The sequence below is a fragment of the Amyelois transitella genome, chromosome 22 (assembly GCF_032362555.1).
Source record: "Amyelois transitella isolate CPQ chromosome 22, ilAmyTran1.1, whole genome shotgun sequence".
Lineage (NCBI taxonomy): Eukaryota > Metazoa > Arthropoda > Insecta > Lepidoptera > Pyralidae > Amyelois > Amyelois transitella.
Window position 1 is genome coordinate 5,505,848 of NC_083525.1, and position 1,153,433 is coordinate 6,659,280.

At 35.6% G+C, this 1,153,433-nt stretch overlaps 56 protein-coding genes, 1 long non-coding RNA gene and 1 other non-coding gene across 83 annotated transcripts in view; 26 read left to right on the forward strand and 32 right to left on the reverse strand.

Annotated features, from left to right (window-relative positions):
• Window positions 1-74,782: 74,782 nt before the first annotated feature.
• LOC106129889 (optomotor-blind protein) lies at window positions 74,783-165,463 on the forward strand. Of its 2 annotated transcripts, XM_013328584.2 has the most exons (8): window positions 74,783-75,243; window positions 104,798-104,911; window positions 107,071-107,224; window positions 134,911-135,006; window positions 153,703-153,849; window positions 154,821-154,897; window positions 162,045-162,178; window positions 163,069-165,463. In XM_013328584.2, exons 1-8 carry the CDS (start codon window positions 74,924-74,926, stop codon window positions 163,644-163,646), a joined length of 1,620 nt encoding a protein of 539 aa, XP_013184038.2. In that variant the 5' UTR covers window positions 74,783-74,923; the 3' UTR covers window positions 163,647-165,463. The 2 variants fall into 2 exon arrangements, with proteins under 2 accessions (XP_013184038.2, XP_060806730.1); XM_060950747.1 differs by lacking the exon at window positions 134,911-135,006 and having other exon boundaries at window positions 153,691-153,849.
• Window positions 165,464-172,755: 7,292 nt separating this feature from the next.
• Window positions 172,756-176,219, reverse strand: LOC132903177 (uncharacterized). Its single transcript, XM_060950706.1, has 2 exons — window positions 176,023-176,219; window positions 172,756-175,619 (listed from the first exon to the last, which is right to left on the reverse strand). The coding sequence occupies exon 2, from the start codon at window positions 175,617-175,619 to the stop codon at window positions 173,223-173,225; it is 2,397 nt and encodes a 798-aa protein (XP_060806689.1). The 5' UTR covers window positions 176,023-176,219; the 3' UTR covers window positions 172,756-173,222.
• A 25,632-nt stretch (window positions 176,220-201,851) lies between these two features.
• Window positions 201,852-261,704, forward strand: LOC106129932 (Fanconi anemia group J protein homolog). 2 transcript variants are annotated; one of them, XM_060950643.1, is made up of 19 exons: window positions 201,852-202,597; window positions 203,249-203,360; window positions 238,778-238,909; window positions 243,492-243,575; window positions 249,926-250,082; window positions 250,635-250,884; window positions 251,316-251,531; window positions 252,038-252,157; window positions 252,667-252,761; window positions 253,703-253,830; window positions 254,168-254,281; window positions 255,007-255,125; window positions 256,148-256,339; window positions 256,583-256,767; window positions 257,421-257,514; window positions 258,023-258,136; window positions 258,779-258,903; window positions 259,570-259,696; window positions 260,099-261,704. In XM_060950643.1, the coding sequence occupies exons 1-19, from the start codon at window positions 202,127-202,129 to the stop codon at window positions 260,198-260,200; spliced, it is 2,937 nt and encodes a 978-aa protein (XP_060806626.1). In that variant the 5' UTR covers window positions 201,852-202,126; the 3' UTR covers window positions 260,201-261,704. The 2 variants fall into 2 exon arrangements, with proteins under 2 accessions (XP_060806626.1, XP_060806627.1); XM_060950644.1 differs by having other exon boundaries at window positions 250,695-250,884.
• LOC106129933 (fatty acid-binding protein homolog 5) lies at window positions 244,027-247,616 on the reverse strand. Its single transcript, XM_013328643.2, has 4 exons — window positions 247,182-247,616; window positions 246,341-246,510; window positions 245,319-245,429; window positions 244,027-244,250 (listed from the first exon to the last, which is right to left on the reverse strand). Exons 1-4 carry the CDS (start codon window positions 247,252-247,254, stop codon window positions 244,185-244,187), a joined length of 420 nt encoding a protein of 139 aa, XP_013184097.2. The 5' UTR covers window positions 247,255-247,616; the 3' UTR covers window positions 244,027-244,184.
• A 31-nt stretch (window positions 261,705-261,735) lies between the features above and the next one.
• LOC106129928 (myoneurin) lies at window positions 261,736-268,684 on the reverse strand. The gene is made up of 11 exons (XM_060950645.1): window positions 268,392-268,684; window positions 268,032-268,305; window positions 267,479-267,641; window positions 266,869-266,945; window positions 265,921-266,051; window positions 265,419-265,564; window positions 264,312-265,285; window positions 263,804-263,967; window positions 262,957-263,066; window positions 262,377-262,481; window positions 261,736-261,848 (listed from the first exon to the last, which is right to left on the reverse strand). Exons 1-11 carry the CDS (start codon window positions 268,440-268,442, stop codon window positions 261,833-261,835), a joined length of 2,211 nt encoding a protein of 736 aa, XP_060806628.1. The 5' UTR covers window positions 268,443-268,684; the 3' UTR covers window positions 261,736-261,832.
• Window positions 268,685-268,914: 230 nt separating this feature from the next.
• LOC106129930 (transport and Golgi organization protein 2) lies at window positions 268,915-280,800 on the forward strand. 3 transcript variants are annotated; one of them, XM_013328631.2, is made up of 7 exons: window positions 268,915-269,172; window positions 276,887-277,035; window positions 277,477-277,581; window positions 278,014-278,134; window positions 278,975-279,196; window positions 279,608-279,703; window positions 280,365-280,800. In XM_013328631.2, the coding sequence occupies exons 2-7, from the start codon at window positions 276,894-276,896 to the stop codon at window positions 280,486-280,488; spliced, it is 810 nt and encodes a 269-aa protein (XP_013184085.2). In that variant the 5' UTR covers window positions 268,915-269,172; window positions 276,887-276,893; the 3' UTR covers window positions 280,489-280,800. The 3 variants fall into 3 exon arrangements, with proteins under 3 accessions (XP_013184085.2, XP_013184084.2, XP_013184083.2); XM_013328630.2 differs by having other exon boundaries at window positions 268,916-269,090; XM_013328629.2 differs by lacking the exon at window positions 268,915-269,172 and adding an exon at window positions 270,396-270,654.
• On the forward strand, window positions 271,726-275,854 carry LOC132903170 (uncharacterized). 2 transcript variants are annotated; one of them, XM_060950646.1, is made up of 2 exons: window positions 271,726-271,760; window positions 272,049-275,854. In XM_060950646.1, the coding sequence occupies exon 2, from the start codon at window positions 272,742-272,744 to the stop codon at window positions 274,701-274,703; it is 1,962 nt and encodes a 653-aa protein (XP_060806629.1). In that variant the 5' UTR covers window positions 271,726-271,760; window positions 272,049-272,741; the 3' UTR covers window positions 274,704-275,854. The 2 variants fall into 2 exon arrangements, 1 of the variants encoding a protein (XP_060806629.1); XR_009657327.1 differs by having other exon boundaries at window positions 271,732-275,415; window positions 275,464-275,854.
• Window positions 280,718-282,199, reverse strand: LOC106129929 (serine--tRNA synthetase-like protein Slimp). Its single transcript, XM_013328628.2, has one exon. It carries the CDS (start codon window positions 282,197-282,199, stop codon window positions 280,841-280,843), a length of 1,359 nt encoding a protein of 452 aa, XP_013184082.2. The 3' UTR covers window positions 280,718-280,840.
• Window positions 282,189-282,976, reverse strand: LOC106129931 (zinc finger protein 593 homolog). Its single transcript, XM_013328637.2, has 2 exons — window positions 282,769-282,976; window positions 282,189-282,532 (listed from the first exon to the last, which is right to left on the reverse strand). The coding sequence occupies exons 1-2, from the start codon at window positions 282,878-282,880 to the stop codon at window positions 282,189-282,191; spliced, it is 456 nt and encodes a 151-aa protein (XP_013184091.2). The 5' UTR covers window positions 282,881-282,976.
• Window positions 282,977-283,294: 318 nt separating this feature from the next.
• On the reverse strand, window positions 283,295-310,963 carry LOC106129970 (clathrin heavy chain). Its single transcript, XM_060950551.1, has 29 exons — window positions 310,810-310,963; window positions 310,555-310,663; window positions 309,126-309,351; window positions 303,496-303,750; window positions 301,896-302,084; window positions 301,227-301,481; window positions 300,580-300,776; window positions 299,971-300,151; window positions 299,174-299,367; window positions 298,234-298,460; window positions 297,698-297,869; window positions 296,663-296,941; window positions 296,108-296,326; window positions 295,355-295,497; window positions 294,942-295,076; window positions 294,400-294,622; window positions 292,241-292,415; window positions 291,712-291,866; window positions 291,140-291,364; window positions 290,556-290,796; window positions 290,113-290,270; window positions 289,648-289,815; window positions 289,196-289,345; window positions 288,616-288,858; window positions 287,913-288,027; window positions 287,173-287,339; window positions 286,894-286,980; window positions 286,459-286,585; window positions 283,295-285,794 (listed from the first exon to the last, which is right to left on the reverse strand). The coding sequence occupies exons 2-29, from the start codon at window positions 310,594-310,596 to the stop codon at window positions 285,694-285,696; spliced, it is 5,049 nt and encodes a 1,682-aa protein (XP_060806534.1). The 5' UTR covers window positions 310,597-310,663; window positions 310,810-310,963; the 3' UTR covers window positions 283,295-285,693.
• LOC106129944 (leucine-zipper-like transcriptional regulator 1) lies at window positions 305,079-346,960 on the reverse strand. Of its 2 annotated transcripts, XM_060950553.1 has the most exons (17): window positions 346,809-346,960; window positions 346,385-346,550; window positions 345,875-346,046; window positions 345,517-345,653; window positions 345,134-345,248; window positions 344,534-344,697; window positions 343,674-343,844; window positions 343,184-343,325; window positions 339,658-339,821; window positions 339,005-339,180; window positions 338,371-338,566; window positions 337,629-337,783; window positions 336,884-337,062; window positions 336,623-336,749; window positions 336,228-336,385; window positions 335,656-335,866; window positions 305,079-305,089 (listed from the first exon to the last, which is right to left on the reverse strand). In XM_060950553.1, the coding sequence occupies exons 2-16, from the start codon at window positions 346,525-346,527 to the stop codon at window positions 335,678-335,680; spliced, it is 2,388 nt and encodes a 795-aa protein (XP_060806536.1). In that variant the 5' UTR covers window positions 346,528-346,550; window positions 346,809-346,960; the 3' UTR covers window positions 305,079-305,089; window positions 335,656-335,677. The 2 variants fall into 2 exon arrangements, with proteins under 2 accessions (XP_060806536.1, XP_013184112.1); XM_013328658.2 differs by lacking the exon at window positions 305,079-305,089 and having other exon boundaries at window positions 334,192-335,866.
• LOC106130031 (ubiquitin fusion degradation protein 1 homolog) lies at window positions 311,084-314,755 on the forward strand. Of its 2 annotated transcripts, none has more exons than XM_013328786.2 (7): window positions 311,084-311,272; window positions 311,346-311,466; window positions 311,720-311,874; window positions 312,252-312,381; window positions 312,975-313,117; window positions 313,509-313,730; window positions 314,147-314,755. In XM_013328786.2, the coding sequence occupies exons 1-7, from the start codon at window positions 311,270-311,272 to the stop codon at window positions 314,306-314,308; spliced, it is 936 nt and encodes a 311-aa protein (XP_013184240.2). In that variant the 5' UTR covers window positions 311,084-311,269; the 3' UTR covers window positions 314,309-314,755. The 2 variants fall into 2 exon arrangements, with proteins under 2 accessions (XP_013184240.2, XP_013184241.2); XM_013328787.2 differs by having other exon boundaries at window positions 311,352-311,466.
• Window positions 315,238-317,079, reverse strand: LOC106130032 (actin-related protein 2/3 complex subunit 4). Its single transcript, XM_013328788.2, has one exon. The coding sequence runs from the start codon at window positions 316,978-316,980 to the stop codon at window positions 316,474-316,476; it is 507 nt and encodes a 168-aa protein (XP_013184242.1). The 5' UTR covers window positions 316,981-317,079; the 3' UTR covers window positions 315,238-316,473.
• Window positions 317,236-322,415, forward strand: LOC106129946 (ras-related protein Rab-35). The gene is made up of 4 exons (XM_013328661.2): window positions 317,236-317,487; window positions 317,567-317,866; window positions 318,170-318,318; window positions 319,910-322,415. The coding sequence occupies exons 1-4, from the start codon at window positions 317,436-317,438 to the stop codon at window positions 320,009-320,011; spliced, it is 603 nt and encodes a 200-aa protein (XP_013184115.1). The 5' UTR covers window positions 317,236-317,435; the 3' UTR covers window positions 320,012-322,415.
• On the reverse strand, window positions 321,677-330,957 carry LOC106129945 (beta-hexosaminidase subunit beta). Its single transcript, XM_013328659.2, has 10 exons — window positions 330,586-330,957; window positions 329,466-329,697; window positions 328,869-328,978; window positions 327,636-327,844; window positions 325,713-325,825; window positions 324,636-324,837; window positions 324,176-324,302; window positions 323,964-324,047; window positions 323,359-323,558; window positions 321,677-322,977 (listed from the first exon to the last, which is right to left on the reverse strand). The coding sequence occupies exons 1-10, from the start codon at window positions 330,790-330,792 to the stop codon at window positions 322,785-322,787; spliced, it is 1,677 nt and encodes a 558-aa protein (XP_013184113.2). The 5' UTR covers window positions 330,793-330,957; the 3' UTR covers window positions 321,677-322,784.
• LOC106140859 (histone-lysine N-methyltransferase SETMAR-like) lies at window positions 332,855-333,853 on the forward strand. The gene has a single exon (XM_013342503.2). The coding sequence runs from the start codon at window positions 332,855-332,857 to the stop codon at window positions 333,851-333,853; it is 999 nt and encodes a 332-aa protein (XP_013197957.2).
• Window positions 346,961-347,090: 130 nt separating the features above from the next.
• LOC106129943 (ran-specific GTPase-activating protein) lies at window positions 347,091-349,185 on the forward strand. The gene is made up of 4 exons (XM_013328657.2): window positions 347,091-347,235; window positions 347,352-347,543; window positions 347,904-348,138; window positions 348,530-349,185. The coding sequence occupies exons 1-4, from the start codon at window positions 347,224-347,226 to the stop codon at window positions 348,778-348,780; spliced, it is 690 nt and encodes a 229-aa protein (XP_013184111.1). The 5' UTR covers window positions 347,091-347,223; the 3' UTR covers window positions 348,781-349,185.
• An 89-nt stretch (window positions 349,186-349,274) lies between these two features.
• On the reverse strand, window positions 349,275-352,866 carry LOC106129942 (protein windbeutel-like). The gene is made up of 2 exons (XM_013328655.2): window positions 352,100-352,866; window positions 349,275-351,771 (listed from the first exon to the last, which is right to left on the reverse strand). Exons 1-2 carry the CDS (start codon window positions 352,649-352,651, stop codon window positions 351,565-351,567), a joined length of 759 nt encoding a protein of 252 aa, XP_013184109.1. The 5' UTR covers window positions 352,652-352,866; the 3' UTR covers window positions 349,275-351,564.
• A 9,999-nt stretch (window positions 352,867-362,865) lies between these two features.
• Window positions 362,866-366,064, reverse strand: LOC106141470 (uncharacterized). Of its 2 annotated transcripts, none has more exons than XM_060950783.1 (3): window positions 365,572-366,064; window positions 363,759-365,287; window positions 362,866-363,672 (listed from the first exon to the last, which is right to left on the reverse strand). In XM_060950783.1, the coding sequence occupies exons 1-3, from the start codon at window positions 365,657-365,659 to the stop codon at window positions 363,067-363,069; spliced, it is 2,223 nt and encodes a 740-aa protein (XP_060806766.1). In that variant the 5' UTR covers window positions 365,660-366,064; the 3' UTR covers window positions 362,866-363,066. The 2 variants fall into 2 exon arrangements, with proteins under 2 accessions (XP_060806766.1, XP_013198575.1); XM_013343121.2 differs by having other exon boundaries at window positions 365,542-366,064.
• A 9,340-nt stretch (window positions 366,065-375,404) lies between these two features.
• On the forward strand, window positions 375,405-379,083 carry LOC132903207 (seminal metalloprotease 1-like; the record flags this gene model as incomplete). The annotated part of the gene is made up of 5 exons (XM_060950849.1): window positions 375,405-375,540; window positions 376,084-376,271; window positions 376,985-377,123; window positions 377,941-378,074; window positions 378,847-379,083. Coding segments are annotated over 5 exons (834 nt in total), but the record flags the coding sequence as incomplete, so codon positions are not given.
• Window positions 379,084-379,906: 823 nt separating this feature from the next.
• Window positions 379,907-401,646, reverse strand: LOC106129860 (uncharacterized). Of its 2 annotated transcripts, XM_060950806.1 has the most exons (12): window positions 392,156-392,343; window positions 387,494-387,807; window positions 385,810-385,987; window positions 385,259-385,455; window positions 384,584-384,722; window positions 384,185-384,312; window positions 383,758-384,010; window positions 383,092-383,547; window positions 382,633-382,802; window positions 380,816-380,957; window positions 380,356-380,489; window positions 379,907-380,091 (listed from the first exon to the last, which is right to left on the reverse strand). In XM_060950806.1, coding segments are annotated over exons 1-12 (2,229 nt in total). In that variant the 5' UTR covers window positions 392,157-392,343; the 3' UTR covers window positions 379,907-379,974. The 2 variants fall into 2 exon arrangements, with proteins under 2 accessions (XP_060806789.1, XP_060806790.1); XM_060950807.1 differs by lacking the exons at window positions 387,494-387,807; window positions 392,156-392,343 and adding an exon at window positions 401,598-401,646.
• On the forward strand, window positions 389,853-405,572 carry LOC106129898 (clavesin-1). Its single transcript, XM_013328593.2, has 5 exons — window positions 389,853-389,961; window positions 397,397-397,515; window positions 401,618-401,809; window positions 403,306-403,558; window positions 404,435-405,572. Exons 2-5 carry the CDS (start codon window positions 397,424-397,426, stop codon window positions 404,792-404,794), a joined length of 897 nt encoding a protein of 298 aa, XP_013184047.2. The 5' UTR covers window positions 389,853-389,961; window positions 397,397-397,423; the 3' UTR covers window positions 404,795-405,572.
• A 1,004-nt stretch (window positions 405,573-406,576) lies between these two features.
• LOC106129891 (RIMS-binding protein 2) lies at window positions 406,577-442,257 on the forward strand. Its single transcript, XM_060950725.1, has 20 exons — window positions 406,577-406,725; window positions 425,552-425,764; window positions 426,093-426,291; window positions 426,449-427,360; window positions 427,437-427,557; window positions 427,639-427,816; window positions 428,063-428,195; window positions 428,784-428,974; window positions 429,171-429,374; window positions 429,459-429,656; window positions 430,250-430,444; window positions 430,651-430,908; window positions 432,879-432,968; window positions 433,797-434,012; window positions 434,187-434,420; window positions 434,620-434,847; window positions 435,485-435,647; window positions 436,018-436,200; window positions 437,532-437,605; window positions 438,962-442,257. The coding sequence occupies exons 1-20, from the start codon at window positions 406,654-406,656 to the stop codon at window positions 439,412-439,414; spliced, it is 4,515 nt and encodes a 1,504-aa protein (XP_060806708.1). The 5' UTR covers window positions 406,577-406,653; the 3' UTR covers window positions 439,415-442,257.
• Window positions 442,258-442,327: 70 nt separating this feature from the next.
• Window positions 442,328-446,768, reverse strand: LOC106129859 (phospholipase A2). The gene is made up of 5 exons (XM_060950695.1): window positions 446,695-446,768; window positions 445,026-445,154; window positions 443,561-443,720; window positions 442,978-443,130; window positions 442,328-442,640 (listed from the first exon to the last, which is right to left on the reverse strand). Exons 2-5 carry the CDS (start codon window positions 445,078-445,080, stop codon window positions 442,556-442,558), a joined length of 453 nt encoding a protein of 150 aa, XP_060806678.1. The 5' UTR covers window positions 445,081-445,154; window positions 446,695-446,768; the 3' UTR covers window positions 442,328-442,555.
• A 1,166-nt stretch (window positions 446,769-447,934) lies between these two features.
• Window positions 447,935-452,999, forward strand: LOC106129998 (beta-chimaerin). The gene is made up of 8 exons (XM_013328740.2): window positions 447,935-448,108; window positions 448,190-448,391; window positions 448,638-448,868; window positions 449,559-449,794; window positions 450,240-450,491; window positions 450,798-450,929; window positions 451,406-451,511; window positions 452,142-452,999. The coding sequence occupies exons 1-8, from the start codon at window positions 448,075-448,077 to the stop codon at window positions 452,308-452,310; spliced, it is 1,362 nt and encodes a 453-aa protein (XP_013184194.1). The 5' UTR covers window positions 447,935-448,074; the 3' UTR covers window positions 452,311-452,999.
• A 7-nt stretch (window positions 453,000-453,006) lies between these two features.
• LOC106129997 (N-glycosylase/DNA lyase) lies at window positions 453,007-456,904 on the reverse strand. The gene is made up of 6 exons (XM_060950616.1): window positions 456,740-456,904; window positions 455,004-455,348; window positions 454,687-454,798; window positions 454,045-454,215; window positions 453,583-453,777; window positions 453,007-453,159 (listed from the first exon to the last, which is right to left on the reverse strand). Exons 1-6 carry the CDS (start codon window positions 456,814-456,816, stop codon window positions 453,070-453,072), a joined length of 990 nt encoding a protein of 329 aa, XP_060806599.1. The 5' UTR covers window positions 456,817-456,904; the 3' UTR covers window positions 453,007-453,069.
• Window positions 456,905-457,485: 581 nt separating this feature from the next.
• On the reverse strand, window positions 457,486-478,245 carry LOC106129996 (serine protease gd). Of its 5 annotated transcripts, none has more exons than XM_060950612.1 (9): window positions 472,942-473,775; window positions 466,531-466,693; window positions 464,509-464,718; window positions 461,674-462,037; window positions 460,819-461,042; window positions 459,989-460,150; window positions 459,480-459,595; window positions 458,865-459,009; window positions 457,486-458,329 (listed from the first exon to the last, which is right to left on the reverse strand). In XM_060950612.1, the coding sequence occupies exons 1-9, from the start codon at window positions 473,593-473,595 to the stop codon at window positions 458,121-458,123; spliced, it is 2,247 nt and encodes a 748-aa protein (XP_060806595.1). In that variant the 5' UTR covers window positions 473,596-473,775; the 3' UTR covers window positions 457,486-458,120. The 5 variants fall into 5 exon arrangements, with proteins under 5 accessions (XP_060806595.1, XP_013184191.2, XP_060806598.1 ...); XM_013328737.2 differs by lacking the exon at window positions 472,942-473,775 and adding an exon at window positions 477,975-478,245 and having other exon boundaries at window positions 457,488-458,329; XM_060950615.1 differs by lacking the exon at window positions 472,942-473,775 and adding an exon at window positions 472,584-472,922 and having other exon boundaries at window positions 457,489-458,329.
• Window positions 478,246-481,875: 3,630 nt separating this feature from the next.
• LOC106129999 (PAX-interacting protein 1) lies at window positions 481,876-497,846 on the forward strand. Its single transcript, XM_013328741.2, has 16 exons — window positions 481,876-482,078; window positions 482,169-484,739; window positions 484,929-485,096; window positions 486,148-486,243; window positions 487,000-487,078; window positions 488,743-488,903; window positions 489,556-489,712; window positions 490,028-490,151; window positions 490,764-490,881; window positions 491,306-491,443; window positions 491,987-492,133; window positions 492,430-492,642; window positions 493,818-493,970; window positions 494,182-494,260; window positions 494,672-494,897; window positions 495,572-497,846. The coding sequence occupies exons 1-16, from the start codon at window positions 481,983-481,985 to the stop codon at window positions 496,134-496,136; spliced, it is 5,091 nt and encodes a 1,696-aa protein (XP_013184195.2). The 5' UTR covers window positions 481,876-481,982; the 3' UTR covers window positions 496,137-497,846.
• Window positions 497,847-498,052: 206 nt separating this feature from the next.
• Window positions 498,053-510,765, reverse strand: LOC106130027 (AP-1 complex subunit beta-1). Its single transcript, XM_013328779.2, has 18 exons — window positions 510,658-510,765; window positions 510,327-510,492; window positions 509,883-510,053; window positions 508,078-508,275; window positions 507,505-507,622; window positions 506,905-507,095; window positions 506,007-506,189; window positions 505,307-505,489; window positions 504,787-504,981; window positions 504,213-504,305; window positions 503,252-503,373; window positions 502,797-502,987; window positions 502,074-502,162; window positions 501,676-501,777; window positions 501,196-501,322; window positions 500,277-500,394; window positions 499,460-499,586; window positions 498,053-498,678 (listed from the first exon to the last, which is right to left on the reverse strand). The coding sequence occupies exons 2-18, from the start codon at window positions 510,432-510,434 to the stop codon at window positions 498,277-498,279; spliced, it is 2,718 nt and encodes a 905-aa protein (XP_013184233.1). The 5' UTR covers window positions 510,435-510,492; window positions 510,658-510,765; the 3' UTR covers window positions 498,053-498,276.
• A 1,170-nt stretch (window positions 510,766-511,935) lies between these two features.
• LOC106129934 (unconventional myosin-XVIIIa) lies at window positions 511,936-700,819 on the reverse strand. 2 transcript variants are annotated; one of them, XM_013328646.2, is made up of 37 exons: window positions 700,372-700,819; window positions 684,663-684,842; window positions 678,787-680,022; window positions 677,079-677,216; window positions 624,013-624,195; window positions 623,587-623,766; window positions 622,998-623,122; window positions 622,280-622,417; window positions 621,784-621,927; window positions 621,294-621,523; window positions 620,678-620,828; window positions 620,310-620,420; window positions 619,877-620,006; window positions 619,297-619,393; window positions 618,698-618,821; window positions 618,022-618,169; window positions 617,442-617,542; window positions 616,583-616,695; window positions 612,495-612,670; window positions 611,944-612,029; window positions 611,432-611,564; window positions 547,265-547,537; window positions 531,200-531,289; window positions 522,285-522,428; window positions 521,697-521,821; window positions 521,245-521,353; window positions 519,079-519,195; window positions 518,514-518,675; window positions 517,750-517,926; window positions 517,092-517,221; window positions 516,542-516,689; window positions 515,914-516,217; window positions 515,293-515,502; window positions 514,482-514,648; window positions 513,928-514,137; window positions 513,456-513,563; window positions 511,936-513,210 (listed from the first exon to the last, which is right to left on the reverse strand). In XM_013328646.2, exons 2-37 carry the CDS (start codon window positions 684,828-684,830, stop codon window positions 513,126-513,128), a joined length of 6,471 nt encoding a protein of 2,156 aa, XP_013184100.2. In that variant the 5' UTR covers window positions 684,831-684,842; window positions 700,372-700,819; the 3' UTR covers window positions 511,936-513,125. The 2 variants fall into 2 exon arrangements, with proteins under 2 accessions (XP_013184100.2, XP_013184101.2); XM_013328647.2 differs by lacking the exons at window positions 677,079-677,216; window positions 678,787-680,022; window positions 684,663-684,842; window positions 700,372-700,819 and adding exons at window positions 648,963-650,030; window positions 666,645-666,757.
• LOC106129935 (uncharacterized) lies at window positions 669,939-672,350 on the forward strand. Its single transcript, XM_013328648.2, has 3 exons — window positions 669,939-670,186; window positions 670,702-670,940; window positions 671,477-672,350. Exons 1-3 carry the CDS (start codon window positions 670,024-670,026, stop codon window positions 671,909-671,911), a joined length of 837 nt encoding a protein of 278 aa, XP_013184102.1. The 5' UTR covers window positions 669,939-670,023; the 3' UTR covers window positions 671,912-672,350.
• Window positions 700,820-702,794: 1,975 nt separating the features above from the next.
• LOC106129969 (sodium/calcium exchanger regulatory protein 1) lies at window positions 702,795-718,044 on the reverse strand. Its single transcript, XM_013328698.2, has 4 exons — window positions 717,877-718,044; window positions 704,961-705,127; window positions 703,669-703,779; window positions 702,795-703,114 (listed from the first exon to the last, which is right to left on the reverse strand). Exons 1-4 carry the CDS (start codon window positions 717,944-717,946, stop codon window positions 703,061-703,063), a joined length of 402 nt encoding a protein of 133 aa, XP_013184152.1. The 5' UTR covers window positions 717,947-718,044; the 3' UTR covers window positions 702,795-703,060.
• Window positions 718,045-720,911: 2,867 nt separating this feature from the next.
• On the forward strand, window positions 720,912-733,410 carry LOC106129857 (neo-calmodulin). Its single transcript, XM_060950521.1, has 8 exons — window positions 720,912-720,976; window positions 723,932-724,050; window positions 725,118-725,221; window positions 730,296-730,441; window positions 730,995-731,138; window positions 731,364-731,573; window positions 731,693-731,749; window positions 732,132-733,410. Exons 2-8 carry the CDS (start codon window positions 724,048-724,050, stop codon window positions 732,239-732,241), a joined length of 774 nt encoding a protein of 257 aa, XP_060806504.1. The 5' UTR covers window positions 720,912-720,976; window positions 723,932-724,047; the 3' UTR covers window positions 732,242-733,410.
• A 52-nt stretch (window positions 733,411-733,462) lies between these two features.
• Window positions 733,463-752,009, reverse strand: LOC106130014 (serine/threonine-protein phosphatase Pgam5, mitochondrial). 2 transcript variants are annotated; one of them, XM_013328760.2, is made up of 6 exons: window positions 751,559-751,998; window positions 750,369-750,547; window positions 749,143-749,360; window positions 739,884-740,017; window positions 738,827-738,988; window positions 733,463-736,614 (listed from the first exon to the last, which is right to left on the reverse strand). In XM_013328760.2, the coding sequence occupies exons 1-5, from the start codon at window positions 751,729-751,731 to the stop codon at window positions 738,838-738,840; spliced, it is 855 nt and encodes a 284-aa protein (XP_013184214.2). In that variant the 5' UTR covers window positions 751,732-751,998; the 3' UTR covers window positions 733,463-736,614; window positions 738,827-738,837. The 2 variants fall into 2 exon arrangements, with proteins under 2 accessions (XP_013184214.2, XP_013184215.2); XM_013328761.2 differs by having other exon boundaries at window positions 733,463-738,988; window positions 739,884-740,014; window positions 751,559-752,009.
• Window positions 752,010-755,128: 3,119 nt separating this feature from the next.
• Window positions 755,129-767,564, reverse strand: LOC106129877 (cytochrome P450 4C1). Of its 2 annotated transcripts, none has more exons than XM_013328569.2 (11): window positions 767,444-767,564; window positions 765,273-765,433; window positions 763,507-763,613; window positions 762,959-763,049; window positions 759,124-759,306; window positions 758,639-758,714; window positions 757,659-757,959; window positions 757,340-757,408; window positions 756,649-756,817; window positions 755,960-756,139; window positions 755,129-755,559 (listed from the first exon to the last, which is right to left on the reverse strand). In XM_013328569.2, the coding sequence occupies exons 2-11, from the start codon at window positions 765,430-765,432 to the stop codon at window positions 755,393-755,395; spliced, it is 1,503 nt and encodes a 500-aa protein (XP_013184023.2). In that variant the 5' UTR covers window position 765,433; window positions 767,444-767,564; the 3' UTR covers window positions 755,129-755,392. The 2 variants fall into 2 exon arrangements, with proteins under 2 accessions (XP_013184023.2, XP_013184022.2); XM_013328568.2 differs by lacking the exon at window positions 767,444-767,564 and adding an exon at window positions 766,418-766,564.
• Window positions 767,565-769,609: 2,045 nt separating this feature from the next.
• LOC106129856 (cytochrome P450 4C1) lies at window positions 769,610-778,561 on the reverse strand. The gene is made up of 12 exons (XM_013328547.2): window positions 778,456-778,561; window positions 777,839-778,024; window positions 774,747-774,853; window positions 773,928-774,015; window positions 773,468-773,574; window positions 772,991-773,069; window positions 772,440-772,515; window positions 771,776-772,040; window positions 771,411-771,479; window positions 771,006-771,180; window positions 770,462-770,641; window positions 769,610-770,070 (listed from the first exon to the last, which is right to left on the reverse strand). The coding sequence occupies exons 2-12, from the start codon at window positions 778,017-778,019 to the stop codon at window positions 769,883-769,885; spliced, it is 1,515 nt and encodes a 504-aa protein (XP_013184001.2). The 5' UTR covers window positions 778,020-778,024; window positions 778,456-778,561; the 3' UTR covers window positions 769,610-769,882.
• A 3,051-nt stretch (window positions 778,562-781,612) lies between these two features.
• LOC106129882 (luciferin 4-monooxygenase) lies at window positions 781,613-788,595 on the reverse strand. The gene is made up of 11 exons (XM_013328576.2): window positions 788,385-788,595; window positions 787,354-787,561; window positions 786,558-786,750; window positions 786,095-786,262; window positions 785,279-785,447; window positions 784,710-784,844; window positions 783,636-783,767; window positions 783,110-783,190; window positions 782,706-782,852; window positions 781,905-782,070; window positions 781,613-781,823 (listed from the first exon to the last, which is right to left on the reverse strand). The coding sequence occupies exons 1-11, from the start codon at window positions 788,484-788,486 to the stop codon at window positions 781,696-781,698; spliced, it is 1,629 nt and encodes a 542-aa protein (XP_013184030.2). The 5' UTR covers window positions 788,487-788,595; the 3' UTR covers window positions 781,613-781,695.
• A 6,925-nt stretch (window positions 788,596-795,520) lies between these two features.
• Window positions 795,521-802,290, forward strand: LOC106129886 (protein nessun dorma). The gene is made up of 10 exons (XM_060950810.1): window positions 795,521-795,659; window positions 795,739-795,919; window positions 796,224-796,437; window positions 796,708-796,937; window positions 797,277-797,437; window positions 797,823-798,033; window positions 798,381-798,553; window positions 799,109-799,216; window positions 799,715-799,869; window positions 800,902-802,290. The coding sequence occupies exons 2-10, from the start codon at window positions 795,739-795,741 to the stop codon at window positions 800,990-800,992; spliced, it is 1,524 nt and encodes a 507-aa protein (XP_060806793.1). The 5' UTR covers window positions 795,521-795,659; the 3' UTR covers window positions 800,993-802,290.
• A 1,419-nt stretch (window positions 802,291-803,709) lies between these two features.
• On the forward strand, window positions 803,710-810,369 carry LOC106129905 (luciferin 4-monooxygenase). Its single transcript, XM_013328602.2, has 11 exons — window positions 803,710-803,917; window positions 804,476-804,683; window positions 804,799-804,991; window positions 805,335-805,502; window positions 806,054-806,225; window positions 806,857-806,991; window positions 808,044-808,175; window positions 808,636-808,716; window positions 809,203-809,349; window positions 809,864-810,029; window positions 810,111-810,369. The coding sequence occupies exons 1-11, from the start codon at window positions 803,816-803,818 to the stop codon at window positions 810,236-810,238; spliced, it is 1,632 nt and encodes a 543-aa protein (XP_013184056.2). The 5' UTR covers window positions 803,710-803,815; the 3' UTR covers window positions 810,239-810,369.
• A 363-nt stretch (window positions 810,370-810,732) lies between these two features.
• On the reverse strand, window positions 810,733-813,438 carry LOC106129983 (uncharacterized). The gene is made up of 4 exons (XM_013328718.2): window positions 813,235-813,438; window positions 812,566-812,584; window positions 811,545-811,613; window positions 810,733-810,959 (listed from the first exon to the last, which is right to left on the reverse strand). Exons 1-4 carry the CDS (start codon window positions 813,283-813,285, stop codon window positions 810,865-810,867), a joined length of 234 nt encoding a protein of 77 aa, XP_013184172.1. The 5' UTR covers window positions 813,286-813,438; the 3' UTR covers window positions 810,733-810,864.
• Window positions 813,439-814,678: 1,240 nt separating this feature from the next.
• Window positions 814,679-843,535, forward strand: LOC106129982 (phosphatidylinositol 4-kinase alpha). The gene is made up of 37 exons (XM_013328717.2): window positions 814,679-814,879; window positions 816,059-816,269; window positions 816,610-817,334; window positions 817,419-817,532; window positions 817,779-817,956; window positions 818,969-819,069; window positions 819,499-819,649; window positions 820,096-820,291; window positions 820,586-820,696; window positions 820,880-821,053; window positions 821,967-822,177; window positions 822,837-822,948; window positions 824,785-825,058; window positions 825,373-825,474; window positions 825,861-826,062; window positions 826,397-826,534; window positions 826,813-826,917; window positions 827,332-827,523; window positions 827,830-828,046; window positions 828,968-829,168; window positions 829,430-829,562; window positions 829,760-829,834; window positions 829,975-830,204; window positions 830,833-830,957; window positions 832,220-832,366; window positions 833,527-833,708; window positions 833,989-834,118; window positions 834,703-834,882; window positions 835,835-835,955; window positions 836,373-836,563; window positions 837,484-837,550; window positions 838,350-838,471; window positions 839,111-839,299; window positions 840,004-840,126; window positions 840,403-840,526; window positions 841,243-841,402; window positions 842,144-843,535. The coding sequence occupies exons 1-37, from the start codon at window positions 814,796-814,798 to the stop codon at window positions 842,367-842,369; spliced, it is 6,324 nt and encodes a 2,107-aa protein (XP_013184171.1). The 5' UTR covers window positions 814,679-814,795; the 3' UTR covers window positions 842,370-843,535.
• Window positions 843,536-845,032: 1,497 nt separating this feature from the next.
• On the forward strand, window positions 845,033-847,737 carry LOC132903219 (uncharacterized). The gene is made up of 2 exons (XR_009657346.1): window positions 845,033-845,181; window positions 845,330-847,737. It is a non-coding gene; the product is annotated as an uncharacterized LOC132903219 (long non-coding RNA).
• A 110-nt stretch (window positions 847,738-847,847) lies between these two features.
• Window positions 847,848-850,655, reverse strand: LOC106129993 (zinc finger HIT domain-containing protein 2). The gene is made up of 4 exons (XM_013328734.2): window positions 850,438-850,655; window positions 849,282-849,819; window positions 848,500-848,703; window positions 847,848-848,190 (listed from the first exon to the last, which is right to left on the reverse strand). Exons 1-4 carry the CDS (start codon window positions 850,515-850,517, stop codon window positions 847,867-847,869), a joined length of 1,146 nt encoding a protein of 381 aa, XP_013184188.2. The 5' UTR covers window positions 850,518-850,655; the 3' UTR covers window positions 847,848-847,866.
• A 77-nt stretch (window positions 850,656-850,732) lies between these two features.
• On the forward strand, window positions 850,733-857,824 carry LOC106129995 (structure-specific endonuclease subunit SLX1 homolog). Of its 2 annotated transcripts, none has more exons than XM_060950743.1 (5): window positions 850,733-851,214; window positions 851,595-851,646; window positions 852,399-852,590; window positions 853,057-855,745; window positions 856,277-857,824. In XM_060950743.1, the coding sequence occupies exons 1-4, from the start codon at window positions 851,036-851,038 to the stop codon at window positions 853,498-853,500; spliced, it is 867 nt and encodes a 288-aa protein (XP_060806726.1). In that variant the 5' UTR covers window positions 850,733-851,035; the 3' UTR covers window positions 853,501-855,745; window positions 856,277-857,824. The 2 variants fall into 2 exon arrangements, with proteins under 2 accessions (XP_060806726.1, XP_060806725.1); XM_060950742.1 differs by having other exon boundaries at window positions 856,290-857,824.
• A 1,108-nt stretch (window positions 857,825-858,932) lies between these two features.
• LOC132903182 (uncharacterized) lies at window positions 858,933-859,697 on the reverse strand. Its single transcript, XM_060950744.1, has one exon. The coding sequence runs from the start codon at window positions 859,330-859,332 to the stop codon at window positions 859,042-859,044; it is 291 nt and encodes a 96-aa protein (XP_060806727.1). The 5' UTR covers window positions 859,333-859,697; the 3' UTR covers window positions 858,933-859,041.
• A 7,658-nt stretch (window positions 859,698-867,355) lies between these two features.
• Window positions 867,356-871,428, forward strand: LOC106129994 (aldo-keto reductase AKR2E4). The gene is made up of 7 exons (XM_013328735.2): window positions 867,356-867,441; window positions 867,805-867,900; window positions 868,328-868,495; window positions 869,751-869,867; window positions 869,943-870,110; window positions 870,498-870,704; window positions 871,201-871,428. Exons 1-7 carry the CDS (start codon window positions 867,409-867,411, stop codon window positions 871,342-871,344), a joined length of 933 nt encoding a protein of 310 aa, XP_013184189.2. The 5' UTR covers window positions 867,356-867,408; the 3' UTR covers window positions 871,345-871,428.
• Window positions 871,429-871,601: 173 nt separating this feature from the next.
• Window positions 871,602-879,869, forward strand: LOC132903188 (aldo-keto reductase AKR2E4-like). Its single transcript, XM_060950772.1, has 7 exons — window positions 871,602-871,758; window positions 875,470-875,553; window positions 876,516-876,686; window positions 876,792-876,908; window positions 877,276-877,443; window positions 878,218-878,418; window positions 879,090-879,869. Exons 1-7 carry the CDS (start codon window positions 871,711-871,713, stop codon window positions 879,276-879,278), a joined length of 978 nt encoding a protein of 325 aa, XP_060806755.1. The 5' UTR covers window positions 871,602-871,710; the 3' UTR covers window positions 879,279-879,869.
• On the reverse strand, window positions 879,814-903,881 carry LOC106129976 (alpha-tocopherol transfer protein). The gene is made up of 8 exons (XM_013328708.2): window positions 903,806-903,881; window positions 887,717-887,876; window positions 884,755-884,917; window positions 884,058-884,116; window positions 882,589-882,785; window positions 882,043-882,153; window positions 881,866-881,968; window positions 879,814-881,316 (listed from the first exon to the last, which is right to left on the reverse strand). Exons 2-8 carry the CDS (start codon window positions 887,868-887,870, stop codon window positions 881,165-881,167), a joined length of 939 nt encoding a protein of 312 aa, XP_013184162.1. The 5' UTR covers window positions 887,871-887,876; window positions 903,806-903,881; the 3' UTR covers window positions 879,814-881,164.
• Window positions 890,723-895,720, forward strand: LOC106134461 (uncharacterized). Its single transcript, XM_013334526.2, has 4 exons — window positions 890,723-891,112; window positions 892,009-894,431; window positions 894,526-894,666; window positions 894,750-895,720. Exons 2-4 carry the CDS (start codon window positions 892,011-892,013, stop codon window positions 895,596-895,598), a joined length of 3,411 nt encoding a protein of 1,136 aa, XP_013189980.1. The 5' UTR covers window positions 890,723-891,112; window positions 892,009-892,010; the 3' UTR covers window positions 895,599-895,720.
• A 4,497-nt stretch (window positions 903,882-908,378) lies between the features above and the next one.
• On the reverse strand, window positions 908,379-918,669 carry LOC106129975 (alpha-tocopherol transfer protein-like). Its single transcript, XM_013328707.2, has 8 exons — window positions 918,581-918,669; window positions 913,912-914,063; window positions 913,278-913,437; window positions 912,185-912,243; window positions 910,921-911,120; window positions 910,309-910,419; window positions 909,818-909,920; window positions 908,379-909,388 (listed from the first exon to the last, which is right to left on the reverse strand). The coding sequence occupies exons 2-8, from the start codon at window positions 914,057-914,059 to the stop codon at window positions 909,237-909,239; spliced, it is 933 nt and encodes a 310-aa protein (XP_013184161.2). The 5' UTR covers window positions 914,060-914,063; window positions 918,581-918,669; the 3' UTR covers window positions 908,379-909,236.
• A 1,751-nt stretch (window positions 918,670-920,420) lies between these two features.
• Window positions 920,421-929,198, reverse strand: LOC106129978 (alpha-tocopherol transfer protein-like). Of its 2 annotated transcripts, none has more exons than XM_013328710.2 (8): window positions 929,095-929,198; window positions 924,389-924,547; window positions 923,751-923,910; window positions 923,220-923,278; window positions 922,411-922,607; window positions 921,876-921,986; window positions 921,156-921,258; window positions 920,421-920,757 (listed from the first exon to the last, which is right to left on the reverse strand). In XM_013328710.2, the coding sequence occupies exons 2-8, from the start codon at window positions 924,525-924,527 to the stop codon at window positions 920,606-920,608; spliced, it is 921 nt and encodes a 306-aa protein (XP_013184164.1). In that variant the 5' UTR covers window positions 924,528-924,547; window positions 929,095-929,198; the 3' UTR covers window positions 920,421-920,605. The 2 variants fall into 2 exon arrangements, with proteins under 2 accessions (XP_013184164.1, XP_013184165.1); XM_013328711.2 differs by lacking the exon at window positions 929,095-929,198 and adding an exon at window positions 924,705-924,731.
• Window positions 929,199-935,664: 6,466 nt separating this feature from the next.
• LOC106129906 (uncharacterized) lies at window positions 935,665-950,972 on the reverse strand. 3 transcript variants are annotated; one of them, XM_060950771.1, is made up of 7 exons: window positions 950,957-950,972; window positions 943,577-943,733; window positions 942,746-942,838; window positions 941,906-942,043; window positions 937,425-937,548; window positions 936,963-937,191; window positions 935,665-936,583 (listed from the first exon to the last, which is right to left on the reverse strand). In XM_060950771.1, exons 2-7 carry the CDS (start codon window positions 943,717-943,719, stop codon window positions 936,318-936,320), a joined length of 993 nt encoding a protein of 330 aa, XP_060806754.1. In that variant the 5' UTR covers window positions 943,720-943,733; window positions 950,957-950,972; the 3' UTR covers window positions 935,665-936,317. The 3 variants fall into 3 exon arrangements, with proteins under 3 accessions (XP_060806754.1, XP_013184058.2, XP_013184059.2); XM_013328604.2 differs by lacking the exon at window positions 950,957-950,972 and adding an exon at window positions 950,793-950,858; XM_013328605.2 differs by lacking the exon at window positions 950,957-950,972 and adding an exon at window positions 950,793-950,900 and having other exon boundaries at window positions 935,666-936,583; window positions 943,577-943,726.
• Window positions 940,770-988,395, forward strand: LOC106129923 (ras-like protein family member 10B). Its single transcript, XM_060950773.1, has 4 exons — window positions 940,770-940,780; window positions 958,354-958,431; window positions 981,532-981,677; window positions 987,769-988,395. The coding sequence occupies exons 2-4, from the start codon at window positions 958,362-958,364 to the stop codon at window positions 988,393-988,395; spliced, it is 843 nt and encodes a 280-aa protein (XP_060806756.1). The 5' UTR covers window positions 940,770-940,780; window positions 958,354-958,361.
• A 24,277-nt stretch (window positions 988,396-1,012,672) lies between these two features.
• On the reverse strand, window positions 1,012,673-1,019,177 carry LOC106129871 (odorant receptor coreceptor). 2 transcript variants are annotated; one of them, NM_001312671.1, is given in 10 exon segments: window positions 1,012,673-1,012,723; window positions 1,013,204-1,013,359; window positions 1,013,539-1,013,643; window positions 1,014,137-1,014,236; window positions 1,015,605-1,015,818; window positions 1,016,185-1,016,371; window positions 1,017,088-1,017,248; window positions 1,018,071-1,018,207; window positions 1,018,678-1,018,888; window positions 1,019,075-1,019,177. In NM_001312671.1, coding segments are annotated over 10 exon segments (1,425 nt in total).
• A 13,923-nt stretch (window positions 1,019,178-1,033,100) lies between these two features.
• On the reverse strand, window positions 1,033,101-1,042,780 carry LOC106129874 (fructose-bisphosphate aldolase). The gene is made up of 9 exons (XM_013328563.2): window positions 1,042,627-1,042,780; window positions 1,042,254-1,042,369; window positions 1,041,896-1,041,987; window positions 1,038,096-1,038,270; window positions 1,037,015-1,037,218; window positions 1,035,693-1,035,808; window positions 1,034,928-1,035,027; window positions 1,033,748-1,033,947; window positions 1,033,101-1,033,266 (listed from the first exon to the last, which is right to left on the reverse strand). The coding sequence occupies exons 2-9, from the start codon at window positions 1,042,363-1,042,365 to the stop codon at window positions 1,033,171-1,033,173; spliced, it is 1,095 nt and encodes a 364-aa protein (XP_013184017.2). The 5' UTR covers window positions 1,042,366-1,042,369; window positions 1,042,627-1,042,780; the 3' UTR covers window positions 1,033,101-1,033,170.
• Window positions 1,042,781-1,044,118: 1,338 nt separating this feature from the next.
• Window positions 1,044,119-1,057,339, forward strand: LOC106129991 (fructose-bisphosphate aldolase). Of its 5 annotated transcripts, XM_060950628.1 has the most exons (10): window positions 1,044,183-1,044,223; window positions 1,047,824-1,047,940; window positions 1,048,341-1,048,432; window positions 1,049,508-1,049,682; window positions 1,052,308-1,052,511; window positions 1,052,620-1,052,735; window positions 1,053,099-1,053,198; window positions 1,053,397-1,053,596; window positions 1,054,711-1,054,785; window positions 1,056,524-1,057,339. In XM_060950628.1, the coding sequence occupies exons 2-10, from the start codon at window positions 1,047,829-1,047,831 to the stop codon at window positions 1,056,617-1,056,619; spliced, it is 1,170 nt and encodes a 389-aa protein (XP_060806611.1). In that variant the 5' UTR covers window positions 1,044,183-1,044,223; window positions 1,047,824-1,047,828; the 3' UTR covers window positions 1,056,620-1,057,339. The 5 variants fall into 5 exon arrangements, with proteins under 5 accessions (XP_013184183.1, XP_060806611.1, XP_013184182.1 ...); XM_013328729.2 differs by lacking the exon at window positions 1,054,711-1,054,785 and having other exon boundaries at window positions 1,044,119-1,044,223; XM_013328728.2 differs by lacking the exon at window positions 1,056,524-1,057,339 and having other exon boundaries at window positions 1,054,711-1,055,206.
• Window positions 1,057,340-1,120,639: 63,300 nt separating this feature from the next.
• Trnar-ucg (transfer RNA arginine (anticodon UCG)) lies at window positions 1,120,640-1,120,712 on the forward strand. Its single transcript has one exon. It is a non-coding gene; the product is annotated as a tRNA-Arg (tRNA).
• Window positions 1,120,713-1,132,368: 11,656 nt separating this feature from the next.
• The window catches only part of LOC106129912 (uncharacterized), a 22,951-nt gene continuing 1,886 nt past the window's right edge, over window positions 1,132,369-1,153,433 (reverse strand). Inside the window, exon 2 of the mRNA XM_013328612.2 lies at window positions 1,132,369-1,133,848. Within this exon, the coding sequence (XP_013184066.2) occupies window positions 1,132,555-1,133,848 (1,294 nt within the window). The 3' untranslated portion in view covers window positions 1,132,369-1,132,554. The remainder of the gene's footprint in view (window positions 1,133,849-1,153,433) is intronic.

Genomic DNA, 1,153,433 nt, shown 5'->3' on the forward strand with positions numbered 1-1,153,433 from the left:
ATAACATTGGGGATTAAGGTTGTTTCTAAGATAACGAGGACGTAGATAGCTATGTTAGGTTTATTAAATATAGGTACTGATTTGTCCAAACAGAATTACTTGGTAACTGATATGGACAAATTAGTCTCATTCGTTGCTCTCTGCGGGTTATAGGTTCAACAATTGTCGTAATCATACTAATGAGTAAGTATCAATTATATTTTTGCTTTCTTAGGCTACAACTAAAGTAATGAAAGTGAGTTCGGAATTTGCCTTGCCAAATAACATATTAGAAGTCTGAGCCAATAATCTCGTAAAGATCGAAGTAATCATTCAGCAGGACGAGTTAAGATAACGTTTTGAAGATTTTAGTTACGAGAATACTTACCTATATTTTTCTCAACAACTACTATAGTGAGCAAAATAAAATTTATTTTGAGCTTATATCATGTCTGTTTATTTCTTTTGTGAATAGCATCATTAACTTCAAAAAAATATATACATATCAACACAACAAATATATAGACATTATCAACACTTGACTTGCCACTCCTGAATCGCCGTCAGTGTCAGATCTTCACTAAACACAGCTGGAAGAAACGCCATGTCGAAGATGAGGACACGAGGGAGAAAGAAATAAATAGTAGTGCACGTCTAAAACTAAAAAAATAAGCTTTTTATACTTCTTCAAAAGACAATAATCGTGGGCAATTTCGATAAACAATCCTATAAAATAGTAAAAACCTGAAAACCTCGAAAGCAAACAAAATAACAAAAGCGATGGCCACTAAAATATTATTTGCCACTTAAGTATATCACATGTAGCTGCAAATCATACAAATTGTTATACCAACTGAGGACTCCCGCTAAATAAAAGTTGATAAATCGCAAGATAAAGATAATTCAGATGCGGTGGATGAAGATATAGTGCTGATAGATGTGTCCATTTTCTGTGGCCATTTTAAGAATTTATTTGCTAAATTCATACTTTTTTAATATAATCGTCATTCTTCTGAGGCTTTGATAAAGAATATGTTATAGAAGATAGATATATACATAAACTCAGTATTGCACCATAGGAGTAAAACATACAAAAAAGTCCAGTCCCCCAGTCAACCTTTGGGTCAGTTTGGGTTAAACAAAATATAAATAAAATATATAGGTGGTTAGAGGGAGAAAATATGTCCGCCTGCAATCACTATCCTGGATATTATTTGTGGTATTTAAAATGTTAATCCCATTCTATCTATTAAGTAGTTGATACCTTCAACATTATTACTAATTAATATTGGCATAATTTGGTATGTTTATTAGTAAAATTGTAAAGCCAGTAGTCAGAAGCATCTCATTTTAGCCATGGGTGCTAAAAAATTTGTTTAAGTTTAATTTTACTATCCTGTTATATAAGTATTCTTTTGTCCGAAATTAAAAACTCTATATCAAGACCTGCTTATTTTAGTAATTGAAATTTTCATTACGTAATAAAACTCAATTTTTTTGTAGTGTCACGCGTTATATAATTGATATGAATTTTTATGAGTTGAAGAATATATAATATATAGGTTGTAAAATGGTTAGCTTAACCAATTGGTAAAATAAGACGCTTCTAGCCGACAGTTAAATCCCTGTCACCCAGAGATAATAGTCCAAGCAAACAGCTCGGTTGCACAAACAAACGCGCCCGGGGTCGCTCGCAAACCCAATAAGAGCATTTCGTTACATTTGTTGATTGCAATCAGTTATACGTACTTAGATATCGATAGTACGTGACGCAAGTATGAAAGGGCCTTTATTTTGTTATTCTGTGTTATTGAATGCGTAATTTGGTATCGCTTGTGTTGACAATTTTTTTTTAGAATTATGGCTTGTTTCTATGACATTTATTTTTTATTTTTGATTCGATTCCCAATCTGGACATGCTTACAAGTAATATAACCTAGCTCTTCTCAGAAGCTTCTTCTCCCTCTTACAGATTGTAAAAGTTAATCAATGGAAAGGCCTTTCAACCTGAGATTTACCAAAATGTTATCTATGTGAATCTCATTTCTATCATTTACCTAATCATCAAAACTTGCCATTCGAGTCTTTTTAAGATTCGAATGCCACGTTCTGCTTAGTAGGCTCTGTCTCCCCGATAAGGGATAGAGACATGATATGTACCTATGGGGAACTCTTTTTGAATAACAAGCAAGTGAATTTAATTTGTTACGGCAAGCATCAAAACCTACAACAGAAACAAATGTAGTACTAAAATAAGAACTAAATTCCGGTGTGTAAATAGACCGTATTTCTCGGACATCTATCATCCCCTCCACATAGAGACCACATTTTCCCGCGACACGGAACCCAACAAAAACTGAAACAAACGTTCCTGGAAAGCAAAATGGGCGGGTCTACCACACCACTAAAAAAACCATGGTGTTATAAGTCACAGGAGTTTAAACTGTAAGTTTCAGGAATAAGGTAGGAGTTTCAGAAGCATGTTTGGTATATGGCAGCTCTATTATATGTTAATTGTAGTATATAAAGTAAATGTATGATTGAGTGTTAATATGGTACGTTTATTTCAAGTTCTCGGGTTAATTATTTTCCATTCTGACATGTGGATTATAACAAAGTCCATATTAAAATGTGAAGAGCAATGTTTTGTAGTTGGAGTTTTAAAGATAAACTCAAAAACTGCATCAATTTTGAAGAAAAAAATTGCGTTTAATTCTTAAGAAGTAACGGGCATTTATTTATTATTTAAAATTGCGAGCAAAAGCCGGGGAAAAAGTCTAGTTAGGTAGCAAACAATTGAATTATCTTTATTATTTGTGATTAAAGTTTTCAGTTTGTGGTTATTACTCCATTATTTCCATTTATTATTCGAATATCGTAAAAAATACTGACAGTGCATTAAAAATTTACGTACTGGATTTAGCGAACATTGAGGTTTAAAGCGAAGAATAGATACCTACGATTCGAGGAAAATAAGATAAAAGATCAAACATGAAAATGTGTCTTCAGTTGCTCCTATTGAATTGTGATATGGGACATTCATTATAAACATCATTATTAGTCGCAGTCGCATTTTACGACATCCATGGGAAAGATATGCAGTGATCCTATTCTAAAGTGCCGAGAACCGCAAGGGACAGTTTAAAAAATCTCTTTTTTATTATTTTTACTTATTCACTTTCTGTTTCCGAGAAAATATACCTAAGTATTTTTATTTACATGAATAAAAATGAATTCAAGGCGCTCGCAGCAATACATACGGACCTGTTAGTTATGGTCTGAGAACATACCAGTGTTGTTCTAATTCAATTAGCCTTATTAGGCACATATGAATCTATGGATTAGCAGTACTTATATGAAAATCTGAGAAACATAAATTTAGCACCAAATGTAATACTTACCTACTTAGTATATTTTAGTACAGAGGGGTTAGTGCCAGTTTTACTCGATTCAACGTCGTTTCGTCGAGCAAGTAATCACGAATTTGTATGGAATGAATTAGTGCCATCGCGTTACCACTAGGTGGCGCTGATCAAATCACATACAAATTCGCGTATACGCCCTACCCTCAGTTTTCGTAAAAGTTTCAAAGCCCTGGTTTCAGTTAGGTATATATGAAATAAATACTTTTCATAGGGGGTCTCAAAAGTAATTCCTTTTTAGTGCTTCAAGGAATATGCGAAATTTCAATTCTAGTTCACAGTACTTCCGTCTGGTTTCCTTCTAACCAAAGGTTGACTGGAAGAGCTTGCATTAGCGATAAATAAGTCCGCCTTTGTACCATATCTGTCTCTTTTGTGTTGTTATTGTATGTTCTACTCTTATGGTGCAGTAGTGTTTTATCTATCTATAAATGTTTCTCTGGCTTTACAATTTCCCAATTCGCTAATAAGCCCAAGAACTTACCTACCGGAATTAAGCTTTTGGAGAATTTATTGATGTAATTATTAGCTTAAAGTTATTTTCAGAAACCCTATTTGCAGTTATAAAACAATTTTATACCTACTACGGAATGATTAACTTGACCCCAGAGTGCTGTAGGAATTTAATCTGAGTAAGTGAATTAATAGTGTCATAAATAAAAACGAAGTTGCATGACAACAGCCGCTTTTCCTATATATATAAAGTATACGTGTTATTTTCTTTTGGAGTGGGTCATTCTATTTTGCACACTATTGTCACATATAGTTAGGTACTTACCTACTTAACATAGTAAGGGTGAGGTAAGCCAAAAAGTCATGATAGGATATATGCTTCGGTAACGATTAGGAATAAGTAGAAACACGTCAAACTCAAAATAATCTGTAAAGTTAATGCAAAACGAGGAAGATTTTCTCCCTCATCCTTAGTTGGTTTAAGCGAAAATGAAAAATTCCAAAAACAATACCCATAGAAAAGTTTGCAAAACACCCACAGACAAACAACACTTATCACCGTATTCTATCCACAAATTGCGCTATAGTTGCGGTCCCGATAAAAATCTCCATTGAAAGGGATGCTCTGTCATTCACGAGCTCCTTTCACATAGACAAACAGACAAACACTCCTGCTAGATGCAGATCAAAGAACGATACGATTCGCGGAGAACTTTAATTTGGCGCCAACAGAGCGACGCCATTTTGTATCACGGCGCTTAGTGATGGGAAATGTCAGTGGGAATGATGATGTGACAAGTACAGGATGTTCCTTTTTCTGATTTAAAAAAAATTGATTTTCTGATCTAAGGCGCAACATTCTAATAGACAAGGACGTATTTCAAAGGTTTCACAGAGGAGGCTAGACCATTTTTGGGAATTGAGGAGTGGGCACCATATTAATCTGTAAGTAGTTAGTGGCACGTCTTTTCTAAGTTCATAAAAATGGTAGGACTACAGGTACTTCACGACAGGTAACATACTGTGATCCACATAGTCCATGTTCGGAAATCCTGGTTCGGGTGAATAATACGTGGGGTAAGTAGGCACAATACAATACAACCCAATTATTTTCGCGTGCTTTCGGATATCAGACCTCGTTTGCTTAAAAGTCCATACAACTAATACTTACATACACGTACTTACCCCTTTACCTGCAGGTACAATTAAAAACGACAACATGCTGTACCAGAAGTTGCAAGTTCGTCCTTAAATGATCCCCAGGAGTGCAGACGAGTTGAGGTAGAGTGTTTATGAGTTTTGATTATTCATACGCACGGGTCGAGGTGACGGAACGCGGCATATCGCAGACCCACCCTTCAGTCGCCTGTAGAGAAACACGGCCTTCTGTTCATGGAATGTAAGACTATATGGGGTCAAGTTTGCCTGCAGGATAGTAGGTACACACAATAGTATATTAACAGAGTTATTTTGCAAGTTGGAATACCAAATAATAAATATATTACAGTGGGGCACTAAGAAAGTACCTATACCTTTTATACCTTTGAGATATGAAGGTGGTATTTTTTTATATGAGGCTACGTAGTAGCATAGGTAGTCGGCCTCTGTGGCGCAGCGGTAGTACGCTTGTCTGTGACACCGGAGGTCCCGGGTTCGAATCCCGGCCAGGGCATGATGAGAAAAGAACTTTTTCTGATTGCCCTGGGTCTTGGATGTTTATCTATATAAGTATTTATTATAAAATATAGTATCGTTGAGTTAGTATCTCGTAACACAAGTTTCGAACTTACTTCGAGGCTAACTCAATCAGTGTAATTTGTCCCGTATATATTTATTATTTATTTATTTATTTATAGGTACTTTAACAATATTTGCATTGACCTGACCACTAGGCTTTCTACTGGTAATGCAATGTTTTCACTTGCTTGTTGAGCAGCATCTCCCACACCACTTTTTAACAACGAGAATTTTGTAAATGCCATGACAAGTAAACATTATTTCAGTTATTATATTACCTAGTATGGAAGTTGAAGTATATAGGCACAGATGTTTTATTGTAATTTTCTTTAGCTGAATTAATATATCTGTAATAAACGGAAGTTAAACAATAATGTTGGCAGCATCGTCGGTCACTTCATACAAACCTCATTTCATATCGAATACATTAGTGTATCATTATGAAGATTGACGTCCGATTTCGGATAAGGGAAGCACGGAGATATGGCAAATGCTTGGTTTGTTCCACTGTGTCCATCTTTGGATATTATCTACGTGAAGAAAACTGACTGTAAGAGTATATAAGCATAAATAAAAATGCTTAACACACTTTATAATAATGTGAACCAGGTGTTTCCGTTAGGTGAAAAAAATTATATAACTGCAGAATTTGGTTTATCTTGGAATCAGTTTACATACCTACATATTTGCATATAAACCCTTACGGAGTAGATGGAGCCAACAGGCTTGAAAAGACTGAAAGGCCATACTAATAAGGGGTTTGCTCTTCATTTTGTATTATTGCGTTTACTATACACGTCTAGTTGTTTCATTCTTTTCTCTAAGCTATTCAGACATTAAAATAATAATTTATTGATTAAACCCTCCATCCTCTTGGAGTTTGTCCCGGTAACATCCTCACCTCTCTGGAGAACGGGGTGCGTCTTTAAAACCATGATCCTGAATAGGTAAGTCAGGTCACGAAATGACTCTCATCTGATCTTCGCAACCTTTTTTCCGGGATCCTTTCAGTTCAACTCACAACACTCTTAATACTTATCTCCTAGTTTCTTTTATCTACATATCCGATTCGACCACATGATCATCAATCAGATTATGCTGGTATATCTTATTACATACAAAATTGAATTTTTATGCGTAACTAGCAGCGCTGTGCGGCTTCGCTTGGGTGGTAAGATGAGATTAATGATACCCATCGCAGTGAAGAAATATCGGACCATTCTAGTTGCGTAAACTTACGAAATAGAGAAAAGATCTGTTGATCGTAATTTTGTATGGATAAAGGTATTTTTCATTAAGTAGTTACATACCTATAGGAAAAACATGACCGTCAAATCGGTGAAGTGCTCAGTTCTCTCCAGATTGGTGAGGATGTAATTAAAACGTAAACGGTAAACGCACGCCTGTGAATAAAATAAGGAAATAAGCATGATTCATTATAACGTTTTGATGTCTGACGTACCTAACAATTAATCTTCAGAAGGAAATTAACGCGATCAAAATGTTTCAGAAAAGTCGTACATAAAATAGCAATACTGTGTTGCGGTTCAGTTATCTTTTTGCTTTTCAGGGAATGTCAAAATGAGCGTAGACGTTGTTAAAATGATAACTAGAATTAGTAAGTACCCTCTCGTATGTTCGTGTCAGGTGAGCATAAGAACTTTCTGAAATGGAACAAACAACAGAAAATGAATATTTATAATTCCTAAATAGAAGGGGGAAAATATTGATGAAGCTCCAAAATACAAATTGGGAATGACGTATTTTATACAAACAAATAAGTGTTGCATGCTTATAATCATTTCAAAATTTGACAACTACACCAAACATCACTTAAATCTTCTATCATCGTATCCCTCTCGTGTTTAAAACCATAAATTATCGCCACTATCAACAACTAGACACGTTTTCCTTAAACTGACTAAAACTAAACATTTTCTATTTTCAAAATCGCGTACGTCACGGCGTCAAAGCGGATGTGACGACGGCGTTGCGCACGCGCCTAGCTTCCTGCCTCGTGCGACCAAAATGGCGGGAGACTGCTTCCGGTTGGAATAGGAAGCGACGTTGGGGTGGCAGACGTATAAATTATAGGGGATGCTGTATTGTCTGAGTTTGCACAATCATTCGAGGCTGGGAATAGTGGGAAGATGTTGCTAATTTTATCTCGGATAGCTTTATGCATTTGTTTTTTTAATGTAGAAATTGTCATCAGCTAAGATATCCCTAATGGTAATGTTAGAAAGTTAGTAGGCACTCGCCTCTCTTATTTTTTAACGGGCTTTCGGTGGCGTCCTTATCTATAAAATACCTTAGGTTCTCAGTTGAGTAAAAAAAATTCAGGTGACTTTATACAGGCAAAATGATCTTTATTGATTTATGTATTAACTGTTGTAACTACGCTTATAATAATCAATAAAGCTTTTTACTTTTGGAAAAAAGTATCTCTGCGCTATACTTACTCTTATTACTAATTTCAGTTCTTCTAAGTACTTATATTCCATGTACATCTTTTTGTGCAGAACGAACAACTTTTAGAACGTTAACTTCGAAGCAGAGGTTTGCTAGTTTAATAGCACTTTGACAACCATCAAAATAAAGATAACAAGTATTATGTAATCATAAGTATATACCTAGTATCCATCGATATGTTTCGTCATAGAAATACAAAAATCAATATTAAGGCGCAAGGCTTAATCTTGTCTGTTAACGAATAAAGAGATATAGAAAACTGACATCAAAAGAGTAACTGTAGTGAACGTTATGTTGATGCTAACATCATAATGCCATACCGCGCATATTAGTCTCGCCCCGAGGCACTTACACGGCGAATAATTTAACGCCACGCGTAAAAAAACATAAAATTACCCTTAATTGTGTTATAATACGGGTAATAGATAACGTTGGCACAAATTTCCTTGTTAATTGTGCCTATCAACTACCTCTATTGGATGTAATAACACATGTTGTTATTGCATTATAATAATTTTACATATTTACTTAGTTTCAATTGGACAAAAAATTAATTTAGTGTAACTAATGACTGTTACATGCATAAGAGAGATTGTTTTTATATTCGTTCTTTAAGAAGGCTTTCCTATTTGTACATGCTTGGAAATTGTATGTTTAAGGTATGTTTTAGCACTGGACTAGATACTGTGTGTACTTTTGAAAATCACTGTACGTTTTTAGTTATAATTAAAAAAAAAACAAAATAATACACAAACAACAATAATTAAGAAGTAGTAACAGCCCTACTTTATATATATAGCAAAGGCTTTAAAAAAGACAAAAAACCATCAGATGCAGACTTAAAATCAGGCGAGCATCAAATCATTTACATTATTAGGTAAGTACTTATCCAATAATGAATTAAAATTGATGAAAGAAAAATCATAACAGATATCATAAAAAACAAACACCAACCAGAGCTAATGAATTCAAACGAAGTTTAATCCAAAGAGCATCAATTGAACGAATTAGACCACAAAAGAACTATTAAACGTAAGAGAAAAGGACATCCTGATAACCGTAATTAAAATCCACTAAACTGATTTACAACCAGCGGCCCCCATAACTCAGTCTTTCTTTCATTTAATTGGAAGGATCTTCGCCATTTCCCTCTTTTTGTTCCCATTGAATGAGGACAGGATATACATCGTTGGCTCAAAAGAGTGTTTTTAGGTTCGCTTGCAAAGAGCCATGTGATATGACATATTTTATTGCATGCAAATTAGCAGGATATTTCAATCTCTTTTGGGAATTTTTTGTGAGATATCCTTTGCACGGAGCCGCTTCAATGAATACTAATGCAAGTTTTTTGGGTTCGGTAAGTACGGTATATTGGTTGTCAATAATAAAGGATGCCGCGGCCGCGGATTGACAGCTATAATTATACAGAATTTGTGGGACATTTGTAATGGCGCCGAAGATTTATGCGAAATGTTTTAAATATCGGACGACGTATGTTAATGACTATATGTTGTACAATGAAAAATATATATCATGTTGAAATGAAAAGTCAACAAATTAAAATCAATCAAATAATTTCCCGTCGAGGCATGGAAGATGTCCGAACAAACTGAACATAACAATTTTTTTTTATATGTAAAATTACATTCATACTATTTACCAGTAAAAATATTTGTTTATCAATGAACATAGATCATAAAAAACTATCGATTTTTTTGTAGAATGGATAAAAATAACAGTTAGTTAAAATAAGAGTACCTTTATTTTTTTTTAAAGATTTTGTTATGTTGCTAGTTAGGCCTTATTTCAAAAAGGGTCCACCTCAACGTCTTAAGTCTACGATACACAATGCAGATACAATGTTTGAGCCAAAATCATATTTGTCCATTCTTAGAACACAAACTCGTTCGCAAACAGGGCTGCCCCGGGCTGTTTGTCCACGAAATAGATCTGTTGGTTCAGTTGATTGCAGATCGAAACTTTCAACTGACCGTGTGGAATCGGATTACTAGTTCGTTACCCATTTTTGCTGTTTGCCTGACCGCTAACAAAGCAAACAGTAGCTGGGGTTAGGGTCGCTATCCATTGCAGCGCACACTAAGGGAAGCTCGTCATAGTAAAGCGTAGGGTCTTTATTTTGATCTTTACCACTCTGCATACTTACAAAAATGAAATAAATACAATATAGCAGAAAATTAAATTCAGTTGATGAAGGAACATGGTATATGTCGTCCATCGAATAGTCCGTGGGTTGGTCCACTATGTATAACTTTGTCTATTCATTCAATAATACAATAAAACTTGCATTACGTATAACAATCATACCTAACGCAATATTTATTGTATTTGTTTTAATATGTTCGTTATAGCTAGTTTAGATTAAATATATTCTACTTTTACTGAAGATATGTTCTAAAATGTTTAAAAATTTGTTAGGTGATAACTATTGAAATGGTTATTGTATGATAGTAGTCACTGTGCTGTAAAGCATATAGTGGGCTACGAGTACAGTGTGGCGTAGCTACACGCACATGCTACGTAGTAGCGGTTGTGTGACCTTATCCGATGTTTGACAGCCCTAACTTTAGTCTGTTTGTTCGTATTGATACTGACTAATTTTGCGGGGGTCTGATTGTTTTATGTCGCGATTGCGACCCACCAACCCCCGTAATTCGGTTTGGAGGTTTTAAATTTAAACATTTGTATGTACTTTCAACCTATATTCTGGTCTACCTCTACGTTAAACTGTCTTGGTAGTCGGTTTATTTGAGATTGTCGTCACCTGTTTTTTGACAGCACCGCAGATTTTAATGTCTGAAATACATAAACAGACATCATATCATAACTTTATCTGATATGGAATTGGGAGAGAAATCCATCATACATATCTATTCTCTCGGGAATCGGGTACAACTGACTATTTTTTCTACAACGCAAACCAAAAAAATTGTCTTTCAATTAATTTGTTACACCAGCAAAATTAACCTCCTCTGCCGACAAAGTCCATCGTCAACAGGTACGCTCTGAACCCAAATAAAGATGGTCTTCGGCAAGTTCTTTACCTCGAATTACAGCAGCATCTTCGGTCCTCATTACCACTGCTCGATTCAGAGATTCTTTGCCGTCGCTCAGCGCTGAGAATCAATCTGAGTCGACAATTGCGTTCGGACAAGGGTTCTCAATCTTTGGCGTTTAAAATTTATGTGAGTTATTAGAAAAATGAGCGCTTAACAATGTTTGCTATTGGGTAAAGCATAAGCTGCGAAGCCGTTCTAGTTATTCCTTTTTTCAGGTGAGGGTATGCTTTATATTAAAAAAATATTAGTAGCGCATTACAAACGCACAATTAAGATAAGCTCGGGGTGTGCTATTGATCATAATCCTGGATTGGGTAGGTCAAGTTTTTATACAAACTGTGTAAAACCCTGACTCCCGTCTGACAATATCCTCACAATGTTTTCTTTTACCGTAAGACAATCGTTTATGATTTAGACGAAAGTAATGAACACAAAAAATAATCAAATGGTTTTTTAATCGGGCTGTTAAACGATTCGACAACCGACGCTAATATTTTAATTTCATAATGTAGATTACAATTTATCTATTAAAATCTAAAATGAAAATTTTTCTTAAATAAATTAGTTTTTATTCGGCGGTTTTACGTAGATTCAATATTTGATTGGGTCACCTTTGAGCACCTCAAGTTTGAGAAGCGCTGTATTAGTGACCAATTATGCATTCCGGCACTACTTTATTTGCTTACAGCCTGAGTTAAATGCCTAGTCTGAAATCGTTGCAATTTTCAATGGGCGCCGGTAATAGCGGTTTATAGGGACTAGCGTGAGGGAATTTATTACAAGAAATAACTACCGTCTAAATATAGACTGAGAGAAAAACACTTTAAAAATATAGGTACTTTTTTAAGTAATTCATTATTTATATAGCATTTAATTATTGGTTAATATAATGTAAAATGATAAAAGTATAAATTGCACAAATGCGTAAGTATCGGAATATGTATTCTTCGGTAATTGTATAAAAATGTTTATTCTCTGCAATTTTTTTTTGTAATTACCTCAATTTTTAGAAAAGTTAATCGACACACTTTGTCATTTAAAATGTGTGAAGATTTAAGGTTAATTATTATATAACATTAAGTAGTTGTTAAATAATAATTCTTTATTTGTCCTCTATAAAAATCATAAGATACATACCTAAATTATAATTAGATTTTGAAGTATCTTAAGCCAGATGACTTAAATTAGATTTAGACAAAGTGACAGATTATTAAAAAATAGTATCTAGTGATTGATTTTTATGATCGGCGCGGGAAGTGAAACAGGTGCTACATATTGTGTTTCTTTTTGCTTTCGGACCAGTTTAAAAGTGGTCATATAAATGCAGGACATAATAAGTTTACTTTAACAAAACACCAATTCAATTTGCACAAAAATTAATATGATTTTGTCTCCCTAAAAATCATCGTTGCACCCCATCTTTATTCTCTAAAATCGCGACTCGTCATTACGGCCGCTCGGAAATGTGGCTGCTGCCGCGGCGCGTGCATTACAAATCACTACTTTACAACTTCCGAAACTCTCAGTAGATACTGCACTGTCTACTGTCCCTTCGAAGTATTGGGGTGCCATAGCAAATATGAGACGATAGAAAGCAATGTCTAGCTAGTAGCCTCTCGATGGACCTGGCTCATACATATTACACTTATATCATAATAACTATGCATAAAAAAATGTTAATAACTTCTGAAAATACTCCTTCACTACGAGCATAAACTTTATCTAAAAATAGTATAGTGGAGTCAGTATACCATAAAAAAGACTAGCCATAGACTAGATAGACACTTTTTAATTCCTTGAAATATCTAAAGAATAATTTAATATGCGCACTTACAACGAATCAAGTTAACCTTCTGTATTCGCTCACATGCCTCCAGACTCTCGCGCCGGACGGACTCGCAAAAAACTAACGTCTCATAATTTTTGGTCACGCACCACCGACTACCGGTAATGGTCGTGTGATATTGAAAATCATAATTTGTCGGCTCCCTACTTTAGGGATTAGGGTGATCCCTTTAGGGTTTTTTTTTTCGGTTTTTGGTATCGATTTTGTAATTATGTCCCTGCTGAGTAGCGGCGGTGAAGGCATTTGATTATCTTGTTTGTTTGAATAATGGAAAGGAAAATAGGGATTTTATATAGTACAAAACATGTATACTTCATTTATATAAAAATATCTAGTAAGAATTGGTATGATTGAGATATAAAATTCGATACGAATTACAAACTCATTGTTTAAAGCCATATAATAATTAATTAATTGTGGATGTGCATTTATTTTCAGATCTGGACCACAAGACTAACTGGTACTACACTTTAGTCACTTTAAGTTATATTTCTTAAAAGTGTCTTGAAATGAAAAACGAAAAGATTAGTTTAACAAATGAAATTATTACCTGAAATTTTATTCAAATTACTTATTTAATTAGAATAGGATCAAAATCTACTTAGTGGGACTTGAATCTTCTTTTGATGAGGACTATAATAGGTTTTTATCTGGTATTTGATAATATCAATCAAAGGTCACTTTTAAATGTGGATCATTCAATAACCACTTAGCAAGCACCATAAAGTTGAGGACACAATAAACTTAATGGTCACTATAAACACCAGTTCATGATACCCCCAACCCAGACTCAAACAACACTAGTGCAATAAATTTAAGCGAATTAAAATAAAATAAAATTTGTAAATCGACCGACATTGCTTGAGACTTGAAGTTGACGTAATGAGGACTGTATTGACTGGGTGGAGACTTTTTGCAAAAGACACAAATATTTTTTTAAAATAATTGACATGGTAATATTCATTTAGAATAAGTTTATTTAAAAATATACGAAAATGTAATTCACCTCTGTCTTAGAGAAAAAGTAGAGACCGCACTGTTCAAATTGATACAATTCTTGTGACTTTATCTGCTTCATTTAAATTCATGTATCTTTTCATGCAATGTTTACCTGCTGTGCACCTGACAATTCAGAATATCTCCGATTTGATCCAAGCAGGTACCTACTAAAAGTCTAAACGCCTTCAATGGTTCACTAAAACTATACTTATTAAAATCTAATTTAAAATTGCATGCAAAGTTTCAAGACAAATCGGTCGGCGTACCATTTCGACACGTGACTCGACCACCCTTTCTAAAATGTATAACCATTGTAATAAATATTTGGACGATTAGGGAACCCTCAGAAACTTGATTTGTATTGCATTTGTGTGTCGCTTTTATTTGCGAATTTATTTTGGCACAATTATTACGAATTAAGTTCATGAGACGCGTATATTTTAATTTTATATTATGCATGTATTACAATAAATTAATACTTATTTCCACTTGCCGCGACCCCTCCTTCTGCTTTATTCACATATACCAAAATTATAAGGCTTACTCGTCGTTTTATAGCGTTTTGTTCATCGTTTTAACGTAGATCTTAAATGCGCCTGCACAGTAAACATTTTGTAACAGAATAATAGAAAGGAAAGTTATTTTCTTTTTGATATTTATGCGAGTTAATAGTTACTTTTGCTAGGTAGTGTTTTTCTTGTTTCTTCTACGTTAACATTTTCAGGTAGGTACTTATTTTCATGAGAAATAGATCATGTTTATAAAGGACTCCAGTGCACATACGTAAGTGCATTATACGGTAAACATCAAAGCGGTGCACTGCAGACTATCTTTATAAAAAAAATCCAATCACCTAAGTGGAGGGGGGAGGAGGGTGACCCCTGACGGAGACATCACGCGAGCGCGCACATATTTCATTGATACCATCCTTCACTAAACTAATGTAAGTGAAAATAAGCGGTGATTGTTTTGTACCGTCAGCAGAATCATTTTGGAATCTATTTTTTTGTTTGTTTATTTCTTATCGTATTGACTTAAGTATCCTTTAACATTTTTGAATTTATTTTGATGAAATTGTGTTAATCCGTAAGATCATTATGTTGCTATCAAAGCACATAAACTTTACAATATCATATATGAACAATTACATATATCCAATAGAATCACACCTTTTCTATGGTGGAGACTTCTCATAACTAGGGAAATACTTAATCCCTGCATACTTATTTTGCTTCATCTACATTCAATCCAAGATTGACGATTTCTTTTTTGCTTATTAAAAGACAGAGCATTTAAAAAAATGCATACCTATAGTATAAAAATTATGCACCAATTTTATATGCGCTCTGTACATGTAATGGTCGTCACGGTGCGTGGCCGGCAAACAATGTTGGTCGCCCCTGCTTCACCACACAAACCAGACCAGATCCTGACCATATCTCTATCTCAAATATTGAAAATTTCAGTCCATAGTCTATTTCGGCCATTACGTTCTGAATTTCGGAATATTTCGGTAGAATGGCACATTTGGCTAAAGTCGAAATGGATTTAGTAATAAAGCGAGTTTGGAAAGTATCAACATTAGTAGTCTAGTAAAGAATGGTAATTTTTATAAAGATTACTTTTTGTTTTTGGCATTAAACTTGTTGTTTGTATGGACAGTCTATAAGTGCTAATCAAATATAGCTATTTAATCCTGAACACTGTTTGATGGGACCTGTTTTAGCCAAAAGTAGGTACGAGTGTACTTAGTACATATAAAACCCCAAGTATCATCGAGGTACCTAGAGTCCTATCCTACACTTGTCAGTGCACTAACATCAAAGGGTTGAAGACAGAAAGCCACCCTGTCTATTAAGTACATATGTACTAGATGTGCTTTGGGCACACCACACACGATGATTTTTCCACCCTCTTGTGGCGAATCATCTGAATTATTAGACTGTACCCCTCAAACAGATCTAGAGGTAGGTATTGTCTACATCATATAGGTATATGATTGATATAAGCACTAATTTTATTAACATGTTCCAATCCAAATTTGATGAGGTTCCCCTGTTAAAAGAGACAGCTGGGAGTCGCTTCGTCTAATTAATTGGCTCGCTAAACGATTTTGTGGTGAGCGAAGGCAACATGAGGAAATCTGTAGATTTTATTAATTTATTTAAACTTTACGCACGTAAAATTTACAACAGGTGGACTTAATGCCACAAGGCATTCTCTGCCAGTCGAAACTTTGGAAGTACGGGTGGTTCGATATCTGTAAAACATTATAATATAAACTCTAAATAATAATAATAAATAAATAATATATACGGTACAAATTACGCAGATTGAGTAAGCTTCGAAGTAAGTTCGAGACTTGGGTTACGAGATACTAACTTAACGATACTATATTTTATAATAAATACTTATAAATAAACATCCAAAACCCAGGCAAATCAGAATAAATTCTTTTCTCATCATGCCCTGGCCGGGATTGGATCCCGGGACCTCCGGTGTTACAGACAAGCGTACTACCGCTGCGCCACAGAGGCCGTCAATTAAATATGTATAATAGACTAGATTTTCAAGCAACTGTAGATTGGTTAGATTTCCATGCAAATTGTAGAGTTCAAATGGAAGTCGAGAAACCTAACGAAATAAATTTAGGAAAGCCTTAATAGTTAAACCCTAGGTCCCTCCCCAGAACATGAAGATGCAACCGGAAGTAACTACATTATGTGAGTGAGTCTTTTTTTTTTTTGGATAATTGTCCATGATGGACGATGGATTCTTCCATAGGAAAGAGGCAACCAATCAATCAGTGATATGATGATGATAACTCAACGATTTTATACATTGCCAGTGTCGTGTGTTCATTATAAAAATTTACTATCCAGAACAAAGACAAGACAAGACCTAATCCGATGGGAAAAATATGAAATAAACAGTTTCTTTCTCACCCTGGTAATCGAATCTGCGTAACTATCTAACTGTTATAATCACCGAGTCACGGCGGCCGTCAAATTATTTATATCATTACGTTGTACATATTCATGAAGTGGAAAAGTCCTGTTCTGATTCAAAGTGCACCTGATCTACATAAGCATTTTAATACGGAACTTTGCATAATAGTTTTAGGTATGAATTTTAAACAACTACGTGTCAATCCAGGTGATTCAATCGTGTTAATAAAATTGCCCTCAGAATAAATAGAGACCACTTGTGTAAAAATTGTGAGGGTCAAGCCTGAAGAAAAGAGTCTCAGTGAAATAGTTTTTGTAATTCGGTAGTGGCAACCATAGTAACTGAACACAAATATCGTAAAATTATAAAACCATATAGATTTGACCCCAAAAAAACACCCAAAACCCCAAAAAGATAAAAACGGTAGCGGATTTATTGACTTTAAAAAAATAAATTGACTCAATATTGTATTACTCGTATATGTATGGATAAGTATTATCTGTATGTGGCTTTTCAGTTTTATCGAGACTGTTGGCTCTGTCTACCCCGCAAGGGATATAGACGTGATTGTTTGTGGTGTGTAGGTATGTTTAGAATGCACATTCTTTTAAACAGTTTGCTAGTCAGCCATTGCCTATTTAGAAACATAGGAGGGGTTGTGATATGATTTGATCAGCGCCACCTAGTGGTAACGCGATGGCACTAATGCAACTCCATACCAATTCTGGCGGCCTCTGTGGCGCAGCAGTAGTGCGCTTGTCTGTGACACCGGAGGTCCCGGGTTTGAATCCCGGCCAGGGCATGATGAGAAAAGAACTTTTTCTGATTGGCCTGGGTCTTGGATGTTTATCTATATAAGTATTTGTTATAAAATATAGTATCGTTGAGTTAGTATCTCGTAACACAAGTTTCGAACTTACTTCAAGGCTAACTCAATCTGTGTAATTTGTCCCATATATATATTTGTCCCATATATACAAATTCGTAATTACTTGCTCGACGCGTTCGATCGAGCAAAACTCGCACTAACCCTAAGGTCTTTACATTTAAACTTTACATATTGCGTGAAAATAGGCCCTTCAACACTTTCTCAGAAGACGAAGGTCACCTCACCTGTTCACTCCTTATTTTACGTCGATGCTCAAACAAGTCTGTCGTCTCCTTAAATTATACCGTGCTGCCTGCCACCCATGGCGGGCACTCTCCTGTAATATCTATATTTATTTCTAATCACTATGACTATGATTATACGTCAATTTGCCGCGTCCCGCATATTATTTATATTTTTTAAACGGGTATGAAACTCGATAATGAGATGGGATTGGAGTCACGAATGCCTTGTTAGGGCGAGAGAGGCATGGAGATGACACTTTGGAAAAAATAAATTTTCAAATATAATTCCTAATATCTTTCAATTGATACATTTATCAATGCTCTTTCCCGGAGGTAAGCCTACTACGTCTTTCCACTTGAAACGTTAACACTTTCTTTTGCTTTATCAACACTGATCAATTTATCATGCTGTTTATTAAATAGTTGTGCGCAATTAACATTTGCAATAAAAGAATATCTACAATCATTAAATTTAATGCTTGCGCATTAGGAACATTTAGTTTGTTAAGGTTTAATGGCTCCATTCGGTCAGTTTCTTATCAAATATTTAATCTCATAAAACAATTAATTTTTATGTGATGATTTTGAGATTATGTAGATTGCAAAATTTAAATAGGCTTTTTTGGTAAAAGAAACTGATAGAATTTTCAGTTTTCAGCATTTTGAGTTGAAGTTAGAGTCCGTGATGTGAACAGCGGTAGTGACAACATACTGTAAGCGGGAGCGATGATTCGGCTCGACCGCCATCAAAGGGAAGATCTTCCGCCAGGCTAGTGTTATGCCTGGGGAACCGCGGCTCCAATGATGTTGTGTCGGAGGTTGTATATATAGCTCCAATCCGTGAAATCTTTGAAATCGTGATTTAGATTCTTCGCTGCTATTGGTTGAGCGCGTCAATTTCTTCGCGATGATTGACAGTTGTTGTGAGATTGGATGTTGTGACGAGTGGCGTAGAGATGTCGCCACAATGCCTATGTAGGTAACTAACTTCATTCGTTTAATTTTCAGCCATGGTTGTCTGGTTCATTTTGCTTAGTAATTTACCTCGGCTTTATTTGTCAGTCCATCAGTCAATAACGCAAAGGTTTTAAATAGGCAAATTGATTTAACCAACCAATATTATAAATCGAAATAAGGATGTGTGGAAATTTTTGTTACCCTTTCACGCAAAAACTACTAAACGGATTTTCATGAAAATCCTAAGTCCAATAGCTTAGACATTGAAAAAAACATAATAAGTTTTAACACAACATAATTAGTTTCTATTTATTTAAAGATTTATGACAGACAAAGACGCGGGCAACAGTTAATATTAATATAATAATAGTTCATGCTGCTCCATGCCATCTTTGTTCTCTATGCAGGTGATAATGTGGTGATCGGGAGAGCCACCGCTGGCGGGCTTGTCAGCGGAGTCGTTACACCCTGATTTATGCCCTAAATTGTTAGTTAAATTAAGGAGCCATGTCTAGGCTTTATAAAGGCGAACTTGTGTTTTTACTAGTGCATTGATGTACTTAGATTTTCTGATGGTAAGTTGTGTTCATTGCTGCGTTTAAATACCTACATACCTTTTTGTACGATGCCTTAGAGGCAGACAACCTCGAAAAGACTCGAAGTCCGCGTTCAGCTGGCTTTATGGCAAAATTTAGATTCGAATTGATGGGTGGCTATAGCACATCCTCCTAAAAAAATATATTTTATGTATAAACCTTTCTCAAGGGAATAGATCTAGCTGTGATTTGGAATTCCCTCCCCGCATCTCTCTTCGCCTCATACAACTAAGAGATTTTCAAGGCAAGAGTGAATAGGCATTATTTTAGTTCGTATGAAAAACCTTTAGGCTTCATCTCGTTTACTACCAGGCGGATTGAGGTCAAACGCATTCAAATTATTATAAAAGCTAGCACACACTTACCTCAAGAAAAATATTTAATTTTCATTCGCATTTTACAAGTAGATACGAGTATTTAATAATCGAAGTTAGTTTCTTTAGTATTATAGTACCTACAAAATATTATTTATAAGGGTCAAAGTACTTGAAACTAAAATACGAGTAGCATCGCCTTGGTCGGAGTGGAAACTGCCTAATTGGCCAATTCTCGGAAGGCAATCAATATCTCTATTGCTTAAGTAATATTTAATTGGGAACTATCTATTCATCTTATTTAATCTTTATATCTTAATATATAAAAGAGAACACTGATTGCCTCACAAATCAGCATAGCCAATATGTCTAGAAATTTTAAATTTGGAATTTCTTTATGTGATCTACGGCTGCACTAAGAAAGGATATCCGGAAATTCCTGAGGGAACGAGAATATTCTACACGCTTGCGAACTCAAATTATTACACATACAAGTATATAGAAGTATATAGCAGATTAAGGTAAGGAATGATTATATAAAATCACTGTAGTAATTTAAATACCTATATACAAAAAATCTCACAACTTTATCGTAGAGGTAGGCAGAGACTACATCTTTCCACTTACCACGATCCCCGCATAATTCTTTCACTTCAACCCCTTTCATAACTCTTTTCATGCGAGCTCGTAGATTTCGTATAAGTAATTATAGTAGTTTGGTTACATATAAATAACATTCCACCTAATAAATAACACATAGATGTCTCAATTGATCTGAATCTTGAGAAAAAATGGATCATAAATCTAATATGGCGCGCAATTACCAACACAGTTACGTGAAGAGAGACATTATTTGAAAGCCAAGTCACGACCAGGTAATTTGGAGTCAATCGCCTCGATAGTCTCATATTGGCGATTGAGCCCAGCTGTGTTCTCTCTGTCACTATTCTCTTGGGATTTTCTTGAAGTAAGAGTTTATAGAGTCGGTCTTCCTCTTATTAACTTCTGGCCTTGGCTCCGGCCGCGTGAAACCTTTAAACTTATTGCAGGGTGACCTAATTCAATTTGGGTTGTAAAAACATCCAATAGCCTGCACGTGCAAGTTTTCTCACGATATTTTCCTTAATCTTGAGTGCATCGGTTGTCACACAAAAAATGGGTACGTAACTAAGAAAATAGACAGAGCCATCAGTCCTAAAAAGACTGATAGGCCACAATCTGCTGTTTGGCTTGGTGATAGAATTGAGATTCAAATATTGACAGGTCGCTAGCCCATCGCCTAAAAGAGGAATCCCAAGTTTATAAGCCCATCCCTTAGTCGCCTTTTACGACATCAGTGGGAAAGAGATGGAGTGGTCCTATTCTTTTTTGTAATGGTGCCGGGAACCACACGGCACCGGTCAGTACGATTCGAATGTGAATTACGCATTTCGATGGGGCATTTTAACGGTTCGACCACCGACGTTCTGAACCAAATTTCAGGAACTATCGAACAGTTACAGGGGGACTATCCTCAAGCCACCCACGGCCTTTCCGTAGCCGTCCTCTAACTCGTAATTATCACCACTTGTAAGTTATGAGAAACGCCAAATTTGACCGCGCCTTCGGTAGGCTAGGGAGGATGCGAACGATCGAGAGTGACCCGACAGCGGATGGAGCAAATTAATGAATTAAATTGATTATTATAAATGGTACGAGGTCAAATTGTTCGAATAATTATTTTTTAATAAAGGGTAATTTAGTAATCTTTCTGTATATGTAGAAATTTACTGATATATATAATAACTGACACTGATGTTATTTGGGAATTGGGATACAAATAGTTTAACGTATATCTGCTTATAAAGGATTTCTGAAAATTCCTAGGGACTGACGCCTGGGAAAAGTTATTTTATTAAACATGTCTACTACAGCAATATACACATAATACTGGCAGCGCGGCTAAGATTTCTAAAACAATAAAATTCAGAAACTGATAATTTTCTAAATTCAAACTATTGTTTTAAAAAGTGTATAGGCAAAGATAAAAATTTTGAATCCATACAAAACTAACGCTGTCCACACCTCGTTGGAAATCGTCTGGCAATAAAAAACAAAGGTCGAAAAACCAACAAACTGAATATCACGGCACCTCAGCCTCGGGGAGCCAAAATTTAATCATACATATTATCCAGTTATGACAGCACGTCTATAGTATGTTCACAGATTATAACCGAAGTATTGTGACGAATAAGTAGGAATTGTGGTAAAAGAGATGAGATATTTTTTTATTGTTTTTGTAAATAATTATGTATAGTTCAGCTTGTCCCAGCTTCGCTCACGTCAAAATTTGAACATTCGGTATTAGCCCCTTCCCGTAAAAATTTTGGGAACTTTTTCTTACATTTTGTGATTTCAGCTTTCTATGTCCAGTAATTTTTGCTGTGATTTGTATAAGCGATATCCATCTACAATGTGAGCTAGAACAGCATACCTACATATATATGACAAGAAAAATTTCATGTCATAAAATAGCAATTAGATTTATGATTATCTTAAAAAGTAATTCTCTAGATAGTTGTTCACCAATTATGTATTCCGCAACAGAATACATAAACTAAAAGAGCGTATAAGAATCACCCTGAAAACTTGTAGCGTTCAACTCGTGATATATCGTAACCACTAGAAAACGTGTTTGATATTAGAGCAATCTGTATGTGCGCATAAAGCAATTTATAACATACGCATCGCCCTGTATAATTAGGACTGGTCTGGGCCAGGTTGATTGCTTATTATATTGATGTTTCAATTTTATACTCATTTTTATGGTCATCGACCATGGGGGGTGCCCACCCAGACTGCAGTCCCTCCCTTTCCAACCAACCTTCACTCCTATAACTTCATCTTCGTCTACTTTTACTTGACCGGATTCTGGTATTTTCGTCACTGTTCCACTTAGGTCATGATGTGTTCCTTTCTCTTTCTGGTGCGAGATTGTGATTACGGCAAGTGAAGAAAGTTGCTCCTCGGAGCCACTACGGGCATTTCGTGATGTGACCGATCAAATTTGTGTTGGCAGATGTTTCCTTATTGGTTTGGCGTCTTTATCAATTTCCTGTCAATATTTGCATCAATCTTAGTCATTTTACATTTTTTTTTATTCCTGTTAATATTTTCTCATGTTAATTTGACAAAAACCCAACGATTTCATATAGGTAATCTTCTTAAAAAAATGTTGAGTGGTTATCGTAACGTTTCTACTTCAGTTAGAAATAACCGTGCAGTCTAAGGGTCCGAATTCTAAATTGATCTAATTCATTATATTCTAATACCTCCTGGTGCTGATTCCGTTTTCATTCTCATCAATCCCGAGAGAAGCCAGTTGTGTGCCTTTTGACCATAATCCTAGATTGGGCAAGTGGGCTGACTGACCTCTGCAAACTTTGCAAGGGAATTTATACCACTCCTGGATCATGGTACAAGCTGCATGTGTTTATTTATTTATTCGCTTTTTACGACATTCATAGGAAAAAAATTAAGTGTCCATTCTAAAGTCTCGGGAACCGCAACGGTTATATTTTATTATTTTTGCAAAGAAACCTTAGCAGACTGCTCTACGTTTTTTACAATTTCCTTGCAATCATCAAAATATCAGTTCAGAAAGTATGCCGACAAGACTTTTGTGACAAATTCGGAGAGGGCGTTCCTAATGAAATTGTTAGACAGTTTGTAGAGTTGTAGGAATTCGTGTTCAGGTTTGTTTTTAATTTATTTTTGATCCTAAATCGTCTGCCCGAATTGATGTCGTTTATCTCGTTATCTTGTTTTAAATCTTTAAAGGCGTTTCAGTTTTTTTTTTCACTTGAATTGCATTTATATGGTTCTCCCAAGAATAAGGTATAGATAGATTAACTAATTTAAATAAATTCATATTGCTACTATACTTCGTTTACTTAATATAACTCAATATTTTAAGGTTTTAAAAGTCCAAGTCTAAGTACTTATAACTGCTTTTGTAAAAATCTAGTTTACTGTAAGCAAATAAATATATTATCGGAAAAAAGAGAAAAATAGACTACACTACACAACTATATAGTGTTACTAGATTCAAATTATAACAATAATAGCTTACAAGTAAAAACGGTGTTAGGCAATGGTTCAAATTTATCTATTTAACCAAGATCAATATTACTAGATAATTTTTTGTCTATTTTCTGTTGATGGCAACATTGTCGTATTCTCTCGGAACTTTAATTGGAAATGTTGAGTTGACGGTTTGACTGACATTTTCTATTTTGTTTTTTGCATCTATGTTACCTTTCTGTGTTAACGAAATATAATATGAGGGGCTTCTGTGATTTTGTTATGTTAATGATTCCCATAGGTGATATCAGGTATATCCATCAGGTAAGTTAAGTGATTTTTCAATAAAAGAATATATTACTTAATAGGCACATTCATCTAGTGAAAGCTTCAATGCTAGTCTGCTGGTAACAAAATAGTCCGTGCCAGCTTCATTTATTTCCGGTCAGGTTGTAAAAGTCAATCGAGGGAGAAACTAATAAACTTAGGGTTCTTCTTTTGGGCGATGGGCTACCAACCTCTCACTATTTGAATCTCAATTCAATTCAGCCGATCGTGGCCTATGCACTAAAGTACCTATATGAATGATTTATTGCTTGTATCAAGAGTGCCATTGAGATCCTTTTATCATGACTCGTTCCTGCACGTGAGAACAATGGCGTCTGTTTGGGTTTACCTATATCTGACCGAGACGTTTGGAACAGCTGAAGAAAAGCCGCACCTAACACCGACACATCTTGAATCTATTTGATGCGCTAGTTGATATTCTAATACGTAGGTACTTATATGGATGTTTGTCGCCTATATTATCAAGGGTGACATACAAATCCTTTTAACATGGAGGAGTCCTCTTGAGCTAATCTCGTCTTCTCAGCGCTTGAGAGCAATCGCGTCTGTATTGGGTTATATCGGACCGACTCGCTCCACTGCGCGTCTCCATGACACCTTGGGACGTCCGCCCGGGAGACTACTACTGGACAATTTCAAAAACCTTCTAGGACATAGATTAAGTTCCTGATTACAGAGAGTAAACTCAATCTGTTTTGACTCACCTGTTGTTGTTGGTTTCAAAACTAGGGCCATGATAAAAACATCATTGGTAAACCTATATGATGCTTAATATGCTTATTTTAATTTTTAGATTCTTCTTTTAGGCAATTAGTTAGTCTGTCTGAGTCTGTCTTCCCCATGAGTTATTCTAAGGTCGGTTTGACGCTAATCTGTCTCAGGCCTTGTCGCCTTCTCTTTTAATAGCTGCAACGTTCTTAGTTTTTAGAAATTCGCTCCTGCGTACTATGCTGGTTTTCTAATTTAGAATTGAAATAAATTTGAAGTTTATACCAAACGAAAACTCACTACACAAACTTGATTATTTGCAATTTATAACAACCCTAAACTCACATTTAACTCGATTACTATCTCACCCATATAGTAATGCCCCTAGAAAGGGTCAGTTGGGCGTAAGATGGGGGGGGGGGTCGAAGGGGAGGGTGGAGAGTGCTTCGGACACGGTGCTCGAGGGGTGATTTCAGCATTGGCTTTTGACAGGCATTGCTGTACTGGTATGTACGTTGCTCCATTTGGTATGCGGCGAGACATTCATGGATTCTGTTCTGGAATTGGGAAAAGGTATGTGTTGTATGTGACAATGATAAATGACATATAATTGTTTCGGTAACTGAGTTGAGAACTTCTATAGTACATGCTACGTGGGCGTGAAAAGATTTTTCAGCTCTCCAAAAAGAGTAGTGACAGGCAGTACCTACGCGTGACACATCTAGTACTGAGAGTGTATTTTGATATTATAGAGTGTTTTGTACCATACTATGAATTTCTGATTAAGTGAAAAGGCTTATCAGAAATTCTGCAAATACAGATAAGACAATTAAGAAACAGCACGTGGATACAATCAATAAAACAAGCGTAATAGTTGCGTTTTGGAAATGTTTGTAATATTTTTTTTTAGAAAATGCCATTTCATTTCTGTCACTTAAGAATAGAACAAGATGTAGTAAAAGGCGAATAAGGAATAGGCTTTTTAACTTGATATTCCTCTTGTAGACGATGGGCTAGCAACCTGTCACTATATGAATCTCAATTTCATCATAAAGCCATACAGCTGAACGTGACCTTTCCGTCAAAGACCTTTAAATCATCATAGGTATTACCCATGTTTTGTCCATTTCTAAATCACATTCGTGTCTCTTTCTTTTAATTGATTAGGTAATTTTTTATATTCACGTGTACGTTTTATAAAAAAATGTTCAATTCTTCATTCCAGCCTTCTAAATTAACCAAACAATTGTGTAAAATAGGTCCCTTTGCAGACAACGCCACATTTATGATCAATTCACACAGACTCTAGTTGACCCGTTGATTGGCCTGTCAACGAGTAATTGACCACATCGCTTCCTACTTAACAGGACCACCCAGGCGGTTTGCATCCTCTTTAACAAGAATTGCTAAGAAACGACAATTGCACAATGGTTTTTTGTATTTTGCATGTTTAATTTGATGCCATTTGCACGGAATGAGGGAGACATCATATATTTTGACTGTTCGTGTACAGCTTGGTAAGACATTTATTTAAAAAAAACCTAAAATATTGTAATAGTTGTACTTAGCAAAGGTACTTCCATAAGTACATGTTTCTCGCGTAATTAATTTTGCTATTATAATGATCACATATCATTTGTTCTTTCTGGACCGAGAGACGAATAGAACGTCTAGAATAAAGTAATTTGATTGCTACACCTATATCTGAATGTCAGGAATATAGGGTAATATCGTATTAGCTGCTTGTTTGCCCGAGGCTTTGCTCCCATGAGAATATCCAAGTTCAGCGGTTGAAAAAAAATGTGTAACCGTATGAATTTGAATGTTTCGTATTCCCCATCTTATTGCACAATTTCCAAACAGCACTTATCATGCAAAGTAAGTACAAACTGTCAGTACCTAATTGTAGTCAGATTACAAATTGACATTGTTTAAACCCCCAACGGAAAGCAACTTGTAGATAATTTAGAAAGCAGTTGGAACCAAAACTATGGACACACCAAACAATACGATTCGTAAAACAGTCAAATAACAGTTCTTGCATTCGATTCCTCGTTAAAAATTCAATAAACCTGCTTACCTGTAATTACAGGGTAATCATGAGTGGAATTCAAACTCCGGACACAAAACTTGACGTGTCTTTTAATAAAACAGGTATATCGATTCGCCTCGTATTAAGTTTTTGAGCCAATTAAAGTGTCATAAAACTCTTACACCCGTATTGCCCCCACTTCCCCACTATACCAACATGGCGGCGTCACGATTGTCACCTATGCTTCAACAATTTTTTTCTCACATGACGTTCCATTTTTAAATTAAAACCGACTTTACTGCTTCGAAATAAAAACCGTTGTTACTCGGTTCCAATTTTAAAACGACACCTGAAGTCTTTTCATAACGAGCGTGCGATATTTCCCTATCACACACATTCTTGCTGTTAATTAAAACTGGTCTTTATGTCAGTGGTTTAAAGTTGGTAATAAGGTTTTTTTGATTGTACTACTTATTGTTGTTTTAAGTAGGTAGTAGAGGCGTGACATTATCGCCCGCAAGGATTGAGGAATTATAGATGAAGGGTTGGTTGAGGCGGTAGGGTTAAATGGGGTTTTTTAAGAACGCTACTACGATTTATTATTGAATCAAAATGGCCGGAGGAAATCAGGCGACTTTTAGAAATTCTTACAATAAGCTACACGGTAGATAACTCGTCTAATATTTGTTTTGATAGTCATTTCTGTGGAATTCATTGTAGCTATAGCTCTTGAAATGCACGTGTTTTATTATTTCTGAATGGCAGTGAAATGTATATTATTTTCGCCTGTCACTGGGAGTATTTAAATAACAGGTATCCTATAGGTAGCCCCGCTCTGTGTAAAACCAGCTTAGTCAAATAGAAAAAGGTATTTTAATTGTCACTGGAGCAACACTGCGATGTACCCAAAAGTCCACTCGATGCATCGGTTGAATATTCCAATTTAATTAAACGCTTACAAGGTACCTGCAACGCCAGTACTAGTACTTAAATCAAAAACAAGTGCATAAAACAAAGTTGACTTTGAATTAACTATTAAGTAGGTATTTTAACATTTCTTTAGATATATTTAAAATTTAATTCGTTTCAAAAGGAAGGGTTCAAGGTTATTTTTCCTGCGTAAAGCTTGCTTATGTTCTGTTTTTCTATGTTATGTTGATCTATGGTAAAAGACTGCTCCATATAATTTTTTAACTGTAGGTAGAATAATCATGTCGCGTTTTCTACATAAGTATAATGTAAACTTTCCTACATTTATTAGCCTTAATCTGTCTAGTAGAAACTATTTACTACATTCAATGGCTTGCTTTCTGTTAAGCTATATGTTAGCTAGAAATTATACAAGGTTAATTATGTTTTATAAACTCGCGGAGTGATAATCAATACATTAGATAATTTGAAAAGACCTACTCGTGTTGGTAGACGCACAAAATATGCTTTAGCGGCAAACCAAAGCAGTTTCTACAACGCGTGCAGGAAAAAGTAGACCACCAAAATGATTAGAGTCGGCTTTATGAAGTTAAATTGAAGGTAAATAATATTGGGAATATCCGTCGTTAAATTAATGCAATTTTTGCTCTTCAACGATTGCTGAGGTCATACAGGAGCTTCGTTTAAAAATGTAGGATCATGATCAAAGGCTCACTCCAGGGCTCCCCTCAAGAAATGTGTGAATAGTATCCTGACTAACGTCAGGAGAAAGAAGAAGCAACAACTTCGCTGAGGAGATTTAGATTAGAAATAGAAAATGTTTATTTTCTAAATAGGAAACACGCTATCACCAAAATGATGTCAAGCACGACTTACAATTAAGGTAACAATAGTAGAGCACATTAGATTAGTTATTAGTTAGTTTGACTTATTATACTTTGATGTATAAGCACTTGTGCAACACAATAATTCTTATTACTCTCTCATTCACTGACCCATTAATCACGATCTTAAAAACTACAAAGCCAAAAAAGATGAACATTTGCCGGAAGGATTTTTTGAAATTCCCACGAGAACGGGAGATAAGTTAGAAATCCAAGAATGGTCGAAGACGTACCATAAGTAAGTCTTCGACCATTCTTGGATTTCTTAGATCTATGAACGTCGCAACGGGTGTTATTGTACGATTTATATTTATTGTAATAATAAAAGAGAGGCGCTGATATAACTCGCGATGGTACCACTTTCCTATATGGGTGGTATTTGTATGTAATACTATTAATAACTCTGTGGTATTAGTACGCATCGGGTATACATAGAGAGGGTAGGCAATAGAGCAATATATAGTCTATACTTTATGGTTAAGAGTGTTGAAGTGAATATATAGGTATATAGGTAAGGTCAAAATTTGATTTTCGAGAGTCAAAATTTAGTTTCGTTTACGAATAGACTACATTATCTAAACGAATTTAAGAGTAAGCAAGGCTGATTTTTGATACAGCCAAAGAACATCAAATATACTAGATCTTGCATCCGACTCTTAGGCATAAAGCAATAATAAAATGAGACAAACGAAAACAAATTCCTAAAAATTCCCACAGACGAAGAGATACCAAAGATTAGTTCCAACTTAGCAACAAGATGAACATTAAAAAGAAACATGTTGTCTGTGGTTTTGGCGAGTGCTGGACGAAAAAAAGGAGCAAAGCGAACACGACAGCGAACCACCTATAATAAGGCTATTGTTTTTATACAAATACAATATTGCGTTTATAAATCCGATAAGCCTAAATAACAGCGAGTGGGGTAGAGTCGACTGCTCATATTAACTTTATGTAGGTATTTGAATTTCAGTGAAATCATCAAACATTATTTGACCGATAAGTATATCGTTAAATATTTCTATAACACCCAATATAATTTAAATTTGGCCTTTGACTCTTGTTAAACAATTCAAATCGGCGGAAGGAAATTAATTTAAAATAAATTATTTTTGTCAAAAATCCCATCGTAATTTGTTTTAGCTGGAAATTACTTGTTCAGCTTTTCACGAATTAACAACTTTTCTGAAAAACATTCTCTACATCTTTCCCTGTCCACGCATGGCCGACAAGCCGCGCCCTAACGTGGCGCCATCAGTAGCATCCTTTATTTATTTATATCGGCTTTATTTATGTATTTATTCATTTCAGACATCGGCTTGCCTATTCTAAATCGCTGAGTTTTTATTACTGCAGGACTCGGAAGATCATTGTACAGTTGACCACCAAGTCCTCACGTCAACTAAACAGAGTTTATAGTCGTATGAAATTGTACAGAAAGTTTTGTTCTCAACTGTATTTATGATACGAATTTTAATCACTTATTAATGGTAAGTTATCATAGTTTATGTTGTTTAGGTGAACGCGAGTAAGACCAGGTGTCTGAAAAAAGGCCTGAAATATGGACACCTGCCGTGGTGGGTTATACACTCTTCTGTAAGGATTAAGTTCGATTCATAGATCACTCTTGATCTAGGCATTATATGTATATTGTCAATACTGGATCAGTGTATACTGTATTGTATAGTGAATGAAGCCAAAGTGATAGTTTTTGAGAATGTTGAATTTTATACTTTTATTTACATTCTCTCATTAAGCTAAACAGCTGAACGTGGCCTTCTATCCCGCAAGGCATATAGACGTGATGATACCTATGTATTTACATTCTGATCCTGTCTATTTGCGAACGCTGACAAGACATGTAGATATGTTATCTCCTCTTTCTTTCCGACTTTTTGGTGAATCTCATAGTTATAAAGAAAATTTGCCAGTAAGTGCTATAATAAAATTTCATAAAAATATCTTTAAAGTCGACAAGCGGACCGATAAGTGTAAAAGAAATAACTTGTGACTTTGTCTCTGTATTATGCTTCTGCGTTAGTGCACAGGTCAATTAGTGCGCCTGCGCACATGCGTATCGCGACACGATCTTTGTCAGTGACGGAGTCAGAATAAACATTCTGTGTGAAAGTTCATAACACATTTACAAAATCGAAAAGTTCATAAGCAAACAGACTTCAGCTAGACTTATTACTATAAGAAGCGCAAAGTGTCACACATCGTCTTTGGACATCTTTGGATGTCGTAAAGGCGACTAAGGGAAAGGCAAATCAGCCAAGCAATTTGTCTATTTGAATTTCAATTCCATCTTAAGCAATACAGTTGAACCTGGCATTTCATTTTTAATACTGTTGTCTCTCTACCTACCCTACTCTGTCTACCCCACAAGGGATATAAGACGTGATTATTTGTATGAAAACCAAAATAAATCTATCTTTAGATTCTCAATGCCGTGTGGTTACCCGGCACCAATACAAAAAAGAATAGGACCACTCCATCTCTTCTCATAGATGTTGTAAAAGGCGACTAAGGGATAGGCTTACAAACTTGGGATTCTTTTTTAGGTGATGTGCTAGCAACCTGTCACTATTTGAATCTCAATTCTATCATTAAGACAAATAGCTGAACGTGGCCATTCAGTCTTTTCAAGACGGTTGGCTCTGTCTACCCCGCAAGGGATATAGACATGACCATATGTAATGTATGTAATGTTAGATTCTCAATTATTATCATTAATTTCTTTCTTTCAGTAAATAATTTACTTAATTATATTTATTACACAAACACATGTACGCACTACGAAAATCACATTATCGACCATTACCCAGTTTGCTCATGCCGCTACAAATGACGGTGTATTAAATTATATTAGTTATAATTATGCCAATTGTAGTCCACCCCTGCTTTCCCGTCCCGAGCGTCCCGTGTTCCCGTCGGATCCACGATGCATGTAAATTCCCGGATCTCGGAATTCCGACAATTAGCCGTGGACGGTTGAAGAAATCAATTAATAGGACATTTGCATACTTACCCAGAAACTAATTAATACGAATCCCATTATTTGAAGTGGTTCGTCTTTTATTGGAAACTAGCTGTGCCCGCGACTTCGTCCGCGTGGAATAGTTATTTTGGGCATCATATTTATTTTTGCAAACATCCTCCACATCATTACCCGCGACCGTATAGTGAGATGAGAGGCCTTTGCCCAGTAGTGGGATCTTACAGGCTGATACTTTACTTTACTTTAAAATAGTAATATCTTCTAAGATGTTCATTGAAATTAAGTGATATCAAAGACAGGTTGTGTTTACAATTAAATACTCATAATCAACAACAATCTTAAAAGATAGACATAACCAGTTTAAAAGTAGGTAAGAGGTAAAAACAGACAAACATACAAAGAAAGTATTATAAGTAGAATGATACCTATCTATATGTAGGAAGTAGGATAGAGCAGGGCGATCGAAAGATGCGGGGTGAGGGGGCGGTCAGGCGGTCACGCGTATTAGAAAGAACGCTGGTTCGCCGTATTAAATGTTTCGCTGCAAGTTGCTTATAACGACTATATCTCAAAACCTATTCGTCTGATTTATATACTGTAAATGGCAATTTTAGTCTACATGAAAAGCCGAAAGTAATAAACATATTTATTTGGATAAGGATTAATACTGAATTAAAGAAAATTGGTTTCAAAATAACTTATGTTTATAGTGAAAAAATAATCTTAAAAAATGAACATAAAAGTGGTTATTGTAAGTAAACCTTAAGAGATAGATATATGCTCTCGCGGACTTTTTTGTGGCAAAAAATGAGTACTTCACATCTTTAGTACATTGTTTTAATATATCTTTGTTGGTTTGCGCAGCGTTCGCGTGGAAAGCTCGCAGATGGCCGACTCATTCAACTTTCACCTGCACTGTTGACGTTTCCCTTAGGAAATCCGGGATAAAATGTAGCCTATAGCCTTCCTCGATAAATAGACTATCTAACAGTGAAAGAATAATTCAAATCGGTTCAGTAGTTTCTGAGATTAGCGCGTTTAAACAAACAAACAAACAAAACAAACTCTTCAGCTTTATAATATTAGTATAGATAGAAAACAAATTAGGTATTGGAGTACTAACGCACACAACGAGAGGAAAAAAAATAGGTAAGGACATTATCACGTCATGAATGTGTCGTCATTTGTCACGTCAAAGTGTGTCTTCATAAATACATAAAATCACGCCTCTTTCCCGGAGGGGTAGGCAGAGACTATCTCTTTCCACTTGTCACGATCTCTGCATACCTACTTCCTTCGCTTCATGTGTGTCTTCAATGTGTTGTAATTTGCTAATTAGATAATAATTTCCCAAATATGCTAGGAAGGTGCCTCCCTTTATCGGTGCTACCGACCTAGTAATACTACATAGTAAGAAAAGTTACTCGGAAGTGATGAACGGTCACCGACATTCAAAAATTCAAATTAAAATCGGCTTCCGATTCGGAATTCGAAAATTTAAAATTAGATATTGATAATACATACGGCGCCCACACACTGGCTGGTTGGACGCCGCGTCAGTGGTCGGCGGCGGCGCGTGTCGTTTGATGCGCCGACAAAGCGCGCTCGCCGCCCGTGGGACCATGTGGTGAGGAGAACATAGGTACTGCAAGAGACGACTGAAATTGTATGAACAGATAAGTTCCTAATAAGTTCCTAATAAGTTCCTAATAAGTTCCTAATAAGTTCCTAATAAGTTCCTAATAAGTTCCTAATAAGTTCCTTATAATGTTCTAGGAAACCTAGTTTTTCTGACTTTTATGTCTGACTTACTTAGTTCTGGGAACACAAATGGTTAGGCTGATGATTGAAAATTTAGGTAGAATAAAGAAATATTTCTACAAGCCCAAGTATCTTCTGTCTCGATTAACTAGACTTATAGGTTATTGGTATGGTTACAGTTAGAAGTTTTTTTTCTTAAAAAAGAAAGAATACTTATTACAAAGTCTGATGTCGCTCCTTTTTAATTTGCATCTTGCACGACCCCTCATGCAGTGTTTTCAAGAAACGCTAACACTTGTCTCAATTTATTCTTGAGCATTCTCAAAACTCCCCGACGCCTTTCCCAGAACGGCCAGAACTACTGGGGCCGGGGAACGTTCCGACGCGTTCGATAATTAAAATTAAATCTCTACTTATTTATGAATATGTTTTAAAATTACCTTATCTGATCTATGGACGTAGATTTCGGCCAGTTATAAAATTCGAAATTCGAAAATACCTATCCGAAGGAGCAATGGGCGGGTGGTCTGCTTGTAAAAGGCCGCGGGGCGCCCTGCTGAGTTCACCTCACATACCGACCTGTCTCAATACGATAAAATATCTTGTAATACGCTTAATATCTACTTATTGAAATCGCTGTCATCAACTACCTTTGTATCGGGGTTCGGAAAAGAATAATGGCTTTTTAATGTGACGAAAGTCGTGGAACTTCCACTTTGGAAATTTCTGTACTCTTGAATCCATTTACTTACTTTATGGCTGTATCATAGTAATCCATTCAGAAATTATGAAAATACTTAATGGCATTTAAAATGATGAAACTTTAGGTCAGATACAGCATGGCTTTGCAGTATTTCGTAGATGCAGTTTCATCATTTAAACAAACTTTGCTTCAAAAAAAAAACAAAACTGATTTCACTGCCAAAAATTTCGATGGCCTATTCGGAAATGTAACTGGCCGAACTTTCGAACGTAGAACACGAAACATTTCAAACAAAACTTTAAAAAATAAAAGAACGCACAGACATTCAAAGAACAACGCGGGCGCGATGGCGCCAACGTTCCAGGCTGAGGCTGGTTTCGTTATTTTGTCCGCGGGTCCACGAATCAATTTGCTGTGGAGAGATCAGCCATGAGGTCACGATTGATGTTCGACTCCTTAGCTAATTGATATAATGTTTACCTATTATTGTTTTAACAGAAATCTAACTGAGCTTATTTATTACATCTAGTAGGTATCTTTGATTGACACGTTGAATACGGTTGCTTTAAATTGAATGTCATGTAGTTTATATATAAACAGATGAAGTGTAGGTAGTATAACTAACAAAACCTTCTCACGACAATCTTTAGTTCAGACACAAAAACCTTAATAGCCCTACAAACGCACAAATGACGTCACACACCAATGAACATCAGAAAAGCGCAAATTGGACGACGTAAATGTCATTGTATTTTTTGCTCGGCTTAGAGCAATCCAATCCTGGCAGAAGGTTTCTACAGGCGACTGAATTCTATAATTCAATCAACCATTTCTATAATGCAATGAGGCAGTTGTATGCAATTGAGCATTTAAACCTATTGAAACTAGCTACGGTAAGTGGCACCCGGATTAGAAATTGCGATGATAAAAGAGATGGCGGCTGTTTACGAATGTCGAAATGAGCATTTGAAAAAGGAATTAGCTGTGTTGTGCCAATTTGAAGATTGGCTTGATTGAAGCTTTAAAGGTAGAAAAAGCTAAGATTAAGTCATTGAAATATATACATAATTATGTTACATCTTTTCAGTAACAATTTTTTTTAATAATGATAAACGAAAATATTCTTTTACATTCTGGCATACAATTTTAATTGTACCTACCCTTGTAATATCTGACCTTGAATCAGATTTCTCATTAATCCATCTTTAGTCGGGCACCTTATAGGTTCGACCACTAACGCTCTCAAGATCTCATTTAAGTATTATTAACTAAAATACCTGTACCTAACTGAGTACAACTAAACTTATGTAATTCGGCAGTCTTAGTGGCGAATTTGAAGCTACAGTAGCTATGTAACGAGGGTTGCCATTCAGGCCTCCGAGGACACTCGGCGAGACCGAATTCTGTACAAATTGGACATAATTGCTGGAATTCTGTACCTTTATATAATGTTAAGGTGGTTACACATTGTCCAGTGGTTTATTTTTAGGGATATTGTTTTTTAAGCAATGTTTGACGTTGATATCCATTGATGTTTTTTCCATAAATCTACATAACGAGTAATAAATAACGTGTTCTATGTATTATCAAGTAACGTAAAGAAGAAAATAAATATTTCTGATTCTGCAGATAGACCGAGTCACTTGTCCGACTTACATGAATTTATGAAATAATTCGATAATAATAAACCAGGTAAGTACCTATACTGACAAAAATATTTATAAACAAATAAATAATAAAAACATACACCTATTTAATGATATTGCTTCTCTTTTACGGCATGGGCACTGGCCAGCCAAATTATTTCTTCGCATAAAACTTCGTGTACCACACGGCACATAACTATTTTACTTGCTCTGTGATGTGAACACACCTTTATCACTACCGAAACGTCAGCTCAATTCGCCGCGGCTCGTTGCCTTCAACCATTACCAAAAAAATACAACTTTCAAGAGATTAATTTGTCATTTGGAAACTAGTTTTGTGAATTCAATTCGAGATGAAAAAATCGGCGAGCAAACTTGCGGCCTCTATTTGTTAAAAAAAAATTATGAGCCTTAGTACGGAGCTTACCCTTAAAAGTAAAAATATTTTTTTTAAGTAACTACTTAAATATTTTTAATTTATAGAGATAAAGTCGCTTTCCTAAAAAATAAGTACCTAAGTAAACATTTACGATTCAAAGACAATAATTTTGTAATCTTTTATGTTAAATACAGGATTATCCAAAAACAAATTTCTTATATACAGAATGCTTTTATATTATTATTGTATAGATAATATAATCATTAGAAGTAATTTTATAATATTGTGTTTTTTTTAGCGGATTAAACATGCATGACTTTCTAAAGCATGAAGTAATATTATTATATAAGAGTAAAAAATTTAATAAATGATTAATTTTATTCTGGTTGTAATATATAATTTTCTAAATTTATACTCTTGACTTGAATCTTCGCCAGGTCCCTGACTTGGTCCAGCTTTTGTCTACGCCTTCAGCTCCACGGTTCCTATTCACACGCTGCTTGCACGAAGAGTGTTATTGATGTAATACGAAAGCGAAAGGACCGTGAGAGTGGAAAAATATAGTCTCTGCCTACACTTCCGGGAAAGAGGTGTGATTTAATGTATGTATAATAGGTATTTGGCAGCTATGTATTTCAAAGCTTGTTATGTTGAGTATAAATATAAATAAATATAATAAATATATACGGGACAAATTACACTGATTGAGTTAGCCTCGAAGTAAGTTCGAGACTTGTGTTACGAGATACTAACTCAACGATACTATATTTTATAATAAATACTTATATAGATAAACATCCAAGACCCAGGCCAATCAGAAAAAGTTCTTTTTCTCATCATGCCCTGGCCGGGATTCGAACCCGGGACCTCCGGTGTCACAGACAAGCGTACTACCGCTGAGCCACAGAGGCCGTCGTAATATATAGTATAGTAATATAGTGCAATGCAATCCACACTTATTTTTCCAAAAATCGTGCAAATTAAGAACGAGCGAGCCACCTCGAGTTGAGATAATAAAACGACCACGAAGATTGTCCCAAGAAGTTTGGAACTCCCGGCGAAGTTCCTTGGAACTCGGGAACGGGGCGGGAAACTGCTCACTCCAGGAAGTGGTAATTAACTGGAACATCTTACTGTTGCGGAGATTAGGCACTCGAATGCTAGATGAGATGTAGGTAGGTACTTATATTTTTTTACATTTTCGATACCTTTTCCAATCGTGGGTCAGATCAGTAAATTAGCTTTTTTTTTTAAATTTACACTCATCCCACTAAAACACACTTTCCTTTGCTCATAACTTTACGGTATAGGTAAGTATGTAGGTACATTTAATCATATGAAGTTCTTACAACTATAGTCACGTGTGTTCTTGTGGGATCAGTTTGCATCTTTTATTTGTCATCTAACTAGATAATGTGTTGTTGCTCCTTCCTTCCTCTTTAGCAAAGCTAAGGGTATTTTCTTAAATTCTTTCTTTTGATATTATTACAGGTATTACAAAAATAATTCAAGACAAGTTGAACTAAAGTAATATGCTAAAAAAGTAGAAAGATATTAGTTTCTGCCTATCTATATTAGAAAGAGGCGAAATTAATGTGTATAAGCTATATTAACAAAATGATCGTTTCTTTTAACCCCATAATCTAGATACCGCTTCACTCTTCACCACTATCAGTAGTAAAAACTTTCTGAAGCAGTCAAAAGCAAGTTCTTAACGATCCACTCTTACTTACCGTGTTTTCGCGTTATCCCTAACTACCCTCAGTTAAGCGAAATTACTTTATCTCCTCACCTTGCCAGTTCGCGGCTTCACCCCGATTCACCCCGCCCCACCCACCTACTGATAAATCTTGAGGGAGCTTAGAACTTCTTTAGACAATTACTGAGATTAAATACGTTTGGATTATAGTGAATAATTTTATAATAACTTGATTGATTTTATTAATAAATTTAAAATTCTAATAATTTTAACACTTCATAATTTGCTTTAGATAACTTTTTACCTTAAAGAATTTAATAGAGGATTTGAATCTTTGTCACTATTTGAATCTCAATTTCGTCATAATGCCATTTATAGCTGAACGTGGCCTTTCAGTGTTTTTTAATATTGTTGGCTCTGTCTACCCCGCAAGGGATAAAGACGTGACTATATATATTTATATAGTATAGGAAGATAGTATGTATGGAAACGAATAGATTACGATTAAAGGAAATTTGAAGGAAATGTAAAGTGAAGTGTTGTATTTCAGAAACTATAATTCTACTGATAAACCACGATTTTGCTTGGTATTTTGCAAAACACTCGCGCACTTACCAAGGCCGGGCAGAATTTCAGCTTTGTCGAACCAGTAGGACTGTGCGTTATCTATTTGCCATTAAATCTTATTAGCAATCAATCATTATACTTTTTTTGTAATAATTAACTACCTATGTGTCTATTTTTTAGGCGTGGGTGCAGAACCGATTTTATAAAATAAGAAATTTATCAATCACAATTTTATCAAGATATAAGTTTCATTTAACAGTAGAATATCATAGAACCACATGTATCTCTATCAAGCGGCTCACGTGACCGACTAAGCTCGCCTCTATTTGTGTTTTCCCAAAGAAAATACAGAAAAGCTAGCAGCGGGCGTAACGGCCGCGGCATTATTACACCTACTGTGAGCCCCGGGTCGGTTCCCATTGGCCCCAATAGTTTTATTATAAAAAACTGAAGATTTTTCAACTACTTTTTATTTTTGAAATTGCGGTGATATTTTTTAAAGGCACATAACTAGCTAAAAAATGTTCTCGTAGTCCCTATCTGAATTCTCTGCAAATATTATGATTATAAATAACCTTAGTAGGTACAGTACCATGATTGATCTATATAATTTGAAATCAATAGAAGAATAATTTAACCAACTTACTTTCGCATTCAAAATTCATATAGCGGACATAATGAGTAGGTAAACTGGTACAAACAATCATTAGTTAACGGCGTCAACCAGAAACTTCTTTTCGGAGCTGTTACAATTGAATGTTATGGAGCACCGGTACTACACCAGAGTAACATTTTTAGGCCCTGATTGAATTAGCACTAGGACTCTTTCATCACGATTATTATATCGTATCGTGTCACTGTAGGACGTCCATCGATAAACATAGGCCCTCTCCAATGACTTCCACCTCGCTCTGTTGAAGGCAGCCTGCATTCAACGTATCTCCGCGGAGTTCACTAGATCATTTGTCCATCACGTGGGCGGCGGTCTTAGGCTGCACTTCCGGTATGTAGTCCCCACTCGAGAACTTTTTGGCCCCATCGGCCATCAGCTCTGCCAGAAATGTAGCCTGCCCATGACTATGACTCTCTAACGCATTCAATTTTCCGTCAGAATCGTCGGGGTCAAACGGGACTCCATATGAGAGCTATTTTCCAAACGATTTACCTCAGACTCCGGCTCGGGTAAGCGTGCTAAAGACGTACGCCCTTTATGGCAGCGTTTCGCGTGACGTCACCGTTTAATGCGTCTGACCTATGTACGGCTTCAGGGATTTCAGTGGTAGGTTTCAGTGGTTTTGAACCATTTTTGGGTCATAAGGAAAAATACGACTAAATTTATCTCTTCCACTTTCTCTCTTTCCATAAAGTCTTCGCCATACAATATGTGAATAATTATTATATCGTATGCAATATAACGTTGTTATAGCGAAAGTTCAGGTCAAAATAACCTCGGATGACGAGCTTGCATGAAGAAAGAAATGAATGTGGATGAAGCGAAATAAATATTTAGGGATCGTGACAAGGGAAAAGTTTATCGAAGACGTATCAAGATTGTTCACCTCTTTTTCAGTACCTATAGAAATGAACTCTAATGAGTCTCTGCTGATGATTGGAAAGGAGATTTTGGAATTCCTGCGAGAATTCGCTGTCAGATATACAAAATACATATTGTCAATTTGAGTTAAGTAGATAAGTAACCAAAAATAAATTGATTATAATTCAGAATAAAAGGGTAATAAAGTACTCAAAGTTCCAATCTACCTTGGTAGCTACAGTTACCTAAGTGAACTGAAATATTTTCCTTTGTTTATAAGACATTGAACGGCAAAGAGCTCGGTATTGAAGCAAGGCGAGCAGCGTCACGTCACCCAGCTGACCACCCCCGTGCTAGCGATCAGCCGACGACGACAAAGCCTGCATGCTTCCATGCCACAGAGTACCTAAGTATACAGAGAGGACACTTCTACCTTCTACGCCTGTTACATCCTCACCTCTCTGGATGGGTGTGCCTTTTGAGTATAATTCTGGATTGGATTAGTCAGCTTTGTAATCAAAATGACTCCTGTTTGATCTTCGAAATCTTAGCGAACTTAATCCGCATTGGATCAGGGTAAAAGCTACATTAACCATCGCAAAATGCGACAAAAGGAATGTAGTCGCATTTTGAGACATCCAAAACGACAAAGGGACGCTGTGGTCTTATGACATCTAGGTCTTCTATTTTTTTAAATAGAAATGGCACTATTTGCAAATAAGAAATCGTCATGCTCAGAAATGGCAATGCATTCACAGCACTACTAAACATGCTCCCTTAAGGGATAGACATATCCAAGAGTTAAGAAGAAAGAAAGACCTCATAGCTGAATGGCTCAATAATCATGAAAGTGGAAAGACAGCTTGTCGCTTAAATCTGAAAGTTTAGTTATTTTATTAAGATTCTATCTGTATAAATATTCTTTGAGGATCACACACACTCGTGTATGTGTCGTGTGGGAGGTGGGGGGAAGGGAGACTCCGCTGACCCGTGGCGCCGCCTTCAGATTGTTACGGCCAAAGAAACACTCCGTGGGAACAGTAGCATCTGTTGAGTGGTGCTGGTTTATTTTTGAAAATAGTATCTGAAAATGACACCTTTGGATATCGATTTTGGACTGATGCGGTGACATTGGTCGTTGATTGTCTTAAAGTTTCTTCTAAATGATATCGAGATTATTGAACGATTTATTGTAAACACTGATAAACAAGAAGGCCTACCTTGGGCTCTTCTCGAGAGGTGAGGATGTAACCGGGTCTACGCCAGAAGAAATAAGAAACAAGTTCGCCTTCCAGAGTAAGGTTTCTCATCAAAAGCACTATAATAAGTATATATATCTTCATTTTGAAAACATTTATTATTTCAAGTTGAGACCTGAAAGATTATCATTTCTCAGTTTTATTAACACAATTCATCTCCACACATTTTCTGTCTCAACACGGAGCACATTCAAAAGAATCGCGAGTTCTTGCGTCCCGCGCCACTTTCATTTCATATTTTATTTTATATTTTTATTTGCCCACTGTATTTTTATAACGTCGGCAAGCGCCGGCTTTTTATGAAGGTTTCGATGTGGCATCAGCGTTTTGGGATGCGTATAATTTGAGATGTGTTGTCCACTTTGTGTACTTACTCACGTAAGGTTGAGTTTTCACTATGTAAATAATTTGAAAATCTGTATCTATATTTTAAACTCTTGCGATACTCAGTGACTGATTAGCAGACAACAAACAGCCGAAACGACTGGGCTCAGAAAACTGTTTCAGTTTTGTACAAATTTTCAATTTTTGAATTTTCAGTAGAGCACAATGAAGAAAGCGGAAAAACGAAAAACTACGCAAGCGGCATGATCAATCCAATGTTGTCACCTTTAAAAACTATATTTGAGCGAATTGACTTGTAACTTGAGGAGAGAAACATGGGAAGCGGATCGAGGACTTCGAAACTATAACTGAATCATGATAGCAGAAAATTTCTTACTCAGAAAAGAATCTTTGACACATCGCAATATAATTCGAACCCCCAATTTTTCGCTTTCACTTCGGATTAGTTAGTTACTTATAATTATGGCACCCGATTGGTGGTTGGCAATATAAAATTAAGCATAGGCTCTGATAACTTAATCTTGAAAATAAATAAAAACCTAAACACGTCTAAATTTGAAAGTCTGGGCTGGGATAAGCCCGTCTGAACAAACACAAACTCCACGTTGTAGTGGCATGGAACTTTATTAATTTACAATATACCAAGAGTAAGTACACAAGTTACTATTTCACTCATGTTCGTTATGTTGTATATGCTGTTATATTGTAAAATTATAAATAGTTATGAGTCATCACACATTTATGAACGAATAAATAAACTATATGTATCTTTAAAAATAATCGCATATATAGGTAAGCTTTGTAGGCTTTACGAATACACTTAATTACCTTCAGGCGGATTGAGACAAGTTTACATATATCTGATTTGCACAGAGCGTTTGCAGGAGACACTAACCCTTTGCATTGGTCGCCCGAATGACTAGGTTTAAGCAAGATGTTTTCCCTGACCGCAAGAGCTTGTAACTAGACTTAAAAGTATTCATCCAGCTAGTCCTATATTACTGTATGCAAACATAAATTAACGTGAAAAAAATACCCTTCTTTTCTGACGTTTCGACCGAGTTACATCTACCGTGGCCATAGGATGACAATGGAAAGTCAGGAATAAACGGTATATTTTAGCATTAATACTCATTTGCATGCATTAATATCAAGCAACGCCAAGGTATAAAAGCATAAGTCGATATATTATTCAAATTTCTATGACCCCGAGCATAAGTACTTACTTTTGAAGAGTGATAGCAGTTAAGATGTAAACATAGCCTTATTTTCATAAAAGCCACTCATTGGAAAGGCGATAGAGTGATCCGTTGTTTATACTCTGGGCACTATGGCCGGTCGTAAAATCAAGTACCCTAATACTGCGCATTTCGATCAGGGGGTGCTATTCCTAAAGATATCGTTTCAGTTGAAACTAGTAAGACGAATTGAAGCCAATGTTCAAGATATCTCAAAGTATAATTATAATAAACCATTACACAGTTTTACATATAATTTGTTCCAACAGAGACTTCATTTTGATAACAAAGTTACTAAAAAGGTTTAAGTTTGAATTACGATAAACCTCTTTCTATATCTGTGTGATAAGAGTAGGATCACTCCATCTCTTTCCCATGGATGTCGTAAAAGGCGACTGCTAGCAACCTGTCACTATTTGAATCTCAATTCTATCATTAAGCTAAACAGCTGATCATGGTCAATCAATCTTTTTAAAACTGTTGGGTCTGTCTACCCCGCAATCTACATACATATGTATGTTATTATTTATTTTGTTGATAATATTTCATTCATTAACTTTTCATGCTACGTGGACGATATTCGCACTACGTAACGCCTGATTTCATAATAGCACCCCTTATCTTGCTTGTGTCGCCGAGGTTAAAATAACTATTGAGATAAAATAAAACACAACTTTCTTTGTCTTCCATTTCGATATTAATTTCAGTAATGTTTTTGTATGTGTCCCTGATTCAACATATTGTTATATTAATTTGATTTATAATATAAATATTAAGATCGCGTATTTATAAAAGAATACACTAATTGATTAACTAACTGACTGACTTATTTACGCACAAACCAAACCGCTAGATTATTAAACTTGATATTATCATAGTTCGTTCTTTAGGTGGTTTAGGGGTGTATTTATGATTTCCCGAAATTCCCGCGAGAATAGAAATTAACTTTTCGTTTAACGCTAGCGGAGCTGCGAGCGAAAGCTAGTTTATCATAAAACAAATAATTTGTCGTATAAGTACCACACATATCACCACGCATTGCACCTGCGTGCAAAAAGAGCATGCGTGCAAATGCGCAGGCGCATCATGGCGGTCATATCGCACACGATCTTAAATAGCGCTGGTGTAGTAATTATTTTATTTGTAAAGTTCATTATAGCCATCCCGTTTTATTTTATGAGGAAGGATCCATTTTATTTTGTCATTTATATTCAAGTACAATTGTAAAGTTACTTAAAAAACTGATTAAAATGGTTTTTATCACCTGTAGACAATTCTCGAGATCAAATTGATGTCATGACTTTATACCTACAAAACTCTTAAGCCTAGGTTTATCTGGGTGGCTTTAAATGATGCAGTGAGTTTTAATGCCACTGCACGTTACTACCCCATCGCCTGATAGAAAGATCTCAATTTATAAGCCTTTCCACTGATTAATTTTTACAATCTGCGAATTAAAAGTAGCAATTGGTATATAGGTATACCTACTATGTTTTTTCTTCTACTTATTCTCTTACAAGCTTTCTACGTCATCTGTTCAATAATTATTTGCTAAATTATATGAGAGTTGTACCTTTTGACCGTTTTATTGGCGTTAAAAAATAAATAAATTTATGTGAAAGGGATGGAGTGGTCCTATTCTAAAGTGGTGAGAACCACAAGGCATATTCTCTTAACGTGTGACTAAATAACGTTAATTTAAAACGTTTGTTGTTTATCAATGTTTCTTTGCTGGTCTCTCATAAGGTTATAGCCACATTCACTGGATTTTACTGTGCAAGTCCATTAGATTAATGGCTACTTTGTCCATGTTTGGATGTGGCACTGAGGCGATAAATTAACTGCTTCTCAGTTGATAAAAAGGAGTAATTAGTAGCTTGTTAATTACTAGATAAAATAAAATGCAAGTTAGAATAATCGAGGTTTGATGTCACTAGTTACCATAAACAACTACACCAACATAAATGTGAATTTATTCAGATTTTAATAGCAGCTGCATCGCCCAAAACGATATGTTATACCTACTCCTAGAGTTTGTTCTGACTGCGTCTTCTCTTCTCTGAGGGTCCTAGGTAAGCCTTTGACCATGATTCATATTGGGGAAGCTATGGTATTACGGTAAAACAGAAGAATAGAACGCAAGCTAATTTGATTAGCCACCTCTTACGAAAGTTAGGGCGTAATTTAGTAAATAATCAATGTTAGAGACTAAATGGAACTTTGTATCTTCATTTTCTTGCTCCTGGCGCTAATTCCTGTTACATTTCCACGTCTCTGTAATCCTTTACAGAATCATGGCCAAAAGGCAGACACCGATGTCCTCATCGGTGTCTGCCTTTTGGCCATGATTCTCGATTATGGGTAACGCCTTCAGCGCACAGACGTAAAATATTGTCGACACAGCCAAACCCGTAGACTCGTTAATCACACCTAAAAATGATTCACATAAGACAGTCGCATTACAAGCCATGCCGCATATAAACACTGGGAAACATAAAAGCGACACTTGGCAGCCATCCTAGTACAGTCACACACAAACGCATTTCACTTAACTACCAGTAACAGGCAACTACAAGAGCCGGACTAGCCAAACGGCACCCCATTCATAAATAGAGGCTGCATTTGCTGTAATTTAAGGGTAACACGTTCATGTACAGTCGCGGAGTAAAGCCGCAAGCGTGCGGAGGAATGTTGGGGAGGTGGGTGCTCGCTCATACTAGAATTTCTTCGCCTCCCCCCTCCACCGTGCGACGTCCTGTCACTGACAAATGGCCCGGAGGAGAGCTCGACCCGAACACCCTCTCGACTAGGGCTGTGTAGTGTTTCTTAGGTTTTTGTTTGAAACTTGTAGATGTGTTTATTGGAAACAAAGTAATGTTATTTTACAGTTCAGTAGGTTGGAATAAAGAAGTTAGTTTGTGTTTTGTGATATTTTTGGGTCATATAGATATCGGAGGATTTGTTCAACAGATTTTAATACATATGTCATACCGTATAATTTAATAAATAGTAAAGGAGCGAAGAGATAAAATAATAAAGGAGAGAATATTAATAATTAGAAACAAATTCATAAACGAAATTCATCAAGCACCAAAACGTTCATACAGAAATCACACGATATATTGGTATAAAATCTTGTTCTCATTTTAAATGGTATCCTTACATGACTGCCAAATCAAAATAATTATTTATCTGAAACAACGAAAACGGTTTCCAATAAAATAATTTTTGCATGTCACCGTGCGGCACCCCTAGAAAGGAGGGTGCTATAATTTCACGACGGTCGCCGGGCGTCGCTTATCTCGGGCGCTGGCTGGAGGCGCCGATACTAGCGCCTCTGTGCCCCCACGTGTCATTTCCACCACCCGGAATACTATTGCCTTTTGATATTCCAATTTATTGTTGACTGGCTAGTTAGCGTTATTGATTTCTGGAGTTGTCTGTTGGTTAATTAGTGGATTTGTTATCGTAGCTATTTTGAGTTATAGCCTTTGTATAGAGAACCTACCTATATTTATATGAAAATTATGCCGTGTGGTTTGCGGCAATAATAGAAAGAAATAGGACCACTCCATTTCTTTTCCATGAATGTCGTAAAAGGCGGCTAAGGGGTTGGCTTATAAACTTGGGATTTTTCTTTGAGACGACGTGCTAGCAACTTGTCACTATTTGAATCTCAATTCTATACTTAATTAAGCCGAGCAGCTGAACGTGGCCTATCAATTTTTTCAAGGCTATTGGCTTTGTCTACCCCGAAAGGGATATAGACATAATTATATGTATGTATGACTTATATCTAACCATAAATAGGAAGCTCAAATGCTTGAAGTACGAAAATACTTGAGTTAATGTGAATTGGTGTTGGTAAAAATTCTCAGAACTATAGAAATATATTTTATTTAAGAGACTACAAATATTGTTATTTGTATAAAATTCAGCTGAAAATATAAATAAAAGTGATTAAATAATCTAAGTTATTAAAAAAAGATAAACTAAATTTTTAGAAGCATCTATTGAAAGCAATTTTGAGGACACTCAAATAAAACGATTTGTATGTGATTATCAATATCAAATTGTATCATCGCCATGAATAGTGAAACCATTACAAACACAAAAACATATTTACTCTTCAGATACCAATTGTAAAATATTTTGAGAGTAGTACCTACATGAAGATTTGTTCGTGACTGTACTCACGCTGTGGGAGACAGTGAGTAATGCGACGGACATTAGAACCCCAAGCTCGCCTGCGTGTGTGCTCTAATTTATCTAGACATCTAATCACGCATTTAGCAACTTATCATACTAATCCTTTGCACGAAATGAGATCTAAATAATTTAAATAATGTTCTAATAATCCGTCAAAATCTCTTTCTGTTGGAATAACTGACTTTATTGTGTATTATTATCAACACACCAAGAATAAGTCTTAAAATGTAAGTTACCTACTTACAAGACTTTGAGTACCCAATACATGTCCCTCTGATCTTTTTGTGTTCCCAATTGCACCCTCTGCCACTTGGATACTAATGCGCGGTCTGGGATTGGGTTTGCGACCTTTTCTTTTCATATTGACAGCTTTACAGCGTATTGACGTCAATCCAACTTGTCTTCTAACTACACCGGGCTAAGATGGATAGTACAAAGCTTCAGTTAATGTGACGCATACCTCCTATGCTCTTAAAACATAAGATCACCATCTATTCAACTGCAATACGTAAGACGTTTAAAACTTGCGAGGTAAGAGAAGCATTCGTTCTTTCGTAATAAGAAATATTTTTTCTTGCCCTGCGGAGTTTAGCTTGCGATTGTAAGTACCAGCTGAGCGAGACGTTGAGAAATGTGACGCACATTACAGCCCTGAAACACGGCCGAGTGTGTGTGTTCCAATTTATCACTTATCTATGAATCTCACAAGTTTTGTTTCATTTGTCATGTTTTAGAGAACTTTCTACTGAATCTGTGTAGGTATAGTCGCAGGCGACTTCAAAAACATTGACAAACAATTTCACAAAATTTTGTGTGTATTATGTTCTAATGTGTCACCTTATCCATAAATCTAGGTACTTGTTTTATTTATTACTAGCTGTGCCCGCGACTTCGTTCGCGTGGAATAGTGACTATGAGCAGCGTTTTTTTTTAAATATATACTTATTTTTATTTTGGATCATAATCACAGTCATTTTGGGTAGCTAAAAAACCTACTTTAATGGCGCGGCGCGGTTCTCGGCGCGCTTTATACTCGTATACCTACCCGCGCGCGCAGTCGTCGTATGCAACCGACAAACGTCCATCCTAAGCTGAACCGCGATTCCTAAACCGATAATTTTTATTTAACTTCTCTATAAAGATATTTATTATAAATAAAAATTATTATAAAGTTTCAGTAAATTCTACTAACAGAGAAAAAAAGTAGTTATTCGTAATAGAATTAACTCTTACTAATAATATAAACGCGAAACTTTGTATAGACGCATATTTGTTAGTCTTTCTCGCAAAAACTACTGAACAGATATGGATGAAATTTGGCAAACAGTTAGTTTAGGCTTGGAAATAACAACACTTATGTTACTTTTTACCGCGGGATAACATCTCAGACCCACGGGAAACTGGAAGGAATCTGTTCGACATTATTCTTAAAATTCAACAGCTTACAAACTACCTTCAGCCGTAAAAGAACAATGTTTTTTCATTCCCATGGGAGTACTATGATTTCCCTCGGTAAATTATTCTTATAGCCTAAACTAACTTAAGTAGAAAGAATTAAGATGAGCCCTTTTAATTTTTTTCCCATGGTAATCCAGTCAATTCCAAGGTAATAAGTAACTATAACATATTCTATTAATGATTGTAATTTACCTATCTAGTAACAATGATCGACGTCGTTCGTTGACCGGAACAGGCGTTAAAAAAACAATATACTACCGATTCCCATGGGAAACGGATGTTTTCCCGCGGTAAAAAGTAGTCTTTATGTTGCGCCAGGCTCTAAAATATGTCGGTACAAAATTTCAACCAAATCCGTCAAATAGTTGCGGAGATTAATGGTGCCTATGTATAAGCATAGAATAGTGTTCGACGTGATTCTTTAATTTGACATTACTTTTTTATTTATGAATCGATTGACATGAAACAAACACTAAAGCATAACTGAAGCATACCACAATATACTCGTGAAAACCGCATCCAACTCGGTTCAGCCGTTTCTGAGATTAGCGTGAACAGACAAACAGACAAACCGACAAACAGACAAACCGACAAACAGACAAAAAAAAAGTTAATTACGTTTTTGGGTTCGACATCGACATAACAATAACCCCTGCTATTTTTTTTATTTTTATTTTCAATGTACAGACAGCACTTTTCTACAATTTTATTATATGTATAGATATAGAAGATAGATTGTAATTTACCTATCTAGTAACAATGATCGACGTCGTTCGTTGACCGGAACAGGCGTTAAAAAAAACAATATACTACCGATTCCCATGGGAAACGGATGTTTTCCCGCGGTAAAAAGTAGTCTTTATGTTGCGCCAGGCTCTAAAATATGTCGGTACAAAATTTCAATCAAATCCGTCAAATAGTTGCGGAGATTAATGGTGCCTATGTATAAGCATAGAATAGTGTTCGACGTGATTCTTTAATTTGACATAACTTTTTTATTTATGAACCGATTGACATGAAACAAACACTAAAGCATAACTGAAGCATACCACAATATATTCGTGAAAACCGCATCCAACTCGGTTCAGCCGTTTCTGAGATTAGCGTGAACAGACAAACAGACAAACCGACAAACAGACAAACCGACAAACAGACAAAAAAAAGTTAATTACGTTTTTGGGTTCGACATCGACATAACAATAACCCCTGCTATTTTTTTTATTTTTATTTTCAATGTACAGACAGCACTTTTCTACAATTTTATTATATGTATAGATATTATTTTATTATAGTTAAATGGATATAAGTACCTATAGATAAAACTCTTTATTCCACCATATGAGTAAAACATGCAAAACAGCACAAAACAGACAGAGATGGTACAAAGGCGGTTTTATCGCTAATGCAATGGACTTAGTACTTCTGTAGCGTTTTTTTTATTAAGACCGATTTACGATGAATAATTTCTTTTTATTCATACGTACATTTAAACTAAGTATAAAGTAAATGGTACTTGAGGTAAGGACAAGTACCGAAATTTCTACAAAAACAAAATACCCGGCCCATGGTATAAAAATGATTTAAATCATTTTGTTATTATTTAATAAATAGTTATAATTACGAGTTATGTTAACCCTAGCATCAAATTCGAGTCTACCACACAAGAAAACTCACCCAAAGCCGTACCAAACTCGAGTAAACCACACGTACGGCTAATAATTCTCCCTACATTCGTGATCACATACAATCTCTAAAATTCCAAGTCCAAGATCCTTCCCGTAAGTCATGATGGTCCAGGATAAAGGGAAAGCACACAAAGGAGGGGGATGCCCCCCGGGGTGTTCCCCCTTTGGGATCAATTTCAGTAGGCGCGCCTTGCGAAGTAATCGCCTTACGGACCTTAGTGTCGTTATGTCCGTTTTCGTGGTTGATATAGGCTTATGATGCGGGCGACGTAGTAGGGTAAAGCTAGAAGGTCAATTCAGAACTTTGGTTAAAGAAAAATTATAGAAAAGCGCGCACGTTAATGCACTCAAGTCAAACTCTCTAACTCAAACTCTACTGCCGGCTATAACCAGTTTTCTTGTGATGAAATTATGGAAACTGATTCGAGTAAATCCATATTTAAGTAAACCTTAATATCTTATGTAAATCAATACGAGATGTACTTATTTTGATGAAATTAATTTTTCTCAACAAAAAACCAGCATCGAAATGAAATTATTTTATTTTGCAGTGAGCCTGGCAGCCTTCTGTGGCATTTCAAATCTTAGTTCTTTTTTGTAAAAATATATATAAAAATATATATCTGCCTTGTTTAAAATGCAACAAACCTACCAAATTGGTAAATGCTAAGCTTTAAATATGTTAGCCTTCTGACAGTTAATGTTTATTATGGTGTCACGTACCTACTAATCTCTTCGGCTTTGAAACTTTGAACTTAGCTGTGTTATCTCTCCGTTTCGCGCCAACTGTTCTCAGTTTGTTTGAAGGTAGATGTAAGTTGAAATAGATAGTTATAAATACTTTCGAAGTTAAACATTAGTTTACATTCTGACCGATGCTCTTATGGTGAGGGAAAACATCGTGAGGAAACCTGCACATAAAGGCAACTGGATGTTTGTAACCATGATCGATCCAATACGGGTTAGGTTTACCTGTAAAGTTTGTGGAGGTCAGATGGGAGTCGCTTCGTGTAAAAACCTGACTCACCATGGTCAAAGTAATACCTTGACAATGGATCCTGGATTTCTCCAGAGTGGTGAGGCCGGCCCGGGACTAAAGCCAGGAGGAAGAAGACTTACATAGTTTAACATGCTAAATATAGAATAACAGTTTTTGTTGGGGTTTCGTCCACCTAAGTAGTTATATCTTTCTCGATAAGTAGTTCTAACAATGTAAGTATGTGCAAAATTAGGTATCGCCAACTAGGTAGGTGAATTATGAAGGCATAAACTAAATTTCCTTTTAATTTAGTCTTGATGGATGTATTTAAGTTAGTATCGATTTTAAGATTTATAAGGTGTCGTTTTACCAAATGAAGCACTTTTTACCTCAATAGCCAGTGCCCTACGTATTAAAATTTTTAGAAAACGCATTTTCTGACGTCAATAGGTTCCTATCAGTTACAATCGCAACTAACGTCTACAGGTCATAGGACATTGTTCAATTGTGGATCTATAAATAACAACAATAATAATTGACCGTCTTATTGATTTGGTCTGATCACATTGACGTAAAGGTTATTTATATTACAAAATAATTGATGCAAAGTCTATGATAAGGTTCAAAGAGCGTCACTATTAGGTATAGCTTGCTTGGGTTCATTACCATGTTTTTGAAGTGTGTTCACATTTTGAAATTTTGCTCGCCTTGCTCTGTGAGACAGCAAAAGGTTTTCTATTATAGTTTCAGCCGTTCTATACACGCTCGATTTCTGGCCGCGCCGCAAGATGGCGTCCTTTGGCGCCTATTTTGAGTGTTCCGTGTAACGCCCTAAATAAAGAAGCTTAGAACCAAATGATAGTGGCAAATGAACACGATTCAAATCGTTATTTTAAAGACACAATAATTAAAAATAGTTTCTTTACTACTAGAGTACTTAAAAGAAACTAGATAGGTACTTAGCATTATTTAGTAAGTAGGTACTAAGTACTTACCTTAGGTTTAGTATTTTTGTACTTTACAACTTACTAAGCAGATAACAAAATAAAATAATTACCTAAGTATACTTAGCGAAAGCTTTTAAACAGAAATTTACAGTTACATCTCCTTTCTTTATTCCCCTAATAAGTACTTAGGTAATTTTACCCGGGGTTTGTTTAATCAAAAGCTTCTTTGTTAACAACAACGTTTTAACTTTGTGAATCTAACGATTGTGACCTCCCATAGCGTTGTTGTAACTCTAACGATAATATGTAGGTACCTAGTAAAATATCAATATTAACTATTAACATCAATGGTTAAAATTTATGTAGTACCTAACATACAAAGTTTTTATTTTATTCAAGTAAGTACCCTTTCTATTATGTTATAACCGCCCTGTAAAATACCCTGCGACAGGCGCATCGCGTGACGTGATAAACTCTCATCGAGATACCGTGGATACTGGCAGATTTATCGGCAGTGGATTCTAGGAAGCTCGCCTATTTCGAACACATCAAACCTACATGGATGATCATATTTTTTTTTTTTCTACATTTGAATATCGAACTGCGTTTTGTTTTTTATTTTAATTTTGAATAATTTTGTTTATTTCGGTTCATATAACAAACATTACTGATGGCTGACTTTGCCTCTTCTAGATTAGGTATATAGGTAACTATTTAATTACAAGTGAACCTCAATTATACTGGTTATTTTAAAAATGTTTTTCTTAGGTATTGATCATTCTTTTCATGAGAATGGTATTGGTACAGAAATTAAATTAGAACACTGTGTGACTTGTGTTCCCAGCATTCTCGTAATCTTCAGTAATCATCACCTAGTAAATGGAATGGTGGGGACCCAACCAATCAGAGTCTAGAACCCCGACCCTTCACACCCGAGGCGAGAAACCCAACACCTTTCACACAAATAACTCCATAATGACTTAACTACCATCGCAATATCAATTGAAAGTAGACTGTAGCTTTTAGCAATAGAGTTTTATATCATTTGATGGTTTAGGTGTGAAAATTGACGCCAATTCAGAAAGCTGACACAATTGTCTAGTGGACTTTATTGTTATACGTTAAAGTTCATTTTGCCTTGTTGATTACAATTCTCAACAACAATATAAGGACGAGCCATTTCAAATCGTGAACAGTTGGGTTAGAGTTTGTATTTGTATGTATAAGATAGGTGTTAAAATTAACACCTAGTGTACAATGTTTGTATAGATCGGTGACGTCGCTATTGGTCGAATGTGCTGGATATATTTATATAATGTTTATATTGATAGACAGATGAGACGAGTGGGCAGAAAAATAAAGTGAAGGTAGAGGCATAGCTGAAGTGAGAATATGTAGAGCTTTTATAGTGAAAGATTTTAATTTAACTGCTTTCGTTAATGCGTTCTAAGCTGATTTTTCACGAGTAAAAACTGCTAAACGTGTTGGTGTCCCCTTGGCTTACAAAGATAAAAATGTAGGTATAAAATACTGCAAAATGGTGCTCTTGAGGTAGCGCTATAGGGTTCGCTAGATTGCCTAGGTACTTGATTTTGTAATTTAAAGATGAGCGCCAAGCATAGACAAAGAGCCTCACAACAAAATAGCTTGTATTGAATAAAACCTAAAACCACAACAAACCAACGTTCGAATTTCAAATTCAATTAAGTTCCGCCTCTTTTGTCTCTGACCGCCACAAAGCTGTCACATTCACGCGCCGTTGGACAATTTATTTTTTAATTTTCACATCCATGTTCCGTGTCGGTATCTAATGTCTGTTTCCAGCCAGTTATCATATTACATTGCTGACGGTTACATGGATGTGACATGGGTACTATCACTATCATTTTCTTTTTTTTACCGCCCCCAGTATCTACCACTTCTCTATTACGAAATATCGAGAGTACAGAAATTAACATGTAAGCACCTACTGAATGTTCAATGTCAATTTCGACCCCGGGCACATCTCCAGAGAGGCGGGAGCTCAACCAGGACTAATTGCAAGGAAGTCAATAATAATTTTGTGAAAGTTTTATGTAGGTAAGTATGGAATTTTTGCCTATCATTGGCTTACCTATTGCAACTGAAAATGTTTTTTGGAGTACCTAAGTTTTAATCAGAAAGAGATATCTTATCCTATGTGTATTTAAACTAAGAAAAGTGTTCTTTCGCATCATAGCTTTCGGAAATTCCATTAAAAAAACAGTTTAAAATAAAAAACTAACTTTAAAAGTTATCTTTGCTGCTTTGGTTTCTTTGGATTTTCTGTTCCAACTTTATTTTGTCCTATTTTTTTATCTGTTATTGTCTATACAAGTTTTTTGTTACTTGATAAGCAGCTATCGATTACATTTACAAGTTCATATCTTGATCTGCTGGTTTTTATTACGGTTTTTGTGGAGTACCTACTTATACACCCTTTTAATACAGATTAAGGTTCATGGCGTTTTAATCTCAAAAACTTAGGAACCAGTGAAACTTGACCATGATAAGATATGCTTAAAAAAATATGTATCCGTAGGTAGATATATGTGTAAAAGGGTAAGTAAGTAGTACTTATATACCTAGTTTACAAGTGTTGTTTAAAACAAATTAATTAGGGAAGTAGGTACTATCTAGGTATACTTACTTAGGACCTTACCTGAAACTGAACTGATTATGAAAGAGCTATAATATTTTTTGCTGCCAATGCAGCAAAAATATTTTTAAGTACCTAGGTATTAAAAAATTAAATACTTTTTTACCGAATATCAACAGAAACTCTTAATTTTTCATTGTTTTTTTAAAGTTACAAACATTTCAGTCATAAATAGTAAAGATAGTCTTTGTAAAGATAGTTTTAGTAGTGCATGTGACTCGTACTTAAATATTAAGTATTTTTTATCAGGTTAGGTACTTGCATAATATTGTTACTGTCACCCAAACTGTCGGTAAAGATATTATTTTATTAGCTTTAAGTAATTCTAACTTATTCGATAGGTCTGTAAGTAGGTAGATACCTTGTATTTATATTAGAAAATAATTGTAAACTACAAAATATTTTGTCACGCTGACCACAACAAAAATATAATTTTTTTAACGTAATATCAACATTATACTTATATGTCTGTCGCCCAGAGCCTAAAGCAACGAAAATTTAAAAAAAAAGTCTTCATATTACTTATGTAAGTCAGTTGTTCACTTATCACTAAAAAGTTTGTCAAAGATAAAACGATTTATCAATTAGAAAAAAATATTGCTAAGTAGGTATTTGTAATATGCATGAATACAAAAGGTTCACATTTGATCGCTTCCTCGTCCCTTCCAATTAGTACGTCACTATGAACGAAATAATTGCTTGCCACTGCATTGTTCATCATACCGTTTCCATCCTTTGGAAACCAGCTGGCAATCGAGTTTAAAGGATTCTTAGAATCGTACTTACTAGAAAATATAAGTAACTAATTATTATAACTTTTCAATCTAGGAATAGGTCTAAACCCAAAAAAAAAAGCGATTCAGGGAATGGGTAATAAATTTGGGATTCTTCTTGAAGGTCTTCTCAAGTGTCTTCTTGAAGCGAGGCTATCAACTGTCAATAAGTAAGTACTTATTTGAATTTCAATTCCAATACTAAGCCATACACTGATAGTGCATTCATAGGTTTTCAGTCTTTGCAAGACGTTGACTCTGTCTACCCCGCAATGGATATAGACGTGATTTTATGTTTTACGTCTATAAGGGTAACACTTTCTTGACAAGAACTTAAGAGAGAGAACTTGCAAATCAGTGAGTAGGAAACGAATGATAAAATTTTACAGGAAGACTTTTATTTAGTAACATTTAATTAGTAAACTCTTCAAAGCTACATGTGGGGTCTATCTGTGGTCAGAATAGTTCCTCTAGACTCACCCACATGACCTGACTACGTCATATTGATTCACAAGGAATGTAAACAAAAAAGCGGCGTTAACATGGTGCTGTATGATGTAGCTGTAATATAAATAATGAACGGTTGGGGCTTGCTGCGACCTAGGCGCCTGAGGACAGAGGCGCAGTGGAGTCTACATTCTTGTATTTTTTTTGTTGGCATGTTTATACGAGTATACCTATCGTCATCCTTCTGGATCCTGGCGTCATTTTCGGTTACATCCTCAACTCTCTAAAACGGATCTCGGGGTGCGCCACTTAAACTATTTATTGCGCGTGAAAAATTCATAAAGTGACGATTTCCTTTAATGTAGGTATACCATTAAAAAACCGTCACAAATTAATTTTATGTTGTACTTATTGTGCGTCATCTTATAAAAATAATCATAAAGTAACTACTTTATCTTCACTAAGCTGAAAATCCATTGCCAAAACAAAAATGGTAATTTATTAATTAATCTTAAATTAATCTTATATAATCCTGGGATTAGAAGCTAAAAATGTTTTTTCATTTATTTATTGTTCGTTTTCGTATCTTAGTAGCAAGTTTTTTTTAACAATAGCAACTCTACCCATTTCTATGCGGCGTCCTGGGTGGCGCCCGCCGCTATAAAATTCGGACAGTGGCGTGGAATCCCACAGATTTCAACTTGATTCCACAGATTAATTGACGACCACCTCCCATCCCTATGCTAGACGCACCGTTTCATGAAATAACCAATACTTACTTATATAACCATCACAGAGCATAGTGTCCAGTTCCATTACTTACTATCACCATTACCTACTTGTAACAAGATATATTTATTACAGTAGGTAGAGTATATTTTTAAAAAAACTTAAAAAAAAAATATTATACTACAAGTGAATTACCTAACCACCAAAAGTACTGTAACATTCATAGGAAGTAAATATGCCTGATTTCAAATATAACAATTTATAAATCGGCTTTAACACAATAAAACATCAATAGTTTCCACATGATAAATGACGGCCACCGCCAAAGAGAAGACTGCGCATCCCAAAGGACCGGTCCGCAAAGCACGTCCGTACTTTCACCATAATTTATGACTTTTTAATTCGACACCAATTCAGGAAAACCGTTTTAGCAAGCTGCCAACAAAAGGACGTTAATATGTTTGATTTGAATTTCCCTATATTCCCGAAGGTGGTGATTTCGATTCCACAGGAGCAACGCTCGCCGCAAAATTATAGTAAAATCGTATAATTAGGGATGTGCCCCGGCAATTTGGACGTCTTGCGGTCTCCACTTCCTTCCCTATTGTGTCGTTATTTTTTTAATTTTTAAACACTGGCAATAACGTATGCGACAGGCCGGTACGCTAGTTATAATCGATTTTTATATTTTGACAGCTGCGGTTGGCGCGCTATTTTTGGTCGTTTTTTTTAATGCGTTGAGAATTTATTTTTTATTGTTTTCCCGTGGGGTGCAATCCTTTTTTTCCTGTTGTTTTTTTATTTCGTGGTTTTAGTAAATCTTCATACCTTGCTGACAATTAAAATTAATAAATTTCAGATATCGAGTTTAGATCGGTGTAAAAAGTGTAAGTACAAAAATCTGTTGTTTAGAGGCAGAAATACTAGACTACCGGGTGGTACCAAACACATACATACCTATAGGTAAGTAATCACGTCTTTATCCCTTACGGGGTGGTAGACAGAGACAACAGTTTCGATAAGACTCATAGGCCACGTATATCTGTATGGCTTAATTATGGAATTAAGATAAAAATAGTAGGGCAGAGCGGGGTCAGTTGAGACGCGGGGTCTACCGCGCCACCCTTAGTACCACCAACACGGTGCGTGATAAATACGAAACAGAATTATAAGGGGAAGCGGGGAGGTGAGGGAATGGAACCACCGTTTCTTTAGTCGCTGGCCGGTGTTTGGTATGGGTGAGAAAGCGCTCTGTTGCAGATTTTGCTCCAAAAGTAAAAAAACATCGCTCCACTGGATTTTGATTTAATGTCACAAATATTATTATCTGGCAATCAAGTAAGTGTATTTTGCAATATTAATAATTACTCTTAACGATTATGATTTCAAAGTTTCCCTATTTGCAACGGTTTTTTAGCATTTTAGCTTATTACAAATTATTCGGGGAAGGGGTCACTTGAGTCATAACAGACGGGGTCAAATGAACCATGGCCAGTGCTATCAAACATCGAAACAAAAGTGACCCCTAACTTTTGTTTCGATGTTTGATAGCACTGGTTTTTTTCTTTTGCTAGCCGTGTTTTAATGACAGTAAGTTATGCTACGCTTAAACATCAAATATTTTATTTATTTCAGGATGCGAACTTATAAAATAAAAACTGATCGCGCTAATAACAGTAAAGATTTGTTAAAACGAGCTGTAGATGAAGTTATCAATGGACAGAGTATAAGAAAGTCGGCTAAAGATAACAATATCGACAGAACAACGCTTTCCAGGTATTTCAGAGAGTATTCCTGAAGAAGAGTGGGTACAATGCACAGATTGCCAAGAATGGGCTCACATTAAGTGCACTTCTAATGCTAGTGCAATTTATGTTTGCATGAACTGCGACACTGACTAAGCTAGTAAGCTTTTTATTTGATTTAGATGATTATTTTAAATTGTTATAAGGGATCTCAGAAGTTTTGTTACGTTTATGTTTTCATGTGTCAAATGTTTAATTATGTTTAACGTGTTGTATATTCATCGGCTCAAGTGACCCCTTCGGGTGGTTCAATTAGCCCCACCTGTGGGGTCTATTGAGCCATACGCCTTTTTTTATTGTAAAATATTTTTAGTACAGTAAAATACGGATTTGCCAAAGTTTTTTGTTCCTATTATATGCTTAAATAAATAAATGACTGATTTAAGTATACCTAAATCTTTTTTTACTTATTCTTTGAATGGACCCTATCCTGATTTAAACAAAATCATGGTCAAGTGACCCCGCTCTGCCCTACCAGGTTAAACCCAGTTTGCAACACCAATGTCTTTAAAATTATTTTATGTCAATAGTTTGCAATCTAACGAGGTAATTCTGTTTATTTCATAGCGCATAATTGGCATTCTGTGTCTGTGGTCGACGGTTCCATGTCAATTATAAAGTTCTAAATAGCTATTAGTGTAATTATTCAACTGGTTAGCACGTAAGATTGGCATGAATTAAGAGTTCTTCATAATTCGTGATAGCCTGTTGAACACTTTTGCTGTAGGTAGATACAATTTTTCTATAGGTAACAATTATTTTGTAGGCATAAGTTCTTACTTAAGTACTTAACTATAAATTTTGATCGTGATTTGCTTTACAGACATCCTTATTAACAAACTTTAAAAATATAATCAAGAGTACTACTACATACCTACTTTATTAATTTTACTTTATCCAACTTTACAGATTCTTAGGTACCTGCTTATGTGTATATTGGTCTAATTGAAAAAAAAATGGTACCTATTTTATTTTGTTTCCATGCGCTGTTCTGATATCGAAGACAAAACAAAGAGTCGGCATGAGTCTTTTCGCGCAAATTGTAACAGCTTATCAAGGGAAAAGATTAGGTAAAGATTATTTTAGACGATAGGCTAGCAAATTAAGACTATTCATATCAATTTTATCATTAAAACAATCCATTACAACGTGGAGTCCAATCTTATGCTACTATTGGCCCTGTCCAACTCGTGAAAAATAAAGAAGTTTGTTCTTGTTGTTGTTGTTGTTGTAAGTGTTAAAAGATACAATAGCTCTTACACAGCCAGAACAGTATTTTTGTTTACACATCAACATTTTTTTGTAATTTTTCTACATTCATATCTAGTACTTACATGCATTTAATAATATATATTTAGCTAGAAATATAAAGCCCAGCCTTTAATTAAACAAGATGAAATGAAATGAAATTTAAAATATATCTAAGTAAGTATGTGTTATTTGAAATAAATTATTTTAAAATTTATATGGTAAGTGTGTTAAGTAGGTATATTTGAAGAGTAAGTACTGACTTATACCTACTGCCAATTCCTCTTGTAACAAGCAGTTATTTTTCCCAACTTTTATTTCCTGACACTGAACTTTTAAAAATTTAAGGAAAATAACAATATTTTTCTTTTCTTGTTAGTTGTTGTTCATCCCTACATTTTCGTGTAGGTAAGCAGCTAGTACTTTTTAGGATTCCGTACCTAAAAGGTAGGAACAAGACTCTATTAAGTACCAGGCTAGAAAGCTAAATTTTCACAAATTATGTAAGTAGGTATATTTTTATTGCCGCTATTTTAACAAAAAATACAAAAAAGAGGGGTCCTCATATCAACCTGTCTTTTTTCTTAATTTATTGCTCAATATTAATACATTTTTCACAGAATATATGCTTGTATATTAACTTTCAAAATAAATAATTAAATAAAGTACCTATTTATTAAAGTGGGGCTCCTATACCTACAACAATCATAATGTTTGAGCAATTTTTCGATCGATTTTAATAAACAGGTAGTAAGTCACATGCGTGATGATGGTACAGAACCCTTCATCCTTAGTCTGATTCGCACTTTGCCGGTTTTTTCGTATAGGTAGGTAAGGTAAGTTCTTGAACTCTTATGATCTTTTTATAACTAAGTACTTACCAGCCTTTTGTCGTGTACTTTCATTCAGCATATTCAATTCCTCCCTTTGTTAGTCGGCATTTCAATTAATACTGAGATAAATAATAAATGCCTATTTATGGAAGAAAGCAAGAATCTTTCAATATTTTCTTTATTAACATTCAAACAATTCCCACGAAATCACAAGCGTGACTGATAGCATGTGGGCATAGAAATGATATACCTAGGTAATAAGTAGTTACTGGCCGTAATAACAACGCATAGAGCATAGTTAAATTTAAAAAACAAAAAAACCTCTTTCGATCGACAGCTTCAGTCACTTGATACGTCCCGAAATCACCCGCCTATTACTGAACCTTCGAAATTCAACACTGGTTAACAAAATGCCGCCCCGAAACGAAGCCCTAAACATTTTTGTAATCCCACTACGACCCAAAATAATTTTATCCCTCACATTACAAAATAAATAAGGTTTAAATTTGTACAATTATTTTTAAATAAATATGCGTTTCCGAACGCACAATAGCATTCGAATGGATTTGAAAAAGAACGGTGACAATACACACCTATTGAGTGTCGACAGATGTTTAAATTTCGAAATCAGTGTTACCAGCAAAAAAATATGAATGAATAGGAGTTTTCGAGTGCAGTTGATACCTAAATTGTCGATGGTGACATGTGCTTGGAGGTAACAAAACGTGACAAACCACAATGTGACCACATAAGGTTGTTACCTAGTGTTTTTGAAGGTAAAGGAAACAGATGGCAAGAGGTTGTCAACATTTACTTTTGTAAATAAAGAAGGTAATTTTGTAAGTAGGTTTTATACTAAAATAAAAAAGGGAACGCCACATGGTATGTAGGTAGGTATACCAACTTAAGTAAATGGATAACATTTGTTAAAGCAATAGGTCAGTAGGCTGGCAACATTCTTTTTTAAGCTTTTCAACTTTTAGTTCTGGGTAAAAAAGAAGGGAAAGATAGGAACGTACCTATATAAGTATACTAGTAAGTACTTAAATACCTAATACTTAACTGGTGGTACTTAAGTACGCCATCCAACTAAGCATGGATTGTTATATATCAATGACTGGAACTTATACAAAATGTGGACTTATTTTAAGTATATTCGATGTGTTATTTTAAATTAAGATTTTTTAAGTATTATAAAGTGAGAAAAGTTACTTTTTCCCCACTTTTAATTTTTAAAACCTAATAGGTTCCGAATTCAAAGTGGAAATCCATAGTCTCTGCCTACCCCAATGGGCAACGGGGGTGATATAGAGGACAGGGTAATTAACTTGGCCAAATGTTTTAGGTAGGTATTTAAGTAGGTAATTTTTAGCTATATTCGTACTCCTTAGGTATGAAATAGACGGACTATAACCGCACAATGCTCTTAAAGAAAAATAATACGGACGTCTATAAATCCAAAAATAGAATATATTATGAAATTTGCACATAAAAATATATCAAAGATACAAAATAAATCCACGATTTTAATGATAACAATACAGTGCGGCGCGCATGGTGGATCTATAGATCATTTCACCTGGATCCTTATTAGTGTAGATCCGACTGGCCCCGCCTACCACAAAGCCCACTGAACATTAATTGGACGCAAAAATCGATGACGGTACGCCCATAATGTATTTATCTCTTTCTAAAGGACGGAGAAAGGGGTATTGCTGTCTTTCTCGTCGACTGCAAGAGTGAGTCGTATTCGTTTTGCGCTCGCGCAGAGCGTCACAATGCGCGCGCAAACCTCCAAGGAGAAATATATTTTTTATTTTTATTTTGTGCCAGTCTTCGTGTGCAATATTTGTATTGGATAGATGGTTTTTTGCCCGCGTTTCATATGTCTAATTTGAAAGTAAGTCTGTTCTTAAACGCGCTCAAGCGTTTTGTTTTCTTTTTGGACGCTGATGAAGTTGACAGTGTTGTGGAATTCTAAACGGATTTTTGGAATATGAAAAAGGTTTATTTCTTATGATAGAACATTTGGAGGTTACTTTGGAAGCTTTAGCTGACCACCCACCGCTGTCTGGATACTATTTTGCTATTATTTTTAAACTATTTAATAAATCCTCAATCAAACCATGCGTCAGATAAGTAATTATTAGGGTAATAATTATAGAGTGTAATATTAATAAAAAAAATGTTTACCTTGCCTATGCAGACTTCATTGTCGATAGAGAAACCCGAAATTATGAGAAAGTTGAAGAAAATTTTTACCTACATATTCGTACAAATAAAAGAAGAGTAGGGGAGACCGGGGTTGGAAGTCACATTTTTAAAAATATTCATTTTACTACAAAAGTTTACCATTTGCAAATGACGATTGTTGACCAATTAATAAAGTAACTATAGTAATGTATAAAAAAGTAAAGTCTCTTTGTATATTATTATCTGTTAAGCAAAAAAACAACATTTTTCTAAAAGAGAGAAGTGTGACTTTTAACCCCGAGTCTGGGATGGTTGTCACAGTATATGGGGTAAGAAGTCACAAATAAAATTACATAGAGTTTATGAGAAAAAAGACACTTATTTGAATCAAAAAAGTATTTATTTTAATAACAAATACAGGCAGTAGGTAATCTTTAACATACGTATAATTGCACTCAACAGGTTTTTTTCTTTGAAATTAAAAGCTTAACATAAAAACAATCATTATTGTAAGTTTTAACCTAGTCACTTTGGCCTCAGGTCATTATTATTTGTACGTTTTATTATCATAATCAATCATTTATCTCTTATGTAGCTACTAATCAGTCATTAGACCAAACTGTTATTCTGCATATTACTCTGAATAGGTATTCAGAGTCATAATTTACCAAACAAGAGGAACTTAAACTTGCTTTAAGCAAATATAATATTTTTAAATATACTTAACACTTATTGTTATTAGACCTCTCTAAGAAAACAAAAAATAACAAAATATAAAATAATAGTATAGTTACCTATTTATAAGCAAATATTTGGGACGTTTTTTTAATCAGTCAGTGACTTACAAAATATGTTTTTATCAAATATCCTTAACCTAATGAAGTTATGATCAGTGTTCATATCAGTCTGAATATTCAGAGTCACAATTTTGACAAATGTGATTTGGTAGTCCAGGCGTGCATTCTTCATGGGCCCAAAGCTTGCAATCCTGACATTGGACCCATACTTCTCTAGACCTGCTAGACACTAAACAGAAATATTCATTCTCAATTTCACTCTCTTGACTGTCAACAGATTTCCTCCTTTTCTTATTCCCTTTAGTAACTCTTTTCTTTTCATTTTTCTCACTCAAAACTCTTTTCGATACTTTTTTTTTCTTCGCATCTTGTTCCTTTTTTTTCTCTTCTTAATATGTCTTTTCCGGTGTATCTGTTAGGATTGCTGATTTACATTTTCTTTTATCAGCTCGTTGCAATTTGCGTGGAGGTGCTTTTGGTAGTGGTTTCAAAATTTGGGGTGATACAGTCAGAAAAGTTCTTACACCACTTGGACCAGGTATCGCCATGGACTCCTCTAAAACTTGACTCTGACGTGTTGCTTCTGGCGTCATTGCACGATCAACAAAGTCATTATTATCTTCTGGCAATGCAGGGTTATCAAGAATAGATGGACTTGCAACAGGTTCGTTAGGGCTAGTGTTGTTGTCTTCAGTAGGACAATTATGTGATGAATTGTCGATGACATTGGGAACAATCTCATTATCTTGAACCGTAATTAATGGTCTATCCGTGACAGAAGATGGCATATAATCATGCTCTTGAAATATGTCTCTATTGAATGGACAAATCCCGCAGGTTTTATATCCTGCGACAAAGTTAGTTAGTTGAATTATATAGCAATGTTCTAAAACACACAGCCAGCATGTATACTTTGGGGCAGGTTGTCACATGTGACAACCTGCCCGCAAGAACGTGAGACAACCTGCTCCAAAACACGGTTTAGAAAAATAACCAACAAAAAAAAGTCAAATGAAAGGATATCAAAAAACTACAGAGCCCTATCATTAAACAAATATTTACCATCATAAATGTATGGAAAGCTTGTTAGTATGTTAATTTTTCTTGTACTTACGAGGTTCGATGCAGTGGCACAAAAATTTACTTTCACTGTGCGAAAAAAACAAACGTACGTGTTGTCGTCACGGCATTTCGGAGGCCACTGACTTGAGGTGGGGAGCGAGGTATTGCTGTTGCGCTCTTGTGACGTCATTCAATAGACTCATTCGTTCGTTCGTTTTTGTGTTATGGCCGCTGTGACAACCAACCCGTGAGACAACCATACCCGGTCTCCCCTATGTTCATATTTATTTCAAAATTTAATGAATTACAAACTTACATTTTATAATCAATTTTTTTAACTTTCACTACCTATGTTACTGAATAATAAAGTTATCCAATTGAAGATCTGCACAATACCGCTCGCCGCTAGATGGCACTACTGAGCAGAGAGTTACTATTAAGAATATTGAAATTCAAAGTGTCATAATATAATTGTAATTCGAAAATAGCGAGCAGGTTGCTAGCCTAAAAGAAGAACACACAATTATAAAATTTTCCCTTGATTGCCTTTTAGAATCTGTATTTCATTGCTTCTAACTAGCGCGGAAGCTACAAACGCATTATACCTACTTAAATTTTATTCTTATTTATGTCAAGACTTGTACTTACTTATGTGGGCTGAACTCAAGCTTGAAGGAAGGGGTTCAAACCCTTTGTACCTACCCGCATCTTGAAGGGCGTGCGTGTTCTTTAGAAGCCCTAGGCTAGAACGAGCCCTAGGATTTTGAAGTCAAGAGTTCTACTTGTACCGGTGCGTAGATAGGTAAAAAGGTTGCATATTTTTATGTACTTACTCAGATTAATTAAAGAACTTCAACCGAGTTCATAAATATTTTATAAATAATTAAAGAAATTGATGATTTGCTCTGGGGAAATTGCTAAGACTTAGGTAAGTAAGACACCTAACCAGCTAATCAATGGGGTGACATGTACTATGACCTTAATATGTAAGTATCTACCTTTTTAGTATATGAAGGTATGAAAATATCAACAAATTTGAATAAAAAATAATGTGAAGAAACAGATAAGAACCTCAGTAAGTATAAGAGTAGGATGGTAGGTACTTATAATAAGGAGGTCCCGGGTCGTATCCCGGCCAGGGCATGACATAAAAAAAAACAAGTAATCAAAAGGTAAGTACCTAGGTAGTAGATACCGCTGAGTTAGTATCTCGTGACACATGTTTTGAACTTACTTCGAGGTTAACTCAATCTGTGTGATTTGTACATACATTCATATAATTACGTCTTTATCCCTTGCGGGTAGACATAGTCATGTCTATTTCCTTTGCGGGGTGGACAGAACCAGCAGTCTTGAAAATACTGACAGGCCACGTTCAGCTGTTTGGCTTAATGATGAAATTGAGATTCAAATAGTGTTAGTTGGTTAATAGGTTGCAAGTCCATCGCCTAAAAGAAGAATCCCAAGTTTATTAGCCTGTCCATTAAGTAGTCGCCTTTTATGACATCTATGGGAAACAGATGAAGTTCTAAATGTGTAAGGTTTCGTATTCAATTAAAAAATTTAGAATTCTCGTATTAACAATTTACTTACTGATGGCTCGTAGTAGTGGAAATTTAGATCAGAGGAACAAAAAATATTGATGCGTCCGTCCTGATGCACCAACGATGTGGTGCTGGACTGAGCCTGTTCCAGTTAGAAATTGCTTTCCTTAAAAGTTAATTTGCTAAACACATTACATACATATATGCAAAATCACGCCTCTTTCTCGGAGGGGTAGGCAGAGACCACATATTTCAACTTACCACGATCCCTGCATACTCAATTATGATATTTATGAGATAGAATGGAATCCTGATAACAAATGTGACCTCGTAATCATAAGAACCTGTTTACAGAAGATCATGGGTGGCCTAATCAGCAACTTTACCCTTTGCTGACATGATGAACCCTATAATCTGTTAACATAAGGATGTTTGTCTTATGATTTATTGTTATTTATCATTGTGATGCTCCTAACATTTATTGGCATTGTAAGGGTTTTATGAAGCGACAGATAAGAATAACAAAATTTTTAGATAAGTATTTGTAATTTTTAAAATTTGCTACATCAGTTATTCTATATCTTTACATAGGTATAGAAATAAAGGTAACTAAACAATCTTGATTTATATTTTTATTGAAAAATAGAATAATTCCACTTTGGTCACCTGGTGATATCTCCTGGGTGATCAATGTCTACATTTTTGTGTCCTGAAATCATCTTACAGCAACCATTTGATATGATAAATAAATCATCAATAAATAGTAAAATAATTACTTATGACATCTGTTATTTCATATTGTTTTCTTCTCATAGCAATAAATTAATTTTAAAATTTAATTTTCAATAAAAACACGTATCAATTAAGATTTCATTCATGTAGGTACCTTAAGAAATGGATTAAAAGTAAGCTGGACAGATAATAGTCTTATAACAAAGTTTAGCTGGAGGCTTAAAATGACAAATATCTGTATGAGTTACCTAACTCTCATAGCCTAAAATTTATAATCGTGATTTTAGCTTGTTCCTAGATTAATTTTTATTATATAGGTACCTGCGCATAAACAGAAGTAGAACACACTAAGTACTTAAGTACATTATTTCTTCCCAACAGACCAGACTGGAAGGTAATTGATATAAATCGGAAGAAAATCATTTAATTTAAAAGGATAGAACATTTTCAACAAAACGATGATCACTGAATTGAAATATTCACGTTTGAGATTAGGTACATAATCAATGAATTTATTTCATTAAAACGCCTCTCCGCCTCGCAAAGAGACCACGATTTTCATTTTCAAGTGTTGAGACACCTCACCCTCGAAGTAAAACGAAATTTCCTTAAGATTTTATTTATCCCATCATCCCCTACCGAAACCGTTGCAACCTTGTCACAATAAGCAATATTAATTTTTGTAACAAAATGTAGATCGGAAGTATCCGTTGTGAATTAGATAAGGTTGCGTTGGTAACTTTTTAAAGAGATTTTGTCGGATATCATGTGGCTTTGTAGATTTATTGAATGCAGCCCTCGATCGGGGTGGCGGATATTTGAAATTCATATTTGTGACTCAAATTATGGTTATTAAGTTTAAATTTATTGGATTCTGTGTTATTGGTGGTGTCGTAGCTATAGTATTTATAACTATACAGTCGAAAATAATGAAAACGCTAAAGATTAGTGCTTAATAATCAGATAAGGTAAGTAATAAGTTATTTATATATCTAGAAGCCAAATAGCTGAACGTGGCCTATCAGTCTTTTCAAGACTGTTGGCTCTGTCTACCCCACAAGGGATAAAGTAAAAACGTGACCATATGTATGTACGTACGTATGTAATCCGTACCTAAATAAGTACTTACTTATTTTGCATGCTGAAAACGCCAAAACAGAAACTAGCGACACTTTTAAGTTTAATAAATGGCTCGTTGCAGAATTTGAACTAGTTTTTCCTTCGTACCTATATCACACATAAATTTATACAGAGTGTCATCGAAAAATTGTGTGTACCAGCTGTTACACTCTCGTGCAGATTGTAAAAGTTAATAAAGGGAAAGACTTATAAAGTTGGGATTCCTCTTGTAGGGGACCAGCAACCGGGACTTGAGTCTCAAATCAAGTCAGACATCGCCTTTCAGACTTTTTGAGACTGTTGGCCTGTAGTATTGGATAAAGACGTGATGCTGTAATATGTAAGTATGTAGGTATGTATGGACGGCCTTTGTGGCGCCGCGGTAGTACGCTTGTCTGTGACACCGCAGGTCCCGGGTTCGAATCCCGGCCAGGGCATGATGAGAAAAGAAATTTTTCTGATTGGCCTGGGTCTTGGATCTTTATCTATATAAGTATTTTTTATAAAATATAGTATCGTTGAGTTGGTATCTCGTAACACAAGTTTTGAACTTACTTCGAGGCTAACTCAATCTGTGTAATTCGTCCTGTATATATTTATTTATTTATCTTAAATATAAGATATCTCTCTCTATTATCTAGTCCTTTCTCTCTTTTACTGCCTATCTATATTACCTTTCTTTTTTATTTATAAATACTTAGTTCCAGAGAAAAAATTGAGTCCATTTTCACATTTAACCATTGTATTGTCAGATCTTACACACCCTGTAGATATTACTTAAAGTAGCAGCATTTAAATGTCGTTAAACCACCTTACTTACCCAGGTAATGCTGCCAATTAAACCAGTTATAGTAATTAGCATAGCATTTGCGAGTCTGGTACAGGTGGAATCATAATTGAAGAATAAATCAACTAGCTTTTCCCGCGACTTTCTTCCCGTTGGAAAAAAAATGTTTTCTACGTAGTACCTAGGTATGTTGTTCATCAGTCTGTTAAATAAAAATTGCAATAAGTAAGTAACTAGCATCGATAGAGTCTGTGGAAGAGAGCACAGGTTCAAATCCTACCACGGTCGTGTAACCAATTACTCTTTTGTATCAACCTACATATACATGTATATAATCACGTCTATATTCCTTTCGGGGTAGACAGAGCCAACAGTCTTGAAACCACTGAATGGCCACGTTAAGGTGTATGACTAAATGATGGAATTGAAATTCAAATAGGTAGGTTGCCAGGCCATGCATCGCCTACTAGGAGTACCTCAAATTTATTAGACATTCCTTTAGTCGACGACTATGGGAAAGATTTCTATTCTATGGGAAAGAAAGAGTGGGTCTAGTCTAAAGTGCCTTTGATCTTGATGAGTCTGAAGATTTGCTCGCAAAATATAAAATACATCAATATAAGGGTACGTACAAAACGTAGTGAGGATTCCTGTACTACATTCAGGCGACTAAGTGCATTATCATGACATGATCATACCTAAGTATAATCTAATATATTGATCAGATTCCCTTTCTAAGATTGCGGTGTCAAACGGAGTCGCTTCGTATCTGACGAGGGCCAGACGGAGTCGCTTCGTATCTGACGGGGACCAGTCGGAGTCGCTTCGTATCTAACGGGGGCTAAACGGAGTCGCTTTGTATGAAAATCTACCCTACTACTGGAACTACTGGAACGTCGTCATAGGCACACCCGAGCTCTTCCTCAGAGAGGAGGTGAGCATATTACCCGGAAGAGTTGGAGATATTATATTTTTCAAATACTTTATTCCTATTTAGTTTACCAACCTGACTATACCAAAATAAACATAAAAACTATTATGCCGATAATTGCACCAAGAATTAGTATTTACTTGCCTACTAAAATTAACATTGAATACTTATTTTAAGTAAGTTTGAAATATTCAGATAGGTACCACTCCAACGTTGCTATATACATATAGTTGCTTCTATGCTAGTCTGGGTAGCGCAAAAAAAAACAGTGCTGCTGTAAAAGCCAATGAAGGGAAAAGCTTATGAAGGATTAAGTATTGTTCTGTTTTTTTGGCGATGAGCTGACAACTTCTGAATCTCAATTCCATCATGAATCCATCTAGTTTATCATTGCTTTCGAATCTTGTGACTCTGTCTAACAAGAAAAAGGTAAAGACGTGAATTCTTTGTGTACCAATGTTAAAAAAATTGCAATTGATAACTAGACTCCGCTCGTAGGGTAAGGTTGCTTAAATCGTACCACCGCCTAAGTCGTACCCCGGTAATTTCTCACTTGATACACAAAAAATGCAACATCTGATGACATTTATCTGAACTATTTAGTCAGGCAAACAAATTCAAACAAGTGGAACGCTGCTCGGCTTCGTGAAACGAAGATATTTAAAAAGTAAGTATTTTATACGTATTGCATTACAATTTTTGGCACATTTATAAGCTATTTATGGCAGGATAGCGATAGTTAATTTATTTCTTTGTCAATGTCTATTTAGAGTGCGTATCTAGCAATAGTTTAAGCATACTCAAACATGAGATATTTACAGGTTATGTTAGTTGTTTTAATTTGAAATTCAGAAGTCCCCTCTGCTTAAGTCGTACCTGTGCTAAATTCCTTAGTCGTACCGGTACGACTTAGGTATAAAGAAAATTATTTAACAATTAATTTATTTTTTTATCAGGTTATAAATACTACATAGCATGAAAAAGATAAAATACAATACTTGGAAGCAAGAGGATATGGACCAGGCTCTATAATAGAAGCCAAGGAAGAAGAAGAAGCCTGTACTAGATATGAAAAAAATCAAAATTGAAAAAGGAATTAATAAAAGTATTAAAAGAAGAAATAAAGAAAAACAAAAAAATAAAAGCTAAAGCATCATGGTTATGCCAACTATGTAAAGAAGATCGCGAAGAAAACATGATCCAGTGCATAAAATGTAAAGTCTGGATACATGACCTATGCGCTGGTGTAGAAAGTAGTACCTACCATTAAAAAATATATTTGTGATATCTGTGTTAGTAAGTAGATTCGATATTATAACTTCTTGATAACCAAAACATGTTTCAAGTGATCTCTTGTTATTCAGTATTATTTCTATATAGTTTATTATGACTTCATTGAAGTCTATTTTCTAAGTACGACTTAGGCTATAGGTGGTACGAGTTAGGAACTGAGGCGCCTTAGTCGTACCGAAAGCAGGTTTGTTAAAATTGTTAATTTAACTATTTTGATGAAAGATTTGTTAGTGTCTATAAACGTTGATGGAAAGGCAACTAAATAAAGATTCGACAGATGTAAGAAGTTGTGTTTAATTTCAATTGTAGTAATTATTAGAGTAACATTTCCTTAGGGGGTACGACTTAAGCAACCTTACCCTAATATTTTTCAAATTTAAGGTAGGTAATGACTAACTATTGCTGCCTATTTGACTCCATTTTTAATGCACGTCACTGATAAATAAGTATTCAATAAAAAGATATAATTTAGTTTTCTGAAATACTAGCTTTTGCGCAGGGCTTCGCTCCTGTGGGAAATTCCAGAAATAAGGCCTATGTAACTGCCGAAGGTCTATTCTATATCTGTGCTAAATTTTGGGAAAATCAGTCTAGGTAGTAAGTAGTTTTTGAGTTTATTCGTTATAAACACAAAAAGACAAATCTTTTTTCTTTATTAAACAAGTAGTGCGAATTAAAATATTTTTTCAAAATAAGGATAAAGTTGTTTTATTGTAGCATTTTTTGGAGAACTAACTTACTTACTTAAATTTATTTTTTTTAGGTACTTAAAATCAGGTCAGTAACTGAATAAAAACCTTAATATACCTACCTAAATAACAAGTAATTGCATTAGGTACTTAGTACTTTATATTTAATATAAATATATTTAATATAAAGAATTGGTTTTATTTACTTAAGTATAAAAGCAAAAATAAACTTTTAAGTGATTTATAAAACTGTTATTCTTTTAAGTTGAATAAGTAGGTACTTACTTACTTAACTGCTACTCATTCATAGATGGCGCTTAGTAAATGTACCAAATTATTAAATAATAATTTATTATTATTAAGGTAAAATTACCACATTGAAGGCTATTAGGTAAGTACCTAGGTACTACTCACCTACCTATACTTAGATGGTAATCTAGTAAGATCATGCCATTACTAGAAATAGCATGTTAGAGACTCTTTACATGCTCCATTCTGCAAGCATGAATGCATCTGCTTTCGTATGAATGCCGCTAATTAAGGGATTGAATTGAATTTATTTCATATCAAGGAAAGTAAGGACATAATACTTAAGGTAGACAAAATACTTAGGTTAGTACCTATATGAAGAAATTTTAGGTCTTGATTATTGTAATTATTTTGAATTAGTTTTGGGCAATATATTAAATAATAGGTATGTAGCTAAAAATTTTATTACAATAATAATGTTATAAAAATATATCTCCATAATAAATGAGAAAAAGGTAATATGCATAATTTTTATATTACGGGATGTAATTATCACAATAAGGAGCATCTTACAAACATAGAATTATTTTTATAGAAAAGACAGACAGTGATAGAGATTATAATAGGTATGAATACTTTAATACCTAATAAAACAAAACTATTATTTTCTTAAATTATGTGAACTGTTAAATTCTGGAATTCTCACTCCTGTAGGTATCTGTGTTCCAAATCTACAAATTATATAATACTTATATTTACAAATTAGGTTTTTAAGGTGAGAGTGAATAAGCATTACCTATTTGAACTTGCGTTATTAACGTCAAATGTACCTACTCAAATTCCTAATAAAAATATGTATGTATCAGACAATATGTTGCAATGCTTTTTAACGAATAAACAAGCTTCATTGTAAATATAGGTACTTACTTGCCTAATTAATCTCTGACTCTCTATTTAATAAATGATTTACCTAAGTACTTATCTCCTAGTTCTATTTAACTAGCTAATCAGGAATGTATAAATGCTCATCAAGGAATTAAGTAGGTATACTTATATTGTCATAATTTCCACATCACTACTTCACTTTCACTATAAAAACATTGAGTTTATATTTTTATAGAAACGACAGAGATTAAATGCGAAATAAATAAAAAATAAACAATAAAAAGGTCGTCATCCACCCAAGCAGTCCACAATATTGTGAATACAATGTTGCACAGATATAATTCCAGTAATAAGAGGATTGTTTTCCTCCCTTTTTAAATATTTAAACGCCTACTTTTGCTTGCCTCTTTTGAATTATAGTGAATTTGACTTAGGTAGGTACCTACAAGTTTCATTTAGTGCTGTAACAACTTTTTATGATTTTAAAACAAAAAGGAATACTTACTTAGGTACTTATTCATAAATGTGAAGTTGTCGTTTTTTATGTAAAATAAGTAAAAACAATTTAGAGGGACGGTAAGTAGGTACTTGGGTCTTCTTTTTCTTCCGTCCCTGGTCCCGTTATGTAGGGTCGGGTCTCTTCACCTTTCTGCGCTAATACGTTCGGTCTTGGGTTGTCGATTCTGGCAATTGGGCTTGCTTAAGATTCTTTTGGATATGTGGCGGCTTCTTCCTCTTTTTTGTTCTGGCAACCTTAGCGCAATTTTCACCACGTGGTCTTCTTCGTGTCCTTTTACATGGCCATACCATAGGTACAACGTAAGCGGTGTTCTGTCATTTTATTTGCAATTGGTGCAACTTTAACATTTTCCTCGAATGTATTCATTCCGAATTTTGTCCAGTTACCTTCACCTCCCGCCCACCTAAGCATCTTCATTTCTTTGGTAGGTAGGTATGTATTTGCTGCTTAGGTATTAGGCCAGTAGGAAGAAAGCAAATTAGTAAATAGAATCTACAATAACAATAATGTAGTTAAGTCATAATGAGTAAATATTGAATGAAATAACTGTATGTATTTATTTTAGGAAGAAGAGAGAAGAGAAAAATTTATGAAAAAAAAAGAATATTAAATACAAGTTTTCTCACACTAATGAAGGTACAGAAATGACTACCTCTACTCTATTAATTAACGTTTACTTTCCGAAAACCATTAGGATAAGAAATTAAATGAAGAGTTAATCTTGAAAGCGTCTCATCAAGTTCACCGAAGTTCCTGGAACTTTTAGGGAACTTTGTAATGTTGGCAAAAAGTTTGACATGGCGAGTTTGCGAATCTAAATCGGCGTCGGTGGGCAGCGGACGAGCGGGACAGAGGCTCCAAGAGATATAGCGAGTACGTAACGAGCTCAATTGACGAACGAGCGGAAACGTGTCCAATTAGAAGAGGCGGCGGCGCTCGGTCGCATTAACGAGATTAGCGTTGGCCGCGCCCGCGCCCGCGCCCGCCGCCGCTCGAGCGCGAGGTGTGGTGGCGGCGGACACCTCGCGCGACGAAAAAACAACGGCGTGTGGCGCCGCGGCGGGCGGGGCCGGCGGCGCGGGCGCGGGGTGCCGCTCGACGCGCCATTGGGCCGCGCGCCGCGGGAGGGGTGTCGCGCCCGGCGCCGCCGGCGGCCAGTCGTTTGACGCCTGCCGTGCGAGCGGGTGTCGCTTCAGCAAAGAGAGTGTCGCGATCGCGAACGAACCGCCGGCCGGTTATGGACGTTGCATGAGCGGGCGCGACCGCTGGAGCCGTCGGGCACGCCGGTCGTGGAGCGCGCGCCGTGGGCACCGGGCGGCGCGGGCATGCGCTTCGAGGGCGCCGAGCGGCGCGACGCCGTCGCCTTCCACGGGCTGCTGGCGCCGCGGCCGAGTGACTTCTCGGTGTCGGCGCTGCTGACGGCAGGCGCGCTGCCTCCGCCGCCGTACCTTCCTGCCGCGCTGGCTGCCGCCGCCGCACTGTCCGCGCCCTGTCCGCTGCTTAAGCCGCCACCGCCGCCGTACGCGCCGTTGCCGCCAGACGACGACGGGGTCGTAGATGACCCCAAGGTCACACTTGAGGGTAAAGACCTCTGGGAGAAGTTCCACAAGCTCGGCACCGAGATGGTGATCACCAAGAGTGGCAGGTCAGTACGGCGTCGGCGCCCGCGTTGCTCGTTTAGGCTGTGATCGTGTCACGTGACAGTGTTGTGTGTGATTAAGTCCCGTGGGCTATGTGACTGGGGTGAGTAATAGAGAAATAGGCTCTAAGATTGACAGAAAACTAATAGACGAAGACCATGTTACACGTTTGTTTACATTAACAAATTATGGCAATAGGTAGGCCTACATAGAGCCATAACAAGTAAACAAGATAGGAAAGTTTGTAACTATCTGACGAGAATAGGACGAAAACATAACACGTTAAAGTGCAATGTTAGTGTAACTAGTTACCTACAGTAAAGAAAAACAGTCGTTATGGGTTAACAACTTGACAAGTGAAGGGTGAATGGAAATGAGAAGTTAGTCACAGATAGAGATGATGAATTAATTTATGACAAACATACAGATTGTGTCCGTTTAAAAAACCAGCATAGATATAAAAAAATTAAGCAAATAAAAAATAATAATCACATCTTATGCGACACAATGTCACCACCTTAAAAGACCCTGCAGAATTAAAAGAAAAGTTAACAAAATCTGCAAATAAAATAATTAATAGGAAGATGGGAAGATAACAAAATTGGAAATACCTACATAGGTGGAAATTTTATTTATTTTTTTATTATTTATTGTAAAATTTACAATTTGTTACGTACACTAGGCGGACTTAATGCTTATAATTACCTACTTACCTACCTACTTATTCTCTAACAAATAATGGATCACTGGTAACTTAAATATTTTTGAACAAATGTAATTGAGAAAAAATAGTCAAAAAAATTATTTAAGTCTTAAAAAAATACTATCAATAACAAGGAATTATTTAATTTGTATCATAACTTACCTACATCAGGATTTTATACGTATTCGCAATAATAAATACCTACAATATTAAGGATACAGCACTATAAACTATGAATAAAAAAAATATACCTAATAAGTAGTTTTTATAATATTGACACGGGGCGTGTGGCGGTGTCACGCTAGGCGCATTTTTTCGCCAAAACATTGCATCCGACGGGTCGTGCCCCTGCATATTTACTGCTGTAATTAACAACGTAATTTTGAAATTGGTGTGTAGATTTTTCTGTAAAAAAATTGTACTCGAGATCTTTTTATTTTATTTACCTAGAACAAAACGGAACATTTGTGGGGTTAAATAAAAAATTGAACTTACACTGCCAATGTTAAAACAATTCTGGGTTATATTGTCATGTTAAAGAAAATTGGCGATGTAGGTAAATTAAAGCTTCGAAAATTTTGTTAAAGATAGGAATGAAAATAGACTAAGTGCACTAATATGTACCTACCTACCTATTTTGATAGCATATATCAGTTCTTAACAAATATATATTTTGTTTTACCAATAAATATTTGAAAAAAAATATTCTTAAACAAAATGTTAAAACCATATCTACAGGTCTTAAGTAAATCATCAAAAAAGTGAACAAAATAATATCTTTGTTTTAATAATGGAACCACCCATCTCTTTCCCATGGATGTCGTAAAAGGCGACTAACTGATAGGCTTATAAACTTGGGATTGTTTCAGGCGATGGGCTAGCAACCTTTCACCATTTAAAGAAGGCTCTGTCTGCCCCGTAAGGGATATAGACGTCATTATATGTAAGATATCTTTGTTATAATTTATTAAAACTAGAACATGTAGGTATTCGTAGGTAAGTATAACATCTGTAGGTACATAACACGACACATTATTATTAAATTAATTAATTTATTTGAAGTCTGTCACGTATTTGTCATTAAAGTTATGTCTGTCTGATTAAAACAGGAGACGCATCTACTATAAATAGATAAAACGATGTCCTTTTGTTTATACGAGTAAGAACCGCAGGTCGGATCCGATGCGGCTGACAGTCACTTCGTTGGCTTCTTCAAAAAAGTTAAGAGCCAATTTTTAGACAGCGAAACATAAACATACCTAGGTATATTGATTTACTTATAAAGAAAACACAATTTTGTATTCTCAAAAAAATAAATAATTTACCTATATATAGGTACCTAAGTATTTATTTTTTCGTAATTGTACATAGGTATATCATGCAATGTATAACCTTTTAAATTTTGTTCTTTTTTTCAATATCAATTGCAATTATTGTTAAACATACTTTCTAAATAAGTATTATTTTTTATCTTTTTTAGTAATATTAAATTTATTACTTTTGGAAAGGATTATTGCATACACAAATAGGTATACAAATTCATTAAAAAAAGTTTTATCTTCAAATGTATATAACTCATTAAAATGCAATCTCAAATAAGTAATATAAGTATTTTGATAAATAAACATTTAATTTAAAATAATGAAGTAGTACCTACAGTATAATTAACATAGGTATACCTTAAAGATAGGATTTAATTCATTTCATAAAATAACGTAGGTTCTTTATCGACAATAATACTCATAGGCATTATAATATGCAAAGCAATCAAATAGGTATATAATCTTTGATAGTCGAAGAGTTCAAAATATTATAGAAGAGACAAGGTATAATAGCGATTCTCGCTATAAAAATACTTTGAGCTTAAGAAAGAATTTTATTTTAGTTCGGAAACTTTAGAATTCGTATAAAAACTAAATCTATTTTTTTATTTAACTAGTTACTCTTAAGATACACTTACTTAGGTACCTAAAATACAAGAAACATTTAATGATTTAAAATAATATCAGAATAATTATTTTAAATATAATTGTTGAAAGTTAAAAAGATTACATAATGTTTTTATTATTTAAAAACAAAAACATGAAATATTATTTTGCCAGCTCCAGTAAATTATCTCTATGATAATTGAAAATATTTACACTGCAGCTCGGAAAGCCTAATAATTTAAAGCATTATTGTATAAATATCGCGGCAGCGTTAAATTCGCTACAGTGTTATAAATATGACATGTAATAGGTTTTTAATAGAAATATAGGGCCAATAAACATAAAATTTATTTTTAGTTTATAATAGCTGATAGGAATCTAATGCGTTGAACATTAAATTGTTTTTATGTCTAAGTTTGAATAATACTTATTGAGGGTATAATACATAGATTATCTGAAACCATAAGTAGGTACATTGCTAGACTTGGTATCCATACTCTACAAGTAAGTAATTGATAGTTTGTAGGTACTTTACGTTACGATTTACTGAAAGTACCCATCTAACATTTCTCTTCACTCTGACAAATGAATTAGTATAAATCAACATGGAGGTAAAATAACTAAGTAAGTAGTATATTTTTAAATGACACAAACTCAGCCCTAACACTCACATGTATATATATACTTTGAAGGGTATAGAAAAAAAACACCACATATTGATGGCATTAACCCATTAGAGGCCAAATAAAAACGCACATGTTAATTTTTAATTTTTCTTTATTTATTCATGAAAGAGGAGTACAAAAACAAATAAATCTGCTCGAAAATGAAAAAAAAACATTTTTTCAGGAAATTACAGGGGTGTACCCAAATTGGCACAGTGGCCACCTAAGAGTGAAAATCAGCGAAACACGATTTTTCTATACAGAGTGTTTTCTTGCATTTTTTGCACCCCCAACGGCTTCTATTATGACAAACAACACACCGTACACGTTTCACAAGTTTTTCAGGGACGTGGTTCTTACCATCTAATTGTAACCCATCAATATTTGATGACGAAGGACGAGTGTTTTGTTTCTGAATTGAATGCCTGAGGTAGTATCTGGCTATGTTTCGCCTAAACAACAATTGGTCCATGGGATCTTCTTTAGCAAGGACATGTAGACGCCATGCGTTTGCTATGGTCATGTCAATCATGTAGGTAAATAGAACCCACCACCATTTCTTGCCATGAATCCCAATCCTATAGAGTGATATCGACTGGTCTAATTCATCCACTCCACCCATGCCTTTATTGTAATTTTGAAAGAGATGTGGAATCGTCACCTCAGCCTTCTCCTTTTTTTCTGGACACCATCTCTTTACAAGTCCTAAAGGCTCATATGAGTCGTAATTGGTAGCCATTGTGCAAATACTGTTATCTTTCCAGCGGACCAAAAGAATTTCATTATTTTTATCAAACCTGTAGTCATATACTGCTCGTGATTTTTTCATCATTTCCTTTACAGACGATAATGGGCATTTTTTGGTACGATTTTCTCTCACAGTTCCAGTGGCCCGAAATCCTGACTGACGTAAGTCATAGAGTAGATCACAGCTGGTAAAAAAATTATCAAAAAATACTTTATGATTTGCAGCATTCGTCGTCAATTTATTGAGTAGCAATTTTACTACTCTTGTACCAAGTGGCTCAGTGGTCGGCGTGGTAGACTTTCCACAGTAAATATCAAAGCTATAACAATATCCTGAAGAACTTGCAGCAACCCAATTCTTGTAACCAAACCGAACAGGTTTGCCTCGAATAAATTGCTTGGCTGGATGATGGCCATAGTACCGAATCATTGATTCGTCGATTGAAATAAACTCGTGAAAAATACCCCACTGGTTATATTTTTTCATGAGTACTTCGGACAATTTTCGGACCTTGAACATTTTATCAGAAGTAGTCGAAGCATCATTATTGTCTACCAAATGCAAGTTTCGTTTGATTTCTCTAAATCTATTTCTTGACATCGCTTTTGACACGACTTCTACGCCAACATCTTCATCCAAAGACCAATACATGTGTTCTCGAGGTAACTTATGGTAACCTGAAAGAATGAGTATTCCAAAAAATATCCTTAGCTCTTCAGTTGTGACACAAAAGTTGTGTCTATTATTTTGGCTCGCATAAAGATTGCTAAAGTGTACAATCATCTCAAATACTTCATCATCAAAAAGCTTTTCAAAAATTTGAACAGGAGTCAAATCTTTTAGTTGCTCTTTCACATGGTTCTCACAGAGTAACCGTTCCTCAGTTTCTTCGTATTGAGTAGAATAGTTAGGAGCACACTTTCGCCAAATTGGAATATTCAAGGCTTGACGACGAGATGGTACAGTGTTTCTGGATTGCTCTGCATGTGATGTACTACCTGTGTCTTTACGTGCTTTTTTTGCAGCCAAAGGCTCATCATCACTACTGTCACCAGAGTCTGAAAGACTACCAATATTGTGAACAAATACTTCAATGTTACCAGGAACGTCATTTGGTAAGCTCGACGGCATCAAATCTTCGTCGAAACCCTCTTCTTCATCAGTAACAATACTTGGATCTGGAGGAATAATGGCTAGGTCATACTCCAAACCGTCATCACTATCCTCTATTATGTCATGAATGGCATCCTCAAGTCCTCTGTAGTTATTACTGGCGCTAAAAGTCTGTTTTCGACTCATCTTGAAGTCCTGAAATGAATATTCAATTATTGCACACTTGTAGCCACTGTACCAAAATTGGCACACCAATATTTACTTGACCGTATAATTGCATACATAAGATAAAAGTTACTAAATTTACATATAAACGTTTGTCCAATATCTTATTTTATAATAACTAAAACCACTATCACGATATCGTACATCGACCTGTCGTATAAGTAAATAATATGCACTTACCTCGATGCTTCTATAAATAGATATTTTTAATTTATGAAAACAATATCACTTTTGATGTTTTATGCTTTTATTTAATTTTTTACCATAAGCGCACTCTTTTGCCTTCACAACTACGCAACAGAACATACACTGGTGTCAACACTTTTTTTATCTACCCTCAAAAAATAAGTGTTCCCAAATTGGCACGGTGGTCAAGAATGGGTTAAGTAGATATGGCAGAAATGAAGTCAACGCATGACACGAGTGAAGTTTTGGCAAATCTAGTTAGCGGATAATGTAAGATATAGAGTGCTTTACAAGATAAGATAGAACCAACGAAAACTAGGCACACACAAATATATGTACAAGTTCCTATCTAATAAAATATTTTCCTTTTCACAGGAATATTTCGAAAACAAATTGATATTATTAGCCGTGTAAAGTCGAGCATACCCGTTGCCCCGAAATTCGGAGGGTAACTCTCGACATCAAAGTGGGAGTTTTTGGAAAAAAGAAAATTCTGGAAAAGTAAAAGTGGCCGTTTTGTGCGAGGCGCCAGGTGCTCTCGGGTCCTTTGAATGTTAATAAAAGTTTGCCCTTGAACTTATTTTTTTGGAAGAAACAAGATATTTTTGAATGATTAATTGTTTGCGCCGGTTGGTGTTTAAAACTTTTTATGTCGGGGAGATTGAATTATTACAACAATAAGATGTCTTTTTACGATTTGTGTGAAGGAAGATTGAAGTTCTTAATAAAAATAAATTATTAAAGATTACAATCAGGATGTTTATATGATTTAGTGAAACAGTTAAAATATTACCATTTTTGATTATTTTTTTTTATCTTGAATGCTTCCGAAGTTTTCTATCAAGTACCTAATTAAATGATTACAAAATAAATAAAATAAAGAAACTAAATAAATCTACATTCCTTTTTCGGGAAGGCATTTAATAATTGACTTACGTCCTCTTAAAGCTTTTCAAAATTCGTGGTTTTAAGGAGAAAAATTGTAAGTATTTTTTTACTTATCAAATATGTCCAGATTCTTGTAATATAGGGAGTTCAAGATAAACCTTTCACAATTCTCCCTAATACCAAGTTTGCGTGTTTAAATAGAATAAGTAAGAGCTCTTCCCTTTAGCAGGGAACACATGAACACATTTTCTTCTCTAATTTTATTTCAAAACTTACAAGAATAACACATAACATAAGTTAAATTTAATTTGTATATTATAAAGCTCACGATTGTTTATTGCAGACTCAAATATAAATAAAATTATAAATGTTTCCATAAAACAATTTAAATTGAAAATGCGACTCTCCCTCTAATCAAGTTTGATTATATTATAATTAAAACCAACAACTCGACATGTTTTGTTGAACTTAAAACTGATTTTTGCATTAAATCTCTTTGATATGGTTATGGAAATTATAGGCCGATGAAATAACATAGGTGAGCCAATAAAATTATGCGATTAAAATAATATGGCATGTCTGGTTTCATAAGGGAATCAATATGGCCTTTATCGTGTACAGTTAAACTACTAATATTAATGTGGTGAAGTATATCGATTACTGAATGTCGAAAATTTCATTAATAAAGATTTTTACAGTAAAGTACCTAAATAGCTGTCACTTTTGGAATCTCAATTGCATCATTTAAGTAGTCATACAGCGTGTCCATTGTGTCTTTTCAAGACTGTTGCCTCGGTCTACCCCGCAAGGGATATAGACGTGACTATATGTATTTATGAACCTAATTGTAACAAAGTTTTATAAGTGCTTAATTAATTGAAATAATTAAGTGTTTAAATTTTTCAAATATGTCTAATAATATCCTATACAAATATTATTATCTATATTTTGAAATTAAAAATTAAGAAAGACTTTTTGCTTATCAGTAGGTAATATTAGAAAAGAAACTGTTTTGGGAATCTCAAAACCTGGAATTCATTTTAAATTACATATGTATATTTAAAATTAATAATAACTGTAAAATTTATTTTCATTTAAAATATTTAATTCACTGTTCAATGTGTACCGTTCATATATATCCCGTACATTTAATATTTATTTGTCACCATTACGGTCGTTTCAAACCGTGCCTGTACAAGTTCTTGGAACAATTAATTAATAAGCAGGTGTGCGTATATTATTATATTTACTTACGTAGGTTGTCATAATGGCTTAATCAAATGTACTGGTTTATCTTGTACAAGATCAGACCATCAGACTCCCAACTAATGTAGAGCAGCTAGTTTATATTGATTAATTAACTAGAGAAGATTAAATCAACAAGAATGTCCTTTTATTTAATATGGCAGTGTAAAGAAAGAAAGAAAAATGGCGTTTCTGCTAAATATATAATATACACACAAAACATCACGTCTTAAGGAAATGCTTCTTTATATTCTATAACACAATAAAAATTTTGAACATAAAAAAAAATTATTGGTTATTTAATGAAATAAATCAAACAACAAGAGTAAACCTATCATTATTTGTTGAATGCGTAAGCGTGTACCATTGTAACAAATTATACAGAAAACAGATGTTACACTTCATACCAAACCTAATAAATGGATACAATTAAATAAAGGCACAATTAAGTATATCTAAATTCATTACAAATAAGTATAATCTAAACGTAATCTAAAAATAAATTCGAAGATTTTTTCCTTGAAATTCATTAAACCTACGTGTGACCACTACCGAAATAAAATAATTGAATACCACCATTATACTTTATTGCTTTTATACATCAAGCTATGAAAAATTTAAAGTTAGTCTATTGCAAATTTTGTACACTGGATATTTTACTTCTGCATAAGAAATTTATTGCGATCGTCTGTACGCGCATCACGTAAACTTATTGGCCTGATGATGTTCAAGTTTTTGCCCTCTTAAGTTTCAGAGGAACCTAATTTAATCGATTTCTATAAAACAATTTCTCACTTTCTTTCAAAATTATTTAATACGAGATGAAATAAAAAATAATCAAAAACGCTTTATAACGTACACTTACCTATGTATGTAAATACAATTTTAGTAAAGATCTTAAATATGACATTTTAACTTAGTAACTTATTTTTCGAGAATGCATGATATGCAAATGTGAATTATTCAATGTATCATTTTTAAATTGTTAAAAAATATGTCTATTATCTCTAATTTGCAACATTTCATTATAACAAAACATAAATAAAGTCGAGCATGCGCAATGTAATCTGAGCTGGTCAGTAATAGGTATTTTACTAGTGATGATACCTACAATATTACCAGCAAAAACATGAAAACTAGTATTTTCGCACTACAAGCCCAGTATAACTAATTATAATTGACGTAATTGTTGCACATAGACTAACGAAGAGTCTATGCAACGGTCGTTTCCGAGAAACATTTTCATTGCTAATACAGGAATTCTTGTGTTTTTATCAGCGATTTCTGTTGTTTAACATTATAACTTGGGCCTTACTTACATATTTATCATTTTACACCTCCGTTTATATATTTTTAAGACTACACTACGAATGCTCATTAAATATAAATTGCACATTTGTGCAGTCATTCACCTAAAATGTAGAAAATAATGACGTTTGAAAAACAGCAATTTTTTTTAATAATCACAATTGTGGCACATACCTATATATTGCCTAGTCGAGTTTACTCTATAGTAAAAGTTATTCTCTAACATGTTATTTTTTAAAGCCTCTGAAATTCAAATTTTAAGATGCCAACAGAACACTTTTGCAGTCAAACTTCTTTATCATTCGCCATTCACTTTTTAAATATTTGACAGCGTCGCCCGAAGGCGTCAGGAACTCACAAATGCGTTGCGGCTGCTTACCTATTCCCCTTGACATGTCGCCGACTTTGCGAGGCCGACTTCAGGCGGCCCACTACTATAAGATTTTTCGGCCTATTATATACTACATACTATTTTTTTATAGACTTCGATTGTAAATCTAATGCAAATGTTGAAGACGGGTCAAAGAGAGAAAAATTAATATAATTGGTTAGACGAGTATTTATTTGCTTAAGTTTTTAGAGTTTGAGGACTGATGCCGACTGCATGTATAATTTATAGGTAACCTATTAGTATCATCATGTATGTACATAAATATAATTAGTGGTTCTTAAATTATACTCTTACGTCGACAAGGTGTCACGTTAATTGATTTACGGCATTCGCGTGCGCAGTACTAGAATATAAAATGAACTATTTTGTAAAATAAAATATGACAGAAGAAGAACTCTCTGCAACGCTAAATGTGCACAGAAAAAGCGGACAGAAAAATAAATGCGACATTAAAAAAATAATCTATTTTGAAAAATTATTTGTAACGAATTGAAATAAAAATCGAATATTAAGGTTTCAGACGACATTTTAATGCACTCAAACACGACTTGTACCAAAGAGTTTTAATTTATTTGGTGTCACCTCTGGTCTTTCCTTATTGTTTTCAGAATATAAAATATATTTTGCAATCGGCAAATAGTTTTAGTAACTTTGACTAAATAATTAGTTTCTTTGAAATAACGTGATGAGTTTGGGTAGCGTGAGGTCTTTCATTAACCTCGTTAATTAAATATCAATTATGCGCTTCTAGAATAAGAACTATAATAGATAGCCACCGAGGGTTAAAAGTTTCCATCTCTTGCTGTTTTGTAACAAAAATACAAAATAAATAAGGTATAGAAATAAAGACTTCTGTCTATTTGTCAAGCTATAAAATTGTACAATACAAGTTAGATTTATAATAATATCCTTCTTTGTTGTTGGATTGTTACCCTATCCCATGTACCTATAGGTTACATGGGACCTATAGGTACGATGAATGTTATAAATTCGATTCGATATAAATTTTCTAGCAATCCTGCAGCTGCAAAATCTTGTGTCCCGACCTTAAAGTAGCATGATGGTGGCATGTTAACAAACAATTAATTGAATGTTACAGCTCAGACGGACGGACAAGCACAGATTTCACGCATGGACACGCGTTACGCGTTTCTCATATCGTTTACAGGCATCCCGTCGCCATTTTACATTTCTATCGCGTGTTCTACGAGATATGCGCATTCGTTTTTTGAAAAACGGCGGGAAAATGTGCGTGTTTGATTTTGAATATGGTTAGGAAAGCTAAATGATTTGAATAAAATTAATTATGTTACGATCATTATTGCAAGAATTTATAAATAGAACTTTGGTTAAAAAATAATTAAACTTTTTTAAAATTTACTGTGCAATTCGGTTCACAACTTCTGTTTGTCTATCTGAAGAATTATTTTTAAAGTTTGATGTGCTTAGATTGGTTTTACTTGGACTGCCATAGATAGATATTATTGGTTAAAATTTCCTGAAATTCAAAATCCAGTTCACTTGTTAACAAAACTGATAAATACCTAAATCCTAAAGGGCTAAAAAGGACTCTTATTCTTCTTATACCTGCCTTGCCTTTGCCTGCCTAATTTCATTTGGTATAATTTTTTTCATGTAATGATTGCGAAGTATTATGAGGGTGATACTTGAAACATGCAAAGATAGAGAGAGAGAAAGAACCACACTTAAACAAAAAATAAAGATTTCTTTTTTTATGGCCCACTGTACAAATTATATATAAAGAATTTACATACACTCATGACAACTGAAGCGTATCTAACCTAAGTATCGGCTGTTTTGGTATCGTGTTACATGCCGTGCCCACAAAATGGCCGTCGTTCGCGGACTAGGTCACAGGATCTAAGGATTCCTCGTTTCACACACAGAATATTTGATGAGTAGGAAATTATGAGTTTATGCAGGGATCGTGGCAAGTAGAAAGATGTGGTCTCTGCCTATCCTTACGGGAAGGAGAAGCGTACTAACGTATAAGATGTATGCAATGTTTGATTATATTAAAGTAGGCATAGTACTTAGAAAGGCATATCCCGGGCTTCTCTCCGAGTGAGGTGAGGATGCAACCAGGACTAAAGCCAGGAGGAAGAATACCTATTTACTTAGAAAATATAAAGTAAATTCTTAGCTTCTGTGACGGACTAGATAAAACTAAGCAATAATGCTATTTTCAAAAAATTCTAATTCATAAAAACACAGACAGATATATTCTCGTTGCTAAAAATAGTGTGATGTTGTGACAAAAGAATGAAAATAAATTATGACTAAGGTGTAACGTACAATGGTTGCGTGACAACCATTCATGTCGTGTGATAATGTACTCTAATTAACACGCTGATAGTACTAGGGCGATGTTCAGTTAGGAAAATAAAAGGTTAAAATTTTATAATGAAAACTTCTTATCTCTGTGCTTTCTTAGCTTTTGGCTTTGATAGCAGAGACATGCTAAGTCTCAATATGAGCACTTTAGTGATAATGATTAGTATTTACTATTTTTACAAAATTTTGCTTCAGGTACAGTACGATTGTGAGAGACCTCAGGTTATTTTGTCAGCCTGATGATTTCACAACATGTAAAGTATCATTTAAATGCTATTTTAAACCGCATTGAATCCAAAGTTTTAGAATGCAATCGGAATTACGCAATGATAAGATGAATTTTTAATAAATAACTCCCCTCCATCGTTTAACACTCAAATTGACAGTTCCGTAATACGAAAATTGAAATGTTCCCTATAATTTAGAGGCTATTCTCTCTGCCCTCGCGGTTTTGGAGGGACTTAAGTGTTTTACTTGTAATCTTATCTCAGAGACGAAATGAGATGCTTCACTGTAATTAAATGATTGGTGTCGGTTTCCCAACAAGAAACCGTCTATTTAAAAAATATGATGTTTTATTTACATTTATTTTTACTCTTTTTTTATTTACATTTGATGTTCAAATGATCAGTAATCTTACCAAAAACAACATGTTCAACAACACTACGTCTGTTTTTGAACATAAACGGTTACCTACATTTTGTCTGATTTTTAAATTTCGTCTGGATTCAGTCCACGTTTCGTCGGCAGTGCCTGTATTGATTGGGGGGCTTTGGTTGCGTGACGTTTTTACCAATACCTTCTTAGGTAGATTTTTTTAATTATCACACTTTGAGTTAGATTTGCTTTGTCCGTTTACGTACTAACAAACCTTGTCTGGTTTATTTATTTAATTGGTACACCAACAGTGGTTACATACTGCATCCAATGACAGGGACTTTACATATTGTTCTTATGAAAACACCAATTACAGGTATACACATCATTCTGGTTCAATAACCTATTAGATTATTAAAATTTTACAGAGAGCTTCCAGTGATTTCCAAATCAGTTAAGTATAACACAAACAAAATTGTCGTTTATAGACACGGACCGACACACAAACAAACTGAGACCACAGCTTGCATATGACAATTTGATTAACCTTCAACGGGTCAATGACACCAGCATGACAAATATTGCTGATTTTGATCAGATCACCAGTCCCACGCTTACGAATCTAAATAACAAGAGATATTTTGCTTTCTAGAGTTATTTACATGAGTGCAAACTGATGCTCTTATACAGTGAGGGAAAACATCGTAAGGAATTTTGCTTGACAGAGTTATGTACTTACATAAGTGCAAACCTGTTAGTTAAAAGTAGGAAACCTGCACATTTAGGAAAATGAATAACGTGTGGTTTAAACGAATGTGTAACTATGATCTCACACAGTTTACGTTCCCCTGCAAAGGTTGCAGAGATCAGATGGGAGACGCTTGACTCACCCAGGATCATGGTAAAAAAGCGCACACTGGGCTCCTCTCCAGAAAGGTGAGGATATAATCCGGACTAACCAAAGAAGATTTTGCTTTCTATAGTTGTAACTAGTTGCTCTATGTAAAAATCGAAATAAAAGGTGACGATCAATCCTTTACTGTAAGTAGGTACTGTAAAATTGTTGTCGTATTTATAATAATAAATTGACAAATCAACTAATTAAATTTAACATTTTAAAATTAATTTGTCTATAGTAGGTAGGTATATATATGTACATATCACAGTTTGAAGTTTTTAAATTTTTGTATCTGCTCTAAAGTAAACTCGATTCTAACTTGCATAAACCACGGTAGCACTAAAGCTTAGCAATACGCCCTAACCATAGCATATATTCATACTCGTAGTCCCACGCTTCAAATGGATGTACGAAATTTGGATGCGTCTTTCATTAAAAGTAAAGCGATACATACATATTGGTATACAATCACGTCTATATCCATTGCGGGATAAACGGAGCGAACAGTCTCGAAAAGACTGAAAAGCCACGTTCAGGTGGCTTCATGATGAAATTATGATTTAAATAGTGATAAGTTGCTACCCCATCACTTAAAATAAGAATCACAAGTTTTTAAGCCTTTCGTAGCTTTTTACGGCATCCATTAAAGATAAATGGAGTGGTCTTATTCTTATTTCTATTGGTGCCGAGAACCACACGACACTATAAAGACGTTTATATTCTTCTTTTCCTAACTAAGTTACTCACCTCCAGGAACTAAGTCAGGTGTGCGCCTTTTCGACCATGATCCACGATTGGGTGATTCAGGTTTTCACGAAGCGACTCCTATTTGACCTCCGCAACCAGTGCGGGGGACCCTAACCCGTATAGGATCTTGGTTACACATTCAGTTGCCTGCAAGTTCAGATTTCCTCTCGATCTTTTCCCTCACTGTAAGTACCGGTTAGCACACAAAATAATGTATATACTTAAGTCAGAAAAATAGTTATTTGTACACGGCCGAGATAAGATTTGAACCTGTGCCAGCATATGCCTATCAAGCAATCAATTCTTAAATCAGGCACTTTAACCATTTACCACCGTCGTTCCTGAATTGTATATTTAGTGTTACCCTCACAAAACTCCTCAGCATAACCTTCAGAATTCGAAATAATATATAAGTCTAATCGAAGTGTTAAGTGCTGGTAAATGTTTGGTCACAAACTGGGGGTATAATCACTTCCTTAAGGTTTAAATCTTATTTGTCACATTTTTAACTTCGAAGAAAACTGTTGCCAGGCGGTGACTATAATTTTAAGTACAATACGGAATTTCTATTATTCCTATTCTTAAGGCTAACTGGATAGGATAACTGGTAGGTCCGCTTATTGAATCATACAGCTACTTTTTTACTATAAGGTATTAATACTAATGACTACCTACTTACCTTATAAGAATGAAACTCAACCTAACGCAAATCAGTCTGATAATTTTAGACAGGGAAAGACATACTTTGTCGCTTTTTTTTTGGTCTAAATAAAAGAAAAAGGTGCCATTTAGGGATCTCATTCATCAATAAAATAATTTTGCCGAAATATTCAGGTAGATATGTAAAAATGTATTTTGTATATTTGTACTTTTGTTTGTAACGAATAAACTCAAAAAATATTCCACCGTTTTAGAAATTTCCACGGGATCGGAGTCTCGCGCAAAAGTTAGTTTATGTTTATACCGTAAAACAAACATAAATAAATTTTATCTGTTTATTTATCTATCCAATTCAAAATGAACAATTTTAGAAAAATTCTCCACTATTAAATCATATTAAATTGATGTTAGGATATTGTAAATGCAATGAAATATATTCTTGAGACTGCATTCTTTGTAAACACGTCTTCAATTCATTAAAACTGTCAGGAATAAACATGAAGTTCTTAAAAACGCAGGAGTCAATCAAAATTCTCGAAATTACTTCATGTAAGTACTTGTTCGCTAACAAGTGGCTGCGCTGGCGCCTTCAACTTCGTTATAAATAACTCCACATAATTAAAATTGTCAGGCATTCTTTGAATTCATTTTTAGAGTAAACCCACCAAAAAAGCACTATTAGTAGTCAATCAAAATTCTTTAGTTCTAAATTACCCGGGTAACTAATCGGAACTGCGCGCGCGCAGACGGATCTTTTGATCAATTTATTAATTATTTTAACCATTATTGGTTGATCTTCCTTTTTGTATCGGTGTTTGAAAATCCTAATTAAGTTGTCAAGTGAAAAACAGTTATTAAAAGAAAGCAATCAGCTATCGCTAAACCAGTCAGTGTCACCACCAAAGTTACAGAATTCTTAAGGCAACTTCCTATTTGAAAAAAATAATAATAATTAAGAATTACGTCTACGTAGACCATATTAAAGATCTAAATGTGCCTAAATTACCGTATCCACCAGTGAAGCTTCGCACTGCGCCATGTCAGTCCCGTTGACGCCGCCTATAACTCAGCATGCCCTTAAACATTGATTGACGAGGGACCCTCTTTTTACGAGAGGTTTAATTAGTGGCCGACTGTACCCGGACCCATAAAACGGATGAACTCTGATTACTAAGATTTCTTTATTCGCAAGATTTTGCGATAACTGTTAATAGACGATCTCTGTTACTGAAGTTATATTCATTTATGCGTTTGTAAATTGAGTGATCATTTATTTTTAAATAGAGATACAAAAATTTTTTTACAAAATAATAATGTCCTACCCACATATTTGGCATTTGACTCTGAAATAGACGATAACTTTGTAGATCTTTGGAACTTTTTGGCCAATTTTTGGAACCATTTTTACGTTTGCTTTGATCAGATACCTATAAGTTGCGTTTAATTTTATAAGTCATTTTGTACAATATTCACATGAAGCGTAGTTCAATTCTGGGAACTACATGCCTCAAACAGAACACCACTAATCTATCAAAAGTCTAGCACGTTTCAATGCTTACGGCCACAGGTTAAAATATAATGCAAACCAAGTCATAGACAAAGTAACAGCTATATAAAATGTTACCCCGAGTCCATAATTAAATTTTAAAATTATCTGCTATCACGAGTCTTACGTTATCTCACGACCTAAGGTCGTCCACAGACTCCTTTCATAAGATGCGACTAAGGATTCATTGTATCAGATAAAGTCCACTTAAAAAGCTGTAAACCTTTATGATTTATGATCCAGATAAGTTGTTTTTGAGTTATTGGCATTTATTCGTTTGACACACACGCTTATTGTATTTTTACGAGCAACGGCGCTTGCTTTATTAATATCTTGATATATTTATCTGTTACTTTATCGCGTGGACACCGACTGCTTGTGTCGGTGAGATTCGGAGGCAAGTTTTAAAAGGGTGTTGATGAACAACACCACAACGTCTCCCAAATATTGCCATATGTATTCAAACAAGTTTAGGTTCCTCTGGTATGAAGGAGATGAAAGTCAGATAAAAAGGAGAGCGGATGCTTCCTGTAATTACTTGACCCATAGAGTCGTACGAGTGGTCAGATCTTAGATGCCTCCTCAGGTAGAACAACCGAAACGATATAACATCAGAAGGAAGGGGCAAATAAACGTAACTAAAAGCTGCTACTCCACGATGGACAGATTTTAAAATGAGAGCATTTGCATTTGATTTTCCACGGTTGACGATAGCTAAGTGGTGACCGAATCAACGATTCCTTAGATTGTTTTACCCTGTCATATTCATTGTACCAAATTTTAATTGATTTGCCTTTATTTTTATGTCACTGACTTAGTAAATATGTTTGATATTATATCTAACGATGCACTCTTATTTGCTATTGAAAGCGTTCTTCCGATAAGAAATACATAAATCAAATTTTTGGAATCATACTTCTTTGGTAGGCTTAACCACATATTTCTATTGTCTAATATTTTTGTCTCTTAGGTTTCAGTTGAGATTTTTGACAAAACAGCTGATGTTTATACCATATTTGTAAGTAAAAAAGTTTGGAATAAAACTGCTAGGATCACCTGCTACAATTCGTCATTAAAGAACTGGTACAGCATCTAATTTACAGACGACCTTTTACTGTCGCAGTTATTCTCACAAAACCATGACCTGTTTGCGCCATCCATCACCAGACGCGCCGTCTCTCAGAACTAATCACAATTGCAAATCAAACGAGGAAGCGACAACAAATTCTGAATGCGTACATGACATTTGTTACCGATTAGACATTGTCCGAAATAGTGTGGATTTAGGAGGCGACGGAACATTGAACCGTGACCAGAATGAAGACAGAACAATCGTGCCGACAGATCCCGGACATAAATTTATAATTGCTAATAAGCTTAGTTTTAAGGAAGACTAACAAACTTTAAATCAACTATGACCACTTCAAAAACAAATATTAAGCAATGCGACTGAAACATTAAATACTCTTAACAATACATAACTTTTTCAATGAGTGTAAAAACTGCGAAACTTTTCGCTTTTTATTGTCCATCTTTCCTACTTGCGCAATAAGTTTGCTAAACTTCAAAAACTTTCGAGTTACCATTAGATCACGGTTTTTGAAAACAAAATACAAGTTACACAATAATACTTGAAACTGGATGGTAACAAAAAGTAATTGATACAAAAAAAACGAAACTTTGTTAATATTTTTTTTTAATGATAAGTTAAGATTACTGTACCTATAGAAATAATAATAATTTCAAAATTATAGAATCGGTGTAAAACAAATCAATTCGTTTGCGTGCAGCTAAGCGGCACAACTAAAATGATCGCCACCAATAAACTGCCAATTCAACTCAATACCAATTATAATGAACACTTGTTATTATCACTGGAACGATTTTACTATTGATGTTGTTTGAAATATTGTTCTATGTGTTTTAGTTTACAAAAAAACAAGTTCTAGTATATGTGATTAGCTACTGAAGGCAGGATTGAAACTTCCTATCTTATTTAATCAAGGACTGAGAAAATTTTGTGACATTGTAAACCCATTTAAGATTCTGCCACATGGTATTGAAAATCAATTAAATAAAATCTAATTCAAAATAACTAATCATGGGAATCAAACCTCGTGATGAACAATTTTAAATTAATATAAAAAGTTAACTAATAACAAGCATGATAGCGATATCATTTCAAGAAGATATAAATAACAATTGAACACAAACGATGAGAATTTGCACTAAATAAAAGAGCAGTATTTGCATCTTTAATAAGAACCAAATTAGAATAATAGCATAAAATTAGAAGGAAAAATAGTTCAATTAATGTAAGTAACTTAGCAAACAAAGGACTATAAAATAACAAGTTGTAAAACATCGATATCACTTGTCGATATATCGACACTTTTATTGGCAATTCGTTATTCTTAATAGTGTGTGTAGGTGCAATAATATTGCTAATTTTTACAATACTAATACCTCCTGCGGCGTCACTCAAGCATGACTTGAATGGCTTATCATGTTTTTCATGTAATTCTCACGGAGTCCGTGGTATATCAGTATTCATAGCACCGAAACATCTCGTACCATACGTGGAACTGTTTGGGACAAATTTCGAGAAACGGAACCGGGGTTTTTCGACCAAATTAGCCGTCTCAAGGACCCAATGCCTAAGGAAAAAAGAATGTTTTGCATATCGTGATGTCATTGTAGTTCTTGATCTCAAACTTGGAATTATCGCCTCAAATTGGCTAAGTACATTCTGTGACCGACATTCGATTTTGTTTGTCAAAAGTTTAAAGTTGCTAGAAAAAGTTCTGTTATTTTGTCAGCATGATCTAAAATACTAACTTAATACATAAGTATTGGAAACACTACTTATACCAGTGTTTCAGTCATAGAAACATTTAATAAGCTCGCTTGGTATGTTTAGGGTCAATTTTGTGGACTCGCCATTCCGGAGGGCCACAAAAACTGGCCTCCTGTAACTCATAAGTTTGTGTCGCGACGCATTCTTTGTCCTCTCCAATGTCTAAAGGATGATTCGAAACCTATATCCTTGGGATTATTTTTAATTCATTCTCTTTCAATTTGGGCGGATCCAAGATAAAACAATCTTTAAGAAGTTTTAAGTCTTTTTTCACCTTGAATATTCATTTGTGTTATTGAAATGAATTTTTCTTTGAATAAATTCTTTTTACTTTACTTTTTTACTTAAGAAAATGACACTATTGTTATTATCTATAATTCTCCATTTAATTCATCTGACAAGACATTAAAAAGTGGTCTTGAGTAATTCGATTTTTCATATAAATAATTTTATGTTCTATTCAGTTCTTCAAATCAAGAAAATAATTATGATACTTACGCATCAAATAAAAGTCGAAAGCAAAAGAAAGTCGCGAATAGAACTCAATAAATAACCTCCTTAATAAGAAAAGAATTCGAATCGGGACATCCTGTGCTCAGCTCTGTGGCGCCGTCCCGAAATTCCCTAGCGATGCCGCGATATGGTCCCTACATGTATTATGTATAACAAATGGGCAACATGAAAAATAAAAGAAGCCTGCTCCTCGAATACTGGGCTACTCCACGTGGATAAATTCTCGACATTTCGTCGTGCATACGCCGCCATTTTTATTTGTGGCGCGCGACGTTTCGTTTCGCGGACTAGGAATTTTGCGTTCCTGGTATGCTGTTTTCTAATGATCGGATAATTCAGATTCCTTTTTTTTCTACATATTGAATAGGTACAATGTATTAGACTTATAGTCGTAAAAAAAATGCAAGTGCTGCAACAAGGAGCGTGACAGTGGAGGAGAAATTACCCATTCTACCTTAGAACAGGAAACTTTCATCGCTTCTGATTATTGTAAAAGATGGCAATATAAAGACAAAAAGTCTATTATAGTTTATGCTAACATGTATTGGCAAAAACTTGTCTATGGTATGCAAAATATAACGAATATCATATTTTTAGTAGGTACGGAATTTACTTAGAACTAATAATGTACGAAAAATGAGACCAAATATGGTGCATTCTAAAAGAGAGTGTGTACGAAATTGCTATGACATAATTATTTAAATCTAAAATTATCATAACTTCCCATTAAAATCGGACATAATCAATCAGGTGTCTATCAGCTGCTTACCAAAAATGTTGTATAGCGGGTCACTCCCATACACCGCCCACGTTAACATTGCTTTAACTAGTTTATCAGTCTTACATGGAATGATCTTTTTATGAATTAACAGATTCTTTAAAAGTTATCGGCAGAAAGTTAAGGGGAATGTTCTTTTTATGAACTAAACAAAATTTCAATTATCTTTTAAATAGTAATCGGCAATTAGGAAACAGTAACTTACACAATCTAGCGAATTATATAGTTGTTTGAAAAAAGGTTGTAATTTTTTTTAATGCTTACATCTTTAATTTTTTTTACCTCTAATTAAAAAAAAACAAGAAGAACGTGCAATCTCAAAGTTTCATTGTAAGAATTATGTTACAAGCTTAAATAGGTACTATGAAAGGTTAACAAAAATTCTCATAAGTAGTTCATTCGGGAAAACGACAATTAATATGTAGCTGCATGTTCAGAGCATCCAAAAACAATTACCGTGCTTTGGCGATTGGGTAAAAAGAGGTTTCTTGGTTTCCCACGCTCTCCACACATCATCACATTCAAACCAGCTCCGCATTTGAATCGTCTTGATTTACTTTATTTGCTTCTGTAATTAATTACACTTGTCTAATTGGGCCAAATTGGTTCACTCGTAACATTCACTTATCAACGTGAGCAGAATTATCATCCAAATCTACGTAATCGACTTTCGCTAAGTATTTGTTAGAAGACGGATGTTTAAGACTCTTTAGTAGTCATGGTCTGTAGGTACTACAGAAGATTACGGTAAAACGTGGATCGTGAAATATGTGAATTGTTCTGTGAATTCTTAATTTATAGCTGTAGTATTTACTGCACTATTAGTTTGATTTGTCTGTTTATAAATGGGTTTTATACAGAAGACATCATCTCGTCAACCACCCATTGTTAAAATTCAAAGTTTGATAGTTATAAATATCGAATACTCATTGAAGTCATTATTTTTATAGTGGCAGGAATTAGATTTGAGACATGTGGAAGGTCCTTGCATTGCAGACAGGACATAGGTATGTTCAATATTAAAATATATAACCTTAACAATCATATCATTAATATAATAACTATTAATAAAGAAGAGAATATTCTTTACGTATAAACAAAAAAATAACTTTAAATTCCAAGCATTCAAGATGGCGTGGTTTGCGCGCCTGAGTTACATTTGAATAATTATTCATCCCTTATCACATGATCTATTTTCAAAAACCGTCCGGCGCAGACTCCGATGTTCGACATGACAGCGACAAGATGTTTCTGTCGACTTTTTGTCGCACGTTAATCGACACTCGCAGCGACAAACGATATCGACAGTGCCGTTGTGAGATGTACGAGTGAAGGATTTCTTTTTCTTTTTTATGTTTAATCTGTGTAACCAGCCATTATAAATTGCGCAGCCAACAGAAATTTATTTCCTTTTTAATTATTTTTATAAAGTCCTATTTTTAACTTAATTATTATGTGGAAGTCCTTACCTACATACATACTCAATGTTTTAGGCGATTAATCAGAGGATAGTCAATTTTCATGTAACTAAAACCAAAATCTATTACAAACTTAATCAACTATCGTCATTATTAAAAATTACCTGTTCCTGAACTTCATTCATTAGGTTTAATAGGACGAATAGCCGGTATCATGGTTGGTATGATACAAGCAAGCAGAGTATCAGACATACAATGGTATAGGCGGCCACCCCGAGGTGGCGCCGACCTAAGAGCGGTTACATCACGTCGCGCTTATCTCCATCTACTAGAGAAACGAATAGAGACGACTTTTTAATATTCATTTCTTTTTATTTCTTAACATTGCATGAGGTATCACTTATTGACGTCACAACTTTGTTGTTATGGAAGAAATGAACGCTTCTTAAATGCAGAGGAAGCGGTAGAAAAAAAGAATTATACTGAAAAACATAACTAAATGCAATCAATCTTGATTGCATTTAGTTATGTTTTTCAGTGTAATTTGTTGTTTGTAAAAGATTGTAAATGTTACAATGAGAAAAAGTCTCCCCACGCTCTTTCCTGACATCCAAAGTATTTTTCTTTATTTCTCAAATAACTCCCTCCGATGAGGCGACCGTCTTGTCCTCTTATCTCACTTTTCTTCTGTTCTGTTAAATAAATTAAACATTAAAAAATTAAAATAAAGTAAGTTACTCCACGCCTTTCTCTGGCGATTAGCCCGCGCTACCGTCGACAGGCCACGCTCTTCGATAAGGCAAACGAGATGACACCGCTTTTGTTGATCGTTATTTATAGCTTTTTTTATTCCAAACTCTTACCAAAAACAATGCCGACTTTGTCTAAATCACATTAGGCATAAACTGGCGGTGCTCTTTAATTTTTTATAATGATTGTCCGTTTTTGTCTTCGTAACTTTGAGTGCGTGGGACTATAGGAATATTGTTCTATTTATAAAAGTTTTTCAGGTGCAATACTGGCTGTTTTGAATGAAAACTTGCGCTAGTTTACTTTAAATTAAGAATACTTATATTTTTTATTCGCGTCCAAAAAAAGGTTATTATTTAGAAAGCCTTTTCTGCTAACCTAACGTTGAATAATTTAATATTAAAACTTTATGACATGCAAACGAATTTACAAGTAGTTGTAGTTATGAGCAATAAACTATTCGAGTGTTTATTTTTCTTAAAAAGTATGAATAGCAAAATCGCATGTCCCGCAAATTTCAATGCTCATAAAATGGAATAAGTATCTAATATCACAATAAAAGTGCTTGTTGCCAATTTACAAAGCTATTTGTTACGTGATAGTAGTAAAATATTTGCAAACACATAGTTGTTACATCGTTTGTCTATTAAATATTCTTTTACTATAGTTGAAGCACTGAAACAAACAATATTAGTTATTATACATAATTATTATACACGAAGAGAAATATGCTTTTAGACACGTTTGGATTGCACCAAAAAGCTAAATAACTAACTGCCTGTCCGTATAATACACACTTTACGTCTTTCTCCCTTACGTAGTAGACAGCTTATTTTATTAATAGTCACAAAGCCATGTTGAAAACGGCTTGGGAGGGAAAAGATTAAGATAGTGTCAGGAAAAGGTTGCTAGCCCACCGCCTAAAAGAAGAGTTCTAACATGTTAAGCCTTTCCCGTCATATAAACTGGGAATAAGAGTCAGGATAAAATACTGATACCAAAAACGGTCAGGTCATGATGAGAAATGATTTTTTATGCATGGGTGTTGGTTGGTTACTTATATTTAAAATTGTTTATTTATAAAGGACCGGGCGTCTTTTATAAATAAACAATTTTAAATAATTTATAACGATAAAATCCTGTTAATTCCCGTTCCCGTGGGAATTTCGGAATTTTGGACAATTTTCTCTTAGTGCACCCTAATATCGTTAGGTAGTTAGTATGCTAAAGACATATAGTCATGTCTATATCCCTTGCGGGGTGGACAGAACCTATAGTCTTGAAGAGATTTTGTCTTTATTATTTATTTACAGTTAACCTTGTCCTCGTCACCTCGACCGCACGCGACTTTAACGTTTTCCATGAATTCTTTTAATTATTATTATTAATTAGTCAGATGGTGTTCGGTAGCACACTGGGTTATCTTTATAGCTGATCGCCGTATTATTTTATTCGGGTGAAGCGTGGGTAGAGCCTTTCATGACGTAACGGCTAGTACAGCTATCTAGAAGTGACACAGCCTATTTTATTGTTACTGACGTGAAAATAGTATTTAGTTTGTCATCACAAATTTTGATTTGACTTTTATATAAAGAAAAAGTTAACGTACAAAGGTACCAGCAAATAAAAAAAAGAGTCGAAAGAAATTAATATAAGAAGGCAAAATCTTTAAAAAATAATAACATATATTTTTTAGTTTAATTACGGATGCGACAATTTGTTTTTTCTAACAATGCGTGTTTTATAATTGACTTTAAGATTAACCAAAAGTCAGTCAACTTTAAACCCTAAGTCAAAGACTTTACATATGAAATGCATTGTCGTCGACGTAGCAAGATATTCAGGGATAGTATAGCCAACTCTCCCATTTTAACTATACGAGTAGTATCTTTGCAGTTTTGAATTTACATACCGGGAAAAGCCTATATTATTCCTGAAGGTTTTGTCTATCTCTGTGCCAAATATCATTGAAATCTGTTCAGTTTTTGGGCTTATTCGTTACATGTACATATATTTTCATAATATTAGTACCTATGCATGATATGAATTGGGGTTGGCATCATACTGGCAGTAATTACAGTTGTAAACATGTGATTAACTCGGAGTGATCTCTAAACGATTGTTTATCCAACTAATCACGCGTTTAAGCAATCGATCATTGCAAAATGCACTCTATAATTAAAGGTATATGTGCTAATTGAAATTTTATTTCATTCTTATCTGCAGTGCATCTTAGTTCTTAATGAATCATCAATATTAATGTTGAAGTGTTATTTAATTAAAATTAGGTTGAACAATCAGAAAAAACATGCTTATTAGATAAGCGTGGTTAATTTAAAGTTCTTCTTCAATTAATATTTTTTTATATGTAAATATGTTTTCCTCTTGGCGTTAGTCTAGTCATTTCTTTAGAGAGGAGTCGGAGGTGCGCCTATGACTAAAATCCTGGATTGGGTAAAATTAGGTTATTACATGAAGGGACTTACGGAGGAACCCTTACTTTTTTTGGATCGTGGTTACACATCCACTTCTCTAAATTCCTCAGGATATTTTCTCTCACCGTAAGAGCATCGATAACCAATCAAAAACAATATCATACGAACAATATCACGTCTCGTCTCCTTACGGGATAGACGGAGTCTCTAAATCACAATTATAAAGCCACTTGTCATTAGTATTTTCGAGGTTTACAGTAATATGTAGTTGCAGTGAAATCTAGCTATAACTAGTTCTAAAGCAAGCCAACACCAGCGTGTCACACCTCGACTGATCCGCGAAAGTGACACTCTAAAGGCGAGTGACACAAACAATAATTTTAAACAGTCTGTTAAATATACCTGATTTAATAATTTATCTTACTGGTATTTGTACTAGTTTCTTACTTAATTCCGTTTAACCTAGAGAACAGCTTTTGGTAGGCAATATGGAAGTAAATAGTTAACATTTTTTAAATATGTGAGGAAAGTTTAAGTTAGAAAATCATTAACATTTTTTATTAATACTTTTCATGACATCCGCTTAGCTAGATTGAATGTCTTGTTTTCAGTTTTCACCATATCTACTTATTGCTAAACAACTACAACTTGTAGCTTCTTCATTGAGCGAGTTCAAAATGACGGCTTTGTTTATTCTAAGTTACAATTAAGATACTTACTGGTTTATCGCATTGGTTTTTAACTGTAAAGATATACCTACGAAGTTTTGGATAAATAAAAAATAAAACTACAAATCCCGTAATGCAAATTGCGCAATTCAGAAGTGACAACATTAACTACAAATAGGTATCACGAGGAAATATTGTTTGTTAATGATATGAAAAATATGAAAGAATATAAAACTAAAGTCCATTAATAGACCTAGCTAAGATGTGCAAGTAAAAATATTGGGTTAATGTTATTCCAATTTAAGTACCTAAATATTTATATTTTAAAAGTAGTAGGTAGTCTCTGCCTAACCCTTCGTGAAATAGGCGTGATTATTATGTAAGTATGAGCTAGTGATGAGGTATTTTTCATTAATTGATGCTTAAAAATAACGATAACGAATAGTTATCCAAAGTAGTGTTGCAACCTGTCCCCACTCGAAGGAAGCCACAAGAATGCATCAATGTGTGAGCAGATGCGCTCCCCGCGCGACCCTCGCCCCCTCCGCTCACATCCGCGAACCCCGGCTGCATAGACATAAATTACAAGAATAGACATATTTTTTCAAAGTTTTCGTAACGATTACAATTATTTTATTATTTCGAAGTTAATATCAGCACGCCCAGCAAGTGCACAGCTTGAGAATTTCAATTTATTAGCTTTGTTTAAGCTGCAAAATTTAATATGTTCAAGTGTGTGAAAATTTAGAAGCGAAAGAAGTATGCAGAGATCGTGGCAAGTGGAAAGAGGTAGTCTCTGCCTACCCCTCCGGGAAAGAGGCGTGATTTTATGTATGTATGTATGTGTGAAAATTTCAGCAACCTTAAAATAACTTGCAGCAAACATTTTTTATAGCATTTTCAATTTCAATAGTTACCTATGTTTAGCATTTATTGCATTCCTTCGTACCAAAGGTGGGACCACAATCTTGGAAGGGCAATCTTAACTACTCGTATATACATAACATCATGATTACATATCCAGTTTCCTAAATAGGCATACGATATTGTATACTCAATGTCGTCTCTACAGCGCTAACTCAATGGTCTTCACTTTTTGAAGCGAATTTCCGCGAACCCCCCACCCCTCGAATGTTCTTAATTGAGGAGGTAATTAACCTTTAATGAAATACTTTCAGAGTTTTCATTTTTGTCACCTGTCTGTAATTTTTCACCACGGGCACAGTTTCGATAGGGGAATCTGGTTTGTAGGGAAAAGATGTTTTGAAAGTAGTTCACACCCGTTAACATGAAGTCGGCACTTTATGTTAGTTTCATAAATACTCAATAACTTTCTAATGACTAAGTTATTTTTTATTTGATTGATTAAAATGTGATTCCTTACTATCAGAAGTCACTCTAAGCGCCGTTGAATCTCTTAGCCGGTTGCATCTTTTGGCGGTAACTTTAAATGAATTTTACTATCTGCTTTTTCCACAGACCAGCATATGGAAGAACAGCCTATAGCCACGATAACAATAAACCAATCCAAAAATCATCCGATAATTAATCGTATACGCTTCGTTAATCATTTCGCGCTTGTATTAAGTATCTTCTATAGCAGTTTATTCATACAATACATTCCTGAGCTATTATAACACTACTACTGATTGACAATCCTGAATAATAATATAGGTAATCAACCAAAATAACAATACCTCACTCTGTTTGATTCATCTAAGAAACGGGAGACCACGTTAATCTGGGCGGCTTTTAATTAACCAGTATAAATTGATCCGTTAAAAAAATAGAGTTGCTGAGAATTGCAAGGGCTGTCGTACGTGTTAGGTGTCAAATGATTCTGGTTTTAGTGTAAGGTTACGTACTGATGTGGTTTGCAAAGTGACAATGTTAGTAACCGCAGCTACTTTGTACGATGCAGGAAAAATAGTATCAGTGTTTGTATATTGAAATATAAGTATCACACTCTTATCAAATACAGCTTAGCCATTTCCCAGAAATCTAAGCAGTTTCTGTTATTTTTGAAGGTCGAATAATCTATTTCTCTATAAATTTATATAATAAATTTCATCATAAAATTTTTATATTTTTTTTTCGTTACTTGTAAAAAGTCTATTATTAAAATGGGCACAGTATCTAATAGACAAAATCTTGAAAATTTGCTCAGGGGGGAAACCTCGGGTTGTAGCTGCTTTAGTAGATATATGTACTCACGCATAATTAAAAATTTATTTAGCCTTTTTTAGTCTTAAATACTACAATACACACAGACTAGGTAACTACCAAAAAAATAAAAAACAATTAAACATAAACATGATTAATTAAGGACCAGTTCTGTGTGGTCGATGGCCCATCAAATTAGGACCATAAAAACGGCTTTTGAGGTGTCTCGTGTATAAATCTTAGTTTATTGCGACTATTTATTGTGGGCCCATAAAGGCTAAATGGTTTCATTTGAAAGCATAGTTGGGTGATGATATAATTATGCCACTACAATCGTTTATATTTAGGAAGGTTCTAACTAAATAGTCCATCCACAATCATGGTCGTAAAAGAGCATGCTATGCTGCTCTCAAGAAAGTTTAACCGATACTAACGCCAAGAGGAATAACAAGAAGGTTATAACTTAAAAACGAATATACAAGGCAATAGAGACGTTGGAATCATATATCTAGCGAAGACAAACGCATCTTGATGTATATAAATTTGCGCGATTTCAAAAGAAGTAATGAAAAGAACCACGATCAATACATATCCCTACTAATATAAATGCAAAAGTAAGATATTTTTTTTGTTTGATTGTTGTCTCTACGTGTTGTCTACTAAAACAATCTCCTTGAAATTGCATTAATTATTAAGTAATTAAGAATCAAGAGAAGCACTTAGTGTACTTACTGTTCATCCCGGTAAAAACTATTGTTCCCGTAGGATTTGTGAAAACCCTGTATTATTTTGTAGGTGATGCTAACTAAATACGCGCGGGCGAAGTTGCAGATAAAAGATAATTTTATATGTATGTATCGCACATTGCCCATTACTCTTATTATAATCCTTCGCACATACTACCTCTTGCAAAAGTATCAACATGATGATAAGATCTTTTGTTTTTGAAATAAACACTTGAACTGTGGAATTTTTACTTAGACTTATTTTATTCATAAAATTCAAAATTGATACAATTATTATAAGTTTTGTTGAATCCTGAAATGGAGCAGTAAGTATACACACAATAAAGTAAAAATGTGTTTATTAGATACGTAGTTGATTTATAATGGAATTGATAATTAGACAAAGCGCCAGATTGCTACTCCATCACCTAGAAGAAGAATACAAAATGTATTTACCTTATATTAGAGCATAGTGTTGTTTTAAATACCTACTTTGTCATAGGGTTTCTGTTTAAGAAGAATATTGGATGTTACTCTCGTCGCTGTTGTTAATCTGATATTATTTTAGCTTTTCCTGATAACTATAATAAAAAGATTGCCAATTAGTATGTGTTATTTCGTCAGAAAATAAAAATAATCACCTAATGAATGTCACGATCCAGCATTTTAACGAGCAACGTGAATTTTTAAATTATTTTTTATTTCGGCTTTTTATGTTAATAAATAATTACATACAAATAATGCTGTTCTGGTAAAATTTTACTATCATTAATACTTATTTATAAGGATTTTTTCAGAACAGAATTGTTTGTGGTATAACTTCTTTTTACAGGATTTCCGCTACAACTAACATCTGTGACCATTAGTTTTGTAATTATAAAGTGATGATACAGGCTATATAGATTATTTGATTGAGGCGTTCTATTAACATAGCGTAGCGGTTTCATATAAATTTTATTGTTACTGTAAGTCCAAAATACTTAATTGCTGGTCACCGATGCTTAAAATGCGTGTAGTTATTGGCCCTAAGGAAATGTTCCCATTTACAGACAAATGTTCCCACAAATGAAGTTCCGAGTGTCTGGCCTAGACGCAAAGGCCAAATACATCCTGCTACTGGATATCGTCGCCGCAGACGACTACCGATATAAGTTCCACAACAGGTAGATACATCACAGAATGGATCACCATCTATCATCCCTATCACCCATCTGAACGTCAGATTCCCAAGACATCCACGTCGATTGGAGATGCCATCGATTTCATTCCATTACACGCTTATGTATCGTTTAGCTTGTGATTCCACCCACGCACTGCACTAGTTCTCAGTATCTTAATTACCTCTAAACAATTTGTACGAAACGCTCAATTCGAGGTCGTCGACTTTACGGGCTCGAGTTAAATTAAGGATTCAACTGGCGTCCAATGGGCAATATCATTAAAATATCTTTGTCTCAATGCCGCTCGGACAAAAACGACAACAGCAGGTGAGAAATACTGACGAGCTCCACAGAATCCATCGAAATCAGAATCCCACGATCCATGTGGGCCTATCAATGTTGTACAAATCGTAGTTACGTCTGCATCCTCAGAGGCGCATTACAGATCGATAATCATCGTATTTGATCGCGTACATTGTTTAATTCCCGATGACAAGCGTCGATAAGATTCATTCCGTTTTATGTTCGCTTGATCGAGGGATATCAAAACCGCCGACGCGCAGGTTTGGCAACATCGAGATGCGGCGATAAACTTCGATTTAATAACCGTTAATTAATACGACCCGAACATTCCGGTCAAAAATGCGACTGTGACTCAGCAGTAAAACGATAAACGCCGACAAAGAGCCGGCCGGCTAGCGCCGTTAATATGGTAATTAATTATTACAAATCTCGCGTATAAAATTTACCAGACAATTTATTGCAGATCACCGTTTTTCCCCTGCAGTACTCGTGTTGATCTCGATGTTACATTTTGAGCTGCGCCGCATTTGATCACGTGCGGCACAATGTTGCGGGTCTGTGTGAAACCGCACAATGGCCAGCTCGCCATTTTTGGTCGCCCGTGACGGAAACTGTCTTTTTGTTCGTCGCGAATACTTTGCAACACCTCATTGGAGCCGCCGCGTCGCTGATTAGACCAGATTCACGAATAAACCAAATATAGTCCGAGAAGCAGGGCTTTGTGTGCCATTTTCCAGTGTCTGGCCTGGCTCTCAGCTCAATAAAGCACAAAAAGTTACTAATTAACGCGGTACAAGATCACAAGCTAAAAGGGTCGTTTCTCGGGAGCAAATGGATGTAAAAAGTGAAACTAGTTCAACAACATGTCTTACAATCGACGTGATGTCAAATCGTCGTCGCAAAGAACGAGTCCCAATCCATGTTTTTCTCTCGTATTGCTTGCAGACGTATGTTTCCTGCCTACAAAGTTCGCGTTTCTGGTCTTGATAAAAAAGCGAAGTACATTTTGCTAATGGACATCGTAGCTGCCGACGATTGCAGATACAAATTCCACAACAGGTATAAATAAGATGAAGGAATTAAATTAAAATAAGAATTTGCGTAGAGAAGGGTTAGAGACGAGCTGTATCGGCTCATCTTATTTTAATATAATTCGTGATATTGAAAAAGAAATGAGAGGCAAGAAGCATGCGTATTGTTTACATATGGTACCGACAGGGGATCTGCGTACTTAAACCAATTTTGGATGAAATCTGGGCCCGGGGCATTCGTGTTGTAGGGCCGCTCCCTGTATTCGGTTTTCCAAAATTTCTTTCCCTTGTTGTTCCGCTAACAAGTCGGCCTTCCTGCGAGGGTAGCCTTGGAAAAGATTGCTTATTTAAATTGGAACTTTATTCCTCGTACATTAGCCGGCCATTCGTCGCCACTCTGAATCACCAACGCATTTTCAAGTTAGCCGTGTCACTTTTTGTTCCGCCGAACGCAGATCTCTTTTCGTTATGTTGTTTTTGTGCACTTTTGATTGTAGCATTATTTGATAAATTGCTTGTGTAGCGCCTTTATTGACAGCATGGGCTTTTTCATTTACTTTCTGAAATAAGTTGGATTGTTGCATGCTTACTGTTCGTTTTATTTTTGGGTTCTTAACTCATCTTGTTTATCTATTAAACGGTGATATAAAGTAGAACTTTACCACTCTTTTTAAATTTATCTTTGTCGATTAGAGTCTATTATTATAATAAAGCGAAAGTTAAAGATTTTTGACTTAATTGGGATAGTTCATAATAGTGTAAGTACAATTTTTTTATTCGTAACTGCATTGATATGAAATACTATATCTTACAACTTTGTTTCCGGAGTCGATGGATGGTGGCCGGCAAAGCCGACCCTGAGATGCCGAAGAGGATGTATATCCACCCAGACTCTCCATCGACGGGCGAGCAGTGGATGCAGAAAGTGGTTTCCTTCCACAAGCTGAAGTTGACCAACAACATCAGCGACAAACACGGATTCGTGAGTACCGACTTTATTTATATATTTAGAGACTGTGAAGTTTTCTGATCTATATCATCCTTTAATTGATAGCTCATGATACCTCTTAGACAGCAACAAAATATTTGAATTCAGATACTGAACCAATAACAAACGACGATTACACGAAATTTGTATTTTTTCAACAAGCCAATATTTTCATGCCAATGTAAATGTAATGCCAAGGGCCAAAAAGTAGCAGCGGTCTAAACATCGTATACTTTTTTTGTCGTTTACAAAAAGTTTATAATGTGGGTGATATTATAATTAAAAAGAGGATCATGGGTAGGACCCCTGTCGCTGGCCAGCGGGGGTCTATTGTGCCCTCCACGGTTATTATGGCTATTTACTTTGGGCACCCATCATCATGTCATTTAGTAATTCTCAATAGATAATCGTAACATATGCTTTCAACACTTAGTAACCGTCTTCGGGTATGGATTATCCCCAGATGTGACCTCTATTTGAACAGTCTAAAGCAACGTAGGCTTTATTTCAACCATCACGATGTTGGTTGGTATTTTAGTATTTCAATTATGTCTATCAAGTCTTTAAATAATCTCTAAATCTCAGGATAGGATGAAGAATGATGATGAAAGATGATTAAGAACGCCTAAAAATATTATCATTAAATTAGTGTCACCGCCTTTCTGTAAAAAAATGCCGTAAATTATTTTCGGCCGCTGTCTAAATGGTTGCATCAGATTTGGCAAATTTAATGCTCATCATAAATTAAAAAGTTTTTCGCAATTTTAAGACCCTATTCACTACGAACCCCCACAGATTCCTTGCAAAAAATCGCTAATTCTAGTTTCGTTTTCAAAAAGACGCTACCGAAAAAGGTCGGTCCTTTGTGGCCTTTGAGGTAACACAATACACTTGAGTGCGTTTACACGACCGCGATCCAATCATAGATAAGACGATTGTTTTTTTTTTTAATTCATTCGATGAGTTTTTTCGTGTCAGGGTCTTTTGTCTTTGACGAGGGACTCGTAATTGAAATAACGACGTTCGAGGTATGCATAGAATTTTGACAACAGCTGACTTGATACAGCGATGAGGGTACAGTTAGATTGTTATTTCTTTCTGTTTTATAGGTACTTAGGATATATTTTATTATTATGATTAAGGAGTCTTATTCTTAGTTTATTGTTGAGACATTTTGCGCAAACGATCTCATTGTCATGATTTAGGTTGTCTACTTTTGATCACCTCTTAAATTCTAGTTATTATTACTATACAAGGTATTTTAATTATAATTCTTAAAATTTTTCTCAGCAATTATGTAAATAATTTTTTATTGATTTCACCTAAATTAGTTAAAATCTCTTCGAAATATATCTATAAACAAAAGACTCAAAATTATTTTGCTAACGGTAACATGTGACAAGTACAGGTAGACAGAAGAAACCGTCGAATCCTCGACAACTTTTATTTGTTTTATTTTTTGTGCCTGTTCCTGCCAGCATGCTGATTTTCTACCACTATTTTTCATACAGATATTATCTGTGGTTAGAATCTATCCGTGTACCATTCTAGAAATACTTTATCTGTTATTTTAGTGAAGGGGAAGTTGCGATTTTAAAAAATTATGGACATGATAATAATAATACTACACTAATAGCTTATCAACGTATTGGTGACGTATTTTAAGTAGAGCGTCTTCTAAAGCGTTTATTTGGAAGTCAATAAAATCAGTGAAATATATTTTTAGAGCTCTAAAGTTCAGAAAATAAATCTTTAAGGCACTTGAATTTTAGCAATGATGAACAGAAGCTATTTTTTTCTTTAAATTAGACAACAGCAAACAAATGACTACTACAACAGCCTCGACGTTGTAAACCTTAACAACGCTTGAATATTTCTTAGTTTTTGGTTAACTCAATACACAACACGGCTTGATTGATCCTAAGGAGCAGAAATAATTGGTCCATGATCAACATATTGTGTTCAGATCAGCATACGGCAAAACTTACTGCTTTGTGTTTCACGTCAGTAGTCATTATTAACCATTTAGTTAGAGGAGTAAGGTTGAAAATTGTACTAACCGTAGCCAAATTTGGTACAGCACCTGGATCCAATGATGCGATAAGAAGTGTTGGCAATCCTCAGAAAATCGACAGTACAGCGTTACTAATTGTATTCAGAAGAAATAACTAATATAGGACGCTTGTTTTTAAAAATTTATCACTGCTGAATGTCTGGGTTTTTTAAATAACGTGATTTAAAACATGTCACTTGGATGAGACACAAAACACGTCATCATCATAAGCCCTATTGTACATTATTTTAGGTGCAATAAAATTTAAATAAATATGCCTTCTTCAACTCCCTCCTCCATTATGAATCTGACTCGGTTCTAATTCCCTGCCTTGTTTTTGTTTAGTAGTGTATACCTATCTGAACCACTACCGTTTAGCAATCCATAACATATTAAATTGATAATTGAATCAGATTAATTAATCTCCCTACTATACCTTAAATTCTTGACCCTTTTACCAATAAATTTTGCAAGAAGACCGCGCCCAACCGGCAAGATTTTATCACCCCCTTAATAGACAATTTGTGTAGGGCTCACCGGTTTAAGGGACGGCTCAGTGCTTGTCAAAGGACATCTTTTGATCAATAGGTGTATATAAATTAAGCATATGGTTGCTTGAGCGCGCGGACGCTCCTTTGCGGGTGTATCGGGATGAGATGAAAGTCTTGTTCAGATGCAAAAAAGTATATATTGATCATAGTATTGTGTCATCTGAATACATACAGTAAAATGTAAATATATGACAGTTATGAGCTACATGTGAATTAAAATAGTATTTTAATTCAGTTTAAAGTACATTTTTCGTATGCTAACCTCTCAATATGGTTTCAATAACTAATTTAGTTTCTACTTATGAAAGCGCGTTAATGTCTTCTTTGTCAAAAATAAGATAATAAATTTTCGTTATCTTTTAAGAGGCAGAAGTAAATTTGAGAAGTAAAATCCTCTTAGAAATAAATAATTACCTACTAAAATTTACTTATATCCAAATAAGTACGAGCATAAAAATCTATTATTAATACGTTAAAACACATCGCGAACATTTATAGGTACATAGTTATACAAGTACCTAGATTTCGCTACTTCAATACAAATGGCGCCAAATATAATCAGGCATGCAAAAAAATTCTTATTTCGTAGTCAAGAGCGTAAAAAGGATTAAAATTTACACCTCAACTGAAACGATGAGCCTTTTTGTATTGTTCAGTTGTTGTAGAGACATACAGTAAGAACTGTATTATGGTGTATTAGTTTTTGTGGGAGTTTGCAAAGGGTTCAAATAAGTAGCTAAGGATTTATCCATTCATTTTTTATTAAAAAATCGCGAGCTGTATTAAACCTTACAAATGCATATGAACTGCACACTTTTAGAGACACGAAGTGCTTTTTATCAGTTATTGAGTAAAAAAAGAGAAGTCCAATAGATTCAGTCATTGAGCATTCATTTTAACACGTGAATTACATTTAATAAGTACTTTAAGTTGATAAGACGCATGTGAAATTTCAATAATAGTCATCATCATAACTTGCATATCTGCTAATCATCGTTATCATATCTCATCATTGTTAATTGGTAACAGTATTTCATTTACAAACTTTTTGCAGTATTTGTTTAAAAATTGTTTAATATACCTACTATAAAGTCTACATTTTATTGGCACGGGTTAAATGGCTGTATTTAACGGCTTCTGATAACCGTGTGTCATACGAGTCACACTTTTACATGTCATAGAGTAGGGATCAATCGTAATTAGTCTGATAATCTGAGCTCACATAGCCCTATGATAGCTAGGGGTGTTACATTGGAAAACTTAGTTCGTAATCTATACTTTCATAGGTACTCAATGTGATTTGTATTATGTATTCCAATTTAACCGGTAAATCTTTTCTCAGTTCCAAATATTTTACAACGTCACATAAAACCATCGACGCGGGCTAGTTTCGTACACATTTCTCCGAAACTAAAACACGATCATGTTTGATATGATATAAATGGACACTGTCGCACCTGCCGGCCGGCTGTTTGCTCACGGCTATTTCGAAACTATAATGAGTGGAAAATTTATATTAGTGTTTTCATAAACACATATTTAATTTTTGTTACTTAATTTTGTTGATTAGCTCTCTCTTAGTGATTTCCTCCTTCCGTTTTTTCCGTTATAATTCCGGCTTATAAACTTGAGATTCTTCTTGTTTATAGGCGATGGGCTAGCAATCTAGTCACTTTTTTAATTTCAATCCAACACTAAACCATTAAGTTAAACGTGGCATCTTCAAAACTGTTGGCTCTGTGTACCCCGCAAGGGATACAGACTTTTATTATATTTATATGTGTGTATAATTATTTTTTCGTAAAGGATAGAATAGAATAGTTTCAGTTTCATAATATATCACTTATTGACTTATCATTTTCTAATGATATTGATAAAAAATACTAGACATATGCATAATGTTTTTCTTTGGATTTAAGGTTGCGACTGCGCTAAAGCGGTTCCTTAGTGCTTTTGCCGGCTTTAATATTTAACACACAATTACAGCAATATGTTATTTCAACTTCATTGAAATTATACATTTTCACTCTGTTTGCATTGTAACAATGCCAAGTGAAATTAGAATATTTACTTATATGTGAAAGGATTTGGCAAACATTGCATTTCTCGGTAGTATGCCTGACACACCCATATTATAATAATTCAAGTAGGTATACAAAAATTTACAAAAATATAATAGAAATAGTATATTTTTATAAATGAAATAAATAAGCAATTCATGTTAATTAAATTAAAAGAAAATGCCACAACATTTTTCTTCAAAATTACAAATGATTGATTTTTAGAAAATAATACCTTAATAAATTACATATCTAGTCCATAAAAAAATTTCCACCAATATTTCTTCCAACTATAGTCAAAATTATGTTGGACAGCCCTACGCGATATAAATTTGATTCGTTGTGTAAATACATACCATTAGCGTGGGTTTGGCTTCCAGCTGAATTCGAGCTGGAACGGATTGTGTGCGGTGTGCGGTTGCAAAGTTACAATCACAATGTTCCATGTGTGTCACAATTTGTGACATGCCAAAACTATTTACAACTTACACATAACTAGTAGGTACATACATAGAATTTAATTATTTGTACAAATTACACATAACTAGTACATAGAATCTTTAAGCCATACAGCTGAACGTGGTCTTTAGTCTTTTCGACACTGTAGCCTTTGTCTACCCCGTAAGAGGTAAATAAGTTATTTTAAGTATGTCAGTACATACTATCAAAATTTTTCGGACAATAAATGAAGCGATTTTGATGATTCTTTTAATAAAATAAATACTCCTGAATGTGATATAATCAAGGTATTTAGAAGAATTTTAAATATAATTTCTAAAGCCATTTAAAAATTTGCGACAATCATCATCTCAAGTGAAAATTAAAATAAAATCTTTTAAACACACAAATTAATACAACTTGTTTAACATAGACTAACAGAGAGCCTAGAAGTATAGATACCTATAACTTATATTCTAAGCCAAAATAAATAAAAATAGAAACTACAGAAATAATTTTAATACGTACTTATCCAATATTAACGGAATTACACTTGTGTAAATCGGATGCATCCTATAGCGTTCCCACGGGAGAGTGCAAATATTGGTGGCGCATCAAGCCGGGATCAAATTCATTGTAATGCTTTGAGGACACTACTATTTGTCCGTTCGAATTTAGAGTTGAAAGGAAGTGAGAATTGTCGAGCTGAGAAAGAGTAAAAATTACTCACTTGTTCTACACTGCGTTTTATATGCAGTAGCATATGTACTTAGTTATTAATTCTGTTTTATTTAATATTTTTTATTTAGAAGGATACGTTTTTAATAAATAACAAATTGCAACAAAATATGCAATTTATTCTGTAGGTATTAGGTATGTTAAGCTTCATCTTAATCCGTTTATATGATTTTTGCGTGAAATAGTAACAAAAAGTATATATTCACAAACTTTCACATTTTAATACTAGGTAGGTATACTATGTTATATTTTTTGTTCTATGTAATTAAATAATTATTCGAGTAAATAATAGTCCATCATTCCAAAACTAAGGTTTATTTTCACACCGTAAAAGTAATGATACGTCTTATAATAGGTACGTTAAGTACTATTGTTTACTATCGAGAACCATTAGTAGTGATTCCCACTTCGCTAATCTATTTGAGGTCGACATTTGCCAGCCCTCACAGCATGTTACTCCGAAAGTGTCAAGTGATACTTTGTTTTGTCCAAACTGCCAATGTCAATATTTAAGATTCGCACTTGGCAATATTTGCTAGGGCACAATACTGCCATTTAAAATGTATGGAGTTATAGACATTTAGTTAAACATAGTACCTACTATTGTAGAAGATACTTTATTGGACAAATCAATTTGAATTTTAACTTAAGTTCTAACTTGCCTGACTATTTTTTTTCTTTTTTTTTACACATATTGAATTAGCCTCGAAGTAAGTTCGAGACTTGTGTTACGAGATACTAACTCAACGATACTATATTTTTTAATAAATACTTATATAAATAAACATCCAAGATCCAGGACAATCAGAAAAAGTTTTTTTCTCATCATGCCCAGGCCGGGATTCGAACCCGGGACCTCCGGTGACACAGTCAAGCGTATTACCGCTGCGCCACAGAGGCCGTCAAAGGCCGACTTTTAAGCGGGACATCTCTTGCATGGAAATTTTTGAAACGTAAGCAGTCCATGATACTCTTTTTAAGGTGTCTTGCATCAAAATGTTTTTATTTTTTCGTTACAAACAAAAATACATTAAATTCATTATTTAAAATCACTATAAGCGTAAAAATATGGATGTTATATAGGTATATTAACATTATGATATTCGCTCTGTTATTACTCTTTCATGTGTTATGTTCCGTTGAGTTTTACACCTGGCGCAAATAGTGTCGGAATTTAATGGCTGTATGTTGTAGTGAGACTTACCTTGGCGCCAAACGATCGCTAGGGGACGTATTTAGGATTTAATTAAATAATAGTCTAACCAGTTAATGAAGGTTCTGGTTTATGAGTATTTTGATCTAACTTCAATTTCACCTACTCCTAATATGCGCAATCTTTAGTATAAATTATAACTGTAAAAGTATGTTTGTTTATCTTTCATCTTGTTCCCAAGCAAATATACTTACGGTACCGTGTAGTTCCCGGCACCGGTATAAAAAATAATAGGACCACCATCCACCATCTTTCGCAAGGATGTCGTAAAAGGAGACTAATGGATGGGCTTATAAACCTGTAACTGTTTGAATCTCATTTTTATCATCAGATAAGCCTAACAGCTGAACACGTTCTATCAGTCTTTCAAAACTGTAGGCTCCGTCTACCTCGCAAGGGATATAGACGTGATTATATGAATGAATAAAGAAATGAATAAAATACTTAATACCGTTAAAAATACTATTATGAATAATAATTTCCCTTCGGCAGTCACCCAATAAAGACGTCAACGCGCGCTGACATTAGTGGTTAAAGTTTATCCATAGTCACACAATTGAACAGTAAAAGGGAAATATAAATTATAACATTAAAAACGCATAAAATACTTTTTATTGAAGAAAAACTGAAGTCCGCGCCCATCGCGTGCGGACCATGCGTGACGTGCGCGCGACCGCCATTTTGTAGCCCCCAAAATTGGCGGGAAAATTGAGAAAACGACACTTCCAAGCCGTACCACAAACCCACTCAATATTGACGTGTTTGTTTTTTTATTTTATGCAAACGACGCGAGCGAGCTGCGTTCCTGCGGAAGTATTAAAAAATAAAACAACCGAATCGTACGGAAATATTCTGAATAATTTTCAGCGGGGCCGCGTTCATTATGATCCGGATTTTATTGCCCCCGCCAAAGAAGTTTCCAGTTTGATGTGTCTATTAAATTCTTTGCGGTTCCAAAGTTAAATTAATTCGGTGTGATTCGAGTTTGCGCCGACTTTAAGTGCTCGAAGTTATTAAGGCGGTGTCGTAGTTTGTTATTAACTTTATTGTCAAGCTAAGGAATAGTACTCACTTCGGGTTTTTAAAGCAGCATAAACTTATTAAAAGAAAAGTTAGTCCCTGGCGTCAACGCAGAAATATCAATCCATCTTTAACTGCTGAACGGATTTTTTGTAATTTGTCATTAGTGACGTATGCATCTGTTAAATAGGGAATTAAATGACAGGACATGAGGAATTAGACATCTATCATCAAATTTAACTAACTACTGTCATGCTTTACTTACTAACATGTTTAATTGTTTTTATTAAATATACATATATTTTGATTTTAACTTGCTCTTTCTTAATAATTATTTTTACTATTTATTTTTAATTTAAAAATTAAAAATATTTATGTTAAGCTATATTTCATGGTGTAGAAGGTTGTACTAGCTCTCGTACAAAATGGCTGCAAAGCTCTAAATACTTATATATCTTTCAGTTTTCTTATGGACACGAAGTCTATAAGGTAGGTAGTTAAGTAGGTACCTTTTCCAATATTTGTTTGAGATGATACAAGATAATTTTGGAAAAGGTTCTTACCTGTGTAACACCAACTCATACCATTAACCTACTTCGAGTGGAACCTTCAAATGATTCCGATTATATATTCCGATTCGCCGAATTTTACCTTTTCGAACCTTAAACCGCAAAGTCAACAACTCTCAAGCCTTTTATTTCACCTTTAGTGGCAATAAAACCGTCACCAGCACATACTTCCTAAAACTCGAGCTTCACAACTCACGGAAAACTAGCAGCGTGTGACATAAAATGTCTTATACAAGTGGCATTAGAGAAACCTACGGGATGGTTCTGAAACACGCATTCTTATTCACCAATATATTTTGACCCGCCACTCCCTCCTAACTCCTTCATCTTTGGAGCGAGACAAGGCATTTTTACTATTCTCTACAGATCAACCTAAACTGGTCTTGATATGTGGGTGAGAGGGAGAAAATCACCTATTATTAAGGGGGGTGCCAAAGTAACGGTTGGACGTGTTATTCGTTTTTATGGTGTTCCGTTTGAAAGGCACGCCGATGGTGTAATTTAGGTGTTAGGAGCTCTGTTGGTTATTTACCCACTTTTATTTGGTACACTGTTTGTGTTCATATTAATTTTATATGTGGAGGTAACGCGCTCGTTAAGTAGCATTTTGATTCATGTGTAAACACGCCCTACATAATTTTTTGTTTACCCCAGTTTGTATTTAGAACATGGACGGAGGTCGCTTAATTATTATTGGTAGTTGCTGATTTAAAAATAGAAAGGTTTCTAAATCTATCATTTCCACAAATTCTAATTCAAAGTTTTGTTTCTTTCTATGGGACATCGCTAACATCATATTATTTGTCATAACTTTTGGTTTCACAACATTGCTTGAAGTCGAATAAATTACCAAAAACTTAGTTTTTCCGCTTCCAAAGCATCAGTGCAGAAGAAGCAGTAATAAACTGCTCTGCAGCATTTACTTGAATAACGTCAAGTTCACAAAAATCTTAACTTTGAAAATGAATGACAGAATAAATTGTTAATAAAAAATTAAATAAAAGTGTCATCAAGTTTAATGGAATATCAATATTAATTAAATTGACGTACAGAGTGTACCGAATAATTTTAATTTGTACCTACTATAATCTTCACGGGGTTTCCACGCCGAGAGGACAAAATTCGTGTTTTACTTTTCCCGGATATTTTTCAGGACATATGAATAAAGTAAAGGTCATAAGAGAATTATTATTAAAAATACTCTCAATTACTTACTTAATTTAGGTATCGTAAAAAGATTATAAATTATTAAATTCTTTATATATTAGGTTAATAAAAGTTGACTCTCATAGCGAGATAGAGTTAATGTGATAAAACATGGCGTTGTCTGATAGAAATAGATTTCGAGGAATGCGTATATTTCTGGTAGAGATTTTAATCTTAGTCTTTATCCTTTATTGTTCATAATTAATTAAATGTCTGTATTAAGGTAAAGTATTCTACCGACTAAAGTGTCTGCGGCTCCGCCCGCGTAAAATAAAAGATCCCGTCAAATACTTTATCGCAACTTCTCTCTTTAACCCCTAATCAGAAGGAACTCCACAATACATCCATCAGTTTGGGCTGTGCGTTAATACTCGTATGTCAGCCATAATCAGTCACTGTCAGCTTATTATATGTTTCCCTGTCTTAATCCAAGCAAAAAGTGAAGGTATAGTCAAATAAACAAATACTAGATTACATCACTCCTATACTAGGTTTCCGTCATAATAAATTTCACTAGACGAAACCTAAAACACGCTACGTCAGCGTATGAAATACGAGGCGCGCGTCGACTCATTCATCCATCCATATTTACATAGAATACCAATAACATTCACGCGTTCCCCGACACGATATCGATATTGAAGTTTTACGTTACTTTATTTATTGGCGTACGATTTTTGACGAAGTTCAGCGTAAATGTTTAGCTGGAATGTCGACTTTTGTTACTGGTAGAGCAAAGTAGAACTTGATCTTTAACTACGGATACTGTAGGAGACGAAATTAGATGTCATATGTTCATCTCTTATGGAGTAGTCAGAGTCTTTTCTTGTTGTTGTAAAAAGTTTTGCAAAGGCCACACGATAGTCACAAAGGTCAACTGTGAACACAAAAAAAATCAGAAATAGCGAGAAATATCCCATTGCTTACGAGATAAATAACAAGTTTCTTCATTTATTAATTCATAAGTCTATCCCTTGACTTTTACAATCTATCCGGGAAGGACGTTGAGCAGCCGGCACACACTTGGACATTTTTCTTCCTGATGTGTAAATATAATGGCGAACAAACCACTATGAGCTTTGATAATCATTACCACTGAGCCATAGATAAAGTTCAGCGAAGTTAGGGAACATAAAATATTGATATAATATAGAGAAATTTGATGCGATTGCTGCCAAACGTAAGCCACTTGTGAAATGCATATTTTATGATAGTTATACATGGCATGCCATCATGTTTACACGGCATGCCACTGCGCCTCAAATGGCCGTAATTTGTGATGAACAGACATCAATATTTGCAACTGTCGCATTATCTTCCAATTTTCTATGTTTACAGTTCTTTATTGTAGTGTCGTTCGGGTGTTAGGTTCAAATCGCGTTTCTTGACGTCAATTTGTTTTATACTATCGTGTGTAGATGTCTCAGATTTATGTTAGAATTTATTTGATTTAAAGTAAGTTCTTTCTAGTACTTATTGGTTTGATTTGCGATTCACTCGAAAAGGTATTATTTCGTAAATAAAACTTGTTTAATATTGATATTGCCTTTTTGCCGTTTCGTTCATATTTTTCTCTATCTTTGCGTTAGGTATATCATCTATTTCATATATACTTCTACTAGTTGTGCCCGCGACCTTGTCCGCGTGGAATTGTTATTTTGGGCATCATTGAAGCGCTCAAGGATGAATAATTTTCCCCGATTTTTTTCACATTCTCTATTATTTCTTCGCTCCTAATAGTTGCGTCGTGATGTTATATAGCCTAAAGCCTTCCTCGATAAATGGTCTATTCTTGTAGGAATCCTAACCCATCTTAGTTTTGGATAATAGTGAAGATTAGCTATGTGCAGTTTCACAAAGTTTTTCCGGTAAGCAATAAGTAATAAAGTCACTTTTTGCATAAAGACCCCTCGGAAGCAACTTAGTGAAGAAATTAATATTTGTCATGATTTAAAAGGAGAAAAGAAATTGAATTTCTAATATTCACGTCTTGGAGAAGCAGCTACAGAAAAAGAAAATAAATTCACGTTTGAATTTGGAAGGGATGTGCACACATTTTATTTGCGCGCTATTTTTTCTAAAACATTCAAAGGAAACATTCCGTTCTCCGTGTTATTAGACGGCGAACGTGTGAGGAATTCCGTTTCGTCTACATACAAAGATGTCGGGTGATACGTACGTCAAATAAATAAAAATAAAGCAGACATATATTTCATTTTATATCAACACGTACTGGTTTGACCTGAAAATGTAGTAAATAAGATTTTTTTTTAAAGTTCAGGTTAACAGAATTTTAGAGAAGTATATGGGTTAAAACGTTTGAGAGTACTTTACTTGAATATTATCTTGTCACCTGTATTTATGTTACACAAATTGAACACAATGCGTATTTTAGTAAGTAGGTATATTAAGTATAAAAAATTCATTCCTTGAATGATTTATCACGAACATTTTGTAAATAATAAGAAAGTCAGCAGAACCCCTGGATATTTCACTAGTTTAAACATTCCACCTCGCCCTCACACCTGAGTCGAGAAGAAGTCAATTTAGCATTTTCCGCATACAAGGCCTCTGTGTTTGTATTTTTGTTCTTTCTTTGTTTATCCGTGTTCAATACACAGCCACAATGTTTTCGATGCGCTTTATGTTTTTGTTATTGCGTGAACATAAAAAAAATAACGTCAAGATCATCAGATACTTTTGGGCGGGAAACCAAATGTAATGTTGTTGTTGTTTTCTAAATTTAATAATTGCTTCCGTGCCACCCTTTCAGGAAAGAAAAAAGCGCAGCTTGTTATATAATATTTTATTTCTTACCGCCTTTTGCTGCTATATTTTAAATACCTAAATGATTATGAATTTGCTGTAATTTGGTGGTAAATTAAAGAGTAATTGTATTATATTGTATTTCATCTCTGAATTAATTCCTTCAATATATACAGCCCTCTAACGAGTTTTGTTACTATTGGCTACAAGGGATGGTGTAGGTAATGGGTGTGTGTTATTTATATATATTTCTAAGGATCTAAGGGCTATTCCACCACGGCCCTTGTCTCAACCAATATTTCGGCTGCGATCGCGTTTATGTACTTATTTGTAAGGTAAAAAACGTTATAAAAATGGGTAGAGCCATCTATAACCCAGGCAAAGGTTATCAGTTTAGCAGCCTGACAAGCCCTGCCCAGCCCGCCCTACCATTTGTCACCCTGCCCCGCCCGCCCCCGCCCGAATGGAATAATGCTACAAATTGCCCCATCTTATATATGCTGTAGGCTTTTATGCTCAATTTTGTTTATTGCGTATTAATGCAATAATATTCTTATTGATAAAAACAATATGTTTTTATATACTTAAGGTGTAGGTGTCGTGTGGTTGCAGGAATATCTCTTATAGGTACCAATAGAACTAAGCATATTATAAGTAATAAGATTGGATGTAAAAGGTTAAGACGAGATTACCCAAAAATATCTTATATAAACAAATTGACGTATTAAGCAAAATTATGCAGGGGTCGTGAGAAACGGAAAGATGTAGTCTCTGCCTACCCCGCCTATTCTTGCTTTAACATTTATAGAGAGTATAAATTGCTGTAAGTAATATCTAAGGTTAGAATAAAGATTTGTATGCAGTTCTAGGCAGCTAAAATCTTTAATACTGGTATTATTCTGATTTCTAAGCTACGTAAACTATAAATATATAAAAACTTTGTGTGGCCATCATTACCAGCCATCAGTATCAGATTGTTAAATTTTATTATCTTCATCTTAACCTATCAGTGCATAACACATACTTGCGTGCGTTTACGATACTCTAAGCAATAGAGAAACTACCCATAAAAATAATACATAGCCATACAGCAAACGTGGCCTTTCAGTCTTTTCAAGCCTGTTCGCTCTGTCTACCCTGCAAGGGATAGACTTAACTATGTGCTTGCATGCAAAATAATATATAGGTACATACCCGTATCACATTTTTATCTCGTACAGGTAGACAGAGCGAATTGTCATAGGACACAAAATCAACGGAATGTTTTAAAAGGCACAATTAAGATATAGAAATAGTATTGCTATCCCGTTGCCTTAAAGAATACTTCTTTATGTCATTCTTTCATAAGCCTTACCCTTGATTGACTTTTACACTTTACAGGAAGAAAATACCTGGTTTACACTGTTTTACTTCGCAAGCTGACCAGCATGGATTCAATAAAAATAATCATATTAAAAAACACATCAACTCATTCAATTCCATTCTGTTATCTCTCTAAACCTTTATAGGCATTATTATACTTCAACTGTGGCTACTCAAGACCGGTGGCTCTTTTAAGATAAAACAGGCTCCAAGTTAATGTTTTTAACGGCTTCGTGATTAAAAAAAAGTGTATAAAAGGGAGTAACATTCCGTGTCGCCGCGCACGTTGTAAACTCGCCGAAATATGAGGCTAAATGACGTTTTGGAGACACGGTGGTCCAATTAGGGCAATGACTTCCAATGGAACAGCTTACTGGACTGATTAAAATTTGTACCTTAATCGGCCGAGATTGCGTGGAGAGAGTAGTTTTCAGGAATCGTAACAAGTACAGGTGTAGGAAATGTATGTCTAATTGAAGTCAACGTGGTTGCAGCCGGTCATAGAGGTCTGATGGCAGTAGCAACATCTCGAGTGCTTTTAATCACTACATATTGTAGAATCCCCTATTTTCTCTGTCTGTATGTATGCACTAATTTCGAAAAGTTGTGGACGGAAATTCTGTTTGAACTGTTGGAAAGAGGATTTTTCTGAACCAGATAAAAGCTATTCGTACGAAGCCGGGGCGGGCCGCTAGTGAAGTATAAAATAACTGTTATTTGATATCAGGCCAGCGTACTAAGTACTGAATTGAAGATAAATTTAATACTGCATGTATAATATAGATAAAATATTTGTGAGATGATAATTTAAGGTTAAAATTTAAGCACCCTTAAGTACCGGACATAAACAAAATTATGGGTTTTAAGATGTCAGGCTTTCGTTTCACACATCACAAACAATTATTGTAACCTTACGTCAGTTGATGTCATAGATTTCAAACTAAACACAAACTAGGAACAAGGAAGTTCTAAATCTGAAGCCGCACTTAAAATTTATTGTTACTTCTATCGATTTTAATACATTTTTATCTACATATGCATTGGCATATTATACCCAAGTGGAGCTAGGTTTTAAATCAACTTTAAGAAACACACAGTTTTAACGTTACGATAATATTAAGGAAAATGGGGCTTTCTATAAAGCATTTACCTACTATTTTCTTATGCATTGTATTTGTGTTAATACATTATTTTTTCAAATTGTCAATAAAGTTCATAATATAAAAACACTACCTATCTTAAATACGCCTTGACTTGGCATGTCCAAACCAGGATGATTTCGTTTTGTAGTCAATGTTACTCGCACATTTGAATACTTTGTTGAGTCATGTTATTTTGGATCATAATTTTACTTAGTCGTTAGCTAACTCTCAACTATTACTGTCTCCTAAAACTTTGTAGTTTGGTTTAGGTGTCGAGCTAAAATTACAGTAATAATATTTCGGAGAAATAAGATCTGCAACCTTAAATTATCTGAAAAAGAGGAGGAGAAGCTTTAGCTGCGATAAAAGACGTTTTTTATTGTAAACTAAACTTGCTAGTCTTTCCACCCTAAAACAAACTAAAAGAAACCTTCGAATTTAAGTTGAAAGGGAAAAGTCATAAGTAGGTCTTTCTGACAAGTAATACAAATCTTAATTTAAAATTATTTGTAGAGTAGTAACAGAACATTAATTTTGAGTGAATCACTATCTTTTTCTCCGTCGTCGGCTAATAAAACCGGCCTGTATGGGTGAATGAGCTTCACTTGATAAGGTTCAATAAAAACTTTAATTTAAACGTCTTATCTGCTATCGCGACTATTGGTGGTCGCCGGCTTTAGAACAGTAAAATCTGTTGAGGGTGAAAATCATTTTATTAATGAACAGCAACTTATTTTTATTGATAAAAAAAATTAAGAGTTGCTAGTTTTTTGTTTTCAATTTATCCGGGGCTTCGCTACCGTGTTTGTTTCCCATGTAAAATAGCCTCTGTTACTCAAGATCTTTTGCTAAATTCCATTTAAATACAAAAATAAAGAAATAAAAATCTTTCGTCTTCTAATACTATGGATGTATTTCATTTGTTTTATTTTTGTGGAGGGTAAAAATTAGCAAATTACCAATTTGAAATTTTAAGCAGGAATTCATACTAATTTATGTTATAAGTATGATTAACATAACTTTGCTTTGTTTCTTGTACAAAAAAGTTTTAATATACATATTTCATAGGAAAATGGGTGTATTCAGTAAAATTTGTAAAATACATAAATTTTATTAAATCAAATTAAGAACTTTTCTAACGTCGACTCCAATAATCCAAGACCACAAATTGATAATGTAAAGCCTCCAATACAATAAAACACAACGGCCCGCGGTATCTGCTACCGCGGCAAGATGAGAGGGTCGAGATAGCGCTAAAACACTCATTTGTTTTGTCACCCGGCTAAGCTAATGCCTGCGTAGGGCTACCAACCTTCAGAAACAAATTGAAATGCGTTTCAGTTCTGGGGGGCTAATTCACAGATGTTAACTAGGAATTATTCATATCGTCACTCATTTGTTTTGTCTGACTAGTTTTAGAACTTGCAACCTTCAAATAACAAATTTAAGTTTCTATTAGCTATTTAACTCTGAAAGCTCTTGTCACATTATTTGTGATAGAGTTAGACCACTCGTAATGTAAAAAAAACCCCAAAATGATGTAATCATTTTAATGTCATTATATTTCAGACGAAAGAAAGGGCTAAAGCCTTTGAGCCAAACTAAAATTCAACAGATTTTGAAATAGAATAGAGAATGATAAATCTTCCGTTTCTAAACTTGGAGGCGATGAGCTAGTAACCTGTCTGTCTGTGACCATCTTTTTCAACACAGCCGGCTCTGTCTACCCCGTAGAGATATAGACGTGACTATATGTTAGTTCCATATTTTCTACCGAAGCCGCCAACCCTGCCTCTCATCTACAAAAGCACAGAAACGCAGTTTATTTTTCAATTGTTTTCTCATGCGATAACCCATCCTACGCGGGCAAGGCATTTTACTAATCTTATTTGTAAGTAATTGCTTACAAATTACCGTGTAGCAATTCGCTTCTTATTCTCGATAGCTTGCAAGTAATGGTTATCAATTGTATCGTATTTTTTTCAGTAAAAAGCGGTATTGTTACGATAATCAGAGGCAACTAGTGTTAAACCTCAGTAAAGTACTATCAAATCTATCACATAAATTTAATGGTAACATCCAGTAAAGTATGATAAAGAGGCTAAATATTTAAGAAAAAATGGGACCTACCTAACAATTTCTTTTGTCAAACCGAATTCCATTGCTACTTATTGCATTTCAAATAAAGACTTTCATCTGCACAGATAATAAATAAATATGAATACGCGATTAGAACACATTATGTACACATTCAATTGCAAATTAACCTCTAGAAGTAGCCGCTTATAAGAAAAAGTTTAATTTTTATTGCGTAAAACAGGTCGGATATTTTATTTTCATACCTAATAGTTTTTTTAAGGTAACTTCATGTCATAGGTACTTTTAATTTCAAATACTCGATATAATAATAACACTACAGGTAATGGAACCACTTCAATTGACCGTGAAACCGTCTTTTAATTACGTTTTTATTATATTGTCCACTTTTATGTTAAAACACTCGCCATCTTGCTTATAATTGCGTAATAAGGCCTTGAAAAGGTCATAGAGGCGTCAGTTTTATTTATTTTGATCAATTTTATTTCGTAATTTAGACACATTATAAGACAAACGTTTACAAGGCACTAAAATGACAGCTTATTATTTTTATTCATTCATTCATACATATAATCACGTCTGTATCCCTTGCGGGGTAGACAGAGCCAGCAGTCTTGAAAGACTGATAGGCCATGTTCAGCTAATAGGCTTAATGATAGAATTGAATTTCAAGAAGTGAAGCCTATCACCTAAAAGAGGAATCTTATTATTTTTATCCTAAGTTATCGTTATTCTGGCCTCAATCTCCAGTCAAATGGTTTGTTTTTATTATGAGTCTGGAACACATCGTAAAGTAAGATCCATGGTTCAAAACACAGGTAAGTTATGACGCTGTGAACATATACGTATCAATCAAGTCTATACCCTCTAGACAAGACAGAAGCAATAGTCACTAAACTTCTAACGCTCAGCTGCAAAATCTTAATCTTTATGAACTCTTACGAGTAACTTTAATGTTGGAATTGAGATTCAAATATTAAGAATATCTAAAGAACCTAATAAATAATATCTTTGTTTAAATAAATCAGATTGTATAACTATTCCAACTTTACCGCAAAATTGTACTTTCATCTACGAACTTATTGTTAATTTTAAACGTATAGACAGCCAGTATCCCAAAAAATCCGTGGGATGAAGATATAACACTAAGTGAGTGTTTTTATAAGTAAAGGATTAACGGAACACCGGTGGCTTTGATGGCCGATCTGAGGCATAAAGAACGATTTTTATGATCGTGCACTCGGCCTTAAAGTGCAGTGCGGCGTATGAGGACAAAATAACGAGAGCTTAGAACGGTCTATCTGACATGAGTAGAAAACTTATGAGATAGCGATTGAAGAAAATTTTTATGATACTATGCCGACTCCAAGTATAAATTTGGGATAAGGTGGAGAAGAATAAATCTTCTTATATGAAGCTAATTTTGCGGTAGAGTAGAAGAGTGCATAGTCTCTTGGAAGTATTAGGAAAGAATAGTGTAACTTGAACTTACAACTAGTATCTGGAACACACCGTTCCACCTAAAAATACACACTAAACATTAACAAAAGAACCGCCGTATATAAGTGAAACCTCTGTAAAATTATAATTTAGTTACGTGAGAGTTTTTGCAAACATCCCACACCAATGTCGAACAATGGCCTACCGTTTGAAAATTTAGGTAAACTGATGGTTAGCAGCTGATTTAAAATAGGTGCAAGTCTTGCCTGCCACTATTAGTTCTGTGTATTTTGTAAGGAATATAAAGAGTGCGTAAGATACCTATGCTAGTTCAACATGTACTTTTGATATCGAATTATTCTAACTATGAAGAACATATGAGTTTTCATTTTGTTCTATAATACATGGGAATTTCGGGTTCGGTCAATTTAAAGGTGAGTCGTCTCTATGATAGGTTTTTTCTTTTTAAAAACCAAAGTAAGTAAGTACTATGAACACTCAAATCTTGAAATTTTGCGAAACTCATTGCATTTCAACTCAGCGATTACTGCGCGTAATTAAAAAAATAAAAATTTCACCAGATCCGTTCCGATTGCATATAAAAGCGGCGAAATCTGAGCATTGCTCCATTAATTGAATTGCAATAATAAATTCTCATAAGGCCGCAGACGGACCTCTAAGGAGCTCTTTATGCCAAACAAATCGGTCTCCTTTGAGTTTATTCAACATCAAAAAGGCCGCTCCAAATAATCGCGTTATTTTATTTGTCGTTATTTCGTTGATCGTGGTCAATGAGTACGTAATTTGCAGAAGGGTTCAATTTTGATTTTGCCTTAAAAATATGTTTATATTTAGATAGACATTTTTAGACTTGTATCACTCAAGGAGTATGCAAGAATTGTTGAAAGTTACAATACGTAGTCTCTACTATATCGTTTCTCTCTTTACCTGCTACGGGAAAGAGGCCTGTTCCATGTTAAAATGCCACCTAATTAGTAGATAAGAAAGATGACTCGAGGTACAACATTTCAGAAGGGGTTAAATCTTAGTCAACGAATACTGTCGACAACCACTCGTTTTTGTTTTGTTTGTTTAAGACATTTTCAGACTTGAAATGACCGGTAAAGATGATTACTTCGAAAGAGAAGTTAAACCAACCGTTGGTCATGAAGAAGACAAGATGAACAAATCTTTGAAAAAATATTTAATTTAAAATACTTATATGATAAAATTACCTATGTTTTAAATTTACGTAGGTACTTTATAGTTTAAAATGTATCGCATTAAATTTGTTAGTGTTACTCTAATCCATTCGATAGTCTAGGCATTCAATTAATTCAACATCTGTTTCTTCTTAATCTATGACATCGCGGTACATATTCTAATTTTAAAAGGAACGATGTTATTCGCGCGTCATCAAACAACGATATTTATGATCAGATACCTAACCAAAACCAGTGTCATAGAGTACTTATTTCAACTTTTTATTTTTTAACCCGCATATTAGGGCCCGCATCGTCTCTTGTTTATTGAGCCCTTCAGATTGCGTGGAAGAATCAAGTCTTGTTCAAGATAAAGTAATACGAAGGTCGATAATATTTCTCCAAGTTAATATTCATAGAAAAGTTGTGCAGACATCAGTTATAGAAGGATTCGAAGAAAGCTACCTTGAAAGATACGCTTTTGAATCGAATACCTTAACCACTCGACCACCGGCGCTCCTTTAACTAAACCTATTTTAATGTTAAAGACGACCTACCGGCGGTATCTACATCTGTCGTAAGTCGTAAATCTCGTATCGGGGAGCGCTAATCTGCCGCTGCCCGCTGCCTCAATTAACTTAAAACGTGTTCAAAGTCCAGCAATTAGATAGATAAGACTTCGCTTCTGGTGGTCCCGACACGGCTACTTTGTTTGATGAACGAAATTTAAAAAAAGAACGGCAGTAACGTAACCGTTAAACTGTAAACTACTTATTTGAAAATAGAAGTCTTTGGAAATGTGTATTCTACATTTTCTCTATGTACCTAATCTGAAAATGGATATTGATGTTAAAAAAAAATTGATGTTAAAATCCATTTCTTTTCATAACAAAGTGTTTTGATTACCATTATAAAAATACAAACATACCACTCTTATAAAGTCGATTAATTAAATAAATACTCGCAGCCTTTGTGTTTAATTTCTACGACTTTTAACAAAATTAATTGAGCAGTTTAATCGTAAAAGAACATACAGACAATTTATAATTTAGAACGAACAGCAGTTAAAGAACATATCGCTTAGAAAATGACGCCATACTCATGACTTCCCCTTACTTTACGTGTCATTAATTTCTCCAAACTTCAACACAACAGATTAAAAATGCCTTCAATTCGTTACTATAACAAAATATGATATCACTATTATTGTTATATTAATAATAATACGTCAGCGGCCATAGCAAGGCGTGACATAATAACTTAAACCCCTTACACCGACTAATCCTACGCTATTGTCATTAGTACCCTATTTCTACCACCCTTTTAAAACATCGATTCTTTCAAAACCCGTTTTTAGTATAACAATTTCATGTTTTCGAACTTATTTGTAATAGTTTTAAAGTTTAAATTCAATTATTGATGTCTTCAATATTATAACAGTGTCAATTTTGGGGTCATAGAAGAAAGAAAGTTGGGTAATAATACTATTTTAGTTGTAGTAACTGATTCGTTTTAAAAAATATTTCGATACTTAAATATATAACTTTATAATTACGTAAATCTGTCTGTTATGATTTTACGGCTAGGTATACCTACGGTTGAACTTATTTTTGATTAAACTTTAATTAAACTTAATACTGAAGAAAGCCCGCGTCTCTATCTAGATAAAATGAATAATGCTGTTAATTTCCGTTACCGCTGAAATTACGTGAAAAATCCTTTCTGTGCACCTTAAGACCACATAAGGATGCCAAATTCAAAATCCCCAGCTATCTGGATCTGTTTTTGGATATGCCAGCCAATTACAGTTTCCTCTTTTTCATAAAGATTCTATTATCATCATCAAAAATTTTTAGTATCTACAGGTATATGGAATTCAAAAGCCTGAAAGTAAGAAGTAATAATAATATTGAAAACTTGTACTGAACTGTTCGCTTTTCAAAGTATTTTTCATTTCCTTTTAAAGCCGTACACTCGTCCCTAGATCGGTATAGAAATCGAATCGTATCGGTGGCTATAGATCTATCTAGGGGTGACAATGAGATTAGCTAGCCGCCACGCGATTGGTGCTCCAAGTGACGTCACCACGGCGGGAACGCCCCGTCGCCTACACTCAAATTACCAAAGAGAATGTCCGTAGACTAACTTTGTCTATGATTCAGGAAAAAGTTTGTGTTGACTTTCAGTTTTGTATTGATAGTAGCGCCTGCTCGCGACTTTGTAAGCATGAAATATTTGTTTATAAATTCTTTCAGCAGTTTATGAGTGAAAAAATGTCGAGGTCATCGGGAACGGTAAAGAACGTAATTTTTTGTGTTTAAAATGGACGGAATTGCAGATAAAAGCTAGTTCATCTAGCATGCAGCGAGAATTATTTCTATGTAAGAATAAGTAAGAAAATATGTATGAAGTGGCTCAATTGCAAAAATAAGTCTTCGGCATATAAATAAGACCCCTGACAGGCTTTAGATAAATGCCAACTGACTATGTAAGACATTTAGTAATATCTCAATCGCCTGTAAGTGTGTTTGTTTTGAAAAATGTTGCTCAAAATGAACGATGGAGGGTAATAATTATTGGAAAACGAGTTTGAGACCCCACGTATGAAAAGTAGCGGAGTTCAGATCAGTGAGAACTAAAAATAATTCTTGTGTTTATCTTTCATTTTAGGGTTCCGTAATCAATTGGCAAAAACGGAGCCCTTAGGTATAGTTTCGTCACGGTTTTTTGGTGACTCCATCCATACTGTACATATGGTATAGAAATAAGGTTTTGTGTGTGATTTACATAGAAATTAATTGAAATTGGTACGAAGGGAATGAACTTAGCAAGAGTAGAAAATTTATAACAGTCCGTGGAGAACGGGAGGTAAAAGATATTTTTTATTAGAGACGTACTTATAATCCCATAAAAACGTTTCAAAAACCCATAGAAATATCAGCTTCGTTCCATCGAATTAAGTAAAATCTGTTTTATAACTAAAATACTTTAACACATATCAGTACACAATTTGAAAATGAAATTCCTGTTCAATCCTACCGTGATCTCTATGGCATAAAATATAGAGTGTACAAAACTATCGCTCTATAAAAGGTGCCAATTTGTTTTCTAATATGTGCCTTTTTTTGATTTTGTGTCCGATTATTCACTTTCTGTTACTACTTAGTTGCTAAAATCAATAGAATGATTGATATTATGGTTTTGTGTATTTTTGTTTCACCAATGATATTTGATTCATTCAGCCCACGTAAGTAAGTACTCACATTATTTTCCATACCTAGAATTTATGCGATATTAGCTGGTACTGTTAATTAAAAAAAATGTGAACATTTAAAGTAACACGTTTGCACCCTTTCGCTTTTATAACAATCGTGGGATTACCTTCCGTCCGTGAAAGATTTAGTACCGTAGTATATTAGTAGTATACTTAGTTTAGTATAGTAGAGAGTTAGAGCCCTCCCACACTTGGCGTTATTCGTGCGTTGTCTTCGACACGGTGTCGACGTAGCGGTAATGTGCCTCATACTCATACAGGCAAGTTACACGCCGCGTAGGCGCTAGCAAAACGGTGACGCTTGAAAGACGCCAAGTGTGAGTTTGTACTTAAGGGGAAATGTAAAATATATAAAATAATTAGGTATCATTCTGTAGTTTCAGTATTTTATCGCGCTATGGCCACTGTGGGCACGTAATTGGGCCCGGCGTCCGTCTGCCATTTTGTACCTTTTTTGGCAGGCAGTTGTTTTGCTCTGTTGTTGGTTTTGGGAATTAGCATGTCTTATTAGCATAACGGGCAGATAACACGTGATTGGTGTTTTAACAGATTTCGTAAGTAGGCTGATAGTACAACGTATGAAGGGCCGTCAATGACTAGTTATTTTCAGATTGACCATTAAAAATGATTGTCTTTTATAGTAAATATTGATTGTTGTACTATACTTAGTATGATTATTAAAAAATATCCAAATGATGTTGCACTAAATGAAAACGCATATATCTACCCCGCAAGGATATAGACGTGATGATATGAATGGTTGAATGAATAAAATAAGGTCAGATAGAAACAGGTCGTGGTCAAAGCCTTTTGAAAGACTTGGCTCTCTCTACTCCGTAAGGAATAAAGACGTGATTATATGTAGGCATGCACGAGATAGGTATGATATGTGACAGGAACAACATGGCACAATTTTTTTAAAATGTTACAATACAATAGGTTTAAAGTTAACACAGTAAAGGTTCAGTGGAGGTCTGAGAACCGGCAATCTCGGAAGCGAGCCGGGGATATGAATAAATCACGCGAATATTCATCGAATACAATGCTCGCTTTGTAAACGGACGGTGTTCCAGATAAAATATGCGTCTGTGATGCGGTCACCGAATTGGTAATATTGTTAACAGGGAGTGAAATAACTACACGGGAAACCAAAACGAGAATTATGCATCATCTCGGGAATTTCTCAATAAGACGTGTGTGGGGCCGACGCTGGCGCCGCCCCGCGGCGGACCGGTGGCGCCTCTATCGATTATGCTGGCGTCCCTCTCCCGCGCAGCGCGGCGTCCTCCTCTCGCACGCGCGGGTGGCTGTTGCCGCGTCATTACCGTCCGCGCGGCCACCTCGCGCGCACCGCGACTATTGCCTTTAAATACAGACCTCGCAGGCCATATCATTAATCTATTACGAACGAGGCTCGTGTATGCCCGCCGATTCCTCCTTTTTTCATCGCCGTCTCAGATAGAATTTGTTGGCGGCCGGTGAAAGGTAACGACGGTATGAGAACGATATTCGATTTTATGGCGCTTAATTAGCGTCGATCTTTCGCTCTGTCGGCGTCTCGTCGCGCACCCATATACGTCGGAGTTCGCCTTTATTGGCCAATATCTTCCGACGAGATCGTAGATACTTCAACTAGATGTCATGCTGCGGGCGTCTATAAAAAAGGTTTATCATTACAATGAGTTTCGAGTTTGGTTCATTCGCGTTTCAGTTGACGTCGCCGTATTTGGTGCGTCTGAATTGTCCGATTTTATGGGAGTAGTCGGCCGGGCTCCGGCGTCGCCGAGGCGTGGCGGGTTGCCTCATTCATATTTGTACAACTGGTCGATAATTACAGCCTTCGGGCGAGTCCGTCTTGCACCGATCGCCTGTTGATTAAGTCCTCGACGTGTTATTTCATCTCTGGTAATAACATGTTCCGCGAGAAGCGAGCCAAGGTTTGTCAAAGCGAATAATTTGAACAATGGCTGAGCTGGAGTCTGAAGAAAATTGCGGAATTTATCGAGCCTATGGTTTGCGGTGGCTGCAAGCAGGCATTAAGCCGGGAACGCGCGGATGGCGAGCAATTTCGCGTAAACACTAGTCAGCCAGTTGTAAATTAAATTCTGTGCAGCATTAACTTGTAAACAGGGATTAGCTGGGGGAAATCACCAACTAGGTACCTTCTGATTGATTTTATATCGCCTGTCATAAAATAGATATAAAATCCCACCGATGAAACAAAGACCACCTAAGATTTAAGACCATATTTTTAACAACTTAAGAAACAGACTTACTTATGCATGCATATCACGCCTTCATCTATTGACTTGACACATTTAACTTGATGGAAGTGAGATTCAAAGATAGTGACAAGTTCTTACGCCTAGAGAAATAAACCAAAACTTTAAAAACCTACTCAATAACATGTGTTAAGTAACAAGATTACACACAATTAGCTCACCAGTTGCACAGACTCCCGGAGGCGACGTGTTGACAGTCTGTCTGTTGATAAGGTAATTCTAGGTTGATAACCTCTTGCCTGATCGTTTACCTCAATTCATGTAATTGAGTTTTAGTAGATTGCAAATTTAAAATATTGACATAACTTATTTGCATAGTAAATTACTTGACATAGTTATGTGTTGCCAACTAACTCTACATAAGTAAGTTTGATGTAGTTGTCTTCGTCTTGATCCTCCTGTAAAAATAAATAAATAAAAACATCCATCTTTCCCGGGTGGATAGGCTTCATCTTTGCAATTGCCACGATTTCTGCCCAATTCATCCGCTTCATCCACATTAATATTACTCTTGTAATCAACATTTTAGCATTTGCCTCACATCATATTATTGAAGAAGCGCCTTGTCGTTTTATTTCCTTTTTTGGGAATTTTTTTGAAAATTTTGTTAGATTTTTGTACATGCAACAAAATCTTTATCAATATATATCAAAATTAAAATCTAAGACGGACACTCAAACCCCCAAAAGCAAGTTTGTAATTCAAAATGAAACGTACTTATACCTTTTGTCGAATTTTTAGAAATAATCTTCAGGATGGCTATGAATAATTATCTTGAAATTTAAACTGCCAACACCAAATCCACATTCTACCCAAATTTAAAAAGGAAAAAACAAACTATATGACAAGACTTAACCCAACATGACTCATATTAATTCGAATCAACTTTAACGTCTCAAATGATTTAGGTTTAATCGATATAAAACCTGTCTGAGAGTTCGACAGCTGTATTATGTAAGATTAATATCGATCATTGATATAATTTTACGCATAACATCGTAACTGCCCATTTCCCCTCCCACGGGGGCATAGATAAATCAAGAAATAGATCCGACAGTTCCAAGAAAAACGGTTTAACGAAATATAAGAGTTTACAGTGTCATTTAGAACTTGATTAAATATATTTTTTGATGCTTTGTAGCGTACAAAAATTTTGTGTTGAAATTTGAAATTGTCATTTCTAATACAGCATTTAAAGTTATCATTTATTTTTATACATTGCACCTATTTACATCAACTAGAAGTACAGTAGTAATCTGCCTATTTTTGAAAGCAATTCTTATTTTTTTATTTATATTACCTTTAGTTTTAATCGATTAAAATAAACTTAAAAAATACTAACTCTAAGTATAAAAAGTGCTTCTTAAATAATTTGATAATCCAAAGAATGTTATTAATTGCAATTTTTAGTTTTATTTAATATGCTGCTGTATTAAAACTACATTTTCACACTCTCTAGAATTTTGCCAATGACAATTAAATTCATTTACAAAATCACGGACTACAATGAGCATTATATTTATGTAGACACGTCATTCAGAATCTCGGCGACCGCGCTCGCGAGCAGCTTATTAAAGTAATTTAGCACTCTCTGAGAACTCGCTTGCCGTGTCTGCACTGTTTGTTTTGCAGGCGAGAAGTTTGCCCAACCTATTATTATGCTCTTGTTATACTTTTTATGTTCAGGAGTGGGCAACATTTCGTTTTGATATTCCATTTTAAAATGTTTTGCCATTCATATTTTTATTGTTTGTTTTTATGTAACGTTGCATGATCGTAATGTTTGATTTTCACGTGTGTGATGGTAGACTTGTATGTGTGCTTTTATTTTAGTACTCGTAGGCAATTTACTATGATCTCTTAGAGATAGACTTGCCTAAGGCTGGAGCGTTTACTTTGCTCTATTTACGTAATTTATTGCTGTTGACATTAGACTAGAACTGGTATTCCTTTGATCTTTGTTTTAGCTTTTTGCTCTTTTTTTTTCAATTAAGTTACTAAGAAATAACATTTTGGCACCAACAGTTGAGAGCCAATGTAACCAACATAAAGACGGCTCACGCCGGAGGCGCGGGCGCCGTGTTCGTAAAACGTGTTATTATTATTAATAATCTCACTCATTCAGAACTTCGATGCTCAATATCAGTTATTTTCTTATCAGCAAAAAAAACGACTGCCACACAGCCTAAACATCAGAAAGATTAGTTTTATCAGGCGTAACAAGCCATATTCTAGCATACTAAAGTTCATTTTTCTCTCCTTCGTAGGAGCTCATCTATAGCCAAAGTCAACGGATGTTGTCAAAGTTGCTGTGGCCCAACCCGGCCCCTAGTGCACCCAGAGACCCCCACTCAGATCATTTGGTTAGTAGACTTTTCATTTTATTTTTTTAACACATACAAATTTTAAATAAAAGCGTGCAAATGCAAACGATGTCTAATTTTACAGCCAATCCAGATATTTATAACGAAATTAACCCAATGAATATGAATTAACGACATTAAAATAAGTCTATTAAAAATAATAGAAATGGTGCAACCGTCACAACATAGTTTTCCGGCGACGCCCCTGTCAGACGTGGCCCCAAGTTTTGTACCGTCCGTACAACTATTTCAAGCCCAAAAAAATTGATGGTCGAAATCATAGCGGCAGATGTTAATGATTCTATTATTTATGATCGAGCCTCGTCTATTATACCTTTTTTGTCTACTGGATGTAAACGAAAGGTTACTCAGCCGTGTAATTTTCTGTTTTGTGGATAACGAAGTGGGTACATTGTTTGTTTGAGTTGTTGACGTATGAAAGAAAAGTTTTTGTCTAGCGTATCTATCATTTAATAACATCTATGGCTAAGCAGATATGGCGATGTGTGTAGGTATTAAATATGTTAATTTATTAATAAAAATTAATATCAAATGTGGTCAAATTTATGGTCTTTGTTTGGGTTATGTTAATTGATTCAATCTAATATTTTTAAGGGTGTAAACAATGAAATGTGGCGATTACATACGCTTTTCCTTACTTATTGTCCTTTTTTTACTTTTAATGTTAATTATAGGTTTAAGAAGATACTATTTGAAGGATAAATATTAGGGAATGATATTAAACAGGTACTTAAATAAGGAGCGCCACAAAAAAACTTATATACCATCTACGTACCTATCGAAGATTGTAATCTTTTCTATGTGGGCTACTGCAGTCACGTCTAGGCCTTCTCCTTCCAACGTTCTCATTTACGCCAAGACGATCATAAAGCTAAAATAACTTGGGATTCTTCTTAGGTGATGGGCCACCAAGCTGTCACTACTTTGATCTCAATAAGCCTTACAGCTGAACGTGGTCTGTCAATCTTTTCAAGACTGTTGGTCTGTCTGTCCCTTATGGGATAGAGATGTAATTATACGTATATATATATATATATATGTGTAGTGCAATCATAAAAAAAAAATAATACATCATACTTACTTTATGGTTAATTGAGAAATTTCGAAAGGCAATAAAGACAAATTCAAGTATCCATACTTTCTACGACCATATATCGTGTCAATTATTAATAATTCCCCGAAGGTGAACAAACATCGTAATTGGCCGGTTACCTGTAATTACGGCCCAGGGCCCACCCGGGCTCCTCCGCATTCTTGAGGTCGCTAGGGTTAAGTACTATATCACAGATTCTGACCAGATCATCGTGATGTAACAGTTGTTAAAAGGAATTACTCAGAATTTTTGTTTAGATATTTACTTTGACCTGCGTCAAGAAAATACAATCACTTGCTTCGTAATATTTTGCAGAAAAACTTGAACTCCTTTTTGTATATGAAGATTAGTACGAACACGGGTGTATGGGTTTATTTTCCTCTGCTTTTGGCTGTAATGTAAAATTCGTGTAAAACTAATAAAACAATAGCAAAAATAATTTTTTTCATTATTAAAATGGTTAGAGTAGCTTCACGTTATCACTTACCATATAGTGAATACTATAAGATATCAAAAGATTCTAGATTCTTTGTTCCTATTTAAAAGCAAGCCAGGCATTATTTGAGTTTGCATGCACCAAGTTAGACCAATCTTGCTTACTATCAGGCTGATTTAAATTTAAATATTTAAAAGAGGACACTGACTAACTAATTGACTGACTTCATCGCACAAGTGCAAACTTAACCGCTGAGTCTAGAGCGGTTAAATTCAAATTAAAAATTATTCATTATCATGGGATACTTAATATCACTAAATAATTGTCATATACCTATTTTGGTTTTACAACATTGGTTGTCGTCAAATAAATTACTTTACACTAAGTTTACTGCCGCTCCCAAAGCATCAGTGCAGAAGAAGCGGTAACAAACTGCACTGCAGCATTGCGGCATTGTGAGCAGCAATTGCCATGTAGGTTACTTTGTGGTCTAGGAATTCAATAGATAAAAAAAAAGGTTTTGATGAAATTAACAGGACTCGCGGGAATTGAAATTAACGGGACTTTTCCTTTTAAGCGGGTGGAGCCGAGGGCGTAAGTTCTCTATACTTAGTTCCCAATAAAAATAAACTTGCACAACTTTTTTAGGAGGATGTAACCAGGAAACAAGGTTAAGATGTCAAATTATCATGCCTAGAAGCGAAACTTAGAAACTATGTAAGTCGCAGAAAAAGAATTTAAACATTTAAAAACATTTCCAGCTCCTCCAAAAACCAATATCTAACAATCTGAGAACTTTTTCAATCCTGACAGCCTGTTATTCGTCTAATAAATGTTAACTACGTTATACCGACGTTATTAAATCTCGATTCTGTATCAGGAACGGTGCCCTCAGGCGCCAACGAACTAAGGTGTCTGAAGCCTAATTATATGGGAAGAAACACCTCTACAAACCAAATATTTATACATTACTGATTTACACGAAATTCCACTTTAAATTAAATAAAAATAAAGTTGAAATTCGTTTGATGGTGTCACACCTCGTTAAGATGATGAATCGAAAAAGGTTTTTGAGAATTGGCGTAAAAAAGGTCTTAATTGCGATATGATTAGGGGTTTGGTCATGACAAGCTAACAAGCGTTTGTTGTATAATAAGGCAATAAATAGTTTATTGTCGTTGGCAGCTGTCGTCTGTTTGTTTTGTCTGTCAGTTTGACAGATGTGTTGATATGACTGATTGGAAATGAGGTTACGAAAACGAATATAAGGCCTGACAGGCGTGCATACGAGTAACTAAATTAAATACGTTATTTCCTACTTTTCTCATACTTAAATACGATCGTCGATCATGTCCCTTTCCTGGCGGGAGGGAAATTCACGTGGCAAAATGTCTGCATAAGTACTTCTTTTACTTCTTGAAGATTCATCGGATTTTTAATCTAACATAAAGAAAAATTTAAAAATTAATTTAAGGTTCACAAACTAAACACTAGTAAACTTTAATTCATCCATTGGTACATCTTTACTAATGACATAAAGACATGTGTTTGTATCTGATTTAGGTTAAATTTCCTACTGAGTAGGTACTTTGCATAATATGGCAAGACCTTCAAGAGTATAGGTGCTTACATCGATTCACCAAATAGTACTTATCATTCAAAATTTTCAAAGCAAGGCAAAGGCAAATTTTTGTTTAAAAAAATCAGTACGATTTATATTTATTTATCTATTTTCGCAATGATACACTCTGTGATTCAGATTCAGAAGAAAAATCCAAGTTAAATTTTTTTATCAACCGTACATCCTAGTTAACCGTTCCCCATCAATCACATAGGCAATCAATTACCCCCCACCCCTCACCTCTAACCCCATATCGTGGATAACCCATGGGATTTAACGATATTCCCTTTTTCATGGGGATTTTAAATCGATACGAGATGTTGTCCTACTTAACATGTGGGGTATTTTGTTTTAGACTAGCTTTTATCGCGGCGTTCATCACGCGCATTGTCATTTATCGCTTATTCTACAGCAAAAAAAACAAAAGTTGGTCATCATTTAAAGTTTAGTTTAGAGCCAATAGTATAACAAATATTTATCTGCTACTGACATTTTAGTGATGTAATGTATAAAGGTTTTTTTAGAAATAATCAAAAAATAAAAACATATGAAATGATAATGTCTCGTATTACTGATTTTAACTAAGCCACAGTATTAAACAATATCAATTCTCATCTAAGTATACATCTCTAGTCACCATCAACCGCCGACAGGTGGCGCTACTAAGCTGTAATTTAATTTTACGGCATCTTTACAACGCAATAAATATTACCAAGAGACCTTTTGTTCTTTACACTTTGTTTTAACTCGGTCCTGAAGGTATAATATAATTTTAGGATGCATTTTATAATACTAATTAAATATATTTTACTGTGGTTTATTACCGACTAATTTATTGTAATATCGCTTTGGATTTGATGTTTTAAGTTTAACAAGTGTAGAAAATATACCTACCTACTTTGGTTTATAGTTGTATTCTAAAACGTACTTAGTTGACACATGATTATAAAGAATTCATCAGTTTCAAACTTATATTGGCCATAATAGCTGATAAAGATGCAATAAATGATATGTTCTTTTATAAAATAGGATATTTCAATTTTATCTTGTAAAAAAGGGGTTCGCGCGCTCCAATAAACTTAAACTAAAACCAGAGTAATTTTATATTGCGGTGTCCTTTTATTGACATTATAGCTAACGTGTATAAATAACGTTAATTGTCACATTGCAGGACCTCGGGAAAGACAATTAAATGGAGACCGTAAACATTAGTGTTCCTATATATGAACATTTTAACATAAATTATATATACATACATATGGTTACGTCTATATCCCTTGCGGGGTAGACAGAGCCAACAGTCTTGAAAAGACTGAATGGCCACGTTCAGCTATTTGGCTTAATGATAGAATTGGAACTACACGGCACATAAATTTTAATGTGTAGACAAATTGGCTTTATTTGTAAGGTAAGGTTTTGCTTTGAAGAGATAAATGTGAATGTAAGAAAAGAGTTACTCAGCTATGGTTGAAAGTGGAAAGATATAGGTAATACCTACCACTTCTGATAAGAGGTGTTTATACAAACACTATTGTCCTTTAAAATAATAATTGTATATAATAATAATGTAATATAAAAAAATATTTTCTTTAGTATCGACGAATGCATTTATTGTAAATAGCAAATTTTCTTATAGCGATGGTGGCGCCACTATAAGCAATTACGGTCGCATCAAAACTATTCTCCACCAATTAATTGTGAACTCCCATACTATAGAATAAAGTATTAGTGACGGATCATTTTATACCGGTCCTTAATAAAGCACAGTCGATTTAATACTTGAAATATATGAGGTTTAAGCACAGAGCGGCTGAGATAAAAGGTTTTTATAGTTTATACCTTTATTTATAACGCGACTAGTTTACGTATGCCTTTGTGACTGTGACACAAAATAGCGAGGATACAGAACGGTAACTCAAGTGACACATAGTTAAGTGACACTAAGAATATTCAATAAATTAGTAAATTATTAACAAATGAATTGATTTAACGAAGCGAAAAAATTGCAAAATCGTTGAATGTACACTATTTATAATGCATAATCTAATCTGATAATACTGACTGACATTTCAAATTTAACATGTAGATTTCTTATTAGATGTATGGTCTTAACTAAGACATGGCAATTATTAAGTGAAGATATGACAATTATAAAATGTCCCATAATAATGAATTAAATTTTTGCATTTTGAATTTTGACTTTTGAAGCAGAAATTCCTAAGGCCTCCTGGTAGGATATTTCTTTTGAGTGATCGTATATGATTACTGATAGAAGTGTTACTTCTGTACACACTTTCTTTTTAATTTGTCAGCTTTTTAATGAAGTCTGTAAGAGGGCTTCTGCGTTTAGTCGCTTTACGAAACGAGAAGCTTTTAAAAGCGATTGCGATGTTATGAAAGTTATTGAGATACGGTTTTTCATCTTAGTGATAATAATATTTGCTATAAGCTTAGAATGGGATTAAAACTTTAGTCTACTTGAAGTATACTTACATGTCTAATGGAAAATATCGTATTAATTTCACATCTTCATTTGTTACGGGGTAGACACGGACAATAGTCACAAGACTCATTTTACCTGGATGGATAGTGACAGGTTGTTTGCCCGTCGCTTTAGAAATGCGATTAAACGATATATAATTAGATTGACTCTAACAATATGCGCAAAAAGAGAAGCTTTAAGTTTATTTGACGTTAGGCTCTATCTACCCCGAGAAGATAAAGACATATGTTTGTGTGTACCAATGTAACGGAAATTATTTTTATTTTCCTCGTATTGATTTCTTCACATCCATTTTCTCTTATACAGATAGAAATTAAATAATTATTGTGATAACAACACTGAAACCTTCCACTTGCAAGTCTGCTAACCACTAATCCACCGACGCTGCTAAAGAAAGTAAAACAAAAAACAATAATAAATAAACACTAACAGTAATATCAATTTCATGTATGAGTTAAACCGTTTCGTTTGCACACCACTCCGGGGCGGCCACAGCAAATATTACACTTATGTCGGTATTCTTTGCTACCATAAATACTGGACGCGTATTTTTTACCTGTAACTTTTTTAGACTACAATTTTCTCATGGCTTTGCTTTTAAGGGAAGTTTTTAATAGTCCTGCATATAATCGAGTCTATATACCATGCGGGGTAGACAAAGTTAACATTCTTGAAAAGAGGCCACGTTCAGCTGTTAGGCTTAAGATGGAATTGAGATTTGAAGCCTAAGCCTACAAGAAGAATCCCAAGATTAACGCACAGTCCAAATCACTGAGTCTGGGTATTTGTTATTTGACGTATTCCTTATGTGGTGTAAGGGTGAACTGAGAGAAGACAATCATTAGGATATTTTTTTTAAAGAAATGAATTAATTGAAAGGCCACGTTCAAAAGTACGACTTAATGATGGAATAATAATTGATATTAAAATTGACAGTTATAAAAAAAAAACAATTTAAGCTAATGAGTACGGTGCAAAAAACGAAGCGAAACACGTAGGTATGCTACGAAACGTTCGCGTACTCGTAGTATATATGCTACGCCTCGTAGCCGCTACGGAAGCGTAGCGCGCTACGAAACCGTTCTTATTCAAACTTTTTTTTTTACTTTACCTATTATAGAGGATAAGGATAAGGATTGATATTTCGTTTTTTTTGACGATAAGCGTTTGTAAGGTTTCAAAATGACTAACCTATTTTACTCGAATATAGAACAGAGTTATAATCTTCAGGCGTAAAAAAGCATAATTTTATTAATAAGAATTCCCACTATAATATATTGATTTTTCATTTCTCCCTCTCTTTTTCTCATCTTGGCAAGTTCCCAGTTGCACCCCCTGCCAAGCTTGGGACCCTGGGGTCCGCCCTCCTACTTCTCCCTTTCCACTTCTGGTCTACGGCGTCTTCAGTTCTACGACCATATTGGCTCAAAGGCAAAGTCCACAAAAGCCTTAGAAATCGGAATATTATTTTTTCGATTTATATGACGAGAGAAAAGCGCCTGTTTAGAGTAATTGAATAAATATTTCCTGGTATTTTACTAAGCATAATGACGTGTGCAACAGAGAATTACTATATTGAATGACCATCGCTTGGCAAATACATATTGTCTCGGTAACCAATCCGAGATGTGTTTGACATGCTCTGTTTTACTTCTAGTGGCTTCCTGTTGTTTTAACTTTCCAAATTTAATGTCCACTCGACTAGGAAAGCGGTCAAAATATCTGTAAACGTCTGACCACCACTACTACTGTTAGTTGTAGGAAGTCTAAAAATTGGTATGTTAGTATGGATGTATGGATCAGTGATAATAATTTTACATTATACCATCACAAATACATACATATATAATAGTCATGTATAGCCCTTGCGGGGTAGACAGAGGCAAAAGTTTTGAAATGACTGAAAGGCTTTATGATGGAATTAAGATTCAAATAGTGACAGTTTGCTAGCCCATCGCCTAAAAGAGGAATCCCAATTAATAAGGCTATCCCTTAGTCGCTCTTTATGATATCCATGGGAATGATTTGGTGTGGTTCTATTCAAATGTGCCCGAATCCACACGGCTTCATATCCCATTAGTAAAATAAAATTATAATGGGTCTTATATAGATGCCTATAAGACTCTGCCCACCCGTCCGCTTTAGAAGCATGATCAGAAGTATCTACATATCTCAAGAAATATTCTAAACAGTATTTACAATGTTGCTTATCAACTACTCTGTTCATAATATTATTAATATCTTTGATTATCTAATAATCATTTCATAACTACTTGTAATCTTAATTCTTGTTCTATTAGTGCAAATTATAAAGCTCGCAATGTAAGTAGAAACGTAACGGCAATGGTTTGAATATCTGTAAGGTTCTGATAGAAATATAATTCATAAGGCCATGTCAGTCTACCTGTCCGTATGTCCATCATTTCTAGGAACGAAATTAGCATAAGCTACTCTGGAAAATCTAGTTATCTTATTTTTTATTGAATAATATAAATCATTTAAAATATTGTGTACACTATAAAATTATATATAGATTAAAAATACAAATATGGAGACAAATAAAATACATAATTGCTTTTTCTATAATAGATCTACGAAATATTGCGCAATCGCAAGAATTAAATGGTCAGTGGCTCTAGTATCAATGACAGTTGTCTAAAATAAAATAAATATAGAGATGAAACTCTGTTTATTGCATTTTTTTCTTCCTACTAGCTGTACATCCTCACCTTTCTGGAGCGGGTAAGTCAGGTTTTTACACGAAACGACTGTCGTCTGTTCTTCACAACCTTTGCAGGGAACCTTACCTAATTCGGAGCAAAGTTATACACAGTCGCATGAATGTGTATCCTACACGCTGTTTTCTCCGTTGACAATCAAACTAATAACGCGACTCAGAAAAGAGTAATTGGTAATTGAATACTTTTTCATAGCAACACTTCCTAAACCTTTGCATGGACCATACATCAAATATTATGCAATAAAAGCCCCGTATTTTTTCTGCGTCTATGTATGCGCTAATTTCAAAAAGTCGCGGACGGATTTCGTTCCCTTTTTGAAATGTTGGAAAGAGGGTTTATCTATAAATCCCAAACGGGTCGCTAGTGTCATAAATACTCTGTTTCTTTAGCAAGGATACGCTTACTAGTCGTTTACCACACCATACTCCTCTCAGATACACTTCTGTACATACATTGAATGCGGGTACGTCGGCACCTGTGTCGGCAAGATGAAAGCAGTCTTTGTGAGCGCGCGGCAAATATTTATTTTAATTTAGTGCCCGCTCGATCGCTCGTTAATCGCTAATGGATCGCTCCCGAGTCCAGTACGGATTGTTTTTAATTTTGTGCCAATGGTCTTGATGGCCACTGTAATTTTGAAATAATGTGACAGGTACACACAATGACGCCTCTTTCCCGGAGAGTTAGGCAGAGACTACATCTTTCCTCTTACCACGATCGCTTCTTTGGCGATATCACTTTAATCATAATGCATTTTTAAATAATAATTCGAGTTCTGCTAAAAGAAAATATAATATGATATATTATATGCTTAAACCATTGTAGTTTATGTTTTATTGTTGTCTATGTGGCAAAGTAGCTCGACTGCGACATCAACTGTTCTTTATTCCATTCTCGTTTGAGCAATATTTCCGCAAATATATATTTCCATAGAAATAGAAATAGAAATCGTAATAATTATTTTTTTAAGGTTGAAAACAGTCGTTACAGTCAATTTTTATTACTAGTTTAATACTGCAAATTTTTTTCTAAGATCAAGTAATAATGTTTATGACAATGTTCAATCAAGAGGTGACGGTAAAAAACTTCAACAACTTGGTGTTTTTGTTTCTGCTCGTAATTTAACGATGTTATTTTCAGAAGTGACTTAATTGGCGGTTCTTTTGATTGAAACGGCCTACGTAGATATTTAAGCCAGTATCATAAAATTGAACAACAAAAAAACATACAATAAAATTCCATTCTACGACCACCATTTGCGAATACTTTTTTATTACCATACTTTTCATTAATGGCCGTAACGAGTCAAATTCAATTTGCATTTCCATAATTAAAAATAAAAATAAAATAGTTCTGCTATCCGCCACTGCATAACAGCAGCGCTGTAGTCGCGTGTTAGTCCAATATTTGCTGTCGCTTTTTGTAGTAAAAAGGGCATTAGTGAACCCTTTTGTTGACACACAGTTAAGACGGTTTGCGAGTCAACAGTTAAAGTAAATATTGATCTATCGGCGGCTCCTCTGAACATAATCTGAGGCAGTTTTGTTCTTTTAACTTACACTTAACCCGCTAAGTGAAGTAGGCAGTTGGATCGACTTCCATGGGAAGCAGTTTAACGACGCATTTAATTTTATGTACTTATTTCTAGAATATGCAGCAATTCTGCCCGCGTGAAAGGAAATCTTGTGTTTGTTCCGTTCGGCGAATTTTTAGGACATCTTTTCTTTATGCTCCTCTATACTTTCCAAGGAAACGTTAAATTTCAGCTTCCTTAACCAAGTTTTGACAGTGAATCTTAGTTATATACGTATTCAATTAGTAACGCAAGATTCGATTGATGATTATTGTGCTCTTTACGAGTATTAATCTTGCACGATGACAGAATTCACCTATCAGGATTTTCTATTTTAATTTGTTGAAAGCTCTATATTGACAGGCCTCCGTTTTTCTCTTATTTAAAAACTAAGAGCATATTGTTACTATAATCATAATAATTTGAAAATATCACATATTAACACGAATTTATCCCTTATTGAGGAGACAGAGCCAAAAGTGAGGCTGAAGGCTACATTTTAGCTAGATGACTTAATGATGGGATTTAGATGAAATGACCAATTACTTAACTAACCTATCGACTTGAAGAAGAATACATACATACAATCACGTCTATATCCCTTGAGGGGTAGACAGAATCAACAATCTTGAAAAGACTAAAAGCAGAATCCCAAGTAAGAATGAATTATCTTAGAATTGGCATTCCTTAATAATGTCAAAACTATCACTGACATCAATCCATTACTTACATCCTTCGTCATATGTTTCATCCAACGTCTCTAAGTGTAGTCATACAATCGAATGACAATGATTGCCTTGAAAGCCCTCCACTTCCTGGTTCCTAGTTAGAATTGTCACAAGACATGCGATGTTGGTATATTTGTTCGTTCTTATTCGCTTCATACTGTTAACAAATATTTCTTCACTTTCACTTCCAAGATTCATGCAAATACGTCTGTATCTTCTGCGACGCTCTATACTTATTTCTTTTTTCCCTGATTTGCGTGTTCCCAGTTGCACCCTATGTCGCTGTGCTTCGGGGCACACGGTTCAAACTTTCATATCTTTCTCGTTATTTCAATTGCATTGTTTTTGACGTCTAAGAATATCTTATATAGGTAGACAGCAAAATTCATTTTGTTAATAAATATTTTGGTTTTGAGTAAGTTTTTGCTAGCGATGCCTTTCAATCTGGAAACTGGAAAAAATATCATCACATTTGTTACTACGTTTCCCACGTATCCGTGGCTAAATATCTAATACGATTCCTTCACAAATGAACGAGCTATGAAAACTCATTGGCTAGCTCTCCAATGTCGTATCGAGGCCAGTTAAATGGCTTGAAACAATTGAAATACCCAATAGTAACAGCTAAAAGATTCGGATGTAAACAAGAGATGGCAGAATCGATACTGCATAAGCATGCCAGATCCCATCCTTGCTTCATCGGATTCCGAGCGTTGCAATAAAAAAGTTGTATAGAATCGAATCACGTCCAACGCCGTTCTGCGAATTAAAATTACAAAAAGCGAGAGTGGAACAGTCGCGAAATCCCATACGAGCGAGCGAGTTGGACAAAATGCAACGTCGCATCCACGCCCCCTATAGGAATAAAATTCAAAATAAGATTTCAAAGGAAGTAAAAGGAAAAACAAATAGCCGGGTTGGGTTTCTCTAGTTCGTTAGAGCAGGACGGGTGTATGGCTGGGAGCTCCGTCGGCGGGTTAGTTGATATGAGTTATGGCGTGTATGTTTACGGCGCGAATTAGCCACTTGGCGGGAAAGGCTCGGTGACGCCCGTCGTTGGAATACGCAATCAAATGAACTCGACAAGTGTATTCCATTAGTTTTGTTTCGGTGAACTGAACTGCCAACTTGTATTTATATATGTACAAGTTAAACAAAAATAATTGTTAAAACATCACAATTTTCTGTCAACGAAACGTGAACTTGTTGCTTTTATTTTTGTTTTACATTTAAAACTTCATTCTTACACACTGCCATTTAATTTAAAATTTTGAAATGTGAAATATTTGTGAAAGATTGATAACTAAGAAACACATTGCTAATTGTTTAACCAGCGACCCGACTTAATCAAGTTAAAAGATAAAGTAACGCCATCTTCCGACGAATAGCTGAATTAATCCTTGAATGTTTAAAAGAAGTTTTAATATATTATGAGACATTAAAACATAAAGGGATTAGTTCAGCAAAAAAACATTATGTAAAATTCTTTGAATTCGTGTCCAATGTTATCTAGCTTATAATATTCTATAAATGACTACATGAGCTAAATTAGTAGGTATGACGTTTTAATCCCAAAATAGATTTGACCTAACCAGATCATCTAAAGTATATAAATGAGTAACATCATTGTTAATTAAGGAACTATAAAAGACTATAACAATTTCCTTTATCATCTGTGACGGTGGCGAAGCGATTGAAATGCCCGCCGCTTGTGGCGCCATCTCCACATTCTTATAGTAAACTTATTAGAGATTGGTCGTTCAAGTCTGAAATTATATCGATAAATTAAAACAACGTAGTCGCTACCTTTTTATTTTCAATTTTTTTTAGACGTAAAGTACTGTGCTATTTTATAATAAAAATTACCACATACTCCGTTAAATATTGCTTATTAAATTAGATATATATTGAAATTAGTTCACTTATCTTTTATATTAATAGAATAATCGTATAGAATTAGGTCCACCAATTCAGCTAAAAGCAAAATGTTATGTGGTGTATTTTGTGCAAAGAATAAATATAGGTAGGTAATCAGCCAAACATATGCACTAAACAATAATTATTAATCTAAGAGCTAAATTAATTCACCTAACAGCCACCTAGAAGGCAACCCTATGAAGGTACCTATATACTATGCCTTAATTAAAAACCAGTAGTCGACAAAATCATCTAACTCAATTCGCCACAGACTCGCAATCTTAACTATCCTTATTTCCCCATGACATCGAATCTATATTCATTATTTTAATCGATGTTTAATCGATATTCTCTTACATCCGAGTATCGACACTACTCGGACCACCGCGCGGGTCGATTTACATATTAATTTGTTGTCGAGCAGTAAAATAAAGAAATTGAATGTAGGTATAAAAGTTCCCTAATTAAGGCCGACGCACACTACACGACTATAATTTCGATTTAATGTTCCTCGGAATCGAATAGAGCTCGTTAGAACCTTACCATTGGGATGTTTGACTCACAAAAGGGATCGGTTTTGTTTTGATTTATTATTGGGAAAGATGTCTTGTTGGGACAAAAGATAATGTTTAAGTTAACACTGATTAAGTAAATTATTAATTGATATCTTCCTAGGTATTTTCGTTTCAAATTAGTGAATATTCCTCACTTATTCAAGTTATAAGGTAATTAAGTACTTAGGTACCTACCAACCTACTTAGCTAATTAATTTTTTTTTCTCTTTAGGAAGATAATTCTGTCATATCAATTCCGTCATTAATTTCCTTTCACGTGGTATTTTTCCAGTAAGTATTTGAATACATGGAAACAGTGCTTTTATATGTCTCATCATAGCCGGACCGCCTATAATGACATACATATTCAAATCTTAATGTAAAAAATATATTTATGTAAACTTTATTGCACCCGAAATTATATACAATAGGTGGACTTAATGCCTTATGATTCTCTAAAAGTCGAACCTTAAGACACAAACTCTTGTTAAGAATAAATACATGGATTTAAGTAAAAAATAAAGCATTCCAGAACCCGCAGAATACTTGATAAAAATAAACCCCACGACGACCAATAAAGAACGTCCATTCTCGAGCAGGATGTAATAATGAAATGATTTAATCAAATTTAACCAATCAGAGTAGCGGGGATATCAATTAGCCAATAAAAACACTTAATTTTAATGCGTCAGTTGCGGTCGTCTCTCGCCGCTAACTCGTAAAGATATATCGATTAGAATCGGGAATATTATTTTAGTGATATTGTTACTAGGAATATAATAATTCAGGTTATAGGAGAGTAGAAATTCTTGAAGCGTAATGGACAATATCTCAAAAAATACTTACCTTTTAAAAATGTATAAGTAGTAATAATTTTCATTAGACAAAAACAATATCTAACAGTAACGTTAAATGCGAACCAGTGTCTACGTAGGAAATATTTCTATGTTTCCTACCCGAGTCGGGTCGTTGGTAGGTAATCAGCTTATTCTAAAACCGGGAGCGAAGTCGTGTTCAACTGCTACTAAAAAATGCTTACCCGCTTAAGATAGGTCTTGCATATTGATAAAACGCGATGGTACAGTCACATAGAATAATAATGTTAGTTTTGCATACAAACGATTGCAAGGTATTGGTAGCAACAATGCAGATGATGGTTACCGATAGTGATGTTAATGTCCGTTAAAGATCCACTGTACTTATTTATATGAAATTCTTACATAAATTATAATAAACTCTTTCGCTAAGATATATACTTTGATGTTTAGGAAATTATTTTATTTTATCTATGTCATGGACACTATCACATAAGTACTATACAAGGCGAGTCTAAATAGAAAAGATCTGAAGGGTAAGCCTAGAATAACGATTTCTTACTCTTAGTATCTAAATGAATGTAAGTGCTTAACTTGATCAAATCGGGAAAATTTTGATGAAATGTAAAGAGACCCTAAACCGACGAACTAATATTGATGGATGTTAATAAAGCTGTAAGATTATAGCAGTACTTATATAGAGATTGACAAATGGAGAGATGTACGGTCGCGTTCATAATTGCAGTCATAGTTCGCAAAACTTTATAGCTTGCAGTCACCGCTGTCACTCACACATTCACACAAATAACACAATAAACAACAAGCGGTTAAGCGTTGGGTAACGCGCCATCAAGAAGAGGGTAGTGTAAAAAGTCGACCGCTCAGCGACCGTCGTCCGCTAATCAACACAGCGACACGCCACACAGCGGAGATCCATGGTGGAACAGTACGAAAATAATGGCTTCATACCGACCAGAACATTTGCGGAACAGTTCGACACATCAGTGGTTACTGTTCGTCGAGTTTGCACCGTGAGGGACTATTCCACAGACAGCCAGCAAGAAAGCCGTATTTATCCGAAATAAATAAGCAAAAACATTTAGAATTTGCTCGGCAGTATTTGGATTTTGACTGGAACACGGCGATATTTACGGACAAAAAGTTCGTTTACGTCATCGCAACACGGTAGGCTTCATTTATGGCGAAGAAATGCAACTCGGTATGAAGAAAAAAATATTGTGCCAAATATGGAGTCTGGACACATATCTGTAAATATGTGGGGCTGGATGAGTGCTGCTGGACCTGGGGAACAGGTGTGGATAGCAAGACGCGCTACAGCTGCTCATTATGTGCAAGTGCTGCAAGAAACCATGTTACCACCTGTGCGGTGTATTTATCCGATTGATGATATGCAATATCATTTGTGCAAGACAACTACCCTGTGTATCGAGTCTATATAGTGCGTGAAAGGTTCTGCCAGTTTATATTAAAACTACTACTTAGATAGTGTTTTAAGGACAGCTTCAATATCTTTTCTTTATGAAAACGAATAATTAAGCTGTAACCTTAATAACAGGAGATAGGTAAATTAGTGTAATATGCTGTATGTATACCTTTATATAATCATCAATATGTAAACAAAACTATAGGTAAACTGTTTCAATAAAATTTACTAATTTTAATTATTGAGTGTTTTATTTTGCTCCCTCTTGTTTAATATTTCTTGCTGATTTCCGTGTTTGAAGACACGGGTATCGTAATTCTTAGATATCAGTTAGTTAGTCAGTCAGTCAGTTACTCAGTTCAAATGGCACCTTGAAACATTAAAAATTGTCAGTAACAATATTATTATTTTTTTTAATAGACAGAAATTCCTTGAATAACTTCGGAATCCGCTAGTAACTAGAACAAGCGAGTAAGCGAGCAAGCAAGCGAGATTATCTAATATATCTTAGATCTCACTTGCACAAACGAAGTAATAAAATTGCTACCCAATAACTTTCAAAGAAACCACTACCTATGTTAGGGTCGTGTGCAGACAAAGTTTCAACTTTATTGAAATGACATAAGTCTGGCAGTCGCAGGCTTCCCTCTATAGGCAAATCTTATGCAAATAATGAGAGACGACGATATCTCGATCGACAATTATCGGGCCCAGTTCGGACATCGTTGATTACCCTCTCTTTCTGTTTTGTTATGTTATATGTCATAGAATAATAAACTGTTTTACTTAGTAATCATTGGTATTAAAGACCGTATTTATTTGAAGGAATATTTATTCTTTTTAAATATGCATGTGTGTGTGTATCTAGTGGAACCACAGTGCACGCTATTTTAACCCGTAAGAATTTTAAAACTATGACTGCAGATATGAACGCGATCGTACCTAAAGCTTGCCTACCCTTTCGGAAAAGAGCTTTGATTAGGTATATATAATGTATGTCATGGAGAGAAAAGTTGATCCATAGTCAGTCAGTTCCTCATGCGGTCACTCCACGATGCCATAAAAGCAGCATAATATTTTATGTGTGCCATGCCACCTAGCACTTATGCATTTTTCTTATTAAATCGGCAAAAGGTCAGGTCAAGTGTACCCGAAACCGTGGATGATGCGAAAGAAGTATGCAGAAAATGGCCAGTGGGAATACCTGCTTACCTACCCCTCTGGGAAAGTATTAAAGTATACTTATAATAAAAAATATAGGTAGTGTCACATACAAATCTAAATAAACCTTTCTTCGTCCGGAAATTGAATTATACTAACAATAGAATCAAAAATTACTCTTCCCATGAAACAAAAAATACAACTAGCCGTAACAGTCTATCAAGGGCACGAATTAAGTGTGTAATGCCCGTCATTTCGTAACCGAGGGGTCACCCTACCTTGTCATTACGGAAAACGCCTAAATTTGCCCACTTCAAGTAACGTTTTTTAGGTCGGGGTGAGTAACTTGTGGATGTGAAAACATATGATAGCTTTATGAATTGTTAACTTTTGTAGTTGGTGTAGATTTCGGTAGAATCAAACTATATAATCTGGGTCCTGTTATTAACAGGATCCAGGAATGAAAAACAATTCAGTGACTGCCATCTTAATTCTGTGACTCTGTTATTAGGAAAAACCTAGCCCATCTTGGGTCATGATTGTACTCACATTCAGTTGTTTGAATGTCAATTATTTTTTTTCACAATTAATGTCAGTTCACACGTAGACTTGACGCAACGCACAAACATTCAATAGTGGAACTCAAAATATAACCTTTATACCGTCTCTTAAGCGAAGCCAATCTTTCGCTTAAGAGACGACTCTCTAACCACTCGTCCCCTAACTTAGATATAACGCTCTTTAAAAACCTTACATTTTCTAGAACAAAATTCCAAAAGAAATACAACATAAAAATCTGTAATGCTTCTTACAAAGTTACAAGAATGAAAAAACTAGCGACAATTTCAGGCAATTATCCTTGCAATTTAGGTTTGATTTCCTTTAACCACCGCCTTGACGTAAGATCGCGATCACCTCATGTATCATTCAACAGCGAACGCAATAATGAACCTTAATGACAGTGGGGTGGCGAGCCCTCATAGCTACAATGTGGCTAGATTTTCATTATTAATAAGGTTAAAATGTCTTCAGTTTTATTTGACACGCCTTAATAGCTTAGCTTCGTGTCATATCATATAAGTTCAAATTGCACAACTACCTACGTATTATAAAGTCCCTTTATATTCTCTGTCTGTATGTATAAATCTCGGAAAGATGTAAGTGGATTTTGTTCCTGTTGGAAATGTTATATGAAAACTTAATCAACAACGCAATTAATAAAGCCAAAAGTTTAACATTTTTGAAAACATACTTATTTTGCATATAATCTTACCAGGAATAGAATCCTGGACCATAATGATTTAATATTATTTAAAGGCAAGTACATTATCACTACGGCCCAGAAGCTTATAAATCCTACAAATCAATTGTAATATGTCATAAAATACTCCGAACGAGTACCGTGTAATTTAGTTGTCTTTTTAATAATGACATAAGCTTCTTCAGACATGGACATAATGGAGAATTACATAAATGTTCAATTAACTCACTCATCATGTCCTTTCTAAAGATGGTCAGAAAACTTCATAACAATATTTTGGATAATCAATTTTTATGTATAATTTCGTCGAGGCAACAAATTTTTAGTCATGCTTTAACTGGTAGGAATTTTCTTGGGTTGTCAAATATTTAGTATATTTGATTTAATATTTTTTAAGCTAACTATTAGCCTCAAAATAAAAAAGGCGTGTATGTAGTCAAAAATTTTTTGTGCTATTTCATGAATAACAGTACAGTGTACGACTTATCCCTTGCGATTAAAAACAAAGCCAACAGTCCCGAAGATTGAAAAACCCAGGTTTAGCTACCAAGATTAATCACGAGAAAACACAATAAGAGATACTTACTCAGTATAAGACGCCACAAAGAATTAAAACCTTCATAAATTACTGAAGAAGGTATAACCTGATAAACTCAGATAACTTTTTACTATTTCATTAGGAATAGTCATAGAATACAGAAAGGTTACTTATATCCAATTGAGAGATCTGATTGAAAACCCAAGCAAAATCATTATTTTATACTATTTTAGTTGTAAGTGGTAAACTACCAGATCAAGTTCCTAAGCTGTTTGAAGTGTGTCACGCAGACGATCCTGAACTCGATGCACAAGTACCAGCCGAGGTTCCACCTGGTGAGGGCCAACGACATCCTGAAGCTGCCTTACTCGACCTTCAGGACCTACGTCTTTAAGGAGACGGAGTTCATCGCAGTGACTGCCTACCAGAATGAGAAGGTATGTTCTTTAAATCTAAGTATACTTAAAATATTAAAAGGAAAAATTTGGTTATTTAAAGTGAGTTTACAAAGTTGCAACAAAGAACTGAAACTTCTGATGAAATGTCTTTTATACAAAGTGGCCGTCTCACAGGGATTGCCATAAGAGAAGAGATACCTACCCTTCAACGTATGTCTCTCTTCGAGCTTAAAAAAAGATAGCTATATAATCAGGAATATATATTATACATTGATAATGGAATAGCCTGTTGCATCATAAACTTACAATACTTATAGGTTTAGCCAAATAATACATCAATGAGTAGAACTTACCGTTAGGAACAAAATGCCAACACATTCCAACTAGTTTTATGTCTTTACTGTGAAAATAAACCGACATAAAATTCTAAAGAAGCAATTTCTTCTCTGACCTGCCTAACCATAGCTCCCATTCCTGGCAGCAATGAACACATACCTGTCTTCTAGTTTTTGCTTCACTTTCGAGTTACTCTTCTAAGAAGTGTCGGTTCAAGTGACAGTCCACACGTGCCGAAGATAATTTACTTCGAACAAGCTTTCTATACTTGGATCTACGCGGTCTTTTTTCCTGAATGAAATTGAAGAAATTTTAGTTTTAGGTAGAATTATTCTTCATTATTTAAATCTCACAAAAAGGTTATAACACCTTGTTTATGAAAACAGCTGTAAAATTCATCGATTTTTTAAGCTATGTAACTCTTACTCCGTAATCATAACATCGAATTTTACTAAAAACCTTTTGTTATGACGCAGAACTTCAAGCACTTTCTAATTCGACCGATTGGCTTCTGTTCTGTACATAGAACCACTCTATCTCTTCTTGCAAATAACGTAAAAAGCGACTGAAAGGTCGAAAACGGTTTATAATCGAGCATACAGAGGGATGGTTACCTCATTTCCTATGATATTTTATTTTAAATTCAAAATAACAAAATTAAGTCTAATTTTCAGATCACTCAATTGAAAATCGACAACAACCCGTTCGCGAAAGGATTCCGAGACACGGGAGCGGGAAAACGGGAAAAGAAGTAAGTATCTAACCCTAGTCTTTTATACTTCTGCGTGTAAAATGAGAAAGGCTTATGTTCAATATTGAGAAGAAACAGAATTAAAATATGTACATACTTATAAATAGTAAATACGATGATGAATAGTTAGTGAAATGTGGTAAAGTAGGTAAATGCATTTTAACCAGCCACTGTTTAATAGAATGAATTTGTAAAATAATCATTTTTATATGAGTACACGCACACACATCAATATTATGGGCATACCTATCATAAACTCTTTTTAAATTTATGAATGTAATGAGCAACCCTGGCTCCATGCCCATAGGTAGTAAATAATAACATGCCTAAAAACATGTGTGTTGATTTATTCCGTATTGCTTTTAATAATTACAGCTCAGTAGGTGGCATCCTTACCCAAAAGGCGAGCTAATGATTGACGACTATAAAAACCACCGACTATTTAACTGAAGTTAAAAGTTAACTAAATTAGCCTCGTATCTGTGAATCTCCAAATTAATTAGGCCACGGCGCCGTTGACGCCCGCAGCCGCGACGCGGCGCCGTACAAATTCAAATTAAACCAATCCGGCGCCTCCTTATTCGTGTTCTGAGTTTAAACATGGCGGGTAACGGCTAAAATGGTGGAGTCATTCGGCTTGCCGCTTTTTTCCAACGTCTTTAGCGTGCAAGGGAGAAAATTGGATTTCCGCGATAAAATCAGCTTTAGTTGTTTTTCTTCACCGCATAATTTACCCAGGATAGGTTGGCGTTCCGCTAACTTAGTTGAAATTCGAAGGAGAACCAACTCAATTAGTTGGTATAGGTAAGTACATTTGAAATCTAACATGTTTATAGGAATCGAGGCTTTTTAAAACTTACTCTTCATTCGAAGTAATTTTTTGCGTGGAAACAAATTAACTCGTGCGTATGCAGCATCATTTACATAAACCGGGATAAAATTTGCTTAACCTTTTTGGGCTATCTCGTTTTGCATATTTTCGGCATCCGCAATTTATTGTCCGAAAGGTGAGTTTTCTAACACCCGGAAAAGCGGTCCGTGTTAAACATACGCACTTCCGTTTACGGGAAGGAATGTTTAATTCAGTTAAACAACATTTTGCACCGGATGGGCTGTAGCTTCCGAATTACAGAGCGACGGAAATGTTGGACGCTGAGTTCATCTTTACAAAATGGCCGCCACCGGGAGGAAGCGAGAAACGTGAGCGTTTTGACAAGCGCGGGAAAGCGGTTTGCAGCCAGGGTTCGTGGCAGATAATATAAAATTTAATGTTATCATTGCTGATATAGGTCCATAGTGGTCATAGGTCCATAATGACACATGGATACAGGTGGCTCTGGATAATAATAATAAACATGCTTGCTGCTCAGAATTTAACACTAGGCAATTGAGATTTGGCCCTACAACTCTCGAAAGGAATTCAAATGAATGGGCGTTACTTTAATTATATTATTTGTATCTTCATCAATCCGCATCTCACCCGCATTACATTCATCCACATTCGACAATATCTTCATAAAGATAAACATTGTCTCGTAACACAGTGAATGAATTCGTGTTTAGCCCGGATCTTGTCCATATCTCTTTTTATTTAAAGTTGAATTTTACTTTCTGCTACATATAACCAAAAATTTTTAAAATTTTAGCAAATTATAATTTTTTGTTTTACATTTTAGCTCCTTAAGTCACTACCTACAATCGCTAGCTGCCACCCCTACGAGTATTCACCTATATTCTGAGCGCATACACATAGTTCTTCTGTCATGTCAGCGATATCACGAATCGACATTTTATAACACTGGCAATACCTTTGTGAGATTTGATATTTAACATTAGTACATTTTATTATGGATTGAATAAAAACAGATGTAGTAAATTAGCCCATTTGCGCCCAAACCTAAACTTACTGAAAAAATATAAAATAAAAAGCAATTCTATGTAGAAAAAGCCCTCTTTAATGAAATGTAATAGAAAAAAAATCTAATTTGTTTTATTTTATATAAAAAAAAATGCCGTGCTTAAATGGGGACACTGGGCTCATTCAGTATGAAAAGTTTCAAAACAAAGTTTTTCGATACATAACGTTTTGATACATTTCTTACACTGCCAATGAGCTTTATTGTGACATACGGTGCATCGCAGTTGTTTATTCAACTTCTGTGGAAAGTGGCCAATCTCATCGAACTGTAGACTAGGAACTATGGAAGCCGTTGGACGTGAACGGCGATCTGTTTCTTGTCGCAAGTAGTGGCGAGCAATGCTTCGTCTAAACTGCAGCTGATCCATCTTTACATAATTACAAAGTGTGTGCAAACGCCAGCAATTGCTAACTGTCAAATCAAGCATGTAGGTAAACAGTACCCACCACCACTTTTTGCCTCGAATAGAAGTACGATATAAAGATATTGATTGATCGGCTTGGTCAACACCACCCATATCTTTATTATAGCTGACGAATACTTGGGGAATGTCTACATCGGTCTTTTTCTTCTCAGCTGAACTCCAACGTTTCACTTTGCCTAACGGTAGCACACTATCATAATTAGTTCCCATTGTGCAGACGCTATTGTCCAGCCAACGAACAAACAATATTTTATTCGTCGTGTCAAATCGGTAGTCATATTCAGCGCGGTTTTTTTTCTTCATTTTCTTGATAGGTATTAGAGGACATTTTCCAGTTCGTCCTTCTCGGACAGTCCCAGTTGCACGATAACCCGTTTCACGTAATTCGCGTAGCAATCCAAAACTTGTAAAAAAGTTATCAAAAAATACAATATGATCTTTAGGATCTGCACCCAGTTTGTTTAGCAAAGTTTTTACAACCCTGGATCCTAATGGTTCATTGTTGACAATATTAGTAGAGGGTGATTTGCCGCAATAAATATCAAAAGCATAACAGTATCCATCCGCGCTAGAAACCATCCAATTTTTATATCCGAAACGTACGGGCTTTCCGCGAATGAACTGTTTTGAAGGATGACGACCGAAGTATTTGATCATTGATTCGTCGATGGACAAGTTTGTGTGAAAGATTCCCCATTGCATATATTTTTTCATGAGTATATCACCAAGAGGTCGTATTTTGAACATTTTATCCGATGTCTCAGCAGCGACTTCATTGTCACAAAAGTGAAGGAACTTTTTTATCTCTAAGAAACGGTTTCTAGTCATTGCTTTAGATACAATGGGTACGTTACAATCCTCATCCAAAGACCAGTAAAGACGCTCCCTAGGTAAAGTGTGATAACCGGTTAAAAGAAGGATGCCTAAAAATGTTTTCAATTGTTCTTCTGTAATATCAAAATCATGCTTATTTTTTTGTGCCGAATACAATTTAGAATTTTGAATGATCATGGAAATTATCTCGTTATCAAACATTTTTTCAAAAATTGCAACAGGATTTAGGTCTTTTAGATCGCTAACCATCTTTTCGCGTCTTTCTTGGACATTATTTTCATCAAATATTATGGAATCATAGGTAGGGTGGCATTTACGCCAACGAGGACCTGGAAGGTTATCGGTTCGTCTTTTCTTTACTGCAGTCGTCGCTAAAGGTTCTTCATCACTACTATCCCATTCATCATCATTCCTGTTGATAAAAACTTCAACATTTCCCGGTATGTCCTTAGGAAAATCATTGGTCATGATTTTGTCATCGTCGCCTTCCTCTTCATCAGTGAGAACACTAGGTTCCGGAGGCAGAGCAACTAAATCTACCTCTACATCTGAACCATCTTCTCTCATAATAGCCTCGATAGCTTCTTGAAGCCCCTGATAGTTATCGCTCGATGAAAACTTTCCTTTAGACATGTTTGTTCAAAGTCGACTTCTGCAAAAAATAAAAGATTGTCTGATTCGTCTAGTGCCCGTCGTCCTCAATTGAGGACGCCTAAGTGTCAATCCACTTTATTCTCAATACAGCCTTATAGTTCACCAAATGTTGTCTTTATTACTTAGTTACAAATATTTTCAACAAATGGATGTGAAAAAATTACTACTGTCGAATGAATAGACCAAAATAATAGTACTTACAGTTATCGCGTAGTGAAGTTCAACAATTTTGTTTATTTGAGACACTATATTATCAAATTTAATCTAGTTTATGTCAAACAACTATTAATAATCCGTGTGCTCATCAATAACGTTTCAATTACTAAAATAAATGTCACATTCGTATAAATACAAAAAAAGTTGAGGGTAGATTTGTAAGCGTTCCCAATTGGGTACGGTGAGCGCATATGAGTTAGTTCAAACTTTCGCCAACCATATTGATTTTTCATAAATTTGTTTGCTCTCAACCTCTGATAATATAAGTAAAAATGTCTGATAATATAAATATAAATGAGATGTCTAGGTGATAAAGTGTTTGAAATTCGAATGTTCCTCCTCGAGCGTCGGTAGTCGAATCGGTAAGGTGTCCTTTTAAAATGCGTGAAGGGCACAGGTTCGAACCCCATCTGTACCAATGACTATTTTCGAAAGTTATATACATTATTTTGTATACTAACCGATGCTCTTACATTGAGGGAAAACATCGTGAGGAAAACTGGACACTCAGGAAGCAGGAAACCATGATCGATCCAATACGGGTTAAGTTTACCTGCAAAGGTTGCGGCCAGATGGGAGTCGCTTCGTGTAAAAACCTGACGCACCCAATCATGGTCCATAGTCAAGGGCATACCCAGGGCTCCTCTCCAAAGAGGTGAGGATGCAACCTACTAAGAGCCAGGAGGAAGATGACTTAATATAATTTTGAAAGAAAAAGTCAAATGCTCTTTTTTATAAAAAGATGATATTTACAACGATATTCATTTCAGTTCATAGTATTCATTTACACAAGTAACAGTATATCGGATTACGTCATCAAAATCTTATTCAATAGCATTATAAATACCGAAAATAACATAAACAATAAAAGAACCCCGCATTGTAATCGGAAAATCCACATAAAATAACTTCCCGGGACACCTACTTAATATACTACCCTTGTCTCGCAGTCGATAAAAAGCCAGGGCTAACCGTTGCGGATAAAAATTTGGCAAAATTACAAGGCGAGCCACCCCTGCGCGTTTACATTGTAACGGAACCCTAATGTGGACAGTTTAACTTAGGGTTGGCAATTTTGAAAATATAATTCTATTTTATTTAAAATACTGCCAAATAAGTATGTAGAAGTAAAGTTGCAAAATTAGATATTCCAACAGCCAGTAGGTATCTTGCAACAAACGCTTTTAACGTTTTTTTTTAACAAACACAAAAGTGGTTCGATTTGTTGTCCATCCACAACACAAACCGGTAGGTACAGAGATTGAAATTTGAAATATAAGTTATATAAAATAGAAACTAAAATAAGCGAGATTTTTCGTTTACCAGGGCGGAGTCGCGGCATACCTACCTTTATAAATATAAACGAAACATAGACATTATGATAAGCAATTTCTTAACCTACTCCATGCTTTTTTCAGTGGTGTGCAAACGAGTAGGTAACAAGAACGTACTCCCTTAATTATTTAATTGTAAGAATTTTTGATAAAATTGTCAGCCCTGGATTCAAGGGGTGCCACAAATTTAATTCTATCAGCTGGCGATGAGACGAGTTAATAAAATGAATTTAGAGCAAACCCCAATCAGGAGCCCTAGCGAAGACAGTTAGGGCTCCGTAAAACAATGTGGATGATTTACAGTTGTTTGTTCTATGGGGTGACAGAAGGCAAATAATTGCTCTCGCGTTTTGGCCTTTTTGGGGTGACCGTACAAAATGGTTTTAAATTTGTCTTGGCATTAAAATAAATTTTAAACTTCCATATATATATTTATTTAATCTTCATTAGGCATTAAAGCTATAAAAAGAATATAAGTGTCAGCCTCAAAATATACTTATGCCAACAGTCATCATAACTATTATCTTTTTTATCAAATAAAAGGATTTGCTGATTGCATTATCATAATAAAAAATATAATATGCAAACAAATATTTCTCAACAATTCCTGAACTTATATGAATGTGGCCAATACTGGTTTCAGATTTTTCAGGCCACTTAAGGGCATCTGACGAGACAATGTTTAACGCCTGTAGCGAATGTTAATTCTATGGTTCCAAATCCATAGTTCAAAGCATAAACTACCTAGTTTCAAATAAATCTCCAATATTATTTGTTTAGTAACCTTTTCTACATTTGTTACCTCTTTGGATATAGCTCATATTACGAAAGAGTTTGTTTGATTAAAAATAAATTGAAAAATAGTTCTTAATTCGAAACCGGCTGGAAAATAACTCCCTTTCAAAATAGGAACTCGGAAAGGGCGTCACGCGCGCCGCCGCGTCTCAAATTTCGGCAGTGTCATTATAGGATGATTAACCTTTCGCGGCCAACCGACCATTATAAAATGCCAACCGTTTGACACCCCTAGCGATTGATGTGTTAAAGTGCAAACTTTGTCATTTTAAACAGTGGCTGGTGTATTTCGGTAATAGAATGTCGTAAAACTTTCCTAACACTGAGTTATTGATAGGTATAACGTTTTCTGTAACTTTAATTTTTGACTTACTTGGACGATATTCTCATCGTATTTATTGCTCAATGTAACTTTTTCAATTGTTAAACCTGATGAAAAAAAATTAAAATATTCTGATTATACCTATAAATAGACCAAAACTGGGTTTAATCTCGCGGCCTCAGGTATAGGGACGAGACCAAGGATACATCCATATATACCAGGTCATTCTATTAAGCGACTACTGTCTACTTAACTTCTAACAGCAGACCCTCTAGACCACATAAGTAACCTAAATGCAAAATTTCGAATCTAAAGACCCAGTAGTTTGGGCTTGACTGACATGACAGTCTCTTTTTTTTTTGGAAATTCATTGTAGCGGGAGCTCGACCGCCACCAAAGGGAAGATCTTCCGCCAGGCTAGGTGTAATGCCTGGGGAACCGCGGCTCCGACGATGTTATGTCGGAGGTTGTACCTATATATAGCTCCAATCCGTGAAATCTTTGAAATCGCGTCTTAGATTCTTCGTTGCTATTGGTTGAGCGCGTCAATTTCTTCGCGATGATTGACAGTAGTTGTTTGATTTGATGTTGTGACGAGTGGCGTAGAGATGTCGCCACATTCACCTCAACCATATGATAACACGAGCAGTTTGTCGGTGTACCGCAGGCAGGCGATGCTGACCGCGCGCTCGGACGCCCGCGACGAGGACGACGAGCGGCCGCTCGACGTTGGGGGGCCCTCCAGCCCGCCCCCCACCACCAACACGCAGCACACGTCTAGCTGTAAGTATATTTCTACATACATACATATGGTCACGTCTATATCCCTTGCGGGGTAGACAGAGCCAACAGTCTTGAAAAGACTGAATGGTCACGTTTAGCTATTTGGCGTAGTGATAGATAGTGATCTCCATCTCTTTCCAATGGATGTCGTAAAAGGCGACTAAGGGATAGGCTTACAAACTTGGGATTCTTTTTTAGGCGCTGGGCTAGCAACCTGTCACTATTAAAATCTCAATTCTATCATTAAGCCAAAAAGCTAAACGTGGCCATTCAGTCAATATATTTCTCTTTCTTATAATTTAACATAACAGTCACGTCTATATCCCTTGCGGGTCTTGAAAAGTCAATCAACAACAATAGTCATAAAAAGACTGATAGGCCACGATTGGCTATTTGACTAGTTTATAGAATTGTTCCTACTTATAAGCGGTTCCTGTAATTCAACTGATGTATTTTATGATATGCAATAAACATTTTGAATTAAACTGAATTGAGATTCAAACAGGGACAGGTTGCTAGCCCATCGCGTTAAACGGGAATCCAAATTTTATTAGCCTATCCCTTAGTCGCCTTTTACGACATACGAGGTCTTCTTCTTCTTTTTTTGGGCCGGGAACCACACGGGATTATAAAACATTCTTTCCATTGGCGTTTATCCAATTTTTCTGACTATGAGAAGAATTGATAAAATAAATTTAGAGCCCTAACCCTAATGCGCCCTGCGCCTAATACCTAGTTGCACCTTAACCTTTCTGGACAGGCGACGAAACACGCGACTCCGGCCGTCATTTGTGTCCATGCATTGTAACCCAACCCATATTGAATTATAGTTCCACATCTTGTTTACTGGATGTTGATGACCGTGATTAATAATATTTTTTTGTTCACAGCATGGTTTAGCTCAAGCGGAGGCGGTGCTGACTCCGGCCCCGAGGAAGGCATAGAGGCCAACTCTGATTCCTCATGTTCAGGCGGTCCTCGAGCATCGTCTCCCCCCGCGGGCCCGTCCCGGCCGTCGCCAGCCCCGGACGTGTCACTAGGCCCGCCAGTACAGCCGCCGCTGCTGCCGTACCTTTATCCGCCGTCGCTGTATCCGCCTCCTTTCTTCCCCCCACATCAAATGCCGCCGGGTTTGCTGTTCAACCTGCATCCTCTACTCCAGCAGTACTCATTACCACCTCCGCCCGCCCCGCCAGCTCCTGCAGTGGCGCCGTCACTGAGCAAAACGCACAGGTTCGCGCCATACGCGCTGCCCGGACTGGGCTCCGCTTTCGAGCAAGTAGCGCCGCGCGCGCGCAGTCTCAGTTCGTCTCCGGCGCGACCGAGGAACGGATCTCCCCCCGCGCGAGCCGCGTCAGCCGATCCCCCTCCAGACGCGCCCACGTCCACCTCCTCAACCCCACCAGCCTCCGACCTCAAAAGCATCGAGAGAATGGTGAACGGACTCGACGTAGAAACGCAGGACTGACCGACCTAACATTGTAAATAGCGTGTATTTATATTATCTCCCGCCTTACCAAAAAGTCATCGGTAAAGTCGCGGCGGGGGCATCGTTTTGTATCGTTCCTATTTTGTTTTCCTTTCGAGTTCTATTCGGGTCGATATTCGTATTGTTTGTAAATAGTTAAGATGATAGGTCAGTGACGGCACACGGTGTCGACATCGGGCGCTCTAGGAGTGCACTTCAAACCTGAATGTTTCCACGGTAAAAAAAAGCTAATAAATTAACTAAATGTTTTCCTTGATAAAAAAATATTATCTATAGCAATCATTGATATTTACCAGTGAAAGTTAAAACAAAATAAACATTGGCTTCGCCACCTGATCATTAATTGCAATTTAAATTAAGTTGTTAGTACATAAATTGAGCGATGACAGAATTTATTAAGTCGTTCGCAATTGCAACCCTATCAGGAACTATCGGACAAATTATTCATTCCACAGTACTAAAACTCATCGTGGAAGCATCGATCCATTTACTTCGTCGTAGTATGAATATCTTTGATAAGTATTTTTTTATTTTTCTTCGCAGTTGAAACAAGTATTGAGAATAGTAAAAAAATATTTATTCTTACCAAAACAAACTTCAAAATTTTAGAAATCAATTAACCAGGAATTTTTAAGAGACAATGTGGTTTTCCCGGGAATTAAAGAAATGATGAAATACCTAAATATACAACCGATTACTTTCTTTCTAAAGCTAAAAATGATTTGGCTAAAATGTCTCTGGTAAAATACTCAAAACATGGGAAAAAACATAACAAAGTTTAAGATATTCTTCCTACTACGAGTCAGTTTTGACAATGTGACGCCACTATCGAAGGCCTATCCTCACGTAGTAACCTCCACGTTAGTAGCCACTCATAGATTCTCCACTGCATTAGAAATAGAGTTTATCAGAAAGACTGCTGTCAACCAAATTTTGATTAAGCGTTCTTAATTTAAATTTGGATTTTTATTTTATTTTTAAATAAAAGTTTTAGACTCTTTGCCTCAGTATTTAATGAAATATTTTTCAAATTTATAATTATTAAAAAAAAAACCAACAGTACTACATTGTTTAAAACCATTGACAATTATTATCATTTTCCTTTCCTTATGTGTTGTGTAGCTGCTAAATCAAAATTTAGTCGACAGCAGCTGAATATATTAATTTCTCACTTCGATAGTAATTAAAAACTATTACTTTATTTTGTAAATACAATTGTAAGGTATATTTACGTGTTTACTAATAGACATATTTGGAAAATATGTTTTGTCAATTGTGCTGTGAGTTGGCGAGCCTTTAATTGCTGCGTTCTAATTAAAAAAATAAATTTAAAAATATCTACAATTTAAGTGTTGATTAATCAATCAATCAATGAAATAAATTATTACCTCAAATAAATTTGGCTATACAATAACGAACGCAACAACTTAACGCACGCAAAACGATTGATAAAAATCTAACTGTAAGTTAAAAGTTTGTAATATATAGTTAATAAATTGTAGTTAAAATACAAAATATATAATTATAAATGAATATAATTTTCCATGGAAATTCTTTAAATTTAAGCGTTTAATTCGAAAATAGATACCTATATATACGTAACAGTTTAATTTTCTTTTGGTAACACACCAGTGATTTGATTGCAATAAGTAAGTACTGTTATTTTGCCATTTTTCTACAAAAATAACGCTTTGTAAGGTGACGAGAGACTGTAATGTGCAACATCTGTATTGAGAATTATTCATTAAAATATATAGATAACTCTATTGACAAAATAGATGATTGTTTTTCTTACTTCCTCGGGCAATTTTTGTATCATGGATTTTACAGATTTACAAGTTTTTAAAACCTTTATAATATAGTCCATTTATTTAGGTAGATAGGTACATACTTTCTAAAATAATAATAGTTCTTCTTAAATCAAATTATCTCGAAATCTATCTATACTGTTTATCTATATAAACTGGAAATGTCTGTTTAAATTAAAGATGTATGACAAAATACGTTTCTTAAATAAAGTTTTATTAAAGATTAATAGCAAAAGTAATTCATTATAACATCGGCCATTTCATTTTATTTATTTTGCCTATAAATTTATTTAAAAATGTACTTCAACAAAGGGATCTTCTTATATTTCAGTATCTACTTAAACATATGGACTATAGACAAAGGTTATCCACACTAACAAAAAGAAAAAGATTTGTATTTTTTATGCGTAACGAATAAACTAAAAAATTATTGAAACGATTTTGATGAAATTTGGTTCAAAAAGACCTTTAGGATTACCATAGGCTACTTCTGTATTTTTGTTTGTAAAAGTCAATGAAGGGCGAAGTAAGGCACCCACAGCCATTGCTCGACCATTATACAATAAATATTATTTTTCTTAAATTTAAGAGCTTACTCTTGTCGGTGGAGTTAAGTGGAGCTTCCTCCATTCATCTCTTTTCTCTGTTATAATTTTTTTTTACTTGCTGATATGTTGTAACGTTTACTTATCGGTTTATTTGATCAAAATGGTGATGAATATTCTATTCCATCAAAAACGTCTTGTTAATCAAGTCCAAGTCTCCCGTTTGTCCGCCGTCAAAAGTTGTGAGATCCATTTGATACCAACTTCCTCATGTCAATTTTGAAAATGTTTTACGTTTTAAATAAATAGAGTCTGAATTGCTTCGAGAATGATGGCATGTCGCTTTTTGGCTTCTACTTGGTGATAACAATGACCGACATAAACTCGACACTAGCAAATGTTGAAGAAGTTTGATGGATGAACGATAAAAGAAGAAGATAAATGTTTAGAAACTTGGGATTCATCTTTCAAACAGTGGAGCAACCTTCACTATATGCTTATATGAATCGTAATTCCAGCATCTCTGACTTTTAATGCATCCAAAAAAGCGTGGTCTTCAATTGGTCTTGTGACTATTGGCTCTGAGTACCTGTAAGGAACAAAGTTTAAGAATATTCACACAAAATTTTACAAAGTGTGTTAGCTTATTTTATACCCACAGAAAATCATATAACAGTACTAACATAACATTACATTAAACGTTTTCTTTCCACCAATTATTTTTAAAGTAAGATAATTAACTCTCTAATAAATGACTGTCGATCATTGTCACTTATTCGCGAGAAAATTGTTATTAACAGTTAATAGAACATTCCTTTACTGGGAATCCTATTGTTTTGCAACAATCTACAATGTGTAATAAGTATTTTAATTAATTCGATGATCTGATGCCATCGTACAATTATTTTTTTATCACTGTTAATCTAGCTGATTAGACACGCTATGGAAAATTTTTAAAGATTAATAGTCCAAGCCGTCGTGGGTATAGTGGCAGTGTAATTCCTCTGAACCAAAACTTCCGGATTCGATCCCCGGTCAGGCAAATGATTTAATTTTATCTGATTGGCCTGGATCTTGTATAACAAAAGGAAGTAAAAGAAAAAAGTGCCTTCTAAATTTTATTAGTAACAAGCCTTGAACTTTGGGGCTTTCTACTTATTATAATGCCTAAGCACTTAATTTTGATAAGTGATTGGTTAAATGATTAACTAGTTTTAGCTGCAATTTATGCAAAAACTACTCTTAAACTTTCATATTGCGCTATATATAAGTATATCACTATCTCAGAATCCCAAATCCATCGTTGATGTTAGGTATTTGTAAATTTATAATTGAGGACATAAAGAATGAGACTCAAACTTCAACTCTCAAATGAGAAACATCAGATAAAGTCACGCGCAGTCCTACTTCCTTAGCTCTAAGGGTTTCAAGATGCTCCCAAGACAGACGCAATGATCATAATCAAAAATCTAAGTTTTTTCGCATAACAAACTCAAATAATTGGCGACGCTCCAAAAAGTAAGGCAGAGCACACACTTATGTGATTTGTACATCATCTCCTGCTTTTTTAGTTAGGTATACACATAAGGGCGATTAGGATGATCAATATCTCTCCTATTGTCTTGATAAATCTGTCTAATACACAAACATACTAACATATCTTCTTCGTATGGTGCCGTTTTCTTGCGAAAGTTGGCGGTCATCAAGACTACCTGTACTCTCTCTCTCTCTCTCCTGATAGCTGCTTGGAACAACGATGTGGTACTGAACTTACGTCTTACTTTAATCACGTCTACATCCCTTGCGAGGTTGACAGAGTCAACGGTCTTGAAAAAAACTAAAAGGCCACGCTGTTAGCTGTACCTATAGCTTGATGAAATTAAGTCAAATAGTCACAGGTTGCTAGTTCATCACCTACAAGAAGAGTCCCAAGCTTATTAGCTTCTCCCTAAGTCGCCTTTTACGATATCAATAGGAAAGACATAGGAAAGGGATAGAAGCTCATTCAAAAGAGGATTTAAAAGAGGAAAAACTATTTTGCAATTGGGCAATGGTAAGTACTTAGTGAAAATTAGCCATTTGCGACTGATGAAAAGAAGTTGGTATCAAGAAGAATATGATTATATGAGAAGATCATGTAAATGCTGTACTTTCAAACGATTGGTCATTACAGGTGTAAAAGGCGTAAGGCTTACTGCATCAAAGTAGTTAATTACGAATGTCTACATATATCTATATATACTTATAATTAACGTAATAAGCCCAAAAAAATACTGTGGCCAACTCACTGATGGAATTACTTATCACAGATATGATTCTGGTTTACTTCATACATCATATCTAAGGCGTACAACACCAAAATTTATCAAAAATCAGTTTTTCGCATAACAACCTCGTATAATTGGCGTCGCTCCCAACACTAAGGCTGTGCACACACTGATGTAATCAACTAGCGAGGTGTCACGTACGTAATTGCTGGCCCTTATCAGATCGCTGTTATTCGCCCACTAGAGTATTTGTATGCTAAACTAGTTTTTTGATGACTGGCCATAAGATAACGCGTGTCACATTGGGCAAGTAAGGAATGCTTGTCAAGTCAAAGTCAGCCAGTCAATGGCTGAGGGTAATGATAAAAGATTATTCAACGAAAAGTTTTAATTTTAAATCCAACTGCGACCGTTTTTCTATTTCTCTTTTTTGAATCACGTATATAAATTTGAATGCTAACATATAAAAAAATTGATCAAGATATCAGTTCTGAGATATCTGCGGTTGTAAGACTGAAGTTAATATTCTCCTCATAAAATTGCCCTCAAATGTGGATCCCCTATATAAGGAAAAACTGACTTCGATGGAAGCAAGCGGGTCGAGTTCCTCAGTCAAATGTAACAAAGAGGAGGAGATAATAGTTTCTCCGCAAAATCATCGATTATGTCAAACTTACTTTGGAGCTAGTAACATCTGTGTGATTTTTCATATTTAAAAAAATATTTTATAACTTTAACCTCTCACTCCTTGATCGTGATCATACTTGGATCCTTAGTACTAGGAAGAAAGTAACTTATACCAAAGCTTATTACTCTTGCGCTATTCATTCGACTGGCTTATTAAATACATGCTTTTATATCGCACGAGTGAATTATTTTTCTTACCGACCAATGTGAACTCAACAAGCGATAACTTGCTTGAATGAGGTGCAACGCAAAAGATGTACTTACGATAAGGAGAAATAAGGACCTGTGTCACAAAGTCGTGGTGTTAGATTGATAAACGAGGTAGATAGTGATGTTGGATGTCCATTCATGCGACGAATTAATGTTATGTAACTCAGGCTTAGAAGGCCGAGAATGATGGTAAGTGGTTACCGAAACGTATTATTGATAATTTCAACATTGAAATTGATAATTAACAAAGAAAATTCACGCCTAATTGATTATTGGATCATGGTCATAGGCGGTTCCCATAACAAAATCAAAAGGGACAAAGAGTAACAATATTTTTATTCTAACTGGGGACATTTTTCCTAAATTCCTTGCACCTAACTCAGTTGTCAATTTAAAATTTGGCGCGAACGGGAATTTGGAGAACGCAAAATCCATCAAAAAAAAAACCAAGAGATTAACAACAGATAGAGGAGCCGCTCATTAAATTAATCGCGGTGACCAAATGGAATGCTGCTGCCTGCTCTAACTCATTCAGTTGGTATATTTACGTCTCGCTCTCGTGACGGAGAGTTGTCGACACAAATCACCTGAAGACAATGAGTAGACATGCTTGCGGATCACACCAAGGATATAGGAAAGTATCATCTTCATATCTTCTCTATAGTCATCAAAAAGGATATTTTTTCATACGATACGATCCAAATAGAAAAATATAAAACAGGAGAAAATGATTTATTTATGTATTTCTTTTAACTATTTATTTGAGGGGGATTCTGATGAACAGATTTTACGAACCAAATAATTCGGAAAAATAAACTAAAATTATGCCAATGGCTATGCTATTGCGACGATAGTAGACCACGTCTAAACGATCCTGGTAGGTAACATGGGATTCAAACACGCGACCATTATGCCAACACTGGAAACACTGCCAACACACCCGAGAGGTTGATCAGTGAGCAAAATGCCGCATCCGCTCGACGTCTCTATCTTAGCACGTCAAGCCTTCTTCAGCGGCTTCTGTTTGCAGTGCAATTAATCGCAGCGACTGACGCCCTAGGAGCTTATAGTCAAATGGAATTTTATACAAAATCATAGGTAACAGTTACAATAGAAAAGATTTATAATCAAAATTGGATACAAAGGTATCACTTATTGATGTCACATAAGATACAGGATAAGAATTGTTTAAAAAAATCATCTATATCAAACACCATAATAATAAAACTGAGTGATTCGTTAAACTGCTAATTCATAAGACGATGAGATTTGAAACTAAACAAGTGTGGGTATCAGTTGATCTAACGCCTACTTGAAGTTCCCACTTTTTATTGTCACCAAGTTTGGAGCTTTAGATAGCTAGGTGCTTGAACTAGGTAAAAGGACCCTTTTCAAGCAAACCGCTATTTTTAACACAATTTTTTATAAAATCTTATACATAACCTAAATGTAAAATACGCTTACTCCATGTTTACTTAATCTAACCTCACGGGCATGGCATCGCAGGCGAAAAATACCGCGTTATCAACACGTCTGTCTGAATGGAACTTATTGCTGGACCATTAAGTTATATGTCGATATCCAGACCCCTGATTACGCTGTTTACCTCAGAAGGCATGGCCGCTTCATTGACGAGTCAAAGTTACCTGAATTGCTTCAAGCTATTCGAGACACATTGGTCTGGGGTCATAGGATTCGTGTTCATGTAGCTGTAGGTTATCTAGGTATCAGTATTTATAGATCTACATAATAGATAGTAGGCTTATTTGGCAGTTTTGTTTTACTGGTATTTAATTTCAAAAATAATTGCCATATCTTTCGGTTTCACAACATTGGCTAACGTTGAATAAATTACTTAAAACTAAGTTTACTGCTGCTTCCAAAGCGTCAATGCTGAAGAGGTACCAAATTGCACTACAACATTAACTAAGTCTATTGGTATCAAAATTCCCAAAGAAATTGGCTACTTGGTAATACTACTGGGATCAGGGGATGTTTGATTCTCGGTAATTTTGCTGATTGACCTTGCTTAGTCATCATCTCAGCTTTATATCAATCTAACGCTGAACATATACGCTGGTCTCCACTACCACTACCAATACTTCTCGAGCAAATTTCATTTCTACTCTCTACATCACCCGCTCGGTCATGAGCTCAAAATTTGTCAGTAAGTAAGTACTTTAGAGTAACGAAAGTTCCTATAGTAATAAGAAGGTACTTACTTCAGTAACGAGGTCGTATCTTACATTTTTTCCGCCTCGTACCGCACAATTGGCCGGCAAAAAATGACAGTTATCTGAACGTTTTCGAGTGGAATCGAGCTTAGGGCAAAAACTTATGAATTTCGGCCCATTTCGGCCGGGCGCCGTTGACTGATGTTACTTAAAGGATATTGAAGACAGTATAGTGTGTAGGTGTCAAGTTTTTGTCATTTTCAAGATATTTATTGAGGAAGCCTCTTGTGTTGGCGTGTGTCGCGTCAGTTTACATATTTTCACGACATTATACCTTATAGTTCTAGGGCTTTCAACTCCAATAAAATTCTTCAAAAAGACCTACGTAAGTAAACCATGACAGATTTTACCTACGTGTTTACATAAGAAAATTCTAAGCCCTTACAGCTTGGTGTAAATAAAATTTTCTATCACTTAATGGAAACTTAGTACCTATCTTACTCCTCTCTCTTTTATCGTTATTGTTTGCGTATTCCATAATGCATTCACAGCTATCGGCTTTAGAACTGAGGGGTGCTAAAGACAGCATTAAATTTTGACCTCCTAGCACTTGTCACGATTGCGTCATCCCTAGGAAAGTGCTCGGGATCCATGTATTACACAATCCAGGAGAGTAACATAGGTTCTGGTCAGACCTCTTTTATGTGGGAAATTTAGTAGGTAGAAATATAATTGTAGGTTGGAATACGTGAAATGATTCATATTGTTCCTTCTTGTTCGTTATGTATTAAGGTACTTATTACTCGTACATAAAAATAAGATATTTTTTTCGGGCTAGCAACCTGTCATCTGAATCGCAATACCATCTTCAATCATCCAACTGATCAAGGCCTTCAATTCTTTTCAAGATTGACGGCTCTGTCTATCTCGTAGGGCATAAAGAGGTTACATATGTACGTCTTTTAAAAACACTTGCGAAGTCGGGTCAAATCGCTAGTGGAAACAGATCACGTTTGATCTCGTGATGCGGTCTCGCACGACAGATGCGCGTGAGTCGCCCTATCTGTAGGTGCTGGCATTACCTCGTATCACGAGCCTCGTAACGCTCGTACATAGCGAACGTGAGATATTATACAGATTACTGAGACCGTTGCGTTGTGGAGTGAAATTGTGAAAGAACAGAAGAGTAGTAACACTAAAATACATATATGATAGATGCACCAAAAATTTAAAAAAATTAAGTCGACTTCGAGGTGCTTACACTAAAACTAAAAATAATTTAAATTAAATTAATAATACGTTGTACATAGGCGATTAGTAGGTTAGGTTTCAAGACTGTTGGCTCTGTCTACTCCGCAAGGGAGACTTGATTATAAACAAAACAGAAGACTTAGGGTAATTCGAGGATAGATGGCCATGTTTTTTTTCGGACGTTATTTTGGAGATTTGTTCATGAAATAAAAAAATCTTGTTAGATTTTTAACAAGTATATTTATTAATCAGCTGAACAAACAATCGATCTTAAACTAATCTCTAATCAGTCTTCAAATAGACTTATTTTTTTTAAACTCTAGGTTGGCCATCTGCCCTAAACTAATCAATGTAAGATGGCCATGGTATTTTACCTAAGATGGCCATATGATAATTAGGCCGAGGACAGATGGCCATGTTTATTTTCGGAGCGTATTTGGACAATTTCTTAATACAAGATATAAGTCTTGTTGGTTTTTAAAAAAGTACTAATACGTATTAATTAGCTTAACAAATAATCAGAATGAAAATAATTTCTTATTTGCCTTTAATTAAACATATATTTTTTATAAATCAGAAGTGGCCATCTCTCCTTAAACAATCAATATGATAATTAGGCACGTCTTTTAGATTTTGCCTTCTCCTTTTCTATTTTGCCACACGGGTGACATTTGTCATCGAACTCCGTACAGTTTTCGTGAACCCACCTCTTGCAGATCATGCATTGGATCCAATCTTCAATTAATTCCGTTTGATAATAATTGTCACCACACCCTACACAGTCATCAATACAAGATTCTATTGGGGAAGAATCACCACTCTCCAGATATATTGGCTGAATTTCATTTTCCATGTCACTAGATTCCTCAAGGTTTTTCATCTTTTTTAGGTTTGCCGTAGCTCTATTTTTTTTCTTTAATTCTTTTTTTTCTTTCTTGATTTTCTTCTTGACTGGCTGATCTTCCTCATCTGTCATTGTTGAATCCTTTTGATCTTTAATCTTTTTCTTACGTAAATTATTTTTTTTATTCTCATTTTTAATATTAACAGTAGTTTTTTTTCCTTTTATGTTTTTTGCTTGTGCTTTACTTTGCTTGTCTTGCCTTTTATTTTTCTTTTCTTCACACTCTTTTCTGTACTTGATGTGTTTTTCTGAAGTTAGTATTGTAGCAACTTGCTTTGAATGTTTTTTTGCTGTGTAGACCTTAAGTGGTAATGGTGATAACTCATTTAAAATTTTTGAAGGAGTCTCGTTAATTTCAACTAATGGTGCTGACTTATCTGTGTCTTTTATTGGCGTTGTATGTTCCAAAAGTTCAATTACATTGCTTGTACTTTTATCTCCGTTATCTAATATTGTGTTTGCCTGGTCTTCAAAAAGTGATGCATGATCCAACAAAGAAGGACTGTTTTTTCCTGTGGTAGTAGAAGAGGTGCTTTTTTCTTGTTCTTGGGAGGTATGTTTTGTAGTTTGAATTCCAGAAAGTCCTGGCAGGCTTGGTTCTATGTCAGGCAGGGAAGGGGTGCTGCTTTTTCGAGAAGTTTGAATTCCAGAAGGTCCTGGTAGGCTTGGTTCTATGTCAAGCAGGGAAGGGGTGCTGCTTCTTCGAGAAGTTTGAATTCCAGAAGGTCCTGGCAGGCTTGGTTCTATGTCAGGCAGGGAAGGGGTGCTGCTTCTTCGAGAAGTTTGAATCCCAAAAGGCCGCGGCTGGTTTATTTCTATATCAGGCAGAGAAGGTCTTATTCTTGTATCATGGATTCTAGGAGTTTCAAGTTGATTTGTGTCCACATGGATATAATTATCTTGAGTAGACCCAATAAATGCATAGTCAGGAATAGCATTCCTATCAAATGGATAAACACCGGTAGCTTTGAAACCATTTACAGCGTTATCATAAGTTGCTGCTTTGCTCCAAGCTGTCGACAGCAATTCTCCGAACTGAAGGCGAGTGAGACGTCTCCATGGATTTCGTTTAAGCCAAATTCGACATGCTTCATAGTAAAAAGCTTTTAATGACTTAAACACAGACCTATCAAGGGTTTGAAGATAGTGAGTTGTGTGGCTGGGAAACGTGAATAAGCAAATGTCATTATCAGTAGCAAATTCTAACATTTCTACCGAATTACAGTGAGAAGTGTGGCCATCTAAAATTAGTAATACCTTTCCAGGAGGTTTCCGCGGTAAGAAATGTGTTTTCAGCCATTCAAAAAATATATTAGTATTAATATAAGCGGACTTTTGAGACATGTAAAGTACTGACCCAGGGGGCATTCCATCCTGCCACTCTTGTTTTTTATTTTTCCCTTTCATAATACATGCTGGTGGAAGGAATACCCCTTCAGCATTACAACAAGCGATTACTGTAATAGTTTCTCCTTTTTCTGTTGAGGTTTGGGAGCATACAGCTTTTGACCCTTTTTGAGCCAATACAATACCAGGTCGCGGATTTAACTGCAGACCAGATTCATCCATATTAAATATTTTTGATGGTTTATCAAATAAGTCATACTGTTCAAGTAAATCACTTAATGTATTAAAATATGCATTTACTTCCGTGCGGTTCAAACTTTGAGTTCGCGCAATAGATACACCTTCTGCCTTTCTTAATGTTATTTCAGGGTTTCTACTTAAAAAAGACTGCAGCCAAACATATCCGGCTTCTTGTTTATTTTTGTTAAAAGAATGCTTTAAACCCAATTGTTCAGCAAAATGAAACGCAATGCTTCTTAAATCTTTAGGTGTTAATGGGAAACAATGTTTCTGCATATTCAATATGTGTTTTACTAGTCTCTTTTCATGTTCGCTACCAAAACTAGATGATGGACCCATAGGACCTTTAATATAATTTTGAGATTTTAGACGTCTCTCTAAAGTTTTTCGCGGCACACCATACTCCAAAGCAGCTTGTCGAACGGATACATTTCTAGCACTTACTGCTTCGATTGCTTGCGTCAAATCTAGTTGACTCCAACTGCCACGGCCAGTTTTGCGAACGTATCGATTCGGCATCTGGATTAACAAAAACTTACTACATTAATTAAAACTGCTTCTGTTGACTTTATACACACCAAATCCATTTTAAATATAAAATCCAACTAACTTTAAGAAATAACTTAATAACTGTTAACATTAACCTAATTTTTGGTTAGTGGGGAAAATAAATAAATCTTCATATAAATGTTTGCTATACGTTTCAAACTTCAAGATTTTCTCATAAGGTAAGATGGCCATATGGCCATCTCACCTTCAAAAAAATTGGCCATCTATCCTAAAATGTAATAGAAACAAACATCACTCGTCGACTTTAAAATTTGCAATGAACACACTACTTCATTTTGAGGTTAGTTGTTAGTTAAGAACACGTTTTCGACAAAATCATTAAAAATATAGGTTATTATTGTTATCTACATACCTTATTTGACTGATCACAAACATCCACAAAAAAGTTTCACATCTGAAGTAAAAAAAAACTAAGAAATACACAGTTTTTTGTATTTTTTTCACCCAAAAAACGTATACAGTGTCACCGGTACGGGAGCGGTCGTTGAACTAAATGTAAAGTGCTGCCATCCCTGAGCTAGTTTTCGATTTATTTCGATTGGCCATCTATCCTCTATGGCCATCTGTCCTAGAATTACCCTAGACTAAACAGAACCTGAATCACCAAAGTTTTACTTCTGTACATTCATTAATTTATGATTGTTGCCGTAAGTGGTACTCGTCTGACATCACGAAAGGTTGCCATTGCCATTAGCTAAAGATAATTTAAGAACAACATCGACATATGAAGAAAATGGCCATCGAGATCATCTTTAGACGAAATTTGCTGATGACACTAAATAAATAATAAGAAAATTACCAATTTTTATCAACATTTTCTTTTTCCCATGGTTGTCGCAAAGGCGACCAAGTTTACTAGCCAATCCCTTAGGATTGGCTAGTAAACTTGGGATTCTTCTTTTAGGCGATGGACTAGCACCTTTCACTTGTAGGTATCTCAATTCCATCATTAAGCCATACAGCTGAACGTGTCCTTTCAGTCTTTGCGAAACTGTTGGCTTTGTCTAGCTCGTAAGGGATTGTATATATGTATGTATCAAAATACTTTTCAGAAATCTTTGGTGCATATGTGGCATCGACGCAGTTTGAGTATAAAACATGTTAATTTGTCGAAAAACACCGCAATGCATAATGCATACTATCAGTATTGTTTCCGAAACTGGCCGGATGTTTATCTAAATTGCCAGCCGATTAGTTTCTTTGGAAACGGTTTAGTATGCGCCACAGATTTGTGCAACAATGTGCAAAAAAATCGGATGTTGATTATTCAGTTTCTAGGTACTATGTGTGTGGCAGTCTGCAGATGCGTACATGTAAAATATTAACTTTTCAAAAAAAAAGTACCTAGTCCAACACAGTCTGCATTTTTGGTGCTTTATTTTTGGGACTAAAAAGAAGTTTGCTTTGATTGTTAAAAAAGTATATCTTATCCTCTAATATGGGCAATATTTTTCGAAAGGAATATGTAAAGTAACCATCACAAAAATACCTTATCACGGACCTTAGCTCTACCCGTAGTCTCGACTATATAAAAGCGTTAAAGGGAGATATGCCGCAATAAGTCCGATAAAGCTCAAACGGTATTCCGTCATTCCGTCGTAAAGTCCAAAAAGCAGAAAGTAATTCTTGCTCAAATCAATCAGCCGAAAAAACGGGCTTGCTTTTCTGGTAATTCGCTAGAATTCCACGGGAGATTTAGTGTCTGGGCGCGTGCTAACTCCGGCGATATAATGAGGCGGGTTCATTGTGGACCTAAAAAGAGGAGAATAAACAAATGGGAAAGGAAAAAGTGCAAAAATGGTGAAATAAAGGAAGCTCCGATACAAAGGCGCCGAACGGAGATAATTCGTCGTGGATATGCACCAATTGTCACTGTTTTGCTTGATTTTTTGCTGACAGCCTGGGAGCGAGGCCGAGTGGCACCCGCCGACGTGGCCACGCGTTTTATTGCCCACTTCATTTGGAATTAGCTGATGGATCATTCTTCATTGTGGTGGCTAAACTAATGTTAGAGTCGAGTGTCTCATGACAACTTATACAGTGTTTGCTAAAAGCAGGGTCATTACCCTGTGCTTTGCTCTGGCAACAAGGTGAACAAGATTGATTGATCTGACACTGGTGGCAATATTTTATCAATGCAATGACGAAGAGAACCAGAAGACTTATATCTCTTTTATCAGTTATGTGCAAAAGTTGCTGCCTATTAAAAATAGTGCAGCAACTTTTGCACAGAACTGTACATAAGACAAATTTATACTTTATTTTAGTAAACCAGTCTACCTAACAACAATAACCATAGAAGGTAATTTGAAAACCACTTTAAGTCCGTTAAATTTATTTCTAGGTCTACTGTTTTCCAGAGGTCGCCTCGCCCAAGTAATTTACGACTAATCCAACGATCAGGCGTATCCAATGGTCGCCACGAGATATCACATAAAACCTTTTAATATTCCGCACCAGTCACAGCAATAAATGTCCAAATATTTGTCGCAGCTCAAATAAAACCGTGACTAAAGGCCCTGAGCAAATCCCTAGAGATGGGTCAAGCATAGCCCATAACTATTTTCAACTTTATTTCTTTAATATCAAGACTCACTTTGACATGATTCCTGGAGTATTTGTCTAGGATTTTAGCGCCAATTTCGAATTTAGAATGTCTCCTATTCGCATAGAATATCATTTGCCATATCCAATAAATAAATCTATTACAATTCCGTGCTAGGAAATTGAACTCTATTTGTGAACGATGAAGTTTGAATTTGCTTTCATGGTTGTAGAAAGTATGAGTAAAGTGGACAGTCCTCAAGTTAAGATTCGCCACGGCTAATATCTGCGGTAATATTGGGATAGCTGATGCTGGATAAGATTTATTTGCAATTTCGTCATGGAGGTTTTACTATCAAAATTAAATATCTGAGGGAGGGTGGCGAAGAATTTGTGCAATTCGTATTGACACTACAATAACACAAGAGTTTTGGGATGAATCGTGTTTGAAGCCAGATTAATGGTAGGTATGTATGTGTAGTTTTCTTCATACATACATACATAAAATCACGCCTTTTCCCGGACAGAGACTACATCTTTCTACTTGCCACGATCTCTGCATACTTCCTTTGCTTGATCCACATACATAACTCTCTTCATACAAGCAAGCGGTTTCGGGTACTCTTGACCTGACCCTTTTCCAGGACGTCCAAAATTTGATCAAGATGCGTTCGTCTAGGCCTTCCCACTCCGACCTCTATCTAGTTTACCTTTAAATTTACTTGACGAGACATTTTTCTACTGATTCAACCTTAACACTGGACATTTATATCATCCCGCAGTTTGTAACGTTAACAAAAATGGACATAACATTAAGGTTAATGCCGTGGTCGTTTCATTAAATAGCTAAGGAGTTCTCTCATTTATTTCTACCGATACACAAAAGAAACAAATGATAAGATACTTAGCTATTATTTAGTCACCTCTTGAATACCTCTTCTTGTGACAACGCAAAGTCGCTTAGCAGCTCCGTTATAGCTCTCAGCATCTATAGAGGCCTCTAGTAAGCGTAACCTTGCTTCAAATTCAAAGCATAGGGCATAAAAGTAATCTGTTCACCGCTATCTTCCAATCTATCGAATCGAATGCTCGAATACAATGCACAATTGATTCAATCGTGCGCCGCCCACATTACCACTGAGGCCGCAAGGCGCGGCCGGCGACACGGTCCGCGGTAGCTTCACGCCTCACCGCGCGAAAATAGCCACCTTACCGCTAAATACAAAGTAATGCTACCGCATTGGTGACGTCCACAGAGCATCGATCGAGCAGAATTAGCCGTTCAGTGCTCTGTGATGACATTTCTTCGATTGGTGAAGCGTGCTTCGAACTGCACTCGATTGTTATATGCTACTCTGAGATTGAACTTTAGGTATCATAGTTTCGTACAAATTTATAAAGATTTAGATTGATTTTTGAATTTTATGAATTTTAACTCAAGATTTATGTTATTACAATGTCTAAGCTGTATTAACTACTGCAAATTTTCATGAAAATCCGTTCAGAACAAACACACACACATCCATACAAACTTTTAATTAAAGATTTATGGACTTTCAAGTCATACCATATCGTCTTGCATAAACCACGCGGGTTTCCGCTTAATTAGATTGAACTATTCAAAAAATATATCAATACGACATAAAATACCTAATTGCCACTATATGTATCTTTTTGCTCTAACTCAATAGTCTCGTAAGACACAGTGGCCACGTCCAGCCAAATTGCTCAATGATGGAATTGGGGTTCAGATTGAGACAGATTGCTACTCCAAAGCTAGTGTACCTACACCGTAGAGTTATAATGCCGCCGCATAAGAGCACAGGTTCAAATCCCACCTCGGCCGTACCAATTTTTATTTTCGAAGTACATCAGTTTGAATACTAACCAATGCTCTTACGGTGAGGTAAAACATCGTGAAGAAACCTGCACATTCAGTCAACTGGAAGTGCAACAATGATACGGCGGTACGCGTTTAGTTTCCCTGCAGACGGGAGTCTTTATATAAAAACCAGACTCACCCAGTCCAGGATCCATAATAAGGGGGATACCGCGGGTGTCTCTCCAGAGTGGTGAGCGTGTAACCGGAATGACAGCCAAGAGAAAGAAGACAGGTTGCCAGCCCATAACCTAAAAGTTAATAAGCCTTGCCGTATGTTGCAAAGGTGTTAACTCCATATTTTATTTGCCCGTATGATATTCGACACCAGAACGCCGGAAACGAATAGCTATGATATTTATAAGCGTTTGATTTATGCATCGGACGAAGTGGGTCTAAGGGCGCGGTCACATTGTTGTTGCGCATCGCCGGCTACGTAGATGTGTGGTGCACTGGAAACGACAAGCAATTCAAATAAGGATACCTTTAACCAGAGCTATGTAAGTTAAAAAAACGAAACCTTTCGATAAATAGTAGCTAATTAATAATAGTAGCGACAGAAGCTTGTGTAGAAAAAATAGGGACTGATATGGCCTGCATAGAAACATGAATCCACAGTTCATACAAACCAAAATCGTATCCTTTGATTTCAGTTTGTCATGTTTCTCTGCAGGTGACTGTACTTCCAACAATATTTACGTTTGTTCTCAATTACAATCTTACTTGATAGAAAACTGTTTTAACGCGGACCTCAAACTCCGTTGTTGAAAGATGCATTTGGGGTCGATCCTTTTTTATGAGAGCTCAACCTTTCGCTACAAGAACTTATTCCCAGCACCAAAACTGAAAATAGCCTTTATTTTCAATGCAAATGATCAAAATGATACCTCTTATTCCACCATGAGACAACTCAATGGGACTAGTAGGATAGACGGATTTGGAATAATCCGCTAAGATAAAGTTTCTCTAACGTGATTTTCCAATTATTGTACATGACTCTTTGACACTTCCAGGCAGCCTTTGCCCATGTACAAAACAGCGTCAGTTTTCACGCGTCGCTGCAACTATTAATATTCAAATTGGTGCGATCTGTCGCCGACGATCGCCGGTCGCCGGTCGCATGTGAACGCACCTCTATAATTTATTTGTGAACAAAAGCCGAGCTGGCCGCAACGTGGAAAATATTCTGTAATTGCCGTATGGGAGCGCTTCGGTTGCGTAAAAAACGATGCTACAATTTGTTAGTGAATTGATTGAATATTTTTGTTTGGGACTGAAGATCTTTATTTGTTGCCATCTTTAAAATAATCCATGTGATTCGGAATCTAAACAGGTATACAAAAAAGGACGCTATGACTGACTGAATGGCATAACTTCTTCAAATGCACAGAAAACTTTGAGTGAATTGCAAATTTCTTGCCCTTACTACCAATCTTACTAGGTACCAGTAGTTTTAACATAATTCTTTAAAGTTTCAAATAAAAATATTTCATTTCTATTATTCCGATTTCTATGGCTCAATCATACCTCGCGGTAGGTTAGGTCTATTTCAATTCAGGTGTCAACTTACAGATAACTGATTTTTTAAATTATGTGTTTGTATGTAAAACTTACATGACAGCAAAAACGCAGCAGGATGCACATTAATGCATCAATTTATATTCAGTTCAGATGGAAAAAAATACTTCAAAGTTAGAAGACATTTATTTTTAAAATTTTACATTTTACTCTTTTTATTAATTTTATACGTACTGGTAGGACTTGGGAGTCAGGATACTCTTAAACAAGCACATCTGAAAAAAAGGTGTTATTACAAAATATTCTCATAATATCTTCCTTACGTTAGTAAAGGCTGCAGCTTCATCGTTCTGGATAGGATTCCAAGATGCTCATATATACACGATACTAAGTATTTATTAGATATTAATTACTACATGAAGCGACTCTAAACCGACCTCCGCAGCCTCTATAGCCTGCCCCATATTTGGCAATGGTTACACATCCACTAAATGTGCAGGTTTCCTCGCGACATATCTCACACCGTAGAGGAGTCGGTTAGTATTCAGAGTAATGTAAAATGTAAATAAAGTTTTTAAAATCTTCCAAATTTTGAAACTAAGAGATTCGTTCTTTAAGAGCAATGAGGTACTTACGAAGAGTACTTTTAAGACAGTTCCATGATGGAGTGAAGACGGTTCAGAACAAGAAAACTACTGGGCCTGCACAGCACCTTGTGGTGCCATGAACATATAGGAGAGAAGGGAGAAAGCCACAGCCCAGCCTAACCAGCACATTTTTAATTTATTTGTTTTTTTTTTTTGTATGATTTTATTAAATAAAATGTACGTTTGTACTGGTTTAAGGTTTGCCTGAAAATGATGACAGATTATTCTTCTTTTAAAATATACACAAAAATCGTGCAAAATGCCAGTACGTCAATGATTTTGCAAGAAGGTGTTTTGAAATCAAACCTCTATAGAGAATAGGATAGCTTATCACCATAAGCATATAAAAGTAATGTTTTTAAATCTGTGCTTATCACAGCATGGCATGGTATCACAGATTAACTCATTTTAATTAGACTGTACTACTAAGATTAACATACCATTGATTTGGCATAAGAAAACACATAAAAACCCTCTTTGTAACATACTTAAAAAAATAAACTAAAATTAAATATTAAACCTAATCTTAAAGATAGTGAAATAATAAATACTTAATCTAAAAAATGTAGTGCTCTTGTGGCATGGTGTCAAGAACTGCATTTCCTCTCTCATTTTTCAATGAAATGCAGTTCTTGACACCTTGCACCACTTACCTATAGGTTATCCGAACACTCTTTTTTCTTTAAAATAAGACTTGATTTAACTATTAACCTAGGGTACCACGTACCAAAAAATATTGCAAAGAAAGTAATGTTATTCTAATGTTTTCACTTGTCTCGCCGCCACACGACTAATTTGTCACATCGCACAACAATATTTAGCTGTCGAGACGAGTAATAACATTACAAAAATGCATAAATGTATTTTATAGTTCACCCCCCATTAACGCTGACGGCATTAGTTTTGGCTGCATGGAGACTGTCGCCTTTGCTTTGCTTCTCGTTCCCGCCAAAACGCGCCATTTCACGAGTGACTTGTCAACGGAGGTTATGGCGCGTTATAATTTGGTTTATAACCTCGCTGATGTTTAGTCAACGCAATTAGCGAAACGCCTGCAGTGCTGCAGTTTACATCCGAGGGTAATGTTCAATCAGGATTGATTAATATTTTAGTTACCAAAATTTCTTGCATGAAACACACTTCCTTTGAGGCCAAGTGCTCGTGATGTTTTTTTTTATAATATACAGACTGCCCGACGCGAGTTCAAGATAGAAAGTATGGTGAAGGTCCAGACTATCCCTATGCATAAATTCATAACGTAAATCTTTTTTTGGAGTTGTTGAGTTTTAAGTTACAATCGCATCATCTCTCTGTAATATACGTAATATGTAAGTTGAAAGTATGCATACTCCGTAGACCTAGACATTCTAGATAGATGCGATAAATTATTTTATTAAAAAAAAAAAATTTCATTTTCATTTATTATCACTTCATTTTAATTACCGCTTCACGCTCGCCGTGCTATTAATTTATTAAATGAAACCCTATCAATTTTGTAAGAGCTGCCGTGTTAAATGCAGTGTGATAGCATCACTGTGACACTTGATAAGATTATCCTGCTCTAGAATTCAGACTTAGTAATGTGATGTCAGGATTGATAAGGCCAAGACGAACATAGTTACTCACTCTGATGAGTTGCTTGCATGAAAGATTGATGAATAGTTTCAGAACATGGTACACAAAAGGAATATATTTGACACATACGATATTTTACAAACGACAATATTAATCGCACGGAATCTAATTTAAAAGCTATAAAATATTCGTCGGATAATAAAAACCAAAGCAGAAGTTGCATAAACAGTATTAAACAAAATACTCATTCCTATTCAGGGTTGTCACCCCATTTTTCGGGCCATTCACCAGTTCGCGTCGGCCTTTTAATACGATGCCAACAAATTGGTGTTCGTCATAAATTATAGTGCGAAGACGCAGCCCTTACTCCCCTTCCGTCACGAAGAGTGTGTTCACAATACGCTACTTAATAGAGTTAGTTGACCTAACCGTCCCCACGAGAATTTTGGGAAATGCTCTCTTAGTACTCCACTACACCATAACCTACAAAACCAAATTTCAAATATCTTCCTGGCCAGCCAAAGTTTTGGCTGTGTGTTGATATGTCAGTCATTAAAAATTGCAATAGAACTAAGTACTATATTGCATTTTTAGCTTAGCTGAATAATTGAAGTTTTGATTGCAAGTCAAACTACGAATATGATTTAATGCCAAATGCCAATCGATCCTATTATATACCTACGGCGAGGATGAGGGAAAACAACATAAAGAAATGCACATTAAAATAACAAAATAACTAACCATGTCCAAAATTTAATAGGTCATCGATAAAAAAGACAAGGCTTAATAAAGGTTTTTCGAAATTGCAATCTGTAATTTCTAAAGTTTCATATATGACCAAAGTTGAAAGGAAAGGTATAGTAAAAAAATCTAAATAAATAGATATTGAAAGGCAACATGAAAATATCGAACACAATGTAATGTATATAGTTTACGTCTATTAAGTTAACATAAGCAATTTTTCTCATTTAATAGCACCAAAGTAGCAAATAGCACCACTGCCCGCCTTCGCTGACGCTAAACCATCAATTGTGATTATTTTAAGAACTCTCATACCGTTATCTGGCCTTCGTCGCAATTATTTTTGCCTGTTTTTGTCAGGCCAACCTGCAATTGTGTTTTTAATCAATTAACAAGGCCGTATAATGAGACCAGCAGTATAATAACCATCAGATAACAGATAACGCCGCTTGCGACTCTGCCTGCCCATAATTTCTGATCCATAATGACTGGAAGAAATAAATAATGATCATTTAATTTATTTCATTATTCATCACTGAAACAGGTGCGGGATATTTTTGTTAGAGAACTATCTGTAACCGTCATCAATTCTAAACTACTCATTAGGTATTTAACCATCATAGAAGACGCGTTTCGCATGTTTAAAAAAAATATTATCTATTATAATAGTATGAATAATAGTAATAGCTGAATGTGAACATTGCGTCTTCGCGTCCCTACCAATTATTGACATGGTTTATTGCGCTTCTATCTCGCCTTTATCAACGTATGTCGCCTCTACCGTCACTATTCATTCTGTTCCACAACTCTACGCATTTTAAACCTTATTCTGTTGGATTAAGTGTTAGTATCATGAGCAAAAATAGACGTTAAGATGAAGACTTCTGGAAAAACTTTTATTAAATTCCCGCTGTATATTGTGAAAGAAAAACCATTTTTTTTAATTTCAATCCAAATATATTTTTGTCTTCATAAATGAATTAACGATAAGTGCAAGCATAAAAATATTTTAAAGACAGCTCTTTTTTCTTAAACCTAACCTATCAAAATCATGAAGTGATTGATGATATCAAAACATGGTGAAGATGAAGCTAAAGAAGTACCTATAGGTACAACGATTTTGACATGTGTAAATATGTAGTCTCTGCCTACTCCTCCGGGACCGGGCTCGATTTTATGTTTTTAGAATAAAAGTAATTTTCTTTCGATTTTTTTTTTTTATTTCCATCTGTCCTCCCCTTAACACCAGCATTTCAAGTTAATTTGATGGCAAAAGTATCGGTATCAGGCTCATTTATACGTCGTAACGCTATCTGTAGGTTGACGCGACCTCTGATTTATACCCAGATAGACAGACACACAAGTGGGCTCACTTCTGAAGCCACTGTCATGGAATAATGAAATCTTTGAACCGATATCTAAATGATTTTATTTGTTTATGTCTTTGGACTTTGAGCACAAAGAAGACGTTCACTATGTAGCTTCTATTTTGAATATGTGTTATCAATTTAATAATCAGACTTTAATATGTAGCTAGTATTAGGGAATTAGAAACAATTATTTAACGCAAGTTTAATAAATCTTCTAAATTTGAGAGTAATTTTAGGCGATGGGCTAACAGCCTGTAACTATCTTAATCTCAATTTCATTATTAAAACAACCAAACAGTTTTTCTTGTAAAATCTCTCATTGTATAAAAAAACAGCTATCATCTCAATGAGGAAGAGAATAATGAGATACTTAATAGTTTTCAGGATTACTCATTTCAGTTTTACCTATTGAGTTATTCCAATATAAAATAGAAAAAGGTTTATAAATTTGCGACGTATTCAAAAGCGTCAACGCAACATCGACAGTAACATTAGTTTTATCCCTCGCCAAACTTCCCAATTCTTAATTATCCCTTATCAATAGGTTTATATGAGTTTCCCAATTGTCTCAGTTAATGGCCTACAATCCCTGGGGAGTGTAGCAGTTAAATTTTGTCTATTACACTGCAGTACACGCCTTATCATTCGCAAGTTACGATGACAAAGATAGCCTGAACTTTGCAAAAGTTTTTCGTTATTTTTGTTTACTGATCCTATAATAGCCTTTGAAGATTGAACTCCAATTACGAGCAGACATACTTAGTGAAAAATAAACGAGAGATATTTAATATACATGTTACAAGGAAAAATCATGCCTCTTTTCCGGAGGGATAAGCAACACTACATTTTTGAAACGATCTCGATTTGATCAAGGTAAGTTCATCTAGGCTGTCCTCTTCCAACGTTCCCATTTACAGTCACCTTCTTAAATTACCCAATATTCAGCTGAATGGCTTAAATTTCAACAATTTCCATCACTTCTGTGCGTCCTTAATTTCAGTCTAGACTGCAAAGATTTGATGAGGAATCTACTATTTTCTATCAACGCACCACCCTTTCTAGTGAATATGGGTACATCGGTTATGGCATACCGTCGCGCGACTATTAATTGCCAACACGCCTCGAAGCAGGCTAGCAAATTAACTAACAGTATTAGCTCTCACATATACAGAACAACATAAGTTTTATTAAATGAACCGTAAGAACCTCCGAATGTTTTAAAATGTATTCTTTCAATTAGCCCCGGCTAGGGTGCGGACAGACGCGACGCATCGACAATCACTCCATTGAGTTTGCGCGCCCGTGCGTTATAAACGCGCCTTTACTGTTTCAATCGATTTGCACGTCTAAAAGAAATTCTGATAAAAGTCTAAATTTGACTAGAGGCATTCCTTAGCTATCTATGTCTTAAGGCCGGAATAATGAATAATGAATTCTATATACGGGACAGATTACACAGATTGAGTTAGCCTTGAAATAAGTTTGAAACTTGTGTTACGAGATGCTTACTCATATACGATAATACTTATATAGATAAATGTCCAAGACCCAGGCCAATCAAAGAAAGTTCTCATCATGCCCTGGCCGGGATTCGAACCCGGGACCTTCGGTTTCACAGACAAGCGCACTGCCGCTGCGCTACTGAGGCCGGAATAACGTTTGCTTTGTTACGTAGTGATTATATTCTCTTTAGCTTTGTTTAGAAGCCAAGCTCATTCTATCCTTTTTTATTTTCTTAATCACATAAACTGCATTTAAGTAAGTCAAATCAGTTAAGTTGACCATCTGTTGTAGTTACTAGCAGTTTCAAATTCATTTAAGTATAACAAAGTAAACCTTTGATCAGAATCTACTCTTGTTAAAAATAGTAGCCGTAGATTTTAGTACTTGTGGATATTCTAAGTTTAAGAACGAAATGTGTTCCATGCTGTTTCTTTTTGTCTCTCATCATTCTTCTAGTATAAGTCTCATTTCAAATTCATTTCGCCTTTCCTGTTTTTTCGGAACCTGTATCGCACTTATAAATTACCACGATAAGGAAATATTTTAGGTACACGAAGCGACTTCGTCTGACCTCCATAACACTTGCACGGAAACATAATCCATAATTATGTATTATATTTAGACTACACATACAGTTGCCTGATTATTCAGGTTTTCTCATCATATTTCTCCCTCGTCGTTTTTCTTCCCTCCTTTCTCTAATCTTTAGGTACGTGTTTCTAGTTGTACGTATGCTTCTGTCTGGGTTACGATTTTCTTTACATTAAAAACACACTGAAAATATACTTATAAAGTGAAATAGGTACTTTCTGTATATTTGAAAGTAGGTAGATTATTTATACAAGAATAACCGTATCGACCCCTTACTAAACGTGCTTCTGCTCCCGACATGTGTCGCGCGCAACATCGTTTGACCAAACGTAAATAATTTGTTGCAAGAATTACAAATGAGCTTTGTGAACCACCACAGTTTTCTCAATATTATTATCGTTTTTAAATTTGTATTTTTTTTTAATTAGAACATACGTGCCCTTTGCCCACAGACTTTTACATCAATCTGACTGAGAGTAAGCACTGTGAGTGATTTTAAACTTTTGCTTTGCATTATTTCTATTTATAAATAGTACAGGTGCCTGCAATACCTGTAGTATTTATAAGTCCTAAGATGTTTAAACGTCTTATTTATTTAAACTTTATTGTACAAACAATATTGATACAATAGGTGGTATTAATGCTAAATGCATAATTAAAAGATCTTATGTACATCGTTAGATCTTAGATATAACGATGTTATAATGACGTCTTTATATTTGTAAGATTTTCATTTTTCTCTAATTTTTTTTCTTAGGAACTTCTCAATTGTTTTCACACGTGTAAACTTCGAAAATGTCCCTCTACGATACTTGTTTTCTATCCAAAACTCGTACATTTGGCGATTGGCAATTTTTAGATTTATTTTATTTCCCCCTACAACATCTACAACAAAACATGGAATGTTCCCATTGCACACCACCAATATAAACCATAGTTCTTACCTACCTAGTTTTTTTACATACTTCTTTTCATTTATAAGCTAAAGAGAACCTTCTTTTTGAAATTGGTTGAAAGTAAATGCAATGACATAACAATTGTAGAATATTTTTTTATACCCACTAATACTAGCTACTTCCCTATTCATTAACAGTTTAAATTCACCCTTTAGATAATTATAGGCCATTTGTCGCTTCAACAACCTCGTTTTTTTTTTATTTTAAATACATAATTTTGCAAAGCGCAATGTATTTACTAAACATACATTAGTTTTTACTCGTGAGTGGAGTGTTAGATAGATATCTAGATGATCATTAAATTAAAATGAAATTGTAATTGCATAACAAGAAGGCAATATTTATAATTTTAAAGCATAATGGATGAGGCTCAAACTGTGTTTTTGTGTTAGTAAATACCCACCTGTTGTACCTGTCTATTTTAACATTGCATTTAAATATTTAATACTCTTAGTATCCTAGTTAAATAATTATGGATAATGGACATAGGTACAATTCCAAATACCTATACTTAATTCACATACAAGAAGGCTAAATATGTATGCCAATATTGTTTCAATAGAATTTAAGTCAATAATTTTTGAACATTCGGGCGTCTACCCAATAATAGTAATCTTAATTGAATTCGAACTGTCAAAAACTATTTCACTAAAAATCTCAAGATACCACAGATTGATACCATAGCGTATACTATCAAAACAATCTGACCAACTTAATTTAAGACAATTGCTTAGAACCCATAGAACAAACCTATGAATTTCAATGACTTAAAGTATCTACCTTCGTAAAGTGCCTTCAATTTCACATAAAGAAAAAAAACAAGTAGAGTATAGAAAACACACAACATATCAATCTTTATCCAATAGCCGTAGTCGTAAGACCCGTAGACTACGGTTTAGCTGAATTGTATAATGATGGAAATGTTATAAAATATATTGGAATTTTGAATTTTGTTTGTATGTATCGGTACACAAGTAAAACCGTTACTTTTTCTGTGTTTCAGTCACAAAGCACTCTCTTTTTTTGTTTCTATCTAAAAATGGAAACATCTTTGGTCCCGATATAGTTGCGAGTGACAACCCTAATGAAAAGCTTACAAAGTTCGCGAATCCCGTTCCTTGATCGCAAATCGTAGATGTAAGTCACCATAAGACAGAGAAAAAAGCGATAAAATTTATGTTTTTCTTTTAATTATAATTTTGGACGTTATTAAAAAAAATCGTATGATAAAATGTCTGGTAAAGACATTCTTGAAAGATTCAAATGGAAATTACTTATCTTCAGATAAAAACCGCAAGTTAGATATAAAGTTACCCATCTCTACATTACTAGTGCTATTAAAGTACTATGAAAAAACAGAGAGTTAAGACCCATTGTCGCTGCACGCATTTAAATTAAAAGGCTTATTCTCCACTCGGCGGAACGTAAATCGCTTTTTTTAACCGCCCGTACGTGAGCGGCTTTTAATTTGGTCAATGCAAGAAAGGTCAACTGAGGCATGCTACAACTGCATACATTATAAGTTATGTGAGTATCGTGCATTTCTTTGCATAGTTCGCAATAGTATCTTTTTATGTGTAACAATTACTATGTTGGTATAATTGTAAAAAAGGAAAAATTTAATAAAGGCCAAAAACAAACAAGTTTTTAAAATATTGACGTTTTCCCAGCTCCCTGTATTTCAGAAAATCTTCGTGTTAAAGTTGAACTTTCGGCGACCCAAAATTTTGATTGTACTTATAATTATCTATATGATAATATTTATGTACAAAAATCGAAAAATATATTTCCCCGTTTTCTATGGCGTTTTATAACTGTTATTCATTCAGTTTAATTGAAGTATTACGGCCAGGTTCCACTTAAATGGGGTTCAATACAAAGCTTAAAAACATTTTGGTATATATTTTATTAAAAAAAAGTATTAAGTAGTTTAATTTTATTATTATTGTTCGCCACAGAAGACTATAAAAATAAAATTAAACTTGCTTACCAAAAATTATAACTTTTAGGAAGAATATCGCGTCGAAATGATATCCAAACTGCAAGATAAATAAAGATTACGTACGCCCCGCCGCTCAGGACGACGCGAACTTTAGCGGCGAAGAGTGTGAAAGGAGACGAAGGCCTATGCGGGCGCGGAAACTTACGTCCTATATTTACTTTTCTACTTGTCTTTGGCAAACTACTTCCGTGTGTTTTAGAATACTTCTCTTTTCTTAAATATAACGTATAATAAATATGTATTTGAACAATATTGGTTTATATGCATGATACAGACAAAATCATCCTTATCCCTTATATCGAATTTTCTTTTTGTTTAGCTAACTAACAATGATAAAATTTATATTCCCGTCGCCTAAAACAATTTTTTTTTTCTAGATTTGCTTTTACTATCTGCGAGGTTTTTCGAAATTGTAAAAAATTCAAAAATATGAACATAATGCCTCATATTTATAGTAGGGAAATCAATTAGTCTTGATTGACATGTGGATGTAGTAAAAGAAAGAAAAGATGTTAATATTATTGACAACTAATTGGATACATACTTTTTTATTTCTATTTTTAAGAGTCTTCTTCATCATTGCCGAGGACTATTATATATACTTATATCCTGTGACCATACGTCACGGTTTCGTGCGAGGCTAACGGATAAGCATTAGCGTAATAGCACAATGCGTTTGACGCACATTACAACAAACTTGGCGACACAGACAGACACGCTCGTTAGCTGCCTGTAGACTAGGGGATGTTACATCAGTAAGTCTTAGTCAGTCTTATGACATTTTTACCCCTTTCGATGGAAACAGAGTCAACAGTCTCAAAAATGTAAACTGAAATGAGATTCTCATAAGCAGACACTTTCTTTCTTCTTTAGGTATATTCTTTTTTGGACAATGTAGAAATCGGAATTAGCTATACTGTATTCAGACCTATAATATTCTTTTGTGTTTGAACGATTATCAAAATATTACCAACCAGTTCCGTTTCGTATTTTATTGAAAACCCAATTAGTTAACGAGCTGTGTTATTTATACGGTTAATGCTTGATATGTAATTTTATACTGACCACAAATTGTTTGATAAGATGGTCTTTCTAGTATAAATACTGTCGATTTTTAAAAATAATCACAGTTTTGTATCTACAGAGATCAACATTACTACCACATCAAGGTAACGTATAAAATAATGCCTTTTTTAATTTATTAAATATATATGTGTCATTAATCCGATTCCTATGTTTATATTTTATAATATTATTTAAAATAAATTACTACATTAATTTTTTTCGATTATCGAAAACGTTAAATAGCATTCTTATGGAATTATTAAAAGGTGTGTCTATATACCTACCTATACGAGTAGATGTAAATTAGTACAATAAATTGTAAAAAATAACAAGAATTAAAACAGCGGTTCACAAGTTATTATAATTGTAATCATTATTTATTATTTCACCAAAATTATAACATTATCCTACTACTATTATAAAGGCGAAAGTTTGTATGGATGTATGGATGTTTGTTACTCTTTCACGCAAAAACTACTGAACCGATTACCATGAAATTTGGTATGTAGGTAGCTGAAGACCCAGAATAACACATAGGCTACTTTTTATCCCAGAGTTCCCGCGGGATTGATAGGGTTTCCATGCGGACGAAGTCGCGGGCGGCCTCTAGTATAAATATAAAAGAAGGTTGTAGCCGTAAATATTTTGATATTTACACACTTATTCATTCGTACATGTATCCTATTTCAAAACTCTCATTGAATTCTCGATGAGAGTGATGAGATGCTTTAACTCGAGAAAAAAAAATAAAGTTAGACTATCTTAAAAAGGTACAAAAATTACTATTGTAAATTACATGCTTATTTATTTAATTCACATTTCAGATGAACAAGCTGATCATCGTATTCCTGTTCGCCATGGTCGTGGTTTGCCTGGCCGACCCCGAACCCGCACCTGTCCCGGAACCATCCGAGACTCACGACAAACGCTCACTGCTCATGTACCCATCTTACCCCGGCCTTTACCGCGGGTATTACCCATACCGCACTGGATTTTACCCGTACGCATATGGACATCGCTATTATGAACCAGCAGCAGCCCGGTATATCTCGTACTATTGATTTTATGGAGTAGAATCTATGATGGATAGTAAATTACTTGCTGCTTTGAATTACTTTCGTTTTTTGCATTGCTCCTTTAATGGTAAGCAGGGTAATGTTTGTTACCCGTGGAAATTTCAGGAATGGTTTTAGACCATCCTTGGACACAAATATAAAATCATTTGACCCAGCCGATGAGACTGGGCGTTATATGTCGGTCAGTCAGTTTCCTCTTAAAAATATAGATAAGATGGATAAATATAATACGAAAAGTACAAAACATTGAAACATTATAATATTATTCATACTTAATAGTTAAAAATACACAAAAAAATTGTCCTATCCCTTGTACTACGACACGTTTTCATCCGCATTTTTCACCAACTTTCCCCAACTTGAATGATAGCCGTCATTTTTTTCGGAAACTCAAATGAGCTACCATCACCACAGGGAAAAACAAAAAAAAACAATCAGAATCTCATTATAACTAAGCGTGTTGACACACGCAACTAAACTACCTTCCCAGCCCTAACATGATTGACGGGCAAAATTTATGAAACAAATTTAGTTCATTTTCAGTTCTTTGTTTTCAGCCGTTTAATGAGGACTCCTTTTTCTGTGACCATTTACCCAATTTCCAGATCCGCGTTATAACGCCTTAATAAGTGGCGAATTGAGATAGTAACCGGTTTCTAGCCTATTGCCTAAAGAATCCCATTTTTTTACAGAATCCTTTCTGGCATAGTGATGTTGACAAAATATTAATAAAAAATTCAGGTATCTTTTTAAAGTTAAGTTTACCTTTCCTTGATTTTCTTAGCGGTAGATTTACGTCACAGTAATGACACAAATGTGCGATGAGAGAGTGATAATTATTATACTGGAATTATAAATCTTCTAATCAATAACATTCAAAACTAAAGCCAAATACACATCTCGCCAAATACAAACCGAATACAAAAATACTTGTTTCCAATCGTCGTTGTCTAAATTCCAATCAATACTCAAAGTTTAGAGAAGCAACTGGCGCGCGACGAACATAAATTAACTTAATCGACTTATCCAAACAAAACTTTGGAATAAATGTGATGGGCACTTACTGGATGTATTGGCCACTGCCCATTACGGGCAGTCCCGTCACAATAGCCTATTATAATGGGCTTAATTGAGTTGAGTTTTGGTGGCAAACAATGACCGCTGTGCCACCAAGGCGTGCCGTAATTGTTACAAAAATCTGTCAGTTTAGAGACTTAATAAAACTGTTGCGTTCTTTATTGATTGACTGATTGTGTGATGAACAATAATCTAAAGCCGAAACTACTGGGCATTGGAAATTTTCCATATTTATGTTTATTTGGTATATGTTACAATCGAATCCCAACTTATATTAAGTATGCGAAAATATTTTTGTTACCATTTCACTGGTTAAACTACTGAAACTTGGTATAAATATAGTACTGCTTTGTAGTAATTCTTTTGATAACAAGTTTTTCATATACGATTTTCAGTTTAAAGCGGGGGTGCCGTATATATAATTAAGTTCGTAAAGTCATAAATTTTGTTGTAAGTTCTTAAATTTATCCTTATTTTCAGTCAAACTCTGATTTCAACTTTACAACATGATAAAAGTAGATAGGTAATAAAAAAATATGGTCTAGTAGAACATTTCTAGACCGAGTTAAGTAAAATTGGCAAATAACATGCACACTAATAGTAAGACTTCGCAATAGAAGTTTAATTGTTTTTCCGTAAGCCTGAAGGACTATTTGAAAAAAGCCATCCGCGCTACCGCAATAGAGTCAATAAGATGTCCGTGAAGTCCACATTTCTCTTTAACTGCCTCGTCTTGGGTGTCAAAGATCGCTATATCGGAGCATCAGGTGCCGATAAAGGCATTTAACACACTTTTACTGCAGTATTACAGTAATCGGTAGCTGTTGTGTTGATATGCTGGGGTCACATGACGTCTGGTAAAAAATACTTATCAAATACGAGCTGAATATAGAAATGGATTTTTCTTGATTTACTTATTGACTATGCTTATATTTAAAAGGAGAAATACAGATGAACTTATCTTCGATTTTAATTAATTGAATTTTCAGCGAAATCATCACTCTTTATTATACCACTCTACTTAGATTTCAGTAACGGGCATACCCTGGGCTCCTTCAAAGAGTTTCCTCTTCCTTGTCTCTTTAAGTCCACCTGTTGTAAATTTTACGTGCATAAAGTTTAAATTAATAAAGATTCGAGAACACAACTGCGAGTAACGCCAGTGGTATTATACTCAATCAAACTCCATGTGAACCCACCACATTCCGACACCCGAGCGACCAGGTGTTGTAATACCATTAATATCAATTGTGCACTGACCGTCTGGCTACTACCCTGCCAGTTTACGTAGACCTCTCCCCTCCTTCTCCCGCGTTAGTTCTCAATACATTTTAATTCCACTAGGGGATGCTTCTTATGTCTTTGGAGCTCAGGATAGTACTTCGCGAAATATTTTATGAGTCCATTTCCGTTCGAGAAGTAATGACGTTTTAACACTAATGCTTTGTATTGCTCTTTTAGTAAACTGTAATTTAAATGGTGAATGTTTAAAAATTTATAACACAGTCTTCCATGTTAGCTTATAAGGAATGAAAGAACTTAGAATACCTATGCCTGTTTTACATCTTCCCAATTTTAAATATAGATAGAAAAGTCAACTGATTTGGTTAAGGATACTATTCTTAAACTGCCTAACACAATATTTCTAAATTAGAAGACGCAATATCATGTTATTCTTTTCTACAAGGAAATTACGGCTATCCATCAGTTACTTCTATGTGCAAGTTTTCTCAAGATGTTTTCCTTCACCGTTAAAGTATCGGTAAGCTATTAAATATTAAAATATGGTTTTACCTTTGTTACGAACTATTATAAAAGCTAAAACAGTTCCACCCAAAATCTGCATGTTAAATTGGCTGATCCGTCTAGTTCTTCCTAAATCAAATTGTCAGCTGTACAAATCTCATTTGTGTGAAACTTGAAGGAAATGTTAGTTTCAATGATAACATCGGCGCGGCCACTGATCCTGGAATCAATATAGGGGATCAGAGGGAAACATCGTTGCAATACATAGAGCTGATGATACTTACGTCACTATCTGGGTGACCGAGCGGTGCTCGCTGGACTTCAGAAAAACCATACAGGTAAGTGGAAAAGGTGGAAATATGCGTAGTCTCTGCCTACCCCTCCGGGAAAAAGACGTGTTTTATGTATGTGTTTATACCTATGAAGGAATTATTAGAATTAATTTAATTTTGTACTGTTGATAAAATGAATAAATGTATTATCATCTCTGTATCCTCGCTCAACCGTCAACCCGTATAAGAAATCGTTCTGTCTAGAGATAAATATGTAATCTTAATATAATTGCATCTCGCAGGGACTCCGCAAACACTGGACCCTACCCATATTGACTCTTTCGGTCGAATGCCTCGTGGAGCCGTGAGGTTCAACCCTATTTGGCCGTTCTTATTATTGCAGGTCAATCACGTATATTAAAAGTTCAAAATGGAAAATACTATATTAAATCGCTTTAATTTTAATTATATTTACCATTATATTTACAAATCATTACCGCGTTGTAGTTTGGTTGTAAAAATTCAGCGTTGATTAATGTTCAGCTGTGATTCTTAAACGTAATCGAGCTGCTGTCGTCAACATAGAAAATATGTAATCCAAATCATACATTCGTACCACAAGTATCACGCCTGTTTCTCATGAGGTTTAGGCAGAATGGATTTTCACTTACATTTGTTAAGATTGTTTACAGATTTCTCTTACTTCTTTATGCTAATGACTCTACGTGCTTCGGAACCCGAGGTGCATTTTTATGGACAATCCATGGGTTGTCCATAAAAGTGCACCTCGCATAAAAGGCACACTAGGTACTAGTCACGACTTATCTAGTGTGCCTTCGGAAAAGAGGCGCGATGGTTTATTCCACTTTGGTAACCTGGATGATATCACCTGGGTGATCAAATTCCACATTTTTGTGTGATGTATTTGACAAGACTGCAGTCAGAGCTGTCTGCCCACTTTTAGTATATTTCTTGATAGACAGTAATAAATTATTGGCCCAATCAAATGCCAAATAGGTCACAGCCCTAGGGGTGGCGAACTAATGCCGTCCGTAACAGTCCAACATTGATGGACTGTAGGGATGTGCCTGACTGCTTGATGGAACGCTGTGGTACTGACAAGTCCTCACTAGTGTTAATTCATTCTAGCGTGAATGTAATTTATAGGAACACTAGCTCTTGCTCGTGACTTTGCTCGCATGAACATGAACAGTCCTTGTTTTTATTATTATTCCGGATAAAATACGTACCTCGTGTCATTCTTAAAATACATCCAACTAAGTATGCGTATGAGTACCTAGTTTTAGTTTGAATGTTAAGGACTTTTTTGCAGATATATAATTTTCTTTCTACTTAATTTTGGGGTTGTAATGTAATGTTTTTATGAAAAATGTTGGACCTACCATGGACCTTGGTAGCACTTATTTTCTTTACGGCTTCTTACTATTCAATTTTATTGCATACAAACTTTATAAGTACTGTTGACAAGACTTGATGCTAATATATTTTCTAATAAATCACCTTTGGGATAATAGCGAGCGTGTACCTAATTGGACGAGCGTACGTACACATTCTTTAGTTCACTTAGATATTAATTTCATTTGCTGATAAACGTATACATACCCTTACGATTTATAGTGAAATACTATATTTTTTTTTCTCAAATAATGATCTAACGTGTCGGGAAATACAAGGCATTTGAAAGTAGACATCTAATGTTATAGCTAGGTACAATTAAGTCCCTAACTAAACAGACGCCAACTATTGACAAATAAAATATATGGGCATTTAATCGTTTCCGGGTCACTTTAGCTTGATTTATATTCGGTTCCGAGCTGCTACACCGCCTGGCTCGCCCATCCCCCATTCGATACCACATGTCATGGGAATCGATTACCAATGCGACTCGATTTAAATCGACTAATGACTGTTGTTAAATATTTTTTTAGTTTCGCTGCTTGATCATTTTTATGAGTGTTTAAGTCTGTTGTTACATAGTAAAATATTTCAGCATTAAGGTTCATTGATTTTACGTCCATCACTAATAACGTGAAGACCGAACTAATATTCCACATGACTTGAAAGCTACGTTTAGCTGGATTAAGAAGTCTAGATAGAGAAGAACATTAGGGTACATTTCATCGCGGTAAAAATAGCTCCCGTGTGAATTGCGAAAAATTTGTATTATTTTGTAAAAGCTAGTTGCTTCATACATAAGCAATCTCTCTTACTTCCCCTGCTCTTCACTTTTTCTCTATAAAAAATCGAATTATCGCCTTTATTTAGTAAAAAAAATAATTTCGTAAAAATAATGATGGGTATTCACAGAAGGATATTATTAAAAAGATGCACCTCAAATTATATCATACACCAAGTACATTTAAGTGTTTGTAATAAGGTAACTTAAGAATCGTTTGCTTACATTGTTGCATGTAACAAGCTCTAATTATAAATAATTAATCATTCTTGGAGCCTGCAGGATATCAAAGAGAAATTACTAGAAAATTATTAGTTGTTTCGGCAAATGACTGTTTAGGCAGTCACTGTGACCGAGGTGTTTAGTCAAAAATGTTCATATTAGGCGAGTGAAATGAGTTAGTAGAGTGGATAATCGTTCTGAACAGTTATTTTGCTGAATTTTACATAAATCTTACTGTCGCTAAGTTAGTTAAAATCCAAGTCACTTCATTGCGAGTGTCTTACTTCGAATAAGCAGTAACACAAATATCGAACTTATTCAGGGCTGATGACGTATTACGGCCCTGCTACAGAGGCAGGTAAAGGTTTATTACAATTTTGAAGTTCAGAAATTTTTAGTCTGTCTCTTGAAAATGGAAAAGAAATACCTATTTGCCATTTCATATTCAAACGTGCCAAATGTGAGGTACACGTAATGAGTAGATGGGTCATGGTAGATAGGCAGTAACTACGTGATTTGGCGTTGGTAATTACCAGAGTTTAACGACGGAAGTCTTTTATACTCTGTCTTGTGTTAAAAAACGAGTGACACAAAACGTGCTACAAGATGTAGTGTTTTTTTTAATTTAATGAAACTATCAAAAAATAAAATAGGTTCAAACTTTGATGAAAATTGAAAACCTTGATGTTTCTAGGTTTCTCTAGTGGTTTAGAGGAGCACTAAGAGAAAATTGCTCCAACTTCCCATGGGGCAGAAATTAGTGAAACTTTTCATTTTAGGCGGTTAGAGCCACGGGCATACCTATGTATATTGTAATAAAATATGCTGCTTTTGTCTTTTAGTCGCCTTTGCTCCTACTATAACCACTGCAAAACGTAATTATTATAGTAAAAAAAATGCCATAAAAGTTTATAATATTGTTATCAGACAATAAAGGCAAGCTTCTCAACCCAGTTATTATCAAGCCGTATTATTGATTTCTTGGCAAAGTGATGGTGGTTTTTGTAGGTACTTAGTTACGCGACTAGGGACCACCTGTCACTACCATGTGTCAATTTACCCATAGGCATAGGTAATCTGTCACCTATTCCTTTATTGCTGCTATACTAGTCTAGTTGCGAAGGAAATACATACTTAGTTAATATGCCAATTGTTCTTTTCTAGCTGAGATTGTAAAGTTATTAGTAACAAATTTTGTAAAAAGAAAGAGAACTGCCTCTAATTGATATCTTCCTTTTTTGTCGTCGGTTAAATTTCTAAAACCTCCTGTACCTTAACCTTCCTTTTTTGAGGTCGGTAAAATTTCTTAAACACATTCCTGAATACCGCATCAAAATCAGTTCAGCCAAACGCGAGATAATCACATAGGAGTATATACGAATATCATACTTTCATACCAGGTCCAACAGAGAACCACCTTTTCTTGAAAGCGATTAAAAAATCGCGTTTCCATAAACTTTCATACACACATAACGTCTCGCACCACGTCACGCCTTCGTTCATTATAATACCTAAAACCCTAAGATAAAGCATCTTTTTCCAATGTAGGTATTTGTGAATTATTAGTACCTTACTCATTCACATTCATGATAGGTGATATTTCTTTTCATTTACTTTTCATATTGTGAATATAATAATTGAAAAATAATACTTAGGTATCAAAATTACTCCTATTCTTCACCCTAGAATTCCATCTCGGTTCCATGGTCGTCACATTTCAAGGCAAGAAACATTGCTGTAGATCCAAACAGCAAATACAAGATGACTGGGAACCGCATACAGTATGTACTTATATAGTTTTTAATCTTTTAATAATGTGTTAACTACCGACCCTATTGTTCTCTATTTGACATGACAAATTGCTCTTTGTACAGTGGGTTACATAGAAACTTATAGAAATTAGTCATAGGTACACAGTCGAGGTAGAATTTGAACCTGAGCCCTCTCGCATTACCTACTTGCGCATTTTTTCCGGGCACCTTAAGTGAGATGTGATTAATTTAATTAACTAAACAAAACCTTATCAACCTTCTCGGGTGAATTTTTATAATTGACCTTATTTAACATGAAAAGGGAACCCAGCCTTTGCCTTTCAATTTTATGTCTTATGACGTAAACAAGGGGTTCCGAAAACTGTAGAGTTGCGTAACATTATAAATACATATTGAATGAAATAAGTAAAAACATGAGATGAAATAAATACCTAGGTAGTTTCACTATTGGTGTGTAGGTATCAAAGAAAGATGAATTTTGTAGCTATTATTCCGATATCTGTGATTTTAGAACTTTAAGGATTTTCGATTTAGGTACTTGTGCTATAAAAGCTGTCATACTTTTTACAAATCACCATTATCTTATTGTGTCCGGTGTTGCAATTTAGCTATTTTTTGTTTAAGCTACGCGGCTATAAATTGAAACATACTGACATTCTTCTATATTTATCTTATAGATAATACATGTTTATCACTTAAATACGGGATAATCGGAGCAAACAGTTTCAAAATATTCTTAAAAAAAATATCGAACTACTCCATATATTTTCAAACGAAATGCAATAACAGTAATAAAATACAGTACAATTAGAGGTTATAAAACGTTCTTTTGTGTCTGTTAGCGTTAAATGGCGTTGCACAAAAACTTTTAACGGCGATACCGCGTATGCATACCCCCACATTACTCACTTTGGATTGGATGCTTGACAGCGTCTAATTGTCCTCAGTAGCTATATTTATTAAGCATATTTTTAATGTTCAGGAATAGGAGTGTGAATGGGGCCGTTGGAATAGAAAAGCCTAGACCAGAAGAACTTAGGTACCTGAAAACGGCTTAAGATGGTGAAAGGTCTGTTCAAGAGTACCTACCTACATAAATGTCGATTTAAGGTTGTCGAACCTTGTTATGATCTATGACGAGCTTCACGAGCTTACATGAAAAGAGTTACTGGGATAAAATCTCATGAACTCCATTAATAAAACTTAGTATATAAGTAGGTAATTAATTTTCTACCTTTTTGTATGTTCCAATATATTATTTTTTGTGCACTTGCACTTGAGACGACTTTAATTTCGTTTTATTTTTTACATTCGGGCGAAGCAATGACAGAAAAATGCAATTGAAATAAAATTGATATAAAAATTGAGATTGTATGCCATGCTAAATGCTAAAGGCGCGAGATGTCACTGTCAACGTCTCATGTCTACTTGTCAATAAGTGTGAGAATCATGAAAAATATTTCCATGATAAAAACAAACAAAAGCATTATACTTATTTTAAGTTTTTCAATGTTGTGCAAATAAATATCTGTTTACATGTTAAAGAAAACTAACTTAGGATTATGTAGTGCTATTTAAACATAAAGACTAGATGCACCAAAATATCAGCATGAAGACATGCCGGTTCTATTCCTCATAAGAGTGACTAGCAAATAGTTTTGTTAAAAAAAGGCGCATGAACTTTATATCATTAGTCTCTTACCATGTCTTCCATATACGAGATTTCAGATGATGACGATAGTTTCAGTGAACCTCAAAATCTTGGGAAAAAGGAATTATCAAGTGGTGAAACGACTGTCATACTTAGTGATGAAGAAAACGCCGAAATATCAATTTTAACAGAAGAAATCTTTTCTTCTGACGATGAGGTCTTACCTGTCGTTGAATTGAGAAACCGAAGAGCCGAAGTTGTAAAGAAATTATTTCCCACAAACAATTTAAGAGATAAGCCAAAACAAAATCAAAGTTCTCACCCTTTAAAGTTCAAGGATCTCACTCCCAAACCAAATTATTCATATGATTCAAACAAAAAAGTTGATTCTTTACCTGGACCATCTACATCATTTATGTCTCCGATGAAGCCTAAGAAGCCTGGATATGACAAAATGATTGGTGGTGTGACAGTCAATATGCCTGTTGAACCCTATGGGTGCCAAATAGCTCTTATGTCCAAGGTAACTAATCAAAACTGTTGAATGTTTTCATTTCTTTATTGTGGTCATTGTAGTACTATAAAGTTCACATAATACCAAAAATAGGTCACGTAATCATGTCTATCTGTCTACCCCATGGGGGAAAAAGATGATTGTAAAGTATGAATTATACTATTATGTGAAAAAAGATCATAAACCAGCCAAAGCCGGCCATCCTAGAGCCAAGAGGAAGAAGTGAAAATACATCATAGGCGGAAACCAGGGTCCTCACCAAAGGAACACTTCCCTCTTACGATGATGCCGCTCACCTTTAATACATATTTAAACATATAAATGTTCATTATGTTTTTACCAAAACCAAAAGTTTACGTTACCTAAGAAGATTTCCAAATAAAATAAATACATTTTAAATTTTATGGAGTAGGCAGTTTTTCAAATTTGCATCCTGTTTAAAACGGAGCCAGCAGTCCTCCAATAATCAGAATCCACAAGTGGATAAGTGTGTGAATCCTGTTGGGTCCTATTTATATTGATTCATGTTATTTATAGTACTTTCTAGTTAGGTGCCTCTTGGTACATCCACGGTTCAGAAATGGAGTGGTCCTATCTAAAAGTGTAAAGAAACCTTAAGGTTCAAAAGAATTGACAATAATATCTGTGTGTAATTTTAAGGTGATAACTGCAATAAAAACGAAACAAAACTGCTTACTGGAGAGCCCAACAGGGACCGGGAAAACTTTAGCTCTGCTGTGTAGCGCTTTAGCCTGGCAACACTCGGAAAGCAGTAAGTACAATTTTTTTGTGAGTTAATCCTGCAATCAGCCATTTTTTTGCTATAAGCAGATGTGATGGTAGTACAAATTTTATTTTTTTAAGCTTCTGTCATTATGGAATTAAAAACAAAACTGCTTAGGTACTACAGCCCCAAAAAGGAGTCATACATACATAAAATCACGCCTCTTTCCCGGAGGGGTAGGCAGAGACTATATACAGAGATATTTCCATAAAAAGGAGTCAAGTAATTATAAAATAAATGTGTAAGCTTAGGCAAAGCGTATACATATCTTTCTAATTACCACAATGTAGGAATATTTCTTTACCTTAATCCACATTCATCAATCTATTCAAACAAAGTCCTCAGTCGAATACGATAAAATGATAAACTTTAAATATTTGATTAAGTACAAAAATTGCTGGGATGTGTTTGCGTGAGTGTGGACCGAATAAATCATTAAATGTCGCGCGACAATACTAACACGAAAATTGCGCTTCGTCGATGGTAAATGCATTTGTCGCATGCAACTTAACGCCCGTGTCTAGTAAGAATGTAACTAAAATTTTCAATGTGTTCTGTGGCATCATCGTATCTTCTTAACTTTTTTAAAATATTCCGAGTTCTTTTTTTATTTTTATTGGTTTTTGAAACAAGATAATTTATAAATAATAAACCGACCGAAAATAAATATAATAAGCCGACTTTCTAAAGAGATCGATCCAAAATTATTTTTATGATATATTTTTTAAAGATCAAGGCGACGTATTTCTTAAGCCTGTATTTGTATCCCACTGCTGGGCAAAATCCTCCCCTTTTCTCCTTCCATGAAGCTCTCGGCGAAGTATAATTTTGCTGTCCACTGTGAAAGATGCCGTCCCTATGAGATCTTCCCCTATGTCTTTTGTGGGTTCTTTGGTTCACACCTTTGTGGGTTCTTTGGTTAACACCTTAAAGTTATATCTATCTGGCGGCATATAGCAGACACGTCCAGCACAATACTTTTTTCAGTTACTTACATATTTAACTGCCCCTTTTTCACTCGCAGCCAACAGTGTACACCGAAACTTGCACTACACACCGCTCTCGTAAAATATTTCGTCACGAACGAGTTCGCCAACTCGATAAATTACGTCATTACGATTCGGCGTACTACAGAATATTCAGAACGTTCCAAATTTGAATTCGTAACTTGGAAGTCTATGGCGTGGTAGGCGAAATAACGAAATTATTCCAAGTATGAGAAAGGTTTCACTCTGGTTTGAGAGCGAAGAAAAACTAAGGTTTTTTAATCTGAAAGTCAAGCGGGGGACGCGTCTATATTTAGGTTTTCTAAACTATGGTGATGCTAGCAAAAATCTACATGCGACTTCTAAGTTTACCTATCTGATGTTCTGTATCTGTTAACTGTTTTTAACATTTTATTTGATTGAATTATTGTCTTGAACGCAAGTCAGTGACACGAACTGACTGTAACATCAATTCTACCTGTGTTTCCGTAATAAAAAGATTTGTATTTCTTACACTGGCCACAATACCTGAATACTTTGACTTCATACACATTTATAACTTTCTTCTTTACACTTTTCGATTGATCAAGGTACGTTCCTCTATGACTTGCCCTTCCAACGTTCACATTCTCACTCTCCTTGTATCTGCTTAGTCAACAAAGAGATTAAATTGCACCAATTATAGATATCTCACGATGTGATCTGTCATCGTGGCATTAACACGATTTATAGCAGAAAACAGTTCATAATAACAGTTTCCACAATAAGAAGTACCACAATAGGTGCTTCATTTTTACGATAGACATCGATGCTAATGCTGATGTAATATAACAGAGCATGCCTTGTAATTATTTCGCACCCGTCTGTTTTTTTCTGCCGGGTAATTGTACAAAACAATTAAGTAAAGGTAGTTCCACACTACACTTAGAGTTGTTAGTATATTATAAATAACTACTTAAGAAAAATTATCAGCAAAGCACATTTTATTCATGGGTCTTTGAAATATTTCGAACCGGAAGCTTATAATTATTCCATGCACGTGCACTTACGGTAATAGAGTCAAACATCATAAAGAATCCTACACATACGAATCATGTATATATATATATGCGTGGTAGACAGAGGCTCAGCAGTTTGGCCTAATGATAGAATGGTAATGGGCTAGCAACCTGTCTCTGAATTGGAATTCAAATAGAGACAGGTTGCTAGCCCATCGCCTAAAAGAAGAATCTCAAGTTAAAAGCTTATCCCTTAATCTCCTTTTACCACATTCATGGGAAAGAGATCTAATAGTCCTACACATTCTAGTAACTTGGATTAGGTTACGAAAGTTGAAATGGTCAGATATGATTCGTTTCGGGTAAAAACCTGACCTATTAACGCGACTTTATGACAATTCCATATGTATGTTTGCTAGCATCCAAAATGTTAAGGTCTTTCCTTATAAGCTAGGACACTTAAGAAATTCCAACAACGTCGAGCAATGTGACGCGTTAATGCGACATGTCAAACTGCAACACAATAGTTACGCCGCATACTTTACGCCTATTATGATGGTGAGACGTGAGACCGAAACGCTAGATGGTTTTGTCGAAAGGGTTAAAATAACGGTTAAATGAATTCTACAATGTTGTTACGGACCTGATTAAAGCAACATGAAGAGGCATCAGGTAACCATGATCCAACCAATAAGAGGCGTGATTTCATATATGTGTCGCAGTAAGATTGATAAAGCCGTGATAATAGTTAGTTATATCTCTAGAAATATAATTTTATACCGTTACATAGTTATAAGAAAGAGATCAATTAATATCTATCTAGGCATATAAATATAAAACGTATCAAGTTTATTGATGTGAATATATAACTAGATTAAATTTAGTAGTTGATGCATTTTTAATGATAAGGCGTAATGTATTGCTTCTAAATAAAACAACGTAAAATCTACTCGTAGTCATATTAAAATAACAAAAGTTTTAGATCGCATTTTTATCGCGCAGACATTTGGTGAGAAACTGTAACCGCACAGCACGTGGTTTTGGCGTTGCAGCGCCGCATTTTGGGTCACGAAAATTTCGCGCCCAATTTTCTTCACGTCAGCAATTTTGACGTCTCAATCGCTGAACGAATTTGGAAACACAATGAAGATATAAAAAGAATAAACAGCTATCATGCGATAGTTTGAAAACTGCAAATTTTACCCCTATATAATTGTCAAATGAAAAAAGTGACTTGACTTGACTTCAAAACCCGTACTTTTTTCCATTTTCCATGTATTGTTTTCATTTATTCGGGGGTTTTATTTAATCTCGAAATCCCATCTAGCACTTGGAAAGTCTCCTTTCCTGTATGTCTTAATTCTTTAACCAATAAAGGCATCCGCTGGATAAAGCTTAAAAGAAAAGAAAGAGATTTCTAACCCCCAATTATTGTATTAATAATTAGACTATATAATTGTCAAATGAAAAAAGTGACTTGACTTGACTTCAAAACCCGTACTTTTTTCCATTTTCCATGTATTGTTTTCATTTATTCGGGGGTTTTATTTAATCTCGAAATCCCATCTAGCACTTGGAAAGTCTCCTTTCCTGTATGTCTTAATTCTTTAACCAATAAAGGCATCCGCTGGATAAAGCTTAAAAGAAAAGAAAGAGATTTCTAACCCCCAATTATTGTATTAATAATTAGACTTAAAAATTATGATCGCAGCAAATGCGCTAGTTCATTCGAATCAGCAAAATTTTAGTTGAAATACAATTAAATTCACCACAGTCTTCGACCAGTGTTTGTGGTCACGCTAGCAGTGTCAGAATGCGGATAGCTTTCAGGTGTTCCTGTTTCACGACTCTTTCATTTATTTATTTTTTGGTTGGAGTGTGGCGTTCTGGGTTCACTATCATACAGACATACAACCAGTCCTCTTTTCCGAAGGTGAAGGCAGAGGCTACATCTTTCCATTTGCCCACGATCTCTGCACTCTTCGATCGTTTTTTCAACAATCATTACTCTCCCACATGCTTGCGACTAAGCTCTTTCGGGTTCTCTTAATCTGACCTTTCGCCAGCTTCTCTATACTTACATATTTTTTGTAAAAAAATATGAATATTCAAAAAACAGCAAAAAAGTGGAGCGTAAAGTGATAGCTTTTGCCTAGAAACGGGGCATTAACAGCTAGTTAAATATACATCAAAGTTTCCATTTAATGCTAGTATACATGTATTATTAACACGTACTTGCGATGCGAACATTCCAATGTGCGGTCAAAGTAATGCAACTTTTTTCTAAAAATGCGAAGATGCACAGTTGAATGTCAATAGAATGCTTATATTTACATTTGATAAACAAAGTATGGGACGACAGCGTAAAGAAACTCGGAGCTCAAACTATATGTGACGGCAGTTGATATGATAGATGTGTCATGTGTGTGATCATAACTTTAAGAAACCTTATGTTTCGGTTTTATATGTTTCCTATTACTATTCTTAAATTAAGGATGAATTCAACAGATATACTCGTATAGTAGTTTCAACTAATCTCAGTCAGTACTTATCTTGGCCTCTATTTATTTTATTTATTTATTTATTTATTAATGGAAGTCTTACAGTCTAATTTATATGATATATAAGTAGTAATAATATATTGCAATTGCTAATTACAAGACTTCACAAGTAGAATTGCAACCATGGAAAGATTTACAAAAACTGCGTCATGACATATTTTCAAAGATAAATATATAAATGAACATAAAGTAAAGGAACAGATAAAAGCAACATTCTTATTAAATATCATTGAAAAAGGATCCACTCAGTAAACAACTAACTGTTTTTTTACTACTGTGGAACAGGTCAAGCCGATAGGAGTATTTATTGAAGTGCTTGGCAGCACGTACAGAGAAGGAGTTCTGTCTATATTTAGTCCTACTAAATGGAACGCGAAGTAGCGGTCGTTGTCTATAATGAAATAAATCAATTCTAAGTTGAATTTTGGAGAGGAGCTCCGGGCAGTCCACTGAGCCTTTGGCTATTCCAATCAAGAAACCGACATCATTGATTACACGTCTAATTTCAAGTGGAAGGAAGTGATAACGCCTACATCTTTGTTCTCTATACTGTTATGTTCATTTGATTCATCAAACCTAGATGTAGTTTGTTCCGCCGCTTCTTCTACACACTTTAGAAGCGGAAGTAGATATAATTAGATTTAAGTTATGTGACGTCAATAAGTGTTACCTTGTATCCAATTTGGAAAAAAAAACGTCCTGGACACTGATATTGTAACGAATTTATATATTCTGAAAAGGTTTCCTTTCTGGCATTGATGATTCAAACCCGTATTGTATTTACCGGGGACACTAACCCTTGAATTGAAAATTGATTGGAACTCTAGAAGAAGTGAAAATAGAGACACGAAGGTATAGGAATAACCCAAAAGTTTGAAACTGGGCATGACATTTTAGATGACTTTCATCATTGCCCTCCTGGCCCAGCACAGTCCGGTCCTCACTTTCCTGAGAGCGTCGATGGTCAAATCAGTAAAGTTCTCGATTAAAATACGTGACGCGCGTAAACGCACAGGTTCAAGTCCCACCTCAGCCGTGTATTAATGATTATTTTCGAAGTTATGAACATTAGTTTAAATAGTTACCAATGCTCATTTGGTAAGGGAAAACTTTGTGTGGAAACGTGTACATTCAGACAACTGAATGTGTAACCATGGATCCAATATGGGTTAGGTTCCCCAAAGAGGACAGTGAGACAGGTGCCGCTTCGGATAAAACCAGGCTGAACCAATCCAGGATCATAGTCAAGGACGTACTCCGGGCTTCTCTCCAAAGTGATAAGGATAAAACCGAGACTATAGCCAAGAGGAAGAATACATAATCAAGACACTTCCCGGAGGGGAAGGCAGACTTTTACTTGCCACGATCCCTGAATACATTTTTTGTCGTAAAAATGTCAAGGATCACAAAATTCTGCTTGCAATATAAAAGTATTACTTAAGTTAGAGTTTAAAACTTCAGTGGTAATACCCTCGCGGATCGTGCGATCGTCACCGGTAGATCATTAGTCTACGAGGAAAACAAGGATCACATTTATTTCGATTCTCGCGGAGACTTGACGCGTCGCCGCCCCTAGACACGTCTTTATTCCCTCCTTTTGTAGGGTTGACACTTTGCCAATGTTCATTGTAAAATTTTGTATCTAATCATTTTTTCTCGTTATCATTGCAGTAGCACTTGTTTTATGTCTGAATGTGAAATATGAAGCATTGCATGCAACCTCTACCGCAATGCTTCAGAGCCCGGAATCTACTTTCCGAAATTTCTCTCTCCACTTTGTCTGGTTTTCAGCATCCTCTGTTTTACAATTATCCTTCATATTATCTTTTTGCAATAATGGTTACGTAAATAATTTCAACTATTATCTTAAGGAACAGCAATTTTTTTTAATTCTTTTTAGTTTATAAAGCATCCTTATTTGGTTCCCATTAACGTCATTAACGTCCCATTAACGTTGTCAAATAATGTCTCCAGCAAGCACAAAATTTGTAACGTTTCATCCCTGTCGATACTGCTTTCTACCGCTATATGCATTGCTACAATCGCTCACAATCATATGAACTTTTTTCTTAAATTTTGGTGATTTTCTATATCATCCATCTTAACGCGTCTACATCTCGTAGCCCTACTATTCCCTCTCCCTGTGCCCTCCCTTTTTTCTTTCCGCGTAGCTGCCAACCCTTTGGCCAAATTGAATTAGGATGCGGTGGTTCCGTGTCGATGTCACTCGAATTAACTTTGGTATCGTTAATCGGAATTGCGGATTAACTGATTTCGCCCTTTGATACTCCTTTTTTGTCATAATTTGATCGTTTGTTATAGGAAGATTCTTTGAGACTGTTTAGCAGAACATTATTTTCAGATTTGTGAGGAGTGGCGAATTGGGATTTGTATAACTTAATATTATGTAGGTCTTTTGACATTTTCCATCCCTATTTTTGTTTTCGTTTATTTTCTTCATATTTTCTTATTTCTTATAACACGAACAACATTGTAAGAACATACCCCAGTTATTAAAATTTTACCTAAATACAAAATCGATTCAAATTTCACCCAAGATTTAGGCGTGCCTTTGCATTTTGCATGTCCAACCATTCCACCGCCGCGTATTTCGCAGTAGTAAATCGTATACACTCATACGCTCAATCTTAATGTCAATTAGCCTAATTTGCATCGTATGGTAAAACTGTTTATTTCCATCTTGAACGCTTTGACTTTATCTCCTTAAAAATAAGGGTTAGTATCGACAGAACGAGGTTCATCCTTCAATGCCATAGAAGTTTATATAAATAGATTTAAAAATAGAGATGAGTGTCAAATATAAATATAAATATATATAAATATAAATATATACGGGACAAATTACACTGATTGAGTTAGCCTCGAAGTAAGTTCGAAACTTGTGTTACGAGATACTAACTCAACGATACTATATTTTATAATAAATACTTATATAGATAAACATCCAAGACCCAGGACAATCAGAAAAAGTTCTTTTCTCATCATGCCTTGACCGGGATTCGAACCCGGGACCTCCGGTGTCACAGACAAGCGTACTACCGCTGAGCCACAGAGGCCGTCCCTGTGGTCAAATAACGTTGAAATTGATAACACTTGTGTCAAGGTCGCATATATCAAAGCACGCGTCACGTAGTCCAGTACTAGTCGTTTCGAGAATGATAACCGTTATCATATGATATCAGTTATCAATAGTCTTCTCTTGCGTTCCTGACACAACAGGTGAAGGTAAGTAAAAAATCCCACGCCAAAGATTTATGACAAAAGTTTTGATTTAATCGAGTTTCTTTAAAGTCGAAACTTGAATTGTTACCACATTAAATGACAGTTACTCACACATTATCATGTCTTAACGAAAACGTCCTGGTCATGGTCATCAACAACAAGTTCATGATAAAAATAAATAAATATTTTGAACGTTTGATCTATCTGCTCTTTATAATGAAACTAACAAATTCAAATAAACCTGGCCTCTAAATCTTTTGCCTCTTAGCTCTGTCCACCTCGTAAGGGATAAAGACGTAGTATTTGTATGTTAAATTACAAATACCATCTATTCAGATTTTTGATCTATGGGTTCCGCGTTAATGTCCCAGCTAGGGTTGTCGCCGATGTCGTAAGTATATTTACGAGGCTCGATTATTGCCGACGTTCGGCTGATTTGCATAGAAATTTATGCCGTGGTAGCGCCGATGATCATACCCTCCGTTTCCTTGCCCCGTCGTTGGGGAGATTCGAGTACAGTAGAATCGATTAAACGTAACACTGGGAATTAATCGGTTAAACCAACCGGGATTTCTGAACGCGGTCGGTCAGCATTGTAAAGATGGAAATGTACAGTGTGATTTTTTTAAAGTGTGACAAACCACTCTAACATTTTAGTTTCTCTTATTGCCTAGAACTGCTTATTTTAAAAAACATATAATTATTACCTTTTTCATATCGTGTATTCAATGTTGAGAAATAAGAAAACTGAAACTATACTAAAACATGGAATATATATTTCTCATTTTTATATATAGTATACTTAATAAACTTCTTTTTTTCGTCTTTAAACCTTTAATTGGATTCATTCAAAATAAAAGTATCGATTATCGTGTGAACACATCGGGTCGAGACTCGGTGGAAGTCGCTGCGACAATAAAGGGGTAAGCAAATTTTGAATATTTAACAGCTGAATATTTAATAGCAATTTGCTTGAATTGGAACTTACTTATATTTCATACATATGAAGATACTTTTTCTGTAACACATGCACTTAAACTAGGCTTAGAATAGTCAATTTTACTTTTTATGTTGCCCAAGCCCTTTTTTATACGTCAATCAAGAAGATTAGCTGTTACTCTACTGGAACACTATACCATTTTCCCGTAGATGATAAAAGCGTACACACATACATATCATCACATATTTATCCTATCTGGGGAAGTCGAAGACAACAGTCTCGCACAGACTGAAATACCACGTTCAGCTGTAGGTATGGCTTAATGATGGAATTGTGTATCAAATAGTGATAGGTTGCTAGGCTATCGCCTAAAATAATGTTATTAGCCTTTCCCTTAGTCGCCTTTTTACGACATCCATGGGAAAGAGATGGAGTGGTCCTATTCTAAAGAGGCTTTATTGAGGGGTTGTTTCTGTGTTTTCCCTATTTTGCAACCAGAGCATAAAAATGAAAGGCCGATTCGATCCGATCACTCGGTAGTATATCAGCTGGCTTCCGGTATAAATTCTCTTGCGATGCGAGTTAACGATATTTTATCGATAGTTAAGCGTAATCTTTGATTGCCATCTTGGAGATGCTGGCTTGTTGACATTCTGGATATAAAACAACATGATCTTAATTAAGTTTACGTGACCCTTATGTAATAGGTAGGTATATATGGTGATTGAAACTGCGATTTGGGCTGTTATATACCTAATAATACAACGAAGTCTTGAAAGATTTTTAAAATCAGTCCAAAGGATAAGTGTGCAAGTGCCCGGGTTAGTTTTCGTAGTAATTAAATACGAACTTTTACCTTCTCAGATTATATTTTCTTATAGAGTGTCCTCGGGTTATTGTAACATAACACAAGTTTATGGACTAGTACTTTCTTTGGAGCTGGTTCAATATTTAATAACTCCCAAGATTCATATCCCGATTTAAATTGCATCATTCTATCCATATTGCACTTAGTCTAATGTTTGATTTCAGTTCTCATAATTTGTGATATTTTCCGAAACTGAAAACTTTTAGTTTTGGTAAACATAACTTTTTAAATTCCCATTGACACTATCGTTCGCGTGCAAACTAACCGAATCTAACTGATGATTCGATAAGTTAAATTCGTTTTAAAACGTCGCCTGCCTTTGTGTACGGGCGGGTGTCGCGTGCGGACCAAACTTCTAAACATTATGCAAATTATAGTGAACATAGAACTGACAGTTCATACAAAGTATACTTTGATTTAGTACGATTAATATTTATTTGTTTTAACTTTAATGTATAGAATAGAATGCATGGCACAATAGATAAACTTAATGCTAGAAGCATTCGAAACTATCAGTGAACCAATGCTAAGGGGAAACTTAATTGTAAGATCAATTTAAAATAATGTATAATAATACAAACAATTCATACACTTAAAATAAAACTGTTCAGCCGATTTAAATTAAATTTTGTCAAAAATATAGTAAACTAGCTCTGTTGCCCGCGGCTGGTGTTAGTCGCTTTTTGTGTAACCCCCAATTTAGTATTTTAGGGGTAGGTAGATTTTTGAAAAATAAAAGTATCCTATTAGAACGCGGTTTTTTAACTACATATATGCGTACCCACAATTCGTATCGGTCTGTCTGTGGTTCAGTTGGGCAAAGAAAACAGACAGATAGACTTTAAAGTCTATAATATCAGTAAGGGTTTATTTAATTTTGTACGTCCATGTTATACCTACTTATAATAAACATAATACTTACATGCTTTAAACTTCTGTTCGATCATATTTTACAGCGCGGTTGTTTAATTTTTCAAGGTTTTATTTGAATGATGTGTTGCAACTTGCAAGCTCGCGGAATGCTTGATGCAATTTACTGGAGACAACAACTTTAAAGTAATTGCATGACTTAATTTATTCATATTCCGTGGCATTCGGCTTCTGCAGGCTTTTGTTTTCCTTATTTTCAGTGGGATTTCCACAACATTTACCGTAAAATTTTGACAAGACATTTTTGGAATTCTTCAAACTTCAGTGTTTTAAATTTGTCCCAGTTTTAAAGCTTTGAGCTTTCAGCGGAATAAAAAACCAAATTTTCGCTTGGTTGTGATATGATACATCTTAGTGTGGTCATCCAGTCTTTTCGAGTTTGTTGGTTCTGCCTATCCCGTAAGGGTACCTCTTACGTACGTACGTAAGTACCTACTGCAAGACGTTTTTTGGAAAAAAAAAATATTTCGCGCTATCTCCAATTAGGTAAGTAATAACTAGCCATTCTTATTGCAAAAAAATATTCACTGTTACATTTCATAAAAAGTTTAATAAGAAAAATGTTTAAACATATGTATTATTTTCTACTGAACTTAATAACAAGCATATGAACTCGCTATAGCATTTCAAGTACTGCATGACCGTCTTTCAAAGTAAATGTTTCTTCCATTCCAAGGAGTCTTTAATCGTTTTTGGGCAGAAAAACAAATATTTCACAAAAGTTTTGGATATCTTTCTTAACTTTTTCTGCCTCCGCGGCCTCGTCATACTAGTAGTACCAACCCCAGAGTAAAGTGGAACTATTAACTAGAGAGAAAAAACTAAGTCTCCTTTGAAAATTGAGGCGTTGCTGGGGACAAAAAAAAATTACGCTTTATCTAAGATTTCACATGTAGGTGCCTTGCGTGGTCTAGAGGGCACTAAGAGAGGAATTACTCTAGTAGAAAAGAAAAACTATAGATTTCGAAAAAAAGAAACTGACAATCTATTGTAAACTGCAGGATTGGCCACACTGCGTCAAGCAAACTAATGGTCTGACACGAACAAGTTCAGACTGGCAATGCAGACGATTATTCTTCGTTGTGGTTTTAAAATTGAATGAAACTTCGTGTCATTTGGTGAATTATCCGACTATTGTTTTCGACTGTACATATAAAACGTATTTTGGTAAATATATATGTTAGCCAATGCTGAAACGACGTAAAACTAAAAATGAATTTTAATTGATTGATTTAAATTTATGTCAATGTTTTTCCTTCAAACTCCGTTTGTAGAACTCATTAAAAACGTTTGTAGGCGCGTGTCGAGCGCACCCTATCACCAAACTATTTGTATCCTTTTTTAAAGGCCTTTTTTTCTCCAAATATATTCGAAATGGTAATTTTACAGTTTTGAGCACGTCAATCTATTAATATGATGGGTTTTGCCATTACTCGTTCCGTGACTCCACAAACGTAACGATCACGAATTAGTATTGTCTTTGCTTTTTAGGGTTTCTTAGTTGAATGGCAAAAAACGGTAATGTAAGTATATTGGGTCTACTCATAAAGTTCGACAAGGAAAATGTTTCTTATTAAATTTTCTTCCTCTTTCTGTCACTTCGGTTAAACTCAAAGTAAGAGAAGGTAAGGCATATCCTTTGACAGGATACGTGAGAAACCCCCTAGTCTAGATTGAATATTGTATATCTCCTACGGACTTCTGTTCGATAGTAGGTACCACAGATAAAAAATTGCCCATTAATTGACCAGTGGAACCCTGCGAGAGGGCCACGCAACAAATGGTATCCTGAAAGCTGAAGTGTTATTTATTTGACCACTTCAGGCTTCCGGTAAAATACTGATCCCGTAGATTCATGAGTGATTTTTATGATTTAATTTGAGATTCATGATGGGTTCGACAAAAGCAAACGCGGACGCGGTTTTGTTCAAACTGAATGAACCTCAGTGGGTAAAAATTAAATGCGCTTGGCGTCTTTAAATTTCGGCGGTCGTTACTTTTTATTGTTCTCCAGTAGGCGATTTATTTACATTACGATTTGTTTTGTGGCACATTTATGGGGTTATTAGTTACCGGATCCGTTTTTTAATATATTCTGTATTAACTACGTTGCTTCTTTTCGATAAAATTTTAAGTTTCGAAGTAATAGAATATACTTGACCCTCTTCCCTTACATACACTACTACAATATTCACGGGAACAGTAGCAGTTGGCACACACTACTTACTTATCTGTTTTCTTTGCTACTTAACCAACATGGAAGCTCTTCTTTTGGTCTTCATTTTTCTTTTAGGGGATGTCCTAGAAACCATTAGGATTAAAATATGCAATGTGTTTTCATTTTGAGTGGATCATGTAGGTACCTAAGCATAAGCACTAGTAAGTCGTCACCGATATAGTACACATACAGATGCTTCCTGGAGTTCAGGGTGTCAAATCTGTAAAAAAATAAATGTGTAAAATATTATAAAGATTTACAATAAAAATAGTTCATTGGATTATAAGTAGTAATTACTCAAGCACTTCTGAACTGACACAATATAATATTCCTGCTTAGTGTGTTGTCTTGGAAAGCCGCTTCTCTTCTTCTTTAGCGCTTTATTAGGACAACATATAAAAATTCCACACATTGCTATGGTTTTCACAGCATTATAATATCACTTACCCACATAACTTGTAAAATTAAATACTAATAAAATGATGGTTAAGAAATGCGAAATAAACATCGTCACTTTAAAATAGTCACCGTAACGCCATCTCGTGGCGAATAGCAAAATTAAACTTTTCAACTTTGCTAAGTTGGCCTATTGGTTCAGACCGCTCTTACTTATTCCGGTGATGAAAATGCGAATGACAGATAATATTTGTCAACTTAGACCTTTAACATATATATGACGGGTAATTTTTGCTCTCTGTAATAGGTTTTCATTCTTATCTCAACTTACTTCCACATCACCAAAGGAGTTTGAGCCTTAAGTTTCTGATAAACATGATGATCTTATGTGATAATCGATACCGTCCAAAGTTTAGAGAGTGACTGTATGTAACTTCTATATGCGTTTTTTGCCACAGTAATAATAAACATGGGATTATTTTTTATTTCAGTCAAAGTCATTTCAGTTCAACAGCCTTTACGAGTTGGCTATGTCTACCTCGTGAGGGAAAGAGACGTGATAATATGTATGTATGCCACAGTATTGTCTGATAAAGCGTCAAGTGGGAACCAACAAACGTATGTACAGAAAACGGAATTTGAGTGCGTTCCACTTCAAATTGTCCTGATAGTAAGCAATGTGAAGTCTAGGGGAACCGACTTAACTCTTTCCTGAAAACCACATATTAAAATTTCAGCGTAACGCGAGATAATCGCGGACAAACATATCTTCATGTCAAACTGAGAACCAACCTATTTTTTGGAGGCGGTTAACTACGGTCTGCTGCTAGAGTTGTAGGTCGCCATGCCTTGATGCGATAGATTCAGGCTTCAGTGCTGAACATTTTTAGAGTAACACTGAGCCGGAAAATATTCACAAATTTACCTTTTTTTGTGTATTTATACTGTTTTGGTACGCCATAATATCTACATTATTTTCTTTCTGTCTCATGTTTCTTGTGTCCCACACTACACAGTATTAGTCAAAACACTATTTGTCTGAATATCTCTATTACACAGAAATTTACACAATTTCAAAGAATAGTACATAGTTAGAAATAAATCACTTGCAATGGCGGACTTATGCCATGAAGGGATCTCTTCCAGTCAACCGGCAAACAATAAAGGAGCTAGATAATATACCTTTATGTGGAAGGCACGCTCAAGAGGACTCTAAACCGGCGATCTTGTCTGAAGATATTGTTGAATTTGGAAGAAACAAAGTAAGGTGCGAATTTAGGGACAGTTGAAACCTCTCCTCCCGCTTCTTCCTCAACCTTTGAAAAGCTTTTCAGGGAAAAAGAATGATTTTTATTCATACATAAACCACGTCTATATCCCTGACGAGGTAGACAAGAGCCTTGACTTGAAAAGACTGAAAGGCCACGTTCACCTGTATAGTGACAGGTGGCAAGCCCATGCTAGTCTACATGAAGAATCCCAAGTTTATTAGCCTTTCCCTTAATCGCCTTTTACGTCAGCTATGGGAAAGATATGGAGTAGTCCTATTCTGAAGTGCCGAGAACCGCACAGCACATACGGATATATATATAAAATAAAATAACGCCTTTTTCACTGAGCGGTTAGCAGAGACTTTGTCACGATTCCTGCACACTCCTTTCGCTTAGTAACATCTATAATATACTTAACTCTCTTTAAATTTTATGATAACTATCTTTGTTACCTCTTTCTCTACTTATACCTTCTTGTACCAATGCAACCAGACACACATTAAAAATTTATTGAGTCTTTTAGACCGCCAACATCTTACGTTGTCGCTGAACTTTAAATAACTGAGAATAAAATCGGACTTATATGAGAAAGAGAGAGAAAATCGACTTTCTCTCTTGTTATTGAAATCTCAGCATCAGATTTAAGTCTGCAATGAAGTCCATAAATATAAATATTTAGGTTACCTATTATTATTAAGTATTTACCAATAATCCATACTTCCATGCTTAATTAATAATATTATACAAAAAAAATATTTATATACCTCTTACTATGATCACATAATGGGATGTAAAAACGAAATCCACTGCAATTTTCTGGAAGCCACACTTCCAAATTTTTCTTCATATATTTTTTAACAGAAATGAAACGATCAAATTTAATACTCGTCATTCTCGAAACGATTTTGTTAGGAATACTCTCTATAATATGGTATAGCGCCATCTATGGTGTTTCGTGTGCATGAAGATGGGCCGCCCCTTCCGACGTTCCCTTTATGATTGCCCTCTGTCTGAAGTTTTATGAACTATTTAGCAAGCTTTTAGCGAGAAACAACAAGCATACTTTCTGCCTAATTCAGCCTTGCCAGGGGAAAGTCATGATTTTCAGCTTTACTGGTACCTATATGGAACCACTTTCATAAATTCAAAATTAGAGCATTTTATATTGTCGATATTAATTACTTGCATTCTGTGCTTAATCTCTACATTTTCTCTATGCTAAATTGTATTATTTTCTAGTGATGTCTTTGAAAATAATGCTTAATAAGTATTTATTATTTCAAGAACTGCTTTTTCGGCGAAAGCCTACAAACTGCTCCAACAACGGAGGATGCAGTGCTCCAGGACCTGGATCATAAAGTAAAGGTCGTAATGTTATAATATCTAAAAACTTATAAATTTTAATACCAACAAATATTTACAAGAAGAACTTGGTTTTATGAAAAACAAATAAATAAAACTTTGTATTAATCTCAGATTAATCTAAACATTTTTAAATTCAATCCCAGCATATTATCGTAGTTATAATCCTTACAATATTATTCTTAACTTTACCCAAGAGCATTGTAAGGCAGGAGCCGATTGATTCTAACCCCAAATTCATAATGCATTCGTCAATATCCCCAAGCACCCTACTTCAAAGAAAAAATAGCTTTGTTGGCTCGCAGTTGGCAATTTGGCATATCAATAGCGTCATGTTGTATTAATTACAACGCTAAGGCAACCCCGCGCTTAACACTGCTTTTAACTACGCACACCCCTTATAAAACACCTATGAATACACCAAAATATGCCCTAACGACACAACTGAAAGTTCATTTTGAAATGATGATAAATCACGAATTATCATATCAAAGAGACGTCCAAGTAAAACCTGTTCTATAATTGTGAACTTTATGAGCTTGAGTATAAAGTTTGGTTTTGAATGAGCTCTTTAAAGTACAGGGGTGTGAATTAAGATATCGCGGCGTGGAAGTTACACAAAGGGGATGTCACACTAAGCTTTTAGTGTCAACCTCATATGCCTTTGATGTTGTATGTAAAACGTGAAGTAAGTATTTATTTACGATGACAAATGGCGACCGTTTTCGATCCCGCCTGTCACGTACACTGCTTTAAGCTTTTAGAATATTAAAGCCCTCAGGGCTACGGTAGAATGAAATAATAATGGGAGTGTCTACATAACACAATTTTTGATTTTTATTTTCAGTAAGTAGATAGTGTTGTCGGATGTTTATTATTTCTTATATTATATAGTTATAAATGAATTACCAAACATTTTCACTGAGACTTGCATATTATTTGCGGAAGACGTATCTATTGTAAAACCATACCTACTCAAAAACGGATGATGTAAATCAAATACTTACACAAATTATTGACTGTGTGATATAATGGCTATCTGACCACAAACTTGAAATTAATTTTATTAAAACAAAAATAATGAAATTTCGACCCTATCAAAAGCCTCCTATAAATATAGACGTCACCTATAATGACATAAAACTAAAATGCGTTAGTAATTTCCAACTACTCGGGTTGTTGTTGGACACAAATATAAATTGGAAAGCCTATATTAACAAAATAGCAACAAAATTATCTAAATTCATTTACAACAAAATTATCGAAATTCATTTACGCACTACGAGAACTTAAAAAAATTAAAAAAAACTAAAAAACTACGCTTTATTGCTAATCAAACTAAAAAATAGAAAATAAAATTTAAAGACAAAGGAATTATAAAACAGTAGTAGCAAGTCGAACAATCAGTTATAGTCAATTACCTCCGATTAAAATTATAACAAAATTAAATTTATAAACAAAACAATTTAAATCAGAGTAAAAAGCGTGGGGTGCCTGATGTAGTAAATATTAAAATCATTCTATTAGCATATATTTATGACAAGAGAGTTATGAAAATGAAGTAAAATGCACCCCACGCTTTTTACTCTGATTTAAATTGTTTTGTTTATAAATTTAATTTTGTTATAATTTTAATCGGAGGTAATTGACTATAACTGATTGTTCGACTTGCTACTACTGTTTTATAATTCCTTTGTCTTTAAATTTTATTTTCTATTTTTTAGTTTGATTAGCAATAAAGCGTAGTTTTTTAGTTTTTTTTAAACTATTATTTATTTTCTATTTTTTAGTTTGATTAGCAATAAAACGCCTAGTTTTTTAGTTTTTTTATACAATTATTTTTTGGTAGAAGTGTTAACTTCCTACTACTTCTACTACGCTGTATAACTATCTTACTAGAAATGACTTTCGCAACCATGCGCCCATCGCCGGAGGTTTTCACAACTAACTTTCTTAAAGTTATATGTGGCCTGATTGGATTAAATCTCATAATATTCTCATCATCATGATTCTTTTTTAGGCGATGGGCTAGCAACCTGTCACTATTTGAATCTCAATTCTATCTTAAAGCCCAATAGCTGAAGGTGGCCTATCAGTCTTTACAAGACTGTTGGCTCTGTCTACCCCGCAAGGGATATAGACGTGATTATATGTATGCATGTATGTATGATGATTGTTAAACCCAGTTGAAAAGAATTTTATAGTGATAAATCACTGTTAATAATATTTTTGACTATCCAGCAAACATAACAATTTTCGATTGTGGCCTTGCCAGGAATCAAACCACAAGATTAAGAGGCAGATTGATACAGGAACAAAAATATTTCAAACATACCTCCACTGCCTTTACAACCAGGAACGCAACAATGTTTATCTGAAGACATCGTGGCACTTTTGTAGTAAAATCTGTCTTTCACAAAAACAAACACAAACTTGGGACTCCTATCTCAAATAATCAGGTACTTTTTACAGGAGTCCTATCTCAAAATATCTGCACAACACAGTGAACACAGTCAGAGTCCAATCTCAGATGATAAAATCACACGAATATCCGGAAGAACAAAGCTCGACTCAACGGAAGATTCCAAACTCCAAATAACGACAAGTTATCAGCACAAAACAAAGTGCAAATAGGTAAATACACAGGCACCGGTAAAAAAACAGAAAGAAAGTTTACAGGTGTTAGAATCGAATTCAAAACTTACTGCAAAACTTATTTTACATAAATAAACAAACTGTCACTCATTTTCCAAGCGAGTATTACAGTGTTGCTATTATAAATATGCAAAAGTTACATAATGTTAATTCAAGAATCGCATTAATATGTTAAATACGTATTAAATATCGCAAAGTTCTGTAGGTAGTAACTTTATTCTTGTATTGTTGTAAATTTAGTTGTTCAATTTTCATTTATTACTTTTGTTTTATTACTTATATATTTTTTATTGTTTTAAAATATTCTACTAATTCTACTATTGTTTCTAATGGTAATTCTAAATGGAGCGATGCGATGAAATAAAAAACCTCAGGTTAATAGTAACATTATATGGAAATATATTACATCTCTTTTTGGACTCCTTATACGTCAGAACTTCTTGGTTTCTTGTATGGAGATTACTGGCACTGGTGCTATCTCTGTCTCTCTTACTCTCATACGAAGGATCTAAAAATGAATTTATTAATCCTGGCAGTTTTAATAAGGATAATGAGAAACTCTTATCAAAATATTGCATTGTCATCGGTCCTTGATACGTGTGCAAAGTTTCAAGTTGATCAGACGTTTAGAAATCAGTGAAAATTAAGCTCAAAGATTCCGTTACATACATACATACATACATACATACATACATACATACAACCCAAGCTAATAAAAGCGTAGTAAAAACGACAAACAAAATCACTGCCCTAACAGCCTATTATGCAGATGCATTCTCGTGGTTAATATACGGAATTGTTCTCTGGGGAAATAGCACTGACGCAGATAAACTTTTTATCCTACAGAAAAAATGTATTCGGATACTAAATAATGTTAAAGGGACAGATACCTGCAAAACAAACTTTCATGGCCTAAAAATTTTGACTTTATCCTCAATATTTTGGAGGCAAAAGTAAAGTCGTAAGAAAAAGTCCAGAATTCTACAACAAATGTAGATAATATAAACCGCGGCGTTATCCCACAAGACAAAAAAAATAATTAATAAGACCTAGCTATAACTGGTAGGTAATCTAAAATTCTGGTCCATTAGCGATTAGCGATGACTACAAAAATCTTTAATGCCATACTAATCAAAATACTATTCATAAGAAAAGTAGAAAAAGTAAACTTATTTATTAAAAACTTAAAACTACTTTTCGCCGATAAATGCTACTACTATATACCTACTGGACGAGTTTTTTAACGATAGAAATATTGACATTAAAATTATTTTTTTATTGTTATATATCATTTTATCCATTAAATACATCTTATAAATAATATTAATTTTAAATTACTTATTAGGTCCAAATATAGTACAATTCTTTTTTATTTTTGTTATATTCAACATAATAGCCGACATAATCCTGCCCGCCGTTCCATATTATTTTAAAATTGCGATGCCCAACAGGGTTCATATTTTACCTACATATTTACTGTAGGAAAATTTATAAAAATTAAGGGAAGAAGAAAGATAAATTCTAGGTACAGATGAAATACGTACGGCTCCAAATAAAAAGGTTACCGTTAAAAAAAATTAAATTAGGGCAAAATGGAAAAGGCTTGATCAAACTAAAGCCATTTCTTGTTGCCTCCAAAATGTGCTAAATGAAAAACAAACATATTATAATTATAGAATAAAGTTAAAATCCTAAAGAAAAGTTCCCGCTTCTGACGCTATGTCTGTATTTATACCTACTTAGATCTTTAAAACTGCACAACGCAACGGAGTTTGGTGCAGTTTATTTAATAGATAGAATGATTCAAAAGAAAGGTTAATATAAATAATATAAATCCTACTAGTGAGGACCGGGGCAGGGTGCTAGTGTTTACTTATGTTACATTACATATTATAATATAAATAAGTAAAATCCATACTTGGATTTTTAGGTTCTTGTTTGCGTAAAAATTACAAAATAAAATCTTTTGAGTATGTTATCCGGGTAAGTATACATTTCTTCTGTTTATAAGTAAAACCTTAGGTACTTATTTAACTATAAATCCAAGGTACTTAAGTAAGTACATAGTGATGTCTCCCGTCCACTTACTAAGCCCTTCAGTCCTCAGACTGAGTGTGACTGACATCAAGGGTCGGCGACGAATCAATTTCCTGCTTTCAGAAGGGCCATAACTTATATCAATGCGAACAGAGACGCAATTAAATTAATTGGAAGGTAACAATAGGTAAAGAAAATATAAAAATTCGTTGTTGAAGATTTGGTGAAAGTAAACAAAGATTACGATGTAAGTGATTTTCAAATTTAAACAATAAAGGTGTTAAATCAAAAATATAAATAACATACATACATACATACATATAATCACGTCTATATCCCTTGCGGGTTAGACAGAGCCAACAGTCTTGTAAAGACTGATAGGCCACGTTCAGCTATTTGGCTTTAAGATAGAATTGAGATTCAAATAGTGACAGGTTGCTAGCCCATTGCCTAAAAAAGAATCTCAAGTATGTAAGCCTATCCCTTAGTCGCCTTTTACGACATCCATAGGAAAGAGATTGAGTGGTCCCATTCTTTTTTGTATTGGTGCCGGGAACCACACGGCACATATAAATAACCTATTAAAATAAAAACAACTAAGTACCGTATGCTTTGAAAAACAATTTGTTATAAAATTAAACAAAAAATTGTTTAAAGTATAACAATACTGATGAAAGGATTTTTCAATTGAAACTAGACAGACGCTAGCTACGAGTATCAAAAACTTGTAAATACACAGTTAATACTTACAAACCTATGAAAAGAAATACTTTTGTGTCTTTTTATAGAGCCTACGGCGTTAGCGTACAGTTCGATATAACTCCAATAGTTTCTATACTACTAAAAACATACTACACAGAAAGATTACCAATTCCATTAATACTTATATCAACAAGCCTTTTACACTCACAAGATTAAAATCAATCACTGACAAGATTAAAAACTCGGATGTTTGAAGGATTGCAAACATTGATTCCATTTCAACAAATACCTGTTTGTCACACAATGGTCGTCAATAGCCGACGCGACTACAATAGGTGCTCCAATAGTTTTCGAGACTTAATAGAGTTTAATCCAGAAATCCCCTTGGGGTAACAGAGGGCCAATTTATTTGCGGCCAAGACGCTTCTGCCGCCATTGTAGTCTCAAGCTATGGAGTGGCAAGATTTATTCAATTTATCGGGGTCGATAAGTGTCCAGTCCTTGTGACTGTTCGTAACTTTACTGTTTTTTTTATTATTATATTTTGATTAATGATTGTGAGTGAAGCAAAGAAAAAAGCCATTGATCGTGGCAACGGAAAGTCGTCGAAATCCACGAAGTTTCTGCCAACTCACCCGGGAAAGAGGTGTGCGTGTTGTAAGTATGTTATATTTTTCTCATTTTTAATTTCCATCATTGGCTGATTAGACCAGCGAAATTAAATGTGGTGAAAAATTAAAAGTCCCACTAGAATGTCAAAAGTTAGTTTAAATTACAGAAATAAATAAATAAATATTATATCTACCAACATATTATCTATACCTACTTCCAGCATTCTTCGCCCTAGCCTCTTTGAGGTCTCTTTTTCTTCGCTTAGTCCATAACACGGGTCAATATAGAAATTGTTCCTTAAAGTCATTCTTAAGTTTCTTCTAATTGTTGTCTTGGTGTAAAACACAGAAAATAGTACCTAAGGTACACAATGTTCGGTGTGCTTACTATAAGGATAAGGCGTTAACTTAAAATCATCATCAATTTAAAAATCAATACTCTTTACTTGAATGCAAAGATATTGTCAGATCCATAGATTCCGTATGCTTAAGAAATTGAGCAATTCCAAATACAATAAATGGCTTCCTGTTTTCTAATGTCACCATTGAATGCCTTACATTCATTGTTGAACAAACTGTGCGATTAAATTCTTTTTGCAACAAAAAATCGCAATATCGGCACAAGTTCTAGTGTTACATGACATAAGTCCTTTTGTGTCGCATCTACAATCACAAACATGGTTTTCATTTGCATCAAACCTTATTCCCCAGTCAGAATGGTCAATTTGGCATAGTTTATTTGTAGTTTTGGGTTTGCAATATTTAAGATTGTCGCCAGAGATTGTATTTTGACATTTCTATCCTATTTTCGCCATTGTATGCATTTGCCTGAGCCTAATCGCTTGGAAAAGATCCGACAATGATACTTGCCGATTGTGTTTCTGTCTATAATATGATACTATAAATGCCGCAATTGTTGTGTTTATCCTTTGTCACAAAATATTCCTAAAATTCACTTGAACAACATTAATATTTTGTGTTATTTTATTACTTCTAACATACCTAGTAAAACTGTGCCAAGGTTCAAGGATACATTTGAGAATATTATAATATACAGAAGTGCGTGATCCAATATCGAACAGGATTATAATTTCAATAGTGTAAAATTGGACGTCAGAATAATAATCGCAAAACTTTAACAAGCATGAAATTAATCCCGAAGTATATTTCAATGAAAAGGTGCTAAAGCAACCCAACAATTCACAACAATAGACACAATAATGTTCAAAATATCTTTACTCCCTCTCAAATGAGATTTAATAATGTTTTGTTAGAACCCATTGCTCTTTTTAACGAAACTCTTTGTCGATCTTACTCCTCGGCAACGCCATTTTAAATTGAGCTGTTTTAAATCTTTATAACTGAAAATTTCATTATACCCGTGTTTTGCTGGTAAAGTTATTAGAGATCATTAATTTCTGGTAAGAGCTCAACATTGCCATCCGTTTGTTAAGTTGGTTTTTGTTATCAAAAATTCATTCATTGGGGATTGAATGATTTCTGTTCAAGTTTTATTCACAACATTTTGAAGAGGTTTTTCTGGGTTCTGGAAATTCTCAACGAATATCGCCCTTCGCCTCTGTTTTTCTAAGCTTTCTTTTAAACTACGCAACGGGTTTTCATGCCGTTTTCACTAAGTATTGTTTTCAGGCATTTATTTACCGAACGTTTATACGTTACGTATAAAATTTTCTTCAAGGAACGATTTGAACTTTTATTCCCGGGTTCTGTCTAACAATCCTAACACACAATATGCAATATATAGTCTAGATTCTGCACTATGTATGGATGCCTTATAATTTGACATGCCGCCAAAGGCGCCAAAGCATTGCCATAATAATACTCGTAATTGAAACAGACGCACAACTATCAATCAATTGAATAAAGCAAATTATCGTTTTATTAAGCAACACAATATGTGGCTACTAGAAATAAAACTGCCAGCTACACTACATACACATATGTAGGTACAGTTAGCGTCGGACGGACGGAGAGACAAGAGACAATATTAGCGCCGAGGGCGATTACTCGACCGCACCCGGGGCCCGGCAGGGAGGCTGATAACAAAACTTAGTTCTGCTACGTATTGGACTTAGGTATATGTCAACCCGTTAGGTGTAGGTATCATTGATGTGCTTCTGTGTGCAAAATTAAAATTTCGTCCAGACTTCATTTCAGTTTATTTCTGGCATCATGGCCAATCCAATTTTTTTGTATTTACGAGTTGCTAGCAATCCGCCTCTGCTTGTCACGGATAGCATTTATAGATATAAATCTTCCTTAGAAAACCCTCTTTCCAACATTTCAAACAGGAACAAAATCCGTTTACAGCTATCCGGGATTAGCGCATACATACAGACAGAGAATAATAGGACTTTATGATAATGTAGTGATGATGTCATATTTAGCTCTATAGGTATGTTTCAAACTAGAGAAAAACTAACTTAACCATTGTACTTTACTTTTATCTGTTCTCGCTTAATATAATAATACCTGCCTCTTCAAGATACTCTTGTTTACTGAATTTTTGATCATTCCAATGGTATAATCCATCAGTGGCCGTTATTATCAACAGCACTAGTAGACCATTTCTCTTTCTTTTTGATAAATGATGGCATAAAAGTCAGTCTTGCTTTTTTCGGAATAAAAATATAACAGGTAGGTAGGCTAGGTATGGAGTATCTTACTTGACATAGATTATTACGATTTGCTCTTACTCGAATTTAAATGGAATACGAATTCCATGCTAACACAAACAGCGCAAATTGGCGCACTAAATAACTCTGTTACTTACTAAATTACCTTTCATCGCTCGCTCACATGAAAATCTAAATAAAGTAAAACACTCAACGCGAAGCGAAACGTCCAAATTAGGCGCGAAATCGCTCACGAGAGCCGCTCGCAAAAACCTCGTTAGCCGCCGCCATGTTTGTTCGGCGACAGCGAGGGGCGCGCCCTCTATGTATACACAATGGCAAAGAAAGCCTCGTATACGGCCAAAGCATTATCTCGATACAACACACACGTATGACCTCCTTGTAAAGTCGAGAATCGCAGCGTTCCTCTTTTGGCGGAGCGAACAGCTGTCGTAGCAAGGGTGTATGTAGCTGACATAGGGGTGTGGGTAACACCCTCCGGTGTCGCGATCGTGCGACGCAATAGCTCGTATATGAAATGGATATGCAATGCGATACGTGAAAGTGATATTTTTGTGACCATGCTGTTGATTACAGGTACGCTTCACCTGAATCGATTTCGAAAATCGATATATGTAAATGAGAAAGGTATAAAATAAATAAATTCATATTATATGTAAGTAAATAATAATGTCTTACGAATTACAATACTATTAATAAGTCTGAACTTCTAACATAGATATTTTCCCAAAAAAATTATACAGTTCTCAAAAATACCTTGTATTTTTTTTAATCCACTATACTTACGCTAAGTAAACTTAATTTTAATCAAAGTTTATATCACCAAACATTATCAAACTACCTATTCCAGAATCGATTTGATTTGAAATAAATTCCCTAATCTCCTTCTACTGACCCTTTGTTAAGATTGAATAACGTGAGAATTTATTTAAAATAAACTACCTTGGTAGGTATCATATATAAAATCCGCAAAGAAGATACTGTGAAACTAATTCAAAGGGACGAATTGATTCTGGTAATATATGCCGACTTTAATCAGTTTAAGAAAATATTGAAACTGCGACTTAAATATTAAGAAACTTTACAGGTAAATTGATTAGACTTCCAGAAGATACTTACATAACCCCCCAACAGTCCCATCTGAGCAAAGTTTACTCAGTTGGACTGTTGACCACAGAATAGAATACCAAACGATAAAGATGTTCCTCTTTAACTCTCTAGACCTTTGTTAAGAGTAACGTGAGTATTTATTGAAAATAAACAACCTTAGTATCACATATCCGCAAAGACGATACTGTGAAACCCTTAATTCAAGGGGACGAATTGATTCCGGCAATTAATGCCAGGCTTAGGGTCGGACATCCAGTCGCCCGGGCACCCTCCTCGGAATTCAATTATTGAAGACCTCGATACAGCCATGCTAGCTTACCGCCATCACTAGCGACATTGACAGAGACGTTATCTTCACTAGATATTCCTCCAGGTTAACAGTCACATTGTGTTCAAGAAAGTGTCAAGTAGGCATGATCATCAAATTAATTTTCTAAGAAAAGTACTATCATTTTTTATTAATAATAAGAAACATGTCTAAAAAAGGAAACATAAATGGGCATCCACCCAGCATTCATGAATCTAATTTGCTGCCGATTTTTGCACCCTTGTCACATTTCACATATATGAACAGAAGTTTAAACTCTGAACAAGCCTGAATTTGAATAACAAGGGAGGTAAGGTAGCGTTCAGAAACGCGAGTCGAGCGACGAAGCGCCGAGTGGCCGCTAATTGCCACTCGAGCGCCAATTACGACGACGACGGTAAAGCTCGAGATGCGGCCTATGAGTGAGTGTGCTGCCAGCTTTATTTTATGAATGTAACGCGCATATTGTTTACAATAATTTCTATTCATCAGATCTATTTGATATTTGCTTTGTTTTTGATTCATTGCCTGTCAGTGTCTTATAAATTGCAATTCACTGTTAATCCCTTAATTTACTTTCACTATTATGTCTCAGACAGGGCTTCTGGTGTAAATTTTTTTGGAAATTGAAAATTTTCTTTCAAAGATCTTGGAGTCAATAATTCCATCACTTTAAAAGGACACTAAGAAAATTTGTAGTAAAAAGCCAACGCAAAAGCAACACACCGCACTCATGATGCGTATAACCGATAGGTTGGTGCGTAGTAGCGAATCATGCGTAGAAGTGGAATTTGCCACTTTCTTGGCCATCCTTTACATTAAGATATTTAAAAAAATCTCAAACAAGCACCTTTTCTCCGCCGCTATAATAAGAAAACGCTTTCCGGCGTTGACTTGCTCCACACTAAACCAAGTTTAAAGTGACGCAGTTCCTGAGGCGAATGAAGAGAGGACGAATGTGAAACACTTGAGCGTGGATTACCGGCCAATTGGAACGTCAGCGTAATCTAGAAAAGGTGTAGTACTTGCGTAGTGTACGAACGAATTCAATACGTATTATTATTCCTTATTGCCGCCGTGTGGTTCCCGGCACCAATACAAAAAAGAATAGGACCGCTCCATCTCTTTCCCATGGATGTCGTAAAAGGCGACTAAGGGATAGGCTTACAAACTTAGGATTCTTTTTTAGGCGATCGGCTGGTAACCTGTCACTATTTGAATCTCAATTCTATCATTAAGCCAAATAGCTGAACGTGGCCATTCAGTCTTTTCAAGACTGTTGGCTCTGTCTGCCCCGCAAGGGATATAGACGTGACGATATGTATGTATGTATGTATGTATTCCTTATTAACAACTGAGCAGATATAAAACAAAGTTAAATTAATGCAATAAATGAATGGTACCTATGCGAGCGAATGTGAAACACTTGAGCGTAGATTAGCGTTCACATGGGACGCGAGCGAAACCGACAAAAGATGTAATTATATTAATACTTACGACTTCTACATTATTTAGAAAACATTATAGTAAAAAGTTGTAATTGAATGGCGAACAAGCGAAAACGAATATGATAGAATCGAGTGTGCATTGACAAGTACTTGCGAAGCGAGCGAAACTAACAAAAAAAAAAGGCCAAGCTACTAAATTAATAATAATTATTAACAACTGACTTAGGAGAGGTATTTTGATAACGTTTCATGCAAACATGTTTTTCGACAAGGTGCTTCTTACTTTTAAAATTAAGTCCCTACTTAACCTGAAACCTTTTCTCGAGGCTCCAATGAACTCTTAAAACTTAAGAAACACCATAATATAAATACAAATATATTGTAGGTACTTAAAACAAACCCCCTGAATGGGGGGTGAAATAAAATAATGTAAACAGCGCTACAAAAGTTAGCTAAGCACCTACGCTGCCTGCCTACGCCTGCGACGAGCGTGTGCCTAGCCTCTTTATATCCTCTCAAGGTTCTAATGTAGTTCATATTGTTACAGTTTCTTCAATTGTTTTAAAACTGTGCAGCTTCACGAATAAAGGAAATGCCAAGAAAGCCCATTATGATTTTGTTATTCTTTGATACTATCACTACCAACTACTTTATACTAACTCTTTATTATTTACGTATAACTTGAGCCTCATTTTAAGAATATTAGTGATGGAATCGAAATAGTCCTTTGAAAATCGAAGATACTAGGTACTGCACAAACTAATAACCAGTAAAGTGAACTCGCCATATGACTAGCCCAGTGTGCAACTAGTGTTTCAGTAAAGAAAGTGCGTGCGAGTGGAGGCTCTCGAGAACCTGTGACATGCAGAATGAGGTTTTACCCCTTTTTCCTGGCAGTTATTAGCTTCCATTTTTAGAAATATTCCAAGGGAAATGTACGAGTGGAAAGTAACGATGGTAATGAACAACTCGAGACTAGGGAAGGTTTGAAAAAATAAATTTTTATGTGTTTGAGATTTTATACTTTGTTTTTGGTAGATAGTAATACTCACGTCGTTTGACGAGCATGGCGCTTTATAGCATCATACTTTCAAGCATCCCTTTATAATGATGTGATGCCTTTATTTAATAATTTTTTTTAGTATGGAAAATTTCTTCACCCTCGTATTACCGACACTGTATTGTAGGTTACTACTTCTGCTATCAATTTGATATAACTAGAACATATAGAATATTGTAAGAACTAACGTAGGTAATATAAGTTTGAATATTTTTATTGAACAATCACACTTATTGTAAATATTATTTTGATCATTCGTTAAGATAGATAGATAGATTAAGAAAATACCAAAATACCGTTTTCAAAATCGTTAACTCTGAAACAAACATGCCTCCACTACAAGCAGAGCATTTCATAATAAATCCACGATTACTCACCTCGCTTAACTCCCAAATTATGTATGTAAATACCTCGGCAATGTTATCTATCATCACAAGAGCAAGCAAAACCGCTAATCCAGCAGAACAGGTGTGAGTTTCTCACAGCATCCGGCCTGTATATGTATAATTCAAAATCAAAATGGCAGCCGGCTGAATATGCGATACAAACTCAATCATGAATAGTCATAGAGTATATTAACTGCTTCGTAATAGAACGCGCGCCCAGATGGAGCGTTTACTTTAAAGGCTTTTTTTAAGAAATCACTGACTGATCGATTGACGTATCAACGCACAGCCTAAACCGAGGTGAAGTAGATTTGGAATTTGGCAACCAATTTACGGGATTTTTCGATTTACGTATGCGGGGGGACCCTAGTTGGGCGGGCATCAGCGGGCATACTCTAGTTGTTCAATAATATCTTACTGTACTCAAGAATTCGAGCTCTGAGGTTAGTCTTTAGCATTGATTTTCACTGAATTCACTTTTTTATACTAAACAAAATTATGAATGTGCAATTGTGCAGGTAACTAGACAAAAAACATCAGTTTTTAAATTAATTCCCTTGTATTTTATTTCTTTTTGTAGCTTTGCAAATCTTTTACAGTAGTTACTTGCATCACTGTACGAGTTCTATTACAAATAAAGCTTTGCATCATAACATCGTATGAATAATATATTACCGACAAACTAAGTCACGCGTCCCTATTTACAGAGGAGCGTAGATAGGTATCATTACTAGCCTCTTGTGCGTAATTAATCGGGGCTGTCCATGGCTCGGCTTTATTAAATTTTAGCGCTCTCGACCCACCCTCGCCTCCTATCCTACCTCCCAGTGAGGGGGAACGCTCGTGAAATGAATAGACCCATCACTTTTACTATTCACAGCGCCCGGTGGATTAGCGAGATGAATTTCCTGATCCTCCAGGGGGTTCGAATTGTGCGTGGGGTCCTATTGATACGGATTTGTTGCGAGATATGCAACTGGGGTGACGATGTGATGACGCGGCATGGGATTGTGAAGTGTTCCAGGAGGAAATGTCTCGTTTGCTTAGTTTACTTAAAATCTGCAGGCTTGTAGTAATATAATATACTTTGTTTCGGTAATATGAAAATAACAGCCTCAAAATCTCATACATATAAAGATATACGCGGGCAAATATAAATTCATATACATATGCAAAATCTACAACTACACATCTGTCTGTCAACCCTCTAAATAGCCAGTCTCATCGTTGTCAACTCTATACCTAAACTACATACGTCACACACATAGGCGTTACGCCCGGGGGTGTAATATTTTTCACCCCATCACAGACAACAAAACAAACCGCTGGCTCCGAGCGTTATTTTCGCCCTTTGTGCTACTACAATACATGTTCGTTATATTTTTTTCATAAACTCGACCCGGGAACCGTGCAATCGATGGCCGGAGGCGAGCTCCCGAATCACACAGTTAATTATTGACACATCCGCTTTTTACGAGGCCTCAAAGCGCTTTTGTCGACGGCTACAGGCTAATATTATTCCCTTTTGTGCTGAAACTGGCTATTTCCTTACCTTTATACGAAGGTGGCCTTTTGTTCTCGATCAATTGAGTTATGATTGTTCTAAAATTATTGGTTATCAATTTTCTAGTTGGCGCCTTTGTTCCGTTTTGAATGAGTTTGAGGCTTATGTTTATTTGTAAGAAAGCGAGCAAGAATCTTCGTTATTTATGATTAGGTCATTACATCGTTTTTCACGTCATACTATAATTGTAAATGCAAAAGTATGAATGTTTGAAATTATTTCACTCTTGCGTCGTGTAAACACTTGAATAATTTCTTCATTTCTAGGCATGAATCTACCTAAAATCTACATTTCTGAGGACCAAAAATCGTAACAGTCAAAGATAAGGTGTCACAGAAATTTTTACAAGCAAGAAGCTTACATACAAGAAGAAAGAGACAGGAATCTAGGATGCCTTCAAGAACTGTCAAATGTAATTTTAAAAAGGGAAGGTTTAATCATAAATCAGACGATACCTAGCTATGGTTCTACACAATATTAATAATATCGCCCTAACTTTGACTGACCAGCGGGGAATCATTTTGTCAGTTTTCGTTTACCTATTATTATGGTAGCAGTACCTACGTAGGTATTACCGCTACCGCAATGCCTATACTTATTTGCCGAAAACAGTCAAAAGCCCCAGAGCTAACTCGATCGCTCTACTTCAAAATCCTATATTTTTTACATGGAGCTTTTACTGTTATCCGAAACTGAGTATAGTGAAACAAATCTGTAGGTATATAGTGTTTCTGCTACGTTCACAAGATTTCACTAAAGTATCGACAACACAGTCGCCATAGAAACATTTTTAATCTGTCATCGGCAGTAACGACATCCGAACGATGAATAATTGAATAATTTTTGTGGTAATGAAATGCGGAGTGGCTCTGGCGACGTCACCCCCTCTCGCGATCTAGATAAAGGGTTGTCCGTATCACGACAATACAAAATAATGAACGTGTAGAATAACCTACTCTTCCCGAGGCTTTGGCATTGTGAAAACAATCCGCAAAATGATCATCTCAATGCAATATTAGGATGCTTAGATAGATAAATCCGGGTTCGGTTCGGAGTATGTTCGTAGCTTATTTCTGAAAAAAAAAACAAAATTTTCGTTTTTCACGTTTCCTGACATAATCGTTTGAATGTACATATATGAACACTATACACGTAGTGAGTTAAAGCTCACTACGTGTATAGTGTGTATACTCCTCCTAATTTTACTTATTTTTCTGCATTTACGCCATCGGTCAATTTAAAAAATTGTGTATTATATTGCTTTAGCTACAGCCACAGGCTTTATTCTATAGTATTTTAAAGACATTCAAACGATTATGTCAGGAAACTTGAAAAACACGAATGAAAACTAGAATAGGTTAGGTTTGGATAAATAAGAAACTCCTAAAGGTGTTCATTCTGTTCTCACACTATTCTGTATTAAAAACGAATATAGCTTTTCGATAACAGTCTGCTAACACGCCAATCGATATCAGATTTTTAAATTTCATTCGTCACGTCACTAATAGTCGTGTGGTTGGAAACACTTAAATTGTTAGATTATGATCCCATCAAATGCCTAGAAAAATGCCTTTTTTTAATCTTGATGTTGGAAATAGTAAAATGGAATTTATTATTGAATCTAATATTAAATTTTACTTTTCATTGAGTAAGTACTTAATCAAAAAGATAGAGACCGTACTACAAAAAGAGTTTTATAACAATAAGGGTACCTATACAACTGCATGATTTTAGAACGTGAACATGAGTTATAAGTTATAACAGACAAATACGGTACTTAATCGCATGCTCTGCCTGTCAACATTTTACAAAAAACATAATTACTGGAAAGCTACATTAAGGCTACCTAGACTGAGTAACAACAACAAATTACTTGCAATTTAACTTTATTTTTGGGAACTCTCTCATCTACGTATATCTCCCTTTTTCACTTATCAAGATCAAGCCACCGCAATTTGAATCTCTAATCTTGGCCATGAAGTTTAAGACATTTGAAAAAGAAACAAAACGCGTAAGGCACCACTAAAAACAAAACGCTAATAAGCGGTACTTGATCAAAGATAGTCTGAGGGCTAAGGTCTTTTCATCGTTTTGAAAAAGAGTGCGACTAAAAGCCGCGATGTAATGCGATGCTCATACGGCTAAATCTTTGGCGGTGCCCGGCCGCCAACCGTATCGGTTATAGCTAAAAAACCATAGCTTTGTGAGTGGCGGTAGAACCGAAGAGGAATATTGGTGGTGGAAGTAAGATTTTATTCGGTTGAAGATGCCAATTACAATGTATTTAATACTTTATTTTTTTGTTGTCAAGACTAGGGGTCTGCTAAAGAAAGTGTAAGTGACTCATGCCGTAAAAATATATGCCAAAGTTTTGACGATCGGATAAGTATTGAGAACCTTTATTATCAGAACTTCGATCTTGTGAAGCCTTTATGAGCATTACGTTTCGTTAATAACAACCATTTCGTTATAAATATAATGTCATAGTTCTTAATTTGTTCTTTACATAAATGTTATTTAAGTTTTATTAGAAATATGGTGAGAAAGGCTTAAAGGAAAAAAATAAAGATTAGAATAAGATTTTAATTTCGAAATTGAAATATTGTGGGACGCCCTATTCGGCAAGTTTTCATGGCCGGCTAAGCCCCGCCTAATGGAAACGACAAGACTAATGTAACAACTGAAAACATTCCGACGCTCGACGGATCTAACAAAGCATTCATTTTCTGATGGCGGTAATCTCGCCGAAGGGCGGCATTGTTCGTCATTTTCTCTACGGATTTTTTTCGTATTTCCTCCTCGAAAAGAATAAAAATACTGAACAGCATTGTCGACGCCGACGCTCGCGCCGTGATCGCGCAAAAAGGAGAGCCCCTGGATGACAACGAAATGACGGGAGCGTCCCGGGTGGCCCCCTCCGCCCCCTGGTAAAAATGTCGCCAGGGGTGGGGCGGCGTGCCTACGACAAGACGGCATTTTTACACACCGCCACCGAACCGAGAAATCCTATACACCTATTTGAGATCAACAGAAATTGAACCGTATGACTCGAGACGGGAAGGCCTGAAGCCTCTTCTCCGTGCAAACCGTGACTTTTTTAAAACACAGCCTCGTGTTTGCGATAAATCGATAAGTATATACGTAGACGCCAAGAGCCGAGGGTACAAATTGCACGGATTTCACAGTTCTTTGTGTTGGCAGGGCGAGGGGGCGTTTAGCGGTTTCCGATGGCTGTTTTTGGAAATATGAAATTTTCCGTAACGCATTCGATGTTTTCATATGACATTAGACAATAAATAAGGAAAATACATATATACCTACATAAAATCACGACTCCTTGATTGGTCTACGATTTGTAGAGATCATCTTCCCAATTGTTGCAATCCCTGCATACTTCTTTAGCTTGATCTACAATCATCATCATATTCTTGCAGTCGGGTAACAAACAAGAGCCCTTTGTATCCAAAATATTTTTCATGAAATATATATTTATACAGAACAGTTAAATTTAATAAGTTCACCAGAGTAAAGAAAGTTTCAGCCTCTATTTGTATGCCGAGTAACTATCACATATTAATACAATAAAGCAGCTGTATTTTACATTTTTTTACAGCAATTCTACACATCAAATGAACATTTAAATGGCTGAGAGGTCGTAACGAAATGTCAAACAAATTATTGGGAGCACGGCTTGCATTTTTATTGCAAATGTACTTTTTATTCCGTTATCAGGTCTAGTGATCTAGAACTGTTTTCTGCATTTGTAACTCAAACTCGCGTGCCTGTAGAAAAATCGTAATAAATGTCGTTGTTTTATTTTGTATTTTATCACCTGTAACTTTTGTGCCATGGCATAGTATTTTTTTAAATGCCTAGGCGTGTCTGGCTATAAATCTCGACTATAAAGATATAAAACGTTACATGAAAATTTCCATAAAAGTGAAACGTAAGGAGTACGCAGGGATCGTGGCCTGTGGAAGATGCATATAAGACTCTGCCTACCCGTCCGCTTTAAAAGCATGATCAGAAGTATTTTTACTACTAAATACATACGCATATAATTCAATTAATTCTATATCACAAGAGTAGACAGAGCCCAAATTCCTAAGAAGACTGAAAGACCACGTTCAGCTGTATGGCTTTATGATGGAATTGAAATTCAAATAGTGACGGGCCCATCGCTTTCATGAGGAATCCCAAATTTTTAAGCCTTAGTCGCCTTTTACGACTTCCAGAGATGAGAAAGATATGGAGTGGAGAATAGAAATACTATAGTGCCGGAAACCATACACACATTATAATTATTTAGCTAATAGTAAAATACACCACAGTACTAAAATATATTGCCTTTCATTCAAAGACTTCCCTTATTGCCTTCTCCTTTTCTTCTCCAAGTCGATTTATTTGCAAAATTTTATAAATAATATCTTGGCCATAGGTACTGGAAGCCACATGTGCGAAGACTGTATATGATACTCCATTCTTAAAAAAATTAAGCGTGTCCATTAAATTCCAATGAAATTAGTGCTTTTTTATTTGGCCACATCCACAACCATCAGTTCTTTATCTCCCATTTTTTGTATTTAATTCGATTTCTGTTTTCTATTCTACATCATCTGTGTGCTGTATGGAGAGAAAAGCCGAGGCGCGCCTATAACCATGATCCTGGATTGGGCGAGTCAGGTTCTTACACGAAGTTACTCTGGTCTGACCGCTCTAACCTTTGCAGAAGAATCTAACCCATATAAAATCATGGTTACACATCCAGTTTCCTCACGTTATTTTCTCTCACTGCAAGAGCCTCGCTTAATGGAAAATATAAATAAATAAATATATACGGGACAAATTACACAGATTGAGTTAGCCTCGAACTAAGTTCGAAACTTGTGTGACGAGATACTAACTCAACGAAACTATATTTTATAATAAATACTTATATAGATAAACATCCAAGACCCAAGCCAATCAGAAAAAGTTCTTTTCTCATCATGGCCTAGCCGGGATTCGAACCCGGGACCTCCGGTGTCACAGACAAGCGTACTACCGCTGCGCCACAAAGGCCGTCAAATATATGATGGTATAATGTCTTTTTCAGGTCGGCTAGCCGCGTTGACGGCGCAAGAGTACTTCTCTCGCCATCCCGAGCTGGGCTTGGTGGAAGGAGCCGCTACGGTAATCGGAAGCCCAGAAAAGGTGCCCTTCGAGAACTTCACCAGGACTGTGTTCGGTACTTAATTTGTGCAAATTCATTCTTTTAAAATCACTATGATCGTGGCCTATCATTCTTTTCAAGACTGTTGGCTATGTCTATCCTCCACGGTATATAGACGTGATTATATATGTATATATGTTCTATTTTAGAGGTTCACCTCTTGTTTAATTGATAGTTGTTCCAACAACTATCGTAAAAAAGTGTATCATGCTAAGTCAAAGGCGGACCTCAGGCTTCTCTTCAAAGAGACGAAGACGCAACTGGGTCTAACGCCAGGATGATGATGGTATTTAATTGACGCCATATATGTATGTTTTTAGTAATTACCGCGAGCAATATCATGTCGCAAGTTTCTAACTTTCACACATTGTAATTTTCATCTATTAATAACACTGGACACAATGTGACCGAAATTATATCATATACGTATAAGTACCTATATATATTATGATAAACAACACTAGTAACTTCTGAAGCCCAAAAGCGGACTAGTAATTTAAAAGCCGTCGTTTAACAACACAAATCTACGCAAACGTACACGGGCGATTACGCACCAATGCCTTTACATATTCAAATTATCAGATCTGTCGATCATTTGGGAACAAAACGGCTTTACAACCGTGACCATAGAACATTGATGGTGTAGAAGTGCGGCGCTGCCGTAGAAAGCCGAAGCAAAGATATTTATTTACTAATTCTCAATTGCTTATATCCATTATATATTTTCAGTCAAAAGGTCTTTCTACTGTTTGCTTAGTTGGCAGTTTGTAGAAATAATGATTGTGCTGTGCTATAAAGCCTCATAGCACAATTATGTAGGCAAATAGTAAGCTAGTAATGTTAAAGATTTTCATATTTCATACGATGTCACGATTGAGTTAAAGATTTTACGTTTAGATACATTATACTTAGCACTGTTTAATGGTTTGGTAAACGCAAACTCCGTACTTACCTATCTCTTTCTCTATTCGCATATTCTCTTTTACATCCACAGACATTTCGCTTCAGGACCTATAATATAGAACAGTACGCTATCTCTAGTATCACGTTATTTTGTATTTTTACCTTTCGTGTAAAATTAGTAGTACGAATGTTTTTGTTTGTCGCAAGTGTGCGCATCTGCCTCTTGTCGGAGTGTGATCAGTTTTTGTGAGAGAACCGGTGTTGGCCGGGTTGCATGGGTGAATCGTTCCGTATTGTGTGACCGCCTTTTTATTACGAGTATTACACATTTTTTTTAATCATACGTGTTTGAATTAAGAATGAGATTCCTTTTGTCGATATCGACTTTTATATTGCGTGTAGGGGTGCAGCTTATATTTCGAAGAAAACGCTTCTATGGAACTTACCTTACGTTGCTTGATTCTCTGCTTAATTATTCTATTGATACAATTAGGGATTTGTATGAATGTAAACTACTAAACCGATTTTGAAAAAATTTGGCCAAATTTCTTAAAAATATTAAGTACTTATCTGAGCCTGGGCGCCTTTCTAAACGATAAAACACTACTATCTCCATCTAAAACTCCGAAGGTTTCGCTTAGCTTGTGAATTGCTGTAATTTATTGTGGTGCAATAAAGAGTTATTGCATTGTAAGAATGTAATCGTTATACGTAGGACAGAGAAAATCACAAAATATTATCACTTTGGAATTTAAGGTAATAGGGACTTTGATGTCTTGTCTGATCGACAAACGAGGTAAAGACTAGCTGACTCGGTTGTATTAGAGAAACCTGAGAAATTTCATACCGAGAATCATGCAAAGCCTATAAAGAGATTAACATTTCAAGCTGTAGCGGTGTGCGTGTGTGTGCTCGACCAATCATCACCTTTGGCGCGAATAGTAGGCGGGGCCCGACACCCGGCGCGTCAACCACGCGATCGATGAAACTGGGAATTTTTGCACAAAGCGAGGTAGGCTGAAATTTTGGAAGGGCATAATATTGCAATGACAAAACTTACTTATAATTTAGTTTTAATGATATATTTTTATAATTCACTTATATCAACATTCAGCTGAATGTGGCCTCCGACTGTTTTTTAAAACTGTTAGCTCTGTATGGGGCAGTGCCAGGGTCTCGTGTTTTTTAAAGATTTTTTTATACTTTTTAGTTACTTCCGTAAACCTATGGGAATAAATTGTCTGGAAAAACATTAAAAACTGCATTAAAATTCGTTGAGTGGTTTGCGACTTTGTAATTTCGTGTTGCTAATTGTGACATGTTTATTCCATAAATTAATAAAAGGTATTTAGTTAAGCTGTACAGTACCTATGACTCAGTTAAATTAACTTCGCAATCGATAATCTATACTAATATTATAAAGCTGAAGAGTTTGTTTGTTTGTTTGAACGCGCTAATCTCAGGAACTAATGGTTTGAATTTCAAAAATTCTTTTTGCGTTGAATAGACCATTTATTGAGGAAGGTTTTAGGCTATGTAACATCGGGCTGTAACTATAAGGCGCAAAGAAACAATGGAAATAACTATTCCACGCGGAGGAAGTCGCGGGCACAGCTAGTTACGGATAAGATATACATATTTTGTAAAAGTTTAAATAAATGTAGTAAAAAAGAGTTTCCTTATCTACCTATTGTTAGTACTTAAGTAAGTACATACCAATAAGATAGTATTGATGATATGAATTGATCCATTAGATGAGGAAAATGACTAATTCAATTCATTTATTATTACTTAGTGAACACACTCACTCTTATTTTAAAGAAAACGAAAGTCGGTTCATAATAAAATTGGTAGAAATTGTTAGCTTAGGATATTTTTGCAGGTCGAATATTTCTTTACGTTGATCTTATTTCAGATGATAAGTATACCTACTAGAAAAAGTCTTAGGCTTTGAGTATATTAGTAGTAGTTGTATTTTAAAATAATATATTTCTTGTAAATTATCTGGAATATCTTCACGCTAAACCATTCCTTTTGAATTTCACGCTAAACTGATATCTATCTATCTAGAAAGCTTCTACATTACTACATGCTTTGAGGAAATGCAAAAAGTGAAAACGTGACATTTTCCTCTACATTTAGGCACCTAAACCGTTTGCAAACAGCATTGAGGGCGAGCCGTGAGTAAATGAAGGGGGCAGGGGGCCCTAAACAAAAGGTGCGAGCCCCCTCCCTAACGCCACATCGACCCGACTAGGGGGAGGCTAGGCGATGTCCATGATGATGATAAGTCGTGGAATTCTTTTTTTATGTTTTTGTGTTAGTTAGAGACGTAAAATCAAGGATTACGATTTCGTGTTGTATACAATTGGGTTTCTATACTACTTAATAATAAAATAAAAAAAATTAAATTCAGAAGTAGGTATAGTCGTTAAAAACGGTAACGGTTTTACAATCTGATATTTCTTTTTGTCAAAAAATACAAATGTAGGTACGTATAAAATTAATTTATATTCAGGGGAAGAAAAAATTAAAGTATGTAGTCATAAAGTAAAAGTTGAGTAGATGAATGTAGGTATGTTATTTTATGAACTTTTATTGATTAATTCACTTTGGCCGCTGCTGCATTATCTTTTTGCAACCTTAACAATACGGGTACTTGTTTTTCATATTCAAAGAAATTGGAATACTGTTCCGTCAAATATCTATTCTACGCGGTATGTGTCCTGCTGCAGAGAAATGCCAAATAATTCGCTGGGCTGTTCTTATGAGGCCTAACTACGATATAAGTACGAAAAACAAAGAAATTTCCCGAAATCCCTTTTTGAAAGGAAGACATGCTCGCCCTACAAGCTGGGTGGTTGTGCTTTTTCGCAGCGCGTGTCACTTGTGCGGCGGGGCGCGGGCGCGGCAACCGACACTGCGGGCGTCGGGATCCGGCGTCCGGGCGCCGCGTTGCCATGACGACGACACCGCGACACCGACCCCCCCCCTACCTACCACTCACACCCGACGGCCTAGCCAAACCCACCCTTCTGCACCGCGTCACACGACCCACGATGCTCACTTATATACACCCCAGGGGGGCGCCACATAAGGGGTCGACTACATAAGATGGTACGGTCAGGCGATGTAAATAACGCGAGATAACTTCGAGAGGGTCTAATGGAATAGGGAATCGTGTTTTGGAAAGTGCCCCAGAGAGAATGTTCTGGGTTGTTAGCCCTGCTCCATCCATGTTGAGTGAAAGTCGATATGGGATTAGGTTTGCGGAATTTGATTATTCAAACGTTCGTTTAATAGTGCCTAATTGCTGAGCCACGGGGAGGCGGCCTTTGCAATCAATTATTTGCTGTAATCATGTTAGGAACTCCCTTTTTGGTTAAATATTCAGCAGACTTAATTTTCGCTATGATCGGCTCTGGGCTGACCAACGGAATATTAAATCGGTACCAATTCATTATTGAATATATGTTAAGTCTATAATGTTACTTAAACTAGAGTACAGAACGGTTTCTCATAAACAGACTAAGATATGCCTAAAAAGCAACCAAACTTAATTTACCTACATGATGATTTCTTGTGTTTACGCCTTCAATCCAAACTTTGTAAGCTTATTATTAAGTTTATTTAAAATATATTTTATTATCATATTTGTATGTACCTTAAATGTATATGATGTTATGTATTTCAGGTGAAAAAAGCATTTACGACAAACCCAACGAGACGTATGGACGTGGCGGCGGTGACGGTGCGCAAACTCAATGGTTCCAAAAAGGTGCGTAGGTATTTTTCTTATGTAGGTATACTTATCTTTATCATATTTATAATTTATCAAACAGGAAAGTACTTTAATAAAGTGAATCAGAAAAGAGTATTTGAGGTTCTCTATCACATAGGCAACTCTTATTTTGCAATAAAGGTCTATCTCCTTATAACTAAAATATTAACTTCCATGCTGATTTGGCAACAAAGAATAAAATACTGCTGGTAAAGCAGCTTAAATACCCGCACAGATTCCAAAACCGAGTTATGGAACTGGCTTATAAACTTGGGGATTATTTTAGGCGATGGTCTAGGAACCTGTCTCTACGAGTATATTCCATCATTTTAAGCCATACAGCGTAGATCTTGCAAATATTGTTTCTGTCTACCCACTAAAGTATATATGTATTACTTAAAGGTATATGTGTTTGTATTTCATAAATAAATTGAAAAATAAACATTACTTATGTTTTTTAAATACGTTTATTTACAAAATTTTCAAGCCATACATTTTAATCCAACAGATTTAAAAACAGAATGTTAAACACAGAATGTTAAACAGAGTTCTCCTTCATCTGGGGCAAGATACGCTCGTTTTCTGGAATATTCCTTCACATCGAAATCAATCTTCTCTTACCAATTCGTAGTGTCTTATTACTGTTTTATTGAATCCCCGAGCAGTAGTTGTCTGTAAAAAGGATAAAACAAAATAGATATTATAGATATTATATTAAATAAAACAAGAATGTTCTTGGTAGGCATAACTTCATTCATCACCCACAAAGGCACAGAGTTAAATAAAAAAAAACACATTAAAAAAGGGTCATTTCTGTTTAAGAATATCGCGAACAACATACATAAACAAATTTATACATACATAGAAGTTAGTATAATATTTTTGACATTTGAGGTACAGTGTTCCTTTAAAAGTTTGGGCAAAAAGCAACACCGAGAGATCTTTCTTATATTTTTATCTCGATTTTCGACGAAGCATATTTTCTCTCATATTTACGTGTTCCTAAGTTGAATTGAACTGCTTCAAATCTGCAGTGTATTTAAAGGTAAGATATTGTTACACCGCGTATTACCGACCATGAACCTGGATTGGGTAAGTCAGGTTTTTATACGGAGCAAAAGACGGGAGTCTTACTGCCGCAAACTTGGTAGGCTAGAAAACTATCACCAGTTGAATTTTAAGCCTTACAGCTGAACGTGGCCTTTCAGTCTTTTCAAGACATACTTACAGTGGTCCTATTCTTTTTTGTATTGGTGCCGGGAAACACACGGTCTTTTCAAGACTGTTGGCTTTATCTATCCCGCAAGAGATTAAGTCTCGGTAATTGTATGTATGTAATTGGAGCCATGTGCCGTGTGGTTCCCGGCACTTTTAGGACCACTCCATCTCTTACCCGTAGATGTCGTATAAGGCGACTAAAGGAATGGCTAATAAACTTGGTATTCTTCTTGTAGGCGCTTGGCTTACAACCTGTCACTATTTGAATTTCAATTCCAGCACTAAGACAAAGCTAAACGTGGCCTGTGAATCTTTCAAAGCTGCTGGCTCTGTCTACCCCGCAAGGGCTTTAGATACATACATACATACATATGGTCACGTCTATATCCCTTGCGGGGTAGACAGAGCCAACAGGCTTGAAAAGACTGAACGGCCACGTTCAGCTATTTGGCTTAATGATAGAATTGAATTTTGGCTATAGATTATACGAATTAATGAATATATGAATTCAATTGAATTTACCACAACATTTCTGTCCGGATAAAACTCTATAACGTGTTTGGAATGTTTCCCCTCCGGATGGTTTTGAATGTGTATCATTATGTTGTCTTCTAACGTGATTGTGGCTCTCACCTGAAAAACTGTGCAGCTTTTAAACATACGGTTGAGCATACATACTTAAATATAATCACGTCTTTACCACTTACGGGGTAAACAGAGCCACCAGTCTCGAGAAATCTGAACGGATAAACAATTATAATATTAAAATGGGACATATTCCACGCTGGTTTGGTGGCGAAGAAAAACCATAAAATGTGCCAGCTCACCAGTTGCTTATCTTTTTCCATGCAAATTGAAAACGTCAATAAAGAGAAATGCTAATAAACGTGCCGTGTGGTTCCCGGCACCAATACAAAAAAGAATAGGACCACTCCATCTCTTTCCCATGGATGTCGTAAAAGGCGACTAAGGGATAGGCTTACAAACTTGGAATTCTTTTTTAGGCGATGGGCTAGCAACCTGTCATTATTTGAATCTCAATTCTATCGTTAAGCCAAACAGCTGAACGTGGCCTATCAGACTTTTCAAGACTGTTGGCTCTGTCTAACCCGCAAGGGATATAGACGTGACCATATGTATGTAAGTATGCTAATAAACTTGCGATTCTTCTTAAAAACGATGGGTTAGCAACCTGCCACTATTTGAATTTCAATTCTATAATTAAGCCAAACAGCCGTACGGGCATATCAATTTTTTTATAGACTCTTGGCTCTGTATCTCTATAGACGTCATTATATGAATGAATGAATGACAATACATTTTAATTTACCATGGATCCAATACGGGTTAGGTTTACCTGCAAAGGTTGCGAAGGTCTGATGGGAGTCGCTTCGTGTAAAAACCTGACTCATCCAATCCAGGAACCACGGTAAAAGGCATACTCCAGGCTCCTCTCCAGGCTCCTCTCCAGGGAGTTAAGGATGCAACCGGGACTAGAGCCGGGAAGAGTGAAAATACATTTGTTTAAAAAATTATTCTCTTACTATTTGGCCGTCGGGCCTCTTTTCATTGAATTCAATGTCAGGAGTAAACACGATATCCCAGTTATAAAGTGTCGTGTGTATGTTGTATAGATATGTTCCGTCTTCATTGCGCGTCAGACTGTGCACTGGTCGGAGGTTCAGTGCTATTTTGCGAGATATGAATCCTAGACCTGAAAATAGAGATCTTAACTGAAAGTGGCGAGGTTTTTAATAATTATATGTAGGTTTTTGGAGGTCTCTCAATATAGACTTTTATATCTTGCCAATTGACCGTGCTTCCATGGTGGTCTTGTAGCGAAAAAAAAAACAGCCAGCGTATACTCTTCTATTGCAACATGTTAAATTACATATGATGAGAAAAAGGTCGAGATTTTCCTTTAGGGGATAAGGCTAGCAATCTATCACTATTCTTGTGGTGTATTTACGTATCTTATCTATTTTAACTACAAGTGTGGACCCTCAAACAGTAACACGCTTTGTACAATATGACTTCATGTAGAAAGGGCATCTGGCTGAAACCTCTATTCTCATACAGCATTTTTTGTCTAAACACTTCCTCTGTCTACATTGTTTTGAATAAAGACATGATTCTGTAGGGATTTGCGTGTAAAAGAAAATATATTTACAAAAATAAACTCATGGTCCCATCCCAGTGCAAATGATAATATAACATACCTATACATAAGTAAGCAAAGCCGCGCGAAAATGTTAGTAATGAAGTAAATCCGAGATAAAAACTTTCTTAAGATTAAGATAATAAATAAACTTCCGAGATATGTTTACAAGATTGATGTAGTCAAATAACAGTGAAGCTAAATATATGTAGGTATCAATTACTCACCGATATAAATGAGATAATCTTCAAAATTCTCGTAATGTGTCATCACATACTTTCTGCCTAAAAACTGTTCCATTTTAACCGAATTTATAAAGAAGGACGTTCTCAATTCTACCGTATTTTTTCCTTTACAAAAATAACGTTTAACAACCTAGGCACCCACTGTTTTACTAAAATCTTAGGCCCTTTATCAGTCTCGACCGGCTGCTAGTGATAAATCAGTGTTATCACTGATAATACTTGTATATGCAAATGTCATGTATCACTTAGCACTTAGATGCTCAACGCAATAAAAACAAATTTTATACAAGCCTTTATAGGTTAGGTGTCAGGCGGAGTTGTAACATAGGTACTACAATACAAAAGAATACCGAAGTTAAGTTACAATATCCAGGTTTAAAGCAGTCTCCAACTGTGTTCTACAATCTTAAAAGAAACCTCACGACAGCGACCACGATAATAAATTTTGCTATACAAATATATACCTAAGGATATTACCAAATGTAAATATTAAAATCGCCGAACGTAGCAGAGAACCACTTGCTCACCATCATACTTCATATATTTTCCTTTGTGGGGTAGACAATCAAAATACTCAGTAATACTTAATACTCAATATAAGCAAGAAACTCGCCTCGATCGAAGGCCACATTCAACGAAAACGGATTTAGGATTGATATGTTGCTGGATCATCACCTTCAATAATAATCTTCTGCAAAATATTGGTATGATATTACGATGTAGGTATGGTAACACGCTCAAGCTAATGCGCAGGTGATATTAAGTCGATATAAAGATAAGTCCATAATTTAATTACTTACTTTCTTTGTTTCCAATTAAAGATAGCACATTATTGGTTATTGATCTTATTGACGACCTTTTGATAATTCAATGTGACTTGTAGGTACTTCCGTCTGCTTTTATCTGATGTCATTCAAGTCTTGACGTGGATTAAATATGGGAGTACCTACCGCGAATTTATACAAGGAATAGAACAGAAAATTAATTTAAGGATTGTTTCAAAACAAAACCAATAATTTCCTTTCGTATCGGAAGGGCAATCTAGAAAAAATTACCATGTGTTATAAGTTTATACATACATACATACATAAACTCACGCCTCTTTCCCGGAGGGGTAGGCAGAAAAATCGTTTTTAGATTTTAAGTTTATACATTTATTAATTTAAACTTTATTGTAAAAACCAGTTGTAAATTAGAAATAGTTTAGTTGAGTTTACGGGCTGTTTTGGCGGAAGGTTGATTGACTTAAAACTCGGCGCGGGAATACCCCACCCACACTTTTGTTTTCTTTTTCGCTACCAGAAAAGCATGGAATGGAAGGTCATTAAGTAGGTATACATGCACACCTTTTGCGGATAGCGGCTTTGAGGCAAAAGTGGAAAGCCTTTCCCTTAGGCGAAAACTGCCTGGAAATATCGTTTGAAAATCGGAAAAAAGAAATAACGCAGAAAATCGGAACAGAAAACTGAATGAGAACCGTAAAACTGGACGATATATAAACTGGTCGCAACGTTTCGCTTTTCGTTCACGCTTTACGCACTCGAATACGACACCGGGGGTTGATTTCAATACTTTCATTATGGCGACCGCGAACGGCAGGCAATCCCGGTAATGGCGTCATTGTCATCCACCATCTTGTTTACAAGAGAAATGTAAAATGGAGACTTCTTTTTGTCAAGTGAATATTGAGTGAATCGTTATGTTGGTATTGCTTTTAAAACTTGTAGGGTTGCTTGTTAGGTTTTTGTTTCTATTGATTTTTCATAATGATTATTTTTTTTATAAACTGTTGATTTCAATCAATCCCTTCCTAAATGAGATGTATGTATAAAAAGGCAGTATGATTTTTGTCGGTTTTCGAGATCAGAAAGTGGCTAACATATTCTTTCATATTACTCAATGAGTACTTAACATACGCTTTATTATTTTTCTTCTTGAAAATACACACGGAAGCAAAGCAAATAATATTAGACGCAGGGAGCTTACATCTAATATTATTTGCTTATTTATATTACAAATCAGAAAGTTTATCTGTCTGTCAGTTATGTTTTTACAGCGGAACCGCTGAACTAATTGTATAAAATCTTGTATGAATAAGGTTTATTATCCGAGGAAATTTTTTGGCACCCCTCCCGTGGGCTAATTCCTCGGTAAAAGCTTGTTAATAATAACAAGGCCCAAGTATTTCGGCGGCATGATTCGGACATCAGGTTTGCATGCCTCGGGCGGGCTATGTCCGACCTGTCGCATAGTTGTGATACTGTGACGCTGGACTGCTATTTCAATTGTATATAACTACCGTTATTATCGTAGGTAAACTATAAAGATAAACGAATATAAAGAACTATGTAGAAATCTTATTTAAGACGGTACTTATTTCTTTAAACTTTGACCCGAATAAGTACATCTTTAATAACCTTTGACACAAAGATAATTTTGTCCCAGCAAATATCCACGGAAGCGAATCTCCGGACAATATGTTCACAGGTTCAATGACAAATATAATTATTAAATCTTATTTATTTGACAGAGAGAAACACATAGATTTGATGCAGTAGAAAATAACCTAATGGTTGACTGGTAGATAATGAATCTAGAATGCTAGCATTAAGTCCGCCAATTGTACTATACATTTGTATTTTGTACAATAAAGTTTACAATAAATATCTATAAAAATTTAAATTTTGCCTGAATAACGGCTTATATTATATTATTATTTATTCCAGAGTCTCCAACGGACATGGTTAAAATACACCCGAAACGACAGAAGCTGAATCCTGAGGGCGAAGGATCAAGCACCCCGCTCAAATGCAAGTTCACTCCGCCGACCACGCCGACCAAAACTGTCGAACAACCGGCGCCGGAGACACCGCAACAAGTTAGGTTAGTATTTACTTGGATACTAACTGCAACGATGATGATTCCCATGATGTCTTAAATAGCGAGTAAGGAAATAGGCAAATTAATTTAGTGCACCGTGTGCCATGAAAAGGATGCAGAGGTCAAATGGGAGTCGCTTCGGGTATCTTTATGATACTTTGGTATTTTGTTTGAAATGATATACATGGCTACTTTATATATATTTTGTTTTGAATAATATGTCATTTATTTTTTAGTCTAAATCTAATAAGGAAAATCGTGGGAACTCACATAATTTTCGTTGAATAGCGTTTCATGTAATTTCTGAAGTTATTTTGATATTTGCATTTAGTAGCTATAGTTTGAAGAGGAACGAAAGGAAACTTACTTCTTCTTTACTATATGCATGAATGTATCAAGCATGTACCGTTTTTCTTCTGCATGTGTAAGTCGTTTTATATATATGTATTTACTCGAGTTATTTATTAACTTAGTTATTTTCGAAATAGTTTATTATTTAATTTTACAATGTATGTTGTGGTAAAAGGTGGTGGGTAATCCGGTGGTTGTTTTCAGACATCTGTACAGCCTGATTTCACGTCTGCAACTCTGGACAAGCACCCTTGTTTATTGCAGCACCCCCACCATCTACTACGGCGCGAGGACTCACAAACAGCTCCAACAAGTCATAAAGGAGTTTAAGAGGACCTCGTACTGTGGGGATGCGAAGATGAGTCTACTGTCTAGTAGAGAGTATAGCTGCATAAGAGAGTACGACCGCGCGCAGTGGACCTCTAAGAATGATATGTGCAGGGAATGTATCAAGGTACGTCATGTTTGAAAAAAGACTCTGAACCGAAAGTTTAGTAGAAATTGCATTAGCGATAAGTCTGTTGTGTTTGTATATGTAGTCGTTATGTTTTGTATGTTTTACTCTTATGATGCAATAAAGAGTTTTATCTATCTGAATAATACACCCAATAGATTACTGAAAATCTTTCACAATAGAAAATATAATATCACTAAAATTGCCCACAATTTACTAATTTTATGTAAAGGTTTAACAATATATATAATGCATAGATATAATCACGTCTTTATGCCTCACGGGGTAGACAGAGCCAGCAATCTCGAAAATACTGGCAGGCAACGCTCAGCTGTATGACTTAATGGAATGATAGAATTAAAATTCATAAGTTGTATCTAAAGGTTGTTATTGTTAAACAATGTACTATATAAAAATCGATTTTTTTCCAGACGTCTTCAAAAGGCGATAGCAACTGTAAGTACTACGACAACCGTGAAGCTCTTGACCACGAGAAACTCCCACCGGCCTTCGACCTGGAGGACCTGGTCAACGCTGGCCACGAGAAAGCGGCGTGTCCATACTTCGCAGCCAAGATTATGGCCAGATTCGCGCAAATCGTCTTCTGCCCGTACAATTATCTAATCGAGCCGAGTATTAGAAGTAGTGTGAGTAAATATATTTCAGCTATATATACCTACTTATACATGCTTTAGTTTGAATACTAACCGATGCTCTTACGGTGAGGGAAAACAGCGTGAGGAAACCTGCACATTTAGGCAACTGGATGTGTAACCATGATTTATATCCAATACGGGTTAGGTGCGCCTGCGAAGGTTGCGGAGGTCAGATGGGAGTCGTTTCGTGTATATACAACTGGGACTAAAGCTAGTAGGAAGAAGAACCTATTTATACTTGCGTACTTAAAGGGACGCCTCTTTTCCGGAGAGGTAGGCAGAGACTAGGACTACTTAAAGACGTTTTTTATGTATATACCTAATATTTTTGGTTATGTACAAATCCATAAAAGTTTTAAATTTTTAAATTGCTCAGACATCAGTTTTTTTTTAACTTATCAATCATCAACAATTGATAAGTAAAAAAAAACTGATGACTTTCTATACATACTTATTTATGCGTATAGTTAAGTGAAGTCATATTCTATCTCTTTCAGATGCAAATCGATTTGAGGAACAACATACTGATAATAGACGAGGCTCATAATATAGAGGACATCTGCCGCGACGCCGCCTCTCTAAGCTTCTCCAGGGACCACGTGCTAAACGCTTTGAAGGTTAGACCTTATGGTCTATTGTAAGGTGGTCATATGAACAATATATAAATCCAAACACAGACTAGATCGATAGGGTTGAAATAACATTTTTAGAACTAATCAATAGGTCGCTGTTTCAAATCCGGCTCGAAGGACCATGTTTAAAAATGATAAAACTTTTATCAATAGGTTACAAATTAAAATTTATTAAATTTCACTTAAAATCAATGGTACATTATGAATGCGAAAGTATATTTTCATTGTTACTGTAAAAGTTAAAAGTCCTTAATAAAAGTTTTTTGCTAATAGTAACACACATGCCATTCAAAAAACTGGACATGAAAACATGATCCAATACGGGCTAGGTTTCCCTGCAAAGGTCGCGGAGGTCAGAAGGAAGTCGCTTCGTGTAAAAACCTGACCAACATCGTGGTTATGAGCGGATCCCGGGCTTCTTTTCCAAGAGATAAGGACACAACTGGGCCTAAAGCCAATGTTAAGCTAAAAACAATATAACACTTTGTTTTCAGGAACTGGATAAAGTGTCCGAATATAGATACCAGAACAAAGAAAATCAGGATTATGTGGAGAAACTTGTGAAGACTCTCAGAAATTGGGATTACTGGTGCGTAGAATAGCCTGCTAAATATGTCTCAGTCAACAGTCAACTGGCCGTTGAATTACACATACATACATATAGTCACGTCTATAACCCTTGCGGAGTGGACAGAACCAGCAGTCTTGATAGACTGTTTGGCCACGTTCAGCTGTTAGGCTTAATGATAGAATTGACATTCAAATAGTGACAGTGTCAGCCCATCACCTAAAAGATGTTTAATTACACAGCGTATAGCATGAATGACAACGATATTGAACGACTAGTTTTGTAGGACGATAATAGGTTCAATTTAACGGCTAACTAAAAACTACTATCGCATTGAATTAGTATGTTTCTGAGCCATGGTGGCGCTGGATTCGTTTTATTTACAAAATGGCGTCAACAGCTGATATATTTTATTCGTTGCAAGTTAATATGTGGATGTGTTACTATGACCATAATGATCTAATAAGGGTTAGACTCCCCTGCAAAGCTTGCGAAGATCAGACTGGAGTCGCTTCGTGTAAAAACGTGACTTATCCAATCTAGCATCACAGTATAAAGGTGCCCCTGGGCTCCGCTCCAGAGATGTTAGGATGTTATCGGAACTATAGCCAGGAGGAAGAAGAAGATGTAATTTATTGTATCTTATATTAGACGGCCTCTGTGGCTCAGCGGTAGTACGCTTGTCTATGACACCGGAGGTCCCGGGTTCGAATCCCGATCAGGGCATGATGAGAAAAGAACTTTCTCTGATTGGCCTGGGTCTTGGATGTTTATGTATATAAGTATTTATTATGAAATATAGTAGATATCGTTGAGTTAGTATCTCGAAACACAAGTCTCGAACTTACTTCGAGGCTATCTCAATCCGTGTAATTTGTCCCGTATATACATATATCTATTTATTTAAATTTACTATAGCCAGGAGGAAGAAAAAGATGTAATTTATTTTATCTTTTATCCAGGTTTACGAACCAGTCTCAACTGCTGGCTGGCAAAGCCGTGAACAACAACGAGGTGGACCACATCTGGCAGCCGGAGCATTTCATCCAGACCCTGAACAACCACAACATCGGCCCCAAGCAGTATCCAGGTTAGAAATTATATTACTAGGTTTCGCACGGGATTTCTGATATGGTGGGAATATCCCCTTCTGTAGCGGGAGCGACAATTCGGCTCGACCGCCACCAAAGGGAAGATCTTCCGCCAGGCTAGGTGTTATGCCTGGGGAACCACGGCTCCGGCGATGTTGTGTCGGAGGTAGTATATAAAGCTCCAATCCGTGAAATCTTTGTTTGCGCGATTTAGGTTTTTCGCTGTTTTTTGTTTTTTTTTTTTTTTGTTATTTGTGGCCTATAGATTTCGCTACACTTCCCTTTAATCTTTGTTTGGATATTCAAGACTTATAAGATAATATTTTTTTTTTGCAGAATTTAAGCAGACCGCTTCATTATTCTGCCAGAAGCTTCGAGAAGATCCCAGAACACTACTCGGCGTGACACAAGCGACGGGGTCCCTTATAGAATCCATAGACACAGTGTTTGGTTAGTCTTTAATCGTACTTCTTCGGCTTAAACTTTTAGATTAACTCTATTTTTTTTAAATTATTTTTGCTCATGACAATTCGCATTGCTCTAGTAATATAGTCGGTTGATACAGATAAAATAGGATAGGGAATGAAATATGAGAGATGACTTTTTCAATCTGCACGGACAGAGAAGCGGTTGGCATGCACTATGTTCTTTCTTCGCTATCAGAACAGCATGGAAGCTTGCGCTAGATGAATGTGCACTTTATGCTTTAGTCGCCTTTAACGACATCAATGGGAAAGAGATGGAGTGATCCTATTCTTAAGTGTGTAAAAATTTCGAATAAAGTAATAAGGTCGTTTATTCCACCATTTTGTATATATCGGTATATTATATATATATATATACAAGTTTTATTGTACAACTAGCTGTGCCCGCGACTTCGTCCGCGTGTAATAGTTATTTTGGGCATCATTGCAGGGATGAATAATTACCCCAATTTTTTTTACATTTTCCATTATTGCTTCGCTTCTAATAGTTGCAGCGTGATGTTATAAAGCCTAAAGCCTTCCTCGATAAATGGTTTGTTCAACACAAAAACCAGTAGTTTCTGAGATTAGCGCGTTCAAACAAACAAACTCTTCAGCTTTATAATATTAGTATAGATTAATGATTACCTAAAATAACAGTGAATAAATTGAAACTTTCAAAATATTACTGTAACGTGTCCTGTTACCCAGGTTACCTGTTCCGCAGCGATGGTAAATATACCGCGGACTTTACTCCAGCGCTGGTGAAGACTGTCGTCATGGAGAATTCTTATGAGGCGGGGCTGTGGAGGCGGACCAACTATGCTCAGGTACATATTACTAAACTTCTTCTTCCTCCTATCTATAGTCCCGGTTGCATCCTCACCACTGTGGAGAGGAGCCTGTGGTATGCATTTGACCATGGTTCCTGGATTGGGCGAGTCAGGTTTTTACACGAAGCGACTCCCATCTGACCTCCGCAACCTTTGCAGAGGAACTTTACACGTACTAAATCGATCATGGTTACACATCCAGTTGCCTAATTGTGCAGGTTTCCTCACCGTAAAATTATCGGCAGTAGACCTCTGCAGAGGAACTTTACACGTACTAGATCGATCATGGTTAGATATCCAGTTGCCTGAATGTGCAGGTTTCCTCACAATGTTTTGCGTTGCCGTACAGACACTCTAATTAATTATTACGAGTAAATTTTATGAATATTTTGTATATTAAAATCTACTAAAATTATAACTTCAAAAGCAAGATTGATTGTTTGTGACCTCTTCACAACTTAACTTCTGAACTGATGTTCATAAAATTTTGCACATCTATAGTGTGGATAAGAGAAAAAGGACTTATTTCCCTTTGGCGGAGCCGCGGATGAAAGCTTAATAAATATAATTCTATCAAGGTCTCAAAATGTTCTCATTAAATATTTATTTCATCGCTGCTCAGGACGTAAAGGTACTTTTTATAGGGTAAGTATAAAAATTATCCTACATAATTCGCGCCTTTTTTCCGGATGGGTAGGCAGAGAGTACATCTTTCTACTTACCAAAATACCTGCATACTTTGTTGCTTCTTCTACAATCATCAATCTTTTCAGACCATTGCGTCGAATTAGGTTCCTCCTGACATTTCATTCACAAGAACTTGTTAACATTTGTATCTATCACATCATACATCTTTTTTCCCTTACGATGTAGAAAGAGTAAGAAGAATCCCAAGTTCAGTATCCTTTTCCTTGATCTACAATCTGCATGAGAAAGCTCCATGCCACATACTTCGCTTTTTCTTCGCTGTCAGACCAGTATGATCTCTCTATCACTTTCATTCATTCATTCATTCACAGAAGGTAGCCAAAGAGACGCTAGAGCTCCGTCTCATGTGCATGAACTCCGGCATCGTGTTCGAGGGCCTGAAGGCGGCTCGCTGCATCATCCTCGCGTCGGGGACCTTGACCCCGCTACTCAGCTTGTACTCCGAGTTAGCCACAGATTTCCCGCTCAAAGTCAGCCCCAACCATGTCATACCGAAGGAAAGGGTAAGCGTATTAATTTTACTTACTTGCCAGCTTTTATTTATTTAAAACGAAATGTACTAAAGGTGGACTTAATGTCGTACGCTATTCTCTACAAGTCTACCAGCGGACCAAACAGAAAACTTTTGGCCCGGGAACTACTCGTATGTACTGGTGGAATCTTGATTTTAATTTTTACAATTAATTTTTGGGTATTATCTAGTATCATTTTTCATCATCATTATCCGGCTTGAATTTACATAACAGGTGTGGGTGGGCACCCTAACCACCTGTCCAGATGGTCAGCCCCTCCAATGTAAGAGTACCGACACGTCTCAAGTGGCGGTGCAGGATGCACTGGGCGCGGCCGTCACATGGGTGTGCAGAGTGACCCCGCATGGCGTGCTGTGCTTCCTACCTTCGTACAGATTGATGGATCAGCTCGTTAAAAGGTCAGTGTTGCCAGCTGCGGGCTGGTAAGAGATGGAATTTTAAGAAGTTGTTAAATGTAGAGATATGTAGAGGTACAATGTCAAGGACGACTATGTGCAAACGGTCACCCCTTTGCATGTTGTTTTTGATACCTTCATATGAACCGAAGGATGAACGTGATTGTAAGGTCAGTGTTGCCAGTTTAAACTTAGTGTTGCCCATCAAAGGTCAATGTCTTACAAAGTTGTGTACCTCAAATTTAGATTCGATGGATGTCTCAAATCCGAAGCGAGGACAAAATGGAGAGAAGTATCGAAAAACCGATCCCGCTCCAAAATATTGTGGTCGAGGGTGAAACTGGAAACACGCAATGATGAAAAAGAGAGCGGTTGATGTATCAACATGTCAGAAGGTCAGTGCAGAGATGTATAGAAAAACATATACAGCAGACAACCTCTGATAAAGCCAATAATCTCTAGCAAAGACGTTGAACTATATATATATATATATAAGTGTTGTAGCTATGAGTAGAAAAGTTTTGTTTTGTCAGTCATAATTCACAATTTTCGCATTAGTTATGGTAAATGTTAGTTATATAAAATGGTAGCATTTTTAAGTAGTTATAACTTAATAATGAACGTTTAAAATTATTTTTACAATAACTTTATGACAGGTGGCGTGAGAACGGCACGTGGGACAAGCTACGCCAGTTGAAAAATGTTTTCATGGAGAGTAGGAACGTAAAGGACCACAACGAGGTTATGGAGGCAAGTATCGCACTAAATAAAAAAAAACAATTCTGGCACGCGATAACGTTATTTTTAAATAAAATCAAATAACGTTAAAGATTAGACGTACTTTCGCCTGCAAGGAACCCGTATCGTTTCGGTATGTAAGAAGAGGCACCCCTTCACCATAATTACATGCCAAATTTAAAATTTCTAGACTCAGCGATTTGGAGCTTTCGATGATATTATATAAACCTTCTCTATCCTCATTTTGATGCCGTGGTTCCCGGCACCAATAAAAAAAGGAATAGGACCACTCCATCTCGTTCCCATGGATGTCGTAAAAGGCGACTAAGGGATAGGCTTATAAACTTGTCATTCTTCTTTAAGGCGATGGGCTAGCAACCTGTCACTATTTTAATATCAATTCTATCATTAAGCCAAACAGCTGAACGTGGCCTATCTGTGTTTTCAAGACTATGGGCTCTGTCTACCCCGCAAGGGATATAGACGTGATATATGTATGTACATATGTTTTGATTTTCAGGATTATTACAATAGCGTGGAGACGGACAAGGGCGCCATTTTGTTCGCCGTGTTCCGCGGGAAGGTATCGGAGGGTATGGATTTCAAGGATCAGCAGGCCAGAGCTGTGATCACGGTATGTATTTATTTTAATTTCGTGATTACGCAAAAATTGTGTGATGTTCACATTTTATTTACTTATTTCCTTAGTCATCCTGCTTTCATTCTTCCTCTCGAACATGACCGAACCATCTAAGCATTCCTTTTTCTGTTCCTGTTACTATATTATATCTTCTTTCACGTCACAACATTCCCTTATCACGCTGTTCTTTTATTCTATTATTTATTATTCCTTATTAGGTATTGTCTGTTTATCTGTTTATATTTATAAGGAAATTAATAAAAATGTATAAGAGCGTCGATGGTCAAATCTGTAAGGTGTCTGGTTAAAATGCGTGATGCGCATAAAAGGCACAGGTTCGAATCCCACCTCGGGCATGTACCAATGACTATTTTCGTAGTTATGTACATTACTCTGAATTCTAACCGATGCTCTTACGGTGAGGAAACCTGCACATTCAGAGAACATTCAGGTTCCCCTGCAAAGGTTGTGGAGGTCAGACGGAAATCGCTTCGTGTAAAAACCTGACTCACCCAATCCAGGGTCCATGGTCAAAGGCATACCCCAGGCTCCTCTCTACAGTGGTGAGAATGTAGCTGAGACAGGCCAGTCAGGAGGAAGAAGATATTTATAAGTAAATTTTTCCTCTTGTTCCAGGTGGGCATCCCGTACCCGAACATGTACGACCGAGCAGTGCAGGCTAAAGTGAACTATAACGACAAGTTCTCGAAGACCAGGGACCTGTTGCCGAGGAGCGAGTGGCTTCTGGTGCAGGCTTATAGGTAATAGTTAACCTTATATCCCACGGGACATAGACAGAGCATTGGCTCCGTCTGTCCCTTGTCTAGTAAGATTAAACTCGGTCATCAGATTCGCAAGGTCGTTTCAGAAATATAGACAGGTTGCATCGAATGAAAAAAAGCATCCCAAGTTTATTTCCTTAATTTTCTTTCAATTGATAATATCTATTAACGTAAGTGCCGTGCGGTTCCCGGCACCAATACAAAAAAGAAAACCACTCCATTTCTTTCCCATGGGTGTCGTAAAAGGCGACTAAGGGATAGGCTTACAAACTTGGGATTCTTTTTTAGGCGATGGGCTAGCAACCTGTCACTATTTGAATCTCAATTCTATCATTCAGCCGAATAGTTGAACGTGGCCATTCAGTCTTTTCAAGACTGGTGGCTCTGTCTACCCCGCAAGGGACATAGACGTGACCATATGTATGTATGTACATATATCTATTAACAAAGAGTGTCCTCGTTACGCGATACATCCTTCATCCGTGACATGTAGAAAAAAATAAAGAGAGTCTACGTTAAGGCAGTCACTATTTTTTATTTTCATTTTTTTATTTAAATATTGGATTAGGCATTTGTCTTCCATCTTTTATAGTAGGTGCCAAATTTGTGTCTTGGGTTGCCATTATAGTGTCCCGTTGTTGGCAGAGCCCTGAACCAAGCAGTGGGGCGCTGCGTGCGGCACCGCGGCGACTGGGGCGCCGTGCTGCTGGTGGACGCGCGCTTCCGGGAGCCCCACTACACGCAGCACCTCTCGGGGTGGGTGCGCAACCTGGTGAGTGTCTATACCGACCACCTCTAGGTGGAGATATGAAAAATTCAGCTGGTGAATGTCACTTCTTTTCGCAGCATTTTTCTCAGGACAAGTCAGGAATTTGGTGAATGTCATGATCATGTGTATAATCCACCGATGTGGCTCTGTTGTAACTAAACTACCCTCCAGATCATACGACCGCGGTACGAAATTGGTGGGTGTTATACCCTGGCGGCAAGAGCGACGCCATTTTTATCGAGCGATAAGCTGTCGCTGTCCCTTTCCACGTAATAATAAAAAGCGAAACACCGATAGTTAATCGCGTGTCATGCTAGCTGGTCAACATCAAGTAGACGCGCGTCTAGTTACAGATAATTGTACGAATATTGTAGGAAAAATAAAATTCTCTATTATTTTCCACAGCTGGGCAACAACCACTTCACATTCAACGGTCTAGTCAACAGTGCCAACAGTCTGGAATCCTTCATGCAGAACATGACTCTAGGAGAAATCGAGGACATCTGATAGCATACCCATTTTTGTTCGCATCTTTCTATCGCTCTTATAAACGGAGAACAGTGGGCCATGTAGAATAGTATATAGACTTACATAAGTTAAGGTATTTTCTATGTGACCCACTGTACACCGAAAAGTATACCTACAACCATCTGCAACGAAAAGTACAACATCGGAATTGGCCCATAAAGGTCTGTTGCCTTAGGGACCAGATATATTCTTTTGACAGCACTATGCCTCGTATGAAGTATAACGTCCACGTTCACTTAACTGAAATTTTATTAACATAATTTAAAAACAAATAAGTAACTAATGTCATGTAATGGTTATTCCGAAATAGTCAATAAGAGGCAGTGTTATTTTAAAGAACAAATAAATATAAACTTGCGTCGCTGTGATGAAAAGCGTCTCAAGATTGATCGTATGTAGTACCAGCTTACCGACCAATGTCCAACCTAAGATTGCAAAGTTGATACGAAACGGAAGGAAGGTACGGACAAGAGAACATATCTGGACGCACCTTTAGGAGCTCTCTTCTAGTCAACCGACAAGCAATTAAATTACTAAATTGTATCGTTACAATCGGAATTTTATACTATCACAATTGATTTTTCCCGAAAGTCTCAATTTTTCGGTCAAATCTTTGTTGCCGCATAATATTAATTTGAAAAAATGCAATTGGACACATAACTTTTAAATTATGCCTGTTTTAATGTTTTTTATCGCCAATTTTACTTTGTTGCCGTGTCGTGTGACGTTATTCTAATACTAAGTTTTAATCTATTTTATGCGTGCTCAATTTATATTTAAGCGTTATTTTTTGTTGTATAATATAATCAATTATGATAAGTTAATGAGGATTATTTGCAATATGGCAAGAATCTGTTGTACGTTTGTACAGAACTACCACTACCGTACCTACCGTAAAATAAAAATGCAAAAACAAAATGTTTCAGCTATCTCGTTCACAATACCGGACAGTTCAGTTCGCGGCTTTAAATGGCGCGCTCTAATAGGCTAATGGGCTCAAATATTCCCCGCCACAAAAAAATTTACTTCTGCTTAGATGCAAGGGTGTAACTTGTAAAAGTGGTAATTCTGTAAAATGTAACAGCAAAATTAGGAAAAAATTACAATTTAATCTGTATTTAAATAGTTTGTATTGAAATTGTATGTCGAGGGGAGTGCTTATAGACGAGGCTTCTTAAATAATTGTTAATTCACTTTGTGTTTTTGTTTGTGATACGATGTCTTAAGGGCTGTGCCATTTGTATTGTATTTCATTCCGTAATACCACCCGGATCTTAAGTCACCTTAGTCTGAAGAAATTTATCCTGCAGGAGGTGTTTACCAAATAGTTTCGTTTTGTTGACTCAAATTTTGGTGGCTTTAAGTTGACTCAAGAACCTGTCAACTTATTTACTGCATTTTTTATATTAAGAATGTGTTTTTGAAGAATTTTGAAGAAAAAAATGTTACTAAAAGCAAGTTATAGGTATTATGAGATGATACTTTTTGTGCGATCGAAATGTTATACAAACAAATATAATTTTATAAGAAATGATTGATTTTATTTTCTTTAAACATTTAATTTCAGTTCATTATTGGGAGATTTCTTGAGAACAAAATATAAATCGCCTGTTACCCCTTTCGAGCTCTGAAATAAAAAGAAAATTATAATTGAGATACTAAGGAAATCAGTCAGTATCTAACAATAGTTAAGTTCAAAATCTAATAGAACCTTAAAAATATTGTTCCAAATTCCTTCTGTTACTTCGAAGTAACTGCTTCATTTTAAATAAGGGTAGACAGATTTAAAGATTGACGTGGCTCAGACTCTTGAGACTGTTGGCTCTGTCTACCCCGTAAGAGATAAATAGGTGATTCTACCGGTGCATATTCAAGATTGCGGTCATATTGGGAAATTCTGAAATAGTGGCAGATTTAATAAACACGTTTTAAACAAATCATACAGTAATCTGGCTTGATGCCAGTAATTTACTATACGTACCAGCCACAAATTTTTCAACTGTAGATTACCTTACATGAATCATGCATACATATTAATAACGTCCTTATCCAAGGTGAAGGAATATGTCGGTATGCGGACCCCGGGCTCTGAATCGTAACAGCTTAGAGTACAACTATAGAGAAGAAGAAAAATATAAAGAAATAATATAGTTACCTCTTTGTACAGTCCACTTCCCTCTCGTGTCGTTTGAAATGCGAGAGTTGCTGGAACGACACGTGACAGATGTCGCAGGAGTACGGCCGCTCGCCCGTGTGTAACCTGGCCATCATGAAAGGAGTTACTAACATTTATCTTTAAATTCAACTAGAATATAACACCATTTAAGAACAAATCAACTAAAATTGATCATCATTTAAAATAACATTTAGTTTAAACTTTAACTAAACGGTAATAAGTCATAAATATGGTCATTACTAATGACCACATTTATTTGCCAGGACCAGGATTTTTAAAAAATCCAAGTAAATAGTGCGTTAGAAAAAAGAAAAAAAAAACGGAATATAACGACTTTATTTAAAAATTACAGCCTAAGGTCAATCAAACCACGCTCGGTTCAACAAAGAAACAAACTGCGCTGTGATAGGTTTATAAAAAAAAATACGGCTCTAGCAGTTTGAAAATGTAGATTGAGACTTGTCACATGCTATGCTACCATATTGGTCAAAAAATTTAGGACTTATTGAAAGATAGATGCAAGTATCCAGACTACAAAAACAGCGTGGAACTTTCTTACCTCATGTGTACGACGAGATCCGATTTCTTGTAGAACTTCTTCCCGCACTCCTTCCTATCGCAGACATGTGGTGCGAGCCTCTCGTGGTCCCGCTCAATGTGGTCTTTTAGCTGAAAAACATACATATTATGAGTGTTGCCCGGCACCAATAGAAAAAGAATAGGACCACTCCAGCTCTTTCCCATAGATGTCTTAGACGACTAAGGGAGGGGCTTATAAACTTGGGATTCTTCCTTCCTTTAGGCGACGGACTTGCAACCTGTCACTATAATCTTAATTCTATCATTAAGCCAAACAGCTGAATGTGGCCTGTTAGTCTAGTAAGACTTGGCTCTGCCTACCCAGCAAGGGATATAGACATTATGTAAGTATAGTATGAGTGTTGCTTGCTGTAAAAAATATTATACCGCCCAATTCCAACTCGCCTTGAAAATTTTAGCCTCACATCCACAGAAGCGCAAGATACACCATGAACTGGTGGCTCGCGAAATATTCGGTTGAGGGCAGGAGTATCTCATACATTCCACTTAAGATATATTATTATACATTACTATATTACTTATACATCTACAGCGTCATCAGCTTTTAGACCATTATATGTTTTAGCAGTATTTCATCGGCCTGCCCCTTCTACTTGGTTCCGGTGGAGGAAGCAAGGCCAGACATTTTATTCCCTACATAACAACTTTGATTTACTTTATATAGACAGTAAAAAATTATATCAAGAGGACTACATAGATAGTATTCTATAGCTCTTATTTCATTATTTATTATATTATCTACGAGACCAACTAAAAACAAATAATTAAATGTTTGTGACAAATCTTGTTTAACTGTACGTTCTTACCATCCAAGCAGCTTTATAGTTCTTATTGCAGAGTGTACACGCATGCGCGGGATACACGACAGGTTTGTGGCTCGCCGCAAAGTGCTTGTTGAGGGTAGAACGGTAACTGAACCGCTCCTTGCAGACGGGGCACTTGTGGCGGCGGAGAGACGGGTTGTGGGTGGCTGGGGATTAAAATTTACATGTTACAATCTTATTTATTAACAGCATTACAGTGGGTCTTAAGCAGGGCTTGAAATATTCGTACACTAGTAACACTAGTACAATCTGATACTGGTTCCATATATGCCATTGATACTTATTTCAAAAATAAAAGGTTAGGTTTGTAAGGTTATTTTTTTTACGTTACAGAGACAATGTTTTTTAAAAACTATATTTGTCTTTGACAATATTGATACTAATGAAGACTCTTTGTACTTTTTTAGATAGAGACATGTGACAAAGGCGTAGCTTTTCTCCCTCTATTTTGAATACAAAGTGACAAGAGTAACAGAAGTAACAACTTTACCTATATGAGATCTGTAGTTATCCCTTTTGCTGAACTCCTTTTTACAAGTTCGACATACAAAAATTCTTTTTCTTTTCACTTTGGGCTCTTTCAATTTGTTTTCTTTTTCTTCATTATTAAATAATTCCTTATGTTCAGGTTCTTCTACATCGTCTTCAATTCTAGGTTCCTGTATTTCAACTACAATATCAGCATAACTCTCAGTACTTTGAGTGTTCTCCTCTTTTTTAATTTCCTTACCATTGTTTTTACTGTCAACGCGGCCTATATTTAGCATATCAGTCAATTGCTCTGCATCTATTTCACTATTCAAACTTATAATAAAAGTGTCATCGTCTTCTGTAGAGATATACTGCACCGAGTTTTCGCCAATAAGTTGGCTCAAATTCGCTGCTAGATGAGCACTCGATTCTAAATCTACATCACTTTCAAATATTGTAGCGCATTCGTTGACAGCAACTGTAGGGGGCACTGGTTCCGTCTTGGTTTCAGCATAATTCACAGTATCATTCACATTCAACAATTCATCAGGCAAATGTTCAGCTTTCACATGATACAGAGCATTCATTATATCCTGATCAACACTCTTGCCTGCGGCGTCGGTATAGTCAAAAAGAGTTTCCGCATTCTTTTCGTTATTATAATCTATATTTATATTATTTGTGGTATTGAATATTTGGTTGCTATGAAAGCTATCTAAATCTATATCATTGTAGAATAATTCATCATCAAGTATGTGTAATTGGTTCATTTCTTTTAGGAATTCTATTTGCATAAGGTTGTCTGTGTTAGTGTCTACTTCGGAGGGATTGTTGTATACATTCAGTATGTCATTTTGCGTGGACATGGTCATGTAGTCGTCCTCCGCTGAGAGGATGTCATCTACAATGTTATCCACTGTTCTGTTCACGTCCGCGTGCATTTGGTTTGATTTGTCTGTTTTGTCGGCCTCACTTGTATTATTATTATGTTGTCTGTGTAAAAAAAAATATATTTTTGAGACTTAAATTAAGACAAAACAATATTATGCAGATAATTTTGCCAAGCAATTTTAAGCAAGCATTAAATAATAGCCAGCCTTATTTTAATAGGAATTTCATCTCTTACCTCACACAATGCTCCAATAACGCACTCTTATACTGGAATGTCATGCCACAAACCCGACAGTAGTTCTTCCGCACGGTTTTGTCTTCTATTTCGTTAATATTCTTACTAAATGTGCAATTTCCTTTGTGCCGGTTCAATGAACTCAACTGAAATGTAAATATTACAGTTGATGTTCATTTGATGAAAACACTGTTATTCCTTGGAAGCAAATTATCATTAGAGAGAAAATGTAGCCAATCAAAAACAAGAAAGTTAAAACTAGATTCGGCAGTAGATTGCGCTATTTTGCGCCGTCGAATATAGCCAATGTGACATAAAAGTGGTAGTCTTACTTAGCGGAATATGAATTATGGTGATATTAGATACGGAAGAAAGAGAGATGTCCTATTCTAAAAAACTGAGAGTGAACATTTTAAATTAAACATTCGTTTTAATTCTACCCAATTTGTCATTACTGTGAGATGCAATATCATGTCAATAATTATTCCAAGCTATAACAGACCTGTTTGAACCGACACCCGCAGCCAGGGCACAAGAAAGGTTTCTCCCCAGTATGGAGCAACATGTGCCGCTTCAAATTAGACTTGTCGGTGAAGTGCACGCTGCAAGCTGAACAGGTGTGCTTTTTTACACCTGAAATGAATTTGGTAACAAACTTGAGATTCTTCATGGGCTTGCAACCTGTTACTATTTGAATTTGAATTCTATCATTAAGTCATACCGCGTGGTTCCCAGCACCAATACAAAAAAGAATAGGACCACTCCATCTCTTTTCATGTCGTAAAAGGCGACTATGGGATAGGATTCTAAACTTGGGATTCTTTTTTAGGCAAGACTTTTCACTCGGTCTACCCCTAATGGAATATAAACATGACAATATGTATGTACATATATTAGAATTTGGTAGAGTGAAAAAAACTGTATAAGATAAAAAAAAATATGTGTAGTAGAATTTGGAAAGTTTACTCTTTGGGGTTGAAATTTGTTTGTGTTTATTTTTCTTTATTATTTGTCTATGTCATACATAGACATCTACTAGCTTTTGCCTGAAAATTAACCTAAGTCCTTCTTCATACTACAAACTATATGTATGTATAACAAACTTCATGGAGATCAGTTCAAGTTGGTTTTGACGTAAAATTGGACAAACATACACATTTTTACAATTATATTTTAAAAATATTAATATTCGTCTTGACAGACCATTAGCCTGCTGGTCCGACAACATAAAAAACCATTCTGGGATTACCTGATTAATTATATTGCATATGCCAAGGAGTGGGCAAATATATGTTAAAGAAGAATACTCATGTGTTTTGTTCAACGTAAGTTGTACTATAACTGTCCCATTATTAATCAATAACATTGTGAAACAAGCATTCATAATAACATTACTGCCCTGAAGATATTGGTAATTGCTATACATAATCTTAAAACAGCTTTCACTTACGATTATGAACTTCTTTGTGTTTCATCAGATCACAATATTTGTTGAATGACTTCTCACATTTATCACATTTGTGGGGCCTGGAACAAAAAGAAACCATTACTTATACATACATACATACATACATATGGTCACGTCTATATCCCTTGTGGTGTAGACAGAGCCAACAGTCTTGAAAAGACTGATAGGCCACGCTCAGCTATTTGGCTTAATGATAGAATTGAGATTCAAATAAAGACAGGTTGCCAGCCCAGCGCCTAAAAAAAGAATCCCAAGTTTGTAAGCCTATCCATTTGTCGCCCCTTACGACATCCATAGGAAAGAGATGGAGTGGTCCTATTCTTTTTTGTACTGGTGCCGGGAACCACACCGCACACATTGTTACAATATAAATGAGAAAGAAGAAAATGAGATTATAAATGAAAAATAGTTTTTGGTTTACTATAAGTAATCTCATCTTTTATGCCTAAAATATATTTAGTAAAAAAATTTTCTATTTATTCTGAAGTTGTCAACAAGTAAATGTTTAAATCAAACAGATAGCTCAGGCTTAAGAGGAAGTCTTTATTTTTTTTTCTTGTAAATTTGACCTGACTGTGGAACTGTAACTCACCTGTACATGCGATGTTTAGCGAACAAGTGTTGTTGCAACCTCCACAAAGCCTCAAATGCCATGGTGCACTGTGGACAACGCCACATGCGCTCCAAGGGCTGGTGGCTTAGGCTGTGCTTCATCAGCTGCTGCTTCGTGGAGAACTTCTGGTTAGGACATTTCTCTGAAATTGAATTTTAATTATATTTATCTAAAAACTTCCTACGAATTGCCTTGCTCCATGCATAATATAAAATCATCCAGTGGTTTTGAAATTAAAATTCCAAAATAATATTCTTTTATTTGAATAGTTTTACATGAAAGTTTTCAGAAAAACATTTCAGAACAACAGCCTATGTTAACCTTGAAGGTCCATTCTATCTTTGTGCCAAGTTTTGTAAAAATCAGTCAAATACAAATCTCTAAAGGTATAGTATTAGTATGGTTATAAAGATAAAGTAAAGAACTACACAAGGTCTCATTGAACAAGAAAGTTAAATAAACATTTACTATACATAAGGTTATTGTGCCTTACAACAATCAAATACAGGTATTATTTCATAAATAAACTTACCACAAATCCAAAGATTGTCCTTGGAATGGACTCGCAAATGCCCATAATACTTTTTAGCATTGTCAAACTTTTTGCTACAAATTTCACAATGTAAAGTGGTGGGTCCGTTAAGGTCAGGTTCTTCAAATAATTCGTCCCCCGTAAGGAATTGCGATAGCACGTCATCGGGCTCCAGAAGCGACCCATGTGAAGGAAGAGTTGTTCCCAACTCATACATACCATCTTGGGATTTACACTTGGTAAGCAAGGAATCTGAAGATTCTGTTTCTGTAAACTGAAGTTTGAGTTGAAGAATATGATTATCATAACATAAACAAATAACGAAAAGTTCCAAAAAATAGAAATCAAACGGTTACTTACTAACAAACTATAATAACAAGGTACACTAAATTCCAATTTAATAGGCTCCATCTTGAATGATTGCTATATTGAATGCTTATTTAATCATGGATACCATAAATTGAGTAGAGAGAATTTCTATGCCTCCTGAATGTGTATGTATTCCTCATCATGTGTTTTTTTTTTCTAAAGAAATAAGAAACGCTTTCAAACTGAGGGTAAAGTAATCAATACTTTTCTTTCTATTTCTATTCTAGGAATCCTTGCTTGACATTTGAACTTTGAAGTTGCTTGCAAAAGTTGCTTGACAGAATCAAGAATAAAATAATAATTCACAACTGACAATGACAAATGATAGTGACTGATGTGATGTGCTAGAAATGCAAGAAACATTTATATATATGTATATATATTTAATTTCACGTAGTGACGTAGTGAATAGATTGGCAATTTAATCTTATATCTATGCCTTTTTTTAAGGAAAAAATATTTTGATTTGTCAAGTGCCAAGTGATCAGCTGTTTATTGTATTAACGTTGTTTACGTTTAGCTGTGTTGTAGTTGTAGTACAATTTCATTGTTTTTTATTTGTGTAGATATTTCAAATAAAAATAATTAGAATTTAAAAAACTAATTTGTACAGTTATTATTAGTATACCTCTAGGTTTGGATTAAAGACTACTTACTATACTAATTAAGCAGAGCTAAAACTCTAAAGAGGTTTGTCTCTTCAATAGTTATGAAGTAAATGTAGTAAAAGTACCTAAATGGTGTCTGCATTGCGTTGCGGAGTGAAACCAAAGTAAGAAGATACCTTCATTACAGTGCCCGGCACGTAAGTTGACCTATATTGGGCAACTAAATGACGCCTAGGCTCATAGCCAATCAGACAGCCACATTACCCAGTTTACCATAAAGCACGCTTGGCCCTCTGAAACACCTAATTTACTTTTTATGTTCCAATATCTGTTCAACCACCACCTATCTTTGACTTTAATTTTTATTTGCCCATAACCGTTCGACCTACACCAACTCAAGTCGCCAGACTGATAACATGATCAGCAAAAAAATAACCATTTTACCACTAAATATTTTTGCCACCAACGTTTTAATGTAAATGTAATCTAGACTAGATTGGTAGGTCCCTACTTAGGTATACGCCCGATCCGCAAAAGCGCCCTTTGAATTAGTCCCAATTTCATATTTTATTCAATAATTTTCTATGTAATGAACCATTTACCTTACTATTTCACCAATGATCAGGATCTGAGACTCAAAGATCAGATCAGAATAAAGAAAGAAAGATCAGACAAAAGAGCATTGGTGTTTGAATTGGTAAGGAACCTGGGCCTGGTGGTTAAAATGCGCAAGAAGGTACAGGTCCAAATCTCACCCTGGCCATGTACCAATGACTATTTTCAAAGTTGTGTCTATTAGTTCCAATACTAACCAATGCTCTTATGGTGAGGGAAAACATCATGAGAAAACTTTACTGGATGACTGTATGTGTAACCATGATCCAATACAGGTCAGATGGGAGTCTTTCATGTATAAACCTGACTCACCCAATTCCAGGATCCATGGTCAAAGGCATACACTGGGTTTCCCTCCAGTGTATGGATGCAATCGGGACTAAAGCCAGGAGGAAGAAGGCCTATGATCAGGATGAAAGGAGAGTTGAGTAGGCAACTAGTACAAACACCATGAAAATCCATATTGGATCATAGTTTCACATTTGCTGAATATGCAGATTCTCATACTAAGTTTTTACTTAGTGTAGAGCATCAGTTCTCAATTAAACTAATGTAGGTAGGTAGACAGATGTCATTGATAGGTTGGCTTCAGGTACTTAGTAAGTTAAGTAGTACTTGGTGCCTACACAAGCTATAATGTGGTAATAAAGGCCAATTTGAAGTGAAGTTGTATAGGTGGATGTGCTGTTGACTTTACTTTATATAAGTAGGTACTTTCATCGTGGTACCATAGATGTGTGTACTATCAACCATGGCACACAACAAAACTGTCTTGATCAAATGTCTGCCATTTCTCATTGTTTACGATGAAATAGGCATTCAGTAATTATTTGTCAGATAAGATAAGCAGTATTGAATACAGACACCTAATAGTACCTACCTACTTAAACCTCAATATATTGGGTACAACGTACAAACTCATTTGCTTATCAGCCTCCATGCATAGAGGTGTGTAGTAAGTAGTTACAGCAGTTGATTTGTTTTACTGGAAAACTTCTTAGGAAAATTTTATTACATCTTTTCTCTTACAAGTAAGTACTTGTATACCTACTTGTGATATATATTTAATCAGTGTGAATTTGCATGAAACCCTATTTATTTGGTTAATCTTACCTTGTTTATCTAAAGCTGAACTAGTACTTAGTTCAGCTTTGGATAAACAAGGTAAAGGTACCTAATTATTCTGTTTATAAATGTCATTTGTATCATCGATATTTACTTATGAAGGTACCTACTTAGCAAATATATTACTTATTAACATTCAACGTAATTAATCAAATACCCATGGTATTTGTTTTTCTCGTAACATTAATAAAAATAAACAATGATATAAGTTCACTTACTCGCAGTAAACTTTATTTTCGGAACTCCATAATAATATCAAATAAGCTATTATCGAAGTTGTACCATCGGTTCCGGCGCGATTTATTTTGTAAAACAAAATCTTAGTAATCGTATCCAAAGCCTACTCACGAACTTAACAAATCAATAAGGGGTGTAAGCAAGAGGTAAATCACTCTCACTATTTTATTAATTCATTCATACAGCCACGTCTATTCTTTGCGGGGTAAACATAGCCAGCAATCTGACGAACAGGCCACGTTCCCCATACCACAGGTTATTGTTTTAATTATAAATTAACTCAACTATACATACCACACAATACATTCCGAACCAATCCCAATCCCAACCAATAAAAAAATGCGAAAGTATGTTTATTTCTTCGTTTATTTCTTACTTCTTCACGGATTCTATACTGAATTAATTTCCTTTCAATATCACGTATATATAATTAAGAGTCTGAGACAGGACATAGAGTACCTTTCATCCCAGTAAAAACAATAGTTCCTGTGGGATTTACGATAAACCTGTATTCTTAAGTAGGTACTTAAGTGCGGCTAAATTATTCGCTTTTTGTAGGTAAGGTCAACTAGGCTAATTGCGTCTACGGGGCTATTGCGTCTTTTTTAAGTTATTCGAAAACAGTTCGGTTCAGACTAACTAGTGCTATCTAGTTACATTTGTATAAACTAAAACCTTTACATAAATTACGTCTAGATGGCGTTGTAGTGAACTGACTCAATAATTCGGCCATTTTGTATATCGAATGCGTGTGGACAACTTGTTGCTGGTAGAGGTGAGTGTCAAAATCCTTGTTAATCTTAAGTTTTTCTTAAATTACCGATTTTAATTTATTATGAGTGTGAGGACTAATCAATGGGCTGCTTACACAGGCAGTTATTTTTAATAAAATAGCTTTATTGTAGGAGGTATTGATGTCGCCATTTTTAGGTTAGGATTTATATCTTGGGGTAAATGCATCTCGCCGTTACGAGGTAATTGCGACTGTGGGACGCATTTTCCTCAAAACATAAATCGTCAACCTTTTTGTGCTAGCATTTAATATATAAAAATTGTATTTCAGATAAAGAGTTTATACTTACCATGGTGATTTTGAAATACATGGACATTGACAAATACTTAACTAAATACGATTTTCAAAACTTTATACAACAAAGACTTGTATGGCCATGGCAGAATACTCATTTTAATTTGTCAACCAAGTGTTTCGGATGTGGAGAGCCAACAAACGTTATATCCAGTATGCCCCATCATTTTATTATGAATGAGATAATAGTTCAACATGCACGAGTATTGCTAGCAAGCTCATTTTTCTGGTGTCCTTTTTGTTCCATTTTTACTATTTACGAACATTATCCCGAAGATGAATGCGGGTATTGCCATGCAAATAATTTGATTTGATAATAAGGTAATTTCACTGCATGACATAATCGCCTTTTACGTGTATACAAAATCCTTATTCACATCAATTTTATTTCATTCATTTCAGATTTAAGATATTTATCAAAATGGTACGTAACTACAGAAAAAAAACACAACCTACGTACACTTTAGATACTTTACTTTAAATATAGCCGTCAAAGAAGTAAGAGATGGAATTTTAAATTCATATCAAGCTTCAAAACAATATAATATACCGCGGACAACTATAGTAGACAGAGTTAAACTTAGAAGAGGTGTCGTTAAAGAAACTAGAGGCAGGCCAACAGCCATAAATGTCAAATTTGAGAAAAGAATAGCTACCTCGCTCCACATTATGGAAAAGAACGGGTTCGGTCTGTCCTCTGAGGAAGTTATAAAACTTGTAACGCAATACGTTGAAAAAAATAAACTAACGACACCCTTCAAGGAGGGAGCCCCGGGTTATGAGTGGTTTTCTGGCTTTCGGAAAAGAAATAACTTATCTCTAAAAAAACCACAAGCGGTAGAGATGTCACGAAAAGCCGCATGTGACCCGTTCATAATCAAGGACTACTTCGACACACTTGAAGAGTATATAAAAACAATGGATTTACAATATAGTCCAGATAGAATATGGAATCTCGACGAATCTAGTTTCAGCAAGGACCCAGAAAAGACCAAAATTGTTGGGGCAAAAGGCTATGCGAGTACCAGAACAATTGCTTCGGCGGGAAAAGATAATGTGACTGTATTGTTTACAGTTAACGCAGCAGGTGAAAAATTGCCACCATTAATCATATACCGTGGCAAAAATATATGGGACCAATGGATGTCTCAAAATGCTTATGAAGGTACTTGTTATGCGGCCACAAAGAATGGGTGGATAGACGCTAAAGTTTTTGAGAAATACATGTTGGGGACAGTCTTGCCTCATGTAAGTAAAGAGTCACCTTGTTTAATAATATACGACGGCCATTCCACGCATATTCAATTACATGTATTAGAGAAAGCAAAAGAATTGGGCGTTGAAATTATAAAACTGCCATCACACGCGAGCCATCTGTTACAACCTTTAGATTTAGCGGTATTTAAATCTATGAAAGTTAGGTGGGATGCTAAAATATTGGCATGGCAACGGTTAAACGTAGGAGCCAAGATGCAAAAACACAATTTCAGTGAAATCCTCGGGGAAGTCTGGAAAGAGTTAGATCCCAAAATAATACGAAATGGATTTAAAAAAGGCGGCATATTCCCCCTAAATAAAGACGTAATACCTGTTGAAAAATACGACGCACAGGCTTTTAAAAGATTCAATGAAGCCAAAATAAAACAAGTTCCAACGTTATACAGTTTATGTTCACGACAAATAATAAAGACCATTAATAAGAAATGTACCTCAACAATTGACAACCACAAAAATAATATTATTTTCCATCCCAATGAGATACAGTTACCTGGTACAAGTCAAGGAACACCAAAAATTGAGATTTTGGAAGACCGGTATCTGAATAATGAAGAACTAGTATCCTTTGAAAGTTTGTTACTTAACACGATAAAAAAAGCTGACCCGACATATAAAATTAAGAAAAGAAAGGTAGTTCAAGGAAGTGAAGTAATTACACACGATGATTTTTTGAATAGATTGCGGAAAAATGAGGCTGAAAAACAAAAAAAAGAAGAAGAAAAAAGAGAACGAAAATCTAAATCAGAGGCGAAGAAAAATATAAAATCTAAACAGAAATTACCTATGCCTACGACTATAAAAAAATGTCAGAAGAAAATACCGAAAAAGATACCGAAATATTCATCGGACGAAAGCAGTGAAAGTGATAATATAATACTTAGCAGCGACTCTGATACAAGCGAAAACTGGGGAACATATTGTCATAAGATAATCCAACAAGTTGAAGAAGAAAGTAATATAAGTGATCATACATCCACTGAACTAGGACTTACATCTATACAATGTCATAAAATACAGCCAGATAAGGACCATATCACTAATGATGAATATGAACCAGATTCCAGTCAAAGGCATCCACAAGTTGGTGACTGGATTATTGTAAAATTCGCAACAAAGAAAACCGTGAAACACTTTATCGGAAATGTAATCTCATTGAATCATGGCCATCCTCAGGTTAAGTATTTGAGAAAAATTAAAAATAGTAAGATTGTATCCTTTCATTACCCTGACGTTGAGGACGTATCTGAACTCATACATGACATTGACATTGTTAAGTTTCTTGAAAACCCCCTAATAACACGAAGAGGACACGTAGTTTTCAAAGAAAAATTTGAAGGATTCAATATTCAGTAGAGTATAGAAAATGTATTGTTGATTTTTCTGATCAGTAAGACTGAATTACATAGTATTATGTAATGACAATTGTATTTAAAAGTTAAAATACTCAGTATTAGATACCATATTTTTATGTGATTATTTGTTGAATACTGTGGTTGAATAATATGACACTACTTAAGTACGAAGATTTTTGTTCTGTTAATTTGTCTTAAGAAATTTTATGTCGATTAATCTTGTTATTTAATTGTTTAAGCATGAAAACTTGTATACGCTATCTAAGTATAAGTACATTTTCTAGAGTAGGTTAGCTTAAGTCATTAGTTACCGAATGATCTGATATTTCTGGTCAAATATACAAGACTGAACTTTGTTATAATATGTCACATAGTGACTGATTTTAAGTTGGAGTATGGAGAGATGTCGATTACTGTTAATTAGTATGATTAAGCTAATTATATAAAGTTTCAGTATATCCTTAAGTTTATTCTAATAATCTTATCTGATATTGCTGGTCAAATTTTGCAAGACTGAATTTCTTTATAATATGTCACATAGTGACTGACTGGAAGTTAGAATATAACGTTGGTGTGTGGACAGATGTTGATTACTGTTAATTAGTGTGATTAAGCTAATTATGTTAAATTTCATTATAACAAAAGTTTACTTTTCTAAAGAATATTTTTGCTGTAATAAGCATCTTTTCGACTAATATTTTACAATTATGAAGGTAACAACGCCTAAATCTAACTTGATAACACAATCAAGTTAGATTTAGGCGTTGTTAAGTCAAAACATGCCATTTTTTATTTACTGGATAATAAGTTCAGAATAGTTTTCCTTTGGCAGGATTTTTGTATAGATTTTTGTTCCCAGTACCGAAAATTTGATTTTGAAAATTAAGAACAACGCATTTATAAAAAGTTGGCTCTTATTTTAATTTTTTATAATAAAAATTGTATAATGTAATGCAGATTTTTTTATTTACAATTCTTACCACTATTAAAATCTCATAGGTTTCTACTACCTACAAGTAAGTACATGCAAATAGGTGGTCCGAGAGGGGGCAAGTTTTATGAGTAAAATGTTGACAACATCTGGATTTAGCACGAGGCAAATGCGTCTATAAAAAACTAGGCGCATTTCCCCCCGACCTTACCAAATCTTCTCTGAATGCATCAAGTATTCTCTTTGTCTTATTAAATTATCACCTATAGCATAGAAAATTGGTTTGTAAAAAGCTACCTTGTTTTCATCCCGATAAACCTACTAATTCAGTATTTACTTAATAAAGACGCATTTGACCCAAACGGGGTAAATGCGTAAGAAAAACCTCTTTCAAAAACACTCAATATGCCACCTTTTTAAAACTCTGGTGAAAAAAACATTGATATAAATTTATACATAAGAAGTCATTTAATAGGCTTGATGTTCAAAAACAACGATAATGCCATGAATTCGCCTACATTATGGCGTTAACTTCAAGTGATCGGGAAATATGACGCAATTACCCCGGTTGACCTTAGTTCCAATTACATCGTTTTTGTGTAGATGGCACTAAATTCACTTGGGCGAAGCTAAAGCTTAATATAAGCTATTGATTTCATGAATATGGAAAGATTTCATAGCCTCCTAGACGAGCCTTGCTAAAGAGTCGGCTGCTCTGTTACAGGCGTCCGTCGCCGCACTTTGCTGACATACAAATTGTAGCATACCTAAATTCAGTATAACTACTTAGTATATAAGTAACGGTGTGTTGAAGTTCCAAGCAGACTTATATAATTATTGACTGCCTACCCTTTGTTCTTATGTACAGATATGCCAAATGTTGATGGCCCGCTAGAAACTCAAAACAAGCTGAACAATACGATACTTAAGTTCAATGACCCAAGCGAATCTATAGCTGACAATAACAAGTGATAACTTAAAATAAGTAATGATAATAATTCTGTATTTCCTCCATATGACGATACTTTATTCATAAGTAGATACCTAATTGATATTTTATATCCAAAGTTAAAAATAATATGATTCTCAATAACAAACATACATACATATAATAACGTCTATACCTTACGGGGTGGAAAGTGTCAACAGTCTTGAAAAGACTGCAAGGCCACGGTCAGCTGTATGGCTTTTCAACGGAATTGAGATCTATAAAAATCTGTTACTAAAATATATATAATATTTGTCTTTTACAGTTGAAAAATGTGCATCCTATTCATATACAAATGTAGTGAGGACCCGGAGAGTGACTATAGCCTGATTATAGCTACAAATCGAGACGAGTTTTACGAAAGACCAGCTCAGAACATGGGCCCTTGGGAAGGGGAGGCTAATGTTTTTGCAGGTACACAAACCACGAAATTAAATATGCGCAACCTTTATTTCTTACTAATTTTTGCCCAAAGTTTCTCAATACTCTTTTCGTTATCCTCATGTCTGGAGTCGGTAAATATTGGATAGATCAGGAAACAATACGAAGCGACTCCCGACTAAACCCCGTGATCCTGTTAACTGCGATGGGTGCTGTCGAATAGAGCCCGTTATGGGCATAGGGAGCATCTTAAGGGTCACCGCTCACCACAGAATGTGGTGCAACGCGTCCAAGTAACGATGTTTCGTGCACTTTCGAAAGTTATCTTTTGACAACGGCCTCATGAGCGGCTGCCGCGCCGTATCATTTGCACTAAGTACCTACCTAATTAAATAAACTTGTTGAGAAATATTTTTTCTTCAGGTTGCCTTATAATATCTAACTTAGCTGATAAATTGTAGGTATTTCTTTCAGGGAAGGATGTGAGGGGAGGTGGCACATGGCTAGCAATATCCTCGGCTAACAAGAAAATTGGAGTGATGCTGAATCACCCTGTAGCTCCCGTGAAGAATGGTCAAAGTAAGATTTATTTTGTTTCAATTTCAGTTTCCATTAAGATGTTAAATAAATAGGTGATTTCAATTGAATTTTTTAATAGACCGAGCGAACGAAGTCAGGTTTACCAATCAACTTGAGGCAAAAATACTTTTTTTTTATTTTTGTATGTTTTACGCGATACTTACGGAGCTTGATTTTAATGAAATTTTAAATGTAAGTATGTAGGGTCTGTCAATACAAGTTGGGTAGGGTAATCGTAGGGTATCAAAATCGGTTAAGTAGGTAGTTTTTGAGATATTCACAATTTTGTAAAAATTTAAAGTGTTCGTGGGGTAAGTTAGAAGCGAAGGAGCACTTAGTTTTATATTTTTCGAGTGTTGCGATATTGTCACGTCGCTAGCATCAGCTGGGCTGGTACCTACTAAAAATAATAAAATGATATTAAATTTACAGGTCGAGGGAAAATTCCAATCGACTATGTTAAAAGCGAGCTGTCAGCTAGCAAATTTGTGGATTCAATGAAGGATTATTTTCAGGAGTGCAGTGGTTTCATTTTTGTCACACTGGATATTGGGTAATTTTTGCCTATCTCCCTTCATCTTTGTGTGTTCCCCATGTCACCCTCCGACACTGTACATCGGGGCCTGGGGTCTGCTTTCCGATGTCTAATTTTCCACCTACAAGCTTGCATGACGAGTTATGAATGTGGATGAAGCGAAGGAAGTATGCAGAGATCGTGGCAAGTGGAAAGAGGTAGTCTCTGCCTACCCCTTCGGGAAAGAGGCGTGATTTTATGATGATGAAGCGAAAGAAGTATGCTGGTATCGTGGCAAGTGGATGTTGCCGCTGCCTACCCCTCCGGGAAATAGTATAATCTTTCCACTTTCTTAGGTCCACCACCTAGGTCATTAGTGTCCTCAATTTTAAAACTGTAATTTTTGCCGTAGAATAGAATAATAATTTGTCAAACATGTCCCTGATATCAACATATTAATATATATCAGATAAACCTTATCAGGTATTTATGAACCGCGCCTGCTGTTTATTACATGACTTTGATACATAAATATACCTACATAAATACTTGTCTAGACGACTTCTTGTAAAATTGGATCCGCCACTGAACGCCTGCAGAATGTCTTACTTATGAATTAAAGTTCTCTTCCAGCTGACATAGTCTTGTAGGCGAAGAAAAAGAAAGTGTGTATGTACCACCTGCTTGTATTCCAGCGCAGATTGTATAAGTTAATCATAGAAAGTTAAGAATCTTTTTTATGGGCAGGCAACTTTGACTACCTGAATCCATCAATAAGCCAGCTGAACGTGTTTTATCAGTCTTTTCAAGACTGTTTGATCTGTCACCCATAAGAAGACTTTGTTTATCCCTATGTAATTCTACCTATCGTTTTGTTAGGAAAGAAGACACAACCGTACACTCATACACTAGTCACACCGAAGACCTAATTCAATACAACGAGAAATGTCTAGGATTCGGAAACAGCGCGCCGGCAACGCCCTTCACGAAGGTGGAAGCGGGTAGGAAGAGAATGCAAGACATATGTGGGAGATTGAACAAGGCGACAGAGAAGGAACAACTTGTCAATGAGCTCTTTGACTTTCTGAAGTGGGATGAGAAGTAAGAAGTTTGCCTTTTTATTTTATGACGTTCAGTTCATGCTGTGTGGTGAAACACCCAATCACAGAGGTATCTCTACTCCCATACCAAAGCACCGCAAGCGCGACGCCGTTTTTATCGCGCGAAAACCTTTCGCTGTCCCGTCATAAAAAAAAGCCAAACAGCGATAGCTTTTCGCGCGCTAAAAACTTTTATGTAAGAGCAACATTATTCTATGTAGGTACTTTTACATGACATTCATCATCCTCCTTGCACTTCTCACGCAACTTCTGTTTTAATAGACAATATTATCTACTATTTTTACGGACAGAACATCAACCTTGTAATGGTACCCGAGGATCAACGGGTGAAAGTTCTGGGAACTGTGTTAAAAGAAAAATATGAATGTTAATTTGCTTTATTTCAATTTAGGCACTTGCCAGACCCGGTGTTAGAAAGACAGCATCCTCAAAACTATGAAGATTTAAGCTCCGTGTATGTTAGCAAAGCAAATATATATGGTACAAGGTACGTATACTCGTATACTATAGCTAACTGACCAATATGTTATCATAGACTTCTGGAGTGTGTGGAAAATTAAAAATCTAAAAAAAAAAAACAAGGTTACCTACATGCCTCTCAGGTCTCTCTGGTAGAGAAGGAGGAACAGACAGCTGCTTCTCTTCCCATGCAGATTATCAGAGAGTCTTTTCGAGACTGCTGGCTTACGCCATACATCTAGGATAATGATATGATTGTATGTTATATACTCATACATACATTGCATACATTCATCACTGCCGGCTAAGTATTTCAGAGATGTCGTCTAAAAAGTACCTTTCGAATATGGGACGATAGCCCGATCTCTTTAAGTTCGGAAGAGAAGCAGCTGGCAGATTGTAAAAGACAAATATAGGAAAGGCTTTTAAAACTGGGATTCTTCTTTTGAGGTGATGATCCACTAGCAAAGCAGTTCACCTAAAGGTGTCCTCGGAGTTTTATGACTATTGACCCTGTCTACCTTGTGTGTGTTGGTTATATATATTCTAGAGATTACATAGATACATGCATAAAATCTACATCTTTCCGCTTGCCACAATCCCTGCATAATTCTTTCGCATAATACCACTTGTTAAAGATTTAGTTGTACCTTTTTAGAATGAATTAATTACAATATTTTTTGTTTCAGAACACACACTTTAGTTCTGCTAACTAAAGATGGCAAGATGGATATAATAGAGATGTCATTACAACCACCAATAGACATGGCAAACCCACAGTGGAAAGTTACAGAGTTGCAATGTAAATTATGATACAACCTATGTTAATTATGCTGTAAATTAATAGAAGTGGCATTTTCTATGTATTAAAAAATATAAAAGTATGAGATTACTAAGGGATCAAATATAAAAAACATGGTGTGGTAGGAATAAAAGTTCAGAAGCGAAACCAAATTGCACTTTTAAATATCTATAATAAATTAAAATATTTTTGTTTCTTAAACCCCTATAACTATGATGAACAAAATAAAAACAATAAGCCTATATCATACTTTGTTTATTGATTTTTACTGAACAAGTCTAGTCTGATTGATATCAAAATAAATGTTGTAACTATGGTGTTGATTTTTTCTTTTATTTAGTAGCCCAATTCTTAATTTAATCATTAATTAGTACTCCAATTCTCTACTCTGAACTGTTCAGGTAAAACAAAATCTGCATCCTGTTCCAGAACACATGCTAAAAACTTAGGTACATTCAACAATGTACCAGATATTATATGAGGGAAATTACTTTGTTTATTCTCTACATATGTTAACATCAATCTTTTACTTATAAAGTCTCCACTGACTGAAATATTAGCAACCTCAATATATGTGTTGAGTGATGTTGAAAACATCTCCACAGCCACTCTCAAAGATTCCCACAGAAACAACTTATCAGCTGATATAATACTTATCCTAAAATGATAGCCCAACTCTCCATACACTGACATCAAAAGATCTTTTAATTCTTGAAGCATTATATCAAGGTCTTCTGAATTTTTTGTTGCACCAAACAACTGTACCACTGAAGACTGACTGACATGAAACAGGCTATCCTCCTCAGTTGGAGATGGTACATATTGTCTTCCCATTGAAAAGAATCTCAAAGGTAAAGCTTTGCTGTATACCACATTTTTAGCATAATACGCAAAGAAAGAGGGCAAGGAACCACCCCCTGTTAGATGGAGTCGGCTATCAGGATTCACTTTAGAGTCTTCATTGTGGTGCAGAATAAATGTAGCATCAGGATTAGTGTGGTCCAGCCCGCATCCTTCTACAATAACACTTTTTACAAAGTCTGGATTGGAAAACTGATGAAATTTATATCTTCTCAACTCACTGTTGAAATAAAATTTTGCACCAAGCTCAAATATAGCACCATCTCCTTTCAGATAATAATTTTCATTTCTCTTAAAATCAATTATGCCAAGATCTGAACCAATTTTTAAATGATCTTTCTTGCATGTTGGTGGAGATAGATGGGTGTGTACAACTTGATTCACATCTGGGGTTTGAGGATGTAAGACATTAGGGAGCTTCAATACTTCTACAATGGCAGCCTCCTCTGCAGACCAAAGTGGATTTTTTAATTTTCTGATATTATCCTTGATCAGATCAATTTTTATTTTCAGTTCCTTTGCCTCCTGTCCTTCTGGGTCACTTTTTATCAACTTTCCTAATTTGCTAGATATTTCTACCTTTTTCTTATCATATTCTGATTTTCTTTGCTTCAAATCTTCATAAATAGTCCAAAGGTTTTCTATTTTATTTAAGTCAATGTTGACCCTTCTTTTAACTAACTGATCTTCAATCAATTGTTTACTTTTAATGTGTTCGGGAAAATCAATATGTGGTATTACATAAACAAAACTTTCAGATGCTTTTGCACCATTAATAAACAGAGCAGAATTTCTTACTGATAACACTTTATAGTCTTTAGATTTATTTACTAAAACATTATAAACAATCTTACGTAGCATTTTCGTCAACTTTAATTTTCTTATTTGGGCTTAGTTCATCTAAAACCACATCACCATCATTGTCAATGGTGTCAGTTTTACTGGTATTCTGTGAAACTATCTTCCTTTTTGAGGGCAGCTTGAAGTTCCCGTGACCTGCTGCTCTTTCAGACTCTTCTATACTGTAGGGCTCCAATTCCAGTGCTTTCAATCGTCGTTTGTGAACTTTTGTTTTAAAATGTTCATTTAGAGAGTGTTCGTCGATAAAATACCGAGCACAGTGAATACAATAATGTTGAGCAGCTCCAGGAAGGTCAAGGTCTACTTCTTGGTTCAATAACTTTTCTGCGTTTTCTGAAAGTAAATTTCTAACCTCAAATTATTTGTTTACAAATATGGAATGTTCATTAAGTGGTATGGATAAATTCAAATTCATTTTATGATATCAAGTTAAAAGAGTCTTCTCATAAATAAATACAACGAAACAAGATAAAACTAACCTGATAAATTTATCACCCTGAGTCTCTGACAGTCGCTAGTAATATATAACCTCAAAGATTGAAACATGTGACAACTGTGTGAAAACTTACCTTCTTTCAAATCTGAATCAATTTGGTCAAGGTCTTTTCTCCTATTTCGCACTCGCCATCTTTTCTTCAAGTGAGTATCTCCCTGATGATATTTTTTACGTTTATACGTCATATTTAGGAAATATTTACGAAATTTGCACAAGCACTAAGAAAGAATTAAAATGTTTACAAATTGCAATTTGTCATGCATGTCTGACTTTGACAAATTGGAATTGTTAGTTTCCATTTTTGGAATATTTCAGATATGACAGTGACAAACTGACACGACAATATTTTTCTATTAATCAGACTATGAAGAATGTGACGAAGGACGAATACAGCGAAAATGTATCAAAATATAAGTTCAGCGTGGACGTATACAGGTGAAAGTTTCACAGTATGTTTGGACCATGACACTGAGTGAGTTTCCATAAAAACATAGCAAGTGAAAAATATTAAGAAATTATTTCAAATTCTACAGTAGTTATGAAAAAAAAAACACTGTATATAGGAGGTAACTTTAGGGATAGATGGAAAAGAAAGACAATTATTTATTCATATAATATATTCTTACTATAATAAAATTCAGGGAAACAGTATCATACATGAATAAATACAATACTAATAATAAACAATGAACTCTTTCTGCTAAATTTGTTAAATTTATTATACCAAAGAAAGAAATGAACTATAACAATGTTATCGATCATAAATTTGTTAATATTAGGAATGATTTGAATGAATAATTTAACATCAATGACTCGAGTTGACTCTCAATAGCAATATTGCATTTTGCAACGCTGCTTGGAGTCTCAAGTTACTTGGGCGCAAGGCGTCAGTATTGTTGAAATTATTTATGTATTTTAACATAATAGTACAGTGACGTGTATAGGCATTTTAAACAGAATATGCATACTCTGTAATTTTCCAGGTCTGTCTACCATCTAGGTTTTTCCGCCTGCTCATCACTGTGCTACGATTGTCCCAGTAAGATTTGCGGGTACATACTCTCATATATTATATTCTAGTGAAGGCATCATTCAATGTGATAATACGATAAACAAAGAAAAGCATCACGCGTGGTTACAGTCGTGCACGCGATCATTACTCAAAAATAACATCGTACCGCTAACTATTCCACCTAAACTAAACCTAAATGTATCTAGAAAATATTTATCATTAAAAATAACCAAGAGTGTTCGGGTGTTCAATTTCAATTAATTCCGATTGCCCCCCACTATTGGGCGCGCATACCATTATATACATATAAATAACAAGTCAACTTCTAGATATGATTTCTACATAATTTATTTTCGGCAGGTACTTGAGAGACTTGGCGAATGATGGGAGATATAACAGAAACTAGCACTAAATGCTTTTAATAGATTGACCATATGAGGCAAAAAGCTATCTCCTGTCTTTCGCAGAGCCCTCAGGAACATGCTAACAGATGTGATCAGTGTTGCGTCGGCGCAAGCCTATTGCACGGTCAAATTGTCTCGGACCATAATATTACATAATAATTTGTATAAAAATAACCAATTCAAAAATCTATTTTACAAAAAATATGAGTAATTCCATAATAATAATATAAATCAAATCAAATACCTAATTGTAGTAAATGTGGACTGTATCGCGATGTACATTGAATTATCTACATTGACGAATGTATAATATGCATTTAGCACGAAAAGTTACTGCGTAACTTTATCGCTGATGTTTAGAAGATGATAGAACTAAGAACAGTGCAGTTTCTAAATATTCCAATAATTTATTATACATTTTTATCAATATAAATTTGTTTTATGGGATTCAAGAATATAGTATTTATTTGTTTCACAATAGCTGGTTGTATGTGCTTTTTGCAAACGAGTCAAACAGCACTATGGGAGCTGCATTATATATATGCGTATACCTCTTTAGGTACCATATAACAGGAGTAACCTGATCGCACCATAAAGTATAGTGGCTAGTTCCGCATACACCATTGGACGTAAAGTCGAACCCGTCGTAAAGCCAAACAATTCACTAATTAGCTCTCACTTCCTTTAAAAAATAAAGCACTTTAGTCATGAGAGCTACATAGCAATCAATATATTAATATAATTTGTACAGGCTAACAATCTTCCAACTCCACACAACAGCCCAACTAAAACTATATTACTCGGTGCACTTTCGACATCCTAATAATACTTGATAGTCGAATTTTGGTTAAGAATAAAAATTAAATGAAAAATTAGGCCTCTTCGGCGGGCGAGAGTGTAGAAAACTTAACTATCATAAGAGCAGTCCACTTATAAAACACAGTGAGTGATCCGGTCGCAAGTGCACTGAGTCTCACGTAGGACTGTGGAGTGTCATCATACCACTGAAATTTTGATTTACCATTCATCTAGAAACTCTAACATGAAAGCAGCTTTTTTAATTCACTATTTGTTTTTCTCTAATTTGCAAACATTATATATTAGTTATAAAATCATCTTCCAAATAAAGATATTCTAAATACTGTTAGCTAACTCTTTTCTTTATTATATTATACTTTGAATGTGAATTTTCTTAGTAGCATTACAATCAATCAAATGAATATTTGATTGTTACTTTTGAAAATTATTTTTCTAATTACAAGAATACATGAACTTCTAGTACATTATAATTCCAAAATGGGTCATCTTTACCCCATGACATACATGTGTACGTAGTTGTACATGTTAAGTGCACAAGAAATAGCTATCATTAAATTCTTAGTTGACCGACACAAAGTGACCAACCAGCCTTACAGATATTTCGCACAAAAATATTTATTTTCTTGCACAATTTTGAAGCACATCACCACTTCTACACAGCACTTCCGCAATGAAATGGTTCACAATCTAGATGAAGGTAAATCACTATAGTCGTGAGGGCTCAGCAGCCGAACGGGGCGCGCGGCCAGGGCGAGGCGCGGCCCTACATGCCGTAGCCGTGGTAGGGCGCCGGCGACGGGGCCTGCGCCGCGTACGCGTACGGGGACGCCTGCGCCGCTACGCCCGGGTACGCCATCGAGGGACCTGGGTTACGATACAATCGGTAAAATATACGTACATTTTATAAGTTAACAAAAAAATCTTCTGTAAAAGTTCGCAATCACATCTATCAAAAATACACAGAACTGTATTTACTGAAATATTTATCTTTTTATTCACCTTTTGTACTTAATGCTAATAACAATCTAACAGTCTACCATTAGGTTTAGCAGAGGGCCATATAATACTGTTAAGGGATAACCAAAAATTTGAGTGCTAAACGCAGATGAAATCTATTTTTAAGACTCTGTTATGATCTGCATGAAAAACTTCTTCCCAAGCAGGCCATGCAAGTTAATCAAATAAATAATCATTGTACAACTTACTGTCGAAACTTGTACATAGCAAAAAAAAGCTGAAGATTATGAAGTTGACGTTGTTGAAGAAAATACTGCAGTGCAGTTTGGTACTGCTTCTTCTGCACTGACGCTTTGGAAGCGAAAGTAAACTTAGTTTTAAGTAATTTATTTGACGTCAACCAATGTTGTGAAATAAAATAAAGAGGTATGACAATTATCAATTGATATTGAAATGTCCCATAATAAAGAATAAAAGTTTCTAATTTGGTTACTCTAGTACTAAGAGATAATTTGAGTCTGAGTAGAAATTCCCACTGACTCGTTAAAGATTTGGTTAAGTTATTAATCACCTGCTGTGAGCATAAGCTGCGGTTCCATGATCATGGCGGGCTTGGCTTCATGCTCGGCACTCTCCGTACTACGCTTGGCATCGGCTTCCTCTAATTTCTCCACTTTCGTCGTCAACTCCCGAACGGTCTGAAAGGAAATAATCCAAATTTTGAAAATATTAAATTATTAAAAAAAAATGTGTAAGGAAACATTCCGTTCTTAAAAATAGTCAATATAAAGAGAAAACATCGTGAGAAAATACAAGTCAGGAAAGTGATTTTGATAACCTTGACCTCTCTGAAGAACCTGACCAATTTGATGCTAGATTTGACATGCTCTACAGTACATAACACAAACCAGGTCACAAGGTACCCTCTTTGGCCTTCTTAGTGAGAAATCCGGTTTCTCAAACTAAGGGCTAAGCAGGGTGTCATTATATAAAAAAAAGTTTCTACCTGAATAAGGAATGGCATGGCGAAATCCATGATGTTGTGTCTCCACGCTAGTTCGATGACCACGTCAGGTTTCAACAGGTCGTAACACTGAAAAAAAAATTACTTGTATGAAAACCATATACATATACAAATAGATTACATTAATTTATGGTTAAATCTTTAGTTATCAGAAACATGTATCTTCAAACGTTATAGAATATAGTCAGCTTTATTTTACAAACACCATAAAAAAGATTTTTAAATCTCATTCCAGACGACATATGTTCGTTTTATCCTTACCTGGTACAGACAAGCGGAGAAGCACTCATAGTTGTCTCTTTCAAGGAACCAGTTCAAGAGTTCCTCCGCAACTTCGGGCTGGCGGGATTCCGCGGCGTACTCCATAGCGTCCGCGTACAGCGCATCCTTCTTGCATAACTCAACGCTCTGTTTCCATCTGTTGTTGCCTGCAATTTTATGATACTTTAGAGAAGAGTTTATGTGACACAGAGTACACCCAAGATTGACCTGAAATAAAGATGTCGACGGCGTCAGAGATGTATGCGTGCCAGTGGAGTCAAAACAAGGAAAAATGTTGAGAAAATTTCGAAAAGCTGAGCCCAGGTCCCTATTTGGGTAGCACTTGTTTGGTGACCAGGAACTTGTTTATACATACATAAAATCACGCCTCTTTTCCGGAGTGCTAGGCAGAGACTACATGTTTCTACTTGCCACGATCCTTGCATACTTCTTTTGCTTTATCCATGTTCAATTGAGTGTTCAACAGTTGTTAAAATTAATCTGCAATCATTATTGTGGCATTTTCCCCATTGTACTTTTCCTAAGACTGATGATGGACCCTATGATCACGATCTTTGACTGGTAAAATGATCCATTAATTTTACCAGTCATAGATTTAAAACAATAACACCAAGGGACTCCTACCACAATTATAGGAAATTTAACTAATGTTAAATACATTGTCACTGGTGGATTTAGTTCTTATAAAGTGTAAAAACAACATTGAACTAATTATTTACCTTTGTAAAGGTAGGCGGCGATCCTTCTGAACTCCGTGAGCTCGTGTTTCTCCAGCTGTTGCGCGAGCGCAATCGTGTCGAAGTTGTCGAACGCGTCTATAGACGTCCGTAGACCCTGCAATTAATTTTATATAATTACATCCTTATTTCTCACGAGGTATACAGAACCAACTGTCTTGAAAGGCTGAAAGGCCAGCTGTATGATTTAATGACAGAATTGAGATTCAAATAGTTACAGGTTGTTAGACCATCGCCTAAAAGACAAATCCCAAGTCTATTATGAATAATTTCAGGTTTACTTATTAATTACATTCTGATGGATTGATACAAAACAATATGAGAGGCACACATATACAAGAGAAGATTGGAGAGAAATGCAGTATCGCCTTTCCGAACTTCATTTTGCATAGAATAGATTTATTTTCAAAATTGGATACAAGGTATCACTTACTGACGTCACATCACTAAAATATAATTATAACTATGACCGCTTCCAAAGCGCATGTGTAGAATAAGCGGCGGAACAAACTACACTGCAGCATTTCCATCGGAGGTCAATTTATAAATATAGATCTCTTAAATCTAAATCGTGGACGAATGCACATTATCTAGATTAAAAGACCTAGTCGGAAGAACTGGTTTGAGCCTGATCTTCAGAAACATTTCATAACATTGAGAATGTGATTCTTCTCTATCAACTAACCTGGTAGTCTTCCTCATCAATAAGCAGCGAGTTGAGGGCTTCATTCACTGCCTTGTTGTTCAGGCTCTGCACAGATCTGAGGTAGGCCTTCACCAATTGAAGGTGGCCAGCCTTGGTGAAGAAGGTCACTGCCCTTGTGTGGTCCATGCGAGGAGCCAGGACAAGGAGTAAGTCGTTTAGGAGCAGAGGCTTGTAGTCCAGGTAAAATTGGATCGCTTTGTAGTACAGCTCCATGTTCGCCACCTGAAAATTGAAGCACAATTAAGTAAAGGAGAAGTGACATTGTAAATGACACCTAAATTCGTACCATTTTCAAGTGCTCGCTAACAGTCATGATAGAAGTTACCCAATGAGAGAAAATATTTCAAGTAAGTAATATCCAAACAGAATTTGATGGATCATACATGCTTTACTAGCTGGCCTTACATTTTTTGTTTTCTTTCTCCATGCGTAAGTAGCAATTGCAAAACATCACAATGTTTCGGTAGAGGATCCCCGGGACTCACGTCTGACCTCCACAACCATTGCAGCGGAACCTACCCTCATTTATATACCATTCAAACATTCTTTGTCTGCTAACCTTGGTGATGATGTCCTTGAAGTGACCCTCGCGCCACGCCTCGGTGGGGTGCTGCATCATGGTGAGCGCCGCGTTATCATACTCTTCATACTTGTCGTAGAGGAATACTAACTCTGACCAGAGATGGGCGTGTTCAGCTGCCCTCAGGACCTGAAACATGAACGTTTAAATTAACATGGTTATAAAAAAACTGTTATGGGCAAAAATAAAAAATATATAATTTATTCAGTTACATCAGAATATTGCCGTGCAAAACTGAAAATAATTTCTAAACGGGACTTTTGTCAAGAGCAGTGTTGTAATAAAATCATTCCGTAAGCGCTCTAGTTAATAGACCTTAGAACGCGTCATTGCTACAAATTCGTAGCGAGGACAAGGCATCAATGGACAAGAAATTTTAAATAACAAAGCCACATCTCTAGGAGGATCGAAACATCACAATATAAACTGACCTTAGGTATGTTGACCCTGGACCAGAAGAGTTCCAGGTGCTCTCGCATCTTGGCCGGCTTGTACTTGGAGTAGAGGATGGCAAGCTCCGTGAACATGCCCATATGGGCTCTCTCCAGACCCAAAGCTGCTTCCAAGAGGCTGATCAACTCGTCGAAGTGGCCACGGTCCTGTAAAAGACATACAGAATATTTAAATTGGATTGGAGTTTGAATCACAAATATTTAAAAAGAAAAATCCCCTTTTGACTCAGAATTTACCTTTAAAAAATGTACTAAAAATAAAGAATGGTAATTTCTATCTTTTCAACTTTGAACGGTAAATTAAATCTTGATGAGAGAATGAATATTTATTATCATCCGGCAACATAATCAAACCTCGATTTCTCCCCTCACAGTTTTATGGAATAAGCTTTACGAGTACTGTATATAGAGCCCTATATTCGTAATTGTGCCTAGATAACTCACCTGGTAGTAGTTGATGAGGTCCTCCAGCTCGTCGGCGTGCACAACAATGTGTAGGCCGCACATCTGCGCCAGCCGGAACTCTCCGGCGTCGACGCACGCGAAGCAAACCTCCTTCCACGTGCGAGTAGAGTTTGCTTTGCGAGCGCTGTCCACCGCTCCTGTTTGTATGGACATAGTTTCATATTAATAATTGAAAATTATTCTATCGCATGCTAAAAAGTTTTGTACTCCTGAGAAGACAAGATATGATACCAGATAAGCTTAATTTACATTCTCCACCATGAGACAATGAAGTTACAACTCAAAACTTCTCTTTCATATTCTGGTAATAGTATCTTTTTTGCATCAAACTAGACACTAATTCAGGTATGCTTATAGTGGCCAATTCAATTTTTTTACAATTTTCTTATTATCAAAACAAGATATGAAAAATTTCTACATACCCTGGAACTCCTTCAAATGCACCAACGTAATAGCAAGTCTGGCGAAGTTGCTGACATTATTGTACAGCAGTTTAGCGGCGTTGTACATTTTGTCATCGAAGCAGCGGTCTCCAATCTTTTGTATATCCGCATGGTTAGGCCCAGATATGAACTCTTCCAAGTCGGCTAAGCGGCCGGTGCGAGCGTAAGCGTATATGAGCTCGGATTCAATGTAAGATTCTCGCGCCTTCTTGCGGGCCATCTGTGGAAAAAAAAGCGTTAATTATTGTCGGCTATGTATTAATGACTCATTTCTGAGTTAAGTACATTAGTTTGATTACTAACTTATGCTCTTACGGTGAGGTAAAACATCATGAGCAATCCTGCACAATTAGACAACTGGATTTGTAACCATGATCCAATACAGTGAAGACTCCCCTGGAAAGGTTGTGGACGTCACGCTTCGTCTAAAAACTTGATTTACTCAATCGAGGATCTTGCCTCCTCAAAGACTTGAGGAGGTAACTGGGATACACAGCAGGATGATCATGTGTAGAAACAAGAACATTTACACAAATAAAAATTATAACATAAACAATAATTACCTGTAGATACCGCACAAGATCTTCCCAAGACTGCTCACGAGTGGCAGTCGCGACCACGTCCATGTAAGCCGAGGGGTCATCAGCCTTGATGTAAGAGTCTATGGCCTCCTTCACGAGACCCTGCTGTAACTGAGCCTTGGCCAGCTGGGACCAGACCCCGGGCTCGTTGCACCGCTCGGCGAACTCGTACGCGCGCTCTAGGTCTTTCACTTGCTCTATCAACACCTGAAAAAGATTTTATGGTTATTCCATCTGCACCTGCATATCGTAAAAAGTTTATTAATCTAATAAACGCTATATGCATCTAACAGCTGCAAGAAGAGCGCAAGCGAGATGATAATGAAGAACATTTCTTGCAAGCTTGAACACAGACAACTGAGCAATGTTTTGCTTCACACAAAACTTCTAAAATTTGATACACGCTTTGCTATTTGTTCACTACGAAACCTAATAAAAGACACTCCCCTCTTGAGTACTAATGACATTTATGCCCCTAAAAGTATTAAAAATGGATGTCCAATACAAAATTGAAAAGATAGTTATAGTAGAAAAGAACTATATTAAATCGTCACCTGAATGGCCGAGGTGTTGACGTCAAACTTCTTGAAGATGGCAAAGGCCTCTTCGTACAATTCATTGTTGATCGCGATGTTGGCTATGTCGGGGGCGTCGTAGTTGTCCAAGCGGTTGATGTACTCCATGACCCGGGTGCGGTCCGCCTTGATAGCTGTGGAAATGCGGTTATATTTAGGTTTTGGTAGGAGATTTTGTTTAAGAATCTTCTCATGTTACCGCCAGTATATTTTGGGGTCTGCGGTCGACTAACTATTAAATCGTTTTCAAAATATCAGTTACATACATCTAAAAATTTAATTCGGAAACAGCAGGATAAGGTAAAACGAGATTATGGCGGTCACTAAATGATTTGAATTTTTTGCAATAAACATATATAAACATTTGGGCATAATTTTAGGCTACAGATTTTTCTGTTTACTTGACAAGGTTCGTGATTATTTGTTGCAATAATAGTCTCTCTCTATGACAAACTTTTAAATCAACTATATTTTAATATCTTAACTACCATAGAAATAAATCTCTCACCAGTGAGAATAAGCAAGTTCTGCAAGTTCCTGTGGTCAGAGAACACAGAGTTATCCAGAACAATCTTCTCCAGCAACTCTATCAGTTCATTGGGGAGGTCTGCTGTCATGAACGCTTTTACCGTGGCAGAGATGTCTTCAGGGTCTTGGGTCTCGGATAGAGCAGTTTGTACCACCTAAAAAGAGTTTGAATTAAATGGTGGTTTGAATTAAATTTTAATTTAGTAAACTTTATCTTAATGTGAGCTAAAGGAAAAAGATAAAATAAGGTGATGAAATAAATAAGGCGATGTTCTACCAAATTGCTTTCTGTCTTTTAGACCATATAGGTAGGGTTTATTTAAGATTTGAATAGGAGTATTTATTTAACAAGTTAAAGTACAGATTGGTCTCTGAGAGCAGCCACAGATGCTGATCTCTGTATCTTGCGAGGTACGATCGCGTTCATATCTGCAGTCATAGTTTTAAAATTCTTACGGGTTAAAATAGCGTGCACTGTGGTTCCACTAGATACACACACACATGCATATTTAAAAAGAATAAATATTCCTTCAAATGAATACGATCTTTAATACCAATGATATTACTAAGTAAAACAGTTTATTATTCTATGACATATAACATAACAAAACAGAAAGAGACGGTAATCAACGATGGCCGAACTGGGCCCGATAATTGTCGATCGAGATATTGTCGTCTCTCATTATTTGCATAAGATTTGCCTATAGAGGGAAGCCTGCGACTGCCAGACTTATGTCATTTCAATAAGGTTGAAAGTTTGTCTGCACACGACCCAAACATAGTGGTTCCTTTGAAAGTTATTGGATAGCAATTTTATTACTTCGTGTGAGCAAGTGAGATCTAAGATATATTAGATAATCTCGCTTGCTCACACTCGCTTGTTCTAGTTACTAGCGTTACTTGGATTCCGAAATTATTCATGGATTTTTTTGTCAATTTAAAAAATAAAATTAGTTTTACTGACAATTTTTAATGTTTCAAGGTGTCATTTCAACTAAGTAACTGACTGACTAACTAACTAACTGATATCTAAGAATTACAATACCCGTGTCTTCAAACACGGAAATCAGCAAGAAATGTTAAACAAGAGGGAGCAAAATAAAACATTAAATAATTAAAATTAGTAAATTTTATTAAAACAGTTTATTTATAGTTTTGTTTACATATTGATGATTATATAAAGCTATACATACAGCATATTACACTAATTGTATCATCTACTTATCTCCTGTTATTAAGGTTACAGCTTAATTATTCGTTTTCATAAAGAAAAGATATTGAAGCCGTCCTTAAAATACTATCTAAGTAATTAGTAGTTTTAATATAAACTGGCAGAACCTTTCACGCACTATATGGACTCGATGCACAGGGCAGTTGTCTTGCACAAATGATATTGTTGGCATATCATCAATCGGATAAATACACGGCACAGTTGGTAACATGGTTTCTTCCAGCACTTGCACATAATGATCAGCTGTAGCGCGTCCTGCTATCCACACCTGTTCCCCAGGTCCAGCAGCACTCATCTAGCCCCACATATTTACAGATATGCGTCCAGACTCCATATTTGGCATAATATTTTTTTCTTCATACCGAGTTGCATTTCTTTCCCATAAATGAAGCCTACCGTGTTGCGATGACGTAAACGAATTTTCGTCCGTAAATATCGCTTTTTTCCAGTCAAAATCCAAATACTGCCTAGCAAATTCTAAATGTTTTTGCTTATTTATTTCGGATAAATACGGCTTTCTTGCTGGCTGTCTGTGGTGTAGTCCCTCACGGTGCAAACTCGACGAACAGTAACCACTGATGTGTCGAACTGTTTCGCAAATGTTCAGGTCGGTAATGAAGCCATTATTTTCGTACTGTTCCACCATGGATCTTCGCTGTGTGGCGTGTCGCTGTGTTGATTAGCGGACGACGGCCACTGCGCGGCGACTTTTTACACTACCCTCTTCTTGATGGCGCGTTACCCAACGCTTTACCGCTTGTTGTTTATAGTGTTATTTGTGTGAATGTGTGAGTGATACCGGTGACTGCAAGCTATAAAGTTTTGCGAACTATGACTGCAATTATGAACGCGACCGTACCTCGCTAGGGTCTTGAATAAGGACTTATATCAACATATACAATAGCTACCTGATCGATGAGCTGCCTCTTGTACGGATTGGACTCTGAGAGCACTTCGAGCCACAGATCCTGGTCTCTGCGCCTCACGAGGTACCTCGCCTGAGTCTTGAACAAGGAGTTGTCGTTGCAGACGGCGATCAGCTCGCGGTCGCATTGCCCTCGCTCGTAAGCGACGCACGCGAGGTGTGGATCGCGTTTCTCACAATAACGACCGACAACACGCGAGTCATACCTGTGGGGAAAATATTTCATAAAAATTATGTAATGAATATAAATATGTGTTTTATATTTGCATGTTTACGTATTTCTGAATTTTTTGAAAATTTGTGTATTTAAAGCTCAAAATCAAAGCCCGTGAAATTTCGTAATTTTTCATACTTCACTGAAAATTTCAAACCTTGTCATAAAATGTAGAATCAGCTGATTCTTAATTATAGGTCGGACAAATCATTTTCCATCTTAATTTTGCTGGGGTTCGAACCAGACACCTAATATCTTATAGGCATGCACATCACCGGTGCACCGCAAATGCAAAGAAAGAGTAATCTTACCACTGGTTCTCCTTGAGGAACCTCTCGGGGTTGTTGTTGGAGTCGATGTATATTTTCGCGAGGGCGTTGTGAGTAGCCGGCTCGTTGCAGCCTTCGTGCACGCGAGTCTCCAACCAAGGCAGGAGGAGTTTCAATCTGAAATTAAAATAAATATTCTAAGTCTTTACAGACAAATAAAAACTATCTTCACTGTTATTGTATCATCATCATGTTACTGGATGTATCATCATAATGAAGCATAACATGAAGAGACGACTAAGGAACTTACATCTAGTGCATCAAAACTGATTGCTTATCGTAAAATTACGTTGCTATTAAGCAAATCTCATCCTTTCAAACAGTATGATGAAAGTGCCAGAAAAATTAGTTTTTTTTATCTGTCCCTGAGTGTACGATTAATAACAAATACCAACCTATTCCTCTTCTCAACTTCAGCGACCAGCTCATCAGTGGAGAACTGACCACGGACTACGAGAATTAGGTTCTTTATGATGTCTTCAGCGCAGTCCACGTCTAAAAGTCCACCGACGACCACGGGCAGACGTGATGGGTTTACCTGCAGAAAACCAAATTTATGAATAATTGAATGCATATTTTAAAAATAAGCGATAAAAACAAGGAACAATTGGAGGCACCCGAATTTCCGTCTTGAATTTCGGTACCATTACCTTGATTTATGAGAATATTTATGAGAATTTTCCCATATGGTTTAGTTTTTTCATAAATTCAAAATTCAAAAAAATTCAAAATTCAAAATTTTTTATTCATTATTATAGGATATTATTGTATCGCTTAATAATTGTCGTATGGTTTAACAACTTGGTTGACGTCAAATAAATTACTTAAAAACTAAGTTTACTGCTGCTTCCAAGGCGTCAGTGCAGAAGAAGCGGTAACAAACTGCACATAAAGTTATAAAAACCCGAGTGATGACGATTTTGAATGTTAACACAAGATCCTAAAATGATGTCAAAACCGTGACATTATTCAAAGATCTAGAGTTAGTAAATAGGCGTCAATATATCGCCCTAAAATTTCCTGGAGTAAAATAGGTATCATACATATAATCACGTCTATATCCCTTGCGGGGTAGACACAGCCTACAGTTCTGAGAAGACTGTAAGGCTTCATTCAGTATAAAATAGGTATCAGACGTAAAATCTCACCTTCTGCACATAAATCTCGATATACTTCTGCAGGCTGTTTCTATACAGATACAACACCAAATCGTGGACGAAGTCGAACCGGTCGCAGACGATGATCAAGGGCAGCTGGTCGGGCAGCTTCGCCTCCTTCAGGAAGTTCTTCACGCGTTCAGCGTTGTAGCAGTTCGATTCCCGGCAGATGCGCTCCACTTCCTTGATTTGACCGGTTTTGCATGCCGCCTGGTAAATTTTTTATTTTGTATAAAATTCTCTATTTTTAATCTCTATTAACAACAAAAAAATTAAGTTCATGGTGGCTAAATAATTACAGCGGCGATACAATTAGAAGTCGTGATAACGTCATCTAGTTAATTCTGTTTTGAAAATAGGTCTATTTCTAATCAGAGTATATTTTTTACTATTCTAGATAAGTGTCCATTTAGATGGAATCATTAAACATATTATGGTAAGGCCGAAGACAAATTTATGTTCTTAGCCCCTCAACAGAAACAACAAATCTGAATTATCAACTAAGAAATTCAAAGCCTATTTAAGAGAGGAGAATAAGAAACTTACTTGAATATATTTAAAATGCACTTCAGGATCCTGGCTGAAGTTAACAATCGAGCCGAGGAAATAGAACAATCCCTCATACGTCTTGAAGCTCTCAAACAACTCGATTAAAGCCTTAGTGGTCAGCTGTTCATGATATTTGGTAGCGATTTGTACGCAGATCTGGAGGTTTTGACGAATGTTCGCTTGGAGCATGGCCTTCAGGCATTCCAATGAGTCTTCAACGGAGAGACTGCCGAAGTATGTCACCAACCAATCAGCGGATAGTAAGTGTGTGTGGACCTGAAAGGGAGAATATGTGGGTTACGTTATAGAAATAGCATGTAGTGCTGTGTGATCACCGGCATTTTAGAAAAGGACCACGTCGTCCTCTTCCCAATCATGTCATAAATAGGCGATGGGATTCTTCTTCGAGACTCGATTCACAGCAAGATGAAAGCCAAGCAGAGAGCAGTTTCAATGTCGTATAATTTTAGACATTACCGCCATGACTATAACACAGAGAATCGCTTGAATACGCCGGGGGCTTTGCGATCATTCCAGCGGCGTCCGCGCAGAGTCGGGGCACGACTGCTCTGACTGGGAGTATCCTACCAGTGGTAGCATACCAGGAGTAACGTGTATCGTCAGGGACTGTCGTATTTTGTATGTTACACCTCCCCTCGAATAGGGGGTGTGTAACACACAAACTACGACACTATAAAGATTTTGTCGGGAGTCAAGAAAGGGTGCGCTGTTAGAGAACAAACACGAGATCAGCGCACTCCTTTCATGATTCGGTTCGCTCGGAAGGTTGGTAGAGTCCTGGTTGGTGATCCACACACTGTGCCTTCTTTTCCTCGCACTGAACTTCCTTGACTTGAAGTCCGTTGAAAATGCTGCAGTGTAGTTTATTCCGCCGCTTCTTCTACACATGCGCTTTGGAAGCGGTAGTATTTATAATTAGATTTAAGTTATGTGACGTCAATAAGTGATACCTTGTATCCAATTTTGAAAATAAATCTATTCTGAGACATGAGCTTCGCGAGCAACACGTACCACAGCCCGCTTGATGTCGTAGAGGTCGGTGTAGTGCTCCAGCGCGCGCTGCAGCAGGCCCGCCTTCTCGCAGAGCTGCGCCACGTGCGCGCGGTCGTAGTGGGTGAACATCGCGTTGCCGAGGATTGCGTCCGCCACTTGCGGCGCGGACATCAGGTTCATCTCCAGCAGTCTGTCGACAAAACATTCGTTTAATGTTTTGAAATTTGACTGAGAATAATGACATAGCTGCAGGGATGATGGCAACTCGACTGATAATTTGAAATTGTGTATTTGGTGATGAATACCAAGGCAAGTTGGGTTTTATTGCAATATGGTACGACTCTGAAAATATTACAATATGTGTATACAGTTAGCAAATAAATAATAAAAAAGACATACATATAATCACATTTATATTCCCATTATATGTATATTGAAGAGATGATAAACATATTAGATAAACATTTGAGCATGACAAGAAATAGGCGGCTAAAAGATACTTTTACAGACAGGTCAAGAAAACTATAACATATGTAACGTTCATCTACACTTACCTAGTCTGCAAAGGTCCCTCCTCAGGCCTATTGTTCTTCAACGCGTCCAACAAGAACGCAGTACATTGCTGCACCATATTCTGTTCCATGAACACGTCGACAATCTGATTGATGTCGGCCAGCGGTGGATCTTCCGCCACGAGCATGCCGGCGAAGCCCGCGCCTTGCTCTGGGTTCGTTCGCATCACAGAGCGCAGTAGGAAGATGTAGTCAGGAGTGTAGCCCACCTTTAAATGAAATTTTAAAAAATCAATAAAATATACAGATGAATGTTGAAATACAGCCATAGAACTGAACGTGACCTTTCAGTCATTTTAAGGCTGTTGGCTCTGTGAACCCCGCATGAGATGTGGACGTGATTATATGTACGTACATTTATATATATGCTGACAGAAAAGTGGAAAAAAGATTATAAAAAAAGCAAGGCAGTTGTATCTTTTTTTTATATATTCAACTGTCCTACTTTGTATTCAACGGTCTTAAACTTTCTTACTTTGAGGGTAACTAATTCTGTGTAATATGTTTATATGTAATGTATGTATGTATATGTAATATAGAAAAAAGTCTAAAGTACGCGTCGAAAAACATGTTTGTTGGGATAAGTTACACTAAAAGACCATCTAACAAAACAAAAAACGAGAATGCGACCAAAAAAAGAATATAAATTCTTTTCTTGGTCGTATTTTCGTCTGATTGTTTAAATGTTTTGGCAAAGTAGAAAGATAGTATTTAACAATGGTCTACCTGCCTTGGACTAAATCTAAAGTTCTTTTATCATAAACTCACTTTACAGAGCAGAAGCAGCCTTATTCTACCGTTGTTGGAAACTATTCTTGCTTATAATTTATTTCCAAAATTCAAATTAAAATTCTTAGTGCATTTTTTAATAATATGTATTTAGGCATTTAAAAATAATCTGTTTGCTCAAGAAAACCCATACCTTCTTAGCATAGAGCACGATCTTTTGGAACTGGCCAGTCTCAGCGAAGCACTGTATGACCTTGCTGGCCACATTAGCCCTCAGATACACCGACAGGGCCAAAGTGGGGTCCACTTGCTTCACGAGATCGCCCAACTCTTCCGAACATTCCAGTTTCTCTTCTTTAAGCCACTTCTCTAGCAGTTGCTTGCGGCCTGTAACAATTTCATAAAATTATAAGCAGATGGACTGGCAATATTGCAATACAGAAAAGACATGTATAATGACATAGCAGATGCAGTGTTCCACTAGCTGGGAGCTGGATAGCGTGGCATACAACACATACCCTGCAGCATGACAGGCCGACACAGCTCCAGCGACTCGAACTTGTTGAGCTGCGCCTGGTCCAGCAGATGCTGTGTTCCACTAGCTGGGAGCTGGATAGCGTGGCATACAACACATACCCTGCAGCAAGACAGGCCGACACAGCTCCAGCGACTCGAACTTGTTGAGCTGCGCCTGGTCCAGCAGATGCAGTGTTCCACTAGCTGGGAGCTGGATAGCGTGGCATACAACACATACCCTGCAGCAAGACAGGCCGACACAGCTCCAGCGACTCGAACTTGTTGAGCTGCGCCTGGTCCAGCAGATGCTGTGTTCCACTAGCTGGGAGCTGGATAGCGGGGCATACAACACATACCCTGCAGCAAGACAGGCCGGCACAGCTCCAGCGACTCGAACTTGTTGAGCTGCGCCTGGTCCAGCAGATGCTGTGTTCCACTAGCTGGGAGCTGGATAGCGGGGCATACAACACATACCCTGCAGCAAGACAGGCCGGCACAGCTCCAGCGACTCGAACTTGTTGAGCTGCGCCTGGTCCAGCAGGATGCCGAAGTACTGCAGCAGCGGCGAGGTCTGCCCGGGCTGCGTCGGCACCTGCTGGAAGCGCTGGATGGTCTGCGGCGTGCGCAGGATGCCGCGGGGGGCCATCGCCGCTACCTGGGCGGTAAATACATAACAATAATAAACGATTTGTATAAACAATGAACTCAATTAATAATAGTGTAAAAAATCTAACGGAAATTAGTCATTAAGAAAGAAAAAGATCATTTTCATCCTCACAGTCTCGGTTGCATCTACGCCTCTCTGGAAAGGAGCTCAGATGCCTATGACCAGGAGTCAGGTAGTCAAAATTGGGTTAGGTCAGTCAAGTTTTATATCAAGTGACTCCCATCTGACCTATGCAACCTTCGCATGGGAATTTAACGCATATTTCACAATGGTTACACAGCCAGTTGCCTAAATATGCTGCACCACCACCAAATGGTCGCCCGAATCTTCTAACCTAAATATTTATTGAGTGTAAAATTCTTGTTATTTATATAATATATTTATTATAGTCAAACAATTTTTAATTTATTAAATACCTTAGCAGCTTCCCCATACTGGCCATTAGTGAACAGCATATTGAACTTCCGTACGAACAACTCCTCAGCGCCGGCCAAATTGTTCCTCACGGCGAGACGCAGAGCCAGCTCTGGGTTCTGAAGCACCGTGTTGATGTACGGAACTATTGAGTCCTCCTCCACAGTCACAGAGAGGACTTGGCCTTTGCGGTTTACACCTGTGGAAAAACATCAATCAAAACTTAGAAAGATAGACTGGAGCTCTAAGGTGTTGGTTAGTATGGGGTTTATTTTCCTTCCAAAGTGCGAGCTTACTTCATGTAAGTTTTGAGTTACCAATTCCAATTTCAAAAGAACCCCTAAATACTGGTACAATGTGACAAAGCGGTAACGTACTTCCGAGTTTCGAGTCTCAAGGTACCTGATAGAGAACTTATTTTTCTCTGGCATATCCTGCAGAACAAAAGTAACTGCGTTTGGAAGACGCACTCGCGGTCCTATCAAATATGGCTTGTCTCATATCTTTTCTACTAAAATCATAGATGTCGATGTCCATGGAATCTACACTGTCATAATATTCACTTACACAGTTACAGAAAAGGTAAAAAGTACCTTTGATTATTTCTGTGCAAATGAATGATGATCCGACAAAAAAAATACCAACTCACCAATAATCCCGCCCGTAGCTTCATGGGGCGCAGTCACAAAGATGGTATCAGAAGAGATCCTGTTCATATAAATGCAGGTGCCTGTCTCGATGTCGTACATGTGAATGTAGCCGTACTTCGTGATGAGGTAGATGACGTCATACTTCGGAGACACCTGCATGGCGACCGGGAAGTCATTCTGGGCCTCCGCCGGGAAGAATACGTCCACGGCCTTCTTGGGGAACGGCTGGTTGCCAGCGGGGGTCTGACCCACCTCTGTAACAAAAACAAAGGTCAAATGTTTAGACCCGAGTATAAAAGATTGACCAGGTTATTATGGATTTCCAGTACGAACCTTACTAGCTCAATGGAAGAATGTTATAGGCCAGTAGAAAAAATATAGATACAACAAAGCCATACATAAGAGATTTTGGAAAAGTCTTCACTAGGTAATGATCAAATAGCTTCTGGGAAGTAAAACCTGTGTCAAACCACTGCCTCTGAAGTCTGAAGTCGTGATATTCTAATGATGATGTCCCACTTGAAATGCTTAAGAGCCATATGTCCTGCAGGAAACCTGGTCTCGTGTGGCTGCTAACATACAGAGTATATGAAGAGAGCTAATGTCCTGCATTCCGATATAATATGCCATTATGTCCGCATGCAGCAGAATGTAGTATAGTCACTCACCAATGATGTGCAGTTTGCCGCCCTGTGCCGTCCTCACGGCGAAGCAGAAGAGAGTCGACGGCTCGGCGTTGCCTTCAGCCTTGAAGGTGGCGAACGAGGCGGCGTGGCCTTCGATCGGCTGCGAACACTTCCTCTCTACAGAGTACAATTGCATGGCTCCCACCACGCGGTTTTGCTGGGCGGAGATACCTGTGAAGAAATAACGCTCGTATTATATAAACAAATCTCGTTCTCATATTAACGTGTTGTCTATAACTGATCGTTTTGTGCCGTGTCGTTCTCGGCATTTATAATAGGAACACTCTTGTTTGACCACGATCATTCAGAACCATGCACAATGCTTAATAATAAAAGAAGTTTGTTAAAAACATAACAGTCAATTCATAGAGAAGCTATTTGACTTCTATCTTAAACTCCGATGAAAAAATTACTGAACGCGCTACAACTATTTCTGTTCGTTAATTATAATACAAAAAAAAAGATACAAAGTAATCAATGAATACATGCACATTTGCATGGCTGATAAACCGCCCACTCGGGTTTTCAACAAAGCCAGTCTTTATCTGTAATCATTAATCTGTTCCTGTTGTTGATATATTTCATTGAAATCCAAACTGTTAACAACGTATGACTTGTGATTCCCGGCAATTTAGAATAGGACCACTCCGTCCCTTCCGGCGATGGGCTAGCAACTTGCCACTATTTGAATCTCAATTCCATCTTTAAGCCATAGCTTTTCAGTCTGCGAGACTGTTTATATGTGATTTTTTGTATACATGTCTTTTAACAAAGTACTCATATGAAAAAGAAAACATCCGATTCACAAAGCTAGTTTATTTTTGTGTCCGGCAAACATTTTGTATTTTGTTATATTGAATGTTTTCAAGATAGCGCCGCGCCGCATTGAGTGGGCGTCTCTGGGCGTCGAAGCGTCCAAACACGTCATAATAATACCGATCTTTACTTTTTTACGTGTATATAGTGTAAAAAGAGGTCATTATGCCTTTATGCATTTATAGAAGACTGGATAAATGAGGTTTATTTCTTTAGAAATACAGATAGATGCATAACACTTCTTATTCTATCTCTCCTTTCAATCGGAGACAGTAAAATGTTATACCAAGTTGTTTTTTTATATTGTGTGTGATTGTTGGACGGTGTTTTACTTATTAACGCCCCTTTTTGCTTTAAGTGATAAGAGTGCAAGTGGTCATTGAATGAAATTGTAAAACATGTCCCTGACTTATCATAACGTTTTTCCGATTACTTTTATTTACTTAATTATTCATGAATTCATCAGCATAACAAAACAATATGTAAATACTTAATTTTATAAAAAAAACGAATTTAAAATACCAAAATATTAATTAAGTGTGAAGGTTTTCTGTTATTATCTATTATTAAATTTTTTACTGTTGTCTTTACTACGCCGGTACTGTACCTAGTCGACTCAACAATTCCATCCTTGAAACTTTCGATAATTTCACGCCTCGTACGAGAACCACGTGAGATTTCGTTCGTTCAATTTTTCGTTTCACGCAAACGCAGTCACGGGCATACTAAGTAATAATATTCAAGGTCTATTAACGTGGGCACATACCAACAAGCAACAACCACTGCTGCTTCGGATCGGTCCTGTAGTTGATAATTTGGCAGTCGGCGAGCGATGAATGACGGTCGAACATCTTGACAGGCGTGGAGTCGCCCTCCATGGACCAGTGGTACACGGACATCTTGGTGACCAGCGCCAGGGTGTTCAGGGAGATCCACTTCCAGAACACCACGTCCTCCGTCATAGTGTGCGCCTTCATCTTGGACTTCATCTCGATGTTAAAGATTTGGAGCGTTTTTTGGGCTGCGTGAAGAGAATTATGATTATTATTTTCTGCACACATACATCCATCATACCTACTTCCAAACATACTATAATAAAAATAAGATTCATATTTTTGTCGGTTTTGATGAATTTGGCATTGAAATAGGACTGTGCGTTCAGGAGACTAAATATTTCGTAGATTCCTACGGCAACGAAGTCATAGAATATAATCGAATATAGGTATGTATAAAGTAAGGTGTCATTCATGATATACCAGTTAATTTTGAGAACATACATACATAGAACTACTTCATAGAGTGGATACATGGCATTTAAACCATTTTAAAAAAAGGTATGAATAACTTAAATTGCGTTTAATAATTATCTTCGACAATACTTAAAATCTTGTTAATGGTATAAAAATATACATAGATACATCATAATTATGTTCCTGACCTTTACTGGTTAATGATAGAAGTGTATAAAAAAACGTTAAATAAACAACGCTGGTGTAAACATTTATTTATTTAGTGATAACCGGCTATGACTTCACATAGCGTCAAGCGGCGTGACTCATTTGTGTGTCAACTTGTCCCCGTACCACGATATGACTATCTTAGTTCCTTCTCGTCTGTCACCACGTCTCTATCGATTGCAGTCGCGGTTAGGGCGAGTATACATCCATAAATGTATGATCACGATTCTTTTCCGGAAGGGTAAGCAGAGACTACATATTTCTTACATTCATGCATACTCCTTTTGCATTATTCGACGAGGTAGGTATGTTAATTAAAATAATTAGGCTTATAAATTTGGGTTTCTTATTATAGACGGTGGGCTAGTAACCTGTCACTATTTGAATCTCAATTCTATCATTAAGTGGAACTGCTAAACGTGGCCTGTCAATATTTCAAGACTGCTGGCTCTGAATGAATGAATGAATTACGATAATGTGTATAAACCTAAGCCGTAGTATTACAAAGAGAACCAGAGAAGATAATTATACATTCAGTCAGAAAAGTATCGGGAATGGATTATTTATTTATGGTTCCAAATTCAAATTTTTGTTTTTTTTGTTGTTGTTAGATTGGCACAACTGTTTTCCATTTTGGCGCGGAGTTTGAGTTGCATCTGTTGTTTACATTAAATACAGTGCTATTTTTAGTTATATCATATCTAGTGTGTATTGCTAATTTCATAATGGATAAAAACATCGAACAAAGAGTTTGTCTTAAATTTTGCATTGCCAATGGAATATCGTGTTCGGAGTCACTGAAAATGTTACAGAAGGCTTACGGTGAATCGACTTTATCAAAAACTCGTGCTTATGAGTGGTACAAAGCGTTCAAAAGCGGTCGAGATGTGATGGAAGATTTGCCTCGCTCTGGTAGGCCATCAACGTCTGCAACTGAAGTTAACATCGCAAAAGTGAAGGAAATAGTGACTGAAAATCCTCATTCAACTTTGAGAGAGATAGCCACCGAACTTTGTGTATCTCACGAGTCGATCCGTACCATTTTAACTAATAATTTGGGTATGAAACATGTTGCCGCTTGGCTAGTCCCAAAAGACCTGAATTTTTTTCAAAAACTCAATCGCATGAGAGTCGCTGAGGACATGCTAGAACGAGTCAATTCCGACCCAACATTCATGAAACGCATTGTTACTGGTGACGAGACGTGGGTTTACGAGTTTGACATGCAAACTAGTCAACAAGCTTCGGAGTGGCGCCTTTCAACTGAACCGAAACCGAAAAAACCACGCCAAAGTCTTCAAAAGTCAAAGTCATGTTGACTGTTTTCTTTGACTATCGCGGTGTTGTGCACTCGGAATTCTTGCCGGAAGGTCAAACGGTAAATAAGGAATATTATTTGAGTGTTATGCGGCGTTTAAGAGAGCAAATCCGACGAAAAAGGCCAGATTTGTGGAAAGAAAATTCTTGGATTTTGCACCATGATAATGCACCTTCGCACAAGGCCATCATTGTGAACGAATTTTTAACCAAACACTCAACAAATACCATCGAGCAACCACCATATTCACCAGATATGGCTCCAGCCGACTTTTTTCTTTTTCCTAAACTCAAATTACCACTTCGTGGCACCCGTTTTCAATCGGTAGAAGACATAAAAGAGAATTCGCGGCGAGAACTGACCTCAATTCCGGAAACAGCGTTTAAAAAATGTTTTGATGATTGGATTATTCGTTGGCGTAAGTGTATCGTTTCTAAAGGAGCATATTTTGAAGGTGATAAAATAAATTTGGATGAATAACAAACAGTTTGTGTATTATTGATCTTTTCCTGCTACTTTCTTGACAGAGTAGTATATGTATATACTTTTAAAACGAAAAAGTATTATCTTTTCACAATCATGATACTCTCCGGATGGTTTATAAATATTCATTAGATATTTATATCCGACCCGAGTGAAGCGAAGCATGAAGTACCAAAAGAACTGTTATCTGGGCGACAGAAATTTAACAGGTCAAATGTCATCGAAATATGCAAACAAAACAACGAGTAAAGTAAGAAATATAGAAAAAAATAGTCAAGCCTATGGAGTAATTATATAATAAGCATTGGGGTGGGCCTTTTATAGTTAAGTGTCTAGTCTGACGAAGGTTTAAAACCGCCTTCATATAAGAAGTCGTTTAAAACAACTGCATACTAGATATATAATTAATATTTTGCCTAGAAACAGTTAACTCGTATAGACCTGGATCAATATAAATAGTTTAACGCATACCGGTAAGTCAATGTACAGCAGGCAGTGTACCAAAGATAACCAATTCGACTTTATTCGGTCTGTAATGCGACCCATTGTAAAGATTGACAATTATTCCATAGTTTTTCATTTAAGATAAACCGTAATAAAATTTTGTTTTACTGATCTACGCCCACAAAAGGAACTGCGGATTAATAAAGTTTCAGCCTAATTACGTCATGATAAACGTATCTTTTGTAGGTGACGTCAATAATTAAAAAGGCGAGGCGACGGCTAAACATAAAAAGCAAATTTAAATCTAGCTTTTTTCATAGAACAAGCGAAAAAACCATACATTACTTTTATATCTTCACAGGGTTTTCGCAAATTTCACGGGATTTTTTACTGGGAAGAAAGGTACCCTATGTCCTTCTCCATACTCGTACATACAATTCAAGATTAGTTTAGTAGAAAACGTGTGAAATGCAATAAACAAACTTACTTTCGTATTTATGATATAGTTAGGATAAAACCTTGACATACAGAAGTTCTTTTCATTATTCGTTTATTTTTCTCTACTTCCACATATAGTTTTTTTTTTATGAATTCTACTTTCTTCTCGATAAGTATTCCTAAAATCTATTTCATAAGCATACCGTCTAATATTTTATAAGCAGTACCGTATCCTATGTGCTTTAGCGATGACATAGTAGCTTAATATTTTGATTAAAAAAGGTCAAGCACTTATGGCATACTGTGGACTAAACAAGAGTCTTATTATTATTATTATCACAAGGGCACTAGGTTCAAAATCATTTGTAAATCATTACCCGATAAATTGATAAATCATATCATCACTTTCAATGTCATTTCGCATGTTGTGGTTTTGTTAAATCTAAAGTTTCTGTAAATTGTGAATGTGAGTTTCTGGAACTTGGAATTACTCCCAGAAAATTCTAATTGGAAATCACTGAAAATCCTTCCATTGAAAGATAACAACTCAGATAACTGCTGAGTTATCTATCGGTTGTCAAATTACAGTCTTCGGCTGCAGTAAGTGAAATGAGTATTATACTTTCTCTTTTAAATTTAAATTGTAAAATTTCGATAAAATTCATAGAATTATTGACGAAGAGAATAATAGAAACAAAATGGCCATCAATATGTTCAATCATAAATTTTTACGAGATAAAAAGTAGTACTGATAAAGTTTGCGGTGAAGGTCGATACATATAAGACAACCGAACAAAGCCCAGGGGACAATGACACAGATTCTAAACACATACGTTTTAATTGTCGGCTTTCGCGCGGCAGAAATAGTATAAGAGATAGATGCGCATTTGTTTACTGGAAGGTTGGTTCCGTAATAGTTTTAGAATCCCCTAATTATGTATATAGTGAGAGCTTCTCCAAACTAAAAAAAACAAATATCATAATAGAAATCTGATTAATATAAAAGTTGCAAAGTACTGGTTAATATTTTGTCGTAGCCGTAGATACCTAAGTGAATTTTGTGACTGCGAAAGCTTTACAACTGCGCGGAAAACCACATGCGATGCAAGACGAATAGAAGTGCATAATGCACTTCTATTGTCTTATTCAGATTTTATGATCATCACATACGACAAGCAAGACGGCATCGCAGACTCCATCTTGATAACGGAATAAGTTTCCCACCAGTAGTTACCAAAAGTGCAGCAGTCTCTTGTAATATACGGTTGGTGGGCTGGTGCCAACAACGTAAATCCCGACTGGCACTGACTCATCGATCGTATCAAAACAAAGCTCGAAAAACAGAATTCGCGAATTTCTTATAAAATGTGAGAAAATTTATTAAACATTGTTCTTTCTGTGCATTTTCCGCCTGCGTGTAATAATAATAAAAAACTCTTTATTGCACCAAGATAACATGATTTGCAGAAATATTATTATAAGAAACGACAACTCTCAAATTGAAGATGTGATATAAAATTTTTTTTTCTTTATTTTTTCACCATAACATAAATAGTTAGGACAATTCTTACGTACAAATAAAAATAAATTAAGGCAACTAAGAATTAATCCCACTAAGAATAGAACCAAATTGATTAATTCTGCGAAATAATAACGTTAGGTAAGTTACAAAGACATTATGGTAATGGTTTTCAATACTTGTGTATATAACAAAACCGAGCCCACCCACGCGATACTCGGAGCGACTATAAAATAATAGATTGGTCCCATGACGTCATCCGTTTCCAAACTTCCGAAGTTTAACTTCATGACCGCCAGATGGCGACTGTGATCAAAACTTTTTAAATTTGTAGGTTTTACCAGGATGAAAAGTACCCTATATCTATCTACAGACTCTTAATTATATGTACTATGTATGTATAATTCATAAACATTCTTATTTTTAAGAGCTATCTCTTGCTGGTGGTCATAAACCATGATCATGATCAACCATAATTTTTTAGTCAAAATGCATATTTACATTTTATTATACCAATCAAATAACTTCTAAAATGCACAAAAATTTAAATAATAAGCTTCTAAGCTTAGGATTGCGTTGCCAACTTGCGATTTACAGCAAGGATCAAATGGCTAGCTGTCCAATTAATCACTGGGCTTTGACATACTTAATGTACTATAACCAGTGTCTGAATGCCTTGTTAATATAACTGGCTGATAATAAAATTATTAATTAAGGTTTTAAAATGACAATCTTACCTTCTACTCCAGCTTTGCCCTTAAGTGCAATCACTTTGCTCGCTGGGTTCATGATTGCAGAGTCTGCACTGATGGGTCGCCGAATAGGGTTGGTGGGGTCGGCCATGTCAATGATGACCACTTCGGCCGTGTCGCCCACCTTCTCCCGGACACAAATGAACTTGTCCGACTCCATGGTGAGAGTGTTGAAGGATATGGACGCTGAGTTGATGCCCACATTGGTAAGCTGAAAGAAATTTTGTTTATTTATATAAGCCCTTATGACATGACAGTGAAAATTGTTTATGAAATAAAGTAGGCAGGGCTTGTGGAAGTGTAAAGTTACGCTATCTGCTTTGACCCAAAGGAATGCTGTCCCTGTAGAATGGCACTCATGCCATTTATTTCACAAAAATCTATCATTGTATTGCATTTATTATATGATGACGTGAAACGGGACAGTGCTAGTTTTTTGTGTGATAAAAACAGCATCTTGAATGCCATATGGGGACAGGAAAAAGGTATTATCATAATTGTATTTTAACAAAGTCAATGTATGTTTTATGTAAACTTCTAAACAGTGTTGCTTTGGGCATTGGCGGACTTACATTAAATAGATTAAATTAGATACAGAGAGGAGCAAATCTATGTACCTATTTCACAAGGTATATTACTCTTTTCTAACAGTTCTAAAAGTCCATTATAGGATTGACTTTGAAACATAAAATAAAAAACCTAAATTTAAACATAAAAGAAGAGAACAAAATAAATTATTGTACAGCTAGATATTTATTTCAAGATGTATAAAAAACTTTAAAAATTATGGTTAAATTGTTTGAAAGACAAAAGTTGAAAATAAACTAAAAAAAATAATTATATTGAACAATCCTAAAACTCCAAAATTTTATTTATGCAAATTTGATTGATATGTACTTTTATTTTTATTCAAGTTATGTCTTCCAATATGTGTAATATTGATAAAACTTTAGAGGTATTTTTTTCAAAAATGTTTACTTGTTTTGTTTAGAAAATAATGATATTTATTTTATATTGATCAAGTAGTAGTGGCTAGCATCCACCCATCCTATTCATACAATATCTTTTGTAAGATAATAAGTAAAGATAAGAGACTATTGTTTTCTCAAGTTAATTCAGAGTTACTTCCAAGTCAATGACCTCATTTAACTCGAATTTGGCAAGTGGAACTCAAATCATATGATTCAACTGGGAATGTGGAACAAATCAATACTATAACCCGCGCTCCCGTAGACAAGTAGGGGGTGGAAAGAGACATGCCGAAATTGCGCAATGTCACTGCTGCTACCGCTACAGCCTCAACAATATGGTAAACTATCTAACAACATAATGCGGCCTAAAAGAGTAATAACCAGAAAAAATGTCTCCAGAGGAAATGCTATCGGCAATCAAATAAACCGATGGGCGTACTCACCTGCAAATGTTCCTGGAAACGTATGGGTAAAACTTGCGCCATGGTTACGGGACTCTTCGGTTTAACTACACCGAAAAGCAATAAATGCGACCCTCTAAAATCGCAGAGTCTGAAAAGATATCACAAATCAATTCACTGCTGTCTCATCCAAAAACACTTTTGACAATCAACATGGCGTTCGAATTGGAAATAAAGTGACAACGACCGGACACAAAAAAAGTAGTACGAACTATTGATTTTGGTAAATTTACTCACTAATTCATTAAATTCTACATGAAGAATAAATAATATGAGGTGGATTTTAATTTCACTTCAAGAAATTTATGAATACTACACTCGCAGCTGCCACATACACAATGAATGAAATGGCAGATGTTGGAAAAGGAAAGTGATTTTTGGATGCGTTCATTTCATATCATGCGTTTCCACACGTTCAAGGGTTCTGAAATCTGAATAGTCCTCTCATAGTCTGAATACATATTGTTGATTTTCTTGTCGATGGACAAACTGTCAGTGTCAAACTGACAAGAAAACACTAAATTGTCATGTCATGCCCAACCAAATTTCATTGATCAATTATTTTTTTGTGTGTTAATATTTTGTTTGTTTCATCAATTGCATTGAGTGATTATTAAAATAATAACTTCGATTTATTGTATCTACGTAAATTGCCATCATCCTTCTGCAACAGTGTCACTAAAGAATATCAGTTAAAATGGTATAAATTGTTCAATATTCATAGTGCTTCAGCCGTATAATATTTTTTTATCGCCTAATATACACATTTTTAGTTTCAGTTTGGGTTTAATATGTTTCACGAAATATCGCGGCCGTTCAACATGACCTACAGATGCTTTTCTGTATGTATGTTACCAGGCAATGAAAGGCAAGATGTTGAAAGAGGTGGTAAAAGTAAGTACCTATGATATGATATAGCAATAGAAAAAAGGTTAAAATAAATATAACTTCTCATTTTGCTATGTGTCTTATAATAAAGTATACCTTAAAAGATCACTTTATTGTGTATAAAAACCTCAAAAACTTATGTTCTTCATGATAAAGAAGCAGCAAGTTCTATTAGCATACACAAACTCACACTTTACTGGTTTTCATGTTAAACATATTAACGTTATTTATGAAAAATACAAACTATGTCTGTTTTTAGTAATCATGCCACCATCAGCCTTGGAACAACTGACGCGGCTAAATATTGAGTACCCAATGATTTTCAAGTTGACAAATAAGAAAACAAAGAAAATAACACACTGTGGAGTATTAGAGTTTGTTGCTGATGAAGGAAAAGTTTATCTTCCATACTGGGTTTGTATTGCATTTTTAATTCTCTGGCATTTGTTACCACTTGTGAACTGGGTGTTTAAGATTGGTAAGGTGTCTGGTTAAAATGTGTGATGTGCAGAAAGGCACAGGTTCAAATCTTACCTTGGCCATGTACCAAGGACTATTTTGAAAGTTACATACATTAGTTTGAATACAAACTGACACTCTTACTGTGAGGGAAAACATCATCATTGAGTGCCTGAATGTGTTACAGTGGATACAATATGGCTTAGGTTTACCTGCAAAGGTTGCAGAGGTCAGATGGGAATTGTTTTGTGTAAATACCTGACTCATCCGATGTAGGATTCATGGTCTAAGGCATAAGCAAAATGAAACTAACATTAAACATTTATTTTAAGATGATGGCCAATTTAGTACTTGAAGAAGGAGCACTGCTGCAAATTGAGAGTGTCTCTCTGCCAGTAGCCACATTTTCAAAGTTCCAGCCTCTCTCAGAAGACTTTTTAGATATAACTAATCCTAAAGCAGGTATGTTACTTAAAATTTTACCACAATTTTATTTTTACCTTCTCAAAGTTCCAAATTTTTTTATGAGGAATACCAATTTTTATTGATTTGATCTTAATCAACATCTTAATCTTTCAAAAACTCTTCCTCTGAAACTGCAAATTCAACGATACCTGTGCACTACCTCTTAAATATCGAAAACTTTTTTTATTCAAGCCGTCAAGGCAAAAGTGAATAGGTAGATTGAAAAATGCACTAGATTGGATATGGTCAGTATAGAGAAGAAAACATAGTGTGTGCCATTCTTTCCACGCAAATTGTAAGTGTCAATCAAAGGAAAGGAAAATAAAATTTGGATTCTTCTTTAATGCAAAGCTTTTGAAGCAAGCTGCCACTGAATCTCAATCTCATCATTGAGTCATCTAGCTAAACATTCAGCTAAGCAAGCAGTCAAGTCTTTGACCATTGATTTTGCTACCACTTAAACAGGAAATGTGTATACAAAAAATTTAGCTTAACCTTTTTTTACCAAACTTGAAAGTAGAAGTAGTAGAACTTATCTTTCTTATGGATAAGATCAGCTTACTAATTTTGCAATTCTCTATTTGTTACAGTGTTGGAGAATTGTTTAAGGAATTTCTCGTGTCTGACTACGGGTGATGTGATAGCAATAAAATATAATTCTAAGGTCTATGAGCTGTGTGTACTGGAAACCAAACCGGGCAATGCAGTTATCATTATTGAATGTGATATGAATGTAAGTTTTGCATTCAAAGATTTTATTGCTTTGGTCTAACATATTTATAGAAAGTATGCATAACATAAATTATTTCATGTTGTGTTTTTTATTTGCATGCCATTGATATTTTTTTTTATTTTTTTTATAATAATTTTGCCTATAATTATTTATAATTTTTCAGGGGAAGTTAACAAAAAACTTGTTAACTTCCCCTGAGGTTTAAGATTAAATATTTGGTGTGGAAACTGACGGGGGCATTAGAATGGCATAGAAATTCTCAATAAAAGCGACCTGGCGGTGAGCGCAACCTATGAAAGGGGAATTGGATAGATACCAGTTGCTTGAAAACACAGGTGTCCTCAATCAAAGTAATGTTAAAATTGTCATTTTAATGTATATATTCTTACAGGTAGAATTCGCTCCTCCAGTGGGATATAAAGAGGAGGCGTATGTATCGAAACGCGGTGATGGCAGCTCCGGAGCTGACGGCATGGACGAGGACCCCGCAGCCATGATGCCGGAGCCTAGCGGGTTTGTTGCCTTTGGTGGTACGGGCAACAGATTGGACGGGAAGAAAAAGAAGTTGACCAGTGAGAGTGATTCGGAGCCACAGTCTTCACAGGCTAGACAGGTAATTGCTTTTTGACATTTCTACTTCTTTGTGTATCGCTATCAACTGCAGATGACGGCTTTGTTTTATGTAAAAATATTGCCTCCTTTTTTTACCATTGCTCTAAGATATCTGAATGAAACTGCATCACAGTAACTTCTTTACATTTCAATACATACTAAAATGATAAATGCGAAAGTGAGTTTGTTTGTCTGTTACCTCTTCACAGTTAAACCACATAATCGATTTGTATGAAGTTGTGCATACATATAATGTTGAGTACGGAAAGGACATAGGGTAACTTTAGTATCGTTAAAAACTATAGTTACTGTTGGATTCGTGAAAAACCTTTGTAGGTGGCGCTGGTTTACAATATTATGTGTAATGACGCAACCTGCACCTGAGTCAGAGATGACTAATCAAAACTTTGTTCCCAGACATACGTCCGCGGTATACCAGACTATGATTATGAAATCGGCACGATAAGGTTCATCAGGAATTCGAGACCACCTACTGCCAAGGAAGAGGCTCCAGCGGAACCTTTCCAGGCTTTCAAGGGCGAAGGTTTCACGCTAAGAACAACTAAATCCAAGAACTGACTAGCGCCATCTGTAGATTTTGTACGTGAATAGTGTTTTATATTAAATTTCAAATTATTAGATCTTTTTATGTAGATGCTACAGAGCCCTGGTGGCATAAGCATTTTTTTTTTTAAACCCATTGCAGGCTTTCCTCTGCCTGCGCCAATTTTCCATTAATAGAAATTTGCGGGGCTATTCATGAATGTCTTATCTTCTCTTTCTTGATCTCTTCAGCTGATGAAGAGCCCTAGAGGCCATCAATGGATTGTTATAATTTCTTGAGCATTTCAGATCATGTATTTCAATAACTTAAAAGCAGCATGCTTCCAATTTAATGACAGCAATATACATAATAAACCACAAAAAAAAGGTTAAGATCTAAAGTCTATTTTGTGATTTCACAAAATATACTAAATTCTATCTATTGTAATAAATAATTTTTAATTAAAGATTATTTTGTAAGAACGTTGTTTTGTTTCACTCAAACAAAGAATACCCACCCTTGTAGGTACGTCAGCTTTTAGTCTTTTGTAACCAAATAAGTTATTATCTCTCTCCCATCATGGCGTGTGAGTTCCCAGTTGCACCCTTTGCCATTTAGCTTCGGGGCATGGGCTCTGCTGATATAAACTTTTTCTCAATTAACAGAATTATATATACATTTGAATCACTATGGAATAAAAATAAAACCAAAGGGCAGTTGATGTTACTAATTGGACAGAAACTATGCCAAGGACAAGTGGGATAGTAATATTTAATCATCACTTAAATTCTTTTTAAAGTATACTTACCTTGACTGTTTTGTAATCAACAAGAAAAAGAAATGGATGCTATAATTAAAGTGAAGGTTTAATAGGATAAAAACATTTAGGTTTAGTTTAGTTAGATTAATTATGTTACATGCGCTCTATTACCTGTATATTTATAAATAAAAACAATTGGTTATTACGAAATATAATGTTTTAATTAAAGACCTTACTATACAATTCTAAGTCATTAAAATTAAAATGTTAATAACTAAGAACAATATTCTCCTAATCAATGGAATAAGATGTCTGATTCAACAGTCTTAAATTAAGTATAAAAGGTTTTTCACAATGAAAAATAAATTATATTCCACTATATGTATCATTTTTACAAAATAAAAGCTAGTATCTCTATTCATTTTCTAAAACTTACAAAAGAAAATACTGAATGATTTTGCGATCATGTTATATTTGTATGTTATCTTCAAAATGAGCCTGTTTGATGTTTTTATAAAACTCAAATTCACAAAGTATTTGGAACAGTTATTTATTCATTCATTAAAAAGTGTTTGGTGTACACTTGTACTGACACAACTAATACTTAAAAAGAGACTAGCAATACACTATAATTATCTTGGTTACAGATATAGTACATAGCTAGTCTGTTTTTACACACACACAGTACAGCATGCACACACATATGCATATAGGTATCAGACCTATATGCATACTAAAAAAACAATTATTATTGTTTTATTATGCACCAGGACTATTAGTTTGTTTGTTTTTTGTGATAAAAAAGTATTAACTAGACTGATTAAGAAAATTCCTTATCATAAATTACTAAGCTGTAATTATCAATTTCCATGTTGATTACCTTCTAAACCAAAGCTATCTTTAACTTTTTGATGAACAAAATGTTTGCAGACACATTGCTACTTTGACTTCCACAGCTTGTATTTACAATACTACTCTAAACAATCCTGTCTTATACCAAAGTAGATTTATTTTAACAATGCCATTTTGTGGCTTTCCGTACCCTAGCAGTTCAACTGACTATTTTGGATATCCCTTGTTAACTTAAAACTGATCATTACTTTTGAGTGTGAGGTGATTAAAATATGAAATTTCCAATTTTGATGTGTTATTACAGATATAGACATAATTTTAGCTTCAGATAGCTGTTGTTCAAATTAATAAGCCAATATACAACAAAATTTTTAACAAAATAGAGAGAATGTATAAAATAATTTGATATAGTGAATATATTGTATATCTGTAATGAATGAATGTATTAAAAATTTATATCAGTCATATAATCATGGTATTGTGTTTCACAACTGTTAGATGTTTAACTAAGTAAATTTCTTTTCTACTTGATTAGAATATTTTCAAACAGATATGAAACCAATTCATGATTCACATAAGTAATTAAACTTAAAATCTCTTCAAAAACTCTTCAGAGCAAATTCTAGCACGAGCATTTACTGCCAATTTCATTTCACTTATCTCCTTATCAATTTCCTCCATGAAGTATATTACAAAGTCGACAAGTTTGTGCTTGTACATCTGCTCTGTGTGGAAATTTGTAATCAAGAAACTGATGTGGTACCCGTCCACAGGTTTCCTTCGTAATACAATGAAATTTTCAGCTCTCATCATCATAAATCGCATGAACTTTTTACATAATATCTTCTCGATTTCATCGGCTTGTTTGATCATTATGCTCACTCGTATAGAGTTAATGGATGATTCAATTAACACTTTCTCGTTAGCATTCCTCGAAATCACGACTGGATTCAGCAAAAGTTCTTTGCTTGTTCTAACCTCGACCTCCGGTTTGTTGTATCTTTCTACGACTTGGGATGAAAAATGTTCTAAACACATAGCTGCAGTTAGCGTGTGACGAACAGCAGTTAAATATGGTTTTAAAGTCGCAGACATTTTTCGATTTGTAACCAACTGTGAATTGTTTCACCACGCCTATAGAATTATCTCTTCCTTCTTCATCGACAATTTATTTGTCAAGGAATTTGTTGATTTCGGTTTGGTTTGTAACATTGACGTCTATCGTTTGACATTGACATCACATTTATTATCATTTTCATCCTCAAAAATCTTTGCCAAGACATTTTGTAGCGCGTACGTGTGTAAACAGTTCAATTCAGTTAATCATAGCCTCATGGCATAATTTTCTTTGCGGATACGATAAGTAAAAAAAAGAAAGACAAATAAAAAAAATCATAATAATGGCGGACGTGTTTTAGAGTGACGCAAGCTTATTATTTTACGGCATGCTTTTGATTAATTTTTCGGTAGATACAATTGTTCTAAACCAATTTAAAACATCTATAGTGAACACATGACCAATTAGAATTTTTAATTTGTAATCACATACAATGGCGCGTGAGTTTGATCATCTATTCAAACTGCTGATTATCGGTGACAGTGGTGAGTGGGCGAGGCCTATGAAGTTATTACTTCCTAACGACTTTTTGGGCGTTATGCTAATGGGAATGCTATGTTTCAGGTGTAGGTAAGAGCTGTCTTCTCCTGCGATTCGCCGACAACACCTTTTCCGGTAGTTACATTACGACTATAGGTGTAGACTTCAAAATAAGGACTCTAGAGATAAATGGTGTGAGAGTGAAGTTGCAGATTTGGGATACGGCTGGGCAGGAGAGGTTCAGAACGATAACGAGCACTTATTACAGAGGCACCCACGGTGTCATCGTGGTGTACGATGTCACAAATGGGGAGTCATTTGCTAATGTGAAACGGTGGCTGCACGAGATTGAACAGAACTGTGATGTTGTTAACAAGGTTCTAGGTAAGATAATTCTCATTGGAAGTTAATATAAACATTGAATATCCATTTGGAATTTTTAAAACAGATTTTATATGTAATGTTAAAAGTCCATTACAATATCCAGTGGTGTTGAGGGACTGTGTGTTGTGACTTAACAGTGATTGTGAGTAAGGTATTTTATTTTTCTAAATAGATCTGAAAGGGTGCACTGCTTATGGTTAGCGTTTTGTTCATAAAATAAAATATAGAATAAAACAGTGGGGATAAATAGCAGTCTCAAAAATATTTCTAATAAAACTGATTCCTTTGTTTAAAATTTTCCAGTTGGAAATAAAAATGATTGCCCATCGAGGAAAGTAGTGGTCACAGAAGATGCACAAAGGTTTGCCAACCAGATGAACATCCCACTGTTTGAAACAAGTGCAAAAGAAAATATTAACGTCGAAGAGATGTTCCTCACAATCACAAAAATGGTAATGATACTTTTATTAATTTCTGAATTTGTAGTATGTATTTATTTTGTAACTAACTTTTGAAAATGGCTATGTTCTAGAAGAACTTTCCAGAAAAATATGGCCTTACTAAGGTTTTATTTCTCTCTTTGCCAAATATAATCAAATCATTTCTTAAGTTTTTCAGTTACACCTGTTTCTCTTTAAAGATAAAGTACTTAATGTAAAGCTTATTTAGTACACATAAATAATATGGGTTTAATAGGACAGGTGTGCCCATGAGTGAAAAGGGTACAACACTATTCTTTTTCATTGGGGGTTTAAAAACAAAGGTTGTTGTCTTTATTTTGGTAGAAATTTATAAATGCATAATAATAATATGTAATGAAATAAGAGAAGACTTTAATGAGTATAATAGAGTGTTTATCTTATGACATTTAGTTTGCCATTTTCTTATCATAATTGAAACAATTTATTTTTGCCTCATGGTATCCTGTTGATGTTGCAAAAAAAATATTTCAACTTGAACAGTGATTGATAACATTGCAAATGAGAATTGGTGGATCAATCAGTTTTTAATTTTTTTTTTCATATCAGTTTCTGCAATCAAATGTGGATGCGATCAGTATAGTTAAGATGCCTAAATAAAAAGTATAATACACAGGGTTGCACTTGCACAGGTTCAAATCCTGCCACCTTATTACTGTTGACTATTTTAAGTCTTGAGTTATGTTAGTTTGATTGCTCTAACGGTGAGGTGATGACAATTCAACTGTATGTTATACCTTGATCAAATGTGGGACAGGTGCCCTAGAAAAGGTAGAAATCCTAACCACTAGGTCAGGCCAGATTTACTTTGTGTAAAAACCTGAGTTACCCAATCCAGACTTATGTGTTTATTGGTGTAACTAGGGTGTCTACAAAGGTGGTGGTGCCAACGGGACTAATGCCAATGAGGAAGATTTGCAATAAAAGTTATTTACTTTTTTCATAATTTATTGGTGTCAGTGTTCATTGAGGTCAATTAGAAGGGTATTTACGTAATATTTTCTGCAATAGCGATCTTTCTGCACTAAAAGAAACAACATTGGTCAATATAAACTTGGCTTTTAATTATTTTATCAAGTTGTTTCATTCACTGAATACAAAATATTCTTCTTGTCTTTATGTATGTGACCCCAATACTAAGTTTTGTTTTTTTTTTTACATATTACACTTATACGAAATATTCATGTCCGAAAAAAATTATGGACATATCCATCACTGCTTCCCTTTATATAAGTATAATCACGTCTTTATCCTTTACGGGGTAGACAGAGCCATCAGTTTCGTTAAGACTGAAAAGTCCAAATAGTTTATAAATATAGACAAATAATTAATATAGACAGATAAATAACGGCCTCTGTGGCGCAGCAATGGTTATCTATATAAGTATTATAAAATGTAGTATCGTTGAGTTAGTATCTCGTAACACAAGCTTCGAACTTACTTCGAGGCTAACTCAATCTGTGTAATTTGTCCCGTATATATTAAAATAAGATAATTATTTTAACATCATTAAAAGATAAAACAGTGGATCCAAGTTAATACATTAAAAATGTTTTAATTTCAGGTACTAAGATCAAAACTGGAGATGAAGGAAAGACAAAATGTGACATCAAACGACACGGTCAACCTTAAAAAGGCTCACAAAACCAAGAAAAAATGTTGCTAGTGGTCACACGTTGCGGCACAGTGCCTCGGACGTTACACCAAGCTCAAATATCGAGAGATATGTTGCACAACCCTATCAGGGCACTACAGCACCGCGGAACAATAAAATGTTAGTTTCTCAAAGGTGCAAATCACAATATAACGGTCCCTAACAGTGTATTTTAGTATGAAGTGCTAGTTCCATTTTTATACAAATGTTGATCTCCGTTCAGTATGTAGTTTTGTGCCTGTCAATGGTAATCACACAACTAGATTAGCTGATATTCTTATTGGTTTGTGCTGGGTTGAACAATCTCGTACTAAGGAGCATGTACATTTTATGGAATTATTGAACCCAAAAATTACATTAGGATATTACGGATGCATAGTTAATGTGTATGATTGTATTCTCATCAAAATTTATGTGATGAAGTGCTGTGTAGGATGGGATGGGAAGTGTAGGATATAAATGTATAATTTTTATGTTATCCTGTATTATTAGCCACTGGAGAAATGTAAGTGAATAAAGCAATATTGGAGCGGTTTTTATTAAGGAAATTACGTGAAATATGTGTTTATTTATTATTATGAACAGACTTACTATTGCAACCAGACACAATACGTTTGAAATATTTTTACAGTTAGCTGCTCGCGTACTACAAACAATTTTTCCAAATTTTTATGAGTATGTTTAGAATAACCGACTGCATTTGTAATATCGCCTTTAAAATCATCCATAAAAGTGATACGAATTGCTATTCTTTATCTTTCTTTTTAAATTCTGCCAAAAGCCACATGGCATTGGCATAGCATTTACTATTATGTTTTTTAGACTTCACTGTATGATCGCAATTCCTGGCCTAATACCATTGTCCATGATGCCGTATGTATAGAAATTTTCCAGGGGGGCCTGGACTTACAGACTGTCTTGTGTCACCACTATCTCACCACCACCCATTGGCTCAACCAACCTTCCGGTTATAAGAGTTCTCGCGTTTGATTCCCTACAAAATCGTACATTATAGTGTTCCAAAATCTTGGAATTAATATTCTACCCTGTTTTACTAAAATATAATTTCTTGGGGTGAGTACTAGGATATAGGTACCTCCCTTTACTACGCCCATGCCAATATCAGATTTTGTCAGTTATCATTGATTGGGTCTCACGCCACGCTAGCTAGATGACAGGGTGAGATCTGATTGGTGATTATTTAAGTCTAGATTAGCTGGTCCAAGATAGCTTCGGATAACATTTGAAACTTAGAGACGGAGTTACTATTATCATGTACTTCAGGATGTTGGCATTAACAAGTAGAAGAGTGGATCATGGAAATAATGGTTTTTTTAAGCTTTTCCCAATAAAATATCTGGACACTAAAAATGCAAGACTAAAAGCCACAAACCAGTGTGCAAATTGTATATCTAGTGAGATGAATATAAGTATTTATAAATTTTTAATTTAATCATTTAAAATTTCGCTAGTATTGTGTACCTATGTTATGTATGTATCCAAAATGTTAATTTATTTATTTTAACCTTTTGTAGCTTATTTACAACAAAATTTACTTTAGAAATAATAAAGTCTGTCAGTAATTATTAGTCTCATATTATGTTGTATTGGATTTGATAAAACAAAAAAATTGTTGCGTACAATATTTTTATTCAACAGCCTTTTTTCGAACATGAATAGTTTGAAATTAGTAACTAATAGTCACTCTTTTTTATTAATTTGATAAATTATTAAATTTAGCTTATGATTTCGTGCTTAGATGAAATCATACATGTATACATATCTTTACAGTGTTTTCGTAGAGATTTAGCTCCACTTGCCTCTATTTATAGGAATGTAACGGTAAAAGAGCAAGATAATACATCACATTAAAATGTTTCAAACAATTAACCAACGGCTTTTTTAACAAGCTTTTAATAGCAATACAAAATAATCATCAAAATCGGTTTACTAACGACGAAGTTCTCTGCGAACACACATTTAAAAGCATATGAATGCGAAATCTCCTTTTCTACAGCAGGTTAAAACTAATTTGGAATTCGAAATAATTTGTAATGTGAATAAAATGTTTTCAATGATACTTGATATCATTGAATAAATGTTTGAAGTCTCGTAAAAATATCTTTGTGCATCTTCGTTCTATTTTATAGATACGTGAATAAGAATACTTGAAACCAGGTATTTACTAGGCCAATAGAAGATTGTCGTCCTTTCATCCTTAAATAGATGGCAAGCTTATCCACTTTGTTCTATATCAAGTTTAATGGCTATCATTCCGTACACAATGCCTGTACGTTTATTATGTTTAAAATGCATGATTTTTCTCAGTACTCGTATTATTTTAAGAAATATTGTTCATACCAGCATTTTATTTGTTTTTAAAATGTAAATAGATGATATATTTTGCCCATAATAATATTGAGTTTCTTTGATAAATCATTTGCACAGCTTCCTCGAGTTCTTCATACCACACACATAGTGCTACGAATCACGTAAAAAGTCTCGCGTGATCTTCGGTGTGATCAGTTACCATCAGGTTTACTGTAGTATGCTTATATGTATCTTTTTTTTTGTTTTTTTTTTAAGAAAAAATAATAATAGAGAGTTCAACCGGGAAAACCCTATGATGAGAGTAGAGTGAATATTTACATAAAGAAATAAGCTCAAGAAATAATTTAGATCAACAGTGAGAGTAAGTCCTAAAGAGAAAAATAAAATATTTCAATCAAACTTTGCATATATTTTGTGGTATTTTATACCTATTTATAAAAATCATTAAAAAAAATCAAAGATTATTGAAAGTAACGCATTTCCCTGGCCCATTTGGTGGTTGTGCAGCCACACCTCGCCTGTTCATGCGACAAGCGTGTTCTTCTAGTCTGTGGACTGCGTCGTTCAACGCGTCTTGTTGTTGACTGTCGGTCAATGTGATAGGGCTCCAAAGACGCTCGGCCACAGCGCTTGCCCGAGGCCATACTCTGAAAGGTGAGATAGTTAACAATATTCAAGTCAAAGCTATTTTTATTTGTTTGTTCGTCCAACGTGATCTTAGGTGTAAAGCGCGGTCTGTTTTCCCGCGCAAATTATAAAAAGTAAATGTCGAACTGGAGATTCTAATAAGTGACGAATTAGTGACCTGTCACTATGTCCGAGTTAATCAATCAGCTATTGGCCATCGGGTCTTGTGTCTATTGGCCCTGTCTATCCCGTAATGTATAAAAAATGTGTGTGAAAAATAAAGCGAAGCCATTTACCTTAGGAAAAAATGCCTTCTTACGATTTCCCAAATGTCATTAATTTCAAAAAAGGCGTGTAAAGATCTAATAGAATTAATTGTTATCTCTAATGGTCTTACAAACCTGCTGATAACATTAGAATCATCAACCATTTCGCCCCACATGCAAGCCTCTCCGCCTATAACATTCTGTTTGAGCCCCTCGTCAACAGATGACGCCAACATGGTCCTTGGATCATGTTGGTAGTAGTCCTTCCACCCGTCCGTGATGTGGTCGAGGTACCATGACGATGAGAACAGTACTTTGTGTCCTGCTTTGAGAACCTGAAACATATAGTGACGTCTTTATCCCTTGCGGGGTAGACAGACATTCTCGAAAAGATTCAAAGGCCACGTGCTGCTGTATGGTTTCATCTTGGAATTGAGATGCAAGTAGTCACATCCCTTTCCAACAGGGGATTACATCTTTTAACTGGCCACGACCCTTGTATACTAGACTTTGCTTCATTCTCATTTATTTATAGATCTTATTTCATGCAAGGTCGTAAAGTTTAATATACTTATCTCTTTACCTGACCTCTCACCAAAATGTCCCGTCACGACTAAGCACATAACCATTTCTATTATTGAGTGAATTGCTACTAGGTACCTATATGAATTTTATCTGTTATACCTTCGATCAACTAAAAACAACGTTGTTTATAGTACGTCAATGTGTTATACGCATACCTTTGCCATTTCCTGTTCGGGATAGTTTTTCCAAACTTGCACTAACACGTCCTTATTTAAGGGCACACCTTCATCAAAGACTTCCTGCAACAATAATAACATTCTTCTAACTATTAGTTAGGTGAAGTGCTTCATAGTCCTACTCTACCTACTAGAAATACCATCGCAAAAACAGAATCCCTCCTTTTCTTTGTTAATAATAATATACATACTTGCCAAACGATGGCTGTCGAGTCAACTTTTAATAATGGTATGACTTTCTCCATGAAGAGTCCGTGAAGCTGATTCTTGTCGATGTTATGGTCTTCCATGTACTTAATGAGGTCTGGGTTTGAGGACCTGGCGAAAGATAATAAAAGCACGTTAGGTAATTTTTACTTTATGTACTTACCTAGTAGGCAGACAGAGAGAGGCTTGCAACAACATAGATTTGACTTAGCTTAGGCGGGATTCAAGCCGCTTCATGTAAGTAATAATTCAATCCTAATCCCATCATAGGCAGCAGGCTCATCTCCAACAGAGGTCGTAATTGGAATTAAGGGGCTTACATCAGCTAAGTGAAATTTAGAAACGCAAGCACACATTGACATATCGACTTCAAAACCATCTATGAACAATATAGTGGGATACCTAATGACAAAAAAAAAACAAAATTATTCTAAATTTATTCACCAGCAATTCAAATCCACTTCGTCGCCACCGACGTGGAAGTACTTATCCGGGAACCATTCTTGTATTTCAGCGATCAAGTTTCGAAGTAACGTGTAGGTGTCATTGTTCGTCGGATCCATAGGCCCCAAACCAACAACTTTGTCGTCACGATAACATTTAGTCAAAATGCTAGGGTAAGATTCACCCCAAGAACGAGTGTGACCTGTAGGTAGATTGAAATTGGGAACAGTTCAAATTATAGATTACCTAAGTAGGTATATGAGTGGGTAACAACAGAGGCTAAAACGATGTGAAAATAAAATGCGTCAGGCAGCTTCAACAATTTACGAATTTTTGGAAATAAAATTTGTCATTATTTATTACTAGCTGTTATCCGCAACTGCGATTGCATTATGTTATTAAATTACTTAATTCATCAAAATAAATTTCAGTACACATACAGTTGACAGCAAATACCTATTTAAAAATCCGTAATAATATTACTTATGTATATAGAGAAAAAAGATTCGTATATAGGACCGATATATCATCAGGTAGAACAACTTTTGCTAAGACGTCATTTCCGTACATATTACAGAATAACTGGTCCCTTTGGCGTCCACACCACATAATCCATCTGGATTATGTGGCGTGAAAAATAATGGATGATCTCATCCATTTATTTTTCCGACGTCTTTTCCATATTTCGGATAGTTTACCTTGTCTGTATGGTTCTGCATCAGGTGTTCCAGATCTTCGAATTTTATACGCTAACAGAAAATGCTCATCAGGCTGAACAACTTTTGTTAAGAAGTTTTTTCGATATTTCCTATAGATACCCTATATTTTGGCCAGACAAGAGCTATAGAACAAAGAAGTTTTATTCGAATCCATTCAGTACTTCCGGTAATTAACTTGTACAAACAAACATACAGACATTTTTTTCAGATTCATGCTCGTTTACTACTTAATTAGGTTTCTTCATCGTAAAAGATATTTTTTTTGAAAATATACTCAATGTACAGACAATTTCTTTTTACTGTTTTATTATAATGTGTTGATTAGCAGGTATGAAAGGTAAAGGTACACTGCGATTACCAGGTACGTCGAACTCCGGAACAACCCTTATTCCTCTCTCAGTGGCGTACTCGATCACTGTCTGAATATCGGCCTTCGAGTACACCATTAATGGATGAAATGCTCCTCGTGCACTGAAAACAACATACATACATACATATAATTACGTCTATATCCCTTGCGGGGTAGACAGAGCCAACAGTCTTGAAAAGACTGATTGGCCACGTTCAGCTGTTTGGCTTTATGATGGAATTGAGATTCAAATAGTGACAGGTTGTTAGCCCATCGCCTAAAGAATCCCAAGTTTATAAGCCTATCCCTTAGTCGCCTTTTACGACATCCATGGGAAGGAGATGGAGTGGTCCAATTCTTTTTTTATTGGTGCTGGGAACCACACGGCACAACTGAAAACAACATTAGTCTAAACATGTAAATACAATATGACAGAACATGCATGACCGCCGTGTTCTTCATTGACTTCATTTCTTCTTTCTTCCATAACATATGCATAAGAAAGAAGTATTTTTTTTTCTGGAATCTACCTATAACGTCATGGGGGAAAATAACAGTATCAGCGTAAGTCGAATAATCGGATTATTGGATCGTGCTTGTAACCACGATCCAATAATCCTGTAACGCCTGTAGGCGGACCCCTAATATAACAATCATTCATTTATATAATCACGTCTTGCGGGGTAGACAGAGCCAACAGCCTTGAAAGACTGATAGGCTACGTTCAGCTGTCAGGCTTGATGATAGATTTGAGATTCAAATAGTGACAGGTTGCTAGCCTATCGCCTAAAAGAAGAATCACAAGTTTATTATCCTTTCCGTAATTCGCCTTTTACGACATCCATAGGAAAGAGATGGAGTGGTCCTATTCTTTTTTATATTGGTGCCGGGAACCACACGGCAATATAACAAACAAGGCGAAACCGTTAACCAACATAATTGTTTATGTGAAATTCGTTATATTTATTTATCTAATCTAAGTACAACTCATAAGTTATGGCAAAGGTCACACACGTACTGATAAATAAATACTCGGAATAGTGAGTGAGTGTTTATCCAGTAATATGGCCCCAGACATACATTTTAATAAAAGAACAAGTATAGAAATTACCTTTTTATATAGATCGTCTACTCATCATCCTTTTAGACTAGGAATTCGGACGCCCATGTTGCCTCTTCTATGGAGATGTGGGGTTCTATTCACGAATCTTGACAAGCCGATATAAATCTCTCTTTATATATTCTTCACTCAGATTCAGAAGATATGACATTTTCCTTACCAACGTTCGTGAATAAGAAGTGCAAGTCGGGGTCTTACTTTGTCACTTGTTTTTTATAAGTGCGTACAAAGCGACTCTCATCTGACCTCCGAAAACCCAGCTCGGATTAGATACATACAGTTTGACTATACAGGGTGAGTTTTAATTCAACTGCATAAATTTAACTGTTAAATGTACTCATCTAAAGGATATTTAAAAACGTTAAAAGAAAAATATCGGTTCATATTTCAGAAAGTACGAAAAAAAAAGTATTAAAATCCACGATCCTAAATACGTCATATCACCCCGGCCGGCGGAAAAGCTACGCGTAAGATTCAGAGGTCAACGACACAATTCATTCAGCTGAGCAATCTCGACAACTCTGTACTTTACATATAATCTATATAGGTATAGTCTATGTTTAAAAGGATGCAGTTGTTTTAAATGTTATCCTGTATGTATGTGCAGTATTCATGATTTTTACCCTGGCTGTTAGAGCATTTCGCCAATCAATTTAGTTATTCTATATATGTTTATACCTACGTTATTCAGAAAAGGGTCATTGGAACTTCATGACCGCGGTATATCATTCGAATATGTGCAACTTTAAATAAGTATTGGATACAAAGAGCTGAGAAAAATCATGAGCTTCTAAAACAACATAAATTTTTACCTTATTTCAGGGTATCTCTCGCTCTGATACGGGAAACTCTCATCATCAACTATGTGCCAATGAAAAACATTCATTTTGTTCATGGACATAGCGTTCAAAGTCTTCTTAATGTTGTTCAGTGATATAAAGTGCCTAGATGTGTCTAATAATAACCCACGATGATGGTACCGCGGGTAATCTAATATCACGGTCCTATTTATCCGGACTTCCTGTAAAAAAAAGAAGATATAAATAAGTAGAGAGATTTTAGAAGCAAATAAAGTAGGTAGCCTCTAATTAACCCCTGTCTTGTTTATTATCTAGTCTATCTAAGCGCGCAATTTCATCAACATCGGTTTAGTCATTTTGGCTACTTAACTCACACACTGGTAAGATTATTTTGACGGCATCTCAACAATAATTTATAGTAAATAATTTCGAATCTATTTGAAATAGACCGACGGTATGTAACTTAATTGAATCATTTCATACGAGTAGGATTGGTTTTGGAGCCACTGGATTTAGGATTGATTTTAGAGCGTCGGTGGTCGAATCGGTAAGGTGTCCGGTTAAAATGCGTGATGCGCAGAAAAGCACAGGTTCAAATCCCACCTCTGCCATGTACACGTGACTATTTTCAAAGTTATGTCCATTTGTTTGAATGCAAACCGATGCTCTTACGGTGAGGGAAAACATCGTGAGAAAACCTGCAAATTGACGCAATTAGATGTATAACCATGGATCCAATACGTTTTACCTGCAAGGGTTGCGGAGATCTGATGGGAATCGTTTCATGTAAAAATCTGATTCTTCCAGTGAAGGATCCATGGTCAAAGGCATACCCCGGGCTCCTCTCCAGAGAGGTGAGGATGCAACTGGGGCTGAAGCCAGGAGGAAGAAGGTTTTGGAACTACTGGAACCTATCTTTAAACCATTCATTATTTATTTGTTTTGCCTATCATATTCTTGTCTTGTCCATATGAATACCGATTTTTATGGCGACAAAAATCGGGTGTATTCACGTTGACAGGGCATAGGTAAGTATATCTTATATCTCTTTATACATATCTTTGACGTAAATCAAAGATATAGAGTGATGATATACGCTGTGAGGTAACTATTACACTATATACTTAAGTGGGAGAATATAAATGTCTATTGCGTAAGTATTGTTCTCAAAGATAAATAAATAATGTCAACAGCTCTAATAGATAAACATAGTTATTTATATTTTGATTTGTTTATTAGACTTACAGTGGAATCATCGGTTAAGTAGAATAAATGTGAAAACGTTTCCAAGCCTCTTAGGATGCCCCATATTGAATTAGATGTGAGAGATGATGTTTGGTTCACAGTGAGGTCGTCTGAAACAGGATTGTTTTAGTTGTGAGAGTTCCAATTGCCTATTCTCTCTAGATAGAATAGGCATGGGGCGGGCAACCAAGCATTTACAGTGAGCGTGACATAAAAAAGGATATACTTTTGTATCGTAAATGTACATTGCAAGTACCTAGTATAAATATACTTTTCTATCCAAGTAAAAAAATTCAATTCTATTCTTCCATATCTAATTATGGTCTTAGAATGAAAGAGTATTTTTTTTTTCGCTTTTTGCTACGAAAATATTTATAGGTAGGTAGGTACTTATGTTTTAAGAAAATTCACTCGATTTCATCGTCCCAATATGCTGTGACAAAAATCAACCTGTATATTTAGGTGCCTAAGTAAGTACTTACTTATTTTATGCTTAGTTATAAACTTTAGAACAAAAAGGTATAGCCTATGTTTGCTCTCGGGGAATGAACATAGATTTTTTCGCATTAGTAAGTAGGTATGAAAGTATGGACTTACAGCTCTCATCCATTCCCAGATACGGATAATCTTCACAGGGTGATGTCAAATAGATGTCTAGCCCTTGTATAGTTCCTCTGGTGTCTACGGTGGAATGGTGTACTTTGGACGATTTTGTGTTTTCTCGCGATTTGATTTCTTTCGTCCATCGTGCGATGTTGAAATAGGTTCGTAATGTAAACGAATATCTTTCAATTGCTTTCTTCAATATGTCGCAGGTATTTGTAACTGCCTGTAAAATATTACGCATTTAAAAAAAACTATGCCAAATACTTAGTTTCTTTAGGTACCTACATACCTAACAACATAAATATTGTATTAAGGAATCCGTAGATAACTTAGTAGATATGTAAATAGTTCAATAAGAGTAGGTGTAAATATTTATTATAAGTATTTTTTTCTAACAATCATACAAACATATAGTCACGTCTTCATCTCTTGCGGGGTAGAGACAGGCAATAGTGTTGAAAAGACAGATAGCCACGTTCAACTTTTTGGCTTGATCATATGACTTAAGATTCAAATAGTGACTAGCTAGCCCATCGCCTAAAAGAAGAATCTCATGTTTATAAGCCTATCCCTTAGTTGTCTTTTACGACATTCATGGAAAAGAAAAGGAGTGGGCCTATTTTTTTTTTGGTGCCAGGAGCCGGGTGTTTCTAACAATCATTAGATATAATTTTTTTTACAGTTTATGGAAATTAGAAATTGATAAAATTAAATAAATAAGTTTTTATTTTTTACCTACCAAGCAGTCTTTAGAGTAAAGGGTTCTAAAAAAGATATTGACCGTGTAAAAGTAAGAGTGTTCTTTTTAAAAAAAGGACATGTAATTAAATACTGATCGACTGCAAGACCTATTTCTTAGAAGTCGGATAAAAAAAGAGTAGCTTAGTTATTGAGAACTAACATTCACCCTAATTTTTTTTAAGGCTTTATCATTATTGTTCTTATGTAGAATTTATTTATAAAGCGAGAAATTTTAAAAAAAAATTGGATGTTAGACTATTAAACTATTATTGTTTATTAAACATATTTAAACTTAGAATAAGAAAATACAATTTTTTTTTCAAAATACCCGCTCTCTTCAAAAATTGTAAGTAGGTAGGTGGGTACTTACTCTAATATGAAACTGCGACGGCTTAAATAAATAATAAGTATTTTTCTTCCTCTCAAATTGCGGTTTCGGCCATACCTCTCCTTTGGTCGGAGGGTATCGAGACCCAGGGTTAACCACATTTAGATTTAATTCAGGGCGATTCGATGATATAACAGCACTAAAGCTAATGGCGCAGAAGACACTAATAAAAAAGACACGAGAAATCATTTTTTAATGATTTGTAGGTATATTATTTTTATTAAAACTTAACGCACAGCTACTTAGTAAGAAGTTGGCAAGCGCGAATGATTTTATTTAATTCTCACAGTAGTCATTCACTCACGCCCAACTACTCTACAGTGCACTTGTTATCGAATTGTAGTGTACTCAAGTGATCCCTATACCTACTGTGCTGTCCAGTTTATTGGACAATGCTCTAAAGCAGGGTTTCTCAAACTTATAGTTCCACGGTTTCATTTTTTTCACGATTATAGCAAACCCCTTGAAATACGAACAACCAGTATTTTATCGGATAGCATAGGAATTAAATTATAAAATGAAATTAGTAATACGAATAGGCGTTTACAAATAAGTAACTTATAAATCAATCACTTGGAAAACCTTAAACTTTTAGCAACGCAACCTCATTATCTGATTCCCAATTCGATTAATTCTCTACCTCGTACCTCAGGCATAAATGCTATGTGTTTTTATGTACGTAAAAATATAAGATAAAACTGCATAATAAGAACAAAAATAAGGTAAGTGGGTACATATTTCGTCGGACTAGGTACTTTTGTAGCTTGGCTGCCTTTATTAGATATTACGTAAAGTTTATATCGTACTTCTAGTCGTATGTCTATAAACTTTGAGAAACCATGTCCTAAGATAATTTGTAGTTTTGTATTTGCAGGTCGGTATGGCACGGGCACGAAGCAATTAGGTATGTCGCCGCTCCGGCAATGTAGGTTTTATATTTGCTATGTGTATTCAAAATGCCTCTCAATCTTAATCCCTACTAATATCCCAACTTTTCCTACTAATACTACTAATGCGATAGTATATCTGTCTGTCTGTCCAATTTTGATGAAATTTAAAACAGATAAAGTTTATTTTATTATTGCGTGAAAAACCCACGAGAACGAAGTCGCGGCAGCCTTAGAGAGATACTTAGCTATTTAATTATTAATGACCTCGGTTATATAGCAGGCTAATGATAAGAATACAAACTTTAAGATGAATACAATATTGCTGAGTTCCAACAGTAAAAGAATTTATATAATCGGTTCCAATACATACATATTTCCAAAATTTTACTTTACAAACAAACAATAAAAGTTACAAACTTTATCTCTTTTTATAGATTACTACCTATATAAGAAATAAACACTGGTAGAACAATGACCTACCTAAATGGATATGAATGATCTTTTAGCCTTAAGCCAGTGTCTTCCAGTGCCACAGAAATAAAAAAAAGAAAATTTCTATCTGTCAATGTTTGAGAATATGTCAGACTAATTGACAGTGACAGATCAAAGAAGAACAGAGCAGCGCAGAACTGTAAAAAAAGCGATTGTTCGTTTCGAGGTTTTTGGAGAAGGATTAATTTCCTAAAACTTCCAAAATGTCGTTTTTCGCTTCGCTAAATCGCAATGTCTTCAAACGCACATCGACATTTGCTTTAGTTGTGGCTTCTGGATCGTTCTTTTTTGAAAGAACATTCGATTTAGTCTCTGTATCCATTTTCGAAAGCATCAACAAGGGTGTAAGTATTTTATTATGTAATGCATTTTGTTCTACCTAATGTATTATTTTACTTTAAGTTTTCCCTTAAAACTTCGCAAGATTAACTAGCACCCGCGTATTGCATAAAAAAATATTCACATTTGTTTTCTGCCCATAAATTATAACACTCCTGCTCTTTTAGATTTTGTTAGATTTTTAATGTAAATTGCATAATAACTTACAATCTTGCAAACATAAGTACATAAAAAGCTCGCCTCTTTCCCGAAGGGTTAGGCAGGTATTACATCCAACTGCCACAATCCATGCATACATACGAGGGGTGATCCAAAAGTAATGATAATCAGTTATTTCTAGTGCACAAAGAAATAAAAAAAATATGTCAGCCACTTGCTCAGTTATCCACTAGTTCAGGTAAAAAAAATCATATAAATAGGTCACGATTCCCGGGAGCTACATTCATTTGAATACGAACAGTCAAGGAGTGAACATCAAAATGGACAAAAACGAAATCAGAGCCGTGATTAAATACCTCTGCTTGAAAAAAATGTCTACCAAAGACATACACAGCGACCTGGTGGAAACATTAGGGGACTCTGCTCCTCCATATTCTACAGTTGCACGCTGGGTTAAGGAGTTTAAGCTGGGAAGAACATCGACGGAAGACGAACACCGCGAAGGACGCCCATCGACCTCTCTCACTGAAGAAAATGTGAAAAAAGTTGAAGAAGTTATATTGGCAGATCGAAGAGTGACTATTAGGCATGTAGCTGAGGTCACAGGGATCTCATATGGCAGCATTCAAAGAATCCTTACGAACGAATTGCATATGAGAAAGGTCTCCGCGCGTTGGGTACCGAAAATGTTAAACGACGAGCAAAAGAAGAAACGAATCGACATGTCAAGAGCAAATCTCGAAAAGTTCCAGGCAGACAAGGAAAATTTTTTGTCACGTTTTGTGACCATGGACGAGACCTGGATCCATCACTTTGATCCTGAAACAAAACAGCAATCGATGACATGGAAACGAGCCGATGAACCGACGCCGAAGAAATTCAAAATGTCAAGCTCAGCGTGGAAGGTTATGGCGTCTGTTTTTTGGGATGCTGAAGGAATAATCATGGTGGACTACTTGGAGAAGGGGGCCACTATTACAGGCTCTTACTATGCAGAACAAATAAGAAGATTGCGGGAGGCTATTAAGGAGAAAAGGCGAGGCAAACTGCGGGCTGGAGTGCTGTTCCATCAAGACAACGCACCGGCTCACAAAGCTGCAGTTGCCATGGCTGCCATTCAAGAAGCGGGCTTTGAGCTGGTGGAACACCCACCTTATTCACCAGATCTAGCCCCCAGTGACTTCTATCTCTTTCCTCGACTCAAGGAACACCTCCGGGGCAAGAAATTTGACGATGATAGCAATGTGATGGCCGCGGTTGACGAGTTTTTTGAGAGTCAGGATAAAGAATTTTTTTCTAAAGGTATTTTAGGTTTAGAAAAAAGATGGACTAAATGTATAGACTTGCTAGGAGACTATGTTGAGAAATAAATTTATTTATATAATATATTCATTGTATTTATTATTGATTATCATTACTTTTGGATCACCCCTCGTACTTCTTTCATTTCATCCACACTTTGCAAAATGGTCTTTCACTTCACTTCACTATTTAATATTATGGCTCCATCTTTCAACAAATGATGAACATGGTCTTTGAATTCCTTGTAACAGATACAGATGTCAATGTATGTAAGGCGACACTTACATGATATTTTGAGTGCTACAATAGGCATAAACTGCTTTTTAATCGTAATTTTTTGTTACAGAAACTATGGAATGATATCAAGGACAAATATGAATAAACAGCAAACAAAATTTGTAGATTGATTAAATTATCTTTATTGAATATGTAATTAAAAACTTGTTTTATTTTATTACTCCACTTAAATATTGTAATTTATTATTTTATGATTCAAATATAATTAGATAATTTATTTTATACAAGATCATCATAATCATATAATTATTATATTAATACACATTCCCTTCCTCCTGGCATTTAGTTCGGGTTGCATCCTCACCACCACTCTGGAGAGGAGCCCAGGGAATGCCTTTGACAATGGACTCTGAATTGGGTGAGTCAAGTTTTTACATGAAACGACTCCCATCTGAGCTCTACAACCTTTGCAGGGAAACTAATCTGTATTGGATCAATCATGGTTACACATCCAGTTTCCTGAATGTGTAGGTTTTTTTATGATATTTTCCCTCACCATCAAAGCATCTGTTAGTATTGAAACTAATGTACATAGCTTTTGAAAATAGTCATTGTACATCGTACATGCCTGAGGTGGGAGTCGAATCTGTGCCTTTCTGCACATCAAGCCTTTTAATAGGGCACCTTACCGATTCTACCACCAACGCTCGTAAAGCGTCAAACACAAATTTTATTACACATTAACAATTAACAATTTAATATTATTTTTTAACAATGACTAGATTTTAAAGACTAAGTAAGACCACTTGAGTCTTCCATAAAGCATTTCTTGTCCATGGTATTATACCATTTGTATGGTTAAGTATAAGATAAATCTTCAACAAAGTTATGGAATGGAACGACCTTCCTGAGAATGTAATAAATATATGAATTTAGTTTTTTGCCAATATTAATAGTTTTTGGTTAGGTTTAGGTTTAAAATATTATCATAACCACCAATTATAATATTAGACACCTAATAATTAGTAATTTTAATGTAAAATTCTTCTTTAAATCCTAATCCATAAAATTACACTCCTACTTACATATAAGGTTATACAAAGAACTTGATTTTATAAATATGTGTCCTTATTAATAATCAATTACTTTTATATTTATATAAAATATAAAGGGTGTATAATACTCTTGTTAATATGTTAACATACATATATTAAATATATAAAATGTTCAAGGGACGTTTTGTTTCATCTTCATCAGTAATTAAAAGAATTATAATATTACCAACACAAATTATTATCAAAAAGATTTTATAACTGATCGATCCTGCAATTATTGAGATTACAAAAAATTACAAGCAGATAAATAAATAAAAAATATGCTTATGAGACATACACACATGTTATTCCTTTCCATCACTCCTTGAGATACGCCAAAGCCACATTAACGTGTAGCAAGCTACACATCCGTAGCACACATTCAACACAGCACACTACTCAGCCGTATCACATCACACATTCGCCACTACACTTCCGTACTGAAGTATTCGTAGCTACAAATACGTAGCATTAAACAGACACATTGATGCATTTGACGCGCACACGTCGACGCCTAGCACCATCCTCAGAAGATTTACTTCTCCGGTGTTTGACCAAACCCTATGACTTCCCTGACCTGTGTCTGGTATAGTCAGGGTCGTCAGTCAGCGTGTCTGCGGACGCAGACGAGGGCAGGGAGCGGGGCTGCTGCGGGAGGGGGATGTCAAAGTGGGGCTCCTCCGCTAGAGCCCATATGATGTCAACGAGTAATGGCTGGGCCAAGTTCTTGATGGCGTCTTGTCTTGCAACCTGAGAAAAAGTTATCACAATTTGTTAATTATGTAAAACGCACGAATCCGAAGACAGGACGGAATGGCATTACTAGGATAGAAAATCATTAGAGTACTCTATAGTTACCAGCAGAATCGAATAGTACTTCATCCCTTACAATAAAAGCACTGTCCACTCAATAATTCAAGTACTTACATGTTAGTGTCAGGTGTAAGAAAAAGTATCGCAAAATCTTTACAGTTTGCTAATTACCACTTACATGCCTTGTTTGCTTGGCAGACCACAGCAATCGACACACGCTTCTTTTCAGAAATACTGATTGGAATTTTAAACAGATCATATAGATCAGATAAATCCCTGGATATCACCCAATACTGACCTGTCCGAAGTGGTGCACGATCATCTTGAGAGCGTACTCCTTGATGTCGGAGGCTCGCATCCTGTCGGCAGCCTGCAGTATGGCCAGCACGTTCTCCGGGGACACATTGCTTTGCAAGTTGTGCTGGCAGAACACTTGCAGACGGTTGTTGGTGAATCCTGGACAATTAGAATTTTATAAAATAGAACAAATACAGGGGCTTTAGCTTCAATACTCAAACAAACTTATTATATACTTCAAAAAATTTGTTATGTACAATAAAGTATTTACAAACAAAGAAACAATAGTTACCACACAGGGGAAAAAACTTCTCATGTAACTTAGGTAAGTTTAGTTACCACATTGGCTGAAGGGAAAAGACCATCAATTTTAGTCACTTCAGACTTTCTGCTTACCGTAATAAATAGGCGCCTGGAAGAGATACAGGGAATCCTCAGTGGGCATATTTGTATCGCCGTAGTAGATGTAGCGGAGCAGCGAGTCGAAAGCCTCTTCGGAAGGCACCGTGTCACAGATTTGAATCTGTATCAAACATTAAATATCTACTCATAAAAAAGTATAGAGCGGGTCACGAGGCACATTAACTCACAATCTTTTGTCCTACAGCTTCCAGTAATTACATAGCATCTAAGAGAGATAACAGAAGAAACACTTACATTGACAATATTATCATGTGGGGAAAATGAGCGGAACATGGCCTCAAAGTATGCGGCCCTAGCGGCCAATATCGAGCGGTGCGCGGGTCGAAGGGCGCCCCCCACTCTTAGCTTCACATCAGACAATTCAGCGCCGCCCCCGGTCATAAACACGCACATATCTTGCTCTAGAGTTGTGCCTGAAAGACGAAATGTATATTTGTGACATAATTATTTCATATTTCTTTAAGTATAGTACTTATTCATAAAACTTGCCACATTATTTTCTTTTTTTTTGCGTTCATCCAATATCTTCTGTTTGACCCAAGAATGTACTGGTTTTAAAAAAAATCTTATAGTAGGTATTAATACCGTCAATTGTGCCACGCAGTATGCATTTTGGATAATAAAGAATGAAAAATTAAAGGTCCAAATTGTGACCCCTATAGGACGCCCAATGGTAATATATAACAGTAATGATGAAAAGGTTTCGTTTTGTGACGAGTTGACTCCTATAAGTGAGGTAAAATTTTAGCCAGCACAATGACCCAAATTTATGCAATTTTGAGCGGGAAAGAGGATGGTTTCTACTATAGAAAACCTTTGAAAGATCTGTGTAAATAAAACACTTTGTAAAATACCACTAAACTATTAGAAGTATTTCTATGGTAGATATATTAACGAATCACCTAAAGTTGAATCGACACGGATATAATAAGAATGTGTTTTATATCGTATTAATAATTTTACCTTTAATTAATTGTACCTTGTATTTCTTCGTCGCACTCATGATGCGCGTTGGGCAGTTTCGCGGGCGGCAGCTGCCTCCGCCGTATCACTTCCACCATCAGACTCTGCTCCATAGCCTCGAACTCTGTCGACATCACTATCGGAGTGAAGTTGTAGTCTTTTACTACGAATCTGTAAGAATAATTATCATTATAACCTTGTTTTAAGGCTTCTTAAAGAAAGATTTATGTGGTTAGTTGAACATTTTTCATATATATATTTAATTAGTGTTTTGTTTCAGCACTTCCAAGCCATTTAAAATTACTTTTATGTATTTTTTAAATGCTTAATTTGTTATAAACAGCTAATATTATACGAACATTTTTTGTGTTAAGATCAAACAACGATATCACACTATATACCCCAGCTCGAATATCCTGTTCGAGCCGGGCGTAACATTTACATAACAAAGAGAATCTTTTGATGATGCTGATGGATATCAAACACAAAACAAACCTAAAACTCTTATTGCTTATTGAAGCAAGTGAGAGACAGACACCACACTTCTATGAGACCAGACATTACACTTCTATTAATAAAAGTATGCCAAGTATAATGAAGATGATTACACACACAACCTGAGACTATAATTATTGACAACGATAAAGACGATCTATCAGAGCAGAAAGAGCTTCTTGAACCAGACGACCTAGACAATTTTACTACTCAGAGGATCGTGACGGAGAATGCTAAGAACAAATAGAACGACGCACGTGTACCTGAGACAGAACTCCTTGACGCAGGCGAGCCCGGCGTGGTGCGCGGCGTGCAGCGCGGGCAGCACGTTGCCGGCGCACAGGTTGGCGCGCAGGTAGCGCGCGCACAGCCCCAGCAGCCGCGGGATGCTCAGGCGCAGCGACAGCCGCAGCACCTCCATCACCAGCAGGATCGTCGCGGGGGAGGCCGGGTCCTCGTCTGTTCAAGGAAACCATGGATTATGTGGTAACGAATTTTGCAAGATGCCTCGTCTGATCATAACATTACGCCCTTCTAACATTTCATTGAATTTGCCAAGAAATAGTGTTCGATATACTTAACGAGGATTAAAACCAAAATTCGAGTCGGCTTACCCCGAGTAGGATACTACAAGAACTTCGCAACATGTAACGTTTTGAAATTTATAAACTCTCTGTTCAGAAATTCTGAACAGAGTGAATAATACGCGGGGTAAGTAACCAATACCGCCCGAAAATTTGACGTGGTTCTTAAAATCGGATCCTATTTCATTAAACAGATATGACAAATTTCGTCTGACGAATCAATATTTTATTCATTGTTAATCTTACTATACTTGTCACTCAGCATCTAACTCAGCAACTGATTAATTGTGATTGTTGATACTACAAATATTACCTTTTTCAGTCGGATCAATCCTATCCGTATAGATGTAGTTCAGCACCATCTGAAATGCTTCTGGTGTAGCCTCGGGGAGTCTTATCGTGAGTTGGGGCTTGGCCTTGTACGAGTATACCTCTGAAGGTTTTTCTTCTCCTGAAGCTATTTTCTTGGCTAGTTCTTCGCGCGCTTCTCTGTGTAAGTAATAATAGTTACGAGTTAGAAATAAGAGTCGGTTGGGTGTAGGGTAGTTCCTATGAGTAATTTATTAAACAAGTAAAAATCACAGCTGATATCTGCGGTTTTAGATATGGATAAACTTTGGTATTTTATTAGTGACTTTACTTTCACTTATTATTAGAACAACCCTACATAGACCTCATGGCACTACAACATCAATGGAGTGCAATCGACACCTAAAACTCTTATACTCGTTCGTATAATAAGAAAGATTAGGTGGGTAAAGAATCCTTTATTTGGAAAACATAGGCAAAGAAATTAATACAGGTATTGAACGCTCACTCGGTGATCACGGATCATTGTCACACGATTCGGAACGTCCGAAATAAAATAAAGGTACATTACGTACCCATAAAACCTGTATGATTTAAAAATAGTATTAAGCAACGAAATCAATTAAATCAATGGTGGGGTAGCTACAGATTACTTACTGTATCTTGTACAGCAAGTACTGAGAGCGAGCCGCGAGCATGGCCTGATGGGCGAGCACTGGCGTCTTCTCGGCACCGAGCAGTAACGTGACGTCACAGAACTGCTGGGACTTCAGTACGCGGCCGAAGTCGTCGTGAAGAGTGCAACGGGGGTAGTTCGATAACTGGAAGCAATGTTGGATTATGAAAGTGTTACCTTAAAATATGAGCATATTTAAAAAAAAGGAACTTTGTTTATGTAAGAAGGATTGTTATATTTTCGACTAGCTTTCCCCCGCGACTCCGTCCGCGCGGATGTCGGTCTTCGCGTAGATGGTTTATTTCACCATTTTATTTTCAGTCCGGTCAATTTAGACCAAAAAATAGGAATGAAGCTACATTAATTCCCATCAAGCTGAAAATGAGTATAATTGTGTAAAACACAATCAAAAGCATTATTTCAAAATTCCCCATGATTCCGGTTTAAGGAAAAAAATTACCCAAGGTCAAAGGTAAGAAAATGGGATTTTCACGATTTTCTTCAAAACGGTAAGTTTTATAGGAAAATTACCTTCGACATAGATTGTAGATCATAAAGATATCTATAAAAAGGAATCAATATTTTTTCTCAATAAAGCTACCGTTTCTGAGATATTACGATGCAAAAAGTTGCAAGCGTCATAATATGCATAAGCACGTCTCGTATATACTCTATGTAGCAGTAATATAAGTAAAAATATTGTTCTGTCAGTAATTTTAACTTGAATTCAAAATATAAAATATACATAAGTATAATGAAACCCAGTCCCTTCATTTATACTGTAGTGAAACCTTGAGACAACATCTGTCTCTCTGTTTAATTGTGTACGTGGCTAGGGTCGTATAGCTGCTTTATCTCAGAATGCTCAACACATGAAATACCGTTAGTCTTTAATAATAGTTGTCCTTGCGGGGATACCGTTGTCGGCTATGGACACCACGGCCTCTCATGCCCTAGGAGTGCCGGCCGTTTAGGGCGCCATGCCGCCCTAAATGATATAATCCTCCGTGCTCTTGCCACCATCCATGTTCCAGCCGTTCTAGAACCAAACGGTTTGACTTGGGATGATGCCAAGAGACCGGATGGTATGACTTTGGTGCCCTGGAGATTGGGGCGGCCTTTGGTGTGGGATGCTATTTGTGTCGACACACTTGCGCCGTCTCATCTTCAGGTTACTAAATCTAAGGCCGTTCTGCTTCAAATGAGGCAAAAAACCTCAAAAGGCGCAAATATGTAGTTATCGGGATCAAAGTTTACATCAGATGGCAAGTGTGATAGTGATATTGAAAGGAGAGTGAACGCGGGGAACATGGTGAATTGAGCTTTGCATGCCTTTATGAGCAGTCAGAAACTATCCAAAAAGGCTCGACTGGCTGTGCACAGGGGCGTGTTGGTCCCGACATTAATGTATGGGAGTGAAAGTTGGGTATGGCAAAAGAAGCACGAAAGCAGAATAAATGCAGTGGAAATGAGAGCGTAAAGGAGTATGTTGGGTGTGAAATTGAGTGACCGGATAAGGAACAGTGTGATAAGGGAATGTTGTGATGTGAAAGAAGATGTAGTTACAGGAATAGAAAAGGGTATGTTGAGCTGGTTCGGTCATGTGGAGAGGATGAATGAAAGCAGGTTGACTAAGCAGATATACATGGAGAGTGTGGAGGGAAAGGTCGGGGTGGGAAGACCTAGACGAACATATCTTGATCAAATTAAGGACGTCCTGGTAAAGGGTCAGGTCAAAAGTACCCGAAACCGCCGAGCTTGCATGAAGAGAGTTATGAATGTAGATGAAGCAAAGGAAGTATGCAGGGATCGTGGCAAGTGGAAAGAGGTAGTCTCTGCCTACCCCTCCGGGAAAGAGGCGTGATTTTATGTATGTATGTATGTATTTAGTTATCGGTAATATCTATACTTTTGAACCTTTTGGGGTAGAAACTCTGGGACCGAGGGGCCTATCTGCCCATCAGCTTTTCCGACAATTGTCGAAAAAGCTGATTGAGGTATCTCTTGACCGGAGGGCTGGAAATTATCTGGCTCAGAGAATCAGCTTTGCCATTCAAATTGGCAATGCTGCCAGCCTTCTGGGCACATTCCCGCATGTTGATGCTATGCAAGGACTGTACAATTTATAAATTAAATTTTAGTTTGTAGTCATCTTTTTTCTTTCTTTTTATAAGTAGTTTTAGTTTTAATTTGATTATTGCATTGAATTTGATAATTGTAATCTCTATTATTGTCCTAAGATGATTTTCTTCACTTAGGGTTATTCTATTTTTTTTTAAATAATAAATGCGAAAGTTAGTCTTGAGTACCACTGCGTAGTGAAAACACGTGTTTATTCTAACCTATTTCAGACTTTTTCAAGTTTTTCTTTTTCAAATAAAAAGGTTAAAAAAAAACGCGCTAATAGTACACTACCTCAGAGGTGGCAAGGAAACGGATGCATATTATGACGCTTGCAACTTTTTGCATCGTTATATCACAGAAACGGTAGCTTTGTTGAAAAAAAATATTGATACCTTTTTTATAGATAACTTTATGATCTACAATTTATGTCTGAGGTAATTTTCCGATTTGAAAACTTACCGTTTTAAAGAAAATTGCGATACACCCATTTTTTACCTTTGACCGTGAGTAAATTTTTTTCCTTAAACCGGAATCATGGGGAATTTTGAAATAATGCTTTTAATTGTGTTTTAAATAATTATACTCATTTTCAGCTTGATGGGAATTAATGTAGCTATGTAGTATTTTTTCATAGTAATTAGTAGCGGCCCGCTTGTGCAGCAAACGGTTCAAGCCAAAGCCGACTTTAGGCGCTACAGGTTACGGCGCTAAATCCACTGCGGGTAACGCAACGTGTGTTCGCGGTTCTACAGAACAACGTCTATGGATAAACTGAAAAATTAAGTTTTTTTTTTCTTCGTATTTTTTCGGGATAAAAAGTATCCTATTTTACGCCCAGGATAATAAGGTATAATTATACCAAGTTTCATCAAAATCGAACCGTTAGTTTTCACGTGATGCCTGAACATACAGACAGACAGACAAAAATTTTTTTAATCACATTTTTGTGTTTGGTATCGATCCAGTAACACCCCCTGCTATTTATTTTTTCAATATTTTCAATGTACAGAATTGACCTTTCTACAGATTTATTATATGTATAGATTACTTAAGTGAAATTGCAATGTTGAAAACTATAATTTTGTGAACCACAGACAGGCATTTGATTTTGAATGCCTGAATATTTTACATAAATAATAACAGCTGAGTTACTAAACTATACTTATTACTAACATTTATTTATACATGTAGCATTATATTTTAGATTATTCAACAAAGCACTTTGAAGTTTGAAAATTTATAGCATCATATTTAAGGGACTCCACAAGGTAGCGACTTCGGTCAATTTAAATTTTCCTTGATTTTTGTAACATTCGAGCTTAAGAACCGACTTCGTACTATTTTAATATTGGAAAAGGCGAATGATATGTAGTTAGTACTTACCTGGAATCTGAACAGTTCTCCACTGCGCACATTGTTGTCGACGGTTCCGCCGAATATGTACAGAGCGTCACCAACTACTGCGCCCGCGTGGAATAAACGACCCGAGGGAATTTGAGAATCCGACGCTGGTTGGACCACAGACCTAAAATTACAAGTCTTTATTGAACTAGCTTTTGTAGTTGTAGAAGCTATGTATAAATTAATTGTGCCAAACAAAATCTGTACCTAACGTTGGAAGATTATAAACCGTCCGCCAGGTTCTGGGATAAGAACGCAGGGTTTTTTTTTGGAAAACTAGGGGGGAAAGCGTTAATCATAAAATTGGCCATACATTTAACTTGCACGGTGGGAGCAGCTAAAAAATATTATTCTACCAATTTGAAAATTACAGATCTGAATAAGAGAGAATAGATATTTTTAGGCAACCGACAAACAAAAAATAAACCTATAACATATTTAAAAATAATAATAACACTAAACAGGTACTAACCACATCTGGGTATCAAGATCGTAGCAATGCAGGTCGGCCGGCAGCGTGTTATCAGCGGCTCCCCCGAAGACGTACAGGTGCCGCGCGTGCGACACCATCACGTGGCCGTACCGCCGCGCCGGCGCCGGCCCGGCGCAGCGCAGCAGGTGCTCCGTGCACACGCGGCTCCAACTGCATCACACATAGTGTGTCATCATACTCTTGGCCTCCAGTAAGAATTTTACAACATATAGGTACAATATTAGAGTATACGTACACAGAAAAAAACCGCTTACCTATGTACATACATACATAAAATCACGCCTCTTTTCCGGAGGGGTAGGCAGAGACTACCTCTTTCCACTTGCCACGATCTCTGCATACTTCCTTCGCTTCATCCACATTCATAACTCTCTTCATGCAAGCTCGGCGGTTTCGGGTACTTTTGATCTGACCCTTTACCAGGACGTCCTTAATTACTTACCTATGTCCTCCCAGGAATTTTGGTAAATCTTCTCATAATGCACTCTAGACTGGAAATTCAAAAAGTGACGGGTTGCTAGCCCATCGCCTTAAAGAAAAATCCACTCAAGTCAAGCACATGATTGAGTCAATAAGGTTTTTATACGAAGTCATTTGACCTCGGCAATCATTGCGAGGGAACCAAACCCTTATTGGATCATGGCTGGCTAAATGTGCACGTTTCTTCACGATGTTTTCTCTCACTGTAAGAGCATCAATTAGCACAAATTGGATTAAGTAATTCATAAATCATACAAATAGTTTTGGAATTAAATGGGTGAGACATACAGACATATAATCTAATAATACAAGGGTCCTGTTCTATCACTTGGTTACGGAACTATTACTTTATAACTTACGTATGTGTTTCAAAATCGAACTGAAACAGTGCATTGGTGATCTTCGCCCCACTCTGCCCGCTGAACACGAACATCTTTCCTCGGGCGACGGCTACGGGGAAATTGCAGCAGGTCGGGGGGCATTGACCCTTCTGGGATACCCGCTCCCATTGGTGGTTCTCGCCCTTCAAATAAAAAGGCTTATAAATGGAAGGAATAGATTTCTTTTCAAAATAGGATCACATTGAATTGGTCACTCGATCACACTAAATGGATCAGATTAAGAATATCAATAATACTCTGGAATCCTACAAAATCGATTGGTTGATTTATAGTCAGGCAATTTCATCAAATGTGAGTATTTTCTTTTTAAAATCAAGTTGCCAGACAAATCATGATCTGAAAAGGCAAATCACAAGCACCTCAATTTGACGATCCAATCCACCCAAGAAACATTACTATTACTGACTTTTTGAATGATAGAATTCTCTATCATTCAAAAAGTCAGTAAACTATAGCATTTATAAAGCATTCGCTTTATAAATGCTATAGTTTCACATATGTTTCTTTTTATGTGCAGCTGATGGCAAATACTACTTCACATGAAAATAAACAGTTTACCACTAAGTTAATAGTCCACATATCATTCAGCCGCGCGTTGCCGTCATAGCCAGCGAAGATCCACAGCTTGTCATCGTACACAGCAGCCCCGTGCGCTGACCGGGGCACTGGTTCTCTGGAAGAAATAATTACACTTTAGCATCAGGCTTTCAGTAATATCTATACATATAAAACTCTTCCTTTACCGAGTGACCTACAGACAACATACACCCAAACAGCTGTGTCTAGAGATTTGAAATTTAGCATGTATTTTTTTAAGGTCTAGAGGTGCACTAAGAGAGGATTTCCTAAAATTCCCGTGAGATCGGAAGATAACATGAATTATCATTATATGCAGGGAGAGCCATGAGTTTCATGAAAAAAATTAAGAGCTAGGTACTTACTGGCCAGTAAACTTCCACTGTACCCACTGTGCACTGGGAAACTTGTATTCAAACAAGTCATTCTTATTGGTCAGGTTAGAATTTGCCAGGATGTCGCCCGTGTAACCACCAAACACGAACATTGAAGATCTGTGTACCTGAAATTTTATTTGCATAATTATTGTATCGTTTGTTTTTATTTAAAGCACAGAATTTAAGTTCAATTAATACAGTATACAGTAAATAGGTATACTGGTATTGTGGTGAGTGGAAAGACTAGTCTCTGCTTACTATTTATTTACTTATAGTTATAGCTTCCATTGTAAATACCTTACCACTTTATTATAAAAAGAATTGTTTTAATAAATATTTTGCTTACCACAGCAGAATGGTGATATCTGGGTGCTGGTGGCCCTCCCATGCACCCCATCTTAGTCCAAGATTTTTCTCTAATATCAAACCGGATGAGATCATTCAACATTGACTTGCCATTGTCCCCTCCAAATACATATAATGCATCTTTGTATGCCACGGCCGTGTGTTTACTTCGTCTGAGAAGAAAAATATTTTTAATAAACAGATTTGTTATTTGTGGTGATGATAAAATAAATAACAGAATCTGATAAAAACATTAATGTATCAATGAATATTTATTATAATTAACAGCTTATATAATTATTAACAGCTTATGCACTTACTAAGGTAGGTAAATCATTTATAGGAAAATCTTAATCAAAAATTTGGTATACGTTTTCTATGTGAAAAATTAACAATGTAACTTAATTTCTACACATGAATTCTTAATACAAAAATATTGATATTGCAATCAGTTAACAGCACATTAACACACAGATCCTTTAAAAAATTTATAAAATGATAAAGTGGTTACCTGGCTCCAACAAATTCATAGCACTCAGACATTCTTTTCCACTTGTGAACAGTTTCAAAAGGTCCAAACTCCATTCTGAGATTAATATCCAGCTCGTTGGGGTTGCGAAGCTGCTCAGTTATCATTTTCGCTATGTTCTGCATTTGAGAAGAGCTCCGGTTCGTCTCTAAAATAATCGTTTAAAGACCATACAAAAATTCAAGAAAGACAAGAACGATATACATTTTTATATAGGATACTAGACAAATAGGTCGAGCTTTAACCGCATCCTGATTCTACTTTGGCAAGCCGAAATAATTATATATAGGTAAACAGGTAAACAGTTCTTAAAATAAACGAAATATAAGAAAAATAGGCCGTTGATATAGTGCAATGACTTTTGTTCTAAAAAATAAAAAAACTGGTAAAGTGAAGCCTAACTTACTAAAGTTATAAATTATTAGCAATCAATTAGCTTCAACATGCGGATAATCGAAATAAATGTTTATTTTGTTAGAAATATATATTCACTTTCATAAAAATAAACAACAATCAAATCAAAATCAAATCTAATTCTATATTTTGACAATTGACAGTCTTGACACTTGAATGGGAGTGAAAAAACAAAGAGAGAAAAAGAGCAAAAGTATTAATGTACTTGTACAGCTAAAATGGCACAAAGTTTTGTGTTGCGTCTGAATTTCTGAATAGCAGTGAATAAAAAAAGAGACCATAGAGTTTTGAACGATGTAATGATGGATCTCTAAAATTCATTCGTTCAATTACGGTTTGGAGTTTGGATTGTTTTTATTTATCGGAGTTTTTCTAATATTTCTTTCGAATTCGAAAAAGTGCTAAGAATGTCTTCACCGGTAAGTTCCCTTTATTTTACTATGCTACAGAGCCATTATTTTCATTTGAAGTAAACTATACTAGTATGACTAAATGCGATGATGTTTATGCTGATTTCCGTTATTGTGTCCCGCAGACTGAGGAGAGCGTCCGCCGTAACAGCGAAAGCGAGGTTGGGGATGTAGAATCTCCAGAGCACGACCCTCACTATGAGCCAATCGTCTCACTGCCGCTTGTGGACATTGTGACAAATGAAGAAGACGAGGAGGAACTGGTTAAAATCCGAGCCCGGCTCTACAGATACGATACTGGAGATCACGAGTGGAAGGTAAGGTTGTCGGTGGATTATAGCATATTCTTGCTGTTTAAATTTCTTGTTTATTTATGCTTAGCTTTACATTTGTTTATTCTAATAAGAATCTAACCTAAAATATTTTTTACGGGATAACCCTTTCTTTTCTGAACATTCTTTGATATTTTTATAAGCTTTTTAACTGATGTCTGGTTGCTAACTTAAGTGGAGATTGAACATAAGAAATACCAAGTTAAAATGTTATTTACTTATCAATTATTCACTGTCGTGGTTTAATATATTATTCTGCCATTGGTTTATTTTAGACTCCAGTTGAGCAGTTGTCTAATTTCTTTGATGGTTTTCTTGTATGTATAAATTAATTTTAATTTTCAGGAACGTGGTACTGGTGACATAAAACTACTTCGCCACCGAATAAACAATACTGTGCGTGTAGTAATGAGGCGTGACAAAACTCTGAAAGTGTGCGCTAACCACTTTATCACACCCGACATCCGGATGAACGTCCACTGCGGCTCCGACAAGGCCTTCAATTGGTCTGTCTTTGCAGACTATGCAGATGAGACATGCAAACAGGAGTTGCTTGCTATTAAATTTGGCAATCCTCAGAGTAAGAACAATATTTGATTCTGAATATTTTTATGAATTCTTTATTATTAAAAGCTACTTTATAATATTAACTAGTAAATTACCTGGATAAAAGTCATCTTCATGAGGATCAATGTATGCCTTTAAAGTAGCTGCTAATTAAATTAAATATCTTTAACACAGGGATCAGGGGAGATCCCCTGAATAGATAGATATTCATAAACATTGATAAGGTATGTGATAAGCATTATCTTCTCCTTCTTACTTTTAGAAGAACCATAGAGTTATGATTTTTCTCTTACTTTAAAATGATATCTTTTAATGTTCATGAAACCTGCAGCCCATGTAGCATGGCATGCATGAGTTCACAGTTGTAAACACCTTTTTCAACTTTTAAACTTTATTATTTACAGATGCTGAATTATGGAAAACAAAGTTTGCAGAAGCTCAAGAGATTGTGAGAACAAAATGTAGTCTTTACACACAAGATCAATCATCAGATGATGAGAGCAGCATCACCAGGAGCGAAGACACGGATACCCCAGAACCAAAGGTCTCTGACAAGTCTCCAGACAGAGCAGATTGTGATAGGCCCGAGGAAACTGATGATGGAGTTGTCCTGAAATTGAAAGAACTTAAAGTGGAGAGTGAAAAATCTGAGTGAATATAATGCAAATTTGATTCAACAAGGTCTTGATGACTTTGAGTGTGCTTGATTTGGGGACATTGATTTCTTTCTTATGGAACATATTTGCAATTAAAGGTTCTTTTATCTATTAGTCTTTGGTTAGCATAATGTGAACATTCTTTCCTGATTTTCTAAATAATTTCATTAACCAAAATCATCATAATCCTATTTGGCATACTCTGTAGTGACAGAATAGCATGGAAATCTCTTCTGTTTTCTCCACCCTTCATCTTACTTACTTGTACCAACCATGAAATATGGTCCATTAAAGATCAATTACTCTTGTCAATGTTAATTGTATATAAAGATTGTCATAAGAGACCATCTGTAATATGTAGGTAGGGTATAACTAATGCACACTAGCTATAAGTTAAATGTCTTTGTTATGCAGACCTTGGCAGAAACAGTAACTCCTTTATTTGATGAAATAATATTATTTAGCGGGTAGAAATATTTTTTCTACCAAACAGCATTATTTTATTCACTTTAAAAAATGTGCAAAATTGGTTTAATTTTGAAATGTTGTATATATATATGCAATGATAATTTCTTGATGCATTCCATGTTTGTTAAAATGGACTCATGTCATTGGTTGATACTGTGCCACTGTTTCTATGGACTAAGTTTTAAAATGGGTATTCGCCAGCTATTGTTGGTCCCATTTGGTTGGTCCTACATTCAGGACTGTGCCAATGTTTGTTGGCCAGGTATTAATGCAACTTACTGCTATAAATTAGAATATATATTTTTATGTTTTCCTACATATTATAGTTGGTGATACTTATCTGGGTCGGCCTTAATATTAACAATTTGTGAAGCTGTGAATAGCATTGCCATCTGTTTGATAGGGTCAGACATAGTTTGAGACCACTTGAGAAAGCCTGACCGAATATGTCGTGTCAGCAGTTTTTATTATTCATCTCTAAGGGATAAGCCCGCCTTTGTACTGTACTACTGTTTTATATTTGTAATGATCATTTAGTGAACAATAAAGCATTTACTTACTTTATCAAATTCTTTCAAAAAGTCTTATGTAACAAACAACTATAAAGTCTTAGTTCAAGAGTGATTCCGGCGATAAGCGCCATTGATCAGCGTTTCTGGTCGACTTAGGTCTCATGATACTTTTTTAACTTTGCCTCTTTGATTTTTACATTGACTCTGTGGACACGCCCTAACGTTTTCGAGATGGCAATGCTAGCTGTGAATGAAGCTAATCATTCGTGATTTGGATTTGATACTCCTATTTTTAATAATTCCTCGAATAAGTGTTGCATTTCTTAGTAATACATATCATTTATTTGTGACGTTAAAAAGTTGACGGTTCACAATCTCTTATTGCCAAATATTTTTTTCATAAAGGAATTGTGATTGTAAGGTATATGAATAGTAAAATAGATGTTTTAAACATATAATTGGATATGTTGGCATGAATTATTCCGTAAGGTTCTGTCCACGCTGTGATATTGCATCGTTTGAATGTTTCGAGTTCATCTGCGTATTTTTTTTTACCAGCACTTAAAATTGATTTGATACAAGATATATACCGCGCGTTCAAGTATCGCAGTGAAGACAACCTTAGATGTTAGTATAGTTCAGGACACGACCATTGTTAACGATGGTATATAACAAATGTGTTATCTGAGCATGATCATAGAGATGTGTTTTCAATGTGTACTACAGCCAGCCACACGACCACCATAAACTATCAAAGCGTCTTATTTATCGTCAATATCGTGGCTTTTCTTCCAGTTGCGTCTCTCCGTCAATTGCAATGGTCAATCTATGATACAGGATAAAAGAAGTCCGGCACATAGGCAATTAGTAGTAAAATACAGGAATGCTTGGTCATTACCATTAAAAGGGGTCAATTTAAATGGGCATGTTGTCTCTACCTCTTATAACCACACAGATAGAAGGAAAACTTATAATACCATTGGTCGTGTGGTGACTGTATATTTTAAGAATTGGAAGAATTACTTTACTGTAGCAGCTTACATTCCGGAGTGTAAAAGAAATTTGAGGTCCAACTATAAAAAAAATGTGGCAAACATTGTGTAATATTTTACAGTTTATTTTTTTTTAGTCATAAAATAAATGTATTTCATAAAATAGTAGTTTCTTTTCTCCCATAAAATCTTGCATCAATATTAAGACAAGTTTAATATTTTTAAATATTTATTCATATTTTCCATGAAAATAAAATCTGTAGTGTCATAACCATACATTGTATTGGAAAGGTCCAATACAACCATCAAAAATTATTTTTGTGCTTAAAATCTTTCATTTTGTGCAACAAAAAAAAAAATCAATTTTCAAATTACATTTCAAAGCAATATTTTATCAACCATCTCTTTGTTTAGCATGTTATTGTTTTTGACAATGGAATGTTACTGTTGTACTTAATTGGTATGTGAATACCTTAGGTTTATGTTTACGTTTGATGAAGTCTACTTTTTATTCCCATAAAACATTGCCAAAAGCTTCAGTACCATTCATATTTGACAGCCATATAAAGAAACGAATTGTAGATTTTCATCATCATATCTCAACTTTTTTATAATTTGTATAAGTACCTATAATAAATGAACTCTATCATTTTGGACAGGAAAATTTGCCTAGCTGTAATAAAATATGCTAAAAATGTATTGCACAATTTATGTACATTATGCTATAGATTTTTCAAACATAATATTTTGTGCCACACTTCAAACCACACTAATAAAACCTAAAAATTGCACTTAAATGTCCCTAAAATAATCACAGTTCATCTTTGGCTGCACTAATGTGTGCCAACTGGAATGCTTGCAAGATATTGGTTCTAATTCCTAGCTCTTTCTTCTTCTCCTCAGATACTTTCCCACTGAGTATCTTCTTTACTCTTTCGCTTTCACTTTTAATGAAGTCATCCCCTTTTTCTAGAATCTTGCTCATTATAGTCTTATAGACTTTTCCGGAGGCAGCTTCCTGTAAAAATATTCCATTTTAATATCCCAGAGTAATAGCAAGAGACTACATTTCCACATGCCATGATACATAGCATACTTCTCACATTCATTTAACTTTTTATACAAGTCTGGCAGTTCTTTAGGGAACTCTTGACCTGAGCCTACACCAGTACTCCCCAGCTTATCAAGATATGTTTAAATAATAAAACCTTATTCATTTCTTTTTTTTTGTGTTTGATTAACATTTACTTGACACACTAATGTCTGGAAGCCATTATACACATATATAGATAGTGTTAATAACTTGAACAAACATGTTCGGCTAAGTAACTGTCACATGCACTTACTTTGTCTGATAATTTTTTGACATCTTCCTCCAGTTCTTTTAGTATTTTCTTTCTATTTTCATTATCACTGGCCTTTATAAATTTGACAGCAAGTTTGTCCAAGCTCTTTACACACCCTGGAAGGCTTAAATATAGGCCAGTGTTTTTACGAATAAACTTTCGAATTTCGTCACTAGTAAAACCGTTGGAATCGTCAAAGGTTAGCGGCTCATCCTTGCCTTTTAGAAATAGTTTCACGACGGGGAAGTTGTCTTTCGACGCCCCATATTTGAGCGCTAATTTCTCATTTTCTTTTTCCCCATAATCTTTTACACCAACTTCAGCTATCAAAAGTTCGTCCACATCTTTCGCGTCCTTTGCAAGAGCCACGAAAGCGTCGTGTTTGTCGCCATATGGAAATGCGACGTCGAATTTCACAAGAGAAGCATCGAATTTACTTGTTATTTTTTCAAACGAAAGCTCATCCAATTCCACTGATCCAGAACTTGAAGTGGAAGCGCTATAACTGGAAGGAGCTGTTATGAAGAGACACAGGAGCAAAAGCCGGTGCATGGTCGGCTGTCGGTTTAAAGGAACAAAATAAATAAACGGGTAAATGTGCTAAGATATACAATGTTTTTCAAGTAGCTTAACTATTTATTACACTTTCACCGGTAAAGTTACCAATATAAATTACAAATAAATATAAACAAAATTCCGTTCGTTTGCCTAAAGTCAAGTCAATCACTGCTTCACTGAACTGAACTGACGTTACTAGAACTAGTTACTACTGTCCTGCTGGTTGCTACTGTCACTGTCATTGTCGTCTCTATTCCGTTTTCCCCCTAAGAATTAATACTTTGACACTCATTATTATTTTATTTAATAAAGTTTGTGTAAATAAAAAAAAGGATACGTTTTTAATTCGTATTTTAAATAACAAATCACTAACATATTATGAAGTACAACATTGTAATATTAAATAGTGTGATATAAAGGTTGATTTGAAAATTTTCTTCTGTAAGCTGAAACGTGTTATTCTTGATACACCATTGGACCACAATGGTGTACCGTGGATTATTTTGATTGGCTTCTACACAATAGGAGATGCCTGATTGGTCGTAGATGTGAGGAAATTCCTGAAGGAAATTCGTAACTTTCGTAGGTGTGATTCGTAGCAAATGTAGAACATCGTAGACGTATCTACGAACAAATATGTAGTATATTTGTAGCAGAATATTGTTTTTCTTGGTCGGGGGCTAATAAAATTTTATTAGTTAACTTTAAAGTCTTTGCTACCTTTGCCTTGGAAAACGTTGGATACATGTATGTAAACGATATGGGGGTTGCTAAAAAGCTTTTGATTATACCTATTTAATTTTTGGAATAGTCGTGTCTAAAGTAGAAAATCGTCTGCCCTTTTACAAAGTAAATTAAATCCAGGGAAATTCTAATGCAAAAGTATAGGTACTATGATATGGGAGAAAGAAAAGGAGTTCTTTTTTAAGAAATAACGTGTAGACAGAACCACATTGTAACACGCCACGTTGAGGTGATGGCTTGATATTGTGTCGTGTGGTTCTTGGCTATTTAGAATAGCACCACTCCAAACCTTTCCTATGGGTGACGTAAAAGACGACTAAGGGAATTGGAACACATTCATCTAGTGCAAGCTTCCATGTTGGTGTGGAAGCGAAGAAAAAACATAGTGTGTGTCAGCTGCATCTCTTCCCATCTTCCCATGCAGATTGTAAAGTCAATCACGGGATTGGCTAATAAACTTGGTATTCTTCATTTAGGCGTTGGGCTAGTAACCTGTCATTATTTGAATTCCAATTCCTTCATCAAGCTATACAGCTGAACGAACGTGGCCTTTAGGGCTTTTGGCTGTTGGCTCTTTTAACCACACGGCGAAATCTAATTAATGACTAGGCCATGTTGATACTACCGGTACTTGCTTTGGTTGTAAGGGAGAACGACGTAATTATATGTATGTAGGGGAAAAAGATTTAAGTGACAAAAGTTAGTGAAAGTTAAACAAATAATAACAATAAAATGTTTTAACTCTTCCATGATTTACATGCTTAACCCGTGCTGTTTCGAGCGTGCTATATAGTGCACACTGCATAGTAGAGTATTAAAATCTTCCCTATCTCTTTCCCATCCCATTCAACCCTAATGGTTAAACTCACAGTTGGAAAGAGAGGGAAGATAAGACATATTAAGCCTTATCAACGATCGTGAATTATCCTATTGGCCGGGTGATATGAATTCTATTTCATATTTTTTATTGTTGCTGATATTTTATCAGAATGAAAAATTACTGTAACGCAATATCTAATAATAAAATATACTCATAAAAATATCATTTTATTTAGAGTTTTGAAAGGATTGAGGCTATGTTACTGATTTTTAAAATATGTTGCATACAATTTTTCTTTTTTTCTCTTGTTCATACGAAAAATTCCACTGTTCAAAGCGTTCACAAGAAACGTGTTTTGAGAGATGATTATGGTTCGTATTTTTGAAAGTTCCTACTTGAAAATCTAAATAATACAATATATGTATATAATCAAGACTTTCTCCCCTAAGAAGAGAAACAAAGTATTAACTTAGGCTAGAGTTTTGAAACGTCTGTAAGGTCATATTCATTGATATTCAAATAGTTACAGGTTGCTAGCAATCGTCTTAACGTAAAATCAATTTTATTAACATATCCCTTTTTTATAATATATGTATAAGAGAAGCAGCTGGCACACATTATGTTTTTTAAGTTAGACTTAGGACTTGTTTTTTCATAGGCCAAGTAGAACCAAGAAAATAATCAGTCAACCATGAGAAATAAATAATTAATATAATCGAAAACTACAAAAAAAATTATTTATAGGCATATCTACATAAATTAAAAATATGAAAAAACATACATAAATATTACTTTCCTGAGTAAAAAATGTTGAAAGGATGTAATCCCGTCTTAACATACATACATACATTAAATCACGCCCCTTTCCCGGAGGGGTAGGCAGAGACTACATCTTTCCAGTTGCCACGATCTCTGCATACTTCCTTCGTTTCAACCACATCATCATCTTCATCCCGTCTTAACCACTGCTTACTTATAAGTATTAAAAGGAAATTTTGATCAAATTTATGTTTCTATTCCAGACGATAATTTTCCAGTTTGTAAGTATCTACACTACACACATCACGTTTTTATCCTCTACGGAAAAGGCAAAACCAAGAGTCGCGTGAGAGTCGAAGTAAAGCATATGTAGGAATTGAGATTCAGGGATAGCGACCGGTTGCACCATGTGATATGTCTAAAGACTTTCTTATTGTTGACTTTTTGCGTGAAAAAAAGACACAGACGTATATTCTACGTATACATACAATTGGCCCAGTAGAGTTTAGAGCGAATCACTTTATTTTTTTTCTTTTAAAAAGTCTTGTCATTGAACCAAGCCGTCGGCAAGAAAATGCGATGGCGTATAAAATTTCCTTTATACCGGTTTTTTTGTTCATGTGTGATTATAGTGATCATTCGGAGCTCATCGCCATTAAATTGAAAGCTAAGGATAATATGGAGATGTTGTCACCACAGCTTTAAAAAAAAGTTGTTCGATTGCGTTAAAAGTCACACGTTACCAATTTATTCAGTAAAATGTTTGTAACGCAATAAAATTTTACACCTTTTGCAGTGAAGGATATCGGTAAGACAGGCTTAAATTTTCAATTAATCAAATGTTATGAATGTGTATTTTTTATTTAATCGTTTAATTCAACTTTTCAAAGATTTCTTTTATGATTAATGTGATTTATTTCTTTATAAATCTCATACACACCCGATAAATAAATAAATATGTAAGTCAGGTACAAAGTAGTAAAGGTATTACTCGGTGCCAACGTTTTATGCAATTCGCACCGTATCTATTTTAAAAAGGAATAGGTATTATTTATTGTAGTATTTGTGCAGTAATTTGTAGAGTCGCCATTCGAGTGCAGTACGCAAGTATGTACCTACCTACTCTTCTAAACTAAGGTACAGTTATAAAATGTTGTTTGCTAAATAAACTCGTAATAACACTGGAATATAATTACAGAGGCGCAAATCAGTAAGTATTAATAAAATTATGTACTCCCCATCTGATAATCATTCAGATTTCTGTACTTCACTGATAATCAAAGATTATTAGGTTTAGATTTGAAATAAGAAATATTTTTTTATTTGTGTAAAAATACTTTTAGTACCAGTACTTAAATAGATATATTAAGCTTTATTGCAAATGTAAAAAAAAATACCTAGTATTAATCTGTAAAAATAATAGTTAGGTACATATTTTATCTACCCTATATATATTTCAATAAATTTTTTTTCTTCAATTTCCAGTTCAAGAAATAGGTATGTATGTTCTTTTAAGTTCTTAATGACGGCCTTCGCGGCGCAGCGGCAGTACGCTTGTCTGTGAGACCGGAGGTCCCGGGTTCGAATCCCGGCCAGGGCATGATGAGAAAAGAACTTTTTCTGATTGGCCTGGGTCTTGGATGTTTATCTATATAAGTATTTATTATAAAATATAGTGCCGTTGAGTTAGTATCTCGTAACACAAGTTTCGAACTTACTTCGAGGCTAACTCGATCAGTGTAATTTGTCCCGTATATATTTATATTTATATTATCGAATGTAGGTATAATGAGTATTAAAATAAATTATTTATTTACAGAGCAAGAAGATCCTAATGGTAAAGTTTTTTAAATTATTAACTTTGGGGGTCCAGTTTTGATAATTTTAATGATGAGAGCCAATTAGCTTAAACACGTTCGGATGGGGTGTCCCGTGGCTGACCCTTAATAAACTGGTATGAAGATATAGATGTATGACCATGCCATCTCCGCCGCGTTCAAGTATGGGTAGATCGAAGAAATTATACGCGTAGCTAAACGGTGTGAAGGATGACAGCGAACCAGCTTTTTAACACTGGGGATGCCTAACAGTGGGCTTGACTGGCCTGAATAAGGTGTAGAGGATGCAACCAGGAATACATGAACTAATTAGGTAGGAGAAATAAAAGTGTAAATGGGGAGAGTAAAAAAGACTGTGAAATTAATCAATAGAGAATGAGTTTTTATTAATAAGTAAAATATTTTAAACTCTTTACAGTTCTGTCATCGGGTCATGAAATGGGTGCGTTGGTTTTATTACAATTTCTATTAATCATGTATTATTTTAAACACACACATCGACATGACTAAACAATTATAACAACGCAGATATAAAAGGGTGCCTTAGGACTCCGAGCGAACCAAGACAGATTCCAATTTAAAAATTGGCGCGAGCGTGCGTCTCCGTAGACCATGACAGATTCGGAGTTCGGATACAATTTTTAAACCATAAAAACGCTCTTGGTATTTAAATATGTTGTAAATGGTTGAATAAAAATTTGTCCTTTAGCAAAACATTTACATTATGTAGTCTGAACAAATAATACATAGAGGTCGCTAACATTTTATTAAGTCGATGAAACAAAAGAACTAGGCAAGGCGATTGAAAAAGACGTCTCTCTGTCTACAGGGAAACGGGTGTGATTTCATTTATTTATGTAATTTATTTAAAGAAATATATTTATGTACGTCTAAATAGACGTAAATAAATATTAGCACGAAATGTTTTTGTGGTTGCCTGGAATAGAGTGAATAATGCGATAAGGCCGCCTTTTACTTATGTAAAAGTTTAGGATAAATTTATTATTTCAACTTTATGTGCAATAAATAATATTCTATTTATCTATCTATCTTTTTTTTTCATTGCTTAAAAACGGAGATTTGACTGTAATTTATTTCAGATATGGGTGATTTTGCTTTAATACTGAAATGCGTGGGAAAATGCTTGAAAAATACTGATAAAGGGGATGCTCTGATACAAGAAGGTCAGTATTATTTTAATTACTTATTATTATTCGCTTTACTAGCGTTATGAAATTCAGTTGTCGCGTTCTTGTGGGAATTTCGGACAATGCTCATAATTGCTTCTATAGATTCCCTTAGAAACGAACGGGCATTTAGCGTCACTCAGGACTATTAAAACCTGAGCATATATTGTTTGATTCACCTCCAATATATCATGTAGTTGGAGTCTTTGCTTAACTTCTCGCCGTTTGTTTCACCTATGTTTATTAAATAACGATTATTGTTATTTGCAGGTTCAAAGTGTGGTAGGTGCAATAAGTAACTTACTTTTATTTTTTGAATAATTATATAAAAAGAAAAACAATATTTCATTTGTTATTTTTTTTCACAGAAAAGAAGTTAACAATTAAAAGTGAGTTTTATCGTTTTTATTTTTGCCGAAATGTTTTAAGCATATAAACACATTTTCCATAACACATCCACGTGCAACGTTAACTGGAATAGACGTTGGAAAAGATGGAAAACATTGATGGAAACATGAAAAAAATTACATTCCAGTTGATGATCAAGTAGTAAATGCAAATATGTAGGTAATGTCACTTTACGTCACTATACATTGCCTGTAATATTTAAAGGGTTCCCTCGATTTCTTTATGTTCTTTTATATGTTCTTTGGTATGGAATCACCCAAAAATTTTAAAAATGCTACTTAACAATAAAAACCCTCAAAATGAGATTATCATTCTGATAGAGATTATCGTTGGCCGAGTAATCCCATTACAAATATTACATTATTAGTTTGTTACATTTACATTACATTCGAATTGAAAGAAACGAATTAATTTAAACTACATATACTTAGGTATGAACTCAAAATATATATTATATTTTTTCAAAGTTAAAAAAAATATTGTTTTTTTTTCAGAGTTATCATGGTGGAGAACCATTTTAGAAACTGTTAAAAATGCAATTTTCCCAGGTATGACACAATATTAACAAAACTTTCTGGTCTTATGTTATAAAGAGAAAAGATTTGTATTTTATTTGCTACGATTGTACTGAAAAACTTTTCTGTCCCTTCATCTCTTTTCTCTGTTAATTTTTTTAATTCTTGGTGTGTTTTATCGGTTACTTTTTGCTTCATTTGATCAAAATTTTTATTCTTGCTCTTCAAGTCGTCTACATGTCATTCATGTTCATGTGTGATTTCTACTACTGGACCGATTTTGTCGAAAATCAGCATAGACATTCAATAACATATGGAATATTAGTTTGAATATTAACCGATGTTCTTACGGTAAGGGAAAATATCGTGAGGAAACCTGCACATTCAGGCAACTGGATGTGTAACTATGATCAATCCAGTACCGGGGTAGGTTTCTCTTCAAAGGTTGCGAAGGTCAGACGGGAGGCGCTTCGTGTAAAAACCCGACTCACTTCATCCAGGATCCATGGTCCATACCCCGGGCTCCTCTCCAGAGTGGTGAGGATGCAATCGGGACTATAGACAGAAAGAAGATTAAATAGGATATGCTACATTTTATTGAAATTTACATAAGAGTAAAGCCCTGCGCAAAAGCGCAGTGTAGGTAATCAAAATAATTGTATAATACTATACTTTCTTACGATTACATGCTTTGTCTACTCAACAGACTTCTTAAAATGACAGCCTAATAGGAGTCTCCAAAAAGGCTTTCATGGCATTAATTCAAAGAACTGTTTCCCATGAGTATTATTATTAGAGGGAAAGGTCGGAATGGGAAGATCTAGACGAACGTATCTTGATCAAATTAAGGACGTACTGGTAAAGGGTCAGGTCAAAAGTACCCGAAACCGCCGAGCTTGCATGAAGAGAGTTATGAATGTGGATGAAGGGAAGGAAGTATGCAGAGATCATGGCAAGTGGAAAGAGGTAGTCTCTGCCTACCCCTCCGGCGTGATTTTATGTATGTATGTATGTATTATTATTAGTTCTACACTTTAGAATATGACCACTCTATATCTTTCCCACAGACCTGCACATGCACACCTACACCTGCCACTATTTCCCATTTGAACCATAAAGCTTATTGTGGCCTTTCAGAATTGTTCAAGTAGTAAGATGTCTATCCCGCAATGGATATAGACATGATTATATTATACGTATGTTACCTATTATCTCCTTTTACCTATTCGGAAATTTAAAATGGCTAAAATAATTATGGATAATCGAATATAAAAATCTTAAAAGGAATACATATTACGAACCCAGTATTTTTCTGACTTGACAATATTTGTACTTCTTGGCACCAGCAACAAAATGACTCATTAGAAATAAGCATTATACAATTTTTATGAAACAGGAAATAATATATATTTTGGCAGGTTCAAAAACAACAGCAGAAATAACAGTAATGACTTCGACGACAACATTTACAGAAATTCCATATGAAGCAATAGAAACTGAAGAAATAACTGGTAAACAATTTTTTAGAAATCAGGACTGGGCGGTTTGTATAAGACAGGGTTTTCAAAATTACCGTTAATTTAAATAGAGTCTTAGTTTAAATAAATATATGAATTTATTGTGAAAAGAAAAACCGAAAAAAAACCTTCTTCATCAACAACTTGTAAGGTGAACTTAAAAAGGATATTTTTCAAATTTATTTGTTGGCAAATAGTATCAGATTTTTATAATCAAATTTTACATTTTGTTATAGATGTGCCCATAACAGAACCACCCATAACAGAACCACCCACTACAGAACCGCCCACAACAGAACAACCAGAAGAAACAACATGTGGTAAGCCAGAGCTAAAATAAATATTTTACTTCGTTTAATGAAATAATGTGGTTAGATAACAATTTGTTGACCCCAATTTTGTTGCAGATAATAAATCTTCCAAATGCCCACGGCAAACAAGAACTGGTAAGGGTGAATAATGTGTATATTTTGACCCTATTTGGATTATGGTTTAAACAGTTTGGAAACCTGGAATTACCTACATAATCTTTTTATACGATCTGCTAAAACTTGGGATTCTCATCCGCGCCTCGTTTCCTCGATATCTGCAACTTGGAAATTTTTCAAGGCAAATATGAATTTTATTTGAGATTAGGTTTTATTTGAGATTGCGTGTACTACCTTAGACCTTATTTTTCTGACCATTATGCAGAATAAGGCCAAACGTATTCAAATTTCTATTGAAATAAAATTGTATGTGATTTTTTTAACCAATTCTCGTCAATTTTTTTTGTTGCAGTTAGATCAACACGGCGGCCAATAACAAGGCCAGCAAGGCCAACAAGGCCAACAAGGCCAACAAGGCCAACAAGGCCAACAAGGCCGACAAGACCGCCAAGAATGAATCCAAGGAAGCCAAAAAAACCAATGCCTCAAAGACCAACATTAAGACCTAAACCAGGTGAGGATGAACTTGCAAACTACAAAATGACCTCGGCTTTAAATTTGGGAAAGCGGAATTAAGTTTAATTTTAACACACAGAAAAATTTTAACACAAGGTAATGACCTTATTTTTCGATTAATGCCGTTTGTCAACGCCATCTTCGGACTTAGGTTTGTCACTTATATCCGATTAATATCTCTCTCGCAGGAAAAGAGTGACAATTCATTTGCGGAAAATTTATTATTCTTTATTAGTTCAAAAGAATAGCGTCTGTGCGTTTTTAGTGTTATGTCAAATGAGTGTATACCAAAGGGCTTCAAATGATATTCATATAGAGAATAATAATTATGTACTTAAAAAATTCTGTATTAAAAGAGGTTAACCAAACTTTAAAGAGGAAACTGACTGACTGTAAAAATCTTTTGTAAAAAAGATAAATCAACCGAAATAACGTATTTTATTACAGGTGGACCAACTAGCCCAGCAATAACAACTGGTAACTTTTCATAAGACTCCCTTTTAGATTCAATTAAGTTTTCACACAGTCGTTTAAAAAAATTTAACAAGTTGTTTTCAACTTTTAATTAGCCCGCACGTAGATTTATGAATGTGAATATAGGAGAGTCAGAATGATGTAGTATCTGTTTACACCTTCGAGAAAATTGGCTTCATGCATATATTATGTACAATTCAATATTTTAAGGTATTAAAGGTACCTACTTAGTGGATAGATTTGTAATATTTTATTGTAGTAAGAAGATATGTCAGAATTTGAACTTCCTAAAATAAAATTATATTTTGTTACAGATGAATTTACATCAAAATCTACCAGAGTTTCTTATCCACCACCAAAAGGCATTGGTACTACGTTACGTAGTTTTACTGTTACAGTTTTATATGTTACACACGCTAATATACACACACACACACACTTTTCACGTATTATCCCTTACAGAAGACCAGTCGGTCATCTTATGGTGGCGTATGGATTGAATAATATACATATGTATATGCAACAACACCAATAGCCCTCCATGACCTTGCTGGGAAAATTCTTCCTTCTGTCTATTCCAACTTTCTCTATTCTACATACATATATAGACATGTCTATATCCTTTGCGGGGTAGACAGAGCTAATAGTCTTAAATTTAAGGCCACGTTCAGCTGTGTGGCTTTATGATACAATTGAGATTCAATTAGTGATAGGTTTCCAGCCAATCGCCCACAAGAGTAATACCAAGCCCATCCATTACTCGCCTTTCACGATATCCATGGAAAAGATATGGAGTAGTTCTATTCTAAAGTGTCGGAAAACACACGACACAGTATCACTTTCTAGGCCAACGCAATCCAGTTTTTAGGTTTTTGTACTGTAGGGGGTTGTCCATTAATCATGTGATCTTTTTTTACCCTTTTTTTAACCCCCCCTCCCCCATTGGTGATACGTAGTGAGGTTTAAGACCACCCCCCCCCTCCCCCTTCTCAACATCACGTGTATTTTAGTACCTACAAAAATCTTAAAATTTTCTGAATATTATCTTAATTTAAATACAGGTACAAACTATAATCTTATTTTATTCTGAAATTAAGGACCATAATAAAAATGTCTACACCAGGTTGCAAGTTTTTTTTTTATTGCCATAACAATAATAGAAATGAAGAGTGTAATCATTGGAAAAACATGTTATGAGTATGTTTAATGTATATTGTCCTCGGACCATGGATTAGCAAGACATTCTTCAACACTAACAACTGGATAAGCATCTTGCAGGTCAGTTGTTGGTACTGTGCTTTGTTGAAAATCAACATCGGTTTCATCAAGCCACTCGGTGTCATCATTTTCGCGCACAACGCACAGAATTTCTTTCGATCTGCCGATTGATCGTCGCGTGAGGATGCGTGAAGGACGAACATTGTGCATCTCTACGCTATTACTGCTGCTCGGATTAGGTTGCTTGTGACATGAATTTACATGTTCCTTAACTTTCTTCTTTGTACAGAAGTACAATCCACACCACTGGCACGTCCTTTCCAAAAGTTGCCGACGATCCTTTTGCAGACTAGGGCAATACAGGTCATACGGCAATTTGTTAAAGCCATCATGCGTTGGGGTGATTCCAAGAGACCGACGCAGAAGAAATGTAGCAAACGTCTTGCCATCATGCTCTTGAGGCTTCGGAATATATAGACCACTAGACGACTGCAAAATTGGGTAAGGAGGAATAACGAAGCGTTCAGGAAGAATAGATCGAAGAGAACTCCGCAAATCTCCACAGCAAGCGCGGTCATCACACTTTACCACCTGGTAATGATATTAAGATATCTTAATCATATTAGATAAGAAAAGTAAATGATAAAATAATAATAAATGAGATTTTACTAATGTACCTGAAGCAAATACTGGCTCTCTCGCACATGCTCGCTGTACCACTGCAGAGAAGGCAAGTCTGGAACAAAGCTTTCAGCAGTGTCATCGGGCTTAAGGTACTCTGCTACGACGTCATGGCCGTCGATAACCATATTATTCCATACTTCTGCGAGAACTTCTCCAGCCTTCTGAAAGTTCATTTTTTCGAGATCATGATCCTTTGTTCTCCCTTGTTCATCCAAATGAGTTCCATAAGAATCATGCGGAAGTATGAGTCCAGATAATTCCCGGCTTAAAGGCGCCATTCTTCTCTCAACACGGTTGAATGCGCTTCTGCCGGGTGCATTCGTAAAAATGAATATTGCATCTAAATCATGCTTGACAAAGTGGTGTATGGCATGGGAAATAACCTTTGGATATCTCGGGTTTTCATCGGGTCCTCCATCAGATGAAATCAGAACAACTGGTTTCAGGCGTCCTTCTTCATCCCGCATAATTTCCTTGAAATTGTTGAGTGTAGCAAGCTTATTGAAGTCCACAGCATGAGTGGAAGCTGTCGAAGAGGAATGTTTGCCACTTCTAATCGCCACGTATGTTGGCCCTGAATAAGTAATTGCTTCAGCACGGCCCATGTCATTTCCTTTTATGATGCACCCAGCATATACACTAGGGATCAATTTGTGCCTTGTAGCAATCACCCAATCATGATCAGGCAATGAGACACGATATTCGACATGCATCAGGAGAGGAGCTTGTTTATTTGCCGCTGTCAAACCTATAGGTACCCGGGCTTTATCGTCTTGAGACAAAAAAAACACTTGTTTTGGCCCGAGAATAGATGCCAGCGTTTCCAAGGATCTTATTGTGGCGACACAAAAATGTTGATCGACATGAGCCTTGTGGTGATCTGCCTCAGGGCGACTCAATTTGACAGGCACAGTGACTACATGCCTTTTACCCTCCAAGGTGGTATAATTTCTAGGGAGCAATCGAAGATACGTGCCACTCTTCGAAATTTGAAATCCGTGCTCCTTTAGCTTTTCATGGAGGTCAGTAAGTGTTCGGCAACTGCGAACAATTTCTGAGCGACGCCGTTCCTCCGCAGAAGCACCAAACATAGCCAAATCGACTATAGTTTTTAGCAATTGCGGTTGTTGCTCTTCTAGGCGTGGGCGACCTGGGGCAGAACGCGCCTTAAGAAGATCAGCTACAATCGGACTCTGATTGCAAGCAAGTTTAATCTTTGATTTTATTGATAATCTATGTGACTGGGAGTGACGCATATGTTGTTCCTTCTTCCGTAGTTCTTTTGTGCATTTATCAATTTCTCGGCGCAGTTTCGTCACATCACGTGTCTCATTTTCGCCCAGAAAATCCCTACGACGAACAGCTAAGTCCAATTCCATTTGAAGAAGAGAAATCTGATTCTTCAACTTATCCTGTGCAGGAGTAGCACGTACAGGCTGCAGTATAGAGCTGCTTGTACTTGGTGTATCGGGTGAATTCTCGTTGCTACAATCCAAATCTTCACCTTTACGTTTCCGAGCACCTGGAATGACCGACATTTAAACAACAAGAAAACATTGAAATTCTTAATTAGAATTATAATAATACTAGCTTTTCGCCCGCGACTTCGTTCGCGTAGACTTCAGGTTATATCACGCTTGGAAAAATTTCGCGCATTAAAATTTTGACGTCGAAAGCGTACCAGACAGACAGACTTTCGCATTTATAAGATTAGTAGGAATAAATAATTGGCTGCTTAAATAATTACTGATATTGCGAATTTGGTATGTTTATTACCTGTTGAGGTGCTTTTAGTAGTGACATTACCTTCGTCAGTAATTTCGGTACCGATCGGTAAGACGCATATCGCAGGCGTAGGAAGTTTTACAGGTAGATTTGGCTCATTGGATGTCATTGGCAAAACAGAATTATTTTCGCTGGCATTCTGAAAATTAATAATTTAATTAATATCGTGAAAGTAAAGATAATATCGTGCAAACAAATTAACCATGTCCAGTAATGTTATTTTTTCTTTTATTAAAATAAGAGTTCGAAACGGCACACAAACCATGCACAATCCTCGCATTTTCACTAGAATAATGTGTATATAATTATATGTAGGTATGATCCATAAATAGTTGTAAGTTTTCACAAAGCGACAAGATATTAGTATATAAACAGGCGCAAAATGTGTAACAATAGTAACATAACCTTCACCTTATAACCACCACCGCGACTTACGGTTTATTTTGTTTTTTTACGTTAGATAAACCCATGCCTCATAGACATGGTTCTCAGCTCAATACACCTACTTCTTTAGAGTTCAGCGATCGGTGATATGTAGGCATATGGACCACGTGATGTTTATTCAGCATTTTTTATGGAATGACATTCCTGTGCGCCAATGACTAGCTAAAACTATTAAAAATCTAGAAATTTTTTGAATAACTTTTTTATAATGTAAAAATAAAAAAAAATCTTTTGGATTTAAGTAATACTTAAAGTACGCTATACATATTTTATCTATATTTTTTCCTTAAATTACCTATCAAAAATGTTGGAAGACTTAACAATAACATTTATATTACAAATCCATACTAATATTATGAATGTGAAAGTCTGTCTGTCTGTCCGTTCTTCACGGCTAAACCGCTGGACCGATTTTTATGAAATTTGGTATGGAAATAGTTTGATACCCGGGGTCAAACATAGGCTACTTTTTTTTTCAAAAATGAAAGTTACTATGAAAAAAGTCGCGGGTGAAGCCGCGGGGCAACAGCTAGTAAACTATAGATGAAGTCGTATTTATTAGGACAACGCCCTTAAACAGACAAATACTAGTTTAATAGCTTACCTTTTTAGAATTAGAGCAATAATAGAGAATATTGGAAGACTTCTTTGCTTGGTGCTTTCGGCGGTAATCTGCTAGAAGATCATTCGCCCACTTCACAAATTCTTGTTTTGTAGAATATTTTTGTTTTGCATTAGCCCACATCTCATTAAATTCTTTCTGAGCAATACTAGGTTTTTTTCCTTTCTTATACTCGGCGAAAAGGTCTTTATACAGATCACCTACTTTAAACATTGTTTTAATGAAAAACGGTAACGGTTTACGCATGTATTCGGCGCCAAAACAAGAGAATAACTGGCGGCCGGCGGCGGCGCGGCGCATGCGCGTGAGGCCTCCGTTCTTTGCCTGGCAACGGCGAGTCAAGACCGCGCCGTGCCGCTTAATATTTGTTTAAAAATCGCGCGTTTGACGAAAAAATAAATACACGAGATATTTTACTACTACCCCCCACCCCCCTTGTGATATTTTCGTGATTTTTATCAAACCCCTCCCCCCCCTTTGAAGCCTCACGTGATTAATGGACAACCCCTAGGTACTTAATATCATCAACTCATCCAGCAGTTGGATGTCCTACGCTTAGTTGAATCTCTATCAGAATTACCTTTTCGCTGAAAGACAAACACTTTTATTTATTAAAATTATATATTAAAATTACCTTAAAAAGACATGAAAGCAAGATTCCTAGATATCCACAAGACAATTCAGCTACATGACATAAAATCAGATAGCCTTCTCAGCAGAAAGTCAACTAAGCTTCGTTTACTATTCCTTGGATACCATTTCGGTGGCAAAAAAGATAGCAGGCACAAATCTTGTCTCTAATAATTAACTATTATCAGTACGTCTACTTACCTACAAACTTTGAAAAACCATACATATATCGTTTCCCCTTTCTAGTTCTGCCTATATTTTGATTCCGACGCAGATTTAAAAATATTACTTGAGATTTCGGGTACCTAGTTAATATCTATCTTAATTGCCGTACTCGTACGTGCCGTACGTAAACGACTCTATGTCGTGATAAAAAGTAGAATTATTAATATTTCAGATTCCACCGAAGCACCATCATATACAGAAAGCTCAACAAATGGTAAGAAAATCAATCAATAATTTACGTAAAGCTCTGTGGGACGTACAGACAATTCGAAGAATTCATTAATATTGTCATTATTATTGTGCCGTGTGGTTCCCGGCAGAAAAGAAAATGATCACTCCATTTCATTTCAATGGATGTCGAAAAAGCGACTAAAGGATAGGCTAAGAAATTTGGAATTCTTGTAGGCCATACATAGGCTAGCAACCTGTCACTATTTGAATCTCAATTCCATTATAAAGCCATCAACTGAACGTGGCCTTTTGTTATTATTCATTATTAAATTGTTATTTTTTCAGATGATTTTGAAACACCACCCAATACTGAACAGTCACCAATTGGTAAGAAAATGTGTTATACATCCGCAGATTCACCCGCGAGAATTGAGCGCCACCTAAAAAATATAGGGTTCTTTTTAAAAATCCCGCGGGAACTTTAGTTTTTACCGGGATACAAGAAATATTTCCTTCTTCGTAATCCACATTATATGGTGTGTTTGTTTAGTGGTTTTACTGTGAAGAGGTTACAAACAAACAAACACACTATCGCGGTAATAATACTCGTATTAGTATAGATGTACCTACTCGAGTAAAATACCGTAATTTATTGTACGGTGTGGGCCGTACAATAAATTACGGTATATATACACGAAATTAATTGATTTTCTACCATTTTGGTTAGAAGATACTGAGAACATTTTTAAACTTTCTAAGTTCTTTTGGCATCAAAATTTAAACAAAAAGTAGGAAGCAATGAAAATAATTGCGAAGTATGCCTATTTTGGCACTGAAAGCGCAAGTAAAGTATAAAAAAAATCTCAACGTCTATGAACGTATAATTATTCTCGACATAGGTATTTGTTGTCCGTAATTAAGGAAATCAATTCCTTTATTATTTCAGATGATTATGCTGAAACAACATTAAATACTGAACAGCCAACAATAGGTAAGTTATAGCTAGGTTTTATACCAGAAAGCGCTGAAATAACCGACATAACAAACATGTTATCTGAAGTTTAAACTAATATTTTCTATGTAAGACCTATGTATAAATTCCCGACATAAATATTTGTTATCTGTTAATAAGGAAATCAAATCGTAATTATTTCAGATGATTATGTTGAAACACCATCATATCCTGAACAGCCACCGATTGGTAAGAAAATGTACTCCGTCCGCTAAAAAATATACGAATTTTATTCTAAGGCTCATACCTAAGCAGGCACTGATACGACGGGTTACTTTGATTTGCATAAAATTTGGTTGATACCCAGGAAATTTTATACTTATCAATTTCGATTATATATTGCTGTAGATGTACAGTTGCATACAAAACGAAAGACAACACTGTAAGTACAGTGTTGTCTTATATATATTTTGTTTACCTTTAATTTCAGTACTTTATGGGATGGACCATAGTTTCCAATTATTTGCAAATGGTCCTTTTAAATTCGTTTCAGATAATACGCGTGATATACCTCCAGACATAAATACGCAGCCACCATCAATCGGTAATGACTATTATCTTACTTTTTAATTTACTAATATTATTAAGTAAATACAAAAGATTGTGAGTATGAAAAAAAAATTCTATTCAGAAAACAAAATGTTATTATTTGGATGATTCTTTGCTGAGAATTCAAGCTATACTTTATTAAATAGCAAGTTATATCATATTAACATACCATTACGTCTTTATCCCTTAGTGGGTAAACAGAGCCAACAGTTGAGTATAATGGGTTTAATAATGAAATGAGATTCAAAGGATTAGTCCATCGTCTTCTTAGACGATGGACTAATCCTTTGAATCTCATTACTCTTTACTCTTGTAAAGACCAAAGAAAAAGATACAATCTGCGAAAAAACAGAGTTTTTTTTTCGCCATACCAGCATGAAAGCTAGACTATAGATATTATAATATGAGATAGTTGTAGACTTTTCCGGCGAAAGAGAAATTTAAGTACATATTAAACATAAAGATATCAGCTAAGTTGAGCTACTCAAGAACGTCGACAAGGCATATTATGTCTTGTTTTCTTAGTTTAAATGGAGGGATAATTAGTCAATCATTAATTTGTCTTATTTTTATCGAATGGATGACAAGGATGTTTATCGGAAAAAATGTTTTATTGCAGGGACCACGAAAAAGAGAGGTTTGACAAAAGGTAACAATTTAAAGCTTATAATTTTTTTATTCCGACTGCACTTGTGAATCGACCAAACTTCGTCTTGTAAGATATGGAAGTATTAGCATTTTTATAAGTGACACCGATATACTTGCGCTGAATTCGTACTCCGTACGACCTAGGTCGTACCGACTCGGACAGACTTTGATCAAATAAAACCAGTTCAGCATGCGGCCGACTGTTGGCGGCCAGCGACTGATTGTTAATGTTGCCAGTCGTAAGATTTAAAGGCCTTCACACACCTGGCTAAACAAGTATTTCATCGCAAACTTAAACTTATTAGACTGTGCAAATTTTAACAAAATCTAGATAAACCTAAAGATTTTGACGCCCAACTAATTAAAAAAATTTATTGACACATTTTTATCTTTATTAAAATCAGATCTGTGATCGAGTGTCCCTTTTAGTGTGTGCCTATGATCACGCACTATGCATGACTTGGAAAGCTTTATTTGTGCAAAATACCGACTCACTTAATCATTGCCTTTGCCATTTCAGATGATAAAATTGGTAAGTTGAATGGCAGAACTACACTTTTTATCTCCCCTACTCAAATTTTGGTCTATCATACCATTAGAAATCGGATAGTCTTACATTAATCCGAATTTTTCGGAGTATTTTCATATTTCAGGAGTTGTAAACGGCTGTGGTCCAGGGCACATCCTCACCTCACTGGAAATGGGTTGATGAGTCAAGTTTTTAACACTAAGTGACTCTCCTTTGACTTCTACGCCATTTGCAGGGGAAGCTAACTCATATAGCATCATGGTATAAGCTGAAAAATGTGCATTTTCGCCTTTAACGACATTCAAGGGAAAGAAAGAGTAGTGGTTCTTTTCTAAATAGGAGGGAATTACACTCACGGAACTTAAATTGCTAAATTTTTGTCTTTTTAGTATACCTATTTTTCTATATTATCTGTTTGTTAATTTCTTAAGGTTGACTTGTTGAGAATGCTATCGTATGCTATATATATCTTCTATTGTCACTTTTTTCCCAATAATTTTATATGAATAATTTGATCTTGTGTTTAAGGGTGCAGCTTATATGACGCGGGAAGAATAATAGAAAATGTCGGAATATTAATTCAAAAAGCAGTAAAAGGTTTCAGGAATTCAAAGCTCACCAAACTTAGTTCTGTTGATGTAAATGTAAAAGTAATACAGAAATTGGTAGTTGAAGGTAACTATTTGTGATAAATGGAAAAATCTTTAGTACATTGTTAATCCAAATCAGCTCGCCAGAACACAAACATACATTCTATGCGAATGGGCGTATGTCTAAGGGCGCGTGCAGCGTGCCGGTGACTTCGTCCAACCGAGGTCTGACCGACTCGGACAGGCTGGATCAAACGTGTGTAGTTAAACGGCGCAGTGCAGCGTGCCACAGACCGACGACTAGTTTTTTAATATGAAACAGGACAGCGATAGTTTTCCGCGCGAAACGGTGTCCCACGTGCCATGTTACGTAAGCTGGACAACCATTTCAAACTGCTATGTATGGCAAAGACAACTGACTTTTAGTAATTCATATCTATACTAATATTATAAAGCTGAAGAGTTTGTTTGTTCGTTTGTTTGAACGCGCTAATCTCAGGAACTACTGGTTAGAATTGAAAAAATCTTTTTGTGTTGAATAAACCATTTATCGAGGAAGGCTTAAGGCTATATAACATCACGCTGCAACTATAAGGAGCGAATAAATAATGGAAAATGTGAAAAAAAAAACCGGGAAAATTATTAATTTCAATGATGCCCAAAACAACTATTTCACGCGGACGAAGTCGCGGACACAGCTAGTTCATTATATTATTATAGTGAAAAGATATGTCTGTATTCCGGATTTTTATGATATTTGACATTAGCGATCGACAAAACCTTAGAATGAATAACAATATCCTGTATTTTTAAGAGCGGCGTGCAAGACAGTAGCTAAACAGATTCAAAACTAATATTTATCGTTACAGGTGGATGTATGAGTACGTAAGACTTAAGTTTATTATCTCTTGTCTCTTGATAATTATAAGTACCAACATGTTTATGGGCATAATGGTGCCCGATGCATTCCAACATCAATCGTGACCTGACCGGCTAAGATCTACGGAGGAAGCGAATGGTCAGAGGTCAACTTTTAACCTGAACATGATTTAGATCATGACATTGCAATGAATTTTTATTCTTTTTTTAGCTTTCTAATACTACAGTACAGATTGTAACAGGTTCCACTCGTGTGAAACGAAATATCCCGTTATCTTCCGTTTCCGAGGGATTTTCCTAAAATCCTTATAGCGATAACTATGACGTCGGGAATAACACTTTGGCCGCCATTTTAAACTGGGTTTTAATCAACAACTTGCTATTAAATACAAATGTCTTAAGTTAACATGTCAGGCTGACAAATTTTGATCTATTTAAAAGCGAAACACACTCACTCAATGTTATCTAAATCTGAAAAACTACTCAGCTAATAAAGATGAACTTGACAGGAAGGTCGATTGTAATTAGAAGACGTTCGCTAGGAAAGGAAATTTTCGGAAATTCTCTCGGGAACGAGAAAGAATGGAGTTTTTCGTTTTACGCGGGCGGAGCCTGGGGTGCTCTCTAGTATTATATGAAAAGATATTTAAAACAAGGTTTTATTTAAATAACCAAATGTAGTCCAATCCCATCATTTATAGTAGCTGTTTATTGATTACATTTTAAGTTAAATAAAAGTTTGTTACATTATATACAATAACCATCTTTTATTTGCAGTGCCAAAATATCCTAGTAAGTTTCGAAATATCTTTGTTTTGTTACCCTTTAAGTATCATAAGGGCTTGTGCAGCGTGTCACCGACTTCGTACGACCGAGAGACAATTTTTGGAACTTTTCTAAATTAAAGTTTTTCAATTCGTTGCTGCTTTCAATGTACTTAAATTAAATTTTGTAATGGAAACGCCAAGAAGAAAATACCTACCTTGATCAGGCCGGGTCGGTCGAGTGATAGATTAGGTCCACAAGAGTACTACCTATACTAAACTTGCATTAAAAATTTAATGAATGTGGAAGCAAAAGAAGTGTTTAGAGATAGGGGCCGTCGCATGTAGATGTAGGTATTTATGTGTTCTTTATTTTCATTACAGAAAGTCCATTCCGTAAGTATATTTTTTTGTTATAAGTAATCGAAATATATGAGACTTATATAGTAACGATATACTTAGGTCTTTAAAATTGCAGTCTTTAATTAAGTGATTCCATGGTTACATACATATGTACAAAAAGATATGTGTGTAAATATTATGTCTGCGCGGAAATTCTGCATTTAACCGTATCATTTCCCGTGGAGCGTGAGACTAATCTTCTTCCTCTTGGCATTAGTCTTGGCTACATCCTCACTTCATTGGAGAGGAGTCCGGTTGCGCTTTTGACCATGATCCGGGGATTGGGTGAATCAGGTTTTAACACGATGCCAACTCTCTGCAAAATTTGTGCAGGGGAACCTAATCCACATTGAATCATTGTTACATCCACTTGCCTAAATATGCAGGTTTCTCCACGATGTTTTCCCTCTCCGTAAGACCATCGGTTACCATTCTAACTAATATACGTAATTCGTATTGTGTGCGCTTATTATAGTTTAGTCCATAAGGTAAAATGTAATCTGCGTGCATCATGATTTTTTTAATCTAATTTAGTAGCTCTTAGGCCGACCGACTACTGACACTAGGTATATAATCCTATCTTACTTATCTATAGGCTTTTTGTTTTAGGCGATGGGCTAGCAACTTTTAATTATTTGAATCTCAATTCTATAATTAAGCCTAACAGCTGAACGTGGCCTTTCAGTCTTTTCAGGACTGCTGGCTCTGTCAACCTCACAAGGGATAAGACGTGATTATATTAATGAATGTTTTTTTTTCTGATAGCTATTTAGACTGTTAACTTTAGTTTTGTTTCCTTAAAAAAATATACTTATACCTAATTGTACTATTATAATATTTTCATTTGTAGCTCGTAAACATAGGAGACGTAAGTTTCAAAAATTGGTTTGCTAATTCTTTATTCTTTTATTTTTCTTAGATAGTTAATGTCTGTGAATATTTCAGAAAATTTTTCAACACTGACCTCGGCTGTGGAAATGATAAAGGATCTGTTGACACCCAGAATAAGTAAGTAATTGACCGATCGAGCAAAGCGATTGAGGTCTACCAATAACCTTTGGGGCGAAAATACATTTTTTGTATAGCCATTATGTACCTATGTTTGTAACGCGATAGCTTACTAACTTATATTCTGATTTTGCTGAAATTTAAAATTTGTGTGCTTTCTGACAATAGAATTTTTAAGTTAACAGGCCATCAAAATCGGTGCGATAATCTCAATGTTGTTAAAGTTTGAGTGATCGCAAGGTCTGGGTTCGGTTCGCGGCGAGCGATTAGTAAATGATCAATATACTCGTAACAATCGATACAATATATGAAACTATTTCGTTACTAAGTGACTGACTGACGGACAATGGACAGCAGTACTTACCAAAGGACTATATTTTATTTGTTTATAAATATTACATACAATTGTTTATAATTAATCAGAAAAGTACTAATAATAAATATACCTAATTAAATAATTTAAACTAATATTAATTATTTTATAATAATAAAAAAAACTATTCTAAATTACAAGCTAAAAACATTATTGTTTAAATTTTGACCCCTAGGAAGGGTTCCCATCACGCAGGCAGCATTCCCGCGCTGTATTGCAAGTACTTACCTATTTAGTTATTATTTCAAGATGTGATTATTATTACTTGCTAATTCGATTGAGTAAATTTATTGCAGTTGCAAGAATTGGTAAGACCGATAGATTATAATGGAATCTTTTGAAAAATTAAAATAAAATTTAAAAAATCAAGGTTAAAACACAATTTATAAACTTGGGATTGTTCTTTAAACATGGCCTTCGAGTATTGTGACTAGCGACTCTTTATACCCCGTAAGTGATAAAGACGTGATAAGAGTGTATGTTATTTTTATTTAGTACTTTTAGAAACATGTTCCTCGCCATTACGCTTAAGCTGATTAACACTAATCATTCTATTAGTGTAATCCAAAGTTTTATCTCGAATATTTAATAGAACATGGTTAAAATGTGTATAATATATGTCTATTAACATACATATATTTCAAAAAAGTTATAAATTCTTTATTATTTATGAATTTTCAGTGAACGCGCTTGGTGAGAATGTAGATTTATTTATTAAGATTATAAAGAACTTCTTGAGAGAATGATCATTTTTTATCGCTATTGTGATGAAAAAATAATCAACAGATTTTACTTGCGTTCCGATGACCTGGAGATTTTAACATTTTCTGGTGTTTTCACTAATCCAATTGTAATTTTTATTTCAGGACCTTTATTTAACGTAGGTAAATAGCCATCATATATATAAAAAAATGTGTTTTTCTCCCGGTTTCGTAACAAATTGGATTAAGCTTATTACTTCGGAGAACACCATTTTTAAGATAACAATATTTTATTTAACCAGATTGAACCGACTTGGTATGTATACATTACACATTAATTCTTCTATTTCTGTTTACAGTTACTCCTGTATCGCTGAAAAATAAACAAAAGATACGGCAGGGATATCCAACTATTCTGTATTCTTTTGACACATCAAGTTTTGGTATGTTTTTTACATACATATAGTCACGTCTATAACCTTTGCGGGGCAGACAGCGCCAATGTCTTAAGAAACTGAAAGGCTACGTTCAGCTGTTTAGCTTACTGATAGAATTGAGTTTCAAATTGTAAAATGTTGCTAGCCTATCGCCTATATAAAGAATCCCCAAGTTTATAAGCCTATCCCTTAGTCGCCTTTTACGACATCCATAGTAAAGAAATCCTTTTTTTATTTTATGTTTTTTATTATGATTAATAAGCCAGAAACCACACAGCACGATGTCGATACAGTGTCTACCTTAAGCCGTGTGGTTATCGGCATTTTACAATAGGACCACTCCATATTTCTTTCACGGACGTCGTAAAAGGCAATTTGGGATTCTTTTTTGTAGGCGATGGGGTAGTCCTGTCACTATTTGAATGTCAATTATATCTCAAGTCAAACAGCTGAACGTGGCCTTCTAGTATTTTCAAAAGGGTCTGTCTGCCCCCCAGGAATATACGTATGTGTGTATCTACCTTAAAAATATTCTACATTCACTTTCAGATTCAATAATAGAATATCGATTGAGGTCAGCTATGAACAAGATAGAACAAGCGTCCTGTGTGAGATTCGAGCCTGAGCCTGAAGATGGAGCGAGGGATTATTCCAAAACTCTGATCATTATCACCAACCCGAGTAATGTGCGAGAATGCAACCACGAACCATTAGTCGACCAAGAGAACAATTCTGTTGTAAATATGCTTCTTCATATAAGTATAGTAACTAGCAGCGCCACGGGGCTTCGCTCCCGTGAGAATTCCGGGATAAAAAGTATGTTACATGTTATTCTGTTACATTTTTACCATTAAGTTTCATCAAATCCGTCCACTAGATTTTGCGTGATGGAGTTACAAAGGTACATCCTTACAAGTTTCTCTGCAGGCTATTGTTTGTACATTAGTTTTATTGCTAACAGATAACGGTAAGAAGAAAACATTTTGAGGAAACCTGCACATTCAGGCAATGGAATATGTAATCATGATCCAAACTCCCTTATAAGGAGGTCAGACAGGAATCACTTCGCGTAAATCTTACTCAATTCAGGATCATGGTCAAAAGGCGTACCCTGGACCGAACATCTTTCTGAAGAGGGAAGGATGTAACCGATATCAAAGACAAGAAGACACAGGGTACTTTTTCAGGGGAACGGATAAAGATTAGGGGTAAAGGCTGCACTAGATAAATATGCCCATTCCCTCCTTCTGTACCTATCGAAATTCGTGAAAAAGAGATAAATTCTGGATTTGTTGTCAACATTCTTATTTTTGATTGTCCTGGAAATGTTAGGTCAAGTGTACCCGAAACCGAAGGGCTTGCATACAGAGACTTATGAAGATGTAGTCTTTGCCTGCCCCTTCGGGAAATAGGTGTGATTTAATGTATTGTAATTCTTATTTTTCCACAGCAATTAATACTCGGCTTAGACTGCCTTCAGGAGCGAGATATTCTGCATAGCTTGCTGCACGCATTAGGGTTTAAGGACGAGGTATCTCATCCTCAGAGGGACAGGTACATCCGTGTGATGTGGAACAACATTCATCCTAGTGAGTTACGTCATTATCGGTTACGGGATAAAAACATGTGACCATAGATGTAGAAAAAAAGAAGGCGGACTAAGTGTGGCTTAAAAAAATGTGAAGCATTGTAATGGCGGCGTAGTACCTACGCATGTGTGAGTGACAGAAACCTTGCGTTTGTGACAATGGTTCGTGAGATAATCCATGACATATCTATGACGTATTGGCGGACGAATGTCACACTATTGGTGAGAGTGTGTGCGTGAGGCGTGTATATACACAGTGGGCCTGCATATCTACTATTGGTGCTTCATTTTGCCGTATAGTAAAACTCCGTCTGCCTTTTTTCTACATCTATGCATGTAATATATCATAATTATGACGTCTCTGTCGCTCAGGGGTAACGGGGTAGATAGAACTGATAGTTAAAGTTCGAAGTACTAATTATTTAATGCGCCTCCTTAGACAGCAGTAAATAGCGATTTGATAGTCATGCATTTAGAGATAGATAGCATTGCATTATTACATTATTTGAGAAAATGTATATGCGTTTGGCAAAGAATGAACTAGAAATAAAGGAAAACACATCGAGGTTGGAAAAAGAACAAAAAAGGACAGATTCGCAACTGGACAGATTCTCATGTAGACGAACATTTAAAAATGTTTGCAGTAAGACATTAGATCAGCATCTTATTGGTGAATGTAAAGATACTCGTAAAGTCTGGATAATGAATACAAAACCTTTCAAGCTCTTAACATGATTACAATTATTCACAACTATGAAAAACTTTGACGTCATAAATTTTAAACTATTTATACTAAGTTTTTCGATTCGTGGTTTCAGAGTATCGTAACCTGTTCCGAATCCAAGTGAACGAGTTCCTGGCTGCGAACCCCGTGGAGTACGACCCTCTCAGCATCATGCAGTTCCATGAGAGGGCGTTCAGTTACAACGGCCAACCAACTATTGTACCCGTGGTAAACACTCTGAATTACATAACATCATGCCTCTTCCCCGGAAGAGTAGGCAGAGAATACATCTTTCCACTTGCTCAGGATGTACCCAATTTGATCAAGGAACTTAGAAATTACTTGTATGATTATGGAAATCTGTAGATATACGGAGACAAGAATCAGTGGTCTTTCTCTAGCAATGAACAACGCTGGTGACGTGGCATCACCATTCTTGTCATGTTCATTCATGTCATTTGCATGCCAATGGTCTTAAAACTGGAGAAGTTGTGAACCGGACAAAGTGTCGGAAAGCGGACCCCTAGTCTCGAAGTATTGTGGCAAAGCATGCAACATACATACCTACATATAATCATATCAATATCCCTTGCGGGATAAAAAGAGCCAACAGTATTAAAAAGACTAATAGGCCACATGCAGCTGTTTGGCTTAATGATAGAATTGAGATTCATACAGCGGTAGATTGCTAGCCCGCCGTCTAAGAGAAGAATCCCAAGTTTATAAGTCTATGCTTTAATCGCTTTTAACGCCATCCATAAGATGGAATGGTCCTATTCTTTTTTATTGGTGCCGAAAACCACACGGCACCCAGAAACCAAACAGCACATCCAGTCACCATCCTCCCAGCGATTGTCCCGGATGCATCTCAGACAAAGCACGATCCAAGCTTACATAAAGCGACCTTCTCTGACCGGCGGCGGGACTGTATAGGGAACGTGATCTTAAAGTATTTTACTAGCTGCTTAATATTGGTTTTAATCAATTTCCTTCATTGCAGACCTCTGGGTTAAATATAATACCTTCGAATAGCCTATCAGCGTTAGACAAAATGAAGCTGCGCATGATGTTCGGTGCGGCGTGCAATCAAAAGAAACTCACTGAATTGATGGACTCCTGCAAGATGTCAATGAGAGGTGAACGGGATGCTGTAGGTCCGATTGAAAAATATCAATATGATGAGCAAAATGTTAATAATGGATACAATGATAAAGAGTATAACGCAAACGAAGATTAGCCTGAGGCGGACTAAGTTAATAATATCCAATCTTATAAACAAAATAAAAATTGAGTTAATTTTTAGTAATCAAATGTAATACGGTAGCCTGAAACATGAAATCTAACTAAAATAGACCTATGTCTATTTTAGTTAGATTTCATGCGTATGAAATTATAATAAAAGAGTTTAATGCAAATCTTCGTGTTATTAAGCACCCTCTCTTGGCTACTTTGCTAGTAGGTACTCATACATACTTTTTATAAATTTTGTCCGATTCATTTATATATTTACATAGCTCTGCTGATTTTAATGCTATCCGTGATCGTATACACTACGATTATCAAAAGTTTGAAAACTCTTGAAGTAGTGGAATGATCAGAGATCGTTGAAACAGTGAGAACTTAATTAAATAGGTGCAGTCACCGTTGTCCAAAAAGTTATAATTTTCACTATTTTGAGAAAACACATCGAAGTCTCTCGAAAATGTTCGCATAACTAGTTGATAAAGTGGACAAGTGTTGTGTGTGTGTTCAATCTTCTGACATGTAAAATTAATTGTCTAATATTACATGTCAGAAGAGTAATATTGTAAAAAATTAATTATTATTTTTTGGTGTATAGTGTTTGCAGAAAGTAATATACCTAGGATGTCTTTTAAATAAACGTAGTACAAATATTATTAAATTTTTTGTAAATATCTAGTGTGCAACAACAACGAAATGGGTTTCATAACTTTATTGTTTCAACATAACACTAACCTAAAGTTACTACAGGCCATAAAGAAAAAGAATAATATATATAAATAACTATAATATTTATGAGCTATTAAAAAAAAAAAAACGGAAATTCGGGAAGTATTTGTAAATGTTGAATGCCATTTTATTGCACATAGATAGGATACAATAATTTTTATGATTCTCGCTGTAGGTTCTTCCTTTGCACACATTGCTGGAAATATAATAGATTTAATTTCTGTACATCGGTCGAACTTAAACCTTGCCAGTGACCCATAGCCCAACCGTCATTCTGAAAAAAATAATAATAATGTCGGTAATTGCTCTGAAAATATTGACGGGAAGAGGATTTGTTTTGACAAAGAAAGATGAACTGGTACGTATGGACCTACCAGAGGACGCAGCGTACAAGAACCGTCCACTAGGTAGTCCGACCATCGTATTTAGGTGCATGAAACTCTAACACGCGGTAATAGAGGCGAATATGCAGTGAATTTGGTAGGTTGGTATGCTATAGACTGTACAAAAGCGCTGGATGAACACTGGTGACACTCACCCAGACCGGATACATAATATTAGCGACGCCATCTTTAATTTGCAACCAGGGATAATGCATCACGCTTAAGTAGTCGTAAGGAAATCCTACTGAAGCAGCTGGTGGTAATTTATTCTGTAATTCCTCTTTCATATCTGAAAATAAATTAAATTAATTGATCACAACATTGACTTATTATCTCGGATTATTATTGAAACTATTAGTAGCATTGAGAAACTTTTAAGCGGTGGAAGAGCTGGAATTTATTTAAATCTGGCTGGCTCTGAAAAACCAACGGGAAATAACAGATGTGTTATCTGTTGTGTGTCTGTGTAGCAAATTATTAAAAACGATATGAAGTAAAAAACTGAGTTTTCATATGTATGGTTAGTTTTCACAGACGGAATTAAAAAAGAAATGTGATGTTCCATATCCTGTAATTAAAAAAGTTATTAAAGATACTGAATATGCATAAGATAACCTGGTGTAAGATTATCCCAATCAATCTTAAGGTATTCATCTCGATCATGCATGTTGTGCTGGTGGTCTAAGCCCAGTATATGGACGAACAAGTGCAGCAAATCGTTCACTGAGTTGAAACAATCTGCATTTATCTTTATTTCCTGTAAAATAAAAATTTATGTAAGTTAACAACCTATATATAATGTATAATCTGGCCTCTGTGGCGCAGCGGCAGTACGCTTGTCTGTGACATCGGAGGTCCCGGGTTCGAATCCTGGCCAGGGCATGATGAGAAGAGAACTTTTTCTGATTGGCTTGGGTCTTGGATGTTTATGTATATAAGTATTTATTATAAAATATAGTATCGTTGAGTTAGTATCTCGTGACACAAGTCTCGAACTTACTTCGAGGCTAACTCAATCAGTGTAATCTGTCCCGTATATATATATATATATATATATATATATATATATATATAATGTTTACTAAAGTTCGAGTATTCTACAAAGAGAATTGCATCTTTTAGGTTTTCGCGTGTAAGAACACTATTATAATTGGTTAGGCGAAATGACTGATCGGAACCACAACATATATGCATATGTAAGTGTTGGGTTAGGCTGACGCATGGAAAGCAGTAGTTTTATTTTATTTTTTAATTTACGATTATTGTTATGTGCAATTTTATTTTCATTTTATATAGATATACAATATTTTTTTTTTATATTTTTTTTGTAACTATGGATCTCTGTGTCTGCAATAAAGATTTTATTTTTACGAGTATATTATTATGTTTCTCCTCTTGGATATCACGGGTCTATACTCGTACACCCCGGATTTTTGAGAGGCTTGCGTGGGGATACAAATCCAACACGTAGAGGCCCTTTGGAGAAGTTCTCATGCCAAAACCCGTTCCCGGGCATATCAATAGACGATTTGTCCATGAACAGGTCTCAGCAGGAGGTGGAGCTATTACAAAATAAGGAAAAGAATGATGGGTATTGGAGTTCATGTTTGGATGGACTTAAAATGGGCCATTGCTGGAGAAGTTCGGGCACCTGCCATAATCATGAATACGTGACTATCATGTGGCAGGTGGTGACTCGCCACTCACTAAATGGGCCCCTCAAATCAGTCACCATGATAAACAAACGGCGTAGGTGGCTGAGGATGTCGTGAGGTAAGACTGCAGGGCGTGAAATCGTGGTGATCCAGTCAGGGACCCCCGGCGTTATGACATTTTACACTTTCATCCTTCGAGCGTATAGCTCTCGCGACTCCACTCTGACCGGCCGGTTAAGGCAAGCTAGATGTAGGGGCCTGTCCCTCATCGGTTTCCACTCCGACCTTGGCGAAGAAAGATCGGAGGCGAGGAACAGGAGCCTCCCCTGGGAGCACTCAGGTCTGTGGGGTCGATACTCCCCAACAGCTCGCCACAAGCTGCCCTGCGGATACTGATTGCACTGGGAAGGTGAACCAGGGGGCGATGGGGTCGTTACGTCCCTACGCCTTATTATTATTATTATAAATCATACCTAACTATAAGATGTTATGACTAAAGTTTCTGGGCATGTGATATTTTTTTAAGTTGTTGTAAATCCTCGCTCTCGCTACACAGTTGTTAAACTTTATTTTTACTGCTAATTGTTGCACTTTACTTAATAATTTCTTTCTAAAGAAGAAACTAAGTAAAGCGTATCCTTATCCGATACACATCAGAGAACACCTCAAATAAATAAACCCTTAAAGTGAGTTTGGGACTTTATTACACCGATACTTTATTATATCCATGTCCAGGCCAATAAAAATTATGTCTAATATTAATGAGGAATTACTTACCCTAATGCCTTCTTGTTTTCCAGGCTCCGGACATTTACAACCAGGCTCGGTAGATCGCGTGAGGATTAAGATATTGTCAGCGTGGCGACGACCGGATTTGAATCCTTTGACAGAGCGACGCACTCGTTTCAGTTTGACTTCTGACTTGCCACGCCCAGTTTTTCTGTTGACTATAAAGAGTACATGTTAAAAAGCTTGTACGAGTATATTAAAACGAGTTTATTGATGGAGTAATGTGCTGAATTCGACTATATGAACCTGTACATTGTAACAATTTACCAGCAAACCAAGAGCACTAGAAATGGCATCTTAAGTGACTACTATTGTTCCATGTCTAGCGGTATTTTTTAAATAAATTGTAGCGTTTATGCAAAATCTAATATAAATGTGGATGTGAGATCTGTGAAAGCTACCGAAGAAAAAAGAAGAATACGTGATTACTTTTTTGATGCAACTTACATTCTGTATTCAGATTCCGTCTTTCTGGTATGGTTTTGTCTTCCCCACTCTTTCGACTTATCGCATTTATTGGCATATAACCATTAACACCTTTACCTACTAATTTTTGACGCGTTTCATTGAGAGAATTCGTAGATACAGTGATCATTTCATTTGCGATCAAATCAACTTCATTATTGCCAACATTATTGTCATCTTCATTCTTATTTATTTCAGGGTTATTATCGCCAGATTTTATATTTTCATTTTTATAGCCTTCGTTTTGCACATTTTCATTTTTGGCACCCTCAGTTTGGTCGTTTTTATTTTGGTCATCTTCAACTTTTTTATTATTATCATCATTGAATTTGTCATTACCTTCGGCTTCATTTGATTGATTAGAATCTTGAAATTCAATGCAAGTTTCTTTTTGTATATGACGAAACACTGCTTTAATATTTTCCAATTCTTCAGCACCTTAAAATATATATATAAAAGATAAATAATATTTATGGGATAAGTCCGCCATTGCAAGTGATTTATTTCTTTTATAACTTTGTACTATTACTTGAAACTGTGTAATAAAGATATTACAAACAAACATACAAATAGATCGGATAAATATCCGCAAAATGGAATAATAGAAAACAGATTTAAGTACATATTATAACAAATAAATATACTAACTGAATTCAACATCATCTCTTATTTTGTAAGTCACCACGCCATAAGGCCAAAGTCTATCTTTGAAGTAATCCTCAATGTCGTTCTTAGTCATTTGTTGTTTGTTGGTAGGAGCCGGTTTGACCACGCTTGGGCAAGTTTGCAGAAGATATTTCCGGTTACGATCGACGCATTCATTTCCATATATCATGGTGACTTTTTCAATATCCAGCTCACTTAATCCTTTGCGTTGGCCTAGTTTGGATCCAACATTTTTCTGGGAAAAATATTGGTAAAATTAATTATCTTGTTCATATTCAGACCCTATAGGAATCTGATTAGTTTATTATTTAGTTTCTTGTCCTAGTCCTGAATGCGTCTGATCATTTGGCACTCTTTCTCTTCTCTACTTCTCTTACAAAAAGAAATTAACCATTTGAGGGTTACTTACATCAGCTAGTATGGTATATTGTCCATTTCTTGAAAACGCTTTTGGTGGGTAATGTAAAATACTGGAGTAGTCATACGGCAAATTTACGAGAGTGCCAATTGATTTTATATCAAAATAATGTTTATAACCTGGAAAATAAAGGATTGGTAGATAATGAATTTAAAATCACACATAGTAAGTTGCAGGCTTGTGCCGTTGGGAAGATTTAGAAATATAACTGAGTATTTATTCAGAATCGTGAATGTTAATATTGTAGTAGTGTAAATGATTTTTTATTTTCCTAAGTTAAGAATCATAGTCTATCACTATTCCTTTTAAACGTGGACATTTTTACTTGTTTAAAAATCCATATGTTAAAAACATCTCTTTGTATTAAAGTTGGATCATTCTTTACCTTACCTGGTTTAATATTGTTCCATAACACAGTTATATGCTGATCTCTATCAGGTCGCGCGTGTTCATGAGAGAAGCCCAGGATGTGCATCACTTCGTGGACGATCTCACCCAATGAGAGGCAATCGTAACCGAATACGACCATCTTAATTGAAGAACACAATATTAATGGGAAAATGTTAATTATAAAGATTCTAGGTTTATGACGGAATTGATATTCAGAGAGCGATAATTACAATCATTACAAATATTACAATCTTATATAGTACTTAAATTAATTAGTTTATTCAGGTTTAGAATACCGTACCGATGAGCTTGCAAGAGGCTGGTCTTTCAATGCATAAAGGCGTGGTTCCAAACACCAATGTGTGGAAGTGAAAGTTCTATGTGGCAGAAGAGGCATCAAAGCAGAATAATCTCGGTAGAAATATAACTGGTGCAAAATAAATGACAGTGCAAGGATCATGTGTGATGTGACTCAAGGCCAAGGTCCCGAAGCACAGTGGCGGAGGCAGTATAAAGATGCAGACCACATAAAGATGAGAGAGAGGACATGTGTGATATGAAAAAAGATATCATTGGCAGGAATAAGGGAATGAAATAAGTGTGAGGATGAATGGAATGCAGGCGACGAATAAACAAATTGAAAGATTATAGTAAGTTCGTAATTTTATTTTTTACCTGTACTCCCTTATTTACTTTAACCGCGTTGCTATGCACACACTGCCTTATACCCAGGGGGTTGGTGATGTATAGCCATTCTACTTCTTTCAGTGACTTTTTGTCGGTCGGCTTGTCCTTTAGTCGCTGAAGGCGGATACATGTGGCTCTTTCGAAGTAGTCGAACGCTTTTGTTATCTTAAGAGCAAGTGTAGAGTCTATCAAACAAAATAATATTGGAATAAAAATACATACCGAAAAATACGCTTATTCAATAAATTAATTTACCTAATCTACCCCGCAAGGGATATAGACGTGACGGTATGTATGTATGTATGTGTATGTAATTTACCTAATCTCCTTGCGAGTACACCACTAAGATCCAGCTTTGTTTATGGAAACTTCGTGGACTATTATTATTATTACCAGCATGAAATTAAATGTTAAAAGCACACATTTTCCGATTTAGTATGAATTACATGTACTCTTGACTGATTAACAGAAAATAAATTATAAATATTTATTCTGGTCGCAATTGTAAAAAAAAAATATTATAACAATTTTCATCTTACCGTAAGTATTGGGGTCGATGAAAAACGGCACAATTCCGTTTATCCATTTCTTATGCCATGGTACTTCAACGGTTTTCACATTCAAATCTGGGGTCTTTGAGCCCGGCCCCGCATCTTCAGGGTCTAATAGAATCGCTGGGGCGAAAGGAAATCGCCTACCAGACTGGTTGAGAGGCACCTCAAATAAAAAAATAGTAATATTTAAAACAAAACTAATTGATTGGTGTTGTGTCTTATTTAAGTAAAAATTATACAAGTAATTAATATACTTGGCACTTTTGAAAAAACGTTAAGGTTTTGCTGCCTTAGGATTATGTCAATACACAGTATCGATCACTTTTTTATGTTACTGGCCAGTTGTAAAAATAAACATGTTTTGTTTTTTATTGTGGCGACATCTCTACGCCACTCGTCACAACATCCAATCTCACAACAACTGTCAATCATCGCGAAGAAATTGATGCGCTCAACCAATAGCAGCGAAGAAGCTAAGACGCGATTTCAGAGATTTCACGGATTGGAGCTATATATACAACCTCCGACACAACACCGTCGGAGCCGCGGTTCCCCAGGCATAACACCTCGCCTGGCGGAAGATCTTCCCTTTGGTGGCGGTCGAGCCGAATCATCGCTCCCGCTACATTGGAGGCCCCGACGAGATTGGAAGCAACCTTCTCCATCTTCATCAACTCCAATCCTCAGCATCACTCCTCACTCTGCAAGCAGTCTCACAGCAAGCCAGCAACTGAGTATCGCAGCAGGTCCATCGCAGCCAATTCAACGAGCTTCCTGGTCCTGTCTCCACCCGCACTCACTCTCATCGACTTCAGCGACCGACGCATCTACCGCAGCCCACGCCTGGATCTTTTCGACGGCCGCTCTTCTCTCCAGCGTGGCAGCTCTGCACGATTTCTCTCGGCGCCAAACAAGTCGACTTCGCTCTCTACTGTCTCGACTCACCGCAGACTACGAGCAACGCAACGGCTCACTCCTGACTCACTAGGACTTCGAGCAACTTCCGACTCACTGGAAGACAACTGGCACTTGCAAGCTACAACTGAAGCACAGATTGCACAGCAAGATCTCAAGACTTCAGACCTCCGGTCTTGGGGGGGAGTACTGTGGCGACATCTCTACGCCACTCGTCACAACATCCAATCTCACAACAACTGTCAATCATCGCGAAGAAATTGATGCGCTCAACCAATAGCAGCGAAGAAGCTAAGACGCGATTTCAGAGATTTCACGGATTGGAGCTATATATACAACCTCCGACACAACACCGTCGGAGCCGCGGTTCCCCAGGCATAACACCTAGCCTGGCGGAAGATCTTCCCTTTGGTGGCGGTCGAGCCGAATCATCGCTCCCGCTACATTATTAAGGACTCTGAGTGAAATAATACCACAGCCAGGCCATGTACATTAGTTCGATTGCTAACCGATGCTCTTATAGTAAGGGACACTTGCACTTTTAGGCAAATGGATGTGTAACCATGATCTAACATAAAGGTATATGGTAATAGGTATGTTTTACTCTAAGATTGCAAATATCAGATAGGAGTTGCTTCTTGTAAAACTCTAGAAGTGTGGTCTCAGGTGGACCATCGGCTTCTCTTCAGAGACGTAACGATGCCACATTCGCACCAGTGAGATGATGATATAAGTAGGTATAGCTCTCGGTTACCTCAACAGTGGTCGTTATCGTAATAGGCGGGTCCAAATTCCTCCTCCTATACTCAACTCTCCCTCCATTTCCATCCATATCATCATACAGTCTATCCACAATGCTCTCCACTCTTCTTGCGTCTTCCTGTTCTCCTGCGTTACTCTTGTAGTCCGCTGATCGTTTCCCGCGACGTAAAATTTGCTCTTTCTCATAATAAGGCGTCCCTGATAAGGAATTAGCCCGACGACCGCCATATAAAGCTTTGTTCTCGGAAAACATTCGACACATTTCTAAATTGTCTTGGCGTTGTTTTTTTATCATGTTTCTGTCCACTGAAACGTTAAACTTTATTTAAGTGGTTATTTGATGCAAAGAATTCCTAGAACGTTTTGTTTATCAAATGAGAACGGATTGCAAGTAGGTACATATTAATGCAGTCTGGTAGAGCGACCGCTGTCCAACGGGTAAGGCATACGATTAAAATAAATAAATAAGAAATGGTGCCCGCGCCAAGCCCAGTATTAAATATTAATCCTTTCTGAGTAATTTTGATTGAGCTTACCGATGCACTTACTTTAAACATAGTGTGTGCCAACTGCTTCTCTTCCCGTGCAGATTGTAAAAGTAAATCAAGGGAAAGGCAAATAAACTGAGAAATCTCAATTCAATAATTAAACTTTACTTCTTAGTCGAACACTCTTGTCAGAGTGGTCGTGGTTGCGCAGACGAGGTACACTGATGCAATTAAGCTTTACAGCTGCACGTAACTATAGCCTTCTTAAAAGACTGTTGGCTCTGTGTACGCCGTAATGGGTAAAGACGTGATTGTATGTATGTAACATGTCAAACGTATATACACCTGTCTTTTAAAAAATATATCATCTGAAATTAATGTCATAGGAACATAGGTGTACTCACTTGTATTAACTTTCAACCCAGGTATATCACATTGTGCCACAACATATAGTATACTCAACACCGAAATTATTTTCCACAACATCCTAAGCAACCATCAGTATTTCGAAATATGCAAATGAAAAGTAAAAAAATAACTCGATATCGATATTACTATTTTATTTCTCACTTGCCATATAAAATTTATGATCAAGAAAAGCATATTGGATGTTTAAAATTGATGTTGTAAAATCAAAAAAATTTAATAACGGGTATTGGTATTTTAAATTTATCTAAAATTTAAATTGTACAGTGATACTATTTAAATTACTCGTAGTTGTAATGTATAATATAATATAAACGAAAAAAATCAAAGTACCTAACAATTTTATGCACATTTTTGTAATTATAAACGTAATCATAATTTCTCATGTTCCAAGCAGCCTGAGGGGCGAATAAGCTCCCTTATTATCAAGGTCATGTACAGTGGGCTAGATAGAGTAACTACATTGCCTTCGTATCGTAGAAAGGTGATATACCTTTCTAGCCACTATACTTTTATTGTCTTTTCCAAGTTACGTATACCTATTAGTACTTAGCACATCTTGAATGAGCGAGAGAAGTAATGTTTAAGCGAGTTTTACTACAAGGAATGAAATGTACTTAAAACTAAAGAATAACATTGTATAAGTTACATGGGCACTCCTTATTTAGAAAATTACTAAAGAAATCTATATTACTAAAGAAGTTTCATGCTGTTTGTTTATTTTGACGGGATCCTAAATACAATGAACGAGCCATTGTTGTGCAACTAAGTGCAATATTCAAATAAAGGTCGATACTAGGACCTTTGACGTGCATTCAATTGTAAATTCAGTGTTATTGTAGTTCGTATTTGATATAACGATAAAAAAATTATAATGGTTCTATGGCTTTTGGCACAGTATGACCATAGTTTTAACCATACCAATCGAGATAGAGTTCATTTTACGCCTTGAAAAGATAGTTACAATAAGAAGGACCACCCCATCATCGTCTTAAGAGGCAACTTAGGTAATAGAGAACATACATATAGTGCAGCTTATAGCATGGTAAACATAACCCATAACGGACCTTGCAAAGTTGTCTGACGGAGTCGCTTCGAAAAAATCTTTACCCTTCCAGTATAATGGTCAAGGGGCACATTTCTGGGTCCTCTCCAGAAAAGTGAGGATGTCACCAAGATTTACGCCAGGAAGAAGAAGAAAAGTCTGATCAAGTCAATATTTTAAAAGTTAATGCCATGATCATGACGTGACAATTTAAGATGACCTCCTAACATAAGCCTCCGGCTATAGTTCGCATTGACCGCGGTCTCCGCCTCGTCTCCATACAACACCGAGCACCGCACCTGTCCACTTCGCGAATTCGAAATTAGAAAGTTAACTTTTTTCCGGCATGTTGTGCGAGGTTGTGGTGCTGGCAGCTAAGGCAAAGGCAGTCGCGTGTCGTGCCCCAGTCTGTGCACACGTTTATCGGTTTTAAAAAGTTTGTTTTCGCGCGTTTCACGTGCTCTCGTATTGAATTTGGAACCCCCAAGGATTTCGCGATAAGTAAGCTATCTGTGTTAATTTTGATTTATTGAACCAATTTACTTTTTTTCTTAAATAGATATTTGATGCTGCTTGTGTACTCATTTATCAATCGGTATTTATGTTGACGCGTATAGTTTTTGTTAGCGTATAGTTTGTGTTGCATGGCTGGTGCATTGGTTTTGACATAACCTATAAAATAGGAAAGTTCATCATTCGATCACCGTTACATATAACAAATTCTTGGTGTGTCGGTCCCTCATAATTTACTTAGCTTACACTCTGGTCTACAATAAGTACTTAGTTCTGCAAGAGTTAAATTTAAAGACAGCATTTGAGATATACGTTTATTTCATGCTATGAAAAGATTTAAGACAAGATTGCTTGTTGATTAATTCGTTTTCGGAATTGTTAATGCATATTTAAATCTAGGTATTTATTCATTTCAGTGTCAAGAACCTTGTAAAGTGAAGTAGGATTTCAACTTTTCATTTCGATAAGACCCCCAAAATATATTTGTCTGTCATCTACCAAGCACATGACCGTAAATGAGCTAATTTATTCACACACATAATCACGACTTTATTTTTCACGGGTACGCAGAGCCGATAATTACAAGATTCAAGGGACAGGTTTGGCTAGATGGATGGGACAGAAACTAAAGGGTTACCAGGGTTACCCATAACCCCGCTATCATTGGAATTCTAAAAATACTTTTCTCAATTTTGAACCCTTCGAATATGTTCTGCTGACAGAACTAAAAGACGCTTTCGACTCCGCCCGCGTAAAACGATAATTATATCGTCCCCGCGGGAATTTTGGGAAATCACTCCTATACCACTTGCCAAATTTTGAGTCGAAATATTTACAGCAGTGTTAATCAGTCAGTCACTCAGAAGTCACAACAGAAGAATTTTCTATAATATAGATAAGAAAATATTATAACTACCTATATCTTAATGTGTCGATGTCTAAGATCATAATAATTGACCCTTGAAATCACGTCTTCAAGTATCATCGATATGCACTTAATTGCAATTGACATGGCCGTTATTATAATAATGGATGCGGTTGTTACTCTTATCACGCTGGTCTTAATAACACTTTTGTTATTAACTTAATAGAAATTGTAATTTCGTTGCTACAATCAGTTTTCCGATATTTCATCTATTCTGTCTATATTTAGACAAATTTATACTGAATGTTTTCTATCTAACTTTATACAACATAGGGCATTTTATAATCCCGCCTCTTACCCGAAGGCTACGGTGGAGCCATAATTTTTTCACGTAACATAAACCCTGCATACTTCTTTCGCTTAATCCGCACTTCACTCCGTTCATGTAAAAACCTAACATTAACTTATTTTTTATACAAGAACTAATAGCTAGGTAATGTAATGATATACCAGCATGACAGTAGGTGTGTATTGGAAATCCATCTCTCGTATTAGTACATGACTAGTAACAATGTTTTCCGTCATTTTATAATTAACGTGTACTTACAAACATAAAGGTATACGTATTTTCTCTCCACTCTACTTCAGAACTTTATATGATACAAAGTTTTGTAAGCCTTTACTTTGGTAGACATAGCGTAATTTTTTTAAGTATACATGTATACAGGAGAAAGTAAAACTGTTTTACAAAGTCATAATGTATGTCACAGTACACTATGTCGTAGTCATACTGGTATGACAAACTAGTATGACCAAGAGGAAACAAAGACTTTTAAAAAGCCTGCCCGAAAAGACATGGAACAGAAATCAGCATTGACACATTATGTTACTACCAGGTAATTTAAAGACTCTGCGGCACCAGGATGTGCAGTACCCAATAATCTGGTGGATGTTTATGATGGAGCAAGGAGACCGTAGAGTTCCATAAATTAATAACATTAATCGTTTAAAATGTATAAACAAAAAGAAATATAATACGATCAAAGTGTGGACGAAACACGTAAGTTTTTCTATTAAACAAAGACAAAAGTTATAATTACGTAACATAGGTAAAATTAAGTGAAATTCCTTCAAGTAACGCAACAGCAGCGGTCTCACCTCGACTCGCCTCGCCTCTAAAAGAATATGTAAGGATTTTATGATCCTTTACGATGAATAATTTAATAGAACGACAAATGTCACAAAGAATATAAATTGTGAAAGGATAACGAATAAAGATGGAATACCTATAACTTTACTTATATGCTATAGACTTACTTAATTTTTTTATGTTTTACTCCCGCGGTCCTTACTTAACTTCTCTTTCATTTTAGCACCTTTCAATTGGCAATGTCCGTGGCACCTTTCGTTACAATGTTTGAAGCATAGCATTCGATTTTTCTACTTCTTATCTATCCTACAGCGTTTTCAGATTGAATACCGTTTTTGGCGAAGTCGAGTCTAGATGAAAGTTCCTGCAAGAATGAGTATCCTAACTTTCGTTTTACTCAGACTTAACAATCAAACAGGTGTTAAACTGTTAACTCATTAATATTCAAGAATATGAATAATTAAATAATTATGAATAATTCTCAATACGTAATTGATTGACTAATTTACAGATATGTTTATTCAATTTCTCTAAAAATATGATAGACAATGATTTACCCGTTTGCAACTTATTATTGGTCGTACCTACTTGAGATATCTTTTGTCAACATATCAAAGTCCAAAACGTATTTATGTAATACGTTAATCGTAGTTATCCTGACCTGAATAACAATTATAATATCAATACAAATTAACCTTCAACATGACATGACTTTTGTACATATCAATAAAGATTGAATCAATACGTGTGTAAATACAAGAGAATATAAGAAACAATTGATGATCGACATAGTCATAAGGTCAAAACTTGACAGAAAAGGAAAAAAACAAACACTATGCCTAATAGCCTACTTATCCTGAATATCTTATTGACTTTTGAAATATTCCCGATGCATAGCCTGCGATAGATGTACACGAGTATATAGTCTGTGTTAAAAACAAAAAAGAATTAAGTAACGTTATCATGGGATTATTGGGCCTGTAGTTTCGGCTGCAAGTTGCATGTTAGACAGCCACAATCGGAATGAAACAAAAGAAATGCTATATTTTACCGGAATCAATATGTTTCATCGTCTGCATTAGACGCTGTCTTTTTGTACAATTGTAAAGCTGCTAAATGAACACGTTATGGTTTTACACAAGTATTCTTTGAAGACTTCTAGCAAACCAGTAGCTAAACATTATTTTCCAACAGCTAATGAACCGTGGCGCGGCTTAGCTAACGCTGGCCGGTGGCGTGTTGGACACGTAACTGTTATGTTTGCGTTACGTGGAGCCGGTGTGTGGCGTGGTTTGGACACGCTGAATGGACTTAAAGCCAAGCTACTTCAGTAAATTTTTGAATAAAATCATCTCTCTCTCTCTCATCTTTATATGAGTATCTTCCGAAACCATAATCTCGTCTTATTAAAGTTAAGGCAAAAGAAAAAGATTTTAAGAGTTCGTGCTCGTTGATGTCTTTTTGTTGGACGAAAATTTTTAACATTTTTTTTAACAAGAGTGTTACTTTCAGGCTTCTTTTTAAAAGCTAATAAGTTTTATAAGGCTCATTTGTAGACGAACATGTGAAAAGCCCAACTGATAGGTAGTACTATGTACCTAACTATCATTCATCTAATAGTTTATTTTCAGATAGATTATATACATCCTTAGAAGAGAAAGAACAGTTAAATTACGAGTATAATGCTTGAAATAGACCATTTAAGGTTATGCCAATACGTATAGGTTGAGTCAATTATTAGCAGTGGTAGATAGTTCCGTTGTTTTGTTTATTTGAACTGTGGTTTCCATTAACAAATATTTACCACCCAACTTTTATTACGCAAACAATGAGTGACGATAATAATGAAATATGTGATTGACATCAAAATTGTATCATACATATTCATTAAAATTGTACGTGAAATGGTCGTTGTCAACAGCGCACATTATAATTATTTATGAAATTTTAAGTAAAGAGTACTTATTAAGGTACCTACTAGTTTTGCTTGACGCTTCGCCGTGTCATTTTTATTATTCCTCGATTTCCTAAGACCTCTCAGTATTATAAATAGGTCGAGGTGCGCTTTATATAGTTGAAATAGATAATAGAAACACTATATTGAACTCGAAACTGAATGATGAGTCGTTGCCTTCACTCGCATGCAGTGCGCCGTCCAATTGTATAGTTTGTAGCATTCACCAAAACTTATCATTTTTATGTACTAATATTATTCCGATTTGAGACAAACGTCTAGAAAAAAAAATGATTCCCATTGAATCACTCCATTGACTGTTATAAGTTCTTCGCAATTGGGTTTCAAAATCGCTAAAAAAATCTTTGATTACTTGTTCTCTTTCTAAATCAATAATACAAAGGGAAAGTATACTATGTCTTACTCCTCAGTATGTGTATGTGCGCGCAGAATTTCAAAGAATATAGTTCTGTTATCGCACTCTTACACTAACAGTGAACCACAACAAAATCAAATAAAATCACTTACGTTGTATTAACTAAATAAGCAATATGAGTTAGGATTGACTATTTTCATTATTGATGCAATCATTTATTCAATTATTATTAAAAAAACAATAATTCTAAGACAACTCCCTGAGATGAAAATGGCGGACGGCGGAGCTTTCTCGCGGATGCCAGTAGAAAGTGAGGCCGGCGCGATTAGCCACTTGATCCGCTGCTCCAAGATGTAGGTATTAGTACTATACATAGACACCATCACGTACACATACAAGGTGCACGAACAGTCATTGGCAAAGATAATCATGAACCCCGTTCACACAAATCAAAAACATAGTGGAATGTACAAATGAAATTTTGATTGCGTCTTAAATTTTTAAACTATGTTGTGGTCCGCGTCTTTGCGTGTTACAAGTTGCACACCCTTGACGATAGAAAACAAATTATTTACACACTAAGCAGATAGTATAAGCTACTTTTGTTACCTGTTCTCTTACGACGCAGATTGTAAAAGTTAACAGAGGGAAATGGTATAAATTCTAGACTCTTTTTAAAGGTCTGCAAATCGACACAATTCTATCATTGAGCAATCCAGCTAAAAAGGCCTTCTAGTTTTGTGGCTTATGTCTTAAAACGTAGGTTCTTGTGTGTGTGATAAAGAGCTGTAGCATGCGTGATACAGTAATCAGAAAGCGTTCCGTGCCACACGCCGATTGTTCCGCTCCGCTGACGATGCTGTAACACCTGCCTAAGCCTGCTGCTTTGGGTAACGAAAGTACATTCCATTCCAGCCTGTTTCCGTGATCGTTAAAATTCATGTTAATCTTGAACCATTTCGCATGTCGTCGAAGATTACATTAAATATAGCGTAGTCGAAGTTAGTCTTTTCATGAAAGTCTTTAGGAACCTTTAATTTGAAAAAGTTGGAAATGTCATAATCTTCCCGCGTTTTTTTTTTGAAAATAATGAAAGACAGCGCCGCGGTGCCGCGACCCATCTCTCTGGATATGCGTTAGGAGACTTTGTGCACTATTTGGATTATAACATTTAAAAAAGAGAGCATTTGCTTGATTTAATATAGATAAGAGTTCATGATTTTCTATGTCCTTTCATACGTAGTAACGCGATTTACCAGACATCCTGTATAACACAAATTTAAATTCACAAAACATTGCTGAGTAAGGTAGATAGCATGCAAAGCCAGGGTCGGATGTCTCGTTGTCAGGTCAGCTGGTTTGCAATAAGACAGTGCACTGTACTGTGAAGGTCAAACATAGGCTTGGCTAGGTAGTGAACTGCCAAGGGCACTTTTTTGCCAACAGTGTCTTGCGAATTCTAATAATAATGACATTTTAATGTACATATGTTTGTAATCGGAAATGCACGAACGTTAACTATATTTTTTTTTTATAGATTCATTTCGCCTCTTTTACAGAGTGGTAGACAGAAACTATGCTTGCCACGACCACTGCATACATCTTTTGCTTTATCCATAATCATAAAACTTTTCATGCAAGCTTATTTTGGGATACTCGACCTAAATCTGTTATAAGTAATAAATTTGTTCAATACAAAAAGTAGTACATACAGTTTTTGCTTCTACTTCATAAAATATAAGATAAATGGAGATTTATGTTAAAACCTAGTTATTATTAATCGTACTTTAGGTAAGATGATAATCAAAATTGGCGGTTGTTCAAATTAATTAAATATTATTTTCTTAAGTCTTAGTATTATCATAAAACGCTCATTATATAACTGCATCATACGTATGAAAGAAAAATCCTTGAGTACAATGCATTGTCAATAGAAAACTACGTGTATCCGTAAACGCAGTATCTTTTGCCAGGATATAGTCTTAAGGTCAGAGGAATCCCAAGTGTGCCAGGGAAACCAGTAATTGTACATGATTAACAAGGCATTTTTCATTAATTGTTTAGTTTTCACGTACTTTAAATATATATTGTTAGAACTGTTAATTTACATTGGAACTACAAAATACGGTACTTACGTCGGGAAGATACCTAAATGTTAAGACTACATCATGATTCAATATGGGTTAGGTTACCTGCAAAGGTGGGATTCAGCGAATCCATGTGAAAATCTAAGTTACCAATCCAGAATTAATGTGGTCACAGGCATACCCCAGTCTCTCATTGAGAAAGTATGTGGATGATAACCTGATTGTAAAAAATGACGAAGCTTGTAAAACATTCAGCAAAATTATTCATGTAGGTACTACAAACAAATCATATAATGATTTAAGATTTTAATTTAAACTTGATTGCCTCGACCAAGGAGCAAATTTGAGCAGCCTCAGATCAATACGTATGAATCTTCTAAAAACAAAAAATCTTATCGTGTTTTAACTACTTATATGTAAACTGATATCTACAAGAGGTTCTAGAATAAAGAAATTGTTCTTAATATGAAAAAGACTGAATTCATATATCATACTATAAGTTTGAAAATTTAATGAAAATCAGTTGCAGTGCAAAGGTGGGGCAGCTCCCACTTTTGTTTTTTCTAACTGCGCATTCTTTCTTGAATTTCTAGTATTCATTAATGTTTGTATGTTTGTAGGTACTATTCACACCCTATTCTTGGGGAGATATTTTCACTTTACATCTCTCATATGGTAGAATCTCCTATCGTATCGTAATTAAACCATACTGCCAGTATCTAACATACCTATAATCGCATCTATATTCCTTGTGGGGTAGACAGAGCCTACAGTTCCGCAAAACTCGAAAGGCCACGTTCAACTGTATGACTGGCTTAATGATGGAACTGAGATTTAAATTGTGACAGTTTGCCAGCTTACAAGAAGAATCCCAAGTTTTGGCCCCACATTTTGTCGCTTTTACGATATCCAAGTTATGTAGTGGTCTTTGTCTACAAGGCCGGAAACCGCAAGTACAGTAACTAACAAATCTTTATTGTTATTGTTCCAGTTGGTACCTAGAGGGCGTGCGCACAGAATGGCAGCGACCAAATATTCCCACCCGTTCCTGCGCGGGCTCAAACCCTTCCCGGAGGGGTACGACGACGAGATTCAGCAGATCAGGGAGTGGTGAGTAATTTGTGTATTTTTTAATAGATTTGGGTGCTGTGTGGTTCCCGGCACCAATATAAAAAAAGAATAGGACCACTCCATCTCGTTCCCATGGATGTCGTAAAAGGCGACTAAGGGATAGGCTTATAAACTTGGGATTCTTCATTTAGGCGATGGGCTAGCAACCTGTCACTATTTGAATCTCAATTCTATCATCGAGCCAAAAGCACTGAACGTGGCCTGTCAGTCTTTTCAAGACTGTTGGCTCTGTCTAGCCCGCAAGGGATATAGACGTGACTATATGTATGTATGTATTTGGGTGCGTTGACCTCAATCTGCCTGGTGGTAAGCAGGATGAGGCCTAAGGTGGTGCACGCAAGCTCAAATAGAGCCTATTTAGTCTTGCCTTGAAATTCTTCAAACTGTATGAATCGGGAAAGAGAGATGCGGGGAGGGAATTCCAAATCACAGCGGTTCGCATGATAAAAGATTAAGTGAATCGTGAGGTGCGAAAGGTGGGGATATCGACCATTTCCTTTTTGTTTTGTATAGTTTCTAGCTCCTTATTTTAAGTCGCAATCGCAACCTCTTTCAGGACCCAGGGTCCGCTGCAGCCGCAACATATGCACACTTTCAGCGATATCCCATAAGTGGTTTGGTTTGGCATTGATACACTTTTATCTATTAAAAAGGGGATTTTAAAATTTGCCGTAGGAATTAAGTCGCATTCTTAATAAAAGAAAAAATAACGTTACATAGTATAATGTAGCAAAAAATAACATAGAAAAAAAGTTTTCTTTTTTAATGTTAATTTTATGGTACATTATTATGAATTGTATTTTTTTTTATTATTTACGCTACCATATAAATACTGCTGTAAAATACTTTTATTTATTACGGCTATCACTATCCCTACCTACTGCACTTGACCATGAAACATTATTATAATTCATTATGCTGCTCTATGCATTTTATATTAAATTTCATTCGCATATTTCTATACGGAAGCACTAATTTGATGTCAGAACTTAATATATATAGCAAAAGACACCTTATCTCACCGTGATAAAGTAGCAATTGCATTGAACTTCACAACTTACATTTTTAAATGTCTTATAAATTTTACTAGTCAACTATTTATTATTTTTGGCCAATTAGCGCGTTCATTACTGTAAATTTAGCACTAATGATTTCAATTCCGAGTCTATTCTTACACTAAAAATGGAAAGCAAACTTTCATGTCCGGCCGTCCATCTTGCAAAAAGTGTCCTTGAGGCGTAGTAGCATCAATGAAATTCCATTCTATTCTGCTTTCACCTGCCTGGCGAAATTACACAACTTGATGGCCGGACTACAAACGGTCAGTGACATTTACTTGAGGCCTTAGAAACAAGCATTGGTCAGAAGGTAATCTTTGTATATTTTTTCTATTACTCTTCAGCGTATTAATTTTCAGCAGCAGATGGAGATTAAGACAGTATGAGTGACCTTTTTCTCGGCGCGATATTTTCTATCTTCCATAATTTCATGTTTTCTTTCTGCCTTAGATTCATTATTTTGTATTGTTTGATTACGATTTATTAAGGCTCTATTGTATATTATGTTGTATGCAAAGTACAAAACTAAAACTTTATAAACAACCATAAATACCATGTTACGCGAACTTGATATTCGAGTCGTCATGACACACTGTCTTTAGCCGGTTTTTCGACGGTGTCTCGTACGTTTTATATTATATGCATATCAGTTAAAGGTACTCTTACCAAAAGCCAGTTATCTGCTCCAGTTTAAATTTTGTCGCGAAAAATGCGAGCATAAGTATGTAATTATTTTGGTTCATTGGTCGTGAGCTTGATAGTTTTTTTAATTTAATATAACTGATTCTTGTATCTACTTGTATATTTTCAACTTCATATATTTAGGTGGTTATAATTAAGTTTAAGAATAAAAATAAATGATAAGCTTTTTCAAACTATTGTTTAGGTTATTTCTTACATTAGTTTGACTTCTGCATTTACAAAGAAGAGTACGCAGAGACTACATCTTTCTACTTGTTATGTTCCTTGCGCTGCCGTGGTATAACTAAAATGCCGTTATCTGACATCAGGATTTACACCTTTAATTACCAGTAAAATAAGAAAAAAAATCTCTTTCGATCTGTATATACCTACGACTTTTTGGTACCTTTAAGTCATAAATAGGCGTTCTCATTGATGAATGGCATTTGTTTAAATTTTTACCGCAGTTTTTGACGTTTTACTTAAAACAAGGATTTGGCAGATAACGGCATTTTAGTTATACCAGGGCAGTGCGTACTTCTTTCACTTTATCCAAATTCATAACTCTTTCATGTTACCTCGTTGGTTTCGGGTTCTCTTAACTTGTCCCTTTGCCCGAACGTCTCCGACCTTCCGATTAACACATAGTACAATTTTCTGCATTTAAGATTTCCCAAATTTATTTTAGTGATAATAAAAAATATGCACAGACAAAGTAGCACGCAGTTACTATACGTAGATAATAAATACTTGATCTCGAGCCAAGATGCATATGAATGGCCCTTACGTGACGTTCAGAGCATAAGTTCAATCATTTACATAAATTTTACACAACTATTGTGAAAGTATGATAGCTTATGTACCGCCATAATATAGCCATTAGCCATAGCCGCCATAGTATAATAATAACCTCTGTGACATAGGAAGTTAACAAAAAGTTTTGCTTTTAAAACTTTAGTTCCGGTTCGATTCCCAGGAACGTTCGTATGTAAAACAGAAAAACAGACTTATTAAGAAAATTCCTTTGGAATGTTATAAAATGTGGCACTAACACCTTTAATATAATAACTTTAGACCAACAAACACTTTTATTGGGTGCAATAACTAGATAATGGCCGGACGGTGGTAAACACCTCAATGATGTACAATCAAATTATGTATTAGCGATTTCTATTGTGCATTTGATTGCAGTAAGGACTTGAGATGTAGGTAGCAAATTTAAGATAGACAGATAAACTCTTTTATTGTAAAAAAAGCTGGTTATCAGGTAATAAGGCAGATTTATCGCTAAAGCGATCCCTTCCCGTTAACCTTACGGTGGTAGAAAACTAAAAGAATAGAAAGGCGATAGGCAGAGTATGTATAATAGGTATAGTTATATATATTAAGTATAGGTTTATAGTATATATGGTATATAAAGAATGTTTATTATACATTATTATTATCACCCACACAAAGGTTCTCTGCTTAACCCAATGGTAGACTGTTAGATAATGCTAGTAGCATGAAGTCCGCCTATTGTATTTTACAAATTGTAATTATTACAATAAAGATTAAATAAATAAATATAAAATAAAATACAAAGCGTAAATATGTATACCTTTACCTAATATAAATGCATACTGATTTGAAAATTATATTAAAAATTTCAACCTACAAATATGTAGATGTTTAACTATTTAATTGAAAACATTGTATACATTAAAAGTAAAAATATTTACTGCAGACGTGGCAGAGATTGGGTTAGGAAGATCAAGAAATTGCTAAGCTCTCATGCATTTATAGGTGTTACCAGAACCTTAAAGAAGCTGATATTAGTTTGTGTTGGCCTTTTTTATATCACTATCACTACATGCACAATATATGTCTGTTCGCGATAAACTTGAAAAGTACTGGACGAATTTTCATACAGTTATCAACAACAGATAGAGTGATCCCTGAGGAAGGTTTTGTTAAAACTGATGATACGAGTATTATGACGATTTTAGTTCAACGTGTCGGAAAAAATTTACGCCCATCGACACTGACTGACTGATTGACTGATATATCAACGCACAGCCCAACAGAGATTTAGAGATTTTAAATTAGCATTTTGCTTTTTGGGTCTAGTAGTATATATTTACTAAGGCAGGACGGAATTTGAACGGATTTTTAATTCACGCGAGCGCGATTTTACTCTAGTCGACAAGAGGAATCTTAAGTATAAGCTTATCCTTTGGTCACCTTTTACGATATTCATAGGAAAGATATACAGTAGTTCCATTCTAAAGTGTCGGAAATCACACGGCAAGTTTTGTATAAAATAACTATCAAGTGTCTTACCTTCATTTTACTTATTCCAGGATGAAAAGCCAGCCGCATCTGCCTTACATATCGGACGACTTCATCATGTTGTTCCTTCACTCCAACATGTACAAGGTGAAGGAGACCAAGGAGACGATCGAGTGGTACTTCACCATCAGAGCCAACACCCCGGACCTCTTCACCAATAGGGACCCCCTGTTGCCGAAGAACAAGGCTATTTTGGACATCACGTTAGTACATTTACATTACACACCCATGTATCTTGATCAAATCTGGGATGTCCTTGCGAAATGTTCAAGAGTGGGCGAGCTTGTATGAAGAGACTTATTATGAATGCGAATGAAGCGACAGAAGTGGCCTGGGATCGTAGCAAGTGGATAAATGTAGTCTCTGCCTACCCCTCCGGGAAAGAGGCGTGATTTTATGTAGGTACTTATGTAGATGAATCCTTTAGTTCCCTTGTCCTTAGTGCCGGTTTTTATACAAACGTTGCTATGAACTTAAATAGGTTACAACTTTATAGAGAAATGGGCCTCTTTAGGTATGAAACAAGATGAAATCACTTACCATAAATAACTTCACAGATAAACTTGACATAGTGACTATATGACGACTAAATTCAAAAGATATGTATGTTGGTCAGCAAGCATTTTCCTATACATTAAATTTAGCGGAGTAAAATATTACACTGCACTTTGCGATTTATGCCACTTTTATCGCAACAACCGATATGATCATTTTTCATATCTACATATAGGTAGTTTTTAAACTGACCGAGATATGTTTCCATATACGAGTATGTTTTTAAATGTAAAAATATGAAAAGCTATCAGCAACAACTGCCTATTAAGCTCTTACTCGAAATAGTTTAGGTTGTACTAGTATAAATCCTTAAACAGTTTCTTTTGTAAGTTATCATTTGTTAATTGTAAAATAATCTTGGTTTTTCTCATCAAATTTAATTTTAGCTGTTAAAGGATGGGTTTAATACTGAAAATATCCATTAAAAATTAAAAAGTGAAGAAGAAAATAACTTTCAATAACCTAAGCTTTAACACCTTATAAATTTCGTTTTGATTATTGTTACAGAACCAAACAATTTATACCTAATAACATAACAATTATAACTTATTAGGTATAAATTAGGTTTCATATCAATTACCCAGTTTGCTATGCGATGGTTCTACTCTCAATCGGTACTTTGTATAAGAACATTGTGCGGTTTGGAACTTACATCAATCCCACGGTATCGACATTCGTTCGACGCGTGAAAATTTGCCGATCACAACAATTCACCGGTGTCATGGTCTTACTGATGGTGCCTTATTACAATGTTTTGATACAACACGACCTTAATTACAGAAAATTGAGAATTGCATGGTTTATTAGAACTATTGCATACTTTATGCATTTCAGATATATCAATAAAAATAAATTGTTTTAAGCTGGCAGCTTACTTTAAATATGAAACAATCGTTGACTTATTTTCTTTTGATCAACTCTCTTGTTTCATATTTTGCTGTTAATTTCCAAGTCTAGGATGAAAAACTACATAATATTAGATTCCCCTAGAATGAGATTTTTTTTGCGTCATAGTCGGAACAAGTATCTATCAACTCTTATAATTATTTTTAAGTATTTTATCTCCAGGCCCCTTGAAAGCCTGACAGGCAACATCCCTCAACTAATATACCCAAAATACAATTTTTCTTTCATACAATTTCAGAAACATGGTGGCCCTCCCGAACACCACAGCGGAAGGCTACCACGTCCTGCTCTACCGGCTGTCAGATTTCGACTACAGCAAACTGAACTTCGCTGACGCAGTCCGCGTCTTCTGCATGTTCAACGACGTGAAGTTATCTGAAGATCGGCTCTCGGAAGCATACATCGTGATCTTCGACATGAAGGGATGCAGTTTGGGGCATCTGACAAGAGTGACGTTGCCCGCGCTTAGAGCCTTCATGCAGTATATACAGGTAGGCTTGAAGTAATATTTGTGGGGCTATTCGGGATCTTTGGATTATGTCAAAGAAGAGAACTTCATCAGAACCGAAGAGATAGATAAGAAAAATGCCATCATATCACGCCCCATTGGGCAGAGAGGACTACTTTAATAAAGCTGTAATCCGTTAACTAAGGTAAAAATGACTGAAGAATTCTCTTTTATTTTTCGAATTAAATATATGACCTGCTAATAGCAACTAGTAAGCCATAAATACATTGGAGTGTTAATTCTTATGACGCGCTGATAGTTCTGTTTTTAAACTTTTGCGATATAATATAAATAAGACAAATTATAACGTTGATAAAAGAAACGTAAAGGTTCCTACCTTTTTACAATATTTAACTAACCACTTCTTAAATTAGCATCATGCTCGTTACTCTTATAATAATACCAAGAGCGCTTCCTCTGTGAGCTTTCATCTCAATTGGTGTAATAATGTAGGTGATTAGCCACGTAGTTTTGCGGTGGATTGCATGAAACTCCGGATAATGAGCATAAAATACAGCCAGCCTCTAGACTCTAGAGAATAATTGCCCGACTAGAAAAGAGAAATTGTTGCTAACTTTCCATGAACTTTTGTGTTGACCCGCTGGAGAATATAAACAACTATCAACATGAGTCTCTGTGTTTTGTTAATTTATTTGTTAAAACCAATTTATGATGCATTTAATTAGGCCTGAGATCTTATAGGGTCAAGATTTTAGAAGTCAAAATGGGTTATGTTAAATGCAAACTCGTCTTATTGCCGTGTCTTAATCGACATTAAATCCATTTTATTTGTATCAATCATTCATCATTCACTCATTGTATCATTCTAATTAAACATCCTTAATATTATTGATTTCAGAATGGACACCCTTGTCGCCTAAAGAAGATCCATGTCGTTCATACAGTCTCCTTCATCAACCAAGTCATGTGCCTTGTCAAGCCACTGATCCATTCCAACTTACTCAATCTTCTTAACTTCTCTTCTGATGGCCCAGCATCTGTAGTTGACAAGGATCTCCTTCCAGAAGATTACGGCGGTCCTCTGCCCCCAGTGAAACAATTACATGAAGAACAGAGAAGAAATATGGAAGAGAATTACAGGGAATGGCTGATAGAGACAGAGATATTCAAAGCAGATGATAAGAAGAGGATAAAGAAGCCGAGCAAGGGAATGTTTGCGACTCTCACGAGCACTTTCAAGGGTTTAGACATCGATTGATTTGTAGCTAATTAATGACGCTTTGGTACCTGATATTTTGGATACGTCATAAATTATAACGGTGCTATTATGGGGCAATATATAATTTTGTTTTTTTTTTCGTTTATTATATAAATTTGTTTTATTACAAGAGTATACGAGACGCTATTTCTACTTCATAATCTTTTCTTTGCTGCGAAAAGGTTTTTTTGAAGACATTTATATCATGTTCCTGATGAACGAGGCTATAAATTTATGTGCATAAACTATTTATTATTATTTTTTTTCTTTTTTGTCAGATATTAAAGTTGTAATCCGTTACTAGCGTATACTATCCTTACGTACTACGTATACTATCCTTAGTCAGTTATTGGGTATAGCAATATTTTAAGGTTAGCTTAATATAATTCATCCTTGTTTTAGCGTTAAAATGAAGCCATACATTTTCAAAAAAAATAATTGCAATTATAGTTAGGGACATGACAGAAATATGTCAATTTTAATTATTGCCTGCAGAGTAGGATGTCGCGCTGGTCCCGATTTCTTGCTCTGTGGTTACATATAATCAACCCTTTTTTTAATGTTTCACTTTTCTTTATATTTTGACATTGAAAGTTAGTAAAGTAAATTTTTATCTAAGTTTTTTTTTTAAGATTTATATTAAACACCGCTAAGTCAAAATATAATCATTACTTTTAGATAAATATATTGTAGATAATATTAGTTTAAATAAAATAGGTTTTTCAATATACCAAAATATATCTTACATGTGATTGTTATGAGTAACATTATATTTTGTATGCAGTATTGGATCAATTTATAAAAATTACTATATTTTAAGAAAAAAAATGTTATTTATATATTCATTGTTGTAAATGGTTAGATTTGTATTTTTTATATTTTTCTATAAAATTTTATTGTACAGAAACTGTACTTATTATTTGTAAATAATAAACTTGTTAGTTACTGGTATTTATTATTTCTTTACAAAATTATGTCACAGCCCATTTTAACCTTCAGTGCCCAAAATTTAAAACCGTCTGTTTATCTTACTATTAAGTATCCTTATTTATTTATGATTTAGGATGAAAAAAACATTTTCAAAATAAATTTACCAGTTACAATTTAATTTAAAAAATATTATCACAGTTTTATAAAGTTCGAATTTAAAAAGTCGAGGAACGTACCTCATTTACCTAAGTAAAAACAGAATAAAGAATTATAATTTATTTGTCATAATTATCTATGAAATGATATTACAGTTCTCTGTACTAAATATACGTACTCTCCAATAAATTATCTCTAACTTAATTAAAAAGATAGTAAGTACCTACTGAAGTAGGTTTACTATCAACACAGACCCACTGAAATAATAGCTGATCAGTCGATTGGGTTATATTTTTCGAAGTAAACAGTTTGTGACAAAGCTCCTAAATTATTCCTTTTTTTAATAGTAAATTTCTACTAAAATGAAAAATCCATTCTCTTACGTATTTCCGTTCTCCGAAAGAAATTTATTTTGTGTTTCTTGTTCTAACTCTTATTCTGAAACAGATACAGTCACTAGTGAATGGAAAAGTGGAAACAACATAGTAAAAACCAAATCTGTTTATATTCAAACCGATGAACTTGATGTTAGTATCGTTAATTCTTATAAAATTGATATAGTAGACGGGAAAAATAACCTTAAAAATGATGCAAACAAATTGCATACCGAAAACATTAGTACGGACAACAATAATTTTAGTGAAAATGAACATACTATTCAAGCAAAAGAAAGCAATGTTAAAAATGATGATTGTAAACAAAATAAAGTGGACATAAGCTCCGATCCCGTTAAATTTGAAATTTGTAGTAAAGTAAACAAATTTAATAGTGAAATGACAATAGATTCTAGTGAAGATGGAGAAAATAAATCAAGAGATTTTAAAGATGACTGTTCTATAGACGAGGTAAGTAAAGGGCTTGGTTCATTTAAAACAAGACACTAGAAACAATAACCTAATAAGCCACCTTTTCATCCGACTCATAAAAACGCGGGTTTGTATTTGATCTGCAAGTATACCTATATGTACGATTTCAAAAGTCGAGATTTTTATTTGGATTGTGGTAAAGTCGTCTTTTGTTTCTTAGTTTTGGTTTTTAACGTTTTTATAATGGGTAGAAAGTACCTACAAGTGTTGGCGTATGCCAATATCTCAGAAAGGAATAGTAATTAAAACACCTTTTAACTTGTAATTTCCTTGTATTTTGATCTCCATAAACCAAATCACTTTTGCAGTACTTTTAACACTATTTATACATAATCATACGCATAATAAGCATAGTATACTTATAATATCTCTATGACATAGATTCTGCTATGATCAACTTTACTGTTAGACGTTCGGCGACAGAATGACCACCGCTTCAATCGTTTTCCAAAAACAAGCCTACCCTACCATCCCCACTATCGTTATCGCACCATTGGCTGACGTCACTCGTTGCCATGAGGCGATAACGATCAATTGAGCAACTTTTAAATAGGAATATTATTATAAAACATTAAAATAATCTAAAGAATTACAATAGTTATTAAATTATGAAAATTACAACAGCTCGGCCATCTGACCATGAACGAATATCCTTATTCGTATTAATCTTAAAATATGAATTTTCATTATTACTTATTACTTATATAATATAAAATATAATTCATAACATAAAATACATAGGTAAAGCTTTTAATATAAGAACTTGATTTTACTCTTAGTTTACTTAATTTATATTAATACACCCAGTCTATGACTGACCGTTACCTGTGTATTAATAATAACGTAATGCTACTTACTCATGATATGCCCGGTCCATGACGCTGACCGTTACCTGCATAACATGATTATTATCACAGATTTATGTATATGCCCGGTCCATGACGCTGACCGTTACCTGCATAACATGATTATTGATCACAGATTTATGTATATGCCCGGTCCATGACGCTGACCGTTACCTGCATAACATGATTATTGATCACAGATTTATGTATATGCCCGGTCCATGACGCTGACCGTTACCTGCATAACATGATTATTGATCTCAAATTGATGTATATGCCCGGTCCATGACGTTGACCGTTACCTGCATATCATCACTATTAACAGTGCCCAGTCCTTTATCTGGACCGTTACCTGCACATCACAATCATTAACAATGACATGGGTATACAAATCAAATCATCAAACTTAGTACATATTTCTAAAAAAATAAATAAAATAATATTCTAACATTACTTTGGGTAAACTATTATCGATAACCAATTTGCAAAAGGCGTCCAATAGCTATAGTGACAAGAATAATTTACATTAGCAACCTATCGTTAAGAATTTATATCGCTTTCAGAAGATTGTTCATTGTCAGAAGATTCGTCTTCTGAAGAAACAGATTGTGTTACAGACAGCCACGGAAATATTTTATCTATTGCAATAACTGCCTCATAACGTTTTCCTTTTTGCGTTATTGGAGTATCTTCTACTACATAACGATCGTTCGGAAGGACTTTCTTAATCCTATACGGTCCTTTACATTTGGGTTCGAGTTTCTTGGACTGGCCTTCAATTCCAGTCGGCGCACGAATGATTCTAACAAGATCTCCCTCTTTAAATTGAACATTTAGTTTTCGATGTTTGTCATAAGCCTGTTTATTCTTAACCTGTTGCGTTTCAATATATTGTCTAGCTTCAGACCTTATTTCGGACAAAGAGTTTGGCTTAAAAGAGGAAGTTTCGGATATAATTTCATTGAATATACCTTGTGAAGGGTTAGTTACAGTTCTGCCAAATAGAAGTTCAGTGGGAGTTTTCTTAGTTGTTGAGTGAGTGGTTGTGTTGATTCCTAGTTGAATATCTGGTAAATGCTCATCCCAAAGCCCATTCGGTTTATTATGATTCATTGATCCAAGGGCAGCGAGGATGGTGCGGTTATATCGTTCGACTTGGCCGTTTGCTCTAGGCGTTGCTACCGCATTCAGTATATGCTTAATGCCAACACTTTTTATAAACTTCTTAAAACAATTGCTAGTAAAGCTAGTCCCCTGGTCAGTAATAAGACGGTTAGGCGTACCAAAGTAACTGAAATGTTCACGCAATACTTTAATGCTTGTTGAAGATTTTGTATTACGTACCGCAGTTATATTGACAAACTTCGTAAATGCGTCGACAATAACTAATATGTAGGTGTTTCCTCTTTTTGTCCTAATGAAAGGTCCTAGGTGATCAGCGTGTAAGGTGTCAAAAGGAGCGTCGCCCTTAGGTATGGGGTGCAACTCGCCTGCTTTCTTACCACTGGGTAACTTATGATGGGCACACTCGACACATGCCGCGACATACTTTTTGACAAAACGTCTCATTTTTGGGAACCAATAGTTTGCTTGTATGCGTCCCAACGTTTTGTCGTAGCCAAAATGACCTACATCATCGTGGTTTGCTTTCAGCAAATGCCATCTTGCCCCACGGGGTACCAACCAACGAATGCTCGAGTCATCGAGAATACGATAAACACGCTCATTTACTAATTTATAGTTTTTGAATACATCAGTTGTTTCCTTGATTTTAGGGTCCTTAAGAATGCTGATAATACGTTTAATTTCATCGTCTGATTGTTGGTAGGTAATTAACCAATCATCTGTACCCACGACTAGTATATCTAAAAGGTGATTATAGTCTTTTTCGTCTGTAATAGGATTGCGACTTAGAGCATCTACGTGCGCCATCTTTTCGCCTGGTCTATACTCAATATTACAGTCGTATTCTAGAAATTGTAACCACCACCGGGCGATACGCGGAACTAAGTCACGCTTTGTCAGCGTGGTGCGTAAGGCGTTGCAGTCTGTTACAATCGTGAATTTAACTCCCAGAAGATACACCCGGAATTTACTCAAAGATGAAATAACAGCGAGAGTCTCAAGTTCGTAAGAGTGGAGCTTTTGCTCATCTGGTGTCGTCTGTCTACTATAATACGCTATAGCCCGCAATATACCGGACGAATCCTTCTGCATAAGGATTCCAGCCACGCCTATTTTACTCGCATCAGTGTGGAGTTGTAATTGTAAGGTTGGATCATAGATTCCCAAAACTGGTCTGTTTGCTAGTATATCTTTCAATTTTAGAAAAGCTTCAGCCTCATCATTTTCCCAATGCCATGAGACGTTCTTTTTCAGAAGGTTTGTTAGAGGTCTAGCTATCATAGCAAAACCTTCGACAAACCTTCTAAAGAAACTAGCGAGTCCCAGAAAACGTCTAACTTCATGAGCATTTTTCGGTGGGGAAAACTCCGTTATTGCTTTGGTCTTTGATGATCCAGGCCTGATACCCTCCGCACTGATCTCGAATCCTAGATAATCTATTTTATCAAAAAAGAAATTACATTTGCTCCGTTTGAGCGTTAATCCATTTTGCGCGATCACTTTCAAAACCTGTTCTAACCGATCTAAACCTTCTTCAAACGACCTAGCGGGAATAAGTATATAGTCCATATAAATTAAAGTATAGTCGCTTACTGGCGAGGCTTGAATGATTTTATTCATTGTACGCTGAAAAACGGAAGGCGCGTTAACAAGCCCAAATGGCATCCGGTTATACTCATATTGACCATCTGGGGTCACAAATGCAGTTTTCGCTCGGGACTGCTCCGCAATCGGAATCTGATAGTAACCCGAGGCTAAATCAAGGGTTATGAAGAGTGTGCTACCAGAGAGTCTATCAAGCTGATCCTCTATTCGCGGTAATGGGTAATGTTCGCGTTTCGTTTTTCGGTTAAGTGCCCGGTAATCTACACATAATCTTTTTTCTCCTGACTTTTTGTTAACCAATACGATAGGACTAGCGTAGGGCGAATTAGACTCTCTGATTATGTCACCATCTAACATTTCCCTTATCATGCCCTTAACTATTTCGCGTTCAGAATAGGATAGCCTATACGGACGATACACCACCGGTTCTGAATCTATTAAATCTATAACCATTTCAGTTCCGGTCGTGAATCCTAAGTCACTAAGGTTAGAGGAAAAACTATTTTTAAATTTACTTAATAAATTTTCAAGCCGTTTCTTTTGAGATAACGATAGCGAATTCCCACAGTTAATATTTTCATTGCAGTTGTTGGAGTCCATAATATTAGAAAGATTAACATTTACATTGTGTATAGAGTGACTTCTGGTAATCAATTCCCCCTTTTTGAAGGTAATTTCTTGATCACCTACATTTTGTACAAGGACACTGCCAGTACCGTTTCTTAACACAAATTCTCCTGGCAATAGGTAATACTCACGATTTTTAATGTGCCTTATATTACCATGTACGTAAATAGTACCTGTATATTCATTAGAACAACAGACTGGTACTGATTTTAACTCGTTTACTCCTAACTTAGTTTCACATGAACAAATTAGTGGGCATTTAATAAGTTTATATGGTTGGTCGTTCTGGAATATAATGTCTGTATCAGTTTTTACTATTTTAATATTGGGCCTCTCTGTAAATGTATGCCCTAGTAAAAGGGGACAAGGAATAACATGATCTTCAACTACCAAAATATGTACGTTTTGTTCAATGATACCCTGCACCTCTATTGTAGCATATGATAAACCTATAGGTTGACATACCGCGTTGGCAATTCCTTTCAATAACGGACCACTAACATCCTGCCATTCTAGCTTCAACTTTTCTGCTTCACTGAGACGAATCAGGGTGCCCTCACTACCCAAGTCTACGGTACAATACATCATTTGATTATTTACCTTTATTGGAATTTTATATTTAATGCTAGTGTCAAATCCATTTTTAATTTGTAACACATTCTTGGTTCTATCTTCTACAAGGTCACCCTGCTTCGACTTCGAACAATCAGCTTTTAGATGTCCTAATAACCTACACTCCGTACAATATAACCTGGGTTTTGGACAGCGAAAAAACGGATGCCCTATCTCATTACAATTGTAGCAAGTCCTCGTTGCATTAGGCTTTTGTGAAATTACTGTTCTGGAGACGGGCTTCTCAGAATTATGATTAAGTTTTCTGTCCCTACTCTTGGCCGAATCATTATTATTCCTATCGTAGCTAATTTTTACGGATTTTAAAAACTTAAGTACTTGTTCCGGTTCCGCGAACTCTGCGCTTTGCCCACCAACGCGAACGTTTCGATCGTCTATGCCGGCTAACAAACAGTCCACGGCCCGTTTACCCCATATCTCGCAACGATTCAAAAGATTCATTTTTGCATAAAAGTATAATTCTAAGGATTCTCCGTAACGAACTCGTTTATTTAACATTTCTAATAGTAAATCAGCATAGTTTTCCCTAGTAGGGAAAGATTCACGCAATTTTATTTTCCATTCACCCCATGAGTACAAAACAGACGGTAATCCTTGATACCATGTTTTTGCGATACCGCTAAGTTTAGGCATTGCGTAATGGACTATATGTTTGTCGGTCCAGCCGTAAATTTGCGCACATTCATCTACTTTGTGAATCCAAGAATCTACAGTTTGTTCCTTATTTAAAGGGTCAAATTCTGGAACTACGTTTAGAACTGGGAACTTGTCACTATCACTTTTAGACGCCATATTACTTAAGGCATCAAAAAAATTCTTAATAAACAAATTATGATTATTCCCGATGTCTGCGTTATCTTCATTATTCTTAGAACTACGAGAGCGGGACCTAATTCTTGACCTGGACCTCGCCGGAGGGGAAGATTGACGCTTGTTATGAGAGGTTAAGCACTCACGTGAAATGGACCGCCGTGCTGATCTGGAAGTAGTGTTTCTCAGTGAGCGTCTTTTGGATGATCCCTCTCGCCGTCGAACCGGAGACATGGGTGGCGTTGAGCATCGAGATTCGCTGCGATCACTGCAGCCATCAGCAGCATCGGCATTACGACGAGAAGGCTTTTTTGACTTCGGTCGCCGTTTATCAGCATGGTCTTTGCCCATGATTAGTCTCGAAAGAAAAATAACAAAACTATTAGTGTTAATATTCTTGTAAATTTAATAAGTAACAACCTTAATATCTAAAAGAAATCCTACTGATACTATGACTCGATAGGTTAAGTTATGCAAAAGGGAACAAATAGCACATTGCAATCCAAAAACTGCCGGGACATAGCTCGACATGGCATTTGAATCACAATCAGCTGCTCAGACGCAAAGTAAAAGTAATACGGGGAGTGGCCCGATCGATTAAAATTAATTTGTATAAGCGAGGTCAGATATTTTTTTTTTTTTTTTTTTTTTTTTAAATGTAAAATTATGTAGGTATTTTGATAGAAAAAGAAATAAAATCAAGATAAAAACACCAAACAAAAATAAATATACCTTGATGTAATCAATGACGAAATAACCACATTATTTTGAATGCTATCAGGCAGTGCCCGGCCAACCATTCGAAACATTATAATAGATTACTTAAAATTGTTAGGCCGCCCAGTTTAAATGTTTCAGTAATGTAAAAAAAAACAAAAAAAAATAGTAATAATAAACAGTTATGTAATATTATAAAAAGTTACTTACACTTTTCTCCCTTTAGTGGACGTTTGTGTATCCCACTTCTGAGATGTTGGCGTATGCCAATATCTCAGAAAGGAATAGTAATTAAAACACCTTTTAACTTGTAATTTCCTTGTATTTTGATCTCCATAAACCAAATCACTTTTGCAGTACTTTTAACACTATTTATACATAATCATACGCATAATAAGCATAGTATACTTATAATATCTCTATGACATAGATTCTGCTATGATCAACTTTACTGTTAGACGTTCGGCGACAGAATGACCACCGCTTCAATCGTTTTCCAAAAACAAGCCTACCCTACCATCCCCACTATCGTTATCGCACCATTGGCTGACGTCACTCGTTGCCATGAGGCGATAACGATCAATTGAGCAACTTTTAAATAGGAATATTATTATAAAACATTAAAATAATCTAAAGAATTACAATAGTTATTAAATTATGAAAATTACAACACAAGAAACTACATCTTAGTTTAAAGACCACTTACTATAAAGACTCGATTTTATTCAACTTATCCACTAAAGCATTTATTTGATAACTTATGACTTAAGAACGATTAAGTGATTTTACACGCAATTATTAAGTTAAAATAAAATTATTTGATTCGTCACTTAAAACTTATAAAGAGGCTTTATGTGATTAAAGAGGATCTTAAAACTTGAATTGATTTATTATATTTTAACTATAACTACTAGTTTCTACTCGTAGCTTCGTCCGTGCAAATTTAGCACTAACTACACGCGCGAATTAGCGCCAACTACAAAACAATAAAAAAACTATAGTTTTTAGCGGGAGGGACGGTACCCTATGTCCTTCTCCAGACTCTTAATTATATAAGTATACGAGTATACACAATTTCAAGAAGATTGGTTCAATACATAAAGCGTGAAGAGAAAACAAACAAACTTACTTTCGTGTTCATAATATTATTTGTGATTTACCCATAAACAGAAAAGCTGTAAAACAACATAGCGGATGGCAAAGTGATTTAGTAATTACGAACGTGTAATATGCAAATATCGCCTTCCGCCGCCTTCGAGTCTGCCAGTGCCAGACTGCCAAATTATAGCTTTTTTGAGCTTTCGAATATACATATGTCGTGCACGAAGAAGATCGAATTAATTTGTAAACCAAATATCAGTATTAAGTATAATTATGTCTGTTTGACGGTGTTATGTAAATCGAAAAAAAATACAGTTTTATAAAAAAATTGACTAAGTTTTACCTACAATCTCGTTATACTTTAGAGAATAATAAAGTGTATTTTTTTTATAAACATTAGTCAACGTTTAATGTTTCGTAGTAAAACTATACAGGTACTGCGATATGAAAATAAAAACGAAAGATAGGTAAACACATGCATCGATTGACCGTCATGCGCCGAAGGGAGTGACATGGGGATTGGGGAGAGTGAAGGAATTACATATTAAGGTTACTAGGGAATCAGTGAAAGTTATCCGCAACAAATCAATGTCAGGTCATTAATCACCGATACGCCGTGATTGTACGGGCCGACGCAGAGCGAGTATCGGGTGGCTTATTGGAATCGGCAGGTGTGGGTGCAATCGGATGAGTGATAGCTAAACGATTGAGGTGTAGACGAGTGGTCGAGGACAAGACCACGACCACGGCGGCGGTGGCCCATTGAGGCGCCGATGTGGCAGCGCGGCGGCGCGAGTGCCTCGTGACGTCACGCGCCGCCGCGCCTCGCGCAAGCGCCCGACTATCGAGCGGCATGTGCCTCTCGCAGCCGGCCGACCGCTCCACCCGACGGTTCACACTTTTTTATTTACCGTCCGATCGTAACCACCGTTGTGACATTCCGTTGTTCACATAAAATCTCGTTCGAAACGCGAAATCCCGATCGGAGTGTCCGCGCGCCGTCGGCAGCTGAAATCGGTCGCCGCCGCCCTCCGCGCCCAGCCTGATCGAATCCAAAATGGCAGGACGAAGCAGGCTCGAGATCCGTGCGCGAGCCCGCCTTTGACCGAGCTGTTCTGTTCGTGGGGCATGTGTCTCGTTATATAAATGTTACGCAAGTTAAGGACGGAGTGCCTACGAGAAGGTGCATCAGTTGTTATACGAACTAGAGAGCGAACCCGTCGGTGCAGTGACCCGCCGAGCCCATGTAACGCCAGGGACCTGACCCCGTGAGTATCCGCTACGAGCTGGTTCATGAGCGCTACATATTACAAAGATAAGGCTAATTGATGTTAACGATAACAAAGCCATCGATACAGGCGAAATGTCGAACGATGCTCGCCTTTATCGATCCACTCCTTATTCATTGAAAATTGTTTACTGTTCTTACGATTTCACTGTAAATACAAAGATCTGTACGTAAAATTGTAGAGTTTTTTGAAAAAAGGTCGAACATGGCGAAGTTGGAAGGGTTTCGCGCCTGTCAACATCAGAAGAGCTGCTCCTTCGCATGTGGGTTTTATTGATCAAGCTACTTATTGTTTATGGCTCTACTTTCAAATATTTTATTTGAAGTAGATCCATAAACAATTAGGGGATCTTTGACTCTTAAACCTTACTGGTTTTAAAGCCAAAGATTCCCTAATTTCATACCCTTTTAATATTAAAATTTTCTTTTTTCAATGTATCTATTATTGAGAAAAGAAAATATTATTTACCTATATATTATATATGTGTGATAGTTTAAGTTGAAGATTCGATTTCAATATAGATATTATTGTGTAGTTTGGTGTGTCAGGTTCTTTAGGGGTCACAAATACAATTACCACAGTAGAATGTAAGTATATTGATTTTACAGTTGGTGTTCGAACCAATTTATTCCTATTAATAGTCTGTATGCAACTACTTCCACTGGTTACATCGGTAAACGAAGTCGGTAGGTGATTATGATATTTATACAAAGTGACAATTGAAAGTTAACATTTAAAAGATTTCAGGAGTAAGTGCCCACTTAGAGCAGGTTTGAAAAGAGTAATCAGTGTATAGTCTCTGCCTACAATAAAATATCTAGATATTAATTAACCGATTTTGATGCCCTACGAACTTAAAGATCTCATTGACAGATTCTACACACATTTGAAATAGTAGATTTGTAGACTTCACCCGCTTCGTTGGGTTAATAAGTTTATTAGGATTTTAGGGGTAAAGGCCAAATCAGCTGTCTCTCGGCATTTATACTGTGGTATTCAGTGCTTGTATTGTCCTTAAGCCGCCTTCTAAGACATTTACAGGAAAACATACAGCATTTCCTGGCGTAAATCTCCGATGGGCCCTCGCCACATTTTTATTTATTTATTTAAACTTTATTGTACAAGATACAAATGTTTAGCACAACAGACGGAGTTAATGCCAGAAGCATCAACTGTCAGTCAACCATCGGATCAAACAGTGAACTTTTGTAGATAAAGATGTTTACACGACTTCTGACTTACCTCCGCAACTTTGCAAACCCTTAATGGATCATGATTACACGTCATTAAGTTCCCTGATTCCCTGGAAGTGATGGTTTCCTCATCGTTTTCGTTACCATAATGGGATCACTTATCAAGCCAATTAATGTAAAACAGAAAAGTGTCAATAGATTTGACAGCGTAATCCAAGCCCGCATAGGTACTTTTTAAATCATAGTTACCTTATCCGCTCTACTACACCTTCTATTACTTTGTTGAAAACCAAGTGTTAAATTGTTATTTTTTTTTATATAAAAATGTATACAAAGATGTATACATATGCTTTTATTTAATTCGTACCGCGTATGTATCATTAAAAAGATAACTAAGTCAATTATTAACGTCTCACGAATAAAACTCTTTTAAATTTAATTGCAAACCTTTTTGAAGTTAAAATGTAACTGGCCACTTTAATGAAATATAAAACGTTAACGACTCAAACTTTTTGGATGTTTTCGCGGGGAAGGTAGGCGTGGCGAGGACCTGCATTTGGCAACTCAAGTAGGTCCCATAATTTGTGGACAGGCTTTTTTCCAGTAAAGAATAAATCTATACGAAGCCACAGGAACGGTTTGGTTAAGAAATAGGTCAACGATATTTTATATCTGAGCCAAGGCCCTTATTTGTTATCCCTATTTGTTCCTTTCTGAGTTATCAAAGAATACCGATATCTTTAATTTATTTATTACTTATTACTAGCTTCTGCCTATGGTTTTACTCACTTGCTTCTATTAGTCTATGGTTTGTTCTAAGCTAAATTAATGTAAAATTCTGATGAATAATCTACATAACTAGAAACAAATCCGCCTATTGTGCTAAACATTTGTAAGAAAAATCCAAATTCTTTAGTATATTTTAATTGAAAATACATTACTCGCAAACAATACATTATATAGGATTATGGTGGCACTAAATTGTTTCTATTATTATTTCAAATAGAAAACCTACTTATACCATCGGGGAGACAAGTATAGCTCTTTCAGATACCTAGTAGCAGTAACACGATGAACTGATAATGTGAACCGAAATGGAAAATATTGGATTATTCCATCGCGCTGGGTTGCCAGCTAAGGGAGTGGAGTCACTGCAGACGCAAATCTATGTAGATAGATACCGAAAGTTGATTCTTATTATGAACTTTTATACAATTCGATACATGACAAAAGTGGGAAATATAAGTTAATGCAGTCCTGTGTTTGAATTATATTTTTTTTGACCCGTTATACGCAACTTTAAAACTTTATTTTGGGTAATATTTGGTTTGATTTGGTTTGGGTAAAATGAAATGTGAAGCTTAATTCCTCAGTACATAAATAAGACAGTTGGTTGAATGAAATACTGTTCATAAAAAGTAATTAAAAAGTATCTACCTATTTATCATATATGATATATATCGGACCCCGACCAAACATGAAAAAAATACTCTGTAAAAATCTGTACTGTACTTTTTCCACGATGTCGTGAAATGTGCACGTTTCATTACGGCTTACAATGGGGCACACTTGCATATTATAGTCGCAAAAATGCGGCAAATTAAGCAATGGATTGTAAATCTATGTAGGTACGTACATGAAGTGTGCAGTTCACAGTTCGTAGATTTATTTTATTTATTTATATAAAACTTTATTGAAACAAATAAAATGTACAAAAGGCAGACTTAATGCCATATGTCATTCTCTACCAGTCTACCAGACTACGAGCTGACCGATCAGAGAAATAATAGTGTTGTATTTTAAAAGAAATATAGGTATAAAAGGGTGTAAAAATTTTCTTGCTAACCTAACCTGTTTGCTGTTTATCATCGTGCTGCAGTACATTCAGCCATTATTTTTTCGGACTATACTTTGTCCATAAATCATGCATCTGCATGAAGTACAAACGATTTAGTAAAAAAAACTGCACCGTAAGTAAGAGCTCTTTCACATTAGGCGACGGCAATTACAGCAGATGTATTTTTTATTTCAACTGGATGCCGCGAGATTTAACTTCGATATTGAAATATATCGTCAGTCACGTGTTTGTCCCTCACGGGGTTCGCAGAGAGAGTGACTGAAAGGCCACGTTCAGCTGTATGGCTTAGTGGTGGAATCGTTGTTGTGGAATTGAGATTTACATTCATAACGGCAGGTTGCAAGTCCATCGTCTAAAAAAATAACCAAATTCTGTATTCTTTCTTTGGGAAGAGAAGCAGCTGGCACGCACTATGTTCTTTCTTCGCTAGCAGACTAAGATGGAAGCTTGAACTAGATGAATATTGCGCCTACTCTCTTAATCGCCTTTTACGACATCCATGGGAAAGAGATGAAGTGGTCCTATTATAAAGTGCTGGGAACCACTTGATGTTAATATAGTTATCGGGTGCCTTTAAAAAGAAATTATTTTATTCAGGCATAGATGTATACTGGTTGAGTACAATAGACAACTCCATCTTTTCTGCAGATATCGTAAAAGGCCACTAAAGTACAAATACATTCTTAGCGTGTGTGTGATTATGATTATATATGTATGTTTCCTTCATCTAAAAAAAAGTATGCAGGGATGGTGGCAAATGGTAAGATGTAGTCTCTGTCTACATCTCCAAAAAAACGCTTGATTATATTTTGTACAGTCAACAACATGTGAACCTACCCAAATTCGTTGCAAATATTGCCGCGTCTAAGAATTCCATGCTGGATAATTTGAAATTCGGTTGACTGTACCAAAATCGTAGGTTGTCACGTGACAATTCACATGTATATATTTCCTAGGCTACTGAGTAGAACGAATGTAGCGCGGCGCGGCGTATTGTATAGCTACAGCCGCGTCGCGTCGCTTGCAAGCTATTGTGTAATGGCCCTAAAAGCGGCATAACTAACAAATGAAAGAGGTCATCGCCCGGGCTGCTATGAAATATTCAGATTTACGAGGCGGAGCTCACGACTGCCAATCCGCAATGCGAGAAACCGAAACTATAGCACTCCAATTTGTACTATTGGTTTCATTGATTGGTCTGATTTTGAGAATGTTTAATAAAGATTCCCTTATTGGGTAGAAAGACAAAAGTCACAATCATCAAAGGCCACGGTTAGCTGAATAGCATAAGAGTGAATGTGAGAAAAGGATACGTTAATTACTAGTTCATCACCCAAAATGAATCCCAAGTATACAAGCCTTTCCATTTTGATAGATTTTTTAAACCTGCACAGGAAGGGATGCAGCTGCCACACACTTTGATTTTTTCATGTCATGTCATCAATGTAAACCTCGTTGTATATTTTATATGTAGGTTCACTAAAATTTGGTTAAAGTCACTCCTTTTAGAGCCAGTCCATACCCTACAGGGTAATGCTACAGCATTGAACGCCGTTTTTATCGCGCTATTTGTTTCTCTTTTTATTATGACGTGAAACGGGACAGAGATATTGTTTCGCGCGATTAAAACTGCGTCGCGCGTGCCATGCTACGAGGGCAGTGGTCCAACTGCTCCGTGCAACTAGTTGGAACATGGATGTTAACTAGGGGCAGAATCTGTTCTAACCACGGGAAAACTTATCATCACGTCCATTAGTGGCGAATAAAGGAACTGCGGAGCAACCGACCAGACTCACTCTTCCTCCTGGCATTAGCCCCGGTTACCTCCCCACCTTTCTGGAGAGGGGCCCGGGATGCGCTTTTTCGGGATTCATTTCATTCAACCGACCAGACTGACTCCCATGTGGTAAATAAATGCCCATATAGTTCGCTATTTTCCTGGTGGTATGAAGAAAGTGCACGAACTGACACTAGCCGCTGAAAACTAGCTTAGAAACCTGGACATTAAAATTGGATCACTGTACGAAGATTATCATACGCGATGATGATGACGATGTACATAAATACATACATATAATCATGTCTATATCTCTTGCTGGATGGACAGAGTCTTGAAAAAGACTAACGTTCAGGAATCCTCCGTAAAAAAGAAGAGACAAAAGAAGGAGTTGGCGAGCGCTCAGTCGGTGTAATATATCTACTTAACGACTTTGCAGTACCTAAGTTAAGAGTCTGCGAAGAGATATTTTCAACTTGAGATCGTATCTTTGAACAAGTGCAGCTCAATATTAGTCGAGGAAAGGGAACTTTTTAATGTGAATGCACAATTTTTCACCGCGAGGTAATTAATAGTTTTTTGGGTATTTCTTATTTTATAAGTAATGTTCTAATTATCGCCTGCGACTTTGTTCGTCGAAAAAGTTCACTGACTGTCTCAATACATAAAAGTGGACCCACTGTATGTCTCCTTGCCCAGTATTATAATATATCTTATCTAAATAAATGTCGAAGTCGAATATAACTCGGTTACTATTTCCCGATCGCGGGTTTAGTATGTATTATTCAGTGTGAATAATACATACTAAACCCGCGATCGGGAAATAGTCGCAGGCAGAATCCCAGGTTTATAAGCCTATCCCTTAGTATTTATACCACCTATTCTTTTTCTATTGGTGTCGGGAACCACACGGCACTAGTAGATAAATTAGACTCATATTTTGTTCAATTCACGTCGGGCTACGTCTAGATTGTAGACGGAATTCATCTGACAAGGGTAGCAATGCTACAGAATTCTGATAAAGCGGCCTGAAAGATTATCCGTCTGCATTTACCGAAATATCGGGGAGATCTTACTATAATCCATCAATTTGTGACGTGTATCAGAGTGCTAATGGCTTTGGAAGCGATGGCGATTACGATACAGTGTCGGATTTCTTTGAAACGGAACGTTGACGGTCTTAGAGTGTTTGAGTTGAAGAATTCGAGGATAATTCTGTTGATGTAGGTACACACAGCTTGAAACAATTACTTGATCCCTTTGTTAAAGATCCGTGGCGGGCCGCTGAAACTTTATAAAAGAATTATTTTATGCTTTTGCCGATCTCCAGTTGCGACTTATTAAGCGTGTGTTTCTATCGTCGCAAAACAAAATGCAGTCATTTTAGTATATTTATTCAGTGGCCTGTAAAATTCCGGTTACTTACTTAATTTTTAATTTCAGCGTGCATGTATATAATTAGATATTGATTAGTCTCTTTACGTCAATATTATAGAAACTAAACACTTATCTTATATATAAAATTCTCGTGTCATAATGATCGCTCCCGTACTCCGCCGAAACGGCTGAACCGATTCTCATGAAATTTTGTGAGCATATTGAGTATCGGCCTGAGAATCGGCCAACATATATTTTCCATACCCCTTAGTGATAAGGGTTGTTCACCCTTAACATATTTTTTTAACTAGAAATTACTTAAAAAATATTTATATGGCAAAACAACGTTTTCTGGGACAGCTAATATTATATTCTTACTTATTTATAATAGAGTTAAAGGAGCAATATCAATATATTTTTTAATTACTTTAATGCCTAACTGGTTTTTTTGCGGTAAAGAAACATACATACATAAATACATAAAATCACGCATTTTTCCCGGAGGGTTAGGCAGAGACTACCTCTTTCCACTTGCCACGATCTCTGCATACTTCCATACTTGTAAAGAAACACATCATGAGGAAATTCCTCACAATGGTATTTCTCACTGTGAGAACATCAGTTAGCAATAGAACAAATCCCGAAAGTTACAATACGCCCACATCTCGTTTGGTCTAGGCATAACGCGACCCGGTCACACTGTCCTATAGGCATACTATACACCGAGTAAAGAGAAAATCTAGTAGGCACCTACTTAGATATAGTTTGTGTGCAAATGCTGCTCAGAAGATAAACGTTGGACAACATATGTGCGACATATTACTATGTGATATTGGCAAACTTTCTTCATTCATACTTTGCGAGAAGCGTTAAAAAGCTTTTAAAACTTTAACTCGGGCTCCACTTGTGATCAGTTATAATAGAATTATTTTAACACAATCTTTTGCTCGCATGTAAATTGCAGCTTGTATAAGGTTTTAATTTCTAGTTTTATCCAAATCGTTTCAGTAGTTTTTCCGTCAAGGGATAAAAATATAAATTTAAAAATTGACCAAGCATGTAAAACAAGTAAGATTTCTAATACAAGTTACAACGAACTTTCAAAAAAAAATTTTTTTTTCTTATATCTGTAACTATGCTTGTTTGTTACACAGTAACTCTCGGGCCAATGATTAGATTTTTTAAATTTGGAAAATAAGAAACGTTAATACAATATTTAAAGTTATTTTGACATCAAAATGAGTTCAATATGCATTCGTGCTGTTTAATATAATTCTCAATTTAAGTGAACAAAAATGATACTTGGTGACATCGAATGCTATTTTTATAGGAAATTCTTAAAAGTAAATAAAAAAACCTAACTCGTTTCAATATCCCGTTGCATCTCCTCTCAATGTGAACTGACCCTAAACGCTACTTAATATTTCAACTTTGCAAGTAAAAGATTGTCTCATCATAGTTCTCTTACGAAAAAGAGGATCACCTTGTATAGGTCTAGAGTCTAGACATTTCTCGTTCTGCGTAATTTAGCGTCGCCGCGGAGTCTGCCTAGGGCTTACATTTAGGTCACCGGATTTCCCATATTATGAGATGTAAGAGTGACTTAAATAGGTAAATCTAAATAAAGTATATAAAATTTATTGGAATTCATTAGCATCCTTTTAATATGTAACTATGCCGACGAAATATAGGTTATTCAAGCCTATCATGACTTAAATATTGTGATTTTCACATACTGAAAAAGCAAAAAACTACGCGATAGACTTACAAAATAACAATATTTAAATAAAGGAAAATATTAAAAATTAAATGTTTCAGACATGAAAATCATTACTACAACTATTAACATTATAAAAAAATAATAAAAATCTTATAAGCATAGACGAACGCCGGTTATAATTTTATAAAAGGAAAGTATAACATCTTGCATGGACGTATATTACTTATACTTACAAAACAAAACCCGTAACGTAGTGTCCCTCTACGGCGTAGCATTGACTACGACGTAGAGGGCTACACCATAGGGCACTACATAGTGCTGCGACTATTCGGAAATTTATAATTGTTTTTTCATTCATCAAACATTATAAATTTATACAATTGTATATTTATGTTCAAATTAAGAAACTTTATCATACAAAAATAAAAAAATTTAATGTTAGATACATTTTAAATTAAATTTTATTCTATTTTTTTTTCTTTCTGGTAAATATTTATCTTTTTTACCATCATTAAAAGACTAGTTCACATCTTATAAGGATGTAAAAAAAGATAAACGATGCACAAAATTATTTTACAAAAACATTGCTCGTTCTTGATGGCTGATTCCTAAAAAGCACTCTATGCTTTTCAGGTTATTCAGGCACCTTAGCCATTCGACCACTGGTACCACCACCACCACCTCTAAACCATTTACCATTATGTGTTTATTATATATTGAATAAATATGGCGTAACACCAATAACCACTTAGGTCTTCTAATCTATACATACATAAAACCGACCTTCCATCTCAGGTCACGAAGCTCGGTTACTCGATTGTATATAGGAGATATATATATCAATAGAGTCTATTACTGGCTTACATAAAAAGAATCAAAATAGTGAGAATGTAGAAAGATAAATAAAAACTAAAAAAGCGTTTTCCGTTTTTCACTCTTGAGAGTCTGCTGATAGTATAAATTTCATTGGAAATATTACCCTGTATGTATTGGCAAACAAATAAATAAAACTATTTCCACAAACTCTGTAATTTTTTCCACAATTTTTAAACGACTTTAAAACTTCGTAATCTTTTTAATGCGCTTCTCAGTACGCAAGAAATCCGTGAATCAGGTTCGATTTTCATAATATTTTTTTCTATAAATATATTGTTTCAGTTTCTTAAAGATTCCTTTTTTTGATCAGATTGCTAAAAAGATGGTATATGTATATATTCTAGTCTAAATAAATGGAAAGATAATAAAATTACTTTCGTTGTTTTCGACACAATGTGATGTAATTTGTTATTAAAGTTTCTTTGAGCCTATCATATCAGTCCTTATCACCTATGACGTCAATCGATTCCGAAGGGCGAATAGCCTATCGACTCGCATTTAACATAAAATCGATAAAATATTCATACAGCTTTATGTGCTTGTAACATGACTAGAAACTTTTCTATTGTGTGTTCGATGTATTAATTTAACCTTATAGCGAAAGTTTTAAAGAAAATGGATTATTTTATTTATAGACGACATTTTCAATACGTTGCTTTCACGAGTTACGTCATGAGTATGATAAATACCATAAAAATGGGAATTATTTCTATAATAAATTTACTCTTAAATACACTTTCGCCTTTTCCCAATGCAAAGACTACTCATAAATTTACATTCAAGTATTCTTATAGATCTCTTTTATTTCCTCTGTGCTATCCTTCTCATCTTTGCGTATTACCAGTTGTCCCTTATATCACTATGCTTTAGTGAGGAGAGGGCTGCTCTCGCGTTTTCTTAGGTACTCTAACACGCACCCTTTCTTCGCTTCCTATCCTCATAGAATCTCTTTAGCGTCATCATCAGTCCTAAATACTGTTAATAATCTCACGACTTAAAACTAGTCTTTCCCATGGATGTCGTAAAAGGCGACTAAAGGATAGGCTTACAAACATGGGAATCTGTTTTAGGCGATGGGTTAGCAACCTGTCACACACAATTCTATCATAAAGCCAAATAGCTGAACGTGGCGCCATTCAGTCTTTTCAAGACTGTTGGCTCTGTCTACCCCGCAAGGGATATAGACGTGACCATATGTATGTATGTACTTAAAACGAGTGCATTAGCTTAAATATAATTTTTTATGGTTTAGAAAATGAGCGGTTACGGCGTGAGCGCTGGCGGGGGGATGTCAAGCGACACCGACGCGCTCTCGCGGCGGCTCAGGGAAGCGGAGCGAGCGAGAGCGGACGCTGAACGCGCTCATGCCGATGCGCTCGCGCAACTCCGCGGCGCTCAGCGCTCGCCGCTCGATGCGCACAACGTCGAACAGCTGCAGTCAAGGGCGAGAGAATTGGAAAAGAAGGTAAATCATTATGAATGTGTACATTAGTTTGTGTGCTGTCTATCGTTTATAAAAATTTGATGAAGGAAAACATTGTCCCTAACTAAACCAACATTGGATCATAGTTGTGTAGGAGAAGGTCCCTTGCAAAGGTTACGGATGTCAGGCAGCAGTCGCTACGTGTAAAACCTGACTGACCTGACCTGACTGACTGACCCAATGCAGGCTCCTAGTATAAAATGACACTCCCCGGGCTGTATTCCGGGATTGAAGATGTAACCGGGACTAACGCCGTAAGTAACCAAGTGAAATTAGTACCTTTTTGTAAACTTACTTAATTTTCCACCAGGCGGCATTGGAGACGGTCCGCTGCGAAGAGTTACAGCTGGAGTTATCGGCAGCATTGCGCGCGCGTGGCGCCACCTCTGCTGGGAGCTGGACAACGGCGCCCGCGCAGCCTGCCTCCGAGATCGAGCGTATAATGGCAAAGATAGAACAAGACAACCGCATCTTAGCTGAATTAGAACATACCAGATCCACTACCCATGGTAAACTTCAATTTAAATTGTTCTCATGAAGTGACCATATCTTGGCATTGACTTAGAAGACCTCAATGGTTGATAAAGCTTAAGTTCACTAATACATTTTTGAATTTACAGAAGATTCTAGTAATAAGGACGTGATAATAGAGATTTTTTTATACAGGTATGCAATCAAGTGGATCTAACCAGGCGTTAGGCGAGTTCCACTCACCGACTCCATCGCCGCTGCCGCACTCTTACACGAGCACGGCTGGCCACGTCGCTATCTGTCAGAGCAGCACCATGCCTACTCTCTCGGCATTGCATGCTGCTGGCCAGTTCTCCGCTCCTAACTCCAACTCCGTTGCATACTCCATAAGCGCACACAACCCTACGTCTTACTCCAATCCTATACCCTCTTATTCTACAAATTCTTATCTGACCAACACCCACCAAGTCACATTTACAAATCCAGTTACAGCTCCTATTGTTAATAATATCGGTCAAATTTCTAGCACCTTAGCCGGATTACAAAGTAATCTCCAAAATTTAACTGGAAATATGGCAGCGATGAGTTTAGGTAGCGCCTTGGTAGGCCCGACATTGACTGGAACTATGGCGGGAAGTGGCCTCACCAGCTGTCTGAATAATGTACAAACGAGTTTGTCTGGAGGACTGACGAGTACTCTAGGTGGTATACAATCCACGTTGACCGGAGCATTGTCGAATCCTCTTGGGAATCTCACAGGCGGAACGCAACTTAGTGCCCTAAACACGAGCTTGACTGGAACTAATGTGTATGGCACAACTGGTACTTATACGAACCCGCTCCTATCCAGTGGATTAGGTACCAACACAATGAACATTAAACTGAAGCCTTTAGATGAAATTGACCTTGGATTGGGAAGATATGGGACTACCACTTCGGGAGTAGGACGAGTGGCAACGCCTGTAACGCCACATCAACCAAGTTGGAGTTTAGGATTAGATAGCCAATTTGGACCTGATAGATTAGGAGGCATGGACGGATTCAGCCATGACCGAAACCAACGAGCTTTGTCGAGAATCATGCCCAATTCTGGACTAGATATGGACGGTGAGTTTAACTTTTCTAAAAACCAATGATATTTCATATAAATGATGTAAAGCTAACATAATATTTTGATTTGCAGTTCGAAATACACATTATATGAATGGTGGTGCTCCAACTGAGGGTCAGGTGGACATGTTAGATATCCCAGGCAAAGGCCGCTGTTGTGTCTACATAGCTCGATTTTCCTATGATCCACCTGAGTAAGTTTACATTATCTTTGCGATAAAATTACAATTGATACTTCAAGAACTACTTAATTTATATGGTAATGGTTTTTACAGAATTGAAAGTGCTGAGGGAGAGTTATCAATTTGTTCAGGGGATTACTTGTTAGTTTGGGGTCCACCAGACCCTAATGCTTCGATGCTTGATGCCGAACTGTTAGATGGTCGGAGAGGTTTGGTACCGGCCAATTTTGTACAACGACTAGTTGGTGATGACCTATTAGAGTTTCATCAGGTAAGTAACTTTGTATTGTTTAAGTAATAAAATTGAATATGGGCGATAATGGGCAACAAAGCAAAAATTATATAAATCATTTGTTTTTGCATAGTTATTAGAAGAGCATAAGGCACAAAATTGTCATATTCAAATTCATTCATGTACTCCTCATTGTCTTAATTTTTATGCTTTCAGTTTACAGCACCTAATGTCCATTAACACTTGAATGATTTTCTTGACATTAGAATGGCTATTGTATTTTAGGCGGTGGTAGCGACCCTTCGAGATGTGGACGAGTCTGCGACGACGGCGGTCAGCGACCTCTCGCTGAGTCGCGACGTGGCACGTCTCAGTGAAGTGGCCGATATCAGTGAAGGACCCGAAGATGACGACAATGGTAAGTGTTTTTCGTCGATTTACTTCTCCACTGGGCACGATTTTAGTTTACCTACCATATTTATTAAGAATTAATTTGACCACATTGTTCTTAGAAATGATGGTTCCTCATATTTTTTTAGAATACGTCAATAGATAGATGAATGACTAATAAATATAAAATTTAAATAGATTTAGAAGCTAAGTTCGTTAATGATTTTAAATTATTGATGCTAAATGCCAAATGCATAACTTTTTTGAATACTTTTATCATTCCGGTGTAACATATCATAACAAGTTCAATTTCTCGCATGCTGTCCCAAGCGCATCTAATATTTTAATGATGCTTAAAGAATGAATATCCAATGAATCACGGCAATTTATCAGCCGGCGATACTTAGAAGAAATAGAATAGAAATCGCATTGGCCATAAGTTCTGTAGAAATAGATCTATAGTTCAACCTTTATTACCTTCCCTATGACCCATCCCGTTTCCACCGGACTTCGCTGCACGCTTCTTCGCATATCACTCGCACTTCGCCTGCCTGGCTGCACTCCTACGCGATATACCCTCGGACCTGAACAGCCGAGCTGTTTTTCTCGTCGCTAGTGCCTGCGCCGCGGCAGCTCACGCTGGAGAGGCAGCTGAACAAGTCCGTGCTGATTGGCTGGACGGCGCCCGAGGGAGTCCAGCAGGCTAACATCGAGAGCTACCACGTGTACGTCGACGGCGTTCTCAAAACTACGGTGAAGGCGTCAGAGCGCACGCGCGCTCTCGTCGAAGGAGTAGACTCTAACAGGGTAAGCTGATTAGTCATTTTCGAATTTTAGTTTCAATCGTCTGTGTTATTTAGCTTTCATCTTCAGAGAGCACAAATAAGCATTAGCTCATCATCACTGTTTGCTTTTAGTTAAGATTTTTACCAATCTCATTGTAAAATACATAGACGTGTTGTTGTGAGAGATGTATGACTAATGACGATATTTTTCCTAATAGCCTCATCGGATCAGTGTTCGCTCCGTAACTGTAACAAGGCGTACCTCCCGTGATGCAGCATGCACTATGGTTATTGGACGAGATACTGCAAACATGGGGCCGACATGTGTGAAAGCGAGTGGAGTCACATGTTCTCAAGCTATAATATCTTGGTTGCCAGCTAACTCCAACCACCAACACGTCGTCTGTGTTAACAATGTTGAAGTAAGAACTTTCAAAATATATTAAACCGATATATAAACAGATAGCCGAATCCTATTTACTTCATTCAAAAAAATTTGCTTTTAGGTGCGAACGGTCAAACCGGGAGTATATCGGCATACTATAACAGGTTTATCGCCAAGCACTCAATATCGAGTAACGGTAAGAGCGAAGCATTTGAGAGCTGGACCTCCTTCTGGCATACCTATCGAGGAAGCTCCTGGGGCATACACAGACTTCAGGACTCTGCCCAAAGGTCTACCAGATCCACCAAATGAAATCATGGTATGTAAATAATACACAAACATATATGAAATTAGCATGAGGTGATAAGCATGCTTTATGACCCCGAATTTTTACAATATACTCTTTCACTTACACTCCCTGCTCGCTGTAACCTACTTTGACAGATTTACAATAATCACAATAGGAATTATGACAAATTAAACAAGATGAAAACTTTTAAATCCGTCCAATTCAGAGCACACGCACTAAAAGAAAGCTTACAACAATTTTACGAAATTACCTACTGGTTGAAATGTGCCAAATTTATTTGATATTGATATGATATTCACAAAAATACACCTATTTTAATTTCAAATAAAATCACATCCTCGAAGCACACAGCACGACAGTCTTGAGGAAGTCGCGTCAATCGCAACCATAAATCCAGCTTCAGGAAAAATTGTATTGACCGATCCCGACGCTCACCTAACTGTTAGCTTAGCAAACCCCGTCAATGTAATGTCGATTCCTTCCTCAATGTGGCTTACTAGTGTATCGACGTGGTCACAAACAACAAAATATTGTCAAAACCCAATTGGCTAGCGTACAAATGTTTGGCTGGATTGTTGGTGGTGATTGGTGCGGTGTCGCAGGTGGAAGCGGGGCCCCAGGACGGGACGTTGCTGGTGACGTGGCAGCCGGTCGCTCGCCCGCCGGCTTCGGGCCCGGTCACCGGATACGCGGTATATGCCGACGGAAAGAAGGTCACGGACGTGGATTCGCCTACCGGTGACCACGCTCTCATCGACATTGGCAAATTGATCGGCCTCAACCCTAAATGCGTCACAGTAAGTATAGGTGTCTAGAGCTTTATTTGGCTGCTACGCTACGTTTTGGCAATATTTTCAACAAATTAATTCCTTAAGATTGATATTGTCATAATTAATGGCATTGTCATTATGAATTCTCAATTTTAAAATGTACCGAAACAATTTTTTAGACACTTTATCGTTGTGTCTGTTCAAGAAAGTTAAGGCCCAACCAATATTTTCAGGTTCGTACAAAATCTCGAGATAGTCAATCTAGTGATAGTGCACCAACGCCTATCCCACCAGCAGTACTGCGCGGAGTGGTATCGAGGATGCCTCGTGGTCAGCACACTATGCCGAATCAACCCGGCCCTGGATACAGTAGAGTTGCTCAGCGACCCCAACCATACCAGCACCAACAACAAGTCATTGAACATGACGAGAACTTATCTGATAAAGAGATTTTCCCCACCAGTAACCGTCATGATCAACACGCCGCTCAGGTAATAACCCTCATATTGACATAACAATTTAATTGATTACACAGATTGATTTTGATTCATTCCTTTGTGTGTATTTCTTTTAGAATCAACGTCAATCATAAAATTAATCTGTTGCTTTTATTTGAGAATAAATTCATCCAAATGTCTACATTTTTAAAATATTCAAAATTGGAAAAGTCATTATTAAATGTTGGTCGGCACAGCACTTTGTCTACATTTGGTTTGCAAATCAATGTTGTATATTTCGTGTGTAACTTCAACTTTCATTTCGCCAGTATATTTTTATTATTTATGATGTTGGTTAAGTATTTGATATATGAGCTTCATCTTTTATTTTTTATCTGATGATTCTTCGTCTGTGTCTTCTTAGCTATCATTATAATGATCAATGTCATATGTTCTCTTCTTGCGTGATAAGCTATCTATTTTTTTATCAACCTAAATTTAATCTGAATCTTAATGATGTTTATGGATAGCTTTTCATGTAATATCGGTGTTGCAAACTGCACTCTTTATACTATCTCCTGTGGTTCTGTCGCTGGCATCTTCTCAATGTCCAGTAGTTCTTTGCCGATCGGTAACACGACACGACCACTCGCGCCATCGACTTTAGCTATGCACTCGGCTCGAACGTTCAAAATTAAATGCATACTGCTTGCGACTAGATCAGTAGTCTCTAGTGCTATTGGCCGATACCCGAACAACGCACGACACCTTACAAATAATACTTAGAACAAATAAAGAGCTTGTACTTTGTGACACAGAAAAACGTCCATGGAGCTCATGTTTTGATCATTCCACTTAGAAACTAACCTTACCTCGCTCTCTCACATAACTTTATACACCTTTCCATAGCCTACGAGTGGATTCGGCACAGGTCTCCTAAAGAGCATATTCGACAAAATAACCCCTTCGGTAAGGAATTTTAACACGTCTTTTCAAATATTTATTATTTATTTCTGGAGTTTTTAACCTAACACATTTTGTTTACTTTATAACAATTTCAATTAATTTGTTTTATGAAAGTGTTTTGTTTTTATTAGTTACGCAATGAGTTCATTTTTGTTGTTTTATGAATTTTACTTCCACAGTGTGCCAGTATAATAGATAATGATATAAATAATTAGTAGTCATAATTATAATGAGCATATAAAATCAATTATATATACTTTTGAGTATGCTTTTATACATAAGTAATATATTAAAGTAGACAAAACAATAAGTAGAGGAGAAGTACTTTAGCTAATTTATGCATACTATTTATCTTTCTAACAAATAATTCAATATATTTACATACGGATACTAGAAATTGTTAAAAAAAAATCATAGGAACTAGGTATAGCTTGTTCTAAATAGAAATTATAATACAACATTAGAATTGTCAAAAATCGCGATTTAAGTAATAATATTTCTGTCTAGTGTATATATAGGTTATAGAAACTAAATAACTTATCTCGTCTAGGTTCCATTAAATTCAATGATCATTCTTCGTCTCATTTACATTTCATTAACGAACACATACTCATACTGAACGAACTGTACATGAAATAATTGAGTCGCAAGTCGCATCGCATAACTGTATTTATTCTCATGACGAAATAGCCGAATGCTTCCACGACAGCAAACTTTCAATTTCCACTTCAGCTTCTGCGGCTTCACTGCTCTAAACGTGTATTTCCAATCTATTAAATTCAGTAACCTGTTGCTGTACTACATAATTTTAGTGTACACTTCTAATACCTTACGGCTTGAGTTCGTCTGCTTATTACATTCCTATAAAATTGACTCCTGCTTTGATATTTTACATGAATCCAAATTTATCAAAATGAAAAGAATAAAGACGATCACGTCACCAATCAGCACCATTTCTTCATCCGCATCGTCCATAATTACGTCAGCACGTCCATAATTTCACTTTGTTATGTCTTGTTTAAAAATCAATGCTAAAATGTTGAATGACCGTGTGGTAGCAATCGGGAATACCAGCCATCGAAATCACTAAAGAGAGCGGCGCGGAGCTGGGTAGCGAGGATGAGGAGGCGTCGCGTCGTCGCCCGCAGGTCTGCGATCTCTCTAATTCTCATCGATGTGCTCTACATGTGCTAGCACTATTCACTCTGCTCTCTCTATCTCTCTATTTCAAATATGTGCGGATTCTCTCCCGACCACGAGTTTTCATTTCTCGGTGTTCTGTGTTGTAATCTTCACTTACTGTACCGTCCTCGATGTTCGATGCTACACACTCGACACAGAATCACGCGTCTCGTACACGTCCAGAGTTTAAAGACACGTTAGCACAGACAATTCACAATGTCCCTCCGGTTTGAAAGTTAGGCAATCCAGAATAACATAGGTCCACAAAGCACTCGATACAGTCTCATATCACTCGAGCATGTACAGCGCGTGTTTGTTTGACTGTTCCTGCATGTTGTCTTGGCTTCGACGCGTACACTCACTACTCCTATCACACACCTTCCAAACTCAGTGTCTCTTAAATGTTATGAAGTAAAGGTTTTTGTGTAGACGTTCATTCCGACATAAACTGTTTCTGAGGTATTTCACGACAAAGTTCTAAAACGATTTGATCAACAGTTTTCTTTATTTACGTATACTGCTGACAAGCACTTTTGGGACCAACCGTTATATTATCTGCTATGAATGATATGGTTTCAAGTGTAAACGCTGCACGCTAGCTTTCGTTGTGCATGGGGGTTTCTAGTGCTACAACGGAATGTCTTGTTTATTTATCGTCCAAGGAGCAGGTAATATTTATATCGCTTACAATGCAACGCCACTGAAGAAAATTTGGCTATGGGCTTGAGATATTGCTGTTGGCTTTTTAATGGAAAATCTAACCTTATTAATGTGTTGGTTCGTACGGACGTCAGCAGCAACCGTCCCAACCAGTGCAAGCGTCGCAGCAGCAATCGGGTCAGCCGTACCCGAGTACACAAGCCTACCATGGCACGCAGCAACCCCCCTATCAGCAAGCCGGCCAGTTCCCAAGTAACCAGCAGCCTCCGTACCCTGGCCAGCCGCAGCCGTACCAAAACCCGCCTCCGAGGAACCACCATGAGAGAGGCCGCCCTCCCAACCCGCACCAGGTTCTTTCAATGCCTTATCCTTATTCACCGTAGCGATAGCATACTTCACAAACTACCTTTTTTAAGTTTTTGCTAACATGTCTTTAAGATTGAAAACTTAGAGGTAAACATGTTTCTTTTCTACTTCACACAAAAGGCGATTTCGCATTTTAATACTTTTTAAAATATGAACAGCAACAACAACAAGCGCAGCAGGCCGTGATGCAGTACGGTCCTCGTGGAAGTCAGCCCGCCGGGCCCCGGGGGCCTCAGCCAGTCCAGCTCCGCCATCATCAGATGCAGGGCCACCCTCAATCTAAGAGGGGTCGCTTCTTCATCGCGTTGTTCGACTACGACCCAGCCACCATGAGCCCGAACCCTGAGAGTTGTGATGAAGAGTTGCCCTTCAGTGAAGGAGACACCATTAAGGTTAGTGTAATACTATAACAAAATTTTACTATTTCTTGAGAGGCAACTAAGTTTTCACGTAGCTTCCTGCCTTATTCCACGAACACTTGGGGCAATTTGCGACAATGTTTTCTCAAACGGTGTAACTAATCTTTGTTTAATAAACATAAAAAGTATCATTGATTTATTCTTATGTTTTCGATGTTTTCATAATTTATAGGTGTGGGGCGACAAAGATGCAGACGGCTTCTACTGGGGCGAGTGCCGTGGCAGGCGAGGGTACGTCCCCCACAACATGGTGGCGGAGCTGTCAGAGCAGGAGGCGGCGCAGGCGGGCCCGAAGCCCAGGGACCGCTGGACAGACGCGTACGCCACTCAACCCGTCAGGCGCATGGTCGCACTGTACGATTATGACCCGCAAGAGCTGAGCCCCAACGTTGATGCTGATGTAAGTGTTAGTGAATTTTTATTGTAAATAGGATTATAAAATCTTTGGATTGGATTTACATATAAAGATTTATACTAGGAAAACTTATTGTACTGAAATTAATCTAAAATGAGATGGTGCTAAAATATGTAATATATCATCTTGATAAATAAGGTTCGGTTTAGAGAAATATTTGCAAAATGAAAAATATTGTAATAAACAACATTTCTTAATTGATAAATAAAATAAATAAATATATACGGGACAAATTACACAGATTGAGTAAGCCTCGAAGTCAGTTCGAGACTTGTGTTACGGGATACTAACTCAACGATACTATATTTTATAATAAATACTTATATAGATAAACTTCCAAGACCCAGGCCAATCAGAAAAAGTTCTTTTCTCATCATGCCCTGACCGGGATTCGAACCCGGAACTTCGGTGTCACAGACAATCGTACTACCGCTGCGCCACCGAGGCATATAGATGATAGACGCTTGTGCACAAGAAATCTTATTCTCAAGTACAACTAATTTAGGACATATAATCATTCTACAATACTTTCAAAATACTCGTACTCATTTGACGGAATCATAGCCTTAGAATTAATGTTAAATTACTTAAAACTTACAATTTCCAATATTCCATATTCCAGGCGGAGCTCAGTTTTCAAACGGGTCAAATAATCCACGTGTACGGTGAGATGGACGACGATGGGTTCTACATGGCAGAGATCGACGGCGTCAGGGGACTGGTGCCCAGCAACTTTCTCACTGACGCCAACGATCAGTACGCTGTGCCCGGCCAAACTAGCCAAGGTTGGAATTGTTGTAAATTTATTCAGATCTTTTATTTGAAATCATCAATTAACTAACTAGAACTTTAGCAAATAAAATATAGTCCGATGTTTGATATGCAACATATTCTGCTATGGATTCGACCTTATAAGCATATACCTTCATAGGAAACGCAAGATGGGATGAGATTCAACTTTGAAAACTAAAGTTCCAATCCCAATAAATTAACCTCGCATGTAATTAACCCTTACTTAATTTTGTTTATTCTACTGACCCTTCTTTTCACCATCGCCTTTCTGTCTTTGCTATCAAATTTTTTACACCCTGAGGTCTGTTAGAGATTAGGCCGATGGGGGTCAGTGGATGTTAGGACATGTTATGTGTCATACAGGCGGCGCGGGTGGGGTGCGGGGCGGGGGAGCCGCGGGCGGTGTTGGTCCCGGAGCAGTGGGAGGGGCAGGCGCGGGGCGCGGGCGGGGCGCTGCCAGCGCGCCCGGGCCCGGGGCGCGAGGTCCGCCGCCTCCGCCGCGTGACAACGTCGCGCCCGCGCCCCGTAATCACCACCGGAAGGCAGGTGCGTGCCCACCCGCCCTACTGTTGCCGCGGTCGGCTTTTCATATTCGCTGTCATAGATTCTCTCCCTGTTAGACGTATAAACTGATTTTTAATTAATGATATTAATTCATATGAGGCGGAGCAATAGGGTTCACGTTGCGGTAGATGACGTCTTGAGAGTCAGTGATAATCTTGTTTCTGTTCTTAGTCTGTTTCTTTGTAACAGCATTACACTGGATATCACATTCATGTTGTTGTATAGGGTCTACTGTAAATAATAAAAATATGGTGATTTATTGTGCACCATCACTGCACACTTGTGTAAAGAAGAAGAGAAATTCTTTATGTGCACCATTCTCAATACAGCTTCATTTACCGCAGCTAGTGGCCCACGCTCCTAGTTTAGGTAAGTTCGGTGACTGCGCGGTCAGGGTCACCGAGAGCTTTGAGTGTTTCATGTTTGCACCTTGGACTTGCTATGTGACTACTGAAAGACGCTAGCTATTTCGCTCTGGTACCCTCTATCATCTATCCTGTACACAATAAAATGATTGCGACGGGACTCGTTGCGAGTTCTCAAATTTTCAAAGTAATTTGAATCTACCGAAGCTGTAGAATTCACCGTTTGGTTGCCTTATCTCGGCTTATGGGCCAACACCAAGATTACATTATATTTTTCAAGATTTTCTATTTCCCTTTATTAAAAAGTAAAATTACATTATTAAAGAAAATAATGAAAGTAATTGTATTACATGAAATTCGGAATCTGATCAATTTTGAATAGTTAATTTATGATTCTGTGGAATCAAGTAACTTGATCTTGCATTAGCCACTATCTATACCCAACATCCTTTGTCATGTTAGCAAGCTCTTTAATGACAATGCGAGTCCGGTTGCAATCTACGGAGCACAAAGACTCTTGGTGTATACTTTGCTAAATAACACTATCTTGGATTACACAGTCACAAACATCGTTCTTACCGAATCACTGTATTATCTGTTAACTCTAAAACGCGGTTCGATAATTTGGCACACTAAACTTATCCGTGTTTATATCTAAAGAGAATTAATATATCTAAAAAGAAGTCTAAGGACCTCCTTCGTAAAATGTGAGACCTTATTTTATCTTTCATTACATTATCTATCCTACTCTCTATCCTGTTTTTATTTTCGTTTACGTTTCTCCCCATGATATAAATTAAAAGTACTCCACGACAGTGGGTAGGCTCATCAGTTAAATACACGCAACATACTTTTGCACAACTCTCACGGTGCGCGTGAGGTGTGATCCAAGATTCAAGTGGTTGTCTGTGGTCACTATATATGTTGTGTGTATTGTCTGTTTGCTAGATGCCTGCCCTCTTCCCCCTTCTCAGTTAGACCACAACACATGCGCCAGTAATCCAGAACAGGCGAATTCTCAGGTAAAAATACCGTTTATAATCGACCCACAACAATACTGTTTCAAATATACTATGCAACGAATTTAGTCGTTTTTTTGTTGAACTATCACTTCATATTTCTAGATTTATTGTTTCACTATTTCCTTTTCTTCATTTATTTATCTATATTTATCTTGCGTTCCATTACTACGCTCAGTGTACAGGCCGGTTTTGATTACGAACGATGGCCCTCGGCTCACTTGGTCCATTAGAATGTTTCGGTTATCATAGAGTCCATAGTTATCCTCGTACACTTCATTAGCTGTCATGCCATATAATACTGGACCACATCATACAGCTACTAGAACAGAACAAATACTGGCGTATACTTCACTCACATCAAATTACCATAACCCATTCACCATGATGTTAATACAAATCTCTGAGGCCTGTGAATGTGGTCCTACTACTAAACGATTACGATAACGAGATTTTTCGAAAATCAGATATCGCAGTTAATATTCCAAAAACTTGACTCGATATGTAATCGAATAGTACTTCTAGGAATGCTTTCTGTTGTAGACTAGTACTAAGCATGATGAATGTAATCGTACCATTAAAAATGTGGAATTTGGTGAATATTCCTGCCCGTCAAAATATTAATAATTACTATTTCTTTAGAATGATAACCAAGTAAGCCAGTTGTTTGTACCTACCTAACTTATATATTTAGAGCATAATTTCTCTCTCACCAGCTTTAAATAAGGCAATGCATGTTTTAAATTGCACATTCTCTTTATAATTATAATAGTAATATAAGTCGCAGTCGCACAATTTTATGCAAAGCAAAAATGTAGATCAGAACTTCTGCTTCATGATCATATTTTTATTTTGTTTTCATTGGATTAATTTATTTGGTACAGAATGTAACAGTACCTTGGCTATTAATTTAATTATTGTTCAGTCGATTACAAATTGGCCTTTTAAATTAAATGTTTATCAGGAAACCAATAACTGAATTAAACGTTTTGGTGTTTGCGACAATTATGATATGACGATCATCCAAAATTTTGACTTTCGTGTTCAGAAATAATTAAAGGTTGTATAAAGTATTGTGAGACTTGGACGGGTCGAAGGTACTTTTAAATTCTATGTTAGGATTTTTTTATTGCAATACTTATTAAGAAATAATTTACTTAAATTTTTTTGTAGTATTTACGACCATAAATTATTTACATAAAAAGTATAATGATCTAAAATAGGTATTATCATCTCATAATGTTTTTATATTTTATACCATCATAGTAATTTTTTCAATCATTATCGAATCATTTTTGAGCTTTTAATATTTAGTTAGAGCGAGCATACGCTAGAATGAATGCTTGATTGAATTCACAGGCGAGAGCGAGAGGCGTGGGGAGCGTGCAAGCAACGACCACGATCGCGCGCACGAGCGCTGGTAACGCGGGCACACCCACCGTACAGTCGCCGGGCACAGGGGGTATGGTCAGCATGGGCGGAATGACCAACATCAACAACATGGGCGGCATGGGCAACTTAGGAGGAACAGGCACAGCGGGAACTCCAATGGGCAGCGCCGGAAGCGGAGGCGCTGTCTCTGGAACCGCCGGCCAGGTGTCGGGCGCCACTTCAAGCGTGTCTCCCGCGCGCCGCGCTGGACCTGCCGTCGTACCCGCGCCCACTGCGCAACCCCTGCCCGTCGCTCAGGCGCCGCCGACTTCCCAACCCAATCTCATGCAAAAGTTCACCGAAATGACTGCGCCCGGCGGCGATATCCTCAGCAAAGGCAAGGAGCTCATCTTCATGAAGTTCGGCCTCGGTGGCAAATAATGTCGGAGAGGGCTCATAGCCCCCTGCACCGTGGCCGTCGCCCTGACAATGTTCCGCTCATGAGATTTCCTCACCTTGTTCGTCTTTCTGAGGGGTCGATTTCGATGAGACGCTCGCCTTGGAAGACGCTAGAATTTGACGTCCAGTTTGGAGGGATTTACAGAGGAGGATTGCGGTCGTGGTGCGGATTGCCTGGGAGTCCCGCCGCAGGTGGATTTGGACGTGGTCTCCCGTCTGGGTGTGTACGGAATTTTTCTACTTTAACGGTTCACGGCCGGCTATGGAATGAGAGTACTTACTATATAGGAAATTTTGTAAATAACAATTCAAAACGCACAGTCTAGTGAATATTCAAGTATTAGTGCTGTCTCGATAGTACCCACGGTTGAAGTTTAAGCTCCTGAAATTAGTTGTGTACCTATCTGTTTTCTAATTCTTGGACTATATCCCCTCTTTTAGATTTTAGGATAAAATATGAGTGAATTGTTAATACATATTTGCATTATTTCGTATGTGTAGATATGAAATAATATAACAGTTATTGTCTAGTTACCTAACACAATTACGTGAATAGTGTGATTTTCTACATTACTTTTTCGATCGCTAGCTGTGAATGACATTTACACAATAATCAATGAAATATTTCTTTTAACTACAGTCCGAATATTTAGATGGAGTTTCGAAAATTACTTACTCATGTTCTCCATAACGATTATTGTTTTCTCTCTAAGGCACTATGTCCCATTGTTACCGTCCTATTGACCAATAATATTATTATTTAAATCTCAGTTTTATTCCGGTTGACTGATAATTTGAAAAGTAAAATCAAATGTGTTCAAATAAAATTTAAACTTGATAATAATTGTAACCATGTCATCTACGTATGTAACCGCAACTAACAACCCTATTAAATAATATTTCAAAATAAGTGTAAGTAATTCTTCAAATTTCGTATTTATATTATTAAATATCAAAACGAGTTATCTCTGGTATCTTCAAGTAATTAATTTAAAGAATATATGATAATACACGAACATAGATGGCTATTGAGGTTTGTTGATAACCGGAAGTAAGATCCACTGCTGAAATTTTAAATATTTATTGATACTTTTAAGAGATTAAGTAAGCGCATTAAATAATATGCCTGTTCCCTTATATATTCTCGAAATAATAATATTCTGTGATAGTAGACGTGATACCATCTTTATCATTCTTGTAAAATTATAACTACAGCGTCATTTATCACTTAGAAATACTTTGACAACTCAATTGATAAATAAATTGATGGTTCGTTAAAATTTCTCATATCTTTTATGACGCTTAATTAAAAATGAAATTCTTTCTCAAAAATATTCTAAAGTCCAAATATTACGATTGTTATACATTTATTAAACAGCATATATGGGGTATTCTAAAGTAAAAAATATGCCCGAGGGTTGTATTAACAACTGGCTTGCGATATTATATAACCCAAGTAGGATAAATAATATTGCAAGTCTAATAACTTGGCATGCAGATTTTCTTAAGACCACCTTTGCTATCTTTTGATGCTTCTTTTGTCCGGTTACCTTAAAAATTTGTTTGTTTCCTTTAAAACTAGGCAAGATTTCTTAGCCAATATGAGCTGTCTCGTTTCGTTTTAATAATAGGTTTGAGAATGGTATTATAAGGTAAGTACCTACACAGTATGCTTTGCTGCTAGTGTAGGTATGGAACGGACAAGACTGCTTGCATGAAGTTTTGTTAATTTAGAAGTAATATTTATACTAACTGCATATTTAGGCAAACCAAAAAACTCGTATTATGTAAGAATGAAAATACTGCAAGAAAGAAGGGTTAACTTGAGATAATGTAGCTTTATATCTGTGAAGCAGGATTCAATTGTAAGTGCTTGTAAAAGGAAACAGTTTTGCTAGCTACATAATATTAAGCTATATTTTCTCATACAGGAACCTCGTATGTTATTGAAGATTCATGGCCGTATCCCGTCTCTAATCTTATAATTCCATAGGCTCACCCACCAAACTTACCAATACTAACCAAATATATTTCACAAGTTCAATACATATGTATTTAATAAATCTTACGTATCATGTTTTAATCTTCGTGAAATGAAAAAATCTATTATTGTATCGATTGAATATGAACCTTTATTATTAACAAGGGAAATCTTAAGAGCGACGTTGAGTCTAAATAATTTATAAAATGTTCTAATGTTGTTATTGTATGTATATATCGGCGATAAGGTCGCTTGGATAGGCTATCGGAGATTGCTCACTTCGTACAAGGGATTCTTTATAAGTCCTCTAAAGCTTCATTATCTAACCAACGTTCTCGTGTATTAAATCTTTTCACATAAATCCAGATTTAGCTTGCGATTCCTAGTTGTAACCATTGTATAACATATATAACCCCACTGTTTAGTCCCATATATATAACGTATATTTAATTGGTTGTAAATAATCATGCGTGCGCCTGGGATAAAGTATTGTTAGCTAAGCACTGTGCTACATATCTACCTATATAACATGTATTTAAAGTTTTTCTATCATTAATGAATATTCTAGCGTTATTTCTAACACCGTTCGAAGTTGTTCACTTGTTTATAAATTGTTATGAATCTGTATTCATATCTTTTATCACGACATGTATATCTACGTGTATGGTTATTTATACGAGATAATATATAATATGTATATTAATCGTACATTCATGTGTGCATAATTTAAAATAAAGAGTTGTATAATACTTATAATTAATGATGAATTATGGCAAACACTATAATGGATAAATCTCTAACAATGTACCAATGAAATATGCTGAGACAAAATAAATAATACAAATGCCGCTTCTTTATTTATTGTATTTTTCACACTCATACAAACAAACAATAATGAAATACACTTACAAAAACGCTTCGACTATCTTTAGTCCTATAGTACATTTTGTAGAATTAAAAATTTTGGGTAAGGATTGTGCAACGGGCAATTGTTTTTCTTTCGTTTTTAATAAAAATAAAGATACCGTTAATAACCTAACAGTGTATTGCTTTCAAAAAACGAAGGCAATACACAATTAGTACACATATACACCTCTAATAGTTCCAAGCCTACACGCAAAAAGTAACAAAAGTATTACACACTAATAATTTGATACGTAGAACCATTGGTATGACTTCTCACCGGTCGAATCAAATTCATATTCCAAGCATTTTCTATTGAGCCACCTGAAAAAAATTACAAAGTTTAAATACTTTGCTTTATTCTTGAGGTTTTTAAGAAGCCTTCCCCTAAATGGTGATATATATTTTATCATTGTTTAACTCCGAAACTACTGAACAGTACAAACAATTTTTTTCAATTTTTACATGTCCTTGTCACACACATCACATATGTAAGATACATATGTATTTCCTACATCAAAATCAAGAGTGTCTATTTGTAAAACTCCAGCGAAATCCATTCAGTGCTTAAATTTATAAAATACTGAAGAACAAGTGATTTTTTTACTCTTGAACTAGCTTTTCTTGTTTTTTTTTTCTCAAAACTATAAATAGTACTAACCCGCCTCTCCGCTTGCAGCCCTTGATCGGATATTCTTGTCTGTAGCACTGTTGGCCCAAAGCGTTGAAGTAAATGGTGCCAATTTGGTTTGATGTTTTTGTGCCAGCATTGTGAAGACACTGGCGGAACTCTTCGTCGCAATCGCAGCTTAATCTGTTGTTTTAAAAAATCATTACAATATCGAAACAGTCGTTCCTCAAGCGTCAACAAAACGTCCATTAAAGGTAACAAAAACACTAATAATAGTTACAATAAATATAATCTATAACAAACCCATTAAAAGCTAGTATAGGAAATCGATCTTCAATCTGATCGTCGGAACGATTCACGTGATCCTCAAATCAGGAATGCACTTGTACACAGAACTGGATGCTTATATTTTGGGATTTCGGGTTGGGTTGAAGATGAATTGGTGTGTTGTACCATTCAAAGTATTTTATGGAAATACATTCCTTACCCAATCCAGGATCATTGTCATAGAGACGCGTCCCGGGCTTTTTGGGAGAAATGAGGATGAAACCTTGATAAACGTCAGGAGGATGATATGTTTTCTCAAAAGAGTGGCGTGTGAAGAATATCTTACCTAGAATAGAAAGCTTCATTCGTGAGGTTATGTCTTGTTTCGCCAGCCGCTATGACGTCGGGACAGTTGTCGTGGGCGCGGCAGCACTTGTCGGTCTCCACTGCTGGACCTAGGTCGTCGAAGTTGTCTGCTATATTGCCCGAACCGCACCATTTTGTATCTATAACATCAGTTACTTATTTAAGTTTTCATGACGAATGTCAGTGTCAGTCAAATCCTACCTCGGGCATATATCAATTACTCTTTTCTGGGTAATGTATATTGGTTTGAGTGCTAACTAATCGATGCTCTTAAGTTGAGGGAAAACATCGTGAGAAAACCTGCACATTCAGGCCACTGAATGAGTATCTATGATCCTGTATGAGTTAGGTTTCCATGCAAATGTTGCGGAGGTCAGATTAAAGTCGCTTCGTGTAAAAACCTGACACACCCAATCCAGGATTCGTGGTCAATGGCGTACCCCGGGCGTCTACTCCAGAGTGGTGATAATGTAACTAGGATTATAATTTATGGCGGCCTCTGGGGCGCAGCGGTAATACGCTTGTCTGTGACACTGGAGGTACCGGGTTCGAATCCCGGCCAGGGCATGATGAGAAACGAACTTTCTCTGATTGGTCTGGGGCTTGGATGTTTATCTAAGTATTTATTATAAAATATAGCATCGTTGAGTTGGTATCTCATAACACAAGTTTCGAACTTACTTCGAGGCTAACTTAATCTGTGTAATTTGTCCCGTATACATTTATTTATTATTTTTTTATTTATTTAATTAGAAGTTTTTATGAGTGATAATGGAGTTGTTGAAATGATTTTTTTTTAAATTTTTATTTATATTTTATGCTACTATAAATAATTTATTTCTTTCTTTCTAAGTATAATGTACCTTACAGAATATGTTTCTACTATTATTGTAAGAAACAAATGCTTATAAAAATATATATATCATAATGTAATACTCGTAATAAGTACTTTGTCTACAACAATTGTCTATGTCATTGGTTATTATGTGAAATTGTAATCGTAACGAGCCATCATAATTTTTTTTTATAAATAACAGGTAATTTGCAGTAAAACGTAATCACAACAAGGGATTTGAAGCCGGTAATTGGTTGCAAATTTTGCAACTTATTTATTTATGTACAACCAGATAAAAAAGAAATTTAGCTAAAGAAAAACTTTTTCATTGGCACTACTTATTTCATAAGAAATTTCTTCCAGTGGATATAATCAAATCACGTCTTTATCTCTTACGGGGTGGCAGAGTCAACAGTCTTGGAAATACTGTAAAGCCACATTCAGCTGTATGGCTAATTGGTAGATATTGAGATTCCAAGTTGTAAGCCCATCGCCTTTAAGAGTCCCAAGTTTATTAGTCTTACCCTTGATTGAATTTTACAATCTGCGTGGAAAGACAGTATAGGTATAAACCTACATAAAATAAATAATAGTCAAAAAACCTGCTTACTTGGATATATCAAACTGAATTTCAGTTGTTTTAATTCCTCATCAGTAAGTTCCATTGTGTCATCATAGTCAGCCGATCTTGATAGCTGGACATAGTTAACATCAGTGAACACCCAACTGTTACCAACGTCTATCAAATTGAGCAGAACAACTGCTAAAATTGCTGTAAAACCCTTCATTTCAACTGTTACTTTTAAAAAAACCTAATAATCAGATGAATTTTCAGGACTAAATAAAGTGTAAGTAACATTTTTCTTTATATATTCGTTAAGTGTTTGTTTAACATAAGCTGGGGTTTGAATGAGCGCGATTTACGAATACTATGGAGGTAAAAATAACATTATAAATAAACCGTGGAACATATGGCTTGGAAACTTAATCAGGGTCATAGGTATATAAATTCTCATAGGAAACAGTGTTTTATTTCATAGAATTAAAATTACAGAAATGTTCTTAGATTAAAAAGTAATACGCATAGGTATGTAGGTATTAACCCAATGAAAGATTAGGTAGGTACGTATAGTGTTTGTGCCTGAAGATAAATAAATTTAAAAAATAACAACAGAACTGTACATAAAGGCTTAGGGTAGACAACGAATAAAAAAATAACAATAAATTTATGCATTTTATCAAAATTATTTAATGACTAGTAACTAGGTATAACTTAAAATGAAATAACTAAACTCAAATTTATTGTTCAATTTAGATGTGCCATCAATAAGTGTTTAATAAATAGTCGCTGTCATACAAACCCTAGCTTTATAATGGCCAAAAGTAATTGAAGGACTGTCCTTATATCTCCGCTCGAGATATCGCAATTAATCGTTTTGTAAAAGGTGAAGTTTTATTTTTTCCGGATTCTCTATACTGATAACAAATATTTGGTAATACGTTCTACCGCGGATGTATCATGGTCGTGTATTTGTTTTTCAGAGATTTGGTGTGAGCGAGCACACAGGAACTTAAACAAAACAACATACCATTATATCCTGTATGCTAAGTCTTACGTTAGAGTGATACATTATAATTTTAATGATACTATAGGTACAGCAATCACAAGGACATCACCTCACTTCGTTTTTCTTTCGTCTAGTCATGTAATTTTCTCAGATTAACTCTTAGACGAATATTGATCTAATAAGCTAGGTCCACAGACATATCTGAGGCAAAAGCCAATGGTCAAAATACTCGAAATTATAATGATCGAACCGAAATTGCTTACCCATGGCCATGAATATTCTTAATAGCGATGGGCTTCAAAAGTTTGTAAGCTGTTCCCTTGGTTGGTTTTGAGTAATTTGCTAAGTACCTTCTCCACACACGGCGTTCATTCTTTTTCTTTCCTGGTCCCCCCTCCTCGTGGAGACATTAAAGAATATTTTGGTTTTCCAAAGTCTACTATACATCTCATGTCAAAACTACAGAACACAGAAGAAACCGATATCTATAATTTTATGCATTTACAAAGTTTGTAATCCAAACTATATGCATACAAAAAAATTGGTATTGGTATATTGCATGCGGAAAAGGACACAAGGTATTTTTCACGTGGGCGGAGCCGCGGGCGAATGCTAGTAGATTATAACCTTAAATAGATAAGCACCGGTTACAAAACATAGTTCAATTAGTATATCATTTGAACGTAAATTCTAATTTACCATACTAAGTACCATTATCGTGTCTCCATGCCCCAGGGAGTAAGTAACGATAAGCGCCTTTATCTTTATTTGCTTTCTTCAAGTCCACGCTAATAATATAAACGGGAAAGTCTGTCTGCCTGTAACACTTCTATGGCCAAACCGTTTGACGGATTGTGGTAGAATTGAATATTGATTTGTGGTTTGCCTATTCCTTCTATATATCATTAGCACGAAGAGAAATATAAATGTGGATAAAGCGACAGAAGTAGGTATAGGTACCTAAGCTAAGATCATGGCATGTGGCAAGATGTGGTCTCGGCCTACGGAATAAGCGTTATTTTTATGAACATTTGATTGATGCTGAATAATTCCAAATTACAAGGAAGAGAAGCAACGGGCACTCACTAAGTATGATTTTCTTTGCTACTAAACCAGTATAGAAGTAACAAATTAGTTTCAAATAACAAATTTATTTGCAGCGAAGATAAAAAGGAGATCAATGAACTAATTAACGCCTAGGTACAAGTTAATCGTTAACAAATTATTTATTCCAAGACCAAAATTAACACCCGCATTATGGAAATACAGTTTTAACTCCATATCAAATCTTAATCGCTAAATAAAATAAATAAAAAAATTGACGATGGAGGATACAGGGAAATAATCGTATTCAGGAAATCATTCTTTAGTTAAATGTTATTTTAATAATTTTGTAGTAGGTATTGGTTCTTAGCCGTGAAAGTGATTAATTTATTGAAATACATAACTAGGTAGATAATCATAAATAAAATACATAAATAACTTGGGTTTCTTCTTTTAGGCGATGGGCTAGCAACCTGTCACTATTTGAATCTTAATTCTATCATTAAGCCAAATAGCTGAACGTGGCCATTCAGTCTTTTCAAGGCTGTTGGCTCTGTCTACCCCGCAAGGGATATAGACGTGACCATATGTATGTATGTCTTGTTATACTATATATAGTTATATATCCAAGACCCAGGCCAAATCAGAAAACGTTCGTTCCTCATCATGCCCTGAAAAATTACAAAGGTCTCATCACGTATATAATATAACTTATAATAAATTAAGTCCATACTCTAACCACGAAACTCATAACATAAATCATTAGTCAATTAAGAAGAATCGAGAAATAGATTTTTTCACAACACTAGAGAATCTATCAAATAAATCTATCTAAGGAAAATTGGCAGTGACATGTCATGTCATGTCACTGCCAAATTGTGTTTATTTTATGTCAGTTTATGTTTACGTTTACGTTACATTGTGTACCTACCAACGTTGAGTATTTCCATTAATAATTTCCGCATTGATTTTCTCATTATTACTGTACCTTGACATACTAAATCGAGATAAAATATAACCTACGAAGCAGTACATTAAACATTTTAAATGGAAAACTTGAAAAACATTTGGAAACCTGAGCGTAAGTATCGGCATAAAGTTGTACGATTTTTATTTAAAGGGAGTTTTATTATTAATTGAATTCCAAATGTTTATTTCCCAGTCTATCGTATCCAGATGGAAGCTCCATTACCGAAACGCTTGATGTGTGAAAATTGCCCTGATAGACCTGAATTTTACGGCAAGGAATACCATGGACTGATAGGTCATAAAGAGGCTACACTTTTGTTAGAAGGAGAGCCCAATGGAGCTTTTCTGATAAGAAAAGGAAATCAATGCAATGACTTCTACACGTTGACTTGGAGGTAACTTCAATAATGAATCTGTATTTCCTATATCATGACTTCCTCTTGTTAAATAGTATCTCTAACTAATTTATATGTACAGTAAAATTGTGATTCATTTATCAGCACCCCATTGAAATTATTGTATAATTTTTTCAAAGAATCAATTGACAGGCAATATTGAATGACTACACTCTGAATGTCTTCACCAATTAAGATAACTAAGACAAATTTCTTCATGGATTGAAATAAACTTTTTCTTTAAAGATTTGATGACAAAATACACCATTATAAACTATACTATGATGGGACCCACTACATAAAAGACAAGCGATATGAAACAGTGTATGATTTGGTGGCTGATGGACTCATCACTTGTCACATGGAATTGAAGGCTCATCACATCCTGGAGATGATTAACTCCCGGACAAGTTACACGGACAGTCCATATGTCACATTGAATAGGAGGAAATTGAATACATTGTCTCAAATGAAACAGTGAGTATATATGATATATTTTTAAATAACTATTTTTTATGTGCAATCAAGAGTTTACAAACAAACTGAGTTATGGCCCTACTACTTGCTGCTTCCTGCTAAACTCAATATTTACAGTTCAAGAATAAATTCTGAGTATTAATATTTAAAAATGCAACTTAATGAATATATTGCACTTGTTAAAACTTATTAGAAATATTATTTATTCCTAATAAGTTTTAAGAAGTATGTATATGAAAAATATTAAACATATATAATATATGGCAAATATTCTCCTTTCTCTAGAAGTCTTGTTATGATTTAGGACACATTTTTTGTATGGAGTGACTGTTACTCTTGTAAAACCTTGAGTCAATCAAGCAAAAAAGTTTATTATGTGATTAACCATTTTGCTTGATTGAATACATACTTAACTTATCCATCATGGTTTTAGTAGGAAACCAGACAACTTATACTTGTTTTAGTATATAAAATAGATGCAATGGATGGACTAAGGGGAAGGCTAATAAACATAGGATTCTTCTTATAGGCGATGGGCTAGCAACCTGTCAATATTTGAATTTAAATTTGGTCAATAAGTCATACAGCTGAATGTGGCCTTTCTGTCTTTTTAACATTAAAAATTATCAAATGTATTCTGAATCATCTAAAACCTTACTCTCACTAAAGTAATTTTGTTATTTGCTTCAGAAACTCAAACCGCTCAAGCCCAATAGGTAAAAAGACTGAAACAAGAAATATAGAAGATATTGACATTCCAAAAAAGCCATCTTTTGATCTCACACCAACATTAGAAGACAACCCTCTTCTCATTAAGTATTCAAAGAGCCACAGCTTCAAAGTTCACACGTTCAAGGGACTGAACTGGTGTGAGCTTTGTGCTAACTTCCTATGGGGATTCACCGCTCAGGGAGTTAAATGTGAAGGTATATGTTTATAGTACCTATAAATCAAACTAATCAGGCAACAACATTTTCATAGTATAAAGAGCTGGGGTTGGATTTTTTTTGAGTTCTACTTGTATGTCAATTATACATATAAAAACTCATCATCCCCGTTGCATGAAGTCCACTGCTGAATAAAGACCTTTACAATCCCTCACCATGGCTGTAAATGGTGTGCCTGTGTAATCTTTAACCTTTACTCACCCGAACGAATATAACTTACTAGCGACCCGCCTCGGCTTCGCACGGATGCAAAATTCGGAAAAAATTATACATAAAAACCTTCCTCTTGAATCACTCTACCTGTTACAAAACACCGCAACAAAATCAGACATTTAAGACAGATTTAAGCATACAGACAAACAGACTAAAATAGCGACTTTGTTTTATACTATGTAGTGATTACAATACTTTAAAAACTTTGCAGACTGTGGTTTCATAGCCCATTCCAAGTGTTCCGAAAGGGTCCCGAACCATTGCGTGCCAGATCTGAAGAAGCTTCGAGGTGTGTTCGGTATAGACCTGACCACTCTACTCAATGCCCATGCTAGCACTCTTCCGTTTGTAGTAAGGAAATGTGTCAACGAGATAGAAGCTAGGGGTATGGATTCAGAAGGCATCTACAGGGTGTCTGGGTTTGCTGATGAGATTGAGGCGTTGAAAATGGCCTTTGACAAAGGTAAGAAGAAGCATTGCGATATGCTATAATAAATAGGGACAAACAGCCAAAAAAAGAATGGAATTAGCATCATGAAAAGTAAAATCTTTTCATTCATAAGCTGCATTAAACGAATAAAGGTTAACAAATGGATGTCATTAGCATTTTTAGATCATATCTTGAGCCAAAACGTGGGTGCTAATCTGGGTTGGCCTTCAGTGGCCCAGTGTATAGGCGGCTTTAGAAAGCCCGATTCTCAAGCACCTATAAAAAGTTGACATTCGGAACTTCGGTGAGGATCGGAATTTAAACGAAGGATCGTTTCAGATGGCGAAGCAGCAGATCTCAGTGTATACAGCAACATTAATGTGGTAGCGGGGACGCTGAAACTCTACTTACGGTTGCTGCCTGTCCCGTTGGTTACGTACGAAGTGCATCCCAAACTTGTTCAGGCCATACGTAAGTATTCAATATCTTACCTCTCCTCTGCGAATATCGTAAAAGTCTAGTAAAATACTTTTATATAATAGTTCATTATGTTTTCAAGGAAATTAAAATGCCACTCAAATCTTCAAAGTTAACAGCTGTAAATGCAACCAGGAATGAACGAGGCATTGATTATGGCCATAAAATAACGACTTATACGATAAGTTTATGCCATTGAATTGTGTTACCATTTTTAATGATATATAAAGAATTTAATAAGTCATTGAACTTGAATATCATGTTTGTCTTTTGACGAAAAGTACTTAAAGCTGATGAATTTCAAATCTTAATTAACATGAGATTAATACCATTTTTTTCAATATTAATTCAGGTTGGCTGGAAGAGATCCCACTTAGGGATAAGCCCGCCTTTGTACTGTACTGTTTTAATTTGTAATGTACTCCTTTAGTGAACAATAAAGCATTTACTTACTTACTTAATTGTTTCAGAAACGAAAACAGCGGCGTCACAAATAACTCTTTTGAGAGAATGTCTGGATCAGCTCCCGCCGGCACACTTCAACTGTTTGCAGTATATGGTACAGCATTTGCATAGGTAAATACAAATGCTACCAGTTATTAAATATCCTTCTAGCTTGTCCTGGTTGTCCGCTCATAGAATTTGGAAAATATATAACACTATAAAAGTGGTGCCGTGTGGTTCCCGGCACCAATAAAAAAAAATAGGACCACTCCATCTCGTTCCCATGGATGTCTTAAAAGGCGACTAAGGGATTTGGCTTATAAACTTGAGATTCTTCTTTTAGGCGATGGGCTAGCAACCTGTCACTATTTGAATCTCAATTCCATCATAAAGCCAAACAGCTGAACGTGGCCTATCAGTCTTTTCAAGACTGTTGGCTCTGTCACCCCGCAAGGGATATAGACGTGATTATGTGTGATAAAAGTGGTGCGTATTGGTGAAACGGTGAAAGGGACGTCTCAATTAACAGCTTTACACTACGTAGAATATTGAGTGAAAATTAGCAAAACACATCATTTCTATAATTTTTGTCAAGTTCAATATGGCATTTCTATGGTCTTATTATATTCCGATATCTATCTGTCTGTCATTAACTCAGGTATGTAAAAGAAAAAAGAAATTGTTCAGCATAGAAACCCAACTTTATTTTTATTATCAGGTGATAAGCTTATGTCTTTTTACCCAATAAACTATTTTGTCCAGGGTATCACAATACGCGGAAGTGAACAAGATGAGCGCTCACAACCTTAGCACTGTATTCGCGCCGACCCTTGTGGCCACGCCGCCCGCCATCACGGACCTAGCCTTCGAAATCAGGGCCTTACAAGCTCTAATAGAGTACTGCCCGCAAATTTATTATGGGAACAAGTAACTTTCCAATATGTATTTGAGAATATCAAATCAAAAACTTAAGGTCACAGTTCCATTAAATTAACTATTTAGCAAGTACTCATAGCAAGTGAATATAGTTACTGGCCACATAGTATTTAAGAGTTTTAGTGGAGGTCAAAATAAGTCTGATTTATTTTAATACATACTCGTAATTTTGTTTATAGGTGCTAAAACGAGGCTTTGCCTGCAAACAAAAGCATTATTGTTTTGCCAGGTATTTTGACATTTTATGCATTTATGTTTTTTTTTACAAGGAATCTACCAAGTTTGGTATTTTATATACATATTATTTACATATTTGTCACCTTAAAAAGAATGTTAACGTAGGTACCAACTGAAGTTAAATAAAATTACCTATTTTAGATTACATGTTAAATATTAATTATAGCCCACTCCATCAGAATGTATTATGTTTAGTATTAATGTATCATTTTAATCTTGTGCAATAAATTGGCTAAGAATAAGAAGAGTGCATTTTCTTAAAATATTTTTTACGCTGTTATTTATATCAAATTGTGATAAAATAATGAGAAATTCGATCTTTATAAAAGATTACTTTAGAACCATTCCAGGTTGTGTTTTGATAAGTATAGTAATTGTAATATTATATGATGCAGCAATTTTTTACTTTTGTATTGATAAGATGTAATAAGTATATGACAATTATAATTGAAAATAAAAAGAAAGTACGAAATGCATGTAACACATTTTTTATTCTTAATCCTAATTATCACAGATATTACTTTTTCTTCCTTTTTTTCGGCTGACTAACGTCAGGTGCGTCATTCTCATTCTGCTTGAATTTTTTAAGATCCGCACAGAATAATACCTGAAAAATTTAAATTTTCGTTAAACCGAAATAGCACTAACAATGGTTTAAATATCATGCAAGAATTGCAAAAAAAAATTGAAAAAACACACGTAATATAGGGAAAAGATTTGTATGTTTGTAACAAATTAACTAACTATTGAACCGATTTCAAAAATTCTTTCACCATTAGAAAGCTGCTTATCCGATAAAGTGCTATAGGGCTATTGCTATAGGAATATTGCCAAAAAAAATTTGAAGCTTGCTCTATTCATCATTATTTTTGGTTTTATTATTCAGCATGTATACCTTTAGTCTTTTTTGTACATAACACAAATCCTTGATTTCCAAATGCTTTCTTACATATTCTTTTAATGATGACTTGTGATGGTCAGACATTAAAAAAACTTATGAAAATGTTACAAAACCTAGTTATGTACTCACAGTGTGGGCCCATCCTGCCATGTCTCCGTACAATTTCCGGAAGTGGTCACCAATTTCCACATACATCTTCTCTGTGACATTCTTCTTGCCTCTGAGGTGTGGTAGGTAGTTTTGTGCTGCGATCTGGTACACGTGAGTGTCCACTGGTAAAGCTTCCAGGTGGTCAAGGGACATGAGGCATATGCAATCGGCCACCTGGGAATTGAAGCATAGTTTTGAATTAGTACCACAGTTTTATTAGTAACGTTTCAAAGAGGACAAGACTGGCATCAATCTCATGATTTCACTAATTTGACGATGACACATAATTGGATGTACCAATCAAAAACAGAAAGGACATAATTAAAAAATCTGATAAAAGCTCTGGAGCTGATTGCAGATATAATTTTAAAAAGTTACCTATTAAATTTAAAATTAGTAGAATAAGTGGCAGAACAAATAAAATTGGTTTTAAATACTTACCTTTGGTCCAATACCATGTAACTTCATCAGTTCAGATCTTGCATCTTTATACTTCATATCCTGTAGAGTCTGGAACCACTTCGCCCCACCCAACTCCACAATCTGAGCAGCAGACTTCTGTATAAACTTAGCCCTGTATCCAAAACCTAACTCTCGTAGTTTTGATTCCACCTGTAAAAAAATATATTTAGATTTTAAAAAATTGAAGATTGACCTTGCTTTTAAAATATAAATTAAAACTATTAGCTCCTATAGGATGGATACAATATACCTACGTAAAAATTGGGTATGTAGATAAAAGTATTGAGAGTGATGTTTTCTTCCTACTAGATATGTCATGGAGGAAAGCTTTTTTCTGATGATCTGTTCCTGATGTATTATTCCTAAGAAGCCCAGGATTTGTCTTGTATGTGTATAAAACAACTTTTTAATTATTTTATTGTTTACCTAAAAGTAATTTGTCAGATTGGTTGTTTCATATTCAATTAAGATATTGGTCATTGATGTGGTTCAATTGTGAATTTTGTTGTTATGTCCTAGAGCCTTAGTCTACTTTCTAATCAGCATTTAGGTAGTTGCTCATGGTGTAAGTTTTCTTTGAATTTTTTCAGAACTGTAAATTTTAATATCTTCAAACTTTACCTCTGGCTGAGCAAGCTTGTCTACAGTAGGAAATGCATAGTAAGTGACTCCTTCATTACTGCAAATCTCTTCTCCATATTGTGTACAGAGCTTCTCCACCATACTTGAAATTCTGAAAACAAGATTTAACAAACATAAAAATTTAAACAAATTATTATAGTCAGGTATTTATAAAGGTGCCTATTTCTTTATTTTGTGGGAATACTCTTTTAAGAACCTAAGAAACTTACATACAAAATTACAGCTTCCTATGGTTTACTGTAATTTGAGCTAAAGTATAATTAGGTATCTCTTTTTAAAGAAATAGAATATCTTACCTTGATATATGGTTATTTTGACTGCAAATAAATGAGAACAAATTTTCCACGGGCTCCTGTTTCAACATCCTAATACCATAAAACTGTTGACAACAAGATTTAAAAAGTTCATCTTTTCCTGACCACTCTTTATAAGATTCCAACAAATTTAAGTTAAGTCGGAAATAACTTTCAATAGTTTTTTTGAACTTTTCGTCTTGTTTACTGTTTTTGTTAGATTTTGTGCTATTTTCAGGCAAAGTTCCAATCACTTTGTATTGTAAATAATCTTCAATTTGTCGTAATTTCCAAACTGTTTTTGAGAATATTCCTGTCCATTCATCTTTATCCTTATCATGTGTCCATCTGAAATATAAATTTCAATTCCAAATTAAGTTTGAACTACCATTTTTTTACCTATTAAAAACTAGCACATTATGAGGTAAAATATGTATAATTATGAAGGTATGTACAAGATAAAATTGATAATAAAAAAATAACATTCTACTTTTTCATATTATTTTTATTAAAGGTGGTGTGGTTTCCAGCACTATAATAGAATAGGACTAAGGGAATGACTCATAAGCATAAGGGATTCTTGTAGTCGCCGACAAGGGCTAGCAACCTGTCACTATTTTAATTTCAATTCTATCAGTAGGCCATGAAGCTGAACGTGGCCTAGCAGTCTTTTAAGACTATTGGCTCTGTCTACCCCGCAAGTGTAGTGATTAAATATATTTTTTTATTATTATTGTATGAAAGATCTTACAAAACATTAAGTAGGTATTAACTTAGCATAGCGAAACCACTAAGGTTTGGGCTCAACTCTTAAAACGGGCCACCGCCAGAGAGGTTGGGGAGGGGGTGGGGAGGGTGGGGGAGGGTTTGTATGACCCCCCCCCCCCCAAGTATTTTTTTTTGCCGGAAGCCCCCCCTTTTTTTATACGAATTTTTGAAAATCTTAAAAATTGCACTAAACAACGCAATATTTTCGGTTTGTCATTGTAAACTGTGTTAATTTAGTATTAAATAATTAGTTTGTCCATTAAGACATTAATTAATATATTTTAGCACTAAAAATATAGTCAAAAACTTTGCTTAAAAGTAAAAACAAAAAAGACACTAACTATGAACAGAACGCAATCCGCCGTTTTGGTTATGTGCTACTGTCATCTTATCTACTGACTTCGAAAGTAGCTGTCGGTAAACGGACAGCAGGGGGTGCAGGGGGGCGCAGCCCCCCCGCACGGGGGGGTCGGGGGGCGGTAGCCCCCCGCAATGAAAAGAAACAAATTAGTCACAAATCAAACTCGGTTTGGTTAGGTTAGGTTAGGTTGGTGTAAACCACCAAAGCGGAGCGAGCGAAGCGAGCGGAGCGTTCAAACTGAGTAAAAAAGTATAATAGACAGTACGTATAGGTTAGGTTAGGTTTAACTCACCTTCACCCCTTTCATCCCTTCTGACTTTCCCCCCCCTTGCCCATCTGGCGGTTAATGACCTTTAGCACACTTTTTATATGAAAACTTTAAAAATTCGTAAAAAAAAAAACTATAGGCTTCCGGCAAGGGGGGGTCACGGGAGGGGGGGTGTTAACCCCTCCCCCATCCCCCTGCCCCCTCCCCACCCCTCTTCGGCGGTGGCCCGTTTCAAGAGTTTAACCAAGGTTTGAGATTACACTAAGAATTATATTTACGTCATTATGTATGTATATTTATTAAGTTAATGTTAACATTTAATGTTAAGTTTATTTTATTTACCTGAAACTTTGACCTCCATTTAGAGTGCCAATTAACTGCAGCTCTCGCCGGTTACATGAAATTTTATTCCAGCTCATTTTTATTTTATTACCAATTTTAATAATCCATCATATAAGACTAAATTTTATACAACGCATCGATGATCGAAGAACCACGATGACATGACATGACACAAAAACAAACAAATGAAAACAACATGCAGATAAATCGCAAATCGCGCGCTATTTGATTTGACACTGACAGCGACCACTTAGTGACGTCGACAATTTAGGTCCCGCTGCCTTTTGGATAGATAAAGATATTGAATTATTATGCCTTACTTGTATGTTACCTTTTTACGCATAAAAATTAGAATAACATATATTTTTTGTACCTGTTACGTACGTTACCTTTATCAATTTGTCATGCTAAAGAAATAGACATTTAATCTCCTTTCAATTTAGAATATAGTCATTCGTCCTCGTCGTATGATGCTAGTTACGTACGGTTAACGGTTTACATAAATAATTTAAATAATTATAGTATATAGGGTAGTGGCATTATTAATTCTGTAGTGATCAAATGTTAATACTTTCCAAGTAACGGGAGTCAGTCCCTACGTTATCACAATACAACCAAACCAACCTAAGTAAAATAAGTTCGTTTAGGTAATACTCCTTCGTAATACTCCTTATAAAGTAGTTCATATATTAATTTCTTATTTGGATGTAAATGAAAAACTCTGTTACTATCAATTTTAGTTTAATAAGTTCTTAAAAATGATCTTTATATGTTAGCTTACTTATATAAATACTTAGGAAGCTAGTTAATTGACAATTTTTAATCGTTTGTGATTTCAACAAACAAATTTTATTTCGCTAGAGGTACATAATATCCACTTCCACAGTAAGTGTTTAAATCAGCTATTAATCAAAAATTTTGTTAATTTAAGCTACATCAAAGTACTACATAACTATGTCTATGAATGCACGAAATAAATTAGAAAAATGCGACTCGCAAATTGTTTCTTTCCCGGAAGTTGTTGCCATACGAGTAGAATTCAGAATAATACAAGGCTATAGGAATGGTAAAGACAGAAAAATGTATCGTTGCAAATGATTGTAATCATCACCATCAGTCTCTATAACGCTTTCATTTTATTTAACAGCTTTAAGACTGTGTAGAAAACTGCGTGCGTTGCCAGACGGCGACACATATTCTAATAGTTTCACTTTGCGCGCAAGGTGCGCTGTATCTGAAAGCACATAGTGCCCAAATCAAGCCAAGCGACCTTTTCTCAAAACGTGTCGTTGTTTTTGTTTCTATTGTGATATTATTCGAAAATATGTATAACAGTCTATTGTAATTTGCTGTAAGTTTATTACTACAGGTAGTCGTTTTTTCAACTCGTCAACATAATGTTCTTAATCCATTTAATGTACTGCGCCGCATCAGTGAATACGATGTACTCGTTCAGATTGCAGGTGTTGTCGCCATTTTCTGGGCGAAGTGAGAGGGACACAATGCCGCGAAGACGCCATCTTCCATTGTCTAATATATACAGACCACCGCCGGAGTCTCCTAAACATGGACCGACGCCGTTTCTATCACCTAAAAATTAAGCAAAACCTATGTAAATTAAAAATAAGCATACTTATGTACTTATATTATACATATAAGTACCACAATCATTCGTTAACCATGTAACCAAAAACAGCTAAAAAATTAGGTTATAAAAATAGACTAGCTTTCACCCGCGGCTCCGTCCGCAAGAAAAAAACCCTATGACCTTCTCTATACTCCACACTATAGGTACGTGTGCAAAATTTCATGCCGGATCTGTACAGTGGTTTAACTACGAAAAAGTTGGTATTTTTCTTCAGGTCACGTGTAACAGCGGATCACCAACTAACCGATCGTCATACAACCAAAAATACCTACATATATTTATAAGGTAAGGTCAAAAGTAACCAAAACCGCCGAGCTTGCATGAGAGAGTTATGAATGTGGATGAAGCGAAGGAAATATGCAGAGATCGTGGCAAGTGGAAAGAGGTAGTCTCTGCCTACCCCTCCGGGAAAGAGGCGTGATTTTATTTATGTATGTATATTTATAAGGGAACAACTATGGGAAGAAGTATTATTACCAGCGCAGAGCGTGTTAGCGGATGTCAGCTTATGGAAGTCAGGTTTGCTGGCGCGGCAGGTGGCAGTGCTCACCACGGGGATGCGCACCATCCGCGGCTCGCCGTGCCCGCCCGGACCTAGTTCATTGGAGCCCCAGCCCGCAACCTGATATAGGTTGATAATTAAGTGCAATAACAGAAATACTTAGTATCAATACGAAGAAATCAATCGAATTAACTCACACGAATGCCTGTGCTAACAGTATCAGAGGCATTAGTTTGAGTTTATCTAGATCAAGCGAATCAAGCAATTACCTACCTAAAAGCGAATTTATATGGAATTGCATTAGTGCAAATCCCAAATAAAGATTGGTTTGATCGATAAAACGCCGCACTAACCCAACAGATGGCACAGTTTATACGAGTAAGTATAAGTGATGTTATGGGCAGCGTCCTACTCTTGAGCCAAAACTGCAACTTGTTTTCGAAACTAATCATCTCTAATTTTTTAGTTTCTGTAGGTACTCGAATCGACTCGCCTAAAATCTATAGGTAGTCGTGCGATTTCTATGAGTAGTTTGGTTAATAAACTGAGGCGGAGTATAGATTTGACATCACGTGATAAAAATTACTCACAACTCCTGAAGCTCCCACGATCCTACTAAGATCAGCGTTACCGCTCCACAAACACGCCGGTCTGATGTTCGTACTAAACTGAACCGTCCTCTCGAATGTGAAGACGAGAATGTCATCTGTAATTAAAAAATAAAAAATTAATAAAAAAGAAATTAAGTTTAGTAAAGCTCTTTTTTTATAACTCTTTAGACAAGGACGCGATAACATTGAGCGGTTAATGCCAGGAGGATTTATTTTTATTTATTAACTTTTTGTCGTAGTTGAAAGCTAACCAATGTGAGGGAAATACAGTGAGGGAAAACATGAACCTAACATGTGAGAATGCTACCAGGGATTGGAAGTCGGTTGCTCCAGTATTTTCACATCTAGAATAAAACCACGAATCCTCTGCTCAAGGAGGAAACAGCCGAAACATACGCCAGGATGACGATGACGCCTAGCAAAAGCAATACTGAAAGCATTAGTTTCTCCGAAAATGAGTTCTGAGTTAACAAAAAACGCATACCTACTTGCAAGAGTGGAAGCGTTGTAGGACTCGTGTATATGCGCTGACTCCAAGGTCCTGGTGACAGTGATATCGTCCCCCCAATCCTCGAGGTTGTACACCCCCACTTTGACCACTATATCTTTGATGTGGGTGTGCGCGTTCTTCTGTCGCATGCAGTGGGCCGCTGGAATTAGTAAATTAGTTGTTAGGCAAAGTTACTTTACACACGTACATGAGGCCGATCACCTTAAAGTGCTAATCAGACTTATCTGACCAAGTCAAATCCACAGTAGGAAACCGCCTAACAGACTGCGCCAGACAGTCTGCCAACATCGAGAGCAGGCGGGATATCGTGAAAAAATATTTGTCTGCTTTGTGATCAGGACTGCTCTGCCAAGTGGAAATTTTTTGAAACCAAATTATTTAACCAGTATTTTATTGAAAGAGAGTAGGTATTCTTTGTCATCATTGTGTATACGGTATTCCCCCTTTTACAGTCTCAAAAACTGTTCACTTATAAAACCTGAAGATTATGGCAAGACTTGTTAAAATTTATTCTACTGCCGGTTTGCCTAACAACTAAGTCGTTTATTACGGCCTCCACTGGAAAGCTACGTTATATAGTGGTTAAAAAATGACTTGCCCAACCGGGATCATTGTCAAAAGATCGCACCATGGCATTCTCCTGTCGATAGAAGAGAGGATGTAACTGGTAACATAAGCCAAGAAGAAGAAGATACCTACTCGTATTAAGGGGTTACTCTACTGGTTCGTCGTATAGACTAGTAAGTTCAGTATATACCGCGGGTAAGTAAATCTTATCACAATGTTGAATGCTCCTGATCTCATTACCTGAAACAACATGTCTATCAGAAATCAAAGTCCCCGAGCAGATAAAAGTCAGGCTCCCGTCCTTCCTCTTGTACAACGCGACCAACCACGGCCAATCGCCGCGCGAGTAGCTTTGCCCATTGTAGATTAGTGGCAGCCGCTCGTTTCCTCCAGCCACCACACCGCATTCCACCTGCGTCGGAATTGAATCTATTGCTGATGGCAGACGAGGTGGTACCGACGGGCTGGAATCAAATAAGGAATTTGAAGATTAAAAGCTTTTATTGGACTGCTTCTTACATTAAAACTTAACACTAAGTACTTCTAAATATATCCGACCACCGATCAGCTTACCCGCCATCGAACTAGGAATGAACCTGTGTCTCGAAGGCGAGAAGTATCGCGCATAGCCATACATATAGAACGTGGCTAATGTAAGTTAAGAAACACAAAGAATGAGTATATAAGTAATCTGATAGAGTTAAATTATAAGTAAAATATTCTGCATGCCGCTGGTTGACTGGAAGAGATTTCGTCCGGTTATATTTTGTTTTTTCTTTTAATTTTAAAGTGCCGTGTGGTTCCCGGCACCAGTTCAAAAAGAATAGGACCCCTCCATCTCTTTCCCATGGATGTCGTAAAAGGCGACTAAGGGATAGGCTTACAAACTTGGGATTCTTATTTAGGCGATGGGCTAGCAACCTGTCACTATTTGATTCTCAATTCTTATATTAAGCCAAATAGCTGAACGTGGCCATTCAGTCTTTTCAAGACTGTTGGCTCTGTCTAACCCCGCAAGGGATATAGACGTGACCATATGTATATATGTATATGTCTTTTAAATTTGTTTCATGCATTATGGTTACAACAACTTACAACGTAGGAGCTGGAGCCGGTTGAGTCTGAGGCCTGGTTGCCTGCGTATTTTCTGGATAAAATACATTATAGTCAGTCTGTGGTTGAGTTGGTCTAGTAGGCGCAGCCGGAGTTGGGTTGAAAGGTTGTTGTGGTGGGTTGAAAGGTTGTTGTGGTGGGTTGAACGGTTGTTGAGGTGGGTTGAACGGTTGTTGAGGTGGGTTGAACGGTTGTTGAGGTGGGTTGAAGGGTCGTTGAGGTTGATTGAAAGGTTCTTGGGGCTCGTTGAAAGGCTCCGGAGGCTGCGGTGGAGTCACTATTGGAGGGCGGGTCGGCACTTCGAATTGTGGTCTGGTTTTGTTCACAATGAATGTTGGATAGTAATCTGAAATGATAAAAGATAATTTTATAAATAATTGGTAAATAAACGTACTCAACTCTTTTTCTAGGTACTTCTCCGTACTTATATATCATACCACGTTTTTATCCCTTACGGGTAAGATAGAGCCGTTATTCTCAAAAGACTAAAGGACCATGTTTAGTTCAATGATGGAATTGAGATTCAGATAGGTTCCTAGCCAATCGCCCAAAAGAAGAATCCCAAGTTTATTTATATTTATTATTCCCGCCCAGGATTTTGGCAGCAGAAGCCGGGGTTGAAAGCCTGTCGGCCATTATTAGGAAGCGTACAGCATCTCTGATGCGCCGGCGCAGCACCAACAGCCTGGTGAAGACCGTAGCTGCTAGGCTGGACGTAGACTGCGCTCTCATGCAACACTGGACTCGCATCCACCTAGCTAAGGACACCAAGTGCTCCCATAATTTTAATATAGATGTACTAACATAGTTTGTAAGACACTCTGTTACTAACTTTTATTTTATTTTATTTTATTTATTTTTATTACCCTTCCCCTTGATAAAATTAGTTAGTGTTTTTGTTTATATATGTCAAAGTACATATCTACGAACAGATAGCAGAAATATCATATTTTTAATTATATTCTGTTTTTATACTCGTAGAACTTAAACCGGATTCATGTCATGTCTAGTAATTACAAGTCATGTAAAAAACCTATGTATAACTCAGCCGCCCTGCTGTGTTCGTTGAAATATAATACCTATTCGCTATGGAAAGTCCATTCAATAACAATGACAGGATATTTTTTTATATCTAGGTTTTTTTATTTTGGCCCAAAATTACTTGACTTAATTTTAAATAAAATGGGTCTAATGCTTTTAATTAATTCACAAAACTTTTATTAATTTAAATACATAATTTTACTTTTCTACATAGCTAACGTGCTTTTATGGCTTGGTAAGTAACAATTAGGTAGATAATCGATTGAGTAAGTAATTAAGCAAGAAAATAAACCTTAATAGCAATATCTTAATTGTCATGACAGTAAGTTGTAGAGCAGTTATGAGTATCAAAATAAACCGCAGATACATTAACCTACAAGAATTAAGAATATGGACGCCATGTCTAAAATACAATAATACCTATGTATTTTCGTATCTATATATTAATCAAAATTAATTATTTTTCTCACTAATAATAAAAGTTACAAAAAACATAAAAAAAATTACATCTACTTAGATAATACTACAATTTGTCAATTAAATAAAATACCAAACGCTATACATATATTAACCTAACAAATTGAATAAAAATAGTAATAACAAATAATGATATGTTATAATTACCTTCAAAAGTTTTGTTTTGCAAGGTCTCGTCAAGTGATCTACTTAGTGAAAGTTATGTTTGCATAAATCCATATAACATCAAAAGAGTATTAAATAAAAGTACCTACTTTGTTTTGTGTCCGCGACCACACATATAATATCTTCTTTGCAACATGAAAAAAACATCGCTACATAGCCGATCGCTACGCTAGAGTTAAAATGCCAGACAGTTTATGAGACATTATGACCAGGCCCGACTTCGCACGGGTAGCATTTATAGCTCTATATTTTTCTCAGAAAACTCTCATTCCAACATTTTAAACAGAAACAAAATCCGTCCACAATTTTCGGCAGAGAAAATAGGGGAACGTTATTTTATAATACATAATTATGTAGTGATGAACCCACTTAAATCCATACTGTGTTAACACCACTACCACCAAGTAGGCAGCATGATACCTACCATGGAAAGATACGGGTGAAAATAATTAACCACATAAATAATTGCTTTGGCATTTGACTGATTTATTCATAGAAATCTGAATAATATTACCTACTCAAATTTCTAACGATTTATTATAATGATGATTGATATCGGATGCTGGTATATTAGTATTATTAATAACAGCCCCTATTTGTGGCTTGCTAAAGCATTTTTTTTTGTTGATCAATATTACAGAACACCCGTTAGAATGCATGATATAATGAATGCAGATTTGACCGCATTGTAGTCGCTGAATTTCGAATTACCTTTATCAATACACATACACTTTACTTTTCTACATAGTATCTACATAGTATAGGGTCGATCTTGGTTACATATCCTGCTGCCTGAATGTGCAGGTTTCCACTTGGCTACAGAATAAATTTTGCCTCAATCCGATCATCTATAATTGTTTACAATATAGGTAAACTACTTAATTGTTTTAAATTGTATAGCGTACTGGCCGCTTAGAAAAAAAGTTAATATTGAATTGAAGAAAAATAGTGATCTTCTTTTGTTAATTGTCACAGCATTACATGAATAAGAATTACTCACGATATTATGTTTTAAGTTTTTTTACCAAAATAGTTTTATTTTGGTTTACCAACACGTAAGTAGTTATTTTATTTCATCCCAGCATATTGTTCTGAACACTACTTAATTATGTTTCTAAAGACTGCTCAACTTACTGCTAGTCCAAGTGCCCTCTCTATTATCAGTCTCGAACGTGAAGATCTGGGTATTCTCTCCTCCGGTACCGACGAATTCATACACGGGGCTAGGTTTGGGGTTCTCCTGAGGGAACTGCTCGAAGATGCCGTTGACAGAGCCAGTTTGTCGTAGGAAAAGCATATGCTGCAAGCTAATTGTACTGACATACTGATTGGGGCCTGGGACTTCTGAAACGAAAAATAGACAAAATCAATATTAGGAAGCATGTTTGTCTTCTTCCTCCTGACTTTAGTCCACGTTGCATCCTCAAGTCCTTGGAGAGGAGCCCGAAGTATCCCTTTGACGTTAACCCGTATTGGATCCATGATTACACATTCAGTTGCCTGAATATGCAGGATTCCTCAAAATGAGCCGAGTAAGAGTAAGAGCATCGGTTCGTATTCAAACTAATGTACGTCATTGGCACATGATCGAGGTGGGATTTGAAACATCACGCATTTAAACCTTACCGTTCGACTAACGACTCTCTTTTGTTTGTATTTTATAGATATCGAAATACAAAATATTTTAATTTTTATGTGTATTACCTATGAGCGCGAGGAGCTAGGCACCTTACCTGGTTGAAATATGCGAAATTAAACATTGGACCAGATTTTTTCCAACATCTTTCTGTCGTCGTAGGTTGATAAACCTATTTGTGTTGTGAAATTGGCATTTCATCAAGATTACTAGATTTTTTAACTCATTAAGTCATAGGTATGTCGAAACTTACTCAAGGATTGTGGTCACAAGCAATCGTTAAGGCTTCCAAATCATTTCACATCGGCCTAGCTTCAAATAAGCATATTTAAGTATAGCTGTGCCCGCGACTTCGTCCGCGTGGAATAGTTATTTTGGGTCCTCAAGAATGAATAATTTTCCCCGTTTTTTTTTAATTTTATCTTTTTTTTTCGCTCCTAATAGTTGCAACCTGATGTTATATAGCCTAAAGCCTTCCTGATTAGCGCGTTCAAACAAACAAACAAACAAACTCTTCAGCTTTATAATATTAGTATAGATATGACGCTAACTCAAAGCTAAAATTAACCACAAAAAGTCAACTCATTAAAAAAATAAGTAGTAAAAAGGGCATAAAGATAAAAGGAAAGAAAATAATAAGTAGTTAATAACTGTAATTGTGAGATGGTCACCCGAGGCCGTCGGGATGCCATCAGAGGGCAGAACCTAACCAGCAGACGGGTAGGTACTTGTTAATTTTAATGTTGTTACAGCAATTATTTATATACCTACCAAGTCAACAATAAATGGTACATTATTTAATTCCACGAATTCGTTGACCAGGGATCAAAACAGAGACCATTTAATATTATTCTCAATCTATATCTTTATATTATATTTGTCTATTATTGTGAGCATTATGTTGCGTCGTCGTCGCGTCTTTTCTTGATGTGATTTGACCTTTGTTAGTATGGTATCGAAGTGTTACCTTCAAGGAAAACGTATGGTGCTTTCGATGTGACAATGATAATTGGCAGATCATCATCGCTTAATTTGAATATGTATGAATGTGGTTTTTTTTGCCACATACCTAAATGCGGTTTTACCAATCAGTTAACATCTGTTATACGAAATACCTACCGTATTATTTTACAGGTATTCCCCTGAATTGTAACCTAGATCCAGTAGTGGAGGGAAATTGTTTTTTTTTTCACTCAAACATGAGTAAAGTAACGGTTTCATACAAAATATTCTTATTAATCCTACCCCATGAAAAACTGGCCCGGGACAGTAGAAATTATTCTAAATACTTATATCCAACCATGGCTGACAGGAAATTATTAGGCTGAACTCTATCTTAAAAATATAGTTACAAATGCGAAAGTCTGCCAGATAAGGTTTTACGAATATAATTAATTATCCCAAGACTAACAAAGAGTCCATTTTATCTCATAAGTAATTACCACGAGAACGGGATAATCGGGATTTCAGTTTGACGAGAACATAGCTGCAGTTAAAATCTAGTAATAAGTAAAACTAACCTGCAGGTCCATAGCACAACAAATTGTCATTGACGACCAATGAAGTTAGCCTCGGGAGTGGTGACGTCACGGGGAAATGCACCTTGTACGTCAGGGGAACTCCGCGGTTGAACTGGTGCAAGATCTGATTGCCACCCACAGCCTCCAGGCGGCCGACATAGTTCTGAAAAACATTATTTATTTTATAATATGTTTTATCGATATTAATAGAGACAAAAATATACTGCAGTCTCTATTGAATTTTAATAAAATGATTTTAATGATCCTGTAATGTAATAAGAGAGAAGAGAGTCGGTGGTCGAATCGGTAAGGTTAAAATACGTGATGCGCAGGAAGGCACAGGTTCGAATCTCACCTTAGCCATGTACCAATGACTTTTTCTAAAGTAATGTACATTAGTTTAAATACTGACCGATGCTCAGTGAGGGAAACATCGTGAGGAAACCTGCACGTTCAGGAAACTGGATGTGTAACCATGATCGATAAGATAAGGATTAGGTTTACCTGAAAAAAGTTGCGGAGGTCAGATGGAAGTCGCTTCATGTAAAAACCTGACTTACCCAATCCAGGGTCCATGGTAAAAGGCATACCCTGGGCACCTCTCCAGAGTGGTGAGGATGCAACCGGGATTAAAAACCAGGAAGAAGTACACCCTGTCATGTAATAGGCTGCGTCTATTCTTCTAGAGACAAAGGTGTGATGGTATATGTAATTATGTATGTTATTATTTTCAGTTTGACGGGAATAAGATACTATAGAATTAACTATAAATCTGGATAATTGTAATTTACACAGGTTACACCAAAGGTGGAACCGCAGGCAACAGCCAGTCTAAATGTATACCTACCTATAAAGAGGACACTACGGACTGTTAAATCAATGCACAGTTTAAACCGCTGGATTTTGAGATTTTAAATTTGGTATGTAGGTTCCAGTGGTCTAGGGGTGCAATAAGAGGATTTCCTGAAATTTCCGCAAAAAAAAATTAGCGAGAATTTGCCATCACGAGGGCTTAGAAGCCTCGTTCCTACACTAGTAAATATATGTATATAAGAGACAAATCACACTGATTAATTGCAATGCAAAGAAATTGTTTGATTAGTATAGAATTTTATTTAATTTATTCCGAAGTACCTACGTTTTTCGTGGCTCTGATCGCGCACCTTGCGGTTTATCGCATTTTCGAGACAAAAGGTACTTTCCTTTCCTCTCTATCCCAGAACTCTTAAGGGCTCGAGACGCATTTTGGTTAAGTAGGTATATATTTATTTAGGTACGGCAACGCACGTACTGAGAGTCTGTATATTTGACTTCAATAAAGAATAACGGTAATAAGACTTAAGGAAAACGGATGGGTCGTAAAAGTTGAACAAAGAAATTAGTCAGGGGAAAGCCCGTCCTTGAGGGCAACGACAAGCTTTAGAGTTGCGAAGATTTACTACACAAACGTACAGTGGGCTACATAGAAAAGTATACGTCGATACGATATATCTACTTCAAATTGAATTCAAAGATACGACCCGAACATTCATAGGCACTTATATACATTGAGTTAAGAAAAAGGTTTTAAAAATATATATAAAAGACACATAGATAATAAAATAAAGAAGTGTACTTATTTCATTTAAACAGACAGATTATTGCAGTTATAAAATTTTATACCTTTCCGGATGGATAGGTATAAAATTTTTAGTATGGATATACTTATTGCTTGTGGATGTATTGTAATCTACGCCATATTTAAGACCAACGAACGTGCGAATGTCACATGTGCAGACTAGTTCATGTGAAGGAAAACTCGTTTTTTACTCCGTGATATATTGCAAACCTGATGAATGGATAATTGGTAAATTTAAGCAATAATATTTGCCCTCATAAACATCTGTTTACACCCGACCCGTAGCGGTTTACTATCAATACTTTCGCTTTAAAACTTTTTTAGAGTCATCCTGTGACAACAGTCAGTGTAACCCGGTCAAAACGTCAAGAAGCTACCGATGTTCGCGTTAATCCCCGTTTGCATACATTAATAATTTATTTATTTAAACTGTACTGCAGGTGGACTTAATGCTATGTCACTAGGCATTCTCCGCCAGTAAAACCTTTGGACTAAACTGAGATGGATGTACAGGTGGTGTTATAACTGTAAAAGAAATAAATAATAATATAAATATGAATAATAGGTTAAATAATAATCTGTCTATACGTTAATATTAACACAGAGAATATTATAGATAGATTGTGCATTGCAGTTCGAAGAATTTTTTTAAATACCTATACTTAAGAAGTCCATCTCTCGAAACAAGGAAAGAAAAGGTTTACTCACGTGGTGGTCCCATCAAGTCAAGATTTAATGATAAATAAAAGATGGATTTATGTAGAAATTGAGAAAACCAGTCAGGTATTCTGAAAATTGTATCAAGACCGAATCAGAGATGCGTTTTTTTTACTTTTATTGATAATCCTATACAGATACGCGTGTTTACAACAAAGATACAATTAAATGAAAAATCGGTTTTATAATACCTTGTTTCGGAGATGATCAATGAAATACATCAATGACAGAGATTTTTGTATACGATAAAAGAGATTATGTAGACATCATATACAATTTGGAATTCGGGTTCCGTTGATTGACCTTCAAATTAGCATTATTAGATCATCAAATGTATAAGACACGTAAATACTAACGTTTACTTTATTTTTATATGAATTAAATTTTGCGATATTCTCAAATAAAACAAAATCTGACGATATGTTTAAAAAACCTACTTACTAAGTAGGTAACTAAGTTTACCAAAGAACAAATACTTATTTTAATAACTTATAAGTGCCAACTCAAAGTATCATAGCGGACCGATTTTGTGGATAATCGTATATGGCACAAAGACAGACAAAGCCGGGTAACATACCATGGAAACTTTTTTCTGGAAAATCCCACAGGAGCGAAGCCCGGCGCAGAAGCTAGTGTAACATATTTATATTCATTGTTACAATCGATTAGTGAAGTCATTGTCAATAACTACATAACACATAACATCGCTTATTTACCGTTATGAGTTCGCAATAATGATATAACTGCGTTTGTAAAGATGCATTCATAATTGTGGATTTGTAGTATCGCGTATTAGACACAACAAAAATGTTTAATCGCTTTTTATTTAAGGTTTCCTCTGATAGAGTAATAAAATACGAAATACGTAATGAGTGATAAAAAATATCTCTCAGAACCCCTACTTGCTAAACATCAGGCAGATTGTTAAAGTCAATACTATTTTCAATTAAAAAACTCTTTACTTAGGTATACTAGAATTCATCCTACCCTTGGGTGTTACCTTGTGACAAAACTACTGGACGTAGTAAACTTGTTTTTGACCCGGAATACCTATATATGGGTTTCTTAGCAAATGCAGGCGAGCATTATAGGATTAAAAGATATCCCGTTAAAATAAACAAAGGAAGTAATTTTTTTTTAAATGCGTGTTTAAAATGCAGGCAAAATCATCTTTTTGGGTATAATATTTAATTTACAGGACAAGATAAATAGTAAGTCAATTAATTTTGTTAATTTTGCAGATAGTTGTGGATTTTACCATCACTTTACCTAGTTATTGTTTACGGATAAAAAACACCGGGAATTTTTTTAAATATTTAAAATTTATAATATGTTTTATAATAAATATTAATAAAGATATTTTTACCCTGATGCGTGGAAATTCCACACGTCGACAATTTTCCCATCCAAATTATTTCTGACAAAATAGATTCGTTATCGTAGGTATTTAAATTGTTTAACTACTGACTGTAATAGCGATAGGCAAACGTAAATAATAATACTTATTATTCGTATGTTATGTACTATATGTATATATACTTTAAACTAGGTACTATTTTAACTAACAAAAAGAATCACAAGCTTGTAAGGCTTCTTTTAGTCGCCTTTTACGCAATACATGGAAGATATGGCGAGGTCCTATTCAAAAGTCCCGGAAACCAATAAATAATTGTTCCTTTTTAATCAAATGGAAAAACAAAAGATTTTACATACCTATTAAGCCATTAACTTTCCCAGAGGATTAGATAAAGGTCGCTAAGCAAGGCATAAGTTGTATCGTCTCACTCTCTATGAACTTAGAGAGAGATATGACATATCGTACATATACTTCAGCTTGTTAATGATCGCTTTATGGCCAAATGATACATTAAATTTAAATGAAATATCTTTTTATTTCATTGATAAGTACAAATGCTTAAAACACAAATAATAATAAATCCTATACTTGGTTTCTATCAAAACTTTATTATGAACCTTTCAGATACCTGGTTGACTGGAAGAAATCCCGCCTAAGAATCAATCCGCCGTCGTGCATTTTTGTTTTTATCATACTATGTAATTCTGTAATTTTTTTATGTACAATAAAGTATTTAAAAACAAAAAACTTAAATATTTAAGTTTAAAGGTTTATTTTTTGTGCTCAGTAATCTTCTTTCAAGATTGTTTAAAATACACAAGAAACTATCAGCAACAATAATGTTTTAGTTATTTTATTAGTCGTCACTATTTTATAACTTTTTACGAGATTGTGAGTTTAGTTTTGTTTACGTCATCTCTAACCACATGGGTCACTGATCTACCGATAAAACTTAATGGCTAACGTTTTACGTACTATGTTTTTCCAAATTATTTAAATTACATTTAATTGGTTACGCAGTGAACAATGTAACAGAAAATATTAATTATTAAAATTGAAATACTTTTTTATCATAATAAGTTAATAGATATGTATAATTGCCGCGACTTTGTCCGCGTGAATAAAAAAACAGCAGTAAAAAACTTTTTTATACGACTTTCTTAGCAGTTATAGCTATGTTACGATCAAAAAAGAATAATCTGCCAATGTCTTACCTTAATATTACTGTAAAGTTTAACGAAAATCCGTTCAGTCATTTTTGCGTGAAAGAGTACCACAACCACACATTCTTTTAGAATTAGTAGGATTAGTATTTAGAAGTATAAACATAAATTAGAATGTCAGTTCTCGGTTCTCGTCTAAAAATGATGTAGACTAACAACTGCGCATTATGCGCTACGAGTTGCATGTACGAGTAGCACTCGTAGGCACTCGTAGCAGATTATACGTGCTTGGCCGCGTAGCATTAGGATCACAAATCTGTTAGCTTCAAAGTTAAGCCACTTTTTAATTCTGATAGTTTAGACTACAGGTTAAGAAGAATATAGTCATATATTTTAAATTATGTGTATGAGGAAAAGCGGGAATATTTTAGTAACGCATTTAAAACAAAATCTCATAGTCGAGACTGAAGAGTACTATATTTGTCCTTGTAAAGTTTAATTTTGCTTAGAAATTAAAATATACTTAACAATGGAAATATAAATTTAAACAAGTATGAATGAAAGAAGAAAGAAAAGAAGAATGAAGGCAAAGTAAACTTAAGATGATGATGATGCATTACATGTTGATATGTAATATAAAGTAAATACATAATGATATATTAAAAGTCAATATTGAACAAAGGTATGAATAATTATCTGAGGTGTCCGATGCATGTGTACAATAAATATTATAGGTACGTAGTCGCTGTTCATATAAAGCTAAAAGCTGAGAAGTGTTCACTTATAAACTTATTTATATTAGCCCGCGGATCTGCCCGCGTGAAAAATACCCTATACCCTATGCTATGCCTTCTCCGTTCTTTACTCAATATGCAAAATCTAAAATTATTGATCTAATTTAGTAAAGGATCTTTGCTAGGTATTGAGGCGCCCTATTGCAAATGAGTACATACTCCTATGATTTTATTTCTTAGGAGTTCCAAACTACCGAATGCACTAATTAAAAATATATATCTGTTATGTATAACTATTAATATATATTATTTTCGGATTCACCCCTTTGTAGGTATATATAATTTCATTCAACATTTATTGTTCAGTCAGTAACTGTTCAGGTTGTATACTACTCTGTCAAGAAAGTAGCAGGAAAAGATTTTATCACCTTCAAAATATGCTCCTTTAGAAACGATACACTTACGCCAACGAATAATCCAATCATCAAAACATTTTTTAAACGCTGTTTCCGGAATTGAGGTAAGTTCTCGCCGCGAATTCTCTTTTATGTCTTCTACCGATTGAAAACGGGTGCCACGAAGTGGTAATTTGAGTTTAGGAAAAAGAAAAAAGTCGGCTGGAGCTATATCTGGTGAATATGGTGGTTGCTCGATGGTATTTGTTGAGTGTTTGGTTAAAAATTCGTTCACAATGATAGCCTTGTGCGAAGGTGCATTATCATGGTGCAAAATCCAAGAATTTTCTTTCCACAAATCTGGCCTTTTTCGTCGGATTTGCTCTCTTAAACGCCGCATAACACTCAAATAATATTCCTTATTTACCGTTTGACCTTCCGGCAAGAATTCCGAGTGCACAACACCGCGATAGTCAAAGAAAACAGTCAACATGACTTTGACTTTTGAACGACTTTGGCGTGGTTTTTTCGGTTTCGGTTCAGTTGGAAGGCGCCACTCCGAAGCTTGTTGACTAGTTTGCATGTCAAACTCGTAAACCCACGTCTCGTCACCAGTAACAATGCGTTTCATGAATGTTGGGTCGGAATTGACTCGTTCTAGCATGTCCTCAGCGACTCTCATGCGATTGAGTTTTTGAAAAAAATTCAGGTCTTTTGGGACTAGCCGAGCGGCAACATGTTTCATACCCAAATTATTAGTTAAAATGGTACGGATCGACTCGTGAGATACAGAAAGTTCGGTGGCTATCTCTCTCAAAGTTGAATGAGGATTTTCAGTCACTATTTCCTTCACTTTTGCGATGTTAACTTCAGTTGCAGACGTTGATGGCCTACCAGAGCGAGGCAAATCTTCCATCACATCTCGACCGCTTTTGAACGCTTTGTACCACTCATAAGCACGAGTTTTTGATAAAGTCGATTCACCGTAAGCCTTCTGTAACATTTTCAGTGACTCCGAACACGATATTCCATTGGCAATGCAAAATTTAAGACAAACTCTTTGTTCGATGTTTTTATCCATTATGAAATTAGCAATACACACTAGATATGATATAACTAAAAATAGCACTGTATTTAATGTAAACAATAGATGCAACTCAAACTCCGCGCCAAAATGGAAAACAGTTGTGCCAATCTAACAACAACAAAAAAAACAAAAATTTGAATTTGGAACCATAAATAAATAATCCATTCCCGATACTTTTCTGACTGAATGTATAATCGCATTTATCTACCATCATTGCTGAAATAAAAAAGGAAAAAGCGCTTATGAAGAATTTGACACAAAAAGACCGCCGTTGTCTGTGGTCACAAGTTATTTGTGGTAAACCCAGAGCGCTGAACGCCCACCTCCTCTGTTAATTTGCTTGCTGCCCTATCACTGGAAAACCCAAACGAACTAGACACAGAAACCCCCTTTTTACTACGCTTTTATTAGCTTGGGTTGTATGTATGTATGTATGTATGTATGTATGTATGTATGTATGTAACGGAATCTTTGAGCTTAATTTTCACTGATTTCTAAACGTCTGATCAACTTGAAACTTTGCACACGTATCAAGGACCGATGACAATGCAATATTTTGATAAGAGTTTCTCATTATCCTTATTAAAACTGCCAGGATTAATAAATTCATTTTTAGATCCTTCGTATGAGAGTAAGAGAGACAGAGATAGCACCAGTGCCAGTAATCTCCATACAAGAAACCAAGAAGTTCTGACGTATAAGGAGTCCAAAAAGAGATGTAATATATTTCCATATAATGTTACTATTAACCTGAGGCTTTTTTATTTCATCGCATCGCTCCATTTAGAATTACCATTAGAAACAATAGTAGAATTAGTAGAATATTTTAAAACAATAAAAAATATATAAGTAATAAAACAAAAGTAATAAATGAAAATTGAACAACTAAATTTACAACAATACAAGAATAAAGTTACTACCTACAGAACTTTGCGATATTTAATACGTATTTAACATATTAATGCGATTCTTGAATTAACATTATGTAACTTTTGCATATTTATAATAGCAACACTGTAATACTCGCTTGGAAAATGAGTGACAGTTTGTTTATTTATGTAAAATAAGTTTTGCAGTAAGTTTTGAATTCGATTCTAACACCTGTAAACTTTCTTTCTGTTTTTTTACCGGTGCCTGTGTATTTACCTATTTGCACTTTGTTTTGTGCTGATAACTTGTCGTTATTTGGAGTTTGGAATCTTCCGTTGAGTCGAGCTTTGTTCTTCCGGATATTCGTGTGATTTTATCATCTGAGATTGGACTCTGACTGTGTTCACTGTGTTGTGCAGATATTTTGAGATAGGACTCCTGTAAAAAGTACCTGATTATTTGAGATAGGAGTCCCAAGTTTGTGTTTGTTTTTGTGAAAGACAGATTTTACTACAAAAGTGCCACGATGTCTTCAGATAAACATTGTTGCGTTCCTGGTTGTAAAGGCAGTGGAGGTATATTTGAAATATTTTTGTTCCTGTATCAATCTGCCTCTTAATCTTGTGGTTTGATTCCTGGCAAGGCCACAATCAAAAATTGTTATGTTTGCTGGATAGTCAAAAATATTATTAACAGTGATTTATCACTATAAAATTCTTTTCAACTGGGTTTAACAATCATCATACATACATGCATACATATAATCACGTCTATATCCCTTGCGGGGTAGACAGAGCCAACAGTCTTGTAAAGACTGATAGGCCACCTTCAGCTATTGGGCTTTAAGATAGAATTGAGATTCAAATAGTGACAGGTTGCTAGCCCATCGCCTAAAAAAGAATCATGATGATGAGAATATTATGAGATTTAATCCAATCAGGCCACATATAACTTTAAGAAAGTTAGTTGTGAAAACCTCCGGCGATGGGTGCATGGTTGCGAAAGTCATTTCTAGTAAGATAGTTATACAGCGTAGTAGAAGTAGTAGGAAGTTAACACTTCTACCAAAAAATAATTGTATAAAAAAACTAAAAAACTAGGCGTTTTATTGCTAATCAAACTAAAAAATAGAAAATAAATAATAGTTAAAAAAAAACTAAAAAACTACGCTTTATTGCTAATCAAACTAAAAAAATAGAAAATAAAATTTAAAGACAAAGGAATTATAAAACAGTAGTAGCAAGTCGAACAATCGGTTATAGTCAATTACCTCGGATTAAAATTATAACAAAATTAAATTTATAAACAAAACAATTTAAATCAGAGTAAAAAGCGTGGGGTGCATTTTACTTCATTTTCATAACTCTCTTGTCATAAATATATGCTTATAGAATGATTTTAATATTTACTACATCAGGCACCCCACGCTTTTTACTCAGATTTCAATTGTTTTGTTTATAAATTTAATTTTGTTATAATTTTAATCCGAGGTAATTGACTATAACCGATTGTTCGACTTGCTACTACTGTTTTATAATTCCTTTGTCTTTAAATTTTATTTTCTATTTTTTTAGTTTGATTAGCAATAAAGCATAGTTTTTTAGTTTTTTTTTAACTATTATTTATTTCTCAAATGTTGAATGATTACACGGCCGCTTTGTGTGGTCGGGGAAAGTAAACAGCTCAACATGTTGACACACCTTTTTCCCGGATAAGCAGTCTGCATCTTCCGTCTTGTCACAACACAATCATCCCTCAAAATTATTCTCCCTCTTTATTGAGAGGGTTCTGACTGATTGATTGATACCCTACCACAACACAAACCGCTGCTAAAATTGGTTCGGTTGTTATTTCTACTTATCAGCGGTCTAGGGGTGCACTAATCCCCAAAATTCAGTTAGAACGGGCTTTAGTGGGGTTATATGAAGGTGTTCTCTTATAATAATTATTAATTTGGCAAGTTGTTGAAAGATATAAAATAAAAAAAAGATTTTATTACAATTTTATTATATAGATATTTATATTTATTATGTGTCACGTAGGTATGCCAATTTACCAACAAAGTACAGATTTAATTTAAAGCTATCAAAGATAAGTGTTATGTTACATATTAATTCTATGGAGCTAAGTTACGAACAGACAGACGGTTCAGCAAAACTATAAGGGTTTCTTGTGGAGCACGGAACCCAATAAAGGAAGTTAACCGTAAGCAATTAACTTTAAAACTCGTTGGATCAGTCCACTTAGTAACAAAACAGGTGTTTTGACGAACCTTATTGGGTATGTCTAAATGTGTAAGTTGATACTGTAAAAGCCGTATAAAGCACTGCCGACGCGCAAATATCCAAATGAGGTAGTATAGTAGGGTCAGGTCAAAAGTACCCGAAACCGCCGAGCTTGCATGAAGAGAGTTATGAATGTGGATGAAGCGAAGGAAGTATGTAGAGATCGTGTCAAGTGGAAAGAGGTAGTCTCTGCCTACCCCTCCGGGAAAGAGGCGTGATTTTATGTATGTATGTATGTAGGTAGTATAAGCCGAACCTTTGAAAACCCGCTATATTTTCTATCTAGGTGAATACTACTGACATTACGGACAGCCCAATCTGGGTCTAGACGTTTGACATGCACCTTCTTTTGAGTGCACTATAAGATTGGGATACATATTTCTCGCACAAATTTGCTGGAAATCGCTTTTCATTCCTACAGTTATAGGTAGTTAAACGTGGAAATATGGCCTATAGCAGCAACAACATTCTAAGGGTGGTGCTTAGACTAGCTTGTATGTTTAAATGCAGCTAAATTTTTTTTAGGCTCATATGTTCCTAAATTTGTTGACATTATGCTTTTATATTTCCTCATCCTCAGATATGTATATGAATAGATGTTTTTTCTTTTTTAAATTTAATCATATTCATTGAAGAAGGCAATCATCACAAAATCTCCTTTAAAGATGAGGATATAGATGGGATGAAGGCACCTTCGTCATACTTTTCTTGCATTTAATCCTTCCTTGGTTTTTTTGTAAAGCAGAGAAGGATTATATATATTCTTAAGATTATAGATATTATTCTAAAATGTCTTTAAAATAAAAAAAAAATGTATTATAAATTATTTAGTTCCTGTTCTATTTTTACGATCACGATCAGAATACATTGACAAGGTGTTAGTTTGTGGGAAGAATACCCACTACAACGTTAAGCAAACGTAACTAAACATACAGTAGTATGTTATTTGAACAAAAAATTAGTTGTGCTACAATTTACGAAGAATTCTTCGGTAGCCTGGGAACGCAAGTTTTTATGTTCTTCTAAAAATATACATTACAAAGTTCGAGACATCATAAAAAATATGATGGATGGATGGATATGCCGGATATATACAATAAACTATATATATAATAAACCACCTAATTCTCAAAACATCAGGCGGGCTCAATTAGAAACTCAGACACCACAGCGTGCAGAATCCATTGACCGCTCAACAACAAAGGAACACCCACTTACAGAGGTCAGTCTTGCAGCTACAGTGAAGTTCACTCTCGTAGTGACCGTAGACACTGGTCCACTAGGTTGAATCCTTATCACACCAATCACATTTCCACCATCAGACTGATAATCAAAGACACCAGGACACGGCGATTGATACTGGCCAATTACAAACGCAAAAAGTCCGATTGCGACACAATATGAAAGAAGTTCCATCGTTTTTAATTTCGTGTAAGTGGATTACGGTTGCCGCCTCATTTTTGATGAGCTCGCGCGTCCACACCGTGCGTCGACGAAAGACTTACTGGACAGTACACACATTACTCATTTGAGACTGGTATTGTTCGTTGTGGTTTGTCCACAATCCACATAAAAACATAAATCTGCTCGTGACCTAGGATAGCTACAAATTTGAATAGTCTGGGTCTGGGGTACCTAACTGTAACATCATATTGTACTTCCTACTTATATTATACTTAAATGCGAAAGTTTATAAGAGTGTGCGCATGTGGGTGTGTTTGTTATTCTTCCACAAAAAAGTTACAGAACGGATTGTCATGAATCTTTGCAATAATATAGCCTATAAATTGGAGTAACATATTACCTATGTTAAAAATTCTATAGCTTTTTTATATGCTTTTATTTGTTCACGTGGGCATAGTTGCAGGTAACAGCTAGTTAATAATAAACTTGATCTAGAAAAGTGAGTAGTTAATTGGTTTACCTTCTTTGATAAAGAAATTAATTTTTCCGATCTGTTTTTGGTTAGATACCTACTTACCTAATTCTTAGGATTTCCTCATCATTCTCAGGATCATCTTGTTTGGAACTAAAAAGCATATGGGATACTCAAGTTTAAAATAAAGCGGTTTTTCTATTTTTTGTGTTTTACCGTGAGTGAACTATCACGGCGTAAAATCTGATGGAAAATTTGTAAGTATTTTTCGTAAAAGGTAATTTGGTCATGATCACACGCTCCGGCTCCCATTTAAAGAGTGTGTGGATGGGTGTGTGTGTTTGTTATTCTTTCACGCAAAAACTATATATCCAGGGTCATGGTCTTACGTGGTCACCGACTTCCATTTAGAGAGGTGAAGACACGACGGGACTAACGCCAGGAGGATAAGTACTTGTAACTACTTTTAAATGTTATCAGTAAGTAAGTTTTTATCTCAAGTTTCATCAAGTAACCTATTTTTTTTTACCCAAGAGAAGTTTTTTTTTCATGTTTTTTGTTTTTACTCATGGATTTAATTTATATCTTCGACATATTATGTATTGAACCGGATCCAGCAAACAAATATACCATTCATTTTACAAACTCATAATCAAACAACATTCCTTAAAAGTAATAGGAAATTGATGATTAAGAAGAAACATTTGATAGATTCTACTTATACGCAGTAGGTATAATCATTATCACACGAAAAGTATGAAAGGATGAGCAAATGTTGAAATGATTTTATGATTTTGGTTAGTTAAGAAATCTGAATAGTTGCTATAGGTATAGGCCTATGCGTATAAGTACTTATTTAGTTAATTAGGACAAGAGGACCATAAACCGTTGACATATCTACATCACTTTTATCTATCTATCTATTCCCTATCCTGTCACTCGAATTTACACCAATCATTCTCTCTACGTAATGTCTTATTTCCACAGCGTATAATCTACTTTCGTGCTTCTTCTGCCCCGCCCGATTTTCACTGTCTTACATGTTGAGAGTAACACGTCCGTATGAACCGCCAGGCTAGTCTCTTTGAACAACTTCTGACTTCGTCAACTTCTTCGGGATATAAACTCTTTAGGCTACTCCAGGTTATATATACCTGTAATCTTTACTTGTACCTACTTAATTCCATTATGTATCCGTTCAGTATACATTATGCTTGAAATACTTAGTATTAACAAACACATCCTTACAAACTTTTGCATTTTTTATTAATAGGAAGTAGGAATATTTAGATCAAAAGGGAAGGATATAGTGCTGTGTGGTTTCCGGCAATAGAACCATTCATATCTTTCTCTTTGATGTCGTAAAAGGCGACTAAAGGATAGGCTTATAAACTTGAGATTCCTCGTGTAGGCAATGGGCTAGCAACCCCTTACTATTTGAATGTTAATTCCATCTTAAAGCTGAACGTCTTTCAGTCTTTTCAAGACTGTAAGGCGATGAATATATACGTGACTTGACTACATGTATGTATGTATATAGGGATGTAGATAGGCAAACTTCATTAATTTTTTTTACACAATTTGCATTGAAAAAATAATGACTTAAAAATATATACCTACACATACGTATAGAAATTATAATAAATTACGTATTGACACTGTTGTGTTGTAAACGCGGTTTTAGCAGGAAAATGAGCAACACGTTTTGGAAATACCTGTTTGAGGCGCCGGTAGTGCTCGCACGAGACCACACAAGACCATAATAAGATGCGACACATATGCCCATTGAATCAGTTTTCTACAACTATCAAATTCTACAAAACAACCACTGATTAACTAAAACAATCACGGAATAGACAGAACTAACAAAACATTACTACTTAAATTGAAATCTACCAAATCGAACCAAATCTACAAATCGCCCAAATCGAAAAACACGTTTATTTGGATTCCGAAGGAAATACTTACATAATAAACAATTAAACACACCTATATCCCTTGCGAGTTAGACAGAGCCAACAGTCTCGCACATATTGAAAGGCCACATTCAGCTGAACAGCCTAATGATGTAATTGAGATTTTTAAAGTGAAAGGTCGCTGGCCTCTATGAAGAATCCCAAAAACCTATCTCTTAGTCACCTTTTTCGACATCCATCGGAAAGCCGGCACTTTAGAATAGGACAAATCCATACCTTTCCCATGGATGTCGATGAGCTAGCAACCTGTTACTATTTGAATCTCAATTCCATCGTTATGACTTATACTATACGGCTGAACGCCGCTTTTCGGTTGAATTTTGGTTCTGTCTATCCCGCAAGGCATATAAACATGATTATACGTATGTGTATAGTATATATTCAAGGAAAGGAAAGGGAGTAGTCCTATTCCAAAGTACCGAGATCTACACAGCGCTGCCGGGAAATTTCCCACAGGATAAAAATAATTATGTATTATATAGATTACGGTGGGTAACCGTATTAATATGTTTAAATAATTCATTTAACGCGGACGGATCCTTGGGCAGTTTCTTTGTAAAACAATATTAGTCAATTGGAAAATATGATGACCTTATTCCTTAATCGTATTTTAATCGAAGGAAGATTTGACAACGTGGGGATTTTTTAAATGATGTAAAATAATATTTTTATATTTGGCGGGTTGGAAATACGGGAACTACGAAAGACCTTAATAAGTAGATTATTATTTTTGTTTGCATATGTTTATGAAACCTGATGAGAACATTCTTTTTAACTTATTTCAAACATTCTCAATTTGACCGTATTTTTTTTACTACTACTGTATTGTACATGTGTCATATCGATGAAAGCGACTTCCGTCTGTAGTATGTATGTAGGTAGGTATAACAAAGTCGTTGTTTTATGTGGTAATGCTATTGTTACTGTTAGTTGCTTTTTAAACTATCAAGGGCTGAAAAGAGAGGTAAGAGGTCCTACACCACCGACACCACTGTAACTTTGTAACGATTGAACGCAAAAACAATTGAAACGGTTTTGACGGAATTTGGCACCGATATAAAATAAAATAGTTCTGGAAATTTCCATGGGAGCTAAGTTCCGCGCAATACTAAGTATATAAGTTATACCACTAATTTTAAAATCCAAAAAGCCACAATCTTGAATTATCGATTTGCCTACATATATCGATTTACGCGACATTTTGTGGACATCACTATCATACGATCATAGACATTTATAGAATATTTAAAAAAATGTAGGTAAGTAATCAAAAATGGTGGACGTTGAAGCTTAGTTTCCGGCGTTTTGATGAAGTAAAAATATGAAGTGTATTTAATTCAAGAAACCCCTTTTCATTGTGTTGTAAATTAGAAAATGGTAACGATTGTTGACGATTTAGATTCTTTAACTTTGAGCGAGCCAATCTTCAAAGATGTTAAATATTACTTGTCCGGAGATGTCTCTGAAAAGGTTTGTTTATATTGTTTTTATAATTTGTTTTATTTTTATTTACAGGTTCTTGTTTGAAATAAAGCGTCTGACCAATCATGTTTATTGCAGATTATGCTGCTTCTACAGTCGGGTGGGGCTGAAGAAAAGAAGTATTTCTCAGACTATGTCACTCATCTAATTTGTGGTCAAAATGCTGCAGACACAGATCTCGAAGATGCTCTGGACATATACCAGATCCCTGCTGTGACAGAGTACTGGGTGCTCGCTTGTGTTAGGCTGAAAAGATTGGCGAATACAAGGCCATATGGCTATTTGAAGAATAAGATATTCTCTAATGTGGTAGCTTGTGTGTGTAGACTAAGTGTCGCTGATACAAAAAGTTTGTACGCAATTCTAACCTATCATGGTGCAAAAGTGAAGTTACAGCTGGACACTCAGTGCACTCATTTGATCTGTGGTTCAGCCTCTGGCAAAAAATATAGTGCTGCTCTTACATTACCTGCATCTAAAATAAAAATAGTGACCCCTGATTGGGTACAGGAGAGTATAAGATCAAGAATACAAGCAGTCACAGAAGTTTTTCATCCTAAACTCTTGATAGTGCCACAACCTCAAAAACCAATGGATCGTATAAGTGCTATAACTGGATTTGATTTTGAAGAAGGTATTGCCAAGAATGAAGTGCCTACTCAAAATCTATCAGAAAATAAAGATGATAGCACCCAAGCTTTGCTAGATAAGCTGAAGCAAAGGATGCCTTGGAATCACCCTCCTTCTTCTGCTAACTCATCTTCCATAGCTACCTCTACTGTAACCTCTTTAGGTTTTACCAGCACTCCTATGCCTACCTCTAGTATCATGAGCAAGTCCATACCTCAAGGTATAGTGACACAAAACCTTCAAATTCAGAGCAGTCAGGCAAATCCACAATTGATGCAGAAATTTGGGCAGAACACAATAGTGTCTCAGTCAGGAATTAGTGTTCAAGGACAACAAATCAATTTGCAGCAGCAGCAACAACAACAACATCAGCAGCAACAGCAACAACATCAGCAGCAACAACAACATCAGCAACAATACAGCCAGGGTCAGCAACAACAGCCGCATGGTTTAACAGCAATACAGATTCAGCAACAGAAAATGCTACAGCAGCATCAGTTGAAGATGCAGATGATGCAACAACAAAACAAGATTGGTAGCCAACAAACTCAGCAATTCCAACCCAATGTTTCTGTATCTCAGCTGAACCAAGGTCTGTCAGGGCAGATACAGCATATACAAGGCGCACAGCACCATATACAACAAAATATACAGTCACCAAACACTTCAATGAGTTCTGCTCAGCAACAGATTGAAAATATCAGTCAAATGCTCAGTCAGAGTGCAAATAACATGCAGCAACAGCAATTAAATCAGCAGAATATGGCTATGAAGCAGAGTCTGAGTATAAGCCAACAAACAGCATCCCAAGCTGTTCAAAACATCGCTCAGCAACTTGCTCAGTCAACTCAAAGCTTCCAAAATGCTAAATTAAATCAAAATATCAACCAAGGACAAGTGATAACACAACAATTTATAGGTTCTGGTCAGCAATTGTCTGCTCAAAATCAAAATTTGATACAACAACAAACTGTTCAGTCAATTAGTAACCAACAACAAAATATTAACATGGGTGTGGTCAATCAGCAAGGACTTGTGACCTCACAATCTCAGCAAGGTCAGGGTCAAGTGCAGTTGAACCAACTTGTTGGTAGCACTGGTCAACAGATTGGGCAACAAATCCAGTCTATACAACAAGCTATTCAAGGTCAACAAAATAGTAATGTGCCTGTTCAAGGTGCATGGAGACAGCAGAACATACAGATGGTCCAAAATGTACAGGGTCAACATCAAATTATAAGGAGTCCATTGGTGCAGTCTCGTAACCCGCAAAGCCAAGTGGTGTTGCAACAGCAGATAATGCAAACTCAACAACAGGCATTAATAAACAACCAGCAACCGCAGCTGAGTCCTCAGCATACAATTCAGCAGACTTCCCAACAGATATTACAGCAATCCATCGGTTCTCAAGGGCAGACAATAAGCCAAACTCATCATCAAATCTTAGTACAGAAACAGCAATTGTTAAATGGGTCTGGACAGCAACAGATAGTCCAAGCACCTCAGCAAGTGTTAATAAACCAGCATACTGGCCAACAGCAGATTTTGGTTCATGGAAACCAGCAGGTCACTCTGCAGAGCGGTCAGCAAATTGTTTCCCAAAGTCAGATAGTGCATCAAGGGGGCCAAATTGTGAATCAAGGTGGACAACAGATAATTACGCAAGGAACCCAACAGGTTTTATCACAAGGTGGTCAGCATGTGATAACGCAGCAAGGGCAGCAACATCAAGTTGTGATAGCTCAGTCTCCGCAGCAAATTGTGACACAATCTGGTCAGATTATTGGGCAGGCTGTAGGGCAGACTCAGCAAGTGTTATCTCAAGTGCCGCAGTCTCCTCAGGGCGGGACACAGTTGACATCTGGGGGTGGAATTCAGCAAATCATCACTCACAGTGGTGGGCAGCAGATTGTGTCTCCCGGGGGACAGCAGATAGTCCAGGGGGGCCAAGCGTGGCAACAGCAACAATACTTGCAGCAGAGACAGCAAATCGCACAACCTGGTGCTGTAGGTCCTAGGGTAAGTTGATTTTATTTTATTCCTTAATATCTTGTACTATATGTTTTGTAAAAATGCGTAACTACTATTTATATTTATTTTTTAAATTTAGAATGACACAAATTTAATCAGTTTTATGTAGCTCAAAAAATTTAATCAGATATTCTTTTTTCTTATAAATCAATTACATAAATTTGCTCCTTGTTGTAGGTATCATGGACAGCAGGCGGCGGCGGTCGTCAACTCATTCACCTGGACGCGCAGACGCATGCGCAACTACAACAAATGGACCCCAAGCAGCGTGCCATGTTCGTGGCGCAACTGCAGAAACGAAGACAGTTGTCTATGCAAAGAGCTGCAGCTTTGGCACAGCAACAGGTAAAGATATCTCGCAACGTGTATATTAATAAGATCTAATATTAATAGATAGAGAAAACCAGTCTAACTAGAAAGAAAAATCTTGTGTTTGCTGGAAGAGATTTCTTTTGAAATAAGCAGAACCTTTTTAATTTTGATTCTTGTGATTATCAATCTCGATATTTTCCTTGTACAAAAATTAATAAATAAATAAAAATGTGAAACAACTTCTTGTTCAGATTCTGAAGGGTGACTTACTCCTTAACTAGTAACCCTTTAGAAGCTAACTGGGAAATTAAAATATGAATAAAATGAGATAGATTTCAAGTTGTGACAATTAGAAGAAACATGTCAATAATAAGTAGTCCAATCCCATTAATATACATTTTTATATTTATACTGGTTTCCGGCGGTCACTTGCTATTTTTTTCTCTGGTCAATTGTTTACTGAAATGACAGTTGACAGTGACGGATGTAAATGATATGAAAATCGCAGTTGATCGTGTTTGTAGGTACCCTCAAAAAGAAATATTTTTACACCTGCATACGTTCTCGTCAATGCTTGATCCTTCCATTACTTGTCCCTGCAAAGAAATAATATTGTTATTAAGTAGATCTTGAAACAATTTTAAAAGTTTTGCAATGCAACGATGTGATTACGTTCTTAAAAATGAAAATAAGCCTGAGCTTAGTATGTGTGTACGTACCTATTTGATTAATTTGATTAATGAATAATAAAAATAACAAATGCTACAACTTACTCGGCGCAAGCTGCGGACCTTTCAGACTCTAGTTTTGTGTAATTTAACGGAATATATGGATTAGGATATATATATGCACTATCGTGGGAGTTAAAGGAGAACTCCGGTCTCCATAAAATTTTGCATGATGCAAAATAATGTCGAGTATAGAGAAGGACATAGAGTATATTTAACGTGGGCGTAAACTAGTGTTATATATATACATATATAACACTAGTTTACGTTATTATAAAAATATATAATATATATATATGTAATACCCCAGGCCCCAGTCTACATTAATACTAAGCTGGAGTTTTACTTTATTTCAGCAAGGGGGCGTGGTGACTGGGACGCCGGGTGGGTCACAGCCCAGTGTCACCTTCATCAGGAGCCAGCTGCCTGCAGGATTGACTCAGCAACAACAGGTATACGAGTGGTCCTGTGAACCAATGACATTTTACTTTATACAAAGCTCCCTTTTTCATAATTAGTATATCAGCGTTAAATGTATACTTTGTTAAAATTGGCTTAAGTTTTCCGAGTGGCCATTAAGACAATCACTATCACTTCACCACATAGTATAAAGTCTTTTCTCGCATCTCTCCATATGTCTGTTTAGTATATCTATGTATGCTTAAATCTTTAAAACAACACAATGGATTTTTATGTAGTTTTTAAATAGATAGTGATTCAAGAGGAAGGTTTAAATGTATATATGCTACCCGTGCAAAGCCAGAGCTAGTCATAGTATAAAGCTGCCTATCCCTATAGGTATGCTTAGTTCTTTAAACTACCGTACATGTTTTATTGCTGATTCTTTTAAATGAAGTGATTCAAGAGAAAAGTTAATGTGTAGGTAGTGTATATATCATCATTATTGCACGCATACAAACCTTGGGGGGATTGCTAGTTATTATACAAGTTAAAATTCATACTGTGAGAAATTAGTAATATATGTATATTATTATTATCAGCCCCCGTAGTAGGGCACGCGCGACGCCGTTTTTATCGCGCGAATTAGACTTCTCTGCAGCAATACCTAACTCACGTCGTTTAAAAAATAATATAATTTTTTATGTACTACTGTAATTTTGAAAATGCTACTGCCTAGAGTATTCTTCACTTCATGTGCAGAATAGAGATTTTGTTACTCGGAAACTACAATTGGTCAATTCTTGCAGGTTCAATGGTTACAACAACAAGGTGCCCGAGCTACTACTATACCTGCATCGGGTCCTGCGCAACCTCCGCAATCTCCAGGTAACCATATAATTTGGTCAGGTCATGAGTAACCGGTAAAGTGAAATAGAATAGAATAGATTTATTTTCAAAATTGGATACAAGGTATCACTTATTGACGTCACTACGAAAGAAGTATGCATGGATCGTAGCAAGTGGAATGGCGTGATTTTATATGTATCATCACCAATTATATCTTGGTCCCAATTCCATCCTTGAGTAGAAGTTAGGAAACCGCCTGTGGTCACAATCCATAAGTGGGTAAGTTGGTAATTAACAAGGAGCGTCTCCCGTCTGCCCTCCTTGACCTGGTTAACAGGAGCATTAGCACAGCTCAGATCATTGTTGTTGTGAAAGGGCTTATCCCTTTTTCCACGTAAGAGCTGTTATGTTCCTACATATAAGATTCCTACATATAATTTGTCTGATTAAAATCTTGACCCTAAATAGAGGGGTCTACTTAAGACTTCAATACATTTTCCTATAAGTTCTTTTTTTTTGTTGGTTTGGTCAGATAGGAATTGTCATTGTATATTACGTTGCTCAATAGAACTTCTAATTTTAGAATGCTTTGCACATAGAAAGTTATAGTCGTACAACAGTCATAATTAAAAAATTTGGACGAAATTTCGTAGTTGGGACTGTATAACGGTTTTTTCGGTGACGATACAATATTTTTCACTTTACTAACAGATTGAGGTCAAACACACTCAATTTATTATAAAAAGAATAGCCAAAATTAGTCGTGGTCGTAGCCCAACACACACTTGGTATTTAAAACTGTAACAAAAAAAGACATAAAAATCTAGTAAAACTTCATAAGTGGTATAAATCGCGTTTAGTCCGTATTTGGTATTCAGATCGCGTCCCATACATGTGTTTTATCTCAATTATAATTTCAAAACGTTATCTAGCATAGTTCTAAGCCATCTCGCCGATACATTCAGTTACCCTTCCTTTCTCACCGTAAGAGCACTTTTTTAAACTTTTTACTTTTAAAATTAATTTTTATAGTTTTTGTTTGTGTATATATTTTTTTGGATTATGGACTTTGAAAGTGAGTTCTTTTTTAATTTTGTTCAAATGGTCTTGTTTAAATCTATTACTATTATACTTTTTAAGGGTTGATAGTCAGAAACGTAATTTATATGATCAGTAAGAAGTTATGATTTCAATATATTCATTATTAATAACCTCAACTGTAAGTCATTGCACTATTCATGAATGTTTGCGTGAATCCATACCCGCATGTGATGGAATTTGCTCTGGGAAATTGGAGCACACACAGAATTTAATATCTTGCTTTTTACATAAATATATACAGGACAAATTACACTGATTAGTATCGAATTCAGTTAGAAACATTATATATTTTTTATATAAAGTTATTATTACTATATTTTACATACATTCATAAAATCACGCCTTTTTTCCGGAGGGGTTGGCAGAGACTACATTTATCCACTACTTCTATATTTTAAACTTATACTAGTCAGATAAAGTTCAATTTCTTATCATAGCTGGCATTCGAATTCGGGACCTACTATGTCACAGTTTTTATTTTCCTGGTATGATAATAAGTAGTATTGCACTTATAAAATAACTGTAAAATTTTTGAGTTTATTACGATGATTGACATTTTATGATATTTGAGCTATAAATTACTAGTTACAATTATCTTCCAGTAGGCGGCGCTCCCGTAGCGAGTCCGGGCGCGGCCACGGGAGGCGCCGTGGAGTCCCAGCTGCAACAGCTGCAGCTGCATCGCCAGCAGCAGTACCAGCGGCTGCAGCAGTTGCAAGCCCAGAGGGACCACGTGGCCCACCACCACGCCCATGTTAAACAGGTCAGTAGGTCGATTACAGAACTTATAAGAAAGTAAATAAATAAAGGACAAATTACTTAGATTGAGTTAGCCTCGAAATAAGTTCGAGACTTGTGTTAAGAGATACTTACTAAACGATACTAACAAGGCAAGATCAAAATGGCATATAATACTTTTGACAAGGCTAACGCTCCCTTTCCAATTCTGAGGCTGACCAAAGAGCCTCTCTCTTACTCTGTTATTTCTGTCTTAAAAGAGAGGGAAGATAGGACACAATGCCTTACTAACTTTTGTGAATCGACTCACAGAAAAGTAACATTCAGCTGACAACTGTTGTATTTATAAAACAAAAACTTTACATGATTTAGGATATTGTGGAGCAGAGATCACCACAGGATTACCCGAGTCCATGTGGCCCACCACAAATTAGTCACTAGTTTGTTGTTAGTGACCTAATGATTTTATACAGTTAGATTATTGTCTGAAAAGGCTTCTGAAAGGTCTTAATGATTAACCCACGATCATGTTTCTCAAACCGTAGAAACTTTAAATCGAAAGGATTTCATTAATTCCGACAAAAATGGAGAAAAGTCGATTTTAACCCGCAAGTACACACTACACACTAACGGTTAGAACTGAGCTTGTAGATTATATTTGTTTAATGTTGGAACAGGTGGGCACCGCTGTGGGCCCCCACACGGTGCCGGCGGTGGGCGGCGTGGGCGCGGTGGGCGGCGTGGGCGGCGCGGTGGGCGGCGTGGGCCAGCCGCTGGCAGAGCCCAACGTGGACGCCGCGTTGCTCACCTCGCCACAGGGGGACCAACAGCAAGGTATGTGTAGAAAACCATACCATAACCATAACCATTTATTTATTTATTTATATTTATTCTCTCTCTCTCTCCTGCCATAGGAGCCTTTTTTAAGACATTAATTATTTGGTCCCTAGAAGTTCATGGAGGCTGGCCCTACGCTCTTTGAAAATGCTATCGAAAAGCAATATTTTTATTGTTTTTTGTTAAATCGTTATTTTTTGGAGCTCTCGTTCCAGGCATATCTTAATTCCAGATACAATTAGAAGATAAATTTTTATTAGCATGCCATTGTTCATGAATAATACTTTCTAACACTGTTTTTATTTGTTTCAGGAGCAAACAGCGCATTACTAGTGAACCCTAAGACCAAAACAGCCTTGGCCAACATGCTCAGTATTAGATTGCAGGGGGGCACCACTCCAACGGAACACGAGCCTTCAGCCGCTGGGACGCTCAGGTATTGAACTACAAAAATTACTATCACTGCAAATTTAACTACAATAATTACTATCATCACTACCACTGCAAAGTATAATATAGTCCCTTCTGGCATCTGTCCCTACGGTTGTATGTGTGTATGCTTAGATCTTTGAAACTACACAATGGATGCGGATATTTTTAATAGATAAGTCTGATTTAGGAGTAAGGTATGCGTATACATGTATAAATGTTATCCGTGTGACGCCGGTGCGGATCGCTGGACAATATATATTAAAAAAAACCTTATCCAATCCGAGAGCGCATAAAGTACCCGAGTCATTTCACACAAAAAAATAAATATTTTTTTTTTTTAATTTTTCTCTTGTGAGAAACCGATTATTAGAACCTAAAAATATTCTCAGCACGACTTCAGGGTTCGGTGAGGGATTTCAACAGCCACGTTGTTGAGTTCGCAGATTTATTCTTTTAGCTGTTGTGGCGTAAAGATTTCTACCCCATTTCTTTGTTTTTAATTTGTTAAGATGCTCCATGGTTTTAAAGTTCTTTTTTGCCCGATTACTCCTTTTCGTTTTGGCGGCGTAAAGACCTCCCTACCTATGTTTTTTTTAATTTTCCCTTTGTTGTCCAGATTAATGACCGCGGTACACGCGGCCGGCGGGGCAGTGGGCGCGGTGGGGGGAGTGGGGGGCGTGGCAGCCGTCCGCGCGCCCGCCAGGCTGCTGCTGGGCCCGCAACACCCGCACCAGGTGAGCTCCGCACACGACTGACACAGTCTGTTGTCAGTCAGATTTGAAATTAGAACATGTTTCGTTATTGGAAAATAAACTTTATTTTTAAACTTGGAATGTCTTACTGGCCATCATTGTTTTGGTAATTTGAGATTATTGTTTTTCAAGCTATAGAACCTAATGTGAGAAGGACTTGTTCCATACTTTTATGTACTTTGTTCTTATAAACCTTTTTAATACAGGACAATGAATTTGAATAATATTGAGCATTTGAAAGTAAGAGTGGGAATTCTTCTCCCGACTTACTTACTTAACATTAAGCTGATGGTTTCTAACTCATATTTATTTAAAAAAAAAGACTTTAATCGCATCATACTCTACTTGTGACCTGATGATATATATTTTTTTCTAGATTAATTTTATATTTATTTTCTGTTGTCAGGCCGGCGCCGGCGTAGTGGGCAGCAAAGTATACGCCGGCGCGGTCCGAGCCCCGCCTCCCCGAGCACAGTTCTACGGACACAACCCCAACCTCAAGCTGCCGCCAGATCTCTTCTTGCTGGGCTGCGTGTTCCATATCGTGAGTCGTCTATTGATCACGTGCTGTTAAAATAGAAATAAATGAACCCTTGGAAATATGTTTCTGTCGCGGTCCGGCAAGTCTGCTAAATTGCACTCAGTGAGGCCGTATTCACATTGCCTTTTCTGCAGTTACAGTTAGAAAAAAGTGTGATAATTAAACCCCGATCAAACGAACGCTGATGGTCAATTCCGGCTTTGGTTAGGTAGTTAGGTTCAGACCCCAGACCCACAGACATTGTAAAAAATTTCAAGGCTGAGACACTATAAATGCAAACAATAAAAGTAGTACAGTCATTCATTCATATAATAACGTATGTACGTAGTACAATCAACTAATCAAAAATGCCACCCCGTTTTGTGTCCGGCTCTATAGCACTGGCGGCAAAACCCCCTTTGAAAAGCAATGGAAATCCTGTGAACCAGGTAAACTCTTCATATAATTTATATATATATATAATACAGAGGACTGGTTAGTGAATTATCTGTTCTCGTCTTATGCTGTCTGATTTGAAGATAATAATATATTTTTTTTAATAACCAGGTGGAATACCAGCAATCGTGGGGGGCTGATCGCGTGTCCCGCTGGGTGGAGGCCATACAGCGGCGCGGCGGCGAAGTGGAGGCCAACTACTGCGCAAGAGTCACGCACGTGCTGTGCGAGACGCAGAAACATGGCGTCGTTATGCAGGTATTAATGTCACACAAGTTTTGTAATGCGCCGTGTGGTTCCCGGCACAAAAGATTAGCTTATAAACATAGGATTCTACTTTTAGGCGATGGGCTAGCATCTTGTCATTATTTGAGTCTCAATTCTATCATTAAAGCCGTACATCTGAACGTAAGTGTCTCGTGATTCAAGTTTCGAACTTACTAACAGGCTAACTCAATCTGTGTTATTATTTCCGTATATATTTATTTAATTAATATTTAGAAAAGGTGTAAGAGTCAAGTATCAATCTATATAGCAATGTATTTAACTCACAGGCATTGCGCGACGCGAAACGTTGCGTGACCGCGTACTGGCTGTCCGACGCCATGCTGCGGCGCGCCGTGGCGCCGCCGTGGCAGGCGCTGCACCTGCCCGCCATGTACGGCGTGCGCGAGCGCCCGGCGCGGCACCACCGCGCGGCGCTGTCCGGCTGGCGCGGCGACGAGCGGCTGCGGCTGGCGTGCTGCGTGGACCACGTCGGGGCTAAGGTCGGTAGTGGGAGGCAATGCTGCGGCGCGGCACCACCGCGCGGCGCTGTCCGGCTGGCGGGGGGACGAGCGGCTGCGGCTGGCGTGCTGCGTGGACCACGTCGGGGCTAAGGTCGGTAGTGGGAGGGAGTGCTGCGGCGCGGCACCACCGCGCGGCGCTGTCCGGCTGGCGCGGCGACGAGCGGCTGCGGCTGGCGTGCTGCGTGGACCACGTCGGGGCTAAGGTCGGTAGTGGGAGGGAGTGCTGCGGCGCGGCACCACCGCGCGGCGCTGTCCGGCTGGCGCGGCGACGAGCGGCTGCGGCTGGCGTGCTGCGTGGACCACGTCGGGGCTAAGGTCGGTAGTGGGAGGGAGTGCTGCGGCGCGGCACCACCGCGCGGCGCTGTCCGGCTGGCGGGGGGACGAGCGGCTGCGGCTGGCGTGCTGCGTGGACCACGTCGGGGCTAAGGTCGGTAGTGGGAGGGAGTGCTGCGGCGCGGCACCACCGCGCGGCGCTGTCCGGCTGGCGGGGGGACGAGCGGCTGCGGCTGGCGTGCTGCGTGGACCACGTCGGGGCTAAGGTCGGTAGTGGGAGGGAGTGCTGCGGCGCGGCACCACCGCGCGGCGCTGTCCGGCTGGCGGGGGGACGAGCGGCTGCGGCTGGCGTGCTGCGTGGACCACGTCGGGGCTAAGGTCGGTAGTGGGAGGCAATGCTGCGGCGCGGCGTGGCCAGCGTTGCACAGTGTCCGAGGGGCGAGAGAGGCAGAGAGTGGCGTGCTGTGTGGACCATATCGGAGCTAAGTTTGGTTACTATAAAGAGGTATTGCGTAACCGTCTGACGCGCCGTGGCAAGCGTTGCATATTCCCGCGATGTACGATGTCCGGCCGGCGAGACTTCACAGAGCGACCCTGTCCGGGTGGAGGGGGGAGAGAAGCGTGCTATGTAGAGCATATTGGATCTTAGGAAGGTAAATATGAATAAGAAAAAAAACATTAAATTGAAAATGTAAAAATAATTGAGGGAGAGGAACCTTCATATTGGCTGAGTCTTTTAGTCTCATCATTTCAAGCCGAAATACAGAAACTGGAAATACATAGACGGCAGCTTTTGTTCCTGTTTTCTCGTGATTATATACTATCCGTAAAATATTTTTTGATCTTTGTGACTATAAAAGTTAATTGGTTTTCATTTACAGATGACCCCGTACATGACCCGCGACAACACAGTGCTCATCTGCAAGCGAGCAGAGGGCAACAAGTATCGCAGAGCTCGCGAGTGGGGCATCCCCGTGGTGACCGCCGCCTGGCTCACCGACCTGCTGCTCGGCAACATGAGCGCGCTCTCGCAGGTACCTCTCTCTATGAGACAGACATGACTCGCAACATAGACATAGAAAAAAAGGCGGACGGAGTGTGGCTTACAAAAAAAGTGAAGCATCGTAAAAGCATCTGAGTATTGGTAAGAGTGTGTGCGTTAGGCGGGCGTGTTTACATACAGTGAGCAAGCTTACTATTGCTTCATTTTGCCACGGGATCTGATCTCGATATTTATATTTACAGATCGAGAACACAAAGTATCAGCAGTTCAATTTAACAAGTCCCTTCCGCATGGATTATAGCTTGGTGTCGCATCTTATGAGTAAGTATATTTTAATGTTTTCCTTAAAGATATTTTTGGTATGGATAAGAGAAATAGTTTAAAATAAATCTTGTTTGTATAATATACATCATCGGAAGTTGTCAAAATGATTAACAATAGGATGGGTAGTAACATAATTTTCCCACATCTCTTTGTTCATTCATTCTTTCGTAGATGGATTGTGTTTATTTAGAAGATGATAAATAAAAACATAATTTTATGTTTTTATACATTTTTTTAGTGACAAGAGACACAGAGCTTTATTAAATACTGGCCACTTTTGACAAATCTCATAGATTAATCAGTTGGAACTAGGTTTCACAGTTGAAGGTACTAAACTACCACAGAGTTCCTAAAAGTTGATTCAAAATAGTTTTACCTACGTACCAAATTTTTTTTTTAATTTATCAGACGGCTGGAAAATGCCTATAAACATAACTCCGGAATCTAACGAGCGCGCCAAGCGAGCGGCCGCGTCCGCCCCGGCCGGCCAGCGGCGCGCCAAGCGAGCGCGGCTGTCGCCCTCCCCGCTCTCCGCGCCGCTCTCCGCCCCGCCGCAGCTGCCGCTCGCGCTAGCGCCCAGGGTCCTGTTCTCGGCAGTGCCGCACGACCAGAACAGGCTCGCTGCTATTGTCAGGTAGGAGATGAACACTTTGAATTTATTCGATATTTTTCAGGTAATAAAGTTCGTAATTTGATCAACGGCTACATACATTAATCATCATTTAAATATCAGAATTCAAAACGTGGACTCTAATCATCATTAAGTTATTAGAATTCAAATCAAACAAAAGATGGAAGGCATCCAAATTAGGTATTTTTATTTTTGCTTGATGCAAATAATATTTCATATGATAAGGTATAAAATTACCTGTCATATATTATCCACATTCCTTACAGTTCATCTCACTACTCCTTTGAATATTTTTTTCCATATTTCTATTTTACCACTTTTAAAATTAAGACATTAATTTTCATAATTCCAGTGATAAAAATGATACAACAGAAAATGATCAGAGTACAGATATCGACGAAAAATCCACCTACATAGAACAAAGCGACAATATACCGAACGACTAAACCTAATAATTGGTACCTAATGCCCATTGATTTATATGTAGAGTTGTTTGTACGGTTTTGGGGTAGTCAAATCAATCACTAATAAAATGTGACGTCACTAGTTCAAAATGTAGTTATTAATTTCATAGATTTTTGTTAGAATATTTATGGCCATATTGTCTCATATAAGCATGTAGATACACACCTATTATTTTACAGATAATTATATATTTCTCTTGTTATTTATTCTAGGCAACTAGGCGGTTCTGTGGTGACGTCCCCGGCCGAGGCCACTCACCTCGTCATGGAGAAATTGGTACGAACCAGCAAGCTCGTCAGTTGCCTCGTCACAGTCAAACATCTTCTGTCCCCAGAGTGGGTTCTAGAAAGCCACAGAATCAACAAGTTCGCTGACGAAGCGAAATTCCAGCTGAGAGACGAATCGTTCAACAGAATGTTCAAATGTGACATATCAGAAGTATTACTATGCGGCGAACAGAGAAGGAAACTCTTTGAGGGAGTAACTTTCTTCTTGACACCATGCGTGAAGCCGTCGCGGGCGGCTCTCACGGAAATGATCGAACTGTGCGGGGGGAAGGTGGAGAAGAACAGACGAAGCTACGTCTCCATACAAGAGTTGCACACGCAGAAGCCATTCAGTTACTTAGTGCTCACAGTACCGAACGATTTGCATCTAGTGTATTATTTACTGCAATCAGAAAAGACATTGAATGTCGTGTGTAGTACTGAGGTGGTTCTCTCTGCCATCATGAGGCAAAAAGTCGAAGTTGAAGAGTTCCTTGTCAAAATCGACTAATTTATTAGTTCTGTTATGAAGTAACGTTTTATAATTTAATAATATTTTAGTCTTACTTCGAGTAAAGATCTGATTGATTGTAACTAAAAGACGCACGAAGAAATTTGTATGTTCCAATCATCAGCCTTTTATAAAAAAAATTCTTAGCATTTTCGATATATATAATATATTTTTTTTTCTGTACTCATGGTATCTACTTAAAATGGATTGAACGCAATACAAAAGATATGGAATGTCAACTTTGATAAAGGATCTCTTTTTGCAATAATTCCTTAATGAATTTTCTTATTAATTCTTCAGAGTCGTTCGTATATAAATGTAATATGCATGTTGGAATGTCATAAACGGAGATAAAATAATGAAATTTGGTTCGGTAAAATAAGTATACTTAATCTAAATATAAAAGTGAATCTCTGACTGACATATCAACGCACAGTCCAAAACAAGTTTGGTATGTAGGTTTTCTTATGTGGGCCAGGGGTGCACTAAGAGATGATTTCCCGAATTTATGTTTGCGGGCAGCGCCGCAGGAGTCCTTTAGTGTGTCATACAAATATTTTAAAGTATGATGTCGCAATATCTAAAAACGAAAATATATTTCTGAATGAGCTGTGAAGGTAGATATAAGATATAAAATTGTTAAAATATTAAAAAAAAATAGTTTTTCGGACCAATAGTGTGGTATAAACAGTACCGCAAATTGTATACACATTTTCATTAAACCCTAAGTGGAACCCTGATATGGCACTGACATGAAAATCTAAACAGTATTTATATAATAAACAGCAGCTCCATTTTCACTTAACTCATATTGTTTAGTTGGGGATTTCGGGATTTACTAAAGCATGACAGATTAATACACAGGAAGAATCTTTGAGAAGTTTCCCAAATAAGAACCCCCTTCTGACAATTTGAGAGTAATGTAAAGAGAGGCAGGGCTACAAAGTTGTAAAAAAAGTATTCACGAGCGTGGATGTTTTTTAATGAAGTGATTGAAGGTTTAGTAAAAATAAATAATCTGACGATTTCCACAAGCCGAAGTAAATTCATCATCATCAACCAAAGTTTAATGCCTACAGCCACGTGATTTTTCCTCTGTCGCTCTTTTTCTATCTTACTATTTCACTCTGTCCTCACTCTGATTTCTGTTGCATTATTTACACTAAGGTTTCCACGACTTCATGAAAGCTGATCTCACACTCGTTCGTGGCATGTTATTGTTCAAAATGTACTTTCATTACATTTTTGAAAATTTATATCCCCCCCACCGATAAACAGGTATATTTTAGTCATTATTTTTTATTTTTATCATCTAAACTTAGCCACCCAATAGATCTCTTTGACGCTCAAGTAAATCCCGATTTGGTGCCGTGGTCTCGCCTACTATTTGTTATTCTTCAGTCGTGTCAGTGCCATCCATATTCTAAATAGATTTTATACAAATAAAAATTAATATTTAAGTTATAACTTTCGTTTATAAAGACGTTTCTTTTGTTTTGAAATATGTATCTCGTTGTTTTCAACTGTTGTCCGATATTTCTATTTAAAATGGTTATGCTAAGTAAAAACGCCCTTTTTGTTCAATTTTTAAAAAAGTTTATGTATTTGAGTATTTTGAGAAGCTTTCATTTACATACTTCTATTTTGTAAATAATTTGTAATTTTGGACCACAAGTCGTCTGAACAGAAAATTATACTAATTGTTTAGTATTTTTTGTTTTATTTCTAACAATTTAATTAATTCTTCATTAGCGAATAAATACCCCTATTTCCTTCCAGCTGTCTGTATGTATGCGTTAATCTCTGAAGTCTAGACTATTTTGTTTCTCTTTGAAATGTTGGAAGAGGGTTTTCTGAGGAAGGTATAAATCTATAAATTCTACTTGTCGCTAGTTGTATATAAAAAAAATTCAATGTATTGTGTATAACATTATATTTATTAAATAAACGCTTTTCAACACAGCAGTGATTTATGGTATCACATAACTCGCTATGGACTACATTATAATTTCATTGCAACATACATAAACATTCATACTTAACCATATGCGATTTACAGTCGTACAAAGTCTTTTTATAATACGCTTATATGGAATACTATAATCTTGACCAAAATATACATATCATTAACGTGGGGAGATTACGATTTTATGATTGCTTCATAAGCTTGGAATATGCAAGTGGCGACCTCTACTGTTCGAGACTTGAGACTCAAAGTCGCTTCAGGGTTGCCAGGCTGTAGTTTCAACTCCAGTAGTACCCATATTTGATTGGTAAGTTTGAGGGACTGGTAAAGCATATCTTGTCCTTCTACGTTTCGTTTTGCGATGGTAAAGATATTGTTGAGAGTCATTTTCTGTGCGATGGAGTCAGCGTTTCCGATGACGTTGGATAATGTGTGCTGGACCTCGTTTGCGGCCGGGATCTCCTTCCAGGTCGCTAGGAACAGGCGTTTGTCCATCTGTCCGTCTTCAGTGAACAGGATATGGACTGGAATGAGGCACGCGAAGTAGAATACGTCTACGTTGTTCTTTATCGCGACCTGAAAAGACAATAACAAAATTAGCCAAACCTGAACAATATTCCGATTGTATCTATTCAATAATGCAACTCGGTTACATGTATGGGGTAAATTATTATTACAAAAACATACTGCACCAATGGAAAAAGAATAGGACCATTCCATCTCTTTCCCGTGGATGATGTAAAAGGCGACTGAGGGATAGGCTTATAAACTTGGGATTCTTTAAGGTGGTGGGCTAACAACCTGTCATCATTTGAATCTCACATTAAGTCAACCTGCTGAATGTGGCCTATACTGATAGGACTGCTTTTAAAGACTGTTGGCTCATGTTGCTGGCTCTGTCGTCTACCCCGCGAGGAATATAGACTTGATTATATGTAATTTGGTAGTGGTTTATTAAATACACCACCTACCTTTCAAATATAACCGTTAAAGTACTTCGACCGTATGTCACAGCCATTCTATTGACATGTCAAATAAATGTCGCGCTATTGTCGTTCGGCTATGAAAATTAAACTGTAAACATGATATTTAGTGCCGTGGGGTTCCCGGCACCAATACAAAAAAGAATAGGACCACTCCATCTCTTTACCATGGATGTCGTAAAAGGCGACCTAAGGGATAGGCTTATAAAATTGCGATCCTTTTTTTAGGCGATGGGCTAGCAACCTGTCACTATTTGGTTCTCAATTCCATCATTAGGCCGAGCAGCTGAACGTGGCCATTCAGCCTTTTCGTGACTATTGGCTCTGTCTACCCCGTAAGGGATATAGACGTGACTATATGTATGATGTTGAACCTGCAGGTTGTTGAGCGGCTCCATCCTCTGCACGGGCCCGCTGGTGGCGAGCGCGAGCGGCGCGTCTGCGCTCGCGCCGGCGGCCAGCGCGCCCACCGACAGCCCGCCCACCGGGTACACGCCGAAACTGACACAGAAAGGGTTTTTTTTTAAAGAATAAGAAATTCTTGCCGTGTGGTTCCCGCCACCAATAAAGAAAGAATACGACCACTCCATTAATAAATAATATGAGATTGGTTCTCGTGGATGTCGTAAAAGACGACTAAGGGATAGGCTCATAAGCTTTTTTAGGCGATGGGCTAGCAACCTGTCACTATTTGAATCTCAATTCTATCATTAAGCCAAACAGCTGAACGTGGCTTTTCAGTCTTTTCAAGATTGTTAGTCTTAAGTTCGTTAATCCCGGTTATATCTTCACCTCTCTATGGAGAAGACCGTGGTGCGCCTTTGTTCATAATCCTGGATTGGATTTTACAACAAAACGACCCCCATCTAACCTCCACAAGCTTTGCAGGGGAATTCAACTCCTTTTACATAATGCCTTCAGATCCTGTTGCCTGAAAGCGCAGATTTCCCGATGTTTCCCCTCACCGTATGAGCTCGAGCATCGGTTAGCACTCAAACTAATGTACACAACTCAGAAAAGAATTATTGGCATTATACATTTTACAGAAGCAAACAAAAAAATTATTTCATAATTTCAGACATTTCAAAATTGTTGGCTCCGTCTACCCTGTAAAGAATAAGTACATATTGTATATATGTATAAAATTTATAATATGAGATTGGTTAAAAGAAATAAAGCTGTAATAATCACCTGTTCTTGTTGAGCTGTATGGCGAACCCGCTCATGGCCTGCATGGCCTTGTTGGTGAACGTCATCTCCATGCGCGGCTGCCCGTTCTGGCGGCTGAACGTGCCCCAGATCTCCAGGCCTGAAATTGTGTGTTGTGTTATATACTCTTTAAAAAAAATGTGAAGTTGTCCAATGCTTTGGATAACCATGTACCAATTTTTTTATTCATATGATATGGTAGTAGAGAAAACACCTTGTCTTTCAACGTTTCCATATTGACACAAACATATCATGTTTTTAGAGACGGTATATTAAAACATGTACGGGACTCTTTAGTACAAAATATTTTTTTGGTAACTGCACAGATCCCCAATCGAGATATAAAACGCACCAATTTCAAACTAAACGCTATAACAGCCTTCAGTTTCAAACGCGGTCCACTGTTCAAATGAGCTGTTAAAACGCCCTGGTTTCAGAGCTCGACTCAGCGGCGTTTTCCTGAAAACAACTTCCACAGATCCCCAATCGAGAAATAAAACGCACCAATTGCAAACTAACCGTGTGGTCCCCGGCATCAGTACAAAAAGAATAGGACCACTCCATTTCTTTCCCATGGATGTCGTAAAAGGCGACTAAGGAATAGGCTTATAAACTTGAGATTCTTTTTTAGGCGATGGGCTAGCAACCCGTCACTATTTGAATCTCAATTCTATCATTAAGCCAAATAGCTGAACGTGGCCATTCAGTCTTTTCAAGACTGTTGGCTCTGTCTACCCCGCAAGGGATATAGACGTGACCATATGTATGTATGTATGTATTTCAAACTAAACGCTAAAACAGCCTTCAGTTTCAAACGCGGTCCACTGTTCAAATGAGCTGTTAAAACGCCCCGGTTTTAGATCGCGACTCAGCGGCGTTTTCCAACAAACTCCCAGCATACCTTTCCCCTTGTCGGCGGGCAGCCAGCACTGGCGCGGCGGCGCGAACCCGGCGGCGGCGGGCGCGCCGAAGATGTCCGTCAGCAGCCCCGCGCTGCTCGGCGCCGGCGAGCTGGTGCCGCCGCCCAGCTGAAGACATTCATACGTAGGTAATACATTTATTTCATTTGGGACTGAAATGATTTTTTTAAGCATGTTGTGTTAACAATATAGAGATATATTATTATTTATTAAAAAAAGGAGCCCTGTTCATTTTGACGGGGGTTTTCAGAGCCAATTTTTGTGATGGTTTTGACAAAAAAAGAGAAGACTAAAAATATTTAAAGATCGGCAAGGGCAAGCAAGATGCACTTTCGATCAACCTCTGAATTAAAATTTTTTTGAAAAAAGTTTCAATTTATTCGATTAATACATCATATCATTAATCCTCGCATCCAAGTCTCTGTCTGCCCGCTAGCTAAGTCGTGCCTATAATATCTTACCAATACATCGAGCCCTCCAGCAAGTAAGTCGAGGTTAGCTTGCGGCGCCGGCGCAGGCGGAGCGCCAATATCCATAGACAACAAATCGCCGATCAGAGACTCCTAGAAAAAAAATGTATATTGTAATAATATAACCTCAACTAGAATCAATCATTGAAATATAGATAGAAAACCTGAGACTGATACGTGGCTGAAATCACTATGAAATACTTGAAAATGACGAGATAAATAATAACAAAAATTTTAATAAGAAAATGTTAACATAGTCTTTAATGTAGTCATAACTCTACCCTTGTATGACAAGATAATATTAGACATGACAAGATGAAATATTACAACCGAACTCAAGAGAAGGATACGATGTTCTCTATCGGCATTTAGAATGTAAACATTGTTACCTGGTTGGGTATGACGGTGGGCTGCGCGTGCGCCTCCTCGGGCGCCGCGCCGCGCGCCGGCAGCGACTTGCGCACGCCCGCGCCGCGACCTGCGCGACACGATAATTACAGCTACGTATGAAATGGACGCTAACTCACATGATACAGTCACGGGCAGTAATACAAAAAGAGTTTCTATTTTAAAATGTTACACACACACACACTTTTAACTATGACATCTGATGATTTATCCTCCTGGCGGTACCCTCGATGGTCACATCTCTGGTCAAGAGGCCCGGGTGAGCCTACATGTCAACGACCCTTGATTAGAAATCATATTTTTAATCCGATGCGTCTCTGACATCCATCTGACCACGGAACCTTTGCAGGGGAACCTATCCAGTATTGTATCGTGGTTGCACTTGCACATCCAGTTGTTTACATACATGCAGGTTTCCTCACCAAAGGAGCATCATTTAGCATTTTAACTAATACCTTGGACAAATAACATAAGAAGAGAGTCTTTGTAGAGTCAACCAAATATCTAGACATTTTGTACGGAACTCGGAAATGCGAAGTTGCAGTGAATTTTGGTACGTCGTTGATAGTGTATGCTGTAGACTGTACATAGCCGCGGCAAGATTTGAACCTTGAAAGTTAGAGAGGTGAGGACGCTTCCAGAACTAAAGCTAGATAAAGACACTTCTTCATTCTTCTGTCTAACTGACTGACTGTCTAACTGACCTTCAACAAACGCAGTGGGAGGCTTGTGGTAAACGGATGCTAAAGAGCTGATATGACAGATGAGCTCGTCCAGTAGAGTGGGCTCTAACAGGTCCGTCTCCTCGGAGATGAGAGGTTTGTCAGCTAACACCACTTCCTTGGCAGCGGCAGGGTCGGTAGATAGGAGGCGCCAGTAGATGAAGCCCCGGTCCCTGTGACGGGAATAAATGTATTATTTATTTATTTATGTACACAAAATTATATACAGGAGCATTAAATATAGTAATTCTAGTACAAAGGTGCTACTTATTTCAATAGAAATCTCTTCCAGTAGACCCATGAGGGGATGAGATGTATTAATTTAGTGTAAACATTTTGTAAAAAGTCGATTAAAGGAATGATCAATAAACTTGGGATTCTCCTTATAGGCGACGGGCTAGCATCGCGTCATTACCTGAGATCGGGGTTGTCATTACCTGAGATCGGGGTTGTCAGAGTCCTGCGTGGCGAGACTGAGGACGTGTTGTACTAACTCCTGAGTGTCGGCGGGTCGCTTCAGGAACAGTTTCACCACCGCCGTAAGTAGTTGCAGTTGCACCTACAAAGGACAAGATTACCAATTAAAATAAAATAACATATAATCACGTCTATTGCCCGCGGGGTAGACAGAAGCAACAGTGATCAAAAGACTAAAAGGCCACGATCAGATGTTTGGCTTGATGATAGAATTGAAATTCAAATAGAGAAAGGTTGCTAACCCATTGCCTAAAAGAGAAATCCCAAGTATATATATGCGTATCCCTTGATCACCTTTTACGACATCTATGGAAGAGATGGACGAGAGGACGTTTTTATGCCTTGGGAACAGCGCGACAGACGATGTTGAGTCGGAGGTTGTACGAGTATACTATATTATGCTCTGTGGAAACTCAGATTGCGTGAATACTCGCTACAAGTATTATTAGCTGACAGCGTAACATGCTTCGCTGTGATTGGCCGATGGCATGTGATGTTACGGAGCCAGTCTGCTTATATGACTTTTCTTTCTTGATTGCTTTGACACGAATATGAAGGCTGCCACCATCTATCTATACTAATATTATAAAGGTGAAGAATTTGTTTGTTTGAACGCGCTAATCTCAGGAACTATTGGTTCGAATTGAATAATTCTTTTTGCTTTGAATAGACCACTTATCGAGGAAGGCTTTAGGTTATATAACATTACGCTGCAACTATAAGGAGCAAAGAAATAATGGAAAATGTAAAAAAAAACGGGGAAAATTATTCATCCTTGAGGGCTTCAATGATGCCCAAAACAACTGTTTCACAGCTAGTTATAAATAAGAATAATATCTAGTCTATTAATATTCCGACTTCTATGGCTACCATGAATGCAGTATGCAAAAAAAACATCAAGATTATTTAATTATAACATACCTGAGCATTCTCATCGTGGAAACCTTCTAGGAACGAGTCCAGCAGTTCGTCGGCGTTGTCGATACGTTCCGCGTACTCACCCACTATCCAAACCTAAAACAACGATAACATTGTTTAGTATTAATGGTTTTATTGTATGTCGGTGGTCGTGTGGTAAAAGTATTTGACCCAAAAAATTACCACAGTATTGTTATATTTTAATGTATGTTAGTCTGTCTTTGGGCCTTTGATGCCTGAATATAAATAATAAAGTAAATTAATTGTACAGTTATGCGATTGTAATGATAATTTATAATGGATTAATATGAAGATAATTTTCATGATGCTGTAAATATAAAGTATGAGGTAGAGACAATATCCCTTTTAAAATTATGATTCTTCTTTGGGTAGTTCGAGAGGGTACCGTCACGTATATTTTCTGGATGGTAAGTGAAACTTACCATAGAAGCCCTGGCCACGCGTTTGGCTAGCAGATCGTAGAGGAGAGGAAGGGAGGTTGAACGTTAAGAGTTTTATGATGATTTGTTAAGTATGAGGTAGGAAAATCGTAAAAATAGAAACATTGTGGTCTCACCATAGAAGCCCTGGCCTCGGGTTCGTCCAGCGTGTCCAAGTTCTCGCAGAGCGTGCTGATGATGCTCTCGTACTTGTTGGGGTACTTGCGGAAGATGTCCTTGATCACCACTATGGCCTCTTGCACCACGTAGTTCACTTTAGTCTGGATCAGCTCCAGCAGGGTGGACACGCAACGCTCGGCTGATGGCTCCACCTGGGAAGTTGATATTTTTTTTTTAAATAACGGGTATTTTTCCCTTTTTTATGTACTCGTACCTATCTTTATTGAGATTTACTTTAAAAAGATTTATTACACATTAAATACTAAACTAAGATACTAACAAAAGACCAAAACGAATGATATCGCTGCGCAACAAATTTGGATTTGGCAAAGAGTTGACAGTCAGCCGCCTGTTTTGGGAATGCACATCTTACTTCTAAGCAAAGCATTTGTTCTTATGTCTTCACGGCACTAACAGTAAAAGATACAAGTGATCATTATCTACTTCTGCAAATACCAAACGATTATCATTCCTCACCTTAATAGCGCACCGGCCAATAGCCCTGACAGCCTTCCTCACGAAGTCCACATCCACTTCGGTGGCGTATTCCTTCAATTCTCCAAGAACTTGCGCGATATTGGCCTGCGACGCCAGGCGGATCATGATGTCCAATTTCTCCAATTTCACGTAGATTGGGTCGTTGTATTTTACGAAGAACACCTATAAACATACATTGTATTTTACAAAGACCCATTAACAAAAACGAGTACAGTGAAAATTTGATGAGGGCTTTGTATTTAAAGCCAAAAAATCTATCAAAAAAGGGTTTGTATCAAGTTAAAAATACCTACTTTAGGAACACCAGTGATTTCTTGATGACATACATACATACATATGGTCACGTCTATATCCCTGGCGGGGTAGACAGAGCCAACAGTCTTGAAAAGACTGAATGGCCACGTTCAGCTATATTTGGCTTAACGATAGAATTGAAATTCAACTAGTGACAGGTTGCTAGCCCATCGACTAAAAAAGAATCCCAAGTTTGTAAGCCTATCCCTTAGTCGCCTTTTACGACACCCATGGGAAAGAGATGGAGTGGTCCTATTCTTTTTTGTATTGGTGCCGGGAGCCACACGGATGATGACGCGCTTAGAATTCTCAATTTTCTATATACCCGCCCGTGTAGCATTGATATCATAAAAGGCCACAGTTGCTCTACAGTAAGTTAAAATACCTTCATCTCATGCTTGAGGATCTCCGGCCGTTTCTGGACCACCAGGTTGATGTTGCGAAGGGCCACGTATTGGACCTCGGGCTCGGCGCTGAGGAGAGTCACCAGCGGGGGCGCTAGTTTGCGAGACAACGTGCTGACCAGCTCGGTGTCATCTGACACCATCTCCATCAGCTTCATTAGTACCTGGTGGGATTCAAAGTCGTATTTTATTATAATATTGTCAAGAAATTTATTTAAAAAAGTTGGTAGTAAAGAAATTAATGACTGTAAATAATTAGTACATAAGATTTACTAACAATTCTGGACTGTGTCTGAAATAAACATATTTTTTTTTTTTTTTATTTTATTATTATTATTAAATATACTTCTTTCTGAATCAATACCAATAAAATTAATACAGTATCAAGAGTTTCAATCAGAGAGCCGCGTTAGCGTAGTGATACGCTCGAGTTGCAGATTGAATGCAACTCTCTCGCGTCACAAGAAGAATAGTAAGACAATGCCTCTAGTATAAACACTCTGTATCAATTTCATACAACACAATCAAAACGGCAGCGTTAGTATGTGGCAGTCGTAATTGTGTTGTTTGAAATTGATACAGAGTGTTCATACTGGAGACGCTGTCTTACTATTTTTCTCGAGTGATACGCTCGCAGACTTAACGCGCCCGTGTCGCGTCGTTTGTTGGTTAGTTAGACAACGCGTCCAGTATGAACACTCTGTAGCATTCTCATACATTACAAACCTTGACAGCCGACAGTACGACGGCAGCGTTGGCGTGTGCCAGCCGCGGGGTGATACGCTCACAGATGGAATGCGCTTCGCGGGCGTCCCGCGGAGAGTAGTTGGACAACGCGTCCAGTATGAACACTTTGTACCACTCTCATACATTACAAACCTTCACAGCTGACAGTACGACGGCAGCGTTGGCGTGTGCCAGTCGTGGGGTGATACGCTCACAGATGGAATGCGCTTCGCGGGCGTCCCGCGGAGAGTAGTTAGACAACGCGTCTAGTATGAACACTTGCCCCCACTCCGTACATTCGTTTAACGCCGTCAGCAACTTGTTGATTGTCGATGCGTTCATCTCTGTTGGAAAGTAAATCAAATTCAAATTTAAAAAAAATAAGTGAAAATTTTTGAATATGAATCAGAATGTAGTTTGATTAATAAAGTCAAGAATCAAAAACATTCATAATAATATGAATGTTTTTGATTCTGCTCATTCAACAGATGTTCTTGATTTAAAGTAACTCAAAGTGAGTTTATAATAAGTCTGAATTTATTAATAAAGTTGAACATTTAATTATTTTATTTCCTTTTACCAGGCTGATACAGACATAAAAAAATGGAAGGCGATTGTATACGGCCTATGTGGGTCTATCTGCCATAGTTAACCTACATTTTAATCATATCATACTACATACATTTTGTCAAACTTTCTATAGCCTTAACTTTTTAATTAATTAATATTTTAATGCAATTAAGAAACACTTACCAACAAGCGGATGCCCCGATACACTGGCTTCATTGATCTCGGAGAGAGCCGCCACGGCGTTAGCGACCACCATGGGGTTTGAATCGCTCAGCAGATCCTTCAGCTGTTCTAGAAAACCCTAAAACCACCATCCATGATCAAGTATCAAAATGAAATTTGAATGCAAAATTTCGTAAAAATCATAATCAAGTATCAAAATGAAATTTGAATGCAAAATTTCATAAAAATAAAGTCTTTCGATATTACAGCTAAGACGTTGATTACACAACACTCTCGTTTCTTCTTCTTTATCTGCGCCGTGGACTATTCTGTTAGTAAAGGCAAAAAAAAAAATCCACAGCGAAGTCTCTAGCTTAAATATTTAAGTTTTCAATAATGTCAAAATATACATGCATATCTATTATTCTAAAGTTATTTTAAATTTCGTAATGTGACGTGCATTACCTAAGTAATTAGGGATCATACTTTGTATCTCAGGTTAAGACTTCACTAAAATATCTAATTCTTTTCACTGTGTAAATCAAACACTTAGGAAACAAATAAAATTTAAAACATAATGCAAGAAAGCCATACCTGGTCTTCAACCATACTGGACGAGATATCATACAGCTTCGCGACACACACGGCCGCCGTCTTTCTCACATACGGGTCTTCATCCTTCAAGCACTTCCTTAGTGGCTCGCACAAGTACTCCGTTATCTTGTCCACTCGGATGCATCCCATTGTGCGGACGGCCAACGCGCGGATCAACGGGTTGGAATCCTCGCAGTCCTGAAGGTGCACATGGCGTTTGCATTCGGTAATGTGTAGAAAGAAAAAAAAAGCAACACATCAATTATACTGAAGCGATTGCTATAAGCGATGTTTGCTTGACGGGAATATGGAAGCCAGAATGTCTTATAAGTCCTCATTTATAACGACGAAAAAATTTTTTTCAAAAATAGTTATGATTTGTTTGACAATCTGCTTGCTCTTCTTTAAAAATGCCTAATTATTATCTGTTTGATTATTTTTTAAAGATATCTACTGGAGTTGTAGCTTCAAGGGTTAATAAAGTAAAAAAAATGTTGCAGAAAATAAATTCTTTCTGTATTTTTTACGGATAGGTTGTCTATGTAATTATGTTTAATCTGTATGGGAATAATAAATCTTCTAAGTTTTTCCTGTGCCTCCATATTACTGACAAGCATAATTAGAATCTCACTATTCATTTTCTATCTTACACACATAATATCCTTATTAATAATGTAATTCTAAACTTGACATAGGTACCTAGCTAAAAATTTATGCAAGATTAGATTAGAGAGGTTCTATTTGCATGACAATATAAGAAAGATAAATAGGTAGCCAATGTGCTTCTAACTGAATGAGGCATGGTTATTGAATATGTTGCTGAATTATATTATTTAAGTAAATTTCAATGTCAGCTGGTTTATAATTTTAATGTAGATTTACACATCTGCCACTGCGTTTGGGAATTATGTAAGTATTTTTGCAAATTTTTATAATACAATCATGCATTTTTGGGAATCATGCAGAATTAAGATATTGTATCGAAAATATTTTGCTGCGACTTGTTGCAGATCAACCAGGTTAGAATCTTAAAAAAGATTTACCCAGTATTAGATCGCATGCAACCAAATTGCAAAGTAATGATGTGCCTTAGACAAATTGGAGTGTATTAGACTAGAGGGTAAGTTGTTCAAATGTGTAAATCTACAGAAGGATGAACTGATTGGTTTGGGATCATAAGTTTACCTTAACAAGCTGGTATGTTGGTAGATCCTTCCCACATAATATGGTACAGTAGACATTAAAACGATAAAAACACAAGTCACAAACACACAAATAACTACACTACAAGTAGTTTTTTAATCAAATCTTCAACATTATTATTAAAAGAATTGAATTTTATCTAGTAACTGTACTCCCATGCTCATTTTTGAAATTTTTATTAACTATCCTATATATTTCCCCTCTTACTGATAAGTTGTTCAAAAAACATGCAATATTTAAAAATTATACTGAAATTGAAGTTAAAAGATAAAAGAAATTAAATATTGTAAGACTATTCAGTACCCATTTTACAAGAAATGTTGACTACAATATATGTTTTATTTATGTAACAATAATTTGTTGTTGTTATCAATTGCAATTGATTTCCACAATGGATTTTAGTAGTCATTTTATATTCTTGAAACAATCACTATTCACATTATCTTTCAAAGTAAATAATTTTATCACAAAAAAAGCAATCTTTAAAAAGTTTTAAATTATGTCACAATGTTCTTAGCTTTTATCAAAACACCATTTCAAGTACCAAATAGCCCCACTAAAGAGAAACAAGATTAGTATATCAAATGAAAACAAATTCATACCTTGACAAAAGTGTTAACAGCCATAATGGCCATGTCGGGCTGAGACTTGGCATAGTTCATCAGGTACAAGTATACCAGCTTCTTGAGCTCCAAGTTGTCAGTCTGCATGCAGTTCACAACATCGGGGAATAATGCTGAGACATCTTTGCCAACTGTCATTGAAGCTATGACCTGTAAATTGTTAGATGTGAAAAAAGTTGATTTTTTATGATATTTTATACTGCAACAATGACTAATGCTAATGGTATTGGTTAAATATAAAAAAAATGATACTAAGCTTAGACAAAAAGCCTTGTAGTTACAGTCAGAATAATTTACAACTTTCATTGCCATATGATGTAAATCCCGGTCAAGTCCCAATATTAAAGCATACTCATCTTTTTTTATATCATGAGTTATAGGTGGTTTTAGAGTGAATCAGCTAAGATTTACGGGAATACATACTTTTTTGACGGCCTCTTTTTTCTTCTCTTTCTTGTCGCTGTTAAGTTCAGATTTCAACTCAAAGATCTCTCCTTTCTTCGTAGTTGTAAAATATTTTGAATCCGTCATTTTGCTGGCTTTTCTTTACAATTCTTCAAATCTTGATGAGTGCTTTAGGGGGCCGTTCCTAGAAAATCGATAGCTTGTAAATTTTGACAGCTACGTTAATTTTGTACATTTAAGCGGATATTACAACATAACTGCTTATTATTAGATTTGAAACAATATGCTTGTATGGTTATGTAATTATAAAAGAAAATGTAGTAGAACAAGTAAATTCTACAAAACTTACTTTAAATTTTTGATTGTGTACCTAAAGTTCTTCACAAAGTTGATTTGATCGATTGACGTGAATTTGACACGGTTTGATTTTGATATTGGTTTGACAAGAGGTTTGACACGACACTCAATTCACACGACAGTGGCAGTAGCAAAATACCCACGAGTAATAAAAAAAGCCAAACGGGAAACTATTTGGTTCTTAAATTCAAACTTTTATTTGCATAATATGAGTATATTAGATTAGATTTTAGAAGCTGAGATTTTAGTTTTAATTTAAATTAGAAAAAGTAAGTGTGCCTTGTAGTAGTTATATATAATTCTTTGATCTAAGCCCAGTCGTCATGACGCCCGGTTACGTAAACTCTTAATACTCTTTCGATATTAAGACTCGTCGATAGTAAGGTAACACTCTTTGAGCCCGGTCTTGCAGTAGGAATATTCAGAGTCTGTCTTACTTTTACTAAATTACCTATGCGTTTTAAGGCTAAGACAGTCTTAATATCGAATAGTCTAATAGCGGCTTGAAATAAAGCTAGAAAGGGAAATAAAGTAATATATTACTGGCAATAATAAGATAGGTACTAAACTTGGTAAAAATACGCATAAAACCCAACTATATTAAGTTTTTTTTATTAGTAGACTTAAGACATATTTTACTGTTACTGTTCAAAAATAGACAGGTTGATATATTTTTGAACAGTAGTGCATAATTAACAGGTCACCTCAAAACTCTTTCGGTAGTCCGGTATTGTCTGATTGATAACAGTGATAACCCATAGCCAAAGTCGCTAGGTCTCTTAATGCATCGATATAAGATCATAATTACAATTGTATAACTGGGTGTAGAGACTTAAAATTTGGCATGTATGTTTCTTAAGCGGTCTAGGGGTGCACTAAGAGATAGTTTCCTGAAATTCTCGAGGAACAACGTAGTGTACCTACGTAGTACCTCTTACTAATATTATTACTAATTCAGTGTCGCTCTAAGAAACGCTAAACAAGCGCCCTTATTGACAGGTCTGTTAAATTATTTCTGGTGAAGTTTAAATTTAAATTATAGTTTGCAATAAAATCAGAACACAATAAAAAATAATAATTAGAATATATCTGTTTATTAAATTGACCAAAAAATTGATTAGGTAAAAATTACGTTGCATGGGCAATTTTGAGCAATTTTTTTATTCTCATAATTTGATGTTATAGCAGTAACGGAAAGTCACAGGAGCTATTTCAATAACTATTCAGGGTTCAGAGATAAACTGAAAGAAATAAAACAAATACATTTCTGTTACTTTATTAAATAATTTCATTTTACAACCAATATTGAATGCAGTAACATTTCATCACATTATACACATACAATAGTAAATTTTATACTCGTGGTTACAGACACCTAAATATGTAGATATAAATTGAATGACGATTTAAAGATAATGGAGTTATAGTTACGAGGAATACATTTTGAGAAGATTATAAGTTTCACTAATTATCCAAAAGTTAAATTACATTAATCAAACCAGTCTAAAGATAATTCATTGATAAAAAAATATTTTCCTAACAGATATGTATTGAATGTCTATAAAGCAACAACTCACTTGTAACAAATAAATCATAGAATAACAGTCTGATCACACAAATATTACAAATTAAATAATAAAATGTATATGCCATCTAGTTATTTACAAACGTTAGCTAACTAAATAACAAAGAACCTAATATTATTTTGTAAGTTACATCGCCTCGGCCATCTCAATACTGACTGGCTCGCTGTACGCAGTACAACAAATATCTAACTCAATGACGATTCTCCTATACGATTCCTACGCTAAATAAATTAAAGTCAATGCCTATAATAAATGGTGCTAGTGATTATGTCCAAATATCTTGCGCTCCAGCATTACGACTGAAGACAGCGCGTTGCACACGTGATGGCCAAAAACATTTTTGAAGGTTGCCCAGAGTTTTTTGGAATGCATTCTTAAAACCCCTCCCGACTTAATCGGATATTCGAATACTAGATATGACACTAGCGCCATCTTTGAAAAAGAAAAAAATGTTTATAAACTCTTAGGTATGATGCAAATTGTAAAAGCCGTATCAAATATTTTAAAAATTCGAATCTATTTAATATTGTATATATTTGAGCAGTTTATTTTAGGAGCCATTGTCAATATACGTGCATTTCTAAAGCTTGTGGTAAGTCTTGATATTATATTAACTTCTATGGTTCTATGTAGGCGTAAAAGTCGTTATTATAATCTGTCAAACAGTAAAAAACAGTAAAATTATCGTTTGCTATCAAAATCGAACATTTCACATCACTAAAGTTCGAACTTCACAATCGTCGCGCCACTGTCACATTGACATTTAAATTTTTTATTCGACGACGACGTGGGCGGAGTCGTGTCGCTGCCGGGAGCAGAACACGGCGCAGATGACTGGCAGGGCACTGGTTAGGAGCCCCGCGGCGGCCGGCTGTTATGCGAACGATTCCTTGGTGGGGCTCATCTGCTTCGCAGACCCGTTGCTTGAACGCGATTGGCGGCCTTCTGGCGTGTGAGATCTAGAGTGAAATAATCAGAAATTATTAAATATATATTTTAACATTTAATGTATCTCCTGAACGAATCTTTCCTTTTAGTAACAACCATTACGAAGCGTTATTTGGTATTGGGTTTATGGCTCTTCTCTGAGGTTGGAGGTAAAGTGCGTATGACTGGCAAATATAAGCAGCTGCGTAAAAGCCGCTATTTTATGAAAACTTAGTAGTTTAAGTATTATTACAGTGTGACGTAGAATGTAACTTACTTCTGTGAGTCGAGTTGTATGCTGTTTCGCGAAGGTACTGAAGGGCTCAGCTTGTGGTTCGCCAGGAACGTGCCTATAGACTCGTCCGAACTGTAGCTGTCGTTATCACTGTTGGAAAAAAAGAGACTGTTATTAAAGATAATACTTACAACTGTATAAAACATTCAAGTAGTTTTCGGTACATTTCCTTTTCACCATTTTGACAATATCCTTCACTATTGTGACAATTCTATCCTTTAACAAATTTGAATTAATTTGATTAGCTTCAGCTCCATACTAATTTCTGCATAGAAATGTTGTTCCCGAATTCTAGTCAGTATAAAATCTGTATAAAATTTCATCTAAATCGGTAACAGTTTTGTTTGATTTATTAAAAATGAAAACACATAAAGTAATTTAATATAACTTCTCTTTAGTATATTTGTATGTTTTTTTGAGTTTCAGCTAATTTATTATGCATTAAGATACAAACCTGTCGGTATCCCTAGAGTCGCCAGGACTAGACAGATCTCCGGCAATGGCTTCCTGCAACGCCGTCGCCCGCCTAGCAGCGAGCCGCGCTTCGTCCCTAGCGGCGGACGCTTCTGCTGCGGCGGACGCGGCCGCCGCTTCTGCTGCGGACTTCGCGCGGCACGCTTCGCTCAATTTCGCGTTCAGGTTGGCATTCTCTTCTTTCATTTCTCTGTAAGTATTAATAAAAATTGAAATATTACCGTTGTTATTTAATTTTAAGATTTCAAGTAATTGTAGTTTTAACAGAGGGAAATTTTAATTTTGAATATGATCAGTATTCTTTTAACTAAGTACAGGGAGTTAATCCACAAGTTTGTCAATAGGCACTGTTTCAATGGAGTAAGAATTCAAAAACTAAAGCTACGCTAACTATCTTTTGCACTAAATAACTAATCGAATAACATTGTTATTGACGTTTAGAAATCAACAGTAACAGGTCCCTCTCCCCGCGCAAAAGGAAGTTAATTGCTAAAAAGCAGTCCTCGCTATAGGAAAATAGTAATGTAGTTGTACCGCAGTTGCCTGTTGAGCTTGCGCAGCTCGTCGGCGGAGTGCAGGTCGCGCGCGCGCGCCGCCGCCAGCTCGGCCGCCAGCAGCTCGTGCGCCTCCCGCAGCCGCGCCAGCTGCGTCTCCACGCGCCCGCGCGCCGTCGCCTCCAGCTCCAGGCTGGATTCCAGCTCCTGGACGTAGAGATTACATTGGTTTAACGTCTATCCTCAAGGTTACGTCTGACGGAAAGATTTTTGTCATAATCATACAATAACACGAGTGCTATAGTCTATCCTAAAGTGTTAACGTCCTAAAGTTTAAAGTGTTTAAGGTCTAGTCTAAACATTTTTATCATGATTAATGTCATAACACAAGTGTTAAAGCGCATGCATGTTGTTTAGATTGTATTGTCAGTCATTGTAAATGTCAGTGACATTTAATGTTTTTGGTGAGACAAATGTAATTAATACGTGAAGCGATAAGGTCCGGGTGATCATTCGGTGAGCGTATGGTTACGCGAATCGTTACAGAACAAAAGGGACGGCAAAAAGAATTTGTAGATAGTCAAAAAAGGTTGCGCTTTTACACGAAGCGAATGCAAGAGCATCTCTGTCGTGATTCGGCTTGGTAGAGCTATATTTTGGTAGAGTGCTACTATTATTCAACTCGACCCGGCAATCCGCTTTGATACTCAAGGAAATATTTGCCACTAATGCCTATCAATGGAACCTCAGACGAAGATTGATCTGACACCTTATTTTTACTGTAAAGAAATCTTTGGGAGAGGCTTTTATCTTTGAGAAGACTTCCTGAACCAAACTGAAAAAGAACTGACCTTGTTCCTCAGCTCGAGCCTTCGCTCCGCCTCGTGCTGCCCCTGGCTGTGGCCGGCCTCGGCGCTGGCCAGCCGCGCCGCCAGCTCGGCCAGCTTGTCACGGGCGCTGCGGGCCTCGTCGGCGGCCGCGTCGGCTCGGGCGCTGGCTTCCCGCGCTTCGGCCTGAGCGGCGCACAGAGCGCTGGTGCTCGCTCGGTATTTCTTTAGTAACTGTGAGGAGGCAAAGGAATATGTGAGAACGCAGATGATGTGTTCCTAAAAGGATTGTGTCGCAACTGTTGTTACTCCGATGTAAAGTAATATAAAAAAAGACTGCATTAGACTTCGACAGTGCCGGCAGGAGTGAACGCCTAAATTTTGAATGAATCTGACATTCATTAATATATTTTTCTAAGCTGACACCGGCAGTCTTACGAATTTTCGATCAGGTCACGTGACCTGACGCGAACAAATTTTTTTTCTTTGTGTTAGGTACAGACAAACAAATTTCCAAATAAAGATTTCTTAGTCAATGTCGAGTTGATAAATAAACAAATACAAACTTACTTTCGCTTTTCTAATTTTGTACCTATATATGGTATAGAACACAGAAAGGATTTATAAATTGTAATGTATAGTAACCTCCGCCGCCTCCTCCTCCGCATCGTCGAGCTGCGCGCGCGCCGCCGCCGCGTCCCGGCCGGCCGCCGCCGCCCGCTCGGCCGCGTCGTTCCTCGCCCGAGTGGCTTCTTCCAGCGCCGCGTTCAACTCCGCCGCTTCTGCTTCGGCGGTCTGCTTCGCTTTGGTTGCTGCGCGCACTGCCAGCTCTAGATCTTCGACCTGGTTCTTCAATTGTCTGATTTGAGCTTTGCCACCGCCTTCTTTCTCTTTCTGCTCGAGCATCGTTTGAGCGTCGCGTAGTAGGGCGCGGTATCGCTTTAGGTCTCTGAAAAATGGTTATTTTGTTAAAATATCATTATAAATACATAATGAATGATGATGTGGAAACACTGATAGGAACATTGTTTACGGCAATCACGTTAGTTGAGTTAAACAGGACTTTACTGCAGAGTAATCAAGAAACATTTATCGGCGAGAGATGATTTTGGTGATTGTTCTGTCAAAAATTCAAAAGGTAACTTAGATGTCAAGGCATTTACTCCAGCATGAAAATGGATGAAACTTAATGTCATGACATCTGTATGGAGTCTATTTCGTATGATTTATTAGTTCTACATTGATTGATGACGACAATTGATTGTAAACCTACCTCTTAAGCCTGTGTACGAGTTGTGTTTGTTCGTGTGTCTCAGCCCTCGCGGTTTCCTCCAAAGACGCCAGGCGTCGCTCGAGTTCGTGGCGCTCGCGCAACAGCAAGCTGCGTTCGGCATGTTCGTTCTCTAGTTGGCTTTCTAGCACTAGAAGACAAATCATAAAATTAACATTCCTTGTTCAGACCCATTTCCAATTATGACTTGACTTACTATTATCATACATAATATATAACTATTCATTTATCTAATTAAATTTCTTAAAATATTATTATTTATATTTCTCGACTTCTCTCTATTTAATTTCGGTAATCGCTGCACCTATTTATTTATGTATATTGTAGTTTTTATGAATCTTTATTATATTATTATTTTTTGGTATAATGATATTTATTTAGTCTGACCCCGCATAAAGTTCTCTGTCAGACCCAATGGTTGACTGGTAGATAATGTTCCTAGCATTTAGTCCGCCAATTATGCTTTACATTAGTATTTCATAGAACAAAGAATAAATAAATAAAAAAAAATAATTCAACAAAGAGGACTTACTCTTCAGTTTCTTCGAGGCGTTGGCCCGTGTTTCCTCCATCTCGTCGTCTCTGGCGGCCGCCTCGAGCCGCGCCTCTTTACGTTGCTGTTCCAGCAGCATCTCCAGGCGAAGCTTGGCGCTCTCCAATAACTGGGGAAATTGAAATACGATCGAATTGAGAACCTCTTCTATTTTGAAGTCGCTTAAATAAAGAATATTATGTTGTGATGTGAAAGAGATACAGACACTATACATTAGTGTGAAATATAAAAAAGGAAATGCTTACATTTTTTAGTAATGAGGAATGGATAAATGAATAAAAGGAAATAATGAAAGTTGGTTGATTAAGCAAATATTATAAGGTGAGTCTGAACGAAAAGTCTGAAGGAAAGTTAAGACGAACCCTGATGAAATCGGGAACGTACTCATAATAGCGAAATGTCAGGTCAAGATTACCCAAAACCGAGGAGCTTATACACGGATAGTGGCAAGTGGAAAGAAGTAGATGTAGTCTCTGTCTACTGCTCCGAGAGGCGTGATTTTAAGTTTTTTAGCTGTATCTGCCCAGCGAATCCGCCTTGGTCCATCTCAGAGTAGCCATTCATCCCCACCACCGCCCAGTTCTTCAATCAACATTCAAAGACGAGAAGCCATCAGCCTCATATCATAGTTAATCACCTGTATTTGCCCGGCGAGATCATCCAATTCCTCTTCTTGATCCCGTACTCGTCTCTCGAGATCCGTTCTGGTCCTCCTCAGAGCAGCCACTTCATCCCCACCACCGCCGCGCTCTTCTAACTCGCGGGACGCGGCTGATAACCTCTCTTCCTTCAGCTCGAGTTCTAGGCGAGCTTCCTGTAATTAAAAATAAAAGATTATAACTGGAACATTATTTTAACCTGTGAGAGATATAGACGTCATATACCTATAATGGGTACATACCCAATGTGAAGAATACATTAAAAAGATAAATAATGCCTTATTGTTTTGATCATTTAACCGTTCTCGTTTCAGTCCTTCTTGTCGGCGTGGAGCTCAGTCTTCAACACCTCGTCCTGCTTTCTAGCATGATTTTACGAGAGAAAAGTATAAAAAATCTAGAAAATTTGAAACAACTCACTTACAGACAGGTTCTGATCAAGCGAAAGTCTTTCTAGCTAAAGCGGGAACGTATGGCCAACCATACGTTCCCGCTTTAGCTCGTGAACCTTGTTCAGCTAAATATTGACCTTATTTTTCTTTAGCATTTAATTAAGACAGAAAATAAATCAAATACTGACTCCGGCTCTGTTCAAGCGTGTATTTGTCAACGCAGCCTGGTTTCGTTCCCGAGAGAATCTCTTTGGCCGCGTTGATGTTCTACTTATCATCAGACTTATCTTTCTTAAACAAAGTACCTATTACTAGAGAAATATACATAAACTTAAAAAGAAAATACTCACAGATAGGCTCTGTTCAAGCGCGTATTTGTCGGCGTGCGCCTGATCACGTTCCCTTGAGAGTCTCTCTTTGGCCGCGCGCTCACGTTTCAGTTCCTCTTGGGCGGCGTGAAGCTCGGCGTCGAACTTGCGTTGGCGCTTCTCTAGCAAGTTGTTTCGGCACGTCTGAAAAGGAATCAATAAATATGTCTTTTAAATCTCCGCCTGAATTTAGCTTAACTACGCGTTTTTACGTTCTTAACTTTGCGGAGTGTAGAGAAGCACTAAAAGAGAGTTCCCCAAATTTCTTTTACCTTTTTGTTGCTTTTTTGTTTTGATTGTAATTTTCTTCAGACGAAGTTTTGTACACACAGTAATAATGAATACCTAAGTGGTATTCCAGTCAAGCAGCCGACTTGACACCAATAAGGAAGCAATTTGTTATCCCTGTCCAACCATGATATTGACGCTATACCTACGAGCATATTATTTTAATGTCTTTAAACTACGTTATTCCAGTGTGGACAATTCTCTGCTAGTCAATATTCCTGTAACCAGTCATCACAAATAAATAAATATTTGATTGTACCTGTTCGTCTAGAAGCGACCTGAGGTCGGCCATGTCGTTTGTCAACTTCTGCAGCTTGCGTTTCCATTGCGCGGCCACTGCGCGCTGCTCCTCAACCTCCTCATACGCGTCTTGTACCTGGAAATGAATCCATATTCAATATATAATGACTAAGAAATACAAGTAAAATGATAAAAGAATAAGGGCATTACACAAACACGCCTAATTCTGGAATTATGAAGGGCATTATGACTTATGGAATATAATATATTGCACATATTAATATGTAATTTCATTGAAGCGCCAAAGACTGCCTTAATACAGACAGACAATTTGTAAGGCGCTATTAAATGGGCAAATACTTGGCATGGCAGAAACTTGATGTTTAATTTGTGTAAATTTTTATGTAAAGAATAAAATAAGGTATATATGTATGTATAATAGACAAAACTACGAAACCGACCTATGTAAGAACTGACAGATGAGGCACCTAGTGTGAGGTTTATATTTTATCTGTTCGTTGGTACGATCTGTAACTGTGCAGTTACTTAGGATATGTACAAAATTAGCTAAAGGAGATAAAGAGATAGGTATTATCTTAAAAAATATATGAACCTTATCTGAGAAACTCATAATATTAATTTAAGTACCCTCAAATTAATGAATATACCTATTTAAATTTATGAGATTCATTGGGGAACCGAAATATATTTTCACCAAATGTTTGGCTGTCTGACTGCCTGAATGACTTCTTGATACGTTATGACAGGGATAATAAGAGCATTTCAAACTTATTTAAATATAAAGTAGCAAGACCGGTGGACCCCGGGCTTCAAAACCTTAAGAGGGAGGTTGCGCAGGGGAACACAGAATCCAGAGAAAAAAGAAGAAATAGTAGTACCTATACCATTATTAAACTTAACTTTCATGTTCTTTATAGCTTTGCTTAGCATTCTTTTAGTTTGGGCGTTAGCCAGATTCTGCCAAATAACATTGTTAATTTATTGAACGCGAGTTCACTCACCTCAGCTACATCGTCGTCCATTGCCGGTATTATTATATCTATTTTAGTATTTATCATTCAATCCAGTAATTATGTGTACTGATCAATAATGTACTGTAAACTTTGCGGCAAAAAACTTGTGATATTTTACGGGATACAAATTTACCAGTACTGTTTTATTACACTAGAAAATATTTCACAAAAAATATGCATGATACACCTATGTCCGGCAAGCACACTTAATGTTATAATACACAATAAACAATTAATGTTATTAAATACTTCAATAGTTATAACATACATTTTTGTACATATCAACACTGTAGAATTACTTCAAATAATTATAAAAATCCTCTAATTAAAAATAAACACAAAAAAAAAGAAACAAATTACTTATTCACACTTCATTTCAATACGAACAATCAAAACCACTACTGATAACTTTCAACGCAAAATCATATCACGTTACAACCATATTACATTACAACAAAAACAGTATATTCTCATTACAATACTGCATTGTCATTAAATTCCATTTTATTTTACTTTCAATAAAAAAAATACTCAATCTACTTATCTGACCAACTAGCTATGAGACGAATAAAATAGTACAATCAATATCACCTCAAGATTCAATATCATATCGGAGCATTCAAGGATGATCTAAGACACGTTTCGGAGTAGATAAAGTGTGACCTAGATGGTGTTGGCGAGATAAGGTGCTGTAAGTTTTATTAGGATTTTGATCTGGTAAATAACGAAGTAACTACGACTAATACGACCACTTTCTATGTTCTTTTTAATGACAACTATTGCAGAGTGAAACTCTGTTTAGGTAAAAAAAATAAAGCAGATATGTTATTGTAACTGCTTTAATTTTTACGGTACAGTTAACATTTACGGTGCTCTTCTTTTTAGTTTAAAATTCATTCTAAAAAGAAAATAACATTATGGTGCCAAACAAAAATATGTACACAAATATATGCAAAGCATTTTAACCGTTTTGAAGACGATAAATGTAGGTCGGACTACAAAAGTATGTTATCCAGCTTAAGGAATATTTGGTAAAGAAAAGTAAATATATGGGGTTTTGCACATGACTAGATATCGAGATTCTACTGCTAGTCGCGTAAAAATTGTCACTAGATGGCGTTGATTCTAAATTTAAATATGAGGGTAGTTACCTTCTTTTCGAGCTGCTTCTTGACAGTGACCAGCTGTTCGAGGTCGTCTTCGTGCTGTCTGCGGAGCTGAGCGCGAAGCAGTTGAAGCTCTCGGTGGGCGCACTCGTATCTGTCAATTTAGTTAATCAGATATTATAATTAAGAAATATAACCATGCATATGTGAACCATTGAATTTGTATGGAAGATGCGTTTAAGAGCTTATACTCGTTTTGAAAAAGTTATATACAAAACAAAGTTTATATAATACACGAATACTCTTCCTCCTAATTATAGTCCCGGTTACATCTTCACCACGTTGGAGAGGAGTACGGTGTACGAAATTCAAGGATAATATACTCATAAAATTTCTAGAAATATAAATAACACTTCTTTCCCGAAAAGTTAGGCAGAGACTACATCTTCTCACTTGCATTCTGCTAAAGCTTATAATGAAACTGATTGCAGGCTTACCTTCGTTTGTACTTATCAGCATTGCCGCTCGCATCAGCTTCCGAGCCCTCCGAGTCTGAGACTTCAGCGCCGCCGCTCTCGGCCGACCGCCAATGTAAAAGCTCCAACTCTAATCGCTCCGAGGCCTAGAAGTAAAATACAATAATTAGTAAAGTTATTTCTGCTACCGGCAATTTCGAGAAATCCTCTCTTAAAAAAAGAGTTATTTTATAGAATAACTTATCCCTTACACAGCATATGCAACCTTCAGACCAACTTTCAAAATCTCTGGACCGAGCGGTTTGTGCTAAGCGTTGACATGTCAGTCAATCGGTCAGTCACGTAAGCGTGGCCTATCAGTCTTTTCAAGACTGTTGGCTCTGTCTACCCCACAAGGGATATAGACGTGATCATATGTATGTATCGGTCAGTCACTGTCCTTTGTTATATATTAAGAAGATTAAATATAAACAGAAATTAACATCGTTGTCTCGCATGGATATGATTCCACCTGGCCACTAGCAATAGTCCCTGTCGCCGCATCTTCTCCACCAGTTTAGCCAACTTTAACAAATGAAAAAAAAGAAGAACAAAAAATTCAGCGCTTACCTGCTGCAAGCGCTGGTTATTCGCCAGCAGTTCCCTGTTGTCTCTCTCTACTCGCAATCTCTCGGCGGCTTCAGCGTCCGCCCTCTCAGTTGCAAGTCCGGCAGCGGCCCGCTCCTCTGCCAACTCACCGCCGACCTCCGACAACTGGAACAGAATTTCAAGGTGAATAAAATGTACAGGCAATATTTAATCTGATGTAGCACATAAATCAAAGACAATTAACGAATAATTCTCACATACTCTTACTCCTGTATCATGGAGACGAAAAGTTTTAATTGTCTTAATTTATGACATCTGAGTGTGATATGTAGTCTGTGTGTTGATAGATGTATGTAGAAGTCATATTTTTCTTTATACATTTCTATTTATATCTTATTTACTTTTTCGCGTTCTCGCCTTCCATTTCCATCCATTAAGTATACAACATTAATTATTTTTTATGCCGTGTGGATCCCGGCACTTTAGAATAGGACCACTTCATCTATTTCTCATGGATGTCGTAAAAAGCGACTAAAGGATATGTCAATAATCTTGGGACTCATCTTTTAAGCGATGGGCTAGTAATCTGTCTGTTTTAAATCTTAATTCCATCTTCAAGCCGTACAGCTGAACGTGGTACATCAGTCTTTGCGAGACTGTTGGCTATGTCTATCCCGTAATGGATAAAATGATTATATGTACGTAAGTATTTAACAATATGGCAATTTCATTTTGTATAACTCTAAGTAATAGTATTTTATATGTAAATATAACAGCATTTCAAACAACAAACGCGATAGTAAATGGGAATCAAAACCACTTAGCGCCAATTGAAATAGCATTTTAAAACACGATTTACGATTATAGTATCGATACTGATAGTTATATCCCGCTAATATATAGCTAGAGAATTTTTGATTTAAATACGCGTTAACTTTTTCATAGAATTGACGTATAAAAATTTGTATTCAAACACCACGCTAAAATGCTTGAATAGAACACTAACAAGTCGGTAATATTTCAGGTTAAAATAGAAACATTGACGCGCGTTGGTGGCCCATCCGGTGCATTTAACAACTATTGATAGATTCGCAGAACGTAAAATCTATATCCTTGCCAAAACCGCACACAATCACACAGTTAAACGCAAGGCCGTCTCTTCCACGGTGAAAGAAATTGTGAAGAAAACATCAGTTCTCTCTTCAATCAGTGTGACAACACCTAAATGTACTGGTGACGGACAGCCAAGAATGTCGCGCATTTGTAATAGCTATGTAGTAACAAGTCAACAATGAAAAAAAATCTTGGCAACGGTTACAAGTCTAGTAAGCGCCATGGCCCACAGTTTAAACGCGTGTATCTGTATAAATCCGTATGCATGTAGACGACTATAAATTATTACAGCGTATTAGAGAGCATCGCGAAACGTTTTCAATCGTTTGTGCGTCTGGAAATAAAAACAATTGTGCAATGATGATTCACGAACCTCGTCCAACTCAGAAACTGTTGTTCTGTCCTCTGAAATCCCGCGGGTGGACCGGCATACACTGCTCGCTCGGCTTCCACTTCTACTAAACAATGTGAAGCCTTTAATCATAATGTTAGTGGCCGATTTAGACCTCCCAACCTTCCTTTTCTTTCCGTCGTAATAAATGTCTAAATCCGGTTCATCTTTATGACCGAGCCTGCGCCATTCGTCCATAACATGATCAGTTCTTCTTAGAAAATTATCAATTTTGGAACTTAAGTAATTGGAAGATGTTCCTTCTTCTAAATGTGCAGCAACAGGTTTGAATCTCTGTCGTACCGGTTGCTTGTTGCATCCCAGTACAAATGATAAGTTTGCATCAAAAACAACAGGCGCTTGTTCTTTTGATTTCAGCTCTCTTAAATCTACACCGTCTGTACAGCTGGTTTGTGGATACATCCTTCTTGGTGTTGGAGTTCTATTATAAAGGGTGGAACTCATGCTTGTTGAGCGAGACAATGGAACAAATGTACCATTGCTACTGCATGTAGAATACTGGCTACCAGAACTCCTTATACTGCAATATGACAAAGGACTAGGAGATCTTGATGTTAGCATATTGCTGGGTACATGGCGTCTAGCAAGCTCTGCTATAGAGCCTGTTTCTACTGAAGCCGATGAATTACTTCTTTTGTATGATGGACTTGGAGATCGTGTTAATAGAGACTTGCCATTATCCAAATTAGCTTGTGGTATTGTGTGCACTTCTTTCAATGTTTTGGTGACATACAGCTTCTTCCCATTTAAGAGAGTTGTGGGTGTTTTCGCTGGAACTGTCTCCTCAAAGTGTATTGGTAATGTTTTAGACTTCTTCATTGGTAGCACGGGTCTACGCGGTGGTGGCGGTGGCTTTTTGGGAGATGTATCCAGCAAAGGTGGAGACAAGGGAGAGTTTGGAGATAGTGCTCCATTAGTTGGAGAAAATAACCCATTTGTGCCATTGCTCACTCCGTTACCCTTAACTTGCTGTGGTATGTGCAACTTGAGCTGGGTTTTTAACCCATTGGTTGCGGCGTCCGGCGGGACGCCGTTTGGTGCATGTGGCATGGTGATTTAAGCTGGAGTGCGCTTGCGTTTCCTGTTGTAGCGGAAGCTCCCGCGGTGAAAGTCCAGTGCCATTTCACCGATGCAGTATTATTGTCGCGAGCGATTCGGGATGTGTCGGGACATCGGTTGGAAATAGAACCGGCCCGAGAGGGATCCGCGGACGCACTGCGCCGCGACGGCTAACTCGGTCGCCGGGACGTCGTCGCCGGCGCGCTCGACTATTTTGGTTTACTTAGATGTCGAAGTGCATGAGCGAGTGACACGCATTAGACCTTCAAAATTTGGTTGACAGATCACGTATGACACGTCCAACCTGTTAAATTTTAGAGGAAAAACTAATGTAAATTAAGCACTACTATCAATCTTAATTATGTTAATGTTGTTAAAAAAGTAATTTCGATCTCAAGTTGGACAGCATTCAAATATATCAGTGATCTCCTTTCGAAATATCACATTAATAAGCAGATGTTTGAAATGGGTCATCCGATAACCATGTCAATAGATCAGTAGATGCAGTGTAGCTAGATCAGCCAGCCGGAAACTGTGAAGGCCACTGGTGTGTTTATAAGACTGTTTGCAAATGCAATAAATGACATCAATACCTCTGATGATAAAAATATCTAACAATTAATGAAAAACGGATGAAAAACTGATCAAGGAAAAGATGAAGAGTGACATTGATTAGGCTATAGAAAAGCTTGATCATAAATAGGATAATACATTGTGTTAAAAATGATAATTTATTAAATGTACACAAGTATTTATACCGGCATAATAACCAATCTTTAGGAGCACAAGGACATTTCCAGAGGAATGTTTATAAATAAGCATCATAACGCATGTAACTCTCATGAAGACATTAATGTTGGCAAACATTTTTAATAACTAAACGAAAATATCGTGTTTACTAAACACATCGGTATATTTGCATCATTTTGCCAAGCGGTTAGTGAGGATAAAGTAATTGGACGTTATTTTATACGCAACCATTATGTGGTAAGACCTCAAACCAACAGTTATAATAAACGTGTTATTAAAACCAGTAGTTCAGCATATTAGGCATTTGAGAAATATCTTGTACTTTAGCTAAATTGGTTAAATTCAAAGGAAATTAGAATTTTGCAACTTCCAACATCAAGGCAGGAGTAGTATTACCCAATCTAGATTATACTAAACTTGTATATATAATAATAATAACTTAGAGTTGGGGCTGCAATTATTTTGAGTACAATTTGATACTTGGATGATATCTACTTGGATCTAGTGGTGATGTAAAGAAAAGACTACGAATGACATTTTGATCTTATGGTCTCTTCAGATTTAACCAATAGCAAAAAAAATTGTAAAATTTTATTTGGTCTGAAATTGGCATTACAATCCCAGGAATATTTCAACAGAATTTAGTATTAACAAAATCCGAGACAGACTAAATCTAGATCAGTTTTCAGAATTTGCGACAGTTGACCCGATTCACTTGAAATGTTTGACTTCGGAATGTACATTAGACTTTTATTTCTTTGAAATATTTGTCGGTCCAATATTTAATGGTGAAGTCATATATTCAACAGATACATATACAAACTATGTTGCAATAATGTTTATTTATTGTACAAAATTCAAATGTATTACAGAATAGGCGGAATTAATGCTACAAACAATTTCTACCAGTCGATCATTAGGACTGACAGAGACACAAATACAAAATTATATAATTATTAATAACATATATAAGAACTATAATAAAAAAACAAAATACATAATGTGTATTACACAGATAATAGTTATTTCGAGGTGATACTTTTAAAGAGTAAATTTGATAACCTTATGACAAAAGAGAACTATCAGAAATGATAGCGGTCATTAGTTCAAAGAAATTATCAAACTAAGTCTTCGTTTCAACAATCTAGAGTGCATTAAGAGCGAGAAATGGAATGAGTTGAAATTCGGAGTTCCAAACGAAACGAAATGTAACGCTACATATTTAGTTTGTTTTAGAGAAGTTTTAGAATACTTAAGAGCATTTAAATTTATAAACCAGAGCGATTAATGCAAAATAGTCTAAGAAGAGGAAAGGGAATGACAAACAAGTCTTTTGGCACGTCAGAGTTGTTAATTTCTAAACCACTGTCGAAACGGAATTAACTGATATGTAAAACAATACAAAAGCGAAGTAGGGCCGCTCTCGACAGTAACTGTGCCCATTCGGTCAATGCTCCAATAAGAAAGAAACAACATAGTGCGTCTGCCAATGTGGCTGATGTTTGATTGGCGACGGTGACTTCTGTGCAACGATTTGGCGAAATAAATATATTTCGAATAGTAATATTAGAATCATTATCATTATTGAATCCAATTGAGGACTTAGTTAAATAAAACAAAACTCCCAAAAATTATAAGGCAATTCTTATATGTTTCTAATGGTTAAAAAGTTAACAGAGTAAACTGTTATTAAAAATAATTTATAATAAACAATCCCAATTCAGACTAAATTATCGCGCTTTTTGTATTTTGCTAAATAGATATATTTACTTAAAAATAAAAATAAAAAACTTAAAAAAGGGAGGCTTTTGCCAAGCACATATGCAAACGGACTTGGTACGAGTATAACGTGGATCATTTTACGGTAGAACTGAATACGATTTATTTTTACCATTCAAAAACATTTAAAATTTCGCATACACATAGAAGTAAACAATGTTCTTGTTAGACATTGGGAAGAACTGTAATCTCACATGAAGCACTGTTGTATTCTAACTGGTATAACAGATGAACGAAGACACAGGAAAAAGCAAGTTACAAACCCACAGCTCGATGTCAATGCTCACTTTATAAATGTAAATGTTATGCGAATGAATCGCGTGTTACAATTTTTCCACGTTACTGGTGCACGCTGCTATAGAAACAACCGCATCTTTCTAACGTGAGATTAGTATGATTGTTTTCATATTGTTTGATGATGTGCTGTATCGGATTCATAGAATAAATTATCATACTTCGTCAAACTTACATTATAAATGTGATTTTTTAATGTATATCACGAAAAAACACCAGAACGGATTGGGATTAAACTGTATGATGACTTACGATGACTACATTTACACGCAAGTGGACGCTTAAAATGCATGCAGTGTGCCTTTTAGACTTTTCAAGACTATTGGGCTCTGTCTACCAGGCAAGGGTTACAGACGAACCGTAGGTACTATATCAGGTCTCTACGTTATTGTTGAAAATCAAACTTTCAAAATATTAATAAGAATTCAACTTCCAATCACTACACATTAATATTACTACAAGCCGAACAAAAATGAACGAATTGATTTCATTAAAATTCTAAAAGAAGCTATCATTATAAATCTCAACTAATTAACGAGGGAGATTAAAGAAGATGACAAGACAATTACTATTTCTGGAACGAAGTATCACTAAAATTTAAACTGATTTGGATGGACCGTTTGAGAATCAAACATATAAACAACGTAAATAGTAAAACATATTACGTCTTTATCCGTTACGAGGTATACGAAGCCAAGTGTCGCAAGACTTGAAGGCCAGTTATTTGATGTAACTGAGACAAAAAAAGAAATAAGAGACGTGAAAAGCAATAAGGAGGTTTCAATTACGGAAAATAAAAGGAAAATTAATTGAGTGTATCAGACACATCGAAAGTTATAATGAATTTTATTACTTTAATGGAATATAATTCCGTCATCAGTAACGCTAACGGCGGCGTGAAAAGTCATCATCATCAAAAATCATCGAGATTGGTGAAAGCAATAAGATATTTTTTATAAAACGACATATTTTTTTTTATTTGTAAATCTGATTTTCGTCCACCTACGCTATCTTATTATATTATGTAAACACTAAGTTAAAAATTACAGTTGAAACGGGAGTTTGAGTTTTACGCGGGCAAAGTTGCGGGCAAAAGCTAGTAAGTAGGTACGTATATAATAAATAAATTACAATGTAAGACGTATTCGTCTAGGTATTCAAAAGAATGCACCTTTTCATCAAAGTTAAAATGTTTTTCAATTAAAATCAATCAAAAAAATATTGTCAAGCTTTTAAGCTTTTTCGCGAGGAAAGTTCCAATGCCGAGTGAATCATCCGCGGAAAAGAAATATGTTGTTATGTAAGATCTGCGTAACATGCGCGTGCGTCGGTCAAGGAGTGACATGATGCTAAATTGTCAACAAGTTTTACTTTACTCTAGGTCGGCGTTAAAGTAGGTTAGAGTAGTTGATGTTTACATTATTAATATATTTTTGTCTCACAATTATATCTCTTAATAATAATGATTATTTTATATTTTTTTGCCTGTTGCCTGCGATTTCGTCCGCCTTAAATCTCTTTAAATTTTAACTTTTATGTTAGTCCAATGTTTAAATTCATAAAATCCATTCAGTAGTTTTTGCGTGTAAGTGTAATAAACACACACACTCTGAGAAACTTTCGCATTATAATATTATATAATTTTACATGTACATTCTATTGTCTCTATATCAGCTAAGGAGTAGCTGCGCTACGTACTTATTTAATGCGAATTTTACCAAGAGTTGGATACCTATTTTTATACCTAGTAGTCCTATACTGATAAATCCCATTAAGGAAGCTTCAGTAATTGTTTAAACAAATGTTAGTGTTTTAATAAAATAATAATTCTGGAGTGGTTGGAAAATTTTAATTCATTCTTAAGCGGTGAATGAGTCGGAATTAATTTCTAAAATCAACAGAACGTAAACTAAATATTACATATAATCATACATGCATTTTATCACCGAATCATCCAAATAAAGAGGCCAATCTTCATAGTTTCAATTTAATTTTGTTGTTTAACACTGGCACTTAAATTAATTAAAAAAAAAGCGTAGTAACAAAAAACAAATTGGAATACTGCCATTTCATATGATAATCCTCATCACTTTATATATCACTGGCCAGATAAACTGCAAAATTAAAATAAAAAAAACAAGTAGTGTATCAATGCAATGACAAGTAGATACTGGTATGAAGATTGGATCCTAGATACCAAGGAGACCTGGTCTAGTACTAGAATGTAGGTGGTTCGTTACCCACGAATGAACTCTAGGTACGTTTGACTTCATACCAGACTATTGTTTCGATTGTATCGACTGTTTATCGATGTCATGATAAAGAAAACCTATTGGTTACTGGCGGACGAATTTAAACAGTTTTACAAAGAGTTCTTTTAATTAAAGATATGTGATTTAATCATAACTTCAATAATTGTAGAAAAATTTGGTACAATATACCTAAATGTTAATTAACTTGAAAGAATATTTACTGTCATATATACGTATCATAACCATAATTTTATACTGTTTTTAACTAAACTGACGTTAATATATTCCAAAAGACTTTCCTGCCCAATTTTACCTATTGACCAATAGTTCCGCCGCAATTATCGATGCCTAGCCACCATGATCTAAGGTAAAATGATTTTGGGTGGAAAAACTTATTTTCCTGGACGTGAGATTACGCTGGATTTTTGATCCACGTGTGAACCCTTTATAAGTACTAAGTGACTCTTTAAGATCTTTCATCATTAAATGTTCTTGCAATACTCATACTCACTTGATAAACTTTAAAAGCGCGAGCATCAAGTTTTTGCTATCAATAAAATCATTAAGATCGTCTCGGTCCAGTCGGGCCGGCCTATAATTGAGGTTTGTTTGTGGTCAACCCGGTCTAGACCAGGACTCTATGGTTAATGACCACAAATTATAGACGAGCGGGGTAAAGAAACATATTAGTGCTGTAGGGTGTTTTGCTGTATCAATAACCTGCTTGGCTTGTGGAGCTAAGTTTTTGCTTTGTAGACAAAGTGAACAGAAAATGTCGGATTTATGTAGGTATATCGCGATTAAAATAAATACGAACAAAATACGGGAGCAAAAGCGGATAATATTTTTTTTTAAGAATTTATTTGTGACCATTGTGGCATCTTTCTTAATTACTAGTTTTTGCTCCCGCAGAAATGAACGAGTAAGTATGTTTTAAGAATGCAGTATCAAGTAACTATTAAAATAATAAATAAGGTTTTTGCGCTGCATAGTTGTAACGTAATTAAATTTTTGTTTTCAATTAAACCAATAAAAATACATTTTGTTGTTTTTAATTAACTAGTACGTAAAATTGTGATTCATGTAGACAGAAAACATAAAAAATGATACACGCAAGGAATACAAGTACAAAGATTCTAAAGAAATCCCTTCAAGCAGACCTGCATAATCCATTCTAAATTTACGATTTCTAAATCTAATTTTATGATAATTTTAAATATAATAATTCACTCCTTATACATTTCAAGATAAGGTTGTGTATGTGTGTAAGTACTTACTTTAGTTTCAAGTTTCTCCGTCTCGTTCTTGTAATGCGTGCGTTCCCCCTCCACCTTCTCCAGCTTAGACCGTAGGGTTTCCAGCTCCTCCTGTACAAAATTAAAATAAATGTCAGCCAAAACTCACTTCATTGCTCAAAGGACAAAACATACCTATTCAATTTAGAGTGAAAACCTATCTCTGAGATAGACTAACGCCTAGTTCGCAGGTGAGCTGTTACTGGTTCGTTTATGGGACTTGTACTTTATTATTATGGCTAAATAAAGAACAAATGCTAGTTCCATTATTTCGAGATACATTGTAAATGGAACTAGTGATGAAAATTTTATCAGTAGCCCTAAGAAATCGCAACGAAATTCTCTTTTACATTTTTGCGTGTTCCCCGCTGTACGGCGCGGATTCCGGAGAAATTTCTCTCTCTTCACTTTGTCTGATCTACAAAATCTTCTAATTCAGTCTATTATTTCAATTTCTGAAAAGCAAATTAAACACATGTCGTGACTTTAGTTTTTCAGCTTTTCATCAATTTCCCACATCAATCAATCTAGGTATGGATCAACTAGCAAAATTCGATGGCATAAAACATTTTTGCAATATCGTTGAACAAAAAATTTACAATCATTAAAACCTTATTACCAGATTTAAGAAGGCTATGGGACAGTTCACTGAAAGCGTAGAACAGTAGATAAAGGATTAATTTATTCTAGATATAAATATCTTTTATTGGCAGTCAACATGTACCTAATTAAGTGTACTACTCATTTATTGCAGTTGACGGTAAATCTGAAATGTCATACATTAATGTTGATTGAACGGAAGTAAAGGGAGCAATAATTATTATTTCAAATGCGAAAGCTGGAAATGAAATCTATTAAATAAGAAATAAAAGATATAATTCATTCCGGTTCTTAAGATCAATAAAGACAATAAATGTTTAGCTTTACTGAATAAATGAGTGACAGAGTTTACTGTCATATAAACGTTCTTTCCTTGGGAAATGCATTTAAGTGAATATTATAAGAGATTTCTTATAATATTATATTAATAGCAGGTATGTCCGAAGGAGGAATTTTAAATATTTGTGAAGGAACACCATCACCCAAAGATCTACCAACCTCACCGTTATAAGAGCCGAATCATGGCCGGAGTGCGCTATTATCGCGTTATGCTTTCTAACAGACAATTCTTTGACTCCCTTGTGGAGTAACAGACTAGTTTTTATTATTTTTCATAATGAAATTTCAAAGCATTCATCAATATTCTGACTATGCGGAAGCGCGTTGGACTGGCTGCACACAAAAACAGAATTAACTTCTTGCCACGAGTATAGGGATGGCACAGATAGCTAGGCTGGTAGAAAATGTCTTTAAACTAAGTTCATAATGTTGAAGCTAACACTCAATATTTTTACAAATGAATACAACCAAAGTATATGGAAATTAATCTAAATCTATCTAAACGTGTACGTCTCCTCAAAGAGGGAAGTTATACTTCTACTATATCTCTGAATTTCTGGACTTCTAATGGACTTTTTCCCACCTGTTGATATGAAACCATAATGAACTTTCTCACATGGCTAACGACTAGAATATAGCAAGAAATCACGCGAGTAAGAAACGACGATAAAATTTATAGAGTAAGCATAGATTGTTTTTATGTAAACAAAGTGCGCACCCTTTGTAAGGAAAGGAGGCGATGTATCAATATTATGGATTCAGTAACATAATCGCTATTACAGGTTAGTAGTGCAATTGTTTAGCAGCGGGCAAACCGAATTTTAGTCGTTTATCCTTATATTTAACGTAGGTTTCAAAAGGATATTTTGCAATGTAATACAATAGATATAAATAAATTTATATATTAGAGAAAACAAGATAGCCATCAAAGAGAGTTTTTTCTATGGAAAACTTAATTCGACAATAATATAATTTTTTTTTTAATGTAAAGTCCTGCAATAAAAGTTTTAAAATGCTACAATTACAGATAATCTTTTCGGAACTTGAGCTCGTGACAAGTGCGCGCTCTACAAGTATGTCTTGTAAAATATGACCACAATGAGATAATTGAATGAAATGCGACAACCCTGCCTGGCTAGTAAGATTACAGTGTAATGTAAGAATACCGGATGATTACAGAGTATGACTGCATGGAGTATGCGGGGTGTAATTAACGGATTACTGCGTGTTATTAGAGGGGAGTGATAAGTCGATGATAGTGAACGAGTGGACATGTAATTTTCTTAAAAGCACTGTAAAATTATATTTTCATCGTATCATCGATTTTAACTGTTGTATACAGACGGAAGTTTGAAATTTTTGTAATTGGAAACACTGCCAGTCGGCCAAATAGTGTATTCCGTACTCTTCAAAATAATGACAATATCTTTTTCCACTTCTATCTTTCTGTTTTAAGAAATGCCATATTTTTACATTTTAAAATTGGGTTGGTATGTTATAAAACTGCTCCATTTTCAACTTGTGAACTGTTGATTTGATTTGTTATGCATAATTATAGTTTGCATTATTTTAAAACTTAATTTCAGTATATTAGTTATACCGGCAGTAAACCAGTAAACATAAAATATTACGCAAGCACCAGCTGGCTTCAGGTTTCGTAGTTTTTCCACGTCAGCCTCATCTCGCAGGATGCTTGTGGGCAACCGCAGAGCTTGCCGGTTGCAAATTATTGCCTTTTTATTGCGAGTCTTACATGTGTTACAAAATTATAGTAACACACAGGCGTGCCACCTTAGACCGTCGTGGGCTTCCGTCTCGGAAACCTGATACGAAATGTAGTATATTTTTAAGAATATTTTTGATACAGAGAGGCAGAAAAAATAAATCGATATACTTATAACCTAAATCAGCCAAAAAATAGATAATGACGTGTTAAAAAATATCATAGCATCATTGATGTTTTGCAGACAAACTTCTGAAATAATAGCAAATTACCCCTTTTCTGCTTCCTCATCCCACTTTTATGAAGGATCTTAATTTAAGACTCCTTATTCTTTAGCCCTTTCTCTTCCACTTTTACTGCCCTCTTACACTCTCATCTGTAAACTGAATATTTGCGCATGCATTTCTGTATTTATGGTAATGTAAACACCATTCGGACTCGACACTTAGATAAGACTTCCTTATGAATGTAAATTCTCAGTAATATGTGCTTACGTACTAACACGTTACCTAACGTCTTTTACTACTTTTCTTAAGATTTAAGAATTAAAAGTTCATAAATATATTTTATCTTCATGCATTTTATATGTATATGCTCGCATGTATATTTATTCTTCATCCTCGATGGAATTAGTCTCGGTTACTCATCTTTACGGAGAGGAGTCCAGAATTCTTTTTGACCATGATTATGCATGGGGTAAGTTAGGTTAGGAACCGTACCAACATTGCTCTACTAAAGGGACAAGCGCTTTCTACGTAAGATAAAGTTATCAAACCATTACCCAATTTCTTTGCAAATAGTTAAACAATAACATTTGAAGGTCACAAGTAGAAATAACTTTTATCCGGTGATTCTTTTTGTAATTTGATCAATGCCCTTACGATCTGCCACGCCATTGATCTACGGCGTAAACCTTGGATCACGGTCTATTTCTTCACACTGTGACTGTGACTGGTTCAGCGGAACACTGACACTAAATATCAAGCCTACAGATCACGATTTTTGTATTCCATTTTAGGGCATAATTTTTCAAATTAAGCTTTTACATTACACTTTTTATAAATATACCTACTTGGCCGTACAGTGAAAATACCTTAATTTTGAGATTGAATTTAATATGAGATTTAAGTAATTTATTTCAACTCGTTTAAGTTTTACTGCTTTGAAATTCTAAGTGAGTAGAAAATTTAAAAGGGATTCTCCGATTATTGCATGTATTTTTCGCCTGGTAATCATATCTAGTAATACCAATTTCTCGCACACAAATTAGGTCTTTATCCGCCTACGGGGCAGGCAGAGCCATCAGTCACTAAACAAAAAGGCTGAATGGAATGACGTGGCGTTTGAATAAAAATAAAATGAGATTCAAAAATAGTGACAGGTTGCTAATGCCGATTCTGTATATTCATTATTTAATAGATTCACACCTGGGAAGCGGAGCGTTGCGCACGCGATCGTCAAATCATCGGCGAAGCTCATTAGATTGATGTGATAGCTCGAAAGTATTGATTTATGGTTTTTATTGCATGACTTCTCAGTATAATTATGTTATAAATTTGATACTTTAGTGACGTGTGATCCCCAGTAATTTGGACTAGGGCCACTGTTTCTCTTTCACGTGGATGTCGTTACGGGAAAAAATGGGAATAAGAATATTAATACAGTGCATAATTCCATGCTAGGAGCATGCTATGTTTTTTTAGGTGATGGCACATCAATCTATCATTAGGTAGGTATATTTATATTTCAATTCCATCACTAAGCTATCCAGTTTGGCGTGGCCTTCAGACTTGTGATTGTTGGCTCTGTTTATCCGGTGGTGGATAAAAACGTGATATTATACATATATGTTGATGCTTTTGTCTGTCTACTACTACTTTACACATCGAAGGATCTGGATGTGGTTTAACAAGTTCTGGTAATACCGCATCAACAACTTGTTTGGACGTAAATAAATTAATCCTGCTTTTTTTTTCAAATAACGTTGAAAAGTTTGGGTTCTGTTCTGAGTCTGATGGAAAAATTATTCGCAGGCTTTAAATAATTCATTTGGAAAACATACCAACTACACTTTCTAGCCGCTCTTCGTTACAACTCGAACAACCGGAATAGAATCTATAAGCAGGCAGGCGATGCTGCCACTCAATCACTCAGCCCTGATATGGTCCGGAAAAAACTGCGCTCGCTCGTGGGAAGCGTCCCGCTTGCGAGCGCGACAAAACGCCATTTTTCTCTCTACTGCTCTTGTTTGGTATGCCCACATTGATGAGCGGTAGCAGGCGGATCACAGATAGCTGATAAGGCGAAAATTCAAGTTATTACTTAACTACTATACTAATAACATTTATTTTGTTCGACATCGGTTAATTTAAATTTTATTTGACAACTATAATATCATCATTTGTCTTGTCAGCAGGAACATAAATTGACTTAATAGTTAAATGTGTCAATTTTGTTACATGTATGGAGCAATGAACTGAAGGCTTTCCTCTGTTTTTTAGCAGCATATTGTGACTCATGCTGAATAACAATATTCGTGTAGGATTTGAATATATATAAGTGCTAATTTCCAAAGCATAATCATTAATCATCATCAAAAATTATGATATAATAATTAAGTACATATAAAATTATATTACTAAAAAAATTAAATTTTATTTTAAGTCCCTAGCGCGACAATTTGTTAAAGAGACATTCTGCGAATGAGACATTTTAAAATTAGGGAACATTTTGCGTGTGCAACTTTAAGCGCATCAGCGGCTGCTATTGTTCATAAATGGAATGTTACACGATGGAAATAAATCTTTAGTCGTGCGCCACGGTAATATGTGAGCTACCTTATTCTACTGTTAATATCACGACATTGATCCGATTAGTGTCTCAGTCGCGTGTCGTGTCCTTATTGCCGGTGTGGATTCTAGGTTAAGCTCAAGCATCTCCATTAGCATCTTGATTAGCGATTGTAAAACCTTATACAACCCCTTTATGGCGAACTGATCAGATCTTTACTACAAATTCAATTATGGCAATAAACAAGACACTGTTTGAAAATAATTTAAAGTGGTACTATTTTACTTCAAAACTATGAATATGTTTTTCTTTATAATATCGAAGTATTTTGCTTTTTGATTAAACTGTCTACGACCGGGAATAAAATTAAATATGGGGTTATCTTATTTTCCACCCCATTGAAGTTCTTATACAAATATTCTGCCAACGACGAAAAAATCCGTAAACGCAATCCGCGTTCCATCACCAAATATTTCATCTAATTCCTCCTCAAAAACAGGATACTCTAAGCAGTCATCATCATTCTGTGAGGCATAATATATTTCATTTATGGCAAAAATTCTCAAATCTTTCATTCTATTAATTTTAGTGTCTGTTTACGAGTTCATTCAAATAATAGCTTCCTGCAGTAAGTAAATAACCAGGATTTCATATTCTTTGCCTAGATTTAATGAACTGCCTACGTTGCTCTTTGTATCAGTCTTAAGCGCACTCGCCATATGATGCGCCAGCGCACGGAAATCGCTGCGATTTGTGGTCATCGTGAGGGTTGACGTTTTATGACAAAAACACTCATTTCCTGTCCTTTCTATCCTACATTAAGGGAATGCCTGTCTTTAATGTGCGGACGCTTTTGCTGAGCATAGCCGAGCATGATATGCATCAAACAATAATAATATGAAATGTAAAACATGCGTCCATCTGAAACCAAAGAGGTATCATGAAGACACTTATAAATGTGGGTGAAGCGAAAAAAGTATGAAGTCTCTGCCTAGCCTACCCCTCCGAGAAAGAGAAGTGATTTTATGTATGTATGTACCTTTTCCCATTCTTTACGTCTTTACTAAGCAACAGAATATGAGTTCGTAAAATCACACAACATATTATATTAGAACGTTTAAAAATGCATTATTTGTTATCTGTGCGACTTTATTCAGCGCAGTACCGTGGCGCCAGCGTCTACTCTCATCTGTCGCTTTAGATAACGGGTTATTAATAATCATGAAACTAATTATTTATATTAGTCACGTTCTGCTATTCGCATAGAAGACTGAGATAAGGGCTAGAATTTGCCACATCATGGAAATCGATCAAATACTGGGTAAAGCATTATATACTACAAACATGTCAACTTATTATTTCCAAAGCTGTGATCCTAACCTACGTCAATACGCCATCAGTGCGCCATCAAAGTAAGTTAAAAAACATCAGTTAAGAGGATATAACCCATAGGTAGTAAGTTTCCTTCTATGAAGGGATATCAATATTAGAAGTCATCAATATTATGTTCTACATACATATAATCACGTCTTTATCCCTTACGAGTAACACCAACAGTCTCGGAACGACTGAAAGGCCAAGTTCAGCTGTATGACCTAATGATAGGATTAAGATTCAAACATGTTGCTAGTCCATCGGCAAAAACAACCCCTACCTACTCTTAAAACATTGCATTCTTTCTCGATCTAACTGTCATTAAAATCAAAAGTCGACATTACTCCTGCGCCACATACTTCGTCAAAATTGACTTTGATACTCTCCCTTAATTAAAGCACTATTTCGTTCGACGCGGGTGGCACCAAGTCGAGAGGGATCCACATTTGGACGTACTTTTTATGGAATTTTATAATTCGGTGCACACATGCCGCGTGGGAATTAAGTTAATCTAAGCTGATTGTTACTTCCTTAGGGTGGAGGTTCAAGTTGACGGCATTTGTTACATTAATGTTGAATTGAAAATGAAATTATAGAAGTAAGTAGAACAATCCTTTCGTATCCTACTAATATATTTTTTTTATTATTTTATATTAGAAAGGGGTTTTGTCATGCAGTGACTATGTCACCCCTTGTAAGGTTACGTACTAATATTAGTTATTTTTTCCTACTAATATTATAAACGCGAAAGGTCGTAAGGATTTGAATTGATGTGTATTTGTTACTCTTTCACGCAAAATCTACTGGACCGCTTTAAATGAAATTTATTACACAGGTAGAATATAATCTGTAATTACAGTTAAAGTATTTTTATACCGAAATTCCCAAGAGGGCGAAATCCCAGGGCGCAGCTGGTACTAAGTAATTTAGATTTTATTTATTTATCTTTGACGTCAAGAACGAGAAGTGAGACATTATCGTATTTTATTGTTGTAAGGGGAAGGCCTTGAAGTCTTGAAGGTTAGGGGAAGGGATGAACGAACCTTGATCAAATCTGGCGAATGTATAAAAATTTGACCTCCAATTATTCTTACCCATTGTCTTGCTAACCTCATATTTTTATGTTTATCTTTTAGAACTTTTTACTACAATACTTTTATGCTATATCTACAGCTCCTTTTCTTAATTGCGATTTAGAGTCAGCAATCGTGATTTGCGTCATAAGTATTTTTTTAACGAATACGTCATTGATCTTTTTACTGTTTAATTCTACTACTATTGTTGTTTCGAAAATAGTTTGTGTCAAAAAATTTTGACGCGACTTTTTCGCTAAGGATCCCGGGGTCGACTGTTTCAGTAGCAGCAGTGTCCACATATCTAAGTTTGGATAATTGAGGAGTTGACGTTATTAAAGAAAATGCTGCAGTGCAATTAATTACTGCTTCTTCTACACTGACGCTTTGGAAGCAGCAGTAAAATCAGTTTTAAGTAATTTATTTGACAATTATTAAGTCATGTGGGAATGTCCCATAATAATGAATAAACATTTTTGAATTGAATTTATAATATTTGCGTTATTTATTTTTTCACTATGGCACTATAATCTTGCATACTTTATTTAAAAACAAACATTAACCTTTAAAACATTCGTCATAAAACATTTAGTCGGTAGTGTAATAGATTTATTCACCTTAGCTAATACTCTGAAATTGAATTCTTTTACAAAACGTGCAAAAACTTTAATCAGCTTATCATGCGCGCGTTCCATCAATCTGCTACTACATCATTAAAATACAATCAACTTATGATTAGCTTGGCTTCCTACTTTACCCACGGCTCAGGTTAGATCATGGTTAGAGCTAGTCGTTAGTGTTTGTTTACGTGGACTTAGTGTTTGTATTTAGAGAAGTTTCCAATAGAACCAGATTGCAGCTTGCAAAATGTTTGTATTTTCTTGATTTTCAGTGTTGTTCTCAATGTTTTGGAATGAAAAGAATGCAGATGAAGCGAATTAAGTATGCAGAGGGCATGATAAGTGGAAAAATGTAGTCTCTGCCTACCTCTTCGGGTAAGAGGCGTCATTTTGTATGTGCGAGTATGATATGACAAAAAAAGAAAGGTGAAATACGCTTACTTTAAACAAATTATGTAATTACCGAGAGTAAATATTACACGTTCGTGTAGTCGATATTGATTAATAAGAAAGAGAACTTTCTCGAATAAAAATAGGTAACCATAAGTCAAAAGGAAGGCAGCTCTTAAGTGAAACCGTATTAAGATACTTCACTCTAAGTGCTTAGTGCTGTAGAGGTAAGACAATGTAACCCTATTTATAAGTGATTTGTATGAAATATAATTCAGTATTAACTCATCATTCGGTCTATCAATTAGTCTCCTAACACACCACCTTTACATGGCGACCCTGCCATATTTGGTGTCGGTTTGGCACGTGTAGTTTCGGATTTCGTCTCGGTGCTACAGTGCAAGGCTACTAAGTACAGAATGGGCAGTGCAAATTTTGTTCTCTATCTGTCGACGTGTGAAGTGGATATTAAAAATCGTCATAATGGGCGCATCTCAAACTAAAGAGGAAATAATTTTGGCGCAAAATGCAGCTGGTGGTGGAGCTTTAAATCAAGCCACGATAGAGCGACATATGGGCTTAACAAATATTATGCTCAGTGTAATTTTTGTTATACTATTTGTCGGAGTGTGCATGGTCATATACCATTTTTACAAAAGATGCCACAGAAAGTGGATTAGAGAGGAGATAAGGCAAACAAATAAGAGAGAGTCATTCCTGATGAGGTCATGGCGTGGACGACGTGAGGCAGATAAGGTCGAGCAGGTCTAAGACGCAAAATGCGGAAATAGTGCAATACAATACAAGTGTCGGCATAAAAAGTGAAAGTGAAGTGATAAAAATAAATAAAAAATAAATAAATAAGGACCTTTTAAGAAATGAATTCAATCATAAAAGAAGAGAAAGAACATTACTTATAATAAATATCTAACAAAATAAAGTGCAGTGTAGAGGGTAACGCGATGAGGCTCCGTGTATGGATGGACGATAAGTAAACACTAGTTAAGGGTAAGCTCTTATATTTGATTGTTATGGCTCAATTGATTCATGATATATATAAGGAATTATTATGTATACGTACTTATTTAATAAAAATAGGACCTTCTAAACGAATAGGAGAAACTATTGAAAAGAAATTAAGAGAAGCTGAACAGATAAAATTAAAATATGAGCAGGTATTAGAGGAGATAAATGAGAAGTTGAATGATTTAACAAGTGAGGATTACGAATTATTGTGTAAACATTGTACTTTATTTGAAGATTTATTTAAAGAAATAGAAAGTTTGTGTAAAATTGATAGAAAGATAGTTACAATGGAGAAATTTAACCATAAAGTTGCTTTGGGTTTATTACCTGTTATGAATGATGATGAAAATAACACAAAACACCTCATTGACACTATTGAGTATTATGCAGAAACACTAGATAGTGAATCACAGAAAAAATTAATAACTTTTGTATTGAGGAGTAGGTTGTCAGAAAGTGCAAAATTACTTTTAAATGATAAATATGACACTATTGCCGATTTAGTACTTGCGATGAGATCGTGCTTGTTAGCTAAAAAATCAGCAACAGCGATACAGAAACAATTATTATCGTTAAAACAGAATGAGATGTCGATTGTAGATTATGGAAAAGAACTTTCAGAGATGTTTGTCAATCTTACAATTTCGCAATCACAAGGAGATTCGGAAAAGTATAAAGCTTTAAAAAGTATAAACGAAAATCAAGCTATTCGACAGTTTGCTGAAGGATTGCGAAATCGTAGGATTTCCACTATTATTTTAGCACAGAAATTTACATCCTTAAAGGATGCAGTTCAAGCAGCGGTAGAGGAGGATGTCGCATCACCATCGACTTCCAACAATATTATGACAATGAGGAATTATCGTAATAATGGTAATCGTAATTTTAGAGGCCGTGGTAACTACAATAGAGGTCCGAGAGTATATCGAGGTAAGTACACCCAGTATAATCATATGCAACAGGGGTCTAGCGGTCAACGAGGAGGAAACCAAGGTGCGAGAGTGTGGCGCAATAGAGGTGGTCGTGATAATAGTTATAGAGGTTCGACTCCTCGCCGAAATTTTGGACGAAACTATCGAGGTAGGACAAACAACTATAATCATCAAGTTCATATGATTTCACGTGATGACGTAGAAGGAAAGGTTGATACGAATTCTAATATTCAGTTTTTTCGTGACTAAACATCAAATATTGGCTAGTAACAATACTTGTCATGTAACATTACATTTGTCTAACAACTGCGCATATTCTTGGTTAGTCGACACCGGCGCTTCTATATCGGCTATAAAGTATAAACATGTCAGAGAGCAAAATATTCCACTCCAAAAAGAGCACATAGAGATAGACGGCATAGGTGGTAGAGTTAGAGCAATTGGATACGTTTGTTTACAGTTATTCATACCATCTATGAAGAACAGTGTTACTCAGAAATTTTATGTATTCGATTCTTTACCTTGTAGGGCGAATGGAATAATTGGACAAGACTTTTTGAATAAATATAGAGCGACACTGGATTTTAAAAATAAATCGCTACAATTATATTCAAACGAAAATAAACAGATAGTCATGCCCTTAACAACTAATCAGTGTTCGTTTAATATTCCTTCCAGATGTGAGACTATACATTATATTGATACAGAGTTGACGGAAGAAAGTGTTGTATGTTCTTCTGAAATTTGTGATGGCATTTATATAGCTAATGCATTAGTAAAACCTGAGAACGGTAAAATCCCTATACAAATTTTAAATACCACAGAAAAGAACTTGACATTAAGTGAAATAAAACCTATAGTTCACAAAGCTAGTGATTATCAAAGTTGTGCTTTTGGAAAATGTAATAAAAATGCTGATCGGGCCCGAAGGTTATTAATGGAATTAAAGTTGGATTATCTTAATATGGAAGAGCAAAAGTCTATTGAAAATATATGTGTGAAATATGCAGACATATTTTATTTACCTTCTGATAAATTATCAACAACTAATATTTATGAACATAGCATACACCTTAAACAAAATACTGAACCGATTTTCGTGAAACCGTACAGATTACCACATTCACAAAAAGATGAAATTAAAAAACAAATAGATAAAATGCTTAGTGAAGGTATTATAGAACCCTGTCAAAGTGAGTGGTCTAGTCCAATATTATTGGTTCCTAAAAAATTAGATTCCACAGGTGAGAAAAAGTGGAGGTTGGTAGTAGATTATAGGAAAATTAATAATGTTATTAAGGAAGATAAGTTTCCCCTTCCAAATATTCATGAAATATTAGATTCGTTATCGGGTTGTGTATATTATACACATTTAGATCTTCACCAAGGATATTACAATGTAAGCTTAGAAAAAAGTAGCCGAAAATATACTGCGTTCTGTTCAGGTCAGTTTCAAATGACTAGGATGCCTATGGGTCTAAAAACTAGTCCTAGCTCATTTTCCAGGATGATGAATATAGCTATGGCAGGTCTTACGTATGAAAAATGTATGGTGTATCAAGATGATTTAATATGTATGGGACGAGATTTAGAAAGTCACAATAAAAACTTACAGGACATTTTTCAGCGACTCCGAGAAGTGAACCTTAAATTGAATCCAAATAAATGTGAATTTTTGAAAAAAGATATTTTATATTTAGGTCATGTAGTTTCGGCAGCTGGTGTTTTACCAGACCCAGAAAAAATTAAAATAGTTCAAAATTATCATGTTCCAAAAACAACAGATGAGGCAAAAAGATTTGTAGCATTTGTTAACTATTATCGGCGATTTGTTCCAAATTTTGCTGAAAAGGCTCATCCATTAAATCAATTATGCAGGAAAAATGTAACATTTGTGTGGGATGAAGCTTGTCAAAAATCATTTGAAACTCTTAAAAATGCAATAATTTCTCACCCTGTATTACAATATCCCAATTTATCTCAGGAAAATACATTTATAATTCAGACAGACGCATCGGGATATGCTATAGGTGCAGTTTTAAATAACAACGATGGCAGGCCAGTAGCCTATGCAAGTAGGAGTCTTAACAAAGCGGAAAAGAACTATCCAACTATTGAAAAAGAGTTATTAGCAATAGTTTGGGCCGTAAAACATTTTCGCCCATACTTATACGGTCGGAAATTTATTATACAAACAGATCATAAACCGCTTGTCTATCTGTTTAATATGAAGGATCCGTCTAGTAGATTGATGAAGTTCAGAATGGCTTTGGAAGAGTATGATTTTGTGATAGAGTATATAAGAGGAGCTGATAATGCAGCTGCAGATGCATTGTCTCGCTTATGTATATCATCGGATGAATTGAAGGAGATGAATGAACAAATGGTGAATGTTATGACACGGGCACAGAAAAGACGTGAGAATGAGAAAAATAAAGATACTGGGAATAATATGGTACCTACTGACGATTGGACTGATCACCCGAGAGTCATAGAAACACATATTAAACCCAAGAGATCTATAGAGTTAAGATTTGCGAGTGTTACAGACATGCAATTTTTAAGAAGAATGAGATATAAGAGTAGTAAAACGAACACATTATTATATGTTGAAGAGAAAAAATGTATTTTTATTAATCCAGATTCTCAATCACAAATTTCGTCAGGCGAATTTGCGAGAGAACTGTGTGTTTTATGTAAAAGTAATGACATAAGTGAAGTATGTTTTATTAAGAAGAAGAATTATTGTTTATTTATTGAGAAATTAGTAAGCGCTATAAAAGACATAAAGAATTGGTCCGGACCACGTTTGTGTGTTTTAAATGATATAAAAAGGATAGAAGATAAAGATGAAAAACGAATTATTTTAAATGATTTCCACCTTTTGCCTACAAGTGGCCATGCAGGCGTTAGAAGGATGTTCACAAATATTAAAAAATATTACTATTGGCCAGGGCTTGAAAATGACGTAAAGGAATTCGTAAAACGTTGTGATAAGTGTCAGAGAATGAAGCATTCTTCACATTATATAAAAGAGCCCATGGTAGTGACGACAACTGCTAATTCAGCGTTCGAAAAAATTTTCCTTGATACTGTAGGACCTATAGATAGGGATGAAAACAATTATTCATATATAATCACGATTCAGTGTGAATTAACAAAATATGTTGAAGCGTATCCTATGGTAACAAAAAGTAGTGTTGAAATAGCTCAAAAGTTCGTAAATAATTTTATATTGAGGTATGGCATTCCCAAGGTGATAGCCACAGATAGAGGAACAGAGTTTTTATCATCAATATTCAAAGAGGTTTGTAAACTTATGAATATAGACCAGTTGCAGTCAACAGCCTATCATCATCAGACACTGGGTAGCTTGGAAAACACTCACAAGGGTTTAGGTAATTATCTACGTATCCAATGTGAAAAACATCCTGAGATTTGGAGTACATGGTTACCATTTTGGTGTTTTTCACACAACACTTCCGTTCACAGTGAGACTAAATTTACACCGTTTGAGCTCGTATTCGGTAAGAGATGTGTTTTACCGTCAAACCTCACAAAGGATTACGTAGACCCATTGTATAATGTAGATAGCTATCCCTTAGAATTAAGATACAGGATACAAACTTCTCAGAAAGAAGCGCGGGATAATTTAATATTAAGTAAAAATAGAAGGAAGGAAAAATATGATCGAAATAGCAATTCTATTATTTATAAAGAAAACGATCTTATTTTATTAAAGAACGAAACAGGTAATAAACTCCAAAGTATTTATTCTGGCCCTTATAAGGTTGTAAAGGAAATTCCTCCAAATGTTGAAATTATAAAAAATAATAAAATAGATATAGTACATAAAAATAGAACTAAACTTTATCATGAGCCTACAGAGATGAGTAACAGTCAGAATGATTCATAAAATACTTAGTGATTGCATTGTATAAAGAATGTGTCAGGTCAGCGAAAGTTATTTTTAGCCTGTACTTGTATTGTAGAGCATAGTTTGTGTATTGGGTACGTGTAGTAAGATATAACTTTAAGTAAAAATAAAAGGAAATATTACCCATTTATACTTTTATTAGTATTATAATTAAAAGAACATAAGTAACATTTTTATTTTATTTTCTTTGTTATAGAAAATCAACCATATGATTTAACAAGTACTTAGAAATATTTGCAATTGCATTGTATACTGTAATGTCGTATAAGCTTAATCTATTTTTAGCCTGCACTTGTAACATTAGTGTTGTTTTTTAAAAAAAAAAAAAAAAAAAAAAAAAAGAGTTCCATTAATAAAATAAATAAGTAACTATAACAAAATATTATGTAAAAAAAAAAAAAAAAAAAAAAAAAAAAAATATGTCAATAATTAATATTAACTAATTTTAATTCTTGTACCAAACCGTGCACGGTACCTACAAATAAGTAGTTTTAATACAGTGGATTGTAAACTTCTATTAATTCATATTTCGATAAAATTAAAATAAAACTGTATTTTATTTTAATTTCTCCTGCGAGGGAGATGTAGAGGTAAGACAATGTAACCCTATTTATAAGTGATTTGTATGAAATATAATTCAGTATTAACTCATCATTCGGTCTATCAATTAGTCTCCTAACACACCACCTTTACAGTGCTAACCTCGTGTAAATAAAGTACAGGCATACATCAGAATCTCTGGAAGCGTCTCAGGTCGACGACCCATTTCCCAGCCGTCCAGGAAGTGTTCAAGTGGACTTCAGATAACCCGCGACCAGTAGGCCAATTGTGACATTGTGTAAGATGCTACGATCATATTTTTGATGATAATGCTGTTTGTGTAAAGGAGCAGTGATATGAACTCGGATCTTACTACATAACCTGTAGTGTACTGCACATTATTAGAAAAATAAATGTCACCGCAGTACTTACAAAACGTATAGGCGGTTAAACGACATAAGAACGTAATCTTTTGGTGAAACGTTAGTCGTATTTTATTTCAATTAATGCGACGCTTTGATGGTTGGATGATGATATTTTTGATAGTAATAATGGGACCGAAGTTTCCGAAGAAAAGTGGCGATAGGTGGAACTGAGAACACGTCAAGGTGATAGAGAAAGGGATGATTTGATGGCGCAGGAAACTTTAGTAATATTTGCCATTTGCACCAAAATATTAAGGTAAGTTTAAAGATGGACAAACCTGTGCTTGCTTGAGCCGATGCTCGGTCCGATGCACGGCGAGCAACGGTGTGACTCTGACGAGCAGGCGCCACCAGGGCCAATCGCGAACCGCCAGGAATGCCCGCACGTTTCTTTGCACGCATCTAGCGGCCGTGTGCTGAGTCCGTAGCCGCTGCGCTCGGCGGCGAGCGAGCAGGCCGCGCGCGCGCGCTTGCAGGCGAACAAGCACGCGAGCGAGCGCGGCGTCGCGACGTGCATCGAGCCCGCCCACGACGCCGCCGCGGAACATAATCTGTAACAATGAGAAATTGCAAATTAATAAATTTGTACTAACTTGCTATAATCATTTTAAAATCTTTATTAGCATCATCACAAAACGTGATGCTACGAACGTAACCAGCGAACAGAGCGACATTGCTCATCGTGAACTTCGAACCTCTTGTAAATTTTGACCCTGTCTGCCCCGTAGAGGAGAAAGACGTAATTTACTTCGGTAGTCTTAAAAGAAAAGCAGTAAGTTATGGTCTTATTTTAGATTTGGCTTAGATGGAGTTATGACATCACAAAATCCTGACAGAAATTCACCTATGAAAAAAAATCCACATTTTAAGCTATACTATATTAAGTAATACATTTATACATCAATCGAGAAAATAGTGCCTGTGAAAGGTAAATCGAAAAACTGACAGACAAAATCGATTGGTCAGACTGCAAAACACACAATTTCTTGTGGCAAACGTGGCAATACTCGAATAACAGATACAATACAAAGATGGTATCGCGAATCGGTACGTGCAACGAAAGTATTATGTTTTATGTAACACGTATTAGAACCAGTATGCGCCGGGTAATCGGATTACAATCTCTATTATAGTCGAATACAAGTAGGTATCTTGATGATCAAAAGAAATGTTATGTTATCTAAAATCAAGTACCTAGTCTGTTATTATGTGTTTTATTGAATAACTGCTTTAGAGAGTAATATCACCCCACCAAGCTATCTCAGCTTTGTTAGATTTTGTTTTTTTTTTTAATTCTTAATGACATTTGTTATGCACTATGAATTAAGTAGCAATATTGCTATCCTTTTCACAATCATAAATGCTACCAATTTTTTTAAATTATCAAGTCTTTTCATTGCGTATATAACCGCCTACAGCATATCAAAGACTTTAAACAATATATCTGACAAGTTGCTGTTCTTCCAACATAATATCTCTACTTAACTCAAAGGTTGACTGTTAGATAATTCATTTCGCATTAAGTCCGCCAATTGTATCAACATTATTTGTAAAATAAAGTTTGAATAAATAATCAACGTCTTCAAATCTTATTACCTTGTAGCAGGCAGTTGACAGTTACCGACTATTACTTCATCTGCATGTAACCATTGTCGGTATAAGTCGGTCAAATCGACCAGCATTGTAAACTCGAGCATGACCGTACACAATAGCGACCTACATGTCCCAGTGGGGTTATATGTAGAATGCTACAATTACCTGACTTAGCAACAGTATATCAATTCATCCAATAGATATGGTAATTTATAACGTCTTATGAGAGTTGATGTGCTGCCTATTATATGAACAAGAATAAACAGAAGTCTCTGCCTACCTCTCCGGGAAAAAGGCGTGATTTTATGTATGTATGCTACAATAGACAAAGCCAGCATCCTAACAGTACGCGCACTGGTGCATCATCATTGACAATTGGAGCGTATCGATTCTAAGGTAGATAGATCACTTTGATACTAGTTAATACTATCGTTAGTCATCATCCTCATTTTAACGTAGTCTAAAAAAATGTCAGTAATAAGAAACACCACCCCGTCGTTTTTGCATCGGGACTACGATCTATCTTCGGCTACCTCTTCCTCTTCTTTGAAATCTCTATGTCGTTTAGAAAAACCCGATCCGAAATGTCATAAATACTCATTAAAGTTTTATATTACTGAGAGCGCGGTTCCTTTAATAGTAAATTACGTTGTTAGTTATAGGTTTTTATGTTATTAATTTATTAAGCATCATTAAAATGAAACACGAACTTGTTAGTTCATTTTTGTGTTTGAGATAAAAAAAAAGAATATAATTGACCTCACATTACTGTAAAAACACTGTTTGGTAAATCTTGACAAACAACACTTACCTAAGTCTATGTTTTTCGAAATGAAATTAAATCATAACATCTAGAATTTAGATTTATGTTATCTCGCATCAAAAGTAAACTGTTCTACTCGTATTTATCGTAACCAAGAAGGATCGTTAACACTCTTATTAAAATTAATTGAAATACGAGTAATTTCAGCATTTGACAGTAAAACTTACTTAAGAGGAAGCTATACATATTTAGGATTAGAAGGTACTTGTAAATAGATAAATGCTTTTTAATAAGGAAACATACATTAACACGAACATCAAAATATACTAAAAACATGGATGTGTGTGAATTATCACGTATACGAGAAAGTATAATAATATCCCGTAGTGGATTCACCCATCTTCCAGACAACATTGACAAGAGATTTTCCATAATAAATGGCAAGAAGATAATATACTTAACTCAATGGTTCATTACGGGAAACTCAACTGTTATAAAATCGAATTTATTACTTTTGCGTTTAATTACTTAATCTTTTTAATGTACCGTGTGATTCCCGGTACCAATAGAAAAAGACTAGGGCCACTCCATCTCTTTACCATGGATGGAGTAAAAAGCGACTGAGGGATATTATACTATTAACTTGGGAACCTTTTTTTAAGGCGACGGGCTAGCAACGTGTCACTATTTGAATCTCAACTCTATCATTAAGACAAACAGCTGAATGTGGCCTATTAGTCTTTTCAAGACTGCTGGCTCTGTCTACCCTGCATACAAAAGAGGGAGATGGAGAGAGGAGAGAAAAAAATGGCCTGTAGGCTAATGTAACAGGGTAAGGGAGCAAACCAGCGCTTTGGAAAGAGTGAAAGTAGAAAATTTGCAAGATATGGATGTAGGTAAGAAGTATATTAATAGACTGAAGGATGAAATTGAAGATTTAGATGAGAGGAGCAATATTGAAGATGGATGGAAGGAATTTAAAGAAAGAATTGTGAAAGTAGCTGTTGAAGTGTGTGGTGTAAGTAGAAGAAGGAAAGGGAAAAATCACAAAAATGCGTGGATGAGTAAAGATGTGCAAGAACTTGTGCGATTAAAGAAGAAAGCATGGCTGGATTTGTTAGCAGCAAAAGCTAACTTAAGAATGCAAGAGGTTATAGATGAGGATGTGAATGAAGCACGTAAGGAATATAAAAAAATGAAAGATTTGGTTAAGAAAGCTGTGATTAGAAAGAAAGAAGAGTATAAAGAGGATTTTGATAAAAGGCTATCAGAAGACTTTCAGTCAAATCTGAAAGTATTCTGGAAATCCGTAAGGTTAGCCCGAGGAAAAACTATAACCAAAGAGCTGACTAGGATCAGATGCCAGGATGGTAGCGTTGTGAAAGGAGAAGAATGTGTGCTAAAGATATGGAAGGACTATTTTGAGAGTTTATTTGAAAAAAAGGAAGAAAATAAGAAAGAGTTCTGCTATAGCGAAGAAAAAGAGAATGAGATGGAAGGCGAAATTGAAATGTTTGAAATTGTGGAAGCACTTAAGAGTATGAAAGCGGGTAAGGCTGCCGGGTATGATAGAGTGTCGGTCGAGATGCTTAAAGCAGGAAAAGGCGTCGTAGCTAGACAGTTGTACTGCCTTTTCAATTTGTGTTGGAGAAGCGGCCGAGTACCAAAAGATTGGTGTAAGGCTGTTATTGTGCCACTTTACAAAGGAAAAGGGTCACAACTGGACTGCAAAAATTATCGTGGTATAAGCCTGCTTAGCGTCGTCGGCAAATTGTATGCTAAGGTATTGATTAATAGAGTCAGGAATGAAACTGATGACAAAATATGGGATGCTCAAGCGGGATTTCGAAAGGGAATGGGATGTACTGATCAGGTCTTTTCTTTGCGGTGCATAGCCGAAAAGTTTTTGGCCAAGAGTCAAAAAGTCTATTGCACATTCGTGGATTTGGAAAAGGCCTATGACAGAGTTGAGAGGAATGAATTGTGGTCAGCACTTTCTATGCATGGGGTGAGCAGTCTCTTGATACGAGCACTGAAATCCTTATATGAGGATTCGAGTGCTTGTGTCAGGATAAACGGAGCGCACACTGAGTGGTTTAAGATTGAGAAAGGTGTTAGGCAGGGATGTGTTGCGTCACCGTGGCTGTTCAACCTATTTATGGATAGTTGTTTGACAGATTTGAAAGAGTCTGAAAGTGGATTAAGGATGAATGAATTACTCGTCAAATGTCTGCTCTATGCCGACGATCAGGTTATACTGGCGTCATCAGCGGAGGAGTTACAGGAGATGGTAAACTGTATGCATGAAGCTTTAAAAGAGAAAGGAATGAAAGTGAACGTAAGTAAAACTAAAACACTGGTTTTTGAAATGGAGAAAGAAATGACAGCATGTAATATTTTGATTGGAGGAGAAAAAGTTGAGCAAGTGAAAGAGTTTGTATATCTAGGATCAAAGTTTACATCAGATGGCAAGTGTGATAGTGATATTGAAAGGAGAGTGAACGCGGGGAACATGGTGAATGGAGCTTTGCATGCCTTTATGAGCAGTCAGAAACTATCCAAAAAGGCTCGACTGGCTGTGCACAGGGGCGTGTTGGTCCCGACATTAATGTATGGGAGTGAAAGTTGGGTATGGCAAAAGAAGCACGAAAGCAGAATAAATGCAGTGGAAATGAGAGCGTTAAGGAGTATGTTGGGTGTGAAATTGAGTGACCGGATAAGGAACAGCGTGATAAGGGAATGTTGTGATGTGAAAGAAGATGTAGTTACAGGAATAGAAAGTAATGTATGATAACTTCAGTAATGCCTTCAACACTGTGGACTTTGACGTTCTCTTAGGTCTGATGCAATCACTGAACATATCTCCTTCAGCTATTAACTGGTTTCAATCTTATCTGTGCGGACGCCGCCAGCGGGTGCGCATTGAGGACGAGTTTTCTTCTTGGTGCCATACCGTGGCTGGTGTCCCTCAGGGTGGTGTGCTCTCTCCTCTCTTATTTGCGTTATTTATAAACTCCATCTCGTTTCAGCTCTGCACTTCCTATCATCTCTATGCTGATGACCTTCAAATTTACTGCCACTCTTCTTTAAGTGACCTATCAAACGGCATCGGAAAAATTAATGGCGATTTGTCTCATATATCCAAATGGAGCAGGGATCACGGGCTTATTGTTAACCCCACCAAAACTCAAGCAATCATTATAGGCTCCCCGTGGCAGATTTCAAGAATTGATTGGTCTTCCCTCCCTCCTATTTCCTTTAATGGTGTAAACATTGTTTATAGCGAAAGGGTCAAAAATTTAGGTGTTCTCTTTGACCGTCAGCTCTCATGGTCCCCTCAAGTGGCGGAAGTTAGCAGGAAAATATTCGCATCAGCAAGGTCACTCACAAGACTAAAAAAATTCTTACCCATTGCAACTAAAATTTCACTTGCCCAATCCTTACTTCTGCCTGTCCTTGACTATGCTGATTCATGCTATCTCAATCTTTCTGAAGATCTACTTAATAAACTTGAGCGCCTTCAAAATTTCTGTATCAGGTTCATATTTGGCTTACGCAAATATGACCACATCTCCTCTTTCCGTGCACAACTCAAGTGGCTTCCAATCAGGTTACGTCGCAATTATCACATTCTCACACTGCTTTTTTCTGTACTTTTCATCCCTTCTACTCCTCATTATCTTAAAGAGCGCTTCACCTTTTTTCATCAGAATAACAGTCACACTTCCCGTAGTCTAATTGCCCTTCGCCTCAATACTCCCATTAATATGACTGCAGCCTACTCTAAATCCTTTACAGTTCAGGCCGTTCGTCTGTGGAATGCTTTACCCATTGACATACGCACCTCACAAACAATAGGTACCTTTAAAACGAACTTGAAGAAGTACTATCTCTCTTCTTAACTTTATTCATGGTAATATTCATTTTAATCAATATTTTTTTTTTTTTTTTTTTTTTATATAGGTATAGGGAGACTGGGGATACTTGATCCCCAGGGAGACTTGATCCCTTGTCAATAAATCGATAAGCACACGGTGTTTTTATTTGAAAGACTGGCAATACTGTTGCTTTTACTCATTGTCTATAGCTGAACGTAAATTTGACGGTTCACAATTGACAACTTCAGAGCAGTGGTGCCATTTTGTTTTCGCCAGGTGAAAATATTTTTCTGTGAGTATTTAAATCATTATCTATAGTTATTATTAATTATAAATTAGTAACCACATTCTAAAGACTAGAAAAGTTGTTAATTGAAGTTTGTATTGATAGGTTTTTCATCTAATACCGCTTAATTTCTTTATCAAAAATTGGGTTTTTGAAAAAAATCAGTTCCGGGTACACTTGATCCCTGCGAGCGCGGGGAGAGTTGATCCCGGGATCAAGTGTCCCCTATATTTGGTTAGGTATAGATAGCTCAGTATTTTTACTTGTTTTAGATGGAAGAAAAATATTAACGTATATTACGTATAAAGAGAGCGCTAAGAAACCATACCCATAGACAAAACAAAACTTGAATTAGCGGTTAAAGAGATTTTGAAAGGAAATACTATCAAAGGAAGTGCAAAACTTAATGATGTGCCTTTGATGACACTAAAAAGATACGCCAAGAAACTACAACGACGGCCAGATGTTAAATTTCCCTATAATGATGTAAATCATTGCGATAATAAAGATAAGACAAAAAGTTTTCGTAGGTACGCATTTAGCAAGGATTGTGATTATTAAGACTCAAATTATCTTTAAGTAACCACATAGAGGTCTAAAATAATATAACCATTGTAAGTGTTGATTTTTGTTATGTTTATATGATTAAATAAACAATTTTTATATTGTAAAATGCATTATTATTATTTTATAATGACGTAGGTACACTTGTTCCCCTATAATCAAATCTAACCTACACAGGGATCAAGTCTCCCAGCATAGGGGACACATGATCCTTTTGTAATGTCGTAGTAAATTTAAAAAAAAAAGTACTAATTATTAATTAATTCCATAATCTGATAATGTACAAAGTTAGATGAATAGTTTTTCTAGGTAATCACCAAAAATTTTCTGAAAGCCATTACTATAGACTAAGGTATGAGCAATAAACTAAAATGGGGATCAAGTATCCCCAGTCTCCCCTATGTATATTATTATGTATTTATTTATTTTGTGTAATATTATGTATGTAGTCTGTGTAAGTTTATATTTATAGTTTATGTATGTGTGTAGTTTATTTATTATACACTTACTAACATATCTTAAGTATGCTGCCCACCCGGTTCCAGGATTTTACCTTTCACTACCCAAAGGTTGGCTGGAAGAGATTGCTTAGCGATAAGTCCGCCTTTGCTCAACATGTTCATAATGTATGTTTTTTTACTACGTTTGTATTTTTTTATGGGCAATAAAGATAATTTGTATTGTATTGTATTGTATAGAAAAGGGTATGTTGAGATGGTTCGGTCATGTGGAGAGGATGAATGAAAACAGGTTGACTAAGCAGATATACAAGGAGAGTGTGGAGGGAAAGGTCGGGGTGGGAAGACCTAGACGAACATATCTTGATCAAATTAAGGACGTCCTGGTGAAGGGTCAGGTCAAAAGTGCCCGAAACCGCCGAGCTTGCATGAAGAGAGTTATGAATGTGGATGAAGCAAAGGAAGTATGCAGGGATCGTGGCAAGTGGAAAGAGGTAGTCTCTGCCTACCCCTCCGGGAAAGAGGCGTGAGTTTATGTATGTATGTAATGTAGGCTTTACAATAAACGACTAATGTACTTTCAAGTACTATAAAGATAGAACCTACACCTACTATGAAGGAACTCACTAGTCTATTGCTGTAATAGACATTTGATTGAACAAACAATTGATACATACACGTATTAGTTATTACAACGTGAATATTTATAAACATTATTGGTGTATAATGATGTAAACAATTCACGATTGATGTTCGAATTGATAAATAGACATACTAATTGGCTTGTTTCTTAGCTCTAGTAGTAAACGGAGCAATATGTGATGAGAACATACACTTTCCTACTACTTATTGGAAAATATAAATTAACATCGCGTGGTTACCGGCACTTTAGTATATGACCAATCTATCGCTTTCCCATGGACGTAAAAGGTGACTAAGGGCTAGGCTAATGTACTTGTGATTCTTCTTTAAGGCGATGGGCTAGCGATCTGTCACTATTTGAATCTCAATTCCATTATTAAGCCGTTCTATTTTTCCATTTTACAGCTGAACGTGGCCTTTCAGGCTTTGTGAGACTGTTGGCTCTGTCTACCCCGTAAGAGATAAAGAATGGGTTATATGTATGTATAAATTTGCATGTTCTTACAAAAAAGACTTCAAATTATTGCAAAAAAGGTTCAATTTTCTTTCTTAGATTCTATTTCAGTTGTATAAAGACAATTAAGATCTTCTCTTTGGGTCTTGATTTAAAAATTACTAGAATCATTAATTAATCAAGTTTTGACTGTTGCATTATTAATGCATTATGAAATTTGCACCAAAAACAAGTACAGAATAAAAAAAATTTCGACAATATTTTAACTTTATAGATTTTTAATTTTACAACGTTACTAATAAAGTTGAAACTCAAGCGATGTTTATACTTACTACATCATATACGTTTTCCGTTACGTGATGTTAATATACAATCTCGAATTTTCAATTCAATTGAAGTAACGTGAAATAATCGAATAATAAAGCGAAAACAATCGATGTTGGAGAGTGTAATCGAAAATATTATGAGAATAAGATACACGAACAGCTATCGTTACAGTAATTGGAGCTTGCGATAATAAAAGTTCGCGTTTTATAAATATGTGAGGTGAAACAGTAACATTATTTCTTATTTTTTTAAGTTTGCAGGTTTACATTCGCTCTAGTGGCTTTTAGTGATGTCAAAGTATTACAATGTGGATGAAGCAAAAGATTTATCCAGGAATCGTGGAAAAAGAATCGATGCAGTCTCTGCCTACACCCCCATCAGAGGCGTAATTTTTATGTCTGTCTGACCTTTGGATATGACAATTTATAAAATTTGCCAAAGAAGCAGCTGAAATTTAGCACTAACGAATTAATGACATTAATACATAATACATTATGTATAATAACACTAACGAAGACCCAGAAGACTCGAAAAGACCGAGAGCCACGTTCAAAGATGGAATTGAGATTAAAATAGTAATGGGTTGCCCATCGCATAATAGAAGAATCGCCAGTTTATAAACCTTTTTTTAATCTACGCGGAAAGTTAAAAATCAATAGACGCGACATTGTTTATCTGATTAAGAAAACCAATTCTATATACTCGTATGTTTACATGCATCATAATACAATTGTCATTTCTTGGTAATACGTATCGTGTTTCATTAACGTATTATATTAACACTTTATAATCTGTAAACAGGTGTACGACTATTGACATATATCATACACAACACGATTTCCTTCCGATGTCTTAGTGAATAATGGAATCATCGCACGTGTATCCAAGCACGGCTGTTGAACTATGTTTAGTTTAATAATAGAGAGTTCACATGTTTGCTTCGTGTAATTATTTACATCATATATAAAAAAAACAATCATATATATTTGATACTAGCTTTTAACCGCAGCTTCGCTCGTGCGAATTTAGCACCAGCGCCACCTACAAGAGAATACAGGTTCTTTTATAAATCCTACCAGATTCTTAAATATATGTATATACGCAAAATTTCAAGAAGATTGTTTTAGTAGATAACGCGTTAAATGACAACAAACGAACTTACTTTCGCATTTATAATATTAGTTGAGATATAACATCCGCAGCCTTACAGAGGAAACTAACTCACATTATGAAGGTTTCAGAAAACGGTAGAAAATAATTCTACATCATTGACAAGTAGCGAAAGTTTATCTCTAGTAATTCGCACTTTGCGAGTCGTGTTGGCGAAATGCGAGTCGTCATTACTGCCCACCTGCCGATCGTCAAACTAGTAGGGCTGGCAACAAAAAAATATATTAATCTATATTGGCACTGTCGTGCTCTTATGTCTTAGCACTTGTACACAGAAAAAAAACTGTAAGATGCCTCGGATAATGGTTAACATGTAGCATTATACTTGTCCTAGCAATTTACATAAAAGGAAAAGGTGACAGACATCTTCATTGAACCAGCATGAAATCCACTGAATAGAAATCACAAAGTTTATGTGACAATTTTTTTTAATATCATAAAAGCAACGCAAGAAGGCGAATTTATGTTTTGCAAATGTGGTGTTAGAAATTATTAATGAATGAGGACTTTAAATCTTAAGTATGAATATCTAAAGAATACTGTATCACTCTGGTCGATAACCCTAAGTGGCTGCAGACACAACTAGAGCCTACTTGCTAAATTACTGAGACAATTTGCACAACAAGCAGGTTCGACAATCACAGGCAACGAGCACTTGGAGCAATGAAGCTGTAAATAATAACATTCGAAAGTGTGACTTTCTGTTTGTATCGATAAGTAATATAATATGAGATATATGTAGTTGCATATATCTCAAATGAAAAACATGAGCTTATATTTCAAAATTATTGAAATGTCGCATGTTTTGGTAAAACCTGGTTCAACATCGTGAAAATATAACCAGGCATGCGAATAAAGTAGAAACAGAATTGTCGCAAAGCTGATCGTAGGCTGAAGCGGGGCAGAGAGTGATATAAATTTTAGGTCTCTTACATATTTGGGCGTTCCCAGCAATAATAAATAAATTGTGACACGTGTAAAGATCTTGTCATTGCTCTTGGGGAAACATAATTAGTGAAACGTAGAGAAAAACATTAAGTAGGTACCATAGGGTCTTTGACTTAAAACCACTTTATATGAATATGACTGTAAACTCAACAAACCAGTGAATTCAACATCACACAACATCGAGGAAGCCCATATGAGTACAGTTGCCGGACGAGGAGAAAATAGTGACATAATAAACAGCTTTCCTGAGCAATAGAAACCTAGTGCTGCGAGAATCTATCAAATGTGCATATTCACAGGTATAGAAAATATAGACAGTATAGATTGAACACAATGAAAAAAAAACTAAATACTAAATAGTTTTAATGTTTTATTCCGATAAGGTTTGATTAAAATGACCATTTATTATTTGTATAAAAACGATTAAAAGTGTATAAAACGATATCAGATATGTAGGTACTAAACCTTTTTAAATATATACTCCCACGTACAAATATTAATGTCATCAACTTTGTGTTCATTTCAAATTTAAAACATTGTTATTGGTCTACACTACAAATATTTTGTTCAAAGTAAGAAGTGAAATACTTTTCACAGTAATGGTTTATTCTGTACATATTTTTATTTATTCATATAGATAGTACAAGTCAATCATTGCTGTAGGAAGCCCGCATTCTAAATGATAGACTTTCCCCACGGACGGACAATACAATAAAATATATTATAGTACAATTGGACAGAGTAATTGCTACTTTTTTGAGGCACACTATTGACTTGCTACTGTACACGGGCACAGTGATATTGATAATTTTAACTTTCATATAAAAAGTAAATGACATATTGGTATTCTCTATAAAAACTCGTATCGTACATTATCAATATATCTTTATGTTTATGCCTTTATAATAAGTAATATGAGTGACTGTGTATGCCTTTTTTTGATCGATTAGAAATCGCTATTTCATCGATTGACATTCCATCAGATGTCTCGATCAATGTACGAGTACAATGGTCTATGGAATATGAAAGACATAATTACAGACGATGTATGATGATGAGAGATCGATATCAGATAGTGAGCGTCATTAGTTCAACAACGAGAAGAGAACTAATAACAATCTGCCGAGAACACACGGGAATACATTTGTTGGTCTACTTACTGCTGCTAAGATGAACTCATCAAAGAACTTATTTTTCCGAGAAGATCAAAAGGTAATGTGATTTTCTAAAGACGAATACTATGAGTCCCTTTTGATAACTGGCCAGCAAAGCAAAAATAAAATCAGCGATTAACATAGAAATCAGAATAATATAAGACAATAGACATGCAAAATTGTACTTGAAATTTTAGGATACACGTGTCGTTGTTATGACAATAAAAAGATTAGATGTTTAATACTCCTATGGTCTTTTTGTAATTTCTGATGATAATTATGTTACTGAAAAATTAATACCTGACAAATATACTACCAAAGATAAACAATGAGTTATCAATCAAAGATGCAACAACAATATAACGTAAGGGTAACAAAGGATGGCTTTCCCCTACGAGGGAAAGCGAGGACGTGCCGAGCATGGGCGGACAAACCGATCCAACTAATTTATAGTCGAAAGCAATTCGTACGAAATAAAATACGTGACTGTATAAATAGCTGTTGACAGAAATCAAAGGTTCATTGAACATTCGAGAAAGGTTAAGTTTGCAAAGAGGTTCTTCATATTAAATGTTACAAATAAACATTAATAATTATGAATTATTCCACATAGTGCAAAACATTGAGGCATCAAAGAATTGAAACCTATGTATACATAATATCATCATAACAGCTTAAGAAATAATAAAATAGAGACGTCAATGTATGTCGTTAAAATAAGGAATCCATAATACTTAAGAATAATATAAACATACCAGCATCAATATTTCTTAAACAATCAATAACTGACAATGCTAAAACGCGTTCTAAAGATAACATCTCTATTATGTTAACGGCAATAAAGTGACAGCCACTAGCGTACATTAACCCCTTATTATGGTAGACTCATTATAATAATAAATACATAATTATAAATATTCATGTTACTGTAAACAGTGTCGGTGATTTCGTCTATAAATTTGCAACACGTAATATTAACAAAACGATGCGTGAGAAAGTCGAAACGGAAAGTGATAAGTTTTTACTTGCAAAGCATCACTTAGAGGGTAAAGTCTGCATTTCAATCTTGGAAAGTGTGCAGGGCTATCTAGATGCAAATCGCGAAAACCCGGTACAAGTTTATGCAAGCTGATTGCTTTGGTTAAACGGTTTGAACTAATGTTGTGATTAAACATGAGCAGCCGATTTGAGAATAACATTAGGAATTGAATTATAGTTGAAGCATTATATCGTTATTTCATAACTTGAACATAACATTTAATCACGTCTATATCTCCAGCGGGGTAGACAGTGCCAACTGTCATCAAGACTGAAAGGCCATGCTCAGGCGTTTGGCTTTAATAGAATTGAGATTCAAACAGTGACAGGTAGCTAACCCATCGCCCAAAAGAGGAATCCCAATTCATTGATTATGTCAATAAAATTAATTAGATCATCAAGATTTATTTGTTGAATATTAGGAACAATAATCAGAAACACAGCAAGCATGAAACATCTATAACACCTCACATTATGCGTTACGCTATGAAAGAGATATTAATTATCATAACTGTCATGATTCTGATCTTTTGTCTCAACGATTACGTTAAAACAGTAATACATTCACACCTTACCGTTTGACATTAGACTAACTGACACCACGGTAATTAATCCACTTACCCAAGGTGCAAGGTTACGTCACACAGAGCATGAAGAGCTAGGTCGCTGGTAAAAAGAAACAAAACTTCTCCTATTACACAACCTTAATTATCACCGAAGCGTTCCGTGCATTATCACTGGTTATGGCGAATTTATGACCCGCATGTTGTGTTGCTTGGTTTACATTCGAGGAAAATGAATCAAAAGCACCGAAAGCATTTGGTGAAAGTGAGAGCGTAAATAAAGTCGGGCCAGAGAGTGACCCCAGCGGGACACCTGTTGCACACTGTGATTTAAGAGATCGTGTGCAATGCAATGTGCACGTAATATTTCTTGGTCTTGAACATGTAAGGAGGACGTATTAATATAATCACGTTTATATCCTTTGCGGCGTAGACAGTGCTGTTTGGTTTACTGATATATTTTTTTTTCTTTTTTCAATATTAAATCTCATAAATATATAAATCTCCCGTGAACAATGTATTCTCCCGTCCACATTCTATTCTAAGTATAATTTAATATTGTGAAGTTGACGTTGTTGAAGAAAATGCTGCAGTGCAGTTTGTTACCGCTTCTTCTGCACTGACGCCTTGGAAGCGGCAGTAAACTTAGTTTTTAAGTAATTTATTTGACGTCAACCAAGTTGTTAAACCATACGACAATTATTAAGCGATATAATAATATCCTATAATAATGAATAAAAATTTTGAATTTTGAATTTGAATTTGAATTTGAATTTGAATTTTGATAGAATTGAGATTCAAATAGTGCCAGAACAGCCTATCGCCTAAAAGAAGCATCTCAAGTTTATAAATCTAAACTAACCCTTAGTCCTCAATATTTTTAATATATGAAGAAATAAATTCCTATATATTTCTTGAGCTATAGAATTTGGCATTCAATATTCCAATATTGCATAATATACACATAATATGTGTAAGTAATATTGAACATTTTTGCAAGAGTAGTAAAAACACCAAATTTAAGGGAATACAAATTGTCCAATTGAAATGGGAAATACAAAGGTATTGATGAGGTTAGCTCAGACGTATGTAAACATACACAGCTATTTATGGCATTCTAAGATTTATTATGTTAATTATATAAATATTGCGTAACATTATATCAGATTTGGTGTCATTGGAGGAATGCAGTTTTTTAAGAGATTACATAATATTACGAACGGACGTTCACGACAGGTAGGCGTTTATGCAAAAGGCTGGACAGCGGACAAAGATGGTCGAGTGGCATGATTACGTAATCGTGCTTATTGACACAAGACAAAATTATTTGACCCCGAAACTACAAGCTTTCGTCAATATTTTATTTGTGCCGGAACGGAACTAAACAGGAGCTTGATTATGCAAAGTAAACTTAATTAATTTGTCATAATATTTTCAATATTAATTGATTTGAACCTGAGGTAAACCTTTACAACTTTATGCTAAGTGATTATGATTTTTTATCCTTACCTCTTGGATAATTTCTTTAAAATAGCTTTAAAGCAGCATTTTTACATGACAACTTACAAGAAATTGAATGTATAGTTTAAAAAACAAGTATTATGGCTGTTTTACTTCCCTCACTGTAAGTATAGAATAGTATTATGTGATAAAATCTTAAAGAATTTTTAGGAACCTATATTTGATTTTTCTGTTAAGTTACATTTAAGTATATGCAATTGGTAAACGTACACTTTCTTGAAAATGACCGTTAGAATAAGGCATGCAGATATTATTTTAAAACACTTCTACTACCGAACCAATAGGAAAAGAGGTCTACGACCTAGGCATGAACAAGTCATATCTATTTACACTGGACATTTCATTTATGCATATTAGGGGCGATCCTAATGGCTAGTCAATTGCGCCTGAAGAGGTTGAAACTAGTGGCGAGATAAACAGCACCTGTAATTTGTTGTTATCGATATGTTAACAGTGTCGCGTACCTGTTCGTCCACTTTCGGAGCGGCGGCGCGGGTACCGCTAGCGACCTCGTTGCCTCGCCCGCTGCGCCTCGCGGGCCGCACGGGACACACGCTCTTTGCATTCTCGGATAAATCGATCCCAAACTGTTTAGGGTTGTCGAATAATTTGCAGTCAACCTCGTCGATTGACTCCCGAACGGGACTCGAGTCGTGTACGTTGTCGAACGCCGGGTCATTATCGTTCGCCGCATCGTTAGATACGTGACCCGAGTCGTCGCTGCAGTCTGAATGCGTATCGGATATCTTCTCTTCACTGTGTTTATGTAATGCAAGCTTTTCGACTTGAGAGCACGTTTTTACATCGTCTCTAGATTCGACGTATTTTATTTGACGGCCTACGAGTGTGCTCAAGTGATTATGGAAAGTAGTATTAGCTACACACATCTCTTTATGGACGGGAGGAATCACCTTACAGTTAACAAACTGGGTCGGCTCCGCCTTCGCCTCCAGAGCAGTTTTGAGCTCCAGTTTTTTTACAATCGACTTGACAGGTGACAGTGTCGAATCGATTTGGAGCGAATCGTTTTCATTTCGTTTGGAATCCGATGATGCTATGACAATATCTCGTTTGTTACTTATTTTTCTCTGTTGGAGTTTGGCTCGCACGGCATTTATTTCCTCCGTGTAATCCTTTAGTGACGACTTTAAAGACGGCATTTTTTTAACGTCGCTTGCGTCTTTTTTGGTTTTTTCGTATTGTTTTTTCGGGTCGGACTTTACACTAAGCTGAGATTTTTGTCTTATTTGTTTGTTTCCATCAACTTTTTCGGTGCTTTTTCTTAGAGCATTCATTGTTTTCTTTTTCTGAGCACACTCTCTGGCCTGGTCTACATTATTTAGATCAACCGGAGTGGGAGAAAAGAGCGCTCTAGTGCTACTGAACTTGTTTTGTGACATTTGACTCCTTATCACTGGGATCTTACTAGGAGAGCCCGCAATAGAAGTGGTAGATCTCGTTCGCTCTAAGTTAGGTATTATTATTGATTCGTTTCCTATTTCCCACACACTCTTTGCTTTTTGCATTTGCGATCTTGGAGTATCTCGACTTTCTATGTTTGTCTTCATATTTGATGATCCATTATCTGTACATGTTTTTAATTTTATTTTCTTGGCATCGTTTACTTTTCTTTCAACTTTTTTTGTTAATGTTTTCGTTTTTGGTATAACCGGAACAGGCGTCGAAGGCGGATTAGATAAAGTTTTCTTTAATATTCTTGTTTTAACATCCAGTTTCTTTAAATCTTCGACTTTTATGCAGTTGGATCGAGACGGGTTTTTTGACGATATCTTGTACGTGGCATACTTATCTGGATTCATTTTTTCGTTAGCAGATGTCAAAGGCATCAGTGGAGCGGTGAGTTCCTTTCCTTTCATGTCGTCGAGATTCCACAAACTGGTTGTTTTGTCTATTGAGTTATTGCGTGCCACTTTGTTGGGTGCTCTACTGTCACTTTGAGGGTCCGAGTTGGTTTTCTTTAATATACAGCGTGATTCTATTATACTGCAAGTCTTTGACTTTTGTAATTTAGGCGGAACGAAATTGTTTTTGGTGATGTTTATGTCCGGCGTTAAAGAAGCACTGCTTGAAAATTCAGACAATATTTTGTCAAAAGATTCCAAAGCCTTATTTAATTTAGATTCAGTAGACACTTCACACTCAGGTTTAGCAAGCGGCGGTTTTGGCACAATCGTGATATTCTCGTAAATAGAAGAATATCCTTTGGTTTCCTCCAATAGCTTCTCGCGCTGAAGTGTATTTTTTCCTACATCGATGTTTACATTCTCGTACACGTGTTGAAGTTTGCAAACGTCCGGTTTTGCACAGTCCTCACTTTTTAAAACCACTTCTTTTTTTTCACTAATTTTCTTTTCTAGGCAGGCGGTAATAGCTGTGACCTTTTTGCCTTTTTCCGGCGAGCTTTCAGGCGCGACTGAAAAGGTCCTGTAGAATTTTTGCAGCGCCCCTTGGGGCGTTGGGTTCTTCTCGGTCGGCTTCTGCCCGCCGAATATGTTAAAAACTTTCACTGCGGGCATGTCGCGGGCCCGAGCGGGCGCGGTACGTCGCGTGGATGCGCGCGCGCAGTACGACTGGCGGCGTGCGTGTGCCTGCCTCCGCTGCGCTATCAGCCGCCGAAGAAAGCCAATGTCACAGGCTAGTCGCACTGCATCGATAATTTATTGTTCGAACGATCGCGTACCTTGACGTTGACATAACGACATGCAGTAATAAATATTACGGCGTTACGAGTATGATTACTCACATATACGTATTTTATGGTCACCATATCGAATGATGCCTAACAATATAAAAATTAAACAACAAAGAGAATATAACTATTTTACATCATATTTTTATTTTTAGGATTGTTCCTTCATATGAGGCGCTCATCAAATATCCGATTTATCTAATGCCTGATTAAAGTGAATTATTGTCAACGAATATTTCAACCTTCAAAAATTATCAACAATATTAATGTTCCACACCTAAAAAATTAACGTTTGTTATTCAATACATCCAGCCAGGTATTTTCTTAAATCCGAAAGACCACCTATAGTCACGCATAAACCTATTTCCCTCAATAACAGTATTACGTTACATACACGCAAACATAAACCTATTTCGATAAATCGGTGGTATTGGGTTGTTACGAACGTACAAGACGTAATGAGGTTGCAATAACAGTTGCTGCCAAGAAGACCTAATTACAAAAGAAACACGGTAATCCCAATTTTAATTTCAACAGTGATAAAACTATTAAATTTTCAAATTAGCGTAAAATTTGGGACACGTTTACATGTCAGATACCCAGGGTGATATGTAAAGCTGTTTGTAGTTTGAATTCACAGGATGAAAACATTTACAAAAGAAAAAAAACGACGCACCTACTTATTAAAGCGAAAAGTTTACCATTATGGTTTAGCTATGATAGCTACCATGTCATAGACATTTATTTAAGTTTTAATTGGAAGGAAAAGAAGAATATACGATTAAATTGAAACGCTTGATAAAATCGTAGACGTAGGTGCAGTTCTAACAAAATTTTGTATCACAAAAAAAAAACGTAGTTCAAAAAGACACGCACAATAAGAATTTTAACATGTAGATACATAAAAAAAAATCGAACATCATTATGAATCTTAATGAAATTTTAATTTTAAGGCAATCACTCACCACGTAAATTCATTTACACGGCACTTGCCGCTCGCCACCACTCGTGTTCGTGTGATGTTGTGTTTAATTAAGACGTTGACCGTTGACCGACAGATTAGCCGACTAGCCGTCGTAAGCTTAGTGCAAATTAGTTACAAATTGTTACTATTATTGCCGAGCTTAATGCTAAAGACATCCAATCTTAATTCGAACTAGTAAGAAGGTAGAAAAAAGAAGTAGGAAAAAATTATTAAACATTCTACATTACACTTTATGGATCTGACGGGTCTATTGGAACTAGTCTAAAACAATCAATATTAAGCTACTTTTTTAGAAGTTTTGTTGCCGAAAGGTAGAAGCACCAAAGCGGTAGGCGATGACACCGTGTGGTTCTGTACGATTTGCTTTGGGTCATGGTGGAATATGTAATTATACTTTTATTAGAGCTACGGCACAATGATAAAAATCAATTGAAATTGTCACATCTGATGCGACTGCACAATGTATACAAGACTTAAGAGCAATGATGATGTTCAATTAGCCCGAGGACGCCGTGGGCGAGACTAAATGGCCGGAATCGAATCAACGACCACGTGTGACGAATTCGCATTCGGAATTGAAACATCTGCGCCAATTGTGTGTGGCGGAATTAATTGATCGTTGACTTGTCAAGCTTAATACGAATCCTATTAGCATTTTAAAACTGTGTAATTACCAATATAGTGTAAGTATAAACAAGGGTACAAGGTACATGTTTTAAATTTATATTGATCTGAAATCATCACATAATTTGAAAACTGTACATAACTTCTTTACCATTTAACTCGTACCGATTGATCTATATCAATCATCCATATTGATGTAAAACAATGAACTGAATAAAATGAGCGCTCATAAAATTCCAGGAGTATATTCTTTATTTGGAACAATTTAATGCATCTTTGAAATTGCAAAACAAATGTGACCAGTTAAATAAACACGTGCTTTGATTTATTTGAGATACCCTCGTCCCAGAAGCAAAGACTATCAATAATTCGATTTCCTATAAAAGTAAAAGTTGTCAAAACTTGTTTGCTTGTGATAATTACACAAAATAAAAAGAAAATATTACTACATGGAAATTTTACAGAAGTAGATATGAACAATGGTTATTTAATTAATGGTAATCTTTCAAAGAAAGCATGTTAAACTATCCAATGATGTAACTAAATATGTAAAAACAGTTCTAGCATGTAAATTGAACCAATTATGCAATAAAAATCCTGACTCACTGATTTTATCAATAAAGACTTATCTCGAAAGTTTGGGTACATATTTATAGTTATAGAAGTATTATGTAATAAAAAATATTCCAGAAATCTTTGAAGAACTTCTAGGCGAAATCTCTGAAACTAGAACATATTAACTGTTGATTTTGAGAGAAAAAAGGTAAAAGTAAAAAAATATCTAAAAACCAAAGCTCAGGATGGAAAAAATTACATACATATATAATCACGTCTATATCGCTTGCGGGGTAGCCAGAGCTAACAGTCTTGAAAAGACTGATAGGCCACGTTCAGCTATTAGGATAAGTGTAAAAGTAGCAAATAGTGATTGGTTGCTTAGACAGTAGGACTTGTTGGATAGACAGAGCCAACGGTCTCAAGAACATTGAGAGGCCAATAAAATAAAAAAAATTAAGGTTTGTTAAAATAAATCTCTCCAAAAGGCATTTTAAATCTCTATTGAATTTGAAAGGACTTGTTACAACAAGCACAGGTAAGTAACACGAACAACTTGTTCAAACAAAACTAGGCAAATATAACCCTTATCCTGTGTCGCTTCCTGTTGAACCCTGAGCAGCAGCGATGGCACGGATAAATAATACGAATCGTGTGGTTTAAGTGAAGAGAGTAAAATTTATTATTTTCAGTAATATAAAGAATTACTAAAACGATAAAAATTTATAATCAAATTTTATTATATATGTATTTTTCACGTACGATTGTTGGAGAAAATAAGATTTCATACAATTTTAAGATTTCATACAATTTAAAAAAAAATTATGAACGTACTTTCATGACATGAGTTAATTATAGAAATGAGTAAAGAATTGGACTGGACTGAAAAAATCATACCTTTCTACTGCTTCCTGTTGAAAAAGAGGTTCATAGCAGAAAGAAAGTATTTTAGGTACCTACACAAAGTTCGTGAGTAATGGTAAAATTTCTAGTAACTTGGAGCGGGTTACTGAAGAATGTCACTACGTTGTCTACAAATATTTGCTGAGGTCAACAACACAAGTTAACGGGCTGTGTATGTCAACAAAAACCATTCTGTTTCATTCATGTTAGATGTAAAATGATAAGTGTTAGCTTAATTTACCTTCTGCACATACATTAAACTTAAAAGAGACAATTCGGATTTGGGAAATTTAATTAGTTTTCCAAAAATTTCAAGGAAGTGACGTTATTGGTATTCAGAAAATAACTTACAAACATTTGTGTTCAAAAAAAAAAACGAATAGAAAAGTAATGAAGGTACATATCATAAGATCAATAAAATATTACAATAGAAACAAAAATTCATTTACAACAAACTAAATATCTTTATGGCTATAACTTCCGATTCAAATATATCTAACTTAACAAATGGTGAGATGGATTAGATAAGATGCTAATATCTTATAGAACAAATTAGTTACACCCACAGAGTTCTGAATGTTACACTCATTTCTAGCTATTTTTAGTTCTATTACGTCTATACATAGAATGATAATATTATTCAATAAAGGAAAGTTAAACAAATGTATTGCTAAATCAACCATTAAGGATATAATGGAAAAAATATTCGCATAAAATTATATAATAATAGTAAACTCATCATCATTTACAATCTAAAAATCACACCTTGTTTTATGCAATTTTAATTAGCTCCCTTAGATCATGTGCGACCAGGTTGTATGTTTTCATGAGTGATGTAAGTTTTTAAGCTAAAGGCGAACCTCAATGTCTAATTGTCGAAAAATAATAAGTTATAGGGTCATTGATTTGCAAATTACAAAGCTTACGATTCTGTTTAATACAATTGACGCTCATAAGTGAACTCCTAGTAAGTAAATAAGACAATGTTGATAGAAAACAACCCATCGTGCAACCGCAGCTTTCTAAAGCAGATCCCAATTACACAAAATAAAGAAATGCCGGATGTAAACACTTATATTATCATCTTTTAATAAAGGCAGAGTTTATGTAAGTCTATGAAAAGGAAACGTTCACAAATAATCATCAAATGTAAAGTTTACATTGTGAACTCATTGCTTTTCATATTGAACATATTTAATACACACATATTAATTAAGTCTTTGCCCTTACGGGGTAGTCATAAAATAGAGCTGAAAGTGGCCTTTCAGTTATTTCAGGACATTACCGAACGTATTTAAAATTTCACAAAATACGTATTCGTATTGTTCATTTGGCAGTGTAAACTCTGTACTGTATTTATTTTATACCAATCACATGTAGGTAACGCCTATTAAATTCTCATAGCAATTATGCATCACCGCAGAATAGCGGGGTGCGCAATTAAAAGGTTTTTGCATCAGAACAAAGGATTCCCACAGTTTTCACTCAATGAAAGTGATATTTAGCTATGAAAAACAGTTCGGCACATCGAGTAAGAGTAATTTATGAATCGTCAGTGAAAACTTCGGTGTGATTTTGCCAACGAATTGTACAAAAAGTTGGTGTAAATGAGAGCTTTCTGGTGAAGAAGAAGGATGCATATGAATGAATATAGAATTCATAGCAGTAATATTGATGCTTTTTAAGTAAAACAACGCTGTGAAATTTATGAAAACCAATAAGATATGAAACTGAAAAAATAAAAGCTAAAGTTTATGATAATGATAAACCAAAACATAAAAAACTCTAGGTAATTAAGGTAAGGTTAGATGCGTCTAAAAAAATGAACAATGAGCAAACAAGTCCATTTGCCTCTAGTTACCAATTTTTTTTAATCCACATCCACACTAATAATAAAGAGGAAAGATTTGTATTTTTGTATGTTTGTGTGGAATTAACTCAAAAATTACTGGTCCGATTTTGATAAAATTTGGCACAGATATAGAATAGACCTTCAAAAGTGACATAGGCAAAAATTTGTTTTTACTCTTTGTTTATTTCAAAATATAAAACATAAAAATATGTCCACCCGTGCGAAGCCGGGGCGGGCCGCTAGTTCTATATAAATTTATTTATTTAAACTTTATGCATGTAAAACGTACAACATGTGGACTTAATGCCACAAGGCATTCTCTGCCAGTCGAACCTTTGGACCAAACTGAGATACGAGTAGTTAAATCGCATGGTATAAACTGTTAGAAATTGTTTTTCCATTACTTATACACCTCAATATTTCAATATTGTAACCTGTTCGAAAACATAGCAGTAACTTCGACTGGTAAATCAAGTCCTTACCTTTTACTTGTAGCTATTAATCTTAGTATCGCCACCGCTGAACAAATTGCAATTGAATTTATTGCGTTCGACGAGTGTCAGTTTTAATTTGATATGACGAAAGGTGCTAACGAAGAGAAAATTAATAGTTTATTTATTGAAAAACATAAAGTTAAATTAGAATCATGTAGATAGTGTGTGTCTGAAGAAGGTTCCTGGTTCGATTACCGATTAGGACATGTAGAAAAAAAATTTTTTGGGTGAAAAGTGAATTAGCTCAATATTACTATGGGGATATCTCAGTTGGTGTGATATGTCCTGTATATGTTTAAATTTACTCTCAATTTTACTGTAAAAAAAATTCTTTTGAACTACCCAGAAAGGTCGAGAATGTACCAGCAGGATGTCATGGGAACCAGGAGAAACATAAGAGAATAGTTGTTGTGACGAATCGCTAGACACGCCGTAATGATAAGGCGTAGTACCTGACTCTCATAAGTAATACAAGACCAATATCGACTGAACTAGCTGAGTATTACGTTCTCAATAGTTGAGGTGTCTTCACAAATTGACAGGTTTGCCGAGTACTTATCAAAGACATAGTTAACTAATAAGTGAGGGAAGTGATGGTAAAATAATAGATTTAACACTAACAATTGATAACAAAATAACACAAGTCTTTAGGGAAAGTGTAGAGAAACTGCATTTCAGTTACACTTCGAAAGTGTCAGTTTTACAATTCTTGGATAATATCTAGACGTTTCATCGATTTGGCTCTTTGTCTATTAATTATAATCGTATCTATTAATATTGTGCTACTTACGACTGTCTTTATATTGTTTGTCCTAACACTTGTGAATAGTTTAAGTTACTGGCTATCAAGTAACCAGAATTAAATTAATGAGGTTGCTCTTATATGTACTGTGTATTTATTATGGAATATATATTACTCATCCATTTAATTTAAATGTATAAATTATTTTTATGATCCAGATTCTTTGTTATCGAAAATAACAAAGAATCTGGATTGATATTTAATATTCTAAAATAAAAATACACATATTATTTTAGAATATTAAATATCAATCCAGATTCTTTGTTATTTTCGACCACCCAAATTACAATCTCAGTTTGGTCTAAAGGTTAGACTGATAGAGAATGCTTTATTCCGATTTCTATGGTTATTCCTTACTAATACGGAAACTATTACTTGACGTATGAATTCAGCTAAATCAAAATGTTCTAAATAACGAGCATATCGTAAAAGCGGAACAAACACTCACGCGACGTGACTTCGATTCCCCCCTTCCTGTCTACGCAACACAATGGTAAGAAGCGGTTACACTGACTTACCATCAACACTTACGACTAAAGAATTGTTTTTATGTACATTCATGTGATAAAAAATGTTTCCTATAGGGATAAGCAGTGAATTTGCTGTTACAAACTTAAGCTGTCACTAACATAAAATCACGCTTCTTTAGGAGGGTTTGGCAGAGATACCATCTTTTCACTTATTATTATGTTACTCCAATGTTATATTACTACAAAGTTTCATGAAAACTAGTTTAGTCGTTTTTGCGTGAAAGAATAAAAACCACAAAACTTTTATATTTATAATATTAGCAGGATTAAATTAAATAAAAAAGACAACTATTTCGAGGTAGAAGCGAAAGTGTCGAGCGAAGCGGCTAAGAAATGGTAACCAACTCCCTAAATGTAAATTATCGCAAAAATGTTGTCTAGAGTAAATCTCCGGATCTACATTTTGAAACAAACATTGGAAATGCGAGATGTGTTTAAAGAATATGCTCCTATTTGGTTGGAATTCTTTAGTCAAAGAACAAATAATGCAAGACACGCTCCATATTTCCATACAACATTATGCAGGCATGTCCAGTGTTAACGTCATATACGAACACAACAGATTGAACGCGAGGAAATGTTAGTACAGTCAGTGACATTTCCTTATGTCATCGATATTAAAATAATTCATCAGTTACCTTTAAGTGGTCTGAGAAATTTGACACCAGTGTTGGCCACTTATACACACGAAGAAATGGTACGAATACGTCGATTATATTGACTGAGCAACTAATTACATAAAGAGTTTTGTGCTACCTTGAAGCAGTCTAAGAAAAAGATAATATGTCTATGTACCGTAATTTTATGTAAATTTTTCTACATACTCTACGGAACTTATCGTTAAACAATACAACTAAAACGTTATAATATTTACGTCTTGTGGAAAGCATCAACAATGAACTTACTTCAGCACACGTCATTTCAGTCATCAATCATACGTAAAGCTTCCATTCATTTTGCATGTAAAGTATTTTAACACATCGCTTCTGGCGCCCGTAATACATTTCAACTGTTATTACCTATTTCTATTCACTTACAAATAGCTAGCTCAATACAATACTGAAGACTAGATGTTACTTATGTAAGTGCAGTAGGGTTTAAAATAGATGAAGTGTTAGCTGAGTACCGTTTATCTATTCGGTAAGTCAAGTATTTGGACATAGTAGACAAATGCTACCAAGCCAACTAGAAGCCACACTTCCAAATGTAGTGGTAGACAAGTGTTGGACGTTATAGCTTTTGTCGGGTATACCACCAAGCAAACTTGATGAAAGCCAAGCTTCTAATTATAGTGGACAGCAGGTACCGGACATAATAGCTATTGCAAGCAGTGCTACCAAGCCAACTTGATGAATTCCAAGCAACTAATTGTAGTGGTTAACAAGTGCCGGACATTAGTATGCTGCGCTAACGACACATGTTATTGCTTTTGTTCAAACGGTTGCTATGAGAATAAATGTTAATAGAAGGGCAATGATCCGTGCGTTAGAGTATTCGAAGACATAATATAATGATACAAATTCATAGGGTGTAGTTTCTTAAATTATTTAAAAAATACGATATTACTTTGCTTACTACTTAATATCCTGGTGGAATTATACTGGAAGTTGTGTATTGTTCTCAAATAATACTGCCTGTGCCTATATAATTATGTAATTGTGAAACAGGATTTTACCTGCATATTTCGAACCCCATTTCTTGGATTGATTGGACTATAGAATTTTAAAGCGAAATATGTTTAGTACAAAAATATATATTGAAAATGTCTTTCCCGGAGGGGTAGCCAGACACTACATCTATCCACTTGCCATAAGCCCAGCGCAATTCTATCACTAGGAACTTATTAATTACCTTATGATACTTCTTATCAACATTACTAAATACATTGTTTAGTTCTTATAAGTGTTTACAATTATTCTCATTATTAGAAGAATTTTAAACGCCCCATAATTACGACGTTTGCTACTATTATGACATACCAAAGACAATGGCTGTTTGGAAATAGACAAAGATTTTCGAGGTAACTGCGGAGACAACAATGGCGCAATTAGGATATCCGGTCCGGTGCCATGGATTAGAACACGGTGCTTTCTGGCCTTACGCTGAAGGAAATTCCGATAACATTCGGATTTGAATGCTTTATATATAGTGACTGGGAAAGAAAAGGGAATGCTTGGTATGAACAATTGAAGTGTATGAATGAAAGCAGATTGACTAAGCAAATATATAAGAGTGAATACGTAAGTAGGAAGAATCAGGCCTAAAAGAATATACTTTAATCAAATTGGGGAAAGTTCTGGTGAAAGGTCAAATCAATAGTACTTAACATGGAAAAAGGTGTGAAATTTATTAATTTAAACTTTTGTGAACAAAATACAAATTCAACCATTGCGTCTGACAGAAAACTTAAGGTGGGGTCAAACTAAATAAATAAATCTATACTTACACAAATACAAAAAAAAAATAGTTACAATAAACACACATACAAACTATAATGAATGAACAATATACTTAAATTTATATATAGGTGCGGAGATTTCCGAAAGTATTGAAATGCTTTTATTAAAGATCCTCGCAACTCAAAAGATGTAACTAGTTAGGGATGTCCTGATGAACATTATGGCTATATCAAACTTATTGAAATAACTATAAATTATTTAGTAAGATATGCCACCCAGTCAGTTCATGCAAAGTAAATACTAACTTTATCTATTACATCTAGAACTAACATAATCGAACACCCAAGCGCAGCCACATAACTTTCTAAGCGAGTTGGTTGCGAAGTTATTCTGGGAGTGGCTCTTGGTGAGGAAATACTCATAGCATCCCGATTATGCATGGACTTTCACGAAGACCGTTTACAACTGGACACGGCAATAGGAAAGACTATGAACGCACTTGCGACACGACACGATCCGAAGCGACTAATATTATCTACATAAATGGCAAGTGGATACAGTAAGAGGAACGACTTACTACAATACGCGACGAAATGCAATGCGACCAATTTAACTGCACAGAGATTTGGTGATTGGAAGTATTTGTATTCTTAGCAAATAATACAGCCGTCCTAGAAGAATTTTTTAAAACCTTTTTAAACATCTAGAAATGAAAATCACATGTATAACGGAATTACTCAGCGATCCAACCAAGTTCAGTGTAAAATTTGATAACGAAAGATGATATAGAAGTTAGAAGATAGTAGGGCTTGGGCCAGCGACCTGTCACTATCTACTTACTAATCTGAATTCTATCAAGCCATCAAACTACACGACGCTTTTGAGTGTCACTTTTGGCTCTGTTTACCTCTTAAGGATAACGACAATATGTATGTGTGTGATAGAAAAATCTAAAGTGTGCGCTCAAAAAACTAAGACCGATGCAGTGGAAAGCGGACTCACGACCCAAAGGGAATCTTATCTAAATCTGAGTTCCGCTACTACAAGTTCGAATTTGTCGTCACTAGCCTTTACTTATAAGGCGTCAGATAACTTACCAGTCTATTGGAACCACTTATTATGGTAACTGGGAGTTGCGATGTCTAATAGGCCCTTGTAGTCATGACGGAAGCTGAATACTAATCATTTGCGGGTTTAAATTTCCTAAGTGGATTGTAACTACGAGTTTGCCACCCTAAGCAAAGTTATAGTAGTTAATTGCAAGTAGTGTAATCAAAATATAATGACAGATAGACCGACATATAGTAGTTTTTTTTTAATTTGTATATCTACCCTGTATATAATTTTGTATAAAGACGTATGTAAGTATTTATTTTATTAGAGCTGAAAGTAGCGGACTTTCAAGGTAGTACGGGCAGCGTTTGTGCCAGAAACCTGAAAAACTTTTTGTTAGATCATATGGTAATAATAATCTTGATATCATCACTAGGTACCGAATCGTAGGCCGCATGACTCTGTTATCTTCGTGTGTTCTCTCACACACCCACACTGGGTGGTGGTGGTGGGTCACACCCTCTACTGATCATCTTCGAAACCTAGGGTCCGTTTGCTAATTATTTAGTACAACAAATTTTACGCTGGATACCATCCTTCTGTCCTCTAATCAATTTTTGTTTCTATAAAAACATTGGTTTTACCTACAATTCAAAATGCACGACTGATCATACTAAAACTCCTATTGTGGTACCAAAATAGCATCTTTAAAGCACGTATTACCCCGTGGACTGTACCACGGCGACTGGCTGACTTCAACATAAATAGCTGCGATAAAGTGAGCGGCCACTCGCCCCGCCCGCGATTCTATATACAGCATGTTTCATTATTACAGGTCGAGGTATAAACCTACCAAATTGAGGTGTACGTAGTGTAAAGTGAGTTCCTTAAAAAAATTTTAATTGATAAAATTTTGAAGCGAGGTATTATTGAAGTATTTGACCTGGGTCATTTAAGGACTTTATATTGGTTTACAGTTTATTTATAAATTATCAAAATAGAATGAACTAATGGAAAATATTCTAAAAGGAAGATAAGATAAATTATTAAGCGAAATGGATTTATACTTTACTATTTTGTACAAAGCCTCCAACTCGAATTAAATTTAGAAAAAAACTTAGTGGTTGAATATTACTTTTTTACATACATTTGTATCATGTTGCAGGTGTCTGACTATAACTGCTCCTCCGTCTGCCGAACACCAACCAAAGCAGGAAGAGTCCGGCGGCGAGGTAATGTGCCCATTCCGGTATGGAGAGTTCCACGGCTGCAGTCGTGCACCTGCGCAATGGTCATCATTGGCGGTGCGCTGGCAGACGAGTGCTATAGGCTTTACATGTGGTTAGGAGTATGTTTGTGTTTGCTGTATTAGTGTATCTGTTTAGCAAATTTGATGACAGTAAGTGTCACTTACTTTGCTATTTTTTCGTTGTAATTAACTTTTTATTCGTCATTCTTAACGTTTTAGTAATAACTAAAATTAAAATGTTGTATAAATTATGTAGCCACTATAATTAATAAGGATGTTAAAATTATATTTCTTTGTAAGATGTTTAATGATGGACAGGAAATAACGTTAAGATAAAATAAAAACAACAAAAGTTTTACACTACACAGATTAATATTAAATATATATTTTTTATATTATTATTGAAACACAAATAATATTTTTTGCTAATAACATTACTAACAAATTTATTATCATTGTGAAACCACCTTCTAAATTTGGTCGGGTTACACGCTTATTGCGATTAAAACATCAACCTGTACGTACATACCACACAAGTGGGGGGAGCCATTTCTACTCGCACAGTAGTGGGGAGGGAGTAGGTGGAACAGCTGTTACATCAGAGATGCTGTATACTTGTGACTGAATGGTAGTATGCGACGGGTTCGTGACTCGTAATTTGGTTCGCTGGCTTGTTTACAAACAACAGTGAGACCAACACGATTTTAGCATGACTGCTCGAAAACGGAATGAGTTTGTATAACCCTGTACATGCATCGTGTGAAATACGGCCGATTTGATGGATAGGTACCTAGAATTAGGATACTTTATTTGGACACTCTTGAAATTCAGTACGCTCTGCCATGCGAATACATTTTATAGGGGGAAAATAAGTTAATAAATAATGACGTATCTAACTCTCCACCGTTTGAAACTCCTTCCTTCTCTTTTTTATCTTTAAACTTTGTGTTCCCCGACTAAATTATTCTGTTATTAAATATTATTAAATGATTCTATTTAGGTCATTGCCTTGATCAGGTTCAATTTGATAACCGAACCTTTGTCCGTAACTTCGGTCTCGATACTACCAATACTAATACAAAATAGATGTAATTAAGTTTTTAACTCAATAAAATAAAATATTTTTTAAATGTTGATTCGCCGCTCCCATTTAAACTAGAAAAAAAGAATTTGGGATAATCAAATACCTAAATGACAAAAGTGAGTATACAGGCAGCCAGCTCTCTCCAAACACGCTAACCGCTCTATTGATATATCTTTGTTTGAAGTTCTTACACTCAATTTGATTAGAACGCAGTCGTAAATGGTGTTAAATAATTGCATCTCGAAGTTATGAGTACACTCAGTCTCATTAAAAACATTTCCACAATATGGATTGCTAATACGAAACAAATTGTCAACATGGACATAAATAGACCATAATTTGAAAATTTGTGAAGGTTGATATCCTTTCCTTCCCTTCAATTAATTTTTCTCGTTCCAATTCCAAACTACGTTGTTCAACAAAACTTAAAAACAAAAAAAAAACATCCGTACTTCCACAACTATACCACAATTTGAATTTGGAAAAAAGATCGATATTGCCATAACTAGACAATAATTTAAATTCGGAATAAAAAAAATGGAATGAAAGAAATGTGCGCAGACAGGCAGCTAGCTCTCTACAAATATGGCGACCGTTCTATTGATATATCTTTATTTGAACTTACACTACTTGTGATTAGAATGCCCTCGTAAACAGTGTTAAAAATTGCATTTAGAGGTTAAGTACCGTCGCTGTCTTAACTTCTAACAAGGTCTTATTGATACTATTTTTAAGCCGTCGAACATGTTTTTTTTTTATTTTCAGCATATGATTAATATGGTTAGAATTGCAGGTACACGGTCTATTTGAAGGTAAGTGGTCACCTAAATCTAAACCCACTCATTAACTTCTGCATAAGCTAGGTTATTAATATATAATATAGTGTATTCAAAGTTAAACATGGAAACTGATAACATTTCTAAACATTTGAAACGCGTTGATGTCTTTTACTTTAGATATCGATACATAGGTACATAGTATATATATACGATCAAAAATTTGACAAGGTTGGAACCCGATTCGTTTCATACAAATCCTGTACTGGCTTGTCTCAAATTTTTAAAAGCGGATTTCTATAAGGGGCATATGATTTTATAGAGCGTAAGCTAAACCTTTCCACTTGCAAAAATACTCGAATAGTTTTATTTTCATCAATCAATCTTTATGTATAACCTCATTGTTTTTGGACATTCTTGACTTAAGACTATAAGACCTATTCAGTTTTATAAGTACTCATGAATTAAAAATTGAAGTATTGTTATGAGTATGCAATAGCATCCAGTGTAATTTTTATTTTAATGCAGTACATACGGCACTTGTTTCATTATTCTACCTGTATGCGTGTCGAATAATAGGCAAGTGTGAATCTAGCTCGTGGTCTCTGGGTTCCGTAAAGTTATTAAAATTACTAAAGTGATATTTATCGAATAGCCTTTATAAGAAAAATTTTGTGTTTTAGTTTCTAGAGAATCTTCTCTAAGTGCACTCTTAGACCGAATAAGGAATCTACTTTAGACCTTTCAGAGTTAGTGTCCTCTTTGACAAAAGTAGCCTTTATCATCCGTAGTCCTTACTACACGTAAGCAAATATTTCACTGTCAAACAAACATACAAACACACTTTCACATTGATAATATAAGTATGTATATGTACGGAACCCCTTTTTACGGACACGATTAATGTCGCAACTATCGTCTATCGGGTCGCTTCTTTTTTATCATCGTCATGGCGACACCGTCTGGCATTGGCGGCCGACCTTCTGCATTGTTCTGTTCTGCACTCTTTCGAAATTCGAGGCCACTGAGCATGGAAAGGTCGATTTGACGTTGATACTAAATTATCTTCAGGTGAGCACTAGTACGGTTTATTTTGACGAGTGGGGTACCTATGATGTCTAATATCTTTTTTGATTTTCAAAAAGAATGAGAAAGAACTAAGACAGAAAAAGCTGTTGGTCAAAAATTGTGCAAAACTTCAGATACCTAGGTTCTTTTCTGACGACGTAAAATATTTTTTTATTTTGGTAGCGTGTTAAAATAATATCCAACTAAACCTGTCAAAATATATAATGAAGAATATGGAGAAATAGACTTATATATCTAGTAAACTGTCGAATAAACTTTTTATCTATCTAGATAAAAAGTTTATTCGACAGTTTACTAGACTTAATTATCCTCATAACTATATTGACGACGACACATGCAATTTTTTTGAACATTATGGTGATCATATCATTATATGTTATTATGGTCGTTTAACACCATAATGAATATGCACGTTTATGTCTATGACGCGGATAAACGTTGCTATTATAAAATAGCCCTTTAATTGCAAAGTGGATGACTGTTTGTATATCTTGAAAATTTTAAGGAAATAGCTCCTTTTGACTTAGTCCGATATAACTAGGTCTAAAGAATATTTTTCAGGAATCAATTGTCTTAATAACTGTGAACACTACATTAGGATCCATCATGTAGTTTAAAAGAGGAAAGCTTTGAAACAGACAGAGGCCAAGGACGTCTTTATTTTATACTATATACCTAGTAATACGGTCACTAAACCTGCGCCATTTCTGACCAGAATAAATTAGAAAATAAAGTGCAATAACACCATGTGTTCTCCTTCGGCTCATAATCATTGTATTAAAAGATTAAATCAAAACAAATTTACTATCAATGATACTCAGGCAAATCATAACACAATATTATGACAGACAGGTAGGCTTTGTTTTAATGGCGTTAGCATTCCAGTTCCAGTTAAGGACGTGGTCCGCAGTATAAAGCTTTAAACTACATTCAAAATAATACTTTATTTGTAAAACCAAAAATTCAATAAGAATCATTCTTTATTATGCTCAATTCATAACGCAACCAAAACACACTTTAACGAAAAAGGCAACCGCAATAATTTTCGTGAAATGTTTACAAAATGTATGTATCCATAATGTACTGTAGGGGTATCCACAATATGCTTCGTTAATTTTTTTAGAAGACCAATTTATTATACTCGTAGAATCTTAGAGCGACATGTTTGACGAAGATTTATAGCGGTGACTGCCAAAATCATACACAGTATTGTACTCTCCATACAGGTTACAATATTCCAAAGGCCTATACTTACTGTGCTAATCAATGCTTGAATCGATACAAATAAATCATTCGATAAGATGGAACGAATCAAATAAACAGTCGTATTCAAATTCTATCACTTGATCTATAGCTGATTGAACAAATGAGACATAAATTGAATGTGTGTTTGTAAAATAGGCTGACTGACTGATTGACATGTCAAAAATGACTGTCATGATACTTAACTGTAATGTGAAATAAATAAACATAAGCAACGATCCTAAATTGCTGAATGTAGAAATTAGAAATTGTATTTAAGTATTGATCAATAAATGTTCTACTCACATTTTGTACAAATGTATTGTTATTACAATGATATTAACAGCACCCATGGTAGCAATGTTCATTAGAGTCCGTATAATGAAACTGTCGATTTCTTAAATAGACGTTTTGTTTTATAGACCTCTTAATAGATAGACGTTATGTTACATAATCGATTAGCTAGCTATTAGTCGTTTTGCTTAGTTTGTCGTTTTGCTACTAAAGACTTTCTAGATTTCTATGATGTTATTTTTTTTTTAATTTTCTATGGTAAGAAAGAAACAAGATTCCTATTTGGTTTGTTTTAAAGACACGTTTGTTTATAATTAAAAAAGAAGATGTATAATACTTGCTTTTACTTATTTTACATAAGGTAAAGAACCTTATGTTAAATTACCAAATCTACTTTCAGCGCGACAGTACTGGTAATGCTTTAGAATTTTTATTATTTGTTTGCTCACGACGCGGTATTGAAACCAAAACCGCTTTCCCTGTCACGGTACAAATCACGGTATTACCCCTGTATTGTCATCAAACCGTGACTTTTGACAAGTTATAAAGCTGACATTATACAAGTACGCAGTATAATGTGGATATTAAGCGTTTTATACAATTAATGTTGTACTATGAAGTGGTTATTGCAACTGGCGTTTGCATTTTGTCATTATAAAAAGAATGCCATGAATTTTATTTGTGTTATTCTCAATTAGCATTGAATTGTGTTGTGAAGTATAGACTAGCTATTTTAGATTATTAATATCAGCATTATAAAGAATATTTTAAGGAAATCATACAAAAATCATACACATCCATTAAAGTTATTTAGGCTCAGATAGCTCAATTAGAAAATAATAATTTTCAAACCTGACCTGACTGTCGATAGTACTAGAGACTCAGTGAGTTTAGTACTGACCCAATGAGATATATACGTCTATAATCATGTCTGTATTGCCTTTTACCCTTGCTAGATAGAGTCAAGTCCTGAAAATATTATACTAAAATGTCACGTTGAGCTGTATGGCTTATTGACATTCAAAAGTGACAGAAGAATCCCAAATTGAAACAAAAATTGAAGAAAGCTCATTAGCTTTCTTAAATTTTTGAAGTGATAAGGTCAGCCGGCAATCACATGTTTTTGTCTCAACTTTTATTTTTTTGTAAAGTTGATTGTAATTTGTTTTCATACTAATTAAAATAATTATTTAACGTCACTTTGTAATTATGAAGGATACAATTTTTAGCCCTTACAGTTTTTTTATATACGGGTATGTAACGTTCCTTCAAAAAATTGCAGAATAATGTTTAAAACATTAAATTTAATAGTGCTTTTGAAGGTACACTTCCGTAGCGGATATCTACATACATAATCTGTAAGTATAATGTTTGCCAAATGACGACTAAACTTCTTTTACATATGTTTCTGAAAACAAATTAAACAACGTACAAAATGTATTTCACTATACGTCTTCATCACTTACGACGACAAGACTAAAGCAGAAACCTAAACATCCTTGGCTGATCATACAGGCTATGTACAATGTACCGTTCATATGTAAACGTAAACCGATATAAAATTTACATAATTTAGATTTTTAAGAACACATGCTTCATACATAATATATAACAAGGGTCGGTACCATGTAATCAGCAACCTATTAAACGTCCTTGGCTAATCTCATATACACGCTATGTACAATGTACCGTTCGTATGTAAATGTAAACACCGATATTACGAGGGCATTCGTGCGGAACCCGAGTCTAGGGCATTGGAGTAGATAGGAGATTAGTTGTAAACTGAACATTTGATGAAAGATAGGATATCCAAAACATAATTCCTTAAAAAAAAGATTTAGAAATGTATGTACACAAACATAATTTTCCTGATGTAATTTCCAACTTCACTTTTTTAACTTAATTGAATTCTTTTCAAAACTGTCGAGACTGTTTACCCCTTAAAATTACATAGACGTGATTATACTCGTATGTATGTATTGCACAGTCTCTTTCACAGTCAACCTCATAATGTATCACCAATTTTCACTCACAAGTTCTCACGTGTCATCAAAATAATTTGTGTGTTCAAAAAATTGACAAACGCTAGAAAAAATTGTATTTTGGTCACTTCACATTCCACTGTTTACTGAACGTGTTGGCTTTCCTATATTTGTTTAGTATATGTCAACTACCACTTTAGCGGTCACCGGTTTGATTTCTATTTGAATAGAAAAATTGCTTCCAAATTAGTACATACTTAAACGAGGGAAAATATTTTGCGGCTTCTCTATCTGCACAGATGTTGCAAATCGGACAAGGTCTGGTCTAAATATTTTTTCTTAAACAGCCCATGAGATACTTGCATCTGAGCGTCAATTCTGCAAAAAATACACGGATGCTAACGACGTTCTATATTACAGTTTATGACATTGGTATTCAACAACAGTACTGCTACAGTATTTATTAGAATACATACATGAATTTTTGTGTCTGTTTGATTCTGAGACACTAAAGATAGTAAAAGATTCAAGATCTATGCGACAGAAGAGTCTGAACTCACATTGCGTGTTTTCGTAGAACTTGTAAGAGCTTATTGGACTTTACGTCTTTCTGAATTATTTAAAAAAAATCTGCAAATGTAATTAATTTTCTAATACAGTTTTATCACCATTTTAAATACTTTCTAATTAATATGCATGCATATATATTCTTATAATTATCTTGAAATTTAAATAATCAGATTATCTCCTTAGTAAGTTTTAATGTACGGTATTTAGATAAGTAAAGTACTTATAACGGTTTAAAATTTTTAAAATATAATTACTGTTAACATTGAAATTAAATAAAAAATTAATAAAACTCCCATAAATGGGAAGACCTTTAATGTTCATCTATCGTGACTCCTGCGCAAGCATTGCAAAAATCTTTTTACTACGGTAGTAAGAAGTAGGCTAATGAACTTGGGATTCTTCTTTTAAGCGATGGGCTAGCAACCTGTCAATATCTTCTATCTATATATATAAAACTCTTCCGTTACTGAGTGACTGACTGACAGACAACGCACAGTCGAAACTACTGGTCGTAGACAGCTGAAATTTGGAATGTAGGTTCCTTGGGATATGTAGGGGAGCACTAAGAAAGGATTTTTGGAAATTCAACCCCCAAGGGGGGGAAAAGGGGTAAAAACGTTTCTATGAAAAATCTTATTCCTTGGGTTTATAAACTTGAAACTTGGCATGAACACGTACATAGGCAAGTAAATATGTTTGACATTATAAGTTTTTTCAAACTACCCTCCAATCGTGATTTAGGGGGTGCGATTGGGTGACTGATTTATTAACGCACAGCCGAAAACGCTCGGTATAGGAGTCTGAGATTTTGAACAGAGGTTCCTTTAGTAACATAAGTGAGCACTAAGAAGGGATTTTTGAAATGTCAACCCCCAAGGCCCCCCCTTGGGGGTTGACATTTCAAAAACGGGATAAACTGAGCCGGGGCTGCGGGAAAGTTCTAACGAGATACCGTGGCCCCGGAACGCAAAGGGCAACTGAAGGAACGAGGTGGGTTTTAGTCAGTAAAAGTCTGACACTCCCTTCCGTTCCACCCAGAGCGGGAGAGGTCATTTGATGATTTCCCATCCTTAAAGAAAAGACTTTGTATGACAACTTTCAGTCGTCTCTTTAACATACATAATAACATACATAATTATGTACATACATTCATAACATTAATAACATCACGCCTTTAAATCCCTATTTTGTGTTAACACTACCCATACAAACAGCTAAAAGGAAACAAGTGAAGAGACGAAATTTTTCCGCATCCATTTTCACCTAAATTCTTAACGTTAATGAGATTTACTTTTTATTATCAGGTCAACCTAATAGCCTCACATGTACGTATAACTTCGTAAGAATTTTCTTTCAACTCCTAACCGTTGAGGAGTTGTACCTTCCATCATCAGCTCATTCACATGGGATGATGACTATCAGACGCAAATACTTAAACAGATCTATGAAATTGTCAAAAACGTAATTGCCTGTAAATTTGAGGTTTGCCCTTGATTTCCCTGGAATACCATCATCAGATCCTGACTAGGTAACAACGGGACCAACTTGAAAGTATACTCTACCGAACAAAAAAGAATCACGTAAATCGGTCCATAAATCTCGGCGTAATCGGTATGCATAAATAAAACACCCGAATTTTATTTTCTTGTTGAGTTGTCTCGATGCTCGATAGATGGCGTTGGCATCGAGATAGATCGCGCTATGATTTTGTCTCGCTTTACTTTTTCTATATAGATTTGTATGTATACTAATATTATAAAGAGGAACAATCAATTTTTTTATATGTTTGTTTGTTTACACATGTAATCGATAAACTCCGAAACTACTGAATCGATTTCAAACATTCACCATTTGAAAGCTACATCATCCCTGAGTAACACAGGCTATATTTAATTCCAGTTGTAACAAGATTTCAGCCTGTGGAAGAAAAAGCCCTGTCGAGATCATTAAAAAACGCTATATATAACCGAATTACACGTGGGCGAAGCCGCGGGCGGAAAGCTAGTTTAAATAATAAATCTCAAATGGCCTTTCAGTCTTTGCGAGACTGTCGGCTCTGCCTAGACCGTAAGGGATAAAGATATGATTATATGTAGGTATGTATGTAAAGTATTCAGCATGATGGACAGAGACACCGGTATTTGGGTAAAGGTTAAGTTAATTTTGAAGTAACCTAAATATTAAAATTATACATATGATTGCATGATTGATCGGTGTTATAATTGCTTAACTGCGGATCAAAGTATACCTCAGTCAGGTTGTCAAAATATGTTTTAGACGGATACTTCACACAAAAGTTCACCTTATTATTTTAAACAAAATAATGAAGACACAGAAAGGTTTTTTGTTTAGTGAGCTGTATGAAGTTACAAGTAAAGCAGTCAAACTAGACCTAGCTAGCAAACTGATTGAAATTTAAATAAATCGACAGATAAAATTAATCAATTTTAAATTCTTGCGTTACTAACAGACTACAAAAGTATGTTCATTGACCAGTGTTTTCAGAAACACCGTAAGTTGATATCCTGAAATTTATACTAAAACTGGAAATTAAACAAGATTTTTATTTTACGCAGGTAAAATCTAGCTTTTTGTAGAGATAGAAATAATATTAAAATTACTGCTTGTATTACAATGCTTTTTTAATATTATTATTGTAAGATAGTAGAATAACGACTGTTTTCCGCACGAATTTTATTTAACATACATACATACATTTTAATCACTTACATATCACTTGCGTCGATATTTTTAACAGTAGATAAAAATACAACCATGTAGCTATAACTAAAGATTACCGACCAACTTGTTTTTTACTTACAAGTTACTATTTGTACTGTCATTATTTTAACCTTACATTCATATAAGCCGTCGTGCGTACGTCACGAAGACATAGGTATAATTACTACTCCTCAACACGCACTAAATAATTATTGTACATCTATTATTAATTTTCAAACTGTTCTGTCGAGCTTGTCAAGTCAAATCAGTTGTTCCTCATTCTTTGGTGAAGTATTGTAATTGATGCTTATTAACATGTGTTGAAGACTATTTGATAGCCGGTCCCTTCATGGGATGAGTCCGCCATTGCAAGTGATTTATTTCTTTTTTAACTATGTATATACTATTTCTTGTAGTTGTGTAAATTTACGTGCAATAAAGATATTACAAACTATTTGTGATTGCAAATTGTAAGAGAATAAAAAATACAATTTGAACACTTAAGTTTCTTTGTTTCAGTTTTATTAAGGTTCTTACTGATTGTTTTCTTAAATTTGATTCGATCGATGCATGTCATTGATATAAAATTGTTAACTGATTGATTAACTGAATTATCAACGAACAGCCCAAACCGCTGCTGCTGGGAGTTCCTTATTCGAACCAGGTGTGTACTATGAGCTACGATTTCCCAAAATTCTTGCGGGAACGGAATTGAGTGGGATATTCCGTGTCACGCCGGCGGAGCCGCGAGCGTACTATAGTAGTAAATAAAACATTGCTAACAAAGTCAGCATAACTCCAACAAATCGCAAGTCATCGATATTAAATCGCTTTACAAATTTACGTTATACAAGTTGAATCATACATACATACATACATAAACTCACGCCTCTTTCCCGGAGGGGTAGGCAGAGACTACCTCTTTCCACTTGCCACGATCCCTGCATACTTCCTTTGCTTCATCCACATTCATAACTCTCTTCGTTGAATCATCATTTATTTATACTTACATGTTATGAAATCACATTGTTTTTGTGGTTCTTTGGATGCGCTTTACTTTTTATTAGTGCTTGTAAGTGTAATTTGACTGAGCAGTATTTCAATGCTGATTAAAGCTACATCTGCATGATTTTAGAAGAAATGCTTCACCTTAACCAGATACATTGCGTGAAAATATAATATCATTAAATATATTATTTCAACATCTATTAAATGCACGTTAAAAAATTAAATAAATTTAATGTCATGAGTTCGATGGTACAAAATTTAAACAACTATCTAGATCATAGAGAATAATATAATATAATTAGAATATATTAAATTTATTTAAAGCCTCTCTTCAACTTCTTTATGGCTTCCTAAGGTGCATGTGATAAGAGTAAAAGATTACATTTATATGACGGGCGGAATCGAAAATACTTTTTTCATTTTTACTATTAATCAGATATGAAGATGAAAAAAAAAATAGTTTTGACAAGGTTTGATTCAACAATAGTTTCGCTAATTTCGCTCAAAAATATAGCAATTTGTGTCGCCTTTCTGCGGTCCGATGCCCTCGCTTTCCCAAAAATCAAATCAAACCATATAATTGAGCAGCGGGTGGTGGCAGACATTTTACAATATAATACAAATTATATTTAATAACCCTTAAAAAAAAGTAATATAATAATAAGGCATAGTCTTAATTGTAATATGGGACATATTCGGATTAATCGTTATTACAAAGCAATCTCTTGTAACCCATTTTTGAATCCTTTCAGGGAGAAAATATTTTTTGGGGATAAGCGGGTAGCAATATAATATACCACCCATTTATTTTATTTTAATAACGGGAATTATTTGGGTAATTAATTAGGCCTTAAAATATTAGAGGTAAAATATCTACTTAGCACACACGATAGCAATCCTCAGTTGTCTTAGTTTGACTAATCACTCAATTAGTTTTAACAAAGTGATACCGATAGAGAAATATGAAAACAAATTACAGGTGATTATCGTCAAAAATTTCTCGTCTTCACACATCACAGTGAAGAAATTAGAGAACTTTTGTTTCGTGGGAAGAAATATTACTTACTAATTAAAATGCAATCTGCAGGTGTAATGTGCTAGTAATATTCTATCTTCGGCATCAATAGCAATTCGTTTAAAGCGGAACGTTCATCTGAAATTGATTCTTTCATTATTTACAGTTTCTATTTTCGAAATAACGGCTCTAGCCTCTAGCTAGAGGCGAAACAAAGGTATGCCATGTAAAATTATGGCACAAAATTTTATGCTAATAGATAGAGAACCCAATCCTTGTTGACCCTGAGGAAGAACATAAGTCAATGTTTATTGCGAAAAAGAAACCACATGGAGGAAGTCGCGGGCAAAAGCTAGTAAAAAGTAGTAGCTTATTAAAGTTGTATAGTCATTACTTATTGTTTACTGCATCACTCAATACGCAATAAATAACTTTCTTTGTTACAGCAATACAATACTTATACGAAACTTTCCCGTTCACATTAACATGATTATTATTAAATCGGGGTAACTTTGTGATTCTTTTTAATTATTATTCTCGTATAAATGTTTTCTCTTGTAGGTGTTGAAATAAAAAGGCTTTCAAATGAGATGTTTATTTGGCATTTATTTAGTATCCAGTTAAGCCTTGCTCAACAATAAGTGAACGGATCGGCTTGACATTTCGCGTACGTAACCCATACACTTAAATGTAATCTTATGATTAACCCTACACCGAGTATGTTACACCAACTCACCGAAGTGTCAGTTATTTGAAGTTTTTGTATCTTTATGCTTAACTTTGCGAATTTTAATTATCACTTAAGAGTTGCGTTCCTTCGGTCTGCTAAATTTGCCACCAAAGGCATGTATGGCCGCTAAATATTTTTTGTAATTTTTGAAAAAAATCATTGATGATGAATACATTGTTATGTATTAACTATAAAACTTTGTTGCAGATTTATTGCTATTAGACTTCTCATTTCAGTTTCATACCCTGAATTATGGTAATGGACTACTCTTGTATCAACAAATATAATTAATCCATCTTCATCTAAAGCGCGGCTATATTAAATCCACAACGTAATAACTATGTTACATCACACGAGAATCACGCTGATATCATTTTCATTTATGAAACCCGTGCAGTAGTTGTTACACAATACCCTCGTTCGCGGCGGAGATGTTGGTTCCTGGTGGTCAACAGCAGAGAAACATGAGCCCTTTCTTCCTCCTAGTGTTGTTCCGGCTACATTCTACATCTCTATAGTGGAGCCAGGAGTGGGTCTTTTGACTATGAAGTGTTTCCCGCAAATATTGTCTAACCCATATTAGATCATGATTAAAGCTTCACTTGATTAATTTTCTTATGAATAATATAGAATCATGAAATTTTGTACATACAAGTCAAAATAATATTAACAAAACATACATAAAATTATACCTATTTCCGGGTGGGGTAGGGCTGTAACATTTTTCAATTTGATTGCTGCATTTTTTACTTTATACACATTTATCTCTTTTTATATTAAAGATATTTTATTATATATTATATGTAGGATTATAAGAATTATTATGATATATTCAAAAGTCACACGGAAGAGGCAACGAAACCTTGAAGATTTTTTAATATTGATCGCGATGTTTCCTAGAACGAAATAATGTTCTTGCAAAATTTGTTTAGCCGGCAATGTAAAGGTCGATTCGTCTCAAATTTGAATAACATTATTCGTTAAATATTGTACGTTATAAAATATTATATCAGAAAACAAATTTGACATTAATAAAGTAATAAAAAAAATACAATGCAAGTTTAACAGGCAAGAGGCATATTACTATTATTAAATCTGCTACATAAATATTTTTATTCAGATTGTTGTTTGTCAATTTTACTAGTTTGTGAATTTAGATATATCAATTTTTTTTTATATTTATAAAGTCATCAAAATAATTCCAATTAAAAAAACGAACCATAGTTTACACCTATTTAGGTACCTAAGATATTTACCAGTAATTTTGTATTGAATTTAATTTAAAAACAGTTCTAAAATAAAACACAACAAAATAATAAATAAAATATAAATGGTGCTTCTTGAAATAAAACAAACCGGTTTTTAGTGTCGTCTATAACAAGTTTTTTAGTTAAATGTTATGGTTGAATTTTCCAGAAAGATTACGCTAGTAGTGATGTAACTTATAGTAACGCAAGCAACGTGACCTGATCAAAAATCCGTAAGACTATCATCCGGTGTCAGCATAGAAAAAATATGTCAATGAGTGTCAGTTTGATTCGACATTAAAGTAATCACTTCTGCCGGAGTGCAATCCTTTGTTTTTTTTTCCATTAGTCGCATTCATAGCGATAAATTTTCAAAATCCTGGTATCCACTGCATAACATTAATGGTGATTATACGAGTTTTTATTAGTTTTTAACTAACCGTTTTTGAGTTAAACCTAGTCTTGTGATACTTGACTCTGTCACAGCTGTGACAATAAAGAAGTGATTTTCGTACACAGCGAATCGGTAATTGTTTGACATCTGTAATCCAGAATATACATCGGAACAAATCCTTAAGCGGTGTAAAATTATATTTTGCATACATTTTGATCGCTCGTTTATTAAACCGGTTTTTTATTTCTGGATGTTTGTTTCTCATACACAGTATCCATTCCCATACCTAAGTGGTTCGAAACACATATTTTTGAATAAATAACTAATAAAAAAATATTTTTAGGATGTGTAACATAGATTTGGCTAGCTCCAAGCTAATTAGTAAATAACCTGTTGTAACCCAAAGCCTAACAACATATTATTTTACCAATAACAGATATGTTGCAAATCAGTAATTGTGGGTATAATAATGATGACTATACAATGTTTGGTAAACTAAATTCAATTAGCCTTGTTTTTCTAATTCAATTTCTTGTTCTAGAATATGTTTACTCTTAAGTATTTGCAGTTATTCTCACACAAGCCATAAGTAAAAAGCTTCAGAACTTCAGAACAGAACTTGAAACTTTTCTTCATTCTATCAGACGAAGGACTAGCAGTCTATATCATATGTCTAAATCTCAAGTCTATTATAAACTCATCCACCTTTCAGTGACCTTCGAGTCTGGTGGAATATTGGTTCTGCATACCCGTAAGGAGTAGAACCGTGTTATGTATAAAAATTGTTACGGTCTTCAGCGGGCCCAGACTAACAAGTCAATAACTATGATTGCACTCTTTATTGGTGGTAGTTTTCTATTATATGAAGAGTGGGTGTGTCATATAATGAGGGTATGATCTCGTGCTATGCAGATTGGGATGCTGGACGATCAGAACCAATAGACATCAGAATTATGCCATAAGTTGAACATGGCCTAGCAGTCTTTTCAGGACTGTCGGCTCTGTCTACCCGGTAAGAGATAAAACAAGATTATATGTATGAGATTTAAAAGTTTAGGCGTTGAGATAACAAAAAATTTTGGAATATACTAACCTGAAAGCGATTTACACATGTAAAACGAGTTAGTTCCATTTCTAAGATGACGTGATGATAAAACAAAGAGTAAGTTTTCTTTGTGTTAGTTGTATTATATAAAAGAACGGTTTAAAAAATGTTTCTTTTTAACATCCTTAATAAATCAATATATGACATTGTTGTGTTATGTGCATGTTTGTGTGATATTGATATGACCACATGTAAAATAGTTTAGAAAAAATTAATAATTACTTTCTTGTGTAGCATTCATCTGCCAGCGCACGCGCACTTTGCCTCGACACATTTAAGGCGAAACGCACTCCAATAAATGCCAAGATCACAAACATAATTCACTTCACTTCAATCCTTCAGGCGAACCGGGAAGCGTTTTATTGTCACTAAAAGGTCAAAATATTTTTACTTTGTGCGATAAAAGCGATGTGTAAATTAAAAAAAAATATATCCTTCAGGCGAACGATCAAGTACTCGTACGAGAACTAGGAAGTCGATCGCGGAAGTATACGATAGCGAAAGTGCGCGCGAACCGCATGCGTTTCAATGTAAGACTGCGCGCGCGCCATGCGGCAAGACCCCAACGCCAGCGTTTTTTCCGTTCACATAATCGAGAATTTTTGTCAGTCCATCGACTCTTGTTCTGACCTTAGTCGGCGCAAGGATACGTCGGCCGTGGGTCTGCGATTCTGCGGTCAAGTTAGCGAATAGTCTCGCCTTGTCGACTACATTTAGATACATTTATAATGAATGGAAGTTTTACTTCCTCATATTATTCTTTGTTCATATTAGGAACTTGCGAGATCGTGAAGGTGAACAATGAGTTAAATGCTGAATTAAGTTAATTCTAAATAACTATATGCTGACGAACAGAAAATTAAAGAATTGTATGACCAAAAATTGACCTCGACCACTAATATATAATAAGTCACTTTGCCCAAAAATAGTGGTACGAGTAGTTAAAAGCCGGTCTGCGTTAGCGTAGCTGTTAATTGACTGATATTAAGCATGGTCTTTTGCTATCGGTCTCCAATAAATCTTCTTAAATATCTTGATATCCTAAGTTCAGCCAAGAAAGCATATTGTTTAACATTGTTATTAGAATACCTAGTAATTCATTCATTCATGTAATCACGTTTATATCCCTTGCGGGGTAGACAGAGCCAACAGTTTGTAAAGTTGCAAGTATTTATGCAACACGTAAAAGATTTACCAATTCTGTATAAATACCAGTATCATTTAGTAAATTAGTTTTGATCAAATTAAATAGAGAGCTTTCAAAATGCAAAAAAAAACATTGCAATGTTTGTCTATGCATTTAATTTGATACGAAATTAATGCATCGAAAATTACATATCATTGGTATATTTATTAAAAGTACCTACAGTAAAAGCTGCATATCTTTCGTAAGACGACACCGACAATATTTTTACTGATTGAGAAAAATGCAATTAAGTACAAGTGTTGATGTGACCAAGACGACCATAACATTCATATCGCGACAGCCCACCAGATCGCCAGATAACCCTGTAAGGCCTCTGAATGTATTTTCATATAAATGTCGGTCTGTCCGCGTGTTTATGCGGTGTCCTCCCTGACCTCTGGTAAAATATGTATAAATGCGAAAAGATTCCTGTGTTACCGGGTCCAAAGTTCCGATTAAATGTCGATTGAAAGCGGACGGAGCACGTGTATAATATAGATCGTTAACAGCTTTTTTTAACCGTAATATGCTTGTATAGCTGAAATTTGATAAGTTGGATTAACTTGTTATTCTAGTATTTAGTAAAATATATCGATTCTTTTAAAAAAATAAATAATTAGTTCATATGTACGTCTTTATACCTTACGGCGCCTTACGCTACAAAGCCTAAATTAGAATTTGAAATTATTTCCAAATTTATGATACCGCGAATTTAGGGCCATCTAAAAAAACAGGTTTTGTTGAGTAAGATCTCCTTACAATGGATTTATATTCTGAAATAGGTAAAATATTAATTTTAAAAACAAACTTATTTTAAGTCTGTTTTTATGTCGTTCATAAGTCATGATGTGGAATTTTTGCTAAATATATCTATATTTTTTTCGTATTCCTTGTGTATCATTTTATTTGATCTGCACACTCTAGGTATGTCATAGGTTTTACGCAAATTTTACGGGAACTATAGTTTTTACCGCGATAAAAGGTACCATTCCTTCAGACTCTTATTATATATTAAATTTTAATAAGATGGGTTCAGTAGATAACGCGTATAAAGGTAACAGTAAACAAATAGTATACTAATTTATTTTCGCATTTATAATAAGTCGGGGCCAGTCTTGAATGTGAGCTCTAGTATAATGTCTTCACGTACTCGTGTAACATTGTACTAGAGCCTGTCCTATAAGACTATATTATATGATTTATCATATACACCGTTAAAACAATTACGCTCATTTCGCGCCATTAAGAATGTAAAACTACTGTAAAACACTATAAAATAATAATTAGTTTGAAAATGAACCTTTTAGAAAGGAGACTAGTCCAGTTCACACGGTAAAGGAGTTGGCAAAATTGGTAATTTTGCAAAACACGAAAAACTTAGTCGAAGGAGGAAATGTACATTATCATAAATTTTATACTTTTATCAATTTATTTAAACAAAAAGTGCTGTCTTACACCGAACTTGTTTTTGTTCACCGATACCTACACTTAGGGACTTCCAAGGAAAAAGTGGATGGATATGCATAATTTGAGCACGCGTGTACCTCTACACATAAAATTGACACCAAACGTACTCAAACTTTCCGTAAAAAAAGTGAATAGAGAAAAGTTGAAAGGCGGACCCCGGGCCCCGGTGCTTTGCGGTTGAGGGTGGCACCTTACACGCAAAGATGAGAGAGAGGGTAAGATAGAAAGATAGATAAAGCGTGGAAATCACTGTGAGCGTAGTGTTAGCAACGAATACAAAGAAATAAACAACAAAATAAAAAATTTCGGCATAGTAAAAAGAGGTTTTTTGTGCAATGACCTTTCCAAACATTAGGTTTTCTTATAGGTGATATTTTTTTCAGGGATGTTTGTTCTGTTTTGTTTATATGTTTTTCAGACTGTGTAACAAGTTACCAAATGTGCTGAGAACTGATGACAGTAAAAATAAACAGAACTTACATATAGCGACCATTTTTTTTATTTTGAGTAAAATATATTTTTTTCTTAAGAGAATAAAGTTCTCTTAACCTAAGTGGGCCTGTGTCCAATACGTGCAATAGATCTTGAAGATTACAAAATATGGAAAAAGCGGGCAACGGCATATAAAACCATAAGGTTTTCTAAACTGTGCTGTATGTTAACTGGGACACGGAGGGTGATGAATGTGATAAGACCATGGTGTTTTACCGCATTCGTGTTTCTGATAACGCATCTGGCTCGTAAACTTGATTTATAACTATTACTCAAGGAAGAGAGAGTTTCCCTATGTTTGGAATAAGATGGATGTTTTATTTATTAGCCTTGTGAGAAAATCAAGGAAAACGCTTTAAGTTGGAATTCTTATTTAAGGGGATGGGCTGGGAACCTGTCACTACTTGAATTCTCAATTGATTTACTAAGCTGTACAACTGAACCGGGACTTGCAGTTTTTTCGAAACTGATTCATATAGCTCTCTCTCTCAAGTATAACTTCAGACATCTTTAATTAATTGTGAAGTTAAGACCGTCCGATGCAATTTCCAATGCAGTGATATTCGCACCGAGCCGATTTCATTTGTATAAATCATTTTATTGAACCGCGACCTCTACCGTTATTTCAAGAAAGGTCAATTAATATTGAAATTATAATTTCAATAAATCAAAATGAGTTATGATGCGACTACAGGACGAATTTGCGTGATAATGAATCTTATTTTCACGTTTATAAAATGAGAAGACGCTTCAGTTTGAAATATAATCAACAAACAACTTGCATTTCGCTCTACAACCAACACACTGTTTATATAGAAAAAAACCTAAAAACCCGAGTATCAATTTCTTTAGGTGTTAAAATATAGGCAAACAATATTGATAAGCCTTTTTTACAGTAGGACATCAAAATCGGTTAAGTCGTTTTTGAGATATTCACAATTTTTTTAAATAAAAGTGTTCAGGTTCGCGGCGAACAACTACTAATTTGAAAAGATGTCCTACTTGCTTGTCTTGCCCAGGTTAACAGTTATACAATAAAAATAGTAACATCAAAATTGTCCTGTAATTATTAGCGATATTAACACAAACTAATTTTTTTTTACAATTTTACTAAATATTACTAAAAGCTTCACTATCATAGAACATTTTCTCGAATCCTTTATTATTCGAAAAAAGTTGTTACTGGCAGAAAAAAGCAGTTTCTTGTTAAGCAAAATATGATCACTTAATGCGTTTTATTTTTTCAAAATGCAAGTCAATAGACTTATAACTTTCAAAAATTACTATTCTCAATATCCGACGCAAAATATTTTTTTTTTACAATCTAAAATTAACGAAAGCATAAATCAAAAATGTTTATGAGAAAAAAAATACGGAAGCCGCAATTACATTTTGACAGCGTTGTTAAAAAGTCTATCAAAGGGATTTTTACGAATAATAAACTTACTGTATTGTTAGTCAAATCGAATAGTTATTATTCGATTGGTATCGGAAGGTTGTCGATCGTTGATTAATCGATCAAAACTTTCTTTGTTAATCGCGAAGGGAAATTAATGTCACGATTTAGATGGAAAATTAGTTGGTCGATGAACATAATTTTGTGTCGGCTTTTTTTGTGGGTGGTAGCTGTGCGTGCGTGTACCTTAATTATTGTGTGTTTTGTTAAGCTACTTTAAAAGTAATAGGTTAGCTACCCGCTGAGAAGTGACTTGATGACTTTGTCAATTACGTACTCGAGCGTGTTGTAGCAAAAAAAAAACTGGAATACATTGGCAGCCTTTTTCGTTCTATAATATGGACTTATTTATTTAAAGGAGGTTATTTTGTTTCAGCACAAGAAAAAGACTTATAGAGAAACCTTTTGAAATCTCTACCTGTGATCATTTTCTGTATTTACAGACCTGAATGTATATCAATATGTATATTATCTCGTTCACATTTCTATTATAATTGCCTAACAGATTGAATAATTATGAAGTTGATTTCATTGAAGAAAATGCTGCAGTACAGTTTGTTACTGTTTCATCGGTAATGTCGCTTTGGAAGCGGCAGTAAACTTGGTTTTAAATAAATCGACGTCAACCAATGTTGTGAAAATAAAAGCTACTTGTATAACAGTTATTTAGTGATGTTTGAAATATACCATAGTAATGAATAAAAATAATGAATTTAAATGTAAAACGGCGCATTATTACTAAATCTATGTCAAAAGTTAATCAAAATATGTATGATAATTATAAATTTTAAAAAAATAATAAAAACTTGACTTACTTGTATTGCCTGTTTTTCATGAGTTTTACAGAGGCAGCAAGAGTAAAACTACTCGTATAGTTTAAATACTAGTATTTGAATGCAGTTATTAACTTACCTCGTCATGTCGGTAGAACAATCGCTGAGTTATCATTAAAATAACTTCATTTCGCACAGTCGAGTAAAATCACTGTCCGTTTTTTTGACATCTTACCTGCAACAATAATATTAAATTACATATATAAAATAAATTGAAGAGGTCAGGGAACTATGCGTGTGTAACATTTTGCGTAGTTTTCTGACAAAAGGCGTACAAATTGTAAATAATACCGCTATTGCGACGATAAATATAGAAACAAAGCCAACTTTCCAGTCATTTCCTGGTCAATTAAATATTCAGCTTATCATTTTGTCAACGAACGAATACGACATTAGGAACGTAGGTATAATTTGGAACAAAAATAAGGTAATTGTTATGAAAGAAATAATTTTAAACGTTTGGTTTATAAGCATACATACTTGTCTATAAATAGCTTTAAAGTTTGCGGTTGTGCGATGTGTTTTAGCCGTATAAAATAGCAGCAAAATAGCCTTTCCCGTTACCTTATCATAATTTCAATTAAACCAAGCCGATTTGTATAATTATTATTTTGTACGGACCTCATATTCAAGCATTTGAAATACATACATACTACTATTTTGTTGTTTGAATTAATTAAAATTTGTTTAACTACTTCATCGTTCAAAAGAAACAGTGCTCGGTAAATTTTAATTAAACCTTTTCGAAAGTGTAACGTAGTTAAACGTAACGTTAATATTCTCACACTCGGTGTAATTATAATGCCCAATAAAAACCTACAAGTACATTGTAGGTAGGTCATGTTACTAACTTTATCAAATGTTAACTTTTGTTCGTAAATAAATGAGAACGTATAACTTTGTAATTACTACAAACTAACTTTAAGAATATCCCTGTTTTTATGGGCTGTCTAAACATTTGACATTCTTATTGTCGCTCATAAATAGGTGGATATGGAAAGGTGAATGTATGGGAAACACATGCCACATCCTACTAATATTTTGAATGCGAAAGTTTGTGAGTATGCTAGGATGTCAGTATGGATGTTTGTTACTCTTTCACGTAAAAACTACTGAACCTATTACGATGAATTTTAGTATGTAGGTAGCTGAAGACCCAGAATAACATATGATTGATAGGGTTTCGATGCGGACGAAGTCGCGGGCCTCTAGTACTCATTAAAACCAAATGTTAGTCACGTTTCTTAACTAATTTTTTATATACAATAAAATTATTTTAAATTTTACTCAAAAGAAAAGAGCTAACGTTTTTTAGGACTTGAGGTTAGTTAGGAGTGTGAATTATATGTATGTATGTATCATGAAGGAATGGAAGTAAAAAAATTGGTGGAAAATAGTGGTGTTACCAAGCGGAGATACTCAAGACTGCGCAAGAGTATTTTGAACAAGGAAGTGGGCCGAATCATAAGTAAAGATGACAGATTGAAGCAGATATGTCGCTCCGGTGTCTTTTCAAATTTTTCGCGTTCATCATATCTTAATCTCTTTCGAAAGTATTTTCGTTTTACAGAGTTGAAAAATATTTCTTATTTAAGTTCAGTTAAGTTCGTGTTAAATTGACGTACATACACGTGCGTGTGAACTAAATATCAAGTTAATGGGTTCAATAAATTCTGATCAAATTGGTCGTGAAAGATTGAACGGAATAACAGCGGAACATATTGAGAAAGTCTTTAAAGAGCTAGCAAGCCTTTATTTTATCGAAAGAGAAATCTTTGTAAGGACGACTCCTTGGGTCTTGACCCGGGAGAGTGTGATTCTTGGTATCTGATGTGGCAGCCTACCCACAAAACCCCTTGCGCCTTTTTTGCCATTTTGAGGGCATCATGAGATCGCAAGGCATTCCACCACGCGAAATTCGAAGTAAGAGCAAAGATGTGTGTTGACTGGATCCCACAAAAAGACATGCTTTCTGACCTTACAGACCTTGGTTGGAATGATGACTAGTTTGGCAATGAAAAACCAGGACCGTCTCAAAACCACCCAAAAAAAAGAAAATCACCGACAGTTTAAAAATTATTTGAAATAAAATTGATGAGATTTCCGATTTGGAATCATCACTAAACTTGGACTATCATATTCTTAATTGCTATTGTTAATTACAATCGGTTAAAAGTATCTGAATGCGTAATGCATGAGTTAAGAGTATTCATAAGTATATCTCATTAGTCGGCATTAAAATCGGTTACCGTCGTGTCTACACATTAATTCTTAGTGATCAATGCATTGATGTACACATGAATCAAATCACGCCTCTTTCCAGAAGGGGTAGTCAGAAAATACATTTTTCTATTTATGTAATGAAAATCATTCTAATTGGAACGGTTCAATCATCTGAATGGTTTATTGAATTATCTTTTTCTCTAACATCTTATTTCCTGAATAAGTACCATCCAATGATTGTTATAATTTGTAATTAAGTTCTTTTAAACGCCGACGAGTTCTTGATTAAATCTTTTCTCAGTTTTATAAATAGGAAAGTGAGTTTGTTAACTATTTGCTACGCTTTCACGGTTTAACTTCTGGGCTTTTTTTTTCGGAGAAGGCATTAGGGAACTTTAATAAGGAACACAATTGGCAATACATACTTAGATTTCTGACGGCAAAGCTTTGGAAATTAATCAGTCACATTCAATAAACACAATATCAAAGCACTGCTGTAGTAGTTATATAAAGTATGGGAAAAAAATAATTCAATATATATACTTCGACAACTTTTACGACGATCTAGTACTGTCTTAACAATTACATTTTAACTAATATACATATAGTGATCGTTATTTTTAATGCATTTAATATCTATGACATAAAATCCTTACATAAGATTACGACATTAGTATTATTAGCCGTGAAAGTAAAAATATGATTCATTATCGGCAAACTGCGGCTCCCGAAACACTGCCGAGTTGCGGTTGGATACTTGGAACACAGAGCACTGAAGCCTCTACATGAATGAACAAATTTGGATTCATGGTTTGGTAAAATGGTCGATTGAGGCAAATTGTCAAGAAGAAAATATAAGAAAGTATGCGCAAATTCCCCAATAAAAGGTAAGAATACGTCACCAGGGCTAGACAATTTACCTGATACTCGTAAGGGTTGACAAGAAACAAATTATTTTTCATTATTATTAATTTTAATAAGATTTAAAAGTTTGTTTCTTAAATTTTGTTTTTGTGCGACTAGGGAGATGTTTTAATGAAATTCCGTTCACTTAAGTCGGTTCACAAAGAAAAAGTGTGTGAACATATTTATTGACAGCGTAAAAACCCTGCTTTTGCTAAAAACAAAATAATTAACTCTGTTCTGGTGGCTAATCAGAAATCGCGACCCAAACTTACACGTGCGAAAAATATACATGCCCAAAACTGGGCCACTTAACTAGTTTGTGTGATATATATGGTAATTAAAGGCGTATTTTTTTTTAATAACCTGTAAAATTTGTGAGCCATTACACTAGGAGATAATAATAATTTTTTTAATTATATTAAGATAAGGTACAGTTACAATAATAAAAAAAATGCAGATTCCAAAGCATCGTTTCTAATTGTTCTGCCTTTAGAACATTTTCTATCATAATTTCCCCGAAATCCAGCTAATAAAAACTAAATTAATTTGGTTAAATTATGTTCAGTTTAGTGTCCCATATTCTCAGAGTCAACGATTATTCTTTGGCGATTGTTTAGACAACGGACTAAAAGTTTTCAGTCTAATATGAGTTTGAAACAACTTTATGCGGCGGTCGTTTTATCTACGAACGGTTCAACGACGTAATTTTTCAAACTCAGATCTATCTTAGAATAGTAGTGGAGGGTGCAACCGGGAACACGCAAAGATGAGAGGGAGAATATGAGGAGATTTTAATTATTTCTTTAATCACAAAGAGTCTATACGTCAACACTTTCCAACATTAAATTATAGTTATATTACGATATACGTATATACACTTTTTGATGCACACTGCAGGTTTACGATTATTGTGTAATTGTACTTTCTTTAAGTAAAATATGCACTTACCATATAAAATGAGGGAGCTTTAAATTCAAAAATTATGAAAATATAAATATAGGATAATTTATATTTTATAAATATAGGATGTTTTTATTACTAAAATTTACAATGAGTAACGGTTTTTGAAAGGCTACATGCATTAATTCTTCTGTCTTCTTAACTTTAACTTACGATACGTTAGAGATTAATTACTATGAAGTTTGACATTTGTCGAAGAAATAAGTAAGGTAACTAGGCAAATCAGCAATGCAGTTCATTGAAATAAAAAGAAATCTTTATAAATTATGTTTTTACTCATATTTTTACCCGCTTTGAAAAAAAAGAAAGAAGTTCTCAATTCGACCGTATTTATTTATTCGGAAAATTTCCTTCCTTACAGTTTCCAGTTAAATGTAGTATTCGAGTTTTGTGACTTCCCTGAAAGGTACAAGCAAAGCCGAGATATCTGATCTCTTTTAGTATACTTTAGGTACTTCTGCATTCCCCTCTTCGCCATAACTTTTATGTTTATCAATTTGGGCTTCGTTGTTGACTCCAAAATTTCCAAGTTGCCTTAGATGAATCGCTAAATGATCATAATTATTTCTGTTTGCCTGCTAAAGAGCAAACTTACGTATTCCGAAAACAAAAATACGAAGGGTTGTTACTTTTAAATTAAGAATGAATTTCAAAATGATGCTTTTCATTGTATAAAAATGAAATAATGTTTAAATTTGCTATGGAGAACGTGATGGTAAATATACTTTTAAATCTTTACTGAAGATGAACTCATGAGAAAATCATTTTAATTTATAAAAAGTATAAGTTTTTGTGATGCGAACATCACACAATACTTAGAAGATTTAGTGAAATGATTGATCATCGTTAGGTCTTCGGGAAGCGGCAAGTAAACCAAATGAAATGGGGTTGGCCAGAACTGTCTGAACATTGGTGTCTTGATTAATTAATTATAATGTATTACAGAGATAACTTATAAGAATTTAATAAAACTAAATTTGAGTCTCTACCAAATATTTCAGAAGCAATATGCCATATGCCAATATGCCTATAGGAAATTGATAACAAATTTAATAATTTCGTTTCAGACTAGCCTTATAATTTTCTGTCAGCCAAATAAGCCGCCCGTTTTTTCCCCTATTTTTAAACGTACCGTAAGGCTCCGTAGATAAAAAGTAAAAACACGCCCTATTACTACGCCTCCACTGTCCGTTTATTTGTCACTAGGCTGTATAGCATAAACTGTGTAAGCTAGAAAGCTGAAATTTTTACAAACTTTGTATTTCCGTTGTTGCTATAACAACAAAGCCAAAAAATATTGAGGGTATACCATGCGATAAACGTATTGTGAACGTGGGAACCCATCGTGCACGAGTCCGACTCGCACTTGGCCAGTTTTTTTAATATGATAAGCTTTGGACAATGTTTTAAAATTAGGGTCGCAATTCGCAGGACTGTAATTGTTCAAAATTGCACAATGTCTCCAACTTTTTTCATTCCTTTGAGGATTCAGAAAATAACTCAATAAATTAAAAGTCTATACTATAAGAATTAATTAAAATTCTTGCCCTATGATAAATTTTATATGCTAAATCGTTATTCTAGCATACTTTACGAAAAGGTACTTGTGTAAAGATACTGTTACAATGTTTTTAATGTAGTTTCTGCTTTCAAGTAAGCTTTTAACTTTACGTCACTGCTAATCAACTAGACTATAGAGGAGATATTCCAAAGTGCGCGCGCATATAATTTCAATTTGCTTGCTTTTAACATTTGACATACAATGTGATGCTTCTTTCCCTATATTATAAAAGTACTTACTTAGAAATGGATAAGAAAATCGATGTCAATAATAATTTTTGCTTTTGCTTCCCAAGTTATGAACTGTGTGAAATGTGGTACATTTAGGACTCAAATAAATCGGTCCAGTATACCTCGAGCGATGAAAAGTCAAGGCACAGAAGAAAAAACGCATGATAATCCAAAATTCTATTTTATTTTATAAGATAAGGCTTATGTGCTCTTTACCTTTTCATGAAAACTCCTTTTTATGTCTCAGATGAACGTTTCAAGATAAACAAGTTTTATGTAGCACAAAACTGCCATATACTTTGTCAAGTGATAGTAAAATGTTAGCTAATAGCATGTATACTCAACGCCATAGTATTATGCAATTGTTACATAAGTTACTCGATTTAATTGTAGGGCATTGGGGAATAAGATTGAAATCGATGATAAAAGTAAACATTAAGTGTGCACCGAACATTACTATTGAGTGTTATGCATTTTCGTGAATATGTTTCACAACAAGTTTTAAACAAACATCTTTTAAATCTTTTAACACACTGCCTACACCTCTGAGAAAGGGGCGTGATTAATGTTTACACATATAGTGACGTCGATATCCGTTGCGGGGTAGACAGAACCTACAGACTTGAAAAGACTGATGGGCCACGTTTAGCTGTTTGGATTAATGATAGAATCATATCATTTATCATGCACACATAAAATCACGCCACTTTCCCGGAGGTGTAGGCATCCCTATATACTTCTTTCGCTTCATCCACATTCATAGCTCTCTTCATGCAGGCTCGTTGGTATGTCGCTTACAATGACAACAAAATAAAGCCAACGACATAGTATAGACACCACCTTCAAATTAATATAGTCCTAACGTCGCCTACGGCAAACAATAACATAACGTTTCGAGAGGCGTCGGCACAGATCGGAACTAAGTGAGTGATGGCGAGTGATGTAACACTTTTTAAAAGTTGTTATTTCTTATGCAACTTGCGGCTGCGCATGTTACCGTGCGCCGAGATTTGGTGAATGGGAACGTAATGGCTTGTTTTTATGCAAGTAGCCCGGTAATAGAATTCGGTGAATAGAAAATAGAATTTCCCAGTCAACTGCTGTCTCCGTGACCGGATCAAATTGGTTTGGAAACATAACTAGGGTGCGTGAGAACAATAAAAAAATAAAATAAAAAAAGTTACTATTTGAAAATTTTAGAACATAAATACACATACACACACATACACATGGTCACGTCTATATCCCTTGCGGGGTAGACAGAGCCAACAGTCTTGAAAAGACTGAATGGCCACGTTCAGCTATTTGGCTTAATGATAGAATTGAGATTCAAATAGTGACAGGTTGCTAGCCCATCGCCTGAGAAAAAGAATCCCAAGTTTGCAAGCCTATCCCTTAGTCGCCTTTTACGACATCCATGGGAAAGAGATGGAGTGGTCCTATTCTTTTTTGTATTGGTGCCGGCAACCACACGGCACGTACATAGAACATAAATAATCTAACTGTATAGGTACCGTCTTCAATATCTATGTAAAAACTAAGCTTATCAAGCTTCTATGGCTATGTTGCCTGTATATAATGCCTATACCACTTGTCTGAATTCAGACTGTGAAGTATGAAAATGATTTAGTAACTAATTCGGACAAAAGAAATATCAATAAAAGTAAGCGACTTCTTCAAAGCTATATCCAATGTCTAAGGTTTTAAATTATAAAAGTCCGAATTAACTCAATTGGAATACGCGCTTATACAACAAAACTGAAGTCAAACATGTAAAATGTCATGAAGCAATATGCAGGATAACAACTCCGCCTGAGGTTTGAGGTCAGAGGCGAGGCGCAGGTCGAAGGAGGTCGTGTCATCGTGAGGTAACGTTACGTGAGTTGTGTTGACATTGCTAGAATAAGTATGACCATCTTTATCCTCAAATTTTCAAATTGGCTTTAGCCGGAGTGCTGTAAAAAATTGCTTAATCTAAATATTAACGACATTTGTTCCTAAAAACCCGGCTTCAAAACCAATATTTAAAAATGCATTCAGCATTTAAGAATACTCTATGATAAGTGTTTGAATTTTAAATAAATGAACACTAATTACGGCAAAAAACTTTATACAAACTTTTGATTGTATTATGTAAATTTAACTCAATATGGGCCCGATCAATATCATTAAGTTGCAATTGCAAACATTCGTGGAAAAACAAAAGATATGAAAGCGCACTTGTATGCCTTATATGAAAATCTAAGTAAAGGATATCACATGATTGCGATGACTGCTAGCTCTACACATTCAATAGGCCAAATGTCATTCGAGTTCAGAAAAAACGAGGTCACGCATCGACACACTGAGACTTGGGGATCGGAAGTTACGCAAGCTGCAATTATGTAACACTTTGGACGTATTCGCCGTTTTAATATAAACAGGTGAAATGCGACAGAGCAATTTTGATAGTTGTGTTTCTGTGACGGGTTGTTTTTGGTAGGGTTTAAAAAAGGTGAAAGGCTTATTCTGAAAATACTGTAAACATACAATAAATAATGGGTGTATGAAACGTGTTATCGATACTGTAAATAGTGACTTAAATAGGAAACTTATTAAATTGTTATTATATATATATATATATATATATATATATATATATATATATATATATAATTATACATATATATATATATATATATAGAAACTAAAATATGTAGTTTTTTCAATAGCGCAAAAAGGAGAGGGTGCCTGTAGTGAATTCCAAGTAAAATCATCGTTCAGATTTTTTTTTTTTTAAAAACATCTAAGAAATTTCGTTACACTAGAGGACGACTTCTTTATGATAGTTCTATTTTATGTTGAGTTTATATGATGTCATAAAACATTAGATACAATAAGAATAACACGGTAAATATTTTTAAAATAATTTAGCTTTAAAATAATAGAATTAAGAATTCAAATTTCATTCAAAATTCAAAACAAACGTCCACGTATCAAAACCGTTAGGTCGCGTTGCATTGCATAACACTTTCACTCCAAGCGGTTTATTTCCGTCGCAGCGTCGCTGACCACAATGCAGCCTGCGACCGTCTCTATGAAGAGCAATGACTAAAACAATTACATAAGAAAATATTACGAGATTTTTACAAGTGGTGATTTGATTAACGTTTCATACGCCCAATTTTGAAAATTTTAAATCACCTGAACCAAATTTAGTGGCGATTTTGAGTCTTAAATCCAAACCTAGGGGGAACTTCAGAGAAGAAGACATTAATACCTGAGAAATCATTATAACCCTTAAAAGATGGAAAATTTTGCTTTGCATAAAGATTCATGGAAGAGAGGCAGCGACTGGATGTGGAATAAAAATACAAGCAAAAAAATTAAGAAGGTATAAAGTTACCATTGGAAATTTGCTATTGAATCCCTAACCTTTTTATGCCATTGAAGAATAACTTTCCAAACCATCCAAACCCCTACACGCTATGTATGGGTTTTTTGGCCTTCAAAAACAATTGCCGTTAGATATTTTGATAACTTTCGAGCGACGCGATCTATTTATGGTTAGCTGAGCTCACTGATTACCTCGCCTTTCCGGCAGTTTGGAAAAATACCAACGTGGACAGATAATTTTGTGAATCAGAGACAAAAAGTGATAATGATGAGAAAAGAGGCTACAATAGTGCCGAATATAGAAAAACTAAGAAAGTTTTTATCTTCAAGAATATTCCAGGAAAACCATAAGTGGAGATGTGCTTTGTTGACAATTAAATCACCTAGATTTAATTGTCAACAAAGCACATCTTCCAAATTCATTCCACCATTAATACATATTCCAAAAATATTTAATTGCAAAAATAAATACAACAAAGGAAATAAAGGGTATGGCATTTATCCTGATGCAAAAATATTTCAATAAATAATTTGGGTTTTTGAATACATTTCAAGCATCACTTTTGCTTGTTTGTTTGTAAATACTTTATTGAACATAACAATTTTTTTGTAGTACATAATAAGCCATTAAAAATAAAAATGCATTTGTTTTATCGTCACTTTTGTTGTATCGTCTTAAGCATACTCTGCTCTGTATCAAACGCAAATCAATCGAGAATAGGAGGCGATAAGGCGATAAATACAATAACTTATCTGAAAGCTCTCACGAGATGACAACAGCAATTTTTGACCATAATAAAATTTTCTTATTTTCCCGTGAAGATTTTGACCATTTCACACGAATCTATACATGTTTTCAACCAACCGTGAAACAAACGTGGGCGCGCATCGCGGCGGCAATTTTCCCATCATTTCATTCATAATTACATGAAAGCTTGTTTACGATCGAAATTAAGGACTACCTACTGACCGAACCATTAACTAGATATACGATCAAAAATATGATAGGCACAGATCACGATTCACCAAATCGTTGCCACTAAATCTCAGTTTGTATCTGATAGCCATTATTCAAAATTTTATGATTGAAAACCGCTATAAAAGTCGGTCGGAGGTGTTTTACAAAGGGGAGCCGACGAAGCCGCGGAGTATAGGGTTGCCAAATCCTAGATATGGTAGTACCTACTATAAGTGAAAAATCAGGTATCGTTGTGTTGTTTCCCTTGATTGTTAGCTGGACGATGACGAGCAAATGCAAATCAATTCGTTCCTGTCGCATTCTTACCTGTCTGGAGAGATATCTATGACCACGATGCTGGATGGGTACCTATCAGGTTTACACGAAGCCACTTTCGCGCCTTACATGCATCCAAATAAAAACTAAGTTTAAAATTTATAAGGATTGGCAAATTTATTCAGTTATATATCAAAACACTTATTACTAATTTGTAAAATTGCCGAATATAAATATTTGATCTGGTAACCCTAATATGTATCAAAGTAGGTGAAAGTGACTATAATACTGAGAAAGATACTTTGTATCAAAATGCGTAAAATTACTGTAATTAGCGATCATTTATTTTTTGCTGCGGTTTATTCTTAGACAGTTACGTGCGGTTATTCAAATATTGCTGGCCTGAGAATATCTAAAAATAGAATCAGGTTTGTTGGTGCCTACTCAATTTAAGAAAGCATCGATTTTATGGGCGTTGAATTCAACCGGTTTTTTAATGATTTTGATTCGAATAACCAAAGCTATGCGTACTACGCGTAAAATATATATGCTTAACTTAAAGGATTAATGAAAATAAATTAATTGGCACTTGTTTTTTAATTCATACAATAAAAGTGTTATTTTTTTATTTTTACTCATTAATAATAACGCTAACATTTTATACTATAAAAATACAAACTCTTAAATATTTACTTGTTTATAACCTTTCAAATAAATTTCAATAAATAAATAACAATAAAGAATTATAAAAGTGGGCTCCAATACAACAAACTAAATTTTTAAGCAATTTTTCGATTGTCGATTTTAATAAACAGGTAGAAATGTGAATATAAAAATAAATATTTCAGTAACAAAGGTGATGATGGTACGAAAACATTCGTGTGCGAATACGAATCGCATTTAACAGGTTTTCTTTTCTTATTTTGCTTACTAAACTATGGTATCGCTCAAATTACGAAATATTATATCAATACAGAATCACTATTTGAAACTTAATGTTATTTGATCATATACGCTAATTTCTCGTTTTCATTAATAAATTTACCATAGGGTTATTTATTCAAAGAGTAACAGGAGAATTATGCTATCTCTCTCTCTAAGCTGTTGACCTTGTAATGCATATGTGAACTAAAAATATCAGGTCTTAAAAACAAATGTGACAGTGCAATAACATCCAAACTTAAGGCTCATTAAACCTATATAAAATCATACATACATATAGTCACGAAAATATCCCTTGTGGGGTAGACAGAGCCAATGGTCAAATTACAAACTTATATAGAATCAGTTCTTATTTTTACTGTACATTTAGGTGTAGGTCCCGTAATAAATTTACGCACACTAATCTTTTGAGTATATCTAGCGCTCGATGTTTTTGTTACAAAAAGAGAATGTAGTCTATGCTTGCTAAAAATATTTAAATTAATGTAAAACGAAAATTCTATAAATAGCTAACACCAATTTCGTAAATTTTTCGGAGTTCCGTAATTTATAAAGAGAGAATTTATAACAGATATTTACCATTTCGGTTATTGCAAACATTTATTAAATTACCGTTCATGTCACATATTTTACAATTACAAAAATGAATTTACATTTTTAGGCTACTTATCAATATCCCCATTATTCACCAATCATACAATATGAAAAAAAAAGAAACTCATCTAAAAACCGTAATAATGTAAAAATAACAATTTAAACTCAAAATTTGCGGTCAGAAGAATTGGATCTAGCAATGAACGGAAAAATTGTCTGTAACTAACCTAGTTTGATGTTTATATATACATTACAAGTACAACCTTTGCCTCAAGATTTCCGTGTTCTCGGTTCGCCGCTTTGCTAAGGGACTGAGGGTCCACTACCCTCCGCTTGCTAGAATACCACCAACGTACCAAATCAGCTTTGTTGTTAGTTATTCCCATTAGTTCCACAGTCCACACGGAACCCTCACTATGCGTCTACACTCGCACTTAACCGTCGCATTTTAATTTCCGTTATCTAGATCGAAACCGAAATAACTACAATTAATTTAATATAAGCGGCTCAAAGTAACAAAACTGTCTAATAAATTTTAAGCAGTTCCTCTATAATGTTAAGGCAGTCATAATTATACCGGTACCACTTGTAAATCAAAATAGAGAGTGTGGTAAGCGTTACAAAGTTAACTGAGTTACACGTGGATGCTGGCTTAGGGATAGCAAATTGAAAAGTAGAGTTTTAAATTGCTTTATGACTGTCATAAGTTGATTGGAAATCATCGAGAAACTTTATATAAAATTGTTTAAAGACGCGTGTATAAATAAGTATGCATGAGTTACATAAATCTAAGAAGATGATGTATGCATGAAGGACGCAAGAAAGGAGTGGGAAAGTTAGGTTATAGTCGCTTAATAATAATCGCTCTGGGAAGGATGTGAAGGTGTGATCAATCATATGGATGATTTTTATTTATTTACTTATAACGTAGATGATAAGTGGAAAAAATGTTTGAAAAATCTAATTTACAATAATAACTTCGTCTACCCCCCCAGCTCAATTTGTGTAAGATTAAAATTCCCTTTTAGTGTGAGAATTTAAGAAAAAAGCATCCTAAAGTCGACTTTAGACAATTTACAATGAAAAAAGCAAATAATAAAAGGAAACTGTAATGGAAAGTTGGAACGGGAAGGCCTAGACGAAGTACCTTAATCAAATCGGGGGATCCTGATCCTGATTACCAGAAAACGACGAACTTGCATGAGTTACGAATGTAGATGAAGCCAAAGATGTAGTTTGTGCCTACCCCTCCAAGAAAAAAGGCTTTATTATGTATGTTACTATATTCATTTGAAGTCCAGGCAGAGGTTAGGCTGTGAATACAGCGGAACGATATAGAGTATTATCGATTTTTAACCAATCGGAAAGCGAGTAGTAAAATAAAAGCCTTACTTTGGTCTTGAATATATCCGCTAAATGGGAATTAAGGGTTATAAATATTGACAAATGTGGGTGAATGAGTCGATAATATTGCAAATTAATATAAAGTCATAAATTTTTATGAGCTCAAGTTAGCTAGTTTTAAAAGCTTTATAACTTTCTAATATCGCTATATAGGGGTCACTGTACTTCGGGAAACCAAATTATTTATTGATTTATTGGTTGTTTATACGACGTGTTATTATAGGCTTATTTAAACATTGGAATTTCAGAACAAAAATAATTGGACGCCTATTAAAAGTTGTCGAAACCTTTAATTCTGTCTTCCCTTTTTTAATCAATGCTGGTGCGAATCCTCACATCAAGGAGAGAACTTCAAATTGGGTAAGTCAGGTTTTTACACTCTCGCCTAACCTTCGCAGCCTTTTATCTGTCCAGACAGCACAACATTTCGATTCTCTTTAAACACAGAAGTGGCACCATGTTTTTTCTCATGTAATATTATTTTTTCTGTGCAATATATATAAAGATATAATACCAAAACAACAACTAATTAATAAAGACTCTGAGCTTATAGCTGGTTACGTCCAAGAGTCGATGGTCCGAAAGGTGTTAGTTGTTTCTCACTAAGATAGTCCACGTTCAGCGATTATCCTAAACAGTTCAAACTAGGACACTCGAGTGGAAAGTACTTTTTCGTCTGTAATCCCAGTTACCAAAATATGCTTCAGAGAGATGTGTTGGTTCAAAGCCTGTTTATTAAGTGGATCTATGTTCGAATACAAATAAATACGGTAATTGAAGATAGTTGGTACATTTTGTCAAGGCACTGACCTGAGTAAGTCCAAGCCGGTAGCTGGTGACGTCCAGGTCCAGGGCCAGCAGCATATCGTCCACGAGCTGTCGGTCCGAAAGCTGTTGGCTGTTGTCGGTACTCTCGCTTTCTGACGTCGCCAGAAGACGGTACCTGAAGTGCGAATGACAAATTGTAGAATTATATTCCCGAGTCGAGAATTAGAAGACAATTAATTTTCGAGACACTTTTGTTACCTGGATATAAAGTTACGTCTAGGGTCTAAGAGCGACGAACTGTTACTGTTTCGTGAAGTCGTGATGGCGAACCAATATTAATGTTTCGTGAAGTAAGTATTTCTTTAGGGAAATGTCAGCGTATTAACGCTTACATTAAGCACATTCACTCACCTGAATGTGCAGGTGTTGACGATGTGTTTTTTAACTTCAGTGGTCATCTAAACTAATGTATGAATACTTAATATGTTGTGACATAGTTTTTAACTATTTGTACGTGATATAGACCTGTAACTTTCAAAAATAAAATGTACTACCTTCTGGCAAACTCCGACAGCGGCATGTGTTCCGGGAAGCCTTGCTTGTACAATCTGGCGGCTTCAAGAAGCTGGAATCCACGGAACTGTGAGAACGAAAGTAAATTATTTACCCGACTGGCATACTATCTGTACAAGTAAGAACATTGCTATAAATTCCACAATGGTAACTATAAATTTAAGTTCTTCTAAGGGGACAGTAGACAGTTCTAGACAGGGGCAGGAGTATGAGCAGTATAATATTTAGTCACTATTCTCATCCACTGTAGGTAATTCCGCGCTTTCCTGCTCACTGTACTTCCATTACTCGACGCTTTGTATTAGAGGAACCAGGGTGCAGTAAACAAGCCAGTGACTTGGAATCGTAGCAATGGTACTATGGCATCGTCAGCGGCGTTGCCGTTGCTTAGGAGATGGCCTAAAAAGTGCATCCACCTTCACCTCTGCGCATTTTGTCCACCACGCCTTCGAATACGAATTACCCAGCGACCAATTTTGCTTGAAGCGCCATCTAGAGACGTTTCATTCTGTCTAGCTGTGTAGTTACTGACCTGTGATCTTAGCAATGGCACGTTGACATCGTCACCGGTCTCTCCGGGCTGGTTGCTGAGAAGGCAGCACACGAAGTGCACACCACCAGAACCACATCTGCGCAATGTGTCCACTACACCATCGGCCACGAATTTCGCTTGTAAGGCAGTTGAACGACGCTTCATGCCAGCCGTTCCTGGGTAGATAAATGAGAGTTACGTCTTTCAAATCGTCAATAAAACCATATTATTTACTATAATGACTCGAATACAGCTTAATCATTGATGTTAATGCGAAAAAAATAAGGCATTTAATGTTTGTCTCCATAGATGGGGCAATATTTTACAGAAATCAACTAGCTATAAAAAATATTAAGAATTGTTAAAAAAAGATTCACTTATGGTGAAGAAATTTCAGCAACAAAACACACTGTTTCCTGTCTTACTGCCGAAATAAGAATAGAATGCCGTTCCTGGCCTAGAGGAATTCTTCGCTCTACGGTTGAACCAGGTGCAAGGTGGAGAGAAAGGGTCGCAAAAATACTCGTAAACAGTTGTATCTTACTAGGTATATCGTGTATGAGCGTACCTGAGGTGAGGGTCCGCCGGACGGAGGAGGCGCGGCGCAGCGTGCCCGCGTCGTGTATCGTGTATCGTGTGTGAGCGTACCTGAGGTGAGGGTCCGCCGGACGGAGGAGGCGCGGCGCAGCGTGCCCGCGTCGTGTATCGTGTATCGTGTGTGAGCGTACCTGAGGTGAGGGTCCGCCGGACGGAGGAGGCGCGGCGCAGCGTGCCCGCGTCGTGTATCGTGTATCGTGTGTGAGCGTACCTGAGGTGAGGGTCCGCCGGACGGAGGAGGCGCGGCGCAGCGTGCCCGCGTCGTGTATCGTGTATCGTGTGTGAGCGTACCTGAGGTGAGGGTCCGCCGGACGGAGGAGGCGCGGCGCAGCGTGCCCGCGTCGTGTATCGTGTATCGTGTGTGAGCGTACCTGAGGTGAGGGTCCGCCGGACGGAGGAGGCGCGGCGCAGCGTGCCCGCGTCGTGTATCGTGTATCGTGTGTGAGCGTACCTGAGGTGAGGGTCCGCCGGACGGAGGAGGCGCGGCGCAGCGTGCCCGCGTCGTGTATCGTGTATCGTGTGTGAGCGTACCTGAGGTGAGGGTCCGCCGGACGGAGGAGGCGCGGCGCAGCGTGCCCGCGTCGTGTATCGTGTATCGTGTGTGAGCGTACCTGAGGTGAGGGTCCGCCGGACGGAGGAGGCGCGGCGCAGCGTGCCCGCGTCGTGTATCGTGTATCGTGTGTGAGCGTACCTGAGGTGAGGGTCCGCCGGACGGAGGAGGCGCGGCGCAGCGTGCCCGCGTCGTGTATCGTGTATCGTGTGTGAGCGTACCTGAGGTGAGGGTCCGCCGGACGGAGGAGGCGCGGCGCAGCGTGCCCGCGTCGTGTATCGTGTATCGTGTGTGAGCGTACCTGAGGTGAGGGTCCGCCGGACGGAGGAGGCGCGGCGCAGCGTGCCCGCGTCGTGTATCGTGTATCGTGTGTGAGCGTACCTGAGGTGAGGGTCCGCCGGACGGAGGAGGCGCGGCGCAGCGTGCCCGCGTCGTGTATCGTGTATCGTGTGTGAGCGTACCTGAGGTGAGGGTCCGCCGGACGGAGGAGGCGCGGCGCAGCGTGCCCGCGTCGTGTATCGTGTATCGTGTGTGAGCGTACCTGAGGTGAGGGTCCGCCGGACGGAGGAGGCGCGGCGCAGCGTGCCCGCGTCGTGTATCGTGTATCGTGTGTGAGCGTACCTGAGGTGAGGGTCCGCCGGACGGAGGAGGCGCGGCGCAGCGTGCCCGCGTCGTGTATCGTGTATCGTGTGTGAGCGTACCTGAGGTGAGGGTCCGCCGGACGGAGGAGGCGCGGCGCAGCGTGCCCGCGTCGTGTATCGTGTATCGTGTGTGAGCGTACCTGAGGTGAGGGTCCGCCGGACGGAGGAGGCGCGGCGCAGCGTGCCCGCGTCGTGTATCGTGTATCGTGTGTGAGCGTACCTGAGGTGAGGGTCCGCCGGACGGAGGAGGCGCGGCGCAGCGTGCCCGCGTCGTGTATCGTGTATCGTGTGTGAGCGTACCTGAGGTGAGGGTCCGCCGGACGGAGGAGGCGCGGCGCAGCGTGCCCGCGTCGTGTATCGTGTATCGTGTGTGAGCGTACCTGAGGTGAGGGTCCGCCGGACGGAGGAGGCGCGGCGCAGCGTGCCCGCGTCGTGTATCGTGTATCGTGTGTGAGCGTACCTGAGGTGAGGGTCCGCCGGACGGAGGAGGCGCGGCGCAGCGTGCCCGCGTCGTGTATCGTGTATCGTGTGTGAGCGTACCTGAGGTGAGGGTCCGCCGGACGGAGGAGGCGCGGCGCAGCGTGCCCGCGTCGTGTATCGTGTATCGTGTGTGAGCGTACCTGAGGTGAGGGTCCGCCGGACGGAGGAGGCGCGGCGCAGCGTGCCCGCGTCGTGTATCGTGTATCGTGTGTGAGCGTACCTGAGGTGAGGGTCCGCCGGACGGAGGAGGCGCGGCGCAGCGTGCCCGCGTCGTGTATCGTGTATCGTGTGTGAGCGTACCTGAGGTGAGGGTCCGCCGGACGGAGGAGGCGCGGCGCAGCGTGCCCGCGTCGTGTATCGTGTATCGTGTGTGAGCGTACCTGAGGTGAGGGTCCGCCGGACGGAGGAGGCGCGGCGCAGCGTGCCCGCGTCGTGTATCGTGTATCGTGTGTGAGCGTACCTGAGGTGAGGGTCCGCCGGACGGAGGAGGCGCGGCGCAGCGTGCCCGCGTCGTGTATCGTGTATCGTGTGTGAGCGTACCTGAGGTGAGGGTCCGCCGGACGGAGGAGGCGCGGCGCAGCGTGCCCGCGTCGTGTATCGTGTATCGTGTGTGAGCGTACCTGAGGTGAGGGTCCGCCGGACGGAGGAGGCGCGGCGCAGCGTGCCCGCGTCGTGTATCGTGTATCGTGTGTGAGCGTACCTGAGGTGAGGGTCCGCCGGACGGAGGAGGCGCGGCGCAGCGTGCCCGCGTCGTGTATCGTGTATCGTGTGTGAGCGTACCTGAGGTGAGGGTCCGCCGGACGGAGGAGGCGCGGCGCAGCGTGCCCGCGTCGTGTATCGTGTATCGTGTGTGAGCGTACCTGAGGTGAGGGTCCGCCGGACGGAGGAGGCGCGGCGCAGCGTGCCCGCGTCGTGTATCGTGTATCGTGTGTGAGCGTACCTGAGGTGAGGGTCCGCCGGACGGAGGAGGCGCGGCGCAGCGTGCCCGCGTCGTGTATCGTGTATCGTGTGTGAGCGTACCTGAGGTGAGGGTCCGCCGGACGGAGGAGGCGCGGCGCAGCGTGCCCGCGTCGTGTATCGTGTATCGTGTGTGAGCGTACCTGAGGTGAGGGTCCGCCGGACGGAGGAGGCGCGGCGCAGCGTGCCCGCGTCGTGTATCGTGTATCGTGTGTGAGCGTACCTGAGGTGAGGGTCCGCCGGACGGAGGAGGCGCGGCGCAGCGTGCCCGCGTCGTGTATCGTGTATCGTGTGTGAGCGTACCTGAGGTGAGGGTCCGCCGGACGGAGGAGGCGCGGCGCAGCGTGCCCGCGTCGTGTATCGTGTATCGTGTGTGAGCGTACCTGAGGTGAGGGTCCGCCGGACGGAGGAGGCGCGGCGCAGCGTGCCCGCGTCGTGTATCGTGTATCGTGTGTGAGCGTACCTGAGGTGAGGGTCCGCCGGACGGAGGAGGCGCGGCGCAGCGTGCCCGCGTCGTGTATCGTGTATCGTGTGTGAGCGTACCTGAGGTGAGGGTCCGCCGGACGGAGGAGGCGCGGCGCAGCGTGCCCGCGTCGTGTATCGTGTATCGTGTGTGAGCGTACCTGAGGTGAGGGTCCGCCGGACGGAGGAGGCGCGGCGCAGCGTGCCCGCGTCGTGTATCGTGTATCGTGTGTGAGCGTACCTGAGGTGAGGGTCCGCCGGACGGAGGAGGCGCGGCGCAGCGTGCCCGCGTCGTGTATCGTGTATCGTGTGTGAGCGTACCTGAGGTGAGGGTCCGCCGGACGGAGGAGGCGCGGCGCAGCGTGCCCGCGTCGTGTATCGTGTATCGTGTGTGAGCGTACCTGAGGTGAGGGTCCGCCGGACGGAGGAGGCGCGGCGCAGCGTGCCCGCGTCGCCCGCGCCCGCCCACGCGCCGCCGCCGCGCGCCCCCGCCGCCAGCCGCGCCAGCTCCTCGCTACATATACAACTCATTTTATATTGTCGCGTTGCATTCATTCTTCCGTCTGGTTTTGGGCCCGGTTGCATCCTCGCCACTTTGGAGAGGAGCCCGGGATATGCCTTTGACTTTGGATTGGGTGAGTCAGGTTTTCAGGACTCCCGTCTGACCTCCGCGACATTTGCAGTGGAACCCAACGCCATATTTGATCGATCATGGGTACACATCCAGTTGCCTGAATGGGCAGGTTTCCTCACGATGTTTTTCCTCACCGTGGGAGCATAGGTTAGTATTCAAACTAATGTACATACATAACTTCGAGAATAGTCTTTGGTACATGACCGAGGTGGGATTATTGTACTGTATTATTTATAAATACTTTAAAATACATTTTTATCATTTATAGTATTTTATGCAGCATCAAGCATCAAGGTATTATCATCACTTGTGAATACATATTACCGTACCATTATGTTCAATAAAGTTCTTTATAAAAAAGTGCTTTGCATTTAATCGCAAGTTTGTATCTCTTATGCCTATGTCCGAAGTCAAAGTTCAAGACAGACTTGAGTTCCATTTAAAGGAAGTTAAACACTTATTTAAACACCTCGCTAAAATAGAAATGCTCTTCCAACGTTGCGAGAAAAAAAAACCTAATTTTCTCCAATCGAGCTAGCTAGAAGCGATCAAACATTAATAATTTTCGAAAAGTTGAAAGCAGACGCAGAATTAAAAATAAAAAAAATAAAAGACGATTAACTTACTTTTGACTTTCTTGCAAAAGTGTAAGAGCTTTCTTTGTAACAGGACTTTCTCTACTCGCCTTCACCCAACCCGTGACATCATATAACACTGGATTTGTACCCTGAAAACGAAAAAATTAAAATACTATTAAAACTATCAGCTCGTAGCAGACATTCATCTTAACAATTTGTTGCATTTCAGAACAGTGAAATGAAATTTATATAACTGGAAAAGAAAGATTCTTATTTGGAGGAAAATTACTTACTGTTTCAAATACAAATTGTGTTATGAGGTCACTTTCATAGTTAAGTGTTTTCAGTAACACATTCCACTGCTATACTTTGGGGAACAGACTTCGTTGTCTGCAATTTGTACAATCTTCAGATCCTCTTCTATTGAATACATATAGTCACGTCTATATCCCTTGCGGCTACTCCGCACACAGAGTCAACATAGTCTCTCAAAAAGACTGAAAGGCCACGCTCAGCTGTATGGCTTCATGATGGATTAAGATTCAAAGAGTGACAATTGCTAACCCATCTAAGCTTAGTTATTTAGAATCCTGATTTTGAATTCGAATCAAATGGTTTTTGTTTCTACCTGCAAGTGTTGCAACATGAACTGCCTCGCGTGTGGAGCCTTCTTGATCAGATACTGCGTCTGGTTGGGCGGCCCGTAGTGGGTCATCACACGCTCCAGGAACGTGTCATCAGACGAACCTGGATACATTGATTCCTCGTCGAGTAACCTGCAAAATATTTTACATACATACATACGTATAATAACGTCTATATCCCTTGCGGGGTAGACAGAGCCAACAGTCTTAAAAAGACTGATAGGCCACGTTCAGCTATGTGGCTTAATGATAGAATTGAGGTTCAAATAGTGACAGGTTGCTAGCCTGTCGCCTAAAAGAAGAATCCCAAGTTTATAAGCCTATCCCTCAGTCGCCTTTTACGACATCCATGGGAAAGAGATGGAGTGGTCCTTTTCTTTTTTGTATTGGTGCCGGGAATCACACGGCACAATAAATAAAATATTAAAATATTATAAATAAAATATTTTACATCTAAATTTATTCAGTTTTTGCATTTTATTAATTTGTCCACGTGCTATACAACCTGCGGTTTTGCTTATAAAAATATCTGTAAAGTCAGTAATTTTTACTATTTTTAAGGGTAGATAAGTGTTCTATTAACGTTTCAAACTACCCTCAAAAAAGGCTATCATTACAAGCTCTCCATACAAATAGTTTCAAATAGCTAGATTTTAATACCATAAAAGTCCGCGGCGATCGCAATCCCTCAAATCGGCCTGCGAGCTACGCACGATGGTGTTCTGCGGAGATTTGTCCAGGAGTTCCACCATAGGACCTGGGTTCACGGTCTCCGATAACCAATCTGAAAATAAAAACAAGTATTACGATGTAGGTATATCACTACAATTATTCATATATAGCGTCATAATAAACGAAATGGCGAATATTAGAATAACAACTTTTTCTAGTGTAACAACTTAACTTACATACATAGATGTGGTCACGTCTACATCCCTTGTGGGGTAGATAGAGCCAACAGTCTTGAAAAGACTGATCGGCCACGTTCAGCTAATGATAGAATTCAGATTAAAATAGTGATAGGTTAAGCCTATCCCTTTGTCGCCTTTTACGATATCCATGGGAAAGAGACTGTACTGGTACCGGGAACCACACGGCAAATAACTGTAAGTAACTCTGTTACTATATACCTAATGCTATAGGTTTTGGTATTCTTAGTCCCAATTGATAACTACGCCAGGACGATCATGATAAGAGGTAGATATGTAAAAATAACCATCAAGCATTTGTATAAATATAAATATAAATAGTATGTCTACCTTCCTCAGCGCCATCGTCGAGGGTGATACCCTCCTGTGCGTATCGTTCTCGTGGTGCAACCAACATTGCTTCGTGGAAGACGGCTTGCAGGCGTTCCTGGAAACATAGAATAGAATAAAATATTTATTTGCATTTCACAAGGGTTTACAAAAAGTATACCATAGAACATATAATATTAAATGCACTCGTCAACAGCGTCTCAATCTTGACAAATTCCCTGCCAATTCGCCTCTATTTCCGCATCCAAGAGTTCCATACAGGGTAATTTGATATGATGATGACTGTACCTACTTATGCCAGCCCAAGACAAACGCATTTTTCTCAATATTGGCGCTAAGTAACTTTGGCGCTTTATTGAATATATATTTTATTTTTGCATGGCCAATTGAGTTTTCTATATGTATGTCATCATACTACAACTTTATCAAAGTATGTAATGTCTGTATATGTGTTATTTAAAGTTGTATCTTTCCTCTCTCTTAAAGTGATAGAAAGAGTGAATTGTTTTTCGAACCAATTGATGAATGGATGCACAGAGCCATCTATTGTCACTTCGCGAAGTTATCGTAAAACACTCACTTGCAGGTAGTTGGAGAGTAGTTTGGACAGAGGCGCACCACTCTGCTGACCGGCACACATAGGATTGTCAGCACCAGGAGAATCCAGGACTAAAAGGGACGAGGAGGTCCGGCATGAGGTGGTGAGACTCCTGCGTTAAAAAAATTGGATTGTTCAATAAATAACACCCAAATGTAGGTAACAATTAATGTATTGCCTTTAGAGTTGGTTTGACAGGTATGGTTTGTCTACGCCTGCCTGTACCATTTTAATATCTGCCAAACTCTCTTTAGGCTTGTAGACTATATATATTTCTGATCACTTTGCTGGTTGTAATAAAACCAATATTAATTGTATTATACGCCCATTTAAACATATGTAATTGCAACATCCACTGGTATGACAAAGGAGATTGTTTCAATAATTGTCCTATAAATATATTATATTGATTTACCTGTTAACTAGTGCTGCAATCATATTGAATGCTTCATTATATAGTCCGGTGACAAACGCATCAAGGGCTTCTGTGCCTGACAATTCTCGCTCGTTTGACGGCGATGGCGTTCTGAAAAAGAAATGTTAAAATATTTTAGAACAAATCAAATTGTTTTGTATATTGTAACGTGTTTTTATGTATTATGCATTGATATTTCGTACATACTCTGTATTTAATAGATAAAAATAAAGAGTTCCTCACCTAACTGTAGAAATAGTTTCAAAGCACCGAAGACGGCGCATAACGACGAGTAATCAACTCCCTTTTTCTATCTACATACATCCTGCATGATTGATATTTCATACCTAACCTTCCGAACTTCCTACCTGAGAGTGGAGTTAGTTTGAGGAGAACTCGGCACCGCTCCAGCGAAAATGGCGCGCGCTAACTCCTCAGCGCCGACGGAGAGCAGGCGAGCGGCTCGCTGACCACACCCAGTGCTGGCGAATTGGTACTTCAATCCGGAGCCTGTGTTTGCTGAAATTAAGGTGTATTACGTTATTTTTTATAAAACAATATGATATGGTTCGAAGGGACATCGACTGCCCTAAACTATAAGCGATAAATTGATGAAACCGAGAATGATTTAAAGTAAAAGTTAAGGGGACCCTAAAAGAGTTTTCATAAAAAGATAAAATAATTAGGATGACGCAAACGAAGTATGCAGGTGACTTAGAAATTTGAAACATGTAGCTCTACAACTTTTCAAATACCACCGTAAGTTACATGGAACATATTATTTTCTTATCTTTAACCACACTAACTCATCCCGAATGGCATACAACGGCTACAATTCGCCGTTGTATGCCATTCGGGATGAGTTAGTTCCAGATCGCCATTTGTTCCTGTTCACTTACACCAAGCTGTTTCAGCGCTTACTTCAGCGCTACTTGCTGGAGTTTATGATATTATACCCTACAATTACTTTACGTATTTTCTCACCTTTAACCGCACCAGCCCATCCTAAGTGGCATACAGCGGCGACGATCTTCCAGATCGCCATTTGTTCTTGTTCAGTAACGCCAAGTTGCTGCAGCGCTTCCTTCAGCGCTGAGAATTCTGTAGGCGCGTCGGCTTTCTCGCTGCCGCCGATGAATGGGTTCGGCGCGTTCACTGGGGCTTGATCGAAGAGCAATTCTCGTCGGAGGCGGCCATCGCAGCCGTGGAATATTCTGGAAAATAACATTATCAAGATTTCTCGGTTTTGATCGTAGACGGCCCCGAGTCCCTCCCCAGGGTGGAAGGGGGTAAACAAAATGATGACAATATATTCTTTTATTGATTACTTTCGAGTTATTTACTGCAACCAATACGAATATAATATATTGTATTGATTGCAGTAATAATGAATGATCTGTTAAATAATACATTTATCTTTTACTCTATTGTATCAACATTTTGTATAATAAAATGTTAATAAACAAATACAAACATATGCAAAGCTTTGAGTTGCGTCTGCCCAGGTCTTAGATCAGGTAAGAGAGTTTGCACGGACGCCGACACGAGGGCGCCACCGCCGTCGAAATCCAGTGACGTCAGTGACACAAAGCGGGACGCGTGCGGGTTTGAACTTGTGCTGAAAAGGAAATAAAAATAAATACAAATTTTGTTAAATACCTACAGGAAAAGGCAAAATGTTGCATCCTCACCACTTTGGAGAGGAGCCCAGGGTATACCTTTGACCATGGATCCTGGATTCGGTGATTCAGGATTTCACACGTAGCGACAAACGTTTAAAAACGTTTTTCAAAGTTATGTACCTTACATAACTTCGAAAATAGTCGAGATGGGATTTGAACCTGAGCCTTTTATGGGCATCACGCATTTTAACCGAAACTTTACCGATTTGACTACCGACGCTCTAAAATGAGATCCACTCTAGGGACGCACCAAATGCGTATAAACCAAAAGAAGACCTATTAACTTACCGACAAGATCCAAAAGCATGTAGCACATCAAAAGCGGCGTCGAATCTCTCGGGCGTTAGTTTGGAGCCCTGCGCTGGATACGCGCTGGCCAAGTACCACACGCAGTGACGCATTGCCGAGGTCTTGCCTGAGCCGGACCTGTAAAAATAAATCACTATTAGGAACTGTTTTCGTGGTATGACAAATTCTTAATTTGGACGTATTAGCATACACGCCTTAATCCGTGGTGGGGTAGGTTAGAGAAAGGATTAGATAAACCAGACAAGAAATTAAAAATGGAACATGCATTACAGGTTAGTATGTGAAAGTCAAATTATTATTAATATTAAAATATATCATAACGCAACATTTTAATAGAAAATCTCTTTTTATGGGAAAATCATTATTCATGCATTTATGGCAACTATAATGTGAAATTCCATACACTCCCTTTTACTGCGCTTACGCCGTGTCTAATTCAAGTAATTGGTATCTACAACAACGCAAGTATAAAATAAAATCTTAAGTAACAGTTATTTTTTGCAACGGCCTCCCTTTAGCCACATTAAGATGAATAGGTGCATGCAGAAAAAAATTGCCTAAGTGATTTGCATATAATTTTAAACTAATTAGATAAATATGCTACCTTAAAATAAATTTTTCTCTGCCTTAAAATTGTGATAATTTTTTTTATAGAATACTAATATGAGTGTTGCATGTGAAGAAACCTCAAACTTACCTTCCAAGGAATACAATGGCCCTGTCACGTCTGGAAGCAAGCATACAGCGGTGCGCGGACTGCGCAGCCGCGAACACGTGGGGCGGCATGTCGTCTGCACGGCAGCCTCTAAACATGGCGGCCACCTGAAAGACACGATATTGAAGTTAAAAAACATAGTCACACAATGTTCTTTTTTCAAAGCCGACTCCAGGCGGCCAAGCCGGCTGTCTTATCCTACTTTTTTGTGGGGATAATCCTTTTCTTCAATTCGCCACGCGTAAATTGCCATCAGATACTCTATTCCTCTTATGTAAGTATGTAGTGAGTCACCTTCATGCTATCAATAATCCACTTGTTTGAGCTGCCTTTGCTGCTTCAGCGGTCCAAGTACCTGAATACTTAGCACTATAACTCTCAGTCATTGGACAGGCCGTTTGCATCTCGACAAGATCAATCATGATCTTAAAAAAACATACCATTAAAGTTATCACTTTCTTTCTACGTGCAAATAGGAACTCTCTTCCTCAGCGACCCAAGTACTTGGCAGCTACGTACCTAGATCAATCCAGGAAAACATAAAATATTTACCATTCAAGTTATCACTTACTTTCTCAGTATAAATAGGAGCCGTCTTCTTCGGCGGTCCGAGGACAAGGAGAGCATGGCCAGCGCGGGCATGCGGTAGGCCGGCCGCGTACCGAGATCGCAGCACGTGGAGCGCGCCGCACTCGTTCAGACAACGTAATGAAGCTATGTCTTCGCATCGCTCCAGTTGTGGTGGGTTGGCCTGGAATAGGTACAATTTTGAAGGTTATTTGACGCATCAGTGTCATTTACTTGTACTTAATTTTACACAGCTAATTCTCTTTTTCACTCTCAATGCCATTGCGTTTATTCTGCTTTCATATTTATTTATCTGTCTCACCCCTTTCTTACCAGTCAATAATGTTTGGATCAACACGCCTCTAGGATGAATTGGTAAACTGCTATCAACCTAGTCACAGTCTACTAAATTTCAATAATCATCATTTACCTTTTCGAGATCGTCTTCATCGACGGTGAGTATCTCTCCAGTCTGTACCACCCTGACCTTCGCCCGGCCAGCGTCCGCGTCCCCCTCCCTGATAACGGCTGTGAACCCGCCTCGGTGAGCGAGCCACATCTGACCAGTTTGAAGCCATTCCTTCTCGCATGCCAATTGTTCTTCTGATTTCGCCTGGGGACAAAGAGAAAACATAATTTATTAATCTATAACTTTATTGCCTTAATACTGAAAATAATGCCTACCATTCAACTTCAGAATTCAGAATAATCACAAAAGTTAGTCATAAGTAGTTAACTATGAGATAGATCACAAAATAGGTGATAATAGTACCGTCATCGGTAAGTGAGAGTGTAGAGGGATCTACCAAGTGGTAAGTGGACAAACAGGTATTCCATTCAAATGCCACCAAAAATATTAAAAAGCATTTTGCAAAATTATTTGACTTAGCAAACTCTGTAAAGAACATTTGTTAGCTAAATTTTAGACTTGCTAAGGCCAACTATTTTGGCTGTACGCTAACACTTAAAAGAAATCACTAACTTCTATCATACTATAAAAAAGAAAACGAAATGTTCCATATACCACAAGAATTTATTGCTGGTAGTAAGTAACAATCACTTAAGTGATGGAGCATAACATTACACTTTACTGCATTACCACGCTAATTTTACATAATGTTGCATTTTCCTTCCTAATTTGAACGACACGAGCTTTGCTTATTACGAGTTTCACCACATCAGCAACATTAGTTAGAGTGTAATTCCGAACACGACCGCAGAGTTCTAATGCTAAATTATTTCACATTTATTTGGACATGCGACGGGAATTTGCTTCAATTACAGCAGCTTCAAGTGTGATATGATAGTACTGAATTAACAAAAATTGCATTAGTGACATTTAAATTAATATAAGTTTAGTTTAAAGAGAGAAAGCAAATATTCAAGTTATGTTTGGTGAAAATTGTAGAATTAAACTAGTCACTTCATTTTAAAGTGTCAAGTCACAAAAAACTCAAACACTTAGTTTATAATTTGGAAACATTAGTGACCATATAATGCAAAAATATGTAAAGTTCGGAATGTTCCTTTAACTTCAGATTACTGCGCAAGCGCAAGTAGCCGATTATGAATAGGAAGAAAAGCTTGTCGCTTTCACCTACAGAATAACAATGAACATTGTAAAATGTTATGACTCTTAAGAAATGAGTTTCAATTTACTTAAAAGCAATAAAGTAAATTCTAATCGTCGTTAGAAACGTAAATATTTAAATAATAAGAATTATAAATTATTAAAGTTTTGTTTATTGTTACCTGTATAAACACTGGGGCAAAGTCAGTAGCAAGAAATCAAAGCAGGTAAATTGCAGTAATTGCAGGCAAATAAATATTGGAGAAAATAAAGAATAAGTAAAACTACGTATTACTACTAACAGACATATATTTCCACTTGCCACTATCTTTGTAAGTTTAGTTATGTTTTATCCATATTCATCACTCATTCACGCTCGTTAGTTGAGATACTCGTAATCTTGACTGACCTTACATCAGAACATCTCCGATTTGATCACAATAGGTCCTTAATTTTTTTAATTACGTTGGACTTGGCGAATGGCGAAAAATATACTATTAATTTATTAGCGGAGGCTCTGAAAATTAGCTCGTAAAAGCGCTACAGTAAAAACGTGCGAATGAAATAAATATATTTAAAATATATTTGCGAACATAAAGGCAAACGATTACAGACAAGGAGTAAAACTGTTTGATGTATATGCTAGCGGCAACGGCAGATGGTAATATGACACTCAAAACAGCCTAATACATCCATCAAAAGACAGAATAATGTGACACATTTCTGAGAACACATGAAGACTGTTGTTCCTTCAGGCAAAGACTAGTAATTTGAACTATTACATAGTCAGTGACGAGTCTAGTCGTGCAGGGAAACTTGTACTAATAGGGAGTATTAGTGGTGTTTAGTAGACGTTCGGCTGTTTCTATAGAACTTACTGTCGTGTGAAATAATATGAATGCGAACAGCGTAACGATTCTTCGAAGTATGCAGGGATCGTAGAAAGATGGAGTCTCTGCTCCAGGAAAAAGGCGTGATTTTATATATGAAGTTTTTTTAAAGATTGTTAGATGATTAACTACATTAATCGTAGTCAAAATATTATGAATTATGAAATTAGTTCAATCTACAAGTTTAGTTTTTTGATGTAAGTCTAATATCCTTACCCGTTATGGGAATGATAGAGCTAACAGTCTCGAAAATACCGAAACGCCACTTTTAACTGTATGGCAAAGTGATGAAATTGACATTCATATAACGACAGGTTGTTAGCCCATCGCCTCAAAGATGCAAATGAAGGCAAGCAGCTAGTACATATTGTGTTTATTGCCTGTTTTATTCACTACCAGAACAACTTGCACTAGATGAATTTACGCCTTAGTCGTCTTTCACAACATCCATGGGAAGGAGATGGAGTGATCCTATCTTCAAATGTCAGGAACCAAACGCCATCTCCCTTTATTTTTCCAGGAAAAAACTTATTTCCTACGCTTGAAAGCTTTAAAACTGCGATAGCAGAGATAATATTATGTCAAATGAAAGATGCATTGAACATTAGAATAAGTGGATTGATAGTGACGTTCTTCTACAATGAAATAGGTGAATCGTGCGCGTATATCTAAACAGCGTCAACATTATGTTAAAGCCAAATGTGATTTATATCATCAGAAATCTATGCAAATACCTGTGACTAAGTCAGATAAATCAGTCTTTGCTCAGACGAGGCAAATAAATAAATCATATATATACGACAATCGCGAATTTCAAACCTACGCGCATGCAGCGAACCTGACGCTCAGGGTTGTCAATTGTCAGATTTAAGTCATTGGTTATCTGAAATATTATGTCCAGTTTATGAAAGTGCAAATCTCTGATGTTGCTGTGTCTAAAGCTATTTTATGAATAGTTGTAAGAAGGCTTATGCCGTATGTTTTAAGGAAGTTATCATGATATTTGTTTTTTATAAAGTTATTGAAAGTGAAGAATTATTTAAATCTTTTTAAGTTTATTTTTTACGTAAGTCTTTTTCTCTCTCTTCTTTGCAAGTATTCCGCTGCTTCCTGTGCTATCATTCAGGGCTCCGTCCACACCCAGTACTTTCTCTCAAATTTTAAATCCATTGGCTCGCATTTCATTTAATGCGACGTGAAGCCAAGATTTCTTCAAATTTTTTAAGTGACTATCAGTGGTATTGACGGCCTCTGTGGCGCAGCGGTAGTGCGCTTGTCTGTGACACCGGAGGTCCTGGGTTCGAATCCCGGCCAGGGCATGATGAGAAACGAACTTACTCTAATTGGCCTGGGTCTTGGATGTTTATCTATATAAGTATTTATTATAAAATATAGTATCGTTGAGTTAGTATCTCGTAACACAAGTTTCGAACTTACTTCGAGGCTAACTCAATCAGTGTAATTTGTCCCGTATATATTTATTTTATTATTATTTATTATTATTGTTAACTTTCATAATATCAAGCCTCTTTTCCGGAGGAGTAAGCAGAGACTAAATCTTTCCACTTGCCATCTCCTGCGTACTTCTTTCGCTACATCCACATTCATAAGTCTCTTCATGCAAGCTCGTCAGTTTCGGGGACTCTTTGATTGAGACGAAGCGGAAAGAATGCGACATGATACGACCCAATACAGCATAGTGGTCTAGAGTTGCTAGTATTACCTATTGAATTAAACATTACTAATTTTTATGTCTTATGTCAGACAGGCAGCCCTAAAGTTTCGCCCACTAAGTCAACACACGAACTAGGAAGTGATCAACGCATGATCTTTTAAATGAGACCTACGCTAAACAATTACTGAACTTGCCGTAAACTATATAATTGCAGATAAAGGTTTTTAAATCATGGTAATAAATGTTTAAAAATACCCGAAGTTCACTAAAGCACGTGCAATAATAATAATTCTCTACATAAAGTAAAAAGATTTGACAAACTTGGTCTAACGTTCAGCTGTTTTAACCATCAAAAAATAGTCAAACTAAAAACATATTTAATCACACTTGATTCTTGGAGGGGTAGGCAGAGAATTAATTTTTCCATGTGACGTCGTGCATCCGTGGTCTTCTCTGAGCCCCTCTTCACCGTCCAGGACTCTTTAGAAGCGCCCCGGGACTTTTTGCCTGTGGCTACTTCAACGTATTACCTGCGACGTTTTACCTAAACGTCACAACCTTAGTACGATCTCTATATAATTCTTCTGCTTCATCTACATTCGTCAATCATCCACAATGAAAAAATAAAAGCAATAAAATGAGAAAAATATGTTAAAGCAAATAAATATACATTAGCGCACTATAACAGTAATCACAGACCAATTAGAATAATGGAACCTATCAAAGCATATCAGATAAGTCTAATCAATAATTATGTAGTTTCTAGCTTATTACTCGACATCAAAATGCATAGCAAATTGCAATTATATAGTCATAATAAATAAATCAATAAGATAAAGCTACTTGTGCGATACGATTTCACTAGATCGGCGAGTTTCATTACTGATTGTTTTGGTAGTCTCGTAATTATAAGGAGTATTATATTATTGTTGCTTGAAAATCTTGCAGTTGGTACAACAATTGGTAGTAAAAAGTGACCAAATCAATTTATATGGAACATGGTTGAGATAGAAAGAAAGATAATTATACATATTAGGAAGTACTAACAAGTTAAATTATATAACTCTTTGGCTTACTAACATCAAAGACACTAACTATAAATTTGAAACACAGCAATTATAACAGAGAATTATATCTTTAATTTATAATATATACCTAGTTATCTACCTAATAAAATTGCGATTCTTTTTTTGGCGATAGGTTAGCAACCAGTCACTATTTGAACATGACCTTTAATTTTTTTCGAGAGGTTGGCTGTGTCTACCCCATAAAGGATGTGATTATATATATGTATGTATTTACCTAGTTATAATGATCACAAGAATATGAAATGTCTTAAAGTTACGGTCTTTTATACAAAATTCTGCTCTGTATCCGCGGTCCAATGGTACTAAAATTTTCATATACGTCACGTTTCTGGTAGGGTAGGTCAAGACTACATTTTCCATTTCTTATATGACCAATTAAAGTATGCCAAGATTCTCAACAATATTTCAGTGGATCCGCTACTATCTCCTTATAAGTATATCTGTGCAGTCGTACCGATCGAAGTCTGACTTGGCTTAGATCCCGAGTGAGTATAAATCTAGAAATAGAGGAACACGCGGTATGTTCCCGCTGACGCTACTTATTCGCCTCTGGAATTAACAACCGTATTTACTTCAACTAGAAGCATATTATGTATTAACAATATTCTAATTTACGGGAGACTTGGAAAAATTATATTGGTCACTAGTTATAGTCCACAACGATAAGATGTTTACGTCTTACACTGATTTTCATAAACCTCAAATATATCTTTTCTGCAATGCAAATTTAATTAAATGGCCAAAAGTCACTACACGCCTTTACTTTCACATGAGTGAACCTTTTAGTTTCGTTTCATCGAAATTGAAACACTGAACGAATTTAAGAACATTTTTTCAGTCATAATGTTTGGAAGGTGGAATTTAATTTGTAAAATTTGGGGAGAGCAATGATAAATCACTAAGTAGAAGACATCGAAGAAAGACCAACCATCTTGGGTTTATGTGAACATTAGAACAATTAACTGCTTGGCCGCCAAAGGACTTTGACAACGACACTAAGGGCTGACCTAATGATTAGACCTTTTGCTTTTGTACAAGTCGTTATGCCTTATCCGGTCTTTTCACAAAAAGCATAAGGTACTTCTACTCCCATTCATTAATTCTTGAGAATACCAAGATATTTTGAAGTTTGCGTGTCACAAAAACATATTGAGTTAGGTAACGCTGATTTTTATCATAATTTGTTTTAAAATAGTCGACTTTAATTCTCCCTGCAGATGGGTGAATTTGTGAACTTACTAATTCAAATTTCTTACAAACTAAACAAAACATTAATAAATAAATGTAAACAAGCAAATTGCAATGATCGATTTAGTCCAAATTATGTTCTAAACTTGTGTTATGGGATACTAAGCTATAGATACTACATTAATATGCCCGAGAGGACCCAGCTAATAAATATACATAGGTAGAGACAGATATTTTACTTAATTCATTTTAAAACCTAATAAGGCCCATCGTCACCCATTTTATTGCTACAGTGTTACAAGCTAAGCCAAGTTAAATTTAGCCTCCGGAACATAACCGGCGCGGTTACAAAATGATGCATGCTTGCTTGTACTACCGCCCACGCGGCACTCGCAGTAGGGTTACCCCCGTAGAGTTATATAAAATAGACAGGAACCATATTATTTTAATGAAAATTGATTAGGTTGGTATTATAATTTCTGATCTGAAATACGTAAACACGTTACAAATTTCAATTGGCTGAGAAAATATTACCTCTATTTGAACGAACACAAATTATAAAGAGTCACATATTTCATAAAATTAAAAATTATTTTTTAGAAAATAATAATTAACACCAACATTTGACTTGAAATGCTCCCAAGTATAAATAACTCACCAACTTCAGCCTTATGATGAAGACATAATCTTACTTATCTAAATCTTATGTCTCTATAATATAATAATACATAAATTTGTTCATAAAGGACTGATATCTGTTCGTGTTTAAGTCTATGGTTATCGTTTTGTGGGCTATAAACACAAACAAAGAAATTATGTTGTTATTACTACAGCACACAGTAATTATGTCTTTATCTCAATATGAAATTACGAAATAGCAAAACTAGTTCTCAATTAAGTTCTAAACAATATTAGTAGACATAATGGGAATAGGCGTCAACAAATGTCTTAATACAAATTACACCTGACTTGGGCGTTTTATTGATATAAGTAAGGCGGAAAACTATGTAATTCTTATAGGTTATACTGGGCCTTTTTGTTATTTTTTTTTTTTGTTTAACATTATAAATTTATTTCATACTAGCTGTGCCCGCGACTTCGTCCGCGTGGTATAGTTATTTTGGGCATCATATTTATTTTTGCAGGCGGTCACGCGTATTAGAAAGAACGCTGGTTCACCGTATTAAATGTTTCGCTGCAAATTGCTTATAACGACTATATCTTAAAACCTATTCGTCTGATTTATATACAGTAAATGGCAATTTTAGTCTACATGAAATGCCGAAAGTAATAAACATATTTATTTGGATAAGGATTAATACTGAATTAAAGAAAATTGGTTTCAAAATAACTTTTGTTTATAATGAAAAAATAATCTTAAAAAATGAACATAAAAGTGGTTATTGTAAGTAAACCTTAAGAGATAGATATATGCTCTCGCGGACTTTTTTGTGGCAAAAAATGAGTACTTCACATCTTTAGTACATTGTTTTACTATATCTTTGTTGGTTTGCGCAGCGTTCGCGTGGAAAGCTCGCAGATGGCCGACTCATTCAACTTTCACCTGCATAGTTGACGTTTCCCGTAGGAAATCCGGGATAAAATGTAGCCTATAGCCTTCCTCGATAAATAGACTATCTAACAGTGAAAGAATTATTTAAATCGGTTCAGTAGTTTCTGAGATTAGCGCGTTTAAACAAACAAACAAACAAAACAAACTCTTCAGCTTTATAATATTAGTATAGATAAAAGAAGCTGTTATCATTTGATGTTCATTATTAAAACCAGGCGATATCACTTATAGGGTCAACCCTATTTTTACTGCAGGTGTCTTTGTAGTTCCTGCGACCTACTAAGGCGTTATTTGCCCAAGATAATTTAAAAATAGGGCCTTATAAAAGTTAACGGCGACGGAGGCGCGCAGTTTCAGATTTTAAGATACGCCCACATTAGAGTTAACGAACTTTGGTAAATATTGCGTGATTCATTCGCTTTCATTATCAATACGAGAATTGAGGATATTGGATAATTTATATGATTGACCATTTATTTTATTTTAAGGAGTATATTCAGGATAACTATAGGGTACAATTTTTTCTTTATTAATACGTTCAACGTATATCATTGTTGGTATTTGTATATCTAAACTTCAGCAGAAGCTGTTTTGGCTGTGCATCAAAATTATTATTAATAATTATTTAGGCCACTAGTTTTTACTTAATTCAAACTTAGCAACTCTATTAAATAATTTTCCCATTCTAGATAAACGTAAGCAATTAATTTTAAAATTGCAGGGATAAGTAATTATAGCATACCTTACCAAATTAAATATAATTTAAAGAAAAATTACAGGAAAACGTGGGATTAATTACCAAAACAAATTGGTCCATATTAAGGCATTGAGATTAATTTTAATTCTGAATAGTATACAAACATGTCACGTCAAGTCTCGATAATACTTAAAGGTCACGTAAAGCTGGATGGCAAAATGGCGGACTCCTGCGACAAAAAGACCGTCAACTACGCTTTGAAGACGGTAAGAAAAACTGATAAACATACATATGTTACCCTATACGAGCTACTACAATGACTGGTTTGGGAAATAGATTGCGTAGCTATATGTTTTGGTTAAAAATGGTACCTACTAGTTAATAGTGTAACAGAATAGGAGAGCCGAGCCGAAGCTTCGTGACGTGGGAAAAGGCAAAGAAGGAGAAAATGTGGTAAGTACTAATTTATACACCATTAGGTGTAGTTGCGCTCCAGACAAGTTTCCGATAGACACCTTAAGATGTCCATGGCGGTCAATTGGTTAACTTGTGGAAAAACAAAACATAAACTAGAACACGTTCCGTTAGACGTTATAGTTACCAATAGCACCATATGCATCTCACACGGCGCACCAAAATTTGTAGAATGCATTAGCGTGTATTGTTGACATACCATGACCTCCAGTACTATAGTGGGTTAAGGTTTATGGTGATGTTTTTGTCAGTCTATGTTACTAACCATATATTTTTACTTCTCTTCTGCTGTTTGTCACTATAGAATACGTCTACACTATCTCGCTCCCATTGATTTTGTAAAAGTCCCCCTAAATCTTAATTCTTTAATAGAAGAAATTTCACATTTTTCTTGTCTTTTATCTTATTATCAAATAATTTGTCTTGAGTATGAAACTTACTGTTGAAGACTTTTATTATCTTACAACACTGCCATTTGATGTAGTATTATTAAGTATCTCATTTATTTCTTCATGAAATTAATTAGAATGTTGATTCAATAAAAAAGCTGTTGCAAGAATGTTAATCTTCATTCGTATACATTCATTAACAGTCAACACCAGCTAACTTATAACACCCTATTGACATGTCAATTGTGGGGTAACTTGCTAATTCAAAGCTGGAGTTAATTCGGAATTCAATTTATCTGATCATTACTATTGCAGCGACGGTAATTGTGCGAAATTCCACAGGGAGTGATTTGCATTGTAGCTATTATACCCCGAGTTAAGAGCGGCCATTTAATAATTGGGAAATAAATATCACTGTGTCACTATTTGAATCTCAATACCTTTATTAAGCAATACAGCTGAACGTGGCCTTGCAGTCTTTTCAAGCCTGTTGGGTCTCTCTTCTCCGCAAGGGATAAAGACGTGATAAAATGTATGTTTGTGAACCAAATATAACGTGGTTTCAATAAAGCTCCACATAAGTAATTTCGCATAGTCGCTGTTCGTGGCCTTCCAGTCATTTCGAGATTGTTGGCTCCTTCTACTCCGTAATGGGTAAAGACACTTTAAGCCTAAAAGACGCTAGATAGGTTTGATTTTTTAATAACATAAAAATGAAAAAATCTTTAGTTGGAAACTTAAGACAAGTACAATTAAAAAACTTAGGATAACCATTACACCTGCAAAAGTATCGTGGCATAATTGAAAAAAAAATAACGAACCATTTATTAGAGAAAGTGAAATTACGTTTCTACATAATAAAGGAGACTCTTAACTTACTCTTATTTATAATGTTACGCATTCAGTAGAACTAAACACTTTGCTGTTGCCCAACAAATATGTTGTTGAGGCTTATTTAATAGTAATGCCTGTGAATGTCTTAGCCAGAATGCTTAAAATAATTCAACTGAAAAATCAGAATTACTGCTGAAAATTCCGTAAATATTTTCCCAAAAATGCAAATATCAATTTAATAAGATTAAAACTACATGAATACTAGTTGTATTTAAGATACTTGGGAGGAAATGGAAAGTGATTTAGTTTAAAGTGACGCGATATATGTACATTTGGTTCTAAAAAATATGAAAGAAATTAAAAAGGTGCTTACAAATGAAATTTATAAATATTAAATTTGGTGTTTTTGCTGAACTATCCAATCTAGTGAACTATCCAATTAGGTTGAATTTACATTACTCTTGATACTGACTTCTGATAGGTACAGACAATCGTATAGTTAGAGCTGCGTTGGCATATCTCATGTTTTAAACCGGATCTACAGTTGACGACTTGCAGACCTATTTTCAATTACAATTTTTTTATGATGAATCTTACGAAATTTCTGACTAATTCTTAATTCATCAATGTATAAATACGTGTCAGAAATAAGCACATATCAAAAAGTAGTTAACAACAGATCTTATATTGTGGAGTTTTATATAAAATATTCCTAATATATATTGAAAGGTGAACACATCATTCAAAATACAAAATATCTACACGTCTCAAATAAGTACATTATTATTGTATGTAAGTACAACTTTGTATGTTTTACCGTATTTAATTATATCCACCTTACCATTGCGGGTTAAACCGTAATTTAAATTATCAACTGGATCTTCCTTTTTGATAAAGACGTAAGTAAGTATTAACTTTGAATAGATGCGTCTGTCAATAGTAACTCGTATTGAAGTGTATCCGTCGTGTCTAAGATGTATGCTTTCTTATTTTGAATCTTATTCTTACAGTGATTCTTCATGAACATATTAATAGTAAACGTATAATCACTGTATTTAGTTGTTTTTCGTCATGTGGTGGTTATGATTTACCTTAATCGCTTTCCTATTTAAGGTCGGAGATATATCTATAGGATTCTATATAAGTGTCATTACTGCTTATATGGGACGTGCATTAATTCTTTAGCTTATATGGATGACAGTGGAACGAGGAAAATACTTCATTCATTCTTAATTTTATTATCGTGATCCAATACAATGTTTATTTTGTGTTTATTATTATAAAAATCCATATTAAATAACCAAAGTTGCTACTTATAAATATGATAATTACCTTATTTGTACATTAGAATGGTCCGATGCGTATATAAGTCTTTCTGGATAGAAAATCAGTATTTTCTTACCGAATAGAGATATATCTTTAAAGTGTTTAAATGAGTATTTGAAAAATGATTGCATCTCAATCATTCAAACACAATTTTCAAAAGTATTTATCGTAAATGTGTTAATGGAAAATGTGCTTGTGCGAGTATGGAAATTATTTATTATTATTATTATAAATATTCTATATAAGACATTGTTAGCACCAAGACGTGAAATTAGAATAATAGATAGTAAACCGACATACTGCTTTACGTTTGTGGTATTTTAATACTGGTACAGAATTGACGAAGTGTGATAGATAATATTCACAATCCACTGTTGTAAATAACATTTAAATTATTCCGTAAGATGTGATAACGGTGCACAACACAATTTAAAATATTATCAAAAAGGAATTCATACTCGTATTAAAGCTTTATGAGTAGAATGCCTCTGAAATGCTTTATTATTTTTATATTTTCGGAACATTCCAATCTTCATAGTGTTTTCTCAAAGTAATAAATAAGATTTTAAGAACGCAACCAATAGAAAAAGATATGCAATATGTTCAACAGTTGGCATGAATAACTTAGAGTTGAGATCCAAAGTATATAAAGCATCCCATCAGCATGAAATGAGAGTACCGACAGTTAGGGGTCATGGATTACATGATTGGCAGAGTACACTAATTCGTTAGTTTATCTTCGCACCTCATGCACAGACCGATCAAGACTTAATACTACAACTGCACTCGACGACCGACGACTCACTAAATGTTTCCCAGGTCGTGAGCGGACATCGCACTGGCTACGCCCAGGCTAAGTGGTCTATAGATGTCGTTAAAACAATTTAGCCCATCCCTTTAAATTGTTTAGCTGTGTTAAATGTACTAAGACAATAACGGGAATGCGTATGTAAGAGTCTGGTTATCTCGGTGTAAGTTTCAACGGCGATAAAAAGTTACGGGCTTAAAATCACGTTCCGTTTTCTCTCTTCTTTTGTGTCTATTAGAATGATTACAAATATATTTATGAAAAAAAATTGTGGTTTAAAATCTCTTTGACAGCGACATGCTTCATCAAAAACACATTAAACATATCAACAACATGTTTTCTTAAAATTTCACAAAATACACCTGTCCTTCCAAACCATTAGGTACCCATAACGTTTTCACGCTATGGAACAAAAGAAATGTCTACTTATTTAATCGAGATACAGTTTCTTTAAATTGACCCACCTACATATAAACCAACTTACGACACATACGTCTAAGATACGGCAGCGATTGATCATAAACTGTAAATCGCAGATTTATTGCCGACGTCGGATTGATATCATTGGGAAATTTGGTTGACGGCGTGTTATGGCGATGATTTAACTGCGCGTAGACATGTAAATTTTAAGGGCTAAGCTGACATCTTAGTTGGTGGCAGAATGTCGGTGTGATTTGAAAATACCCGAATTTCTTAAGGACAGTAATATTTCTTCCTTTTGTACTATTATTTTGGACGATTAAATTATAAACCTTATTGCCCAACCAGCTTTCCTCGTCAATATTAATCTTACATTATGTTTCTAAGTCGTCCTGATATAAATTTTAGCCCTGTTTAAAGTTATAAAATCTGCAATTTATGATCAGCTGCACTAAAATCGGAATAATATAATACTAATATCTATTATTTATATTTTTATGCTCAGCTGGAGTACGTAAACAAAGTACACGAAACAAAACAACATGATACTTCAAACTTTCAAGCACATCTGGTCCACGCACTTGACCAGTTTCCCTACATTCGATATATACTTAACCATATGGGATGTAATTATAGATTTTCTCCAATCTTACTAGGCAACAACCAGAACTAGAAACCACTGGATTGGACGGAAATCCACTATTTATCGACAGCAAGTTCAAGTGACAACAAACATTTAATTGACTAAATACTTCCTGACATTAAGACAATAAACTGTGTCAAAAATTCGGTAATCATTAATCAATATAAAAAGAATCTGGAGTATTTAACACAAAAATTGTAGCACAAAGGAGCTACTTATTTCAATAGAAATATCTTCCAATAAACTAAGGTTCTTCTTACACAGATAATCTTCCCAGAAACATAATTGGGTCGAGGCTATTTTGTTAAAAAATAAAAATATTTAGGTACCTAAGAATAAAATTTGTTTATATTACAATCCGTAGTAATGAAGCCAATCAATTCGTTGTTAATTTTATTCTATTCATTCACAAGATGAGTAACGGACGATTCAAAAATGAAATAAGAAACGGATGTCAGTCTTATTATCACTAAAATAAAGTTGAATATCGAAGCTAGAGATATGAATTGCACTTACTACAACAGGTACAAGACAAGTCATTCATCAAAAAGACCAAGCCGTTTGTATCATTCATTTGTCAATCGTACGACAAGTTAAATTCATTCAGCTGGGCACTATTAATCAAATATTGTATTTAAACGATTTATTAGGTATATCAATAGTAGGTACTATTCGATTGGTTGTTTCATAAAACGCGATCAAATTCGAAGGGCGTATTAAATGTTTATTAAAAGAACATAACCGACCGATTGTTATAATTGACTGCTAACTTCTGAATAAATCTTTACTTTCTCCTTTTTCTAAAGAAACAACTCCTTTTTCTACAACCCTGGTCCTTGGACAAATTCTTCCAGCTACCTCAATCCTTAGCCACCTTAGCCCTAATCTTACTCAGAATCTATTAATGTCTCAATTTATCATGGTCAGATTTTCTATTTCAGTTTACATAACAGTAGTGATATTCTGGCAAAGAGTCCCAAATCAATTTGAAATATCAATCTGATATTTTAAACAAAACATTTTTGTTGCCTATCACTCAGTATTTATCATTATTATTAAAATATAGCCGTTGGTTGTCCACTTCTAAAGTCTTCGCGTGAAAACACAAACATTATGACACCTCACTTAATCCCCGGGCAGCATTCTCTCTATAGAATACTAATAAGCAGGAAACACCGAGCGTGCCATAGAGCGCCGTATTTAGAACCAAATGTATAAATAGATATCTTTGGATTGCACGACGTATGTTTTGATCTTAATTTTATATTGATGTCTGCTGGGTATTAGTTGGAAGAAACATACTGATGTTATAAATGCGAAAGTTTGTGTGTTTGTTACTTATTCACCTATACTATATTAGATACTAATATTATAAAGCTGAACAGTTTGTTTGTTTGTTTTAATGCGCTTAACTCAGGAACTACTGGTTCGAATTAAAAAAATCTTTTTGCGTTGAATAGACCATTTATCGAGGAGGGCTTTAAGTTATTAACATTACGCTGCAACTATAAGGAGCAAAGAAATAATGGAAAATGTGAAAAAAACGGGTAAAATTATTTATCCTTGAGGGCTTCAATGATGCCCAAAATAACTATTCCACGCGGACGAAGTCGCGGGTACAGCTAGTATTATTTACTCTTCATGGAAAATCGTCTTAACAGATTTCAAATGAACTTACAGCGATATGAATTGCGCATCATGACAGTTTAGACTGCAATCTTTTATATACATACATGATCAAAGCCACGGGATGATATAACATTAAAAATGCACATAAAATGCCGGCAAAGCGCCACACACTAGCTGATGAAACCAGAAATTGTCTTGTTTCATTTGAGTATACATGCTTTTTTGGAACTAAAGAAATATACGCCTTATTTAAATTAACATCCTACCAATCTTTGCCTGTTCCACAATTATATCTTTTAGATATCGTTAGGGAATTATACCTATCCTCTACGGAAATCTATCATCATAAAAGATTTTCAAGTTGACATTTATTAGTTTTAAACTTTACACTAATTAGTATACGGTATCAATTGTTATGCACGTCGCGCATCGGAAATTCCTACCCTTTTTGTGCCGAACTCCGGAAACCTATGGATACGTGACGAAAAGTTATCGTTTTTTTGTTTCTCTTTGTTGTCTATTTTTTTAACTTTTACGTGGGAGATTGAAAGTGACGATATTGTTATTTTATGCAATCGTATTCAAAACCATTTAAAAAATGCTTGAACACGATATGCATACAAAATTTTGTTTTCCAGCTAAAAATGCACAAATAAATCCGAAATGTATGTATGTCGTAAAAGGCGACTAAGGGATATGCTTATACATTTGGGATATACATTCTTATTTTAGGCGATGGGCTAGTCACCTGTCACTTTCTCAATTCCATCATCAAGCCAAAAAGCTGAACGTGGCCCATCAGACTTTTGAAAACTGTTGGCCCTGTCTACCCCGCGATGGATATAGACCTGACTGTATGTATGTATGTTTAAATGTGAAAGGAATGAATTTTGACATGTTTGTATAGTCTAATTCGCTTCGGTTATTTCTATCAGCATCAATATTATTTATAGAAAATTAAGGGGATATGAAAAATTTCTACTTATCAAAGTTGGGTATAAAGATATAAATTCAATTAACCAGTCTATCTTTTCCCGAGTAATATGAGTCTATTACCTACCACAGTACACGTCTTTCACGGCTTCTTATTACTTCGAACTCACTTCACGAAAACACTCCCACGAATATAAGGAAAGCGAAATGAAAACATAACAAATAGACAAAAAGTATAAGCATCGGTTACCACCATGATTCATTCAACGAAAGTGATATTAATCCACCCACTGCATTTTTATTAGGCCTTGCAATTTGGACAATCGATTTCTATGTGTTTGTGTGTGGGATAGGAACTTTAGGAAGTAATAGTACCGCCTTCATTGATGATGATGATTAAAGCTGGGCTACCGTGATTTTTAGTTTGATTAATGGGTGATAATATTCATTTTTAGAAAAGCTTCTTTGAGATGATAATTCTTGGAATCATTCAGACAAATTAGAAATTTTTTTGGAAAGCTAGAACTTGAAGACTTTTTAGCAGATCCAACATACATACATACATTTAATCACGTCTTTATCCCTAATAAGTTAGACAGAACCAACAGTCTTTAAAAACTGGATGGTCACATTCAGCTGTACGACTTAATGATCAAATTGAGATTCAAATAGTGACAGGTCTCTAGCCTATTGCATAAAAGCGGCATTAGCCAAACTAAAGAGCTTAAACAATGTAAACTTTTCTTAACTTTTGTTTCCCAGTAACACCCTCAGCTATTACACCTCAATGGAAGTCTTTAGCTATTAACCTATTTATCTCCGAACGTATATAATCGACAATGGCATAATCCACAAATTTATGATTGACTTATTACGCAATCCATTCAGGGGCGTATATCTTCGTGAGAATATTTGTACAATAAGTAACAACTTCATAGCATATTTATCAAAACACAGTATTGTATGTTATCAGGACAGTATTGTTGTCAGCAGAACAAGAGAATACGAATGAGTTCCGATAGCTGGCTGTTCTGAACAATCTGGGCGTATCTATTGCATACATTTTGTTTCCGAAGCCAAATTTGTAAAGTTTCACCCTGATCAGATCAAGATTACCATAGATCTTAGTCCTTTAAGGTAAACGACCTTGACAAGTCATGTTAAAATTAAAAAACCAATACGAAACATATAAATTTTCATAAGGAATTAATTTTGCTAATAACCATTCTTATTAACTTTGACTTTCATGAAAAGATGAATGAATGTGGATGGAGCGAAAGAAGTACGCAGGGAACGAAAAGGAGAGAAGTCTCTGCCTACTATTCCGGAAAATAAACGTAATCATATTTACATATCATCCAGGCATAGAGATACAAAATTCTTTAAGGTAAGACACTAGAATATTCATATTAATCTCACCTTTTACATGATCCCGAGAAAAGTTTAAAAATAAGCTAAAACATACATAGTCGATTACCCCACTTCCGATGAGAGTGGTTGAAAATAAACAGTCGATCTGCCTCTCGTTATGATAGAGCAATGCAGTGCAGACACTCGAAACAATAATAGTATAAACACTAAGCTTCCTGCGAACTACATTTCATCTGGACTGCTAATATTATAGATGTGAATGTGTGTTTGTTTGAACGTCTTTCACGATTTTTTCCAAAACCACTGAAACGATCTTCAAGAAATTTGTGTACATATAATGTGGACAGGTAAGGAGGGTTTTATAATAATATTTTTATTATCTAAATATAATATTAGTAACGATCGCTTGGGAGTCATTTCCCAATTCAGGCCGCATTAACGACGACGGGTTTATCTCTGTCTTTTCGTGCTTTCGTGATCATATTATCGTAATCGAGTTATTGATACGATGCAATCATGGGGTCAATAAACGAAAATGCCAGAGCAATCATATATTACTTGAGCACTTATATGAACCAAATTACATAAGATTAACATTAATTGAGACAGCTCAAAGAAACTATGAGTTGACATAATTACTTGTTAAATACAGTTAATATACATATAATATTTAAAGTTCATCTGACCTCATGGTAGTCACAGAGGTGGCTTTAACTTGCTTTTTTGGTTAACTGCTTAGTTCGACAACATACGCGTAATTGAAAACTGATCAAAATAACTTAAATATGTACCTACTACTGTATTGTACATAATCTGAAGTTTCACAATAAACGAAAAGTTTAATAAATGTGGATAAAGCAAAATAAGTATATAATGGCAAGAAGATAGATGTAGTCTCCGAACTACCCTCTGGGATAGAAGGGTGTTAATTAATGAATGTAAAATAATAAATTGATATTCAATTCTATCCACTATAGGTACTATAACATATTAAGAAAATGTAAGAAAAAAAATTGTAGACAAATATTTGTGACGATTACAAATCCATAAAGACACGCGACTCTTCTGAAGCATGGACAAGTAATTGAGAGTGACAGCTGATTGATAAAACAGATGCGCTTTCCAATAGCGTGGGCAGTCGTGTGCTACTAGTGGAATTTGCTGTCGGCTTACTTTCTTTGTCTGATTTTTCAATGATCACAATGCGAATATTACATGTAATCGATTGAAGAGTCGAATAAGATCCTTATAAGAAATTTTTACCTGTAAATCAAATTACATATGTACCTACAAACAGGAAGACAAAGCCAACAGTCTTTATAAAACTGAAAGACCACGTTCTTGTTGTAGCCCATCGCGAAAAGAAGAAATCCCAAGTTTATAAGCCAAATTCAATTATATATAGTGTTACTGCTAATCTCAAGTATAGTAAACACTGCATGGATGAATACCGAGAGTGTACTCATGACAGCAATAAAAAGAGACCCAGAGAAAAAACTCAGTGTAAATAAAGCGTATACAACAGCAACTGTTATGTCAGTTGTTAAGTGGTTGTCAATATAAAAAAGGGAGATTTAGAGTGTTAACGAAGAGCAGGGCTAAAAATATAAACTCGCTGACCAAACACGCAATATTTTGTATCAATATTTTGCCTAAATCTAAGTACAACACGATAAGCGAAGTGAGATAAAATAGGACCTAATAAAACTTTATTCATCTACGTTGTCACTTATACTAATATTGTTAATAACTCTGTTAAGAATGCATTTTCGATATTTTTTTATTTTACTATTCTTTTATGGGTTTTTCTGACGTCCACTGAGCGCCGCTCTGCCATCCAGGTATTAATTGTAAAACTTGATGGGATTTTATTTAAATTAATTCTCTACATGTTTTGGGGTTTATCTTGCTGATGCAACGTTCGTTCATCAATCGTTCTTAACCCACATACATCATACTGTAAGATACTAGTACAGTCGTCTGCAGAATCATGACCCGCTATAGTTTTTAACTTGATGAATAGGAGGTCAATATCGCTGGAGTTATATAAGTACTTGGCAATCCTTACTGTCCCTAATTAATATTAAAATTCGAAGGTCTGTCTGTTTGTCTGTTACGCTTTCATGCCCAAACCACTGAAGCGATTTTGATGAAATTTGGTACAGGGATAAAGTTGTTCTTAGTATGAACGAAGTCACGGGCAAAAAATAGTCTCCCATAAAGCGAATCTGTTCTAATGCGATACAAGCAAACTGCCTTCCTAATAGGAGATCTTCTGCGATCGTAAACACAATTATAACAGGCGCCGTGCCATCTTCAGATCGTCCCGTTGGCACAGGATTCCTACATTCCTGCACGGTGTAATGATACGCTGATACGGTCGCAAAAACGCGTCTGATAAAGATTTAAGTGGGGCTAATGAAGATACAAAAAAATATATTTGATGAGACATCATTCACAATTAAGTTACTTCAAGAAACAAAAGCGGAATAAATTTCTAGAGGTAGAATGATGTAAAACAAGATTTTTAGACAATACCATTCTAGAAGCATTCTGCGTAGATTCTTACCTGTAACAAATATAGAACGACATTTTAGTACACTAGTTTGTAAACAAGATTTAAAAATATGAAATATAGCAGAAAAACAACGTACCATTTGTACTTTGTTTGTACAAAAATCGTGTAATCAATTTTAACATACTTCTTATTATTTGTACGTTTTCCATACAGCGAATTCTTCAACAATTCTCCTATTACCCATTTCCAAGACGATAGATCAAACAAGTCAAGGAAAACATGGTTACCACAGCTTTCGTATTCGTATCTAGAATACGTAAATTGTGATGCCTAAGAACAGCTGCCAGTGATAGCATCTTCAACGACATTGACTGAATTTCTAACGAAGATTTTTACCTAATAAGTCATATTATAGCAATGTTGACGGCCAAAATTTTTAGTTAGGTATATTATGTACAATTATAATAAAGAATTTGTTTTCACGGTCCATTTGATCCACTTTTGAACACACGAGTTACAAAATAGATAAACAGCAAGAAAACTGATGATTTCATTAGAATATGTCGTGCAGTAACTTCTACTACGATAAATTCGTATCTTTGACTTAGTCGAAGAACGTTGCAAGAAATAATCTCAGAGGAAGTATCCTCTGAAAAATCCCTGGAAATAAGCGGAACAAAGATATATACCATCACACTTAAACTTTAAAATCAATAAAAAATTGGGAAAAAGAAGAAGGCGAGGACGTGTTTTTTTTATCTGCAAGAGATACCACTAACTATATAATGTCGTGAAGTATATCAAAATGTAATGAATGTATTTACTTGTAGGAGCCAACAAATCATACTTTTCCTCAAATAGAAATGCAACTTTACAAATTGTTGTTAAGTCCAGTGCCATAATTAACACAGATTTAAACACTTTCCTCCCATTAGGCCACAGTTAACTGCTGGTTATCACGCCATCACCCGATGACAGGCCGAGATGTACGAAATTAACAGTAATTATCGAAGCACCTTTAGAAGCGCCGCGGAAGTCGTTATAAAAACATACATTTATTAAAGGAACCGACAATCTTCCTCATAAATTAAGATGTTTTTTTTAGTATTTTGTGAAATTTCATTCCAAAATTTTAATAAACTAAAACTTTGTTGATTTGCGAGTTGAAGAATATGTTACAGAACAACGCAGGTTTTTTGCCTACCAGAAAATTATTATAGCAGTATAATAATTGGAACACTATAAAAATAATAAAAATATAACATATGTATATACCATAGAAAGACAACTCAATTTCATATAATAATTTAAAGGTTTAAAACTTTTTGCTATGGTTATAAAGATTTGTGTTTAGATCGGTTCCATTTCCTCTTTCACAGTATAAGTTTCATACATAAATTTCTCACAAGTATAAGATTAAAGATACACATTACTCATTATCACCTGTTGATTGATTACACAATACACGTGTAGGAGACAATTTATGTCGCCCTTGACTTCTCTTCGCAATCCCTTCTATTCTAATTGTAGTATGAACATCCATAATGACTCCAATTTACATAAATATTTTGGTCTCAAAAGTTAGTAGTTTATTTCACTGTCATTAATTTTGATACGTAAAATGTCATTCACACTAGTTGACAAAATTAATTAATTTCTTATTAATAGACACACAACTTCCACAACATGTTTCGTAAAAAAAATACTACATTATTTTAGATATTTCAAACCAGATAAAGCAAAAACGAGATTTTTTTAAATTTTGACTGGTAGTTCAATTAAATTTGTACATTAGAGAATTTCACTCAATTTTTTTTTGCTACAATTAATACATCACTTCATGATCGTACGGGACCTTTTTGTAAAACATAGTGTCGTGATTTAACTAACTACAATTACGCAAGTGCAAGCAATGTCACACTTATGCAAAAATGTAAATACTATTACCCAATACAATTCGTTCAGTGTAGGAGACAAATTATACGCGAGATTAGCGGTTAATTCAACTTGCGACATCCATTGTTACTAGACCATGGCAGACATGCTTTACTGGCAACTAAGATATGTACTTGATTTTAGAAAAATTAGATCATATAATTTTGGGTCAACTGGTGAAACAAGCTTCATGTATCTTCACTACATGCATCTATGTTTATTATTGCAATAATTTAAAACACAAATTTTGATCGTTTGGAACCACTTATGGTTTTTTTAATTTGTTGTTGAAATTAACATCAGTTTGTCTGATGGTACGCAAGATGAGGTATAAGCTGGTCCACGCAAGCTAGAAGTTGTCGATTTTGGGGAACAGAGACGGCTGAACTCCAGGGTTACACTTTTTGTTATCTTTGTGATATCCCATTATAATAATTTAAAAAGCCCATTTGAAGTTCGGTTCATGTAACTTAACGCAGACCTGCCAAAATAATATGCAAATAGCTATTTACATACATATGCATAAATATCATGTTGGTTGTGGTTCACGGCTCTTAGAAACGACCTCAGTTAATATGCCTTTCGTTGTATGACGAGCTGAGGGACAAATTCGATAGATGTTCACTTGATTGGAGAATTGAGGGATATTAATAATGAAAAAAAATATTTGTTTTCCCCAGTTGGAATCAAAATGAGCTTTAATAACAGTAGTATTGGTCGAGCTTGATAGTTTTAATGATGACGAAATACCACAGGTGAATACGGAAAATCATTTGATTGAACTCTAGAAGGACATTAACACAATAATTATTTTCAATATCGTTCTTGACTTTTTATCAAAAATAGGGAAACCAACAGTTGGAATACTAATTGACCATTAAACTTTGAATTCCTATTAGAATTTGCCATTGGAATGTTCAATTTATTAAACGGGTTCTTACAAAATCGTAGTAAAACTAGTTGGCTAGGTGTATATCTGTCTGACAATTCGTCCTGATAACCACGTTATGTAAGATTACAACCGGCTCGAATATGCCACGGCAATTTGTTTGGGAATGGGGACGAAATTATTAGTTTCATGTGGCCTTCCGCATAACAGGCCGTTGAGCTTGCTACATCTCCATTACTGCGAAAAAAGATTAAAAATGTTCATCGCCGATATAATATTTAGATCTTTTCATGAAATACGAATACATGAAGGCACGAAATTTCTCGTGAGTAAATTATAAAAGACCGAATAACATAATAATAATTAGAATACAGGAGAACACAATTAACATCAACTTCTCCAAAGGGCCTCTACGTGTAGGATTTATATCCCCCACGCAAGCCCGCAAGCCAGTCAAAAATACGGGGTGTATGAACCCGTGACATCTAAGATAAGAATAAAAAGAGAAGAAAATAAGTCAAACTAAGAAATTTCATCAATCTTCCTCACAAACACAACCACATAAACTGAAAAGGATGGACGTATGTGTAATACGAAGTAGAATAAGGGATAGCATAATATAATATTTCAAGAATAATGGTACCTACTGCGGTAATTGGTGGTCGTGTTGTATTTCTAGGGATTAAAACGTACGTAACATACGCATTGGATATAATCATCAGCACTATCATGGGTGATAATAGTATTCGTGATCTGCAAACAATTTGCATGCAACACACGGCTACAGCCAACAAGGCGCAGAATATTTTAATAGCTAAGGTCTGATTGCGCAAGCGCTTGTGTCAAGATGAACGTGGATTTACTGTGTTATGCGTGTAGATGGCTATTGTTGTACAGATTTGTAGGTAGGATCAATGTCGTCTACATAAGCACGAACTCAAAAAAGGGAATGTTACTTAAAATTTATTAATAGTTTATGCAGATAAGTAACTTTGATAAAACATACCCTTTTTTTAAGGTTTAACAAACACTTAGAAAAAAATGACACCAGGATAGATTTCAATGCTACTTATGCAAGTCATTATGCAGTCTTTACTGAAACTTGCAAATGATTATCTTTTTCAACAGATATTTGATAAAATGTATGTTTAACAAGAGCAACAAGCTTCATAACGGAATCTTTCTATTACAGCACATCAATAAATCACGAAAATGCCGCCCTCGCCATCGGCAACTAACTCAATGCACCAGCAACCACTTACCAGTTACCACACATGGTATAAGTAAAACACCACCTCGAGGCATCGTGATCTTTGATATCGAAAGTGATGGCTTCCTAATATTTCTAAAATTAATAAACCTTTGAGAAGGGGCTAAAGGTGAGAGCACTCAATTTGTTCTTAATCTCATGAGATATCGCCAAATTTTTAAAACTCTATTATCTTTAGACCGTAGAGACTGTAGAAGCTACTTATTTCATTTAAATTTTGAACTACATACCTCTATCCTTTCCCCATTCAAAGGGTTTGACAAACACATTGAGAGAAACCAATTTTATGCATGAAGAAATGTTTTGCAACTTTAGACTGGTCATACATCTAATATTTATTAACGCAAGAGTGCAATTAATAAAAGATATTACTGAAAAATTGAATGTATTTTAATATAACACAAAAAACTTAAAATCAATACATCACAAGTCTCACGGTTCCAGGGGCTTGCCTTCGGCTACCTACCAGCAATCACATATGGATCAATGGTTAGCGGTTACATAGTCAGTTACGTCCCTACGAAGCCTCTCCTCGGGGCTTCGTGATAAAGGAAAGTGCTCTTATTGACCATAAAATCACAAAGATCGTATCAGATAATAAATAGAAATTCATTATTGCTTAAATAAAATTTAACTATGTACATCACAATACAATTCACCGAAGAAATTGATTGTACACTATTTTAACGTGAAAAATATATATGGAATGAATTTGAACCAAATTACATGTTTACCACACAAGAAATCTAATGTAAAGAAAATTTTTACTTAAGACAAAATATCCTAAAGAAGGCAAACATTATGAACCACTAAAAAAATACCATATGAGGAAACCCACTTATCTCATATTTTTAAAGACACCATGAATAAACAAAGGCGTTTCGTTAGAGATAAGATAAAGTGGGCATATCTTCAACAATAACACACATCTTACAAACGCTTCCATTACAAAAAGTGCTAACACGTGACCGCCTCTACAGCATAAAGTATCGTGAGGTTTACACCAAAGCTGATGTTGTAATCAAAGTTCCAAATAAGATATCAGTGCCGCCCTAGGCAGATGATTGACGGCTGTTGAGCGGGGGCTACACGGTTTAAAGTTCATTAAACTTCGTCGTTTAGAATGAAATGAACTATTTTGATAATTAACGTAAATTATTTTTAAAAATCAATAAAAAAATATTTAAACAAAAGAGTAGGAACATAGAAGGAATGAAAAAAATATCAAAAAGAAGTTATATAATACTGTTTTTTACTTACCATCAATGCTGGAGGAACCGGTGTAGTAGACATCTCACTCCATGGCCTCAGCAAAGCTCGTTCCATGTCTGCTCCAACTGAGGCAAAACTCACTCCATATCTCCGCCATAGAGAGAGCTCATAAAGTCTTCGCCACGGAACACCGTCATTTTTCTTCTTTCTGATACTACCTCTCAAAGAAGGAGTACGCACAAACGGCTCTGGTGGAATGATTTTCTTACTTGTACCTCTCCAAGGAGGTTTCGTTCCATTTGTCTTTCCATTCATAACAGAACTTCCATTTGATCCTTTTCTTTGAAGATTGGGTTTCACTGGCGTTATTGTTTTCTTTTTTTCGTTAAAAAGGACAGCATTAGCTAAATCCTCGTCGTTATTGGAACCATCCGATTTCACCTCATCAATTGTTACAACATTCGATTTTCTTTCTCTTAAACTGGATCTCAGAGGAGTTCTGTTGAAGTTTTGTTTACCTTTATCACCATCGATTTCATCTTGAAGGATCGAGATAACACTATCGTCAGCGTATCTCATGCGGGCCGTCTTCATCAAGGAAGCTTTTGTGTTTTGTGCAAACAGACGCTCACATGGATCGACAGATTTGTTTTGCTCAGGTCGAATTTTCGACATGTTCTCTGAATCGGTATCGCTGTGGCCTTCGTAAGAACTAGTACTGTTACTGAAGCTCTTTGTGTATGAGCCATCTGTGTTTTTCGGAAAATTATTCTTATCTGATTCTTTGATTTCTATAATACATTCTCCTCGAAATGATCGTCTCGATTGCAGACTTGTGTTGGAATCGGATTTCGCAAGCGGATTCTGCTTGTGATCGATGCATCCGTTAGCATGTGCTTTTCCCGTGCAATGTTTATGTATTTTTGCTAAAGCAGCAAGAGTTTTATTCCCATTTGGCGATAATTCATCGCCGCACCGCAGAGACTGCTCGAAAGAGCCTTGGAGGTGAAACATTCTTCAATCACTCTGTATTCTCACGCAGACTGTTGGTCGCCACGTTTGGCATTTTCTGGGGTCAAAGTTTACGTTCCGTAGATCGGATCATAGTGTATGTCACTGTTAAATAAGAGCATTTATTAGACTACTTATGTGGTTGTGGTGTAGCTCGACGTGATAGCATCAATACTGGAGGCATTGCGGTTTACATTCGTGATTGTTAGCTGAATTTCAAACGAATTTGGGTCAACGTATATATAGATGTCGTGTCAAATTTATAAGCCCTTCACTGTTGAGGGCTAAGACTTGACCTCATAGTAATAACAATCATGTACGAAATTTCCGGCCGGGTGGCATTTCTGCACGCACTCGCTTTGAGCGTGTTAGGGTAAATTGGCTTATCACGGTCACATAATTAATATTGTACTGGCTATATCGGTATTTGGCGGAATTTTTAATGGGATGAAGTTCATTAACTGATGTGTAATAAATGTATACTTTTCGGTAGCGTTATCAGTACAAAAACATGAATTAATTGCAATACTCTGAAATGATTTATAAACTTGAGTATCGCGCAGTACGCTAAAATGGTTTAAAAAACAAATTGTTTGAATTGCACTTAGATTTATCTTAATTTTAAGATGATTCCCATTTAAAACAAAAAGAAAGTTAAAAATACTCATAACTATTTCTTATTTATTATGCCGAGTTTTCATGAGAAATTTAAATAGCTGTATTAATTTAAATCGCCTACTAAGTTGTTTAAAAAGATCCACAAACTATTTTATGGTTTTGAAAAAAATATTTTATTTCTAACGGAAAAGTAGTTTTTTAAAGGTAAATATGATCTAAAATAGCTTTTGCTTTATTTTCAGTTTTCAATAAACAAGACCTACGAAGTCAATCAGAAAAAAATCATTTTTGCTAGATATGTATCGTTAAAATTATAAGGCAAGTTCTGAGATAAGCACTGATCGTGCGAAAAGGGTCATCTACAATATTTCTAAAAATCGAATAATCAAAGTATAATCTAAACTGAAAATATTGAAATAACATCAATTCTAAATGTGACACGATACGTACTTTATACGTCATCAAACTAAACTAGGCAATCCAAGTCATCTGAACCAAAAATTAAATAAGGCGAAAAGTTTAGTTTCGTGGTCATTATCAAAATTTTATTTTTGAGTAGGGACATTGAAACTATTGAAATGCCTTTAAAGATTCAAAGTCTTATCTCAAATTATTTAAACGAATATGGCAGAAAACACTGCATTAATACAAAGGTCGACCTACACGAGAAAGCACTCAAAGTTTGTATTTGTGGACGCAGCCTAAGCAAACAGGGTTGGTCAACGAGCCGCCATGCAAATTCGACTACGACATAGATGCCACCTATTCGATAATATTGAAACTATGGTTGCATAATTTGCGCGTTTCCAATAGTACACGTACGAAAATTTTAATAATTTTCAAGAAGATTTGAAACAGAGAATTAAATTTATTATTTTACCGGTTTCTCGGTGACTACTATCATTGTGACATGATTCGAAACGTCCGAGATAGAAACACGTTACGTGCACGTTTTAAAACCAATTAGGTACGCCTATTTTTTTTAACCGTCTCCAAAGCTGGTTCTTAGTGTATCATGTATATATGTATGTTTGTCCGCAATTATCTCGCGATTTTGATGCGATTTTCAGGAAAGTGATTGTTATACTCAGAAAAAGGTCTTAAAAATTTATCCCACTTCAAAAAAGTAAGAAATCGATTAGACACGGTTCTCTTTTAAAAAAGGTATTTAAGAACTTGTGATCCGAGTATATTTTTGAGTTTAGAAATTTCCAATGACGGATGACATTGGAAACTTCTAAAAAGTAATGTCTTCTTAGTAACTGATCAAGCGTGACGGGCGACTTATACGAGTAGAGATAACGTATAAACAAGGTATGAACGCAATATTACCAAATATGTACTTAGATGTGTAAGTACTACGTATTCGCTTTTAGAAGAAAAGGATTTCTCAAAACTAATTTGAGTCTAGACTAGATTCCCTAATAAAATAAGTGTGTTTGTTTTCTTTTCTCTGTTTATCTAATCTTTATGCAATTACACTCTCACACAGTTAGGATTACTGAGAAAGACAGGACACTTCTATCCCCGAAAAAAAGTACTGCGGCAATTGTGAGAAGTGCGCGGGAAATGTTTATAATTTTTATTACTCCCATATTTCTGTGTTTATTTTTAAATACACGATAATATTTCCTTAATTCACGTTGCTATTCATTTGATGGTATTGAATATCACGAGGTAACCTGAATCAATGTTGAAAATACACACATGAAAGGCGGAGTAAAATTTCAATTAACATTTTAACGCATTTGTAAAAGAACGTTACCAGTATTAATGTGATAACTGACATCCAAATATTTGTACGCCTGATTATAAGGCAGAATGCATGTACTTAATTATATCGTGACCATCTGATTGTAAATATTGTATTCTAACAAATAAATGATTTGATTTGATTTGATTGATTTGATTTAATAACCCGACACAGGAGAGAAATGAACATTTAACTTAGATATTAAAAATATATGGAAATCAGGTGTGTAATTGGTAACATGTATGAGAGAAAGATAGTATAGGACTTTTAAATAGATCGTACGAAGCAACATAGGAAAACGAGCTAAAACAAAGCTTTTCAAATGATTCCGATTTCCATAACCCATCTGCGGAGTTCATCCAACCGACCAAGACCAGTGTGCGAAACCGAACAAACCTTAGTGATTATGTCCATGGTTCCTTTAGTGCAGAAAAAGTTACATACATACATAAATAAAATCACGCCTCTTTCCCGGAGGGGTAGGCAGAGACTACCTCTTTCCACTTGCCACTTGTATTTCCACTTCCAGAAAAAGTTGTGCATCTAAATTGAAGATTTCGTGCAAAACTGATGATGAAAGCATTTGGAACGCCGCGAGGTCTCCGGTCTCCTCAGAGCGGATGACAATTTAATACAATTAGAAGTATTTTGATTTCATACATACAACACATCCTTATTTATTTTTATCTGACTCGGTTTCTTTTCATTATATTATTTTAAACAAACAATTTGTCAATGAACTTGCCAGTTAATCCAGATCAAACTTTTGGCACCTATCAGCTACTTGTGAATTGTTGGCATCCATTTCATTACACAACGTAACAGGAAGTGATAGAAATCATGAAATGTATGATTAAAGGTGTATTGCCAACCAACAATCTATCGACAACGCCAACTGAGCGGAGGACCGAATTGAATTGAAAGAGACTGAAGAAAAGAGGCACCTACAATTTCTTGATAAAGATAAATCAGAAGTGCTGTTACGTGCGTTCTTTGATAGTCCTCCGAAGATCGAGCTGGGAAAGAAAGCACCTGATAAGGATCCAAGAAAAACCTTTAATGGCTCACTTGTAAAATTTTCCAACGTTGCATCTTCGATGCTGCAATCTTGCAAACATGCAAACTTAGATGCAACATCAAATGTAGTCCAAATAATACGATAGGTATGTCCAAATAAAACTAAACGGGAGCCAATCGTGTTTATTAACATTTGGATCATCGAAACGAGGAAGAAGAATACGCGACCAATTATAAATTTTATTTTTAATCCTGAGTTATAGGAATTTCCGACAATCCAATCAACATCAGAAGCACGATGAACAGTCTATTTAGATTACATAATTGGCATAAACGATGAGATTACGTTAGAGACGATACGTTATCAGCCCATGACGTCGCGTAATTAACAATATTACTCAGAGTTCTGTACTGTACATATTCTTTCATATAAAATCAGTATCGGAACATTTATTATTTTTAACATTACTTTCAGAACATGCATCACACGACTACATCCCATTTAAATTTTGTAGTCAAGAAAATCAAACCATCATTTGATTTATACAATAAAGATTTATATAATACCTACCAACAAGCTATCGCCCGCGAAAGAAAAATCCCGGTAATTTGATTCCGCGCGGGAATTTCGCGATATCCTCTCTAAGTGTACCTACCTACCCTTAGACTACATTAGTAACCTACATACTAAATATTAAATCACTTGGCAGAGCGGTTTGCTCTGTGCGTTGTCACTCACTCGGTAAAAGAAGAGTTTATTATATACTCGAATAGATTTAGAATCACCCGGTATTATAGACCCTAATATAAAATTTGCACCACTACATCATAGATTTCCAATCTAAGTGTCTAATACATTCAACGGTCGGTCGGTGCCATTGAATTCATTAATATTTCTCAGAATGGCCGACGGTTATTGAGATCACGTATGACATTCTAAGAAGGAGCGTACTTCCCTTAATGCGTTACCTTTCATCTTAATTCATTCGGTCTCTATAGGGTTGCCAGGTACACCATATGGCCGGACTTTCGTCAAAGTATGGTAAAAGTTTTGGCATTTTTTTGGTTGCCTATTACGTGAAAAATATACTGATACTGATTTACGTGTAGACCATTGGCATAAAAAGCCTAACAAAAGCCAGACAGGCAATCAAAAAGCCTGACTATGTCCATGGATGCCTGGCAACCCTATCTCTAACTGGAAGTAGGTGGTATACCTATCGTATTAATGAAAATTTTAGATCACAACATTAATTTAATATCACATAAAGGTCATTCCTGTATAACTACATTCTACATATAAAAGAGAATGGAGTGGTTCAGACATAGCCTCATCCTTATTTTTATTTTTTCTTAATCAAACTTGCTTTATATTAATAAGTAATTATTACAAAAACAAATAAGTTAGTAGCTACACAACCTTAATATCTTTAAAATTTTAAATTAAATAAGATTGGAAAAAAAATTAAGTAGGTACATTACACGTTAATGGTTTTAAACAAAAACTGAAAGCAAAGGTCAAAGTTGTCATTAATATTTTTTTCGTTGATTAGGTATACGACTTAAGTTTTAATTGGCATCTTTACGAGGATATTCCAATTACAGTATGTGCAAACATGTGTTGTCCATTTAAATTTATAAAAACCTTATTTGAAGTCATGCAAGTGAATAATTGAGATAGATAAATAGAAGACATTTTATTGCGCCCAGAGAATTATACAATTATAGAACTTAAGTGTTACAAACATGGTAGGAGGGTGGACTTTTGCGGAGTATATTTCCTTCTCCATATGCGCAATTTAATTTAATAATCAATAAATCGTTTACCGATAAGGGTAAGTATCGTAAAGAAACCTGCACATTCTGGCAATTTAAAGTGTGATCCAAGACATTTCATGTTCCTATAATAAAAAACGGAGATAGTTTTTCGCGCGATAAAAACGGCGTTGCGCGTGCCATGCTACGGGGGGGGTTGGATTCCTTCCCCATGGGTGGACAAAACCGCTTATAGACGCATGTCAACCGTTTGTTAGTACCTACTAGCTGAAGGTCAGGTCAAGTGTACCCTAAATCGACAAGCTTGCGTGAAGAGATTATAAACGTGGATGAAGCGAAAGAAGTAAGCAGGGATCGTGGCAAAGGTAAATATGTGGTCTCTGCTTATGCCTCAACACAACATATTTAATTTCAAAATCTTAACGTACTCTTGTACTTTTTGATTCATGTAAATTTATTTCCGTACCGGTATTCAGACAAGTCAATTATAAATCCGACTCGGGAGGGGCGGAATGGGGTGTCGACAGCCCGATTTATAAGCGGTCCTACTTGGAAACGGACAGACAGACTCATTTTATAGTGTTATACTGTCGATTGCTTCCTTTTCCGAGGCACCTTTATGTCTCAGACTAAGATTCATATCGTTATTCCAACACGTACACACAATCTTTATATGATAAGCTTAATTTTCTTAGCCGAAACACAACACGACGTTCCGAAAATATCCGCAATAAACTATTATGATCTTAAACAAAATATAAAAAATCTTCTAAATAAAATGTGAAGATGTGAGTGCGTTACTATTTCACACAAAAACATGTAGCTTAGAAATTGGAATAAAATCAGAATATAAAATTTATTGAGATTTAACAACAAATTGTCAACAGCAGCTAGTTATACCATAAGTTGATTACTTTTAATCATTTTAAAGTTGCTTATCATCACTTAAGTACATTTTAATTCCTAGTTAGACTTATGTTAAACTCTAGGTACTTCTACCAATGATACGCAATGTCAAGAAAAACAAAAGCACATATTCAGCTCTTGCAACTTCATGTTATGACATTATGCATAGCTAATCGTTACACCCGACGAATTTGCATAAGAACATTCAGACGACAATAAATAGGTGTATAAACACTAGAATATATATGTACTATACAATTACTATGAAGTAGGCGTCCTTCACAGAGACACCGCGGGGAACTAACAAATAATATATGAGAATCTTTAACACTGTTTTGATTGAATTGTGTTTTTGTTTAGTTTTGTTATTATTTTTGTTGTAGTTTTGTCTATTTGGTATATTTCTTTCAAATGGGGAAGATTTTATTTAAGAGACGCTTACTCATATTCTATCAGGTAAATATTCATAAAATCATGCCTCTTTCCCGGACGGGTAGGCAGATACTACATCGTTCCACTTCCCACATTCCCTGCATATCAGGGATGACCTTATAATAAATATCCTGAGAGCCTTATACATTTCGTGTTCTGCAGTAAAACTAAAAGAATAAAAACCCTCAAGGTAGGTTAGACTAGCGACAATGCACGAGCCCCAAAATTTGATGGCATTTTATTTTATTGCGAAAATTTACACGATATACATCAATGACAAAAATTAGTTTAGTAATAGCAGCATATAGGTTGATTTTACTATACTGAACTTTCCCTGCAAAGCTTCATCAAATTGGTCCAATTGTTTTCGATATTTTTATTACGAAATTTTTTCCATTATAAAACATGGATAGTTAAAAAATTATATCCACATACATGAAAACACATCGTGATCGTCATACATAATTGGAAACACAAAAACAACGTGCATAACATTTTAGAACAATAGTGATACTTTGAAATAGGTTTATTTGCATGAAAATCGTCTTTGACCGTTGCGTGCACGCAACTAATCGACCAATAGAGACTTATGTAATGCGTGGATGCCCGTGACCGGCGTTTCCGGAAAATTGTGAAACTGCTTGGGAAACGATAGGTGTGGCCGGGCTAAAGTGTGTCGGAAAATTAGCTTTTACAAAGTCGGTAAAATAAGCAGTTATACTCAGTATAGTAAGTACCTACAGAAACATAACTTATCAGATTCGGTGTGTGTTTGTAAATGGTAAGAAAGAAAATAAAAATTATGTGTACAGTGAACAATATAAAAAAAATGTCTACAAGTAAATATGGTAGTTTATGAGTTATTTTGATGGATCATTTAATGTGATGACATAAAATAGGTGGAAGAGAAATATACTATCGATATCAAACATCCAAGTTTCGCCTACAAATGACGACATAATAAAATGTTTATCTTTATTAGTATCGATAGAAAAGTATGGATGAATCGTATAGAATTGCGTGAAAACAAAGGGCCGGCCGTCCGCCCCCGTGGACTAAGTTCGCTTTCTAAACAAATAAATATTATAAATTTCAAAACGCTTTTGTTTTATACATTTATGCATAGTTTTCCTCTTCATTCCCTAAATAATCTGCAAATTTCAACATTGTTAGACCAGTTATTAATGAGTAAAGTAAATTGCACTGCAAATTTCATATTTTTAATATAATTGACATCATAAAGTTGAAATTCTTCATGCTTTTTCATCCGCCCAGTGACATTTTCTATTACCTAAGAGATAAAGAAGAGATATTTTTAATTTCTTTTTTAACATCATGTGATAATATGTGTATCATTGTGTTTCGTATTTAATCTGTGGTTGGATACTTCTTTTTTGAATGTTGAGGGCGCCACCGGACTAATGTGTGGTAGAAAGTACCAGTTTTAGCCACCGAGAGAAAAAGTGGCGCTAGAGTAGTCTGCTTCAAGCGCGCTCGCAATCACCATCGAAACTTTTAATAAATTTTGTTTTAAGTGATTTTGGACAGAGTTGTGTGTGTGGTATATCTTCAATTACCCGGAGGCCTCCGTGAGGAACTGGGAAATCTGCCGTGCAGAGGAAAGGTGAGTCGTACTCAAATTTCATTGGGGATTTGTCCAACCCGGGCAACCACGTTACATACCTACCTACTCTAATTTATCTCCTTTATTAAATACAGTCCATTGTTATCCCACATTTCTGGTTCTTCGAGCCAAGATTAATCTTATTTTGAGACATACTTTTGCTTTTTGTGGACTAAGTGTACATACGTAATTTGCCGGCAAGCCGGCAAGTGTTATCAACATGGCGGAAAGCGAAACTTTGCAAATTAAAATAAATACATTGTTAGCAAAAAAAGAATATCTTTTCATTAAAATGCAACGTATATATGATATGTCTGGAAAGATTGAGAGTAACTTAGATCGATTGCCTTCATTTTTGGTCCAATTCTCCGATATGGAAAGTGTTCGGAGGCGATTTGAAACGGCCATTTTTGATTTATACGAACTAGAATTACAAAAGCAACCGAAGGCAAAATTAAATAATCGTGAACTCGAAACTTTCGACGAGATGTACAATGCGTGTCAGTTAATCGTAAATAAATACAAGACAGATAAATCTCCAGTAGATTATTCAGTAAAAAAGGATTTAGTGGTCCCAGCATTACCTAAGATACAATTATTTCAATTTGACGGTCAAATTGAAAATTGGACAACCTTTTATGACACGTTTGTATCATTAGTTCATAACCGAAACTTTACTGATATCGATAAATTTCATTATTTACTGTCATGCGTTAAAGGTTCAGCTTTAAATATAGTTAAACAACTACCTATTACATCTGCTAATTACGCGGTAGTTTGGCAAAGTTTAATCGACAAATATCACGATAACAGAACTCTGGCGTGTAGGTACTTTGATAAAATGCTTAACTTTACGCCGCTCACTAAAGACACGACGGCTAATCTCACATTATTTATTGAAACTTTTGACCATTCATTAAAGGCTATTCAAGCGTTAAATATAAAAAACTTGAATGATTTTTTAATTTGTCATTTAGCATTACAAAGACTAGACCCTCATACAAGAAAATTATTTGAGGAAAGTAGGGATCAACATTCTTTACCTACATTCTCCGAACTTATTGATTTCGTAAACAAACAAGTAAAAGTTCTAGAACATACACTTTCTAGCACCTCTGTAATATCTAAACCTACCAATATGCATAAAAGTAGTCATTATGTAAATAAGACATCGTCTTCAAGATCAGTACTTACGACTTCACGAGTTCAAAATCGTAACAATCGTAATAATAATAACTCTAATATAAACATGACTTGTCCACATTGTAATCAAAGTCATATGATATATCGATGTGACCAATTTCGTAAATTGTCCGTCGATGATCGCAAGGACCGTGTCCGTTCATTGAAGCTCTGCACTAATTGTCTCAAACCCGATCATGAGTCTAATTTGTGCAAAAGTACAATCACTTGCGGAGTGTGTGCTTTGTCGCATCATTATTTATTGCATCAAGATACAGGTAAAGCGGAACGTACAATCGCAGCGGCCGTGCCGCCAAGTACTTCGTCCGCGCAACCGTCTTCGTCACACACACAGCAAGCGCTCGTTTCTTCTCACTCCGTGAGTGACCGAACGATTCATCACGCACTACATTGTGTAGATGAAAATAAATACGGGGTAGTCTTAGGAACTACACTTACGCACATCACTGATATTGATGGGCAATATCAAAACTGCCGTGCAGTCTTAGATTCCGGAGCTCAAAGTTCATTCATCACTACAGAGTGCGCTCAGAGGTTAGGTTTGCCGCGTAAAAAATGCCCATTTACTATTAATGGTTTAGGCGGGAACATAGTGAAAAATCAAGGGATGATTTCATGCACAATAAAACCAAAACATTCAGACGGTCCTACATTTAACGTCAACTTAATCGTAGTATCCAAGGTCTCATCTGATATGCCTAATGTCAATTTTCCTAAACATGTAATTAATGAATATAATTCTTATCAACTAGCAGACACATTTTTCTACAAAAAATCGCGAATTGATATTTTATTGGGTAATGACATTGTGCCAGATCTTATCACGGGTAAGCCGATATTAATTAATTCAAACATTCCAAGCGTAATTGAGACTGTTTTTGGTTGTGTTGTAAGTGGTAAATTATTCCCACACAGAGAGAATAATTCCCAAAATTTTCATTTATCTGTCTCGCATAATGAGGAATGTTCATTAGATAAAATATTGCATAAGTTTTGGGAACTGGAGGAAGTGCCGTGCACACCTGTCGTTAGTTCTATGGACCAACTTGCTGAGAATATTTTTGTTAATAATCATTTTCGAGAATCGAACGGGCAGTATGTCGTACCACTACCGTTCGTAACCGACCCCGCGCCACTGGGTGATTCCCGCGCCGCGGCCGAACGTAGGTTATTGTATACCGAGCGTAAACTTGCGCGTACTCCCGAGTTACATCAGAAATATAACGAATTTATGCGTGAATATGAAAAACTTGACCACATGGAACGTTATCAGGGCGATATTCCTAGCAAATATATTATTCCACATCATAGTATTTTACGTCCAAGTAGCGCGTCAACTCCATTACGTGTCGTGTTCGATGGATCGGCAAAAAGTAGCAACAACGTTTCGTTAAACGATAATTTATTGATTGGTCCGAAGTTGTATCCTGACATTACTGCTATCATATTAAAATTCCGTTTTTTTGAATATTGTTTAGTGAGTGATGTTTGCAAAATGTACCGAGCTATATTATTAAGAAAGGAAGATAGATGTTATCAACATATTTTGTACCGGTATTCGCCTAACGATCCCATAAACTTATATGAATTAAAAACGGTTACATACGGACTTAGCTGTTCACCCTTTTTGGCGATCCGCACACTGCACCAATTGGCTGAAGATGAAGGGAAACGTTTTCCACTCGCTGCTCAAGTTTTACGTGAATGTGTATACATGGATGACATTTTGTATTCTTGTGAGTCTTATGATAAAGCGTGTTTAGTTCAAGACCAACTAATAGGTATTTTTGAAAGCGCAAATTTTACTTTAAAAAAGTGGATGAGTAACTGTAAGGATTTACTGTTGAGAGTTCCTGAAGAGAATAGGGAAGGTTCTGTAACATTTATTAAAGATGATATCGATAGTAGTATCAAAGTATTGGGTCTAAAATGGATTCCCACTTTAGATTGTTTTATTTTTTCAGTTAATAAGACAGACAGCGTTTCTACTAAGCGATCCGTTCTGAAGTTATTAGCGTCTATATATGACCCCGTGGGTTTTATCTCGCCATGCACTTTCTTAGCTAAATTAATAATGCAGGATCTTTGGAAATTAGGTATTGGTTGGGATGAAAAGTTGCCAGATAATATTAGTACAACTTGGCAATGTTATATTTCAGAACTTCCGATATTGGCGGAGTTACGCATTGAACGTCATATGTTATTACCGGGACAATCGGACTGTGACTTAGTTGGCTTTTGTGACGCGTCGTCTAGTGGCTACGCTGCCTGCGTTTACGTCATCAGTCGCGATTGTGACAATAATGTTAAAGTTCGCTTAGTTACCGCCAAATCTAAAGTCGCTCCCATAAAACCCATAACAATTCCGCGATTAGAATTAATGGGCGCTGTTTTGTTGAGTAAATTAATAAAATCTGTCTGTGATATTTTTACAAGAGTTAAAATAAACAAAATTACTGCTTTATCAGATTCAACAATCGTGTTGTCGTGGTTACAAACGGAACCATATAAATTGAAAACTTTTGTTTGTCACCGTGTGACACAGATAATAGAAGTTTTACCTCCTCATTATTGGCGTCATGTCTGCAGTGAAGATAATCTAGCAGATCTTTGTTCCCGCGGAGCATCTCCGTCGCAACTTATCAGTTGCACTCAGAAATGGTTATACGGGTCAGATTGGATGAAAAAGGATTATAAGGATTGGCCTATTTGTACCTTCGTTATCGAAAATAATAGCAAACTACCAGAAGTGAAATTAGTAAATTTATTTTCAAATAATAGCTTGTGTCAAGAAACTAAACAAGATTTTTGTATACGAATGTTTAGTCTGTTTTCATCTTTCACTAAATTACAAAGATCGTGTGCTTGGATTTTAAGATTAAAAAATAAGGATAAAATATCCACAACTTTATCGACAGTTGAATTAAATGAAGCACTGGACAGGTTAATTCGTTTAGTTCAGAGTGCATATTATGAATCTGAATTACAGTTATTAAAGAATAATAAACATGTAGCTTCGCTTCGAAAATTATCGCCATTTATTGATACCTCCGGCTTTCTCAGGGTAGGGGGTCGTATAGGTTATTCTGAACTTCCATATAATGCTAAACATCCACGTCTGTTACCGAAGGATAGTCAATTTACTAGATTATTAATAGAATATTTACATAAAAAATATTTACATGTAGGTCCACGTACCTTACAAAACATTATTAATGAAAATTACTGGATTCCATCCGCTCGTAGCGTAATAAGATCCGTTTTATCCAAATGTAAAATTTGCTTTAAATGCAAACCGTCTTTGTTACAACCTGAGATGGCACCGCTACCACCTACCAGGTTGTTACCCCACAAAGTATTTGCTCACGTTGGAGTAGATCTCGGTGGTCCATTCTTAATCAAAACTAGTTTATATCGTCATGCTAAAGTTTCTAAAGCTTATTTAGCATTATTCATCTGTTTTTCAACAAAAGCAGTACATCTAGAGGTGTTATCTTCTTTGTCCGCCGAATGTTTTCTCGCTTGTTTAGATCGCTTTGTTGCTCGTCGGGGTCTTTGCTCGGCACTTTATTCAGACTGTGGTACCAATTTTATAGCATCGAGTAAGCATTTGAACGAAATTCAAAAGTTTTTGCGTGATAACGAGAATGACATCACTGATGGCTGCGCCAAAAGACAATTAGTGTGGAGGTTTAATGTTCCAAGTGCTCCTAACATGGGTGGACTCTGGGAAGCTGGCATAAAGTCAGCTAAATATCATTTATTACGTAGCGTAGGTGAAAAGTCCTTAACGTTTGAGGAACTAACTACTGTATTTTGTAAAGTTGAAGCAGTTTTAAATTCGCGCCCGTTGTGTCCACTGCCAGCTAGTGACAACCCTAATGAATTTAACGTCTTGACTGCCGGACACTTCCTAATCGGCAGAAGTTTAACCTCCTTACCAGAGTATAATTTCCAAGAAGTGCCCGAAAATAGACTGTCACGATGGCAGTATGTACAAAAGTGCTCTCAAATTTTCTGGAAACGCTGGAGTCACGAATATTTAAATACACTTCAACAAAGAGCAAAATGGTTTAATTCATCCACCAACCTAAATGTTGGAGATTTAGTTCTGGTTAAAACCGATAATGCCCCTTCATGTAAATGGCCATTAGGGAAAATAGAAAAATTACATCCCGGTCCTGACGGTGTTGTCCGTTGTGTTACCTTGCGCACTGAAAAGAGTGTTCTGCAAAGACCAGTCAATAAACTTAGTCCATTACCCTATACCAATTAGTTTCTTAAACTTTAAATATCTAAGTAAATCTTAGTTTTTTAATTATTATTATTATAATTTTTTTTAATATATTGTTATATATACCTTTGTCAATTTTCATGACTTATTATCTCTTTAAAGTATACTTTCTTCATTATTAGAAACCATAACTATGGTTTCGGTAGGGGGTATGTTTCGTATTTAATCTGTGGTTGGATACTTCTTTTTTGAATGTTGAGGGCGCCACCGGACTAATGTGTGGTAGAAAGTACCAGTTTTAGCCACCGAGAGAAAAAGTGGCGCTAGAGTAGTCTGCTTCAAGCGCGCTCGCAATCACCATCGAAACTTTTAATAAATTTTGTTTTAAGTGATTTTGGACAGAGTTGTGTGTGTGGTATATCTTCAATTACCCGGAGGCCTCCGTGAGGAACTGGGAAATCTGCCGTGCAGAGGAAAGGTGAGTCGTACTCAAATTTCATTGGGGATTTGTCCAACCCGGGCAACCACGTTACATACCTACCTACTCTAATTTATCTCCTTTATTAAATACAGTCCATTGTTATCCCACACATTGTAATGTCCATTTTAACTCTGAAAGAACTTGATTAACACCAATATGTGCATTATATTATCGTCAATCTATACAATTATACAACATTGGCATCGCGTGGGTTGCAGTCAAGAACGGTGAAATTTTAAGCAAACAAACTGAGCTACCGTACACTTGAACCTTCGGATGCTCTCTAACCTTTACTTGGGACAACATAAGTTATTATTTCGGTAACTCTCTCTCTTTCTCTCATTTTTCTTTTTATACCTCTCTCTTTCTCCCTCACAAATTTGCGTGTTTCTATTGCAATCTGCGCAGATATTGTTCAAGGCCTGGGTGTCTAACATTTCTTTATCTAGGCAGGTTTCCGCAAATGTGGTTATACCATCCATTTAAGCGTAGACAGCTATCTTGTATTTTGCTGTGTGATGTGACAGACAAATAGAAATTATTTGTAACACATCTATTCTTTTGCCGTAAAATATGTTTATTATTTTCTGAAGTCCTTTGCTCGTTTAATTGTTGTAAAAAACTGATTCGGAAGCTTTTCATCACAAAACACGAAATTCGTTCGGCAACCAAAAATAATATTTTTATATGGGAGGTCTTTCAGTGTCTGAAAGAGGAATTGTTACGGATACCAACTATAGCCAGAAGTAGACGCGGTAAACAGCTACGTTACTTTAAAACAATATAAGTAAATACATATCAGGTCTTCATCCCACTGACAGAGTCAACTGTCTGGAAAAGACTGAAAGACACGTCAAGTTGTATGACTTAATGGGGAAATTGAGATTTAAATTAGGTTGCTTGCCCATCGCCTAAAAGAAGAATTCCAAGTTTATAAGGCACACACTAAGCTTTTCCTTTGTTACCAGACCAGCACAGAATAATATTAGTACTACTTATTGTAAGGTAATAACTCGATAGAATTAATTTCAAAACCTTTAGTGAACCTTTTATACTGTCGTGGCATAGCGTTCCATTTGCCCAGTCTCATACGAAAATAGGTTGGGCGCGGACTAATCCAGTTCCTTATATAGACCGGATTCCGATCATACCGAATCTGTAGACGGACGAGAATCATAGTTGTTTTCTTAAATAATAAAAGTAGGTAATGCACAGTTTCATTATTTAAGAGAACAACTTTTAATTTCATATGGAAAAACAGTATAAAACGTATAGCTCTGTGGTCTCGCTTCTCTCGTTCTCGCTCTATTCCATAAAGTTTTGTCTATGGCTTTTTCAGCTTTGGATTGAAAGTTCAGTGTTTTATTAATTTTACCGAAACTTTTAACCGCTAAGTTTTTTGAGAACCTTAGATTTGACAAAATTCTTCCTAAGGTGTATAAAATTGGTATATAAAGTATAAATAAGGTACATTAAAATAAAATGGTATTTTCCAGTTGCTATTTCTTAGAATATATTAGAACAGGTGTAGAAAAAATTCTTCGCATATTTGTCGCGTGATATCCACACAGATCACATAATTTCCATGAAATTTTCAAATTGTATCACTTTATTACTCAATACATGAACATTAACATAAATATGCTCGATACCGAAAGCAAGTTTTTTTACCAAAAAAAGCTGACGACAAACAGAATCTTAAAGGGTACTTTTTGAGGGAGGGAAAACATCGAGATGGAACCCGCATATTCAGGCAAGTGAACAAATAGCTGGTATATTTTACATGCGTTAGGTTCCCCTGCCTAACGCATGAAAAATATACCAGTTATTTATTCACTTGCCTGAATGTGCGGGTTTCATCTCGATGGTTTCCCTCCCTTAATAGTATCGTTAATATTTAATATAATCGGAACAGTAGGCAGTTCATTTAAATATCTAAAATACCTATTTCTGAATAATTCAGAAATCTGGAGCCTAGGGCTCGTCTTCGATAACAATTATTGTTATCGAAGACGAGCCCTAGGCTCCAGATCCGCAAAGTCAGCGCCGGCTCAAACGCCAAGAGTATAATGATCATTATCTACATACATAATAATCACCTCTTTATCCCTTACGGGGTAGACAACAATCTGGAAAAGATTGCAAAGCAACGTTGTTAAGCTGTAAGTATGGTTTAATGATGGCAATGAGATTAAAGAAGAGTCATAAGTTTATATAGGGCCTTCCTTTGTTTAATTTTCCAATCTGTACGGAAAGAGAATCAGCGGGCACACACTATGTTTTTTCTTCTCTAGCAGACCATGGATGACGTATTTTAATTTTATCATCAAGCGTAACCTATTAAGAACTTTCAAACGCTCATCTGTCAATAACTTGAATTCAAACCGGTAACGTCTAAATCTGCCTCATAAAACTTGCTCATTGCCCAATCAATTAGCTTCTTATAAGTTTAATATCAGTGTCAAAACGTATTTGTGCAACAGCCGTGTAATACTTGAGTGACACAATAATCGTAAGCATGTAACTGACATGTCCACAAGTCATCAGTTATAAATGTTGTAAGTACCCATAATATCATAACATTAAATTTGACTCGACATCTATAAATTTCCGTTGAGCGCCAATTTACACCACAACCATAATAAAATTCACAGAAAAAAATAAATAAAAATCACCAGCACTTCACTCGACTAAAAAAGGAACAATTCAAATTATGGAGATTCTAAATTCGAACGTTCGTAACGGTCTTCGGCGCGACAACTCGACGCGTGCGCAATGTTCGCTTGGCGGATTTTAACTGTCCCGCGCGCTTAGAACGGAATGTATCTTTGTTTATCTGCTTAGATGCAAGACTATATTACGATATGGTATAGCTTGAAATGCATTCTTGGCCATAATTTTATACTGTTTAGGTGTCAGATGGTTGGCTAATTTTAATATGTAGGTAAAGTATTAGGTACTCGGTATTCCATTAGAGAGTATTATAGGAAAGCAAAAATCAAGAAACATTTGCATGGAAAGAAAAAACGGTCAAAACGGAAAAAACCTTTATGAAAAAAAGAAAATAAAATAGGAGAATAGTTGTCAATTTACTTATAAGTGGAACCCCTGCGTTGCATATTTCTTTTAAAAATGTTACTCACAAGAAGATGAAACAGCAAAACGGATTTTGCTTAAAATGATATGAAAACTAGCTAGAATTATCCGACTATATACTATCAGTATATTTATATTATTGTAAAAGTTAGTCTTTCTCCACAGTATGGTATTAAATAAAATTAGATTATTATTGTATAATTCGTTTGATGCGATTTGACCATCTTCATTGTAAACTATTGAACTAATGCATCTATTGATAGGTTTGTACACGGTATAGGAATCACAGTTGATTGATCTTCACCCTCTTTTCCGTAGAATGACTATCATAATTTCGATGAAATAAAAAATATTCCCAATCCAATCATGCACATAGGTTCCAATGTATGTTTATAGGGATACTATCGCGTAAGGGCAATTTACATAAAAACGTCAGTAAAATTATAAATGTATCTAATAATTGGGGTAAGGGGAAGGCCAAGGTGAACTTACCTCAACCAAGACAGGATTTTCTAAATAGAAGAAACCGTCGAAATTTTCGTAAAAAATTATGCATGTGGCTGAATCTGCAGATATCGTAGCAATAAAAAATGTAAATAATATTTGCTTCTCCTTCCGCGAAAGACGCGTAATAATATGTATGAACTATTAAGTTATGATATGATGATTATTAAGAGCTTATCTTTCGAAAGGAAGACAAAAGATATTCGATAGATAAATTGCACTAGGGATCAAAAACAAAATAAATATCAATGGTAACTTGTTTATTACCTTTTTGACGGCTGATTACTTTTATCAGCCTATTGAAAAACTAGCAATAATATAATAAATTCGAACTCATCAAACAGTCAATAAACAATGCGACAATCGCACATTAGATAGTAAATGGACATCATATTAAGGTTCCCGATGGGGAGTCGACTAGACAAACAGACAGCCACATAATGCAGCCAGTTATGAAATGAACAGCCTCCCACGCGAATCCATTGGGCAGATTGACACGACTGTATGAGAACTGATAAAGTAAAACTATTAGGTGGGTACTTCGATCAAGTATACTATCGATCGATCGAGTATATATATTTTTCTTTTTAGTATATCGAAATAAATAGATATGTACTTTTATTGAAAAATCAGATTTCGCTCGAGGGTTCGCTCTCTGGGGAATTTCAGACTTTTTTCCTTAGCGGTAGGATGTATGCATATATGCAATAGCCTTTGATGTCCAACTAGTGGAGCGTCGGTGCTCGAATCGGTAAGGTGCCGTTTAAAATGCGTGTGGCGCAAAAAGGCACACGTTCGAATCCCACCTCGGCCATGTACCAATGACTATTTTTGAAGTTATGTAGGTACATTTGTTTATATACTAACCGATGCTCTTATGGTGAGGGAAAACTTCGTGAGTAAACCTGCACCTTCAGGCAACTGAATGTGTAACTATGATCGAACCAATACGGGTAAGGTTTCCCCTGCAAAGATTGCGAAGGTCAGACGGGAGTCGCTTCGTGTAAACCTGACTCACTTAATCCAGGATCCATAGTCAAAAGGCATACTCTGGGCTCAGAAGAGCAGTTATTTGGAGACTGTCTCAAATTTTTTCTAAATAGCTCTACTGAACTGATTCAGTATTACTTCTTCTGAATGTACTCTTTACATACAAAAGTTACATTTAAATGGAGGTTTATTTTATGGATCATAAAAGTATAGATTTCTAAAAGTAACTGAAAGGTATAAGGAGAAGATACATACACTACTAAATTGTGCGTCGATGCGACCCTATTCCTAAAATAAGTAAGATGAATATACATAAACGCGTTCCGATTGCGCTCCATAAATAAATGCATTACTTTACATTTAAATGCATTCACTTTACTAATTAGTGCAGGCTGCATACATATCTGCTGCCATCGGCATACATGCGTCGTAGTTTTTTGAGAAAATATTTTTTTTTATATTCGCGTGTTGCTCTTTGAAACAGTGCCGCGAAGATTTTTATCTTTACCAACTGTCCTAGAAAGGTTAAACATTCTTCTGCGGTCATTCTTTTACATATTTTATGCTGTAAATATAGATATATTAAAATCCGTTCAGTGGTTTCAGAAATAACCGTGTGCCTACATAGATACCTACATAAAGAGACATACAGATTTCTAAATGTATATTCCATTGGTTATATGGAGTTATATCTCAAAATCTTTTCAGGGATTATTACACAATTTTAACTATTTTGTTCATACATGCTTAAGTAAAGCAGATACAAATTAGTTTACTTTTCTCAGAGAATAGAGTTTATTGTTTTTGTTGTAGGTATATCTTATTAAAAATTAACAAAATAAACTCATTGTCTGGATGCTGTGATGTAACTTATCCCACATTTGACATCAAGTTGTCTTCTAAACTTTCACGTGAAGTAAGGCAAATCATTTTTTAAAACTTGACTGATATCTTATCAAGTTATCAGTGCAAACAAACAGCTGTTGCTTGCTTGATAAACAATGTGCTGAGTTCGTAGTGCTAATGCACTTTGAACAAAACTTACATTTTGTGACTTAAAAAAAATCGCAAACACATCTTTTCTCATTAACGAATTTTAATATGATTATGATACACATTGTTCTAACATTTTATAGAGTTGGGTAAATCTACATTTAGTGCCATCTATTAAAAAGTTGAGAAACTTCAGTGATAATAAGCATACAAAGAGTTTTTACCTTGTATTCTATTCGACGCTAGATGGCGCACGTATTTTTTTATTGCTTTTTTCCATAGATGGCGCTTTATGCAGGAAATGACATCATGTCTTTTGCCCAATCAGAATACTCGACGGACACATACAAGGCGATATTTTGTGACGTCGTGCTGCGCAGCGCGTCTATTTTCGTCAGACGCTCAGCGATAGGTCAGCCGACATTTTGATTCAGCCGGGCTGTGACGCAGTACAGAATCGGGAAAAGAATAATGCCTTTGCATGCCATTGGCTGGTCTAAAGAAGAGGACCACACCCTTGTGGAATTAATACAACCACACAAATTTTTGTATAACGTGCTCGACCCTTCAAGAAAGAATATTATAGCCCGTGAAACAACATGGCAGGAGATTGCCCAAGTTTTATCCAAACCAGGTAAGATGGTGGTTGGTTATATTAGTGCCTTGCTGCAGTACACGACCGCAATGCCGATGAGCGAATTGACATAAATTATACGCGTCCTGTATAGGGAAAATGCCAATGTATTATGAAGAGACGATCTCAATCAACATACTGTGTTATTCATAGATTTAATTGCATTTGGTATGTACAATTTGCCAGTGAATATATGTACGGAAATTTGTTCTACGTGTTGTCAGTTAGGTACAACAATATTTTCGACGTCTCATACATACATCTTTTGCGTTTCGACAAACAGCTGATTTTGAAGTGTCAAAACAGATGTAAACAAAAATTTCAGAAAAACTTAAATTCTGCTCTCATAAGTAACTGTGACCTAGATGAATAGAACATTATATCCAGTTTTGATACTTAACCCAAAAAAATTACTAAACAGTAAACATATAACACCTTTGTATGGTTCAGGAAGCATAAAACAATAATTTTAAGATAGTAACTTGAATTAACCATTGCTAAATAATAAATTCCAGTTGAAGAATGCAAGAAACGGTGGCGTGGCCTCCGAGATAGCTACACTAGGAGTAAACGTGTGGGTGCTATGCACAAAACTAAGATCGACATATTTGAGAAGCTGCAGTTCCTTGATGAGTGCACTGGGGAGACTGCAGACAATGTCCATAACATGATCGAGGTTGTCATGGAACAAAAAGATGAGGATTTGAAGCAGACTGAGCAGCAAGTCATAACTGATAACCAGGAATATTATGAAGTAAGTAGCCTTAGAATTATTTTCATTCATGACTTAATAACTGGGATAAAATTTTACAATATGAATAAAATAAAAATATTCCTGTGGCGACATAAATACATTAAATTTAAAATGCAAAATTATTCCATGTTAAAGCTTCATACTAATTAAGAACTCTAGTTACATACATACATACATATGGTCACGTCTATATCCCTTGCAGGGTAGACAGAGCCAATAGACTTGAAATGACTGATAGGCCACATTCGGCTGTTTGGCTTTATGATAGAATTGAGATTCAAATAGTGACAGGTTGCTAGCCCATCGCTAAACTAAGAATCCCAAGTTTGTAAGCCTATCCCTTAGTCGCCTTTTACGACATCCATGGGAAAGAGATGGAGTGGTCCTATTCTTTTTTTGTATTCTATTGGTGCCGGGAACCACACAGCACACTAGTTATTCTAATCCAAACTTCTATTCTTCTAACTTCTATACTAATAAGTAGCACTAACATTTACAAAAGCAAATATTTCAAAACAAAACATTCCCAATTTCAGATAACAGTTGTGGATGGACCTCAGGAAACACAATTGAAGCCATTTATCAAATTAGTGCCGTCAAATCAAGAGCCTCAAGATGAACAACCTGCTAAGAAAAGGCGATCAGCTGCCGGCAGAAAAAAGGCTGTACCAATACCCAAAGACATACCACCTGTAAAAATTCTACCAAAACCAGTATTTTTAAACGGACCAAAGTTAGTTCGATATGTGAATAACCCTAAAACGCCTGAGCAAAGATCACAAGTTGTAGACAAACTAATAGAAAAGGTTCTTAAGGAACATACAAACGAAATAGATGTATTCTTTAGAAGCATGGCCGCTAGTGTAAAGAAATTACAACCAAATTTAATACCGAAAGTCAAAATGGAAGTGTGCAATGTGATAGCAAAATATGAGATGCAAAGTTTTGAAAAGAAAACCCCTGATTTTTGATTCGTTTGATTTGAACAAGATACAGTTTGATAACATTGACTAGGTTCACTTTTTTCTCTAATTCAATCTTCTCTATGTTCACATTTTCAGCTAACACAATATAAGATTTATGATAGAGCAGTACTATTTATATTAATAAAAAATGTGAATGGCCATGGCCAAAAAAGGAGCTTTTTGAAAAAAATGTTTTCTTTCAAGTGACAATGTAAGAAAAAGTGAACTTAACCTGTCAGCAGACTGTATTGGGTTGGAATTAGATGAATATCTAGAGAATTATGTTTAGAATATGATATATTTATGGTCACCTAGAGTGTATAGATTTATAAGATGTGATAACTATTAAAGTGAATTTATGAACAGAGATTGTTAAATGTTGATTATAGGCCCTAAATAACAAATTGAAATAAAACTGTGTATTTGTAAATGATACGTTATTCAATTTTGTTATTTTAATACTTCTTACACAGCAACCTATTTTAATACTAATTTGTAGAGAGAGAATATGACCGAATTGACAGCCTCCTCCTTTTTGAAGTTGGTAAAATATCAGTTTAGTAACTCTGTCTGTTAGTTGATTTCTGCTTTATTTGGTTCCTTTTTACTTGGAGAATTAATTTTTTTCTATATTTACGAATTTTACAGAGAAAAAACAGATATACTTTACAACCTATAGTAGCCCGAAATAAGAAATTGTCCAGTCACCCTCACTTCAATGACCAATAAACGACCCAGTGTCTATTATGGAATCGTTGGGGGACCACAACTCTAATTAAAATTGATGTAAGAACTCCCCACAACCAGTAAGTTATAGCTTTCAATGGGCCGTTGAATGTTATCAATTATTTTACTTTTGTTTTATTGAAAACAGATCATAGAATCGTTGATTCCCTTCTCAAATTCAATAGCCTCGAAATGACTTCTTGTAGATTACTTCTTCTTCAACAAAATTTTCCCACTATAATATTTTTCTGAAAACACTTAAATAACATTTCCACATTCAGCTAGATAACAGAATAGGTATTGCCACTTAATATCGACGAACGTAGTAAATACAGTAGGTACGTTATATTTACGAGTAGAATCTGAATACATACCAGCTGCAAAGGGCTGGCTGTCTAGACGACACCGGTCAGTGCCCGCTATCTTAAGTTTACTATTTTCACAAAGGTCACACCGTTTAAAGATATTTCCCTTTCTCCATAAAAAAATAAAAGACGAAAAAATTTGTGAATGAAAGTCAGTATAGGGTGTGCCACAGAATACAGATGTTACATTTGATTCGATTGTTGACTATTAGATAATACATTTAGAATTAAATTCGCCCATTGTATCAACGTTTATTGTACAATAAAGTTTAAATAAATAAATATTACATGGGGCGTGCACAGAACTGAAAATAATGATTCATGAAAAGCGGATCTATCGTAATATGCAATAACTTATTGAAAATAACGAACAGTTATTTGGTTTTGCATGGTATGCGTTTTTAAAAATAGAAATAAAAAATCAAATCGCAACTTAAAAATACACTCACAATAGCTAATATAATTTGGATAAGGATGCATTATACTTCATTACATTGTTTGGTGTATTTAAAAATAACGAACAATTATTTTATGGAATATGTACATATGTGTTACTAAAAATAATCTCAACCAGCAAATATGATTTGCATCAGATGCATTACATTTCATGATTGAGTACCTGCGAACGAGCTACGAGTGGGTCCTAGACTACACGATAAGTGGTTATTACCGCCCGTCGCGCTTGCAGGGTTATCAAATCATAGCAAAACTGATTAGATATAGGCATAGGCAATGCAGTATTTAGATATAGTATTTCCCTAACGCCCTGATGGGATATATTTGAAAGTACTAGGTAGTAGGTACTAGTACGAGGTCCGCCCTCAAAAAAAAACGAAAAATGACGTTAACTGTCGTTCCCGCAGAAATTTTGGGACACCCTAGACAATTTTAAGAAACCAAACCAGTACATTTTTTGACCCAGCTGTTTGAGCTGTGCTGTGCGTTTTCTGTCAGAAAAAGGTAAGTCACTCAGTAACGATAGAGTTTGGGGAGGATGCCTAGATCAAAGGGTTAGTCCTAGTTATATGTATCCAGTAAATGATAAAGTCGTGATTTTATATAAGTGTGTACGTAACTCTGGAAACCATCTTATTCCACATTGAGCTAGTAAACTCACAGCCACATCAAAGGCCGTCCTCCAGGCTACTCTTCACAATACTACGTACCAGCCAACAATACTCTATTGCGTGCCACCCCTACTTGAAAACCGTGCAGCCGCATATGTAGTTTATACACAGGCTGTTGAATAATTAAAGTTCATTAGCTGAGCTCAAAATATATTTTATGACCACATATTTAGTTACACGACGAGTCTAAGCCTGAATGAAGATGAAGAGAAGAATGATAATAACATATCTAATAAAGTTCTGGATGTAAATTTAATTATGAAGTATTATTACTAGATAGGTACCCTTTATTACACATTAAATATATAACTTATCCTTAACCTATGCTATGATAATGTAAATAAATAATGAAGGAATATAATTATTTACGGGACAAATTATACAGATAAGCCTCGCCTCAAAGTAAGTACTAACTCAACGACACCATATTTTATAATAAATACTTATATAGATAAACAAACATTCAAAACCCAGACCAATAAAAAAAAAATACTTTTCTCGTCATGCCCTTTCCGGGATTCGAACCCGGAACCTACTGTGTCATAGAAAAGCGCACTATTTCTGCACCACAGTAACTGCAAGTAATGGCAAGTACCCAGATTATGAAAAGTGCGGATGAATAACCGACACCCCCTGTATATTCAGAGTCCCAGCTGTGCCCTTAACGAGGCTTGAACCTAGACGAATGACGCATTTGAACGTACGTCTAGACTAATTAAAAATGTAATTTTATGATCTGGATTCAAAGGACAGCACTAGAAAACTATAAACATGGGATAAAAATAATATTTATGGGAGGAAAGGATTGCCTACCTCAGGAAATGAAATCTCTTCCTGTGGATATAATAGGAGGAGGGAGAGAGAGTTGCACATAAATTGCTATAGGTTCTTTTACCTACTTTCAAAGTATCACAATCATACTTATAACCAAATTTATATCCTACGGAGTAGACAGAGTCATGCATACATACGTAGAGAATACAATGTAATGGTGTATGGACGATCATAACAAAACTAATCCCCTTATTCTCAATGAAAAACAATGCAATTGCATTGCTAAGCGGTATCGAAAAAAAATCACTTTCATTATCACTGCATTGTTATGTACAGTCACGCGATATGTTATCATTCGCACTAGCTTTAAATTGATTAATTATTTATGATTATGAATAATTTATCAGCATAGAAGTAGTCTAACTCCCGGGCCTTTTGGAAGAAATTTCTTTAGAAATAAGTAGTTATAAGCCCTTGCAAAAAGTTTCTCCTACTGCTTTGTTCCAGTTGTATTTTAGTTCCTTGATATATATAAACTTCAGCTCTCTCAACTCTACTTCAACTCTTGTCACAAAAATGTAAATTATCAATACTATCAATTAAAACCTAACTTTAAAGCTATCCGTGTAAAAGCTTCGAATGCAACCGAGACTTGGGCATAAAAACAACTGAATCAAGAAAAATAACACACAATTGCTTTAGCAGAGCCAACAGCAGAATTACAATTTGAGATACTTTGAATTAGTTAACTTGATATTAATTTATAAGCTCGCTATCAAATCCAATTACTTGCAAATCGTTGCACCCGTCAAACATACTTTATTTTCGCTTGACAAAGTGTGGTGCATGCCTGGCTTGCGGATCAGAATTGTGCGATTACGTACATTTTATGAAGCACGTTATTACTTCCACTAGTTACATACTTTTTAATGATATACGAGTATCTACGGTCCTCATATATTATGTAAGGGGACTTCGTTTCTAGTTAACAATGCACACGATGCTGGAGGTTTTTACAACCGGCTGCGTACTTTAAACTATCGCCTTGAGAGTTTTTTAAAAATCGTATCCTACGTATCTGTAAGCATATTCTTACAGATTACGATTGATATCCAGTTCTTTAAGAAGTTCAACATTGCCATTGATAGTTGGTTCGAAGTCGTGATCGTAATGACATCAGAAACTGAGGTGTTTGTGACAAGAAACTGTCACCAACGCGTGCAGTATATGGGTCGTTTCAAATATTTTGTTTAAGGCAAATTATAGCAAATATAATGAATGATATTTGCTATAATTTGCCTTATTACTAAACATTTTCTTTTAACATAATATCGTCTTTCCCTTACTATTGATATTCTTATAAAAAATATGCGATCTCATTCTCCACATTTCAATCAATACAAAATTCATCTGAAAAGGGGGTGAAATGTGTAAATTAAGATGGACGAGTATTGACCAGGTCGACCCCAGACAATGTTCGCCGCTGATCAATGACTCATAGGGGAATTTGATTGAGAGCAACACTGACACGCCGAAAAACATGTATACATGCAACATCACATTTTAAACTATATTCCTATAACGTTACAGATCAGGGTTACATATTTTTAGGTGCAACTGTGTTGTGTGTATATAGTGTGTTATTAGTTTTGTTCCGCGCAAATTGTTTGATATTGCCGAATCCATTTGCAATATCAAATCAATATTGATAAGAAGGAAGTGAATTACTAAATATAATTGGAGTTCAGATTTCTTTTACATCTTTAATACAAAGAGGGATGCTATTAAGTCTGTAGCATTAGCAGACATTAAATGGGACGCGTTTATTGATAAAAAATAGAATTAAATGATAAAAAGGTATTGTGAATCTGCCCTACAAAATATTGTGTTGAATGAAGACAATAAAATACCTTTTTGGGGCTATGTCTAACTTCCCTCTCTCTATAAAACCAACGTCCGTGAATTACTCCAATGATGGTTGCGTGTTTATTAACACGTTGACATCACTAGATATACCAATTTGCTTTTTGCTCAAAGTAAGTAGATTATTGAATGAAATGTCTACATAAATTCTCACCAACTGGTATTATTCGATAATCGAAGTAATGCACGCATAATTAACACCATCATATATCCTCAAAACTCTTTCAAATCGTTCCAAATTTAAAATGTCCGACTTACCTGAGTGGATGTGAACCTCCGGCTTCCCGACCGGCTGAGGGTGCCTCCTCTAACATTGCTGTCAGATAGGTCCACGTTTGTGCCTCCATCTACCGCCTGACGACGGGATAGCTCGCACAGCTCCGCAATTGGTTGGACCTATAGTATAAAAACACAGAATTATAGTAATGAAAAAAGTCTTGCTAAGACTTTATTACGAACACTTGATTTATAGGCAGAAGTGTTTTTTTTGTGTTGTGATAAGTGGTTGTTCAGGTTTTTTGGTTATTTTCTAGTTAATAATCATTGGTTACTTTTATTTTCTAGGTAGGTACCTACCTAAATGAATTTTGGCAAACATATTGAGAATTTTCGATATTTTTTCTGTAAGCTTACTTTTACAAAACAAAGAAGATAAACTGTTTAACCTGACCAATATGTCATTCGAAAGATCACTAGATGAGCATGATGAAATTCAAAAGCTTGAAAGTAAACAATTAAGACAAGGTACTAGAAATTTTAATAGATATTTCCAACATGCAATAGTATGTAGTTTGCTTAAATAGCCAACAGTTACGTAGATAAGCATTAATTTTCTATGAATGGCGGATAATCTCACTGGATATCCGATGGAAAAACTTAAATGACTGCAATTCTTGACACGAAAGTTGTCGTCGATAAAGACTCATTAACTATGGGAAAACTGTATCTCTAAATAGGGATTGAAAACGATCACGAACCTCCTGGTTCTATGGTCAGTATACACGTATGTCCACGATACTGAATTGGGATAGTCGGATTTTACACGAAGCGATTCCCGTCTGATCTCCGCAACTTTTGCAAGTGTACCTTACCCATATATAAATAGCACTAATTTTCAAAAGTTCTGGCTTTCTGCAGTAGCTATTTTATGATAATCCCAATGAATAAAAATACATATTTCTCAGTTTTAAGTTAATGATGGTAACGGTATGATCGAAGTTGATAACAATTAAATAATTTGTAGATAAGTAAGGGTATTGTCAAAAATAACACCTCGCTTTTCTAACCGATAATCATCTCAAAACATATGCTCCTGAAGCCATAATTTGGTGTTGTAACATAAAAACCACGAGTTATTATGACAGTTAAAGATTAAACTCCTATAACATTTTAAATGGTTGTTTCATTCGACCGAATTGTAAATGCTGATGATCACGCGATGTTGTCTAGTCTCGTAATACTCTTAATAAATATAAACATGAATAAGTTTGGTCATTACAAAAACCTACATGTTATGAACCACACCAACATGAGATTCGAAGACCATGTTTAGGAGCTGTATAGCTCGTTATTGGAATTAATGAGACATTGTCACATCATTCAATTTGAATTTATGATTGAAAACGATACTAAAATAGAGTGACTATGAGATTTATAAATGTAACTTTCACCTTTTGAGTGCTATGTAACGTTATAATCTGAACCATATTTTTTTTTATAGACAATCGCAATAAATTTACCTTCATCAGAGTATACTTATTACATTTCAGTAGCATGCTTTTATTTTTGAAGCACTACACTACACTACTCTTAATCACAAGCCAACAAAAACAGCAGTACTGAGCTACTGTCTTGCCTATTACTACTTTTTTAGATCCAAAATTAAATGCATTATACTTTCTAGTCCAATACAATCACTAAGCGTATAATAAATAGAAGCATAACATTTACATTATAATAAACTAACCTTGATGGTAACTGAATCATGACTGCTCTTGATCAGGTCGATGACCTCCTCCCTGCTTTTTCCTTCAACATTGACTCCATTGACTTCCAAAAGCTTATCTCCAGGTAATAAACCAGTCTCACTTGCTCCAGGATAAGAACCAGGTTCTGCCAATATCACAGCTTTATATGTCAATTTACTAGTTAAGCCATTAGCAACATTACCATTACATTTATTTTCACCGTTTGTTAGGCCGTTCTCTTCATGACCATTCATTTGTTTAATATCGCCAATGAAAATTCTTTCCTGGACCATTGCTCTCCGCAGACTGAACCCAAAGTCATTGCGTGGAGCTTTTTGTCGTTGTATTGTCAGCAACCTAGGTTTAGGCAGTTGCAGAGGAGGTAATGGTGGTAGAGGTAAATGAATATCTTCGAAATTGCTAGTTCTGGACCATCTGTGGAAGCCCTGAGATTCCCCAACGGGTGAGGTAGAGAAAGGTGGTGTGGCAAATGAAGAATTCGTAGTCGTATCAGTTAATGAGTCCGCACTAGGCGAAGTGGAGGTGACTCCGAGGTAACTGTTTCCATTTGTTTTAGGCATCTCGTCTACATCTTGAGTCACAATTGAGGGATTACTAGATGCTTTGTAATTATTGGTCTTAAACTGATTTTCAACGGGACTGTGAATAACCTTTTTGGTGAAATTCTGCAATTGCTGCATATCATCACTGGATGAGGTACTTTTCGACGGTGGGATGCCATAAGAAATCAATTCATTTTGCTGGGTATTCCTAGCAAGCAGATTTGGATCTTGGCCATTTATATAATCAACTGTATCATTACTTTGGATATTGCTCTCCTGGGAATTAGAACTAGTATTGCTTAAACGAGGTCCTTTGAGTATACCTCGTTTCGGTGGTCGCGGCGGTATCGGAGGTAGATTTGGCGGTTGTCTGGGGCTCGTATTCGTATTGTTAGGGTTATTCAGTGAATTTAAAGAAGTTTCTGAACTATCTGACTGAAGCACCGGGTCTTTTTTGGACCAGTTATGTGTAGCGGGATAAACTGGCGACAGGTGGTTATTTTCATCGCTAAGATTAGAATTTGAGCCCGAGGTAGGAATCAACGGATAGTTAGAGTAATTGGAGTCTTGTTCCAAATGGGCGAACAAGGAGGCGGTATAATCGGCCGTGATGCCAGAGGGGAGTTTCTCCTTTTCTTTGCGTCTTCCCCGCAATTTCAGCGATCGTCGCACCTGCCAACAAAATACCGGAATTAGTGATTCAAATGATTTGCAACACGGTCCAATGGGCGTGAAGGTTAAAATTCTATTCACTCAATGGCCGCTGATAGAAGAACATTCGATCGTGGTTTAATGTCAAGAGATTAGACAAACTAGTTTTCAAACATTTTCTTTCTAAGCTATTAGCGACTCATCAGATAGTTTATTTGAATAGAACAAAACATAATGGCTATACATCAACAACTGTCACCTGTGGAGTTTTGATATTAATATTATTCATACAAAAGGAAGTGTATAGTTAAGTAAAATTTGTAATTTATTTATTGTCCGGTGTCAATGTAACGGTAAGTAGTATGATAACTGGTAAATCAACCTCCTCGCAAAAAATATCACCGATGCTTGGGTTACTATCGAAAGTGTAAAAACCGGTCTGCATTTTTAATCCTTGCAGTTTATTGTCCGAAACAAATTGGTCAGTAGGTAATGAGGAAAGAATCTTAATAACTACTTCATTAATAAATTATCTTTAATTAACAAAGATATTTTAAGCCTTTATACACTTTTTGTGGCTTTAATATCATGTACTTTAGTAATACCGTTTTTCAAAAACTGTCCAGCTTATTTATTTAATCTTGAAATTTCATTTATCAAAGCCATACCTGGAATTTTAATACTATGATTGCTTTTGCACAAACCATAATTTCAAACCTAAGCAAAGCCTTCGCAGTGGTATAATTGGATAAAAACAAGAAGACCTATCATGGTTAGCGTGAGTTTCAACAAATATCCATTTATCCGTTTGTTAAATTAAGCAACGTTTTTTCTCTGTTTAATTATAAATCTGCCGTATTGAAAGGCCAGTAAACATCTAAAGCATGTAACAGTTTATACACATAAGTAATAAATTAACTAGATAGGTAAAGGTATTTTAACTAGCTGTTAAACAGTTTAAAAAGTCTAGAAAATTTACCAAAGCAGCTAAAACATATCCGAACACGCCTTTCCTCACATTTTTCACTTGAAGATCTTCCATTTACTAAACGAACTTTGATGATAAGAAACGGGTACCACTTGTGTAAAAAGTAAATGAAGTATCTATTATTAAATTGACTTTTATCTAGTCTTTGGAATCAAACTAGCTGAAATGGACACAAGTAGTGGCCAGGTGCACTGTCAATGAAAAACTGTTTATTTGACAACAATAAGAACGGATTATAATCAGATAAGAAATAAACACTATTGTTTTGATTAACTGTTTGATTTGTGATAGAAAACAAAGCAATTGTTGAAAAAGTAAATAAATATAAGAGCTAGATGCGAAAGAATAGTCATTTCAAGTGTGTAAGATAGAATATAAAGGTTGTACTCGATACCTATTTAGAAATTGAAAGCAAAGCTGAGAATAATGAATCCTTAGAATAGATATGCATCTTTGCTATGTTCATTCCCACAAAACCTGATCTGTCACTAGATCTCATACCATGGACCGTGACGTCAGTGATACCCTGACTACCGAGGTCGACAACTTCTGTAATTCCATATATAAAAAGAAAAGCTATAAGCTGTTTTATATTCAGTGGAGAAACAAGGCCAAAAGTTGATTTATTGACATCTGTTTGGATAGTTTAAGAAGGCATAGTGACAAAATTAGAAAAGGGATTGTTTAGATGGTTTGATCATATAGAGGGGATAAGATAGAGAAGATAGTTTACTAAGCAAATACACAAGGAGACGTGATTTGATGTATAGCAAATCTAATTACAACTTATTTTAGATTTTAGTAAAAAAATAGTAGTTAATGCTATTTTAATTTGTATTTTCGTAGTATTGATTGATATGTGATATGGATGCAAAGACTTTGAAGAAGAGTAATGAATGTGGATGATGCGAAAGAAGTTAGAGATCGTGGCAGGTGGAAAGATGTAGTCTCTGCCTACTCCTCCGGGAGAAAGGCGTGATTTTATGTACGTATATATATATGGAAAGACTAGCAGATCAACTCTCGTTTCACATCCATCGATGCGTTAAACTATGCAACTGACAACGAGAGTATTTTTTGCAGAACCAGTTGAGATCGATATGGGATATCATTATTAACATCTTTCACTTGTTGCCAAGTCGTATCTCAATCGAAATAATATAATTATTATAAATGCGAAAATTTGTTGGTTACTTCTTCAGAGTTAAAACATGGAACAGATTTTAATGAAACTTGATACAAATATTTAAGGCGTTGGAAGATGGATGGAAGGAAAAACGGGAATTGTAGTTGAACTGTGGGCGAAAGCTAGTTGAGTAGAGTAGAATTGTATCATTCGTGAATACCATTCCATATCGACCCAAATCAAAAGTACATAACAAGTTGATATTTTGCCATGTCATTATTTCAATGTGCAGGTTTTCGATTTCATGTATCTTAATTTAAAATCAATCATATAACAATCACTTCTACGTACTCACAGTTCACACCCATTCTGATTTGATCGATTGCAATCTGTCGACGGATATTGGACGTTGTCTGATAACTACGGTACTAGATAAAGGTTAATTAATTATATACTCGTGCTCGTACTATTATAATTATAACCAATACAATATCATATTGTTTGTATTTGATATAAAAGTATTTCAAACCAATTTGATTTAGAAATTGCCACAACTCCACTAAAAAAATATGAAAAGCCTGGCCGTATGAACAGTTTTTGGACTTGTATTAATAATGATTTAATAAATAAAACAGAAAATAATGAATTTCCATTAAATTTAAAATTAATATTGATTCAATAAATAAAACAGAAAAATAATGAATTTTCATTAAATTTAAAAACGTTTAAAAAGGAAATACTTCATCCAGCCAAAAAAAGTAACGGTCCTACACCACGGAAAGGCCTGCCACCATAGCAGTGGGTTGATGTCATCTGAAGACACACAGAATGCCACAAGTGTAAAAAGAGGCTTACATGACGATGATGAACAGTCAGAATCGTAGCTAATTAAAATTTAATACAAAATAAAGCTACGACGCTAACCAATCCCAACTGCAGAGCACAACAAATGTCATAATGCTGCAATCGCCGACCTATTGCGACAAGAGATCGTATCTCATCTGTTTGAACTGACATTTTCTTGGATTTATTGAACATTTATTCACATTTGTAAATAAATATTTGTACGTAAACATTGACGCAATGAAAAGTAAAATCGACCTCGAATAATTATGGAAACTTATTCTGAATTCTTATCAATATTCGAACAAGTGGTAAAGACAACAACGAAAAGAATCAAAGTAAAAGAAGAAAGAACCCTTTTGAATCACGATAGAAAATAGGAGAGAGAAAATGATAGGTCATTCCAACATGACGGATTTTTCAAAACAATAGTGAAAGGAAATATTAATGGACTGAGAGGAAGACCAAATCATTGAAAATACATACAAAAATGATAAATATCAAAGAAAAGTAAACAAATACTCGAGACAATATTTATAGGACAAATTGTTATGTCTTGAATGTTAATTAGGAGATTGTATATAATATGGTCATAAGCAATGAATAACATTCTGATTGGGACCTTGAAATATATGACAAGAACAAGTGATTCTAATTTAAATAAATATTGTGTCAGGTGTGTGATTTCAAATAAAGAGAGTTAAGATCCGTTAATTTTTGGTTATGATTTTCACTTTCAGGCATCACCTTTATTTTGTTTAAATGTTTGTTATATTTTGTGCAAGTAAAGATTTTTTTAATTTCATAATTGTTAATATTGTGAGCCCTTAAAAATAACTCATACGATGATAAATTTAATATTTACAAATCATAATATTGCAAAATGATAAGCAATTATAAAAGCTAGTTTACTATAAACTAGTTTTTACCCGCAGCTTCGCCCGCGCGAATTTAGAGCCACCTAACGAAAATTCACTTCAATAACTTATTTATTTCCGGGATGAAAAGTAGGTATGTCCTACTCCAGACTCTTTAATATACGCAAATTTCAAGCTTTGTTCAGTAGATAACGACACAAATAAACTTCAGTATAGGAGTATAAATTGTACGTTGTTGCGAATTGTTTTCAGTTCCAACAAAACAGTAATATCTCATAGACTAAAGATCCCTAAATATTTACCGTTCAGCGCGAACCTATGAAACAGCTACTAACCGGTTTATTGGCATTTTTGTGCATGTTATATTCAAACGTTACTTTTATTTTACAGCTATCGAGTTAAATAACCGAGATAAAATCTTTATGCCTGTCGGAAAATTAATTACAATGTCAATTGATCTTTTTTTGCTATATAAAAACATATTACACACCTACTCGGTCGAATCTCGGGCATGACAGGAGGAAAAAGACATACTTGAAGTATTCACTACACTAATTCCAACAAAATCATGGTTCTTCATAGAAGTGGTCGAAAAAGCTCATTTTCCATTTTAAACTGACCGCAAATCAAAAGCCTACCTGAAGAAGTCTGTTGCCGCGTATATTCTACACTTTACACATTTTCAAGAAATTTACCGGTTAAGGCAAAATTCCATTTTCATATGCATACTAAGGCCAGGACCAACTGTTCTTACAACCTATAAATCTGTAAAAAGGATCATTTAGCTGCAATTAGTTTAGTAAAACTTTCTAATCAAAAGTCTCACCTCCTCTAGCCTCAGCGGCTCTTCAAGGCCCGCAGCGATCCTTTCCCGTTTCTCCCTCTCTTTTCTCTCCTTCTTTTCTTTCTTTCTACGCTCCTTATCGCCATCTCTCTCCTCGCAGCCGCCAGCGTCGCCGCCAGCCAGCCCAGTTTTTTTCATGAAGTTGAACATGACTGACGGATGCTGAAACAAGAGGAATATTATATTGAAGATTATGTAGGTATATGAATAAGGTATGTATTTATATAAGCAGCAACAGCAGTGAATAAGAAATTTTGATAGCAAAATCAAAATTAATCAAAACCTATGTAATATCGGCATGTGAATTATTTAAATATGGAGTATTGTTGGTTTATAATTCGTTTGCTGACATTAATTAATGTCAACTATACTATTAAACTACTTCAGTAAACGACCCGTTTAACTCATAATCAAGTTAATCAAGTTTCCTAAGAATTTTTTACTCTTAGCTAAGCAGTAAGTAATTATATCGATTAAATACAAGAAAACTAAGTCAAGGAATGCTGTGAATTTTTGTTCTATTGAAAATTGTGGACCATGATAACATTTTTACTCTACTGTAAATAAGAAAAGATAGCAAGCTAAATATACATGGAAGGATATACAATTGAAAAAAAAACATCATTGGGTTTTTTAAAGTGGCAGATAATAATAATAGGTCCTCAAACAGAGATTTTAAATTTTTACATCCAAATTGCAAAAATAATTTCTCAGAGAACACACACCAAGAAAATACACGACCATTTATTTAAAAAAATATTTGCTCTTAAAGAATACGTCAGGAACATAACTTCTGAATTTACGAACCATTTCATTGATTTAAGTGCAGCAGAGGCTGTAGGTTACAAATTCGTTTATATTTATAGTCCGTAATAAAAAAAGTTAAAGTGTAACTGGGCTGGGCAAATATGCCTCGTATCGCCAGACCAACGAATTTATCAAGTCCGTAACTTAATAATTTCCAGTAGACGCTAGGAAAAATTCGAGGAAGGCGGGGACGGGATAAACTCAATTATTTTCTGGAAGGTAATATGTTATCTTAGTAATATGTGGTCTAGAACAAGAAAAAGAAAGCTTTATTCAGTTACTTATGAGACATGGCATAAAGCTCAGAAAATAATTTCATCCATCACATGCATCCATTGTAAACTTCCATGGAAATTTAATTGTTTTATTGCAATCTATATATGTTAAGAAAAAAGTCTCTAGCATTAGTAGTAGAGGTAATCAATCAAATTTTTTCTCAGACTTTTATACAACCAGTGGGCACTTCATTAACTCTAAATCACCAAGTCCATAGATAAACTTATACTCTTTGACCGCAGCCAATGGCATACCGTTAGTGGAATCGATAGTGCCTGATCTGACCAGCATTTGACTAACTGTCAACACATTGTGTGATCGTGTACTGAATGACTCTACAGCTGCGGCATGCATACAAATTTATTGGTGCCATGTTCAATGAGTTACAGGAATTCTTCTTATATTATTTTTTTGGATAACCGATAGCCATAAAAGTAACTTATCTTTAAAGCACTCGGCTATTATAGGTCTTCATAAATACATGACAAAAAGATTGTGGCCTAATATGGTTTTAGTCATATAGTCAACAAAAAAAAAATTATACTACTTAATAAAATAATAGATCAGATTTTCTTGATAATATAACCAGATATAAGCAGACTTCAGTTAACTTTTATGACAGCTGATATTGAAAATATGAACACTGATCAGACAGTACGATTTGTATTGAGAATGGTTGTGTGAATTCGGGTCATGTCGAGACCCTTTGGCAATCGATTTGGCATGCTTTTGTTTAACATTATCATAACATTACAATTGTTGAAGGGATGACGCAAGTATTGAACATCGTATTACAGGAAGACTTTGTTACAGAGGCCGCATAGTAGTATATGACAGCAAGGAATGTATTTACCTAACCTTCATCATTATCAACTTCCCTTTACCTAGTAAGCCTATCACATGGCCTTTAGATTAATTACTTTAGCAGAAATAAATTGAATTACGTTATTATCTCAGCAGTTCTTTCAGTTGATGTTAATTCCATTAGTCGGCCATTAGCGTCTGTCGACGATCTAATTCAATCTTGCAGTAACGTGTGAGTGGCACCAAGCGTTTTTGCTCGTAATTAGAGTGATTGCACTGCCAGATACGAATCAAACAATGATAGTATAGAAGTAGAAGACACAATTGTATTAACGTTTCTGGGATACTTAGTAAATATAGAACCGCCTCCAATTGATATCCTCTTTTTTTGACGTAGGTTAAATTTTTAAATTCTTCTCCTAAGTATAACAAACACATTCCGCATAAAAATCGGTTCAGAAAAACGCAAGGTAAGCGTGGACAAACTTACATACTTACAGGTCAAACTGAGATCCACCTTTTATTGAAGGCGATTAATAATTTCTTGAAGACCATCGGCTTCTGATTTATTTACATTTTTAAAAGAAAATACTAGATAGTGTAGTTATTTCTTTGCTTTCCTTATTTTGAGGGAGAAAGTTATCTAATATGTGGGAATGTGCAGTAATGTCTAGTGAAGCAATGTTTTATGTAGGAGCATCCGTATACATAATTACCATGAGGTTTCATAATTTTATATTGAACTGGATGATTATCTACCAATGTGACTATAATTGCAGATAGAACTAATGGTTTCTCCTAAAATATCTTAATCATTGGTATCAAATCATTACCGTCCGTTGAAAGAGGTTCAAATCGGTCAGATGTGACTAACTAGATACAAGTGAACAACTTATCATGTTTTCCAAAGTTATCTGCATTTAGATGACATTGTATAAACTTCCAATGAATATTGCCATTGCTGATATCACATAACCCGGTCAGCACGATCGATGCACCGGCGACGACTGGTCTGGAACTCCGGCTATTACAAGTATTTGGAGCAGCCAACCTTATTGTGATACTATAAGCATTACGTATTCAGAGTTCAACAAGGCATGCCCTATAAAATGAAAGAATTGGTAACGGTTTTGGTCTTATTGTAACAACAATGGAAATAGGTGTGGTAATGGTTTTTCTTAAAGAAATAGAAAACAAACATATGAAGTTACTTTGGAAGACCTTTAAAGAATAGAATTTCTCTCTAGTGTCACTCGGTGCGTGTAACTTTATACATAGTTTCAGATGTTTCGACATGTAAAAAGGGATCTTCGGAAACAAAGATGGATTTTCTTAACATGAGAGCTAAACAGTGTTGTTTTTTTATATTTATTATGATTTTACATTTTTATGAAAGTTTCTGTAAGTAATTATGTAAAGACACGACACAAATTGATACACTGACATGTCACACAAATGCGCAGTACTTACCTATAACGTATTTATTCTTACTGGCAATCTTTAAACTAACATCGTCCAATCTATTCTTAATCACATACATCACACGTGCTTGTCAAATTGAGAGTCAGATTATTAGCAAAACATTCATAAAGTAGGTACCATAAGCTATTCAGTCAGTCACCTAACAGTTACCCACCACATGCATAGAAATCTCACCGTTACTCACGTGATTCGAATTGAGAGACCGGGACTGAAAATACTGTTTTTTGTACGTGATTTTTTTTCTATTTGGTAAGTCAAGAGACAACTTTGAAATCAACTATAAAGAAAATAATTTGGTGTGTCGAACCCAAAGAAATGCGCATGTATCAATCTCGAAATCATTATCACGCGTACCAGTACGTACCAATAAGATTATGGTGGTGATGGTGGTTGAAATAACATTTGTACTTTTATTTTTTTATTAAGTCCGAACACCGGATCACAAAGGAAACACAAAGAAAAACGAAGACCTTGAATCAGTTTTCTAAAGGCCCAATGGAATTTACCAAAGAGATAACTACTGTAACTGACCCAGGTAAATTGATGACGACATTAATGTTTGCAATGGAAAATTAGGCCATATAAGCCAATATCGGAAGGGAGATATGCCGTATTTCCCTTGTCTAAACCAAACAACATGCAACTCGAGGCTGGATACAAATGGTAATTAGCACCAAACGGCCGCATTCCGTCTATTGTTGATAGTAAGCCCGAGCTGCTAGCGTGTACATCTACGACATGTTATTGTATCTGTCAATGTATTACATCATAAATATGTTCCAATGTTAGAAGTCTCAAAACAACCTAACGTACTACCTACGTCAAAGGTGGTTTTATTTTTACAAATAAGTTTGCCGAAATTTTAGAGCTCATATTTAAATATGACATGCAGGTATATATTTAATTTTAGAATGTCAAGGTTAGACTTTAATTGAGCATAAACTAGTACTTAAATAAGTTTTTTTTTACAAAGCTAACATTCTAAAAAGAACAACGGGTTTTGTTCGACCCATAGTCAAAATATCAGCAGTATATTTTTTGCTCCTAAAGCAATCCATTTCATAAATTATTATTTTAATAAATTATTTACTATACTTTTTTATACTACATAGATATAAACTCTTTATTGCACTATAAGAGTAAAACAGCCAAAACAGCTCATAAGAGACAGAGATGGTGCAAAGGAGTTATCGCTAATGCAATCTCTTCCAGTCAACCTTTGGGTAGAATGACACTAGTCACTTGACAGGAGATTAAATGTATGCAATATATTTTTATATTTTTTAACATCATTTGACAATGGTTTTTGTCGGCTATCGGCATGATTATTCAACTGACCCTACACTTAACCGTATAAATGATACTTGTCGGCTTCCGACTTCACAGCGGATGCTGATGCGATGTTGTTTTTGTCACAATTTAATGACAAAACATTTGAGGCGGCTGTTTTGTTCTCTACTACAGCTATAACTAGTGTGCGGTTACAGTTAAGGTCAAGTTTCTCGATGTGAACACGATTCTAGTAAAATATTACATTTTGTGGTGTAGTAACGTGAGTGGCTTGACCTATTTCTGGTTTTCTATTCGTTCTCGGTTCGGTAAACCAAGGCGGCAACGCAAGGTATCTAGACTTTTATTCAACTTTAGATACATTATTTTGCTTATGAATATCATTTACAAAATTATATGATTTTCATTGACGACTTATCCACTTAACACTTGAGAAACGATCAACTAATGATCACAGTAAATTAGGTATTCATATTGTCCAGCTCTATTTATACCTTGTTTTCGTAGCAACCTAGATTCTTCTGGATCTTCACCAACGAGGTTACCTACACTAATAATATCACTAACATTTTGTTATCCAATTATCATTTCGATTTCAACGATTACATCAGATAATTTAATTAAAATAACGTATTTTGGTTACATGCACGATCGACAAAGTCAGATAATTAGTGAGTTACAATCAACGACGAAAAGATGAAAAGTAAACCACATAGTATTTACCCGTGTGATTCACCCGGTATACATATTTACTGTCATGTCATACCTCTCTTGAGGCATTAGTTTATAACCAAAGAACATCCTTAAAATGCCCCAAAACGAACCACGTGGACTAAACAATTCGTTTCGCACGTAACACCATGAGTACAATATCACAAAACAATACGCAACCAGGGTTCAATCACCTGTTTGCGCAATGGCCTCTCCATGCAATATTTTTTTACTACACTTTTTGTCATTGGATGACAAATGAGCGGACCCGATGATAGGTTTGTCCCGTGGAGAATGATAGAGTTTTTGTTAGCATTCATGTCTGGAATGGAAGTTCAGTTAATGCTTGTAGTAAAACTTATCACTTAAGTCAAGCAAACCCTCTATTATTTTCTTTCTGCAAAACGAAATAAATCATCATTTTCATTATCTGTTGCCAAAACATCAATCAATATTTTGAGGGACCAATCTCATCATGCCATAACGTTTAGTCATCACAAAAAAATACACACCAGTCTTCCAATCCGAAGGGTTCAATACTCGATTGCGTAAGCGGCTTATATTTTTCATCTCACGCCATGCGGGCTATGCTATTATGGGGGCAGCACCATAAGCGGACGTAAAGTACCTACGCAAATAACTTGACCAACGTTTAGACATGGGCATGTTCAGCGTTCCAATAAGAAACAGCTGTTTGATTAAACAAGGTATTCGTTAAGAGGAGTTTTATGTGCAGTAGATATTTCTCACAAACGCATTTATTTAAGTTAATTGCAAACAATCTTGAGACTGTCGTTTAAGTTAAAAATGTTACTGCATTGTCTACCAATACAGATAGTGAAGTACGCTAAATGGCTATTAAGAACGAGAATAAGAATATAGTAGTAACACAGGATCAAATAAATTAGATCATTAACGAAGGGTGTTGTTTCTACAATTTTTCTTCAATTTCTTCGCAAGAAAACTGACATTATCACAGGAAGCGGGTCTTCACACGACACACCTTGCAACCTGATATAGGAAGTTATAATATATAGCCCCTTCCGTGGCGCCATCACCGCTGTCATTATAAAGACTGCATTTGAGTGAAAAGTGATCTTTGATATATTAACCATTGCCAATTGCAAAACGAAATGAAAACTGAAGACCAAACTATAACTGAAAACAATCATGTACTGTTAATACTTTAAAACTTTCGCGTTGTATTTTCGTTTGCATACATTAATAATCATGTTATGGAAACTTTATTTAAATTATACCAAGTAGTTTGATGATGGTTGATGACAATTCATATTGTCATGTGTTACTTAGCGATGTAGAAGCTCAAGATGAAATAAAGACTAGATTAGAATATTAAAAAGACTGAAAACTTTTGTGAATCATATCCTCAATTCACTAAAAGTATAAGCAATGTGTAATATCATAGAATCTGTGGACTATGATTATAAAAGCTGAAGTTGTGATTAATGTAGATGAGGTATCGACCCCACATATACTTAATAGATACAGAGAGAATGACTATGATAAATGAAAAACGTACCTAGAACTAAAGGGAATTGTTATATTATTCAAGGAACTGAATGTAAATTAATATGTTTAAGTGTATTTAACTGATGTTCAAACTAATCTAAGTATATGAATGTTCTTTGCCCCAAAAGATGAGCTACAGAAAGAAAATTTTTAATATTCGAATATGATTGTTCAACAAGAGTGCGTGTGTGTTAAAAATATTGTCTAAAACGAAAACCGCGAAAACCACAAAGCTGTATTCAGTGGCTGTATGGTGATTGCATCTATGACGGCATGCTATGCAAATTGGCCTGTTGTAACATTGTGCAACGGAACGGTTGCACGGTGCTGCAATTTCTTTTACCGGTTTCCTGGCTCTTTCCTATACGGAGTAAACGATTGTTGTTATTGTAGACCATTTTATCTTTAAGCTGACTAGAGTCTGCAGCTCTTCAATTTTCTATTGTGTACAGATCCAATCTTAATTTGACTTAATTTTTAATTTTGTGTACAAGAATGTATTTTGATGTGGCTTTGAATTTAGCGTCATAAGTTGTTCTTCCTTTTAGCCGAACCCTTTACTGCCAAATCAAAAATACTTACATGTACATTGTCTTCGAGTCTTTTTGCGACTGTTGGCTGTTTTCCTGCCCCCAGTAATGATAGAGAAGCGCTCAATGCGCTTACGGCCAGACAAACATTCTAATTGATTGAGCGAGTCTAAATTACATTGATATCTCACAAATACTTGAGAACGCCAAAGCTATCACAACACTGGTGACCGGTTGTGACACCAAAGACATAATAGCAATAAGTCCACAATGCGAGACGGTTTTTGTCGCTAACTCGTTTCGCCGGTCACGGTGTGGTGCAACACCTGCATAATGTGGATGAATGTGTAATTTGTAGGATGCATGCCAGCATGCAGGATAGGTATTTATAGCATGGAATTGGAAGAGTGTTTACTCCTTAAGGAAGAATAGGGAATGGCTTCATGGAGTATTTTGAACAGTAGACAGAAGTTTTGATGAAATGAGAAGAAAAAATACTTCCGCGTAATCATGTAAGGGAATCAGAATGACTACGTTATAAAAAAGTTCATAAATTATTTAACAGACTAATGAACGTAGAGTCCCTGCAATCTCAGAAATGGCCATAATGATTCCTACAATCGAGGCACAGGTGTGTAAATTCAAACATTCTGACCTTAATTCGTTATAATAACTTTAATTACCCACTGCATTTAATTGGTTGCAACTGAAAGAGCGGACAAGGCCTTTAATTAAACTTTAAAAAAGTCACGATAAGTTTATTTGCAATGATTAAATTATCATGCTGGAGAAATTTTAAAGAAAGTTTAAATGGACACCGCATTTTACCAAGGCGTAATATAAGGTAAATAATCTGTATGTTTTTTTTTATTGGTTATCTTTATTTCAATACCTAAAGAAATGGACTACAGACTTGTCTTCACCTAATTTATGCTACGTTTTAGCAATCTAAATATTATATTAAATTATCCTTTATAAGTTTTCAAAAACTATCTTTGTCTAATTTTTGACAACGTCAGATGACGTAATAGTAGCGGCCGGAAGCACATACAATAGACGGAAATTAACATCTTATCAGCATATAAATGTTACCAAAGTTAAGGTTCTATAGCAGACACAGAGTAAGAATAGCTTGTGCAAAAATTTTTAATCACTAACTACCATTACCGTAACATAACAGCACCATTTATACATGGCTTTATTAATTTGACTTGAACGGATTGTTTTACAAACTTTTAATTCGATTACTACTCCTATGATCAGGTATTCTATTTGATTTGATAACTACATAACTTTTTAGACGTACGTACGTAGTGCCTGGGTGACAGAGCAGAGTCGGTGTTTTTTGTTAACTGATTAAAATACCATAAGAAAAACCACAACTATCGTAGCCACTGCCGTCGCAACCATCTTGTATGGAAAAATGCTACCGGTCCGAAGCCGAGTGAGTATAAGAAAAAAAAATTAATACCAACAAATAATTTGAATACATTTTTGATCCCCGCCATCTTTTGATAGCCCACGGATGCTGGCTATCGTTTCCGCCGGTCTGTTGATGTAGGTCGTTGCACTCGGAAGGAAATCGATGTAAGTTCATTCATATGATAAAACGACGCAGTGCGGAAATGATGCATTTTTTGCAAGGAAGAAAGTTGTTAATAGTATTTTTTTTTAATAATTTGCTTAATGTATACACAACAGGTTAAAAGCGATAACGTCTAAATTTATATAAACTTAACACTGTGATCTAGACTGGAACCCCAAAAACATGCAAACACAGCTTAGTAACTATTGTAAACATAATAAATTACATACAAAATTTAAAAAAAACTTAAATCTGGTGTTGCCAAATTGGTCTTGTGTAAAAAGAATTTGGGGCAATACAGCTGCTGTAAAGGTATGTTTGAACCAGCGAATATCCGAGGTGGAGGATGCTTAAGTAGGTAATGTTATTTATATTTTTGATTATTATTGTATTCCTTAATAAATTAGTTATGTAATTTTGCAAATAAAAGAAAAAAAAAATGATTTCCAGCTAACAATATAGTGTGGTTGTAATACAAGCAAATTTTCTTTCAGTAAATAGTCGTTTGAACATTGGGTCCCGTGACAGCAAAGAAAAAGATAAATATTGTATTTGCAAATATATTAAACTAGATTTTCAGTTCTTTTTTTTACAGAGCATTTAAATTTAAGAGATCCTAAAAAATATGCGAAGTCGAATCGTGTTGAAAAAATTCAACAAGATAACTTCCTATTGCGCCTTTGGATCATAAATACGTATATGATTACATATGATACCCGATTTTATTCTGCAAGGCGTGACTCAAGTGTCACATGTAAGGAATAAGGAACACTAACTAGATCTGAAGTGAATGCTATTCCAAGCCCAGGGAAGGTCAATGTCTGCGGTTTACGACATGAACACATACAAACAATCGTAAAACGTCTTACAAATCAAACGGGTGATTCACCGAAGCCTATTATAACTGTGCTAATTGCAGAGTTACAAATATAGAAGGCGTAGCTATTTTATTTGGTAGACTCCATGCTACCAAAAAGCCACATTAGAAAAAGGCCAGGTCAAGAGTACCGGAAACCGACGAGCTTGCATGAAGACAGTTATGAATGTGGATGAAGCGAAAGAAGTTTGCAGGGGTCGTGGCCAGTGGAAAGATGTACCCTCCGACGAAAGAGGCGTTATTTTATGGTATGTATATTCACACTGACACATTTTAAACTAATCAAATCAACGTTTACGAAAAGGTACTCATATTAGCACCGATATTAAGTCGTCAACCAAGAATGCCATCGGATCTTTAATCTCACTCTTTACACAAATAGATATTTATATCTCATTTGGAATATTTTTTAGCAAGTTATTAGAATAATTACATAGTAAGAAAAAGCTAAGATAAAATAAGGTTGCAACTGGAAATATTAATGGTGAAACAAAATGGGTATAACTTACGGACACGACCTTCAGTAATGAAGACACGATCAAGAAGAAAAGAGTGGGATCTCTTAGAGATAAGTATTTGTGCTGTATTATTTCATGTTTTTGATGTGCTCTCTTAAACAATAAAGTATTTACTTACTAACGCAACTGCAGTAGTTGGTCCCATGTTTTTCAAGTAATCTTCCAATATATTTAATTAACTGGCCTGTTTCCACTAAACTTAACACCGGTGTTGTTACGTAGTCGCAGTAATTAAGGCCGTTAACCTCGTCCATTACTCCGAAACCATTTGTACTATTATGCTGTGTTTATCTATTCTAACAATTCCGTTTCGAAGAAATTACACAGATTTGGAGATCCCGTCTACTTTTTACGTCCACTTTTATTATTTGGGATTGTAATTATTAAAACCTCATAAGTTGTAGGCTGTATTGCACCGTAGACTTTGTTAGTTGTTAGGTAATTTTGTGTACGAGTTAAATGTAGGCTAATACACTTGAGGATTCTTCTTTTAGGCGATAGGCTAGCAAGCTGTCACTATTTGAATCTTAATTCCATCATTACGCCATAGAGCTGAACGTGACCTTTTCAGTTTTTGCGAGGCTGTTGGCTCTGTCTACCCCGTAAGGGATAAATCAATCGTAATTATATCTATGTATATATGTTAAAGACATCATTTAGTATTTTATCTTCCCTATTCCGATCGAATGACGTTACAGAAGCAAGACTATACGACAAGAGATCCAGAGCTGATTTAGAAATTTACTACCGAAGATAGCCATGTCGTCAAAGTTGCAAGTAAATATATAAGTATTGTGATGTTTATCTTTAACACTTCTAAGTACAGAACAGTCTAAGTTGCTACATGATAATGACACTCTATGTAACAAAAACTCAATAAATCATAATGTATCAAAATATCTTACAATATTCATATTGGTAACATCGATGAAGTTAAGAGTTTGAATTCAAATGCGTAAGAAAATAAGGTCAAGGATGGTGTATAGAAGAGAATGGAAATATCGTAACTCCATGTACAGTATGATAATTAAAGTGGCCCACTAATTGATAACAATCAGGTCGTTCAACTGAGCGCGTTTAATTGCTTTGTTCCCGTCGCGGTACAAAAAGATCGAAACGTTTCGCGAAATTAAGAACGCGGCCAAATGCCCAAAATTGTGTGAATTTGGTAGAGAAAGGTTGGTTCATTTATTACTGGGTTTACGTCTCCAAAGATCTTAGCTTTCAGGTACGCTATAGTGTTTCAATAAATGTTATGAATATTTTCCTTTGCCTGTAGTGATTACATGGCAGATAAAAAAATCCATGGCACTATCGTACGCTCAGTTTTATTTGTACCATAGGTAAGCACTAATCTCATACGGTTCAGCACACACCAAGAGTGGTGGTTCCATTATCCCGAACCCACTCATAATCTATATGACACGTTGATATTCCCAAATGTTAAAAGTTGTTAGCAGAAAGTTAAAGTTTTCTACATGACCAATGAGAATTTGTTTCACACACAATCACTTGTTTAGTCTAGACCGAACGTACAGACCTACATTATGTTTTACAACGTGCTAACTAATATCCAACAAAAATTACATGTACTTATACACTACGATGTTCACTATAATTTAGTTACAAACTTCTAGACAAATTTATAAGATATATATATAATACGAACCTTTCCACGAAATCTATAAAAATTTTCACAATTTTATAAAAATTGCCCTCTACAGTTAAATTTTTGCAAACCAATGAAATACTACTATACTATACAGCAAATGAAAATCACACTGAAGCAGAGTATAAATCGAATAATCTCGTCAATACATACACCGCAGCACACTGACGTCACAAAGATCAGCACAATATGCAAGCCATATGCCTTGATGGCATTGGACTTGATTGGTCTCTATTATGGTGCATTTGTACCTTTGGATCATCCATACTGAATCGAAATTTCTCTTTCGCATACTTTCCTCGGCATCTGCATAATTCGGCAATAAGGAATGACGTTGCTAGAAAAAGCGGTTAAATCCAAAACGACCAAGGACAACTAACCATACACTTATGCGTACTAGCCATGTACGCCATCGAAGCGACCACGACTACTCCGTAAAGAGTGAGGAAACGGTTCGCTCGCTAAAAACCCTCAATCTATAGCAATATACTTTCAAGGTCTCTCCTTCGATCAAGTGGACTCTCACATCACTTGAGTGCTGCAGTTGATGATGTAATCAAGATTCTTGAAGGTTGAAAGTACTTATTTATGTCATTCGCACTTTCATTGAGAATCTATCCAATGATTTTCTCTTAAATTCTCATCAAAATGTAGGGACATACATACGTATATCGGAATGGAAGAGGTGCGGCACCAACCTTTATTTGATCTCTTTTAGTGTATATTTTGTTGCATAAGGTTTAAAACAAATACCCTAATATGAACCCCGTTGTTAATTAGATCTAATTTTACGTTTTGAAAATGTGATTTCGCAGCTCAATGGACATAGATTGGATAGCCTACATGCCCGACTAAATAGTACAAAATTTGGGAAAACGGGTGCTAAACCTATTTTCCAAAATTGTGTTGTACTCTTTCGTTGTTTTCCACCCCTCGGAAAGGGGCCCGAAGACAGACGTGCTGATGGAACTATGGTAGTACCCACTACTCTGCTGACGCCGGGGTAATGCCGCAATGTTATACGGCCCAGTATCCAAACCGATATTATAAATATGAAATTGTTTTGGTTTGTCTTTCACATTAAAACCACTGAACCAATTGTCCAAAAAAAGTCCACACAAAAAACAAAACATAAATCAGTCACATACATATAATCTGGTGTACGGAGAAAGACATAGGGTAGTTTGAAGCAACCTAGTAAAGCGCTTAATATTAAAATGTGTTTGAAGTCACATAACCATTATTTTTACAATGATAAATTTTTATCCTTGGGAGGCATCGTGGGGCTATAAACTGGCTGACATAACGGCACGTCTACTTCGCACCAGACAAGCCCACACATGAGACGTGACGATCATTCTGTTGGCTCATTCATAATAGCAGTAATTATAAGCATTCATCATTTATGAATGCTTGCGAAATTCAAATTTATCCAAGTGTTACTATCAAAACAGTTTGGTGAGGCGGACATTCAATGTTGCTCGATAATTTTGGGCATATTTAAACGGAGTTCAACAGAGTCTGAAACTCTTCTCCGACAGTCGTTTGGCAGAACTATCATATTCGAACCATTCAGCGACAATATATGTAGTTTGTAGATAACATCTCTATCGACGAAAAAAGCTGAAATCCCGATTTCCCGAACACGAAATATTACCTACAATTATTTTTCAAACGACCATAGAACCGTAAAACAACTATTTAAAACTACTATTCTATTGTAAAACTCATATTATATCTAACTATAATGTAGGATTCGCTTTTCATAATAGGTTTCAGCAAAGAAGTCGCATGTGATGTGCACTTTAGAGGCCAAATTCGCGAGTTGCTTATCAAGGTAGTTAGTCTGCCCAGCTGACAGCCCGCCGGGCCGCTATCGATTGCCGGCGCCCCCTTGCCACGACACGCACACAACAACGAAAGGGCTGAACACTCGTCTGTGCGTGAACTGCATACATACATACGTAGAATCACGTCTACATCCCTTACGGAGTAGACGGAGTATATACAGTCTCAAGATTGAAAGGCCATGTTTACCTTTACAAGCTATTTTAATTCAAAATTTTCAGAACACAATATTTTTGCAGGAGGAAAAAATATCTGGTCGAGGAGACTATTGCATGAGTTGAATGGATAGAGTATATCTGAAAAAAGGAAAGCTTTCCCTGAGTAGAGACTGGACCAAAAATCCCACCACTGGGAATAGACCCAATATCAGGAAGTCTTTCTAAGAGCATTTTTTAAGTAAGTACCTCAGGTGAATACAGTTTAGGTATGTCAATGGTGAAATAGTTATTTTACAAGTGAATAATCTTGGTCAAATGGATTTATTGATTTTATTTCTCATACAGTTCAGAATGAAGCCATTCAGGTTCCGGAGAAAGCATATTATGCCAAGTGATACATAAAGAAGAATCTTATTAAAATATTGTATTTTATGTTCAGATGAATATTCAGAAACAGGATCATATTCCTCCTGGTGTGAGTCTTGGTTACATACTCACCTTTCTTGAGAGAACACCTTTTGGTCATGATATTGGATGTGGTAATACTATACATCAATAAATCTGTACCTTAATTAGCAGTTAGATAACATAGCATAGTAGGTATTAAACTGTTAGTAGGAATACTGATAAGGAAGTATATTCTATAAATTGCTCATAAATTTAGTCACATAATGAGTTTATGGTAGTTGTACCTACTGGATGTATGTATAAAGGGTAATACAAATTAATTTATACTTTACTAGATAATTCCTCAACTACAACTTTTAAAATTCCTATTCTGTTCCATGGCTAAGCCATTAGTTTCAGGTTAAGTTTAGAGCGAGCTTGCATTAAGAGAGTTATAAAGATATATGATGTAGTCTCTGTCAATGAATGCCTCCCGGAAAGAATGATTTTATATAGTATTATACCTCCAAATCCTGAGACTAATAAATAACGAATAAATTCCATAATACAAGTTTAAAAAATATAAACTAATATTAGTAACTACTAGCAGCTTCTGTCTATCTTATGCATATCAAAAAAAAAGGAAAAAAAAACTTTAACTTCTTTATGAAAGCTGAACAAGTTATGATTGTTTACATTTAACATCCAATAAATACTTGTATGTTGATGTGATACTAATTAGCTCATAAAATGTATTTACTTATTATTATCAATGAATTAATTAGTGACACTATTCAAAAACATGTTTGTGGTTGAATAGCTATAATAAATTACTTTTTAGCTATTAGTAATTTATTTATTTTATATCCTATTGAGAGAACTAGATTAATTTCTTAAAGTGTCAGTGTTTAAAAGAGCTAAGGTATAAAATGCTTAGGAAAATAATTTTAGGTACAAAATAGCTAAATATGGTTAAGTTAGTTACCTATGTATGTTATGTACCTTCGTTTATTGTTAACTAATTTCCAAATAACTACCCACATTACAGTTATGTTTAGGCAGAATATGAAACATTTTTAAAGAAATCAATTACATGAATTTTAATGTACAAATCTCATTAAATATTTTTGAAACAAACTATCTTAGACTTACAGCTTTATAGAATTAGACAAATTACTAACTACACATACTTACCTAGTTAACATAAATATTTACTTACTTGTTCGTATTTTTATCCAAAGAACATGTAATCCAGATAAACGGCACTTTTAACGAGTCACACACAAAACACAACACTACAAATTCCAGGCATTATTTCACAAGAGACTAGCAAAAACCACTGTGTACACCGGTATCTTTATTAAAGACACCAATAATACGTGAATGCTGCCAAAAATGTATACAAAGCGCTAAAATCCATGTAATTCTATAACAGATGTCGATTTATTCATGATTTCGCGTTCCGAAGTAAGCGTATCCACTACGGTAACGATTCGTAAACTGAATAGATTTTAAGATGCAAGGGACCGGGTGCGGCGCCACTACTAAGCACAACATCAACCAGTTAAACAACGCCCCGCCGCACGCTCCGGCTTCTTTCGTTCTTTCGATCGACGACGAACGAGCAGGGCCTCAACGAGAACCCTGGAGCCCGATACTAGCAAGGCGAGATTAGTTAGGGATGCGATCTGAGTTTGATTAATGGAAGTGGAAAAACTGATTTTTCAAGCCCAAAATATCGATTTTTCAATAGATATGTAGTTCTTAATCGATGCAGGGAATGTTTCATGTTTGAAATTTGTTATTTAACTTATTTTTAAAGTTTATATATGAAGAAGTATTGGAAGATTTAACTTTATTATGTTATAACACTTTGAAAATAAATGTCTTCTTTCATATCTGATCTGACTTTGTTTATTAAATAATTGTTATTGTCAAATTCCCTGAACTTAAAAAAAAAACCGATTTTACTGGTAAGATATCAGTTATTAATTTATTATGTTATCTATCTTGTTTTTCATAAAATGGATTTCTATTTACATTATTAATGCAAACTTGAAAAAAATCTATTTTCTAGGCATTGTTAAGGACTTCGTTTTTTGTGAATCGATACATTCGCTCACGAACCTGATTTAAAAATCAATGTTTTTCGAGAAAAAATTCCGTTCCTATCTTTCTTTTGGGCTTTTGGGTAAGTAAGGTAATAAAGAACTGCCAATGTCATGGTTTGAAGTGGAACGAAGTTCCGAAATTGGTCGATGGACATCCCTAGGTGAGATCAAAATATTCAACATAATTGGCATTGACAGCAAAGTATAAAGTTGAAGTTGTCAACGTCGTTTGCCGTCAACGTCAGTGTTAAACTTCGAATTTTTTTTTATGCAGTTAAACATTAAAATCGATTATGATAATAATATAGTCCTTAAAAATATTGACGTAAAATCACAGATTTAGAAACTTTACTGTGGGTAAAATATATTATCATGTCTATTTTTTTTCCCCAAAAGTCGAGCCCATAGATTCTCCGTTAACATAGTACCTGCTCGGGAGAGAACACATTATCATAATCACTTTATTTGTAATTTGTATAAGTTTAAAATACTTCTTCTTGGTCGTTACCTTTTTCCACTTTCTCGACTCAAAAAGAGAAAAAAAAGGACTAGACAACATACAAATTGTCTAATAGCAATACTATACGTAACATGCATACAGCCGGTCTATACAAAACGTACAGTGAATTCTTTGATTAGCAGCGACATCTCGTATCGAATAGCTGGAGTATAAATTATTGAGTTTATTAAATAGGATTTGATAATATATGTATAGCCTTAAAATACTACTTTAATTCTTGGATTGGCATCGACATCTCGTATCGAATAGCTGAGATATTAATTAGTTATTCTATTAAATAGTATTTGGTATTTTATAGAGATGGCGTTATAAATTCTACTTAATAGTTATTCTTCCTCTAACTAGATGGCGGCAAACAAGAGTGTTTTCCCACTAGGTGTAAAATTATATATATGTACGTACATACATATAGTCAAGTCTATATCTCTTGCGGGGTAGACAGAGCCAACAGTCTTGTAATGACTGATAGACCACGTTCAGCTTTTTGGCTTAATGATAGAATTGAGATTCAAATAGTGATAGGTTGCTAGCCTAGCTAGTGATTATATGTAGGTATGTACATGTGTAGGTATTTTGATTTCTTTAAGCAAACAAGTCTATTTTCCTATATTTCCTTTTATTGCGCTTAGATTTTAAAACGCTTGCGACAATCTGCCTTTTTAGTAGGTGTTATTCATAATCAGTATAATGTAAACACTACTTCGCTTAAGTTGTTTCAACTCAGTACTTGATTTTATTGCATGTAATAGCCCAGTAAGAGCCCGCTTCAATACTTGCGATATTGCGACACCAGGATTGTGATAATATTGGTACAGATATAGGTAGAAACCTTTCTTAGTTCTTCAGAAACTACAAAGGCTACTTTTTTACTTTTTAACAAAGACAAAAAGTAGTGAACAGATTTAGTTGATAAAAAACACAAGGCTGGACTTGACATTAATCTTTTTTCCCCAAAAGAACGAAGCGTCGGGCAAATTGTTGTAAAACTATTTTCGAAATAAAAAAACAACATTGATAATTACAAAAACGATTTAATTAAATATGCACTGAAAAACTTATACAACAGTCTAAACGAGTAGACTTTCGACAAATCAACTTTGGCAAACAGTAGCGTACAAAAATAAATTTCGGTATTCTCTGAATACGGAACCAAAGCGATATAGTATACCTATATACTATGACTAAAAATAAAATTAAATCATAATAGTTGTGCTATACGTAGGAGAGGAATTTGATGTACAGTCTTGTGAGCTGCAACCATAGATAAAAATATTTGTCTATGCCTGCACCTTGTAGACCCTGGTACACGTGACGTCCTTCGCGGTCATGGTCTGAAAAAGAGAAAATTATAAATCCACAAATATTAAAAAAATGTATAGATAAGTATAAATGTTCGAGTATGCATTAGGCAAAGATACAATTTTTTGAATTTGCTAAGCATTGGGGATGAGTATATAAGTATAAGTGTATAGGTATATAATATAAGTAGTGCCCTTGTAATAAATTTATCTTTAGTTTAAGTTCATTTTGTTTCCTTAATTTATAAAATATATAAATAAAATACCTAATAAATAAACAATGCAAATTTTTGAATTTTTTGTAAATTGACCTCTTCGCAGTAAATCACTGACTACTAACCGATTTTGATGAAACTTAGTTTTTGTACAGTTTCAATATAGGGAATGGGCACAGACTACGTTTTGATAATTCCTATGGCAACGGGACATACAGAAATTTAATCATACGGGAACAAGAGCCCGCGGCGCGAGCGGACTTGAGTACGAAAGCTAGTATTTCATACTTTTACTTGACACTTGGTACCTTTCGTGCATTACTACTAAATACTTAAAATCTCAGCCCTTGAAGAGACAGAAGGTAGACTTACAGCCTTCAGCTCCTCAGGTCCAAACTCCCTCACGTAGGTGACCTCCACGCCGTCGGGAGACTTCTGCACCTGCTTCAGAACGTTGCCGTCCAGCGTGTACACTGACTTCACCTGGAAACAAAAGGTAAGAAATCAATTTTATTAAAAGTCACGTGCAAATTTATAGAAAAGGACTTTAATACAATAGGACCACTCCATCTCTTATCCTTGGATGTCGTTAAAGGCGACTAAAGAATAAGTTTATAAACTTGGAATTCTTGTTATAGGCGATGGGTTAGCTAAATCACTATTTAAATCTCAATTCCATCATTAAGCCTAATAGCTGAACGTGGCCTGACATTCTTTCAAGACCGCTGGCTCCGTCTACCCAGCAAAGGGTTATAGGCGTGATTATATGAATTAATCTATACAACAGTCAAGAGTTTTTTTATTAATCAACCAAAATTACCGTGAATAGTGACCTAAATGCGATTAAAGGCAGGTGTACAATTAAAATAAGTAGGTAGCTGATTTAAAACTTTCGCGATGCATTTTCGCTATTTATAAATATGTACTAAAGTTATAAAATGCGCATGTAACGTACCTTTATTTTATCTCGGACATTTTGAATCATTCTACGTGTAATTAAACGCGCACATAACCGATCGTTACGTGCGCGTTTAATACCTGTAGTATATATTTATAAATAGTTAAATAAGTAGGTACCTACATACATACATACATATAGTCACGTCTATATCCCTTCCGGGGTAGACAGAGTCAACATTCTTGAAAAGACTGACAGGCCACGTTCAGCTTTTTTGCTCGATGATAGAATTGAGATTCAAATAGTGACAGGTTGCTAGCCCATCGCCTAAAAGAAGAATCCCAAGTTTATAAGCCGTTGATAAGGCGACTAAGGGATAGGAAATCCCTTAGTCGCCTTAAATAAGTTGGTGATTGGAATAAAAGGTACTAGCCACGGCGTCGTGCATTCCTTTATAACGCTTAAAGGATTTTCATAATCGGTTCAGTATTTACAAACGAACAACTGCAAAAACGTCGTAAAATTTAATAGACAACAAAACGTGTTTATGCCTCTTAAATTGTATAATTAGATTTAAGTGATGTGACGTCAATAAGTGATACCTTGTATCCAATTTTGAAAATAAATCTATTCTCACACGGTGTTTATAGAATAGATTTATGGCACCAATACAAAAAAGAATAGGACCACTCCATCTCTTTCCCATGGATGTCGTAAAAGGCGACTAAGGTAAGCCTCAACATGTCACTACATGCAGGAACCTCACCTTAGCACCGTCAGCTCTTTCCTCATCGATCTCCTGGCCAGGCACGAACTTGGCTTCGGTGGTCTTGAAGGTGGATGACGTCACTAGGTTGTAAGTGTCCCCCTCCTTCTTCAGCTCCACTGTGGGGGTGACAGCGTTGGCGGCCTTGCGCGTGATGAGGCCCACGCCTGGAAACGAACGGATTTTTATTTATTTATTTGTTTTGGTCATTGTACTTATAATATAACACAATTTGGCTATAGTTACGTCGTCTGGTCTTATGCTGACAATCGAGCCAGTGACTATTTGGTTAATCTTTAATGAATAAATATATAATAGCTGAACATGGCCTATCAATAATTACAAGACGTGATTATATGTATGTATGTTAATATTCAAGTAAAGGTTTCTTGGGATTGTTTTGGGCGATGGGCTAGCAACCTATCTAGCACCACAAATTAAATCTCAATTAAATCATGTTGAAGTTATCCAGCTTCGGTGTTTCTATTGTAGCACCCATCCCTCGTGGTGGCCTTCGAGACTGCTGGCTCTGTCTACCCCGTGAGACGTGGTAAATGTCTGTATTCAGGGCTTCCTGTCACCTGATTTTTATGACGCCACCGGAGTACAAGATACGAAATGATTATGGAATCAGCCACCGTTACAGATAGAACTGCAGTTAAATCAACCAGTTTTACACACACAGGCATATCAAGTTTTTATCCCTTGGAATAGACAGATCCAACGACCATAGGATAAAAATAACACATTCAAAGTAAGGCATATTAATATTTATGGACATTGGAGTCAACTCGTGGACAATGATAGTCACGTTTTCATTCCAAAAAAGCTTAACGACTAACCGCGAACTATGGTTAAGTCAGAATAATATAAATTCCAACTAAGTTCACAGGTCGCCATTGTTTTAACTGTTACCGCTTCCTTTCTATTGTTACTGACATGTTTGTGGAAATACCGTCTAACTTGACAACCAATCTCAATAACCGACAATCATAGGTTGATTCATAGAAATTAAAACTACTGAAAGGACAGGTCAGAGATCTAACAGAGCTGTATTGAATTTTAATAAAATAACACGTAAAATGTGGTTTTATTTCAATTGGCCGATGACATCCTGCCTGAGATAAACGGCTGGTGTACACACGGGCGGAACCGCGGGCAACAGCTAATTTCAAAATTAAAAAAAAATATTATGGAATACTTCATATCTATATGATATTTGTTATATCTTTTGGCTTCACAACATTGGTTGTCAGAAAACTAAGTTTACTGCCGCTTCGAAAGTCAATAATATGCATCCGACATAATCCATAAGCCGTTAAGTAGGTATGACCCTAAGCCGCAGTCTTTATTTGGAAGACATTATATTTCATTCTTCACAGGACGAGCGATACGTGATGCGGTTGTCTAAGAAATGATAGTCGATACTATATGAAGCAATATTACTGACGTTCGTTTACTACAGGTAAAATCGTATATCTTTTGTCTCAAATGCGGATCCAGATTTAAAGGTATTGATGTACGATTTGTGTATTATATCTATTCATTTCTGTGCAATAAATACTATAACTACTATCTAATACCTGGTAAGTTAGGTTTGTAATTATGTGGCATATGGATTAATGGTAAGTATCTAATGAACATTACTTAATTTCGTTTTAGCTCAACTCAAGCTGTGTTAAAAAAATTCTCATGAGGCCATCTCATATGAAGCTTTGCGATAAGTAGTGTTCGGAAAATAAGTGGTGTTGATGTCAAACCATTAGCAAGCCAGGGTCTCAAACGAAAATTACAACCATCCATTTTAATAAACATCTATCAAAAATGTGATCCCGATTAGGTATTGAAACCATTTTCGCATTCAACTGTCAAAATCCAGTCCGGTCTGAACCGGTTTTGCGAACTTATGCGCAAGAGTCCCCAAAGCCGCATACCTCGCCCCGTGGACCGCAGAGACCGGTCGGTTAACCGCCGGGAATTCAGACCGCTGTAAAGTGATATAGGGTTAATGTGGGTATAGACTGAGGTATAACGGAAAATTACGTGCTGTGACTGATAAGTAGTTATAGATTATCGTTGTTAATTGAGAATTATTTTATGAGAAGCTTCCATGAAAGCAAGCGAAGAAAAACATTTAGTGCCGGCTGCTTCTCTTTCTGCGCAGATTGTACGTACCGTACATACATAGAAATAGTCACGTCTATATCCCTTGAGGGGTAGACAGAGCCAACAGTTTCGAAAAGACTGAAACTCCTCGACCAGCTGTATGGCTTCGTGATGGAGTTGAAATTGTTGGTTTTGTCTACCCGGCAAAGGATTCAGACGTAATAATATGTATGTATTTATGCCTTAGTAATCTTTTACGACATCCATGGAAATGATATGGAGTAGTTCTATAAAATGCCGCAACCAAACCTAAATACTTAGTATTACTTGAAAACCTACCACCTACCCACCTACCAAAAGCTTTGGATGATATTTCTACATTTTTACCAACTTCAAAAAGAAGGAGGTTCTCAATTCGATTGTATTTTTCATACACAATGATTCTGTGCTCCGATCTCCACATTTGAAAAAGTTTATGAAATACATATGTTTTTTGAAGTGGGTTTCTACTATACTGGGCACCACGGCGCCTATTCTATTTATGTTCTTAAATTATCAGATAAAAACAATAATCCATCATCACGTCGGAAAAGATTAGGAACATCCAAAGTGCAGCGTCTAAAATTGCAACCTTCCCGGATCCTAGATTACGATATCACTATAAAATAATAATCTTATGTTTGTCTATCTGATCCTTCTTATCATATCTGAACACAAAACGATAGAAATCAATAAACATCGGGAGGGTACTACTGATTTAGTTTCCAGGTTAAAAAAGAAATTATTTCTCAAATGAGTCTAGACAGATGTTTATGTTTGTAAATGATCAAATTATTCGTGATCTTCCTGCATACTGCTGGTTGAGAAACGCCGCTTTATCTTTTGAACTGAACCTATCTTAAATCTTTAAAGTCTACTTTTGATACCGAAAATGTATTGTTTGCCTGGGATTTTACTATGTGCGCGTAAAGCGGCGGGTAATTTTTTTTTTAAATTTAGTAGGTACACAACGTAACTATCATTCATTCAATAATTCTTCCAATCAGTTAAGATGAATGAAAATATACAGAAATCAATAGGTTCGCATTCCCAATCTGCCATTGGTCGACCTCTCCCGTAGTCTTACGCCATTGGTCCCCTTGATATGGTGTGACGTCAAGGTTAACGACCTTTCTATTGGCGCAATTTTTCAATTTATGATCCATTACTAGTAAAAGGAAACTAAATAACTATGGGTAAGTATTGTGTAGGCATTTGTGACGTTATAAAGCTATGAATAGAATAGGCGATAAGATGAAGTGCTCCTTTATTAAAATAAATTATCAAATTAGCTTTTTGTAATAGAATACATCTTAGATCTATTAGTAAATATATTTTGAACATAAAGTAAAATGTTGATAACCTTAAAAACAGATAGAACCGCAACCAACTTTTGAAAAATGATAAAGGTATAGATAGTATCAAACAACACACCTAAGGTTGAGTGAAGTAAAAAAAAGTAACGGGCAGATAGGTACAACATCTTTCCATGATCCGTGCATTCTTCTTTGGAGTTATATCATAACACTTTTCATGCAATACATACCAGTTTAGAGTACTGATAACGTCCAAATATATCATATCTATTTGTAAAACTGCGACGAATCTTTCAAAACAAAATAATCACAACGCGTGGGGCCAAAGCCGTGGGTTAAAATCATTGTTGCAGTGATAGATGTCGTGCTGTCGAGGTTACTAATAATAGGGGTTCAATGTCCAGTTGTAATTACAATCAGAACGAATATAATATACTGACAAACAAGCTGTACGTTTTGTTTAACTAGTTACATTGAACGGTGTTCATTAAATTTAACAATTTCTCGAAAAATAACTCGAAATTCTCCGGAATGTTACCTTAAAATGCAAATCAATGATTTAGTAACATTGCAATTAATTAAGGATTCGAATAAATAGGATTAAAACAAACAGTTAGAATTTTATTTGATCGTCCTGACTAACTAACAGTTTTTTAATGTAAATTTATTGATAATAAGGTTACATTTGCTGGCCTAGGAAATCCAGCAGCAATAGAAAATGAAACAAATAGTGAAAATAATCGGCGTGGGCTCAAAACAGACAACCACATCCGCAAATCTGTCTCCTTTAAATTGTCTCTCGGAAAGGAAACGCCTGATATCTCGTTATTGGCAAATGAATCACTAAAAAATGTGTTTGGAATTATAAGGCGACGGCAGGAGATCAATTTATGAGCAACCATGACCAGATTGAGGAAGGCTTTTTCTAGCAAATCAAAATCGATCTATTCTGGACAGTTTTATAACAGATTTAAATTGATCAGAGGTAGCTCTTCTTCCGGGTGTCGGTAATCTAAATATCTATATCAATCAGAACCTAAAATAAAAGATCTTGAGTTGGGCACTGACTACAGTAAGAACCAAATTTGGTGTTAATGTTCCTAGTGAAGTGTAAGGAACCACCATATCTAAAAGAGTTTATTCCAAATCTTCCACGAAAAGGAACATAAACTGGTTCAATTGGTTGGAGCTTAATTGTAGTAAAATATAAGTTACTCATTTCAAAATCATCAATCGCTACATAAATAACAATACAGCCATCCAAATCTAGCATACTAACAGCTACAAACCACCGGAACAGCATACATTTATAGAAAACGTCTCGTCTCTTATTGGCAGCAATTGGAGTTGATTGTCGGCCATTTTACTACAATTGAACGACCAATGGGGGTAATAGCGTTGAGGATATTCACATGCGATCTCCATAATTACAAGGATCGGTGCGGGTCTTTGATGCATCGGATGGAATCTGAGAGCTATTTTTGTCGAACAGATTGGTGCAGGGACACTGGCTGATACAATTTTAGAAGTTAGTCTTTTTTTGTTGTTAGGACGTCTTTAAAGAGTTTAGATACAATTGAATAACTACACCATAATTCTTCAAAATATTTATATAAGGATACATGCTATGATTTGATAGACAGTGAAAGTCCTCAGATACGAATCTCAACTTTAGATCAAATATGCCTAGGAACTTGTTTTTTACGTTATACACAATTTGCATGATACTAATGTCAGCTTCTATATGACTATGTTAGGTAATAGGTAAATTATAGGCAATAAAATCCAGCTTAATAGTTTTAAACCCATTGACACAGATCCAAAGTTCACAATTTATCAATGGTTAATCCAGCGAAGCCTCTGATTCAAGATTTATAACTGGTTGTAAAACTGCAAGGAGATTAAACGATAAAAATATCGAAACTTACGATAGGAAGGATTAAATTTTAGTTAACGATATTATATGAGTAGATATAATCACTTTGTTGCAAGGGATATAAAATATACCTAACAGGATATAGCATATAACTAAGGTTTCAGACAAAACAATCGAAGCAACTCGTGAAACATAATAATAACAGACATTCGTTTGGCTCTATTTTGCCTGATTCTGGTCAAATGTAGTAAGAACTTCCTGCATAGGTAAAACAAATGACGGTTACTAATGGTTCGTATATTTTGGGAACTATAGAAGAAAATTACACTACCGAACTTAATTTCAACGCGAATGATTTCAACAAAATTTTATACAATTGGAATAAAAAAGAGACCCCTATACCCTCAACTCTCAAGCAACCGACAGTAATTGACCCTAAATGTACTAAGCTCTTTACGGAATCAGGGCTCTGTGACGAAATTGATGAGAATCAGATTTGAGAACTTACATTTTTTAAATTTTGAAATTTAAAGCAAATGATTATGTTTACCTACTACCATCAACTCACTTGTAACGTTTTAACTGAATGCTTACATGTCACGAATAACATGATTTGATCAAATAACTGATTTTTTGCAACTGAGCTTGTAAATAGAGGTAGTTATGTGCTTGAGAAGTCCAAGGTTAAACGGAAGGCCAATCATCTTCGGGGTTGCCAAGGCTTTATATTTTTCTATCGTGTTGAGATTTTTTTTTCCGGACAAATCAGAAATATTGATTCAAATTTTGTTTACGTGTACAATATTTGCAGTTGGCATCATTCCGAGGAACGAAGTGGGCGCTAAGTCCAAGGTGCAGTTAATTTATTTTTACCGCGGTTCGTGAAGTCAGTCAACGACAGTTTGATGAAAATATGTTGTTGTATTAAGAATATAATGTAATTTCAACAATAACAACATTGATAACAACTTGATGACGTATATTTTAACCTGCACTTTTGGCAACAATAGCTAAGAGCACGCCGTCTAAAAGGGGAAATGAATTGAATACGTAAGGCCAAGCCACTGAAAATTATGATAAGTGTATGCAATGCAGCATATATAATATGGAAGTATTATTATTATGGATTATTATAATTAAGGAAGAATATTTAAGAATATAATCGCTCACTTATAACATGAGACCTAAAATTGCTAAAATTTTGAGACCTAAAATGTTATTTCAAAGAGTAAGAAAAGAAAAATTCAAATCGATGAACCCACTTGGGTACGAGTGGAATGTATGTGACCATTTAGAGATAACATTCACTTAATAAAATAAATACCTAACCTAAATGATAGTTTTATCAATTTTATGGCTCTGTTTATATGAAGTGCCTTTATGGCCGTAACCTTCGTCTTTATCTCGCTTAGTAACGTGAGTGCAATGGAATTCTGCACAAAAATGAGCATGTTCACTAAAATAAGTTGCTTTGCCAACAATAATCCGTGCATATCTGAATTGATGAGGGAAATTTTTCCAATGGAAATCCAATGGAAATGAAATGAATTTTCAAATTCCAATGGAAATCAAGTCTTTTTTCTTACTTTCAAATATAAATTTTCCTCAAGACGTCGAACTCACCTTTGATTTTTGTTTTTGTCAAGCATCAATCTGAATTATAATAATTTGGTAAATATATTGTATTACCAATATTTATTTTCAAGACTGTTGGCTCTGGTTAATCCGTTAAAGATAAAGACGTGGTCATGTATATGTACGTACCAACCTGCTAACGTATAAACTTGTCTGTTTTAACGCACACAGGCTTTTCGTTGACGCAAAATATAGTTACTAATAAGAAAGTCTTCCATAGGTACTATCATCTTTCATAATAAAACCATTATCAATAATATAAATCAATTCGTCTTCGTCAACATACGGACATCGATATTAAGCTAATCAAAGTGGTCATTTTGACTACCATTCAATAAGTGAAATTAATTCTGATTGATCACTTTGGTAGGTATGTAGATACGACGGTGTTAGTCTGGCCAGCTCTGAATAATAAACCTCTTACATGTTTCCTTAAGAAACTTCATATTTTCATGCTCTTACGGTGAGGGAAAACATTGTGAGGAAACCTGCACATTCAGGGAACTGGATGTGTAACTATGATCGATTCAACATATGGTCAGGTTTACCTGCAAAGGTTGTGGAGGTCAGATGGGAGTCACTTTACCTAAAAATTCGATTCACCCAATCCAGGATCCATGGTCAAAAGCAAACCTCGGGCAGGAGCCCGCAGCCAAACCACTCTGGAGACTACTCCAGAGTAGTGAGGAACTAGGAGGAAGAAAATGACAGAACAACCTGTCAGATCAGTAACTTTTTGTGTCGGTTCCAAGGTAAGTAGTAAATTTTTTCTTCAAATTCACGACGAAGTGTTAACCGTGCGTCTGTGTTTAACAACCGGAGTTTTGCCATACCCCGTTATGTTTAAATACAGTGTAGAGTTGAAGTCTAAAGTTAAGTAAGTATTCCAAGTTTTTTACTAACATTAAAGACCGGTTTGCAAAGGAAATGATTCACAGAATAGATATCAAGATTCGTCTAAAATTAAGTTACTTAAATTACAAGTCATGCAAAAATTACACGATGTAATTTTTTTGTTACTATTAAAATTAACTAAAATTGACACGGACGCAGCTAGAAGAGACTAATTGGTCAGATATAATAACATCTAAGTAAAAGAAAAATAATTACAAACGCATTATTAGACAGTAGGTAGTCCAGAATTTTTCATTAAAACAATAGCTAATTTTTTAAATAAAACCTTTAATTTTTCATGAATATCCAACTATATAAGATAAACTTACATACATATACTTATTTCTAATAAAGCTAATAAAATTTAATTTTGTGTCTAGTTAAAACCTGAATCAGACATAACACGCAAAGCGAAGTGTTTTTAGGTATACAAAGCCCTCTTTGCTAATACGTAAATATACTTTATATAAACAATTTATTAATCGCTAAAAGTAATGAAATTCCGTAAGTATTCAATAAAAACAGGATAACAAGTCGTAAAGATATGAAGTCATAAAAATTATAAGGTGAGTTGTTGATATACTGTTGCAAATATTACTAAGAATCGATTCTCAGTAGAATGATAACGAATAACGTTTAGTTATTCGATCATCATGACGAAATCGATTGAATCGGCCTTTATCTAAAGTGTTAACAGTTCAAATTGAAACATTCTTGAGTAATACAGTATTCTTCGTTATATAGTTTTGATTATAATAATGAATGAGTGAAGCCTTAGTCATTAACATACTTAATTATAATAGGCCATGTTTACTTTCGGAAAATTTTGTAATGGAGTTTTAATTAAATCAAATAAGCATGCAAATATTAATTTTTTTGCGATGCGTTTTATTGGTTGGGTGGCACCTTAATTTATACTAATGAGATAACAAACAAGAAAGACGTAAGATTCCTATCCTAGAATGTCACTCCATATTGTTATTCTAGGTTGTAACAATATCGTAAAGAGAGTGAGACCAAGCAGGAGTAAAACCACAGTCAAAAGGACTGGGTGTGTAATCGATAACTTAATAGAAACTTAACTTAAAAGAGAGGACATTAAATTACTTATCACCTTATCCAGAAGTTCCTTAAAGTAAATTGAAGCATTCTTGACCTGACCTTTAACCAAAAATCCCAATTTTGGTCAAGGCGATTTCGTCTAGGCATTACCTATTTACTGCCCTGAAAATTTCCTTTTTAATCTGTTTTTGCTCATTTAATAATCTTTCCGGCATGTTTTTTATAAGATTTAATATACTTTTTTTATTACTTTATCGAATTTACTGAAAATTGATAAATGTCTTTATCTTGAAACATCTGACATCAGCTACTATCAAAAGGTGGTTTTATTTGGCAAAATGAGTTTCAGAAAAATTTCCATTAAGTAACTAATCCTAATGGGTGTAAAGGTTACAAAATGTAGTCAAACGTTTTTGATGATTCATTCTTTATCGTCAATACAATGGAAAACTTAAAGGAAACTGATAAAAATTATTGGAAATATGTAACATGAGGAAATGAAAGTAAGTACTTGTTATTGAGAAGTGTTTAAATTACTTAAAGGTATTTAGTATTGGAACTAGATCACCAAATTTTAATAAATAAATAAATATATACGGGACGGAATCTCTTAATAAACTTGTGAAATTTAGTTTGTATCATTGCATGGTATTTTCAGACCCGTTTTAGAAAAGGATTTTCTTACTGATCTCCGTTTAGAAGTCTATACTTCATGTTTATAGTCGGCTACAAACTCATATGTTTTCCTCTTATAGGTAGTTTATTGTAGATTTTCCTTTCATTTCATACTGATAAGTAGGTATATAAAATGATAAGATTTACAGGTGTCCGGATCAAACATGTCTGTCATTTACTCAAACCCTTTTGCAACCTCTTGTTACCTAAGTACGTAAGTTAAGGCTAAGAAATTTAATATAAACCAGTTTTTAATTTGGACCAAGCCTAATACGTTTAAGAAAACCGCATTCAAAAGAGAGCAATAGTTTTTGCGTTATACAAGTACAAACATATGTAGATCCCCCACGGATGTGGATGTAAATTCACCTAACACACCCACTTTGCTATTGTTACTATTTTAGTTATTATCGCTTGTATTGATATGATAACAAGCCGGTAATACTCTTGTATTGCCCATATCGATGTGTTTCACATGTCAGATAGTAATCTTATCGTTTTTTTTAAAGTACCAAGATACCGTACAGCCCCACCTACGTGTTGGCAAATTTTGGCTTATAAAATATATCGATTATATTTTTTAAAAAGCTCAGTGTCTTAATGTGATGTCGTCCAATCAACTTGGGGGATATGGTCACGTTTGTGTCCCTTACGGGGTGTACTACAGAGCCAACAGTCTCGAAAAGACTGAAAGGCCACGTTCAGCTGTATTGCTTAATGATGGAATTGAGATTCAAATAGTTACAGGTTGCTAGTCCATCCCCTACTAGAAGAATTCCAAGTTTATATATAGCCTTTTCCTTAGTCACATTTCACAACATCCCTGGGAGATTGAGTGCTACTATTCTCAAGTGCTGGGAACCACACGGCATTAATTGTATGTACAGTATGCTTGAAACGTACTTTCAGTATTTTCAAGTCGTGATTATATGTATGTAAAATCGCTTAAAGCAAGCAAAAAATATTGAATAACGGTCGCGCGTCATTTGCAAACAAATTAAAGTAAACATGTTTTATTATGTTCACCGACGTCCAAGTCCAAGGTCTTCGGAGCAGACTGTCTCGAGATTGCATTATCAGACAGGTCACGACCACCACCTCCTTACCTATGTTATTACTATTATATACCTACGTAGGTATACAAAAGGTACGCTAATCCACACTAATAATAAAGAGAAAATATTTGTATTTTTGTATGTTACCGTACCGTTTTCGTATGTTATATGTACAAATTTGACAAATTTTTACGAAAATTGGGACATATTTCACAGACCTTCAGTTATGACATAGGCTACTTTTTTCTGGAATTTCTCACGAGCGCGAAGACCTGCGCGGAAGCAAGTTAATTATACTATTACAAAGGATTTACCAACTTCGAGATCGTGGTCATAGGTGCGCCTACTCTGGGCTCCTCTCCAGAGAGGTGAAGGAACATGTTAAAAGGTTATATAAAATTTATTTTAGCTACCTGTCACTATTTGAATCTCAATTCTGTCACTAAGCCAAACAGCTAAGCGTGGCCTATCAGTCTTTTCAAGACTGGTGGCTTTGTCTACCCCGCTAGGGATATAGACGTGATCATATATAAGTATGTATGTAAAATTTATTATAGGTAGTATGGGTAGATACATAATTAATCTCTTATAACGATTAAACTTCAACGTAATAGACCAATTTTGATTAAATTTGGCGCCGTGGGGTTCCAGTCGCTAGGACCTCGAGCATAAGAGCGAGCTGAATATATTAATGAGATTTCGGGAATATACAGCGAAAATTTTTCTCTGTGTTGTTAATCAATCCATTAAAGTCTATATGAGACCTGATTCCACTATTTCTTTTTATCTTATTATAATTATGTACTAAGTTGTTTTCGGTTATGCGTGAAAATTAACAAATAAAAATGAAATATAATATATCCTTTCATACAAAAAGCGCTTATAACAGAATCGCTTTCTACTGCAATTCTCTCCCCAATTTTTCAAAGTTGCTTAATACCGTTATTTTTTTTTGTATTATGTATATGCTCATATTGTTACATAGGTATATTACATCAATCATTCATCAATGTGGTTTTACGTTTTATTTATCTTGTCCATGAGGAAACAAATTAGAGGGTTGAATACTTGTTGTGACGTCCATTCTTTTTAATGGACAAATGAGTGTGAAATGCCCACACTGTAATTTTCTAAATTATACAAAACTAGACAACAGTCTACTGAACTACCCTGGAGTTTGTTTTCGTGAAAAGTCATTAGAAAAAAAGAGTCATATACTTAAGTATTCAAAAAAGGTATAATTGATCTCGGTGCCAAATTTATAGTTCGGCCCATTAGGAGCAGTTTTTCTTAAATGGTGTACATGGAAATGTGGATTGTACCTATTCAAAGTTCAAGCTAACATCGTGAATTTATGCTATATTACCTGTGAAAAAGTGTTATGACAAAACTGAAGAGGTTTTGCATTAGTTTATTTTTTTATAATGTTTATATCTATATTGAGAAAAAAATATTTTATTGACTTTTCGTGTGAACTTGTTGATTTATTACTATGATTTATTGTAGACTTATTATATTGAATAAAAATATCAATAATAGGTATATTTAAAATTACACAATTTATATTTAAATTTTTTAGCTATAAATTAACAAATGAACAAATCTAACTATTTTGAAAATGATGTTTTTATAAGAAATAGGAAAGCTTTATATAGGAAGGTCTATAAATCTTTGATGTGATGGACTTATAAGTGATCGATTACTACGTAGCATTTTTATACCGATTAAATATCGAGTAAAATAACACAATCATTATTCCTAATGGATTTTGTACGACCGGCTAGCTCGGCAAATAATAGGGTTGTCACCCCTATTCAAATGTTCAAAGCATAGCTACTTACAATGGGTGACGGACTGTTTTGTTAAATATTAAAAGGAACACATTTTTATCCTAAGTTAAGTACCTAACCTATTTACCTATTTCATAAAATATTAATAAGAACGCTGTTACCCCGACGACGTCATCTGAGTACCATAATTAGGTACCTATGTGGGTAGGTACAGTATGTCTACGACAACGGTCAAATTATCTTCTAGGCTAAAACTAGACTTGCAAAAAATTCTCTGTTAAAAGCTATCATGCATACGAAGATCGAGCGAATAATCCCACAAAAAATCTCATAATAACAGCTCTGCTCGCAGATATCTGTGACAAGAAATGTAGCTCTTGAACGCGACGCAACAGCGCAGCGCCGGCCGGCGTTTTCGCAAACATATTGACCGGAATAAAACTAAATATAAGAGTTAAAAAGACTCACCAATAGCCTTCATGAACTCGTCGAAGTTCTCCGACGATGTCATTTTGTACTTCTTGCCGAGGAAATCCATTTTAGAATAATTAATCTAGTTTCTTAGGATATATAAAAATAAGTTAGGTATGTCAACACCGGCTTGCGGCTAAAACTATAATGAGATGTGGATTCCAGTCGCGCTTTGGGTCGGCTCGGCGCATGTGTGAACGAATGAGTGAATGGAATGACTTGGCAGCCATATTGGTTTATCACACAGTATGGAAAGTGCAGAAGGTATACATATTGCCGTATTTCATTGATTTTTTAATTGGTATTTCAGAGTTTTTGTCAATTGTTCGCTGATTTTATAGATCCGCTGCCTATTGGTTGCAATATTGTGCGATTTAATTGTATTTTTCTTCGTAACTTTTGTTTAACATGCTTATGACTTTCTTATTTTTAAATTTGTGATTTTAGTTTCAGCCAGTATTTTAAAATCATTAGTTGTTAGAAATTACTAGTTTTTTTAAATAATATAAAATTACAAATAAAATATTTGAAAATTCTATTTATATTAATTTAACATCTTGGGTAACATTTTGCTCACTCAATTATGTACAACCTACATTATGTACCTATATGTTTTGTATGACATAATGTTTATTTGTTTAAATATTCATTTTTTTTTTGACATAGCTATATAACAAAATCTGTATAACACTAATTAGGCTATGTGAGACTTTTTTGTAATTAATTATTTATTCAAGTGTTAATTCTGTAATTTCCCTATGCTAATGATAACGAAGTGAAGTGAGTCACGAAGACTCGGTCACGGTGGTCACGGCCACAGTTTTTATCAGATAAAATACTTTAAGCACTTTTGCAACGCGAATTATCATTGTAGTTTACATATGTACACACACACACACGTACACACCCACAAATGACTGTGTTGCATAAAAACTTGTTTACACCAGCGGTTCCGTCCGAATCTTAAAATATTCAGAATTTTGTTTTATATCTTTCCCTATCAGTCATTAGAATCCTAACAAGAAAGGAAATTATATATGTGGCGACATCTCTATGCCACATATATAATAGGTAGTACCTTTTAGGTACCTATACAATACTTACCTGTTTATTTTTATAGTTATATGTACACAAGTACAAATTAATTTAATTTAGTTTCTTTTAATTAGGAGAAAGAATAATGGCCTTGCATTGGGGATATATTTTTTTCGATTTATTTAGTAAATTTAGTTCAAATAACCCATGATTTACTAATCCAATTAATTATATAATGTTCTCTTGTTTTTTATTTTTTGTAATCCATATCTATTTCTAAAATTATTTAAAGATCACACACTTATTCCGGACTTAATCCTTTACGGGGTAGACAGAGTTAGAGAAGGCCACATTAAGCTGAAGCAACTATGTAAATATAGTTTGCGTTTGCAAAGGAAGTTAGTTCATTTAAGTTATAGGTACGGGCAAGTTCGACCGTCAAAGTTGCAAATTGTTTCTAGAACTTTGTCAATACGTGTTCTCTAAGGTAAATCTAATTTCTGTAGGTACCCCAAGTATAGGTACAAATAAATGTTAGTAAGTATATAGCATTGAATACCTTGATGACCTGACGGTGCATAATGTGTTGGTCTCAACATTGATGTATGGGGCGTGAAAAATGAGCGGGGTAGAAGAGGCGTGAAAGCAGATTAACAATTTTTTCTAGTCCCAAAATTCGAGACTTAGTATATATAAATAGTAACGGTTTGCCAGTTTAAGGCAAGGGCCTTAAAGAATAATACCAAGTTTACGGAAACCTTACCCTTTATTGCCTTTAACAATCTGTGCAGCAAGAGAAGCAGCATGACTAGCACTATTTTTACCAGCTCAGCATTGAAGATTAATATACATTTTTATTTTTCCAAACAATTAAGAAATCCGCCGTGTGGTTACCGTCATTTTAAAAAAGAACCACACCATTTCGTGGAGACGTAAAAGGCGACTAAGGGAAACGCTAATAAACTTAAGGTACTTCTTGTAGGCGATGGGCTAGCAACCTGTCACTATTTGAATCGCAATTCTATCATTTAGCCATACAGTTGAACGTGGCTTTCAGTCTTTTCAAGACTGTTGGCTCTGTCTACCCGGCAAGGGATATATACATAACTACATATATGTGTGTATGTAAGAAATCCGCTACCGAACCAGTAATATATTTTTTTATTAGCTCTTCGGATGTTTTCAAAGTATCGTGTAAATTAAGGTTACAACACTTCAGACAGACCTCTCGAACATAAATCCAACGAAATGGCATTTATTAAGAAGTAGATGCTTGTACCTATTTTACTGCTGTACATTGTTTTAGAGCCGTTAAAGGGTAGTTTCCGTTGGTGCACACAAATTTTCAAACCTCGTTTCTAGTATAACACATGATTCGACTATTCTTTTGTCGTTTTAAATAAGACCCAGGTGGGTAGCGAACATTATAGCATTACATATATTGCATTGCATTTGCAGGCATTGATTTTACCTGTATCCTAATGACGGACAAAAGGCCTTAATTCTCCTTCCAAATAGGTCTATCCGTAGCATTGCATACCATCCACTAAAAGAGATGTCGAAGTCGTCCTGGTCTCTCATCTAGTAGCATCAAGTTAAGTTAAAAGTATCAATTTAATTTTTTGCAGGCTATCAAATAAGTACAGGCGGCGTGGGTCTTCCGACATTTTAAAAAACCTAACCTTCTCTTTCCAATGGATGTAGTAAAAGTCGACTAAGGCATATGGTAGTTAATTTGGGATTCTTTTTTTAGGCGATGGAATGAATAGGAAGAGGGTTGCTAGCAACCCTCTCCCTATTTGAATCTCAATTCCATCGCATCGTAACGTGCCTCTCAGTCTTTGCGAGACAGTCTACCCGTGAAGGCGTGTTAAAATGTAAGTATGTATCTACGTGAAATAACATTAATTTAGCAGCAACGAAACTCTGCTTTATTCGCCGTAAGATACGCATGCGCAGTCCCCACGACACAGTTCCAGCATCCTTTCAGTTGGTATCCAGACCTAAAAGCAGGAGCACGTTTGCTTTCACAGCCTTCGCTGGTATTCAAACGATATCTCAGGTAAGAACACCTTTGTTTACACTATGTTCATTATTTTATTATATAAATAATACCTACGTTACTATATTGTTTTTAAAATCTGCTCAGGCGTGGCTGAAATCGCGAAAGAACGAGTTTCTAATGCAACTATATGTTAATATCAATAGTAAGGTATATTATTGTAGTATGATCATACAGATAGCTGCCGTAAAGCTTGATTTCATATCGACTTTCAAACGTTTATTCAGTCGGTTACTCGTTAACTCGTACTTCTACGATGTATGATCGTAATTTATACGTATGTTATAATTATTTACCTTTTGAGAGCGTCGGTGATCGAACGGTTAAAGTGAAAGATTAAAAAAGGGTGATGCACAGTGGCAAAGGTTCAAATATTACCTTGGTCATGTACCAATGATTCTTTTCTGAGTTATGTGCAATAAATTGATTGGTGAAAGAAACTGAGATGAGTCAAATGTTGGAGAAAACATACATTCAGGCAACCGAATTCGTAACTATGTATACCTATACCAATATTAGTAATTTATTTTTCATATGATACCTCTCTATGTTTTTTGATAGATTTTTTCAGAGTAAAGAAATCAATTGCCGTGTGGTTCCCGGTACCAATACAAAAAAGAATAGGATCACTCCATCTCTTTCCCCATGGATGTCGTAAAAAGCGACTAAGAAATAGGCTTAAAAACGCAAGGGATATAGACGTGACCATATGTATGTATGTCATATAGAAATCATCTATGAGTTTATATCTACGGTTATACATTTGTTTTATAGCGTCAAAAACTGAACTTTATACATTATTTTTAAGTAATTAATTACTTATCATAGAAAGTCAGATTGGGTTTCGATCATTTGCAAATGAAAGACAAATCCAAACCTACGCTGTATAAAATATACTCAGATTTAAACCCTCTCAGGATTGTCTTTAATGTTTGTTGGTTAGTTTCATTTGCATATACATACAATGAATACAAATTCTACTTAAAATTGTATTAAAAAACTCTATGAAATTTTGCTGTTCTTAAAATTGATTGAATATCTTTTAACATTCCCCAAAAGATTGTTTAATTTAAGCTGTCTTAAAATTGTTTAGAGATCTATTTATCACTCCTCCCTATTCATCGTAGCCTCCATTCACTGTAAAGTCGAACGGATCCTATTATCATTGAGAGATTGATACAAAAATAATGATCGTTTACTGAACAAGTTCAGTGAAACGGAACTCTTTTATTTCCTAGTTAATAAGCAAAATAAACATGACCACCTCAGAATAAAGATTAATCTGCATTCTGAGATGGCTTCTGTATACAAAATTGTATTTAACACTACTAAATATTTCTTATTAGATAGATGGTCTGGTAGAGAAGAAAAACACAGTGTGTACTCGCTGTTTTTCTCCGTACAGATTGTAAAAATCAACTAACGTTTCCCGTTAGAAAATTTTGGGATGTTTTATACGATGGGCTAGCTGCTTAGCTAACTGTCACTATTCGAATCTCAATTTACCGTTGAGCCATATAGCTGAACGTGTCCTTCAAGTCTTTTCGCGCTGGCTCTGACTACTACTGTAAGGTATAAAGATGTGATTATATATGTATATGTATCAAGCATATATCAACTTAGTAAAGATATCAAATAGACACAAGACTCGAAGTCCACTTTTAGCTTAAAGGCTAAATGATAGAATTGAGATTCAATTATAGACACAGCTTGCTCGCCCATCTCTATAAAAGTATCACATGTCATTATAAGCCTACAAGCCTTACAACGTGGGCTTGAAGAGAAAGAACCGTCTGGCTGGAGACACTGACATGTTTCTTTATAACAAGACCGGCAAGGAAACAAACATTGCAAAAAAAAAATGCTATAACATTACATTACGTACCTTTGTTTGAACAGTCCCGTAAAAAAGGGTAAACTCGAGACCGTGTTTGTCAAAGGCCAAAAGGGAATTGTGAAAATCAAATATAAATCGTAAAAGCGAATATTATTTCCCGCCGGACGTGGAATGGGTTCGATCAAATTGAACTTTGTTTACTTTACGTAGGTAGGTAGGTACCTATTTGTTCTACAAATATTATGTGTTAGTTCGCTACGATTACATGGAATACTTATTGGAATCTATTATTTGTGTACATAAGTGTGTTATTTAATTAATTTATTTGCTAAGACCCACATAAAAACAGCCAAGTATCAGTAACATGGCTACTAAAAGTCTTCAGCAACAACTCTTGTATTATTAATTTTTGAAAAAATGCGGAAGTTCGACCTAACAATTTTATGAAATGACGCCAAAAATTCTATACAAATTTCATCACGGACATAACCGTACTGTTATAATAGTACAAAATATATTGTACTCGAAAAACTACGGCTATAGCCGCGGAGCGGTTATGACGTGTATGACACTCCGGTGTTTGCGTTTAGGTATGTTTTGAGTTTTTTTTTAATACTTAATTTTGACGGTAGCGAAAGTTGAGTAGATCAAAGATTGCCAGTAAATCTTGGCCTATACGATGATTCTATAGTCATGGCTCGGTTATCACCGTAGCTCCGTTTATACCATCTTTTTTAGAGACAGCATATGCCGTACTGTCAATTTTCGAATTTTAGCGAGTACTGCTATAACAGATCCGCGCCGCAAAGTGTTAATAGCATTGTGAGTGATGTCGTAAAAAGCAACTAAGGAAACAGGCATATTCATCCAGTGCTGTGTGATAACTACTAAGAGAACGCCCGTGTGATACGAAAAATCCCGTTTACTTCCGTTCCTGCGGGAATTTCTCAAAATCTTTCTTAGCGGACGTTCAAATTCCATTTTTATAGGCTCTGTAGGTTTTGAGATTTCGTTATCAGTGAGTGACTGTTTTTCGCTTTTAGATATATATATATATATATATATATATATATATATATATATATATAGATAAGATAAGCAAGGTCTGTTTGTTGCAGCACCTCTGGCGGGCGCGGGAGCCTGCCGTCCCGAGACGAGCGCACCCACAAACATATTCTCCGCGGTGAACAACTTCTTCGCTGATTCACCTCTGGTGAATCAGCTCAAAGGCATCATGGTGAGTTTCTTGGTGGCTGAGAAATACTGGTTGGTTACTTTTTATATATATAGAGACTTTAATGTGTTCTATTTCAATCTGTTTGATGGTAAGCAAGACGGCTTGATAAGTTGATGCTTATATCTTCTTCCTTTTGGCTATAGTCCTGGTTACATCACCCTCTTCACGCTGGGAGAAGCCCGAGGACTGCTGGGTCTGTCTACCCCGCAAGGGATATAGACGTGATTAAATGAATTAATGAATAATACAATAAATATAACAGCTTCACTAAAAATACTTCTAACCATTCATAGGAAAGTGTGAAACAAATTACATTATCGTAAGGAAGTTTCTGATTAACAAGCGATGGCCAAAAAATTATTTATCTCGGACTATCTCTGATCTCCGCTAATGAGAAATGTCAGTAGAGATAATAACAGAAGATCTATGGCGAGTACCAGTAGTAATAGAATAAGAATATTTTCTCCTGGAGATACATTTATATAATCGTACTCTTTTATAAACTTGGGACTCTTCTTGTAGGCGCTGGATTTGCAACCTGTCACTATTTGAGTCACGGTTCCATAATAGAACCTTAAGCTGAACGTGGCCTTTCAGTCTTTTCAAGGCTCTGTCTTTCCCGCAAGAGACTTGTTTAAATGTATGTCTATATATTCACTTATGTACGGTTTGCGGGCAATGGAGATATCTCTTGAGAAAAAAGTGTCGTAGACTTCGTAGCGCGTAGCTTCGTCGTAGCATATGCGTAGCGCCGTAGCATAGTTGTAGCTATTTCGTAGACTCTAAAAAAGTCCTTAGCGCAGCATATTTATTGTCTAAAATATTCCCAAATAAAGCTTCGAAACTTTTAAACTTTTATGGTTTTATAATCCATACAAATATAAATCACTGAACCGATCTTCATGAAATGTTGCATACTTATGTGTTATGTGGAGTACGGAGAAGAACATATTATGATACCTTTCATGCTGGCGAAAGTTAGATTCGTATTGTAGGATACTTTCAATTAGTATTATTGACTCACCATAGGTTGCCTGTCACACGCATAAAAATAATATTTATTCTAGACTCGACAAACAAGCAGCAGCGGGGGTGAGCCGGGCCCCCCTGACGACACCACTCGACCTAACAGCAGAGAGCCGCCCGCGCTGGCTCTCAGTCCTTCTGAGAGGTAAGAATTTTAAGATAAATATAATAATGTTTACTTCTAGACTTGACAAACAAGCAGCAGCGGGGGTGAGCCGGGCCCCCCTGACGACACCACTCGACCTAACAGCAGAGAGCCGCCCGCGCTGGCTCTTAGTCCTTCTGAGAGGTAAGAATTTTAAGATAAATATAATATTTACTTCTAGGCTCGACAAACAAGCAGAAGTGTAATTGAGCTGACTTGGGCCCAGCTGACGACACTACTCTTTATTTTCTCTCAGTCCTTCAGAAAGATAAGACCAATGTAATATAGACAGCTGTTCTGTGATAAATAGTCTTGCGTAATTGCACATTTCTACTCGAAAATGGCTTTGACCAGAGCTGTGTTCTCTTGAACGGTTCACGGAGGTCAAAAAAGAGTGGCTGGGTATTATATTCCCTTACTCACCCAATTTAGACGGTGTTCATGGGCTCCTGGGATGGAAGACGTTCCTACAATCTAACGAAGGCAAATATTCAGCAAAAGAAGAAAATTAAAGCAATAGCTTAATAAGGTCATGCTCAAGGGTCATAAGACCCTTGTCAGATACGAACGATGCCCTTTAGTTCATACAGTTATCAACTCTTCATATCTCATGACGATGTAAGCAGGTAAAATTAAATCAATTTGCGATTGGAACTGTCCTATAAATACGGCGAAATGTTTGAATATCATTTAAGGTAAGTCTATTGTTTTTATTTGTAGAAGGGCCATCGGTGGCAGAGAAGTATAGGTGCCTACCTGAATCGTTATCGGGACTGGTTTCAAATAACACTACCACTATATATTTTTATATATTTTTCATTGAATAAATAAACATTGTGTTTGATGTCTTTGCTATTCTGATGTCAATTAAATCTCATGTAGAATATATTAAAAATAGATATATTCGATCATATGAACTAAAGACTTCGTTTGTTCAATTTATATTCAAACATCTTTCAATCTCTTTCGTCCTTGATCGCAAACAAATTCAAAGTCATTCCTTTACTATCTACCCTTTGAATTCGTATGCCCTTTGTAAGCCAAAGATATTGAAATATTTTGAGTCAAAGGAAAGATTGATCTATGTATAATTTAGCTATACATACTCGTATACCTTCTTCGCGGAGGGATAGGTAGTCATCACATAGGCATTTTTATTCCTGCTAACTTTTTCTATTTGAATGTCGAACAGCTGAACGTGGCCTGCAAGCTTTTCTAAATTGTTGCTTCTATTTACCCCGTAAGGGATAAACATGTGATTATATGTTGTTCTTTTGCAATATTTACAAACATCCAGCGCGTCGGTCGAGCGTAGCTACTCTCGACTTGACCTTTCACCAGAACGTACAGAAAATTACAGAAAACAAAACTTTCTAACCTCATAAAATTTGATTGCACATTTCCTAGCTGCCAAAAAGCGGGAATGCGCAAAGAGTAAGGCTGTGTTTAGAGTGTCGCCACAAGACGCGCAGTTAACCGGCGCGTTTTAAAAAGCGTGTGGACAGATGTGAAACCGCGCGCGGCACTTGTCAGCGTGGACGCTTGTGAATTAAATTACTTTGAAACCCGGCTAAGATCTAATGTTATCAACGCGCGCGTCCAGGCGATTTAAACGCTTAACTCTAAAATCAGGCTGTTGTCACACTCACGCATTTGTTCGGAGCCGTCCACACGATTATGCTTACAATGACATTAGATATAATAGCCCCGTTTGAGTTACGCAGTTCAGTTGGTCAACGTTGCCAATGCCCTGCACTTTGCAAGAAAACGCGATACTCGTTTCACAGACACTCTGAAACCGGCCTATGGTTGCGGGTGTTGTGGCGGCCAGGGGTGATGAATGGGAGGTAATTTAAGAAAAATGTGCGGAAATTGAATGGAGGATATTTTCACTTATGCAATTTCGGGATAAATATAAAGAAACTTTCATGTGATTCGTTCAAGCTGCACCATCAATTTCGACCTTTTTTATCTTCCATAAAATCATACTATTGATTAGATTTGATACATCAGCTTCAAGGATCAGGAAACCTACACCTAAAGATAGATTGCTCTTGCGAAATAGTAGATTTGACTTGGCAACTTTGACCCCTCTTATCCACATTCACACTAAAAGAAAAAAGATTTGTATGGTTGTAATAAACAAACGCAAAAAGGATTGAACATATTTTGATAAAATTTGGTATAACATATAATAGACCCTTAGGTATAACATAGTCATATAATTTTTTTTCTGGAAATTCCCACGGGAGCAAAGTCCCAGGTAAAAGTTAGTATAAAGTGATACCATAATCACTATTATACGGTAGCGAAGCAAAAGTTACATATACAAAGGGAATCATTTCTAAATTAAGCACATACAACATTGGTCTTCATTTCCACAGCGTTAAGGTTCAAATTGGTCGTTAAATTGTTAATCTATTTGAGACGATATATCTCCTAATCCCCTCGTATGTTGCCAAGACAAAGACGGGATTAATCAATAACACATGTCGACCGAAACAGCTTTCAATGCAGGATTTTAACTTGTACCTACTTATTACCGATGTATATATCTATTTTGAATAAGTATTCGTTTTCTTAAATACTGTCAGCTATTAGGTAAAAGCGATTTTGCAAAATATCGGTCCAGCGGTCTAGCCATAAAAGCGTAACAAACGCATTTATAAACGTCTTTGCCTATAATGTCTCTGTGTAACCCGAGTATTTTTTAGTGTTAAAATTTTACTGTGTAAAATACATTGGGACGTGGTTATAAACTTAGGATTCCTCTTGTAGGCGATTGGCTAGAAACCTGTCACAATTTGAATCTCAATTCCATCATAAAGTCATTCATCTAAACGCGGCCTTTAGGTTTTTCCGCTGTTGTCTCTGTCTACCCCGCAAGGGATATAGACGTGACTATGTGTATGTTTGTCCACAACCTGCTTAATGTTGAGCAAGACGAGATCTTAGGTTAACCTAGCCTTGTAGGCATCGCGAAACAAAGAAAAAATACGTTACTACTTCAAGAATGCAGATTTTTTACCCGTGTCACTGAGTCGACATACTCGTATATAGTTCCTTTACTACTAACTCTATTTTATAGCATAGAATAAAATTTAATTTTATTCTACTTCAGGCATTCTCATTAACTATAGCAATTTAAATATTGTTTAGTAAAAGGTTTTCTTGCTATCAAATATTGGTGAGTACAAAGTACATGTTCAAAGTACAAATGCACAGTGAGGGTACAAATAAAAGATTGATACTTTGAACTTCCGTACAGGGTACAATGTTTGTTTTATTATAAGTAGGATTTAGATTAAATGCTAAGCTGTTTTTATGATAAATCTCATCTGGCAGTAAGCTGTGGCGTAGCATATAAGTATTTTTAGGTAATTTAGTTTGTAATGCTTTTTATATTTTCAACGGAAATTTAGACGTACATAATGATTGTGTTTGAATCTATATACATTATATATGTGGTTCTCGGCACCAATAGAAATAAAAAATTGGACCACTCTACCTCTTTCCCATGGCTTTCGTAATAGGCGAATAAGGGATAGGCTTATAAACTTAGGCTTCTTCTTTTAGGCGCTGGGCTAGCAACCTGTCACTATTTGAATTTCAATTCTATCATTGAGCCAAACAGCTGAACGTAGTCTATCAGTCTTTTCGCAACTGTTGGCTCAGTCTACCTCGCGAGGGATATAGATGTGAATATGTATGTATGAAGAAGCATTTTGTAACTTCTTAAAAGTTATTTCACTTTTCTCCATAAGGCAAATAAATTAATCGTATGGAACATTGGATCTTCGTTTTAATACGAAGTACGCAGAACCACAAAAATACAGAGCCCAGGAGAAAACATTTTAAGTTAATTCCTACTTAACCTATATCAAACGAGCTTTTACTGCAAAACTTTTTTACGCCACAGAACGTGACGTTCCAAGTCCAAAGGAATAATAATAAAGTCTGAAGAAGGTGGCTGAGTCTTCGTTATCATTAAACAGAATTTATTCTTCGGAGCGAATTTCTTTGCAGACGTAACTCAAGATTAAAATTTGTACTAAAATAGTCCTTATCTGGTTTGTGGGTCTTGGGATCACGATTGACAAACGAAAATTATTATTATTTGAAAAAGGTCTTAACTGTTTGTCGGTATAAATATCTGTTTGTTTGCACACGCTAACTCCGCAACTACTGAACCGATTTGATTGAAACTTTTTATGTTGTATAGCTATTCAATTTGGGCAACATATTGGCATACATACATATTTTAATGAGTTACCTATACAAATCGTAGATCACTAGAAATACTCGCGGGAACGGGAGCTAATGGAATTGTTCGTTTTTCGCGGGCGGAGACATGGGCGGACTCTTGTATAAGCATCCACTTTGCATATAGTAGGGGCTTTGTTTGATCTGACCGTTCTTTATATGGAGCCCGGCTGATAAAAATTTAAATTGAATTCTTGTAAACCCATTCCAAGTTTGAGTGATATGCAAATATTCTGAGCTGGAACTTTGTGTACGGATGATATAACTTTTTATTTTAATATATTATACTTATTGTGCACGGTACTAGAAATTGTTTTTTAAATGCATAAAATTATAGGCCGAAAAAAAAAATATTGCAGACTACCAAATCTCCGTACAAACATATAATCACGTCTTTATCCCTTACGAGCTAGACAGATCTAAGTCTTCATAACACTGAAAGGTCATGTTCACGACTACCTATCCAAATTTCATAAGAGTAATTTTAACCACCTACGATTAAAGTATGAATTGTTGCCCGCCGTATTTAATAAAAACGTGCGTGCTTGTTAAGACATTACTTTGAATGTTACGCAAATCTATGTTTTAGAAAAATTGACGTCCGATGAAAATGCTGCAGTGTAGTTTGTTCCGCCGCTTGTTCATGCACATGGGCTTTGGAAGCGGTAGTAGTTAGTTATAATTAGATTTAAGTGATGTGACATCAATAAGTGATACCTTGTATACGATTTTGAAAATAAATCTATTCTATTCTAAACATAGGTATATTAAGGTAGGTACCCTAAAAGACTTAAATGTATAAATTTTACAGCGTGATCTCAGACCGATCGATCACACCATCCAGACAGCAGCAACCCCGTCAAGTGACCTTCCTGAAGCCCGCGGCGGACACTACTCTGGATAGAAAGGCTTCCATCGTCGACGAGACCACTGGCATTACCAGGACTCAGATGAAAGGTAGCTGACTCAATTTGTAATGGCGCAGAGTCGAAGCGACTCACCTTTAGCTTTGGGATTATTTTGACCCATTAATCCTCAGTGGTGACAAAGCCAGTGGTAATAACTGGATTAAAACGTCTTTGGAAGGAGAAGGCTTAGACGAACGTGTGTTGATCAAATTGGAGATATTTTTGCGAAAGGTTATGGCAAGAGTATTTACCATTAACCGACGAGTTTGCGTAAAGAGTTACGAATTTGGATAAAGCGTAAGAAGTATGCAGGAATGGCAAGTGGAAAGATAAAGTCTCAGCCTACCCCTGATCAAGGGGCGTTATTGATTGCATTCTTCCATCAGCTAACTTTGACGATTTGGCGAGATTGTGTACTGGTTTTACTTTCATAATTTTCACATCTATTTTTACTATAGTTAGAAATTGACTTGTCGCGTTATCGTTGTGTCAGTTATAAGAACCCAAGAAGTGTAAGAATTGAGCAGGTAATTTAGTGGGTAATATCGAATGTTTTCACAACATTCACATCGAAGTCTTAATGATCTGTCAAAAAATTCCAGAGTTCCGCGAAGCCTTCCGCCTGTTCGACAAGGACGGAGATGGTACCATCACGAAGGAGGAACTGGGACGGGTGATGAGGAGTCTAGGCCAGTTCGCAAGGGTCGAAGAGCTGCAGGACATGCTGCAAGAAGTGGACAGTGATGGTAAGAGCACAGCCAAAACGTTTCAGTAGGATGTAAAAATATTTCACAAGCTTGGCAATGTGAGCCGAGGGCAACCCGTGAGAGTAGGCCTTATCTGTTTGACATGATTAGGTACATTATATCCAACCTGTCCTTTTTCACTGGCACACCAAGCTTCCTCAGATCAAATTCTATACATTTTATACCATAGGTATGTAACCCCTTCTCGCTTTCTTTTATCTTCAGGCGACGGCAACGTAAGCTTCGAAGAATTCGTCAGCATCCTCTCTAAATCCATGTCTGGTGCTGGTGGCGCCACCACATCCGCGGAGCAGGAGGAGAGGGAACTACGGGACGCGTTCAGAGTGTTTGACAAACACAACAGAGGGTACATTTGTGCGTCAGACCTGCGCGCCGTGCTGCAATGTTTGGGGGAAGACCTGTCTGAGGAAGAGAGTGAGTATCTCTTGATTCTTCAGGCGTGGTGGTAACGGTTTTGCCTGAAACCAAGGTATTCTTCTTGTTGGTTAAGTTGATTTTGTCAGCTTCACAATAACCTTTTGTATTATTTTCAGTTGAGGACATGATCAAAGAAGTAGATTCGGACGGAGATGGGCGTATAGACTTTTTAGGTAAGTACCTATCAATGAATATAATACCACTAAAATATAATCATATGTAACATCATTGTAACCTGTTTTCATAAATAAAAATGTATTGATCCTGCAGATCACATTGAATTAATCGAAATTTTACACGACCAAAACCCACCCAAAACTCGTTACTTTGGTAGTCTTCGCGCCTGAAGCATGGTGGCAAAGAGTAAAAATTTAATTAGAGTTACCCTAAGGAATTTGTATTTGTTCTAATCTTTTTTTCATAACGCGGTTTTCTCTAAGACAGGTAGCTGTTTAAAACACATTCTTCATCATCATGGCAAAGAGAGTAATCGAACCTTATTATTCTTGGTCGTTGGTATATTCTTGGTTGGTTCAAAGCTTGTTTTGCTTCCAGAGTTTGTCCGCGCCCTGGGCGAGCCAGAAGACGCGTGTGACGATGAAGACGACGAGGACGCCACGGAGGCTGCAGACATCTTGATACAACGAACTATCATCGCTAACTAAATTTAATGTAGACTAATTGTTTGTGCTTCACTGATCCTAAGTATTAACCTTGTTTGATTGCCATGACAGTCGATTGCAGATAAACCTGGCTGCACCCGGCTTTGGTTTATATTAACGTACTACTTAAAGCTAGGTAAAGAGTCTAGTGGTGGAATATATCTTTTTAGCGCGTATAAAGATATTGCTGATTGAAGAGTAAATAATTTGCAATAATCTTAGAGAGATTTAAATTTGAAAGTTATGCGTATCACTCTTAACTTTTAATTCGCCTTCTGTAACATTTATAGGAACAGCAGAAAAGTTGTATTTTTCCATCTATTTAAAATTTAATTGCATGATTTATAGGAATGTGCATCATCAACAGTAAAATTATTTGAAAACAAATGTTACATATTATTTGAACTGTTATGATCAATTGTTTTTTCAGTGAAGCATAAACTTTTAACGATAAAAACATTTCGATAAAACATTCGCGAATGTACATTGCTTATGAATATTCGGAATTTTGTGAATTTAACGAATTATAATTACATTTTATTAATAATGTTATTACATTTTAAATACTTGCGAATGACTCCCAGTACCGACTAATACCTAGTACTGTATGCTAGAACTATTATATTTATTATGGAACCCTAGTTTCTAAGGATTTCTTTCATCAGTAAGAATTTTAAAGATTGAGAAATATGTGCTTAGTTTCGTCGATGAATCTTGACGTGTATGCAAACGACTGCATGTGATTGTTAGACGTATCGAAGTCACTACAATTGTATGAAATTATCTGGTTGTGCTTCAAACTTGTATGATGGATCATAAGATAATTATATCTTCTATTCATATATCTATTTAGAAATATATTGATAAATCAGGACCATTTAATCTACTTAATTATTATGAAGATTCGCATATCAAGAATTCATATTGCGCAATATTTGCTAGTAGATTTTAAAATTTTATTATTCACGAAAAAATATTAATAAAAAAAACAAATAATTCATAATTAAACGATATACTACCTTTTAAATTTATCATGAAAATTAATATATCTTAAGAGTTTTACTTTTATGGACAATATATTAATTCTATAAATTAACAATAAATGTTACAAGACATGAGTTATAAATTTACTCTTTATTCTTTTATAAAATAATAGACCTCGCGTATTTACCTCTTTGTTAAAATTTCGCTTGTATTAAAAATAATGTAAATAAAACGATACAATATTTCAAATATTTTTTTTTAACATATCAAAATACTTACAGCTTATTTTATATAGATACATGATATTGAATTATAACTAGTGTCCGACCGAAGCTTCGGCTTCGGCTTCGGCTTCGGCCACCTTCGGCCAAAAAATCCACCTTCGGCGAAACATTCGGCTTCGGCCCAAAATCCGGCCGAAGCCGAAGGTTCCGCCGAAGGTCCGAGCGACCGTCGAGATTGAACGAACTGTTATGAAAGTCATGAGGCGGCGGGGAGTCACTGTCAAAATATCACATTGCTGATTGCATGCATCAAAACAAGTCCGTACGTGTATTTAAACGAGTGTTTTTGTAAGAAGTCAAATCATTATTTTTACCAGTAGGTAAATCACAAACTTTTATCTATACATATAATAAAACAGTAAAAATATTTTGTCTGTACATTTAGTATTTTCGACTGAAATGGATAGAGGGACAATTAGAATGAATAATAGAAAGCAAAAATATTTTTTTTTAATTTCTTGTCTGTCTGTCTGTATGTATGATCACGATTATCTCCGAAAGTACTAAACCGATTTACTTCAAACTTTCACCAATTGCTTTGTTTTAACTCAGAATAACATTTAAAGTTTGTTTCATCAAAATCGGTTCACAAAAAAAAAGTTATCGACATTTGAATTAACTCAAGGTATCAGTATGCCGGCAAATAAGTTACGAAATTAAAAATTCAAAGTCATTTATCATTATACGACGGCATTATACCTATAACATATAAATATAAGTGAAAGGCGACTAAGGGATGGGCTTACAAACTTGGGATTCTTTTTTAGGCGATGGGCGAGCAACCTATCACTTTTTGAATCTCAATTCTATCATTAAGTCAAATAGCTGAACGTGGCCATTCAGTCTTTTCAAGTCTGTTGGCTCTGTCTACCCCGCAAGGGATAAAGACGTGACCATATGTATGTAGTCTACTTTAATTTCGACACCAACGCAACGGCTTCGATGGTCCAGTGGTTAGCCCGTGAGACTGTGAAGTTGGCGGTCCAAGTTCGAATCCCAACAATTACAAGATATTTTTTATTATTAAAAATATATTTTTTTTGTATTGTTTGAGTATTTTATGTAAAAAAACTGAAAATCAAAATACTACATATAATAAAACGGTAAAAATATTTTTTCTGTACATTTAATATTTTGACTGAAACGGATAGAGAATTTTTTTTTTACATTTTTTGTCTGTCTGTATCTGACTGTATGATTAAAATTCAACTCGAAATTTACGCGGACGAAGTCGCGGGCAACAGCTAGTTTATCTCTTAACCAACCACCTCTATGATATATCATCAACTTCTATATGAGACAGTCAATATATAAACCTTCAATATTGAGGTTTTGAAATGATTTTAATATTAATTGTAGCTTGTAGACAATATTGAACAAAATTAATTACTGAGTGCTGAGAGAATATAAACCTTCGGCTTCGGCTTCGGCTTCGGCCGAAGGTTGTGGCGATAGCCGATTAATCGGCTTCGGCTTCGGCTTCGGCCAAAAATAGACCTTCGGTCGGACACTAATTATAACACTTCAGAGGTATTATGGCAACAGATATTAACAAGATATAGTAAAAACTTGACCAGAAATATAGCTGACCTGTCAATGAAGGCGCTTGTTCAGCATTTCTTAAAGCATCTTTTTCCTCATGACGTTAGTCCCGTTCACATCCTCACACCACCCTGGAAAGGAGCCCGGGGTATAGGCCTTTGACCATGGATCATGCATAGGGTGAGTCAGGTTTTTACACGAAGGGATTCTTATCTGACCCTCTGCAGGGGAACCTAACCCGTGTTGGATAATGATTACACACATTCAGTTGCCTGATACAGCAGTAGGTTTTCTTACGATGTTTTTTCCCCTTATCTTAAGAGCATCGGTTAGTATTTAAACTAAAGTGAATAAACCTTGAAAATTGACATTGGTACATGGCCGAGGTGGGATTCGAACCAGTGGTTTTTTGCGAATCTTTCATTTGAACCGGGCACCTTACCGATTCGACCACTGACGCTCTTTCTTAAAGCACCAAATAGTTATATCACATTAGAGTAAAAGTGAGGTGATAACACAATAGTATATTTTTGTCAAATATAAACCCGACTTGTTTTAGAAAATGGGCCTGATATATTCCTGGTCAAGCTTCTTAATCAAATGATGTATTACTATAATAAGAAGCAAGGACCACCTGAGGGACAATTCACGTGCGCTGCAAGAACTTATCTTCCCTCTCTTTCTATCATAAGGCTAACCGCAAAGTTAAAAAGAGGTGGCAGAAGATATTTGCCTTACATAGATACATTTGTGAATAACCCCTCTGAAACGTGGTAACCGAAGCTTCAAACATAATTGGTATTACTAACAGATTAAATCTTCATGTTTCCATACTAATATTATAAATGCATAAACAAGTTTGTACGTTATGTTATCTGTAAGCAAAATCGACTGAATTAAACAGCAAAATACCACATAATTATGCTACAATACGCGAATACATTTAGCGAAGCCACGAGAAGTATATACCTAGCTACTTTATCCAAAATAATAAAACGACAATTTTTTTCGACGTTTGGTAATAAGTTCGCTTTTATAATTTTAGTATGGATGAATTGCTTTATCTTTTTATCATTCTTCTTTCCACTAAGTACTTAAGTACTCATATTTGAATCACAGCATCGTAACAATTGGCAGTGAAAACTCCCCTTCTTAATAAAAGTCAAAACATAGATCTAATGATCTAGATCTCGCATTATTTAACAAAAAACTCTTATTTTATATTTTCTGTAAACGATTCTACCTAGATCAATTAAAACATTCAAGTCATATCAAGCGACTGTTATCAAAGAATCTTATTCATGTCACTTTAAATTATGACTTTATGTCAGGCCATAATTTGACCGAGTTGCAAAAAGCACGAGTAATTAAACAAGGTTTTAAAGGAGCTATTTTTAGACTTGTCTTTGTGAAGTTAAAACAATATTCATATGTGTCGGCATATCTAACGCATTCGATTATCATTTATTAAATTAATTTCTAATTCAAGTATTATCTGACCGCGCTTTCAAATTCTCTTCGCAAGTTTTCTCTGTTAAAAACGGTCTTCGATTTGGTTCATGATTCCTGTTGGTAAATAAAAAAGTTAAAAGAGAATAAAGAAAAACATTCATCATTTATACATCTATTCAGAGTAGAGACTAGGTAAATGCCTGTTAGTAACAGTAAGTACAGGTTTATCATTAAATAATCCATGTACAATCTGAGCAGATTACAAACTGACCACCTAAGCGCCTGCCTATATAAACCATTGTCTTTGAATTATTATACTATAGTTTTTGTAAACTATTTATTTGGTATCTGGCCCCGAATGTAATACATTATAAAGGGTTAGACCGTTGTACTGCCAACCCCGAAATAAAATGTTTCCCACGGTATTTGAACCCAACATCTCTGAACCAATAAACACCCAGACTACATCACGGAAACAGTTTATGTATAACAATATGGATTAATGGTGGGCGAATCTATTTCTGTAGTTCCCATGTAATTCAGATACAAAAAGACTAATATTTTAATGGTGTACATCCCTTTATGTAGCGTAATTGATATCACAAAAAGCCAATCAGACTTGTAACAGGAACCATTAAATAAATTCAATTTATCAATCAAATGAAGTTATAATGTTGTGTAGATCTTCTTTAAATTTTAACTTTCGAGTCTTAATTGAAATTGTATGTCATACAAGTACATATACGTATAAGTTGGATGAATTTGTATAAAAAAATTGGAATATCGCATCTATGGTATGTACGCGGCTTTTATCTGAGTTGCATAACGGGTAACAAATCAAACACTACAAATCCATTAAAAAATCCACTAAATATTATGTACGAGTAGTCTTAAAACGCATAATATTGTGAGCGTAGGAACGAAATGTTACAGTTATTATATTACAACAAGCTCTATTTATTTACTGATAAGCGGTACTGTATTTATAATGTATTATGAATTATACTAGAAAATTTACTCAAAATCTGAACACATTAATACGGAAGGCACATTAAAAAAACTCATTAAATTATAAATACATTTGCTAAACTATAATTTGTTTAAAATTTCACATTTACTTTACAGTATTCGCTTGATTTTTACAGATATTAAATAATACTAGACTACAATTAAATTACAGCCAAAAAAAAATGTATACAATTTCGACTCTGTAAATAGCGAGTATAACCGCTCAAGAGCATAAGAATTCTATAATTGTTATTGTAATTTTTTTTACAAATATAGTCTTGAGCGATCGCATTACTTTTGTTTCGCGCACTACTACAAAACAACTAAATGACTAGTGCGCGGCTAGCCTTAATTTTATGTTGGCACAAACATTGGTCACCAATCACAAATGCTACATCAGATATGTTCTACCTACTGTCGTTAGAGAAATTCTATTCAAATATGTACAAAAATGTTTTGGGATCCGAGATTGTAGACGAATCCGTTTCTTTTTATATTTATACTTATGATACCGAATGATACTGCTTGACGTCAATAAGTGACACCTATATGACTATCACTTATTACATAGTATTAAAGCAGACGTTTCACGCTGTCAATTCCTGTATGCTTAAATTTTCAAAACTACCCAACGTATTTTATGTTCTTTGAATAGATAGTGATTCAAGAGGAAGGTTTATATGTACCTATATTACGAACCCAAAGCCGATCGCTCAATAAAGTAATTGCATTTATTTACTAAATAGTTTAAACAGAATTTCTCCAACACCATCACCATCAAACTACAACGAGCGAACCATAGAATTCGGAATAATATAAGACTATAGAAGTGGTAAGTACTGGTGAATGTACTCGCAACTGATGGTTGAGACAGCATTAGATTTTGCATCTCCATTCTGAGATTTATTTGAGACCCATACGTCTGCTCATAAAACAGCGTGAGATACAAGACCATATCCTACCTATAGTTCTAAGATATTACATTATTAGTACATTCATAAAGTTTTATGTATAATATGGCATTTCTAGCCCTTTTTTCTCTCATATGTCCGTGGTCCCAGCTGCAGTCTCCGTCAAGCTATTTGGGACCTGGGGTCCGCTTTCATACACATTCTTCTTCTTTCTTCCACTTTCTTCTGTTCTCAGCGTTCAGTTATAAGACCATTGGCACGCATATTTTTACGGCCTGCCCCTACAACCTAGGCCCGCGGCTCACGGCTCTGTTACATTTTGTTTGCTATGACACGGGTAATATGGAATTTCTATCGTCTTATTCTATTCCGATTTCTACGAACTAAAATGTGAATACTCTATATACCTAACTCAGCTTTACCGGCTGGTGATATACTTGGGCTCCATGTGTCCTGTGTCGCTGAGGGCCCGAAGGATGACGTTCCCGTTGGGCAGTATGGACACCCAGGTTATGGAGCCGTGGTTCAGGGATATCCGAAGCCACGCCTCCGGTGGGAATTGGAGGGCTCTGGAGAAGATAATTCATAAATATTAAAGTACACGTAACAACATTTTTGTATTAATTTTTTGTGTGTAATAGCTGCTGCTATATCAAAATTTGTTAAGTGCCTTGTTTGTGAAGAAATGGGTAAGTTAAGATTATTTTCAGTTGCGGTCTTTCAAGGATTGATTACCTGTGATTTGTTTGTGATAATGAACCAATAGCATACAACGGAGGAACTGCAGTCTGACCTCCAGGAGCTTGTATAATTTTGATCATAAATTAAAGAAAGTTCTAAATATTTAACCAAAGAAGAGAAAAGTTCAATAGAGGTTAAAAATGGGAAAATTACCTGAAAATTTTCGCTTTCTAACTGGTAGAAAGAGATGGAGGGCACCTTAACAATGTTGCCCTTTCTAATTTGCGTACTTAATTTAAGACAGAAGCTTATTCGAGATAATTTTCGTTCTGGTATTTCCGAACATGAGTTCGATACTTTTACTGTGGAATGTTATCTACATAGGTCTACCTATAAAAAAAAATCTTTGAACATTAAAGTAGTGCCGTGTGGTTCCCGGCACCAATACAAAAAAGAATAGGACCACTCCATCTCTTTCCCATGGATGTCGTAAAAGCCGACTAAGGGGTAGGCTTATGAACTTGGGATTCTTCTTTTAGGCGATAGGTTAGCAACCTGTCACTATTTGAATCTCAATCCTATCTAAAAGCCAAATACCTGAACGTGGCCTATCAGTCTTTACAAGGCTGTAGGCTCTGTCTACCCCGCAAGGGATGTAGACGTCATTATATGTATGTATGTAGCTGAACGTGGCCATTCAGTCTTTTCAAGACTGTTGGCTCTGTCTACCCCGCAAGGGATATAGACGTGACCATATGTATGTGTATGTAAAGTAATACTCACTTGCACACAAAGAATCTTATTACGTTCGCGTGACACACCAGCAGCGTGTAGGAATCGGCGACCTGGTCCGGCGGCGCGCGGTAGAAGTAGCGGCGGAAGGCGGCCTCGATCCGAGCACTGTCCTGGAAGAACTGCTACACGGTGCCAAACCATACTGCATTACTATGCTGGCCAGTATTGCGTTCTTAATTCAAATGCCGTTCGGAAATTGGGAGTTTTAGCAGATTTATTAAAAGTTAAAAAGAAAACTCCTAACCAACAAATTGTTTCTAGTGAAATTTCTTAAGGTATACCCGAGGGAGGAAATTGAAAAAGGCATATCTAAAATAAAAGATATATTTAGTAAACAGGTATCTCTTTCTACTATAAATCAAAATCGGTCTATCTTCATATAATAAATGGCTAGAAAAATCGACTACATTACGTGATTGAGTTAGAAGGTTCTGCTACAATGGCGCCATCTGTGCTAATAACAAGTGGCAAAAACATTTGTTTTCATGGATACTCATGGTATACTCAGTAGCCGGTGTTACTTGGAAGCTTACCAACTATCTTATTACAGTTGCCACTCCAATGTATGTAATGTATAAATAAAAACAAACCCACTTTTGTATTATAGTAACAATTAGGTATTAACTCAACAATCACGGTCACTGATAAAGAGATGATACATGCATAAAATGTATTTAGCACAGCAGACTATTAGTTACAATGGAAGAATGCAATACTGGACAGCACAAATACAAAATGGTATGAATTATTTTAATGACCAGCATACCCTTTCATTAGTGGTTAGTAGAAGTGTATACGAGCTGAAACTCAAAGCGATGAGTATGATTATGGTACAGTACACGGCATGAAAATGTCCAACTTGGAAAAAACACTTACTTATGCAAGCCTCGAAAACAATTACTATGCAAACCACTGATCCAAATACAGGGAGAAAGATTTAATGTACTCTTTCCGTAGAAAAGCCATAGAGGAATATAGAATAAATTTGAATAATTTTGCATTAGATTAATTTGTAAGAGATGGAAAGAGAAAACACTAGATGTCTTTATTTCATTCTGATATTTTTTGAGGTGATTTTCCAGGTTGGTAGTATTTTCATAAAACCTATTGGTATGCAAAATGGTAACCTAACAAAACTGGTGTCATATTTTTATTTAAGGCTTATTTACACAGTAGCTTCTGAAAAATTTTGAAACACTTTTTCGGGATGATTTAAAGTAACTAGCGTCATGATATAGGCTGTTAAAATGTAGTGTCCGACCGAAGCTTCGGCTTCGGCTTCGGCTTCGGCCACCTTCGGCCAAAAAATCCACCTTCGGCGAAACATTCGGCTTCGGCCCAAAATCCGGCCGAAGCCGAAGGTTTCGCCGAAGGTCCGAGCGACCGTCGAGATTGAACGAACTGTTACGAAAGTCATGATGCGGCGTAGTCCAAGATCCCAGAGCCGTAAGACACAACTTATTTTCTAAAGAATGGATCTTTCGATTCTCAGTAGTCTTTCATGTACTTTTAATACCTGCATGTTTGTGAGACTTGCCCGGTGACACCTGCGCAGGTACCAGGCGAGAAAGGTAACTAAAAATCACAGTTACTTAACTTAAATTTTTATGACTGATTTTTATATATATTTTATAGAATATTACTCTGAAGTCATATCAGAGAAGTCAGACGCTTTCCATGCGCCAAAACTTTTGTCAGACGCTTTAAAGCTCTATAAAAAAAAAATTAACTTAATTTATTTTTAAATGTCTGACTTTTATATATGTTATTCAGATAACTATTACTAAGTTGTATTAAATCAGTCAGACAGTTTGTAATGACCAAACACCCCTTAAACACAAGAATTACTCAGCCTCGAGTATGAGCGCGATAGCACAATGCGCATGCGCGTCAGAGTAAAATATCTAATATTTGAAAAGTACTTACTGTTTTCAATTTCATATTTTTGCATATCTATTCAAATACGATGAAATTTATAATTAAAATAATAATTAATCATTTTTAAAATAATATAATATATTGCATACTAGCTGTTGCCCGCGACGTCGTCCGCGTAAAGTTCGAGTTGAATCTTAATCATACAGTCTGATACAGACAGACAGACAAAAAATGTAAAAAAAAATTCTCTATTTGTTTCAGTCAAAATATTAAATGTACAGACAAAATATTTTTACCGTATGATTACATGTAATATTTTGATTTTCAGTTTTTTTTAATAAATACTCAAACAACACAAAAAAATAAACATTTTTAATAAAAATTAATATATACATATCTTGTTATTGTTGGGACTCGAACTCGGACCGCCAACTTCACAGTCTCACGCGCTAACCACTGGACCATTGAAGCCGTTGGGGTGGTATCGAAATTAAAGTAGACTACATACATATGGTCACGTCTATATCCCTTGCGGGGTAGACAGAGCCAACAGTCTTGAAAAGACTAAATGGCCACGTTCAGCTATTTGGCTTAATGATAGAATTGAGATTCAAATAGTGATGTGAGGTTGCTCGCCCATCGCCTAAAAAAGAATCCCAAGTTTGTAAGCCTATTTGTAAGGCCTTAGTCGCCTTTCACTTATATTTATATGTTATAGGTTTACTATTACTATACTATTTTTTAATTGTTTATGATTTTATTTTTACGGAAAATTCTGCCAGCAACGACAATCTAACTGATGATGAGGACGATGACTTGAGTGGACAGTATAGAGATTTAATAAATGATGAAAATTCAAATGATTATTTTGATGATGAAGATGATAAAGAGACAATAAAATAATTATTCAATTGATTAATCATAATTAATTATTTTTTTATTGAAATTATTATAATAGATATATTTTTTTAAATAAAATAAAAATCATTCTTTTTGAAAGGCTATTGCTACAAAAAAATTCATTTTCCCCTATTTATATGCAATATATTATATTATTTTAAAAATGATTAATTATTATTTTAATTATAAATTTCATCGTATTTGAATAGATATGCAAAAATATTAAATTGAAAACTGTAAGTACTTTTCAAATATTAGATATTTTACTCTGACGCGCATGCGCATTGTGCTATCGCGCTCATACTCGAGGCCGAGTAATTCTTGTATTTAAGGGGTGTTTGGTCATTACAAACTGTCTGACTGATTTAATACAACTTTGTAATAGTTATCTGAATAACATATATAAAAGTCAGACATTTAAAAATAAATTAAGTTAATTTTTTTTTATAAAGCTTTAAAGCGTCTGACAAAAGTTTTGGCGCATGGAAAGCGTCTGACTTCTCTGATATGACTTCAGAGTAATATTCTATAAAATATATATAAAAATCAGTCATAAAAATTTAAGTTAAGTAACTGTGATTTTTAGTTACCTTTCTCGCCTGGTACCTGCGCAGGTGTCACCGGGCAAGTCTCACAAACATGCAGGTATTAAAAGTACATGAAAGACTACTGAGAATCGAAAGATCCATTCTTTAGAAAATAAGTTGTGTCTTACGGCTCTGGGATCTTGCTCTAGCGGGGAGTCACTGTCAAAATATCACATTGCTGATTGCATGCATCAAGTCCGTACGTGTATTGAAACGAGTGTTTTTGTAAGAAATCAAATCATTATTTTTACCAGTAGGTAAATCACAAACTTTTATCTATACATATAATACATACATACATACATAAACTCACGCCTCTTTCCCGGAGGGGTAGGCAGAGACTACCTCTTTCCACTTGCCACGATCCCTGCATACTTCCTTTGCTTCATCCACATTCATAACTCTCCTCATGCAAGCTCGGCGGTTTCGGGCACTTTTGACCTGACCCTTCACCAGGACATCCTTAATTTGATCAAGATATGTTCGTCTAGGTCTTCCCAGCCCGACCTTTCCCTCCACACTCTCCTTGTATATCTGCTTAGTCAACCTGTTTTCATTCATCCTCTCCACATGACCGAACCATCTCAACATACCCTTTTCTATTCCTGTAACTACATCTTCTTTCACATCACAACACTCCCTTATCACGCTGTTCCTTATCCGGTCACTCAATTTCACACCCAACATACTCCTTAACGCTCTCATTTCCACTGCATTTATTCTGCTTTCGTGCTTCTTTTGCCATACCCAACTTTCACTCCCATACATTAATGTCGGGACCAACACGCCCCTGTGCACAGCCAGTCGGGCCTTTTTGGATAGTTTCTGACTGCTCATAAAGGCATGCAAAGCTCCATTCACCATGTTCCCCGCGTTCACTCTCCTTTCAATATCACTATCACACTTGCCATCTGATGTAAACTTTGATCCTAGATATACAAACTCTTTCACTTGCTCAACTTTTTCTCCTCCAATCAAAATATTACATGCTGTCATTTCTTTCTCCATTTCAAAAACCAGTGTTTTAGTTTTACTTACGTTCACTTTCATTCCTTTCTCTTTTAAAGCTTCATGCATACAGTTTACCATCTCCTGTAACTCCTCCGCTGATGACGCCAGTATAACCTGATCGTCGGCATAGAGCAGACATTTGACGAGTAATTCATTCATCCTTAATCCACTTTCAGACTCTTTCAAATCTGTCAAACAACTATCCATAAATAGGTTGAACAGCCACGGTGACGCAACACATCCCTGCCTAACACCTTTCTCAATCTTAAACCACTCAGTGTGCGCTCCGTTTATCCTGACACAAGCACTCGAATCCTCATATAAGGAATTCAGTGCTCGTATCAAGAGACTGCTCACCCCATGCATAGAAAGTGCTGACCACAATTCATTCCTCTCAACTCTGTCATAGGCCTTTTCCAAATCCACGAAAGTGCAATAGACTTTTTGACTCTTGGCCAAAAACTTTTCGGCTATGCACCGCAAAGAAAAGACCTGATCAGCACATCCCATTCCCTTTCGAAATCCCGCTTGAGCATCCCATATTTTGTCATCAGTACATATAATAAAACAGTAAAAATATTTTGTCTGTAGGTACATTTAGTATTTTCGACTGAAATGGATAGAGGGACACTTAGAATGAATAATAGAAAGCAAAAATATTTTTTTTTTAATTTCTTGTCTGTCTGTCTGTATGTATGATCACGATTATCTCCGAAAGTACTAAACCGATTTACTTCAAACTTTCACCAATTGCTTTGTTTTAACTCAGAATAACATTTAAAGTTTGTTTCATCAAAATCGGTTCACAAAAAAAAAGTTATCGACATTTGAATGAACTCAAGGCATCAGTATGCCTGCAAATAAGTTGCGAAATTAAAAATTCAAAGTCATTTATCATTATACGACGGCATTATACCTATAACATATATATATAAGTGAAAGGCGACTAAGGGATGGGCTTACAAACTTGGGATTCTTTTTTAGGCGATGGGCGAGCAACCTATCACTTTTTGAATCTCAATTCTATCATTAAGTCAAATAGCTGAACGTGGCCATTCAGACTTTTCAAGTCTGTTGGCTCTGTCTACCCCGCAAGGGATAAAGACGTGACCATATGTATGTAGTCTACTTTAATTTCTACACCAACGCAACGGCTTCGATGGTCCAGTGGTTAGCCCGTGAGACTGTGAAGTTGGCGGTCCAAGTTCGAATCCCAACAATTACAAGATATTTTTTATTATTAATAGTGTCCGACCGAAGGTCTATTTTTGGCCGAAGCCGAAGCCGAAGCCGATTAATCGGCTCTCGCCACAACCTTCGGCCGAAGCCGAAGCCGAAGCCGAAGGTTTATATTCTCTCAGCACTCAGTAATTAATTTTGTTCAATATTGTCTACAAGCTACAATTAATATTAAAATTATTTCAAAACCTCAATATTGAAGGTTTATATATTGACTGTCTCATATAAAAGTTGATATATCATAGAGATGGTTGGTTTAGAGATAAATAAAAGTTAACCAGAGAGCTGACTAGGATCAGATGCCAGGATGGTAGCGTTGTGAAAGGAGAAGAATGTGTGCTAAAGATATGGAAGGACTATTTTGAGAGTTTATTTAAAAAAAATAAGAAAGAGTTCTGCTATAGCGAAGAAAAAGAGAATGAGATGGAAGGCGAAATTGAAATGTTCTAAATTGTGGAAGCACTTAAGAGTATGAAAGCGGGTAAGGCTGCTGGGTATGATAGAGTGTCGGTCGAGATACTAAAAGCAGGAAAAGGCGTCGTAGCTAGACAGTTGTACTGCCTTTTCAATTTGTGTTGGAGAAGCGGCCGAGTACCAAAAGATTGGTGTAAGGCGGTTATCGTGCCACTTTATAAAGGAAAAGGGTCACAACTGGACTGCAAAAATTATCGTGGTATAAGCCTGCTTAGCGTTGTCGGCAAATTGTATGCTAAGGTATTGATTCAAAAAAGAATAGGACCACTCCATCTCTTTCCCATGGATGTCGTAAAAGGCGACTAAGGGATAGGCTTACAAACTTGGGATTCTTTTTTAGGCGATGGGCTAGCAACCTGTCACTAGTTGAATCTCAATTCTATCGTTAAGCCAAATAGCTGAACGTGGCCATTCAGTCTTTTCAAGACTGTTGGCTCTGTCTACCCCGCAAGGGATATAGACGTGACGGTATGTATGTATGTATGTAGGTATTGATTAATAGAGTCAGGAATGAAACTGATGACAAAATATGGGATGCTCAAGCGGGATTTCGAAAGGGAATGGGATGTACTGATCAGGTCTTTTCTTTGCGGTGCATAGCCGAAAAGTTTTTGGCCAAGAGTCAAAAAGTCTACTGCACGTTCGTGGATTTGGAAAAGGCCTATGACAGAGTTGAGAGGATTGAATTGTGGTCAGCACTTTCTATGCATGGGGTGAGCAGTCTCTTAATACGAGCACTGAAATCCTTATATGAGGATTAGAGTGCTTGTGTCAGGATAAACGGAGCGCACACTGAGTGGTTTAAGATTGAGAAAGGCGTTAGGCAAGGATGTGTTGCGTCACCGTGGCTGTTCAACCTATTTATGGATATTTGTTTGACAGATTTGAAAGAGTCTGAAAGTGGATTAAGGATGAATGAGTTACTCGTCAAATGTTTGCTCAGCGGAGGAGTTACAGGAGATGGTAAACTGTATGCATGAAGCTTTAAAAGAGAAAGGAATGAAAGTGAACGTAAGTAAAACTAAAACACTGGTTTTTGAAATGGAGAAAGAAATGACAGCATGTAATATTTTGATTGGAGGAGAAAAAGTTGAGCAAGTGAAAGAGTTTGTTTATCTAGGATCAAAGTTTACATCAGATGGCAAGTGTGATAGTGATATTGAAAGGAGAGTGAACGCGGGGAACATGGTGAATGGAGCTTTGCATGCCTTTATGCGCAGTCAGAAACTATCCAAAAAGGCTCGACTGGCTGTGCACAGGGGCGTGTTGGTCCTGTATGGGAGTGAAAGTTGGGTATGGCAAAAGAAGCATGAACAGAATAAGTGCAGTGGAAATGAGAGCGTTAAGGAGTATGATGGGTGTGAAATTCAGTGACAGGATAAGGAACAGCGTGATAAGGGAATGTTGTGATGTGAAAGAAGATGTAGTTACAGGAATAGAAAAGGGTATGTTAAGATGGTTCGGTCATGTGGAGAGGATGAATGAAAGCAGGTTGACTAAGCCGATATACAAGGAGAGTGTGGAGGGAAAGGTCGGAGTGGGAAGACCTAGACGAACGTATCTTGATCAAATTAAGGACGTCCTGGTTAAGGGTCAGGTCAAAAGTACCCGAAACCGCCGAGCTTGTATCAAGAGAGTTATGAATGTGGATGAAGCGAAGGAAGTATGCAGAGATCGTGGCAAGTGGAAAGAGGTAGTCTCTGCCTACCCCTCCGGGAAAGAGGCGTGATTTTGTGTATGTATGTATAAAAGTTTGATTTTGTGATTTACCTACTGGTAAAAAATAATGATTTGATTTCTTAATTATGTAATTGAATTACAGTAATTCACAAATTACAATTAGACCAATCAGTCTTTGTTTTACTCGACTAGACCAAAACTAGACTAATAAATAAAATAAACAAACACTAACTTCTTACTAAATAATTAATTGTTGGAGTGTTTTGTTTGAATGTGATAAACACAAATTCAAAACAAAACACTCGTTTAAATACACGTACGGACTTGTTTTGATGCATGCAATCAGCAATGTGATATTTTGACAGTGACTCCCCGCCGCCTCATGACTTTCGTAACAGTTCGTTCAATCTCGACGGTCGCTCGGACCTTCGGCGAAACCTTCGGCTTCGGTCGGGTTTTGGGCCGAAGCCGAATGCTTCGCCGAAGGTGGATTTTTTGGCCGAAGGTGGCCGAAGCCGAAGCCGAAGCCGAAGCTTCGGTCGGACACTAATTATTAAAAATATATTTTTTTTGTATTGTTTGAGTATTTTATGTAAAAAAACTGAAAATCAAAATACTACATACAATAAAACGGTAAAAATATTTTTTCTGTACATTTAATATTTTGACTGAAACGGATAGAGAATTTTTTTTTTACATTTTTTGTCTGTCTGTATCTGACTGTATGATTAAAATTCAACTCGAAATTTACGCGGACGAAGTCGCGGGCAACAGCTAGTTTATCTCTAAACCAACCACCTCTATGATATATCATCAACTTCTATATGAGACAGTCAATATATAAACCTTCAATATTGAGGTTTTGAAATGATTTTAATATTAATTGTAGCTTGTAGACAATATTGAACAAAATTAAGTACTGAGTGCTGAGAGAATATAAACCTTCGGCTTCGGCTTCGGCTTCGGCCGAAGGTTGTGGCGATAGCCGATTAATCGGCTTCGGCTTCGGCTTCGGCCAAAAATAGACCTTCGGTCGGACACTATTAAAATGTTAGAATTTTATAGTATGATTGACTATCGTTAGAGGGATTATCGTCACGCCATGAAGTCTTAAATATAAATAAATAACTTGTTAGTAAGCCCTGTTTATAACCAGAATTACATGGAATGGAAGCAAAATCTACCTACAATATAGTTAACTAAAAACATGTATTCTCAAAAATGTCTTATATAAATTCTAATGAAGTAGGTATTCGAATCGCAATTCCATCGTTAAGCCATTCGGCTGAACGCGGACTTTCGGTCTTTTCAAGACTGATGGCTCTGTCAACCCTACAAGCGATATCGCCGTGACTATATGTATGTATCAATAGAAGTAGGTATTTCTACAGCTTTAATTTAATATAAAATTTGTTACACACTATCAAACAAAATGATTACAATAATAAAGGGTTTGTATAAATTTTCCAAATACTTACTTTCGCCTCCGGCCGCCAATGCCCCACGGGGGGTTCAGGGGGGACCGGAGCCCCCTCCTCTATCAACTGGCAGTCTTTGACCTCTATGTTCTTGTCTAAGTGTTTGGCGATGATGGCAGCGGTCTCCTGCGCCCTCGTCATCGTGGACCGCACCAGTAAGTCCCATTTGATGTCTAGGCACGCTAACCTCTGGCCTGTAAGGTCTGCTTGCTTTCTACCTGAAATGATTAGGTTTTATTTATAGTGGCAATACTATTGGAATTTTTTGTAAGTAATTTTCTAAACTGATTGACACGAAAAAACTATACATTTCTCTTGTAAATTACATTAAGCTGTTTAATCATTTTATATCTGATTCCAAATGGATGTAAGTAATCCCAGTGGCTAGGTTCAGATAAATTTACCTAAAAGTATCTATTCAGTTCTTGAGTTTTTCAAAATTAACTTACCAATAATACATTCAACATTAAATTCATTCAAAGACTGACACACCTGTTTAAATAAAAAATTCAAACAGATATTTAAATAATTACTTTTTTGTTTGCAGTTTGACTACAATGTCTGACAAATATTAATAGGGATTTAATTATATTAAATAACAAAAACAACATACTTATTATTTTCTTTTGATATATTTACTTATATTAATCTTAATTTTATCCTATAGCTTCTCTAGAAATCTTAGATATAGACTTAAACTAATCATGATGGACAAAAACAAAGTTTTGCTTAGGTGACCGAGACTTTGACCAAAAATATATCGGGTCTTTATCCTATAAAGGGTAGACAGAACAAACTAAGATATAGATAGTTCATAAGCCTTTCTCTTGATTGATATCTATTACACACTACTCTGGAAGCATCTGGCATACACTATGTTTTTCGTTTGCTTACAGACCAGCAAGTGAGCTACTATGAAGAATTCTGTAGGAGTTTGTACATACACTTAAATTATCACATATATATTCCTTGCAGGGTTGACAAAGACTAAAAGGTCACATTGAAATGGAACTGAACACATGGAATTAGTGACAGGATGCTAGCCTATTGCCTACAAGAAGAATCCCAAGTTTAAAAGCCTATCCCTTAGTCGCCTTTCAGACATCCATGGGAAAGTTATGAAGTTGTCCTATTCTGTGTGGTGTGAGGTGTGTGTGATGTGGTCCTTTTCTTTATTGCCAGGAACCACACGGCACTCCTTGGAATGCATAAAATTGTATTCTTACCTAATTCAGTGAGTATTCTTTCTTTATCTGTAGCACCTTCTAAGTTATACTGTCCGTGTCTAATTAGAAAAATATGTCGCACAGCTTTACTCTTCGACTTTTCCAACTGTTCGTTGTAACGGTTCTCATCATCTGGCTTGTTTGCTCTCTCTGGCCTTACAATTGATTCTGGCTCACGACTAAAAAGATAAAATCATAGTTTATCATGTGATGATATTGTTGACTACGTACTTATTAACCCCTGCCTTAAGGAAGAAACTGGTAATGTAATGTGTTAAAATATTACACAAATCTATTATTAGGGTGGATAAATAATATAGATAGATAGATAAAACTCTTTATTGCACCATAAGAGTAAAACATACAAAACAACACAAAGCAGATATAACAGTTTACTGGCTTCCACATGTAGTTTTGCTTGCATACCAAGATTTTTTTATGACATGCATAGATACATATAGTCACATCTATATCCCTTGCAGGGTAGACAGAGTCAACAGTCTTGAAAAGATTACGAGGCCAGTTCAGCTGTATGGCTTTATGATGGAATTGGGATTCAAATAGTGACAGGTAGCAAGCCCATTGCTTACTAGTGGAATCCCAAGTTTATGAGCCTATCCCTTAGTCGCCTTTGACGACATCCATGAAAAAAAAAAAGGTTTGGTTCATTTCTAAAGTTTTGGAAATAACAAAGCACATTTTAAATAATGAATCTCCAAGACTCCAAGAAATATTAGTAGTAAATATGTTACCCTACACAGTCATTTAGTTTTCCTGTGTGTGAAATTTCTAGTTCATAGTAAGGCATTCTTGATAGATCTCATTTTAGAATTTGTAACATAATGTGATATTGATTTATGCTAAGAAATATAACACTGAGATAGTATGACCTACATGATATTTGACCAGAATCACAGACATACTTGATGTAATTGTTGACTTATTACAAGTAGGTCATAACCATCCTGTTTATGAATGGCATTCATTTATTGTCATAGGTACTTTTAAATAAATACTCTCAAATAGTCATCATCATTAGGCAATTAACTAGTTTTACCTATAATTCCCAGAAATTCATACCTAGTAAGGAAGGCATATTTAATGAGAAATATAATTATGAATAATATTGAGAGATATAAATACTTATCACAAAATACACATGGTGTCCTAATTAAGGATATTGCACTTACTGGTCCCAATTCTTCACCCATTTTACGCTGGGAGTGTAATTGGTAGTCCATGAATTAAATACTTCGAATTTCCCCTTTTTCTTGTCACTATTTACATGGTAATATGCTAAACCACCGCCAACAGCACCCAAACTTAATAATGCTAATTTTTGCAAACGTGAAAATGAAGTCATTTTTATTTCTTAAAAATATAGTTTTAACGTATGAATAAGAATAATATGCTGGTATTTGATTTACAAATGAATTTATGTTGTTTTACGATTTCAGTTTAAAAATAACCTCACAAAGAATCCAGTAGCCGAAGGAAAAACATTTGACTGACTTTTGGTGGGTGGCTCAGTGTTACCACACTTAATTAAATATTCCATTATCTTTACCTAAATTTCCACAGAAATAAAAACGAATACGTCCGCCGACCACGTAAGTACGTAACTAGTATCGGTTAATCGGGAAAAAGAAACGCTTCAGAAAGAGAAAGTTAAGTTTTTTTTTCAGTTGCATTTTCGCAGAATCAATCCAATAAAACTTTTACGTAGCCATATCAAAGGAAATATCATCCTTTATGTCTGGAGAACTGCAGCTCCGGCAACGTTGAGTAGGTGCGTTATGAAGTTGTTTTAAAATATTTGCTCATAGAAACTTGACTTCCGTGATTTGGCGTAGGTATCTATCTCTCTACGTTTTTTGAGGTTGCCTTGGTATAGGTGTTATTTGCTCGTAAAAATCCCTTTACCTAGAATAAAATAAATAAACAATGGTCCCGCCCGACAAATATCATTCTTTACATAAGTACATGAAAGTTCCTGAATTTTTGGCCAAAATTCTTAAGTTGGTAAGTTTCTGCTAACTTGTTTGTCAAAACATGAATGACGTTGACAATGACATGTAAAGGTAATTTTTATTTGATAAAGGACATGCATCAAGAGATGAGCCTTAGGGAATTTCAATGAAAAAATCCATGGGTACGAACGTTTTAGTGGTTGACACTAAACACGAGAAGGGGGAAGATGAGCAAGGATAAATAAATTTTGAGGAGTTTCTCAAGGCGGTAGTCGTGGCCAGTTGTATTGATGATTATTCAAACGAAACCCGCAAAAAGAGATCAAATAAGTGATTTTCTAATTGCTTCTGATTCATAATAGATATTGAGCTATTAACTTTCACCAGAACAGTAACATTTGTGTTGTTGTAATACCTATATTTAAAAATGTTGTCACGTATATACTAAGTACCAGTATCTATATCTAGGTACTTACAAACTTAATATTCTTAATACCTCATCCTCATCACCTCTTTGAACAGAAGCCCAGGATGCAACTTTGACTTTTATTCTGGATTGGGTATGGTATATTTTACACGAACTTTCATTCTTCGAAACCATTGCAGGGTACCTAACCCGCATTGTACCTTAAAACTGTTATACCTAGGTTCAGTTATCTGAATGTACGGGAGTCCTAATGAGGTATTCTCTCACTGTAAGAGCATCAGATGTATAAATTTTACATTCATACTTAACTCAATTCCTGTAAAATGGCACGCGCGACGTTTTTATCGCGCGAAAAGCTATCGCTGTTTCGGTTTTTATTATGACGTGAAACGGGACGGCGATAAGTAAGTACGTATTTGAGCGATATAAATGGCTTCGCGCGTGTCATTTTACGGGAGCTGAGTTATGGGACGTAGGACAAATTACGGGGACAAAGAACATTTGAAACTGTGCCTCCACGCGCATCACGTATTTCGATTCGATCACCGAAACTCAAAGACCGTTGACTTCACCACGGAGACGAAGTTACCGAAGACAATAGAAGTTAACAACTGCTTATTTTTGCATATGATTAAAATACATACCGTGTTAAAAAATGTATAGGGCGTAAATATAAGGTACCAACCTATATATATTTTTCAATATGTACGCTAAGGCTGGCTGAAAACTATGTAACAGAAAAGAAGTATGTAATCATATAATCGACGGCCTCTGTGGCGCAGCGGTAGTACGCTTGTCTGTGACACCGGAGGTCCCGGGTTCGAATCCCGGCCAGGGCATAATGAGAAAAGAACTTTCTCTGATTGGCCTGGGTCTTGGATGTTTATCTATATAAGTATTTATTATAAAATATAGTATCGTTGAGTTAGTATCTCGTAACACAAGTCTCGAACTTACTTCGAGGCTAACTCAATCAGTGTAATTTATCCCGTATATATTTATATTTATATATTTATTTATTTATAACTTTGATCACCTTAGATCATATTCTTTGTGTAGGTAGTTATAATTAAATACCTTTTTAAATAAATGTCTTATCGATTGTCTGCCAAATTACTTACTAGTTATGTTGTAACTAGGTAGGTATATGGTAGGTACCTAAGTGTTCCCAGAAAAGCAACTTCTCTAAAAATAACATGCCACTGTTATAATGGACAATACGACAAAATAAGTAGGTGAATATCTATAAAATTAAATAAAGCTTTTGTAGGTACTTATAGATTATATCCTGTAGACTCCCGGAAAAATAATTAAAATTTTAGTCCTGTCTGATACGCTTTCACATCCAACGACTGGATCAATTTTGATGAAATTTTGATTATAGTGTTCAACTACCCTAACTTTCATAACATAAAAGTCGTTGAATGACGATGACGAAACATCAGCGCTAAGAGTGTATGTCATGACCCGCGTTCTAAAAACTGTTATGGAAATTAAAAATTCAAATAACAGAATGTTAGTTAAGCAGGATAATGGATTTTTTTCTCTTCTCCACTTAAAATACAAATTTTGTTTGTCATTTGTGTCTCGGTCTGCTTAGTGTCAACAGTCTCTGGAGAAGGACTTTGTTCATGTAAGTACTTGCCTATGTTGATTGAGTTATGGAGGGAAAATTCCAAAACGCCTCTTTAAACATTTAAACAATTGAATCGTAAATGTTTTACACGAATATCGTAAATGTCGGTTAAGGGACTGTATAGATTTTTAATAAATCCGTAAAAGCGTTAGGAACTTGTGCCAAACACCTTTTTTTTATCGAAGGGGAAATCCTTTTACGGACAACCCCCCGGGTCTTCCCCCGGGAGAGTGTGGGACTCCTGGCACCTAGTATACCAGCCTACCCACTAAAACCCCTCCGTTCGCCCTTCTTGCCATTTTGAGGGCATCATAACAACATTACGGTATTCACACTATGAATACACTATGTTTCAGTTGATAACAAAGCCTCTTTGCCTAGTTAAGTAGTTTGTAATCGTACTTATTACTTATAGCTACAACCATAACAAAAAGGTGTCGTGGATTATTTGAACACCCGGCTGCCTGTCCAATTTTTAAAGAATCCATGTGGCTTATTTTTAATGCTATTCTCTTTTAGCAGACTCTACGCCATTAATAATAAGATGATAAAGTACTAATAAAGTAATTCTTTTCTCCAAAAACTGTATTGCTAAAATCTTTTATGTCCTATTGAGAAGTAATAAACCATGGAATTTGGACATTGAACTGAATAAGATTACTGAGGCGGTATCTATACTTCTTAAAAGCTTATAAATGAAAGATTTTTTATAATCACATGTATTAGGTATTAATTTATTCTTTGTCACCACAATATACAGGATAAAAAAGTACAATAAATACTTATTTAAAGCTAAAGGTTTATTTGTAACTAGGTACTATATGCAGATATATCTATGTTTAAATTGTTACTAGGCGGTAACTTAATTTCTTTTTATGAGGTTCTTTGTGTTCGCTAATACATTTCTTCATAAATGACATTATTATTTTTTATTTTCAATGCAACCAAGAAGTATCTAATTCAACCACAAACCTTCCTTCCCCATTTCTTTTTAAACCATTTGTCTCTTTTTGAAAATAACCGGGTAACCGTTGAGGGAGACCACTGATATGCAGATGGCTACCTTCAGGTCCTGGTAGGTCTGGGGAGAGGACACTTCAAATTCCCGGAGCACCCGAGTGCATATGGTTTTTATTAGCTTGGTCCCGAAGTATCGACCTGAAAAAGAACAGAGTTTTAAATAAAATCTAGACTTTTCCCGCCGTTAAGCTCACGCATATTAGTTATCTAGCATAATTAACTTAAAAATAAAAATGCATAAAAAGTTTTATCACAGATTACATCGCGTAACTAATCTTTGTTTTTGCAAAAGACTTCATATCTAGGCTATAATCCTGCTGAGTATAAAAGCTCTAGGCTACTACATTGAGATTAATGTGGAATCGGTCGAGAAGGAGGATCTATTCACATCCATACTAAATGATATACAAAAGTCTGTCTGTCCGTAACGCTTAAATTTTTTTGCAAAAAATCTTTACTATAGCGGGAAAATCGGGGACTTAGTTTGACGCCGGCGATGTTTGGCAGTATACTTGTAATTCATTCGCTACCAACTTACCTAAACAGTCCATCGGACCCAAACTGAATGGTAAATAGCAGTTAGGGTGACGTAGCTTAGTGTTCTCCGGGTTGAACCTCTCGGGGTCAAAGTCCTCAGGGTTCTCCCAGTAGCGGGGGTCCCGGTGGAGGTGGTAGATCGGGACAACCAGCGAACAACCGCCTGGTAACACGCCGGATTCTGGAAGTATACAGGAACAGCTATTTATTTATTTAAACTTTATTGCACAAAAAACAAAAATGTACAAAAGGCGGACTTAATGCCGTTTGGCATTCTCTACCAGTCAACCAGCTGACCAAACAGAAAAAACTTTAAGTTGGTGGTGCGATAAAGTGCACATGCATACTAACAAAATACATACATTACAATATAAAAATTGCGTAAATACATACAAGATACATAATATACACTATAAATATATATACATACATAAGCTATAATACTAATGGAAACATAACTTTTCAACTAAACATTAAAATTTAAGCTAAACCCTTATTCTGTGTTAATTTACCCCGTCATACAATAGGTTCCCATTAGAGACATAATATGTATGTATTAAGTATTCCTGAAAAAAAACTTTGTTTAAAAATATTCGAACAGGCTTTATCCGAGTGTAATTGTCTACATTACACGTAGGTACATTTTTTTTAAACTTCACCTAGTTTACTACTTATAAGTCAAAAACCTACTTATGACGGTATCTTGTGCCACAGTCCTCTGCAAGAGGGCTCCAATAGGGAACAGCCTGATGGTTTCCTTAAAGACCATCTCCAAGTACGGCATATTCTTCAAATCTTCGCCTGTCACTGGTCGGTCGGCGTCTCCTATAACTTGCTTTATTTCCTTGTATAATTTCTCCTGAAATTTTAAAAGTTTAAATGAAGTGTAATTACTCAAAGGGCGTAGGCTACGCGAGGGTTGAAAGGTTTTTTCAGATTCCATTGGCCTGCGTCTGAACCACAAGTTCACGGGCGTGATTTATGTGAAGAAAATGCGTTACTTTTAATTGGTCTTTGCCTAGGTTATTTTATCTTAATCCATCATCTTTAGTCTTCTTCAACCATTCTGGTGTGGACTACACCAGAATGGATGAAAACTTCCTTCAATCTTGGATCAATTTATATTAAAATATGGCATTTTTTTTATGAATAGTGGATGCGTCAGGACAACAACGACAGGTAGTGTTCTCTCACTCCCCTCTTGAAACCTTTATTAAGTTTGTATTCCATACATACATACATATGGTCATGTCCATATCCCTTGTGGGGTAGACAGAGCCAACAGTCTGGAAAAGACTGAATGGCCACGTTCAGCGATTTTTATTCCATAACACGGGTTTTAAACTTATACATAAAAATAAACTTCAGTTGTGAACATTACCTGACAATCGGGATGATACGCCATCATCAAAATAACGTAAGAAGCTATTTTCGCAGACGCCTCTTGACTCTGAAAAAAAATTATGAATAATTTCAATTTACTTTTACAAAAACTTGTAGTTTTAGGCAATGTCTTCTGTATGTAAATTGAAGATATTTAAATATGTAGTTGAATAATTTAGTACATTACCAATTCTACCTACTGTATAGTTAATCCAGACAGATTTACTCCCGCAATTAAATACCTATCTTCCAATGTATTTTTATATAGTGCGCATTTTAGTCACTAAAATCTAATTTAATCTCTAAAAGTAACTTACTGAAGTAAAAATTGTAAAGGTCTCCTTAAATAGTTCATAGTCGTTCAGCTCCTGCGATAGAATAAATCTATCGATAACACTTAAAGTCGTGTTTATCGACTCGTCCTCCTCACTATTCATCAGCTGTTCAGTGTGACCTGCAGTTTTCAGTTTCTCTCTGCGATGTTTTACGATGACTTTTGAGAATTCCGTCAGCATGTGTATGAAGTCCTGCAATTCCTTATTGTTCCCGGACAACCAAAAGACTGGATCGATTTGGAAGTACCATTTCGTCATCCTTCCGTAAACTATGTCGTACATTCTGGAAAACAAAGATTTTTTTTATCGGCACTCGAGATGTGATAGTCAGCCAAATGAAATTCATTTTTGGTAGTATTTCAAAGATACGTTACGTATATGTTTTTTTTCTTTACTTAGACTTCTTACTCTTAGAGTTACTTAATTCCGGCTACATCCTCCCATCTTTGAAGAAGAGCCCAGAGTGCGTTTTTGACTATGGTCCAGGAATGGGTAATTCAGGTTGTTACATGAAACGACACCCGTCTGACCTTCGCCACGTTTCTCAATAAAAAGACCTTACCCATATTGGATCATGGTAAAAGTTGTATGTACATATTCCTTTAGCCTCATTTTTTTGACGGCCTCTGTGGCGCAGCGGTAGTACGCTTGTCTGTGACACCCGATACCCTCGGTTCGGATCCCGGCCAGGGCATGATGACAAAAGAACTTTTTCTGATTGGCCTGGGTCTTGGATGTTTATTTATATAAGTATTTATTATATAAAAAATATAGTATCGTTGAGTTAGTATCTCGTAACACAAGTCTCGAACTTACTTCGAGGCTAACTCAATCTGTGTAATTTGTCCCGTATATATATATTTATTTATATTCATTTTAAAACATCCAAAGTACCGAGAACCACACGGCACGATAACTACTAGTGTGTGGGAAAAGGAATGTATTAGGTATGTATATATTACCTGGGCGACTTATCTATAATGCTTTGTAAATATGGTAAACACATCGTCTGCTCCTTTGTTAATCCCATAAGCGTTTCTGAAAGACAACAAAAAAAGTTGGACAAGGTAAATACACAAAGTACCAAAATAAAAATTAAGTATCTAACACTTTATTATTTTTTTACGGGTTAAGCCAAGATCAACTGTTTTGGCGCCAAATTACGAGGAGGGTCGAACCGAAATAGAGAACAGGCACGGAAAAAGAAATTTACGGGTACTGAGTACAAAGTAATTAAAAAAAAAACTAAAACGACTAAACCTTTCGACAAAAGGTAGGTAGTGCCCTCAGATAATTGAATACATATACCTACAGTTAGTTTAAATCTAATAGTAAAATTTCCGAAATGCTCGCGGAAACAGAAATTTGCAGGATTTATCGTTTTAGCCTCTGGCCCTACTCAAGATATAAGTCAAAGATAAATTGTAGATAGAGGTCAGTGACTTACGGCAGACAGAGTAACTGGTACACTGTACAATATAAGGGTAGACGTCGAAGGTCCGTCCTGGACAGGAACGGAACTTCTTCATCAGGATGTCCACCTCCTTGTTGAATGTAATCTCGTAACCTTCTATAGCTCGCTTGCCGTAATTAGGGGTCGCTATCTTGCGGTGTTTCCGCCATGTTGGACCTTTAAAAAATACATACATACATAAATAAAATTACGCCTCTTTCCCGGAGGGGTAGGCAGAGACTACCTCTTTCCACTTGCCACGATATCTGCATACTACCTTCGCTTCATCCACATTCATAACTCTCTTCATGCAAGCTCAGCGATTTCGGGTACTTTTGACCTTTAAAAAATGTGGATAGGAAATGGAAATACCTATATTATAAGATGATATGTGGCAGTCCAAGCATAAAGGTACCACTTGGGTGGTATTGAGTTAAGGCCATATTTGGATAGTTAAATAGTTGGTTGATCATATGTAATAAAAAAAAAATTAATCATAATAACATTTAGCGGAATAAAAAATTTTCAAAGTTCACACTTACAAAAATCAAATTGTTGGGAAACAGGCATTGAAAGTTTAAGCTGTATTATCTAAAGATCTAGTTGTCAGTTACATAGATTATTATTTATTATTATAGAGCAATATGTTTAGTATAAAATCAATTAGTTAATGTTATGGAAACATTTTCGAATAAAAAAATAGAAGCTTAAAACTAACTTTATAATAAGTTTAGTAAAAGGGCCCAGTTGAATACAATAAAATTTTAAATTGTAATAGCTAGAGATCAAGATGTCAGTTACATAGATTCTTATTTATAATAATAGAGAAATATATTAAGTATAAAATCGACTAGTTTTTATTATGGCAACACTATCGAATAAAAAAATAAAAACTTAAAACTAATTGGTAGTTAGTTATGTTAAGTTTAGGAAATGGGTCGAGTTGACCGAAATTAGGTTATATTTCGCGTACATTCTAACACAATTTTATTAAGAATAAACTACTCGTAGGACATTATACAAAAACAGATTAAATTTACGTCAAAAGAATAAAAATTAATGAATTAAAAGTCATTAATACGACACATTACAAAAAAAAAGAATTAACCTATTACAGGTTTCAAAAGTCAGAATTAAATCTCAAATATTTTCTGACCTGCGCTTTGGACAAAAATATGACCCGTTTCTTACTTGATTCCTATGACCGACTTCCTTGCAGTATGAACAAGTTGGCGTTTTTCTAACACTCTTAGCAATTTTATTGGATGATGTATTAGAAGTAGAAGTAGTTGTTCCTTCTACTACACTACATTGACTAGGAGTGGATATGTCGTCTAAGACTATTGGTTTGGGACACAAAATATCTTTAGATTCTTCTTCGACAAATTCACGTATTTTGTTATACAAATACCATTGCCTTTCTATAGTCATACCTGACGGGAATATTTCTGTTGGAAGTTGGTCATATACTTTATTTGGATTTAAAACTTTTGCCACGACCGATGGTAGCATTTCAGAAATATTTTTGTAGCAAAGCATGTGCCCTTTGTTATTTGCGTTAGATTCAAAATGGGAAAATGTTAATAGCTGGCTTATGGTAGAAGCATCTGATTGAAAAAATTTTGCCCAGTCATACATTTTTATAAAAGTATCACCTTTCTCATTACCTGTGAGAACAGCTGTAATTGCGTTAGTTTTTGGACAAGCCTGAACTGCGGCTACAACCAAATCCATTATTTTATTAGATTCTCTATTTCTAAAACTTTTTTTAAAAAGTCCAAAGTACATGTCTGGGGCGAACTTGGTATGCCCTACGGGAAGGAATGACATGCGAAATGACCGATGCCTACCTGTAACAACTCGCCACGTAGCATACTGCATAACATAGTTATTTTATTTTGCCCAGCACAGTTATCAGCGTGGCACACAACATCGGTTTCACCTAATCCGAAATTTGCAAAAAAATGATGCAGCAATGAAATGATTACGTTAGCCCCTTTACCTGTATGACATGATTCAGGGATAATATATAAGACAAATTTCTTTAATGGCTCTACAGAAACACCAAATAAACTGACTTTGAACCCTGTCAAAAAATATAATGGCCCTATCTGTTGAGAGCTATGTGGTAAATGAACTTGCTGAGCAAAATCAAAAGAGTAAGAAAGATTCAGAGAATGAATCCCTTACACATCTGATTATATCACTGTAATATTTTCTTTCATTTTGTACTAGGTCTAAATGTTGCTTTGATTTAATTATGAGATTTAATTTTTCTTCTTCACTCAAAGCGTTCATTTTTCGTAATGTTGTTACATTCTTTTGACAAACTGCGCGAAGGTCAGTTTTCGGTTTCTGCACAACAACATTTTGGGCAAAATGTTTCCCAGAGGTCGTACCAAGAACTCCTACCAACAGGAATTTTATTCAGTGAAATTAGTGGATCACAATATGTTTTATAAACGTATGATTTGGTCATACTGCAAGGAAGTATTACTAGATCAGAATTATATCGGTGACCTGGTAGTCGGCCAGGTAAAACTAAACCATTATCATTGGAGTACTGTTTTATATAATTAACTGCATCAGCTCTGGTTTGTAAATTATAACAATTGTAAGGAGCTTTTCGTGACTTATGGACATTTGGCGCGACACCGTTAGTCAAAAAATCTTTTTTTATATTTTTTAACTTTTTGTTTCCAATAAAAATAATATTATATACTGTGTTCTGTCAAGTTTCTTATTTTTTGGTTTTATAATAGTAGCATTGGTTCGTGTGAGAGCATTCATAGCTCCTTTCAACAATATATTATGATGATTGACACCATCATCACATCGTGAATTTAATTCTATACAATCTAATCGACTACTTAATATTACATCTTTGTCAATTTTTTGTACACAATTATCGTTACATCCACAACCAGTCTCCAGAAATGAATCTTTATTTAAACTATCAAGTAAGAAATCGCTAGTTGTTATGGTATTATCAGCAAATAAAACATCACCTGAATCTGCAGCTTCGCCACATGACGCAAATTCGATTTCACATGTTAAAGTGGTGTCTCCAGGAGTTACATACTGATTTCTGGGGATTTCCCGTCTAATTAAATTACGAAATGTACCTATCTAAGTAAAAATCCCTACTACTCGCCTAAATAAATGCCGGGGAAATCCTCTATTATAAAATATCGCTGTTGACAGTAGATGTCTTTGTGGTTGGTTAAACATCGACATTAGTTGTTATTTAACTCATTATCATTATAGAATTCAATTTCAATCATTCAATTTAAAGAGTGTTGATAACTGGTCCCTTTTCACTAAACATATAATTGCAATTTTCTCACGTTGTGTTCGTTATTTACAGACGATTATTATACGAAAATGTAGCCTATTGCATGTTGCATTAAAATCCATTAAAATCGCATAATGCCAATTTTCCACCTTTTTTCACAAAATCTCAAATATCTCGGAAACTAGAAAGTGCTCAGTGGGCCCTTTTCGCTTGGACGGCCACATATTAATAAACAACCATGTAACTATTTGTTTACCTAATAAAGATAAATAAATAAATAATATTTTTTATAAGAAATACCACAAATAAAATGAGCTTCAAACTATGATATAATATTTTGTTTTTGAGATCAAAAATCTGATAAAAAAAAATACAATACGAAATATTTGTGTTGAAAAAGAGTTGTAATTCTGTAAGTAATTGTTAAAATAATAGATAGGTACTAAATACGTTAAGAATTATTTAAAAGTAAGAAAGGGTTTTCATCCTACGGAAGCGGAATAAAAAAATTAAAATATAATAATATATAAGTACCTGATCCACTTAGAATCCCTCCCCCGAGCACCTCATACATATACTTATACTGAGGACCTTTTATACTGATTTTTGAGTTGGTGAGTAAGGCCTGAAATAAAATAATAATAGCATATGAAACCTTCAGCTACAAATAAATCAGGGAATAAGCACTGATATGAAAGTGTAAAACTTGAAAAAAGCTTATAAAATTTTGTTTATCCATATACCACGAAAAAGATATCAACGCGTCAAATAAACAAAAATAAATAATTAAAGATCGACTTATGCATAAAAAATGATTAAATATTTCCAAACAAGGCTTACTATTTCATAAGATACCTATAAAATCTCTATAGTCTCCCATCTTTGCGTGTTCCCAGGTGGAACCGTCTGGGGGCCGTTGTAAAAGGCTATTTAAATCTATTATACATAGAAAATTTTAAATATCACCCTTTTTAAATATGGCCGTAACAATATACGTAAACGTAACAAAATAACAATAAAAAACCGATGTGAGAAAATGTCAGATGGTTACAGTAAAGTGTTAATTGGCAATTCGCACTAACCTTGAGGTCATCGGGGTCAGTCAGGATCACACACAGGTCAGGTCCCAGCCAAAACCTGAGGAAGTCTCCGTACAGTCTTATGAGATCCTTAATTATCACCACTTGCGCTGAAACGAAACTTAAATATATAAATAAGAAACATTAGATGAACAAATTTAGGATTTAGGAATTGAGGAATACTACTTATATCAGAAACTAATGACAACAAATTTGAGAAAATAATGATAATATCATTCCAACATTAGCTTTTTTGTTAAATATTTTTGGTAAGTGTGCAGAAAACAATAAAAAAAAATATATTTTTATTTTGCAGGCATCAAGTAGAGAGACTTGTAGAACAGAAGATGCCAGTGAGAAGATCAACTGTTTTACTCACAGTTTACCTCAGAATCTTCGGTAAACGATTACCGACAGCAGGTCCTTTGCCGAAGGTTCTGAGGTACCCTGTGCGTATGCTTGCTCCGTTGTCTATCAAGAATCATGAAGACGTATTATTCAAGATTTTTCTTATTGAGACGACGTATCCTCCTGCTTGCGCATTGAGGGATTTCTTTGAAGAACATTTATAACATCACGCCTGTTTCCCATTGGGATAGGCAGTGACTATGAATTTCCACTTGCTACTCTTTACACACACTCAATACTCTATTCATACATTCTTGACCATTACGGGTAGTTACTACTAACATCTCCCTTTTAAGACGTTCACAATTGGTTCTTTCGTAACTCTCTATGACCGAAAACAACAATTTTATTGGTTGAAAGATTTGACTTACGGCACTTTTTTTTTGACTATGGTGATCGTAGTCATACGTTTCCTTTAACCAAATTAACGTGGCAAATTTTTACTTTCTTCGAACTTTCTACGTCTTTGCTTTGCGTTGTTTAGTCAGTCAGTCAGGTTATAATTTTATGTAGTAGTGTTATATATAAATTACACTGGTAGGTCTACGATATAGTCGCATAGGTACTTTGTGATACGGGTTTGTGGATCATGCCTATTTTTTTAATCTTCATATTTTTTTTTCTTTTATGTAGATTATGTATATGGGTGGTTATTAAATACCTGTACCCACTGATCAAACGATTCGTTTCATTTTCCTGATTCCTAACGTTTAATCGTTCGTAATTGATGTAATGTGCAGCTACGGTCACTTACAACTGACCTGCATGTTGTATCCTTACACCTCCTCATAATTATTAGACTGTGATAAAGGTAAACTTGTTATACATATTGATTATATGTCTACGGCCTATGTATAAAGAATCAAACACACCAAACCGACAATGCAGACTTTTACGAGTTATGTACCTACATTAGTTTAATTGTTAACCGATGACCGCTGAGGCCAGTGACTGCATAATTGATAAAACAAATTATCTTTTTATGGATAACCATGTGCTAATAAAGGTGCCTATTGAATTTGAAACGAAATTTGAGTGACAGGAACAAAATGTTTTATAGGCGTCATACAGACTTATCTTAAGAGGACAAATAAAAGCAGGATAATGATTATATTACATTGTTTTTGGTACAGAAGGCAGGTCAATATCATTCATACTTACATACATAAAATCACGCCTCTTTCCCGGAGGGGTAGGCAGAGACTACATCTTACCACTTGCCACGACCTCTGCATACTTCCCTCTCTTCATCCAGTTCGCAGGTCAGTTACTTCCAACAAATTTAATTTTTTTTAATGTCTTATTATGTACTACAAAAAATTTGTTATGTGCAATAAAATATTTATAGAAAAAAAACTTACTTTCACCATCGCACATGAACATGACGGCGTTCCCCAACCAGGGCAGGGTCGGGGGGCCAGGAATCTTCTTCGCCATGGCCAGCAGTTTGCGGTTCTTGTACCGCCACCGTAGCCAGAACGACGCCACCGATCCTAGGAAGGCCAGTACTAGCCAGATCATTCTGAAAAGGATCATCATTAGATATTATAAAGTCCCCCTATTTTTTTTTGTCGGCCTCAGTGGTGTAGTGGCAGTACGCACGCTCGTCTGTGACACCGTAGGTCCCGGGTTCGAATCGATGGGCATGATGAGAAATGGAACTTTCTTTGATTGACCTGGATCTTGGATGTTTATCTATATAGGTAATATTTATTACAAAACATAGTATCGCTGAGTTAGTATCTCGTAACAGATGTCTGGAACTTACTTCGAGGCTAACTGAATCTGTGTATACGTCCCGTATATATTTATTTATTTCTGTCTGTATATGTATCTGCTAATAACGGAAAGTTATGGACGGTTTTTGTTCCTGTTTGAAATGTAGGAAAGCGGGGTTTATTGAGAAAGGTTTATAATAATAATTCTTTTCCCACGTGCCCCGTGCTGGACCACAGTGTCATCTTTGCGGTTTAAGCGAGGTATTAGTTTTAAACAGCATATACTTAATTATCCGTAATTGTCTCCATTATAGCATTATCTATTTACATACCTACCGACTATGTACAATTATTACACATAATTACTTCGTAATAGCAATTAATAACGCACCTTTGCCTTTGGTCATTCTTTGGTTACTTGGAATTGTAACTGATAAAGTATAAATACAATAACAATTTTATTTTTTCAGTTTTAAATATTACAGAAATTTATTTAGCAACACTTGCTACAATACAATTAACAGTTAGGGGTGTAATAAATAAAATAACTTTTAATAAAAAAATATCTTTAAAGTCGGGAACCATTCACACACACACACACACACACACACACACAATCTCATTCCATAAAGTAATTATGAGTTTATTCTAATTCATGCTCAATGTTTCATTCTTCCCACAAAATTAATAACTAGGTTATACCCAAAAACTAGCAAAATATTATGAACTTCCAATAAAAATACACTCATTCGTAAAAAAGACCAAAAAACTAGTTTTTGTTTATTTACCCGCTTGAGTGGCAATCAAAATCAAGAACCCCACGTAACTAACTGGAGAGTCAAAACTATACTAATGTTGTCACTTTATTTTGAACTTCAAAGACTTCATACAATTGCAACATAATACTCTGTATGTAAATAAACTGCTCAGATTCTACTAGACCATATGATAAACAAAAAAAGTTATACGAGCATTACGTTGTTAGATTATAAATGTTCTTAAATTTATTGTTACATACGTGACTGTGGTAACAATTTCTTAACCTCCATTCATAAGGACACAAGACATGTTAATTTGGTTGGTAAGACACAGGGATTCCCAGATTTTGGGGTTCGTATTAGACTGTAGTTGATTTATATACCTAACTAGTAATCAGTTTTGTATTCGACGACGTTTCGAATTTATATGAGGTTATCGTTATTCTAAACCAATTGCTTCCGGATATTTTAAGACACATTTATTTATTTATTTATTAAAAAAAACTCAGCCTTTAAATAAGCATTCTCTATGTTTATAAACATAACAATTCAAACTGAGAAATTAAGTTTTCATTATCGCATTATATATAATTTTAATTTTAAACTAAGTAAGCTACCTTTAATACAGTTTTAAATATAAATAAAAGCAATTAAAAAATAAATAGAGTTCATGTACACGGAAAAATCCCACAAATTAATGGATATAAAGTAAGATTGATGGTTGTGTTATGGGATACTAACTCCACAATAAATTTATATGTCTGCTTATGCACGATATTTAATTAAAAAAACACAATAGCCAAATTTACAAAACTTGTGCATTTTGGGAAATAACTTTCTCGAGGATAAAATCTCCAAAGTCCTATTCACATTGGAAGCCTTAGAAATTGTCCTTAATCTAAAAACAAAATCAATGAATGTGTCATTGATTTACGTTTTTTTTTGTTACAGGCGTGTAATACAATTTCAAAATAGTTTAAAACTTCATAAAAGTTCAGATAATAAATAAAAGTTTTATTTTTTTGTAAAAATAAAACTTTTATTTGAAATTCTTACCTTTAAAATGAAACGGGTAGAGCACAACAATTCGCCAACAGATCTCACTATCAACTACGTAAGGAAAATAAGTTGACACATTCTTATGTTAAGGAATGAATAAAAATGTAGCAACATTAAATTACAGCTTTTATGAGAGTGATTCAGTATTCAGATTATAACGCGGTGTGCATACTGTGGAATAAAGTGTTTTAAATTGCCCCTTACATATGTACATACATACATACACACATAAAATCAGGCGTCCCAGAAGAAAGCAGAGACGGTTATCTATCTATAAGCATAAAATTTTGTGTCATAATTTTACATGGCATACCTTTGTTTAGCCTAATAAATTGTTACGCATAATATTATTTGGCATAACTTTTTAGGCATATTTCTTTAAGCGTACCTACTATTAGCATAAACTATATTTATTCCTATTGAAATAGTATGCCAAAACCAATTATGGCAAAAAACTATTATGACAAAAGTAGTACTATGCGTAACGCGTTAAGCTAAACTAAAATAGGACAAAAAAAATTATTCGAATGAAAGGGATCCCGGCAGAGACCACATCTTTGCACTTGCCCGATCTCTGCATACTTACTTCTTACGCTTCATTCACTGGTTTCGGGTAGGTACTCTTGACCTGACCTAGTCAGGACGTCCTTAATTTGGTCAAGGTCCTCGTAGGTATGAAAAAAGATACCTTGAAGGTAGATGGAACTTAACCCAGCTTGGATCATGGTTTGGTTATATACACATCAAGCTGACTGAAAGTGCAGGTTTCTTCATGGTATTTTTCTTTTGCCGTAAGAGAATCCGTTGATGATGTAACTAATATATGTATAAAATTAAAAAAAGTATCAGTGGTTGCGGTAAGAGGGATAGGAAAGTTTGTAATTCAAATCTCTGTGTACCTTGAACTGGGACGCTTTTCAAAGTCGCATGTTTCAACCACTCGACCACCGATGCTCCTTAGATTAAAAGGTTAACTGCTGGTAACGTTGTGACAAAGATCTGTTTTTTGTTGTTAATAATTTGTAAAGTACGTTAATAACCAAATAAAAAATACTTTCATTTTTACAAACATTTCAAAACAAATTTCGCAAGTTTAATAAATCGTAAAACAAGATGAAATCCCAAAGTAATTGCAGCTATTTCATGTGAAATTTCTTATTTATCGTACTTAATGGAACTCACGACAAATTATGTGACAGTGTACAGGTGTTGCATTTTATACGATGTCCATTTAAAGACAGGCCGTATATCTTTTGTAGATGTTTAAATCTTAAAAATATTATGATCAGATGAATTTGCGAAAGTTTTAAAAGAGGAGCCTGCGCAAAAATAATACGATTAGATGTAGGTTAATCTTAATTTTGATTCACCTTTAGTCCATGTCGTATTTTCTGATGTATCTCAACATTCTTATGAATTCATGCTTTCCCATAGAGAATTGTAGTCAAAGTGTATCTATCTCAAGGAGTTTCTTCACAAACTTTGAAAAGGCATTATGTCTTACGGGGTATCGCTTTCAATAAAGTATCTTACGGGGTTCCCAGAGCCATCAGTTTCGAAGATTGAAAGGCCAGGTTCAATTGAGACATTTGTGCCATGTGGTTACCGGCACTTTAAAATAAAACCATATCTTTCACATGGATGTCATTAAAGGCGACTAAGAAGCTTATAAACTTGTGATTTCTCGTGAAGGTAATGGGCTAGCAACCTGACACTGTTTAAATCTAAATTTCATCATAAAGCCATACAGCTGAATGTGCACTATAGAAATTTATGTGAATATATGCATATGTATTAATGTATTGTTTTAATTCATGCCTTGGTTGGTGGTGAGATGATAAGTGACAGTACAAATTGGAGGAGTTCTCACCTCTCTGGAAAGAAGCCCGGGGTTTGTATATGTCCACGATCTTGTAGTAATGGCAATGCATTAATTCGTCTTTGTAGTAAGTATTTGAAACACTAGTCTTTTCATTAAAATAATACAAATAAAACTGATTTGTATGTTTCTTTTGATGTAATGGCTTCTACTTTAAAAGGAGATTTAATAAATCAAATACACAGTACTGTATTGACAATTTAATTAACAATAGAATTAGCATTTGAAATTACTTGACTCCAATGATACAATCAAAAAAATTAACAAACTTTAACAGCGGCAATACTCGTTTTAATACCTACTTACATGAAAATAGCCTATAATTTATCACAAAATTTCAGTAATAAGTTCTTAGTATAATATAAAATGTATCTGTAAACTTGATACAAATGACCTAATACATTGCATTTAAACAACCTTCCAGTGTTATTGAAAAGGACATAAAAAATATAGGTAGGTACATTTGACATTGGTTATGAAAAAATAACAATTTAATACAATAAAACTTAATTTAGGGCTTACTCAATGTACACTCATCTTAATATGCCAGTTAATATCTACAAGCTCCTATGCACGCCATTGCTAAGTCTCCTAGAGCGGGTCTTCATGCGGTAGCCCTTCGCAGGCTTCACAGATATAGCCACATGGAGTTCCAGATCGTCCAGGCTTCCAGAACCTTCCAGCTTCACCTGCCTCAGAATGCGGACCACGAGGATTTTGATCAGAGCTGTGGCGTACACCCGACCTGAAATAATTGTCAGAAGTTTGGATATATATATGTACATATATCTTAGGTAGTGTCTCGATTTAAATAGATCATATATACCTAGTCAGTATTTGTGTAAAAGAAAAGAGTAACTGTCATAAAATTTCCACTGGTGTGAAGTCCTGGGCGATACTAAATTTCCTCTGGTGTATTTTGAACCAAAGTCTAGTCTGATAAGGGAGCCACTTTAATATGATTTACCCAATTCTGGTCTTTCTAAGAGGTGGACCTTCTTTCGATAAAGATCAAGACGCAACGCCTAAAACCAGGAGGATAATTATGGTGCAAGGCATTTAAGTTAGTTTTCTGACGCTGTTAGAAAAAGAAAAATTAACAGCAAAGAAATGGCCCCTGGCTAAAGAAAACTTACCCAAACAGTCCATAGCACCCAAGCTAAACGGCACAAAGGCATTTGGGTCCCTTCTCTTGATGTTTTCTGGTAGGAACCGCTCTGGCTTCACCTTCAGTGGTTCGTCCCAATACTGAGGGTCCCGGTGGATCTCATGGATGGGGATAACCAGGGATGTTCCCGCTGGTAACGTTATTTTCCCTGGAAAGATACCAGAAGAGAATAAAAACCTAGTCACCCTAATTAAATTTGATTATGAATATCACTCCGTCCGCGTAAAATGAAAAGTTTTATTTACTTCCTGTTCCAGTGAGAATTTCAGAATAATTTTTCTAAGAGCATCCCTACTCTACCAGAGGAACATACCTACCAAATTTTAGCTTCCGAAGCCGAGAAGATTCGTCATTTTTCTAAATTTTCAATCTGCATGTAAACTAAGTATGTATTTTACGTAATGTGTTTTAACCTTATGTTTTGGTCTAAAAACGACTAGTAGAGGAAGCCATTTTTATACATTTTTATGTGCAGCAAAGTTAAAAAAAATTTACAGGTATAGATCACACACCGTCATTCACTGCAATTTCCTCCTCCACTGTCCTCTGTGTCATGGCTGCGATGGAGAAGAACCTCAGGGTCTCTTTGAACACCATGTCTAGGTATTGCAGCTCCTTCACCTGCTTCTCGGTAACCGGCTCGTCGTCAGGTCCTAACAGTTCTACTATTTCGTTGTAGACTTTATCCTGAAAAAGACGATAATATAAAAAATTCTGAGATGGTTTTAGTAAGAGGTGACACTCTGATATTTTATCCCAGCTTTGATATTTCCAAAGCCAGCAAATAAGAAAGAGAGCTCTAGACTTTAGGTAACAAGTAGAATTCCTGCCTATCTATTCCTGTATATCTTCATGTAGGAAGCGCAGTGAAAAACCAGTGTAACTGGTTTAAAGAATAAATAATAAGTTTAAATTACCTGCCATTCAGGGAGGTGAGCCAAAAATAGTAAAACTCCGCTCGCTATTTTGGCAGACGCTTCTTGACTCTGAAAAATAAAAAAACAACAACATTTACTTAAATGTGATGTAACCTTCTTAGTATGCCTCGCTTCGAGATTTAATATTCCACCGTAAAACACATCTTGTGAGTATTTCATAGTGCGTCTTGTTATAATATCGATCTTAAAACACAAATATCGAACCAACTTTAGGGCTAGCATAATATAAATTGCTTATTTTCCTCGTATACTTACATTTATTTGTCTTATTATTTCCTACTTAAAACAAACGCCGAACCCAATAAACACTCATAAAACCCAATAAATTAAAAGTAAGTACTTACAGTAGTAAACAATGTGAAGGTCTCCCATTTAATCTCCTGATCCGTCAACTCTCCACTGAGGATGTACCTATCTACAATACCCATGACATCTTCATCTACATCCTCGACTTTCAGAGCCCTGCGTCTTTTCTCCAGGATATCTGACGTAAATCCGTCTAACATCTTTATAATATCCATTTCTCTTTTCCGCGTGCCTGTCAACCAGTTTATAAGTGGTATTTGCAACCACCAACGAGTCATCTTTTTGAAGAGCACGTCGTAGATTCTGGAAGGATTATAAAAGTATTATATGTAGCTGAATTGTGCCGTGTGGTTCCCGGCACCAAAACAAAAAGAATAGGACTAAGGGATAGGCTTATAAAATTGCGATCCTTTTTTTAGGCGATGGGCTAGCAACCTGTCGCTATTTGGATCTCAATTTCATCATCAAGCCGAGCAGCTGAACGTGGTCATTCAGTCTTTTCGGGACTGTTGACTCTGTCTACCCCGTATGGGATATAGACGTGACTATTTGTATGTATGTATGCAGCTGAAATGTTAAGGCCATGCCACCAGGGGAACTGTATATTGCGTTAAACTACTAAGCGCAAAAAGATTTTTTTCTAAATATTTACCAAAGATTCGTAATAACGGAATCATTCCTAAAGACATGCATGTGACTTACCCTTGAGTATCACGAACAACATCATCCATCAGAAAAACGTTTTGTGAATCTTCTTTCGATAATCCCATCAATGTCTCTGGTGAAAAATTATATTTATGTAGCTTTTAACTTAAATAAATACTTTGTATTATTAGCTAATTATACACTTATTATTTTTAGCTTTTCCACTTCTGAATCGGGAACCTAATTCCTAGGTTTCCATAAACTATTTTTTTACTAATGTCATCATCCTCTGGACGGTAGTAGTTTGCGTAAAGTCCTCACTTCTGTGGAGAGGAGCCCAGAGTGCGCCTTTGACAATGATCCTGCTTTAGGTGAGTCAGGTTTTTACACGAAGCGACTTCCATCTGACCTCAGCAACCAGCAACATTGCCAGGGGAACTTTTCCCATATTTGATTATAAGTATATTTGTAAGTATTTATGTATGGTATAGAAAATATATCTACAAGTTTCATTAAGAGGTGATAAAACTTTCAAAGATCAGAAGCAGTCGACGAACAAGTTTTTAATCTAAATCTGAGTTATGTGCATACAATTAAGTAACACTTACGACAGACACATTGCGTTGTACATTTCACCATATCGAAATACAAGTCAAACGTGACACTTGGATCTTTGCTCAGTAAAACCTGTAAATCAATAGAAAATGTATCTATAGTCTTCCTATGATTAATAAGAAAAATCTTTGACTAAAGTACCTATCACCCTATAAAGATCTTTTGAATTCATTATGAATCTCAATTGCACTATTAAGAAATCTACCTGGTCGTGGCCTTTAAGTTTTTTCGAGGCTGTTGGTACTGTCTACCCCGCAAGGGAAAATGACGTGATTAAATATATATGTGTGTATGCATTTATAATGAAGAAGGATAAAATCATCGTTTCACTGACATATCATCACTCAGCCCATACCGCTCAGTCTAGGGAGTTGAAATTACATGTAGGTTTCTCATGTGGTTCAAAAGTGCACTAAAATACCGCGGGAATGTATATAAGCGAATTTTTTCAATTACATTTTGGACCAAACCTTGACTAAGTCTGTCGCTTCCCGGTTGAAAACCGCCGTGAAATGTTGGACTGCTTTTTTGTTGTATGACGGATTCGCAATCTTCCTGTGATTTCGCCAGGTGGCACCTGCCATATAAACTAGTATTACACAAATATATAACACAGGAGGGGTAGGCAGAGACTACATCTTTCCTCATGCCACGATCCTTGCATTCTTCTCTCTCTTCATCAACATTCGTAAATCTATGGTCACTCTTTGTCCGAAACTACCTACTGACCTTTTGCCAAGTCGTCCAATGAACTAGTAATAAATACTAAGTATTACTTATACAAACTAGCATTTGCTTTTGCTCTGCTCCCCTGGGAATTTCCAGATATTAGCACCTTTTGAAGGTTTGTTTATTTCTGTGCCAAATATCATTAACATTTATCCATTTTGTATTTTTTTTTATTATTAATGACTTCATTGTACTTCATACCTCCTGTTAGGATCCCTTCACCAATGAAAGGCTTCATAAAGTTGTAAAGGGGACCTTTGTGGTTCACTTTATTACTTGTGAGCAGCAACTGAAAACCAGAAACAAGAAAAATATGAAATAACTTTTTCTGTCAATTGTCAGGATCTTTGGCCAGCACTGTATTGGAGTCGGAGACTTGAATACATAAAATCACGCCTGTTTCCCATAAGGGTAGGCAGAGACTATATGAATTTGCACTTGCTGCGATCTCTACAGATTTTACACTCATTACCTACTCTTTTCATAAGGGACGTGTGTTTAATCACTTATTTTCATGGTATCAAGATACGATTTTATGACTTTCTAACTGTTCCCCGCGACTGCGTCCGCCATAAAATGAAATATGTTTAAAGCTAACCCCCTGTATTGGCCCTTTAGAGGGGTTGGGGGAGAAATCTTTGTCAGTTTTTATGTTCAAGCAAAACGCATTTGAGAAAACCTCATTCAATTAGACGAAAAGTTTTCGCGTGATGCAAGTACAAACATACAAACAGACTGAAATTCTAAAAACACATTTCCGCTTTTGTTGATTTTACAGAAATCGATATTTGTTTCAATTTTATAATAAGTATGGTTTATATTGATGGATGTGGATAAAAAGAGCCTTATTACGACGTATACTTTTTGTGTGTAACTCATTTTCGCAATCATATCCGTACAACTTTTATTATTTTATCTTATAAGTATGATACTTTTAACTAAGTCATAAATAGTTTTTATCTTAAGGCGATTAGTTTTACACCGTTTTCAATTCTGCATTAAATCACTCGTAATACTTACTCTGACATCAGCAGGATTCTTCACCACGATATTGAGATCTGGCCCCAGCCATACCCTTGTGTACTGCCCGTACAAGTCCAAAAGAGCAGCGATCTTCTTCAGTTGTTCTAGAAACAAGACAGATTAAGTGCCGTGTGGTTCTCGGCACCAATAGCAAAAACAAAGGGACCATTCAATCTGTTTTCCATGGATGTCGGAAAAAGTGACTAATGGATAGGCTTGGGATTCTTCTCTTAGCTGATGGGCTAGCAACCTGTCACTATTTAAATCTCAATTCCATCATTAATTCAAACAGCTAAACGTGGCCTATCGGGGTTTTCAAGACTATTTTCAAGGCTCTGTCTACCCCGCAAGGGTCCGCATTAGTCCCACTTACATCTTCATCTCACTGGAGAAGGTCCCGGGGGACGGCTATGACTTCTATCTTGGAATGGGTAAGTCAAGTTTTTACACGAAGTGACTCCCATTTTGTTTTTACAACCTATGCAGGGGAAATATGTTGTACAAATATCCCTAAGAATGTTCAATATACATACTTTACCAAAAACAAAATATAGTTTTGTGTACATAAAAAAATAAATAAAAAGAAGAAAAAAATACAATTTATGTTTGATAAAAACCAGAAGGCTAGATAAAAAAAAAACAAAAACAATACTTAGGCCAAAAAAAAAATTTAACTGAAAAAAGTAAACTCATTTCGAATCATGGTTACACACACATCCTGAATATACGTCCCCCATCGTCTTTAAAAACATAACTCATGAATCATTTGTAAATGGCCGCGTTAGGATTTGAACCTGTGCCTATGTATTATTCTTTTTCCTTGAGGCAGATGAAGTAAATACAGCCATAAAATACCAAAATCACGTTTGCATTTGCGTGATAAAAATACATAATCATTGTTGACTTTTTTTTAAATAATGTACCGCTTTACTTTTTAAGGCAAAATTTACAAAACTTTATAGCAACACCTTTGACACTTGTTTATTTTATTATGTTCATACCAAAGTAACTAGGTATTTATTTTTAATTTACTGCATTTTTATTTTTGTGTTAAGTTTTGCTTTATTGTGTAGTGTACCTACTCATATAGTTATAACAGGTTTTAATACACTTCTGGGATATAAAAGGTGTAAATTACTTAATGTTTCTTACAAAACTTACTACGAGTACCTATAGCAATTTTAAAGGATGCTTTTGATAGTTAACCATTTTAAGGGTTTCCTCATGGATGATCTTACGGTGAGTGATAACATAAGCCTGCACATTGAAGTAACTGGATATGTAACCATGTTCAAATATTGGTGAGGTTCCCCTTCAAAGGTTGCAGAGGATAGACTGGACTCGCGTCGTGTTAAAACCTGCCTAACCAAATCTAAGGTCGTGGTAAAACATCAGGCTTTTACACGAAGCGACTCCTGTCTAACCTCCACAACCTTTGCATGGGAATCTAAACCATATCGGATCATTAGTAACAGCATAAGTATGTGACGTGGCCCTTTGAAACGAAACTATGTACTTATATGCAACGGTTTCTTACAAAATAATCTCTAACCCTTGACCGACATTTTCGATCTACCTTTTAATAACTTAGTTAATTTTCATCTTACACAATTTATCTTATTCTTCGCTCTCAGCCGTTTGGAAAGAATCATCACTTTTAACCGTTAAAAGTTCATTTTTAAAAATTCAAGTCATGTAAGCATGAGGAAAGCTCGAAGGATAATAATGTGTGCGCAAAGAATGTGAATGAAATATACTATGAATGAGTTAAGTATTTAACGAGCAGGTATATTCCGTAAAATGAGCGATTACTTTACACTGTAACGCATAAACGACGGTAAAGACGATTATAGTCAGTTACGATCCAGAATTACCATAATAAGAACCAAACTGAGAATGTAAAGAAACGTTGGAGTTGTAAGAGCTATTAGACGCACGTACGTTGATCAAAACAGAGAAGTTCTGACAACAGGTCAAGTCAAGAGTACTCGATACCTACGAACTTGTATGAAACGGCTTATAAAGCGAAATAAATATGGAGGGATCATGGCAAGTGGAAATATATAGTCTCTACCTACTCCTCCAGGAAAGAGGCGTGATTAATGGGTGGATGTATGTATGTTTATATGTAGGTTAACCAAATTACTTATATGTCTGTCAAATATCTGTCAATTTATTGAACAAACATGAGTAAAAGAGTAAACATGACCATGGTAGAATCACCAATATCAAAGAAGAGTACCTACAAGCAATAACATTCGCACAAACTAAACTTCGGAAGTGATTTTATTGTCATCATAAATCGGCCATAATTAAATATAATTATAAATAATTAAAAATGCATAATAAATAAATCATATAAATAAGTTTTGCATAAAGTAACGTCGTTGCTACATCGCGATATACAGAATAAACATGCGGAACTGTTTCTACGTCTAAACAGAATTCCATGGGACATGCCCCGGTTAAATAACTAGCGAATCATTATGTCTGAGTGCCACAACTACCAACTACCTGATATAGATAATAGTTGTATTTATCTATAACCAAGCTAATCATCTTAGGTCGGCGACTTAGGAAGTCTATGTGACATGACACATAAGATGTTTAGGTAGGTATACTGATTATGTGATACCGGGTAACCTAAATTACCATACTCAAACCTCGAACAAATTATTTTTCACCATCGTGGACCATATTACAGAAACCGTAATCCTATTTTTTATAAAAAGAAAATCATCTTTACCTTATAATATAACCACTTATGACTATATCATTTCAGCAATTTAGTGAAATATAACTTTATAATTGAGTCAACAATGTAGATTCCTGATATTTATGGCTATTATTTTGGAAAAATTAGCTTAGAAACCTTAATGTTTTTTAAAATCGGCCCACCGACCAAGAAGATTGTCCTCTGCGTTGCTCCGTTTATAGATTTACTAGCTGTTACCCGCGACTTCGTCCGCCTTAAATCGCAATAAATTTTAACTTATTCTGTAATTTCAATGTCTAAGCTATATTCCACTCAGTACTGAAAGAGTAACAGACACATTCTTACGACATTTGTAATTATTGTGTTACCTTACCTTCAGGCCGTGTCATGAAAATCAGAGCATTGCCGATTATAGGGAAAGCTGGAGGTCCTGGCACCAACTTGGCCAATTCCAGCATTCGCCTGTGGGTCCATCGCCAGTACAGCCAGTAGATGAACACCGGCAAACTTACTGCTACTGCTGTTATCGCTGGCAGGATTTCTTCAGACATCATTTTTTCTGAAAAATAAATTATGTATTAAAAATGGAAATGTACGTTAAAATTATTTACCTACTTTCAAGAATGTGGTAGCTCACCCAACGATAAAAATATAAATTTCAATTTGATGACAATAAGGTTCAAAATTAAACAACCAAACCATGATAAATCTTTTCTGAAGTATCAAAGCTTTACGCCGATTTGTCTTAATTTTTACCGCTTTATTGTTACAAAGTTATAATATGTAACAAAGTTAACGTGCAAGCATAATCTGCGGATTTTATATTAAAAATAAAACATTATTCAACAGTCCACCTTTGTGGTTTGAAGAAGATAAACCACCCTTAAATATATCTCTACTTAAATAAAATGATAGGTTTAAAAAGTTAATAAAAATACCTAAACCGTGTTTATTTATTAATTGTGTCTTATAAATATATCCTACGTTTACCCGAAGTACTTTTGGCAGCAACTTTTTATTTTTATTCAACGTCCATATAAGGTAATTCGTATATTCGTTTACACACACTTGAACACACACGATTCGTTCACCACTGGATACTCGGAGCAACTCACTGCGTGTGGAACCTCATGGTTCAACATTCCACCATTCCGTTGCATATGGTTATGTAAGATTTTTCTGGACCGAAGATAAAATCGTTTATTACGCAGGTTTATGTTATGTCCACCGAAAAAAATAATTGTCGCATTTAATTTTGTAAGTACCTACTATATAGAAACAAGGTTTCATCAGGTAGGTTCATCTACAAAATATACAGTAAATAACTAGTCTTGCTTGCTCGAGGTCTGAATCGCTTCAAAAAAGGTTAGTAAGTATAGCTAGACTTGGGAAACAAAAGTAATTAATATTTAGTAATTAGTAATTTTTAATAAGTAGGTAATTATAGTCGGACAGCACCACGAAAAAAGAAAAGGACCACACTTCGTCGCTTTCTGTGGATTTAGAAGAAAAAAATGTGCTAACAATGGTACTTGTAACTTTAGTGGATCTAAAATTCCTACGCTAATAAAACTTCTACCAAACTTTTCAGTTTTTTAATCTCTTTACTGTTTATTATAAATAAGCGGAAGACAATAAATTATAGACTTGGGAATTTCTTGGTTCATAAATATTTTTTTTCTCGTATAAAATTTTAGTTACTTGCACCTGAAAAGCTCCTTCGATAAGTTGATAAGTTAGTACTAGTTCGAGGTAAGTAATGATAACTTGTCTGTAATGAAAGTAATTCTGCATATTTCGTAACCTCGCTTAGGGGTGACATAGTCATTGCATGAAAAACCCCTTTCTAATATTATATAATAAAAAAAAAACATATTTTTCAATAAAAAAATTTGTGTGTGAGATTAATTCTTAATTGAAACAGGATTCTTCTTTTTTATAGATATCCATGTATTTTTTTAGTGTATCATAGGGACAATAGTGTCTGATTTGATTATGCACACGAAATTAATTCGGGCCCAACGTAGTGATAACTCCAAAATCAGAGTTAATTTTTTCCGAGGTATCATTGAGTTTATGTTCAAGCCCTCTTCTTGTTCACCGATCCCAGCTTACATAATAAATTAGGACTTTTGATAAATTGGGGTCGAGACAGAGATAATTACTATCACTTCACCCTTTACACTTTTTATCGATCTCACTAGATACTTACTTCCTAATTATGTTCCCTTTTTTTGTGACTCTTTAAAATATTTACCTATCAGTCAAAGAAATGTAGATGGATTTATAGGTACGATAAAGTTATTTTAAGGTCCGGGTGTTTTCTTGAGATAAAAAGGAATAATACTTTGATTTAATATGGTAGGTATATACCTATTCTTTGCTGTGGTCGCGTTGACAATGTTAATAATACCTATAAAGTGTAACTAAAATAATATCGCCGAATTTTAAAGAAATGTGTACGAAAGTATACTAGTACCTTCTATATTTAAAATTCGCGACTGGTCAAAAACAAAAACGAAATGAGACATAACAGACATTATGTTCGTGGTGACAACAATGTGCGTTAATATTTTAAAATGTATGTACCGTAACTACCGAAGTCAGTAAAATAAGTAAACCGACGATGTGAGATTGCGGTCAGCTATCTGCAAGGATTTTCCTCTAAGTGGTCTACATTACATTATTATGCTGCGATCTCTTGAACCACACACGCGATGTACAAAATATGGAGAAAAAGGAAGTATTTATGTACTTAAATAATCGATTCTTACAACCCGCGTGGCAAATACTAGAGAGATCATTTCTTCTTCAATCACTTTAGACTTTAGGATGTAAACGAGACTTGTGAAAATAACGCTAGTAGGAAGAAGAGGAAATTAGATATAAGTAGTATCCCAAGTGACAAGAGTTGGTACTATAAAAGAGTTAAGAATGTTTTAGAACGTGCTTTGCCATAGCTTAAAATAGAAGATGCAACATAATCACGAAGAAAATATAAATTAACCGCGGTTCATCAATTTTTTTAAGAAAACTGCTTAAATTTTATAGTCTCTCCCCGCATCTCTGTTCCCCGATACCCACAACGTAGAACCAACTAAGGAGCAACGTAAGAGAAATAAATATGTAGGCTTTACTTGGGCTTGCATGCACTTGTCCATCTGACAAATTTATAAATAGGAGCTTTTGATGAGCGATATATATTCCAGGATATACATTCATTATATTTTCATATGAAAATATATTGCAGGGTATACTCTGGATCATATCAATCTGCCAAAGACACATTAAGAAATTGTCAACTTACTTTAGGACGATGTTCATTTAAGTACATGCATTTTCTATAGACTTAGTATCACAAGGTCATGTACCTATATGCGAGAGAAAGTGTTTGACATTAATTTTACGAAACCAGTTCCGCTTAAGTTAAACACATATAAGAACCTTATCAAAGTAGTAATCTTTTAAATTTTCGCACTAATCCACCACCACCACGCCTCCTCACCAGAAAGTCGAGGGCGCAACCGGTATTAACGCTCTAAGGATGATAATCTCCCAAAAAGTAGAGAGTACCACCTACTGCTACAGGCAGTTGAGTTGTTTGTCCTCTCGATAATTTGATGCGCTTGATTTTTTTTTTATGTGATGTTGCAATGTAACGCGTTGAAAGTACAAAATAAACGAAAACCCTTGAAAATTCTCCGCTTTCTAAAGTACGTAACGTAAAGAATTTGAATTGTGCAATTTAGTAACTAATGGCAATGATACAGCAACAATTGCCATGTAATATGCCAGTTGGTTCCCGAAATCCTAAAACTTATGTCAGGATTTGCCAAATCGTGACCATAGGGACGCAACCGGAACGAAACCGCGGTTAACGAGCGATGATGAAATCTATAGAGTGTGTTTCCCTTGTGTCCAGGCCAAAAAGTGTCTAATGAACGAAGCACATATCTAATTTGTTACACATCGGTCCACAAGGATGGTATATTTGTCACTTTCTATAGGTTTCTTCTTGGTGTGATGGAGAATAAAGTGTTCTTATGAAAGGTTCGTGGCTTGATGTATTTCTTTCTTCTTTCTTTCTTATCCAGTATTCAGGGATGTTTGCTGTTTCATAGGTACCACAAAAATGATAATAAAAATGAAAGATAAAAAATAAATTTATTTAAAACATAGAGAGGATATTTACATTATTGCTGGGAACTATAATTATAACACCGATATGTTTTATAGTCTCTCACAATCGAGCACGAGCTTGCGCAGCGCGGCGCGCGCCAGCTTGCCGGTGGAGGTGAGCGGCAGCTCCCGCAGGAACACCACGCCGCCGCGCAGCTGCTTGCTCTCCGACAGCTTGTCTGCAATTATACCAGTCATTAGTGAACGTCCCGTCTCTTTTACGCTACAGATATCGTTCAATCTGAAAAAGCCGCACTTACCAGCGACTAGAGTGTGTATCTGCTGAGCAGTGACGTGGCTGCCGGGGCGGGTCACCACGCAAGCCACGGGATGCTCCCCGTCTTGCTCCGAGGGGATGCTGGTTACGCCCACGTCGAACACGTCTGCGTGCGAGCGGATCACTTCTTCCAGTTCTACTGGTAGCACCTACAGTAACAAAATAATATATGTGTAAGCAGAAATCTACACTAATATTATAAAGCTGAAGAGTTTGTTTGTTGGAACACGCTAATCTCAGGAACTACTGGTTTGAATTGAAAAATTCTGTTTGTGTTGAATAGTCCATATATCAACGAAGGCTTTAGAAATAATGGAAAATGTGAAAAAACGGGAAAAATTATTCTCCCTTGAGGGCTTTAATGATGTCCAAAATAACTATTCCACGCGGACGGAGTCGCGGGCACAGCTAGTTAAATGATAAGGCAGTTGCCATAGAAGCTCCTACGATTATTATTCTCCTAGCGCGAGTGCTTATTGCGTCCTCATCTTATATAGGCGCTTGTTGTTACGTTCCTAGGTTGGTAAGTCAGGTTTTTACAAAGCAAACCCGTCTGACCTTCGCAAAATTTGCAGGAGAACTTAACACATAGTTTTATTGGATCATAGTCCTTTACACATCCAATTGGCTGATATAAAGGTATCCTCTCGATTTTTCCCTCACCTTAAGATCATATCATAAGTAGGTAAGCACTCAATCTAATGTAGATAACTAAGAAAAGCGTCATTGTTCCCAGTCAGACATTAACTTATTGACAGCCAAAATGGTTAAAAAGTGAACATACATGTTGATTCCTATACTTGATGAGCATCTTGAGCCTCTCGACAAAGAAATAGTAGTTATTGTCGTCTCTATACAGGATGTCCCCGGTCTTGTACCAGCCGTCTTCTGTGAACGCCTGCGCAGTCTCTTCTGGTGAGTTGTAGTATTCCTGAAAAGGAGTTATTAAATCACAGAAAACTGCATGTTATGAAGTTAGAAGTAAAATCTCTATAATATCACCATAAGCAGAGCGTTGTAATAAAAAAACCTGATTCATCCAATCCATGGTCAAGGGTGTACCCCGGGGTCCCTTTCAGAATGTTGAGGATGTAACCGGAACTATAGCCAGGAGTAAGAAGAGGTAGAACTCCAAGCAGATTATAAGAAAATCAATAGTCCTTAAAAGAATACATTTTAGCTACTTACTGTGAAACTTGGTCCCTTAGTCCACAGCTCGCCTGGAGTGTTCGGTTCTGTTATGTCCTTCCCTGTTTCTGGGTCTACCAGCTGAAAACATTAAACATTTGCCGTAATAATTGCTCATACAGAGGAGACTTCTGAAGGTTTACACTCTATCTATGTCTTTGCCAATTTTCAACCAAAATCGTAATGTTTTGAGCTATTTTTTACAAACAAAAATACAAAAAATTGCCTATTATCTGTAGGAATAATGAGTATCTAATAAAAACCTTAAAAAAGTATATTTCCATTTATTTCCCGTGGACGTTGCAAAAGGTGATTAAGAGAAACTTCACCATGATCATAAATAGGCCTAGCGGCGTGATCTCTTTCTCGGTGGTCGATAGTCTCGATTGAAGAGATTCATTACACACTCGACATCTAGTTTGTTAAAGAGATTCTTAAGTCCTACATATGCGACTAACCTGACTTGCAAAATGCAAACAGCCTAGTGATGAGAAATAATAAAAAATTGCTGGGTATGTAAACCTACCCTCAACTGGACGTTAGCCATAGGTTGGCCGCAGTTGCCGAGAGGGCCGAATGGTAGCGGGGTCAGACAGTGGCACAAAGTCTCCGTTTGCGCGTAAGCCACAAATATCAATGTTTCTTCTCTCACACGTTGCTGAAAAAATAAGTAATATTTATTACAAATTGTTCATTTACGTACCGTTTTCCCAGAGGAAGCAGGTCATCTTTCCACTTGCTACAATTCCTAAATACTTTTTTCTTTTTCGATAAACATATTTCATTGGTAGCGTGTTGTAGGCTTATTGTTAGGCCACATCGTTCTTAAACTTATTAAGAATGATGTGGCCTAACAATAAGCCTATTGTTACTTAACAAGCAATGCCTAATATGCTATATTTTTATGTACTTTTATGAATAAATGAATGAATAATTAAAGTTTTTATTTTAATGAGATACTTTTTTATGACAGAAGATTTTGTTGCAGTTTTCACTATCAGATAATATTGATCCACATGATATATCTATAGGTATTTATTTGTTGTATTTATAATGTAAAAACACAGATAATTCTTTTATTATCGTAGATTGTCGTAATCCTAAAAGAAAGGAAATTTTATGCATTTTTATTAATCCCTTGTCTCCACAAGATGCAGACGCGGATAATGATATACTAAAGCTATAGAGATAATATAATATAAATAGAATACCTTAATAAACAATGCACCCAGCGAATGCGTCGATTCATTAAAAAATTTGACTAACCTCACGCACAATAAACGCACCTCGATGGGGTGAGAACGCAACCAGGGACCTTAGTTAGGATGATGATGATGCAATAAATACGCTTCGTAAGCGAGAGATTCACTTAAATACTTTTGACCCAATGACTCTCTTATATTTTAAATTTTAATTTTAGCCCAGACTCCAATGGTGTAGGAAAAAAGAAATCAAGTCTTTTTCCTCTAAGGGAAGCCAAGTCACTACAGCCAGCGAAGTCTAAATCGCGCAAGCAAAGATTTCACAAATAGGACACACAGGGTTGGAGCACATAAACAACTATCGCTCCCGCTACATCTAGTACAAGCAATTTTCTTACCTTCAATCTAACTAGTATATCTTTGTACACCTGTCCCCCGGTCAAAGTTATTACAGTGAAGCAACTGAAGTCACATGGCTTCTCGTGGTTGAGTATTGACGTCATCAGAGATGGCCCCATCAGCACGGAGGTGGGCTGAAAGTAAAATTTGGATGTTAACAGCAATAACAAAGTCGCATCGGTTCGAAAACTAATTGAAAACAATTTCAATAAGTTGCGATGCGATGTAAATATTTCAATTTTTTCTCTGATATGCGTTGATGCTTGGATATGCGTTGAATAGTTGTTCATTCTTTAGATGTGGATCAAACAATTTCTTTCGAAACTCCATGGTTCCCAGCTGCATTTATCCTAAGCCATACATACCTATACTTAGTTTTTTCTACATTCTTCTGGAAGGCCGCTGTTTAACGATAAGTGGCTTTGTCCTAAAGACTTGAAATTGTATGTGGGTTCCTTATGAAGCCTTTGGGTGTAGCAATAAGAGACTATTCCCCGAAATTCCTGTGGAAACGGGAATTAATGGGATTTTCCGTTATATCATATGATGATGACGGGCAGTCTATTACCTTATATTCATTAATGACATCAATGACATGCTCAGCAGTTTGTTCGGCTGAGGTCTGCAGTTTGCATTGTCCGGTTATAGCCATGGCGATCGGGTTGAAGAAGCCGGACACCCAGTGTATCGGAGACAGGTTTAATGAGAGGTTCTCCGCCCAGCTCGGTTGTTTGCTGCTGAAAAAATGATGATTATTTTTTCATTAGGAGCCTTTTTTGCAGATGCCGGCAGAGGAACATGACCTTTTCATCTAAACAAAACTAAAGCCAGTCATGTGATCAAGGAGGAATGATGCAAGAATAGTCGGCATAATAAATATTGAATTTCGGGTGTCTACTTAACTAAAACAGTCGTAAGTTTACTAACAGTATGACACTGGTCACTTAATTACTTGGAATAAATAACTTTTATTTATAATTAAGTTTTTAAAGGGTGGCTGTACCTACTCGTACAATTTTTTTATACGTTTACGTACTACGTTTTTAATAGTAAAGAGTTCTAGGTTTTGTTAAAAAATTGTTGGTTAACGGTTTTTAAGCTTCGAAGCAAAGTCAGCGCCTGGGTAATATTTGATATCAACCAAATAGCCACACATTGATAGTGAGAAATAAAGAAAGAGAGAGTGAGAGAAAATGTCAATAAATTTCAACAAAACCAAAAAAAATTAAAAAAAAATTATCCGCTCACTAGGTACTCGGAATTTTAATAGAAAGCTTGTAAGTGATTTCAATAGAGAATGCTTAGGTGGGAACGTAATACTACCTATACAATTATTATGCGTTGATAAATACGTCAGTTACTTCTTGTTAGAAGGTTTACCTACCTTACTGCTTTTTGTAGCTTCATCTGAAGCAGTCTGACCATTTGGTAGTACTGCACAGTCTTCTCCACCCAGGGCCGATGTTTGAAGGCTGCTATCTTAAACCCTCCCGTGGTGCCGCCTGTGCCAATCAGCCACAAGTATACTTTTTCCAGGTCGAAACTGGCTGGTCTGGAAATATAATAATAGTTACTCGTATTAGGTAGTAGGTATGTAATGTATTCACAATACTTAAAATTTAAACTAATACAAAAGAAAATTAATTTACGATTCTATCACCAGTGATAAAATATCCATCCATACATTATATTTATGTAAACACGTCTATATCCCTTGCGGGCCAGATAGAGACAACAGTCCCGAAAAGACATATAGGCCACGTTTAGGGTCTAGCACCCTAAACGTGGCCTATCAGTTCTTCGCCAAAAAGAAGAATCCCAAGAATTAAAGAAGAATTAAAACTTACGCAAATCCGTCCAAAGATCCATCTTCATTATAGGAATCAAGAAACTTATCCATTGTGCAATTGCCTTTGTCAAAAGTTACAATTTTTGTGGTTAAATTTAGTGCTTTCGCGGCTCTCTCAAAAATTTCAGACATTTCATAATGACAAAACGCTATTTTTGGCGCAGTCCGTTTAAAAAGCTCGTAAACTTCATCTGTCGGCAAAATAAAATGTTGCGTTTAGGTAATATTCTAATATAATATATAATAACTATATAAATAATCTTTCTACAGAATACTCTTCCGTAACAGAGTGACGGATAAGGCGCAGCACACACTGCTTGCTCAGAAATTGGAAATAAGGCATGTAGGTTCCTTAGGTGGTCTAGGGGTGCACAAGAGGGTTGCCCGAAATACTCTTGTCCGTACATTATGACATAGGCATTCTACTCGTACGTAAGATCTTTAATTTAACAACTACTTTAAGGGAAATCTTTTTTGTCCGAAAAATGTCAGGTACTTAATCAGATTGAATAAGTACCCTATAAACCTACGAATGACTTTTCCTGATATAAGTTATTAAGTAAATTGTGGTCAGGGAAAACATTGTAAGGAAAGCTGTACATTTCTTTCAATGTTTTATAACTGTAATCCAATATGAGTTAGTTATTCCCCTGCAAAGGTTCGTTTCGTGTTAGAAACTTATCAAATCTAGGATCTGCCGATCCGCGCTCTTTTCTCCAGAGAGGTGAGGTAGGTACCTACTAACTAAAGACCAGCTATATGATTAAAAATTGTTAAGTTAACATGTCACTTACCATATTTAAACGTACGATCGGCGCCAACTAAGGGTAATCCGTTAAGCATAGCGGCATAGTATGGAATGTGTATATTGATATGATTCGGACCGCTCAAGGCCACGACATCCCCAGGCTGTAGGCCCAGTCTTCGCAGGCATTTGGCCAAGCGAACAGACCTACTTAGTACCGATGCGTTCGTCTCTTTCTGTCCTGTGGCGGCGTCTATCTGTAAATTAATTAGATCAATATTTTATACTAATTACAGCATTTTCGCGTTTCAATTTATTATATTGTCATAAACATAATACTCTTGTCATTGTCTCGGTTACCTTCGGTTTCGGCTTCGGCTAAGGTCGGAGTGGGAAGGCCTAGACGAACGTATCTTGATTAAATTAAGGACGTCCTGGCAAAGGGTCAGGTCAAGAGTACCCGAAACCGCCGAGCATGTATGAAGAGAGTTACGAATGTGGATGAAGCGAAGGAAGCATGCAGAGATCGTGGCAAGTGGAAAGATGTAGTCCCTGCCTACCCCTCCGGGAAAAAGACGTGATTTTATGTATGTTTGTACCTTCAGCTATTAACGAGGATTAATTTATGCCTGTGTGACAGCCTGGCAAAACGATCACTAAGCCACAAATAGTTTGTACTTATTTAACTTTATACTAGGGCTCCTCACGTAAAAAACCATTTGTCCTTCTCCGTACTCCATACTATATGTATGCAAAGTTTTATGCAGATCGGTTTAGTAGTTTTGTTGTAAAAGACGGACAAACACACTTTCACATTTATAATATTAGTATGGATATTTATCACCACATTGGAACGGGCAGGCCTAGCCTAGATGACAATCGAATCGGGAACATTATTGTGAAATTTCAAGTCAACCTTAATAGACGAGCATGAATAAAAAGATTGATGAATGTGGATGAAGCAAAAGTTTGCAGGAAGATATAGTCTCTGTCTCACCCTTCGGGCAAGTGACGGGATCATTTAAATAATAAAAAAGAACAAAAACTAATACCTAAGTTCTTAGTTATCTAGTTACGAACCTGATTGAGTTCATCTGGACTCTTCTTCATAATCGACAAAAACAAATGTCCAAGATGGAATCCTTCCGACTTGGACGCCACAACAATATCACTGTCCACCATTTTTCTAGTTATTTATGTTTAATAAATTAAATTTTATAAATAAATAAAAAAAATACAGTACGTAAAACCAAAACAGTTCTCGCGCACGAAACGACTGCCCGACTAAATATATCGTTCATCAATGACAAGATATACATGTGTTACCTATATTTATCTATGATAATTATCTGCACTAGGTACTAGTTAAATACGTTTAAAAATAAAAAGTTATTGTTCGGGAAAGTTTAGTGAGACTTTCAGTCAAATCTGAAAGTATTCTGGAAATCCGTAAGGTCAGCCCGAGGAAATACTATAACCAGAGAGCTGACTAGGATCAGATGCCAGGATGGTAGCGTTGTGAAAGGAGAAGAATGTGTACTAAAGATATGGAAGGACTATTTTGAAAGTTTATTTGAAAAAAAGGAAGGAAATAAGAAAGATTTCTGCTATAGCGAAGAAAAAGAGAATGAGATGGAAGGCGAAATTGAAATGTTCGAAATTGTGGAAGCACTTAAGAGTATGAAAGCGGGAAAGGCTGCTGGGTGTGATAGAGTGTCGGTCGAGATGCTTAAAGCAGGAAAAGGCGTAGTAGCTAGTCAGTTGTACTGCCTTTTCAATTTGTGTTGGAGAAGCGGCCGAGTACCAAAAGATTGGTGTAAGGCTGTTATCGTGCCACTTTACAAAGGAAAAGGGTCACAGCTGGACTGCAAAAATTATCGTGGTATAAGCCTGCTTAGCGTCGTCGGCAAATTGTATGCTAAGGTATTGATTAATAGAGTCAGGAATGAAACTGATGACAAAATATGGGATGCTCAAGCGGGATTTCGAAAGGGAATGGGATGTACTGATCAGGTCTTTTCCTTGCGGTGCATAGCCGAAAAGTTTTTGGCCAAGAGTCAAAAGTCTATTGCACATTCGTAGATCTGGAAAAGGCCTATGACAGAGTTGAGAGGAATGAATTGTGGTCAGCACTTTCTATGCATGGGGTGAGCAGTCTCTTAATACGAGCACTGAAATCCTTATATGAGGATTCGAGTGCTTGTGTCAGGATAAACGGAGCGCACACTGAGTGGTTTAAGATTGAGAAAGGCGTTAGGCAAGGATGTGTTGCGTCACCGTGGCTGTTCAACCTATTTATGGATAGCTGTTTGACAGATTTGAAAGAGTCTAAAAGTGGATTAAGGATGAATGAGTTACTCGTCAAATGTCTGCTCTATGCCGACGATCAGGTTATACTGGCGTCATCAGCGGAGGAGTTACAGGAGATGGTAAACTGTATGCATGAAGCTTTAAAAGAGAAAGGAATGAAAGTGAACGTAAGTAAAACTAAAACACTGGTTTTTGAAATGGAGAAAGAAATGACAGCATGTAATATTTTGATTGGAGGAGAAAAAGTGGAGCAAGTGAAAGAGTTTGTATATCTAGGATCAAAGTTTACATCAGATGGCAAGTATGATAGTGATATTGAAAGGAGAGTGAACGCGGGGAACATGGTGAATGGAGCTTTGCATGCCTTTATGAGCAGTCAGAAACTATCCAAAAAGGCTCGACTGGCTGTGCACAGGGGCGTGTTGGTCCCGACATTAATGTATGGGAGTGAAAGTTGGGTATGGCAAAAGAAGCATGAAAGCAGAATAAATGCAGTGGAAATGAGAGCGTTAAGGAGTATGATGGGTGTGAAATTGAGTGACAGGATAAGGAACAGCGTGATAAGGGAATGTTGTGATGTGAAAGAAGATGTAGTTACAGGAATAGAAAAGGGTATGTTAAGATGGTTCGGTCATGTGGAGAGGATGAATGAAAGCAGGTTGACTAAGCAGATATACAAGGAGAGTGTGGAGGGAAAGGTCGGAGTGGGAAGACCTAGACGAACGTATCTTGATCAAATTAAGGACGTCCTGGTAAAGGGTCAGGTCAAAAGTACCCGAAACCGCCGAGCTTGTATGAAGAGAGTTATGAATGTGGACGAAGCGAAAGAAGTATGCAGAGATCGTGGCAAGTGGAAAGAGGTAGTCTCTGCCTACCCCTCCGGGAAAGAGGCGTGATTTTATGTATGTATGTATGTAAGTTTAGTGTGAAGGTACCGGGCAACCTTGTGGTTACCAACCAACCAACAAATAAGTTGATATAAGTACATCCTTTAAAACATCAGACTACAAGCGTTTGTCGCGATTACGTTCTTTCTGGGGACGAGCCTAGGGTTCCCTTTTGAGAAGGATACAGAGTTCTGTTGGTAAAGAGAGTAATTAAATGGAGCTAATACCGTGTGACCACTGTGACTTTTTTACAATGGAACCTAACTTAGCATGGATCATGATCGCTTCGGCCGCGTAGGAACGACAAGTAAATTCTACTTAATTCAAAATTTTCATTCATCATTATGGAATATTTCAAACATCACATAATAATTGTCATATCTTTGTTTTCACAACATTGGTTGACATCAAATAAATAATTTATTTTAAACTAAGTTTACTGCCGCTCCCAAAGCGTTAAAGCAGTAGGTAGAAACGGCAACAAACTGCACTACTGCGTTTTCTTCAATAACTTCAACTTTACAATTATCCAAACTTAAAATATTATAAAATACTCTCGTCCGGAGCCAAAGAAGAGCCTTTGCCCAACTCCCAGGATTGGATAAGTCAATAACTTACCCTATCCAGCCTGACTTCGCAAAATTTGCAGAGTGATTACACTGCAAGGTTGACGAGGTCAGGTAGAGCTCATAATATGGTTACACATCTTTACACACGCTAGTTGTCTCACAGGTGTCCACACCGGTGTGTTTTTTACTGTCCTTAATGAGGTGTTTGATACCAAAACGTGTAAAAATAATAAAGAAGAAGAAATTGATAAAATGTAGGTAGGTATGTATGAAAGTACTTTATTGTACCTTTTTCCCGTAGGAAAGTCCTTAATTCTAGTTTACCGGTCATTTGATGTACTAGTTGTTAACGACGACTTAATATAATGTGCTAAAACCCTGCAGACGTCTAGAAATTCCTCTCGCTCAATCTCAACTTAAGACTTAAAGTAAACCAATATATATTTGTAAAGTACATGAGGTATCTCTCTCTTCGAGACGAAAAGCATCCACTGTGTAATAGAAGCAGTATAAGAATAATAAAAGTATCTTTTATAGTGCAATAGAAGCTCTTCTTCTTCTCCTGACTTTAGTCCAGGTTGCATCCTCACCACTTTGAAGAGGAGCCCTTGGAATGCTTTCTGATCGTAGAGCCTGTATTGGGTGAGTCAGGTAAACCAAAGTGTACATAGTAACAGGAAAACCATTGAAATTTGAATACCTAATAGTTTTGCGAAGACAAAAAGTCCAAAGTACTTATTTAATTACACTTCAATTGATAGTAATGCCGATAACATCACGTGGTTGTACCAAAAACAGTAATCGAACTTTGCACTTTGTACAATCTTTTTACAAAAACATCATATATTTTTCCATCGATTTTCCTGTTAGTATTTTTCATTAAGCAGCCATTCATCTACATGTGTGGATGTCGTAGGACGTCGTTGTCGTAAGGGGCGATTGAAGAAAACATGAACATCAAAAATTTTCAAGATTCGGGTTTGGGACTTGAGAATTTAAAGACTTTATGTCTTTGATAAAGACTGGTCTTGATGGCCATTTTTTCGTGGACTTCTGCCATAACGCAAGCTTCTCGACTTATTCCAATAACTTTTGGTAAGATAATTTCATTTTCTTTTACTTCTAGGGATACCTGAAGGTCAAGCGCTGGTGCATACATCGAATATAAAATGTACCAAATGGCGGCAATCTGTGTCGAAGCAAGATTTCAATATTGTCGTAGCGATAGCGAAGGTATACAAGAGTACCATCATTTTTGTTAATTAAAGAAATTTAAAACAGGTTAAATACTGGTTAATCAGCTTATTGTTCTTAGTATGGAAAAGTAATTGCTTTTTCGCTTCAATACGGAATTGTCCACCCCTATTAGTTATATAGGGATAACCACTCTCTCTGTGGCCTCATCAACCATTTTGAATAGTAATATAACTGTGAAAATCGATGCTTTTACGGCGAGGGAAAACATCATAAAAAAACCTGCATATTCAGGTAACTGGATGTGTAAACATGATCCAATCTTTTTTTTATTTATTTTATTTGTTTTGCTAATACCTACATATTTTGAATTTGATGAATCTACGCATAAGGTTGGCTTTCTGGCTTTTTTTTTCCATGGCCAAAATATACATAGGTACATCTTATTTTTTTTATGTATTATGTTCCCCTGCAAATGTTGGGGACGTCTGATGGGAGTGGGTTCGTGTAAAAATCAGACTCACCCTAACCACGGATCATGGTCAAAGGCGCATCCCGGGCTCCTCTCCAGAGAAGTAAAGATTAACCAGGACTAACGCCAGGAAGAACAAGAACTTTCTGTAATAGAAGTGGTAGCCGCTGCTTCGAATTCTAAACCTTTACAAGCTTTCAAATATTTCAAAACATCGAGACATAGTCCCGGATGTTTAAAAACACATAGGACGTAAATATCCATTGCGTCATGTTTTTTTTGTTAACTAATAACAGTCCGTGTACCTTGGACTTTGATCTCATACATTAAACTTGGACTTTAGACCATCGCTATTTATGCGTACTTTGAACCTGTACTTTGGACTTGGCGATAAAAACAGATCACGTTTTTATCACTCGGTACAAAATACAGCTTAACAACATTAATAAACATTCATTATCATGTCATCTATACTAATATTATAAAGCTGAAGAGTTTGTTTTGTTTGTTTATTTGTTTGTTTATTTGTTTGTTTGTTTGTTTGTTTAAACGCGCTAATCTCAGAAACTACTGAACCGATTTGAATAATTCTTTCACTGTTAGATAGTCTATTTATCGAGGAAGGCTATAGGCTACATTTTATCCCGGATTTCCTACGGGAAACGTCAACAATGCAGGTGAAAGTTGAATGAGTCGGCCATCTGCGAGCTTTCCACGCGAACGCTGCGCAAACCAACAAAGATATAGTAAAACAATGTACTAAAGATGTGAAGTACTCATGTTTTGCCACAAAAAAGTCCGCGAGAGCATATATCTATCTCTTAAGGTTTACTTACAATAACCACTTTTATGTTCATTTTTTAAGATTTTTTTTTCATTATAAACATGAGTTATTTTGAAACCAATTTTCTTTAATTCAGTATTAATCCTTATCCAAATAAATATGTTTATTACTTTTGGCTTTTCATGTAGACTAAAATTGCCATTTACAGTATATAAATTAGACGAATAGGTTTTGAGATATAGTCGTTATAAGCAATTTGCAGCGAAACATTTAATACGGCGAACCAGCGTTCTTTCTAATACGCGTGACCGCGTCACCTTTTATTTATTAAAATCGGACCAGTAGTTTTGGAGATATATGCTAACATTGGTTTGCACAAACAAACACACAAACGCACAACCTCTCACCCTAAACGCATATATACGGTCTCCGTTCGGTCGCGGGTAATGATGTGGGCCAAGTCGTCGCTAAGTCGCATAATAATTAGCAGCTATAATTGATAAAGCCGAGGAGGATGTTTGCAAAAATAAATATGATGCCCAAAATAACTATTCCACGCGGACGAAGTCGCGGGCACAGCTAGTCAAAATATACTTATTCACGTGAAATACATACGTGCATAGATATGTTTTAGCTAGATATGTTCCGCTAGTTCATCTTTACATGCATTTTAATCACGTCTTTATCTCTTACTAGCTGTGCCTGTGATTTCGTCTGTGTGGAAAAGTTATTTTAGGCATCATTGAAGCCTTCAAAGATTAATAATTTTCCCAGTTTTTTTTTTCACATTTTCCATTATTTCTATGCTCCTAATAGTTGCACCGTGATGTTATATAGCCTTAAGCCTTCCTCGATAAATGGTCTATTCAACACAAAAATAATTTTTTAACTTGAATCAGTAGTTTCTGAGATTAGTGCGTTCAAACAAACAAACTCTTCAGCTTTGTAATATTAGTATAGATAGTGCTAGATAGAGCATAAAATACTGACCATTCAGTTATGTCTCAAGGATGGAACATGGATGGATGAAAAAAATGGATGAATGGTTTTCCAACCCTAAAAGTAGAATGACAAGTTTTTAGCCTTTTCCTTGACTGTCTTTTACAATAATTGAAGTGGTTTTTTTTTATTTATTTATTTTTTTGAACCTTTTTAGTGTGAGTAAATTTCAGTAGTTGATTATCTCTTTGTCTTTAATAGCTTTTTTAAGTATCTAAGCTTAATAGTAGGTACTACGCTGCTGACTGTTCTAGTCACTTAGGTAGGTATATACTCGTATAGATAAATGAGAATAATGCCTTCTCGAAGTGAAAAAATGCCTTTAGATACCAAATACAGATACACCATTATATCTACATACATACATACATATGGTCACGTCTATATCCCTTGCGGGGTAGACAGAGCCAACAGCCTTGAAAAGCCTGAATGGCCACGTTCAGCTATTTAGCTTAATGATATAATTGATATTCATATAGCGACAGGTTGCTAACCCATCGCCTAAAAAAGAATCCCAAGTTTGTAAGCCTATCCCTTAGTCGCCTTTTACGACATCCATGGAAAAGAGATGGAGTGGTCCTATTCTTTTTTGTATTGGTGCCAGGAACCACACGGCACAATCCGATTTGAAAAATTATTTATTAATTATAATTAATTATAGTAACCTGTCACTATTTGAATCTCAATTCTATCATTAAGCCCAACAGCTGAACGTGGCCTTCAGTTTTTCGAAACTGTTGGCTCTGTTTACCCAAGTCCACGTCCAAGTCTACGCAAGGGATAGAGACGTGACTATATGTATGTAATACGGACAAAATTCAATCCGCGTTTATTACCACAAAACACATGAGATATCTCGTAACAATTTCGTAAATTGTTAAACTTTGTTCAACTTACTTACTAAACACCAAAAAGCCACTCGCACTTATTCCGTTTATTATCAGATGTCACTGTCAAAAAAATTTATATCTCAAAGTCTGAAAGTGTAAGTAACGACATCAGTCAGTTTGGTTTTGAAATTTTAAAAGAGATCGTCGAACGAAACCAAAACGAATATTTCAACTTTTATTTAAAATTGTTTTTTACGTTCATACTTATATGCGTTAATAGTTGTATAATAAAAATAGAAGTGTTGAAAAGGTAACTTCAATTTGGATTCACCTGTAACATTTTATGTGAATTATATTTTCTCAAAGCACTTCTTACTGTTTATTCCCAGATGCCTTCATTGTATACGTTTTCGCGGAGTGATAGTGAGATCCTTCAGGAGCTGCTACGGGTATTCAGCTCTGGAAGAGGAACCGCTCGTGAGCAATGGACCCTGCAAGCTGAGGTATTGGTAGAACCAGTCGGGTGGGATGCGTTATGGAAACTGTCCAAAGATTTTTGCAAGAAGTTTGGTAAGTAATTATATACACATCTTTTGTTCGCTGCGGTTGGGACCAGCCTTTTCACACTGATTAGAACTTTCTTGACATTTGATTTTAATTGTTATATCCCATTATTTGATAGTGTTTGCAACTGCTTACAACATGGTCAAAATAAAAAATGTTAGTGTCAGCATGTCAAGCAGTAAAATTGATAAAATTCAATTAACAGTAGGTTTTCATTTGCTTGAATAACACTTTTCATACAATTCTGTCATAGGTTTTCCGAACCCCTCACCAATATAATAAACACCAGGGGAATATTTTTTTTTTTCAGAAGTGAGATTCCCCTGCATTGCCTGCGTAACCGTCACTTCGGTTGACTTTGAAGCTCTATCAGCCTGTGTTGAGGTCCTGAGTGTTCAGCACGAAGCAGTGTCCCTTCCAGAGACGGTTGAAGATGTTCCGCTTATTGAACTGTGGCCAACTACTAAACAGCGGGAGCAGTGTATAAATGCTGCTACAACAGCAGAGTTTATAGATCTGTTGAGGTTTGTAATTTCAATTTTTTCATTTTAAATTTAACTGACTTACCCACCTTTGTAAGGGATTTTATAGTTACAATCATAGGTAGACTTAGATCTACCAGAGATGATGTTGATAGAAAGAAGAGGTTGAATATTTAATTAACATTAACAGAATATGAATTATATATGGTTAACTATACTCAAAACTCAAACAAATCAACCTACACTCAAACCTATTTACTTTCAAACTACCTGCCCATCTACTACTGAATTTATTTCTGTGTCATGTTACAGGTTTTATTATGACGAAATATGGATGCCGTGGGATGACCAAGACGAAAAGGTGCTCCTTCCGAACACCATAGAGGACCGCATGAAGCTCTGGTCGGAGCTCCACAACGGCAGCATACCACACTGTGTAGCGAGATCAATAACCTTACTGAGGAGTAGTGCTATACATGCTCATGAGAAACTGAAGGAGCTGGACTCCTCACTGTGTGAGATGAATATTGCTGATGAAGATGGTAACTCAAATAGATCTATCAATTTCTACACTCCATTCTGTGATGTTTTCTCTATGTTGCACTCAAGCAGCCAATCACAGCGGAGTATCATTAACTCTGAATCAACTGCCCATTTAAAAAATATAATAATTTGTACTCAAGCTATATTGAGAAGTGTCAAATATGAAATTCTTATACCAAGCATTTTGGTAATTTTCAATGCACTAGTAATATAAGTGCTTAATCTTAGTGCTCTGTTAATGGTCTGTTTCAACTTTATCAGGAATTATAAACTTTAAGCAGAGAATCACTTGCTGGTCATCTTAACAACTTTAAAAAAATGAATCTTTTTTGTTTTAGATTCACTCTTACCTCCAAATTACATATCACTCTGTGCGGAAATGAATGCGCGGTTAGATGGAATCATGTCTAAGTGGACCCTTTATGAGAACCCACTTATCAGGGAACAATATCTAGCGAAAACCAGGAATAAATATCAGAAGAATAAAAGCAAAAGACATGTAAGTAATATCAGTATTTCTATTTAGAGTTTTTCATATGATTATTACTCATATGTTGATTCAGAGATGGAGAGATCTAGCCAAGAAAAAAGATGGTGCCATAGATAAAATATAATTAAAGCCTTTATATATATGAAGATAGAAATTTGACCCCTATGAGTAAATATTTCCCGGTCTCTATTTGATTCTTAATTCTATCATTAAGCCAAATAGCAAAACTTTTGAACTGTTGACTTTGCCTACTCTGCAAGGGACATAGACGTGATTATATATATGTATGTATGTTTGTATGATAAGTCGTTAGGTCAAAAAGATTTATTCAAAAAGCAAAAGATTAATTTCAAAATGTGTTTTTGAATAAAATTAAACTAACTATTATTTACAGGTAGTAGCACTCTGGCAAGGCGGCTCGCCATCAGAATACAAGCAGATCTCAAATTTCCTCCTGTCCCGTCTTACCAATGAACACACCCTGACCATGATGACGTCAGCTGATGATGCCCTCGCCCTGGAGCCAGAAGATGTTGTTGTGTGCAGCGACAACTATGAGATTCCCGAGATGCCGCTATCACAAGTGTCCATATGCAGTTTTAATGGTAAGAGGCATCAACTGTCAGATAGGGATGTTGCGCCACCTTGACCATTCAACCTATTCATATAAAATTTCTATACATTAATGTAGGAATCCTGATGCTTCACTCTCTTTATTTTTAGAAATTCCTGAGACGCCACTGTCGCAAGTTTCTATAAGCAGTTTTTATGGTAAAAGGTTACTGTTAAAATATTCCGTGTGGTTCTCGGCACTTGAAAATTGGACAACTCCATCTCTTTCCCATGAATGCCGTAAAAGACCAATAAGGGGAAAGGCATATCCATCATTTCTGCAGCGTTTACCCTCACAGCAATGGTAAACTACTTGATACTTATTTTGATAATATTGCAGGTTCAACCCTAAAGGCAACAGATATGAGATCATGCCTTCTAATGCTCAGCGAAGAATGCCGACTGCAAGACCTAACCCTTCACTGCTCGCAAGTAAATACTATAGTGGTCATGCGAAGTGGAAACTTACATATTAGCAAGTGTTCATTTTTGGATGATTCCGAAAGCTCTCAGGTTAGTTTCTATTAAAGTTAAATCTTTTTATAGCTTTTTTAAACACATCCTTGTTAGAATATAGAGAAATACTCGTGAACTCCTTAATTCTTCAAATAATCAATTTTCCAAATGTCAGCTGCCTAGTTTTCGAATGTGCGTTAATCGATTTTATAATTTATACCATAAATTTATATTGAAGGTAGTCAATTTACAATAATCTTTTTTTCGTATCAGAATCTTATTTTCAAGTCCCAAAGTTTTGCGAATTGTAGGTAAATACTAGTTGTACTTGTAATAGAAATAACTAGAATTGAACATATTTTCATTCTGTAATAGAGGCCGCACGCGCCTTCGTCCGATTCGAAACCCTATCAATCCCGCGGGAACTCCGGCATAAAAAGTAGCCTATATGTTATTCTGGGTCTTCAGCTACGTACATACCAAATTTCATCGTAATCGGTTTAGTAGTTTTTGCGTGAAAGAGTAACAAACATCCATACTGTCATCCTGACATACTCACAAACTTTCGCATTTATAATATTAGTAGGATCATCGAATTGTTTTTTTTTCCAGAGTGATTTTGCCCAGGGTATAGTGGCAATGGCCGGCGCCAAGATATCGATTGAAGATTGTACATTTGAAAACTTTTACTCTGGCATAGTGGTGCATAAAGGAGCCCAGGTCAGTGGCTCATCCATACTATGTAACATAATTATATATTCCCGATGACACCCTCACTATTCTGAAGAGGAGCCCGGAGTCCACTCTTGAGCATGGATCCTGGATTGGGTGAGTCAGGTTTTTACAAGTAGCGACTCCCATCTGAACTCCGCAACCTTTGTAAGGGGATCCTTAACCCTTGTATGTATTATGTTTTCCCTCACTGTAAGAGCATCGGTTAGTATTCAAACTAATGTACATAACTTTCGAATGTGCTTTGACCGGGCACCTAATCCATTCGCTCGTTGTATGTAATAATAATAATTATATAAAAAAGTAATGTATGAAAAGATTTTTTATTTTTAGTTCATCTTATTTTTATTACCGCGAAAGAATTAATAAAGGACTGAATTTTATTTAAAAAAGTAGACAGTGTTACCCTGAATATTCAAAATAGCCTACTTTCTTCCACTCTCAAAAGTCTATATAAAATGTTTGATGATTGATTTTTATATTCAGGTGGAGTTAAGGAACTGCATAATAAAACGGTGTGGCGTTGGTGTCCAAATGTACTCCGGTTCTCGAGTCACACTGAACGGCACTAACATATCGGGATGTTCGGAGCAGAGCATTAGATGCGAAGTGGACAGAGAGCATAGTGGGAAACGTGGAGAGTGAGTACCTAGTTGTACATTATTTGCCTTAGAACGAAATAAAGAAAGTAATATGTTAAACTATATAGGTGTAATCGGATTGTGGCAAGTGGTAGTGATGTGGTTTTGCTATACACTATCATGAACATACATACTTTATTATAACGTCTATATCCCTTGCGGGGTAGACAGAGCCAACAGTCAGTTGAAAAGATCAAAAGGCCATGTTTAGCTGTACGGCTTTATATTTACATAATGATATTAAGATTCAAATGGTTACAGATTGCTAGCTTATCGCATACAAGAATTCCAATTTATAGGGGAGGGATAGGCCACTATCCCTTAGTCGCCTTTCACGACATCCATGGGAAAGAGATGGAGTGGTCCTATTCTTTAGTGCCGGAAACCAAACGGCATATTATCATGAAGCCTGAACTATTATCCACAGACTTATCATATAGCCTTAACCATTGTTATCATGTTTTCCTTCTGATGTCAGTCCCATTAACATCGTCATCTCTCTGAAGAGAAGCCTGAGGTGCACCTATGTCTATGATCTTGGATTGGGCTTTTACATGAAGCAACTCCCATCTGACCTCCATAACGTTTACAGTGTAACCTAACCCATATTAGATCATGGTGATACAACCGTGCCGTGTGGTTCCCGGTACCAATATAAAAAAGAATAGGACCTCTCTATATCTTTCCCATGGATATCGTAAAAGGCGATTAAGGGATAGGCATATACACTTGGGATTCTTCTTATAGGCGATGGGCTAGCTACCTGTCAGTATTTGAATCTCAATTCTATCATTAAGGCTAACAGCTGAATGTGGCCTGTCAGTCTTTCAAAACTGCTGGCTCTGTCTACCTCCAAGGGATATAGACGTGATTATATGAATGGATGGATGATACAACCGTATGCCTGAATGGGCAAATCATTTTAACCTTTCTGAAAATAAAGCAATTAAATTAATAGATTGAAACAACTTAAAAATATTGAAGACGAGGAATAAGCATAAGTTAATGAGCATTGTTTATTTTTTATTTTAGGATGGATGGACTACAAGTGATGGGCAACTGCGTCATTGGATCCGGTAATATGAAAAAGGAGATTCTCATAGTTCAACAAGACGAAATTTAGCGAACACAATATATTCGGGTAGTTAGTATTACTAGTTAGTTTTGTATCCAAAGTAAATGCAAGTGTTTTTTTTTATGGAATTTGAGCAGTATAAACTTAATTCCTGTTCGATCCGCGAAGGTTATGTTAGGATGGTTTTGGTGATTATATATAAAGATTTGTTGCCAACAATAAAGCATAAAAAATAATGTTATAAAATTAAGACTTTAAATTGTTATTTCTTAATTATTTATTTAATTTTATCGCTATTTGAATTTCAATTCTATCATTAAGCTATTCAGTTTTGCGTGACTTTTCAGTCTTGTCGAAATCTTTGGCTCTTGTCTTCCCCGTAAGGGATAAAGACGTGATTATACTTATGTATCTCCAATGGCAACACGCCGCCAATTTTCTTTCTTGCTCGTTTGAAACATTCCGCAGCCAAAACGGTGTTGTCATTTATTATCTATATATTTTTTTTTTAAATTTAATATCTTTATTCAATTTGTGAGTGTTTTTGTTTTTTTTTTTTATTATTAGATATTTAAGTAGTTCTATTCCCTTTTTGGATCGGACAGGTTTTCTTTTACATATTCTATAGTATGCAGTATAAGCGTCTGTGGCTCAGTTGTCGTCCCCGCGTCATATAATTCTGAGTTTAAATGTCGTGAGATAAAAACGGATCGATGATTTTATTATGATTGGCCTGGTGCATATATGTATTAATATTAATTATAAAATATAATTGAATAAGTACTCAAGGGAACTGGTAAATTATAAGTGACTTAGGGCGTAGTTCAATATAATTATGCGATTTATAATTATTTAAATGAAATAAACCAAATAATATGAGTCTCATATTCTCATTTTGGACGTCCATATATACATTGGCTAGGTCTTCCCTTAATATGGGTTTAAATAAATTGCGGTCTGGATATTAGGGTTATTAAAATTATTAAATACTATGACACGCACCGCTATTATAGTAGGTACGTAATTATTGCAAAAGTACCTATGATATTAACAAAAATTCTATTTAAGTATGTGAAATCGGCGTTTTTATGAACTACCGTTTTTTACAAGTAAATGCAGTAGTGGGGCGTGTCGTTTTAGCGTAGACGAGTTCTTCCATGTTTCATATTTGTTACAAGATGCATGTATTTCTAACACGTTGTATTTTTAATAAAAAATAGTATTATGAAATTAATGGTACCTATCCATCACAAAGCATCACTAAATGTCAGCTTTAAATAGTTATGTTTAAAGGTATAAGTGCCTTTTTTGTTGTTTTATCATAAGCTTTAAGATTCAAAACTAATGTGGCAATAATTACTTTTATATATTTTAATAAATTTGAAAAAAGAAGCTATTACTTTTATTTTTGAATTATTCCCCAATAAGTAAATTAGAATAGAAATCAACTAATTAATTAGAATGCTATTACATCAAAAGAAAAGTGACTTATGACGAAATAAAATTATTCTCCTGACGATAAACCTGGCTTCAACCTCATCTTTTTGGAGAGGAGCAAAGGGTGCCCGTATTGACCTGATCCTGCTAAAGTTGTAGGTATCTAACGTAACAACAAAATCGGTACAAAAGTTTTCGAAACCTATGAACAAAATTCCAACAAAAGGCGGGAAGATTTTTTCGAACAGTATATATATAGATTTAATCTATGAACAAGCCGAATTTACGCGCTAACTACTATGAGATCTTACTGATAATACGAAGACAAGATAAAAATTTTATTTTAATTTTAATATTGTTTATCAATAGGCTTTGTTTTTGTCATTGGGTTCAAAGTACGAATACGCAGCCGAGGTTCAAAGTACAATTTTAGTGTATGAGATCAAAGTACTTACATAAATACATATCAAGGATTTTGATATAAACGATAGCCATACCTACATAAAGTTGTAACTGACTGAAAGATATATCCCTGCATTTGAAAGATATTGTTAAAATGTGTTTTAGAATTTGTATTCGTATTATATTGCTCAGACTTGAATGGATTCTCTCAGATGCGTTTAGCTTGGTTAAACTTGAAAACTGATAAAGCTAAAATTTTTTTTCGCAATCCTCTGGAGGAGTAGTGCTAGGAGAAAACTAGGGTATTAATATTTCCCCAAGTTCAGATACTGCATCTGAAAATAAACGATGATAGAAAGATTTTATTTTCAAGTCAATTATACGATTTAAGAACTCAAGGATAAACGCAGTCAATGCCCTTTCGTCTTGCACAAATTTCTTCCTCCTGACGTAAGTCCCAATTACATCCTCACCTCCCTGGAGAGAGGAGCATGGAGTGCGCCTCTTTGACTATGATCCGGAATTGGGTGAACCAAGTTTTTACTTCCTCCCATCCGACCTCCGCAACTTTTGCAGGGGAACCTAACCAAAGAGTCATTGGTACATGGTCGAGGTGGATTTGAACCTGTGCCTCCACACGCAATGTATCAAACTTTTTTTAAATCGGGCACCTTATCCATTCGACCACCGACGCGACGCTCTCACCTAGTGCAATAGTGAATCCTTATGCAATAGAGTGATTTTCGCCCTAGCCGGGATTCGAACCACTCAAAGGCAAGCACAATGCTGTTGCGTCACCGAGGCCAGTTTATAGTTGCCAAGTGCGTCCACATAGTAGTCACTACGCAATACCTCTTAAATTTTTCTAAACATAATCGTACAGATAATTACGACAGATAAATAAATAAAGGTAACCCATATGCTATTATCTTATCATTAACGAAACATATTCCACGGCGGGCAGTCGCGTCTCTCGTGATAAATTTTAAAATTTTCCTTTAAGGTATTAGAAATATAAGAGTACCTACAAATATGGTGGATAGTGATATTGTTGAAGCGTCCAAAGCGGAGGACTATCATGTGGGACATTTATTTTTGGCGGTTATGAAGAAGAATCCGGATGGACTCAATCAGGTACCTACTTGAATTAGTAAAGGCGGGAAGGTTTTTTTCTGCTCTTCGATTATACTATGAAGTATTTATTGGAAATAAATTGGAAAAAATCAGTTATATTAATACCAGTGAAATAAGTTAGCCAGGACACCCAAGGACCGAAGTTTGATCACAAAATCATTATTAAATAATACAATCACAGTCAAGGTAAGCTGGACAATGATCTTTGGATCGACCTTGGTCTTCAATGTTTATTTATTCAAATAGTATTTTTGCGATCGTGTCATAATACAAGTTGTTTATGAATATTACGAATCGTTTTTTTTTCCCTTTGTGACTTTAGTTTTGCTATTAGGATGAATCTGGGATGGCACAACTAGTTGTGCATATCTGTTGGTCCACGAGGAAAACGCGGTATCTACCAAATACTTACACAGTGGGGCAATCTTAGTCGTTGTGTGTTAGATATTTGTACCTTTTATTTACACCTATATTGTTCCTATGTATATATATGTATGTTGGTATGTATAAGGGGAAATATTGTCATTTTTAATTATTATATGTCCAATTAATTTTCAGATAGACGCCGCCACAGGAGAGAAAGAGACAAACGCATCAGTACTCAGTAGGTCTGTTCGCTTGGCCAAATGCCTGCGAAGACTGGGCCTACAGCCTGGAGACGTCTTGGCTTTGGGCGGTCCCAATCATATCAATTTACACATTCCTTACTATGCGGCAATGCTTAACGGATTACCGCTGGTTGGGGCCGATCACACTTATAAATATGGTAGGTTGGATTTCAGCCAAATCTTCCTAGCTTATAAGTCCAGTCAAGTTTTTCTATTATTTGAAATCTAAGAGTTTAGTTTAAAATAGACATAATAACATTGTGTTGTCTACAGATGAAGTTCACGCACTTTTCAAACAGACTGAACCAAAAATAGCGTTTTGTCAATATGAGAAGTCTGAAATTTTTGAGAGAGCCGCGAAAACTTTAAACTTAGACACAAAAATAGTAACTTTTGATAAAGGCAATTGCACAATGGAGAAATTCATGGATTCTTACGATGAAGATGGCTCTTTGGAAGGGTTTGAGTAAGTTTTGATTCTACCAATTACAACTTTTATTGAAAGATAAAGACGCCAAAAAATCTATATGGCGGATGTATTTATGAGCAAGAGTTGAAAAAAAAACTCGCATCACGCATAAACTAAGTATTTCTCCAAATTGAGTGCTATTATCATGTGTGAGGTTAAGTGCAACTTAAAAACAATATTCTCTCCACATCAATTGTTATATTATTATTTTATTATACTCACATAGATTTCGACTTACGCGGCCAAACATTGACAATAGAAACGATGGAAAGACGTCTGCATTAAAACCTCTGTTTATTAACAATAGATTTTTTTCTAGGATACCATTTTAAATTTTCAGACCTGCCAGTTTCGACCTGGACAAAATATATTTGTGGCTGATAGGCACGGGCGGCACCACGGGGCGGTCCAAGATAGCAGCCTTCAAACATAGACCCTGGGTGGAGAAGGCCGTGCAGTACTTGCAAATGGTCAGACTGCTTCAGGCGAAGCTTCAAAAACCAGAAAGGTATATATCTACTGTGATCTGTAATATATAATTTAATGACTGTGATATTCATCTGATTATTTGAAGGAAAATTTTTAGAGAAATCAACTTAATTAAGTAAGTACTTAACAAATCAGAGCCTTAATGTTCGAATGGATGAAAAATTTGACAAGAATCGAAATAACTATTCAAAATATTCGACTTCCTATACTAATGAAAACATAACTAATACATACAAAATCACGTCCAAATCCCTTGAAAGGTAGACAGAGGCAACAATATCGAAAAAACTGCAAGATCATGTTTATCTGTTTGGCATAATTATGTTATTAAGATTCCAACAGTGACAGGTTGCCAGGCCATAACCTTAAAGAAGAATTATCTTATTAGAAGAACTATTTAAATCTCAATTCTATCATTAAGCCAAACAGCTGAAGCCACGTTGGCTCTGTCTACCCCGCAAGGGATATAAACGTGATTATGTGTATGTATGTATGTAGAAAAAAAAAATTAAACTTAAACTAAAGAGAAATTCAGTTCAAGGAAGTCTAAGTTTAAGTGTCTTGTTCCAGTGACAACCAAAATAAAACCTGGGCAGATAACACGGCATTAAATCTATCCCCGATTCACTGGATATCCGGCTTCTTCAACCCGATCGCCATGGCTATGTCTGGAAATTGCAAAATACAGACATCAGCCGAACAAACTGCCGAGCATGTCATTGATATCATTAATACGTATAAGGTATATACTATTTTAACTGACTTATTAATTGGACGAAGTGAGGGAAGTACGCAGGGATCGGGGCAAGTTGAAAAATCTCTGCCTACTCCTCTGGAAAAGAGGCGGGATTTTATGTATGTATAAAGTACCGTATGACTCTTGTCACTATAAAATAGGACCATTCCATCTCTTTCGCGTGGGTTTCGTAAAAGGCGACTAAGGGAATAGGAGTGCATTCACCTAGTGCGTACTTCCATGTTGGTGTTAGCAAAAAAACAGTGAGTGCCAGTTGCTTCTCTCCTAATGCAGATTGTAAAAGTCAGACAAGGGAAACGCTTAAATAAACTTGGAATTCAAGGCAACCTGTCACTATTTGTGTTTTTCAACTTCGTCATCATTAAGCCATACAGCTGAACTTGTTTGAGTTTTAGTTTTAGTCGTTTTAAGAATATTGGCTTTGTTTACACCGTAAGAAATAAATGCGTGATCGTATGTACATATGTATTAATTTATCTACCAGCTTTTATTCTCTCTCAATGTCAAAAGAAAATCTCATTTATTTCCATTCCTGGACGAATCCTCTCCTTAGTTCGCCCCTAGATCACATTAGGAACATGCATGCCAAATTTAAGTCCCAAAATCATATTTTCAGCCCACAAATATGCTGATGGGACCATCTCTGATGACGTCCATACTCAACCACGAGAAGCAGTGTGACTTCAGTTGCTGCAATATAATTACTTTGACCGGGGGACAGGTTTATAAGGATATACTGGTTAGGTTGAAGGTAAGGAATATAAAATTTTACGCAAACTAGACTGATTTATTTATCTTTATTTAGGCAACAAACAGTCGTTTACAAATAGAAATTTACATAAACTATGAGTACAATTAAAAGTTTATTTAGTAGGAGTTTCGTTTTGTTATCATAACATATTATTACTTAAACATACGTATCGATTAAAATCACGAAGGTGATCTGACGTAAATTAAGCACTTACAGAAAAAAACCATAAATACCTAAGTATTTCTCAAATGGGTTACTTCTTAATGACTTGGCTCTTGGCTCTGTCTGTCCCGCAAAGGATACAGACGAGATTGTCTATATGTGTGTATGGGACACTTCTCAAAGTAAGCACTTTCTAGGAAATACTAAATGTACCAATAGTATCAAGTTGATAAAATATTGTCATAGGTTAGGTATATATAATCTGTCTCATAAGCAGTCCCTTATCCATATTTGTCCCTATATCTTTTTTTAACATAACAACATTCCCTTATCATTCTTTTAATTAATTATTAAAATGCATTTTATAACAGGCATAGATATTACCACATCCGAGTCTTATCTGATAAAGACAGTTATTGGCAATTTCCTACGGATTACACAACGATAGAGTAAGCTGATGGTAGATAAGTTTAAATTCGTATCACTATGGTATTTTACTATGAATCATTAGGACCATTACAGTCAGGTACCTACTATGCTCAATGTCAATTTCTGCCCCACAACACAAGTGATATAGATGATTATATGTATGTACGTATGTTGTTTTTATGAAATACTAGGTACCCTTCCATCCGTGTCATTTCATATCGTTTATTATTTAGTTATCAATATAATTAAGAAACCATCTTTTAGCTAACTAGCTAAGCGCGTGGCATTTTTGCGTGACATTTCTTTTAGAGACTGTCAGCTCTGCCTATCCTGTACCTAAGGGATAAAAACATGTTGAGACACGACACAAAGTTCAGTGGTAAAAAAGTTGTCACTACGAGAGAGGCGGTCCTATAGAGAATTAAGAATTTTATATAACCAAACTCTTTTTTTTTTTACAGAAACGTGTGAGAGAAGACACATTAATTTTCGTGGCTTACGGGCAAACAGAAACTTTGGGACCCTGTTTGAGTCCACTCCCATTCGGACCTCTAGGCAACTGCGGGAAACCTATGTCAAATATGCAGATAAGGGTACGTCCTTTTTTTAATATCTATTTGAAAAGAGATCATTAGGTGAACTAAATAAATATTTACGGGAGAGTACAGAGTACGGAGGAGAGTAATAAATAAATAGGTAGGTATATATGCGAAAAATTACACAGATTGAGTTAGTCTCGAAGTAAGTTCGAGACTTATGTTACGTGATACTAACTCAACTATACCTAGTATATTTTATAATAAATACTTATATTATTATCATTTCTTCGGTGTCTTTAGGTTTGGTTCTTTTGCACTGACGCTTTGGAAGCGGGACTGAAATTCATTTTAAGAAATTTATTTGATGACAGCCAATGTTAAGACAATGACAAAATTAATTTTAAAAAGTTATGTTTTTTTTTAATTGATTATTTTGTATAGTACAGGATTACACAGCGTGTGAAACTAATAAATAAAAAACTACATGAGTCAGTTCACAATTTTATGTTTACAGTTAGTAGACCCAGAAACAGGGAAGGATATAACGGAACCGAATACTCCAGGCGAGCTGTGGACTAAGGGACCGTGTTTTACAGTAAGTATATATATAATGTTTATAAAATTAATTATATTTTACTTATTAAAAAGGATCTTCTTTAGTCCCGCCTGGTTATACTCTACCTCTTTAGAGAATAGTGATTATTTTAGGCATAACTGGAGTGGATACTCAGGTTTTTACATTATCCGACTCCCGTCTGACCTTGTGACCTTTTCAGAGAAACCAACGTTGGATATCATCATGTTATCCATCCGTGAAAGCATCGGTTAGCAGTTTCCCTTTAAAACAAAACTCAAAAAAGTATTGAGAGAGGTATAGGGCTGAGGTAGAATTTGAATATATGAATATGTTATAATTGATTATACACATCGCATTAGGTTAAGTCTGTAATGGTAGATGTAAGAAAGTAAATAAATAAATAAAAATAACTGAGTCGAACTTACTTCGAGGCAAACTCAATCAGGCTAATATGTCCCCGTCCCGTTTATTATTTATTTATATAACAACTATATTTGCTTCCAGGAGTACTACAACTCCCCAGAGGAGACTGCGCAGGCGTTTACAGAAGACGGCTGGTACAAGACCGGGGACATATTGTTTAGAGACGACAATAACTTTTATTTCTTTGTCGAGAGGCTCAAGATGCTCATCAAATATAGGAATCAACACGTATGTTCACTTTTTAACCATTTTAGCTATCAATGCTCTAATTGGTTCTGACTGGGGATAATGACGCTTTTCTAAATATCTACATTAGTTTGAGTGCTAACCGTTAAATGTTACAGCGAAGGAAAACATCTTAAAGAATCGGTGAGAAAATCTGCACGTCAGGCGACTGAATGTGAAATCATTATCCAATAATTATGGGCTCCCCTGAAAAGAATACGGTTAAAGAAATTTATTCTCATAAAAGAATCTACAAAAAATTCACTTACAATGAGAACTTCAAATATTTACATTTAGGTAGAGGAATGCGGAGGTCTGACGTATTCGCTTCGTAAGAATCTGACTTACCCAATCACGGATCGTAACCATAGGCGCACCCTTGTCTCCTATTTAGAGTGGTGAGCACGAAACCGGAATTAACGCCTGGAGAACAATGCCCGTAGAAGCAACTAACTAACTTAAGGGAAACTTCTTGTCTTATCAGCTTTCTGCTTACACATTTTTGTCATAATCGTAGGTGCTACCAGTAGAACTGGAAGAAGTGATCCGCTCGCACCCAGACGTGTTCGACGTGGGCGTAACCAGCATCCCCTCGGAGCAAGACGGGGAGCATCCCGTGGCTTGCGTGGTGACCCGCCCCGGCAGCCACGTCACTGCTCAGCAAATACATACTCTAGTCGCTGGTAAGTGCGTCTTTTTCAGATTGAACGCTTTCTGTAGCGTAAAAGAGACGGGACGTTCACTAATGGATGGTATAATTGCAGACAAGCTGTCGGAGAGCAAGCAGCTGCGCGGCGGCGTGGTGTTCCTGCGGGAGCTGCCGCTCACCTCCACCGGCAAGCTGGCGCGCGCCGCGCTGCGCAAGCTCGTGCTCGATTGTGAGAGATTATGAATGGCAAATCATTATTAAATAAAGTGAACAGTATTGATGATGAGATTTGAAATCATTTCTTGAAGGTATTATGTAATTTTAATCAATAATGTAAATTCCTTATTTTGTAAATAAATATATTTTTATACAAACATTTTATTTCAGTTACTTCGTGTAAATGATACGGGAAGTGGATTGATATTTTTTCCGATTGAATTTGTTTTAAAATTTGTGATAAAATAGTGTGACAGCTTGGATTCATTTATTACATAATTCAACTTGCTAACTCATGGTTAAACTAACCAAACATTGCAAAGTCGGCTGTATCCCATTCGACTTCGCTAAATGATGTTCCGTCAAGATGTTGAACGTTACATTCAACGACATAACCAGTTGTTCTTAGTCATTCAATCAAATAGCTGATTCAACTAAATTACTGCGACAGATAGATTATTACAGATACGACACATTAACTTACGAGAACTTAAAACTCCATTTAGAAATCGTAATATATTTATTTCACATTAGTAGTAATTCTTTTTTTGACATTTCGTATAATACCCGGGATGTGAGAGTTAGTACATAGATTAAAAAACATTATAAGTACAAAGCTAAAGATTCGTGAAGAACAGCCGACGTCTGCGAAATTATTTTCCAGCTCCGATGCCGGCGCCCGCTAGGCCTCCTGCCTGACCGCCAGCGGAACCTCCGACACTACCTTGAGCGCCCGCACTCATCCCAACTGTAAAACATCGAGAGATAAGAGACAATATAAAAAAAAATTGTTACTTATGAATTATAGGGTGTCAAGAAATGGCGCGAAAAAAAATCCGAGTAGCGAACCCTCTCGGCCAATAATTTGTTTGTTTGTAATGCATAGAAATTTACAATTTAATTCATATCTGGAAGGTTAAGAGAGCCAAAATGAAATAAGAATAGTTACGTAGCTCTCGTGCTAAAGGAAAGTCCTTCGTAGGTGTGAATTTTTCTTAAGTATCTACTTATTTATACTGCCTAACGACATAGTAGGTATTATTTAAAAAATGCATATGAAGAGGTACCTAAGGCAAATCAGTGAAATTATTTTTCATCATGATTCATGACAGATCGGGGGTCGAACTCGGAACTTACTCGTAGCAATGCCTATGATTCTAAGTTATTCAATCCTACCATATTAGGTATCCTTAGCTTACCTAAGTATTACATTTTCACTTGCCTAAAAATAAAAATGTGTGACGTATTTTATTTACATAGATAATGTTGACATTTAATCACTCAGAATCATGGGCGTCATTCAAAGTTCTCATGATACCCTAGCCCTACAAACCTCCGAAACTGCCTCCAACACTGCCGCCCCCGCCGGCACCAGCGCCCGCACCACCACCAACACCAGCGCCTGAGGGTTAAACATTTATACCCACTCATTTAATTACGTTTATATCCTTGCGGGGTAGACAGAGCCAATAGATTGAATGGCAACGTTCAGCTTTATGGCTTAATAATGGTAACAAAGGTCGCCTATAAGAATAATTCTAAGTTTATGAACCTTTCCTTTAGTCGCCTTTTACGACAACCAAGGGATAGATATGGAGTAGTCCTATTCTATAGTGTCGGGTACCACACTTATATCTTTTGAAGTAAGCTTAATTGTATTGCAGACTTTTTTATAGATCTATTAAAAATCTATATTTTATTTACACCGTGTGGCCAGTGCATGGAAAAAAAATTGGTTTTCGGAAGCGCTTTTTCCCGGATTATTTTATAAATATTGATTTATCTGTCTGAAATTTTATTTATTTCAAAACAAATATAGGTAGATACCTATGCTTAAAGCATTTTCGGATAGTAGGTATAGTTTCATAATGGTAATAGATTTTTGAAATCGGTTCGCATGTTCGTTCGGAGATTTCAACCGGCCTCGGCTTTACCTAGGCCTCAAACATACCTACAAATTCATAAACGCTTAGTTACCTCTACAATATTATTATAGATAATAGGAGTCTAATTTCTGGAGTCTGGAGCTAGTAGTCTGCTTTGCATTGAAGAATCAGCCCTCCAGAATTACGGGTCTCCACTCCACACCCTTTTAATGCGACAGGATCAGTCTCTCAGCAATGACTAGCAAAAATGCAGCTAGTAACACGTCAAATGTTTTGCCAGGATTTGCACGACCATGTGGAAAATACTTGGAACCTAGGTAAGTACTAATATCTACTACTCGTATAGGCGTCAGATAGTTGGTAGTACGTAAATTATTATGAAAAGCGTTCCTTTGATTCCGAACTCGCGGATGACTGTTCATTGACAACACTCGTCTGATGATATTAAAATTTGAAAAAGGTACTTGCCTACGGGAACTTGGTGACTCTGAAACAAAACCAAACAGATGTATTTTGTTATTAAGTTTGTAGGTACACCCCAATTTTTATATCAATTAAAACACACTCGCGTCATCTATAGGCGCCATATCGCAAGGCAACTCAGGGAATAAGCAATTTTACCAAGTCTACAATAAGCACCTACCTAAACTTTGTGTAAGGGCGGAGGCAACCTTATTTCGTGAAAATTATTTCATATACAAAACTACCTAGGAGACACCTAACGGTCCGTGTGATGGACCTTAACTTATGACCATGATTTAAGAGATCATTAACTCAGGTGATTAGATAGAACAACGCCCCCGCTCTTACCAGGAGAATTTTACCAAGATCATGAAAAAAACACTGAGTCATTCCGGGGGGGTCTCTCCACTTTCGCCGGTTTTCGGCGTCCTCATGTCAAGTCCATTGACTCGCTCGCATATCATCTTTCGCGACGTCTAGCCTAGATTTTTTCAGCCTGCCAATTCTACTTGGGCCCGGCGGCGGAGAGATAGGTAAACTGAATGAAAGAGCAAATTCCCTTAGTCACCTCTTACAATGTTCACGGAACAGTTATAGAAGTCTTAAAGAGCCGGGAACCACACGGGCCCTCTTACACATCACAAAAATCTTTAATGTTCATATATTTTTACTTACATATCCAGCCAGCATCGCCACCAAAAACACTACAACGATATTTTGAAACATTTTGCCAACAGAAGCAATGAACGTTTACGCTATAGTGTAACTATTCACGCCCATTATATACTGTTATCAAGAGCAAGCGTCAAATTGTCCATTTTACAAGTAACTAAGTATAATGACAGTGCGTAAGGTTGTTTAGGCACATAATAAGTATTATAGGGACGGTAGGTAAGTACCTACTAAACATATTTTTGTGAGTGATAAGTGACTAATTTGAGGTAGGTATAGCATCTCCAAAGTACTTTCATAATTTCATATAAAATTCGCGCAATATCCTGTACCACGTATTAAGATACTTAAGGGATATAAAAGCTCCTAAACTGCCACAAGGTATGGGGTAAGTTATAAGGTACCTAGGCGATTATTTAGGTAAGTAGTTATATGTACTTACCTACATAATCGCCAGGTTTCTCGTGAAATTTGTTAAGCATAATGAAGGGAAATAAATAAGAACTCTTTAGAGATTCAGGCCACCAACCTGCCACTATCATCTCAATTAGAGCCATTCAGCTATATTATGTACTTTCAATCTTTTCGAAACTGTTGACTCTGTCTATCCTATAAAACATAAAGGCGTGATTAATCCAGTGCTATTACTTAAATTACCTAACGATGTACGAAACTCACAACCTAAATTACAGGGCCCATTTTTATGGCGTACCATGTTTTGTCTGTAAGTTTTTCTCATCTATTTATAGAAATAAGTGCTTGCCACAAACACATTATAGAATAGTAGGTATGATTGTAAACAGGTAGGTATATGTAGTAAATAGTTTCCGCTTTAAAAACACAATGTGAGATATAATTTTTATAAGTACTTCCATTTGATAATGTAGGTAAATTATTCTCCCACGAATGAAGGACCTTGATTTTCCGGTAATATAGAATCAAGGATATTTAATCACTACACTATGTGTTATAAAAAAAAAATCAAAAAACCGGTCAAGTGGGAGTCAAGGCATACATTGTAGGGTCCGTAGTTCTTTACGAATGCCAACTTTAAGTTCACACTCAAGAATACCTGAACGAGCCCATACAGGGTGTTTTTTTTGGTATAATTAATTACTTGTATTACGTAACTACCAACTGTCAACTAATTTTCAATAAAATTTGTATAAAATTTTACTATTCCGAGTACGTTTTATAATTTATTGGTCGCCTAGCTTACTAAATTACGGCTTTCTACCACTTTAAAAATAAATGCAGAAGTAAAAACATTGTCTGTGTCTCTATTTGATAGTTATAATTTCAAACAGTTGCTTAAATGTGCACGATTTGTGTAAATAGCAATTAATTTTACGAGAAACCTAAAACTGTCAAAAGTTATAATAGTAAAATGGCAACACTGCTTTATCAATACACTGTATTGTATTGACAAACCGAATGTCAATGTCAAATGAATGGTAGGTAGACAAGACTTGATGGATGCAATTTTCCTACAAGATACAAGATTTTGTTTTTCAATATAGAAAATGTGAATTATTTTAGTGTTTCTTATTTATTAATCTAAAATATGGATGAACACGAGTTCTTTAGGGAGACAGTACAACATCTGGCCCGTTGTTTGAGCAGTATAAACCCCACACCATGGGAAAAGGTAAAGTATACTACACATCCGCCCGTGTTTCGAAATCCTTAAAAAAATGCCCAATTTCCACCTATAATACACAAGACATGATGATAACAAAGTTACTTTTGTGATTTTTGCCGAAAGATAATTATCACAACTATATTACCTTAATTTCTTTAATGGGATTCTGACGTAGCCATCGTCTATTTATCACTAACTCATTTGAACTTTATCTAATGATTCATGAATAATTTTTTTGATACTACTCGTATAACTTAAGGCAGTTAATAGGCATAGCTATCGTACACAAATATGTGGTATTTCGGACTTTTCATTGACATGTTTATGTTGAAATGATTGACATTTTCTAAGGATAGCTATGTTTATTTGGTTTATTTATTTAATTGAGAATGTCAATTATTACTTCTCAAATTCAAAGTTAGTGAGGTCATACTTCTAATAACTAGGTATGAGATTCCAATGGACTGATTACTGGCATTGTTCCATTTATTTAATGAAAGCCCTGAAAAAATACAAATTTATGAGAAAGCTTACATACATAATACTGACAATCACATCTTTTTCCCTTATAGGTTACTATTAGGTTTAGGTGGTCAGAGCCAACAGTCTTGTAAAGACTGAAAAACCACTTTTAACTATATAACAAAACCACTAACAACTTTTATTATGAAATTGAGAGTCTAACAATAACAGTTCCCTAGCCCATTGCCTTGAAGAAAAATCCTAAGTTTATTAGCTATTCCTATGATTGACTTTTTCAATCTACATGAGAAGAAAAGCAGCTGGTCCACACTATGATATTTCGACAAAAAAAACTTTAATAATAACACATTTGTTTATACATACATATGATCAAGTCACACACAATTACACATTTGTGTATACATACATATGATCACGTCTATATCCCTAGTGGGGTAGACAGAGCCACCAGTCTTTTTTATTTTATTTTATTTATCTTTATTTAGGCAACAAACAGTCGTTTACAAATAGAAATTTACATAAACTATGAGTACAATTTAAAGACCTATAGTGCCCTAAAGTGATGTACTTATATAATAAAAAGGGTTAATTACATGGCAGGAATTTGTAAACAAAATCAACTAAGAATAGCTTACAGTGTAGTACAGTCTTGTGTATACTTACAAAAAATATTGTAACATTAAATGGAAATATAATTTTTAGGTGAATACACTCTTCATGTTGTGCCCACAAGCCAGTTCCACTCTTGTCGTAACAACTCGCAGTCAGGATGCCTGCATTGCTCTTGGTCTGTACTTCCTACATAGTGGACTCCAGCATCAGGATAAGCTGCTCCCATATTTCCTGAAGGTCCTCAAGTGCCTGACCACAGCGCAGTTTGAGGAACCTTTATGTAGGGTGAAAAATGCTGACCGTGAGTATTTTGTTTGTCTTGGTAAGAGCTTTATTTCTTATGATATTCACTATATGCCAAATAACATTATTTTTTGTAAACATAAAAGCAAAACGAGCTTTATATTTTTATTTTATCTGAAGCTATTCTCTCTCTGTGACTAGTGCTTTAAATTATGTTGATCTAAGTTCTATTAATATTTTATTACATTAGTTTGGATATTATACAGCATATTTTACAGGTTGTTGACATATTTTATTGTTCATTTGTCGAGTTCTAGACTTTTTTATATGTTCATTTGCATTATCATAATAAGGCTGCCCTCCTAAAGTTATAGAAATATTATGAAATTTCATTCCAGGAATACCAATGGCAGAGAAGTTCAGCTTTTGTCTGAACACTCTTCTGTCTGACATCGCCACCAAACAGCCGTCCATCAGGGAAGAGATCATAAAGGCCCAAATAGAATTAATGGCTAATCTCACAAAGACTATAGTCAGTTGCCATGAAAACAAGGACTATTCCAAGACCGTATCAAAGTTGCAACTTTGCAAGAGCACCATACCACTTTTGATAGGCCTTGCCAGGTCTATGGGGAGATATGCTACAATAGATCCTCCTTTACTTTGCCGCTTATTCCCTCAGCCACCAAGTCCGGTAAAATCTAAAGAACCCGAACCTAACTTTGAGTATTCCACTCTTGATAAAAAGAGGAAGTTTAACCAATTTAGACCAATAATTCCTAGATCTCTCTCGGGCAATTTGAATCCTAACAATGAGAGTATACTGGAAAATGGTTTGGACACGACAGACAGTACTGGTGGTACTCTCAAAAGAGGTTCCTTACATAGCTACCAGTCTGTACCTTATGATCCAACAACATACTTCTTTCACAAGTTTGGATCTAGCTTCAACCAGTTTCCGTACATGAGGTTTTCGGAGTCACCGGAAAAGAGGATCAATGTCCAGTTTTACGTGACATATCTACAATCTATATTGTCATTGGCCAAAGAGCTTTTAACCAAAGATTTATTGGCGTTCTTGGATGAAGAAGCAGAGGATATATATGCGTCTGGGCAAATACAGGTAATATTTGACAATCAAAGCCCACATTAAACAGTTTAATTATGTTTGTGTGCATCATTCCTTTAAGATTCTATTATCTTCTAGGTGTTCCCGTATAAAACTTTCTCAGAGACACTAAATTTGGTAATGGTGACACTTTTACGAGAATTACTGCAACATCAGAAGAACCTGCCTGGACCATTCACGAAAGATGTTCAGGTAACGAAATATAAAACATTTTTAATGTTTGAGAAGGATTGCATAATATCTATCCTTGTGTTTTACCTACTTTGCGGATATTTATAACAAAACAAGCTTTTGCCCACGCCTATGTTCTTCCTGTGGGTCAACTCTATTAAAATTCATTAAAATCAGTTCAGTGGTTTGATTGTGAAAGCTTAACAGACAGACAAAGTTACTTTCGCATGTAAAATATTAGTATATATAATATATATTTTATTGTAGGAATTCGTAAAATGCCTGTTCCTTAGCGGGCAAACAGAGCTACAGTCCCGCCACCATGACGCTTCTGAGCGAGAAGACCGGGAGAGTAACTTCGCCACCGTTAACAAGTTCAAAGTTAATGTCATGGCGAATTCGGCGTGTGTGGACCTCCTTGTGTGGGCCATTGGTGATGAAACAGGTGGGTTATCGCCGAATTCACCCACGAAAAATTAAACTACGTCTATTTCAAAAACATACTTTTTTAGTTCACCACTAAAAAAATTAAGATTGTTTGTACGCGGGTCTTGAACTGCTGTTAAAGGAATCAAAGCAGTTGTTTAGCGGTGAAAGCGTAAGGGACTTAGGTCTTTCGCTTTAGTTTTTTTTTCCTAGCAGACTTGCTTATAGGTCTACGTTTCCATCCCTTGTAGGACTTTTTTACGTTATCATATTATCTTTCAAAGCTAGAGGAATTGGTTGACCAGACAAGGCCTGAATAGCACGCCCTGGGCTCAAGCGCCTTAGATAAGAAACTAAGATTGGTCAATGTGTGGATATAGTTAGAGTTAGCACTGAGGTAGGACTAGGTATATTTGAGTGATAGGAGACAGCTTATATAAATAACACACAAAAACATCATAACATTATGTACAGCCTTGTATATTTTTAAGATCACTCTATTTAAAATATGTATTTTTTTTTTATTATAATTTTCCAGATCAGGACTATGATGTGCCAGCACTCATAAACGCTTTAACAATATTAATAGGTATCTCTAGTGTGAGAGTGACACCCCTGATTATACTAACGTATTTAAGTTTTGTTCCTTTACTAATTAATATATTACTTTCTTGATTATCTCACTTTTTTTTTGTTTAACTTTAGAATTATTCTATTATTTCACAAGGAATGAAAATAAAAATTCTTCTAATAGTGGAGCCAGCTTAGGGCTATAGGATCATATTTGACAAAATAAAGGTATCTGCTCATTGAAATGGGCAAGAACACATTTTCTTTAGATGATTTCTAACCTGTAAGTTGCCTACACGAAGGAGTACTTTAACTGGTCCTATTCTACTTTGCAACAATATAACTTGCAATTATGTAAAAATATCATATTTTATTTACTAACGCTATGCTAATATATATAATAATACCCCTGAAGCTATGTAAAATGTAATAAATTTAAACAATTGTTTGTATATTTTCAGGTGCAGATTCCTTATGTGGACGTTTGACAGAAAAGATAAATTCCAATCATAATCACAAGTTGATATTGGCTCATATGCCCCTACTGATGGTCTGTCTTGAAGTAAGTAATAGGTATCATGTTCCCACATTTTCTTCCCAATTTCTACTATTGAACCGATTTGGATGCTTAATGAACTTGAAAATTGTAGTAAACTTCCCTGTATATCTACAAAATTTTATCAATATCAGACCAACAAACGTTCGAAAGCTATCGCGTTACAAACATACATACAATAATTAAATTTTGGCCCATGTTGATAAAATTTTACATGCTGTATGGCGTAATTTCTGTCTTTTTCTGACTCTTGTTATTAGCTTGTAAATAGCTATATGAGAAATAAATGTTCCATAGTAATAATAAACAAATAACGAAAAAAAGGCTTATTTCAATGCCGAAAAAAAAAATTTACAGCTGAACTCACGGTTTGTCTTTCCCGCATGTGATATAGACGTGATTATATGTATGTAAGTATGTAAAATCTTTTTACAGGGGCTTGGCAAACTCGCAACGAAATTCCCCACGATAGCGAACACTTCGATATATTGCCTGCGGGACTTTCTGGTGACGCCGTCGCCTATACTCTTCAAGCTGCACAAGTTGGAGCTGGAGAAGACTGGGAAGGAACATATGAAAGTCACTCGTGAGTTTGTATAATTAGCCTATGATACAGAATAAGAGGGTTAACATACTTGGACAATTATCCATCCACTATGTTATCTGAGGACCGTATAAATGTTGCGGAACGATGTCGGATGCACCTTTTTTGACTAGTAAAAGAGCATTATTAAATATTTTTAAGATTTTTAAGATAAAGTTTGGTTAAATTGTGAGTAAAACATTTGAGTAAAGAATTAACACTCACTTTCTTCATATTATGTCCCAATGAACTATTTTCCAAGTTATGTACATTAGTTTGATTGTTAACCGATGCTCTTCCGACGAGAGAAAACATTGTGATGAAAACAGGTCCAAGTGGCTCATATGACCAAAGCCGCACCTAGGGCTCCACGCGAGAGAGGTAAGGATGTAATCAGGTCTAACGCTAGGAGGAAGGCACATATGAAACTTTTTTTTTAAATATTACAGTGCAAGGCAAAGAACTTCAAGGCTTAACCGAGACTGGAGTGCCAGTAAAATCAACTCCCTTCGAGAAACTTCGAGACGCTGCCATAGAGAATCTATGCGTCGCGTTAGAGGCGGCACTCACCGTCGACCCGTTCTGCGTCCCGGCTTTGGTCGGCTCTGTCAGCAATAGACTGTTTACAGCTGAGACTAGCGACAGGTAAATTATCCTTTTATGAGAAACAGTTGGACTTATCCGAGAAACATCGAGAAACTGCTTCAAGCTTGAGAGGACAATTTAAAAACAATGTATTCCTTGCAGCTAAGAGTTGCAATTGGACTTACTTTTTATTTTATGTGGGAATAATTTGCCTTATTGAATGCTTTGACTCTATATGCAACAGAAAAAGGAAAGTCACACAAAATTATTACGTCTGTCTTTATTAGCATAGAATATTTATTATTACACTTTTTGTGTGAAAGAATTTTTTTTAAATGTGGATATTGTTTTCAGTGAATCATCACTTATCAGCACTAACATTGTTATAATGTTGGGCCACGTCGCTGTCGCGTTGAAAGACACTCCAAAAACTACGGATACTATTCTACAATTCTTCCAGCAAAGGTGTGTTTTATTTCTTAATATTGTTTAGGTACGTGGAAACTTTTGTAATGAAAATTTGATATTATAATATTACGTAGAAAATTATAATAATCATCGATTTGCTTATATGTTAGAAGTTGTTTGTAAATAGAATGAGAGTTTGTATTGACTAGTCCAATTGTTAAAATCTAATATTGTCATCAGGTTATGCCGTTCTCCTTCGTCCCTAGACACACTGATAGTGGACCAGTTGGGCTGCATGGCACTAGCGAGTCCCTCGGGCCCAGCACACGACGAGATCATGAGGATGTTCACCGTCATCACGGTAGAGGCCGCCAGTGCAGCCTATCATCATACCGACGATCGCAAGCAGTATAGGTAAATATAAATCGACACGTGATATGTCGTTAGGGATAGGCTTACAAGCTTGGGATTCTTTTTTAGACGATGGGCTAGCAACCTGTCACTATTTGGATCTCAATTCTATCATTAAGCCAAATAACTGAACGTGGCCATTCATTCTTTTCAAGACTGTTGGCTCTGTCTACCCCACAAGGGATATAGACGTGACCATATGATTGTATGTGATATGTCGTTTCCTCTCTTCATCTCTGGACACGTTTAAAAACCATCATCCATGCATCTTTTTCGTGCAGCTGCAGGGGCTTTTCGTTAGGTCTATATTACATTATTTAGCTTCATGATAAAAGATGGATACTTGCTGTAATAGTATGCCGGCCCCCTGTATATAAACACGCCTAACGCACACACTCTCACCAATAGTGTGACAGCTGCCGCCATTACGTAATAGATGTGTCATAGATTATCTCACGAAATGGCAAGTTTTTATAATTAATTAGTTTGATGGTGAATGGCTGAGCGTTGGACGCGCTTAGAAAATGTATTAACACCTTTCATATGAACGATGTATGTACATAATATGTTGTTGAAATGAGTCAATAAAACACTTTTTTTTCCGTCACTCACACGTGCGCACAACGCCGCCATTACGATGCCTTGCTTTTTGAGTCAAATTCAAATTCAAAATTTTTATTCATTATTATAGGATACTATATTATATCGCTTAATAATTGTCGTATGGTTTAACAACATTGGTTGACGTCAAATAAATTACTTAAAAACTAAGTTTACTGCCGCTTCCAAGGCGTCAGTGCAGAAGAAGCGGTAACAAACTGCACTGCAGCATTTTCTTCAACATCAATTTGTTACCCACCTCCATAGAGTCACACGTCTATGGAGGTGGGTATCAAATTGTCATGCCTGCCTCCAGGCACGTGTCCGGCGCGGTGCTGAACGCGCTCGCGAACATAGCGGCCAACGCGCGCGGCGCGCACGCCCGCCTGGAGCTGCTGACGCGGCTGCTGGAGCTGTTCGTGCAGCTGGGGCTGGGCGGCGAGCGCGCCACCGACCGCTCGCCCGCGCCCGTGCTCAAGGCGTCCGGCAGCGCGGGCAACCTGGGCGTGCTCATACCCGTCATCGCGGTGAGATTGCTTGGAACGCACGGGAAATTACAGAGGGGAAATTAAAAAAAAACAACTCAATAGATGGCGTGACTTGTCAAAAGGGAAATTTAAAAATAAATAACTCAATAGATGGTGTGGTAAACAGTCAAGTACCAATTTCAAAGATGTCAATTGTCACTGTAAGACTATGTACTTTCATATACATGTTTGTGTAATTTTTATTGTTTGCCAAGTAATATAATAACAAAACTCACGATTTGATCATGGTTATCCCATGTAGTGCCGTGTGGTTCTCGGCACCAATAGTAAAAAAAATATGACCAGTCCATTACTTTTCCATGGATCTCGTAAAAGGCGAATAAGGGATAGGCTTATAAACTTAGGAATCTATCTTTAGCAGGAGGGTGTGTAAACCTGGGCGCGTTCATCTTCCCGCCATCGCGATGATGTTGGGGTTCAGAGGCAAAGAAACGTTCTTCTGAACTTCTGTCAATGATTGTACTTACGATTTAGATTCCCCTAATTCATGGTTCATGCCAAATCACACCAGATTTATATTGATTTAAACAATTGTACTGAATTATAAAATAAGGTGAACACAACAGCTGTGTGAACATCTTGTAGGTCTGGACAGACCAGAATGAATTAAAGTATATAATGAGTAATCTAATTTTCAGGTACTAGTCAAAAGATTACCACCAATAAAAAACCCGAAACCGAGGTTACACAAACTTTTCAAGGACTTCTGGTTATACTGCGTCGTGATGGGATTCACTGCGGCAGACTCGGGTAATTATCTGGATTTATTTTTAAAATTGATTTATTTTTCATATAAACGTATTAAAAATTTGCGCTAAAATGATCTTTTTAACTCTTTGAACTGTTGTACAGTTTCTGTAACAACAGATCTGACATTTTTTTTTCGTTAATGATTAATTTTTTGTTTTGAATTTATGAATTGCTTACTGTTACTAATATTTAACAAAGGTCTTCATAATGTTTCACGGCTTTGGTATTCTCTATACATTGATAATAATAAATCGTATTATTTTCAGGCTTTCCTAGTAGCATATTATCAATAGAGATAAAAAGTGTATGTAAGTGATATTTAACAAGTAAACAATTTACTTTCACGGACGCCCTTGTCCCATCCGGGGACATTCTTAGGAAAAGATCGATTCAACTCGGTTCAAAACGACATGGGTCATAGCCGCAAACCAAAAAAATATATATCTAAAATTAATTTTATATTTAAAATATTACCATAAGCCAATTATTTAATTATCAATTCTGTCAGATCTGTCGCTACAGTAATCTGTGGTCATAAGCACCTCTCTTCTTATTGATATGTACAGAGTTATATAGATTTATTCAAATATTATTGTCTCTTCTTCTATGGCCACGACTGTAGCCATGCGAAAGCGTGAGTAACGATGCTTATAGACTTAGATGAATGTCTTTTGGTTTTACATTATGGATTTTTGTTTTTATGGTGATATATTCTCTATGCTTCTTTCCCTTTTAAAAGTTGCACTGTGGAGTGATATAATCATTTCACTTTTAACGCGTTATAAATCTTACGCGTTATCTATCGCGTTATGAATCTAATTTGATGAATGCGGAAGGTCTATATCTTAATAGTTTTCTATATTAGTGAATTAATCGAAAAATTGACGATGTTTCCGTAGACCTGTCTGTTGTCGTCTTGTTGTAAAAGTGTACTTTTAACTTCTTTAAAAAGACCAATTCTTAAAAAGCTTTTTTTCGTAGGTGTTGACAATTTTGTAATGTATCAACTTATTTATTATGAAAATAAATATTACAATAATAATAAAAAAAAATTTGAAGTTATGACGATTATATCACCATCGTATGCGGAGTTATTTATTCAAACGTTTCTTGTGTGACATTCTCCAAAATGGGTTTTGGATGAAATTTGTAGCGTGTGTATTTTATTTGAAGAGTGTGCTTCTTAGGTCGAGTGTAGTAAGCGTTGTTAGTTAAAGCCTGGCTGGAAATTAGAAAATCTGATGAAGAAACTTACTTCTTTCTTTTAAATATTCGTGGTTGAACCTCGTCCTTGGTCTGAGGGTCAAACGGACAAAATGATTGATTTTGAATTTAGAACGAGCTTTTTTAGTAACGACCTTGGCTTAAACTATTTTTACAGTTTGTAAAAGTTACGTTTTATGTGCAAATTGATCAAACAAGCCCGGTAACAAGAGTTTTACCAAATCGGTCTCTCTCATCTTCATCTTTGCGTGTTCCCAGTTTTACAAAATCAGTATTTTTTTAAAAATGTTCATCAGATTTTTCAAGTTCATGTTCGGGCTAATATTTTCTTCATTTGTAGGATAATAATAGTTTATGCTTTTTGAGTGAGCATTAGAGTGAATCCCTCTTTACTTTTGCCTAGAAAACTTACATATCTGTTATTTGAATATCCTGTAATATTTCCACATTATGTTTACCAATTGATACTGTTTGTATCTATGTTGAGTCCATATCCTTGAAAAAAATTGTCCCATATAAAAAGTTTTTTGATTTTTGTCACATATAAAAAATACAATATTATATAACCAACAACTTTATACCAATCCCATATTAAACCGTCAACACCAACAGGTCTATGGCCACAGGAATGGTACGCAGGCGTGAAAGAGATAGCTGTGAAATCGCCTTACCTTGTCTCTCAAACTTCACTCCGTTCGGAAATGCGCGAACTTCAATACACATCTGCGGTGAGAAATGATTCGGTTTCGCTGGCTGAACTACAAGAGTTGAAGACGCAGATTTTGAATTTGTTGGAACATCCGCCCGATATTACGGTCATCGTCAATAAATTGACGTTCGCACCGTGCATGTACCTCCTTAGCGTTTATTGGGTGGAGACATTGAGGTGAGTTCTTTTTTTAAAATAAATATGTTCGGTTAAATCTACGGAATAAGTATAGAGAGGACTTGCTATCATAAAAGAAGACTTGCTGCCAGAGGTCTTTTCGAGGCTTTCAACTTTTCGCCACCAGATGTCGCCGTTTCAGTTCCCGCAATCATTCGAACAGAGTCAATAATTAATAGTACTCATATATGCTGGATAGAAATTGCATCATGTAAAAAAAATAATTATACGCGTGTTATTTTTTTACCATTCGAGCTGACAGTATTTATTTGAATTGATTATTTACCTTATTGTTCGATATCTGAATGCTATAGGGTCTGTAATTCAGAAGAGCCGAGTTTGCAGCCAATCATCGAGTACCTAAGCGACACTGCTCTTCAAAAGGATAAAACCGGCATGTGGCAGTGTGTTGCCAGGTAAGAAAATAAATAAACCGCTATCATTGCTACATTATATTAAAAAATAAGTATTCTCCTGCCGGGATCTGCACATGACGCTATTGATTATGTCCTCCTTATTTGCCTTTGAGATTTTCTTTTTAGATTTTTACAGTTGCTGTGGCATTTATTATGTATCTTGATAATACGGGATGCATTCTATTATTAATCACAAGAGCAGTTTCACTTCATTAACTTCTAAGGGTCGGTATATGCCTAGCCTACTGCTTCGCCCGAAATGAATGGAAAAATGTCCTAGTCTTGGCATATATGCTGAATATCAACTTCTTACAGCCAGTAGTTACTTTTGTACTTTATCCGTCAGTCACTCAGTAACGCAAGAGTTTTAATATCGATTTTTCCAGTGTCGGTGACAAAGTATTCCAGAAGTTTCTGGACGTGATGTCGGAGAAGGTCAAGGATGAGTCCAGGGAGCGAGAGCTGGAGGGTCACGCGCAGTTCCTGCTGGTGAACTTCAACCATATTCACAAGCAGATACGAAGAGTGGCAGACAAGTGGTTGGCTGGCTTGGTGGATAGGTTTCCTCATCTACTGTGGAACTGTCGGGTATGGAAATAATAAGAAATATGGTATATGGTGAATATTCCTGCCGATAAGTACACTAAATGACAATGATGCTTCAAAATACGTCAATGTAATTAAAAAAAAAAACAGATTTGTTTGCAACTAAACCTCAACTTCAGTATGTTTCTAGAAAGAGTCGCAGTAGCCACGAATAGTACACTTTCAGCAAAGATGGCTTTATAATGTTATTGAGATTCAGGTAGTGACAGATTGCTAGCCCTTCGCCTGAAAGGCCAATCCAAGTTTGTTAGACCTTTATTGACCTTTTCACAGACAAATATGATTATAATGTGACTTACAAACATTTTTATTTCAGGTACTATGGTCCATGTTAGATATCCTGCAAGTGCTAAGCTTCAGTTTAGAGTTGGACGCCAACCAAGAGACGCCACTTTTAAAAGTACCGGGCACAGATTTTACGCTACAGTTGCAAGACACACTGGAAGGCAGGGAGGTAATCGATCAATTAATCTTATGAGGAAATAATGTAAATCTTATCTTATATTAGACCTTTTACAAGTACCCGCATACGATTTATATGCAAACTCCTCCTTGCGTTATCAGACGAGTTTCTAGCTCCAAAGATACGATTTTTGAGTGCCATCACGAGTGCAAACTCGCACCTTATAAATGACGCTTTAGCTACCAGTTGATAATATTATTTTGACTAATCGTTGCCAAGTTTCTCGTAACTTTAAAAAAGAGTTTGTAACTTCAAAATTATAATTTTAGGGTATCGTGAAGGATTTCGCCGACCGTTGCCACGGCATAGTGCAAGAAGCTATGAAGTGGGCACCTCAATCTACGCGGTCGCATTTACAGGAATATCTTAATCAGGTACATATTATACTCGTATACGGTACTTTTACTTTATGACGCGTGGTTCATTGCACATTAAGATAGGATCACTCTATCTCTATTCCGTGGGAAAACGCATTATCAGCATAGAGTATGATGTAAGGTGGGTTAGATTGTCTTGTTACGAGTCACACGTCACACTTGTCAAACGTCAAACGGGATTTCCTGGTACTTTGATTTCGCAACAGCTAGCCAGCTACTTAGCTCACTGACCTCAGAAAATTTTGGCCCAGATTGTTTTTTTTTTTGCTATATCGCAATCTCATTTGACCTCAATTTGATCTGATCAGAAAGATGGGATCTAAGGTAGTGCATGCGAGCTCAAATACCTTTCCATTCTTGCCGTAAAAATCCCTAAGTTGAAATTGTATTTCAATAATGATTTTGTTGCAGGTTCCAAACCTAACACTCTGGCATCATTGTGGCTTGGCCTTAGCTACAGGTGCATTACTAGGCGCGGCGGGTTTGAACCGGGTGTCCGCGCCGTTACCGCGTTCCGCACTCGACAAGCGGCCGCCCTGCGTCACACAGGACTCCGCCGCGTTGCTAGCTGTAGTTTCTCAGAGGAGTCGCTATGCTGGAGAGGTAATGATATATGAGTATTCAACATGATTATAGATTAGGTCTAAATACATGTTGCTAAGCGCGGAAGTATTACAAAATCACAGGTAGGGGGTTATTAAAGTAAAATTACTAAGGTTTTTTTTTGCTATGAACTTAACAATGGACTTGTTCGTTATGACCCTTACTTGCTTATATCTTGATCAAGCCGTAATACAAAATGTAGTGTTGAATTTGTAACATTTTCATATATGATATCAAAATCTGTTCATGTAATCAAAATTGTTCTTAAATTATAACCTCTTTAATTTTTTTTCTATTGAATTACAGATCTCAGGTGCAGTTCACGCCGAAGGTGGCGGGGAGGCGGCCATATGGCGCGTGGGAGCGAGACTACACACCGCTTTGAAGGAAGCTTGTTCGAGTGGGAGCGAGACAGCGCATCGAGCCGCTTTGTGGCGCGCTACAGCGCTTTTGGTGCACGCCAAACATCACCCCGCACAGGCGCATACGGCTTCTACTGCTAGAGGATTGTTACATTCTGTTGGTAAGTCGGTTTTATAAGATCCTTTAGGCGGGTGAGAGATAATCTCAGAATAATCAAGCGATGGAGAAATAGCGCATCACGCCATTTTATGGAACGCTACAGAGCTTTTGGTGCAAACATCACCCCACAAGCCGATGTCTTTGAAATCCTTTTTTTTTCTTATCTTCATTTTGGCAATCAAATTTCTTTATGAACTTATTTTTGCCAGTGTCGAGTTTAAAGAGTTCTAGTTATAAAATGATACTTTGTACTGGTCGAGTAATAGCTGTGGGTGCTTTACTTCGCCCTTATTTGTAATATTTTGGGACAACATCAATATCATTAAATCCAATATTGTTACACTTTCCAACACTCATGCTTGTCCACAAACACTTAATCCTACTACTATTATAAAGGCGAAAGTTTGTATGGATGTTTGGATATTTGTTACTCTTTCACGCAAAAACTACTGAACCGATTACCATGAAATTTGGTATGTAGGTAGCTGAAGACCCAGAATAACACATAGGCTACTTTTTATCCCAGAGTTCCCGCGGGATTGATAGGGTTTCCATGCGGACGAAGTCGCGGGCGGCCTCTAGTAATCAATAATACACACCTTTTAATCATTAATAGTCCATCAAACACACATTTTGTAAAAATATTACAGCACAAATAACATGGAAAGATAGACTTTTTATTGCACCATAAGAAAAAGAAAACCTTAGACTTATCGCTAAAGCAATCTCTTCCAGTCAACCTTAGGGTGGGAGGAATTTAAAATAAAAAGGAGATTGGCGCAGTACATATAAAATAAAATGTAAAGTATAAATATACCTAAACCTAATATAAACACAACATGACGATTGGGTTCCCGCCATAAAATCAATTAAAACTTTATTTTTAACCAGAGATACGCCTACAAGTTTGCATTCTTTCCAGCGTGGTCCCAAGTGGAGATCTTCACAGAAGACGCGATCACGACCGCGGTGGAGTGCTGGCAGTGGCTGAGCACGGCGCGCCCCGACCTGGAGCTGCGGCTGCTGCAGGAGATCTTCGCGGCGTGGCAGTGCTCCGCGGACCGCCGGATGGGGCTGTTCTCTCGCCAGCCCGACGAGACCAGCCCTCTGGCGGCGTACGAAGGTAACTCGCGGTGGAAGCGGTGTTCGAGCTAGCAAAGGAATTTAGAGTCAGCTAGACTAGACTTGGAGCTTCGGCTGTTGCAAGGGATATCTCTTTGGAAAATCACCGAAATCCGACGTATCGTATTGGAAATGGATGCGGAAGTTCGTTATTAGAGATTCTTAGTTCAAGGATGACATTCCAACAGCAACTAAACAACCAGATATTATGACTACAATGTGAGTGACTGAATATGTTTAGACATTTACTATATTGTTACAGGCACGAAGTTGGAGCCCCGACCACCTTCCGTGGCCGCTCACGCGGTGTGGGTTCGATACCTGTGCGAGGTCGCCGAGACCGCCAAATACAACAGCCTGGAGAAAGTCGAGATGCTTGCCAGTTTGCTACACAGGTAATATACTATCTGTGCTCGCCTGAAAGCCAAGAAAAAAACATATACATTACAGCTGCTATTGAGTCCGCACAAATTATAAAAGTCAGTCAAGGAAATGTTTACCTATAATGCGGCAAAATTATATCGCTGTCACTGGCGCCGTATTTGGTTATGAGATTGATACCGATCAAACATATATATTTTTTTATTTTCAGATCTTTACCAATCACAGTGGGCGATGTTCGTGACAATATAAATCGTCACGTCGAAGCCGTTGGCGTAAGATTCAGGTAAAAAATTTGCTTAAATTTTTTTGTGTTATTTTACCGGTTATCAGTCCAGGGAACTAGAGGAATATAGGTACTTGAAGATGATTATAAAGCTGCGATGTCTCGTGCTTATTCTCAGTTTAAAAGAATTGCTTCTACAGGTTACTATCCTGCGGCCTGTCCCTCCTCCAAGGCGACATCCTGCCCCGGTCGCTGGCCCGGAACATCCTCCGGGAGAGGGTGTACAGCGTCTGCCTGGACTACTTCTGCAGAGGTCTCCAATGCCCGTCGAAAACCTCCGGCGCTTTGAGAGAGGATATCATATCGTTGATCAAGTTCTGGCAGCTGATGCATTCGGACAAGAAGTATTTGAAGAGCAGCGACATTGGCGGTAAGTTGTCACGACTTTATGATTCCGACTCAGTTTCCAGCAAAGGCACAAGATTCAATACAAATCTGATTTAAAATTCCCTCCCGGTATTTCCCTTCCCCGATATATACAACTTAGGGATTTTCAAGGCAGAAGTGAATAGGCATTATGGGGTTTACGTGAACCACCTTAAGTGTCATCTTCCTTACCTTCAGGCAGATTGAGATCAAACGGACTCAAATTATTTAAAAAAAAAACAAAATTAGACATCTCCTCTCCTCTTCGCTTGATCAATTTCCACCAATTTTCAAGTTTAAGATGGGAAAATAAAGAAATATGATAGGTTATGAAAAACACATCTCCTCTCGTCTCATCTCTTCCCCGCTTTGGTGGCGTTACGGGGTAGACAGAGCTAATTGTCTCAAAATACTCGGAAACCACGAAGGTAAGTATCGGGATATAAAGATTTGGTTGTAGCGTATTACCTTTGAATCAGAAGGTTTAAGAACTCTCTTCTGTTCCAATTGCGCTTTATAACGAGCCATTTCTCCCGAGAAAAAGTGTACAGCGTCTGCCTGGAGTAATTATGCGGGGGTCTATAAGCAATATATACTTATACTTTTGCGATAAAAATGTGAACTATTTTCAGAATTCGAGCTGATGGGGCCGAGCAGCCAGCAAAGTATATACACTTCTACTTCGCCCACTGACAACCGCTCATCAGTTAACAGCAGTGATATAGGAAGTCGGCAGACCACTGGTTGGATCAATACGGTATAGATTATTTATACATACACTAGCTGTCCCGGCAAACGTTGTTTTGCCATATAAATCATTTTTAAGTAATTTCTAGTTAAAAAATGTTAAGGGTGGACAACCCTTAACACCTAGGGGTATGAAAAATAGATGTTAGCCGATTCTCAGACCTACTGAATTTGCATGCAAAATTTGGTTAAAATCGGTAAAGCCGTTTCAGAGGAGTACGGAGACAAACATTGTGACACGAGAATTTTATATATAAGATATAGTATAATAGGGTCAGGTCAAGAGTACCCGAAACCGCCGAGAAATGAATGTGGATGAAGCGAAGGAAGTATGCAGAGAACGTGGCAAGTGGAAAGATGTATTTCTCTGCCTACCCCTCTAGGAAAAAGGCGTGATTTTATGTATGTATGTATGTATAATATAATCACGTCTTCAACCCTTTGCGCGTAGATAGAGCCAACGATCTCGAAAGAACGAAAAGTCATTTCAGATGTATGGCTTAACAATGGAATTGACATCAAATTGTGACGGGTTACTGGTCCACAAGAAGAATCCTAAGTTTATGACGTGTAAAGAGAATTTATTCATACATCTATACTAATATTATAAAGCTGAAGAGCTTGTTTGTCACACTGCAACTATAAGGAGCGAAGAAATAATGGAAAATGTGAAAAAACGGGGGAAATTATTCATCCTTGAGGGCTTCAATGATCCCTAAAATAACTATTCCACGCGGACGAAGTCGCGGGCACAGCTAGTATTATTATATGTATGAATAAATTTTTCAAAGTTCGCGTAGGAGAATGACGTCTTCTCGCCGGAATCTGACGGCCTCTGTGGCGCAGCGGTAGGACGCTTTTCTGTGACACCGGAGGTTCCGGGTTCGAATCTCGGTCAGGGTATGATGATAAAACAACTTTTTCTGATAATTGTAAAGTACTTACTAACTAATTATCAGAAAAAGTTACTATACATACACTAACTCAACTCAATTATAATAAATAATATAGCATCATTGAGTTAGGGTAAGGGTCAGGTCAAAAGTACCCGAAACCGCCGAGCTTGCATGAAGAGAGTTATGAATGTGGAAAGAGGTAGTCTTTGCCTACCCCTCCGGGAAAGAGGCGTGGTTTTATGTATGTATGTATCATTGAGTTAGTATATCGTAACACAACTCTCGGACTTACTTCGAGGCTAACTCAATCTGTGTAATTTGTTTATTTAAACTTATTTATTTATTTAATGATTCCGTGGCATTATTTTGTTATCAGGTGCCAATGTCTACAACTACCCTCAGCAGTGGCGCTGGCAGTGTTGCTGGAAAGCGATCTAATAGAAGTGTCAAACCTCCCGCCAAATCCCAGGACACCTTCGTGAAAGATTACGTTAGGAAGAGGAACCTCATTTTGGAGCTCATGGTATTATTTTCTCTTCATTATCCTTAGTACAGACTCTGTTATGTCATAGTTGAAGTTAATATTGAAGGAAAGAGATAGCGAGCCCTCGGGAGGAGATCCTGGTTTGTCGATCTTTTCGTTATGGGCGGCGATTTCAAAAGTACCGGTGCTAATTTATATGCATCAAAATCCTACTAATATTAAAAATAATATTGGAAGCGAAAATTTGTATGTCAGTATGGATGTTTGTTACTCTTTCACGCAAAAACTACTGAACCGATTACGATACGAAATTTGATATGTAGGTAGCTAATGACCGAGAATAACATATAGGCTACTTTTTATCCCGGAGTTCCCGCGGGATTGATAGGGTTTCCATGCGGACGAAGTCGCGGGCAGCCTCTAGTTATATTAAGTTTGATAAATTTTATAATTTTTGGGATGCACTGATTACTACAGTCAATTTTGTTCAGCCGCTTGAATGTTTCCAAAAATATGGTCGTTATAACGACAACTCTGTCAGCAGGTCAACAGGTTGCAGAATTTAAACCATAGTTATTCCGTGTGGTTCCCGGCACTATAATAGAATAGGACCACTCCATCTTACCCGTGGATGTCGTAATAATCTTGGGATTCTTCTTGTAGGCGATGGTCTTGCTACCTGTCACTATTTGGATTTCAATTCCATCACTAAGTCATAAATCCATCCATCAGATAGCTCTGTCTACCCCGCAAGGGATATTATATGTAGGTATGTTATCCCGTGTAATGAACAAATAACCAACTCCTGGTTCACAACGGACCTCGGGCACCACCCCAAGTTTACATACATACATATACTCATGTCTATATCCCTTGTGGGGTAGACAGAGCCAACAGTAATAAAACGACTGATAAGCCTAGTGCAGCTGTTTGGCTTAATGATAGAATTGAGATTCAAAAAGTGACAGGTTGCTAGACTGTTGCCTAAAATAAGAATCCCAAGTTTATAAGCCTTTCCCTTAGTCGCCTTTACGACATCCATGTAAAATAAATGAAGTGATCCTATTCTATTCCAATTGTACATATATTCCCCAAGTGTAACAGATTTTAATTGACTATAAATATAATGATGGAATAATTTAAGCAATTTTATATCTTACAGGCATGATGAGATAGTTTAAGCATTTTTCATCTTACAGGCAGTAGAAATAGAGTTCCTTGTGACGTGGCACAACCCGCACAGCAGGCCGGAGCAGGCGGTGCCGGGCGAGGACAACATCGCCACGTGGCGCTCCAAGCCCAACACCGACAAGACGTGGCGGGACTACGCCAAGCTCGCCTGGGACATTAGTCCCATGCTGGCTATATTTCTGCCGGAGAGGTACTTGACTGATATTGTATTGAAGCAGTTTCCAGAGTTAATGTTTATGAAACAATAGCGAAACGTTTTCGGACGGGTGGAGTTTACCTATGATAAATTTGATACAAACTTTCACCCCCTCCATTTTAGTACCTTAGGGGTTAATTTTTGTAAAAAAAAATATGCCGTGATAGAATTATTTTTAAATGCATAAACTCAAAATATTTATTGCATAACTGTATAGACGTGTGGGATAGGAATACATTAGTAGTAAATAGTATAATTAAATATTTTGTTTAAGGTTGAAAAATGAAGGCATAGTAGCCGAGATCAGGAGGAAGGTCCAAGCGCAACCGACGTCGGTGTGCCACATCCCTCAAGCGCTCAAATATCTCGTCACCACTGAGACTTTGTTGAACGACGCTCATGAAGTTAGTGTACACACAGACTATTATCAACATATTATATGAATAAATAAATATATACGGGACAAATTACACAGATTGAGTTACCCTTGAAGTAAGTTCAAGACTTGTGTTACGAGATACTAACTCAACGATACTCTATTTTATAATAAATACTTATATAGATAAACATCCAAGACTCAGGCTAATCAGAAAAAGTTCTTTTCTCATCATGCCCTGGCCGGGATTCGAACCCGGGACCTCCGTTGTCACAGACAAGCGTACTACCTACTGCTTTACTGCTACCGCTGCGCCACAGAGGCTGTCAAATAATATATTCATATATAATAATATATATATGAATTTTTGTTTGTGACAAATACGGGATACGAAACTGCAGGGTTATTGTAGCTATCTTGCAACAGCAAAGCGACCCGCCCGAAATTTAGAAAAATCTGCTCCCTTAATGCAAATTCGTATGACGAAAGACACTGTCATTGGCTCTGCTTCTACTAAGATAATATGTATCTGTATATTTGTATGTAAAGAATTTTGTTGTTACGAAACATAACGTTGATATTAAAATTAGAAATGATTTCCTCCACCGACAGTTGGTACACATGATCACGTGGGCGCGAGTATCGCCCGTAGAGGCGCTGTCGTACTTCAGCCGGCAGTACCCGCCGCACCCGCTGTCCGCGCAGGCGGCTGTACTCGCCCTCACCGAGTACCCATCGTCCGCAGTGCTGCTGTACATACCGCAGTTGGTACAGGCGTTAAGACACGACACGGTAATTATATAACATCTGAATAGAAACATACATCTTATGTCAATTCCACTTCTGAGTAGAAGAAGACATACATACATACATAAAATCACGCCTCTTTCCCGGAGGGGTAGGCAGAGACTACCTCTTTCCACTTGCCACGATCTCTGCATACTTTCTTCGCTTCATCCACATTCATAACTCTATTCATGCAAGCTCGGCGGTTTCGGGTACTTTTGACCTGACCCTTAACCAGGACGTCCTTAATTTGATCAAGATACGTTCGTCTAGGCCTTCCCACTCCGACCTTTCCCTCCACACTCTCCTTGAAGAAGACACCTGAAATAATCCCACTCCTGATATAAGTCCACAGCATGTTAACAGAATCCCACTTCTGAGTTAACAGAAGTCACACTTCAAATAAACGCGTCGAGAAAGTGATCTCGAATTTGTATGCAATTGCATTAGTGCCATCGCGTTACCACTAGGTGGCGCTGATCAACATCGCGTTTACTTGCTCGACGCGTTTGATCGAGTAAAACTCGCACTAATCCGTTTCATGTCAGAGAAAGAAAAAGATACAAATTCCACTGCTGATGTCATACGAAATTTCGATTCACATAGCTTATTTATAATGAATATCTTATCTCTCCTCTCTTTATATTTTTTAAAATAAACCAAAGTGTGCGAGGGATGGAAGATGAGACGATACGGTAAATTTACCAGTTAATTAGCATTAAAGTGTGAAAAAAATCTGTCGTTTTAAAAAGACGTGGGATCTTTTTGATTCTGATGTTTTTGGTACAAATATAGACTGCAGCTATGGAGAGTAATGTTGTTGTGAAAAAAAAAAATACTGCTTAGTGTTTGAACCAAAGGCTAAAAAGTGTACTTTTACATATAAAACCTTTTTATAACGGAGGGATTGCGGCCAAAAGCTGTAGTACGCTATAAGGCAATAACATTTTTGTTATAGATGGGATATGTAGCAGAACTGATCAAGTCTTTAGCCAAAAAGTCGCAAGTGGTCGCACATCAGCTGATATGGAATATGCACACCAACATGTATACCGACGAAGAGATGCATAACAAAGACAGTGAGTTAAGATTTTTATTAATTTTTTAACAATTAAAAAACACCGCTACCCTGCCTATGTAAAATAAAAAAATCTAATAATTCCAATACCAAATTTAGGCTTCCCACGCCTAGAAGATCCTATTCCAAAGTGCCGTGTGGTCCCCGGCCGTTGGTTGGATGTCGTATATCGCCCAATAAGATAAACAAACTTCTATACTTACTTAAATTTATTTATGAGAGTAATGAACACTGACAAAGATACAAACATCTAATTAGGATATCTTTTTTCCTCAATTCTATTGTCAATCATAAATCTTATTTTTATAAACATTACTCGAGTCCAGAAAGGGATATAATTCGAAAAAATCCTTAAATGTAACTTTCACAAGTTCTGTGCAAATATCATTCAGGGCGTAATAATCTATCTATTTTTCAGCGGCTCTATTCGACATCCTGGAAGGCCTTACTAAAGCCATAGTGGACGACCTGTCTGGCCCAGCGAAAGCTTTCTACGAAAGGGAATTCGACTTCTTCAGCCAAATCACGAATATAAGCGGCATCATCAGACCTTACCCTAAAGGTGCGGAGAGGAAACGGGCCTGTTTGGAGGCTTTGAAGAATATTAAGGTAAGTGTTCACTTACACTAAGTGGGACATGGAGATGAACATGTGGATGTGCGGAGTTTCTCAAAGAGACCTATATCCGAGGCAGCCTGTGTCCGTGACATGGAAGACAAAATGAAGGAGACCTAAACGTGGCCTACGCCGTTATGGCCACGTTTTGTGGATTCCTGCAGACTATCTGGTGGGAGGTGTGGAGGGTGCAATATAATGGGAACACATGGGAGAGAGGGTGTGTTTATCTATACTAATATTATAAAGCTGAAGAGTTTGTTTGTTTGGACGCGCTAATCTCAGGAACTACTGGTCGCTTCAATGATGCCCAAAATAACTATTCCACGCGAACGAAGTCGCGGGCACAGCTAGTCTACAGATATTTCTTCTTCCTTCTGGCGTTAATCCCGGTTACATCCTCACCTTTGGAGAGGAGCCCAGGGTGCGCCTTTGACGCCCGGAGTGACCCAGGGTGTAATTATGTGTGTTCTCCTTTATTATACATATACATACATATAGTCACGTCTATATCCCTTACGGGGTAGACAGAGCCAACAGTCCCGAAAAGACTGAATGGCCAGATTCAGCTGTTCGGCTTAATGATGGAATTCAGATCCAAATAGTGACAGGTTGCTAGCCCATCGCCTAAAAAAAGGATCGCAATTTTATAAGCCTATCCCTTAGTCGCCTTGTACGACATCCATGGGGAAGAGATGGAGTGGTCCTATTCTTTTTTGTATTGGTGCCGGGAACCACACGGCACTTTTTTGTATTGGTGCCGGGAACCACACGGCACTTTTTTGTATTGGTGCCGGGAACCACACGGCACTCCTCCTTTATTTTTCTCCTTTATTTAATAGTACAATTCAATAGTGTAATTATTTTTTTAATTCATAGATACATATTGTAACAGTTTATTATCTCACTTACAGGTACAACCGGGTTGTTATTTGCCATCAAACCCTGACTCCATGGTTGTAGACATCGATTATAAGAGCGGTGAGTCTATTGAATTAAAAAAGAAAATTACAATTAATTTATTTGCATTAGTGGCAAAATTTGTACTGTTGGACTGTTGAGGGGGTAATAAAATAGTTGAAAGAATGACAAAGATGACTAGGTATATCTTTAAATCGGAATTTGTTGCGATTGCGACTTAAACATTTTGGAATCGTAATCATTGACAGCGACCACAGCTTATGAGTGAGAAGGTTGGCCAATTTCAGTAGGCAGAGACTGTTAACCCTGGGTAAACAAACCAGTTCGGACAGTGCTTGATTAATTGTATAGGTTTCTTCAAAATATTTTAATACATTGGTTAACTTCTCGCCTATCTACCACTAAACCCCTTTCTGACGAAATTGTGACCGGTGACTGCGTCGAATTTTGAACCTCATTGCTAGCGCACAAGATTCATATTCATCAGAATTTCGTGAGTGATCTGAACTATTTTCTGAAAGACTCACGAAATCCAGTACGATCACTTGGTCTGGTAATTTATATTCATATATTCACGTCTATATCCCTTGCGGGGTAGACAGAGCCAAAAGCCTTGAAGGGACTGATAGGCCACGTTTAACTTATTGAGAGAGAATTTAGATTTAAAAGTGACAGGTTGCTAGCCCATCGACTAAGAGTCGAATTCCAAGTTTATTAGCCTATTCCTTAGTGGCCATTTACGACATCCACGGAAACGAGATGGACTGGTCCTCAACCCCTATTTTTACTGGACCTGATATTCTTATCAATTTATTGTTAGCCGCAATAGATAACATTGTTATTTTTGTCTTTTGTTAAGGCACGCCAATGCAAAGTGCGGCAAAAGCGCCATACTTGGCAAGGTTCCGCGTCAGGAGGTATGGCATAGCCGAGATGGAGGCCGTAGCTATGGCCATCGCCGCAGGGGAAGAACCGCCGGCGGTAAGTAGGATCCAATATGAACATATTGTTTAGACTAATAACGCCATCTTAAGTATCGCCGAGGAACTAATATAAAGTGTGAAGTTAGCTGCAAGCGCCTGCGTTATTCTTGCTACATTTCAGTGACTTTAAATTTTCCGCTGATTGTAACAATTAATTTCGATATACTTATATACGTTTTTATTCTGAATGCCAAATAAATTAATTTTTAAGTTCCCGTCTTTTACCTTAAGTCTCAATACATATCTACTATTATTAACAAGCTGCTGCCCGCGATATTTTTGGCCCGGATTTTATTAGCATATCGATGTTGACTAATATGTTTGATTTTTTTTACATCATCCAAAAATGCAGATTAAAAACAAACTCAACGCGGTATTTGACATTTCCGGGATGCGCACTAGCAATTTTTCACATAAAGTGTTAGTTGTACATATATACATACATAAAATCACGCCTCTTTCCCGGAGGGGTAGGCAGAGACTACCTCTTTTCACTTGCCACGATCTCTGCATATTTCCTTCGCTTCATCCACATTCATGACTCTCTTCATACAAGCTCGGCGGTTTCGGGTACTTTTGACCTGACCCTACGTTGAATTTACGTGCCGGGGACTATAACAATTTTCAACCTATGCAGGAGGAAGGCAAAGACCGCTACACGTCCATCGCGGCTGAGTCGTGGCAGGCGGCCATCTTCAAAGTGGGCGATGACGTGAGACAGGACATGCTGGCGCTGCAGGTCATCTCGCTGTTCCAGAACATCTTCCAGCAGGTCGGCCTCGACCTGTATCTGTTCCCGTACAAGGTGGTCGCCACTGCACCAGGGGTAAGTTAACTCTAAAAATATATCTGGATTTGATAAGTTCAGATGGGTAAGGATGCAACAGGGACTGACAGCAATAAAGTACTTGCAATGATCTAACATAGGTAGCGGGTAAATTACTTTTTTGTGTGTTAAAGCTAGTATTTTGGGGCGTAAGGCTATTGCAAGACTAACAGTTTTTTGGTTATCTTGTTTTGGATATGGGCCTCTTACTCTTACAATGATAATTCCTAAGTTGTAGGCATAGGGGAATAGCAATTCGCATAATGATAGATTAGGCGAATTACGAAGTACGATACTCGAATATTTATTGTCGCACATTAAAAATTACAAAACACAAAACAATAATTGGATTTTAAAGAATATGTACAATGGCGGACATATCCCAATTATAGTTTTTATGTGACTACAGATTGTTTTTATTTATACAACTTATTATTCTTTTTGTTTTAATACTTAAAATCACACACGGTCGGGCAATTGGATGTGGAACCATGATGCAATGTTTAGTTCCCTTGTTAAGGTCGACAAGACGGGACTTCGGGACTTGGCTTCGTGTTAAAACCTAACTTACCCAATCCTGTGTGACGTCACAGTGGTGACGACGCTACTGGTCCTTACGCTGCGAAGATGATGACTATAACTATATACTTCACGCATGTATAAGCTTCTTTATCCAAGTTTATAAAAACTGCCATTGTTTTCAGTGCGGCGTGATAGAGTGCGTGCCGAACGCAAAATCACGTGATCAACTCGGAAGGCAGACTGACATCGGAATGTACGAGTATTTCATCAAGAAATACGGCGATGAGACCACGCGGGAATTCCAGGTTTGTTCATACGTACACACTGATAATTTTATATGATTTCCTAAATACCATAATGCTGATTTCAAACTCTGACTAGATCCCTTATTAATTATGTTTATTCAGATAAACTCACCTTACAATAAAACAGACCATTTCGTTTATCCGTTCAGGAGGCAGACACAGAAGCACCGACGAAAGCACACACACACAAAAATACACAAACAGGCACACACACACTCGTAGAAGCAGAAACGCCAAATTTCTGAGGTTAAAACTCAACTCTGTATACGTTTCCAGGCGGCGCGGCGTTGCTTCGTGACATCCATGGCCGCGTATAGCGTGATAGGATTCCTTCTTCAGATCAAAGATCGCCACAATGGAAACATCATGTTGGACACAGACGGGCATATCATACATATTGGTTGGTATTACATTATTTACCTTTCGTAAGGCTTGCAGAGAGTCTGTGGTCGAACGGTTAAGGTGCCTGGCTGAAATATGCAACTAATGCGTATGGGGGCACAGGTTCAAAACTTAATTGGGCCAATGACCCATTTTTTTGATTTTCGTACATTAGTTTGAGTGTTAACCGATGTTCGTACGGTAGGGGAAAACTTTGTGGTGAAATCTGAGTATTCAGGCAACTGAATGAGTAATCTTGATCCAACCCGAGTTAGGTCCTCCTGCAAAGGTTGCGGAAGCCAGTGAGACTAGCATGGCACGCGCTATGCCCTATAATCGCCTTATAAACTGTCGCTGTCTCGTTTCACGTTATAAGAAAAAGCGAAACAGAGATTGTTTATGCCATGCTAGCTTCGTAGATGGAATTCGCTTCGTGTAAAAACCTCACTCACCTAATCTAGGATCAAGGTCGTAGAGGCGCACTTCGTGCTTCAGAAAAGTTAGAGTGTAACCGGAACTGATGCCAAGAATTTGTTACTGAATAAATACTTTTTTAGAAATAGAAAACATTAATTTTCTAAATAGGAAACAGGTATGGCTTATTGACGTCAACATCGGCGGAACAAACTACACACTGGCATTTGCACTGGACGTCAATTAACGAATATAGATCTTGAATCTAAATCGTGGACGAAAGCATATTGTCTACATTAAAAAGAAATAAATACTTAACAGATTTCGGATTCATGTTCGAATCGTCTCCCGGCGGCAACCTGGGCTTCGAGCCGGACATCAAGCTGACTGACGAGATGGTGATGGTGATGGGCGGCAAGATGGAGGCGCCGCCGTTCAGGTGGTTTTGCGAGCTGTGCGTGCAGGCCTTCCTCGCCGTCAGGTATGTCTCGCGGGGTGGACAGCGCCTTGTTGTGTTAGAAGGAGACTTTGACGTCAGATGGGAAAAAGAAGGGTCATGTTATGTAAGGTTGAATATAATAGAATAGATTCTCAGAGTGCCTCAAGGTACTACTATTCGGGATGGTTCCCTTGAATATGACTCGGCGATATATTTCAGAATAAGACCATACATTCATACATACATAAAATCACGCCTCTTTCCCGGAGGGGTAGGCAGAGACTACCTCTTTCCACTTTAGAAATAGACCACTTTAGAAATAGAATTACTAAAGTATAGTAAGACCACTTTCATCTCAAAAGGCGACTAAGGGAATGAACATTCGTCTTGTGCAGCTTTTATCATGTGACAAACAGTAATCGCTTCGTCTAGAAACCTGACTTGTCAAATCCAGTATCATGGTCAGAGGTAGTGCACTTGTGTGTGACGCCGGATGTCCCGGGTTCGAATACCGGTCAGGGCATGATGTGAAACAAACTTTGTCTGATTAGTCTGGATCTTGTATGTTTATCTATATAAGTAAGTCAAATTCAAATTAAAAAATTTTATTCAATATTATAGGATACTTCATATCGCTTAATAATTGTCAAAACGTATGGTTTAACAACATTGGTTGACGTCAAATAAATTACTTAAAACTAAGTTTACTGCCGCTTCCAATGCGTCAGTGCAGAAGAAGCGGTAACAAACTGCAGTATTTATTAATTCTCATTTCTCTTTCAGGCCATACCAGGAAGCGATAATATCCATGGTGTCTTTGATGCTGGACACCGGCCTCCCATGCTTCCGCGGTCAGACCATCAGACTTCTCCGTTCCCGATTCGCTCCCAACTCCACAGAAAAGGAGGCAGCAGCGTACATGCTTTCCGTCATACGTAATTCGTTCTTGAACTTCAGGACTAGGACTTACGACATGATTCAGTATTATCAGAATCAAATACCGTACTAGATGAAAATATTAAATATTGCACTCGCAATCTGAAAGCCATACTCCATTTTGAGAACTTCAGAGGAGGAGATATTACCTTGAAATTTCGATACTACTACTTCTTTTCGATTGGTATTTACAAAGAAGACTGCCGCCTCACGCCGCGTCAATGAACAGGGCCTTATCCTTGGGACCCTAAGAAGACATACAGAAAATCCATATTTTGTCTTCGCGAGATTCACGACTTCTCAGCATCTAGGTTTTTTTTTTGAAAAAATGAGCGCAATGCTTTTTATTACGAACTAAAGCCCCGGTGCTTTTCTTAACCAATATAGGTACTTGGTTTAAAAAATCTTACGTTAACAATTGGGTTTGGTGAGACTTTATAGGGTTAAGTAAATTTTTTGGAGGCGTATTGTATTTTTGTGATGGGATAGTTAACAACCAGGTTAGAAAAATATAATTAAAACAAGCACTTCAATCGGAGAGTTGACTAAAAAATTGTCCACAAGCAATATATTAAGATCCAGTTTTGAAAGGTAGACATCTTAAAAATGGTGGATAAAAGGTCGGACGTTTTTGTTTGATTTTGCTCTAATCTGTGTATAGATTTTTATATATCGAAGAAGAGATATATAGCATGTTATATTTCCTATATAGTATGTGCATCGCGCTATAAACTATCAAACTTTTCGTTATTTTCGTCAGTTCGAAATTTAAAACAGTAAAATTAAATTTTATATGAAAAAAAAATTGTTTGATACCACAGTATTCTCAGCGATGATTCTCATTAGAGCGCATCATGCACTCTATGCGTGGCGTATGATTTTACTATTTTCCCCATGGATGTTGTAAAAGGCGACTAAAGGATAGACTTACAAACTTGGGATTCCTTTTGTAGGCGATCGGCTACCAACCTGTCACTTTTTGAATCTCAATTCCATCATAAAGCCATACAACTGAACGTGGCTTGGCCGTGGCCTCAAACTACCCCGCAAGGGATGAAGACGTGACTATATGTATGTAAAATGTGTGTTATGGTTCAAATGCGTAACCCGTCCGTGCCACATTCACGATCTGCTACTATGAGAATCACTCCTTATGCCATTATGTATTTCTAAAATAGATTCTAGAGTTTTGGTAGCCAACAAATCCATAAAGCCATCGATGTGATTTCTTATAGCCCAAGAGCCCGTGAACGCCAGACATACCTTATTTTGTAAAAGCTGAAAGTTTCTGTAAATATGCCTCTAGTACAGGTAGGAACGATCCCCACCTATGGTACTCAGGCAGTGGTTGCTTTGGCAGGTAGCAGGTAATAAAGGTATACTTTTTTCAACCTGAAATTCGTTAATTTGTAAAGCTCAGTTTTTTGATATTTTATCCGTAATAATACACAAACTCGCGTTACTCATTGCCAGACACGTACTATGGTTGCAACCCCTTGCCAGACACCCCTAAACTATAATATTTTGTAACTCTACTTACGTCATTTTGTAAAATCTGAATTTAATACATATTTTTTGGGGAATTATTCAAACAAAGTTTCTGAAGTAGCCAGACAGTTTTGAAGGTTCTATTATCCTGCCAGACGCATTGGAGTGAGCAAAAGATGCAAGAGTGCGGAGTATATGTAGTAACTGGAGCGAGTGGGACAGTTTACTATGCGTATATTACCGTCCGTTGAACAATACAAAATAAACTAGGGATGGCGATCTAAGATCGATTAATCGAAAAATCGATTATTTGGAGCGAAAAAATCGATCTTTTTAATCGATCGTATACATTGAATCGATCTCGTGAATCGATCTCAGACATTCTAAAATCGAGATACGATTTTTTCTGTTTTGGTTTAAACCATACAATTAATTGAAGGCCGTACATACAATTAATCGCTTGGATCCCGGTAGACTTGACAGATTGTTGTTTTTAAAAAGGTAAGGTATTAATCATTGGGAACTTTAAGTCAAATTATCTTATTGTTCTGTCTATCTGCCAGACGCATTGGAGTGAGCAAAAGATGCAAGAGTGCGGAGTATATGTAGTAACTGGAGCGAGTGGGACAGAGTGTTCGGTTTCTTGCGACGTTTCATTGCGCATCAGCTGTCGTTTATTTTAGGGATGTGACCTGATGAATCAATCCTCAAAATTTCGATATTTTTTCAAAATGTTTTTTCACTGTAAGTATAAATCAAATTCATAAAAAACAAGACAAATGTTAGAATTAACGATCTTTTTATCAAATTCTTTTAACAATTATTTTTATTTACTATTATCATCAATGTATCAGATCAGGTAGAAAACAAAACATTTATTTTCAAATCTTTTTTAATCAAAAACAATAAGATAATTTGACTTAAAGTTCCCAATGATTAATACCTTACCTTTTTAAAAACAACAATCTGTCAAGTCTACCGGGATCCAAGCGATTAATTGTATGTACGGCCTTCAATTAATTGTATGGTTTAAACCAAAACAGAAAAAATTGTATCTCGATTTTAGAATGTCTGAGATCGATTCACGAGATCGATTCAATGTATACGATCGATTAAAAAGATCGATTTTTTCGCTCCAAATAATCGATTTTTCGATTAATCGATCTTAGATCGCCATCCCTAGTTTATTTTGTATTGTTCAACGGACGGTAATATACGCATAGTAAACTGTCCCACTCGCTCCAGTTACTACATATACTCCGCACTCTTGCATCTTTTGCTCACTCCAATGCGTCTGGCAGGATAATAGAACCTTCAAAACTGTCTGGCTACTTCAGAAACTTTGTTTGAATAATTCCCCAAAAAATATGTATTAAATTCAGATTTTACAAAATGACGTAAGTAGAGTTACAAAATATTATAGTTTAGGGGTGTCTGGCAAGGGGTTGCAACCATAGTACGTGTCTGGCAATGAGTAACGCGAGTTTGTATATTATTACGGATAAAATATCAAAAAACTGAGCTTTACAAATTAACGAATTTCAGGTTGAAAAAAGTATACCTTTATTACCTGCTACCTGCCAAAGCAACCACTGCCTGAGTACCATAGGTGGGGATCGTTCCTACCTGTACTAGAGGCATATTTACAGAAACTTTCAGCTTTTACAAAATAAGGTATGTCTGGCGTTCACGGGCTCTTGCTCTATTACGATAATCGATTTAACATACTTGGAACACTTTAATGGTTTAAATTTTAATCATTTTATGTGCCGTTTTTAAATTTTAAATATTTTGATAATTCTATTTTATATGTATTTCGTAAAAAATATCAAAATCGGGTCAGTGATTTATGCGTGAAAGCGTAACAGACAGAGTTACATTCGAAGCATCAACGAACAGGAGCAGGTGCAGAATATATTTAGTACTTATGGTATAAATAGCTTTTCCTTGATAAACAAAAAAAAAACAGAAATCACTCTCCTAGCAAATTTTGAGCGAGTCACAATTTTTTTTTAACTTACATATTAATATAATCACATCTATATACCTTGCGGGGTAGAGGGTCTGTATCTGTTAACATGAAAAAATATGTAGTTTACCGTGTTATGGCATATTTTTGAAACATTACGTAATACCTAAATAGGTATAATTCTCTTTTAGGTTAGGTAAGTTATGCTTTAAATAGTTATGCGAAAACCATTATGCGAAAGAAATATATACATATATATATGTACATTTACCCGTATGATAAAAATGAATTATGCATAAGAGCTATTATGCTAATATATTGTATGCCTAAACCGTTTTGCCATTAGGACTTTATAAAAGAATATGAGGACAAAATAATTTGAACGAAAGAAAGTGGCCCACAGGGGGTAGCAGTCTCGAATAGACTGAAAGGTCACGTTCAGTTGTTTGGCTTTAGATGATATATTACCCCTGGCTGGTAACTATAGAGGTAGTGTACGCGATAAGTTAACTGTACATGCTACGTTTGTTGTAGTCTTTGCATGGTAAGCGTAAAATTTTTTTAAACGTGTGTAGGGATTTAATATATAAAGGTAATCTTTATGCGATTCAATATATACAGAATGAGGATATAATGTAATACTAGCGTTCTCCCCCGGCTCCGCCCGAGTGAAATGTACCCTATGTTTACACTTTATGTAAGTAGGTACTTATGCAAAATTTCATGGCGATCGGTTTAGTGGTTTTGACATGAAAGACGAACAAACAAAGGCACTTTTACATTAATGTTTTGTTTGTTTTGATGATTTGATGAGTTTTAATTTATTATGTAAGGACAGAGGAAATCAGGCGTCTTTAGCTTCATCACTTTGCGAACGTGTGTTTTAATTACGCACTGCGGGACTAAAGTGCTGGCCAGAATATCAAGTTATTTTGGATGGAACTCTATGACGCGGTAATATAGTCGAATTTGCAGCCAATTTGGGTAGATTGATATGCTGCTGTAAAAAACATGACGTGTCCGTTGCTTATTTACTAAATTCAAAATTTATACCTATTCATTATTATAGGATACTTCTATCGCTTAATAATTGTCATATCGTTGGTTTCACAACTTGGTTGACGTCAAATAAATTACTTAAAACTAAGTTTACTGCCGCTTCCAAAACGTCAGTGCAGAAGAAGCGGTAACAAACTGCTCTGCAGCATTTTCTTCAATAACGTCAACTTCACAGCTATCCAAACTTAGAATAGAAATGTAGACGAGAGAATGCATTGTTCAAATTGATTTATATGAGATCTTAATAATAAAAAAAACTGTTGCATAGGATTGTTCTACATCCTCACCAACAGCCCCACTATTGGGGTAAAAATCTTATAATTCTGAATAAGAACTGCCTCACAAATTCGTTTGTCGTTTAAATTTTATGTACTCTGTCTACCTCACTAGGGTCGGCACCAAAGAAATCTAAATAATATAAGGCAATAAAAATGTCAGTGTACTTTGAATTATAGCATTGTTATGACAACGTAATGAAGATCTGTAAACCCAATGATTAGTATTGTTTCATTTTATTCAGAATACCTACTATGGTCAGCACTGTTGAATTTTGTGTTACCAATATTGTGATTTTTATCTATTTTAAGTGTGTGTTTTTTACTCACTTGTATTTCTGATTTCTTGATTGAACTGCCCTAATAAGGTAGTTCAATTGAAAAGGCATTCCACTTTGCTCCAATCGTAACACAGTCCAATACAATGCCACATCTAGTGTGGCTAAGAAGTAATAAAACATTGGACCCGTTTTTGATGTAGATACTACGTAGGATGTCATAAATTATTATCTTGTTGTTCAGATTCTAAGTGTGTTACCTCTTGTTGATTATGTTCAAATATATTTATGTAATATAAAAAACAATGACATTCCTGTGATTGTAATTTCTTGTTGTTGATAATAAAGTTTGAATTGAATAATTGATTTGAAGATGTTGTTTTTATTATTTCTTAATTGAAAAAAATGGGGAATCTAATAGGATCCTAATTGTTTCGTGATATAAAAAATATACCAATTTAAAAGCAATAAAAAGTTTTAAGTTTCTTTATCAAAGTGCATTTATTCAAAGTCCATCCCGTAACTTTGGACGTAAGACAAATAATACTCTAACTTTTTTAGACATTTCATCAATTTAGCAGTTTCTAAAGCTGGCAAATGTTCTCGCTTGTGATCAGGAAATATTTTAGAAAACTCATTTTTATTACTAGACGTTTTTTTCATCCTCCTTTCAGTTTTCCTTGCCTCGCTAAATATCTCGTGTAAATGTGACAGCGCAGCTTTACTGTAGTGGTCCCTATTTTCATGGCTCGGACCTTGTAATATTAGGAATGTGTCGTGTTTCATCACTTCCAAGCTCTCTTTATCCGTTTCAATAAAATCACTCTGAAAATAAATAGTAAATAAAATTTACAGACAGATCCCAAATCACAGATATAATTTTACATTAGTTAAAAGGAACAATCAGGGTTAAGAAGCAATATACATATACACAGTCTTTAGTAGTGAAGGTCTGCCGAGAAACGCTTTGTTAAAAAACCATGACTTACCCAAACCTGAATTATGATCAAATGTGCACCTCAGGCTTTTTCAGAAAAGTGAGGACGCGACCAAGAGAAACAGATGATAATGAGTATGACACTGGCACTACACCACATACACATTACAAATATTCGTAAATTAATAGATACCTACCTGTAAACATTTTTGTGCTGCTGATGCCACGGCAGTTTCCAAATCATAACAGTTTTCGTTTGCGTCCAAATTTCCACAAATCATCAGACAGCATAAAGTTCCTTCAACAGGTTCCACTTCACCATTGAAGTATCTCATTACAAAAGCATAGGAGGCCAAGACATTGGCGATATTCATCTTGATGGCTGGTGATGGCTCAACTTTCTAAAACATAACTATATATATAACATAATTGTAAGAACACCAATAAATATTTGTATTTATATGTACACATACGTACATCTACATCCTACCTGAGGTATAGACAGACCTAACAGTTTTAAGACTCAAAGGCCACATGCAGTTGTATGGCTTAATAATGGATTGAGATTCAAATAGTTTTAAGAAAAATATTATGTTTATCAGTCTTTCCCTTAGTTGCCTTATACAACATCCATGGTTAAGATGTGGATTTGTATAATAATTGAAAGTTTAGTCAAATTGAAAAAGTCAATTGTCTGAATAGCAGACCCACTGCCTGGACGCCTGGTGGCAGAGGGTATGACTAATAACATACATACATAGTGAAAGAAAAGGCATATCATTCTATAACATACATTTGTAATAAAAATATATAATATGTTCTAATGGCCAGACTTATAGAACAATTTTAGAAACCTCGGTTGTGTCTAGTGTAACACAATTCTTGAGTTTTATATAAAATTATTATTATTACACAAATAGTATTTCAAATCTTAAAATTTATGAAAGAAACTTTGGTGTCCTAATTGATTAATACTTACTGTTAGTTTTTCAAATGAAATCACAGATTTCAAAGCAGGACATATCTTTAGAGCTTCCTTTTCTTCAATGTTCTCCTCGCTCAGATCTTCCACCACCTTTCTTTCTTTATGGTACATCCACCATGGCTCCCATAGTGGTATTACAGATGTTATATCTCCACCGTTACATAAAGACCTGAACTCATTCTTTTCATCTTCAGTCAACGCATTCCACATCTGATCTGCATTATTTAAATCCAAGTCTTTAAGCCTTTCTTCTAAATCACCTTCTGAACCATCATCAGAGTCTAATACCGCTTTATAATCATCATCATCATCAAATTGCATTCCTAAATCTTCATTTTGCATGCGTTTAAGAATTTCAAGAGTTTTATTTTTTATTTCATCGTCAGCATCATGATTGGCCAGTTCTTCACTAATACATTCTCTGTAGAAATTTTCAGAGCAACTGCTGTGTTTTTCGGATTTATAGCAGTTCAATGAACAGTATAGAATTTCACATCTTGGACAGCAATACTTACTTCTGTTATTGTTACACCTGAAAAAAGATACTATGTATGTTTACCAAATCAAAACCTAATTCACTTCCATCTGGCCTGGTAGCAGATTGTAAAAGTCAATCAAGGAAAAGGCTCATTAACTTGCAATTCCTTTTTAGGCAGAGATTTAGAAATTGTTGGCTCGGTCTACCCAGTACCCTTACTGGGCAAAGACATGATTAATGTATGTATGTGTATAAAAAGAAAGAAAAGAAATTACAAAATGGAATTTAGGAAACAGACTTAAAAGAAGTGTTGGTGGTGAAACAGCTAAGGTGATCAATTGAAATGTGTGATGTGCATGGACACAGCTTCAAATCCTACTTCAGCCATTTACTTATGACTTTTGTACTACAATCAATCAAGTTGCGAGGGCTAACTGATGCTCTTATAGTATGTGGGGGTGGAGGTAGGAGTGTAGGAGGTGAAAATTGTGAGGAAAGCTGCAAATTTGGGCAACTGTTTGTGTAAGCATGATCCAATTTGGGTTATGTTCCCCTATGGTAAGACGGACGTGTGTTTCTCTCAAAACCTGACTCCCACTCCTGGATTAAGGTAAAAAGCGCAGCTCCGGTATTTCTAAAAGATTGGGATGTATCTATTGAAAATAGACTTACAATCCGCACAATTTTGAATTCTGGTTACTATGTTGGTCGTCGGGCACAGTATTACTGAGTTGGTAATTACTGCTGCTCATATTGAATGCAAACCAAGTATATCCTTGGAGGCGTATCAATCTCAAATTGGTTTAAAATTCGATGCGAATCGTCATCGTCATGTAATTCACTTCGATTGCAAAGTTTCGGTCGTGTCGTGAATCCATGCACAATGAACCACAAACTAATAAATATTGCACTAAGTCATTGTCACTGTCAGTAATAACAAGTCAAATATTGTCAAAAAAAGTAAACAAACGTGATAAACATGACAAATAAAATTAATCTTTATCTAACCGGTTAGCCGGCCGAATTTACAGTGAATGATATTAATAAGCAACAAATCTATACATCAAAAATATAAACAAGGAGGAACGCAGTTTAAAACTTATTTGTCTTATTCAAAAATGATTTGCCAAATTATCTTTGTAAACTGTGAAGCATAGTGACAACGTAAATATTTGAGGTAGCTTGTTACGGCTATCTGTTGCCACCCGACTCAATATTGATTTGTTTTTAAGCCATTATATATTAATATCTGTGGACTTGTTGCTGTACTATGTCTAACCCAGAACTAGTAGAAGATTTTTTTGGTGTCTACTTGTTGTACTGCATAAATCCGAAGTATAAAGGTCGAACCTACATTGGCTACACCAGGGATCCCAATCGGCGTGTTATGCAGCACAATCGTGGAACCTGGGCGGGAGGAGCCTACCGCACCAGTAACAAAGGGCCTTGGTAAATAAGACAATTTAAAACTTTAAAACATCAGTAAGATTTTTAAGAAGTGTATTTTTATTTTGTATTTTATGCCCACTAAAATAATTTCCTCCATTTTACAGCTGAACATATCCCTAGCAACCCTATCAGTCTTTTAAAAAATGTTGGCTCTGTCTACCCTGTAAGGGATATAGACGTGATTATGTATACATATGTATGTATCTTTCAATGTCGTCCACATACATTGAGATAGATTAACCTCAGTAATTAAAATTGACCAGTCTACCATTGAGGTGAAAATGTTGCTATGTAAATATTTCCTGGAGAGGTAGTAACCAAAGTAGGTATATGTGATACATAACTACTATTTTTTAGTAATTTATTTTTTTTATTTTTAGGAAAATGGTGCTTATCGTGCATGGCTTCCCTAACAATATTTCGGCACTTAGAGTAAGTATCATTAATCAACCAGAATAGGCTTGTTATTGTTTATTTAGATATGTCATAATGTGAAACATTAAAACATACATCAAATCATGACTATTTCCCGGAGGGGTAGGCAGAGGCTACATATTTCCATTTGCCACAATCCCTGTATACTTCTTTGGCTATGTCCACATTCTTGACACTTTTCATGCAAGCTTGGCAGTTTCGGCTACTCTTGACCTGACTTTTCACTAGGATGTCTTTCATTTGATCAAGATATGTTGCCTAGGCCTTGTACTTACAAACTTTCTATTAACATTCTCCTTTTATATTTGGTTAGTCAAACTGCTTTCATTCATCTTCTCCACATTACGAAACCATCTTACTTAAATAAAAAAAAAGAAATATGTAAAAGACATGATACCTGTTATGTCGTCATGAGTTAACTTCAGTTAAAGAAATAAATTTATTTTCAAAATAGGATACAATATATCCCTTATTAACATCAACAAAACTTAAGTATAATTATATCTACTACTGCTTCCAAAGAGTGGCTTGCATTCTCACCTTTTTGGTAAAACAATGGGTTTGCTTTCAACCACCATGCTTGAGTTGATAAGTCAGGTTTTTACACAAATAACTCTTGTCTGAGCCTAACTCTGATCCTAAGAGATAATTTGGAAAAGAGACATTGATACAGTTGCCTGCAAAGAAATCTTTTTATAGTCCAAAACCATTTACAATGATCTACTAACATTATTTCATTTTATCATTAGTTCGAGTGGGCTTGGCAAAACCCTTCAAAGACGATAAGGCTCCAACATCTTAACTTGAAGAAGGTGCCAAGAAAGGAGTCAGAATTTCACTTTAAACTGAGGGTCATGACTGAGATGCTCCGAGTTGGTCCCTGGTGCCGCCTCCCTTTGGTGATTAGGTGGCTTGAACAAGAATACATTGAGGAATTCCCAGTAAGTTCACCTTCAGGTATAACTGTAGCTCTTCAGGTATAACTGTAGCTATAGTCAAATAAGGAAATGTTTGTTTTTCATCATGACCTGAGCGGGGATCAAGCCTGGGATATGTAGCCACCATTGCATTAACAGACCGTTGAATCGTCAATTAACTCCTTGGTAGTTTCAAGTTACATGACTTTAACAGAATTCATGTTGTTTATCTTCTAAATATAAGTTTAAGAGATAACTGACTGATTCATGTTCAGAAATTTTAAATGTGGCATGTATATTCGGGAAATATGGACTACCATCTAACTTACAGAGGATTTCCACAAAATCCCGCGGAAACTGATAAGTGGGATTTTTCGCTTTACGCAAACGTATTCATGTTTATTATTATTTAAGTGTAAGTAGTGTAAGTATATAGTTTTCAAACGTTGATGGTTTTATTTTTCCAAAAATCAATCAATTTTATTTGCAGATTGATAGGAAACCTCCTGAGCACATGAAGATCTGCAATGGACCAGTGAAAAGCAGCAACTTGAAGAAATTTGCAAATGTGACGATTCACGAAGAATGTTTGCTTTGCTTCAAATACATCACAACCAGTTTATCTAAAGTTACCTGTTTAAACCATGACTGTGTTTTAGTTTGTCACCTTATTTGCTTAGCTAGTCTGTTTTTAAAACCTGGCGAATTTGTGCCTATACAAGGACTTTGTCCTTTTTGTAATATTAATCTAAAATGGGGTGATCTTATAAGAAGAACAAAGGGCTGCAATGATGTTAAAGATGATGAGAACTGTGTAGGTGATGACGGGAACCTTGAATGTGACAGTATTGATGATTTAGGGGATAAAGGTGGACTATCTTCCCAAGATAGGTCTTGGGAAGATAGTCCACCATTATCCCCTAGGATTTGTTGATAAAAAATCTCGTTGGTTGAGATGATGTATGGCATTGATGATGTTTCTACCTGTTTATTGAAATCGACAATAAAATTGCTTAAGATATGAAGAAATGCCATGCAATTTCTTGGGTTTTTATAACAACGCCATCTAACGCAAATCGGTAGAACTACAACGCGGCCAATACCATGTTGCATGTTGCATACTCCACTGTGTGAGATACAGACTGGTGATAGAGAGAACAGACGGACAGACTGACAGCAGATGCTTTGAAATAGGTTCCTGTTTTTATCTTCTTCTTACCGAGGTGCATTTTTATTATGTACCATATTTGGGTATGGTGTGAAAATTAAGTTCTTTTTATGTACAAAAATACGTTTAATAAGTATAACACAATAAATACTTAAGTCTTATGCAGGTACACGTTACAAAATGATGAATTTAAGAGTGTCAATACGATATATAGGTACCTAAATCGTATTGCATTTTCTAATGAGATAGAAAAAAATAGTAAAACCTTGTCCAAATTACACCTTTTTGTAAAGTATTCACACTCTTAATATCACAGTTTAAAGTATAAATTCGTATTTTATGCTTAAATTTTATGTTTCATATAGAGTTCGTATAAAGAAGTTATATTTAAAATAAATAAAATGTGTTGTAAATTGTAAAAGACGACATCATTCACTTTTGCATCTATCTATCCGGCTCGAAGGACCAATGTTTAATACAGAACTATTTTATGATCTTTGTCGGAACTTGTTTTGAAAGAAATTAAAACTGCACTTTCTGAACTAACTCACTGAACTTATATTTGGTTTATACATTAGGTAATAACATCCATGAAATTATAAAAAGTGAACTAAATTATATACATTTTAACATTGTAACATACGCTCGTCTTCTTTTTAAATATTTTGTGCAATATTCTATTTTTGTTCTTTTTTTTTCTTAGTGGCCAGCAGTACTACTTTCAAATTACTGTACATAAATGATTGAATGCATGGCTTATGAATTGGGATACTGTTATGTAATGGGGTAGCAACCTGTCACTCACTATATTTGAATCTTAATTCGCGCGGATAAGAAAAACTTGGGATACTTCACTTAATCATCCTGCTTTGTCTACTTCTTAAGGGATATAACAAATAAATAAATACGGAACAAATTACACAGATTGATCGAGGCTGACCTCGAATACAGATTACCATCTAAGTAAGTTCGAGACTTGGGTTACATTATTAACAATAATATAATAAACTAGAAGTGCTTCTTTTTAGCATTTTTTTCTCTTCCATAAATGTATTTATAACCAATGATCATATCTATCATATCAGTAAAACATTACTTACTTATTTGTTTGTTACTGCAAACTTTGCTTCTCTGAATGTAAAAAATCGTAATGTGTAAAAATTTACAAAATACTGTTTGTATTTTAACAAAATGATATACTTTATAATGATAGACGTTTAGAAGGTCTCTGCCCTACGTATAAAAAAGTAATAGTTGACACCACAAACATAGCAAGATACCGTCACTTTTCTACGCGGCCTACTGTACATAAACTTGTGGAGTCTAGCTATATTGATTTATGCAGTTGGCACAAACTTCACTGTTGTTCATAATGATACTTATTAAAGTAAATATGTACTATTGAGTTGAAAGCAAGAAAGTCATGGCCTACATAAAATAAATGATTTAGAGTGGTTCTTCCGTTTCGTCCTAATCGCCATTCCAGGTCAAAAGTCGTTATGAATATTGTAATTAACCGTATTTTTTTTATTGAATAAGGTAGGACGTACTTTTATCTTAAATGTCCATCATATATATCAGGTTTAAACCTCATAACAAAAAAAATTTTAGAACAAAAACATGTATTTTTTTCATTCCTCTCCTTGTTCAAATGGACCCTCAGAACGTTGTGACACACTTTTGTTGACTTTCCTAGGAGAAAAGTACATATTTTTTTTTCTTATATACTAATGTATTCACTGACTATTATAAACCTGCAATACAGTATTTTTTATAAGTGTTTAATATAGAAAGAATTGTCTTCAAAGTTTTGTCACCCCAAAAACTACATTGCCTTCCACAAAAATATAACATTAAAATTTTTATGCACGTACAATACTATCTATTTCTTGCCAAACAAAAGACGCTCCCGCGCACCTCAGGCTGTCGATACAAGTCGTCAAGAGAGGTCGCACGCTGCCCGGACAAAATATTTTTAGGATTTAATTTCTGAAAACAGCGTTTGTCACGAGTAAGTAAACATTACCTTCCGTAGTTTTTGTATGTGAGTGTAGACGTAAAAAAATAATTTCAACTTTTGGTAATTAGCATACTGTAGGGTCTAGTTATCAATTAATTATGAATATCTAGCCTTTATTAATTCATGAGTAAATTCAGGAAATCTGCTCAAACTTCATTTCTTTCCGTATAATTCCCTTCCGTTCCCTCCAATTTTTTAAAGGAGGGTAATGAATCACTTTGGATTGTAATGATTTTTTTTAAATATAAAATTAATATGTACCTACCTATGTCTCTTTGTTAATTTTTTCCTATTATTTTGATTATATCGAATTATAACTTGTGTAAGTATATGTCAGTATTATTGAACTAACTTAAAATTAAATCTGTACATTTTGTAACCTACCTAAGTACTTAGGTAGGCTTCGAAAGAAGACAGACAGCTGTCTGTTCGCAATAAACTGAAAAACTACTGAATGAACGGAATAGGTAGGTACCTAATTAATAAAGAAGGTTTCGTGAAATATTTGGTTATTTTGCTTAGTTTTGTTTTTTAGATACATCTGCAATAATGTCGAAGCCGAAGAAACTGGCAACTAAAGAAAAAAAAATAGCTAAAGACAGATTGCGAAAGAAGGTAAAATACGCAGAAATCAAGGCGGATCCTGAAAAATACAAATTAGAGAAGGAGAAACAAAAGAGGAAATTCCTTGTAAAAAAAGAAAAGAAACAAGTCCTAAGTATAACAGAGATGACGGCACGACAAAAGAGGGAGCAAAGGCGAAGATGGCGAAAAAACTCCAGAAAATATTTAAATAAGGTGAAAGAGCAGAAAATATTGCAAATAATTATAATAGACAACTCTCCGCCCAGTAATAAAACTGAGGAATTTATAAACATCCAGAACCTACAATACACGACCCTCTTATGTTACAAGAAGAATCCACATCAAGCCAAAGTACATCGAAGTCACATTTAGTGCATCAAAAAACTAGTATTTCAAGCGCAATGAGAAAATTGCGATACATATCTAAAAAAGCAATAACAATCTTACAGAATGAATTTGATAAACTAAAAAAATGAGAAAGCGCTTTTAAGAAGACATTTATTTATGGAGCAGATGTTACAAAAAGATAAGATTCAAGAAAAGAAAGTAGATGAAATCATAAAAAAACATAAATAATGAGAAGGTACAAGAAGTGATAAAGAAGCTTTTGTTGAATGAAACAGTTTGTCGAGGAGTATCAGAAATACACAAAAGCCTTCCAAAAAAGAGGAAAGAGGAGCTTTTGCTGGATAAAATTGATAATTCGAGGCTCAAAAAGTATGGGATATTGTCAAATATTACTTTTGCTATGAGAAATTCACTGAAAAAAAAATTCGAGATAATAAAACTGCGAAACTAAAACAAAGTGTTGAAAATTTTCTACAAGAAGATGAAAACAGTCAAATGGCGCCAGGAAAAAACGAATTTATTAAAAAAGGTGCATTAAAAAAACAAAAAAGATATTTAACCGATAATATGAAAAATTTACATGCGAAGTTTTGTAAGAAATGGGACCATATACATTACTCAGTATTCTGCAAATATAGACCATTCTGGATAATTCAACCTTAATCAAAAAGAGACACGTGCCAATGAAAGCTGCACTCTAACATTGAACTTATTATTAAATTTTTAAAGAAAGCTAATATAATCACAGAAAATTCTTTATCTGAGGTTTTGAACAATTTATGTTGTAGAGTGTACCTACGAAAGAAATTGTTTAGAGAGAAAGTGCAAAATCTGCAAAAATAAAGTCACGACGTACCAGGAATTTGACAATCGGAAAACTATTATTTATCATGAATGGATTTTTGAGAAGCAAGACCACGTAGGAAAAGTTGAAAAAAAACAAGAGAGTTACAAAGAAAAAGGAAGATTTACCACCTAATGTCATTATGAAGTTCGAAACTCTACTGGCAGTTTTCTTCAAGCGGGTTTTAAATATAACAATGCAATATTCCGCTATTAAGAATCTGCAACGTGATTTATCTCCTAGTGAAGTCATATGCCATATAGACTTCAGCGAAAATTATTTATTAAAATATAAAGAAGAAATACAAAGTTTTCATTTTGGTGGAAGCCGCCAACAAATCTCTTTGCATACAGGAGTATTATATTTTTATGATCAGGAAACCAAAGTAGTAATTCATAAATCTTTTTGTACAATAAGCGAAAATATAAAGCACGATGCTTCTGCTATATGGGCACACTTACAACCAGTTTTGAACATGGCCCAAGAGTTAGTCCCAATTACATATATCGGTAAAATTTTAAATAGAATGCAAAGTTTTCTAGAGTATAATTTAAGGAGAGGTCAGGGCAAGTCTAAGAAATTTGGATGGCTGCCAACTTTACTAATTTAATTCTTGAGAGTTCCTACTTATTGTTAACTAATCCGTTACATTTTATTAACATTTTTAATGTATGGGAATGAAAGTTGGGTATGGCAAAAGTAGCACGAAAGCAGAATAAATGCAGTGGAAATGAGAGCGTTAAGGAGTATGATAGGTGGAAATTGAGTGAACGGAAAAGGAACAGCGTGATAAAGCAATGTTGTGATGTGAAAGAAGATGTAGTTACAGGAATAGAAAAGGGTATGTTAAGATGATTTGGTCATGAGAAGAGAGAGAGATCATTCTTATTATTCATTACTTTCCATACGAAATCATTACACTCCCGTCATATTTAATTTTATTTCATTACCTTCCAAATTCAATCATTAACTTCCGTACTTATTTCATTACCTTCCGTGGGTTCATTACATTCCAGCTATTTTCTTGACAATGAAAGCTTTTTCATGAAGGCCTTTACTGATAATCTATACTTGAAAGATACCCGAATGATTATATGTAACTGTTTTAAAAAATCGATTAAAAAAAAAACTTTCTTCAAAATCGTTGAGATTTGAACGAAACGGAAGAATCACTCTTTACCTAAAAAAATAGCTTTCTTCAGCCATCACTTTTGTGATCGATTGAAATCGATATAAATAACTTGTATTTTTTAAAGATTTACAAAATTTTATTGCAGTTAGTTTATTAGTGGTAAATAAAAAAAAATACATCAAATCAAATATTTAAATTTTCAATGTTAATTCGAAAATATGTAAATACAACAAAAAAAAAACTTATAGATAACATAAGTATAAACCAGTTATTAAAATGCTCCTCTACTTTAAAAAGTACTTAAATATTAATAAATGCATTATTGTTTTTGGTGTCAATTTTATGAAATAAGTAATTAAATTTTTTGTCTAAAACATATTAATAGTCAAATATATCGTCACCTTCGTCATCAAAGTCATCATCATCATCAGCGCCCGGAGGAACGAAAGCACCGTTCAATACTTCACTAATTGGTTCTTCAAATCCGAGCACTTTAGCGAAACCATACACCACTCTCATCACAACAAGTCTCGTGAAATCAACAGGAGTGGTCTCCTTCCTCTGCAACTCCAACTGTTTCTCCGTCGGAATGCCGTCCTTTCTTCTCTTCATTTCACACGAAGAAATTAAAAGTAAAACTGTCAAAAAGAACACGAACTTGTGTGCCATTTTGTTTTAATTTCCCACCGAAAATTACGTCAGATTTGGGTATTTTTATGTCGCCTTTCGCATAGCGCGCTGCAAGGAAAGTGAAGTTCGCCTAACGGGATGCCTCACGTTTGAATGAATGGCAGTCAGTGGCAGCCGCTGCTATTATGCCATGCCAATAAGTACCAATGTATATGGTGTTCTTAAAACGTGCTACCAGCAAGAAATGCGTTTACAGTTAGCAGCTACAGTTCGCGCAGTGTGAAAACGATCGTCGCCGGAACGGTTTCTTGCAAATCGTCAATGTTGTACAAATATGGAGCGTATATTTAAAACTTTCTTTTTCAACTTTTTAAGCGAACACACAGGACGACAGGCTGTCACCAACGCGAAATGAATGCAAATGGGTAATCCCCATTATTATGGCTAATTATAATGATTTTGAAGATTATGCATGTGTTTGCTTGTTTACCTACATTACTATCTTGATTAGAATCAAGCATATAAAACATTCATAACACTTTAATGTAACTGAATTAAATTACTCGGCTGTAGTAGTTAGGAAGCTGAAATTTGAAATGCTTGGGAATTGTAGTGAACACTAAGAGAAGATATTATGAAATTCCCATGGCAAGTACGAAATAAACGAGGTTTAAGCGGGCGGGGCAGGCATAAGTAATAGTTTCACGCTGTAGGCATGTAGGCGGATGCTGATTCGTGCGCGGAAAAGTCCTTCCCTAAGGTAAATTCACAAAGTTTTATAGAAATAAATCGAAATAGGTAAGTAGGTACCGTGTATATTTGACTTACTTGACTTAAGGTCCTATGTCCCCTAGCTGGGGCAGAGGGCATCCACAGTGCGTCGCCATCCCGCTCGGTCTTGAGCTTCGCGTTTTATTTCGCTCCAAGTCTTCCCTAGATTCTTCACCTCTGCGATGATTGTCCGCCGCCAGGTCTGTTTAGGGCGGCCACGTTTACGCTTTCCTTGGGGATTCCAGTCTAGGGCTTGCCTCGGAATGTGTTCGGGGTCCCTTCGGAGCGTGTGGCCGATCCAGTTCCATTTGCGGCGTTTGATCGGCTGGTCGATCGGAGTCTCACTGCAGCGTTCCCACAGGTCTACGTTGGAGATTTTCTTAGGCCAGTAAACACCGAGAATACGGCGAAGACAGCGGTTAATGACGACTTGGAGATGGTGCGAGATGTCTTTAGTGACCTTCCACGTCTCACACCCATACAGCAAAACGGTTTAAAACGGTTTTCACATTGGAGGTATACACTACACATATGTACGTGTAGGAATAATCCTGGCCAAGCCTTTGCCTCAAGTAAGTACATACATCCACACATACATATATTCACGTCTATATACCTTGCGGGGTAGACAGAGCAAACAGTTTTGAAAAGTATGTGAAAAGAAACCTAATCGTGACGATCGTGGTGAAATCGGCTCGAAAGTGTACCCTTTTCAAGGTTCGAATCCTACAATATTGCAAATCCCGCTTAGAGAGCAAAATCAGGATATACGCCAGGAAAACTAAGCAGGAGATAGCTACTGCAGTAACATTTTACGGCGGCGAAAATAATTATTGAAACAGTAAAATTAGATAAGACTACTCCCGTGTGGTTTCCGGCACTTTAGAATAGAACCACACCATAATCTTTTCGATGGATATCGCAAAAGACGACTAAGTGACTTATAAACTTCAAATTCCTCTTGTAGGCGATGGGCTAGCAACCTGGCATTATTTGAATCTTAATTCCGTCATGAAACCATACAGCTGAACGGGCCTTTTAAGACTGTTGTCCCTGTCTTCCCTGCAAGATGTAGATGTGACTATATGTATGAATGTTAAACTAGATCGCAAATGATGATTAGTGTTGCCTTCATGAGGTACTGGGCACGACGGACAATTCAGTAGGTGCAACAAGGCAAATTTCTTGAAATAAGGATTAACTTGCCTTTGTTAAGGCTCCACCCCCGTGACTAGAATGCTGATGAGTGAATTAACGTACAAACCTACATTCACACTAATAGCTCAAGTATAAGTAAGGGATAGGCTTACAAACTTGGGATTCTTTTTTAGGCGATGGGCTAGCAACCTGTCACTAGTTGAATCTCAATTCTATCGTTAAGCCAAATAGCTGAACGTGGCCATTCAGTCTTTTCAAGACTGTTGGCTCTGTCTACCCCGCAAGGGATATAGACGTGACGGTATGTATGTATGTATGTAGCTCAAGTAAAAGCGTAACGTAAATTTTCCATTAAATTATATTATGCGTCTAGATTGGGAAAACCCTTGCGGGGTAGGCAGAGCCAACAGTCCCGAAAAGACTGACAGACGTTTTCCTGTTTGGGTTATTGAGATTCAAATTGCTAGCCTATCGCCCAAGAGAAGAATCCTCAAGTATACCACATAATTTCTGCCAAAGACTTAATACCATGGGAAAGAGATGGAGTGGTCCTATTCTTTTTTGTAATAGTCGTAAAAGGCGACTAAGGGATAGGCTTATAAACTTAGGATTCCTCTTTTAGGCGATGGGCTAGCAACCTGTCACTATTTGAATCTCGGTTCTATCATTAAGCCAAATAGCTGAACGTGGCCATTCAGTCTTTTCAAGACTGTTGGCTCTGTCTACCCCGCAAGGGATATAGACGTGATCATATGTATGTATGTATGTATGACTTAATACCTACTACAAAAAAATCAATCGTTGGGGTTTTCAATCATTGGTATCCGTGATAATATAATTTTTTTTGAGACTTTTTCCCGGTCACGAAACAAACGAAAAGAATGAACGGCAAATGAATATATGCGACGTAACGGGAATCCTGCTGTCTTGTAGGTATATTAAAAAAACGGTTTTATGTTAAACATACACACATACATTGCAATGTTTAATATAAATGTACTAAAAACCAAAAAATAATAAAATAGATACAGTCGTGGGAATTATAAACATATGCATAGACTAGACTAAAATAAAACCGTGGGGCACGTCAATTGTCTACAATCGTTGATTAAAATGTTTGTTTTGTAATGTTACACTATAATTAGGCAGTTGTTCAACCGACAACGATGGACGTGTGATAAGTAGGGCTAGAATGTGGATACAAGTTAGCAAGCTCGATTAAGCGAGTTTTAGGGTTTCATAATGTTGAGCGAGTAGTACTTTTATCATAAGTTTTGTCGATTAAAGACAAACTACGAGCAGTGAAACGATTCCTCGCTAGCCAGCAAAATAGTAAGTAATTTGCGCACCGTCTGCGGGCCAACTGCCTAACGACGAATTAAACGATTCTTCTATCGCACATTAAGTCTATAATTTGTAGACAATTGACGTGCCCCACGGTTTTATTTTAGTCTAGTCTATGCATATGTTTATAATTCCCACGACTGTATCTATTTTATTATTTTTTGGTTTTTAGTACATTTATATTAATGTATGTGTGTATGTTTAACATAAAACCGTTTAACTTAAAAAGTTTTTTTACGTATTTTTATTTTCTAGTTTTTAGTTTTTATTTCGCATTCTGTTTAATTCATTTAGTGCTTCATTATTGCAAGGTTTCTTGCCCGTTAGTTTATTGTAGTCCAACTCCTCTATACGTAGTCCCTGCAAAGATCTTACTCTACTAATAGGCTACATTTTATCCCACTGCTTAGATTTTAATTTTGAATAGTAAATTGTATTCTACTTGTTGAGACCTTTCATTTGATACCCATGTTGATGGGATTGATAAAACCTAAGTTATCCGCCATTTTGTAGAGGCCGCCATCTTGGATTTCAATTTTTTATAGTATATTGTATTCTGCTTGTTGAGCCCTTTCATTTGATACCCATATTGATGGGATTAATGAAACCTAAATTATCCGCCATTTTGTAACGGCGGCCATCTTGAATTTATAATGATAATGAATAAACATAATTATATTGTCACCAAAATCCAAAGTGTATACAAAATTTCAGATTAATCGGTTGACAGGAAGAGGGTGAAATTTGAATTACTAAATTTGACCCAAGAATAAAACAAACGGGGTGAGCTAAATAAAACCGTTTAAAAAAGTACTACATTAGGTCTATGGAAGCCACTATATATTTTTTAATGATCTGTAATTCACTATTAATATCGATTGTATTGGATTGAAATGTAATTTTCAATACAACTGTAGATTCGTTTTACCTAACACGGATGAGTAATTTAACTGCGCCACATTTTAAGAGCTTTCGTTGGGGTATTAAAATAAAACTGGTTCTTCAAACAAAAAGCTCTATGGTCTTATAAAGTACCTACTAATTTTTGCTACGTGGTCATGACCAGTAAAAGAGAGAGCGAGCGACTGAGTGGATCTTTTGGTAGCGTAGCGGTTTTTTTTTATACAACATAGGATTAGGCATTTGTCTTCCATCTCACCTGAGAGGCTAGTGCGAGTTTTATTCGATCAAACACGAATTTCTATGGAATTGCATTAGTGCCATCGCGTTATCACTAGGTGGCGCTGATCAAATCACATACCTACATGGTGGAGATACATACATATGGTCACGTCTATATCCCTTGCGGGGTAGACAGAGCCAACAGTCTTTAAAAGACTGAATGGCCACTTTCAGCTATTTGGCTTAATGATAGAATTGAGATTCAAATAGTGACAGGTTACTAGCCCATCGCCTAAAAAAGAATCCCAAGTTTGTAAGCCTATCCCTTAGTCGCCTTTTACGACACTTACTTTTTATGGTGGAGATAGCGTTATAATATCTCTCTATCATGCATCGCGAAATGTTTAATGATAATTAAGCAAATGTTCGCATAATTGGTTCTCGTCAGTAGTAAATAACTACAATGAAATCACTTTCGTTGGTCACGCTACATTGCTACTTTTCCTTTTTTTGCAGATCAAGATTATCTTGAGATTTATACAGAAACTAGCTTTGCCACAGCTTCGTCTCGCCATCTACAAAAGAATACAGGATTTTCGCAAATACCACGGGAACTATAGTTTTTACCGGGACGAAAGCTGTCTTTCTCCAGAGTCATTATTAGTACCTACTTACTAGCAACCTGTCCCAGCTTCGCTCGGGTATTTTTAGTAAAACTTTGCGATGATTGGCAATTATTGAACTGAAATGACTAAATTACGCCTTTACATGGTAATCTAATTGACAGTTTCTGGGATTCTTCGAGTAAGAATTTGTTTGCTCTACGATATCTGTTAGAATCCTGGCGAAAAAAAATTATAAAAATAATTCAACGCTGATATATCCGGAACATCTGTATAATTGGAGTCTTCTTCTATAATAGCACTGTGTCGAAAAACGGCTTTTTTCCACTGATAGTTCAAAGTAAATTTTTTCATTAGTCTCGGTCTTTTCCGGACAGGAACGGTGGGCTGACGACGTCGGGATCTGGTTTTTGGATTTGGTGGATTTACTGGAGTAAGAGTTGTTGGGAGTGACGGAATATCACTCAGCACCGGTACTTTATTGCAATTTAGTTCTAAAGACGGACTTGAATATACTGTTTGAAAAATGTGCGTAAGTGGAACATTGTCGCTGTTGTAATGTTCGTCATCATCTAGAATGTTTAGTCTTTCTAAGGAAGAATGAATAGAAGGTGCTGGAGAAGAAAATGAAGAAAGCGGGGTGCGTACACGAAATTCCTCTTCGACATCTGAGCGCTCGCTATCGTCAGAGGGTGCATTTTCAGCAGGCACAAGAGCTAATATTCTACCACCTCGAGTTAGTAGCGTTTGCTGGCAACAAAGAAACAAAAAAACATGCTTCAACCAAAAATAAAAAGCAATCCCAAATCACAAATACATGCGGTATCTTGCAAATTACAAATAAAGCATTTCATTACAAACTTGGCAATGTATGCTGTGTCATACAGACAAAACGAAGGGTCTTTCATTACGAATTTGCCAATGTATGCCACAGCATACATCAGTTTACCGACCAAAATAAACTCAAAACACAAAGTCACCATACACAAAAACATATCATATCCATTCGATTATACTGTTATGCATAAAATATAGTTCATAAAAACACCACAAACCATGTCAAACCAAGTTAAAATAATATAAATACCTTAGTCAACACAGATGAGCTACGCCGGGCCGCCATTTTCGAGATCGAATGTCAAAATAAGTGTTGTCAGAGACGTGTTTTATTTTTCCTTATAAAAATAATTAGTATTGCAATGAATTAAAATGATTTGTGACACAGACATTTTTATTATACTATGTCAAATATTTTTACAAAGTTAATGTATGCCAGCACATACACTGCCAATTTAAGGGCTAAAGGTGCTTAAAGCAATTAACTAATATTAATCAATATATCTACCAAATACGTAATAGGTACTTACTCGTAAAAAGGTATCTACGGAATAAAAGTTAATTTAATATTCGGAACACGATCATATCTTGTACAACTGCATGCCTCTTGTCAGTCGACCAAATTTGAAATTTTAGTATGTAAGCTAAGCTAATATTACTACAGAAACAACAAAAATATAAACCCTGACTTAACCTAAGATATACCCCGGGAGGAGGTGGATGTTTGTTGAAATTAATTAACAAAGTACTTCTTATAACGGGGCCGTGTGGTACTCTCTAATAAAGTAGGACCACACCTTCCATCCTTTCATCTCTTTTCCATGAATGTGGTTAATGGCGATTAAGAAAATAGTAACACATTCATCAGGTCCAAGATTCTTTGCTGGTATGGTTCTCACGGCAGCGGAGTCCCAGGGCACATACCTACAGTTGACAGTAAATATTAAAAGATCCGTACCTACTTATGTTATATAGAACAGAACCGTTAAAGATCGGCTAAATTATCCGAAATAGGTATGGAAAATACGTCTTAACAAATGTTGTTCAACCTGATGAGCATTTTCTTTTGGCAAAAGCAACTCCTGTATCATGTGATGAGTAAGTCAAAGGTACCAGCATTTTTGTAATATGTACGGAAATTAAGTCTTAGCAAAAGTTGTTCTACCTGATGATATATCGGCCCATAAATTTTTGAGTTTATTCGTTACGGATTATTAATGGGAAGAAAAGAGAAGCATTAGGGAATCAACGTATTTATATTCCACTCTGATATAACCGGTACATACGGATAAATAATTATATTAATTCTTTGTAAACTTGTTTCTTACGTTGACATAAAGGTTTATTCCACTTTGTATCATATTGAATCATTACAACAAACAAGACACACGGCAATTAATGAAGTTATTCGCCCTACGTTAATTGGAAAATCTCACATACTCGCTTCGTTCATTCTGATACCAACAAAATAGTACGTAGCGGGACCTGTGACAGCGAGGGAGGGGTTCTTCGGTTATAATATCTATTTCTTTCTTCATCTCCCTCCATGAAAGCGTCTTTCGCTTCATTCATCTCCCTCCATGGAAGTTCAAATTGGTTTGTTTCGGACCATAAGCGGACACTTTTTCAGGAATTGTGGGTCTAGTTACTTTTAGGGCGTCGTAAGTACCTTCAATAAGCATCGGTGGTCGAATCGAGATAAGAAGCGATTAAAATGCGTGCGCATAAAGGTAACGAATCCCACCTCGGCCATTTCCCAGTGACGATTTTCGAATTTATGTGGGTGCATTAGTTTGAATACTAACCGATGCTCTTACGGTGAGGGAAAACATCGTGAGGAAACCTACAACCTGCTCAGGCAACTGGTTAGGTTTGCCTGCGAAGGTTGCGGAGGTCAGATGGGAGTCGCTTCTTGTAAAAATCTGACTAACCCAATCCAGGATCAATGGTCAAAGGCTTATCCTGGGCACCTCTCTAGAGTGATGAAGATGCAACCGTGACTAAAGCCAGGAGGAAGTAGTATAGTACCTTCATTGAGTTTCTATCCCATAACACAAGTCTGGCTATTTTTGAGGCTACCTCAATTTTACTAGTTTATAATTTTACTAGATAAGTAGGTACGTAAAATTGACTGTGGCTGGGTCGAACACAGAGTACTTGGGGGAATATAAGTTCCAGTTTTATGTGTACTTACGAGATATAATCTACCAACGCCTTAGTACGAGTTCGTCAGTACATTGACATTATTTGTTTGAGTAACATGCGTGTCCTTATATTAATATGTGGAATTGGTGTAAGTTGTTAATTTACATTATTCTCTCTTTTATCATTTCCTATCAAACGTAATTTTTTTTTTGACTTGTAACCTCTTCTAAACGAATGCGTTATCTTGCTGAAAAATCCCGATCTACTCAACAAATTTCAATCTTGAAATTTATCTTGGGACTAGGATATATGATAATTTCATCCTGGTAAAAACTATACGAATCCGTGGTGTGGAATTTTCAAAAAAACTTGTATTTGTTGGTGATGCTAAAACGCGGGCGAAGCCGCGGGTATAAGCTATATTAAAATCAGTCATTGGCGCCATATTTCCCGAAATTCCAAGAGGCGGATCACGATCATGGTTACACACCTTATTTTTTTTTTGATTCAGATGGCGTTGGCCGCAAAGGCGCCTCTAAAGGTGCTAAACGACGGCAATAAAATGCCTATCGTGGCTTTGGGAACGGGCCGTGGAACCGCGCAAAATGTAAATATTTTTGCTATTTTTATACTGTCACGAAATAAATCTGCAGAGGTGTTGATTATGTATGTACATTAAACATACTACATGAACATGGTCTATTTAAGACTTGATTCTTTCCGAAAGCGATAAAGACGACTTCTAGTAAGAAGAAGATTACTAGTATGTATTACACAAAATGAATAAAAAAAGGGCATGTTACAAGGAACAGTGAATCCAAAAATGTTATTGATATTAGCGTTATGAGATAGTAAACTCACTTTAATAATAAGTAGATGTAAAAACTACCTTTTAGTAATAAATAATAGCTTGCATGAAGATACATACATACATATGGTCACGTCTATATCCCTTGTGGGGTAGACAGGGCCAACAGTCTTGAAAAGACTGATTGTATGAAGATTGATTGCTATATTGTCTTTATATATTACAGAAGCCTGTGGAGGAAGTACGGGACGCAGTTTTCTGGGCCATAGAGGCCGGCTATCGTCATATAGATACCGCTGTGCTGTACAACGATGAGGTGCAAGTAGGTCAGGGTGTGGCCGAAGCCATCAAAAAGGGAATAGTTACCAGGGAACAGATGTTTATAACGACAAAGGTAGCTGGATATTATCTTATTATTATAAATTACAATGACATCTTTAGCCGTGTGGTTCCCGGAACCAATACAAAAAAGAATAGGACCACTCCATTTCTTTCCCATGGATGTTGTAAAAGCCGACTAAGGCTTATAAACTTGAGATTCTTCTTTTAGGCGATGGGCTAGCAACCTGTCACTATTTGAATCTCAATCCTATCTTAAAGCCAAATAGCTGAACGTGCCCTATCAGTCTTTCTTTACAAGACTGTAGGCTCTGTCTACCCCGCAAGGGATATAGACGTGATTATATGTATGTATGTATGTACATTTTAGCCCTATCGCTCAGCTATCGCTTAATGATGGAATCGAAATTCAAATTGGTTTAGTGAATTCCCATAAATACCCCTTTATGATAATTTTCGTAGCAATAGAATGCTAAAACTTTGAAACTATGAACTTATTTATTAAAAACTTAAAATTACTTTTGACCGATAAATGCTACTATACACTGGACGAGTTTTTAAACGATAGAAATATTGACATTTAAATTATTTTTCATTATTATATACATACATATACTTTTATCAATTAAATACATAAATAAATTATATTCATTTTGAATTAGGTACTTTTTAATGTTCTCTCCAAATATAATACGACACTTTTTTATTGTTATATAAATTCAACACATTAGTCGACATAAACCTGCCCGCCGTTCCATATTATTTTATAATTGCGATGCCCAACAGGGTTTATATTGTACCTATTTATAAGCAGAATTGTAATTTAACTGATGTACTTTATGATATGCAATAAAGAATTTGAAATTGAAATTGAAAAAAAATAAATAAATATATAAAACCACGCAACATAAGATTAATAATTAAAACCACGCTATATCGTGCTCCATAGATATTTCTTGCTTTTGATCATACCGCCGCCGCCCGTAGTGCTGCGCGCCGCGCTCTTTTGTAATAAACTTTTACAGCATGTTTGGATAATTAAACCGAGTTCCACAAAAGCAATAAATAGCAAATAGAGATATTTTTCACTTTTCCAACAAATTTGTAGTTCAAGAATTTTACTTTGCATTAGAGGTTTTTTTTTTCTATATAATTTTCACTATCATCGTCCTAACTGGCTGTAAAAATTTCCTTTACGAATGAAAATTCAACCTGTAGCGCGGGAAGTCTAAGCTTTGCCCGTGGCATAGTTCAATGAGAATCATCCTTTTTTGATATCTTATAAATTCGTCCGATTTTAATTCTTTTAGTTGCCGAACGACAGACACCCTCGTGATCAAGTTGTCACCACTCTGAAGGAATCTCTGGGAAGACTGGGAATGGACTATGTCGATCTGTTCTTAATCCACTTTCCTCTATCCACCAAGGTAAATATATAAACTGTTAAAAAATTGATCAGCTAAACAGAGTTGGGTGTGTTAAATGACAAATTAAAATTTCAGAGCGATGGATCTTCAGATAACATAGACTACCTAGACACCTGGAAAGGCATGGAGGACGCAAAGGAACTAGGACTCGCCAAGTCAATAGGAATCTCTAATTTTGGCGAAGCCCAAGTCGACAGGCTTCTCGCTAATTGTAAAATTAAGCCTGCTGTCAATCAGATTGAGGTATATTTTTTTTATTAATCTTTCCATTAAACCTTTCTCTTTTATAAAGTTTACAATTGGAATTTAGATTTAGTATCTCTTATTATCATTAACACGATTGCTAACCGATGCCCTTACAGTCAGTTAACATTGAAACACGGTCTGAAAACATTGTGTAATGGCATTCTTTGCGTTAAGTTCTCCTGCAAAGTTTGCGGGAGTCACCCAATGCACATGCTTAAGAAGTGAGGATGTCGGGACAAACGTTAGGAGAAGGAAGAAACTTTTCCTAAACACCTTAAACTTACTTTGGGACTAGCTAAATCCGTGTAATTCATGCTCTTTAAATAAAACTATGTGAAAACGTTAAAAACGGATTGAATTTGAGAGTTTCGCTTATATACATAGGTAAATCCCACTATGACATCTGAGCCTTTGGTAGCCCACTGCCAGAGCCTTGGGATCGCTGTGATGGCGTACAGTCCATTCGGATTCCTGGTGACCCGGACTCGCCACAACTCCACTGGCCCACCACCGAGAATCGATGACTCCACCTTGAACAAGATAGCTCAAAAGTATGGGAAAACGACGAGCCAAGTCGTCTTAAGATATTTGGTGAGTACATAAAGGCTAAAATAACAAAAAAAAAATTTAAAACCGAATCACGGTAAGGGAAAATATCGGAAGGAAACATACACATTCAGACAACTGAACGTTTCACCATGGTCTTATATAGGGATCTTGTCTGAGATACCTCTGAAAAGGTTGCGGAGGTCAGGCCCGAGTCGCTGTTTGTGTCCACAAAAACCTGACTGACTGATTTGAAAATCCCGCTTATAACCGTTTCCGTGGGAATATCTCCCTTGGTGCGTTCCTCGTGCTATGCTTTGATATCAGTCAGTTTGCTCTATTATAAGGACCGTATACTTTGATACTATTAGTATCTTATCGACTATAACCGTAGTGTTCACATTTTCTTAAAAAATGAAAGCTTCAGTCCATAAATATGTATTTAGTTCTTGCCTCTTTGAGTCTTGATTTACTCAAGTGTACCTATTTCCTCACATTTAGTTTATCAACCGATTTACAGAAGATATATATTTTTTTCTAGATTGACCGAGACCTCATTCCCGTGCCGAAGTCCACAAACAAGGACCGCATCGCTCAGAACATAGACTTGTTCGACTTCAAACTCACAGCCGATGAAGTGAACTCAATCAGCCGCTTCAATAGAAACGTCAGCGTGTTTGACTAAAAAGCTGCAGCTTTTTTCTTTTGGGACGTTCACCAAAGCGCGTCCAGAAGCTTCTACGCATAATTGAATAAATAAAAGTCATAAACAAGGTTCATTTTCATTTCAATAGCCGTGTGGTGTCCGGAAAAGAAGAATAAATAAAACGAAAACATAATAGAATAAGTAAATACAAACATTCATATAGATACAGAGTTGGTCCTATATAGATGTCATATCGTAGTTATCGTTGTAGATACTGAGATATCACAATTGTCTTACAAGCTCTTCAATGTGAGTCGTCTTAAAAATAGTGACGCTATTAACGACCAGCTTTTCAAGTTTTACAAGTCTAATGATCAGTTTGAATCAGGCATCGGTTGAGTGAAGATGATGTCTCGTTTTACATTCACTTTATGCCTATTCGCGGCTTTTGATGTAAGTGTAACTTTTTACATACATATATTTAGTACTAAATCTCGTGTGGTAGACAGAGTATGGATCACTGGTGTAATTAAGATTCAAATAGTGCCAGTTTCCCGTTTTCCTCATCACCTACAAGAAGAATATTCAGATGTCTTGACTGGGCCAGCTAAAAATATTATTTGCCATTCCCTTACGGGGTAGACAAACAAGGCTTGGCTAAGTATAGAGAAGTGAGCTGAGGGTGAGCTGTTGGAGGGAGCCAATGCGAGATCAGTGCACTCTCCCTTTTGAATAATACTTACTCGTAATAATTGGAAGGTGGTATTGAGGAGCATCGGTAGTGGAATCGGTATGGTGCACTGGCCTAAAAAATTTCAGGTGCACCTAATAAGCATTTTCAAAAATATTAAAAATTCAAAATTTTTATTCATTACTATAGGATACCTACTATATATCGCTTAATAATTGTCAAAACGTATGGTTTAACAACATTGGTTGACGTCAAATAAATTACTTAAAAACTAAGTTTACTGTCGCTTCCAAGGCGTCAGTGCAGAAGAAGCGGTAACAAACTGCACTGCAGCATTTTTTTCAACAACGTCAACTTCACAATATTAAACTTAGAATATTTTTATTGATTGTTCAATATCTATGCGAGAAAAGAAACAGCAGATGGTACATATTATTTTCTTTCTCCTCTACCGGAACATGGCGGCAGCTGGCACTGGCAGAATGTGTGAAAAAATGAGTCTGGTAATTTCCTGTATGTTGCCTCTTTACCAAAATTCCGGAACCATGCCACATCTGAGATTATTAACAAGTCCGTATAACTCGTTTAATCATGTTTCATTATTTACATTTTGACATTTATTTATTGGAATAAATTAGTAGTTCATAAAAATGAATGTTAGGTACTAATCGAAAATTCAATAGGCTATTTGACTGTATTAAAAATATACATTTCTTTTATGTCATCAGTCTTGATATTATTTTTTTGGAGCGATTTGTAATAACGCAAGATAAAAATATTGCATTATTTAAACAAAATCCGTCTCAGAAAATTAGGTTTTTATATGCAGCTGTCACGTGACTAAAAACGAACGTGATTGGCTATTTCTATTATGACGTCAATTATCCATAAACAGACTGTGAATCGTACCGTTCTTTAGTGTTCGCTATTATTTTTCAAGATTTTATAAGTGTTTGATCGCTCAGGATTACTCAGATAACATAGGTATTTAATAATGGAAACCAATTCCGCGAAAGCTGACAGTCGAAACCTACAAAAAGTGGACGCAATACTTAATGGTTGGAAGAAGAAATCTGGATTGTCTTCTTCAGCCAATCCAGATTTCTATGCTGCCGAACTGAGGAATGTGAAAACATCAATGTAAGTATATCTTGGTAACCACTGATCTTAGATCATGATCGGAAACCACTTCTTGCGAATATTCAAGATATATTCATAGAAAAAAACAGTTTCGTAGGAGATTTAATTGTTGTATTAGTGCATTGAGGCACTGCATAACATTTATAGGAACTCATTTTAATAATTTTCACACTTATGACGTGGCACAAGTTAAATAAAACAAGAGAAAATCAAAACTTTTTGAAACACCAACAAGCTTTGTATGATATTTACACGAAATTTACGTCACTGCATGCCATGGCCGCCATATTGCTAAAAGTCGCGTTTTGGCGGCATATTTGAATATTTCATTTTCTTTTTCGATTTTTTAATAAAATAGCTGTAATAAAGGCAGAAAAGTATTTTTGTAGGGCTCCTTATAAACAAATAAATACCCTAAGATAGTTTTTAGAACTTTGTCAAATAGCCTATTGCAAATGTGCATAAAAACATTTTTATTATATAGTTGGAATTTATATCCTGTGGGAATATACATATAATAGTTGGGATACTATCTCACCACCGCAACAGCGCACCCTTTCTTGACTCCCTACAAAATCTCTTTAGTGTTCTTTTAGTTGTTATAGTTATTTAAGTTGTAATTTAAATATATTCTAAGGCTGCTGATGCGTAGCCATGTGCCATCGTCAATACTGACCCACCACCATCCACGGCGTTCCCAACTTCCTGATTATCGTCTCCCAATCACGAGAGGAAGGCGCTGCTCTCGCGTTTGCTCTCTAAAAGCTTATTTTGCCACCCTACAAAATCTCTTTAGTGTCCTTTTACCTAGTAATAAGTATTTTTTGGATAAAATACAAATGTATGCATAATGTTTGTATATCTAGGATCAAAGTTTACATCAGATGGCAAGTATGATAGTGATATTGAAAGGAGAGTGAACGCGGGGAACATGGTGAATGGAGCTTTGCATGCCTTTATGAGCAGTCAGAAACTATCCAAAAAGGCTCGACTGGCTGTGCACAGGGGCGTGTTGGTCCCGACATTAATGTATGGGAGTGAAAGTTGGGTATGGCAAAAGAAGCATGAAAGCAGAATAAATGCAGTGGAAATGAGAGCGTTAAGGAGTATGATGGGTGTGAAATTGAGTGACAGGATAAGGAATAGCGTGATAAGGGAATGTTGTGATGTGAAAGAAGATGTAGTTACAGGAATAGAAAAGGGTATGTTAAGATGGTTCGGTCATGTGGAGAGGATGAATGAAAGCAGGTTGACTAAGCAGATATACAAGGAGAGTGTGGAGGGAAAGGTCGGAGTGGGAAGACCTAGACGAACGTATCTTGATCAAATTAAGGACGTCCTGGTAAAGGGTCAGGTCAAAAGTACCCGAAACCGCCGAGCTTGTATGAAGAGAGTTATGAATGTGGACGAAGCGAAAGAAGTATGCAGAGATCGTGGCAAGTGGAAAGAGGTAGTCTCTGCCTACCCCTCCGGGAAAGAGGCGTGATTTTATGTATGTATGTATGTATATATGCATACCTACATCATACGTTAATCAAGTTAGGTATTCTTATTTTGAATCGTATATAATAAAGCCGTTCTTCCTTATTATTATTTCATGGCCTTAAGATGAGACAAAGTGGATCCAATTAATTCCAATGCAATTATTTTATAAACTGATCACAATCTTCGGTTTCTTATAACGAAATTGAAAAACGTTGGCAATCTTATATACACTGGAGTCTCTGTATGTACATTCAATAACGTTATAAGCATAAATGGTATATACTTATTTATTTCTGCACTACCTACATATAGGTACAAAATATTTACAAAATGTCGTAGTAGTTACTGATTTCTTAAGTTTTGACACTGAATACTAATTTATGTAGTTGACAAATCACAAGATAAATACAAAGTAGTCTATGTTATTTCTGAAGCTAATTAAAATATCATAAAATCAATTCAAAAGCTCTTAAATTTATTCGTTAGGTATACATACATAGAAAAATATAAATGTGATCTGTATAAGAAAAGATGAGCACGATGTTGAGTATATCGTTTATTACAATGAAGGATGTATGTACAAAATTATAATTGCACAGTAATTATGTCGTTTTATTATGATCAATGTTTATTTCTTAAGGTGTTACATTATCCACACTTGCGTTCGTCATGTCGTGTGTCTAACTTCACTTCGATGAAACTTGTTTCGGTACTTGTTTAAAAAAATGTAGTATGTCTTTTCCGCACAGATTATATAAGTCGATACATATATCGCCATCGCCTAAAACAAGATCCCTTAGTAATTTAATATATGTAAATATTAAATATACCTATACTTATTCTTCCAGGCAGTAAAAGCGGGGGAGGCTCCGAAGATCCGACTGAACGATGGCAACATGATTCCTATACTTGCTTTAGGAACATATGGTTCAGTAAGAAAAAATAAATTCCCTTAATTTTCTGAATTTCAGATGTTTTCAGCCTTTGTGGCGGAGTAGTAGGTATAAAGAGAGTCAAGTTTTTATTGTGGACAAATTAGGTATACTAAAGCATGAAATTTTGTGAGACATAACCAAGAGTCTACAGTCTCCCCACCATGCTGCGGTCTTTTGTCATGAATCATCATCTAAAGAGATATCAGCGCATTAATAGCACCAACCACATAAAGTGCCGTGTGGTTACCGGCACCAATACAAAGTGCCGCGTGGTTCCCGGCATCAAAACAAAGTGCCGTGTAGTTCCCGGCACCAATACAAAAAAGAATAGGACCACTCCATCTCTTTCCCATGGATGTCCTAAAAGGCGACTAAGGGATAGGCTTACAAACTTGGGATTCTTTTCTAGGCGATGGGCTAGCAACCTGTCACTATTTGAATCTTAATTCTATCATTAAGCCAAATAGCTGAACGTGGCCATTTAGTCTTTTCAAGACTGTTGGCTCTGTCTACCCCGCAAGGGATATATACGTGACCATAATATGTATGTATGTATGTACCACATAGAGATATAGGAGGAAGCTACACTAGCAACACGCACGTGCTTGTCGCCCCGCCGACCAAATGTGTAGAACACTAACAGCATGTTGTCAGATCACCGTTTTGCAATGTTGGGGCGATCGATGTCGCTAAGTAGGTCTTGTATGTTTATATTAAGTTAGATTAGTATCTAACTATACTCTAGAGTATCGCTGATTTATGTACTTACATAATAATCACGTCTTTATGCTTTACGAAATCTCGCAAAGACTGAAAGGCCACTATTGTGTTTGCGATAGCGATAGGTAACTAGCTCATCGCCCAAAGTTGAATTCCAATCGTTGATTCAGAATACCAAAACATAAATCTCGAACTCACTTTGAAGCTAGCTTAAACTGTGTAATATCAAATGACTTTAGGACGAGGATCGAGCCAAAATGCGCCAAACCGTAAACGATGCGGTTGAAGTTGGCTACAGGCATATTGACACGGCAGCTCTGTACAACAACGAGGTGGAGATCGGCCAGGGAATTGCTGACGTCATCGGGAAAGGACTTGTGAGAAGAGAAGACTTATTTATAACCACTAAGGTGAATATTTAATAGATAAAACCTGTATTGAAAAGCCTCGATCCCTGAATACTTCTAAATATCGCTTCATCCATATTAATTACATGACGTCTTTTTAAATTTCAGCTATGGAACGACAAACATGCTTGTGAACAAGTGGTGCCGGCTCTGAACGAGTCCCTGAGCAGGCTAGGCTTGGATTATGTCGATCTCTACCTCATCCACACCCCAGGGTCACAGAAGGTATTTGGTATTTCTCTAGCAGTCCTGTTAAAATGACAAACATTTTACGATGTATCTTTGGAGGTAAATTTTGAGAGCACCATCACTTATTCATCATCATATTTTTAGTAACGTACATACTAATACGGAATTAAGGACTTTGTTTAATTAACATACAATTACTTATTCCGATTTGTCATATTAAAAGACAAAACACAGAGTTATTAATATCACAAAGATACGCAGGCCACGTTCAGCTAAGGCGTAGTGAAGGAATAGAATAGAAATTCAGATACATAAGTAGTGACAAGTTTGCCAAAAAAACCAATACAGCTTTTAAATCTGCGTAAAAAGCGTTATTTCTTCTCGACCCTTTCAATTCTTACAGGCTGATGGGTCGTTCGATTACATAGACTACTTAGAAACCTGGCTTGGCATGCAAGAAGCGAAGAAACTGGGTTTGGCGCGATCCATCGGGGTGTCGAATTTCAACAGCCAACAAATCAAGAGAATTATAGACAACTGCGAAATTGTGCCTGCTGTTAACGAAATTGAGGTAGATTTTATATGTAAATTAACTGTTATGAAATGAATTTTCTTGAGACAGTGTTGCCAACTATCTTTGATGAAAACGTAAAGATCTTTATTTTTGTTGGCCTTATCTGTTTTTAGCCACAAAGCCTCGCAAAGTTGCTCATTGCGTACAGGCTGTACACAATGAGCACAAGAGACAAATATTTAATAATTTATTTATTACTCTCATTCATTCTTCATTAAATGCGGTGAAAATGAGAGCGTTAAGGAGTATGATCGGTGTGAATTTGAGTGACCGGATAAGAAACAGCGTGATAAGGGAATGTTGCGATGTGAAAGAAGATATAGTAACAGGAATAGAAAATGTTAAGATGGTTTAGTCATGTGAAGAGGATGATTGAAAGCAGGTTAACAAAGCAGATATACAAGGAGAGTGTGGACGGAAAGGTCGGGGTGGGAAGACCTAGACGAACTTATCTTGATCAAATTAAGGACGTCCCGGCAAAGGGGTCAGGTCATAAGTAACCGCCGAGCTTGCATGAAGAGAGTTATGATAGAATGTGGACGAAGCGAATAAAGTATGCAGGGATCTGGTTTATTCTTTATCTTGGCTCTGCCTACCCCTCCGGGAAAAAGGCGTGATTTTATGTTATGTTCATTCTTGTTGTTCTCAGCAAAAACATTGTAAAAGTTCCCAGTTGCATGCACCCTTTGCCACTATGCATCGGGGTCTGGAGTCTGCTTTCCACTTTATGCAGTAGATTAATTTATTATTACTACATCTCATTTCTTTTAGGTCCATCCCGCTTTAACCCAAGAACGTCTCATTGCCTTTTGTCAGAATATGGGTATCACAGTGATGGCGTACAGTCCCTTCGGATTTCTCGTCTCCAGAGAGGTGGATGACGCTCCTCCACCTAGGATAGACGATCCAACGCTCGTCGCTATAGGACAAAAGTATGGAAAAACTACTAGTCAAGTCGTCCTGAGATATTTGGTAAGCATCTGTTATTTCTTAGCTTGTAAATTAACAAAATTAAAGTTAGTAACAGTATATTCTATCTATTCAATAGGCAATAAGAGCCTTAACATGACATTGCGCAACCTTAAAAATAACTTAAGTGATGATTTATAAAACGCAAATACTCTCTGTCAAAAATAGCGAAGCAATCTGGCATACCAAAAAGCTTTCTATATGCCCATCAATTTTTTATTGTCACTGTATGATTGGATATTGAGTACAGACTGCTTCAAACTATCGTTTAAAATAAAAGGAAAGAGAAAACCAAGCCGCAGAGGGAGATCTTGGCTTCCTGATCTCCGCCAATGGTTCCGCATCAGTACCACATCCTTGATCTGAGCAACGATCTCGAGAGTGCAGGTGGCCTTGATGACCGCTAACTCTCTTAAGAAGACGGCATAATAATAGTATGAAGAATGATTGAATAACCATTTCCCCATTCCTTGTATCATATACTCTGATCTGATCTGGTCAGGTCCTGGCTCCAGAATCATGTTTAGGTACATGTGATTCCCGAAAATTTCTAATTGAAATCATTATCAGATTCGTTAAACGGGCACTCATTGACCCCGTGAACTGATATTTTCATTAGAATTATCTTTGATAAAGGCTTATAGATGATGACTGATCATAATTTTATTCCATAGATCGACAGAGGAACAATACCGATCCCAAAATCGACAAACAAGAGACGCTTGCAGCAAAACATCGACATGTTTGACTTTAAGCTGACACCCGAGGAGATCGTAACTATCAACAAATTCAACCAGAACCGCCGTATCTTTGACACCAGCTATTGGAAAGACCATCCTCATTACCCTTTTAATATTGATTAAAATGTTTATCATTTATCTTTACAACTACATTTTTTTGTTTAACTCTGATATTTTTTTCCATAGATGTTGCTCATAATTCAGTTTTCCCAGCAATGGCGTAAGTACGTGACTAAACTCAGATCAGCTGATCGACCGCCGCCATGTTTTCAACGTTATATCCCAGACAGTTATTTTAAACACTGAGCAAGCATAACGTTATCTGCATAAAATGCATGTAAAGATGGCTAGGGTTTCATTTAATTATATTTCAGGGGTATTTTACTATTTAATAAGGTCCTCGTGGATTTGTTTTAAATATATATATTTGTAAATTGTGTTTCATCATTGATAACCTGTATAATATTATGTACAATTATTATTTGTTTAAGAAAAATGTGCGAAATTGCAAATTGCGAAACGTAACTAGAGTCTGTCACGTGACATAGAGACATGCTTTATAGTGAGGAAAAGAGAACATAGTCAAAAAATAATAGGGTATTAAAAAAACAATTAAATATTTTCAAGTACTGTCTTTTACATTTTTAATTAATAAGAGCACCTAGAACAAAATTCTTATAAGGATTGTAATTTCATGGAAAATCGTAACTTTGAAACAGCAAAAATATAAAATAATAAATTTCGTTCTATGAATTAAGGTATTTTTTTTTCTTTATAAAAACCTTTTAACGATATCTATTTTTAAGAAAAATAACACGATGGTGCTGTAAATTCATTTAAAAATATGATTAATTAACTATAGCTTCAGTGATTCGTTTCCCCTTATTAAAACTGTATTGTATTTAGCTTTTGTAAAATATCCTATGTTCTTTGTACTCTAAACTACATGTAGATGATACCTATGCATTATTTCATGGAGATCGGTTCAGTGGTTTTGACGTGAACGACAGACAAACAAACACACAATTACACTTTCACATTTTTTATATTAGTATCTATAGATTTTTATCTAGCTAGGGGTAAAATTAGTTCAGCAATTTCGATTAGGTACGTTTTAATATAAATGTCAGGCATCTTTTTTGCATTTTTCGCTTCAAAATGTAGCATATCTATTCTAATACATAATCTAATACCTAAACTAATCTGGCGATAGTCGATAGATCTTTTAATAATGCAGCACCATAAAACGAGTTTATATTATACCTATTCTGCAGACGCCAAGTCAACACCACAATGTTCTTAAAATTTTGTATGAGTGTTTTTTGTTTATAGCTACCTAATCGTGATAAAATGGTTTAGTACTACGGTATTCTGGTATTGTTAAAATTGCGGAGATAAATCGCTATACGACATTACTAGTGACCCACTCCAGCTACGCACGGGTAGCATTTAAAGATGAATAATCCTCATAAAACTCCAGCATTTCGATTCAGAACAAAATTCGTCCACAACTTTCCCGAGATTAGCGCTCACATTCGAGACAGACAAAATTGAGACACTTTATAATATGTAGGTAATGAGTGTGATTCAGGGATGTGGTATTTAGTTCTTGTTTCAAAATTCGGAGCCAAATGCCTCATTTATAAAATCAATCAATTAAAGAAACGTTATTACGATGTCTCACACCAGAATAATTTACGTAGAATGAAGAATTTTATGTGTGCATGCTAAAATTGTAAATCATACAATCCAATATCATTCTTAGTTTCGTGATACATTATTTGCATAAGAGAGACATTTCAGAACTATTCGCTATTCACACAAATTGAAGGGGCATCATATTTAGTTAATTTCGCCAAGTGCATTTATCTATCCGACCGCAGCCTAAACTTAATCCATAATGTAACAGTTATTGGATCCTTATGTATGGATTTTTCTATATCTTAATTAAATTATTCTTTTATTGTACTATAATTAAGGCCTATCTTATAATATCACAGACGCGTCAATCAGTCGATGGCCAGTTGTCTGAAGGAGCCGTCTATACCGAACAGTTCGTCGTAATTCGTCGGCCGGCCCGGTCTGAGCGCCTCATTCGCTTTCAGAGACTCCTGGCTGTTGAACCAATCACGGTACTCGATTAATTTCGCTTTCCATTGTTCTGAAATTAGAAAAAAATTAAAAATGACTAACTGTGTGAGAAAGATGTACCTACGCGTTACGCTCATGCCGATTTTATTTCATAGCTCAATTTTTACTCAACTTGGAGGTTACACTACTACGCCCTCAGATTTATGAGACATAAAAGTAAAGAAAATTTTACTGATATTATTTTAGACAAAAATTTATATCGGATGGTGCAATTGGGAGGTTAGTTTTTTTAAACTAACTTTTGAGCACTGTATCCCGCGAGGGAACATCGTAAAACAACTTCTCATTCCGGCAACTGAACCATAATCCAGCTGGGTAGAGTTGCGGAGGTCAGAAGGGAGTTGCTGCGTGGAAAAATCTGACCTACCTACTCAAGAGAGGTGGGGATGCAAGTGGAACTAAGATCAGAAGGAAAAAGATTTACAAATTATTAGCTGGCATGAAATACTAAAATTTTTTTGCCCATTTCCATTTTGCTGTGTAAAGGAAGTTAAAGAAAGGACTATAAAAAAAATTAGTATAAGGGAAAAAGGTAAACTTAATAAAAAGATATAATCACCATGAAGTTCGTCCATAGATCCGCATGTACCGCCATATTCCACAGGTAAAATGTCTTGTGGGATGTATTTGTATAAATCTTTTGTGTCCTTGTGGATATAAATCTGTAATCAAAATAAGTTTATTATTAAAAAGATATAAAGTGATAGGTTTACTAAGCATATTTTTGAAAACTTACCCTATTTCTAATCTTTTCTTTGAGGAAAGGCTTCACAAAATTTATGAATCTCTCTACAATCGGTGATGTGTTAACAATGTGTACTTCCTTCAATTTCACGGGGTATGCTTCCTGAAAAAAAAATTACGCCTCTTTTAAAATAAATTTTAATAATACTTAACAAATGACCTGCAAATACGTGCAAATTCACGGGAAATGATTTTCAGTAATTTCCATCGCAGCTATAATATCAATTTACATACATACATACATACGGTCACGTCTATATCCCTTGCGGGGTAGATAGAGCCAACAGGCTTGAAAAGACTGAATAACCACGTTCAGCTATTTGGCTTAATGATAGAATTGAGATTCAAATAGTGATAGGTTGCTAGCCCATCGCCTAAAACAGAATTCCAAGTTTGTAAGCCTATCCCTTAGTCGCCTTTTACGACATCCGTGGGAAAGAGATGGAGTGGTCCTATTCTTTTTTGTATCGGTGCCGGGAACCACACGGCACGTATATATACCTCTTATATATATGTGTGTAGTCTAAAAAATATCTACCTGAACACATATCATGAATTTCTTCACCGTAGCCGGGGACAGCTTGGTCAGGAGACTGGGTCCCAGCACAGCAGCGTCAAGCACGTAGATGTCGCCAGCTACGCCCTCTATTTCTTCATTGAGCCTTATGTCGCCGATCATAAGGGCGAGTTTTAAAGAATCCGAAATTTGCTGGGCGTCCAAGTTGGGGTGGACACCTGAAAGCGATTAATTAAAAATATTTAATTATTTATTTACCATATGGTTCCCGGAACGAAGTATGCAGAGATCGTGGCAAGTGGAAAGAGGTAGTCTCTGCCTACCCCTCCGGGAAAGAGGCGTGATTTTATGTATGTATGTATGTATGTATGGTTCCAGGCACTTCAGAATTGAACCACTCCATTTCGTACCAATGGATGTCGTAAAAGGTGACTAAGGGAAATGAACTTGGTATTTGGGATGGAGTAGGTTTACCAAATTTTACTAGGTGAGGATTATCTATAGCTTCTGATGCAGCACACAAAATGAAGTGAACGGAGCTTCAAACCGTGTTAATAAAAACTAGGATACCTAGGTTAAGTTTAATTTTATTATGTTAAAATATATTTATGCTTTATAATGTTATGCCTAAACATGACCAAACTAAACACTAAACTACTACTAAACGGGAACTACACGTCACATACATACGTACGTTCAGGACTAAAGATGCTGAGCGACCGGTGTCAGATGGGCACTATAAGTTTGGAGGTTATAAAGAAAGCAATGAATTTTAACAAGAACATAGCAAATGCACCTAAAGTTGTGGGTATGGAGTTTCGCAGGTAATCTACACAGTGCAACCAGTTTGACCAGTGTCGGCTACAATGTGCACAGTACAGGGAACAGGACATTGCCCTGACGCAAATGTAGTATACTTTTTAGTTTAATATTCAGTTGTTGGTTTGAGCGGCATTAATTTGAACAGTTATTCAGATTTCTGTGGTCCGGTCGAATGATTTCAGTATTATAAGAATAGTATGTTACAGGTATAAATTTTATGCCACTGTTTTATGAGATCAATTGTGCCGTGTGGTTCTTCAAAATGGGACAACTCCATATATTTCCCATGGATGTCGCAAAAGGCGATTAAGGGATTCTTCTTTAAGACGATAGGTTAGCAACTTGTCATTACACATTTAAATCTCTGGCAACTGAACGTGGCCTTTCAGTCTTTTTAAATCTGTTGGATCGGTCTGCCCCGCTTGGGATATAGACGTGATTATATGTATGTGTATGTGTGTGTGTGTGTTTGTATTTGTTAAATTTATGCCACTGATTTATGAAAATATCCTTTTGAAATAATACGAATATTCTCTAAATATTAATCTATTAAACGTTTGCGTTACGAGATTAAAAAATAAATGTACGTTATTTGCGCGTTTAATACCTGTGTTATATATAAATTTTATAATACAATGCGAAAGTTTAAAATCACAAAGTGAACTTACCTCTGCAAATTGTAACCCTACGTCCATTGGGAGTCAAGCCATACAACGGCGGACCTTGCCTGAAAAAATAAAAGAAAACGACAATTATTTGCTTCTTACATCTTTTTATTGTTTGTTTATACTGAATTGAGATTCAAATAGTGACAGGTGTGTGACAATTGCTGTCCCATCACCTAAAAGAAGAATCCCAAGTTTATAAGCCAATCCCTTAGTCTTTCACGACATCCATGGGAAAGAGATGGAGTGGTCCTATTCTTTATTCTCAAACAATTACAATTAAACCAAACGGTCTTGAACACTTAATGTCCCATCATTGTATAATCATCACTTGCGTTACTTACCTTGAGAGAAGGCCAAGGCGTAGTCGATGATGTTCGAGGAATCTTATTGCTAGTATTTTTATAATTTACATTGTTGTAATTTTCGGCCATAGGGCATAAAGAGTACGTAGTGTACGCATTATGAATCAGTCTTTTCAAGACTGTTGGCTCTGTCTACCCCACAAGGGATATAGACGTGACCATATGTATGTATTGTATGTAGGTGGTGCAAATGTCGTCGCTTTTTTGTTAGATGGCCTTAAATCTAATTTGCTGCTTTTAGCAGATGGCATTTATTTAACGCGGGCGAAGCTGCGGTTAAAATCAAGTAAGGAATGTATATAATTTTGTATTGTATTGAAATGATGGAAACTTACACTTTGGCGTCAAGTAATCCAGATAGATTGGACGAGGTACAGTCTCGGTTGGTGAAGAATTCTGGACACGCGGCCCTCATGGTAAAGTACATGTCCAGTTTCCGCTTACATTTCTCTAAGGAGAACGAACTGCCTCGTAGAAAAGTCAACAGGAGTCGGTCTTCTGCAGAAATAAAAATTAGACATAATGTAATATAGCATACCGTTTTATGGCATAAATATTAGATTAGTTCTACGTTCATTGATGTTTTTTAATGTAGACAATGTGCATTCGTCCACGATGTAGTTTTAAGAGATCTTTATTTGTACATTGACGTCCGATGAAAATGGTGCAGTGTTGTTTGTTCCGCCGCTTTCTTCACTTTGGAAGCGGTAGTAGTTATAATTAGTTTTTAATGATGTGACGTCAATAAGATAGATAGATAAAATAATTTCTTCTTTCTAAAAATTTTGAAAATAAATCTTTCTATTTTAAGCACATTTCGCATAATGGAATATACCCGTAGACCTAAAATTTAATTATGCCTATTTTTTTAGTTTATTGGGGTCAACAAACAATTTGACCTAATACCAAAGCCATCATGCCAAAGAACATTAGGGCAAAATGATTTATGCGAAAAAAGTGACCGCTAAAATTATGTTATTGCTTTCATGATGGCGCTAAATGTTATAAATAAATAAATCATAGGACAAGTTTATCACATGCAGCCATTTTAAATGACTTTACGCAATTAACGTTCCAAAGGAAGCAAAGATGTTATTGTTCTCGCTTATTTATAAAAAACATAATTTAACGATGCTATAATCAAGGAAAAATTAACCCGTTTAGTAATTATAGAAGTATAATCGTGGGTGAGTAAGTTTTTTAAAATTTGATTATTGGTACCAATAGATAAAAGAATAGGGCTATTCTATCTCTTTCTCATGGATGCCGTAGTTCGACATTTGAATTTCAATTCTATCAAGAAGTCACACAGCTGAACGTAGCCTATCAGTTTTGTGTTTATTTATTTCTATGGATATAATAATTTATAAGTAGGTATCTTGATTTCAGAAATACATATAATCACGCCTATATCCCTTGCAGTGTAGACAGCCAACCTTTCCTGGATAGCCCGTGTAAATAGGGCCTATCCTGCGGGGAGCGTAACCGAAAAAAAAGTATAGGAAAAAGGAAATGGAAAAATATGATATTATTCAAGGCTAGACGACCGTATGACTAGGCAGTTTAAAAGGTACTCGCCAACATCCACCGTGCAGGAGAAATCCTCGCAGTGAGGCTGACCAGGGCTCTGGGAGGCTTCTAAGTTCTGCCGGCCGGATATTGTAAAGTCCTTGAATAACACTGATTACACCAAATGTCTGTATGTTCACTTCACAAATGGAAGTAGTATAGTGACTAACGACTAAAGAAAACTCATAAAATAACAGTTCCAGTCGAAGATCAATTAAACGAACGGAGAGGAGAAAAATTCGGAAGATTCCGACATAAGAGATTTTTACATAATGTTTTTAAAAAGAAAAAACAACACATATCGCTCATGTGGCCAGTCAGACGCTAACCAAAGAGGCCTTCCGCATTAGGTTTTAGAAGGAGGTACCTCGCCACTACCTAGATGGTGCTAGCCTTGAATGAAAAACCTAAAGATATGGGTAAATAAAAATAATAATGAAAAGAAGGGACTTATCGGTCCAACCACTTTCCCTTAGCCACCTTTTACGACATCCACGAAAAAGTAGTTCCTTTTCTAAAGTGTCGAGAACCACACGATACGGCAAGTTGTTTTCTAGTCAGTGGAAACCTAGACCAATAATTCAGTGGCTTATTACAGCCTCTTTAGTCGACATTACACGTAATTGTACGATAGCTATTAATAATTCCGCGGTTATAATACGTAATATGGAAATCCCCTTATATGTGTTTTGTTTTTTCCATTTTATTATTTTTTATCATACATCTTTGGACAAGAAAAGTGTTTTGTGAATAAAGTATTTTTTATTAAAACGGATAAAAATCTAATCACGTCTATATCCCTTGCGGGGTAGACAGAGCCAACAGTCCTGAGCGGACTGATAGGCCACGTTCAGCTATTTGGCTTTAAGATAGAATTGAGATTCGAATAGTGACAAGTTGCTAGCCTATCGCCTAAAAACAGAATCTCAAGTTTGTAAGCCTATCCCTTAGTCGCCTTTTACGACATCCATGGGAAAGAGATGGAGTGGTCCTATTCTTTTTTGTATTGGTGCCGGGAACCACACGGCACTAATAAAAAAATAAAAAACTAATTATTAACAAAAACATAAATTTTCTTAAATAAAGCTTTTTATGCGTTGTGATATAACATTTAAGTTCGCATATTGACGTCGTTCTTAAGGTCATTGCCACATGTTATTCGCTTGCATTCAAACTTGTACTGCAAAAACTTAATATGACGTCTATCAGATATAGTTTTTATACGGGAAAAATACTTATTCATATATCTTTTTTTTCTTATTTACATGTACGAATTTTTTTAGGAATTTTACATTAAACTCTTAAATGAACACTTATTTTTTGGTGTAGTTCCATCATGGTAATAGGGTCAAGTCAACATTGACACTAGTTCCGTTATTTTGAGATCCATTGTAAATGGAACTGATGATAAAAATTAGTATCCAGTTATTAGTACAGTTCTGTCATGGCACTGTACCATGCAATATATACTGTACCTGCAATAAAGGTACTAGTGTCAACGAGTGATCTTTTCTAAGTCAACTTGCGAACATCTGAGAGGATTACTTTGTACATTATACTGTCACTTGCGACCCGCCACTTTTTACGAGTGACATTTATAGACTCCTTCCTATTACCTTCCTTAGAAAACCCTCTTCCAACATTTCAATCAAGAATAAAGTCCGTCCACAATTTTTCGAAATTAGTAAAAAAACAGTATAATGAGCAGTGATTTTGTAAGTCTCTTACCCCATTCGTCAGGCAGATGTGGCTGCTTCCTCAACCACTCCTTAATCTGGGCAAGGTCCTGGTCTCTTGTTGCTATGTCTTCGTTCAGCTCCACTCTGATCTTTTTGGACATCTCCCCCGAAGGCTGCTCCAGGAGTTGCGACTTAAGCTTCATCGTGATCTGCAATAATGATAATTTCAATAATAGTATATTTAGTCTTTCACTCTTTTCGAAACTGTTGGCTCTGTCTACCTCGCAACTGATAAAGACTACTGATAAAGTATTAGTAGTTTATCAGTTGACTGTACGAGTGAGATAGTTGACTTTAACCGTACTTTTAGAGACGACTGCGAATGCCTTAAAGTTGGGGGTGGTAGGAGCGGCATATATTCACGTCATTACCCCATACAGAAAGAGCTACAATCTTGAAAAGACTGGAAGGCCACGTTCACGTTATCGTCGAGAAAATATTAAAATAATAGTGAGTGTATGTAGAAAATAGCAAAAACTACTGAACCGATAACGATGAAAATAGGTATGTAGGTAGCTGAAGACCCAGAATAACATATAGGCTTATCCCGGAGTTCCCGCGGGATTGATTGTTAAGTTATGATAGGGTTTCCACGCGGACAAAGTTGCGGGCGGCCTCTAGTAATGCATAAACCATCTAGAAAAATGCATTCTTGATCTATAAATAACTCGGAATCAATCATTTGCGCTCATACAAATTATTTCTGTACATGAGCTTTAAAAATACAAAAGATAGCCAGAGAAGGGCTTGACCGTGAGTGCTATTTAAAACCCGTTTATGTTAAATGAAATCATATGTGAATCATAAATCTTTTACACATTACCGATCGAATATATATCGCACCTTCGGTGCAACAAAGTAATTATATGAATGCAAAATTTCATGCGAATGAGTTCAGTGGTTTGATTGTGAAGAGGTGACAGAGAGACAAACAAACTTACTCACTTGTTAGTCTTACAGTGAGGCATATTGCCGGAAACATAACGATTTTGAAATAATAAATATTTTGTAACAGCTGAACGTGGCCTATTAGTCTTTTCAAGACTGTTGGCTCTGTCTACCCCGCTAGGGATATAGACGTGATTATAGATATGTACATATATATTTTAATTTTCACTTTTGGGAATTGAGTGACGGGTTATTTATTTTATTATTATTTGAACACAGGAGTAAGTTTCTGAACCGAGCTCTATCCTGAATCTCTACCTCAGAATTTCAAAATTAAGAAGTCAGTCAGTCACAGACTTCTCTATTGGCAGAAGTTTAAAAAATAAAAATTAGACACTAAAGGTTTTTATTTTTGAAACTCCAAATATTGATTTGTCTGTTTTTTTCATACCGTTGAAATAATAGGAGATCGCTTTGTAACGAATTTTTCAATCATCTATACTAATATTATAAAGCTGAAGTGTTTGTTTGTTTGAACGCGCTAATCTCAGGAACAACTGGTGCGAATTGAAAAATTATTTTTGTGTTTAGTAGACCATTTATCGAGGAAGGCTTTAGGCTATTTATCATCACGCAGCATCTATTAGGAGCGAAGAAATAATGGAAAATGTAAAGAAAAACGGGGAAAATTATTCCTCCTTGAGGGCTTTAATGATGCCCAAAATAACTACTCCACGCGGACGAAGTCGCGGGCACAGCTAGTTAGATATATCCAAAAACGGTTACTGATTCAATCAAGGCAGTATTTTCTTTGCTCAGGTAATTATCGATTAAGTTTTTTGTTAGCTTATAGGATCCCAAAAAACGAGTCGATCTTATTGACCTTTGGAAGCGTAGATGACGTATTAAAATGCCCACAAAATACCCATCGCTACAGAAAAAAACCTGATCAAATTTTGCGGTTACCATCTGGTGAAATTAAGTTTTGACGTCAACATGGAAGACCAGTTTAACAGATCAGTTGATATGAAAAATAGTTGATTGTTACATATGAGACCAAAGGGATTATAAGTACTTACCTTGTTGTCGTTCGAGAATTATAATTCCTGGTATTTAACCAAATTGTGTATTTGTGTCCAAGAAAAGTGGATCTGCGGGGCTAGCATGGCACGCGTGTTTTTATCGCTCGATATGCTTTCGCTTGCGGGAAGAGCCAAAAGTCTTGAAGATACTGATAGGCCACGTTTAGCTATTTGGCTTACTGATAGAATTGATATTCATATAAAGTGACAGCTTGCTAGCCCGACGCCTAAAAGAAGAATCCTAAGTTTATAAGCCTATCCCTTAGTCGCCTTTTACGACATCCATTGTTTTTGTTGTACACTACAACTACACTTTATAATGGGGCTATCCTTAATTTGTCCTGTTAACTAACAAATAACCTAAAATATAATAATCAGAGATACCTAGCTACCTAGCTGGATTTAATATAATTTAGTCGACTGTTATACAATACTTTTGGTGTATATTAGATCCGCCAAAGCTGTCTACTGTTTTTTGCAATAAAATTAATGTAGGTAAATAAAGGCTGTGGATTTCACTAATACTAATTATATAGTTGTAATTAGAATGAGCACATTGTTTACGTATTCATAATATTCACTCCTGTATTTGCTTAGCGATGATAACATGTAAAGGTATTGACACATTAAGATGCTGCACGTTTGTTCCGGGTTGACTAAGGGCTTGGACAGACTTAAGCGACTAAATAATTGCAATAAAGAAACATAAGACATGTCTCAAATTCCTCTTAAAAACAACCAGCGCCGTCGAGACATTGCTGTTTCTGTGTTTTACACAAGTGAGTATTTCTCAAAATAAATGTACATTCTGGAAAAAAAAAGTGTGCCTTGATAAATTTTGAAAAATACATTCGTTTTTATTTAATCATAGAAATAATTTATACACCAAAATGTAGGATAACTATTAAACTTTAGAATAATGTGAAATAAACAGCTTAATCGTATTATTACTATTTTTTTCGTTTAGTTTTTAAATAACGTTTTTTTACCATTCATACAAAAATCAAATTGCCACCCTACCTACCTCATACTTTTACACTTCATAAAATGCGAACTGTAACATGAATATTGTGCATTTTTGTGTATTGTGGTTCTTCATGAAATGTAGTTACTGAAAATAAGTGATTTTCTATGGGGTTGCTTAATAAATTCATAATTAAATGCAAAAAATATAAATGAGTCGCGTCATTTTACTTTTTAGTAACTACTCTTTAGTTGCGTTTTATTTTACTTCCAAGTAATTTCTGAACGCATTAATTTAATTTTCAAACGGGCAACCCTAGCTGCTTTCTGATTGGTTGTTGGTTTGACGTCTCCGCCATTACATTTATTGTGAAAATCAGATGTACACGTGTTTTGTTGAGTGGGAATACTATTTCGTGACAGGAATTAAAACAGCCTTTTTTCACATAACGGTAAGTCTTGATTTACTCATCTTTTATAAATCGTGTGGTAATATCATTTGGAAAGCCTATATATTGGCAGTTTCAGCTTATAACAAACAATTTCCTTTTTATAACCTCGTTTTGTAAAATTTCTATTACAATTTCGTAACGATTTTTATGAATTTCGTAACGTTACGAAAAAGTACAGTATAAAGCTGTGTTCATACAGTTCCAACCTGATAATATTCACTGCCGAATTCATAAAAAATAGATCTTAGTAATGATAGTGCATCATCAGCAAAAGACTTGACTGCCTCCGTAGACGAGTGGTTAAGGTGTGCGCCTTACAAGAGGAGGTTGTGGGTTCGAATCCCACGGAAAGCATACTTTGTAAAAGTTGTTTTCAGTCGCATTACGACATTGCAAAATTTAATTGTCTGATAAGAAAGATGATGCGTGCTTCGGAGGGCACGTTAAACCGGCGATCCCTGTTGCTGTCTTTGACAGTGGTCGTTATATAAACCATGTCGGAGGCCCTTGAGGCGGTTTAAAAGGAAGGTTTTAGTGTATAATATGTTTATGTACCACGAGTGTAAATCGAGGCGGGCGGCTAGTTCAAGATATACTAATTCTGCTGAGGACACTTAATTCTGTAGAGCAGCCATTTTCAACACGTTATGGTGTGTTTACATAAAATTATGAATTTTATGAACTCACTAGCTGTTCCCTGCGGCTCTGCCCGCGACATGTATGTTTTTGTCTAAATCGTGTATTTTTTTATCTAAATTTTTTCAACCCTTTTGTCGTGGAAATAGAACATACTTATGATCACACATACTACACACATTCGCATGTATAATATTAGTAGAAAAGTAGGGATTTGATTTCTTTGTGAGCATAACATTTATATCTTTATTTTATTTTAGGAATGCCACCTAAAACTAATGCCGAAAGGCAAAAAGCTTACAGAGAAAAACTAAAAAAGGAAAAGCCAGCAAAATATGAGAAAATTCGAGTTAAGCATTTGGAAAAAATAAAAGAAAATAACAAAAAGAAAAAGGAAATGCTTACAGAAAAAGAAAAAGAAGAGTTACGAGAAAAGTGGAGACAAGCCAATGCTAAAAGAGCTGAAAGAAAAAAGAAGGCTAACCTTACCACACATGACAAAAATACATTAGAAGTTAGAAAAAACACTTATTCTAATACAAAAATCTTAAAGGAAACACTAAAAAACCTAATTGAAGAAAATAATCAGTTAAAAAGACGTAATAAGAATTTAAAGCAAGCCTGTAATCGGATGAGAAAGCGAATGGTCAATCTGAAAAAACTACTACATCAACAAACTGTGACTAATAATGACGTTATTTCCATTGAACCAACTGCTAAAACACCACAATGTGACGACACACCATTAACGAAATCAAATAGTTTCATAAAAGAAGTTTTACCAAATGTGTCTCTGGTAGAAAAAGAAAGGGTGAAAAAGAAGTTACTTTTACTAAACACAATTACAGATTCTTTAAAGACAGAGTTTAATAAAGCAGATCCCAAAGAGAGGACAATACTAAAAAAGGTAGCTACAAACGAAATTGCAAATAAAAAAAAATTAAAAACAGCTATTTCTAATGTTCTTGGCCTGAAAGGAAGAATCAGAACGACGACAAAAGGAAGTAACCAAATGAGAAAGAAATATAAAAAAGAAATCCAAAATTTCTTTGCAAGAGAAGATGTAAGTAGACCTAGCGCAGGGAAAAAAGAGTGCATAACGAGAAATAAAGAAAAAGTACAAAAGAGATATTTAATTGAACCAATATACAAGCTCTATAGAAAATACAGGACAGAAGGTGGTAAAGCATCTTTGCAAACTTTTTATCGGTTCCGACCATTCTTTGTTGTGAAACCAAGACTTCAAGATAGGAATACTTGTGCTTGCATAAAGCATTGCAATTTATTGTTTAAGGCAATATCTTTGAAGAAGCTAGGTTTACTTCAAACATCTGACATTGATGAACTTATGAAAAATGTAAGTTGCAGCAATTCTTTCAAGTGCATGTACTCCGAGTGTTCTGAATGCAAAGATAAGAAATTAGCTATTGATTTGACGATAAGTGAAGATAGTCCCGTGCAATGGCTCCAATGGAAAATGAGCACGTATACCTATACTAAAATTGGCAAAAAGAAATCAGAAGAAAAACAGACAAAGAAGTATTTAAAACAGATAGTGAAAGGAACAGTGACTACATTAATTAAAGAATTTCAAGATGATATACAAAAATTTAAAACTCATTACTTCAATGTTTCGCATCAGTACTTGGCGTGGAAAAAGTGTATTGAAAACCTTGATGAAGAGGAAGCAGCATTGATTTGCGATTTTTCAGAAAACTTTTCATGCAAGCAATCTGAAGAAATTCAGGCTGTCCACTTTGGAGGATCCCGGAATCAAGTCACATTGCACACTTGCGTTCTTTACAGGAAAAATGCGAATCCCCGATCGATATGCTCCGTATCACCAAGTAATGAGCATGGTCCTGGAGCAATCTGGGCTCATTTGGATCCAATAATGAAACTATGCAAAGGCTTTAACATAAAAAATATTCATATATTTTCTGATAGCCCAGCAACGCAGTACCGCCAAAAACATAATTTCTACTTGTTTCAAAAAAATATAAAAGAATATAAATATGAATATGCTACTTGGAATTTCTTTGAAGCCTCACACGGCAAAGGTCCAGCTGATGGGGTTGGTGGAGCTTTAAAACGACAACTTGATAATCATATTTCACATGGCAATGACATAATCAACGCAAAAGAAGCATATGAATATTTATTAATTAACAGCAGAGTAAAAATGTTTTATATAAATGAAAATAACATACAAAATATGATGAAAATGATACCTAAAAATGTTATTCCCATAAAAGGTACAATGAAGATTCATCAAATCGTAATCGACGATAATACGAAAATTAAATATAAACTGTTGAGCTGCTTTGATTGCAAAAAAAATAACATCTGTTGCGACTGTTACCACACAAAAGAACACGAACTTCTACCCACCAACTACCTAACAGGGCCAAAAGCTGTACCATGTCGTAATAAACGAAACGCCTTAAAAATACAGAACACACCAGCAAAAAGATTCAAAAGAATAAATAGTTCTACTACAACGGAAAGTGACGTCAGTGTAAGATATTATGATGATTTAGATCCGAGAGATGTAGAATTTGAGAGTGAAGGCGATGATAAAATTACAGACTTTATAAAGAATTTTAAAAAAGTAGAGAAAGTTGATCTAGTTTCAGATATAGAAGAGCTAACGCATTTAAGGTTTAAAGATAGAGAAACTCAGGTAAAATACTAAAATAAGTCTCTTTAAATTCAAAATTTACAAATTTCTCATAGCATTTTTCTTAAAAACAAACTTTAATGAACACTTTTTTCAGGACTCAGATGTGGAATTTGAAAATGAAGACAATGATAAAGTTACAGACTTTATGAAGAATTTTGAACAAGAAGTAAAAATTGATCTGGTCTCTGATATTGAAGAGATAACGCAATTTAGGTTTAAAGACAAGGAAACACAGGTAAAATACTACAATAAATCCCTTAAATTACAAATGTCTTATAGCGTTTATTTAAAAACAAACTTTAATGAACATTTTTTCAGGACTCATGGGAAAAGAAAACAGGCAAGAAACGAGAACCTACAGAAAACGAAAAAGTAACAACGTTATCTTCATCAAGATTTATGTCTGCAAATCGTGCTTTCTATAACCCCGAAAATAAAGTCGACAAGGCAGAAGGATTGACTACGGAAAACGAAATATATTCTACACAAGAAGGCAAAGAAACAAGAAAATATAAAGGAAAAGGCATTGGAAAAAAGACAGTAAAACACCAACAACTTATAAAAGAAGAAAAATATCCAATTGATACAATGAATGTATTAAGACAAATAGATGACACAGAACAATCTAGTAAAGATTTAAAAAGTCGCAGAGAAGAAAGATCATCAACTGATTTGAATTCTCTGCCAATTATTTTCTTTGATAATTTAGTAAGTGACGAAGTTTTAGTTACGAACGATGAATATAAGCTTGATGCAACGATATTTAATGAACCAGAATATAATTTAAACTATTTTGATGATAATATTAATATTGATGATATGATAATAGAAAAGGATAATGCGAAAGAAAATAACACTGAAAATGAGAATGGTAGCAATGAAAGTGTCATACCAATTATAGATACTCACAAAATAAAACGCAAAATACCTGGACTGACTATTATCAAAGACGAAAGACTGGAAAATAAAGATACGAAAAATAAAGTGGTTTATAAGTCACTGAAACCCCTATCATTAAATAATTATATTAATGCACCAAAACGAAATAATAAACCAAAGTCTGAAAAACTTAGATCAGGAACTTCGATTATGAAACAGAATGTTTTTAATTATTATAAAGATAAGGAAGAAATTTACAAAGCTCTAAAGGATACTGACTCAAATTAAAGTTACGAATTTAAATGTTTAAATTACAAACACTGTTTCGATTCCAAAATTTTTTTTTAAACCTATTGTACTACTAAAAATTTAAAAAGCTTGGTAATTTGATTACAATACGTTAATGAATACTCTCTTGTTTTATTTTTAACTCCATAAAATAAATGGTCCCTATAACATAATAATACGAGTATCTAAGTAATATATGTATAAAATTTTATATATACATACATAAACATATTACATACACATATATAGATATACTAGCGGCCCTCTCCGGCTTCGCAGGGTACTTATAAACCTTCCCGGTGAAACCCTGTATCTATTACAAAAAACCGCATCAAAATCCGTTGCGTGGTTTTAAAGATATAAGCATACATAGGGACAGACAGACAGAGCGGGAAGGGACTTTATTTTATACTATTATACATATATTACTTATATGTACACACACACTTATAAAATATGTATGTATATGTATACAATAAATAAACGGGTACATAAATAACTTTGAAAAATATATACGTAAACATATAATATATATAAATAAATGAATTAAATTGTATTTTGTTTGCCATTGTGTAATAAGCCTTACGTTTACTATTTAGTTGCATCTTAGGACTATTTCGTAACAATATTTCGTAACTACTTTTTCGTTACGTACATTTATTTTGAGAAATACTCAAGTAAGTCTCTGTTTGTCGCTGACATTAATAAAAAATGGTTCGTTTTCTCGCCGTTTTCATCAGACGACATTAAAAACCTGATTCATACCGTAGTCTACGCCTCAGGCAACCTTGAATAAACTTTCTGTCTATACTGTTTTATGCTCGTTTATGTTAAAGATTAATGTTGGAGCTTGTGGTCGAATGGTCAAGGTGCCTGCAAGGGCTATAATGCGTATGCGCAAGTAAAGCGTATGCGGGCGCACAGGTTCAAATCCTGCTTGTACCAATGACTCTTTTCTAAATAATGTAAGAAAAAACAAACTGGATTGTTTAGTAATGGAATTGATATTCATAGATGGAGCTTGCTCATAGTCTACATAATTCATTCTAATCGTATAAGCCTTTTCACTGGTTTTTTTTTAAATCTTCACTATCAGGCCAAAATGGAAGTAGGTACCTACCTACATTAACAATATTTACATTTGGAATAAATAAAAAAATTATATTTGATTTAATTATAATATTCTTTATAACCTAAAGTATTACAAGTTTCTTTGTAAGTTCTTAATAAAAAAAATATAGCATTTACGAGTAAGTTATATTGTCCAAACCATCACTACAAATAACGCGTTTTTAACTAATAATGTGCACCTAATATAAGGTACCTAATCAAGTATTCTGAACGCGTTCAGTTTGCTTTACCATACTCACTCATGTCTTTATTTTATGTCGACCAACATTAGCTATTTAGGTTCGGCGTAGACATTGGCCTATCTAAAGTCACCTATGTGTACCACCAGTACAAAAGTAGTGAAACTCAGGTGGGGATGGGCTAGTCAAAAAAGCGAAAGAAGTGTGAATTAAGCGAAAGAAAAAAAAAGTCTCTGTCTGGAAATAAGCGTGACTTATGTACCTATATGTAAGCATTTTCTTGTATTGGACTGGGCATGGTTTTGAAATTATTTAGACCATAGACAAAATACGCCAGTATAGACAAATTGAGCTGTTAGTTACGGAGCATAGACAACAATCACGCCGAAATTGTTTAGACCATAGATAAAGAAGCGCCACTATAGACAAATTCAGCTGTTACAGAGCATAGACAACCAACACGCCATTTCCTTCCTTTGTGGTTGTAAGTGTAATTTTCATTTCGCAACAATAAAATGAGCGCCACCGCAAATCTAAATGTAAATAGTTCCTATTCAAGGGCAATGTCGACAGACGCAATTTACCACCATGAGGGTACCGCATTAGAATTTGAAACTTAATGTCGTGACAATATGATTCAAAGCCATTTAAGGTTTGCGCCATAGTAGTGAAGGACTAAACTAATGCTTAGATGTTGCAATGGTTCCTTATCTAGGTCAAAGATGGCGAAAGTGATGGGAAAATAATGATTTCTGGCAGCTTCCTGACATCAGTGACGGTGGACGCAAGGCATCTTAACAAAAAGAAGCTCTATTATGAGTTAGCTGTTGTTTGCGACTTCGGCCGCGTTAAATCTCTATAGAGTTTATTTATTATAATAATTAAAACATTAAAGCTATAACTGCAGAGTTTTATGAGAATCCATTTAGAAGTTTTAGATGAGCGTGATAGAGTAAGAAACACACACACACATCACAAACATAGGATTTAGTTTAATTGCAAACTAACAGATTCTCTTACTGTGAGTAAAAAAATCAAAGGGAAATTTGTACATTCAGGGAACTATATCTTTGTATAACCATTCATAATAAGGGGTTGCAGTTACCTGCTAACATTGCGGAGGTCAGATGGTAGTTGCTTCATGTAAAGACAGTCATATACGTAAAACTTGTAACACCCCTCTTTTTCCGTCGGGCGATAAAAACCTGACTCACATAATTCAGTCTCGTGGTCATTGGCGGACCCCGGGCTCCTCTCCAGAAAGTCGGGCCTTTGACCATGATTCTGATTTACCCAATCAGAGTCAGGGTTTTAACCTAGACCAATGTCAGAAAAATTATGATATATTTTGTTGATAGTAAGTTAAAACTATGCTAATGTAATATTTACTTAGAAAGTTATGCAGACCTTGCATTCTTTACCATCAAGCAACTATGTCACGTGTGAGTTCATAAATACATGTCATTGGGTTTCATTCATACAATTTGCATGAATGAGAGCGCAGAAAAGAAGATAGGCACGTAATCGGATTAAATTTGTATTTGTAGGTTAAATTGTAGAGTTAGCATGATTTTAATCAATAGAGGGCGCTTAACGTTTTATTCCTTTTTTAAAATCATTTGTTCAATGTAGTATCTATACTAATATTATAAAGCTGAAGAGTTTGTTTTGTTTGTTTGTTTGTTTGTTTGTTTAAACGCGCTAATCTCAGAAACTACTGAACCGATTTGAAAAATTCTTTCACTGTTAGATAGTCTATTTATCGAGGAAGGCTATAGGCTACATTTTATCCCGGATTTCCTACGGGAAACGTCAACAATGCAGGTGAAAGTTGAATGAGTCGGCCATCTGCGAGCTTTCCACGCGAACGCTGCGCAAACCAACAAAGATATAGTAAAACAATGTACTAAAGATGTGAAGTACTCATTTTTTGCCACAAAAAAGTCCGCGAGAGCATATATCTATCTCTTAAGGTTTACTTACAATAACCATTTTTATGTTCATTTTTTAAGATTATTTTTTCAATATAAACATAAGTTATTTTGAAACCAATTTTCTTTAATTCAGTATTAATCCTTATCCAAATAAATATGTTTATTACTTTCGGCTTTTCATGTAGACTAAAATTGCCATTTACAGTATATAAATCAGACGAATAGGTTTTGAGATATAGTCGTTATAAGCAATTTGCAGCGAAACATTTAATACGGCGAACCAGCGGTCTTTCTAATACGCGTGACCGCCTGACCTCACCCCGCATCTTTCGATCGCCCTGCTCTATCCTACTTCCTACATATAGATCGGTATCTATCTACTTATAATACTTCCTTTGTATGTTTGTCTGTTTTTACCTCTTACCTACTTTTAAACTGATTATGTCTATCTTTTTAGATTGTTGTTGATTATGAGTATTTAATTGTAAACACAACTGTCTTTGATATCACTTAATTTCAATGAACATCTTAGAAGATATTACTATTTTAAAGTAAAGTAAAGTATCAGCCTGTAGGATCCCACTACTGGGCATAGGCCTCTCATCTCACTATACGGTCTCCGTTCGGTCGTGGGTAATGATGTGGGCCAAGTCGTCGCCAAGTCGCATAACAATTAGCAGCTATAATTGATAAAGCCGAGGAGGATGTTTGCAAAAATAAATATGATGCCCAAAATAACTATTCCACGCGGACGAAGTCGCGGGCACAGCTAGTAGTAGATATAAACATATACAAAATTTAGCTAGCGAACCGTGGAAACCTCGCAGGGTTTATGGCTTCGCCAGCGTAAAACGATAATCTCGGAAATTTTCGTTCCCTCAGAATTTCGAGAAATCCTTTCTAAGCCTCTAAGACTATAAAACCTTTATACCAAAACTCCTCTTTTCAGTCACTCAGTAACGGAAGAGAAAGATATATAATGAGAAAGATATATGTATAGTTGTCGTGTGGTTCCCACCATCTCTTTCCCATGGATGACGTGAAAGGCGACTAAGCGATAGGCTTCTAAACTTGAAATTCTTCTTTTAGGCAATGGACTGTCACTATTTGAATCTCAATCCTATCATAAAGTCAAACAGCTGATCGTGGCCAGTCGGTCTTTTCAAGACTATTGGGTCTCTATAACTTGCAACGGATATAGACGTGATTATTATTTTAATGGATATATTTATATATATTGAGATTTTATTAGCAGTGAGGTTTTAAAATAGCACTCCTTTGTTTTTTGTATGATGATCAACGCATAACAGGTTTTAAGCCCACTCCGCGTACAAGTTGTTTTTGCTGTATTCAAAGTAGTAATTATGGGGACCATCCCTGTCTTCGGGCAAACTGGTCTAGACCTGAAGAGGTGGATGATCCTAGATTACTGACTGTCATGTTTTTAAACTCAATGGAACATAACCCAACTTAGATATTTGTTGTTACCAAAAGATTTAATTTTCAATAGTCAGAAAAAAGTGGGCTGGACGTAGCCTGTCAGTCATTCAAGACTGCTGACTCTGTCTACCCCGCAAGGGATATAGAACATAACATAAAATCACGCCTCTGTCCCGGAGTGGTAGGCAGTGACTACCTCTTTCCACTTGCCACGATCTCTGCATACTTCTTTCGCTTCATCCGCATTCATAACTCTCTTCATGCAAGCTCGGCGGTTTAGGATACTCTTGACCTGACCCTTTACCAGGATGTCCTTAATTAGGGGATATAGACTTGATAAAATGAATGAAAAAATGAATGAATAAAGGAAAATATATAATAAAGTGAGTTATTAGAATTTGTATGCATATTACCATATACCACGGCAAAATATTTGACCGTAATATTAAACTCAAGGGTTTCCCAAGGCATTGCTCAGTCTGAGAACCTTTTGCCGTGAACAATGGGTGGCGCTTGCATCAGGTGATATCATTTTGTAGCAATGGTGTTTAATAGAGGTGGTGGTAGTGAGTTTGTCTGTGGTATAATATTTCGAAACCCGGGTTCGAATCCCGGCCAGGGAATAATGAGAAAATTACTTTTTCTGACTGATTTAGATGTTTATACATCATCACATTATATACGTATTTTTTATTTTGCGATAATCTTCGAACCGTTGGTCTGATTTTGATGAAATTTAAAATATTATATAGTCAATAGTTTTTTTTTAGTTCGTTATATTAGAATCGTTGATTTTTTTTAATATTGTCAATTTTGTTAAAAAACTTAAAGTGTATGCGAAGTCTTAGTACGCGCAGAATAATATTGATTGCAATTCTGATATTACTGCACAGGAAATATATTTTGGGGATTTTGTGTACATACTCGTAATAAATTTGAACAAAAAGCTTATTATATAAAGTTATAGTTTTAAGTTTATATATTTTAATAGGTACGAGTTGTTCACCCTTAGCATAATTTTGTATGTGATCCCATAAATTTAAGGTTGGCCGGAAGAGATCCCACTCAAGAATAAATAAGCACACCTTTTTGCTGTATTGTTCCATATTTTGGTGTGCCCTTATGAATGAACAATAAAGCATTTATTTATTTACTTCCTTTTTTATATTGACTTTAAATTGCGGCTAGTGGAGCCCGGCACCAAAAAAAAAAAACAATAGGACCACTCCATGGATGTCATCCAAGGCGACTAAGGGATAGGCTTATATATTTGGGATTCCTCTTTTGGGCGATGGGCTAGGCAACCTTTCACTATTTGAATCTTAATTGTATCATTAAGACAAATAGCTGAACGTGGCGTTTTAGTCTTTTGATGACTGTTGGCTCTGTCTACCCCGCAGGGGATGTACACGTGATTATATGTTATGTTATGACCTTGTATTAATAAAACTTTTTGTGTTGTGAAGTATTTTAAACAAAATACCTACGACTCGTGGTATAAGATAGACTTATAAAAACTAAGTATAAAATAATATAAGAAAAAGAACATTTTGTTGTAAAATGACCCGGAACTGTTAGCCTTTAGAAGTCTTTTTGTACAGGTTTTTTTGATTTACGTCATTCATATCATGTTGTATTCAAAAATGTAGATAGATTGAATATATCAGCATGTTCACTATCAACTTGAGTGAACTAAAATATTTTAATGCAAAAGTTTGTATGTAAGTCTTGTTGTTGTGAGCTTCTAAGGGTAAATTTTTACAGAATTGCTACTTCAATTAATACATAAAATTTTGATTAAACTTTCTATAAAAAAGTAAAGAATAATGAGTTATATATTTAATTTGTTTTAAACATTTAATTTAATAAACGTTGAAATGTGTCTTATTTACAAAATATAGTTTAACTGATCGAGGTATCCCGTGACCAGCTGGAAACTGCTTAGGTCAGTGAATCTTTGACCTAAACAGTTTGAAGCAGGTATTGTCATTCAACGTGGTACTCGTATTGCAACCAGCCTTTTGGGCACTTTGCCGTGGGAAAACGATTTACAGAGACTACATAATTTATATATTTTTTTAAATTATAACGATTTTTTTTTAACAAAAAAGGCCTTACTATCTTTGTGTATATTTAGTTCCTTATAAATTACGACGATTTTACGCTTAACAAAACAAATTAAGTTATGTAATTTTTTGTATTATGTTATTGCGCGTAACTTATTTATGCCGTGTGGTTACTGGCACTAATAGAAAAAGAATAGGACCACTACATCTCTTTCCCTTTGATGTCGTAAAAGGCGACTAAGGGATTATTTTAGGCACTAGTTACATGTCACTATTTGAATCTCAATTTTAGTTGAACATCGACTATCAGTCTCTTCAAGACTGTTAAGCTCTTTCTACCGCGCGGGGGATGTAGACGTGATTAAGTATACATATGTATAATGCATTTAACTTAAGTATAATTGTTTTTGTGACATTTCCTTTTGTATGTGCATATACATAATTTCTCCCACATGTTTTATAGGCATATTTCCATTGTTTAGAGAGGCGTTGAAAACTCTCTGTTTTGTAAAAGTTTGTATGTCATTCGACCAATATTTGCACATTATCCGGTTTGCGAGTGACAAGGAGACTAAGAAAGTACTCGGTGTTACACCACAGAACACAGAACGCAGCCGGCTTTGCTCTGTGGTAGGTACTTGAAAAATGAACCTCATCAAAGTGAGTTCTCAATTTTATTGTAAACTTTTTTTGATCGATCACTCGTATATTTTAGCATTGATTTTGATTGAAGGTAAATTAAAATTGAATATAAAAGTGGTAAGTGTGACTTGAATGTGAAGTTGCAACTGATTATGACTATAAAACTGCTTGCGATGTAAGACAACGACACATCATTTATTTAGTTTCGAGGACTATCGTTTTTAATAACTTCCTTTTATATTGGGTTATTGTTTATTTTATTGTCATCAAACCAGCTGAAGGTGGTCTATCTGTCTTTTCAAGACTGTTGACTCTGTCTACCTCGCAAGGGATATAGACGTGATTATATGTATGTGTATTGTTTGATTCTCATTAAAATAAAGATGAAAAGTTTCTGAATGTAATTGCAGGTAAAATACAAGACGAATATACACGGCGTGCAATGTAAAAAAGTTATCAGTTTTTACTTATTTAAAGCCAAGCTTCGAACACTTCATGCTCTCACATGCAGTAACGCTTTAATTTACTAACTCTATATATTATACTAAATGCCATATTTATACACATTCCCTAACTCTAAAAGCTCTCACTTCAACCCGAGTCAAAATGTGCGGTGAAGCCATTTTTGTAACGATTAGTTTAAAAACCTTTTTCATACCTTTTTTTTTTTAGTAAACAAACAGGCAGAAACGCTAAACATTTTTTCTGAATAAAAACAAAGGTTTTACTGAAAAGCTGAAATACAAATCGCAATCTGCCACGTCAAAGTTTAAAGAAGAAAGTTAAAAAAAAATGTTGAACAAAAAAACACTTACTGTGTAAGTAATAGTGATGAATAACACGATAACACAAGTGAAGCAGTGGCGACCACCGCACCGCGAGACGCTGAGCAGACTGACCTCACTTGCACCGTTAAGAAATGTATTTCATCACCTGGAAACACACGGGCGGTAATTCCTGCGAACATGTCAGACAGCTTGAATGGACACGATGTTTAATTTTCTTACTTTTGCTCTTTTATAAAATACTCGATAGAAACGTGTTATTCTGTGATCGATGAAGGCGATGGGCTAACTACGTGTCACTATTTAAATATAGCCGAACGCTCTTCTGAACTTTTAGACTTACGGTTGTGTTCCCAGCAAGGGATATAGACGCGACGGTACGTGTATATATGTAGGTATGTCATTTTAATTTAGATAAGAAGACAGTGGCAACTCTCTCCAAAAAATATGTTTTACTGGATTCATGCAATGTCCAATAGCAACTAAGGTCTAAAAGGAGACATTTATATCGACATAAAATGTAAGAGAGCACTAATATACAACATGCTCGCAGTTTCCTTCCTTGTATGTTTACTAAAAATCCTTTGGAAATGAAAGTTCTGCAAATATAATTCTTGTCTTACATTTGTAAAGTAAAATAGGATTTAAACTTTACTTAAATAACCTACTTCCTACTTACGTCAAATAATTCTTGAACTATGAATAAGCATTAAAAATTAATACGGAAATCTTAAAGCAAACATAATACTTTCTCGCGATGCAAGTTTAAAATTAACATAAGAGGAGGGGTAAAATGCTTAAAGTAAGCATCGTAATCCCAAGTTAAATCTCCAATATTCAATCAAGTTAATCTGTATTCAGTATTTTATACAATATATAGGATTATTGTAAACAAAACTAAGATAATTATGTGAGAAATAGCAAGTTTCTGCTTACCCCTAGGGTAAAAATGTGTGATCATTATACATATATATGCAAAAGACAGAGAGACATCTGCACCATATTTTGGGTAAGTGAGTATAACACATAAGCTGTAATAATTCTACTGTTGGACGAAGTGTGAGCTGCCTGCGTCCAATATCTTCTAAGCACACTATCTACAATAAATTGCCTAAATCTATGCATTAGATAATAAATATGAATATCTTCATAAAGAGCCTCCGTAATCTCCTCACACAAAAATGTTATTATAAACTGGTTGACTTTTTAGAAGATAACTTGTATAATTACTATTAGTTTAAGGAATCCGTTATTTGTACGCATGTAGGCAGGAAGCAGAGCACTGAGTAATACAAAATGGAACACCATTGTAACCTGTTTTTACAATTAAAAATACCTACATTGATTGATTGATTCCTAGTTAAAAATCCCAGCGGCGAAAAAAATTAAAAAATCTCTTGTTGACTTATATTCAGAATCAGTTTTGTATCAGAAGTGTTGTTCTTTCCCATGAATGTCATAAAAGGCGACTAAGGAAATGACTTATGAATAAACTTGTAATGTTTGTGTAGGCGATGAGCTTTATGAATTTACTCAATTCCATCATTGAGCCATAAAGCTGAACGTGGCCTTTTGGTCTTTTAAAGACTGTCGGCTCTGTCTGGCAGGCAGGGTTCAGACAAAGTATACCTATATTTTTTTGAATGAATCTAGTCTCCATGTATCTAGTGAATAAATAAATAAATAAATAAATAAATATATACGGGACAAATTACACTGATTGAGTTAGCCTCGAAGTAAGTTCGAGACTTGTGTTACGAGATACTAACTCAACGATACTATATTTTATAATAAATACTTATATAGATAAACATCCAAGACCCAGGCCAATCAGAAAAAGTTCTTTTCCTGGCCTGAAGTCTCGGTCGCATCCCCATCACTTTGGAGAATACCGGGGTACGCCTTTGACCATAGAACCTGGATTGCGTGAGTCAGGTTTTTTGCACGGGGCAACTCCCATTTGACCACATTTGATGGTTAAACATCCAGTTGCCTAAATGTGCAGGTCACCTCACGATGTTTTCCCGCAAGCATCGGTAATATTGTGATCAATTTTGTATTATCTAACTAAAGAAAACTGAAATTTCGGGCCAATAATCAAAGGTTTTATTTTCTTTTTTAGTTTTGCGTGCTATTATGACCACTCACAAAATACGATAAAACATTATCTTATCTATCGTAATCTAACAAATCTATAGACAATACATTATCACGTACAAACGGATTGACCGGCCTTCACATGTACCACAGATTTTATGCAAATTCAGACCTTAGTACAATAGAAATAAATAGCTTACCGATGCAAATCGGACAAAGATTCGATCGTGACTTGTTCTGCGGATGAGGCAATGTCAAGACAATGAGATGCAGTGACGTAGGTTTTGTACAATACTCTTCCTTTTATGAAGCAATGACCAATTAATGCTGTTCCAGTAGTACCTATGTAAGAAAATACGGCTCATTCCTGGTATTAAACCCCTTTATTTACAAGCTAGCAAGTTTGCATTGTTCGTATTGCAAAAAGGCAAAGTCCAAGGCCGAGGTATGTCCCACCTTCCTAGATGTTACGCTGTTACGCTTTTGCCGAAATAACTGTTAGTAGGAGTGTCATCTAGAAACGTTTCGTTGTAGTAGCAACGTTTTTTAAACGGTTTTATTTAGCTCACCCCGTTTGTTTTATTTATTCTTGGGTCAAATTTAGTAATTCAAATTTCACCCTCTTCCTGTCAACCGATTAATCTGAAATTTTGTATACACTTTGGATTTTGGTGACAATATAATTATGTTTATTCATTATCATTATAAATTCAAGATGGCCGCCGTTACAAAATGGCGGATAATTTAGGTTTCATTAATCCCATCAATATGGGTATCAAATGAAAGGGCTCAACAAGCAGAATACAATATACTATAAAAAATTGAAATCCAAGATGGCGGCCTCTACAAAATGGCGGATAACTTAGGTTTTATCAATCCCATCAATATGGGTATCAAATGAAAGGGCTCAACAAGCAGAATACAATATACTATAAAAAATTGAAATCCAAGATGGCGGCCTCTACAAAATGGCGGATAACTTAGGTTTTATCAATCCCATCAATATGGGTATCAAATGAAAGGGCTCAACAAGCAGAATACAATATACTATAAAAAATTGAAATCCAAGATGGCGGCCTCTACAAAATGGCGGATAACTTAGGTTTTATCAATCCCATCAACATGGGTATCAAATGAAAGGTCACTATCATGGGCTTCTACAATACATGAAATGCAGGGCAGCACTGTGGATCACGCAGTCGTATACTTAGGTGCGAAACTGTTTGAAGAAGGTCAAGCCTACGTGGCTCTTAGTAGAGTAAGATCTTTGCAGGGACTACGTATAGAGGAGTTGGACTGCAATAAACTAACGGGCAAGAAACCTTGCAATAATGAAGCACTAAATGAATTAAACAGAATGCGAAATAAAAACTAAAAACTAGAAAATAAAAATAGGTAAAAAAACTTTTTAATTTAAACGGTTTTATGTTAAACATACATTGCAATGTTTAATATAAATGTACTAAAAACCAAAAAATAATAAAATAGATACAGTCATGGGAATTATAAACATATGCATAGAGTAGACTAAAATAAAACCGTGGGGCACGTCAATTGTCTACAAATTATAGACTTAATGTGCGATAGAAGAATCGTTTAATTCGTCGTTAGGCAGTTGGCCCGCAGACGGTGCGCAAATTACTTACTATTTTGCTGGCTAGCGAGGAATCGTTTCACTGCTCGTAGTTTGTCTTTAATCGACAAAACTTATGATAAAAGTACTACTCGCTCAACATTATGAAACCCTAAAACTCGCTTAATCGAGCTTGCTAACTTGTTTCCACATTCTAGCCCTACTTATCACACGTCCATCGTTGTCGGTTGAACAACTGCCTAATTATAGTGTAACATTACAAAACAAACATTTTAATCAACGATTGTAGACAATTGACGTGCCCCACGGTTTTATTTTAGTCTACTCTATGCATATGTTTATAATTCCCATGACTGTATCTATTTTATTATTTTTTGGTTTTTAGTACATTTATATTAAACATTGCAATGTATGTTTAACATAAAACCGTTTAAATTAAAAAGTTTTTTTACCTATTTTTTACTTAGCTTAGACAAACTTTGGTGCTCGTAGATCATTAAACGGCAATTTAGACTTGAACCAATCCATTTAGTTCCCATGGTAAGTGTACCTACCATGGTAAATAAATGGAACTGTTTGTTAGTCACGGACGTTAACCTCGTGTAGGATGATGATTGGTCGTAATTTTAATATTCGTAAGAGGTGACAAAGATATTTCTACGACCGCATTCACAATCAAAAATGACACAAAGCTTTTTTAAATATGACTTTACTTTTCTGAACATAGAAATATAATAGACATATAGACAGAGTAATCTTCAGATGTCGAAATTACTGTGATGACGAAGTTGTAACTGGTCTGGTACCTAAAGTGTCTCAGGGAAATATAAAAACGATTTCCGTAAATTTTGGAACGAAGATAGATAAGGATAAGAAGAAGAAAAAGGTTAAGGAAAATCTAAAAACAATATAAATTTTTCATCTATTTTATTTTAAAAACTGTTACAAGTTTAAAACTAAAGTAAACTATAATTATGTATCACACTCGTTTGGAAGAATCGTAAAATAAAACCCTTTTCTCCCACTTATAAGAAAGCAAAGGTGCCACTTAAACTTATTGTAAGTAATTTTACCGGAAACAGCACAGGAAATACTGCTTTTTAGGTTTGAAAAGCCATCAAAATATATTTATCATCCACTGTCGTCTCATGAACCTAAACAAATCTTTTCTCGCCTTCCTTATGGACGTTAGATGACCCAAGATTTCATGTTTTACTTGTATGTACTTACTGACTATCAAAGTGTATGCTAAATAATAATTTTGCCGATCTTTCTGAATTTTCAAATAAGGCTTGGTTTTGTGATTATATAATTTCTTTGAAAAAATTCTGTCTATAAAACGTAGAAATATAAAAACATGATTTATAATTTTACGAAGCCACCGAGATTATTTAAAGGAGGATTTAAAGCAAAGAGTAAAAAAAAATTACAAAAAAGAGAAAGGATGTAAGGACTAACGTAAAAGTTTATCTGAAGATTTATCAACAGATGAAAGTTATGAAAGGAAGAAAAACTTTGAATATCAGTCTGATGTCAAGAACTAACTGCTTGGTGCACAGGAATATAGAATAGGGAAATACGGTCTATGGCCTTTTCTGGTTAAATGTGTGTAAAGAATTAATACAAATCAACATTTAAGGAACAAATGATTAAATGATAACTACAGATTGTTTAAAGTAACATTTGTTACAGCGCAATAAACTCACATACGAACTTATTTTAATAACCATCATCTCTGTTCAATCTTAACAGTACTAATTGCATTATTCCTTAGTCTATGGATAGTTGTCTAAAAGAGCCATCGATGCCGAAAAGCTCATCATAGTTGGTGGGTTTCCCTGGCCGCAGAGCCTCGTTTGCCTTGATAGACTCCTGTTCTTTGAACCAGTCGCCATATTCTTCCAATTTTTGGATCCAGAGCTCTGTAAGGATGATACACAAGGTATTAAAAAAAAAATTCCGAAAAATAATTAAAATTAATTTTAGTTCAGAATTTTTTGTTTTGAAACCATTTCGTCACAAATTAGAACAACTACAAAAAAATTAAACTTATTTTAGCTTTAGCGTTAATTCTTATGTAAACGTAATTACTATTGTTTGTTTGTAAATTCTCTATGACATTATTTATGGGTAGACCCACCGTAAAATATATGTTGTAACCGCCATGTCATATAACATCGGTTCATATTTAAGATATTACGCATAGCGCCTTTGAACTTGATCCCATTTTCCTACCCCGGTCAAGTTGATATGATTACATAAACTATTTGCTTGTCGTTTTAACTTACCGTCTTGTATAGTTTGTCAATGTTCTAGGTAAATAATACGTTTAAAGAATGACTTATACTTACTGCACAGTTCGGAAAGGGACCCGCCGGTTCCACCATACTCTTCAGGAAGAACATCCTTCGGCACGTACTCATAAAGCGTGTTTATGTCTGTGTGGATAAATATCTGGAAGTAATAATTGTTTTAATTAGTCTTTGTCCGCATCTAAAAAGGTCGTCGTTAATGTAATTATTGCGTGTTCTTTAAGTCTACCTACAAAAATAATGTATTTTTTAAATAAAACTAGAGACACTTATGTGATTCAAAAATATCAGTTCATGTCAGTTCCAGCGCGATATCCGGAAAATCTTCTCTTATTGCGCCCTTAGAACTCATAAGGAAACTTTTTGCCAAATTGTAACTCTTAAAACCTAACGTTTTGATCTGTGCGTGTTATGGCGGTCGATCAGTCAGTAAATGTTCTCTTTTTAAATTGTTAGCTGGTGTGATCTCAGCTACGCTTTTTTGATTATTAATATTCTATTTTGTACTGATTCAAATAAATTCTACTTACCCTCTCCCTAAGCTTCTGTTTCAAAAACGGCTTGACCAAGCTTACGATCTTGTCCACTAACGGAGAGGCGTTCACTACGTGGACCTCTTTCAGTTTCACTGGGTAGGCTTCCTGGAATTATAAATAAAAATTGTTTCATCTAAATTAAAAGAAACTCATTTTTTTTCAATCCATTTTAAAAACAGTGGAGATTCTCAATGCGACAGGTTTTGGTTATTTATTTAGCGATTACACGGCCAATTATGAATTGACTAGATAACTCATGCCCACAGCTGCTTCGACCACGTTAAACGAAAATCGCTATCATGTCCGAATGCCTCTGAGGTACAATTGGCATTTCTTAATAATCCCTTTAAGTTTTTCAAGCAGGGGAAACTGCAGCGGCACGGTGTCAGAATTTATACTTCATTAAACTGCAGCAAGTCGCTTGGTGACTACGGATCATGGTGATATAATTCGAAACGTCCGAGATAAAATAAAAGAATTATATAGGAAAGGGATCATAACGAGTGACCTTAACTCACTATTTGTATTATTTGTAAAGCTAGCTATGATTATCGTAATATTGATTGGTTTTTACGTCAATTTCATTAACTGATACATTAAAATTACCTGAACACAGATCAAGAACTTCTTCAGCAATGCCGGAGAGACCTTGGCCAGGTTGCTCGGAGACACGGCTTTAGAAGCATCCAGAATGTACACGTCGCCGCCAACACCTTCTTTTTCTTCCTTCAGTCTAATATCACCAATCATCAGAGCGACTTTGAAGACATTCACCAATTGTGCCGCATCAACGTTTGGGTCGACAGCTGGAAGTAAGTTTTATACAATTTTATAACATTTAGGCGATGGGCTAGCAACCTGTCACTAGTTGAATCTCAATTCTATCGTTAAGCCAAATAGCTGTACGTGGCCATTCAGTCTTTTCAAGACTGTTGGCTCTGTCTACCCCGCAAGGGATATAGACGTGACCATATGTATGTATGTATGTATTATAACATTTATTTGCTTCCATGCTGCTCTGGTAGCTTACAAAAACATAGTGCTTCTTTCTACGTGCAGATTATAAGAGTAAGTCATGGAAAAAGTTTTATAAAGTTGTTTCTTAATTTTTTTTAAATTTTTATTTAATTAAGGGACTTTTTTCTTTAAGATATATCAGTCCCATTGTAGCAGATTTTAAATTTAACACAAGGTCCAAGTTCAAATTCTTCTTTTACGCGATTGACTAGAAACCTAACACTATTTGAATCCTAATTCCATTAGGTATGAAGGTATATCTTTTATATAAAGCCATGATAAATCTATGTTACATGTGGGGTAATTTTAATCAAATGCTCGAACTTAATAGTTTCTTTTTTATTACATACTTGAATAACAAACTATATAAATTTTACTTGTTTCAATGTAAATTTCCTCCAACAGATCCTTACTCGTAAAGGGAAAATGCATAAAAATTCTTGGTTCTTTCTTTTCATACTCATATTTGCTATTGCTCATGTCTTGCATAATGCCTTCATGGTTGAGAGTCGTGACTTATGACCTCTAAAATTACGTATGATTCAAAATTTTTGTTAGTTAAAAATACGAATTATGCAAAGTTTTATGCATGAATTATTTTATATTCGCTCAAATTATTTGAATAAATAAATATATCTACCTAGCTCAATTATAAATGTTTTTTTACCAATAATAGTGTTATATCGTTGACAATAACGATGATATCATATAATTATAGGTTTCTAATTATATTTCGATCATCGTTGTCCTAGGTTATGCCTGCAGCCCCACTCATACATTAATCACGTTAATCCCTTGCGGGATAAACAGAGCCAATAGTCAATACAAAAGCTAAATAGTAATGAGTACGTACCTCTTGCGATAGTGACCCGACGACCACTTGGGGTTATACGAGGCAGGGGCGGCCCTTGTCTGAAATTAAATATATTATAAAAAGATTAAAATCTATCTAGTTATATTCCTTACCTGTGATCTGTTTGTTTATACACTAACTATAAGATTGTAGAGAAAATAAAGAAATTTTTGAATTTTGAATTTTTTGAATTTTTATCTACACGTAATTTTAATTTATCAATGAAGGTGTAAATAGGTTTCTTGTTAACAGGCTTACGCTTGGACTTTATCGTAGCGTTTATGGGAATCAATAATTCAAGAAAAAGTAAACGTACAAATATACCATCAAATAAAATAAATACTAAGGACAAGGACATAGGATACCTTTCATCCCGGTAAAAACGAAAGCTCCCGTGGGATTAAACGTAAAACCTGTATTATTTTTTAGGTGGCACAGACTACGTCGCTTTTTGTAAATGGCGCTTATTTCACGCGGGTGAAGCTGGGGGTAAAAGCTGGTGTCTAATATATGCTTCACGTCGTTATAGATGATATTATTGTGTGCTGATACTAGAATGGAGTTTATTATTCAGTGACATTATATCTATATATAATGTCACTGAATGTTTTTGTCATCGATCAATCCTTGAATAAAAAGATGTACACTGCTCTGCATGTTTAATTATATCTAATAATAGGGAGTAGTAAATACTAACAAACTTCAGATATGCGTGCTAATAGTCTGAAAACTGAAGATGCCGAAGACCGGACAAATCGGAAAGACAAAAGTGGGAAAGTGGACCCCAAGGGTCTAACCACTATCGTAGAGGGTGCAATTGGGAACGCGCAAATACGAGAGAGAGAGAGAGAGAGATTATTATTTTTATTTATTTATGTACACAAAATTATATACAGGAGCATTAAATACAGTAGATAATTCAAACAACAAAGATAATTCAAAATACAAAGGTGCTACTTTTTTCAATAGAAATTTCTTCCAGCAGGCCCATGAGAGGAGAGATGAATTTAGGAGCGGTACGGCGTGTGCATAAATATCGTTTAACTAAATAATATAATTAATTGTACTTAAGCTTTCCAGAAGACAAACTTACGCCTTCTCCAGCAGTTCTTTAAACTCCGGCCTCGTGATGTCCCTGTCGTTGAAGAACTCCGGGCACGCTGCTCTCATGGTGAAGTACATGTCCAGCTTGCGCTTAGTCTTCTCCAGAGAGAATTTACAGCCTCGTAGGAAGGTCATAATGCGGCCTTCATCTGTGATACCAATCAATTCATCAAATAATATAAATTAAAACTGACGCGATGACGTCATGATGTTATACGCGCCAATGATATAGTAGATCTGACATAGTGGAAAGAGAAATGTCAAAAATTGGACGCCATGCCCTGAAGCATATTGGTGAAGGATGTTAATAATGGAACACACAAAGATGATAGAGTGATAGCAGTAGTAAAAGTGTGCCTAAACACAAAAATGTAGAAATTAACAATTTTTGGGAAAAATCTACATACATACATACATATAATCACGTCTATATCCCTTGCGGGGTAGACAGAGCTAACAGTCTTGTAAAGATTGATAGGCCACGTTCAGTTGGCTTTAAGATAGAAAGAAAAAATCTATTATATTATAAAAACCCTATTAAGGTGGCCTTCCATTATTAGCTCTTATATTCCAAAGGGTAAGGTAGTCTGTTTACCCCATACAAAACGTAATCGAAAACTTACCCCATTCGTCCGGGAGGTGCGGCTGCTTCTTCAGCCACTCCTTGATATGGGCCAGGTCCTGGTCCCTGGTGTCCACATTCTCATTCAGCTCTATCCTGATCTGCTTCCAGACTTCCCCAGTCGGCTGCATAAGAATTGGGGACGTCATCTTTCTGTAAATATAATTAGCAATATTAATATTTAATTATTCAATTATTTTTGTAATTACTTATATCACAGAGTTAATAAAATAGTAATGGTGATGATGATGCGTGGGATTCTTCTTATTGTGATGGATCTTCAACTTAAGTATCTTCTATGTGAACCTCAATTCTTCTTCTTTCAGTTCTTTTATATTTCCAAATTGGATACCTACAAATGTCACTTTTTGATGTCAAAACAATAAGCCATCCAGCTGAACGTTCTTTGTATCTGCGAAGCTCTGTCTACTTCGTAGTCGATAAAGAAGAGATAAGTAAAACGAATTGTACGTACGGTGCACAAAAAGCAAAGCGATTTTATAATACCTACTCATCATATTTCATTCGTTTACATTTGATCACGTGAGATTAACAGATTTTATATTTTTCGTGTGCTTTTTCCATAAGTTTACGCTTAATAAAAACGTAATAAGTTACACTTAACACAATAGAAAATATTTTTTAATTTGTTATTTATGTCACGTTACGAGTACTTTACACGGAAGAAAATAATTGCAGGTGGTAGCAGAGATCATGGGAATATACTACATAGATCGTAATCTAAGACTATGGCTTCATTTTCTCACTTTTAGAAAAAAGTAAGATATTTAACTTGGCATTAGTCAACTTGTACATTGATACATTGCGGGCGCTATAGAACATTTCAAACTTACTTTTTTATGTAATTTATTCCATCGATAACCAACTTTTGATTATTAACTGTAATGCGATAGTTGTTGTTTTGTTTTAAGCAAATGTACTTGTCATTGCATGATTAAATTGTTAAAGTTTAAAATAACTTATTATTATATATAAAAATAAAATATGAATAATAAAAAAGACAATTTATAAAATAAAAAAAGATACATCAAACGGTACCAAAATCGGTTCATAAACGACTCGTACTTAGCCCTTTATTTTTTATGTCGCTTAAAAAAACCACAAGACTACTTTTACAAAGTACCTAAATCTTAATGACTAAGTTGAGGTAGGCGCATAAGATTGCAATATCTAACGCAGATTTCGGACCTGGTGAAGCAACATGTTTCCTCATACTTGGTACATAAGTTTGGAAGCCGGGCCAAGGTTGAGAACTGGTATTATGTTCAAGGCTAATGTCATTATGGACCATGGTGCTGTCGGAGAGAAATGCATATTTTCTTCATGTTGTTAGTATATATTATTAAAGCTGAAACTGTGGCTTCGTCCTGGGGCATTTATTTGGATAAAATTATGTTATTCTAAATGTTTTTTCTATGTAGGTATGTGCCTTATAGTTAACAAAATTCAAAAATTAAAATATATAGGTACATAATTTTATTAAGGTTGGGAAATATATGAAAATATGAATACATACATATGTATATATGTATTGATTACCACTTTGGTCATCTTTATTCCAGGCTGTTATATTGTCTGGGTTCGGCTTCCGCGTGCAATAAGTATAATCTAAATAGAAATATTTTTATTTATCTATTTTAACTATGCATGTAAAATGTACAGCAGGTCGCCTTTATGCCATAAGGCATAAAAATATATAATTTCAAATATTCTAGGAAATTGTTAAATTCAGTGTGAACTTGAAATGAAGAAGGGCCTCGTGTTGAAAATCGTGTAATATATAAGTACATAGAATAAAAAGGTTTATACAATCCTAGTCAAGCTGTTTTTTATAAAGAAATAGCATTCACCCGTGCGAATTTAGCGCCATCTACCAAAGAAGACAGGTTTCTCGCAAATTACACGGGAACTATAGTTTTTATCGGGATAGAAATTACCCTATGTCCTTCTTCAGACTCAAGTACGCAAAATTTCAAGATGTGTGGTTCTGTAGATAACGCGTGAAATGAAAACAAACAAACAAATAAACTTACTGGTGCATTCATAATATTAGTCGGATGTAGATTCACAAAGGGAGCTTTTAAATTATTATATAATAAATTTGTATAAGATAGAGTACTGCTAATACCCTTCTACTGTAGATACTTTATATAAGTGAATAATATTCTATAATAACCCTTTATAATTAAGATAGCATTATCCTCACTACGTAATTAAATATGCGTACGTCATTTCTTGCAGAAAACGTCAACTCATCTCAATTCATTAAATAAATTTATCATGAAATATTATAATGTTACTAACTAACAACCTTCATGATTTGTCTACAATAAATATCGGTGTTATCGTCACCAGACTCATCATTGAAATACGATGCACTGATGGCTCATTTGATGTGCCATGTCACAATGTGTCATGTCATATCATTGCCAACCATGACAATGTCATGGGTCGAATGGAACATAAATATATTCATATAATAACATCTATATCCTTTGCAGGGCAGACAGAGCCCACAGCCTTGTAAAAACTGATAGGCCACGTTTAGCTGTTTGGCTTAATGATATAATTGGAATTCAAATAGTGACCGGTTGTTGGCCCATCGCTTAAAAGAAGAATCCCAAGTTTGTAAGCCTATTCCTTAGTCGCCTTTTACGACAACCATGGGGAGATGGAGTGGTTCTATTCATTTTTCTTAGTATTACTAACATTTACATTTGATAGATAGATAAAAGCTTCATTCTCTATCACAATACATTTGCATGTTACATAAATAACATACCTACATACATTTGCAAAACAACTGACAATTAGTATAGTATTGGCAATTGTTTCCGATGGAAGGACTACGGTTTGTGAAACAAACACGCCATGGTGCCATCAGCCGTGTGCATTAAGGGAAGTATTGAAGTGAAAACCTAGTGAAAATTCAATAAAATATTTTGTTTGAACCAAGCAAATCTATATTTTAAAAAATACTAATAATACAGTTTTTTTCCGACTAACAAAATTCAAAATTCAAAATTCAAAATTTTTTATTCATTATTATAGGATATTATTATATCGCTTAATAATTGTCGTATGGTTTAACAACTTGGTTGACGTCAAATATATTACTTAAAAACTAAGTTTACTGCCGCTTCCAAGGCGTCAGTGCAGAAGAAGCGGTAACAAACTGCACTGCAGCATTTTCTTCAACAAGATACTTAGTCCTGAGTTAGTCCTGAACATATTTTTTTTACTATTACTATATTATTTATTCCGCGGTAAAAACTTAAGATCCCGTGGGATTTGCAAAACACCAACATATATTCTTTTGTAGGTGGCGCTAAATTCGCACTTGTAGATGACGTTTTAGTCGCGCGGGCGAAGCTGCGGGTAAAAATACTCGTAGTACTTAAAACTTTACATAGAATAAATTTTACAGCTTCCCCTGCAAGTTTGCAGAGGTCAGACGGGAGTCGCTTAGCGTAAAAATGTGACTTGACCAATACAGCTTCCTACTTGGTGTTCCATAAATCGGAAAAGTTGGTAAGTAATCTTACATGGACCCCGGGCTCCATTCCAAGAGGTGGAGATGCACCCGAAACTAAGGTACGTCGAATAATAATTATGATGCTTTTATAACTACCAGAGAATCCGTGTGCAATACATAAATAAAAATCAATGTTATTTATTCCAAGTCAGTATGGAATATTATATATCTATTTATTATTATATATCTATTCATCTTTCTGTCTGTACAGCGTTGTGGAATTTTCTCGTCAGGAACTTTCTAGGTATAATACTTATAAGTATAAAAAATTGTGATAAAAACATAATGTGTTTATAATAATGCAGCTACATCGATTTAAGTTATCCACTTCAAAACTAAGATTCAATGGAAATGGAAAAGAAGGTTTGTGAAATTGAAATAAAAGTTTATGTGAATTCTACTTAGTTATATCTATTATATCTAACTAATTAAATAACACTTATATAAAAAGTCAAAATTGATTTTAAAAGTCAGAATAGGCCACTTGACCTCTTTAAATTAATCCCAAAGCTGTACACTCTCCAAACAATTTTTAAAATGTCTACGATTGGGAAAATTCTGTGTGTCAAATCAAATTGACCAAATTAAGATACCTATTTATTTAATAAAATTACAAAATATTGTACTTACCCTAAAATTCCTAAATCAGGTAAATAATAATCAAAATAAACAACGAGTAGACTCGATCCGCGAGTTAAAATAAACCTACCAAATTGAGGTACGAGTATTTATCTAAAAAGATAAAAATAAACTTGCTCTAATTTCTAGTCTAATTTCATAAAATAAAATGTCCACAAAGAATGACCTGAAGAGCACATGCATTAACAAACAGACAACCCACAACCGTGTGGTGTGGCGCAGAAATACTAGGAGGGCTGACCCCAAATAAATTGGGACTATAGCCAGGAGAAAGAAGAAGAAAGAAAATATCCACGACTGATCTGACTTTTTTGACTAAGATATTTATAAAATTACTAAACTAAATTAATCTTACCCCAAAAATCAGGTGAACAATTAACAAAATGCCGGTTGCGGGTGAATAACACCGCGTCTCAATTTTTATTGAGAAAATTGTGATAATAATTTAAGAACATAATGAAAAAATTTAACTTACCCCTAAAGTCTAAATTCAGGTGGAACAAAATGGCCGAAGCAGGTGCACAACACCGCTTCTCGAACTGAACTGAGAAAATTAAGATATATCTTACAACATGGAGACCTTGCTGGCACATTGTGCAAGCGCGTCACTTTTACCGGCCAATCTTAATATTTGACTGCAAGGGCTAGTGAATTAACATTGCAAATATTTTTTTGATGTGATGTAAGGTTATTGCCATCTTTAAATCTATTGTGTTTTTCATGCTTTGCTTCGTTTTTTGTCGATCAATCTTATCTCATACCGACCATTTTGCTAGTGTGTTTGTTTGTTACCTTTTTCACGATTATTACAACCCTATTTGGTCCTTACGTCTCGGAAATGCGCGCTACGCTGCTCAAATTAAAGCGTAAAGTTATTTGAGTAGCAAAATACATAATAATCATGTCTTAATTTTTGTTAAGACCGTGTAGAGTAAGAAGAGTAATGGAGAGTCTCTTTTTTACTTTCATTAGAACACAGGAGAGTAATAGATCTGCTTATTTAACAGTCTGACAAACAGGTAGTAGAGTCTCACGACTATTACGTTATTTAGTTTATCTAGCATCTAGGGTCAAAGACCAAACAAGGTAAAAAGACGCAACTCATTCGTTATGATATGACTGGGTTTTTATACATCAGTTAAAGAATATTTCCTTAATTGTAGGATTATTCTTACAATAATCAATTGTTGAAGAAAATAACCTCAACTATCATACTCCACCAGTTCTGTGCACCGCCTTCATTCTATAGGTCCCGGGTTAATTTTGCGACATTTTTCACTTTATTCAGTCTTCTACTGGCTAATGTCTTTCTTTATGTCTAACCAATTAAACGATACCAAATTAGAATTAAAATCATAAATAAAAATTTGCTATTAAGATGGTGGATTTAACATTAGATTAATTTCATTTACAGATTCGTTAGATTTCTATAGTAGTCTGTATACTTGATCGACGGCAATGTTGTAAATCAAAAAACGCAGGACAGTCGAAATTCAGGATGTTTCAACACGAATACGTAAGTCGGTATACTTTTTGTATCGCAACTGTGTTATACTCTATGAACAAGTAGACTGAATGCTTCATTTAATATCACGTAATTGTTTGGCAGTGAACCTATTTCTTTGGGTTTATGTAAGAAATTTTGTTAATAGGTGAATGTACCAATGATAGTTTTTGGCTGTTTGGGTGCTGTGAAGTTTAGTCTTGTTGTAATGATTGTTGTGATCATATTAAATATAAAACAATGTCCCACTTTTTCGTATCGTCGACTTTAAAACGCGAAAAATAATACTGTTATTCTATAAGAATTCAAAATTAGCTCTCCTTAAAAAGCCTCGTTTGATCGTTTATTTAGTATTTGACTCAAATCAAAATTAATTTTTCACATCAATTATATCTCTTTAGATTTTTGTTCGCTTCCATTTTCATTAAAACTTCACAGAATTCTTTTACATCTCCTCCAAATGATATAGGATATTTTAAAATATACTTAACGCGCGTTTCGATTTATAATATTGTAATAATTATTTTAAACCTTTACATTATACTATTTGTTTTTGTGATAGGCGAACAAATAGTAAGTTGATTTACCACAGTGCAAGAGCCGTGAACCAAATTTAGTTCTTCTGTCACTGGGGTTCAGACGGGGAGTTTTCCTCAAAAACCCCAGGGAAACGCCACTAGGACAAGGAAAATGAATAACAAAATGTGTATAGAAATATCAGTGGCTCAACAAAAGGAGGGAAAAATAAGCGGTTGAAATTAAAATGAAGATAATAAAACAGCCTCAAATAATAATAAAAAGTGTATATTTAATCAAATGCTTAACAAAACCAATAGATTCAAACGTCTTAATATCAACACACCTAATTGAGCAAGACCTTTGGTTGACGACAACATTTGGTACATAAAAGTGGTAACTGAAAAAGCGATAGAGAAAGCAGTTAACCTATAAAATAATGAGAATCTTGATGAAATAAACCAACTCAATTGAGAAGAATCAATCTATGACCAACTGACGGAAGGAGCCGTCGATTCCGAAGAGTTCATCGTAATTGGTCGGTTTGCCCGGTCTCAGGGCTTCGTTGGCTTTCACGTCTTCCTGTTGTTTGAACCAGTCTGTGTACTCGTCCATTTTCTTGACCCACGCACCTAGAATCAAGTTTAAGTGTTAGTTCTTACCTTTCATTTTCTAAGTCTAATAGCATCTATATGTGAATCAACAGTTAAGAAATGGTAAACTGAATATAGTGATATACTTCTTCAAGGACTGGAATTTTGAGATAAGGAATATCTTATATCTTTATCCAAATGATTTGAAATATCAAATCATTTGGATAAAATAATGATAATGGCTTTAATCACCATGACTGGTCTCAAGATATTCAATCTATTGGTCAAGCTACACTCAATATATGTACTTTTGTCTTATAATAGTTTCTTTTCTTATGAGAGATTTCTGATCTCAGAGTGATGGGTGACATAGATTTGAGTAGTAATGTACAGTATTAATGATTACTAATAAAGTAACATAAAATTGATATACTTACTATGTAAATCAGCCATGCTGCCGGCGTTGCCACCATATTCATTGGGTAACATTTCCTTGGGCACGTATTTGTACAACTCACTGGAGTCGGAATGGAGGAAGATCTACAACAGAATAAAATAGATCGTTAAATATTAATTCGACTGAAAAAAAAAATACAATTTGTTTTAATTAACAAGTCTGCGGCTGACGTAGTGTATTTTGATAATAGTATGTTAATGAACAGTTTCATTAAAATTATAAATATTTTCAACGAAATGACAGGTACACTATGTACAACGATCAACCACCTGTCGAGTAATGAAAATAGAATAAATAATTAAGTGAGGTGTACAAATAATAAAGATAATAAATTCAATGATGCAATAAGTTTTATCCTTTTTGGTAAACATAACATTATTTTATTACCTACAGAAGAAACATGTAGAGCGTCAAAACAAAGAGTGGTCAAAAGCATACCCCGGGCTCCTCCATCCTTCATAAAGTCATATCATTTTCTGTTCATAATATGATCATCCTTCGATGGCGATTGATATTATTTTTTAACTTTTTTCAAATAATGTAGGTATACCTGTACTTTAAAATTTCTTCTATAAATTTAATGTTTGTCTTTACATACTTTAAACTTTTTCTTGATAAAAGCTTTATATAGTTGACGATCGTGTTTACTACATCTCCTTATAATAAACTTTACTATTAATTAATTGTAATGTCTACTTACTCTTTCTTTGATCTTGTCCTTGATGAAAGGTTTAACGAAGTTGACGATCTTGTCAACCAGAGGTGAGATGTTGATGACGTGCACAGCCTTTAGTTTGACTGGATAGGCCTCCTGTTGAAGATATAAATATATTAATAAAAGCTACTTTACCTAAAAGTTTATAACGATTAGCATCATACAAGAGAAAAAGTGAATAATTGTAGAAATAATAGAAACAAAATGACAACGCGTTAAGTCATTTTGTGGCGTTTTGAGGCGCTAAGTCGGCAGTGAATGGTAGATTAAAAGAACCCAACGTTTTCTGTACGTACTTTTTAGGAAGAAACTGGACGCGGTAAGATAAGATGTCTACTTATATAAAATCACGCCTCTTTCCCGAGGGGTTAAACATTTATTACATCTTTACACTTGTCATGATCCCCACATACTTCTTTCGCTTCATCTACATTCATGATTCTATTCATGCAAGCTCTTCTGTTTGTGGTATCTTGACCTGACCTTTTGCCAGGACGACCCTGATTTTAAAATTACTAACCTGTACACAGACTAGGAATTTCTTCACCAATGTCGGTGTGAACTTCGAGAAATGAGTGGGGGTGGCGACGGAAGCGTCCAGGATGTACACATCTCCAGCAACTCCCTCCTTCTCCTCAGCCAGTCTCACATCGCCCATCATGAGGGCCAGCTTGAACGCGTCAGCCACATTTGGGGTCTGGACGTCTTTGTCGAGACCTGATGAAGAGAGGTCAAGAATTTATGACTATAAGAGGTTACATTGGCTTTTGTAAATTGTCTCTTTTGTGCTGTTTTGTGAGTATTATTTTTATGGTGCAAACATTTTATCTATCTATCTACCCAGCTCTACAATTTCCTAAGCTACTTTTATGCAAGTTTCTCAATAGGCAATTGGAACTATTGGCTTTGTTTACTCCGCAAGGAGACGAGATTATGTTTTATTTAGTTATAATTATTCGATGCTGCTTATGGCTTCGTATGGAAATAATGTGTTGGTTGGTATGATTTCCGTCATGATGACAATCGCTTTTCTTAATACATATAACTACTATGTTATTGAACCTGGCTTACCGATGTATAAGCAATACAAAATGTATAAATTTGCATTATACAATAGTATTAAAATTATGTCGTAGGGGTCAACGATAAGATGACAATAAATTGACAATTCTTGAGTTATAAATAAATTATTATACGTATATTTCCACACATTTAAAAACCTTGAGTATGACTTTAATGAGGTCCTTCTTTAATACCTTAACTACAGTACCACAGACGTTCACAGTGAATTTCAAAAGATATTGTGTAGATATAAATAAGAGTATTTACCTCTCATGATGATAACACGACGCCCATCTGGTGTTAGTCCAGGAAGCGGAGGCATTTGCCTGTAATAAAGTTATGAAAATTCAGTTATTAATATGATTTGGGTAGAAACCTTTTTCTAGCGCCTAGTACTCTAAGGCAGCAATTTACAAGCTGTGCGGAATGAATAAATACGTCCAGAGTATTATCTTACAATATACACATTTAGGATTCTATGGTTCAAATTTATTTAGATTGAATTATTGTCACCATTGTCATAATTAAATTTGTGTCTACTTCAAAGCTTAGATGATCATGACATGATCAACGACTGAATGTTCACGATATTGTAAATTAATGATATCTGAATTGATTTTCTATCGTGAATATTTCGGATAAAATTCAAACTAATACAATATTATTGTAACATTCGAACTTGTAATATCTCCTTCCACGTCGCCTGGTTACTTTAACAGTTTTGCCATAAACCATTTAAATTTGTAAACTCTTTGTTTTTTTAAAAGAAAATTAACATCATCTTCTACGACGACTTACACCATATTAAGAATTTCCTGTAGTTCAGGCCGCTTGACATCACGGTCTGTGAAGAATTCCGGCACAGCTGTTCTCATGGTGAAGTACATGTCCAGCTTACGCTTGGTCTTCTCCAGGGAGAATTTGCAACCCCGGAGGAAGGTCATGATACGCTGGTCATCTGAAACGAAATTAATATTATTGGTTTTTGCCTTTTGAAAAAGCAAACACATTTACTTTTCTTGGTGTTTATTAACTGTCTTTTGTTTACAGTTCTGTTTTTCTTCTAGTGCTTACTAGCATTCTCTAACTGACGAACATACATCCCTAACTTTATCTTCCTACATAACATTATGACTTCCCCGTTTCGGCTGTACATTATCTGTCACTCACTCAATAACGCAAGATTGTAATATTTTTTTTACATTATAAGACCTTTTAATACCACATATTTTATATACTCGTATGTATAGGTACATTGGTATTTAAACAAAAGATTACAATTATACATTGAATTTTATTTACAAGTCCCTTCCTTAAGTTTTAAGAACGCCCCGGGTCAACTAACTGCGTCATCTTAGACTTCTTGCTTAGCACCAGTTAACGCTGATGTCAAATGCGCTCAATTTTTTTATTGATTGCCACAATCGAAAACTTACCCCATTCATCAGGCAGATGTGGCTCCTTCTTCAACCACTCCTTGATGTGAGCCAAGTCTGCGTCTTTGGTGTCGGCATTCTCGTTCAACTCCTCCCTGATCTTCTGCCACATCTCCCCAGTTGGCTGTTCCAGCGTCATCTTGGCTGTATCGACTGGTCCTGAAAATATTAAAAGAGTAATATAGTCTTGTTTTTGATTTTAAGATATGTACATTTCTATGAGTCAAAATTGTTTCAATTTAAATTGCGTGAAATATAAAAAGTATCATCAAAAACCCAGGGCAATCAGCAACAGTTTGTTTTAACCTAACCTTACCGAGATTTAAACCTAGGACCTTGAGACTTTGAGGCTGACGAATAATTATTACGGCGAAAAAGAGACGATTACAATAGGCTATTTGACTGTAATAAAAATATACATTTCTTTTATGTCATCAGTCTTAATATTATTGTTTTGGAGCGATTTGTAATAACGCGAGATAAAAATATTGCATTATTTTAACAAAATCCGTCTCAGAAAATTAGGCTTTTTTATGCAGCTGTCACGTGACTAAAAACGAACGTGATTGGCTATTTCTATTATGACGTCAATTATCCATAAACAGACTGTGGATCATACTGTTCCTTAGTGTTCGCTATTATTTTTCAAGATTTTATAAGTGTTTGATCGCTCAGGATTACTCAGATAACATAGGTATTTAATAATGGAAACCAATTTCGCGAAAGCTGACAGTCGAAACCTACCAAAAGACTTTTGGTAGGTCCACTTTTGGCAAAAGTGGACCCAATAATGGTTGGCGTCTTCTTCAAAGACAATCCAGATTTCTATGCTGCCGAACTGAGGAATGTGAAAACATCAATGTAAGTATATCTTGGTAACCACTGATCTTAGATCATGATCTGAAACAACTTCTTGCGAATATTCAAATCCATCGGCATTGAAAAAAACGATTTCGTAGGAGATTTTATTGTTGTATTTGTGCATTTAGGCACTGCACAACATTTATAGGAACTCATTTTAAAAATTTTCACACACATGACGTGGCACAAGTTAAATAAAACAAGACAAAATCAAAACTTTTCGAAACACCAACAAGCTTTGTATGATATTTACACGAAATTTACGTCACTGCATGCCATGGCCGCCATATTGCTAAAAGTCGCGTTTTGGCGGCATATTTGAATATTGCATTTTCTTTTTCGATTTTTTAATAAAATAGCTGTAATAAAGGCAGAAAAGTATTTTTGTAGGGCTCCTTATAAACAAATAAATAGCCTAAGATAGTTTTTAGAACTTTGTCAAATAGCCTATTAAGGCTAGCTATTACGAAATAATGATGGCATTATGGTTTTCCATGCGGTCTATATTGCAAAATATGTGCCATCATTGGTTATGGTAACTGCTTACGAAACAAGACATTAGTGTCCACAGAAGCCAAAACCTTGGCTTGTGTGGACACTAATGTCTTGAACACATTTAGAGCGTCAGTGGTCGAAAGGATAAGGTGTCTCAGTAAAATTACTGAACAGTGCGCGTGGAGGCATAGATTTAAATGCTATCTTATCTGTGTACCAATGGCGTTTTCTTTAGTTATGTACTGAGGTTTGAGTACTTAAGGATGCTCTTATGGTGAGTGAAAACATCATGAGGAAACCACATATTCAGGCAACTGGATGTGATGATCCTATAAATGTTATATTTCCCTGCAAAGGTTGCTCAGGTAAGATGGGAGTCGCTTCGTGTAAAAAACTTGGTCAAGGATGAACTCCGGACTTTTCTCCATAGAGGATATTACCTGGATTAACACCATAAGGGAAAGAAAAAGATGAAAGAGTCTAGAACAGGGTAAATGATGGTATTGAAATTCAGATAATGATATTTGTATAGACTAAAAGAAAAATACCAAAGAGTGATAATGATGTGTCTGTACCAGTAAAAAACTACGAACACCTTAAAGAGTTTAACAAATTTCTCTGACACGTAATTTCACAAACTCACGGCTTGTGGGTCACGCGATCGGCGAGCATAACAATGTTTTTTTTTTTATTTTACTACTTAGTAGGAGTTTTTATACGGCTTTCACTGGCTAGACAGAAAAATCTATTCCAAGTTGGATAGTTATGACGGTAACACGGATAGTGTTTTGCTGGGGATTTAATAAAAGGCGCAGTGTAAGCTGTTGATTTCTAACTTATGAAAAAGTACGAAGAAAAGAAAATTTAACATCAAATTACAAAGGAGTAAATACCTAAGTATTACAGTTGATTTAATGGGCAAGAACCCCATGTGCTCTAAAAGTAAAATTGTAACTATATTCAGTCACCTACCTAAAAGTATATAATAGGTTAGGTATACACACAAATCTTAATTTCTCACGAGGCAGACCAGAGACAATAATCATTCCTTCAAAACTCGAATATGTCGATACTAAGCTAAGTTTTAGCCTTATATACGAGTTTATAAAAGCCAAACAAAGATACTTTGAGTGATGCGATAAACTCATAAAGTTTTTTGGTCAAGAAATACCAACCTAGTTATCTGGCAAAATACAATCACTGTAATTTTTCACGTCTTCTTATCGTGCACGTATTGGTCTATAATCAGCCTCAATAAAACAACATTAACATTCCATCATCTCAAATTTTACAATTGGTTCGCACTTTCTAAATAATTACTAAATAGACATACTCGTACCAAGATGTACGAAAACTATTTTTGGAATTAAGTGGCCCATTGATTGGGTAAGAAATATTTTTATTGTGATATCAAGAACATGTTTTATAACTCTTATCTACTTAAGGAAAAGCGTAATATGTGAAAGAAGATATAGTGTTAGGGATAGAAAGAGAATACAATGATGATTAATAGGTCATGTAGGGATGATGAAAGTGTCAAAATCAACTTAGCTTGATCAAATCAAGCGAGTACCTACCCTAAACTTACGAGCTTACATGAAGGGAGTGTTGAATGGGAATGAGATTGAGAATTATGCACGGATCGCCACGATGACTGATGAGTGGTCTTAGTACTGTAACGATGGGGTCTTTAAATTGCAGCTTGATATATTATTTTTCGTCGTCTGTACTTCATAGATATTAGAATAAATAAGTATACAAAGAATAACTGAAAGAACCTAGGATACTCTTAGTCCAATTTCCACATAAAAAATTACTGAATACCACTCTTTTTTTTAATTTGACGAAATATCTGATTTTTCCTAGACCCTATCCCTTCTTTGAAAAAAAATTATCGTATTATGAAATATTATTCGCTCCTAGTTACATTACCTCCAAAAAGATAATGATTGGTAATAATCTCAATTCTACCTTTAAGAAAAACAGCTAAAAGTGGCCAATCAGTCTTCTTATGACTGTCAGCTCTGTCTACTCTGCATGGGATATAGACGTGAACATAGGTATGTATGATTTGGAATGCTGATTCCGAAAATAAGATGTTTATTGACTACACTTGTACACAATTGGATTTACAAAATTTTCCGGACGTTTCGAAATGTGGTCAAATTCAGGTGAGATCATTTTTATTATAATAAGGCATAAAATTGGATAAGTTACATTTTAAATACGAAATTTCTTAAACTCGGTCACATTCGACTTTCTGCTATGTGAACAACTAGAGCCCGCTCGCGGCTTCGATCGCTTACCTATCTATATAAATTATAGATAGCTAAGTGTGTTATTTTGACCTATTGACTAATCTTATTACTGTAAAGTTATGGCCATACCCGTTCAGTAGATTTTATTGATTTCATAATTTTTTACAGATTATGAAGAAACAACAATGGTACTACATACTTATATCTAATTACATAACTTCCAGTGAAGAGATAACATGTAACATGTAAAACGATAAAATATTGAGATGAAGTCAAAGAAGAAAAATAAAAATACTTCAATTTACTGTCACGATTTGAATCTAAATTAATGTCCAATCCAATAAATTGAAAGAGTCCTGCGAGTATTTTCAAGACTAGCTCTGTCTACTCGTAAAGCATAAAGACGTGATATAAGTATAAAAGATAAACATGAACTGAAGTCACGGGCAGTAACAAGTTTAACTACACCTGCAATTTCTCTACAAAGGCGAATGGCCTCTCTTACTCGCCGTTTCTATATAAAACAACAAAATGGAGGTTTGTTTGTAATGAATAATGTTTATTTATTATACTGTGTTCTTTGTTTTATTTTTGTACAAAGAGAAAATAAAAATTTATAATAAAAGAAGCAAAATGCACAACGGCGGATTATCCCAATGCTAATAAAAAAAAAACTCCGTAAGGACACTATTCGTATGTAAATATTCTGAATTCAATATCAGACTTATATTACTTTCTTATGAAAGCACAGCAGATATAATACTTATAAGAACAACGCTGCGTAAAAAGATTTGTGAGTTTGATTGTTATTTATACCTAAATGTTAATTTTAATAAAATTTGGTTCAGAGATACTAGATTAGACCTTACTCAACCTTAAATGATACTTTCCCCCCTAATATTCCTACGGACAAAAGTCGTAAGTATTTTCTGAAGTTATGATGTTACGTTGTTGTCTATTTTCCTCATTGGTACAAAACTTTTTGCAATTTAAATTCCAATTTGGAACCAATTATTTATCTTACCAGAACGCATCCAAATCACAACACAAAAACACTGTTACCAAATAAATTTAAAAATAGAGGACAATCACCTTTAAAATGGAATATCAAGTCACACGCCAAACTTTCAACAATACAAACACTGTCACTTGAACGCAACGTGTTTGCGTCTTTTCAACACTGGCCGGAAAAAAAGTTAATAGAAAATCTATGAATTATTTTGAAATTCGAAGCGCGTTTGCCCGCGCTGTCAGGAATGGGTTCGATACAGCCAGTGCGCTCTTTTTATGATTTCGTCACGCGCAATGGACGCGGTTACAGGTTGCGATTGGAGGGAGGATGGAGGGTGTACCAAGTAAAGTAGAGTAATCGAGAAATGTATGCATCATACGGTTAAGATTTTAGTTTGTAACAGTTTACGGTCTGTATAAAGTTTACGGTACCTACCTACTGCCAGTTTTTGATAGGTTAGAAATAATTTCGGTTAAGCCAATTAAAACACCAAAAGTTACCTACATACCTACGTGATGTGGTTTCCGGCACTGGATATCAAAATAGGCTTGATAAATTTAATTGAATCTCAATTTCCATTATTAAGCCATACAACTTTGCGTTTTTTCAAAATTGTTGGCTCTGTCTACCCAAAATGGGTTAACGACGTGATTATATGCATACATGGCTTGGCATTCATGTGTGTTTTTCTAATGTATAAAGCTAATTGCTTCAAATTTTCACTCAAATCCAATATGTAGTTGCGTAAAAGATTAACATACATTACATACAAAAATTTCGTATTTATTACTTTGGCAACTGGATAACATATAAGTAGGAAAAAGTGAGATATAAAATGAGATAGTTCATCTTATGAAACAGCTATGTGATGCAAAAAGAGAAGAACACTATGAGTCATCGTCATAAAATAGCGGTGGCAAGTTGCTACAATTAAAATTACAATGCTCAGTCCGCACGTTTCAATTGCTTAAGATCTAACGGTATTTAGACACTATGCACTTATTTTAGTTATAATCGGTTACACATTTTTGACCGATACGGCGTTCTGTTATGAAGTACCTACCTTATTTATAGCTAATTTTGATTCACTTAGACTAAATCCATTGCCTGTATGTACAGTCAACAGCATATCAAGTAACCCTCTACGGATCTCTGTGATGTCGTAATAGAGATGAATTTGCAGTGAATGTTGGTTAGTTGACTGTACCTTATTTGCATGTTGCATAATTTTTTCCCATGGATATCATGAAAGACGACTATGGGATAGGCTTATAAACTTGGGATTCTTCGTTCAAGCGATGGGCTAGCAACCTATCACTAATTGAATCTCATAGCTGAATGTGGCTTTGCCTATTCGCAACAGGTATTATATGTATGTAAGTTTTAATATTTGTCAATTTGCTAATTTTAGCGTGTGTTTTACGAGTGACGGAAAATTGCATCTAGTAATTTTCAAATCATAGTCAGTTGGTACCAATGCCTCTTCTGAGTTACGTGCATCAGCTTGAATGCTAGCAGGAAACTCAAGTTACACGTTCTGACATGAATTTTCAATAGCCTGGATGTGTAGTCTTGAATCAATATGGGTCAGGTTCCCCTACAAAGTTGCGGAGGTAAGACGAAGTTCTAATTTCGTGCGAATACCTAACTTTACCTACTCCAGGATCGTTGTCAGAGGACCTCAGTGCTCTTTTACGAACTTTTGAGGACAAAAATACTAACGCCAGGGGTATGAGGTGGTGCAGTATCTGAAAATTGTTGTCATTATCTTTGAAATCACATAAATAGTAGGTAACACAAAACCACAAAAGCAAGTTCGTGTGAAAAGTTTGAGAGGAACAATTTTGTGACCAAATCGTAATAGTTTCGGAAATACTAACGAAAATTGCATTTTAATACGATCAAGCTAAAAAGCGGAGGTTTATGCAATATATTATTTTAGGGTTTCCGTTATTTTGCTTTGTGGGTGTATGAAAAGTTACATACATACATATGGTCACGTCTATATCCCTTGCGGGGTAGACAGAGCCAGCAGTCTTGAAAAGACAGAATGGCCACGTTCAGCTATTTGGCTAAATGATATAATTGAGATTCCAATAGTGACAGATTGCTAACCCATCGCCTAAAAAAGAATCCCAAGTTTGTGAGCCTATCCGTTAGTTGCCTTTTACGATATCCATGGGAAAGAGATGGAGTGGTCCTATTCTATTTTTTTTGTATTGGTGCCGGGAACCACACGGCACAGTACAGTTTTCATCGTTGATTGAAATACTGTTATATGGCTCATTGCAAGCGAGAATTAAACCGTGACTGCGTATAATTGCAGCGTATCGTGATACGTTCATGATGTTTGTCATTGTATGTCTGTATGATCGGTCTTTGATGCAATAAGAGGTGCTGACTTTGTCGTATTTAGATTGTTTGCTACAAGGTTTGTGGTGCCGTGTGGTTTCTGGCACTTTGGAATAGAACCTTTACATAATATCCCCATGGATGTCGCAAAAGGCGACTGAGGGAAAGGCTTTCAAATTTAGGATTCTTCTTGTAAGCGGTAGGCTAGCAACCTGTCACTATTTGAATCCAATTCCATCATTCAGCCGTACAGATGAACTTTCAGTCTTTTCGACACTGTTCTACTTGGCTCTGTCTACCACGCGAGGGATATAGACGTGATTATATGTATGTATTTAACCATGATCTAAAGGGTTAGTTTCCACTGTAAAGATTTTGGGGGTGGACCCTAAGTCGAAACGAGATTTACTGATGCCTCATTGCTTTATGTCTTTGCAGGTAACGATTAATGATAAAAGTCATGGAAAGGCTCATGCGAGGAACATATCCTACTGTTGGACGATGTGCTTACAACGTGTCTATCTTTGAATCTCAAAATTTGTATCTGTGTACCTATTATCGTGCACCATAACAATTAATTAGTGAAAACTATAAAACAACCGGAATTAATGAGTACTTTAATTAGAACGGAGTTTGCATCAGCCATCCTCTATATCGTACGATTCGTATTGTTGCTTATGTAAGAGTTGCTAAATTTGGCGTACACACAACTATAAATATTCCGTTTTAGTTTTTCTTTTGGTGTCCACGCGGTGACGGAAAATTTGCGGACTTTCTGATTCTAACTTTGTATTGGACATAATGCGAAAGTTGTCGATTAAAATTTGTTACTTTTGGTGGCCATGCGATGACAGAAAATATGCGGACTTTCTGATTCAAAAAGTTTCCGATTGGAATTTTTTTAGAGTAATATTTTATGGATAAATGGACACATTATTAAAAGACTTAAAGATGAAGGTGGAAAGTTTTAGAATTTGGGAGAGACGTGAAAGGTGATGGATAGCTATCCGGAAAACATTAGTCGGTAAAGAGTGTCTAGTGACAAATGAATTTGATGAAATATTATGTGCCGACCGCACGTTAACAGTGGGAAAACGTACACAGAAGAAGAATAGGCAAAGAGAGGAAAAAGTTGAGAGGAATATTGCAGAAAGACTACGACGGGCTTCCATGTGGCTGTAGATGCAACTGTTTATACGCAAAATCAGGCTTTATCATAAATGCGAATAAGAATTCCTGTTAACGTGCGATGGCTCAACAAAAAATGTAGTTTCGTTTCGTTAATAACCATTTCGTTAATAACAAGTGGGTTTGATATAAACTGGATTATTCCTAAAAGAAATTAACCTATGGTCGCCCTATCCATCTTTACTAGTGCGCGACGCGTTGCGTGGAAGCATAGAGGCTCACATTTGGCCGATTTGCTAGCTCCAATGCCAGACATAAGCAAAATTAAACCTTAATACTTCGTTTTTAATTACATTTTGGACGAGAAACGAGATTCATTAACATTAAATTTGAAGAAACATACGATTACAGTATACCTAACTGATTATTGTGAAATATTTTGGCGTATAACTTACACGCCCAATGATTAAGTGTACATGTATATATGTTTTGGTAGAGTTGAAACTGTTTTTCTTCTGACGATAGCTAATATTCCTTGTTCATTAAAATAAACATCATCCTGCGGGGCTATCACTAACACTGACAAGGCATACTCGTATGTCTTATTTTCTCTCTTTTCCTGAAGTTAATCGCACAATATCTTATTAACGTAAAACCATTATAACATACTACAGTACTTTATACCATATAGACTTCACTTCTTCGGCTTAGACCCTGTAGGTATATTGTGCTATTGACAAGTCAGTATTTCAAGAGTTTGCTGCGGTTTACAAAGTGACCAATCAAGAAGCTGTCAATGTGCACACGCATTTATATCAGGTATCAAAAATATTTTGTTAAGGTTTTTGCTATTAAGCCAAGTCTTAGGTTACTACCTACTCTGCTCTTCAGGCTTGGTTCAAATCGGTTATTCTATATACGAGTAAATCGCTCGACCACCGATACCCATACTGTACATACATATAATCACGTCTATATCCCATGCGGAGTAAACACAGCTAACAGTCTTGAAAAGACTGAAAAGCCACGTACAGCTGTTTGGCTTAACGATAGAATTGAGATTCAAATAGTAACAGGTCGCTAGCCCATCGCCTAAAGAAAGAATCCCAAGTTTATAGGCCTATTCCTTAGTTGCCTTTTACGACATCCATAGGAACGAGATGGAGTGGTCGTATTCTTTTTTACATTGGTGCTGGGAACCACACGGCACCCATACTGCACATAAATCATACAATTTGTGAGACGACTGTACATGTGGATTAGAAAGCGGACGACTCAAGCGCCGCCAGCAGATCACCGCTCATTATCTTAGCTGGCACTTTTTCGCGAGGATAGTTTACACAGTCAGATCTTCGTGTTTCGTTTTTATCATCTTCCTGAGGCAAGTTTCAATTCTGTGAGGAGGAGACTTGATCATATAGCGTATTTTAAAACTGAAGTAAGAATAATACTAATAAATGAATTCATTTTAACGAATTTCGTGTGAAAATTTGTACTATATGGTACAAATATGGCTGAATTTCAGAAAAAGAATTGTGTGAAACGTTGATTTAGTATAAGTCATATATCTCTTGTGGGGTAGACAGAGCCAACAGTCTTGAAAATGTAAACTTAGAACAAGTGGCTGTGGCTCCGCACGTATTAACCGGAAAATTTTGGTACTTTCCCTTTGAGATTTTGAGAACTTTCTTTCGACATCTCTAGTCTACTTAAGGAACTTATTACATGCTCAATTTCAAATATCTAGATACAGCATTTTTGTCTCTTCGTTGATAATTATGTCAGTTAATCTAAGTAGTTAAAAGTAATAATAAAAAAACATTTTTTTGTGTGTATGCAATGTTTAAAACACGATAACTTTCAAACCGTTCCTGGGCTGATTTAGATGAAAATTAAAAAAATAAAATGTACATGTTTACGGTGAACAACTAGAATTTTATTAGATGTCACGGAATTAAATATCGAAGTCATATTTATTGGTAGGTTAATTTTCTTTCGTGACGTGTAAACGAACCTACACTTATTTCGCGTAGCCACCGCGTGCACTAAGCATCAAGACTCCTTTCACCCGAGTTGATGCATTCGAATAAATTGCGCGCCATTTTGTCTTATCTCGACTGTATCTCGCGAAAATGAGAATATTACGAGTACCTTACTCATTAATTTGGTACGTTTTACCCTGGTTAATTATGACTTGAGGGACGATGGGTTTCTCTTTTAATTTTCACTTAATTTTAAGTGGCAACTGTAGTCTACCAATGGCATGTAAAAGTATACATACATATAATCACGTCTATATTCCTTGCGGGGTAGACAGAGCCAATATTATTGAAAAGACTAATAGACCACGTTCAGCTGATTGCATAAAGATGGAATTGAGATTCAAATAGTGACAGGTTGCTAGCTCTACTCCCGACTAGAAGAATTCCAAGTTTATTAGCCTTTCTCTTAGTCATCTTTTACGACATTCTTGGGAAAGGAAATATGGGTGTTTCCATACTAAAATGCCGGAAACCATACCCTACGAACATCCACCACACTCAACGTAAAAGCATCAATTTGCAACCAAACTAATGATGATATAATTTTTATTAAGGCTCTCTGGGGAAAAACTAAACGTTACAGGCTCACCTGAGGCTCCTCTCCAAAAAAGATGAGCACTACCAGATGACAACCAGTAACTAAAGACTTTAATGGAGGAAGACTTGGTGGAATAAAAAAAAAAATAAACCTCGATGAACTGTATTTTTTTATTATAGAAAATGAATTAAAAATGGTGTTATTTAATTCAGTTTATTGAATTTATTTACAATGGAAGTTGTATTTTCAACAGATTTCAAATAGACATTCGTGATTAGACTGTTTGTGTGACCGATTCTCATGAAATTTTGTGAGCATTTTTCATTATTACTATTTTTCATACCCACAAAATGCAAAACAACGTTTGCCGGGACAGCTAGTTCTACCTATATAATTCCTATCTACTTTTGTACTCCATAATCAAATTGAATTAAAATTTATTTATTTCTTAATATATTAATTTTATTTGATTGAGTAAATAAGTACTTAGCACTCCTCTTGTAGGCGATGGGCTAGTAACCTGTCACTATTTGAATCTCAATTTAATCATGAAGCCGTACAGCTGAACTACACCTAATATACTATATAGGATATACACCTGACTATATGTACCTATGTACGTATGAATAAGTTATCTGATGATGGCACGGATCAATTGAGGGGATCCTTCAAATTTTATGTAAATTGTTTTTGATGTACTTTCTAAAGTTTCGGTCATGAAATGTCAAAAATATATTTAAAAGAACAAGAGATGTGTGTGAAGTCTGTTGATGTTTTTATTACTCTCATTTTATTTTAGCTTGCTCTTTGAAATCAAATTTTTAGTAAAAAAGGGAACTTAATCTCTATTTGTATGGTAACTGGGTCACATTTTTCACGTATCACACTCAATATCTTCCTATTTTCTTTCTCGAGGTGATCATACATTTGGTAACATACTTTAAAAAGCTGATCACCATTCAGCGCATATAGCCCCTCTGTTGTGTTGACCAGCATGGAAGCTATGACGAGTTACGTTCAATTAAATAATTATAATAGTTTATAATACATAATACTTCTTTTAAAAGTTATATGATGTACCTACGTAAATGTAAAATTTTTGTATGACGCGAAAATAGGTGCGGTTGAGGCTACGAGTATTAGAGCGCGTCATTAGAACGCGCGAATTAACAAAATTAAATTTGAATTTAAGCTGAACCAGCTTTTACAAGTAATCGATACCAAAAGTACAATCCTTCTAACTTCACACATAAAATCCACCGTCAGATGTCATTTTCAAAGTCCTATAAGCACCATATGGTCCTTCTTCGATATCTTCACAATTATTCAAGGAGCGACACGAATGCGTCCGCGTCAGCATGTCGTAGGACTCGAGACCGCCCAATGCGCGCACGCCGCTTCTATGCCGCGTGCGCGTGCGCACCTCCGGCTTAAGTTCAGTCTCGTAGAATTTGCGCTCCTCCGATTGCAGCCATTTCGAGTTGTTCAGAAGTTTTTTTGTCCATTCATCTGAAAAAGGAATACAATTCTGAAAATATATACAATTTCACTTTATATACCTAATCAACTTTATTATTTCCACAACGTTATAATATAAATATATAACAAAGGTAGCTGATTATATGGAGATGTGATGTCCCCAAATGCTGAGTGCCAACCAGGTCTCTGCTTAGGTTATTTTGGAAGGTACCTGTAATATTATGCTCTCTACATTCTAAAACAACTGCAAGACCATGGCGCCCACCAGCTTTTGACAATGCAGGAGCTATTTAAAGTGGAAGGAGTCGTTGGGAACTTTATCAAATATTTTTTAATACACAGCAAACGACAAAGGCAAAGTCAGAAAATTTGGATAAAAAAATTAATGTTTATACGAGTATGTACTCACCATTGAGATCTTTCATGGCCCCAGCTTTACCTCCATACTCAAAAGGCAAGTTTTCGATAGGAAAATAGTCCACGCCCATTGCGTGATTGATATTGCCAACACTTCCATGGACATGCACTCTCTGCTTCTTCCAAGGGAACAAACCCATGTACAAGAGCAGGATAGGTATAGTTTTGAGATGACGTGCGTTGATCACGTGGACTTCTGCGAAGCGACGAGGGTATGCTGACTGGAATGATAAGAAAATTGCCTTTGAAATTTGATACCAAAAATGCAGACAACATCAAACGCTATTTATTCTTAAATACTCGTGGTTCCTAAACATTAAGCCACAAAGGACTATTTACCTACAGTTTTCTATACAGATTGACGAGGCGTAGCTATCTCTTAAGTCCACTGTACAAGGCCGGTCTAGAATATAAAAGAAGCGATTGGTATAGGTGGAGCTTCTATTATATTTACCTTCATGCACGAATAGAAGTCTTTCCAGTAAGTCTTCCTGAAATGACTCTTCAGATGCATCGGCTGCAAGTCTGACACGTCGATGAAAACCACCTCTTCTCCAGGCGTTGGGTCCTCGCGTAATCTGCAATGATTTTTTTATTTTTGTATACTGAATAGTCTTATAAACAATGGATGTCGTCAAAAGCGACTGTGGGGTAGGCTTATAATCTTCAGATTCTTCTTTTAGGCGATGGACTTGAAACCTGTCTCTATTTGAATGTAAATTCTAGCATTAAGTCAAACAGCTGACCGTGGCCTATTAGTCTTTTTACGACTGTTGGCCCTGTCTATGTATGTATGTCTATCTGAATATAGTTAAATTTTTGGAGGGAGTTCTTCAATATATTAACTGACTTTTAAATTATTTCAATTCCTAAAAGGAAAAGACTGAACTTGAAATTCACCTTTTAGGCAATGGAGTAACAACTTGACACTATTAACGAACCTTAAGCCAGCTACCTAAATGTGGTGTTCGAGTTTTGGGAAAATTGGCTCTGTCTGTCCCTCAGGGAATGTGTTCTATAAAGATCTAGTATGCATGTGTGTCCTGCGGGAGTTAGATCAACTAATACTGCCTTTCGCCGTACTATTAAAATTTCTATTACATCTGCTTACACCCTCTGACGTGATACAATATTACGATGAGATCACTAGATGGTGATCACATCAAGGACTTGATATACCTACATAGCTTCTTAAGACTATAATGATGTTCCTTGTCAGAATATATAATAGCATTATATTCAGCCTTAGGTATGGTAATAAAGTATTTTTCTTTCAAAGACCGTGTAAATAAAGAGGCATAATGTTCCTGTATAGGGTGCGCATTTGACTCAAATGTAGGCAATAATGTCAAGCATTGGTGAAGTTAATATTGGTTTAAGACATTATGTACTTGTAACATTATGTTTCTTGAATAACATGTTATAATAATTTAACCTTAAAAAGGCCCGTCAGGGCTAGAAGAATATTAGTGATTCGGAGGATAAGAAATTTCTCTAGAAATAAGTAGTGCCCTTGTACTGAATTTTTTTTTATTTTAAGTTTTTTTCTCTTGTTTTCCTTGTTGTACATAAATATATAAATAAAATAAATAAATAATAAGTTTACTTATTATATCAATCTTGTGTCATTTGTCCTGTGACGTCTTCCTTGTTGAAGATACTAGAATACGCTCATTATCACCATCCAGTATTTATTTATTATTTACGTTTACTTGGTGTAGACCTATTTCGTCCTTCCTCTCCACAACTGATTATCTTGGGCTAACTTAGCGTATAAGTGTGCTTCTTTCAGCCTCTTAGCCAAGTACTTATCAAACGTTCGGAAGCGATTCTACATTCCGCTAACGTCTTAGATTTTATACCACTAGATACCGCGTAGGAGCTAGAATAAAAATATTTTTTTTTCAAGCAATAATTGTATGATCCATCTAGTGATAAATTTATCTATGGTATCGCTATGGCGACGGCGCTTGTCGATTGATAAGAGTATTTATTTTTATTATTATTTAGATGGCAGGTCTATTTCGACCGATCAACTGAGTAGGGGGCAGTCTGCCTGACCTTTGCTTCCTTGTTGGCGGTTTCAAAATAGTTCAATATAGGAAAAGCAGATGTTAAAGTAGAGGTTAGAATCACAATACAATACAAATTATCTTTATTGCCCATAATAAAATACATATGTAGTATGACAAGGTTGTGATTGGCTAATAATTTAAAAAAAGTTTACTATTGGCATTAAGTCCACCTGTTGTACATTTTACGTGCATAAAGTTTAAAAAAATAAATATGATCTCGAAATTTTTTTGTACGTGTCCGTGCCAACTAAGGTATTTCTTAGCATTTTTTTTGTAATTGGAACTCCCTCTTATAAAATTAATTCCGAATTTTATCCAGTATAGTACGCACTCTCCAAAACGATGTTACTACATACTACCTCTATACACAGACGTCAAGATTTATTTATTTATTTAAACTTTATTGCACAAAAACAAAAATGTACAAAAGGCGGACTTAATGCCGCTTGGCATTCTCTACCAGTCAACCAGTTGACCAAACAGAAAAAACTTTAAGTTGGTGGTGCGATAAAGTGCACATGCATACTGACAAAATACATACATTACAGAAAGAAAATGCGTAAATACATACAAGATATATATACATAATATACACTATAAATACATATTATTATACATACATAAAATATATAATTAGGATATATAATTAGGATGACCCATCATTAATCTGCCGAAGAAAGAACCCCTTCACAGCATGTTTGAACGCAGAGCGACTAGGAGCTCTCCTAATCATTTCAGGAAGAGCATTCCAGAGCCTTACAGCCTGAACCTGGAAAGATTTCTCCAAAAAAGTAGACCGGAACAGAGGAGTACGCAGAGTCAGGTTGTCTGAAGAGCGAAGAGAACGGGAATGGGTGGAACTCAGAAGCGGGAATTTAGATTTTAAGTAAAGAGGAGAGTGAGCATCATTGAGTAGAGAGTACAAAAAACAAAGAATTCTGGCTTTACGACGTTCAGGAATAGGAAGCCATGATAACTGCGAACGAAAAGAAGAAATATGATCGTATTTACGGATATTAAAAATAAAGCGAATACAGTTGTTGGCTAATCTGTCGAGTTTAATGAGAAGGACTTGAGTAAGATCGCAGTAACACACGTCGGCATAATCAATAGTAGGAATGACTAAAGATTGGACGAGGGAGATTTTGGTTCTCAGAGGAAGGAAGTTCTTTAGTCTATAAAGAGAACGAAGCATACCAGTTACTTTACGGCAGACCTCAGTGACGTGAGGAACCCAGCTAAAAGTTGAATCGATCTGCAGTCCAAGGTCTTTTACGCTGGGGCAGTAAGGGATCGTAACATCATTAAATTTAACGGGATTGATAGCCTCGAAATTAATATTACAAATTTGCCGGGAGCTTCCTATAATTATAGCCTGGCATTTACCCGGGTTTACAACTACTCCGTACTTAGTCGACCAGTCTGCAATAATGCTAAGATCCCTGTTAATGAGCGCAACCGAGGAGTCAATACCCTCACAATCGCATGAGTGGTAGAGTTGCAGGTCGTCTGCATAAAGATGAAAAGAGGAAGAAAGGAGTAAAGTAAGAGAGTTGATGAAGATAGAGAACAGGAGAGGGGACAATATGCCACCCTGGGGAACGCCAGAAACAAGGTCACGCCAACAAGATCAAGGATCAAATACATGTTATTGTTAATGCATGTCTTGAATCTCTAATGGAAACATATGTTTGTTTGTAGCTGTCGTCTAAACATCCTATGAGACTATATTGAGGTAGGAATATTTTATTATAATGGCTGTCTCTGTAAAGGCTTCGATTTTTTGATAGCCTCTGTGGTGCAGCGGTAAGTGCGTTAGTCTGGGACACCGGAGGTCCCGGGTTCGAATCCCGGCCAGTCCATGATGGGAAACTTGTGTTACGAGATAATAACTTAAACCAATCAGAGAGTTATTACCCCGTAACACAAGTTACGAACTTACTTCGAGGCTAACTCAATCTATATAATTTGACCCGTATGTACTTTATTTATTTATTTGCCCTTTTCATTATTTTGATTTAGTACTACAGTAAAGAGAAGATTCAGTCTATGTTATGATTGGATGTCTAGCAAGCATGCTATAATATGAGGGAGACATGAATCTAAATAATCAATTTCTTATCAAAAACAGGTATTCAATATCCGAAACTATATTAAAGAATTCAATATATTTACAATAGTCGATTTATTGTTTTAAATATGACAAGATCAAAGGCTGCGATTACTTGGCTTAAACCTATCCTTTGATTGCCTTGTACAATCTGCGCGAGAGACTAGCAGACGACGCACACTGTTTTTTTTCGCTTTAAGAACAATTTGGACAAGTAGAGATTCCTTTTCATTTATTTTTCAAGCAAATTTTCATCCTTGAAAGTGTGAATAAAGAACATAACGAGTCAAAAAATTGGGGTGCAAACAAACTGACAATATAACACAAAAGGCCATTGTTATCTTTGTTTCTTATTATAATCGACTTTTCTTTTGTTTTGACGAAATAATCCGAACGAAACGAGTTGTGGCACAATTGATAATCTTTTGTAACGTGACCCAAAGAATTGGAAGAAATATTGAGCTGTTATTGTAGAGTCACTTTAATAAAGAACCACTCCATATCTTTCCCATGGATGTCGTAAAAGGCGACTAAGGGTTAAGCTTAAAAACTTGCGATTCTTCTTGTAGGCGATGGCCTAGCAACCTGTCATTATTTGAATTTCAATTCCAGCATTAAGCTATCCAGCTTTACCATTCAGTCTTTTCAAGACTGTCAGCTCTGTCTACGCTGCAAGGAATTTAGACGTCACTATATGTATGGATGTACTAAAAGCAGAAGCTTATGTTGTAGTTGAAAAATATACCTTACCTGATATCTAATATCATCAACCATCGGGCCAAGAATGCCCTGGCGGATATGGGGCGGTCCATAGCTGTGGGAGCTGGTAGTCGTATCATGGTCAACCTTCTGTCACCAACGGTTTTAGTGCGAAGAGGGACGATGAGTCTGGAAATATAGAGAAATCCTTTGTCATTACAAATTGTTTATGATATAAAAATAACCGTCTAAGTGCGAGCCAGACTCGCGCACGAATAGTTTCGTACCATTATTACGTTTGTTACTAAATATTTTTTTTTTATATTCACGTTTTTACCTGTTTATTTTATACCTAAAAAATTGTAAACAAATGATAAATGCCATGCAATTTCTTACGTTTTATAATAACGTTGAATGTTTAATTCCAACATCAAACCGTCTTAGCGACAAGTCAGGGTTTAAATCAATGAATGCATGACCTCATGACAGTCACCGCTGAAGCTTGAATATTACAGTGGGAAAATTTGATTTTGATCGGAGGGAATGTCGACACTCGAAAAAGATGAGGACATGCGTAATGTGTCGCTTCGTGTTTATGACCTAAACCTGACTTACCCAATCCATGGTCATGGTCAAAGGCGCACCCCGGGCCCTCCGAAGAGGTAAGTATGTAACCGAAGAGGCAGAAGAAATTTTAAGAAGAAATATAAAACGTAAATTTTAATATAAACCCTCCGGGAAAGAGGCGTGATTTTATGACGATCACGTCTTTATCCCTTACGGGGTAGACAAAGACAACAGTCTTGAAAAGACTGCTAGGCCACGTTCAGCTGTTTGGCTTAATGATAGAATTTTATGTATGTATGTATGTAAGTATAAAACTTAACTTACGCATCTTGACAGCTGGATAGAATGTCTTCATCGTCAGGGTGTCTCTTATGCCAGAGTTCTGTCAGACCTCCAGGCCCTCTAGCCCTGTAATACCTAACGGGAAAACGGGTCTGTAAGGATTTACTTCTTGCCACTATCTCATCAATGTGGATGAAGCGAAAGAAGTATGCAGGGGTCGGGTCGAGTGGAAAGATGTGGTCTCTGCATAACCCTACCATTTAGACTGAAAGTAATATGCCATTAATTGGATGGGAATGTTAAGTTTTAACTTTGCCTCATTGCAATTTATATACATCATGATCTTACGGTAAGGAAAATATCATTAGGAAACCTGCACATTCAGGCAATCAGTCCAATTCGGGTTGGGTTATATTGTCTTACGGTGAGGGAGAACATCGTGAGGAAACCTGATCCAATACGGGTTAGATTTACCTGCAAAGGTTACGACGGTCAGATGGGAGTCACGTCGTGTAAAAACCTGACTCACTGATTCAGGATCCATGGTCAAAAGTCATAGCCCGGGGCTCCTCTCCAGAGTGGTGAGGATGCAATCGGGACTAAAGCCAGGAGGAAGAATTCATACAATTATTAATACATTTCTAAACGCGCCACGATTCTCTGCAACATCATCATATATAAATACCTACTTATGATCACGTCTATATCCCTTACGGGGTAGACAGATCCAACAGTCTTGAAAAGACTGAATGGCCACGTTCAGCTATTAGACTTAATATTATTCAAATAGTAACAGGTTGCTAGCCAATCGCCTAAAAAAAAGAATCCCAAGTTTGTAAGCCTATCCCTTAGTCACTTTAGATAATACGGTACCTCCTCGCTCTTCTAGCTGCTTCGTCTTCATCTCCCTCGCAAGTCCAGGGGAAGATATCCAGGATCTTGAGCTCGTCGTCGCTGGGCGCCCTGGTCAGGTTATCCCGTGCCCATCGTTTGGAAAACGACGCTGCAGGCGACATCCTGATTCTGAAAACTAATTAATTTTAATATATACATATATATATCAGAAAGTTACCTACTTAGAGCGTCAGTAGTTGAACGGTTATGGTAGGTTAGGTATCATAAGATGGCTCAAGTTCAAATCCTACGTTATAACAATCCTATGTTAGAACATTATAAAAATATTTTAGCTAGTCTATAAAAACCATTTTAATCTTTTCGCATGTATGTGCAAAAACAGAAACTGCTGGTTTTTATAGACTGTTTTTTTTCGCTAGATCGACATGGTTGAAAGTGTGTGAGTGAGTGACAGACAAAAAACTACAAATACTGCACGTTTGCTTCCTTAAAAGTCCTAAAATTAACAGTCCTCATGAGTAGTGTGAGTGGACGTATATTTTATATTTTGACGTGTAAATTCTGATAAATAGGGACGATTTTACGTATACATTAAAAAAATACGTAATATAATAATATATATTTAACCTTTACTTGGATTTAAATACAATTAAAAATGTAATCACATTATCAGGAAGTACCCGATTTGAACAAAGTACATTCACACTTTTCGTAATTCAAATTACATTATACCTTGTTTATTTTATGACAAAATACAGCCTAATAAATATCGAAACGGGTATTTCTGTCGCGTTTGAGATAATGGACAAAACAAACAATACGTAAATGACGTGAACACAAAAGCTTCTTTCCGTGTCAATTATTTGTTTGAAAGCTGCCGAAAGACTCGCAAAGCTTCCTATTAATTGTTTATAAATAACTTTCCATTTCTTACTTCAAAAATTCCAATACCTACTTACTCATAATGGAAATTTTTCAACAAAGGAAATTTTTGGGTTTTCATTGCTTTTTTGCTTCTCTTTTCTGAACGGCTCTGTGTACCGCGTAAGAAATAAAGACGTTATATTAATATGTACATACGTAAATCATAGGACTTCATTTCCAGTCCAGTTCTTAAATTGTCTTGGACTGTCACAAAGCTGTTAGTTCGCGGATACCACAGACTCTTTTCTAATATACGTTACGTATGAATTCCCTTTATTGCACGAATTATTTACTAAATTAGCTATTCTACAACTAAAATTTTTTATTTAACGCAACTTTTATAAAATGGACTTACAACTTGCCTTTCTTCGGCCGCTGTAAGTGTAAAAGTTTTAAAATAAATAACTCAGTTATTACTACTACTGAAAGGAGAAATGATAAAGAATTATCAACTTAAATAAAGCCCTGAGACGGGAGGCCCTTGAAAGGTGTTTGGAGCTAGGATTTTGCACCCACGCAAAAACTATGTCACGCTTGGAGAACTACATTGTGCCAAGTTTAAGTGACAATAACCTTCTACAAATTATTTCTCATTCGCACTAACAACGGTTTGATCTATGTGCTTTAAAAAAATCATTTATCTAAAACATAAGTATCAATGTATGAAAGGTTATTAAATAAGACATCATATTCATCACGGTTATAAGCTACCGTACGTAACTAAATGGCAAATTTAAATGTTGAAAATTATTCTTCAAAATTTCAAACAAAAATTATGTCATGTCCGTCTATCACTGATTTGGGGTAAATTAGGGTTAAAGATTTGATTTAATTTTCGATAAAATTACTAAGGATAGTTGTTCTTTAAGAGTAAATAACTGAGGGATATATATGTATATATATATATTTCTTAAGACAACATAGCCTTCTTGGTCTTCCAAGCATTAGTCCAGATTACATCCTCGACTCTCTGGAAAGGAGCTCAAGTCCGTCATTTGATCGTGCTCTTGGAATGGGTGCGATCCAGACGCGCATTATTCTCCACCTGCGTCTTTGGTGAAGGAGTTCATGACTACGATTCAGGAGTACGAGTCAGTTTTCACTGAATGACTCTTATTAGACCTCTGTCATAATTTTTACAGGGTCATTTTGAGCATGTTAACATATACAAGTATGTAGCTTGACAAATGCAGGTTTCTACTCTATGTTTTTTAAGAGATTAGTACATGACACTCGTGTGTTTAGTTCGAATTGGAACACCATAAAAATCCACCATCATCATAAAGACAATAGATAGAAGTGGACGTATGTACTGACCTCACATTATAACGGGAAATTCTTTCCGTTACTATAAGTACATAATGATTATTCGAAATAGTACAATGAACTATGGTGTGACAATTTTCACTCGTCATCTCGTACGTAATAAGTTATCTAGATAGCATGATAGAATAAAAACGGCCATGTGTGAGTCGAACTCGCGCACGAGGTGTTCCGTATCATCATCACGTTCGGTACCAAAATATTTATTTTATATATATGTATATTTAAAAAGGGAGATGTTAGGAGTACTCGTAATCGTCGAATATGCATGAAAAGAGTAATGAGTGTAGAGGCTGAAGACTGCCGGCTCTGTTTTCCTCCCAATGCATATAGACATGCCTATATACCGTATGTATGTACTGATTTAAAAAACGACTTTAACAATACAAAATGACGTCTGAAATACCACATCCTATCACGACTCCCCTTGACATTACACGTCCAAAAACCCAATTTGTGTTTCTGTTTTCGCAACTTAAAGGTCAGGTATTCAACTAAGAATCCTTCTATTCCACAGAATATAATACAATGGAAATGCCATATAGTCTTACGGTAATATTCATCGTGAGGAAACCTGTGCAGGTTTTCCGGAAACTGGATGTGTATAATGATCGATCCAATACGGGTTAGATTTACCTGCAAAGGCTGCGGGGTCAGATAAGAGTCGCTTCGTGTAAAAACCTGACTCACCCAATCCAGGGTTCATGGTCAAAGGCTTACCACGGGTTCCTCTCCAGAGTGGTGAGGATGCAATCGGGACTAAAAACCAGGAGGAATAAGAAATGCCATATTAAACCTGAAACAATAAAATGTGTCATCGTCTTGCATCGCACGCGGTTTTCTGCGCAAATGTAAATTGGTCTGTTCCATCATTAACCATACAGCTAAACGTGGCCTTTATTCGAAACTGTTGGCTCTGTCTACTCCGTACACGATAAAGACGTGATCATATGTAACTAAAATTTCAAGACACAACAAGTTTTATAATATTGTTTTGAAGTATCAATTTTGATGAAATTAGTCAAAAAGGTAGATCTCCAGAAGTAAAATATGCTACTTTTATGTCTAGAATTGTTTTTTACGACATTTGGAAATACGCATGTTCAAACACATTTTCTCAAAACAAAACCGGAAGAATTAACAACTTATTAACACTTCCAAAAATTTCCAATATGGCATCATACCAATTCGGTAACAATTAGTACCAAATTAGAAATGATGAGGAGTGACCAAAACAGTAACAGATAATTTTCGGTATGCTAACCTGCGTAGCTGTAGTAACTACTTGGAAAATGTGGCAATTATTTATTTCTATTCTAAAATGTCGTGTGGTTGCCGGCACTTAAGAGTAGAACCACTTCAAATCTTCCCCGTGGATGTCGATGTGGATGCTTATAAACTTGACTTGGGATTCCTCTCGTACCTAAGTGATATGCTAGCAACCTGTCACTATTAAATTCTCAATTCTATCTCAAAGCCAGTCAAAACAGTCTTGAAAAAACTGAAATATACAGCTGGATGTGATATTTCAGTCTTTTCATGACTGTTAGCTCCTCGCCCCACGAGACGTGACAGATATTAATGTAATAACTTTTGACTACAATATCGCATTTCTATTGTCATATTATTTTTTCTTCCGTGCTACCCTGGTAGCAAAGAAAAAACATAGTATATGCTAAGTCCTTCTCTGCCCGTGCAGATTGTAAAAGTCCGTCAAGGGAAAGACTCACTGATGATGGCTAATCAACTGTCACTTTTTGATTCCCAGTTCTATCACAAAGCCATACACTTGGATGTGTATTTACAGTCAGTGTTTAAAACAGTTGACTCTGTCTACCCAGTTAGTGTTAAAGACTTGCTTGAATGTTAGTTCTGATTGCAATGATTCTTTATCGTGTTATTTTTATTTGCAATCCGATGCTTAACCAATGGTTTTTCTTTAAGCTATATTTATATCATATTAATCCTAAGTCATTACATTATAACATCGCTCAAGATGCTCAATTTTTTATCTGTCCCTATTTAAATCTCAATTCCATCATAAAGCTGAACGTATTTTCGAGCCATAATTATATACTATGTATATGTGGTACCTTACGAAACGATTGTTTTACAGTAAAATGTAACACATTTCATATTTCAAAAATATTTCACTGCTATAAATTTAGTATTGCATTTGAATCGAAGGCTGTGTCGCTATAGATTGTTCTCCATTGTCGTGATTCAGTTGCACAACAGTTGGATTATGGCATTCTAGATTAAGGCTTTCATTTTTGCGTGCATATTTTATAAGTTGCATACAATTTATGACAAAACAAGACTGATCTAATAGGCACGATTGCTGATTATTGTTGAGTTGCTAGCCCATCGTCTATAAGAAGAATCCCAAGTTTTTCGGCCATCCCTTAGTCGCCTTTTACTACGTCCATGATAAAGATATTGAGTGGTCCTATTCTTAACTTCAGGGAACCACATTTTACGATGAGTGAGCTTTGCGTGCTTGTTTTCTTTCTTTAACAAAAACTTTTCTTTAACTGAAATCGAAAGAAATTAATCATCTAATATATGTATATAAAGACCCTGTGATCTGCATGAACGGAACAAGTTTTGTATGTATGGAGTGCAGGAAATCACCTCGCACTTGGCCTCCAGCCGCTTGCTATTCTGTCTCGGCTTTTCCGTATGTGGGAAAAAGACAAAACATTATTGTGAGCAACAGTGTTGCACAAAACCTTACGAGCAACAATGTTTAAGAGAAGATAATTCGTAGGATATGTATCACCAGTATCAGAACATATTATAAAGTCTCTCTATTTTTCTGTCTGTCTATTTTAGTCTCTGTCTGTAAGTATTCGCTAATCTCGGAAACTTGTGGACGGATTTTGTCGAAAAAAGTTTTCCTGAGGAAGGAATATACATAGTTATATTTTGTACTATTGTGCATATTATCCCGACGTGTAGGTAAACACTATGGATATCGACTCGCCGCGATCCTAATGTTTGTTAAACTCTCTTGATTTTTCTAAATTATTTTTCGTTTTTTGTTTCGTAACCATACGTTTTTTTTTACATACATACATACATATAGTCACGTCTATATCCCTTGCGGGGTAGACAGAGCCAACAATCTTTAAAAGACTGAATGGCCACGTTCAGCTATTTGGCTTAATGATAGAATTGAGATTCAAATAGTGACAGGTTGCTAGCCCATCGCCTAAAGAAGAATCCCAAGTTTGTAAGCCTATCCCTTAGTCGCCTTTTACGACATCCATGGGAAAGAGATGGAGTGGTCCTATTCTTTTTTGTATTCGTGCCGGGAACCACACGGCACTGCCGGGAACCACACGTTTTTTTTTTAATTAAGCAATTTATTTTTTGCATGTCTTCAAAGTTTCCATAACCATGCGATATAAACCTAGCACTCTAAAGTTTATTCTAAACCTGCTAGATGGTACGATGAGGTCTCAAATGGTACACAAAAGCACAAACAATATTCTGATTTTGTCAACAATTTCTAGGTTAAAGATTTTGTGGTTATCTTGAATCAGTCAAGACTGATTTATTTAAATGAAGTTAGAGAATAAGGCTTACGATAAGAGAGTCATGTGATCACAAACTTAATTCTCTAATTTTAACCGTCTTACAAATAATATTCTCAGTTTGACCTGTATGTATGTTAGTATGTATTTATGATTGTCCGCGATTATCTCGCGTTTCGCTGAACCAATTTTGATGCGGTTTTCGGGAAAGTTTTTGTTACATTTTGAAGTCGGTTTTTGAAATTTTACCGAATAAAAAAAGGCGGATATCAACTCGTATTGAAGGCGGTTCTCTTTTTACGAAAGTTAACTTCTATTATAGTGTCAATGGCTTGAAATTACCTATAAAGAAGTTAATTTATTTAGCTCAGTTATGTGATCAGACACAGCTAGCTTATCAGTATTATTAAAAATGCGCTTTAATTAATTAGATAACAAAAATATAGTTATTATTCAATTAACAAAGCGATACTGTTAACATGAAAAAATCATTAAAATATTGAAAATAAGCGATAACAACTTTAAATTAATAGGCACGTATGAATAAAGCTTGTTATACCTAGATACCTAACTAGGTTTATAGAACTTAACTTTTAAGTTCAGAACTCTGTTCTGAGTTGTGAACGATAAGTTTGAATGCCAACCGAGCTTTTACGGTGAGGGAAAACAATGTGAGGAAACTTGCACATTCAGGCAACTGGATGTAAATCATGATGTAATATGACTAAGGTTCCCCTGCAAATATTGCGGAGATCAGACGGGCGTCGTTCCTTGTAAAAACCTGACTTGCCCTGGCCCACTCCAGAGGAAATCCAAGTTAATCAGCCTTTCCCTTAGTCGCCTTTTCGACATCCATGTGTAAGATATGGAGTGGTCCTATTCTTAAGTGCCGAGAACCACACGGCTGTTAAATAACCACAACACACCAAAGTTATTGCTGATTTTTTTTAACTATTAATGCTTCACATCTGTCTTGTTGATAATGAAGTATTCATGGCCAAGCATAAGGGAAGGAGAACAAATGTTTTGGATTTAATATTTTTAATGTTTCCCCCAAAAACCCGGAAAAAGGGCTAAGAAAGCAAAAAGACACGGCCGTTATTAACCATGGCGAGGAATAGCCCGAAAAAATCGCCTAAAAAAGTTTGACAGCCACAAAGTATTTAAAAGGTTTGTTTCTATAATTAATCTTATAGGTATTGCAATACTTTCATATGGACTGGATGGATGGAATATTCTATTAATTGACTGACTGGAGTTATAAGTCCGCCTTTGTATTCATAAATAAATAGTCGCGTTATCACTTTTCTATCCGGGAGGGGTAGGTAGAGTCTTTCAACGTTTCTAAAGATTTTTTAAATTTCAATTGTATAATATTATATCTTTCTTGTATTATATTATGTGCAATTAACAAATAAACAAAAAGAAAATTCAAAAAGAGAACATACCGACGCACGCCGCGTGCACGTTGCGCCCGCGCCACAACAACTCTAGCGATTGTAGTGCGCGTGAGTCACTCGCGTCGCCTTGACCCGCGCCGAAATGTTATGGCACGAAGGGTTCCGTAGGAAGTCAAACGAGGCTGATGCTTTAATCATAATTTTAACTTTACCTACTTCATGTCGAGTTATGACTTCAACGGTAACGCTTCAGAACGCGTCATAGTGGACGATTCTGGGTTGTCTCAAGCGCGAAGTCAAGGTTCCCCAAGTCTCTTATATTATTGGGTTAGACCACTATGTGTATTTCTGTCTTCCTCTACTTGTCGTAAAAGAAGTAATACCTACGATGTAGAATTGAGGCGGAATCTACTGAGTTTTATAATTGATAAATTGCTGTTCTTTTCCTTCCAGTCCATAAAAATCCTTATAATAGGCAAATCAATGTTGTGTAAAGATTTAGCAAAGTTTGTACACTATCTTAAGCCCCGGGTACTCCTTCTCAGGTACCCATTGCAATTTGCACCTTGATAAAAAAGATCACTATATCACTGAGTAAAAAAAAAAAACAGATACTACATGAGTTCACCAGTATTTCGATCGTAATTGCTTATCAGTTGAAGCTGAAATATCAACTAATCTCCAAATATTTTAATCCAATATTTATGATGATATGAGCGCTCTAAGATGATGTGATGTACAGGAAAAATTGCGAATAAAGATGATTAGGTCTGTTTATAACCGTGTTTCCTGATTGTAAAGTTATTTATAAAATACTCAGAGGTTTGCAATTTGGAAATTCCGGAAGGGAAAATAAGGAGATTTTTTTGCTTACGCGAGCTGAGCGTCTGTTTAAACAAGCTTTTGCTCGCAGCTTCGCCCGCCCGAATTTAACGCCACCTACAAAAGTATACAGGTTTTTCGCTAATCCCACGGGTACAATAGCTTTTACTTAGATAAAAAGTACCCTATGTCCTTCTTCAACTCTTAATTATAGGCAAAATTTCAAGAAGATTGGTCCAGTTGATAACGCGTAAAGAGACAACAAATTAACTTACTTTTGCATTTATAATATTAGTCGGAAAAAAATTTATAATCATCTTTGACTGACTGAGCTTTGAATCATCAGACTTGATGTTGTCCCGAAAAGTTCCGAGTAACGCCGAAGTATAGGTATTATTATGTAATTTTTTGTTGTCACTATGAGATTCAAATCATTAAACAGCTAAACTTGGCTATCAGTCTTTTCAAGACTGTTGTCCCTGTCTACCCCGCAAGGGATATAGACGTGATTATATGTATGTATGGATGTGTGTTATTATTTGTTAAAGAATAGCCAACAAATTTTAAAATACTATGTATTTTGTACACAACAACAATTTCATTTATATATTATTAGATAAATATTATAATTTAACCTTCGAACAGATCTCCTGCTGCAATTTTATTCAAACGAGAAACATTATTGAGAGATAATGGACACCAGTCTACCTTTAAAAGACTGAATATATAATACCTGAATAGAGAACTCATTCATACTTTATCAATGAGCATTATCAGTAAGCATAATCAACTCGAGATGATGCCAGTGAGATAAACACACGCTTACATAACTATAAAACTTAACGCCATACTAACAATTTAATTAGGTCAATGCCAACACCAAACCTATATTTAAACCATCGATTTTTATAGATAATTCATGACTTATAACTGTCTAGTTTCGATCAATAAAACTGCCAAAACTGTCGGTCCATCTGATGGAACCCGGGAAAATACAACGCATGCGTAAAGCAGTGTTGCCAGTTGATTACTATCTGCTCCCTTATCTTGCCTACTCGAATTAATTTAGTTTTTTTTTAAATTTAATGTTGATTTTAGTTTCGTATCAAGCCTTTAGACAGATGGATTTAAAATGGTAAATCGAGCCAGCAGTAACAAAACGAACTTGAAAGTCAAGTTTAAATAGGTAGTAGAATTATGATTCCTTTTAACAGCATTTTTACTTTTAAAATCATTCTAGCAAAATCGTACTATACTTAACACTTTTAACCATGTTTAAAAAGTAAAAGGTAAAAAAAAATTTTCATGAAACGCCTAAATAAATTGGTCGTGGTTTTTTGCGGGAATAAAATTAATCTAGTTTTGATTAATTTTTCGGTTAAGGAAGTCAGACAACAGTATTGTATCATAACATGCAAAACACCTAGGTGTTCACTATCTAAGCTCTCGTATGGATGCAACTGGGATCACACTGTATCATACTATGATGATGCATAGAGAAGAAAATTTTACTTGCGCAGAAAATTGCTATTGATTATGTCAACATGTGACAACGGATTATCATTCACAGTGAATCAACGAAATCTAAAAAAACACTTCTTTGAAATCTGTTAATCAGAATAATATTCTGATTTCATTATTGAAAGTAAACTTATATATAGGGTAAATCTATTACACGGCAACATTTAAAATTAAACGTCAAAATCATGAATCTGGAGCGAATTTTCCGCGTAAATAATCTTATTTCTATTAAATTATGAATGAAAATGAACAGATTTTATATATTTTTTTGTAATAAATACGTAATTTTATATCGCTCTTGAATATATCGTGGAATTTAGCACTAATTTGTGACGATTTTAATAGCTATAAGGCCAAATTATTGTTCGCCGATGAAATAGTTAAATGTGTTCAATTAAGTAGATATTTTAAAATTGTTGTTTAGTATAGATTGTTGTTAAATTAGTCTTCCGCGTAGCTCTACATATCTTGGGCTTGATAAAAAGGTTGTGTTTTGTAAAATTGAAGAAATAACGTTCACTGTGAAAGGTAAGAATATTAATCAACAATTAACCACTTGACCACGTGCTTGTGATCAATAATATTATGTAACAATTTTTTTTCTCCGTTTTATTTATTTTATGACTAAATCTCTACTACGTCTCGTAATTAAATCTCTACTACGTCTCGTAATTGGTGAAGAATTTACTATGGTATATATTTTTTAAATAAGTTTATATAAGAGGACACTGACTTACTGACAAAACGTAAAACTTAGTAGCTGCTGGGTCTATATTATAATAAATTTTATATTTAAATAAATATATACACTTGAAATTTGGAACGAAGGTTCCCCTACGTCAAATAGAGGTGCATTAAGAGAGGATTTCAGAACGAAAGAGTATTTTTCGTATAACGCGGCCGGAGCTGCGGGCTTTAGTCGTTACTATTTTTAGTAGATACTTAAGTAATTAATACGTTTTCATGTTTTATCATTATTTTACGTGCTACGTATATTGTTTTGCTTTTAAGTGTTGACACCATCGTCATTCTTATGATATTTGATCCTCAATGTAGAACTCGAAAACACTTTCAATTTTTACCAAATTGTGAATATCTTAAAAAGTACAAAACTAGATACTCCACGAACTTAAAAAAGACGGATCGTACACATATTTTAAATTTCATCAAAATCAGACCAACGGTTCGAATGTTATCGCGTTTCAAACTACATTCATACAAACAAAAAGTGGGTTTTCGCCCCAAGTTGATTGGTAGACCTCAATGGCTCGCTCGTTCGGTCAAAAAATTTTCACTTTCTCGTTCTCACATCATCTGGCCATTTCTACAAAGAAGCGAGTATATGACGATAAAAATCTGCATGAGAAGAGAAGCCATTGGCACACACTATGTCTTAAGCTACCACCATTATTTCAGTAAAAGTTATTAATAACTAGTTTTATAATGTCCTATCCTATGTTCCAAACGGGGAACATCTTTGTAAGTTTAACTTTCTCCTCCCGGGATTTGAATCCGGATCTTCGGATCATTACGGCAAATGCCTTAACCACTGAACTTCAGACACATAATTCGCATTAACAAAGAAATACTCTGTCCGTAGGTATGTCTGTTTGTTTGATCAGCTTCAGCCTTGCACAGGTGCGAATGACTGCATTGTAGTGGCTCGAAAATCTACTAAACAATGTTCTCAGTCTTCTCATAACCTTTTAGTTAATTAGACTTGATTGGGAATCAATCTTGGGACCTCTTGAGGTCGTCTTATATCTAACAAAGGCTCCACCTACGTCTTCTATATCAATTCCAATCGGAATTCCTATGGAATTTCGGTACAGATATACATATATACGAATACAGATCAACCACAGAAATCTAATAGTATAGGTTTAATATTTAGGTTAGTAATAATATATTGTGCTGTGTGGTTTCAACCAACCTTAATAATGGAAAAAGACGCAAAAATTTTTTTAGGTGCCGTGTGGCACAAATATAAAAAAATAGGACCACTCCATCTTTTTCCTATCGATGTCGTAAAAGGTGACTAAGGGACAGGCTTATAAACTTTCTTCTTTTAGGCGATGGGCTAGCAGCCTGTCACTATTTGAACCTTCATTCTATTATTAAGCCTAACAGCTGAACGTGGCCTATCAGCCTTCAAGACTGCTGGCTCTGTCTACCTCACAACGAATAAAGACGTGATTAGGTATATGAATATGAAAGTAATATTATAGTTTTGATTTCGACTCATATATGTTACATACATTATGTAACACATAGTATAGTACAATCTTGAAAAGACTGATCTCAAGTTTAACAACATAATGCTTTATACGTAAAAAGCATACGAATTATTCGTAAATCTGTTTCCAATAACAAGAGTATTGACTCCATCATTTCTCTTAATTACATCTCCGATAATGTCGAAAACTCTGGCAGGTATTTTTATAAGGTTTTACAGGAATATAGGTACGTCCAATGCGCTCAATACAGGATAAATGCCATATTTTGCCGATTTAATTTTTTTAGACACAGCAGGTTATGATTTAATGGTTAAGGAAGCCATTTTGAAAAGGTAAATACTTTTTTACCGAAACGTAAATGATTGGACGTTTTTAGTATTTTGGTGTTACTTTTTGTTTGATACAAAATTTTGTAAAGTTTGCGTAAGTTGCATACTTACGCAGAATATGGTTAATTTCAATAAAAAAAATCTTAGAAGTCCAAAAAAGTTTTTTATCCTAATTCCATCTTTATTACGATTTGAATAGATATCATTATTATAAATGCGAAAGTATTTGTTGTATGTTTGTTACCTCTTCACGCGTTATCTACTTAATAAATCTTCGTTTATCAATCTGAAGAAGGACATAGTGTACTTTTTATCTCGGTAAAAATTAAAGTTCCCGTGGGATTTGCGAAAATCCTGTATTTTTTCGAATGTGGCGCTAAATTCACGCGTGTAATTCTTAGAGTAGCTACTTAATTATAAATAAATGGTGTAGGTGGCGCTAATAAATCATCTTAATCCGGGCTAAGATGGCGCTAAATTCGCGCGGGCGAAGCTGCGGGTAAAAATACCTAAGTGGTCTTTCAATCTTTTGGAGACTGTTGGCTCTGTCTACTTCGCAAGGGATATAGGTAGACGTGATTATTTCTTATATGTTATGTTCAGAGATCGGATATTCGGATGCAAATTTACCTAAAGTTGAGGTGTTGGCTTAGTATGAAACGCATTTTTGTAGCACAAAAATTCCGGGATTTCGTGATCGATAAGTTTAATATGATCATCCATCACTTATGTTTATAAAGGTGTTTATATATGTTCATACCTAATATACGATAAGTTTCAATTTCTTGTTTAATAAAATTTCCGGGATTCAAAATAATTCGAATCCCGAAAGCAAGAAGCCGCCTCCATACTTTCTTAGCCAAAATATTAGTTTAGGTAAATATGCATCCGATTATCCGATCTCTAGTTATGTTGTATATAATAAAGTCAGTGTACATCAACAACGCCAGCAAAGCCCCGGGCAAAAGCTAGAATACACAATAAGAATGTTAGTTCAAGTGAAGGAACAAAGACTATTCTAGCGCTTTGAAATACAAAACGTCTTTACTTGTTAGCAAGTTCTAGTTCGGTAGTTCAGCGATAAGTAAACTTGCTAACGACGCGATTTCAGACTAAAAGGGCTGTTGCAGACTGGCTACTTTTGTAGGCACTTTATTTAAATTATATAGTAAAGAATATGTACTATATACGATACGACGCAGATGTGATTCTACTATTTCTTTTTATCTTATTAAATGTACTAAGTTGTATTCTGTTATGTGTGATAATAAACAAATTAATAGGTATGTAAGAACATTTTATGGAGTCAATAGGAAAACGGAAAGAACATAAACACAGTTCGAAAAGCAGCCTTAGCTACTGCAAATGCTTCTAGGAAATTTAAAAATGTAGATAAATTTACAAGATAGAGACATAAACTAATATGTCGTTGTATAATATTACATATATATAACTGCCGCGGCAATGTGACAAGGATTTTAGATATTAGGTACAAGCAACCTAACACCAAGTCCTATCAAGTACTTGTGACCGATTTAAACTTTCGCGTTTCATTATAATATTAATTAATAATACAGCTATTAAACGCGTAGGCTTTTTGTATCGGACGTTTCGAATCATGTTACAATCTCTGAAAATCCGTGGTCACTGAGAGACTCGGTGTGTACCTGTATTATTTTTCTCCTAGATCTCTTCGCGTTAGTCCCGATTGCGTCCTCATCTCTCTGATAGGATAGGGACCCCTAATAAAAAAGACGTATTATTTGTGTGTTATGTGTATAAAAAAACTCCAAATACAAAGAGTACTGAAAGTTTTTCAAGGCATGAATGAATATGCATTATTTGAGTTTGCACGGACAAACGGGTATAAATCTGTTTATAAAAAAGTAGCTCGTCTGCCAGCCCCCTCTAGACCAAGCTGTTGTCATGGTAACCAAGTTATTCTTTGTAGAAGAGCAAGGACAGATTACAGGCAAAGATAAAAAAATAATCGAGTCATATCTATGTAAAAATATTTATGTTTTTATTTAATCAACGGTACAATAGAATATAACAATGTTAATTAACGTATCTTGATCAAATCGGAGACATTCTAGCAAAAGGTCAAGAGTACCCGAAACCTGCCGAAAGCTTGCATGAAGAGAGTTATGAATGTGGATGAAGCGAAAGAAGTACATTCATATGCTGGGATCGTGGCAAGTGGAAAGATGTGGTCTCTGCCTACCCCTCCGAGAAAGAGGCGTGATTTATGTATACGTATGTATGTATAGTAATGTTTTTTTGCCTTTGTAGACTCTTCGAAGGTTGTACTGGGCAGATAAAAAAGGGTCACCTATTTTAAATAGCCTCCTTCCTCCCAGAGTCAGTTTTAAGTCAGCGACACGACGCCGCTAACAATAAATATTTTTATTTTGCGTAATAAAAGCAAAATAATTCTGAATATGATTTGAATATGATACTTGAAATAAATAGAAATCGCTTTATACATACACAAAATTATGTCTCAGTTCCGGAGGGATCGGCAGAGACTACATCTTTCCACTTTTTTTTAAGTTGTCATCCTATTTCAGATAATCCTCATTTAATGATCGAAATGCTTCATCAAAATGTTATATCTATTGATTGAAATAATATTTTCCAGATAATCCAATCAGTATTGACCAAGCACGTTCCCAATTAATCTAATCCCGATTGTTCCAGAATACATAATGAGGTACAAGAGGCGCACCTCGCAGGCGGCCAGGAATTCCCGGCATTCTGACAAGAAATATACTATACGTAAGTTATCTTATTATACACACCTATAAATGCATACTTAATACATATGATACATACATACATACGTCACGTCTATATCCCTTGCGGGGTAGACAGAGCCAATAGTCTTGAAAAGACTGAATTGAGATTCAAATAGTGACAGGTTGCTAACCCATCGCCTAAAAAAAGATCCCAAGTTTGTAAGCCTATCCCTTAGTCGCCTTTTACGACATCCATGGGAAAGTGATGGAGTGGTCCTATTCTTTTTTTGTATTGATGCCGGGATCCACACGGCATAATACATATGATAAATCCATTTTTTCGAAAGAACTATAAATCAAGTACCGTGTGGTACAGTTGGTAGTTGAACGGCTAAGGTACGACGAGTGAAACTACTTACATTATGCGGTCGACTGTACCATTGACTTTTGTGAGTTATACTCGTATATGTACTTTTACGGTGTGTCTGCAATTGTATTCAAGTAAGAATGATTGCGTAACCAGAGTTAGGGTTTTGACAAATGTGATAGTTGAATTTGACTTACTGAAATGAAAATTATATCTATAAAATAATAAATGAATTGAATTCCTTCATCTAGGCCTACCAGTCTTCAATAGTTTACACAAAGAATGTCCGTTTCTACCACGTACGTATCTTCTTATTTCTTTCATTTTCTGATACAATACATCTGATACGGCCTTCCTACTCATGTTATTTTTTGCACAGTCAATAGAACATATTTGTTTGGTCTTCCCCAATTATCTTAATTTCTTAAGGCCTTTCTGTGATATTAATTTTCCTTATTACACAGAATAAAGGTACCTATAAAGCTACAATACATTGCTTTTCCAAGTAACACCGCTTGTGTTATAAATAAAATTACTGTTTTTCTTTTAATTTCTCATAAAAAATTCAAGAAGTCTCCGTAAGTTCGTTGAACATAAATGTGAAATTTCAGCACTCAAAAGTCATTCAGTAACGCCAAAGTTTTATAAATATTTTCATAATCATAATAATTTATTCCTTTAAAAGAATTACCACCGCCGAACTCATAAAACTAACTTTTGTTGACAGTATCATTACAAGTTTAATAATTTATGAAGCTATCCAAACTTGTATAATATCTCACTTCAGTGTAAATAATTTCTTCAACGTAATTTGCTATTGATATGCCCACGACTCCGTACGCTCAAAATCCTATCATTCATATTTCCGTGAGAAATTCGGGAATTCCTTTGTAAATACTAACTCATATAATACACTAGCTGTGCCCGCGACTTCGTCCGCGTGGAATAGTTATTTTGGGCATCATATTTATTTTTGCAAACATGCTCCTCGGCTTTATCAATTATAGCTGCTAATTGTTATGCGACGCGTATTAGAAAGAACGCTGGTTCGCCGTATTAAATGTTTCGGTGCAAATTGCTTATAACTACTATATCTCAAAACCTATTCGTCTGATTTATATACTGTAAATGGCAATTTTAGTCTACATGAAGAGCCGAAAGTAATAAACATATTTATTTGGATAAGGATTAATACTGAATTAAAGAAAATTGGTTTCAAAATAACTTATGTTTATAATGAAAAAATAATCTTAAAAATGAACATAAAAGTGGTTATTGTAAGTAAACCTTAAGAGATAGATATATGCTCTCGCGGACTTTTTTGTGGCAAAAAATGAGTACTTCACATCTTTAGTACATTGTTTAACTATATCTTTGTAGGTTTGCGCAGCGTTCGCGTGGAAATCTCGCAGATGGCCGACTCATTCAACTTTCACCTGCATTGTTGACGTTTCCCGTAGGAAATGCGGGATAAAATGTAGCCTATAGCCTTCCTCGATAAATAGACTATCTAACAGTGAAAGAATTATTCAAATCGGTTCAGTAGTTTCTGAGATTAGCGCGTTTAAACAAACAAACAAACAAAACAAACTCTTCAGCTTTATAATATTAGTATAGATAAGACAGGCTACAAAATCGCTGGAAATTAGAAGTAAAATAAATAGTAACTGTATTCCCGGGGGAAAAATACTGGCTTTGTGGGAATTGCGACAAACGCCCACACAAGAACGAGGCAACGAGCAAAGCCAGTTATAAATAATTGCTAATTTTAGTAATCACCAAAAACATAAGTGTTAGATTTATAAGTCTTTCTAATGGACACATATCATTTAGTTATAGGTACCTTGCTGGGTTAACAGACGCGCATTATAAAACACAACAATCAAAAGTTATATTTATAGTTCGGTTAACTTAAATCAAAAAAATATATACAAAAATTCCACTCAAATCGAGTATCATTTCATTTCATCATTCCCTCATCATTCTCTCCCATGGATGTCGTTAAAGGCGACTAAGGGATAGGCTTATAAACTTGGGATTCTTCTTTTAGGCTATGGGCTAGCAACCTGCCCATTTCATGAATCTCAATTCTATCTTAAAGCCGAACAGCTGAACGTGACCTTTCAGTCTTTTTAAGACTGTTGTCTCTTGGTTGGATATAGACGTGATTATATGATTGTCTGTATGTATTCCACTCATGCAACATGCCACTTATTAACTTCAACACACTTTTGACTCCGACAACAACCAAATTTCGTGTTTACGAGGCGTAGTTGGACGGTCCCTGATTTCAGCTTGACTGGCCGACGTCCACACGGCTCCCGTCTGGCAGGCGCCATGAATAGTGATAGTATGTCCGGGAGGCGTAACATAGTTACTTATCAGTTAGCATAAACAGTAAGAAAGGGCATGGCGGTGCCGTGTGGTTCCTGGCACCAATACAAAAAAGAATTGGACCACTCCATCTCTTTCCCATAAGGCGACTGAGGGATATGCTTACAAACTTGGGATTTTTTTTAGGCGATGGGCTAGCAACCTGTTTATGATCACGTCTTTATCCCTTACGGGGTAGACAGAGCCAACAGTCTTGAAAAGACTGATAGGCCACGTTCAGCTGTTTGGCTTAATGATAGAATTGAGATTTCTAAAAATTCAAACAAAAATATGAAAAACGTAAGTAGCTACAATTATGCCTCTTACCCGGATATTTAGGTATCTGGAATGATTCCTACATGCTTGTCTCGTTTCATTCATAATATTAACTCTTTTCACGCAAGCTCCTTTTTACATAACGTTCTTGTAGTACTTGCATTAAAAATGTATATACAACACGCGAAAGTATGCAATTTAGATGAAATCATGTTGTCAGCTTACATTTACCAGTGGAATGGGTACCGCACTCCTGGAGAGCTGCCAAATGAGCCAGCCCGAGTGGCGCCTGGGGACGCCGCATAGCTATAAACACGAAAATAGAGATTGCTACACATCTCGTTCAAGTTTTCATATTTACCTACGCCGCCGTGTTTACTAAATAGTGCAGTCAGCCGACAGAATTATTTTATTTTATTGTCTTAGGAAGACCAACAGCAACAAACAACAACACAATAGTAAATAAGAATAATTACACTGAAAAGTTATATATATATATTTCCGTTTTTACGAATATAATATCTCTATCTATATCAATATGGGGTAGACAGGGTTGGCTAAACATTTGATTTTATATCTATGTATGTATGTAATGTACTCTGTAAAACTTCGAGATATTTGTAGGTATTATACGAGTACTTCGTTTTTAATTTATTTTTTAACCTAGTCCGATCCATTGTCCAGTTGTCTCCATATAAGTATAAATAGTATTGTAGTCTACGATACTATTGTACCAAACTGAGCTATCGATACTATTCTAGGCCTATCGATAGAGCACCTAGATGTTTTACGAGGTCAACGCCAGTATGTATTCAGTCGTTATTACTTATCTTAAAATTTACTCAAATAATAATTGCTTGGTTGACCAGAGTACCTACTATAAAATTTTACGAAATATAATTTACATTTAAAATTCCTGCCTATTCACTACTCCAATCGTCTTTGTAGACATCTTGTTGTCAGATATAATACTATTTCACTTTGAAAACCTCTTGGCAAAAACTTGTTTTGGTATTGTTTTGTTCTCACCCAAGCGACTTAGACAGGATGGCGCCACGTACTCTTGTCACTAATAGAAACACCTTTTGTATCCTTGTGTTTAAAGCGAATATCGGTTTCATTTAAAGAACGTATAATCAAAATAAAAGTACAGATGAAGTTTTACATACATATATCTATTGCCCTTGCGGGGTTGACAGAGTGAACTGTCTTGAAAAAACTTATAAGCTACGTTCAGCTTTTTGGCTTGATGATAGAATTGAGATTCAAATAGTGGCAAGTTGCTAGCCAATCATCTAAAAGAATCCCAAGTTTATAAGTCTATCCCTTAGCCGCCTTATACGACATCCATGGGAATGAGAAGGAGTGGTCCTATTCTTTTTTTTTAATTGGTGCCGGGTACCTACGGCACGTTGTAAGTATGTATCTATATACAACATATGCCACTTTTCCAAAAAAAATCCATCATTATTAATATATATAATAGTCCACTCAGACAAAATTTTGGTACAAAATATATTACTACATTATAACTAAACTGATAGTAAAACCCGTAAAATTTAAACAAGTTACAAAGTAATTTCCGTACAAATTGGTAACAATGATAAGGGATTCGTCCCGGCGGCCATTAAACTGATAATTAATACGGCGAAGAAACTTTGCTGATTCCACCCTTACTTGTTATATATTGATTTAATTTTAATACTAGAGTATGTCTGCGGCTTGCTCGCGTTTAATGATAATTTATATTTCGCGGATATTTCGATAATTCCTCTTTTAGTGCACACCTAGACCCCATAAGGAACTTACAAGACAATACAACACAATAACTCTTTATTGCACCACAATAAATAACAGCAAATTCACAATCATCATGTATTAAAAAAATAGCAGAAAAAGACGTAGATTTTTATTTTTATTTGTTTGTGAACGCGTTCACAAACAAATAAAAATAAAACTACTAAAAATAACTCTAAAATGTTGTCCAAGAATCCGTATTAAGGCGTTAGTTTATATTGAGAAAGAAAAATGGCTGCCCAAAGTCGCTTATCCATTCCATACTTATATATTATAAATGAGAAACTTTGTTTGTTTGTTTGTCCGTCTTTCACGTCAAAACCCATAAAGCGATGTCCACAAAATTATACATACATACAGTCTGGGGTACGGAGAAGGACATAGGTTACTTATATCAGCCTTTATTAAAGCAAGCAGAACATAATTTCGGATAATTAAAACTCCATATCTTCACGTTCATTCATAAACCTAACAGAAAGCTGGCCGTTAAAACTTCGGTACCTAATTAAAGCTTTTGACTTCCAGCCTGTATCATTAAAGTCGAATTAATATGAGACTTAAGAATTTACGAACATACACTATACTTGCCTAAGACTTTCTATGGATCGCTCATGCCGTGCTTTCATTGTAAAACCATGAACTAACAAAGCAATTAATAAAAAACTGTATACCTACAACAGTGAAATAATGACTATCTACTTAATGCAACAAAAATATTTCTTCCCAAAGAAGCACACCAAAGTTGCAAAGCGAGTTATCCTGAATGGTGTGAATGTTCAATTAAATGGCTATCGGGTGGCATATTCAACTCGGCATTCAGCGCTTGATGAAATTGTATTAAAACTTTTGGGTCCAAGAAATTAGCGGACCCTCGAAGTGGCGGAAATGTCATTAAAGTTCATAGTTGCTACGCCTTTTGAATAATATTGAAGGAGGCGACGGTCTATTTGGTGTAATGGTACTGTTGACGGAGGTCTTAGATTCGAGTCCTTGGTCAAGTCTTTGATGATTACTTACCATTACTTTTAGACGCAATATGAGACAACTCAATGGGACTAGTGAGGCAGTATAAAAATCAAATTATTAATCATTCATTCATTTCATTCCATTCACATAATCACGTCTATGTCCCTTGTAGGGTCTACTGAGTCAGCAATCTTGAAAGACTGATAGACCACGTTCAGCTGATATTAAAAATGAAAATATATTGTATAGTTAAAGTATGGTTAAATAAAAGTCAGTCCCGGCAGGTCGATGTTCTTGAGGTAATGTGGCTATTTCATCTACATAGTATAATAATACAGGTAGTTTCGTTAAGCTAGTAATTATAGACCAAGAAACTATCTCGAGGCTAGCCCATGCCGTTTTATACAAATTTGATAAGTGCTGCCTTGAAAATAACGTATCATTTGGCCTACTCATGCCCTTATCTCCGCTAGATCTACTTTCTTATTAGTTACTAGCTGTGCAACTTCGTCCGCGTGGATCTCAAAGATGAATAATTTTCCCCCTTTTTTTACATTTTCCATTATTTCTTTGCTCCTTAAAGTTGCAACGTGATGTTATATAGCCTAAAGCCTTCCTTGATAAATGGTCTATTCAACGCAAAAAGAATTTTTCAATTCGAACCAGTGATTCCTGAGATTAGCGCGTTCAAACAAACAAACTCTTCAGCTTTATAATATAAGTATAGATGTTTAATTCTCAAAAGGTATCATATACCATTATGTAATATCTTAATCACTCCAGCCATATGATGACTATAGTAATATCAGTAATAGTACACGCGGCTATTAATATTTTCTTTTATAAAAATAATGTAAGTATAAGTTATTAGTATTTTCTTTTATAGAAATAAGATTATAGTTTGAAAGTAAATGAAAATATGATATTGAGGTTTAGAATTGCAGTATATGGCCTCTTGTGAGAGCAGCGTATAGGCAGCCGCAAAAATGCGGCTAGCAATCTGGAATATTGCGCTTGCCAAGTTTCTTTGGCAAATTGAAATCTTCCAGCGCGGGTCTTTTTGGATATAAGCGACTTTTGAGCAAATACAGCAATGCAGATTATTATTTGAAACTACATATATACATATAATCACGTCTTTTCCTACGGAGGGACAGTGCCTTAAGTCTAAAAGACCACGTTTAGCTTTATGACTTAAATATAGACTTGAAGTGGTTAATTGTTTATATCACTAGTTAAATCAAAAATAATAATGACGGCTTGGTTAATCAATTTGGAAAAAGATGATTTTCACGATAAAAATGTAGCATACGCTAGTAATCTCCGTATTTTTCTTATAACAATTACACTTTTGTATCTAATCCAACAAATACCTACTCGTACGTAGCTAGCTCTACGCACTTCACAAGGCCGAATTCAAGTTCCGCACTCAAAATTTCCGACATCTTGATTTCAAATCTCACAAATTGCTCCGTTCTCAAAGGAAATACTAAGATGACACAAATTCTGCAATACGAATAGGTACCTTTCACAGACTGAAATAATTTAGTGAGACACCGCAACTGTTTCTCTCTCACATGAGTTGCAAAGAAAGTTGATACCCCTGAATTTTTGGCTTGTATAAATTAGGTGCCATATTTTTGAGTCATTCATTGACTGTAGGAAAATTAGTGTGCCAAATTGCGTTGCAAACAGGTATCATCTGTTTTGATTCTCACCAATTGAAGTATAAAATTGTAACTTCTAACGTAGTTAATTGAACAAAAAGATAAAAAACAAACTTCATCCCTGTTAACTTTGCATTACACAAAAAAAAAACAAGACACCCTTCGTTTTCATACAGTTGGGTATATCAAGCTAATTGGCTGAAGCATAATGGTGAACATTGCAACCTCCCGGTACAAAAAGATGAAAGAGAGGGTGTATCTAGCTAGTTCTATGTCTCTGGCAACTTGACAAGCTCAAAGATGGGTGGATTTGAATATTATTGTTTCTTTGATCACGACCCTTTGATGTTTTTGACGGCAGTGGTGTAAATTTGTCTTGGTTATAAATATCTATAATTTATTCTAACAAGCACTTCCGCAAGACTTCCTGAGGTAAACATACGAACTATTACGAGGTATTTTAGATATTTACTAGAGATGCAACAAATAGTGATTTCGCCTCATACCGAATAGTTGCCGAATATTCGTTGTATATCTAATATCTATCTATTTTGGGTATTAACAATTATCGTTTGATGTTAAATGAAATGAAATTATTATGAATTCTGAGAACTCAACTAACTAAATCCTAAATACCTATACGTAGATACATACTACCTATTTGGCTACGTAAAAATAAAATTCTAAGAGTTAAGTCGAAGGGAAGAAACGGGTGGAGCAATTATGGCTCCCAATGAACCAGGAGATGACTATCCCGGATACAGACAGGAGCGGCTCTGTAGAAGGAAATAGGCTTATCTACTTTAATTCCAGAGAGAGAGAGAGAGAGAGATGTTTGGATTTGGGAATTGAAAGTATGCTAAGAATATGAACGAAGGAATTAAACAAAAATATAATGGAATTTTTATACTTTAAATTTAATCAAGGATTTTTTTTGTTTTGATACTGTTGTATTTTAAATATTTTAGAGACGAAACTTTTAATAAATAAAGTACAAGCACAGTATAGGAATATATGTATATAAAGGATGGTAAAGGCGTAGACATGAGAGTTATAGGTATGTGCTTTCCCTTACTTCCTCCGTAAGCGACGACGAACCGAAAATATATACGGGTTATTGGTGCCGTGTGGTTCCCGGCATTTATACAAAAAAGACCAATAAGAAAATAAGACCACTTCATCGCGTTCTCATGGATGCCGTAAAAAATGAAACATGGATTATCGCGAATTTTCCCATAAGACGCTAAAGACTTATTAAACATCCATACTCACTTTAATTTTATTGAAACACTGACTCGTTTTTACGGCAGTTTCACCCGGTAATACCCGGATCCTTTAGTGCATTGCTTAATTAAAATTTTGCAACGAGCAGGTGCTATGAAAATTTTACAGCAGTTTTTGGTTTTAATTAATATCACTTTTATCTTGGGTTGAAGTTTAAAGTTGATATCTTGTCTTTATAGCGAATGAGGTATGACACTGCATTTAATCTAAGTTTTTCAAAAGGTGGACCATAACATATAGTCACGTCTATATCCCTTGCGGGGTAGACAGGGCCAACAGTCCTGAAGAGACTGACAGGCCACGTTCAGCTGTTTGGCTTTATGATAGAATTGAGATTCAAATAGTGATAGGTTGCTAAACCGTCGCTTAAAATAAGTAAGAAATTTCGTTCTTTAAAAGACAGTTGGCTTTGTCTTACCCGCAAGGCATATAGACGTGATTATATGTATGTAAATCGGTACTCTTATTTGAATGTCATTACAAAAAGGAAAGCTACCTATTTGTACAAAAATCACGTTCGCTTTTGTTAACCACCGGAACGGTCGAGTAGGCAGCGACATAAACTTGGGTTATGGGTTATGTGAGCCTCGGGGTTCGGGGTTTGGGTTCCACTCGCAGTAAAACGGAATGACTATAGTTCGTATATAACATATACTTTAGTATCAAATGGATGGTTCGTTCAGCTCGTGATTTTGAATTACGTGTTTTTTACGAAACAATAGTAGTCTAAACCGAGGAGCTTACTCGGAAAGACTGATGAATGTGGATGAAGGAAGAGAAGAAGAAAGGATAGTAAAGTAGAATGGTTTAGTCTCTGCCTACCCCATCAGGAATGTTAATTTATTATTATAAGTATATTTGTCTTAATAATCAAAGATAAAAAAAAACTTAACTAAATAACTAAGGAATAAGAGAAACTAAGGAGGTGAAGGTGAGTGATGGAGGCTGGTCAGATACGAGTGGTCAGAACTCTTATTCTAAAGTGCCGGTCACACTGCACGGGAAATTCGCTAGTCGCTGCTGTAATACCCAAAAAGCAAGCGGAGTATCCTCTAATGGAAAATAATTTTCGTTACATTCATGTACATCCACTCTTATCTGGATATAAGCAGGCGGCTGTGCGTGAGGTGTCACAGATAGGGAACTCTCTTAAGAGCCGCCTGTAAGGAAGAATGTTCATATATTACATACATATAATCACTTATTTGCCCCTTGAAGTTAGATAGAGGCGACTGTCTCGAAAATACAGAAAGGTCACATTCAACTGAAGCTTGTTGATGGAGTTGAGATTCAAATAGTGACAGGTTACTAGCCTATTGCCTAAAAGAAGAATTCCACGTATAGCCTTTTAAACATTCTGAACGGAATGAAAAGCAGTTGGTACTTCATGGAATGATCGCAGAACATAGATTCACTTTTATTGAAAAAAAAAAGATTGATAATAATATGACGAACAGATTGCCTATTATAAGGAAAAGGAGGTATCTAGTGATTTCTAGAATAAAAAAATAAAATGAATGAAGAGCAGTTTTACTATAGATTGGACATTGCAAATTATATATGTGATATAGAAATATAATGTACCTATATTTGATGAAAAAAACAATCATTTATTTGAAGTAATCTTGATTACAACGAGATGCTTGGACTTCCCAGTGAGTAATCCAGCGAGTAATTGATTTGGAAAAGATTCATTAAAATCTGCTGTACAAATTTACAAACAAAATCGAAACTAGGATTTTAAATAAAAAACTACATCTACTGGATGTATGTATGTTTTTATCTCATTGTAGGTACTTCAAGCTTACAGGTAAGCCTTAAGATCGCGGCACGTCCCACGGAACGTATAAAAGAAGGTTATATTTCCAGATTATTTCTTGTGAGAACAGTCGGGAAAGTTGAAAAAAGTTAAGTCGTAACTGCATCTTGGGGCTTTCTGTGGTGGAAGTATAAGTATAAATTTATTTAGTGTGAACAAAGGTTTATAAATTTGGTTGTTAACTGTCCTTTATAGAAAGGTATTTATAAAGTTTATTTAAAGCTTTCGTGATGTCTGGTAGCAAAGAGAAAATAAAATGTGCCATCTGCTTGATTTAAAGCACGGATTCTTAAAGTCAGTCAAGGGAAAGAATATTTAGATGTTTTTCTAATTTATTAATTATATTTCATCGTTTATTTTCATGAATTCCTTTATATAACGTAGATAGTTACAAAACGAGTTTAAAGAAAATTTTCAACCCTTTGTTGTCAAATTAATTAACTGTGTATTTAAGGAAATATTTTTTTAGAAAAGTTATGATATTACGCAAGCAAGCTGTCTGTTACGCTTTCCCAGTTAAAACGCTAGACGGATTTTGATAAAATTTTGTGTGAACATAGTAAAATTAGTCTTAGTCCATCTTAAGCGTCTTATTCTTCTCAAAACCAAGGGAGCGAAGTCCCTCTAAAAGGGAAATACAGTCAAAGCCAAAAACGCTTGGCCGTTTGTAAAGTTTCAAGATTGGTTGGTGAGGAAGTAAAAAATAAACTAATTTGCTTTCGCATTAATAATTTTAGTTGGGATGTATTAGTTTTGCCGTGTGGTTCTCGGAACCAATAGAAAAAGAATAGTACCTCTCCATCTCTTTTCAATGGATAGGCTTATAAACTTGGCTTTCTTCTATTAGGCGATGGGCTAGCAACCTGTCACTATTTGGATCTCAATTCTTTCATTAGGCCAAACAGCTGAACGTGGCCTGTCAGTCTTTTTAAAGACTAATTGGCCAAGATTTTCAAGAATGATAGGATAGGATGAAGGGATATGAACGTAATTATGTCTGTATGTATTACTACACCATATTGTAGCACTGAAAGATCCGTTAGTTTTAAAGAATTTTATATTTCCCAGATAAAGTTCGACTGGGAAATGGGAATGGTTGTTGAATAATGTGCCGGGAATGTACCTTTTGTGTTCGCATTGAAAATGAAATTGATATCGGTGTGTTAAGTGCTTTTTCCTGTACTCTTCTGAAAGGTATTGCAGTTGAACATATATGTGTTTAGATAAAGGAATATACGTGTTTGTCTACATGTCCCAATATACGATTATGTACTTTTCTCCAAACTCTTGTTCTTCCTCCTGGCTATAGTCCCGGTTGCACCTCTCTGGAGGGGAGCCCGGGGTATGCCTTTGAGAATGGATCCTAGATTTCTATACGAAACGTCAATAAAGTCAGGTACTACACGAAACGACTCCTATCTGACCTCAGTTAATTCAAATAAATCGTTCATTCATTCGTTAACAAAAAGGGTTGCCCTTTGCAGGTTAACCTAACCCGTACTACATCTATGATTACACATCCAGTTGTCTGATTGTGTAGGTTTCTACGCGATGTTTTTCCTTACCATAAGAGCATCAGTTATTATTCAAACTAATGTACATAGTTTTGAAAATGTGTCATTGGTACATGGCCGCGGTGGGATTCGAACCGGTGCCTTTCAGCGCAACCACGTTTTAACAAGACACCTTACCTATTCGACCACCGACGTTCTGAAGTCTTGTTGTTATGCACGTCAAATTATCGGCATTCGCTTTTTGTTCACATAATATAAGTATTTTTTCTTGTAACTGGTATAAAAACTACTACGATATCTACTGATTTTTAAGAAATCTAGCATACTTTTTACATATTTTCAGAATTATTATACCTATTGAAAAAGGGATATGTTAGGACTACCAGTAATCATCGAATGTGCATGAAAAGAGTAATGAGTTTGGAGGAAGCGGGAGAGGTCTGTTAGGATCGTAGCAAGTAGAAATCCATAGTCTCTGCCTACCCCCAATGGGAAGCAGGCGTGATGGTATGTATGTATGCTGGTTAGTTTTAGAAATTGGCGTCTGACTCAATATTACTCGTAGACAAACTAGCGTTTAATATTCGATTCTGAATAATACACCATTGGTATCATCCATATTTAGTGAAATGTATTCCGGATGGTTCACCTGTCGGGAGCAGAGCGCATACCGTTCACTTGATAAATCAGTTTTCAATCGGGACTCCGGCTTTTTGCGTTATTGCCCGAGGGATTGGCGTGTTCAGCTTCGACGTGACATTACGGTTACTATTCTGATATTTCGAAGATTTAATATTTTTACCTAAAATACTCTTCTATATTTTAGCCAAAAATAGAACAGGAGGGAAGGAAATTGAACGGGCTTCAAGACTAAGAAAAATACTATTTTATTGTGTTACCAATGCCTACATTTTTCACAGGCTACACAAATAGGTTCAAATAAACGATCGTGATTTGGTTCAGCTGTCCGTTAATATGTCAGTCAATTGAATCAGTGAGTATAATTTTTATATAATGTATTTAGAAAGGAGCTTAATAAACAGATCATCAATTATACCACAAATGCGCTAAAGAAATCATTTATACTTCACTTAATGTTCAAAAAGTTTTGAACGCTCTTACACAAATTTGTTTCGTGTTCGTTACAAAACTTCACAAAGTAACGGAAAGTTGGCAAGAAAACAGCTACATTTAAAGCATAAATAATAAAGAGATCAGAAGTATATACGTATAGTTTACATTATGCGAAGATTAATTCAGTTTAGTATACATTATACTTATAGTATAGTTTACATTATGCGAGATGTATACTAATTTATACTATTAATGTATGCTAACTTTATAATTATTAACTAATCTGTTACGGTATTAATTACTTTTAGCACAATGTCATGCCTTGATCGCATACATAAGAATACCTTGATTGCTTTTTAAATTAAGCGCGAAAGAAAAGCAGAAATTGCAGAAAGAATATTTATACACATAAATAATATTTTTTCTTCGATTCACGTAACAATAAAAAGCGAAACTGCAATAGTTTTTCGCGCGATAAAAACGGCGTCGCGCGTGCCATGCTACGGGGGCAGGTCGGTACGGGCATAATTCAGTAAATACTTCCTTACTCAAAGAAAGGCTTGATATTAAGAAAATAAACGACATTGTAAAATAGTACTTACCATAAAGTAAACTCGGCATTATGCATTCTAAACCCGTATATTGAACACAGATAAGAAGCTATACCGACCTTATGCCTATTTCAGAGTCACGCGTTTTTATTATCTTAGTGTAATTTTGTAAGCGCGCGCGCGTGGCCGGCACTGTTTAACAGCACGTCTCGCCAGCGTCACTCTGAAACCAGCTTTAGAGCGCCTTCACATTAGGTTGAAAATAACGCTACAGCAGCGCGCTTTTTGCTACTTAATGTAAAGGCGGCCTTAAGCGTAGCGTTGAGCATAAGGTTACTGGATTAGCGAAGTTTTCAACTGGAAATCGACGCCTGTAAACTTTGCTTTTCACCTTTTCGAGTGAAAAGTACTGTTGAGAGGCGTGAGTTGGAAACAAAATATTGGTTTTAGCCTTCAACCCGCTTAAATTGCACAAAAAATGGAGAGCCCTTTTTACGTAAGTTCAAAAAGTGTTTGTTGGCTACACTGCTTTTGTGTTTGGTTAAAAGGGTTTTTGGCATGGCTAATGGCAGGAAGTAAATTTTTTTAAAGATCGACGTTGTCAGTTGTTTGTGTTGCAAGCTCGTCGGGATGGTAACTACTCTATTGACTGACTGACTCTGCAGACTGTTCTGTCTGTAGCAAGTCTGTCTGATTTATTTATGTATTGGCACGTTTATTTTTTACCAGAATGTCTCTAATTTTTCTTTTTGTCATCTCCAAAGATATTCAGAGAGAAATAGTGTAATTAGTTTCATATTCTGCTGAAAACCGCACGGGTAATCCAATCCGTCCGAAAATGCAATCAATTTATTACTTGGTCACTTATATTTTGTATCAGAGTACGATATTATCTGTGCGAAATTCATTAATTCGGATGATCCCCTATTTTCCCGCCCATTGTTTGACGGTGATAAACGACTGGACATTTGTCATCCTCGAATGAAAAAAAACCTCGTTCCTTTCCCGGTATTTATTTGTTTTTGTGAATAGAGGCAACACATTTACGTGAAAATTAAAAACATTGCTCTAGAGACTTGATTAAATTATTTATCATTTTTATTTATTAAATGAGATTAAATTATTTATTTATCATCTTATATGATTATAGTTTTAAACGTAGACTTTACATATAATTTAAGTTTGTACAATAATTGTGACTCAAATTCTGCTTAAGCGTAGATTTGACCACTTAATGCCGTTTGGTTAGCGATTATATCAATACAATATGCAACCTATACTTAGTTTAGGGTTCTACTATATTACATTTAAATTCATCGTCTGTTAAATATACAAGATAATTCTGGTATTCCCACTTCTGAATCACGGTCTTCAGCAGGCTTGGGGCCTGCTGAAGACTGGTCCTTGTATTTCTAACTATCAGGCAAGCTTCTAAGTTTTCAAAATACTAGTAAGTAGATATACTGTTAGAAACATTCAAAATCAAACATACATACATATGATCACGTCTATATCCCTAGCGGGGTAGACAGAGCCACCAGTCTTGAAACAACTGATAGGCCACGCTCAGCTATTTGGCTTAGTGATAGAATTGAGATTCAAATAGTGACAGGTTGCTAGCCCATAGCCTAAAAGAGGAATCCCAAGTTCATAAGCATATCCCTTAGTCGCCTTTTACGACATCCGTGGGAAAGAGATGTAGTGGTCCTATTCTTTTTTGTAATGGTGCCGGGAACCACACGGCACAATTTTTTCAAAATCAAAAGACAGAATAAATCAAAAACCTTGAATCATATTTATAAAAGAAAGGAAATAATCACATCTTAACAATATTGTTGCAATGAAAAAGAAATTCACACCCGAATAAGAACAGCAAAATTAAATTGTGCTTAATGAAAAATTTAAACATGGCGAAATTTAATTTCAACTTGATACAATGAAGAGATGAAAAACTGATGAATGCTAAATGCTTTAGAACCTGCAATTTCTATTCACAAAAAGGATACAACAGACAGACGGGAGTGGGTGGGATGTACTTCAGTCCTCCCTGGAAATCCAGAGCGGGCAGATGCGTCGTGCGCGCGAATATTTCCCGCCAAATTTTCGCAAATCGAACCGTTATTTTGAGTTTGGAAGTGATGAAGTCTTCGGTTGATAAAAAAATAAAATAGAGTTCTAAAATGGAATGCACAGATAACATAAAAATTTTAAGTGTTTTAAAGTAATAATTTCTATTGATTTTTTTTTATTGACACCTAACTGAAAATATGCGTGTGAAGTGATAAGTCAAGAACTTGTGTGATTATTATAATGTTCTGTACATTATGTGATGTGTGCGAGTTTCTACGGAGATGAATAGATTTGATAACACGTCAAAACAAGATAAAGAAGATGAGAACGCTAGGGGAAATTGTACAAAACCGAATAAAATTCTCGGTAAGTCAACTGTATATCTGGTATTTTTTTTATATCACTTTTCTGTGAATTTTATGTATCCCTTCAAACAAACTACTTCAAAAGTGTACAAAAAAAGTGCTTAAAAACTATATAAAAATATGGCTGCCAATATACCAATTGGAGTCAAGATATGATAAATCGATTTCAATTGGCACACACCTTCACCACATTTGCCTTTGCTTATTGTTGTTTTTCTATGCATAGAGAAGAATTGAAAAAGTAAAATTTTGAACCCCATAATTTTTCATTTCAATTTATTTAATTGTTAATAAAGAACTAATAACTGCAAAGATAAAAATATGAAAGGATTGCTCACAAGGGGATATTTAGAAAAATAAGTCTATGATTGACCTCGATGAAAAAACTAGGTATATCCATAAAAAATAGTAAAAATCCGTCCCTCTGTTTGTCCTGAAAGTAACTTTGTTAAAATATAAGAAGCTTCTTCCTCCTGGCATTAGTCCTAGTTACATCCTCACCTTTCTGGAGAGGAGCCCGGAGTACCCTTTATGACCATGGTCCGGGATTGGATTAGGTTACCATTATGGCTAAAATGCGCAAGTTATTAGAAGCATTTCGTTATAAATATCTTAAAGTTACTGACAAAAACAACGGTATTGGACCTCCAAGTCTAAATGCCTGTCAAAACTTTCTATAAATAGCAAAGTTGTTAAAGGATTAACGAAATCAAGCTTAATAATTTGATAAACAGGCTTTTAAAATAAATAATGTTTTGTGTAAGTGAAACGTTTTTACGCGTTACGATTCCATCATCCAGTTGCCCGAAGGTGGGGCTTTCTCCGCGATGTTTTCCCTCATTGTCAGAGAATTTGTTTAGTAATAAAACTAATGTACGCAGAACTCAGAAAAAAGTCTTTGGTAAATGGCGATAGGATGTGCATGTCTTGACGTTTTTCTCTCGTGAAACACCTGTGCACCGGTTGATAACCGAAGCTGTAACTACTTACATACTTATAGTCATGTCCTTATGAGGTAGGCAGAGTTAACGGTTTTGAAAAGACTGAAAGGCCACGTTCGGAAAGTATGTCTAAATATACCTTTTTTATTTATTTATTTATTTAAAGTTCATTGCACAAAATACAAGTATAATAGTACAATTACTTATGCGGACTTAATGCTAGAACCATTATCTACCAATCAACCATTGGGTCTGACAGAGAACTTTATGTGGGGTCAAACTAAATCAATATATTAAAATAAATAAATATATACCTAGGTAGGTTTTTTTTACCCTTTGCTGTCGAGTTATAATTAAGCCTCTTAATAAATTCTGATAAACTTTTCTTTTTAAACATAATGAATGAGGTTGTTGAAAGTAATTACTATGGAAAGTAATAAATTCAGTAATTATAAGAGTTTTCGGAGCCCGTGGACACGTCAAAGGAAAATCTTTGAGATCTGTACTATTTAAAAAAATGCGGTTCAATGAACTTTGTTGGTGGTTTGAATTATTCTTGACTTTATTATTATATGAGTTCCCCTGCAAATTTAGCCTCAAAGTAAATTTGAAACATGTGCGGTGATGCTATTTTTACGATAATTAAATACTTCTCTTGAACGTTCTCTTGAACAAGAAAGTAGTAAGTTTTTGCATTACTAACATAGGTACATACAGTATACCTTTGCTAGTAATGACGACGCGGCCTCTTTTCGGATATACATACATGAAACCACGTCTCTTTACCATAGGGGTAGGCAAAGACTTCATCTTTCCACTTGCCGCGATCCCTACATGCTTGTTTCGCTTCATCCACATTCATAACTCTCTTCATGCAAGCTTGGCGGTTTTCAGTACTTTTGACATGACCTTTCGCTAACGTTTTTGTTTTTATAAAAAAGTACATATTCAATTTGCTTTGTGTACCCGTTAATACATTTATCATTTTATATCATGATTTTATTACAAAATAGCGAAAGGCATGTGTTTGGGTTTGTTGTTTATGTCAGTGTTATTGTTAATTTTATGCTGTAACCCAAATACATTAGCATTTCGCCCAATCTGGATCAGTAAATGCAGATTAGGTAAAATTTATTCATGTCTATGTTTATTCCACTGGTACAGAAGCCAAACTTCAAATGCTCATTTAGTATTTATTTATTTTCACATTAAAATATTTAGAGGTAACTATTTAAGGAGAGATATTATTATATTTAATATCTGTATCTTAGGACAATGGTAATCTTGTAATATTTACTAACTTAAGACCTTGTCTTTCAAGATAGACATTAAAACTTGACCATATACGTTGACACAAAAAAATTTATATCGAATAGAGCAGTTTCAATTTCGCATGCTTTATTTGTAATTATAAAATTTCACACCTCTTTCCCCGAGTGGTATCAGAAACTACAAATTTTCTACTATCCCCGATCTCTGCGTACTTTTTTCTCACTCACTCTTTTGCACGCAAGCTCATCTGATAAGGGTAGTGTAATATGCTATGCTGTAATACCACATTTTTCAATAACTGGGAAAAGAATTCGCTTTCAATGCAAATGAACTCTTATAGCGGCGATATAAAAGCCAGGAGATCGCTTCAATATGGTCGATTGGTTCCCATTTCACTCCATCAAGAGCTATTTTAGTTCCTATTCGCACGTTTTTATGGCAGCAACGTATTGGATGGCGATTGGAATACATTTTTTATAACGTATGTACCACTTACAAATTTGATAATTTGTAACAAATTTGCGTTTTGCAAATTCACTTGTAGATTAGAATAGATTTTCACGAAACTTATTGCAGTATTATGACTTAGATATTGGAATAACGTTATAAGTTAAAGGTGTTAAGAAGACAGACGAAGTTGGAGTCGAAGCGGGCACAGCTAGGAGAAATATACATGAAAAAAACCATATAGATTGAGACCATAAACCAAATCTCTGATCAGATTTGGGATATGTTACATTACATATTTTTGCCTACATTTATGCACTAGACCATAGAAATATTACCATCAAAGTATGCCACGATAAAGGCTCATTGATACCGAAACTAGACTATACGCGACAACTGCATACTTCATTTTGACGTGACGAAAACTTTGCACGCGGCTGGCAGGTTTGACATTCCTACTACTTGAGAATTTCATGCAGTAAGTAAGTGCATTCAATCTATAATCTCCACCTACGATGTCTATAGCAAGAGATATTTACGTAGTTATTTTTCACTTTGAATAAATTAAAATTATTATTTTATCTCAATTCCCTCAAACCATATAGCTGAACGTGGCATTTATAAGACTATTGGCTCTGTCTACCTCGTTAAGGATAACGACTTGGTTTTATTTACATATGTAAAAGAATGAAACACATAGGAAGAATTTTATTAATTTGACCAATTTTGATAAAATTTTATACAACGGCTTTATTTTATAGAGTGACATTATTCCATAAAAGCAAAGCAAAGGTAAAAGTAAAAAACTTTGTTATTTAATATTGGAAGGAATAAATATTGTGAAAAAAAAACAATTGACAAACAAAAATAAAATATTTCGACTACATCAGTCTCCATGCAAATGATACAAAGATTCAAGATAAAATAACCGAAGCATATCTCCCGCTACAGAATCAATTTTCTATCTGCTTGTTTTGATTTACTTCTCCGGAGCAATTCCAAGAGCTGATTACATCCATATTTTCAAAGGCACCGAAAATAAACCTTATTGGTACGACAACCCTTTTCGACATTTTTGTTTGTCATTTTGCAGTCGTAATTTTATTTCACAATTTGTTTCTCTTTCACTAAGGTAATATTTTGTTTGAAATCCTAGTTCGGAGGCTAATGAATAAAAGATGAAAGGAATAAATGGTTGAAGAAATGATTGGATAAAAAGTGACGCCCATCATTTGTATCTTATCCACCAATTTGATTCATTCATTATTTCATGATCATGACCTCGGACACGCAACCGAAAAATCGGCAATAAAATGTAACGTGCGTGTTAGAACCTATGTGAATGAGCTACAATAATTTATTTGTAACCTAACTCGAATTAACTCGATCAAACCCAGCTTTTCTAGAGCTAACCGCGTTTGTTCGTGGCATTTCTGTGTATATAAAGTTGGATCAATCTGTGCCGTGTGTTTCCCGGCACCAATACAAAAAAGAATAAGCCCACTCTATCTCTTTCCCATGAATGTCGTAAAAGGCGACTAAGGGATAGGCATAAAACTGCGATCCTTTTTTTTAGGCGATGGGCTAGCAACCTGTCACTATTTGGATCTCAATTCCATCATTAAGCCGAGAAGCTGAACGTGGCCATTCAGTCTTTTCGGGACTATTGACTCTGTCTACCCTGTAAGGGATATAGACGTGCTATGTATGTATCAATCTGTAACGCACCATTCTAGCTCCTTTAGGAATTAAACACTGCTGATGTTAAGAAGCAAACTTCACTTAAGATCACTCCAAGACCCATCTCTCATGGCATATAAAAGAGCAACATTTATCATTAACTCATAATGGACATTATATGAAAGCGCCAATCAACAGTATTTCAAAGTAAAGCGACTGCTCATGCAAGGAAAAAGTGGAGTGGACCATGCTGCCACTCATTTGAAGCTGGAGAAGTGAAATTCGTATTGGGGAAACCGCGTATCGTACTGTCGCAAACAGGCTGCCAACGAGGCTCACATCGTGAAGATATCTTTACTTACATACATACATATAATCACGTCTATATTCCTGGCGGGGTAGACAGAGCCAACAGTCTTAAAAAGACTGATAGGCAACGTGCAGCTGTTTGGCTTAATGATGGAATTGAGATTCAAATAGTGACAGGTCGCTAGCCCATCGCCTAAAAAAGAATCCCACGTTTGTAAGCCTATCCCTTAGTCGCCTTTTACGACATCCATGGGAAAGAGATGGAGTGGTCCTATCCTTTTTTGTATTGGTGCCGGGAACCACACGGCACTATACATAAATACATACATATAATCACGTCTATATCCCTTGCGGGGTAAACAGAGCCAAAAGTCTTAAAAAGACTAATAGGCCACGTTCAGCTGTTTGGCTTAATGATGGAATTGAGATTCAAATAGTGACAGGTCGCTAGCTTGTCGCCTAAAAGAAGAATCCCAAGTTTATTAGCATATCCCTGAAGATATCTATGTCCGTCTTATTATGCCTACAACTGCTCTCCCAAGAGTGAAAGAAGAAATAATATGATAAAAACTGTGACAAAAATATAACGGCGTGAATAATAGGTTAAGATATGACACCTGTCTTCCCGGCGCATTGTAGCGTATCATATTAAACGGTTCCCTTTATCGTGCCTCGAGGGAAAATGTGTGTGATGTAACCTCCCTTTGTACCTTTGTGATTCTCCTGTGAAATTGGATACCAACCTTTTTAAGTTATGTATACAAAAATGAGTAAAATGAGGCACGCTGATTATACAAAAGGTTTTCGTCTTCACAGATTTAGGTGTAAAAGTTTGTCTTGTAAAATGGATAGGAGAAAGTTATTTTGTTTGATATGATTTTCCGTCATCTGAAGTATAAAATAAATAATTACGGTATTAATGTAAGCGACCCTAATAATAAGTCGTGGTTTTTTAAGGAAACAATGAAGTTGCCATACGACTGAGCGGGCCTATCAGTATTTTCAAGACTGTTGGCTCTGTCTACCCCGTAAGGGATACCTATAGGCATGATTATATGTATCTATGTAGACCGTTTAAAAAAAATGAGTCATTCTCTAAATTGTCATGTACTTCATTAAAAGTAAGAAGATATCTATTTTAGTCGTTTTAAGTAAAAACATATTCATTTTGAAGAGACAACAAAGTGATCGAATGCCGGATTATTAATATATTCTTTGTCAGTAACGGATATTAAAAATGTAATTTTACTACAGCTGTATATTAAATATAGATTCTTTCATAAGAATAGAAAATTCGAGTCTTATATCTCAAGGATTTTATCCGTTAAAAGAAATTGATACTAAGTGATTTAATTATCTCGCGAAACGCCTCCACCGAGACGGTCCATTAGCTGTGTTGGTCTTGGAACCATTTAATTTTATACATTTTCTTTGCTAAGAATAGACAAATTGAATCCTCTTTGTTAGCATTAATGGTTAACTATATTATTGTCTTCCATGCCTGCTAGCGAAAAAATACTTGTAGTGCCAACTGCTTCTCTTCCGTTCAGACTGTAAAAGACAATCAAGAAAGAGGCTAATAAACTTGGGATTCTTCTTTTAGACGATGGACTAGCAACCTGTTACTATTTGATCTCAATTTTATCAGTAAGCCGTAGAGCTGAACGTAGCTTTTTAGTCTTTTCAAGACTATGATGTGTAAGAGTTACATACATACATAAAATCACGCCTCTTTCGGAGGGATCGCCTCGCCGGAGGGGTAGGCAGAGACCACATCCATACTTCGCTTCATCCACACTCATAACTCTCTTCATGCAAGCTCATCGGTTTCGGGTACTTTTGACCAGACCTTTTGCTAACGTCTCCGATTTGATCAAGGTTTGATACGTTCGTCTAGGCCTTTCCACCAATAGTCCTATTCACACTTCCTTTGTATATTTTCTTAGTCAACCTGCTTTTATACGATTATATATAGGTATGTATATTAATTATGCCGTGTGGTTCCCGGCACCATTACAAAAAAGAATAGGACCACTCCATCTCTTTTCCATGGATGTCGTAAAAGGCGACTAAGGCATAGGCTATATATAAACTTGGGATTCCTCTTTTAGGCGATGGGCTAGCAACCTGTCACTATTTGAATCTCAATTCTATCATTAAGCCAAATAGCTGAACGTGGCCATTCAGTCTTTTCAAGACTGTTGGCTCTGTCTACCCCGCAAGGGATATAGACGTGACCATATGTATGAATGTATGTATATTAATTCATTTCCCTTTGTTCCTGAACGAAAAGATCGTATAATATAAACGTTACGCTATATTTTCAAAGGAAATTTTTTGTAAACATTAATATTTGTTTTATTTTCAGAACTGGATCTGGACTATTTGGAGCGCGGTGGAGCCACCATGACAGTTGGGGGAGCGCCTAGCGTGGAACCCAGTCCGGATAGCCTGGACCTCATCAAGGTCGTGCTTCTTGGAGCACCGGCTGTCGGGAAGACCAGTATTATCCAGGTAAGGTAACCTTCATTTATTGATAAAATTCTGGAGACTCCGTGGCGAGAGGTCAGGTCAATAGTATCTCTCTTTCTATCATGTTGGTTAACTATAAAGTTAGGGGAAGAGGAAAGATAAGACATCAACATACGTAAATAACTGTACGAACTTATAGTATAGCATGTAGAGTTGATCATACTTTAAATGCTAGGCAAGACTCTAGATGTTTTAGGTCTTAGGAATTGAAGCTTTAGTGACCTTTTATCACTCGCGGATATTGAGTGGTTCTCGACTCACCTTATCCTGGATCATGATCAAAGGCCTAAAATGGGATGCCCTCGGTAGAGATAATGATGTAACGGAGACTAAGGTCTGGAGGAAAAGGAGATAGAAACTTCCAGATACCATTTGGATCAATACGAAAATTATAACCCAAATTCAAAGCATCAACTATTTATGAAATAATTAAAAGCAGAATTAATAACGCGAGATTAAACCGTTTAGCAGCTTAAAATTTATAGATTAACGCCCCTTTGAAGCAGTTATCGTGGTAATGGGTTTAATTCTTTCATCGCACATAAAAGGAGGGTAAATTAAATTCCCAGTCGTTGTAAGGGCGTCCGCCCATTGTACCAATACGACCGATGACACTCCGACTCTCTACTCATAGGAATGTCATAGAAATTAACATTTATTTGATAGTCTGTTTGATTGAATCAGGGATATTTGATTCAGAGGTAAGAATCCAACCACAGAATATGCTGTCATAATTTCGTAGTAGAGATTAAAGCAAAGATCCACATTGGTGCAATGTGAAAATGACTTTTTCTGATTCACTATAGATTGGTCTAAATGAATGAAGTGTTTGAATCAATTTCTGCGTTCAAACACGTTTTACACATTAAAGTTCACCAGCTTTTTGAGGCTATTTTATAAATACAGCTACCTATTATTTTAATGGACTGGTGATAAATGACTGCTTATAAAAAAAGTAAAAGCTTTTTTTAACAACAATTAATAATATATTTTTTTTTACCAATCAACTTAGGACGGAAATACACTTTTCTGTATGTAATTACCTAGGTATGCTTGTAACGCGATAACTTAAAAAAAACTGTCACTATATGAAACTCAATTCTATCAATAAGCCATGCATATGAACGTGGCCTTTCAGTCTTTGTGAGACTGTTAGCTCTATCTTCCCCGTAAAGAATTGAGACGTGAATATGTATATATTATCCTGAATAATTGTACAAAATTCTTCTTCATTTGTGAGTCCATTATATTTAATACATACAAATGACCATTCTCATAACGAAGGTAATTATAATTTGCTGAATATTACCCTCCCTAATTGGAAGGGTTATTCGCATGAATGCTACCTATATCGTTAGATATGAAACTCTATATATTAGACTAATGGAATTTCTCGTACGGATACACACTGAACAAGGATAATTTTAGACAAAAGCGAGCGGACATTACATTAATGGCTGGGCGAATAAAAGAGAATTCTTTTATAGAAAAATAAACTAATATACCTGTACTGTACGAAAAATATTACTATTGATGAATATGGAGAGAGTACAAATGAAAATATGTAGTCTATGCCTACCCCTCCATGAACAAGACGTGAAATGCCAAAATGTAAAGATGAAGAATTATTGAAAGGGCAGACTTAACTTGGATCACGTTCCAATTTGGTCAAATCACCCTTAACAGGAATCAGAAGCGAATCAATTCCCGATGACCTGACATATCGACTTCTTCGGTCGATGATCATGACGAAGAAGTCAATAAGTCAGGTACCATCACAGCCATAGGTGACCTGGCGAGAGTCCCGGTTGCATCCTGACCTGACTAAGGATTTTGGTTTGGGTAAGACAGGTTTTAACCCTAAATCATAGATCACGCAGTCATTCATTGCAAATACGTTCAGGCAAAAGGTCAGGTCAAGACTATCCGAAACCGAAGACCTTGCATAAAGACATTTTCGAATGCGAATAGAAAGATGAAATCTCTGCCTACCCCTCTGGGAAAGATTCGTAGTCTAATCTACACTAATATTATAAAGCTGAAGAGTTTGTTTGTTTGAACGCGCTAATCTCAAGAACTACTGGTTTGAATCAAAAAATATTTTTGTGTTGAATAGGCCATTTATCGAGGAAGGCTTTAGGTATAGCCAGAAGCCTTACATCACGCTGCAACTATAAGAAGCAAAGAAAAAATGGAAATATGTGAAAAAAAACGAAAAAAATTATTCATCCTTCAGGGTTTCAAAGATGTCCAAAATAACTATTCCACGCGGACGAAGTCGCGGGCACAGCTAGTGTATGTGTATAAAAAGATTGCAGATAAACCTATTATATTTTTACGTTTTAGAATTGACCAAACTTCGTAATGAAGTGTTGATGAAATCTTCACAACTCGACTTCGTCATTTATTCTGTCTAAATAAAGACCGCCTCAAGTCATTCCCAGCACAAAGGCTTCTGTTATTAACTTCAAGTTCTTATACTTAATTAAGTTCATTACTTTCATTAGATGCCTTAGAACAGAACAATTAATTGTGTCATATTTTTAATCAAAATAATTTCAACCCTTTTTTTAAGGTAAAGCTCAGATATTTTACGAATACATAAACATCTTTTTAACTAACCTTATAAGCGAAGATTATCTTAATTTTTTTACGTGATGGGACCAAGTTGGAACTGGTCCAGAATGGAATATTTATTTTGGTCCTAAATCTTTTTCAGTTATATATAATCTTTATGTATATTTATTTTTTATTAATAGCTCTATATATATTTATTTTTTAATTCTACAGATTTCCTCCAGATAATTTAACAGCAAACTACGTCAAACAAACCAGGATGTGTAAGATAAATTGACTTAACTATAAATAAGCATCGCACAACACAATAACATAGTATATAGCGCGGTGCCCACCGTAAATTTCATAATACACCGAGGACCACTAAAATATTCATAGGATTCACGCGGTAAACCTCAGTTTCTCTGGGAACACTATGCAATTACTATACATTCACTTATACCGGGATTTGCGGCATACATACATACATAATTATACATACATAAAATCACGCCCCTTTCCCGGAGGGGTAGGCAGAGACTATCTCTTTCCACTTGCCACGATCTCTGCATACATATAATCACGTCTATTTCCCTTGCGGGGTAGACGGAGCCAACAGTCTTGAAAAGGGAAATAGACCACGCTCAGCCGCCTGCTTAATGATAGAATTGAGACTTAAAACAGTGACAGGTTGCTAACCCATCACTTTAAAGAAGAATGCCAAGTTTATAAGCCTATCCCTTAGTCGCAGTTTACGGCAACCATGGAAAAGAGATGAAGTGGTTCTATTCTTTTTTCTATTGGTGCCAGGAACCACACGGCACTTATAGCGAACATCCATAATGTACCTACTTTTTTTTTAATTCAATATTATGGGACATCTCGAACATCACTTAATAATTGTCATATCTTTGGGTTTCACAACATTGGTTGACGTCTTTTTTTGTTTAGGATATAATTTATTTTAGAATCTGGAACAACTGATATTGACCCATAACAACTCTTACAACATCTTAACAAAAATTGTTTAACCTGATAAGCATTATTTGTAAGCGTATAAAAATCGAAGATCTGGTACACCTGATGTACCTAGTACCATTATAGACCAGCTAAATCAATCGAATTATAGAAAAGACGTCTTAACAAAAGTTGTTCAAACAGGATTCCCTATTAAACATTAACATTATGAAACTAGAGAGACAAATTCAGTATGCGCTCCAATTAATCACATCACCCCAAATTGAACTAATTTATGTCTTGGATTAATTACTGTTATGATAGTCGCTTACATAAATCAATGTTTGTTTCTGATATTATCTGGCATTTCCAGGTGAATAAATTAATTTACACAATAGTTTAATACTGTTGTGTAAATTATAAAACACAAATATCTTTAGTGTACAGGTAAAAAAAAATATACGGTCGAATCGAAAAACTTCTTTTTTTATATTTGATAAAAATATTACTGGCTGTAAATAGATGAAATTTCTTACCTTTGTTCCTAAGAAAATGCATGAGAGTACTTTCCTGAATTCCAAAAATTAGGACAAAAAACAATATTAAGGAGGCCAAAATTGCTACATGCTTCTAATTCGACTAGTTACTTATAAAATCTGTTAAATATAATTAAATTTGGCCCCGTTAATTACTAAATTACTTGGCTGATTAACCGCGCCACTTGTAAGTACTTAGTTGAATTAGTTTAAGATCGGGGCTCCGATTTGGGATAATTGCCAATCAAACTTTAATTGTTACATATTTGTGCAATTAATATTTCAGTTATGTATTTCGACTTGTGTAGAAATTCATGGAATTTATTTACAGACTATTATAGTGTGCAATTCGCACATTCACCTGTGATTTCCAGCAAAGTAGGACAATCTCAATCTCAAGGGATCTCAATTTTAGCATTAAGCGAAACAGCTGAACGTTGCCTATCAGTATTTACAAAACTGTTGGCTCTGTCTACTCCATAAGGGATTTAGACGTGACTAAAATTTTAATTTATTTTTTATTGATTTAAGCGAACGATGAGCGGATGGCGCGTGCAAGAGCCGACTCTCATGATTGGTCGATATACATACATATCTACATACTGTTTCTGATATGTGGATTGGTCTATTTGTCGCAGTTCATGGAATTATTATGGTAGCAACTAAAGTCCGGTGAAAATGCTGCAGTGTAGTCTGTTCCGCCGCTTCTTCTACACATGCGCTTTGGAAACGGTAGTAGTTATAATTAGATTTAAATGATGTGACGTCAATAAGTGATACTTTGTATCCAATTTTGAAAATAAATCTGTTCTATTCTATTGTCAGAACGTAGGCTGAAAAATATTCAAATATTTTTTAATACATTATTCATTTATTAATACTGAGGATAAACATAATTTATTTGACAGAGATTGATAGCAGATCGATGATCGATTTAATGTTAAATCAGAATGGGTTGGGCTTTGGAATTGTATATTAACTCGTATTAGAAACCGGCTTGAATTATGGACCCAAACTTTGTATTACCATTAATGAAGTTACGCTACTGTTTAAAAACGTAGATGGAGGTGAAATAAGATCATTAGTTCAGGAAATCAGAAAATGCTCTTAAAATGTGTATATTCTTACAAACAAATAGATATTACGGAGTAGACAGAAGTCTGGAAAAGACTGAAAGACTACATTGCTTGATGTGTATTCTTAAAGTATGTTTTTTATAAAAGGATATTTTAAAAATGTGAAATTTGTAAATCAAATTCAGTTCAATTTAAATATTTATTACAATTTTTAAGAAACTATAATTCCACAGGATGGAGCGACTGTACAATTTGTTAATAATTTTTTTATTTATATTAATTTTAAATAGTTATTGTTTTAGTATGTTTACATAATTTTATGAACTAAAAATTACTGTGTTTGGTATATAAAACTTGAAATATTCAATTGTAATTATTTATATAAATAATTAACTATTAGCTAAACGTGGCCTTATATGTTCGCACTTGCTATGTCTACCCCGGGATAAAAACACAACATGCGTGTAAATAATTATCTTTGGACAAAAACAAACAGAGTGTGGTCGCTCCTTTATGTGTTGGATTCATTACAATCTTGATTAAGCGAACCTCAACTTGGGTTTCCATTAACTAAGTTACGGCTCGAGAGCGTGAGTGAACCTGAGTTGAATGAATAGGAATAGAACAAATACAATTTTAGGTACGACTAGCTGGTGCTCGCGACCTCGTGCGCGTGGAAACAGTTTTTCAGCTTCTACATCAGGTGCTCTACTTTAATGTTGCCCAGGCTTAATAACTAAGTATATAAAAGAAAATAATTGGTGCCGCACTTTGGAATAGCCCAGCACGAGAAGATCCACTCCACATCTTTCTCATACATGTTGCTAAAGGCGACCAGTATAAGCATCTTCCTCTAGTGCAAGCTACCATGCCACGTCCAAGGTCTTACAATAAACATAAGAAACTTTAACTAATCTAAAATTTACCTAAATCTTTTCTTTGTTCCAGCAATTCGTATGGAGCGACTTCTCCGAAGAGTACGTGCCGACGGACAGAAAGCACACATTTTACCCCTCGGTGATCATCAACGAGCATCTGTACGAAGTCAAAATCACAGATGTGCCAGTCATCCCCTACTTCCCCATAAACTCCTACTACGAATGGGCGCATTACAGATTCTACGGACTCAGGAATGCTACTGCATATATATTGGTCTTTGATCTGTCGAATGTCGAGACTTTCCAGTACATACGGTCGCTTCGGGATCAAATGGTGGAGAGCAGGGACATGCGCAACGTCCCAGTTCTGGTCGTAGGCAATAAACAGGACTTACTCTGTAGTAATACTCCATCAGCGGCAAGCGGTCTGCAGCAGTTGGCTATAGCTGAAAGCGCTTGCGGCGACTCGAGAGAGAAAAGGAGGAATATAGTTAACTTAGTCCGTAAACATTGGAAGTGCGGGTACGTGGAATGCTCGGCCAAGTATAATTGGAGAGTGATTGCTGTTTTTAAGGAGCTAATGGAGATGATTGATGCGTTGGAGTGGAGTGGGGGTGGGAGGTCGGCCGAACCCCCCCCGGACTCGTCGGCGGGTGGAGGGAGTGGATCTCACGACACGCGGTGCGTGATAGCTTAGCACTGAGTTACAGGATAGTTTTATTGTCGATTGTTGGATAAGTAGTTCGTAAATGTGTATGGGGAATGAAAAAGTTGCTCACTTCGTTATCCTTATGAGATAAAACAAAATGATAGTAAAACTTGATCATATCTAGAGGAAATACATATGTATGTGTACCTCCTTTTTTAACACTTTTGTCTCCGTTACACCGTAAAATATATGATTTTTACTAGATACAATAATATTAAACTGTCTACATACTTCATTCTCAATCTTTCTCAAGTGAACAGTTTTCGCTGATAATTTAAGAACTTGTTACATTTTCTATAAGTTTTCCTCTAATCCCATACCATGTTATGTATATATTTTTTATTATTACTCAGTATTCGAGATATGATATATGACAAATTTTAGTTTTATATTTTTTTAAACTTGGAAATTGAAAAGATTTCAGATAAGAAAAGAAAATGTAAAGATTTTTGTTATTAAACTTGGTTTAAAAAAAACATAAAACCAAGCGTATAAACCTAAAAGGATGTTAATAAATGTAAATTTACTCTGTACACAAAGTATCTTTTATGCGGCAGATACATATAACATGAGTGACCTCATGAAACAGCTCTCGAGCGTAATGCGAGTAGAATTAGACCAATTTAGTCCTAAACAGCGCCTGGCATTCTGGTAATTTTGCCAGCTAATGTGACATGGAAATGTCGACTTCCATTAGATAATATTTTGCAAGGCGTCCCATTATTAACATAATTCAATTTCCATGTTTATTTTTGTCATCACATTCACATTTGAAAAAGGTTAATGTGATATTAACAAACTGTTATTTATTTTAAAGATGTTGTATTTTTATCGAATTAATATTGTTTCAAGTAATAAAAAGTAGTGACAGGCCCTTCATTCTGTGCCCCTAATTCTGTGAATCAACTTTGGTAAAAAATTATAATATATTAAAATTTTCTGCTGCGTCAAATTTCGTTGCGTAGTTTAAAAGAAGAAATTGAAGCTTAATAATATTATAAGGTGAATAAGGGAGACTTTATTTTAATTACTATTTAACTCTTCATCAATTTACATGAAAATGTTTGTAAGCTTTAACAATTTTGAATGATACATAAATTAATTTCCAGGGTACTTTTACACTTTTCTACGAAATTACCAACTTGTTGTCTCATACACGATAGTTCTCGAATATCTATTTAATTGTTAAATATATAAATAACCAGAGATTTTCCAAATTTCATAAGAAAATGACTTTATATCGTTAATTTTTTTTTCATTATTCTGCATATGGTTAGGAATCAATCAGCTTAAAAAATACTTACGTAATATGTATTTCCCTTTCATATCATAAAAGCTTTTCTTTTATAAATAATTTGTGTGTAAAAATACCCAGTCCGATCTCAAATGCATTAAAAATAGGAAAAACTAAAATAAGGAACAGCGTGATAAGGGAATGTTGTGATGTGAAAGAAGATGTAGTTACAGGAATAGAAAAGGGTATGTTAAGATGGTTCGGTCATGTGGAGAGGATGAATGAAAGCAGGTTGACTAAGCAGATATACAAGGAGAGTGTGGAGGGAAAGGTCGGAGTGGGAAGACCTAGACGAACGTATCTTGATCAAATTAAGGACGTCCTGGTAAAGGGTCAGGTCAAAAGTACCCGAAACCGCCGAGCTTGTATGAAGAGAGTTATGAATGTGGACGAAGCGAAAGAAGTATGCAGAGATCGTGGCAAGTGGAAAGAGGTAGTCTCTGCCTACCCCTCCGGGAAAGAGGCGTGATTTTATGTATGTATGTATGTATGTACTAAAATAATAATAGGAGTTTTTATCATTTTTATAATTCTTTGTAATAATTATCTTTATTTATGAACAGAAATTGTTATCAAAACACAAAGAATATCGTCGCAAATGTTGGTATAAAGATATTGTCAAAAATTTATTATCAGTGTTAATTTTTTAACCTTATTCTTTTAATGAGAAACTGTTAATTTTAACTGTAAAATGTTTTCAATATGACCTTCGGAGCGAACATTTTTCATTGTTACAGATTATATAGATTGTACAGATTGTTTTTTTTTTTAATAAATTTAGTCAGCTTCAAACAAATTATAACTAAACATGTTTTACCCTAGCTGTAAAGACCGAATCATACCTTATATTCATAAGTGTTAGCTACATATAAATGTTCTTACTCTGTGTTGTGCTTTTTATACCTATGTGCTTCCTACTGTTGTAAATTACCTATACTTTGTTCCCAACTACGGGATATACTAGAGCTTAAATTTTTGAATAATATTTATACTTCGTTGCGTTGTTTCCGAAATTCTAATTTTTATTAAAAATGTATATAAATGGAATAAGAAGTAGGTACAGAAAGACAGACGTTATCTAATATCATCACGAACAGCGTAAAATGTTAGTCTTAAGTTTATGAACAATGGTGAGGTAATTAAGTAGATCGAGTTATGTTTAGTGTCAGAAAGGGCTAAAATTTTCCTTTTTCTATTTAAATTTTTTTCTATTTTCATTTGTCTGTTAAAATTTCATCGTAAAAATTACGCAACAAATTCTTTAAATGCTCAAGACAAGAATTATTTGAAAATTTGCTAAAATACTTCAATATTTATTCTAAATAATTAAGCATTTTTAAAATCAACCAGATTGAAAAAAGGAATTTTTACTACATTACATTGCGTATAACACTTTTTATTTTTTTTAATGAAATGTATTGAAAATATTTTTTATCATAAAGATTTCAGTAATTCAAACAACAGAAAGTTGATAATTTTCAAAATATTATTCCTGCTAAATGCTTGTAATTATGATGTTTGATAGTTTCTCAAATAGTTTTAATATTTTTTCATTAACCTCTAAACCATTAGATTAACCACCTCTATTCTTTCATTTGCAAGACAATATTTATTAAAAAGATAATTGCTGTAAATATTCATATAAAACCTGTATAGTTTTGCACTGTCATCCAAAAAATCCTAGTTATAGTCATCCCAGGTTATTTTTTACTTAAATGTATGTAATATTAAGTATGTACCTCATTGTTTATTTAAAAGTAGTGAAATACTGATGTTATACAACTGTTACACGGTGCAATAAAATGTTGTGAACAATTTATTGTGTTGTTTTTATGGATTGCTATTTTGTATAGATTTTATATGGAAACTTAGTACTATACACCTACATACATATGGCCACGTCTATATCCCTTGTCGGGTAGACAGAGTCAACAATCTTGAAAAGACTGATAGGCCACTTTCAGCTATTTGGCTTAATGATAGAATTGAGATTCAAATAGTGACAGGTTGCTAGCCCATCGCCTAAAAAAAATATCAAGTTTGTTTGTTTTCCCGGCACTATAATGAATATTTTTCTTCCTCCTGGCATTAGTTCCAGTTACATCTTCACCTTTCTGGAGAGGAGCCCGGGTTGCGTCTTTCCGATCATGAACCTGGATTGAGTCAGGCTTTTAAGAACTTTGTCACAAAGTGACGTCTGCCCGTTAATTAAGTACTCATGAATATTTCAGGAATCCTCTCTTAGTGGTAATCCCTGTATTACTTAAGAATCACATGCCAATTTTCCAGAATCTCTCCCCAGGATTTTGGGCTGTATCAGTCGGTGATGTCACAACATATAATATTTTTGGCTAACGTATGATAATTGGGATAAGAACTACTTTGAACGAAATTTGAATTCCCAAGGTTAATGACATAGTGGTATATTTGTTGGACCTACACAATAGTTCTACAAATCCACGTCTTACCTTCTTGAAACTTACCTATCGTATAACCCTTCTGTTATAGAGGTATAGGGCAACTTCCTGAGTGAAACTACGCAATATCCTGCTACCTGACAAGCCTACCCATCGTAGAGCTTGTCTACGATAATATGTCAAGTCCTGTTACCGTATACCATGGAAATAGTAATAATTCACACTCGTGGAGAACTCTTGACTAATAATTATAGATTTAATTAATTAATAATTAATTAAACAATCGTCAACCCAGAGAGCCGCAGCTCGATCCTGAATTAAATGAGAACTGTTATAATAATTTTTTTTTATTAAAAATTGCTTATAAATAATTTTAACAAAAATTACTATATACCAATTTTTTTTAAAAATTCACCTATAATATACATATCATAATATACATATAATCACGCTTAGTTACGGGGTAGAAAGAGCCAAAAGAAGCCAATAAACTGCAGTTGCCAAAAAGAAATGGGATGCTTTCTATTCTACTCTTAAATTCTATGATAAATTTATATAACTTGCAATGAAATGGTATTTATCAACAAGAGTGAACTCATCACTATCGTTTTTACACTTTCCTGCACATCTAAAAAACTATTATATAATTTCATGGGGCGCGTCATTTCAGTATAAATTGACTCTGCGCTACTCTACGATATAATATAGAGCTATGTATGTATATGTTATGAATGCTGAAGATTCCACTAGCATTTACCTGCCTGGTGTAATTCCTCATGATTTCGACAAGGTACGTTTACAGAATTGGGAACATATAGAACGGTAATAAAAGCATACTATAATTATATCGGTGTTTTATATTTATTCATTTATTTAAAACTTTATTGCACAAAAAATGTACAAAACGCAGACTTAATGCCGTTTCTACCAGTCTACCAGCTGACCAAACAGAAAAACTTTAAGTGTATGATGCGATAAAGTGCACATGCATATTGCAAAATACATACAAACATCTAAGCGTTCAAAAGACAACATACAGACTATAATCACTTAGTTTTCTTTAGATGGATTGAATAAGTACAGCTTATTTTATAAGTAGATTTGGTAGGTCTACATACATACATACATAAAATCTCTTTCCCGGAGGGGTAGGCAGAGACTACCTCTTTCCACTTGCCACGATCTCTGCATACTTCCTTCGCTTCATCCACATTCATAACTCTCTTCATGCAAGCTCGGCGGTTTCGGGTACTTTTGACCTGACCCTTTGCCAGGACGTCCTTTATTTGATCAAGATACGTTCGTCTAGGTCTTCACTCTGACCTTTCCCTCCATACTCTCCTTGTATATCTGCTTAGTTAACCTGCTTTCATTCATCCTCTCCACATGACCGAACCATCTTAACATACCCTTTTATATTCCTGTAACTACATACATACGTAGGTATACATAAGTGAAGATATGGAGTTTTATAATTGTTACTGTAACTTAGATATAAAACACAGAATAAAGGGCGACCCATTTACATATATACTAAAAAAATAATGGAAGCTTTTTTTATTACAAAATAAACATTGCCAACAACGGTTTGTAAACGGTTTGTACTTCTCGTTATATATCTAATATTATGAAGGTATGTGTGTTTGTGACTTCACGCTCTACTGAACTTAATGAATTGGCTGCTGAAATTAATTTCGGTACACGCGTAGATTTTATAGGTAAACCCGTGTTGTTTCAGGCACAATGCTGTTTTTATTTTTAATCTAGCTATTTTTATCCCACTGCTAAATAAAACCCTCCCTTCCATCCAGACATCCCGCATCCATTGCCTAGCTATTGTTTCTTCTTTTAAGCGATAAGGCTAGCAACATGTTACAATTACAATCTCAATTCCGTTATGCCATACTGTTGAACTGAACGTTGCCCAACTGTCTGTTCAATTTGGCCTTGCGTAAAAGTAAGTGTGATGATATAAAGTTTCTTACTCATGAATATAATATTTTTGTACGTTCATTTATATTTTTATTTATGTATGTCTGTAGATAAATAAAACGATTGTGTTTATTTCGATTAAAATGAGGATAGAGAATGTTATTTAGGTACATAAGTTCACTTATTGCGCCTTTTTATTATATAACAGAATAAAAATACAAACATGCATTATAATAATCACGTCTTTATCCCATAAAGCGTAAACAGAGCCAACAGTCCTGGAAAACAGTTCATAATTTCAATACCTTATGTTATTTTTCTCTTACCAAAACCAGTGCGGATGAAAATTATCCCAGCTTTTTATCTCACCCGACAATTTCGCACAAAAGCATTGTTAATATCCAAAAAGATGAATTGGTCTGAGTTTTAAGGGTTTGTTGGGGCTACGAACAATACTCTGCCAGGGGTAAATAATGGATCCCCTGAGTCCATTATGACCGACCGCCTCTCATTATTCACTGTTAAGTATTAAATGCATTGTAAGGGATAGTTTAGGCTTTTTATAAACAAGCTGGAACGAGTAATTGGAAAAAGGTTTATACCTACAAATTTACTTTGCGTTCTTCGACCTTTTCACAGTTTTAAATCATTCTCCAGCAGTTCTAGGATGTGAGTGCGATCCAGTGACGGAGGTCGCTTAGTTCCAGTTAGCACGGCACGCGCGATGTCGTTTTAATCGCGCGAAAAGTATCGCCATGATTACACATCTAGTTGCCTGAACGTGTAGTTTTTCTCATGATGTTCGCCCTCACCGTAAGAGCATCGGTTAGTATTCAAACTAATGTACATAATTTCGAAAATAGTCATTAACACAAGGCCAGTGTGGGATTTGAACCTGTGCCTTGATGCGCCTCACTCATTTCAACCGGGCACACCTTACGACGATGACTTAACAACTTACAGTACAGTTAAACTCACGCGGGCGAAGTCACGGCCAAAGCTAATAATGTAGGAAAGTTCTGTACACGACGAGAACTTATAACTTGCTTTTGCTGCACGAGTGAACAAAGCATCTACAATTTACACTAGGTTTCAAACTAACCTAGTAATGGACGCATACTTCATACTACCATAAACTTTGCTACTACAATGTAATTTTGTCTTTAAACTTACGTCCACGGGGACGTATTGGCGAAAGGTCAGGTGAAGAGTACCCTGTGTAATGTATGTATGCAGATGCAGGAGTATCAAAGGATCGTGTCAAGTGGTAGTGTGTAGTGGGATGTAGTCCCTGCCTACTCCTCCGGGAAGGAATTATGATCCAGGTCAAACAAAATACTAAAAGAATAACTTATATCTATACTAATATTATGCTGCTAAGCTGAAGAGTTTGTTTGCGCTAATCTTCTTTTGCTCTTATTCTTTTTGCGTTGAATAAAATTGAAGCTGCATCATTTAGGAGCGAAGAAATAATGGTAAATGTGAATAAAGACGGGGAAAATTATTCATCCTTGAGGGCTTCAGTGATGCCCAAAATTACTATTGCACGCGGGCGGACGAAGTAGCGGGCACAGCTAGTTATGTAATAAAAGTGAAAAGGCATAAAATAAAACTTGTAATCCACTTACGCCACATTTAACAGTTACTTATTTATGCAAACCCAATATCCTTTGAAATTGTTTCAAGAAGAACGGAAATAAAATGCTTAAATTCACAGTTATAAACTTTAAGATGAAAAGGGAAAGGTTGAAAATCGCAAAATATGGTTTGAATAATAAATGTGTTAGTTTGAAAACTTTGTCTGGTATGAAATATATTGTTTTGTTTTCCGTTTTAACTGTTGGTAGGAAGGATGATACAATATACCTAAAGCTTTATTTTAATATTAACTCTTTTCAATAAACAAAAACTTTCTCCTGGGTTTTCTGTCGTGAGAATTTCCCAAAAACGTGTCTCTATTACGTCATCACGGAAGATCATGCTAAGGAGCCCGGGGTATGTCTGTGAACGACGATCTTTGATTAAATAAACACTTCTGAAAGTTCTTCCTCAGCGAAAAACAAAGCTTTTCAACCAACTTTATATCAAATTATTCACTCGGTTCCATGCTGGTCTGTTAGAGAAGACAGTTTAAACTATATGCCAGCGGCTTCTTACGCCGTGCAGATTGTATTTCAGAACCTGTCCCCGTAACATGGCACGCGCGATGCCGTTTTGATCGCGCGACAAACTATCGCTGTTTCGCTTTTTATTACAGCGTGAAATGGGACAGCGATAGTTTTTTTTTTTGAATAATTATTTTATTTTAAAATGAGAATTTTACACGATGAGCAAATTGTAATTTGAAATCCACTCCGTCTATCCCGTTAAACGTATGACGTCATGTGTGTTTAAAGACTATTTTAGTTTTTTGAGTTATTTACATTTATGTATATTCGACTTCCATAAAACTCGACATTAACAATTTCAGTTACGTGCGCAATTTAATTACAGACTTATAACTATAAGTATTTGGTAACTTTCGGGTGCAGAAACTACCTAACTAGAACACTAAGCAAATCTCAATAGAATGTACAGTAGCTACATTGCAATGTCGTTAAATACGATTTACACCGAACGACAGCCATCGCATCGGAGAGAAATACTTTACGGAATAAAATTTAGATACTAGGTGATTTGATTTGCGTGATGCACAAGGAGGCACAGATTATATTCCACTAACCATGTATCAATGATTTGTCATCTATCATCATCAAGTGCGCTTGTCTGTGACACATTATGTTGCTAGCCTATCGCCTTAAAGAAGACTTCCATTTTTTATTAGCCTTTCAGAAAGAGAAACAATCGTCATAAGTTTTTTTACTGTGATTTAAAAATATAGATTTCCATGAAATTCATTGCATCAGTCTTCAAAATGCATCATCACATTGTGTAATACTAGACATAGCCAAACCATTCAAAGCGATGAACGCCGTGATGTGGAAACCGCACTTCAAGCATACGTGAACAAGTTCCGTAGTGTTTTAGACAGGATTTGAGCAAAGTTGCTCCACATTTCCTTACCACGAGAGAAAGCGCTGAATCTGTGAAATTATGAAGTACTAATAGCTTTTGCCCGCTGCTTTTATGTCGCCATTCATTCATTGTTTCATATAACCACGTATAGCCCTTGTGGGGTAGACAGAGCCGGCAGCCTTGAAAGACTGATAGACCACGTTCAGCTGTTTGGCTCAACGATAGAATTGAGATTCAAATAGTAAAAGGTTGCAAGCCCATAAGCTTATCCCTTAGTCGCTTTTTACGACATCCATGGGGAAGAGATGGAGTGGTCCTGTTCTGTTTTATATTGGTGCCGGGAACCACACGACACCAATATAAAAAAGACGCTATAAAATTATGGCAATGAAATCAGCCAAAGAATAATATATTATTATAATTCCTAGGAAATGTAAGTATGTATAAGTAAATTTCGCAAAAGCGCCTGTTAATATGTAAAATTAATTAAATTACCGAATATCCATAAAATCCGTAATTGAACAATATAAATTTCTCGGAAATGTAAAAAATTGTCGAAAGCGTCTGTACATAAATATGAAATAAATTTAATAAAAGCGCATTTCCGAGAAAAATTTTACATTGTCCGTATGGAATATCGGAAGCCTGCATGAAGAGACTTGTGAATGTGGATGAATCGAAAGAATTATGGAGGAATCTTCGCAAGTGGAAAGATGCAGTAGCCTCTGCCTACCCCACCAGGAAAGCGGCGTGATTTTACGTATGTATGAATGTATGTAAACTGCAATAGAGTGAGAGGGAGGATCTAACAGTATCAAAAAATATAGCTACAATACGGAACCAAACGATACAACGAAGTTGAGGTTAAATTCCACAGGCTTCCAATGCATTCTACATACGACTAAATCCGCTATTGAAATTTCCGACATCGTTCAAAAGCTTAGCAACGAATAAGCTTCGATGGATAGAAGTTTTGTAATACAAAGGCATATATTTATATCTACTAGGTAGGTTGTCCAATTATGGTTTAAACATATGTACAGGTTTAGTTTACTTTTATAAACATAGATGGGGTTATCTATGTTTATTATAGCTGAACGTGGCCATTCAGTCTTTTCAACACTGTTGGCTCTGTCTACCCTGCAAGGGATATAGACGTGACATGTATGTATGTATGGCGTTATCCCGCTATGGATATTATTTTTATTCTGTAATCCATATCAATACTAATTAATAAGTGTGTTTGTTTGTTCAGTTTTCACGACATAACCGCTGAACCCATTTTTTATTAAATTTTACATACATATGTATATTATGGAGTACATACAAAGACACAGGGTACTTTTCAAGCAGGCGGAGCCGCAGACAAAAACTGGTACATCGTGCTTGTAAAAGTTGAAGCTATTTCATCTTTCAGTTTTAAATCGATGTGTTTTATGAATCTTAACTTTTGGGCTTGCTTACTAATCATCGCTTGGTAATATTAATCGCTGTATAAGAATCCGTTCCTAAAATTAATCAGTCAAATTTTTTTTTTTTTTTTTTTTTTTTACACATTACACTGATTGAGTTAGCCTCGAAGTAAGTTCGAAACTTGTGTTACGAGATACTAACTCAACGATACTATATCTTATAATAAATACTTATATAGATAAATATCCAAGACCCAGGCCAATCAGAAAAAGTTCTTTTCTCATCATGCCCTGGCCAGGATTCGAACCCGGGACCTCCGGTGTCACAGACAAGCGTACTACCGCTGAGCCACAGAGGCCGTCAAGTCAAATGGATCACCATTCCATTATTAAGCCATCCAGCTGAATGTGGTCTTTGTTTATTTTGAGAAATTTGTTTAAAATAAAAGTACGATATATTTATGCCAGCGGATTTCATCCTGATTGGACAGTTAATTTCCGTCGGTTGCACCAATTAAGCAAAACCTCACAAATTTCTGCTTGCAAATAAATCTCCGACATTTTGTTCATTTAAAACTATGTGAATCAACCTGTTATATACATATATATCACGTCTATAGCGCTTACAGGGTAGACAGAGCTAACAGTCTCACAAAGAATGATGGGCCACGTTCAAAAGATGGAATTGAAATTCAAATAGTGACAGGTTGGTAGCCCGTCGCCTAAAAGAAGAATCCCAAGTTTATAAGCGTTAATATTCCTTCGTTGCCTTTTACGATATCCATGGAAAAGAGATGGAATAGTCACATGACACTATAAATATATCGGTATCTTTCTTACCAACCTATACCAGGATTTTTTCTATTCCCTCACGTTCCATTTCAGTTTTTACGGAAGAATGTCATTTTGGCATCGAAAAAATGGAAATGGTTTGAGGCTATACGAATTGGAACGGTTCACGTTAGTTCAGATATTTCAAAATTTACCAATTTAGTTACACGACGGCCAAAAGTATTTTGAGGGCCTCTTAACAATGTCTGTAACAGTAATAAAATGTAATTTATCGCGAATCCCAATTCCCAAGGAACAAGACATTTTTCAGGGTTAATATTTTTTTCCTTCTCAAAATTAAAGTGTGTGATATTATTTTTCATTTGACAAAATAAAGCTTGAAGAGAGGCCAAATAATCGTATGTAAATATTATAGCATGGATTTGTGGAACAATAATAAAAGAATAATAGAAGGATTTTGTAATAAAGTACCATAATAGCATATATGACTGAGTGAACACTGTAGCTACATTTTTATTCTATCAAAACTTCTGAGTCCCGTATCTGTCAAATATTTCAACTCGTTCCCACAGAGATTTGTCATCAGCAAGCCCATTTACATGGCTTGATGAGCAGATTAAATAGAACAATATTGGTTGATGTAATCCTCACTTAACCTGCAGATACGCCCCATTTTTATTGTTACAATTGTACCTACAATTTCGGTGTTTTGTGACCACCCCGTCTTCGTGGCTTCAAATCCAATACGATTTTAGGACTCTGGAATCCTTATTTATTCGTGCATATATCTCCCTGGCACCCGTCTGTCACAATCAATTAGCTCGAAATCGCTACTAGATCATATCAGGTTATGTATATATTCAAAATGACATGATTACATACAAACGTCCACACATATGGTCACGTCTATATCCCTTGTGGGGTGCACAGATCCAACAGTCTTGAAAGGACTGATAGGCCACGTTCAGCTGTTTTACTTAATGATAGAATTGAGATTTAAATAATGACAGGTTGCTAGCCCATCGCCTACAAGAGTAAACCCAAGTTTAAGTCCTATTTTTTTTTTGTACTGGTGCCGGGAACCACACGGCACATGACATGTTTAAATCGCCAAACTTTACTACAGATGTAATTCAAAAACTATACACCACGTGGGAAACTAGAATGTAATACACTGACAAGTTGGCCAAGGAAAACATATTAAGCGATGACAAAAGAAATGGCATCTGGAGCCGAAACGGAAGGCGCAAATGGAACAAATCTTTTGTTTGCACACCCTCTATCAATATTGGACGGGTCTAATCATGGTTTTCTATTAGATAGGCCGACGCTAACATTAATGAATGTTCCTGGAAAAATGGTAACGGGCTTTGATCGTTAGTAGTTTCTATGTGTTTTTTATATTTTTGATGGTGAAAATAGGAAATAATAAACGGAATAGTATCGAAGTCGGAATTCTATAGATTTAACTAAAACAGCTTATATATGACATGAACAATGTATTCTCTCGTCCACATTCTATTCTAAGTTTAATTGATATTCTGAAGTTGACGTTGTTGAAGAAAATGCTGCAGTGCAGTTTGTTACCGCTTCTTCTGCACTGACGCCTTGGAAGCGGCAGTAAACTTAGTTTTAAGTAATTTATTTGACGTCAACCAATGTTGTTAAACCATACGTTTTGACAATTATTAAGCGATATGAAGTATCCTATAATAATGAATAAAAATTTTGACTTTGTGGTTTCTGTGGAATAGTTTAACCCACTAATTAAAAAAAGCCTTTAGTAAGCAAATATACATTTAAATTAATTCCCAAACCGAGTTTTTGTAATGTCGTGCCGAGCCGAATTTTTTCACAGCATTGAAATCAATTCATTAACACACAGTTTTATTTTCGACCTAGAATTTAGGAGATACATCATAGTTAAGAATGCAATATTATTAGCTAGGTATAAAAACTTACGTGAGCACAGTGATAATGTCACTTATCGTCTGTCTCTTTCTCCATTTGGTTCCTAATGTGACATAACATAAACCTTCATATGTTCGAAAGTTATAACATCTTTAAACCACTGGTGGAATTTAATGCCACAAATACTCCCGAAATGAGAGGTCGACTTGACATATAACCAGCGAATACTTACAAAGACTCCTTCTTCCCCTCGATCATGTTTACATCACCAGCTACCTGAATGTGCAGGTTTTCTCACGTTGTTTTCCCCCCACCGTAAGAGCATCGGTTAGTATTCAAACCAATGTACATAATTTCGAAAATAGTCATTGGTTGGGATTCGAACCTGTGCCTTCATTTATCACACATTTTAATCGGGCACACCAATTCGACCACCGATGCTCCGACCGACAACTGCCAATATTTACAAAGACTATATATACCTAGGTAAGTCAAATACAAATTTAGTTACCTAGCGTACAAATTTAGAATTATTACTTACCTAAACAGGTATAGGTGTAGGTTTCCCGGTCCGTATGGAAGAATTCAAGAAACAACCATTTGTTTTATGTTCATTAATTGAAACATGAAACATGTTTAATCAGCAATGAATTAATTTTAATTACCCTACAGCTTAATCTTGTTCGTAAATTATTGTGGAACGGGGGACGTTGACATTTACAAACGACGCCACGCCGCCATGACACAAATGGCGACATTTTGGCGGGAAACCCCATTTTGATTTTAATTAAAATTTTGAGGTGTTATGTTGCGTTGCTCATAATCTTTACAGAGTTCGCGAGGTGATCTTCCAAGTAATATTATAAATGTAAAGTTAGTTAGTCCTTTTTTATGCAAGTCAATTTAGATCGTTGCAAAACACAGCAATTTTTTCGTATTTAATTAATTATCTAGATTTCTATCTTTTTCCTCTGGCTAAAGTCCTAGTTACGTCTTTAATTATCAAGAGAGAAGCCTGGAATACACCCTAGCACGTGGATCCTGGATTGGGTAAGACAGTCAGATAAAGCGACTCCCATCTGCCTTCCGCAACCTTTACAGGGGAACCTAAATCGATTATGATGGATCATGGTTACACATCCAATTGTCTGATTGTGCAGGATTCCTCACGATGATTACCTTCACCATAAGAACAATAGTTAGTACACAAACTTATGTACATAACTTCGAAAATATTCATTGTTACAAGGCCGAAGTGGGATTTGAACCCATGTTGGCCCCCGACACTAATTATTCAAATTTATATGCATACATATAATCACGTCTATTTCCCTTAGATAGGGGTAGACAGAGCCAGCAGTCTTGAAAAGACAGATATGCTACGTTCAGCTGTTTGGCTTACCGATAGAATTGAGATTTAAATAGTGACATATGACAGCCCTTCGCCTAAAAAAAGAATACCTTAGTCGCCTTTTCCGACATCCATGAGAACGAGATGGAGTGGTCCTATTCTTTTTTTTTTATTGGTGCCGGGAGTCACACGGTACATTTATACATACATTACATACATTTATAAGTATGCACTCTGCCTATAAATAACTCAACTGCACATCAGTTTGACGGCACTATCCGTCCATTATTTAGTAGCTCGGCGCATCTATGAAGCGATTTGATTGGAAATTGGATCAGTTTGGTGATAATCTCCACGGGCTGGAACGCTCGTGCCACAGAATTAATCCTCTCGCCATATTTTGATGATAATCTAGGTCAACTAGCAGTTGATATAGAAGGTAAATTAACAACTTTATAAATATTACTTACTAAATTTTATAATTATAGACTTGCTTTTGCGCGGGGATTCATTTTTATGGCAAATGTTATTCCTCAATAATCTATTCTATCCGGTACCGAATATTATTAAAACCAGTTCAGTAGTTTCTGAGTTTATTCTTTACAAACAATAAAAAATCTCGTTGCGATTAACGGTCCAAGTAAATAACATCTCTCCAAAATCATTTTCTTATATTGTTATGGTTTAAAAATATCATGCATCGTATCATATCACGTTTACATCCCTTGCGGAGTAGACAGAGCCAATAAACATAATAAGACTGAAAGGCCATGTACAACTGCAAGAAGAATCAGAAGTTTATTAGCATTTTCTTTATTCGTCTTTTACGATATCCATGTGAAAAGTATAGCATGGTCCTATTCTAAAATCCCAGGAGCTAACTATACCTACCTATAGAGTTTTTGGCTTGTTTTTTTACTAGAAAAATAAAATACTTTTTTTTATTATTATAATGTCAATTATCAAAAACCCTCAGGTATTTTCTTTTTTTTTTTAATAAATAACACAATTTCTCCCCGTATATATACTGACAGGATCTACAAATTCCGATGCTTCATTTAAGGATTCCTGAAGAGGCTGGAAGCCAACTTAGCAATGTAGGACTGAAAGTATTTTTATATTAATTCCTGGATGGAATTCTATTTCTGGGCTAAATTTAGCAATTTGGATTGCTATGAGTCTTTGAAGTTCCAATATTATGCAGGTAGATATATATTACAATGTCGTTTCGGAAATGTTGAGAAATGCTTTGTTTTCAAAACCCTAAAGCCGTTGTTAAGTTGAAATTTTGCTGAAACAGTTCAACCATAAACAAATATATACACGAATAGATTTGATAGATATTATAGGATATTGTCCAATTAAGAACCTTAAATATATTTAAGGAAATAACCTTTAATATATAGGTTTTAACAACCTTATTTTTTTAAAGCCAAAAACATATCCGTCGAAGTACATTCCTGTCTGCTGTTTTGGCCCATTTCCAAAAAGGGTGGTTCTCAGCATGACTTGTAAGTTTATCCGCGATGCGGCTTTTAAATAAGTATTTGTTACACTTAGATGAAGGTTTAAAAATAAAATCAACTTCAAAAAGGACGATATCGATTGGAGGCTTCTCTTATCTCTCCCACCAAAATGGAATCTTAAATGTGCTTTGATAACTACAGTATTATTTTTTATGTAGATTAAATTTATAGGATCACTCCATCTCTTTCCCATGGATGTCGTATAAGGCGACTAAGGGATGGGCTTACAAACTTGGGATTCTTTTTAGGCAATGGGCTAGCAACCTGTCAACTATTTGAAACTCAATTCTATCATTAAGCCAAATAGCTCAGCGTGGCCTATCAGTCTTTTCAAAACTGTTGGCTCTGTCTATCCCACCAGAGATATAGACGTGACCATATTTATGTATGTATGTATAATAATTTATCGACATGTAAAATGACGTAAATATAAAGTCCCTGCGTATGCCTATTTTCTGAATAAAATATTGATTTTGATTTTGAGAGAAAATTACAAAACATACGAATCAGTTATGTTGTCCCGAATCCCGGCGAAATTCGGGATAACGGGACGTCATTGATTCGTCAATAGCAGATACCTGAGCAAGGTATTTGAAGAGGACAGATTAAACGGTGACATACTGCTATTTGGAATATAAAACCTTCGTTTTAGCAGCATATATGTATGTACATTTTGAAATATATATGAGAGCGTGAGTGGTCGAAATGTTAAGGCTACAATGTGCATGTAATGCGTGTGGCACCAGGTTAAAATCCTACCTAGGCCGTATAACAACGACTCTATTTTGAGTTATGTATGTACATTAGTTTGAGTGCTAATTAATATCTTTTCCCCCCGAAATTATTGTGAGGAACTGCATGTTCAGGTTTCATTACGACGTTTTCTCTCACCGTAAGAACACCGGTTAGTATTAAAAATATTCATTGGCCGCCGTGGGATTTGAAGCTGTGGGTCATGCGCATCACGTTTTGTAAGCGGGCAATTTACCGATTCGACCATCCACGCTCTGTGATAAGATAACATTAAGATAATAATATAATTCCTTGGAACTCCCTACAGAACGTAATATTGCTCCCTGTACACCTACTAACTGATTGATGTCTCAATTTTGGAATTCTCGCAGACATTACGACTAAATCATTACGTCGTTAAATGAAGTGGTTTAAATTGGAAATTTTTCGGGTGTCATCCCAATGAATAAAGGAAAAGAATTATACCTGGAATTGGTATTTGGGTTGGTGAATGAACTAACTGTTTTAATAAAGACTTCATTGTTTTTTTTTTATTCTATCAAATCTAAGTATAGGTGTCGCCGGATTTTGTGTTTATTTTTCTTCAAAGAACTCTGATTTTACATTTATGATTGATGATACAACTCAAATGAGGTTGAAACAACAGATTTTGACCAGTATTTAAATGTATTTATGTGTTTACTGTACCAAAATCCATTTATATATTGTGTGGCCTGAATGGTTAGAATTGACTTATTTATTTATGTACACCGACAATGTATCAGTCTATGGAAAATAAGTGAAGAATGTGTTGAGGGAAAGGTCGGAGAAGGAAAGCCTAGATAGATAAACGCATCTTGATCAAATTAAAGGACGTCCTGGCAAAGGGTCAAGTCAAAAGTACTTACCCGAAACCGCCGAGCTTGCATGAGACTCTCTTCAGAGCTATCAATGTGGATGTGGAAAGATGTAATCTCTGCCTACCCCTCCGGGAAAAAGGTGTGATTTTATGTATGTATGTATATGTCTATGGAAAATCTATGGAACGTAATCAAAAACTCTGAAACTTTCCATAAAATTTGTTGACAAAATAGCTAAACCTCAAAAAAAAAAACACAAACAAAAACATTTTAAAATAGAAATTCAAACATGGCGGTGTTTCGCAACTTTTTTAATAATGTATTCACTGACCGTTTAAGTAGTATACAACAAACATGAACCCAATTTCGTGGTTCAGTGAGCGGGTAAATATTACAGGAGCACAGATTATTATCATGATGTTGTGGACTATCCTTACCTAAATCCGTAGGTGACATGTCAATGGGAATTCTCCGTTTGTAAATGAGCCTTGGTTTGGTACATTTGAAATATCAGTATTAGATTATTTTATGTAAACTTATATTGGAAAATAGTCATAAATACAAGGCTGAGGTGGGATTTGCACCTGTGTTGGCCACCGACTCTATTAAAATTTATATGCATACGTACATACATACATAGTATAATCACGTCTATATCCATTACGGGGCAGACAGAGCAACAGTCTTGAAAAGACTGACAGGCCTATGCATACATACATACATACATAGTTTAATCACGTCTATGTTAACTATTTATAATGTTATCCCTTACGGGGCAGACAGTGCAACATTCTTGAAAAGACTGATAGGCCACGTTCAGCTTTTTGGCTTGATGATAGAATTGAGATTCAAATAGTGACAGGTTGCTAGCCTATCGTGAAAAGAAGAATCCCAAGTTTATAAACACATCACATGCAAATATTACAGAGTCAGAGGATTATATCGTGATGATGTTGTGGACTTTATCATAATCTAATCTTAATCCATTTTCTAAAGGCGTACTATGCCTTGCCTTGCCTTGAGGCAGGATCGCAGGTCGTAGCACTTTTCGTAGACGTTCGTAGCATCATCGTAGAGCTCTAATGATACGCGATAATAGTGCGTCGACGCAAAAACGATAAACTTATAAAAATTGTAACAATACCTGCAGTACCTACATTCACATTACTATACATGTTAATTTTATACATACATAATTAGAGAACATCACATGGACTAGGTTAGTCATCGTTGGGTAAATATCCCATGACGCAGGAATTACTCGTACTCAATATATGTTAATTAACCTAGTAATATATAAATATATACATACTACTATTAAAAGTCTAGATATCTGATAATACACTTTCACAAACAAACAGTTGGGCGGATTTGTATAAAAAATTGTAGTTAATTAAATATAACATATGCGATTAAAACTTTTTTTGTAAAATCCCACTTGAGCAAATCCCTGGCCACTAACTGGTTTTGTATATTCCTAGCATACTTGATTTAATGTTAACTATTTACAATTAACTCTTTTGGATTTAAATACCTACATACATACATACATATGGTCACGTCTATATCCCTCGCGGGGTAGACAGAGCCAACAGTCTTTAAAAGACTGAATGGCCACATTCAGCTATTTGGCTTAATGATAGAATCGAGATTCCAATAGTGACAGGTTGCTAGCCCCTCGCCTAAAAAAGAATCCCAAGTTTGTTAGCCTATCCCTTAGTCGCCTTTTACGACATCCACGGGAAAGAGATGGAGTGGTCCTATTCTTTTTTGTATTGGTGCCGGGAACCACACGGCACATTTAAATACCTACCTATATGAAATCGTGCAATCCAAAGTACGATCACAAATTTTGTAATTTAACCCGAAAAGCACTGGAGATGAAACTTTTTTATTTATTTTACAACATGGGAAAGGTTCGGCACACACATCCCTCTGAATAAGTTACATGTACCTTCTAAGGTATCCGTGTTAGGATAATGATAGCGAGCTTCTATTACATAGAGTGCTCAATCCATTTGCACATACATATAAGGTCTTATTTTCACCAAGGTGGAGATGATAGGTGATATGGGGAGATCCGTTAACACCGCGAAGCTAATCGAAGAGGAGATTGTTATAACGAAGTTGAGATGCGTGAAAAAAAAAGAGGAAATAAGATGAGATTGACATACGCGGAAGTTGTAATTATCTTTTAATTACGTCTTACTCCCTTACGAGGTAGACAGAGCCGGCACTCCATCTCTTTCCCATGGATGTCGTAAATGGCGACTAAGGGATAGGCTTACAAACTTGGGATTCTTTTTTTAGGCGTCGGGCTAGCAACCTGTCACTATTTGAATCTCAATTCTATCATTAAGCCGAATAGCTGAACATGGACATTCAGTCTTTTCAAGACTGTCTACCCCGCAAGAGATATAGACGTGACCATATGTATGTATGTATGTTTTTATCTTATAACGACTCTCGAAAAATGCGCGCTCTTCAAGTAGAGACGGTCCATACCTCTACGGATGACAAGGACGAATGGTGGCCCAAATTTATTGGACAAACCTACCGCTGTTTACTTATTACTAGGACTGGGAGTAAATAGTTGGAGGAATCCAATTTTGCGCAGGTATTTATGTACAAGTTCTTAGGCGGCGAGGCTGTTATTTATACATACACACATATAATCACGTCTATATCCCTCGCGGGGTAGACAGAGCCAACAGTCTTGAAAAGACTGATAGGCCACGATCAGCTGTTTGGCTTAATGATAGAATTGAGATTTAAAAAAGTGACACGTTGTAGCCCATCACCATTATTTTATAATTGTTAGTTGTTTTGTTTTTTCATTATAAGTATTAGAATATGGTGTATGTCAGATCCTTGTTACCTCGGTTGTAAAAGTCAGTAAAAGTTATTAGTTAGTTTGCCGTATGGTAACAGTTTGCCGTGTGGGTTCCGGCACTTTAGAATAGAACCGCTTTAAATCATTCCCATGGATGTCGTTAAAGGCGACTAAGAGATAGGCTTATAAACTAAGGATTATTGTGGTAGGTGGGCTAGCAACTTGTCACTATTTGAATCTCAATTTCATCATAAAGCTATACAGCTGAACGTGGTCTTTCAGCCTTTCCAAGTCTGTTAGCTCTGTCTACAACGCAAGGCATAAAGACGTTACTATGTGTATGTAGGTAATAATTACAAATTTAAATAGAGAAGGGTTTTGAAACTTTATAATGATTTCCATAAATCCAACTTAATAAAGTCTCGGAGGCATGTAGGTACGTATATCTGTAAGCGCTTGCGTACATTTGTGTTAAAATATACATGTGATTTAATGAGAAATATTAGATATCCTTTTGATACCTAATATTTCTCATTAAAAACATATTAGGTACCTACCTACCAGAAAAAAACATATTATCCCAACCACATACTATCTTAAGCAAATGCCATTGCAGCGTTCGTCATCAGTTCGTGACTTGGGAGTCGAGCACGACACTAAATTAATATTTGACACCCATGTAAATAAAATAATTTCGAAGGCTCTTAGATCTCTTGGATTCGTCCTAAGGTACTCTTCAACGTTTAAATGCATCAAAACTATAAAAATATTATATTGTACATATGTTCGAACTCACCTTGAATACGCTTCACAAGTATGGAATCCCTTGTATAATATCTATATAGATCGCCTAGAAAATATACAGCGTAAGTTTGTCAAATATTTATGTTACCGCATGAGACTGAAATTCAGCTCTGATAATTATTTAACCTTATGCAAACAACAACATCTAGTTCCTCTAAAAATACGTCGTGATGTCGCAGACATAGTTTATTTGTTAAAAATTGCTAGTGGTTCAGTGGATTCCCCTGAACTCCTATCTAAATTAAAAATCGTCGCTCCCTCTAGGAATCTTCGATATACGCCTCTTATATCTGTACCGGTTGTATCAACTAAGTATCGGAAGAACTCTTTTATGTTGCGTGTTGGCCAAAATTTTAATAATATCTGTAGAATTGTGGATTTGGACTTATTTGCCACAGGCATAGAAAAAGCGAGACGTCTACTTTACGATCACTTTCTTCAGTGACAACAAAATTTTCCTTTTATTTTGTATCTCATAGATAGGAATCTAATTTAGTTTAATTATATTGTATACTGCATCTTGCACGTGAATCGTAGAACATATCTTGTAAAAACTTTTACTTTAAGTTTCTATTATTATTTTTTTTGAACTCTAAGTTTGTGTTGTCAGTGTTCAACTTTTTCTATTTATCTTGTTTCTTATTTGTGAGGACCTTTAATTGGCTTCTTTGCTAACTAGCTTTATTTCTACTAAGTACTATATTATGTTTGTAGCTGTTGGTCTTCCTATTAAAAATAAAATAAAATAAAAATAAAAATAAAAATAAAAATAAAAATAAAAATAAAATAAAAATAAAATGTGTAGTCATTTAACATCCCATATGTCTCTAAACCAATAAATATGACGGCCTTATCTAAACTGCGCAAAGCCATAAATATTTAAGGGCTCCCGAAATGTCCCACTTCTGATGTCGATAAGCTTAAAAGAAACATTGATCGTTTAAACTTTATGCTTTCTTGTTGCTTCGTAATACCTTGAAGATGTCTTAAACTAAGTAGGTACTATTAAACAGAGAATGATATAAAATGTATGCTATAACTTTTTTATCGTAAAATTTTTCTATTCTACTAATTTCAAGATTGCACAATCCTACTCATTAATAGGAATATTCTATATTATTATAGGTACTTAACTATCTATGGAAGAAATATATAAAAAAAAATTCTTAGTCAGTATTCTGCAACATGCTTAGTAAATTTTTGACTAGACTTGAATGTGAACTTTGACTCTTTCGGTGCCCTCACCGACATCATCATCTCAAACATCGAGTGGAAGCCTGCACATTCAGGCAACTGGGTGTGTAACCATATGATCCAATTCGGGTTAGGTTCCCCTGCAAAGATTACGGAGGTGAGATGGGAGTAGTTTCGTGTAAAAACCTGACTCACCCAATTCAGGATCAAGAGTCTAAAGATGGTCAAGAACTTACCCCCGGCTCCTCTCCAGAGTGGTGAGAATGCAGCCGGGACTATAGCCAGGAAGAAGAGCTTCGTGAATTTTAGTAAAGTAAAAAGAATTTATTCAAAGAACACCATAACAAAAAGACAAAAAAGGAAACAAAAATATGTACAAAAACAAACATGTAGTATGGTGCTCCCGAAAGGGTACCCCCTCAGCATAATGCTGGCCGTAAACAATATGCTACACGGCCAGCGCTGATCTTCCGGGGGTGCCCGGGTAGGCATCACGGACATACGTACAATGAAAACAAAAAAAAAGAAAAGAAATATATATATATGTTTAACATACAAATAATACAAGAACAATATATATTTATATATTGCTCCTGCATTACTGCACCCACATTTATTCATATATATATATTTTTCCTGTACATAAATACATAATTAACATTAATAACTAAATAAAAAGGAAGAAAAAAATAACAAATAAAATTTAAACAATAACACAACTGTCAATACAAATTAATGTCACTGTCAACTCGATCCTGCATCACTCACTCGTACGCATCACCAATCTATTATCTGTGAGCAAATGAACACAACACTTTTGACAATTTTTTTTTTTTTTTAACTAAGACAGACATCCGTGGGCTTCCTAAATGTTCCGTGCTTCCATGGAAATTTCCTGAAAATCTTATGTTCTGAAGGATTTGTCTACATTTTGTACCAAATATCATAAAATTTAATGTAACAAAACGTAAGGGTTTAGTACAGGAGACTTTTCATAGTACTTACATTAAATAAAAAATACTTAAAAATAAGTGAATTTATTTCGATTCAAAAATAAAAACATGGTCATTTATTTATCTTACACTTTACTATATACTATGATAACCTTGTTTACATACCTACATGATAATTAAAAATTAAACGTAAAAATTTATAAGTTAAAAATATAAATTATAGTGCATAGGTACTTACAAAAGAATATTATGTAACTTAAAATATCAAAGAATGGTAGTAATAAAAGGAGCGCCCTTTGCTCCTCTCCAGAGAAGTGAATGTATCCGGATGTATCCGGAATGAATGCAGGAAGGAACAAGAATATGAAATTTTTCCACCTGTATTACAATTATCTTACGCACATATTGCGCATACTGTATATTATAATTATGATGATTGAAAAAATTAATTACTTGCATTTACATAAATTTAAAGGCTAAAATACTATTATTATAAATTATAAAGATAAATGCAATATTAATAAATAATTTTTATCTGCTGGTGCAAAAATATGTGATATTCCTTCATTGAAAATTCATTGCAAAAAAAAGTCTCTCAAAAATGCCACTAAATTGTTTGTGTTGTGTACAAAATAGATATGTGTTTATTTTTTACAATATTCTTATTACAATTACTTTTCTGTCTAAAAAGAAAGTATATTTTCTGAATAAAATCATTATCACACAAACGAGTTCTATTCTAACTTCAAAATGTACTTCTAAAAGGCATAATTTTATTTACTAATCAATTTTTATTCGGAAAATTAAAATAATAAGTATTTCTTCAAAATGTCTTTCTATCAAATCAACCAAATCTATGTTTTAGAATTTGTGATAGTAAGAATTATGTCTCCTTAATAAATTATAAAATACATAAGTCTAAAACTAAATAATAAAGAATTAAAAACATATTAGACGCAATAAAGGTACTTAACTACTTTTTATAATTGATATTGTTATTAGATTTACTGAATAAAATTTTTATCATTATTTTAAAAGTGTAAAAAATTAACACTCTATAATCATATTTTAATACCTACATAAACCTTAAATATATATATAAAAATACTCTAAAAATTAAACATGATTAAGCAAAGATACATTTTAAGGCCTGCCTTAATCCTCAACTTACAACATGATTGCAGATATTTGCAGCACTTACACAATGTAAGTGCGCATTATCTGTGAGACCCAACACTTCTACTTCAGTTGTACCAACACCATGAAGTATGTAACTACAGCACCCAAGACCTGGAATAGATTAATTTCGTTATATTTACCTTAGTTTGTTAGTTTTTTAAAGTCTTTATTGTTCATAAAAAGAAATTGAATTTAGAAGAATATGTACAATGGCGGACTTATTAATTATATATAAGCTTGATTAAACCCTCTTTTTGTTTTGTTTGCACATTTAATTTCCATCATACATATTTATGTCACGCTTCTTTACTGGAGTGACTTTATCTTTCCACTTGCCATTACTATTATGTTTATTAGAATTTTTTTCAGCTGCTTCCAAGAGAAGATGGCGGTCGATCTTGGAGAGGCTCTGTATTATATAAATGACCACGATACTAAAATTTGGTTTAATCACAATTGGCCACGATATAGAAAGTCATCATCAGTTTAACGCGACTCCATTTTCTCTTACCCACTTTATATCACGATCCGCACAAGTGGTTTCTTCACCAAGTTTTTCTTCGTCGTAAAAACAATTGAAGTCATACTCACAGAAGCAAATAGATCAAGTGACACAGTGAAGAACTTGGCTCCTGAGATGCTCATAGCCTTCTGGCATTGCTGACAGACGATCTGAACGAAGGTTTTGGCTTCTTCCGACCCGTCGTACCATTGGCAAGAATAAGCCGCTTCCATTACTGACGAGCTCTATAACATGATATCTTTTGATTGACACGTTATTTTTCGACTAGTAAACGTTTAGGAAGAAATCTGTTTTTAAGTTCTGTCACAGGCAAAAATTTGAGCATAGCCTTTTGAACTGTTTAAAAACATGGTTTAATGAAATTATGTTTACTCTTCATATTTTACGAGTCAAGTCATCTTACCTCCTCAATGAGTTGGTTTCCAAAAACGCAGAAATGGAACACTTGGCCGAGAGTGTAACTGAGATAGCCAATCGTACTGAACGCGTATACATTTATACCGTCAATCTGAAAAACGCATTGGTTATAATATTGTATATTATGAGCAAGGGAGTGTTCGTCTTCATCATGATGTAAGAAGCGTTTAACTTTCTTTTACATACTTATTATTACGTCTTTATCGCTTACACGGTAGACGGAGGCAACAGTCTTGTAAAAGTCTGAACTTGAAACGCTACATTAGCCTACATCCGAAAGTTTAACATTTGGCGGGTAAGTTAATCAAATTTTTAGGTTATTTTAAATTGGGACACCTAAGTTTTGCATGTCAATTTCCTAGGCAAATCTTTGTCATTTGTCTTATATCTATGTTATTTATTTTTGAATGCAGGCAAGTGAACATCTTTGTTTACTTATCCCAGAAAATGGTACATCACAGGAAAACCTTTTTTAATGCTACCTTCCTTAGAAATACTTCGTCAAAAGTTGATAGTTTTACTTAGATATTAAGTAGATTTGTTTATTATTTCTGTGATTGACTTATAATTCAATTTAGACTTACCTTAGTTGCCTGATAAGCCAAAAGCGTCAAAGTTATCGTGGATATCAACATGTGGAACAGTAGAGCAGTACCATAGGTGTCCCCTATTGATGTAACTAATCTGAAAATACGGATAATATAATTCATTATTCCATATACTCAGATGTCGTAAAAGGCGATTGAGGTAATTGGAACATGCATCTAGTGTAGTTTTTACCACGATTCATACATACATACATTTAATCACGTCTATATACCTTGCGGGGTAGACAGAGCCAACAGTCTTGAAAAGGCTGATTGGCCTCGTTCAGCTATTTGGCTTTAAGATAGAATTGAGATTCAATTAGTGACAGGTTGCTAGCCCATCGCCTAAAAGAAGAATCCCAAGTTTATAAGCCTATCCCTAAGTCGCCTTTTACGGCATCCATGGGAAAGAGATGGAGTGGTCCTATTCTTTTTTTTATTGGTGTTGGGAATCACACGGCACACCACGATTCAATGTGTATTAAGGCTCCCCTGCAAATGCTGCAGAGGCCAGTCGGGAGTCGCTTCAAGCAAAAGTCTGATTTACATTATCAGCAATGAAGTGGGTAAGTCAGATGGCACCACGGGTTCTTCTGCAAAAGTGAGGAGGAAGAAGAAGAAGAATGTTCACGTACAAAATCTTAATTCACCTGCCCAATTCACAAGTTATTACGAAAAAACCGTTACCACCACCCTACACTACAGAGGCAAAATGAACCCGAATAAGAACCGATCGATCGTTATAATTGTCCAATCTGAAACACCTGAGGGCTCTCATTGAAGACGGTTTGAAAAATGGCGGAAAATCAATAACAAGGAATGTTCTATTTTTTTTCGATATAAATAATATAAAATTTTGCTTTCGTTTGGGACTTCGCTCCCGTGAAATGTGGACTGTGTGTATTATTATCTTAAGATTTTGTAATTATATTCGCTTTTCATATAGATTAGTCGACTATTTAAAGTACGAAAAAAATACTTCTACGTTTTCTTTTACGGAACGTTTGGCATAGTGCTAGTAGTTCTGCCTCTAAACAACAGGCCCCGCCTTTGATCTTCGGTTAGGTCATGATGACAGATTAACATTTTTTAATTAGATTACATACATATAATCTCGTCTATATCCCTTATAGGCTACACAGAGCCAACAGTCTTGAAAAGACTGATATGCCACGTTTAGCTGTTTGGCTTAATGATAGAATTGAGATTCAAATAGTGACAGGTTGCTAACTCATCGCCTGAAATAAGAATAAATGTATTTTGAGTAGGTCATTAACTACTCTGGGGCTAGTTCAGTCTGTAATTTGCCTCGTATACATTTATTTATTATCCCATCAGCCTTACCTGTTCACGCGTTGTCTTTGCATTTGGCGACGCGAAAGTATTAACCGACTTTGAAAGGAGGAGCTTTCCCAATTAGACCATGTAGGCTTTATATGCTATTTTTAAATTATCCCATACTTACCTTACAACGTGTTTATGCCTCTCCACCCAGTATTTAATAGCAGATCGAGCCAACATCTCCTGTTTTTGGGACAACCCATTCGGATTGTTGTTCTGTTGGCCGAAGGTCTGGAGTCTACCGCCAGCCCCTCGCAGCGTCATGCCGAAGTCTTGTTGCGTGGCGTATATACCACGTATGTCCATGTCCACGGGATCTGGCACTTTTTCTGACTTTTCTGTGTTAAAAGAAATTTTATAGATTTTTTTAACTTTCTGAAAACATATTAAATATATTATTGTCTGCCAGCTGCTTTTCGCAAATCTCTCTGCAGATTGACGAATCAATTAACAGAAAGTATGTTATAAATTTGAGGTTCTTTTTATCGATTGGCTAGTAATTTTTGGATTTAAATTCTTACCTCTCTTTATCTCCATACTTAGGAAGCTTTTCATTACTACCTTCGTAACAAGATTATTTAAAATAATTTATTTACAGTCAAATTTTTAGCAAATCTTAACCCGTATTAATATTTTAGTTCTTGTATTAAAATTGAACAAATTACCGAAACTTATAAATAAAGATCGTTTGATAATAAACTCACCTGTAGAAGAAACTCTAAAAAGCTCCGCTGTATTCGGCCTATACGTGTCTAAAGACGCACTGAGCTCCATCAGTGGCTTCATAATGGCCTTCAGATGCTGTAGTTGTTCGCACGCGAAGATCAACCATGAGCAAAACATGACGTCCATGAGATTAGCTGTTATCATGGAGAAGAACAGCCAGTAGACCTAGAAGAAAATATACATTGAGAACTGGGGCACACTAATGGCCAATTGATTTGGTCAAGTGTATTTTACTGCTAATTTTTATTGTACGTACATACATAGTCACGTCTATATCTCTTGCGGGGTAGACAGTGCCAACAGGCTTGAAAAGACTCACGTTCAGCTGTATGGCACATGGTATGATGGGATTGAGTTTCTGACAGGTTGGTAGCCCGTCGCCTACAAGATTAATCCCAAGTTTATAAGTTTTGGGTTAGGTTCTAGCCATTATAAGGGGAATTTTACTACTTATTTTATTTGACTTTGTAGGTAACTCACAAAATCCCTATCTTCCTATTTCCGTGAGAATTTCCTTTTTGTACTCCCCTAAACATAACAAGTGGAGTTCACATGTCACATGTCAGCTTCTTACGTCCAGGTTAATCTTGTCTGTTAGTAATTCTGCAGTCATACAAAAGTTTTATGTAATTTATTGATTGGTTTATTGATTAATCAGCCAAGAAGCGAAATACATGTAGAGACAACTCATGCGCATGTAAAACGCTTAGTGTCAAATTCGATTTCATTCACTTTATGATTTGAATTGGTCAACCTTAAAACTTAACTAAGGACAATACTGGTTTACATAAAGACAATCATAGATTTCCAATTATCCAATTATCTAATTATCCAATGTTAAGTATGATAATAAATATGGTCTTTACTTTAATGGTCTTTACCTGGAAAGCAAAAGCAATGATGTACATAGACCCGCCCATGGCATCGAAGGGGTACCAGGTCTTCAGAGGCAGTCTGGGAGCAGGCTCAGATATAGTCTCATTAGTCTCCTTGTTGGCTATCAGGCGAACTGATTCGCCAAAGAACGTAAGTGTCACCCAACCTAAAAATTTACAGAATTAACTTTCCAAATCTTGAGAGGAAGTGGAGGTGCTTGTGCCTACGAAATAAATATTTGACTAATCGAGGGAACCAAGTGAGGTCTACATTGGTAGGTAGGTAGTTAATTGCATCTTGTGGCAAAAATTCATTTTTTGCATGTTTGTTTAAACGCAATACCATTCGAACGCAACGCAAGACCAGCTGGTCTGATTTTGATGAAATTTATAATCTGTCATCTGTGTTTTTTTTTTAAATTCTCAGTTATTTTTTAACTGTTCGCGAGTTCTAATTTAATTGCTTAGGCGAATGTCACGTCTAAAGAAAAAAAACCGTTTATGTAGTATAAACTGTATTTTTCATCTTTAGTTAGTCTTAATGATTTTTCTACCTCTTTACCAATTTTTATCGCGCTTAGTCTAGTTTTTTTGTTTCTCCGTTAAAAATGAAATTACAAAAATCGCATGCACTACTAATATCCAATCGGAAGATATTCCCTTTGCGGCAGTTGAGCTACAAAATGCATTAGAGTAGCTTTTACCAGAGTGAAATGGGAACAGGTGTGTTTCCGGGTGATATTTGACTTCTTCTTAAAAAATGAGTTGCGTTCAACAACAGTAAATTTAAATTAAAAAAAAACTCGTATATTAATCTTCTTCTTCCTCCTAACGCTAACACCGGTTACATACTTATGACCTGAATTCTTAAATGGGTGTGTCGGATTTTTACACAAAAACCACTGCCGTCTGTCCCCGCAATCTTTCCAGGGGAACCAAACCGATATTGTGTTATGGTGAAGTAATTTTAGTTAAGTATGGATACTTACTGACAACAGAGAAAACAGTCATAGAACAGATGAAGTATAAGAGCCGCCTAATCTTGGTTAGAGCTAGTTGATGATGGCGTGAGTCCGATTCCGTGAACAGGGGGTGGCTGTTTGACTGGTTCCACACTGCCAAGGTCCTTTTGTGAAATGAGATAAACAATGAATGAGATAAAATATTTATATATTTTGTGCTACCAATTTACTATATTTAAGTATTCAACAACAAACAAACAAATCTCTACACCTTTATTAATCCGACTAAAAAGTCCTTTTAAAAACAAAAATCTAAAGTGAAGAATGTTTTCCGAAGAGCTGATCATCTTTCTTTACTTCTTAAAGAAATTGTTCTCGTCATGTGGTGAAACCATCCAGCACTTTGTGAGGTAGACGACATCCCACATTACGCTAACCATAATTTAAATGCTAATTGCATTAATCAAGAGAATACATCATCCATTACTAATAAGGAAGACGTACATACATACGTGCTTATTATATTAACGTGAAAGAAGCAATAGACAAATGAGTTGGAGAACCAATCATCAATAAAGACAACTTTACTCAAAGTTTTCGATCATAAACAAATGCAATGTTTAAGATGTTATACCTGTAAAAGCTCTTGGAATTGAGCGCGAAGAACAACAATTTGATCACCGTATGAGCGAAGAAAAGAACGGTGATAGTGTTAGCTGTTAGTTCGTTCACTTCATCGGAGTACTGCGCCATATTGACAACCATACACACATAGTTGATGACGATTAGTATTGCATGCACGCTAGAATAGATCTTGCGTAAGAGCATGGACATGCCAGAGTTGTCTGAAAGATAATGCTCAATGTTAAATTTATAGGTGTTAATAGTTTTATAATTTACTAAAAATTACTGTCAATACGTTTTATTGTCCTCATTTTTTAATAAGACGAATTTGAAACTATTAAATTCTGTTGCTTCATTATTTTTTTTTTTATTATTGGGTGCAAAACTGTCATTAAAAAATTTTTTACCTGAATAATAATTGAATAAGAAGTGTCCTGAAGCTTGCATCAATTTGATGTTGGGCATCAAATCGGACACAAGGCCCTGGGCTTTTACTTTGTTGTTCATCATCTGCAAAATCATGATTAGTTTGACATATTGTTAATATTATCTTTTTAATTCCAATAAAATCTATTTTATTATTAACACTTTCTACTTTAACAACAATGTGTTCAGTGGTGTAGGAGTTCTCATCAGCGATAAAATTCTAAAAGTATTAAGTGGTTTTCTTTATAGTAACTTAATCTTCGTCTGCAATCCTAGATATATTATCATTTAGAATTTTATTTTACGCATTACTTATATAATTACCTTGACCGATTATAATGTTTTACTTTTACCAAAAATATTCAAAAAATATTTTTTCAAAGATATGATCTTTATAATCTAGTCCCTAAACTCCCTTAAATCACATTTTTGATATTTCTATAATTAATATCAACATTGAAGTCATCAGCAGACGTCTGATCCTTGTATTGGTTGCTTTCGACTAAGTGTTTGATTTGATCGATTTTTCATTTCATTGTCATTACAACTTTCGCACTGACGTGTTTCAATTTCAAAGTCACACTGACCAACAAAGTGTAAGGGTGTATCCACTTAAATATCGAATGGTATCTTTCGTACTAAGCCTTCATCATCTACATTGGCAGGCGCAACTCAAATTCAAATTCAAAATTTCATGATTCATCTCATTTCTATTAATTGTAATCTGTATCATTAACTAAGTTGTTATCACGTTATCATCTTCATTTTTAATCTACTGAGTTAAGTAGAGAGAGTGAAAAATATTAGAAAATGACAACCGAACAAACATAAGAGTGTGAAGCTGGAAAAGATGAGAGAAAAACTTATGAGCATCAAATCAAAACAAGATAATTTCATCATGACTTCGGTACCTAGTCCAAAAGCGGTCCTTTAGACTCAATAGCAAGAACGTTTTACACTGAAAAGGTTTCGTAAACACCAAAAAAATTTAAAATTTCATTGCCAGTGAGAATGCTACCTATTTCATGGGAACAAACACGTGTAAAACACTGAACAGCTGTGGTTTCTTACTTTTAATTATGTATAATACAGTATTGAGTACTATTACGGCTATATACTGTCAGATCGATGGTTAGATCCAATATTGAAACAATTTTGTTTGTATCGTTTTGTTTGTACGGTTTGTTTACTGTTTGTTTAATTTTCAATGAAGTTTCAATTTTGATGTCCATTGAATTTGAATTTAATGACTGGTAAATCGCAGAACTTAATATGAGTAATAATATAAGTAAAATTTAAAACTATTCTCGTTAAACAGCGACCTGTTACTACATTTTGAGTCTTTTTTGGACCGTTGACTTCGTCGACTCTGTAAGGGATATATGTTGATATGACATGTTTTACTTTTTAATTAAAATCACGTATACCACAATGAAAAATGATTTACAGTTAAGTTTACTTTTGTCATTAAGTAGATTATTTACCCAAAAAAAAACTGAAACCCAAACTTGTTATTAATTAACCCAAAAATTTTCATTGTGATAAATAAGGCGCCTAGCTTACAAATAAACCATTGTAATGAAATCCCGACGCTTGTCTAAGCCCCGTTTTCGCATTTGGCAAAACAAGAACGCTTACTGCTTTTAGAAAAGCCTTAAGTAAAGCAAAATTGATCTTATTCCCCGGCCTTAAAGATTACCAAAAATGCAGTGGAGGATAATCGTAAATTTGTAAAAAGGTGTTGTGAGGGTAGTTGAATGTCTCTTGACTTATGTTTGAGATTTTCAAGTGCGTACGTCAGTTACAGCAGACGATTACCCTTGTTGGAGTACAAATTGCGAACGAATATAGGGAACTGGGTTACTTTCGGGATTTATTTTACAGCTACTTATTAAGTTTAAATAAGAGTACGTTGAAAAAGTGGAACAAGTGATAAAGTTTGTATACCTAGGTTCAAAGTTTACAGTTGGAAAGTGTGATAGTGATATTGAATGAAGTGAATGCCAGGAACATGGTGAATGGAGCGTTGCATGCCTTTATGAGCAGTCAAAAGTTTTACAAAAAAGCTCGCTTGGCGGTGCATAGGGGCGTGTTGGTTCTAATACTTACCTATGTATCTTTCACTTTCATGTTGCCAGAAAAAGCACGAAAGTAGAATAAACGCGGTGGAAATGAGAGCGCTTAGGAGTATGATAGGTGCAAAATTGAGTGACAGGAAAAGGGAATTCTAATATGGTCTGGTCATGTCGAGGGGATGAATGAAAGTAGATTGAATAAGCAAATATACAAAGGAAGTGTGAATGGGGCCGTTGGAGCGGGAACGCCTACATGAACATACAAAAGGTATGGGCAAGAAAACCCAAAATCGAAGAGCTAGCATGAAGTGAGTTATGAATGTGGATGCAGCGAAAGAATGCACGGATCGTGGCAAGTGGAAAGGTGTGGTCTTTGCCTACCCCGCTGGAAAAGAGGCGTGATTTATATATGTATATACATACATCACATTACACAAAATTTTATTAGAATATACTTCTAATAAGATATTCCTTAAACCTAATAACACCAAACATAGAAATTTTAATGTCTGTCAAATTCTCTAGAAAGTAAACCTTTAACGAATTTCATGGATCCGTACAAAGTCTATGTTTTGTACTGCTGCAAATCCCGTCACGTCCACTAGCTAAGTTCTTTGCCTTCTAACTTATTTCGAATCTTCAAACTATATACAAGGTACTGTTAGTTGAGTCACGTATCCCTTACTACACGTTCTCTCAAATTCGTGTGAACACGAGGGCAGAATCCGAAAACATTAGATTGAAAGCCAGATTGGTATCATCTAGACGCGGTAGCGATTTTCGAAGTAAACTTTAAAACGACGAAAAAATTACGGGGTGATTGGTTTGACGTATCTATTTGTCTGTGTGTATTTGATTTTGTTATTTTTTTTAAGTTGATTTACTATGGAGTTGGTGGATGGCCACCGCCACCACTCGCCCGGTAAGTGATAGAACACTGTTAAGTATGAGAAATTGTGCCGATTTCTTTTTATTTATTTAATGCTCTATTTATAATTTTCAACTTCTCCTTCGGTCCAAGGGACGCTGACAACAAAAGGCCTGCTCTTCAAAACATGCATACTAAAAACATATATTGCAAAATTTTATTATTTTCAAACTTTTATACTTTAAGATGCACTCTCCGCGCCGCTTTGTTTCAAGTCCTAGGCTGAAATAATAATCATTTATTCTTCTCTAAAAATATAAATATATGTATATCGTTCACCTTGTTACATTGGATGTCGCTGTTTCGTATTTTCTTGTACCACAGGACAAGTGCGTTATTTCGGTTTACAGTTACGTATACGGTTTAACTATACATAGACCGTAATCACCTTTCCGACTGCAGAGGCAGCACAAATTGGAGCTACATTCATAGAATTTTTACTAGCCTTGATTGGGTTTGTTTGATTCTGAATCTTAAAAAAAAAACAAAGTAACATTTAATCATACTATGATTTTCGTAGACTCTAATATATATTTTTGCCATTATTCATTATTTCATGTTCCTTTTCAGGATTTTGTGTTCACGTAACAAAGTAGGCACGCGAACCACAAGCAAAACTGCTCCTTTTATGTAAATGTGAAATAAAGTTATGGAGATATAACACATACATGAATATAATTAGGGACGCGAGGAAAATTCCTTGCGTATTCGTCAGATTAAGGGGAATGAAAAATAATATGGGTACAGTCACCCTCAAGTTTTTGAAAATTATAAAAAAATGTTATGTTCAAGGGTACGTAACATATTCCATGCGGTGGGAATTTCAGAATTTCTTTCAATAAGTTATTTTATTTTATCTCATTCATCATTCTATAACCAGAATCCCAAGTTTATAAGTCTATCCCTTAGTCGCCTTTTATGACATCCATGGGATCTTTCCCATGGATGGAGATAGATGGATGGAGAAGACTCCATCACCAAGATAAAAGAATAAGAATTCTTTTATCTTTCTATATTAAACCCTTCAGTTTCTCGGTAACTAACTGATTGACTGATAGATAATTTATAACCGAAACTATTGGACATAGAAGAAGGAGGAAGGAAGAAGAAGAAGGAAGACAGAAGGAAGAATTTGTGTACACGACACGTTGTGTTACATTATACAACCCAGGTCGGGATTAACGTTACAATGTTATATTACTCTAGCTTTATGAGCTTAATAAAGGTTAACACCAGAAAATATCTCAGCGCGGATGATACCTTCATAATAATATGACAAAGGTAACATAAGATATGTTATGTTACACTATTTATTGAAACACTTAGAAATATGTTATGTCTCAAGTGTTACAAATTAAAATCAGTTGTTTCATCATCGAACTGTGAATGCTAGTGTCAAGTCAACACAGAAACAAGATTGTAATTTTTTTCTTCAAATTAAATTTTAATTTACACTAATGATGTAAATTGTCATCAGTAGTTTCATCATGGAACTTTTCCATGGAATTAGTGTCAACAAACGATTTAATACAATTCGCCCGTGTGGAAAATACCATTAGAAGTATATCCTTTGCCGAACTTCACCTTATCAATACTTGAGTAAATGTGAGATAATAAACAATATTATTTGGCATGGAATGATATAATATTCTCTCTATCACTAGTATAACACTTTAAGTCTACGCGTGCCGTGTGGTTCCCGGAACCAGTACAAAAAGAATATGACCACTCCATCTTTTTCCCATGTTTGTCGTAAAAGGCGACTAAAGGATAGGCTTTCAAACTCGAGTCTTTTTTTATGCGATGGAATAGCAACCTGCCACTATTTGAATCTCAATTATATCATTAAGCTAAATAGCTGAGCGTGGCCTATCAGTCTTTTCAAGACTGTTGGCTCTGTCTTCCCCACAAGGGATATAGACGTGACCATATGTATGTATGTATGTAAGTCTACGTTTAAGTACCTAAATGGCTTGAGGATGTAATAGATTTATACATAAAACAGATTTTAAAAAGTATTTAGTTTAAAAACCTATCCTATTATTTTATTTTACAACTTGATTTTACTTATAATGGTGTGCTTAAAATAAGAGCGTTTTTGTCAAGTGTACTTTCGCCCACATCTTCCGAGACACTCCGTGAATCTAATATTGGAATACATTAGACAAATATTCAGGTAGGTACGTTCAGGACATGTTTTATGCATTAACCACCGCCGAAGTTGTTTCGCCTAACTTCAGGAGAAAACATCTATTTTCTACGGTTGTATCGTTTGTACAAAACAAACAATATTTTATGTTCGAAAGTTTCGTTCAATTGTTTGAGTTTGATGTTTGTTCTGAATAAAATTAGCTGAAATTTTGAACCGTATACATCAAAGTGCTTTTTAAACACAAATATGACAAAATCAGATCTACTATGTATCTCAAACTAAATCTACTATTTAGTAGGTAGGTATATTAAGTTTGACTTACTAAAGAGGCCACACAAATTTGTAGCCTATTTAAGTACTTGCCTATATTATTCCAATTACGTAGAACCTATTGCGTATGAGTACGCGTAGGTTAGTATTAATTTTATACATTGTCATCCATTCCATTCTAATAAATACATGGTTTGCTAATAATGAAATGCACTATCGGTACATACATGGTCACGTCTATATCCACTGCGGTGTAGACAGAGCCAACATCTTGAAAAGACTGAATGGCCACGTTCATTATAGGTATTTAAATCTAATTAACATCATGAAACTATCCAGCTAAGAAGCCTTAATCCTACAAGTTTGTTGGCTATATCTATAGATAACATATTTTTTTCTTATGGTATACCATAAGAAAAAAATATAATATGTACAATAACATACTACTATAAAACAGAATATATATTAAACGCAATGAAATCTATGCATCATATTCTTTCATACATACTACTAGTAACTATTTATATAAAAAATCCTTTGCATATCACAAAAAGTAGAATGAAATTGTATTTGCTAGTGGATGAAAGCAGGATTTTTTCCCTTTGCATTTTATTTTTCCTTCAGCGAAAAAAAATATGGACACAACTTATGAATATAACAGAAGATAATACATGGACAATATTTTTTTAACTTTTTTGATCTGTTTGTTGTACAACAACAAGGTTGTGTGAAGGTGACACTCCACACTATTTATTCAGTCAGGTTTGATCAATGGCATGATAACATTGAATCTTTTTTCTTATAATGAGCTTGAGTATTCGTGTCCTATGTATTCTCAAACTGTGCGGCTAGCTAAATCTACATATATGTTTTTTTCTGTAAACTTATATTACTGTACATTAATGGTTTTGTTATGTACCAACTTTCCAAATGAGATAATCCCTGCATGCGTAAATAAATAACTACCTATATACGGGACAAAATACACAGATAGGGTTAGCCTTCCAAGTAAGTTGTAGACTTTGTTACGAGATAGACCCAGGCAAAGAAAGTTCGTTTCTAATCATGCTTTTCCCGTTTTCGATTCGAACCCAGGACCAGCTGTGACACAGACAAGCGCACTACCGCTGCGCCACAGAGGCCGCTCTTGACGTTATCCCTGCATACTTTATTTCGCTTCGTTCACAATTTGAACATGCCTAAAACCTCGTGGGTCGCATCCTGGTGAGGGGTCAGATGAAGATCATAATCTTCATCTGACCCCTCACCAGGATGACCTCGATTTAATCAAGTAACTGTCGGTCGTATAAAATCTTACATACATATCACACCTTCATCCCTTACGTGGTAAACAGAGCTAACTATCTTATTAAGACTAAAGAGCCACGTTCAGGTGTATGGTATAATGATGGAATTGACATTCAAATCAGGTTACTAGCCTTAAGGAAGTATTACAAGTTTATCAGCCTTTCCCTTGATTGACTTCTACAATCTGCACGGGAAGAGAAGCAGCTGGCACATACTATGTTTTTTTGCTACTAGACTAGCACGGAAGCTTATGCTAGAAGAATGTGCTTCTATTCCCTCAGTCCATTTTTACCACATTAATAGTAAAGAGATAGACAGGTCCTATTCTAAAGTGTGGGGAACCACACGGCATAAAAAAATCAATTTTGCTAATATTTTATTTTCTACGCTCTCCATAATTTGTGTCGCAGCGTTTCAGGAAATTGTCAAGCAGCACGGGTCTTCAATTTGTTTTATTGACTTTCTAGTGTCTATGAGGGTATATCTATCTATACGTGTACGCGTAAAACATAAAGGAAAGGAAGTTTATGTGAAATGAAACATATTTTACTGTGAAAACACATTTTTTTATTGTGACAATATATAAAACAGTCTTCTTTTTTAGAAACAAAATACATAATGAGAAAATGCCTTCATCAATGCATTTAATTCGATTTCGTGCAAAATGATTGAGATGTATGATAATACATTCATTATATAACACGTCTTTGGCAATAACAATGTGCACAGAGTCCAAATTCTCAAAATCACTACCACGTTCAGCTGTATTGTTTATTGAAAGAACTGAGATAGTGACAGTCATATCTCCTCTCTGTTCCTAACTTTTTATTTAATCTCAGAGAAAAAGACTGAAGTTAAGACATACATATTTGGCATGGCAGCGATCGTCGACCTGTGTAATGTAACCCACTAAACAACAACAACCAACGATAAAGTTTCATTTCCTCAATTTCGTCACAAAAGCAACTCGCACTTATTATTTAGAGAAAAAGGTATTAACATTATGCCTTTGGATTGAATAGTAGTAGAGAAGATAGAGTAGATAAACTTGGGATTCTTCTTTCGGCGATGGGCTAGCAACCTGTCACTATTTCAATCTCAATTCTATCATTAAGCCAAATAGCTGAACGTGGCCTACCAGTCTTTTCAAGACTGTTGGCTCTGTCTACCCCGCAAGAGATATAGACGTGACCATATGTATGTATGTAGGGAAGATACATAAACAAATGAACGTGTGATTGTAAAAACATAGCTGGAATCTCTCCCGCTCCAATTCCCGGTGTAGATATGATCAAAACAACAAACGATAAAGTTTCATTTCCCCGATTTCGTCACAAAAGTAACTCGCACTTAGCCGTTTTATTTATTTAGAGAAAAAGGTACGCTTGTGTTTACCACTTTTCGTCTCTAATCCCTTGTCGGTTAAAAGGCTTGATCGCAAAAAAATCAATCAGCCAACAGTACTGGGAGTAATAAAAACACTCGAAATGTGAAAATGGCTCAATGTCAATTGGAAATGGGTTTGTCAGCTGAATTTAACAGTTTTTGGCATTGAGAATAAATGAATGGTCTGTTTCAAAAACCTTTTATTGTGGCCGGAAAGGCAATCAAAGGTTTTGTGGATCAATAAGGATATTTTGTTGACAAGACCGTATGTTGCATCCTAATTGATGTTTGATTTTCGACTGACTTTTAACTTGAAACTAATGAGAGGAATAGAGAATGTAGAGGGAGAAAGATATTTTGAATTGTATCTGTAGCGACGTTTCTGGCGAGACCGCCAGATCTTTTGCCAGACTAGATGTTATACCGATGATGAGTCGGATATTGTAATACGTACGCCTATTCATGAAATCGAGGCTTGCGCGATTTAGCATACGCGCTGTGATTGGCTGGTGGCATGTGACGTTGGCGTGTCACAGAACCATTGATAACACAAGTAACAGTAAACCGTGATAGAAGGAATTATTTTTCAGCGAACCGTTCATCGGCGAGGAATTCATTTATTAGATGAACTAAGGCCAACCGTGTAGCAATGCCGATTTCGGCAATTTTATTCTCACAATATCGCAATTCTACTCAAAAAGAATCACATCTAAAATTCGTGAAATTTTCTTCGAAAACATCGAACCGAAACCACTCCCACCCAGTACATGTTTCAAGTTTTATCTAGCTAGCTCTGCTTGGCACGAAGCCAACTGCAAGATAAGGTGATCACTTTTGTTCCTACATCGGGAATTGGAGCGGGAAAGATTTTAGCAATGTTTTTACAATCACTAGTTCATTCGTTTGTGTATCTAGTATACCTTTTATTCAATCCAAAGGAACAATCCTACTAATATTATAAATGCGAAAGTTTGTGAATATGTCAGTATGGATGTTTCTTACTCTTTCACGTCAAAACTACTGAACTGATTACAATGAAATTTTGTATGTAGGTAGCTGAAGATCCAAAATAACATATAGGCTACTTTTTATCCGGGAGTTCCCGCGGGATTGATTGTAATGATAGGGTTTCCACGCGGACGAAGTCGCGGGCGGCCTCTAGTAACTAATTAGACCAAGTTGTGAGCTTCTATACATCATAATCATTTATAGAGAAAATAATATTTGTATTTTCGGTTTTATGAATGCCTTTTTGGCAAGAAACACAAAACCTTCCGACTGATTCTGATTAAATAAGAGTAGGCACTCGGGCCCTGGAGAACCTTACACAGGCCAGCATTGTTTTTAACAATAACACATTTGTTAGTATTGTTTGTTTAGGTCTCATTAATTAAATTACAAATGCCAGTGGCTGTCTAACTTATATTTACTTTATTGGGATGAAGATTAAATGGTCAAATAACTTGAGAAATATCTATAAAACTCGATAGGTAGATAAATTGACTGTAAATAAGCCATTCTGAACTCATGAAGAACAATTAGTAGTAGTAACTGATATTCTTCTTCTTCTCCCTGGCGTTAGTCCCGGTTGCATTCTCACCACTAAGGAGAGGAGGCCGGGGTTTGCCCTTGACCATGGATCCTGGATTGGGCGAGTCAGGTTTTTACACGAAGTGACTCCCATCTGAACTCCGCAACCGTTGCAAAGTAACCTAACTCATTATTTGGATCATGGTTACACATTCAGTTGCCTAAATGTGCAGGTTTCCTCACGATTTTATCCTCGCCGTAAGAGGTCCTCGCTGAAACTAATGAACGTGGCGGAGGTAGGATTTGAACAGGTGCCCACGCATTACTTGCGCATTTTGGCCGAGCACCTTAACCGTTCGACCACTGACGCTCCAGTAATATAACTGATTGTTACCATTTTAATCATTTACTGGATGTATTTCTTGTTTAATCTAATAATAAAAAAAGGAATAGGACCACTCCATCTCTCATCTCCAATGGATGTCGTAAAAGGCGACTAAGGGATAGGATAGGATAAACTTGGGATTATTTTTTAGGCGATGGGCTATCAACCTGTCACTATTTGAAACTCAATTCTATCATCAAGCTAAACAGCTGAACGAAGCCTTTCAGTCTTTAAAATACTGCTGGCTCTGTCTACCCCGCTAGGGATATAGACGTGACTATATGTATGTATGTTATAAAATAGGTAAGAACAATGAACTGCTTCAATACAAATCTTTTTGACAGAACGAAGTTTGTCTTGTCCGCTAGTATAATTTAAAAACACATTATTAAATCTTAAAAATAAAGGAAGGTGAAAGATCTATTTTCATATTAAACCTACGCGTTAAGAAAAACTCTTAAACATAATAATTTACTTTGGCTCCCAAAACAGAAGAACCTTAAGTATTACACCACCACGTGGTTTTTTTGGATCGAGGCTTGTACGATCGAAGGGTTCCCTGTGACCAACGTTCGTAAAGACCTTTCAACACCCGGTGTCTTCAATAAAGAACTGGCATACTTTGTTTCTTCTTAACTCCCAAATATTAGGAAAGGCCTGTTTACACTGTGTGATTTTCAGTGGGTTCTAAAAAGATATGTTTTTACAAGATTCCCTTTGTTCGGCATAAGGCTTTCTCCATATGTGAAAGAAGTAAATTATTCACAAAGCTAAAGAATAAAAAATAAATGTTTTCTCCGTGTTATGTTTCATTTACCTTGGCGCTCGCTGAGAAATCGTGCTTAACGAACGTACACGCATATAATCCGCAAAATGTGAAGAATCAAGGGAAAGCGAAAATCGCATGCACAATATATCAGAGTGGATTGAACATCGACTATATTAATATTTTGATTAAAATCATCACCATTCTCTTAATGAGGCTAGTGGGATAGACAGTAACACATTCATAAATTATAAGAGCGAAATTTTCTCATTTGTAAAGAGACAGCTGTGGTATTTGATGGCAGCTCCCTTTTTTCTTGGATTTTTCACATCTAGATAAGTACTGTACAAATCGCTGGACTAGTGGGATAGAAGGTCACATACAACATACTAGTTAGCACGAAGAGAGTAATGAATCTACGTATACTGAGGTCGTAAGTGGATGTAGACTCTGACCTACCCTCTATCCTAAAAGATGCGTGTTTTAATGTAAGTATGTGGTAATCTCGCCTCTCTGGACAGGAGCCCGGGGTCCGTTCATTAGAAAATGGTAAGAAATTGAGTAAATTTTTTTTTCATGAAGCTGCCGTCTGAACTGCGCAAACTTTGCATTTAAACCTTACCCATTTTGCATCATGGTCACACGTCCAGTTTCCTAAATATACTCATTATTTCACGTTTTCCTCTACTGTTGCAGTATCAGTTAGCAAATTAATGATGAGAACTTCGAAAAAAGTCATTAGTACGCCGCGATTTTCGACCCGATCATCAACGTTTTTTTAACCATAACTAATCGACATTGACGCTTGACTAGACTTCAGCTTCCTTTTTTGGAAAAACTTAATCAGGACAAATGAGAGAATAGATAATAAATTTCTAGTCTATTACATAGAATATCTTTGCAAAACGAGTCATATTTTTGTCTGAATTCGGATACATATTTTATGAGAAATGTGGAGACGTGTGCACGCTTCGTCAAGATGACTTAGTAATATTAGGATACGAATGTTTTACGCGATTATAATGTGTGTACCTGGTAATTATACCATCTATAAGGACATTCACATAGCCTTTTTGTTTGTATCTTCTTTCAACGTACCTACATTCGTCTCGGTATATACCTAATCTTTTTTTTAAACAATAATATTACTTTTTGTCCGAGTTACAGATTATCTTCTTCGCGTTAGTTACAGTACCTTCCTCACCACTCTGGAGAGGAGCCCCAGGGTATGCCTTTGAGTCAGGTCTGGTCAGTCAGTCAGGCAGTTACGACGCGACTCTCATCTAACCTCCACCCACAATCTATGAAGGCGAACCTAATTCATATTGGATCATGATTAGAAAGACATCTAATTTCATGACGTTACTTTCCCACTACCCTCTATCATACATGTCTGAGGTAGGATTTGAACCTGTGTCTCCACGCATTTCACTCAGGAACCTTGTTGATTCGACCACCAACGCTTGGAAAGTTTGTTAGTAGGTATTAATGATATCTACACAAAGATAAAATGTTTATGTCAACATCAACAACATGTTTCTTTTACAACTATGTACTATTTTCTTGTTACTGTGTAAATTTCTATGCAATAAAGATATTACAAACAAACAAAGTGCATTCCTAGTTGAAGCCTCAGTTGCGTTGCTTCAAACCTAGGGTACCATTAGCTTTATATATAGTATATATATTTGTACGCGCGTTCTCGAAAATGGCTCAAATTTTCACTCATTTTTTAACCAAAATTATTTTTCCTTAAGATGGTTGCTAGGCAACGATAATTGTTTTTTTTTCAGATCTCATTTGAAACCATTGACAAAGTAGTCACTGACGTGAATAATTTAATTGAGTAGGTGAGTACTCTAACTTTGAAACAGTTAAAAAATCAGAACGATCGGTTGTCACGTCGGAGGTGGATAAGGTTTGGTAGCTTTTTTTGTATTTTCTATTATTATTGGTCTGACGTCCATCAAGCACCGCTCGATCAACCAGGTACTATTGTAAAATAACCTTTAGTAAAAATCTTTACGTAGTCTAGAGTATGCCTATGACTTCGCCCGTGTGTAATATAAATCCCGGTAATTTCCTTTCCCGTGGGAATATCAGAATACTATACTGCATCCCCTGAACTACGAGTACCTGAGGAACCAAATTTCAAATTAGTCTGTGCATTAATATGTAAGTCAATCAGTTAGTGGACTCTTTTTTTACACAATTTATATAGAACAGATCCGTTAATTTGTTTTATTTACTTAATTTGTACTATATTTACGTAACTTATTCAATTACAGCACGTATTAATTAACAGCAATTGTGACGGTACAAGTGGCCTCTTGTGTCAAGCAGCAAAAAGGTCGAACACAGAGCACTAAAGACCACCCACGGCTGACCATTGCTCTGTGTGGGAACCGCTGATTTAAAAGTACAACATCGACGTAATTAAACAACGGTAGTGATTTAAAGTGCGGTCAGTTTGGGAACTAAAATTAACATGAAAACCCTTTGTAAGCTTTTTGGTTGGGAGCGTTTCGGAGAAATGGCTTTTGATCGTAATTTTTGGTGTACATTTTTATCCTGCCTAAGTGTGAGATTCAACGAGCGGTTGATACAACATGTTACAACAACCATCCATCCCCTCTGTCATTCCGTTTCTGCACATTTCAGTAGTACCTAATTCAAATTCAAAATTTTTATTCATTATTATAGGATACTTATAATCACTTAAAAATTGTCATATCTTTGGGTTTCACAACATTGGTTGACGTCTAATAAATCACTCAAAACTAAGTTTACTGCCGCTTCCAAAGCGTCAGTGCAAAAGAAGCGATAACAAACTGTTCAGCAGCATTTTATTCATCAACGTCAAATTTGCAACTATCTAATAAATGTAAATCTATCAATATGCCGTATAGTTCCCGGCTTTAGAATAGGACAACTCTATATCATTCCCATGGAAGTCGTAAACGGCGACTAAGGGGATGGCTATAAACTTGGGATTCTTCTTGTAGAAGATGGGCTAGCAACGTGTCGCTGTTTTACGCAGTTCTATTAGGTCATATTGCATAAACGTGGCCTTTCAATGTTACTAAATTTTTTGGCTCTATCTACCCTGTAACGGATAAAGATGTCATTATTAATGTAATAAATCTAGAAGAAGAGCGTTCCTTTCGTATTCATTAAAACACGTAATAATTTTTTTTTTCTTATTTATTATCAAAATACGAGTATGCATATATAATAGATCTTCAAAATGAGTTGCATAGTGTCGGAAGCAGTCGATTTAATATTTATGATTCTCGCTAAAGTTGGACTTGTCGCCTGCAGCTGATCTGACTGCTCCAGCTTTATATAGACCTTGAGCTGCTAGCCCGTTAGCCTGGAATAAAATGAAAATTTACCCATATACAATAAATATCATACAATCATGCTATATCCCTTGCAGGTTCACAGAGCCAATAGTCTTGAAAAGACTGAAAGGTTGAAGATATAAATTAATATGAAAATTTGATTGTTATAATTATTCTTCTGGATTGTAGTGAAAAGTGTAATGCTCGAAATGGTACAGGTTCAAACCCTACAGCGGCCATGTAAGTTTGTTTGAGTTACGTTACCATGTGGTAGGTACTTTACTACTAGACCAGTCCATGCCGAGAATAAAGGCATACCTTTCCCATGGATGTCGTAAGAGGCGACTAAAGGCTTATAAAACTTGGGAGATGGAGTGGTCCTATTCTATTTTCTATTGGTGCGGGGAACCAGACCGGCGGATGCTCCTATACTTCTAAGTATTAAAACTGAAGATGCTATGACCGGAAACAGAAGAAGAGAGAGAAAGACCTTCTACAACTCTACAATACCTTCGTTCTTTTCAGGAGTTCCTCTTGAGCTTTCTTAACGTTCTCGTCTTTCCCCGCCCAGGTCTTCCAGACTGACGCCTGGAGAGCTCTGCCGTAGCTGAACGTGAGAGCCCAGGGTTTCTTCAACTTGACGCTGTTGATGGCGTTCAGGTTAAGGGTGGCTTCTTCTTCAGACTGGCCTCCAGAGAGGAAGGTTATACCTAAAAAAAGTCCATAAGGGTATTCATAGTGAAGCATGGTATATATGCTTCCATGCTTGTATGGTAGCGAAGGCAAAATATAACTTGATCATACTAACTGTTTCACTTCCTTTTCGTATGCAGACTGTAAAATAGAATCAAGGAAAGGCATGCAACCTCTATCTGAATTTTAATTCTACCATTCTTATTCTTCCTCCTGAATTTAGTCCCGATTGTATCCTAATCACTCTGGAGAGGAGTCCGGGGTGTGCCTTTGACCATGGAGCCTAAATCAAAAACTTGACTCCAAGTCAAATTTGAGGAAGCCACTCCCGGCTGACCTCCGGCAACCTTTGCAGTTAAACCTAACCTAGCCCGTATAGGATCGATCATGGTTACAGTTCCAGTTGCCGGAATGTGCAGGTTACCCCCACGATGTTTTCCTTCACCATACAAACATCGGTTAGTTTTATAAGATAGTAAGAAGTATATATATAGAAATAAGACATAACTTCGAGGAAAGTCATTGGTACGTGGCCGAGGCGGGATTTGAACCTGAGTGTTTCTGCGCATCACGCAACTAACCTTACCGATTCGCCCACCGACGCCCTAATCTCAATTCTACCATTATCTATGTGGATGAAGGCTATTCTTCTAAATGTGGCTTTCCGACATTATTGGATTTTTACCCCGTAAGGGATAAAGTCGTGACATAATATATTACCTTCATCCTGATACTTATATAGTTATGAATGTGGATGAAGCGAAGGAAGTATGCAGAGATCGTGGCAAGTGGAATGAGGTAGTCTCTGCCTACCCCTCCGGGAAAGAGGCGTGATTTTATGTATGTATGTATATATGTATCCTGATACTTTCAAACAGATTACACCCACATAAGGCCTATGGCCACTATCCAGGATTGGTTACGTCAGGTTTAGAACCTTGTACATTACTTTTTTCGAGTACCGTAACCCTTCGACCATCATGAAAAAATGACCTACCAGGAACTGCCGCAGGGACTCCTCTCAGTAACGCTGTGACTGTCGCAACTGCTATTTCCTCAGGGGTACTCTTCTTGGGGTAGTCTTGGCCAGGGGTAACCTTTAAAAATAAAGAAAATCTTTTATCTAATACAATTTTGCCTGAGTTGTGCTCCCATGAATATAATATATAAGATAACATATTTTATATATATTCGTATATATTTAAATACTATATATAAGATGACATATCTTATATATATTCATGGGAATCAATTACCACCGAAAGTGTTATAATTTCTATCAATTTCTATATAACTCAGTATCATAGTTTCATTTTCGACCAAAAAGCAAAACTACTGAATACTATTTTCTTTTTAGACTATTCGAACTATAGAACAGAAAAATTGTGAAAATGCTCATCATTTTAAATTAAATTTTAAAAACTGATCAAGTAATAAAATGTGAAACCAAAAGATATGTCAAGTATTAAGTGATAAGAAGTGTCCCATAGCAATGAATAAAAATTTTGAATTTGAATTTATTAGTTACTACATAAGTGACGTTGTGTGAAAACACAGTGTGTGGTGGTTTTTTGCTCAAAAATCAGAAGACATGGACAGATTTTCGAATCATTCACAAATCAATCAGGATTTTCTTAAGTCTTGCGTCACGTCTTTTAAAGAACACTATTAAAAAAGTATTCAATCATTTTAAAATATTTGTGTTATGTTAATCTGTACTTAATAACCATATTATATAGATTTTAATAAGAAACGTACTTACCATGTTGGGTTTCAAAAGAGTCCCTTCTAAATATACATGATGGTCACTCAGAGCCTTGTAGAGAGCTGCCAACGCTACTTCGGTAACTTTTTGGGCTCTTACGATGTCATGGTTCCCTGGTAGATAAAAGTAAAAAACATAAACTTCGTGAAATGAAAAATGCCGTGCGGTACCCAGCATTTTCTAAAAGGACCACTCTTTCTCATGGAAGTAGTTAAAAGCGACTAAGGAATAGGTTTATAAACTTGGAATACCTCTTGTAGGCAATGCGCTAGCATGCTGACACTATTTAAAACTTAATTTCATCATGAAGCTGGCCTTTCAGTCTTTCGAGACTATTGGTCCTGTCTACCCCGTGAGGGATATAAACGTGACTATATGTACGTATATATGATATATCCGCAGCAAGAAAATCAGTCAAGGAATAGGCATTACTTCGGGATGAGCTAGTCGCTATCTTTGAATCTCAATTCCATACTTCTCTCTTAACCCAAAAGACAGTGTTACCCTCAAATAAATCTAAGACTACACCTACACAATCCCAGACATAACTTAGAATTACTTTTACCGCCACCCTTACCTGCCTAGTAATATTTAAACAGTGCCACTTTGCTCCCGAGTTATTTATTCATCCGGCCAAATATCGATTCATGATTCACGGTCTAGTGAAGATATAATTTTCAACTTAACACTTACGAAGCCTTTTTAGTGACAAGTTAAATTTAGGTCATGTGATGTGGACTTGCAAGAAAATTATGTTCAGCGGTGTATACATATAACTACTTGAACAAAGACTTATCTTTGCGCTCAAGTTTTTATACAAATTATACATTAGGTTTTAGGTACATATCTTTTACGGGGTAAATAGAGCCACAATTCACAAGACTTAAAGGCTATATACATTTGGCTAGATGGTTTAGTGATGGATTAAATATTTAATTATAGTTTTGAGTGACCGGTTACATATCATCAATTGACATAAAGAAAAGTCCCAAGCTTTGCCTACATTTTCTTTTCTTGTGATTGACAAAGAAGATAAAGGTCATCTTATAAGATGCAGGTTACTTATTAACTACGGATATCAACTTTACTCTAAATAAAAATTGGGTAAATTCATCATTTGACAAAAGCGAAAAAATGGAAAGGAGCGGTAGTATGTTTTTAAAAAAATTGAGTGAAATATCTCTTATTAACTACTGATATCAACTTTATCCTTAGTACCTATAAATTGGGAAAATCTACCTATCGTTTCACAAAAGCGAAAAAATGGAAAGGATATATGAGGAGGAATGTTTTATAAAAAAAATAGTAAAATATATTACCGTCTAACAGAACATCAGGTTCTACAATAGGCACCAACCCCTCACTCTGGCAGATAGAAGCGTATCTGGCCAACACATGAGCCATATCTTCTATAGCCTGAACTGATGGTGTCCGCTCACCAATCTTTAAAGGGCAACGCCATTTTGCAAACCTACACCCTTGTTTCTTGTATTCTGCGCATCGTTTCCCTAAATCGTCAAGACCTGGAAAAGTAAACGATGTCATTGTATAGTGAACTGAAGATAGTTTTCTGAAAAGTGAGTACAAATAGGAATTCGGTAGGCGCTTTGAAGAATACCGCAGAACTATCTGCGCAAATTTTACAGTACCTAGGTATACCTAGTCAAAGCATTTATATGTAAATTTCAAACTTTTCCAGTCTGCAGTGATCAACTAAACCAACATAAAACTAAAACAAAAGTAGGTTATTTGTATGCAGTAAAACATGAAATCCAAATTCATTTTCGCGGTAACAATATTTTTTTATTCACTTTTTTTTCTAATTCTACTTTTCCAGCCTGCTAACTTTCGAACATGGTTCTTTATTTAAACTATCTGTACTTGCCAATTGCTATCTGATATAGATAATAAGTATGTAGTTGCAGCAACCAATGTTATAAGAGTGTATTTAAAAGAGTGAAGTTAATCTGCTTATTCGATGGACGATTGGAAAAAAATGCCTAAACAGAAAAAGCCTTCATGTATAATATTTATGTCATGTTATCTGTTATTTGGCGAAGATTAAATAGACTAAGGTACTTCTATCTTGATGTTATTTTTACACAATTGCCTAAATCACAATTTCTAGTCCATTTAATTAGTATGCTGAATTTTCGGCTGCCTCTTTGTAAATCGGTACATTTATGATGCTGCTTCCTGAGTTTTTTTTTAGAAACCGAATCTGCAATATTACTCCAATCTCTATGGCTTTATATATTTGAAAATCCAAGAATTCGAACTAGGAATATAATGTATTCATCGTCGAAGTGCATGCATAATGCGATCCAAAACAGGATCGCAGTACTACATACTTACATAGATACTACTTAGATAGTTTGTAAAAATTGAAATTTAACGTACCTTGAGTTGTGACTTCATCTTCAGACAAGAATAGAGGTACTACATCCTTATCCAGCTTGATTCCTGGTATAATATTCTTCTTCTTCAACACTTCTATGAAGGGCGTACCGTCGTCTGTCTTCTGATAAACGGTTTCATCAAAGAGTATGACAGCGGATACATTGTCTGATAATGCCTGTAGGTGAAATGATTTTTTTAATAGGTATTTTTTTATTGCTATGCTAGCTTTCGCCTGCAATTCCACTCGCTTAAAAAGTACCCTGTGTTCTTTTCCATACTTTATTCTATACCTATGTTTAATAAAAAAATTATTAAGATCGTTCAATGGTTTCGACTTGATAGACAGACAAACAAACACACTAACGTTTATATTATTAGTGTGGATTCATATTCTCCGTAGTTTTAGAAGTTCTTCTTTTCACACCTTTTAAAATTTACTTTGTGTCCAATTTGACGACTTAAATCTAAAAGTGGGGAAATATTAAATAAAGGAAAAATTTGTATACACTTGCAAATATACATGTACAGCTAAGTAATATCAAACATTGAAATGAAAAAGCATGAATTTATTATTATATTCATGGAAATCTATTTCATGCATTAGGCGTCAGATGAATTTTGCAAGAGATTCTTTAGAAAAAAATATTCAATATTTAGTAGGTAATTCATATTCATAATATCTATAGTAAATGCATCATTTGAAAGCTTTTTCATTAATAAACATCCTTAAAAGCTCAAATGGGATAAATTTCTTACGAGCAGAACGTTAGCACGGAATTCATGTATGGGCGACATTACAGCCCTATTCTGTAAAACTTCACGAGGTAATACACTAAAAAATCAGAGAAATAATTCAAGTACCTACATAAAGCGAGCCAGCATGAAGAGAATTATGAATGTGAATGAAGCGAAAGAAGTATGCATATCGTGGCAAGTGAAAGTCTCTTCCTACCGCACCGGGAAAGAAGCGTGAAATGTAATAAAAATTTTATTTTCACATTTATTTAGTAGGTAAACTAACAGTATTTACATTTACATAGTTTTATTCCCATATTCATTAAAATTCAGTTGTTTAAGCTCCAAACTAAACTTCAAATTAATCCTAGTCTTAGCTTAATGCTATAGCATAGCAACGATGGTACCAAAACAACAAAAAAAATTCCATAAGACTAAGTGAATGACGTGGCTTTTTTGATAACCCCTCGCTTATTTTACATAGATAAATGGTATCTTAACACCAATCACTATGGCAGGGTATGGTGTGATAACAGTCATCCCATTGTATAAAGATACAAACTTTAAATAATAAAATTGCGCAATAGATAAAGTGTGTTTACGAAAAACAATCCACGATTTTGCGCGCGTTGTTTACTCGTAATCGATCATTTAGTTCTTTATTCAACTTTAAAAAAAAAACAAGAATAACTTTGATGAAAATAACAATAGAAAATTTAAGAAAATTACTTAGCAAACTTCATAACAAGTAATTTTAAATCCTGAATCAGATTTTACCGTTGGTTATCAACGCTTTTGACTTTAGTCAGCTAAGAATATCATGTGAACTTAAAAGATGATACTTAAGAGATGAAGCACTTTAATTGATTTAGGTTGTATGGTGTGTGGTGTGTTTATTGAGTTAGGTTTTATCTATTAGCTTTGTACTGGTCACAATACAGCATGATAAAATTGTTACTGTCATCGAACAATCTTGTTGAAAAGACAATAAAGTTACAGAATAATACCGCCCTGGGATTCCCTCATATTTCCTGCGTCGTTTAATATTTAACAAAAAAGTCCAGTCCCAAGGCACCCATTTGCCCGAGGAATTTGCTAGGGTCTAAAAGAACTTTTTAGGGTTAGGTACAAATTCTTTTACAATATTACCAGGTATTGCTTTTTTTATTTTTCTTTTTCTATCAATTTTTTAATTTCGGAAAATCATATCGACTGTTTGTAATAAAACAAACCGTAACACGATTTAATGATTTGGTATCGTAACAAATAAAATAAAGAAAAAACAAATCAGGTAAATTTCGTATTCATACGATGCGGACTAAGAAGACAGACATAGAGTACATTTCACGGGCGGGCGAATCCGCGGACGAAAGGAAAGATACCTACGGAACTACTCCTTAGTCTACGAAAAATACTCATTCTTATAGTATTTTCTGAAAGGTACCAGCGACTACTTTGTGTCTACTATAAACAGAGCAATATCTTTTAAAAGGAAAAGTTTGTTTACGATCGCAACAAAAACACTTAAAGAGATTATATGGGCTTTTTGAGGTTGTTTCAAATGAATGAATTTAATGCAGTGGGTTCTCAAACGTTATTGTATAAAATACAGTGTATGTGGTATAAGAGATTTATATGAAATTTTGTATGAATAAGGCTAAGGGACTAAGGGATAGGCTTATAAACTTGGGATTGCAACCTGGCAGTATTTGAATCTCAATTCTATCATTAAGCCAAACAGATGAACGTGGTATATCGAGATATCGAAGTCTTTTCGAGATTGTTGGCTCTGTCTTCCCCGCAAGGCATAAAGACGTGATTATATGTATGTATGCTGTGTGAATATTAATATTTAACTCGTCGATCGCCGCGAATTAAGACCACGCGAACACTTTTAATTTTTACTTAATTGTGAAAATTGTTAAAAACTGCTTATCTGATCTTTATGCCCCACGAACTTAAAAATCCATTGACAAATCCTATATACATTTGAAATTTCATCAAAATCAGACCAATAACGGTTCGAAAGTTATCGCGTTACAAACCAAACATATACCTATCGCCCCAAATACATTGGTAATTTGAGGTAAAACATCACCAACTAGACGACGAGACTACCTCTTTCCACTTGCCACGATCTCTGCACACTTCCTTCGCTTCATCCACATATTACATATAACATTTACATATAAAATCACACGTAAGCAAAGCCCAGGGCACCAGCTGGTTTTAAATATTTATTTACCTAACCTTCAATTTTGCTATTCAAAAGCCCTCGTCTTGTTTTAGGCAACATCGACTACGGAAGTATATTTGCGTCTGGACTTTTTTGGACGACTCACACTTTGCTGGATTTACGTTTTAATTTTGATGCTTGTCATTAACCACTTCTTTATCGAAAATTCGTTAAAATCCATAATCGCCAGTATTTATACATATTTTTTATAAACAAACTGATAATGAAGTATAATTATTCTGAGCCAACTTGTGTTTTCCCAGTGCACTGCAGACCTAGAATTCTTCAAGGCTAGATCTAGAATAGATATGGGTACCTACAACGTAGTTATGATCCGTCAATAGAATTATAACCTCACTAAATTATTTTATGTGAGGGAGTTACGACTTGGTAGTCATAACTTGTACTCATAATAATGTACCTATGTCGACTTATAACTACCAGGGTACTGTTGTTACACAGTAAATATATATTATCCTTTATACTCCTAGTGTTAGGTCCGATTACATATTTATATCTCAGGAGAGCCTGGAGTCCGCCTAAGATTAAATTAACGGAGTAAGTAATTCAGGTTTTTAAACGAAGTGCCAGTGATTTCCCCGCAATTGGAGGACAGAACCTTACCCTTATTGGAGCACGGTTAACCTAGCCTAGCTCATAACCATTCAGGTATGAATGTGAAAGGTTCCTCTCTCATTCCAAAAAAGATTTCTTTTTTGTTTTCATGACCGACCGGCGATCAAACCTGTGATCTGCGGATCAGAGGCAAGAACAGTATCTTACCAAACAGGACATCAAGATGATTATGATTTAAATTTTGGTGACTCACTTTATCCGCGGTGAAAAGCAGCTGGCGGTATCGTCTCCTGTTATTTTCTGTGTTTTGTAGTCCAATTCCTGCTAGCAGCTTACCGATGCCCTCTGAAACAAGTTTTTTTTAAGTATTAATCGATGCTTTACTACCTATGGTGTTACTGTCTATCTATGGTGAAAAAAATTATAAATTCCAAAATTCACTTCAATAAAAAACGTGTACCTAAACCATAGACTTGAAGCATTTTTTAAATGTGGAGTTTCGGAGAAAGTAAATTAATGGAAAACGCTCCACTTTTTCGGTTGGAGATTACAGTAAAAGCTCTTAAATATAAGAAGAAGATTTAAACCTAATTGAGATGTTAGAAACCTACCATTAGTTTCGTCCACTGCGAGAATGCCCTTCCCTGGAGTGACGATAGCTTCAGCAGTCCTCTTCAACTCCTCTTGGAGCTTCGGTTCTGGGTATGAGAATGTGGTGGACATTGTTCTGAAAATAAAATGGAATTTGCAGTACCTACTGGCGAAAGGTCAGGTCAAGAGTAGCCGAAACCGACGAGGTTGCATGAAAAGAGTCATGAATGTGAAGCGAAAGATGTATGCAGAGATCGTGGCAAGAGGAAAGATTGAGACTCAAGACTACCCCTCCGGTTAAAAAGATTTTTTTAAATTTAACAAGACACAATTTCGTTTACAACTTCCGAAGTTTAATTAATTAACCAAAAAAATAAATAAAAAACAACTTACAAATCGGGCAACCTTGCAGGTTAAGATTTAAAGAACAACTGAGTTACTTTATTTTAATTATGTTCTTCATCGGGTTGCGATAAGTTATCTGTTTGTTGAAATTTATTGTATGGATTAAGGAAGCCATGAGTTATCTCTTGGTTACGAATATATTTTTAACCGACATCATAAAAGTAGAAATAACTTATTTTAACCGGTTTTTGTGACCTATGATGGTATGATCATATCACCATGCTTGATTTCATCAAAATCAATGTAATTGACTACCAGTGTGTTGTTTGTTGAAAGTTATTTTTAATTATACCTACCGTATACTACACACTATTTGAATCTCATTTCTATAATTAAGCCAGCTGCTAAACGTGTCGTAGGTATTAGTCTTTTGAAGACTGTTGGCCCTGTTTTCCTCGCAAGGAATGTAGACGTGATTAATTATGTAATTATGTTTGTATGTTCATCACAAACAATATGCTGTAAAACTTTTTAACAAATACGAGTAGTACAACATATTCACGCCTTTACCCTGTACAGACTGACTGAATGTTGGAACTGAGATTCAAATAGTAACAGGTTACTATTTCTAGCATCGCCTTAAAGAAGAATCCCAAGTTTGATATCCTTTCACTTTCTTTTTTGCACGAGAAGAGAAGCAGCTGGCACAAATCAAATGTGGCTATTTTTTTGTTAATCGTGAACAGTATCTTCTTCGGAAACTTATCAATAACAGATCCGAGGTGTTTCAGAGTGATTTTTTGGAAACATACTTGGTATCTAGTATACGAATATTGCTTGCCTAGAGCAATTAAAAATAAATACAACGTAAATGTCAATGTTAATTTCAAAACGATACGAAAGCTTTGTATCAAAAATTCTCGCCTGACAATTTTATGTCAATGTCAATTAATTTTTGATTTAAATATTAGTGATGTGAATTATAAAAACGATATACAGTTACTGTTTTTATACTGCACTCAATTTAACATATAGTTCATAACTTACAGCCGTAGGGTTTCCGGCACTTGAGAAAAGAACCACTATATTTTTCCCATGGATGTCTTAAAAGGCGACTAAGGGAACTTAGGATTTCTCTTGTATGCGTTGGGCTAGCAACCTGTCAGTATTTAAATCTCAATTCAATCATAGCATAGCCACACAGCTGAACGTGGCCAGAGCTAACAGTCTTCAAGACTGTTGGCTCTGTCTACCTCGCAAGGGTTGACTCATATGTATGAATGTCAGAACTAATTTACAAACTGTAATTAGTCGATACCCACTGGCATAGGTTGGTCACTATTGCCATCTCACTTGATTAAAAAGCTTTATTTCATGTGTTATAATAAAAGCACATAGATGCGGCACATACAAAAGAGACAAATGTATTGCTGTACCTTCTTTACTCGTAGTAAATCCCAACACGTTCAAAAGATGGCACTGTACGCAATTTACGTTGATTGCTTGCTGCTATCACGAGACCTTCAAATGACCTTTTTGCGTGTCCTCTCTTTGACTTCGCACAGTTTGACAGTAGTACCAACTGTGTAGCAGTTCGGGAGTGTAGTGTGTTTTGAGAAATTTGGCCTTTAACATAATACCTAATGTGAGTATAATATCAGTAATTGTTAAAATTCTATGTTTTTATTTACAATGGCGTTTTTAACAAAACTTCTTGATTTTTTCGCTCAGAAAATAGTGTTGAATTATTGTTTTATCTGCCACTGCTATTGTTGCATTAAAACGAGTTTTTTTCCGGTAAAGATAATAAAATACCTGTACAATTATGATTTGCTTAAAAGCAAATGCGTCTTTTCTAAACATTATTCCAGATATTTTTCCGAAATATCAGAATGGTAGGTATCTAATTTTTTTCTTACACAATATACTACTTCGTTGCAGTCATGCATACCTTATTTTGTTAATTTAACGTGAAGATTATTATTTTCTCCCACCATACTTATATAATTCTTTCAATTATCTAGGTAGGTAGTTAAACTAAGTACATATAAATTTTTCAGAATAAATACCTAATGAGAATTTTAAGATTTTTTATTTATTTAATATACTATGTAATTCTAAATTTAAATACTAATTTTAAACATACTTTCCAGCAAATAACTAAACTCTGTAGGTTATTTAGTAAAATAAAATATAAGTATGGAAACATTTTATTGATCGAGTTGTTTTCATAGCAGTGACCTCTCAAGGTCAATCTAAAAACAGACCAGAAATATAACTTAATGTAAACTTTCTTCTTATTTAGGAACTTTTTAATACCAATTTTTTAGCATTATTCATAGAGTCGTTGCTATTTAGAAACAAATGAGCTTTATTTTAAAATTTTACAAATACTTATTAATTAAGTAACATACACAATCCATTTTAAATATTTTTTGAAAATATTATTAGGATGTTATTAATAAGCAAGTAGTTCATAGGGTAATTAATTAAGAATAATCTAATTTTTTTTATTATAAACTATTCTTGATACCGTTATACTTTTGTTTTTACTTTTGTTAATAGTTTTATAAGTGCATGCAAAACGACACTACGTATTTGAGTTTTCATGAAACGTCAAAATTTTGACATCTGAATTCAGCTCATTATTTCGAAATTCAATTTCGTAAATAAACAAACGAATAAACGAGAGCTTCCCGTTAGTTTTGGTAAGTTTTTCATTTTGATAATTTATAATGTCGAGTATAAGTGCCACTGTTTACATTTTTTGATATAATTTTGATCTTTTTTAAATGATTTTCATTATCTAATCACAATGCCTCCTAAGAAGAAGGGCAAAAAGGGACCACCAGAGTCAGGATGGATGCCTGGATTTGGTACCAAGGGTATGTCTTACCTTCCTACAATGACATTGTACTAACATCTATTCCAAAGGAAGGGAGACCATTACAAGACTTTTCGTTATATATTTAGTGAGCTCAAATTTATTGTATATGTATATGTATATAAAGACGAGATGAAACTGCAACTTAATCCCTTTATTTGGTTGACTAGTAGGAAAATCCATTACCTTTAGTCTGCCTTTTACTTCTTTAATCGGCATCCATGCAAAATCTGATGAAATTTTATCAATAAATTTCGAAAGTTTCTAATAAAAGAAACAAATAAGATGCTTATTTATTTTACCAACTGAGTAAACAGAAAGCATGTAGGAAAGTTGGAAAGACAAAGGTACATAAAAAACAATTTCGGTACATAGTTTTAAACAAATGATACATAAAGATAGCTGTTATATTTTTTACTAATCAGAGTATAAATAATATATTTTTTTTGTACTTAACAAAATAAATCTGCAATTTTATATTCAATTAGTGTATCAATAATATTAATATCTAAGCCTTTGATGATAATATTAGCCAGGCAACAGACTTTAGACTAGAAATTCCAGATTTCAATTCCACTTTCACTGAACAGTGCATTGACCACTGTTCCAGACTGCAAGCTGTGTAATGCAAATAGTCTGGTATTATTAGATTTCACCTTCAAAAACTAACAGTCTACAAATGTAGGTTTTATACTGGTCTGGCACAGAATAAAGTCATAATGTGTGTCAGTTGCTTCTTTTCCCATGCCGATTGTAAAAGACAGTCAAGGGATAGGAATAGAAAAAAGAATAGGACCACTCCATCTTTCTCCCATGGATGTTGTAAGAGGCGACTAAGGGGTAGGCTTATAAACTTAGGATCCATCTTTTAGGCGACAGGCTAGCAACCTGTCACTATTTGAATATCAATTGCATCATTGCTAAACTTGGCTTTCTAATACTATCAGTTTACAAAATTAAATGTATTCACATACTGCTGGTGTTGTCTAGAATATAGTGAAAATATTGTCTTTGACCTATTAATAAAAATAATATCAGACAAAATGCCTTAATGTATTTAAAACTACAGAAAAGTATTCACAATATTTAATTAGCAACATTTAAAACTTTTCTAGTTTCTAAATTAATCCTTATTAGTATTGACTTTCCATGTATACCTTTTTTTCCTTTTACCCTCTCATTGGTTCCATTAGGGGGTCAATGGAGAGTAAAGAGGAAGTGGAATCTAGATTAAATACTCTGGGGTCAGACGACACTCATCAGTCTAGAATTTAACCTTGGCACTCATAAGTGATAACACTGTCTGGTCTTATTTTGCTTTATTTTATTTGGTAATGTCATTATTAAAAAAATACATTAATATTTTTATTAGGATGTCATTGTCGGGTCAAACTTAATTTTAAAGTTTTTTGTATGAGAATTGAGTGATCAACTATTTTGAGAGCTGGGTAGATATTAAAACAAATTTTTACAGGCCCTGACTGATAAAAAAAAATAGATTTGATATATCTAGAAAAATGGAACTAGTTAGGCAATATGAATTTAACTCTGAAATAAATCTAGACTACATTATTCTGTACAGGATATAATCATAAATAATTTAAGGCATGTATATTTTCTTAGGTGTTCCAATATGGAAAAAATAGGCATTATACTGTAGTTGTCTATGGTGTCTGTGTGAAGTTGGGGGTAAAAGTAAAAGTTAGTCTTAGAATATTCTAGAAACCTGGAGCCATAATTAAATTACACTTACGCCATTTATTATATGTCTGTCATCAATAATGATGTCCTGTTTACAAAGGTCTTATCATGAGAGAATATTTCTTACTTAATTAAAACATCTTATCATCAATCCAATAATACTTATATTGTGCTGCTGCGAGTGCTATTTTCATTCATTACTGGACCTCCGTAGGGGCAACTTTGATAAAAAAATAGGTTTTTAATCCTTTTAAAATTTATTGTTAAATTGTGAGGTGATATTTAGTAAGTACTTGTATAACGCCAGGATGAATAAGTGTATTTATAATATTTATTGGTTTTTTTTTTTATCAAAAGTTTTTATTAATTTGTGTCTCCAAATAATAGAAAGGGTATTCCCCTATATACAGTTGGGGGTAGATAAATATTGACCCCTCTGATGTTGGTTTATATGGGCATTAAGTTCTGTTACAACTACATGAGACTGTACTTCAAAAGCTTCTTTTCTATACTATCAACAATTAACTCTTTATCTTTTAGAAGATTCAGTTGACCATGAAATATAAAAATCATGTTTATAATCTGATCTAATGATATTACCATGACTTTTTAGTGACTGAACCTTAAGTTCATATTGTGATATGATCTTTTCTCTTGCAGCCACTATGAGTACCTACTTCCAGTACCCGACCCCTGAGCTGCAGGAGGAGCTCAAGAAGATCGCCCAGGCGATCGTCGCCCCCGGCAAGGGCATCCTCGCTGCTGATGAGTCTGTTGGTGAGTTTATTGACTTCTGAATTTTACAACTAGACATCGTCAATTATCGAATGTGCGACTTCAAAAGGCATTCTAACAAACTTTTTGGAGTACCATCTTAGGAAGTTGGCAATCTACGTTAGAGTTCTTAGAAATAAACATTTGAAAGTGCCATCTTCATTTGTCAATAATAAATATTACCTACTTTAGAGGGAACATCTGCCCGAAACAGGGATAATAAGGATTTCGCTAATCACATTCATTTCTTTTCTATTTTTAGAACGAAAATAGGTATGTTCTGTTAAAAATTTACAAAACGCAAAGTGATAAATTTTTGTCCATACATGAAGTCTTCATCGCGGAAATACTTGTGGACACTATCGTTTTATTAGAACATTTAAAAATTCTAATGATGATGCAGGTACCATGGGCAAGCGTCTCCAGGACATCGGAGTTGAGAACACAGAGGAGAACCGACGCAAGTACCGCCAGCTCCTGTTCAGCACTGACTCGGTAAGAATATTACCTCTCTTTCTCTCGGTATTTCCTGTTGAACTCTAAGCCTAAATTTGATTCACTTCAGGATAGTGATTCTGTTTTTATCATTTTCACACATTTCCTTCAAATAAACATGTCAATTATCAAAACTGGTCCTCTCTTGTTATGTTGGCCTCAAAACAGTTCCTTGTAGCATTCCTTATGTAGCGTATTTACATATTCTCCTTTCTGAGTCTTCAAGTTCCTGGTAAGGGCAACTTTCTATATTGTCTTGAATTGATTCAGTTAATTATTTTATATAGTTATTATTGTACAATATTTGACTATGTTTTCTGAGTTAACCTATTATTTGTTATAGAACACAGTCTCAATAGCTAATAATAATTCTTATTTGTATTTTCACGATAGTCTTGGTGTTATTCCTTTAAAAATACCTAAGTCAATAGTTTTGATAATTTGATGGCGTGTACACATTTGAAATGCGTTCTGAATCATTTTCTGTTACAGTTTATGTATGATTGTTCGATCTTTTCAGCAACATTTAAACGCCTGCTAAATATAATGTCGCGCATATCATTGATTCAACCTTGGCACACAACTTGAACTCTTGATTATTTTAAGAGGTTATATAATGCATGTGTTAGGAAATTTCTTAATGTTTATAACGTCTAAAAAATTGCGTTTGATCCAATTTTTTGTTCATAAATTTTAATAATAGGTATCCCCTATATACCTATTATTAAAATTTGTAAGTAATATATTTGTATTTGTAACAGAAATAAAAATAATTGTTTTTTCGACTTACATGATCTGATCACGATTCGGCAACATTCCGTTTCACGAGAAGTCGAGTTTTTATTTCAATGACTAACTTTTACCCAGGTTTTAGTTCTTGTGTAATTTTAGTAACTAAGACATAAAAAGATCCTTTATTTTTCTTTACCTCCTTGTGTTGTGTCCTCCTCCTTTATCTCCTTGCCTTACCGCCGCGTCATGATTAAATCTGGATATTCTTATTTTAATTGTCGTGAACCACGATAATTTCATTTTGATTGAAAGTTTTCTGAACTACATTCTTTTTTCCATGCAGGCCATCTCCGAGAACATCTCCGGTGTGATCCTCTTCCACGAGACCCTTTACCAGAAGACCGATGATGGCGCTCCTCTCGTGTCCCTCCTGGAGAAACGTGGCATCATCCCCGGGATCAAGGTCGACAAGGGTGTCGTCCCGTTGTTCGGCTCTGAGGACGAATGCACCACCCAGGGTAAGATTTAGAAATAACGCTTATAGTATAAAAATCTTGTTACCCAGGTTGGAATTTAGAATTAAGATAAATTAAATAACTAACATCGAAGTCACCATTCATTTTATTATACAGCAGATAGATATACCTATACAATAGGCTCTTTCATTTGTTATATTTTAGATATATTATTTGTTAATTTATTATCACGACGCTGTCATGTAAGGGAGAGCTGATACTGTAACAGTGTCAGCAGAGGAACATTAAATACTTGGAAGGTTGTAAAAAAACTAATACTAAAATGTTATCATATCGGTTGTATAATTATTGAACTGATAATGGTTTTCCAATTCTTTGATGTTACGCATTTTGTATGTAATGTTATTTTAAACTTATTGAAATATTTTCAAAGCTGGTTAGCAATTATATTATTTTTAAATGTTTGCTTATTTAGATGACATAAAGATTCTAGGAAAATTCCATGCGTATTCCCGCTTAAGATAAAATGATTAATGGTCACAAAAGATAGGCTTTCACCCAAACACTGGGAATTATTCATTCACGAATTATTAGTTAATATATCTGCACAGGAAGATGAAGTGGTTGTTCTACGTGGACCCTATATATACTTAGGTTTTTTATAAGACAATAAAAAATATTCTTTATTAATATTTATAAAACTTTTGTGAATATTATAGTGATTGGCAATAACAAGCAGCTGCTTTTTTAATGTCGTCATCCTAACCGAACCAGTTTTTGTAATTTGCATCTACGTAAAACATACGCAGGCTTATTCGTTTGCTATAGGTACCTTTGGAGGTGTGTCTTTACTTGATTCAGAAAATTTGCATTAAGCTTATGAGCGTCAAATGCCGAGAATACGTCGCGTTTACTATGAATATTTTTACTTTAGGTTTAAATTAACTTAACTTTGGGTTTAACTTAAATTAAGAGTAAGTATTTTTTATCTTCTTCCTCCTGGCGTTAGACCCGGTTACATCCTCACCTTTCTGGAGCGTCCGGGCAGCGCCTTTGATTGATCCTGGATTTGGTGGAGTCAGGATTTTACATGAAACGACTCCCGTCTGACCATTTTATACTATCAAATATATTATAACCGCTTATTATGAAGCGGTTACTGTACCCATATCATCATATCAAAGTAAAAATATGTATATTATTTCTACTTTGAAAAACACTATACGTTTTATCGAAACAAGCGTATTTTTATCTACCGGGGGCACGGCTTGTCCTGATAAAGCTACATAAGTTACAATTAAACGTATGATTAGAATAAATTGTTGAATTGCTTATACTGCTTACATTGTATTATTGGATACATACTTACAACATATACATTTCATGCCTCTGTTCCGGAACAACAGGCAGAGTTATATCTTTCCTATTGCCATGAAACCTGCATTTTTTTTTTGGTTTATCCAACTTTTTTCACCAGAAGGTCCGCGATTCTACCTATACTCTATTTTGTCTTAACCTTTCACTTTTAATGTTTCCAATTATACAAAGGTATGTTGATATAAATTATAAGAATGACACGAAATAGACATCGGGCGTACAGCTATAGCTGCATACTTCTTCGTCCATATTCATCAGGAATAAAAAGCTTTTCAGTTTATGGTGTGGTCTAGACCTGACGTTTAGACCTGCCCGTTCCAACGTTCAATAAAAACTTTGTATATTTGCTTATTTAATTATGTTTTTTTTATTTTTGTTTCAACATGACCAAACTATCTATTTATTCTTATTTAATTCTCTTTCGTTACCATTCGGTAGAAAATACCTATTGTGAAAGAAGATAAATTTTTTGAGCTTAAATTTTAAAAAATTATTATGTGAAATACCGAAGCGAAAATTATTCGAAGGCACGTCTAGATATCATCTAAAGATCAATGTCTACCCGGTTCAGGGTCAAACGATTAAGGCGAAACGTGACAATAAGTTATACCTTATCAGACAGCTGTTTTCTTAGCAAACCGATGTAGGCCGGATTTTGACGTCATATCTCATATACTCTCGTGATATAGGTAACCATGGCGATTTATCTCAGTTATTTTCTTAAAGCCGAAAAATATCCGGTTACTTCCTTGTGATAAGTTATCTAATGAAAGCAATATGCGTTGTCTGATTACACCTAGGTATAGAAGTTTAAGAATAAATAATATTTTTATTATTTAGTATTAGTTAGTAGTCGCAAAGATTATCCAAAGAGGCTAGAAAGAAACACATATTTTTCCTTGAATCACAAAACCGAGTCCAAAGTCTCTGCTCTCTTTTATGTTTTTGACACGGTTTCACTTTACAAGTAATACTAAGCCGACTTTATGGTAATTTAAAATTATTAAGTATAATCAGTACGAAAAGTCAGCCGTTGGATATATAATTAAGCCACCCTCAAAGTTAATCTTTGGGGATAAAGGAGGAGGGAAGCGGGGTAGACAAAGCCAACAGTCTTGAAAATACTAATAGGCCACGTTCAGTTGTTTGGCTTACTGATAGAATTGAGATTCATATAAAGTGACAGGTGTAGAAAGCAGTAATTTATCATCAATACCTTGCCAGGTCTCGGTATCGGATCACCTAGAAGCTGAGAAGATCAGAGTAGTAAATATTGAAACACACTTTCAGGTCTCGATGACTTGGCCCAGCGCTGCGCCCAGTACAAGAAGGACGGGTGCCACTTCGCCAAGTGGCGTTGCGTGCTGAAGATCGGCCGTAACACCCCCTCTTACCAGGGCATCTTGGAGAACGCCAACGTCTTGGCCCGCTACGCTTCGGTCTGCCAGAGCCAGCGCATTGTGCCCATCGTCGAGCCAGAGGTCCTGCCTGATGGTAAGTCTCTTCATTCGTTATGTTATCCTGGTACCTTCCAGTAGCGACACATGTTTTGGCTATGACAATTAGCTTTTAATTTAAAGACATTTTACGTAATGATTTCAGGTGAACATGACCTTGACCGCGCCCAGAAGGTCACCGAGGTCGTCCTTGCCGCCGTGTACAAGGCTCTGAGCGACCACCACGTATACCTTGAGGGTACCCTGCTAAAGCCCAACATGGTGAGATATTGCATCTTTACTGTTGCATGGAAACAGCTATATTTTGGTCTTCATCTTGAAATCAAGCACAAATAAACATCGATCACTTATTGGTTTTTCAAACCCAATAGTTTTTATCCCGGAGAAAACGGATGTTTCCTCAAATGCCTATAAAGCATACTGACCAGATGCACTCAACCTGTATAACCAACATCTTCCTATATACGAGTAGGTATATAGGAAGATGTAGCTTGACAAAAATCACCAGATAATTTTTTACACGAAAATAATATTAACTGATTTTGCTTCTTGCGCAAATAGAGCAAGATTTCATCACAATTTTTTAGACGATATGTAGGTACAATATTTTTGTATAATTGCCAGGTGACAGCCGGCCAGTCGTGCAAGAAGCAATACACCCCAATGGACGTCGCGCGCGCAACCGTCACCGCTCTGCTCAGAACTGTACCCGCTGCAGTACCCGGTAAGAAAACATACACATCTACAATCACGTCTTTATCCCTACGGGGAGACAGAACCAGCTCAGCTTTCTTAACAAATATCTCTAATTCCCCATTAGATCTGAATCAGACACTTATTCTAAAGCGGACTAACGGAATTAATAACTAATATTAGGTGTAAATCATAAAGACTCGAACAAATTTTACTTAACAAATTCCAGGCGTCACATTCCTCTCGGGCGGTCAGTCCGAGGAAGAGGCCTCCGTGAATCTGAACGCCATCAACACCGTTGACCTGAAGAGGCCCTGGGCTCTCACCTTCAGCTACGGCCGCGCCCTCCAGGCTTCAGTCCTCCGCGCCTGGGCCGGCAAGCAAGAGAACGTGTTGGCTGGCCAACAGGAATTACTTAAGCGTGCCAAGGTAAGAGCAGATTTAGGTACTTGGAGCTGATGACATAGGTTGAGGCCTAACTTAAGTTTTGGGTCGGATATCGCTAAAATGGTATAAAAATGTGGGTAGATTGGTAAAGGATCTGTCTTAAGTGCGTTAAGGTCTCAGTCTTCCAAACTTACGCACACAGGCTAGCAAGCCAAGGCCAATAGGAATCTTTCAAACGTGAAGGTAAGAAGCGAAAACATAGAAAATGTTTTAGGAACTTATGAAATTGGTACAGGTTATGTGGAAAGTGGTCTAATACCTAATAAGGCTTGGATCTTTGAAAAATTTAATACTTTATAGCTGAGAATATTATGTTTGGTGAGGGAAGGTGTCGGCTGGTCAAAAAGGCAAACGTGCATTAAAAATATGTACTAGCTAGGAGGTAAGGAATCTTGTAGAGGTTAAAGGAGGTGCCCTAATTTATAATCAACGTTTGGTGCTGTGTAGTAAGATGAATGAAGTACTGAAAAAGAGATTAGGGGTATTGTAAAGCTGTGCTTGGCAGGCAAGTCAGAAAACTTATTTGTTCGGCAATAGGAGAGTTCCTATTACCATACTATAATGATGCAAAAAGAGAACTACATTGAAGATAATCAAAGGACTAGAAACTCATAAGTTGAGGATGTTGGTTCCATGTCGATGTCGATGAGATGAGATGTCGGAAACTAAATTAATGATAATGAAAATATTAACAATTTTCAATATCTGTATTCCGGATTGAACACTATGAACATTGCATAGGTATAACTTAGTATAATTTTGTCTTATTTAACTTAATGTAAGTAAAATGTCTATTTAATATTTTCTGTGTTGTTGTGTGGCATTGTTAATTAGCTGCTTTATTCATTGTTTCCTAGCTTAGTTATTATTAATATTGTGTATGTGTGTGTGTTTTTTTTTCTTTTGTTTATATGAAAAATCACTAATGTCATTCCTTTTTTTCTCTCCATTTTCCATCACCTGCAATGGCGCCGTTCCTGACATACCGCGCGCTTGGGACGACCAATCACGCGGAACGCCGATTCTAAATTTAAATTTGAATCTGGAATGTTTTTGCCTTTCTCTGCCAATTATCTTTTTAATTTCACGACGGCAGGCAAACGGTCTTGCAGCCAGTGGCAAATACGTGGCCGGATCTATTCCATCTTTGGCTGGATCTAAATCAAACTTCGTTAAGGCGCATGCTTATTAGATACTTAACTGATTTGAACTGGACTAATTAATCGATTTTATTATTCTTTTATACAATGAAAGACTGAAGACATTTTGGCCACTTTTAAATTCTGTTATGTTGTTGAGTTTTGTTTTTTTTTTATTTCGTTTATTTTGTTATTCATGATTTTAGTTTCTTTTTATATTTATATCTAGTCACGAAATCATATCAAAACATTTATGTTGTAATTATTTTCCATTGACTAGATACATTTTAGTGGCATTTTTGTTTTAATGTGATTGTATGCTTATATTTAGACTGCACATAGTCTTCGCTCTTATATCACTGTAATAACGCACATTTTACTATGATCAACTAACATGCATGCGTGTGTGCAGTAACTCCTTAATAAATTACAATAAAACTTACTTTATTTTGAGTTTGTTTTCATTTATCACCTTAACACTAAAATGAGATATCATTAGAATAGAACTTGGATCATTTAATAGCTACGTAGAAAATCGAAAAAAATGTGCTGTTAGAATAGGATATAAATGTAATAAGTAAATATATTAGAAATTAATTAGTTAAAGAAGAGATGTAGACGAATTTATCCACGATTTTTTTAATGAACCTGCAATTGGCGACATCTAGAACCAAACAGTTAGCTAAATATAAAAGTATAAGAAAGTTTTTGTTTTTAATTACAAAACGTGCCAGTAGATGGCGCTGTTCTTAAAAAGACGAAAATTTATGAAACATTTACTTCGTCATAAATTTTATACCCGTACTACCTTTGGCCACGTCAAATACCCGATCCTACTATAAAAAGTAGTCTTTGTTTGAGCCTTGGGTAATTAAATATTATATCCAGACAAAATTTTATTTTAATCGGTTCTGTTGTTTTGCATAAAAATTCGCTGATAAACGGACACTTTCGCATTCATAATATTAGTATGAATTTACCAAGATGTTGTTGACATTATGTGGAAAATTAATTTGTTAAGTTAGTGAAACAAAAGACATTTTTGACTTTATAATTTTTAACGCCTGAAAAGTAATAATGAGCAAACTTATGTTATCATTTCCCGCAGGCGTCATGATACTTCTAGATATTTAAAAAAAATACATTCGTAACATATAGTCTCGTCTATATCACATGCAGGGTAGACAGAGCCAACAGTCTCAAAAAAAGTCCAAGTTCACATATATGATTTTATGATGGAATCGAGATTTAAAAATAGCCCGATTATTTTTTTTTCCATCTTATCCAGTTTGGGCCAAGAAAGAAATATTCCATTTCTTACTTCTCGCGTCTTGCTAACTTCATCGAGGCATTGTGTCTTATCTTCCCTCCCTTTCTATCTTTTAAGAGGATAGATAACAGAATAATATATTTTTGTTGGTGGATAACTGACCTTTGATCTTCCTATCACACTATTTATGAACAAACAAGCTTGAACGAATGTACGCGGTATCGCTGATATTGCATTTAGGTATAAATATCAGTATATAATACCTAGTATGAAATATTAGGTATTTGTGCTGAAACATACAATGTGTAAATGTACTAAGTATTATATGGGTATTGTTGCCATAAAATGACTTAATTAGACAATTTAAAAAATTACACGTTTATATGGCATTTTAATAATATAATAATGACTTTTAATAAAATATCCAACTGACAAAAACCGAACGCCATTTCTTAAATATCTGGTGACCGTACTTACAACTTTTTTTTTTCTATTTGCAGGCTAACGGCCAGGCATCGCAGGGCAAATACGTCGCCGGATCAGTAACAGGTGTGGGCGCAGACGCCGGTCTCTTTGTTGCTAACCACGCGTACTAAACGCGTATCGTACCGTAGTCACAGTCACAGTATCTCTGTCACAAAATACTAGTTCCAGCGAGCGAAATACATATATCGCGCAATAGGCCCAGCACTAGATTTGTTTTTTTTTTTTTTTAATTTTTGTTAAACGAAATACTATGACAATTGACATTTAATTTTCGAACGTATTGTTCTCTCTCTGCTGGAACTCGATCCGTTTTAATTTTGTAATTTTGGAACTAGTTTTTTAATGTATAACATAGAATATAGATTAAACGTAAGTGAAAATCGCTTTACAACTGTTTTTGCTATAATTGTTGTAATCCAGTAGGTAATGGTAGGTATAAACGTACCTATTTTCTTGTATTACATCGAGATTAAATCTCTTATAATTGTTGTCTGTAGTTTGACATTTAAAAGTAGCAATTATAAATGTTATACACTCTCTAGCACAAAAAAATTACCTAAACCAATATTGAATTGTTTACAAAATTATACAAATATTGTTGTTACGTAATCGAAAAACCAAAAAGATCCATTATAAAGAGAGTGTTGAATATATTTATTGGTAATTATAGGTATTTGAGTAGATAGTAAATTATTTAGCACAGATAATCCGTGTAATATGTAAGTTGTATTTTGTTAATGTAACTTTTTTATATCGAATTATGTTATCATTTTTAGTTGATGTATTTTGATATTTGTAAGATTATGAAATTATATTCTTGATCAGACGTATGTCGTAGTTTTTTTTTCATCTTCCGTGATTACATGAGAAACAATTCGGTACATACATAACACATTTCACGTCGTTATCCATTTTAAGAGACATACAGAGCCTTAGTCTCTTGAAAGCCACGTTCAGCTAGATAGCTGAAAATACCTGTAAGTATTAATAAATTTATTGAAAAGAAAATTAAATAACAATATCTTATGGAGTGACTGGGGACCACGAAATTGCCATTTTTCTGAGCCAGATAATTTTCAGCTCTGTCACTAGATACCTCATACAGCTTTTTCGACAATTGTCCGAGGGATAGGCTTATAAAACTGCGATCCTTTTTTTAGGCGATGCGCTGTCACTATTTGGATCTCAATTCCATCATTAAGCCGAGCAGCTGAACGTGGCCATTCAGTCTTTTCGGGACTATTGGCTCTGTGTATTTGACACGAAATTTATTAACTTCTACGGGTTCAAAAGTCTCGCAAGGTTTTCTATCAAGACCGGAATTTATATGCGACCCGCCCTGTCTTACACGGGTAACATTATATGTAAACTTTCCTCAGAAAACCTTCTTTCTAAAATATCAAACAGGAATAAAATTTGTCCATGAGATTAGCACATACATACAAACAGAGAAAATAGTAGGACTTTATAATACTTATGTAGTGAAAGTGACTGCATCCGTAAAATGGCACGCGCGATGCTGTTTTTATCGTGTCGTTTCACTAAAAAGCGAAACGTTATAATAAAAAGCGAAACAGCGATAGTTTTTCGCGCGATAAAACCGGCGTCGCGCGAGCCATGCTACGGAGGCAGGTTGCCAAATCATCGCCTAAAAGAAGAATCCCAAGTTTATACTGCCAATATTATAAATGCGAAAGTTTATGAGTATGTCAGTATGGATGTTTGTTACTTTTTCACGCAAAAACAACTGAACCGATTACGATGAAATTTGGTATGTAGGTAGCTGAAAACCCAGAACAACATATAGGCTACTTTTTATCCCGGAGTTCCTGCGGGATTGATAGGGTTTCCCTGCGGACGGAGTCGCGGGCGGCCTCTAGTAGGTAAGCCATAAATAGTGGAAAAATCCCCCGCAATAATTACTTATTCAGACGAACTCTGGCTGTGTGATGAACCGTAAAATCGAATGACAGTATTGTTTATGTAATTTATTACTGATGGAGGAATATTCTAGTCTATTTTAAAGGTTACCTAAACATTAACATTGTAATGTTCATTTAGGCTTATAAACTTGGGATTCTTCTTTTAGGCGATGGGTTGTCACTTTGTATAAATCTCAATTTTATCAGTAGGTAAGCCAAACAGCTCATCGTGGCCTATCAGTATTTACAAGCCTGTTGGCCCTGTCTACCCCGCAAGGGACATAGACGTGATTATATGTATGTATGTATGTTCATTTTACAACCAGCTTAGATAAACGTTGCGGATAAATATTTTTAAACTACACTGGGTACTAAAGTTAACGCCTAATTTAAAAAAATATATCCGGGTAGACCTATTTTAGGACCCCACGGGTACCACACTCTGTATCAATACCAACAAGGCCGATGCTCTTTACAAAATAAGAACGAATCGAAATAATTTTTATTCCACATCCCAAAAATAGGTTCCTTTTGAAATCGTTGCCTTTGACATATTCTCAAACGCTTAAAATGAAATTGAAGGACATCTTCGATAAAAGCTCTTTTTAAAGCTTCCTAATATATTCTAATACATCCCAAGGAATAATAAGAATTATGATATTTTTTGCGTAAGCACGACACATCTGAACGATAATATGCTTTGCCAAGGATTATTTTTTGTATAGTCGGTATACGAGTACATAGAAAAATCCTTCACCTACTAAATACACGCACGTTTAATTTAATCGCGTCTTTTTCCCAAAAAGGATATTTCATTATAAGTTGTCGCCTCTGTGACGCTTCGGTAGTGCGCTTGACTGTGGCCCTATGGGTCCCGGGTTCGACCCCGGCCGGAGCATGATGTGAAATGAACTTTTCCTGATTTGCCTGGGTTCTTGAAAGTTTATCTATACAAGTATTTATTATTAAATATTTATTTATATTTCTTTTGATTCAGGCATTTTAGTTAGGCCTGGTAAAATAATAGTGCATAAATGAAAAAATCTTGGTTTTAGACAAGGTTTGGAACGTGTAGTCTTTGAGTTCGAAATCTGTTATTTTATTACGGTTAAGATAGGTGTAGGTAAAAATTTTTGAATTTTTACAAGGCGATTTTTTTGGTGGGGGGTTCATTAATCCCTTCATGGCAGTTCGTCGGTTTAGGATACTCATGAACTCACCTTTCATTAGTTATAACGTAGCTGATTAAAGTTAATAAAAATAAAATATTTTTTACAATATTGTGGCGGTAAAAAGGACGTAATAAATAGAGAATTAGAGATAGGTGCAAAATCCTGTAAAAGACGAACACTTTTTGGTTGACTGGTAAATAAACCCTTAGGCTTAAACTCCTTATACCTTATGATTTTATTTTCTTCAAAAATAAAGGTTTAAAAATATTATCAATCTTTATCGCAAATTTCGTTCTTAGCCCCTTATTCTAACTCGGTTTTTCCTACACGGCACGGTTAAAAAAACAATCGATTGTGAGGCTAGTGACAGATAAAGGATTAACTGTTCATAGGGGCACACGGCATGCGGCTATCGTGAGATTTTTCTAAGATTTTAACCTAGAGGCAGTCGATACCTGGTATCCTGGTATTTTAAAAAATAAATCTATTTCTAAACGGTTTGTTAACAATCTCGGCCGGCGAATGTTTGCTATACAGTTAAAAACGTGTTGTAAACATGGACTCACGGCGAGTACCTACCTAGGAATAACCACGGCGTTCACAACGTCGTGTTATTTATTTCATAGGATAATAAACTCACCACACGAAAAAAAACTCACATAACAATGGATAACATAGCGATGCAACACTGAAAACCGAGCGTTTCTTTTCGCCGTACTACGAACGACGCAATATAATTGCCCGTGAACAACGGGCCTTAGGGAAGCGGTTCATTGCTCCCTACTAACTTCATTACATTCAGTTCCATTAAAATTTACCTAAAAGGTAATGTTCTCGCCAACTCTTCATTTGCACAGTTTGAAGTGCCCTGGTCTTTGTGCTAGATGTCAACAAACGGATTAATACATATATTCGGTTCAATGGAGGACCTCAATGGATTTTCAGCTCTTTAGGGCTCTTCTACGTGCTTAAAATGTACATTTAAATGCAGTTTTGCTTCCTTGCGTTGTTCAATTTTTTTTTTACTAATGGAACTAATTTTAGTATACCCTACGTCTGGCAATCAATCGAAAATGAACCTCAAAGGATAATATTATTGACTTTACTCTGATACGGCGGACATATTTAAATATAATACTTAATTAAATATTAATTAATATAGTCCTAAAGGAAAATGTGTGATGTTTCCACCGAGGCGAAATTCCACCATAAGTTTATTATTTCAAAATTTAAGCAGTATGCTATCAGCCTTATATCTGCATCTTAATGCCATCATTAAGCCATCCAGCCTTTTAGTCTTTTCAAGTCTGTTGGCTCTGTCAACCCGTTAAGGAAAAAACACGTGATAATATTTTAGTATATTGGTTTGAACATACAGGGGAGTCTTAATACGGATTCGTCGGGAAACAATGTTTTACTGTGTGGCATCTGACAGAGTACAGTAGGAACACTTGTGATTGTATGCTGTGCGGGTTAAGTATTGATAAGAGTTTTGTAGGAAATTGAATTTTACGTCGCTATCCAAGTCTTCTAAATCTCTTACTCTCTAAATCTTTATCAAAAAATTTTATTTGTGGTTACTGACATATGTTTATATTAACATGCTCCCTCTAGTCTCATTTTCAAAGTTAGTACGTGTAGAGAGACAAAATTTAATGACTTTTTTCCAAAGTCATAAATTTTTGTCTCGCTATGTCACGGGTTACCTAATTATAATTTATTTTTTTATATATTAGTAATTCACTTTAGTTCAATAATTTATAGTTACAGCGTTATGATTCGATCCAATCTGGGGAAGGTTCAAAGTCTCCCACTAGTTTTTACCAAGATCTAGGGATTGTGAAAGGTGAACCCAGATTTCCTCTTTCCTTAGAAGGGCGCATCTGCAACCTGAAACCTGTGACTATCTGAATCTAAATTTCACCATTAAGCGAACGGGACTTTTAGACTTTGCGAGATTGTTGGTTCTTTCGACCCCGTAAGGGATAAATACGTGATAAACATTTGTATTCACTGGTAGCGGCTGTGGAGTTTAAATCCCTCACGTGGGACTCCTGACAAATTAACAGGATTTTGGGAGATTACAGATTTTAATCAAAGCGTGCAAGCCACGTGCACTGTTGCCAACTGTCGTCGAAGAAAAGACGCTTAATATAACCAAAAAAAGCGCCAGATTATCAAAAGCAAGCGTTTAAAACAGTTATTACATTAGAAAAGTTTCGTCAATTCAATACAACTAAGTTTCTCTAAAAATAAATTATGGAGTAAGAGTCCGTCGTTACCTGAAATTAATCTGAAATCTGCCTGTTACGAACTCCTTAGAGTGTTCTGAACTCCTTTGTAAAAGACATTTTGTAATTTAAAATAAAAAAAATTAAATGACAGTCTGTTTTGAGCGTGCATCATCTTTTCTTTACCAGCGCAAATATTTTATTATTTTCTGCTTATTTCCTATACTGCCTGAAATCTATAATTATATTGAGCGTTTTAAAAAAGCGCCAGATTACCGTGAATGAGCGCTTAGGTTCTAAGGACCAAAAAAGCGCTCGGTTTAGCATCGAAAGCGCGATAAGTTGGCAACGCTAACCACGTGGACGCGCACGTCGACAAACGAGCCTGATTGATTGCAGTCAGCATTTATAATAACGTGCGTATTTGCTATGCGGTTTTAGATAGGAGATTATGAACATTGTAATAGTTAAATTCTAAGTCTCATTAGGGAGATTTAAAAGAGAGTTAGTAGAAAGAGTCAATTTTTTCAGAGATTTTGCCCTTTACTATTTGTAAAGTAATGCAAGAAATATTAAAAAACAAATCACGCCTTGCAAACCACTTAAATCACGCCTCTTTGTCAAACCGGTAGGCAGAGACTTCTACATCTTTCCACTTGCCACGATCCCGGCATACCTTTTTTCATCCACATGCAAGCTCGTCGGTTTCGGGTATTCCTCTGACCTTTTGCCAGTCCCCAATGTCCCCGATAACGATTTTTTAATCTGCTAAAAAGAGTTCACATAACATTTTAAACTCTAAAGTCGTCAGGATGAATTGGCGACAACCGGCTTATGGTCGTTAAAATGTTACGACATAAAAATAAAATAAGCTATAAGCCTTTTTTAGACTTAGATAGATGATGGACTTGATAAAGTCAATTGTATTATAATCTTAACGTGGTCTTTGAGTCTTGTGACTATTGGGTCTGTCTACTCCGTAAGGAATAAAAACACATGATATTTTATCTATATTAATTTTGTAGTCTGCTTGTATTTTCACTAAATCACGTGATCAATCATCTTACGCGCCTGCTACGAACTCGTAGCACTTCGTAGCCTTATCGTAGCTCGTAGACTGAAATTTTGATTTGAGATTTCTCACAATTTTTAAGTATTTCATAACCAAACTAGAGGCCGCCCGCGACTTCGTCCGCATGGAAACCCTATCAATCCCGCGGGAACTCTGGGATAAAAAGTAGCCTATGTGTTATTCTGGGTCTTCAGCTACCTACATACCAAATTTCATGGTAATCGGTTCAGTAGTTTTTGCGTGAAAGAGTAACAAACATCCATACAAACTTTCGCCTTTATAATAGTAGTAGGATTAGTAGCAAAAACTTCCGCACCTATGTACCTGTCAGAAGAATGAAATAAACCATACATTTAAAAAACTTAACCCTTTCTCTTTTGTGTAAAATCAAAAAATTAAGACCGCAGGCCGTGTTATCGAGCATACAAATCTGTCATGCCTGCATCATATTAATATTATAAATGGAAAGCTTGTTAGAACCTGTTTTATGTTTCTTACATTTTAACGCAATTTTTTAACTGATTTGGAAGAAATCTTCGTAAAAAAATAGGTTATACATCAGAATATCACATAGGTACACGTAAGCGAAGCCACAGAAGCTACTATATCTATACATATTTTACGAATACGCAGTTAGTCTATAATACTGCGTAAAAATTCAAAGCAATTCATTATATCATAAAATACGTAGTATTTTCCAACTCTCAGCAAACAAGCTTTTACATACTTATTACGTTTCATGCGTAAATTGTACTCGTTATTAAATGTAAACCTAATTTTTGTGCTTTTATGTTATTTTTGATGAATTTCAATTGAGACATTATTTAACTTGAACGTCACTTTTTTACTTTGAAGTTGATTGTAAACAACTTAAAAATAAAGTACTTATTAATTTAAGTAGATGATGGTATTTGTACGAAGTAGTGATTTGACAAAGAAGTATGTATTTAGTACAAGTAGACCTATGCTTCTAGAAATATGCATTTAATAGAATTTTTTTAATTAAATGTTACATGTCTTGACTGTGAAATTGTGTGTTCTTTTTGTATTATCAAAATTCCTAATACAAGTTTAGATGTTGTAAAATGCGACTAATGGACAAACTAATAAACTTGGGATTCTACTCTTAGGACCTGTTACTATTTAAATACTTTCCAAGTCTGTTAGCTCTGTCTACCCCATAAGAGATAAAGACTAGATTGTGTATATAAATTTTCACCTTGTTTGTCAAATTTTACGTCATAATATTTCCCTTACCTACTTCTGATTGATCCCAGTTATTTGTTCCAGGTTAATGTAAGTGTAAGAAGAGTCAAATCGGTCGGTCCCAAAAGGTGCATAAACTTTTGTTTTTTTTTTCGTCTGTAGGTATTTCATGTATTATAAGGGAAATTATATACTCGACATTGGTTATATGAGAAGTTTTATTTATTCTGTAATTATATGCGAAAGTTTGGTAGAATGTGTTGATGTAAATATGTTTGTTACTTTTTCACGCAGAAACTACTTAACGAATTTTTGCAACTTTGCAGTAGTAGGTAGTTTAGCTTAGACATTAAAATTACTACGTATTATATAATAAAGTCCTCCTATTTTCCCTTTATGCGCTAATCTTCGAAAGTTGCGGATGGATTTATTTCCTGTTTGAAATGTTGGAAAAAGGGTTTTATATTTATAAATGCTACTCGTGCTACATACGCTAGTAATCATTATTTAAACTCATAGATACTTAAAGCGGACGAGGTTGAAGGCAACAGCTTGTTTGAATTATTTTTTCAATGAGTTTTATTAAGCCTTTGTCATGATTGTTTAAGAAAACCCCAAGGGAAGGCAAATATCTATTTTTGTGCGGCGTACGAAACGATGAACAAAAAAAAAACACTGTCGACTCAGTATAGAATAGAATCGATTTATTTTCAAAATTTGGTACAAGGTATCACTTATTGACGTCACAGTAAATTATTATCCTACCTACAACTGCTTTAGAGGTGCGCGATTAAACCTCAATTAAAAAATAATCGTGTCCCATACCATGGCACGCGCGACGCCGTTTTTATCGCGCGAAAAACTATCGCTATCCCGTTTCACGTCATAATAAAAAAACCGGCCAAGTCCTAGTCCGACACGCGCACTAGAAGTTCCGCAATTTTATCGGGTCTAAGTAAACGTCTTTTTTACATCGCTTTTAATTGAATTTTTATACAAATGGCTCTCTTTAACCTTTACTTTTTAGGAAATTCAAATCTTTATTAATCACTGAAAAAAAATGTTCAAACACAGTTTAACTTTGAAGAAAAATGTAAAATACGTAGGTAAGAAAAACTAAATCAATTTAGTATTCAACTCTTGCACTTGGTATTTCTAAAAATCGCCCTCATTTGACCCATATATCGTTCAGTGAAGGCCGTACGGGAAGATAATATTGTTATCCAGGGAATTACCACTGGCCTTGTAACTAATGCTCCTGAAACTGTTGAAAGGAACAGGATAAAGGAACAAGGTAAGACAAGTTCTGTTTATGAGATCTGGATCATTGTTTGGGAGCGTTGAGAGGTCCAGACAGACATTATAACAGAATTTAATTATTTTATTTAATCATGCCACTTTGGAACAATCATGTCTTAATGTTCCCTTACGGGGTAGACAGAGCCAACAGTTTCATGAAGACTATAAGGCCACGTTAAGCTTAATGATAGAATTGAGATTTGACTGGTTGCCAGCCTATCGCCTAAAAGAAGAATCCCATGTTTATAATAAAAGAAAATTTGTGAAATTGGTGAGTTTCCCCCAACGAAATCTTCTTCATTTTTGCGAGATCCCAGTCACACCCAAGAATATCTTAGTAATGTTATAAATGCGAAAATTTGTAAAGATGTGTGTGTTTGTTACTCTTACACGCAAAAATTACTTAACAAATTTTCATGAAACTTTGCACGAATATTAAGATTTATAGAGATTTAACACGGATGAAGTCGCCGGCAAAAGCTAGTAAAAAATAGTTCTAAAAGTGAGCGTATCTTGAACCAAAAGTCCGTCTATGACCCTTTTTTTACTATAAGTACTTTGGAGTCTGCTTTCTGCATAGTGTCGGCCTTGGTGACACTGGAGGGCATGGTCAGAAACGAACTTTCTCTGATTGACCTGTGTCTTGGATGTTAAACATACATACCTACATATAATCACGTATATATCTCTTGAGGGGTAGACAGACGTGATTATGTATGTACGTTCCAAAAAAATATCCTAAATTACCAAACTGTAAAATAAAATCTATTTTTCCTTGTAGATTCGACTGAACTCAAATGTTCTAAGCCTACATTTTACCAAAAAGGCAATCACCAAATATTTCCTTGTAATAAAACAGCCTAATTCTGACACAAAAGGAGATCACCCAGAAAGCTGGCCCAATTGTTATTCAATATTACTCAATTATTACCCGGGATAGTTTTAACGATGCAATAAATATAATATCCGTGTCAAATCAGGGCTTGTTTCGATGCTCTGATTAGGGAATTTAACCTAACGACCTTTCCAGGGACGGACTTGAAATTCGTATAGAATATTTAATGCAATATTTTGTGGCGACCAACCAAACAAAAAAGAATAGGACTACCTCATCTCTTTCCCATGGATATCGTAAAAGGCGACTAAGGGATAGGCTTATAAAATTGCGATCATTTTTTTAGGCGATGGGCTAGCAACCTGTCACTACTTGGATCTCAATTCCATCATTAAGCCGAGCAGCTGAACATGGCCATTCAGTCTTTTCGGGACTATTGGCTCTGTCTACCCCGTAAGGGATATAGACGTGACTATATGTATGTATGTATGTATATTTAATATAAATAAATTCAATCATCTCGTTCATCGCGTATTTTAATCGGGCACCTTGTCGATGCACTAAAGTAGCTTTGCGAAATAAAAGACACGTTAAAGATGACTAAAGAAAATACCCAATATAAGGACGAAATCCGTCCCTGTTAGTTTTAGGAAGTAGGATAACGCTATTAGCACACTATAAGTGACTGCTGTAATCTTACCCATATTAGACTGACCCCAATGTAATATGTATTAATACACGAAACGACGTTGACTAATAACGTGAGTAGAGAGCATATTCGTAGAAATAAGAATGTGCCGTGTGGTTCCCGGCACCAATAGAAAAACGAATAGGACTACTCCATCACTTTCCGACGGATGTCGGGAAAGACGACTAAGGGATAGGTTCATGAATTTAGGAGTTTTTAGGCGATGGCCTAGCAACCTGTCACTATTTGAATCTCAATACTACGAGTACCATTAAGCCAAACAGCTGAACGTTGCCAATCAGTCTTTTCAAGACTGTTTGCTCTGTTTACCCCGCTAGGGGAAAAGACGTGATTATACGTAGATACGTATGTAAGAATACTACGTAATTCTTTAAATGATTTTAAAGTTTTGCGTTGCATTATGCTCCATATAAATAATAAAATTATCAAACGCGCACATAACGTACCTTTTTATCACGGACGTTTCGAATCATGTCACAACGATCTGTGATCATCACTGAACGACTGAAAACCAACGGGCTACTGATACAGATTTTTTTATGTAAGTATATAACTTGAGTACGTGTGATCTCGCCTGAATCAGCTTTTATTAATGATTAGCTGTGCCCGCGACCCCGTCCGCGTGGAATAGTTATTATGGTCATCATTGAAGCCCTCAAGGGTCAACCTCAACTCTTAATTAAAACATACAAAAAATATAGCCTAAAGCCTTCCTCGATAAATGGTCTATTTAACACAAAGAGAATTTTTCAATTCGAACCAGTAACTACTGGTTACCTAAGATTAGCGCGTTCAAACAAACAAACTCTTCAGCTTTATAATATTAGTATAGCATAGATAGTATAGATTGATACCAACACCAAAACTTGATTCGACTTTTTCTAAATTTATTTTGTTTTTTTTTTAATATTTTCTCTGCGTGTGTCTGGCACGACAAAACCTTAAGTAATATCCACTTTTTTTTTCATTTGTTTTCACAACAAAATACAAGAATGTTTCTCGAAATCTATTCTCATAAAATATCAATGTTAAATAATGTAATGTAACCTATATCGTCTGTTAATTAAGAAATGAGGCTTCGGTAACATTTGTAACATAATGTAGTCAATTTGCAATGCTAAATTGGTGCCTTGTTTTTATTGGTGACGATTTAGTTTTAGTGGGGAGTAGAGGTTTAAATGTGCCCTACATAGTAACGTCTTAACTTCTAAGTTCTAATAAAATAACTATATTCTTTGACTGTTACGCAGTTAACCTCAATAATAATACTAGTGGTGTCTAGTAAGTGTTTAGTGTACAATTGTATATCTAGTACTACAACTGTGCCGTGTGGTTCCCGGCACTAATGGAAAAAAGAATAGGACCACTCCATCACTTTCCCATGGGTGTTGTTGAGGTTGAGTAAGGGATAGCTTTATAAATTTGGGATTCTTCTTTTAGGCGATGGGCTAGCAACCTCTCGCTATTTGATTCACAATTCTATCATTAATCTGTTGACTGTTGTATCTGTCTACCCCGTAAGAGATTTAGCCGTGACTATATTTATGTATGTAATCCTACTAATATTATAAATGCAAAAGTTTGTAAATGTTGGTAAGGATGTGTGGATGTAGGTATGTTTGTTTGTTATTCTTTCACGCAAGTCTAATAGATTAGACGAATTTTGATTTTATTTGGTTCACGGATAGAATAAAACCTGAAATAAAATAATAAGAACTTTTTATTCCGAAATTCTTAGAGGACCGAAGGCGCCGCGGAAAGCCAGTACGTAATATTTATACATATCTCGTCTTTAACCGTTAAAAAACTATAGCTGCTAAGGTATATTTTAAATTATATAATTAATCCATTATGCATTGTATTATAACGTTTTCTTGCATATACCTACTTTCATTTGTTATCTGATGTTAAAATTTATCTGAATTGTTGCTAAAAATTATTTTTTTTATTCTTGAAGAATATCTTCATCAATTTCCATTGTACCATAATCCGTATGTAGGTACTCTACAAACGAAATTCCTCCGCGTCCGTGGGAAACGAGAAAAAAATGTGGGAACAGGATGCACACACGGACACAGGTGGTGTGTGCGACAGCTATCGGTATGGTATGGGATATCGGTGTATTGATCGTATCGGCCGCCCTCCTCATGTTTCATGTCAGCCTAGTACTTTCTGAACGGTCGTCCATTATCGGCAATTGGCAATAACCGATAGGAGTTCAATACGCGACCCCCTCCCTCCCTCCCTGCCGATTCGGTTCAATACACCCCATCCGTACGTAGTAAACGTTGAATGAACGGAATTCCGAAAGCTCACTGGTTTTTAGAAGAATTATTAAATTTGAAGATATAATTATTGGTATTTTTTTTATATGATTAATTGATGTGTTGTCGGTGGGTAAGTAGATAAGCAATAAGAAAAATAATATGGAAATATGGAAACATGTATTTGCTTATGAATGAAATCCATTAAACTAATTTATTTTACACCAATTAAGTTAATAAAATCAATCGCATCATTGACTTAACCCTGTAGTATCACAAAGAAACAGCACACATTGAATAAAAATTTCTTCACCCACACTACTAACTAAGGGAGGCGTGAGAAATACTACAAGGGAACGTGGGAACTCACAGGAACGCGATGTCCTTATAAAACATGGGTCCCTGGTACCACCGAAGAAGTTTCTTCCCGAATTTCTCACGGTCCTATCCCATTTTTAACAAAACCAAAATAAATTATGCAAAGCAATTTACACTTTGAGTCTTTACTGATAAAGTCAAAAACTCCTTGCTGTTTTAAAATTATACGATGTTACTATCAATAGCTGGAAATCAGCTGGTGTTTTCTTACAATTTTTAGCCGCATCCTGGCGTGCGTATTTTCGAATTTGTGCTTTATATCATGGAATTGAGAAATCAATATTGGATGTAGGTTGTTTACGTTAGAAGAGGATAGGTTTACACGTCCCGTTTCGGTCTCTGTCTGGTTCATTGACCGTCGCGCCGGGCGCATCCGTCGCGCTGAGACGGGAAGGATAGGAGCTAGCGTTGGAATGCGGTAACCTCCTGTTGTTTTCTGAACGCCTGGTACGTGTGGAGGCTTGGAACTCTATTGCGGAGCTCGCAACTACGGGGTAATTTGGTGTGGTTAATGGTAACCCCTCTCTTTCACGGTTTCATTATAAAATGTATTCGTATGTCAGTAGTCATAATAATAATACGCGTACAAATCATGATAGAATACATATTTTTTAAGAGAATTTTACCGTTTTTTTATATTTGTTATGATTCTGACGGTGTTTTGACGTCACTTAAGAAGGTATAATTTTTTACGGCTGTTTTGCACCCGCCCAAAAATAATTATGATTGTTTTGTGCCATTAGTTCTTGGGCAGTTTTTGTTTATACATACATACATATCTACATATAGTCACATCTATATCCCTTGCGGGGTAGACAGAGCCAATAGTCTTGAAAAGACTGACACGCCACATTCAGCTGTTTGGTTGGCTTAATGATAGAATTGAGATGCAAATAGTGACAGGTTGCTAGCCCATCGCCCAAAAAAATTATCCCAAGTTTATAAGCCTATCCCTTAGTCGCCTTTTACGACATTCTAGGTCCTATTCTTTTTTGTATTGGTGCCGGAAACCACACGGTTATCGATTATTTATCGATGTGACAATTGTGCATAATTTTTAGTTATTATGACTGAATTAATTAAGCTAAAAACAATAATGACTACATATTATAGGTATACGAATAAAATTTCGGGATAAAAATTACCCTAAGTGTTATTTCAGGTTCTACTCGTGTACTAAATTTCATCAACTCAGATTCGTTTAGTAGATTTTGCGTTACAGAGTAACAAACACAAAAATCCACACATAATTACAAACTTTCACAGTTACAGGACTACTAGCTTTTTCCCGCAGTTTCGTTCGCGCGAATTTACCGCCACCTACTAGGGACAACAAGAAACAAAATAAAATAACTATCGTATTTTAATATTGTTGGGGATTTAAATTGTAGCATGTCGGCGCTGAATGATTAAGTTAAAATAGGAACACTCTATCTTCCCGTTGATGTCGTAAAAGACGATTTAGGGAATAAGCAGATGCAGCGGCAACCCAAATTTATACTGTAAAAGGTAGAAAAATCATGAAGGATTTAAATTTTATGACGTATTCCGATCTCGGTTTCATTTTAACATAGCGTATAACAATAACAAAATTACCTACTATGGATTCCATTGAAAACAACAAATTAATTGAAGGTGATGTTACATAAGGAGGTATTTATACCGCTCTTAAGTAACTCTGGTAAGTTCTGGAACCTTCGATATAGAAAATGAAGTGCGTTGTATAATCGATTCGGGTTACTGGAATATTTCGACTCGTGAAACTTTATCGATAGTTTCATACCACCATCCTTAATTTCTCCTTATATTAATAACATTCGTATGGATTTCTTCTTACCAATAAGCAACAAATTATCAACAAACCATCAGGCAGGCCTAATCGAGGTGGTACATTGTGTAGAAATAAACCCATTTATCTACATTTATTATATTAGTATGATACTTCTCATACATCCAATTATCTTCGTCCTAAAACATTTCAATTATCTTTATCTCCACAAATCTGACGAATAAAAAAATATAAATAGGAGTTACTCGCGCGTTTAATATTCGAAAATGGTTGCGCTCCAAAAACATTTCTTGGAATTTGTACTAATAACTTTTTGTAGTAACATTTGCGTAATCTTACAAATGGTTTAGCTCATAAAAGAAATAGAACAGGAAATTTTGGCCTTATTCTCCTTATTTGCTTACATACATATAATACACCAGCTGTGCCCGCGACTTCGTCCACGTGGAATAGTTATTTTGGGCATCATTGAAGCCCTCAAGGATGAATAATTTTCCCCGTTTTTATTTCACATTTTCCGTTATTTCTTCGCTCCTGAAAGTTGTAGCGTGAATGCCTTAAGCCTTCCTCGATAAATTGTCTATTCAACACAAAAATAATTTTTCAATTCGAACCAGAAGTTCCTGAGATTTTTTTTTTTTTTTTTTTGAGATGCTAAGTTGTTTGTTTGGCAATGGATTATTTATTAGATGGGTATACTGAGTATAACTGCTTGATAAGTGTAGCGTTGATGGGTCTCTGCTATTTGATAAGTTCCTGAGATTAGCGCGTTCAAACAAACAAACTCTTCAGCTTTGTAATATTATAGTATAGATACATACAATCACGTCTATATCCCTTGCGGGGTAGACAGAGACAATAGTCTCGAGAAGACCACGTTCAGTTGTTGTCGATGGAATTGAGATTCAAATAGTGACAGGTTGCTAGTCCATCGCCTAAATAAAAAGCCCAAGTTTACAAGCCTATACCTTAGTAGCCTTTTACAACATCCATCCTACTTATATTGTAAATACGAAAGTTTGTAAGGATCACGCTAAAACTACTAACATTTTCATGTAACTGAAATAAAATAGTTTAGACGTAGGCTCATCAGAAAAACAAAATAAGTAAAATTTAAAGGGTCACAGCTTGTCAAATATATACGCTGATTTCACAATGGCAGTAAAGTGCCCAGTAAAGTCCATCTGTTTGTATTGTATTGTTTAAGTGCAATTTTATTGACGTATCCACTAAATATTTATGTTGATCGTGCCAAAATGGTGGAATATTGGTGATTTAGTCAGGAATTATACAAGATATTTGGAGATCATACCCTGGGTTACTGCCAATGTGCCCAGAATAGTTACTTCCTTAATTTTCATACAGATCGTAAGTTTTCGATGAAATTGAGATTAATATGGTTTTTGCTCAGGGTGCAATATATTTATCATCATAACTATAAATATAAATATACCATAAATTATTTATTGAAAATACAAGCCAATGTAGCCAAGCCAAATTACTGAATTACCTAAGTAATGGCGAAAGATTATTAAATTTATTTGAGTAATATTCGATCACATTCTAAGGCGAGTAATATATAAATCAAGAAAAAAAGAGTTTATATAGCAAGTAGTTAGTTCAAAACACATATTAAACAAATAAGAATATAACTAGAAGAATGTAAAATCTACAAAAGATTGTTCTTTCCATTTCCAAGTTACTCCGTTAGCTTATATAATTGAATAAGCGCTGAAACATTTGTTTGAGCTAATAAGAAATTTAAACCAAAGAACAATAAAGAGCTGTCAAATGAGATTGTTTTTTCTTTTAATTTGTTTGTAAATAGCAAAGAAAATATATAAAATATCTCCTTTAGAACGCTTTGACGTAAATCACGACTACACGGTTACTGAATGTCGGTTAAGGTGATATATCGTTTAGATTTACGTTGGCGACGCTAAACCAGTGTTGCCAACTCTGATTTTGAGTAACACTGTTTTCAAGAAACTATAAAGGGCATGTAAAAGATTCTTTTTCAAGGCGAAAGGATAATAAACTTAGGATTCTTCTTTTAGGCGATTAGTTAGCAACCTGTCACTATCTGAATCCCATCAGGTTTTTAGTCTTTTCGAGACTGTTGGCTCTGTCTATTCTTAACGTGATAAAGATTTATGTTTGTTTGCATGTATAAAAAAATTTTGTATCTAAAAACTAAAGATATTGGAAAAATCGTAGACTTATAGTTAAAACTATGGTGTTGGCTACACTGTACTCTGCCCTCTTTCCCTGGAACTGAGTAACAAGCGTGACGTGTAGTGTTGTAATTACTCCATCCTTTGTGGAGTTTTGGGTGACCTCCATGGCTAAACAAGTAAGGAAGTAGTAACTGGACCACCTTATCAGAATCATGACTGCAGTGAAAATAAATCAGATTCTTCTTTCAAGCAATAGTCTAAATCAACCCGTCACTATCACTGACTCGCACTTCCATTAATAAGACATAAGACACAAGTTGCCTTTGGGCCTTATGATAAATGGTTCTGTTTACGCCGGAAGGGATAAAGGCTTACTTGTATGTATGAAATGATTTAGAAAATTGGTAAGACTAATCTAAAACATATATATGTATGTAGATATACATACCTCTTCCTTTTATTCCATAATATACGATAAGAGAAAGATTTTTTACAACACCGAAGGCTACGTGATGGAATCGAGATTTAGATTTAAGTACGGTTTTACAGGCAAGCAAAATTTCAGGAGCGAGCTGAAAAGCGTTCTATAAATTTACTTACACTTGAAAAACTCTCTCAAATGAAACAAAATTTATTCCGATTCGTTATATCCGAAAACGTACACAAACATCACTCCTCTTTTACGGAGAGTAGGCAGAGACTACCTTGCAATTATTACAATCACTGTATGTATATATTTCTCAACAACCTTATTACCGAATGACAATAGCCAGTTAATTTGAACCTAACCACCAAACATTCCAGACGTATTGATGGGTCTATCGATATTGGTTATTCGGACACGATTGACCTTACATTAAAATTGGTTCTTACTATTCCGAATGAAATAAGATTTTATTAAATCGATTGAAATCGAATAAAATTTAACAAATACCTTGATCTATGAATGCAGACTGGACAGTCAACTTCGCATCTTAGTTTTTCACCAACATCGATAGGTTATTGGAATTGTATCGGCGAATACCGATAATGGACAACCGATCGGAAAGTACCAGGGTAGCATAACGCAACGGGAGCTCTTCCGAACCGATCAATATACCGATATCCCGCGCCCTATCTCTTTCTATTTCGACAGGTGCCCGATGCAATTGCGCTCGAAAATTTCCCCAAATCGAACTAAATTGATGTTTATAAGGTCGTTCGGTCGTTGAACTCTAAGAGTAAAGTTTAAGATGGAGTATGTCTTGTAAGTCTCAACATCTTTTTTAAAATCCATTACGTGTTCTTTTATTTTAACAATCATTTTAGTAATTGACAAAAAAATTGTTCTAAAAAACATATTAAGTATCTACTTACTTACATTTTTTTAGGAGGTGATTACCTTTAAATTTGAATTCAATAAGTTTGTAAAGTCTGGAGAAGTTTTTAACAAATAAACTCTTTAATATTCTCAGAGACATTGACTAAGTGGGAACACATTAAATTTTTATTAAATTATATGAAAAACAATAAATGCTCTCATAATAAGGTAACTTAACGATCTAATAAATTAAAATAAATATAAATGTTTGTGTTAGAAGTTCGTATATGTATGTTACCTTACAACGCTCTACACACGAAAAAACAAATTGGAACAGATACGAGTATTGCTGAAATTTTGCTGGAAAATTTATTTACGCGCGAGCAAATCCGTGGGATAAGCGAAGCTACTTCGTATAAAATTAATGGCAGGTAATTATTAGACAAACTAGAAATATTCTTAGGTAGTTATATTATCTTTTATTACTTATTCTCGTAGCTAGCTCCTAAATTTCGTATAGGTTCAATAGAATATATTACTTAACTAGTTCAACTTTGCCAAAAAGTCTATCGAGAATTCGGTAAATAATAATCAACCTTTCCTATAACACGAAAAGGTTCATATTTATTAAACTCAAGTAAAATAAGGTTATTGGCCCAGATTTTTATGATTTTACTTATGACCGGGGTCCGGAGTATAGATCCGGTTTCAGACCTATTCAAATGGAAATAGTCTACGAACCATTTTTCTAAGACGGCATTGCCCTTAAAATTAGATCAGAACATGAATGCCCTTCATGATTAAATAAAAATTATAAAAAAAAATTAACGGACGATGATATAAAAATCGTCAGTACATTTTTTTAAACTTAAGAATTTTTATATCTTTTCATAAACTCTTTTTTTCCTTATTAATAACTAGTCGCATATTTTGGCGAACTTAATATTTTTTTTAAAAGCCTATGCAGGTCTGAGATGTAAGAAAAACATAATGGGTGTCGTCAGCTGTTTTTCTACCTAAATCAATCGAGGGAAAATTCATAATTCTTTGTTTAAATTAGAATTACTCTTTCAGGCAATGGGCAACTATCACCTGTTTGTTACATGTCCCTGTCATCCAGGAAAATGTTGCTTTCGATTCTTGTAACTGCTGGCGTCTAACAAATAAAACATAAAGTCATCGAAGTAAAATTTAGAACCGATACACCACATTTCATAAGAATAAGATAAATAATTTATTTGATTCTTCTTCCGCCTGGCTTTAGTCCCGGTTGCATCTTCACCATTCAGTCTGATGATGGGTGAGTCAGGTTTTTACACGAATCGACTCCATCACCGTAAGGGCATCGGTTAATATTCAAACTAATGTAAGTACTTACATATCTCGGCCATGTACCAATAATACAAATATTATTGGTACATGGCCGAGATGGGATTTGAACCTGTGACTTTCTACGCATCACGCATTTTAACTTGGCACTTTACCGATTAGACCACAGCCGCTCGGTATAGGTATGTAACTCTAGTTAGAAAAAAACAGTATGAAAACATCTCGATGATTATGCCACCGAATTAAAACAATCGTCAGGCTTTATCGCAGACTTTATTTTATTAGCTTTAGAAAAAAGTTTATTAATCTTTTAACCTGAAAGTGAAAAACTACTTTGACTTTCCCTGTTCTAATCGTAAGACAAGACAAACTTTTTTCTTGAAAAAACTAGCTTTTCGCGGAAAAATCTCCCCGCGCAACGACCTCAGATACCAGGCGTCCATAAAGTGTTAGGAAAATGGAAATTGCAGTGAGGGATGTTAGGGGGAGCGTGGATTAGGGGTGAACGAACCGCCACAGATAAAATATGGAAGGTCGCTGCGCCGCGCCGCTGACTGCGCAGTATGTTTGGGACTTCATAGAACTGATGAAGGTGCGTGATATTTGTTGTGGTTTATGATAGCCTAGTGGAAATGTGTCCCAGGGCCGCGACCAATCTTCGCCGATGAAGATTTACGAGTTGAATCTTTCTTCACTTTGTTTGATAGGACAACTTTTTAACTCACAAGGAAAGGATCTTAATCTTTTCTACATTTAAGGACTTTTTAACCGGCTTTAATAGAAAGGAGAAAGGAGGTTCTCAATTCCACTGTAGAGGTATATTTCATTGTATAATTACTTAATTGAAGCCAATCAATGTAGCAACATAATGAAAACAATTAGCTCACTGAAAAAAAACTCTATCCGAACCGAATATGTGTCTTTTGTTCTCATGATTTGTCTAACAGCGCGCCCTTTCTTGACTCCCTACAAAATCTCTTTAGTGTGCTGCCCTCGTACGCTCGTTGTTGTATTCATCGCGCGAAAAATAATCACTGCACCGTTATATAATAATTATCCGCGCGATAGAAACGGCGGCGTCGCGCGTACCATGCTACGGAGTAGGAACATCATTTATTGATGCCAAGATCTTCAGTTTGTTAATCCTGATAAATATGTTCATAATAATTAATTCATGAAATACTCTTAGAAGAGAAGTTGCGGTAAAAGAGCTAGTGTCTAATATTGACCTTGTTAACTGCACGTGTAACAATTATGGCAATCGAAAATATACATTGAATACGTACAAATTGAAATAATTTGTTTGTTATTCCAAAACTCGTGTAATCTTTCTTATCCGACAGGAAAAGGTAAAATAAATTGGGTCCATGTTCGCCCACATTATTTTCAATGGCTTAAAATGACCGCATAACTTATTTTAGATTTTTGACATCATCATACATTGTATCACGTCCTTTATCCTTACGGGGTAGACAGAGTGCCGTGTGGTTCCCGGCACTATTACAAAAAAGAATAGGACCACTCCATCTCTTTCCCATGGATGTCGTAAAAGGCGACTAAGGGATAGGCTTATAAACTTAGGATTCCTCTTTTAGGCGATGGGCTAGCAACCTGTCACTATTTGAATCTCGGTTCTATCATTAAGCCAAATAGCTGAACGTGGCCATTCAGTCTTTTCAAGACTGTTGGCTCTGTCTACCCCGCAAGGGATATAGACGTGATCATATGTATGTATGTATGTATGTATGTAGACAGAGACAAGAGCCTCGAAAAGACTGAAAGGCCTTGTTCGTCGCCCAAGGATGGAATTGAGATTCAAATAGTGACAGGTTGCTAGCCCATCGCCCATAAAAAGAATCGCAAGCTCTTCTGCTTCCCTTGATCGACTGCACAGGAAGAGAAGCAGCTGGCATACTTTTTCTTCGCTTCAAAGAACGAAGCTTTCCCAGAGCAATAGACAGAGTCTACATGTTCCCACTTGTCACAATTTCTGCATACCTCTTTCGTTTCATCCGCATTCATTACTGTCTTCAAACTAGTCAGTTTAAGTTACGCATGACCTGACCTTTCACCAGGATTATTCAGCATATTATACTGAAATAATGTCGAAGTTGTAATATCCTAATATAAATACTTACGACATAATTCCAAAACTTCGAAGATGTCATAGTTAGGTAGGCAGCAAAATGTTGTACTGTTTCTAATTATAATGTTATAAATTTACATTTAGGTCATTGACGGTAACTTAATTAATTTTTGAGACATAAGAAATGAGTTTTTTATTTATGGAAATATATTTTGTTTTATCCTCCTGATACTCGTATGAGTCGCTAATTAAAACTTGGGATTCTTTTGTAGGCGATGAGCTATCAACCTGTGTTATTTGAATATCAATTTCGTTATTGAGCCATTTTTATAGGTGCAGGAAATTCATTAAATGCCGTTGCAAAATTTGAAGAAAAAAACACGGCAGTGCCCCCGCCAAGTTGACTTTGAAACAAACACTGCCGTACCATTCTTAGCTGGAACCATTTCACCGCATCAGGAGATATTTTAGACCCTCTGGATAAGACCTGAACGCAGAAATTTTCGTCATCCAGTAAGCTATAATCACATTACTTAAAATCAAGTACTTGTGACTTGTATAAAATCCACTAACGCATAAAATCTCCACGGCCAGTCATATAAAATTAACTATCATAATACTGACTAGACCACCACGATTTTACGCCCCGCAGTCTCACCCCTCGACATCCTTAGCCACACACACCAATGTTGCCCCTTTGTTGCCAATCATGGTGACCAATTTTAGGGGCCCATTTAGTGAGTGGCGAGTCACCACCTGTCACGTATTCATGATTATGGCTGGTGCCTGAACTTCTCCAGCAAATTCTCCAATGGGGCTTTACGTGTTGGAATCATATCCCCACGCAAGCCTCTCAAAAATCAGGGGTGTATAGACCCGTGACATTCAAGAGAAGAAAACAGATTGAGGAACCTTAGACTTGGCACGCCCTTGTTTTGATTTCATTACTTTTTAGAGATAAACAAGCACCTTCTTCAAGTCTTAACTAGTTTTGTACAAAAAGGTTTAGGCGAGATTTACGGTTACAATCTGCACGAGATGCAGCTGGCTGGTACACACATTTTTTTTTGCTATCAGACTAACATAGAAGATAAGATACCTTGTTACTAGGAAAGCATAAACCAAATACTGTTAAGTAGAACATGACATAACGCCTTACACTTTGCGTAAATAGAACTCGTAACAAAGGGTGGCATACTAATGAAGACAACGAACTATGTATACAGCTACAAAATAATTAAAAAACAGAAGAATTATGAAGTTATTAATAAACAAAAGTCAAAAAATGTTTGAAAGCAAAATAATTAATTAAGTATCTGATTTTTTTTGTTTTTAAGGCAATGGGCTATCAACCTATCGCTATTTGAATCGCAATTCCATCATAAGGCAATGCAACTGAACGTGGCCTTTCAGTTTTTTCAAGACTTTGCTGTGTATACTCCTTAAGTATGTACGAATTTTAAGAGGAAAATTTGACTATTGTCTCTCTCTCTCTCTCTCTCTCTGTATATGCAGGTCGGCTTTGACAAAGAATGACTTTGATGCCTTCACATAATTCTCGCTACTGTAAAAGGTGCCTTTGAGTCTTAGGTTGCATGTAACAACTGTTTATTTATTTGGAAGGAGAGGAATAAAAATACATGCATACCCATACGTGACATTTAGTACATAAATAAATAACTTTGTGTGGCCAGTAAAATATTACATCAACCACAACCGCAACTTGTTTGGCAAAGAGGCAATTCTATATTATTTTTATTTTATTCCTAGGTGCCAGTATTAGAATTTCTATTATATAATAAACCTGTTGCATGCTAAGCTGTGTAGAGGGCGTACGTCTGTCTGTCTGTAAGTACGTCCATAAATGTCGTTCAAACAGGATATATACATAGATTAGACTTATTTTCAAAATTGGATACACGGTATCACTTATTGTCGTCACATAACCTCAATCTAATAACATCTACTACAGCTTCCAAAGCGCATGTGTAGAAGAAGCGACGGAACAAACTGCACTACAGCATTTTCACCGGACGTCAATTTACAAATATAGATCTCTTAAATATTAATTGTGGACGAAAGCACATTGACTATATTATATACAGGGACTTAACCGTTCAACCAAGGAAGGAGCTCGCATGAAGAGAGTTATGTGGATGAAACGGAAGAATAATAAATAAATATATTTTTTTTTTATTTTATCCAAGGAGATGCAATTACAAAATATTTGTGATAACCTAAAAAAACATTAACACTGTACATTAGTTTATTAAAAAAGATCTCTGCCCTCTTATGTATGTATGTATGTGTAACCAAGGAAACTCTAAAACGTTATATTAAGTGTTTAAAGCATGCTTATAATGTATGATGACACCGCATTGTTGTGTTTGTGACCTACTGACGACTGAATCAATTGACACAATTATACTTCGATTGATTTGCAGATGGCTATCATATAAAAAATAATGGGTTTCGCTTTCCTTATGTAGGTATAAATTTATGGAGTATATACTAGACTCATACATACATACATAAAATCACGCCTCTTTCCCGGAGGGGTAGGCAGAGACTACCTCTTTCCACTTGCCACGATCTCTGCATACTTCCTTCGCTTCATCCACATTCATAACTCTCTTCATGCAAGCTCGGCGGTTTCGGGTACTTTTGATCTGACCCTTTACCAGGACGTCCTTAATTTGATCAAGATACGTTCGTCTAGGTCTTTACACTCCGACCACTAGACTCATCTATCCTTTTAATATGAGTTCTTCGATTTAGAAAACGTCAATCGAAAATATATTTTCAATACAATATAAGGTGAATATTAGGAAGGAAAAATTATAGGAGAGAAAGGAATAGGAAGACCGAGAATGATACTCGTATGTTTTGATCAAATAAAAGAAAAATATCAAACATACTTACCAGAAAATACAAACAATTAACGCTTTCGCTTTTATAATAATAAAGTATATTTTTTTCTGTCTCAGATGTCTTAAAAGACGACTAAGGGAAATGCAAATAAACTTGGGATTCCTCTTGTAGGCGATGGGCAAGCAACATTTGAATCCCAATGACATCATTAAGCTTTAGAGCTGAAATTGACCGTCTTTTTAAGACTATTGGCTTTGTCTATACTGCAAAAGATTTAGACGTTGTGTTTTTTCTTCGCTACCATAGATCAGAAACTTCCTTTTGTCACATTCACTCTTTTATAACAAAGACAAAGATATCGAGACATACTGACGTGTTCCCATGTTTCAATATGACCATATCTTTTTTCTCTCTCTTATGCTATGCCATGGATAGCGTAAGACGCGGCAAAAGAAAAACACTTTTACATTATGCAACAACCATGGCGTATATGGTGCCGTGGGTTCCCGGCACCAATACAAATAAGAATAGGACTCCATCTCTTTCCCATGGATGGAGCCGTAAAAGGCGACTAAGGGATGGGCTTACAAACACAAATCTCAATTCTATCATTAAGCCAAATAGCTGAGCGTGGCCATTGAGTCTTTTCAAGAATGTTGGCTCTGTCTACCCGCAAGGGATATAGACGTGACCATATGTATGTATGTATGTATGGCATACTATTTCCACCTTATTTATAAAAAGGCTGTATTATACGCATCAACTTTATCTATCTCATTTGCGTATATAAAGGAAACATAAACATTAATAGGTAATAACAATATTTCTCAGTACAATTATCAGGTATTTGACATAAATATTTACAAGTTCTCCAAATACCTTTTATGGTAAATATCATAATATCTGCGTATCAGCTTATTTACCATAAAAGTGCGCCCTTCAAGGCTGAATTTTCCTACAAATTCAACGTAGTTTCGTTTTCATTACGATAATACATTCGAGGAATTTCTATTAAATGTTGCTGTTTGCGACGGCTACGCTGCTAACCTTTATGGTTCGGCGCCATAGATTTATATTTTTACATATATACATACATACATAAAATCACGCCTCTTTCCCGGAGGGGTAGGGAGAGACTACCTCTTTCCATTTATATTTTTATCAAAGTGAAAAAAGGAAATGACAGGGTCTAGAAAATAATTGACGAAAACTTTTTGCTCCGAATTTGTATTTTGACACGAGTTTTTTCTGAATTATAACATACTAGAGGCCGCCCGCGACTTCGTCCGCATGGAAACCCTATCAATCCCGCGGGAACTCTGGGATAAAAAGTAGCCTATGTGTTATTCTGGGTCTTCAGCTACCTACATACCAAATTTCATGGTAATCGGTTCAGTAGTTTTTGCGTGAAAGAGTAACAAACATCCATACAAACTTTCGCCTTTATAATAGTAGTAGGATTAGGGACTAGCTGTGCCCGCGATTTCGTCCGCGTGGAATAGTTATTTTGGGCATCCGTTGGCCGTTTTTTTCACATTTTCCATTATTTCTTCGCTTCTTAAAGTTGCAGCGTGATGTTATATAGCCTATAGCCTTCTTCGATAAATGGTCTATTCAACACAAAAAGTATTTTTCAATTCGAACGAGAAGTTCTTGAGATTAGCGCAATCAAACAAACAAACTCTTTAGCTTTATAATATTAGTATACTCCTAGATCAAGCCATTGTTTCTATCATTTCTCCTACCTCCACCAGTGCCTCTATAGCTTACAGTTGCCATAGTAAACAAATCACGTATATTTAGGATTATAAGTAAACTAGCTTTCACCCGCGCGAATTTAGCTCTCTCTCGTAGAGATGAGAACATGATGATAAACACTCAGAGGAGTACTCCCGGTTGCACGCTCCACCGAAGTGTTTCGGAGCCCGGGGTCCGCCTATTAACTTTTCTCTGCCGAATTTAAACATCACCTTCAAGTATACAGGTTCTTTGCAAAGGCCACGGAGAATATACATAGTTTTTATCAGAATGAAAATCACCCTGTATAGTTTTCCAGACTCTTTTTTATTCGCGTGAAGAGAAATCACACAATGAAATAAACTTAATTTCGAATTTATATTATTAGTTGGAATTAATTCTGTTTCTGAATTTTCATTAACGTTACGTTAACAGGCACCAAATATAATCCTAGATTTACATCTTAGGACTGTAATGTACTGAGAATGATTTAAGTGTCATTCAAATCCTTTCATGGACTTTTTGCCTTTCATACTGGACTGATAGTGAAAAAAAAACACTAGTATATGGCAGCTGTTCTCTTACCGAGCAGATTGTACAAGTTTAAAAAGAGAAAACAAGTTATAAAACGTGAGATTGTTATATAATATAATATAAGGCGATGATGGGCTAGCAACCTGTCACTATTTACATTTCAATTCCATCAGTTTACCTGCTGGACCTGAGTTACGGCTGGACTTGGCCTTTCAGTCAACTTAGTACGCTTCTCAGTCTCTCTAAAACTGTTAGCTCTGTCTAACCCTCAAGGGATATAGTCGTGATTATATGTATGATTCTAATGGTATCTACGAAATTACGTAGGCAAGCTTACGCTCAAACTTCATAGTACCTAAGGGTTTCCAATCACACACAAGTGACGCCTTATAAATGACGTGACAATGACGCTATATCATTATTTTCGCCGTAAATAAACTTGAGGGGTGATTGTGCCCAAGGTCGTAAACAAGTTTAAGGTACTACAAAGGGAAATTTAGATGAAGGTTTTGTGGTAAATATAATCTGTGTAAATTTGAGTGAGTGACAGGATAAAGACTAGTGGGGTTAGTGCTAGTTTTATCAGATCAAACGAATCGAGCAAGCAAACGCGAACATAACATATAATCACGTTTATATCCCTTGCGGGGTAGACAGAGCCAATAGTCATCGAAAGACTGAAAGGCCACGTTTAGCTGTTTTGAATTTTGATTCAAATAGTGACAATGAACTGCTAGCCCATCGCCTAAAAGAGGAATCCCGAATATACTTAAATTACATATAAATGAGCTTGACTAATTTTTGTTTTGATACTTATTAATTTAGTTTCAGAACAACAAGCATTGGTAAATAATCATATCTATAGGTAAACAAATATAACGAAGTATATAACACATCATTTGAGCGAGTCTAAAACGTCTTTTGTTCGCATCATACACATATTTTTATTTGATAGCTTCCATTATTTCATTTATGGATATGATGTCTTAATAAATTTTGTTTAATTTTTTTTTATTTACATATTAAAATTTTTAAGTTAACTAATTTAAATTATTATAATTTCATAATCGTTATCACTACAACTTATACCAACAGTAAGGAAAAATTGTAATATGACATATTTTTCTTTTAAGAATTCGTCTATCGAATATTCGATGTAGTCCCATTTTAGCTTTTCCATTATGTTCTATTTCAGGCAGTATTTAAGGGTCTATTTGGCCGGCAGGCTTTTTGGTGCCATTCTTCCATCTCATTTGTGGCATATATGTATATCTATTTTTAAGTCGATTTTGCTCCCTTGGTCACCAACCGAGTTACTTAAGCAACGAACTTATTGTAAGTATTTAATGATATTTATGTAGCTTTCTGTGCAGTTGTAAAGTGATCAAATAAATCTCAAAATTAAGATGAATGTAGTTTTCTTTTGTTATTGAGTTTATTGTTTTATATTTATTTATGTAGGTATTATCATGAATGTTATGTTAAATGCGTCTAGTTCTTCATATTTACGCCTTACTGCTCTGTATTCATCTCTCCTGTCGCAAGTCTACTGGATGAGATTTCCTTTGAAATAAGCAACACCTTTGTACTTATATTTCCTTACTAGCTGTGCCCGCGACTTCGACCGCGTAGAATAGTTTTGTTGTTTGTTTGTAATATCTTTATTATAGTTATTTTGGACATCATTGAATTTCAAGGATAAATAATTTTCACCGTTTTTTTTTTCACATATTCCATTATTTCTTTGCTCCTTATAGTTGCAGCGTGATGTTACATAGCCTAAAACCTTCCTCGATAAATAGTCTATTCAACTCAAAAATATTTTTTTAATTCGGACCTTCGAGTTCCTGAGATTAGCGCGTCCAAACAAACAAACAAGCAAACTCCTCAGCTTTATAATATACAAGTATAGATTTATGCTCCTGTATGATCTTTTGTGTACATAAATAAATAAATAAAAACGCATTATGAAAATATAATAATAATAATAATATACTGTGCTGCTTACACAGCCTCCATTTATAATGGATCTAAAATATATGACTCATCCCCTACCCATCTTCATAATAAACGCGAACCCATGTGGCAAAAGCGGTTACAATCAAAGATAGAAGACCTTCGAGTTAAAATAGCACTACTTACGGAATACAAAAATGGTAATAGAAGCCAAACAATACAAAAACAGGTAGATTCCATTAAAAATTGCTACAAAACACACAGTAGACATGAACAAGACAATACTGATATCACACATTTTCTTGACACATTAAAACAAAAGCTCAATGCTCTTGCCAGTAGATTACGTCGATATAAATTAACTACTCTTAGAAAATCACAAAACAAGCAATTCAATTCAAATGAAAAATCATTCTATCGTTTACTCAATAGTAGCAATAGCTCTGGAATGAACACGCACACTTCGTCAACTAATAGTTCCGACAACGAAATGATACCAAACGCTACAGAACTCCAAGAGTTTTGGTCTAGTATTTGGTCAAAACCAGTTGACCACAAAGAAGGTCCTTGGATTGAAGAAGACAAGAAAAGATTTACACATATTGAAGAAATGAGCTTTGAAATGATAAATTTAGAACTTTTACAATCAGTTATCACAAAGACACACAATTGGAAAGCTCCGGGTTCTGATAAAATTCATAATTATTGGTTTAAGAGGTTTCATAGTACACATTCATTTTTGCTTGAACACATTAATAAATTTATACAGTCACCACACACAATGCCTAGTTTTGTAACAATAGGTACTACTTACATGCTGCCTAAAAATCTGAATGATACACGTAACCCAGCCAATTACAGACCAATAACATGTCTTCAAAATATTTATAAAATTATAACATCTTGCATATCAAACCTCATTTACAATCACACAGCGACTAATAGCATCTTAGCAGAGCAACAAAAAGGATGTAGAAAATTCAGTCAAGGCTGCAAGGAACAGCTTACTATAGATGCAATAGTATCCAAACAAGCTATCCGAAAGAAGAGAAATATTTACACCATGTATATCGACTACAAAAAAGCTTTTGATTCTGTTCCGCATTCTTGGCTCTTATATATCCTTCAACACTACAAAATCAATTCAACTCTCGTACAATTTTTAAGACATACTATGCAAAACTGGTCCACAAAATTAATACTACATCAAATTGAAACAGATCACATACAAATTCGTAGAGGCATATTCCAAGGGGATTCGTTAAGCCCACTTTGGTTCTGCTTAGCTTTAAACCCACTGTCATATTTACTTAATAATAGCAATAGTGGTTATAAAATCCCACATAACAATTCATACTTTAGACTAACACATTTGCTTTACATGGATGACATCAAACTGTACGCTAGTAATTTAAATGAAATTAATAAATTAGCTAATATAACGGAAGAATTTTCCAACGATATAAAAATGACATTTGGCATAGATAAATGCGGAATTCAATCAATACAAAAGGGAAAAGTTGTCAATAACTCTTATCAACTAGCTACCGGAGAAAATATAGAACCAATAGACGATACAATAGGATACAAGTATTTAGGTTACTATCAGACACGTCAAATTAAGGAAAAAGAAGCTAAAACAACATTATCAAATAAATTCAAAACTAGACTCCATAAAATATTGAACACTCATTTAAATTCAAAAAACACTACTAAAGCTATAAATGCATTTGCGATACCTACACTCACCTACTCTTTTGGTATTATTCACTGGTCACAAACTGATTTAAAAAAGCACCAACGGACAATTAATACTCAATTAACGAAATATAGAAAACATCACCCGAAATCATGCATCCAACGCCTAACACTCCCCAGGCAGGAAGGAGGCCGCGGTATTATAGATATACAAAACCTGCACAACAAACAAATAACCACACTTCGTTCATTCTTTCATTCTCAAATTTCACCATTACACAAAGCCATAGTTCAAGCAGACGATAAATACACACCCCTTAATCTTCGAGATTCATCCAAGCAACCTAACGAAAATATTACTACCCCGCAAGAAAAGATTGAGACATGGCAGCAAAAATCCCTACACGGGAGACACCGTCACGACCTCACCAACCCTAACGTCGACAAAACAGCGTCGAACGCGTGGTTGAAGAGGGGCGAACTGTTTCCCGAGACAGAGGGATTTATGCTAGCTATCCAAGATCAAATTGTAAATACAAGAAACTATCAGAAACATATAATTCGTGACCTCAACCTCCAATCCGATCTCTGTCGCCATTGTCACAGTGCTTCAGAAACAATACAGCACATTACCAGCGCATGTAGATCCATTACACAAACAGATTATAAACACAGACATGACCAAATTGCAGCTATCATCCACCAATATCTTGCATTTAAACACAAATTGATTCCTGAAAAAACAGCTTATTATAAATACTCCCCACAAACTGTACTAGATAATGCGCAATATAAAATATACTGGGACAGAACAATCATTACCGATAAGACTATTCACCACAATAGACCTGATATTACCTTTTTTGATAAAAATAGCAAAACCGTTTACCTTATCGACATAGCCGTTCCAAATACCCATAACCTCACATCCACACACACTGAGAAACTAACAAAATATAGAGATCTAGCTATCGAATTAAAAACACAATGGCGTGTAGACAGCGTAAAAACTATCCCAATAATTATTTCAGCTACTGGCGTTATACCTACGACTCTCCGTAATAGTTTAGAAAGCCTACAAATTCACCCTCTTACTTATATTCTCCTACAGAAAGCTGCAATCCTTAATACCTGCAGAATAGTCAGAAAATTCCTTTCTCTTGACTAAAATTTTGTTCTTTCCTCCACTTATTTCTATACAATATTTTTGCTTGGTCAAAAGCCCGTAAAAATATTTAATTCCCCTGAAAAGGGTGTAAAAAATTGCATAAAAACATAATAATAATAATAATAATACTTTATTTCAGACACAAGATCCATAAAATATGATAATTACAAAGATTAAATGAAACAAATTATTATTGCAACATTAATTGTTACATTAATAACTGACAATAAAAGAGTCAGACAGTTATAGTAAAACAAAAAATAAAACGAAATAATAATAACATATTTGTCAGGCAGAAACATTAACTGGCAGCTATAGATAGCCAATGTCGGTAAGTGTCGGTGGATACCAGTCCCTCTGCCAGTCCTCTCAAAATGCAGTTATTGCTGGTCGTCATTCTGGACATAAAGCCAGCAATACGATGACGGTGGATAGCATTGAATGAATTTACCCGAGCTTCGGCAAACATCCCGGAAGCGCTACACCAAGGTTTAAAGCCCATCAGGTGTCTAAAGATGTTATTATACGCTACTCTTAAACCGTCATAAGCTTTTTGCGTGTAGTTTGTCCACAGCTGACAAGTATAAAAGGACTGGCAGAAAGATCTGAACAGAGTTATTTTTACGTTGCACGACGCTTTGAAAAATTTTCTAGCGATCATGTTGCCAACGACGCAAAGAGATCTACGCTGTCGTTCTATGTCTTCATCGTCCTTTAAAGACGACGAGAGTACATGGCCAAGGTACCTAAACGATTTAGTAATTTTCACAGGCTGCCCATTCAAAGTCAGGGCAGGAACTGAATCGGGCCCCTTACCCGATCTAAACACCAGCATCTCTGTTTTTTTGACATTATATCTGAGATTATGACTTTTAGCATAGTCTTCACATATGTGTATTAGCTTTTGCAGGCCCTTAATTGAGGGGCTGAGCAACACCATGTCGTCTGCGTAACTCAAATTGTTGACATATCTATCTTCAACTCTGAGTCCGACCCGGGTGCTACTCAGCTCCACAATAAGGTCATTTACATAAAGGTGGAATAGATCAGGAGAAGTAAGTCCACCCTGCCGCACACCACACGACAGCCTGTAGGGATCAGATATAATGGCGTGACCCTGCTAAAGTTTTATATAATTTCACATTCTTTACCTGCAACTGAGCTGGTGCGTCAAAACTTCTGAATATTAAAAAGACTATTGTTTTCGTCTTGTAATAGGTAATTTTACGAGTTTAAGTTTAGCTAATGAAGACGTAATAAACTCTGAAATGTACGTCAGGAACATAATATTTTATGGTTTATTTTTATACACTATATTCTGTACAAATGCATTTTATATTGCCTCGCACATCAAACGGTCCATAACTTTGCAGATAACCACAAATACATAACTTACCACGTAATGGTATTATATATAAATAAATATATAAAGAAGACAGATTACACAGATTGAGTTAGTAAATTCGAGACTTGTGTTGCGAGATACTATATATAGTAGATAATAACTATATATTTTGAAAAATACTTAAATAGATAAATATTCAAAACACAGGCAAAGTTAAATAATATATAATAGTATATTATTTAACTCGTACGTGCAGGCCATTAACGTCAAGTAAATTAATTTACTAAATAGAATAACCAAGGAATAAAACAGTAGCTTTCGAGGCTTCGCTCCCGTGAGAATTTCCAAAAAAGTCTGTGTTACTCCTTAAGGTCTTTTCTAACTCTGTGCCAAATTTAGTTAAAATCGCTCCAGAAGTTTTTGAATATATTTGTTGCAAACAAAAATACAAATCTTTTTTCTTTATATTATAGTAAGATTTACAGAATAAGTTATGAAAGCAAATAATATGAATAATTCATTTATCAACTCTCTTCATGTCAGTAGACATAACTTTTTGCCAAGACAGGTACACTCGTGGATCCTATCATAACTAATTCTAATGAAGAACTACAAGCTAGTCTAGCATAAAAAGTTAATAGAAATCTCAGTTCAGGTCAAGTAAATACATAGAAAAGTTTCATACGAATCTAAATATATACACGCAGCTATCTTGGGGGCGTGTCATTCGCGTCATCCATTGATAACGATAACAAGAATTGTAAACATAGTAGTTTAGATAAATACTATGACGAAACGGTATCGCAATATTGTATTTTTTTTTTCATTCACAAAATATATGCGGAATTTTGATAACAAGATGTTTGCAATAATTATCTGCATTGCTATGTAAATGAGCAATTTTTATTGCGCTGTTTAAAAATGTGAATGAACTAAGATTAAAGACATGCTTTATATCGATTAATTTTACTAGGTGAAATAAAGAGTATTGTAATTTATTCGTTAAAAATAACTAAAAAATATGCTTTTTTTTAAAGCAAGGTTATATTTATTGCAACTGGACACTGAAGATCTGTGGGTAGCCACAGGAATGAAACAGAGGATATCAATGACTGTATGTTTAAGTACATACATATATGAAACTCAATACATACATACATAAAATCACGCCTATTTCCCGGAGGGGTAGGCAGAGACTACCTCTTTCCACTTGCCACGATCTCTGCATACTTCCTTCGCTTCATCCACATTCATAACTCTCTTCATGCAAGCTCGGCGGTTTCGGGTACTTTTGACCTGACCCAACTTAATATTAAGTACAAATTAAGAAAATGGGTTGAAAACTCATGGAATCCAAAACCTATTAAAGTTTTGGTATTCCCTGGTAATCTCATATCCTTTTCAAATACCCAAAATTTAAATCATGTCGACAAAAAATGTCACCTGTCATAACGTGGCTTATGAAAATTCGTACTAAACGTTATGCTAATGCCGAAAACGTGAGTAACTTGTTGACTTGTAAACGTGATAATTCGCAAAATGTGACTCGATTACATATAAAAGTTGTACTTCTATTGAATCTTACTACACATTGTGCCGTGTGGTTCCCGGAGCCAATAGAAAAAAGAATAGGACTACTTCATCCATCTCTTTCCCATGGATGTCGTAAAAGACGACTAAGGCATAAGCTTATAAACTTGGGATTCTTTTTTTAGGCGATGAGCTAGCAACCTGTCACTATTTAAACCTCAGTTCTATCATTAAGCCAAACAGCTGAATTGGTCTTTTCGACTGTTGGCTCTGTCTTCCCCACAAAGGATATAGACGTGATTATATGTATGTTGTACTTATGTGCTAATCTCGGGAAATTGTTGAAATGTCAGAAGGAGAATTTTCTGAGGAAGGTTATCTATAAATGATACCCGTGCGAAGCCGGGGCAGGGCGTTAGTGTTGCAAACATTTGCAGCACAAATTGAAAAAGATACAAACATTCAGCTCATAACAGCTTGTTTCCTGGCGATTATTATTAACGACCAATAAATACCAATACTAAGGTTTACGACCGCATGGAAAGTTACGAATAGATTGTAAAGTGCCTGTTGGTGTTCGCAAAGTGTTAGTTCCGTAGGTTTCATTTATTTATTTATTCATTTATTAGCCCATTTATTTGTTCATTTATATGTTTATTTTTTTATTTACTTATTTATTTTTGGCACACAATACAGTTTTACAACATAAAATGTCTTAATACATATAAATCAAAGGTTCAATGACTGGTTGAAAACAAACAAATTAGTGCGCACAGCACGCTTAACATTAGTGACAAGTAAGTTTTACCTCTAGAAGAAAGTAAAGAGTGTAGTTGCTGTAAGTTTTGGTACACAATACAGCTTTCCTTTTAGTTGTTGGGGATTAAGAAGTATCTATGTCGCAGAAAAATGAGGATATCAGAGATTTCACGAAATCCCTAGGTATACCACGAAATCACGGAAGATGGTGAATATTCCTATTTTATACATCTTCTTACTTAAAAATATGACAAAGTACTATTTCAATCTAGTGACATATCATTTCACTCATCTAAATCTAGTGAAATAAAGAATAAAAAGGTTCGTGCTAAGTCCTTTTAAAAGTACTTACATAATTATTAACCTAACCTAACCTTTTTTTTACGTGTGGAAAACCCTTCGTCTACCCGGCCGGGTACGGGAAGCCGGACGGGTTATGTGGGATTGAACTTACTAGAACCACACGGTGCCATCGCCTACCGCTTCGTTGCCAGGAGCATGAGCTGCCCTCGCTCATATTCGTGACGCGGCGGCCGCTTCCACGGCGGCTTCCTTCCGCTCCCACTTGTGTCCGTTTGGGTAGAGAGAGGGAGAGAGATAAATTGGACGATTTTTACTCGGAGGTATCCGTTTCTCTGACATTTCACTAGATTTAATCTAGTGAAACGATATTTCACTGACTATTTTAGTAAGAAGGCGTCGTAAATTAGAATATTCATATGCCGTGATTTCGTGATATCCCTAGGGATTTCGCGAAATCTCTGGTTACTTCATTTTCCTGCGACATCTATAAATATATTCAAGGATCGAAGACAAGAGGACCCATGGCTCTCTTCATTGAAGTGAGAACTCTTAGAAACTTTACTTTGTGAAGCTTAAATTATCGTTGCATTATTTACAGTAGGTATATCTAGTATTTCCTTTTTATATTTCCTCATAAACTACTTAATGCAAATTATTTTCGGAAAACGTAAAAAAATGGAAGCGATGTTTAGGATGGATGGTCACGGCTAATACATCTTAACAGACCGTTGACTCATTGTTTGATTTAGGTAAAGGTACGGCCACATTAGACTAAGACGGCTCACAGTATACTTAATGATAGGTTTCAAATAATACACAGGAATAGTTAAAATGTACAGGTATGCGCAAAATACATATTTATAACATTATAACCCTTTCTAAGCCATAAACTTTTGGTCTCTCTCATTCTCTTTATTGAGCTGTATTATCTTCATCTAGTGAAACGATATTTCACTGACTATTTTAGTAAGAAGGCGTCGTAAATTAGAATATTCATATGCCGTGATTTCGTGATATCCCTAGGGATTTCGCGAAATCTCTGGTTACTTCATTTTCCTGCGACATCTATAAATATATTCAAGGATCGAAGACAAGAGGACCCATGGCTCTCTTCATTGAAGTGAGAACTCTTAGAAACTTTACTTTGTGAAGCTTAAATTATCGTTGCATTATTTACAGTAGGTATATCTAGTATTTCCTTTTTATATTTCCTCATAAACTACTTAATGCAAATTATTTTCGGAAAACGTAAAAAAATTGGAAGCGATGTTTAGGATGGATGGTCACGGCTAATACATCTTAACAGACCGTTGACTCATTGTTTGCTTTAGGTAAAGGTACGGCCACATTAGACTAAGACGGCTCACAGTATACTTAATGATAGGTTTTAAATAATACACAGGAATAGTTGAAATATACAGGTATGCACAAAGTATGCATAACATTATAATCCATTTTAAGCCATAAACTTTTGGTCTCTCTCATTCTCTTTATTGATTTTCATTATCTTCATCTCACTTTACTATTTTCTGAGTAACGAAATGTTTTTGGATTTTTCTTACGGCAAGGAAATTAGCTCATTATGATCGTGACGATACTAACTTTAGTATTGCATTGAGAAGCCCAAATTGAAGGTAATGGGGAACAGATTTATTTGGCAAATCAAAAAGTGCGTTGGGTGGATATTTTATATTTATATAATCACACATATAATCAGGTCTTCATCCCTTACAGGTGAGACAGAACCAACAGTATTAAAAAGTCTGAAATGCCACATTCAGCTGCATGGCTTAACGATGGAATTGAGATTTAAATAGTGACAGGTTGGTAGCCCATCGCCTGCAAGAGGAATCCAAGGAAGGAAAGGATGAGGAAAGTTTATGAGCTTCTCCGTTGATTGACTTTTATAATCAGCTCGGGAAGAGAACAGACTATTTTTTCTCCGCTAGCAGATCGGTATGGAAGCACGCACTAGAAGAATGTCCTCCTATTCCCTTAGTCACCTTTTGCGACATCCATGGAAAATTGCTTGGTCCTATTCTAAAGTACTGGAAACCACACGACCTCACACAAAAAAATGTTCGAGAGATAAATAAAAAAACCTTTTTTTATATTTTAAAGGCGTCAGTGCGTTCAGAGCTTTACATTAACAAACAGTATGGTTCGTTTAAAGCTGTCTAATGAGTCAGACTCTTGGTTAATCAAAATAGAACTACCAAATCTGCATTACGTTTCAATAATGCGTGTTTGAAACACGGCAATGTGATCGCAAACTTGTGAGTTAAAGGTTACTTAAAATAAATAATAGTTTAAAAAAAACTAAAAAACTACGCTTTTATTGCTAATCAAACTAAAAAATAGAAAATAAAAATTAATGACAAAGGAATTCAGTAGTAGCAAGTCGAACAATCAGTTATAGTCAGTTGTAGTAGTAATTACCTCGGATTAAAATTATAACAAAATTAAATTTATAAACAAAACAATTTAAATCAGAGTAAAAAGCGTGGGGTGCCTGATGTAGTAAATATTAAAATCATTCTATTAGCATATATTTATGACAAGAGAGTTATGAAAATGAAGTAAAATGCACCCCACGCTTTTTACTCTGATTTAAATTGTTTTGTTTATAAATTTAATTTTGTTATAATTTTAATCCGAGGTAATTACTACTACAACTGACTATAACTGATTGTTCGACTTGCTACTACTGAATTCCTTTGTCATTAATTTTTATTTTCTATTTTTTAGTTTGATTAGCAATAAAAGCGTAGTTTTTTAGTTTTTTTTAAACTATTATTTATTTTCTATTTTTTAGTTCGATTTGCAATAAAACGGGTAGTTTTCTAGTTTTTTTATACAATTATTTTTTGGAAGTTAACACTTCTGGTATAACTATCTTACTAGAAAAGACTTTCGCAACCATGCGCCCATCGCCGGAGGTTTTCACAACTAACTTTCTTAAAGTTATATGTGGCCTGATTGGATTAAATCTCATAATATTCTCATCATCATGATTCTTTTTAAGGCGATGGGCTTGCAACCTGTCACTATTTGAATCTCAATTCTATCTTAAAGCCAAATAGCTGAACGTGGCCTATCAGTCTTTACAAGACTGTTGGCTCTGTCTACCCCGCAAGGGATATAGACGTGATTATATGTATGTATGATGATTGTTAAACCCAGTTGAAAAGAATTTTATAGTGATAAATCACTGTTAATAATATTTTTGACTATCCAGCAAACGTAATAATTTTCGATTGTGGCCTTGCCAGGAATCAAACCACAAGATTAAGAGGCAGATTAATACAGGAACAAAAATATTTCAAACATACCTCCACTGCCTTTACAATCAGGAACGCAACAAAGTTTATCTGAAGACATCGTGGCACTTTTGTTGTAAAATCTGTCTTTCACAAAAACAAACACAAACTTGGGACTCCTATCTCAAATAATAAGGTACTTTTTACAGGAGTCCTATCTCAAAATATCTGCACAACACAGTAAACACAGTCAGAGTCCAATCTCAGATGATAAAATCACACGAATATCCGGAAGAACAAAGCTCGACTCAACGGAAGATTCCAAACTCCAAATAACGACAAGTTATCAGCACAAAACAAAGTGCAAATAGGTAAATACACAGGCACCGGTAAAAAACAACAGAAAGAAAGTTTACAGGTGTTCGAATCGAATTCAATCAAAACTTACTGCAAAACTTATTTGACATAAAAATCTGTCACTCATTTTCCAAACGAGTATTACCTACAGTGTTGCTATTATAAATAGGCAAAAGATACCTAATGTTAATTCAAGAATTGCATTAATATGTTAAATACGTTTTAAATATCGCAAAGTTCTGTAGGTAGTAACTTTATTCTTGTATTTTTGTAAATTTAGTTGTTCAATTTTCATTTATTACTTTTGTTTTATTACTTATATATTTTTTATTGTTTTAAAATATTCTACTAATTCTACTATGGTTTCTAATGGTAATTCTAAATGGAGCAATGCGATGAAATAAAGAAGCCTCAGGTTAATAGTAACATTATATGGAAATATATTACATCTCTTTTTGACTCATTATACGTCAGAACTTCTTGGTTTCTTGTATGGAGATTACTGGCACTGGTGCTATCTCTGTCTCTCTTACTCTCACACGAAGGATCTAAAAATGAATTTATTAATCCTGGCAGTTTTAATAAGGATAATGAGAAACTCTTATCAAAATATTGCATTGTCATCGGTCCTTGATACGTGTGCAAAGTTCCAAGTTGATCAGACGTTTAGAAATCAGTGAAAATTAAGCTCAAAGATTCCGTTACATACATACATACATACATACATACATACATACATACAACCCAAGCTAATAAAAGCGTAGTAAAAATGAAAAAAAAGGAAATAAATTTTATTGGTGAATGCATATATTCCTCACATCTCTCATCACCAATATTTTTTTTTTTATTTCAAAGAATCCAATATTAATTTAACATAATTTTATAACTTATTAAAATTAACTAAACTATTTAAGTTTAATCTAAAAACAAAACCAAAAAAATATATAATTTATTTATTTTTAAATATTTATGAAGCTTCCACGGCTTAGCGCCAAGAACTCCGAGTGATCCTACTTAATTGTTCATATTTAGAACTATATTTTGCCTGGGCCTTTCATAGAGAATTGCAAAACATATGTATATAGCTTGGCTTTGACTTCGAATAATTTACTTATCCTAAGGTGTATTCATACAAAATTACACATGATGCAAAAATATTCGAAAAACAAAACTGAGCCCTTAATTAGCTTATTATTATTTTTTTCTTTAATTATATGCCCATTGATTCCAGTCGAGTCGGCTGAAACTCGAGTGATTTTTGAGGTCGAAGTAAATTTAGGCAAGGGCACAAAAATCAAATAAAACGATCGATTTAATGATGAGTGATGATTGTAAACATTATGCCCATACACATTAAGTAGCCCTGAAATTCCTTCTTGCTCAATGTTATTAACTAGAGGCCGCCCGCGACTTCGTCCGCGTGGAATCATTCCCGCGGGGACTCCGGGATAAAAAGCAGCCTATGTGTTATTCTGGGTCTTCAGCTATCTACATACCAAATTGTATCGTAATTGGTTCAGTAGTATTTGCGTGAAAGATTAACAAACATCCATATACCTATACATACTCAGAAACTTTCTTATATTAAGGATTATGAGACAGCCTTACTTCGCTCTAACCAAGCACCCTCTCTCCCTCTCTCTTAATATTTTAATGGCATGATTTTAATTTTTCATATCTTGTTTATATTTTTTTTCTAGAATAGAGTGAAGGCATATGTTTTATGCCTTAGCAACGTTCGTGAATAAAAGAGCTGAAAAATGGGTACCGATAGCATTATTATGAAGTAAATGAAATAGAAATATTTATTCAATAATAAAAAAAAAACAAGTTACATTAAAACAGTAACACCGACCGCCACACTAGATAGATAGATAAACTTTTTATTGCAGCATAAGGGTAAAAACATACAAAACAGCACAAAAGGCGGACTTTTGGCTAATGCAATCTCTTCCAGTCAACCTTTGGGTGGAAGGAAACCAAACAGTAACCTGCAGTAGTAGTCCTGTGTCGTAAATTTGGTACTAGTTGTGTGTATGTTTAAGTATGCTTGTACTATATTAATATATCTTAATAATATATGGCTTGACTTACTCCTTGGATTTGAATACACTGACAGTAAATCGTAAAAAAAATGCTAGATATGTTATGGAATTTTCTGTTGACACGTGAATGCAAATAGGAAGTTTATAATTTAAAAAACTGTATTTAGTTTCGAAATTTTAAAAACAATGGCCATTTTTTAGGGTTTTTTCTGGTTTTCAATTCATTGTTTTTACATTTATAAATAAAGTTGAAAAGGTTACGAATTTACTGAGAATTTTTTTTTGTCTTTCTTTCGACAGATGAGAAATCTTTCGGCACCCACGTTTCTTTCCACGTGACTCCCATCCAGCCCGGTTAACCTGTAACCTGGCGTAAAACGGGACTGATGATACGAATTACTCTCAACCGTCCAGATGGTCTCTTCCAGTGACGGGACGGTTGGGAAGAACTGATTGAGCGACCCCGGCGAAAAACGGGATTGATGCCACAGAATTAGCAAGTTCACCGCGCCGGATAGAAGTTACCAAAGCCTAAGAATAGTTTAGTCATCAGGCTTAGGTAGGTATGACGCCCGCATAAACGAAAAATACCTGTTCCCGCGGGAAACCCTCCCTTAGTGCACCCCTAGATCACATAAGGAACCTACATGCCAAATTAAAATATCTAGACCCAGCGGTTTCGGCTGTGGAATGTCTATCAGTCAGTTAGTCACTCAGTAACAGAAGAGTTTTATACGATATATATGATATCAGAACGCTCCCAACCCTCCGTTAATCTAGTTACTCATTTTTCCCATCGCCAACAAAGAAATTGACATCTCCGAGAACAATGGGTATTATCTTACAATTTCATTCGGAGTGGGCGCAAGGACGCCCGCAATTATCCGTATTATTAATATCCATTAAGAGGCAAGCCTACAGGCAGCCTTCGTGGAAAACAGGGCCGGACTTACGAGTAGTTTCTTGATAAGTAATATATAGGTAAGTACTGGACAATTTACACAGATTGAGATAGCCTTGAAGTAAGTTCGAGACTTGTGTTACGAGATACTGACTCCACAGTACTATACATACATATTATCACGTCTATGTCCCTTCCGGGGTAGACAGAGCGATCAGTCTCGCAAAGACTAAAAGGTCAAGTCCAATTAATTAAAAAGTTGCAGAAACAATTATTACTCCAAAAAAGAACATTGAATTGAAATTGATTAAACCAATCAATTTCAATTCAATATTGGTATCCAATGGCTTCTTCACCATTTCAAACCACCAAATAAAAGTATGAGTATTATAAATTGGTTCATACATACACACATATAATCACGTTTATATACCTTGCGGGGTAGACAAAGCTAACAGTCTTGAAAAGACTAATAGGCCACGTTCAGATGTTTGGCGGTATGATAAAATTGGGATTCAAGTAGTGACAGGTTGCTAACCCATCACCTAAAAGAAGAAACCCGTCAGTCGTCATTTAAGACATCCACGGGAAAGAGATGGAGTGGTCCTAATCTTTTTTATTTGTGCCGAGAACCACACGGCACTGCCGGGAACCACACGACATAAATTGGTAATTAGACGAATAAAACATTTTCTATTATCTGTATTTGCTAAATACTTACCTATGTCTATGCCAACTTCAGTGCTCATATTATTATGACGCAAAAGAAATAATAATTCATGTTTAAATCCTGACTCCGTCCCTGGCACGTCAGTTATATGAGTGGCCACTTCTTCATAAAGTATATACTAAATAAATGTGACATTTGAGCTTGATATATGTTAAAACCTGGACCACCATAGGAAACCTGTCAATACATAAATAAAGGACTACCTACCATAATATCGAAATATTTCAATTAATTTTATCGTCTTGACCTTTTAAGAAATATTTTTCTGTCGTAAATAATGTTTCTTTCTTATTTATTGTTATTTGAGTTTGCATTTCAGAGATTTAAGAGAGTTATGAACGTGAATGAAGCGAAGGAAGTATGCAGAGATCGTGGCAAGTGGAAAGATGTAGTCTCTGCCTCCGGGAAAGAGGGGTGATTTTATGTATGTATGTATGTTATGCAAAAAAGAATAGGACCACTCCATCTCTTTCCCATGGATGTAGTAAAAGGCGACTAAGGGATAGGCTTACAAACTTGGGATTGAAACCTGTTTTTATCTCTCAGTCATACATATGATCACGTCTCTATCTCTTGCGGGGTAGACAGAGCCAACATTCTTGAAAAGACTGAGAGGCCACGTTCAGATCTATGGCTTAATTAATGGAATTCAGATTCAAATAGTGATAGGTTGCTAGCCAATTGCCTAAGTATATTAATTAGCCTATCCCTAATTCGCCTTCTACGATATCCATGGGAAAGATATGAAGTGGTCCCATTCTAAAGTGCCGGAAACCACACATGTCCCAATTCTATCATTAATATATCCAGCTGAATTTGACTACTGGCTGATATATGCTCCTATACGCAGAGAGTATAATTATAGCATCCTGACTACGCCCTTGCAGAGAAGAGAAATAAGATCCTCATCATCTCCAAGTCTCAATGGATGCATTAACTGACACAAGTTCAATTAGCTATTCAGCTGAACCTCCCAGTCTTTTCGAGATTGTGGGCTCTGTCTACACCGTAAGGAATAAAGACGTGATAATAATGTATGTTTGTAAATGACACCTACTTAACACGAATAATTTTGTGAACAACTTAGTTGTTAATATTTTTGTCCTTTAGTCGCCTAACAATATCTACAGGAATTAATGTACTAGTCCTATTTCCCGATGACGGAAACAACATGGCAGGAGGACATAATTAGACATCTTCCGTATTTTTTTTTGCCGTCGTAACGGAAGTAACACTTAATTACAGGGTTTCAAACAATAGCCAATTAGGATGACTGTTACGGTTATTATATGGTTGACAACTTACATTGAGGAAAAGACACATGCTTATTTAACCAATAAAGGCAGAACAGACTGAGCCAACAGTTTCAATAATACTGAAAGATCACGTTCAGCTGGTTTATATGGAATTGAGATTCGGATAGTGACAGGTCGCTAGACCATCGTCTTAAATAAGAACCATAAGTCAGCATTTCCAATTTTTTTTTTTTTATTGAAGTTTACAATTCCACGCGAAGGGTAGCAGCTGACACACACTGTGTTTATCTTTGCAACCAGACCAGCATGGAAGCTTGCACATTGCACATTGCATTGAATAAATGTGCGCCAATTCCCTTAGTCCTCGCATTCTCCTTGTCAGTCTTGACCCTTGACTTCACCTTTCAAGAAGACTTCTCCGATTTGATCATCACAAGCTATTGCTAAACGAATTAAAAAAAAAGACCTTTGTTAATCAGTCCAAATTTCAACCCCGAATCTTACCCGGCTCATAGGGTTATCACACGATCAGCGTTTCCTCTTTGGACGACTTGTCTCTGTCAATTTAGGTATATAAAATTCTACAAAACCTAGATCGGCCGATACACCCAAGGCTGTTGAACGGATCTCAAATATCTACAACAAAGAAGTTTTTTTAATTACTCAGTAAACGTTTTGTTTGTAATTTCACACATTCACGTGTGGGCTCGCACGTTTCGGAGTCGGGTGCGCCTGGGGTTATTAGACTAGGAGCTTCTGCCTAGTTTGTGTATCAAATAAATATGGAGCTTGACCAAAGTAAAGTATAATTAACAAGTGACTTTGTCGCGCAAGAAGTGCCGGGATATCTGAGTGCCTAAAAGGAGAAATGACTATAAAATAATCATGGCGTTTGAATTTCTCACGGACAGATGGACTCAGAAGATTCTAAAAATATAAAATCTGAGAAGTTTATAGAACAGATCAGGCAGATAAATGGAACCATGCTGGATGGTTGAACAATAATAAAAATCTTAAAAAATATTGAAGGGTACACTCAATTCCTTATTATTTATAATTATTATTATTCTAAATTTAATTATTATTACGTCCAAAAGTCTGAAATCTGAAAGGCAAGATCTGTGATGAGATCATTTAACTTGTGAAATAAAAAGAATTTTTATAATAATAAACAATAAATAGATATAATATGAAATGTCGATGCTGAACGACACTTCATACTATATCTATACACACATGAGGACTAAAATATAATTCATCAGAACCAGCCTACCTGTTTTTAAATAAGCAAATAATTTGAAATTCCGTTCACGTCGTCTAGCTCCCGGCCTATAAGGATGAACAAAATGAAATCACTTCAAATTTTTATTGCGAAAACGTGTGTTGAGTTACAGTTTAGTCGTGCCGCGAAGTCGCGTGGCAATGTCAATGTTATTTGATCCTGTTGACCCTTATTTAATGAACAGCTGGGTAAGAATTTTCTCCTTAACCATAATTTAAGCTAGGTAAACTTCGTTACATACATACATACTGACTCCAGTTGTATTAAAATTTTTGCATTATATATATATATATATATATTTACCAAAACTAAAAATATTAACAATTTAACTAAGAATATGTAAAAAATTATTGCGTAGTTACGGAATAAAACTTTACCTTTACCAGGCATTTGCACCATACTAGTTTTCAGGAAATGTCAAGTAACTCTAAAAAGCCTTTTTATTTTCACTTTTTATTGTAATCATGCTTAACAAGAAATGTTGATACAATTCATTCTTATTCTGTCGTCATATAGTGAACTTCAAAAAATTAAAAGTCGTAAAATTAAAAATCCTGTTGATTTTAGGGACGGGAAAAGCGAGAAATCTCTTAGAGAACCCCTAAACCAGATATGGAAACTCCATGCCAATTTGTGTACTGTGTGTGTGTGTTATCTTTAAGTCATAGTCAGTCAGTTAATCCAGAACAGAAGAGTTTAACTTACATATGTATATTGCAAATTCACAATGCCTTATGAAAGTTTGTGAAATCAAATTCATCGGCTATTTTTCAGGGTAGACTAACTTTTTTAGCCATTCATGTCCCACTGTTAAATATAATAAGCCTCAGTCCCTTATTGTCTATTATACCCATTTCTTAACAGTATTTGGTATTGTTATTACGAAATCACGGAAATCCTCTAGCAAAACACAACATTATTTCGAAATTCCAATACAATAGTGTTAATTAATATCAATATTGAAAAAAAAAATGCCTAAAATGCACATACGTCGCCGAAATGGCGCAGCAGGTGACGCGCCGTTATTCGATACTTTTCGTATCGATGTATCGATACCGCACATGTTCGATCACGCGTCCAGTGCAGCGTGCTGGCCATGCGAGTCACTAACCTTTATATTTTTATTTTATTGTAAACTACACTAGATATTGTAGGTGACTTCGTTCGCCGTCCTCTGAAAAAGCTTACTAAAATAAACTTGGGATTCTTCTTTTAGGTGATGGGCTAGCAACCTGTCACAAGTCATGTAACCAAACACCTGAACATGGCCTACCAGTCTTTTCAATACTGTAGGCTCTGTCTAACCCGCAAGCGATATAGACGTGATATGATGTATGTATGTCAAAAGCTGACCCCCTGAATTGCCCCTTGAAGGGGCTACAGCACGTGAACAAAGTCACGGGCAAAGCGACTATGTATATATTTACGGTCACATCCTAATTATGTCACATCACAGAAACACATTGTTTTTGTGTCGATCTAGCTCGAGTCTAGACAATGAAATATCTAGGAAGTAGTCTCGAAACCTAGAAACTAATTTAACTTGTTTATACTCTGTCTTAACCTCATGAGAATGAACGGTGATCTAAAATTCTGATTCATTCGCTCAGCTCATAATCATAGGAATCCGTTTATGAGATCTTTTAAGGTAACCGTAATCTAAAAGGAATCTGTCTGTTTGTATGCAATCTTGCTTAGTCAAAACACATACATAAAACAAATAACTTTTGCCCGGGATATATCTATATATTTACAGAAAAAATATTTAAATGCCTTACAAAATTTCATCAAAGTACTTAAGACGAAAGAGTTGATGATATCGTTTCACACATATCTTGAACACTTACATAATGTAATTAGAGCGTCGATGGTCGAACTGTTAAGATGTTCTACAAAGAAACGTGAGGGAAAGGTTCAATTCCTAGCGCGACAACTGATGATTCTTTTCTCAGTACTCAACTAAGTTTTGTAGTTTGATTGCTAACTGATGATTTTATGGTGAAGGAAAACATCGTGAGGAAACCGGTACATTTAGCAAGTGGGTGTAACCACGACCATTAAGGGTATATATTTCAAAGTTACGGAGGTGAGTAGGGAGTCGCTTTGTGTAAAAACCTGTCTAATCCCGGATCAAGGCACTTTGGGCTAATCTCCAAAGAGGTGAGGATGCAACCGGGTCTAATGCCAGGAGATGACGATGACTATATAAATAAGGTGAATTCCAAACGTGAACTTGAACCAACAGCTGAAAGTACAATCAAGAGAGACAATCTCAATTAAAATAAGACACAGGTTCATATTACATGGCGCCAATATACTGGTAAATGCATGCATGCGAAATTTTGTTACAACTGCAATAGTAGGTTTTGTTAGAGATGTAATAAAAAAATTATAAAAATCATATACTTGTTACAAACATTCATCTTGATATTTATCTCTACAAAAGTCTCTAAGGGTTTTAAGATTACCAATCAATTTGGGGTAAACATATTTATTTTGTATGTCTGTAGTCCGATTGTGATGAAATTTTAAATGTGTGCAGGATCTGTAAATAGAATTTTTAAGTTCATGAGGGTTGGCTCACGAACAAAAAAATCCCACTTAACAGATTATGTTAATAATCTATTAAGTAGGAAGTTTTAGAGATATTCACAAAAAAAAAGTGACGGGGACTGGAGGAAACTGAGTGCACGGGGAACTAGTTGTTTTAAAAATGCGTAGTCATAAATAATTTTGCAATACATAAAAATGTAATATGAAAGTAAAAGGTTATCAATGGCGCTTTGTCTTAAAATAGAATTGAAAAATTACAAAATATTATTGCTAGCGTGCTTTCATTTAAGGTACGTACACAATATTTTTCTCCCAATATTATATCAATGTTATTAAATTTTTACCGCTACTTACAAACCACTGAATCATTAGTGATATAAGTGCTTGTCTCAGAGCTCTTTTAAACAGTGTCTTCTGAAACTCCAACAAAAACTTGGACATATAATTTTTTCTATCGTAATGTTGAAAATATTAACAGATTCCCTGTTCGTAAAATATAACACACAGTTTTATCACTTGGCTTATTCATATGTGATTTTTCGAACAGAGAACTTGGTTAATTATAATAATCTCGAATTATAATTAACTAAGTTCTCTGTCCGAACAAATTAAGCGTTCTAATGATCCCCTATGTTTTTTTGGTATACATAAATAAATTACAGCTCCATATTAGCTCTATTTGTACATTCTCCATCGTCCGTGAGTAGTGCTGAGCCTTAACTCAGGCGCCAGGAAGTGTATAATGTTCATACCTCACCGCCATACGAAAAAAATACTAAAAATAACATTTAACAGGTAGAGAAATGTGTAAAATCATCTTTACTTTGTGCGTTAGAGCGGCTAGCAACAATAATTGCAATAATCGATTCTATGTCAGCATACTAATGCTCGTGTAACACAGTTTCTCATTTGGGGTCAATTTTTTAAGATTGCTGAAGTCTATCTTCTAATTGTAACATTTCACCTGTTGGTTACGTAAGAATACTTTTTGTTTGTTTGTTTGTAAATTCTTTATTGTACATAACAAATTATAAGTAATACATAAAAAACATTAAAAATAACGACGTACAAGGGCGGACTTATCCCTGTGAGGGATTTCTTCCAGTCAACCAGGTATTTCAAAGAAATATATTATGTAAAGGGATAGTAGCTGCAGCTAGGTACAATGACAAAAAGAAAAGGTAAAAAAAATAAAAATAATTAAATATTTTGCTTATAGATTTGGTGTAGGTCATTACTATGAATTCCCGGCATAAAAAGAACTTAGACTTAAATACTTAGATCAAACGGAAAGCTAAAGACTTTAGACTCTGCCTACCCCTGCTGGAAGTAGGCGTGATTTTAGGAATCGTAAGTGATGATCTCAAAAAAGCCAATGTGATCTCCATTGGCTGTTTTGATGCAGGCGAAAATTGTAACATTGTTTTGACCTTAGACCAAGAAAAAAATTGTGAAACTTATAAGTTTGACGTCAGTATTTGTGACTTTAGTCACACAGTGAAAAGGCTGACATTATGAAATATAACTTAGTTTTGCCAAAAGTCTAGCAACATAACATAACACAACATGCGATGTGCCGTGTGGTTCCCGGCACCAATAAAAAAAAGAATTGGACCACTCCATCTCGTTCCCATGGATGTCGTAAAAGGCGACTAAGAGATAGGCTTATAAACTTGGGATTCATCTTTTAGGCGATGGGCTAGCAACCCGTTACTATTTGAATCTCAATTCTATCATTAAGCCAAACAGCTGAACGTGGCCTATCAGTCTTTTCAAGACTATTGGCCCTGTCTACCCCGTAAGGGATAAAGACGTGATCATATGTATGTATCTACGAGGTAACATACGATCACGTCTATATCCCCTGCGGGGTAGACAGAGCCGACAGTTATCAAAAGACTATCACTTAATGGACTTTGCACCCACAATACCTATACCATTTGAGCAGATAAGAACTCTCGTATAGTACAAATAACACAGTAAAACCTATGCGGTAACATAAATGATATCTAATTTACAAGCGGCCTTGGACACCGACAGACAGACAGATTATAATAAACTGTGGAAATGTCCAGATGAGCGTAATGCAGAAAATTGTGGCGTAAAGCATTCATTAAGAGGTTAGCTTTCTGAGTTAAGGGGTATATCGATCGATATCAAAAAAATTGGCACAGATATAGCATAACAGATAATATAACAGAGCTTCGGGAGTGAAACTGGTTACATTTTTTTTAAATTAAATTTTTGAAAGTGTTGTTAGTTTATAAGATTGTTGCTTTTTATGAAGCACACATTAAAATCTCTACTTATTCTACTCATCTAAACGTGCATTTGATTTTAAATGAAAAAGAAATTTTGATTTAAGTACTTTATCTACGGAACTATTGACTGATGGAGCATGTTCCATGGGGAGTATAGCGGAGCAAGAGATTAACCTAAGAAGATAAGAAATAGACACGTACTTAATACTTAGTATGCATACAAATTAGCACGTCTATATCCATTGCGGGGTAGACAGAGCCAACAGGCTTGAAATTACCGAAATGCCACGCACAGCTGTAAGGCTTTATAATGGAATTGAGATTCAAATAGTGACAGGTTGCTAGCCCACCGCCTACAAAGAGCATCCAAAGTTTATTAGCCTATCCCTTAGTCGCCTTTGATTATAGTATGTGTGTATGTAAATAACGTTACATGTAAATATATCTTTCCCTTAACACTGCAAAGATTTTCCATGCACTTAATGACTGGTTCTTCAGTTACAGTGTCTTGTCATTAGTTATATACTTTACAACTTTAATATAACAACATTTTACATAGTAACATCTATATCCATTGCGGGGAAGACAGAGCTAACAGTCTTTAAAAGACTGATTGGCCACGTTCAGATGTTTGGTAAAATGATAGAATTGAGATTCAAATAGAGACTGGTTGCTATCTCATCGCCTAAAAGAAGAATCCCGAGTTTATAAGCCTATCCTTAAGTCGCCTTTTACGACATCCATGGGAAAGAGATGGATGGAATAGCCCTATTCTTTTCTATTGGTGCCGGGAACCACACGGCACAACATTGTACTTAGAAGTAAACAGGAGGTTGCATGTTGCCACTTCTCACAATCCCTGCATACATCTTTGGCTTCATTCACATTTATCATCCCTCTCATGCAAGCTTAGGGTACTCTTGACCTGACCTTTTTTACCTGTGGTAAAAGCAACGTAAATATGCTTACTCCTTTAGTTGCCTTTACGTCATCCATTGGGGATGTAACATGGTTCATTTCTAAGGTGTCGGGAAACACTATTCGAGTATATTTCATCATTTAAACAATTATGATCCTAATGTGCCCTTCCGTGTGGTTCCTGGCACTCTATAATAGGCGACTAAGGTATAGGCTTATGAACTTGGGCTCCTTCTTTTAAGCGATGGGCTAGCAGCTGAACGTGGCCTTTCAGTTGTTTCAAGACTGGTCAGCTCTATCTACCTCGTATGGAATAAAGACGTGATTATATGTATGATCCTAATATTCTTTCTTAGAAAACCCCAGACTTAAAACAGTTGCAACATAGGAAACGGAACAGTGCATTCCAGCTTATAACTGCATTCCAAAACAATTCAACTACAAACTAAAGATTGTTTAATAATATTGTTATAAATATATTTCAGGTCAAAGAACGATGTACACGCGTTATTGGTTCCACGTATTGGCGCAGGGAGTGGAAGGACATGATTCATCCAAACCAATATCATGGTCAAACATTGCGTACTCCGGGCTCCTCTCCAGAGAGGTGAGGAAGTGATCGGGACTAACACCAGAGGAAGAAGAACCTTAGGCACAGGGAGTGAAATGACCTGACTCATCCAAACCAATATCATGGTCAAACATTGTGTAACTACTCCGGGTTCCTCTCCAGAGAGGTGAAGATGTGATCGGGACTAACAGCAGAGGAAGAAGAACGTTAGGCGCAGGGAGTGGAATGACCTGACTCATCCAAACCAATATCATGGTCAAACATTGCGTACTCCGGGCTCCTCTCCAGAGAGGTGAGGATGTGATCGGGACTAACACCAGAGGAAGAAGAACCTTAGTCACAGAGAGTGGAATGACCTGACTCTTCCAAACTAGGATCATAGTTAACGCGTCCAACCCGTGTTCTACTCCAGAGAGAAGACAACGGGATATATCATACATACATATGGTCACGTCTATATCCCTTGCGGCTTGCGGGGTAGACAGAGCCAACAGTCTTGAAAGACTAAATGGCCACGTTCAGCTATGTGGCTTAATGATAGAATTGAGATTCAACGAGTGACAGGTTGCTTGCCCATCGCCTAAAAAAGAATCCCAAGTTTGTAAGCCTATCCCTTAGTCGCCTTTTACGACATCCATGGGAAACAGATGGAGTGGTCCTATTTTTTTTTTGTATTGGTGCCGGGAACCACACGGCATATGGGATATGTCATCCTAGTTCATAACTGAAAATCAGCGTATTGCTCTATAGCAATAAATTCGTAGAGTTGTGTCCTTTTGTATTGCTGTAACTCACACCCCAATTAATTTGTATATCATATGAAATTGTAAATAGTGTGTAGCAAATCAAATAAATGAATTATCTATCTATGTATATGCACTAACGCGAGGAGAAATATCATGACATTAAGTCAGGAAGCAAAACAAAACAGCTATGTTCTCAAAACATAAATTCCCGAAATCCAGGTAAACCACAAATTCAGACTACTGGAACACTGGACTTGTTTACTGATTTATGTTTTGTTTTTGACAAAAAACAGTTTCTTCAATGAATAATGTATAAAAATATGATTTATCCCGTTGTTAACATAGATATTCGTTAAACGGGGATTGGACGTTGAACGAAGCCGAACAAATACACCATACCTACATGTAATCACGCCCACAAGGACAGAGCCAAAGACTTAGAAAGACGTTCAGCTCTATATATATGTTTGTTTGCTTAGTTATTTTTATTTGTTATAACAAATTTTTAATAGTACATAATAAGACATTAAAAAATAACAATGCACAATGTCGAAACCTTTGGCACAATGTAATGGAGATTCAAATATTGACAGGTTAACAGCTCATCATACATACATACATAAAATCACGCCTTTTCCCGAAGGGGTAGGCAGAGACTACATCACCTACAAGAAAAATCCCAAGTTTATTAGCTTTTCCCTTAGTTGCCTTTGCGACATCTATAGACGATGGATGTGCCGGTAACCACACGGTACTGTTAGAAATTTAATTAAACGCTGATTAAGCTGCGGGAGAAATCTTGTTCAAAATATTCCTGTTTAAAATTGCAATAGGTATGATTCAGCAATAGTAGCTGGACCTTGCACTATGTCTGTTTATCAGTACGTCTGTCTATTTATAAACGCTAATCTCCGAAACAACTATACGGTTTTTAATGAACCCTTTTTGTAGGTATATAATAATTAATGAACACTATGGTTTAGTCGAATGGGTTTAATCATAGTATTCGAATTTATCTTAATACTAACCGCCTTCAAAAAAAGGTGGTTCTCAGTTTGACCTATACCTGTTTCGCTGAACCGATTTTGATGCGGTTTTCAGGAAAGTGTTTGTTTACACATAGGAGATGGAATTCGAAATTTAATCGATTTCAAAAAAGAAGGATATCGATCGAAGGCTCTTTTCACAAAAGTTATAATTTTAAGCGTCCGTGATGGTGTAAAAATGGCTTGCACCAGCTACTTCTATACACCTGCACATTGTTAATTGTCCTTTTCCCTTTGACTTTTCAATAAAGAGAAAGTTTAAGAAACTTGCGTATTTTCCTTTAGGCAATGGGCTAGCAACCTGTCACTATTCGAATTTCATTTCCATCATTAAACGTGTAGCGGGTGCGCTGATTCAGCTCGATCGCCGCAAACGGTAGATCTTCCGCCAAGCTAGGTGTTATGCCTGGGAAACTGCGGCTCCGACGATATTGAGTAGGAGGTTGTATATATGCTCCAATCCATGAAATCTTTGCTTGCGCGATTTAGACTTTTCACTGTTTTTATTTTTGTGACTTCGCTTCGCGAGATTTTTGTTTTTGTGACTAATGGCGTATAGATGTCGCCACAAACGTGAACGTGGCCTTTCAATCTTAAAAAGACTAGGCTCTGTCTACCCCGTGAAGTAAGAACACACGATTATATGTATGTAAGTTTGTATGATAACTATAACACTTCATGTAGACTTTCCACGCGTAATAAGACGCATACAACGGCTAGTTTAAAATAAACTTGAATGTTTATCGTGAATTATTATTAGAAAAGGATTACAGATGCAAATACTTAGCACTTTCATCGGTGGCTTTGTTGGCGCGTGACAGGCATGACTTGGAAATTAATTAAGTTAAATAAGTGAGTAAGTGTTTATAAAGAACAGTCAGATGAACTTAAGTTTAATTTAGAAATACACTAAGTACCTTAATAAATGAACAACAAATTTGCGAGAATAATCGTGATGCATTTAGGTATCTCGTATCACCAGTAGTGAGGAAGTTAGTGGCTATAATTGATAAATATACATACATATAATAACGTCTGTTTCTCTTGTGGCGTACACAGAGCCAACAGTCTCGCAAAGACTGCCACGTTCAGCTGTATGATTTAGTGATGGAATTGAGAATCGGGTAGTGACGGCTTGCTAGTCCGACTAAAGGATAGGATATGCTAATAAAGTCAAGTTTATTAGCATATCCCATCCTTTAGTCGCCTTTTACGACATCCATAGGAAAAAGATGTTGTGGTCCGCAATTAGTCCCCATTTATAGGTACTATCTTCTTCCAAGGTTTCCAATTATAAGCGTTACCTAAAAATATTCTATACTGAAGTAAGGAATAGGCTTACTTATATTGAGATTCCTCTTTTAGGCGATGGACTAGCAACATGTCACTATTTGAACAGAACGTGGTCTTTCATTGTTTTGATGACTGTTGGCTCTGTCTACCCCGCAAGGGATATAGACTCGATTATATGTAATGTTGTTATACTGAAGTAACAAGTTGAAACTCTTAACACGTGCCTTTGTTATAGTTTTAGCAACCAATTTACGACACTGTATGGTACCTACTGAGATGATCTTTCGCAATATCATAATAATGTTGACCAAGCTGGTCTTACTCATGCGTATACGCAAGATATATGTATAAATCTTTTCCTATACATAGGATAATTTAACTGCGGCTTCTGTTCTGAATAACAGGCCTATGGTTTGTTTCCGGTCTGGTCCAAAAAGGATCTTTTTGGGGCTTAGATGGTTACAACTTTGTTGGTTTAAATAAATATAGTATCGTTGAGTTAGTATCCTATCACTCAAATCTCGAACTTACTAAATTTCAAGCTAGTTAAATCTATGTAATTTGCCCGGAAATATATTTATTTATTTACTAGCTGAGCCCCGAAGCTTTGCTTCCATTAAAATTTCGGGATGATAACTACCCTTTATGTAATTTCAGGTTATCCAAATGCGTCCAGCAGATTTAACTTAAAAACTAACAAATACCCATTCACTTTATACTATTATTCATTCATTCATATAATCACGTCTATATCCCTTGCGGGGTAGACAGAGCCAGCAGTCTTGAAAGACCGATAGGCCACGTTCAGTTGTTGTTAGGCTTTATAATTGAAATTCAAATAGTGACAGGTTGCTGACCCATCGCCTCAACATCCATGGGAAAGAGATGGAGTGGTCCTATACTTTTTTATATTGGTGCCGGGAACCACACGGCACTTAATAATATTAGTAGGAAAGGATTTTGATTTTACCTTAAGATGATTATGTACTACCACTTGAACCCACTAAACCACACGGTGCCAATGTTTACTGCTTTTTTTTCCGGGACCGTCTGAATGGTTGTGTTGACAAATAAAAAACATAATAACCTCTTTTCTTGATTTGTGCTAGTTCACAAAATCACACACTCTTTCCCAAAGGGGTAGGCAGAGACTAAATCCTTCCACTTACCACAACCCCTGCATACTTATTTCGACTAACCTAGACTAAAAAATTCAAAAGTAATAACAATTTTCTTCCGAAGTTCGGTGTAAATTCACCCTGTCTCAATAATATAGTTATTGACTTTCCATCATAAACATTGTGACCTCGTTATCAACGGGGGTCGAACTCTATTCAAACACATTCAAGGTATTCTCAGAAAGTACTGCATCAATAGAGTAACAATGTTATAGAGCGTACCATCGATCACATAAGGCAATAATATATTACTCAATCATTTACAAACATTTAATTAATATTGAAACATGTATAAAAAAGAAACACATTTAAAATACTCATGAAAGCCATGTTATGGAATTATTCATATTTTGTAATTTTAACATATGCCATTTATTTGGTAAAATTTATTTATTTGGTATTTTGCTATAAATTTGTGTAACCGATCAAATAAATGGCAAATTACACACGTAATATAACGTCCTTATCCTTAACAGGGTCTCTGAAAGACTTAAGGCCTTGATCAGCCAAAAAAAAAATATTTGGCATTAAGTAGTTACGATATGTTGTGCCAATTCTAAAAACATAATTATGTTAAATAATTGTTATCATTATTTGAGCATTCAACACTACGGAGGTAAAGAACCTCGTCTGAGTTGCGCGACCTCTACTACAGCGAGGAAAACAATATTAACTCTATGTTTTCACTATATTTGCTTGAGTAGGTATCTGACAAGTGTCATTATAGCACAGGTTTTAATATCTGTGAAAAAAAACTGATCTTCTTCCATATTTCCCTAACTTAGGTTCTATGGGCGAGTTATAAAAAAAATGATGTTTTAAATTTTCCTTTTAACTTAAGATTTGGCAATTTTATAGTGATGAAAAGGACTGAAGAGCTTTGCAAATTAACACTACTTATTAAATTCGAATAATTCCCTGGGCTGTCTCCAAGTTCCTTTCATCATCTTCATCATCTTATGAACAGGTTAGCAGGAAATCATCTCGGATACATCGTCACAAACAATAACGAATCAATAAAAATATATGTATGTTACGACATCCGGTCAAATTGAGAACCTTCTTTTTTGAGGTATTTGATGGTGTTTAATGAAAGATCTGGGCAACATAACGGCTAATTGAACAACAAGCTGCCTGAGACAAGATTTTATTTTCCTGCCAACAAAGCTATTAATCCAGACTTGGCTGTCTCCGGTTAAACATTCCCATGAAAATTTTCAATATGTGTAGGTACCTATTTTATCAAACTAACATAAACACTTATCACGTTTATATCCCTTACGGAGTAATAAGAGCCAGGTGTCTGGAAAAATACTTTAAAGTCAGCAGAATCGAGATTGAGACAAGACATCGAACATCCAAAAAAATTTCACATAGGTATGCGTTGCTCAACCTGAACATAAAAGGTTTCGTGCCGTGTGGTTCCCGGCAGCAATAAAAAAAGAATAGGACCACTCCTGCTCTCTCCCATGGATATCGTAAAAGGCGACTAAGATTAAGAATAGGCTTATAAACTTGGAATTCTTCTTTTAGGCGATGGGCTAGCAACATGTTACAATTTGAATCTCGATTCTATCATTAAACCAAAAAGCTGAACGGAGCCTTTCAATCTTTTCAAAACTGCTGGCTCTGTCTACGCCGCAAGGGATATAGACGTATATATACTGAACATAAAGATTCAAATTTAGTTAAAATTTACAGTACGGTGTGAAAGATCCCTATAATAACATTGGAAGGGATCGTCCGGCACTCATCAAAAACAACCTTGTGTCTGGGGCTAAGCTTCTAGCAAGGTAAAGGTGTTCAAGTCTATAAAAATACGAATAAAATAATAATTATATTGCATTAGTTCTATGAAAATGAGGTAGGTTAATTATTAAAGGGCATTTATTATGATTAACAGCGGCTATGCTCTGATACATACATACATATAGTCACGTCTATATCCCTTGCAGCGTAGACAGAGCCAATAGTCTTTAAAAGACTGATAGGCCACGTACAGGTTTTTGGCTTGATGATGGAATTGAGATTAAAATAGTCACAGGTCGCTAGCCCATCGCACAAATGAAGAATCCCAAGTTTATAAACCTATCCCTTAGTCGCCCTTTACGACATCCATGTGAAAGAGGAGTGGCCCTATTCTTTTTTTAATATTTTATAAAAAATAAGTAAATGCTCTGGTAGTGAAAATAAATCAAGGGAAGGGCGACGGGATAGCAATGGAAATATTAGTTGACTCTATCAACCCCGTAAGCGATAAAGATGTGATATGTACGTGTGATTAAATAACATTCTATTCTGCTTTAAAGTCACAGCAAAACGAAGCTTTCGAGTCTTGTGACTATTTACTGGATCTGTCTACCCTTTGAAGGATGAGCATGGTATTTGTTTGTATGGAAGATTAAGGTACGATTATAAAAATAAATATTATAATGTTTCCTTATTTTCAAAATTTCATCGAAACAAAATTAATCGAGTGAAACAATTTAAGTAGTATGATAAATTTATTATTACAAAGCGACTCTTTAAAAACGTTTTATGGTATATACAAACAAACTGTTAATGACCATTTATTCTGACATACATACTTCAAGTCTGATGAATGTATATGAAGCGAAAGAAGAATTTAGAGATTGTGGTATCTCTTCCTACCCCTGCGGTAAAGCGGGTGATTTAATGTATGTACCAAATATAGGTTTCAATTACATATGCCAAGTGCGAGTGTCGTTTAATCAAAGCGAGGGATGATCTTGGTAGCAAGGTTTCCTGCAGATGAAAACTTATGGTCGGCCTTTACGAAGGCTGGTCAGTACTTAAGGCTTGACACGTTCGTCTCCAGCACTGAGGTGAAATGACCTTAATATTTCTTCATATATGTAAATATTTGGGTCAAACTCAAAGATGTGTTCATCCATAATAATAAGAATTGTAAATAGAAAAAAAGATTTGTTTTTGAATGTGTTGTGTAACGAATTAAACTAAATAAAACTGAAAAGATTTTGACAGAATTTAGGACAGAGAAAGAATAGAATTTTTTGATTGACTAGAGGCCGCACGCGACTTCGTCCGCGTGAAATAAATCCCGCGGGAACTCCGGCATAAATAGAAGCCTATGTGTTATTCCGGGTCTTCAGCTACCTACATACTAAATTTCATTGTAATCGGTTCAGTAGAATTTGCATGAATGAGTAACAATATCCATACATACAGACTCACTTTTGATTTTTTATGTTAGTAGGATATCAATAAAACGTTTTTTATAAAAAAGTAGGTACTAGGTATTCGCAAGTGCAATAAAAAACATGTGACTATTTTATATATCTTCAAATGAGCCACGACTATTGTTTAAGAGATGAGGTTAGGTAATGCATTATTATGAAAAATAACTATACCTATAAATATTTTAAAGAACCATTTTACTATTACCTCAGACCAGACAATAGACAAATACTATAAAGTGTCATTAATGATCAAATGATCACTCGTGTCTTTAAAAGTGTTACAGACAGACCATTGCTTGGAATTTGATATAAATAATAGTTATTTCGGATTAAAAGCGTAATAAAAAAATTATGAGATTTTCTAACATTTCTAGACCGAACCAGAAAAATTTGGAGACTGTTTGATTATATGACCGCGGTTTCGCCACTCACAAAAGAATACAGGTTTTTCGCAAATCTCATGAGAGTATCAGTTTCTACAGGAATGAAATAAGTATGTCCTTTTCCAGACTCCTAATCATACTAACTATATAGGCGAAATTTCAAGAGGATTGGTTCAGTAGATAACAAACAAACTTTTCTAATATTATTTGGCATGAAAGGGGTCACAAATAATGTAACTAATTCACAGATATAAAAACATTACTTGTTTATTGTCTGTGAAGTTATCCTAAATATGTATGTATGTAGATGTGTGTTTGTTTTTTTTTTCACGTAAAATCTCTAACGTCAAACAGAAAACTAAACTTCTCTTATCGATCGAATCGAAAACAAAAACGAAATGATTCCCGTTCCGTGACGATTACGGAACGAAAACACATGACCGGCTTACTAGGATGACATGAATGCGAAAGACTACAAAATATCCAATAAAAAAACGCGACCGCTCCACCATTTTGAATACAATGGAATCTGTGAAACGAAACGCTTATTAAAATAGCTTTTATTGCAAGGCGTTAAAGTCTTTTCAAGCAAATTAATTTCTGCGCTACTTGTTGGACATTTCAAGACTTTACAGGAATGTAGACGTTATGCATTGGCAATAAGGTTCAAATGAAAGTAGAGGTTGGCTAAGCTGAGCGTAGCATCTCTTTTCGTGTTATGGACTCCTGGTACTTTCCGGTATAAAGAGGGTCGGGATACGGATCGGTAAAGACTGGGAACCGATTCCGGAACTCTTGGTAACATCCGGTTACACGATAAATTACATTCTTCATTAACTGAATTTACTAATTAATTTAAATTTTACACAAATATCTAAGTTCTCATCAAAATATGTATTACTGAATTAATGAAAATATCTCAACAGTTTTTATTGTAAAAATCCAATCAATCCCAATTTTACCAACAGTCCCTAAAATTTTTATATTTTTAATAAATTCCACTTTGGTCACCAGGGTGATAATTATCACCTACGTGATAAAATTTCACATTGTGTCCTAAAATCATACACCGTATTTTAAAAATCTCCTAATTTAAATCAGTTGAAAATATTTGAATCTCGACTGAATTTATTATAAAGTTACGAGTATATGGTATGAGGAAATATTAAGAATAAATATTTTTTATTATGTAAACGAAATGTAAAAAAATGAGAAGCAAATTTGTACTGTGTTCTTCCCCTTAATGTTAAAATTAAAGTCTATGCAAATAGTACTATTATTTACTTAGATACCTCTTCAACGACTTTATGTCATGTTTCTTGATAATTGAAAAACAAAATAATTTCGCGTCAAACGTAGCATTAAATATCAAGTTATAAAATAATCTAAGTGACTTACCTACTGTGCTGTTAAATCCATGTTCTAATGGGTAGTCCTTGAGTACGGTCACTTCAATCGTAATATTTTTCGGTAGAATGAAATTACAATCTTCAAACACGTTTGATTTTTGTGCAACTTAGAAAACTGTAGAAAGTGTTTACAATTTTAATAAAATTAATAAACACATTTTGATTTTTTTTAAAAACAAAACGTAGAACATAGTATTCTAGCCCGAGATTTCGCTCCCGTAAAAACTACCTTACTTACCTTTTTTAGTCCAAAACTTTAAACGAGGACTACTACGGTACTTATTTATAGAATAGGTATGTCTGTAATATTTATAATAAAAAAATGGGGGGGTTATTAAAAAATTGTACCGAATTCCCATCGTCTATCATCATCATTGATTATGATTACACATTTTATCCTATAAACTTATAAATACCTTTATTATTTTCTAGTCGGGGAACATTGAACTCCTTTTGTGGTCTATTTAGTGTTACACGTGCAAGAAGTATGATAATATTCAGACTTTGTTACGTAAACAGACAAACATACTTTGGAGTTTGTTCTCATTCTGACCTCACCGGACTTTTAATTAGTACAGTACTAGTTGTATTATTGAAAATTACCGATTTTTATCGACGTTTTTATTACATTTTTTTATCAGTGATTGTCCTTTTTGGGTTGATGCGTCTGGATTCTGAATTCCGGATGTTTAGCGCGAAGTCGGGTGAAAGCAGGGTCTCACGAAGTCTCCCAGGTAAAGATTAAATGCTCCCGGAAAATAGGTAAAATATCCCGTATTTAAGAAAACTCATTGAAGAAACCTATAGAAAAAATAAAAATAGGTAAGCATTTGCGATCCGGATTTAAATAGTTGAAGATGAAATATCGTTGTCTTTGTCGTAGCAAAGACGTTAAACCTCTCCATATTAATATTAAAAATGTGTAAGTTTGTAAGTCCGTCTTTTAGAGCAAAACTACGGAACTTAACTCCATAAAATTTTGTGTAAGTATGTAGTGTGGAGTATGAAGAAGGAAATAGGTACCATTGAAACGGGCGGAGCCGCGGGCGTTCAGCTAGACAGTAAACTTTATTGTTGGTTACCATACTACGATACAAAGGTGGTGGACTTTTTTACGTGGTCCACTGTATTGATGAAGACCTGAGGATGGAAGGTATGAAGTTCAGTTTCACATCATATTTTTTAAGTTATTTCCTTCCGCGTAAAATGCAACGGGCGCCCGCACACATAATACTATATTTTTATGAATAGGAAATTGATTTCTAAACATAGCCAAGGTTCCAAGTATTGTGTCTTTGCATAAGAAACCTTGATCTTGAACTGATTTGTTATGGGTTTATAAATAATTTGGGTTTATTTATTAATATAATATTTATAAATAAACCCATTACATTATTAACCATAGAAACAGTTTATGGCGAATGGCAGGCGATAAGTATAACTACTTGCTTAGAACTTTAGCTTACCATCCCACTGCCAGCCAAGTCTATACCACTTTTCCGTCTACCTAATCATTGTAGGAGTGCTCTGTTCTCGCGTTTGCTATGTATCAGCGCCTCCTAACTTCATACAAGCTAGTTCGTTTGAGATATTCTTTATATGAGCTATATTTCAAACGAGTTTTTTTTAAATATAGAGTAAACACAAAACCAGAGAGGACTGTAACATAATTTAATCAGCAACTTTTAAAGAATTTGAAAATCGTTTTATTTTGTTTATATTTAAAATTGGCTCGATTCATTAGACAATTTAACACATATAAAAGTAATTAGGTGAATTTTATTGCGTATTTTTAGTAGTAATTATCTTAATAGATAAAAAAACGTCCTAATAGAACTTGATAAAATAGAAACACGGAAGTATGGGGCAATGTTTACCGTTAAAAAAAATTGCCAATAGGTATACTCTTTCTCGTACATTCTCTGTCTCTTATCATATTACTTGTGACCCGGGAAGCATTTATAGGTAACCTTCCTCAGAAAACCCTCTTTCCAACATTTCAACCAGGAACAAAATCTGAGGAAAATAAATACCTACTTATGTAGGAATCGTGGAAAGATGTTGACTCTCCTTTCGAAAAGGCAGTAATCATTTGCTTTCAAAGAACCTCTTTCCAAAAAGACCACTCGCCAAAAAGAAAACTTTTCATAACAGGATGTCCACTTCCCAAAATAAAGTACCTAACTTATACGTAACATTTATATGAAATATGCTAATTGATAAAGTAACTTTGAGTATGACATCCTCTCTCAAGTATGTTTGGTTGTTTGTCAGTTCCGTATGAACCGTGTTACCTGGATTTATTTTCATGAGTTTGTTGAACTTTATTCGCCAATGTTCTAAACTGTTTTACAATATCGTCCAATAAAACCGTTAAATGGTTTAAGACAAACATGTTTGGATTAAATATTGTTACGCTCTTGATTTTGATGTGACCATCAACCTTGCCATGGTCGTTCAGTCTTTTGGTGATTTGGCTTTCAATTTTTTCTTCATTCAGATTTTCAATATTTTCGAGATTCGAGGCCTATAACTATTTTTGTCCTATTATATTCAGAATGGTGTAATAGAATACTAGGTACTTATCCCAGAATCTCGGAGCTAAAAGCGATGTCAAGTTTTGTCAGAAAATCAATAACACGGGACGCCGAACAAAAGTTACTTTGAAACAATAGATAAACCACAGAATATAATAATACAGTCAACTCCATATCAAGTTACACTGCATGGAACTGTAATACGTGACGTGGTAATAGAAGCGACTTTGCAGTAAGTTTATAGGTTTATATGCTGTTGACTGTACGAGTACTTATACATTGTTTTATCAATAACAGCGAATTCTAACGCAACCTTTGACATTGTATGAATGTACCCACATAACACATAACTGTAAACACAAAACGTAAACAATAAAAGATCCGTCAGTCAAGGTGGAAATTATGAAAATCACTCGAGGCACGAAGGGTGAACGGTCGCGTGACGTCATCGGTGACGTGGCGCGGAGGCTCGTCTGGCGGGATATCATGACCTATTTCGACAACACGCCAACAGACCGTGTGGCCTAATGGATAAGGCGTCGGACTTCGGATCCGAAGATTGCAGGTTCGAGTCCTGTCACGGTCGCAGAGTTCAATACATTTTTTATATTATATTGTTACCGAATACGCAATTTTGCGCGCGAAGAATTAATTTAACTTTCAATTATATTAAGCTTTTCAGTGTTGTTTTTAAGTCGTTTTAAATTATTTTTTTAATTTATTGTAGTATTAGAATAACAATTCTTCATCTTTTCTCCTTTGGACAGGAGCCCAACCTACGATTTTGACCATGACCCAGGATAGCAAGTCTTGTGTCTCATGTCCAAAAATTTTATCTTATTACTTATTTACTGTATACGAGTATTTACTTAGCAAGACAGGTTGTATTTTGCGTAGGAAATTAAAATAGTCATACACAAATTATCCTCATGAAACAACTCAACAGTAAAGAACCCAGTTTAAGGAAAATTTAAATGAGTACAAATGCCTAAGCAATTTACATATTGCGCAATTGAAGTAAATGGTCATTTCGAGGGGTACTCATACTTACCCATTACTGGGGTAGTCCCCTCAAATAAGCAGAAATAAATGCTAATTTCTACTTGACCACACATTGACTAACTAGTAGGTACGCTTGTACTTTTTATGTGCCTAGGTCGTAGATCCGTGGCTAACCTTACTGTGTGGTTCCCGGCACTAATACAAAAAAGAATAGGACCACTCCATCTCTTTCCCATGGATGTCGTAAAAGGCGAGTAAGGGATAGGCTTACAAACTTGGGATTGGGATGGGCTTGTTAAATTGGGATTCTTCTTTTTGGCGATGGGCTAGCACCCTGTTACAATTTGAATCTCAATTCTATCATTAAGCCAAATAGCTGAACGTGACCATTCAGTCTTTTCAAGACTATTGGCTCTGTCTACCCCGCAAGGGATATAGACGTGACCATATGAATGTATGTTTAATATAATTAGACCTAAAATGTTGTTGTATGTCGTGTGTATATAATTGGTCAACACTGGTTTTAAATTTTTCGCCTTCCGCAATCTAATAACAGTTAAAAGAGCTAGTCTGGGAAAGATGACCTTTATTCTTCTTAATGACCTTTCGATCTTTATAATACTCTTGGCTCTGTCTACCCTGTAAGGGTATTCGATTATGTATGTATAATAGTTTATACCGGGCCTTCCGAAGCACGAAAATCAATAGAATAACGGCCAATATTGATGCATGAAAGTTTCATTTCTTGCCTTTAACTATGATCCTGATAATCAAAGATTAATTGAAAGTATTTCCTGAATTTATTCAAATTAAAACATTAACATTAATTCAATGTCGTCTTACTAATATTTTATATTTGAAAATATGTTTATTAGTTTGTTATCTCTTCATGGGTTATATACTGATTTAGCCTTCTTAAAATATCACGTACATATAATTAAGAGTCTGGACTTGCACATAGGATATCCTTCACCCCAGTAAAAACTATAGTTTCCGTACGATTTGCCAAAAACCTGTATTATTTTGTAGGTAGCGCTAAAATTCGTCGCAATTTTGAAGGTGGCGTTGAATTCACCGGTTTTTTTAGATGGCGCAAAATTACGCGGTCGTAGCTTTAGGTAAAAGCTAGTCAATAAACTAGTGAACTTAGAAATCAGGGCTTCTTAGAACTATACAAGGTGTAACGGAAAGGGGGTTATCATATGAAGAGTGTGGATACTATACCTGTAATAGATTCTTCTTATTCTACTACTGGTCCTTATCACCATGTTCATAAATGCATGTCAAAAAAAATTCGCAATAAAATTAAATTATTTGAATGTAAACAAACGTGGCAAATCACTATTGGGTCAACATCCCCAATTCAAAACATCACACACACTAAGACACTATCGATGTACACTAAAACACTAACTCCTCAGTCGTCATTTTCTCCTGGTACCGTCGGCGACCTAAGTCGTAGGTAGCCGCTTTGTCGGCGGCTCGGCGCCGTCAAAAAGACCGCGGCACAAAGCGGCGATCGTTTGATGAAGATTCTAAAACAAACAAATAAGACTCGTTAGCTTAATAAATAAGAATCATTTTGCTTTGCCAGAGGTACGTCGTTTAAGACATTTAATCGATTTGAAAAATATCGCACGAAATGCAAAAGAAATAATAATTATCTACATACATACATAAAACCACGCCTTTTTCCCGGAGGGGTAGGCAGAGACTACATCTTTCCACTTGCCACGATCTCTCCATAGGTACTTACTTCGTTTCATCCACATTCATAACTCTTCATGCAAGCTAATAAATAATTACCTACACTACGAAATAAATTGGTAATGAAGTGAAAGAAGGATTGAAAACCTACCTTTCAAAGAAAGGGTTCAAAATGTCGACCTCCTTCTTGGATGCACAGGCCAGCTCTCCGGTAAATGGAACCCCGGACATTGCGAAGCATTTCTGGCTTTACAGTATCAAATGCGGTTTTGATGCGGGCAACCATTTCTTCACTCGAAGGGCATACACCTTATTTTTAATGTATCCCCACAAAAAAAGTCAAGCGGTGTGAGATCTGGGGACCGCGGAGGCCAGGCGATACGTCCTCCTCGTCCAATCCATTGCGGGAACCGGGCATTGAGGTGGCTGCGCACATCACGAGCGAAGTGAGCTGGAGCGCCATCATGTTGGAATAATAGTTTGTTGTCCATCACGAGATCAACGTAACTTCTCACTGGCATTACCGTCAATTCCTCATTCAATTCATTTTCTAAGAAATTTAAATAATTTTCGCCGTTCAGACTGTTGGGCAAAAAATATGGCCTAACGACAACATCTCCGACTATTCCAGCCGACACGTTTATCCGCCACTGGTGCTGGAAAGATGACTCCGTAAAAACATGTGGAATGTTCGTTGTGGATGTTGCTAATTCTAGCTCTTGTGAAGGAAGCTTCATCTGTCCACAACACTTTTGAGGCAAACTCCGATGAGGTCTCGACCTGACGTCGATACCAGTCACAAAAAGTCACGCGAGGTCCAAAATCAGCTGGAGTTAATTCCTGCGTGCGCCTAAAATGATAGGGGTGTTGATGGTCTGCGTGCAACACTCGCCAGACCTGCATGTGATTAGAAGCCCCCAGCTCCAGGGAAGCACGACGCGTACTGCTCCTCGGGTTATCCTCGAAATGTTGCAACACGGCTTCTTCGAACTCTGGATCTTGTGAGGTAGCGCGACCAGCCAGCACTGGTGCGTGAAAGATCCAGTTGAGTGGAGACGGTTGACCATACGGGCGAAGCAACGTACTGAAGGCAGACGCCTAGCTTCAGCAGGTGGTCGGCCATCGACGAATCGCCGACGGTATAATTCTCGGGCGGCCCTCAGACTGCCGTCTGCTGCACCGACACAGAGTATCATTTCGTAATATTCTGAATTACTCAAAGACATCACGAAAGAGAACACTGATACGAAAAAGTCGAAACACAAGCACAAAAAATGTCGTCACGTAAACAGATAGCGAACGACTGATTGATTTGATTGATAGTGCTAAACAGTGTTGCCAACGACGTATCAAGCTCCCCACTAGAATCGACCTCTAATCACAAGAAATGCACTAAAAAAAATCGCACCATCAAAAAAAGCACTAAATTTTCCACTAACTTTATTTCTGTTGTGTCGAAATTAGCACCTGATGTCGCTGTTGGCGGATTAAGCGGCAAATATTAGATATTCAAATTAATCAGAATAAACAAATTGTTATAAGTTTAGTTACAATTAAATAAAAATAAATGATGTTTAAAATAAATGTTTAAAACAATTCGTTTCGATCATAAATTATAGTAAGTGGTTGACAATAAAAAGTAACCAAGCCCATTTGTTGTCGAATTCTCAGAGACAAAGTTTGAAATGAAATGTTGTGGCACTTGAGACTTTTGGGAAAAGCCATCTTTCAATTACTTGAAGCCAATCTTTTAAATCTGGGTCCTGAAGGCAGGAATCCCGAAATTTTTGGGTATACTGTGGTTTTGGCATGTCATTGATAATTATGAAACACGGAACAAAACAAAGAACACCAACGCACTGAGCGAGCACGAACGAAAAGTGATTGATTGACATTTGAGAGAATTCGGGGATTTCCCTACATGGGGAATCCCCGATAATAAAGTATTGTAATTTTTTTTAACAGTTTCTGGCCTGGATGCCGGTCCTTTTGGACGTTTACTCACTACTAAATTGATGGTTGGCAAATTATTGATTGATGAGTCAAGAAATTGAACTCCAACAACGATACGAGTGGATTTTATAGGCGTTATTCCAATAATTTAAAAAAATACATAATTCTTAAATTCCACTAGATAAATCCACTAGCCACTAAAACTCATATTTGTCCGCTAAAAGGCAAGTCAAAACCACCAGATTTAGTGGAAATTCCACTAAGTGGGCAACACTGGTGCTAAAATTAATAATTGTACATTTCCGCTTCCCGACTCTGCTATCCTAGTACAGGGGAGACACGGGCAAAGTCGACCACGGCCAGTTTAACCTAAAATATTTTTGCAAACAAAGGTGAAATAAAATTATTTTAGTAAAAATATGTTTTGTCCCTTTGATTCAATATCTTATTAATTTTACCATAATAAAGGGGTTAAAAACAGTATTATTTGATTTCAAAATTTTACCATACTTACTACCACTCTTACCAATTGGAAAAAATGGCATGTACAAAACGTGTTTCCTAGGTTGACTAAATGTTGACAACTTTTTTATGAATGCGGCGATAAAATTAAACAAAGTAAAAGTTTACTAATCACAAACGTAAACAATCAGGTGGGATCATCATTTTAGCCTTACTTACCCTAAAGCGGAAGAAAGGATACGTGTACATCACCTGTCTCGCGGTGAGCGCCAGTGGGCGGCGCGTAGTGTACTAGAACCAATTAAACCCATTGACTGCGCACACACACACTCTCAAATTTTAATAATGACCTTGGATTAGTCGAATTTAAGAAAGAGAGACAAGTACTCTATCTAGTCTTGCCTTCTCGTTTTGGTAAATTAGGGGCCCGTTTTAATTTATTTTTAAGTAGATAAATTAAACCTCTTGCGTATCCATGAAATCCTGGTAGCTAAATGATAAATTCCTTTATTTAATTCGGAGATGTTTTTACCCATGATGCAAAAAAGAGCAGTGTTGTTGATGCAGATGACGCAGAGAGACTGCCGTCTGACCTCCGCAAAGATCAGAGACAAGAACCAACATGTTCCCTTCACGAACATTTATTTCTTTCATTTAAGTAGTAGATTATTAGTAATAGTAAATTTATTAATTTATGACGATATTCGTTTATCGGCTTCTTAAAATATGAAAAAGAATTTCGTTCGTAATAGAAAAATTCTTAAAATATCCGGAACCCATTTTAATACATTATTAATCGACCTTGCTCTTTGCTCCTTGCAAAGAAAAGTCACGCCGATTTCAGGGTTCATTTGGAAAATTTTAGTTAAAACCAACAACAATAGTTTGCTCGGATTTTGTGATTCAATAATAGTTTGATTATTTCTCTTTTTAATTATTATTTCTTTAAAAATTATTTCTTTTAGGTTTTTCATAATGTTACAAACACGTTCTGGTAAATACTACATTGATATTATTCAGTACGCTTAGTTCGTTGTTTTACTTTTACTTTATTACTGTAAAAACGCCAGTCCGGTATTTAAGTTGCTACAATTAATCTGCTAAAATAATTGATGAGAAACTGTTAGTCAGTTTTCTTTTTTGCCATGAGATTGAAGAGTCATATGAAACACTGATATTCAAACAGCCTTCAGTGTAAAGTTGTAATTTTAATGAGATAAAGTAAAAAAATCAAGTTTCGCAGGTGGGACTCGTCAGCTAAATAGTAAAAAGTAAAGAAAAAAGCAGGAACACTTAGTTAAGAAAAACAAAAAAATATCCGGAACCCTGGCTCTAAAATATTATTTTAAAGTACAGACGGGAGGCGTCGACATTAGGCCAGTGGGCCAATGGGTGTGATCGTTAAGGTGGCATTGACCTCACAGCTGTTTACTGCCGTAGTGTTGTGCAAGTTTTAATAAAATAAAATAAAATGGACTGAATAAAATAAAAATTTTAAATTAAAAATTAACTTTCACGATTTCGCGTGGCACCAGGCTGTTTGTTACCGGTGACTCGTTTGGTGTACTCGATATGATAACCCCCTTTCCGTTACACATTGTATGTTAAAATACAAAGAAACTATTCCGGCTTATAGAATCTACGCCTACACACGGTTTTTTATAACTTTGAACTTGTACTTTCTTATGGAGTGGTCCTAAATACTTTAGCTAGATGTGAACTAGTGACGTGCCACGGCTTCGAACAACTTGGAGTGAAATTGTTTGTATCCTGTGGTCGAATTAATATAAATTAATTTAAAGGATATCTATAGTACTAGTTATCGGTTACTTTTACTTTCGATTTTAATCTCAAAAAAATTAACTTATTATGATGTTCCAAAGTTTAAGCTATATAACTGTAAAGTTTAATTAAACTCTGTTTAGTAGTTTTTGCATGAAAGTTGACAAACACTCATCATTACAGACTTTCGCTTTTGTATCCCTAGCGGGGTAGACATAGCAGTCTTGAAAAGACTAAGAGGCCACGCTCAACTGTTTGGCTTAGTGATAGAACTGATATTCAAATAGCGACAGGTTGCTAGCCCATCGCCTAAAAGAAGAATCCCAAGTTAATAAGCCCATCCCATAGCCGTCTTTTACGACATCCGCGGGAAAGAGACGGAGTGGTCCTATTCTTTTTTCTAATGGTACCGGGAACCACACGGCACTATTCTTTATAATATACTTTACAATATTATTTTTTTGTGGCACAATAAAGGTTGTGACGTGAAGCATTGAAAATTTCTATCAATCTATACTAATATTATAAAGCTAAAGAGTTTGTTTGTTTGTTTGTTTGAACGCGCTAACCTCAGGAACTACTAGTTCGAATTGAAATTTTTTTAATAGACCATTTATCAAGTGAGGCTTTAGGCTATATAACATCATGCTGCAACTATTAGGAGCGAAGAAATAATGGAAAATGTGTGAAAAAAACGGGGTAAATTGTTCATCCTTGAAAATTACTATTCCACGCGGAGGAAGTCGCAGGCACAGCTAGTTAATAATATATTTAACTCTTTACATTCGCAATAAATTAGAGCTATTTAAATTACAATGACTGTAGATGTGTTACTAAGCCATAAGGATATTTCACAGCTATGCAATTATGTACAACTGCATTCTTGTTAAGTACGTGTTATTATTTGACCATTTAAAACGCAATTCAAAATAATACCTCGTTTTTAGCTTCCACGGTGATAAGGGGCTTATTTACATTGATATATGACATATTTTCTCTCTTGCTCTATACATACAAACATATATACATATAGTCATGTCTATATCCCTTGCGAGGTAGACAGAGTCAACAGTCTCGGAAAAACTGAAAGGCCACGTGCAGCTTAACAATGGAAGATGAGATTCAAATAGCTTGCTCTTTGAAAATGTAGGTAGTCTCTGTCTACCCCTCCGGGAAAAAGGCGTATTTTTATATTATATGTTTCTTATCATTTACGTATTGTGATCACAGACAGTCACAATTGATGCCATATATTTAGCCATAGCGTCGGCCGTGTAATTTGCAGACATTATATCATGTATGACGTCATCACTTTTAAATGGTAAGTACGTATCGGATAAACGTGGCAATTGGAAGGTCGCCGACGTTATCATTTTAATTATCTAACCATCTTCAACAAATTATATCCAACACAGAAATGAAATGTGCCGTGTGGTTCCCGGCACCAATACAAAAAACAATAGGACCACTCCATCTCTTTCCCATGGATGTCGTAAAAGGCGACTAAGGGATAGGCTAACAACAATAACAACTTGGGATTCTTTTTTAAGCGATGGGTTAGCAACCTGTCTCTATTTCAATCTTAATTCTATCATTAAGTCAAATATCTGAACGTGGCCAATTAGTCTTTTCAAGACTGTTGGCTCTGTCTACCCCGCAAGGGATATAGACGTGTCCATAGGTATGTATGCAGAAATGAAAATATGTGCGCTGCCTCTTTGATTATGAATTTTCCTTTTTATTTAGGTTGACTGGAATAAATCCCGATTGGGATAAGTCCGCCATTGTACATATTCTTCTAAATCCAATGACTGTTTTATATTTTTGTTATATTTCTTTTTATGTGCAATAAAGAGTTTACAAACAAACAAAAGATGTAAAATCCCGACCGGCAAATAAAATCGTGTCCAATCGTTCCACAACTATTGTTCCAAGTAGTAAAAATTATTTTTAAAAAATCTTAATTTGAAGAAGTCTTTCTTAAGAGATAGAAGAGATGAAGATCTTATTCGTATTTGAATATTTCTTACCTCAAGAAGAAGATTTATATTTCACTCGTCTTTGTATATTTCTGTTGCATTCTCCGCTGCTAGGCTTCGAAGGATTCGATCTTCTTTCCGGTATTTCTTTTACTCTTTGTCTAGTCTAGTCATGCGATAATCTGTCTATCTGTCTGTTTTTGCTACTAAACCGCCATATAATCGCTTTATATTAAGTCACTTTTATATAACTTGCGGCGTAAACAGATCCAACAGTCTCAAAAAGACTGAAAATCCATGTTCAGTGCGGCTTTACGATAGAACTGAAATAAAAATAATGACAGTTTGCTAGCCCAACGTCACAATAGGAATCACAAGTTTACAAGCCTATCCGTTAATCGCATTTTACGACATCCGTGGTAAGATATGGAGTGGTTCTATTCTGTTCCAAAATGCCGCTAACCACACGGCATTTTTCTTATAATTCCCATAAAAACGGGAATTACGGTGTAACTAGGCCAGAGCTGCGGACAATAGGTACAAGTTAATGATATATTTTTGTAAAGTATTTATTGACTGACTGATGACTAATCCACGCAGCCTAATCTTGTATAGACGTAGAAAGCTGTTTGTCATGTTTCTATGGGGAACGTAGGCGAGTACTAAGAAAGGATTTCCTGTAATTCCCTCGATAACAAGATGAAGCTTTAAATTTTTACGAAACTGATAATTAGAATTACTTTAAATGACAAATGATTTTTATTGCAAGTCTTCTTTTTAGGTTCATTCTTTACATTGCTATGAGCCATTCAGCTGATGACTCAAAAACTCGGAAGTTTTTGCATATGTTTTACTTATGTATACATCTTTATCCCCAACGGGGTTCACAGAGCCTACTACTTCTGCAAAGACTAGCCAAGGAAGCCTAGGCCACGACTTAACGATGGAATTGAGATTCAATTCAACTTCTATAATACATTCAGTTTTACTTTTGTAAAAAATATTTATTGATAAGTCAATAAATTCTTAAAAACGAGTAATAACGACACATAGTGAGTGTGAAATCATTGATTACAGCATATCACATAAAACCCAACTCACACTTGGCTCGTTCCAAACAGTCATCATCTATCATAGTGGGCCGCCAAGTGGGCAACGGGAGCATTTGCCAAGTTCACGGTTATATCGAAATATACATATAAACATACAGACACGCACCTCTTATTATAGACAGCCCTTGGCATGTAATTAGGACGAAGAGAAAAAAAATCGAATATTTAAATATTTTTATGAGACTGTTTTAATATGCATTTACTATATTAATAACATACATACATACGGTCACGTCTATATCCCTTGTAGGGTAGACAGAGCCAACAGTCTTGTAAAGACTAATAGGCCACGTTCAGCTGTTTGGCTTTAACATGGAATTGAGATTCAAATAGTGACAGGTTGCTAGCCCGTCGCCTAAAAGAAGAATCCCAAGTTTATAAGCCTACCCCTTAGTCGCCTTTTACGATATCGATGGGAAAGAGATGGAGTGGTCCTATTCTTTTTTTCTATTAGTGCCGGATACCACACGGCATCACCAACGCTTTAAGTGTCACCAACACTTAACAGTTCTTTTACATTATATAAATGTATGTAAAACAGATAGCAGGGTTCTAAGTTAACGAGTGTTAATGGGCGAGTAATGACACAAACATTTCGAGCTAATGGTTTATTTACATCGGTTTTAGATCGTTAGTGACTTTTGGCGCAGTTGGAACATTAATGACTGAAGTATATGTGAAACTGGAGGCCGTCCGCGACTTAGTCCGCGTGGAATCAATAACGCGGGAACTCCTAGATAAAAGTAGCCTATATGTTATTCTGGGTCTTCAGCTACACCTTCATACTAAATTTGAATTTGGTTCAGTAGTTATTGCGTGAAAGAGTAACAAACATCCATACTGATATACTCACAAACTTTCGCATTTATAATATTAGTAGGATTATTGAGTTGCGAGACGTAATATTATTGCACTTCATATACATGGTTTAATGGATGTTCATGTCTTTTTGTCCGGGTTTTATTATCTTTTTGAAGAGAATCCCGTGGTTCACCTATTATCACGATTCTATAATCAGGAGTTTACACGTTTACATCTTTAATAGACGTTTGCCGTGTGGTTCCCGTCACCAATATAAAAAAGAATAGGATCACTCCATCTCTTTCCCATTGGACGACTAAGAGATAAACTTATAAACTTTAGGATTCTTTTAGGCGACGGGCTGGCAACCTGTCACTATTTGAATCTCAATTGTTATTTGTTAAGCTATATTGTTAAGCCTATCTTTCAAGATTATTGGCTCTGTCTACCCCGCAAGGGATATAGACGTGACTAGATTTATGTATACATGTTTTCTACCACTTATTAACCACAACTATGATTTTTCTCTTTAGACTGTAATAATTAGCGATTGCATTGCGTTGCTTTTACTTTCAGGGAATGAACCTGCAACTTTAGATAAATATCATTGATCACTACATTGTTATTTATACCTTACATAATAAATTTATCAAGAAGTATTATTCTTCATGATATATATTGCCATATGCGGTCGCTCATTACGCCATGTAAAATAATATTATTTGTGTTACAACAATACGTATAGGTATTGTTTTGAATTTAAATTCCACATGTAACACGTGCCATGTGTTACATATCTTTCTCATGTATGTCGTAAAAGGCGTCTAAGGGAAAGGCTTTTAAACTTAGGATTCATCTTTTAAGCGATGGGCTAGCAACCTAGGCTGTCACTATTTGAATCTCAATTCCATACAGCTGAACGTGGCCTATATAAGACCTTACTTATTTTTCCTTAATTATTTCCTTCTTAGCCTTCATACCCCACTCGTCAGCAATAGCCGGCTCCTTCTTTAAGATATCCCGATCAATATTATCTTTGTAATCCATTCCCTATCGAATACCTTCAAATTATCCTATTGTCTATGGTTTACCTATGACTTAATTCATCCAATTTTTGTTAGCTTTATTTGAACTTGCTAATTTATTATTCTCAAGTAGGTATGCATGTCCTCATTAAAAAAATTAATTGCATTTTGTATGACTTTTATCGCACTCGTGTCTATTTCAAGAATCTCACGTTTGTGGCTGCAGTGAATATGTTTACGAAACAGTTTTCGTAATATAGCGTTTTCATGCTTGCTCCATTTTGTGTCAACCTTCACTATTTCCAGCTTTACTCGTGAATACTGAGGCTAACAAATTCAGGTTACTAGGCCACGGGTCATAAATCAAAATCATATGTCAATTTGATAAGTTTTTAATACTTTCATACATCTATATTCAGGTAATAAAATTGTCCGCTCAGCGGAAAGGTACATGGACACAATAAATTAACTTAATACTAAATCAGTCTAACGGTCGCGCCGAGCGCGGAGTGGCTTAGCCTAGTATCACAGATGAGGATAGCGGTGGGCCGCGGGGAGAATCGGACCCGCGGGGGTGCGTGGGGGGGCACGCGGGGCGCGGGCGGTCACTCGTCCGACGCCGACGACAGCTGGGTGCTGCCGCCCGAGCTGAAGGAGCCGCGGCACGCGCCCCCTTCTGAGCCGTTTCCCGACGGCGGCGCTTCACCACCACCGCTACCCGGCGACAGGGTCCTCAGCAATTCCAACGCAGCGCGAGCACGCTGCCCGTCAGCGACAGCCGCCGCAGCGGCGCTATTACTTCTAGCCCAAGCGCTCTTCTCGGGCAACAGTAAGCGCCGCGCTTCACGCTGCACGCGGCGCGAGCGCAACGCGAATAGGAACGGAGACGCCGCAGCAGAGAGCAGCAGCAACGCCAGAGCGGGCGTCCGCGCACTTTCAGCGAGCCCGGGCACGGCCGCCGACACGACCGCAGCTGCAGCGTGCGGAATGTGTAACATCACTAATGCACCAGTTAATAGTCCAACACGAGCCGCACGAGATTCTTCCCTATAACGAAATAATGAAGCGTTCGAAATTCTACACCGGATAGATGTTATTCTTGAAGTACTAACAGCAGGCTGCGGCGTACGCGGTTGCACGGCCAATAGCGGAGCAGCCAGCGAAGGCGCTGAACTGACAGCGGGCAGTCCTCTTCTCAGATCTTCATTCGATTTTCCCTCTTTTCGCGAGTTTCGGAGACTAGCGACAGAAGGGCACCGAAGCGGGCGTTCTGGAGGAAGCAGGAACGGACCGTATTTGCGATCAGCCTCAGCAGACGCAGCATTATCAGTCGCATCAGGAACATCTATTCTCAGTGTGAGCCCTTCGCCTTCTTCAATTAAGTCGGGCAGGTTCGCTGGAGGCTCGTGAAGCTGCAGGGCACTGGCGCCGTGTGCCCTCGCTCGGAGTCCAGAAGAGCGTGCCGCTCTGTATATTCTTGCATACATGACGCAGACTATAGCGGCCGGCACCAGAACTCCAAGAATTAAGTACACGACGTAGTAGGCCAGTTCGACTCCTTGTACGATAGGCTCGAGCGGGTAGAAGTGGCGGAAGACAGCGATGGCAGCCCTGATGAGAGCGGCAGTGACGGCCGCGAACCACGTGGCCGCACAGAGGGCAGCAGGCCGGCGTTGGAGGAGCCGAGCGTGGCAGCGCAGGGGGTCTGTGACTGCGTGGTGCTGGTCGAGGGATATCAGCATGATAGCTAGTAGCGCGGCCAGGCTGCAGGCAGAGGCGGCCGCGTCCCCCGCCTCGACCCACGCCGCGGCGCCCTCCCTCGCGGTGTGCTCGCCGAACAGGGCGGGCGCGAGCAGGGAGGTGGTCAGCAAATTCGTCGCCAGGAGGTTGATGACGAACCTGAAACAATAGAAAAACACATTAGTGAGGTGCACATACCGCAATGTGTGCGGGGAGCGAGGTCGTGTTGACACGTCCTTAGGTGCGTTCTTATACACAAGGTTAAACATACATCAAACTATTGGCTGTGTTTGGATGCACTTTCATTCGTATACGAAGCGTATTATGAGTTTACATCGAGCTGGTCCAATTTCACGATGATTAATTTTATATTTCGACAAGAGAACGAAATTGATCGTGTTTAAGCAGTGGTAAGTTTACAAAACATCCGAGCGAGTCCTAAACCAACATGAGCTTTTGATTAAAAATAGAGTTCTGTTTTAAACGGAACACGGTGGCATGCATTTAAAAGAAATGACACATGGGTTTATAATCGAAAACTAACTTATAAAGTTAGTTGTGAAATTTGTTTTAAATGATGCCTTCGACTAAATGTTATGTATGTATAAAACATGTAACTATTTTCAAATATAATAACAGCACATCCTATCTATAGATACCATTAAATCATAAACGTGGTCAAGTCGGTCTCTAATTACCTGTTTATTACACGTAACAGATTACATCGCATTGATTTTTCCGCTGTAGGATATTCTAGATAAAATCGTGACTTATTATAGTAAAGCTGTGTCTGGAAATAACGCAGATATTGGTTTAGAGACAGTTATAACATGACAAGTCTCGAGGGAGCTAACTTAACTATTTCTGTTTATTTCTTATTTTTATAACGAATTTTAATAAAACATAAATATATACGGTACAGATAACATAGATAAAATTATTATCGAAGTAAGTTCTACACTTGTGTTTTGAGATACTTACTCAACGATACTATATTTTATACTAAATACTTATATTGATAAACTTATAAGACCCAGGACAACCAGAGAAAGTTCGTTTCTCATCATGCCCTGACCGGGATTCGAACCCGGGACCTCCGGAATCACAGACAAGTGCACTACCACTGCGCCACAAAGGCCGTCTAAACATCGTCCGAATAAATACAAAAACTTCCGATCCTATTGTGGAAAAAAACAAGCGACATATACCAAAAACTAACATTGCCTCCTTTTTCTCAAAATTTCCAGACCGAGAATCGCCAGGCAGAGTCTATCTATCTAGATGTCTATCTAGTCTTCTATAAAAATTTCCATTAGCAAAGCATCAGAATATATATATCGCTTCAGTCCATGACTAAGCCATCTAAAAAGGCCAAGTTTGTGAATTAACCCATCAAAGAAGCCTGTTGATGCTTACACAGGTACTAAACCCGTCCCAATTTCCACTCGCGATGTGTCTAATTATCGGTAAGTTCCACGGTACTAGAGCATTACCCTTCTTTGCACTACAATTAACCCTATTCGCAACGGACATGCTTTTAGGTTCAAGCAATTACGGGGTGGACACGTTCGCTGTGCAAACGGAATTAAACCGTGACCCAGTGAACCATCTCACTTTCATACTAGCATTTAGAGTTGTATGTATTTTACTTTCTTTTACCTAATTACTCGTTACATTATAAGTTTCTGGCCCTTATTCGCTCAATATTAAAGATGAGGGTTCTTAAAAAATTTACGTCATTCATTCAACTTGACCTCAAGATTAGTCAGAAACAATATTGTTGTTATCGTCAAGTTACTACGCATAATATGGGATCCATACTGACGCATCCACAAGGGTGGCATTTGTTTACTTACAGATCCATTATTATGGAATAATCAAGGTGTATTCAAGGAGTTTGAAGAGAAAAACAAACACGGCACAATCTGAGGCAATAGTCTTAAAATGAATCATTTAAATATTTTTTTTATTATTTTGTACTAACTGAGTCCTTGCGCGAATCGTCAACAAATAAGTAGACTTTGAACTATTTTCAATTTATAACCATTTCCTGGTAACAGTTGAAAATATTTATGAAATAAATGCTTCTAGCATTAAAGATTCTTCTTATTTTTAAAGGGCTTAAATTTCAAAGACTGTGTATCTTGTTTGGCTATTGAAGACATAGCCAAAAATAATTTAAGAATCATTGAGCTTTCCGGAACTACGGGATCTTTTATTAGTTTTATCGACCTCAAGGGAAGGTTGTTCATAAAGTAACAAGATTTGTTAACTCGGAGGTGAAGACAGATTGATTCAATGAAATTAACAATCATAAATTCAATTTAATTTTTGTCAGGTTTATATGATTCAATATTTTTTTTGTTGAAATTTTGTTTACCAATTTTTACAGCTAAACTCTCTTCAATCTTTTTGTGTTTTCACCAAAATATAATATGAATAAAATACTTAGAACTTTTTAAATACGATATAAGATACTTATCTGCACTGCAGCGTGAGGCAAAACAATAACATTTGTATTAACTACATTCAGAAAACCAGGTCCGATCTTTATTTATGTAATAGGGTGTTCTCATCTGCAACAGGAGACCTTTGTGAATATAGTCCAGAAAGTTCCTGGATCAGCATTAATGATAATCAATGCCCTTGAATATATATAATCTATGACATTGTCTCCCGACCTTCAAGCATCGCAGATTGGCATTTGAAAATCAAATAGCTGATTGATATTGTATGCATACTCTGTATGCATTTTTCTCCAGAGGCGGAATCGTTTTTTGCAATTTCCATGAATTTATGGATGAAATGTACAAGGATATTATTCATTTGCTTATCGTTTGTATAAAGAATGATTCTACTCATTTTTTTGCTTCTGTTCCTGAGATTATTAATATATAACAAATGAAGTACATACGGCTCAGGAGATGCTTGGACGCGGGCGTCAATCAAGGCGACGTGGCACAGCTATCATCTGAGCCCATCAATACATATCCTAAATATTTCAAATGCTAACGTGAAAGAACAATTGCATTTTTAAGCAATTGGAAGTTAGCTTGGTCATTTGAATGAAAATGGTACAATGGCAATCGCTTGGCAAGTAGGTCGAGGCTGATTATGACCATAACATATGCCCACGGCCTACGGAGAGCCACTCTCAAGCCGACCTTAGTTTTGAAACTTTTGGTGTTACCGAGGACCCAGGAAATGTCCAAAATTTGTCTTGACCTAAAGATCAACATTATGATAAAAGAAGCAATTTGAAAAATTGGCGTGAAATAAACATGTTCATATAAATTGAAACTAAAACTTGGTGCCAAAGGTGGCAATTCTAAAAATTTATTGTAATTTGTAATGATCAATCGCAAAAAATCTAAGAATAATTAATTAAGTGACACGCGATCACATTATTAAAAGTCGTGATCGACAAAAAATATTCCACGCTCTAAAAAAATCATATTTCAATCGTTGGCCATAAACTTTATTCCTTATCGTCTTTTATGACAGTTACGTACAGTTTTAAATCTTCATTTTCTATGTCATTGCCAACTTTCCGTTTTATTTGAAATAAATTAACGGAAGAGATTCTGAGTGGTGAAAATGTATATTTTTATGATCAGTTGAAAACGAATATCTTTTATCTGATTCCCTGAATGATACAAAGTTTCTTTAAAATATGAATTATGTGCATTTAATTCAGAAGCAGTGAATACGGCGCGCGCACACTTGGCAACTAATCTTATTACAATTATGTGTAAGTGTGACTAGTTTCCATGGGACCAGTCTACAGTGTTATGAGATTAAATATATTTTAACAATGGTAAATAACACATTGTCTTATGGTGACGCAAATTGTGACATTATCGACTCGCACAGTTGTAAAATGTGTTTCGTGTTTGCCAAAAAAAGTTGTTAAGTTTAGATATCCAAGACATTTTTTGTAGACTGTATTGTTAATGACTTTGAGACAGTAAATAAGGGTAAATTTAGATTGTCATTTAACTATTAACTTGGAACACAAAAATCAGTTGAAATACATTTGAATTTTCTTCTAAAATAAAGATTAAAGATCTATGCGTCCAATTATTAAAATATGAATTAACATTCAAATGTAAAGTTTTATACCTACTGTTATTGCATAATCATGGATAAGACATCACTAATCACTCAGCAGATTATTAAAATAGTTTCATCTTATTCACAACACTATTTGTTTTTTTACGATTTAGTTTATTTTACTTGGTGCCTATATACAATATGTTAGTACCTACGTGGGCAACGCAATGTCGATTCGAAGGTTGGCCTTATGCAAGAAGACCTTAATTGTTCAGAGCATTTTCATCAAGTACCGTTTTAAAACATCTATTAAAAGAACTGTTTACAACCTCATCGAAATTAACATTTTCATTCCAGTTTTCCACGTAACCTTGCCCTAATTTTTTTGACCTAATGGATATTTAAGGAATAAACAGATAATATTCATAATTGTTTCGCTAGTGTCCGGTTCAGTTTTTCTGTCGTCTAATGGTGACGTAAGTATTGAGATCATTGTTATTTTTTGTCACTTTTCTAATTTAATATAGTAGTGGTTGCCTGGTTGGAACTGTAATTGTATAATTTCCTGTAATTTAATAAAATATAGTATCGTTGACTTAGTATCCCATAACACTTGTCCTATATGCCATTACACTTTGGGGCTAACTCAATCTGTGGACTTTGTCCGAAATAATTTAATTGTATTACGTAGTAGTGTCGTGTGGTTTCCGGCACCAATAGAAAAACGAATTGGACCACTCATCTCTTTCCCATGTCGTAAAAGGAGACAAAGGGATAGGCTATGTATGTATATTCGTATGTATGTATTAATTGTACAGCTCACTTTGTTATTTATTTTTATTAAACTAATAATACATGAGTTGTCATGGGAATAAGATTAATCATGCATAGTGACCTAATAAAAAAGTAACCTTCTCTGTTGTTTTGCAAAAAGACTTGAATTGTTGATCATTTGATTTTTATTATAGCCTCAAGGTTTGGGAAACCCCAGCCGCTATCACCGAAACCAGTTTATATTCATGTTTTTAATAAATCTGAGTAATAAAATGATACTGTCGTGATAAACAAACGCATATCTACTTTCTTAAACGAAATATTGCAGTTATTGATAACGAATTGTGAAACCGGAACTATTTATATTTCAGTATCATTATTGTGTTTCATTTATTAGCGTCAAATAATACTTGTAAAATATAAATTATGTGTAGCCTTCATGTGTTTCCGAGACTGTTGGCTCTGTGCAACTCGTGATGGAAAACGACGTGAAGTAAGTATGATGAAGTTTCTGTCTACTCCTTTGAAAGAGAGAAGTCATTTTTGTTATACGTACGTAAGTTACTACAGTGTTAAAAACGCAAGTGAGAAATTTCATCCAAGGCACTGATTAAACATACTATTTTTTTACATAATATGCAAGTAATGTCATATCATATTACCGAGCCTATATATTGAAATAAATTACTACGTGTGTACTTACTAAAAGTGATCGTGATAAAATGACAGTCCTTTCTTGTTTCTGTTTTTTTTTTTTTTATGTTTCGCACGTAATATTATTGATATACTATTTATTGACCTTGCATAACTGCCTCTACAGCTCTTACTGGGCATCGAAAAAAAAAACGATGATAATTCTATTTTTAAACTGAGATAAACGTCAATTGAAGTAAAAGTGTAACAGGTTCTTATGACTGGCCGAAATGAAAATAAATTAAATAAAAAAGCGTGTGGTTCTTTGACGCTGTAACGTAAAAAAACATAGTGCATTACAGCTGCTTCCTTTTCTAATAAGATCATAAAAGAAAATAAAAGGAGAGGCTTTACAGCTTGAGATTTTTCTTAGGCCTTTAATCGTCGCTTTCTGAATCACAATGCTGTTCAGTTTAAAGCATCCCTCCCCTCTTGTGACAATTGGCTCTGTCTACCCCGTAAGAACAATGACATGATTTTTGTGTGTTTTTAAAAGCGATATCAATTACCTATCAAAATGTTGTTACCTATGGTTTTGATACAAATTTGTTACTTAATTAATCCGTTGGTACCAAGTTATCAGGAAGTCGTTAAAGGCCCTATACTTAGTTCTCATTAAGGTACTTGTGAGACAATAGAACCAGCTTAGTAATTAATAGATCCACGTAGAAGTGGGAGTACCTGAAGGATTTTATTATTTCAAGGAGTATCCGGCATTATTTATGTATTGTTTGTTGGTAATTTGTTTATTTTGTTCTACATTTAAGGCTAATATTTTTCAAAGCATTTTTTTTTATAATTTAGTTATATGGTTATACAACTAAATTATAAAAAAAATGCGTGTTATGCATTAAATTTTTTTCTTTGTAAAAGTGCAAGGAAATATGAAATAATTTTTTTTTAATTTAAAAAAATTAACGCTGGCCTGTTATAAATTTTTGTCTTAGCCTATGATACCTAGCTTTATATTTTCTATATTTTTTGTTTTAGTTATTATGTATTTACATTTCGTAAAGCCTTGTTACTAACTTATTCTTATCATATATATTTTTCAATTAATTGTTATGCCTCTGTCTTTTATTGACATTATTATAATATTTTCGGTAATCTTAAGTCTAAGAAGCTATTTGAACAGAAGCATTACATCGGATAAGGCTTTAAACGGTTTGAAGTTAACGGTTTGTGAGATAAAAACTTATGGAATGCTACATTGTTGTGGATAGCGGTATTTTCTCAAGAACACTAATATTTATTTATTTAACCTTTTTTGACTTATGAAAAAAATGTACAACACTTTGTCCATTATTTAATCATTAAAATCAAATTTTTAAAATTTTATGCAATCATAAAAAAACAAAAGAAAATGTATTTCTTTTTTATAAACATCCTTTTTTTAGATCTATTACTTATGAGCCGTTCATAAGCTACAACACATCTTTATTAAATTCCCATCAAAACAAAGTCACGGGCGATAGTTATATAGTCAGTCCACTAACTATTACTCGTGGCTGCCATAAATCTTATGATTGACTTTACAATTATGGTGACTAAATGATAAATCATTCGGCCATTTTTATTAGGACATGCTTGCGAAGGCCAGTAACTGCCCATTGTTGAATATTAGGTGCTAATATACTATTGATATGGCTCATTAAACGTTTAATAAATTAATTACAATGGCGGCATTCATAAAAGTGTTAAGTAAATAATGATATTCCACAAAACTGGAGGGAAATGGACAGTTTGGAAAATTTTCAATTGTCCTATGCAGAAGTCTTTTAATATTTATTTGGTAAATAAACTAGCGTAGTTAGTCACTAGTTTTGTAAATAGCCTACCTATATATATATTATGTTACTGTGTAAGCTGTACTAATCTCTTAATTTAATCTTAAACGGATTTATCTATCTCAACAAACATAAAAACTTTCGCATGTATAATTTTCATGATAGTAGTTTCCAATTTAAAAATAATAAAACTTAATTTTTTTTTTCTCAGATCATAAAAGTTTTACACAAACGTCAATGCTGTCCCTAGTGTCGTGACACATTCGAAACAATAAATACCTCCTTACGCAAAAAGTTAAATTATGATAACTCAATTATTCCACTTTTTCTAGTTCCGCCAATTATAATTGACCCCTTCCGATCAACCCTGACATTTGTATTGACGTGAACATGCAGAGGAAATGCGTATACGCAGCCAATGAACAATTGGGGAACTATTATGTTAATTTAAATTTAATTAAGACTGGCGTGCGTATATAATAAAAGTATTTTCTACTTACGAGTAGTGTTTTACATACATACATATATACAGATACGTCTATATCCCTTGCGGGGTAAACAGAGCGCAAACAGTCTTGAAACGACTGAAAAGTCACGTTAGATTTCATGATGCTTCGATCCATTTCATTCTCAATTTAGATTTAAATGGATCGAAGCAAATGGAAATTCTTAGTCTCTGCAATGGGAGACAGGCGAAATTGTATGTATGTATCAACTAAAAAGATCATTCTACAGATATATTAAAAGCCAGGCTGGGTCGCTGACTCTTTCGCAAATATCACGAAAATAGAATTCATAAGTAAAAGAAAAAAGAACGAAAATATTAATAAAATCCAGAACATTCCAGAGGAAGTACTCTAGGTATATCACGTTTGCTATATTGAGAAATTTACTTAATAGTGATGTGGGATTCCCCTCTTGATAAAGCATTATCGAAACTTTGAAGTATAAAAGAGTCAGTGCCCTTTAGAAGTACAGAATAAGACGTTCAAACGCATTTGTTTCGCGGAAAACTTTGGGTACTTGTTAATTAATGGTTATTTTCACCTGTATGCGAAGGGAATGGACAATTAAGCATTGTTTTAGAAAAAAAATTCAACAGAAAGTTATTTGATTTGCTTTAATGAACAAAGTTTAAAGGCACCTACTTTATTTTGAGGATTTTTGCACCTCATAATGGGCAAGAAAGTGCATGTAATAAGTATGTAGGAAAAGCGAATGCGAGTATTTTAGTTTGTCTACTTAGTATTGGGTTTATGTTTGAAAGTATTTGAAAATGACAAATTGAATATTGATAATGACATAATATAATTTCTAAGTAGATGTTTATCTAAGAATCAGGATGATCTGATATCAACAAAAAAAATGGTGTATTTTTTTCAGGCAAACGATTAAGGATCATTATTTAGTCCATTGTTGGTTTATAATTTACATCAATACAATTGTCATTGTCTCATTCGAAGTACATTTGGTACAGTCAGGATTATATTATCCTGACGTAATATTTGACATAATATTTTAAACCTTATAATCTTATATTTAAATCTAATTTGGTTTAAAGTTTTAGTATTTTATTTCCCAAATTTTCAGATAGCTTTTAGTTAGGTATTTAAAAAAAACAATACTTTATACATTTAAAACTACATATTCGAATAAATAAAAAAACTATTTATAAATGCAAAATGTCTTCTTTTTGCTGCAAAACAAAATGTTCATGTGAATTTCAATCGATCCTAACGTAGCTGACTGTACAATCTGCGCTGAATACCAAATTCATTTGTTCCTGGTACAGTCGATGCAACTGACCTTCGGCCGTTTCAATGTTGAATAATCATTATTTAACTGTACAAAGACAAAGAACTTTTATTTATTTAACAAATAATTCAGGCGTATAGTAAAATAGACTGAAGAATTTTATTTATAGAACGTTTTGAACTCTAATTTAAGAGATACAAATACAAGATGGCGGCGCATTTTTGTCGAGATGGTGGCTCAACAGGAGCATGCACTTTTTATTAATCGTAGTCCAAGTTCTGCTGTCCTGCAGAGCTTATTTTGGGTCCCATATTATGCTAATATATTTTTCTTTCATTAGCTAATATATTGTTTTTACAGTCTGCACTATCCTGGGATTTTTAATCTATTAAACGATTGCTCTGCAACCCGCCAGTATTTCAAAATTTCAATACTAAACATGACCTTATAGTCTTGTAACTCCATTTACCCCTGAAGAGGTAAATTTATTTGTATGTATCTCCATACTAAAATGGAAAAATTATACAGATAATCAAAGGAAGCCATTTTCCATACAAGATGATAAATCTAAGCACGTATTGAGACAACAATGGTGATGGTATCGTAAAAACCCCATTAGAATTTTGGGCAACAGTTTTCCTGGTTTTATTTATAGTATAAGTCAATACTGAATTTTTTTTTGCTATAATACGACGTAAGAACTAACCAATACATTGATTTTTTGATCGTAAAATTATGTAACAATAAATTGCAGTAGTAAATGTTCGATTAAAGATAAAAGAAATGTCCATTCTGAGGAAATGTCCCAGTGAAAATATTAATATTATTATAATAAAAGATAATTTATGAATGAATTTGAATGAATTATTATTAATTATAAATTATCTAAGTAAGTATTTCTATTTTTTTTTATTATATAACTGAAGTAATTTTAAATTTAGAAGTCAATTTTTTTCTTAATTCAGATGCACAGATCAATAAATATACCTAACTCATATAACAAGGAAACACAAAGACAAAAAATCTTTTAAATATAACGGGGATAATTATTAACCAGATCATTACTACACAACTCGGTTGTCATTACAAGGAATGAGGTTTGTTACATGTAATTCTTATCTTTAAAGTACGCAAATAGCGTATGCAATTCAAAGCAATAAGTATTATTGATTGTTAAATTGCAACTGAACTGTACTTTAGCAATTACTATTACGGAAGAAAATTAAAATCTGCATACACACGGACATAGTCCAAGGTAATTAAAAAGGTTGGTGTTTTGCAGTGAAAGGATTTTGTTAGTACTTTACAATTCGCTATAATTTTTTGAGTCTTGTCTTTTTTGTTATGTGCAAAATAAAATATTTATTTTATTATTTCATAGAAGAATTTTACAAAGTTATTCTGCGAATATTTAAAGCTTTCTAAGGATAAAGACCTTCATAACGAGCTATATAAAGAGAATATAGAGACAATGAAATATTCCAAAGCAATAAAATTATTCAGATTCAATACGAAGAAATAATTGGAACACATTCCAACAAAATTTTCCAACACAATCAGGTTTTGATAGCTAAGGCCTGTTTACAATTGAAAACTAACCACAAAACTGAATAAAACAATGGTTCAAAGAACTGGTTGGTATAGCTGTTACGTATGTCCAAACAATATGTCGACTTCATTGTTCGTGTAGACTTAGCTTGAAAAGTATTTGAAAACAAGCATTTAACAGATGATAATGTTATACAGCCGGTGTGGTGGTAATTTTGTGGTCGTCTGTCTGCCTTCAGGAACACGACATAAATAATAGTGCCGTGCTAAAAACACATAATAATGTCTTTTGCGCAGAAGTATGTCTTTTGCGCAGAAGTACCACACTCTCCCGGACGAAAAACTAAGAGGTAGAAAGAAAACGTGTTTCTACTTTAGAAAAAAAATTTAAGGAATAAAGGGTCTACATCTAAGTTGCGTCTTTCTAAGTATATCACATCATTAGGGTATAGAACCTAGTTATCATTAAACACAAAATTGACGTTTAACCCGTTGGTTAAATAACTCAAGATCCAATTAGGTATAATGATAAAAGAAAGAAAATGAATTCGCTTCGCAAGATTTGCAATTTGTGCACCTTTTGAATTCATGATTAATTTTCAGTTTTCATTTAAAAACAAAGAAAAATATGAACAAAATGTCCTTGTTATATCTGATTGTTAAACCGATAAATCAATTGAGTATAAATGATCTTCGTTATTTTTGTAGTTATTTATATAGCAAATAATCCCAAGTATAGTTCTAATGAATCGTATCTAGGTCAGAGAAAACCAAATTTATGTCTCTAACCACTTTGTATCCTTCACTCAAAGACCTAAATAGCTGGACTATATAGATCAAAGAAATGACCCAATAATAATATTAAAAATAACTCTATCCGTGTGTGAAAGAGATGGATACAACTCCTCTAAAGTAATATCTTAATCAACAGGCAGAGTCATATGTAACAGCTTCTTTAAAATATCAACCAAATTCAAATCTAAGCTTTTCTTAAGTTATTTCACATCCTTATAATATGTATAACAATGGCTACCAAATGCAAATTGTATGATGCAAATTTAGATATTTTATAATTTGATGAGTTGACGAGATTTTAATATAAGATCATCTCAATAGAATAAACCTTTAAACAAAACAGGATTAATAAAATCGATAAATAAACGGCCAATTACAAACAGTTATAATTCTACCTGTATCTGTGAACGACATAAAAAATAAAATTTAAAAAGTAAATTGACAGTCGAATTTAGAACGTCCGCTTTTGTCTGTTTTTGACGTCGGTTGAAAAGATAGCAAACAATACTTTCTGAGTTAATATCAAACGGTAATGCAAGCGAAATAGGTCAATGTAAGTATTAAATGCAGTTGCACCAAGGCGAATCTACATCCACCTGGCAAAGGCCTCGGTGCACGGCGATTTAGAAAATATGAATTTAAATTGCTTGTCTTGTGTTGCATTATGATTTTTTATGTATGCATTATTTTTCCACATTTCTTTTAAACTAGGTGTTTTTTGGGCCACGTTTTTATTTTAAAGATTAGCTTTTAATGTAATTGAATTCTCATATCTAAATAAATAATATAAAATGGATAGCTGTATAATTGGAATGAACTATTAGAGGCCGCCCGCGACTTCGTCCGCGTGGAAATAATCCCGCGGGAACTCCGGAATAAAAAGTAGCCTATATATTATTCTTGGTCTTCAGCTACCTACATACCAAATTTCATCGTAATCGGTATAGTAGTTTCTGCGTGAAAGAGTAACAAACATCCATACTGACATACTCATAAACTTTCGCATTTAGGTGTAATATTAGTAGGATATAATTAACCGTAGTCAACCTTAACTCTACCCTGATTTGGATAAATAAAAAATGACAATTTTATTAACCTTCAAAATAATTAATTTAATGTTTAAAGATTGCTACTGCTCAATGTATTCTATGCATGTGGACGAAGGGAAAGTGCTGACGAAATTGAATTACTTTCGTACGCCGTTGACTGACTCAAAGGCCTTCCGGGGTCAAAGGCATACTCCGGACTCCTTGTCAGAGTGGTGAGGATGAGGGACTAAAGCCAGGAGGAAGACCAAGAAGAAGCCGTTGACTGACGCAAGTGAGAAATTATTATTTTTTGGTCATTAATAACAAACTAAGGATTATATGTTTCGCTTATGGAAAGGTATGTTAGAAAAATAATCCTTAATGGTTAAACTAAATAGCTAAATCAATTAAAAAAATGTATGCAGCATAATGTATATTCCAGTGTTGTTATAAGTTACTATTTTTATATTTGTTCAAAATTTAAAAACACTTTTTAAATTTTTAAACGGCCCTATTGGCAAAGCCAAACATATACTTATGACGGTATCTTTGGTAGTAAATCATTAAGCAATTTGCCTTTAATTATAAACTATTTTCTTAATTAAACATGTAAGGTTGCTGACCACTGAGGTTATTTCAAGGCGCTTAGAGGCCGCTACAATACGAATGATAATTTTCCGTCTGATAAGAAAATATACTATCTAATACAGCAATACATTAACTTATCAAGGTATATCATTTAGTGTATAAAGGTTATATGGGTTATGTTTACATGAGAAATAGTTGAATTGTATTAAGAATCTACATTCAATAAGTTTTGGTTTTACTATTATACCGTGTGGTTTGCGGCACTTTAGGATAGAACCGCTCCATATCTTTCCCACGAATGTCGCAAAAGGCGACTAAGGGATAGGCTTATAATAAAGGGGATGGAACGGGGGTGGAAAGCCATACAACTGAACGGTCTTTTAGTCTTTTCGACACAGTTGGCCCTGTCTACTCCTCAAGGGATATAGACGTAACAATGTTTACTAATGTATGAAAATATATTAAGCTTGTTTGAGATGCATTTTTTACCAAACTACTATTTCACTATCAACTAATTTTGAGTTTTATTTTTACAACAACAAATTTGTTAATGAAATTTTTATTCCTTCGTGACATTCAAATTTCCATTCTAATTCCGTCGATGAGCCAAGCGTTTCCAAACTATTACATCGCATGCTAAACTATTCTATTCTTCGACAATGCGTGACTGAGCGCCGATTGTACTACGATACCCAAATCATTGAAACGAGGCTATTCATTAGAAAAGCTACGTTTAAACGATATAAATATATCATTGTTTCGGTTCGTGGTAGCGCCCCACCTTGACCGTCAAAATATTTTTTGTGAAAATAAACGAAAACGTTATCGAAACAGGCTTATGAATTGCATTAATGATAATTTGACTCTTGTTAAGTAAGCAGTAGTTAAGTGGTTTCTACTTCCTTATTGTCGCTATGTCAAAAAGTAAGTTGGGTTACTTAAAAATATTTGTGCTCTGTTGTATTAAAATATTTGATTTTGAATTGTTCTTAAGCAAAGTCTTGATTAAGAAAAATAAAAATAATGTATTTAATATTGTTTCTCCTATTTGAAAGTTTCAGCTACTTTCATTTATTTTTCTCTAACATCGACATATGATATGAATGTCATAAAATCAAACAGTAAAGTTGTATACGGAATAATGATGACGAATAAATTAAAAGAAAAAATCGGCTATATATAGAGTTCTGTGAATCACATAATAGTTTTTATTTGATACTTAAATCCCAGACTCTATTACCGAAACCCACACTTCAAAAAACCAGTGGTTGTTAATTACTTTTTTATTTGAAGTAATTTGTAATGTTTTGTTAAAAAATATTTGTAGTAAGTACATTGCGTTTACGTTGGTTTTAGTTGAAAATTATTTCTTTCATTTTTATTTCATCTTCATATTTGTATCCGGGTCTTTCGTGAGAATTAAGCACTCTCTTTTTCCGACCAAAGTTATTTCCTTTTATGCAGTATGTGGGAAATGAGACCGAACCAGAAAACATCAACACTCCAACAATAAAACTATTTCGAGCTGCTAATTCACACACATTTCTTTCGTTTTATGAATGTTAATTATAAATATTAATTTTTGCATTCCGCACTTATACATCGTGTTCAAAGAAAATAAATATTTGTTACGAAAACTTTTTTAACCTTCAGAAAACAAAATACCTATATTTTTTACCTAATCACGCATTATCTTTCTAGTAGCAATATAAATAAATGTGTAATATCTTTTTTAACTAGACAAAATAAATTTTGATAATAACAAAAACTGATAAGTCGTGATTGGATCATTATAATCACGATATAGTTCCGTGATCTGAGACAAGTAGCGTAATGGTCGAAAGTAGTCGTTGGTATAGCTATGAAAGTAATACCTACCAATCATTTGTCAAACTTGAATCCTCCCGGATTTTAGATATGACAAGAAATCAAATAAATTATTTGACATTTCTTCTATATAAACAATATATATCTAATAATACTTTGTTTATATTTAACAACGTCGATCACAAAATGTATTGGGCGTGTAGGATGTATTTAAACGATTTGTTTAATTTGTTTTCCCAATCATATCACCCACATAATCCAGGAATAGTAATTAATAGTTACTATCCCACAGTTCACTACCAGCGAATTTATGAGTTTATAAATCAAAATGGCGGTTGGCCATCAGTTAAGGTGACAACAATTTCGAATATATATTTTTTTAATTTATAAAAAAAGAAAATAGCCAGATTCTTCCGAAATACGACACGTGATGTTCCACTTTTGAATTGTACTTTTAAATATATCTCCGAATGTTTTTCCAGCATTCTACGACACATTTAGATAGTAGAAACGTGAAATGTAGAAAGTGTAGCTGATATGGGCATTAGTGTTGCTCAACATAGCGGCAGCACTTAAAATTTGAACATTTTACGGAATAAGCGGTATTTGCATTTGAAATTGATATGGGAAATTCTTCAGACGATACCTTTCTGCTTATAATAAAGGCTATAAAATATTTTATTGAACATTATCTCGAAATTATTAACAAATACCGTTGGGAGCTCTTAAAAATTGTGAGCTTCTAAAACAAATGGACTAGCAGCCAGTCACTATCACTGAATTAAAACTCAATTAGGCATTCCATCATTATGATATCCAGCTAAATATGACTTTTGAGTCTTACGACTATTCTTCTGTGTACATGTAAATATATATGTTATGTGGAGATGGACTGGACAGGTCTAAATCGGAAACGAAAATTAAGTAACATCTTGAATCAGTACAAATATTTGCCACTTCCGCTTTTATTTCGCGATTTAATTGCTATTTCGTGGCTATAAAAAATTATAGTTAACCAAGTTACTACATTCTAATCAATGTTTACTTACATTCCTTTATTTACAGTGAATGAATTAAATAAGTTCGTAAAATAACCCAAGACCCATACTTCCTATAATAACGACGAAAAGAAAACTAATCATATTAATCCAACCAAAATAAACCAGCGTAAGTATCTCTAGTATAAGGCCTAATGTATGCGATATTTATATTCAGAATTACTTTAAGGGTTGTTTTAGCATACCGCTAAATATAGATTCATAGAGCTACAAGATTGATTACATTGAATATTTAAGTATTTGCTTAAATTTTAGCGAATTCGTGTAACAAACTCTTGCGTACATAACGTTTTTTTAAAGAATGTTTCCAGAAAATAGCAAGTTTCTACATTTCTCTATATAAATAACTTTTAATTAACAATTGGTAAAACCAAGTAAATGTTTGTTAATGTTATCACGATATATCAAAATTCACAATGATGATGATGTTCACGATATGATGATAAGAGAAAACGAGTTAACAATGACTATTATTATGTAATCAATAAACTAACGTTTTATTAAAAAAAGATCTTTTACTAAATCATCATGATTTTGTTATATTTATCATGGTATACGCATAGTATTCGCTACGTAAGTAGCTTGTTTTTTGCTTGAATAGCCGTGAATAATGAGAACCCCCTAATTGAAAGCAGTCACAAAAAAATTCAATAACTGTTACGAAGTATTTGAACCCCGCAAATATAGCTCTTGACACAGATTCCAGTATCAATCGAGACGAGGCCTGCATAATGTTATTGTGAAGGATTTTAAAACAAAATCATAACAAGGAATTACGAACACGTTATGACCTATTTTTTTTTCTAAAGATATTTTAGAATTGTTGGCATCGTTCATTTTTATGCTTAATAAGTTATATGTTAGTGATACTATTTTCAAATCTATAATTTTTCTAATATCACCAATTATTTATTATGCAATTAAATTAAAATTGTTTTACGCAAACGGCGACGCCGTTGCGATAATGAATAATTTCAAAATTCATTATAGATGGTGCTAAATAATTAGGTATTGGAAATATTTCAAGGGTGAGACTTTACGCGCCATTTCAAATAACTTTCCGATTGCAGATATTCCACTTTAGCAGACCAATCTTTGGCAAAAGATGTGACAACTTGTTGAGCTGCCGAGACGACGTTGAACTCATCAAATTTAAGGCTTCTGTCGCAAATTGGATCATTTCTCTTTAAATAAATATTATAGTTTTATGTAATATTGGATAGGATTGTCTTTTGACATCATAAAGACGGTCAAGAACCTCGTTGTGAAACGTATGTACTGTACAGAGGCATGTAACGAATATTGCTACCTTTATGCGGTTCCGACGATCTACTTTTGCAATAGCTCAGATTTCTTCAGTTTGTGGCGCGCTGTTTTTTCCATGTTCAAGTTCAGAGTAAGGGATTTAAAATGGTTTACATGGAAGATAGTAACTTGATAGAAAACAGTATATAGGTAAATCCTTAAAGTTAAAATTGAAAACAATAAATAAGTGTTGACATTTCCTCGCGTTTCGAAAAAAAATCAATATATGTATAAAAAATGTAGTTGTTACAATAACGTCATTGTTATCCTCAATAACGGAATCGAATCTATTATAGTGAAAGTTATACGCTTTCATTATATCGAGAAGCCCTATAAAATGACGAAAAATGGCAAGGACGCCATATATATTCTCAAGCTGCTGAATGATATCATTTCTAATAATAAAAGACACCAAACAGTGAAAGGAACTCATTTCTGAATCGGCAGTAATACAAATAACAGTTTAAAAAATAGTATAATAAAAACATATATATAACCACGTCTTTATCCCTTACGGGGTAGATAAAGCCAACAGCCTTAAAATTGTGATGCAAATAGTAACAGTCTGCTAGCTCATCGCTTAAGCTTATAAGCCTTATGTATGTAATAAATTTAATAAACAATATCTTTTAATTTTCCTATCTCCAATAAAATTGTAACTCAATATGTCATCTTCAATTATTTAAGAATTAACGTTCCCGCGTGAAATCGTTTTAGCAATTAAGAGTGTATGAGTTGTTCCAATACAAAGGTTAAAATTAATGGCCATTTAATGATGTTTTTAATCCGTTTAGATTTGCCGAATATGATGGGTTTGATAACAAAAATGTAAATAATCTTTCGAAAGATAATTTCAACAATTATAAAATAAATTGTAAAGGCCTCAGTATATAGTATTTGATCACTTTTGAGTAAATAAAAGTAACTGAGGATGTTATTATTTCAACCGACGCGGCCAAGGACAGCGTGCCAAAGTCTTTGTTCGAAAACAGACGAATTCGATACGATTACTTATCAATGCGTTGACTTGGATTCGTTTTGTTTTGAGATCTAGACATTAATAAGTGATTTACCTTTTAATTAAAATTGTCATTAACTACAAAGGGCTTCGGGCATTTTTTTTTTGTTACATAACACCTTTTGTAAAAGAACGAACAAAGCCTTAAAAATATATTTACTGTTTACAAGAAACAACTTCATAATGATTTCATCATATTTGAATCTGCAGAGCAAAAATTTTTCTGAAATCAAATTTATGTTTTCAATTTTTTTTGAGATAATCAAATAAAAATTTTAATGGAATATTTTCTGCGAAGCGGTTTTTACCACCGACACCTTAACGTCATTATTCGAGATAAAATCGTCTAGAGCCAAGGGATTAGCATTCCTTAAGACGCGCTCTGCGAGTCTGAAGTCAAAGCCCTCAATAGCTGCTTGATAAAGACCGCGGTTTCTTCCACGCCACCCAGTTTTGATATAATTCAATCCAAATTGATATAATAATCAATTATTACTTACATTTGTCATTTGTTATTGAAATATTGTAATAAGCTAATATATTGCTATAAATGTAATTAGCTAGTTGTAGTAAGGTCTATGGCGGAATATACTGTCCACTCTTTCTCGAGAAATAAAATTGTCAAATTCTTAGCAAAAAATTTGTCGAGCTTGTGACATATTTTTAACCGACCATTGAAAGCGTTCTTATTGTATTAAATATATAATTTTGCTATATCGTAATTGACGTCGCCATTTCGTTATTGCGTTGTTTTTGACCTCCATTTTATCTACTACATCTATTTGGGCTCATTATGTTAACATTAATTAAATCGTCTTTTCATACCAGGGTTCAAACTGAAGGAGATGATTATTTTGTATGACTTACAAATCTTACAATATAAAAACATTGCACACATTGGTGTTATCATACGATCGACAATTACCGAAGGTCCTTGTATTATTCCACTTGATTATATGCAAGTGTTTTGATCACCGTTATGATTGGCTCATAATAAACAATAATTTTCATATAAGCGATCGGACGAAGATGATATTCATTGCAAAAGTCTTTAATTAAAATGTTATTTCCATCAATTTTACTTTTTTCTCTGATAAGATTAACATCTTATCGTATATTTGTTTACAACTATTACTTCTTCTTAATTTGATAATTGTTTGACATTTTTGTATTAATTTCTTTATTTACACGTTATATTATCAAAAGCATAATCAACTTTCATAAAACTGGTAAGAACGCAGGCACTATCAGTTGAAATGAGTAGGTAGATACTTGACTTTGGCGACAGTAAACCGCGTCATTTAAACCGCATTCTTGAACAGAGTTTTCAAGATAAATGCATAGATAATACAGATATCAATGGAATTCATTTTAATGGTAACATTGAAAAGAAAAAACTGTTAATTAGCAACACAACATTTCCAACAGTCCAAAGTTTGATCTCACGCATCTAATCCGACCAATTTGAAAAGGAAATCTGTTAAAACCCACGGCGGCATCACACAAATTGGTCGG

Coding starts and splice junctions, on each gene's coding strand:
- LOC106129857 (XM_060950521.1), top strand. Junction 725,222..730,295: donor GCTCTCAGTCCTTCTGAGAG/GTAAGAATTTTA, acceptor TAAATTTTACAG/CGTGATCTCAGACCGATCGA. Junction 730,442..730,994: donor TACCAGGACTCAGATGAAAG/GTAGCTGACTCA, acceptor AAAAAATTCCAG/AGTTCCGCGAAGCCTTCCGC.
- LOC106129931 (XM_013328637.2), bottom strand. CDS start 282,880: ATGACGTATAAACGTAAAAAATATCATCAGGGAGATACTCACTTGAAG. Junction 282,533..282,768: donor TGATTCAGATTTGAAAGAAG/GTAAGTTTTCAC, acceptor ATTTACTTTCAG/AAAACGCAGAAAAGTTATTG.
- LOC106141470 (XM_013343121.2), bottom strand. CDS start 365,659: ATGACATCCAATGAGCCAAATCTACCTGTAAAACTTCCTACGCCTGCG. Junction 365,288..365,541: donor TACTAAAAGCACCTCAACAG/GTAATAAACATA, acceptor CGGTCATTCCAG/GTGCTCGGAAACGTAAAGGT. Junction 363,673..363,758: donor AGAGCCAGTATTTGCTTCAG/GTACATTAGTAA, acceptor TATCATTACCAG/GTGGTAAAGTGTGATGACCG.
- LOC106129970 (XM_060950551.1), bottom strand. CDS start 310,596: ATGGCGCAAGTTTTACCCATACGTTTCCAGGAACATTTGCAG. Junction 309,352..310,554: donor GTTTCCAGGAACATTTGCAG/GTGAGTACGCCC, acceptor AATTTCTTTCAG/CTTACCAATGTGGGCATCAA. Junction 286,981..287,172: donor TCTCCGCTTGTCTGTACCAG/GTAAGGATAAAA, acceptor TTTTTTTTTCAG/TGTTACGACCTGTTGAAACC.
- LOC106129982 (XM_013328717.2), top strand. CDS start 814,796: ATGGATGAACACGAGTTCTTTAGGGAGACAGTACAACATCTGGCCCGT. Junction 836,564..837,483: donor AGGCTTTGAAGAATATTAAG/GTAAGTGTTCAC, acceptor TCTCACTTACAG/GTACAACCGGGTTGTTATTT. Junction 837,551..838,349: donor AGACATCGATTATAAGAGCG/GTGAGTCTATTG, acceptor TCTTTTGTTAAG/GCACGCCAATGCAAAGTGCG.
- LOC132903177 (XM_060950706.1), bottom strand. CDS start 175,619: ATGCCGAATCGATACGTTCGCAAAACTGGCCGTGGCAGTTGGAGTCAA.
- LOC106129935 (XM_013328648.2), top strand. CDS start 670,024: ATGCCTTTGCATGCCATTGGCTGGTCTAAAGAAGAGGACCACACCCTT. Junction 670,187..670,701: donor CCAAGTTTTATCCAAACCAG/GTAAGATGGTGG, acceptor AATAAATTCCAG/TTGAAGAATGCAAGAAACGG. Junction 670,941..671,476: donor ATAACCAGGAATATTATGAA/GTAAGTAGCCTT, acceptor TCCCAATTTCAG/ATAACAGTTGTGGATGGACC.
- LOC106129997 (XM_060950616.1), bottom strand. CDS start 456,816: ATGAGCTGGAATAAAATTTCATGTAACCGGCGAGAGCTGCAGTTAATT. Junction 455,349..456,739: donor AATGGAGGTCAAAGTTTCAG/GTAAATAAAATA, acceptor TTTATATTTCAG/ATGGACACATGATAAGGATA. Junction 454,216..454,686: donor ACAAGCTTGCTCAGCCAGAG/GTAAAGTTTGAA, acceptor ATTTTTTTACAG/GTGGAATCAAAACTACGAGA.
- LOC106129934 (XM_013328646.2), bottom strand. CDS start 684,830: ATGTTCAACTTCATGAAAAAAACTGGGCTGGCTGGCGGCGACGCTGGC. Junction 619,394..619,876: donor TACTCTCCAACTACCTGCAA/GTGAGTGTTTTA, acceptor CTATGTTTCCAG/GAACGCCTGCAAGCCGTCTT. Junction 516,218..516,541: donor CTCGTACACAGGCTTAAGAG/GTAGGTTTACAA, acceptor ACCATTTTTCAG/AGACCTAAAGCGATACCGCG.
- LOC106129994 (XM_013328735.2), top strand. CDS start 867,409: ATGCGTGTCCTTATATTAATATGTGGAATTGGT. Junction 867,442..867,804: donor TATTAATATGTGGAATTGGT/GTAAGTTGTTAA, acceptor TTTTTGATTCAG/ATGGCGTTGGCCGCAAAGGC. Junction 870,705..871,200: donor AAGTCGTCTTAAGATATTTG/GTGAGTACATAA, acceptor ATTTTTTTCTAG/ATTGACCGAGACCTCATTCC.
- LOC106129969 (XM_013328698.2), bottom strand. CDS start 717,946: ATGGATTTCCTCGGCAAGAAGTACAAAATGACATCGTCGGAGAACTTC. Junction 703,780..704,960: donor AAAGAGCTGACGGTGCTAAG/GTGAGGTTCCTG, acceptor TTTTGTTTCCAG/GTGAAGTCAGTGTACACGCT. Junction 703,115..703,668: donor GACCTGAGGAGCTGAAGGCT/GTAAGTCTACCT, acceptor TCTCTTTTTCAG/ACCATGACCGCGAAGGACGT.
- LOC106129905 (XM_013328602.2), top strand. CDS start 803,816: ATGGTGGATAGTGATATTGTTGAAGCGTCCAAAGCGGAGGACTATCAT. Junction 803,918..804,475: donor ATCCGGATGGACTCAATCAG/GTACCTACTTGA, acceptor ATTAATTTTCAG/ATAGACGCCGCCACAGGAGA. Junction 810,030..810,110: donor AATACATACTCTAGTCGCTG/GTAAGTGCGTCT, acceptor GTATAATTGCAG/ACAAGCTGTCGGAGAGCAAG.
- LOC106130014 (XM_013328760.2), bottom strand. CDS start 751,731: ATGACTTCATTTTCACGTTTGCAAAAATTAGCATTATTAAGTTTGGGT. Junction 750,548..751,558: donor TGGGTGAAGAATTGGGACCA/GTAAGTGCAATA, acceptor TTATCTTTTTAG/TCGTGAGCCAGAATCAATTG. Junction 740,018..749,142: donor ATTGGCGGCCGGAGGCGAAA/GTAAGTATTTGG, acceptor GGCACCGTGTAG/CAGTTCTTCCAGGACAGTGC.
- LOC106129906 (XM_060950771.1), bottom strand. CDS start 943,719: ATGTCGCCTGCAGCGTCGTTTTCCAAACGATGGGCACGGGATAACCTG. Junction 942,044..942,745: donor CTATCCAGCTGTCAAGATGC/GTAAGTTAAGTT, acceptor CTATATTTCCAG/ACTCATCGTCCCTCTTCGCA. Junction 936,584..936,962: donor GGCCATGAAAGATCTCAATG/GTGAGTACATAC, acceptor TTCCTTTTTCAG/ATGAATGGACAAAAAAACTT.
- LOC106129898 (XM_013328593.2), top strand. CDS start 397,424: ATGGCAGCGACCAAATATTCCCACCCGTTCCTGCGCGGGCTCAAACCC. Junction 401,810..403,305: donor AAGGCTATTTTGGACATCAC/GTTAGTACATTT, acceptor ATACAATTTCAG/AAACATGGTGGCCCTCCCGA. Junction 403,559..404,434: donor CCTTCATGCAGTATATACAG/GTAGGCTTGAAG, acceptor TATTGATTTCAG/AATGGACACCCTTGTCGCCT.
- LOC106129930 (XM_013328631.2), top strand. CDS start 276,894: ATGTGCATCCTATTCATATACAAATGTAGTGAGGACCCGGAGAGTGAC. Junction 277,582..278,013: donor TCCCGTGAAGAATGGTCAAA/GTAAGATTTATT, acceptor TTAAATTTACAG/GTCGAGGGAAAATTCCAATC. Junction 279,197..279,607: donor TTTCTGAAGTGGGATGAGAA/GTAAGAAGTTTG, acceptor ATTTCAATTTAG/GCACTTGCCAGACCCGGTGT.
- LOC106129996 (XM_060950612.1), bottom strand. CDS start 473,595: ATGGATAAAAACATCGAACAAAGAGTTTGTCTTAAATTTTGCATTGCC. Junction 462,038..464,508: donor AGAGGGCACTTGGACTAGCA/GTAAGTTGAGCA, acceptor TTATCATTTCAG/ATTACTATCCAACATTCATT. Junction 459,010..459,479: donor TCGTGGGAGCTTCAGGAGTT/GTGAGTAATTTT, acceptor AACCTATATCAG/GTTGCGGGCTGGGGCTCCAA.
- LOC106129874 (XM_013328563.2), bottom strand. CDS start 1,042,365: ATGTCCACCACATTCTCATACCCAGAACCGAAGCTCCAAGAGGAGTTG. Junction 1,033,948..1,034,927: donor AGTCCCTGCGGCAGTTCCTG/GTAGGTCATTTT, acceptor GACTTTTTTTAG/GTATAACCTTCCTCTCTGGA. Junction 1,033,267..1,033,747: donor AACTCCTGAAAAGAACGAAG/GTATTGTAGAGT, acceptor ATTTTATTCCAG/GCTAACGGGCTAGCAGCTCA.
- LOC132903188 (XM_060950772.1), top strand. CDS start 871,711: ATGATGTCTCGTTTTACATTCACTTTATGCCTATTCGCGGCTTTTGAT. Junction 876,909..877,275: donor ACACCCCAGGGTCACAGAAG/GTATTTGGTATT, acceptor CAATTCTTACAG/GCTGATGGGTCGTTCGATTA. Junction 878,419..879,089: donor AAGTCGTCCTGAGATATTTG/GTAAGCATCTGT, acceptor TTTATTCCATAG/ATCGACAGAGGAACAATACC.
- LOC106129993 (XM_013328734.2), bottom strand. CDS start 850,517: ATGAGCAGCAGTAATTACCAACTCAGTAATACTGTGCCCGACGACCAA. Junction 848,704..849,281: donor TTTCATTTGAAAAACTAACA/GTAAGTATTAAT, acceptor GTTATGTTTTAG/AAAGTTGAGCCATCACCAGC. Junction 848,191..848,499: donor CAGCACAAAAATGTTTACAG/GTAGGTATCTAT, acceptor ATTTATTTTCAG/AGTGATTTTATTGAAACGGA.
- LOC106129877 (XM_013328569.2), bottom strand. CDS start 765,432: ATGATCTGGCTAGTACTGGCCTTCCTAGGATCGGTGGCGTCGTTCTGG. Junction 763,614..765,272: donor GTTCATGTGCGATGGTGAAA/GTAAGTTTTTTT, acceptor GTTTCGTTTCAG/CGCAAGTGGTGATAATTAAG. Junction 755,560..755,959: donor GGGTCCGATGGACTGTTTAG/GTAAGTTGGTAG, acceptor GTTCTTTTTCAG/GTCGATACTTCGGGACCAAG.
- LOC106129856 (XM_013328547.2), bottom strand. CDS start 778,019: ATGATGTCTGAAGAAATCCTGCCAGCGATAACAGCAGTAGCAGTAAGT. Junction 772,041..772,439: donor GTTGTTCGTGATACTCAAGG/GTAAGTCACATG, acceptor TAATCCTTCCAG/AATCTACGACGTGCTCTTCA. Junction 771,181..771,410: donor CTCACCTCCCTGAATGGCAG/GTAATTTAAACT, acceptor CGTCTTTTTCAG/GATAAAGTCTACAACGAAAT.
- LOC106129889 (XM_013328584.2), top strand. CDS start 74,924: ATGCGCTTCGAGGGCGCCGAGCGGCGCGACGCCGTCGCCTTCCACGGG. Junction 104,912..107,070: donor CGATATAAGTTCCACAACAG/GTAGATACATCA, acceptor TTGTTTCCGGAG/TCGATGGATGGTGGCCGGCA. Junction 135,007..153,702: donor ACCCCCACTCAGATCATTTG/GTTAGTAGACTT, acceptor TGTGTCACGCAG/ACGATCCTGAACTCGATGCA.
- LOC106129995 (XM_060950743.1), top strand. CDS start 851,036: ATGTCTAACCCAGAACTAGTAGAAGATTTTTTTGGTGTCTACTTGTTG. Junction 851,215..851,594: donor ACCAGTAACAAAGGGCCTTG/GTAAATAAGACA, acceptor TTTTATTTTTAG/GAAAATGGTGCTTATCGTGC. Junction 851,647..852,398: donor ACAATATTTCGGCACTTAGA/GTAAGTATCATT, acceptor TTTTATCATTAG/TTCGAGTGGGCTTGGCAAAA.
- LOC106129929 (XM_013328628.2), bottom strand. CDS start 282,199: ATGCTACGTAAGATTGTTTATAATGTTTTAGTAAATAAATCTAAAGAC.
- LOC106129983 (XM_013328718.2), bottom strand. CDS start 813,285: ATGTTTCAAAATATCGTTGTAGTGTTTTTGGTGGCGATGCTGGCTGGA. Junction 810,960..811,544: donor TGTTGGAGGCAGTTTCGGAG/GTTTGTAGGGCT, acceptor GATGTTTTACAG/TTGGGATGAGTGCGGGCGCT.
- LOC106129882 (XM_013328576.2), bottom strand. CDS start 788,486: ATGGTGGACAGTGATATTGTTGTGGCGTCCAAGTCGGAAGGATTCCAT. Junction 787,562..788,384: donor GTCCAGATGAACTCAATCAG/GTTCGTAACTAG, acceptor ATTAATTTACAG/ATAGACGCCGCCACAGGACA. Junction 784,845..785,278: donor ATGTCATTAATGAATATAAG/GTAATAGACTGC, acceptor TTTTACTTTCAG/CCCACCTCCGTGCTGATGGG.
- LOC106129976 (XM_013328708.2), bottom strand. CDS start 887,870: ATGAAGCTTAAGTCGCAACTCCTGGAGCAGCCTTCGGGGGAGATGTCC. Junction 884,918..887,716: donor ACATCTGCCTGACGAATGGG/GTAAGAGACTTA, acceptor TTATTTCTGCAG/AAGACCGACTCCTGTTGACT. Junction 882,786..884,057: donor TAGGGTTACAATTTGCAGAG/GTAAGTTCACTT, acceptor AATCGCTTTCAG/GTGTCCACCCCAACTTGGAC.
- LOC106129944 (XM_060950553.1), bottom strand. CDS start 346,527: ATGCAGAACATAGCGAAAATGATAACTGAGCAGCTTCGCAACCCCAAC. Junction 346,047..346,384: donor TATGAATTTGTTGGAGCCAG/GTAACCACTTTA, acceptor TTTTCTTCTCAG/ACGAAGTAAACACACGGCCG. Junction 345,654..345,874: donor GATATCACCATTCTGCTGTG/GTAAGCAAAATA, acceptor ATAAAATTTCAG/GTACACAGATCTTCAATGTT.
- LOC106129928 (XM_060950645.1), bottom strand. CDS start 268,442: ATGGAGCCTATTAAATTGGAATTTAGTGTACCTTGTTATTATAGTTTG. Junction 267,642..268,031: donor GGACAATCTTTGGATTTGTG/GTAAGTTTATTT, acceptor ATTCAATTTCAG/AGAAATGTCCTAACCAGAAG. Junction 266,052..266,868: donor ACACAAAGAAGTTCATAATC/GTAAGTGAAAGC, acceptor AATTCATTTCAG/GTGTAAAAAAGCACACCTGT.
- LOC106129942 (XM_013328655.2), bottom strand. CDS start 352,651: ATGCACCGGCTTTTGCTCCTGTGTCTCTTCATAACAGCTCCTTCCAGT. Junction 351,772..352,099: donor TCAAAAAATTATCAGACAAA/GTAAGTGCATGT, acceptor ATATTTTTACAG/GAAGCTGCCTCCGGAAAAGT.
- LOC106129945 (XM_013328659.2), bottom strand. CDS start 330,792: ATGATTTCTCGTGTCTTTTTTATTAGTGTCTTCTGCGCCATTAGCTTT. Junction 324,303..324,635: donor GAAGTGGATTTGAATTGCTG/GTGAATAAATTT, acceptor ATCTTTCGCCAG/GTCCTCAAACCCAGACCTCA. Junction 322,978..323,358: donor GATTCTAATGTTATCAGCAG/GTTTGTAAGACC, acceptor CTCACCTTTCAG/AGTATGGCCTCGGGCAAGCG.
- LOC106129859 (XM_060950695.1), bottom strand. CDS start 445,080: ATGGAACTTACTGATGAGGAATTAAAACAACTGAAATTCAGTTTGATA. Junction 443,131..443,560: donor AATGAAGCTTTCTATTCTAG/GTAAGATATTCT, acceptor TTAAAACAACAG/ATTAAGCTGCGATTGCGACG. Junction 442,641..442,977: donor GGCTGCAAGCGGAGAGGCGG/GTTAGTACTATT, acceptor AATTTTTTTCAG/GTGGCTCAATAGAAAATGCT.
- LOC132903170 (XM_060950646.1), top strand. CDS start 272,742: ATGGAAAAGAACGGGTTCGGTCTGTCCTCTGAGGAAGTTATAAAACTT.
- LOC106130031 (XM_013328786.2), top strand. Junction 311,467..311,719: donor TGTTGAAAGAGGTGGTAAAA/GTAAGTACCTAT, acceptor GTCTGTTTTTAG/TAATCATGCCACCATCAGCC. Junction 312,382..312,974: donor TATAACTAATCCTAAAGCAG/GTATGTTACTTA, acceptor TATTTGTTACAG/TGTTGGAGAATTGTTTAAGG.
- LOC106129933 (XM_013328643.2), bottom strand. CDS start 247,254: ATGGAACAGTTTTTAGGCAGAAAGTATGTGATGACACATTACGAGAAT. Junction 246,511..247,181: donor AGATTATCTCATTTATATCG/GTGAGTAATTGA, acceptor CTCTATTTTCAG/GTCTAGGATTCATATCTCGC. Junction 245,430..246,340: donor AGAGGCCCGACGGCCAAATA/GTAAGAGAATAA, acceptor ACAGTTTTTCAG/GTGAGAGCCACAATCACGTT.
- LOC106129975 (XM_013328707.2), bottom strand. CDS start 914,059: ATGACGTCCCCAATTCTTATGCAGCCGACTGGGGAAGTCTGGAAGCAG. Junction 912,244..913,277: donor AAAGAACTGCTGGAGAAGGC/GTAAGTTTGTCT, acceptor ATTTAATTTCAG/ACAAGGGCCGCCCCTGCCTC. Junction 911,121..912,184: donor TCGGGTCACTATCGCAAGAG/GTACGTACTCAT, acceptor ACTTACTTCCAG/CTGTCGACCCAAACGTTGAT.
- LOC106129932 (XM_060950643.1), top strand. CDS start 202,127: ATGTCTTCCATATACGAGATTTCAGATGATGACGATAGTTTCAGTGAA. Junction 243,576..249,925: donor AACTCAATGGTTCCAAAAAG/GTGCGTAGGTAT, acceptor TATTTATTCCAG/AGTCTCCAACGGACATGGTT. Junction 256,340..256,582: donor ATGTCATACCGAAGGAAAGG/GTAAGCGTATTA, acceptor TTTACATAACAG/GTGTGGGTGGGCACCCTAAC.
- LOC106129860 (XM_060950806.1), bottom strand. Junction 382,803..383,091: donor ACGGAATCTGAATACAGAAT/GTAAGTTGCATC, acceptor TACTCTTTATAG/TCAACAGAAAAACTGGGCGT. Junction 380,092..380,355: donor ATATTATGTATCCGGTCTGG/GTGAGTGTCACC, acceptor TATTTTTTTCAG/AATGACGGTTGGGCTATGGG.
- LOC106129943 (XM_013328657.2), top strand. Junction 347,544..347,903: donor CTGGAGATCACGAGTGGAAG/GTAAGGTTGTCG, acceptor TTTAATTTTCAG/GAACGTGGTACTGGTGACAT. Junction 348,139..348,529: donor TAAATTTGGCAATCCTCAGA/GTAAGAACAATA, acceptor TATTATTTACAG/ATGCTGAATTATGGAAAACA.
- LOC106130027 (XM_013328779.2), bottom strand. CDS start 510,434: ATGACGGATTCAAAATATTTTACAACTACGAAGAAAGGAGAGATCTTT. Junction 502,163..502,796: donor TCCCACTGCGTTTGTTGAAG/GTCAGTTAGACA, acceptor CGTGTCGCGCAG/GTCGCGGCGCGGGCGTGCGC. Junction 501,778..502,073: donor CCACCGTCATACCCAACCAG/GTAACAATGTTT, acceptor TTTTTTTTCTAG/GAGTCTCTGATCGGCGATTT.
- LOC106129923 (XM_060950773.1), top strand. CDS start 958,362: ATGAGGTACAAGAGGCGCACCTCGCAGGCGGCCAGGAATTCCCGGCAT. Junction 958,432..981,531: donor TGACAAGAAATATACTATAC/GTAAGTTATCTT, acceptor TTTTATTTTCAG/AACTGGATCTGGACTATTTG. Junction 981,678..987,768: donor GGAAGACCAGTATTATCCAG/GTAAGGTAACCT, acceptor TCTTTGTTCCAG/CAATTCGTATGGAGCGACTT.
- LOC106129978 (XM_013328710.2), bottom strand. CDS start 924,527: ATGACGCTGGAACAGCCAACTGGGGAGATGTGGCAGAAGATCAGGGAG. Junction 923,911..924,388: donor ACATCTGCCTGATGAATGGG/GTAAGTTTTCGA, acceptor ATTTCGTTTCAG/ATGACCAGCGTATCATGACC. Junction 921,259..921,875: donor AGGACAAGATCAAAGAAAGA/GTAAGTAGACAT, acceptor ATTCTGTTGTAG/ATCTTCCTCCATTCCGACTC.
- LOC106140859 (XM_013342503.2), top strand. CDS start 332,855: ATGTCTACCAAAGACATACACAGCGACCTGGTGGAAACATTAGGGGAC.
- LOC106129991 (XM_060950628.1), top strand. CDS start 1,047,829: ATGAGTACCTACTTCCAGTACCCGACCCCTGAGCTGCAGGAGGAGCTC. Junction 1,053,199..1,053,396: donor TGTACCCGCTGCAGTACCCG/GTAAGAAAACAT, acceptor AACAAATTCCAG/GCGTCACATTCCTCTCGGGC. Junction 1,054,786..1,056,523: donor CTGGATCTAAATCAAACTTC/GTTAAGGCGCAT, acceptor TTCTATTTGCAG/GCTAACGGCCAGGCATCGCA.
- LOC132903182 (XM_060950744.1), bottom strand. CDS start 859,332: ATGGCACACAAGTTCGTGTTCTTTTTGACAGTTTTACTTTTAATTTCT.
- LOC106129891 (XM_060950725.1), top strand. CDS start 406,654: ATGACAATAGATTCTAGTGAAGATGGAGAAAATAAATCAAGAGATTTT. Junction 427,361..427,436: donor TTCTGGACTAGATATGGACG/GTGAGTTTAACT, acceptor TTTGATTTGCAG/TTCGAAATACACATTATATG. Junction 437,606..438,961: donor CAGAACAGGCGAATTCTCAG/GTAAAAATACCG, acceptor TTGAATTCACAG/GCGAGAGCGAGAGGCGTGGG.
- LOC106129999 (XM_013328741.2), top strand. CDS start 481,983: ATGGTAACGATTGTTGACGATTTAGATTCTTTAACTTTGAGCGAGCCA. Junction 486,244..486,999: donor GATTGACTCAGCAACAACAG/GTATACGAGTGG, acceptor CAATTCTTGCAG/GTTCAATGGTTACAACAACA. Junction 494,261..494,671: donor CTTGGTGTCGCATCTTATGA/GTAAGTATATTT, acceptor TTAATTTATCAG/ACGGCTGGAAAATGCCTATA.
- LOC106129871 (XM_060950518.1), bottom strand. CDS start 1,019,177: ATGATGAACAACAAAGTAAAAGCCCAGGGCCTTGTGTCCGATTTGATG. Junction 1,013,360..1,013,538: donor GAAACCAACTCATTGAGGAG/GTAAGATGACTT, acceptor ATCATGTTATAG/AGCTCGTCAGTAATGGAAGC. Junction 1,012,724..1,013,203: donor CACTTGATCTATTTGCTTCT/GTGAGTATGACT, acceptor AATCTATTCCAG/GTCTTGGGTGCTGTAGTTAC.
- LOC106129886 (XM_060950810.1), top strand. CDS start 795,739: ATGCCTTCATTGTATACGTTTTCGCGGAGTGATAGTGAGATCCTTCAG. Junction 796,438..796,707: donor GAGTTTATAGATCTGTTGAG/GTTTGTAATTTC, acceptor GTCATGTTACAG/GTTTTATTATGACGAAATAT. Junction 799,870..800,901: donor CATAGTGGGAAACGTGGAGA/GTGAGTACCTAG, acceptor TTTTTATTTTAG/GATGGATGGACTACAAGTGA.
- LOC106130032 (XM_013328788.2), bottom strand. CDS start 316,980: ATGTCTGCGACTTTAAAACCATATTTAACTGCTGTTCGTCACACGCTA.
- LOC106134461 (XM_013334526.2), top strand. CDS start 892,011: ATGCCACCTAAAACTAATGCCGAAAGGCAAAAAGCTTACAGAGAAAAA. Junction 894,432..894,525: donor TTAAAGATAGAGAAACTCAG/GTAAAATACTAA, acceptor CACTTTTTTCAG/GACTCAGATGTGGAATTTGA. Junction 894,667..894,749: donor TTAAAGACAAGGAAACACAG/GTAAAATACTAC, acceptor ACATTTTTTCAG/GACTCATGGGAAAAGAAAAC.
- LOC106129946 (XM_013328661.2), top strand. CDS start 317,436: ATGGCGCGTGAGTTTGATCATCTATTCAAACTGCTGATTATCGGTGAC. Junction 317,867..318,169: donor TGTTGTTAACAAGGTTCTAG/GTAAGATAATTC, acceptor AAAATTTTCCAG/TTGGAAATAAAAATGATTGC. Junction 318,319..319,909: donor TCCTCACAATCACAAAAATG/GTAATGATACTT, acceptor TTTTAATTTCAG/GTACTAAGATCAAAACTGGA.
- LOC106129998 (XM_013328740.2), top strand. CDS start 448,075: ATGGAAAACTTGAAAAACATTTGGAAACCTGAGC. Junction 448,392..448,637: donor TTCTACACGTTGACTTGGAG/GTAACTTCAATA, acceptor TTTTCTTTAAAG/ATTTGATGACAAAATACACC. Junction 448,869..449,558: donor ACATTGTCTCAAATGAAACA/GTGAGTATATAT, acceptor TATTTGCTTCAG/AAACTCAAACCGCTCAAGCC.